Genomic DNA, 1,150,457 nt, shown 5'->3' with positions numbered 1-1,150,457 from the left:
TTTTTCAAGCAACAAGAGGACTTCCCCCTTGTCATGGTGACCAGGAATTGAGAGAATGAGTCTTTATTTAGCTGGCAACGTCCTTCCTGAGGCCCATGTACTCCAGCTATTGGAAGACAGACTTTTCACATTTATACTATTAGTACCTGGGCCGGTCTTGGGTGTTTTTGTTTTTAGAATCATTCTCCAACCTTTACAGCTTGGGCCTGTAGCACAGGACAGCTGATGCCTGAGGGTGCATTGCCCTGTTCTCAGGATTCTGACAGGGCTCGCAGTGGGACATGGAGGTCTGCTGTGGGTGACCCCAGCCGCCAGGCTCCCCCAAGAACACTTCCCCTTCCCACCGTTGCTCATCTCCAGGCTGCTTCCCCATCTAAGGGGGTTCTTAGCTCTTCCTGTGTACACAATTCCTTGTATTTAATTTAATTATCTTTGTTTTAAATACTTGTAGTGGTTTGGTTTTCTGGTTGGATCTTAACTGATACGTTGCCCCTGCAGCACCTTCTCCAGCTCTAAAGATACACAGATAACACATTACCTGATTCCTCCAATTCTATAGATTGAAGGGAGTAGTGTTCCACACTCTGTTGCCTAAGACTAATTCCATTTCTGCCACCCACCCATGGAAAAGTTGGCTTCAATTGCCGGTGACAGTAAACAGTTTGAGTACTGCCATCTGACCATGGATATAATCTCTGGGTCTGTATTACTTCACTTGTAAAATAAAGGGTCTAATTTACCTACCTCACAGAATTGTGAACATTGAATGAATGAAACATACAAAGTGCTGTGAACACTGCTGGGCATATAGTGAGCGCTCCGTCAGCGTTAGCTATTATTAGTTAGCAAAAAAGTGCATTATCTTTTCTTGACTGTTAGTTTGATTCTGAAAATGAAGTACAAAGCTAATTTGTCTTAGGGTTGTCATGACTTTATTAGATTTGTGACTTGTCTTCCTGAATCAGCCAATGACAAATGGAATCCATTAACTTTGTAGAATTTAATATTTGGCCCTGAGCTTCGTCATAGGCAATGCTATCACAATTAGCCACGTCCATTGTTACTGCACTAGGAATATGGTTGTAAGCATTGTGTCGTTTATGAAATTGTCCCTTTTAAATGATTTTCTTTAGAAATCAGTAAAAAAACAAAAGCCTTGTTTTTCTTATGAATCCATTAAAGCTTTTTTTTTCTTCTTCTTCCCATCATGGTAACTATGTAAATAAGCATGAATCCCTTTTTGCTTTGGTTGTTCAGGAGCTCAGAACTAAAGTTAAAGTTAATGATAGTATTTGTGTTGGTCCCACCATCCCCCTCCCCATTTATGTTTCTTCTTTAATATGGCCTTGGTTTCTAATTCAATTTATTTTTGTTTAATTTTCTATTCATATTTTGCCATTTACAATAATAAGTTATAGCATAGTCTTTGTGGAATAAGATGTGACATACATAAATAAAAATAAATTTGTAGGCATTTTTAGAGTGTGTTGTGAGTTTTCCATCAATATATTATTCTGCATCAACAAATATTTTTATTTTTATTTTATTTCTTTTAGTGTTCTTGATTTTATTTTTAAATGTTTGCATACTTTTAAAGCACCTTTTAAACATAACACTGCTTAGTTTTTTTTCTTTTTTTAATTTATTTTTATTTCTGTTACAGATGTTTCTCCTTTGTTTCCCCATTAACACCCTCCTCCCCATCCCCCCACCCTGTCCCCAGCTTTGTTGTCCATGTCCATTGGTTATGCATACATGCATATAAGTTCTGTGGTTTATCTCTTCCCTCCCCCAACCCCCTCTTCTGAGGGTTTTCAGTCTGTACCCTACTTCTATGTCTCTGGGTCTACCCTATTCCTCAGACTGTTATGTTCATTATATTTCACAAATAAGTGAGATCATGTGGTATTTGTCTTTTTCTGCTTGGCTTGTTTCACTTAGGATACTACTTTCCAGGTCCCTCTATGTTGTCTCAAAGGATAAGAGCTCTTTCTTTCTTACCGCTGCATAGTACTCCATTGTGTATATGTACCACGGCTTTTTTATCCATTTGTCTACTGATGGACACCTGGGCTGTTTCCAGATCTTTGCTATTGTAAATAGTGCTGCTATGAACATGGGGGTACATATATTCTTTCTGATTGGTGTTTCAGGCTTCTTAGGGTATATTCCTAGAAGTGGGATCACTGGGTCAAATGGCAATTCAATTTTTAATTTTTTGAGGTAACACCATATTGTTTTCCATAGTGGCTGCACCAGTCTGCATTCCCACCAGCAGTGCACTAGAGTCCGCTTTTCTCCACACTCTCGCCAACACTTGTTGTTTGATGATTTGTTGATGGTGGCTATTCTGAGAGGTGTGAGGTGATACCTCATTGTTGTTTTAATTTGCATCTCTTTGATGCTTAGTGATGTTGAGCATTTCTTCACATGTCTCTGGCCATTTGTATGTCCTCTGCCCATTTTTAAATTGGGTTCTTTATTTTCCTTTTGTTGAGTTGTATGAGTAGTCTATATATTTTGGAAATTAACCCCTTATCTGATGTATCATTGGCAATGATGTTCTCCCATACAGTGGGTTGCCTTTCCATTTTGATGGTGGGTTTTTTTTTATTTGCTGTGCAGAAGATTTTTAGTTTGATGTAATCCCACGTGTTCATTTTTTCCTTTGTTTTTGTTGCCTTAAGTGATGTATCAGTGAAAATCCTGCTGCGTATGATGTCTGAAATTTTGTTGCCTACATTTTCCTCTAGGATTTTTATGGATTAATGGTCACATTTAAGTCTTTTATCCATTTTGAGCTTATTCTTGTGCATGGTGTAAGTTGATGATCTAGTTTCATTTCTTTGCATGTAGCTGTCCAATTTTCCCAACACCATTTATTGAAGAGGCTGTCTTTACTCCATTGTATGCACTTGCCACCTTTGTCAAATATTAATTGAGCATGTCTTGCGTCAATTTCTGGGTTCTCTGTTCTGTTCCACTGGTCTATATTCTGTTCTTGTGCCAGTACAAGGCTGTTTTGATTACAGTAGCTTTGTAGTATGAGCTGATATTCGTTATTGTGATCCCACCTACTTTGTCCTTCTTTTTTAAGATTGCTGTGGCTATTCGGGGTCTCTTTTGGTTCCATATGAACTTCTGAAGTATTTGTTCTAGTTCTGTGAAATATGTCGTTAGTATTTTGATGGGGATTGCATTGAATCTATAGATTGGTTTAGGTAATATGGACATTTTAATGATGTTAATTTTTCCAATCCATGAACAAGGTATATGCTTCCACTTTTTTATATCTTCCTCTATTTATTTTTTCAATGTCCTGTAGTTTTCTGAAAATATGTCCCTTACTTCTTTAGTTAAGTGTATTCTTAGATATCTTAATTTTTTTTTGCTGCAATGGTAAATGGAATTGTAATTTTAGTTTCCCTTTCTGTGAGTTCATCATTGGTGTATAAGAAAGCCATCAATTTCTTGGTGTTAATTTTGTATCCTGCTACTTTGCCAATTTCATTTATTAAGTCTAGTATATTTTTGATGGAGTCTTTGGAGTTTTCTACGTACAGTATCATGTCATCTGCGAATAATGACAGTTTCACTTTCTCCTTTCCAATTTGGATTCCTTTTATTTTTTCTTTCTGTCTGATTGCTGTGGCTAAGACTTCCAGTACTATGTTAAATAAGAGTGGTGAAAGTGGGCATCCCTGTCTTGTTCCTGTTCTTAAGGGAAATGGTTTTAGTTTTTGCCCATCGAGTATGATGTTGGCTGTAGGTTTTTCATATATGGCCTTTATTATGTTGAGATATGATCCCTCTATTCCCACATTGCTGGCAGGTTTTATCAGAAATGGGTGCTGGATTTTGTCGAATGCTTTTTCAGCATCTATTGATATAATCATGTGGTTTTTATTCTTCACTTTATTAATGTGGTGTATCACATTTATTGATTTGCATTCCTTGCATCCCTGGGATGAATCTCACTTGGTCATGGTGAATAATTTTTTTGATGTATTGCTGGATTCGATTTGCTAGTATTTTGTTCAGTATTTTGGAGTCTATGTTCATCAGGGATATTGGCCCATAGTTTTCTTTCTTTGTAGTGTCTTTTTCTGATTTTGGAATTAGAATTATGCTGGCCTCATAAAACGAGTTTGGAAGTCTGTCTTCTTCTTGAATTTTTTGAAATAGTTTGAGGAGAATTGGTGTTAGTTCTTCTTTGAATGTTTGGTAAAATTCCCCTATGAAGCCATCTGGGCTTTGGCTTTTGTTTGCTGGGAGAGTCTTAATTACCTCTTCAATTTCCTTAGTTGTTATTGGTCTGTTTAAGTTTTCTATCTCTTCCTGGTCCAATTTTGGGAGACTATGTGTTTCTAGAAATTTGTACATTTTGCCTAGATTGTCGAATTTGTTGCCATATAATTGTTCATAGTTGTTGTTAATGATCTTTTGTATGTCTGTGGTGTCAGTTGTTCTCTTTCATTTCTGATTTTGTGTATTTGGGTTATCTTTCTTTGTTTCTTGGTGAGTTTAGCTAAAGGTCCATCAATCTTGTTTATTTTTCTGAAAATCCAGGTCTTTGTTTCATTGATCCTTTGAATTGTTTTTTGGTCTCTATGTCATTTATTTCTGCTCTGAGCTTTACTATTTCCTTCCTTCTCCTTGCTCTGGGGTTTTCTTTTTGTTTGCTTTCTAGTTCTTTAAGTTGTGAGGTTAGATTGTCTGTTAGAAATTTTTCTTGTTTCTTGAGGTAGGCCTGTAGTGCTATGAATTTCCCTCTCAGAACTGCTTTCGCTGCATCCCATAGATTTTGTGTTGTTGTGTGTTCATTTTTATTGGTTTCCAGGAAATTTTAAATTTTTTTCTTGATCTCCTTGGTAGCCCATTCATTGTTTAATAACATGCTATTTAGCCTCCATGTGCTCAAATGTCTTTGTATGTTCTTGTGGCAATTGATTTCTAGTTTCATGCCATTGTGATCCAAGAAGATTCTTCATATAATTTCAATCTTCTTGAACTTGTAGAGACTTAGTTTGTGTCCTATTAGGTGGTCTATCTTTGAGAATGTCCCATGTGCACGTGATAAAAATGTGAATTCTGTAGTTTTGGGGTGTAATTCTCTGTGGATATCTATTAAATCCATTTGGTCTAGTGCTTCATTTAGAGTCTCCGTTTCCTTGCTAATATTTTGTCTAGAGGATCTATCCAGTGATGTCAGCAGGGTGTTGAAGTTCCCTACTATGATTGTATTGCTGTCGATTTCTCCTTTGAAGTCCTCCAGAAGATTTTTAATATATTTTGGTGCTCCTATATTGGGTGTATAAATGTTTATCAAGGTTATATCTTTCTGTTGGATAGATTCTCTCAATATTATGTAGTGGCCTTCTTTGTCTCTAGTTATGTCCTTCATTTTGAAATCTATTTTATTAGATATGAGTATTGCTACCCCAGCTTTTTTCCCCTTTCCATTTGCTTGGAAGATTATTTTCCATCCCTTCACTTTCTACCTATGTGAGTCTTTTGTTGTGAGGGGGGTCTCTTGTAAACAACATATATGAGCCATGCTTTCTTATCCAATCAGCTACTCTGTGTCTTTTTATGGGAGCATTCAATTCATTTACATTTAAGGTGATTATTGATATGTACTTATTTATTTCCATTTTTCTTTAGTGTTCCTATTTCTTCTACTAATTACAGCAGTCCTTTTTACATTTCTTGCAGTGTGGGTTTAGTGATAATGTATTCCCTTAGCCTTTTTTTTGTCTGGAAAGCTCTTTATTTGACCTTCTATTTTGAATGATAGCCTTGCTGGATAGAGTAGTCTTGGATTCAGATCATTGTTTTTCATGACCTTGATTACCTCATGCCATTCCCTTCTGGCCTGTAGTGTTTCTGTTGAGAAATCAACTGAGAGCCTTATGGGTTTTTTGTTTTGTTTTGTTTTTTGTTTTTGTAGGTAACCTGTTGCTTATCTCTTGCTGCCTTTAGGATTCTCTCTTTGTCTTTAATTTTTGGCATTTTAGTTACTATGTGTTTTGGTGTGGGCCTGTTTGGGTTCTTCTTACTTGGGGCTCTCTGTGCTTCTTGAACTTGAATGCCTTCTTCTTTCACTAAATTAGGATAGTTTTCTGTCACTATTTCTTCAAATATATTCTCTAACCCTTGCTCATTTTCATCTTCTTCAGAGACTCCTATGATGCAAATATTATTACGTTTTCAGTTGTCCCACAGTTCTCTTAAGCTGTCTTCCTGTTTTTAAATTGTTTTTTCCTTTTGGTTTTCTGATTGGTTGATTTTTTTATACCCTGTCTTCTGATTCACTGATCCAGTTCTCAGCTTCCTCTACTCTGCTGTTTAGACCTTCCAATGTGTTCTTTATTTCTGCTATGTCATTCTTGATTTCTTCTTGGTGGTTTTTAACTCAATTGGTTGATTTTCAATGTTTCTATCTCTTTACTCATGGTGTTGATATCCTTACTCATGCTGTTGAGCTTCCTCAAGATCATGGCTCTGAATTCTAGTTCTGTTAACTTGCTTAACTGCACCTTATTTATCTCATCTTCAGTAGAGGTCTCTTACTCTTTCATTTGGCATTTGTATCTTTGTTTCACCATTTTGGCTATCTCAGTGGGCTTTGGAGCCTGCCAAATTTTCCCTGTGGGTGTTAGTGTTCTGCTGTTTGTGGCTCCCTCTACTGGGTTTGGATGAGAGAGGGAGAACCCACATTAAACACCACTGTCAAGTCTTACTTTCTTGGGTAGAGTTGCAAGCCCAGGAATGGTTTGGTTATCCTCTAGCTTTTTGCCTGGAGGTTATTAGTCTCATTACTTTAAGAGTCTTGAGTTCTCAGTTGAATGAAAAAGTCCCTTAGGCCCTGGCCAGTTTGGCTCAGCGGTTAGAGCGTCGGCCTGCAGTCTGGAGAGACCCGGGTTTGGTTCCCGCTAAGTGCACGTACTTCGGTTACAGTTTGTCCCCAGCCCTGGTTGGTCGTGCGGGTGGCAACCACTCGATGTGTCCCTTCACGTCAATGTTTCTCTCTCTCTCTCCCTCCCACTCTATCTGTACAAAAAATGGAAATATATCCTCGGGTTAGGATAAAAAAAAAAAGAAAGAAAGAAAAAGAAAATGTCCCTCAGGTGTTCGGTGTAAGAAGATTACTAAGGGTGGGGTAGATGCTGGTTGTTAATGAGCCTCAATTTGCATTTCAATGGCCCACCTGGGTGGGGTTGAATCTTCGAGGGAGGGGCCACTGCCTCTCCCCAGAACCATGGGAGGGAGTAAGATGACCACCATCCTGAGTGGCCGCAACTCAGCAAGAGCTCTGAGCGCCCTCTAAAACCTGAGTGTCCCCACACAGTTCCAGTCCAGTCTGCCCTCCCTCTGCCAGAGCCCCAGGTGAGTGACTGTGGCTATTTTAGCACTCTGTCCCAGCCCTGTGCTGTGGAGCTGCTTGGGAGTTGAACCCGAGGGCACTGCTCACAGCCAAGACTGCTGCTGTCTGTGGGCTCCCAGCTCCCCTCTTGCACCTCTGAAATCCTACCAGGATCAGCCCAGTATCCCTGGTTATATGGTCCTTGCTTTTTCCCATCAATTTGTCTTTATTTTAGTTGTAATTCCAGTTTGTACTGGGAGATGGTCTGTGTAGCTTCCATTCACTCTGCTGCCATTTTGGAATCTACTCAACAAACATTTTTAGAAATTAATCTCAAGGTAGAAAAATCATAACCTTAGGTAGTTCTATTTCTCAGCACAGACTGTCTTGGGAATTGAAGTGGTTTCATCACATGCCTCAGTCATTTGTATTTCAGAATCAGTTATAATAACCTTTCCCAAAGTCTTATAGGGCCTGAATTCTATAGGATGCTATTGTTATTTGGAAAAAGGTTTTGTGGTCAAGTGTTTGGGAAATGCTCAGTTACAGAAAATTTCTTCTGCCGTATTTAATATTGTTGTTGTTGCTAATGCTCACTGGAGGATATTTTTCCCATTGATATTTAGAGAGAGGAGAAGGGAGGGATGGAGGGGGGAGAGAGAGGGAAAAATAGATGTAAGAGAGACACATCAATTGGTTGCCTCTCACACACACCCAGAGAGGACTGGGGAATAAACCCAAAACCCAGGCACGTGCCCTGACCAGAATCAAATTTAGGACCCTTCCGTGCCTGGGCCAGTGCTCTAACCACTACGCCACATTGGCCAGGGCTACCATTTTTTTTTAAACTGAAACTCCAGTTAATATTTGCAGGAATTAGGTTCTCCAATATAGCTGGATTTTCCATAGACTGGGTTTTGCCTGTATGATGTAAGCAACTGGCACTTTTTTCCACGAGAAAATCTGGAAGGGCTATTCACCATCGATTAAATGCATTCCTGAGAATCAGGAATCTTGAAGATTTCTTAATTTAAAGATATTTGTCTTTTGTAATAATAAAAGCAGATTCTTTGAAAGTAAATGCATATTTTCAGTGCTGGGCCCTCAGTGTTTTTGCTTAAAGTCTGCTCTCTGAACAGAAATATACAATCAATGACCACATCACTAATCTGACATTTAAGCTGTTCAGTATCATGGAGGCACCATTTAGTCTTAGACACAGTCAGACTAAAAATGAATCTAAGAATAAAGTTAAAGGGATCAAGCTGTGAAAATAAGATTTTTTTAATGGCTTGCTTAGAAACAAAAGTAATTACTTTTGAGTGCTTTTCCATATATATAAACCTCGAACATGAGGCATAACTTTATTAAGATTGACAAGCCTAATCTATAATTAAAGCAGTTTGGAAAGACATTTAACAGTGATTTACTTTTTCTTAAAGCTGAACAAAATGGATAATGCTAAGTGGAACCATCTAATAATACAGCATTCTGGCTGCCTGATTTTGTTTGGCTCCAGAGAGTGCTGTGTGTTGGCCACAGAATTCTAGATTTCTCTGTTCACATGGACATTCATTCCCAGAGAGCTGACATCCCTCTTCCAGCACAGTTTTCCTACAATAACCAGAATCATAACAGCTAGCACTTTCTCTGTGCTTAACATTTTCAACATGTTTGCACATTTATTTTATTCATTTTTTTCTTTTACTGATTATAGAGAGAGTGGAAGAAAGAGAGAGAGAGAGAAACATCGATGAGAGAGAACATTGATTGGCTGCCTCCTGCATGCCCCCCACTGGGATCAGGCCCACAACCTGGGCATGTGCCCTGACTGGGAATCAAACTGGCAACCTCTTGGTGCATGGGTCGATGCTCAACCACTGAGCCACACCAGCTGGGCACTTGCATATTTATTATCTTGTTTGTTATAATAACAGGATGGATCAGAAAAGCATTAGAAAGGACAGGTATGCTGGTGGTTAAGAATTCAAGTGATGGAGTCAGATAGACCAGGGTTTAAATCTGGCTGTACCACTAGTTCTGTAACCTTGGACAGGTCACCCAAGGGCTCCAGGCCTGTTTCCTCCTCAATAAAATGGGAGTAATCATAGAACATAATTTATAAGGTTATGTGAGGATTAAATAATATAATCCAAAGTGCTAGATGCCTAGTAAATGCTTAATGAGTACATTATTTTAGAGACTGTGGAAGAAAATGAGACTCAAAAAGAGTGACTTGTTCAAGGTTGCAGAAAAGTAAAAGCTAGCATTTGAGCTTTGATCCTTTTTTTTTTTTTTAATCCTCACCGGAGGACATTTTTCTATTTATCTCCAGATAGAGTGGGAGGGAAAGAGAGAGAGGAAGAGAGAACCATCAACGTGAGAGGGACACATTGACTGGTTGCCTCCTGCTATCCTGACTAGGGCTGGGGACAAACCGCAACCAAGGTACATACCCTTGACTGAAATCAAACCTGCAACTCTTTGGTCCACAGGCCGACATTCTCACTGCTGAGCCAAACTGGCCAGGGCTGATCCTTTTCTTTTATTAGCAAAGTTTATTTAGAAAGTCACAGAACTTTGATCTTTTATTTCCAGGAGAGAAACCACAGAACCCTGTGTTGGGGGTCGCTGCCTGCCTGGCCGTACCCTGCTGACCAGTTGCACGAAGCTCTAGCACACTACCTACCACAGCATCCGCAGACAGGGTGTGGGTAGTCACAAATGCATGAGTCTCGGAATTAGGCAGATAGGAGTTCAAATCGGAGTGTTGCCACTTACTAGCTCTGAGGAATTGGGATAATGATTCCTTTGTTCAGAATCATCATGAGACCAGTGAGACCTGCAGGCACAGGGGCCCATGCGTGGTACACTCTCCGCAGGTGTTGGTCATCGTTGGCCACGTGGACAGAGGGGCTCTGCACCGCGCCGGGAGAAACAGGGTTTGGAATGGCCCCAGCTTTCACCCAGTGGGGTGGAGACTTAGACGTACTGTATTTTATTTTCTCTACCCAGATATAAAGAAAGAGATAGAAAGCCTTTCTCATCCCATTATTTTTTAACAACCTTGTTTATAAACTTTATCTGCATAATCCAAAATAAAATATTAAAGCTCCTTAATAGGCTCTTCGAAGTAATGTTCTGGCAAGCTCTTCTGAGCTTGGGTTTGTAGTTACAGTAAGTCAATATATAATTTTAGATATTATTTGGAGTTTACACTTGAATATTAGACACTCAAAAGAACATCAGAGAATGGGATGCAGCAGCCCCCCCATCTGTGGGAGATACGTTCCAAGTCCCCCAGAAGATACCTGAAACCACAGGTAGTACTGAACCCTATATACCATAATTTTGTCTGTACACACATTTCTCTGATAAAGTTTAATTTACAAATTAGCACAGTTAGAGATTAACAATAACAAATAATAAAAACAGGACAATTATAACAATGTACTTTAATACAAGTTATATGAATGTGCGCGCTCTCTCTCTCACCAAACTGGCAGATTTCTTTTTCCTTCTTCACAATTTCATGATAGAAGATTCGATCTCAGCAACCTCAGTGTATGGTTTTTTGTTTCTTCATGAAGTTGAAAACTTTCACTGTTTTACTTGCAAGACATACTTTAGGACTTCTCTTTAGCATGCCAGAACTGCCGGCATCACTACTCTTGTGCTTTGGGGTCATTATTAGGTAACATAAGGGTCCCTTGCACAGAGCACTGCGAAGCTACACCAGCAGGTCTGACCACCCAGACGCCTACCACGGCCGAGCACGGGTGCGTGGGCTCCACAGAGGGACGATTCCTGCTTGGCGGTGCCGTGTGGGGGTGCTGAGCCTTCAGAGGGGGTCCTGACAGCGATGCCGAATTAGGGGGAATGGCAGCTTTTCTGAGAGCCTGTGAGGTGCTGAGAAGTCTGAGAACCTTGCTTCTCAATCCCACCTCTGCCACCGTGGACTCCGAGATCCCCTGGTCTCTATTTCTGAGAAATGAAAGAGCTGGGTTTGGTCTGTCTGTGGTTCTTCACTTCTTTGGACCCAGGGGCCCTTTGGGAATCTCTGGAGGCTAGGACTCCCCTCCCCAGAAATATGCTCAAGCCCATATGCACCCCCAGGTCCACAGGCAAGCCCTGGGACAGATGGGCTCTCTGAGTCACTCTAGCCCTGGTGTGGGAATGTTCTAACGCTTCTGCGAAACAGGTGGAAAGGAGAAGTCCAGGACTTCAGTTCGGGAGGAAATGAAGAAATGTGCCATTCTTCACCTCTGTGGCTGCTTAAGTCGTGTGCTGTAAAGAGCACCTCTGATTTAATTGAACTGATCTAGCCAATTCAATAACCCTGATTTGGTAAACGGGTGGTCTCGGGGTCGAGAAATGGGCTGATCATTCTCAGACTGTAGATTAGAAAAAAGGCTGAGATCATGCTTTATTTATAAAGAAAAATAAAAGTTTTACATTTTCTTTAAGTTTGAAGTTTTCACTTTTTATGTTTGACAGTGTTAGACAGGAAGCAGCCAATCAGAACTCTGGAGCTATTTGGTAGTAATTATCCTTCATCTGCTCATTTCTAAGCAGGAAAAATATGATTAAAATGCGTTTCCGCACAGCTGTTGATTAGGCATAATGGCAAAGTAATCATCATAAAGTTAATAATCACAGCAGAGCTAACATTTGGAAGTTATTGTTTAGTAACTAGAAGGCTCTAAACACCAAAAGCAACATCCGTCTAACTAGAAAATCCCACCCCCAAAACATACTTTTTTTTTTTGTCAGCAATTCAACATCAATTAAACAGAGAAAACAAAAAGCAGTTAATTACATCTATTCTGAGGTCAACTTTCAACAGCTCAAACCTCCGTGATAAACAAAGCACAATGCAGAAAGCTTTTTTGAAAAATCGATAATAAACAGCCTTCACACTGGGAAAAGCTGCAATACATTTAACAACACACCAATAAAACCTAAACAGCCCTGGCCAGTTTGGCTCAGCGGTTAGAGCGTCCGCCTGCGGTCCGGAGAGACCCGGGTTCGGTTCCCGCTAAGGGCATGTACCTCGGTTGCAGTTTGTCCCCGGCCCTGGTTGGTCGTGCGGGTGGCAGCCACTCGATGTGTCCCTTTCACATCGATGTTTCCCTCTCTCTCTCTTCCTCTCTCTCCCTCCTACTCTGTCTGTACAAAAAATGGAAAAATGTCCTCGGATGAGGATTAAAAAAAAAACAAAAACAAAAACAAAACCTAAACAAGCCTTGTACTTTGATTAGCTCAAACCCCCACCGCCTGCCCTCCCTGCCCCCTGACATGCACTCCCATCCCATTGTGGCAAGTGTGCCCGTGGCCTGGTGACGCTGCAGTTTGGACAGCTGTTACAGACCTCTGCTGAGTAGTTTCTGTAACTGTACAGCTCCCACTGGAAAACAGATTAATGAGCTCACAAATGGGGCAGCATGTAATTTCAGATCTTGGTGATGCTAACAAGGAGTTATTTAGGATGTTTGACAGCAGAATCATTTTATTTCTTACATTTCATCATCCAGAAGTCTAAAGTCGGTGGCATTAATGGATAGTCGGGCTAATGTGGAGGTACTCCAAACACAGGAGAGCAAATGGGGTTCTTGGCGCACCCTCGCCGTGATCCTGACTGAAGACCACTGGACAGGTCAATTAGGGTTCGAACCGCAACCTGTTGCCAAGTCACCGGAAGGTTAAAAGAAGATGAACATACACTAGAGAGGGTTGGTTAGATGCCTAGTGGTAGAGCACAGTGTGTCTCAAGGGCATATGTGTTTGAGGTCTAACATTCTTTATTGTTTTCTTTCTACTTTTGCCTTCTCCTACTTTCTTTTTCTTTTTATACATTTAAATTCCTTAGAATTATCTCCCACCACCCTGGGCGAAAGCTCTGCGTTTCCTCCACCAAATGAGCTAGCGTGTTTCCCACGATGTCAGGTCACTCTAGGAAAACATTCTCAACACAGCATCCTTTTTTCCCCCCCTTTAAAAATAAATATGCACTTTTAAAAAGCCACCGAGCCCCATACTCTAGCCAACCACAGCTTTGACACCATCCAGATGCTCTGACATGTGATTTTATATTTTAATAGAAGAAGGCTGAAGGACTGCAAAGTTATCTATCCCCTCTCCCATCATAAAAGCACGAAAACTCATTAATCTCAATTTCTCAAGAAATAGCAGCCTTTTCATGTGGGTAAAATTCCATAATGTTAAAGTCTGTGCTTTGCAAAGCACTGGAAATTTGAGGCTCCAAATTCCCAGGGCAATGAGTGTTGGTCACCAGTGGAATAAGAGGCACGGTCAGATGTTCAAAGCTTGCATCAAGAATTAGGAGTTGTGCCCTGGCCAGTTTGGCTCAGCGGTTAAAGCGTCAGCCTGCGGTCCAGAGAGACCCGGGTTCGGTTCCCGCTAAGGGCACGTACTTCGGTTGCAGTTTGTCCCCGGCCCTGGTTGGTCGTGCGGGTGGCAGCCACTCGATGTGTCCCTTCACGTCGATGTTTCTCTCTCTCTCTCTCCTCCTCTCTCTCCCTCCCACTCTATCCGTACAAAAAAAAAAAAAAAGAAAAAATATCCTCGGGTGAGGATAAAAAAAAAAAAAAAAATTAGGAGTTGTGACTTCCGGTCAAGATGGCGGGTAGGTAAACGCGGTATCGCATCCTCCCACAACCACATCAAAGTTACAACGAAACTACAGAAAAACCATCATTCAAAACCGCCTGAAATCAAGCTGAATGGAAGTCCTACAAGCACGGAATTTTAAAAAAGCAGCTACATCCAGACTGGTAGGAGGGGCGGCGGCGCGAGGGGTGGCGGCGGTGGCGAGACGGGTGGATAAAAATCAGGAGGACACCTCGGCTGGGAAGGTCCTTCCTGAGGACTGAGGGGTCCCCGTCCCACACCAGGTGCCCCGCTCAGGGTTCCAGTGCCAGGAAGAGAATCCCCATAACTTCTGGCTGGAAAAACCAGCGGAAACTGAGGCTCAGGGAAGCTGAGGCGGCTGGAGCCCCAGGCAGCTCCTTAAAGGGCCCGCGCACAAACTTTTCAGACTCTCTCCCTCTAAGCTTGGAGGGGAGGCAGCTCAAGGGGCACCAGAGACATACAGGGAAGAACTGAGCTGTTTGGCACTGGAGTGAGGGCAGGAGAGGGGGCTTCATTGGGGACAAACGTGCTGTAAGAGGCCTTTGTTCCTTTGGTGAGCCCTTCTCTGGGGCGGCAGACAGAAGCCATATTTGGGACTCCAGCAACCTGGCTCACACTGGTAGCCCCGCCCTGGTGACTCCCTGAGGCCCCGCCCCACCCCACACAACTTTCAAGCCCACCCAAGCTGTTGCCACTTGCTTAACCATAGGATTGGCCTGTCTTGGATCCTGCTTCAGGTTTTTCCTAAATTCTTTCAAACGAGCACCATTGGGTCTCAGCGAGCCCCATACCTCTCATTAAGTAATACACAGAAACAAACACAGGGAGGCAGCCAAAATGAGGATACAAAGAAACAGGTCCCAAATGAAAGAACAGAACAAAACCCCAAGAAGAGAACTAAGTGAAATGGAGATAAGCAACCTAAAAGATACTGAGTTCAAAATACTGCTTATAAGGATACTCAATGAACTTAGTGAGAACCTCAGTGAACTTGGGGAGGGCCTCAAGAGCATAAAAAAGGACCAGTTAGAAATCATGGATACACAGTTAGAATTGAAGGAGGCATGAACTGAAATAAAGAATAATTTACACAGCTTCAATAATAGAGTACGTAAATCCAAGGAGCAAACCATCGATTTGGAATATAAGGAAGCAAAAAACGCCCAATCAGAACAGCAAAAAGAAAAAAGAATCCAAAAAAATGAGGATACTGTAAGAAGCCTCTGGGACAACTTCAAGCGTACCAACATTCACATCTTGGGGGTGCCGGAAGGAGAAGAGAGAGAACAAGAAATCGAAAACCTGTTTGAAACAATAATGGCAGAAAACTTTCCTAACTTGGTGAAGGAAACAGACATACAAGTCCAGGAAGCACAGAGAGTCCCAAACAAGATGAACCCCAAGAGGTCCACACCAAGACACATCATCATCAAAATGCAAAAGGTTCAAGACAAAGAGAGAATCTTAAAAGCAGCAAGAGAAAGGCAGCTAGTTACCTACAAGGGAGTTCCCATTAGGCTGTCAGCTGATTTCTCAAAAGAAACTTTGCAGGCCAGAAGGGAGTGGCAAGAAATATTCAGAGTGATGAAAACCAAGAACCTACAACCAAGATTACTCTATCCTGCAAAGCTGTCATTTAGAATCGATGGACATATAAAAACTTTCCCAGACAAGAAAAAGTTAAAGGAGTTCATCACTACCAAACCGTTATTATATGAAATGATGAAGGGTCTTTTTGAAGAAAAAGATAAAATGTATGAACAAACAAAGTGGCAATGAATACATATCTATCAACAATGGAATCTACAAACAAAATGAACAGGAAGAACAGAAACATTCTCATAGATACAGAGAACATTTTGTTGGTTGCCAGTTGGGAAGGGGGTTGGGGGAATGGGTGGAAAAGGTGAAGGGGTTAAGAAGCACAAATTCATTGCTAGACTGACAAACCTCAAAGGGAAAGGGTTTGGGGGGGGGGTGGGAAGAAATAAACCAAAGAACTTATATGCATAATCAATGGACACAGACAATAGTGTGGGAAAAGGTGGGAGGGGGACAGGAGTGGGGAGGATGGGGTCAATGGGGGAAAAATGTGGAACATCTGTAATACATTTTACATCCAACAATAAAGATTTGAAAAAAAAAGAATTAGGAGTTGTCAGGTTTTTTCTCTTGGGATCATTTTGAGGATAAAGAGTAAGATGTAGAAGCTTTGACTGTGAAGGGCATAAACGAATGTGAAAAGCTGATGAAACCTATGGTAGGCAGCCAGTTGGCGTGGGGCTCTCTTGAACAATATTGGTCAGTATTTTTCCTCAGTTCTGCACAAGTTGTGAGCCTCTTAGTCTTCTCTCTGGGTTATAACTGAAGCCAAGAATCATGGTTCCTCAGGAGCAGGTGATGTTCAGGCCCCTCCCATTCTTGGTTCCCAGGAGATGGTGCACAATTCCTACTTAATCCCTCTTGGAGATGGCTCTGCTTCCCTGCCTGGTGTAAGATTCCCGGCAGTAGTGTGCCAGGAGGTATTTCTAGAAAATTTTATGGGGTCTAATCCAGGGAAAAGGTTCATGCCCCATTCCCCCACAGTGTCTCCCAACCTCCTACACTTTTACCCTTATGTTTTAGGACATTTCTCATAATGTCATTGTGTCGAATGGACTGAGATGAACTAAGATAAAGCCATAATAATTTGGGGATGTTAAGATTATTGTTTCTACTATAAGTCTTATAGAGTCCCTGGAAGCTTTGCCAAAGGATGTCCAGAGATCTCAGAACGACTTACTAAATCTTTGCTTCTCCCAGTCACCGTGTTTCAGGATCTGGATGGCTTCATTTTGACTTCACTGAGTTCCCCAAATTTTACCTGCTATAGCCCAGGTTAAACTCTCTGCTTCTTCTTTCCTGTCATCACCAGTAAAAGGATAGGAATAGGTGATGCTGAGGTGCAGGGGAAAAGTTGCAGGAACTTACTATGATCTAGTATGAGAAAAATTACTCCATGCCCATTCTCTGTGTGCATTGGTATTAGCAATTAAGACAGTTTGGTAGATTGATTGTATCTCATAACCTAGGCCAAGGAGTCCAAGGCCAGTCATTATATCAGTCATCAGAAGCCTGCCAGCAGGCCGAGGACGAGGCTGGCCCATGAAGGGGGAAAGAAAGAGGAAGAGAGTCATGGTGGGTTCATACCTGCTCCTCTTTCTCACCCTTTTCTACCCTTACCCCTACTGTTATTGTCAGCTAAGCATCTAATTTTCTGCTTCATTAGAAAAATAGAAGCCAAACTTACAAGTCTACTGTCATGGGCCAGTCTTCTGTCCTGTTTTAGTGGAGGCGTGGCCCTTCTCCTCTCCAAGGTCAACCCTCCACTCATGCCCTGACTTAGACTCCCTTTCACCTTCTCAAACACTCAGTCCCTTTGTTTCTCGTCTCTTTATTGAATCTCCAGCCCCTCCCTCTCTATTAGATTACCACCATCAGCAGAGACATGTCCTTAAAAACAAATGTCACCTCCCTCAACCTGTAAGTCTTTCCTCCTGCTTTCCATTTTTCTTTCTTAATACCAGTATCAAAGGCAGGAATGGCAGTGGGGTGACCGGGAGAAGGTAGTAAGAGAAAAGACCTAATCTGGTAGCTAAAAAGAGATTAGATTTCTCACTGTACAGGAAGGGGAAGTGGTGGTGGGTAAATGTCGATAAGTGTGAGTAGAGTATGAAGATGAGTGTTTATTCATTTAACAAACATTTAGTGAGCACCTACTATATGCCAGATACTCTGCTAGGTGCAGGGGACATAGGATGGCTAACGCTTTGCCTCTCACCTGTGAAAGCGACAGTGCGAGTCTAGAAAGGAGACTTAGAGGAGAAGTGAGGAAGTCAAGGCAGCAAGAGAAGCTAACTGCCCCTACCCCATCCTCACCTCAGCCCCCACCCCAGCAACACAGAGCCTTGGGTTAGTTATAAATGACTGTTCAGGTGATGTCTTCTGAGATCACATTTCTTTACAAAGCCCCTGAGGTTCATTGAACCCCTGTTCTGCACAGCTCAGCTCTTAGCTTCCTACCCTTACGCCCTTGAACACACTAAGCTTTTTACTTAGCCAGCTTTGGTGAGGCTGGTAGGGGTCAGGATAGTAGTTAAGAATTAGTACAGTTTTCCAAGAGTCATAACCTTAACCAAGTAGGTAGGCTCCAGAAGGTTCTGTCAAAGCATAGGCCCTATGGGGTGGGGCTCCTACAGCAATGAAAACATGGCTTCTCCTGGTTTAAGAATAAGAGTGGTTGCCCTGGCCAGTTTGGCTCAGCGGTTAGAGCGTCTGCCTGTGGTCTGGAGAGACCCGGGTTCGGTTCCCGCTAAGGGCACGTACCTCCGTTGCAGTTTGTCCCCGGCCCTGATTGGTCGTGCGGGTGGCAGCCACTCGATGTGTCCCTTTCACATCGATGTTTCCCTCTCTCTCTCTTCCTCTCTCTCCCTCCCACTCTGTCTGTACAAAAATGGAGAAATGTCCTTGGGTGAGGATAAAAAAAAAAAAAAAAGAATAAGAGTGGTTTAGGTGTACTGGCCATTTTAAATCTGAAGACATCATCTCCCTCTGGGTCTCTGCTGTAAGACTGAAGAGACCTTGAGATGGTGGATAACTTCTTGTTAACACCTTTCATGTTCTATGGCATGTATAGATGGTGTTGGGTTGCATACAAAAGGCAATGTGACTGGCAGTAGCTAAAATAAGTGTTGGAATTATTGATTTCATGTATCAAACCATTCTAGAGTAGGTAGCAGAAAGAGAAGAAAGAAAGCAAAGGGCAAGAGGCTGGAGGGCATGCTAGCCAAGTCAGTCTCCTTTGAAAAGATTTCCTGGGATCTCCACCTACATCTCATTGGTCAGAACTGGGTCCCACGGGCCCCTTAGCTGCAAGGGAGTCTGTGGAGGAAAGTATTTTAGTTCTCCAGCCTTTTCATGAGAAGAGAAGAGAAAACTGGGCTGTGAATGACCTCTGGGTGGCGAAGTGTCTGCCCCTCTCCCCGTGGAACTTTCTCCCTGAAGTAGGAGTTCTCAGCCTTGATGTGCGTTAGTATCCTTGGGGAGCTTTTCACATTAAAACCCAGAATACCTTCAGACCAATTGAATTGGGATCTCTAGGTGGGTCCCAACATTGTGCAGTTCCTCGAGTGATTGCAGTGTACAGCCAAGTTCTGGAACCACTGCTATTTACTTTTCCTATGTTCAGGGCTGCCCCAGCGTAAATTTTGACCTGATTCTCATTAGAAACAAATAATAGGTTGTGAAATGTTAGAGGTGGGCAGGACCTTAGCAATCAAGATTTGCTCAAGGTCAAATATGTAGTCAGTGAGAAGTATGGGTGCAAGTGCCAGGTCTTCCACCCCCCACCCCTGCAACTGGGAGTAGCTCCCACTCTCTTCCCGTTAGTACATCTGGTCAAATGTAGTGTGAACCATGTGGCTGTTTGGGAGACTTTAACCTTGATCCAATTAGTACCGAAGGCTGAGGAGAGCAGATAACCTTGGCTTGCAGCTGTCTCTCTTCTACTCCAGTAATGATGCTCAGCCTGAAATCCAATTTGGGATGAGTACGTAATTTCAGTGTTTATGTAATCCAGAGCCACTTCTCCGTTAAAAGGATGCTTAGGGGCTTGAGTTACTAAGGCTCTCTCTCTCCAAGGCTCCTTTACTAATCTGCTCCCAGCACTACTCACTGGGTGTGCAACTGCCCAACAGCCCAACCCTGTGCCCCTCCCTCGTTCACCGGAGGCCCAACTTCTGAAGCCAAAGAGCTGGTCTATCTGAACCCCTGGTGGTGTTGACTAACATGGGGTTTTCCAAACGCCATCTGCAGCCTTACAGATCATCCATCCAAGCTGGAGTGACTTGCCCAACGTCACCCAATCTATTAGTTGCAGCACTGGGACATTAACGTCAGTCTTGGGGGTAAATTGGTTGGATGTTGTTATAATAGCAGAAACATCACAAATGTGACCAAAGATACGCTGGTGCCTAATTATTACCTTCCAATTATTCAGCACAAATCTTTAAATAATTCAGGACCTAAAACAAACCCATCTTGCAGGGATAACTCAGCTAGTGGAGGGAAAAGCAATTGTATATTTCTATATATTTCTAGATGCCTTTCCTGAATCCGTGCTGCTCAATGGCGCTGGAAGCCCGGCCGGCACCTGGCAGAGGCCAGGCCTGTGTACGTTCACTTTGGATGTCTGTTTACCCGAACGGATCCTTCAAACCCTCCACTTGGCTACCCATTATTCAGGACACCTCTGCAGGACCACATTGTTATAGCTATTGCATTTAGAGCAAAGCAACAGGAATCAACTATTTGGGGGATTTATGTGAAAAGACTTGTCGTACCTGGACTGATAGTGTTTTACAGGAATGTGCTTGCTCTCACGTTCAATTTCTTAAGTTCTCCAGGTGACGCAAAATGATTGATTCTGAGAATGAGTGCTGCAGAAGTAAATTGATTCCTTTGAAGTAAGCGGACCATTAATTCTTGACCTTAAAATCTCTAAAATGTTTTAAAAGGAGGTGACTTAGCAGTACTGCATTTTATGGAATTAACTCGTTTTTCTTCTTTTGTTAATATATCATCTTACTGGGGCTTAGCCATAGGCTTCATAGTTTCTACAAAAATAGCATGGAGATGGCTATGGGCCATCATTCTTCTTAATGTCTTACTTTAAAAACACATGTGGCCAACGGTTGAAGGCATAGTGAGCAGGAGAAATTAAATCCATGGAAAAGCTCAAAGCCGCTTCTAGGCCACCTGAGACAATGGTTGGTTATTTTGGCTACAGTTCTGATTTGTCTCATTAGTGAGGCTGATTCCACCCACCATGGCCCAGGCCCCTCGCTTGGGCTGTAATGTCCAGCCTGACAGAGGGTCAGCTTTTCTCTCTGTGGGAACTTCCTCCAGCCGCCGCTGGAGAGGCTCTGGGCTATGGCCTAACTTCATTCACCTACTTGTTCATTCCTGTATACACTGATTTCGCCAGTGTTTACTGGTTGTCCGCTATATGGTAGCAGGTCCCTAACACTTGTCAGGCTCTGGGTTCGAGAGTAACTGGAGTCCCACATACCATATTTCTAAATTTTAAGTTATAAACCAAATTAACAAATTGTTCAATATACCTTCATCATGACCTGGGAGACCAGGTTCAAATGTACAGTTCCAGGCTTCCTTGGAGTTCTGCATTGAACTCAGTGACGTGGAGAGCCCCTCATCCCCAGACCTCTAGCTCTCAGCTGGAAACATGCCCCCAACCTTTTTCCCACCACCCCACTCCACCCGCCAAGGTTCTGAGCAGTCTGGGCTGCATGCTCTGCCCTTGACCACCGCTGAGCCTCAGGGTCTCACAGCAGTGGTGTGATCCGCCCTCAGGAAGATAAGGCACGCGCAGGCCTTGGAAGTGGGTTTCTGGACGTGTGGTCAGGGAATTCCCAGCTCCTGAGTGCCCACAGTGCTGTCTAGAGAGGCCATGGGCTCCGGCTGGGCAGATCCCCTTGGCCCTGTGGACTCCTCACTACACAGAGAGGGTACAGCTGCAGGGCCCAATGCCCGCCCTCTGGGTGTCAGTTCAGTGTCCGGTGCAAGGGTCCTAGCTGCCCGGGTCTGAGGCTGCTGCTGTGTGCCGAGTGCAGGGAGGCCGCAGTGAACATGATTCCTGAGGCCCTTGGCTTCACAAGAGAGACAAAGATCAAAAATTAAAATGACTAGGATAAGGGATGTGAAGGCTATGAGCCAGGTGATGAAATACAGAATGACTGGTGAATGCTTCTTTAGAGTAACTAGGAAAGGCCTCTTGGAGGCAGTGGCTTTTACTGAGATCCAAGGATACAGAAGTGCTTTCCAAGCTGAGGGAACAGAGGAAGTGCAAAGGGCCAGTGGCAGGAAAGGGCTAATTTGAGCAACAGGAAGGTGGCCAGGGATGGCAGCAGCAGGAAGTGAGCTGTGTTTGTCAAGGTCAGCAGGGGCCATGCTGTGCAGACCCAGGGGAAAGAGAATCAGCCTGCGACTTGGAAAAATGGCTTGAGGCTCAGGTTCTCTGCTTACCAACTGGCTGTCCCTGAGCAAGCAGGGCCCCGGGCCTCCACGGCACCACCTGTAAACTCAAGATGCTTCATAACTCTGCTGTCTCCCTCAGAGCGCTGCAGGAGGACCAGATGGGATGCTGCTGCTCCAGGTACCAAGTCCCTAAGCAGTGAAGGACAGCAGCAAGCCCCCTTGAACTTTTCCAGGGAATGGCTGCTGGGAAATGTTTCATCGTCACAGGGAGTGTCTTATTCCAGCTTCAGTGGGGGGTTTTTCCAGGCACACTCAAGGCTGCCCCTCTACCTCCACTCCCAGATGGGCTCAGAAGTCCATCTCACATCCTGTGTGCCCTGGGAAAGAGCGGGAGAGATGAAGGAACACGGGGAATTAGTAAGAGGTGGGAGGTTAGGGGAGGGTGCAAGGGAACTGGGGCACTCTTTGCATATGCTCTGAGACAAGAACTTGGGGTGTGGAGGGAGAATTTGGGGTGTAGAGGGCAGAGAGAAAAGGCTGGTGTGGGGGCAGGATGGAGGGAGCGAGGAGCAAAGGCCTGGAAGTAAGGGCCATGTAGGGCAAGTTAAGGGTTATTTAAGCCTAATAAGGTGAAGCCAGAGTGCAGAGATGTTTATCAGCAGGACCAATCACATGCAACTACGAAGCATCTCTTTCCTCAACTCTTCCTCCTCCCGGTGCCTGAAATTCCACAAGTTTTTAATTTAAATTTTATTTTTCAATTACAGTTTACATTCAATATTATTTTATATTAGTTTCAGGTATACAGCATAGTTGTTAGACAAGTATATATTTTACAAAATGTCCCCGATATTTCCAGTACCCACCTGGCAGCGTACATAGTTATTACACTATTATTGACTCTATTTCCTATGCTGTACTTTTATCCTTGTGATTATTTTGTAACTACCAATCTCTACCTTTTTCATTCAACCCCCTCCCCCACTCCTCTGGCAGTTATTAGTCTGTTTCTATTTTGTTTGTTTGTTTAGTTTGTTCTTTAGATTCCACATATGAATGAAATCAGATGGTGTTTGTCTTTCTCTGTCGGACTTGTGAAATTGCACCATGACTCTCAATCGCTTTACCCCTCTCACAATTCCGTGTTGATAGGCAGAAATCACTCCAGTGCTCCTGAGAGTGGGGGAGGGCTGCCAGTACTGAGGTGCTTGTGGCTCTGATGGGGATTTAAGAGCAGGACCATGGTGCTTGGAGAAAGCAGGATGGCCCTGGTGTCTAAGTGTAGACTAGAGGGGAAGCTGGAACAGGAAGGGAGGTGTAGGGCTCTGGGCCTGTTGTATTCCCCCAGCGGCCCTTGACTGACAGTCACGCTAATTGTGAATTACATTGCTGATACATTATCCATATGACTGAATTGATAATGTTTTGGCAGCTAAGTGTTTTATGACTAAAGACTCCCAAGGTGAAGGCAACCAATTAGGAACCACGACAGGAAATCCAGTGGAAGCAGACTTTATTGCTCTCTTTGTGGGCACGGCTGCGTGTGGGCTACATGTCTGTCCTTGACCCCAGCTCTCCGCACTGGCTGAACCTCCTCCCAGCCCCCACCCTACCCCAGCTCTGACCTGCCTTTACCTGTGGGTCTTTCATTGAAGTTGTTCTCCCTTCCTGCCCCTCAAAGCCTATGCTCTTCCATAAAACTATTGCCAGACTTGTCTAAAAGGCTTTATTTGCCATAAACCCCTTTTTCACCCCAAATGTACACATTCCTATGGTAGTGTCTGAAAGCTAACTGTGCACGAAGTGTCATTCATTCATTCATTCATTCCCTCATCTATTCTAACAAATAGCATTGGTTAAATGCCCTGGGGCTCAGGTGGCGAGCCCCAAGCAATCTGATCTATTAAGCAGCTACCTTGTAAACATGCAGCGACCAGAGAAAGTCCTTGCCAATCGTGCTTCGTGTGGACCTTGACATTCAGGTTCCATTAGACACATACATGATCCAAGCAACATGATCACATTTCTCTAGTAACCTCCTCAGGCTCATGAAAGTCAAGCTCTCAGGCACCTTGGTTCCACCTCTGAGGTGCGGAATGGACTGATTCTCTCCTGGCTCTTGAACACCTGTCAGCTGTGCCCACCATATCTGCAGGTGCCCCTTTGCTGCTAGCCAAGAAGGAGAACTGATGTAGGGAATCAGAATAGCCGTAGTGCATAACAGTTTATCCTGTTGACAAAATTCATTTAGGTGATCATAATCCTCCATGGCAGCTAAAGGGTCACAGATTTCAGTGAGATTTCCCATCTCTGCAGGAGTGTGCAGGAGACCTTGCCTCAGAATGAGATTTGTAGCCTCTGACCTAGTCCCGTGGGCCTTGGCTCATACTTACCTTCCCCGGTTTTCAGACCTTCAGTGCCCGACTTCCCCTTACACAACAAATGAACTACCTGGATTTCTGATCTCCTGTGTCACCTGGCCTTTAATAGCAGCAAGCTCTTTTATGCCTGTGTACTTGGATCTCTGTTCCCTTGCATGGCGTGGCTCTGGTAATTTCTGTTTCCATACTATTGCCCCCCCCCCCCCCGTTTTTCAGTACTAACATTTCCCTAAACTAGCCTTGTTCACTATAGCCCATTACCCAGCACAAAAGCCATATACAATTGTATATAATTATAAACATAAATACATATATGTAAAAATTCATTAACAGGCCAGTAAATGTTCATCTCAGAGGTTGGTTAACATTGCAGAATACAATGGAAACTCTCCCATTAACTCAAACACAAGGTAATTAGCTTTCTTTTGCCTTAGAGTAGCTAGATCAGCCTTGAAGAATAGAAAACAAGACCAGAGGTCCACTTATGTTTTAATGGATCCACCTCAGCTGTCCTTTTACCCCCTCCCAAAGCATTCGCAGAACATCTGTATGGAAGAGGTGGAAGTTATTTATTAACAATGTGCGTGATGGTTTGAATATCTCCTGTGGAGTCCTCAAATGGATGCTAAGTCATGCTAAATCCAATGGAAACTTACACATTTTGATGATGTATCTACACAGTTGGTCTTTGAAGTTCACTTCTAAGCAGGCACATATTCAAAGACAAGGGGAGTTTCTTTCTGGCTTGGAAACCTCTCCTCTCTGGCTCTGAAACCATTTTATTTTATTTATTTTTTTGGTACGTGCCCCTAGTGGGAACCAAACCCAGGACTCTCTGGTCTGTAGGCCAATGCTCCAACTGCTGAGCCAAACCGTTCAGGGCCTGCCTGAAACCATTTTGGAAGCAAGATGATTCTGCAAGTTGGAACCAAATAACAGGGATGTGAAACACTCTGTTGTGAGCAAGAATTTCCTTTTAAATTATGAAGAAAGACAATTTCAACACTTAACACAGAACAGTGGTGCTTTCCCTGCCACAGTAGGGGGTTTCTTCTGCTAACAAGTTAGGTAATGTCCAAGAGCAAACTAAATTACTTAACTTCATTAAATCTTGAAAAATACTGCAACAAAATCACATAATGGCACATGGACATTGTTAGAGTTTCTAGATTCTGGTCTTGAGTATATTTAATGTGTGCGTGTAATAATAATGATGATGATAATTTGATCCTTATAACATTTTTTGCCATACAATAACTGGTTAGTGTTTAAAATAGTAAACACATCTTTGCACCTTGCTGCAAATAAAAGATCATGAAAATCCACCTCAATCCAGAGCAAAACAACAAATGATAGCTTGAGTAGCTCTTCCTAATACATGGTACATATTAAAAAGCACATATCTTGAATCACTAAAATGAATTAAATCAATTATTACATTTGTAAGCCTGGAAAAATCCAAGACAATGTCTTAATGTAATAATAACAATAAAAAAGCACTTATTTTACAATAAACAGCTTTTCCAAACCAGTTTTAAGCAGTTGCATTTCTCAGCCAGCAGCAATGCTATTGCCATGGATTTTCCACAGAACATTTCACTTCACGGTTATTTATAGCTTAGCTCAGCCTCTTTCTATTATTTATATTTAAATATAGAAAGAAATCTTTTCTCATCCCTCTTTCTGTGGATTTTTGTCTCCAACACCCACACAAATCCATGAGTCATAAATGAGACTGTGAAAATGAATGGTCCCCATCGCACAAGAACACTCTTTGGCTGCCCAGGTGAATTTAAATATTGTAATTGTCAAGATAAATTCAAACTACAAATGAAACAATGTCTATGTGAATTCCATTCAGAAAAAAAACAGAAATTATGAAGTTGAAACAGTGTCTGTATGTTCAAATACTGCAACAAAATTGATTTGATATACATACACACCCTTTTCTGAACTCTCACATACATGCCGTACAGTATGTATAACCCATAGTGAGAACCCAGCTTTTAATTCCAGCTCTCTGCTTCCTGATTAGGTGATTTAACTATGACTATCTGTGAAAAAGACATAATGTCTGTCTTGCCTCCCTTACAGGGTTGTTAAGAGGGTTGAATGCGATAAAACATGTAGAAGTGTTTTTGCAAACTCTAATTGCCATCATAATTTAAAAATATGTTTATTAGTGTTTCTTTAACTAAATTAATTGTATAGGCAGAAGAATGACTAGGCAGTGGAATGAATTGACAGGCAGATTATGAATTTGTCTGCTGCTACAAACATATTTAATGTTAACTTAGTCCCCGAGGATCGGATAATGAATTTGGTCCTGCAATACAAAAAGACATAATTGATCACTGTAAGTCAAGTCCAATCCAACCTGAATGATCCAATGATGAGTAAATAAAACATGTGCAGTACAGACAGATCTATTGCTTTTGCAGCTGAATTCAGTTTCCTTCTATCCAAGGGTGAGCTGCCCCTGCAAAACTCCATCTCAATGATTCCACATCTTACAAAATCTTACAAGTGTTATTCCATCAAATCCTGTAATAGTATCTCTGCTTCAGAGATGGAGAAATTGAAGTCTTTAGATAACTTTCTTATTAAACTATGTATTAAAATTTGGTCAGAATTCTCATTACATGTCATTAGTACTATATTTGGACAAACACTGTTAGAGTATTGGAATTGCATTTTAAAAAACTTATTTACTGAGGTATGGTTTACCACATGTAGGGGTAAATCATGAAAAAAATTTCAGTGGATGATAACATACATGGTAAACATTTCAACAATTTTAAAGAACATATACTGAAAAGTTAGCATTCCTACCAGGGCAAACATACAAGTACCCAATAATTCCCTTCCCTATAAGAATATACTACTCCAGTCTGGTAGCTCTATGCTTAGATACTTAAGCATATATAGCATGTATGTATATATTCTTTTCAAAACAAAATATAAAGTTATCATAATAAGCACACTATTCCACATGTTTTTTACTTAGCAATGTATCTTGGAGGTAGTTCCACATCAATTCCTATAACTTTGCTTCATGCTTATAATAGATGCATAGTAATTTATTTTATGTTTGGATGTATAATAATTTATTTAACCAGTTCCCTATTTATGGGCAATATTTTGCTGCTACCAACAAGGCTGAAATCCTTGTATATACATCCATCAGCATAATTATTTTAAAAGGCAAGAATGAATTGATACTCTCAGATTTCATGAAATACAAACATTGTAAATAAAATAGAAAGAAAAAAAGGATAATCCATAAATTTTTGAGACTGGAAAAACCTCTGAATTGCCTTTTAGCCAAATGAGAAAAACAGGATTGAATGTCATAGTTCAAGTAAATTTGACTTTATGCTGATTAACATTGGATATCACATCTGACCACCAAAAGTCAATTATTCTGCAGCCAACTTCAAGTATTTAGACAACAGCCAATTTCCCATAAAAAGTAAACAAACCAAAGTCACCTTCAGCAAGCAGAGGGAAAGGATGTAAGAAGAACACAGCTTCCCTAACTGAAAAAACAAATGGGGATTTTGCTATTTGAACTTGCTTTGGGGGATCTCATGTGGCTAGTCTCAGGACATAGGATGATTTTATAAAAATGATGCCACACATGTTATTTTCTCTCGAGTGGCTCCAACATTAGTAGGAATGTGAAGTTAAATCTGCAACCTGAGACTTGCAGGGGACTCGTGCATTTTTTAAGCCACATTATTGAAATATAATTTTTATAAAATTCACCTCTTTTAAGTGCATATTTTAATGACTTTAAGTAAATTCATCAAGTTGTGCAACCATCACTGCAATTCAGTTAAAAAATTTTTTTTTTCTTTATTGATTTTAGACTGAGAGGAAGGGAGAAGGAGAGAGAGATAGAAACATCGATGAGAGAGAACATCGATTGGCCACTTCCTGTATTTCCCCCACTGGGGATTCGGCCCACCACCCAGGCATGTGCCCTGACCAGGAATCGAACTGGTGACCTCTTGGTGCATGGATCATGCTCAACTACTGAGCCACACTGGCCAAGCATGCAATGCAGTTTTAGACCATTTCGATCACTTAGGTGAGGTCTACTGTGCCTACTTAGAGTTCATTCCCTTCCTGCCCCACCCTGGACAGCTATTAATCTGCTTCCTGTCTCTGGAGATTTGTCTATTCTAGATATTTAATATAAATGGAATAATACCTGGTGTGGTCTTTTGTGACTGCTTATTTCACTTAATGTTTTTGAAGTCCATTCATGTTGTAGCTGCATCAGTATTTCCGTTCCTTTTGTTGACCTTAAAAAACAAAAGAAGTTCCTGGCCAGTTTGGATCAGCAGTTGAGCGTCGGCCTGCAGACCAGAGAGTCACGGGTTTGGTTTCTGCTAGGGGCATGTACCACCAAAACAAACAAACAAACAAACAAACAAAAAACAAAAGAGAGATTCCAAAATGGCAATGGCATGAATGGAAGCTACACAGATCATCTCCCAGGACCAAACTGGAATTACAACTAAAGTAAAGACAAATTGTCGGGAAAAAGCAACAGAAAAGCAGTGTGCGAGGACCATATAACCAGGAACACTGAATTGATCCTGGTAGGATTGCGGAGGTGACAGCAGCGGTCTAAGCTGTGAGCAGTGCCCTCGGGATTAAAATCCCAAGCTGGGTCCACAGTGCAGAGGGCCAGGACAGAGCACTAAATTAGCCACAGCCCTTCACCTTAGGCTCCGGCAGAGAATGGGCAGACTGGACTGGAACTGTGTGGGGATACTTGGGATTTGGAGGGCACTCAGAGCTTTTGCTGAGTTATGGCTACGCAAGACAGTGGCCATCCTACTCCTTCCCAGGGCTCTGGGGAGAGGCAGTGGCCCCTCCCTCGGGGATTCAACCTCACTCAGGTGGGCCAAAGAAATGCAAATTGAGGCTCATTAAGAACCAGCATCTGCCCCACCCTCAGAAAATCCTCTTAAGCTGAACACCTGAGGGAGTTTTTAATTCAACTAAGAACCCAAAGTTCTTCAAGTAACTGAGATTAATAGCCTCCAGGCAAAAAGCTAGAGGATAACTGAGCTGTTCCTGGGCTTGCAAATCTACCCAGGAAAGTAAGACTTGACAGTGGTGTTTAACGTGGGTCCTCCCACACTTATCCAAACCCAGTAAAGGGAGCCACAAACAGCAGAACACTAACACCCACAGGGAAAATTTGGCAGGCTCCAAAACCCACTGAGATAGCCAAAATGGTGAAACAACCCGCAAATGAAAGAGTAAGAGACCTCTACCAAAGATGAGATAAATGAAATGCAATTAAGCAAGTTATCAGAGGTAGAGTTCAGAGCCATGATTTTGAGGAAGCTCAACAGCATGAGTAAGGACATCAGCACCATGAGTAAAGATATAGAAGCATTGAAAACCAACCAAGTGGAAATGAAGAATGACATAGCAAAAAATAAAGAACACATTGGAAGGACTAACCAGCAGAGTAGAGGAAGCTGAGGACCGGATCAGTGAATTAGAAGACAGGGTAGAAAAAAATCAACCAATCAGAAAACCAAAAGGAAAATACAATTAAAAAACAGGAAGACAGCTTAAGAGAACTGTGGGACAACTGGAAACGTAATAAGATTCGCATCATAGGAGTCCCCGAAGAGGAAGAAAATGGGCAAGGGTTGGAGAATATATTTGAAGAAATAGTGACAGGAAACTTTCCTAACTTGGTGAAGGAAGAAGGCATTCAAGTTTAAGAAGCACAGAGAGCCCCAGGTAAGAAGAACCCAAGTAGGCCCACACCAAGACACAAAGTAATTAAAATGCCAAAAATTAAAGACAAAGAGAGAATCCCAGTGTTCCCCTCAACTCGGGCTTCATTCGTGGCCTCTGTTTCCCTTGCATTTTCTGCAGTGTTCACTGCTCTCAGTCCTGTTTCTTTGATGGATATTGTCTATCTAGCATTTTAGGAAGGGATATATTTGCCTAAAAATGAATTGTATTCATTAATTCCAGGATGCCCCTGGGCATAAGACATCCTACTTTTTAGTCCTGCTATGTCATTAACGACCTCCTTTTCTCCAAAACTCGCTTCCCAGAGTTTTTGCAAAGGGCAGACATGCAATAGGGCATATGATGGATGTGAAAGACTCTGAAATTTGTGGATCACTGTAAAAGTGTCAGCTATTCTACTGATTATCTTATCTCGGTTGTTTTTATGGCTCTGTAGGTTCTGAGGCCTGGTGGAAAGGAATGAGTTCTCTAAAGATGAATTACATTTAATATCTCCTTTTTCCCACTGCCAAACCAGTGTGATTTTATAATGATCCTAATTCCTTTCATTGGCTTAATGGCCAAATTTCCTTCCATAGACAGAGACTCAGGGGATGGATGTTTTTTATGGATTTTTTCCTTTGGCCATATTTCCAAGTTGTAATGCCTCTTATGCTTTTGTTAAGAGTTCTCTCAAGGAAGATTTCTGACATCCCTGCTTGCCAATGTCCTGTTGGCTGGAGGATGGGTTGAGAGCCAGCCAGTCATAAAACTCAGCTGCCAGGAAATGAGGCAGCAGTTAACAGACTGGAGGACTGGAGCCCCGCCTCGGGCTGCATCCTTCCTTGCTCCATTTCTGACAGGCCTTGCCTCTTCTGCCCACTTAACCATTACACTGTTTGCATCTGATATCAAAAATGAATAGGTGCATAATTCCAACAATCCAGAAATGTATAATTTAGGAAGTCAAAAGTCATGTTATTTTATTTCCTCCTCAAAACTCCTGTTATAGATCGATTATTTCTCTAGATTTTTTTTTCTATGTATATACTAACATTTGCATTAGTTTAAAGGGCAGAATCAAATCTGACACACAGTTCTGCATTTGCTTTGTCACTTAAATTACATAGGAGAATTTTTCTTATCTTTAAATCTATATCATTATTATTAAAAATGGCACAGTATTGAATGGATGTACTATTCTTTCATTAGAATCCTACTCAAGGATATTTGGGTAGTTTCTAATATCATATTTCAATATGATAAAAAGTACTGCAAAAATATTTTTGTTCATATTTTTTTGCAAGTCTGTGCAAGTGCTTTGGTTGGATAAGTTCCTAGACATTGCTGCCTACTCTTGAATAATGGTAAATTTTAAACTGCAAAATGAGACAAAAGTAAGTTGCATTTTATTATTAGAGTAATAACTGGTGAGTGAAAGAAATTTGGTCAAATGAAAGCATGTCAATAAAACGTGTGGGTCATGGTTCACACCTCTCGCTGGTTCCCATGACTGTGGAAACATAATTCCTAACTTCACTGGCATCCTTCCTGGATTCCTTGTTAGTGAGAGAAGCAGAGCTGAGATAACAGATGGATCTGGTCCTGGCCCTAGTGTGGTTCCATGTTCTGTTAGGAAGCCGGTGTGGCAGAGTGGATGAGAGGCGGACTCTGGCCAGCCTGCCTCATCTCACACCCAGCTCTGCTGTTTGCCTGCCTTTGTGTTCTCATTGGTGAAAGCAAAGGCAATGGCATTGCCTACTTTGTAAGATGGGGGGGTGGGATTCAGTCCATTATACTTATTAGGCACATCATAAGTATTCATTACATGGTAACTATCAATATTATTAGTGCAAAAAATAGCTAAGCATTTATTGAGCACATATTCTGTTCCATACATGGAGTCAGCATTTCACAGGTATTGTCTACTTCAACCTTCACAGAACTCTATAAGCTAGGTATTACCTTCCTTACTTTACAGATGAGGAAACTGAGACTTTGAAAATTTTAAATAATCTGCTAGGTTCTCTCCATTAGTCAATGAGGGAGCCATCCCTCTGTGGTAGAGATTCCCAGGGCTTCTGTGTGGGAAGGGCAAGAATTCTCCAGGGCCAACCATGACACATTCAGAGAGAGGAACAGAATTTGTTCCACCAGTATTTGTTGATTAATAGTGGTAGCAATAAACTGTACCCCAAACACTTACAAGAAAAACCCTTTTGTGTACGATGTCGCCTACAGTGCAAACAAATGTTTTATGAAGTGATAGGGCAAATTTATCTTTCCTTGTTATTGTTCATGTTGTTTCCTCAGGCTGGAGTGATATCCTCTCTCCCTTCCAGCACCCTCCACCCCACTTTCTCTTCCTTGAACACCCAGCAGATACTCCCAACAGGAGCCCCCTCATTGACAACGTGCTGCTTCGTCCTCACAGCTCTCGGTGCCTAAGAAGCAACAGTTCGAGCGGTGGTTTGTGCTCTGGTGACCTTCACTCAGCTGACTCCCATCTTTGGACTTGATCACCTCGAGGAAAGAGCTCATTGCTCCACATGTGCTTTCCCATTCAACACATTTTTAGTAAGCCTGTACCAACTGCGAGGGCATTTGTGCCCTGGATCCCGTCTCCTCCTGTACGTTCAAAGACTTCGTTCTCGCCCTTGTCTTGTTTCTCTCCCACTCCACCGGTCTCCCCCGTGCAGGAGCACTGCCATCAGCACCCAAGCTTCTGCAGTACCTCTCATGTTTAAAAAAAGCACCTTTGGCCCTGGCCGGTTTGGCTCAGTGGTTAGAGCATCTGCCCTCAGACCAAAAAGTTGCGGGTTTGATTCCCGTCAAGGGCACATACCTCGGTTGTGGTTTGGTCCTCTCTGCCTGTTTCTTTCTCCTCCTCCTTCCCTCCCTCTCACTCTAGCTGAAGAAAAATGAAAAAATATCCTCTGGTGAGAATCATATAAAAAAAAAAACTCCTTTGCATCAAGTTTGCATCTAGCGGTAGCCCCACTTCTCCGCTCTGATTTATGGAAGTGCCTTCAGAAGAGATGTCTGTACTGCTGGCCCACTGCCCGCCTCCTAGCCTGCTCTAATCTGCCCCAGCACAATTCAGTCGCAAGTCTCTGTCACCCTCTCAAACCACTCTGGTCAGTTCTTCGCCCTCCTCTTCCTGGACCCCTCAGCCACACTGGACTCAGTTGACCACTTCCTCCTTCTTGAGAGACTTCTCTAAATTTTTACAAGCCCGCCTGTTTTCTTACAGAAAATTTTTATTTTTATAAAAGTTATACATGTCAAATCTTTTTGTTATTGTTGTTGTTAATCCTTACCTGAGGATATTTTTCCATTGATTTTCTAGATAGAGTGGAAGGGAGGGAGGGAGGGAGAGAGAAACATCGATGTGAGAGAGACACATCAATTGGTTGCCTCCCACATGACCCCAACCGGGAATAGGAATCAACCCTGCAACCCTGGTACTATGCCCTTGACCGGGAATCGAACCCATGACCCTCAGTCTGTGGGCCGACACTCTAACCACTGAGCCAAACCAGCCAGGGCTACATGTCAAATCTTTTCATCACAATTCCTTGCCCTCCCATAGTTTATATCTTATTCATCTTAATATTCTCTTTGGTCCTAGAGCACAATGTATAGAGTGAGGAAGATCTTATTTATATGAAGTTACTTCATACATACTTTAAAAATATATGCAGGTCTTTTTTTAAAAAAAACACAGATGGATTAGCCAGTCACTGAAAAATTTTATTTCACCTAGGGTGTAGGAGCAAATGGAGTGGAGGGGAAAGGGATGGGAGTAAGATTTGTCTTGAGTATGACCTCTTTCTCTAGTTTTAATTTTTGAACTCCCTAAATGTTTTACATATTCAAAAATAAACTTAAGGGTATGATAAGCAAACCCTAAACTTAAATAAAAAGCAGAAACAGATGACTCTAACTGTATATCAAATTGATAACTTGAGAAAGAAAAGATAAATCCAAGTAACTTTTGAGCACAGCACTGCAACTACATATTCTTAGTGGGGTATATTCTAAGAACAAAAAGAATGGCAAAGAGGTTTTGGAGTAGGTTTGTGGTTAGTAGTATTGATAGTGTAATTCTGAAACAATTTTGTGTGTATTATGGGATAGATCAAATTAATGAACGTACTGTTTTTGTGAGCCAGAGTTTCCACTATGGACAACGAGAGAAATGCAAACATGGAATTGGGGAAGGCAAGGCAGAGCCCTGTGCTGCTGGATTTGAGGTGAAGGTATCGAATCAACATGTGTGTATGTTTGTGTGTGTTTCCTAGTATGTACACTGAAAAGGCCTAGAAACAAGGACCTGTACCTGTGGAAATCAGCAGACCAAGAGCCAAGATCTTAGTTTCTGAATACAACATTCCCCACTGAAAAGCAACTGGTTCCTTGGAAAAATAGCTGACTCTATGTCAGGGGCAGAGAAAATACAAGGTAAGCCTGGAAAATCCTGTTGTGTCAGAAAGTAAGAAAATGCTCAGAAATTAATGGGGTCACGTCTGTTGCTAATTGTTTGCTCTGAACAATCCCTAAGCAGATGCATGGACAGGCCCTAAGACGGTGCATACAAGGAGCAACTGACTCCACTGGGTCTTCTGGGCATCCTGCTGACACACGCCTGAGGCTCACTATTTACCTCTGACTGCGAAGTCCCCCAACATTGTAGCTTCCATCCCAATCCCATCCTTCTGCCAGGAATTATGGAAAATTTCTGTGCTCTCAGTCAACCGGGTGTGTTACGCAAGATGACCAAGAATGGGAATATATTGGCTTCAGGTCCCAGAATATTATTCATTCTTTGCGTCTTTTCCCTTTCGGCTGTGCGTGTGTTGAAGGGTAGGCACACATAGTCCAAAAGGGTGAGCTAGGGTTCAGCCTCATGAGGACTGAATGAGTTATTGCCTCAGTTTGCAATAGGCAGCTACTTACATGGATATTAATTGTGAAAAAACATTGTCTGAAGTCTCTGGAGAGATAGATGTCTAAAAGAATGATCAGATACATTACCTGAGATTGTTCTTAATGGAGCAAGGTATTCATTTGGTCCAATAGAATTCTTAAAGTCAAAATGAAATTATGGCCAGACCACATTGATTGGCCTCTCGCCCAATCACACCCCATTCCAAAAGGTGCCAATTAGCTAAGGTCACCTGTTTCAGCAGAAAGCAGGAAAAGGAGGTGGTAGTGGCCCATAAGAACCTCATCTTATGAGGCTCAGGTTAAATCCTTGATAGGAAAGGAGAAATATTTATTGTTCCTGCAGCTGCAACTGATTTGAGAAATAAATCAATGGAAAGGGAATGATGTTCTGTTTTTAGGTTGTGTAATGGACATCTGTTTTTATTTACCCACTCAGCCCTCATTCCCTCTTCTGTAGCATCGCCTTCATTTCCTCCTGGGACACTGCTTCTCCACTGAGTGCTTCCTCAGAGAGACAGCTAAACCAGGTGTCCTGTTCTCCCCAGCCGAGCGTGGGGTGGGGGGAGTGGGTCAGGCAGACTCTCCTTCATTCGTGCTGTAAAAAACACAGCAGGGAAAGGCATGGAGAGTGCTGGGCGGAGTATGATTTAAACCAGGGTGGTCAAGAACAGCTTCACTGATATTTAAAATTTACTTAAGATTTTTTCCCAAAACAAACCTGCTCCACCCACCCACAGCCTTCCCTATCTCAGCTGATGGCATCTCCAGCTTGTCAGTTATATGGGCAAAAACCCAACCAAACAAAAAGGAACCGCAACGTGAAATATTCTCTCATTCACTCACACCCCACATCCATATCCTGTTTACCTTTGACATATGTCCAGAACCAGACTGTCCTTCAGTGTCTGCACAGCTGCTAGGCTGACCCACGCCTCCACCATCTCTCGCCTAGAGGATTACAGTAGCCTCCTAGATGGTCTCCTAGCTCCTGTCCTTGCTCCCTATAGTCTCTTCTCAACACCACAGCCAGAGTAACCTCTGCAGACATAGGACAGTTGATGTCACTCCTTCCTCAAAACCTTCCAATGGCTTCCCATCTCACTCAGAGAAAAGATGGTCTTTACCATGGCCTAGAAAAACCTAAATGACCAGTTAGCTACCCACTTCCATGGACACGTCTCTGATTATGTTCCCTTTTACTGATTCTGCTCAGCTGCCTGGCCTTCAGGTATGCTTTAATGTCTCTGTGCACTCTCATGCCTTGGGGCCTTTGTGTATGCTGTTCCTAGTTCCTGGGATATTCTTCCTCCAGATGTCATGACTCTCCTGCTCAACTCTCCGGAGTCTCGTGCGTTTTCTCCAGACTCAGTCAGCCGTGTAGCACAGGCAGAGCAGGCGAAGTTGAGTTGAAATTGACCATGGCATTTATCCTGGGTAAAGAAAGAAGTGCCGGGAAGAGAGGGCTGAGGGACAATTAAAGATGGATGATCAGTCCATCTGAGGGACCAGTAAAAGAGAAATGAAAAATGGTGGTGGTCAGGGGTGGGGGAGTGGGATGCAGAGAGTAGGTTAGGGAGGGTTTGTGGTTGTTGGTAATGACAGGACTGGAATGTGTCTCTGGATGTGAGTAGCCGAGGCAGGTGTGTGGGGTGGGGGTTGGGGTGGTGGGCAGGATCAGGATGAGATGAAAGGAACTGAGAAGTCAGGGCTTTGGGCAGATCAGCTGAGGGGATGTTGAAACTGCCGAGAATTAAGGTGGGAGAGGGTTGGAGAGAGGACAGCGAGCCAGGAGCTGCAATCTTCCGTGTCCTGGAGCTGGATTGCAACAAGTATGGGTGGTCCCACCTGGTGACCTGAGATTTGAAGATGCAGGTCCAGTGCTTCGAGGGGGAGTGTCAACCACTAGATAGGGCTGCAGGGGAGCAGTGTCCCCAGTGTCCTTCTAGAGGAGAGGTTAGGGATAGAGGGAGCTTGTGCTGATGACTGTGAGTTTCCCAAGGACCCAGGAAAAGGCTTCGGGAGTTTGGGAATGGTGGGCCAGGGCCATGTCGCTGGGTGAGATTGAGAGTGGAAAAGGGAGGCAATCTGGAGACCCGAGTTCTTGTGGGGGCGACATAAACAGAGATAAAAGGCATAGTGACATGAGTAATGGTGATAAAATCTAAATTCCTTCCACAGTTGAAACTTGAAGACAAGATTGTAAAAAATGCTGTGGCTAGAATGACTCAGCAAATCAACGAGTGGCCTGAACAAGTATAACTTTTTAAAAGTTGTGGGTCCCCCCCGCCAGAAAACATATAATTAATACATGCTCATGGTAAAAAAAATAATAATAATTCAAATAATTTAGAAGACCATAAATGAAAAAGTAAGAATCTACTGCTCCCCCCAGCCCTAGTCCCTGCGGTAACTGTTATTAACAGTTTCTTGGGCATTCTTTCAGCTACTTCCTATTTGTGCACCAGCATATATAGTACATTGCTTTTAAAAAATTGATAGGAGCATTATTGCTTTACAGCTTGGTTTTATCCCTCAGCAATATACTTGATATACTTTCTTATGTATATACATAAATTACCTCATTCTGCTGCATATTATTTTATTATTCACTCTATTGAACTAGTCCCCTATTGTTGGGCACCTAGGAGATTTTCAGGCTTTTCTGCCTATAAACATTGCTTCCATGAACATCCTTGAGCATTACTTGTTTTACTTCCAGTTTTATTTGAAAGTACAGAACAGATATACTATTAACTATGTGCACACTACTGGGATTAAATGCATGTTAATGTTTTACCATAATTGCTTTAAACTTTCAACTTGACGAGGCACCACTATCTTCCCCATCAAAGCAGTTATATTAATTTATACTCCCACCTGCAATTATAAGCATTCCCATTTCCCCCGCCTCCCCCATCTGTGACAATACATGGCATTGTCAGACTTTTGTTTTGCCTGTCTGCTGGTTAGGAAATGGTGCTGCATTGCTCTATGTTAATTTTCCTGAATTTTAAAACTTCAGATGTTTCTTGGCTCTTTGGGTTTCCTTCTTTATCAATAACCTGCTCTTCAGATTTGTTCTGTTCTTTTTGGCTATCTGCTCTTCCCAAAGGATGTAGGATTAATTTGCTGAAGTCTGCGAAAACCCATGTTGGGCTTATAAGGTATAGCTCTTTGAATTCTTTTTTTAGTGATTGCTCTAGAGATCATAGAGCCTTAACTTCGCTCAGCTTTTTGATTTCATACGGTATCACTTTGTGTAGAATGTAAAAATTTTGCAGTCATAGAGGTTTATTTACTCCCCTCAATGCTTTTCTTCTAGATGATATATGTATTATATCTACACTTGTAAACCCTTATTATAATAAACCTTGCAATTTTTGCTTTAAATATTATTGTGTATTTTAGAGGAACTAAGGAACTAAGAGAAAAAATACTTTTATATTTACCCACATATTTACTATTTCTAATGCTCTTTATTTTCTCCTGGAAATTCTAGTTCCCTTTTGGTACCATTTTCCTTTCATCCAAAGAAAGTTCTTTAGCATTTCTTGGAGTGGTTTAGCTGGTAACAAATTATCTTTTGTTTCATTTTAAACCTGAAACTATATTTCGCCTACATTCTTGAAGAATATTTTTCTTGGATGTAGAATTCTAGATTTTGTGTTCTCCAATGTTCTACTGCCTTCTAGCCCTTATAATTTATTATTTAAATCAGTAGAAACTAGAATGATTGTTCTTCTGTAATAAGCTACGTTTCTTTTGCTGATTTTATCTTTGGTTTCCAGCAGTATTACTATCATGTGCCCAGGTAGAATGTCTTTATATTTACCTTAAATTCACCGAAATTATTTATTCTGTTAATTTATATTTTAACTAAATTTTAAAACATTTTATTCATTATATTTTCTTTTTAATTTTTTTAAATATTCACCTGAGGATATTTTTCCATTTATCTTCAGATAGAGTGGGAGGGAGAGAGAGAGAAACACTGATGTGTGAGAGAGACACATAGATTGCTTGCCTCCTGCACTACCCCAATCAGGGCCTGGGACGGAACTGCAGCAAAGGTACATGCCCTTGACCAGAATCAAACCTTTGACTCTTTGGTCTGTGGGCCAACACTCTAACAGCTGAACCAAACTGGCCAGGGCTTGTTTGACTTTATTTTTTTGGTACGTGCTCCTAGTGGGAACCGAAACCCGGACTCTTTGGTCCGCAGGCCGACGCTCCAGCCACTGAGCCAAACCATCCAGGGCTTGTTTGACTTTTTATTTTTTTCATTTTGTTGTATATTTTATTTTATTTATTTATTTTTCCATTCATTCATTTATTTATTTATTTATTTATTTTTGTCACAGATGTTTCTCCTTTTTCCCCATTGACACCCTCCTCCCAATCCCACCCCCCACCAGCATTATTTCTATGTCCCTGTTTACACGTACATGCATATAAGTTCTGTGGTTTATATCTTCCCTTCCCCGACATCCACCTCTTCTGAGGTTTGTCGGTCTGCACCCCACTTCCATGTCTCTGGGTCTATTTTGTTCCTCAGCTTGTTTTGCTCATTATATTCCACAAATAAGTGATATCTGTCTTTCTCTGATTGGCTTGTTCCACTTAGGATAGTACTCTCCAGGTCCTTCCACGTCATCTCAAAGGATAAGAGATCTCTCTTTCGTACAGCTGCATAGTATTCTATTGTGTATATGTACCACAGCTATTTTATCCACTCATCTATTGATGGACACTTGGGCTGTTTCTAGATCTTAGCTATTGTAAATAGTGCTGCTATGAACATAGGGGTACATATATTCTTTCTGATTGGTGTTTCAGGCTTCCTAGGGTATATTCCTAGAAGTGGGATCACTGGGTCAAATGGCAGTTCAAGTTTTAATTTTTTGTGGAAACACCATAGTGTTTTCCATAGTGGCTGCACCAGTCTGCATTCCCACCAGCAGTGTACTAGAGGCCCCTTTCCTCCACACCCTCGCCAGGTGTGAGGTGATACCTCATTGTTGTTATTGTTGTTTTAATTTGCATCTCTCTGATGAATAGTGACGTTGAGCATTTTTTCAATGTCACTTGACCATTTGTATGTCCTGTTTGGAGAGGTGTCTCTTTAGGTCCTCTGCCCATTTTTTTTTTTAATCCTCACCTGAGGACATTTTTGCATTCATCTTCAGATAGAGTGGGAGGGAGAGAGGGAGGAAGAGAGAGAGAGAGGAACATCGACTGGCTGCCACCCACACGACCCCAACTGGGGCCGGGGACAAACTGCAACTGAGGTACGTGCCCTTAGAGGAAATCGAACCCGGGACTCTCTTGTCTGCGGGCCGACGCTCTAACCACTGAGCCAAACCAGCCAGGGCTCTGCCCAGTTTTTAATTGGGTTCTTTGTCTTCCTTTAGTTGAGTTGTAAGAGTACTCTATATATTTTGAAAATTAGCCCCTTATCTGACGTATCATTGACAATTATGGTCTCCCATATAATGATTTCCCTTTTCATTTTGATGGTTGTTTCTTTTGCTGTGCAGAAGGTTTTTAGTTTGATGTAGGCCCATGTGTTCATTTTTTCCTTTGTTTCTCTTGCCTAAGGCATTGTATCAGTGAAACTTCTGTTGAGTGTGATTTCTGAAATTTTGTTGCCTACATTTTCTACTAGGATTTTTATGGATTCATGAGTCACATTTAAGTCTTTTATCCATTTTGAGTTTATTCTTGAGTATGGTGTAAGTTGGTGGTCTAGCTTTATTTTTTTGCATGTAGCTATCCAATATTTCCAACATCATTTTTTTTTTTTTTAATCCTCACCCGAGGACATTTTTCCATTTTTTGTTCAGGTAGAGTGGGAGGGAGAGAGAGGAACAGAGAGAGAGAGAGAAACATCGATGTGAAAGGAACACATCGAGTGGCTGCCACCCACACAACCGACCAGGGCCGGGGACAAACTGCAACCGAGGTACGCACCCTTAGCGGGAACCGAACCCGGGTCTCTCAGGACCGCAGGCCGACGCTCTAACCGCTGAGCCAAACCGGCCAGGGCTCCAACACCATTTATTGAAGAGGCTGTCTTTACTCCATGGTATGCTCTTGCCACCTTTGTCAAATATTAATTGAGCTTATTGTCTTGGGTCAATTTCTGGGTTTTCTGTTCTGTTCCATTGCTTTATATGCCTGTTTTTGTGCCAGTATCAGGTTATTTCAATTACTATGGCTTTGTAGTATAACCTGATATCCAGTATTGTGATCCCTCCTACTTTGTTCTTCTTTTTTAAGATTGCTGTGGCTATTCAGGGTCTTTTTTTTTTTTGGTTCCATATAAACTTCTGGAATATTTATTCTAGTTCTGTGAAGTATATCATTGCTATTTTGATGGGGATTGCATTGAATATATAGATTGCTTTGGGTAGTGTGGACATTTTAATGATGTTAATTCTTCCAATCGATGAACAAGTTATATGCTTCCACTTTTTTATACCTTCCTTTATTTTTTTTCAATGACCTGTCATTTTCTGTGACTGGGTCTTTTACTTCTGCAAAAAGTTTTGCAATTTTTTTCTTTTCTTCACTTTGGATAATTTCCATTGATTTATATCTAAGTTTTTGACTTTTCATTGTCATCATCATTCTGCTGTGAATTTTAAATTTTAATTTAAAATTTTATTTCTGCAAGTCAATTCTATTTTTTTTGTGTGTGTGTGGTGGTACATGCCCCTAGTGGGACCCGAACCTTGGATTCTCTGGTCTGTAGGCCGACACTCAACTGCTGAGCCAAACTGGCTAGGGCTCTGCAAGTCAATTCTTAATATCAGATATTGTTGTTTGGGGTTCTAGAATTTCCACTGGTTGTTTTTTAAGTTTCTATTGCTCTGTTATGATTTTTTACTTTTTCCCCTTTATTGGGAACATGCACTCTATTTTGACGAGCTTACTTAACCTACCTGCTTTAAAATTCTTGTCTGCTATTCAACCTTTGGATACGCTACTGCAGTTGGTCTACTTTGGTTGTCTTTTCTCTTGACATTGGCTCACACTTTTCTCATTCTTCATATGCCATGTAATCTTGGATTATATTTTATACATTGTGATATGTTGTATAGATTCTGAATTTAGTTATATCCTTCCAAGAGTTTTTGTTTATGGAGGTAATTAACTTGATTGGACTCGAGCTACAGACTCTATCTTTCGATTGGCAACTCAAATCTCAGTTCAGTACTCTGCTTTATATGGGCTGTTTGAGTCCACCCCATATGTGCAAAGAATTGGGTATAATTTATACTCAGAATTTGAGGCCTCCCCGACTAAAACTCTCTCTTTTCTAGATTTCCCAGAGTCTACAGTTGCTCTAAACTCGGTCCTTTGGTTTATCAGTTCACAAAGACTGTGTTTTTGTTCTTTCAGAGTTTTAGCCACCCTGTGAGACACCAACTTCAGCCTGACCTCAGGCTTAAAGCCTTAAAAACAGAGACTTTTTGTTATTTCCTTCTTCCAAGTTTTAACTTTCCTTCAGAATGTATCAGCTTTTGTTCACTGTCCAGTGCCTTCATATCTGTGTGTATGTGCATGTGCGTGTGTGTTGTGTTGTTTTCTCCCACGTTTATAACTATCCAGAAAAAGCTTCCATGCTTCCTTGGTCATACTGAAAGCAGATGCTCTTATTTTTCTTTAATTTTAAATTTTTGGATTAGAATATGGTGGAACCGCTTCTCATTTATTTATATTTGCATTACTTTTTAAATGAACTGTCTGTTCATGTCCTTTGGACATTTTCCCATCCCGCCCCCCCTTTTTTCTTTTGATTTATAAGAGCTCTTGTGATGCTAACAATATTACCTCTGTCTGTCATACTTGTCACTGTTATTTCTTTCCAGATTATTTTCTTTGTTTATTTTATTTTTTTGCCCGTGAGGAAGTTTAAATCTTGTGTGCAGTCAAATGTGTCTATCTTTCATGGCTTCAGGGTTTTGGCATCATTCTCAGAAATTTCTTCTCTATCAAAGAATATACATATACTAGTATTTTTATGGAATTTAACACTCATCTATTTATAGTTTACTTTAGTGTAGGACTTCGGAGGTGAATTAACTTGTTTTTCCAACTATATAACTAACTGTACCAATGTTAACATAGATAATTCATCTTTCCTCACTGATTTTGCAATGCTAACTATATGAGTTATTAATTTCTTGTATTTTGGGATCTTTTTTATACACTCTGTTCTGTCTATTCCTGGGTTGGTATAAAAAGTAACTTAGCATTACAATATGTTCACATACTCTCAGTACGACCAGACGCTTAGTAACTTGGCTTCTTCATTTCTGAATACTTAACTTAAATTATCCCTTGATTTGCTGAATTTCATCATCAAATAGTTCTTTCTATAAGACTTCATGGAAAATTTGTTTTGGGTTCTTGCATATTTGAGAATGTCTGTTTTTTGCCTCTTCTATATGAATGACATATGCATTCTGTTTAAAATTCTTAATCACATTTTCACTCACAATTCTGTAAACATCCTTCCATTGTCTTCTGAGATTGCATATTTCAGGACAGTGTGGAGAAGTCTGAGGCTAGCTTGATTTATCTTCTTTTCTGAGTGACTTGTTTTTTCTGCCTAGATATCTGTATAATTCTTATTTTCTTTAATTCAGACAATTTCTTGGTTATATCTCTATCTTCCTTCAAATTATTAATGTTCTCTTTAAATATTTTTTCTGTTTTCACTAGTGTTTATTCTACGTTTTGTTCCTTTACTGTTTCATTTTTGTAATGTTTGTATCTTTATTTTTCTTTTATTGTCCTAAGCTCTGCCATCTCACTTTCCAATGAATTTTGTTGTCTTATCAGATCTTATTTGATCTCTCTAATTTCTTCTTTGAGTATTATATTTTCCAGAGTTTATATCTTCTCAAATTTATTTGAAAGTGTGGGAAAGTATTTGTCTGACTTTTGTTTGTTTCTGAAGTGATTCTTCTGCTGTGAATCCTTAATGTGCATTTTGTTATTATATTTCTTCCTCCAACCCCCACCAGGCTCAAGTCATGTCTATTTGTCTGACATCAAATCCCAAGTTACACTGAAGCAGGACTTAATAGACTGGGGGGGAGTCCAGACTGGAGCCACATCGGCTGGATGAGATCCCAACTCTGCCTCGCATCAGCTCTGTGACCTTGGACAACTAACCTGGTACATTACCTACTCAGAGGGCTGTTGTGAGGATTAAAATGCTTTATACATAGTACCCAATAAATCTGGGAGAATAATAGCTCTGGTTATTACTTTAGTAGGGGAGAAATAATACTTATCTTTTGTCCTTTTAGTGTTAGTTAAGGAATATACAGGCCTAATGATACTATATTGATTTCTCTTTTTGGTTCATTCTAAAAAGTGACAAAATAGGTGTTTTGTGATAGCTGTTATTATCTACCAATAAAGAACTATCCCCATCTACTGGCCACACTCAAGAATTAAACATAAAAGGCTGGTTGAGGAAAAAAATCGTTCATTTTGTAGCTACTGTGATTTGTAGCAATCTTTTCAACAGGGAGCACCCCACTATTCTCTCTCTTACACACACCCCTTCTCCCTCAAAGGGGCACCTTGGCATCAGTGCAAGCTCTTTGCTGACACGCAAGGCAAACATTTCCTTCCAGTTTGGAATTTAGATTTGTCCTCAGTGCAGGCTAGACATGTTTCCCTTCTTGCTGGCTTGTTTTTTTTTATAGACTTGGACTTCCAGATCTTGCATCTTTGTTCCAAGAAAGAGACTGCATCTAATGTTTTTCTTTTTTTCCCTTTTAAGATTCACTGAACTCACCCACACTGTCAGTAGGCATGGTATGCAACTAACACACACCATGTGTCTAACTACCATCCATGTTAAAGAGGAAAGAAAATATCTCTTAATTGGCCATTCTGTTTTTTAATTGGTCGAAGATGTAAGAAGAACTGCTAAATGGATAGTGGGGAGAGCTCTTGTTAGCTTCTGTCTAGAACTACGACTAAATCACAAAGGCGAAGTTAAGTCTTGGCCTTTGAGTCTTGAACCTTGTGAGATCAGTGCATTTCATGAGAGCCTTCTTTAGGATACGGGAAAGTGGCCATCCAGATCTGCTTTTTGGGGGACTCCCATGCTGTGAGTTGCAGGGGGCTTGGTTAGTGCAGTGACTCAGGTCAGCACAGCAGGAGAAGAAGTGAACAGCAGGATCAACAGCAGATGCAGAAAAAGACCTAGAATCTTGCCTTTGACATGTCACCATAATCAATATCAGCCCCCTGCCCACCTTGGCCTTCTTGTTACCAAGTCAACAGTGGACCAACTCTGAGTTGGCTGAGGTGGCCCTACCCTCTTCTGCCTTCCAAGCAAATTCCATCTCCCACCCTCACATTCACTGTGGCCTCCCTATGTGCCTACTCCCAATGACTCCTTGTTGAGGAACTCGCTCACATCCTCATTCCAAGGGGTGAGCCCTTCCTCGCTCCCTTCCCCTCTGCACCTCTAATCCCTGCATTCTCATGCTGCCTGCACACCGGCTCACCACCTTCTCCCGATCCCTCTGCTAGTCCCTTGCCGATCTGCTGCCTCTCCTCCCTCTCTGCTTTTCCCTCCACGCCCCCTGATTGCTCTAGTAGTCACCGTCCCTTGCCCCACAGGGTCTCTCTTTCCCATGCTTTTGTAATGTCTTCATGCTGTTTCCCCCCATTTGTGACACACCTTAACTTTTTATTACTTCTTTTCCTTCTATGTTCCCATAACACTTTGATCATGTTTCTAGTATAGCTGTCATTACAACATCCTATTATTTATGTGTCTGGTTCCTTCCAGCAGACTGAGCACCATGGACAGCAGGGACTGTCCTCCTCACTGTTTCCCAGGTCCAAGCACAGCCCCTGGCGTACAGTCAACACTCAGTTTGTTGAAGGAAAGAACATTTCTGTTACTTCAAATCCTCACTGGTTGATCAAATTTGCTCTGATGTTTATTTTCCTTTGATTTCATCTGTGTCTAAAGACTTTTTTTTTTAACTCTTAATTTGGAAGTACTTTCAGACTTTCAAAAAAATTGTAAAAATAGCACAAAAAATTTCCTTCCACTCTTCAGATTCCACAAATGTTGACACCTTACATACCACAGTACAATGATCAAAACTAGGAAATGAATGTTGGCACAGTTAATCTATAGATCTTATTCAGACTTTGTCAATTGTTCCACTAATGCTCCTTTTCTGAGCTAGGATTCAAATCGTGCATCATACATGATACTAGGCTGCCATCTCCTTAGTAACCTTTACTCTGGGACAGTTTCTCAATGTGATTTTGTCTTTCATGATCTTGACATTTTTGAAGGGCACAGTCCAGTTATATTGGAGAATGTTCTCCAAATTAGGTTTGTGTAACATTTCCTCATGCTTATGTTCAGGTTTTACATTTTTGCCGAGAATAGCCTTCTTAGTGCGTCAAGAATCAGGGGGTGCATGGTGTCTACGTGTGCCATTACTGATCGTGTTAGTGCTGGTCATGTGGCTAAGGTAGCTCTGGCTGGTGTCTCCACTCTAAGGTTATTTTTTTCCCTTTGTATTAAGTACCTTATAGGAATATGTAAATATGTTGGTTCTTATCATACTTCTGTCACTGATTTTAGTATCCTTTGATGATTCTGGACTGCTATGATTATTATTGTGGTATTTTCCAAATGGTGGACGTTCTATTTTCAAGGGTTTAAGGGAGCCGGGGAAATGGTTTGCCCACGGTGAATCGTCGAGGGCCCAAACCCAGGAATGACTAATACGTTCTCTAAATGAGGCCTGAGCAGTTGACGTAGCACTCTGGGTCACAGCTCTGTCTAAACACTTCCAGTCTGTGGACTGCTTTTTACCCTTTTCTCTCTCCACCCCCCAAATCTCCTATTTCTGGATACAAATAGGTTCTCCTGATGGGTGGTGGTGTTCCTGAGGAGACACCAAGAAGGGCTATCACAAGTAAATTGATCACAACTTAATTATTAATTCATGCCCCTAAAGTACATGCTGTGGAGATTAATGCTCCAAGCCGAAAGGTCCTTGGCTCACATTTTAGAACCACTGACTTGAAGGACAGCTGCATAGGCTAAGACCAAGGAAGTCCGTAATACACCGAGACCTACTGGCTTTGGGGGAGACACTTGCTAACCTTGAGCTATGTCATGAAATCAATAACCCTGGACATCTTTTCTAAAGCATCCGGTAGAGTTAATGAGTTTGAGGGAGGCGTTGACGATTGAATGAAACTAAGAAGTGCTAAAACTGTAGATCCTTCATAGAATGCCTGTTAAGTTCCAGTAGTCCATGAAATATAAAGTGTTTATTATTTAGAAAAATGTTCCAGTCCATAGACAGTGTGTCTGAGAAAAGAAAATCTGTCTTTCGCCACATAAGCAATGCTTCGTTTTCAGTGTGATCAGATTCCGGTGAGTTATTCTCTGGTTAGCAGGTCGGGGTAGTGCAAATCTGCAGGGTTTTAGGGGACTGCAGAGCAGGCCGCCAGGATTCTTAGCTGCATGAGGACTTCTTAGGATAACAGGTAAATGGGCTTTGGGATTTATAGTCAGGATCAAGATGAAGACAACGAAATAAGGGTAGCCTCGGGCCCTGGGGTCATTAGGCTGCAGAAAGTGGAGAATTCTGTTGAAACAAGAGACAATCAGAGATTTGGCCCTGTTTCTGGACTTAGTTTCAGTGTTGGAAAAGGAGCCTCCCAACTAAACACCCCCTTGTCCCCCAAAACTGGGGAATTACAGAGGAACATAAACAAGACCAAAAGGCCAGAGTTTGCTGAAAGACATGGGACACCTGGGGCACCAATCAGTGTCCTGGCTTTCTCCTGTGGGGTGCTACTGGCAGCTGCTGAGCTGGCGTGTGTCACCTGGAACACCTGGGCGCTGGAGCTGCGGCTGGAGGCAGAAGAGTTAGAGTCCCAGTGACAGCTGGAAATTAATCTCTGCTGCGATTAGAACCTAGTCTGTGACTTTTCACCACAGCTGGTATAGGTCAGGGACACAAAAGTTACAGTCATGACTACATTAAAAGCAAGAGCTGTTTCTTCTGTTTCGGAATTCCTTAATACTGATCATATCTTTTGAAAGCTGTAAGAAAAAAATTCTTCCCTAGGATGGGAACAGGGAAATCTTTATGTTAAAGTGGCAGTCCCAAGAGAATGTTCCAGAACCCTCCAGGAATGAACTGGCTAAGTGCTGTCTGTACCAGCACAAAAGCTGTTTGTCATGAGAACCATATTCTAAACAGAGGCCAACTTCAGAGCCATAGGACTGAGTGTAGCTTTGGTAACTCATACATTCTTCTGCGGATTCCCTTTCTCAGGGTAGCTCTGTCCACAGAGAAGTCACTGTCTAGAAATGAAGACTCTTCCCCCACCCCCAATAGGGTCCCTGGGACAAAGGTCTCATTTCACAATTCTGAACTTCAAGTTGACAGGGTCCCTTGAAGGCTTGGCTTCACCCAGCTGGGTTCTCTAAAAGAGTGACCACAAGGGACAGTTGAACATATATATCACCAGTGAACTTGAAATAACCAGGGCACAGATGGGATACTCGACATGTCATGGAGGAGAAGGACAAAGGGGTCCTGTTCTTGTCCATCACAGCACTTTGGCCCGGGGCACAGTGCACAAAGGCCATGTCCTGGAGCATTTATTGGTGACGATGCTCATGGTGCTGCAGTGAAATGTTTTACTCAGGACCTGTCTGAATCATATCAGTCAGATCTCTCTACAGACCTGGCCTCCTGTTGGGACGGCTGGATTTAGAAAAGCACTTGAGAGACCTGAGCTGGAGGGAGCGGTGGGAACAGAGCCCTGTCCAGGCTGTCTTTATTAGTCATATCAACATTATCGTTTCCTAGTCACACAATCCCAAAGGACCCACCCTCCTCTAGGATGCCCTGGGAACACATCAGGAAGAGAAGATAGTGTAAAATGCCTTGTACTGAATCTTATTTATTCCTATATTCAATTAATCATGCAATTGTTCAGTGAATATGTATTAAATGCCTCGTAAGTGGCAGGCACTGTGCTGGGTGCCAAGAATGACAACAGTGAAGGAGATGATGGGGTCCCTGCCCTTGGGGAGCTTTTTAGTAAGGTACATTCTAAGTATTAAGTTATAAGGGAAATAAGACAGGTTAATGGGGTTTGGGGAGGGCTGCCTTAGCTAGGGAAGGTCTCCCTGATCGAAACGGCAGGATGGAGCCCATCATGTGAAGACCCGAGGGAAGAGAATTCCAGGCAACAGGACCTTCTCATGCAAAGCCCCTGTGGTAGAACTGTGTTTGAAGACAGACAGAAGGCTGGAAGGGCAGAGCTCAGAGAGCAGACATGGGGTGGTCTGGGACAATGAGTGTAGCCACAATGAGAGAGGCAGGCAGAGGCCAGATCTTTAAGGGCCTTGCAGGACATGGCAAGGAGTTTGGGTTTTATTCTTCTGATGTCATCAGGCCAGACTTTAAAAATTGCCTTCCCCAGAGGCCTAGGTTTCATGCAAAGCCCAAGAGAGCAGCAGAGTGGGCCAGGCTCTGCACCCTCACCCCACGTCCCCACTTCAAACCAAAATGCCTCCCTCTCTTTATCTGTTTTGCATAGTCAAAGTCTGCGTAGGATTTAGCCTCTCAGAGGTTTCAAACTTGTAATAGATGAAAGCTGGCCAGAAAGTTTTTCACTTCCCCATCGAGAGGTGGAGTTTATTTACCCTGCTCTTGAACCGGGGTTGGTCCTGTGACTGCTGTAACCAAAGAGTTGGCAGAGGGGATGCTATATCAGCCTTGAAGGGAACTGGCAGCTTCCACTTGCCCTTGACAACAGGGCTCTTGGAACCTCAGCTTCCATCTAAGAAGTCCTCCTCGCTCTGCTGAGGAGACCATATTGCACAGAGCCAAGGAGTCAGCCAACAAGGAGACCCGAGGCACCAAGAGATGCTCCCAGCCGGGCTGCACCAGCCAGCGCTCAGCTCTCAGAGCCATCCTCCTGGACTTGGAAACACCGTCTTGGACGTTCTGTCCCCAGCAGACATCACCTGGAGCAGAGGCAAGCCGATTCTGCTTGCCTTGTCATGGACCCCAGAACTGTGTCCAAAATAAAATGTTTTATTCCACTACATTTTCCAGCAGTTTGTTGCACAGCAATAGAAACCCTAAGCAAATGTTTAAATGAAGAGTTGAAAGCCACGCCTCTGAGCAAAACCAATGGTTTTACAAAGAACTCAGAGAACTTATATCTGACAACTAGGGAGGCAGTGGAGTGGACAGGACAGGGGCTTCAGAGTAAGACAGTCCTGGGGTTGAATGACAACACAACGCTGGTTCTTAGCTTCTTCGTAAAATACATGCCTTGGGGCCCTGGCTGATTTGGCTCAGTGGTTAGAGAGTCGGCCTATGGACCAATGAGTCGTGGGTTCGATTTTGGTCAAGGGCATGTACCTCAGCTGTGGTTCGTCCCCGGCCCTGGTTGGGGTTGTGTGGGAGGCAACCAGTCAATGTGTCTCTTTCACATTGATGTTTCTCTCTCCCTCTCTCCCTCCCTCCCTCTCTCTCTTCCCACTCTATCTGAACAAAAATGGAAAAATATCCTCAGGTGAGGATAAAAAAAATGTGCCTTGGAGAGTTAATGTGAGACATAACATCAGACCCTCTATGTTAGATGTTGGCACATAATAACAGCTCAATAAATTGTAAGAATTGTGTCAGGCCCTTCCATTGGAGGTGCACAGCGGGTTGCCTGGATTGGGAAGCCCACTTGGTGTGGCCAAGGCCCTGTCACTGCCAGAGCCCAGGTGAAGTCACAGTGCAGGTGTCAGCAGAGCAGGAGAGGTGGCCACACTTCTATCAGTGTTCCGTTTATGTTAACTTGTCACAGGATTTCATGACACTAAACTCATACCGAGAACATTTCCCCCTTTCCAATTCTCTTTCAACCTTCTGATAAAATCGAAGCATAAGTGCTACTACAGCTTCAACACCTAATGCTTATTGATATACCCACCTTTCTTCCTTAGTTTTTCATTTTAGCAGAGAGAGCTCAATGAAACACTCGGCCTTAGGTTTGAAGTGTCTGGCAGACAGCAGTCCTAAGCTAACATTACTTGATAGTGTTGTTTAGTTTTCTTTTTTTTCCTCTTGTCCATTACTATATTCCTATTTTGGACCTTGACTTTGTACAAGTGATGCAAGTAAGATGTGGCAAAGATTGCGATGAAGGTATGCGGACAACCGATGCAAATACTGCCTCACTGAATGTCCCCAAGCTTTGTCTACGGGCCCTACTTTGGGTTGTCACCGGCCAGAACTGATAAGCCCATTGCGTGAGCACTCTTCCTCTGCCACCAGCGGGGCCGGTGCACAGCACAGGGCCAGCCCGGGATGGCCGGAGCAGACAACAGCTTCGGTTAGCTCCCTAGCACCTCCTTGGCGTTCAGGTGATGGCCTCTTGGTTTCTCCACTGTTTTCAGAGCCACACTGGCCCATGAGCCACTGCACCTGCCTCGGGACTCCTGCCCGGGTAGTTCTGTTGGCTCAGCTCTCTCTGACCTTCCCCCTGTCTGCAGCTCTTGCCTCCCTAATGCACTCAGCACTTTTAGCTGTTCTGTGATAGTCTCAAAGGGCATGGAGATGAGAGCTTTGCTGAAAATGTGCGTGTTCTGCAGAAAAGGGCCACAGAACACTTAGAGAAGAAAAGGACAAAAAGATCAAAGTGGTTTTGGAACAGAAGAGAGAAGGAGAGACTATAAAATTTGAATGAAGTGCCTGGAAAAAGGAATCAGGAGAAGGGAGGTGGCTTTGTTCACTAGTTAAAGCTAAAAGGGGAGAAATGAGACCAATAGGGATGGGTGCCCTTTATTTTTTATTTTATTTTTTGTTAATCCTCACCTGAGGATACTTTTCCATTGATTATTTAGATATAGTGGAAGGGAGGGAGGTAGAGAGAGAGAGAGAAATTATCAATGAGAGAGACACATCAATTGGCTGCCTCCCATATGACTCCTGACTGAGGTGAGGGATTGAACCTACAATCCAGGTACGTGCCCTTGACCGGGAATTGAACCTGCAACCCTTTGGTCCCCAGGCTGATGCTCTAACCGTTGAGCCAAATTGGCCAGGGCAGGTGCTCATTAAATTAAGGGGTTTCTTAAAATCTAAAAATATTAGTGTCATTCTGATCACATCAAAACCTATTGCAGCGTTGATCTCAAGCAGTAATGTGACTGCCGCAGTTTTGTCTGTGACACTGTCTCAGTGGCCTCTCTGTCCTCCCAGGTATCTGCTCTGTGTCACCTCCTCAGGGAGGCCTTCCAAGATCACACCATCTAAAACAGTGCTCTCTCTTCTCTCAGCTCTGATTCGCTGACTTTCCCTCAGCACACTTACCACTACATGTAATTTTATTGGGTTATTTACTGTCATTCTCTCCCGATTAGATGGTGACTCCATAGGCAGGGACTTCGCCTCTCACTGCATCCCCAGCTCCCCAGGCACAGAGGAGGCACCCAACAAATAAATGTTGGGAGAACCAAGTCAACCAATTAAGGTCCATGAAGACCCTACTATATGTGAGACAATGATAGGAATATGAGTTGAGTCAGATATGAATTTTGCCCTTGAGAAACTAATAACATCCACTAATCACGTTTAGAGGGCCAAGTACCTTATCCATATGGTGTTATTTCATCTCTGACAACTAGAGGTGAAGTTAAGGTAAACATCTTTGGCGGCAGGTATTGTGGACACCGGACTGGCCCGTGGACTGGCACTCAGGGATGTAAAGTAACGCTGCCAAGGCCTGGGAACCAGGAAATGGGCAGAGCCAAAATTTGAACGCGGGTGTGGCTACCTCGCTGCACGCTTTTCTAGCCCCACTACAGGAGTACCTATTGCCCCACTCAGGAACATGTGTGGAGCACCTCCTTTGTGCACAGAAACAAAATATCTCCACATCGGAGAACTGTAGGTCTAGGAGGGAGCTGAGCACTCGGGTCCGGGAGTCCCTGGCAGAGCCAGCCAGCCCTTCCTCCCTTCCCCGGTTGGCTCCAACAGGTGGTTAGGTGCAAAGTCCTTACAAACAGAGATAAGGGAGAGGAGGACCGAGCGCGGAGGGCGGGGGAGAGCCGGGCAAACAGGCAGCTCTGAGGACCTTCACCGGGAGAGCCGGGTCCTTGGACCGCTCCCGCCACAGACCTCCTGCCCACCGCCTGTGTGCCCTCCGCCCGGACCAAGCCTGGCCTGCCCGGCAGCAGGCCGAGGTCTCCAGCGGAGCATCTCAAGGCCCAGCGGCACAATCCGAGTCTTCATCCCGGGTGGTGGCTGGTAAGAACAACATCGCCCCGTCAAAGGAGCATCGGGAGCTGACCCCGCACTGCCTGCAGCGCGGGGGACGCGGCGACCAGCTCAGCCGTGCGCGCGGCTGTCCCCCCCTCCCCCTCTCCCCCCGCCCCGCCTTCCTGCCGGGGCTGCAGGTAGCAGAAGAGATGGGCACTCCTGCTGTTACCCTGCTCGCCTCGCTGCCTGGTGCCAGCGCACGGGCCAAGTTCCTGCACCCTGCACGCCCGGCTGGCTGATAACTGCTGCTGCTGACAATCCGCCCCGCCCTTTCAGCAGGAACAGTGTTTGACTTAAACTTACAGGGGCTCGGCTGAAGCACAATTTTATGTTTGAGCTGCTTTGGAAAAAGTAATGATGATAATTAAGTCTGTGCATCTGTCCCCTCAGTGACGTGGCACAGAAATATTCAGCAGCTTCCTGACACGTAAGCCGTAGATTCTAAACACCATCCCAATAAGTGGACATTTTTGTATTTGCCCTGCTAGGTAGATATTTTTTCGCCATGTTACAAGAAGAGAAGGGGACTCAAGAAGGTCAGTGAACTTGCCTCGTGGAGCTGGGATTCTCACCCAGGGAGCCCAAAGCCTTGAATGACAAGTTGCCTCTACTTTTTTTTCTTATCCTCACCCAAGGACACTTTTGCATTCATCTTCAGATAGAGCAAGAGGGAGGAAGAGAGAGAAACATTGATGTGAGAGAGACACATCGACTGGCTGCCACCCACACAACCCCAACATAGTCCAGGGACAAACTGCAACCGAGGTATGTGCCCTTAGCGGGAACTGAACCTGGGACTCTCTGGTCCACAGGCTGACGCTCTAACCGCTGAGCCAAACTGGCCAGGGCAAGTTGCCCCCCTACTTAATTCACTGTGAGGGATGCTCCACAAAATGAGACTACTCATTGATCAACCTCAAGGAGAGTAGGGGCCAGATGAGACCACTGGGTGAACCAAGGTCAGGTAGTTAAAAGAAGACAATTTTAAAAAGCATCATTGTGCTTTTAAGGCAAGAGATTTAAAAAATGCAGTCATCCAGACAAGGGGAGATGTGGAGGCAGAGCAGCTGAGAACACAAGGTTTCTCACAGCTTAGAGAGTTGAGGGAGGCCAAGAAAAGCGTAAGTGGTGGGGCAAGAGGAGGAGGGAAGGTGCTCTGCCCAGAGGAGAGAGCCTTGCAGGGCCTGGAGCGGGAACCGGCCTGGGGCATCCAGAGGACAGAGAGAAACCACTCTGGTGAAACGCAAGCTGTGTGGAGACCAGTGGGTGGAGGCCATGGGGGCCTGGCTGTGGAGTCTGGACTTTATACTGGGGCAGGGCAGAGCCATGGGGATGAAAAGGAAGGAGTCAGCTGTTTGAGGAAGGTTTGGGACGTGTTGAGTTTTCTTTCAAAATGGAATTGATCTGCAGGCAGTTAAAAGCACAGCAATTTGACTCAGGAAAGAGGAAGATCTAGAATGTGGATTCAGAAAACCTCCCATTGTTGCAGTTAGTTCTGCTTCCTGAGTAGCAGGCCACCCCTTCAGTAACTTTCCCTCTCCTAACTTAGAATGAGAAATGTATTCATGCACTATTTAGGTTCTGTGGACAGCTGTTCTCTGGCCCTTTATCTCCAGTCATGTTATCTCTCTGGCCTCAGTTGCTTTATCAGCAAAATAACAGTGTTGAAGCAGACAGTCTGTGGCAGTCGGCATGGTGACCATGAGCTCTTAAGTTATGGCTACCCTGTCCTACTTTTCATAAAGCCACTCTGTTCCCACCCCAGCCCCCCTCCCCCTTTTTTTCTTGTAGGATGTCTTGGGATATGTGATCAGGTTTCCTGTTTGGGGTCTATGGTTAGGAGGAAACATAAGCCTTCTGACCTACTATTTCTGGGGCCTGACTTCTGTTTTTGTGTTTTGACCACAGCCTCAGGTCTCAGGGAATGCAGTTCTCTTCACAAATGTTCAAAAATCACATCTTTGAGCACACTCTGAAATTACTTATGGGCAAAATGATAGACTCTCTGGGAAGTGGTAAGGCAGAGATGAAACCAGATTGGCCACATCCTGGTTATTGCTGAAGCTGGGTGGCAGTGTGTGGATTTCATGAAGCTATCTGACAATTTGTGTATGTGTTTACAATTTTTCCATAATAACAACTTAAAAAGAAATACGCACACTTCTTTGTTTCATGCTGCAGCCTCCAGAAAGCCAAACTGTAGGGTACCAGCAAATCTTGAGACATGGGAAACCAGTAACGTTGATAAAACAAAACAGTTTGTTTACATGGTAGGTCTCCCTGAGGACACTGGCCTTGGATGACTTGTTGACGAGAGCATCTCCCTCTATCGAGAGCTGTCCTTTTCCTGCTGGCTTGAGGGCTCCACCTTCTACTTTTCCTTTCCCTTCCATTTGTTCGTAATTAACTTTCTCCCACGGGCAGAGAGGACTGCTCTTTCAAGAATCAGAAAGGAAGGGTGACAGACCCTCCAAAGCAGTGGTTCTCCTTTTTTATAAACCGCAACTCGGAGAACGAAATATACTTTTTAACACCCCATACCAACACAGCTGACATGTAAGTTTCATAAACTAACACCCTTTGCTAATATGTTCTGTTCTGTTCTATTCTAGGCTCTTCTATTCCAACGTTTTTAAAGGCTGTTGTGATCCACTAAAATGATTTCAGGACCACTAATGGATTGCAGCTTGCAGTTAAAGAAGTGGTTAATGAAAAGATACACTGGGCAGGAAACTAAACATTTAAAACATCTGGCGTAGGGTTGAAGTCACAGGCAGCTGGATCTCATTTGTATCTGAGCGTGGAAAAGGCCTCCACACTTTCTCTAAGTGGGTGGAAGGTCAGATCTACATTGCCAGCCGAGGATTGACGAAAGCATTAAATTTCAGCAGATGTGTTAATCCCATCAAGGGGAGGAATCACAAGTTTTAGATCTAAAATGGGCCTTTGGTTGAATGGGGCTCAGCCACATGCCATCTTGCAGTTTTACAATGGTAAAAAAGGAAGTAGCCCGGGTCATTATTCACACCCTACTGTGGCTGCTGCTCAGCAGAGGCACAAGGAATGGCTAAGGCTGTTCACTCCTTTGGAACAAGAGGAACCTGAATCGGAACCAGATAGATCCGTTAATTTCTAACTATGTGACGTTAGACAGATCACTTAACATCTCTGAATCTCAGTTTATCTCATCTGAATGGGGATAATACAACTGTATTAAACGAGACAAAATATAGCACCTAGCCAGAATCTGACATGAGGCCAGAACCTCAGCAAATATGGTTAATCTCTTCTAGCACTGAGGCCGGGGTGAAGTTTCTTTCAAAGACGGCTCAGCCTAGTGCCCAGTGTGACGGAGCTGCCGCCTCTGCTCTGCCCAGGGGTTCACTGGAGGTCGAAAGCAAGGCAGAACACTCAAACAGAAATAAGTATGAAGCGCCAGTTAACCAAGAGAGAAGCCACACTTTCAGGCTAAATGACCTAGGAAGCATCATTTACCAGCTTTAGGTCTCCAGTTTCTCAATCATGAAGTCAAGATAGGGTAAGTGCCATGTTCTTCCAATCCTGGCTGGCTCATGTTTCCTAGGGACATCGAGCTTCCTGGGCACCAACTCAGACCCATTGAGTTACAGTCATCCCCATCCAATGTCCAGTGATTCATCAAATCCTTGTAAGTCGGCTTCCTTAACTTCTCTCCAAGCCCTCTACTTGTCTCCTCTCGCTGCCTCACCTCTGTATCTATCACTGGACTCCTGGCTTCCAGTACTGCTGGTTCTCCAGTCAGCCTCCACTCTGCAGCCAGAGGGATGGCTTTACTCAAAAGTGATGCAGAAGCTGCTGGGCCAAACTTTCAATGATTTTTCTATGTCCTTGGAACAAAGTCCAAACCCCTGCTGTGTCTGTCCCCAAGGCTCTTCTTGACCTGGTCGTTGCCAACCTTTGCACCTTCTTTTTAGATCACCTGCCTCGACTCTGGCCTGCCAATACAAGGGCAGCAAGGACAGTATATCTCCCGCTGTTGGTGTTGGCCAATGCCCAGCACATGGCCTGGTACAAACCAGGCACCAGATGAAAGAGCAGGTACTGGGTGCCGGCTAAGTCTTTTCCATAAAATTATAGCAAGTAACCTATTTTCTGGACAAAATAACTTCCACGTTTTTGTCTCTTCAAGTCCCAATTGTATTTTCTGCTGGTTGATTAGAGAAAAAATCGATTGCAATATAAGTTCTGTCATTTTTATATTTTGGTAAAAGATGATTTCAAGAACTCTTTTGGATTTGGAGAACAAATATAGTTTGGGTGTTTTCCCCATACTCTCCAAAATACTCTAAGTGAATGTTAGTAGTTGCTCATTATTTCTAAAGCCTGGTCTTGCACAGACTTAATGGCTGAAGATTTCCCTTAGCAGGAAGCATGTCATGCATTATGGTTTTCACTTCCATTTAACCTGATTAAGCATTTGTTTAAGTGCTTTGTGCTCTGATTAGAGGTGTCTGCATATGAAATGCTCCTTGAACAAAAGTTATGGGTAGTCAAATGTAATTTAATTGGCTAATGTTCCATAATTAAGGCGAAACCACTTTACTTAAGCAATTAGCTTCAAGTGGTTACAGTAGCAGAGTTAATAGGTTTGCTTTTATTTCATTTGTGCTTTGGGTGTTAGCTAACAACACAACTCTGGTGACATGTTGTTCCAGGGAACCTTGGGTTCAGCAATTTAGGGTTCCAGGCCAGCTAGTGCCCAGCTGCCCTCCTAAGAAGGCGTCAACAACCAGTAATCACCTGATCAAGATTCCCCTTAAGGTTTGTTCAAAAGATTGAATAAGCACTCAAACCAGAGCATTGTGGAGAGAATATGGCCAGTTTCCCCAATCACAGTGGTGCATACAGGAAGAGATCTCATTCACAGATTTTTCTAGACTAGCAAATCTCAAATGACTACTGATTTAGGATGCCTGGTTGACAGTTATCAACCCAGACTAGCCAACCCAGGATTCAGTGTAGGTGAAGGAACAGTTATTTATTAGTTAGTTAAGCAGGTAACAGAAAACCCAACTTATAATGGCTTAAACAAACATTTTCCCCACATAATGAAATACCCAGAGTAGGGGGTTATTTGCATTGATTCAGCAGATCAAAGATGTCATCTGGGCCCTCAGGCGTTTTCTCTTTCCAGTCTGCCATCCTAGTATGATGGTTTCCTCCTTGGACTCCTCGGACCCCATAGTCACAAGCTGCAGTTCCAGCCATGCATCAAGCATTTCAGGCGACAAAAAAAGAGAGGAGGCAGGCAAGTTCCTATGTCCCCCTTTATGAAGAGAACACAGGCTGTCCCACAGTCCTCTACCCAGCAGACGTCTGCCTGGATCTCATCGACTGGAACTGAGTCACACGCCCCCCCAGCCCCCAGCTCCAGGGAGGCTGGGACATTGGGGAACAGACTTTCCTATTTGCTCCAGACTCCATCCTACACAACAACCTCCCCCCCCCCTTACTCTCTCCTCTTAGAAAACATATTTTGTAAAACTCCTTTATCCTGAAGGGCAATGAATAGATCATAAAACCTATCTATATCCATCATGTCAGAAGAATGCCCTAATGGTAATATAAAAGTAAGAAATAAGAGGAAAGTAATTTATTTAAAAATGTTGGGCATTTCAGTGCATAATTGCCTCAGTCTGACTTCACTAACCAACACACTGTCATGGTCAGAGGCTGCACCTATTTGTAAGGAATAGTTGAGAAGAAAGAAGGAAAAAGATCAGAAGATATTCCGCACAAGTACAGGACTATGAAAGAGCAGAGGTTCAAGTGCGCACTGGAATAAAAACCACTGCAGCCCAGCTGGTGTGGCTCAGTGGTTGAGTGTCCACCCGTGCACCAAGAGGTTGCTGGTTTGAGTCCCAGTCAAGGCACATGCCCAGGTTGTGGGCCAAATCTCCAGTGTGGAGCATGCAGGAGGCAGCCCTTTGATGTTCTCGGTCTCCCTCTTCCTCTCTCTCTAAAATAAATAAATAAATAAATAAAAATTATAAAAACAAACAAACAAACAAAAACCACTGCAAGTATAACTAGGAACAAACAAGACGTGTGCATATGATAAAAGAAAGCGGGAGGAAAACCTTAATTGTCCAGACAAATTATGGGCTGTTGAAATGGAGGCAACAGCGACGACGATATCCTTTCAAGTGAGCTGAGCCTTATTCCCGAGTGCAGTGACAGAAAGAATTCTGTTATGACAGACAACTGAGGAAGTACCACAAAAAACCATCGTCCAGCTTGCAGACTTAGCAGGTGTCAAGATAGACGCTTAGCCTTGAGGACCTTAAAAACCCTGGAGGCTCTGTGCGTCAGTAAGCGATGGAATAGGTGCTCCAGGGCGGGCGGGGGGATCATGATAAAAGATGTTGTAGAGAAGGTGTTTGGTACAATTCTGGCAAGAGAATCAAAATAAGGTTGAAAAGCAGTAAGTAACCCCCAAATAAATAAATGTCATTACCCTCACAACATAGATTTCTTATCATTATGATAAACACATTTTTAAAAAATTTGGGGTGACAAACATAAAATTATTTTGAAAGCAACTTTTTTTTTTTTTTTTTTATCCTCACCCGAGGACATTTTTCCAATTTTTGTACAGATAGAGTGGGAGGGAGAGAGAGGGAGAGAGAGAGAGAGAAACATCGACGTGAAAGGGACACATCGAGTGGCTGCCACCCGCACGACCAACCAGGGCCAGGGACAAACTGCAACCGAAGTACGTGCCCTTAGCGGGAACCGAACCCGGGTCTCTCCGGACCGCAGGCCGACGCTCTAACCGCTGAGCCAAACCGGCCAGGGCGAAAGCAACTTTTAATAATGAATTTAGCTCTGGCCAGTTTGGCTCAGTGGTTGGAGCATCGGCCCATGGACCAGAGAGTCCTGGGTTCGGTTCCCACTAGGGGCATGTACCACACAAAAAAAATGAATTTAACTCATTCCTGTGTTGCACGCATCTTCTCTTATTTAATAATATTTTATTTTAAGTCTCTTAAGATACTCAGATCTCCTCAGTCACTTAATTGCACGTGACAGCTACAGTGCTGGGTGTGGCGCTGTCACTCAGACACAAGAGTGGTGCCAGAGGTGATGTAACTTCCTGTAACAGCAAACAGCTCTTGGGAACTTTCAAAACATTAGCACAATCCTAACAAAGCATCAGCACAATCTTTCTTAAATTTATGTAATAGCTGCTCTTCCCGGGGAAATTTCAGTGTTTGTTAAAGTTATGAAACAAATACTTTGTGTTTATATGTAAACAGAGTTAGATTGTTAGGCGCAGATGATACAAACTCTTTTTTCACCTACATGAAGTTCCAGGGGGCGTGCGGAGGGTACAGGGCTGGCCTTTGTGCCACAGAGTTCCCCACACATTGCAGGGCTTCCAGGACCCCTCCCCACTCTCTGGTGCCCCGTCCCATCCCCTCCCCAACAATTTTCCAAAGCACCCTCTGGTGTGGTTAACAATCTTTCTGGAGAACCAGTAGCTTAGGTGAATTATGGTGCACATAAATCAGGGTTCTGTAGGCAAGGACAGGGCACAGACACTGAGCAGGCAAATAATGTCCCGTCTGCCACAGGGAGGGAGTGGAAGGGAGCTCAAGCAGGTCCCCTCTAAAACCCCTTATTGTGCAGGAGGAGAAGCTGGGGCATGAGCCTCCACGGGGTGGTTGGAGAGAGTGGGGGAGGACCTGAGGAAAGGTGTGAAGTCTCCATCCCGCCCATCTGTGGCGCTCACTCCCAGCAGATGGCATCTCCAGATATGAAGCAGGTTCCTAAAGGAGCTGGTGCCAGCGGAGGAAGGAGGAGGTGTCCCGTGCACCTGGGGCTGCAGGACAAACTCAGAGAAGGAGCTGGGCAGCAGGACAGTGCCACCAAAGTCAGCCTCCAGCCACCTGGCCCCATGGATGTCCCACTTGAAACCAGACCCTTAACCTGGAAAAGCAGAACTACAGAAAATCTAAAGTCGTTTTTCTTACTTGGCTTGTGGGATTTGACCAGGGATTCATATGGTTGCTGCAAGAATCTCTCTCACCTCCCAATGCTGGACCCGTAGGAACAGCCCCTCTATATGAAGAAAAAGCACTGGACATATTCAAATATTTGTTTAAAAGACAAAAGAAGGACCTAACCTGAAGAATCGGAGTGAAAATGTTACCTTTGAAAGTATTACTTCAAGCCTATTAGGAAGCCTTAAACTATCTCGCATTCGTATTCTCAGAGAGCCAAAGGCACATTGCCCCCCAGACACCGGAGCAGGCGGACAGGGACAGGGGCGTAGGGGCAGGAGGGCAGTTTACAGATGTGGCACAATGGCCACATTCGGAAATGCCGAGAAGGCTGGTGGGCATGGCTGGTGCTAAATTAGAGCAAGAAGACAAGTGAGACACGACGGACTGAGGAGAGAGGCCGCGGTGCACAGGTCCGGTTATTTAAACAGGACTTCGAGACTTTCAGGATGAGAAAACAGCAGCTGCGGGATTTCAACCTGAGTGAAACTCCGGTTCTTTCTTCTTTGTACTTTTTGCTTTGCTATCTTTTCCTTCTAACTTTCACGGAAGGTGCTACTTATTTATAAACTTAAAACACCACAAACTACCAAAAGCACACAATCCAGATAAGAATATCTGTTTAAAGGCCCTATTTTCTTCACCTTTTGGAAGAGAAACTCATATAGAGCCAGAGGGGACCCCAGGCTGAAGGGGTGATCAAATATGACTGTAGTTTTCGACCAAAGGTGAGCTTAGCTCCAAGAGAAAGGTCTTCGTGTGTTGACCCGTTCGCGCCCGGCTTCCCACCACATCTGGGGAGGCAGAGCCTGTCCCGCTGCCTGTGGCCTCCTCCTGAGCAGGCCTTGTTTGACTCAGTCCACACAACTCACTGATCAGGGCTCACAGAGGGGTTCTGGTCCTGTAATGTTTAATTCTAGAACCCTCTTGTATAACCACAGCCAGAGCCAGGAGTCCGGGGCTGTGAGCTCATGTGGTTAATGAGGAAAAGATTGCAGGTTTGGTGCCTGAATGGGTCTGACTTTCATGCGGGAAAAGCTACAGACCTTCCATGCCGGGGAAGACTTGGCTTCATGGCTGCTCATCGGGCATTTTGGCCACAAGACGAGAGCTCGATGCAACTGTCACAACTGGAAAAAACCACTTGCTCTGCTGATGGTGTCTAAGTGGAAAACAGAGTCTCCTCCTCCAGGAGGAAACAAATAAAACGTGGCTAATATTTAGAATTTAAGTCTTTTTCTTTGGCATAAGCCTTAGGCACATCTCAACAGGGTTGAAAATATCAGCATGTTGCAAATTCTGGAAAAAGTCTTTTTTGTGACCTCAGTATTAATGATGATTTAGCTGGATGTAGTTTTCTGTCCATTAACTGATGAGTGGAGAACCAAAATGTGGTACGTCCATAAAATGGAATACTATTTGTCAATGAAAAGAAATAAAGGACTGATATATGCTACAGTATTGGTTGAACCTTGAAAACATGCTAAGTAAAAGAAGTCATTTACAAAGGACCACATATTGTATGATTCCATTTATTTTAAATGTCTGAAATAGGCAATCTGTAAAGACAGAAAATAGGTTAATAGTTGTTTAGGGCCCAGGCCGGTTTGGCTCAGCGGTTGGAGCGTCGGCCTGCGGTACAGAGAGACCCGGGTTCGGTTCCCACTAAGGGCACGTACCTCGGTTGCAGTTTGTCCCCGGCCCTGGTTGGTCGTGCGGGTGGCAGCCACTCGATGTGTCCCTTCACATCGATGTTTCTCTCTCTCTCTCTCTTCCTCTCTCTCCCTCCCGCTCTAGCTGAACAAAAAATGGAAAAATGTCCTCGGGTGAGGATAAAAAAAAAAAAAAAGAAAAAAAGTTGTTTAGGGCTGAGGGTGGGGCGAGGAGACTGGGGGGTCATGGCTAAGGGGCACGGGTTCTCTTCCTCATCTAAAGAAATGTTCTAAAATGGACGGTGGTGAGTGTACAAGTGCATGAATGTATTAAAAGCTATTGAATTGTACCCTTTAAGTAAGTGGTTGAATTGTATGCCATATGAATTATATATCAATAAAACTGTTAACAAGAAAGCAGCCCCAGGCAGCCACTCTCTTCTGGGCAGCTACTACACTTGGGGCACTGCCTTTATCTCCTCTCCGTGGCTCTCAGATTCCTGGCTCCATGCTTCCGCTTTTGATGCCTCACTTTAGTTGTCCTATTTTCAATCTCCTTTTTTAATTAAGCCAAGCTTTTATTTAACTCTCAGTTCTGCTTCTTTTGTTAATTTTGTCGAGTCTGCCAATCTTGGGTGAGGAACCTTCTTCTGTCTCCGGCCCCAGAGTCTCTCCAGCAGGGTTGCCCATGCTCTGGCATGGCAGACAGGGGATTCAACAGGCAGGCGCACAGCTCTGTTCCTCGGGGGATTTTCCTCGGACAGCCAAGGGAGCTAGGTTATTCAGCACCTCCTGTGCTCCCAAAGCAGCTTTCCCACTCACTACTCTACTTGCTTTTCACAGCAGTCCTGGGAAGTGGATAGGTGAGGACTGTCATCCTTGTTTGATAGATGAAGAAACCAAGCCCAAACACGTCACACGTTGGATCATATAACTCAGACCTCCTGGTTCCAGCTCCGTTACTCTTTCCATTGATTCAGGACTCCCCAGCGTGTAATTCCACTTCAGGATGAATCCTTTACTCTGAATAAGTTGCTTTCTTCGACCTCTGCCCTTCCACTCTACTTATTGAGCTACTACTCTGTGTCAGACACTGCTAGGCACTAGAGATACATTTGAGAAAAAGACAGGGCCTCAGAAACCAGCAGACAAAGTAGACAGGCCTACCTCTTTACCTTTGCTCAAATATATCTCCACTGCTACCTCAGGCCCCTGCTTACCACCCCCTACCACCACCACACAGCTGGCATGACTGGCAAGCTTCTGTCTCCTCTCCACCAGGCCAATGGCTGTCTAACCTTGAAGGCTCCCTCCCGAAGATAACGCACTTTGTGATAGTACGCAATTTCCAGGGCTGTTACTCTGTTTTCTCTTAGTGTTACAAATAGGTTTTAGGTAAAGACAACCATGAGCTGAGTGCCCTCCCCAACCATACTCAGAAAAAGATAAAATAATTGATCCTCTGGGCCCAAAAGGATTCAGAGCAGAGATATACAACATCATCTTAAAGACATAGAATGGCTCCAGGGTGGCCCAACTGCTGATTACTTGATCAAATGTACTAACTTATCTAAAGAAACAAAGCATCAAAGAGGGGGTTGACCAGCCATGGAAATTAGAAAAGGAGAGTCCTGAAGGAAACATTACTGATCTTCGCAAACACTATTCAGGAAAGGGGGTGCCCAGCCAGTGTGTGGGGCAGGAATCAGGACTGTAGAGATGGTTCAGTGGGCCATGAAATCTACTGGGACCCAGCCTTTGACTCATGTCCTTGCTCTGATGCCATGCTTCTAGACACCCCCATCTGTCTCTGGGGAACAGTGGGCTGCTCAGGCTGGCACGTGCACCTGGCCCACCCCACAATTCTCTTCCTCCCTGGAAACTAATAAATGAGCATGTGGTTTTGTATATTAGCCTCTTGTGACCATGAGTCAGCCGTCAGTCAAATCTGGGACCCTACAAAGACGGAGTGTCTGATCCATGAGGCCAAGGACAGAACCCTGGACCACTGTAAGTGGCCAAGAAAAATGGCACCCTAAGGGCTGAGTGACAAACCCACTTCTTTCAAACCCCTGAACCTAACAGCAAATGCTGGTTGGTTGGTGCATTCCCCTAGAACAGTGATTTTCTACCAGTGTGCCACGAGAATTTTTTTATTTTATTTTATTTCTTTCATCCTCACCCAAGGACATTTTTGCATTTATCTTCAGATAGAGTGGGAGGGGGAGCAGGAGGAAGAGAGAGAGAAACATCGATGTGAGAAAGACACACCAAGTGGCTGCCACCCACATGACCCCAATTGGGGCTGGGGACAAACCACAACTGAGGCATGTGCCCTTCGCAGGAACTGAACCTGGGACTCTCTGGTCTGTGGGCTGATGCTCTAACCGCTGAGCCAAACTGGCCAGGGCCATGAGAATTTTTAAAACACACAATACCTGACTATTTAGTCGGGGACACTGACCTTTATTCCCTTAGATGGTCCAATAAAAAAATGACAACAACCAACACAACAATAGCTATCTGGTGTGAGTGAATCAAAATTATACCTATTTCTTTTTGTCAGATCGGCAAAAAAATTTTTTCTGGTGTACTGCAGAATTTTATGGATTAGCTTATGTGTGCCATGAGATGAAAACGGTTGGAAATCGCTGCTCTGGAAGCAGCCAGAGGCCTGAGCACCTCTGTGATTCTAGCTGCTATTGATGTTACCACTGTTTTGGTAAAACTGTTCGAGCAAGGCTATTGCCTTTGACAAGCGAAACCTGGGAAGAATTATCATTTGAACAAGCATGCATTTTCAAATATATTTAGATGTAAGCATATCTGGTGGGAATGTCTTTACTCAGTACTTAATGTTATTTTTAGAAACTGACCTTCCTGGATTCATTTTAAAGCTCCAACTTCTGGAACTTCAAGGAGAGGTCATCTGTAGACATGGCTGTCCATAGACGTCCCCGTTTTGCTGGCATATGGATGGTGCATCCGCGCAGGGGTAGGATAAAGTTTTGTTTTTGTTTTTGTTTTTTCCCAATATTTTGTTCAGATAGAGTGGGAGGGAGAGAGAGAGAAACATCAACATGAAAGGGACACATCGAGTGGTTGCCACCCGCACGACCCAACCAGGGCCGGGGACAAACTGCAACGGAGGTACGTGCCCTTAGTGGGAACCGATCCCGGGTCTCTCTGGACCACAGGCAGGCCAATGCTCTAACCACTGAGCTAAACTGGCCAGGGCAAAGTTTTTTTTTAATCCTCACCCGAGGACATTTTTCCATTTTTTGTTCAGGTAGAGTGGGAGGGAGAGAGAGGAACAGAGAGAGAGAGAGAAACATCGATATGAAAGGAACACATTGAGTGGCTGCCACCCGCACAACCGACCAGGGCCGGGGACAAACTGCAACCGAGGTACGCGCCCTTAGCGGGAACCGAACCCAGGTCTCTCAGGACCGCAGGCCGACGCTCTAACCGCTGAGCCAAACCGGCCAGGGCAAAGTTGTTTTGTTTTTAAATGTTTTTTTTTTTTTTCCACTGTGGTTTATCAAAATTCTTTTACTTATTTGACCTTGTATGCTTTATAAAAGTTCATTTAAAACATGAAACCTCATTTATGAAGAGAAGAAATTCCTTTTTTAGTCCATGGATCCTGCCATAGGTCACCTCGAACAAGAAATTGGCTTTTTGGTGGCAGAACTGTGCAGTTGCAGGAAGGAGTACTCTCGTGGCTAGGGGTCACGACAAATGATGAGTTCCTTATATGAAGGTCTCTTCTAATTTAAGAAAGAAGAAGCACATTTGGTAACACAATTTCACAGGGGTATCTGTGTTTTCAGGCACAGGCAAAATTGAAAAGAACAGAGAAGATGAAAGGAAACTTTGGAATTTTTTATACCATATACTGTGTTCTAGGAGGAAAAAAAGCAGTATCAGGTTGAGGTAAATTAGCTTAATTCTGTTATCTAGACTGTGTTCACTGGTAGACTCTTCCTTCCATTTGTTGACTAATTGAATATAAACCCCATTAAAGGGAATTGGATTCATTTTTCATTTGAATGAAAAGAGCTCAATTTCCTACCAGAACTGGCCCGCTGAGAGTACCGAACACACCACTCAACATGCTCGAAATTTACAATGGAAAACCCAGGGATGCCAAATCTCATGCGACAGATGTGTGCATGCAGACACACACACACACACACACACACACACACACACACACACAATGAGTTAAATTTTTTTTTTTATCCTCACTCGAGGACATTTTTCCATTTTTTGTTCAGGTAGAGTAGGAGGGAGAGAGAGAGAGAAACATTGACGTGAAAGGGACACATCAAGTGGTTGCCACCCGCACAACCCCAACCAGGGTCAGGGACAAACTGCAACTGAGGTATGCACCCTTAGCGGGAACCGAACCCAGGTCTCTCTGGACCACAGGCCAACGCTCTAACTGCTGAGCCAAACTGGCCAGGGCTGAGTTAAATTTTAAAATATTTACATTATGAAATAAATTAGTTGTTAGGCCCTTGCAGTTATCTTTTTGTGAATTCCAAGCCCTCTGAACAGGAAAATCTAATTTCAGAGTTTCACTTTTCCCTCCTAGCAAGCAGCTTAGGATGTGCTAAAGAAATGAACGGTCTAAATGATGATTCTTAAGTTTCAAACATCTGCAGATTTTTCACAAAAAGAGGAAATGAAAAAAACATATTGTAATATAAAAGCTGAAAAGTTAGGATTTTCACTGGGAGTATACTTGAAGAGGTAAAGTCCTAGTACAAACATTGGTAAATTTGAATTCTAATCTGAAATCAAACCCTTATGGTGTATACTGTCACTTTATGTTATTTAATTTAATATTTTATTTTTATCTAAGATTTATGTTACAGTAATAGAAAAAAATAGATATGGTTCCTCTATTCTGAAAGTCAAATGTATGATCTTTTTTTTTAAAAAAAAAACACGTCACAAAAATATCTGAGTTGGACACACAATTATTTAAGGCTCTTTCCAATGTAAAGTCCTCCTGGATACCCCCTGCCCCAGTGATTAAATTAAAGAACTTCTACTCTACAATGCTCACTGAGACCTCATGTAGTTCCAGTCCTGTACTTTATTTTGCTCCTGAGTAAGCCATCCAAATCAGCACATTCAGGGTGATGAATCTCTGGGTATCATATATAGCAACTTGCTAGAGTTGCGGAAATCAGTTAGGCAGGATAACACGTCAGCCTGAACTGTTTCACCCATTGTCCTAGCCTGATCTATGGGGAAGCCAGGCCTTCTAGCCTGAAGGTTGAGTGGCAGCTTCTGATGCAAACCAAAGTGTCCCTCTGCATGCCCCTGACACCCATGCCATTTGTCCCACACCTGGTGTGCCTTGAACTGCTGGGTCGTCAGGGTTTCCCTAGCCTGAACCTTCACATCCATTAGTTCCTGGTCTTCGTAGTCTAATTTTTCAGAAGTCTTTGCTCTTTTTTAAAAATCTCAACCTTCACAAATAAGATCTTGGGAGTCATGTCATATGCGTAGACGGAGAGAAGCGAGAATAGACCCTTAGGGCTCAGAGGTACTAGCAGGTGTATCCTTCCTTCCTCTCGCCTCTCCAGAAGAGGAAGAAGGGAAGGTTTGGTAGGTGGGTAGGAATTTTACTTGAAAAATTGAAGATATTATGAAAGCTAGTGAGACTTTTTTGGTGAACTCTTTGGAGACTTCTTGGCAAAGGATCACGGCAGATTGTAATTTCATGGGAAGGGTGGGATGAGGTCTCTGATTGGTGGCTCAGATGGGAAGAAGCCAACAACAGGCTCCTTAGGTCCTGGGTCCCAGAAGTAAAGAGCCTCCTGGTTCCCTTCTTAATGGTCTCAGCCACTCCCTGAGCCTGGAGGAGGGACAAGGATCTTGGGAAAAGCCTGATCTTGGGTTTGATTTTCGGGATCCCGAGCCATTACATGCAGGACTAGGAAGGAAGGAATCCCAAGCAATATAGGGGAGGAAAAGTTTTTCTTGATCCTCTTGGGGTTGCTGGCTGGGTCTGAAAAGTAAACCAAGAAAGACAGATTAACTGGAGAAAAGCATACACATTTATTTCATCTAAGTTTTGTGGGACGTAGGAGCTTCATAAGGAAATGAAGACCCAACGAAGCAGGTAGGCCTGAGTGTTTTAGGCTAGAGTTTGATGAAGAGTGCACAGTCAAGGAGAAATACGATAGTTGAGGAGTATGAGGTAAGTGTAGTGAACTGGGGGAAACTTATCAAGATCTGTTAGTTAGGATTCTTCTGTCTCCCTTTGTTTTTAGAGGTTAGGATGCTCCTTTTCTTTGGTATAAGGAGGGCACCTCCCATGTGAGGGTTTTATAGCCTATTTTAAGGGAAAAGGGTGATGGGGTGGGGATGTGGTTGGGAATATCAGAGTGATATTCCTTCTTGCTTCCACCATTTTCTCAAACTCCTTCGGCTTAAAATATTTAATATGCTGAGGGGTAGCGTGTTCTGAGTCAGCAGTGATGACTTGTACTGACCGATGTCCTGCAGAATTATCAGTTTGGTCCCTAAATCCCTTGGCTTCTCCTATCAATGGAGTGATCCTCCAAATAAAATCTGTCAGGCATTCGCTACCTCATCGTCCCAAACCACTGTCACCATTTCAATGCCTGTGCCTTGCCTACGAATGTCACCCAAGTCTGCTGGTCATCTACCCTGGCATGCCACCCAGACTGTGAGTCCAGAACTCCACCAGAACCATTTCTGTCTCTTTTGCCAGAGGCAGATGGAAAGTTCACCTCTAGTGTGACGGTCCTCAAGCCAGCCCTAGCTATCCACAAGCTTGCTCAACCCCCAACCTCCTGAGGGGGCTTTATTTTAAACTTTTCACTTCCATTCAGTATGGGTATTCACTTTCCTTCCTGCAGCGGATGTTGGGAAATACTCTGCTGCAGACCCCAAGTTCTGTGGACGAGGTCGTGGGAGGCTGTGGGGTGGGCCTATCACTTCATTCTAGCTGTTCTCCCTGAGCCATGGCCACAGATTCCCCTGGAGGAAACCCTTCTGACTGTCCAGCTACAAAACACTTGGCCCCTCATGTGTGTGGGGCCCCTTCTGCATCCCTGTAATTCTCAGGGTACACTGGTGAGTCATCTGGGGGCATTCAGTCACGACAGCTCGTCGGCCAGTTTTCACCTCACTGAGCAGACACATTAGTCTTCCAGTAAGTTTACTATAGCACTTATGCTTCAGTCCCTTTGGGTGTGTGTAACTGCTGAGGCACCAGGGGTAGAATAGGTACCACCTTCCAGCTCGCAAGTTTGCAGATGGTTTATTAGAAGAGGCCTACAGACTCTTGAACTCTTCACCCACTTCAAGGGCATATAAAGGATCGAAGGGAATAATGACAAGAGGGGTGGGGAAGTGGATTTTTGGAAAAGTATTGGTGGCTGATCCAATGCTGAGAGTCTGATCCCAGCCAAGGGGCAAGGATTGTTCCCACCTCGAACCCAATGCAAGGGGCCTCGGGAGAGCTGGATGGAGTCTCACAGTTGGGTCACAATAGTCTGGGGTCAACTCTGGCCCGACAAGTGCACCTCAACATTGAAGGGTGGGCTAGCCAACAAACATCTTTGGTGGTGAGCAAGGGAGGGGGACTAGATGTCACTCACAGACTTTGTCAGGCTAAGAACAGGTGTTTCCTGTATATCGAATGTAGGTCACAACATGGGGTTATCTTTGGTCCTACCCCAAGGGGCAAACAGAGCTGACTGGATTCCGAGGGGCTGGTATCCTAGGTGAGGTACCAGAAGAACTGAGTTGAATTTGCCTACGGCAAGATAGTTGCAAGTTGGATAATCTATGTCTTCTTTTATTTTTTTCTTTTATTTTTTTTGCGGGGGCTGAGGGGAAGCAGAGCTCTCCAAAATAGCCACAAGAGGTAGCAATAATTTCAAACACCTGCCAGACACAGAACCTGGGACCAGCCCATGTCAGAACTTCCCTGTGGACTTTGGACCCTGGAGAGATCAGAAACCACAGCAGGCAAAACAGAGGAGGCAGAAATCAGGGAGACAGAAGCAGGAGAAAAGATAAAGCACAGCCTTTCCCCCAGACTGAGCCTTCCTGTCTGCAGCAGGCCCTGGGGGCCACACACCCCAGAGGGACAGTTCAACTTTGAATCGTAGTTGCAGTTTTGCATTTTTTCTTGGTCTAGACATATTCCATACTGAATTTGTGACTTAAGATGGATACAGAAGTCATAGGACCTGCCTGACTTTTTATCAAAATGCACAGTATAACCAGTGTCACCAGGTAAATTTTTATAGACAGAGGCAGGCAAAATTAAATTGCTGTATGACACCATTCCAGAAGTCCCATTTCTTCAATGTGCCATCACATAAGTTATGGGCTGCTTCATATAGTCAGCATACATCTAGTGAGTTACACCTAGCACTGGGGATACAAAGGGGAAATGACCAGGGTCACTGGCCCTGAGGAACTCAGCCTTGGCAGAGAAGTAGACGTCATCTCTTTGGTGAGATTTAAAGACTCGAGTCACTTACAACCACAGTTGCTACAGTCAGATATAATGTCCACAAAGACAAATCCAACAGGAAACCCACCAAGCCTCACTCTTGCCAAAGTTCTAGCCCACAGCCCCCTGACTCAGGAAGGGCCCATCGAGGGCACCGTCTACTCAGACTCTCCCAATGCTGTCAACCACTGGGGGCAGCCCCACTGTGTGCTGTTACCCCCTCTCCATGGGAAGACGCAGCCACCTTGATTCCTCCAAGCTGAAGTGCAGGAATGCCGGTCACCACCTACGGAGAGGGACTCACAGGAATGCCAGGCCTGAAAGCCTGTACTAGTGCAGTAAGGACTGAGTAACCAAAGGCTTGACTGGATGGGATACTCTGACACCTAGACACTCAGCTCACTCCAGCTCAGCTGATCTATGAAGATGATGGCCTCTGAGACCCTTCCTCTGGTCCAGCTTCTCACTCGCACCTCGTTCGGGAAGAAAGCCAGCCCCGTTTGGACACGCTTCATTTGTTGTCACTGACAGTAGTGAAAGCCCAAATTATTTAGATTTTGCTCAGGAGACATCTCCCAAGAAGAAAAAGATTTTTTGCTTTTTGCGATAGTAATTACTATTTTTCAAATTGGCCCATAGTATTTTTAAATCAACTGTAACAGAGTATAATTTACATATAATAAAGTATATCTGTTTAAACTTCAGTACATTTTGACAAATCACACCTTCGAAATTACCACCACAATCAAGATAAAAGAATATTTCCTCACCTCCGAAAGGTTTCTTGTGCCACTTAGCAGTCTATCCTCTCTCCATTGCTGTGTTCAGTGACCACTGCTTTGCTATGGACTAGTCTGCATTGCTTAACATTTTATATAAATGGAAGTATGCACCATGTACTCTTTTGTGTCTGGCTTCTTTCATTCAACACAATGGTTGTGAGATTCATCTTTGTTACGTATATCAATAGCTCACCTCTTTTTTGCTGACCTCTTGTATGGATATACCATATTTTGTTTATCCATTCACCTGCTGATGGACAAGTGGGTTGGTTACATTTTGTGGCTATTATGATTAAAGCTGCTAAGAACATTTGTGTTAGTCTCTGTGTGGACCCTTGTTTTCCTTTCTCTTGATAAATGCCTAGAAGTTGAATGACTGGGTCATATGGTAAGAGTATGTTCTTAAGTCATTACCAAACTGTTTTCCAAAGTAACTGTAGCATTTTCGTCTCTACCAGCAATGTATGAGAGTTCCAGTTGCTCTACATTTCTGTCAGCACTTGGAATTGTCAGTCTTTTTCTTTCTTTACTTTTTATTAAAGAACAGTTTATTGATTTTTCAAAAGAGAGGAAAGGAGAGGGAGAGAGAGAAACATCGATGTGAGAGCATAACACTTATTGGCTGCCTCCTGTACATCCCCTTCTGGGGATAGAGCTGGCAGCCTGGGCATGTGCCCTGACTGGGAATCAAATCAGCAACCTTTGGATGCATGAAATGATGCCCAACCAACTGAGCCACATGGGCCAGGATGGAATTGTCAGTCTTTTAAATTTTAGCCCTTCTAGTAGGTGTATAGTTGTATCTCATTATAGTTGTTATTTGCATGTCCTGATGACTAATGATGTTGAACATTTTTTCCTGTGCCTTTCGGTCTTTGGTGTATCTTCTTTTGTGAAGTGTTTGCCTGCTCACAGTATTTTAAATGACAAATTATGCTTTGAGCAGTATTGTCTAAATACCAATGACCACACAAAACATCTGAGAAATCCTTTCTCCAAATCATCAACGGGCATTTCCTGTTCATGTTGCTTTCAGAGACTCTACTTTACAGTGTTGCTAATATCGCTTCATCATTTCAAGTTCCATATATTTCACTGGTTATTCCTGATGGTCCTTTCTAAATGTCTACAATGAATTGGCCTGCCTTTTAATATAATAATATGCTATCGTAATTTCCCAGGTGGGTTACATACTTATTCTCTTCAAATAGAAAATTTGCACAAAATGGAAACTTTATAACCCGTATTTCAAAGACTATGCTTAAAGTTATGAGATTCCATAACCAGATTTTATTTTATTTTTATCTTTAGGGAGGATGGTTCTAGATGATCTGGATGGAAGCAATTGAGATAGGCAGGAAATGATAGAGAAACATTTCCTCAGTTTGAAATTCTAATTTTATGCTCAGGGGGCCTCCTGTTAGTTCTTGGCACTGCTTTTGCTAGAAGCTTGGATGCAATTACTCATCGCTGTGCTCTACTAAGCAGCCAAGGGAGTGAGGGTAGCCAAGAAATGGGACACCTGCATTCAGCCACGTTGCCCAGCAGTGAACAAAGGCAGGCTGGGTCCCTGAAGAGTCGTGAGGCGGCAGGAAAACTGGAGGACTGTTAAGGGAAGACATAACCAGCAAGATGGAAGACATTGAGAGGCTTACCAAAAGAATTATTAAGAAGAAAAACATGAGCTATGCAAATAGAAGCAACTTGACAAATGTGGCTGAAGTGAGATTGTTCTGCTAATGATGATATATAGCCAACCAAGTGTTGGCAAGATTATGTATTCTAAATAGTTACAAATCAACATTACAGAGGGGAAAGGAGTGTTGATCACAATTTTGTGTGAATAGATACAGGGCTAAGAAAATGAAGCATAAGAAAATGTAAGAGGAATATAAGAGGAGAAATAAAAGAACTTCCCAAACCGGTTTGGCTCTGAAGAAGCCTTCCAAGGGTGCGGTCGGGATGATTCTGGAATTCAACAGTCCAGGAGTTTTATGTCTTCTCCTGGTACCACTGGTGAGTGGATGACTATGATAATAATCGCTCTGGGTTGTCCCTGGTGACTTAGTAGAGCTAGTGGACCTCTAGTATTTTGGCCAGACCAACATCCAGTGTTTTCTCCAGTGAAACACCCCTCCTCCAAAGTATACCATCTGTGGAACTGTTATTGATGTCTCTTCACCTCCACCCCTAGTGCTGGTAGATCAATTAGATATCTGGTCACTCTTACTGAACACTCACTATTTGCCAGGAACTATCTTAGGGCTTCACATGTACTAACTCATTTAATCCTCAGAACAACTCTATGGGGCAGGTACCTTTTACAGATGAGCAACCCGAGGAAAAGACAGTTAGATGACTTGCTCAGGCTCACATAGCTAGGAAGAGGCAAAGCCAGATTTGAACTTGGGCAGTCTGGTTCTTGCTGGCTACAGGGAAGACAGGGAGAGAGGCTATTTCAGCTTTTCCAGCCTCTAAAGTAGAGGCAGGCAAGAAAAGAAGGTGTTGGGAAATGCTGAATGAATCACCTCCAGCGTCTGCCAGATCTGCTCAGTTCTATCTTTTCATTATTAACTGTTTCTTCCCAACCACTGCGGGAGGAAACCCCAAATCTCCCAGGTCAGACGCATCGCTTTACAAACCTACATCTTTTAGAAAACTTGCAATTTCATTTTGAAATTGATTTCATTGTAGTCTTCATAGTCATGGATACCATCTGAAAAAGGCAGATACATTTACAGTTTCTAACAGCTGATGAGAGACTGACCACCAGTCTGATTGACAGCTGATAGGGAGACTAGTCTGCTTGGGGAGGAATGTTTGAGGCATGATTAAAATGGGCAGCTCAAGAGGGCATTTTTTAATGTTATAAGATACTAGCTTTCCTACAAAATCTAGTATCCTGGGTTCTTCTATAAAGACATATTTATAGACCAGAAATGTTGAAATGAACATGTAAATAGAAGCAAACTGATTCTTCCATAGGGGCTAGAGAGATCAACTGGACCTCTATCAGACTGGATAAAATCTGCATGTCCATGAGAACATTTTGTATCTCTAATCAATGACTTACCAAGGAAAAGGTTGTAAGAGAGCTCAAAGGCAATGAAAGATTAGAATTAGATCACTTGAGGGTTGACCTCTGGACAATATCTAGTTGTCCACCGAAATACAATTCTTTTTCTGCAACCCCCACAGCGACTCTTTCCCTTGAGAGCTGAACGAGTCCTGGGCATCATTCATATGGGGTAGCCTTAATGCCAAAGTTCCTGGGATTAACCAAAGACCCAACATTAGTTTTTCTGTTGTTTTCTTTCAGGGCCATTTGGTCCCTATGTACACAGGGCTCCCGGAGTCTGCAGCATTGTGCCAGAGTTCCCATATGGGGTGTGGAGGTCGGGCCTCCTCTGGGACCCTTGCTCTACTGACAGATGCTTCATTTGTATTGCTGTACTGGGCAGGCGGGGGAGTGGGCCGAAGCCTGAGGGTTGTTAGGGAAAGCTTCAGGAAAAACAAGATAGGATCGAGTTGTAAATGTCTTCTGTACCATGCTAAGGATTTTGGTCTTGACCCCAAAGGCAATGGAGAACAATGGTAGTCATTTGAATAGGTTGGTGAAGTGATCAGGGCTGGATTTTAATTAGATAATGAAGTGGCATGAAGGACAGACACACTATAGTAAAAAACTAAAGATGTTTCAGGAGGAGTGAGGTAAAATGAAGAGATGGTAAGTCTTGGCTTACAGAATTGTCTTGAGTGAACAGAAATGACTTTTAGAGAATTTTCTGCCCATCACAAAGACACAGCTTTCAGTCTTCTCTTCAAAATGCCTCCAGATTTGTCCTGCTCTCCCTTTGCACTTCCTTGGGACTTCTCTTTCTCCAAAAACCCCTCACTAGGAGAACATTCAGCCACCAATCTCTGCAACATTGTGACGTGGGTATGTTTGAAATGCTCAACAGGGTTTGTGCTCTGTGCAAAGACTTTGTACATTTTCAGGAACCAGAGTGTCAAAGGGAAGGAAGGAAGGAATGAAGGAAGGAAGGAAGGAAGGAAGGAAGGAAGGAAGGAAGGAAACAAAAAACCTGAACAAGTAAGCAAATTGATTTTATTCAGGCTATTGCATTAGGAATAACCTCCCAAATGTCAAGATCAGTGTTTTTACAGGGTGGTTGCACCTTAGACTTTTATAGGGAGGGGTAGGCAAGTTATAGGTGGGTGATCTTACAGCTGGAATAGATTTTGATCTTATTTAACTCCTTGAAAACACAAGGAGGGCAGAGTGGCAATGACTGCATCTTACAGGGAGAAACACATTGTAGAGGGATTGACTGAATGCCAAGGGCCACCCAGCTGGTAAATTGCCTAGCCCGAGTTGGACGTCAGCTCTCCATGACTGTGCCTGCTCTTGCTGGGTACCAGCTAGCCTCCCTTATAGTCTGGTCCCAAGTCTCTTCCATAAATACAAAAATGGGAGTGGGTGAATGTTACATTGAGATAGTCGTCATTTTCTCTTTCAACTCCAAAATTCTGGGCAGCTTCTCCAATCCTATTTGCAATTCCATGGCGGAATCAGCAAGTTTGTAAGTTACATCCTTGCTCACTCATTTTAGAAAATGAATTTTTATATTCTCTCTCAAGCTGGTCATCGGTTTTTTTTCAGAAGCTGCTGTCTTCCAGGCTCCAGAATCTGAAATGACAATCAGGGCCTTAGGAGAGATGAAGGTGAAAAATAGACCAAAAAAGATTAATTGCTCTGTTGGTTGGTTGGCCAAGAAGCAAGACAAAAATCAATCATAAATAACCAGCTTTTAACTCATTGAGTTAACTTCTCTTTTATAATCAAGATAAAAGTCAAATTAAAGATAGCTACAGCTCTGGCCAGTTTGGCTCAGTGGTTGGAGCGTTGGCCTGCGGACCAGAGTCCTGGGTTCGGTTCCCGCTAGGGGCACGTATCCCCTCAAAAAAAGATAGCTACAGATAGGATACATTTTAATTTCCAGAAAGACCTCTTCAATCATCACACAGGTAAAAAATAGCTTCTCAGCTAGTTATCTTATTTATCTAGCTCTTAAAAATATCAGCTGCAATTAGAGATCCTCAGAAAGCCTCAAAAAAGTTGACCTTCTAAAAAGTACATTTCATCAAGTAGGAGCTCTTGTGTTCTCTTGTGTTCTCTTGTATTCTTGTCTTCTCTAGGTCCCCGTTAAAACTTTTATATCTGAGGTGACAAGGTAATGATACTAACTCAGATGGTTTCCATTTTTCCTTTCGCCTGACTTTACCAGGAGAATTTTATTTTTTCCACAGTGTATGAGTAAAAGACTAGAAGTTTGAGAATCTGAGAAGGCAGCCAAGAAATGTCACCTTGAAAAACAAAAACCATAAAAATAAGAATGGTGACATTAACTGACTTCTGAGGAAATAACACATTTAAGTGGGAAGCATTAGGTTAGGGCAACATTTCTCGAAGTGAATTGTTAATAGAAACCTACTAGAAAGAAAGAATTCCAGGCCAGCTAATTTCTGCAAATACTGGATTAAATAATGTTGAAATACATTCTTTATTAATTGACTTCTCAGAACTTTAATATATTAATGTACACTGGGAACTTCTAAAAGGAGATACAGTACACAGTATATTCCAAATGTTTTTTACTACAAAATCGTTTTTTATAGGGAAACCTTGGTAAACTTTGATAAACTCCATACCAGAGTATTTTCTTAATTTCAGCAAGGGATTCTGATTATCTGCTTGTATATATGTCTACAAATAAATGTATTTATACAAATAAGTGTTTATGTATACAAATAAGTTTATACAAAAATTTATTTATACAAATTAATTGAGACATGTCTCAGCATGTGTTGTAATTACGGTTCAGAGAGTTAAACAAGAGAATTGGATAGTAGGAAGAATTATTCCCAGGCTGTCTAGGCATTTCAGAGTGGGGTTATTATTTTGCTAGGGCCACCATATATAACAAAGTACCACAGACTGGGTGGCTTGAACAACAGATATTTTCTCATGGTTCTGTGAGAAGTCCAAGATCAAGGTATCAGCAGAGTTGGTTTCTTCTGAGGCCTCCCTCCTTGACTTGCAGGTGACCTCCTTTTTGCTCTGTTTCACATGGTCTTTCTCTCTGTGTTTGTGCCCTGATATCCTTTTTTTTTTTTTTTATCCTCACCCTTTTATTTTTTTGCATTCAGCTTTCAGATAGAGCAAGAGGGAGAGAGGGAGGAACAGAGAGAGAGAAAAACATCGATGTGAGAGAGACACATTGACTGGCTGCCACCCACATGACCCCAGCAGGGGTTGGGGACAAACTGAAACCAAGGTACATGCCCTTAGCAGGAACCGAACCTGGGTCTCTCTAGTTCGCAGGCCGATGCTCTAACCGCTGAGCTGTTGTGGCACAAGAGAACCGAGAGACCACCAGAGCCAAATTAAAGCCAGAGAGCAAAGCCGGCCGGCGACTGATCCCGAGTTCGGAGACCAGCCCTGGGGCCTCCAAATGCTGTGAGGTGACAGAGTCAAAGAAAGACCACTAGAGAACTGAAGTCCAAATAAGAGCCATTTATTAGCCGGCCGGCGTCTGATTCCGAACACCCCTGTGACAGTCTTTGGAATCAGCCCAATCATCAATTATGGAGCAGCATAAAAATTTGCTGGCATGTTTATAACCCCATAATTGATGATTTGTAAATTATTGTGCTGTTCCATATTGGGAAAGTCACTGTGTGCCCTCTAGCTGAACCTGTTTAGTCAAAATAACCTCAGTAAATTGGAATACTCCCTGAACCAAGCAATTGTTGGGAGCCGGCTACGTGTCTGCACCACAACGGAGCCAAACTGGCCAGGGCCTAATCTCTTCTTATAAAGACATCAGTCATATTGGAACAGAGCCCATCCCAATGACTTCATTTAACCTTAATTACCTTTTTAAAGGCCTCCCCTTCCAATGCAGTCACATTCTGAGGTGCTGCAAGTTGAGACTTCAACACATGGATTTTCAGGGGATACAGTTCTGCTCATAACAGTGGACTGGAGGCATAAATTACCAAGAGCTGGCTTCACATTCCATTAAGACCATAATGTTCTTTGTACTCTAACCCAGTTCTTCTTGACCAGGCTTCTGAACCTGAGATGGTCTCCCAAGAGGAGTCCAACTGGGAGGACCCAGCCTCACAGCCAGACACAGTCTCTTTACCATTACGTTTCACCAGAAATTTAATGCATCCATGTGTTGGTTTGTGAGCTAATTTCTTGAAACTTTGGCTAATATGCCTCAGCTTCCCATGTCCTGAACTGTGTTGGACATTTTACATCAGCACCATCTCATCTATTGTTTCAAACATCTTGTTGAGGTGAAGGCACTATTACAAGTGAGGAAACTGAATTCTAAAGAAGACTCTTACCACAGTCATACAGATAAGAAATCATTCAAAGCTGTCTATGCTCTTAGCCCCAGACAATTTATGTGATCTCACTTGACTTTGTTAGTGGGCAAAAATGTTCTTCTATCCTCCTAGGTTCTTTAACGATGGCCTGTTATTTAAACTGATAAGAGATCATCAGGAGAAAAGGCAGACAGATTTTATTAATATATTTATGTGCTTGAGGGGTTGACAGAAAAGAAGTGAAAATCTGAAGAAGAGGTTAGATTTGGGGGCTTGTATATTATTTTAACAAAGGGTGATAAACTGTGGAGAAGTGGTAAGATAAAGGACAAGAGGGTTGGGGCTCCTAGGGATGGTGAATTGGAGGAAGTTGACCAGGAAATGCGAGGTGGATAAGGGTTGTTTAGTGAGGTTTGTTATGCTGACTCCAACTCCAGGTTCCCTCTACCAGTTCTCTTCCCTGGTACAGGACAAGGGAACACCTTTACCAGTGGGAAGTTACATCACCTTTATGAAAGGAAATTCATATCCTGCTTTTAGGCAGAAAGGGAGAGGGCAGAGCGCTCTTTCTGCGTCTGCTGTTTTCAGTTGCCTTTAGCTTAAAATAATCAAAATAATCCTGTGCCAAAGTGACATATATGGAATGATATACTTGGATCCCCTTCTGTTTCAACAACACGTAAAGATGAAGAAAATGCAGGCAAGAGTCGTCCACAGTTACAAGGTTATTAAGCAGAAACTAGATTGTAAGCTGATCGCTCTGACTTCTATACCAATGCTATATATACCATATAAATAGAATCTGTTAAAAAATTTATATCAGAACAGTTTTAGATTTACAGAAACGCCACAAAAAAAACTATAGAGTTATACACTCTGCACCCGGGTTTCCCTATTATGAATGTCTTACATTAGTATGGTACCTTTGTCACAAATGAGTTAATATTGATACATTACTATTAAAGACCATATTTCGCTCAGATTGTCTTAGTTTTTATTGCATGCCTTTTTTTCTGTCCCAGGAGCCCATCCAGGATGTCATGTTTCATTTAGCCATCCTGTCTCCTCTGAGCTGTGACAGTTTCTCAGACTTCCCTTGTTTGTGATGTTTGAGAAGGACTGGTCAGTTATTTTGCAGAATGTTGCTCAACTGGGATTTGTCTGATGTTTTTGTCATGATTAGACTGACTTATGTGTTTGGGGGGGAAAAAACCCCACAGAGGCAAAGTACCAATTTCCTCATATCACATCAAGAGTACATACTATCGACATGTTCACTTATCACTGCTGTTTGTCAGGTTTCTCCACTGCAAATAAGTAGAAATTTTTTATGTGCCTTCTCCTGCATCTTATTTCACTCCCACGTTTCTGTAGAGCAGGGTCTCCAAGCCAGTGTTTCCACAGTGACTCCCTTGTGTCCACGTGCTGTGTAGTAACCGCTTGTCCTTCTGTTATTTGGGTGAGGGATCAGTTCTTGCTTTTGTCCCTCGGGGATGAGTTTTTGTGCTTGTGTGCACGTGTACACCTGAGTATAAAAGGGAGGAAGTGGCTTTGGGCGGTTTGTTCATTTCCCCTAAGGATTCTGCTGACCAAACACGATGTGTGTGAGCGGCTCCTGATCACAGCAGCAGCAGGTCCTTCGCCAGGGAGCAGGCTGGGCCTTGAGGGGAGACAGGAAGTTTAGAAAAGACTACCTGAGCCTCAGTTTTCTCCGGGATAAAACAATAACATGGAGGGGTTGGACTCCTTGAATCACCAGGTCCCTTTTTACTCTGAAACCAAGGGTCTGGGGTCTGCGGGTGGAAAAATAAAGCAGGCTCTTTTCCTGTATCAACTTGCTTTCTCTAGTAGTTCATGACAAGCTAAGCATTAAGAAGACTCCTCATTGCTAGTCCCTGGAGGCGTTTCTTTGGCTGGAGCCTCTGATTTAATGAAGATATAAACATTTCTTGTGGGAACAGATCCCAGCTTGTCACTTCGCTCATGCTGTTTCTTCTGTTTTCTACGCTGTCTGCTTCTTCAGCATCCAGCCACAGCGAGGCAGGCTTAAACAGTCATCGTTCCTCCAGGAGCATTTTTAAAAATCCTGGTTGGGAATGCACCCAATACATAGCCCCCTTTTTGGCCAAAGCTGTCCCCACGTCTGCATTTATTTTACGGTTAAAGTCAGAGTATGAAAATTTTCATTCTTGCTTTGTGAACCCGAGAAAAATCACACTTCATGTGTTTTGTGTGTCTTTGGTCATTTGCCACAAAATAAAACAGTGAAAAATTTGCCTGCTGATACCTTTTGTTGTTCAAAGTTTCTTTAATTAAATCATGTGCATTAACTCAATCACAGTAAATATTTACTTTAGCCTGTTGCAGTATTTCCTTTGTTGACAAAGTGCCCTAACTCTGTTCTATGAAACAAAGAACTTTTGCAAGTTAGTGGCTTGCTCATCTGTAGTAGGCGCTGGGTTTGCTAATCCGTGCCTTCGGGTGGAAAGGAAAAGTCGAGGAGAATATCGTCATGCTTCAGTTTGTCTTGCCCTCATTTCCCCTGCTTGAAAAGGGAGAGTTATGTTATTCTTCTATTCATGTTCCCTTGTTTTTCTGTAGCCCCATTTTTTAAAAAAAACCAAACGTTTATTTTGTGTGTCAATTCCTCTGGGTTCACTTACATCAGTTTTGGCTGAGTTGCTGTTTAAAACATTTCTGAGAGTTCAATAATTTATTTGAAATCTAGTAGAGAAAGGCACTTTTAAAAAATTAAACCAAGTGAGTGTATTTGAAGGAAAAGATGTTACTGGGAACGAAGATATATGGCTTAGCCCTGGCCAGTTTGGCTCAGCGGTTAGAGTGTCGGCCTGTGGTCCAGAGAGAACCGGGTTCGGTTTCCACTAAGGGCACGTACCTTGGTTGCAGTTTGTCCCCGGCCCTGGTTGGTCGTGCAGGTGGCAGCTACTCAATGTGTCCCTTTCACATCCATGTTTCTCTCTCTCCCTCCCTCCCACTCTATCTGAACAAAAAATGGAGGAATGTCCTTGGGTGAGGATAAAAAAAAAAAAAAAAAAAGGATATATGGCTTAAAGAAGAGGGAGAGATCTTCATTTTAAAAGCAAAAGTAAAGTCATTTAAGTGTTACCTTCATCCTATTGTTTCCGGAATCTTGTTTGAGTGTACTAATATGGATGTAAATATGTCTGAGTAAAAAATGTCTTTAAAATTTTGGCATAAAGAATTCTCCTAAACTTTGATACTATCCTGTGACACATTTATAGCTTATTAGGATTGTGAACAGTTTCCTTAGCTCTTTAAATAATTAAAAACCTTTCATTCCCATTTTGCACAGATTCTCTGGGATTTTGAAAAACTATCCTGAATTTTTTCTAATTTATTTTTATTCTAGACTCATCGTATCTTACTTTATTTAACCCGATAATTTCTAGAATGGATTCTATTATTTTTAACAAAGTTTTCCACTTTCTAGAAACTTTTGTTCAGGGGCCTATCCTCAAAGTTTTTCAAAAACACATTCTTGTTGCCCTGGCTGGTTTGGCTCAGTGGTTAGAGCATGGGCCCACAGACCAGTGAGTTGTAGGTTTGATTCCGTTCAAAGGCATGTACTTCGGTTGCGGTTCGTCCCTGTTTCGTCCCTGGCCCTGGTCGGGGTTGTGTGGGAGGCAACCAGTTGATGTTTTTCTTTCCCTCCCTCCCTTCCCTCCTAGTCTATCTGAAGATAAATAGAAAAATATCCTCAGGTGAGGATTAAAAAAAAAAAAAATTGTTGTTGATTTGCCAGACACACCCTGAGGCCTTGAATGAATAAGTTGTGCCAACTGGGAATAAAAACCAGGAGGTTTGCTGGACTTTTAGTGAGCAGTTGACCTCTAGTGGGCATCTGCCAGACCTTCAGTAGGCAGGTGGAGCTGGAAACAAGCACCCGCTCTGCCTCTCGCTTTAATGTCACAGCTTCTGCATCTATTATTTATTTGAAAATAGTTCCAAAGGTCAAAATGGTTGAAAGGCAACCTAGTTTACTGTATTTTATAACTGGGGAGTTTGGAAGGGGGAAAGATGCATGCCAGGTGGGAGAGCTGTTCTGTGGTGGCCCCAGCATGCCGTGCCCTCTCCTCCCCAGACCAAATCTGCCCTGCATCCCCTGGCCCAACGGTGTCAGCGACTGATCAGAACAGCTTAGTTTGTCCTGACAGAAGTCCTCTGGGAAGCCTTTAAAAAAATGCAGACTCTCGATGCCGCCCTGGGTGTTCTGAATTAACTCTCCCCTGGGTGGAGCCAGGAAATCTATATATTTTCAGGTGATTCTGATGCACAGCTTGGTTTGAGGACTAGCGTCCCTAGAGATGTTGCATTTGGACGTCAAAGGGACACAGTTGAGAAGGCATCTACCAGCTGTTCTGGGAGGAGCAAAGAAGGGAGTATTTGTGGGACATGTAGCCAGGACAAATTTCAATGTGTATATGATTACCAGTCATATGTATATGTGATTGTACATTGAACTGTTTTATAATAATATTATATCCCCATGCTAAAAGAAGTCAAAACATAAATTTGGATTTAAAATGAAAAGTTAACTGCCCCAACCTGCCTTAGGAACTTGCCTGTTCTGTACAGGACACATGTTCTCATTCCTGATGACAAACTACAGAGATCTGAAAGTATAGATATTTTAGTTCCTTCCCCAGAGCTACTGAACTACAGTGCCTGGGAATCTGAACAGCTGTATTTTACAAACTCTATAGGTGATTCTATATGCAGCTAGATTTGAGATACAATGGTTCATTTGCTCCTTTAATTTGTTACTTATTTATAAAGTTATCAGGTACTTGGGTTTTGCTGAAAGTCTTCATTTCCATTCTAAGAAACCTCAGAATTCTGGGCTCTCATTTTGGTCTCTGGGGGGATACCCACACAGATCTGGGCAGGAACCTACTTGCTCCACAAGTGTTTATGTACAACTTGGGCTCTAGAGTAAGCATCGTGCAGGAAACATTTGTGAAATGTAGTTATGAAATCATGGTAATAGTAGCAGCATTGACATAAATCAGAAGAAAAGACATTACCCATAAACCCTCCACCCATTCCAATAAATCAAACTACTTTCGTTTTCACCAGTGACTTTTTCTGTCTGCTTAAGCATGGATACATAAACAACGGAAAAGTGGAAGTGACTCTCCAATGTATGTTTGCATCTCTCTGAGATTAGACCAAAATAATGAAAGAGTTGGCATTTCCAGAGGTGTAAGCAATTGCCTCAAATTATTTGGCTTTGAACTTTCTAAAGAAATAAAAATACTTCTCAAATCTCCTCCACCAGAAGATGAATATGATTGTTTTATTCTCCACCCAGCTACTTAAAACCCATGAAGAGCCCTGGCCGGTTTGGCTCAGAGGTTAGAGCGTCGGCCTGCGGTCCAGAGAGACCCGGGTTCGGTTCCCGCTAAGGGCATGCACCTTGGTTGCAGTTTGTCCCCGGCCCTGGTCCCTGGTTGGGTCGTGTGGGTGGCAACCACTCGATGTGTCGCTTTCACGTCGATGTTTCTCTCTCTCTCTCCCTCTCACTCTATCTGAACAAAATATCGAAAAATGTCCTCGGATGAGGATAAAAAAAAAACAAAAAACCCATGAAGAATGTATTTTCAAGTTCTTTCAAAATATGCTTTCTAGTAGTTTCAAATCTATCTTTTTCCTGTCTTTTATCCGAAGCTGATCAACAATCAGGGGTGGGGCCCGCTGGCCGTTTAAGACTTGTGAAATCAGTAGCAGCTAACATCACAGCCTCACCAAATTAGCCTGACCAGAGCAGGCTAATTTTTAAGTTGATAATGTTGTATGGCCCAAGAATGACTTTATAAATATCCAAATGGCCCTTGGCAGAAAAAAGGTTCCCCACCCTTATAACAATGATAACACATTGGAGGCTTTGTCTTGGAGTGTGCAGCTCTGAGTTTGAATTTTTGTAGGCACTTATTTTCAAATCTAAATATTTCTTCAACTTATCTGCCTATAGGTCCTAAACTCAGAATTTATTTTTTTCTTTATTGTTTGAAAGACTTAGCCTAAAAGAAAGAAAGAAAGAAAGAAAGAAAGAAAGAAAGAAAGAAAGAAAGAAAGAAAGAAGACTTAGCCTCCCTCATAACTGGAGTCTGTGCAGTGTATTTGTGTTTTATCCTCAGACGTATGGCTGAGCAACTTTATAAAACCCACAAAGCTTGTGAGTAATGGGAACCTCTGTGAGTCCCTCCGGTTCTTTTGGCACAATCAATATTTCATTGTTTGCTATTTGCTTCATGGTTTGGAATGCTTTCTGTCCTCCTCCCAATCCAATAAAACTGTAGGTTAAGCAGCAGCATCAGGGAGGAGAGGGGCAAGGTTGGTTGGGGTCTTCTGAAATAGAGACACAGAGACAGGCACCTAAACCTGGTTTCAAGTGAACCTTTTGGATTCTTAGGCCCATGAAGGAGCATCTGAGGAGTTGGAGTTGAAATTTTATAAAAGGAATCTTGTCTGATCCATGTGCAACTTCAATGTTTCTTACCTAAACTATAACCCTTGGAAAATCAAATATGTTTAAGAATTTATAAGAATGTTCTTGACACACAGTCTAAAAACAATGGATGAGTTTAATTGGATACTGGTTTTATAAATTTACAGGGTGCATTTCTTTGGCTACTTGCCCATTGAGAAGTGGGATCTTTATTCTGAAGTTGCCTTGGGCATATAATTAAAATATCTTTAAGTACTAGTGACTTGGATGACTTTTGTCACTAACTTGGATGATTTTAGGCACCTTTCATGCTAGTAACAAGAAAACTCTTTTGTCATCCTCTGAATATCACTCCTCATGAAAAGCAAATACAGCTTGTCCCATGATGCCCAGACTGATACCCATCTACCCTAAGGCTCATTTCACTTTTGTGGGTCAGTGTTGTTGAATCCACCATGCATGTTGTTGTGATTGTGGACTAATGGCCTTGGTGTAGTCAGGATACATGTTTGTTGTATCATTCTGGGGTGAGATGAGTGGGAGTCACACCTAGACACAGTTCAGTCTGAGTATGCCATCAGGCCTCCCATAGACCTCTTCATCTCGGGGTGGAGCCATTCTCCAGGGGAACTCAGATCCACCACACAACACCCACTACTTTGTTTTAATCAGAAACTCGTTGTCTTTCCCCATTCTGTTTAATAGCTCTCCATCCACGAAAATAAGGGGAATATATATTTGTGCACAGTACACTGTGACAGATTGAGCATGACCATTAGAACTGGAGATGTTTATAAACATTTGATCATCAAGGTTTATTGTTACACAGTAATCAGTTGGCTAGAAGCTGTACACTACACGGTCCAATAGCCCAGTGTAAAGTATTTTCCAGAAATTCCCAACCTGATATCTTTTGTAGATGTGAAGCAAAAAAAATAAGAGACAAAAGATACTGGAACATTTCACTCAGTCATTTAAAATTGGTTCAGTTTGTTATGATATCATATGACTAAAATGTCTCCTAGAGCAATGACACTCAAATTTGTAGATTTCCACTTGACCTTGTCAGACTCCAAAAGCAGAAGAGGTCTTACCAAACAAATAACTTTTCCCCCTCAGGCATCTGATATAATCGTGCTAACAGACAGTATCTTTCTGTTGCTCTGAGCCTCTCTAGAGGCACCAACGCATAACTAGATTTCTTCTTTTGCGTAATTCACTTACTCATTCCTTTACCCCCAGGGACTATTTCTCTTTCTCTCCACTAGTCATTGATTGTTACTGAACCTTTTTTTCACGTTTTGAAGGACTGTTAGGTTCAGCCATTGTGCTGGTCCAGATTGACGGCAGCAATATCAATCTACAAGTTCTTCCTCCTCCTCAGTTCACTGCGGTTCACATAGAGTAGGATTACACAGGAACCGAACTACTGGCCTATCTCGACTACTGGGCAAGACAGCTGCATTCACTGTCACCTGATTTTGCCAGATGAAGTGAAAGCATATGCAACCCATTAGGCCCTTAGGAATTCTGACATAAAGAGGTGTTTTTTTTTAAGCCTGTTTTCTTTTTAAATTTATCTTTATTGTTGAAAGTATTATAGATATTCCTCCTTTTTTCACCCATTGTCACCCTCCTCCCTGCTCCCATCCCCCCACCCCACCCTCCTGCCTGCCTTCATCGCACTGTTGTCTGTGTCCATTGGTTATGCACATGTGCATGTAAGTTTTCGGTTTATCTCTTTCTGCCCCCACGCCCTCCCTTCCCTGTGAGGTTTATCAGTCTTTTCCCCACTTCCACGTCTCTGGATCTATTTTGTTCATCAGTTTATTTTGTTTGTTATATTCCACAAATAAGTGAGATCATGTAATACTTGTCTTTCTCTGACTGGTTTATTTTGCTCAGCATAATATTCTTCAGGTCACTCCATGTTGTCTCAAAGGATAAGAGATCTTTCTTTCTTACAGCTGCATGGTGTTCCATTGTGTATATGTATCACCGCTTTTTTATCCACTTATCTACTGGTGGACACTTGGGTTGTTTCCAGATCTTAGCTATTATAAATAGTGCTGCTATGAACAGAGAGGTGCATATCCTCTTTCTGATGGGTGTTCCAGGCTTCTTAGGATATATTGCTAGAAGTGGGATCACTGGGTCAAATGGCAATTCAATTTTTAATTTTTGGAGGAAACACCATATTGTTTTCCATAGTGGCTGCACCAGTCTGCATTTCCACCAGCAGTGTACTGGAGTCCCCTTTTCTCCACACCCTTGCCAGCACTTGTTATTTGATGATTTGTTGATGGCAGCCATTCCGGCACGTGTAAAGTGATACCTCATAGCCATTTTAATTTGATTCCCTCTGATGATTAGTGATGAGCACTTTTAAATATGTCTCTTGGCCATTTGTATGTCCTCTTTGGAGGAATGTCTATTCAGGTCCTCTGCCCATTTTTTAATTGGATTCTTTGTCTTCCTTTTGTTGAGTTGTATGAGAACTTTATATATTTTGGATATTAACCCCTTACCTGATGTATCATTGGCAAATATGTTCTCCCAGAGAGAAGGTTCCCTTTTCATTTTGATGCTGGTTTCTTTTGCTGTGCAGTGTACTGGCCTGCTCCTATCACTTTGTCCTGATTAAATAAACAAAAGGCCAACTACGAAGCTTTCAGAGGCAACCTGAGGAAGTACCAGCTGGCCTGGACTCCTCTAAATGAATGTGTCCTCTAAGCGAATGCGTTAGTTTGTAGAACTTAGATAATAGAATGAACAGCAGGATAGATGTGTGCTGACCCAGTTCACCCAGTTCCCTTTTGCCTCAGCTCCCTCCCACCTCCATTCCCTCCTGCTTATCGCTAACTGCCTCCACTTCTGTACTTGCTTGCTCTTCCCCAAGGCCAACAAGAAATGCCAGCTGCAGACGTTTGTAGCAAACCCCCTATAAAATAAAAAATCAGCTGAAAGTCTGGGGATCAGTCGCTGGCCGGCTTTGCTCTCTATTTGGCTTTAATTTGGCTCTGGTGGTCTCTCAGTTCTCTCGCGCCACAACATTTGGAGGGCCCAGCGAGATCCTTCCCTTACAGGGAAGCCTCAGACTGGACCACTAGACCGGCTATCCACACTGCAAGGGGGGCTGGTCTGGGGGAAGGCCTCGGAGGGATGTTTTCTCTGCCTTGGGACTAAGCCTGCCCTCCCAGGTTCCCTAGTCCGGTCTCACATCCCGCTCTAAATTGAATTCTGAGAGAGCGTCTGGACTCATCTTGAGTCATCTGAATCTCACCGGTGAGTACTGTTTTCTCTTCTGTTGGGCGCCTGTTGGTGGCAAGGGGGAAGGCCGGACGCGGCATCACTTCCCCAGCCAGGTTCCTTGGCGAGACGTCGCAGGGAACTTCAGTCGGTTGACTTTGGTTAACTTCAGTTGGTTAACTTCAGTCTTCAGTCGGTTCCGAAACTTCAGTCAGTTGTCAGTTCTATTTTGGTTTCAGTAACTTCAGTTTCAGTTAGTTCTGTCTGTGCTTTTTGGTTGATCTTCAGTTTCAGCCTTGTCTGTATTGTTTTTCTGTTTGTTTATTGGCCCTCCGGATTGTCTGTTGTTGTTTGATACAAAAACTCCATTACAATGCCTACTGGATAATTTTAAAGATTTCAAAACTCGGACAAAAAGCTATAATGTCCTGGTAAGCTCCGGGACCTTACGGACCCTATGTGAACTTGAATGGCCTGCCTAGGGGGCTAATTGGCCACCCAAAGGTAGTTTCAACTTGCAATTGGCTTTTATGGTCCATCAGAAAATATACAGGAGCCCTGGGCACCTGGAACAAATGCCATATATTGATATTTGGATTGATATAACTACTGACAAACCCAATTATATTAAGAAATGCCAGTGTCCAGAAGCTCAAATGAAAGGAAAAACAGTTTTGTTAACAATGCCTCAGACTGCCCTGAAGGACAGTAACTCCTCCCAGCCCCCCAAGGAAATTCTATCCCGTCCTTCAGGACCCCCCTGAGGATATACTAAAATGTTAATTAACCTGAGTTTGCCTACTTTAGGTTCTTATTACAGAAAAGCTAGAAGATGAATTTGAATCTGTTAATGATCTATTGATTTGAAAAATGTCTATTAAAAATATGAATATATTTGTCCTGGCCGGTTTGGCTCAGTGGTTAGAGCATTGACCTGCGGTTCAGAGAGACCTGGGTTCGGTTCCTCCTAAGGGCATGTACCTCGGTTGCAGTTTGTCCCTGGCCCGGGTTGGCTGTGTGGGTGGCAGCCACTCGATGTGTCCCTTTCACGTCGATGTTTCTCTCTCTCTCTCTCTCTTCCTCTCTCTCTCTCCCACTCTGTCTGAACAAAAAATGGAAAAATGTCCACCAGTGAGGATAAAAAAAAAAAGAAAATATGAATATATTTGCCAATCTGAGGAATGTTAATTACTTATACTTGTTTAAAGAAAAAAAAATTCAACATTTCTAAAAGTTAAAAGTTCAGATTAAGTTAGAAAGAAATTATATGGTTTTGATGAAAGAAAATATAAGATATGGAGATATATATATATACATATATATATTCTTTAAAAGAAAATTGTTCTAAAACTGGTTATTTCTGAATGGATAAAAAGATTTATGAAAGTTAAAAGATTTGTTAAGAGAAATCTTAGAAGGAAATCATAAATAAAATAAATAATGAATTTAATAAGATACATGAATCTAAAATAAATTAATATAGAATTTATTTGGTTCTTTCTCAGCCTGTTAAAAGGGAAAAAGTTTTTTTCCCAATATTTGCCTGGGAAGCAAAAGTTATATATATTATTGAAATGGTTTTATGTTATGTTAATCAAGTACTTGATTCCTTAAAGACCCATTTTCTTTTTTTTTTTTTTCCTCACCCGAGAACATTTTTCCATTTTTTATTCAGGTAGAGTGGGAGGGAGAGAGAGAGAGAAACATCGATGTGAAAGGAACACATCGAGTGGCTGCCACCCGCACGACCAACCAGGGCCGGGGACAAACTGCAACCGAGGTACGCGCCCTTAGTGGGAACCGAACCCGGGTCTCTCAGGACCGCAGGCCGATGCTCTAACCGCTGAGCCAAACCGGCCAGGGCAACACCTATTTTCTTAATCATAAGAACTGAAGTTTTACTGACCTATGTTTCATTTAACATCTGTCATTGTCACTTTAATGAATAAATAATTGAATACTATTTAATAATAATAATACTATATAATCTTTTGGTCAAATATGTTTGACAACCTTCCCAGGATTTAAATTTTAAGAAACTTTTTCTTGACCTGGAATTAGCTTTGAGTCCTTCCAATAGGACCTGGAAATCCTCAAGGATTTGTTTTCTCTCCTTATGAAAGGAAAGAAAATCAATGCAGATGGCTTAGCACAGTCTGTTTCCCCACTGGAGCATGGGTAAGGGGACAACTGACTCCAAGTGCAAGAGCATACACACTACTAAGAGTGATTATTTGTTCACTGAGCAGACGCATAGAATGCCTCTTATATGTGGGTCTCTGCTAATGCTGTGGGTTATACAAACAGTACAGGGGCATATAATATAATATAAAGGGGCAAATAATATAAAATATTTTGTAAAGTCATGCTTGGATTATTTAAAGAAAGAACACGATTAAGCCCCAGAGGCCTGAAGATCAAGCTCTTTTTGGTTTAACTAAGAAGTTTTTTTTTCTTTCATGGTGCGACAATGTACTCACATATAAAAAGAAAAAAAAATAGATCTGAGCTATGGTTACTATAGAAAAAATAAAATGATACCTCTGATGTACTTGGGTCTCCACCTGAGAAGGGCTTTATGAAAAGGAAATTATAAAAATAATAAAGATTTAAGATTTATGAATGATAGAAGATAAAAAAATTGACATGAAAGAATAAAAAGATGATGATTCTTTGCCACTTTCTCCTGCCTTGTGGGCAGGGCAGGCTTCTCTCAGAGCCTCAGTTGCTGTGTCCCCTGTGCACGGGAGGACCCAATGTCTGAATGGATATGGATGTATTCGGATGTACTGGCTTCTTTGTGGTGAGGTCTCAAGGCCTCTCTGCAAGGCTTATTAACATTCTCACAGGCAAACTGTTTTACCATTGAAATGCCAGCCCCTGGATCACTCATTATTCTGTTGTCTCCTGGCCTTTTATGGTATATGTCCCCTTTTCCACTAATGACCTACATAATTGGAAACAACAAGACCCCTCTTTCTCTGACAAAACCCCAAAGATTAATCTCTCTGTTAGAAACTGTGTTTCACACCCCCCAGCCCACTTGGGATGATTGTCAGCAGCTTCTGCAGGTCCTTTTCACCTCTGAAGAAAGGGACAGAATCTATTGAGAAGCAGCTAAGGCTGTTCTCAGGCCAGAAGGACAACCCACCTCTCATCCCGACTGTCTTCGTCACCGGCTACCCACATCCCCAAGGTAAGGAGGCTCTCGAACAATATCGCCTGACTCTATTACGGGACATCTGGGGAACGACTAAGAAACCAACTAATTTATCTAAGGTAAGCAAGACTATTTGGAAGCCAGGAGAGCCACCAGCCGCTTTCTTAGAGCATCTGATGGAAGCTGTTTACACCCATACACCCAGAAGCCCCTGATAACAGAAGAGCTATTAATATTGCTTTTGTTACCTAGTCGGCCCCACACATTAGGAGGAAATTACAGAAGTTAGAAGGTTTTGAGGGAAAGCTCAGTTATGCACTGAGAATGCCACCTGTCTGGGCTATGAACTGAGAGGAGGAAAACGGTCCCTCTCTACAAGCCGCACTGAGGCCCTTCTGAAAATACCCCAAACACAAACACAGAATCAGGTCCAGGAATTTCTAGGAGCAATTGGGTACTGCTGCCTCTGGATACCCCGATTTGCAAACATTGCAAAGCCCCTATACACCAGTACAGGGGGAAAGACAGACGATTTAACTTGGACTGAAACTGAGAAAAAGGCTTTCCAAGAACTTAGAGACTCTCATCAGCACCCCGGACCTGACCCTACCTGACCTTAATAAGCCTTTCCAGTTATTTGTCTCTGAGAACCGGGGAATTGCTAAAGGAGTACTCACTCAGGCCCTCGGTCCCTGGAAACATCCAGTGACCTACCTGTCTAAGAGACTAGACCCAGTAGCCTCTGGATGGCCACACTATTTAACGACCATAACGGCTACAGCCTTGCTCACTAAGGAAGCCTCTAAGCTGACCCTAGGACAAGATTCACAAATTATAGCAACCCATGCTATTGAAACCCTATTCAGGAGTCCCCTGAACGATGGATGTCCCATGCCAGAATTGTCCACTATCAAGTGCTCTTGTGAAACCCCCCAAGGATTAAATTCCTAAAGACTACTGCTCTAAACCCTGCCACCTTGCTGCCTGAAGATGACCCAACAGAACCTGTTCATAACTGCCGCTAGGTCCTGGACTCCTTGACTAGTCTTCAGAGACACAGACCTCAGAGACACACCCTGGCCGGATCCATATGCTGATGTCTACACAGACGGGAACAGCTTCATGTCAAACGGCACCAGAATTGCAGGAACCGCTATGATAACACAAGATAAGGTTCTCTGGGCACAGGCACTGGGACATGGGACTTCTGCACAGAGGGCTGAACTTAAAGCCTTAATACAAGCCCTACGCTGGGAAAAGAAAAGACTATAAACATTTACACTGACAGTAGATATGCATTTGCTACTGCTCATGTACATGGGGCCCTCTATCAGGAGCGGCGACTCCTCACCTCAGAGGGAAAGGAAATTAAAAACAAAGCTGGAATCCTAGCCCTGTTAGAGGCCATCTGGCTGCCTCAAAGGGTTGACATCATTCACTGTAAAGGACATCAGTTAACTGATGACCAGAGGCCCAAGGAAATGCTTTTGCAGATCGGACTGCAAGAGAGACTGCCCCCCCCAAAAAACCAGTGGGGCCTCTCCAGATTTTACCTGTGCTACCTCCACGAAATCCCCCAAAATTTCCCTCTTATACAGAAGAGGAAAAAGAACTTGTATCTAAACTAAAAGGAAACATAAACTCTTCCAGTTGGTACATATTTCCTGATCAGAAAATTCTATTACCTGAGGCATTAAGATGAGACAGACGAGATCTAATTTTTAAGACTCATCAGAGTACCTACCTAGGGGGAACTAAACTGATTGAACTTCTTCATCGAGATTATTACACTCCAAGGCTTCACCATTATGCCGAGCAACCTGCGGCCCGCTGCCCTACTTATGTTCAAATAAATACAAGACAACAAGGAAATGCTCAACTGGGGATTCAACTACGTGGACAGAACCCAGGGGAATATTGGAAAATAGACTTTATGAAAATAATTCCAGGGATCATTTGTTTACAATTTGTAACCAGGGAAATTTGGTTACAAATACCTCCTCGTTTTTATTGACACTTTTTCAGGTTGGACAGAAGCCTTCCCGACTAAATCTGAGACAGCTCAGACATTAGCTAGAATACTAATATCAGAAATAGTCCCCCGATTTGGCCTCCCTTTAGCCTTGGGGTCTGACAATGACCCAGCGTTCATCGCCCAGATCACACAAGCCTTAGCTACAATTTTAAAAATTACTTGGAAATTACACTATGCATACAGGCCTCAGAATTCAGGACCAATAGAAAGGATGACTCGAACACTAAAGAAGACTATTACTAAATTAAAATTAGAGACAGGCGAAAATTGGGTCAGCCTCCTTCGTTTTGCCCTATTGCGGGTCTGATGTACTCCCTATATTAAGCATCTCTCTTTCTATGAAATAATGTACGGGAAACCACCACCACTTCTCCCCAAATTAGGAGAAGAAGCCCTAACCGAACTAAATAACCATTATCTTCTTAAGTCCTTATAGGTTCTGCAACTCAGCCAAGGGAGGAACCATCAGATAATAAAAGATTCTCTCCCTGAGCCTTCTCTTCCCGGTGACTCAGATATCCACAATGTTCAGCCCGGAAACTGGATCTGGATCAAGAAAATTCAGCCTGCTTCATTGGAACCTAGATGGACTGGCTCTCTGCCTGTAATCCTCACCACTCCAACAGCTCTTAAGATAGCAGGTTGCTGTTTTGGGATTCATCACTTCCGGGTAAAGAAGGCTCACCCTGGCCAGATACCAGAAAAATGAACCCTTCAATGGACAGATAACCCTTTGAAGGTAAAATTACTCCAGTCCTGATCTTACTACTTGGGACCTCTATTCCTATGACTCGGCGAAATCCCCACCAGCCAACTCAGTATCTGTAGAACCTTAGGAATCTTCCCATACTCAGACGAGAAACCTGTCTATTGAAGACGCCCTAAAAGAAAAAACAACAACAACATACAAATGGGGCCACAAACCAAAGCTTACAATTGGGAACTTACAGGGATGGGGACTATATTTCAAATCCCCTAATTATGATATGGACAAATCACCTCACCAGGAGTCTTGCCTATTAACTTTTCCTAGGCCAGAGGACCTCCAAGAAGACAAAGGCCCCAGATTACTTGTAGCCCCGGAAGGGACTTGATTTGCCTGCACTACCGGACTGACTCCCTATATTAACTCACATAATGATGATTTTGGACTATGTATTCTAACTTATATAATCCCACAGGTCTACTTTTACTCCGATGAAGTGGGCACGAACATTCTGGAATCAATTATTTGATTCCCCTGAAAACCAGTGGGGAATGTACTGGCCTGCTCCTATCACTCTGTCCTGATTAAATAAACAAAAGGCCAACTACGAAGCGTTCAGAGGCAACCTGAGGAAGTACCAGCTGGCCTGGTACTCCTCTAAATGAATGTGTCCTCTAAGCAAATGTGTTAGTTTGTAGAACTTAGATAATAAAATGAACAGCAGGATAGATGTGTGCTGACCCAGTTCACCCAGTTCACCCAGTTCCCTTTCGCCTCAGCTCCCTTCCACCTCCATTCCCTCCCGCTTATCGATAACTGCCTCCACTTCTGTCCTTGCTTGCTCTTCCCCAAGGCCAACAAGAAATGCCAGCTGCAGACGTTTGTAGCAAACCCCCTATAAAGTAAAAAATCAGCTGAAAGTCGGGGCTGATCTCTGAGAACCGGGCATCAGTCGCTGGCCGGCTTTGCTCTCTGTTTGGCTTTAATTTGGTTCTGGTGGTCTCTCGGTTCTCTTGAGCCACAACATGCAGAAGATTTTTAGTGGGATGTAGTCTCATATATTAAATTTTTCCTTTGTTTCTCTTGCCCTAGATGATGTATCGGGGAAAATTCTGCTATGTGTGATGCCTGAGATTTTGCTGCCTACATTGTCTTCTAGGATTTTTATGGTTTCACGACTTATGTTTGTCTTTTATTCATTTTGAGTTCATTTTTGTGTATGGTGTAAGTTGGTGGTTTGGTTTCATTTTTTTATTTTTTTGCATGTGCCTGTTCGATTTTCCCAAAACCATTTATTGAAGAGATTATCTTTACTCCATTGTATGCTCTTGCCTCCTAATAAAATATTAATTGAGCATAATGTCTTGGGTTGATTTCTGGGTTCTCTGTTCTGTTCCATTGATCTATATGCCTGTTCTTGTGCCAATACCAGGCTGTTTTGATTACAGTGGCTTTGTAATATAACCTGATACCCTATATTGTGATCTCTTCAACTCTGTTCTTCTTTTTCAAGATCACTTTGGCTGTTTGAGATCTTTAATTCCATATAAACGTTTGGAGTATTTGTTCCAGGTCTGTGAAATATGCCATTGGTATTTTAATAGAAATTGCATTGAATCTGTATATTGCTTTGGGTAGTATGGGCATTTAAATGCTGTTGATTCTTCTAATCCATGAACATAGTATATACTTTCACTTTTTTATATCTTCCTCTATTTATTTTTTAATGTCCTGTAGTTTTCTGAGAACAGGTCTTTTACCTCTTGCTTAAGTTTATTCCTAGGTATCTGAATTTTTTTGTTGCAGTGGTAAATGGGATCTTGTTTTTAAGTTTATCTTTCTGAGTGTTCATTATTGGTGCATTAAAATGCCATTGATTTCTGGATGTTAATTTTGTATCCTGCTACTTTCCTAAATTCATTTATTAAATCTAGTAGTGTTTTGGTGGAGTCTTTAGGGTTTTTTATGTACAATATCATGTCATCTGTGAATAATGACAGTTTCATTTCCTCCTTTCCAGTTTGGGGGCCTTTTATTGTTTCTTGTTTGATTGCTGTGGCTAAGACTTCCAGTACTATGTTGAATAAGAGTGTTGAAAGTAGACATCCCTATCTTGTTCCTGTCCTTAAGGAAGGTGCTTTTAGTTTTTGCCCATTGAGTATGATGTTGGCTATAGGTTTTTCATATATGGACTTTATTATGTTGAGGTGTGATCCCTCTATTCCCACTTTGCTGGCAGTTTTTATCAGAAATGGGTGCTGGATTTTGTCAAATGCTTTTTCAGCATTTATTAATATGGTCATATGATTTTTATCTTTCATTTTGTTTATGTGGTGTATCACATTTATTGATTTGCAAATATTGTACCAGCCTTGCATTCCTGGGATAAACTCAACTTGGTTGTGGTGAATACTTTTTTTTTACATATTGCTGGATCTCATTTGCTAATATTTTGTTGAGAATTTTGGCATCAATGTTTATCAGGGATATTAGCTTGTAATTTTCTTTCTTTGTAGTGTTTTATCTGGTTTTGGAATTAGAATTTTGCTGGCCTCATAAAAAGAGCTAGGTAGTCTTCCTTTCTTTTGAATTTTTTGGATTAGTTTGAGGAGAAAACATGCTAGTTCTTCTTTGGATGTTTGGTAAAATTCCCCTGTGAGGCTGTGAGGACCAGGGCTTTTATTTGCTGAGAGTTTGTTAATTACTGCTTCAATCTTCTTAGATGTTATTGGCCTGTTCAAGTCTTCTGACTCTTCCTGGTTGAGATTTGGAAGATAGTATGATTCTAGGAATTTGTCCATTTCACCTAGGTTGTCCAATTTAGTGGCATATAATTGTTTATAGTATTTTCTTACAATCTTTTGTATTTCTGAGGTGTCAGTTGTTACTTTACTTCTTTTGTTTCTGATTTTATTTATTTGGGTCCTCTCTCTTTGTTTCTTGGTGAGTCTGGCTAAAGGTTCATCAGTCTTGTTTATCTTCAAAGATCCAACTCTTGGTTTCATTGATCTTTTGTGTTATTGTTGTTGTTGTTGTTGTTTTTAAGTGTTTATATCATTTATTTTTGCTCTGATCTTTATTATTCCTTTTCTTCTACTAACTCTGTTTTTTTTTTTTTTTTATCCTCACCCAAGGACACTTTTTCATTCTTTGTTCAGATAGAGCAGGAGGGAGAGAGAGAGAGAGAGAGAAACATTGATGTGAAGGGACACATCGAGTGGCTGCCACCTGCACGACCAACCAGGGCCGGGGACAAACTGCAACCGAGGTACTTGCCCTTAGCAGGAACCGAACCCGGGTCTCTCTGGACCACAGGCCGATGCTCTAACCGCTGAACCAAACTGGCCAGGGCTGTTTTTTTTTTTTTTTAATTATTTAAAAAAATTTTTTTAAACTTATCTTTATTGTTGAATATATTATAGGTGTTCCTCCTTTTTCCCTTTGGGTTTTTCTTTTTGTGCTCTTTCTATATCTTTAAGTTCTTGGGTTATATAGTTAATTAGAAAATTTTCTTGTTTCTTGAGGTAGGCCTGAAAAGCTATGTGCTTCCTTCTCAGGACTGCTTTTGCTATGTCCCATAGATTTTGTGTTGTTGTGTGTTCATTTTCATTAGATTCCAGGACTTTTTTTTTTTTTTTTTTTAATCCTCAACCAAAGATATTTTTCCATTTATCTTCAGATGGGGGTGGGGGGAGAGAAACATTAATGTGAGAGAGACACATCGATTGGTTGCCTCCCAAACAACCCCAGCTGGGGCCAGGGACCAAACTGCAACCAAGGTATGTGCCTTTGACTGGGATTGAATCCATGATGCTTTGGTACTTGGGCCGACACTCTAACCGCTGAGCCAAACTGGTCAGGGAAGTTTCCAGGAAGTTTTTTATTTCTTCCTTGCTCTCATTGGTAACCCATTAATTGTTTAATAACATATTATTTAACCTCCACGTGTTTGAATGTTTTTTAATGTTTTTAATGTAATTAATTTCTAGTTTCATGCCATTGTGATCTGAGAAGATGCCTGATGTGATTTCAATCTTCTTGAACTCATAGAGACTTAGTTTGTGTCCTAACATGTGGTCTATCTTTGAGAATGTCTCATTTGCACTTGAGAAGAATGTATATTCTGCAGTTTGGGATTGAAATGCTCTGAAATATTAACTAAGTCCATCTGATCTAATGCATCGTTTAAGGTCTCTGTTTCCTTGTTAATTTTTTTGTCTAGAAGATATATCCAGTGATGACAGTGGGGCATTAAAGTCCCCTATTATTATTGCATTGCTGTTGATTTATCCCTTAAAACCCTCCAGAAGTTTTAAAATATATTTTGGTGCTCCTAAATTGGGTGCATATATGTTTACCAGGGTTACATCCTCTTGTTGGCTTGATCCTTTTAATATTATGTAGCAGCCTTCTTTGTCTCATTTTGGACTTCATTTTGAAGTTTATTTTATTAGATATTGGTATAGCTACCCTAGCTTTTTGTTTGTTTCCATTTGCTTGGAAATTTTTTTTCCATCCCTTTAACTTCATCCTGTGTGAGTCTTTTGTTGTGATGAATCTCTTATAGACAGCATATATATGGGTCATTCTTTCTTATCCATTCATCTACCCTGTGTATTTTGATTGGAGCATTTAATACATTTACATTTAAGATTATTGATATGCTCTCATTTATTGTCATTTATATTTATTATGCTTTTGTTTCTCTCTGTCTATTTCTCATTAATATAGCAGTCTCTTTAAAATTTCTTGCAATGCTGGTTTTGTGGTAATAAATTCCTTTAATTTTTAGTTTTGTGTTTTTTTTTTGTCTGGGAAGCTCTTTATTTCACCTTCTATTTTTAATGATAGCCTTGCTGGATACAGTAGTCTTAGTTTCAGGTCCTTGTTTTTCATTACCTTTGAATACTTCATAACATTCCTTTCTGGACTTTAATGTTTCTGTTGAGAAATCAGCTGACAGCCTTATTGGAGTTCTTTTGTAGGTAACCTGTTGCTTTTCTCTTGCTGCCTTTAAGATTCTCTCTTTGTCTTTATTTTTTCACATTTTAATTATGATGTGTCTTGGCATGGGCTTCTTTGAGTTCTTCTTGTTTGGAACACTTTGTGCTTCCTGAGCTTGTGTGCCTTTTTCCTTCACTAAGTTAAGGAAGTTTTTTTGCCACAATTCCTTCAAACAGGCTCTCTAACCCTTGTGCACTTTCTTCTTCTTCTTCTTCTTCTTCTTCTTCTTCTTCTTCTTCTTCTTCTTCTTCTTCTTCTTTCTTCTTCTTCTTCTTCTGGTACTTCTATGATGTGGATGTTGTTACGTTTCACATTGTCCCACAGCTCTCTTAAACTGTCCTTTTGTTTTTTAATTGTTCTCTGATTGAATGATTTTTTTTCTTACCCCATCTTCTAGTTCACTGATCTGATCCTCAGCTACCTCTAATTTGCTCTTTATTCCTTCCAGTGTGTTCTTTATTTCTGCTGTGTCATTCTTCATTTCTGATTGGTTGTTTTTCATTGTTTCTGTATCTTTTCTCATGATGTTTAGCACTCTTATAATCATTACTCTGAACTCTATATTTGATAGGTTGCTTATCTACATTTTATTTAGCTGTTCTTCTGGAAAATTCCCTTATTTGGGGGTTGTTTGTTTGTTTCACCATTTTTTTTTTTTTTTTGGTACATGCCCCTAGCGGGAACCGAACCCGGTCTGCAGGCTGACGCTCCAACTGCTGAGCCAAACCAGTCAGGGCTGTTTCACCATTTCAACTGCCCGTTTGGGTTTGTTTCTATGTATTAGGTAGATTTACTATGACTTCCAGTTTGGTTAGGGTCATCTTATGTCATAGGTGACCTGTGAGACCCAGTGGTGCAGTCTCCTTGATCATCAGACCTGGATGCTCTAATAATGTCCCTTGTGAGCTTTGTGTGGGCCCTCCTGTTGTAATGGAGTTTTGATTGCTGTTGGCCCTTTTGTGCATGGGCTTGACCCTCTGCCTGGCTGATAATAATGCTCAACACCCAACACAGTGAGCAGGCTGCTGTGCAAGTTGCTTATCATGTGAAGCACAATTCACCTCATCAGAGTTTGGAAACCTTTCAAAATCTCCCTGGGGATACCCATGATCTGCAGTTTGTGGCTTCCTCTGCTGAGGCTAGATGTGTATGGACTGTACCAAACTGAATACCAAGATCAGGTTTTACTCTTCTGGGGCAGAGTTGTAGGCCAGGCAAAGATTCAAAGCACCCAGAGATCCAACTCTGTCTGCAGGCTGGCTATTAGTCTAAGTTACTTAATGAGCCTCAGGTTATAGGACTTCACTAGATGTAAAGTCTACCTAGCAAATGGGATGAGAGGAATTCCAGTGTGTGGGGCAATTGCTTGCTCCAAGGCTAACGCTGTTTTAATGGGAAAACTCTGCCTAAGAAAGATTGCCTCTGCAGCATAGGGTAATGACTTAGCACAGGGGCCCAGACTTGGCCTTTGCAACTCTGTCCCCAGAGCCATGATTCCTATAGATTACAGGCCAGGCAAAGACTCAAAGCACCCAGAGATCAGTTTCTGTCTGAAGGCTGGCTGTTGGACTCAGTCACTTAATAAGCCTCAGGTTGTAGTCCTCCCCTAGATGTAAACTCCACCCAGCAGGCGGGGTGAGATGAATTTCAATGGGTGGAGCAATTGCTTTCTCCTGGGTAAAACTACTTTGATGGGAAAACTCTGCCTGTGAAAAATTGCTTCTACAGTTTGGGGGAATGACTCGAGACAGGCTTCCTGGTGTCTGCCTTCCCAGCTTGCTCCCCAGAGCCCTGAATCCCAGCTCTAGTCCACTCAGCTCTCCCTTGCTGGAGCCCAAGGTGAGTGGCTGTAGACAAATTTAATGCGTGGACCCTTCAAGAGGGTGCCTGTGTTTCCAGCCATCTCTCTCTGCAAGATAGAATCTCTGGTGTTTTTCATAGCCAGGTATTATTTGGGCACCTTTCCCAGTTCTGCCACTCTGGGCTGGGGCATCCAGCTTGGGGCTTAGACCCCAGACTTCTCAGGGGGAACCACCTACCACTGAGACATCCCTCCGGAACTTCAGTTGCTGCCTGTGGGAGCTCAGCCAGCCTCCTTGTGCCTCCGCACTTCCTACCAGACTCGATGTGGGCTCCTCTTTACATCTTTGGTTATAAGGGTTCTCTCTAGCTGGTCTTCAGTTGGTTATTCCTGCTGATTTTTCTATATTTGACATACAGATTTAAAGCTATAATTAGAATTTCTTGCTTAGGGATCATCTCTGCTTCATCCTGCTTCCAGGACCCACAGTTTCAGCCCTGGTCCCAGAACTACTGTATCAGCTAGGAAAAAGAAAGCTGAGGTGAGGTGGAGAACAACTATGTAGTAAAACTAGCATTCTCCCCACTCCCTCTCCCTCAACACCTCCCCACCCCCAGAAAAGCAGAGAAATCTATTGAGTGTGGAGCTCTCCATGGGCCTCTCTACATTGAGTGTGAGCATACACTCATGAATGTGTGCAGCCCTTCATTCCTTTATCTCCCCCAATTTTAGATGGTAAATATTTCAATTGCCCCTGCCAATTTTCTATCAAACCACTACCCTGAGGTTGATAAGGGACATGATATGTCCATTTGATGTGATATCTCCTTGCCCACTTTTCTATGCTATGGGCTGTAAAGTGTGTTCCTAACTCTGAAGAAATGTAACTCAGCAGTCCAAATTGGTAGAGCACCTTCTTCTGAAGTCCTTTCATAGTGTTTTGAGCATTTGCATTATCACTGAGTATGTAAGCCCAAAGCAAGTGTCTATTTCAGTTAGGACGCATTTATAGCCTCCCAGGGCTACTGGCAGCAGCCTCATGTAGTCATTATGCCAACTGTGCACAAGGGTGTCCTTCCTGGCAATCTTCCCATAGCCAACTGCTGTCTCTATCTTTTTTGCCAGCAGATAGAACAGTTTCGGTATGATCAGTCCATTTTTGCATTGCTGCAGCTCCCCCAGATCCACTAATTTCATGGACCCAGTGGAACGCCTCAAGTGAGTGCTCTCAGTATGTCCGTACTGGTTCCAATCACCTTTCAGTCTGGAACAGAGGTTCTTCTGATTGGCATTGACATGTCCTATTTAATGCACCCCTTAAATTCACATAATGATTTCCACAGGGCCATGCCTGATATGGATATCCTCTTAATAATCCACTTTCCATTGATTTTCTGCCTGACCATATGGCAAAGCTATTGGCCACTGTTCAAGAGTCAGAATACACCCAACTTCAGGGCTCTGATTATTTTCAATTCCTCCAACACTGCAAGAAAAACAGATACCATCCAGCCCACTGAGCTGATTTGTTCTCACCTTCTTCAATGGGAGTTTTCCCATCAGTTGGTCACAGTGTGCAGCCTTCCAAACAGGATGCTGCCTGTTCATGTTAGAACTGCCATCTGTGAACCAAGCAGATTTTTGTTGGTCAGTTGAGAGCAATTCAAAAGACACCACCCACATGTCAGTAGGGTCTGGCAGGCCCTAAGGTGGAGGCTAGAGCAAATGACACTACCTGCTTATGAATATGATAAAAACCTCTTAGTAGTATGTTCTTGAATGAACCATTTTCATTTTATCACAAAGTTTTTCTGGGCATGGGCTTCCTTATTGGAGTGTTTCTTTGACATCACCCAAGATATTATGCAATTTTCAGTTTTCATATTATTTTATATTGGTCAGTCATAGAGGCAGTTTCAAGTAATGCCTAGTAATATTAAGCCAACAATTGTGTCTCAAATGACATGTACGGTTCTGCTGCATCTGGCAATTTTTGGCCTCAACTTATAGGGGGCAGCATTCACAGGATGTTGCCATAAGCTCCAGTCTGTGTTAAGTATGAGTTGTAGATATTTACAAAATCATATCTGAGTATGTATCATAAAAGTCCAGTATTGACTGAGCCATTGCTTTTTGCTATTGTTAAGACTCCTATTTAAGTACATCTTTCTCTCAGGTAGTTTTACTATAGGAGCTAGCAATACTCCTGGGTGTAGAATACTTGTCCTTTAATTGAAATAACCCAACACATGCCATGCTGCCCACTTAGTTCCTTGGGTAGTAATGACAAGTGTTTATTTTCAGTTCTCTGTGGAATGTCAGGGGTTACTCCTGAGAATTTCATGTTTGGGTGGGCTCTGGGATCTTTGCTTAATTTGTCAACCAGCCTCTGTTAATTATGCGTCTTACCACTGCATTTAAGTCATCCTAGCTTGTTCCTCAGTTTCTAATATTATCATGATATCATCAATATAGTGCAAACCAAATTATGTCAGTGAGCTGGTGAATTTAAATAACTCTGTGGCAATGCAGTAAATGTAAATTGGGACCCTTCCAAAATAAAGGCAAACTGAGATTATGATAAAGAAAAAGCATTTGCAAGATCAATCCATGAGTACCAATCTCCTCTGCCTTGTATTTTTTGCAGTGTTGAAACCATATCAAGGACTGATAATATTATAGGTGGTACTACTTTATTTAAGCCTTGAAAAACTACTGTTAGTGTCCATGAGTCATCCATCTTTCAGTGATCATAGGTCAAAATAACCAGGGATTATATTTTAATTTGTTTCTCATTATTTTGCATTTAATAAATCCATCCAGTAAGCCAATTCTTTGGGAGTTGTCAAAATTTTATTGGTAACCTTTATCTCCAGCAATTGATGGCACTGCAGCTTTTTCCCATCTTCATTTTGAGAGGTGAGACAACTAAAGTGCAGAGAGGTTGTATAGCCTGTCTAAGGTCACACAGCAAGAAAACAAAGCCTGTCATTCTATTTGAAATCAGGCCTATTTGACTTCAAGGCCTTGTCCTTGACCTTTAGCAACACTCTTACGAACAGATTCTGAACTTTAAAAACTAGAGCTTTTCCCATCCCATTGGGCATTTCTTACATTATTCCAACTATAATTTTTTTTTTTCAAAAGTTTATTTAACAAGAATTCAATGTGAAAATGGACACAATTTGATTTTTATATTGTCGTAAAACAGGTGCTGTGGAGAGGGGGCATGTGGAAGCAGTTGATTTCTCTGGTGAATACAGCCATTCTTTATACCCGTTCCAAGGCTTCTAACATGACGATGCTATTTCCTCGTATTACCACCATTCCAATGTTGTTCTGTTGCCCACTAGTTGCCATCGCCACACATTCATCTATCACAGGATTCATAAAGGGGTCAAATCCCCGCAATATTCCTTGGACATGTCTGCCACCATTTAATTTCAATGACAACTTCTTGTCCATAATTTTTTTTAAATCGGGAAGGCAAGCTTTGTGTCTAAGTGAACTCAAAGACAGCTCCGAACATAGTCCGTGGCCTCTCCTACGCTCCCGCGGTATGCCCGGCCCCAACTATAATCTTTTTCTTAAATCTCCCTTTGGGATTGGGCAGCCTTCTCAATGTTGCTCAACTTCAGATGTGTGTCAAGGGTCAATAATATGCTCTTGGCTCCTCTTTGGGCCTCTTGTCTGTTTCCACCCAAAGGCTTTGCTGGACAAGAGATGGAGTTCAACTGAATCAGAGATTTTTTTTTTTTTATCCCCACCCGAGGACATTTTTGCATGTATCTTCAGATAGAGCAGGAGGGAGAGAGGGAAGAAGAGAAAGAGAGAAACATCGATGTGAGAGAAACACATCGAGTGGTCACCACCCACACAGCCCCAACCAGGGCCAGGGACAAGGTATGTGCCCTTAGCGAGAACCAAACCTGGGACTCTCTGGTCCACAGGCCGACACTATAACCGCTGAACCAAACCAGCCAGGGTTGGATCAGTGATTCTTAAAATGGCTGTACACTGGAATCACCTCAGGAGCTTTAAAAAATATTAATGCCCAGGTTCTAACCTAAAGAGCCTGATTTAATTGGTTGCTTTTGTCTTAGTTTGGACTGCTATAACAGAATGCCACAGATTGGTGGCTTGTAAGGAGGTCCAAGTTCAAAGTGTCAGCAGATTCAGTGTCAGGTGGGAGCCTGATTCCTGGTTTATAAATGGCCCCACCTACAAAAGTCCTGGACCAAATGGCATCATACGTAAAATTTACCAAATATTCAAAGAATTAATGCCTATCTTTTTCAAACTATTCCAAAAAATTCAAGAGGAAGAAAGGCTTTCAAGCTTATTTTACAAGGCCAGCATTAATCTAATTCCAAAACCAGACAAAGACATTACAAAAAAAGTAAATTATAGGCCAATATCCCTGATTAACATAGATGCAAATTCCTCAACAAATATTAGTAAACCAAACTCAACAATACATTAAAAAGATCATACACCGTGATCAAGTGAGATTTATTCCTGGGATGCAAGGTTGGTTCAATATCTGCAAATCTATTAACGTGATATACCACAAAAATGAAGGGTAAAAACCATATGATTATATTAGTAGGTACAGAAAAACCATTTGACAATATCCAGTATCGTTTTATGATAAAAACTTTCAGCAAAGTGGGAATAGAGGGACATACCTCAACATAATAAAGGCCATATATGACAAATTCACATCTAACATCACACTCAATGGGAAAAAGCTAAAAGCATTTCCTTAATATCAGGGAAAAGACAGGTTTGTCCACTTTCAACATAGTACTGAAAGTCCTACCTAAAGCAATCAGATGAGTTAAAGAAATAAAATGTATCCAATTGGAAAGGGAGAAGTAAAACTGTCATTATTTGCAGATGACATGATACTATATAGAGAGAACTCTAAAAATTTTACCAAAAATTACAGGGCCATAGTAACTAAAACATCATGGTACTGGCATAAAAACAGACATATAGATCAACAGAACAGAATAGGAAGCTAAGAAATAAACCCATGCTTGTATGGTAAACTAATATATGACAAAAGAGGCAAGAACATACAGTGAAATAAAGAGATTCTCTTCAATAAATGGTGTTGAGAAATAGGACAATGCATGCAAATAAATGAAATCTTACACCATATTCAAGAATATACTAAAATGGATTAAAGACTTAAATGTAAGTCCAGAAACCATAAAACTCCTAGAAGAAAATAGGCAGTAAACTCTCTAATATTGCCCTTAACAACATTTTTCCCCTGATATATAGCGTCCCTCGCCACTTCGCGCTTTGACTTCTGCGGCTTCAGTCTATCGCTGTTTTTCTGAACACTAGACTACATTTGAAAGAATGGCGATAGAATGAAGCCCTGAAAGTCGAAGTGCGAAGCGGTGAGGGACGACTGTATATAAACAAAGAATCCTACTTCAGGGAAATTCATTTATCGCGGTAGAGTCTGGAACTCATTAACCGTGATAAACGAGGGCTGGATGTGTCTCCTCAGGCAAGGATAACAAAAGAAAAAATAAACAAATGTGACTACATCAAATTAAAAAGGTTTTGCACAGCAAAGGAAACTATCAGTGAAACAATCAAACAAACAAAAACAACCTACTGAATAAAAAAAGTGTTCTGGTAAAGGGAAGTAGCTAAAATTTATAAAGAACTCATACAACTCAACACCATAACAACAAACAATCCAATTAAAAATAGGCAGAAAACCCGAATAAATACTTCTCCAAAGAGAATATACAGATGGCCAACAGACATATGAAAAGATGCTCAATGTCACTAACCTCAGATAAAAGAAAGTTAAATCCATAATGAGAGATCACCTCACACCTGTCAGAATGGCTATCATCAATAAATCAACAAACAACAGTATTGGTGAGGATGTGGAGGAAAGGGAACCTTTGTGCATTGTTGGTGGGAATGCAGATTAGTGCAGCTACTGTGGAGGTTCCTCAAAAAGTTAAAAATAGAATTACCATATGACCCACCAATTCCACTGCTGGAAATATATCCAAAGAAATCCAAAAAGATATATGCACCCTTATGTTTGTTGCAGTGTCATTTTAAATAAATCAAAATGTGAAAGCAACCAAGGGCCCATCAATAGATGAGTGGATAAGAAAAAGTGGTGATACATATATAATATGAAATATAACTTGGCCATAAAAAGAATGAGATCTTACCATATGCGACACCATAGATGGACCTAGAGGGTGTTACACTAAGTGAAATAAAGCAGACAGAAAAGAAAAAATACTGTATACTTTCACTTACATGTGGAATCTGAAGAATAAAATAAATGAACCAACTAAACAGAAATAGACTCATAGAGAACAGACTGATGGTTGCCAGAGGGAAGGTGGGTGGGAGGCTGGGTAATAAAGGTGAAGGGATTAAGAAGTACAAATTGGTAGCTACAAAATAGTAGTCAAGAGATGTAAAGTACAGCATAGGGAATGTGGTCAATAATATTGTAATAACTATGTATGTGCCAAGTGGGTACTAGAATTATGAGGGTGATCACTTTGTAAATTACATAATTGTCTAACCATGATGCTGTACACTTGAAACAAATATTTAAAAAAAGATAAATGCCATCAAATTGGGGATTAAATTTCAGCATATGAATTTTAGGGGCATACATACATTCAGTCTCCAGTATTTCTAGTGAGTTGAGTGGTTGCTCTCCCAAAAGTATGTTCACTTTCCAGAATCAGTTAATGTAAACTTATTTGGCAAAAAGGTCTCTGCAAGATGTTATTAAGTTAAAGATCTTGAGACAAGATCCTCCTGGATTATCCCCAGTAGGCCCTAAATCCAATGACAAGTGTGCCTTTATAAGAGACACTCAGAGGAGAGAACACATGGAGAAGAGGAGATAAAAATAGAAGGTGGAGGTGAAGATGGCAACTACACAGCCACAAACCAAGAAGTGCAAGGTTGGTTCAACATCCGCACAATGTGATACACCAATGTGGAACAGACAGGTGGGTTTTCTCTTAGAGCCTTCAGAGGAATCACAGCTCTGTTGACACCTCGATTTCAAACTTCCAGCCTCCAGAACTGTGAGAGAATACAGTTCTGTTGTTTTAAGCCACTGTGTTTTTGATAACAGTCACAGGAAACTAATACTGTTGGGGCACGGCCTGGGCATTGTACAATTTTAAGACTCCCATGGTGATTCTAATGTGAAGCCAGGATGGGGAACTGCTGGAATAGAACATTTCGGAAGCATTTCCCCTGGTATTTTTCCTCAGCTCAGGGCATAAATGCTTTTTTACAATATTGTGATGTCTTAATTATATTTTTATTATCTCTTAGCAGAGTAAATATTTGATGCACTATGGGAACAGCCAGGATATATAAAGGTTACGATAAGGAAATAAAAAGCTTAATGTGCAATATAAGTGTCTGTTATCTTTTTTTTTTTTTTTATCCTCACCCGAGGATATTTTTCCATTTTTTTGTACAGATAGAGTGGGAGGGAGAGAGAGAGAGAGGGAAACATCGATGTGAAGGGACACATCGAGTGGCTGCCACCCGCACGACCAACTAGGGCCGGGGACAAACTGCAACCGAAGTACGTGCCCTTAGCGGGAACCGAACCCGGGTCTCTCCGGACCGCAGGCCGACGCTCTAACCGCTGAGCCAAACTGGCCAGGGCTAAGTGTCTGTTATCTTAAGTACAAACCCTGGCACCCAGGATTTTTCCTCCAAGGCCATTTGAGCTGTATCTGCAGCCTTGTTCACGACTTCTTTCTCTGATTATGAGTCATCCTGCCCTTCCTTCTCCCGCCTTCCTCTCCCACTCCTGCTGCCTGTTTGGGGGCAGTTTAGTCCAGGGCTGGTCAAAAGCTCTGGAAAGACAGATCTGAGGAATAAAAAGGGACCAGGTCAGGTGCACACCTGTGGCTGTTCTGTCTGCTGGGTTGAGGAAATATTGGGTGGGCAAGGAGGAGGTGGTCACCACAGTTTCTGGTGTTTTGCCTTGTCTCCATACTGCTGGGCAGGGAGATATCATGCTAGGGAATTTTAGGAGGGGTCGATACTCAGGTAAAGAGACTTACATTTTAAGGGAGTGGGGAATAATTGAACTGACATTTTACAGAAGGCTATGATTTCTCCACCATATTCTGCCCCTTCAGAAATACACACACACACACACACACACACACACACACATACATGTAAACACATCATACTGATACTGATATATACAACATGGATGATTCTCAGTCATTGTGTGAAGTGAAAGATGCCCACACAAAAGACTACATATTGCATGATTTTGTTTATATAAAGTGTCCAGAAAAGGCAAATCTATAGAGATGGAAAGTAAATTAGTGGTTGCCTGGGGCTGGAGGTGGGAATGGGGATTAACTATGAATGGGCAAGAGAGATTGTTTTGGGGTGATAAACCTGTTTCAGTGGATGAAAATGTGATGGTTGCCCAACTTGGTAAATTGACTAAACATCATGGAATTGTACACTTAAAATTATTTTATGGTATGTAGATTATACCTTCATAAGCTTACTTAAATATATATAATCTAATTTAACCCTGTTACTGTCAGAGTACATGTTACATTTTTAATCTTTAGTTTAACACACTCTTGGCAGAACCTCCTTTCCTGTGAAGGCCTGGGCACTGTGCACCTGTAAGTCTGTGAAGACAAGAGGGCAACAGCTGTTAAAGTAACCTGAGGCCCAGGGAGTTTTGCTCACTAGGTCTTCAGGTTTGTCCAGGGCCTTCTCCTGGTAGGTAGTTTGAAACACTGATTTTCACACCTGTCAGCACCATGCTCAGATATGTACAAAAGTCCATAGGAAAATCATTTTAACCATATTACTACTATAGACTCTAAGCAGGGGCTCAGTTTCACTTCTAGGAGCAGTCAGGATGGACTTGGTTATGCTGCAGTAACAAACAATATCCAAATCTCAGTGGCTTAAGAGAACGAAAGTTTATTACACTCATACTGCATGACCTCAGGGGTTGATAGGGAGCTCTGCTTCATGTCATCCTTACTCAGGGACTCAGGCTGACAAAGGCTCCACCATCTATGACATTGCTAGTGTTGGGGCAGAAGAAAGGAAAGATGAAGAATCACATCCTGGTTCGTAAATGCATCTACCCAGAAGTCACAAGCATCATTTCCACTTATGTCTTATTGGACAGAGCAAGTCACACGACATCGCCTAACCTCAAAGGAGCTGGGAAATAGAGGGAACAATACGCGGTGGACAACAGCTAATGTGTGCCACCCCACCTTCCCCAGAAGAGAGGCAGAGTGGTAAGGATTTACAAGCTTCCCTCTTTCGGGGGAAAACCTTCCCATTTTTCCTGGGACTGAGAAGTTTTCCTCAGGATGTGGCACTTTCAATGCTAAAACTGGGAGAGTTTCATGTCATTTGAGATGGTTGGTCACCCTAGCTGTGTTCTGCCTTGGGTTGTCCATCCTGCCAATGGAGGATGGCAGGATCTCTCTGCCCATGATTACCCCTTTCAGAAAATCTGCCCCAAACTCTTTTGGGCCTTTTAATTAAAAATTGAGGTTACTACAGAGACTTCCCAAAGAGTTCTCAGTGGGCCCCATCTCTGAGAAGGGGCTAGAGTTCTTGTCTCCGCTGGCGGGGCCTGGAAACTTCCCTTGCTCATTAAAAGCCATCACAGCTTTAGCTTTCACCGCTTGCATGAGGCTTTGGTTGGTGAGAGCCCGTCTCTCGGTCCAGGGCAGCCACCTCATCATGGGAGACACCACACTGTGATGGAGGGACTCCTTGAACCACCACTCAAAGGGACAGTCACCCACTTTGAAGTAAACCTACATCCACAGAAGGACAAAGAGGTCTTTCCAAATTCTTTAATAACAATGCTACCAGTTCTCACACCATGTTCCAGGTGTTTACACAGGCTATTTTACTTAAAGGTTTTTTAAAATTCCAATATAGCAAATGAGGAAAACCAGATTGGAGAGGTTACTTGCCCAAGTTCACAGAGTATGGCAAGGGTCCAGTCTAAGGCTGCCTCTTAAAATCCCAAACTCAAATGCTTTGCTGTGCCCACCCCAGACCATGAAATGGGTTTATCCCATTCCAAGGGGGCTACCTACAGCCGATGAAGCTTGAGCTTCAGATCCCCTCACTTGCATGGGGCCCTTAATGTGTTTGTTTGCATTTACATGTGTTTAATAAAGTTTGCAAAAGTCATATATGTTTGTATATATTTTCTGAAAGAGGGCTTCCCAATTATACACTCTTCAGATCCCAGAAAACCCGGGTTGACTCCAAATTGCACCAGGACATGTCCTCTATGCTCCTCATCAATTCCTCCTCATGCTTCAGACCAGCAAAAGGCGTTACTGTCTCGGAAAAATCTCCCCCATCTCCCTGTGTAGCCAGTTTCCCTCATTGTACATTTTCAGAGCACCACGTACCTCTTATTCATAATACCAAAGTTACAATTTTAACATTGACTTGTGCAATTATATGATTAGAGTCGATCTCTTCTACGAGACTGCCTACTCCATGAAGACAGGGCCCATGTTTATCTCTGCTCATCACTGTATCCCTAGTGCCTACCAGAGTGCCTGCTACATGGTCAGCACTCAATAAATGTTGCAGAAAATGTCAGAATATTGTGTATATTGCATATATAAACATTTATTTTAGTTAAGTTTATTTTATATAATTTGTTGAATCCTTAGGTATAATTGGAGATAACTTCAAATTCTGCAAAACTAAGGCTGAGTGTTACTGCTCTAGGTTAATATCTAGATATTTCTAGGTTATATAGGTTAACACATATATCTCTAGTGGGGTCACCCTTTCTATATGGGAAGTGAAATCTCAGTTGTCCAAGAATCTTAAAATATCTCATTTTAATACTTGAGTTAGCTCCCAGAAGTCCTTGAAATACAGATAGGGGAGAGCTCAGTAATTATATAAGGAAGGGGCATGTGCTTTGGTGCTTTTCTTCCTCCACCACTGGAAAATAGACTTGGGAGAACCATCTAGAATCTAGATGGTTATTGTCAAACTAATTCACTGGGCTTTGAAGCCAGAATTGCCTGAATCGAGGGCCTATGCTAAGGTAGGCTTTCAAAGGCAACTGCATTTAGAAGAATTTAGAACTCAGGAGGTAACCTGCTCTTGGGAAGCAAAAAAACTTTGGAAATGAACCTACATAGGGATGGATGTTGACTCCATAATTTATTAATTTAGTGACCATTTGCAAATTTCTTAATATCACTATCTCTCATGATGATGTAAGAAATGTTCAAACTTGTAGAGAATTTTTATGAGAGTTTATTTGAACCAAACTTACAACATATACTGAGGAGCAAGATCTCAAATGCTTCAGAGAAGAACAGTTGTGCAGCTACTTTTATGCATTTGAAATTGAGGGAACCTAGGAAGATTATATGAAGATAGAGAGCATAAGGCAGGGCTTAGATTACATGGTAGTTAAGATATGCTCTCTTGAGGTGGGTGGTCTGCTTTAGAAGGAGGGGTCTGAAAGGGGCATTTCAGGGGTGTGTTAACCTAGTTGCACAGGGACAATGGACAGGTCTTGCTTAAGGCAAAGACAAGACTTTTAGTAGAGAAGTTATATGCTTGGGGTGTGATTACCCTCTATGACTGCCCAGTTAGGAATTTGTGATCAGATCACCCTATGAGGTTACTTTCCATACATTGCCCCCCCCCCCTTTCCTTTATCTGTGAAATGGGAAGGGATAACAGTAATTACCTCATAAAGCAGGTATGAGGACCAAGCAAGACAATGTATGTGAAAGAGTTCAGCACTATTGCCAATTGCATTACAAAAGCAGTAAAAATGAATGATTATTATGATTATAATTAGTTAACTGTATAATGTTGAAAATATTATTGATATAGGACCAAAGGGGATTTGAAATACTATATTTAAAATGCTTAGAAAAGTCTTTTGCCCACAGTAGGCACAATGGCTGTCATTACCAATACATAATATGCAAAATAGAAAAAGACCCCTTTACCCACTAAAAAGGCAAATAAATGAATACAAGTAAAGATATCTCAATTTATGCCCTTCCTGGTTTTGCTCAGTGGTTAGAGCTTTGGCCAGGGGACCAAAGAGTTGCGGGTTCGATTCCGGTCAAGGGCATGTTCCTCGGTTGTGGTTCGTCCCTGGCCCTGGTTGGGGTCATGTGGGAGGCAACTAATCAATGTGTCTCTCTCACATCGATGTTTCTCTCTCTCTCTCTCTCCCTCCCTCCTCCTCTGAAGATAAATGGAAAAATATCCTCGGGTGAGGATTAAAAAAAAAAAGCTATTTCAATTTAGATGGGATAGTGATATTTATCATCAGATATTTGCAGGGGCTTTATAAAGTAAAAAATAAAAGTAATGATCTTGTCTCCACTGCTTTAGCTGAGAATTTATTTCTTTGGAAAGGCTTTGCCAAAGACATTTGACCTGGAGATATCACCCAATTTAAAACCTTGTTGAAAAGTCTTTCACTTGATGTAACATCAATGACAAAAAAAGAACTACAGTTAGTGGAATTCATAACAGACAATAAAAGAACCATAGGGTGTGACCTACTGTGAAAGAGAGATAAAAGGAAACTATTGTGTCTTCTAGAGAAAAAAAAATAGAAGAGACTCATTATTTGAGAAACCCATAATAAACATTGATTTTGGAGAACACAAGACTTGAATTCTGAGTCATATCACTGTCGTTGCCCTTTAGCTGCCTTTTAACCTCCGGGAGCTAAAATAGGACTTTGCAGAAGAATTTATAAAGTATGAGGATAAATAACAAATAATCAAAAGGGTTGTCATCTTAGTTTTTCAAAATAGTTCAAAAGAAACACTTAAGATTTTTCTCAGTTACTTTCTGTATAAGACTCTAAACAAGGAAATACTTTTATTTGAGCAATTCCTTCTCTCTGGATTTCCGTGTCATTCCTTTATTGTTCATTAAAATGCACCTCACCCTGATGGTTTTAATTATTAACTTTTCCTGGTAATAGTTTTATCATACCACAAGGAGAGAAAGGGGTTGCAGATTCTGGGACCAACAGAATCATGGTGGGTGATTCATTTCGGTTAGAAGCGTATTTTGGGAGTGTTACTGGAGTAATAAGGACCACCTTTTATTGGCATTGCAGCATTACAGTTTTCAATTTACTTTCACATACACAAACTCATTTGACTGCGGTGACAAGGTTACAGTATGAGGAGCTGGAACATTGTGGTTTCAGCACTCCTGGGCAAGCCTTCTGTGCTTCTCTATTCCAACTGTAAAATGGAAATAACACAACTTTCTCTACCACGAACTCGTCTGGTGGCTCAAATGAAAACATATGTATGCATGGGAATGCTTTGCAAAGCTCTGTGTAAACAGAAACCATCGTTTTGACATAACATTAAAAATGAAACAACAACAACAAAATGAGAAAACGGTGAGATGTTCATGGGCTTGTTAAAGGCTACTGGGCAGGAAATGGCAGTGCTGGACTCCAGCATTCTTCCAGAAAGAAGTAGGTAGGGAGTGGAGGTCTGCCATTCTTTTTAAAAACTACGTATGTTTAAGCTGGAGACAGATGAAGGCAGGGGAGGGATGCAGGTTTGCTGAGTGCCTGCTCTGTTTTTAGCACCCTGCCCTGAAGGAGCCCACCGAATGGAGGGAGGATGAATCAAGTAGATAAGTGATAACAGCGTGGAGGGTGCCCCATCAAGCAGAAAAGCGGGCTCTGGGTAGTACAGAGGAGAGAACCAACACCTTGGAATGAAGTTTTCAGAGAAGAGGTGAAAGAAGTGAGAGCGGTCTGTCATTCTTTTTGGCCACCCAGCAGCCGAGCCCCTCACCTCTTTTGAAGGCTCCGCTTCCTTTCCCTTTCGAGGCATAACCCTCCTCTCATTACTTATACTGGAAATGCTGCTCCTTTTCCTGGTTTCTCCTAAGCTGGGGACCAGCCGTAACTTGAGCCCCAGCAACCTCCTGCATCTACCTCACGCCTTGGCTTGGAAGGAAGACAAATGGAGGGGCTGGGCCCATGAGGCTCCGGTGGTGAAGTCTGCCGCCCAGTGATGCAGGCTGAGGTCCTTATGGAGCCCCTCTGTGAAGTGACTTGGCTGTTGTTCCGGACACCAATGTCCCAGATCTGGCTCTCTGGCCCTCCTGGAGAATCTGAACCATCAGTTATCTTTTAAACCAGTGCTGCTCATACTGTAAGGCAAGTACAAATCATCAGCAGGTTGTGTTAAAAAGTAGACTGGGACCAAGTAGGTCTGGGGGGACCTGTGATTCTGCACTGCTAATGAGCTCCCAGGTGATGCTGATGCTGTTGTTCCATGGACCCCACCCAGTGTAACAAGTGTTTAGTAAATTTGTTTTTAGCTCAAGCTAATACCCAGAGAGCCATGGTGGAGCTCTCTGAAGCAAGGGGCCCAGGGCTGGACTCCCTTTTACACTGGTCTAAAGACTATTTTGGGTTTGGGGAGTCCTGGGCTCAGGTCATGATGGATTAAGGGATTTCAAAGGTCATTTGAGAGGCAATCAATCGATGTGTCTCTCTCACATCAATGTTTCTCTCTCTCCCCCCTTTCCCTTCCATTCTATCTAAAAATCAATGGAAAAATATCCTCAGGTGAGGATTAACACCACCACCACCACCAACAACAACAAAAACACTTTCTCCCCTAGAGGAGATGCCCAGGACTTGTTCAGAGTACGAGGATGAAGCCAGATCCGCCTCTTTCATCTCATCATCTCATTTTACTGGATGAGCAGGCAGAATTGGTGACACTGTGTAAATTGTTTTTCCTTTTTGCACAAGTATGGTTGAATTTACATGTTAAAAGTACAGATGATGTAATTCCACTGCACTAACTATAGGATCTTGTTTCCTATTTGTATTAGTTATTTATTGCTGCATAACAAATTACTCCCAAATTTAGCAGCTTAAAACAACAAACATTTATTGTTTCATAGTTCGTGTGTGTCAGGAATCTGAAATTGGCTTTGTTGGGTGTTTGTTGCTCAAGGTCTTTTATGAGATTGCAGCCAACCTGTCCACCAAGCCTGCAGTCATCAAAAGACTCAATTGGGGCTGAAGGATTCATATAAGGATCCACTTATATGGTTGTTTTCAGGTTTAGTGTTGGATCAAAAGCATCAATTATTTGTAGATATTAGCTGTGTCATACCATGCAGGCCTCCTGGAAGCCAAAGGAGAATTTCAGGAAAGAGAGAATGGACAGGTGAGTCAATGACACATGGAAAAGGATACCTCAGTCTAGCAGCCGCAAGCTCAGTGGAGAGTGGGGAATGGATGGGGAACCATGTCACAAAATTTGTTGAGAAGCAAATGGGAGGGAGGGAAAGGCAGAAAGGGTCAGTAGATCCCAAACTAGGGTCTGCAGCAGGTGCAGGGTTGGGCCACCTGGGGAGCTTATAAAGAAAATATACTGGAGCCCTGGCCAGTTTGGCTTAGTGGATGAGCGTCGGCCTATGGACCAGAGAGTCTCAGGTTCAGATCCTGCTAGAGGCACATACCACAAAAAGAAAAAAGCCACAAAAAGAAAAAAAAAAAAAAAAAAAAAAGGAAAGAAAAGAAAAAATATATGGGAAATGAGAAAATGGCAGCAGAGTGAATGAAAGCTACACAGATGATCTCCCAGGACCAAATGGGAATTACAACTAAAATAAAGACATATCTTTGGAAAAAAGCAACAGAAAAGCAGCAGGACAGGACCATATAACCAGGGACACTGGTAGGATCTGAAGAGGCATGAGAGGGTGGTGGGCTGGGAGCCCACGGACAGCAGTGGTCTTAGCTGTGAGCAGTGCCCTCGGGGATAAAAGATTAAGCCCGCACCACAGCGCAGAGAGCCGGGACAGAGCACTGCATTGACTACAGACACTCACCTGGGGCTCTGGCAGAGGGAGGGCAGACTGGACTAGAACTCTGTGGGAACACCCAGGATTTAGAGGGCACTCAGAGTTTTTGCTGAGTCGTGGCAACAAAGGACTGTGGCCAGCTTGCTCCTTCCCAGAGCTGTGGGGAAAAGCATCAGCCCCTCCCTCAGAGATTCAGCCCCTTTCAGTTGAGGCAAAAAAATGCAAATTGAGGCTCATTAATAACCAGCATCTGTCCCACCCTCTGGAAATCCTCTTACACAGAACACCAGGGTTACATTCCTAGGCTCTGAGTAACTGAGACTAATAGCCTCCAGGCAAAAAACTAGAGGATAACTGAACCTTTCCTGGGCTTGCAAATCTACCCAGGAAAGTAACACTTGACAGTGGTGTTTAATGTGGGCCCACCCAGGCTCATCAAAACCCAGTAGAGGGAGCCATAAACAGTAGAACATCAACACCAACAGGGAAAATTCGGCAGGCTCCAAAACCCACTGCGATAGCCAAGATGGTGAGACAAAGAAACAAATTCCAAATGCAAGAACAAGAGAACTCTATTGACGATGAGATAAATGAAATGCATCTAAGCAAATTATCAGAGGTAGAGTTCAGAGCCATGCTCTTGAGGAAGCTCAACAGCATGAGTAAGGACATCAACACTATGAGTAAAGATATAGAAACATTGAAAACCAACCAAATGGAAATGAAGAATGACATAGCAAAAATAAAGAACACATTGGAAGGACTAACCAGCAGAGTAGAGGAAGCTGAGGACTAGATCAGGGAATTAGAAAACAGGGTAGAAAAAAATCAACCAATCAGAAAACTAAAAGGAAAATACAATTAAAAAACAGGAAGACAGCTTAAGAGAACTGTGGGACAACTGGAAATGTAATAACATTCGCATCACAGGAGCCCCTGAAGAAGAAGAAAATGGGCCTGGGTTAGAGAATATATTTGAAGAAATAGTGACAGGAAACTTTCCTAACTTGGTGAAGGAAGGAGGCATTCAAGTTCAAGAAGCACAGAGAGCCTCAAGTAAGAAGAACCCAAACAGGCCCACACCAAGACACATAATAATTAAAATGCCAAAAATTAAAGACAAAGAGAGAATCCTAAAGGCAGCAAGAGATAAGCTATAGGTTACCTACAAAGGAACCCCCATAAGGTTATCATGACTTCTCAACAGAAACACTACAGGCTAGGAGGGAATGGCATGAAGTAATCAAGGTCATGAACAAGGATCTGAATCCAAGACTACTGTACCCAGCAAGGCTATCATTCAAAATAGAAGGTCAAATAAAGAGCTTTCCAGACACAAAAAGGCTAGGGAATAATTAGCACCAACCCAGCACTGTAAGATATGTTAAAAGGACTGAGAAATAGGAAGAAAAATATAACCACACTAAACAAAAATGGCAATAAATAAGTACAGTGATACCTCGGTTCTCGAACGCCTCGGTTTTCGACCAAATGGAGATTCGAGAAACTTTTGTCTCGGAATCCGAACAAATATTTGGAACTCAAACTTCCGAGATGAGCCGAGTTGAGCCGAATGGCGTTCATTCGGCCCAGTGCGCCTTGCTTGCGTCATCAGTGTGAGTGCAGAGAGAGAGTCACGCTTTGTGGAGTCACGCTTTCCTATTGGGTTTCATTGCTTCGGTTCTCGAACAATTCGGTTCTCGACCGTCCTCCTGGAACGAATTATGTTCGAGAACCGAGGTATCACTGTATATATCAATTATCACCTTAAATATGAATTGTTTGAATGCTCCGATAAAAAGACACAGAGTAGCTGATTGGAAAAGAAAGCATGACTCATTTATATGTTGTTTACAAGAGACCCACCTCACAACAAAAGACTCGCATAGGTTGAAAGTGAAGGGATGCAAAAAAATTTTCCAAGCAAATGGAAAGCAAAAAAAAGCTGGGGTAGCAATACTAATATCTGATAAAATAGATTTCAAAATGAAGGCCATAACTAGAGACAAAGAAAGCCACTACATAATATTGAAAGGATCTATCCAACAGGAAGATATAACCTCGGTAAACATATATGTACACAATATAGGAGCACCAAAATATATTAAAAATCTTCTGGAGGACTTCAAAGGAGAAATTGACAGCAATACAATCATAGCAGGGGACTTCAACACCCCACTGACATCACTGGATAGATCCTCTAGACAAAAAATTAACAAGGAAACACAGGCTCTAAATGAAGCACTAGATCAAATGGATTTAATAAATATCTACAGAGAATTACACCCCAAAACTGCAGAATTCACATTCTTCTCAAGTGCACATGGGACATTCTCAAAGATAGACCACATGTTAGGGCACAAACTAAGTCTCTACAAGTTCAAGAAGATTGAAATCATATCAAGCATCTTCTCAGATCACAATGGCATAAAACTAGAAATCAATTGCAACAAGAACATACAAAGACGTTTGAACAAATGGAGGCTAAATAGGATGTTATTGAACAATGAATGGGTTACCATGGAAATCAAGGAAGAAATTAAAAACTTCCTGGAAACCAATGAAAATAAACATACAACACAAAATCTATGGGATGCAGCGAAAGCAGTTCTGAGAGGGAAGTTCATAGCACGACAGGCCTACCTCAAGAAACAAGAAAAATTTCTAATAGACTATCTAACCTCACAACTTAAAGAACTAGAAAGCAAATGAAAAGAAAACCCCAGAGCAAGTAGAAGCAAGGAAATACTAAAGATCAGAGCAGAAATAAATGACATGGAGACCAAAACAACAGAAAAAAACAACAACTCAAAGGATCAATGAAACAAAGAGCTGGTTCTTTGAAAAGATAAACAAGATTGATGGACCCTTAGCTAGACTCACCAAGAAACAAAGAGAGACAACCCAAATACACAAAATCAGAAATGAAAGAGGAGAAATAATAACTGACACCACAGAAATACAAAGGATTATGAACAAATATTATGAACAAGTATACGGCAACAAATTCGACAATCTAAGCAAAATGGACAAATTTCTAGAAACACATAGTCTGCCAAAACTGAACCAGGAAGAGATAGAGCAATAACAACATAAGAAATTGAAGATGTAATCAAGACTCTCCCAGCAAACAAAAGCCCAGGCCCGGACGGCTTCACGGGGGAATTTTACCAAACATTCCAAGAAGAACTAATACCCATTCTCTTCAAACTATTTCAAAAAATTCAAGAAGAAGGAAAACTTCCAAACTCGTTTTATGAGGCCAGCATAATTCTAATTCCAAAACCAGAAAAAGACACTACAAAGAAAGAAAACTACAGACCAATATCCCTGATGAACATAGATGCCAAAATCCTGAACAAAATACTAGCAAATCGAATCCAGCAATATATTAAAAAACTTATTCACCATGACCAAGTGGGATTCATTCCAGTGATGCAAGGCTGGTACAATATTTGCAAATCAGTAAATGTGATACACCACATAAACAAAATGAAAGATAAAAATCATATGATCATATCAATAGACGCTGAAAAAGCATTCAACAAAATCTAGCACCCGTTTTTGATAAAAACGCTCAGAAATCTGGGAATAAAGGGATCATATCTCAACATAATAAAGGCCATATATGAAATACCTACAGCCACCATCATACTCAATGGGCAAAAATTAAAAGCATTTCCCTTAATAACAGGAACAAGACAAGGATGCCCACTTTTGCCACTCTTATTTAACATAGTGCTGGAAGTCTTAGCCATAGCAATCAGACATGAAGAAAAAATAAAAGGGATTCAAACTGGAAAGGAGGAAGTGAAACTGTCATTATTTGCAGATGACATGATATTATACACAGAAAACCCCCAAAGACTCCATCAAAAATTTACTAGACTTAGTAAATGAATTTGGCCAAGTAGCAGGATACAAAATTAATGTCAAGAAATTGACAGCATTCTTATACACCAATGAACTCACAGAAAGAGAAACTAAAAAAAATCCCACTTACCATTGCAGCAAAAAAATTTAAGATACCTAGGAATAAACTTAACCAAAGAAATAAAGGACCTATTCACAGAAAACTACAGGACACTGATAAAAGAAATAGAGGAAGATATAAAAAAATGGAAGCCCATACCGTGTTCATGGATTGAAGAATTAACATCATTAAAATGTCCATAGCACCCGAAGCAATCTATAGATTCAATGCAATCCCCATCAAAATAGCAACGACATACTTCACAGAACTAGAACAAATACTTCAAAAGTTCATTTGGAACCAAAAAAGACCCTGAATAGCCACAGCAATCTTGAAAAAAAAAAGAACAAAGTAGGCGGGATCACAATACTGGATATCATGTTATACTACAAAGCTACTAAATTAGAACAGCCTGGTACTGGCACTGTTGTAGCTCACTGTCCTTAGAATCCAACTTGTCTTTAAGCTGCCCTAATTAACAACCTCAGAGACAGCAAGATGAACAATGGGGAATGTTATAGAGGGCTTTAGCCCCATAAAAATTAACCAGAGTTTGACCTTCACTGGGAATTTGAAAAGCAACATCCTTCAGGAAAAGGGAGGACAGAAACGGCCCCAAGGCCAGAGTGTCCTGCATGCTCTGTAAAGAAACTGATAGAAACTGAAGCTCCCTTTACCCCATAAAACTGTAACTGTTAAACATGTGTGTATTGCACCTGACTGACCGCTGATATCCGTCTCGAATTTGTTAGTTTTTAAAACTTGGATAATGGAATGAATAGCAGGATAGATGTATGCTGACCCAGTTTACCCAGTTTCCTTTCGCCTCAGCTCCCTCCCACCTCCGTTCCCTCCTGCTTATCGCTAACTGCCTCCGCTTCTGTACACGCAGCTTGCTTGCTCTGCTAAACTCTTGAATGACCCCTGCCCTATATAAGCAACCCTCCCCCTGAGCTTGGGGCTGCAGTTCTCCTCTGTGTAGGTTGGCTGCAGTCCCTGCGCAGGTAATAAAACATCCCCCAAAACTGAAAAATTGAGTCTGAGTGTGGTCTATAGATTCAATGCAATCCCCATCAAAATAGCAACGACATACTTGACAGAACTAGAACAAATACTTCAAAAGTTCATTTGGAACCAAAAAAGACCCCGAATAGCCACAGCAATCTTGAAAAAAAAAGAACAAAGTAGGTGGGATCACAATACTGGATATCATGTTATACTACAAAGCTACTAAATTAGAACAGCCTGGTACTGGCACAAGAACAGGCACATAGATCAATGGAATAGAACAGAGAACCCAGAAATGAACCCAAAACATTATGCTCAATTAATATTCGACAAAGGAGGCAAGAGCATACAATGAAGTAAAAACGGCCTCTTTAATAAACGGTGTTGGGAAAATTGGACAGCTACATGCAAAAAAATGAAACTAGACCATCAAATTACACCACACACCAGAATAAACTCAAAATGGATAAAAGACTTAAATGTGACTCATGAATCTAAAAAAATCCTAGTAGAACATGTAGGCAACAAAATTTCAGACATCATACACAGCAGAATTTTCACTGATACATCACCTAAGGCAACTGAAACAAAGGAGAAAATGAACACATGGGACTGCATCAAACTCAAAAACTTCTGCCCTGGCCGGTTTGGCTCAGCGGTTAGAGGACCGGCCTGCAGTCCTGAGAGACCTAGGTTCGGTTCCCGCTAAGGGCATGTACCTCGGTTGCAGTTTGTCCCCGGCTCTGGTCAGTCGTGCGGGTGGCATCCACTCGATGTGTTCCTTTCACATCGATGTTTTTCTCTCTCTCTCTGTTCCTCTCTCTCCTTCCCACTCTACCTGAACAAAAAATGGAAAAATGTCCTCGGGTGAGGATAAAAAACAAACAAACACACAAAAAAACTTCTGCGTAGCAAAAGAAACAACCACTAAAATGGAAAGGCAACCCACTGTATGGGCGAGCATAATTGCCAATGATACATCAGATAAGTGGTTAATTTCCAATATATATAGAGTGCTCAAACAGCTCAACAAAAGGAAGACAAAGAACCCAGTTGAAAAATGGGCAGAGGAACTAAATAGACACCTCTCCAAACAGGACATACAAATGGCTAAGAGACATATGAAGAAATGCTCAACATCACTAAGCATCAGAGAGATGCAAATCAAAACAACAATGAGGCCAACCTGTCAGAATGGCCGCCATCAACAAATCATCAAACAACAGGTGTTTCGAGGGTGTGGAGAAAAGAGGACTCTAGTTAGTACACTGCTGGTGGGAATGCAGACTGGTGCAGCCACTATGAAAAACACTATGGTGTTACCTCAAAAAATTAAAAATTGAATTGCCATTTGACCCAGTGATCCCACTTCTAGGAATATACCCTAAGAAGCCTGAAACACCAATCAGAAAGAATATATGTACCCCCATGTTCAAAGCAGCACTATTTACAATAGCTAAGATCTGGAAACAGTCCAAATGTCCATCAGTAGACGAATGGATAAAAAAGCAGTGGTACATGTACACAATGGAGTACTATGCAGCTGTAAGAAAGAAATAGCTCTTATCCTTTGAGATGACATGGAGGGACCTGGAAAGTATTATCCTAAGTGAAACAGGCCAAACAGAGAAAGACAAGTATCATATGATCTCACTTATTTGTGGAATATAATGAACATAACAGTCTGAGGAATGGGGTAGTCCCAGAGAAGTGGAAGTAGGGTACAGACTGACAATCCCCAGAAGAGGGGGTGTGGGGAGATAAACCACAGAACTTATATGCATATTTGCATAACCAGTGGACATGGACAACAAAGCTGGGGACATGGCGGGGAGGAAGGGAGAGAAGGGTGTCAATGGAGGAAAAAGGAGAAACATCTGTAACAAAAATAAATGAATAAATAAGAAAAAAAAATAAAATAAAAGGGAGAAATATATACCAATTCCTGTCCTAGCTGGTGTGGCTCAGAGGTTAGAGTGTCCGCCCTTGGACCGAAGGGTTGTGGGTTTGATTCTGGTCAAGGGCATGTACCTAGGTTGTGGGTTCAATCCCTGAGGTCATTGGGGAGGCAATCAATTGATGTGTCTCTCACACATCAGTGTTTCTCTCCCTTCCCCTTCCAGTCTATCTAAAAAAAAATCAATGGGAAAATATCCTCAGGTGAGGACCATGTATATGTATGTGTGTGTGTTAATTGTATATTTGAAAGTTTCTAACAGAGTAGATCTTAAAAATTCTCATTAAAAGGAAAGAAAAAAATTGTAACTGTGTGGTGATGGATGTTAATTAGACTCACTGTAGCGATCATTTCACAATATATAGATATGTCAAGTCATTATATGGTACACCATGAACTATGTTATGTCAATTATAGCTCAGTTTTTAAAATACCAGTTCCTAGGGCACCTCACCATTTTTATTTTTTTATTGCAAGGAAGCTGAAGATAAGTTAAATTACGTGCTCAAATTCCTATGGTTTGGAAAGGGCAGAGCTGGGGTTGGAACTCAGCCTCATCTGGAAGCTAAAGTTTGATTGAGTAAGGGGCATGCTAACCTAGCTCCCCACACACCCATGTGAACATGAACCCTAGGTCTCCAGTGAGAGCAGGGTGACCCTGCCCAGAGAGGCAAACAATCATGCCGAAGAAACCGGGTGAAAAACAGTGCATCTAAGCAGAGTTTCTGGCACTTTTCTGCACACCGAAATCTCCTGTGTCCCACTCGACCTATTAAATTAGTCTGTGCTAACGTTCCAGGCATCCCAATTAAAAAACAAAAACAAAAACTCCCTGAGTGATTTAATGTGCAGCAAAGTTTGGGAACCACTGGTTTAATCCATCCATCCTTACAGTTTGGGGTGGTGGTGGGGGTCACACAGCTCTTTAATCCAATGACGGCTGTGGACCCGCACTCTAGACAACTGTATTTAGATAGTGTGGTATAGACTTTCAGGGGGTTTACAGATTGTAAGAAGCGAATCTAGGAACCCCTTGGGGGGGGGTGTCGCGTGGTTCCCTGTAAAAATACCCAGATACAGAAGTATCCAACTCCAATCACGGTGACCTGAGCGCTCTGTCCCCTCCAGAATGGCACTGGCCCTTCTACTTTACAGAAGCCTTGGCGTTAGTGTCACCAAGCCGAGTTCCCACAGAGCGAAGGTTCTGACAAGCTGCCTCCGCGCGGCCGTTGTGTGCGACTGTGCACGCCGGTGTTCACACCAGTGTGCACGCGCGGATCTGCCAGCGAGCTTGCGTTTCCAGTACGGGAGCCCCGGCCGCCTCCGGCTGCAGCTATTGATGCGCGCCCGGCGCCCCTCCCGCCCAGTCCCCTCCCCCGGCTCGGGCTCGCCCTCCTCCCTCCCATCCTCCGCAGCGTCGGCCTTCTCCGGGTGCGCAGGGAGCGCTCCGCACGCGAGCCCCTCCTGCAGCCGCCCAGCAGGGAGCCGAGGCGGAGCCCCGGGCGTGCGTGGGGCGCCCTGCCAGCCGCCGAGCGACCATGAGCCGCGGCGCGGGGGTCGCGGAGAGCAGGTGAGCGCAGCCGCAGGGCTGAGGGGCGCGAGGAAGTGGTCGGAAGGAGAAAGGGCAGAGCGGGTTGGGGGTGGGGTGGGGGCGGCTGGGCCCAAATCGCCGCGTGCGGAAGGGGCTTTGCCCTTCTGTTGCACCCCGACCCCTGGCTCTGCCCCTGCCCTTGACCGGGCGGGGCGAGGGCTCCGCCGCCGCTCCGGCATCCCCTCTCCGGCCGCACAAACAAAGAGCCCTTCGACGGCGGCACCTGCCCTGCGTGGGGTACAAAGCCTGGGGAGGCGATGCACTCGCACCCGGATTACGACCCCACACCCGCGGTCCAGGGCTGGGCGGCCGCACCTGGGTAGGGCCGGCGACTCCGGGGTCGCGCGCAGGTGCCCGCGCAGGAGGCGGCGGCGCGCAGCTCGGGAGGCCCGGCTGGCCCGGCCCGGAGGCGGGGCCTACGGGCGGCAATGCTGCCCCCTGCAGCCGCGCTGCCCCCGCGCCGCGCTTTCCCCGCGCCGGTAGACCGCTGCGCGCGGCGGCCGCAGGTGAGCTCGGTGTGCTCGCAGCCTGCGGGTGGGGGCGGCCGGCCGGTGGGGGCGGGTGGAAGAGGCCAGGTCGTGCTGCGGAGCCTCCCTTGCTCTCCGTGCTGGACTCGCGCCCTTCCCGCCTTCCTGGGTGACTCCCAGCCCCGAGGCCCTGCTTCTGTTGTCCTCATCTGCCCCCAGCTCTCTGGCTTCAGGTCTCTTTAGTCCTTGCGCCCTCTGTACATGGAGGAGGACTTGGACCCCAGGCGGATGCTCTTTTTTTTCTTTTTTTTTTCTTCTTCTTTTATTCTGAACACCGTCGGCGCTTTGGCCACCGACTTTTAAGTAGTTTGAGTGGAGAGTAGGATTAGTTCCCTCAATGTCCCTTTTGCCTAAGCATGGAGTCGCCCCTCCGCCTCTCGCTCCCGTGTGGCACTAATACAGTGTCTTGCCCACAGAACTTTCTGCTTGAAGAATTTGTGCTATGACTGTAAAAGTACCTCTGTCATCAGTGTCCCACAGACCCTTTACATGAGCACGTTGATTAAAAACTGGTTTGGGAAAGCTGTAACAGTGTTGTGGGCTGTCCCGTCCGTCCCCCCGTACCTCCCTCCCCGGTCATCTGCAAACAGGCCTTTCCACTGGAAGTCGTGTTTCAGCAAAAGGCACGTGATGGGCGGTTTGTGAAATACATCCTTTCAGTAATGCTCTCATTGCAGTGCGTGCTTGCAGGAAGTCCACCCAAAGCAGTGCAGAAGCGCTCAGCTAAGATTCAGACTGCTGAGAATCTACTTTTGGGACAGTCACAGACTGCAAAACAAAGTTTCTATAGGAACAACTAGAGGAACAAGACAATGCCAAGGTTTAAAGTGTTCGCACTTCAGTTTTTTGCAGACCATTAAACATTTGGCTCAGCTTCTCTCAGGGTGGAGAGAGGGTTTTTTTTCTTGTTTTTTTCTTTCTTGTCCTTTCTTTAAAAACACCGTTGCAGTCAGGAAGACAGCCTAGAAAAAAGTCTGTCTTTTTTAAAAAGAATAGTTTATTGATTTTTAGAGTGAGGAAGGGAGAGAGAAAGAGAAACATCAATGTAAGAGTGCAACAAGGATTGGCTGCCTCCTGCACACCCCCACCTGGAATGAGCCTGAACCTGGGCATGTGCCCAGAATGTCCTGGTGCATGGGACAGTGCCCAACCAACTGGCCAGGGCTGTCTTTTTTTTTATTCTTCTTGATATTAGGAGCATGAACAAAACCACGCCAGAACATGAACTGAGTCTACTTTGAACATCAAACACTTCTGAGAGGTTTCACTCAGAATGCCTCTGAAGTTTTTCCCCAAAGAGACAAGTGAAGTGAAATATAATATGTGAAATTAGCACAGTTATTTACACAAACAGCTAACCAAGCTTTGCAGGCCACTCAGAATTACCAGCTCTTCCTAGTACTGCTTTTCAGATATGGACCCTTCCCCATCCCTTTCCATCAAAACTTGTTAGTCCACTATCATCTTTTTGGCCTCTTCAGGGAGATTGTTGCTAATGTGTCATTTTCACATTTCAGTGTAGCAACAAAGTCCCTACCTATAATTCTGTGTGAGACACAGAAGGTGTCTTAGTAAACTATAAAGCACCCTCCAGATGTTTGCTACTGTTGCTTGTAATTTTTGGTAGCTGCACAATATGCCACTCTGATAACTTACTATTCCCACATTTTTGGTCTTAATTAAGCTGTTATTACAGATTTCTTAAGTATTGAGGAATAGAGTCTCTACCTTATATCTAACTACCATATTCTATCTTTTATTTGTCCAATGAACATAGTTATTTCCAGTGCAAACTATATGCCAAACAATATGTTGAATGCTGGGGATGTGGAATCTTGAGCTGTATACACACACACACACACACACACACATATACACACGCACGCACGCACTCATACTCATACACATCAGAGCAGTGCAGTGAAACCTTTAATCTAGTTGTATATCAAATGTTGGCTCAGGGAGGGGAGTAGAGAAGGGATCCCTACTACTGGGCTGAGTGGTGGGAATCCCCCACCCCACGTAACCCCAGCCCAGGTGAACTCTCCTTGCCCACCCTGGGCACTTAGGATTTCTTTCTCTTCCCTCTTCCTCCTTTTTCTCATCTCCTCCTTGTCCTCTCACTGCTGGAAATGTTCCTGCTACCTTCCTCCTCCCTGCCAGCCTATTTCCAGCCCTTTCCCTTCCATTTGGGGTACATTATGCAGAGAACTCATTGACAGTTACAAGAAGGAACAAGGGCGTAAGCCCTAAAATTGCCACATCCCCTAATTCCTTCAGGCCCATTGCTGCCATTTAGGCTGTATTCCCAGTGCAATCAGATTTTTCACCTTGCTCTGCTACTACTCAGGGGCATGCTGTTTGGAATCACGGTCCACAAAGCTAAAGCCCTAAATAGTTTTCCTTTCCCAAGATGCTGAGGAATCCTTCCTCTGTGTGTGTGTGTGTGTGTGTGTGTGTGTGTACCATCATACAGAAAACACAAACATCTTTAGTGTACAGCCTATGAATTACCACAAAGTGAACACATCTATGTATTCAACACCCAGGTCGAGAAATAGAACACGGCACCCTAGAGGCGCCTCTCGTTCCTTTTACTGTCATATCCTTCCTCCCCAAAGGAACCAGAGATTAGTTTTCCTTGCTTGTAAACTTGATCAAAATAGAGTCAATCACACAGTGTATACCCTTTTGTGTCTGGCTTCTTTTGTGCAACATTATGTGTGTGAGAGTTATGTGTAGCAGTTCTTTTCATTATCACGGCTTACAGTATTCCATTATATGACTAGATCACATTTTATTCATCTGTTCTATTCTTGATGAGCAAGGTAGTTGTTGCCAGCTTTTGCCTTTTACAAATAATGATGTAATGAATCCTTTAGTCTTTTCATACCCGAAGAGCTACCAGTTTCACCTGGTGTGACTGAATAAAGGGCGCAAGAGGTGTGGTGAAAGAGACTGGAAAGCCCGCCTTGTGGATTTCCCATCTTTGCCAGAGCTGAATACCTTCACAAGCATCTCATTCATGGACCTGGACGTAAAAGGAAAAAGGCTATGGGAAGGCTTCTATTGTGGGCGCGTTGATTGGAAGTGTTTAGAAAAGAAACTGGGCCATGATGGGAAAGCAGCCTGTCTCGGGAAGTGTCTCCTAAGGAAATCAATAGCTGGCAGCTCAGGATGCCTTCATCTCTCCTACCTGTTCCTCCTGCCCCCCACCTTCCTCTTGTCTAGTCCTTGATCCACCCTAGAGCCAGGTCCCAGAGGGCTTGGCATTAAGGAAGTCCTGCCCTTGCCTGGCTCTGTTGTTGGCTTCCAGAGCTCGATTCTGAGTGAAGGCTGTGACCCTGCAGTGTGCTTTAAGTTACCTAGCCTCCTGAGCAGGACTCTTCATCTAGCCTACACCGTCTTGAGCAGGGAGGCTGGCTTATGTGGCCTGGAAGAGTGCGGTTTTCTTTGGGAAAGTCCTTGGGCCTTTTGGACTCAACACAGTCACTGTCTGAACCTGCAGATTGCTGGGGGTCGCACAGGGTCAGGCATCCCTATGTCTGATGTTGAAGACAGTAGATTCTGAGACCCTGCGCTGTTGACTTCCTCCTCCGCTCTCAAGTTTCAGTTATTCCTGGAGACTACCCAGCAGACTGAATGGCTGTCATCAGTTTGGTTACATAGTTAGGGTTTCTCCACTTCCCTGTCCCTCCTCATTTCCTGCTTCTACCTCCGACCACACTTGCTTTCCTCCTGTTTCTGTTCCTTGATCAACTTCTCCCTCCCTCAGAAAGAATCCCACCCCTGTTCCCGTTCTCGAGCCCCACCCTGCCCCCACCAGTTCTTCTCCTGTCTGTTCCCATTTGTCCTCTGTGGCTCAGCTTAAAAGTCACTTCCCCTGGAGCACTCCCCAGTTCCTCAATCTTAGACAAGCTCTTGTCCTCTCTCAAAGCACCTCCTGTTTCAGATAGAGGAAGTCTGTCTCCAGAGGGCTGATGGTTTCTCTGCAGGTTTCTCAAAGGCACAGACCCAGTTGCTTTGTTCACTGGTGCCTAGTACACAACCCAAACATGTTTATTAAATGAGTGAATCGATATGTAAAGCAAGAGGCTTAGGCAAGTTGTAAGATTGTCTCTGTTTCTAACTTGATGTGTGATCTTGGGTATTTATTCACGTGACCGCTCCTAGAGTCTCATCTTCTTCTCTGTAAAATAATTAATTAGACTTGGGAGCTCTTATAGGTTCCTTTTCGGTTTCAAGTTTTTCTAACAGAGGATCCTGTTTGGGGAATGGTCACACTCTGAAAATGCAAGATGGCTTTAGCATCATAGTTTCACTGACTGGCCTTGTAGTTAGGTACGTGCTTGTGTTTTTAGCATAAGAGTTCAGTTCTTCTCAGTTCATCATAGTCTGTTCTGAGTGAATACTATAGCTTACCTTTGTTTTTATTTTGCTTTTCATATACATTTATTTTCTGATTTGTCTTCCATTAGTGTGCCTCTTGGGGACAGGGTTCATTCATGTGTCATCTGTTACTTTTATATCCCCCTCTACCTAGAATAGCACCTATTATATGGTAAATAGGTGTTTGTTAATTTGAGTTGATGAAAGAGATATGCATTATAGAGAATGTTACTTTCATTGACTATGTTTTGGGAAGTATAGCTACTTGGTGATTATACAGATTAACTGTAGTGTGTGACTAATATAAACTCTTTTCCACTCTCTTGAACCCATTTACTTCCTATGGCTTATTTTCTAGAAGGTGTATTGGGGCTAAAAGAAGTAAAATACTAGTTGGTTTAATTCTGGTGAAAAGTTAGTTAAAGGAGGATTTGGGGCTTATTATGGATTTAATTATGCTTGAAAACTTGATATTAGTAACTGTAATGTAACTATAGTTGTGAATTACCTTCACAGGCAGTAGGAGCCTTAGGAGGAAAGACTGATAAGTGTTTTGCTCTGGTAAAACATACTGGTAAACGTTTGAGCATTGCAACTAGATGGACCAGGGTTCTTGGATACATTTCCCAAGAACTTTTGGGCCTTGTTTTCTCATCTGTAAAATGAGGATAATAGTGGTTCGCTGATAGGCACTAGAAAGGTGGCTATGACACACGCCTAGTCCTTGGCTTAGTTTCAGACACACAGTAAACATTAAGTAAATATTAGCTACGATCATATTACAATTTTATTTTTACGTAAAGCATTGTTGAAAATCTTTAACTGGAGAATTACTGGTCACTAAGCAGGATTTGTGTGAACTTGTTCTGATACCTGATACCAACCTGTCTGGGCTGCACACAGTCAAGCCGGTGCCAAGCCGGGTGCCGAGATGGGAGAAAAGGCTCCCTTTGAGGTCAGAAGTTCTGAATTCTAGTTCCAGCTCCCTGCTCCACCAGCCTGTGTGGGTTTGGCCAGCTGATTTCACCCCTCTGAGCTCTGTGTCCTCCTCTGCACCGGGGCTGCCAGTGCTTGCCCGCATGCCTGGCAGTTACTGGGCGGAGCTGGTGCACTCGTGGGTTTGAAAGCGCCAACGTACTGTGCCTACGCGAGGATTTGGTTTTGCTCTAGGTTTCATTTCGCTGCAGCCGTGATTTAATTCCAACCACAGTTTTGTTGTTTTACTCATTTGCACCTATTTGCATATAATCCACATTTTTTTCAACAAACATGCAATAAATACCCTCATTTAATATTACCCCCTTGAAGTCTTAAGCCTGTTCTTTAAATCCTGTTGTAGTTCAGAGATTTTACTGTGGCAAAGTGCAGGATCCCCTCCCTCCCCCATCCTCCACCTTCTATTAAGGGAAAGGTATAATAAGGTGGGGTTTGGCAGCTGATAGGCACAACGTTATACCTAGTAATAATGTTTGAGTCCCAACCAAAATTAAGGAGTTTTAAGTGCCATTAAGTAAATGTCCATGCCCCTTCTCTGCTGATTTCTGGTCCCTAAATTACACTGTGAACATTTGGAATGGGTGGTCTCTGTCCAGGGTTGCTGTGGTTTTCTTATAACAAGCCACATGAAAAAAAACAGAGAGGAAGAGAATGTGAGGATCTAACATCCATGGAATGGCAAGGGTCCTGTGGGTCCTGTAGGTTCTGCTTCCTCCGCTTGGCTGTACCAAGGGGCAGGAGGGCTGCCTTGTGGGTGGGCTGCTCCTCACTGGGTCCGAGCCTGTCTCCCATTTCTGTTAACTGTCAGGTAGGTGTTTTGTGCAGAGAGCTGGCTGTCTGCTCTGCAGTCTCACTAATCTTGTCTCGGCCATCACTTACTGTTATCTGCCATGGAGAAAATAAAGGTTTTTATACAGAGGTTTCTGGGTTTTAGCAGAAGGTCTAATATCTAAGCAGATGTATAAATGTCTGGAAATAGAGATAAGCAGCTGTAGAAAGGGGATTATGAAAGTGCCAGTTAAGAGAAAAATGCGCTTTTGTCAGTGAGGACACGGAAGTGAGTTTTAAGCAGACACGTTTTATAAAATAAGAATGGCTAACTCTCAATCCATGTTCTCATAATTATTTTAAAATTGAAAGGCACAGTGACAATGGTTTGGCTTGTTCTTTTACATATTACATCAGGAGTACATACAAGAACAAGTTTCTTGAAGCATTTCCCAATTTCAGGTTCATCCCACTCTCTGACCTTTTGAGCAGGAGTTTAGAATTAAAAAAACAAGAGGATTTAGGTCTCAAATTGGGAATACATGTATTTCCTAAAATCATGGAACTTGGGAAAATACCGTATATATACTGGGAATGTTTGCCAGTATAAAATCTTAAGTCAAGGAGGTTTACAAAGTCTGGGAGTTCCACTAACCTGGGCAAAGAAGGGAAAGAGCAAGCTGTTGGTCTGTACCTTTTGCTGTTTTCTTCCTCAGTTTACTTTTACTAAACTGAGGAAGCAGTTGGGATTTGGGGGTGAAGTGGTAGGGAGTGAGGGAAGACATGGTACCAGAAGTCATAATGGCCTAGGGTCATGTGCATTTGTTCCTAATTTATTAGCTGTGTGACCTTGAGGAACTTAATTAACCTCTCTGGGCCTTAGTCTCCGCATTTGTAAACTAGCCTTCCTAGGCTTATTGGGATGATAAAAGGAGAAAATAAAGATTTTCAACACCCATTAGTGCTGATAACACCATTGTTGTTTTCTTCTTGCCTTTTCATTCATTCATCAAAGATTCTGATTCAATGGACCAGAAAAACGACTTTCAGTGGTTATCTGAAAGAGTTCTAATGGCCTTGAGACCACACCTTGCAAATCTGTTCTTAAAGGATGAGTAGAAGTTTGGGCATCATGGGGGAGGGCATGCTGTCACTTACATGCACACACAACTCTAGGGGGTACCCCAGCATCATAGTACCCATCCATGGAGCACCCAGAATTGGGGTGCATGACCTACAAGGTCACAGGCAGTGACCCTGGGGGGCTCCACAGAGAGTGGTTTGTGCGAGTGTGTGATGTGCAGGGTGTGCTTGGGACACTGAAGAGCTTTCACGCTGAGGGAGCGGGCAGCGTGGGCGACAAGGGAGCAGTGTGGCCGCCCTCTCGTGTCATGCCAGCGAACTGAGGAAGCAGTGAGAAGCCACAGAAGGGCGTAAGCAAAGCCAGGGTTATAACATGCTGAGGGTCACATGAGGGATGGGCCAAGGGAGAGGCTGCAGGCAGATTTGATGTTAGGAAGTTATAATCAACCAACCAGGTGAGAGCCAATGAGGGCACTTGAACTGAGGCAGGAACAGTGTATGAGGAGGGGACAGATATGAGAGGTGTGCGGGAGGAGGCTCAGTGACCCTCAGGTCCCAGGCACCTGGAACTCAGAGAAGAGTCCTGAGAAGGAAGTCAAGATTTGGGATCTGAAGGCGTGAAGGTGACCACCGAGGCAGTGAGGAGCGGTAAGAGGAGGGTACACAGTGTGACTTTGGGTCACGTCAGTCCCCAGGGGGCTGGAGCCGATGGATCCAGGAGATGGAGCACGTGGAGAGAGGAGAGGCCCCTGAGAGGGGAGGTAGGAGCAGACCAGGTGAGAGGGGCCTGGAAGCCATGAAGGAGCCTGTCACCTGCTTCATCTAAAGAGAAAGGTCACTAAGCCCCTTGGGTCTTGCTGGACAGGAGTCATTGGTGGCTCTAGCCAGAGTGGTTTCCGTCACATGGGCGAGCAGAAACCAGATGGCTTAGCGTCTAGGAGAGAATGGAGAGTGGGAATGTGGAGACTGAGTTCTTTTGTGAACTGGCTCAAGACGGGGAAAGAGAGGGTTCGGGCAGTGGTGCGGATGAAACCCAGGTCGGGAGGGACTGCTTAGATACCTGGGAGCTCTCTGAGCCCTTCACTTCCCAGGCATGCTGATTCCGACGGGGGAGGCCAGAGCAGCAGAGTGAGTAACCTAGTGGGAGAGGAGAGGACCAGGGAGAGGCTCTCAGAGGGAGCCAGGTGGAGGGGCTGGAGGCTGGTGCAGCATGGGCGATTAGGGTTTGTTACCGGAGACATGACCAAGGAAGGCCGATGGCCGGCCATGGGCATGGCAATGCTGTGAACCTGGGAAGGGGTGCTGGTGGCTCTTGGGGGAGTACCAGGACAAGGAGTTCAAGGGCACATTAATATGCCCTGTTTCTGTGCAGTTTGGACTCAGGCCATGGAGATTGAGAGGGGCAAGCAGAGGATTGAGGGGGGAGAAAGTTCTTAAACTGCAACATTTCTGGAGAAACATAATACAGTGATCATTTTGAAGGTTCTCATAATTACTGTGTATAAAATTAGTATCAGTTTCTAAAAGTGTTTTTCTTTTCTTGTTCTAGTGTTGATCACAGTGCGTCTTCAGAAGAAAAAGGTATGGTCCTCTAAGTCTGTGTTATTGAAAAACTATGCGAAATGTTTGCAGTTTTAGAAAAGGATTTCTTTAATTTTACTTACTGACTGCAGTTGCTTTGTTACATTCATGCATTCACTGATTTATAGAAATATATTTAAATAATCATTAGGTTATGATGATGGGATTTTTAAAGAATTTTATGGTTATTTTTCAACAGATACTAAAAAAGGTAAAACTGCAAAGAATCTGGGCCTTTGGAGCTTTTTACAACTCGATAATAGAATATAAATGCTCTTGTATCTCACTCCTTTTAACCTCTGGGTCTAATGTTCTTTTTAACTGTATTTCAAATTCAGTAAAGTAAGTTTAATGAAGTATTATCAACTGAATTCTATAAATTTTCCATGCTTAAAAACTAGGTGTTATTTTTAATACTTGAGTGTAGTCATCAGTTTTACACACTTAATGAAAATAGCAACACAGTTCTCTCCCTGAATCTGGGTCAAACAAGAACTCTTCTTACTAAAGGAGTAAACGAGGTCTGCCTCTGGGTTTGGTGTGGGACTGCTGAGGGTCGAGTCCTCTTTCTGACCTGTGCTGCTTGACTGAAGGTCTGTGAAATGTGTGCAGGGCTGTATGTCTTGCTGTGGCCCGTTCTCTTTATTCCACACTGTGTGCCTGAGAGCCATTCTGGAGGATGGTACCGAGGCCACTTGAGGTGTAAATCTGTGTCACTGCTTGGGCCACTATCTTACTTTTGCAAGTTCTGCAAAAAAAAAAAAAAAAATGCCTCTTGTAGTCCATTTTTTCAGTGCAGAACGATCGCCTGCCTGATAGAAGTGTCATGATTACAATCTACTAAAGGTTTTTGCAGCATTTGGCTACAGTGTGCATTGTATGGGGATGCCATGCATCTGTCAAGACTGGTCAGACCTGGTGGGCTCTCCTGCTTCACAGTGCTGACCTGCACCTCCCGTCTACATAACACACCCCTTGTGTTGCTTTTGCCCCCATTTCTGTGTACCCAAGATGCCGCTCCCTTCCCTCACATTTCGCCTCCAAGACTTGTTTCAGCTCAGCCAGATTCACAGACTTGTGCTGAATCCCTCATCTTCAGTGATTGGTCTTAATTTCTCTCTTGGACCAGCAAAATACTGGCCTAATACCGTATTGTATTGTATTGTGATGTCTTGCAGCGCTTTGTCTAATGCACAGCTACTCCTGCCTTCACAACTGCATTAACCCATAAGCTGCTTTCTGGGGCATGGATTTTCTCCTAATTTCTGCAGAGTGCCCATCACACAGTGGACACTAAGTCAGTGTTTATAAAATTGGGGGGACAGTAGTCTCTGCCGCAGCACAAGGGAATTAGTCAACCAGTAATTAAGTCCCTGTCGTTCACCAGCCCAGTGTGGATGCATGTTCCAGATCCAGGGGAAATGGGAGACTAGGTCCTGTTCTCTGGGGCAGTCTAAGGAGAGTGGCATAAATACAGACACAGGCATAATGACTAAGGAGCAGTCCTTCCCTCACAACATGTTTAATGTTGGAGGTAACTTCTTCCACCCCTTCCTTCATCTGTCATTTCTTCATTCCCATGCCCACTCACGCTGGCCTAGACTCTCGTCACTTCATATCTGGGTCTCTGCAGGGGCCTCCTGGTGTGAGGAGTCGAATCCATCTGAACAGCAGTGCTCTCCAGTAGCCACCAACATCCTGGGGACCCCAAGAGCCAGTTTGAAGCTCTTACGTCGCTGTGTCTCCATGTCATTCCATGCCATTCCCTGTCGGAGAACCTTCAGGGATGCCCGTTTTTCCCAGTCACATTCCAGGCCGTGCCTGGCCTGAGCATAACGTATCTTGCCAACTTCAGAGCCTTAGCTTCCACCCACTGGCGGCATTTCACTAAATTGTTGACAATCGTTTGCCTGGGGAAGAACATTGATTTTAGTACAGGAATACCGTTGTCTGCCCTTCAGTTACACAATCTAAAACCAGGTGCCTTTCTTTCTCTTTCTGGTGTCAAGTCATTTAATTGCCAGGGATGTGTTTAGGGAGCCGCTGAGCTGATCAGAGAGACAATACAGCTCCTTTGGCACCAAAGTCAGTGTTTACCAAGGGACCAACCAAGTGTAAATCTCAAGTTTGTTGGCTTTCTGTTCTCCCTCTACTGGAAAAGGCTTAAGGTTTCTTGGTCTAAATCTTTCCCCCAAGGATATGGCATCATTTGCATTAGTTTGACATGCAAGGCTGTTGTGGGTCTAAAGAGGTGGTTCAGTTTATAGTAGAGGGCGCTTCAATTATTACTGGCTTAGTGGCTTTTAAAACATAGAACATAATGTTTCATTTTATGGTTGTATTTACACTCTTAAACATGTATTTCATTCTCAAAATTTAGATTGCCCCAGCCCCAACCTAAACACTTCAAAGGACTCTAAGTCAGGTAAGGGAAATACTGGTCAATGCCTAAGTGAAATTTTTACCTTTTTTTTATCCTTAACCTAGGACATTTTTGCATTCATCTTCAGATAGAGCGGGAGGGAGAGAGGGAGGAAGAGAGAGAGAGAAACATCGACTGGTTGCTACCCACACGACCCCAGCCAGGGCCGGGGACAAACTGCAACCCAGGTACATGCCCTAAGGGGGAACTGAACCCAGGACTCTCTGGTCCGCGGGCCAGTGCTCTAACCGCTGAGCCAAACTGGGCAGGGCCCAAGTGAAATTTTTATAAAATAACCAATTTATAGCAAGGTAAATAACAGTTTATTTTCCTGATTCACTTCAAATAATCAGTGAAAGGGATTTCCATCTTTCTAGTTGAAAGAGTTGAATACATTTCAAAGTTTGGTGATAAAGCTGTACTTAGTGAAATGGAGAATTTATCTGATAGGTCAATTAGGTCATTTTTAAACTGACCACTCTAACCTAATACAGGTTCCTCTGTGAGCCCAGCCAGGAGGTGGACACTTGGCTGGGTAGTCCTGGGAGGCTTCCTGGAGGAGATGATAAATTGGGGTAACAGGGCATAGGCTGGAAGGGTTGTCTTAGTTCAAGAGACTTGCAGGTATAAAGACCCTGATGTGGGAAAGTGTACAGTGCTGATTCCAGAGACTAAAGAAGGTCAGATGATTGGAAAGGAGGCTGGGCGTGGGGCGTGGGGCCTGGAGTGTTAGTAGTTGAGGGGCTGGGGTGGAAAGGAGCTGGGAGGCAAGTGGAGGGCCTCAGAGAGGTTGGAGGAGAGCCAGGACAGGCTCCAGGGGAAGGTCGTGTGGGCAGGAGGAAGTGGTTGATGTGTTTCCCTGTGGATGCCAAGGGCCTGGGTTGAGCAGGCCTGTGGGGAAGTGAGGGAGAGGATCACAGACTAAGTGTGGGAACAGCAGCCTGATTGCAGTGGGCGGAAGTACTGAGTTGGTGGTGAGGAAGTGAAGGGAGCATTCTTGGGGACCACCCTTCAAGAGCAGGTGAACAGCGTGGACTGAGTTTGTCCTGTGCATCTGTGGAATGGCCTCTGCACTCCAGAATTCTGCCCCATTGTATCATTGACCTTGTGCCTGGGAACCTTCTAGATGCACAAGTGCAGGACTAGAGGGGAGCAGTAGGGCAGGTCAAGGCCGGGTAGGACTTGGGTGACACCCATTTAAAATGACTGTAGCCAGAGTGTGAGCTGAGCTCGTATTTAAACGGGTTAAGTTTATTTTATCCGTTTCCAAAGGAGAATAGCCCCCTTTTATATGAACCAGCCTAGTTTTGGACTTGAGAGGATCTGTTTTATAATATGTGTCATTACAATAGTTCCTGCTTCTTTTTTGTTGTGTACTTCTGGCCTATGTCTTGATTCAGGAGAGGACAGCGGCTCTGAGAGCGGTTCTGAAAGCGACTCTGGTAAGTACCATATGTACCTGCTTCTTTAATGCAAGTAAAACATAGGACTCTTTCTTTTTCTTTTTCTTTTAAGTAAGGCAGACATCACTCATTGCTTGAGGACACATTAATTTCCAGCATGGTTTTGTACTGAAAAAGCACTTACATGGGAAATAATTTTAGTTGGCAAGCGAAGTGGCAAAACAGGATGAGCTGAGGAAGAAAGACAGGAAATGGTTGCTATTGGTGAAAGGCAAACGTTTTACCAATTCTCCCACTGGCCTGTGTTTTCCCTCAGCTGTCATCTGAATCGGACTTAGACCCTTTTTTTTTTTTGTAGATAATGAGGAGCCAAAACCAGAAAAAACAAGTAAGTACATCCTTCCTCTGAATTTTTTCTTTTGTTGTTGAAAGGAAGAGAAGGTTAGCCTTTGGGGTTTTGAAGTTGCAAGTTGCTTGTTCATGATCTTTTCCTGTGCAAAACTGAGTTAAACGTTAGGCAGCCGCCAAGCATTTTGAACATTGGAGCTCACTGCACTTGGTCCACACGGACTGTGTTCTTTGCACTGACACTGAGTCTGCTTGTGAGGGTCTCTCATGCGTCGTCCCTAAGGAGAAAAGATCGAGGCCGAATCCGATCTGCAGTGTGGCCACAAGAGGTGCAGGCTTCCCTCCGTGGGGGTCACTGCTCACAGTGATGGTAGAGCAAGCACTTCGCCGCTGAAAATGTTGTACCATTTGTGGTTTAACGTTTCTGCTTGCTGCTCTGGCTATTTGTGAGCAACTTGAGTATGAAACCACTTTTAAGGACATAGGTTCTAAGGTATAAAAAAATATGGTTTGCGTCTCAAGTTTGGTGAGTGCCTAAGCTTATATTTTAACTGAGTTCATTATACTGTATGATTTTTCCCCAGTTCTTAGGGTATGATTTGCCCATGAACACAAATACTGTACAAGGCAGTTGGAAGGCTTCTTAGTAACACTTGAAATAAATGAAGTCTCTTCACTCAGAAGTGCTTCAGTGTTTAATCTAATTCTCTCTGCAGTTTCCCAACGGGAATCTCTGAAGGCAATTGTAAGCTCTTTGCAATCATGTTATGTATTGGTAAGAACCTGTAATTATCTCTGTATTCCCCTTGTGGAGTAAGGTCCGTTCTGATATCCATAAGGGAAACATGAGCCAGCTGTCTTACTCCCTGTCTTCTTTATACGTTAATGAATTATTTCATCCTTCAAAATGTGGTCAAAAGTCCAGCCTTCATAGATTGGATTGGGGTAGAAATTGAATTAAGAAGCTGTGTATTGGGATCATGTCTTTTGTGTGTCTGGCTACTAGCTGGGTAAATGGCCATGGGGACCCAGATTCCAGAGGCAGGACCTTGATGGTCCAGAAGCCAGGTCTGGGCCATGGTGGGTAACCCTGGTGAAAGGCATTTGGAGTCAGCGAAGCCCAAATTAGGCCCAGAACTGGGTGGCAGGCTGGGGGCTCTGGGGTCAGTGCGGTCAGGCGAGGCGTGTGTGGGGCAGGGAGCAGCTGGCCCACCCTGCTGGGCCAGACACCTGCATGTCTTTGGCAGTGAAAGTGGAAAGGCCCTGCCTTCCCCCAGGGTTACTCTTTTTGTGAAAAGGCCTGTTATTCTCCACTCTGGGGGAGAGATGGGGACAGACACCTCCCACTCACCTCTATTCTCAGGTCAGATGTAGGAGGAGGTGGTCCACCCCGGGAAGCTTTCTCCGTGTGGGCTGGCAGCCCGCCCATCGTGCTCACGATCGCCTTGTCATACAGACTGAAGAGCTTGGGGAGAAGTGCATCCGTTTCTCTGCCTGGGCTGGGCAGACCTGGCAGAGGCTGCGTTTGCCTGCTGGTCGGGACTCTCTAACCTCTCTTCCTTTCTCTGCGCCCGGGCGTACAGCACGGCAGAAAAAGGTGGGGTGTGGATGAAATACAGTGTAGACAGATAAATAACTTAGGGTTTCATGATCCCTCAAAGGACAGTGGCTGAGGCAATCTGATTGGCGGGTTGTGTGGTGCAGGACGGGTCGGTATTTCAGAACCTTTTCATCTCTCGTATTCTGAGTCCAGGATTTGAGTATTTTCGGTCTCCTTTGACCATGCATTTTAACACTGTATTTTCAAGTTGGATCTCTCGCGACCCTGGCCCTTGGACACTGACTGCTCTGATATCCTGAGAAGTCAGGCAGCCTGTGAGGCTGCGGCGGGGCTTCTGTCCTGGGGGAGTGTCTGCACCCTCCAGGCACTGGCAGAGGACCTTAAACCTGTGTTGGCAAGTGCCTGTGTCACCCCTGGGGTGACCCTCCCAAAAGTTGTTCACAGTTTTAAAATATAAAACCAAGCATCTGACCCCAAGTGACACGGTTGTTTTCTACTTCAGAATTCTTGAATTTTGTACTGATTCCTACCCATTGCCATCATAAAATAATAGTTAATAACAGGTAACACACACCGAGGGCTTGCTGAGTGCCAGGCACAATCCCTACCTGTAATTAATTTCCCTCACTTGGGGTGGTATTATTTTACTCCTCCTTTGACAGATGAGGAGGGAAAGGCACGGAGAGACTTAGTAAGGTAACTGGAGAGCCCAAGCTCGTGCAGCTAGTGGCCAGCGTGGATGATAGGAAAGCTCAGTGCTGCTCCCTTTCGTAGTACTCTTTTGTATTATGAAATCCAGAAAACAGGCCTTGACACATACCAGGCCCTAGCGAAACAGTCCTCACGAAGCTTATTCTAGTGGGGAGAGGGCCAGGAAGCAGAAACACCGAGCTGTAGGGGGCCCGGTGGGGAGGGTGCGGAAGGAAAATGATTGCGGAAGTGTGAGGGCATCAGGCAGGCCCTGTTTCAGGGCGGGGGCAGCAGGAAAGCCTCTCAGATAAGGGGACACTAGAGCAGAGACTTCCAGGATGTGAGGGAGTGAGCAGCATGAATATTTGTGGGAGTAGGTGGGGAGTGCAAAGGCCCTGAGGCAGATGTGCTTTGGTGTGGAGGAACGCCCGGAGTGATTGGAGGGCAGTCATTGCCGGGAGGTGGGGACCTGGATCCTGTTGGGTCTGGAGCCTTGTGGAAGGAGTCTGTGAGCCAAATCAGAGAGGCTTACAAACTGCCTCAACTCAGGTTCTGGTTTATGTCTGAAATCAGGTGTTAGCCCCTTCTTCACTTCCAAGCTAATCTCTCTCGCACTCTGTAACAGTCTGGAGGGCTGGTGCCAGCCAAGCCTCGTCTGGGGAATAATGACTCCTGCTTAGTTGTCAGCCTTCAGTGGGCTGCAGCACTCCGGCTGAGAAGCTGGGCTGGGTGCGGAGGTTGTTCACGAGCACCTGTGCCCTAAGCCCTTCTTGTCTCCACAGATGGGGAACTGGGAGAGTCTCCCACCGAGGGTGCGTCTGCTCAGGGTAAGAGTGGGGCAGTGTGCTCGCCTCTTATTTTGTCTGCTTACCCTGCTCTCCCCAGGCTGTGCCGTCAGGGGGCTGTGAGGGTCAGGTTGAAGGGGGATGGGAGCAGTGGCTACTGCATAAAAACGTCAGACAGAGAATAATGTGCCCAGCCCTGCTGGTGTGGCTCAGTTGGGCATCGTCCCATGCACTGAAGGGTTGCCAGTTCGATTCGGTCAGGGGACATGCCTGGGTTTTGGGTTTGAGTCCTGTTTGGGATGCAGGTGGGAGGCAGCTGAATAATGTTTCTCTGTCATCTCTCTCTCTCTCTCTCTCTTTCACGCCCTCTCCTTTTTTCTTCCTCTCCAAAAATCAGATGAAAAAAAAAGAATTATGTGCCCAAATGGGGTACATTGAAACTCGAGTCATACATTATTTTCATGCATTAGACCTACAGTGGGATTCACAAATATGATAATGTGTTGTATCCTTGAATCAACTCACAGAGATGTTTAAGTATAAGATTAAAGTTCCTGTTGGTTGTGATGCTGAAGGTGTGTGTTTAAGTATTAGGTGATTTACCCCGTGATTGACTCGTGCCAATACATGTGTGACGATATCTTTTACAGCTAAAGAATGGGAGGATAAAGAATTGCCCACCGGTCATTTTAATTCAGGTATGAACTTTGGTTTTCCAAAACTTTCTTTTAAATGTCATTATTGTTGGGGGGCATGTATACCCTTGAATTTTATAACCTGGGCATATTACATATGTTTATTTAAAAATTTTATTTGAAAATGCCAGTCACATTCATATAAGTAAAACTTTGTCTCTATTATTTAGAATCGATTAAAATTGAACCTCACTGTGAACACTGTAATGCTGAAAATGTAAGTCTCTTTTAATTATAAAATATGATTCTCTAATTTGCCTTATTTAAGAAAACATATACTTATATATTACATATGTACTTTCTCCTCCAGAAACACAATGAACAAGTGACACCCAGACGCCTTTCCGGGGGACAGTTTTTGTAAGTGATTATGAATACAGGAAGTAGTATCATCAGTAATTTAATTTTCTGCATAAAGATAACCCCAATTGAGGAGACACAAGATAGCATAACTAATTTCACACATTTTATGTACTTACTTGGATTGTTTTCTTTGATAATGATGCTTCTTCAAAATGCTGTAGAGTTTCCTTAATGCTTTTGAATGAAATTTAAAACATAAATAATTTTAAGAAGTCCTCTCCTAACCAAACATTAGAATTAAACAGGTGTTCTTATCTGTCCAATGCAGAATGAAGGTGGACATGGAGGGAGTTTACGAGTGCACGGAAACTGGTCTGATATTTGAGGTTAACGGAAAAGTTGACATCAAGTATTGCATTTTGTCCTGGAGCAAATACGCAGACCTGGTTGTGAAGCCCTGGGCTGTTGGAGGACCCTTGTTTGATGTTAAATGTGACCCAGCCTGTCTTACCTCCATTCAGTTTCCACATTCCCTCTGCTTGGGTCGTAAGTACTTTAGTATTTTTGCTAAAATTTTAATTATTGTGTGCATGTGTGTGTGTGTCCCTCTTAATGCCTGGAACACTAATTTACCTTCATATTTTAACAGGCCATGATGCCAATATGACATTCAGGGTCCTGCATATCAAAAATTCTGAGGCCTCCTTAGAATGTACTGTGGATCATTCTGCAACCCATGTCAAATGGCACGTGAGCTCTCTGTCTCCTGTGGGACCTGTTATTCAAAGTGAAGAAACATTATACCACCACGGGGCTGTGATTCTGTACAAAGTCATCGACCATAATCCATCCTTGTCTTTTCGTGTGTACGTGGCAACTAACAACGAGTCCTTCATCAAGGTAAAGCCAATAAAAATGAATAATAAATGTTGAGTACTTTGTGTTCAAACATTACAACACAGTTAGGTGTGAGTCCTGTCCCTGTTGAGTACCCCCCACCATTGGGTCTAATTTGGCACCTACCTGCAGAGGTTATAATGTCAGTGCCTAGGTGTGCCCCAGTTCCTCAGATCCACAGAGTACGGTTGTCTATACAGGTGAAGAGCAACAAGAAGCCAACAGATGGGGAAGTAACGCTAGGGACGTGGCTGGCCCAGGCAAGCAGGCCTTGCCCTGGAGAGGTTGCATGGACAGACGAGGCCAGCTGCAGCATTGCTGCTCAGGATGTGGCCTGGGACCCAGGGGACCAGGACCATCGGCATCAGCTGGGAGCTTGTTAAAGTTTTAGCACACACTCAGCCCTACCCCACACCCACAGAATCAGAGCCTGGCGCCGCATGGCGTGTCTCTTAGACAGCTCTTACCATTGTTGCTGATGCGTTTCATAACCAAATTTTCATCTCCAGGATATTTCAAAGTCTGTCAAGCACTCCTCTAAGAAATTCATGAAAATCGACAAGCCTCCTGTCTGCCATAAGTTATTGCAGAATGGGAAGAAGTACAGACTGGTCAGTGAACCAGAAGCTGATATCACCCCAGAGGTATACATTTTAAAAACCAACTTGGAGTAGCAGCAGGGATGTATATGTCTTAGCTATGGTATTTTGAAGGTTTCAAAGGAATCTATTTTGTCCTCATTTTTTATTTCTTATTCATAAGAGAACAGTTATTTTGCTAACCTCATAGCTTATTCCAAAGATGCTTTGCATTTTAGGATTCGTCTGCAACCATTGCAAAGCTAGACTAGCCAATCACTTTCCCTTTTAAAAGGTTTTACATTTTCTTGAATGTCTTATTAAATCCCTCAAACAGTGTTAGCGTCAAAGGAATAAAAAACTGAAGCTGCATTTTAAGTTACAAAGTGTTTAAGGTTAATGGAAAGGAATTGCTAACAAGGGATTTTGGGCTTTTCTTACTGGAAGGCATTTGAAAAATAGTTATGGGAACATATTGCCATTTAGATTTAAACTATTCCCTGCACACACCATGGTATTTGTAAGTGATTTCAGTTTCTCATAAATGACTCAGTTATTTTTAAAACTTATTTTCATTATGTGCTCTGAATGTGTACCATAGCTTATCTAGCCTAGACGTCTGTGTGGGAATTCCTTTTGTACATCTCTTTCTGTTTCTTTATAGTACATGAAAAGTTGAAAACCCGTTTTGATTCTATTATATTAAAATATGAAGCAAAAAGGAGCTAATTGTAAAAGGAGAACGACTGCATAATTTTCACATAAAGCGCTATTGCCATTGAGATGGGTACAAAGTACAGTGGGTTTTCAGGAAGGTTCCCCACATGGCGACGTTTGTTTTGGGTTTGCAGGGTGAGGGAATCACTGGGAGAGCCGACCTCTCCTGGATGAGGGAACAGCAGTGCCTAAGGAGATGGGAATGTGCGGCTGGGCTCAAGGCATTGGGGTAGTTCCGGGGAAGTGGGAACACAGGGCTTTGGGAAGAGGAGGGCCAAGGGAGGACATTGACTTCACTTCATAGCCCTGGTGACCCGGAAGGTGGTGAGGAAAAGCTAGTGATTTGGAATGGAAAGAGAGAGGGAACAGTTAAGGCCATTGGTTTATGATGGTAATGCCCAGGGCGCTTACATGGCACAAGGCAAAGTGGAGATGTTGTGGGTTGTGTTTCAGACCACCACAGTAAAGTGGAGATCGCAGGAAAGTGAGTCACAGGTTTTTGGTTTCCCAGTGCATATGAAAGTTATGTTTTATGCTAGACTGCAGTCAATATTAAGTGCAATCTCATTCTGTCTGAAAAAAACAACGTACATACTTAATTAGAATATTCTTTCTTGCTAAAAATGCTAACCTTCAGCGAGTCAGTGTTTTGCTGGTGGAAGGTCTTCCTCCTGTGTTGATGGCTGCTGAATGATCAGAGTGGCGGTTGCTGAAGGTTGGGGTGACTGTGGCAGTTTTTAAAAATAAGACAACAGTGAAGTTTGCCACAAAGCTGGATTCTTCCTGTCAGAAAGGATTTCATTGTAGCATGCAATGCTGTTTGATAGCATTTTACCCACAGTAGAACTTCTTTCAAAATTGGAGTCAGTGCTCTCAAACCCTACAGTGGTTTATCAAGTAAGTTCATGTACTATTCTGAATCCTTTGTTGTCATTTCAACAGTCTTTATAGCGTCTATATCAGGAATAGATTCCATCTCAAGAAACCACTTTTCTTTGCTCATCCAGTTCCTCGCTCATTCAAGTTTTATGAGATTGCAGCATTCAGTCACATCTTCTGGCTCTACCTTTAATTCTAGTTCTCTTACTGTTTCCACCAAACCTACAGTTACTTCCTCCACTGAAGTCTTGAACCCCCAAACTCATCCATGAGGATTGGAATGAACTTCTTCCTAACTCCTGTTAATGTTGATGTTTTGACCTCTTCCCATGAGTCATGGATGTTGTTAATGGCGTAGAATGGTGAATTCTTTCTGGAAGGTTTTCAATTGACTTTGCCCAGATCCATCAGAGAAATCACTAACTATGGCAGCTAGAGCCTTCAACAGTGTATTTCTTTTTCTTTTCTTTTGGATAACCCTCACTCAAGGATATTTTTTCCATTGATTTTTTTAGAGAGTGGGAGTGAGGGAGGGAGAAAGAGAAAGAGAGAAAGAGAAATATCGATGTGAGAGACACATTGATTGGTTGTCTCCCACATGTGCCCTCACCAGGGCCAGGGATTGAACCCACAATCCAAGTATGTGACTTTGGCTGAGAATCGAACCCATGACCCTCTGGTGCACTGGCCAGTGCTCTAACCACTGAGCATCACTGGCCAGGGCAGGAAATGTATTTCTTAAATAATAAGATTTGAAAGTACAAATTACTCCTTGTTAGTAGGCATGGGAAAAACATTAATCTCATTGCACATCCCCATCAGAGCTCTTGAGTGACCAGGTGAATTGTCAGTGAGCAACAATATTTTGAAGGGACTCTTCTTTTTCTGAGCAGTAGGCCTCAACAGTGGACTTAAAATATTTAGTAAGCCAGGTTGTAAACATATGTTCTGACATCTAGGCTGTGTTCCATTTCTAGAGCACAGGCAGGGTAGATTTAGTATAATTCTCAAGGGCCCTAGCATTTTCAGATGGTAAATGAGCATTGGATTCAACTATAAGTCACTGGCTGCATTAGCCCCTAACAAGAGAGTCAGCCTGTCCTTTGAAGCTTTGAAGCCAGGCATTGACTTCTCGCTAGCCATGGAAGTCCTACATGGCATCTTCTTCCAACAGAAGACTATTTTGTCTACACTGAACATCTGTTCTTTAATGCAGCTACTTTCATGAATTATCTTAGCTAGATCTTCCAGATACACTTGCGCAGCTTCTACATCAGCACTTGCCTGCTTTACCTTGCATTTGTGTGGAGATGGCTTCTTTCCGTGAACCTCTGCTGGCTTCAGACTTCTCTTCTGCAGCTTCCTCACCTCCCTCAGCCTTCATGGAACAGAATCGAGTTAGGGCCTTGCTCTGGATTAGGCTTTGGCTTAAGGAAATGAGGCTGGCTTTTTATCTTCTGTCCAGACCACTAAAACTTTCTTACTAGCATCAAGGTTGTTTTACTTTCTTACCATTTGTGTGTTCACTGGATTAGCACTTTAAATTTCCATCAAGAACTTTTCCTTTGTGCTCACGACTTGGCGAACTGGCTCAAGAGGCCTAGTTGTAGGCCTGTATCAGCTTTCAGCATGCCTTCCTCACCAGGCTCAGTGATGTCGAGCTTTTGATTTATTTATTTATTTATTTATTTATTTTTTTTATCCTCACCCGAGGACATTTTTCCATTTTTTGTTCAGGTAGAGTGGGAGGGAGAGAGAGGAACAGAGAGAGAGAAACATCGATGTGAAGGGACACATCGAGTGGTTGCCACCCACACAACCGACCAGGGCCGGGGACAAACTGCAACCAAGGTACGTGCCCTTAGCGGGAACCGAACCCGGGTCTCTCAGGACCGCAGGCCGACGCTCTAACCGCTGAGCCAAACCGGCCAGGGCCGAGCTTTTGATTTAAAGTGAGACATGAGACTCTTCCTTTCACTTGAAAACTAAATATCCATTGTTGGGTTATTAATTGGCCCATTTTCAATATGGTGTGTTTCAGGGAATAGGGAGGCCTGAGGAGAGGGAGAAAAATAGGGGAACGGCCCGTTGGAGCAGTCAGAACACACTCATATATTTATTAAGTTCATGATGCCTCAAAACAATGACAGTAGTAACATGAAAGGCCATGATCGCACATCACCATTACAAATGTAATAATGAAAGAATCTGAAATAAAAGAATCTGAGAATTTCCAAAATGTGACACAGAGACGTGAAGTGAGCAAGTGCTGTTGGAAAAATGGTGATGATAGGGTTGCCACCAACTTCAGCTTGTAAAGAGCATCATATCTGTGAAGTGCAATGAAACAAGATACACCTGTACTTTTTATTTACTTATTTTTGTTACAGATGTTTCTCCTTTTTTCCTCCATCGACACCCTCCTCCTAATCTTAACCCCCCAACCTTATTGTCTATGTCCTTGGTTACGCATACATGCATATAACTTCTTTGATTTATCCCCCCCCTTCTGAGGTTTGTCAGTCTGCACCCCACTTCCATGTCTCTGGGTCTGTTTTGCTCCTGAGCCTGTTTTGTTCATTATATTCCACATAAAAGTGAGATCATGTGATATTTGTCTTTCTCTGTTTGGCTTGTTTCACTTAGGATAATACTCTCCAGGTCCCTCCATGTCATCTCAAAGGATAAGAGATCTTTCTTTCTTACAGCTGCATAGTACTCCATTGTGTATATGTACCACAGCTTTTTTATGCACTTATCTATTGATGGACACTTGGGCTGTTTCTAGATCTTAGCTATTGTAAATAGTGCTGCTATGAACATAGGGGTGCATATGTTCTCTCTGATTGGTGTTTCAGGCTTCTTAGGGTATATTCCTAGAAGTGGGATCACTGGATCAAATGGCAGTTCAATTTTTAATTTTTGGAGGATACACCATATTGTTTTCCATAGTGGCTGCACCAGTCTGCATTCCCACCAGCAGTGTATTAGAGTCCCCTTTTCTCCACACCCTCGCCAGCACTTGTTGTTTGATGATTTGTTGATGGCGGCCATTCTGGTAGGTGTGAGGTGATACCTCATAGTTGTTTTAATTTGTATCTCTCTGATGATTAGTGACGTTGAGCATTTTTTCATATGTTACTTGGTCACTTGTATGTCCTGTTTGAAGAGGGATACACCTGTACTTTTAAAAACAATGCATTTCTCCCTCCAGGCTCTCTAGGCAGAGGAGGTGGAAGGCAGGAGGCAGTCTGTGTAGCAGTTACGAGCTCACACTTTGCATCAGAAGCTGAGGGTTCAGATTAGTCCCACCACTTCCTAGATGTGGACTTGGGCAAGTTAATTTCTTCTCTGAGCTTCTTGATCTATAATGTAGGAAAAAGAGGATTTGGTGGGGAAGGTGGTGTTCAACCAGGGAGTGTGGATAAAACACGCAGCATGTCTGTACACGTTGTTGAGTCTATTCCAGATTACAGAGAGGTCTAAGCATGGGATGGCCAGGAAGGTCAAAAGCACTTCTGATGGCTGAGCACACATTCTGGTTTGAGAACAGGAAACGTGAAATCGGGAAAGAGCTGAAAAGTTAAGTTTAGGAAAATGAAGCAGAAAAGGAGGTTGGAGTAAGGGAGGGCTAGAAGCAAGAGAAGACAGAGTGTGATTCAGGAGTGGGGTTTCCAAGGTCAAGGTGTCAGTGAACATTCAAGCAAGCGTTAATCCATCAAATTGTCATCATTTGTTATTTGACATTTTATGCTGTCAATTAATGAACACAGCTTTTCCATTTTAACAATACCACTTTTTTTTTTTTTTTAAAGGAAATTGAATTTGTGGATGGTTCACTTTTAAAACTGAAAAGTTACATTGAAGTTTATTTGGAGCAGCCAGTGGAGTTTAAATTACTGCTGGTGGAAATGGATTCCGAGGAGATTGTATGGAAAGCGAAACTGAGAGAATGTAAGTGTTTGTATCTTAAATGAAAGCTGGTTTGTGAGTGGTGGGGGTGGGAAAGCAAACAGAGTCATCGTCTGTCCCGTTGTCATAAAACTTACAAAGCTGGTGAGGGGACCGGCCCCCCTGTAACAGAGGTTCGGGCTCTGGCTCTCAGGCACCCAGGTCCAGACCCTGGAGGTCAGTGGGTGGTTCCGCGAGTGTGTGGAGGCTTCAGACGGTGGGGGTGGGGGTGGGGGTGGGGTTGGCCAGCAGAGCTGGTGTTTTTCTTACCACTCGGAGGTTTGGATCGCAGATGTTTTCATGTGAATTAGGGGTATTGTGACAGTCTCCTCTGTGATCTGGGTGTAGATCTGCATTTGGCTGGTTGATTTTCTCATTTGCTGACACTTCCCTTTTTGGTCTTCAACTGATAGCTCCCACTCTGTGCGATGACGGCCCTGTCGTGGGACCCCATTGCCCCTCCTTCCCCTTGCGTAAATTTTTTGGTGCTGGGACGCCCGCTGACAACCCTTTCCCCCCTTTAACATCCTCTCCTGCTCTGGGAGAAGTGGGAGAGGGCTGCAACCCATAGGGAACCCCTCTGGAGAGAAGAACTTCAGGTGATACCAGAGAGCTGTCCCAGCTTCCTCCTCAGGCAGATCTGAGCTGGACCTCTGATTCTACTTGAAGAGAGTCTTTAGAACGACAGACATGTGAGGAGTCATCACCTTCTGGAGCCAAAAGGGAGGCAGGAGCCGTGGGCTGGGGATGAGGGGAGACCAGCTCCATGCGGGGTCGTGGGCCCGTCTCTGACCCACTTGCGGCTGGAGCATTCTTAGGTGCAAAGGGCACTGAGCGGGGCCACGTGTGTTCTTTGCATCAGTTGCAGTTTGGATTATGATACCTATTCTTTCCCAGTATCACACACAGTCCTGTGGTGACTACAGCATCGTTCTCAAAAGCAGCACAGTGGTTGGTGCCAGCAGCTGGACATGGAAGGAGTTGAAACCCATTCTTTTCTTATTTTTATTTATTTTTTTTGTTAATCCTTACCTGAGGATATTTTTCCATTGATTTTTTAGATAGAATGGAAGGGAGGGAAGGAGAAAGAGAGAGAGAAACACTGATGTGAGAGAGACACATCGATTGGTTGCCTCCCGCACGACCTTAACCAGGGCCAGGGATCGAACCTGCAACCCAGGTATGTGTCCTTGACCGGAAATGGAACCCGCAACCCTTTAATCTGGGGGCCCATGCTCTAACTGCCAAGCCAGACCAGCCAGGGAGTAACCCACTCTTATTTCTGTTGCCCTTCAGAATTTTTATTTGGCTTCACACAAGTCGTAACATCAGGGATCTGTTAAGTGTTTTATAAATCTCATTATCATCTGATCAACATTTGAATCCTTTTCCAGCTTGTTTAGTTTTGTATCCATTGAGTTATATGTAGAGTCTGTGTTTTCTGTCAGGTCTTTACTCTAGAATGAAACCTGATTAATGATTTTGGAATTCTCAGTCCCAGCATAAGCATGAACCTTTTCTATAATTGTGATTGATTCTTATTCTCAACATTATACCCTTAAGTTAGCCAGTTTGCAACAGAGCCTCTTATCCAAGCTAAAGTTACTTACCTATAAAGAGTCTAGTGGGGAATCTGTGTAGGGGATTGTATTGTTTTTCTTGGTATTCATTAATTTTTTCAAATAAATGAACCTGAAAGATGCTATCTTTTAATCATCGTAAATGCTGCGGGAATAGAGGTATTTAACTTGCAGCCACCTGCATAAAAACAGGTGTCTTCTGGGCTGAGAAGACATCTCTAGGTAGTTTCAAAGACCACTTCATAAGACCTTGTTATGTTTGATTTTTTTTTTTTTTTTTTTAGATAGAGTGGGAGGGAAAGAGCGGAAGAGAGAGAGCGCGCGAGAGAGAAACATCGACGTGAAAGGGACACATCGAGTGGCTGCCACCCACATGACCCCAACCGGGACTGGGAACAAACTGCAACTGAGTTATGTGCTCTTAGCAGGAACCGAACCCGGGTCTCTCTGGACCGCAGGCCGACGCTTTAACTGCTGAGCCAAACCAGCCAGGGCTGATTTTTTAAAAATAACTTCTTTAATAGTTACTGCATTGTAAGATGTTTCTGGTATTTTTTTTTTGGGCTGGCTGAAGCTAATGGTTAGTTGAGGTTAGTTGTCACTGTTAAGGCCTCGTCACTAAAGGGACCTGTAGACAGCCTGCATGAGGCTTGGACACCCCGTAGAGCAGCGGCCACCTTCCACACGAGGAAGGTGGTGTGAATCGCGACGAAGTGCCCAGAAAGGACCCCGAGGATGGTGTTCTCCCGAGTGTGGAATGAAAATACCTGAGGGTGTTTGGTGGAGCACATAGAACTGCATTTAAAACAGAAAATGTTTGTTTTTGTGGCAGGTGATGCCAGTGTTCTACTTACAGTAGTTAAGTAAAGAAATACGAGTAAATCGCCCTGGCCGGTTTGGCTCAGCAGTTAGAGCGTCAGCCTGCGGTCCGGAGAGACCCGGGTTCGGTTCCCACTAAGGGCATGTACCTTGGTTGCAGTTTGTCCCCGGCCCTGGTTGGTCGGTCGGGTGGCAGGCACTCGATGTGTCCCTTTCACATCGATGTTTCTCTCTCTCTCTCTCTCTTCCTCTCTCTCCCTCCCAATCTATCTGTACAAAAAATGGAAAAATGTCCTCGGGTGAGGATTAAAAAAAAAAAGAAATACGAGTAAATCCCACTTCACCTGGCGTTCGGGAGGGGCAGAAACCGTGACAGTGGTGAGCAGTTATTTGTCTCGTTTCAAGCCCAGTGCATTTGTGCACACACCAGGTGAAGCCCAGACTCGGATGTGAACTTCGGAGAGGTTGCCAAGACCCCAGCGCTTCACACGTGCTCACACACTGATCTCTTTAATTCTCATTTCATGCTCCTATTTCTAAGTGATGCTTATTGTACTTTGACAGGTGACTGGGTGCAACGTGACCAGAGTCAGAACATTTCAAAAAGCAGCACCGGTGGTAAGTGCCAGTAACCAGTCATGAAGCGAGTCGTGCCCACTTTTCCGTCCCTCCCTTTGCTAGGGTTTGTTTTGCTGCGCAGAGGTGGTCGCGGTAAGGGTCATTCAGTGCTCTGTAGCTCTCTTATCATCCAAACAACCTTAGAATCCACTTTCAGTTAGCTTCTACCCTGAAGGATGATTTTTAAAAAGAATCCAGATGGAAGGTGGGTCAAAAGTAATAAACATAATGGAAAGCCAATTTATTCTTTTTTTTTTAAGGTAACAGGCGACGTAAAATGAATATCACCCTACCTGAAGAGGAGGTCTATGATAAAAGAATGAAGCAGGTTGACACTTCAGGTCTGTGACAATGTCCTCAGTGGCTGTGGATCCTTTCCCTGGTCTCCCCGGTCGACGGTCACCCATCACTCACGCTCTTGGATAGTCTTCCCAGAGCCGTGTCCGGTTGTGCGTGCCTGTGTCCCAGCTCCTCGGACCTGGATAAGGGTCCTTCTTGGCCTGCCCTGGCCCGTTATCCCAGCTTGATGCCCCACTCCTCCCCTTCACTCAGCAGAGCAGCGGGGGGAGTGGGGTCCCTTGCAATCCTTAAGGGTAGGGTCATACCTTCTATCTTGACATTCCCCGTAGCACTGAGCCTGGAGCCTTATGGAGACGTAGTGAGCATGCTGGACTGTGTGGGGTTGAGAACATCCACGTGTGCATTCAGTGGCACCACAGTTCTGAGCTACTGGCAGGTGGAGCACCTCCAGCTCAGTTATTGAAGGCAGATCTCCACTTCTTCCAGTTAAATGCCGGAGACCAAGCCTCAATAGAGAAAATACAATAGAGATTTAAAACACTTAACAATACTCTAAGGAGCCAGAAGATAGAATTCGTCACTCAAAATGCAAGTCCAACAAGAATTCACAAATCTAAGATTAAAAATACAGACTCAAATTTGTATGAGACGAGGTCTCAAGCATTTAGTGACCTCGCGTAACTCTCCAAATTAACCCTTTCATCAAAATACCTTTTCTTTTACTGTTATTGTAAGAAGGTATGAGTCTCTAAAAGCAGACAAGCTCTCTATCAAATGAAGTAAGATATTCCACACTTTCTAGAGCAGGAGGCTTTGAGGATGACGTTTGTGTGCTTTTACTGTATATCACTATAGAAATGTTTGTTATTTTTATTAAAGTCAACACCAAAATAGTGAGGCTCTGGAATTATTTTTAAAAGCTAACTATATTGAGAGAGAGTTTTTTCCAGTTCTGTTGACAGATAAAATTGTGTATACTAAAGTGTACAATATGATGATTTGGTATACATATACATTGTGAAATATTTACCAGTCAAGTTAGTTAATACATCCATCACCTCACAGTAACTTTTTAGTTTAGTGGTGAGAACACTTAAGATCTACTATCTTAGCAAATCTTAAGTATACAATATAATACAGTATTATTAACTATAGTAACCATGATGTCATTAGATCCTCAGAAATTACTCATCTTATGAGTGGGACACAGTTTTGTATTAAATTGATTTATAGGACAAGTTTTTCTTGTTTCATGCAATTATTTGGCTATTTAAAATTAGCTTTAATACCAAATAGCTAGAAATAGAATCAAAATGATCAGATACACCTAGAAAGATTAAAGATTTCCACCCTTTTTGGAGTTGACAATGTACGCTCTAAATAAACAAATTAATAGGTTTTTTTTTGTTTGTTTAGGTATTCTCGCAACATTCTTGGAGCTATCCAGTCACTAGCCTGGTAGTTTCAGACTCAGTATATCACTGTGTTGCTTTTTAAATATGGTCAGTGCTCAACCTTAACAGTATTAATTTGAGATCTTGTTAAAATTTAGGCTCAGAGTCTGATACACTGACTTTGGGGATGGTCTTGAGAACTTCTCTTTAAATAGGTTTCCTGTGCAGTAGTTTTCATTGACAGAGGTTTTGAGAGCTGGGAGCAATCGGCCATGTGTCAGGAAACCACTAGAGGGCGCAGGCCATCTTTAAGAACCCATTCTTCAGTTAACTCTACAGTTGGAGAGGAAACTGAAGTGGGAAAGGGTCCAAGTACAAATGTTATATACACGTGAATAAATTGTTGTCTTTAGAGTAGAGGTGTTGCAGCCCTGGAAGAGGGGTAGAAGCTTATTCTTCTTACCTCTCACTCACTTCTAATGTCCTCTCCAGTATTGGTAATGTCTTGCTAATCCTTACCGGAAACTCCTTGAGCTTAGCTGTATAATAGCACAAAGTGATAGTCACAAATCTTGTTTGATGATAAGGCTAATGTTTTTTAGGGGTCCAGTGGTTTGCATTGGCAGATATATGCCCTTCGAGGATTATGTTTCTTGGAGATTAACAGGAATTACAGATACCATCCTGTGACTTTTCTGTGGAATTTGCTTTTCCCCTAAAGCCAGAAGATGGCATAGTGGAGACTTAATTCAGACCTCTTGCTAACATTTAGATAGAGACAGAGGTAGGCAAGGGCAGAGCTGTATATTTTTCTTTTTAAACCACATAATTATTTTTGGTATCTGAATTCTTTTTATTCCAACCTGATTTGGGCTGCTTTGTAAAAGTCGCATTCATAATTATTATGAACATTATACCCTAGTTTAATGTTACATAAAAGCGTTCCCTTTAGTTCTTAAGATTTTTTTGAAAAACAGGGATTCTTTTGGCACTTAAATATATTTTAAAAGCAGTTACAATTACAAATAATGTGTCCTTTTTGATAGAAGGAGAATATTTTCATTGTAAGTAGTTATAAATGAAGTGTTGAGGGAAACTACTGAATTTCTCATCTGCTTTTAGCTGGAGCAGAGACCCTGTTAACAGATGCCCAGCTGATTACCCTTGCTGGGAAATTGGGGAAGGAGTGGATAAAAATTGCCATTGTCAACCTGGATTTGGACATTAGTGATATTGATGCTATCCGGGAGAAGAAAGAAGATGTTACGATTTCTAAGTTTAGAATGCTGCAGAAGTGGAAAGAAAAGGAGCAGAGTAATGCCACAGTCCGGAATTTATATAACTGCTTGAAAAACGTCTCAGCGGAAGTCCAAGAGGTGCTGGAAGGTGAGCAGGAAATATCTTGTCATTTACTTGGAATCAAGCTGTGCCCTTGTGAATAGCAAATGTCTACTGTAGAATGTATTGCTTGTTTATTTATAAACGGGGGGTTCAGATTATTATGTAAATGTAGCAGGAAGCTTGTGGGCTGCCATAATCTAAGGAATGATGATTTGTGCATGGAGTCAGAGGAAGGGTTCAAATTCCAGCTTAAGTGCTGGCTCTTTGTGACTAGGCAAATTCTTAACCTCACTTTAAGCCTCTGTTCTCATCTGTCAGATGGACGCAAAAACTTCTGTGTCCCGATCTGTTGTTAGTACGAAAAAAGATCGTGCATGTAAAGCTTCAGGCAGGTAGTAAGCTCAGTAAGGTTTAAATATGAATGTCCTGGTACTTGAGACCCTTGGGGCTGGGCTTTCCCTTGTGCTGAAGCAGTGCTGGAGGAGTCCACTGGGTGGCACTAGTGAACCTCAAGCAGCAAAGGGGAAGGGAAAAAGCAGAGTCAGAGAGGCTAAAGGGAGTTTTGTTTCTAATCTCAGTCCAAAAAACCACAGGGTTCCTTCCTTTGTTTTTAAGCACTTCTTTTTTTGTGGTTTTGATTTCATTATATCCAAGGTCAAACCAATTAAAAACTTTGGTTATATATTGTTCCATAGTTAACACATACAGTGTTACTTTTCAGAACCCTCAGTAAGTCAGAGAGAGGTTTTTATTTGGAATGCTATTTACTTTTTATTCCAAAAAGGGTATAAAAGCATGTAAATGCCCCAAAAGTTTATATGAAAATAAAAGCACTCGATGGTCCCTCAGGATGCTTTCAGAGGTGGGGGGCAAGGTTTCTGAACCCCCCATCCCGTAGACTTTGGGTGTAGAAGCCTCAAGCAAATAGAATAGCTGGTTTCGGTGTCACATTTTTAATTCTTGTTCTTGGACATGTTGAAATTATGTACATTACTGAGGCCTACATGTGGAAATCTGCTTATTTGCATGTAGGCGCTTCTGCCTATTGACAATAGTAGCCGCACTGTTCTGTGATGACCAGCGTCACTGTCTTCCATCAAAGGGAGGCTCGGAAAACTGAACTCAGACTCTTTATAACGAGGTTGTTTGTTTGTTTTTAAAATCTGCTCCTGACCTCACTGACACTTGACTTGCTGGTACATTAGAAATACAAAGGGCTGTGTGGCAATTTTTAGCAGTAAAGAAATCATAACTTATTGGTTCAATTCTGTCATTAAATAGGAAAGAAAATCTTCTGTGAGTTAAAAACAAATACCCCCCCCCCAAGTTTATCAATATTTTATGTCCTCCTGTAGCCAAAATACCTGGCTAATTTGCTGAATTTTATATTTGTATCAGGATGTTTTAGTATCATGCAGTGGCTTCTCTTAAGCTCTGGAAAACTCGGCAACTTCCAGAAATCCCCCCTTTTTTTTCTTTCCAGGAGTTTCTTTTTTAAATAGCCAAGTGATTTTATTTCAAAGCTTGCTCCTTTTTTCCCCCCAACAATGAGTCTCTGAATTTGTTTAATTCTCTATTTTGTCAGGTTTCTTATAGGCAATATGAAATTTGGAAGATGAACAGAAAAAGGAAGCCTCAGGAACTTTTATTTGCAAAACACCACTTCAGCTGGTCCTTGGGTACAGACTTCATGAGACTGCAAATGTCAGTCTCTGGAAAACCTTCTCCACGGCCAGCCACTCTGTAGCTCACACTATCCAGTGGCAAAGAGAATGTAAAATTTTGGAAAACTTGAGGAAGAAAATAACATCAAGATTTTTTTTTCTTTTTCGGCACCTCCTGCTCACACCATCCCACCTGTTCCCCCACCCAAACAGGTATAATTACAAAGGGTGCTTAAAATGACTCAGCTCAGGCAGGTGAGAATGTGGTAATTTTCTTTTTGAAGTAGTGTGGACTATGAAATTCTTACCAACTGTTTGAAACATTTTTAGCAGTCACATAGTGGTGTACTTAAACTTGCACCAATTTAGTTTAGCTTTTATCATATTGACATAAATCATGAAGAGAGGTACCTTCAGCCTCCACACAGACAGACACACGTGCCTCTGGGTAACTCTATCTGTTTTGTGGGATATCATTTTGTATCTCACAGAACTAACCTGTCTGGCTAGTGGTCTGCTAAGCTGTTAACCCTATCATGCTACCTGGTCCTAGAGTGACTAGACTAAAGGAATATTATCCTCTCCCCATCCGGGGGTTGATGAGCACACTCAGACGTGATCTCCTCACTTCACTGGGCGAATTCAACCAGATCAATCGGCAGAGTTGCAATTTTAATCAACCTTCTGAAATCACCGGACCAAACACTACATTTCTTGACTTTTACCCTGGGATCATTTATTTTGGGGTGGGGTGGGGTGGGAGTGGGGTGGTGGGGAGAGGTCCTCTCAGTAATAGCCTTAGCAGGACCAAGGGAAAACTGTCATCTCTTCTTGAAGAAGACGTGCCCTAGGGAATAATGGGTCACATTGGCTCTTGATAATTGGTGAAATGTTTGTGTGTTTTTTGTATGTATAGATATTTTCACTCTCCCCAAATCATGCAGGCGGTGATTAACATTTTGGATATGTTTTGTTAACTTATTTGAAGACGCTATAAATTACCATTAGTCTTCTGTGTACATTAGCTGGAGAGTAAAATAAATCTAATGAATTAATCAGAGAAACACACTTTATTGTTTTGCCTGTGAAGAACAAATTAACTTTATAGGGAATAACATTTTTAATTGTCAGGGATCCTGTGGAATTCAAATCAGTGTCACTTTAATGAGCTGTGTTTTTTTTTTTTAAATTGTACTATGTTTTAGGAAACATGGAGTTTTAACATTCAGAGGTGTAAACTAAAGGGACTTGAATTTTTAAATGTTTATTATTTTTTATAAGTTGTTTTTCAAAGAAAAGCATAATTTCAGAGGTGCTTTGTATATATGCTAATTTCCTAACAATTTCATCCTTTTACATACTGTGGATGAAGGGAAGGAAAATAAATCTGCATTTGTCCAGTGCAAAGTGGTTTCCTTGTGTTCTTGTTTACTTACAAATGGTTTCTTACAGCATCGTCGTCTTCATTAGCTGTGGCCTTAACTGGAGGTTGGTTGGTTTTGTGCCCTGTGGTCCAGTTCCTGGACTGGGGCTGAGTGCGTGGAAACCCAGGTGAACTGGTGTACCCCGAGTTCGCAGCGTCTCGCTGCCGGAACATTTTAGTTTCCTCTCCATCCCTGGCGAGGGAAGGTATGTTCTTATTTTATACCAGGTGGGTTCATATTAGTCTCTCACCTGTGTGGCTATCTAGTGGGCGTTCTCTGCACGTTTGGAATGCATGTTGTTACTTCCCTGTGTTGCTCTAGGGCAGAAGTTTCCTCCCCTGCACTGTCACGGAAGCACATTTTCACTGTTTACTGAAGCAGCCACTGTAGTCGCCTGTGTTTAAATGTGTTCTCAGCAGGTGGTGGTTTCCGCAGTTGCTGGAGACCTTGGGTGAAGCAGCACCAGCCCGGGACCTGGGAGTCACTGCTGGGGTTGCGTCTGTTCCCACCGAGTTGGAGCATTTCTGACGGTGGCCCTGTTAGCTGCCGTTACTGAAATAGAGACCCCGGGGTTGAATTCTGAGCTAGAGCTGCAGTTCTTCCTGCTTCTCCCTGAGGCCCCCCTGACTGAGACCAGCCTGTCCCTGCGGTGTCCTCCGGTGGGCAGCCCGGAGGCAGAGCCGTCCTCCTGTGGAAGCAAGCCCGTCCTTGCTGCTCGCTGTGGCCTCTGGCCTGAGTCTCGTTTGTAGAAAGGGGTACGCTCTCTGCCTCCCAGCAGTGATTTATTGTCAAGCAAGTTGGGAAATCTAAAAGATGGTTTTGTTCCTTATAAAAAACCTAGCTGCAGGGAGGAGCTTGGACGAGGTCAGTGAGTGCTGAACTTTTCCTTAGCTGTAGAAGCCTTTGTGGAAGGAAATCCTACCTGGAGCCTGTGTTGGCCACGCGTTCCAAAGTGGTGCTGCCCTGGGGGGTGCCTGGGGACTCCTGAGGGGTTACCGAGGAGCCCTGCGGGACCCCCGCCCGCTCCTGTCCAGCAGGACGGGAACCAGCTGGTGAGGTGCCTGTTAGCAGCCCTCATCTCAGGCACCTGCGCCGTGAAGGCGTCACTTCCCAGTTCACCAGGGTGGTACCCAGCGTCGTTCCTGAAGGGGCAGGGCCACCGAATCCCAAACAGTACGCGTGTAAATTGCTGAAGCCAATAGGCTTACGAAGTTTTGATCCCTTCTCCAGTTTAAGTGTGTATAATTGTTTTGAACCAAGCAAATGTGCATTTTAACGTTTTTGAAATTGGGAATAATTTGATGTGTAAAGACTTTATTTCTGGATTAGAAAAGAAATAAAGAACACATGGGAACCCATGAAGACTTGCCTTTCTCGACCGTTTTTGAGAGCCAGGGCCCGAGAACACAAGTCCATGGGTAACAACATTTCCTAAATGTGAGGCTCTCGCAGTGTAGTGGGGGGAAGAGGAAACACACAAAACATTTGGTGACGTTTGTGTGTTTGTGATGACAGTGTCCTGGGACTCCTGGGACCTCGGGAGGAGAGACAGGAGGGTAAGTGGTTGTATGCACAGGCTGGAACCCTCCTGGTTTGCAGACGGCCACTTTGTCACTGTGTCCTCACGCGGCAGTGGGTGGGGGCAGACCTCTGGGTATCTCCTGGTAAGGGCGGTGACCCCACACAATGGCTTCATGTTTATGAGTTAACTAACCTAACGTCCCCATCTCCAAACACCATCACATGGGGGATCAGGGTTTCATCCTATGAATTTTAGGAGGACTGAAACACTCAGTCCGTTGTAGCATTGTAATGCTCTGTGCCTTACACTGAGAAACCAAGAGTATCTGTCTGCAACCACAGATTTACTCCTCAGGCAAGGGCATCAGCTGGCTGGCAGTGCCGGCCAAGACCAAGCCGCTTTCCTTCCCTTCTGGTCCCTTGTTTTCTTTCCTCTGTCGGGTGTCCGAGGCCTTTCTGCTTCTCTTAAGTTGTCCAATACCCACCTTTGGTGTCTGACCAGATCACCCCCCAGAACCGTCCCTGTTCCCCAATGCTCAGCCCTCAGTGGGGCAGCTGTCAGCTGCTTTTTTTTTTTTTTTATCCTCACCCGAGGATATTTTTCCATTTTTTGTACAGATAGAGTGGGAGGGAGAGAGAGAGAGAAACATCGATGTGAAGGGACACATCGAGTGGCTGCTACCCGCACGACCGACCAGGGCCGGGGACAAACTGCAACCGAAGTACGCGCCCTTAGCGGGAACCGAACCCGGGTCTCTCCGGACCGCAGGCCGATGCTCTAACCGCTGAGCCAAACTGGCCAGGGCTGTCAGCTGCTTTTCACGATAATTTCCTGATGAAGTCATTCTCGTGTGTGAGAAACATCATCTCTGTTTATATTTTAAAAATAATGTGGTAATCAAATGAAATTCTCATAGGCTAGGAGTGGGGAATATTTTCAGGGGGCCTCGGCCTTACTGAGTTACCTGGCTCCCCACCCCGTGTGCTGGGAAGCAAGCCTTTTCGCCCTGGTGTCTTGCAGCACCCGCCTCCTGTCAGCGCCCACGACACGCCGAGGGCCGTGGAGGGGCGGCCCCGTCACTCAGGTCTCCAAGCAGACAACCTGCCGTTGAAGCCGTCGGTGGGGGCACTGGTGCCAGCCTTGTGCTGTGTCATTTAAGCCTCATGGTGGCCCTGGGAAGGCGGGCTACAGCTCTTTGAATTTCGCAGGTTATAGTAGCAAAGAGGCTTTAACCAGTATGGCCCAGTCACCAAGCCCGAAGACTAGTAGTCATTTTCAAACACCGCTTACAGTTCTGTGCCAGGCCAGTGCCAGTGCTGGGCGCCAGCCGTTCCGCTGGCCCTCGCACTGATCTCGGAGGCAGGTTCTAGTAGTATCTTCAGTTCTTAGAATTGGAAATGGAGAATTTTAAACATTGTGGTTATAGAACAGCAATTGTGGGCCCAGGCGTAGAGAAGAAAGTGGAAAACTGACCACATGATAAAGGATGGAGCCCAGCCTCTGTGGCTCAGTGGATTGAGCATCATCCCATGGACTCAGAGGTCCCGGTTTGATTCCTGGTCAGGGCACATGCTCAGGTTGTGGGTTCGATCCCCAGTAGGGGGTGTGCAGGAGGCAGCTGATTGATGTATCTCTCATCAATGTTTCTATCCCTCCCCACCTCTCTAAAAAGCAATAAAAAACACATACAGATAAAATCAAGGATGGAATTAGTTGTGAAGATGTTTCTTGGCCAGTCCTGCTTTGAAAGCAGATGTCATGGTAATGTTTAGAGACCAAAGTAACCCTTGTGTTCCTGTGTATACCAGCTCGCGGGATGGACGATCTGCTGGCCTCTCCTGGTGCTGGGCACAGACGAGACAAGTCACCATTTCCTGTGGGAGTGGCGGCCCCTCTGCAGTCCTAGCCCCATCAAGCTCTTCTTCCCACAGTCAAAGCTGCTGAAACTCCTGCCTGTGACTCCCTTGTGGGTCCTTCAAGTTTATGGAGGAACCTGGAAGAAAAGGAGATGGTGGTGGGGTCTAGCTTATAGTGATTTCTATCTAGTCGGGTGAGCATCTGAAAAACGAGTCAGTGTACCACACTGATGAGGGCCTGGGGTGGCCAAACATTCCCCTTACGGGTCACAGGGACAGGAATTGGGATCTGATGGGGAGGAGTCACATGAGGAAAGGGGGGGTCACCCTAAATAGTTTGTTTCCTGGGGGCTTTTCATATTAAGGAGGAAGATGATCATCAGAGTACCAAAATTATGTGTTATTCTGTCAGGTGAAATGCACATGGTTTAGAGAATTAAAAAGATGGAATGTAATATTTGGGTCATTAAGAGCACATCTCTTAAGCCAAAGCAAGGCAATTATCCATGTGGTTCAGGCAGAAGTTCTATATAATTTAAAGCAAATGGAGAACTTTTCTCATTGTAATTTAGAAACATCTCCCTGAGGGCCCAAAGGGTCATGAAAATTAGAATAATTTAACTAGAAGTCCTCTTAACAATGTTTTTTCCAGTTGGAGGACATTATTATGTATTTGTCTAATAACAGTATGTTACAGGGCTGTGGCTAACAGGGAAAAACATTTTCATGTATTTTAAATTCAGATGTTGAACAAAAATAAAGTAACTCACTCGAGGACCTCAGCATTGAAGTGTATCTCGCCTTATGAGGCTCCCCTTAGTGTGAGATTAGAGTGATTAGGAAGCGAGTAAGAATATGCAGCAATCTTTCCGAGGTAATTTTGTTCAAATTCATCAGCGTTTTCAGTTTCCCCACAGTGTGTATTCTAACACTTAAAGTATTCCAATCACATCAGAGAAATACGAGCATCACTTTAATCCAATCCTTTTATTTTTTAGAATAACATAAGGCATTTCTCATTCATTTGCAAATAAATATTTAAATAAATATAACAAATAAATATTAGTTCACATGCCTTCATGAACACAAAATTATATAAATAAATATTTTAAAATAAATTATACTTGAGTGTTTCGACGAACACTTTGATATAGAAATAGCTTATAAATTCTTGCTCTTCAAAAAAAAAAAAAAAAACCCCAAAAACGCACATCCAGTGAAGAAAATTTCCCTCCTTAGCAATTTGCTCATGAAAACTTTAAAATAATTTATCCATAGTAATGTGGAATATACATGATGAAAGGAATCATTTAAATATAGCAGTTACACGTTCAACTTCGTTCAACTTCGGGTGGTGACTAATGTAAACATGAAAATTACTAGCTTCCGGAGGACCAGGTCAAGCCACCACATCCCGCACAGCCTAGAAAAAATTTTCTTTGGTTCAATTTTTATAAAAATGATGTTGAGGTTGGGAGACACCTCAGCTTTTTTTTTTTCTTAATTCTCACCTGAGGATATTTTTCCATTTATCTTCAGATAGAGTGAAGGGAGGGAGGTAGAGAGAGAGAGAAACACTGACACGAGAGAGACACATCGACTGGTTGTCTCCCACAGGACCCTGACCAGGGCTGGGGACCCAACCGCAACCGAGGTACATGCCCTTGACCGGAATTGAACCCGAGACTCTCTGGTCTGTGGGCCAAACCAGCCAGGGCGACACCTCAGCTTCTTAGGAAGCAGTTAGATAGCTCATCATCCTGTTGATAGTCACCACACGAATTCTGAATGCGTGAAGAAGAATGCAGAGCTTGACTTTTGTCTTATAAAAATCCAGTTCTTCAAGGGAGGGTCTTTGAGGCACCGTCTCACTGTTGAAATTCAGGCCCTAGGAGGACAAATAATGAGCATGACATACAGAACGGTATTCCACAATGAACACATTCACCCATAAAAATGGGGGAAGCCGACACATGTGTCAGAGCCTGAGACCCCCTCCCTCATGGCGTCTCCCCGACCCAGCCCCGTCTGCTCCCGGCGAGGGCCTGGCAGAGCCTGAGAATTCTCGTCGTCCGAGCACCTGTGTCCTCGGTGGGCTCTGAAGAGCCCTGGAGGCTGTTTAGAAGAATTTGCATTCAGGAGAAGTCGCATTTTAGAAAGGAACAATTGTGTTAAGGTGACATCTGCTGCAATATCTAATTAATTCGTAAATGTTACATTCGGAAGCGAAGCCCTTTTAGAATAGAGAGGTGATCGATTGCTTCTGATTAAAACTATCAGTAACAGACCTCTTTACTACAGAAACGCATTTGTGCCAGATAAATACACTTGGCAATGGAGCGCCCAGTTTTAGCCCATTGATTTGATAACTCAAAGCAGGATCTCTTATTTGCACAACGATCGATACCTCCACTTGCTCCTCACAAAAAGCCTAAAAGAAAGGTCGGGTGGGTGAAGTCCTCCCATTTTATGTAGAGAGAACTGGGGCACAGGGGGGCCACTGGCTTGGGCATAGTTGTCTGATTACTGGTAGAAATTATTCCAGTGCCCAAATCACCTGACTCTGTCCTAGAAATGAAATTATGATTTACAATTCTGTAGATGGTAACCTCTTTTTTCTCTCCCACACATTTATTATTATTTTTAACTCATCTTAATTGTTGAATGTATTACAGCTGCCCCCCCCCCATTTTTTCCCCACTGACCTCCTCCTCCCCAATCCCACCCCCTTTCTGCCTTCCCCACACTATTGTCGGTGTCCATGGTTATTCATATATGCACAGAAGTTCTTTGGTTTAGCTCATCCTGCCCCCCCCCCCCCCCCCTTTGATACTGCATGACGTTCAGTGCCTTTCAAACAAGTGATCTGGCGAAAGAAAGATTCCTTTTTAGACAATGATTTCTGACACCACATCTTTATCCTGAGCCCTGGTCACCAAGGCACTCACCCTGCTCTTTCTTACGTGAATATTTCTGTTCTGTGTTAGTATCATGCGCTAAGATGATTAGAAATTACAAAGCGAGTTCCTGTCTATGAGGAACACTGGAGGCCCCCAGGCGACAGGTCATTCTTTTATTTTGTTCACATTTTGGTTCAGAGGGGGTCACACCCAGGCACCAGCCCTGCTTGTTTTCTCCAGTGGTATTTGCAGGTGTGCATGCTGGCCTTCCCATGCACACCTGAGCCTTCAGAAGTGAGCAAGAAGTGTAGGGGAGCCCCTTTGGTGGGGGCTTAATTCCTGGCTCTGCCACTTGCAGGCTGTGTGACCTCAGACAAGTGGCTAACTCTGTACGCTTTGGTTTTCTCCTTTGTACAGACCCCATATGGTTGCTTTGGGGACACAGAAATGTATGTAAACATTTGCAGAGAGCCTTGGTCAACAAATGGGGGGGCTGCTTTTCTACACGTGACCCCGCTCGTGCTAGCTCTTTCTCTGGAGGACACCCTCAAGGCTATCGCTCTGCAGGGGCTTTAGAAGGGGGATTTCAGGCCCCTCCCAATCCAGGAAGGGCTGACTGTGTACACCTCTTCCTCAGGGAGCCTGGCAGGCTGTCTGGCATGAAGAAGGTGCCCTCACTGATAGAATGGCCTCACCTGCATCAGGTTATCAATAGCTGCCAGCATGTTTTGATCCAGAATGATCTGCCTCTTAGGATCCATCACAAGGTTCGCATTTATGGCCTTGAACTCCACCTGGTACATCTTCAAGTCCTCATAGATACTACTGAGGCACAGGGTCTGGGCGATATGACAAAATGAGGAAGAAACCATTGAGATGGGCTGGAAACGTTTTCTTCCCCGCCCCCCAAAAGAGTTTTGTCTCTTACCGTCATGAAAGAGGTGTTTCTGGAAGCCAGGCAACTCCCATTCTAGAAGAAAAAACAGTCAGACATCAATGATACAAATTCATTGCACAAATTCAATGGGCCAAAACCTTTAATTTTATGACTTACAGTTATGAATGGGATCTCTCTGGAAACCAGGCAACTCTTATTCTAGAGAGAGAAAAAAAAATCGCATGTCAAAGATATTAATTCTTAATATAAAATTTTCTGACTTTTCTTCTCAAACATTTTTTATTGTGGTTTAAAAATAATGACAAAACCTACCATCTTAACTATTTTTAAGAGCAGAGTTTAACAGTGTTAAGTATATTCACATTGTGGAAAACTGTATCTATGTTTCTAATTTTTATAAAAACTCCAGCTTTGAAGTGGGACCTGTTAAAGTTTCATGATGGTAGAGACCAGAAACAGGCCTGTTTTTGTAAGAAGGTGAAGTTTGATACCAGCTTTTAACTGTATGATGTGCTTTGGGAGGAATATCGTCCATACCGTGGCTAATTCCAGTGGTAAGCAGGCCTCGACCGTGCTGGTTTTATCTTTTGTGATATCTTCATGGTCGACCTCTTCAGAAGTGCAGGAGTAAAATTCAAGAGTCTGTCTGGCCTGTGAAAATCATAAGGAGAAACCCAGTTGATCATATGAATAAAGTGCCTGGCTCCCATCCCCGGCTGTCCTCAAAACCAGCTCCGGCTGCCCTTGACCTCTGTTCCTCTGACCTGTACGAAATTCAGGGTCTTCAGAAGACAAAAGGAAATAGGTCACTGACACTTGCTCTCTCTCCTTTTTGTCCAAACCTTGCTTTTAGGACGCGTTTCCCTGGATGACATGTTTTCCCATTGCGTAAACACTATAAATCATTTCAACAGGCTGTGCTAATCAGACCCTACGCCACGCTGAGACACTTGCTCCTGGTGGAAACGCTTTTCCTTCTGCCAAAGCACCTGTGTTTTATGAATAACTTTTTCAATTATAATTTCTAAAGGGGGACTGTTAAGGTCACAACTTGATGGATATAACAAACATGCAACCCTAAAGACAAGTTGAGATTTAATTTGTGGTACACACACATCCGCAGTTGTCATCTTATAAGCACCTTGGAAAGCACTGTTGAATATCATAATGAAGTTTATCTTAAGAAGTTGATTACTTTTTGATTGAAGATCGAGATAATTTTTACTCAATAAGCCTGGTGTGTGCAGGCACTGGGCTAAGTACTAAGGAACATGGCAAAGAGGAGGGTCATGTTCTGTCCCACAGGATTCCAAGTTCATCCAAGGGGACAGGTAAGTGCCCCCATGACTAGGAGACTTGTCAGCGGGGGGAGGGGGGGTGCAAAGGCTTCACAGGGATGGAACATCTGCGGTGGGAGGATTAGAATGTTGGCCAGCAGGGGGAACTGCATGAGCCATGAAGCAAGGTTTGAGGGTGGAGAACCTGTTTGGGAATAGGTAATACAATCCCCATCTGTGCTAGGCAGAATAATGCCCCCGACATGCACCACCAAATATACCCACCTCCCAATCCCTGGAACCTGAGAATATGTTACATTACCTGGCAAAGGGGAATTAAGGTTGCAGATGAAATTAAGGTTGCTAATCAGCTGGCCTTAAAATAGAGAGGTTATCTTGGTTTATCTGGGGGTGGGGTTGCAATGCAACCACTGGGTCCTTATACGTGGAAGAGGGAGGCAGACGAGTCAAGGTCAGAGTGATACAGCACGAGAAAGACTCATTTGGCCATTGCTAGCTTTGAAGGTGGAAGGGGGCCACATACCAAGGGATGTGGGCAGCCTCTAGAAATGGGAAAGGCAAGAAAACAATCTCCCCTAGTCTCCAGAAAGGGATACAGCTCTGCGGACACCTTGATTTGAGCCCATTTTGGAATTCTGATCTCCAGAGCTTAAGATAATAAGTTTGCGTTGTTTAAAATCACTAAGCCTGTGGTAATTTGTTACAGCAGCCATGAAAAAAAACAAACCCAAAAACGTTTACACTGTTCCTGGGGGTGCTCAAGCCGACCCCGGCAGCCACTAGACGGGGCAGGTTGTAAAAAGTTAGGTTTGGAAAGGTGGGCCCACTGTTGCAGTTCTTCAGATCTTTTTCAAGAGAAGTTGAAAATTTGTATTTTATGAAAGGCCCAGTTTTTCAATGGCACCAAACTAAAAAATCAAAGTAAAATGTAAAAGACACAGGCCGAGCTCTCCAAATCTGTGTGCTGGTTACGGCCTGTGAATGACACCCACTGGCATCAGTTTTCTGCAGTGGCTAGCTATTTGTTTTGGCAAATCTGACCCAGGAAAACATGTATTTATTTGATATAAAAATCATCAAATTGATTTCTGCAATCCCTTGACCTTTAGTGCTACATCTGGGAGAAGAGTCAGATTTTTCATATAAAGCATCTATTTGAATCGAAGCTCCCGCATTTTATCCATAGTGAACCTTTCTTCAGGAATCAAAGCACTTATCTCTGCCGTTTTCCTTTGCTGAGCCGCCTTTTTAATTAAGATTGATTGGACTGTAAGGAGCAATTGGCAGTACATTACGAAAGATAAGGGAAAAAAGAGTTCTTTCAGAAGGCCTTGTGGCACTGAGTTTATTTTAAGATCCTATAAAACAACAAGCTAAAAATATTCCAGCAAGATTTACTAGAGAGCAGGAAGGCAAAAGGACATCTTTGCAGACATCAGTCTTTGGCTGTTGCAGAAAAGCAATAGCTACTGAACCACTTTTAAAAGGAAAAACAATAACATTTTTTGCATTAAAATATGAAACCTAACAAACGAATGAGGTTGTAAATAAAATTAGAGAATTCTCTCCCTAAAAATGAAGGCTGGACGTGCACTGCCGCAGGCTCTCGGAATTGCGTTGCTCTGACAACGAACCGAGTCACCAGACTGGAAGCTGGTGAGCAGCACGAGGGGCAAGACTAATTCATCTTCGTGGCCCCCCGAGCACAGAGGCTGCACCTCCTAACGGTTTCCTGGATTGATAAGTGTGTCAGAGAAACAGTGTGGGCCTGACACGATTAATTCCATCTCTGTTGGCAGGCTACAGGGAACACTGTAAATATCCACTTTCCTCTGTGTAGACACAGCCCAAAGGAATGCCATTATAATTTATTACCACTCTTGCTTTCTCTGGAGACACAATTTCATTGAGACTCTTTAGCTAATAGTTGGGCCATTTGTAAAGTACCCTCTTCCTCTCTTGACAGCTCCTGATAAACTTCCACAATTTCCCCGCAGGTGACCGGGGTTGGGAGAAGCCCTTTCCCTAGAGAGGCTGCGGAGTGTGAACGAGGACATGGAAACGCTCACCGTCTGAAGCATGTCGCTGGTGGCCCTCAGCAGGTTCTGGGAGTGGCTGAGGCACCCCAACGTTTCTGGGCCTGCTGTGGCTGTGGGGAGGTTCCTGGCCACGCTGAGGTGGTGGAGGACCAGAGTGACCACGAGGAGGAGGACTGGAAGACAACGGAGAGGCTCGCTGAGGTGGTCTGCCTGATCCGCCTGCCTCTGCCTCCCACCTATTCTGGTCATCTTCACCCACCTACCTCTTCTGGGCGCCAACCCCCTCCACCCTTGAATCGTCCTCCAAGCCCTGAGAGATTAATCAAGTCCTCGGCAGGCAGTACTCTATTCTAGGGTCTGAAACCAACTCTCTGCAAGGAACCCCTAATGAGCTCAGACAAGGGTGTTGGACTCCAAGCTCAGTCAGAAAAACTCTCCATTTCACCAGTGGGAAACTGAGGCCAGGCGGGAAGTGACTGGCCCAGACTCACCGTGCTTTGGAAAGAGTGGGGTGACGCAGCCTCATTTTACAGTCGGCTGGGATCTGCCCTCTTAGAGCTGTAGCTGAGGAACCCTGGGCAAGAAACCACCCCCTGCTGCCTCAGTTTCTCACTTGCGAAGTGGGTTGAATAATGATACTTAGCTCAAGGGGCTGTTTCTAGATCAAAAGAAACAGTGTCCTTTTTAGCATAGGGAAGGCGAGCAATTAAGTCTCCCGGCCCCCTCCCTTTCTCCTCTGCTGGAGCCGCTGATTGTTTTCAGCCTCCGCGTTAGCTGTGCCAGGCTTCTGCCTCCTCTGGCGGGCTGCCGCCTGGCCCCCGAGCCCGGGAGGCCGGCTACTCACTGCGCTGCGGGAGCATGCTGAGCGGGCGGGGCGCCGTCCCGGGGCAGCGGCTGGAGGCGGACGGGGATGCGGACCGCTGGACGCCGCAGGTGAGGTGGTTGGGAAGACGACCCGGGGGTCACATTTTTATAATTGCCCGGAGGCGCGGCAGGACTTTCCCCGGACTCTGGCCTCTTGCTTTCTTTCTCTCTGTCTCTCTCGACATCAGTTTCTCGGTGACACGTGGAGTCGGGTCCGCGGGGCTTGCGGCGCTTTCGGATTAACTCCCCCGGTGCCTGCCGCAGTCGCTCGGGACGGCCCCGCCGCCGCCTCCGGCCTGGCCCAAAGCGAAAGCGAAATTCGCGCAGAATCGCCAAATAGGGCCCTCGGGCACCCCGACCCTCTGCAGCCCCCTCCATCCCAGGCCTCCAACCCTCCGAGGTCCCCTGCTCCTAACTCCCAGTACCCAGCGCTCACCTCATCGCCGTAGGGGCCTCTCCTGACGGACCGCTGAGTAGTGCCACCCACTTTCCTTCTGGTATATTAGAATAGTGACCACCCGCCTAGTTATGGATAGAGGTGAGCAGTTTATTTATTCGTTCGTTAGTTCGTCCGTCCATCCATCCATCCACCCCCATCCATCCATCCATCCATCCATCCATCCATCCATCCATCCATCCATCCATCCAACCATCCAACCATCCATTCAGTTGGTCTACGATGTGCCAAGCTGACGCTGTGTCAGGCACAGGACACCCAGCAGTGAACAGCTCCCTTTGGAGCACTCCCATACCAAATCTGTTTCAGTGTGTTTTGCCCATGGGTACTGTCTTAAATATGAAGAGAGATGAAACCAGACTGTGTAATAACGACTGTCTTCAAGAATCCAGCTTGTTATAAAGTCCAGGAGAGAATCGTGACAACTTAATGGGATGAATGTATAGGGTCCTGGGAGGAAAAGCCCAGAGAGAGGGCACCTCAGCCGATGTAATGGGGTGAAGCAGCAGCACAGGCTTCTAGGAGCAGGGGCCCCTGGCCTGAGTGTTGAGGGATGAATAGGCATTAGACGGCTCCCAGTGGGATGGGATGCAGGTTCTAGGTAGGGGGAACAGGGGTCAAAAGCACAATCGGGGAGGGTAGAGGGAAGTAGCTATCTAGGGGTTCTGCTGTCAGGGTGTGAGACTGGACAGGCTGAGGGGGCTGTGCCATGAGGGTAGTAGATGCCATGCTAAGGAGTGTACATTCTGCTAACGGTGGTGGGAAGCCTTTCAGAGTTGCAGGCAGGAGATATGGTTTGATTTGCATGATGCGAAGATTTCTTCAGCAGTAGTATGGAGGATGGATCTCAGGGATCAGGAGTAGAGCAAAGGGAGCAGTTGGGAGGGTGTGGCCGAGGCCCCATTCAAAACGGAGAACAAAAGGTGGACAGGAGGGATTCTCAGGACCGGGAGGGGCCAAGAGTTGGTAACTCCTCAGGTGAAAGGGCCAGACAGACACTGAGAATAGTTTAATGGAGGTTGTTCCAGTTCCTGCACCGGGGTTACTGTAAAAGGGGAGATAGTTTGGAGGAGACAGTGAGAAGTCCCATTTTGGATATGCTGGGTTTGAGGTTCCTGTGGGACTTTTCAGTTCAATCATTTCTACCACAAGCATTAGTCACCCTGGGTGTCTATGAAATGGAGGGGTGTGTTTTGTCACCCACTCAAAGCTTCTGAAGGGTCATCCTGCACCAAGGGCCCAGGACTTCTCTATGGAGCTGCCAGTGTCCACCTTTGTGCCAATTCACTGATCTTGGATAGGAATAAGCCTTTTGGAATACAGGAGAGAAGAGTGAGTGTTTCCTCTTTCTCTCCTCTGGGTCTCCACTGATGTCAGGATAGATGAGATCACTGTAAGCCCTGAGGTGCTACCATGAAAACTTGGCTGAGCCAACCTCTACTGAAGATGGGGTGATGAAGCCAATTAGGAGAAAGCTATGTTAGCCCCTGGTCTGATTCAAGCTCTCTCCGTTGTTGGCATCAGCCCCCCTAGACAGATCATTTGCTTGAAGATAATGAGGTACCCACCTTAGGGACTTTTAGATGTGTGTAAATGAGAGCAATAGTTGATCACTAAGGCTCCTTCCTGTGCTCCTGTCTGTGAATTCCCCTATGGGGATAGAGACCAATGGATTGTCAGAGACAATTACATTTAGCAGATTGTGTGAAGCAAGTGGCAGGTGCAGAGCTGTGTTGTTGCCATAGGGCTTAGGATGGAATTAAATGTACTTAAAGTCAGAAGGAAGTAAAATTTATCACAAGTGAGCCAGTTCTCCCTTGGAAGGCCATCTTCTATGAAAAGGTAATTTTTGTACCATAAATAAGCAGAGGCCTTTGCTCAGAATGTATTATTGACCACCAGACACAGTTTCTAACCTATACTTTTGTGAAACAGTTCTCTGATGAGCTGCACATACAGTAGCCAAGATAAAAGGAATAACTTCTGGGATAACATTACTTTTCTATAAGAGGCATTATTTGACCCATGATCACTACTACATAGTGTCTGGTATTATACTGGAAGTCTTGGCCAATGCTATAAGAGAAGAAAAAAAAAAATAGAGGTTTATAAATTGCAAAGGAAAAGGCAAAATTTTTATTATTTATAGTTGATGTATAGAAAAGAAACAGAAACAATATAGCAGATAGTAGAACTAATAAGAGAATTCAGCAACTTCACTAGATACAGATATCAACTTACAAAAATCAACCAAGTTCTTTACATCTGCAACAACCAATTAGAAAATATAATAAAAATAATATACCAGATAATAAATAAACAATAAAAAGATACTATTCACAGTAGCAACTAACCTATATAAAGTAACTGCCTGTAGAAAGAAAGGCAGTACAATGGTTAAGAGTCTAAAAAAAAAAGGGTCTGGACTCTAAACTATTTGAATCCAGGTTCTGTTATTTGTGTTGTTACTATGTGTTCTTGGGCTAGTTATGATCTCTCTGGGTTCAGTTTCCTCATCTGAAAAATGATGATAATAAAAGTACCCATATTTTGGGTTGTTTATTATATAAATTAGTGTAAGTATAGAACAGTCTTTGGAGAAAAATTTAAAAGTCTACTCAAGGACATAATATCTTTAATCTTCAGTTAAAGATTTAATTAAAATGGAAATACATTCCATATCCTTGGGTGAAAGATCTTAGTATATAAAGAACTCAATATATAGTCTCCTTTAGTTAATTTACATATTCAATGCAATCCTAGTACAAATTACAAATAAATTTTCTGAGGAACTTAATCAACCTATTATAAAATATATAAGAATAAAACCCATGGACATCTAAGCTAAATTTTCAAAGGAATCATCAAGATGTGGAATTAGCATTTCCAGATATAGAGACATAGTTCAAAGCAATAGCAATAAAAATAGTGTTTGACAAAAGAACAGCCAAATGAACTACTGAAACAAAAAGAGAGAGACTTGTCTATGGGTATTTAGTATGAGATACAGATGGCATCCAGATTAATGAGGAAAACATGGATTATCCAGTAGAAAGTGATCACTGTATGTTGAAAAACAAAACTGGACTGCAACCTAAAACAAAATACAGAGGTGAAGCCATTTGGAAGTGGATTAAAGACTAAATGTCAAAAGTAAAGCGATTACAATAGTAGAACAAAATGTAGGAGACTATTTTGTCACTCAAGAGTGGGAAGGATTGTTTTTTTTTTTTTTTTTTTAATATCAAAGTCCCAAGCCATAGGCAAAATTCTGATACATTTGATTACATAAAAATTAAGAATTTCTGTAGTATGATTTCCTGTTAACCATGGACAAAGTTGACAGACAGTTGACAGATTAGGAGAAGATGTTTTGCAATGGTCTAAAACCAATAGGGAAGTACACAGGAACTCCTGTAAATAAGAAAGAAAAAGACAGAAATCCCAGTGAAAATGGACAAAGCCTATGAACAGGATTTACAAAGAGGAAACCCCAAAGGCTAACCAGCATCACAAGATGCTCAGATATATTATAATCAGAAAAATGCAATTGAAAACAAAAATAAGCCCGGCCAGTGTGGCTCAGTGGTTGAGCATCAACCCATGAACCAAGAGGTTGCCAGTTCGATCCTGGTCAGGGCACATGCCCAGGTTGTGGGCCAAATCCCCAGTCAGGGGGCATGCTGGAGGTGGCCAATTGATGTTCTTTCACATCAATGTTTCTATCTCTCTCTCCCTCTCCCTTCCCCTCTCTCTAAAGATCCATAAAGAAAAAAAAAAATTAAAAAGAAAAGAAATTAAAAAAAAAAAAAGAAAACAAAAATAAGATATCATTGTATAACTATGAGACTGGCAAAGATGAGTACATGGATACTGGCTGGTGCTGGCAGAAAAGTACACTGGTATAGCTATGTTGGAAGGCATTCTGGCATGGCTTGGTCAGATTAAGTTATATGCATACCTATGACACAGTGTTCTACCTTGGATATATATCCCAAAGAGATTCTTACACAGGCCCCTAGAGAGACATGTGTGAGGATGTTTGTTAAGTCATTGTTTGTAGTGGTGGGGAGTTGGAGGCAATCTAGTTGCCCACCACTGGGGAAGTGGGTAGGAAAATGTGAGGGATCCACTTCATGGAGTGTTTTGCAGTAGGTATAAGTAATGGTCTGGATGTACATGCAGCAACATGGATAGATCTTGAAAACACAGTACTGGGTACAAACATAAGGTAAAAATGGAATAAGATCTATATATAATACTAGAGGTAGATAATTAAACCCCTTGGAGTCAGATTTGGTTTGGAATTCAAAAAATTTGGATTTTTGAAAGAAAAGAGACCACATCTCATGATTGAACACAGTATTTCTTCAGCAACCTGGGGGAATGGTTACACTAAATGTAAAGAATACAAATAACTTCCTGTCCCTTGAATCAGAGTTTGCTGCTGAGTTTAAGAAAAACTTTTGGTGTCTAGAGCTTTGTAAGTTTCAGAATTGTGAATAAATGATTGTGGACCTCCAGTTACTTCAATAAGAAAAATATATTCAAAATAACACACATCACACAAAGACACTTACAAACAGAAAGATATGTGTTAAGTATATTAGGATAGATCCCACTGAGGAATGAGGGGGATGAGAATGAGAAATGGGGATACAGAAAATACATAAATACCTGCATCCACACGTATAAGAGAAGGGGCTGATGATGTCATTGATTGAAGAGTGTGATCAATTTAATTTTCTTTATCTGAAGTCCTCATTCTGCCCAGAATGGAGATAAGAAAAGACACCCTTTGTAAGCAGTTAACTCGAAATAGTTGTTTGCAAACTTAAATTGTAGTTTGGTATATTCAGATAGTTTGTCTGTTAGTTATTTTTCCCCCATTAACTTTGAGCAATGGGTCAGTCTAGGATCTCGCATAATAGTTTCATAACTGGAAATCAAGGGTCTTTTAAGAATCTGGCACAGTATAATAAGGCCCTATATCAGGGGTTCTTGGCTGGGGGTGCTCTTGCTCCCCAGTGTATGGAGACATTTTTGGTTGTCATAATGGGGAAGGTTGCTACCAGCATTTAGTGAGTAGAGAAATGATGCTAAATGTTGCTAAACATCCTACAGTACACTATCAGTATGCTGGATTGAGAACCACTGGCCAATATGAGGCCAATAGGTAACTTAGGATGCCTGCCTTCATCGTTATTCTTCTTAATATAGGGACAGTTCATAGTCACAGGCCCTGAACAGAAGACTGGGCTGTATCTTTAGTGTCATAATTTAGAGTGGCAGCCCATCTTTGGAAGAAGTGAGACCCCAAAGAGGTTTATGATTAGTTGAAACTGTAAATGTGAATCTGTAGGTAGCTACTGTAAATGCTGGAGTCCTTTATAGAAAGGACTCGACTATCAGTTTGTCTGCAGTTCTGTTCCACAGGTGTCATCGAATTTGAGCATAAATCAGCAATGCTTTGATGGTGTCTGAAAGCCTGTGGTCCAGTACAGCTCTCAACTGGAAGGGGGACCAGTTAGGGTAAAAAGCAGAGTTTTATGTTCCTTGTTGCATGCCAGCCCCAAGCATGGCATACTGATGAGGCTGGTTCCATGGAGCAATTTCTTCTTTGGTGGCGAAATGTGTCAGCAGCAGGGAGTAAAATAGTGAGCTGAGCCAGAAAGGCTGTGGTAGAGTAACTTTGGATCTATAATCAAAAGACCTAAGTTCTAGCCCCTTTCTGCTACTTGGTAGCTGTGTGAGCTTGGGCAAACCACTGCCTTCCCTAATTTCCATATCTGCCAAATGGAGATGGGAACCCCTGGTTGTCCAGCTTTATCTTGTGAATCAGATTATATAATGTATAGGTAGAAATTTTGAAAAGTGGTAGCGTGTCATTACTATGAGATACCACTATACAATGAGAAGTGTAGTTATTATTTTTAGAGTAAGACACACACCCACACCAGCTTCTTCCACAACTGCCTCTTTGTACTCTGAAGTGTTAAGTGGCAAGTTCCCAATGAGGGGGAAGGTGAGTCCTAAATATTCATAACAACATCCATATGTTATCAATACTGTCTTGAAGAACTTCAGCCCTGGCCGGTTTGGCTCAGTGGTTAGAGAGTTGGCCTGCGGTCTGGAGAGACCTGGGTTCGGTTCCCGCTAAGGGCAAGTACCTTGGTTGCAGTTTGTCCCCAGCCCTGGTTGGGTCGTGTGGGTGGCAACCACTCGATGTGTCCCTTTCACGTCGATGTTTCTCTCTCTCTCCCTCCCACTCTATCTGAACAAAATATCAAAAAATGTCCTCTGGTGAGGATTAAAAACAACAACAACAACAAAAAAGAACTTCAAAAATATTAACAATGAACTTCAAGAAAAAAATCCAGGAAAGGTTCCATTATTGCTTATTGATGCTCCAGTATAAAGATATTGTTGCAAACTTTTCTGCATCTTGAGACGTTTCAACAAACTCTGAATATGAAACAGCTCCTGGGCATTTAGCCTCATGAATGATAAGATCCCCTGATGCCTAGTCATTATGAAGAAAAGATTGATAAATTTGGCTATATGAAAATTAAACATTTCTGCAAAGAAAAGATACCATGGATAACACTGAAAGACAAATGATAACCTAGAAAAACACTTGCATCAGCATATGGCAGACCAAGGGTTAATGTTCTTAGTATGTAAATATGAATATCACCAAGCGAAAGGCCAACAATCCAATGCAAAAATGGGCAAAGGATATGAATAGACAGTTCAAAGAAAGATAAATACAAATTACTTATAAACATATGAAAAATAGCTGCACTCAAAATTAGAGAAATGCACATTTAAACTACTAGCTATGATTTTTAACCTACAATTTGCAAAACTAAAAAGTTTGATGATTTGTAGATTGTGTGAGGGTATATGGAAATAAGTTGCCATATTCTGTTGGAGGGAATGCAATTTAGTGTCATCTATTTGGAGAATTAGCTGTCAAAATAAAAAATGCACACGAACTTTTTCTCAGCAATTCCACTTCTAGGAATTTATCCTGTAAACTATTTGCACATAAACATAAAGAATGTTTTTCATTAAAAGTATTATTTTTAACATCAAAAGACTTGAAACTCTCCAAATGTCCATCAAAAGGGGGTTGTTTAAATAAAACTTTATTAATCTTTTCAATGGACTACTATACACCTATTAAAAAACACTGAGATTTATATGTGCAATAGGAACAATCTTCATTATGTGAAAAATGAAGGTTCAGATCAGTTTATAGTATACTTCCATTTGTGCAAGGAAAAAGTATACATACAGACTTACACATATGTACACATATAGATACAGGTGTAGTATAGATAGAGATCTACACTCGTAAGAGCATAGAATATCAATGACCATTGCCTCTGGAGAGTGAAATTGGATGCTTGAAATAGGAGGAAAACCTGCTCTGTGTGTGTGTGTGTGTGTGTGTGTGTGTGTGTGTTGGCTATTGTTATTGTTATTTTTATTTTATGTTATTTTTCTCCCCATCACCATTTATCCCTTCTAGGTCCTCTTCCACCTCTACCCTCCTCACTCTCCCCCATCAGAGGAAAGCCTGCTTTGTATTGAATACCCCCTCAGGCCTGTTTAAGTTATTTAACATGCAAATATATTACAATTTTATCACCTTTGTTTTACTTGCATTTTAAAAGATCACCTAATGGCAGGTGACAGTGAACTACTAAGACAGCTGCTGGGCCCATTCTGACAGTTTTGAACAGAGAAGTTTCTGTAAATTGCAGCACTCTTGCTGGATTTGCAGTACAAATATTGAATCTGTGAGCCCGAGACAGGGGCTTTTGTGTCTACCTTACTCCATCCATCCATCCATCCATCCATCCATCCATCCATCCATCCACCCATCTTCTCACTTTATTTTGCAGAATATTCTACATGTATGCTATGCACATTTAGATCATCCCCTTGAACTATTATGTGCACCAACACTATTATTTCACTGGCTGGAACCTTTCGAGCCTGTGGCCTGGGAAGTAAAATATGATGGGCTTTCCAGTCCTGGGTTAAAATGCAGCCCCATCCATTTCTAACTGTGCAGTCTGGGGCAGTTTCCTTAACTTCTCTGAACTCCTGTAAAACAGAGAAAAATGCCTACCTGGCAGGATTGTTGGGACAATTTGGTGAGATAACGTATGTACAGTGAGGCAGAGGCCCGTAACATAGCAGCATTGCTCTTAGCGGGTTGCTAGTTTCTTTTTGTGGCACTGGTTTCTAAACAGTGATTAAAGTTTTAAATAACCCCTCAAAGGTCCCTCACATGTCCTATTCTTCAATGAGTAGAAGGGTTGGATTAGTATTATAATGTTGTGTGGCCCCTAATGTGGAAGGAAACAATATTTCTGGTCAAGACCATCCTTTTTTGCTCCTTAAGAGATAATGAAAATTGTTTTTCAGATGAGACCCAAAAGGCAGGCTGGCTGGCACTAGCTTTTTAAATTCCCCAAATAGCCATTTTTATTGTTTTATATAATCACTATTCATTTGTGTTTAGTTTCTGGTATTTTTCATTCCTCCACGTTTATTGCTCTTCTAACAGAGGTAATGTTCCTTCTGCCTGAAGAACCCCTTTTATTCCTTTTTTTAAAGTTTTGTTCATTTGTATTGGATTTTTTCCCAAGTTTTATTAATTTATGTTTGTTACAGATGTTTCTCCTTTTTCCCTCCTAGACATCCTCCTCCCCATCCTGCCCATTCCCCACCCCCCAGCAATGTTGTCTACGTCCGTTGGTTATACGTTCTTTGGTTTATCTCATCCATCCCCCTGCCCTCCTCGGAGGTTTGTCAGTCTGAACTGTATTCCTTTCTATTTCTCTGAGTCTATTTTGTTCATCAACTTATTTTGTTCATTATATGCCACAAATAAGTGAGATCACGTGGTATTTGTCTTTCTCTGATTGGCTTATTTCGCTTTTATTCGTTTTTTAAAGCGCTGGTTTGCTGGCAACAAATTATCTTGCCTTTTTTTGCGTGTGTGTGTCTTAAACGGCTTTATTTTGTATTAATTTTAAAATATGCTTTTGCTTAAAGTTATTTTCTTTCAGCACTTTAAAGATATCATTTCAATGCTTCTGGCTTCCATTGTTTCTGTTTAGAAGTTGCTGGCTTTTTGTTATTTACTATTGTTGCTCCTCTGAAGGTAATTTATTTGGGAAGATAATCTGGCTATTTATTAGATTTTCTTTCTTTGTTTCCCCCTCCCCTCCTGGGAATTTAGTTATGACATTCCTAGGTGTGTTTTTCTTTGTATTTATCATGCTTGAGGTTTGTAGTACTTCTTGAATCCGCAACTTGATCCCTTTAAATTGGGTTTGGAAAATTCTAAGTTATTACCTCTTCAAATATTGTTCCTATTGCTCCCAACTCAGTCTCCCTCTGGAACTGTTCTGAAACTCTAACTACACATATAGTGTATCTTTTCACAATGTCCTCCATGTTTTTTATGCTATTTTCTATCTTTTTATTTTATTTATTTATTAATTTTTGGTCTGTGTGCTTTCATCTGGTTATTTTCTGGTAACTAATCTTCCAGGACACTAATGCTTTAATCACCTGTGTCTAAAACTGTTGCTAAATTTATTTATTCAATTTTTAATTTTATTTATTGTATTTTGCAGTTTTAGAATTCCTACTTAGCTTATTTTATACATGGATTTCAGTTCTCTAATAAAATTTTCCATCTTGTCATTTAACTTTTTGAACATGGTAATCACAGTTATTTTACATTCTGTATCTGATAATTCCAGTATCTGGGTCATCTGTGCGTCTGTTTGTACTGTATATTTTTTCTCTTGTCCCTGTCTCTTTGTATGCCTGATAATTTTTTATTAAATGCTAGATATTACATATGAGAAGTTGTAGAAACTCTCAATGATGTTAACTCTGGCAGGCAGATTAAATGCAAAGCACCTTAAGCCATTCAGGGAATACATTGATTGAAGTTGGGCATTATCCTTAAAAGATTGGTCTATGTTTATTTATCCTTATTTCTAAGATGGAGTCCCATGAGCTTCACTTGAAAGCAGGAGGTGTTTACTCTGCTTTGTTAGGCTCTGAACATTCATGTGTACTTATCTAGCCCTGTAGTACTGTCATTCACTATGTTTAATTTCTCAGTCTCTTCACGGCCACTGTTGTTCTGCTTTTCTAACTCAGCCTGTTCTGTTTACTACTTGTCAAAGATGTAGAGGCAAAAAGCAGCTCATTCAGTTTGGATCATTTCTCTGAACTTTCTTTCACTTCAAGATCTTAGCATCTCAAGCCTTGGTTGCTTTGGTGGCCCCGAACATCAATATTTGTTGTTCCGTGGAGTCTGCCAAAGCCTCTACTTACCTTCTTTGCTTTCTTTTTTCAATTTGTAGGTGATTATAGCTTATCATTTTTTATTAATTAATTTATTTTTGTTACAGATGTTTCTCCTTTATCTTCTATTGACACCTTCCTCCCAATCCTGACCCCTTCCCCCCCCACCCCCCGGCATTGTTGTCTATGTCCATTGGTTATGTATATATGCATGCAAGTTCTTTAGCTTATCTCTTCCTTCTCCCCACCCTCCTCCACTGAGGTTTGTCAATCTGAATCCTATTCCTTTTATGTCTCTGGGTCTATTTTGTTCATCATCTTGTTTTGTTCATTATATTCTGCAAACAAGTGAGATCATGTGGTATTTGCCTTTCTCTGATTGGCTTATTTTGCTTAGCATGATACTCTCCAGGTCCCTCCATGTCATCTCAAAGGATAAGAGATCTTTCTTTCTTATAGCTACGTAGAATTCCATTGTGTATATGTACCATAGCTTTTTTATCCACTTGGGCTGTTTCCAGGTCGTAGCAATTGTAAATGGTGCTGCTATGAACATGGGGGTACATATATTCTTTCTGATTGGTGTTTCAGTCTTCTTAGGATATATTCCTAGAAGTGGGATCACTGAGTCAAAGGGCAGTTCAATTTTTAATTTTTGGAGGAAACACCATATGGTTTTCCACAGTGGCTGCGCCAGTCTGCATTCCCACCAGCAGTGTACTAGAGTCCCCTTTTCTCCACACCCTCGCCAGCACTTGTTGTTTGATGATTTGCTGGTGGCAGCCATTCTGGCAGGTGTGAAGTGATTACCTCACAGTTGTTTTAATTTACATCTCTTTGATGATTAGTGATGTCGAACATGTTTTTGTATGTCTCTTAGCCATTTGTATGTCCTGTTTGGAGAGGTGTCTAGTTCCTCTGCCCATTTTTCAACTGGGTTTTTTGTCTTCCTTTAGTTGAGTTGTATGAGTACTCTATATATTTTGGAAATTAACCCCTTATCTGATGTATCATTGGCAATTTTGGTCTCCCATACTGTGGGTTCCCTTTCCATTTTGATGCTTATTTCTTTTGATGTGCAGAAGTTTTTCAATTTGATGTAGTCCCATGTATTAATTTTTTCTTTTGTTTCTCTTGCCTTAGGCATTGTATCAGTGAACATTCTGCTGTGTAGGATGTCTGAAATTTTGTTGCCTACATTTTCTTCTAGGATTTTTATGGATTCACAAGTCATATTTAAGTCTTTTATTCATTTTGAGTTTATTCTTGTGTGTGGTGTAAGTTGGTGTTCTGTTTTCATTTTTTTGCATGTAGCTGTCCAATTTTCCCAACATCATTTATTAAAGAGGCTGTCTTTACTCCATTGTATGCTCTTGCCTCCTTTGTCAAATATTAATTGAGCATATTGTCTTGGGTCAATTTCTGGGTTCTCTGTTCTGTTCCATTGATCTAAATGCCTGTTCTTGTGCCAGTACCAGGGTGTTTTAATTACAATGGCTTTGTAGTATAACTTGATATCCAGTATTGTGATTCCTCCTATTTTGGTCTTCTGTTTCAAGATTGCTGTGGCTATTTGGGGTCTTTTTTGGTTCCATCTTTTTATTTTCTTTTTTCTTTTTAACAGCCACTTCCTGCCCAACTTCTCAGTCCTATATTCATTATGCTTATGAGTCAACAAATGACTCAATGGGGAGTGTAGACTGTTAGACTTATCTCAGTGAGTTTTCCTTCTTTCAGGATTCTTGACCCTTCAAGTCCCAAACCTCTTCAATGTGTATATGTGTGTGTGTATATATTTAAATTTTATTTGGCTCTTTTAATTGTTCTTATGGGAAGATTTTCCTTCTACAAGCTACTCTGTCATGGCTGGAAATAGAACCCAAATAGCCATTTCAAAAAACAGGGACTGCTCAGAGTTTCAAAGTTGAAACTCAGCTTCAGAGTAATTATGAGAACTGATGGTGTAGTCCTTCTTTTTAAAGATAATATACTGTACTTGGAACTAGAAGAGCTATGATGGACATTGGGTAATAATAATAATCTACAAGGTAGGTATTGCTATTATAATCCTCATTTTTACAGATGAGGAAACTGAAGAACAGGGCGTCTAAATCAGTCACTGAAAATTATAAAGCTACAAAGTAGCAGTGCTGGGATTTTAATCCATGTGGTCTGACTCTTGAGGTCACTCTTAACAGAGGAGTAGACCTTCACACAAGTTCTCATTATTGAGAAAATAATATAACAGGCAATCAGAAATACTCAAAGAGGCCTTTACACCATCATTATCTTTCAGAAACTCATAGACTCCTTCTCCACTTGTATCCCTGAGAGGCCTTGCGCAGAGCTGGGCACATGCAGATTCACAACACAAACATTTTGATTTCTGGATTAAGGCTGAGGTCTATAGTTCTATTTTATTTTCTCTTCTGCCTTTCTTGTATTACTGTAGGAATTCAGTAATACATATAGCATCCGTAAAGATGAAATGTAGGGTACAGAGTATGATTGTGCCAGCCAAAGAGGCATTTGGGGCAAAATCTGGCCTGTGCTTTGCTTGTGAAGCTGTGATCTTTACTACAGCATGAAGGAAGGAGTTCTTTTCTTATTCAGGTTCTGAGCAACTCTAAGTTAGAATTTTTCCCTAACCCATCTCACAGGAGGAATTACCCTTTATTTTTGGCCAAAGCAGTTGGACAGGAAGACGTCTAAACTCAACTGTTATCATATACCTCTGTTTATTTGGTGACTCACTGCATGGGAAATTTACAGGTCTGATAACACTGATCTCAGAGTAAGGAGAAAGAAAATAGGACAGGAAAACACTGGGCATATTTGTACTTTAGAAAGGGAAGAGTTGAATCAGTTTTCTGTTCCCAAATGCTACCTTTGGCATCAGACCAAATCTTTTTATTTAGTAGATTTCAAGAGAAGGAACTCCAGGTGAAAGAAAACAGCAGCAACAATTTCATTTCCTCTGTTGTTTTTACAGCATGAAATGCCCCAGCATTTCTCTCCTAAGTAGTGACGCAACTTTACCCAATGTCAAGGAACTATAAAGAAACTAGAATACATCCTGTGTATTTATTTCACTGATAGTAATAGTGTTTTAGACAATAGACACAGAACAGTTTTGAATGGTTTCTCTCTAGAAGGTGAATACTTATGTTCCCACATCTGATAAATATCTAGCTTTATAAAAAGATTAAGGAAATATATTGTCATAAAGCAATGGAAAACGATCTATGTTGGATTTAAATAGAACTAAACTGATTTCATGGAACAGTTTTAGGGCACCCATCTGCTAAACAGCTTTTTTACAAGTGATTTTGTTATCTTGGGATCATCTCAACAAAAAATTCTGGGGACAGCCAAATCAAAAACTCACCAAATTCTATGCAAAGTTCTAGCAGAGCTTCCAAATTAACTGGAATGGGTCTCTCTTAGTTAAGTTTCTTAGGGACATTAAGAAACATTGATCTCACCCTGGCCCGTATGGCTCAGTTGGTTGGGCGTCGTCCTGTGCACCAAAAGGCGGCCGGTTCCATTCTAGGCCAGGGCACATGCCCAGGTTGCTGGTTCAATCCCCAGTAAGGGGCATGCAGGAGTCAGCTGATCCATGTTACGCTCTCACATGGATGTTTCTCTCTTCCTTCCTCTCTCTAAAAATCAATACAATATATATTTTAAATGCATACACATTGTTCTTTTTTGAGAGGCTATGGCCAAAATGTCCCAATGAGGCCTATTTATGATGATTAAATACAAACCTATTTATGTTGATTTCCTCTCTTTCTGGAAAAAAAGTATTTTCCAAATTGGAGCTTTTGCCCCTTGAACAAATGTTTCCCTTGAAATAATAAAGAAGAATATATAATTGTTAAATAATGTATAAAGGGCAGAAAAGCACTGTGGATACCATAATTAAGTGACTTCAGCTACTGAACAGTTTTATTAAACAGGGAAGCTCTGTACTCTTCTGGACTGTGTGTAGAGTCTTACTCTGGCTAGGAGAGACTTGGGGAAGAGTGGTCTTGCTGGTTACTGATAGCAGTTGCTAACATACTGAGTACATGTGATGTACCAGGGACAGTACTAGGCAATTTTATACTATCATTTAATCCTCACAATGGCCCCATGAGCTAGATACCATTACTGTCCCCATTTTACAGATGAGGAAACTGAGCTTTAGTGAGGTTAAATACATTTCCTAATAGAGTAGAGCTGACATTTGAACCCAGCATGTCTTTGCTACTCTCTTAAAATATAATGGGGAGATGGGGCTGGTTGAGAGTAGTTGGAGAGGAGTATAAATTAATACTACTTTTTATAAAAATAATATATATATTATTGATTTTTAGAGAGAGAGGAAAGGAGAGGGAGAGAGAGGTAGAAACATCGATGAGAGAAACATTGATTGTCTGCCTCCTGCACGATCACCCCTGGGGATCAGGCCTACAACCTGGACATGTGCTCTGACTGGGAATTGAACCAGTGACCTCTTGGTGCATGGGTCAGTGCTCAACCACTGAGCCACACCGGCCAGGGCTAATGCAACTTTTTTGGAAAGCAGTTTGAAATATTTATCAAAAACCCTTTAAAAATACATATATTTTGACCAAATAATTACACTTCTGACTTCTGAGACTCTCATTTAGGGCATCGATCAGCAATTTGGATACTGATTATGTAAATGTTCACTGTAGCATTGTTTACAAAAGTTTATGATATAAGTTGAACACAACTAATTGTCCAAAATAGGCACATAATATAGTAAATTATGACAAATTGTTGGAACATTATATATCTTTTAGTAATAATATTAAAAAACGTATTATTGGGAAAATGTTCAGGATTTGTTACAGGTGAAAAAAAAGATATAAAACTATAGGTGTAGTCCTGGCCAGTCTTGCTCAGTGGTTAGACGTCAGTTCTCGGACCAATGAGTGGCGGGTTTGATTCTGGCCAAGGGCAGGAGCCTCCGTTGTGGTTCGTCCCCAGTCTTGGTCAGGGTCATGTTAAGAGGCAACCTGTCAATGTGTCCCTCTCACATCAATGTTTCTCTCCCTCTCTCTCCCTCCCACTCTATCTGAATATAAATAGAAACATATCCTCCAGTGAGGATTAAAAAAACAACAACTATATGTGTATAGTTTTGATAACCAAAAGAAAATATTAATTTTGTTTTAAACTATAGAATAGTAAATTAGCCAACGTTACAATTTCCATTGTCAACAAATCACCTTTTTGGGGGGGATTCCTTTTTTTAAATTTATTTTTCTCTTACTTAGTCTTATTTTTTATTCTGTGCACCTCTTAAATGTTGCTGTAGAGGAAATTGTCATCTCAGGCAGATATCCTGTGGCAGAGGGAAGCACTGTGTGGCCTCAGACCTGTGGCCTCAATGCTGTCTGCAGCTGCTCTCCTGTGGCACATTTATATTCCCTGGACCCTCCCAGATGTAAGCAGACACCCACAGGCCGGGCTCAGGGAGCCCTACTCAAACAGCCTTACCATGCAGAACAAGGTTGGGATGTAGCCTCTGAAACAGACGCTACTCAAAGTAACATAAGACAGCACCTACTGAGCAAAGGGACCTTGAGAGAAAATTTGTGAACACATTCTTTTGTTTACCCAGCAGAGACTAATAGAATACTCTCCATGTTAAATTCTGTATTAGATGGCTTGGGGAAAGTTTATATATTAGCCATCATGAGCCCATGTTGCTGCCTGAGTTTTTATTAAGATGCCAATGGGTTTCCAGCCAGGGAAGCAGAGAATCCCTTAGTGTAGTTAGGAGGCAGGCAAGAGAAGCTTTTAAATCTGACTGCGGTTAAGAGGTATAATAAGACCTCATAGTAATACCTGCAAAGGAAAGCTGGTCACCTACCAGGTATCTTACTTGCTCCCTCCTTGCCAGGCCCCAGGTGTAAGTGGGGAAGTGTAGGGAGGAAAACAGACATTCATTAAGCAGTGTCTATGGCTAGAAGACGGAGACATGGTAATTAAACAAATAAAAGCAGGCCTGGTTTCATCTTTCTCCTTCTCCTTTATTTTATTTTATTTTTAAATATGTTTTTATTAATTTTTTAGAGAGAGAGAGAGAGGTAAAAACATCGACGAGAGAGAGAAACATCAATTGGCCGTCTCCTGTATTCCCCTTACTGAGGATCGAGCCCAAAACCCGGGCACATGCCCTGACCAGGAATTGAACTGGAACCTCTCAGTCCATGGGGCCACACTCAACCCACTGAGCCACACTGACCGGGCCTTCTTGAGGACATGCTTACTGATTTGAGAGAGAAAGAGACATGATGTGAGAGAGGGCATCAATAGGTTGCCTCCCGTAGGCACCCTGACCAGGGATTGAACCTACAACCTAGGTACATGTCCAGATGGGGAATCCAAAGCACAACCTTTTGGTGTACAGACAACGCTCCAACCAAATGAGCTACACCAGCCAGGGCCTCTCCTTCTCCTTTAATATTCTCAGACTAGAATCTCAGATTCCTTTGGTCAGTAGCATAGTGAATCCAAACGCCTCTACAAATCAGCTCATGGACATGCCTGCTGCTAACGTGCATCCTCTGATCTGACCTTATTTCCTGAGACTTCCTCCTGTGCAGTCTCCAGAGACACTGCTCGCTGGCCTGAAGTGTGCCGGGCATGTTCCCACGTCAGATGTTTTGCACTTCCTGTTCCTTTTCTCTGTACCACTGTTCCCCTAGGCCATTCACATGTGTCATCACATGTCTCTTCCTCCCAGTCCCTTCTCTACCACCTTGTGTGAACTACACTATTCCTTCCCCCTCTCCCATGACTCTCCAGCCCCTACTCAGTTCTATTTTGCTTTCCTAGCACTTACCACCACTTGCCAATATATTATTTGTTTAGCTGTTTATTATCTGTTGTTCTACATTAGAATGTGCAGTCCCTGAGGGCAGAGACTTTATCCATTTTATTCATTCTTGTATTCCCAGCATATAGAACAGTCCTTGGTAAACAGAAGATGTTTGAGAAATAGTTACTGAGTAAATAAATGAATGTATGTATTTTTCTGGAGGGCAGTTTGAGAATATGTATCAAAACATAAAATGAACCCTGGCTGGCTTGGCTCAGCGGTTAGAGCGTCGGCCTGCGGTCCTGAGAGACCCAGGTTCGGTTCCCGATAAGGGCATGTACCTCAGTTGCAGTTTGTCCCCTGCCCTGGTTGGGTTGTGCGGGTGGCAACTACTCGATGTGTCCCTTTCACATCGATGTTTCTCTCTCTCTCTCTCTCCCTCCCACTCTATCTGAACAAAATATCCAAAAATGTCCTCGGGTGAGGATAAAAAACAAAACAAACATAAAATGATACATAACTTTAATCTAGCCAATTTAGCTTCTTAGATTTTGTACGAAGGAGATAATAATGCAGGTGAGAAATGATACCCATAATAAGGTTAAACATGGGACTGTTTGTGGTAACATACCCAGAGAATCTAAACATCTATTAATGGAACATTGTGATGTAGACAAACTAATTGACATTATGATATGTAGATCAATACTTATCAACAAGAAAAACATGTTTGCAACATATTAGAGCATGAGAAAAGTTGATTCTGGGACAGCATATATGGAGTGATTGCATTGTAATAAGATTCCTTTGTGTTCTGTATGTATTTGTGCATGCAAGAATGTATGGAAAGGTATTCACCGAAAATAATAACAGTGATATTGGTGGGTGAGAGTGAGATTTGGGGATAATTTCTACTTGTTTCTGTACACTATGGTGTATTTAAAAAAAATAAATGAGCTTTTTGTATCTGAAAAAAATTTAAACTAAGCGAATAGAGCTATTTTTTAAGGGAAAAACTTCTTTTTAACTTTTGAGTTTATTCTAGTCCACCCTGTATTAAAGCAACCCACAGTTAACTGACTCAGTCCCTGCAATTCCAGCGAAGGGTATTGTAGGTTTGCTCAGGGCTCCCACAGCGGTGGTTCACCGGGCTTCTCAATGTTATAATTCCTTTCCTCCATTGCCCCATGTGCCATAATTCAGACTCTTACCTGGTCACGCCAACAAGATAGCAACTGCCTCTGACCTGGTCTTCCTGCCCTCCCGCCTATCTTCTTCACTGGCACAAAGCACAGTGGCTGCCTGCGGCCCCTAGGAGAGTCCAAGCTGTCAGGTGGCTGTCCCGGGCCCTCCACACAGCTCCGCCCCTTTTTCTAACCTCATCCCAACCACTCCTTTTTCTCCTGCCATTTCATCTTCCCACTGCCTCGGCTCTACCTTACACATTGATGCCTGCCGGTCTTTTGTTTCTCTGGAATTCCTTCCTGTCTGTCCCTTTTTCTCTTAAGTTCCCTCTCACCTCTGGCTTTTTCATTGAAGTCCCGGAGACCTAACTTCCAGAGCAGCTACAGTACTTACAATATGTACGAATCTTTTGCTTCTTGGAACACTGGTTTCTTTTAGTTTATGTATTGTGTAGGTATGACTGGTAAACTCTGTGAGGGCTGAGAATATTTCTTTTGCTTTCTTGCATTATCTACAGAATCTATTTATTTATTTATTCAACAAATATTTGTTGAGCACCTGCTATACACCTGAGCTGCACAAGGTACTTGAAGAGAGCAATGGATAGACCAGCTTCCAGCCCAGGAGGCCACTGTGCAGGGTCCTACTCACCTGAGATCTCCTTATTGCTGGACTTTCTTCTAAACAGCCCATCTGATGTAACATTTTCTCTGTCCTTTAAGCCAGGGAATGATTTGTAAGAAAGAGGGACTAGTAACTAACACTTGATTTTCTCGATTATCAATATGGACTAGCAAAATGTCTTTGAAAGGAAACGGTTCCTTCTCTTGGTCCTTCAAGCACTGCAATCCTAGGCTCTGTAGAAGGAAGCCTCCCCCAGTTTCTTGAGAAACAGAATCCGTTGAACCAGGCAAACTTCCTGCTGAAGAGAGAGGATCATTATAATACTGAGAAGTGAGATCGTGCACATTCCTAGGCCTTTGTGAATCTGTCAAATGGATCATTCTAGGATGTAATTTACTTCATGAAATGCAACAAAATGTAATATCATACATCGCCCAAGTTTTTCATGACTACTAGAAACTACGAGGTTATGTCTATGAATGCTAAGAGTCTACTGTCTTTTTAAAAGTACAAAATATGAAGTTATTATCGTCAGTAAGTTCGAAAAGTTGCATAAGTATGAGTAAGCAAAGTTCTCAGCAGCTAAATCAATGAAATGCATGATATTTTAGTACTTTCTGTAAGTGTTTTAGGAGGATTCTTGGTCAATAATTCCCTTTACTTTTTCAGACCATAAATTAAGCATTTAGTTCTTTTTATTAAGTAATAAATGAGCCCTGGCTGGTTTGGCTCAGTGATTGGAGCATCAGCCTGTGGACCAGAGAGTCCTGGGTTCGGTTCCTGTTAGGGGCACTTACAAAAAAAAAAATATAGAAATGAATGAAAGATTCGGAACTCTGAGTGACAACATAATTCAAAAAAGGCCTTTCCCTTTTGCTATCTACTCAAGGCAACATTAAATAATAATCAGTAATGTTATTGCTGGATTTTTTTTCTTTTGTCCCAAAAGTCCAAATGGGAACAGTCTCCTAATCCCTTACTTATAAACAAGATGACTCTTGGTAGGCACCCAATGACAACCTTTCCTTTCTCATTTAGATACTGAAAGCTCAACTTACTCTATTTTTAACAGAAATACCACAAAATAAGCATTCATAAAGTCTGAAGAATTAGAACATGGTATAAAAATTCTACAAAAGTGTTTTATGCTTGCATTCATTTCCTTATGGTAATGTATATTGTTCTTTGGAAATGAAATACCTTGCACCCTCTTCTAGAGGTGGGTTCCAAATGAAAGAAGTATTGTCACATGGTAAATAAAATAAATATTTTTTAAAAAAGTGTTTTGGTCTATGGGTATAGGAAATTTTTAAAAGCATATTCATCTTTTTTTTTTTTTTTTTCTATTGAGAAAAATGGCCATGCATTGTATTATAAAGGGTGTAAATATCGGTGTTATTTTAGAGACAAAGTTAGCAGCAATAGCTTAAATAAAATGAACATTTCTCTAGCTTACTCTCCTAACAGTGTGGGTAGAAGCAGCCAGGTTGGGCTTCGTGGCTACATGGGGTCAGGGATCTAAGTGTCTTTCATGTTCTTGCTCCAGCCTCACACGCAGCTTCCACCTTTGGGGCCAGTGTGACTGACCTGGCTCCAGCCAGCACATCTGCACTTCAGCTGCTGGGAAGGAGATGAGTGGACGGGGCGAGCATCGTCTTCTCCTTCAAAGGGTATGACCCCACAGTGCATATATCTACCCACACCCCACTGGCCAGAACTTAGTCACATGACTACACCAAGCTGCAGGGGGGGCTAAGAAGTAGTAATTTTACCTAGGTGGGCATATGACAAACTCATATGGAACAAGATGAGAATGAAATGAGGGGACAAACAAGGAGGGAAAAGAAAGGAGAATGAAAGAATTTGGGAATTAAGTAAGTAGGAGAAAGAGAATGGGAAAAGAAAAAGTCAAAGTTTATATAGTTAAAGGTAGATTATATTTTAAGTTGTTTTCTCATTTTCTGTTCAGTTGATTCTAGACCTCTGAGTTTATATCACTGCAGTTTACAATGCTATATAACAAACTTAAACCTCTGTTTATCTCTTCTCCATTTATTGAACTCCATTCAAGGGAAACATATTTGTGAGTGTTTCTGAAAACCTGAAACTATGGTACGTGTCATACATACAGCGGTTCAGAAAAAGAAGGATCACTTCTGTCTTGAAAGATTGAAATGAAGTTACTCATGGTGGGGGAACAGATACTGACCAACTAATCCACAGTGATTAATGATACAACATGAGGAGCACAGGGAGCTATAGCAGCATAGAGGGGAGCACCCAGGCTATGCTGGCGAGAGCATAATTTCTCTTATTAAATTTCTTTTTGAGTAAGATACTCACAGAAGCCCATTAGAAGAAGAGTTATTTTTCTGGATTGCATTGATTCCAAGAATGTTACACTAGAGGCTAAAGAGTCAAGCCCATTTAATTGAATCTAGTGAAACAGCCATGTCTTGAGTATCCACTGTGTCTGAGGTGCTGGACCAGACACTGAGAACTACAAATAGAGTAAGAGATGGTCTCCCATCTTAAGTAGCTCGTGCTCTAGCGAAGGAGACAACAGTAGAACTCAGGGCATCTGAGATCAAGAGCTCCAGCAGACATGTCCACAATCCGGAGGGGAAGGGAGAGAAGTTTTAAGCCTTGATTAATGTGATTGGGTAGAAGGGTCATTTAAAAGGACACAGCTGGAACAAAAGGCAGAAAATGCAGGGTATGTTTAAGGACTGACTTTTAGTTAAATGTAGCTGGTGGGGTGGGAGAGGGGCGGAGGGGTATCATGTGACCCCAGGGGCATGATTCATAGATACTCTGGAAAGGCAGGAGTAGATATGGGGAGGACTTGATCATAATGCTAAGGACTTTCTTCTGTAGGACACGGGGAGTATAATGATCAGTTGCTCTCTGCTTTTGGAAGCTATCTGTGGAGGGGTGCGGGGGGCTGTCCGAGGGGAAGGAAACTAGAGAGGAGGCTTTAAAATTTGGCCAGACTTAGAGGATCGAAGAGAGCCTGTGAGTAGACTTCCTGAGGCTGAGCATCTGACTGGATGTGGGTGGGAAGGAGAGGCACAGAGATGAAGAAAGCTTGAGGTCTGAAGCCTGAGTGATTGGGAGGCTGATGATGACGTGTAGTGGTTTAGGGAAGAGAAGGAGGACAGAAGCATCATAGACACTACCGGTTGTCTACCCAACAGCCACGCCCCTGTTCTTCACAGTCCTGATTTTCTCAAATGTGGAACCCATCCTCAGCCCCTGAGGAGTGTTCTCATTGGTATAACCGATCAATTCAAGGACCCCCTCCCGCTGCTGACTGCTATTGATCCAGGGTAGGGGAACCATGGCACTCAAATTGGCCCTGTCAGATTGAATGCATAGTTCAGGTCTGGAAATGCATCCTCCACATGGTAGGATATACACAACAGAGAGGGGTAACTAAACACCCAGCCTAAAAGGAAGCCTCAGGGAATTGTCAGTATCACAGAAATCATGGAGAAAGAAGAGCTCAGGAAATTAACCCCATCAAGTTGCTTATGAACCCCTGGCCTCAGCCTTGATTGCATGTGTATAGATCTGACCCTAAACAGATGACCAGACTCTGAGAACCACTATGGGACAGAGGACCATTCTGGTTCCACTGGCCACTGGCTGGCACACACAGGACACAGATCCAAATAGCCCTGAAAAGACTTTGAAAACTGAACTGTCATTAGAGCTACAACCCAAAGAAGGCTGGTTAGAACTTGTGGCCTGAATCCAACCAGGCCAATTCCCTGATTAAACAAAAATACCAAAATTCTCCCTAGGATTTAAACAAGACTTCAAGTCTCATTACATAACACTTGGACTGTCAAAGTATAATCCAAAATTACTCCTTATACAAAGAACCAGGAAAAACTCAACTCAACACGAGAAGAGATACAGGACAGATACCAACACTGAGAGATACAGGGTTTGGAATTGTAACTTTTAAATAACCATTATAGCAATGCTCCAAGAAGTAACGGCAAGCTGACTTGAAATGAATGAAAAGGTAGAAAGTCTCAGCAAAGAAATGAAGACATAAAAAGAACCAAATGGAAATTTTAGAACTGAAAAAATATAATAGCCACACAAAAAGCTCTGCAGAGGGACTGAAGAGCCACACCACAGATAACAGTAGAGTCGTTACATTCAAGGCAAATCAGTGGAAATTATCCAGTCTGAACAGCAGAGAGAAAAGAGCTGGCGGGTATAGGCAATGGAGAGCCCCTGTCTTTCCTGTGGCAGGTTCCCAAAAGGTCTCACATTTGTGGCACCAGAGTCCCAGGAAGAGTAGGAGGAAACTTCAGAAAAAATATTTGAAAGAATAATGACTGAAAACTCCCCAAATTGTAATAACAAGCAACAGAGATAAAGGATAAGAATAAAGAACACGGCAAAGAAAATGGCACAGAATATAACCAAGGACTGAAAAGGTTGCGAACCTATGAACGTCCAATACTGTCCCTTAATTACTGTGTGAACTTAGGGAGTTTTGCTCTCTTTGAGTTTCAGTTTCTTTACCTGTAAAATGGGTAGGATACAATCTACCTAAAATAAGGCTGTCATGAGGATTGAACACAATAATCTAAAACAAGCATTTAGCACAATTCCTGACTCATATCAAGTGCTGAATAAATAATAGCTTTTTTAAAACGAGAAGAGTGCTCAGCAAAGATGTTAAGGATGACGAGGACTGAAAAGAGACCAAAGTGTTTTGCAAGAAGGGGATGATTATCTTAGATGATTTTGGCCAGAGCAGGAGCCAGAGTGTTTTAAATTAAGGCATAAACGCGGGCAGAGGAAGCAAAGGAAGTCAGTGTAAACATTTGTGGGCACAGTTCAGTGATGAAAGGAAGGCGAGAGAAAATCCTTGCTTGAGAATGCAAAGCTGCTGGAAGAGTCTCTTCTTTTTTAAGGTAGAGAATTTGATCCTGTGTTTTAAGTGGAGGGGGGAAAGCTCAGGAGAGAAAGATTGTTTCAGGAGAAAAATGAGAGGGTGGACAGACATGCCTTGGAGAAGACAGGAAGTAACTGAAGCAAACCCTCAGTTTTGTTTTTTTGTTTTTTTAAGTTCTTGCTGATGCAATGGCTTAAAACAGAAATAAAAAGTCTGTTATAACAGAGGATACATGATTATCACAATTTGCAGATGTTTCCTATTCTAAAACAGTGATTCTCAGCTCTTGCATATTATGGCACATGAAGAAAATGGTATCTGTAAGATTTATTGATAAAAACAGGATTTGGAGACAATTTTCAGTGGCTTGGTGAAAATTTTAGTATGTCTTTATATTATATAATAAAAATAAATGTAGGTTATCTGGGAAGTTATTAAATATTGAGTTTATATAAAACTTCCATGTAAAATATTCTCAAATTATTTACTTAGAAACTTAAGCTTACTTCTGTGGATATAACTTTAATATAAGGTTATATGCCCGAAAGGACTATAAACATTTCTTGGTGTTGACTTTTTTTTTATCCTCACCCAAGGACATTTTTTTTTTTTTCTGCATTTATTTTCAGATAGAGAGGGAGGGAGAGAGGGAGGAAGACAGAGAGAAAGAGAAACATTGAGGTGAGAGAGACATATCGACTGGCCGCCACCCACACCATCCCAACCGGGGCCAGGGACAAACTGCAACTGAGGTACATGCCCTAAGCGGGAACCAAACCCGGGACTCTCTGGTCCATGGGCTGACGCTCTAACCGCTGAGCCAAACTGACCAGGGCTTGGTGTTGACTTTTAATGATCATCTCTTGCTGGTCAACATGAATGAGAAACTTTATTCATGTAAATTGACGATTAAAAATATTTAATTTTAAAAGTCTTTAATAACATTTATAATAGTTGCTGAGAGAAATGTGATCTTGAAATGTGTGGTGATGATGCAAACAAATTTTTGTCAACAACAGAACTTTTTCATATCACATACTTCAAAGCAGTGAAGCTCGAAAGTGAAGGAAAGGCAGGTGTTAGTGAAACAGTCACCTCGCAAGTAGCTGAATGTCACTCAAAGAATCCATCAGCCACAGATAAGTGGCAGCATCTGCTGAGTGTCAGGACCAAGATTCCAAGTTGCTCCCTGGCGAAGTGCCTGCCCTGAGCCCCTAACCAAGTGCACCCTGGGCAGTGACCTGGGCGCAGTGGGCACCTGGAGCGCACACTCCTCCAGCAGCTCCATGGACCCACGGCCACGGGCAGAGATGGGCGCTGTAGCTGGTGCTAGAGGACATCCTGGCTGGAGGGCGCCTTGTCAGCTGGTCTAATGCATTGCCACCCGGCAGGGTGAGCCAGACAAGGCTGGTTGAGCTCATTGCTAATGGTGCCCACACATAGTCAGAGCTACTCTGCTTAGGGCACTCTCTCGAGCCTCCAAGGAGCTTCATGATTGTAGTGACTCCTACAAGTGTCTGCACCAGACCGCCCTTGAGGGCTGGGCGGGCAGTGTCTTCCGAGCAGAGCACCCGGAATCCCCCTCTCTGCACACCAGGGGACCGCACGCAGCACACCAGCTGGAGAGCGCTGGTCTACAAAGCCCAAGGGAGAGAGTATTGACATTAATAAAAGAGTGAAAAGAATGACAATATAGGAAAGATACACACATTTATAAAGATAAATATCTGAAAATTACTGGATTTTCTACATATGAACTATAACCAGTGAACAAATATAATGAAAAAACATATTGCATTCCCAATAGTAACAAAAGAGATGAAATACCTAGAATAACTTAACAAAAATGTGAAAGATTTATATGAATAAATGACAAGATTTTACTACAAGATGTAAAAGAAGGCTTCAATAAAAAGACCCACACTGTGTTCTTGGATGGGAGCACTGAATATTATAAAGATGTCAATTCCCACCAAATTAATTTATAGTTATAATATAACTCCAATCAAAATCCCAACAGGGTTGTTTTTGGAATATGACAAAATCATTCCAAAGTGCATCTAGAGGACAACGGGCCATAGTAGCTAATACATTTTGAGGGGGGAAAAGGGAGGGGAATAGGCGGAGAGAAATTAGCTTTCCCAGAAAGTAAAAGACAACAGAAAAAAACAATAATGTTATCAATTTGTTTCTATTACTGGTATAGATTAGTGAGACAGAGAGATATGCTAGAAATAGCCCATAGAGCATGTATGATGATGATAAAGGGCATCACCAAACAGGACGAAGGTGAAGGAGGGGGGCTGGGAGTGGCGTAGCAGGAAGGAATGATGAAAAACTTGTCCTGAGTGTGTGTTTCTGAGTACAGGGTCTTCACCTAGACTCGCACTTCCCAGTTCTCTCCCCAACCTCTGCTTTCTCCCTCTGCCCTCAGCTCTGTGGCCCTTGATGAGGACGTTCCTATTCTGCCCTCTGGGATTTGCTGGGAGTCTAGCGGGGCCTGGTTTGGGTGGCTGAGGCAGCTTCCTTCTGGGTGAGATGTATTAGCAGACTATTTGGGCTGTTTATTTAAAATGACATGTTCTCATCTAAATATGAGCTTTGCTCAGAAGTAAAGACACCATCAGCCCACATTGTATGTTTATCTTTTAATTGATTTCTAACTCATGAAGGGGAAGAGGGTGTTATTTGTTGGTCCAGCTAAAACTTGTATCACATCACATGACAATATATGAAGAATTACATTTATAAATGTCAAGCTATTTAAAACAAAAATAGAAGAGAATATTAAATTACTCATTCAGGGAAGACCTTCTGAAGTTAAAAGCAAACGCAAAGGTCCCAAAGGCAAAGATACATCACTCTAACAAGATTTAAAAACAGTGTATACCTATAAAAAGAGCAAACATGAATGAGAAGGCAATTATCAAACTGGAAAATTATTTTCAGTTTATGTTACACATAATTATTTCATTACATTGATCAAATAGGCAAACAAAATGATCAAGGACATGAATACCTCAATAGGCAAACAGGGAAAAAAAACCATTAATAGGCAATTTACAAAAAGAAAAGTACAAATAGCTGATGAATATGAGAAAAATGGCATATACATGAATGATAAAAGATGCGGTTAAAATAAAACACCATTGCTTGTCTTTCCAGTTTTGGGAGAAATGATAAAACAAAAATAACTAGTCCTAGTGAAGGTATAATGAAATGATCATTGTGACCGGTAAGAACTAAATCAGTACAACTTTTCTGAAAAGAAATTCGGCAATTATCATGAATCTTAAAATGCTTTTACCTTTAGACCCCAGTACATCTAATAGTTTACCATAAGGAATTTGAAGAAATGCAAAATAAAGATTTATGTCCCTTAGTTCTTATGATAACAAAATAAATGGAAAAATGTATATATGCCTAACCATTAGTAAAGGTTTAAGTACATTATTTTATAATGGAATATTATGCCATTGTTAAAATTAAACAATAAAGAGCTTTTAAAAGTCACCTAAGAACAATAAAAAAACCCCAAAACCTTAAAACCCTCTCTCTTAAAGTGGTTTAAGGCAGCTTGTGAGTAGATTTAAAATTCAGCAAAATTGCTTGAGTTAGAAGTAGTCTCAGGAAAGAAGCCAGCAGGAGCTGGGAAAAACCCCTCGCAAAAATGAAAACTTGTTGCCCAAGTCTGAATGCTGGCTGTGGGTAAGCCAAAATCTCACTCCGCCCAAATTCGAAAAGGAAGGTGTTTTATAACATCCCAGCGTGGAATTTGCTAGGGAGGCAACATGAGATAAATACAAAGATTTTGTTAGGCATGATTAAAGGCACGAGGAGGTTTGACAATATGATTTTGTGGTGGATCCACTTGGCAGACATCTGTGATTTTCTCCAGAAACTCTCGGCAGCCTAAAAATAGAAGCCACAGCATCAGAGGCTGAGAAAACGAGTGTTGGGTAAATTCAGGTTTGGAAACTGACACAATGAAGGTGAGAAAAAGTCAGAGTGGTGGGGGCATCCCTTGTGCTTCTTTGAGCAATCACCTCCTCGGTCAACAGAAAGTTGTTGACACCAAGCACTGTCCTAGTCATCCGTGGGGTACACCAGTGAATGTAATTAAGATCTCTAAATTTGGGGATGGGTTGGGGAGGGAACACAGAATAAATAACCAACACAATAGATTTGTGTAATTAGGTACAAAAGAAACTATCAGGCAGGGTGTAGGAATTGAGTATGGACTGTGTGTGTGTGTGAGACACTGCTCAGTAAAGACTTAAAGGAGGTGAGGGAGCGAGTCACAAAATTATCTTGGGGAAGAAGGTCAAGGGATAAGGGCGCCCGAGTCACTACAGGCCAGGGAGAAAAGAAAGGAGATCTCATCTTTTGTGGAATATAATGAACACAATAAGCTGTCAAACAAAATAGATCCAGAGACATGGAAGTAGGGAACAGACTGACAAACGTCAGGGGGAAGTGGGGTGGGGGGTCAGGAAGAGATAAACCACAGAACTTATATGCATATATGCACAACCAACGGGCACAGGTAACAGTGTGATGGAGGTGGGGAGGAAGGGACGGGAGCGGGGAGGGAGATGTCAATGGGGGAAAAAAGGAGGGACATCTGTAATGGTTCCAACAATAAAGATATATTAAAAGAAAAAATAAAGATACAATTTTTATCTAAAAAAAGAAAGGTGAGGCAAGGACCCGAGTCTTAGAGGGAGAGGGTAAAAAGGGTGTAGTGTAAGTACCGTTCATTGGAGGAAGAGAGACACAGAAATCGGGAAGCTATCCCAGGAGTGGGCGGCTCTGGAGCTTGGAATCGTAGAGATTCACAGCTCTTATCTTAAACTCACTTCCTTTCCTCACAGAACTTTCTCACAAGTTCCCAATTCCACCCGCCTCCAAGGGGCAGCCCTTTCCCTGCCTTGATTCCAGAGCAAGTGCTATGTGGGCATAGTGAAAATTAGGTGGTTATAGGAGAGAAGTCCTTGCTAAACATTTAAAAAAAGAATTGAGTGACTCACACATTCAAATGTGCCTTTAGAGTTTTAAAAATAAAATTAGAATTATAAGGCAAATAATTGTACAAATAGAATGATCACAATTTTGTCAGATAACAACATGGTCCCAAATCAAATGCATAGTAAAAAAGGAAAAGGAGGATGGAAGAAAACACGAAAACACCTACTGTGGCTGTCTGTCTTTGGGTGGTGGCACTACACAAGCTCTTTATTTCCTTTGTTTCTCCTTAAGTAAACTTTTATAATTGCTGAAGAGTCTTTTACTTAAAAATAGGATAGATTTTTCTCTCAGTTTTGGTTTAAATATTGTCCTTCTAGAAAGGAAGGGAATGCAATAGACAAAGGATATAAAAAGATAATTAACATAAAAAATAAAAATAGCAAAGGCAGTATGAAAAGATAGTCAACATCACTAGTAACAAAAGAAATTAATGTTGAACCTTTAAAAAATTTATCCTTTTTAGTCAATTACCTTGGCAACTTAAAAAATTTTTGTAATTTAGAACTAAAAAAAAAAAATAGAGGCAAAAAAAAAAAAAAAATGGAAATGATTCAACAAAATTGCCTAGAACCAAAAAAAAAAAAAAATTGCCTACAACTAAAGGAAATAGAGCCCATTTAGGTGGCCATTAACATGGATGAAAATAGACTCATATCAAAGCATGATCTCACAAAATTTCACAACACAGGGGGCATAAGTTAGATCCTACAATTTTCTAAAGAAAAAAGAAAACAGCTTCCGTAAAAAAGAAAAAGTATCATGAATCAAAAAGTTCTGGAGTTTTCAAAGGTAAGACTTGAAACTAAAAGGAAGTGAATGATTGTTCTCAAAAAAAGTCAGAAGTAAAATGTTTTTCAACCTGTAATTTATACATACCAAACAATTAATCAGACATTTTCAAGATCTCATAAATTTACCTCTGATCTGTTCCTTTTTAAGAAGGCAACTGGAGTATGTGCATCATGAAAACGAAGGCGTAAACCGAAACGGAGAACTGCTGATAGAAGAGACAAGGAAAGGGAACATCTAGGGCGATGTTGAAGAATGATCCCAACATGGCAGCCAGCCCAGATCAGAACAGGTAAGAAGTCTCCAAGAGAAAATTCTTCAGGAATATGACTTGATAAACATCTGATGTCTCTAAACATCTTGAGAGGAATTTAGATGATTAACAGGGGCTTTGCAGTTGGGTCAGTAGTATGTCGAAAAATAAGCAAATAAAAATAGGTTATTATTAACTGCAGGAAAGAACACAAAATTGTATAGGAAAGGGAATATAAATCATAGTTTGAGTTTGAATAATGTCTAAATAGTCCTCAGAAAGTAAATACATCTCTCTAATCAAAGCTGTGGTATATCCTGGCTGGTTTGGTTCAGCAGTTAGAGTGTCGGCCCTCAGACCAAAGAGTCAAGGGTTCGATTGTGGTTCAGTCCCCAGCCCTGGTTGGGGTCGTGTGGAGGAGGCAACCAATTAATGTGTCTCTCTCACATTGATATTTTTGTCTCTTTCTCTCTCTCTCTCCCCCTCCCATTCTGTCTGAAGATAAATAGAAAAATATTGTGGGGTGAGGTTTTTCTTTTTTTAAATAGCTGTGGTATGACTGTACTGGGAGGATGAGGGACTAGGAAGGGGCATGTGTATAGTGGGAGAAGAAAGCTAAATTCTTTTTCTTTATAGAGGGAATTTAAAAAATAAAGCCAGATACCTCTTCTCCCTTTATTTTTTTTATCTTATTTTATTTTGTTAAATTTTTATTTTTTAACTCATCTTTATTGTTGAATGTATTACCGATGTCCCTCCTTTTCCCCACTGACCCCCTCCTCCCCAGTCCTGCCCGCCTCCTGCCTTCCCCACACTATTGTCAGTGTCCATTGGTTATGCATACATGCATAGAAGTTCTTTGGTTTATCTCATCTCGCCCTCCCTCCCCCCTTCCCTTTGAGGTTCATCAGTCTAACAACCAATTTTTACTTCTTAATTCCTTCATTTTTTTTCACCCTTTCCCCCAGCCTCCGCTCACCTGGCAAGCAACAAAATGTTCTCTGTATCTAGGAGTCTGTTTCTGTTCTGCTTGCTCATTTTGTTTGTAGATTCAATTGTTGATAGATATGTATTAATTGCCATTTTACTGTTCATATTTTTGTTGTTGTTCTTCTTCAAGAAGACCCTTCAGCATTTCACATAATACTGGTTTGCTGGTGATGAACTCCTTTAACTTTTTTTTGTTTGGGAAACTCTTGATATGACCATCGATTCCAAATGATAGCTTTGCAGGATAAAGTAGTCTTGGTTGTAGGTTGTTGCTTTTCATCACGTTGAATATCTCTTGCCACTCCTTTCTGGCCTGCAAAGTTTCTTGTGAGAAATCAGCTGAGAGTCTGATGGGGGCTCCTTTGTAGGTTACAAACTGCTTTTCTCTTGCTGCTTTTAAGATTCTCTCTTTGTATTTAACCTTTGGCATTTTAATGATGATGTGTCTTGGTGTGGACTTCTTTGGGTTAACTTTGTTTGGGACTCTCTGTATTTCCTGGACTTGTATGTCTGTTTCCTTTACCAAGTTAGAGAAGTTTTCTGTCATTGTTTCAAATAGGTTTTCAATTTCTTATTCTCCTCTTCTCCTTTTGGCACCCCTATGATGCGAGTGTTGGCACACTTGAAGTTGTCCCAGAGGCTCCTTACACTATCCTCATTTTTTTGGATTCTTTTTTCTTTTTGCTATTCTGATTGGGTGTTTCTTGCTTCCTTATATTCCAAATCGATGGTTTGCTTCTTGGCTTTACCTACTCTATCATTGCTTCCCTGTAAACTAATCTTTATTTTAGTTAGTGCATCCTTCATTTCTGACTGGTCCTTTTTTATGTTGTTGATGTTCTCACTAAGATCCTTGGAGGCCTCCTTAAGTTCCTTGAAGGTCTCACTAAGTTCCTTGAATGTCTCACCAAGTTCCTTGAGCAACCTTATAATCTGTGTTTTGAACTCTGCATCTGATTGATTGCTCCTCTTCATTTTGTTTAATTCTTTTCCTGGAGTTTTGTTCTTTTCTTTCATTTGGGACATGTTTCTTTGTCATTTTGGCTGCTTCGCTGTGATTGTTTCTATGTATTAGGTAGAGTTGCTCTGTCTCTTAAACTTCATATGGTGGCCTGTTGTTGTAGGTGTCCTGTAGGATCCAGTGGCACAGCCTCCATGATCACCCCAGCTGGGCCCTCGAGATGAACCCCTGGTGTGGATTCTATATCCTTCTGTTGTAATTGAGTCTTGATTGCTGTTGGCACATCAATGCAAGAGATTTACTCAGGCTGATCAGCTGCAAGGGCTGGCAGTGCCCACTGACCACTGGCCTCTGACTACCTTGGAGGATCAGCTATATAGGGCCCACCACACAGAGCAAGGCTTACTTCATCAGGGCTCTGGTACCCCCTGAATCCACTCACTCAGTGTGTCACTTGTGGAGATGGTTGGTTGGTGGTGTTGTGGTCTGAAACTGTCCACTGGGTGTGCTGGCTCTGGGGCAAGGTCAGCCACTGCCTGTGTTCTATCCTGGGCCACCCAGCATAAGCTACAAAGTGATCTGCAGATGGCTGCTTCTTGTGCTGGGCTTGGAGATGTCCAGGAAAAGCCAAGTTGTGATCCAAGGCTGGCTGCTTCTAGTGCCAGGCCTGGGGCCACTGAACGAGAGGTATGGGGCTCACTGAGACTAGATGCTGCTTGTTTGAGAGATTTTAGGAAACTCTGAAGCAGGATCCAAGACAGGCCAATCCTATGGTAAAGCCTTTGGAAAAAGCTTGGGTGGGCCCAAAAGTTGGGTGGGGCAGGGCCTCAGGGAATCACCAGGGTGGGGCAAACCATGTGAGCCAGGTTGCTGGAGTCCCAGATATGGCTGCTGTCTGCCGGAAGGGCTCATAAAAGGAACATCAGCCTCTGCCAGCACCTCTGTCCAGGAGAAAGCCCCCTCTCCAGTCCTCATTCTGAGGCCAAACAGCTCAGTTCTTCCCTGTATGTCTTTGGTGCCCCTCAAGCTGCCTCCCCTCCAAGCAGAGGGAGTAAGTCCAAGTAAGTCCATGCGCGGGCCCTTTAAGGGGAACTGCCTGGGGCTCCAGCAGCGTCAGCCTCCCTGAGCCTCAGTTCCCGCTGGTTTTTCCAGCCAGAAGTTATGGGGACTCTCTTCCTGGCACTGGAACCCTGAGCGGGGCACCTGGTGTGGGACGGGGACCCCTCAGTCCTCAGGGAGGACCTTCCCAGCCGAGGTGTCCTCCTGATTTTTATCCGCCACACGTGGGTGTGGGACCAGCCCGTCCCCTCCACCCCTCCTACCAGTCTCCATGTGGCTGCTTCTTTAATTCCGTAGTTGTAGGACTTCCATTCAGCTTGATGTCAAGTGGTTCTGAATGATGGTTGTGTTGTAGTTTAGTTGTAATTTTGATGTGGTTGTGGGATGATGCGATACCGCGTTTACCTACGCCTCAGTCTTGACCGGAAGTTACCTCTTCTCCCTTTTGATAGTCTTGTCTGGATGGGAAGTTATCAGAAAGCCAAATAGCCTGAGGATAAAAGCAATACACTATGGATAGCTGAATAGAATGACAAAATCTGCGTCTTTGGTGATTTAGCACTTAATTAACCAGTCCTTAAAGCTACTGCAATCTACTTGGTGTGCAAGGTCCTCATGATGACACTGTGAACGTCTATGGTTTCCACGTTCAAGTACTTTGCACAACTATTTCCACAAGTTGGCACATCTATATAAGATTTTCTGTAAAACTCTACAAGCAAAGGGAAAGTCAATGTTAATCCTGAGATACATCATTATTAAGCACTGACAATGTGTTCTGTCCTTTGGGCTGCCTGAAGATTGATAGCCCTTACAGACCATGAATTTTACTGCCTGTGGTCTTAAATCTTTGCATACACAGAATTTTTCAAAGAAAAAACACTTCACTTAAAATAGCCCCTGATATTTGTATAGAAGTTTGTACTTTTAAAGAATAATTTCTCACACGACAAGTCGCTATTCTAAAGAAACACGTTATTATGTGCTAGCTACTTCAGAAGTGCTAAACTAAATAAACGAGTAAGGCTACATAAACTTCTACAAGGATTTTCAAATATATAGAATTACCAAAAGAAAAAAAAAAAGTCCTTAACTTCACCAGATAAGTAAATAAATAAGTATGAAGATAGGTGGAATTTTTTTAAAATCATGAAATTCACCTTTAAAATAAACATTATAGTCACAAATACTGGAATTCATCTTATCAATATGTTTGTTGGTATTGATGGATATTCAAGGAAACTGACTCAATCTCTGTTCATCTCAAGTAGCCAAGAAGGAATTCACCTATAACTTAATATACAATGACCATGGCTTATAATTATTAAGTTGTTTGGATGTTCTAGGCACTATATTGAATATTTCATGTGCATCTTTTAATTTAATTTTTGTAATTACCTTAGGAGGAGGGTATTATTACTGCCCCCATTTGGCTTGAGAGAAGTATAGTTCATGGAGTAGGATTTGAATCCAGATATGCTTGCTTCCAGAGCAAGTTGTTAACTACTGTGTTGTATGTTCTTTTATTAAGTGTGAAGAAACCTGGTATCAAATACAAGAATGATGCCTCAACCATATTTCAATAGATTTCTAAATTAAATATTCAGTGTGGGTATGTTAAGGTGGACCAAGTATTCTCTAATTGCAGGTACACACACCTGGTATTCCTCTCAGTTCCCAATCTCTCTCTCTTTTTTTTTTTTTATCCTCACCCAAGGACATTTTTCCATTTTTTGTACAGATAGAGTGGGAGGGAGAGAGAGGAAGGGAGAGAGAGTGAGAAACATCGACGTGAAGGGACACATCGAGTGGCTGCCACCCGCACGACCAACCAGGGCCGGGGACAAACTGCAACCGAAGTACATGCCCTTAGCGGGAACCGAACCCGGGTCTCTCCGGACCGCAGGCCGACGCTCTAACCGCTGAGCCAAACCGGCCAGGGTCCCAATCTCTCTTTATGCTCAGATATGCTTGACCTTGGACTAGATGTAACATCTAAGTACTACTTCCATATTTGTTTGGGATTTTAATATTCTGTCACCTACCATATCGCAAGGTCTGGTTTTAATTGCATGCTCCCAAAGACCGAGGAGTATATCTGTCTCTCTCAGTTATGACAAAGTTTTGTCATGGTCCTGAGTTTGCCAAACATTCATGCAAATTGCAAGTAAGAAAAATAAATGAGCTGGAGGGGCTCAGTCAGGAGGAGGTGATGTTCATACCCCCCTCAGGCATGGAGCTTGGGAGCCGTGTAAACCAAGTGCACAGGGGAGCATAGGCCCTCTCGGCACCAAACAGAACCACAGAGTGTGAATTCTCTTGATATGGCCACCATTGGACTGCCATGCTCCCAAGATATATTTTATTTGCTTGCCAAGACATTGTAACAAAATGGCTTGTGAACAATGTACCAGCATGTTCCTGACAAACCCCGAGATGGAACTGGAAAGCATTAAATGGGATTGGATTGTCAATAAGTGATATGTAAGAACATCAGCATAAAAAGCTTTTATGTTTGTCTCAATTATTTAATCTCTGCCAGTTCAGATGTGCGTCTTCCCTGCCACAGTGTTAATGAAACTGACATCTGAAGTGAAGTGAACTGTTTCCATATCCTTTGGAAATGGAAATGGATGTGCCAAGGGAGCTCAGAGAATAGAAATGGGGAAATGCTGTTCATCATAATGACCACTATTGTAAAATGCACAATCATACCACCAGGGCCGTGAATTTGTACAGCAGGTCTTCTGGATGATAAAAGTGTTTGTCAGACTGGGCCTTTTGCACTGATGGTGCCAACAGCCCATCTGTGGAGGCTGACTCTGTAGATGTTTTTTGAACCTGTCTATTTCCCTTTTATGGCAGTTTTAGGAACTGGAAGGGACCTTAGAAACCATGGGGTCCAATGCTTTTGTTCTGCAGAGGAGGAAATGTAACCTAAAGAGAGGAGGCAGCTTGCTAAGTTCAAAGTGATGGTTATGTCAGTGTCCAGAGGAATCCAGGCCTGTCAGTGTTCTTTCAGCTTTACACACTTCCCACCTTCTTTCCTTCTTGTAGTGCAGACCTTTTATTTGCGATCAGTCCACTACTGTGCAAAGCATATTCTTTAGAATTCCTTTTACATGAGTGTGTTGGTGGTACCAATTCTTGGGTTTTATTAGTCTAAATGTCTTTATTTCACCTTCCTTTTCATAAGATATATTTGTTGGATATAAAATTCAAATGGCAGCCCTGGCCAGTTTGGCTCAACGGTTAGAGCGTTGGCCTGCGGTCCTGAGAGACCCGGGTTCGGTTCCTGCTAAGGGCACGTACCTCGGTTGCAGTTTGTCCCCGGCCCTGGTTGGTTGTGCGGGTGGCAGCCACTCGATGTGTTCCTTTCACATCGATGTTTCTCTCTCTCTGTTCCTCTTTCTCCCTCCCACTCTACCTGAACAAAAAATGGAAAAATGTCCTCGGGTGAGGATAAAAAAAAAAAAAAAAAAAAAAAATTCAAATGGCAGTAATCTTTTAACATTTTGGAGATAGCATTCCAATGTCTTCTGGTTTCCATGATTGCTGTTGTGAAATTATCTGCCAGTTTAATTGATGCTCCTTTGAAGTCAATGTCTTTTTCCCTCTCTGGATGTTTTAAAGGTTTTATTTATCTTTGTCTATAGTTTTCTGTATTATAAATATAATACATGTGACATATTTAGGTATTTTGGGATTGTAGTGATTATTGAATCTTTGATTTGGTGTCTTTCACCAGTTCAAGAATATTTTCAACCATTGTTTATTTAGATATTACCTCTGCCTCATCATATCAAGCTTCTTCTGATACCAATTAAATATAGGTTAGACTTTTTCACTCTATCCTCTCTATGTTTCTTCTCTTCTAAAATTTCCATTTTTTGTCTATCTGTGCTTCACTGTGAATAATTTTCCTGACTGACATTTCAGCTCACTAATTTTCTCTCCAGCTGTGTCTAAACTCATCCACTGAATTTTTATTTGTTATGGCATTTTTCCTTCATAGAGTTCTATTTGGTTCTTTTTCAAATATGTTATATTGTTGTTGTTTTTTAAATCCTCACCCTAGAACATGCTTAGAGAGAGAGAGAGAGAGAGGGAGAAGTGAAAGAGGAACATCAACCAGTTGCCTTCCATATGCACCCTAACCTGGGATCAAACCCGCAACCCAGGTATGTGCCCTGACCGAGAATCAAACTGGCAATTTTTCAGTGCACAGGATGATGTTCAACCCACTGAGCTACTCTGGCCAGTCTGCTATGTTGCTTTTTTGGTTTCCTGTTCCCTGCAGATATTTTCAAGCTTCTATTTATAACTTTAAATATCATAAATATAATTATTTTCCAGTCTTTATCTGATAATGTCAATATCTGAGGTTGTACGTGTGAGTTTTATTTCATTATTTATTGCTCTGGAGTTGTTAGCTGTGACTGTGTGTATGCCATTGTATTTGAGAAAACATATTTATAGTAACAATTCAGGCACCCTTTCTCTTTTAAATCCAGGTTCGGGGATATGTTTGGAGAGAGAGAGAGAGAGAGAGAGAGAGAGAGATAGACATTGATGTAAGAGAAACATCGATCGGTTGCCTCCTGTGTGTGCCCTGTCTGGGGACTGAAACTACAACCTTTTGGTGTATGGGATGATGCTCCAACCAACTGAGTCATCTGGCCAGGACTAGGAATGCTTACCTCTTAAAAAAATTAGTAGTAGTGATACTTAGTGGCTTGGAAGTCTCTGTGTCCTCATTATAATTCAAGTACTATGGTGGGAATTGTGAACATTACACATTTAAAAAGGCTAAGCATTCATTGTATAATTTTAAATGGTTACAGAGTCTACTTGCAGCCGTATTTTATGCATATCATTTGTGGCCATTTCATTTCAGCATTTCATACAGCATGAAATCACATACTGTGATGTATAGAATGCTGAAACCCAGATCAGAAAGCAATCCCAATTACTATAACTTTTCCTGTGGGAAACTAAGCCATGCTTCTCAGTGTTGTAATCACAGATATGTTCACATATGTACAGAAGAAAATCCTTAAGAAAACAGATCAAGTATTAACAGGGAATTTTAAATTTTGTATTCAGACTTTTCTTCGTTTTCTAAAATTTATACAATAAGCATATATTATTTGTATAATCAAAAGATAACAGAGGACATTTTGAAACAAACACAAGGTAACTGTCTACTCTATAGCTGAATCAGAAAAATTCACAAACCGGCTCTAATGTGGGGCGCAGTCACCCCCTCATTTACATAGAGCACACGGAAGAGCAGGCATTGGGAATATGGGGGAAGAGCTCTTCCATTCTCAGGTATAGGGAATAAGGTCAAAGCCGGCAGACTGCAGAGAAGTGTGCCTGTTGTCTTGTCTACAGGGGATTCTGTTAGTCTAGGAGTAGTCACTCATTATTTTGAAGCTACCCACAATCGCTTGTGGAATCCAGGAAGACCTTTGATGGTTTCCCTCACTCCCTCTGGAAGAGTCTCTGGACAGGACGCCTGACCTTGTCTCAGTCAGTTATGAAAGCCAGAAAGAGAGAGAGAGAGAGAGAGAGAGAGAGAGAGAGAGAGAGTCAGTCTAAGGGAGAGAGGTTAACTTGCTTCTTGACTCAGTCTTGCTTTAAAGCTGCACTTGATGGAAACATCTGTTGTTCAGGTAAAGGTTAAATACTTTAACTGCTCATGGATCTAACTTTCGGTTCAGCTTTTGGAAATTAAAATTTCTAAGTCTCATTTGGTAATTTCGAGGGTCCCACTTTGATTCCATCCAGCAATTCAGTGAACAACAGTTATGTCAGGAGCTTTGGTGTGGAAAGACTTGGCTAGAATTTTGCTTTGACTTGACTCACCCCAATGATTCTGGAAAAGTGACCTCTCCTAGTCTCTGCTGCAAGAGCTCTGTGCCAGTTCCTTCCACCTCACTTCATGACTTTGCTGTTGCAGCTATTACCAAAGGTACAGTCAGTTACATGGTCAGTTATAAGCCGATTCCTGGTATCTACAATGGACTTCAAGGCAGGGACACCTGTCTCTGATTTCTGGTTACTTAGCCTAGAAACAAAGAGCTAGCATGCAAAGAGAAGACCTGCTTTGGATTCTGCTCTGAAATTCGCCAGAGAAAATATTTTGGTTTTGCATTTTCATCTGTTCTAACCACAAGCCATACACTGCTCATCATCACTACATTATTGCAAGGCTCCTTGTTGGTTGGTTCTTGTCTTTCCAAGGGATCACCCAGGTGACTAAACATTTACCTTCAAGATCTTAGAGTTGCCTCAATTATTTTCAGAAGAATTCTTTCTGCACTGTCTTCTAACACACACGAGATAAACCAGTCTCTACTCCACAGTCATTTGGTGGTTGAATCTCTGTGGACTTAAAACAGAAGCAGATTGCTTAGTTTGGCCATCCATCTAATTCACCAGACTTGAGTTCTCAGGATTTTTGGCTGCCTCAGAATCTCCACTGGGTTTTGTTTGCATCAAATACAACAAGTTAAAACTTCTTAGAATGGTACAAAGCTCTTCAATATCTGACCTCAGCCTGTTGCTCTCCCATCTCTTGTACCTCCCAACTTTACCCATCTCCTGCATCCTGCTACTGCTACCCTGGGTTCCAGCTTCAAAATCTTTCCTCTTCCCTAAATGCACTGTATTCTTTTGTGCCTTTGCTCCTCTGTCCACAATAACTTTCCACATAGTATTGGCCTCCTCATTCTTTAAGGTATAAATCAAACACCACCAGATCCCCGTTGTCACTTTCTCTAAGCTCTCTCATCTCCCTGAGGGCATTTCTGCTTTAGTCTTTGTGCTCCGGGGGAATGACTGTTTTTTTGAACTAGGCTGACTTCCCCACTAAAGTGCATACTCCTTTAGAACAGCGCCAGGGGTGTTGATGTGATATTCCCAGGGCTTAACACCGAGTTGGGCACATGGTGGGGAAAAGTGATGCCAACATTAAGTCTCCTTCAAAGGATCAGAGATGCTTCTAAACATCTGCTACAGACGGGAAAGCATTAAGCATGGTGTATCACATGCATAGTACTCCAGGTGCTGGGCTTACTGTGGGGACTCCCAGATGAAAAGGACCTTGTCTCTTCACCCAAAGACTAGAGGAAGGCGAGAGAAGCAGGCTATCAGAAGCCAGCTGACGGTGGGGTGTGTTGCGGAAGAGCGGAGGAGGAAGGGGGTCCATGGCACCTTATGATCACTCACATGATGGATAAATACTGGCCCTGTTGTTAGAACAGCAGACTGATTACATGGAGTCGTCTGGGTTTATTTTGGCTTCAGAGAATGATCCCTCATTGTTTGTCCCCCATGGCCTGACATTCCATTCCAAGCGACCCCTTCAGAGAATAGCCTTATGTGTTCCAGAGAGTTCTGTTAAAATAGGATGTGTCATTAAGGTGAGTTAACAGCACCTGGGATCCTCCTGACACCTGCCCTTTGGCCATCCCGACTGCTGCGCTTCCCTTACCTCACACCTTGGGTCAACGTCCCGGGGCTTCTCCTCGTGTCTCTCACATCCGGGCCTCCTCAGACTCACCGTCACCATTTTAGTTCAGGGATTGTCTCTGGAATGGTCTTCTCATCTGCAGCCTCTCCTCACTGTGTTTCATCCCATTTTCGAGTTAATGTACCCCAAACAGTATTTTCTGTTCAAAAATATTCAGTTTTGCCCAAACTTTTAATTTAACATTTAGGGGTCTCCGTGAGCGGATTCCAGCTGACTTTTCTAATTTACTGTGGCGGCAAATTAGTTAGGCGATACATCAGGCAGCTGCAGGAAGAAGACCCCAATTATGGTAACATAAAGAGATAGATGTTTATTTCTTTTGCATGCAAAAATCTAAGTAGATGGTCTGATGAGGTGGCTTGATAATGATGGGGCAGTGGGAAGTCGCTTTCAACGTGACCCCCAATCACTCCTGCCTCCTCCCATTCATACCCTTGTGTAGCTCCCTCCCACCTGTGTCAAAGTAAAAGGGAAAGTATTTTTATGTACATTGTATGTATAAGAAACTGATACCCAAAGAAGTTACATGATGTGATTGGTATCACAGGCAAAAGGGACAAGAATCTGGTGTCCTGATACCAAACCCAAGACTTTGTTCGCCTTCTTATGATGCTGTTCCTTAGAAGAAAAGGAAAGTAAATGAATAAAATTAAACATTTTTTATTCATTCAAATGGTTGCTCACAGGATTAAACAGACTCCTCATACCTAGAAGTAATAATGCATAAATACATATTTACCCTTCAAAAATGTTTTCAGTTAAATACATTGATAAATGATGAGTAACATCGAAAGAGATATGGACCCCCTCCCTTTCCTCCTCTATCTTTTGCATAATCAACCCACCCCCTTTTCTGTTGGCTCAGAGGTAGAAAGATTTGGATAATATCCAGGTTGCCATGGCTATGAACATGCTTTGTTAGTTAACTCTTAAAGGAGAAGTCATGTAAAACCCTGTGAATGACCACATGAATTATGTATAAGGGACTCAGCTAAAGTCATACATGTAAGATGGATATTAGGAACAAAAGTTGATTCTCTTATTCTTTTGTAAAAACCCTTACACAGGGCTTGATAGCCTAGCCTGTAGCCCTCTTATAGAATTAAATGGAATTTTATTTGATGGTTTGAACAAATTTATAAAATGGAGACTACTAGCCAAGAAAATCAAGTTTTATAACACAGTTGGCATCTGACAAATAAAATATCTTTTCACATTTCTGTAAATCTAGTAGAATATTATATAATCTTCTGCACACATAATGACTGATGAAATCTAACCCTTCTTCTTCCACCCAGCAAAGAAGAACCAGTTTTAGACGGGGAAGTGATCTGCTGAGGAGCTCAGGAGGTGCCAGGAGAGATTCCATCCCATCTCCTGTTCCCCAGACTTATTTCCTATGATACCTTTGAGGACAGAACTGAGTCTTGATGGGAATAATGCTGTACAGGAAGGACAAACCATTGCTGACTCAGGAAGACGGAGATGCAGGGGAGACCCTGGTCTTCACCACAATAGCCAACTCCCTTTCGATGTGAGCTGTCCAAGACCAGCTAGTTCAAACCCCCTTCTTACCAAATTCCCAGGCTAGAAAGGTTCAAGGACACCTCCAAGGGGATGCATAGTCCCTATAGGGTTCAGTTGAATCTTATTTGGAAGAATGTGTTTTAACCACATGGAACTGAAGAGCAGCTTGCTGATGCTTTCCCATGGCGATCATGTAGAAATCAAGATTTGGGTCAGCTGGCATGATGTCCATTCCAAGCCATGGCCGTCTCTCACCGGGCTGCCACAGTGGTCCCTGGTGTGGTTTCCGCCCTCCCCTCTCACACAGCTGAAACCACCTGTAGCTTTTCATCACAGTTAGAACAGACTCCAAGCCCCTTCCCCTGCCTACGTACGAGGCCTGCCACGACATGGCCCTGCCCAGCTTTCCTGACTGATTTTGTACCACCTTCCTCCTTGCCCACCACTTTCTAGCCATCGTTTTCTTTTAGTTTCTTGAACACATTAAGCTTGCTTCTACCTTAGGTCCTTCACACGTCTTCCTTTTGCCTGGAACAATCCCACCACCCTATCTTTGCCTTTCTGGCTCCTTCTCGACATTCCCACTTCTCATTGAGTGTCACTTCCCCCAGAGCATCCTTCCCTGATCATCCAATCTGAATGAGTTGTTCTAGCACATGACATGGTTTTATTTTCATCTTATTAATCTGTTTTATCGTCTGGCTCTCCCCTTCCAGACCGTCAGCTCCGAAAGCAGGACTTTGGGTGTCTAATTCTCTACTGCATCTCTAGTGCTAGAATACTTGGCTGGCGCTAGAACACACTCAGTGTTTGTTGAATGAACAGTGAATGAGTAAGTGCTTTTGTTTTCATTTGGATGAATCATATTAGAAAAATATGTTGGCTCATTCCCATTTCATTAAAAACAAATCTTTCCCAGTTAATGTCAATTCATAGGTCAATGAAAAATTACTAGGAAGCCCTGGCAGGTGTGGCTAAGTGGTTAGAGCCTGACCATCAAGGGGTCACAGGTTTGATTCCTAGTCAAGTGCATGTACCTGGGTTGCATGTTCGATTCCCCGCTCCAGTTGAGGTGCGTGCGAGAGGCAACCAGTTGATGTGTCTGTCTCACATGGATGTTTCTCTCTCTCTCCCCGCCTCCCTCCCTCTCTAAAAAAGTCAATGGAAAAAAAATGTCCTCAGGTGAGAACTAACAAGAACAACAACAAAAATTACTAGGGAGCTAGCTCAAGCTTTGGTAAGTTAGTGCGCTATTCCCCTCACAGGTACAATTCAGACCCCGATTCAGATCCCTAAAAATGTCATTTGAGTTACGATTGCTGGTCCTGGGATTGCCGTACTTTACCTTTCTCTGGGCTCCAGGGACCCAACACAAGTCCTTGTCCTCTGTAAGTTTCTTTGACCCCCCTCCCCATCCCCTGCTCCAGCAAACGGAATTGCTCCCTTCCCACTTCTTCATAGCACTTTGCATTGGGTTGCCCATCACGACTTGGGTGGAGGTAGCTATTAGTCTCTGCTCTTTGGGGTGAATTTGCAGGTGGGCTATTAACCCTTTGAAGACGGCGTGCGGATTGGTGCCCCTTTATTTCTCCTGGGCTCCTGTCTTGAACAGCATTTGTCCTATGGATATTGTGTTGACCTGCAGTCCCAACACCAGTGGCTTTTTTCTCCAATTTTGTTTAGTTTTAAATGAGGGTCTGCTCCTCACAGGGGTAGGACAGTCTGGCCTTACCTTGGCCCTGGTCAGTGGCAATGGGCAGGGCAGTGTTCAAAGGGGGCTCTTTCCAGGATACCCCAACTGTGTAGGGTGCTTCCCCTTTTCCTTTCCATTGAGATCATTTAGTGAAATCATTCTTAGCCAGAAATAAGTTGTAAAAAGGCAAGAACTAGATCCCTTTACCTTCCTCCATAGCTTTCCACAAAAGAGGGAGGTCCTCCCAGCTGAGATAAAGCCTCGTTTTAGTGGATGCTACTGGGCCACCCACGATAATCCCCTCCAAGGCCACGTACCCGGCAGCATCTCCTTACCAGATAAGTGATGATGCGTTAGCAACAGTCTCTGCACATCTTCCCCCATGCAGGGGTTTGAATCTTGGAGAAATCATGTCCTTAGAATAAGGATATAGTAAAAATCTTACTTAAGAGCAGACAAACCTTATCCTCTTGGTACAGAAACCTGTTGCTATTAGGTGATTCTTTTGATAAGACACTTGGAATGAGGATGGGGCATCTGAGCTACAGTCTTGGATCCTGGGACCATCTTTCAAGGGAGGTGAATTCAGATGATGGAAAAGTACAAGGAAATTCCTGCCCCCATTCTCTCTCATTGGTAAGGAGATTTCTTTCTTTGTTTCTTTCTGTGTTTCTCTCTTTGTTTCTTTCTTTTCCTTTTTCTTTTTTTTTTGAAGCCTTTTTATCTTTCAGAACTTTTATTAAAACATAACTCTCCCCAACAGGGGTAAACTCTAAGCGATTCATCAGCTGGTGGGTTACAGTAGAGACCCTCACGTACACTCCGTGGAGTCCTATAATAACACAGTAACCCTATAGTATAGAATTTAGTACACTGCTTTTCTTCATGGTGGTGACCCCACCCGGTGGGCAGGAACCCTAGAGAGCAGACGATTGATCTTATCCATCTTTTCTCTTCCAGGGCCTAATATGGTACCTGGCACATGATAGGTCCTCGATATCTATGTATTTCTGAATAATGACCAACATGGCTAGATGCTTCTAAGTCTGGAAGCCAACTGAGCTGAGGAGTAGACCTCAGATGTTGGCAGATGAATGGCTGTGGGGAGAGGGTCTCCATACGGAAAGGGAAGAGGATTCCTAGACTTCTGAATCTTTCACCCTCAGCCACACAAAACGCAGACGGTGACCAGGAGAGCTGCTCCAGCAGGCAGAGAGTCCTCAGGGGACACCCTGGACATGTTTGAAGCACTCACTTTCTCTGTCCTCTGTGACAAGCCATTTCTTCTCCTCACTAATCAGCAAAAGTTTCTCCTTGCTAAGCATTTGGAGTGTGAATTCTAAAGACAACCCTGGGAACCCTCCTTCGGTAAACCTGGGGAATCAATGCAGGCTGTACCCAGGACACCGGCAGTCTGGTTTTCTCGGGTCACAGCGCCCCTGAAAGGAGAAAGCAGTGGTTCCTTACCGACCACCTGCTTGGCGCTGAGGCTTGGGGTGTCTGCGGGGTGGTCCCCACAGTGCATGCTATGGTAGAAGGCAGGCCCCACCCTGGGCAGCAGGTAATGGGACAGGACTCGGCGGGCAGGGGGCTTGGCCAGCATGTGCCGCCCCTACAGCAGAGGGCTGTCACTCAGCGTGCTGTCAAGCCGTGGGTGTCAGGGTGGTGCGCGGGCGCCTCTGACAACCTCTCTGGGAGCTGCTGCTCTGTCTGGGTTTAGAAACAACAGTAACAACTAATCCTTATTAAGCCCCTACTTTGTGCTAAGCATAGTTTATACACACATGACTTCACCTAATACTCATAACAACCTATGAGGCAAGTGCGGTTATCACCCCGTTTTACAGATAGGAGCTCCAGAAAGAGGGGCGCAGTGTAAGGGCTGTGCCTAAGCCATCCTCTTCCCGCTGCACAGTGATGCTTTATAAGAAGACCTCAGGTTTGGGAGTGCCCATCTCAGAGGGTCTCTGTCTCCTCCTTCTCCATGGCCCCTCACCCTGACCCTTCATTTCCGATGTATGTCTGCCAGTTGATTCTGGCCTCTGTCTGTCTTAGTGTCCTGGGCTCTGTGCTCACGGCCCACAAGCCAGCCCACCCCACCCCAGCACCCAGCGGGCCTCTGGAACCCCTGCCTGGGTCACCGGGTGGGTCCGCGGCGGCCAGGGCTGGGCCGTAGAGCTGTGGTCGCTGGAAACAGCGCCCTCTGAGAGCAGGTGCGCGGCGCCTCGCAGGCCTGTGGATGTCGGCCTACGCAGCACATTGACCTTCCTTTCCTCCTGGGGATCTGTCTCCATTTTCTGAGCCTTTAGAGAGTGAAATCAAGTCCATAGATAGTAATTCCTTTGAAAATCCATGTTCAGTAGCCCTCTAACACATCCCTCAGAATTCAGCTTCTCTAAGATACCTTCCCTCGCATCCCCACCGAGATAGCCAGTCCTCGCTCCAACGCTGCACCTTTTCTCTCTTACCTTCTGCATCATTAACCAGCTCCCAGCCACTACGTCCCACACGCCTGTCTTACCAGTCAGTCCACACCTCACCGCCACAGGCTTCAGTCATCCCTGTCATCCCGTCAGCTGCTCTTGCTTACTCTCCTTCCTGTGTGTTATGTTGTTTCCTTAAGCAGACTGTGGATCTGGGAAGTCAGCTTTAACTTCTGGACTCCCAGTATCAAGCCCAAGGCTGGGCAGAGAACACACAGCTCAGAAACAGGCTTTGCTGTTGATGAGACGCCTTGTTGGCTCCTCAGTGCAAGGCGTCAAGTATTCTGGAGTTGGATGGAGGCCCTCCTTATAATCGTGGCCTTCTCCAATGCTTTTTGTCTCTCTGCTAAACCATCTATGAATCGGGACTACCTCTTACTTTTCTTAGACTTTATATTTTGGGTTTTTATAGATTTTTTTTGGAGCAGTTTTAGATTCACAGCAAAATAGAGTAGAAAGTACAGAGTTCCTGTACACACCCTGTACCCACCCACAGGCCCTGTTTCCCCACCATCAACATCCTGCCCCAAACAGTACATTTGTTGCAATCGATGAACCTACGTCAGCATAACATTAGCCCATAGTTTACATCAGGGTGTTTACTCTTGGTGTTGTACATTCTGTGTTTGGATGAATTCATTACATGTGTCCAAAAATCCTCTGTGCTCTGCCTATTCATCCCTCCCTTGCCCTAACCCTAGGCACCCACTGAGCTTCAGATTGCCTCCTTAGTTTCGCCTTTCCCAGAATGCTATAGGGTAGGCACCATATAACATGTAGCCTTTTCAGATTCAACCTCCTTTTCATTTTTCAGTCACTTCCTTTGTTGGGCTCTTTTCCAATCCAGAGTTTGTGTCCCCGGGTATCTTGGGTAATCACACAGGAAACATAGCCTGTAAGGTGTCACAGAGAGAGAAGGGCCAGGGGATACTACGTGTGCAGTTCTAGGGATCTCCAAGGGCCAGAAAGTCCCCTCCCACTCAGTCTAATGTTGCGACTGCCCTTTATGTTAAGATGTTGAAGTTCCCTGTTAAACTGCAAACAGAACACATGGAAGGGATGATACCCACGGGTAAACATGAACATGCTGACTCAAGTGAGATGAGCACAGTAGCCAAAGGAAAACATGAATCTAGGGGAATGTGCCCAAAAGGTAGGGTTTCTGGGGGCCAAGGAACAGAGTGAGGGGTTCCTTGGGTTCTGTGTCTTACATAGCCTGGACTCCTGAAAAAGTGGAGAAAGATACAAAAAGCAGAATTTTTACTGATACAACACCTAAGGCAAGAGAAACAAAGGAAAAAATAAATACATGGGACTACATCAAACTAAAAAGCTTCTGCACAGCAAAAGAAACAACCATCAAAATGGAAAGGGAACCCACTATATGGCCATAATTGCCAATGATACATCAGATAAGGGGTTAATTTCCAAAATATATAGAGTGCTCATACAACTTAACAAAAGGAAGACAAAGAACCCAATTAAAAAGTGGGCAGAGGAACTAAATAGACACCTCTCCAAACAGGACAAATAAATGGCCAAGAGACATATGAAGAAATGCTCAACGTCACTAATCATCAGAGAGATGCAAATTAAGACAACAATGAGGTATCACCTCACACTTGTCAGAATGGCCGCCATCAACAAATCATCAAACAACAAGTGTTGGCGAGTGTGGAGAAAAGGGGACTCCAGTACACTGCTGGTGGGAATGTAGACTGGTGCAACCACTATGGGAAACACTATGGTGTTATCTCAAAAAGTTAAAAATTGAACTGCTATTTGACTCAGTGATCCCACTTCTAGGAATATACCCTGAGAAGCCTGAAACACTAATCAGAAAGAATATATGTACCCCAATGTTTGTAGCAGCACTATTTACAATAGCTAAGATCTGGAAACAGCCCAAATGCCCATCAGTAGACGAATGGATAAGAAAGCTGTGGTACATATACACAATGGAGTACTATGCAGCTGTAAGAAAGAAAGATCTTTTATCCTTTGAGAAGACATGGTGGGACCTGCAAAGTGTCATCCTAAGTGAAACAAGCCAAACAGAGAAAGACAAGTATCATATGATCTCACTTATTTATGAAATATAATGAACATAACAGTCTGAGGAATGGGGTAGTCCCAGAAACGTGGAAGTGGGGTACAGACTGACTATCCCCAGAAGAGGGGGTGGGGAGGGAGAGATAAACCACAGAACTTATATGCATGTGTGCATGAACAATGGACAGGGACAACAAAGCTGGGGAGAGGGCGGAAAGGGAGGGGGAGGGGGAGGGGGAATCAGTGGGGGAAAAAGGAGAAACATTTGTAACAAAAATAAATAAATTAAGAAAAAAAAGCGATGGTACATATACATAATGGAGTACTATGCAGCTGTAAGAAAGAAAGATCTCTTATCCTTTGAGATGACATGAAGGGACCTGGAAAGTATTATCCTAAGCGAAACAAGCAAAGCAGAGAAAGACAAATATCACATGATCTCACTTATTTCTGGAATATAATGAACTAAACAAACTGATGAACAAAATAGACCCAGAGACATAGAAGTAGGGTACAGACTGACATTCTTCAGAAGGGGGTGGGAAAAGGCAAGGGATGAATCACAGAACTTATATGCATGTATGCATAACTGATGGACATAGACAACAAAGCTGGGGACGGGGAGGGGGGGATAAGGAAGACGGAGTCAATGGTGAGGGAGGAAGGAGAAACATCTGTAACAAAAATAAATTAATTTAAAGAAAAGATGTTAGCTGAGGCTACAGCCATCTCAGTGCCTGGGGCGGGTCCCATCAAGATGGCTCACTCACAGAGCTGTTGGCGGGAGCACTCCATTCTTTGCTGCGGGGCTTCGGGAAGGGTCTCTGCTCTCTTGGGTGGGGGGAGGGGCTGCTGGTTTCCCCCAGAGTGAATGACCCAAGAGAGAGCAGGAGAAGCCGCAGTACTTTTTATGACCTGACCACTTCTGATCATTTCTACCAGTCTCTGTGTTAGAAGCAAATCACTAAGTCCAGTCCATGTTGATGGGAAGGCTCTATTTTTTTTTTTTAAATAAGAAAACATTCATTTGGAAATTTACAGAGGTAGAAGAGGTCATTTGTAGAAGAAATGGGCTTAGAAAACAAGTTATAGAGGTAAAAGAAGGGCCCTTGGAGCTTCTATATTTTTAAAGAATTCATGGACATGTTTTAAAACCACGATGCCTTTGCTGTATATTCTGAACAGTCTGGACTCCTGGAAGCGTGGAAGGACAGAGGCATGCAGTGGAGAGGAAAGAAGAATCTCTTTGGTACCCAAGACCTGGCTTGAGTTCGGCTCTCCCCTCACCAGCGATGGCTCCTGGGAAACCTCAGGGCTCTGAACCTCCGTTTCCTTTGCCAGAATTATATGGACAATATGCCTTCCCTACAAGCGCCAGAGAGCCCTACAGAGGGCTGGAGGTGATGTCCGTGAGAACCTCTTAGTATAGCACAGAATGCTATGTATGCAGACGCACGCTGTTATATCCACACTAAGTTTACATTTTTTATGTGGGGTCGAGGAAAACATCCATAGCGAAATTTCTCCTCACACAAGCATCCCTTCCTCCCCTGTGGGCAGACTCCAAACCCCTGCCTCTTTCTCATCCCAAAGTACAGGGCACAGAGTTCCTACCCAGTTCGGTTTCAGGATCGGGGGGCGGGGGGAGCTCACAGGGTTAGGCCTCGTTGCACACCCTCTCCTGAGCCCCTCTGGAGGCCTGGGAAACTTTCCACACAGGCTGTAGTCCTGTTTCTTGTAGAGACAAGTTGAAGACATCTATGATTAAGGGCAGACAGACTCCAACTCAGAAAGCGATTTGGCGTCTTGTGCCCTTTCTCCCTGTTGTTACTGGATTTTCTGTGTTATTTACTGACGTGGCAGCACATTTTTATTGAAAGGGTGCGAAGACGGACGTGTGTGTTGGGAATGCTATGTTTTCCCCTCCTTCACTCCCTCCGCTGGTCACTGCACTTCGCATTCCGGCTTTAAAGAATTCTTTGTGACTGAGTCATCAAGCCCTGAAAAATGTATACCTTAGGGGCTTGGAATGAGAAGTTCCAATGATGTGTTTGTTCCAAGGGACTCTGATTCCCTCCACCCATCTACATGTTTCCCATGTTGGGAAGGACCTTGGAAACTAAGAGAGCAGACATTCAAATGTTAGGGAGCAGTCTGTGAAGTCAGTTTCGGCAGTGTGGCTATCTGAGCAGGCACCATCTGAAAGAGTCTCCAGTGGACACCCGAGAGAAGAAAACACAGTGCAAACTGGGAATGCGTTCCTGGGAATGGGTTCATCGCAGCCTTTGTTTCTCCGCCGGGCCAGAGCCCCAGCTGATCCGTGCAGCTTTCAGTAGTGTGATGCCTGAACATGACTCTGTCTTTTCAGGTTCTTGGTCTACCCAGCATTTTCACTCTTTTGGAGCACGATGGGCCATAGTAGATTGAGCCCAGATCATTTCCAGGGCTAATCTCCCCTTGCAGCATAGCCAGGGAATGTCTGTTGTCTCAGGAAATTCAAAACTCTTACAGTAAGATTGGTTTAAATCCTCTAGAAAATATGTAATAGTAGAGAATAAGTTAAAAACAAAAGACAAAAGAAACAAACAACAACAAACACAAAAAGAAAGGTTGGAGAAAGTAGAAGAAATGAGGGATTAGCATAGCTCCAAATTAGAAATCACCGCTTTCCTTTCTGTGGCAGAGATTGCCAGTGGTCCTGGTCACAGACCTTCTCTTCTTTCACACTGCAGAACCACAGAAACATGCCTCAAGTTTTGAGATGGCCGCAGGGTTACCCAACATCTCTTGCAGCTGGGTGCACTCCGTGACTAAGTTCCAGACAGTGGCATGTTAAATAGAAATGCTGTCTGCATCCTCCAGGAAGTTTGTTTTAAAAAAGAAGTGGTGCATGCTCTTCTCGTGTTCCCAGTGAATGGAATACAGATGTGATGGCTGGAATTGGAGCAGCCTGCTTGGATCAGGAGATGATATTGGAAATGAAAACCACACAGAGCCATGAGAAGAAAGGAGCTTCGGTTAACACCATGGAGAATGATGGCAGCCCTGGCCCATCCATCAGTTCCGTAGATGCAACTGAAAGGTGGCCCAGTTGGCGTCCTCACCGCACCATGTTGCCCCTTGGTGGTGTGGACACAGGAACAGTGTCACCGGGCGGTTAAGAATGCTTTCAAAGTCAGGTAACTTGGAGTTGAAATCCTGACTTTACTTTCTACTTGTATGACCTTGGGCAAATTGTTTACCTCTTTGTTATGATCATGTATCGCAAATACATGTAACAAATTTATCCCCATTTTGCATACTCATAAATTTCAGGGTCAGAAATTTAGACAGGGCACAGCAGTTTCATCTCTGTTCCCTGATGTCTGGGGCCTTCACTGGAAGACTCAAAGGCTGAGGGGTAGCCCGACAGCTGGGGGCTGAAATCATCTGAAGGCTCATTCAGTCACACATCTGGCTGTTGATGCCAGCTGCCAGCTAGGACCTCAAATGGGACCTCAGCTGGGACTGCCAGCCAGAGCACTCCACATGGCCTTTGCATGTGGGCTTCTACACGGTGGTGGTCTAACAGTGTCCCAAGGGAGAACCACGTGGAAACTGGATCTCCTATGCTAACCTAGCCCCAGAAGCCACACATTCAGTTCTTTGAAACAGCCGCACAGTCCCACCCAGGTTCTAGGGGAGATAGATGCCAAGTCTTGATGGGGAAGCAACAATGTTCTTGAAGAGAGGGCATGACTGCAAACATTATTGTAGCCAACTTTGGAAGAGAGAGTCTGCCATAGTCTCTAAAGCTTCCAGTTCCTCGTCTGCAAGTGAGGATAACCATGTCTACCTCATAAGGCAGGGGTGACATTAGGAATATTTAGGAATATTTAACTATGAGTACAGCAGGGGCACTGACCCATTACAACAGTCACCAGTATTAACGCTTTTGTCTTGAATCACGGCACAGCTGTGGAGGTCCCCAGGGGAGAGGAAAGGGTGCATGGGGAGGGAGGGGCTCACACTTAGCAGTCTCAGGACAGTGGATACCGACCACCGATCACCGGAAAGAAGCAGGTCAGTAGTTTAACCACCTCCTGTTGCATATTGGCTGAATGTCAGCTCAGCTCATATCATTTTGAAGATTAAGTAAGACACTGCATGCAAAGCACTTGGCACGTGGTAAATACCAAATAACAACAATTATTGTTAGAGCTCCTTTTGGTACTTTTCCATTCAAACACACAGCATAGAAATGAAAATCTGAAAAGCATGAGGCGCACCCCCCCCCCCCCCGCGCCCTAATGTTTTAACTCTCTTTTGACATGAGGACATATGTCTCCACTTCCCCAAGAACGTATAGACATGAGAGCACCTAAGGTCTTTAACAAAGCACGTGGATGACCTTTCAGTGGATAAATTATTCTTAAGAAACAAGGAGCCTGGTTTTGTCCCTCTTACTGGAAACCACGAGTCAATGACAGTGCTGCTCTGTAAACATCTCTCTAGCAGTTGTACAAAACTTGAAAATTTCCTAGATGTTTTGGTGCACACTGTCAGCAAATTGAAGTGATAAAGGAATAGAAACAAGAATACTACCGAGCTGTAATTTCAGAAGGGATTTCTGTGGCTTCATAGAGAAGTGCACTGCACTGTGGAGGCCTATATCCTAAAATTAGCATAGGCCAAAGGGACCGAGTCCAGAGCTCCAGTTCCTCATAGAATAGGAACCTTCTTTAATAATGAAATTATGCTCACAGGCCTGACTCACTAGCACATTTCCTGGACATGAATGAGGCCCCCAGGGCTGGGCTGGCAGATACCTGAATTCTCAGGAAAAACGCTGATTGACATTGAAGAATTTTCTACAGTGCCGGGCAGCCCTGTGTTCTGCCAAGCCACATCAGCCGGGAAAGGATACATGAAGGGCTGGTTAATCATGGTGACAGGAATGAAGGCTCGTGATGGCTTTGAGCAGCTGTCCGACCATCTGGGCCAGAACACCCTCAGGATTTCCCTCCCCTGGTCTCTGGGTGACCCCGCGGTTCTCAGAGGTGCCTTTTGGAGTATTTCTGCTGCAGGTGTAGGCTCCATGCTCCGTCACGCCGACGGGTCTGAGCAGGAGCTGCTGCTGCCATGGTCCCGTCCACTGGGGGACTAATCCAGGTCTACCTCTGTGCCTCCATCACTGCCTGAGCCTCGCTCTGTGGACTGAAGTGGGCCCCAGACTCCCCTAGGGTTACAGCACCTGAATTAGCACATAAAAGGTGCTGTACAGTCTGGCACTAAATTCCCTGGGGGCAAAGTTAAGGGACAGCTGAGAGGTGTCCTGTGTGTGGCACCCAGAAATGTCTCTCCTCACCAGCCTTCACTTAGTTTCCAGTGTGGCACCCCAACTCCTTCTCTGGCCTCTGGGTGAGTTCAGGACCCCCCAGAGTTCTCCTGAGAGCCAAGCCTGCAGCTGCCCCTTCCTCTGCTGAGCAGTCTCCTCCCTGAACACAGAATCCCTTTCCTCCACGGGAACGCTTCACGTCTCGGCAAATCACCGGCCTCCTGGCCACTCTCACTGGGGGCCACCATTTATGAGATGGGAACACATGTCTCCTGGATCCTTTACTGTAATTAGGAGACCTTCACTTAACCCTGGTAATCAGTGGAAGATGAATTTTAATTCGGTTCAAAGCCAGACATTTACTATGCAAGCAAATCTCATTAGCCCCTTGGTTAATGAGAGCCCTTAATAAAGTTAAATGTGGTACTTCACCTGTCTGGGCTTCACTGATAGCAAATTCACTCATGTTTTTATTCGCCAAACATTTACCAAGTACCCACTGCATACGAGGCACTCAGTTGTGGGGACGCAGTGGAAGTAAATGGTTCTCGGCATCAGGTGCTGATAATTCGGTGAGAGAGAAATGAAGAGATTGGGACGTAGAAATGGTCTCTCATGTTTTTTCTGCTCCTTTGGAGAATAGGGAGGCAATTTTGGAGACATGGTAAGGAAACCTGAACAGCTCTCAAAATTCTCCAGGGAGCTGAGCTATGTTAGAAGGAAAGCAAACGTTGGAAGTGTCTCCTTTTAGCCCAGTAATTGTGGAAATTCAATTGTCTGTATTTTGAAGAAAATTTTCCACTTCAAGGATGAAGGCTAGTGATTCTCAAGTGTTTTTAGACTATGATTTTTTGCATCATGTTTCAGTAAACATATGCACTTAAAAATGATTTCCAACGGAGCCCAGCCGGTGTGGCTCAGTGGTTGAGCGTCGACCCATGCATCAAGAGGTCGCTGGTTCAGTTCCTGGTCAGGACACATGCCCAGGTTGTGGGCCCAATCCCCAGTGGGGGGCATGCAGGAGGCAGCCAATTGATGTTCTCTCTCATCGGCGTTTCTCTCTCATTCTCTCTAAAATCAATAAAGAAAAAAATTGAAAAAAAAGATTTCCAACTGAAAATTGTTTCACAAAACAATACTTAGTCATACTGTGTTGAATGCACTTTATTTTCTCTCTTGGTTTTATCACCTTTTCCCCTTCCTTCCTTCCTTCCTTCCTTCCTTCCTTCCTTCCTTCCTTCCTTCCTTCCTTTCTTTCTTTCTTTCTTTCTTTCTTTCTTCCTTATTCTTTTTCTTCCTTTCTTGGGTTTACTCCCTACTAAATTGATTTAACAGATAAGTAATGCAGTTAAGAAAGCACAGCTCTAGGTCACTGAACACAAAATCTTGAATTGCCAATCATTCTTTCCCAGTAGCTGAGGGACTCTAATCAGCCACCTTCAGCCCTGCCTGTTATGTCCACAATAAAGGCAATTAGAGCCCAAAGGTCAAGGTGGGATCACTGGCTGGGTCATGATGGCTCAGCTAGAGCACCATTCTGTTCTACACAATTGTGTGAATTTATTTTTCTGCCTGTAGTTGGTGAACCTTTCAGGGCTGTTTAGAGCATGCAGTTGGTCTTGCTGCATCATATAACTGCTTTATTCTAGTATACTCAGAGCTTTTTTGATACATTAAAATTAAACACTTGGAAATAACTTCAAATTGTATTTGGAGCTATTTTGTTTATTTATTTTATTTTATTTTTAAAATGTTTTATTTTCAATTACAGTTCACATACACTATTATACTAGTTTCAGATGTACAACATAGTGATTAGACACCTATATAACTTATGAAGTGATCACCTTGATAAGTCTGGTACCCATCTGACACTATGCATCGTTATTATAATATTATGACTATGTTCCCTATGCTGTACTTTACATTCCCTGTAACTGCTTTTATAACTGGCAATTTGTACTTCTTAATCCCTTCACCTTTTTCACTCATCCCCCTTGGAGGCATTTTAGAAAAATCAACTTCAGAATCTCTTCATTCTCATAAAGAATACCCAGCTCATGTTGAACATGTTTTCATTTCTTAGACTTGAGCCTCAGAAGTCGTTAGAAAAACCCATCCTGTGTGGTATAGAGGTCGGGGTTTATGCTTGGAAGTCTGAGTCTCAGTTTACTCATCTGTGGGGTGATACTAGTCCTGCTTTCATGGGAGTGTTGGGAGGCGTAAATGATGGTGTGACTGTAATGGACTTTGGAGGGTGCCTGGCTTATGGTAGATGCATGGTGGCGGTGGTGGCTCAGTGGTGTCACCACCCTGCACTGCTCCAAACTAGTTGCCGGCCTGACCTCGCTCAGGTCAGCAGGCCCTGCGTGGCTCTGGAAGGCAGGTCTCCTGACACACTGAGACTTCCTTGTTTAGATCCTGCTCGGTTCCTCCCTAGTAGACCTTCTTCACTCATTGAAAGACGGGGGGAAATTTACAATAACAGGAAAATGAAATCTCACTGCTCTTCAGGAGAACATAGAAGCAAGGGTGCCTGGTCCAAACTTCCCACATCTTTCTAGTTAATCTTTATTTGAACTTTTGTGGGGATGTCCTCCATCCAGGAGACTCACCCCTAAGTGAAAGATTCTGAGAGGATAAATCTGCCTGAATTTAAATTAAAATGTGACAATAATGACCTGTGACCTGGCAGGAAGAATGGGAAGAGATAGGGTCCCATGAATAACTGAAATCTTGAAAACACTTAATATAAAACATTTACTGTGCACCTCCCATACCCATTGCATTGGACCAAATCACAGACTCAGACCTCCAGGAAACTTACCTCTAAGTGAGGGTTAACATATATTTATAAGTTGACTTTTAAAAATAACCCAAGACGACGTATGGGCTATTGGATAATGCTCCCTCTTACTTGATAGTGTGTTGTGAGTTCTAGACCTTTTCTAAACAAATCCTGTGAAGAAGGCCCGGCTGACACTGGGATAAACTCCAGATAAAGACATATTTGGTGAACGGATAAAGGAGTGATTGAAGAGCGTGTTCACGGGTAAAGAAGAGTGTGAAGAGTGTACACGCTCAGGGGGAAGGACACACAGTCTAGAGAGAGTTCATCATTTGCAGTAAGTTTCGTATGTGGGAAATGCTGAGAAAGCTAGTCTTGAGCTGCGTTCTTGCGACACAAGGACTGTTCTGGTGTCCGTGTTCACTGGCCTGGTAGAGAACTAGTTGGTTAGAGACTTTGGTTGGCCCATCAACAGAGACATCCCAGGAACTATGGAAGTGTGAGGTGCTCATGCTTGACACCCGTACAAACCTGACTGTATAGATCTACATCTGTTTATCCATATCTTATATCTATGTCATATTTATATATCTTATGTATAAATTATTATGATTATTATTTTTGTTAATCCTCATTCAAGGATATGTTTCCATTGATTTTTAGATAGAGTAGAAGGGAGAAAAGGAGGGAGAGAGAGAAACATTGCTGAGAGAGAGAAACGTCAATGTGAAAGAGACACATTGACTGGATGCACCTCCCACGTGATTCCGGCTAGGGCCAGGATTGAACCTGCAACCCAGGTAGCGTGCCCTTGATTGGGAATTGAACCTTGACCCTTTGGTTCATGGGCCGACTCTCTAACCACTGAGCCAAACTGGCCAGTGCTATAAATTCTTTTAAAAAATGTATGTTTTACTGATTTTTAGACAGAGAGGAAGGGAGAGGGAGAGAGAGAAACATTGATGAGAAAGAATCCTTGATCGGCTGCCTCCTGCATACCCCCCACCGTGGGGATTGAGGCTGCAACCCGGGTGTGTGACCTGTTCAGGAGTCGAACTGGTGACCTCTTGGTGCATGGGATGTTGCTCAATCTACTGAGCCACACTGGCAGGGCTGTGCTTTCTTTCTTTTTTTTTTTTTTATCCTCACCCGAGGACATTTTTTGTTCAGGTAGAGTGGGAGGGAGAGAGAGGAAGAGAGAGAGAGAGAGAGAAACATCGATGTGAAAGGGACACATCGAGTGGCCACCACCCACACGACCAACCAGGGCCGGGGACAAACTGCAACCAAGGTACATGCCCTTAGCGGGAACCGAACCCGGGTCTCTTGGGACCGCAGGCTGATGCTCTAACCGCTGAGCCAAACCGGCCAGGGCTGTGCTTTCCTTTTTATAGGAGCAATACATGAAGCAATATCAAAGCCCCTTATCTTGCCCCATTCTTCGCAAGGTGGATTGTTTCCAGAGTTGAGAGATCAGCCAGACTTGTAGGTAGAAAGTGGTTATCCCAGGAAAGGATCAGTGTCCACATGGCCAGGCTCCTAAGAATGTGTACACATTGCTTTCTTTTATTGCTATTTATTTTAATTTAATTTCTCTCCGCAGGGTGGATGGTTATGGGGTGGGGGCAGAGTTCTAGGACCACAGAAAGCAGAAAAGGACAGGTTGAGTCTCTCACATCCTGCCAGGGTCAGGGTGGGGCCTTCCTGCCTTTAAGGACCAGGCAGGCATGGCCTGGTCTCCTGACCATGTTTCCCATGACATTTAGCTGGCACCCCCTCCCCCCCCCCGCCCCGCCAATAGCTAGTAATATGCCTTGTATTTTATGGCTCCTCTCAAAGCACTGGGATGCATTTTCTCTCATTTGAAACTAATAATAGCCTTGTCTGAGCTTCATTTTTACAGAGGAGACAAATGCAGCCCCGGTCTTCAGACCATACAGGCCCCTGAGCTGCACCGGCCTGTTTGATTTGGCCAGGAATCCACTGATTCTTTCCATAGAGGGAGACACATATGCCTACGCACATAGAAATAGGCACTTTTTTTAAAATAAGAAAAACAGGTTTCATTTTTCCCTAGAGCCTAGAAACCAAAATGTTTGAGCATAATTTTATATATAAAAATATCCCCATAGCAGAGAGAAATAAAGTTAATTCAAGAAGCAACTATGTCTACATATAAGGATATCGGACCAAGGTGGCCATGTAACCCATATTTTAAAGAAAAATTCCAATTTATAATGTTTACAAAATTGTATAGCTGATTATATATAAATATATAAAGCTGAATTTATTTCTTTGTATGGGTTTTGCTTTAATAAACATAATTTATTAAATGTGCTGCTAAGGATGATACACAAGTCACAAATTTATTTGTCATCAGACTTTATGTCTTAATTTTGGTTTTAGAAAAATGGAGTCATCATACTCAAAGGGAAAAAAAATCAGCTTTCAAATTAGTGTGCCCTAAAGTAGACTGGCCAAAGCTGACTTCATAGGAGATGATTTTGGTATAAGGCAAGGATATATCTCCAGAACATGGTGGAACTCGGCCGACTGGGGCATTATTGTCAGAGCAGGACTCGAAGACCAGTGTGATGCTGAGTCCCAAGGAACTGACCCTGGGCTCGTTATCCTCGTTCCCAAGGAGGATGGCTTCCAGAGTTGGGGCATCAGTAGAACTTACAGGTGTCATGAGATAGAGCCCATAGCTATCAAAGCAAAATGAAGCCAGGACAAGGATCATTTGAGTAGGGCCATTCGCCCATCACAACGGAGGCACGGCTGTGTGAAACGCGCATGTGGCATTCGTGACTCTATGTTAGCACTGCAGCTGCAGTGCTGGGGGCTCTTCCTCCTGGGCCTGCTCCAGGCAGCGGCACCGTGGTGTTGGAGCTAACAGGTAATGCTGGGTGGGATCTGCCCACAGGCTGTAAAATATGAAACCGAAGAGGAGACAGTAAAAGAACTAGGGAAGAAACAGAAAATAAACCCCAAGTTTCAGGACAACTGAATCATCTATCCAGAGGCTCCGTGGAGACGCCAGCCTTGGGGCCGCAGAATGGCATTTTAGGAAACCAGACCAGAGCGAGAGGGCTTGAATCGAGAGGTGATGTGAGAGGAGCTGCGAGTCCTCGACGTCTTTGAAGCCTGTTTATCATCATTTTTTATAAGGCACCAGTGACCTTGGCCATGAATAGCAAGGCGGCTTTTAAAGACAGAAGTGAGAGCTAAGGTAATGGGTTTACTAATATGAAATTTTATATTTCACTGATGATCTCACGTTCTGTTAAACAGTGGTCAACAGTTGTTTGGCAGCCATTTAGAAAAATGATAGCCACAGCAATCAAGCCGTGCAATGAGTCGACTGTATGTGCTCTTGAAACACACACACACTTCAAGTTTCTCTAAATAGCTTTTGGAGCAGAGGTAGCAGTTGGGGGAAGGGAGTGTGCAAAATGGGTTGGAAGACTGAACGGCAGGTTAAGTGCGGTTTCTCATCTTTTGCTTGTGGATTTAGAAAGACCTTGCTCACCGTCTTCCACATAACTGCTTTATGTATCTGATGACCATTATCAAGTGCTCTCCTCCCCAAAGACCCGCCGGCTTCCCCGGGCTTTTCTCCTTCAATCCATTTCTCCAGAACAAAAAATGAGCTCAGTTTCTGTAGGCTTCCCACAATTTCCCAGCCCATTTATCACTTTCATTGATTACCAAAGGAGTCCCTTGGTTTATGAACTTATTTTAGAAGTCAGACTTAGTCCAAGCTGGGGCATGCTAGTCCACGCAAGTCTCACCTGCATCAAGAAAACTCTCCAGCCTGAGCCCAGAGCCTTCAATACAAGGATGTTGGTCAGAAAAGACCCCGACTTGGCTGCTGCTTTTGGCACCTCAGCTGCTTTTAAGCCACCGTCTGACCCACGTTCGGGTGGACCGCCAATCTGGGTGCCTGAGTTGTGGTGTCAAAGATGGGACAATGTTTGCCAGGGACGATTTTTATTTTATCCACATCTGTAAAATAACTGCTATTTCTTGCAGGAGAGTTGCTCATCATTCAAAACACAGTTAACCTGTTAACTGGGACGTATTTACATGTCCTCGTGAAAGAGTTCGCGCCCCTTATATGCTGCGTAATTAAAAAGGGAATTTCCCAGTTAACAGGTTAATACTTACATCTGTCAAGTTTTCATCAGTCGTTTCCAAGTGGCCTTTCAAAGTGGCACGGGGATTCGGGGCGAGAGGGCCTCCTTTCTTGCTGAGGGCCCCTGGGTGTGAGCCCAGCACAGGTAGACACGGTGCTATGGCGATGCACCACAGCTTTCTGTCTGATCAGGACCTGCCTCACGACACCCTCATTCCTGAACAGCAGGAGGAAAGTCCACTCGTCCTGGCTCCCCTCACAGAGCCACAGTTCCCATCTGTGAAATTTTTAGTTTCCTTCTTTTTGAGGTGACTAGCTTGCTTCCAACCAACTCTGTGTTGACTCCTCTTCTTTATTTTGGTTTCCAAAATGAGCGCCAAGTTCCGCCCTTCCAGAGGCCGCGCTGGGCTTCCTGCAGCGTCACCCCCGCTTGGGCTGAGCTCACAGGTCTCCCCTTCTCTCACTTCTCTCAGGGTTATTCTAAGCCCAGTGGGGTTTTTAAACCATACACTTGAGTAATGAGACTCTATCATTACATAAGAGGGTGGTTTGTTTGTGAAAATAACCCTGCTTCTGGTGAAAAGGCTCAATGTTTTGGTGTTGCTTTTCATACCTGCCCCAAGGCCAGGAGAAAATGAAAGTGTCCGTTTATCCTTCTGTGTGACATGCCCACGTTCTCCTCAGACTTCTTCCTCAAAGGCCTGGCTGTGGTTCCCTCTGCTGTTCACTGCAGCAAGGGGACCACACAGTCGCTAATCTTGAGGAACTGGTTTGAGTGAAGAGCCTACGCCTGTTGATTAGAAGCCGGGAGGCTTCAGGGTTGCCAAGAGCCATGACTGACGGAGACTGGTAGACCCCCTCCCCTCCCCCGAGGAACTGAAGAAAGGGAAGGACTCTTTCCTAACAGAACAGAGACTCTGTTGTCTGTGTTGACAGGATTCAGCCCAGGCAGATCCCATAACTTATCGATCATGGTCTAGGTCAATCAAAATTTCCAACCTTCGGAGCGTCGGCCTGCAGTACAGAGAGACCCGGGTTCGGTTCCCGCTAAGGGCACGTACCTCGGTTGCAGTTTGTCCCCGGCCCTGGTTGGTCGTGCGGGTGGCAGCCACTCGATGTGTCCCTTCACATCGATGTTTCTCTCTCTCTCTCTTCCTCTCTCTCCCTCCCGCTCTATCTGAACAAAAAAATGGAAAAATGTCCTCGGGTGAGGATAAAAAAAAAAAAAATTTCCAACCTTCACTCAAATCAGAGCCTCCCGTGTAAGCTAAGGTGCGCAGGGAAGACCTTTCTGAGGAGGTGACACATGAGCGGGAGGCCAGCTCACTCACTCAGGGCCTGTGGCACGGCGAGGGCTCAGCCACACATGCTCTTGCTCACATAAAACCCAGTAGCGGCCTCTGTTGTCTTCATAAATCCAACTTCTGCTTGGTCTGCAAGTCCTGGGTGCCCTCCAGCCCTTCTCCACATTCTGCTGCTATCCTATCCCTCGTGATTTCCACAATTTTCAGTTTTTGAAAGCCAAACATTTCTTTTCATAATGGCCTTTGCACGTATCCCTCTCTCTGCCACAAATAGTTTTCCACTCAGTTGTCCTTCCTGTAACTTCTGCTTGGTTAAACCCCACTAATCCTTAAGACCTCAGATTAGATATCTCCTCCTCCAGGAAGCCTCTCTTGACCACCCTGATGAGGCTAGGTTTCCTATCCCTGAAATTGTCAGTCTTTGTTCTGACTCCCCGTGCCCCACTGGACCATAACTTCCTATGAACAGGGACCATATTTGCCTTATTCACCTCTTGATCGCTGGCATTGAGCACAATGCCTGGCACATAGCAGATGCCCCAAAATATGGGACACATGATGGACTGAGAAAGCAACGAAGAGGTCCCAAAGCAGCAGCAGAGTCAGGGGTCTCTTCAGACCAGGTTCCTTGTATTGCAGGGGTATAAGGGCCCGATGCAGACACAGCAGGGACCGGCATACATCTGTGCAGAGGAGACGGAGTCTGTTCTCCAGCATCAGGAAACAGCTGCAAAAATGTACTGATGGGAAGAAGAGTGTTTTTGCAACAAAGACTGGGGCTGGCAGGCAAGAGGCCTCTGTCCAGATTCCACGGGCCTGCCTTGCCCAGGGCCAGCTGGAGTGCTTTGCCTGGGAGCCCCCTGGAGGGGGCTTGGACACCATATTTCATGAGCCCCCAGATCCCATCAGCAGATCTGCCTCAACCCATCTGTTGAGGTTTCTCCACTCAAATGTCAGCCTAATTGGAGATTGATGATTTGTTCCCTCAAAGGCAGGTAAAGGGCAAAGGAGCCTGCAGGATGTGTGAGGGAAGAGCGGGGAGGGCGCAGCTGGATGGATTGGGGGCTATCTGCTTGGTCCCACTGTGGCCCGGCCTTTTCTGTGTGATTTGGGAGATGCTGGGAAACCACTCTCTCAGGCTGACTAAAAGCTGAAAAAAACAAACAAACAAAAAACAGGAGAGAATAACTCCTCTCTTGCTTGGTCTTTGGGTTGTCACTGACAGCATCTCTGTTCTTTGGCTCAAGACTGGGCCTTGTCTGGCCTGGCGGGGGGATCCTGGCAGAGGGACCTGAGGCCTGCAGCTCCCGGTGGCACCCTACTCTTTACCTGTTAAGATAGGTGTGAATGTGGAAGCTGGAATTCTGGGTTTAGTCCCAGCCCTGCTGTTTATGCCTGGCTTTGTGATCATAGGCAGGTTCCTCGCCTCTTCCTCGCTTTGTATCTATCTCCCATTTTTGGAGCCCTTAGAATACCACCTGGCACCTAGCAAACACTGAAGCAGCATTTTCATCTGTAAAATGGAAGGACTGGACCCAGTGCACTCTGAGAACCCTTTCAATAGAAAACTTATAGCCTGCCTGGGTTCAAATCCTGACTCCACCATTGACCGGCTGTACCTGGGTCAACTCTGTACCCCCAAAGGGCCTGCCAGTGTAGCAGGAAATTTGAAGGCCCTGAATTGCCTGGTGAGTGTCCTGCGGAGGCGTAAAGACTCAGGAAGCAGCGAGGGCTACTTCCTTCTGCTGCTCACAGCCGGACCTCCAGCCAGAGGTGCAGCCTTCAGGGACAGGAGAGGCCCCTCTGTTTCCGCAGATGGACCTGCAGTCTGGAGGAGCACTGAAGCAATGAAGGAAAGGGGACAACTGGATCTGGGTGACCAGAGTAGAGGAATATGTGAGGACACACAGCACACGCTGTGCCCTTCCTCCTGAGCAGGGCGTCTGGCTCCCCGCTGGTGGGAAGTTGGCTGCCCAGCAGAACGGAAAAACCAGTGCGCTCAGAACCCAGAGCCCTGAGTTTGAATGCAGCCCTGCTTTGCTCTATTGTGTGCCTTGGAGCAGAGCACATGCCATGTCAGACAATCAATTTTCACAAAGTCGGCAATAAATTTTAAAGCACTTCTCAGAATATGGAGAGAATGAATGACTAGAAGCATCACTACATTCAGTGTTCCCTCTTCCTTTCTCAGGATGCCAAATTATATGACTTTTTCACAGAAATGTTTAGTTTCTAAAGTGCTTAACATATCTTCCCATATGCAGAGCAACCCTACAGGGCAGGAATATGCCTTGTGCCCATTTTGGAGATTTGATTCAGAGTGGCTGCTAGGATCACATCAGTAGTTGAACCCAGATTTGCAGAGTACACAGCATGCTGTGCAAATCTCCAGACGAAGGAGATCTTATTATGCATGGATGGTTGAATAAGGAAGAAACCTGGAGAACATATATGTGGAGTGCATGTGATTATGGCTCAAACCCTCAAGCTGGTGCCACCAATACTGGGAACAAGAGAGAACAAAAGGACCCACGAGCCGGCTGGCCCAGGTATGAACTCTGGAAGGTGTTTAGCTTGTGCATGGACCAGGCACCCGGGAAGGCACATGGATAACCTGGTTACGGAGATAAGGTAGATGCCCAGCTCACAGTACAGAAATTCTTCTAAAGAAGGGAAAGCACTGGTTATTTGACCTATTGCAAGATCTTGATATTTAATGTGTGTGTGTTTTTGTATGTGTGTATATATATATCCCAGTTTACTATATCACAAATTTGTTTTTAGCATATATTTCCTAATTGTATCTCAATATAAATAGTTTCTCTTGTAATGCTATGCATTTTATTTTATGCATTTAAAAACCTAGAAGACAGAGACGTGGAAGTAGGGTACAGACTGACAACCCTCAGAAGAGGGGGTTTTGGGGGGAGGGAAGAGATAAACCGCAGCACTTCCGGTCAAGATGGCGGGTAGGTAAACGCAGTATCGCGTCCTCCCACAACCACATCAACGTTACAACTAAACTACAGAACAACCATCATTCAAAACCGCCTGAAATCGAGCTGAATGGAAGTCCTACAACTACGGAATTAAAGCAGCAGCCACACCCGGACTGGTAGGAGGGGCGGAGGGGACGGGCTGGTCCCACACCCACGTGTGGCGGATAAAAATCAGGAGGCTCCCGCTGCCCGGAAGGTCCTTCCTGAGGACTGAGGGGTCCCCGTCCCACACCAGGTGCCCCGCTCAGGGTTCCAGTGCCAGGAGGAGAGTCCCCATAACTTCTGGCTGGAAAAACCAGCGGGAACTGAGGCTCAGGGAGGCTGAGGGGGCTGGAGGCCCAGGCAGCTCCTTAAAGGGCCCGCGCACGGACTGGTCGGACTCTCTCCCTCTAAGCTTGGAGGGGAGGCAGCTCGAGGGGCGCCAGAGACATACAGGGAGGAACTGAGCTGTTTGGCACTGGAGCGAGGGCTGGAGAGGGGGCTTTCTCGGGGACAAACGTGCTGTCAGAGGCCTTTGTTCCTTTGGTGAGCCCTTCCCTGGGGCGGCAGACAGAAGCCATATCTGGGCCTCCAGCAACCTGGCTCACACTGGTAGCCCCGCCCTGGTGACTCCCTGAGGCCCCGCCCCACCCAACTTTCAAGCCCACCCAAGCTGTTGCCACTTGCTTAACCATAGGATTGGCCTGTCTTGGATCCTGCTTCAGGTTTTTCCTAAATTCTTTCAAACGAGCAGCATCTGGTCTCAGCTAGCCCCATACCGCTCGTTAAGTAATATACAGAAACAAACACAGGGAGGCATCCAAAATGAGGAGACAAAGAAACAGGTCCCAAATGAAAGAACAGAACAAAACCCCAATAAAAGAACTAAGCGAAATGGAGATAAGCAACCTAACAGATACTGAGTTCAAAATACTGCTTATAAGGATGCTCAATGAACTTAGTGAGAACCTCAGTGAACTTAGGGAGGGACTCAAGAGCATAAAAAAGGACCAGTTAGAAATCATGGATACACAGTTAGAATTGAAGGAGGCATTAACTGAAATAAAGAATAATTTACACAGCTTCAGTAATAGAGTACGTAAATCCAAGGAGCAAACCATCGATTTGGAATATAAGGAAGCAAAAAATGCCCAATCAGAACAGCAAAAAGTAAAAAGAATCCAAAAAAAATGAGGATAGTGTAAGGAGCCTCTGGGACAACTTCAAGCGTGCCCACATTCCCATCTTAGGGGTGCCAGAAGGAGAAGAGAGAGAACAAGAAATCGAAAACCTGTTTGAAACAATAATGGCAGAAAACTTTCCTAACTTGGTGAAGGAAACAGACATACAAGTCCAGGAAGCACAGAGACTCCCAAACAAGATGAACCCCAAGAGGCCCACACCAAGACACATCATCATCAAAATGCAAAAGGTTCAAGACAAAGAGACAATCTTAAAAGCAGCAAGAGAAAGGCAGCTAGTTACCTACAAGGGAGTTCCCATAAGGCTGTCAGCTGATTTCTCAAAAGAAACTGCAGGTCAGAAGGGAGTGGCAAGAAATATTCAGAGTGATGAAAACCAAGAACCTACAACCAAGATTACTCTATCCTGCAAAGCTGTCATTTAGAATCAATGGACATATAAAACTTTCCCAGACAAGAAAAAGTTAAAGGAGTTCATCACCACCAAACTGTTATTATATGAAATGATGAAGGGTCTTTTTGAAGGAAAAGATAAAATGTATGAACAAACAAAATGGCAATGAATACATATCTATCAACAATGGAATCTACAAACAAAATGAACAGGTAGGACAGAAACATTCTCATAGATACAGAGAACATTTTGTTGGTTGCCAGTTGGGAGGGGGGTTGGGGGAATGGGTGAAAAAGGTGAAGGGATTAAGAAGCACTGACAAACCTCAAAGGGAAAGGGGTTGGGGGGGGGGTGTGGAAGAAATAAACCAAAGAACTTATATACATAACCAATGGACACAGACAATAGTGTGGGAAAAGGTGGGAGGGGGGCGGGAGTGGGGAGGAGGGGGTCAATGGGGGGAAAATGTGGAACATCTGTAATACATTTTACATCCAACAATAAAGATTTGAAAAAAAAAAAGAAATGTAAAGATAAAAAAAAAAAAGATAAACCACAGAACTTATACGCATGTACGCATAACCAATGGACACAAATAACAAAGCCGGCGATGGGGTGGAGGGGTTGAGGAGGAGGGTGTCAATGGGGAAAAAAAAGGAGAAACATCTATAACAAAAATAAAAAAATTAAATTAAATTAAAATAAAAAAAACACAAAAAACCTAGAAGAGCCTGGCTGGTGTGGCTCAGTGGTTGAGCATCGACCCATGCATCAAGAGGTCACTAGTTCCATTCCTGGTCAGGGTACACGCCCGGGTTGTGGGCCAAATCCCCAGTGGGGGGCGTACTGGAGGTGGCCAGTCAATGTTCTCTCTCGTTGATGTTTCTATCTCTCTCTCCCTTCCTTGCTCTCTAAAATCAATAAAGAAAAAATAATTTTTTTTAACCTAGAAAAGATCCATAGCTTTTACCAGATAATCAAATGGCACAAAATAGATTAAGAACCCTTAAACCAGAGGCAGATTTATGAGACGCGAAAACAGTTTTAGCTCAAGGTCCCTCACTTTTACGGTGCTCTTTCCACGATTCTGTTCTGAAATTTGTGTTTGTCATTTTATATTATTTTTCTTAAGATTCCAGTGCCCTGACTAGTTGGCTCAGTTGGTTGCAGCATCGTCCCGTACACCAAAAGGTTGCAGGTTTGGTTCATGGTCAGGGCACTTACCTAGGTTGTGGGTTCGATCCCCAGTTGAGCCGAGTACAGGAGGCAACTAATGGGTGTTTCTCTCTCACATTGATGTTTCTCTCTCTCTCTCCCCCCCATAATATAAAGCTTGGAAACTTGGATCCACCGAGACATTTAGCTTGGTACTGAACAAATAATAGGCTTTCAATAATTAATTTTTGGTTGAAAGTTTCTGGGAAATGTAAACGATCCTCGGTGTGTATCTGGAAATCCTGCAGACTACACTTGACCTTCTCACTTGCTAAGGGGGGTGGGGTGTTGGCTGCTGAGGTTGGGAAGGAAGGGCTGGCTCTGCAGAAATGAGCTTAGAGGGCTGCGGGGTGAGAAAAAAGGTGTTGGGTGCACTGGAGGAAAAGAGGTGCATTTGATTCTCACCGGGGCCTTCAGCAGTGTCTGCTGCACACCTCTGGAGAGTATCCTCTCGACTAATGGAGAAAATTTGAGGACTTGGGTTGGGGATTCTAAGCCTAGCATCAACAGTAAAGAAAACCTCTTCACAAAATCTTCACCAGGCAACAATCATGCACATTTTTTCATTCCTAATTTCCTGAGTACCTACTATGTGCCAAGCATTGCCTTGGGCACTTTGAGAATAGAGGTATCCAGGTGTAGTTCTTTTTTTTTTTTTATTATTGTTTTTTATCCTCACCCGAGGACATTTTTTTTTTTCCATTTTTTGCACAGATAGAGTGGGAGGGAGAGAGAGGAAGAGAGAGAGAGAGAGAGAAACATCGACGTGAAAGGGACACATCGAGTGGCTGCCACCCGCACGACCAACCAGGGCCGGGGACAAACTGCAACCGAGGTACATGCCCTTAGCGGGAACCGAACCCGGGTCTCTCCGGACCACGGGCCGACGCTCTAACCGCTGAGCCAAACTGGCCAGGGCCAGGTGTAGTTCTTGACATCAAGGAACTCCCAGATTCTGGGTGGTGTCATCAGAATTTGAATCCTTGCAGTTTGACTCCATGTTCTTCATTCTGAATTAATAGTACTGCATAATCTCAGTTAGAAGAAATGTCCAACTCAGCCTGGAGCAATCAAGGAAGACTTCTAAGAAGAGGCATCACTTCTGAGCTGAGTTCAGCAAGTGAATGAAGAGGAAAGGATGTGCAAGGGAAAGAAAATAATATGTTCAAAGGCTAAAAGGTATAAGGAGAGCCCTGGCTGGTTTGGCTCAGCAGTTAGAGCGTTGGCCTGCGGTCTGGAAAGACTGGGTTCGGTTCCTGCTAAGGGCACGTACCTCGGTTGCAGTTTGTCCCCAACCCTGGTTGGGTCATGTGGGTGGCAACCACTCAATGTGTCCCTTTTACATCGATGCTTCTCTCTCTCTCTCTCTCCCTCCTACTCTATCTGCACAAAATATTGAAAAGTGTCCTTGGGCAAGGATAAAAAAATAAAAATAAATAAAAGGTGTGAGGAGAGAAAAACATATTCAAGGAACTACATATTATATGGAATGACAAAAATAACAATAATAATGATGAAAGGAGGGTGGAATGTGTATAAGAAGTGGCTGAAGAATAAAGCTGAACCCAAACCGAAAAGCCCTTTAAACTCCATGCTAAGCTGTATTTTGTCTCAGTGGTACTGAGAAGTGATTGACATGGTTTTTTTTAATCTTCACCCAAGGACATTTTTCCAGTTTTTGTTCAGATGGAGAGAAAGAGAGAGAGAGAGAGAGAAACATCTACGTGAAAGGGACACATCGAGTGGCTGCCACCCACACGACCAACCAGGGCCAGGGACAAACTGCAACCGAGGTACGTGCCCTTAGCGGGAACTGAACCCGGGTCTCTGTGGACCGCAGGCCAACGCTCTAACCGCTGAGCCAAACTGGCCAAGGCGATTGACATGTTTTGACCAGGGCAGTGGCATGATCAGCACTGTGACACGGCACGTGGTATTCAGGGGGTTCTTGTAGGATAATGTTTTTCAAGCCCAGATATTTCCTTGCTAATGCAACATTTTTTAGCCTGTCTCCAGCCTTCCCCACTGGGGTAAATGGTAGCCACAAATGTGTGTTCTCACGTCTGATATCTAGGGGTTATCTTGATTCCTCCTGTTCTATGCCGCTTGCATCCCCCGCAGTTCTCTCTCTCATGCCCCGGGATGTACCCTGATGCCCTCCACTGCTCTACATGGCCATTGTCTCTGGCCTGGAGGACTGTGTCTGCCTCCCAATCAGGTTTCTCTGCCTCCCTGCAATCCAACCTCCATGTAGCAGCCAGAGGGATGTTTAAAAATCAGCTCATCATGTCATGACCCCCTACCTAAATCCCCTTAACAGCAGCTCCCCATCACCCTTGAAATAGAGTCCAAGCTCCTTACGATGGCCACTGGAGTCTGGCTGCCTTTCCAGCTTTTTCAGACTCTGTTTGCTCATCCCCTTCTCAGCAGGCTCTGGCCAACTGGCCCGCTGACAGTTTCTAGGACCTGCCAAGCTCTTTCTGACTTGATTCTTTGGACTTGCTGCTCCTATTTCTAAGACACCCTTCCCTGAGCAGTTCCTATGACCTTCAAGCTTAAATATAATTTCCAGGGAGGCCACCAGAACATCTCCTGAAGTCATTCTGTCACAGCACATGGCCCTTTCTTTCATAGCTCGTTAAATACGTATGTGCTCCTTATAGCCTAAATTGAGTTCATCGTGCTTAATTATTTGATGTCTGCCCTGTCCTGTGGTAAGATGAGCTTCTTGAGGGCAGGGGCACCTGACCTGCACGGTGGTGCCCCCAAGCCTGGCACAGAGGCTGCAGGCACTCAGGAAGAAATGAGTGAGTGGTTGAACGCATGCATGAGTGCAGTTTACTCCTCTAGAGCAAGACTTTTTTCTTAAGTTGTCTGTCTCATTTTAATAAGGGAAAGGATACTGGAAAACAAAATAAAAAACAAAAAACCCAAACAGATTATTTCCTTTAGTCTTTTCCTTCTTTCTCGCCAAACTACATGTATTGGTTACGTAGATGAATTTCTGACACCCCACTCCCCACAAAATGCTCATTGTGAGTGCTGGTTGGTTAGGTCTGTGGTGACAGCTTTTCATCAGGTCAAAGAGGTGCTGCTTGCTCCTGAAAACCAGTGGGAATTCAATTACCCCACTCAGTGCAAATCACAGAGTGGAAGGGATTGGAGAGAGGTCTCAGGCTCAGCTGCTTTGTCATATAAATGAGGAGAAGCCCCGTGGAGAGGTCAAGGAAACGGCATCTTGTTGTTTTTCTAACTCTCTGGCCACCCCAGCCCTGATCCTAGACAGAGCCTGGTTCTGAGTTGACAAGTGACATCATTATTGCCCCGTGGGCCATGCCTCACCAAGGTCTATTCTGATGGGTTACCAAGGTCTGTGTTGTCAATAGTCTGCTTGTCCTTCTTGAGCTCTTAGGAATGTCCCAGAGTGGCCTCAGCAACTCTAGTTTTGGTTGTTTTCCATGAATTTGATGAGATGTTAGGGGAAGCTTATTTTTATTTTCAACCTTATTTTTATTCTCAACCATGCCTAGGGGTTAATGAGCTTCCTTACTTTATGACTTAGTAGGTAGTAGTAAAACTTTTCTTCGTTTATCATTCATTTGCTTCTTGTAAGATCTAAGGCTGGGACCACAGCAGGCAACTCGAGGGCCTCCCGTGGCTTGAGCATCCCCCAGCTCCACAGATAGGTGTGCTTTGTTGAGCTCCTGCAAATAATTTGGATTAATTGCCAACATTAAAACCTGGGCAGTTTTACATAATTATCTGAGATTACATCTGCTCTTGGAAAATAGAAACACCCGCAGTCCTTCAAGGTCACAGTTAGCTGGACCTGAGTAGAGGTTGCCCCGTTTAGACCTGGGAAACACTCTCCTGTTGAACACAGTCTCCACCATTTTCAGTTGCCTTACTCCGCAGAACAACCGTGACATCTAAAGAGAAGTCAGTCCAGAGAGGCCTGGAGGAGGGATGCAGGGCAAACGCAAGATCAGGGGTAACTATTTTAAATTAGGAAGGGGGGTGGGTAAAAGTTCAGAGAACCTAAAGTTTTTATCGCAATTGTGAGGAGACACTTTTGTTCATTGTGTCTTTCAATAAGTTTATTCTGGTAGGTACTATAGGACTGTGTGTCAGTTTGCTACAGCTGCTATAACAAATTCTAAACACCCGCTGGCTTAAAACCACAGAAATGTATTCTCTCACAGTTCCAGAGGCCAAAGTGCAAAATCAGTATCATTGGGCCAAAATCGAGCTGTTGGCACGACGTTCTTCTTCCGGAGGTTCCTTGCCTCTTCCAGCTTCTGGTGGCTGCCTGTGTTCCTTGGTTTGTGGCCACATCATTCCAATCTTCAAGGTCAACCTTTAAATCCCTCTCTGCTCTGTCTTCAAATTGCCTTCGTGTGTGTGTGTGTGTGTGTGTGTGTGTGTGTGTGTGTGAGAGAGAGAGAGAGAGAGAGAGAGAGAGAGAGAGAGAGAGAAATCCCCTCTTATGATACATATGATTGCATTTAAGTTCTACCTAGGTAATTCAGATGACCTCCTCATCTCAAGATCCTTAAATCAATCCCATCTGCAAGGCCCTTTTTTGAAATAAGACAGCATTTATTAGATTCCAGGAATTAGGACCTGACACCATTGGGAGCATTGTTAGGCCTACTGCAGACTGCCATTGATTTTGGTGTGTTAACCTTGGATCCAGCAACATTTAAAGAGTTTGTCTGAAGAGTCAACTTTTCTATATAGACAGTTGTATCATACACAAATAGTTTCTGTTAACTTACTGACTAAAAGAACGTCTGTTCTTCCTTTTCATTCTCTCTCCCGTTTCCCCTGCACCTCTTTCTTTGCATCCTTCTTTTCTTTTTAAATTTTGGTGTTACTTTATTATTTTCAAATAATCTGAGTACTTTTTGAACAATTTTTTTTTTCTGTTTGAAACAGCCTTATTAGAACATAATTCACATACTATACAGTTTCCCTGTTTAAATTGTAAAATTCAATGGTTTTTAGTATTTTTACAGAGTTATGTAACTATCAGCACAATCCATTTTGGAACATTGTTATCACTCCATAAAAAACTGCATACCCCTCAGCCATTAACCCAGCACCCCTCCCTCTCCCTGAGCTCTAAGCAACCACTGATCTGCCTAATGTCTCTCTAAATTTTCTTATTCCGGAATTTCATATAAATGGAATCATATAATACCTGACCTTTAGTGACTGGCTTCTTTCACTTGACATGATAATTTATAAGTTCATTCATGTTGGAGCATGTATCAATATTTCATGTTTTGTTGTGATAAAATATATATAACACAGTATCAGTTTAACCATTTGTAAGTACATGAGTTGGCGGCATTAAATACATTCACGATTTTGTGTAACCACCACCACTATCTGTACTCAAAACGTTTCAGTTATCCTCAACAAAAACTCTGTTCTCTTTAAGCAGTAATCCCTCTTTCCTTCCACTGCCCTGGCCCCTGGTAACCTCTGTTTCACTCTGTTTCTTTGAATTTGCCTATTCTAGGTATCTCATGTAAGCAGAATCATACAATACTTGTCCTTCTATGTCTGGCCTATTTCATTAAGCATAATGTTTTCAAGATCTGTTCGTGTTATGGTACATATCAAAATTTCATTCCTTTTTATGACTGAATAATATTCCATTGTATGTATACACTGCATTTTGTGTATCAAGTCATCTGGAGGCCTGGCTTTTCCTCCCTTTTAGCTATTGTGAATAATGGAGCTATGAATATTAATGTCCAAATATCTGTTTGAGTCTCTACTTTTTAATTCTTTAAATTCTTTGCAAGTCCCTAGGAGTGAAATTGAGGGGTCATGTGATAGTTTCATGTTTAACTTTTTGGAGAAATTGTTTTCCATAGTGGCTGCACAATTTCAGATTCTACCTCGCAAAGCATAAGGGTTCCAATTTCTCCAAATCCTCATTGATACTAATTTTCCATATTTAAAATCATTATCACAGCTATCTGAATAAGTGTGAAGTGATATCTCATTGTGGTTTTAGCTTCAGTTTCTCTAATAACTAATGATGTTGAGCATCTTTGTATGTGCTTACTGGCCATTTATAGATCTTCTTTGAGAAAGTCTTTTCAAGTAATTTGCCCATTTTTGAATTGTTTCTTTTTTAAATTGTTGAGTTTTAGGAATTTTCTATATATTCTGGATATTAATCTCTCTTATTGGATATATGGTTTGCAAATATTTTATCTCATTCAGTTGGGGTTCTTTTCCCTTTCTTGACAGTATTCTTTGATGCACAAAAGTTCATAATTTTTATGAAGTCTAATATATCTATTTTTTTTGTTGTTGCCCATGCTTTTATTGTCATATTTATGAAGTCATTACCAATCACTTCCTTTCTTTGTATTGCTGGTTGATATTCTATTACATAGATATGCCATATTTTATTTATCCATTCATCTATTGATAGACTTTTGGTTTGTTTCTATCTTTTGGCCATTATGAATGATGCTGCTGTAAAGGTGTCTACATTCATGTTCTTGTGAGGACATGTTTTTATTTCCCCTGGGTATAAATCTAAAGTAGGATTGCTGGGTCACACAGTAATTGTTTCAATAACTGCCATGCTATTTTCCAAAGTGGCTGCACTATATAACATTCCCATCACAAGTATCTGAGGGTTCCACTTTCTCTACATTCTCACTAACAATTGCTATTATCTAACTTTTTGATTATAGCCATTCTAGTGGATTTGAAGTAGTATGTGGTCTTGATTTTCATTTCCTTAATGGCTAATGATGCTGAGCATCTTTCATGTCCTGATTGGCCACTTGTGTGTCTTCTCTGGAGGAATGTCTATTCAGATACTTTGCCCATTTTTAAATTGGGTTGTCGTTTTAGTGTTGAGTTGTAACCATTTTTTAAAAAATATTTTTTACATACAAGACTCTTATCAGATATATGATTTGCAAAATTTTTCTCCCATTCTGTAGATTGTATTTCCACCATCTTGATGGTGTTCTTTGAAACACAGAAGATTTACATGTTGGTGATGTCCACCTTATGTACGTTTTTCTTTTGTTGTTTGTGATTTTGGTGTCACATCTAAAAAGTCATTGACTAATCCAAGGTGATTTGTACCTATATTTTTTATTTATTTATTATTATTATTTTTTTAAATCCTCACCCGAGGACATTTTTTTTGCATTTATCTTCAGGTAGAGAGGGAGGAAGAGGGAGGAAGAGAGAGAGAAACATTGATGTGAGAGAGACACATCAACTGGTTGCCACCCACATGACCCCAGCAGGGGCTGGGGACGAACTGCCACCTTACCAGAAACTGAACCCGGGACTCTCTGGTCCAAGGGCCAACGCTCTAACCGCTGAGCCAAAGCGGCCAAGGCTGTACCTATGTTTTTAAAAAGGGTTTTATAATTTTAGTTCTTACATTTATGTCTTTGATCTATTTTAAGTTTATTTTTAAAATATGGAATGAGCTGGGGGAGAGGGGGTCCCACTTTATCCCTTTGCATGTAGCTATTCAATTGTCCCAATCCCATTTGTTGAAAAGACTATTTTTCCCCCATTAGGTTGTCTTGCTACCCTTGTTGACCATAAATGTGAGGGTTTATTTCTGGAACGTGTCTTTATTTAATACAAAAGTCATAGCAAACATCTTGATATGATTCTGATTTTAATGGGAAAACTTTTAGGCCTTTATCTTTTTGTGGTGCTGCTATAGTTTTTGATAAAAGGATGTTTCTTTGCATTTCTGGTTTATTAAGACATTTTAAAAAATTGTGTTTAGTGAAATTCAAATGCTTTCTCTGCATCTATGCAAATGATTACATTTTGTTTTTATTTTTTAAATTAGTTAGCGTGATAAGTCATAATGAAGGGTATTTCTAGCCATGAATTCTTGCATTCCTGAGATAAACCCTTCTTGGACTTGCTTATATTTTATGTAGGACTTCTGTATCTATGTATATAAGTGAGAATGGCCCATAGATTCCTTTTCTTAAACAGTTTGACCTGGCTTTGGTAGCAAAACCTAAAATATATGTTTTTGGTTTATGTATCAGACATCTCTTGAGCATGATTTAAAGATCTTTCCAGCCCTACCTCTTACTCTGATCACATGTGGCTTTGTCTCTGGCTTTGGACAGGTTCAGCCTTACTGTACTTTGCCTAGGTCTGTCTCATGATCCTCTCACATCCTTTCTAAGGCTTCGCCACTGCTCGGGCATCAGAGGACCACACAACCTGCTCTGCACCCACACAAGTGCACCAGCAAGTGCCAGGGAGTGAGGCTACCCCGGACCAGCAGGAGACCTTGGCCAAGGCACCCAGGAGAGCCTTCACACCCTCTTCCTTTCTCCAGGCTGACAGTCCTGAGATGAAATTAACTAGACTCTCAGAAGGTCCCAGTGTCCCTTAGTGGAGGTCAGCTCAGTGATGCATCCTTATCTGAGCTTTCCTCCTTCCCTGTTTCAACCTTCTGTCCTTCCCTTCTGCTTCTGGGGATCACACTCCGAATAAACTACCTACGTGCAAGCTTGTGTCTCAGGCTCTGTTTTCAGAGAAACTCAAGCTAAGACAGTTTTGTCTCAGAAAATAAGTTGGTAGCTTTCTTTCTTTAAAAATTTCTTTTTTCTGTGATAGTTGTATTAAATGAGAACAATCTGTTGAATGTCTGTTAAAACCTGCCTGTGAAACCACATGGTGTTATTTGTGAGAAGAGATGGAAAAACATTTTCTCCCTGCAACTTATTCAAGTTTTTAAATAGATGTTGGTTTATTCAGGTCTTCTATTTCTCTAAATTTACTTTTGTAATTTATGTTTTTCAAGTTTATAATGTTCTCCTATAGTTTTGAAATTTTCTACTGCATTTGCTGTTATGTCTCCCCTTTATTCCTAATGCTGTGCCTAAGTCATGGCTTCTCTCTTTTCTCTTGGTCACGATTCATTTGTCGTCTCTTCACAGAAATGGCTTTTAGTTTCATTGATGATCATTAATTTCTGCTTTTGTATTTACCTCTGTTTTTCCTGCTTTCTTTGAGTTTACTTTGAGACCAATGCTTCCTGAATTAGCTCATTTATTTTTCTTAAAAAGTTTTAATAACTTTGTAGTATATACAAATATCAAAGTATAGTGCTGTGTACCTGAAACACACACACACACACACACAGTTTTACTTATGAGATATCTTAAAATCCATAAAAGTGAAAAAAAATATATATGTAATAAACACCTATGTAACTACCCAGATTTGAAAAAATCAGATCATTTGTTTTCAGTCTTTCTTATTTACTAAAGATTTGTTTACTAATAAATGCATCAAAGGCTACAAATTTTCATATAAATACAACATTTATTGCATCTTACAATTCTGGATTTGTAGTGCTTTGGTTAATTTTCAGTTTCTAACATTTTGACATTTTTATGGTGATTTCTTCTTAAATTCATACATTATTAGAATGATGTCTTTAAAATTTCAAATGTATTTTTCCCTCTCTTCTTATATTGATTATAATTTTATTGCTCTGTGAAAAGAGAATATTAAATCTATTCTTTTAGATTAGTTGATATTTCTTTTATTGATTTGGAAAGAAGCTCATGACATATTGTTGAGAGAAAACATCATTTTGTTTAAAGTTATTGCACTGGAGAGAAAAAGTGTGTGCGCGCTTGCAGGGAGAAAGGGTGAAGGGGATACAGGCTGAAATGTTTATCTGCCGAACAGTCACCACCGAAGTGCAAGGAGAGTATGGGAGGTTTTTTAAAAGCATCATTTTGCTTCTGGAATGTCCAATAATTTCTTTAATGGCCATGCATTCTCTTTAAAAAATTAAAAATTAGTTTACAAAATTTTAAAAATATCTTTCCATGTAAAAATAATCAATACTTAAAAAACATAAAATATAGAAATGTATAATGTAGAAAGTTGTTTGATTTCTGAACATGGAGCCTACATTTATTAATTTAAGATGCTAAAAGGAATCTAAGAACTCATGTAATTCAGTATTTCTCAACACGAGGCCACGGTCTCCCAGTAGGTCCTGAAATTAATGTTGTGGGTCACAACCAGCATTATTTTATTCATTAAAAATTTAACAATGGAAAAAGATAGATGAAAACAAAGTATCAGAGTACAATGCACATAGAAAGGCTGTGTATCCTATCGGGAAACTGTGTTTTATAATATGATTTCTGTGTACCTCTGCGTGTGTGTGTGTGTGTGTGTGTGTGTGTGTATTGTGTGTGATCTGTATATGCATGAATGTGCTTTTTGTGCATGCATTTTTGTATATGTTGTGTGCTTATGTATATGTGTGTGTGTTTTGTGGTTTAAATGTATTTCTTACTGTTGGTCCTGGACTAAAAAGTTTTAAGTATGTTGCCCTAGTTCAAAATACCTTACATTATGGGTAAGGAGACAGAGGCTCAGACGGGCAAAGTGACTTGCCCAAGATGAGTAGGAGAGCTGGAATTCCTACTCAGGCGTCTGGGCTTAGAGGTCTTATCTTATTGCATAGATGCCTCTGTTGCCAGAGCCTGTAGGACATTAAGGCGTGGAAAAGCAGGTCATTGGATTTTCATTTTTGAAATATCATGAGACACATGCGGAGGGACTAACATGGAAGCTGGGACTCTGGCTGGAGGGTTTTTATCAGCCCAGGTGAGAACTGATGACTCCACTAAGGCACTGGCCCCAGGCCTGCTGAGGAGGAGAAAGGTGTAGAACTTATTTGATGGTAGAAATGACAGGACCTGGTGATGACTACATTTGAAGTGGTGGTGTGGAAGTAGTCAAGAACGTGTCCCAAGTTATGGACTTGGGTGCCTGGATATATGGTGAGGCTGTTTGCTGAACAAGAAAAATGGGAGGAGTAGTTTCAGGGACAAAGATAACAAGAATGGATTTGAGATGTCTTTGGAGCGTTATAGTGGAGACTTCCAGAGGAGAGCAAGAAAGCTGGCTAAGAAGGAAGGAGAATGCTCAGGCAGAGCTGAGTATCTGGAAGCCATCTGTGGAGGTGGAGGGACACGGTGAAATGATTTCTTCCTCTGGGCTCCCTTGGTCCTCACTGAGTGTGGTCTCCAGGGTTTCTTACTCGAAGGCCATCCCCAGAAACTTCTCGCAGCGCATCACCTCAACCAAATGCCACAGAAATTCAGAGTGAAACCATTGGGAGCTGACACCGAAACCAAACCAACACATTCTCTTCCCAGAGGCTCTTTATGTACTCATCTGGTTTCCATCTGTGCCAGTGTAATCAGTGCTTGCTTTCTTTTACTTGGAACCTCCTTATTGGACCACCTGGGACTTCCCTCTGGTAAGGGCAGCAGCCACTCCAAGGACTTACCCCAGAGACCTCAGAACAGAAGCAGCTGCATTTCCACTTGAACTATTATTTCTGTCTAAGGAATCTTCCTGACCAATAATCTTGCTGACCGTTGATGGGAAATTTGGCTGCTGGGCTCCACAGATATTAAATTCACAATGAAACCATGGAAGACTCCCGTACATTAAAACTCTATTCAGCCCTGGCCAGTTTGGCTCAGCAGTTAGAGCGTCGGCTCACAGACCAAGGAGTCTGGTTCGATTCCAGTCAAGGGCACGTGCCTTGGTTTTGGTTTGTCCCTGGCCTTGGTCGGGGTGGTATGCGAGGCAACCAGTTGATGTGTCTCTCTCACATCGATGTTTCTCTGTCTCCTTCTCTTTTCCTCCCTCTCACTCTATCTGAAGATAAGAAGAAAAATGTCCTTGGGTGAGGATTAAAAAAAATTCTATTCATACTCCCCAAGGTGAAAACACAAAACCACATTTTGGGTTGTAGGGGTAGCCATTCTAAATAACCCAACTGACCAGCTGTTTCCTTTATGATATGTGTGTCCTGTGAATTCTAAGGGAATTTATGAAATAGAGGGAGAAAGAAATATTTTCTTATTTTACTTTTCATATAGATGTCTAAGGCTTTATTGGGAGGTTATACAGGGTATGGGTCAGGGTGGGTCAGGGACTTTCCTTAGTGCCACCTATCAAACTGGGCTACACTAAAGGATACTGGACGCGGAATTTACCTGGATTGAAGGTATCCAAAAATTTTCCATTGGCCCCAAAGACAGGATTGGTCCAGGACTAGATTCATGAATTTGATAAGTCACTTCACCTTTCCAGGCTTTGGTTCTTTTCCCTGAAGAAAAAGAGAAATAGGATCAGGTGGCCACTAAGTTTCCTTCTGGATCTAAACATGCTATGATTTTATGAATGACTTTACATTAGTCCTCATAAAAAAAATGGTATCAGACACTTCAGAAAGATAAATACAATTTTCTTTGACTTCCCACTTCACTCAGTCAGTTGGGCGAATATGTATGGACAGCCTATCATGTGCCAAGCGTTCAGCGTGGTGCCGGTGAAACTTAGGACAGAGGTCATGGAACCTTGTTCTTGCAGTTACCAGAGAGATGAGAAAGTCACGTTCCAGGGTCAGCAAAGGCTTGAGCTGCCTACTTGTGACTTGTCATGCCCCAGTGTGCGGAATATAAAATTGAGTCAAATTCTGAGTATTTATTGTCTCTCTCATCCAGTAGCATGAAGGGCAGGAATTTAGTCTCTTTTCTTTGTTATTGTATCTCCAGTACTTAGAAAAATTCCCAACACATTGTTGGTGATTGATGTACAAGGTGTAATGACGGGCCCAGGTTTGGAGGATTGATTTAAGAGTGGTGGAAGCATGAGTGAGCATCAGTTGTCCTCAAAGTGAAGTACACTGATTCCAGAAGAATTTACAAAGGCTTTCCAAGGTGGGCATGGATAGCTTTAGGGGAATCAATTTCCAGATTTTCAACTTCCATATGAACCATTTCACAAAGCTGATCTGCCTAAGAGCCACTGAGAAAGTTGTCCGGCTGGCTTCTTTCCCATCTTCCCCGGTTCACAATGCTCTCTCACTTAGCAATGAATGGCTCTTCTCTCCTGTCCTGCATCCCCCCAGGTGGTAAAATGCACCAGGAAAGAAACCCTTGAAGGTATAGGGACGGGATTAAGAAGATAAATGGCTCTAATGATGGGCTAATAAATATTTGCAAATCAAATGATTTTTAATTCTTTGCTGTCAACAAAATTCAAGAAGAACCTAGTGGCGCTGTTATCTGACACATCACCAAAAAAAATTTTTTTTTATCCTCACCCGAGGACATTTTTTTCCATTTTTTGTTCCATTTTTTGTTCAGATAGAGTGGGAGGGAGAGAGAGGAAGAGAGAGAGAAAGAGAAACATTGACGTGAAAGGGACACATCGAGTGGCTGCCACCCACATGGCTAAACCAGGGCCGGGGACGTGCCCTTAGCGGGAACCGAACCTGGGTCTCTCTGGACCGTAGGCTGACGCTCTAACCACTGAGCCAAACCGGCCAGGGCCCAAAAATAATTTTTAATAATAGATCACAATGTGAATTTTGGCACATCATTCAAAGGGAATTCAAAGAATTAATTAATGTTCTTCTAACAAGATTCCCTTCTATTTCCACCTACTTATTTACGAACAAGTTTTCTCAAGGGTTATATCTATACATACAAATAATGGGAATAGAAATGATGTCAAACTCTGTCTCATTCTGTCAATAAGTAATATTTATCGGTAGATACATGATTGAATTGGAAAAGGAAACAATGTCCTCTCAATAAAAAATGCATTTCCAATACAATTTCCTTTTTATTCTATAATTGTTCATCAAAGCTTATAATATACTTATATTGTTTTATTGATTTGTTAATAGTATTTGTAATAGCAACTCAGTATTAAAGAACTTTATTACTTAGACCTTATGGTCACAGGAAACTTTTAAAAATTTAAATTCATATTTATATGCTTTTTTGTGTAAAGAAGTTCGATAGGGTGATTAATAAGACATTTCTAAAAATGAAATAAAATTATATAAGGACTAAATTCTGAGGGAGAACTAAAATAGAAATATAAGTTCAAGAATAAATAAATGATATAAAATTTCCAACAGTTAAAGAAGAGCTTGCTATTTATTTTTTACAAAAATGGATATGAGCCCTGGCTGGGTGGCTCAGTTGGTTGGAGCATCATCCTGTATACCAAAAAGTTGTGGGTTCAATTCCCAGTCAGAGCACATACCTAGGTTATGGGTTCAATCCCCAGTTGGGCTGCATACAGGAGGCAGCCATTTGATATTTTGCTCTCACATCAATATTTCTCTCTCTCTCCCTCTAAAAAATCAATTAAAAAAATTCAGAAAATACTCTTAAACACACACACACACACACACACACACACACACACACAAACAAATATATCCTTGGGTAAAGATTTTTAAAAAAATAAAGGACATGATAGTCAAATTGCTTTGGTATTTAAATTCCATTGGCTACAAGGAAAAAATACATTCAACTGGATATACCAAATATATTTTAATATCTTTTTATTTAGAAAGTTCTGGAAATTATATATTTTTGAAATTCTTTTTCTTTTATCCTCACCCAAGGACATTTTTTCCATTTTTTTGTTCAGATAAAATGGGAGGGAGAGAGAGAAAGAGAGAAACATGAAAGGGACACATTGAGTGGTTGCCACCTGGACAACCCAACCAGGGCCGAGGACTAACTGCAACTGAGGTAAGTACCCTTACTGGGAACCGAACCCGAGTCTCTCTGGACTGCAGGCCGACGCTCTAACAGCTGAGACAAACTGGCCAGGGCTATTTTTGCAATTCTTTATAAGTATAGTGGACAAATTTTGAAGTCAACTTAGAAACATATGAGGAGTACGTAGTTTTAAACATTTTTCTGAGGGCTATTTAGGCAGGAAAGTTTGAAGACCACTAGAGTAATAACACAAGTGTGGCATTCTAACCCTGGCTGCATTGTTATCATCGAGCCTTGGGAAATGCCCTTCTGAATCCCTCTGTGCCCATTTTCCTTTCTGCAAAATAAAAAGCATACCTGCCTGCTTTCCCTTATTCTCAGGAAAATTCTGAGATCATATAAGATAATGAAACAATGTGAAAAGGTCTAGATTATCTCCTGGGGGTAAGTTGGACACCTCTGGGAAGTTTCAATAACTTTTTGAGGTTAACAGGATACTGACTGGTTAGTTCCCCAGAAAGTATAAATGAAAGGTATTCTTATTACTACCTCTACTCCACCATGCCTTCCCATTTTCCCCAGTTTTGATTCAGTCTCTGGAACGTCACGAAAACCATCTAACACCATAAGGTTAGTTTCTTTAAAAAAAAAAATAAAAAAAAAATTTTTTTTTCTTTTCCTTTATTGATTTTAGAGAGAAAGGAAGTGAGAGGTAGAGAGAGATAGAAACATCAATGAGAGAGAACATCGATTGGCCACCTCCTGCATGCCCCCCACTGGGGATCAGGCCCACAACCTGGGGATGTGTCCTGACCAGGAATTGAACCAGCGACCTGTTGGTGCATAGGTTGACACTCAACCACTGAGCAACACCAGCCAGACAAGGTTAATTTCTGCATCTCTGCATCATAGGGTTAGCAAGAAGGACCTACTCTAGTTCAGGTCTCTGCCCAAGGTTCTTCTCTGACACTTAGTAAGAGAAACCACAGAAATGCCATGAGAGCACATGTGTCTTAGCCCAGAGAATATTGACTGAGCTTCTGAGTATTGTCACTGTCAACACCTATTCAGGTAACTGGATGGTCAGTCCACACCACATGCGCCCCATCAGCTTGGTAGATCATCTGACATATCTCGTATGCAATTCCTTTCCTCTTTAAGATGCTAGTAATTTTGTAAACAATTAATGGAAAGTTGAACCTGAGTCTCTTATCCCAGTTCATAAAGCACGTTAGGTAGTGATGTCGAGCTGGTCTAATGTGCTTTGGAATTGGCTTTTGCCTCACAGGCCTTCTGAGTACATTGAATCTCAAATGAAGACTTTTAAGACACCTGCCATTTTGAAAAGACATGGAGTTTTACGTTGTTGCGTAAGTCTAGGAACTTGTGAGGAAATTGGGTGGTGAAGAACTGTATATAAAAAGAGAAATTAGGAGTAGGATTGGTATTGAACAGTCATTTGTTCATTCATTCACTCATTCAACATGTATCTGCTTAGCTTCTATTCAGTGCCATTTGCTGAGCTGGGCATGAAGAAACACAGATAATGCCCTTCCCTGTTCTCAAGGAGCTATTCTCTGGTTGCAGAAAGGCTAAAACAATGAAAATATTATAAAATACCCAAATGAGGATGCTGTGGGAGCAGAGGAGAATAAATAGCAAATACTATCTAAGGAAGCAAGAAAAGACTTTCTAGAGAAGATTACATTTGAGCTCAAAGCAGGGGGAGGGCATTTCAGGAATAAAATAATGCCATGTACGAAGGCCAGGAGGCCAGGGAGAACTTGCGATCAATAAGGAGCTCAAATGTCACCTGCTCAAAATCTGAGTGGGGAATGGCAAGAGCTAGGCCAGATGGGAAGACAAGAAACAGATCATAGCAGGTCTTGAATATCATGCAGAGAGTTTATATTTATCCTGTGGGTGATAGGCTTTCAGGACATTGAGCAGGGACATGTCAAGATCAGATGTTTGTTAGAAACATTACAAGGTCACTTAGCTCTGTGGATTGAGGTGATAGGGCCAGGGCTACAAGATTAGAGATAAGAGTACAGTCAGTAGGACTCTTTCAGTCCTGACAAAAATCCAATTTAAACTAGCATAAGCAAACTGGGATTTTATTGGCTGCTGTAACTAAATGTTAAGGGGAGGATCTGACTTCAGACCTAATCCAAGAACTTGTAGGGTGTCATTGGGGCTTTTCTCCTTCCCCTTGGCCACCTCTCAGCTCTGCTGCTCTCTTAGCTTCTGATGCAAACTTTCTCTCTACATGGTAGCCAAGGGGCTGCCAGCCTCTTATTGTCTCAGTTTAGCAATTCCAGTATTCATATACCAATCCAGGGGAGCTTTTGATTGGTTCTGCTGGGGTCACATGCACACTAATGAACCAATTATTGAAGGAGGGGCGGGGGTAGGTATTTCAGTCTGGATGACTGCCTGGGTCACTCCTGTGAAAGAAGGGCAGGTACCACGTCTGACAGCCCCAGCAGAACCACATAGAGGAGGAGATCCCCAGAAACCAGAAGAAGAATGGGAACATACTCTGGGGGTATAAAAACTGTAGCTACCATTGCCCGTAAGAGCAGAATTTGATTACAATGTAAGAGTGGGAGTGTGGAAAAGGGGACGGACTAAAGAGGGTTGGGGGCATAACTGACATCAGGACTTGGTTTTATTCACTTGATCTTCTAAAACAAAATAGAGCTCTGGACGGTTTGGCTCAGCAGTTGGAGCGTCAGCCCATGGACCAATGAGTCGCAGGTTCGATTCTGGTCAAGGGCACGTACCTCGGTTGTGGTTCATCCCCGGCAATGGTGGGGTCGTGCAGGAGGCAACCAGTCGATGTGGCTCTATCACATCGATGTTTCTCTCTGACTCTCTGTCTGACAATAAGTAGAAAAATATTCTCGGGTGAGGAACAAAAAAATAAAATAAAATAAAATAAATAAATAAATAAAAACAGATTCTGTCTGGCAGGTACCTGGATGCTGCCATCGGGAAGATCCCAGGTGTTGGCAGACAGAAAGGGCTACGTATATATATAAAGATAAATATATAAATAAAAATATAAAGATATATGAATACATAAAGATATTTATTTGCTTATGATACCTTTTTAGCCCCCCTCCCAGAAAATTTGAGGCAACTTAAAGGGGATAATACAATAAAATAGGAATCACGTTACCCCAAGCTCTTATTCAATTTGTCTTTAGGTGGGCTGCAAATGTAATTCTTTGCTTCCTGGAAGCCAATGCAAAGAGGCAACATTATGAGTAAAAAAATTTATAAGAGAAACTTGACTGTTATTGGTACTGACACCTAAAAGGAGTCTGTCCCCAAACACTCATACACTTATCATCGCATAGTGCTGTGGTGATATTATTCGGTCTGTAAACAAAATCTATTTTGTGGGGCTCTTTCTTAGACTGACTTTCAGTGGTGCCTAATGTCACAGAGCTAAAACATTAGTTAATAGAAGTAATGATCTCTGTAACAAGCGCAGAATATTTTGAAATCTTGGAAAAGTCTGGCCGAGGCCAGGTCAGCCCAGCAGTTCGATGAGTAGTTAGCATTTACTTAGTTGTGAATCCCTTTAGTCACGTGCCTCTCATTGTCTTATACCCAACTTGTTTCCGTTACTTGTATTACCATCTGGCCCTAAATGCATTTGCATACATGACCTCTGGAGGAGGTGCACATACCAGGGGTCCAACTCTTCCCCCTCCTCATATCTCAACCTACCTATTAGCACACTGCTGTGACTTCTGGCCCCCATCCCAGCTGCCTCCGGTACTAGCTTTATCAAATCCCTCTTCCATTCTCCTCCAGTCTCCTCTGGGCAAGTCCTCACATTCTCTCCTCTCCTGCTTTGGATTTCAGGACCTGGAAGGTAAAGCTACCTCCTTCCTGAAGACCCAGTACCCGCACTGGCAGTGTAGTGAGACTGGTCCATGTTTCTGGATGGTTTACGTGACTGGCCTAGAAACTGAAGCCAAGGAATTCCCGATGAAATGCTTTCATCTTGAGCCAAGAGCCTGGGGTAACTCTGGGTTGGGAATGACTGTGAGTACTTGTCTCAGAATTCTGAAGTAGCCCTAAGACTTGGCTTTCACTTTCTGGTGTGATATGAAAGCGGCGCTGGCCCAGTTAATTAGTCGCTTGCCCTGAAATGAGAGTTATTTGTCTGTGAATTTCCTGCTTTCTTTATTTTTAAAATTGTTTTTTCAATTACAGTTTACGTTCACTATTATTTTGTATTAGTTTCAGGTGTACAGCATAGTCCTGCTTTCTTTAAAATTCAAACTTCTGAGGATGAGGGAGGGTGTTTGACCCCAGCGAGTAAGTACAGAGGCTTTTAAGATAAGAAATTAAGGCAACTGTGATGTTTTAAAAGAGCAGATAGTTAAGTGCTTCAGATGAGAACAAACTGTTGGATAATTTTATGGTCCAAAATTCTTGACAATGAGTGTAATTTAGGAAGTGATACACATATGTGTACTTTCAAAAAGAGGAATTGGGCATTTAGACTTTTTATTTTAGTGGATTGGGGCATTGTTAGTACTATATTGGCATGCCAGTTATGCAAATCGGGGGATTGGACTGACATGAGAAAAAAGAAAAAAGAAAAAAAACAAGAGAGAGAGAAAATAAGACTTGAAATACGATTTAGATGTCAAAATCACAATGATTTATCTAGTACTCTTTCTTAGAGGGAGCAAATGAACAGCACATTTCAAGTGTGGCCCAAAAGGGCATCATTCAAAACTTTTGTGATTTATTTTTTATTGTTGGATTTGCCCCTTCTGTCTAAACCTCATTAATTTCTATTTCCTGATTCTTGCCTTATTGCTTGGGGGAGCAAGCCTCAAGAGCAGCTGAGAAGTAGAGAAAACTCAACAGAGGTCTTTGATTGTTTACATATTGCCTACAAAAGACATAAAACCTGGGTTATTCAGCCCCTTCAAGACTGCCTTGGACAAATGCCCTGCAGGCCTCAGGCCTCCTGAGGGTGGGCCTGACTCTGAGCTACACAGGGTCCCACTGGGGTGACTGAAGAATGTTCTCATAGGAAAGTGCTGTCCGAGAAGGCAGGCTCCCTGCTACTCCCGGGCAGTCTCTAGCCCTGACTCTCACAGAGGCAACACTCACCACGTGACACGTGGTTCCAGGCTCCAGAAGGCATCGGAAGTGGCCTTCGGTGAAGTATCAGATGCTGTCCTGGTTCTCTGGGGCCTCTTAGTGACCAGCACTTTCATCGTCCTCAGTCCTCACACTGTCCTGCTCTTGGGCTCAGGTGTAGGACGTGAGAGCTGCTCCCCCTAAAGCCCCAGCACCCCCACTTGCAGTGTGGCGAGACTGCCTTGGGAACCCCGGAAAGGCCCATGTGCTGTTTTACTCCCACTCTTGATTTAGCCAGAACTGCGGGGAGATGGACTTACTAGTCCCATACAAAACATCCCCATAGCTAATTATTCTTCCTGAGGCATTTATGACTTCCCTTAAAAATTAGTTAGCTCAACAGCGTTGCCTGGTGCTTGATTCTCAGTTTGACTTGCATCTGAGACAACGACTCATCTTAAAACCAGCCTTTGAAAGCCGCGCGGCCAGAGTCCTTCACATCACTGGAAAGAGGACAGGGACACTTTGTGATAAATTAGTCAAATCCTACTTCCCTCTACCTGCAAGAGTCAACACTGTATCTTTAACCCTTACATGTAAATGGCTTCTCAGGTGAAGTGTGGGCTCCTGCTGTCTTTCAAATGCCGTTTCTAATACGTGGGATGCTCTGTGACCTAAAAAGACCCCATCACAAGGGGAGATGACACATCATTACAGACTGTAATTGCTACAGAGAACTAACAGACATCTGGAAGGAAGTAACTTTATGAGCCAGAAAATTAAAGAACTCATTTCCAGCCTTGTCTATGCTTTTCCAGGATCCATGCCACTATTTTCTGCAAAGTCAAAAAGCAAATAAGGTATCGATTGAATATACGAGAAAAGAGTCTGGTAGTCAATAGTCACCAAAAAAGTGTGCGTGCCTAACCTAGTCTGGAGGATGAAAATAAAATCACTTTCCCCATAACTATCACTTTCCCACCTTGTGCTCTTTTATGTTGGTGCAAGGAAGTTCTTCAATCGTTTTTAACACAAGGGCAGTGTTACAACCTTAGGCAGAGCATTTCTAGAACAGAGAAATGTATGAAGAGGAGCATGCTACAGGAAAGAATGTCTTACAACTACTTAATTCATCCTGGTAAATCGTTTCCTACAAAATGAAAGACCTTTTGGATCTCACTCGGAAATTAGGAGGACACATTCATTTTGCACAGCCAGACTATTAATTCATAAATTATTTAATATAATATTAAATTATACCAACATGAACTATAAGCCTCAATTAAAATATCCTGAAAAACTCATTACCCATCAACCTATCTCATAATGAATGTGTCATATCTTATTTAGAAAAAATAAATGAACATCAGACAAAAGGTAATTGCTTTTTCTAAGCATCAGAATTCAGCTGAGGTAGTAACAATCAAAGTGTGGTCTTGAGGATGAAGAAATCCAAGGCTCCTTAAGATGGACACCAAAATAAATAAATTAATAAAGTCTCCTATAATCACTTGATAAATATTTGTGTTTCTGGCATCATAATAAAATCCATATTCTTATTTCTGGCATGAATTGTTTGTGATAAATCTCGTTCTGGCTAGAGGAAAAGATAGAATGGGGGAAAGAATTGAAACTGACCTGAAGAGGTCCATAAACTGAAAAAGGGTAAGTCACTGACCTAGAGAAGATGTTTCAGAGGAAAGATTGCATTGTGGCATGGCGGTTAAGAACACAGGGTTTGTCTTCAGAGACCCGGGTTTGTGTCCTAGCTCTTTCTTAGAGGACTATGGCTTTCCTTGTCAAGGGTCTGTATCAGTTATGGTAATGCTAGCAGTTGTAACAAAAAGATTTGATGCAGGATAATGGCTCTAACACAGTCCTGGTTTATGTCTGACTCCCGTAACTGTGTGAGGCAAATCCTGCTGGATGGCAGGCAGCTCCCCTCATGCAGTGGACTCACAGACCCAGACTCCTTCCATACGTGGCCCTCGGTTCTCATGATTGCAGCTGATATCAGATGCAGAAAGCATGGAGAAGGGAAACCCCTTCTTCAACGGTTTGGCTGCAATGAAGACACATCACACCCACTCACATTCTATTGATGAAAATCATCCATGGGTCACATCTCAGTGCAAGGGGGTTGTGGGAGAGAAACGTGGCTCCTGTTCAGCCACTTCCCAGGGCACCACGAGAACTGTGAACATGGTGGGCAAGCATGAATTTTATTTTATTTTAATTTTATCCTCACCCGAGGACATTTTTTTTTTTCATTTATCTTCAGATAGAGTGGGATTAATAAACAAGAAAACAAACAAACAAACAAAAAACATAAGGGTGTGTAACATCTCAGAAACGTAAAATACAGAATGCCTCCTGCACCCAAACCCTGATCATTTACTTCTTTCAGCAGTTATTTAGTTATCTACCGGGTGCCAGGTGCTTTCAGGCACACAACTGTATTCAAGCTTTAGAATAATCTCAAGACACTGTATTTTCAGGCGGTAACATAAGGTAAATAAGAGATTTAGTACCTCGCTCAAGGTTAAATCACTAGGAAGACGGTGGAGTCAGCTTTTGTGCCCAGTCCCTTCTGGCCCAGAGCCCCTTGCTCTTGCACCTTATTCCCTTAAAACTGGAAGCCAGGAGACCCTATTTTTTAGGCTTGGTAGCCTAGCATTCTAACTAAGCCTGGTTAAGGGTCCTAGTTTATGGATGGAAGGGTGGTCTAGGGCAGATGAGAATTCTATCATGAATAATCCCAGTCCTTGCCGAAAAACCTGAGCAATAGGGCTAGAAAGACCCAATTTGGAAAGAATCCCCTTGGAGGCAAGTCACATGGTGACATCTCTACCAGGGGCAGAGAAGTGTGAAGGGGTCATGGAACACTGCGTGCAATCTCCTTCGAGGGTCTTGGGGTTTGGGAAGAACTGCTCTACTTTTAGCTGGCTTTGACCCCAAAGGTCTTTTCAGGGGCCCTTCAATGTAACCTTACTTTCTTCCTTCTCAAGTTGAGGGTTCTAGTTAGGATTGTGGGCTTCGAACAAATGAAGAGTTTAGAGGCCGTGGATTTTTTCAGAACACATTTCTAGCCAGAGAGATTGCATTGCTTAGACAGAGAGAAAAATTCTTTCTTTCTTTCTTTTTTTTTTAAACTTATCTTTATTGTTGAATGTATTACAGATGTTCCCCATCTTTCCCCCATTGACCCCCTCCTCCTCATTTCCGCCCCCTCCAGCCTTTCCCCACACTGTTGTCTGTGTCCACCAGTCATGCACGTATACGTATAAGTTCTTCGGTCTATCTCTTCCCATCCCCCAACTCCCCTTCCCTTTGAGGTTTGTCAGTCTAACAACCAATTTGTACTTCTTAATCCCTTCACCTTTTTCACCCATTCCCCCAATAACCTCTCCCATCTGGCAACCAACAAAATTTCTTTGTATCTATGAGAATGTTTCTGTTCTGCTTGTTCATTTTGTTTGTAGGTTCAATTGTTGATAGATATGTATTCATTGCCATTTTGTTTGTTCGTATTTTTTATCCTTTTCTTCAAGAAAACCCTTTAACATTTCATATAATAATGGTTGGGTGGTGATGAACTCCTTTAGCTTTTCCTTGTCTGGGAAACTCTTTATACGGCCATCAATTCTAAATGACAGCTTTGCAGGATAGAGTAATCTTGGTTGTAGGTTCTTGCTTTTCATCACTCTGAATATTTCTTGCCACTCCCTTCTGGACTACAAAGTTTCTTTTGAGAAATCAGCTGACAGTCTTACGGGAACTCCCTTGTAGGTAACTAACTGCCTTTCTCTTGCTGCTTTTAAGATTCTCTCTTTGTCTTGAAACTTTTGCCTTTTGATGATGATGTGTCTTGGTGTGGGCCTCTTGGGGTTCATCTTGTTTGGGAGTCTCTGTGCTTCCTGACTTGTACGTATGTTTCTTTTACCAAGTTAGGAAAGTTTTCTGACATTATTGTTTCAAATAGGTTTTCGATTTCTTGTTTTCTCTCTTTTCCTTTGGCACCCCCAAGATGGGAATGTTGGCACGCTTGAAGTTGTCCCAGAAGCTCCTTACACTATCCTCATTTTTTTTGGATTCTCTTTTCTTTTTGCTGTTTTGATTGGGTGTTTTTTGTTTTCTTATATTCCAAATCGATGGTTTGCTTCTTGGCTTTACCTACTCTACTATTGAATCTGTGTAAATTATTCTTTATTTCAGTTAGTACCTCCTTCATTTCTGACTGGTCTTTTTCATGCTCTTGAGGCCCTCCCTAAGTTCACTGAGGTTCTCACTAAGTTCACTGAGGATCCTTATAAGCAGTATTTTGAACTCAGCATCTGTTAGATTGCTTATCTCCATTTCGCTTAGTTCTTTTCTTGGGGTTTTGTTCTGTTCTTTCATTCGGGACCTGTTTCTTTGTCTCCTCATTTTGGCTGCCTCCCTGTGTTTGTTTCTGTGTATTACTTAACGAGAAGTATGGGGCTATCTGAGACCAGATGCTGCTTGTTTGAAAGAATTTAGGAAAACCTGAAGCAGGATCCAAGACAGGCCAATCCTATGGTTAAGCAACTGGCAACAGCTTGGGTGGGCCTGAAAATTGGGTGGGGCGGGGCCTCAGGGAATCACCAGGGCGGGGCAACCAGTGTGAGCCAGGTTGCTGGAGGCCCAGATATGGCGCTGTCTGCTGTCCCAGGGAAGGGCTTACCAAAGGAACAAAGGCCTCTGACAGCAAGTCTCTCCAGGAGAAAGCTACCTCTCCAGCCCTCCCTCCAGTGCCAAATAATTCATTTCTTCCCCATATGTCTCTGGTGCCTTTCAAGCTTCCTCCCCCACACTGGAGCCTGGAGGGAGTGAGTCTGAATAAGTCCGTGCACGGGCCCTTTAAGGAGCTGCCTGGGGCTCCAGCTGCCTCAGCTTCCCTGAGCCTCAGTTCCTGCTGGTTTTTCCAGCCAGAAGTTATGGGGATTCTCTTCCTGGCACTGGAACCTTGAGCTGGGCACCTGTTGTGGGACAGGGACCCCCACAGTCCTCAGGGAAGACCTTCCCAGCCGAGGTGTCCTCCTGATTTTTATCCACCACACGTGGGTGTGGGACCAGCCTGTCCCCTCCGCCCTTTTACCAGTCTGGATGTGGCTGCTTTAATTCCGTAGTTGTAGGACTTCCATTCAGCTTGATTTCAGGTGGTTTTGGATGATGGTTTTCCTGTAGTTTAGTTGTAACTTTGATGTGGTTGTGGGAGGACACAATACTGCATTACCGGAAGTGAGAAAACTTATTTCTAAATTTGTATTGAAATGGGCAATTCTAGCAAGGAGTTAAAACAATTAAGTCTTGGTGGGCTGAGTTTAGTGTTGGGACTCCAGGTTGTAGATGTCACTAAAAGAAAATTTCAGGTCACATTACCCCTCTTACTTGGCACAGGCATTTTTCATAGCACCCTTCCTACATTGGCTTGCCCCCAAAATCCAAATTAGTAGCTATATTTTTTCATTAGAAAAAAACAAGGTACTAAAAGAATGGTTAAAGAAAAGCTAAAAAGGAAGAAAGTCCAAGGCAGTGGTTCTCAGCATTAGTATTACCTAGGGATCTTAAAAAATCCTGATACCCAGGCCACACCCTGGACCAATCAAATCATTGTCTGTGGGGGTGGGACCCAGGCCTGGTGTTGCTAAGTTGTCCAGGTGAGTCCAATGTACAGCTAAAGATCAGAATCAGTTTACTGAGCAGGGTTCTCACCCAGCTGGAGCAGCACAGGTCCAGGAGCCTGGCCTGATTCTCAGGGCTGGGATCAACCAGGAAATGACTGACAGCTGGTGCAGGACTCAGGGCTCAGTTAGAGATCTCTGGGCGGAGAGCAATCCGGGCCCCACCCTTCAGCTCAGTGGTGAGCAACCTGTCCTGCACAATAGCCAACCCATAAAATCGAAAATGTATTTATGGGTGACTTTATTTTTTTCCAAATGAAAATAATTTGAGGCCTATAAGAATGATTAGTATTACAATGTAAGATTATAGAAGACTATGAAAGTTGTCTTCATTACTATTACTTAAAATATCTAGCTGGATATTTTAAAGAAAGGATACTGTAGACAGTTGTCTAAACCTCTATTTTGAGAGTACAGCGTGGACCTTCAAGAGTGAAACCAGGTGGCTTGTGGGTGGCGATTGCCTATCTCTGCTTTAGTTTATGGTTCCCTAAACCTGCCATGGAAATTAGCTAAACTGATTTTTTTTTTTAATCCTCACCCGAGGATATTTTTCTATTTATCATCAAATAGAGTGGGAAGGAGAGCGAGCGAGCGAGCGAGAAACATGGATGTGAGAGGAACACATTGACTGGTTGCCTCCCACACAACCCAACCAGGCTGGGGATAAATTGCAACCGAGGTACATGCCCTTGACCATAATCGAACCCGCAACTCATTGGTTCATGGGCCGACACTGTAACCGTGGAGCCAAACCGGCCAGGGCACTAAATTGATTTTCTGAAGCTCTCTACTTACTGAGGAATAATCTGTAATCTAAGCTTGGCATTTTTCTTCACGAAACTAGTGGAAGTGGTGAAAATGGAAAAAAGTGTCAGTGCATCATGTGTTTATGTGGTGAATTCGGTGGAGTTTTGTTTGTTTGTTTGTTTTTTATCCTCACCTGAGGACATTTTTCCATTTTTTTGTTCAGATAGTGTGGGATGGCGAGAGAGAGAGAGAGAGAGAGAGAAACATCAACGTGAAAGGGACACATCGAGTGGCTGCCACCCGTACAACCCAACCAGAGCAGGGGACAAACTGCAACCGAGGTACATGCCCTTAGCGGGAACCGAACCCAGGTCTCTCTGGACCGCAGGCTGACACTCTAACCGCTGAGCCAAACCGGCCAGGGCGGTGAATGGAGTTTTGACGCAGCAATGGACTGAGAGACTAGCAGGCTATTGCACGGTGCAGTGCTAGAACTCCAGATCGGTGTCCAGGAGCAGCAACAGAGGCGCTAGCTCGGGTGTGCTTGATGTCGCTTATTTGGGTCACAGACACACACACACACTCACTGACACACACCCTCACACACTCTTCCCCATCTTCTTGGCAAATCACTGCCCTGCTTGTCCTCTGGAGAGCACTTTGTTTTTTCACTGATAAAATACCCTGTAATCTACTTCTTTAGACTTGGCTTATTTCTTCAGGAGGCCAACAGAAGTGGTTAAAATTACAAACAATTCCTGGTGGGAATTTCGCTGAGGAGAGTGAAAAGGGAAGAAATGGAGCCAGTGCAGGGCTTGCTAGTGAGCAAAAAGACATATCATATGAAACAAAGTTTTAATTTTTATTTTACATATTTATACATAAAACATTCAAGGAACCCTCTGAATCCAACAGAATGTTAATAGCACATCTAAAAATGAACTTCAGGTAGTCAACATTCACAAAATGTTGAAAACTGATGAAAATATACATATTACAGAGAGCTACGACTCACTACGAGGCAGGCACGGGTTTTTTGACTTGTATAGCACCGTCATTTACAGTTCTTCTTTAAAACTACAGTGAAGAATGAAAGTAGTCAATGGTAAAATACTGCTCCAACTTAAAAATCTCTAAACAAATAAAAATAAAGTTAAAACTACCCTCTTTGATTAACCATGAGCTGTGATGGTGTAAGTACTGTACATTTTTGTAACAATATTCCATTAAAATGCCTGCTATTTAGTGGCACAGTAAAAACATTAAAATAAATTAAGAAGCAAAGGCCAGAAAACTGCCCTGCTTGAATGCTGGGGCAGGAGGTGGTTGGCTTTATCTAGAGATAGTATTGGGCTCAGGAGGCGCGGAAGCGGGGGGGCGGGGGGGGGGGCTCCTCTGAAGCTTGTGGGCTCTGGGGACAAGATGTTTACCTTCTGGAGGCTGGACATGCCGCCCGTGGCTCCCCAACCCACCCAGGGAGGAGTGGCACGGGACACAGAGGGCCCGGGTACCACATCCGAGACAAAGATCTGGGAAAGATCCACAGAGCTGCCAGCCTGGGCAAGGGTGGAGAACTCTCTCTTTCAGGACAAATGGCTTGGATGTGAGAGACAAGATGAACAGGAGCACTCCACATTTGGACTGTGCCAGGGGCCAGCCGGGAGTGGTAAGTCTCTCAGCAGACAGAAAATGTTTGTTAAATCTCTGTGATAAAGAAACAGGACTGTCTGACGAGGCCGTGCAACGCCGGGGGGAGGACGTGCGGCTCGTCTGCTAGACCGCAGTGCTGATCCGAGTGCAGTGGCACAGCGGGCACGCGCTCTCCACTGTGCCGTCACTGGTGAGAACAGAGCTACAGTAGCAAAGCTGCTTTTATACGAGGCAAATACTGGAGCAAGAAACAAGGATGACCTCACACCACTCTCACTGGCTGTACATGAAAATAAAGAGCAAATGGTGAGGTTTTTATTAAATAGAGGTGCAAAAGTCGATGAGAAGCAATCACCATCTCACTTAAAACAAAGAAAGACCTAAAAAATGTTCTGAAAGGAGCAATCCTGATCTACAGGAATCTATCCACTGCAGGTAGCAAGACAAGTTCAAGGACAGTGAATGAAAGTTCTGAAGAAGACTCTCGAAGGAGCAGCACGTGCCGCGGCACCATCACAGCTGGTCGACGCTGCTGTTTCTGGGCTTCCCAGCGGACCTGGAACTGACTCATGGCCCACATCAGACGAAGACTTTAAGACAAAGTGCTCTCTTATGAAATTAATTTTCCTGCTCTGAATTTAATTTTCTGTAGCACTTACTCTTAAAATTTACTAGTGGTCTACCTATCATTGTTTTGTGTAACAGAAAATTGGTCTCTTTTATTGTATGACCCTTTTTATATGAAATTTCCAGAATGAGCGAATCCACAGAGACAAATCAGACAGGTGGTTGCCAGGGACTGCGGCAGGGGCAATGGGGACAGACTACTTCGTGGGAATGGGCTTGCCTTTCAGGTGATGAAATGTTTTGGAACTAGATAGAGGTGATCATTGCACAACACTGTACATGTACCAAATGCTACTGAATTTTTCATTTTGTTACTTTTATGTTTGGTAAACTTTACTCAACTAAAAAAAAATACTGTCATAATAATAATCAATCAATTGAATTAAGATCATGTTACACATTTTAAAATAATCCAATGGGCTCATTTAAAAGATGTTTTCTGGGGAAAGGTTACATTGTTGGTTTGGGATTTTTCTTTTCTTGAGGTGGGCTGTGGGTTTCTCCCTCGGGACTGCTTTCGCTGTGTCATATGGATTTTGGGTTGTCATGTTCTTATTTTCATTTGTCTCAGAGTATCTTTTTTTTTTTTTTTAATATGTTATTGATTTTAAAGAGAGAGGGAGAGAGAGGGAAACATCTATCAGTCGCCTCCTGCATGCCCCCTACTGAGGATTGAGCCTGCAACCCAGGCATGTGCCCTGACCGAGAATTGAACTAGCGACCCTTCGTTGTACGGGACGATGCTCAACCAGCTAAGCCACACTGGCCAGGGCTTGTGGTATCTTTTGATTTCTTACTTGGTCTCATTGTTAGCCCATTCATTGTTTGGTAGTGTGTTCTTTAGCCTCCATGTGTTTGTATGTATTTTAGTTTTTGCTTTTTTAAAAAAGTTGATTTCTAGTTTCATGCCACTGTGGTGTTGGGGGGAAGGGGGGAATGATTTCAATCTTTTTAAATTTCTTGAAGCTTGTTTTGTGACCTAACATATGGTCTGTCCTGGGGGGTGTTCTATGTGCACTTGAGGGGAATATGTGCCCTGAAGTTTTGGGGTGTAATGCTCTGAAAATATCAATTAAGTTCATTTGGTAAAATGTGAACCCAAAAAAAAAGCAATGGCCAATCACTGGACATTAAGCTTCAGACATTATCAATGACTAACACTGATATTTGTTTGTCTCTGCGCCACCGTGAGCAACAGCATTTTTACAACCACAGAAGCAAAACGAAGTCTGGCTTGTCCTCTGGCTGGATGGCCGTCTTCACTTCGCAGGCATTTTCTCCGCCAGGTGCTTCTGCTGACTTTCGGCGTGTCTGCAAAAGTGAGAGTACAGCTGTTCAGTGCTAAGAAGAAAGATCCACGCTGCTTTCCGATCAGCAGCTAAAATATCCTTCAAACTGAGGTTCAGGAGTTACTCATAGTGAAATCAAGTGAACCAAGAAACAGTTCTTAATTCAAATAGATTTGCCCTCTTCAATTTTTATATTCTGTGCATGGCTTCTTCTATTTAATGAGCCACTGGGTTACCCGGAGACTGGTTAAAGAGCTGTGTTGGAAAACGAGAAGCGGTAAGTCTCTGGGGTCATTTACTCAACACATGTTCACTGTGTGCCAGGCACTGCTCCGGACACGTGGGGTTTGGTGGTGAGCAGACAGTGAGCTCTTCGCTCTCATGGAGCATACATTCCAGAGAGAGAGACAAGAAAGGAACAAATAGCAAGCAAGGAGTGAGCAAACAGAAAATAAGCGCTAAGCAAAAAGTCAAAACAAGGTTGGGTGACAGTAACTCCGTGACTACTTGACGTTAACACGGTGCTCACACACAGACACACATACTAGCAAGGCCCCTGACAGAGCCAGTAATCCAATGCCATTCTTGTAAGAGAAAATGTCTTCCTAGCAAATGGTAGGCTTTTGTGGATGTGAACAATTTCCACGTCTGAATACTTTCCCCCCCTCAACTAGTCCTAAGAGCATGATCATGTCAGTGAGGGCAGGGGCAGGGTGGACTGAGTCTTCCTATTCATCCAGCCTGTTATGGCCTGTGAGCCCAAAGGTGGCCAGCCCCGCCCACGGCCAGTGGAGACAGTGGGAGGAACGGCCAACCTGCTGATGTTGCTTGAATGGGCACTAATGAAACATCTTCTCAGGGAGCGGTAGGGTCTGAAGGTTGCGAAAGACAAATGTTTTGAAGACGGATATTAGGAAATTATAAATTTAGCAAGAGAACAGCATCTAAGGGTGTGGTTTTGGTTGTACTCAAAGGATCGGGCAGTCTTGGTGCACTACCGTCATTTGGAGAGTCAATGACGTCAAGCTCAACACACTGGTTTTGTGCAGAATGTCTCATATCTATGGTACAGAGAAGACAGACCAGGATACTTTCAGAAATAGGGAAGTGACATTAGTGTCCTTGCCACATCCAGCGGCCCACAAGTAATTGGTGATATTCATTTAACAACAAAGGCACTCAAGAAAATGATATCCTTGCCCTGGCCAGTTTTGCTCAGCGGTTAGAGCGCCCGCCTGTGGTCCGGAGAGACCCGGGTTCGGTTCCCGCTAAGGGCATGTACCTTGGTTGCAGTTTGTCCCTGGCCCTGGTTGGTCGTGTGGGTGGCAGCCACTCGATGTGTCCCTTTCACATCGATGTTTCTCTCTCTCTCTTCCTCTCTCTCCCTCCCACTCTGTCTGTACAAAAAATGTCCTTGGGTGAGGATAAAAAAAATAAAAATATATATATTATGCTCTTTAGCAGACCACATCATGGCCCTATTTATGTGTATAAAAGAATCCTGATCATATTCATAAAGTAGCTCCTTGGTCTCACTTAAACAAGTTCATTCAGTTCAAGAAATAGTTTGACGCCCAGTGAGCTAAGATTCTACTATAGCTAATTAAACTCTAGTTCTTACAGCAGTTTTAAAATATGTATCTGTGTATATACACTCAGAAGAAGGTTATTTTTTTTTCTGAAAAAGAAGGAAAGAACAGCTAGGATATTGCTTTGGGAAATATTGAAAATTGAGTATTATTTTGAGACATACATATAAGGGTGAAAACAGATACACCGTACAACCCAGCAATTCCACTTCCGAGTATTTATGCAAAGAAAACAAGAACACTAATTGAAAAGATATATGCACCTATATGTTTGCTGTAGCATTATTTACGATAGCCAAGCTACAAAAGCAACCTAAGTGTCCATCAGGACATGAATGGATAAAGATGTGGTACACACACACTGGAATATTATGGAGCAATAAAAAATAAAATCTTGATATGTGTGACAACATGGATGGATCTAGAGGCTATTATGCTAAGTGAAATAAGTCAGACAAAGAGAAAATCCATATGGTTTCACCAATATGTGAAAACAAAAAAAACCAAACAAGTAAAACAAAAACAGACTCATAGAAACAGAGACCAGAGGAATGGTTACCAGTAGGAATGGGGGAGATGGTGAAAGGGGAGGGGAATATAGTCAACAATATTTTGATAAGCTCACACAGTGACAAGTGACTAGATTAAGTGGGGTGATCATAATGTAAGGTATGAATCACTATGTTGTATACCTAAAACTAATATAACCAATATAAGAATGCATACCAACTTAAACAATAATACTTAAACAATAATAAATTTTAAAAAGGGTGAATTTCATTAAAATTTTAAACAAAGGAGGGAAAAGGGAATCAGTCCATACAACTAAAAGGTCGTCATCAACTATTTATATAAAAGCCCCACAAGGACTCCTTTTTATCAACAGTCATTGTTGGGGACCTACTATGTACCTGGCAGTCCCTGTCTGGGGCGATGGGGACACAGCAATGGATAAAAATGGTGCCGTCTCTGTTTTCAGGGGATTTACAGTCAGGTCAGGACAGACAGCAGAAGATGTAGCTCATATGATCAGGCTCCATATGGGAGGGATGCCCCATTGCCAGGAACACAGAGAAGAGTGTCCTACCCCAGTCTTGGGAAGTCAGGGAGCACTTCTCCAAAGGGGCATCATACAAACCAGTGGTCCTCATTTGGCTGGGGAGCTTTAAAAACTCCTAATGCCCAGGCCACTCCACAGAATAATTAAATGAGAATCTCTGGGGGTGAGACCCAGGCATCAGTACTTCATAAAGGTCCCAGGGGTTCCAGTATGCAGCCACATCTGAGAACCACTGGCCTGAATGGCCCCCGGATGGTAGGAGTTGGACAGGTGAGGGGAAGAGGTGAACAGGATTTTAGCAGCCCTGCAGCCATGCTCTTAGCCCACTCGGACCTGGCTGCAAAGCTCTGGGACTGCTACCTTAGGGACGTTTAGGTATGTCCTCCCTTTCCCCCATGAGCAAAGTTACATTTCTGCAGCCAGGAATGGACATAGAAACCTCTCCCTACCTACTTCAATTTAAAGGGCTCCTCCAACATCTTTAAATTAGCAACCCCTCTTCTTTTAACCCCATGGTTCTGCCTACCCTGTTTCCTATGATCACACCATCTGAAAGGAATACACAAAAATATATCACAGTCCTAAGTAATACCTTGATTCTTTGAGAGAAGGGGGAATCTCGCAATGTCCTTGCAATGAGTAAGGCCAATGCTGCTTTGAGGGGCAGAGAAAACCCATAGGCAGATCATAGAATTTATCAGAGTTCATGTATTTTTCAAAGCTGCAGGTCCTGGGTGTATATTTCACTACTGATTCCCCAATAATCTTAACATCTGTATGCAGACTTGACTAACACAATGCGATGTATCTCCTAGTTGTTGATGCAGTGCCTGAATACATCTGTAGATGGCAATATTATTATTTAAGTGTTATTGTGATTTGAGCGTTATTTCAGATGCAGACAGTATGTAAAGAAGGTACAGGAAGGCCTTCTGGTTTAGTTTTTGTATCTTGTTAGGGGTAAGGGAGTATAATATTCCAAACATACAAAACAGAATGCTGCCCATAGATAGGTTGTAAAAATAAAATGCCTAAACATAGTTCTGTGGCATTTATTTTGCTACTAAACTATTTTTATAACGTTTGCATTTAGAAAAATGTTTTCCCCAGTGTTCCACACCGAGGAGGGGTCCCGTGAGCACGGTCACCACACACTTTCAAGCTCCATTAGGACGTGCCTGGGTCCTGTGGTTAATGCCTAGGTCAGCATGACGAGCAGTGTTCTTTCTTTCCTCGGGGAGCCTCTGCTCTCTGAATACCATTTCTGGGATTAATAGTAATTATTGCCTCCTGGTTTAAAGACTTCACATAAACGGTCTCTGAAAAGGTGCCAAAAGTAAACAGGAGACACTAGGGATGCTCGCAGCATTCTGTGACCTTTCAATAGTCAGATGGCAGGCTTTTCTACGAGGAAAACCAACAAACGCAAGACCTTGACCAGCACTACCTGGTTCCTTATCCCCCAGGGAAGGAAGCATTCTTTACCTCTGCACAGAGAGGCACTTGGAGCCAGGCCCAGCTAAATACTCAAGCCCTGGAGTTTCCCCCTGGCGAGAGCAATCTGGTGGCACTGGTGCTGTGGAAAGATGCCAGTGTCCCTGCCTTCTGGGCATAGCAGATGCGATCAACAGTCAGGTCACATAACAGCAAGTGCCATTTTGTGGCACCCACCCCGCGGTGGCTCATACGCTGGAAACCCGCCAGCAGGGGATGGCTCAGAGCCAGCTCCCCGCCGGTCCTTCAGGACAAAGTCCTCGTGGGCCAGAACTGCTGGCCCGACTCGGGTGTGCTATACAAGACGTTCGAATGCCCAGATGACCCATCACAAGGGGAGCGGGTATGACAAGCAATGCATTTGGGAAGGAGCCGTTAGGCCACTTCCCCTTCATCTGAGCAGCTGACACCAGCAGGGATTAGGTGAGGAACTCATGGAAATGAGGAAGGAAGTTCTCTAGAGCTCCCTCTTGCCCTAATTCAACTTCAGACCACCCCGGGCTTCTCACTTTCTTTGGAAAGGGCGAAACATCACGGACCTGGTCAAGTCTTCGATGTCCACCAGCATGGCGTCCTGTTCCGTGTGCAGCTCATCTCGGATGAGGAGCAGCTGGACCAGCTCTTCATTCAAGCCTGGGCCAAAGAGAAGAGCACACTTAAAAACAGACGAGACTGCATCCAAGCCAGAACGGGTCACTGTTCACGGGCACCACAGATATCTGCAGACCTGTATTTCTGTTAAAGCTTAGAATTCTTATATTAGCTTCTCATAAGCTCAGGGGAAGCCATCGACTTGAGAACATGGCTAGTGCATAACTGTAAGAGTGTTGGAAGGAAAGGAGTCGAGTACAAGGGATTTCCAAATACATTCACACTAGAGTGGGAAAGGGAATCGTTAACTATTAGGGAAACAGCTTGTTAGGAAAAGCGGGGTTTGGTTTTGAAGAAATGTGAGCAAAAATGTCTAGAATGCATTAAGTTTTCTACTGTTCCTGCCATGCTGGGAGTCGGAGGGGCTGCCCTGCCTGGCAGGCTGCATCAGATGGCCACCTGGGGAGGAAGGTGCTGCAGGGATGCTCAGAGGCTTCCTGCGGTCTCGAGCTAGGGCAGCCCTGTGTGTGGGCTGTTCCAGGACAAAGTATTAGCTCAAGACACTGGAAATCCAGCTGTGTAAGACCAGAAGAAATACCTCCTGCAATCTCTGGACCACAGGTGCCAAGGCAAATATTCCTCAGGACTTATACTGGGAATAAAATAGACGGCCACATTTCTAATCTTCCTGAAATCAGTGCCGTGGATCAGTCTGGCTTGTGCCTCCGAAAATGATGAACAAGCAACGGGCTTGCTCTGGCGTTTTCCCCTCCGCTCAGCTCAGAATGAAAGCCTGTAAGTCTGGCCACATGGACACACGGGGAAGGCCATTCATTCAGTGAGAGCCCTGGGCTCAGACACCGAAGATGGCAATTTTATTCTTTAAAAATCTAAGAAAGATGTCTAGTGGTAAAATATCACTAATGGCAGAATAACACTCCTAGTAATTTATTCTCAACTAAAATGAAAATGTAGTAGACTTTAAAAAAATAATCCAGTGAATCTATGGTTTCTTAATTAAAATGTTAAATTCTTTCTTTTGATTTTATTTTTATTAAAAATTTTTAACTTAATTTTATTTTATTAAAAAATTTTTATGTTGACATTATTGCAGACTTCCCCCATGCCCCTCCCCCGCGTCAGTCTTCACCACACTATTATCCGTGTCCGTGGGGTACGCATATATGTTCTCCAGCTAATCCCTTCACCTTCTTTATCCAGTCACCCCACTCCCCTCCCTCCTGGCTCCCGCCAGTCTGGCCCATGTATCCCTGCTTCTGGTTCCATTTTGCTTGTTAGTTTATTTTGTTCATTAGATTCCACATATTAGTGAGATCATATGGTATTTGTCTTTCTATGACTGGCTTATTTTACAGATGAAAGAATTTCTTATCTCTTCTTGACTTTAAAACATTACTGAATGTATTAACGTGACATTGAATATGTCCAATTCTATTTTTCCCAATGTGTTCTCAGGGTAGCTTTTTACACTAGTACTCAGTAGAGTGCCTACATAGTGCACAGGAACTTTTTGCCCCATATGAAGTTTTTGACTTTTTATTATGGAAAATTTCAAACTGATAAAAAAGCAAAGAGCATAGTTTAAGAATGTCCCATGCATCCAATTAGCTTCAACCATCCAATCTTGACTCAACTATCTCCCCTTCTCCTACTAGGTTATTTTAAAGCAAATTCCAGACATCATATAGTTTCATCTACTGGTACTTCAGCATGTATTTCTAAAGATAGGGCTCTTTTAAAAAAATTACCATAACAGCCCTGGCCAGTCTGGCTTAGCAGTTAAAGTGTCAGCCTGTAGACCAGAGTCTCGGGTTTGATTCCAGTCAAGGGCATGTACCTCAGCTGCAGTTCGATATTCAGCCCTGGTTGGGGTTGTGCGGGAGATAACCAATTGATGTGTCTCTCTCACATCAATGTTTCTCTCTCTCTCTCCTTCCCTTCCTCCCTCCCACTCTATCTAAAAATCAATGGGAAAATATCCTCATGTGAGGATTACAAAATAAATAAATAAATTACTATAATCACATACCTTCATCATATCCGAATAAATAAATACATCTTTAATAAAACATTTAGTCAGTGTTCAAATTTCCCCACTTGGCTTCTAAAAAATGCTTTTTACAGTTGGTTTGTCTGAATGCATTTGGTTGGCATATGTCTTAGGTGGCTTTATCTGTAAGTGCATATGCTTGTAACAAATCATATGTTCCAGAGGACTTGTGAGCCTGTCTGGCTTCACCACATGACCAAGTGAGCACGCTGTCTCTCTCATCGGGTTAAATAACTGACCTCTGCACCTCTAATCAGTTCAGTGAGCGCCACTCACTCACTACCTCTCTGCACCACAGTTATTCTGGGGGAGACAGGCCTGCATTTTGTGACCCTGTGATTTTCACGTATTGGTCACATATAATCTCACCACTTGGAGTACCACAAATAAGTCAAATGTGATTTGGTGACCTAAAATGAATATATGTACTAGTAAAGTTGAAGGTCTAATTGTGTAACAAATGACCTGTAACTACTAAATTGTATTCTAGAAACAGATGTTGCAAGCCAAACACAGGCCAAGACTTGCTACTTAAAAATAAATAAGAAAGACATAACCTTGAAAAAGTCTTAAAGTTTCTTACTATAAGAGAGAGAGAGAGAGAGAGAGAGAGAGAGAGAGAGAGCGCGCGCGCGCGAGCAAGGGCTTGTGATCCTGTTCCTTTCCTTGCAAGCACACAGGAGGAACCCAACGAAACGCTGTGCAAAGGAACTGAATCAAGGAAGTGATACTATCCCATTGTATTTTACATGTATTATTCCATTTTCAAGCACACCTTACACTTACTTTCTATCTGCGAATGGAGATCATTGACTATCACTTGTAGCTGCCCGATAGTCATGTCCCTCAGGTCAGTGGGCTTTAAACTCCTTTTCATCAAGCATTCACTTATGTGAGGCATGTGTGGCAGCTGCAGACACAGAGGGGAAGAGATGAAGGTGGAACAGAGTGGCAAGTGCACTGAACCCAAGACCCAGTCTCCCCCCTCATCACCCACCTCAAGTTCTGGGCTTAAAACCTTTCCCAGTCTGACTTCCCCCGTGTGAGGCCCCACAGCGCATTGTCTAAAACACTGTCAGCATCAAAATGCTACATGCTCAAACCAAAAGCTTCCAGATTGGTTCTTAACACAGGCCGTGACAACCACGAGTCAATTATTATATCCACAAATGAATTACCGGGGAGCTCAAGTAATGGCAATCAATGGCATGGATAAAATTAATAATATCAGCTATTTATTAACGTATACCATGCCACAAGTACTGTGCTACATGCTTTGAATGTTTTGTTCATGGAATTCTCACAATCGTGCTCTGACACAGGTCCCACTGTATGTATTATTCCCATTTTATAGATGAGAAAACTGAGACTTATATAACTTATAGGTCAGTGGCAGAGCTAGACTTAAACTCCAAAGTACAGGGCTCTAACCCACTATGCTCTACTATCTTTGTGGAAAGGCGGGAATGAGAGCTATAGCAGTGTGAGTTTGCCACAACCAATAGGTTCTCAAACTGAGACTGCTTTAAAGGAATTTAAATATCCCTATGACAGCTAATAGTGCCTCTAAGAAACACAGTAGATAAAAATCAAGAGCCAAGTTTACTTTTGTGAAATCTGTTGCTTATGCATCTTTCAGTGATACAGTAGAAAGGGAAAAGAAACACACTTAAATATTTCTCAATGACAGTACTTTTTACCAACTGCCTTGGAGAAACCCAAGTTTGCATAACTCTGGTAACGGACGGGGACAGTGTCAACCATTTGCAGCCACCAAACACTTGATTGCAATTCAGTGTTTGCTGCTTACGAGATCAGCGACGGGAGACTTTTTCCTGTTCTGTTTTTCCACTTCTACTTGCATTTTGGCCATGGGTTTGGCCATGGCGAGGGCCATTTTGGCTTCGGCTTGCAATTTCTTTTGCCTTGTGAGGAAATCCATATCATCTAGGGATTCAGATTCCTCTTCAGTAGTGTCTCTATCGGAATAGGAGGAGCTCTGTTTGCTCTGTGAAGGGAAAAAAAGAGCAGCCCTGAGCTTTGCATAGCAGGTGCCATCGGGGAGAGGGGCTAGGGCCTTCCCCGAGCCCTCCCGTGACCTCCCTCCATCAACTCAGCTCGCCTCGTGATTTGCCCTGTAATGATCTCAAGTAAAAAGGTAGTTTATTTCCTCAGTGTCAATATCAAACTGTGATTTTTAGCATAAAGAGTAGCATAATAAATAAAAAATAGGAAGAACAGATATATGACAAACTTGAGACATTTCTTTGATTCTTGTTTTCAAAAGATCAGACACAGCAAAATATTTAACCCAGAACTAAAGGAGCATGTTGCTGTCTGGAGTGGACAGGATCTCAGGTGTCCAGTGACCAACACGGTTTCCTTGGTAAGAAAACGTTATTGGTTGGTGAGAAAAGTGATGCACAGACCTCACTGAGTGGCAAGAATTCCAGCAACAAGCTCCCATGATCAGAAAGCCATCTTTTATCATGTGTGCAAGGAATGAGTAAGGAATACCATACACACTTCATCTCGTTGATTTCTCCGAGCAACACCTCTGGGCACAAGCTCTCCCACCCTGCCCTGCCCCCTATCTTTTTAAAACGTGTCCTACTGCTGGTCTGTGCTCATATTTCTAAACCCAGTAGGGAAGGATTGATATTTAGCATATTTTCCTTTAAAAATTTTTGGGGCACATGCGGTTTCTCTTATGGTTTCATATGAAAGTAGTTGCTAACTTTAACAGAGCTGTATCACAGTTTTGATTTTTCCTTCACTGTCAACTTAGGAGCATGTCACGAAATGCAGAGAGTGCCGGCTAGTGTGCTCAGTGGATTGAGCATCGGCCCATGAACTGAGAGGTCCTGGTTCGATTCAGGACTGGGTTTCGGGCTCGATCCCCAGTAGGGGGCGGGCAGGAGGCAGCTGATGGATATTTCTTTGTCACATTGATGTTTCTATTTCTCTCTCTAAAAAGTCAATAAAAACATATATAAAAAATATACAAAGAAACATTTCTCTTTTTAAAGCTCTGTAATGTCTGTTCCCGACTAACAACAGAAAAGAAGCTAAGTGGTCAGAAAAGCGCACACACCGAGCTTCAGTGGCAGCTTTTGGACTCACCATGGGCGACAAGGGGGTGTCCAAGCTGGTTTCAGTCTTACTGTCATCTGCATCGCTGTCCTTGTCACTGCCGCTGTCGTTGACAAAGCAAATCTGCAGGTTCATCCCACTCTGGAGGCTGGGCAGAAGCAAACAGGACACCAAGTCCACTTAGCTACTTGTGATCTGGTCGCACCCTACTGAACTGTCTGGGTTTGCTAATGAACAGCAGTTTTATGTATTCTTCACATGGAGAAGTGAGCGACCGATATTCCTCTGAACTCGACAGTGATAACATGCTAGAGGATAATAATGATCACTTGATAACTTTACAACTTGATAATGATACAATCATAACTTTTACTAACGTTGTATTCGTTTTTCTTCACACTCATTTCATGTTAAGTGAAAAATAATTTAAAGCCACATAGTATAGCACCCAGCACAATACCAAACACATAGTTGATGCCCAATAAAAACGTGTTGAGTCACTGGGTTTATGTTCCTGCCGACGAAGACGAATGGGGTCTTGGGCCAATGGAGCTGCGTGGTGTCATCTGTGTCCTGTCCCAGGGGAGGGTCCGAGGAAGCTCTCCAGAGCCCGCATCCCGGGGCCCCAGCTCTCTGAAGGCCCCCCTCCCCGCCCCCTGCCAAATGGAATAGGGTCATCTGAAGGAAATTTTTATTTAAGGCAGTCGTCAAAAGCCAACCAAGGAAGCTCATTTATGTCGTTAAGAAAAAAATGCACCCTGGGTCCAGCCTGGGGAAACGTCAGGAAAGCCCACGCTCAGCTGGACAGGCGCAGCCTCGTGCACGGAGCCTCCGGCGGGCAGCTTTCTCGGGAGCTCAGTGTGTCTGGGGCAAATCCTGAGGCTGCAGGCGAGATACCGCTGGAAGCGGGGTCACAAAGGGTCACCCCGCATCTGCCGTACACTGGGCAGATGGCAATCAGACTCTTTGTCCCTACCTTTCTTCAGGCTGAACACATTTCACTGCTGTCTGGTGATGGGGAGTTTTTAAAGAAGTAATTTTCTGCCCTGACCAGTCTGACTCTGGTTAGAGTGTCAGCTGGACGGGTTCGATTCCCAGTCAAGGGCACGTACCTGAGTTTCGGGTTCGATCCCCGGCCCTGGTTGGGTTGTGCAGGAGGCAGTGAATCGATGTTTTCCTGTCACGTGAATGTTTCTCTCTCTCCTCCCTTCCACTCTATCTAAAATCAATGGAAAAGTATCCTTGGCTCCTAAGTAGCAAGGCTGTAGGCATGTCTAAACCAGGTTTGAGGCAGCGGACACTGAACGGCTCAGCCTTGTACTGTTCCAGGAAGAAAGGCAAAGAGCTACTTGCCTGACAGTGGACATTTGCATTTGATTTTTTTAAAATCCCCATGGCTTGGGATGCTCTGTGTAAAATGCTCAGATGGCTCATATGAAGTGCTTCTTTGAAAATGACAAAGAACCTAGAAAAAGAACTCTACTGATTTAACAGGGGCACCACCATTGTTACGTATGTACTGCCACCTATGGTTCGCTTCCATAATTAGTGAGAAGTCCCCGCTTGTTTCCCTAGAAAGGCCAGGCAGCCCATCCCTCCGCAGGCCCGTTCTGTCCCCTTCCTGCCCTCAGCTGCCGCAAGGAGCTGGCCTCGGGCTGGGCGCAGGAGCCCACAGGTGCTGTGTGATCAGCTCAGGGTGCTTGGGTTCAGTCAGACTTGGGATCTGAAGTCTCACTTCTGTCCCTAGCATATTACTCTACGACCCTCAGTTTCCTCAACTGTAAAATGGGGTGAATAAATCAGTGTTTTGTGGGAAGAATGAAGAGTTGGCTGAGAGCTGGGCACAAGGCAGGTGCTCTGTACACATTAAGTGCCCTTCTTTCTCTACTTTCTGAGAACCTAGACAAAGGAGCACAAAAGTGACGTGGCTTTGCAAAGTGCCCTCTGAAGCCACTTACTGGAACACCTCGCCTGGTCACAGCAACTCCCTGATGTGCGCTCAGCTGGGACAGTGGCCGTGAGCTGTCTTAACTCTGTTAGGCAGCTGTAGTTCTACGGACCTGGAACTCGTCTCCTCTTAACCTTCTTCCACTGGAACTTTTTTTCCTGAGAAATCTAATATGTTTAGGTTACCCTTACATCCCATGTAAATTAAATTTTAAAATATGTTATCTGTAGTTTGTCAAAAAAACGCCCCAATATCAACCCATTATTAATGAAAAAACAACAACTCAAGATCAATGGATTCGAAGGTAATGGGAAATGAAATTAGAAATTAAAAACTAAAGACACATTTTAAAATAAAAAGACACTGTTATTTAAACCTAATTCAAATCTAAGATTACGTAGCGCTATTTATTGAATAGCTGAAGTTTTGTAAAGAAGCGTGTGGCCGCTGGACACAGAGATTACAAAAATATAAAATAACCCACGATATCATTACAAAGTAAGATTTAAAACATTCAAAGATATATATTCTAAGGAAAGTCTGACCATAAATTCTATTGTTTTGCCTCCAAACTGAACTTCGTGCTAGGATCAACTGAGACCGAAACCAACCTTCCCATTCGGGGTTTCTAACCCAGGAAAGGCAGAGGGAAAAAGGAGGGGCGGAGGGGGCAGGATTCAGCAGTCAGAGTGGAATGAAAAAAACCCCTCAGGTAGAAATTCAGAAAATCGCCTTAGTACCACATTATCACCGTGGGAAACCGAACAGAGCTTCTTACAGGGTGAGACTTCTAATTCCTTACAGCGGTGATCACCACGAACCTCCTCTCAGGAAAAGGGAATTATATGACATAACAGCTAATGGTTCAGAGGGGATTTCTGTAAAGACATCTTAAGACGGACTCAAGTTTCAAAAAGGATTTGTTTGCCTTTAGCCTTTAAGCGGGTTTGAAGGCGAAGGTGGCTTTGGGGAAATTCAACCAAAGCTCCCCAGCACGGCCTAGCTGGGGGTGAGCAGGGCCTCCGTGTCCAGGGTCAAGCTCGATAACCCGCCCTGGCCCCTTCCAGCCTGGGGGGCAGGGCTGAGCTGAGGCTGGCCCCTGGGCCCCGGAGGCCCGGGCTCCCGTCCACACCGCAGCACACCACCCAGCCTCACTCACAGCCAGGCCGCAGTCTCGCAAAAGCCAAGCTGAAGTGAAAACAGAACAGAACCCTCACCCTGTTAATCGGCGATATAAGTTAAGGTGTCCACGTCAAGGTTACTTTGTTTCCAGTGGCATGTAGCAGAGCCCTGCCTGAGCCAGGCTGCGACTTCTGCTACCTGTGGATTTTCCTTCTGAAAGGTCTGCGTCCTGGTTCGCCCAGAACTCTGTTCCCCTTGGGCACCTCGGGGCTGACCAGAGCTCCTGACAGGAAGCCCAGACACCTGGGAAGGGGGTGTTCTGGATGGGGAATGCTCGGAAAGATGGAGAGACAGACAAGTGTGTCCTCCAGACATCTCGGTGGAGCACAGTGGCTTTCTGAGTGACGAGTCCTATGGCCGGGACCGGGAAGGCATTCGGTCGAGAGGCTGTTCAGCACCCACATCTGCTTGGCATTTACAGTAAGGAAGAGGGGTACTTGGAACACGCTCGTGCTGACTTCCAACCATCGTTACCAGGGATACTACAAAACTATGAACGAAAGCGGGAGGATGGTAGAGATGAAAAGTTCTTAATTACTAAGAGGGTACCTCAAAAACTTAGCCTAGTGGTAACAGGATATGGAAAAAAGATAACACATTTTTCAAAATACAAGGACACCACGGGTTTATTTCCTGGGACAAACAATGCAGTGGTCCTGAAGTCTGCTGTGACTTCCAGTGGGGCAAGAGCCACTGTCAATCGGGCCTCAGTCCTTGGCCCGGGGTGTGTGACCGGGACTGGGCCATCTTCAGCCAGCTCTGAACCCCAGAACTATTTGGTGTTTTCTGATTTTAGAAATAGGTATCTCCCAGTATCAGCTTGGACCACCAGTGTTTTTATATAAATATTTAAAAGTCTTTGGTTTTACCCTCCTGTACTACCTGTTAATTAACTTCACTTGAAATGATGCATTGAATTTGAGTTTATGTATTTATTTATTTATTTATTTAATTTGCAAAACACTTTTCCCTCCCAATTTTTATTAATTTATTTTTGTTAGAATTTGAGTTTAAAGGTATGTTCACTTAAATTCTCTCCTTGGGCTGAACAACTAACCACCTGTGCATTACATGCAAATGACGGTTCCTCAGAGAAGTCAAATAACCTGCCCCAACTGTGACAGCCTGATTATAAAAATGGCCCCAGTTCTTCCCCTCTGGAACAGGACTTTGCAGCTTCTTCCATCAAGAGGTGGAGTCTATTTCCTAACTCCTGGGCTGGCGTCCTGACTTGTCTTGGCCAACAGAATACGGAGCAAGTGACTTCGTTCCAGCTCTAAGCCTCCCTCTCTCAGGGAACCTGCGCCAAGTGCAGGCAGGTGAGTGACTTTGCAGCACAGAGCGCAATCAGCCGTTGTCCCAACGGAAGCTGGGGACACATGACAGAGCTCCGCTAAGAGCAGTAGAGGCACCTCTCCACATTGAAGCTGACGGCAGCCAGGAGTAAGCCCACGCCAGCCCAGCTCTGAGCAGCAAAACCGCTCAGCCGACCTATGCAGGCTCCTAAGCTGAAATGAGTGCTTATCGCTGTATGCCACTGTGGAGGGTGGTTTATTACGCGTCATCACTGTGGCAACGGACAGCTGGTACAAGGTCACAAAGCAAGAGACTGCAGGCTGAACCTCTGGTATTGGAATTCAGTGGCCTTTCCCTGAGATTATACTTGACCTTAGGTTTGGATTTATTAGATCCTGCCTGGGATGGCCATATAATTTTAAAGGGCAGACACCCCCTCTAGTTGCTTATAAGTTAAAGGAAATTGTACAGTTTCCTTAAGACACTGAGTGAGAGGGAACTTCCCATGTGCCTATGGATTTCAAACCCGCCTTGCTCATCTGTCTACGACCAGAGTGACTAAGAACCACGCGCCCTGCTGGGCCATTCATTACTCAATATGCCCAACCAGTCTGTGGATGGGATGCTAAAATATATTATTTTCATTTATTTTTATGGATCTTTGATGCATTATTCAAAGATTTTACACATAACAAGTAATCACCCATATTTTTATACCCTATCTTTTCCTGTTTCATGAGAATCTCAAAGGGGAGGGAACATAAAATGTGGATTGCAATTCTCCAAGGGTAGTTGTAAACACACTTCATTTTTCTAAGGATTTGTCGTGAAGAAAGAATGTGAAAGTGATTGAGCTCTGGACAGGTTCTAGATGTACCACAGGTGTGATGGGGTCTCAGAGGAATGTGCTGAGGTGGCTAAAAAATTATAAAAGACTTTCCCCTCCCCCAAACCTTGCATCTCCCTCTTCCTTTCCCTGCTGACTGTTCCTTATTGACATTTATCATGAGATTTTTAGAAACATCTATTACTATTTTTTTTAAAAGGCAAAGCGTTTGCTTCCTAATATTTGGTATTGTGAAAATACACTGCTATTTCAGATTTTACTTTAGTGGGATTGTGTTAACTCTCTTTGCTACGGGCTGCATGATGCGTGAGATGATAATTTGGCTTTTTAAAAAGGAGTTGTATTCATATAACCGGAGAGAATATTGCTGGTCCAACATGTACCACACATACAAAACTACTGTGAATGATTTTTATAACTATATTGCAGAGCAAGGGATGTTTAACGGTTCACCCATTCATTCACTTGCTGGTCAGGCAGTGACGCCCCTGTGAACACCACGGCACCAGCCGGCTAGTGCAGAGTGGCCGCTGCCCCTCTGCCCAGGGCACACACTCCCTAGTTTGCTCCAGTCCCACCTACGCCTTTTATCTGGGCTGCTCGACTCATTTATGTTTCTTGCTGGCCCCTGAAAACATTTTACAGTTCATGATCCCTCTGTTAAGTAGGTGATTAGTAGTAGTTGAACCAAGAACAGCAGAAACCAGCCTTCCAACAGGTACCAATGCTTGGATCATTAGATCACAATGTACAAATGAAAGTGTGGAATATGCTCCCAAGATGCCGCTGCGCCCCCGAGCCCCACCACACTGCTCCAGCCCTTCCTCTCCCTGCGCCCCCCCAGAGCAAAGCATTGCCCCCCTGAAGCATCCGTGGTGGATGGAGGGGCTGGATCTGCAGCTGACTCTAGTCTTTGTCTCTCAGCCTGGTTCCTCACTGCCATCGAGGACGCCCGCCCCTCTGTGCTAGTTTTTACCACCACCCTCTCCCCAGCACCACCACTGGCATGCTTGGGCTATGCCCCTTCATTCTGCCCGAAAGAAATGTTCCCAGTACCAGAAAGAATGCTAGGGCTAGGGTTGGTCACTACGACAACTAGAAGAAAGAGGAATAACTCTGGAACCCCAATTTCCTCACTCTGGAAATTCCACCTCCCCCAGACGGAGCCTGTAGGAACCAAGAACAGCTATTACTCCTCCAAATCTCAGTGCCCAGCATTGCCTATCTTTCTGCCTCCTTCCCACACAACCACCACCACCACCACCACCACAGAAAACAACACAGTGCTCCCTGACCTGAGGAAGCCTCTATCCAAGACCGTGAGCTCCCACAGATCATCCTGAGGAACCAAAGGCTCATCATCACCTGAGGCTGCCAAGATGAACCTCAACCTCAAAACAATACCTGGAATATGTGTAGCGTTTTTACAGTTTACAGAGTGCCTTTACATTTCATTCCTTCCAGCAACATCTGGATGGTGAGGCAGCTCACCCAGAGGCACAGATTTAAAAATGACATGCCCTGGACTTCTGAGAAGTTAGCTACTCTGCCTTATGATAATAAAAGGAGGCATGGATTCAGTGAAAGTCCAATACATTACCGGAAGGCCTTTTCTCCTCTTAAACACATGTGTGTCTTCACTCTCTAGTGTAGTTTTGTACTTGCCGACAATCAGTGGCTATCGTTAATGTTTCTCCAAAAGAACAAATGAAGCACATGCTACTTGCAGTTATGTGTATAACCCTAAATCAAAAATGCAAATAGCCCTGGCCAAGTGGCTCAGTTTGCTGGCGCATCATCCTGATACCCCAAGGAGACACTGCCAAGGTTGTGGGTTTGATCCTCAGTCAGGGCACATGCAGGAAGCAACCAATGAATGCATGAATAGGTGGAACAACACATCAATGTTTCTCTCTCACTCTCTCAAATCAATAAAAAAAAGTTTAAAAATGCAAAAAATAAAAGTGTGGAATATAGAGGGCATTGGAAGAGGAGTAAACAACAACAACAAAACCCCGTAACACTTAGTAGACACCCCCTATCTTATATATGAGGAAAGACATACCTTAGTGACCTGGGCAGGGATCAGTCAGGTGTCACCTAGCCGAGTGAATGAGCAGGGAGTGCAGGCAACAGGAAGGCCTGGGGAGGTGGGGAAATAAATGCAGGGGGTGGTGATGGGGAGGATGGAAAGCCAATCCTCCAGCAGTTATGTGCCTAGAGACATGAAGGGTAGTTTCAAACTATGTGCTGAAGAGAGAACTGGGGGAAAAGGGGGCACCATGTCTCCTTTGTGGCTACAAAGGTGCTGATGGGGGAATGGCCTCTCTGGTTTGCTCCTCCTCATCCAGCACATATTCTCTTTTTCTGCTCCCTTTCCCAAGGCTAGCTCTGGATCCTTCCATCTGCACATGTTTAAATGATGGCGGGTAGGCATCCAACACCATCCGGCCACAGAACCTTCTCTGCTTCAGAGACTCACGGGAGAGGGGAACTTGCGGTCACCAGCTTTTCTCTGGTGATGCATCAGCCCCCTGCATCCTCACTCGATTCTCCAGAGAGCCATAAATATCTGAATTCCTCACACAGCTGCTGGATCTAATTCCACACTGGTGTCCGGTTCCTTCACTAATGACCACTCATGCGTAATTCAATTTGGAATTACAGGATCTTAATGTTGGAGAAATGCATTTTCACCAGAACTGGATTTTAGCAGTAACGGAAGACCAGAATGAGGCTTCTTCTCCTGGGCACCAAAATGTGGTCCGCTCGCATCCCAAGGAAAGCCTAACATCTCTAAGCAACCTACATTCTGAAATAGAACAGACTGACCACTTCTGAACATCTACTACATCCCAGGTACTTTGTAGTTACCTCTGATCCTCAGATATACAGAAAGGAAGTATTCTGACCTCCCTTACATCCGTGAAAACTAAGGCACAGAGGTTAAATTATACAGGGTCACAAAGCTGGTCCTTTACTCTGGAACCACAGTCTGTCTTTGAGAGGCCAGGGCACTTTACGAAAGATAGAATAGCTTCATGAATGGAAGAAAACATGAGAAGATAAAAAAAAAGAAAGCAAAACAAAAACAAAACTAAAAAAAAAAACTGGAAACAACTCCAATGTCTAACTAAGAGATCAGTGAAGTCTATTTTGGTGAAATATATGATGGGCCGTTATGCAGCTACTAAAATATATATGACAGTAGAAAGTTACGAATATGGGCAAATGTTCATGGTACATTAAAAAACAGCTTATACAGTAGGTATAGTATGATTTCTACTTTGTAAACAAAAATGTGGAGATACATGCACTGAAAAGTAAATAAACCTAGTTATTTTTCTGGTCGAAGTAAATGAACTGACTTTAATTTTTTCTCTTTCCAGTGCTTCTGAGTTGCCATGTGTGGGCATTTAGCAGGAATTTAAAAAGGAAAAGGAGAGAAAATGGGCGAGTTGATTAGCGCTTATGTGTTGGTGAAAAGGTGAGTGGGACTGAACCAGCTGGGAGAGGATGGCTGTGTGTCTGACTCAGGCGGCATCTAGAGGGACCGTGACTCACACATGAGTCAGGCTGGGCTGATTTTGGCAGGATCCTGGGTGGTAGGAGATTGTTGTGGAGGGCAGCAAGAAACTATTGCTTATAAGTGAATGTTTCTGTGGACGGGCTCTTTGATTCAGCTACTGACGTCCTTCCAGCCAATCTCCATGCCACTCTCCTCGAACCTGCAGTAACAGACTCTTAAATAATTGACATGCATTTGACCGTTTGCGTTTTTAAAGCCAGCCTGCCTATTTATTCTGCTCAGCCCGACCTGCGGCTGACTTTTAGCTGCTGGAGCTGGAGAAATGCTCGTCCCCTTCCAGACCAGGAGGGGGTAAAATTCCTGTGGCTGGGGTAAAATGATGGCGGTTGGAGGAGACTCAGAGCCTGGATTTTTGTCAAAATGGCCAATTCCTTTAATCTAGTGAATGTGGAATCACTCCTTTTACCGCTTTTTATGTTCATGTTTAAAAACAGCGTTGGGGCTGCCATTGAGGCTGGGTTGCACGGTAAGCTCCATCTCAAAGGCATTCTCTTTCATGATTTAATTTGTGGTCAGTCGGATTCTGTGCAGTCATCACAAAGAACGCAGTAGATGTACTGAACTGCCTGGACCCTGGGAAGTGTGGATAGGCACATTTTGCCCTCTAAAATCAGGATGCGCCTCGCGATCTCGGCCACCCAGGCAGCTGGTGGCCGTTCTGCTTCACTGGACTGAAACCCCACTGGCCAACACACCAGTCAGGACCACTGAGGAAGAGGCCGGCCCTGGGAGCTGACCGCTCATGTCTTCCGATGAGAACAACAAAGCTCTGGCATCACAACCTGCAGACCGGGGACAGTGGCTCAGAAGGCGATGCAGTGTCCTGGCTGCACACAGGTGACCGCGACGTGATGGGAAGGGTTGACAGCTCGAAGGGAGCATGCTCATACAGAGAACAGGACTGACTGTGAACAGGGTTTAGGACTACCTCAACCAGCAGACTTCACTTTTGCTTCCTTTTTTTTTTTTTTTTTGGTATGTACAAAAGACGCGTGATAAGAGTGCATGTTTAAATAAGTCTGAAAGGACTCTTTCAATAACTAAAATAAGAATTCTAAGTGTTAGGAAGCATGTGTCATCTTTTAATCGGCAGTGGTTTTTCGAAATACCTTTTATGGGCTTTTAATTCATGTGATAACCTGAATGAGACTACTCCAAGGGGCACAGAACATTTTATAGGATTGAACAAAGAGACTGTGTTAGACCTCCGGGTGACACAGCTCACCCAAAGTCAGTGAAGGTGTTTTCTAGCAGCAGTGAATGCTTTCAGAAACTCTCAGAGGGGCCCAGGCTTCATATGAGCTGCATGTACCCACGCACACATGTGGGAGCGCTGTCCAAGGGGAGCGCGAACTGCAGTAATAAAGTCATGACAACCTGTCAAAGATGATGCACCAATGAAAAGTCATTCCTAGAAGCTCTTTTAATTAAACATTCAGCTGTCCGCCGGAGCCATTTTTAAATATAAAATGCAGCCCTGTGGCCTTTTTCTTCCTACTTCCCACCCTTTCGCAATAGCTCCGACAATGAATTCTCATTGGTGATTAAAAAAAAAAATCCATAAGACAGGGTACAGCTGCTTATGCCTCCAGTAAGATGTCAAATTTCACTTGCACAAAATGAACCGCACCTAATTAAACTGGGGTCATTGGCATATTATAAAGCGAGGCTATTTATTAGACAAAGAAAATTCCTCAAATACTAATTTGCTTTTCTTTCAGGTTTATGAAAGAGAAGAATTGCTTACATAATTAAATTTGTTTTGCCATTTTAATCTTATTGATTCTCAAAAGATCCACTTCAAATCTTGCTTCACTTATAAAAATTGTGTAACATTTTAGAATACTAGAGGAGGGCAGAAAAAAATTACAGGTTTTCTGTAGATTAACCGAAGATTTTTCAAATAATATTAAAAAACGAATGTATAAACTTCCATTCGCAAAGACGCATACTTTGGAATTACCAATACAAAGGATTTCTAAGCAAATTATTAGCATACATGTATGAGATTAATATGGAATTTAGAACATGTTGCATGTTATAAATACAATGCTATACTATGCATCTATTGCTGCAAGAAAAATGCCACAGAAAGCAAATTTCATTGCGATGACACAGGACAATCTCTTCCCTCACCCACGTTGGGTATATATGACCATTCTGCTTACTTCTTCCAGGACGTTATGCAAATATTACCACTAGAGACAGAAGGACAATCCACTTTCCTGGCAAAATGATGCTGGTTCAATCTGTGATTCATGGCAGATTATATACAGATTCTCAGTTCCTCACAGTCAAGGCTCCTGTGAATCTAATTTTTTTAAAGGCTCTCTAGATCAATGTTATCTGTCCAGTTGATACAATTCCCTAGGCTATGGTGCCCTCTATTCCCCAACCCAAACACCAAAGGAGGTGGTGGGTACCTATTACTACTCTTGTCTCAACCATTCACCAATAAACGTATAAGACCAAGAAAGGTATGCGTTTTGATGTGGGGATGTTGAAACGGTTGAGATAAATAAACAGTGATCATTATTCAAAACAGCTGCTCAAAAAACTCTCTGGGGAATTTCTGCTTTTCATAATATTCACAATATTTGGAGAGAAGAGTATGGCCTATTCTAGGTTACACCATCCCATCACATACTTTATGAAAAAGACTGTATTAAATTGTGCCTATATGTATGCAAATAAACTCTATCTTGGGGTAAGTAAGAAGAGAGGTGAGAACTAGTTATTTTGCAGTAACTCTGAAAAAAGCAGAACAAAGAAGACAGTTTTCTCCACAATGTTGGGTCAGGTTGCAATATTTGAAAAATGAAGGATTTCCTAGATACCGCTCATTAATGACCACTCTGTCTTGTGTTCTTGTAACAGACAAGTCAGGTTCCATTCTTTTCATGACACTAAGCTTTATAAACTCAGAATCCAAAATATAATGTTGATTCAAGATTAACATAGTCAATAAAAATATTTTATAGGATGTTTATTGTACTCATAACAAAAAGCATCTTTTTAGGAACATGTTTATTTCTTAGAAATCTTCTTTCAACAATAAGTAATTAATTTTTCTCATTTCCTTTTAAGGTTTTAAAAACTTTTTTGCTGAAACGTTTTTAAATAGAAAAAAATGACAAAGGTCATATAGTCTCAGTTGGAAAGGCTGATTATGTGCGGATGAGCAGATTTTAAAGGGAAAAAAAGGCACTTCCTGTATTTGCCACGTTTCAATATAGGTCAAATTTAATTAGCTGAGCTGTGAAGCAATGTCAAAAATTATTTTGCTACAGTCTTAGGCATAAAGTATCTTTATGGGATTACTGTAAGCCTAGTTTACATTCAACAGCTTATTACTCTTTTAGAAAGTGCTTTAGGAGATACCAATTAGAACAATTCAGTGGGGACCATTGAGAAGGACTTATACTCACAGGAGCAGCTTAAACATACCTCCTTAGAAGATCCTCGTGCTACCTCATAATTTCTCAATAATGTATGCATGTAGTTAGTCTTTACAGGTAAATGCACATCCTTTAAAATACATAAACAGAACTCCTTTATTTTGCCAAAGATCCCACTTACTTGAGTAGTCCCTGCCTTAAAAGTAAGCTCAGCACTTCAGGATTCATTGTTTGGCCAATTAATTTTAAGTCCTCAGCCTCATTTTTTAATGTATTTTTGTTTATTAATTTGTTTTTTAGAGAGAGAGGAAGGGAGAAGGAGCGAAAGATAGAAACCATGAGAGAGACTGATGAGAGAGACCATCAATTGGCCACCTCCTGCATTCCCCCCACTGGGGATTTGACCCACAAACCGGGCATGTGCCCTGACCGGGAATTTAACTGGTGACCTCTTGGTGCATGGGTCGACGCTCAACCACTGAGCCACACCAGCCGGCCATCCTCAGCCTCATTTAAAATTGAGTACTGAGCTCTTCAGAGTAGTACCATTTATATAAGATTTACCTAATTCTGATTATTTCACTAACTCAACACACATGCTCAGACACATTTTTGAGTATTATAGTGACCTCAAAGCTCTAACATTCCTCAAGTACTTTTGTAAGTAAGTGGTGAGATATTTCTAGCTCAATAAAAAAATTTCAGGGACTGTAATACATTAGAAAAAAAATTAATTCTAATAGGGATGAGGAATATGGGTTACACAAATGCAACTGAACATTTCCTAGGGCTTTTCTCCTACATTGTAACTGATGAGGGGGAATGACAGTCAGTCTTTGCAGACTTTAAATTTACAGCAATAAAGAGATATTTCTTAGAAACATTAAGTGTCATTATTAATCATCATCCTAAGGGATATCCAAAAAGTCATCATGTTCTCACAGAGGATGATCTCATCCCAGCATGTGGAGATGAAAACATCTGAAAGAACAGGATATAAATAATCTTCCTTATGGCGAGTCAACAAGTGTAGCTTGTTCTGAGCTACTGTGAAATACATGTGTTTATAGATTTTGTGTTTCCAAAGGGGGTAGATGACTCAGTGATGTTCGAGCTTTGCTTGCGAGAAGCGTTTCAGGTGGGCTCTGGGGGCTTGGCGGGGGTGGGGGAGAGGCACTGAAGGGAAATGATGGGGGAGGCCTTTCCTGGGCAGGGCTATCCCAGTCCCCCTCCTTCAGTCCTCCTGACCCAGAGGGGGCTGCTTTGTTTTACATACAGGGTTTCTGCACAGGACTTTATTGGAGAAGATAATTTCTTTCATCATTTTACATATATGTGGAATCTAAAGAACAAAATAAATAAGCAAAATAGAAACAGACTCATAGGTACAGAGAACAGATCGACAGTTTATAGAAGGGAGGAGGGTTGGGAAGCTGGGTGAAAAAGGTGAAGGGATTAAGAAGTACAAATTAGTAGTTACAGAATAGTCACACAGACGTAAATTACAAGATAGGGAATATAGTCAATAATATCGTAACCACTATGTATGGGGCCAGGTGGGTACCTGAAATACCTGGCGGACCGCTCTGTAAAGTACTTGACTGACTAACCACTATGCTCTACATCTGAAACTGATACAGAATAATACAGAATGTAAATGGTAATGGAAAAATAAAATAAAAAATAATAAAAACCTTCGTGAAACATGGCATACTGAACACAGGTATTTAATCTCTTTTCTGAAATCCTACTAAAATAATATTGAAGGAAGAAAAAAGGTATAAACCTACACAAACAAAGAAAAGAGAAAAGAAGACAACAGCACACAAGACGGTTTGAAAAATTTTTGGAATATAAAATGTACTGATGAAAAATTAAAAATTGAACTTCCATTCGACCCAGTGATCCCACTGCTGGGAATATACCCTAAGAAGCCTGAAACACCAATCAGGAAGAATATATGTACCCCCATGTTCATAGCAGCACTATTTACAATAGCTAAGATCTGGAAACAGCCCAAGTGTCCACCAGTAGACGAATGGATCAAAAAGCTGTGGTACATATACACAATGGAATACTATGCAGCGGTAAGAAAGAAAGATCTCTTATCCTTTGAGACGACATGGAGGGACCTGGAAAGTATTATCCTAAGTGAAAGAAGCCAAGCAGAAAAAGACAAATACCACATGATCTCACTTATATACGGAATATAATGAACATAACAGTCTGAGGAATACAGTAGACCCAGACACATGGAAGTAGGGCACAGACTGACATCCCTCAGAAGAGGGGATGGGGGGTGGGGGGTGGGAAGAGATAAACCACAGAACTTATATGCATGTATGCATGACCAATGGACATGGACAACTAAGCCAGGGACAGGGTGGAGGGGGAGTGGGGTGGGGGGTGCCAATGGGGTAAAAAGGTAAAATATCTGTAACAAAAAAATAAATAAATAAAATTAAAAAAAATAAAAAATAAAAAAAATAAAATGTACTGATGGATGAGAGGTACCTGACAACACCTGACAGGACTATAGACCCTCTATTTGCCCTGTTCATCTACGGCCCTGTGGCCGGCAGAACGAGGTAGTTCATCATCATCGGAGGTTGAATCAGAGGAGCTCTGGACTGGGGCAGTTGGACACAGCTGAGGTGGAAATAAAGGGCCTTCCAGACACAAAAGAATGAAATGAAATTCTACATGCTTAGAGTCTTCAGTTACTCCCTTCTTAGCGTCTTAAAACACTGATAACTAAGCTTAAAACTCTTTAGAACGAGGTTGGAGAGTTCTTCTCTGTGGCAACTGATAGCCCAAGAGAAAAGAGCTTTAGATACGTTTAAATGGATACACCTTAATGAAACAACTGTGTTTTTTTCTACCCGTTCTAAAGGGAAGTTCACCTTTCATTAATTCAACACATACTTAGTTCGACTGTGTATTAGGCACTGTTTTAGGCAATTGTGGTGGTGAGCAAAACAGATGCGCTCACTAGGAACTTGCATTTTAGTGCTGGAGAAAGACAAAGCACAGACTAAGAAGATATAGACAGTATCAGGCGTGAGAGGAATCACAAAGGAAAACAAACGAGGGTGAGCTAGGGAAAGTGACAGGTGTGCGGTGTTTACAGTTAACTGGGTGGTCAGGGAGGGCCTCTGGAGGAGGTAATGTATGTCACCAAACCCCAACCAGAGAGTTTACAAACAGTTTTTTGTGTTTTACATTTAATTATTAATGGATAGAAATCAAAACGAAAAATAAAAACTCAGGAAAAAAATCATGAACAATGTAGAGATCAGAAGAAAACATTTTAAGCAATAAGTAAAATTAATACCTTCGGTGAGATGAGAAAGTATCATGCCAAACATTTTGAAACCGTAAATAAAATGGACAAATTCTTAGAAAGGGATAACTCATCAGAACTAATTCAAGAATAAATTTAAAAAATGTGTACAATCTTATAACCATTTGAAAAATGGAAGCAAACACAAAGTAAATACCAGGCTCAGATGATTATACAGGTGAAAGACAGATCATTCTAATATTATGCAGACTTTTCTTAGACAATAGGAAAGAGGAAATAGTATCCAATTCGTTTTTAAGCCAGCATAATCCTGATGCTAAAACCAGAGAAAAATATTACAAGACTATAACAGACTCATGTCGTTAATGAATGGAAATGTAACAATCCCGACAAAATCCAATAGTGTCTGCAAAAAGATAACACCCCAACCAAATTTGGTTTATACTAGTAATATAAGGATTGTTCAATGTTTCAAAGATCTATAAATGTAATTCATCAATTCATTAATAAAGTAAATCATATAATAATCTCAACAAATGCAGAAGCATGTAATAAAGTTAAATACCTATTCACGATAAAAATTATTTGTAAATTATAAATAGAAGGGAATATCATTACTTACAAAGAGAAACATTAAAAATAACATAAAATTAACATCATCCTAATTGGGGAAATATTAGAAGCATTCCATTTAATATGAGAAATAAACTAAGGATCGATTCCAACTATCATTTTGAATCCTCAATGTATTAGCGTACCTTACCCAGTGCAGTAATAAAAAAAACAAAACCCAGAGGCATGAGGGCTGGGAAGGGAAAAATAAAGTTGCAATTTTTTTGGTAGATGATATTGTTTCAAAATTTCAAAGAATATACCCTCAACTTTATTAGAGATAATAGGAGAGTACAGAAATAATAGGAGTGACAATAACAAAGTGATTGAATATAAGACTACTATACAAAGTTGCATTTCTGTTCACCAGCAGCAAATGAGGAAGCATTATTAAAAATAATTTAAAATAAAACCAGAATATCAAATACCTAGAAATAAATATAATAAGAAGTGTATATTATCTATACATGAAAAATTACAAAAACCTTAAGAAATATTCAATAAAATCTAAATAAAGAACAGATGGGCTGTGGTCATGAATCAAAAGATTAATACTGTGAAAATGTAGTTCTCCCCTAAATTGATCTATAGATTCAATGCAATTCCAGTCAAAATCCTAAGAGAATATTTTCTGAACTTGATGAGATGATTTAAAATTTATATGGAAGAACAAAAAAGCAAGAACAGGCAGTGTGTTTCTGAAGAAAAAGGGTAAGAAGAGGGACTTGCCTGTCCAGATATCAGGGTTCATTTTGAACCTCTAGTAATTAAGGCTGACTGGTATTGATGCAGGGATAGAAACACTAATCAATGAAGCAGAACATATTCCCATTAATGTCTGCTACACATAGAAGTGATCAAACCAGTGAGTAGAAAAGGGATTGTTTAATGAATATGATGATAAAATGGTCATGTATATAGAAAAAGATAAAATTAGATTTCTCCTCATACCACATCAAGAAACCAACTCCTGATTTATTACAGACTGTAAAAAAAAATCAACTCTTGGTAAGACATCTAGGTTAATGTCTTTTGGACCTTGGAGTAGAAGAAAATTTTTTTATATAAGACACGGAAAACCATTGGCTCTAAAAAAAAAGTTTGATAAAAATTTACTATATTAAAACTAAGAACTTGTTATAAAAGACACACTGAAGAAATGATTAAAAACAAGCTATAATGTGGGAGATGATTCTTGCAAAACATACAATGTATTAAGGATTAGATCATGACTACACAACTTTGATAAATCAATTTGAAAAAGCACAGAGAATCCAATAAGACACAAATAGACATTTCACAGAAGAGGAAACAAAGATGACTAATAAATACAATACAATATCATATTATTCTCATTCAATTAACAAATATTTAAGAGAAATGGGCAATATCAAGTATTAGAAAGGTTATGGATCTTAACCACAGAATCTCTGAAACATTGCTCACACGCATGAAGCTTGTTACAACCACTTTGGAAAACAGATTGGCATTATCTTCTAAATGTGAGCATTCATGTATTTTCCTAGTAATTCCATTCCTAGGCATATACCAAAGAGAAATTCTTGCACACAGACAGCAAAAGACACGCACAAGCACATTTATGAGCAGCACTGTTAACGAGGGCAAAACCTTCAGAACAACCCAATGCCCATCATCAGAAGACTGGCAAAAGAAATTGATTATATTCACAGTGGAATATGACATAGCAGTCAAAACACAGACCAGCAAAAAGAAAAATGGGGCAATTTTAAATTCAGGACAAACAATATAATTGCTCAAGTAATCATAGTTTACCACATGGTTCAGTATGAATAATATATGGCCTTAATAATGTAAATATTGAATAGTTATTTGACCCCCAAATTGTGAAATAACTATGAAGAGAGAGCAGGGTTTGATACACATACAGATGTCTGTGAAAAGGCTGTAAAAGAGAGTTAAATCCCAAATTTCTACAGTAGGTGTTCAAAACATGGCTACTTAGAAGTAAACACTAAGAAGATAAGCATTTTACTTAGAGATATACCAGAAGAAACAGCCAAAGAATTAAATATTTCTGGAGAGTGGGACAAGAATAGAGAGGGATGGGATAGGAGACTTACTTTTATGTTATATACGTACCTTGCCATTTTTATTAATTCTATTTCACTTTCACAGCCATATATATATATATATATACACACACACACACACACACATACATATATACATATATACATATGTGTGTGTGTGTGTATATGTGTGTGTGTATATATATACACATATATATAAATATATATATATATGAATACATGTGTGGGTATACATAGCTATCTATATTTATAACAAAAATCTCCCATTTGGACCGGATAGATATGACATTGCTGAGCAGGGAAAGGGAGTTTGTAGAAGAAAACTTTTTGGCACTTTGGGAAACATTAGAGAGCAGTAGCAGAAATCTGTAAGACTATATTGTCCAATCCCCTCATTTCATGACAATGAAACTGAGGCATGATAAAACTGGTGCCCAGGTCAGAGCCTTCCTGCTGCACCCGCTGTGGGGACAGGCACTTCTCCAGCAGAGGGAAAGGCTGGCCTTCCCGGTCGGGTGACACATGCAGAGCGCGAGGGAGCTGACAAGCAGCTCCTGTCTTGACAAGCTAAGTCACCTGCGGTGACCCTACGTATATATATATGAACTCAGTGTGCGTGCTTTCTGATTTTTGCTGATTTAGATGAATAGCTAAGGATCAGACTGAAGTACAAGGCGTACTGAAAGCCAGAGAGATATAAATAGACATTAAAGTGTCTAATTCCCCAGGCCTCACATGAAGGGGAGAGTGGAAATCTATTGGGTGAATGAGTTTATAAATGCTATCCTGTGTCTCCCACACCTGACTTAACGTGGTAAATATACCCAGTATTTATATAGAGCCCAAAGGGCGACACAGCCATCCTGACCAGAAATAGACATCTGGGGAGGCATCAAGGAATGCTGATGGGTCTTGAGTTACTACCCTCTTTATTACTGCAAAGTTCTATGTGTTTTAATCACTTGGAATACCTATATTCATAACAGTTAGTTTTTCAGATTGTCTATACCCTCACTAAACAGAGTGTGACCTACGGACGGGCAGCCTGAACATTAGCTGGGAACTTGTTAGAAATACAGCATCTTGAGCCCCACCAGACCTAATGACTCAGCATCAGCACCAGGTGTTTTACATGCACATTAAAATCTGAGAAGCTGTGGTTGACAGTCTTATCTTCCAGGTAAAATTATAATTTTAATATATTTTAATTGGAATTGGAAGCTATGCAAATAGCCAAAGATATCCTGAAATATCAATAAATGAGCAATAATATCTGGAGATAAATAAGATTAAAAACAAAACAAAACACCTGGAGGACAGGTTAAGTTGTGTCATAAACACGGAACGATTGAAGTGGGAACTGTATCTCTCTGTTACGGTATTCACTGCAATCAAACGCAAGAGGGGGTGATGCTGGATGCTTTGGGACTGCTTAATGGAAAAGCTGGTGGTCTGCCACACTTCTCTAAGTGTCAGCCAGCTTGCTTTGGAGTGTGTCTTGATTCCCCCATCACAGTGCAAAATCAGTACTGTGTCTAGAAAAAAATGAAATATATGAAGAAGTCTGACCTCAAGTGGCTGGGCAAATGGGCCAAGAAAACCCCAAAACTAAAACCCAAAAAACAAACCCAACAAATGAGGAGAGATCTGTCCAGAATCCAAATAAAGTTGATAGTATTATGAAAAAAAAAAATACTCCAGGACTTAAAGGATATCTTTTATTAAATGTGTAGTCAGATGACAAAACCCATTAGGTACACATATCAGAGAATCAATTCCAAAGAACACTCACCGAGAGGAAAGGCTTGGCTTCCCGCTTTTGCTGCAGCTGGTATAAATTCCTGGGCCATCATCAAAGAAGCTCCCGAGTGCCAACTTCTGTCGGATAGATTCTCTCTCATTTTTCTGTGCCTAAAATTTCAGAAAAATAAAAAATGCCGATAAGCGGGCAGATACATCACAATCATAGGCAGTCTAATTGCTAAATTTCTTAGAACTGTAACATTAGATGAAAAATAAATGCATAGGCCACAGCAAAGAATATCTGAATTATTAAGAGCTGGAATTAAACCAGTCTCTCTTGGTTCTGCCTCTGCGAGCAATTTCAATTCTTCGAGCCCTTTATGATGGCCAGTCTAGGAAACCACCATTGTGGTAACTAAACGATCTTCACTAGCATAGAACTAGACTTCCTGGAGCTGTAATCTTGTTAGATATGACAGAGTAAAGCTGTGGAGGGTGAGCATTTTGTCCTAAACCAAACTGCTTCAACCCCAAATATAACCTGTCCCTAGGTCCTGTCTTCTCTCTTCCTTCTATCATCCCTTCAGCCTATTTTCTCTATGGCAAGAACATTAATTCGTTCAACCAGCATGCACTGAACCTTCGGAGGTGGCAGGTGCCACACTGTGACGTGGGAACAGAGCCCTGGACAGATGGATATACCTCTGCTGCTGCCGCGCTCTCAGTCTTGATGGGGACCATTGTTTCTGTTCGAGAGTTACACTGATCTCACCAGGTTTCGAATATGAGATACTCTAACATATTGTGTGGAATAGCTGGAGAATTGTAATTGAACCCATCTGTTTTGTATTTTGAAGGGAAGTCAAGTTGGTGTGCACAGGAAAGGATCCGGCAAATGACACTACTGAGATAATCTGGGTATGTTTATAACACTTGGCTTCCCATAAAAGTCCCATAAAAACTCACCATGCTGAACTTTTAAACTCTTTAAACAACAGGAGAGAAGATCAGGAATGATTTCCTTAGTTAAAAATAAAACAACTACGAAAACAAACATCACGAGTTAGAAATTCTGGGGTGAGAATGGGATTTTGGTTTTCTGCTTTGCGGGATGACGAAGGCTGTGAATGACATCACTTCACGTTTTGAGCAGGGGCTCAAGCCTGTGCTGAGCAAGTGAGGTTTCGAAGCCCAGCTCTCGAGAAGCCCAGCTCTCGGGAGGGGGCGTCGCTCCAGAGGGCAGGATGGCCCCTGATCCTTCCAGTGGGAGGTTCTGGAGCTACACCTGCTGCCACCAGCACCCAGCAGTTACCGTGACCGGTCTGAGCCATCATCTCGCATCTCGGTGTCAGGAACTGCACAAGCTGCTGGAGGGGTGGGCTGAACACGGCTACATTTCACCCCCAAGCGGAGGGCCGTACACTACAGGTTAAGGCTGCTCTAAAATACGATGTCATTTCCGCAGTCACACGAGCTGCACTTGAAGAGCTCCACGGCCCCGGGCGGACGGCACAGAATCCCACGAGACAGCAGTGCCCCGAGCCGGCGTTCCCAATGCCCTTCTGCAGGCTCCTCGGAACGCCTGTGGGGCTTTGAAAGACCTCCCACTGCTTCTCAGCCTTCTGGCCAAGCCCATGTGTAAAACACACATCCTAGGCTCTAGGGCCAGATATGCAGTTTCAGTGGTTTGAGAAGTTCTGATTCAAGGAAAGCTCATCTCTCTACTCCTTTCCTCTAATATTTTTACATCCGTGGACACTATAAGCATTCTTCCAACTTTCACACTTAGCAATTGTCTGTCTGTCTATCTATCAATCATCTATCATCTATCCACCCTCCCATCAATGCCCCCATTTGGCATACACTAAGGGAACTGTGTCATCCTAGCAGATGGTATGTGTGTGTGTGTGTGAGATATAGTCATTTAAAGAAATATATATGTGGTCTTTGTTCACATTTCCTGACTTAAAGCTCCTAAAATTCTTGAAATTTCCTAAGTGATGAGAAGGATACCGGTGTCTATTGTCATGTGAACGACGTGGCTTTCGGAAAGCACCAAGGATGGGGGCTGGTTGCCAGGAGAACCAGCTATGTGACTAGATAGAGTTGGAACTTTCAGTATCTGCCTTCCCCGCCGCCCCCATCTCTGGGCATAGGGCTTGAGGAGTGTCTGGGTTGGTGAATGTGGGAGATGGGAGAGTGGGGCACCTACAAGGGCATTGAGGCTCTGTGCCCCTCCCCACACACCTTGCCCCACATCTCTCTTCACCTGACTGTTCCTGAGTCATATCCTTTTCTAGTAAACCAGTGATCTACTATGTAACATGTTCCTCTGAGTCCTGAGAGCCATTCTAGAAAATTAACTAAACCCAAGAAGGGGGTTGTGGGAACCTTTGATTTATAGCCAGTTGGTCAACAACCTGGACTTACAATTAGCATTCTGAGTTGGTGGGGGTCACTGGAACCTTCAATCTATATATCTGGCTGGTGACAAGCACAGGTAAGGGCCTGGGCTTGCAACCGGCATCTGTAGCGTGTGTGTTGGGGGGGAGGGGGCAGTCTTGTGGGACTGAACCCTTTACCTCTAGAATCAGATGCTATCTCTGGGCAGACAGTGTCAGAACCAAGTTGAATTCTTGGACACCCTGCTGGTGTCCAGAAGTGTGTGTTGGTGTGCAGGGAATTTAGTCACATTGGGATCGGAACCGGGCACCCACAAAGTGGAAGTACTTTTGCAGTTACAGCCGTGATGCTGAATCCATATGGTTTACGGGGCTGGCACAGCGCTGAGCCCTGCGAACGTAACCATGAGGCTGGAAGGGGAAGTCAGAGGGCCTCTAATTTCATTAAGCACGGTGACTGCGCTGCTGGGAGCCTGGAGGAGAGAAACCGCCCTTCTACACATGCAGGGCTGGGACTCGGGCAACCCTGCCAAAACAGGACCCATCACGTGACATCTTTCTTTAAAATAAATTCACTTCAAAACCCCCAAATCTGCCATGCAGATCGCATGTAGTCAGTGAACGTATTTCTCAATCCATACAATAGATAAAAGAGAGTCTCCCTCAATGTCCTCAAAGGCAAAAAACTGTTGAATGGAATTGAATACTGAAATATAAAATCGGCAGATAACAGGACCTTTCGACAACTCCGGTGTCCAACACTAGCCTGGGGTCTGGAAGAGGTTTATTTACAGCAGAAACCTATCCCAGGTGCGAATGTGGGTGCACACCCTCGATTTCCTGTCTACCTTTTCTGATTCACTTGGTACTCTAGAGCTACAGATATTGGAGAAGGCCTTAAAAATAATTCTATTTACATAAATAACAACTTTCTACACCGAAATACTTCATTAACAGTTTGTAGAGGACTGTTCTATAACACACAATCTTTCCCCTTCTCTCTCCCTCTAGATCCCATTGAACACATCCAGAAAAGTATAAAGAATATAAATGTCACCCCCAACCCCACCACTTAGACACTGCTAACATGTCAGTATATTTCTTTCTAGTTCTTAAGTTTATGTGTGTATCTTTTTTCTTTTTATAAAACTGAGATCATATTGTTTATTGTATTTTGAGAATTTTCCTCAACAGCATTTAAAATCCTTTAAAAACAAGTGTTAAGGGCTGTCTATCCTTCTAGCCTATGTAGGCTGCATCCAATTAAACGCAACATAAGTTAGCATTTTTACATAAATCCCTGCCCAAATGTCTGCTGTTTCCTCAGGATGAGTTCCTGGAAGTGGAGGCCAGATCGCTGGGCGCGAGCATTTGCTGAGGCCCCCGGCACACTGTCACGCTGCCCTGGAGGAGGCTGCTCCCCACATGCCCACAGCAACGTGAAGGGCACAGCTTTCTCTGCATCCTGGCTAGGGTTGCTATTGTCACTTAAAAACTGCTGTCATTTTCAGTTTGCGAGGCAAAAAGTAGTGTTCTTTTCATTTTAATTCTTTTACCAGTGAGATTAAATACTCAAATATTTTTAGCTACTCTACTTGCTTTTCTCTGAAATAAACTTTGCTTATTCTTCTATAAAGATCTGAGAGTTTTGAAAATTGTATATGAAGGGTATTTGTCTTTTTGAGTTTTAAGTGTAACCGTTATGCAGTTTAAGTCTACGGCTTGCTTCCTTGGTCTTGTCTTGGATGGTTTTGTGCTTGGAAAGCCCTTCCCAGCCCAGAGGTAAAGGGTCTCGCCTGACACGGGGGTTTAAACAAGCGCATTTATGGAGCCACCTCAGCAGCAGTGCCTCCCCCTGCTGATGTACATCTTCCATAATGGCAGCTACTGCGGTTAACCCTCGAATTCCTGCTTGGAAGGTGAGAAGACGGAGGGTGATGGCAGGTCACCCTGCTGATCTGCAGGAGCTGGGACTCGAGCCCATCTTCCTGGGGCTACATCTTCCTGCTCTTCCCACTGACCGGTGAGGCGTCCTGGCCAACGAGGGTGCTCACCATGCTGGGGTAGAATGTGAGCACTGAACAGCTGGGAGCGCGTCTTCCCTGAGGTGCTGTGCTACTTTCTCAGGAAGGGAGAAAGCCCTGGGCTGCAAGCACAGACCGCGGCCGAATCGTAAGCACAGACATCTACGCGCAAACCCCTTCTCCTCTGGGCCGGGCTCCACACCGCTGCTCCCTCTTCCTTTTGGAACACGTGGGATTCCCAACACTTCCGGTAATTATGACTCAACTGCCTAGTAAATAGTTCTTCTCTTGACATTCACCAACTGGAACCGAATTTCCTTCTGGTCGCCCCTTGTGTGTAAAGAGTGTGTGTGTGTGTGCACGCACACGCGTGTGCGCATGTGGTTTCAAAGTTCTTTTGTTCTCTGAGGAATTATACCTGCAGGACAATTATATCCTCTACCCCCATCCCCCACCCCCCAAGCCCAAAGGTATACAGGCAATGGGAAAGGCTGACTCCAAACTACACTGCTTGGCTGTGTTTATGACGAGGGGAGCCCCGTCCACTCCTAAAACAGCCTTGGGAAATACCCTCACAAAAGTAAAACATCTGAAGTTGATATATCCAGAAAAAGCAAAAGGGCAACTGAGGAATTGTGGCTCATCACCACAAGACAGAAAAGCTATTCAAGACCAAGATGAGAGCAAAAACGTGTGTAGAAAGGCAGTTTTTGTCCTCACCTGTCGCTGAATTCCCTGCTTCCAGCCCCTGAGCCTGGACAGATAAGGCTCACAATGGCTGTGCAGGGCGCCGCGGGAGCCACTGTGTCAGAACAAAGACTGCGGAGCACTTTCAGGCCCCACCCCAGGTGACCAGCCTCTCCCACGGCATCATTCTGCTGCTGCAATTCCCCAAACTTGACAGGAACAAAGAGAGGTGTTTGGTAAAGAAATAAAAAGCAAAAGATTCTGCTTGGGTGGATCCATCTCCACATCTAATATGTCCCCAAGTCCCTTTCATACTTTCTTCAGGATGCAGCGTGTGTCCATCCCTCACACACAAACACCGTTCCCAAGTCCCCTCCTCCGGTTCTGCCTTTGTCTCTCCGGCCCAGCTCACCTTGCGAGCAGCTTCGTGGTGACTCTGGTCTCTGAGGCAGGGTCACCTAGTCCTTCGCATACAAATCTGCACATACATTTACGGCAGAATACTGAGTATCTTCTGTATTCTAAAATTTATTTCATGGACTCTTGTGGGGACAGCTGCAAGGCCACTAGGGTTCTCAGGAACACACTCCAGGAAAGAACATCCTAAACCTAACGCCAGCTGGTGCTCTGGACACTGCAAACAGCTGCTTCCTTCTGGCTCCTGCACAGAAGGTCCCCCTTACACTCCCAGAGGAGGAAGATAGTAAAGAAGCTTGGCCTGGAGAATCAGGGCCCCCGCTGATGCAAACGCACAGAGGTGCTGTGGGACTAAAGGCAGATGTAAGCTTCGGAGCAACAGTACTCGGCCTGGATGGGATTTGGTTGTGGGAACGGGGAGTAGGAGAAAGGAAACCGCTTCTCCCAAATGTCCTGCCTGCCATCTCTTCCCTGGGTCGATGCTCCCCTCCTCCCCAGCTCCATTTGTTTCTTTCTTTGACTGGTTACTAGCTGTACTTGCTTTATAATGCAAACTGCCTCAGTCCTCAATCCACTGCTAACCCTGGAAGACACCACTTCCAGCCTTCTCCTTTCTGCATGGCTAAACTGTTACCTGGTCACTGCTTCTCACACATCAGGGCGCATATGAATGAGGGGGGCGGGGCAACACTTCCCACCAACGGAAAATAGGAGAACAATGCGCCAGTTGAGGAAAATCTTCCTAAGGACTGGGCTGCATTATTCCCGAAGCCCTTGAATACTGGGGTCTCCCACAGCCCATTAAGGAACTCAGGACACCAGAAGGTTGCTGTGACACAGCTGTGCCAAGGGTTGAACTGCATAGGTGCGCACACACACAGTGGCGCTCTCTCTGTCACACATTTTTTAAACCAGTAGTTCTCAAAGTTGGTTATGCATGAGAATCACCGGAAGGCTTGTACACACACAGACTATTTTTTCTGATCTGAAGATCCAGGGTGAGGCTGAGAGAGCGCATTTCGAACACGGTCCCAGATGCTGCTCATGCTGCTGGTCCAGACACTTGCAGAACCACAGCTTTGGCCACGCAGTCAGATAGAGCAGCTAGATGAAACCGAGTTGGTTCTTCCTGAACTGAGCACGAGCCTGTTCCATGTGGAATGGCCAGACTCTGCACCCAGGTGGATTTCATTTGTAGCCGTCTGGCCTCTGCCAAGGCCTTGCCAGGATGCCTGTTTTGAAGCGATTCATGATTTCCTGGCTTCAGTGCAATCTATTGCCTAGTGATAGCTGGCATCATGGTCATTAGCAGCATCCACCAGGGAACGCAACAGGGATTCTGGAGCTCCCGGTGGAAAAGTACTCTTTCTTTAGGAAAATGATGGTCACTCTTCTCTCCACAGCTTGTAAGAAAGGCAGCTTTACTCTAACATTTAGGGACCGTGTTCCAGTGCAGAGGAGTTCTTTCAAGCACCACGGACCAGAAGTACACAACTTATTTGTTCATTAGGCAAATGTTCTTAATTTTCTTTAAAAACAAAACAAAACAAGACAAATATACTGGTGGTATTTTCTAATTATTTTCTCACTGAAACAATCATTGGTTTGTCACAAGATCAAAATATAAAAGGAGCATCTTATAAGAAAGTAAGTCGTATGCTTTTGAATGGCACATGCAGTATTATTTGCACAGTGCAGGTAATTTCAAGTTCTTGCATCCTATTTTATCCCCTGGGAAGATTTGGATGATTAGTGGAAATATAAGCTGAATAACCTCGAATATCCCCCCATTCTATCATTGAATGGATACTAAGTCTGGACACTTTCTTTTCAGTTTGTATTTCTGACCTTCTCCACTTGACATGTACACTAAACAGCCCCGAAAGGGTTCCTGAAGGCTGCTGCAATCTCCCGACTTTGCACCCTTGTGCCAGTGTGCCTACACAAGTCGTCTGGGCCAGATGTCAGGCCCGGCTGTCGGGCCACGGGAGACCTGGATTTGGCTTGTGCAGCATCGTGCTCGTGGGAGATCTGGCCGTGGACGCCCAAACCCCAAGATGGGCACCCAAGGGGAAGGACTCCAGGACATGTTTTACTTGAGGACTGGCTGACACCAAAAGTGTTGGGATACCAGTGCAGAGAAAGGAGGTGTTTGTTTACAGTGACTCATTAACCCTGAGGACGGCTTTGTCGACTGACTGCATTCCTTGTCCTCACACGGGACCAGGTGAGCAGAGGCAGGCAGGGAGATGTGCTGCTGCACAGTCCCTGCGACTTGAATACTCTGATGGTTAAGGACCAGAGCAAAGGTATTTTAACAAACATCTAACCTAGCGATGAAGTTTCAGTAGCCACTTAGCTGGCTGAATGGGAACCTTGGTGAAGGGAGCAGAGCCCAAGGCACAGTCCACAAAGATGACTACTGTGGTGCCAGCGTGCTCATGCTCAGTCCTGAAGGGACGCCGCTGAAAACTCAAGTGTTCTCCCTCTGAGCAGCATGTCCCAAATATGAGCTGCTGGGAGCCTCTTGGGCTCTTTCTGGTCCTCAAACGACTGCCTACAGACTCCTTTTCCACACAGCACACTGTCATCTGGGAACTCTATTTTTAACAGCTGCATTTCAGAGGTCTGCAAAACCATCACAGTCGTTCAGTGTCACTGTCAGAACACAATAGTAGAAAACTGTTGGATGGTTGTGAAACAGCCAAACCTCAATCAACCACCAGGAAGCTGGTGTCCCCACTTTCCCACATCATGTTGGACTTAGGGTCTGGGAGACCCGACACAGGTACGTGCCCAGAAAGGAGAGGAGGCCAGGGCAGGGGAACTGGCATCCAGAAGACCTGAGTTCACATCTTGACTCTGACACTTCCTAGTGCAAGTCACAGAAACCCCTTAAGGGGAAGCTCCTGTTTCTTTTTCTGAAAAAAGGAATAATGCTACCTATCTTTTAGGATGTGTTAAGGATATAATGAAGTGCTATGTAGAAAGTAGTTAACATGGTACCTGGCCCAGAGAGAAACTTACTAAACAGCAGTTGTTAATATTAAAGGGAGGGACGGGATAAGCTGGTGAGAAGAGGACTCGAGAGGCAGAATGCCCAGGACAGTAAGTCCACAAAGGCAGACGATGGATGGATGAGTGTATGGGGAGGGCAGAAATGGGAGCAACTGCAGATGGATACAGTGTGTCTTTGGGGGTGATGAAAATACACTGGAATTAGATAGCAGTGGTTTGCACAACCTTATAAAAAGACTAAAACCCATCCAAATCTGAAATGGTAAATGTTATGATATGTGAATTGTGTCTCTCATATTATGGTATATACATTATACCTAAATTGAAAAATAAACCACACACACATTTTTGTTATGTGTGTGGTTTATTATTTTTATTGAGATACAATTCACATCCCATATACCCAGAACATCTAGCTACTTGAAACAGCCCATCCCCTGACCACGCTGCGAACCGCAGTGCGCCGACAGGGCGATGTGATGGGGAGGACCCCGGAGCGGGGGCAGAGGCTCCATATTCATCTCCTGTAAGGCCCACCAGGCCTATCCTTCCTTCAAAGAAAAGCAGAGCCCGGCCCAGGCAGCGGGAGAGGCCCCGGGCGGCCGAGGCAGGCCGGGCTGCAGGGCTCAGTGGCTGGCAGTCCTTCCAGGACTCAGCCCTCAGACAGGAAGACGAGGGTTAATGGAGGTCGACGGCTGCTGTTCCTCGTAATTGAGTGGGGAGGGCAGAGCGCTCGCCGGGAATGGCAGCTGGCATTCTGTGTTCCTGTTTATTACAGTTTATCTCAAGCAGTCATTCCCATTCACCTTTTAAAAAAAACATGAGGCGCAGCTGCGGCTTCACTTTAAATATTGTTCCTTCCAGCCTTCTAATTTTTTCACGGGCTCCTCCCTAATCTTTCACTATAATTAGATGCACAATCGAGAGACTGCACCTCGGGGAACAAAGCAGGCGCGGCCGGCCCCTCCACCGCAGGGCCTGTCCCCCCACCGCAGGGCCTGTCGCCCACCGCGGGGCCTGTCCCTCCACCGCAGGGCCTGTCCCCCCACCGCGGGGCCTGCCCCCCACCGCGGGGCCTGCCCCCCCACCGCAGGGCCTGTCCCCCCACCGCAGGGCCTGCCCCCCACCGCAGGGCCTGTCCCCCCACCGCAGGGCCTGTCCCCCCACCGCAGGGCCTGTCCCCCCACCGCAGGGCCTGTCCCCCCACCGCAGGGCCTGCCCCTCCACCGCAGGGCCTGTCCCCCCACCGCAGGGCCTGTCCCCCCACCGCAGCGCCTGCCCCCCCGCCGCAGGGCCTGTCCCCCCGCCGCAGGGCCTGTCCCCCCGCCGCAGGGCCTGTCCCGGCTCCCTTCTCCGCGGGCAGCAGCCTTCGCTCTGCTCTGTGGCCAAGTGGGAGCCGGCCTTCCACCGAATTGGTACATTTTCTGGATTTCCTGTCTCTCCGTCCGTGGGCTCTGGATCCCTCCAGGCCGAGGTGACACAGGCCGCATGTTTTCGAAGTTCACATTCGCTATCCGAGCGGTTCTCCAGGCGGCATCGTCCCCAGCAGCTTATTTGTTCGCGTGCCCCCTTCCCCTGGGCTCAGACGGGAAGCTCCTTGAAGGGAGCCCTGTCTCCCTTCCGAGATCCTGGGCCTGCTCACGATGCCAGGGACAGGAGGGCCCTCGGTGCCTGACGGCTGGAGGGATCAGGACGCTGACCTGCTCGGCGCTCGGTCCTAGACAGTCGGCGATGTGGGTCTTTACCAGCGGGTCGGAGGTAGCTCAGAGCGCGGCAGGGCCATGGCAACTGAACACACAGGTTTCAGATTCTGCCCAGACGCGGGCTTTCCTTCCCAAATAATCTGTGTTCTGCTGAGTAGCTTTACCACTACTGAATAACCTGGAGGCCCCAATGAGACATCTTGCTTACTACTGGGACCTGCCCCAAGGAAAAGAAATAGATGCCTGCTTTTCCTTCCTTTGCCTGGGTGGAATCTAATTTTAGCTATCAGAAAGTGACCTTTCCCCCGAAGGCTGTTTGCCTGCCTTTATAACAATCTTGTAAAATAATCCTTATACCCATGTGGTATTTATTAGTGCAAGTAGGAAATTCTGTTGTATCCAGGCAGGGATATCCCAATTTTCCAATTGTTTTTGACAACTAACCTCATAGTCATAGGAGGTGAAAGAGAAAATATTAAAACTTTTCATTTATATTTTAAACATTTATTTTTTAAAATATCTATGTATATGTTTTATACATGCATACTATATTTTTATAGTGATATGTGCATGTGCCTTAAGAATTATATATGTGTGTGTGTGTGTGTGTATATATATATATATATATATATATATATATATATATATATAATTAGAGGCATGGGCTCAAAACATTTTACTGATGGGTACAAGGTCAGAAAAGCCTACAGACCACTGCTTTATGGCATCTAATTTACTTTTCTACTTTGTCAACCAAACAGCAAAAATAAAACATTTGGGGGAACAAACTCAGAAGATTCCAATTAGGAAAAGTGATTTTTATACTAGGTAATTCTTTTCCTGGTCTTTGTATTTTAAAGAAAGCATATGTTGCCTTGTTTCACTAGAAGTTCTTAATGAAATTATGACTAGTACTTTTTTTTTTTTTTAACATAATGAAGCCTTCACAGTAAACAAGATATGCATACATTTGACAGCATTTGCCTGAGAAAGGTAGTTAAAAAGCTGAAATGACAAGAGAACAACTCTCATGTTGAGGGTTCCGAACAATATAAACTGACCTCCAGCATCCTCCTGCTCTAGAGGTTTCATCTTGTGTACCCGACCTATCAGACACCATGTCTCCTGAATCACATGTGGCATTCTATTGCCTTAGCTAGATAATGGGCTTCACAATGCAACTCTGTATTGTTGTTGTTGACGTTTCAAAGCAACTCGAGCCTTTCAAGGTTGTAGCTTTAGTCCGCGCTGTATCAGGTTGCCGCATATCATTGCTCACTCATTCCAGGCATCTGGGCTCTCTCAGGCTCTAAGTAGTATAAAACTACAGTGGCCATTACTTCATTGTTAGTCATGAGCAATGGCATGTCTTTCATTTTCCTAAGTGCAAACTGACCTACACTTTTCTATCTGAGAAATGGTTTGACAAAGAAAACCGAGAGCTATCTTTTGGCCCCGAATGTAGGAGGCAATGTGAGAACTGGGTGCTTGTTCTTCTGAGTGGACGCTGAGTGTCCCAGCATCTTCTGCACCCTCGCTTCAGGCAGGAGGGGACAGCTGAGAGGTGTCAGGGTTTCAGGACTCTGTGTACCTCCTTGGGCACTCATTCCCTCTTTGGGGATCAGAGCGGGCAATACACACATAGGGCAACATGGCAGGTCATTAAAATCTTTTACATATTTAAGTTTTAGCTTCTGGAGAAAGAACAGACATTATTCTGGACTGCCCTAATAAATAAAGTATATATTTAAAACAACCCCTACACTCAAACACAAATATGCATGTAAGGTACAAACTGCCATATTTTACATTATTATATGTAAGGATCTATCAAGACAGATGCTTCTTTCTGTATCTCTGGGGAAAAAAGTTAGTGACATATTTGGTCAAATTAAAAATTTAGCAGCAAGTTTTACTGTTTTAGGTCCATGATAGAAGGGCCTTTACTTTTCATCCTGTGTGTGTTGTGACCTACATCTGACTTATGGAAAATAATAAGGGGGAAGGACATGTAGTATGTGTTTAGCCTTCTGTGGACAGACAAGCATATACTTATAGTTTAATTTCGATCTCACCCATATAACTAAAGCTATTTTTACTTGGGCCTCTTATTACCAGACAATTACCATATAAACATTCCAAAAATATATTTGCTGACTTTCAAAAAAAAAAAAAAGGCAAGCAGAGAATTAGTAGATATTGTATCAATTTTTAAAAAAATCCCGCACTTCTCTTAGTAAAGTTTAATATTTTTCATTGTTAAAAAAGTCAAAATTAGAAAGATAGGTTAACATTCTAGTAATTTTTAACTGTAGACAAACTATTAACATGTCAATAATTAAAAAAAAAAAAAATCTTCCTTTATGTAAAAAGTCTGCCCAGAAACTAAATGTATGATAGACTTTTTTCAACTTCAGAATAACAACATGTGTATTCCAGTTACTGCTAAAATATATTAATGAATACAAGCTGGGGAAATCAGAAAGAAGAACTCTCCCAGCTTAATATATTCAATTCTGTGCATTTAAGCTTTCCTGAATATATTATGGCAGTGGCCACTGAGTGTGGAATTTGGCCACTTCTCAAGGGTGATCTTTCTCCCAGTTAGAAAAATGGTCCAATTGTTCACAAACAAAAGACCTCTTCCCCCCTTACCTTTTTATAATTCCCCTCCATGTCCAATGGGCATTCTTGACTGATGATGTCATCCATTCCATTACTGTCCAAATTCATCCTTTAACTCTTTAGAATTTCACTTGAGAAAGAACCTCTCGTGAATTCTGATAGGCTGAGGTGCCAACTGCTCAGCACCCTGGTTCCTGCTCATGCTGACATGGAGAGCCAGCTCAGAGTCTGTGCCCGGCTGTGCATGACCTTGTCCTGCTCTGTCTCAGAGCCACCGCCCGCCTGGCCTCCCTGGGCTGTCCTGCGCTCGGGCACAGGGGCAGCTGCCGTTCTCTGAGGCTCACTCTGCACTGACGCTCGGTTTGTTCAAAGTCCAGCCTTCCCACCATCTGCTGGCGCCTTCCCCTGAATGATCCTGCCCGGATTCCTCTCCACTGCACCTTTCCTATTTCCATCCAAGGAAAAGCTGGTTCAACTCCCCAACTCTCCAGGTCAGGGCTGATTGTGGAGAGGAGCTCTGTGAGGAAGCCAGCAACCTTATTCTGAACCCAGGGTAGAGTGGACGAGATAAAAATAGATGCAGACAACCCAGCCTCGCAGACTTCACCAGTGAGTTAAAAGCCGGGTATCCCATGACAAAATGAAAACAGCATAATTTAAAGGCTAACCTGTAAGACAGATGTTTGCTTTTGCTTTTTCTTTTCCCCATAACCAATCACTTTCTTAGAATCAGATGCAAATGTCTCATCTTGTGGTAGAAGCCCCAGTACAAAGATGAAATTTATTTCCAACACAGAGAAGGACCCTTCCGCCCAAGGATCAGTGCTTTGTTCTATTAATACAGCCAAGAGAAAAAGATCCATCAACTTTTCTTTAAAATTCAGCCAGTGGCGGGCTTTTTCACAAAAGAGAATGTTCCTTTCTGTTGCTCTCTTCACCCTTTCCCCAGGGCTTTTGGTTTCGTTTACTGGCTTTACATACAGAGACAGAAGAGACCCACAGCTGGAGGATGTTTGGGTGCAAGAAGCCGACCAACAACACACAAACACACACTCATCATTACTGAATGACTACAGCCTAGAGTCTAGGCCCTAGACTAAAAGCTACACCCGCTGTTCATTAGAAAAAAAATGAAGCTACTGTTTGCAGGAAAAGTGGGCCAAGAGCGCAAAGGGCGAGCCTCTGTTAACCACACCGCCTCTCCTCTGACGCATGAAGACAGAGCTGCAGATGTGCGAGTTAATACGTTTTCCAATGTGAATTCTTGACCATGTTCAATGCTGTTGAGAACACACTAATAAAACAAAAATGCCATTCAAGGTAGCCTCTTGGCATCTGATCCTCTGCTGAAATGCTAAAACTCTGTTGTGTATGTCCACAATTTAAAAAAAACTCATTTTGTTCAAGACCGGTGGCGTGAATGTGTCCCAACGTAGTCGAGTTTAGCCCTACTTTTGTAAAGCAAACACTTTCTTCTGCATCCCCTGACCCAAATCCAAATCCTCCCTGAACTCCACTCCTGAACAACCCCCCCCCCCCACCTCAGTTCCCGAGGGAATGATTTGTACGCTTGCAGACAGTATGATGACAGGTTGTGTCTCGGAGCCACGCTGCATTTGGGCAGGGCTTCTCCCTAGCAGAGATCTTCCTCGTCTCATCCTCTTCCAGACCCCAGGACCTTCATACTAAACAAGGCTCTCGCCATCTGCATGCAAGGAACCCCAAACACCTCCCAGGGCTGTGAGGCAACGCATGTGTGTCCCAGCGCGGGTGTTCTCAACACCGCAGAATTCGCCGAGGCTAAGGCTTTGGGATTAAAATGAAGTATTTCTACCATAAAGGATCCTGTGTATATTACATCCTGCCAAACAAAGTCACTTAAAGTGAAGGAAGCATGCATCTTATTACACGACATATATTAACATAATAACAATAGTTACCCTTTACTGAGGGGTTGCTATGTGCCAGGCACTTGACCGTGTGTCTTACATGTCTTCAATCCTCAGAGTAGCCCTTTGGATGAGATACTATTATCACTTGCATTTTACAGCTGAGCGAGAGCTCAGTGAGGGTAAGTAACTTGCCTACAGTGTGGCTGCTTGCAAATGGTCAGGCCAGAATTTGAGCCTGGGCCCTCTGTTTCTGCAGCCCAAAATCTAAATGGGCATGCCAGAGCCCCTCCCACTGGCTGCCGTGGCCAGTAAACAATTGCTCACACTAAAATAATCAGGCATAGCTTTTAAAAATTAGGATTGAACACAGAGAGAATTCCAGAGGCACTCATATAAAAGATCACATACCAAATATAAATCACACACCTGGGACACCCAGCATGCATCGCGACTATCCCCTGCCAATTAGACCTCAAGGAATAAAATGAGAGCACCTTCACAGGTGATCATGACCTAACAAGCTGCAGAGTGAGTCTTCTTTTCTAGTTTAGTGCAGTGTATTCGGTGCCACTGAGGATTCTTTCCTACAGCCCTGTGGCTTCAAGACTTTCCCAAGGGGGCAGGGTGTGTGTATTCATCTTGTTTTCCCCACAGCAGCCAGACACTGCCTTATGCACACTAAGGGGACAGTGAAGAGCTGCTCAATAAAGATATGAACACAGGAGAAATGTATGTGTTGCTTACAATGTTTCCTCTAAATGCTGTCCATGGTAGGAAATATCAATAGTTCATATTACTGCTTTTCAACCGAAATTTTCTGTGGCAACCAAGTATGTTCACAGTTAAAACTGATCTGCTCTGGTTGAAAGAGGGGGAGCTACCATGAATTCAGTCTCTGACCTCAGTGAGCACCCTGGCCCACCTAGCAATCTACAACCCAGAGCTAATAGGGATGAGATTATAAAAATTTAGAGATTAGTAAGACATATAACATTATAAGCCTAATTACTAATTTCGCTGTACTTTAACAGTGTGGGCTTAAATATATAGTTAAAATGACTGAAATCTCATTCACCATGTATATGTATACACATATGCAAATTAATATATATAGTACTGATACATGAACTGAATATATACATATATATACACGCACACAGACTTTAATAATGTATTATCTTTTGGAGAAGGGCACCTCAAAATCCAAGATGGAATTTCCCAGGCAAACAATAGCAACAAGGATTAGTACTAAGAGAACACTGAACACCATTTTCCTCCTCTGCCCGCTACGCCAGCTACGCCTTTTCGGGTCGTAAGTGACGCTCTAATAAGCACTATATAGAGACAAGTGATAGAACATCCCCTCCTGAAACACCAGTGCAAGAGCTTTCAGGGTGGTCCCCAGTGGGGATGCATGTGCTCTGCACCCTCCCTAAAGCAGTGCTCAGCACACAGCCCAGGCCCCTTTCGGAAGGAGCTGTACCACCGCTGTCTGGATGACTTGTGCCAGCTTAAAATACCAGGTAATTTCCTATCATGGGGACCGACCTCTGATGTATTCTACAGCTCTGCTACTCAAAGTGTGTCCTCTGACATCACCTGGGAGCTTATTGGAAATGAAAACTCTGAGGTCCCACACCAGACCTACTGAATTGCAAAACACATTTTCAAAGAGCTCTAGAATTTTTTAATGCATCTTCAATTTTCGAAGCACAGATTCAGACCTTGAAAAAATTTATTATAAGCCATTATCCTTTTTACTTTAGATCTTGTTTCTGGGCTCGGTGGCAAGACCCTGACTTTAGATGTTTGGGATCAACACTGGGATTAATTTCACTTCCAAGAGGTCCAAATGAATACAGGAAAGGCAAACACAGCACCTCACTGGAAGATAAGCTGAACGTAAGTAAGGCTTGGTGGCTTTGCACTAGCTTTGCGAACGAGGGGCAACAGTCACTCATGTCCTTTCTGCAGAGAACTTTCTCTGGTTCCTTCTCCCCCGCCACCCCTCCACAATGAGCGGAGCTGGCTTAGAAAATGTACACCTGGCCACTGACATCCCTGAGATTGAAAGGGCCTCTTCTCCCCTCTCCCCCCTCAAATTCAAGGACTAGAACGGAGAGCTTCAGTTTTGTGTCAAGCCATGCCCTGAATTGCAAGGTGCATTGATCACGTGAGTTCATGCTTTTACGTGATCATTACTGGGCACTGGTAGAAATCAGTGACTCTGAGAACACCGACCACATTACTGGGAAATCGCTTATGCATTGCCAAAAGACTGTCCTATTCACGGATGGGGACTCTGTTCCATCCCGACTGTCAGGATCCCACTGCCCTCCCTCAGCCTTAACATCCAGATTCCATGTGCTATCCAAACTGATACTTGAGTTGAAATCTTTTTTCAAGCTATTATTTTTACTTCTGTGCAAGTCACATAAATTTGCTTTGCTTTTCAATTGAGGTACTCTGAGAGCTCGAAAAGCCATGAAAATATGCACGGAATTTTTAAATGGACTGTTCAGTGTACGTTAAAAATTTTAATGGCATTGAGAGTGTGGAGTAGAGGAGGTGATGGTGTTGGAAGTACACAAAGTATCAAATATTCACTCATATTAAAAAGACTGAGGACCGCCCTGGCCGGTTTGGCTCAGTGGTTGGAGTGTCGGCCTGCGGACTAGAGAGACCCGGGTTCAGCTCCCGCTAAGGGCATGTACCTCAGTTGCAGTCCCTGACCCTACTTGGGGTCGTGTGGGTGGCAGCCAGTTGATGTGTCTCTCTTACATTGATGTTTCTCTCCCCCCCCCCCCCCCGCTCCCGCTCCCCGCTCCCTCCCGCTCTATCTGAAAATGAATGCAAAAATGTCCTGAAGTGAGGATAAAAAAGACTGAGGACCACAGACATAACTCTTTCTATTCAACTGAAAACATGAGTATAAGGAACTCAACTGCAGTCACTTTGGGGGCCACAGCTCAGCTTCTGAATGGGACCAGTGTTAATGCCCTCATTCCATTTCTCGGTCTTCTTAGCATTCTTGCCCATCAATGGCTCTCCTATGCTGACTGATATTAGGCCTTTTTGATAGTTTTCCTCTGAATTCAAGCAGTTTTGTCAAGTACTTTCTATTTCAAGAAACTTGATAATTTCGGATGCTTTTAGATAGTGCAAAGGAGAATACTAAGTCACCAAAATTTCAAAGTTTCCCATGGCATAGAGAATATAAATAAATAATAGGATGTGGTTATATTAATCCGAGCTTCATTTTGTTCCTTACACTATGATTAGTTGCCCAAGACTGTGTGTGTGTGTGTGGGGGGGGTCCCTACTCTCCCCAAATTGTGAGTGCACTGATATGTACCAGAGGGATGTTCCCATTTCCTGTCCCCTGCCATCACCGTCTTTTCTCCAAGAGAAAACATTAGATATTTGGCCTAAAACAGGTGTTGCGCATTTATTTCTTAAAATCCCTTGATGTCTGAATCCGGATGTTTGAGGCACCAAGTGCTACTTTAAATAGCAATGTTTGTGTTTCTACTAAATTTCTATTTCAGATCAGGTGTGTTATGTAAGGTCTGCTGACATCATATTTTTGTAGGTTTTCATGTGGGCACTTATTGCTGTGCTCTCTTTGTGTTAAAATGTATAAATTCAATTTTCAGAGATCTTTCTTGGCTAAAAAGAAGTGCAGAATTCTATATCCAGAATTATTTTCTTAATTTATAAGGTGATAGATATGTTACTGCCTCCTCAGTAAAAAACACACTGGATCTCAACAAGGCAAAACACAACTATAACCAGGCACAACAATGAAAACAAAGTATTCTGTAACACTATTGACTATGGGAAAAATGTTTCCAATAGAAAACAATTTACAGAATAAGACAGAAAATCATTTCAATGAACTTAAATGTGAAAAACTGTATCAAAGAATGCACTAAAATGCTTTGAAATTCTCTTTTCCATTAGGTCAATATATTTGTCCCTGCTGTGGATGAAACCAGGCTTAAACTGGGCAGAAGCTTAAATGAATTCAAATTTGATACCTTGTTATCTCATTCACAGGAACAAAGGATTGGGAAATGAACCCTCAATTGGCCTGGTGTCAATAGGGATAGAATATATTTCCTTTCCTTTATTAACCATTTAAATAATCCACTAGAATTTGGGCATAAAGGTTGTTTACTACTTTCTCCAGCAAGAATTTTCAAAACATCTTGATGTATTTCTTAAATTGATATACTCACTAGTTTTATCATTTCAGACCAATATAGGCCATCTTTGATTTTACGTGCTGGGTATTACACTTTCATTGGGCTGAAACATTTTGCCCAAGAAAAATTTGGTGTTTCAGAAGGCTGTTAAGTTATCCTTTGATACAGTAAAAGAATTTATTATAACTTTACAAAATTCAACATATTAAGAAAGGCAGTTTGGATATAAGTGCTCGTCTCAACCTACCACAGGTTTACCTTGGGAAAACTTATGGGTGAAGGATTAGTAGGTATGGAAGTACATTCTTTTTTTTTTTTTTTTAATTTTTTCTTTATTAATTTTTAGAGAGAGAGGAAGGGAGAGAGAGAAACATCGATGAGAGAGAACATCGATTGGCCGCCTCCTGCAGGCCCCCCACTGGGGATCAGGCCCACAACCTGGGCATGTGCCCTGACCAGGAATCGAACCAGCAACCTCTTGGTGCATGGGTTGACGCTCAATCAGTGAGCCACACCAGCCAGGCTCAGAGGTATATTCTTTTTTTTTGTTTTGTTTTTGTTTTGTTTTTTTTTTTGTTTTGTTTTTATCCTCACCCGAGGACATTTTTCCATTTTTTGTTCAGGTAGAGTGGGAGGGAGAGAGAGGAACAGAGAGAGAGAGAGAAACATCGACGTGAAGGGACACATCGAGTGGCTGCCACCCGCACGACCGACCAGGGCCAGGGACAAACTGCAACCGAGGTACATGCCCTTAGCGGAAACCGAACCCGGGTCTCTCAGGACCGCAGGCCGACGCTCTAACCGCTGAGCCAAACCGGCCAGGGCCAGAGGTATATTCTTAATGCATTGCCTCTGGGAAGGCTGGGATGTCTGTCTCCCTCATTGTATTCCTTGCATTATGCTCCCGTGCCCCTCCCCTCCCCATTTTGGCAGATGGAATGTTCAAAATGCTGGCAACTGGCCAAGAGGCTCATAAGCCAGGTACCTGGACTGCTGAGATCAGCGTCACCAACTCCCTGCTGCAATGCACAGATCTGAGCTTCTCTGTGGTAGTAGGAAGGGGAACCAAGGCTCTTGTCTTCAAGGAGTCTGCTGTCTAATGGGAGAGCCACACTTACACAACACAGCTGCAGATGGATTCTCACAGCAGTAAAACCAAAGTGCACCGAGGAGAACTTCTGAGTAGGGACGAGAGGGGACGGCTTCCTGACGAAGGTGACAGCTGAGCCTTGAAAGCTGCATCACCTGCAACAGGTCGAAGCAGGTGGAGTGGGAGTGGGAGGCACTGCAGGCGGAGGCCCCAGAGCACAGAAACAGAAGCGATGGCGGTGTGGGGCAGGGCGTGGGGCCCGCAGGGAGGGGGGCTTCAGCCCTGGGAGCAGGTCCCAGTTGGGCCTGAAGGGCCACGTAAAGGGCTGTGGGGCGTATCCTAAGGAAAACGGGGAAGCATGTTAGATTTCGACTGTGCTTCCTCAAGACCAGGTGTGTGTTTGAAGAGGAGTCTCGGGAAAAGAGATGAGAGACATTCACATATCACTTTACTTTTTTCCCTTTCAAGTCTCTATTCCCACAGTAGTCAAGAATGCGAGGGTGTGATCGGTATCTGAGGTGGTCGGAAGAGAACTGAAGCAAGGGAAAGAAAGGGACGAAAGCATGGCATTGTTTTTATACACACACGAATCCCAACATACCAACTGCTGGGAAAAAGCAGAAAATATTTGGGAGTTTTGAAGGAAAATGGACCCTCTGACCCAAACTTGTGCTGTCACATTAACAATGTCTCAAAGCTTCCATCAGAGGCTGTTTAGAAGAATTTGGCCTCTTGATGGCTGCCAGGCCTGGAGCTGTGGGCGAGGTTCCTTCCTGAAGAGGTTGGCTTCCTCCCAAGCCTGGAAAATGGAGGTCGATAGCTCTGGCTTTTAACACGGCTACAGACGAAAATGACAACACATGCCTCAGTAACCTCGTCGCTGATGTACATCCCGGGGGAGAAGAGTACACAAGACGAGGACAACGTGAGAACCTTTAAAAACTAAACCTCCGCAGAAAATTCTGCCTGAGCATTTCTCTCTGATCATCCCTTCTCGGATCAAGCTGTTCTACATATACATACAGTGCATACAAATACCTGCAGCCGAGATTTTCAGGCTTCTGGTGGCAATGACTGTTCAAAACAATTTGGAAAAGCAGTATATGAGGATGAACGATAGCTCCCTATATTAGCAACAAACCATTCAGAGATGAAGTGGTGCCTGGCTCTGCCGGGCTGCTTCAGTCGTCACCGAGCCCCTGCCACACACCAGAAGGACTGAGCTCTTATTCCTGGTCACTGACTGGTTGCTCTGAAAGGTAGCCTCCGGCAGGCCACCTGCCAACTTCCAGGCTGGGATGTTAACTAGGAAAAACCCCATTTCACAGAAAAGTAACAAGAAATAAGGGGATAATTTGACCCAAAATGAAAACTTGCAGGTTAATAGTGGGTGTGGGGAGAGGGGTAGGGAGGATAACTATCCATACATGATAAACCAAGATGCTATACCCTGGCTGGGTAGCTCAGTCGGTTAGAGCATTGTCTGATATTCCAAGATTGTGGGTTTAATCCCCAGTCAGGGCACACGCAGGAATCAACCAGTGAGCCCAGACAGTGTGGTTCAGTGGTTGAGTGTCAACCAATACACCAAGAGGTTGCCGGTTCGATTCCCGGTCAGGACACATGCCCAGGTTGTGGGCCCGATCCCCAATGGGGGGAATGCAGGAGGCCGTCAATCGATGTTCTGTCTCATTGATGTTTCTATTCCTCTCTCCTTCTCGCTTCCTCTCTCTCTCAAATCAATAAATAAAATTCAAAAAGAGAAACCACAATTCTATAGTATTTATATACAGTAGCCATATTCATCCATATTACTTGAGGGCTTGTTCTAAGCACTGGGAAAGCAGATGGATACAAATACGAAAATCCCTGCCTTCATGGAGCTTACGTGGAGTGAGGGAGACAGAAAATACACAAATAAATATGTGCTCTGATAGGTGGTAATGAGTGTCAAGTATAAAAATAAATTACAGAAGTGTACCAGAAATGCTGGGATAGAATTGGGGAGTTGGAAGTTGACATAATAAGTCTAGAGAAGGCCTTCCCCAGAAGGTAACATTTGAGCAAAGACCTGAAGAAAGTGAAAATAAGCTATGGGGGATACTGGCAGGAAAAAACACACGATGCCCAGTTGAATTTGAATAGCTAATAAACAGTGAACAATTTTTTAGTATAATCATGTCTCAAACACTGTAGATTATTTGCTAAATCTGGCAACCCTATGCAGGCAAGCATATGCCAGGTCGCAGGGACGGGACAGCTGGAGGGAGGGGAGTGACGGGAAGAGGGACCGTGGGAGACAACTCCAAGGGGAAAGGGGGCCCTGGGAGGCCCAGACTTTTATTCTGAGGTGACATGCTTTGACTTAGGTTTTAAAAGATAATTCAAGGACAGCAGCAGCAAGACTAGTTAGGAAGTCGTTACTGCTATAATGATGATGATGATGATGATAACATGATGATGATATACATCTAGACTATGCACCAGAATGAGCATGTGATTTTGGGGAGAATGCCCTCTGAAGCCCCATTCATGGACTCTCCACTAAGAAACGTTGGTATACATGTATGGGGGGGAGGGAATCAGTAGTCCTAGAAATGAATTCTACCTACTCAGTAACAATGCTAACCTAGGGAAGTTGCTTCACCCCATGACATTATCATCCTTAAATAACTAAATAAATACACCCTCATGCCCAAAGGGGAGATTTCTGGAAACACCAAACTGTCGATATGCTATCACGAGTGACTGTGACAACATCAGGCCAAGGGCTGAGAGAAACCACCTTCTGAATCCAACCTCAGGTGGTGCCAGCCAGGTTCTAAGACTGAGGGATGGAGACTTTGCTTCCAGGTTAAATGTTTTGTTGTTGTTGTTGAGATATAGATAAAGAGAGCTTTTCAAAAGAATATACAGATAGAGGTAGTTCCACCACAAAACCCACGGTGCTGCGGAATCTATCTACTAAGAAAGACTAAGTCCCCGATACACTTAATTTTATTGTGAAAATGAGCCAAAAATGCTTCAGTACTTTTAAACACGTGATGACAGTGTTACACACTGTGGTGCATATAAAATACAGTCAATTTGTCTTCCTTTGGAAAAGGCAGTAGGCTAACAACATCCCTCCTCTCTGGATGAAATTGCTAACATTTGACCAATTTTTGACCCATAAAAACAGTGATTTCATGTTCAACCTAATGAAAAGATTTAGGGAATAATCTTGGAGTAGCTTGCCTTTCAAAAATTAAATTACATAGTTTCTCTGAAAAGAGAGAAGAAAAATTATCTTAATTATGACAGTCATTTAATCATCGGGAGCCATGCCAGAGTAGGCTGGCTCCGCACAGATGCTGACACGCTCGCTAATACGTGTAAGTGAGGACTCAGTTGTTTTCTCAGTTTGTTGACCCCTTTCTCTTGGGAAGAGTTTCTGTGAGGCACAAATCTCCATATGTAGGATCTATGGACCTAAATATATTATAAACTGAAATACTCTAAAACAAGCCTACAATGACAAAATTGCACTTATTAAGCAGAGAAAAAAGTATATAAATACATTATACAGGCACACTTTACTTACCTGAGAAACCACTGCCCTAAGTCTTGTGAAATGTACTCTTCTGCCTGCATACATTTACCACTGTGAAATCTGACCTTAGGAGAAACACCTGCTTGTCTCAGGTAACCGACCTCACACAAGGAAGAGGCATTGTTAAGTTAGAGAACTGGTCTCTCAGAGCTTCTAAACTCGGTCAGTTGAGTGATACCCCAATATTAACTATCCTGGACTTGGACTAGCCATGCCTGCTGCTACAAGGAGCAATTTCTCTGAGAACATTCTCACCGTCTGTTTACAACGACTATACTTTCAATGTTGCCTCAACAGCTGAAGTCGCAGGAAGGAGTTATCCACACTCTAGAACCGGTCTTTTGAAATCATCTAAGTGTTTCATTCAAAACAGAAATTAGCATATGATGAATATGTATTGTAAAATATTTTCTATTTGGAGTTTTTTATGAATGTTGGTTGGTACCTTAATTCTTATTTACTATTCATTTAAAACAATACATTAGTAAAAATAAGTTTGGAAAGACATACAAGTGCAACTTCAAACGTCAAGTGCATGCTGGCTGATTTTTTAAAATTTCTAAGATCATCATTTACTTCCTCTATACGTAATTCCCGTAAAGACAATCCTAAAAGCTCACATCCTATGCAAGGAACAAATACCATATTCTTCGATATGATCGATGAAATTCTGGCCAGATTTTCCTCCTCAGAAGCCCCTTAAATTCAATTACAGTTCAAAACAGTTCCTCCGATTTGCAGACATACAGAATACGCAAAGCACAGATCACCTCGCGGATTTCACATATGCTTTAACGGCCAAGGAAGCAGTGTTTTCTGCCCCATTAGTCTCAGAAAACCTAATTACAATTCAGATACTGTATGCCATGAAGGCCAGGAGCGGAGGATGGCAAATGCCCTGAAAATCCGGAGAGGCAACCTGCTGCTTTGGAAGAGGAAGAGGCCTCCTCTCCCGGAGGATGCCGGCCTCGCCACCAGCCTTAAATCTTACCTGGTACGAACAGTTCTCCTGATGTACCATCTCAGTGCATCCTAGGGCGCAGACCCCAGCAGGACTGCTCAGCGAGGCTGCGGAGGGGAAGCGCGGAGCATCCGCGGCCGAGAGCGCCCTGGGAAGGCAGGGGCTCCCCGCAGATTAAAATGGATGCTGCTTCTGCTGCCTCTGCTGCTTCTGCTGCTTCGCTGCTCAACCTGCGCAGTGGCCCTGCCTGTGCCGGGAAGCGCGCAGCCCGCCGAGCTGCTCTCCTCGGAAACCAGCAGCGAGGCTCAAACATGGAGCTGGGACCAGCGGGGGAGGGGGCGCGCTCATCACCCGCACAATCAGCCAATTATATTATAGGCACAAAGAAAAGGATCAGTCTGGGGCCGGTGTGACCTTCTGGTGCTTCATGAAGGCAGTTAACGGATGTGGAGACATTCTGGTCCTCATTAAAGGGGAAAAGGCCCGCGAGGGAGAGGGGGCGAGGCAGACACAAATCAGCCTTGCAGTTGAACGTTTCTAAGCGCCGGCACCATCCTTCCTGCCCACGGGAGCGGACGGGATGGTGCTCATGGAGAAAGGGGGCTTAGGGATCAGCTCGGAACTTTTAACGGGCAAAAGGGAAAACGACCCACTCTGGGTATTGAGGGGGAAAGGATGTTTTCTGGGCTGAGTTTTTGAAGTGTTTGTTAACGTTATAACTAAAAGAAGGGTCTTCGTTCCTTAAAAAACATTATTTTGTAACTTTAGATTCCCCACTAATTTTTGGCTCTTACCTGCTTTTTAAGTCAAACAGAAATAGGGTAAAATAATTATTCCTATAGTTTTTTTGGGGGGGGGACAGAACATATTAAAGTCAGTATAATTCATGCATTTATGAAAATAAAACAACTGCAAGTTTTTAAAAGTAAGTCTTTCTGTGTGCATTCATGTATATCTCCATCTGTCTGTCTATCTGTCTGTCTGTCTATCTATCTATCTATCTATCTATCTATCTATCTATCTATCTATCTATCTCTACATAGTACCAGTGCTGAGACTTGAATATGGACACCCCCAGTATAACACACATGATCCCAGGAACCAACCACTGTACTTCACAGACAGTGACGGAAAGAACTCTGGACCTGCAGACCGCAAGCAAAGGAAATACAAGTTGGACCATACATGTTTCTGGGGATAAAAGATCCAATTTCTGAACTGCTTCAGAGCTTTTCTAGGATTTTAGGATTTATAAAAAGGAACAAGTCCTGTAAATTTGAAGCAAATTTTATGATGAAAATAAACACAATAAAATAAAATTTCCTTATCTATTTTCCTCAGTTGCCATAGGCAATATGTTTTGTTGTTTCTTAATAAAATGGCCCTGGGCATATAATGGTATTCAATAAAAACTTGACTGATTTTAAACCAATTAAAAAAATTCAATAGGGATATTATTTTTAAGCTATGTTAATATATCTATTAGCTTATCTTTTCAAAAACTCTTATTAAATAACCACATAGTCATTATGCTACTGATAGAGTAAAATGAGTACTTTTTGCCCGAGGAATGAAATCAACATTTTTGACAAGCTTTCATATCATGCTCTATCTTCAGGAATGGTGAGAGTTTGTGTTAGGAATATTTGGTGATATGTTTTTAATTGTATAACAACATCTCTGTTGCTTGGAAAAAGAAAAACCTATTTTTGTAAATATTCTTAATCTTTTCTATTTGAGATCCAAACAGGAGCAGTTTGCTACCTCGACCCAAGTCCACTGACACTCACATGCACGCGGGCGTCAGCCTTCCTGGTCAGGGGAGAGGCAAGGTGGCGGGGCGGGGTGGGTGCCAAGTGGTGACCTTCCAGGCTCCCATTTCAGCACTGGTTCACCGGGTTAATGAAAGTCTTCTGGAGATGCACCCTGCCGTTCACAGCTCCTCTCCCCGGGACACAGGAGAAAGACAGGGCACGTAACATGTGCAAGACATTTTAGGCCTGCTCTTTGGCAGGTGGCACAGTGAAGCAGAAGCCCGAACCAGATCACGAGTCTTCTTAGATACAGGATGAAGAAGAGAGGATGGAAACTTTTCAGGGAAAGAAAACAATCTGCAACATATCCCCAGTCCCAACCTCCACGCTTCCCTGTTGAGGAATCCACACTGGACGAGGGGGACTCTGTGTGGAGCGCCTCATTACACAACCGCCTAGATGCAGTTCTGGGATCCCAGGTGTGTGCGAGGTAAAGTAGGCCAAGGCAAAAGCTTTTTCTTCAAGGTAGCAAATCAGATGAAATGGAAATCTCAGGCCTAATGTAAAAGGCATAATCCCAACTTTCCAAGACAGAACAGCTGACTTCAAAGGCCGTTCAAGCTTTACTCAAGTTACTACTTTGACAATCTGTGACCTTAAGACTCAGGAACACGCTTTCAAAAGCTGTACAAGGCCACTTCCTGGATGCTGTTCTCTCTGAAAACTGAAGGCTCTGGGATATATTACATAAGCTCCTAAAGACATTTATCATGTGTTGTTAAAAAAAAAAAAAAAGGCCTAAACATGATCCCACTCTTCACAGTTGCTGTTCCATAAATAGTGGAAGTGACTCAGGGGTGGCTCTGGGGACAACAGATTTCTGACAATTGGATCCCAAATCCTCTCAAAAAAAATTTGCTCAAGTGGTATAAACAAGATTTTTTTAAAAAAGAAGTATATCAAGCAAGCTTCCCTTTATAGTCATTCACTGGAAGGATCTTGTGTTACAATTTAAATTATGATTTGTTAGTACAAAAAACTTTAAACAGAAACCAGCTGTTCCAAGAACACTGAAGCAAGAATAATTTATCGAACTACAGTGATGTCTGTTATTTTTGAACTGAAAAATATTGATGAACTGTTTAAGTGCGGGCTATATAGCATAAAGATTCTTTTTCCTTCCCAAGTCCTCACAACTTCCCTTCCCATAAAAAGTATTGGGTTTCAGATTTAGGCAGGACCTCAAGAGATTCACTGTAATTTTCTAAGTATGGAAACTGAGGCCTAAGAAAGTTGCTCAAGAACATAAATCTTCCTCCAACAACAAAAAAGCATCAAAGTGAGAAAAAGAAAAGCTCAGATTTTCTGGTTTATCCGGTGTAAATGTGTTCATATGAAACTGCTAAATAAAGACCCAGGAGCCCTGGCTGGGTACTCAGTTGGTTAGAGCATCATCTCAATACACCAAGGTTGCGGGTTTGATCCCCGGTCAGAGCACATACAAGAATCAACCAATGAATGCATAGATAAGTGTAACAATAAATCGATGTTTCTCTCTCTCTTTCCCTTCTCCTCTCCCTCTAAAATCAATTTAAAAAAAAGAGCTCAGTAGACTTAGAGAAATGAACCCCCTTTGCCTGAGCCAATGTAGGCTGGCCTTGAAATAAAAATCTATTATCAAATAAAAGTGAGGTTGCAGTATGGTTCTACCTAAATCTGAACCCAAGATACGTTTTAAAGGAAGAAAAATTACTATTATTCCTATTTCTGCCATCAAGCAAACTACTGCATAATTAAATTCAAAAACAATATGTTTTCAATCATGGCAATTAATAGCAACAGAATGAGGTTTTCTTTTTTCTTTTGGACAGTAAATATAATGATAACAAGACATATTCGCACTTCATCTGCGCTTACAGTCTCAAAAGTAAATTATGGGGCCACAGACTAACCTGGGAGGGGCACAGGGAACTTCCGGGCACAGGGTGCGTGACTTGGTAAGGGTCTGGCTTACACAGGTATACATTTGTCAGAAACACATTGAATAGTCTATTTAAGATTTGTGCATTTCATTTTATGTAACATTTATCTTGAAAGAATAAAAAAAGTCTGGTTAACAAATCTTGAAGTCCAGTTAATGAGATGCAGGCTGAAGTGTTTACGCGGAGGCTTACTGACATCTATAACTTACTTTGAGACTAATCCAATAAATGAGATGACTTGATGGATGGATAGAGAGATGGGCTGATGAAAAGCTCTGACAAAGCAAGTTCAATAAAACATTAATTCTTCAATCTGATGGCGGATACATGGGTAGCCACCCCAAAATTTTACAGTTTCAAAATAGTCTTAATAAAATATTAGGGGAAAAAATTAAGTTATTGGGGGGGGGGTAGGGAAGATGAAAAAGGAAGTCACTGTCCTCAGCAATACCTTTTACATTTTCCTTAGGACTTTAGGAAAAGCAGGAAGAAATTTCACAGCTTTAAGTTTTGCTTCTTTGCAGCGCAACGGGAGAAAAGGAGGGGCAGCGGGAACTCATCCTGCTCGTGTCAGGGGGAGCGAGGGCCTCGCGTGACCCACGCGAAGAAGAACAGCTGGCACCACCGGCGACAACAAATCTGCGCAAACGGCCTTCTGCTTTCCCGACCTCTCCCTGGCTTCGTGCAGCCCTGCCGCGGACAGGTCGCGGCCGTGTGCCACGTGAACGCGTGTTTCTGCCCTCGAAGAGCGTGGTGAAGAAATGAGGCAGCACGTGGGCAACTGCATAAGGAGTGAGTGAATGAAGTGCCTCTGAAGAGACTTTGCTGTTTGCTCACTATTTGTTCAGAAGAGGAGGAAACTCTTGGCTAGGGTGAACCAGAGAATGCCACGACCTTGCTCGTTTGGTTGCTCACTTCTGAAATGTCTGTCTTTTCTATTTCTAGATTAATGTAAGTTTCCTCAAAACTTAGACCTTGGTTGGTTTATTCAGTGCTCTTATCCTCAGCATTTAAAATAGTACCTGGATGCCCTGGTCAGTGTAGATCAGAGGTTAGAGTGCCAGCCTGAGGACCAAAGGGTCACAGGTTCAATTCCTGGTCAAGGGCATATACCTGGGTTGCAGTTTCGATCCCCAACCCGGGTCGGGGCATGAGCAGAAGGCAACCAATCGATGTTTCTTTCTCTCTCTCTCTCTCTCTCTCTGTCCCCCCTCCCTCCCTCTCCCTCTCTCTACAAATCAATGGAAAAGATATCCTCAGGTGAAGATTAACAAAAAAATAAAATAGCCCTGGCCAGTTTGGCTCAGTGGTTAGAGCGTCGGCCGCGGACCGGAGAGTCCCGAGTTTGGTTCCCACTAAGGGCATGTACCTCAGTTGCAGTTTGTCTCTGGCCCCGGTTGGGGTCGTGTGGGTGGCAACCAGTCGATGTGTCTCTCTCACATTGATGTTTCTCTCTCTCTCTTCCTCCCACTCTCTCTCCTGCTCTATCTGATGATAAATGCAAAAAAAAAAAAAGTCCTCGAGTGAGGATGAAAATAAAATAAAATAAAATAGCATATAATAGGCTCTCAATAAATATTTCGAATGAATGAATGAATGATTATGACCTTCAGAAAGTAACCATTCAGAAAGAAGCTCGTAGCCTCAGTTCCCTCATCTATAAATGAAGGATGTTAATTCCTTGGTTTTGGGTTGATGACAGAATAAAATAACATGTAAAACAGCTCCTGGTTGCTCAGGGAAGGAACAGAAATGGACTTCCCCATTCTCCTAAGTACAGGCAATAACAACAGTCCAAGGACTAAAGAGAGGCCTGAAGGACGGACGTGGCAGTGGGAATGGAGAGGAAGAGACAGAGGGCTGCCTTCCCTGAAACACTGTGGAAAGGAACTGGAGGCACCTGGCAGAGATGAGACCCGGGGGAGTGGACAAGACAAGGCGTCTGCAGCTCTGAAACCACTGCGAGAGTAACACTGGTGCTGAGAGAAGTGGGGCGCTAGAAGACGGGGCGACATGTCCTGAGGGGTTGGGCTGCAGTAATGAGGTCTTCCATGTTTCACCGTAACGCTGAGTTGAAGGTGCATGAGGCAACTGAAGACACAACAGTTAGAATTTGGGTGTCTTTTTCAAGGAAAGAATAACTGAAGCTGTAGAAACAGATTAGATTAAGGAAGGGATTATAGAGAAAGGACTAATGAGAAACAAAGACATCAGGACGGTAAGCAAAATAATGATACCCCAAAATATCTACATCCCAATCCCTACCCAGGAAAGGGGAATTAAGGTTGCTAATCAGCTGACGTTGGAATGGGGACATTATCCTGGGGTAGCCTGATGGGCCCAGTGTATCACAAGAGTCCTTATAAGAAAGGAGAAGGCAGAGCAGAGAGAAGCAGAGAGATGGCAGAGTAGGAAAGACGAGGCACAATAGGGTTGTTTGGCTTTGAAGACAGAGGAAGGGACCACAAGCCAAGGAATGCGAGAGGCCTCTGGAAGACGGGGAAGGCAAGGCGCTGTCATGAGGGTCAAGGAGAGGGACAGAGTAGGCTTCAAAGATGGCAGGGAAGCTGAAAAGACTAATAGGTTGAAAGAGAAACACAACCAAAAAGCCATCAGTTTTGACTATTAGAAAGTCATGTTTCCCTGACAAGAATAATTTTGGTAGCAGTGTGCTAGGGGTGGAAGCCAAGTTGTAAGAATTTAAGAAGTTGAGGGACTGAGTGGAGAGCAGTTTGTAAAGTGTGTGGATGAATCAGAGCAGTCGGGTGGTAGCTTGAGTATGTAACAGAATGAGAGAGTTTGTGGTTGTGGTTGATTTTTGAGACAGGGAATCCAAACATACACGTGGGCCACAGCGAGGGAGCCAGTGAGAAGGAAGAAACTGACGATGGTGGGTGGAAAACAACGGAAAGGGCCAGGTCCTGGCAGCTAGTATTGCATCAAGGTCATTTCCCACTGAAAATGATGCTTGGTAATCAGGATACTCCCACAACTTCCCACATACTCTGGGCCCCCAAAATGGGAAGTAAGAGAAGAATAAAAATAAGTTGTAAAGTTTTATCCTTATAATTATAAATAAGAAACTTACCTGAGAGTCTTATAAACTATGTAAACTGACTACTCTAACCCTGCTTATTAATGCAGATATTAAAAAATAGTTTCCTGAGCAAATTATAAGTGTGAATCAATGGTTGTCACTCTTTCTTTTCTTTTTCTTTAAATATTAGAATCTGCTTTTAAAATGAAAACCAATATGCAAAATACTCGAAAGTGTTTTAATCAAGATAAAATTATTCTTAGTTCAAATTTATATGATTCACTTATTATATCCTTCAATGAGAACATGAGACTGTTTTGCTCAATGCAAATAGTTGAAGACAGAACTTATAGAAGTCAGTTCCAGCCTCATTCCTTTGAATTTTTATATTTCTTTTCTTTCTTTATTTTGTTTGCCACATCAAGAGACTCATGTTTCACACACATAAGTAGTTGGAAATGATAACAGCCCTTTTGAATAGCTTATCCTGCAATCTCTGGAGATTCTTCATTGAGCATACCCAGAAGCTTGAAAACAAAGTAATAAGACATTTATTTCAAAACGGACTTACTCACATTATCAATTGCTCACATATTTCATGGTAAACCAGGTAAGATAGAGCACCCAACCTACAATAGGTCGTCGATCTAGAACCAGGCGCTCTCATTTGATATGTTGGGCATTTACTAGTCATTGCACGATCCATCTATTAGGCTTGATGAGAGAATCTGCCGAACAGATGTGCCCAGCCCTGACCTGGCACGACACCGAGCCAGGTCTCTTGGACAACTCAGTTACTGTTTCCTGCTTAGACATGCATATGCAAGGATTTTCAGCAGGACCAATCTAGAGCTCATAGTCCATGACACATTTACAAGCTCGATTTTGAGGACTGTAACAAACTTCTTAACCTGGCAGGACAAATTAATATGCTGATATCAAAAGGAAGAGTGGAGAAAAATACTTTGCATAGATATGAGGGAATAACTCACTATAAATTGGACTGAAATGGTATACTCTTCTTGCCATAGCTTGACAGGATAAGGTTCCTCCAAAAGCCCAAAGTCTCACACCACAATCTCACTATCTTCTGAATTATTTTCACAACTCAGGACTTTTGGCTTCCCATTTAATTTTGGGGGTGGGGACTGGGGCTGAGATGTTTGGCAGATCATACAATAGGTGCAAATGAGCCTCTAAAAATACCTCCTGCAACCCTGGGTTTCTATAGACACAGCCTGAAACCTGATGCGTCAGGCAGTGCTATAGCGGACAGCCTTCCTCTCCCTCTAGAATAATGAGATGGTTTATATTTCAATAGAATCTGCCAAAGTGCTTGTTTATTGGACACCGTCCTAGTCCTCTCCCCACAGTGTTTTCTGGCCAATGCTGACTGAAATTCACACACTGTAGAAAAATAGTAACTGACTCAAAGATAAATTTGGGTGAAGTCTACATGGTTTCATCCCAAATTTATGTCCATGCCTAAGGACCATTTCTTTTAGTCTCCATTTAGTCTCTGACTTTGGAGTCAGAGAGAGCAGTGGCAGGAAAAGTGAGGGTGGTATAACCTGCCAGGGCAACCACATGACTTTCCAAATACAAATAAGTCGGTCTGTCGAGAGGCCAAGCCAGAACTAGCACAAGGGGTGTGTGTGTGTGTGTGTGTGTGTGTGGTGTGTTGGGGTGTGTGTGTGTGTGTGTGTGTGTGGTGTGTTGGGGTGTGTGTGTATGTGTGTTGGGGTGTGTGTGTTGTGTGTGTGTGTGTGTTGGGGTATGTGTGTGTGGTGTGTTGGTGTGTGTGTGTGTGTGGTGTGTTGGGGTGTGTGTGTGTGTGGTGTGTTGGGGTGTGTGTGTGTGTGTGGTGTGTGTGTGTGTGTGTGTAGAAGAAGAAGACAGCATGCCTCCCTTCATCCTCCCCGGGCTTTGTAGTAACCCAGATAGCCTTGTCTACCAATATAAATGCATTTAGCTAAAGCAATATTTGGGATCTTTGACAACAAAAAAATCACGATCATTTCACCAAGGTAGTGGTGGATTATTTAAAACGAGATTAAGAGTATTAGGAAAGGGGACTGACCCTCATCGTGAAGAAAGGTGACCTCTAGTGGACAATTGTGTTTTTCAACCAGTTCAACTACGAATAGGATTAGGAAACAAAAAATAATGTTAAGCATATGTTCCACTATTTGACATTTCAATTATATTTTAATATCAGTTATAAATATAAATATGTCTTAAATTACAGTAACAAAAGAGTGTAAAGGTCCCATTAATGCTAATGCATCCAAAGTTATAATCTAAGTCATCTTTGATGGTTCTGAAATAGACAGAGCTGTGGACCAGGAGCCACAGACCTGGGTTCTGGGCTTGACTCAGCCTCTTATTAGGTGTTTTCTCTTGGGCAACTTTACATCTAAGAGCCTCTATTTCCCAATCTGAAAAGTGGGCCGACTGCGAAACAACCATCTCCCTGTGCCCTCCTCCCCTTTTTCTCAGGCTGTTGATTTTTAAATTTTTAAATGAAGTTTATTTTATATAAGGTTTCCAAATAAGCAACAACCACCAAATCAAAACAAAACAAAAACAAAAACAAATTCTTATCATTATATATTAGCATTGAGTGGTCAGTAAACAACTTCAAGTTCAATTTCAGATCTTCCTAAGATAAACATAATGAATGTAAAGGTACCGTTTTTGTTTTGTTTTTTTCTTTTTACATTGACTGTGGAAAATATATTTCTAAACCTAAACACATTAGATCACTAGTTTATTATAACATTTTATTTTATTATAAAAGAGCTACTATTTTTCAAAGATTTATTTCACAGAATAAAGCAAAATAATGATGAAAAGAAGGGAAACAATACTTTATGCAGTATATTTCTTCTGAAATCTATCTGCTCATCAACTCATGTATTTCCCTAGTTCACCATTGAACTCAGGACAAAGGCAGTATAATTTATGATTAAACTCAACCTAATCTCTAAGAAACCATTAAAGTTCTTTAGTGGTCCTTAAATCTTTTTTCCCATCCTCAATATAAGAGTAGTGTTGAAATGCTATTAGTTATAATGGGATATAGTACTTCAGAGCTTTCTCAGGTATATTCTCTGACCAGCTTTTCCAGGGCCAGTTAAGCAGCAATCTGGAACGTTTTTACAATCCTCATTCTCACCCTCAAAGGAGGTGTTCACATGATTTTAGTCACTAAAGGGTAGGAGAGCAAACCCTGGCCTAAACATCTTCTGATGTATAATAAAAATGCCGGCCTATCATTTAATGATTTCCTTAACTTGCTTGATCTTAAAGCTGTTGAATTAAGAAATGTTTTCATCTTCTAAAAATGAAGTCTTTCAGGAAATACCGGCACTGGTAAGGGAATTATACTACTCCAAACAGGTGACCTTCTCAGAGGGGAGGGTTAAAATCAGTCATGGATTATTCGTAAGCAGTAAAATTAATCTGCAGATTCATATCAACTCTTCTAAAACTCCGGAGCACACCAGTTTTCCTTTGTGAAGGGCAGAGGCAGCCTCTTTCAGACACATAAACCTGGCCAACAAAATGTTCACTTATTGTAAGACTCGAGTTTTTCCATTATTTCCTGAGAAGCCAAGAAGGAAGTTAGTCCTTTGGCGGTCCGGTGGCCTGCAGAGCACCGACCTCTCGCCACACCTCTCCCCTCTCTGCATCTGAGATGATGCTGAGGGACAGTACAGTTGGCTGGCTTTCATTCTTGACATTCAAAGTAAAAGGAAAAACTGCCAAAATAAACACGATCCATTTTGCACAGACGCCAATGCTTCCTCTCTTCCTCCCGTTGCCTCCGACCTGCAGCGTAACTGAGGACCAGCCACCGGCGGGAAAGACACACACCTGCTCTGCAGTCCGCTGCGGACGCTCACTCGGACGGTTTACACCACTTGGGTTTTGTTTTAAGGTTTTTAAAATCAAATATCCAAAGGACAGAGCAATTTTTCCAGCACAGCTGTCAGTACAGCTGAGGCAACCAGACCTTTGAGCCTCCCTTTAGATGACATAAATTAAAAAAACATCTTTTTAAAAGAAATTTAGCTTCATTCACTAGCCCAGCTGCCTCTGATTTGATAGTTTTGATAGTTGCATGGTTCTTCACTTATTTCCCAAATTGTTGTAAAAAAATTAAGTGCTTGCAGCCTTAGTTATTCTTTGTGAATGAAAAATACATCTACTAAACATATAAGTCAGATAACGTCACATCATGGCTTAAAACGCCTCCCTGGTTGTCCACACATTCAGGATAAAATCCCAGGTCCCTGCAGGCCCTGATCTACCCTCCAGGCTACCCCACACACTCTTGCTCACTGAGCTCTGGACACACTGGCTGCATCAGCTTCCTCGAAAGGCCAAGACTGCCCCTCCTAGGGCCTTCACACCAGTTGTTCCTCAATCTGAACATCCCTCCCTTTCAGCCCAGTAAATGCTCTTGCTTATAGTTGGAGGCCTTTCCTCAGCCCCCAGTCTAAATAGTGGCCTGCCTCAAATTCACGTAACACACAATGTTTTCTTTCTTAGCACTGAGAACAATGTGTAGCTGGGATCTGTCATGTTGATCTGCTCCCTGAGACCGTATGCTCCGCGAGAGAGCAAGGGCCCTGTCTGCCCTGCCTACCATGGTACGGTCAGCATCTAGCACGGTGCTGGGTACACAGTAGGTGTTCAGTGAATATTTGAACATGTGAATGAATTCATGAAGTTTTCTAACATCAGCCAGGACCTTAGGATCCAGGGCAAGAGTGTGCCCACAACCAGCCATTATTAGCTCAATTCACCCCTGCAGCCAAGCTGGCCAAGTGGCGACTTCCTCATCTCAGGACAGTGGGTGAGCCTCACCTAGACAGCGTGGTGGCTGGCTGCCTGAGTGTGAGCCAGGCAGGGAGGCCTTCTGGCTTCCTTTCCCTCCTCGCTGTAAACTATGGCTTTGGCAGGCTCAGAGGGGGCCCTCTCCTTGCAGAATGCCTCAGGGGCATGGCTAACTGTGCCAGCTGGACTTGAGGGCAAAATAAGCATTTCAGCTCCCCATGGAAGCTTAACACTTCCTCAACTGCGTCCACTCGACCACTGCCCCAACTGCATACAAAATTAACCGAAAAGAAAAAACTCAGCCTAGTGTTTATTTCCCCTTCTCAATTTGCTACCTTGTGGGATAGATGGTTGGTTCCAGGAGATAGCCAGGCAAAATAGCAAATAATCTGATATTGTTGACTTGTGTACTCCAAGAAAGAGGATACTGATAAGTATATAAAGTCAGAATTCTTATATTAGGGAATGATACAGTATTCCAACTTGTTTCCAAATCAAAAGAATAGGATGCAAAATAACCCGAAGGAATGTGAACTGGGTTTGTGCGACATGCTTTAAATTTGCCTGCCTACCACGGAGGTTTAGGCTGGGGGAGGGGCGGGGGACAAAAAAGGGAAAATTGAGCATGTTTGCTCTCTTAGAGAAAAACAAGCACACAAAAAGGACAGCAAAAAACAAGCACCGACCTACAGTTTAGGCTGTGGCTTTCCAAAAAGTATTCTAATGTCTAAAGAGGAGATGCTGGATGTGGCTTGAGCCTCCCATCCAAAGCTCTCTCTCTCTGCAGACACTATTTACTATCCCATCATATGCTATCCTGACCAATTCACTGCCCAGTAAGAGAATGATGAAGTTTCCGTTCTCCAGGCACTTACTTGCCCAGTTTCAATAATTAATATATTAATCCTGAATTTGGATCAAGAGCACAGGGTAGAGGTCTGGCATCACTGAACCCAGAAAGCCGGAGATGATGCCTCATTTAGCACTGGTCAGCGGAATCCGGTTTGAGGGTTACGTCTGTGCAGGGACTTTGCTGCTTCTGGGCGCTGAGTGGACAGGTCTGCTCTCTATCCCCAGATGAATGATGATTCAGTCTGGAATGCGGCCCTGCCCTATCCTGCCCTGTGATCTCCTTTTCTACCCCAGGGCTACAGCTCTTGGGTGTACACTACAGGAAGTGGATGTCTCCTGCAAAGACAAAGGAGAGTTCCTACAATGCTCTCCAGGAAGGATCCAATACTCTGTTTGGCGTGAATGATGATGTCATGCTGCTCTTGCAGTTAAGAATAACTTCCAGATTTTCAATGTATCAATACATGGGGATAATGACAAGAAATGAAGACTCCTTCTGAAAGTGATGCTCAGTCTTTAGGTTGAAAAATAATGTGATTAAAAATTGGGAGTTCATAAAGTTTTGGATGTACTCAATTGTTTTCTAATTTACAAGTCATATGGTTAAGGTGTTTTCACTATTTTCAAATTACCCTTTGTCACTGAAATGTTGATACATGGATGGGATGATAAATCAAATGACCCGAAGCCTCCATGGTCATATTTTTACCTGTTATTTGTTTTGATAAGGGTTGGAATATGCACAGGCCAGTGACATTCTTTGCAGGGCCCTATGCAAAATGAAAATGGGGACCTGTTGCTCAGACATTATTAAGAGTTTCAGGATGGCAACCACAGAGCATGAAACCAAGACCTGGAGGCCCTTTGAAGCCCAAGACCCTGGGCCACCACAGAGGTTCCACGCAATGAAGGCGGTCCCAGGGGGTAGGTGAGGGGCGGGGAGCCAGACACACAGTCATTAAAAGTCTTTAACTTTTGGCACGTGACTATCAATGAAAAGATGTAACTTCCCTCAGTAGGAGAGGAAATGTAATTTAAGAGGTTGCTGAGCAGGAGAGGAAGAAAACGACCTTCCCCATGCACCTATCGCGTGCCAGCTGCTTCGAGTCTAGAAGAGCAGGTTGGGAGATGCAGATACCAGAGGACACCTCCCCTCACAGCCTACAACCCACCAGCAAATCTTCTTTGGCGGAACCTTCAAATATATTTGGCATCTGCCCACTTCTCAGCACCTCTACTGCTACCATTCTGCTCTGAGCCACCGTCAACTCTCACCTAGATCAGTGCGAAAGTTTTCTACCCAGACTTTCTGCTTCTGTCCTTCCAATTCCCCACCTGGGCCTACCCTCAACAAAATAGAGTAATTCCTCTGAAAGATGATCTGATTACATCACTTATCAGGGCTGCTCAAAACCCTCTTATAACCTTGCCCAGCTGGTGTGGCTCAGGGGTTGAGCATCGACCCATGCACCAAGAGGTCGCTGGTTCAATTCCTGGTCAGGGCATTTGCCCAGGTTGTGGGCCTGATCCCCAGTGTGGGGCATGCAGGAGGCGGCCAATCGATGTTCTCTCTCATTGATGTTTCTATCTCTCTCTCCCTCTCCCTTCCTCTCTCTCTAAAACCAATAAAGAAAAACAAAACAAAACCTCTTATAACCTCCATTTCACTCAGCATAGAAGCCAAAGCTCTGCTAAGAGCCCACAGACACCTCTATCATCTGCCTCCTGGCACCCACACAACCTGTTCTCCCTCACTCACTCGGGCCCTGCCACAAAACTCTCATCATTAGTTCTTGATCAAGCTAAACATTTCTTACCTCAGGGTCTTTGTACTCTCTGCTCCTTCTGCTTGAAACCCTCCTGCCCCAGATGGCCCATGACTTGCGCCTGTGCTTTCTCCAGATCTCTCCCCAAATGCTGCCTTAGCACTGAGGCCTTCCCTGACCACCCTGCCTAAAGTTGTAATCCCTCCTCAGTGCTTCCCAGCCCCACACTCCCTGTCACAGTTCAAATGTTATATATGAAATTTAAGAAGATTGAAATCATATTAAGCATCTTTTCTGACCACAATGGTATGAAACTAGAAATCAATTATAAGAAAAAACTTAAAAACATATTACTAAATAATGAATGGGTTAACAATGAAATCAAAGAGGAAATCACAAGGTTCCTTGAGGCAAATAAAAATGAAAACACAATAATCCAAAATCTGTGGGACACAGTGAAAGCAGTCCTAGTAGGGAAATTCACAGCAGTGAGGGCTTACCTCAAGAAACAAGAAAAATCTCAAATAAAAAATATAACCTTAAACCTAGAGGAACTAGAAAAAACAAATTTCAAAGTGAGTAGAAGGAAGGAAATAATAAAATCAGCGAAAAGAAGCAAAATAGAATCTAAAAATTACAAAACAAAAGATCACTAAAAACCAAGAGCTGGTTCTTTGAAAAGACAAACAAGCTACATAAACCTTTAACCAGACCCATCAAGAAAAAAAGAGAGACCCAAATAAGTAAAATCAGACATGAAAGAGGAGAAGTGACAACTGACACCATAGAAATACAAAGAATTGTAAGAAAATACAATGAATAATTATATGCCAACAAACTGGACTATCTGAATATAATGGATACATTCCTAGAAGCATAGAATCTTCTAAGACTGAATCGAGAAGAAACAGAAAATCTGAACAGACTAATTACAACCAATGATATTGAAGCAGTAATAAAAAAAAACTCCCAAAAAACAAAAGTCCTGAACCAAACGGCTTCACAAGTGAATTTTACCAAACATTGAAAGAAGAATGAACACCAATCCTTCTCAAACTATTCCAAAAAATTCAAGAGAAGGGAATATTCCCAAGCTCATTTTATGAGGCCAGCATTTTTCTGACTCCAAATCCAAATAAAGGCATTACAAAGAAAGAAAATCAGAGGCCAATATCCTCGATAAACATAGATGTAAAATTTCTCAACAAAATATGAGCAAACTGAATTCAGCAATACATCATGATCAAGTGAGATTTATTCCTGGGATGTACAGGTAGTTCAATACCCGCAAATCAATTAACATGATATACCACATAAACTAAATAAAGGATAAAGATAATCTGATCATATAGAAAAACCATGTGACAAATTCCAGCATCTATTTATAATAAAAACTCTCATCAAAGTGGGAATAGAGGGTACATATCTCAACATAATAAAGGCCATATGCGATAAACCCACAGCTAACATCATATTCAATGGGGAAAAACTAAAAGTGTTTCCCTTAAGATCTGGAACAAGATAGATATGTCCATTATCACCACTCTTATTCAACATAGTTTTGGAAGTCCTACCCAAAGCAATCAGACAAAAAGAAGTAAAAGGCATTCACATTGAAAAGAAAGAAATAAGCCGTCATTATTTGCAGATGACATGATACTACACAGAGAGAACCCTTAAAAATTTCACTAGAAAACTACTAGTACTGATCATCAATGAATTCAGTAAAGTAGCAGGATACAAAATAAATACTCATAAATCAGTTGCATTTTTATACATCAATAATGAACCATCAGAGATAGAAACTAAAAAACAATCCCATTTACAACTGCATGAGAAAAAATACCTGAAATAAATTTAACTAAGGAAGTAAAAGATCTGTACTCAGAAAATTATAAGATATTAAAGAAAGAAATCAAAGAAGATACAAATATATGGATGCATCTATTATGCTCATGGATAGGAAGAATTAATATTGTTAAAATGTCCAAACTACCCAAAGCAATCTATAGATTCAACAAAATTCCTCTCAAAATACCAATGATATTCACAGAACTAGAGTAAATAACCCAAAAATGTATGTGGAAGCACAAAAGATCCCGAAATAGCCACAGCAATCCTGAGAAAGAAAAACAAAGTTGGAGATATCACACTACCTGATATCAAACTATACTACAAAGCTATAATAATCAAAACAGCATGGTACTGGCATAAAAATGGTCACATAGATCAATGGAACAGAATAGAGAGCCCAGAAATAAACCCACGCCTACATGATGAAGAACGCAAGAACATACAATGGGGTAAAGACAGTTTATTCAATAAATGGTGTTGGGAAAATTGGACAGATACCTGCAAAAAAAATAAAACTAGACCACCTTCTTATACCATATATAAGAATAAACTTAAATGAATTAAAGATGTAAATGTAAGACTCAAAATCATAAAACTCCTAGAAGAAAACATAGGTAGTAAAATCTCTGACACTTATCTTAGCTATATTTTTCTGACATATCTCCTCAGGCAAGGGAAACTAGAAAAAAACAGAAAAACAAGTGGGACTTCATCAAACTAAAATGTTTTTGCACAGCAAAGGAAACCACCAACAAAACAAAAGATAACCTACTGAATGGAAGAAGGTATTCACCAATGATACATCTGATAAGAGGTTAATATCCAAATTTTTAAATTAAATTTATTGGGGTGACATAAGTTAATAAGATTATATAGGTTTTAAGTATACACTTCTATGATACTTTATCTATATATTGCATTGTGTGCCCACCACCCAGTCAAATAATCTTCTATCACCATATGTTTGACCCTCTTTACTTTCCACTACCAAAACGGCCCTAATATTCAAATTTTATAAAGAACTCACAAAACTCAACACCAAAAAAACCAAGCAATCCTATTTAAAAAGGGGGAGAGGATCTGAATAGACACTTTTCCAAAAAGGACATACAGATGACCAACAGACATGAAAAGATGTTCAACATCACTAATCATCACAGAAATGCAAATTAAAGCCACCATGAGATATCATCTTACACCTGTTAGAATGGCTACCATCAGGTGTTGGTGAGGATGTGGAGAAAAGGGAACCCTTGTGTACTGTTGGTGGGAATATAGACTTGCACAGCCATTGTGGAAAACAGTATGGAATTTCCTTAAAATATTGAAAATGTAACCACCTTATGACCCAGTGATTCCACTTCTGGGTATATATCCAAAGAAACCCAAAATACTAATTAGAAAAGATATATGTTCATTGCAGCATTATTTACATTAGCCAATATATGAAAGCAACCCAAGTGCCCATAAATAGACAAGTGGATAAAAAAGCTTTGGTACAGGCCTGACCAGTTTTCTCAGTGGTTAGAGCACTGGCCGGTGGACCAATGAGTCTTGGGTTTGATTCCAATCAAGGGCACATAGCTTGGTTGCGGTTTGTCACTAGCCTGGTTGGGGTCGTCCAGGAGGCAACCAGTCAATGTGTCCCTCTCACGTCAATGTTTCTCTCCCCCACCCCTCTCTCCCTTCCTCCCACTCTATCTGAAGATAAATGGAGAAATATCCTCGGGTGAGGATTAAAAAAAAAAAGCTGTGGTACATATACAATGGAATATTACTCGGTCATAAAAAGTAACAAAATCTTACCATTTGTAACAGCATGGACGAACCTAGAGGATATTACACTAAGTGAAAAAAGTCAGACAGAGAAAGACAAATGCCATATGATTTCACTTATATGTAGAATCTAAAGAACAAATAAACAAACAACATAGGAACAGACTCACAGATGCAGAGAACAGTGATGGCTACCAGAGAGGGTTTGGGGACTGGGTGCAAAATGTAAAGGAATTAAGTACAAATTGGTAGTTACAAAACAGTCATGGGAATGTCAAAGTACAGCATAGGAAATACAGTCAACGACATTGTAATGACTGTGTAAGGTGCTGGGTGGGTACTGGAAACATCGGGGGGATTACCACTTTGTAAAGTATGTGGTTGTCCAACCACTATGCTGTACACCTGAAAGTAGTACAACATAATTTCAACTGCTAATTAAAAAATAAACTAAAAAATACTATATATGTACTTTAGCTTACTGTTTATTCCCAGATGGCATCAGCTTTGGATGGCAGGCGCTGCCCTGTGTTCACAGCTGCCTCGGGCATCTGGGGAACTGACTGACGCTTAGCAGTCACCTCACTAACGTGTCCTGAGTGAGTGATTGAACAGAGATGCACATTTTCCTGCTTTTCTCGCTTTTCTTCAGGTTTCATTTACTTCGCTCTAGTAACTACCTCCACCCTGTTAGGGTAAAATTCATTTAATTTCAGACAAAATGAAAGCTAAAGGTTTTAAAATATTCTACACTGATAAACTCATTTGAAAATTTATACATATACTTTTTTCTTTGAAAATAACTTGTCTGTAAATACAATTTTTAGAAATTTTCATCATTTCCTCTCACAGGAATAAATCATAATTTCAAGTATTTAGACTTGGTGTCTGATTTATCTTTTTTTAAAAATTTTATTTTAAATCTTTATTGTTGAAGGTAGAACGTATTACAGATGTTCCACATTTTTCCCCCATTGACCTCCTCCTCCCCACTCCTGCCCCCCTCCCGCCTTTTCCCACACTATCGTCTGCGTCCATTGGTTATGCATATAAGTTCTTTGGTTTATTTCTTCCTACCCCCCAAGCCCTTTCCCTTTGAGGTTTGTCAGTCTAGCAATGAATTTGTACTTCTTAATCCCTTCACCTTTTTCACCCATTCCCCCAACTCGCCTCCCATCTGGCAACCAACAAAATGTTCTCTGTATCTATGAGAATGTTTCTGTTCTTCCTGTTCATTTTGTTTGTAGATTCCATTGTCGATAGGTATGTATTCATTGCCATTTTGTTTGTTCATATATTTTATCTTTTTCTTAAAAAGACCCTTCATCATTTCATATAATAATGGTTTGGTAGTGATGAACTCCTTTAACTTTTTCTTGTCTGGGAAACTCTTTATATGGCCATCGATTCTAAATGACAGCTTTGCAGGATAGAGTAATCTTGGTTGTAGGTTCTTGCTTTTCATCACTCTGAATATTTCTTGCCACTCCCTTCTGGCCTGCAAAGTTTCTTTTGAGAAATCAGCTGACAGCCTTATGGGAACTCCCTTGTAGGTTAACTAGATGCCTTTCTCTTGCTGCTTTTAAGATTCTCTCTTTGTCTTGAACCTTTTGCATTTTGATGATGATGTGTCTTGGTGTGGGCCTCTTGGGGTTCATCTTATTTGGGACTCTCTGTGCTTCCTGGACTTGTATGTCTGTTTCCTTCACCAAGTTAGAAAAGTTTTCTGCCATTATTGTTTCAAACAGGTTTTCGATTTCTTGTTCTTGCTCTTCTCCTTCCGGCACCCCCAAGATGCGAATGTTGGCACGCTTGAAGATGTCCCAGAGGCTCCTTACACTATCCTCATTTTTTTGGATTCTTTTTTCTTTTTGCTGTTCTGATTGGGTGTTTTTTGCTTCCTTATATTCCAAATCGATGGTTTGCTTCTTGGATTTATGTACTCTACTATTGAAGCTGTGTAAATTATTCTTTATTTCAGTTAATGCCTCCTTCAATTCTGACTGTGCATCCATGATTTCTGACTGGTCCTTTTTTATGCTCTTGAGGCCCTCACTAAGTTCACTGAGGTTCTCACTAAGTTCATTGAGCATCCTTATAAGCAGTATTTTGAACTCAGCATCTGTTAGGTTGCTTATCTCCATTTCGTTTAATTCTTTTCTTGGGGTTTTGTTCTGTTCTTTCATTTGGGACCTGTTTCTTTGTCTCCTCATTTTGGCTGCCTCCCTGTGTTTGTTTCTGTGTATTACTTAACGAGAGGTATGGGGCTAGCTGAGACCAGATGCTGCTTGTTGGAAAGAATTTAGGAACACCTGAAGCAGGATCCAAGACAGGCCAATCTATGGTTAAGCAAGTGGTAACAGCTTGGGTGGGCCTGAAAGTTGGGTGGGGCGGGGCCTCAGGGAGTCAGCAGGGCGGGGCTACCAGTGTGAGCCAGGTTGCTGGAGTCCCAGATATGGCGGCTGTCTGCCGCCCCAGGGAAGGGCTCACCAAAGGAACGAAGGCCTCCGACAGCAAGTTTGTCCCGGAGAAAGCCTCCTCTCCAGCCCTCACTCCAGTGCCAAACAGCTCAGTTCTTCCCTGTATGACTCTGGTGCCCCTCGAGCTGCCTCCCCTCCAAGCTTAGAGGGAGAGAGTCCGATAAGTCCGTGCGCGGGCCCTTTAAGGAACTGCCTGGGGCTCCAGCCGCTTCAGCCTCCCTGAGCCTCAGTTCCTCTTGTTTTTTCCAGCCAGAAGTTATGGGGATTCTCTTCCTGGCACTGAAACCGTGAGCGGGGCACCTGGTGTGGGACGGGGACCCCCCAGTCCTCAGGAAGGACCTTCCCAGCCGAGGTGTCCTCCTGATTTTTATCCGCCACACGTGGGTGTGGGACCAGCCCGTCCCCTCCGCCCCTCCTACCAGTGTGGATGTGGCTGCTGCTTCAATTCCGTAGTTGTAGGTCTTCCATTCAGCTCGATTTCAGGCGGTTTTGAATGATGGTTGTTCTGTAGTTTAGTTGTAACTTTGATGTGGTTGTGGGAGGACGCGATACCGAGTTTACTTACCTGCCATCTTGACCAGAAGTCTCTGATTTATCTTTAAGGGCAGAATTTCCTAATACCTACTCTGATCAGGGGGAAAGGTAAAACACAAAAAACAAACAAAACAAAAAACATAATTCTAAGAGTGAGTCTGTTCTCTTACTCTGGGAAAATCACGTTAAACATAGAGTTAACCTTAGAGTTGCCCTCCTGGAGCCATAGAAGTCTTTTTACAGAATGTCCACCCGGAGACTGGTCAGAGAGCTAGGAGTGGCCCACAGCAGAGTTCTCCAGGTTGCCAGGTGTTCAACCCTGGTTACAACCTTCATTGAAACTTGGAAATGACTGACCAATCCCTGGATCAGATCCCCTGGCCCAGGGAGAGATGGCTCCTAGGACCCAATCACCTAAGCCATTGGTCCTGAGATTAGGGCAACTAGGTGGGGGCGAAGCTCCATCCTGAGGCCCAGGCCTCATCTAGGAGACAGGCAGAGATAAGCACATGGGGAGGAATCTGTGGGGGTGGCCCAGGTACCATCTCAGCCTCCTGGTGGCCTCCTTTATGCCACTGGCCTACCGGACACGGAGCAGGAAGCAGACCTGATAGATTGCCTGGTCCAGAGTCAGGGCTCAGTCAAGAGGACAAATTACATTATCTCTACATTTCCCAGTCCCTGTAAATTCCTTGGAAACAGAAAGATGTCACTGTGATACAAACAACCATTTCCTACGGAGCAGTTCAGGGACTGGGAAATGTTTTCTTAACTGGGGCCACTGGGTGGCCAGGACATGCAGGTGACGGCTAAACAGAGACAGAGGAAAGCTGTTTACTCTGAGTGATGGTGGTTTCTCTGTTTTGTTTCTTTACCTCAGAAGACCATGGATATGGGTTAGAGACAGTAAGTGGTTTTAAAATGCATCCACAAATTCTTTGATCCTCTTTCCTTGAAGAGGTGGAACCAAATTCTCGTCCCCTTGAGCGTAGACTGAATTTAGTGACTTTCTTCTATAGAAGAGAGAAAAAAAGAGAAGTGACCACCAGCTACTTTAGAGACGAAGTTAATAAAAAGACACATCCCATCTCTTTCTCTCTGTCTCTCGTCACTCGCACTGGGGAAAGTTGGCCACCGCGCCGTAAGAACACTCAAGCAGCTTATGGCGAGGGCCACGTGGTCCAGCCCTCTGAATGAACCAGCCTCCGGATGACTGCAGCCCCAATGGACATTGCCACTGAACCTCAGGACAGACCCTGAGGCCGACCACGCGGCTAAGCAGCTCCCAGATTCCTGACCATCAGAAACTGTGAGATAACAAACAATTGTCATTTTGAGCTGTTAAAAAGCATATAGTAAGATGTTACAAAGTAATTGGTAACTAAGATAGAGGGTAAGGACCACACAGTTAAACTCATCAACAATGAAACATATAATTTTATTAAATGTAAAAAAATCCTCACTTGCCAGAAGGGAAAGGCGCTTATTATGTTTCCACAGACGAGGGCAGGGCCTCTAGGTGACCACACCTAACCTTCACCCTGTGACCATGGGCAGGTCAAGCCTCAGTGCCACTCACCGTGCGTTTCCAGGGCTGCATGAGATCATGAGAGCCAAGCCCTTGGCTAAGCTCCTGGCACCGAGAAGGCTGACGGCAGCGGCGGTTACTCCCTGACCTCGGGTGGTGCTGCAGACGCCGAGACAGTGCTCTGCCCACAGTGCAGTACGGTCCCTTCCTGGGGCAGAGGGCATGGAGCTTAGGTAGTCGGGAAATAAGAGAAGCTGACCACTTGACGTTCTGGAGGTTTGTACGTGATCAGACTTGCTACCCTATTTGAACATGCTTTTCCACTTTGTTTTTGAATCTCAGACGGCTGTCATCCCCATGTTATAATATTCGCAGCTACTGTTCATAGCTTTTCAACTGCCTGCTATTTCTCGAATGTGGGCATTAGACATCACTTTGGGGGTTTCAATGATGCTTCCTTCATTTACCATTATTTGAGGATGAGTGAAATTTGCACACAACGGCAGCTTACCCCTTCATGCACACTCATTGGCTGGTTGCCTCCCACACGACTCCAACTGGGGCTGGGGATTGAACCCGAAACCCAGTTACGCGCCCTTGACTGGGAATCGAGCCTGAGACCCCTTGGTCCACAGGCCAACGCTTCAACCGCTGAGCCAAACCAGCGAGGGCTGCACTTTTATTTTAAATTCAGGCTCTTGGACTGTAGCACATTGTGGGTGCTGTGTATAAAAAGGAAGATCAAAACAGTGAGAGCACTAGAGAGAGTCAGGAAGACTGTATTTCTGAGGACAGTCAAAACCAAGGCTTGGAGCTCTGGCCGGCTGGAGTCCTGCACACAGTGCAAACACAGGGCAAGGACAGCGAGGAGTGGAACTGGACGGTGACAGGCTGCGTTCAATGCCGCCTCTGTTGTCACAGAAAAGCTTTAGTCCAAAAGATGTGTTAATCCAGTCGGTACTTAACCACAGGGTCACATGGGTTAACTTAAATCTGATCTCATCAGTAGTAAGAAGTTTCTTTTTATAGTAATCCACGAGAAAAACAAGCCAAATTGTAGGTATTTTTAAAAGTCAGCCAGAGAGGTTCAGATATGAGCACACACCCAGAATGGCCACACAAAAGTGGGACAATTACTTTACACTCAGCTAACCACTTCTTAGAGTCATTTTCTGCCCCCAGAAGCCAGAAGCAATTCCGTGTCCAGGTTGCTTTATATGACACTTAAGGTTGTTAGAATCTGCTCGGCGCTGCTCTCACTGACGACACCCCGTTGCCTGCTTGCCCCTTTCAGACCTCACCAGCCGTGTAAGACAATCATCCTTAATCCGCACAGGAAATTCTTTACCTGAGCATGGGTTACATTCTTGATGTCCATGGACTGCTGTTAGCTTAGTTTTTTTTTTAATCCTCACCTGAGGCTTTTTTTTTTTCTATTTATCATCAGATAGAGTGGGAGGGAGGGAGAGAGAAAGAGATTGAGAGAGAGAAAGATTGATGTGAGAGAGACCCATCGACTGGTTGCCTCCCACACGACCTCAACCAGGGCCGGGGATCGAACCGGAATCCAGCCCGAGACTCTTTGGTCCGTGGGCCGACACTCTAACTGCTGAGCCAAACCAGCCAGGGCTAGCCTAGTTTTATTCACCATAGATATTTAATTCCTTCACTTGGTCCACACATAACCACTGAATGCTTAAGATAAAGTCGGCATGTTAATGGGTGCAAGGAATAGGAATGAAGTAAGACACATCCCCACTCTCAAGGTGCAGACAGACACATAAACAGGCAATTATACTATACATTACAGTTTTATACTATTCATACATAACATCGTTTTATCACTGGTTAGCACCTAACCGAGTCTGGAGGAAAGAGGCGTCAGGAAAGATTTTTCTGGAGCAGGAGATGGCAGAGTTGAGTGTCTGTGATGAGGAGGCATTAACTGGGCCAGTAACAGTCAAGGGCAGGGTGAAGAAAACATTTCAGGGAAAGGGTACAGCAAAACCGAAGGCATAGAAACTAGGAACAGTGTGAATGAGGCAGTTCCGCAGATCGGTTTTGCTAGAGCAAGAAATGAGTCCAGTGTTAAGTAGGACCCAGATGCGGGAGTCCTCTAATGCCAAATTTAGGAGTTTCGGCTTTACCCTGAAGAAATCATTAAAGGGTTTGAGGAGACCCACCTGAACAGGTAGGTCCCCTGGGGAAGAGGCTTACAGGGTGCAGGACTGGAGGCAGAAAGGCCAGGTGAGAAAAAACTGTAGTGGCTGGGGGGAGAGTTAAAAGCATTTGTAAAATCAGCATGGCAGCTGCCTGCAGTTTGGGGGGGGGGGGCAGTTTGACTTAAGACACAGCTGAAAGGTAAAATCAGCAAGACTTGGTGACTGATGGTTACAGGAAAAGAAGACCAGGGAGGAGTCACACGTATGTTGGTGGAGGCCACTGCTATTATCTGTGATGAAGATACTGGCAAAGACTAAGTTAAAAGAGATGATGATGATGAGTTAGTTTTTGTTTTTAATCTTCACCCAAGGATACTTTTTCCATTGATTTCCTTAGATAGAGTGGGAGGGAGGAAGGGAGAAAGAGAGAGAGAAACATCGATGTGAGAGAGACACATCGTTTGGTTGCCTCCCGCAAGACCCCTACTGGGGCCAGGGATTGAACCTGCAAATGAGGTTCGTGCCCTTGACTGGGAATTGAACCTGTGACTCTTCAGTCTGCAGGGTGATGCTCTAACCATTGAGCAACCGGCCGGGGCAATGAATTAGTTTTGAACATGCTGCACTTGAGTTGGTTTATATAGTTAATTTATATTATTTATTTATTTATTCTCCCGCAGTCTTCAAAACGTAAAGGAATATGTAAGTTAAATTTAACTCTGGTCTAAAATAAAAGTGGCAAATGCTGTGTTGAAGGACAACATCACTAATCTATTAGAGCACGTTTGCTCACACAGCCTGGCTCAATGTGTTCAGCATCCTTCTTAACACACTGCTCTGTCCCTACAAGGCAGCCACCATATGTCTCAGCACGACACGGTGCCCACCACCAGCCCAGCGAAGAATGCTGGTATATTCCCCTAATCTAAAGGCTGGAGAGAGCTTCATTCTTTATAGGACACATGTCGTGACTTGGAGGTATCCTTGAAGTGAATGATACCTTACCAAATGCAAGTAAACGAGACCACATTGATCCTGAGTATCAGAGTCATCGGGAAGTCTCAGCATATTTCTGAGAGATTCTTAACTTAGTTTAAGGTCAAGGCAGAGTAGACCATGGTAATTAATGGAATCCAATGTATCATTTATTAACTGCCTACGGTGTGACAGGCCAGGGTTTCCCAATATGACTTCAGCAGGACACAAGCCTATGCACTGCTCCCTGGCAGGTGCTGGGAGTGAGGAAAGGGCTTCCTGATGGGTTAAGGTAAGAGGATGATGATTACATCCTCCTCTGAGATCAAAGCACAGCAGTGTATTAAAGACTGAGAAATCCACCCAGCTGGTGTGGCTCAGTGGCTGAGCATCGACACATGCACCAGGAGGTCGCCGGTTCAATTCCTGGTCAGGGAATATGCCCAGGTTGTGGGCCTGATCCCTGGGTTGGCATTCAAGGGGCAGCCAATCAACATTCTTTCTCATCAATGTTTCTATCTTTCTCTCCCTCTCCCTTCCTCTCTCTCTAAAAATCAATAAAGAAAAAAAAGTTAAATATTAAAAAAAAAAAAAAAAAAAACCCCTGAGAAATCCTAGAGTAAAGACATCCATTTAACTGAGCTTAGCCCAGTATTATCCAGAGTTATTTTGGCCATGAAATGCTATCACATGACACCAATGAAATGCCCCTAAAATTAGGATTTCAGTCCTCAAAGCATACCCACTTTCTAAATGAGGAAGGGAAGCTCTAAAATCACACGGGTGGAAAGTTGGCAAGGGAGGCTTACGGTCAGACTTTCCCTCTCCAGCTTCAGGACCCATTTCACAGGAGCACTGAAGGACGGGTCAGTGAGTGGTCAAGGTCAGGGCTGACATGTCTGGGTTATATGTTCACTTCACAAAGGCACGTTGGGGTCAGCTCCAGCCTTCTCACTGGGCAACATCCACAGCGTGTGGGTCAGCCAGGGCCTTCTGGAGTGTTCTGGTATCTCATCTTGTCGTACTCGGCCAGCAGCACCTTTTTTCTAGGCATTTTAAAACAACTCTATTTTGTTTATTCTCTGCTACTCCCTCGAGAGGAACTCGGGCCCCTAGGCCTTTGTTCCTGCTGTTCCTGCTGCCTGGAAACCTTAGAGATGATTGGGTGCAGGCTGGTCCCCCAGGAAGCAGACAGGTGGAGTCACCAGCAGGAGCTCAGTGGGAAGTGCTCTGGGGATCAACAACTTTGAGGGCAGAGGGAGAAGCTGGATCCTGACGCTGCTGCAGCAGCAACGGCCTGGCTGATCCTGGAAGGAAGCTCGGAAGCTGGGCTGGCCCTTCAGAGTGGACCCAAGCTGGGAGGAATGGGCCAGGCTGGACACTGGATGTAGGCTGCGCCTAGAAGGGGGCATGACCTTGGCCAATCTCCAGAGAGGATCTCAGAGGAGAACTGTCAGCTGCCAACACTCCCAGCAGGTGGGGGCAATGAGTGCTTCTCTTCTGAAGAGGGGGTGGGTGGTGTCAAGGACCTGGGCTGCCTGACAGCGAGTGTTCTTCCTCTACATTGTTCAGGTCACCCTTGCTACTCCATTTCTCAGGTCCATACACTTGTCTGCGTTCTGCAGATGCCAACAAACTGTGCTGTGGGCTCTGCTACACTAACTTTACTTTTAGTACGTTTCATGGGTTTCATCTCCCTACCTAGACTGCAAAGCCTCCCCACCCCCCGCAAAGTTTTATATTTCTCTTGTATCCTTGACAGGGGATAGGAAAGTGATCAATAACATATGTAGTGAAAAAGGGTAAGGGATTTAGAGCTTGAAATCCTAATTTTAAATCCCAGAATTACCACATATAAATAAATAAAATTATATACATCATTTAATTTCTGTGAATCTTAATTTCATCATTTATAATGTGGAAATAAAAAAAATCCTTATTTCACCCAGGCTCCAGGGTTGCTGTGAGAACAAAAAGATGGTGAACTAAAAATGCTTTATAAACTAATGAACTAAAACCAATGTTTGTCAATGTTGAGTACTAGACACTCATTCAAGGGAAAAAGTATTGGGCTGATACTTGTAAAACACTAGTTATAAATTCTTTATGCTGATAATGCTTATAAAACACAAACAGATTTGCAAATGAATATAAACAAAAATGATATATAATCAACTTCAATGAACAGAGACTGAGTTATTGTGAAAAAGGTGCTGATTTATCAGCTTTATACGTACAGCACTAATTATAAAACAAAGTTCGTGTGGGTTGGATATGCCTGTATTCTGTGTACCACGTGATAACTCTGTTTTTTCAACACTTGTCTCTATTTTCTCCACGTGAAACTGACCATCTATACAATGCACCATGACACCATTTGAACTTCACATAAAAATACCATTTATGTATCTTAAATACACTTCTTTCCTTTGTTTTCTATTTTATGTGTCAATTAGAACACATATCAGAATGTTAAATGAGCAGAAAATCCTTAAAACAGTAACCTTAAAAATTAAGGAACAAAAGAAGTATAAGACTTATAAAGACTTTTATAAGAAGTATAAAACTATAAAATATTGCTGAAAGAAATTAAATAAGACCTATATAAATGGAGAGATTATCTATATTTATGGATTGGAAGATTCAATATTATTAAGATGGCAATTCTCAAACTGATCTACATATTCAACATAATTCCTATGAAAATCCCACTAGCAGAAACTGACAAGCCTATCCTAAAATTTATATAGAAATGCAAAGGATCCAGAAAAGCCAAAACAACCTAAAAAAGAACCAAGTTGGAGACCTTACACGTCCTAGTTTCAAAGCGTACTATAAAGATGTATTAATTGAGAGAGTGTGGTGCTGGCATACAGATAGACATATAGATAAATGGAACAGAACTGAGAATACAGAAATAAACCCTTACATGTAAATAATCCATTGACTTTTTTACAAAGGTGCCAAAGTAATTCAATGGGGAAAAGGATAGTCTTTTCAACAAATGAGGCTAGGACAACTGGATATCTGGATGTAAAAAGATGAATTTATATACTTAACTCATATCATATACAAAAATATACTCAAAGGTGATCATAACCTAATATCAGGGCTGAAACTATAAAAGTTCTAGAAGAAAATATAGAAGACCCCTTTGTGGCCTTGCGTTAGACAGTTATTGAACACAATATCAAAAGCATGATCCATAAAAGGAAAAATAAAAACAGACTTCATAAAAAAAATCCCATCTTTTGTGCTTTAAATGAAATGAAAAGACAAATCACAGTCTGGGAGAAAATAATGTGCAAACAATTTCTGATAATAGATTTATATCCAGAATATATAAAGATCTCTTACAGGTCAATAAGAAGACAAATCAATTTAAAAATGGGCTAATAAGCCCATGAAAAGATGTTCAGCATCATTAATCATTAAGAAAATGCAAATTAAAAGAACAATGAGATATAATTATTGCTACTAGAATGGGTATAATAAAAAAGACAAGATAATTATTGGTGAGAATATGGAAAAACTATTACCCTCACACATTGCTGATGGGAAGGTAAGATGGTACAGCCACTTTGAAAAACAGCTTGGCAGTTTCCTAAAAAAAAAAAAAATTAAATCTAAATTTACCATATGATCCTACAATTCCATTCCAAAGTATCTATGTACGCACAAGAAATAAAAACATGTCTCACAAAGATGTGTATATGTTCATAGCAGCAACATTTATAACATCAAAAGAGTGGAACACTCCACATGTCCATCCACTGGTGAACGGATAAACAAAATGTGGGATACCCATAAAATGGAATATTATCCATCAGTAAGGAGTGAACTATTATTGATCCAGGCTACAACCTGAAAAAGAATAAGCTGAGTAAAGAAGCCAGATGCAAGCCCTGGCCAGTTTGGCTCAGCAGTTAGAGTGTCAGCCTGCGGTCCAGGGAGTTGGGTTCGGTTCCCGCTAAGGGCGTGTACCTTGGTTGCAGTTTGTCCCCGGCCCTGGTTGGTCATGTGGGTGGCAGCCACTCAATGTGTCCCTTTCATGTCGATGTCTCTCTCTCTCTCTCTCCCTCCCACTGTACCTGAACAAAAGTGGGAAAATGTCCTTGGGTGAGGATTAAACAAACAAACAAACAAAAGCCAGATGCAAAAGATTACATCTTGTATGATTCCACTTATCGGACATGCCCAGAAAGGCACATTTATAGGGGCGAAAGTAGATCATAGTTGCCAAGGGAGTGGGGCTGGGAATTGGCTCTCCAGGGGCAGGTGGGATCTTTGGCGGGTGATGGAAATTTTTCTAAATTTGCATTGTGGTGATGTTTGCACAACTCTGAAAATTTACTAAAAATCATCGAACTGTACACTTAAAACAGGTGGATTTTAAGATAGGTAAATTATATCTCAATAAAACTATTTTACAAATTAGGGAGCTTTTTGTTTCCATATAATGAGAGTCTATAAATAGCCATGTCCAGGGCTATTAGGATTTTATTTTTCAGTCATTAGAGACCCAGACTCTTTCCATCTTCAATCATCCCTAGCATGTGTTCTTGTCTTCGTGGTCATTACCTGACTTCCTTCCAGGCTAGAAAAGGAAAACCAGAGAGTGGAAAAGGCATTAGCCTGCGAAGTCAGCCACCTTTAAGGATCCTTTGGGGAAACCCCACCTAATAACTTTCTTATATATCATTGGCTACAACAGTGTCACATGACCGTTCTTAACTTCAAGGGATTCTGGGAAATGTAGGGATGCTACTTCTTGCAGTCAAATAAGCATCCTGTTAATAAGGAAGAAAGGAAGAGTGTGTATGAGCAGAGCAGCCAGCAATCTCTGTGGTGGAGAGATGCTCCTTGGTGTCAGTAAACACAAATACACTCGTCCTCATTTATTGTGGTTAATCAGTTCCAGACTCTAGCAGTTGAAGGATTCCTGGGCTGCTCGAATACACAGGCCTACAGTCCATATGTATAGTAATTTTAATTTTAATTGTAATACAGGGGTGTATTATTGACCCAGACAACCGAGTGTGTGCTGTATCATTTTCACTGTCTCGATCAACTTTTTAATGAATATATTTGAAAAAACCGCGACAGAGTGAAGCCGCAAAAGTCGAAGCACGAAGTGGCGAGGGACAACTGTAGAACCAGCACAGTTTACATAACAGAGTAGTACTCAGATTTTAAGTGATAATCCAGAGGATCTAGAGTATGCTCATTATTAATGGTTTCTTATCGAAATGAAAACTAAAACAATCAAATTCTCAATGAAAACATAAGGGTTCCAGAGAAACTGTTACTCTGTTAAGAAACACTATACTGAACAAATGTTTACTGTTTGTATTTTTATTTCTAAGATGTAAACTTGAGCTGAGCCATTTAGTATAATAGAAACTTGAGCTGAGCCATTTAGTATAATAGAAACTTGAGCTGAGCCATGTAGTATAATAGAAAGGGTCCTTGAGTCTGGAGAGGTCTGGATTCACCCTTTGGTAATTATGCCTTGGATAAAATCCTTAACTTATCTACGGCTCAATTTCCTCCCGTGGACAAGGAGCATACCACCTCTCAAAGGCTTATTTGGGAGGACGCAGAAAGGCAGCAGGTGTAAAGCACTAGCCCGCACATTAGCTTCTCTCCTTCATCAGTCACACTGCAGAGCAGCACTCGGTGCCTCAGACAACCAACGAAGAAGTCCTATTATCTTTTCTTGCCAAAATTAAAGAGCTGTCTCCGAGTTCTCAGGACATGGTTTCCCCCATTGCTCAGGTTGAGACTTTTTCTCAAGAGAATTCCTAATTAGATATCATCTATTCAACACACACACAAATTACAAAGTGGGGGAAGGGTGGGAGGGAGGAGGAAAAAACAAAACAAAACAAAACAAAAGAATAGACTTTGAAGATAAAAGTTAACCTGTGGAGAACAAAACCCTAAAAATACTTTTATTTATGTACCCAGTGTTGTAACCTTGTTTTACAGAATCAGAGAGAGCGCTTTGAAAAATACACCAACCGAATGCATGTACTTGGCACATTTTAAAAAGGTGGGGCGGTGTCAAGGATTTGTGAAGGCAGATGCACAGGTGGGCCTGCGGCTGGAACCCCAGGTCGTCATCACTGGACCATCATTCACAGATCAGTTATGAAGCCACCACGGGGCTTCTTCCAGCACTTTCTCCCTGAAGCACTGACACAGCTTAAAAGAGGAGACTTCACCTGGCCGATGGGGATCAGTGTGCACCTTTAGTAGCTTTTTAAGTCTCGGTTAAACACCGACTGAATAAAATCTATATTTCTATAAGAACACTGTGGATCTCGATTCCCGGTCAGGGCCTATGCCCAGGATGTGGGCCAAATTCCCAGCGGGGGGCAAGCAGGAGGTGGCCAATAGATGTTCTCTCTCATCGATGTTTCTATCTTTCTCTTCCTCTCCCTTCCTCTTTCTAAAAATCAATAAAGAAAAAATATTTAAAAAAAAAAAAAGAACACTATGGATCTTAAAGGAAAAGAATGAATTCAAAGCAGAATTGTGAAATTTGTCAACTGAAAACTAGAATAAATATTTAGTATTTATCTTCATTCTCTACATAATACCAACCTGGTATTAATGATGATAGTAAACAACATTTTACAATAAATAGACAACTTACAGAAAATAAACAGCATTTCCTTTACTTAATAAACAAGAGCAGGCTGGCAAAACTGATACAATGTTTTAGGATACAATGGTCCAGTGGGTTTTTTCCAGTCACTTTGTATCAGTGATTTCATTTTTTCACATCTCTTGACCCATCTGACTAATATACTGTGATACCTACCTGCCCATTTTTCTCTCCCCGTGGAAAGGGGAGGAGCAGGATGGGGTGTGACTCCTTTCTGGGCGCAGAGCCCCCAGGCTGCCTGTCCCCAGAAGGCCTGGGCGGAAGCACCTCTTCGGTGAGCAGCAGCTCAGCCTGCCAAGAGGAACAGCTGCGGGGACGTCCACAGCTGGGGCTGCCATCGTTTCCCAGAACTCTCCCCAGACTGACTGAGAAATCCTATCTGTCCTTCGATGCCCTCCACAGCGAATGGCAGTTCACTCCTACTTACAGGTTTGTGCAAAATCTCTTCTCCTGAGCTGCCACCTTTATACTTGAATTAGATGTCAATTCATAGCAAAACAGCACAGAAACATTATTCTCTATTTTCTTGAGAGTCATCCTATATTATAATCACCATGTTCCTGCCTTTCTGCTCCACCCCTACCCCAAAGCATGGAACACAGGAAATACCCTGTTATCCCACAGGCACAGACCCAGAAGGGCCCCATCGCACACGCTCTGCCCACAGCTCAAAGCAGAGCTCACACCCGCAGTGCTGGCTGCCTTGGTTATAACAAAACGCCCTGCCCAACCAGTGCCTTCTCTGCCATGTGGTGGCTATTCTGCATCACAAAACATACATTCTGGGTTGTTGGAATCATTTCATACATATATGAACACTTTCCAAAGTGTTTTTTATGTGAGTACAATTAGGTTGATGGAGTTGACATTTGTAAGTGAAAGTAGTAGCTAGGGAAGGAGATAGGAAAACTGAACAACATCTGGGCTCTTCATTGACTCAAACACGTCTTCACAAAGCATCCAGGTGCTGGGGTGTGAGGGGCTGGGGCTTTGCACACAGGCCACGCCCTCAGAGAGCTCACCCTCTGCCCAGGGAGGAAGACACCCTCTGGATGACTATTTACAGGTGTGGCAGGGTTACAGAGAATGCTCTGAGGGTACTGCCCTGCAAGGGAAGGCCCACGCACTGGGTATTTAAGGATCTTTGGAAGGTTTCTAATTAAACTCCTGTATTCCTTAAAGGACTTCTAGAAGTTTCATTTTGCTCACACTCTCCTTGGGTGTGAGGGGGTGGCACAGCTCTTGTGATGTTCACTTCAAAGGTTAACCCAAATCTCTTGGATTCTCTGTCCAATACTGTGCTCCAAACACTAGGGGTCAGCAGCCTTCCAAAAGTCGTGAGCCAGCCAAGAGCCCTAGTTCTGGGGTTCTGTTAGGAGCAGGGAGGGGCTGACTCTCACAACCCGGAGAGTCTAATAGACATTGTGGATACTTTCCCAACCCCCCCTTCCCCATTCTTTTAGCACCACCAGAACTTTTTTGGGGGTTCCTTGGCTGCTCTTGCAAAATCCAGGTGCTTGGGGGAAGTTGATCTGGGGATGAGATTTGTGGCTCATCCTAAATTAATTTGCACTCTCTCACCCCCTGGCTCCATGTATTGATTGGTTCAGGCATAAACACAGGATCTGATTAGGATCAATGGAGATTGAGGAGAAATTTGCTGAGGATGACTGGGAAAGTAGTTCCTTGCCTTTTTCGAGAGCTCTTGTGACAATATCTCTCTCTCTCTCACTTTCTCTCTCTCTCTCTTTCTCCCTCTTTCCTTATTCCCTCCCCTATGACTATGAAGAACTGAAATCCCCAGAGGTAGAGACAGTCATCTGGCAATGACCAGGTGTGGAGAGACAGCTATAATATGAAGGTGACTGCAAAAAAAACAAAACAAAACAAACAAACAACCCCAGCAGAATGGTGACAGTAGACCTGTGAAAAGCAACAAACTTGGGAGAGCAACGGGCTTCAGCTCTTTGCTACTGGCCTCCCTCCCTGCTCAGCCCTAAGTAATCTACATCCTCACAGCTCTAACCCCAAGGCATTTCCTACAGTTCATTGCATGGTTTTACCGACAGTCAAGTCCATTAGTTCAGTATGGAACCAACCAGAGTGGAGAGGGTCAAAGGAGCCCTCATACAACTCCAGGCCTACTTTCCTCAGGCCAGTGTGTGTGTGTGTGTGTGTGTGTGTGTGTGTGTAAACACATTGAAGGGATCCTTGTACCTTCTCATAGATTTTACAGACAAGAGGCTATAGTGATAAAGTGTATGAATTTTAGAATCCATTAGACCCAAGTTCAAATTTCAGCCACTTCCTTTACTAGTTATATGCTTTTGTCTCCGAGCTTCTGTGTAAAATGAGAATGAGTAAAAAGCAACTACAGTTGCTCTGAAGTTAAAGTGTAATAACCTATGTAATGAGTTTGGCACTCAAAAAATAGCTGTTAGGATTATTATTTCAATATCCTTGGGAGAAAAGAGCGCCATGACAGAAAAGCAGCCAGCTCCCTAAACATTCTTCCCAATGTATGTATCTACTTCCCACCCAGGACAAGATTCTCTGGGTGTGAGTGTGCGGATGAGAGCAGGTCACAAGAGCTTCGAAATCCACGTCCCTTTGCAGAGTCTTCATCTGTGTCAGCTTGCTCAGGCCTTCACGTGGAAGTTGTAAGCTTCTGAAAGTAATTTTAGGTGCGGAGCTAGTGATTCACTGATGATGTAGGTCCTATTTGTAGTGAAGCAGTGTGCAAAGGAGCTACTAAGAAAATAAAGGTTATTTTCATGTTTGCTTTTTTTAATACATGGGATCCTAAATATTTATGTCATTCACTCAAAGACAGGTCCTGAGGCCCTAGCCGGATGGCTCAGTTGGTTGGAGCATCCTCCCCTAAACCAAAAGGTCTCAGGGTCGATATCTGGTCAGGGCGCGTACAGGAGGCAACTGATCAATGTTTCTCTCTCGCTCTCTCAAAATCAATGGAAACATATTTTCAGGTGAGGATTTTAAAAAAAGGCAGGTACTCAGAGTAAAAGTTTAGGACCCACATCTGCATGAGCTCCAGGATTCCTGTCCTAGGCAAGGGACACATCAAATGTTCTCCAGTGGAGGTGGGCAGGAGGCAGCCCTTTCTGTTACACGGTTATTTCGTTTACATTCTTCCTGTGGCCGAGTTGACTAGCCCCTCAATATCTGTTCTCTCCCTCTTCTTCATTGGAAGAATACCCCTCTCCCCAGAGCAAGATTACACTTTCCAGGCTCCTTGCAACCAGATGCGCGTGGTCACAACCACGTGACTACATTCTGCTAACTGGATCTGAGCAAAGATTTCACATGTGATTTCTGGAAAGTGTCCTTAAAGGCAGGGGGATGTGTGTGTCCGCCCTCCTTCCTATTGGCTGGATTACAATGTGATCGTAGGTGTGTAGGCAGCCAGCCTGGACCACGAGGCCGAAAGCTATGAATCGGGGATGATGGGGCAGGGAAACAGAACAAAATCTTCAGTCATCTTGAAACTGCCTTATATTCCTAATCTCCACACTTCTACATGCATGAGAAATAACATTCTACCTGGTCTGAGGCACTGGTATTCTGGTGTTCTCGTTACTCATAGCTAAGCCTAATCCAAACTGTTGTTTTCCCATGTCCATCATTTATGTTTTCTCCGTTCATCTGTGATAGCAGAACTGCGGTTTTTAATGTGGCGGCCACTTACGAAGGAGGTATGGAGTCATCGGTCATTCCCATAATAGTCTCCAAATCCCATTCACATCCTACAGGATGAATCCTACCGCCGGGGTGACATCAGACGTGAAAAGAAACAGACTTTCTTTTAAACCAAGAACACAACCTTTTATTTTACAGAAAACCCTATCTATTTAAGATGACTGCTTTCTCATACTTTAGCTGGCAATTTTATAAAACAAAGACTATTTTCTTAGTGACATAAATTCTCAAATGCTTACTAGCAGTTAAAAATAAAATACTTGTTCCTTGCAAACATCAATTAGATACAATGTAGTAAGAGTCTGTCCTGGAGAGAAGGTCAGGCAGGGGCTTTGCCTTCAAAGGAGCACTTTTTGACTTTGGCACTTATTTGCAATGCGACCTTGGTGAGTGATTTAACTCCTTACTAGTTCCATTTTCTTCATCTATGAAATAAAACCTCATGCAGTAATTGCAAAAACTGAAATGTGCAATGCACCCAGTACAAAATTAGGTGCTCTAACAACAAAGGGTTCTTTTTGTTTGTTCCTTTGCTTTTTATTATTATAAATGAAAGGCTATCGAATTTAGGTCTGTAGGACTGTGTCTTAATAAGTTTTAGTCTCTAAAACTTACTAGTTGTATAACCATAGTGGATTTAAATTACTTAAAACTCAGTTTCTTCAACTGTCTATCAGGCTTATAACTACAATCGTGGTATCATTAATCGTATCAATAACAATTATTGACATGGTGCATGATTATCAAGTGTGAGGCAGTACACCAAGTCCTCCATTTTCATTATTTCATTAAAACCTGCCTTTTTTCCTACCTCCTGGAGATGGTTTTAAGGATGTAAATAAAAGTGAGAAACTGACTAAAAGAATACTGTGTGTAAAAGAAATTTACAAAAATGTAAGGTACAGACAAATATAGTAGTGTTACTTATCAAACAGAGTACTTCTTTTAGAAGAAAATACTTTGATTTTTAGAAAGCAAAAGATTTCAATCATAAAAAAAGATACAAAAAATTTGTTCTTTCCTAAAACTTATATTTAATTTAAAAGGTAACCTAGCCTGGCCAGTGTGGCTCGGTGGTTGAGTGTTGACCCATACACCAAGAGTTTGTGGTTCAATTCCTGGTCAGGGCACATGCCCAGGTTGTGGGTTAAATCCCCAGTGGGGGCATGCAGGAGGCAGTCAATTGATGTTCTCTCTCATTGATGTTTCTATCTCTCTCCCTCTCCCTTCCTCTCTCTCTCAAATCAATAAAAAGAAAAAAAAAGTAATCTAAAGCTATATAATGCCAAAATAGAAGCACTTGCTTATGTCATTGCTTACCATGTGACAAATACCCGTGTAGAATATATTGATTTTCGATTTTTTTAATTTAAAATTTAAATAGCCCTCATCATTTGATGCAGGAAAAAGTATCTGATAATTAGTAAGAAAAATATATATGTTTTGTGGATAATATACATGTAAGACATTTGCATGTACTTTCTTTCTTTTAGTTTTAATAAAATAAATGTTTGTGTTCCATAACATGTGTTTGTAAGTTGACTGGAATTCAGAAATTTCTCCCCTTAGAGAAACAACCTTTACAACAGCATCTTATAGTAACAGCTATTGCCCCCAACCAAAATCTTTTCCTTAGATAAAATTCTTGTGTATAGCTATAACTTTTAAAAAAATATATGTTTGTATTGATTTCTTTTTAGAGAGAGAAGAAGGGAGAGACAGAAATGTTGATGTGAGAGACTCACAGCTCAGCTGCCTCCTGCATGCCCCCTACTGGAGATCGAGCTCACAACCTGGGCATGTGCCCTGACAAGGAACTGAACCGGGACCTCTCAGTCCTTGGACAATGCTCCATCCACTGAGCCACACCAGCCGGGCTGTATAACTATAAATTTTCTATAAATACAAGAACGTTTTGGCCAATTCTGAGTCACTTCAGTTGGACATGATGAGGGACTAAGGGACTCAGCAGGGAGTGAAAGGGAAGAAAAGTAGATGCCAGAAGTAGAGGTTTCGCAGGACAGCCTTGGAAAAAATAGAGAAAGAATCCAGCCCACAGATTACAAATGACACGTTTAAAAAAATAGAAGACTTAGTTGCCAACATTTAACAACGGGGATTTCCACATAAAAATCCTACGACCTGCATTCCAGCACAGCCACACTCAGCTGGCCCTGCAGAGTGCCATCTAGGTCCCCTCAGACTAAGTCCACTATTTCTCTCCATGGGCAAGGGGTTTCCCTTATTTAGAGATCTGCTGGCCTGTATTTAAGGCATATAGATTTGCATAGATGAATTTAAGGTGTCTGAGTTTGCACACACAACTCTGCTCTGTGTAAAAATAAAAGACCATGCAAAAGCAGATCATGTGCCTACAGAAACAAAAGAAACATCTGGCATGGTTTAATTCTCTTTCTGCCACTTGGACACCAGTTGTGGAAAACCACACATGGAGCATCACTGGCATACGGCCACATAGCAGCAACCACGGTGGAGGTCGGTGTCCCTCAGAACCATGGTCTCTGTGATATTCACCTCCTAGCACCACACATCATCTATGGAGCATAAAGCTAATGATATTCTGCTTCCCTGCACGGGTTTTGAGTTTGTGACCCTGGCTCTGAGCAGATGTGCGTCAGCCCCTTCCTTGTAGCTGTCAGTGGGGGAGGGAATAGCTGCAAGAAGGGGTCCTGGGACTGGGCATGCCTTTATCAGCACTGTGGTCAGAAATATGCACGGGCCCTACGCACCGGGAGGTAGGCCTGAGCAACACCTGATCCCCTGGGCTTGACCTCTCCTTGCAGAAGTAGAATCTAAGTTACCATCGGCAAGGTCATAAAATCAAAGTACTGCATGCGTTTCTTGTATTCATTTGTGCTATATGCTGAACACAGCTCCATGAGGTGGAGACTTTGTTCAGACTGCACCCTTGGCAGTTAGAACAATGCCTGGCACATAAATGGTGCTCAATTAACATGCATGGAATAAGGGAGTGAATGACAAAACAACTTTCTTCTTCCTGGAAGCCTCCTTTTTCCAAGACCAGGCCTCCATCATTTCTCAGCTGGAAAACTTCAACTACCTCCCAACTGAATGGTACCCCAGGTCAAGGATATCACTTCTCCACTCAATCACATCTCCACTTAAACCCTGTAAAAGGTTTCTCATCATTCTTAGGATGAAAGCCAGATTTTGTCATGAGGTCCCAGCCAGTCCCTGCTGCCCCGGCCAGCCTTATGAACTCTCTGCGTCCACTGTCCTGCACACCCCTCCGCCTGCCACCCACCGGACTGAGTGGCAAACTCCCAACTCATCCATCAGGTGTGGCCTAGTCCTCCCTGTGTTCTCCCCGCAGCCCTTTATTCTTCACTGTGCTCACTGTGCGCCTGTGACAGCCCATTACACTGTGTCTGCCGGCCAGTCAACACTGGCAGACTTGTCGCTTCGGTCACCTGTGTTCCTGGCACCCGTCTCAGGAGTGCCTGGCACAAAGGAGGCAGAGAGGGCTCCTTTACCGGATGAACTTGTTTCATTTTGTGCCGGGTCCAGCACCATGCTCTTTGCAATCTTCCATTTCATGAGCTCATAGAGGAGAAAGTTGGATTCAGAGAAGTTAAGTAATCTACCCAGGGTTAGAATTCGAATTCGAGTCCGTGCATCCCAGAGCCGACTCTCCTTCCACTGTGCCATGTGGCGGACAGAGCCCTCCTGCCCCCCAGAGCAGCCCAGGCAGCATACCTGTCTGAGTGCCCTTGACGGTGTTTGTGTCCATTACCTCAGGGAGAGAGAATGCCCGAGGTGATGGAATTTCTGGTGGTTGCTCAAGACTGCTCACACAGATATGAATAAGCCTCTCGAACACCAGAGGAAAGGAATGTAGGTCAAGCACACTGCCTGGCCAGCATCTCCTTCTATTGCCCAACTTTTCTTGTTGCCTGTGTGAGGCCACAAGTGGAAGATAACTAAGTGGAAAATTCCAGGAGCGTTGTAACTATCATTAAAAACAAAAGCTCGGTAAATCAAGGAAAGGCTTTTAAAGTCACTTTCTGTTTTAATTTGCAATCATTCTAATTCAGAAGTTCAGATTTGTTGGTTTGTTAAGAACCAAGCAGGTATGGAAAATTGCAGCAGGCCTCTGGAAAAATAACCCTTGTTTGGCTGTTATGAAAATGGAGTAAAGGATGATGATAAGAATCAACAAAAACAACATTGACTATGAGTCAGGTGTACTCATTGCCATGTAATCCTCTAACAACTCTGCAGAGCAGGTACTATTAATACCCTCATTTTACAGATGTAGAAGTCGAGGCACAGAGAGGTCAAATACTTTGCCCAAGGCCACCCAGCTAGAAGGAACAAGAAGTATTAGAACCCAGCCCAGTTAGCTCCCAAACCTGCTCTTATCCACTATCCAATACCAACTTTCTAGTTTGTGTAATACTAATGTAAATGATATATTCTAATAGTTAGGTTTACATTTTTAGAAAAATGTGGTACAGAATTAGTCTAACAACATTTCAGTACTAATTTGTATCTTACAAATGTGTTGTCTACAATAAGAAACTTTGTAACATTGATATAATGCTTCCCTGCCCCCCATCTTTTATCATAACACTGGAAGGGTAAAAAAGAGAAAATCCATCAGGGAAGAATCTGAAGGAAAGATTGAGGAAACGATGTAGGACTTCCTAAGAGAAATTTAAGGACATCTAATAAAACCAAGTTTTGCAATGATCTGCTGTATACCTTACCAACTTACCAGTACCATCCTGCAGAACAGAGTGGTACTATTGCCTACCACCAATTGAGAGGACTAAGAAAATAGCCCTTGGTGTCAATAATTTTGAAAGTTTGAGGTTGAACAAGTGGATGTGGATCTCCTGAGCAGCAGAAAGCCAAAGACCAAACACAACAGGAAAAACTGGTTAGTCACAGAAAAAATAGGTAATTCAGTACTTGGTCATTTAAGTTGTTGCAACTACATGATGTCATCTGGAAGGAAAACACTGGGGTGCTTGTCCAGAGAGTTTGAGTCATTCCCCTCCCCGCCATGGAGAGTGCATGGTTTTAGTTTTTATCTCCCTTTCATGATTTTATAGTCTTGGTACACTCTCAGAGTGATTTTACTTTATTTCTCCATTGTCAATGTAAGGCTTCTTCGTCACCAAAGCATTTTCATAGATCAGTATTTGGATTCAGTACAATGACTCTCAGCTTTGCATCACAACTTATGTCCCAAATCAAAACGACAAATTTCCTTTTACCATTATTACCATTACCTAACAAATGGCACAGAAGAGTGGGGACCCTATGTAGCCAGATGGCTTTCTCTCTGTACCTCCCGATGTCACCAAGGCATGCTGTTTGCTTCCCTGTGTCTCTCTGGGGAACCTGGGAAGGCTGGTGCACAACCACCCCACCTTGGCAGGTGTCTGTTGCAAGAAGTAGTACATCCAAGATTCTCTGGATTCCCACAGTCCCTTTGTGCTAACCCTACAACCCAGACTTCTCTCTGATCCCCCAGTCACCACCCCACCTCCCCCAGACCATCCTGCAGTAGGTTCCGAGAATTCAACATACTTTAAATGGCTTGTGTTTCTTCCCTTCTCTCTCCCGCTGGCACCCTCTGTCTCAGTTCAGAAGAGTTTTCACTCAGGATCACGATCTCTCTGCTAGAATGCACTGACCACCCCCACATGCCATCTCTCTCCTTCCACCTTTGACACTGTTCACAGTGATCTCTCTGAAAATCTGCCTAAGGCCCAACTCCTCAGATGACACACAAGACCTTCTGTGATCTATCATTTCCCCAAATCCTTGTCTGGGATTCACCAAACTTTAGTCTTCACACATTCTTATGCTTTGCTTCATTTAAAATGCAAATCACCAGGTTCTAACCTCAGTGATTCTGATTCATTATGCCTGGGGAGAGCCCCAGAATCCACAAATCCAACATTTTTAATATTATCTGATGCGACCCTGCAGAATCACTGCTCCACCAAGGCCATGTGGTCCCCAATGAGCCTCTTCCGTGTCTGTGATTCTACTTGTGCTGCTCCCTCAGCCTGGAATGTTTTCTTCTGTATCCTCCTGGGTTTGCCAGGAAAATTAATTATTTTTAAAGACTTAGCTCAAGATTTTCTTCCTCTGGCCTACTTAAATGAAGTGAATTCTTTCTTTGGACCACCATTGTGGTTAGGGTACATTTTTATCACATATGCTACCCAATATTGAGACAGTGTGCATGTTAGACATCTCTGTTTGGGAATCAAAGATATGGTTTCCAGTCCCAGCCTTGCCCTCTTATCAGCTGTCTTAGTCCATTTGGGCTATATAACAAACTATCATAGAATGGGTGATTTAAACAACAGACATTTATTTCTCACAACCTGGAGGCTGGGAAGGCCAAGATCAAGGGGCCAGAAAACCTGGTGCTCAGTGAGGGCCTTCTTTCAGGCTTACAGAGGGCCACCTTCTTGCTATATCCTCATGTGGTGGAAAGGGAGCTATGGTCTCTCCTCTTCTTATAAGGGCACTAATCCCATCATTAGGACTAAACCCTCATGACCTCACATCCCAATTACCTCCCGAAGGCCCCACTTCTTAATACCATCATACTGGGGGCTAGGGCTTCAATAATGGCATTTGGGGTGGGCACAAACATTCAGCTGAGATATCTTGAACAAGTTACTTAACATCTATCTCTTAAGTCTCATCTGTAAATGGAGGCAATAAAAGCACCTACTCCATTCAGCTTTTGGTACTATCTTAAGAAGCACATTTATTAGTGAGGAAACTGAAGTGAAGAGATTAAACACATTTCTAAATATCACTCACCTAGTAAGCTGAATTGCTGGGATTGGCCCCCAACCAGTCTAGCTAATGCCCACATTCTCAACTACTGGAAATCAGTCTTCCCACTAGGAAATGAGCTGGCTAAAGAAGCAATAGGAATTTGTTGTGTTGCCAAGTTCATCTAAGTTTGGTTCTGTCCTGTTCAAAGGCCACAGGGTCTTCAGCAGACAGTTTGGCAGAAGAACTGGGGTGTGGGCAGGATGAGCTAGTGGACTTATTGCCCATGCCTATGTCCCAGCTCTATAGGGTTATTCACAACTCCTTTATGGAGCCCTTGACCTCTGCCATACTCTCCTAGGCCTTCCCATTCTACTTCACTTCTACTAGACCAAACTCAACATCACTTCTTCTGACAGCTGTTGGGGCCCTCTCAGGAATAACCAAATCGGAATCTCTGTCAGTGGGTCCCAGACACTGGAATTTTTATGAGGCACCACCCACCTTCTGCCCATCCTCCCAATAAGCAGCCAGAGTTGGAAACCATTATTAGGGGCTTCCGCCTCCCTTGGGCAATTTTCTGTATCTTATGATCATCTTTTTCGTAAGACCTACCATTCTATTAGAATCCTGATTGTTGATCTCTCACACAAGTACCTAATGATGTTTATGCCATGAAGACCTCTTTGGCACTCTGGTGAAGCCTATGAACTCTTTTTCATAATGATGTTTTTTTTACATGCATATAGTAAAAAACATAACATTATAAGAAAATCAGTTTTATTAAAATATAAATATATTGACCTCTAGGGTTGAGTTCTTTGACCATGACCTTGAGGTCAAGAATCCAGTATTCTTGTACCTAGGGGCCAAACACACCCTTGGTGTTCAATAAATGCTTGATGGAAGAACAAATTCAGGAATAAGTCACACCCTGTTGAGAATCACTTGTTTATAGCAGAAAAGTACCCTACCTGGGGGAAACTGTACCATGTCAGAGCTGATGAGATTTGAAAGTTATGCAAAATTGGTAGCTTTTTAAAAAAATATGTTTTTATTGATTTTTTTTTAGAGAGAGAGGAAGGGAGAGAGAGAAACATCGATGTGAGAGAGAAACATTAATTGGCTGCCTCCTGCATGCCCCCTACTGGGGAATCAAGCCTGTAACCCAGGCATGTGCCCTGACCAGGAATCAAACTGGGACCTCTCAATCCGATGCTCAACCCATTGAGCCACATGGACTGGGCAAAAATTGGTATCCCTTTAAAATAAATAAATAAAATAAAAATCTGAACATGTAATAATCACTTCTAGCCTTTGCAAAATGTTCCTCTCTTGCTTACCAGAAACAATAGAAAAGAGAAGCTGTGGCTAACTCAGAGGTTTCTGTACTCAAATGAGAAAAATGGTAGAATGTGAATATTTTTCCTCCTGTGGTAGACAAAATAATGGCCTCTCCCAAATATGTCCATGTCCTAATCCCCAGAACCTATAATTATATGTCCTTACATTTCAAAAGAGATTTGGAAATGTAATTAAGTGAAGGATTTGGGGACGAGGAGATGATCCTGGATTATCCAGGTGGGCCTAATATAATCACAAAGGCTCTGGTAAGAGGGAGGCAGGTAGAGTCAGAGAAGACGTGATGACAGAAGCAGAGGCAGGAATGTGGGGGCACAGCTCAAGATGTGCAAGCGGCCTCTAGAGGCTGGAAAAGGCAAGGAAACATTCTCCTTCAGAGCCTCCAGAAGGAATCAGCCTTGCCAACACTCGATTCTAGCCCTGTAAGACCATTTCAGACTTCTGGCTCCTAGAACTGTAAGATAACAAATATGTGTTGCTTTAAGCCAACAAGTTACATCTGCCCATATCCAATAAGCAATGAAGTGGCCAATAGACACAATGTATGAGAAAAAACAAGCAAGCAGGTTGGCTTTATCCTTTATGTCAATGTTTTTTCAACCCTGGTAGCATGTTATGGCTACCTGAGGAAGATAGATATAGATATACATAGATGATAGATAGATAGATAGATAGATAGATAGATAGATAGATAGATAGACAGATAGATATAGAGACACCAAACATACACCCACCCCCACCCACACACACACACTAGGGTCCCTGAATCAGAATCTTAGGGTGGGAGAGTGATGCTGGATCTGAATATATTAAAGGCTCTCAAGGATTATGAAACACAGGGAGGGCTAAGAACCCTGCCCCATACCAATAAAAGTAGGGTAAGGCAAAGATATAGTTTGTATACAGCTCTTTTTTTTTCCAAGATAAATACATGCTATTTATAAAAATTCTCATTAATTCTTAAATGACTATTGTGAATCAAGGAGATGGCAAACATACAATGAAAATAAACAACGAGAATCAACTATTTTATTTATGGTTATGGGCAAATCTCTGACACAGTTAAAAATAGAGTCCAAGTTCTTTCTAAAATTTCAGTTCAGTACTCCAGTCACCAGACAGAACACATCTCTCCACCTAATCTCACATGAAATCTCCATTCTGATTAACAGTTGACCTGTAAGTATAAAAACCAAAGACCTAAACAATGATTAAGGCACTTGAGTTATTTATTTTTAATGTTCTTATTAATACTTTATAAATGACAAGCCAGCCACCCCAAATCTTATTTGGAGGTAGGAAAGAGAGCTATATAAATCTTAAACAAACTAATAATTTTAAAAGAAAAATTCCCCTCCAGACCAATGACAACTAAAATACTGATTAACTGTACAGATGAAACACAAATCTCTAAGCAATGAAAACGTTATTATTATGTCTAACACTGAAGAAAGACATCAAAGAAGACATGAATAAATGGAGCATATACCATGCTCATGGATAGGAAGAATTAACATTGTTAAAATGCCCATACTACCCAAAACAATCTATAGATTCAACAAAATTCCTATCAAAATACCAACGGCATATTCACAGAACTGGAACAAATAATCCAAAAATTTATGTGGAACCATAAAAGACCCTGAAATAGCCACAGCAATCTTGAGAAAGAAGAACAAAGTTGGAGGTATCATTCTACTTGATATCAAACTATACTACAAGGCCATAGTAATCCAAACAGTATGGTACTGGCATAAAAATAGACACACAGATCAATGAAACAGAATAGAGAACCCAGAAATAAACCCACACATATATGGTCAATTAATATTTGACAAAAGAGTCAAGAACATACAATAGGGTAAAGACAACTTATTCAATAAATGGTGCTAGGAAAATTGGACAGATACATGCAAAGAACTGAAACTAGACAACATTCTTACATATATACAAGAATAAACTCAAAATGGATGAAAGATTTAAATGTAAGACTCAAAATCATAAAAATCATAGAAGAAAACATAGGCAGTTAAAATCTCTGACATTTATCTTGGCAATATTTTTTCTGACGTATCTCTTCAGGCAAGAAAAGTAAAAAAATAATTTGGAGTATATATATATGTATATATATACGTATATACATACACACACACACACATACATACATACACACACACATACACACACAATAGAATATTACTCATCCATAAAAAATAATGAAATCTTACCATTTGCAACAGCATGGATGGACTTAGTGGGTATTATGCTAAGTGAAATAAGCCAGACAGAGAAAGATAAATACCATATAATTTCACTTCTACATGGAATCTAAAGAACAAATAAACAACAACAGAAATAGAAATAGACTTATAGATATAGACTGAAGGATGTGGGGGGATCTGGGAGGCTGGGTGAAAAAAGTGAAGGGATTAGAAGTACTAATTGTTCTTGACAAAATAGTCATGGGGATGTAAATATAGCACAGGGAATACAGTCAATTATATTGTAATAACTACGTATGGTGCCAGATGGGTACTAGACATATTGAGGTGAACACTTTGTAAAGTAGATGATTGTCTAACCACTATGCTCTACATCTGAAACTAATACAAAATAATGTTGAATGCAAACTGTAACTGAAAAATAAAATTTAAAAAATAATGCAAAAATGCCCGGGTGGTGTGGCTCAGTGGATTGAGCGTCGACCCATGGACTGAGAGGTCCCAGTTTGATTTCAGCTCAGGGCACATGCTCAGGTTTCAGGTTTGATCCCCAGTAGGGGGCAGTCAGGAGGCAGCCAATCAATGTATCTCTCTCACATGGATGTTTCTATCTCTCTTTCCCTCAAAATTCAATAAAAACATTAAAAAAATGCAAAGACACAGATTATTACCAATTACACAGATGATAAGAAATTGGTATAAAGCTGAGCAGGGGGATAAGAAACTTCAGTGGTGCAGGTGGAACTCAAAGCCAAGTCTGTCCTTGGTCCAAAGCCACGGCATTTGACAGAGTTGTTGATTTGAGCGGAATCTGATACAAGGGAGGCATTATTATTACCAATTCCATCATCCCTAGAAATGAACAAACAAAGGAATTGTTGCAGAAAGAGATGCCCATGGAATTCTAATCTTTAGGAGAAAATGAGTCATTTTTTTCTTGACACAAGACAGACACACACAGATAAGAATGGTTATTATAAAGATGCGCTTTTACACCCAAATGTGAACATGACTTGAAATAAAATCTTGAAAGTGCAATGAGAATATGCCACAGCATTTTATTCTCTGGAACACTTAAATGTGATATTAAAAATACACTGAGATTTTTGTTTCCCTCATTAATATAAAAGTATTTCCTAATAATAACTGGCAAACAATCCGTAGGATAATCTAAATAGATTAATGGATTCCCTTGCTTATTCCTTACAAATAAGAGATCCTTTATCACTGTTTGTTATAGACTAACTGTATAAAATGGATAGTAAAGACTAACACAAGGAGGAAGGGCACCAAAGAAAGCCACAGGCCTCTGCCCTACAATGCTGAGGCTCAGACTCTGAAAACCATATTTCTCAGGCTTCTTTGCACCCAGGCTCCCTGTTAGATCCTGCCCCGGAGAGGAACCAAGGGGAGCCTGGACATTGGGAGAAGAGGGGGAATGTGCCTCACGAGGTCATTCCCCCAGCAGCTGCACAGAGCACCAGTCCTAGGGCAACCCTTCTGTGATCTGATGGTGGCGGCCACGTGCCCACAAGGATGCTCCCCAAACACAACTATGTTCCCCCACTCCCTGCCTTGTACCCAGACACATGACGCACCTCCAGGAAGACTCTGGTAACATCATCTCTTCCATTTTGTTACCCCAATCCTAGGCGTGGTGGATTCTGTGTTACCCCGGGGTCCACTGTTTGCTCTTTCAACCTTCCTTCACTTGCGTAAACAATAGCCTGCATTGAATTTGCTCCTTAAAATGGTTTCTGCTTGTTGATGAAACCCTGGACCAATACCACGAAACTGGAAGGTAAATGTGGGCATGCACCTGCTCTGTGCCATGCTGCTGAGTCTGGTGTGGATTTGCTTCTTACCTGCACTGAGGTCCACTTACATGTACAACTCCCCTAGAGGCAGTACTAGGGTGCCCACCCCTGTGCTGAGGCTACTTATTCAACTGTCTTTCACAAGAAGGTCACGGCAGGCAAGGTGTGAGGAGTTATGCAGACTCAGCCTACACTCTGATTTCTGAGAACCACTTTTTAGAGTCTATCTTTATTCAAAAGGCCAAAAATTTCACGTTGAGGAAGGTAAATGTAGGATTCTAAAAGAACGCTAATACAAATATTACTTTTTTGCAACACAATTTGATTCAAAGGTTTTTATTAAGGAAATAATCCCATTCTTAATGTAAAAATTAAAAATAGCTCAACAGAGGTGGAAGGCCCAAGCTCAAGGAAAAATGGGTTCTAAGTGGACATAGAACATCCTGAAAATATGAAATGTATAAATGTTTTTTCAAAGTCAAGTCCCCTGAATGTGCAAAGAAAGATGGAAATAATCTTCTAAAGGGAGATTGTAACTTCATTCAAATTACAACCGAGAGAGAAAACCCAACGTATAAAGGGCACACATTAACAAATTCTAATGCAGCCCAAGTTCCTCCCATAAAAACAGGATATATTACATCTAATGAAAAGTTAGTACAAAAACTAAATTTTTAATGATTCACTAAAAGTATTTGCAATCTCTGTGGACTTTGAGCCTACTGCTGACTAGTTTGCAGGGACAAGCATTCTTCCATTGCGGTGAAAACCGAAGCTTTCCACTTCAAGCATCCATTCCCCAAACAAAGGCCCCGTCTTACTCCACAACGAAGTCCAGGGGCCGAAGGCCTTGGCCAGTGGACCCTGAGGACATGACCGTCCCTGTGGGGGTGGGTGCAGCGAGCAGTCAATCGTCCCTTTCCTCGCTCTGCTTCCTCAGCAACTTAGCTTATTGCTCGGTGTTCCGTGGAGCTGCCGGGAGGGAATACCCCTCCCAAGCTGATGTGGCTATTCTGCTCACTGTGGTCGTTTAGTTCTTATTATAGATCAATAAATTAGCATTGATATTTTACACATCCGCTTGGTAATCCTGATTTATTTGGATCCACCCTTGAGAAATAAATGACCTTTCGTATGATCACAAAATCAGTTTCTGAGCCAGGAGGCTAAGAGAAAGACCCTGGATTGCATAGACCAGTGGTTCTCAAAGTGGGGTCCCTGGACCAGCAGCAGCAGCTGGTCACCTGGGACTTATTAGACCTACACATTCTTGGGCCCGACCTCAGACTTTTTGAATTGAGGGAGTGGAGGCCAGCATTCTGTTTACCAAGCTCTTCCAGGGCAGGGGGAGGGGAGTGGCGCGCGCGCGCACGTGTGTGTGTGTGTGTGTGTGTGTGTGTGTGTGTGTGTGTTGGAAAGCCACTTGGGAAGGTGGGGTTGGGGGGTAACGGCTACTTTTATGGAAACTTCACTGGGCTGGTGCTCAGTTGTTTGGTTACATGCTAGTGTCGATGCTTCTGTGAAGGTATGTTTAAGATGTGATTAACATTTATATCCATAGACTTTGAGTAAAACCGATTACCCTCCACAGTGAGTCAGCCTCATCCGATCAGTTGAAAGCCTTAAGAGAAAAGGTGGAGTTTCCCTCAAGAGGAAGGAACTCGGCCTCCAGATTACCTCTGGACTCAAGGCGACAGAATCAGCTCTTTCCAGAATTCCAGCCTGCCCTCCAGATTTCAGACTTGCCAGTCCCGACAAGAGTCAATTCCTCAAAATAAATCCCTTTCTCTCGCTGTCTCTCTTGACCAGTAGATACACACACACCCTACTGGTTCTGTTTCTCTGAGAACCCTGGGTAATACCGGGGTTCCTAGGTCTAATGTATGTGTCTACATCAGGACTAAAATTCTCTCTGTTTTTTTCAATATTATATGCTCAGTACACAGCACATAGTAGGCTCTCTCCATATTCTGGTGAATGTATGAAACTCACTGAGAAAGGGAAGTGGATAATTTGGCTGGCCCTGAGGGGAGAGTCTTGGAAAACAGTCAACCAGGAGGACACAGCCACTAAATTCCCGTGAGCAATAAATCGCTCCTCAGGAATCTTCGGGAGAGCACACAGGGACCTCCAGGAAATCACACCTCCAGGAGCCGTGTCTGCCGTGTCTGCCGTGTCTGCCGTGTCTGAGGTCAACCCCTCGCAGTGAGCAGTCTCGGCAGTCAGCAGGCCATTCTTCAGGTCTGCTCTATCCGCAGGGCCGCTGCGGTGCCAGGAGCGCAGTGAGGCACCTCGGCATGGCTGCTCTGCCTGTGTCTACAGCTCTCAGAGTAGATTCTTATCGGTACATTGTTTCTCTGGAAAGCATGAAATTGAAAAGTTAGTCTCAAATATCTATTTGAGTGTCTGCCTCAATCCATTCAAGAATGTGCTTTCTGGAGTGATGAGAACAGAACTCAGAGACAAGGACACTCCCATTTACTTCCATAGTGGACACTCAGCGGGGGCAGCTGACAAAGGACAAAGGCAGGGCTTAGCCTCCGGGCTGAAGGGGTTGTCCTTTCTGAAGATCAAAAGTCATCTTGATTAGACAGTGTGAACCCTCTGGGATGGTAATTTTATCTGCCACGTGAAATCAGAAAAAGTAAACATCCTCAGCCAACCTTCCCCACTCCCCCTACCAAAGCCCAAGTCAAGTCTCATCCAAACCCGCCAGATTGTCCCGCTGGCTGGCTGAGTCAGGCTGGCTGAGGGGAGCTGGCCCAAAGCAGGAGGGAGGCAAGGGCAGGCGGAAAGGGAACTCTGGCCTGACAGACTCCTCTTCAACAGAGTGGTGTCTCCAGGTGGAATCTTTGAAAGCCCAATAAAACCACAAGGTGTTCTGGTGGAAGAGTAAAACACTGAGAATTCGTTGCTGAATTTGCTTTCCATTCATCTAAAAAAAATTTTCTTGGGGGGGAAAGGGATTGTCATTTCGGTATAAATCCATTCAGCTCACCAAGTGCTTACAGAGGGCAGACAGACCCTGAGGCAGGGCCGGTCAGGCCAACAGTCACTTATCCTCCCAACAACAGGCCTGAGCCCAGTGTGCGTGAAGGTGTGTGGGGTGAGCAGGGACTGGAAAGTCAGAGCAAGGTGCCTCAGCAACTTCTAGTGTGTACACAACAATCTAAACCCCAAACAAACCAAATAAAAAGGGTTAGAGGCAAGGCAGAGGCTCATGTACATTCAACCCAGCCGGGAGCTACTTTGAAACAAATTCCAGGTATTTGCTGCCGAGTTTAAATGTCTTAGAACAAAAACAATTAGATCTATACTGAACGTTATTAACAGAAAAAAGTGGAATGAAAACTATTTTCTTTTGAAAACTAAGCAAAAAAAATCTCATTTCCACCCCCTTTCAGGGAGACATAATTATGTATTTTCAATGATCAGACTGTTTAAAACAACAAAAAAGAAAATACACATTCAACAAAACTATAGGAGATGTACTGAAACATCCCAAGCAAATGAGTATCACAGAAATAAATCTGATGATTTCGACCAGTTGGCCGCACACACACCAGACCACTGGCCCAGCACAGGCGGTGCCAGGGACGGCCCGCTCCTTTGTTTCTGCCAGAAGCAGCAGCCTTTAATGTGTCCTCAAAACTTCTCACATCCTCTTTCTTATTCAGATTGATTGGGAAAATACATTTTTTCTTTCGACAGAGTTGGGTTGCTTTGTAAGAAATTACTTGTTTCAAATACATTCTTCTATTGTAGCCCTCAAATCTGACACCTCATGTACAACTCCCAACCTCCCAACAAGAATCCGCAGCCCTTTGGGGATGGCCCTGTATTTACATTCCAGCTCACACTTCAGCATTTACCCGGGTGAGGCCGCAGGCTGTCAACTCCTGGCTCTCTGTCAATATTTAATCACTGTGCAGTTATGTAGGGAGCAGGAAACACGCCATCTCCCGATAACACGGCTTTCACATAAAAGGAGCTTTCATTACATTTATGAAAGCACGTTTACGCTTTTTAGAAAAGCCATCAAATTGAGAAGTTACACAACTGTTCTGATACAGCATTTTAAATGTATTGCCGTTGGTAGGTATATAAAATGAATAATACATCATCATAGTTTTTAAGTATTACAAACCTTTGGGTTCACCCTAAAGCCTTTTTTTTTTTAAATGGAGAAGGATGTTTAGAGAAAAACCACATAATACTTGTCTGTTTAGTAACCCCTAACCCTAGTTCAGTCTCTAGGTTATAGCAAAGTACCATACTAAGGAGAAAATTCTGATTGCTTTTTTGACTTTTTCGAATTTTTACTTTACAGTTTTGTTTTTATTAGAGATTTGTAAATAATTTTTCTCTGACCTAGCACAATGGTATATGGCCATTTATCTCCCCCCCCCCCCTTTTTTTTTCCTATAGGATCACTAAAAGAACACAAGCCATCGATCAAAAGAAAGCAGGAAACTGATAAGAGATACACACCTTATAGGGAGTCCCTAGGCTCCAACCTGACAAAAACATTTGTGTTTCTCGCGTAGCAAACGGCTCTCCTACCGAGCCGATCACCTGAGCTGGAGATGGTTTCTCCACTTAACGGAGATCTGCAATGGTCCATAGGAGTCTCCGGCATTACTTACAGTGTCGAGAGAAAGGAAGGCTGTGGTGAACTTGGGTGCTGGAAAGGCCTCGGCGCAAAGGTACGCGGTTCTTCTTTCATTCCTCGTGCTAACAACAACCAGGTGAACAGGCGTGGACCTGTTCAGCTGGATGACGTGTGGCAGGAAACATTTCTCACTTCCAAGTTGCAAACCACATTTGACATTCAATAGCTTTTCATTGCAGGTGGGTAGAGGAAAAGAATTACCCTTTACCTCAGCTTGTACCAGTCATGGGTCCTGCAATGACAGAGTAATAGCCTTTGGCCCCTAACCGAGACTCCTGGTCCAATCATAACTTGGATGGATGGGGGAAGGGAAGCATTTCTCTAACCTTCTTGGATCTGCCTACAAAGTGTTGGGGATTCTGAAAGGAAGTTCCAGGACGGGGTGCTCAAGTGGCTGGTATTAGAATGCCTGGTTTTATGCTCCCAGTCCGTCAGGCCCTGCCCCATCCTGGTGAGTGTGCCCAAGACTTCAGGTAAAGCACAAACAGCTCATTCGGGAAAAGGCTGGGGCCTCTGTGTTAACATTTTCCCAGCCTACAGGATCCAGTAGACCCAATCAGAAAATCTCAAGAATCTCCCTTAAACCAAAATACTCAAGAAGTTCCTGAAGCCTGAGAAACAAATTTTTTATGAGTATATAAAAATATTCTTTATTTATGTCAAAAAATGTACTATGAACAGGCAAACTACATACTGGGGATTTACCTGCAACATATGACTAAGAGTAACCTATTAAGAATTCTTACAAATGAGTAAGAAACAAGACAAGTATCTCAATGACAAAAGCCTCATAGAATTCATAAAATACAAAATTAATAAAGAAAATTATTAACAAACCAGGTTTTGCCTATCACAATGACAGAGAGGAGCAGAGAGAACACAGCCAGTGGCAGTAAACATGTGAAGGGCTCTATGAAAAACTGCTGACAACATTTTGTTGGAGATATATATATATCCCCTTTAACCTTACATATTTGTGAATTTCTTCTAAGAAAAATAAAAATGTATAAAAAGTTAGACTACTATGGCCAATAATAAGAATAGGCTAGCCCTGGCCAGTTTGGTTCAGCGGTTAGAGCGTCGGCCTGCGGACCAAAGAGACTTGGGTTGGATATTCTGGTCAAGGGCATGTATCACGGTTGAAGTTCAGTCCCCAGCCCTGGTCCAGGTTGTGCAGGAGGCAACCAGTCAATGTGTCTCTCTCACATCGATGTTTCTCTCTCTCCCTCCCTCCTACTCTATCTGAAAATAAGTGGAAAAATATCCATGGGTGAGGATTTAAAAATATATTTATAAGAAGAATGGGCTAAATAAATTATGATAAATCCATTCAATGAAATACTGTGCACACATTAATATTATTGAAATATCTGACATGAAAAGATGTTCACCATTTAAATTTTTTTTAAGTCTTAAATGGAGGCTACAAAACAGTGTAATGAGGGTGAACAAGTTTTGGTACATATAAAATGTGTACTGAGCCCAGCCAGTGTGGCTTAGTGGTTGAGCGTCGACCCATGCACCATGAGGTCGCCAGTTCAATTCCCGGTCAGGGCACATGCCCAGGTTGTGGGCCCGATCCCCAGTGGGGATCGTGCAGGAGACAGCCAATCAATGTTTCTCTCTCATCAATGTTTCTATCTCTCTCTCCCTTCCTCTCTCTCTCAAATCAATAAAGGAAAAAAAAAAGTGTACTGAGAAAATCTGAAAGACAGCAAAATGTGATGAATGTTTCTTATAATTTATCTGCATTTCTACAATGTACATATATGACCTGTGTATTTTTGAGTGTTTTGTTTTTTTTAAACAAGAAGTAATGGAACGTGAGTTCAGTAGAAAAATCCTAATTTCAAAGTATTATAGTTTGAATTGAATTGAATCATTTCAGGTTAAATGCACCTGCTCAAAACCAGAGTTCGTCATTTTGTTTGGAACAATTTTTGAAAATCAAGTGGTCATGTAAATGAGGAAGCAAACAGGCGGAAAATGACAAGAGAACAATGGACAAAATAGCTAAAGCTTTGTTTCAATGGCTATTGCAGTATAATAAGTAAAATGGCAATTAACCAAAAACACATTTATTTTAGTCTTCAAAGAACAAGTTGGTACTTCCCGCCTCTCCTCCCCCAAGATAAACATGATTAACTTAAAAAAAAAAAAAAAAAGCTGTTTATAGATCCAGAGACCTGGAAGGTCCAGAGGGAGGGGGGTGGAGGTCTGGGGTGGGAAGCGATAAACCTAAGAACTTACAAGCATATATGAATAACCAATGATCACAGACAAGTGTGGTTAAGGCAAGGGGGACGGGAGTGGGGAGGAGGGTGTCAATGGGGAAAAAGGAGGAAATTCTTTTTTTTTTTTAATCCTCACCCGAGGACATTTTTCCATTTTTTGTTCAGGTAGAGTGGGAGGGAGAGAGAGGAACAGAGAGAGAGAGAAACATCGATGTGAAAGGAACATATCGAGTGGCTGCCACCCACACGACTGACCAGAGCCGGGGACAAACTGCAACCGAGGTACATGCCCTTAGCGGGAACTGAACCCGGGTCTCTCAGGACCGCAGGCCGACGCTTTAACTGCTGAGCCAAACCGGCCAGGGCAAGGAGGAAATTCTTAATACTGACAACAATAAATAATTAAAAACAACAAAAAAGCGTTTACATTGCCTCCTCAAAGCATTCCCCTTCAACGGGAAACTTAGCTTCACAGAATCCAGACATTAAAAGGTTCAAAAAAGTATATTTTGTTGTCATTATATGACAAAACAGAATCTAGCCTAAGTCAAGGGAATCCACTCATACTTCAGTTCCTTCCTGGAGCCTGAGAGACTTAACATTAACTCACTACTGAATTCAAATATCTTCTTCCCACTCAATTCCCTAAAAGGTGCCATTCCCACAGTGCCCCCAGTTCTCTGGGTACAAGGAAATGGCATTTCAAGCACTGTGCCTATCATTAAATTCCTTGCAGTATAAAAAATATTTTACATTTACGACAGGAAAATTACAAGGTTATTTTATTGTGTAAAAGATGGCTTTTAGGAACAGCCGTCAGTTTCATAAGTGAGGTATAGACTCGTGGGCCTGGGGTGTGTTGCCAGGAAAGACAGACAGTGATTCGGGTCAGGCTCTTTCTGGCTCAATTTGCACACGCGTTTCCACACTTCCTGCTGCCCATGGCCGCCCCCCTGCCCCAGAGCCCTCTGCCAGGGCAGCTCTTGCCAACCCACCTTGAACCTGGCTGCCTCCTCTGCAGGTCTCCACTCAGCTCTCCTCCCCCGCTGCCTCCGCAGGAGGCAGGCTCTGAGCCTCACAGACCTCTCCTTCACAGCCTTACTCTGGATATTGGACTCCTGAGACCGTTGTTTAATGTCCATCTCCATAAGCAAAATAAACAGGCTGCTTGGGCAGGGAGCACAGCTATCTCATCTAGCACCGCAGAGCTACTTAGTCAATGACCGCATAGTCAATGACCAGGTAAGTACACGGATGGGGAAAAGTCACAGGAGGTAGTGGTCCAGCTGCAGCGGGAGCTCCCTCTGCTTTATCTGCCCCACCCAATCTTGCCCCTCTCCTGGTCCTCCACGTGACAGTCTCTTTTACTAGACATACTGCCCCAGATGAAGCCACTGCTGAATGTGGCCCCTCTGGGAGAAAGCTGTCCAACTGCGTTGCCCACCGGAGAGCAAGGGCTCCTGAGTGAGCCATGCCTCCTCCGGCCAGGCTGCCTTGAACTGCAGGAACCCACAGTCCCATCCGATACAGCTGGCCCTGAACAACGTGAAGATTAGGAGCACCGATCCTCACGCAGTCGAAGATCCGTCTACAACTTCTGTCTCCCTAAAAACTTAACTACTAATATCCCACTGTTGACTGGAAGCCTGACTGCTAACAGAAACAGTCGAGTAACACATGCTTTGTATGTTATATGTATATATACTGTATTCTTACAATAAGGTAAAAAAATGTTATTAAGAAAATAATAAAGAGAAAATATATTTCTGTATTGTACTGTATTAATACTGTAAGTTTATGCCACCTGTTTGCAAGATGAAAAAAATCTGCATGAGTCCAAACCCGTGTTGTTCAAGTGTCAACTGTATAAAACAGTTTACGAGAAGCAGCTGGCTCAGAAATGGGTGTCGAGAGAGCCGGAACACACAGTTTTATCTCTCTGAGCCTCCGCCCAACCAGAGGGTCATTATGACCCCTTCAAGCACAGTGAGTTGGCTTGTTTTTTCTTCTTTTTTCCTTTTTTTTTTTTGCAGGTTCTCAATAAATGTTTGTGGAATAAATGAATAAATGCATATAGAAATAATAAATATGTACTTCGGTTACAACCAATGGAAATGAACATCACTAATAAAAGTCAGCACCACATTTCATGTTTTTAATTCAAATAAAATATTTTGTAAGGTGAGTTTCTGACTGAGCCCGAACAGACTGGATGGGTCTGACTACTAGAGGTAAGCACAGAGGCAGTGGCGGGACCTTCAAAGCAAAGGGAAGACACATAAAGCCGTTTAGTTATGTCCAAGTGAATTTCCAATTAATTTAAAAGATTCCTGTTTACCAAAAATTCTCCAATAGAAGTGCATAGGATATAAGCAGATTTTATATATCAAGATATTACAGATATTCAGATATGGCCACAGCTATCAGCAAAGATAAGCTGTTATGGTGTGATGAGTCAGAGGCTAAATTCCAAATATCTGGTGTAGTAGTTTCTAACTGAAAGTGGAAAGGACTAACTGTGATCGCACCCCAAGCTCCAGTTTCCTTGTCTGTAAAATGAGAGTAAGAACATTCACCTCACCTCATCATGAGCATCAAGCCCAATCAATGACCCGCAGCCAGCTCAGCGCTTGCCCATAGCAAGTTCTCAGTAAGTAATAGCTACTGTTATTGTCATGGAAACAGATCCCGTGCCTGTCTCTCCAGTTCTCACAGCATCATGGCCCTTCAGCAGCACCTGCGACAGGTATGCTCGTGTGACTTCCGTCAGCTCCTCCACCCGAGGGCGGGAGGCTCTGCCACCCAAGAAGCTCCACCTGAGCCCTGCACACCTCTGCCCTTCATGCCCAACACAGCAGGCATTCGATACGCATTCACTGACCGAATAAAGCTATGAGGAAAAATAATGGATGAAGGAAATTCTTGGCAGACATCACTTTGTGGACTTGTGTGATTTGCTGAAAAGCTTCACATGAACAAGTTAAAAATACAGCTCTTACTCCAAAGTGAATTCAGAAAGTTTACACTTCGGAAACTCAGAGATGCATTATACTTATACTACACAGTAATACAGTTTCTATAGAATAAGGAATAATTGGAAGACAATCTATAATTCTCATTAATAACACAAGATTCATACCATAATACTAGTTGTATGTATCCCTATAATCATAAGGAGATGAGTACTACTATTCTGAGCCTAGGTCTATCTGATTCCAGAAATTGCTGATAACCATCACTTCTTTAGGCAAAGTCTCGGCTGAAATATGAGGACACGTCTGGATTGTTGTCAGAGGGCACTGGGGTAACCCTGTGCCTGTGTCTAAAAGCTGAGGTTTCAGCTCAGTGTTTGAATCTGGGATTGGTCCAGTTAGCTTTTATCGTTTCCAAGGTCACTGATGCCACCCTTAGTCCAGCCCAGGCACCCCGTAAGCAGAACGAGGGTGTGTAGACAAGATGCCCTGGGCAGATGGGTCATGAGGTCTCTGTGCAGGATGTCAGCGTGCTATGTTCCACCTGTGACACTGAGAGTCTCGTTCATTGCGTGTGCTCATGTCCTCCCCCGCAGAACGAAAGGGATTGGACAGATGAGCTCTAAGGTCCATTCCACCTTTGATAGTCAATGATTCTGTGAAAGAAGCAAAAAACCTTACAAACTTCTATTTAGTGATACTGGGTCTACACCTGTCACGTTTGAACTTGAGTCATAAGTTGAGAGAGTGCCTGCTGTTAAGAGTTAGGGTTCCTGATTCGAAAGCAATAAAACCAACGCCGGTTTAAACTCACAGAACCAACAGGAGATGGACATGGAGCAGCAACTGGAAACAAGGGGAAACCCAGAGAGGTCATGAAAGGCCTCGGACAGCTCCTGAGGGCCTTGCAGACAGCGCTCTGGACCCCAAGTCCTGGGGGGCAACTCTTCCAGCTGTGGCAGAGACAGTGGGGGGAGAACCTGGGGCTGAGGTTCCCAGAATATGAATCAGCCACTAATAATTACCCTCCCACCAAAATCACACACAGCAGGGAAGGGGTAATGCCCTAAAAGGAACCCAGCAATTATCAGGAAGGGTAACCCACGCAGGGTGCAAAACCCACAAATGCCCACCATCCACAGAAGGAAGAACCAAAGACTCCAGAGGTCAGTGATGCCCACGTGTCCCGACCTTGAGTACAGCCTGCAAGGAGCATTGAGAGACTACATGGACTGAAGCAGCTATCTAAAACATGTTGGTCTAGAGAGTGTGGTTTTCAGTACAATTCCATGGGTTTTGCTGAAAGAAGCATTTAGATATAGTATCATAATCCACAATGCATTGAACATGTAATTAGTGAAGGAATTCTGGGAAAATTTAACAAGCCCAAAGAGGAAATCATTGATCCTGTTGCCAAACCAGACCACACAGAGGCAGAGAGTAAGTGACTGGGAAACCCTCTCTATGAGAATCGACTGAGCCACAGGGATGTCCTTCTATTGCTGACAAAATGATGCCCGGTGTCCATGAGCAGTGTAGTTTTTCAAATTTGGATCACTCAGTCAACAAATACTGAACATTGCCGTGCGACAGTTTCCTTTTCCTCCCAAACCTCCTTCCTCGGAGCTTCTAATCTGTGAAATCTCCCAGGTGTGTTCCGCATGATTTGGTACTCTTTCTTTTTTTTTTTTTAATCCTCACCCAAGGATATGTTTATTGATTTTAGAGAGAGAGGAAGGGAGAGAGAGAGAAACATTGGTGTGAGAGGCTATTGGTTGCCTCCTGCACACACTCCAGCCTGGAATCGAACCCTCCACCTTTTGGTGTATGGGGTGACACTGCAACCAACTGAGTCACCTTGACATCTGCAGTGGCATTTGTCCCTCAGGTCACTGACAGCTCTCTGAAGTCCTCGGGAACTTCTGTGGCAACTTGCCTACCATACACAGCCTTTGCAATCCCGCCAGAACCCTGCCTTGAAAGAAGTAAACTCCTAAGCAGAAAGCGGCTCCCTAGTTAAAAAGCAAACAAACAACATTGCAAAGGATGGTGACAACATTGCAAAGGATGGTGACAACATTGCAAAGGATGGTGACAACTTGCGGCCGCGCACGAAAGCAGACAGTGGGCAGCATGCAGCTCCTTTCTCCAGCGGGGCTCAGAGCACGGCCCCTCCCCCCCCGCTTTCCGTTAGAGGAGTTGCGCCCTCTACAGGCCGGGTGCCCCCCTCTGCCTGCCTCTCCTGCCCCCTCACACTTTCCCCACGGAGGCCCCGCACTTTCCACACAGGAGGGACAGAGGGACGGCAATCTGACTGGAAGAGGGGCTAGGAGACTCGTTTTCAAAATGCATTTGCAGAGCAAACTCACGAGCGGAAATTTTGCTTACGCTTTATGTTCACTTGGAAGATTCTGCAGAGGTGTGATGCAGAATATGGAGAAACTCTCTCCTCTCTCTTCAAGCCACAGTCTACGAAGATACATTACTTATTACCTATAGTTTTAATTTTAAAAACTAATATAAATCCAAATAAAGCACGTAGTTTAGGTAATACTAGTGTGCCAATATTCATTTCTTAGTTTTGATAAACGTACCACACACAGTTAGACGAGATGTTAACATTAGGGGAAGCTGATGAAGGATATTTGGAAACTCTGTGATGTCTTTGTAACTCTTTCAGTAAATCTAAAGTTATTCTAAAACAAAGGTTTTTGGGTTTTTTTTAAGTGAACAATGTTTCCTATTTTTTAAAGGAGAGTGAAAAAACACCCCAAACTTGTCTTGCTTGTTTGAAATCTATGCTGACTTTGTACTTAGAGCCAGTAATTCTCAAGAGGAAAAAATATATAACTTTCCAACCTCTATATGTTCAACAGGCCCCACTCAATATTAATGTAGTAACAGCAGCAATTAAATAAAATCTCATTATGATTCAGCAATATTGAAGTTTCATTAGGTGCCATATAACAACAAGAAATTTTTATCAAAAGTCACCCCTCTACCACCCCTTGGGATTAAAATATTCCCGGGTGAGTTTCCAGCATATAAAAGAACTGAGGCCACATATCATGCAATGTGTGTGTTTGTGTGTGTGTGTTTATGGTTAAAATAACCTGTTCTTAAAGAGACCTTCCCTTTTCATTATTCATAAATAGTGAAAATTAAATCATGATACATTTCCTTGAATCCAAATAACAAATCAATTCTTGAACTGCTTTGAAGTTGAAAGAGACAAGTAAATTCTAAGAAATGTGATGTAAATAAGAATTAAGTGAAATAGAGTAAGTCGCATAAGGTTGTGCTTACTTTCCCCCTGGATGTTATTGTTTCAAATTATTTTAAGCACTTTTGGGGAAGGGGGAAGCTACTCCAGAGTCAGTAAATACAAACACTCTTTCATAAACTTTCTTGCCTAAGATCTCTCATTTCTAGAATCTCACCAGACCTCTCAGCAAGCCACCCCCAGCTTGCCCCACCTCCATCCCACTTCAATTAAGTCATTTAAAACACCTCTTTGGGTCTCAGTTTTCTCATCTGTAGAATGAGGAGCTCGGGTTGGGTGTGGGATGAGCAACTGGTAGCCCAAACCACAGATCTGTTTGTTAGGCCCCAAATTATGTGTTTATTTCAAAGTTACTTGCCAAAATTTCATATTGAAGATATTTCTCATAAAACCCTTTTATTTCTCATAAAAGCCTGGGCTTCTCCTGACATAGCAGAGGGCTGCGACTGTATGCAGGCATGGCGAGGGGTGAGCCAGTGTGGCAGAACAGCAGCTCTTCATCCCTGGGGCCCGTCCTCCCAGACCAGCGGCTCCCTGGCCCACTGCTCTCATTAGTTACCTACGTGGCCTCTGCAAGCGTCTGGCTTTGCCATCCTTGCCACCCTTCCAGCTCTAATATTCTGGTTCCCGGGCATTGTTTACTAGTGAAAGAGTGTTTTAATTATGCCTCCAGTGCCCTGGGGTCTCACTCCTGTGTTCGTACAAGCACAGTGGTAGGTTTACTTTGCTGAGCATTTCTGTAAGAAACACAAGAACAATGAGTCTAATACTGAAACCACCAGACCACACTAGAGTAGGTATTCAAAAAGTTTTCAAATGACTGCTGCCTAAAGTTGTTCTTCTCCAGTGAGATCTTCCTTTAAGGGCTATCTGGGTCAGATGTGGAGCCACTGTAGGCTGGATAACTGCTCTAACAGGAGATCACTGGTTATATAATCTAAGTATTCAAAAATAAAATCCCAGTGGTCTTCTCTCTTACTCCTTACAGAACCAATTTTAGAGTGGAAATAAAAGGGACAGAGCACTTAAGATGCAACTGGTCATAACAAAATGTCAGATCAGGTCAAAATGGACCAAAATTATGTGAGATTGCATAAAGAAAAAAAACATGATTTTAATAAGTGGCATAATTTTTAGCTACTGGTGCCATGAGGAGAAAAGCAGAAGGCTGAATTGGTTTTGAAACTATTTGAAAACATGTTCTTTTTGTAGGAGTGGAGATTAGCCTTTAAGTTCTTGTCTAAGAAGACACTGTGCCAGGTTCCCACAGGGAACCTTCTTATTTTGGAAATAAATGTAATACTACTCTTTCTTTGGATAGGGAAAAGGGATATGAGCTATTAAGCTGCTGGACCTGACGTTAAAAATGCTCCAGGATTTCGTAAGACAGCAGCTTTTCGGGTTTTGTTTTTATTGTTTAATGCTCTAACCTCAAATCTAAATTTATAAATCTGCTGAAGACCTTAGGATGGATGAGGAAATGACCTCATTCCCTTTCAACTTTTTCAGACAGCAAAGTTCTTTCCCTATATGGCAAACCAAGAAGGGAGCAGAATTCAGTTACATGATCAGTAGCTGCCACAACGTATCTGTTGTTCTGTTCTGGGCATGCCTGCCACCTGCTCGTGAGCAAGGGCCCTGGCCACAGCTCATGCCTGTCCTGATCTTTATCACGGAGCGGTCATGTGGGGGCCTGGCCACGAGAGGTGCCCAGGACTAATGAGTCACTTTCTTATGGACTTTGAATTGGTTCTCTACACACACAGGTAAACTTACATAGGGGTGGAAGGGGAAACAGAGGCAGGCTGAGGACCCCAGACGGAGGTGGGGAGTGCAGGGATCCTAAGGAGGAAGCAATGGATGTGCCCTTCTGAGGGCATATCAACAGGATCAGGTGGGTTGGCGTTCGCCCTGGGAGGTGCTGACTGCCCACCGGAGGCCTGGCTGTGAGGCTGTGGACATGAACTCTGTCCCCTGTCCACCCTCAAGCCCCCAGAAAGCAAGCCCATCCGCCTGCCAGACGGAGCAGCACCTGCAAATGCCAGGCCCACACACTTCCTTGCTGGAGGCTTTTAGTAGCATTGTGTATTAAAAAAAAAAAATCCAACTCCACGAATGACATTTATTTCTGCAAGGAAGAGTTTTGAAGGATCAATCACCTCTATGAGGACATGGGCAATAAAACCCTCTGGAATTGATAGATTTGTAGAAATCAGCTGCCCACTAATGCATTGCTTCTTGTAATCCATAAAACTGGAAGGCATACTGTGCTAATATTCCAAGGAAGAAAGATTCGCACTCACTTTCATGAACCATAAATACTAAGGAGAGACTAAGAAATGGAAGGGGGGAGAAAAAGAACATGATATTGCTGATGATGGCTATACCAAAAAAGATCATTCAACTACAAATAAATGCAAATATAATACATTTGGAGATGTAGGGGTATCAGTAAAATGTACAGCTACAAGTGGCAATTATTAGGGAATCAGATATACAAACCAGACTGAAGAAAACTGATAACTCTTGGCTTCCAGCAAGCTTTGCTTTACCTCGTGTCAAGCAACTGTATGACAACATGTGTTTAAAAAAGAAAATGAGAAAAAATTGAAAATTTTTCTAACAAAAATTAATCAATAAAAAAATAAATAAATAAAAAATTTGAAAACTTTTCTAACAAGTGATAAACATTAGAATCTATTTCTACTTTTGAAGATATTAGATAATGAGATTGGATCTGTCCTCCAAATTAAGTTTTCAAAATACTCATTTTAAGAAAAAGGAACCATCAGCGGAAGAGGGGGAGAGCTCGTCAGAAGTGGAAATGCTGAGTGAGGTGACTTGAGGCCGGGTCAGGCCTGCGCTGAGGAAGCCGTAAAGAAGGTGGGTTTCCATGGGCCTGTTTCCTCCTTTGAAAATGGCGGTGAACGTTTGATGAGATGAACTCTCGGATCCTGTCTATCCTTAAAATCCTATTACTTTTCTACTAAAAATGCTCAATTTCATAACTGACACTTGAGTTTCTACAGAAGTGGCATGCAAAATAATCTCCCAGCCACTGACAGTATAAAGCGTATTCTGTCCTAACAGCGCAAGAAGCATAAAGCAGCTAAAGAAAAGCATTTGCAAAAGCCCTTTTTGTTAAAATACTTAGGACTGAATTTCAAATGTAAGAAAACAAAACCATTCATGTCTTCAGGGGCAAGGTCCAGGAGTAAAAACAAATTTCTATTTTAAAATGTAAAAGTAATGTTACAGAATTTAGATAAGCTTTTAAGAAAGGACCCAGGATGACTATTATTAGCACTAATAAGAAACTTCAAAGTGTAGCAGTTTTGAGTTAATTTTAAAAGTAAAACCAAAGAACTGATATGCATTATGCATAACCAATGGACACAGACCAGTGTGGTGAAGGCAGGGGGAACAGGAGCGGGGAGGAGGGTATCAATGGGGAAAAAGGAGGGACATCTGTAATACTTTCAACAATAAAGATACATTTTTTAAAAAAACAAAAAAACTAAAGGATGTTACTAAATACATTAACCAACCTGATAACAAGTATTCCTCAAATATTCCTCAGGAAGTGTCTGAGCCTGTATTACGTATGTCTTTGATGGAGAAGAGGGTAGATAAGAGACATACCCACAAAAAGGTAACCTGGAATGTAAGACCATGCCACTGAGAGAGCCTGGAACCACAGTCAGAAATGGAGAGGTTTGGTCTGTTTTGCCAGGCATGAGACTTTAGGCAAACCCCTGAACCTTGCTGGGCCTTGGTTTTCTCATCTCTACAATGGGAATAATAACTGCCTTGTCCAATTCCCAGGCGTCATGAGGAACAAATGTGACAGTGAACATGGAAACACTCAAAACCAGAAAGCCTTTTAAAACCTAAGTGTGAGGAAGTGGTACACAGTGGAACCGAAGTTCCGAGAGGTTTTCAGAGCTGGGATGATCGGGTGCAGCTTCCCCAAAGTGGGGCTCTGGGTCAGAAGCAAATGCCAGGCAGTGTGGTGGACAGCAGCAGCGCCTGGACCTGCGACTTAGCAAAGGGCTCGTCCTGGGCCTTCCCGAGAGTGAAAGAGGAACACTGGCAAAGGACCTGGAGTTAAAAATGCAGGCAGAGCCACAGAAGGACGGAGGAAGGTGAACAGTATCGGTGGTGAGATGTTCAAAGGCCCCAGTGAATGTGTGGTGAGAATATCTGCATCCATTTTTCAGATACCCACCCTGAAAACTTTCCATAGGATACCTTTTTGTTTGTTTGCTTGTTTTGTTAATCCTCAGTGGAGGATATTTTTTCATTGATTTTTCAGATAGAGGGGGAGGGAGGGAGGGAGAAAAAGAGAGAGAGAGAAACATCCATGTGAGAGAGACACATCAATTGGTTGCTTCCCACAGAACCCCAACCAGGGCTGGGTATCGAATCTGCAACCCAGGTACGTGCCCTTGACTGGGAATCGAACTCCTTAGGATGTTTTAAAGGACCACTACGTGCAAGCTGATTGGTAGGAAAAGACGAAAGTCTGTTCCACAAAAGGGTGAATCATCTGATGGTAGCTTCAATGCACACACAAGCCCAGAACTGTGCTTTACCTGCAACCTGTTTTTTGAACCCAATCATATTCTTTGAAGTCTCGAGTACGTGTGAATGGATACAGCAGCCTTGCAGCTCAGACAAAAACCCACACAGGTTAGAAAAGCAGGCAAAGATGGCACTAAACATTTCAAGGAGAAAGGAAAGCACAGAAGACATGTAGCCCTGGTGATTTCTGGTTAAGGTTAAAAAAAACAAACAAAATGATTTTACCACGGTCATGTAATGCTCCGTACCGACAGGAGTAAGTGAAGGCTGCATACCACACAGAACGTCCTCACTGCTGGGTCCCAGGCTGCCGAGTCACATCACTTACTAACTTAGAAACTCTACTATATTTTGTAGGAGTAATAAAGGCCTCTTAACTCAGTCTATAAAAATGGGAATTCATGTGATTTAAATATAGTCCAAATAACTGAGGAAACAAATACTTAGCCATTCAAGTTTCTTTAGTAGTGCCATTGACGGGAAAGGAGTAACTGGCTGTAATTCTCACAGAATGATACATTGAAAAGAACCTGTAATTAGCACCAGTCTGGGAAGAAATGTAGGTAATTTGAAGTTTGCTACTAGTTAATAGTACAAACAAATAAAAAGACATTATTTTCAAGTACTTTGGAAATGACTTCATCGGGAGAATTTGCTTTCAATTAACATGTCAATTAAAATTGTTCTTATATTCTCATTAAACGGGGAGAGGGGAGTAAATGCACCTGTCACTGGCACTAACAAATAATAAAACTGGAATTAAAACGTGTCAAGTCTACCACTAGAACTCTTCTCTCATTTAAAAATGAGGCCCTTCCTTTTGGAACAATGGGTGTAATGACTTTGGCTGAATGTAAGACGTGATCCAGGTGCTTTCTCGTTGTTTTAATAGAGAGGGCAGCAGTCACACCAGTCTCCTGAAGAGAGATGTCCTGCAAGGCCCAAGGACACAGCCGGAATGGAGCAACCATGGGAGAGAAAGCCAAGGTTACAGTGACTATATTAAGAATCATGGCGATGGCAACGAAAAATGGTGCAACTTCTTTGGCAAACAGACAACTTCTTAAACAGTTAAATACACACTTACCATATGATCCAGCCACTCCACTCCCAGGTATTTTACCCAAGATAAAATAGGTAAGAAAGGTATGTCTTTACAAAGAGGTGAATGTTCATAGCACTAGAAACAACCCAAATGTCCATCAACAGGGGAATAAGGTATATCCATAAAACGGAACACTACCTAGCAACAGAGAGTAGTGAGCTATAAACATACATAGTACCACAGATGATCTGTAAAATCACTATATGCTGAGTGAAAGAAGCTGAACAAACACTGAGTATGTATTATATGATTCCACTTCCATTCGTTTAGAAAATGCAAGCTGACCTAGAGAGATAGAGTAAGACCAGTGGTTGCCAAGGGTCAGGACTGGGGGAATTACCAAGGGGCACAAGGATACTTCTGGGGGTGAGAGATAGGTTCATGTTTTTGATTTTAGCAATGGTTTCACAGGTGTTCACATATGTCAAAACTCACCAGATTGTACACTTCAAACATGTGCAGTTGATTCTATGTCAATTCTACTTCAGTAAAGCTATTAAAAAAAAAAAAAAAAAAAGAATCAAAAGAAGAGATAAGTGGGAGAAAAAAATGAGAGTGCACTTCCAGGGACAGAAGAGGCTAAACATGGAGGATCACAGACCCTGAAGGAGAGAAAACCGCATGGAAAGATCACAGAGAGAAAGAGGTGAAATTATACCCCATTTAAGAAATGGGGTCCACTGAGGCAGTGGGCACCCCACCGCACTTGGCGATGTGTGGGGAAACCCCTTGAGTTAGCAGAAAGGTGACACTGTGACAAACTGAGGTCCTGGAGAAGCAGGAGAAGAGAGAAGCTCCTGGTTCCCTCAGGACTGTCCAAGCCAGTTGACCAGAGCGGGAGCAGGCAGGGAGGTGAGACTTCAGGATAAACACAAACACGTGGGAGCCCGACTCCCTGAAACTCACCTTCCTGGTTCTAAATCTGACATCCAAAGCACCAATACCCAATATCCTCCTTTACCCCTTAACTGTGTGTGCCCACACCTGGCAGGGCTGTGAGACACACGTGGAGACCAGATGAGCAAGGGCTGGCGACTGGAGGGGGCCCTTCGGGAGGAGCTCTGGTCGTGGGCTTCAGTGTCTCCTCCTCCGAAACTGCATCAGGCATGTGCGCCAGGCACAATGGAGCTACTTGGGAAAAGGCAGTGAAATAAAGTAACCTAGCTGCCCTCAAAGCTCTGACATCAAGGTGTGGGGCTGGGACATCACGAGGGGTTTGGGCCACCCAAGTGCCGCAGGTTTGCCTGGGAGCAGCCGCTCTGAGAAGACAGCAGGAAGTCAGTCACCAGCGTGGTTCCTTCAGGACTCCTCAGGCACCTGGTGCTCTGGCCCCAACCCTCACCCTCCACTGACTGGCACCTGGCTTACAGCCTTCCGAAAAAGGTCAGCCCTGCGTTTCAGATCCCACCTAAACAGTGGGAAGTTGTTTTTTTTTAAATTTGCCTCTCAATCTTTCCTGATTGCCAACACATTTTTGAAACCTCCGTCTTTCCTTTTCAGTACTGCTACAGCCCAGAGGGAAAAGGAGACCTGGACAGGAAGCCAGAAGACCCGCATTCTGTCACAGTTTTGCTCTGCAGAACTCAGTGTTATTCCCTTAAAACAAACCCAAAACAAACCCTGTCTGTGAGAAGAGACTCATCAGTAATGGGACTCTGACTGTTCCCTAGTTTACTTCGATCCCTAATACGAAGGAAGCGGAAGAGGGGACTAGTTGTTAGGAAACCGTTTAAGTTACTTCAATAGATGGGAGCTCTTTCTTTGCCTTTTATTTCAAATTATTTTAAGCATTAAAAAGAGAAAAATACCTAGTCTAGTATCAGCAGAAAAGACAAAACCGATTTCACAGATTTCTTTCTGGGACCTTAGAGAAATCACTAAACAACTCTGGGCTTGTTTTCTCAACTGTAAAACCAGAGATGTGGTTCAGCTCTGTGGTGTGTGGGTCATAAGTCCTTCCTTCATTCGTTCATTCATTCAGTTGCTATTTGAGAGCGCACTGTATCCTAGGTATTGTCGCAGGCACTAGGCTACAGCATTTAAAAGACAGACAACACCCCTGTACTCCAATTAGATTTTAGAGACTGAAAATTAAGGAGAACTAAACAAGAGAATGTCAGGTGGTAATAAGCACTAATAAAACTCACTAGGAGTGCTTGGGTAGGGGGTGGAGTGTGGTCAGGGACAGCAGCTCTGAGGAGGTGAGAGCTGAATGGAGTCTGGAATGATGAGAAGGAACCAGCCATTTGATTCCAAAAGAGAACGGGCAAAAGCCCTGAGGTGGGAATAAGCTTATGTGGTGCTTTTCACAGGTGAAAGAAAACCTATCTCCTCTTTCTCATGTATACCCCCATCCCAGTAGCACATAGTAATTCCATTTACACACAACTTTTTACAGTGTAGCCAAAATATAATTTGATTAGAACAACTCCCTCAAGACCGTCTTTCTGTTCTACATAACTCCTTCATTATTCCTAACTTTCTGTCCTCATGGTTATAAATTTTCCCACTTATTCCAGGCAGAAGTAAACAGGGCTTTTCAAAGTGTTATGAAAATGATCCATAATGAGAAAGAAATCCTACCTTGTGACCCAGTGTATACATAAAAATGAAACAAAAGTTTAAAAAAACCAATCTGACCCTGAGCAATGCACTATATTACATTGCACTGTATTTCACTTTTCTTAAATGCTAAGGTGATTTCAAAGGTATTCTAACACTATTCTAAACTAACATTAGCTAGTGATATTTTTCAAAGACAACCCAGAAGATAGAAAAATGTAATATTAAACGACCTCAAAGGCCACCTCCCCTCCTCATTTCTGTACTCATACCGGCTTTAAATCGATGGAACCCAAATTCCCTGTGACTTGTGGGGGAAATGCCCAGAGGGACATTTTCAGGAGGGTTGAGTACGGGGTGGGGGAGGGAGAGGAACCCCAATACACAAACTGTTTACTAGGTAAAGACATACCTTTGGCTTCAAAAATTGCCCAAGAAGGAAAGATTCAGTCTTCACAAAAACAAGAGAAGCTGTGTGTGTGTGTTTGTGTGTGCGTGTGTGTGTGAGCGCACGCATGCACACGTGCACAGTTGGCAGAGGGGAAGCTGTCAGCAAACCATTAGATTCTACGTTCCCAGAGGAGTCTGTCTGCATTCCTAACTCCCTTCACCACAATTCCAGTTACACGTGGACAGATGTGTAATTGCAGCACTGAGAATCATACCTCAGATTTAGCACATAATACAAGGGATGCTCAATAACATTTTGTTTAATAACTTTTGAATAATGAAGATCACTGTTACCATCAAAACGTAACTTCACGTGTATATCCAGTTATCGTATTTCCCTGGAATATATAAATGTCACACAACAGTAAAGAAAACTTATTTATCTTCAGGTCATTGTTTAAGTCCAGGGAGCTTAATAAGGTATTTTTCTCAAGCACTAAATGGGGAAAGGTTGTTTTCTATTGCAAGGTACAAGAGCTATATTGGCTGTAATAGAAAGATTCCATGTCTGCTAGTGGCCATGGTAAACCTGGGATTAGAACAAGTGTGTTAATTTAATAGGTAGTTTCTCAGGGGACACTAACCAGTGGGCTCTGTCAGCTAAGGGCTCTCTCTGATGAAAACCATGCCAATTTCTCTGTGAAACTCAGTTACCATCTTCACCCTTGAAGTCAGAAGTGCACGCACCCAATTTCCAGTAGCCCCAGGCCCTGGAGCCGAAAATTACACCTGCAAGCAAGCATTTTCCCCACACTGCCACACAGCTGCCACACACAGAAAGCAGCTCATTTAAACTGTGCCCTTCAGCCCCATTTAGGGGCATCACTAATGATTTCAAATTACAACTGTTGCTTTAGCTCAAAACAGTAATAAATAGGCGGTCTACATTCATGATGCTTTATTTTAAGTAATGTATCTCCTCTCCTCTCCTCTTAGGGGCACAAAAGGTGTTGAGACAAGTCTGAACCTGTCAGAGCTTCTTATTATAGATGCAGCCCTCCTTTCCCCACTCCAGCACCCCTCCCTCTCTGGATTTCCTGCTTGGAGGCAGTGACCTCCGGTGAGGAAGTGCAAGAGGTTCCTTATTAAAACAAGGAGAATTCATCAGAGAAGGAATGAGTCAGGCTACCGAGGCTAAAATGCCTCCCTCATCCTAGCAGATCAATTCACCCGGTTCCCTCAAGTCAACAATAGGCCGGGTTTCAGACAGGAAGAAAGTCTTACAGGAGGGCGGCCACCCATTCAAATACAGGAGCATCCGCTTAAAAGGAGATGGAACAAACCCTGCTGCCGACCAGAGCGGTGTGGGCAGGCGAGTGTGTCCGTGTGCACAGGGGCAGCCTGTATATGGGCGAGACATCAGTAGCAACGAAGGGCGACCCACCACGGTTGACAAAGCCACAACTATTACGACTTCAAATATCACCCGCAGGCAGTGGCTGCAGTGCCAAAATCTCCCCGGATTTATTTTCAGACAAGTGACTCACAACCTCGTCTCCCTAAGTAATTCCATTAAAATGAGTCGCCGGTTCGACTAACCCGACTTTCCGCTGCTCTCTGGCTGCCCCTCCCTCCTCTCCGCCCATCCAGCAAACCCAGACAGCTCGCCGACTGAGCAACGGTACCCCAGGGGAGCAGAACGCAGGCGCTCCCGCCCGGCCCCCTGCCTCCGACAAGGATGAATGGGGCCGTAGGCGGGCGGGAGCGCCCTGAGGGCGCGTGCCGGCTGTGCGCGGGCTGTGCACGCTTGTGTGCGCGCGTGGGCACGCACCCCCGCCAACTTACTGAGGTGGAGTTGGTCCTCCCCTGGCCCTGGTTCCGCACCTCCTGCTCCCGGAACTGCAGCCCAGCCAAATGCTTCTCCAGCGCCTCCCAGTCCATTGGGGGCATCGGGGGCTCCTCCGGAACGCACGTCCCGCCGTCAGTGGGCTGGAGGCAGAGGCCCCCTGCCGCCGGGCCCCGGCCGCCGCGCCAGCCTCCCGCCGGCTGGGGCTTCTGGACCGCCCGGCGGGGGCCTCGAGAACCGCTCGGCCAGCCGGCCACCACCACATTGCCATTGTGCCTGAGGTCCTGGGGGTCGTGCGGGTGGAGGTTGCCATTGGGCACGGGGGGCGGCATGGCGGTGGTGGACCCTCTACCCCCGCCGCCGCTGCGGGTCCTGGCGCTCACGTCCCCCGGCTCCCGGGCGGGACAGCGGTCATCCCGGTACCCTCGTTCGTCGCGCTCGTCCTCCTCTTCCTCCTCCTCCCCGTCCTCCTCCGGCGCCCACTCATCAATCACCTTCTTCTGATAAACCGGGAAGGGTTCCTCATAGTCCTCCAGGGCAGACACCAAGTCCAAGCTGCCCCCCGGCGACGACGAGGATTTGCACTCGGAGCAAGGGGTCACTTTGGTGGAGTTGGACTGCGAACTGGCGCGGCTGCTGCTGCTGCTGCTGCTGCTGCCGGCGTCACTGCCTAGATCCATCCCATCCTCTCGGTAATCCTGGGGGGAGGAGGCAGAGAGAGTGAGCCGCGGGTTCGAGCGTCCTCCGGCTGCCCGCCGCCCGCAGCTAACGCCCCGGCCCAGCGCCCAGCGCCCGTCTGGCTGGAGGTGCGCCCCACCAGAGGCCTGGGGGCGGGAGCCGGCACCAGCCTGAGGCATCCCTTATTCTACGCCCCTCTCCTGCCACAACCAGACTTCCTCCGGGTAACTAACCCTCACATCAGCAAAGGGGGTGCCCAGCCACCAGCGCGCACACTTTCCCTAAGAGGGGCTGCGGGGCGCGCATAGACTTTGTTTTAACCATTTTGCGCCAGGCGCGCCGGAGCACCCCGCCCCAAAGATTCGCCGAGAACCACTTTCCCAGAGAATTAGAATTCCCTGGGGGCGGGGACAGAGACGAGGTGGGCGGATACTAAATTCGCACCTCGCTCTGGGCGCGGAGACCACCGCCCACCGCCCCGCCCCGCCCCAGCGGGCGGTGGGGAGCCTGACTCCGCTCGCCAGCTGAGCTTTACTTTCTAAGGAGCCGCCGGCATCTCTGAGGTCTGACTCCCGCCTCCGCGCCTCCCCGCCTCCCCAGCCGGCCCCTCCTCCGCTTGCCGGAAAGCTCGGGGTAGGTGGCAGCTCTGGGCTCCTGCTCAACAGGGCGGCCCCCACCCCCCCCCAAAGGTGTGCGGGGCCCGGGCGCGGAGGCAGTCGCTGCAGGCGCGGCCGCCGCCCTGGGGGAGGAAGGACGCTCCCTTCTGGTGGCGGAGCCGGTCCCTCCAACCGAGCATGCCCAGAGGATGCCGGGCGCGGCGCAGTCCGCTCTCCCGGTTTTCGCGGCAGCAGACTGGGGCGGAAGGCCGGGCGGGGATGGGGTTGGAGAGGCCGGGAAAAGGCCGAAGGAAGGGAGCGCGGAGTGTTGGGGTCTCGGACGCGGCCAATTAGAAGGGGCGGCGCCCTGGAGAGGGTGGTGAATTTTAACCCCCAGACACCCTCGTATATCCTGGGCGCGCCCCAAGCCCTCTCTGCGGGGTTGGTTATCCCGCCTAAGCCTCCCGACGCATCCTAACCCACGCGGAAGTCCCCGAGTGACCCGTGAAGGACCTTCCTCCCCCACATGCACACATACACAAGCCCATGTGGGAGCCTGAGTGACGTGTGCGCGGTGGTCGTGCACTATCATTTCCCTTCCAGCATCCTCGATGCTTCCTCTCCACCACGCAGCTCCTCCAGTCGCCTAGCCATCTCCCCTTCCAAGTTCAGACTGTGGGTGGAACCTGTTGCTTTAGCTCAGTTTCCTTCCCTCCAGGCTGCACGCTGAGGATGATGACCTCAGAGAGGTGTGTGTATGCGGAATGGAGGAGTAAGTGTGAGATGGGACTGATACCTGGCATAGTGGTGGAGACTGGGCAAGCCTCCACAAAGCCCCTTTTGGCCACCTCCAATCAAGGAAGACACGGGGGGGGGGGGGGGCGCGGGTATATCAGGTGAAATGCTCCTGGCACATTTAACCGTTTTTTTGCTTCTTTAAATTTTTTAGGAAACTGAGTCAAAGAACGCATGCTGCGTTTTTCAAATAGATGGAGAGGGCAATTCTTTCACAATGTATACATATATCAAAGCACCATGGTATACACTTTATAAATATCTTACAATTTTGTAGGGGGGCAGTGGGTAAAAAGAGAAACAGCACTTAATTTTACAGTGGATTGAGGAAAACCAGTTTCCCTGAACTTCCAGATTTGGGCCTGTTACTTGTTATTCCCAGTGAATTCCAGCCTGGACCAGGCCACTGCCCGGGCTTGGCACAGCCCAGATGCCAGATGGAGGACCAGGGGAATGCTTAGGATTCTTCAGTAAGGAGTGGCTGCCACCCTGACATTTCTTCTAGGTCCTAATGGGGACTTGGTGCCGAGACCCTTTGTTTAAGTGATTTCAGTGAAGTGAGACTTTTTCCTTTCCTAGGTAGGCCTGAGCCAGGGAAGATAAGCTAATCCGACTTTTCTGGAAACAGCAATCTTATGAATAACAGGAAAAGGGGCCTTCTGTTCTGGAGCTCTTTACAGGACTGATCATAACTTAGAATGTCTTTTATGGTAAGATCTGTAAAGAGCCTGCCTTGTGCTCCAAATATGGTTTGATTTTGAGGTTGCAGAGTCCTGGGACAGCTGACTGCCCCACTCTGGGATGGAGGTGGCCCTGTGAGTGTTCAGAGATGTGGATAGAAAGCACTGTGTGCTGGGAACCGGGCGGCTGCTTTCCAAGCCGCCATGTGACTCGGCAAAGCTTGGGTCAGAAAAAGCTCTCTGCTCTGTGGCAGGTCACAGGTGGACAGATAAGTATTGATCATCTGGGGGCGCTAAGAGAGACATGTCATCTTAGTCCAATTTTCAAACATGAGGACCTCCCTCCTCAACCATTCACCCAGATGCCCTCCTGGGCTTCAGCTCATCCCCCTGCTGCCCAGATGGTCTGTGTTCGGGGAATGCAAAATAAGGCCTTAGGAAAACATTTGGCAAAGTAAATACACTGCCAAAAATGCATGGCATTTCAAAGCCAACTATAAACATATTTAATTATCTGTCCTTTTAAATTACATTTGACCAGATATTCTGAATCAGATGGAAAACTACCAGGTTTCCTTCTTTTCTCTTCATGCAAGGTGCCTGGCTAGCCCAGTTTCCAGCTTTCTATCGCCTGCCAAGTACCATCCCACTTTGGAACAGGAAGCCCTGCCAACTCCTAGGCCAGCAACCGTCTACAGATATGTCCAGCAGGATGGCGAGATAATTTGCAAAGTGACTGAAAGATACTGTCTTCCTGTTTACAGAAAGTCTCCTCAAGTTAGGGGCTTGGAGTTTGCAGATTCAGATTCGTCCCCTGCAGCCTTTGGAAATTAAACATCAGAGACCTGAGCCCTGGCTGGTTTTGCTCAGTGGTTAGAGCGTCGGCCTGTGGTCCAGAGGGACCCGGGTTCGGTTCCCACTAAGGGCATGTACCTTGGTTGCAATTTGTCCCCGGTCCCGGTTGGGGTTGTGCAGGAGGCAGCCACTTGATGTGTCCCTGATGTTTCTCTCTCTCTCTCTCTCTCTCTCTCTCTCTCTCTCTCTCCCCCACCCACTCTACCTGAACAAAAATGGAAAAATGTCCTCGGGAGAGGATAAAATATATATATATATATATTAAAAAAAAAAAATTCAGGTCAAGTGTCACCTCCCCTTGGAAGGCTTCCCTGATTCTCTATACCTGCCCGACTGGGTCAGGTGACCTTCCCAAGTTTCCATGACACTCACTGCACTTGTTGCACATGCTGTATGGAGGTTGCTGTTTAATTGCTTCTCTTTTCTACTACTCAAGAAATTCATTTTATATCAAACCCAGGCCACTCATGCATATAAAAACATATGTAACTGAAAAAGAGTTTTAGGAACTCTTATTTTGTAAAATTCTATCCTTCATTTTAAACAAAATCTAGTCACACCTTATTACATTGATTTCATAACCCTTAAATGCATCAGAGCTTCTAGTGTGAAAAAATACTCTAAATTCCATGAAGAGTTACACCCGAGTATAACTACATGGGACTATTTACCAGCACTGTGAGCAAAGTGTCCCAGCAAAACAATGCTTTCTATCCACATCTCTGAACACCTCCATCCCAGAGTGGGACAGCCAGCTGTCCCAGGACCCTGCAACCTCAAAATCAAACCACATTTGGAGCACAAGGCAGAGCACAAAATACTCTAAATTCTATCTTGTTCATGGTAACTGAAATGGAATAGGAGCATCATCAATATTTGTTGCTAGAATTATTCATTATAATAACATTTAATTCACTGAATCCTGAAAAACCCTATGAAGAAACTCTCATCCCCATTTATAGGTGAGGATGCTGATGACAGTGAGGTTAGGTAACTTGCCTGATGTAAAAAGCTGAAAAGCCAGGTGGCAGAGCCAGGATTTGAACCTGGGTAGTTTGGCTTCATCATCCTTGCTCTTAGTCACTCAGCTAAAATCCCTTTTCCCAGATGCATATGGATGAATTTACCCAGCAGAAATGTCAGCAGGGTCTCCTTCAGCAACCTCAAACTCCCGTGTCCTGCCCTGCAGTGGCTCCTTGGGCAGCAGTGGTGTCCATGCGGAGGAGAAGGCAGCTGGCAAGAGCAGCTGTTCTCTTCTGCTCACATGTGCTCGACCTCCTCAACTGTCAACAAGTTCAGCAGTATTCAGCAAGTTGAGAGATTTCATTGCACAAAGGCAGAGTACAGACAGCTCAGAAAATGAAATTTCACATTGTCATGAGCTACATGCCTTAAGTTCCCCCTCGAAACAAATCCTTTGAGAAGATAGCCACCATGAGATTGGGTCATGCAGTTTTGTCACCGGCAGGAAACTGCAGCAACACTCAAAGGGTGGGGATGAGAGCATGCTCCTCAGAGGTCTGTGCTACGTATAGGATTTTATTCTGTAAAGACAACACTAGAGAAAAGACATGATTGAAATATCTAAATTGTAAGGAGTATAAATAGGTTGGAAACAGACTTATTTGCAAAATTCCCAAATGAGCCCTGAAGTTATTAGCCCTAACACTGAAACTTCTCTAAGTTGTGGCATTTAGAGTCATAAAGAAATGGCTATCATTGGGTTTTGTATTTCATCTTGATTGCACGAATTACATGCAAGTCACACGCACTACACAGATGCTGTCCTATTGCATCACCTGAGTGTAACTACAGGGGAATATTTACCAGCACTGTGAGCAAAGTGTCCTGGGTATAGAACATCTGGGCTTAGTTTCCAGCCCCATCTCTCACCAGCTTTGTAACCTCAGTTTCCTCATGCAGGAGGCTGGACTGTGTGATCATGGTGTTAAGCAGAGGGTAAGAATTAACTGAATAAATGAATAAATGTATGAACTAAGGGCTTCTTCCAGCTAGATTTCATTCTAGACACTATGGGATATAGCATATAAAAACATCTCTGAATTGTTTCATCAACTTTCTTGTTAGGAGATACAAAGTTGGTCCTTCCACTAACTCAAAACCAAAGTCTTTCTCCATTAGGCAGGTTGAATGCTTGGTATTTCTTCTTTATTTATGTAGAGCCAATAGGCTGATCTTAACTTACTAGTCTGTATGTATAGATATTGTAAATGAAAGAAAAAAAATATTGTATTTTAGTTGTATATAGGATCTATTTCCAGAGCTATACTTGAATGAAAACAACAACTTTTAAAAACACTAACATCTTAAATGTTTGATTCTCTAGCAAACCATGAGATTGTATTTCCCCCCCATGTTTTCCTCAATAAAAATGAAATGGCAAAATCTAGGCAACCTCAGTCCATAAAAGATAGCTTCAATGACCTATTTTCTAAACCTGAAACCAGGACACTTGGCTTGACAAATACTACAGTGCTTACAGAAACCAGGTGAATGTAAGTTTGAAATGAAGATTACCCTGAAAATTCTGTAGGCATGGGTGAGTAGGCAACTTGTACTACAGCAGAGGGACCAAGCCACACACAGCGTCTGTCAGGACCTCAGCCTGTGGCTGCACAGACCGTACAGGGCCAAAAGGGACCATTCTCCTAGATGCAATGTGCTGTAAAGGACACCCTCTGGGGTTGTACACAATAGTCCGGAGGTTCTTCTGGAAACTCCATTGGTAGGAAGGTCGTTCCTGTTGACAACGGTGGAAGTGGACGTTTGCTCTTCTTTTCCTAATAAAGTCACACCTCAGATGGGACAAAAATTCCACTTATCTAAATTCTCCCAGTCTTTCTTTTTCCAGAAGTTTTCTGACATCATATTCTACTTCCCTTAAGTTCCTAGTAATTCTTGGAAATGCAAGTCTGTAAGCAACTCTAAATTTATTTTTTTGAGTTTCATGGAAAGGAATGAATTACATGGAAGGGTATAAATTACACAGAAGGACACTTAGGAAGAGCTGAGAAAGTTGGTAGACAAGGCATGAGCTCAGGGAAACATTACGAGTGATAAGTCCATGTACACATCACCCCAGATCAAGATGGGCTGCCTCAGAAATCACGTGCCTTGTACTTTGACGTGTTAGGCTTGTCAAAGAGGACATCCTGGAAGGACACTCTGGCAAGTGAAAACTGTTCTGGTCACTTATTGACATAACTTTGGAAGGAGTATGAAATCAGAAAATAGCTCTGATGCATCTGGAAGGGAAGAAGGGGGCAGCATGGTGGAACGGGAGTGAGCAGCCAAGTCTCTGCCTCTGACTAGCTCTGCATTTATGGGCAACATGGTTCCTGTAGCTTTTTGGGCCATTGGCCTCATCATGAAAGGAGAGCTGTATGAAATTGTTAGATGCCTCCAAGGGTCAGTTAGGTGGGGTAAGTGAGTAAAGTAGGCAGCATTGGTGACAGGGAGTTCGGGGTGAGCCACCAAGCCATTGAACAGCACAGCGCAGAGGCATCCATATTAGAATAACAGAAAGCAGATTTATCCTCAGTTTATCCATGGATGACCACATGGACCTCTGCTCTCAGCTCTAGATCCCCAGAGTTCTAAGTCTGCATGAGAAGGAGTTAGGGAGACCACACATCTTGGCTTGTACAGGACGGTGCTGCTTTACACCTGCTGTCCTGGCATAATTATTAATGGTGCCCTCCTCCACTCCGCAAAGCGTCCCAGTTTACAGGGTATATTATCACCCAACGTAAGGGGGCATCATCAATGACTACACATAAGTCTTGGGGAGCAGAATTTTCCAGATCTGCCAACACCTTCAGAAGAAGTTAAGTAGGTTTGGTGGTGTTCTTTTATAGGTAGAAAGATAATTAATCTAAATAAACTTCCAAATTTCCCAACAAAAATGGTTCAATAAAAGCACTATGTCAGGAAAGAAAAATCCCATCAGAGAACCCATCAATTTGTGAACAATGTTCATTTTCACTAATACTCCAAGAAATGCAATTTCAATAATAATAATGAGGTAACATTTTGCCTGTAAATATATTTAAAGATTATTTAAAACAATAATACTCAGTGTCAGGATGGGTATGATTGAAGGAACACTCATTTACTGCTGGTGGATTTAAAATTTGGTTGACACAGACTTTTTGGAATACTATGTGATCTTTTAAATGTCTACAAAGTTTATACCCCATGGCCTAGTACTAATTCAACAAATTTATTGAGCCCGTACTACATGCCAGGCGCTGGGAGATATTGTGGTGAAAGAGACGAACACTACTTGCCCCAAATGGAACTTCAATCTGGTGAAGAAACTATGGAAAAAAAGATAGGATAGGCAAAAGTAGGTTTACAGTTGTTTGTATGGAAAATAATACAATAATTAATAAATAATAATACAAGAATAAGCGCTGTGCTTTGCACACTCACAACTGTAAACCCACTTCCGCCCCACCCTGAACATAACTATTTAGATGACAATTGGTAGTAAGTACTCCAACTGTAGCCTTACAGGATGCTGCGGGCACACAGATAGTGGTGTACTGGGGGAGGGGTCAGGAAAAGGACAGATCAGCTGGAGAGGGAGGGGAGGGGAGGGCAGTGCAGGCAGAGTGAACACCTGGAACAAAGGTTTTGAGGCTGGAAGAAGCTGAGCACAGCCGAGCAGCTGAAAGGACACACCAAGTCGCAGCAAGAGAGGAAGGGCAGAAGTGGCAAGAGGAGCAGTTGCCATGAAGATATTTCCCCTGACAGCCACTTACAGGTTGTTAAAGCAGATGGACATTTTTGGAAACTTTTTCCATGGTGGAGACTTGCGAAGGGGATAAAAAATCAGAGCAAGACAGAAATGGAAACAGAGAGACCAATTAGGAAGCAAATATAGTAAGTAGTCCAGGAGAGAGAGAAACGTGGCTTAGGAGGGATTGGGGAGATGGAGAGAAATAGAAACATGAAAGATATGTTTAAGCGGTAGAATCCACAGGCCCTGGTGACTGAATAGATGGGTGGTGAGGAAGAGAGATGTCACTGATGGTTTCCCAGTTGTACCACGAGCAACCTAGTGGGAAGGGGTGCCTGTACTGAAATGGGCAATGGGGACGGTCGGGGTTTGGTAGGGGAGCAGAAGGAGGGAAGATATGGAATCCTTTCTGGACATTTGCTATGTAAGATGGTGTAAGACATACAAGTGGAGATGACAAATAAGTGTTTGGATGTGTAGGGCTGGAGCTTAGGAAGAGTGGTGTGGGCTGGACATGCAAACATGGGCATCTCCACACACAGATGGCATCTGAAATCTTGGGCATGACAGACTCATCTGGAGACAAATGTAAAGAGTACGAACAGGCCAAGTGTCTAGCTCTGATGAATTCCATCATTTATAGATCTTGGAGAAGAAGAATGAGTTTGTAAGAAAGACAAGAACAGAATGGGAAAGACAATACTTAAGTCTTTTAAAAAGCCTAGCCTAAGGACACAGAAATGAAGATCGAGACTTATGCATAAAGATGCTCACTGTGGCATTTACAATAGTGAAAAATTAGCTTCAACCGAAATGTCAAAAAATGGGAGGATGTTTAAATAAATTGTGACATATTCATTCTGTGAAATAAATGCAGTCAAATGAGCTGTTTTTGAAATTTTTAACATTAAGTGAATAAAAGAGGGTATACTATTATACATATGAAGTGATCCATATTTTAAAAATTAAATAAATATGCCTAGAAAAAGATGTAGCCAAATGTTAACAGTGCTTAACTATGCGTGGTAAGGTTGCAAGTGATTTTTTTTTTTACCTTGGTGTCTACTTGTGTTTTTCAATTTCTTTACAATAATCACAGAATAGGTGGTAATATTTTTATGAAACAGGGAATACATTATGCATATTTATTTTACTTAAAGTAAATGATTCTGAATTTGCTGAAGAATTCCATAAAAAATAATTGTTTGGATGAGTGAGAATTTATTTATGTAAATTCTGTGATATAGCCTTTCATAAAACAAATAATTTTATGGTTCCATAAATCACTTACTAATTTTAAGTTTTTGAATAGCAGATTTTCTTTCAGAATATAGGTTGAGCCAGCACACTTCTGGATAAAAGTTTGGGGTTATCATGGACTGAACCAGGGGTTGGCAAACCTCTTCTGCGAAGGGTTAAATCATAAATATTTTCAGCTCTGTGGGTCATACAGTTTCTTGCATATTCTGTTTTTTTTTTTTTTTTTTAAATTTTGTAAATAATCATTTAAAAATGTAAAAACTCAGCTCTCAAGCCATCCGAAAACAGGTTGCTTCTGGGTTTGGCCCACAGGCCTGCTTACCGATCGCAACAGGATGAATGCAGTAGAAAAAGGCACAGCTACTTTTTCATTAAAATCTAACGTAACACTGGGACTGTAACTAGGTGAATCTTGGATTAGCAGAGGACTAGAACCCATCTGGATCTATTTTCACAGGGAAGCAGAATAAATGGAAATGTTCTAAAGAGCAAACTTTAAAAAAGTTTTATTTTTAATGGAAAATTGATCCTATGCAAATATGCCAAGAAGTTGAAATCTTTCACCCAAAAAATAAAAACCAAAGGAAAACTTATTTATTTGTAAAATGAAGCTTTTCATATTTCTTCTACATTAATCTTAGATTTTTGGTATTATGAGGGGAGGGAGTGTTGTTATATACAAGAATCATTCACTTGTTTATGCCAAGAACCTGGGAGCCATCCTTGTCCCCCTCTCTGCGCCCCCTCCCCACTCCCCCGCTTCATCATCAGATGTACTTAGTGCTGTTCGTGCTCCAAGAAGATTCCTGTTCCTGGCGGCTACACCCACCCCCAGCTGCTCAGAGTATTGGCTACAAAAGCCCACAGTATCCTCTATGGTGCAATTTATTCCTCCTCCTTCATCAGGCCAAGGATAGACCATCTGATCAAGATCCTACTTGGCATTTCCCCTTCTTATCTTACTTCTCTCACTTTCTTACCTGCTTATCCCTCAATAACCCACCTGCGCCCAATCCCTGTCTCACGCTCTGCTTCTAGGGAACCTGACTGACAGCAACCAAGTCCCAGGAATTCTACTTCCTGAAGATACTGGCTTTCTGACCACTATCTCTTCTTGGGGAAAGGATAGTGAACCAGGTTACACCTATGATTTTATTCTAATCTATGAATACATTTCAAAATTTAGTGAGTGACATCAATAACTTTTACAAGTACCAGGAAATAGTTTTTATAAAATATGCAACAATGTTCGGATAAACAAAAACATCTGTAAGGATAAACAAGAACTTGCTAGAGATTTAGCTTTCAATGGGCATTACATTATAGAATTATTGCTCGCATTATTAGTACTAGTGAGTGGAAACAGCTGTAGCTCCAATATTATCAATTTTGCTAATTATTACTGATTATATTTTTAAAATTATACCAATAACTAATAGCCTATAAATAATCTTCTATTATAAGACATTTCCCTTTTATTATACTGTAATAGGTTCATTGATGCTTAATATGATGTGAATATTTGCTGACTGTGAAAAATACCTTTATTAGGATATGCATATGTGTTCAGTTTATCTTCTCAATTACACCTACATTAAAACCTGCAAAATTAAGTTTGCAAAAACAGGCTTTGTACAAACAGTGGCATCTATATGACTTGTGACCTCCTGCTCTATTGCATTCTAGTTAATGATTCACAGTAACCCTCAAGCATAAGCACTATGTAAGTCAAAGGGTTCTGGATGGCTCTCGGGGACACCTTGCACACAGCACCCAGCAGTTCAAGACTGGACCTAGCAAAGGTGGGAGTCGAACACATGATGCACACAAACCCAGTATAGCAGCTGGGCCTATGGTGTACAAAAGCACAGCGTTTCCCAATGGAAACTCAACAGTTCTTCCCAGCTCCGGCTCAATTCATTCTCTCTTCACTTTTCCTATTTTGGAAGTAGGAAACTAGACAATTCTATACTTTCTCAATGAAATACATTTTGCTTCAGGTTATTCATACTTACTTTCAAATGGTAAATCTATTACGAAAAACAAAGTAGAGCATTCTTTGGTTTGATAATCACTGAAACTAGTGTTTAGGTAGCCATCATTAGTAAATAAATTACCTAGCAACAGAGACTAAAATGTTCCTTTTCTCTCCTTGCTTCTTGGAAAATGGGTTCAAAACAAAACAAAACAGAAAGCTCTGAGTGTGCTTTTATTTAAATAGAGGTAAGTCCAAATTATTCCAATACCTATAATGAGTCTGCTTCCTAGGAATTTTCCACTCTCATACAATGATTTCAGCAAAGTATAGGCATGTTCTCCATCCTGAGCACACGCATAACCGCCCAAACTCCTCTCCTGCATTTAGTGCAGGAGACAGCTCCGCCGCAGGTGGGATCTGGGTACAGTGCTGGGGGGCAGTGGGGTGGGCCTGAGCTGCCAGGTGGGGGCAGGGGGCAGTATCTAGACCTGGGCAGTAAGGCCAACTCATAGTCATCCAGCCACCTCCAGGATTTTGCCATATTATATGGCATCTCCAATCCTACTTACATAATATTTTCATTTAAATCAATTCATTTTTAAATTAAATTCATCCAAAAAGGAAACTATGACAAATGGAATATAAGTATTATCTGCTAAAATAGAAGTGAAGTGTACACATACCACACTTTATCAATTTTAAGACACGCTTTAAAAAATAATTTTAACACCTCTGAAACTGGGGTGTGTTCTTGAATCAACGGCATCTTGCAATTGTAATTGGCAACATCTCTGTTATACTTAGTAGCATATAAAATAATGTGTTTTATATATCAATGGTATATTGGATTTGATAAAATACAGTTAATTCTATAAAAACAATGCTATTGAAAATTTAAAATCATAAAGTAAAAATGCCAAACAAAAAATAGAATAGCCCTGGCCAGTTTGGCTCAGCGGTTAGAGCATTGGCCCGCAGTCCAGAGAGACCCGGGTTCAATTCCCGCTAAGGGTACGTACCTTTGTTGCCGTTTGTCCCCGGCCCTGGTTGGGTCGTGCGGGTGGCAACCACTCGATGTGTCCCTTTCACATTGATGTTTCTCTCTCTCTCTCTTCCTCTCTCTCCCTCCCACTCTATCTGAACAAAAAATGGAAAAATGTCCTCGGGTGAGGATAAAAAAAAATAGAATAAATCAAATTGACTTATAACATGTATGGCTGGAAATACATTTCTTATTGAAAAGAATGGAACTCTTTCATCAAAATAGCTAGATATCCTACATGATAGTTTTAGACAAAGATGAGGGTCCATATCAATAAGACAAATCTGTCAGTTTCTGTATAACCTACCCCAAAATCTGAACTTGCATTAATATATGGTTGGCCAGCTCAAAAGATATTTAACTATTTTAACTGTTATTTATATGTGTGTGTGTGTGTGTGTTTAAAGAAACTTCCAGAAATGACATTTCAACATTATCACTGAATAAAACAGAGGTGCCTATGGAATTTAGTATGGGAGTTCTTCCCTCCTGGTGTGATCCTGGGGGTCTGCTTCTAATGGGCTTGGAACATTTATGGTTCTGCCTGAGCACCTCACCCCTGATATACGAGACCCAGGTAAGGTTGATGACCATGGCACTACCTACATTTGTCTCTTCCTAAGAAATATTCTCTGTGAAGTCACAGGTTTTATGTGCTCATTCCCCTCCCCCCGCTGCATATATATGACTGTAAATACAAGGCTGTCAAAGACAGTTGTCTGAGCAACACCTGAAAATGATTGTGTGCCACAGTCTGGATGAAATACCAAGCAGGAAGGACTCAGCAGAGACAGGGACAACTGGGTCACAGCTAGAGTGAGATGGTCGGGCTGGTTAAGGAGGGTAGTTAGAAGGCAACTGGAGCAGCTGCCCAGGACTAAGAGCACTGACTCGGTCCTCTGGGGAAGGCCCTTGGGTAGGGAGGTGCTGCCTTAAGGAGAGAACAGCATTCATGTGCCCATTCTCCCGTGCATTCAGTTACTCACTCATTCACATACCTACTATGTACCAAGCACTGGGTTGGGTTCCGGGGAGAAAAAATTGAAAGAGGTCAAAGAGCTCATGGTCTAGAGAGGAAACAAAGAGTATCATTGATTACAATTGGGTTTCAAAGTCTTAGGATGGGTATAGATTCGAAGAGTATGCCACGAAGAAAGGTGCAGGAAGGGGCATTTAACGCAATGCAGGCGGTCAGGGGAGCCTTCCGAAGGAAGTGATGCTTGAATTGAGTCTGAGGTATAAACAAAAGTTGCTAAAGTCCCCCAAAAGCCGAATGACGGAAGGTCATTCCAATCTTCGGGAACAGGATGGTAAAAGTTTGGAGGTGTGAAAAGGCTTGGTTCACTACCCACAAGTGAAGGAAGGTTGGTATGGCTGGAGAGGAGAGGGAATGTCTGAGGGTGGGAGGGAAAGAGGCTGGGGATCCGAGGAAAGAACAGCCGGATGTGGGTACCAAACTTGGGTTTGAACCTGAAATTAATGAAGAGACCTGAAGGGTTTTAAACCAGACGTAGTTAGATTATATATTTATATATATATATATATATATATATATATATATATATATATGTATGTGTGTATGTGTGTATGTGTATGTGTATGTGTATGTGTATGTGTATATGTATATGTATATGTATATGTATATGTATATGTATATGTATATGTATATATATGTTCTATGTGTTGACTGGGATTGAGAAACAGTAAATTCTGTAACAAAACATAACCGGAAGGTCTTAGCCGTAGCGCTGGACAGTCAGCATATAGAGATCTGCATCATGTTACAATGGCTTAAAGTCTGACCACGGGAGAGGGGGCTGCGGAAAGGGAGTGGAATGCGGGTGGTGAGCACTGAGGATGGGAGGCACCAGGCAGCCGCAGATCCGCTCAGGAAAGTCCCCCAGGTGAGGAGAAGGAAGAGGAGGAGCAGGTGCTGCGCTTTGCAGTGAATGCAGAAGGGTGGCTGGACCACTAATGCATGACAGTGGCCAGGACAGCTGGAGGAGGATGAGAAATCGCCTTTCTCTAAGTCCTAAGATAATTCATAGGGTCAAGTTTATATCTACATTTACGGGGGGTTCAAAAAAATAACTTTATATTATAGAAACACTTCAAACATTTCCATAATTGAATATTACAGTGAACACCCACGTACCCATATGAAACTGGCAAGGGTCCACCCATGATGATCTTATTTCACCTACAACCCTCCTATTTCTCCCCCCCTCCCCCCACTACACTGTCTTGAAGCAAATCCTAGACATCGTATCATTTTCAGACAATGGTCTTTATTCTCAACACGAACCTGTGTCAGAATCGTAGAACGTGATGAACCTTGTACTGTGGCTGCTTAGAAAAACACTGAAAATGAACAAATACAGATGCAAAATCTACTCTCTAATAGAGAGAAATTAAAAGTAAGACAATATGAAAGGACGATCAGTTATTTGGAGAAAGGGGCGACAAAGTAATTTATAAATAATGCTAATCTGGTAAACAAGGTTGCGAGCAAAATCCTGTGACATGAATTAAACTAATGAGGTTACATACATGATCAGGAAACAGGAAAATTTAATTAAAAACGTGCAAACTAAAGCATCAAAGAAATAAGCTATGAAATAACTATTAGACCAGAAAGAAAAACCTGAAAGCAGACGGAGGCCTGGGCTGATGGGCGATGGGGAAGCAAATTAAGTGTAAATTATAATACGGTCCATTTACAAGAGATCCCAGTGAACTCCAGCATCCGTAACTATTTCCTGAGCACCTGCCAGGTGCAGGGTACTGTTCTGGTCTCCGGAATGCCCTGTGCTTTTAGAGAAGAGGCAGCGAAGACCTGGGGCAAGTAGCTGCATCTACCGGTTCTGCCTGAACTTCCTCCAGATTCTTTACGAAACACCTGGCTCCTTGAGAAACCGAGGCAACTGGAAGGGGTTCAAAGAAGTGGAACAGAAAATAATTAGAGGAAGAGATTGATTTTAACAGAAAGATCAAAGGAACCAAATACAGGGAGCTTGGCTGAGCGAGAGCTCAGGAAAAAAAATGAGCTATTTGAGGCATGTAAAGAGAGAAGCAAAGAAATATTGAGCTGGTGCAGAGAGCATCGTGGAGAGCCCAGGACTGGGAGCACCAGGGAAAGGTGGGCGAGGACAGGGCGAGGCGAGGACAGGGCGAGGCACTCTGGCTCAGCCCTGACAGCGGGTCCCACCGCCACACTCTGACGTCACCCAGCTTCCGTGCGCCGGCTCCCTTGGATTAGAACACCAGCTTCCCGAGAGGGGTCCTATTTTTAACTTTTCAGCTTTGGAAAAGGTGTGCAAAATCAGTCCTGCCCGGTCCTGCCCGGACAAGCAGGATGGGGTGGGGGTGAAAATTATTTTCTCTCAAATGTAATTCATAGAAGCTCTAATGCTCCTTGCTCTCACAAAGTCTTTTCCAGTCGGACAGAGACAGAGAGAAAGGGAGACAGAGACAGAGATAGAGGAGAGAGACATCTGTACTGGTTCTATGCTTTATGTTTTAACTTTTCACTTAAGGTCTTATTGGTGTTATGTTGGCAGCTTTTTTAGTTCTTGATCAGTTTCTTTCAGACCGTGCATTATTCTTTTTTGGAAGGAGTAAAATTTATCTTCGTATTTTAAAATATATCATACATACAAAGCAGGGTATAAACGCATATACGCACAGCTTGAAGAATGATGATAAAACACCAGCATCTCCCACTTTTCACTTTAAATAGGATTATTCTGGGACCTTGGAATCCATCTGGGTGTTTCACCTGATCACATTTCTCTCTCTGCCTGTCTCTTCCAACCTCCAACATACTCCTACAATTCAGCTTAAGCCCTCGTCTTTCCTTCCAGTTTTCCGCACGGTATTGCTGCCTCAGTACTCATTGTGTTTGGCCATGAGGCTGCCCGGCCACTAGCTGCTCCCCAAGCTCACGCCCCAGACCACAAGCTGCACAAGCAAATGCAGGCTCCTGGTGTGACCCGCCTCCGGACCCTGCAATAAAAAGTCTCCCCACCTCCCAGCCGTCCCCCTGTGTGCCCCTTAGAAACTCGTGAAGCTGACCAAAGCCCAACTCTTTTTGGTTTGAATACAGTGTATTATTGGCATTAAACCTACAGCTTCATGATGCTTTCATGACGGTCGCTCCCTGCTCCCAGGACAGCACTAATCAGGGCCAAAGGGGCTTGCTTCTTTTCACAGGGGACAAAAAAAGGAAAAATAATAAAGTTCTTGACACTGGCTACTCAAGCTGCAAACAGGGCCTAGACAAATGGATGGAAGAACCACACAGGGCACGTCACCATGACGAAGCTGGGGATGTGTGTCCCTCTTTGCCCTGCAGACAGTATTTTGGAAGAAATGCTCATTCGGGATCCCCCGGGGGGACAGGCCGCTGGGGACTGCACACTGTGGAGGCAAGTCTCGGCCTCCGCCCTGCGCTGGTTCCCCTGCAGCAGCCTCCCTCTGCAGCTGGTCTGTGCAAGGAAGAGGCACAGTCAGCTGTGTTTCCCTTTTCCTTCCGAGCCCTTTACTGAGGCTGAAATCACTTGTGCCTGGTTCTCCCTGAGTAGGGTAAAGCTCATTAAACATTTGGCCACTGTCCAAAAGTTGTTCGTTGTTGTTGTTGTTAATCTTCCATTGATTTTTAGAGAGAGTGGAAGAGAAGAAGAGAGGGGGAAAGAGAGAGAAACATTGATGTAAGAGACACATCAATTGGGTGCCTCTCGTAGGACCCCCACCGGGGCCGGGGATCAAACCTGCAACCTAGGTACATGCCCTCAACAGGGAATCGAACCCCAGACCCTTTGGTCTGTAGGCTGGTGCTCTAACTGCTGAGCCAAACCAGCCTGGGCGTTCCCAAAAGTTTTGATGCTGTGTCCTATCTCAGCCCCCTCAAACCCAAACTCCTGGAACTGGACCAGGACTGGATTTGTCCTATTCCAGGCCACCTCCACTGTTTGTCCCCACTCCCTCCCTCTTCCCAGCACCACACCAGCAAGACTTTACCATATTTGGTAACTTGGCTAGACAGGCTAGGGGTTTCATCCCCAAGGCCTTCCCTAGCCTCTTCAGCAATTCTAATTATGAGGCCATGGGGGTTATGAATTTTAAATAAGTAAAAAGATCAAGGTTTAAGAAGATAATATGTGGCCAGTTTGAAACCTTCTGATTTGGGTTTTTGTTTTTGTTTTTTCCCCCCGGGAACAGCTTAAGGAGGCATGAAGTCATGGAGTAAGGGCTCTGGAAATTTCTCCTCAGCAATTTTATACTAGCTCTTTACAAATATAAGACATTCCATAAAGGCTAGGTAAAACTAGTATTTCTAAGATCCTGTGAAACTGGTGTCTCAGTGGAGACATAGTATAGTGGAAACTAGTATCTGAAAATTATTGCTATAATATCTAAAATTCCTCTCTCTCTCTAATTCTAAGAAGTCCAGGATCTTATGGGCAGAATATATGACTTTTAGTAAAAGCTGGCTCTTGAGCTTGGAATTGTTTGGGCTCCTTTCTCTCCATTTTTATATCTTTCCCATACATTCATTCAACAGCAAACATCTAATAAGTGTCAGTATCATGGTTGGCACTGGAGAGTCAAAGACAAAAACTGGCATCGGAGCCTCCTTTCAAGGGAGCTTAAGAGCTAGAAGAGGGAGAGAGAGATGCGAAGAAACAAACACAGTCATGTTCTAGGGCGCAGACAGGAGTGTTCTCAGGAGCCAACGGGGACGGCATGAAGAAAGGGATTAATTCGGAGCAAGAGAGAGAAACAGGAGTTGGTTGAGGTGGATGGTTTGGTTTACGAGAGGCTTTAGGTGGGCAGTGAAGATCTGGAGCTGATTTATGAATGACAGCCTCAAAGCATCTCAGAGTCTGAAAGGACTTTGGATCAGCTCTATTTCTGAAGCCCAAGACGGTGACCTCACCCAAATCTGCACGGCCAGTCGGCCGCGGGGCAGGATTTCTCAATGCTCTTTCTTTCTGATACGCGTTCTGGCTCCCCCTTCTGCGCTGGGCACTGAAGTGGCCTGGCTCTTGCGGGACCACACCTGTGCCCAGAGATGAAGGCAGAGCGTCCTCTCCTTTGGTTTTTTTGTTTTTTTTATCCTCACCCGAGGATATTTTTCCATTTTTTGTACAGATAGAGTGGGAGGGAGAGAGAGGAAGGGAGAGAGAGAGAAAAACATCGATGTGAAAGGGACACATCGAGTGGCTGCCACCCGCACGACCAACCAGGGCCGGGGACGAACTGCAACCGAAGTACGTGCCCTTAGCGGGAACCGAACCCGGGTCTCTCCGGACCGCAGGCCGACGCTCTAACCGCTGAGCCAAACTGGCCAGGGCCTCTCCTTTGGTTTTTAGAGTTAAGTGAGACCATGTGCTTTTTAATTCCTGGGAGTTTGGTTTATGTAGTTGGGTGACGGGTATTACATTTTTAACTTGATGATTTGGGATGGTCCTATCCACTTTCTGTTTCTCTTCTAATTTCATCTAGAAATCAGAAGGCAGCACGTGGGCTAGTGAGCACCTGACTCCGTGGGCTCCGGGTGAAGCTGTGGCGTGTTGCTCTGTCTCACTCTGTCCCATCTCCAGGGTTCCACTGTGTCCCCCTCTGCGCCTGGACACAAGGTGAAGGTGGGAAGACCCACTGCCTGAGTTCCATGCTCCGTGGAACCACCCACCAGTGCGGGGATGGCCTGAAGCTAGCTGCCTCCTCTCTCTTCCTCTCCTGCCTGCCCCCCCTTCAGCTCAGTGTGGGGCCCAGGATGCCCCTTCCCCAAGACCGTGAGACATGGCATCTTCCGCAGGTGAACTCCGAGGGCAGTCTGGGGCCCACTTGCCATGGGGGTGCAGTAAGAAGTGATGGTTATGAAGAGAGAGAAGACAGCAGTGTGGGGATTCTCTGACCTTTTGGCAACCAAATTGCCTTTTTGGGGGTCGGGGGGCGAGGAGCTGATGCACCTGAAAACTATTTGCAAGGCTTTAATACTCAAGTACAGTGAGTCCTGAAATGCCTGCAACCTCTTCAAGAGATTTTGACGTTCACTTCATGTCCGTCTCTCAGCAGAATAAATGCAGACTTGGCCCCTGTCACTCATGAGGCACTGGTTTTACAAAATGATATATGTAGGCTAATTCCTATTGACCCTTCAGAGAGAGAAATCACATATTATTATTCAGGAAGCACATGTAATTTTATCTCTTCTTATGAGCCCAAATCAAACAGATTACCTTCCTGAGCTATGGACAGCTCGAAATGCACACAGACCTGCCAGGTTCAAGAACAAGAGGGAAAGGACTTGCATCTGAAAGAGCAAAGACTTCCGTCATTTGCTGCCAGAAAGATTCTCTTAAACGAACCCATTGGAAACCAGTGTATGTTGAAACTGAAAAATCTCTTGAGGGAAAAAAAAAAGATAACAAGGGGTGTCATGGGAATCAACATTTTATATTTATCGAGCAGACTTCTTCTTGAAGGTAGAAATACTTCTCAAAACCTTCACCACTACTCCCTGCGCCCAGGCCGGGCTGCTGAGCCAGCGACCCGCTGAGTTCCCTCTTTTTACCTTTCTCCTTTACAATTCACTGTCCACTCAGCAGCCGAAGTCATCTCTCAAAGCCTCCAACTCTCCAACAGCTTCCCACTCTTAGGCTGAAGGTCAAACTTCTAACCCTAGTCTTAGAGGCTCCCAGGATTTCTCAGGGCAGTGTGGGTGCGTCCGTCCCTGGCCCCTGCCCACTAAAAGCCAAGAGTGCTCTGTCCTCAACTCCAGCATTTTGCATCCAGATGACCACCTGCACACCTTCAAATACCCTCTAGGCAGGGGTAGGGGTTGTATCACCCCCAGCTGAAAACTCCTACTAGTCTGCTTGATCTGGCCCCCGCCTACCTTCAACCTCAGGATCTTTGCATAAGCTGTTTTCTCTGCCTGGACTACAGCAATCCCAGACTATCCCTATTTGGCTCTTTTTCCACATTCAAGTCTTAGCTTAAATGTCACCTCCTTAGAAAGGCCTTCCCTGACCACCCCATCTAAAATAGCAACACACACACACACACACACACACACACTCACTCACTCTCTCTATGTACATATTACTATACATACATTTTCTTCTTTATTTGTTCATTCCTTTATTGTCTGTCTCTCCTCCCGAGAATGTAAGTTCATGAGTCTGTTTTGTTTGCTACTATACCCCCAGTGTCTGGGGATACACTTTAAAAATATTTGTTGATGAAATAATAGATGCCATAAAGTTATGTCATTTAATCACATACATAACAACTAACAGGAAGAAGCAGAAAACCATAATCAAAGTCATTTTTCAGATAAAGTACAAAGACACTAAAAGAAACAAATCCCACACTGAGTCATGATGACGGAAGGAGGAAGACAACTGGAAATGGCATTACCTCCTCACTGAGTCACAGAGGACTGTTCCAGGGCAAGGCAACCCATGAGACAGGCGGCACGGAGAGACACCTAACACAGAGCCTGGAATTGATGTGGTTCTCTCATCTCCACCGTGTTCAGGCTAAATGTCCGTTATGGCTGCTATTATTCATATACCAGTTGCATTTTATTCTACTTTATGATTACTTTCTCAAATCTAGGCTGAAAAACTGAGGTTCACCCTTCAGAGAAGGGGGTGGAAAAGTCACTACGTTTTATTGTTCCCTATGGAACAAATTTGAATACCCATCTCTCATCTGATTCTAGTAGCCAACAAAGCTTGGTCCATGAACACGGCATAGTGTGGGGCCAGCAAACACCTCACATGCAGGCTGCCACTCTCCGCTCCCACACCTTCCCCAGCTCCCCGACTCCAGAACTCCCTCACTCCGAGCACCCCTTCCACCGGGACTCCTCCCCCCAGGAGCTGCTCCAGGCGGCTGCTACCATAAATCAGAATTAAGCATCTATTTGCCAGCCCTGGAACAGTGGAAAGGGCAATCTTTCCAGATCTATCTGAGTTTGAATACCATATCTGCTCCTTGTCACTTGTGAGATCGTAGTTACTTACCCTTTTTCTTTTTGTTTCCTGATACCAAACTTGCAGGGTTTTTGGGGGAAATTACAAATAATATGTGTAAAATGTTTAGCAGGTTGCTTGTTACAATTAGAATTCAGTGAACACTGAACATGTAACTGTGATGAGGAGAAGGCTCTATTTCACCCCCAAGAATGGAGGAGGTGTCACCTTGGAAGGTGGGAGGAGGTGAGTGAGACTGAGTGTTGGATAAGAGGAGTGGTCCCCAGACCACCTGTGAACTTTTAGATATTCAGGCTCCAACCCAGACCTACCGATCAGAAACTCTGGGGATGGGTCCCAGCACTGTGTTAATAAACCTTCCAGGTAATTCTGATGCAAGCTGTCTCTAGTTTGGAAATTACTGCTCTAGAGAGGGGGCAGGGAGAGGGAGAATAGACTGATGAAGTCAGGGGAGAAGAATGTCTGCTCACTGGATGATTAATCAGGGAGGAGACCAGGAGTGCTGCCCCTCACAGGCCATGGCCGTATCAACACTCCCCACCCAGTGGCCGCTTCCCACAGGCAGGACGGCAACTTGTCACAACATAAAGGATAGCCCAGAGCATACAAAAGAAAACAGGCTTATATTACAAGGTTAGGTGAAGGGATAACTTGCAAATGCAGTCCCAGTGCAGGAGGGTCATAGGTTGAACTTGAAAGGCTCTCTCCCTGAGCAGAGGTAGATGCCCATTGTTCTTGGTTGTTTTAAGTGCCAATTTGTCAAGAAGCTGGTCTACACATTTCCTCAAGCTTACTCAGCTTGGTGATTTCATGAATGAATCACATCTGACAAGCTCAAGGTGAATAGTTTGGGGCAGGGAGGAAGTGAAGTCAAAGATGTGTCCAGCCCTGGCAGATGTGGCTCAGTAGTTAGAGCATCGAACTATGCACCGAAGGGTCACACGTTCGATTCCTGGTCAAGGACATGAACCTGGGTTGCACGTTCAACTCCCGGCACTAGTTGGGGCATGTGTGGGAGGCAACTAATTGATGTGTCTCTCTCATATTGATGTTTCTCTGCCCCACCCCCACTCTCTCCAAAAATCAATGGGAAAAAAAATAGCCTCCAATGAGGATTAACAGATGTGTCAAGAGATGCAGCCCCACCAGGATTTCTCTACTCCACCAGTTCAATCTAGACCACTTGCTTCCCCTACTTCAACTCTTTCTGCCGGTGGGTGAACAGGACACAGAAGTTCTTCCCATGGGGTCAAAGTTAAAAAATATTTTTAAAGAACATAATCATTCTAAAGCCCCATGTGATCCAGCAGATTTCAAACCTGTTTCTGAAGTGATCCCCTGCAGTGAGATCTATGACTGTCTCAGCACCTATTTCTCTGGTTCCACCTAATTAGAAACTTACATTTTTATTAAAAATTTAATTTACACATCCTTAGACACATATTCATACTTGCAGATTGTTCTGAAGGATGTAGACAAGATCTAAGGTTAGTATCTTCTTATTAAAGTCCAAGGATCCAACATAATTATTGAACACCTGCCTTCCCCACACCGTGTGCATGGCCGTTACTATCATTCCCATAAGGCAGACCACAGAACTGAGGCCCAGACACACGAAGGAGCTAGCCCAGAGTCCACAGCCACTTTAAATGGCCAGGTGTAGATTCTTTTTTTTTAAATTTTATTGAATTTATTGGGGTGACATTGGTTAATAAAATTATATAGATGTCAAGTGTACAATTCTATAATACATCTTCTATATATTGCATGGTGTGTTCACCACCCAAAGTCAAGCCAAGTGTGGATTCTAAATACCAGTCTCCAGAGAGGCCATGCTAATCCATGACTAGAAGATTGGCCAGGGGGTGCCCTTATTTTAGTTAAACATGACAGCTCTCAATCCCCAGCTGATGCATGTGCTGTGGTTCGTACTTCCGATGAAATGTTTCTGCTGCTGAAATTTATCACCAGCTTTGTAAGCTGGTGGAGAGAATGTGTTCAGTTTAAAAGTGTGTCATTCATAGCCTGTTGAGAGGATGGAAAACCTGCTCTTAAAACGACCTTAAGTAAACAATGAAAACTCTGAAAGTAACCCTAATCATGTTCCGAAACACAGCTGTGTTAGGAGGTTTTACAGAAAAGTAGCAATTGCTTATTATTGAGACACTTGCAAGAGGTGCCTTACAATGATAAAGACAGTGCCTTTAAACAGGCTTTCAAACGTGCATTTGGACAGACTACCTTTATGGAGACTAGAAGGTGGTTTACTATTGTTCTTCAAACATATGGAATATTTTTATACCAAAGGAAAACAACAGACTGTTTTTCATGCTTCTGAACACAAAATAAGTGGAAATGGGTTTGGTTTAAGAAGAACTTCCAAACAATGAGCCTGGTTAATAATTAGGAATGTGTTTCCTCGGGAGTGGGGCATCCTTTTTCTTCCTTTCTTTTTCTTTCTTTCTTTTTTTTTTTAAGATTTATTTAGGGCTGTTTGCACATGTTTTTAGAATATTTAGTTTACCTTAACAGATGACAAGACAGCTCCCTCCCCCTCAGTGAGACCCTGGCCTAAACACATTACTTATTTAGCAAGAGGATGACATTAAACATGGAAGCTTTGGATTTGTGGCACCGAAGGGTGTTCTACACAGGGCCTCCTTCTAAAGACACAATTAAGGGTCCACCTAGCTTTTTATGGGCATGCTTTTATGAAGGAGGGTAGAGAAGAGGGGTGAACTGTGGATCTAAAGTCATGCTGCTACCGAGTCAATATCCTTTTCAAAACTCATTTCCTCCCCCAAAGAATGATATTGTTTCCTAAGTCACAGAAAAAAAGAAAGAAATGAAAAATAATATTTACGGAGGTTCTGTTGGGCTCTAGGTTCCTTTAATTCTAATGACATTGTTAATTATTTACTTACTTTACAGATAAGGAAACTGAGGTTCAGACCGGCTGTGTAATTTGCCTAATGTTATAAAATAAATGAAGGGACTGCAAATTTAACCCAGATCTTCTCAATTCCAGGTCCAGCTGAAAAAATCCCCCCCCCCCCCAAAGAACAGTCCCTTCCAAGAATGCACAATTTTAATGGTGAGGAAACTGAGGCACAGATAAAATAAATAGCTTGCATGAAGTCAAATGAGACTGAGGGTCACTGTGGGCAATGTTCAGGCAGCCACATCTTTTTTCTTCTTAAATGCTTTGGTTTAGCTTATAAAAGATCACAGTATGTTACTTTTCGAGGTTTTCCAGCTTTGGGGATGGGATTTTGTTTTTCTTGGCAGCATTCACATTCGAAGGCAGTATATTTGACACTGCTTTCTGGATTTAGCTTGATAGAAAATGAAGCAAAGTTATACCCACGCACTCTACTGTCTTCCAAACTGTGAACGCATACGTTAACTTTCTTGCCCAGGACGTCAGTGGTTCTGAATGGGTCAGGCCCAAGTGGAGTCCTTTGTGATTTTTAGAGTCAAGAACAGATCTTTCTATTCAGCCAGCAACACTCAGCACTTGGCCCACCCGTTAGAAGTGAGAAGAGACGGACCCTTGCACTAACAAACCCCTGTTCATAAAACAAAACCCCTTTTCATGAGCAGTCAGTCTTTAGAAAACAAGTGGATAGAGCACTTGTTAGTTAATAATAAAAAGAATTCTTCAGTGACTACTCAGATGAATGAATATTTTAAAGGCATGGGGTATGTAAGGAATTTTAATCCCGCCTCTGTGTTCACTCCCCCACACGACTGTAGAGAAACCGCTGGCCTCTGAATGATGAATGGCCCAGACTCAACCAAAAGGACGACCCCAAGCCCTATAATTGGGCATCTCTCTTTTTAAATTCCTGGGTGGACTTCTTTTTTTGCTGCAGCTGACGAATGGGCTCAGTGAAAGGGCGTTGGATGCACTGTAAAATGACCATCAAGTGTTTCTCTTCCTAGCCCTGCCCACCTCTTGTTATTCTAGCAATAAAATCAGCCCTAATGTATTCATCTCAGCCCCACTTCTGCTAGCACATCTTAAACTGTTAAAAAGTTCTATTCGTTAATTTCAAATTAATATCTTTGGAGGCTCCAGGCCATGGGAGAAAAGAAATCAGGAAACTGAATTCCTAAATGACAGAGCAATAATCAGCTTAAATGAGATTTCTTCCAGCCCTTTCTTGTTAATGACACAGAATTTCCTGAGCTTAGAGAGCTCTCTTCTCTGCAGGTGGAACTGTGGGGATACCAGAGATGCGCTTCTACAATCACAGTCTTAGTCATTTATTTAGTGTCCTCCTGCACAGGAATCCACCCCCACCCCGCCTGTGCAAACCCCACCTGCAAACCAGCCAGACTGCACCAAGGGTTAAGGCTGCAGCCTTCCATGCCAGCAGACACCGCAAACATTTGTATACTTTCTGGGCTGCAGTCAGCCCTGTAGCTTCAGATCCTGCAAAGCCTTCAGCACTTGCAGAAACATAATTTTCTCCCAGCTATGTTTGGTTTAAACTTGCATTTCACCAGGTTCTATAGCTCAGGAGTCTAAACTAACCCCTGCAGGGTTTTATCTGACTGAAATCTCTCCCCCTGCTGAACTGGTCTCCCTGCCCTGTCCTGGAATGCCCCAGGGCCTCAGCAACCTTGCTGCCTTTACCCACTGGAAGTTAGAAGCATCTTTACTGGCTGCGTTGCTGCGTATTTCCCTAGTAACCTTGTTTTTTCCCTTCAACTCACACTTCTCCAAATAATACCGTCTCTCCTGACCCCGACCTTCTCCAGCCCTCTATAATAGCATTTCCAACCAGCCAGGAGACAAGAGAGATAGCAGAGGGCAAACGGGGGAGAAAGGACTGGGAACTCACCTGCAGGCTGCAAGGATCAGACACAGGATGGGGCTGCCTGCAAACTTCCCAGGGACCTTCTGCAGCCAAGTCTCTTGGCCTTAAAGCGACAGGGCGCTTTTCACCATATAAGGAAGACAGTTTCACTTGTCTGCTTTGAAACCTGTTTGGGCAAACCAGCTCCTTCTCTTGTTATTGGCTGAGGCTTAAGCCTTCTGGGGGACCCTGGAGGCTGTCAGTTCCAGAGGATCTGTACATAGTAGGCAGTTTAATAACTGCTGGATAAGGCACAAGAATGGTTTTTCCAAGTTCTTTTCAAAGGGCAGAAAACCTTTTCTATGGGACTTGTCTCCCTCCAGAAAGGGTTTAGGGTGACTGGGAAGTTCTTCTCAATTACATGAAAGGGCTTCTGCTTCTATTTCATGTTTGGCTTCCTGGAAACCAGTGATCCTGTTCATTTCATAGAGGAGAGGCAGTTTGAGGCAAAGAAGAGAAGACTGGAGAGGAGGGAAGCTTGTGGTGTGAGATCTGGATTTTTAAGACGTATTAGCAGTGCACCTTGAAAGCGAGTGGGATGCTTTTGATATTTCAGCTGGCAGAGGCCCTTCCTGAGCAGATACACAGACGGTTCTCTACCAAGGCCATTTCCATTCCTGAGCACCCCTTTTGGGCTCCCTGGGCAGAAGCCCATAGTTGAAGTTGGAGGACAGCTTTTGTTTTTTTTAATCCTCACTCAAGGATATTGTCCCATTTATCTTCAGACAGAATGGGGGGGAGAGAGAGAGAGAGAGAGAGAGAGAGAGAGAGAGAGAAACATTGATTGGTTGCCTCCTTAACAACCCCGACCAGGCCTGGGACCTAACTGCAACCAAGGTACTCGTGCCCTTGACTGGAATAGAACCCAAGACGCTTTGATCCACAACCGATGCTCTAACCGCTGAGCCAAACTGGCCAGGGATGGCGGACGGCTTTTATCTTCCAAGAGGCAGAAATGAGAGTGTATTTTAGCAAGAGCAAACATTTTCTGCTAATGACATTCAAATGCAAGTCTGCTCTGTTGGCTTGGGGTAGATTAAACGCAATTATGAAATGTTAGATTCTAAGAAAAAAGTAGAGCTTAATTTGGTTTTGACTTGAGCAGTCACACACTTTTTTCTTTACTGCCAACTGGATTTTGTCTCTTTATTGCCTAGCTAACTACGCCTAATACTTGCTATCTGAACCATAGATCTGGGATCTTTTTAAAAATGTAATTGGCACCTGATTATATAGTCTCATACTACCTTCCCATCTGTCCTACTTACATACATTGTGAGTCTTTAAGGACAAAGAACACCTCACATTCTGTTTTTTTTTTTTTTGATATTTTTTCAGATAGAGTGGGAGGGAGAGAGAGAGAGAAGAGAGAAACATCGACGTGAAAGGGACACATCGAGCAGCTGCCACCCACACAACCCAACCAGGGCTGGGGACAAACTGCAACTGAGGTACATGCCCTTAGGGGGAACCGAACCCGGGTCTCTCGGGACCGCAGGCTGACACTCTAACCGTTGAGCCAAACCGGCCAGGGCGCACCTCACATTCTTCCACAATCTGCTTAATACCTAGCATGGTACAAGCATACAGGAGCCTGGAAAATACCTGTTGGATTAAATTAATTGAACAGACCCAGGGTTTTTGTATAATGTCGACATAAGTACCATTTTTATGAATAAAATGGGTTTTTACTAAACTATTGTTGTTATCAAATAAATCCATGATTTCTTTGCTTTATCAATCTCTTTATATCTACTAGTATTTACTTTTTTTTTACCATCACATTTTCTTCAAGGGGCAGAGGTTAAAGGACTTTCTTTAAAAGTTAGTCATTGTGATAAACTTTTTGACCCAGCAATCTGATTCCTAAGAATTTAATTTTAGGAAATGATTAATTAGAAGCAAAACATTATATAAATGAAGGTGTCCACTGTACCTCTATCTGTAATAGCAAAAACAAGAAATGACTTAAAGTTCCAGAGTCGTTTATACATCATTACCAACAGCCCACATTTACTGACTGCTCACCATGTACTAGACCCTACTCTAAGAACTTGACACAAATTAACTCATTTAATCATGACAAACCAGTATGGTAGGGACTGTCATCACCCCATTTTACAGACTGGAAAACAAAGGCACAGAGGTTAAGAAACTTGTATTTGATTTGAAGTATTTTGGCACCGGCACTTAGTTTTAGCATCATTCTGTTGTGTCTTCAGGACTTCCTGAGCATTATAATAGGGGGTAGACAGATTAACAAAATTAATAAAATGGCCCTCATGCAGCCATTAAAAATAATAATTATTAAAACTATATGCAAACACAGAACTGCAAGGCAGCAGGAAAAGAGGAAGACCGAATATGAGATGGCTTGACTCCATGAAAGAAGCCGTGGCCATGAGTCTATAGCGCTGAGCAGGGCTGTTGAGGACAGGACACTGTGGGCTGTGGCCATCACCTATACCGGGGGTCGCCAGAGTCAGAGTTGACTCAGTGGAATGGAATGCACACACGACATGAAAATATGCTTATGATATAAAGTTAACTGAGAGAAGGAGAACATAAAATATGTATGATTGCAACTAGCTAACTATAAGGAATGAAGGCAATATGCAAAACTGAACATAGTTGTGTAATAGTGCTGCACTGTGATTTCTCTAAAATCATCTTAAATGTTACCTACTCTTTCTATTTACAAATTAATAAAAACTTAATCCTTGATACAAAAACATCAACCTTGACATTCGTATTGCTCTAAACTTTTCTGTTCTGCTCAAGCCTCTAAACAACACTGCAGGCCTAGGTTAGTGGGTGTCAGGAGGTTCTCTCAGGGGTGCCTTTACCCCAGGGCACCCTCTGCTAGCTGAGCGACTCACTAATTGGGGGTGGGGCCCGAGAGCACCACACACTGCACACCTGCACAACCATTTATTTGCCCTTGAATTGACTGTACATCAAAGTGATATCTTACAATGTCCATTTCCATATAATATATCACGATTTGTGGACCTGGTCAAGATGATGCATGGTGTGATAGTGACTTTCCGGAAAGGGGTTTCACCAACATTTGTTCTTGTGTGGAAAGGCTTCCAGCAAAGGATTTTAAATCTGAAAGTGTTTACGAGTAAACGAACAGGTACTGCTCAGAAGATGAGCTTGTTCTATGACTAAAGGGGAAAACTTTGGTATAAATTAACTAGCAATTACAAAGTTACAGGTAATACCTAAAGCTGTTGAGGGTTATTAAATTAATGCATTTATATTTTACAGGGTATTGCAAAATCAAAGACGTTAAGCTATAAAAAGCAAAATGAAAACTTGCAACAGGAGGCATTAATGTTATTATTTTATTTTACCCAATAATCACATTTTTTTCTCTAAAATTATTTCAGAGATTTTTTTTCTCATGGGAGAAGGGAGAGGAGATCGTGAGATTCCAAATGAATAAACAAATAAATTGAGATTTTAATAAACTTAATAGAATGTTTAAAGGAAAGTAATAGTTTTTTTTTTTCTTTTTTTGCCTAATAAAATGTTAACAGTGTGAATTAAAATGTATCTGGTAAAGATATAGATTGATCTAATTTATTTAATATTTTTAAAATTAAATACATATTATGTAATAGTATATTACTCATTTTGGAAGAAAAAAAGTGTTTAACAAAAACACAGACAAACAAAATAAACTAAACGTCAGGTTTCCTACAGTGATTAATTCTTTTGTGGTCACAAATCCTTTGCATGTCATGCTGAGAGGCAGCGTCAAGATATATCATTTTAGGTGTTATTGTTAAATATATTCTTAGGTCATAGTTTTCCTTTTTTGCACACTTAAATTTATTTCATAGGACTTATAAACTGTTTTTCTTTTAAAAAATACATAGGTGCCAATTGTTAAAAGTGTAAAAAGTAAAAAAGGAAAGTTGCCCCCAGAGGTATGGGGAGGTAGCTGTTAAGGGTTATGGTGGAGGCACCGGGACACATCAATCCCATCATTTCTCCCTCATGCAAAATTCCCCAGAAGCCAATACACACAAGTTGCAGAACGGGAAAACAGAATACTGATGCTCGTGGCTGTAGGAGAGACCTGCACCCCCATGAAGAGTTTGCTAAAGGCCAGGTTCAAGTCAGGACTGCACCAGTGACCCAGCTCACTCGTATTCATGCCCCATCAGAAACCCCTGACACCCGCAGGGACACGCGCAAGGAGGTGGGGAGAAGCAGGCTTTGCTTGGAGCTGGTGAATAAAACAATGTCTTACTCAGGCTTCTGCTATTTATACTGATGTTTCCTTCCATGCATTTTCTATGCTTAAACAAAAAAAGAAAACCCTACATATATTGTTCTACAGTTTAATTTTTTACTGAAAAAATTATAATGAACATCTTTTCATGTAATATTTGCATTCTCTTCAACTGTGGACTATTTAGCTGGACCAAAATGTATTAATCATCTTCCTGCTGATGGATATTTGTTTTCATTTTTTTGTTATTATAAATATTTAATTGTGTTCTAAATAGTAGGTACTACACAGGAAGATAATTTTGAGTCGTGCCCTCCGTGCCAGGCCCCTCTCCTTGTACACGCCTACTTGTGTCCAAGGCGAGGATTTCTCTAGGATACGGGTAGAAGCTGACTAGCTGCATAATTGGAATGCTTGTTTACATTTTAACAGATGTTAAATTGAACAAGCACTCTTTTTTAGGACTATGCTTTTTATTGTTTAAAAATTATTTTTTTCTTTTGAAAAGCTGACATGCACATAATAAGAACATCAAACAGCATGGCATAAAAGGGACATATGGTAAAAAGGTAAGTCTTTTTTACCCTATTTCCTAGTCCTCATCTCCAGTGACAAATTTTCTTGGGTGCTCTTTGAAGTGTGTGTGTGTGAGCACATATGTGTATGTATTTACACAAACGGCATCATAATATATCTATATATGTTTGTGTCTATATGTCTGTTATGCCTATATATATATATGTACACACACACACACACAGCTATATCTCACTTTTGTGTGTGTATATTTTATTATATATATGTGTGTATATATATACATATATATAATAAAGATTAAAGATTATTCCATATCCAGGCCTGCGAATCTCCCCTTTAAAAAAACCCAGCATGATATCATAATGGTATCCTTTGGGAACACACCTTAACTTAACCAATCTCCTATTGATTGTTTCCAGGCTATTCAACCATAACAAATGTGTAATGAATATCTTTATTTTCTACATGTGATCTCAACAATAACCAAACAAATCTTGCTGGCACTTTTATTGGCATTATATTCAATCAATAATATAATTTCAAGAAAGTTGGCATCTTTATAATATTTAATTTTTAATATAAACATAGGGTATACCACTTTATTCTTTCAATATTCAGTTATATACATCCTGCATGTTTATTGTTTTTAGTTGAAAGGCATTTTACTATTCTGAGAACTCTTCTAAATGGGAATTTTCTCATTATATTTTCTAACTTGTTCTTATACGGAAAAGCTATTGGTTATTGCATTTTATAACCAGTTTTTCTACTGGATTATCTTGTCATTTCCAATAGTTTTCATGTGGTTCTCTTAGCTATGTAACTGTATCATGTGTAAATAGCTACCATTTTGGCTCATCTTTTTAAATTGTTTATACATTTTTTCTTTGACCTAATTGGGTAGCACAAACAGTACTAGTTAAATATGTTAACAATATTACCTTTTCTCGCTTTAGTGAAAAACCTTTTTGTATTTCACCATTAATCAAGAGGCCACCTTAGACAAAATTAGAATGAATGGATAATTCCTTACCACTATAAAAAATAATTTTTGTCTAAAATTTCAATTTCACTAAGAGTTCCTCTGGAACACGTTTATTTTTAATGACTGAGCTTGGTAGCTCACACACCCACGGGCTTGATGACCAGGGCGATCTCCCTCTCGCTGTCCCTCAGCGATTGCTCGGGGTTCCAGGTCCTCTTGGACACCAGCCCAAGCACACCCGAGGCAGGCAGGGCCTCTTGTTCTCTCTACCCTATGTCGCAACTACAAGTGACTTTCAAGAGATGCTTTTGGGCCCAGCTGTCCTCTGCTGGTGGCTGCTGCTAACCCATTCGGGTCTCATCTGGGATAAGATGGAGAGGGGAACTCCTCCCCTTTCGCCACGCCAACCAATGTGGGACAGGTTCTCCTCTTTATTTCACAACAGCTGATGTCAGGATGAAACACAACAAGACATCATTGAAAGGTGGAAATGAACGGAAAAGAAATAGTACAGCACATCCCGGACTGGTGGTAGGGTACCTGGTGGGGCTGGTACCCACTTCAGCCTCCATCTGTCTCTGGATGTCAAGAGAACCTCTACCTACCTCTTATAGTTTGAACAATACTGTTACCCACCCAAAGAGAGGAGAAAGATAATCTCTAACATAAGTATGAGGCCCACGTCCAGAGTCCTTCTTCTCTGCCCAGACATAGAGTTGGTCCCGAAGTCACAGCAAGACAATTGTAGCACAATCTGACTTCATGCCATGGGGGCCCAACACCAGGTGGAGGCCTCTCTCTTTTTAGATTATATATTGCTTTCCTTTAAAAAAAAAAAATATATATATATATATATATATATATATATATATTTTTTTTATTGATTTTTTTAATGAGAGAGAGGAAGGGAGAGTGAGATAGAAACATCGATGTGAGAGGGAAACATCGATCGGCTGCTTCCTGCATGCCCCCTATCATGGATGGAGCCCGAAACCCAGGGAATCAAACCAGGACCTCTTAGTCCATGGGACAATGCTCAATCCACTGAGCCACACTGGCCGGGCTAGACTGCTTTCCTTTGAAAGACTGAACAGTTTTATCTGGTGATGCCATGGGTGTGACCCGGGCTGAGAAGGCTGAGTCAGGAATTATCTCGATACCCACGTGAGGCAGGACTGACCAGTGCATGATGCAGGGGATAGGACATGGGTTTAACAAAGGCTTGTTAATTTGTTGACTATCATGAAGGCTTTGCTAGCAACTCTTCATTTTGTGTAACATTATGGGCATGGAACCAATATTCCCTACGGGCACGCCACAGTTTGCCCTGCCCCCAGCCCCACGCTAGCCCAGGATATCAAAGCCCAGTCTAATTACTTCCTGTAGGAACCTTGATTCTTTCCGTAAAATAAAATCCTTCAGTTCTTCAAGCCCTTTATTGTTTTGTTTGAGCTCTTTTTTTTTTTTTTTTACTGAATAAATACATGAATATTATTGATATTTGGGGACATGTTTGCTGTCCCTTGTGAGCCCATGCTCTTTCTGAGGATGGGAACTTATTCTTTGGCAAAATTTGTTGAAAGTCTATAACATGCTGAGCTGTGTTCAGAACCTGGGATCCAGCAGCGGACAGAATGGGCCAAGTTCAACATTCTTGTGGGAGACAGACCAATAAAGAAATAGAGGAGAAAATGTCAGGCAGTGGTTCGTCCCCCGAAGGAGATAAAATCGGGGACGTGGAGGGGGTGACTGGGCACTGGCCGGGAAAGCACTCTCCGAATTCTTGACTTTGAAGCTGATCACAGCTTTCTTCTTAATCCCTGCACCTTGCAAACGGTTGGTGCTCAGTGAGTATTACAGAATCGTTAGTTTAGTGATTTCTTGAAACCTGGCAAAAGTTTATTTTTCATAGCTTTCAATTTCATTGATTCAAGAGAGTAGAATTTATTTTTTAATTTCCAACTCAAATGGCATTCAATGGCCTTTTCATGTACGCTTCCTCTCCTATATTTCTAGCATATTGCCTGTTGTCACTTATACCAGCTACAAGAAGAGCAAATGCAGAAATAAAGTGATCTCAAATTCCGGTCAAGAAACATCTGCCAACCAGTTGGCATTATCCTCAGATGGTCTTCTCTTTGAGCCGTTTTGGACACTCCCGAGCTGTACTTGTGTCAAGGTTTGCACGTGGGAAAGGGCACGGAGGCTTTTATGAGGATGCTATTCCGCCGGAGCTGAGAGAGGAGAGGCTGTAAGGAGCTCTATTTTATGGTACAGTGAGGTTAGCCATTTACTGTTCCCATAAGCTATTTCACTTGCAATAAAGGTCAATGGGCCTTTTTAGGAAGGAGAGCTAGACTCCTGTCTAAAACTGCTACCTTCGGCAGTCAAAAAGACAGCCTGCTTTAGATTACTCTGGAAAGTGGAAGGATGTTTATTTAGCCCGGAGAGTGGTTCAATATGACCCACTGATGAGCAGGGCAGTAGGCATTCACCCACTTCAGGGCAAAAGACTTAAATCCCGAGGCAGCCTGCCGGCAAAGCTGAGCAGGGCGTGGCAGCTGTGGGTCTGCGTGCTACCCTGCCGTGAACTCTGCCCAGAAATACGGTTCTGAACCTGGAACTCTCCTTGGGCCCCCGGGAAGCTGTCTGCAGCTCACGGCAACGGCACACCCAGGCCAGCAGAAGCAGTTGCACTGTTTGTTTTTCTTTCTTGTTAGTTTTTAATAATGAAATCAAACTGGGTGGGTGTTTTCCTAAAGATAATGTAGAAAACTGGGCTTCAACGTTTTTGTTCACTATCTCCTAAAGGAATTTTGAAAACTATGTACCTTCCTTCAGTTTCCTGTTGTAATGTAAAAATATTTCATCAAATGCTTTAATAGTAGTAAAAGATATAATTTATAGTCGGTTGTATATACTGGCTTTAAAACAAATTGTTGAAAGTATTCCAGATGTCCTACCCTTTATTCCTCACTGACCCCTCCTCTCTGCTCCCTCCCCCCTCCAGCTTTCCCCAAACTGTTGTCTGTGTCTATTGGTTATGTATATATGCATGTAAGTTCTTTGGGTTATGTCTTCCCAATACCCTACCCTGCTTCCCTGTGAGGTTTGTCAGTCTGTTCCCTACTTCCCTGCCTCTGAATCTATTTTGATCATGATAGTTTATTTTGTTTATGATAGTCCATAAATAAGTGAGATCATGTGGTATTTGTCTTTCTCTGACTGGCTTATTTCGCTTAGCATAATACTCTCCAGTTCCCTCCATGTCGTCTCAAAGGATAAGAGATCTTTCTTTCTTACAACTGCATAGTGTTCCATTGTGTAAATGTACCACAACTTTTTTATCCACTCCTCTGTTGATGGACACTTGGGCTGTTTCCAGATCTCAGCTATTGTAAATAGTGCTGCTATGAACGTAGGGGTACATATATTCTTTCTGATTGGTGTTTCAGGCTTCTTAGGGTATATTCCTAGAAGTGGGATCACTGGGTCAAATTTTTTGAGGAAACACTATATTATTTTCCATAGTGGCTGCACCAGTCTGCATTCCCACCAGCAGTGTCCCCTTTTCTCCACACCCTCGCCAGCACTTGTTGTTTGATGATTTGTTGATGGCGGCCATTCTGACAGGTGTGAAGTGATACCTCAAGTCATTTTAATTTGTATCTCTCTGATAATTAGTGACATTGAGCATTTTTTCATATGTCTTCTGGCCTTTTGTATGTCCTGTTTGAAGAAGTGTCTATTAAGGTCCTCTGCCCATGTTTTAATTGGGTTCTTTGTCTTCCTTTTGTTGAGTTGTATGAGTACTTTATATATTTTGGATATTAACCCTTATCCAATGTATCATTGGCAAATATGTTCTCCCAGAGAGTGGGTTCCCTTTTCATTTTGATGCTGGTTTCTTTTGCCTTACAGAAGTTTTGTAGTTTGAGGTAGTCCCATTTATTATTTTTTTCCTTTGTTTCTCTTGCCCTAGGCGATGTTTCAGTGAACATTTTGCTACATATGATGTCTGAGATTTTTCTGTCAACATTTTCTTCTAGGATTTTTATGGTTTCATGAGTTACATTTAATTTTTTAATCCATTTTGAATTTATTCTTGTGTATGGTATAAGCTGATGGTCTAGTTTTTAATGTGATTAAACAACTGATTATAATATATCCAATGGAATATACTATAGCAATTTGATACCTGCCATTACCCACTCAGTAAGAATTACAAATTTTACATCTTTTCGTTTTCTCCTTGAATTTTTATTTCTATTTCTTTACAGAATTTTATCCTAATAACCTGTTTTTATGGGCTTGAAATTATTTGATTATCTACTTTATTATACTTCACTATAAAGATAAAATGAAATAAATTATTTTTCCTACCTGTAGCCATAAGACTTTGTTTTAAAAAAAAACCATTGGCATTGAGTTGTCAGAACTATTACTGGGAGGACCTATGGCAGGGACAAGGCTGTGTTCACTGCACCCTTCTTCCTGGAGGTACAAGAAGTTTGCATTTCTCAGTTTCCCATTGGGAGTGTGAGCAGAAATGATGCCTTGTTTTCTATCCTAGGCAGTCAAGAGTGGGTTGAGTTCTAATCCATCCCGCTGCACCTGCCCCCATCTCTCTCTCTCTCTCTCTCTCTCTCTCTCTCTCTCCTTTCCCTTTCTTCCCACTTGGAAGCTTGGAACCCTGAGATGGCAGAGAAGCGAGGTGGAAGCAGAATTATCTAGCTCCCCCTTGGCAAGAGTCCCTAAGGAGAGCGTCCTCATCTGTACCAGACTGTAATGTGAATGAACAATAAACTTTGGTTGTGTTAAGCCATTGAAGTTTTAGGTTGTTACCATAAGGTAGCCTACACTATCCTGATTAATAAATGGCATAACTGATCAAAAGAACATGGACATATTACAACTTTTGATAGGTCATTATTGAGAAAAAGATTGTTTTAATTCTTGAGAATGCATCTCTTAATAAAAACACTGAAAAATCTTGTACATGTAGATGGGAATGAAGGCAATTATACTAATGTCACTCAATTCCCACAATTCTCATTGAGTTATATGCACCTCTCCTCCTCAGGCACAGCAGGGCAAATCACCATAGTGAGATTTTCTAAAACAGGAGAACATTATTAGAAAAGGGAGGTAGGAAAGAATTTCTCAGGCAGTCAGTTTTAGAAACAACTTATATGAAATTTAAAGATCTGAATATTGCCCTGGCCGGTTTGGCTCAGCGATTAGAGTGTCGACCTATGGTCCAGAGACCCGGGTTCGGTTCCCACTAAGGGCATGTACCTCGGTTGTAGCTTGTTTCCGGCCCTGGTTGGGTTGTGCAGGAGGCAGCCACTCGATGTGTCCCTTTCACATCGATGTTTCTCTCTCTCTCTCTCTATCTGATCAAAAAATGGAAAAATGTCCTTGGATGAGGATAAAAAAAAAAGATCTGAATATTAATTCTCTTAAAAATATCTATGTGTATATACTCCTTTGAAAGTCTTTGTGATTGCCCAGTGACACTTGCGGCCCACATTAAAGGCACATCTAAGGAAGAGGAAGGAGAATCAGGAAACGGAGTGTCCCCTAACCTGATACTTTTGGATGCAGACCTTTGCTTAAACCCTGGTGCATCTTTTTCCTGCTCTTCCTCCTGACTCGCACTAGCTCACAGTAAAAAAGATCCTGATCAAGATTAAAGTCTATAACATTTGAAGAATTATTTTAAATCCATATGAAAAATATGACTACTTTAACAGAAAAAAATGATACAAATAGGCAATTCATAAGAGACCTACAAATGGCCAATAGTCATAGAAAATGTTAAAGCTCACTTGGGAATCATAGATGTGCAACTTAAAACAATGAGATACTACTCTGGAAATCAAATTGAAAAAATAAATGAATAGTGATTTAGGGGTGGTTGGGAAGAGAATAAACAGGTTTAACATTTCTAGAGCTCAATCTGGCAATATGCATCAAAGAGCTTTTTAAAAACCTCTAAAGTTGAGCTAGCAATCCCACGTCTAAGAATTATTCTAAGAAATAATCATAAATATGTAAACACATTTATGGGATTTAGCCTCAAATTTTACCACAATTTTGCAGTCAATGTTCTTTTGATTGCAAGTGTTAGGTTGCAAGGTGTCGTTCACTTGAAATGCCTCCCCTGGCTGCACTTGGGGGGTCTCTGAGTCTTGAATGATCAAATTGAATGCTTGCTGGATGCCAAGAGATTGACAGGCTTCGTCCAATCAACTACTGTTTGTGTGGGAAGAGAAGTGTCATGGGATGAATAGGGTTACTTCTTTCAGGGGCTAGAATAGGGTTAGGGTTAGGTGTTCCATGCTCCATATGTGACAGGAAATGAAATAAGCATAGCATCTCAGGAATGGTGAAGGAGAGAAATAACGTAAAAGCCCAGTCAAGGACATGAAGTAAACTGACACTATGCAGTGAGATAATCACTAAAGAGTGTTCGTGTCGAAGTCTACTTAATGGCAAGAAACGATGTTGTGGTAAGTTCCTATTTCTAGAGGAAAAGAAAACATGTCGCAAAAGAAAATAAACAGTAAAATCTTATTTACAAAAATGTTTACATTTATAAAGAAGGGAAAAAAGTGCTATGGACTGAATTCTGGTTACCAGGGACTGAATGTTTGTGCGTGTTCCCTGCCCCCAAATTCATATGTGGAGTCCTAATGCCTGATGTGATGGTTTTTGGGAAGTAATTGGGTTTAGATGAGGTCATGAGGGTGGAGCCCCCATGATGGTGTTAGTGCCCTTATGACAAGAGGAAGAAACCAGTGAAGACACAGCAAGAAGGGAGGTATTTGCAAGCCACACACGGAATCTGCTGGAAGCTTGATCTTGGACTTCCCAGCCTGCAGAACTATGAGAAAAACTTTTGTTGCTCTTTAAGCCACCTAGTCTATAGTAGCCCAAACTGATTCAGACAGAAAAAATATATATCAAAGCTTTAGTGATAGAAATATTTGGATTGTGGAATAACTGATTATTTCTAATTTCTTACATTTATTAAAACATTTTTCTAAATTAATAAACATATAAAAGGTTTTTGTTTTTTGGTATGTGCCCCTAGTGGGAACCAAACCCAGGACTCTGGTCCATAGGCCAATGTTCCAACCGCTGAGCCAAACTGGCCAGGGCTATAAAAGTATTTTAATAAGAAAGACAATATTTAAGTTGCAGGGTTAGTTCTTCAATCTCTAAGAGGGCTAAAAAGACACAAATTAGAACCTAGATTCTGGATGGACTAAGGCCAAGGACTCAGACAAGAGGCTGCAAAATATTTACCCAGCTCCTGGGACAACGGACACACACACCATGAGCAGCAGCAGGTTCTGATGGCTAGAATAGGGAGAACTCTTCCAGCTCCCATTTCCCGCCCGGAGTAGGAATGTCTTCAGTTACATCTCACCATTTCTATATGAAGACATGTCGTTTAGGGAAAAGAGAACTGGACTCAGAAATAGAGGACCCACATCTGGCCTGATGTTCACTACTTGAGTCATCTTAATGAAGTTACTCAAGTTCTTTGAGCCTCTTTGGAGACAATAATAGGAAACTTACTTTTTTCATATGGTTGTTGAGACAATGCATGAGATAATATGTGAAAATGCTTGAAAAATGATATTCTTACAATCATGTGTATGTGTACACACACACACAAACTGCTTTCTCTCTATATATATATACATACACACACACACACACACATGCATATATATCTCAAATGTATACATAAGACAGTTATGGCAATAAAAATTAGAAGCTTAAATTCCTGATGTGACGTTGGCTGAATGTGAATAAAATTACAGCTCACTGTAGATTTGATGAGATGCCTTGAGAAGGAAATGTCTTGTTGACCCCAGTGCTCTGAAAAGTGCTGATCAGTACTCTTCCACAGGACAGGAAACAGAAGGTTAGAGAATATTTACTTTTTGGTGAAAACAGGAGCACCATAAGCAAGGAACATTGTTAAAAGACAAGCTAGGAGAACAACAGTCTTATTTAAATTTAAATATTTGCCTGCAGTGTTTTAGACTATCATAATTTGTAGCTTTTCTTTTGTAATGTTTACTGAGAAGAGGAAGACACGCTCTAAGAGATTCGAATATTAGCAATAAATATGACCATTAACCACTAACTTTGAGGTTTGAGGCTACAACAAAGCTTGCAAAACTTGTCTGATATAGGAGCTTGTATTTGTTCACTTGGCTATAAGCTATATTATAGGACATTATATTTGTCCCCAGGTTGAATATAAACTCTGCTTTGGAGAGTTAGCTGGCTCTTGAGTCAATAGATGCATTAGCCCAATGACAGGCATTGGATAGGTTCTCAAACGAGTCCCAGTACTTGAAATACACTGACTCTAGTTTTCTCTTGGCTGACCAGCTGAAGCAGAGGCTGCTTCTAGAAGGTCCAACCTCAAACTCAGTGGAGTCTGATTTATTTCATAATGTTATCTGAGGTTACATCTGTGGAGTCAGTGGGAAGTGAGAGGAGAAAAACAAACTTTACTGTATGAACACGTGTAGTTGGGATATTATTCTATCAAGCATGTACTACTTATGTAACAATTAGCACAATTTTAAGTGCTTTGAATGTAGCACAGCACGGCCTAGACTTATTCCTATGTCGGCTGAGGGAGGGGCAGGGCCCGACTTCGTCCTCCGTGTGCTCAGGTAGAGCACCCTCTGTTACTTGCCATGAAGTTGAACCTACTCACAAAAGCATTTTATTGACTCCCACATCACTAGTCTCCCATTTGTCCTTTTTTAATTGATTCAATTACCAGCATTAAAAAGCTCAGGTGATTTTTGCATAAAAATACAACATGGTGAATAAAATAGGTGAGGACTGTGCATACAGGCCCCATGCCTCCCGCCCCCAGGGCCTGGGCCGCTAGAAGTGGCTTTTCTAAGCTGGGCATCCAGAAATGACTTAGGCTTTTGCTTTGGCCGATCGGATGCACTCACGTGACATTTCAAAGACAGGGCCCTGCTGCCCTGGTGGCAGGCATGAAGGACTCTGGGCTTTTCTGGAGCAGCCTTCTTGTCAGCCGCTTGGGGGGCCACCAGGTGAAGTCGGCGGGCCTCTGGGGCTGCCACTGTCCTGCAGCCAGTGCGGACCGAGGGCTGGGCTCCGAGCCCACAGCCAGCAGAAGCAGGGCAGTAGCTCCCCATCTCCAGGTGGTTCCTCCAACAAACAAGTCAGAGAACAGTCCCCATCTTCCCGGGGCAGAGCTGACGGCTTCCTGGGGCGGATTCTTCATTGTTCTTCGGGCCACTCAGTCCTGGAGGCCACCTCGTTCCCTGTTTGAAGCCCTTTGCCCTTCCTGCTTAAAATAGCTGGAGTGGTTTCTGCTGCTGCAACAGAACTCGGATACACAGGAAAAACGAGGTCTGGTAACATCCGCCGATTTAGGTTACGGTAACAATAGGCTGCACGGATCCCACCAGCCTCAGTGCACCCCTGACTGCGGGCCATTTGTCAAATGTCCCTTTCCTTGTATTTGTAGTGTGTGTGTGTGTGTTTAACAGATATCTCACTTTTCATAATTTACCTTCCTGCACCCTGTAGGGAATTCAGTTTGCCACCCCACTACTACTTACCTGAAAGATTTTTTGATTTATTTATTTTTATCCTCACCCGAGGACATTTTTGCATTCATCTTGAGACAGAGCGGGAGGGAGGGAGGGGGGAAGAGAGAGAGAGAAAGAGAGAAACATGGACGTAAGAGAGACACATCGACTGGTTGACTCTGCACAACCCCAACCGGGCCGGGAACAAACTGCAATGGAGGTACGTGCCCTTAGCAGGAACCGAACCCGGGTCGGCCTCTGTGGTCCGCAGGCTGATGTTCTAACCGCTGAGCCAAACTGGCCAGGGCCATTTTTTGATTTCTTAAAGGATGCAATTCTTCTAATTTAAATATATTCCCAAATTAAAACCAGAAAGCTGGACACCCAAACTGCATTATTCAGGTTCCTGATAGAACTGTTCTTACTGAACCATGGAACTAGTTTTATTAACCCGAAGGATGTTGTGGAGTCAACTGAGATGTCACATCTATGAGGACACAGCACACATTTGCTTTTTGCATTGGCTGTTAGAAAGGTAGGGCCTACCTGAATGGTTGACTTCTCATAGCGTACCTGACTTCAGGCATGTACACGGGTCTACTACCCTGATTTTCTTCACCCACATTTTTTCCATGTAGTAAAAAAAATCCTATTGTACTAAGTTTGAAACTCATTTTATTTTCCTTTTTATTGAATTTATTGGGGTGATTCTGGTTAACAGAATTATATAGGTTTCAGGTGAAAAATTCTACAACACATCACCTGTACACTGTATTATTGTGTGATCACCATCCCAAGTTAGGTCTCTGTCATCATTTACCTCCCTGTAACCTCCTCCACCTCCCTCTCCTTACCCCTCCCCCCCTGGCAATCACCACATTGTTGTCTATGTCCAGGAGTTTCTTTTTCTTCTTTATTTGCTCAATCCCTCTGCCACACCAGCCGCTACCCCAACAGCTGTCAGCTTGCTCTGTACCTATGAGTCTGTCACTTTTTGGCTTGTTAGTTCATTTGGTTCATGTGAGTGAAATCATATGGTACTTGTCTTTCTCTGACTGGCTTACTTCACTTAGCATAATGCTCTCCAGGTCCATCCATTGAAATCCATTTTAAATTCTTCTTGTGTTATGATGAGAATGAATAAATATTTAAATAAACTACCTTTACTTTCCCTGCTCTATTTCTTTTATTATGTCTAACAGATACCTGTTTCTCAGTTCCCTTTGACTTCATGGGTTTGGGCATGTATTTTTGCACATATCTTAACAGGTCAAGGCTATTCATGGGTGTGCTTGGAATTTTTCAATCTCACGATAATGAAGTTTAGCAAAAGCCAAGTAAGAATGCTAGGAACTACAGATTCCTTGTAAACCAAATGAAAGACTCAGTCTTTTACAGAAGCAAATAATTATACTACTTTTGATTACATAAGTCCAGGAAATATCCAGCATCTGATCATAAGCTAACCTGTTTTTTTTTTTTTTTTCTTTAAATTTTTTTTCTTTATTGATTCTTTAGAGAGAGAGAGGAAGGGAGAGGGAGAGAGAGATAGAAACATCAATGAGAGAGAACATCAACTGGCCACCTACTGCATGGACCCCTGGGGATTTGGCTCACAATCTGGGCATGTGCCCTGATTGGGAATCGAACTGGCGACCTCTTGGTGCATGGGTCGATGCTCAACCACTGAGCCACACTGGTCAGGCTATTTTTTCTTTTTTAATTAAACATTTTATTTTGAGATAATTATAATTTGCATGTTGTTGAAAGAATAATATGAACAATCTTGTGTACCCAGTTTCTCCCCATGGTAATATCTTGCAAAACCACAGTACTCTACCACATCCAGATACTGACATCGAAACAGTCACCATATGAACATTTCCATCAACACAGGAATCCCTCCTGTGGCCCTTCTATGACCACACTCCTTTTTCCTCCCAACTCCACCCTCTCCTTAACCCTTGGCAACCACTAATCTTTTTTTTTTTTTTTTTTTTCCATTTCTATACTTCTTTTTCATTTCAAGAATAACTCAGTTCTTTTGATGGCATAAATGTTCAGGTGACTACACTACATTTACCATCACCTTCCCCCTCTTTGATTCATTGTCTGCCCTTCTCTCACCTGGTCTGTGCCAGAGAAGACCAATCTTTGAGGAATACATCCCCAGGCTCCCTGGTTCTCTGGCTTCCAGTTGGATCAGCCATTGGAGGTGCTGGCAGAAGATGAAGGGAGTGAAGGGAGATGTGAAAGTAACCCCTGGAGCACCCCCACTCCTCACGCTTCACGGCAGCAAGGGAAGAAGAACCACTACTACCATCGGAGAGGAAAGGGTGCCCCAGATAAGGCAATGGACAGAGACTTTGGCCAGTTGAGTTACCTTCCTTCAAGGTGTGAAGATATTGTGGACAATGGCTTGATCACTAATGACCCTGATGGACTGAAAATTAGGGAGGGTCAGGAATCCAATACTGATTGAGACTGAACTCCTTGATCTAGCACAATTCTTTGATCTAACACATTCTTCTGAACATGCTCCTCATGTTTGGTCACAGGATAAAGATCTGAACTTTGATACATTCTGACCAGATTTATTAGGTCCTAAACTAAGATGACGCTAACTTAATCTCACCTCTGATTTGCACAGAGTTTGAAGAAAACCCCAACTTCCATTTAAACTGTGCATAATGGAGGTAATTGCTGGATCACTGTCCACTGTTTCCTGAGAACTTGTGCTGGGCCTCTCTTCTGTGCCACTCTGTGCCCCGTGCCTCACTGGGAGCCAAGGAGTCTTTCCCCTGTTTAAGGGACTGGGTGGAGGCTTCCAGGTTTATTAAGATGGAATAATCTAGGTGAAATTCATTAAAGCCTTGTGACAAAAGTGCATGTTCTTAGGCTGAACAAACCACAGGAAGCATGAGTCCATCTGTTGATAGGGGAATAGCAAGGTAGCTTCTTTGCCTGTGTCTTGTGCTGTGATCTTTCCAGTGGTGATGAGTTATCAGCTTCCTCCCAACACCAACCCGGTACTGAACTCCAAGGGTGCTGGGCAGCCTTTCGATTTGCCTAGCTGCTCCATTTCCACACCTGCTGGTCCTGGGTGGGGGCTGGGGGCTTGGCTCTTCATCTACTCTCTTTCTGTTTCTGTGTCATGATCTCTGGGCTCCCTCAAGATATCCCTTTGACGCTCATTAGCCTGCTTCAGAGTCTCAAGGATGAACATGTACCATTATTTTTTATTCTCGATCTAATTATCCTACTCTCCTTGAGATGACGTGATCATGTAAAAGACAAGTCGGAAAAAGAAAAGCACAAGATTAATTCCTAAAGGTCTCGTGTTGCAGTTATCCTAGGCTCCACCCTATCTGTCCTTGTGCCATTGATTCTTTTGGCCTGAAGAGCAGGATCCAAATACTTTTGAACAGAGGTCTTGTTGGTGTTGAAGACAAATATTATTTTCTATAAAAAAAAATTCCCATTTTAATTTCAAATTTCTAATACAAAAATAGCCTTTCATCACAAAAAGAAATACATCTTAATACATTTAAGAAACATGTATTAAGTCACTGCTAGGTGCCAGGAAGTTTGCTTTTCTGCTTCCCTTATTTAAAGAAAAGGTACCTGGGCATCACAGGAATTAACATACTGGTTGGTAATAAATAAGATAGTCTCTGTTCTAATGAGCTGATGATATTCTAGTGGGATTTTAGTATGGATATATTCATTTGTTCACTTACTCAACATGTTTTTTGAGCTCCAGCTTAACCTTTGGCACTAAATATAGAAAACACATGGCACCTGTCTGTGTAGTGAACAGATAGGCAAATACACTAATAATCACTTTAAAATGTATTTAAGGTCTTTTGATGCAGATACAAAAGGCCCGTGGGGGGGTAGTCATGGAGGACTTCCCAGAGGAGGTGATGTATGGGCTTTACTTGTGGGGATGAGTAGGAATGTAGGAAGTGAGGAAGCATGGAATGGGTACTCTGGAACATGTAAAACACAGAGGTAAGAGCAGCAAGAGTATGTTTGGAGAAGGACAAATTGCTTGAATTTAGGCCAAGTAGAAAGGCTTTGGTTTAAATACAGTTAACACACAAGAAAGAACTCAAGTTTTCTGAATTCCTCTGTTCCTACTTTCTTAAAAGTAAAAGCTTGACTGTGGTTAAGTGGATGCCATTCGAACGTTTGCTGCTGCAGATGAACTGCATTATGTCAGGAGACACGGGGGCCTCAGAAATGTTTCAGGTTCTGGAAAGCAGGCAAGTGTCAGGGGTTGGCTCCAGTAGCAAGATTGCTTGGGAATCCAATTTTTCTAAAATACTGTGGTAGGTCCTGCTCTGAGAACTCGAGTTCAATCCTGCAGTTGTTTGTGACATAATTTACCTCTTTCTCTGTAGTAGGTCAGCTACACATATTTGGTAAAATCCATCTCAGGCTACTGGCAAATAGAACTGTCAAGGTTTAACTCAACTTTTCCTCCACTAAGGGGGAAATGATTTTGGAAAGAGAACACTTATGAATGAAAAATTTGAGAAACCATTTTCTTCAAAGCAAATGGTTAATGAAATAAGGATTTTATTCATGCAATCTATAAGCACCCTAGGATGCTACAGTGAAGCTCAAGTTCTTGAAACATTTGACTCTATAGGGCTGACCCCCACCCTAAGCCAGTCCAAGCAGAAAGGTACTGTGCTGGACTCCAATCATTGGCTGAATTAAAGTCAGAATTTATTAATTCAGCTCAAGGTCCTAAACGACAGCCTCCTTTACACCTCAGTACTCAGAAAATGGCGAACAGACACAGAATAAATGCATATACTCTGTCAATTACACTGACAATTGTTTAAGGAAGAATTACCATTTCTATAAATGAAAATGCAAGCGAAATGGTATTATGGACTGTTTTTAACCTATAAGTCTACTTGTTTCAAAGGTCATCACAATCTCTTCCTATACGTTGGTTTTGAAAATCATCCTTCCACTGAATTGGTAAAACTACTTTTAAAGTTTTGAAACAGATAAATCATGCATAATCAAGTTTGTGTAGCTGAACCTGGAAAATTAAGCAGGAATGCAATTGAACTTTCAGTGTCAAATGCTATGCTCATTTTCTGAACATTTCAATCAGAAACTAACACTGGGTTCTAGATTCATCTCCTAGGAGAGATCTGGAGAATTTATTTTCAGAGTGCGTTTTTTCTTTCCAAAATTCAGCTTAGCTTTTGGCTTCTGGTGGCTGACTTTTTCAAATAGAGAGCTCTGGACCACACATTTGAAGTTAGGGTATAACTGTACAGGCAATTACTTGACAGATGTTCTCTGCTGAGCAGCATTTTTTTTTTTTTTTAACCCATATACCCTTACAGGTTATTTGCTGAAAAGATCTCAAAAACATTATCGACGTGTCGGTTGTCAGTGAACAAACACCAATTCAGGAATTGCTCTTTTATAGTGTAATCTGGCCTAACTCACTGTAGATGGTTTTATATATTTAGTACCTTTCTGTTCTAATCAAGATCATTCCTTGCTGCCCTAGGGTCTCCTGCAGCCTTATTGACGATGCTGCATGGGTTTTTGTATTTATGAAGATAATTTTACTTAGAATCTTGTCTTCTAGATGCAAAGAAGTATGAAGACACAGCTTATAATCCCTGTGCAGGTGATCACTGGTTATTCAGAAAACCATCTCATTTGTCATTATTTGGTACAGGACAATGGTTCTGTTCCTACAGCATCCAGCAGATACCTCAAGTTTGTGGGGCAGGCTGGGTGCAGACTAAGTCCACCTGAGGAGTGCGTGTCCCTTCTAAAGACAGCAGGGCTTCCTAATTCTGGTTGACTGCAGCCATGCTGGAAAGTGAGTCCAAAATGCTGTACATCCTGTATTTGATGACTCTTCTAGAGAACCCCCAAACTTATGTTTTTATCTGAAATCTTTGGATCAAAAATAAACATTCCATGTGGGTCAAACGCCTGCAGGCTACCTATTGTCAACCTCTGATATAGACCTGTACTAATTCATTGCTTTGCTTGTTTAATAAACACGAGGATTCCCTGCACCATGGGCTTTCTTACCAACTCTGGTTACTCCAGAGCCTGGAATGGTGCCTGGCACATTGCAGAGGCGCAAACACTAGCTATTAAGCAGAACTGAGCTCTAATATGCGAGGGCCAGGGAAGGGTGTTCTTACCTGTTTGTCTGTTTTAGAGTTAGACAAGCCTATTAAATCTGGACACTCTGGAAGTTAAACCTTCACAACTATGACAACTGTGTCCCTTGCAGGCACACACGCCTTCGAACCACCTGCAGGCTCTGGAGCTTACTTCTTTCTTGGTGTTTTGTGAGAAAAGTAGGTTTGGCTTTTCTGTACTTTCATGGAAAAGGAGATGCACGGAGGGTCTTAAATAATTTATGTAAGAAAAAGAAAGGAACAAGTATAAAGTGAAATCTCATTGTTACATAATTTATTAATGACTTGGAATATTAGAAATATTATTACTTAATTAAAAATTATTTTGGTTTTGCCGGGCCGGCGTGACTCAGTGGCTGAGCATCGACCCATGCACCAAGAGGTCACCAGTTCGACTCCTGGTCAGGGCACATGCCCAGGTTGTGGGCCCGATCCCCAGTGGTGATCTCGCTCATCGATGCTTCTATATCTGTCTCCCTCTCCCTCCATCCTCTCTGTCTAAAATCAATAAAGAAAAAATAATTCTAAAAAAAAAATATTTGGGTTTAGTCAGAATTTACTCACAAAGCGAGAACTGAGGAAAGCTTTCTTCTTGCCCTTGGAACACGTGTTGACATAAAGAACTCGGGGTTTCTCCCTTATCCCGGCTCCTCTAGCGTCTGAAAGCTGAGAGGATGAGCCAATGATTCGGAAATACTGAAAATGACAATACAAGTCTAACGGAAATAAAAAATGGAAAAAGCGATACTTTGCTCTCTAGATAGCCATGACCACCAGAGAAAGTCCGGTATATAGTCTAGAAGGATATAAAATGTCTATTCTGCCAGGCCTGGTGCTTAATATCGCTACACTGAATTCTCAGTGCATCTAATGAGACAGGAGCTACAGTCATCCTTCTCACAAGAGAAAACCAAGCTCAGAGAGGTAAATTTGCTCAAGATCCAATAGTAGGAAGTAGCCTTACATTAAAATCTAGGTTTTTTTCATTACCACACCATATTGTACCATACCTACAGCCTGTTACTGCCTTTTCGCTCCCTTCCTTTTAACTTGCTTTTCTGTCTCAATACTGCATTGTTTTCAATGTAGAGCATTCCCACCATTACTAACAACAGAGCAATGAATACCCACCTACACACCGAAACTCTTGTCCAATTATTTACTTGAAATGCCTAGTTGTGTTATTGCATCAATTACTTTTTAAAATTATCTGTGAAGTATTTTTTATTCTACGCTCCATCTACCCTTATTCCATGCCATTAATTTATTGGAGAAAGTGGGTTGTGTTTGGTTGGAGAAACTGGATCGCTTGTCTTATAAAACATTCTTTATTCAGGATTTGGCTGATATCTTTCTTGTGATATTTTAACTTGTTTCTCTATCCCCTCTCGTTACTGAAAATTGGTAATTAATATAGAGATCTTATTAAATTCAGATTCATGTTTCTAAGCAAGAACTTTGTAAGAGCATTGTGTCTGTCTGATGAAGGCACTTGCTTCTGACGTTTCACCTTTGGATAAGATTGAGAACTGGCTGAACCGTGGGCGCGGTTCCCGGTGAGGGCTCCACCACGTGCCCCGAGCTGGCCGGGCGTCCAGAACGCCAGCGGCCGCGACAGGTGCTGTATCTCCTAGTTCTACGTATCAGGCCCGTGAGACCTCCGCCTAGGACATCCTTTTCCACCTCTCCTCCCCTCTTTGACCAATTTGGGAAGCCTCTGTCCTGTGCCTCTCGCAAGTCACTGAGAGACGTGTCAGCACGAACTACCCGAACCTGCTTCCTGGGATCCATTTCCGGTGTCATACAGCTACTTTCACTGTTTCCTTATGACACCACAGGTACCGGGTGAAGGAGATCGTCCACGTGATCTTCTGTGCCTTAGTGATGAAGCCCTGGAGAACATTCTGCGAAGATCCTGCAGGCTAACAAATCACTGTCCGTTTTCCCACGTCCACCCGTGCCTCTCCCATGCAGTCTGATGACCACATCTGAGCAGCCCTCCAGCACAGTTTTGGTTCTCCCTTCCTTGCTCACCTCCCAAGTCTAAATACCCCTGCTGGCTCCATTCAACAATCTCCCCTGAATGCTGCCTGCTTCTACTGGGTTCACCCCAACCCTCAGGGTGGGACCCAGCCAGAAATGCAGACATAACGCAGTGGTTAGGAGCACAGGCTCCGGAGGCCAGAAGGCCTGGGGTTGAAATCAAGCTACACAGCACTTTCTAGCTGTAAGGATACCAACATACAAGTGTGGGTTTCATCTTCTATAAAATGGAGATATTGATATTTACTATAAACAGCTATTGTAAAGATTAAATAAGACAGAGCAAATGCCTACTCCAATGCCTGGCCCATGGCAAAAGCTCAAAGAAGGGAAGCATACATGCTGCTGTTATCATAGTCCCACACTCACGCTAGGTCTCTAGACCTGTAGTTTCCACTGTATTGAGGCAGAGTCTATTGAACCCTGACATTTAATAGGGAATAGATAAAATAATGAAGCAAAGTGAAATTTAATAAAGCCTACATAGTTTAAAGTAATAAAATGTTCCTGAGGGTAGAATAACAAAATTATAGACCTGGAAGAGTCTTGGCAGTTACCAAATCTAATCTCTCACTTTATAGATGAGACAACCAAGGCCCAGATGGGCTGACTGATCTTCTCTAAGCTCCTCCTCGTACCAAGCAGGTGCACTGCACTGCGCTGCGAGCCCATGTCTTTGGCCAGGATGCCCCCCCCCCCAATGCACTCACCTGATAATGAGATTCATCTTTGGCCTTACTAATTACTGAGATTATAAGGCAAAAATTGGGGGAGGAGGATCTGAGTTTCTAATGAAATGAAAGAATCAATAGGGGGAAAAAAGACAAATGTTTAAAGAGAGATGAGGCATATTCTTTGATTAGTTGAGTCAATATCCATTACCAATGTGGGCAGACACTGTTATGTTCCAGAGAATCTATTCCTACATTTAAGTTCTGTTCAATAAAAGAACAAAAAGATTCAAAGAGTATTTTTGAAATTACCATGATAATATACAGGAAGCCTTTGGTTGTGTCCCCACATTTACGCTCTGTGAGGGGAGCAAGCGGAAATGGAGAGCCAGCCACCAGGACAGGCCATTGCCGGGAGCAGGCTGCCCGGTGCCAAGTGTGTGCTTTAAAGGTTGCTTGTTTTTCATTTCTCTTTAACTATCCCTTTAATCTCTTTGTCTCTTGCTAATTATTATGCATGGACAAATATGATTATCAAATTTTAATTGCACCGTCACAGACACTATACAAATGATAACAATAAAACAGCCTTTGCAATCTGCTTTGGTAATTTTTGGACTGTAACTGTGCCTTAATTTGTAAAAATGAAATTCATTTCATTTGTCTTCAAAGTAGTCATTATTCCACCCAACATTTTTTTTAGATTATCCATTCCAATACTGCTTTCCTAAAAACTCGGTTGATGTGTATCAATACCATAACAATTTTAATATTTTATATGTAGGCAGTTTTTCAAATTAGACTTGGTTGTATTTCATGCTGTTCATTCATTGGTTCATTCGATCATTCATTCATTCATTTGTTTGTTCATTCAACAAAACTATCAAAGCACCTATTCTGTTCCAGGCACAGTATTAGACCATGGAAATATGGAGATAAATATGTATGCCCTTTGATTTATTAGATATACAGTCTATGGAATCATATCTACTCTCTTGGCATTAATTACAGTCTATATGTTAATGACTTTCAAATCTCTTTTTATAGACCTGTCTTTATCTTCTCAAATCCCTAGATCTACACATATTCAAATACCTACTGGAAGAGTCCATTTGTTTGTTTTAAAGACGCCACAAAATCAAAACGTCCAAATCTAAGCTTATTTTTTTCTTAAAACTGCCTCTCCCTCAAAACATTCCCAATCACAGGAATGATACCCATAATCATGTAAATCCAGAAATTGGAGATTATCCTTGACTCCTTCTCCCTCATGTCTTTTTTCTAATAAGTTAATGTTGTAATTAGCTAGCTAATATTAATAATAGGAAGAAAGGAAAGGTCACATATTCATGGTCATCTGGGCTGCTTCACCAAGAAGTTGCAATTTCACACTCCCCAGGGAACCACGGGTCCATTCCTTGCAAATCACTGGAGAAAGAAAGACGGGTGCATGCGCAGTGAAGTTGGGGTGAGGTAGGGAAGGTGCTTGCCTGTCAGTCTAACCTGGAACAAAGATAATTGACTAAAGGGGGTGGAGCCACAGCAAGCATGCAAACTCCTGAAGGTTTAATTGGTTATGCTCCTAGTTAAAATCCCCTAGGAAAAGGAATTCTCTGTCTCTTGTTCCTCTTGCTTTGCTCCTGCTTCCTTGCACTCACCCGTGTTCCCTCCATAGTCATGTGGCCCTAGAAGCTGCACGGTCCACGAGCCACACAGACCCCACACACAGTGAACTACAGCTGGGAACACAAGCTGAGCTAGTCAGATGCTGGACTGGACTGTGCAAGTATGGAGCAGAAACTCTGGGCAATGGCTTTAGTCCTGGCTCTGATGGAGACACAGCTGGGTTTCTTCCATGGCAGGACAGAGGGAGAGGCGACCTTGGAAACGCCAGGGTTTAATTCCACAGAAATAAAACTTTTCATGATACCTCATTCTCCCATGCAAGTCTCAGAAAATTCCTTTTCCTGTGACATCGAAAGAAGTCCACTTCCACCAGCAGCAGGTGGGGGAGGGGGACATGAACACCCACCAATAACACTGTCAGTTCTACTTCCTAAGCAGCTTTAACATTTGCCCACATTTCTTCATTCCTACTGGTACTATGGAGTCTAGCGCACTCTCATCTCATTCGGATTGGTAACGTCCTAATTAGTGTCCCTGCATCTAGCCTCTCTCACCCTCAACCACTCTATTCTCATGGGCAGCCACAGTGATCCCTCGAAAGGCAAGTCTTATTTTTTTCTTACAAGCTTTCAATTGCCTTCCCATAATTTGGGGGATAAAAATCTAAGTTCCTTAAATAAGGCTTTCACAGCCTTTCATTAACCTGAGCCCCTGTTGCTCCCTATTTTGGTGTCTTGCCAGCCCTCTGCCTATCTCCATTTGTAATGAACTTCTTTCAGTTACCTGAAGGGAGACCCCGCGCATGCGTTCCCTCCTTTCTAGGCCTTCAGTGCCTGCTGTCTTTTCTTGGAAATGCCTCAGTCTCACCTGAAGGCTTGCCAGAGGGAAGGCTCTCTTGACCTCCTGGGTGGTGTGAAGAGCCCCATACCTTTGACTTTGTATGACAGAGTAAATAAATATTGGTTGAATAAATGAAAGAAACTTACAAACTAAATGTTATCTATGATAAATGTGCTACTAGAGATATTCACAGAACACTGTGGAACCCAAATAAGGAACAGCTAAATTGGAGTTGGGGTTCAAGGAACACACATGCTCTTAGCACAGTACATAACACATACCAATGAGTCAGTAAGCGTTCATCTGACTTCACGGTGAAGGGTGGCAAAATATACTACCCTGGAATGGGACCTTTTGGCATAAGAACTGATGAACTGATTATTTTGAGACACGGGAGAAGCTTTGAAAAAGAGTAGGAGTTACCCTTCTATAAAAGAAATTTATATTTATAAAGGAAATCTCCATTTGTAAGGGTCTCTCCTCCCACTCTCTCTCCCAGGAAGAGAAAGATGACTTTAAATCACCAAAACTCTTATCCATGGAGAGTTAGGAGCACTTAAATCTGCTTAGCAAACCCTACTTTCCATTTTCATTTCCCCATAACTGGCCTCCCCCACACATTTATTTTTATTTTATTTTCTTAAAATGGTATTTGGCCTGAATTTGAGTGATTCGTTTTTCCCTTGACATTCCCCAAGTATACATATTAATAAACCTCTGTTTTTCTATTGTTCATCTACCTTTGTTACAGGGGCCCCATCCAGAGAAGGTAGAAGGATGGAGAAAAGGTTAGTTTTTCCTTTCCTACAGTGGGGGGAGGCATTCCAGGAGAGGGAAGTCCGCTCATGTGACATGAGGGAGGGTAAACAGCAGGAGAACTAACAGGACGACACACGTTCTGTGGGTGGAATATGAGTGCACAGGTGGATGGCAGGGGACCGGAAAGGGAAACTACAAATGTAGGCAGGACCTGGCCATGAACCATGTATCATAAACCAAGGAGTTTGAATGTATTCTGAAAGCAACAGGGACTCAGGCCAGGAAGTGGCATACATCCTGGAAAATACCATGGCTCATTCGGAGAGATGAATTTGATGGGTGGAAGGGGAGGCAGAGTGTGCTGTGTGGTGATGGGTGGTGGTAGATTTGACTGATCAGTGGGGTGGGGGTAGGGCAATACTTCAGGCCTACGGTGATAAGAACCTAAATAAGGCAGTGGCAATAAAGATAAACCTATAGTGCTTGGTGATGGAGGGGACAAAGAAGGGTTAGGGAGCAGGGAGGGTTTGGGATGATTCCTAGGATTCTCTTTCAGGTGAATGTCTGGATGGTGGTCTCTTCATTTAGAGTTCAGGCTGGTTTGGTGGAAAAATGAAGAAGGTAATGGGCTACATGGAACTTGGAGACGTTTACCAGTCGAAGCAAGGAGCCGAGTAGTGGCTAGATCCTCATACCAATACCACAGAGCTTATTTACCCAGAATGTAGCCAAGGAGGCTCAAATCTGAGTCCCAAACTAATTTCTGAAACCCTGTCAAGCTCTGAACTATTCAGAGAGAAGGTTACATGGTGCCTTGGGTCTCCCTGTCTCTTGGACACTTCAAAACCCTCAATGAGAAGAGGGATGAAGGCAGAAAACAATGAAAACTGGTGTGGGGTGGGGCAAGCTGGATGGTGCTGGGAGTAAGAAACTAGGAGGCAAGGTTGAGGTGAGAGTAGAGACACGGGGCAATTTATTTGATGACAGGGATGGACAGGAGACCAGGAAGGAGGACTCTGGAGGAAGGCGCAATAGGGCGGCAGGACCTTGGAATGCAAGATGAAAGTCTGTGATGAAAGGAAAACATGGCAGTGGCCATTTTAAATGTTTGGTAGCTGCGAGTGGGCTGAGTGGAAACCTTTCTCTAACACTGTTCTCTATGCTGTGGGTCCTTGTTAGACCCCGTTCAAGGTGTCTAGTTAAACGAGGTCAGCATAGGGCCCCAGTGCTCAGCACGGCCCTTCGAGTGTGGCAGGCACTCTATAAATACCTATAAATACACCACAGGTATTAACAGTGGTTTTATTTAGGAGGAAATCTTGTCATGGAAAACAGTGAAGCAAAACTTCATAAGCTTTGGATTAGTCCTGATGGAGCTTGTGTTTCATGAGGTTGGGGGACAAGTCTTCTAAATAACTCGATGGCCTGTTCCTTGTACTACACAGCAATCAGTTGAGCTACAGGCCTGGTGTGACAGGCACATTGAGCCCAGTCAACCTACTGATCAGGAATCACAAAGCAATTGAGAAGCTCGGTTGGAAGGACTGGAGGTGTTGCTGTGTGAACTCCAGACACCTCATTTCCAGGCAAATCTAGGGGAAGCATTGCCTTATTCTCTCAGCCTGGTTCTTGGAATTAGCAGTGGGTTCAAGAGAAGACATTTCTCTCTCGAATCAATGAGAAGACCGCTGTCCGCCACAAAGTTAGGGAATTCAGGTTATTCCACATGTGGTCATTTGATTTTTTAAATGTGCAGTTGGTTATCACATTCACTACAAAAATATTTGAATACCATGTGTGGAAATTGAAAGCTCTGTAAAAGGCTCTGTGGATTCCAGTCTTAAAAATTATATATATCATGACATGACAAAGAAAACCTAGTCCTGACAGAAAGGACCCTATCCACAGACAGCTGTGCGTGTGCACCTATGCTCACCCACGGTACTCACCACGGGCCTGAATTCACTAGCACAGGCGGAATGAAGTACAATGTGAGGACTCAAGCGAGACAGAGCCGTAGTTGCTGTGGAAACCACAGCACTGATCTTCATGACACACGTACCCTGAGCTCTAACATCCTGTGAATGACTTAATAATGGATGGATTCGGGGACTTCCGGTCAAGATGGCGACGTAGGGAAACGCAGTATCGCGTTCTCCCACAACCACATCCAAGTTACAACAAAACTACAGAACAACCATCATCCAAAACCGCCTGAAATCAAGCTGAATGGAAGTCCTACAACTACGGAATTAAAAAAAAAAGGCAGCTACATCCAGACTGGTAGGAGGGGCAGCGGCGCGAGGGGTGGCGGCAGCGGCACGGCGGCGGTGCGACGTGCTGGTCCCACACCCAAGTGTGGCGGATAAAAATCAGGAGGCTCCCGAGGCTGGGAAGGTCCTTCCTGAGGACTGAGGGGTCCCCGTCCCACACCAGGTGCCCCGCTCAGGTTTCCAGTACCAGGAAGAGAAGTCCCCATAACTTCTGGCTGGAAAAACCAGCAGAAACTGAGGCTCAGGGAAGCTGACCTGGCTGGAGCCACAGGCAGCTCCCTAAAGGGCCCGCGCACAGACTGGTCGGACTCTCTCCCTCTAAGCTCGGAGGGGAGGCAGCTCCAGGGGCACCAGAGAAATACAGGGAGGAACTGAGCTGTTTGGCACTGGAGCGAGGGCTGGAGAGGGGGCTTTCTCGGGGACAAACGTGCTGTCAGAGGCCTTTGTTCCTTTGGTGAGCCCTTCCCTGGAGCGGCAGACAGTCGCCATATCTGGGACTCCAGCAACCTGGCTCACACTGGTAGCCCCGCCCTGCTGACTCCCTGAGGCCCCGCCCCACCCAACTTTCAGGCCCACCCAAGCTGTTGCTACTTGCTTAACCATAGGATTGGCCTGTCTTGGATCCTGCTTCAGGTTTTTCCTAAATTCTTTCAAACGAGCAGCATCGGGTCTCAGCGAGCCCCATACCTCTCATTAAGTAATACACAGAAACAAACACAGGGAGGCAGCAAAATGAGGAGACAAAGAAACAGGTCCCAAATGAAAGAACAGAACAAAACCCCAAGAAAAGAACTAAGCGAAATGGAGATAAGCAACCTAACAGATGCTGAGTTCAAAATACTGCTTATAAGGATGCTCAATGAACTCAGTGAGGGCCTCAAGAGCATAAAAAAGTACCAGTCAGAAACGATCGCTGCACAGTTAGAAACGAAGGAGGCTTTAACTGAAATAAAGAATAATTTACATAGCTTCAATAATAGAGTACGTAAATCCAAGGAGCAAACCATCGATTTGGAATATAAGGAAGCAAAAAACGCCCAACCAGAACAGCAAAAAGAAAAAAGAATCCAAAAAAATGAGGATAGTGTAAGGAGCCTCTGGGACAACTTCAAGCGTGCCAACATTCGCATCTTGGGGGTGCCGGAAGGAGAAGAGAGAGAACAAGAAATCGAAAACCTGTTTGAAACAATAATGGCAGAAAACTTTCCTAACTTGGTGAAGGAAACAGACATACAAGTCCAGGAAGCACAGAGAGTCCCAAACAAGATGAACCCCAAGAGGCCCACACCAAGACACATCATCATCAAAATGCAAAAGGTTCAAGACAAAGAGAGAATCCTAAAAGCAGCAAGAGAAAGGCAGCTAGTTACCTACAAGGGAGTTCCCATTAGGCTGTCAGCTGATTTCTCAAAAGAAACTTTGCAGGCCAGAAGGGAGTGGCAAGAAATATTCAGAGTGATGAAAACCAAGAACCTACAACCAAAATTACTCTATCCTGCAAAGCTGTCATTTAGAATCGATGGACATATAAAAACTTTCCCAGACAAGAAAAAATTAAAGGAGTTCATCACTACCAAACCGTTATTATATGAAATGATGAAGGGTCTTTTTAAAGAAAAAGATAAAATGTAGGAACAAACAAAATGGCAAGAATACATATCTATCAACAATGGAATCTACAAACAAAATGAACAGGAAGAACAGGAACATTCTCATAGATACAGAGAATATTTTGTTGGTTGCCAGTTGGGAAAGGGGTTGGGGGAATGGGTGAAAAAGGTGAAGGGATTAAGAAGCACAAATTCATTGCTAGACTGACAAACCTCAAAGGGAAAGGGGTTGGGGGGGTGGGAAGAAATAAACCAAAGAACTTATATGCATAACCAATGGACACGGACAATAGTATGGGAAAAGGTGGGAGGGGGGCGGGAGTGGGGAGGAGGGGGTCAATGGGGTAAAAATGTGGAACATCTGTAATACATTTTACATCCAACAATAAAGATGTGGGAAAAAAAAAAAAAAAATAATGGATGGATTCACTTTTTGGAAACAACTTCTAAAACTTATTTATTGAAATCTTTAAAAATGAGAAGGTTCTACAGTTTCGTTTTGTAAATTTACAAATTTCTGTAGATTATGCTGCATACCCAAACCTCTGAAAATTGGAGGCTTTCAATTTCCACACATGGTATTCAAATATTTTTGTAGTGAATGTGATGCTTAAATGCCGATGTATGGGATAGACGCTGATTCCATAGGACTGATGTGGGCTCTCCCTATAGTCACAATCAAGAACAGGCAAAACTGTCCTGGCTGAGGTTGCTGGTTCGATTCCTGGGCAGGGCACAGGCCGGGTTGTGGGCTGGATCCCCGGTGGGGGGCACACAGGATGCAGCTGATCTATGTTCTGCTCACATCGATGTTTATCTTTCTTCCTCTCCCGTCCTCTCTCTCTAAAAATCAATCATTAAAAAAAAAAAAGAATATGCAAAGAAAATCATGAATATTTTAGTATTCCTGATGCTTTTTCCAGTTGGTCTTTGGGGACATTTCAGTTCTAGCTGAAAGAGGCACTGTAGACTCTAGTCTAAAACCTTAATAGCCAGGATGCCGCACTGCGGTCAGTTACCTGTGGGCCAGGACCCATCGATCCTTTCTTATACCTTCATCTCCTTGGGCTGTACCAAAGACAGCCGGCAGGCAAATCATCTCTGAATCTCTTTCCAAAGATAAAATTGACAGATCTCAACTACTGTCTCTCTCTTTTTATATTGGATTTTGTCTTTTAAAATTCTAGAGATTCTATTTAACCTTTTAGAAATTACTTTGGCATTTTTTTAGATCACTCCTTTCAGATGTTTTCAAGTTTTAAAAATTTCTTTAATTAAACAGGCCTTTTCTTTCAGTGATCTGAGTGGGCCAGTTCTAGCATCTGAAGGTGCGAGTGCCTTGCTGCTGTCCACCCCGCCGCGCACCCCGCCGCGCACCCCGCCGCGCATCCTGCTGCTTCTCACCTGGGGCGCCGTGTTTCTTTGTGTGGGGTTGGTCACCTTTGATTCTGCGCTGCTCCTGCCCCTCGAGAAAGTGTCTGTTAGAATTCCCAAAGGCCTAAAAGGTGAAGTTACCCTCCTCTGGAGAAGGTTTGCATTTGCTTCTTATGGGGGCTTGGGAATGTTATTAGCCTGGTACCACTCTAGAGTTTTGGCAGTGTACACATTTGGGGTTGCATATTTGGACCTCGAATGTTCCTGTGGTTCTCGCCTTTCAGGGCTGGGTTTCCTTCTTCTTTTGCTCCTGCTCCGGCTCTGTCCTGGGCAAAGTCTTTCCGTGACTCTCTGAGCGGGATGGGAGGGGGGCCTGGCCTCCCGCGTAGCCCTGTGTGTTGCACTCAGTATGGGGCTCTCCTATTAAGTTCTCCACGTGTGGTGGGCCTGGGATCCGATTCGCATCCCTCCCACCCTAGGAATCCACTGAAGCCACAGCTCAGTTTCACAGTCCAAATAGGCAAGTGACCTTGGAACAAAGGCGGCTTCTAGTGCTTGGCCTACTTTTCTGTGTTCTCATTGATTCTAGGGTTTGGCTGGGTAATGCCTTACCATGTTTTGGCTTATTAATGTTTTTAATAAAGATAAAAGCATATTTTATTCAGTATTTTTCGTAATTTTCAGCGAGAGGATTGGTTTGAATCAATTAGCTCAGCGTTGCTAAACATCAGAAGTCACGCCTGAGTGGCATGAGTTGTGAGTGTGGGTACGCTCACTGTACCTGTGGTGAGGCGAGAAGAAAAGTGTTCTGAGCTACGGAGGGGACAGAGAAAGCTGGTAGAGTAATACCATCCCCTTTTAAAGTTCCTTGTAGTTTTTGCAAATGGAGCGAATTGGTTAGGTAAGTTTATGAATTTAAACAAGCTCTTTTCATAAGAACATAAGAGCTATTTAGGAAGAAAGTGTGAGCCCTGGTTGGTTTGGCTCAGCGGTTAGAGTGCCGGCCTGCGGTCCGGAGAGACCTAGGTGCGGTTCCCGCTAGGGCATGTACCTCGGTTGCAGTTTATCCCCAGCCCGGCCCTGGTTGGTCATGTGGGTGGCAGCCACTCGATGTGTCCCTTTCATGTCGATGGCTCTCTCTGTCTCTCTCTCTCTCTCTCTCTCTCTCTCCCCCTCCCACTCTATCTGATCTGACCAAAAAAATGAAAAAATGTCCTTGGGGTGAGGATAAAAAAAAAAAAAAAAAAGAAGAAAGTGTGAGAAAAATGGAATGGTATCATTGACTAAAGAATGAAAGAATTGTCATTTATTTTTCCCCTTAAATTTTGGGGTTTTGATTCTAAACAGAATCTGAAACATAGGTTAGAAACAGATGAAGAAACAATTATTCATAGTTAATATTTAAATAACCAGGAAGATAAAAACCCTTTAGTCAAGGCTTTGACATTAAGACATGAAATCGCTTTCTTACGAATTTTGTGTCACGTTTCCTATAATGGATTTAATTATTTTACTAATTAAAAATTAGTAAATTTCCATTCTGTGGAAGGATGAAAAACTAATGAGACCAAGTTCCTATTGTGGAATTTATAATCTCTTTGGGGAAGACAGGCACATAAAGATGTCAGCTCCGCGAGGGGCAGGGACTTTGGTCCGTTCTGCTTCATTCTGTATTTCCAGGGCCAAGGGCGGGTCCGGCTATGTAGTGGTGGCGAAATACACATGTACTAAATGGAAGACATAACGGAGACCATACAGTTTAACAAGTTGGGAGGGAAACTGACCCTGCCTGCATCCCTGAGGTTGTACATTACGTAAGACCAGCTGCATCTGGAGGAGGTTTTGAAGTTTGATGGATGGACCCCAGACAGTTGACAAGAAGGCCTTGAAGAGGGCTAGAGGTGAAGGGGTTTCATGCAAAGCAAATAAAATGTTTGCAGATAGGGAAGAAATAGAGTAGATTTAATCTAGGACAGTCTTTCTAAGAGAAGTGTTCTATGCCCCAGAGTCTTATCTTCAAATGAATTTTATGAGGACACTCAAGTAGAGCTCTGATTGGAATGGAGATGGAAAGCCCTCGAGCCAACTGGCCACCTTGTCTCCCCAGTGGTAGCCCCTAGGGTCTTCTCCAGAACCTCTAGGGCTCTGTGAGCATAGTTTGAAGGCAACTTATGTTGGCCCAAGTGGATAACTGAGTGGGGGAGGAGTTGGAGAAAGGCCAGTGACAAGGCATTGGGAGAGCAGAGGGAAGGCCTTTCGCCATCAAGGGATCCAAAGGAGCCATCCCAGGTTCTCACAGAGGGCATGATGTGATACATCCAGATCCTGGAGGGGATATTCCAAAAATGATGACAGGAAAACTCAAGGGCAGGAAACCAGCTGAGAGAACATCACAGTGACTGAGGCACAAGCTATGAGCGTCTGAACTTCGATGTGCAAATGAATGATCTAGGCAGTTTATTTAAAAGGCAGATTTTAAATCGCACTTCCAGAAATTCTAATCAATAGGTTAGAGGTGGGGCTCAGGAATATGAATTTTAACAAGCGTCCTTGATAATTCTGATGCAAGATCAAATTCACAGAAATACAGTATAAGTGAGTATTTCCCACTTCTACTTTCCTCCTCTTGGTCATTTTTATAGTTAAAAGTGTAACAGGGATAAACAAGAAGAAACTACTTAAGTCAACACCATCTTAAATCGAAGGCATTAATAGAATCTACAAATAAAACATGGATTTGAATTATCAGCTGGAAAATTTGAGCCCAAAGGAAATGTTAGTGGAGCGTGTTGACAGAAATAACCGCATTTGCCAAGGGACCCAAAACAAGTGAGGTCACGTTCAGAGGGCATATTTGTCTGGTGTGATTAGGTCAGCAGCTGATGCGTTCTAGCCACTTCTCTAAGAAGTGTCCTCAGGGGACACTGTCTAGAAATGCCAGGCTTCCTCTAGATTTCCAAAGATTCAGCACCTACTTCAGTCACCCCCTGGGTTGACTTTATCATCCACAGATTCATTTGAACTCTTCTTGATTTATTATTATTATTATTATTATTATTATTATTATTATTATTTTTTATCCTCATCCGAGGACATTTTTCCATTTTTTGTACAGACAGGGTGTGAGGGAGAGAGAGGAAGAGAGAGAGAGAGGGAAACATCGATGTGAAAGGGACACATCGAGTGGCTGCCACCCGCACGACCAACCAGGGCCAGGGACAAACTGCAACCTAGGTACGTGCCCTTAGCGGGAACCAAACCCGGGTCTCTCCGGACCGCAGGTGGATGCTCTGACTGCTGAGCCAAACTGGCCAGGGCGATTTATTATTTTTTTGTAGTTCATTGACATCACTGTAACCTACATGTAAATGGGCATGAAGTAATTAAGCAGTTGAACTTTGATGAGATATACCAGGCATTTCCTCTTGTTTCTTAGCTGGAGCTGAGGTCATTTCATGCTCAACTGGCTTTTCTGCAGCAGTTATTGAACTCTAGCAGTTGTTCCTTTAGACACTTGGTATGTATTTAACATGGGAAAGGAAAAGGGAGGAAGAGAAAACTAAGGTCTACTGACTGCTTACGATGTACTGGGCCTTTTAAGTACATTCTCATTTAGAGGCTGGGTTATTTTAATTTTAAAGATGAGGAAACTGAGGCTCAGAAAGGGTAAGTAACTGAGGTTGAGAGAACTGAAGTAAGTTGCTTAAGGTCCCTCATAGCAAGACAACAGAGGGAATTAAATAGGAAAGGAAATGTTTTGATCACTCATGGGCCTCGAGAATGTTCCTGGCCAATGTGTATAATCTGCCGGAAGGTTTGGGTTTGCGCAGAAGCTCTTCTGTGAGAACTCCATCATTCCATCACCCCACTTCTTGGATAGTCCAGAGACTGGTCTCCATGGGACACTCCGGTGAGTATACTCCGTCTTCCCACGAGCTCCCCGGGCACTTGTGTAGACTGTCGAGGCTGCATTCAGCCTAGCCTTCCAGAAACTATCTGGTCTAGACTCCTCCTTTATGGATGGAGTGAACAGAGGACAGAGGGGGTAGTGATGTGCCAAAAGTCATACAGAAGGACAATGGCGTTGGGAGCAGAAACCAGACCACTTACCCTGCCGCCACTCCCTGTTATTTACCTTTAGCCAAGACCCAAGACAACATGGGTTTGTTTCTATTTGCTCCCTTGAAAGTTTAGTTGTGAAATCAATGGGGAGAGATGCTTCTGAGCAGGAAGGAAAGGGTCCCTGAAGAAGCAGGCCTCTGGTTAGAGAGTCATCAGAGCAATGCTCCTCCCCCAGGCCCCAGTGAACCCCAATGTTCCCTCAGATGCTCACAGGGTGCAGGTGCACAAGGAAGAGCTGAGATGGTCAGGGTTTGGGGAAGGTGAGTTAAAATTAGGTAACCTTCTCTGAGAGAGTTCTCAGAACCTTCAGTCTATCGGTACTATGTTCAAAGACGTGTATTTCAAATACAGATCTTCCCAAATACAGATCCATTAGTGGATGGGCTCCCCCTTTCACGGCCCCAGTCTCCCTGCACCCCACTCCCACCCCAGCACAGAACACCTGTTAGTAGGGGGCAAGGTCTGTGAAACATTGGATAACACCAAGTCATGCCAAGTCAACTAACTAAATTGGAAGATGTTTTTCAAAATCCAACTGATGACAGGTCCAATGAGAAGAGATGAGTGAGTGAGGCAAGTAGCCCAGAAAGAAGGAAAACTCCCCTGAACAAGTAAACTGTGGTACTTCAGGGACTCAACAGAGTATTCTTCGGGTACAAAAATATGAGAATTTTGAAAACACTGAGAGAATGTGGGTAATGCTTCTAGACTATCGTTAATTAGGAAAAATCCCTAAAAATAGAAAATTTTTATCCATGGTGTGATTGCAGGTATATGAAACATTACATGTGGATGTGAGGAGGGACTGGAGGGAAATATGAAATAATGAAGTAAAATCTTTATGAGGGCCAACAATTCACCAAAGTCTTTTAAAGAATTGTATTACTTGTGATAATGTTAGTTTTACAATAAAAAGTAAAATAACCCTAGTTGGGTGGCTCAGTGGGTTGGAGCATCAACCAATGCATCAAAAAGGTTGCGAGTTAGATTCCGGTCAGGGGGGTAAGGGAGGCAACCCATTGATGTTTCTCTTTCACATCGATGTTTTTCTTTCTCTCTCTTGCTCTCTCCCTTCCTTCTGCTCTCTCTAAAATCAGTAAAAACATATCCTTGGGTGAGAACTAAAAATAAAAAGTAAAATAAATGTCACCTGAGAATTTAATTTCCCTTCTCTATCATTTAAAAATATTTTCCTCTCCTTCTCTGGGAACCCAAACTTTCCACAGGATATTAATACGTTTGGGGAAATGCTGCTAAACTTGCTTCCTCCACCAAAAAACAAAAACAAAACCATATACCCAAAAGCAATTTCTGAATAAATTGTGCAATAACTTGCTGCAGAAAGGAGATCAACACCTCTGTGCCCGGAACATGAGTGGCACGTTATTAAAATGCGGTTCCACAGATCAGGAGACACTGAGGGGTGAGGAAGCAGTTTTTGATGGACATAGCACTTTGCTGCCTTCTTTCAGAAAAATTAGACAAGTGTATTGCAAGGCCTAAATTCTGAAAGTTAACATCTGGAACATATATCACTATGTACTGGCTTTAGGAACTTTTGTCTAAATGATACAAAATAAAAATAAAGTTTAAAAAATGCACATTTTTAGACTGTGTTCAGAAGGGAACCAGGAATATTCTTCTTCCTGAGACATGCTATTCATGTTATCCTGTAAAAATCCCCAGAGAATATTAAGAATTGTGATAAATAACTCTAATTATGTGTGAGGCAAAGCATATGCTAAGCATTTTAACATATTTATCTAAAATCCCTGTCCTCACGGTTTGTTCTAGCAGCAAGACACAGACTGGAGCAGGGAAGTAAGTAATGTGTACAGTGTGTTCCACAGGAGTAAGTGCTAAGGAGAACCCTAAAGCCGAGGGAGGATCTCCCAGGAAAGGTGGCATTTGAATGAACAGCTGAAGGAGGGTGGCTCGTGGGTCTCGGGCTGGAGCACTCTGGGCAGAGGGACCAGCAAGTGCAAAGGCCCTGGCGGCAGAGGACGCCTGGGGCCTGGAGACAGTGAGTGAGGCTGGTGAGGGCTGCTCAGCGCTGCTCTGGAGGGAAGGACAGCAGGAGACAGACAGCAGTGCATTAGGAAGATGTTCACTTCCACGACTGGTGAACAACGTGAATGTCCCCCGAGCCCTGTGCTCCTGGAAAAGAGTGAGAGTCAAAAAAATACCCCTCCCCTTTTGTGTTCTGGGAATGAATGGCTCACTGCAAAGAAACACCCTTCCCTGTATAACCTGAACAAGTAAACTGTGGTACTTAACCTGGATAAGGCACCTGGATGACCCCTGTGCACCCGTGACAGAGACAGGCACAGACCCTCCAGATTTTCATTCTTTGTCTCATAAACGATGAGCTCAACTGTTTCCTCAAAGCTAGCTAGGCACAGGGGTAAACATTCCTTGCTCCTGATTGCCTGAGACTTCCCTGACACCAAAGCGTCCCAGCTGGAAGCGCAGTTGTTTATAACTTGCTTCCTCCTCCCTATACGAGTCCGAGGCAAAACCACGCTGCACGATGCGCTGATGTTTGGATCTGAGGTGCTCTTCTGATTGCATCTCAGAGAATGAAATCAATTTCCTTCCTTGTTCCAATATGGTCTTTGACAGGGTATTAGATATATTATAAACCCATTTGCGGGAATTTTCTTCCCCCTCCTAACACGTTTACCAACAAGCCTTCTCTAAATTTAAAAAGTAACTCTCTTGGGTTGAAATCACCTTCATGGAGGCCTGAAGAGCAGAGACAGTCATGATTCAAATTTAATTGTTAAATTCTAAAGATATACTCTGTGAGAATTAAATTGGGAGAGGAAATAGTTCAATAGAATCCTTTGGGCAATGTTCATTATTGAGAATGTCAGTTTCTCCTCTGTTTTGCCAGTCAATGCCATTGATTTAATAAATAATAAATTAAGTTTAATTAGTTTATTTTCTTTTATTTGAATATTTATTACATGGGGTTTGTACTACATTGGTCTTCATTATAAATAGATAAATTATAAAATTAAAAATATGTTTTATTAATATCAAGAACCTTTTGCTGATAAAAATTTTTGTCGATAAAAAAGTAAAAATTTCTGCCTACTTTGTTCCTAAAATATGCCCAAGGTAGCTGACAGTTGAAATTACTCACTTTGTTCAACTAGGGTTTTTTTGAAATAGTCAATTGTACGTGAAATGATAAGGAGACTATCAATCATGCATACCATAGTATGAATTAGTGTCTGTAGACTTTTCCTTTTACTTGGATAAAATCGTCTTCAATAAGGAAATGGGACTTTGTAACAAAGTTGTAAGTGAAGAAGAGAATAAGACAATTTATGGGAATGCAGGCTTGGGTGAGAATGTTTTGTACAGTAGTGGAAATGTTGGTTAACTAGACATAGGACAAAAGCTGTGGGTTCAAAAGAGAAGATGAGATGGACACAAAAGATAAGATTTATTTGCTAATATTCCTACCCTAATTCCTAGAGCTTTCACAGGTTTGTGAAATAATTGGAGTAATAGAAACATATCTGATAAAGGTCCTTCTTTCAAAGACAGACTTTGAGCAAACACAGACGTACACCCTGAGAATTCTCTGTGTTCAGTCCAACTGGTGGTCTGAGGTGTGATCAGGAAGCACATCAGCAGGTCTCGCAGCCCCAGGTGATGCTATAAAGAGAGGATCTGCACCGAACTGGGGATTTGCCCAGCCGCTCCCACTCTAGAACGGCGGAGGGCCCCAGGACATGAGCACAGATGGAAGGCCCACATACCATATGTCAAAATCTTTCGAAGTTGTCAATTAGGCTGGTAAACTGTGAGATAAATATATTCTATCTTACTATTTTAACAAACACACCTTCATAACTACCTGGAAGATTAGGTTCAAATTTCGGATTCGGCGGTGCAGGGAGAGCTGGGTCCCTGCTCCTCAGCCTGCAGCCCGACACTTCCCTTCCTACTCCTGCACCATGGGGCTGTGTATGTGTGTGCTCCCTCCCCCGTTATTGTATGTTCAAATTCTGTTCACATCCATGCCAACAGCCCCTCCCCCAGTCACTCCTCAGCCCTCTGAACATGCACACAGGTGGCACAATCTGTCTTGGGGACAGAGGACGTGGGGTAGAAGCCTGTGTAGGGATGTAGGCTTGAGATCATCTGAGCAAGGAATTCTAGGGTCCTGGATACATTGATCCACGGGGACGCAAGACCCCTTGGTCCCTTGGATTTCTTGCTCTGGAAGGTGGGGGAGGCGGTGGGAATGTGGGGGAGGAAGGCCAGAGAGAGACCTTCTGAAGCATGTGGCCCCCACCCCAGGTGAGGGGTGCCGCTGGCAGGTGTAACCTTACTGCAGTCATGCCTCTATTTGTGTGGAGTGTGTTCACTTTACACATGTAGTAACTGTTCATACTTGAATTACATTCCATAATGTGGATTTAGTTCTCAAGGAATCCTTATTGTGAACTCTTTAAAGACTCGAGACTTCTCTGGGGTGAGGGGGGCTGGGTGCTCAGTGCTGGCGGAGCTTGGGACCCGGAGCCCAGGCGAAGGTCTCTTGCAGACTCCTGCTCAGCCCCAGCCTGCTCCATCGGGAGCCACAGCCTCCCACGAGCATCCCGCTGCCACACTCCCAAGTCACCTCTTGACGCTGCCTTCTGAGGGTCTGCCCACAGCAAGAGGTCCTGAAAGATACTGTCTCACCCAGGAAACTTCCACCTTGAAGTTCCAAACATGATTTGTATTGTTTGCTTTAAGGGGTCTGAAAAAATTCTTTTTTTATCCTCATGCAAGGATATGTTTATTGATTTGAGAGAGAGAGGAAGGGGGAGAGAGAGAGTGAGAGAGAGGAGAGAAACGTTGATGTGAGAGAGAAACTATCAGTTGCCCCCTGTATGCACCCCAACTGGGGAGCAAACCCAAACCTTAGGTAGGTGCCCTGACTAGGAATCAAACCCGAAACCTTTTTGGTACACGGGATGATGCTTCAGCCACCAGCCAGGCCTGAGAAAAAAAGATCTGTCTCAGATTTAAGCCAACTAGGTACTACTCTACCTAATGAAACGAGAGAACTCGCCGTGGGAGCTCCCTAAAGCTTTCGCTCTGACAGCAAAATAGACATTTGTGAAGGACTCAATGAGTTTAATTTGCTAAATAGTAATTAGCTCTGATTTAAATAGAAGATTATTTGAAGAACTGAACAGAATAACACTGTTTATCTTCAGCATAATCTGAGTAATCGACTACTCTTGAACTTCGGTGTAGACAGAGGAGCGACCATCTGTTTCCTTAGGAAGATTATTTTTGAGAGGAGCAACTGTAAAGGGTAAACTCTTCTGGGGCAGCTACTTTCCACCGGTGTGCTGCAGGAATTTTTAAAACATCAGGGGCACTGACCTCTTTTACCCTTGGTGTGCCACGGAATTTTAGTAATAGTTTATGTGCCACGAGGTGAAAAAGGCTGAGAGTCACCCTTCTAGAGCCTGGTAACCCCTCCATACCCACGGCAGCTCTTGGATTCCACGTATAAATATTAACGCACACTTCTGAGCTGAGACCTGCCTCCGAGTTTGCTGCCGTGGGCACGAGGGACAGGCATCACTTCCCTTTGCACAGTTCTTTTTTTTTAAACTGTTGACAGTGTCACCAATGTCTCCCATTCCCTCCCCTTTGCACCCGCCCCTCCCAGCCCCCGCCCGACCCCGGCCTTCTCTGCACTACTGTCCTGCCCACGCGCTATGCACGTATTCTGTGCACAGGTTTCCCAGTAGGAGGATTTCTGCTTTCTCTCAGGTGAGCTGGGGAGGTTGTTGTGAACGTGGACCCGCACCGACTAGTAGGTGCAGTTGCTGAGGGCTGTTAGCGCGCCTGCACTGCCCTCTCCAGGGCCACACAGACACGCAGTCCTGTGGACGCCCACGGTGGGGACCAAGCAGGCCCGAGGGCAGTGTCCTGGCCTTTTGGTGGGACATTCCCCAGGGTTCACAGTGATGCCTATGCACGTGGTGTCCCTTCTACTCAGGGTGACTATTTTTAGAGTGTGAGGAACGAAGACCATGCCTGACTGGGGCTCCAGCTGCTGTGATGGGGCGTTGTCATCCTTTGCTGCTTTCAGACACACACGTGCTTTAGGGCTCCTCGGACCGTGCCTGCAGCTGTGCTTTTCCTCATCACAGCGACCTGGAAATTTAACGTGTGCCACTCTCATCCTCACCACTGTCGTCAGCCAGAACAAACACGGGAAACTGTGCCCTACAGTCTGAATACTCGTTCAGTCCTGGGCAGGACAGACACAAATATGTCAAGCTAACAACTTCGAGTCTGCCCCTGCACATCGAAAGACATGCGAAGCAGCTGCCCCTCTACCGTTTCCTCCATGGCGACTCTGCCCTTGCGAGGCCCTGAAGCCAGCCCTCCGCAGCCCACACGCCCTGACGCACACAGCCACGTGTGTCTGGGGCCCTTTTCTGAGTGGATACAGGATACGCATCAATAGTGTCCTCCGCGTCCCTCTTGCTGTTGGAACAAAGCTGCTCCCAAACGTGAGCTCTGCAGACCCCGCTGCCTCTGTGGGCTCTTCCTGGTCCCTCCCTGACCCCTGCTCCTACCCTGTGAGTGGTCATTGCCAAGACTGCCTGAGTGTGCCCGCTGGGTCCAGCATCCGAGTCACATCCGAATAGGAACCTGTCCAGACTTTGGGATTGTTTTCCCCCGGTTTTTATTGATTGAATAATGGTTTTGCTTAAACACATCGTCCCTCCATCCTTATCCTGCTGTCAATTCAAGTCTATTTTTCTAGAGACAGCTTTTCCCAGCCCTTTCTGGAGGTTTGAATCCTGTATTTGAGGACAGCAGACCAGGGTCCTGCTATGCATGATCAGGCCTCCTCCAGAGACACCGCTATGAGTCTGGCCTTGATTTCAACAAAATAAACTGACGAACAAAATAGATACAGAGACATGGAGGCATGAAACAGACAGACAAACCTCAGAGAGAAGGGGGTGGGGTTGAAAGAGATTAACCAAATAACTTATATGCATATACTCATAACCCAGGGACACAGACAGCAGTGTGGTGAAGGCCTGGGGGGAGCAGGGGGGAGGGGTCAATGGGGGATAAAGGGGGGGGCGACATCTGTAATACTTTGCACAATAAAGATAAATTAAAAAAAAAAAAAAGATGGTCTGGATTCCCAGTTTTGGATATGACAGGAATAGACACAGGGAATAAGGCCCTCGGGCCCCCCACCTGGGCTGCCCAGCTGCCCTCCCAGGGGTACCCTATCACTGGGCAGGATATCCCTCAACAAGTGAGCGGTTAGCTCAGTGCCCCTCTCCCCGACCACTCAGGCCCTAGTTTATTCGGGGTCTATGGGTGTGTCTTGGCCTAAATCACGACATAAAGAGGCCCACTTTCACATGAACGTGTAGGTCACATTTTGCAGATACCGACGGGGATGGCAAGGGGCTGACGGAGAGTGGAAGTTGGTGGGAGCACACACACACTCAGCCCTGGGGCAGGCTGTGCAGAGGAGGCAAGTTTGGAACAGACTAAAGGGCAAACATGTGTTTTGATCAAAATATGTAAAGAGGATATTCAGACAACTTTGGATCAGTTCTTTGGGAAGGACTCGGCAATTCATTTCACAGTCCCAGGTGCAGGGTCGGGGTACCTCAGGAGGAGTGAGCAGCTGGCTGCGAACCTCCTGACGGTGGGGACGTGTTGTTCACTGGGGTCCCTTTTCCCAGCACAATGTCCCAGCTACGCTTGGCATCAGGTGTTTCTTCGCTGACTGCATGCTCAAGGAGCCGGGCATGGTGTCTTATGCATTACGCCATTTCCTGGAGGACACAGTATATTCGAGGGTACTTTCTCTCTGTTCTCTTTCTAATAAAGGGCGAACTGGCTGATGAGTTTCTGAAGATGTGCGTTGTTCTCTTCTTGGGTTCTAGACGGATTTGCACTAAGGTTCATCTGCCTCCCAGGGGAAAACCCCACCCACGTGGCCTGTATAGCTGTCCCCACAAGAACCTTCGAAGTTCTTCCCAGCAGGGACCCCTTAGCTGCCAGACACGAACACGTGATCCAGCACGAGGTGGATCATTGCTGAGTCAGCCTCACTGATCATTCAGCAACAAAACACAGCAAGGATGATATTCTCACTCAGGTTAGGAAGTGGTCTGGAGCAGTACAAGGAGTCACAGGTGGACTGCGAGTTGGGAGGGTGGAGGAATACAGGGCAGGAGTCCTGCAGAGCTGGGCTGGAGCTGGGCAGGCCCACGCAGACAGCTCACCAGGGCTCTGCTGTCCACGGCCGGTGGAAATTCGGCCTCGTGAATGCCAGACACACCCTCCAACAGCTCATTTTTTCTGGGAAGGTATTATTTTAACTGAGGCACAGACAGAATGCCCACGATCACTGAGCAAATAAAGGAATGGAAAAATTATTTCAGGGTCCACATCATTGGTCAGCCTGGATTTGGTGTGTTTCTCTGAGAAGGGACAGAAACGGTGAGCTGAGAGAGTTAGGGTTGGGCACCTGGACACAGCTCACAGGGGAACCAAAGGCGAAGGGCGGATCATTGTTACTTTTTCTTATCCTAGTAACAAAAATGCCAAAGTGGTTCCAAACATCTCTCTCTGTTCCCCCCGGTGTTACTGGAGAACAACTCCACAGTTTGTGTAAGAGACAACACTCTCCATCTCTTCCACTACCCCCATGGCAGCGCCCGGGTTGACCAGATGTCAGGGATCCCACTGGGCACTTTTCATTTTTATTTATTGCTACTATTTGTAACAACCTTGCAAATAATGTGGTTTCTTTTCCTTTCTCAAGATGAGGAAGCTGAGATAAATATCCCATCAAAATCTTTCATAGAGCAGTTTCTCAGGCTTGGGACATGGCATTTGGGACCAGGGGACCGGGTACTTTGGGGGCGGGGTGGGGGTGGGCTATCCTGTGCACTGTAAGTTGTTTAGAAGCATCCACAACTTCTACCAAATGCCAATAGCTCCTCCATGGGTTATAATTACCAAAAATGTCTCCAGACATTGCCCAGTGTCCCTTGTGGAGTGAAAATGCCTAGTTATGAAGCACTGTTCATAGAGTAAGTGGCTCACCTGAACTTTGAATCCTTAGCTAGAAACAAAATTAACATGTGAACATCAGCACTCGTGAAGAGACTGGCTCGCAGGGCTACAGAGTGATCCCATGTACCCTGGTTTTTACAGCAATTACTATCATTTCAAAATAAAGGAGCAGCTAGTAACAATAGCTAATGTTTATTGAGTGTTTACCATGTTCCAAGATGTATGCCAAACACTTTCTACACATTTGCTCATGTAATCATCTCCAAAATCTTGTGAGGAATGACAGATTTGCCTGCAGACTCAGCATACAATAACGTAGATTCAGAAAAGGAATTTGCTGTTGCAGCCGCATGAGAGCATTCTGCAATGGCTAATAACTTTTCTAAGTTCAAGTCTGGAGTTCTTGGGAGATTTTAGATTTTAATGACATCTGTGGTTCCAATTATCCCCAACTATGGAATGTGCCTGGTCAAACTTGAGCTGTCAAAAAAGGATTGTTCTGAACAATTTTCATGGAGTCCACAAATTAGTTCATAGGATCACAGACCCTTCTTGGTACCTGGTGTGGAACTGCATGTCACCCCTCCCAGGGGAGGGCATGGAGCCTGCTGGGAAAATGAAATCAATTCAAGTCTGGCTTCTTGCATTTTTTAGACACATGGTTCCTTAATACTGTCTCTCTTAAAAAGGCATCGGTTTTGAAAGTGTTTTCTAAATCAAAGTTATAGTCTCGGAAAAAAAATGTGACTGTGAACTCATTAGGTTGAATTAAACCAGTGACTTCACAGTACTTACCTCAGGGAGAGGAATTAAAGTCCAATGCCAGAGAAGAAAGCTTAGGCATCAGCAGCGTGCTCCAAATGAATGAAGGGGGGCTCGGCCATGGGTCTAATAACTCGACAACACACCAAACTATACTAGGGTTCACACAGGGGAGAATTCTGCCTTGCGGACCCATCACTGGCGCCGAAACTCTCATGGAGCGTACTGTGGAAGGATGGTTTATGGAACAAAATGATTTCAACATGGGATAGGGAGAAGGAAGAGCCTGGGAGAGCGCAGCAGGGATGCTAATTCTAAAGCAGAGGATCTGGGCTGGTAAGAAAGAAAGAGAGAACATAGAGAGGGATCAACGAGGAGACGAAACCCAAACTGGTGGGGCTCTGAGTGGGGGAGATATTACCCAGATCTGCACCTCGGGGCCTCCTGTGGCTTCACGATGCCCACAAGACTCTCACCACCCTTCCTCAGACAGGAGGAGTTAATTGGGCATAAGGAGAATTAATAGGCTGTGCAAAAATGTAGCTACGGGGATGAGACTGGGGAAAGCTTGAAGCGTTAGTGAGGGAGGGTTTCTGGGGAGTGGGAGGGCTCGTATGATGTTTCAAGCTCAGCACTACCCGCTCTTTTGTCAGGGGTGGGCCAGCCTCGTGCACACGGATCCGGTGAGATGCCCAGGGCCCATGCTTGGAAGGGACCACACTGTCACTATGTTGAAATTCTTAATAGGTTTTGAGCAAGATTCTCCATATTTTCATTTTACACTCAGATCCACAGATTAATTATACTGCTGGTGCCGGGCAGCAGTCACATGCTGTCCCAATACATTTTTGCGATGTGCCTTCTCTACATCACTCTGGGGCCTCAAGGAGGACTGGGCTGCTTGGGTGGGGCCTCAGGAGCAACACAGGGTCCACACAGGACATCATTCTTGGAGGAAAACAGTGAAGAGTCCTATTTCTTTAATTCTAAGGTAACATGAAATAGGACACTCCACTGGCTTCTTTTTTCCCTGAGAAAAATAAATGTATTAGCTGTGAATATAAAAGATATAACCTATACTGATGTAAGAAACCCTGAATTGTAAAACAAACGCCAAAAAAGGGCATCTTGGAACAGCAGCTGGGTGGTTCTGGGCTGTTCTAACCCAGCTCAGCATCGTGCACCTGGTGGAAGAGCAGATGCCCCGGCGTGTGCTTCTCCGAGACGGGAACAGCTGGCTCTCTGGCTCTGAGGTCCCGCTCAGATGATGCTGAAAATCATCAAGGAGAAGCCACGTGAGCTTCTCCTTGTCCTGGGCTTGCTTATTCTGTTTAGCTTAAGCAGACTTAGTAATTTTAATACCTTGAATGCCCTAATCCAGCTGAAAAGCAGACAGATGCATCTGTACAACCAAAATTTTGCCCACAAGTGGGGCATGAAGTCCCTTCTGCAGACACAAAATTTCCCTGTATCAGACAATTTTCTGAGCGTTTCTGTCGACACCCTCCCTCAAGGTGAATGCTTTTCCAGCTGCTCAGAGTTTGTGGCCTGATACATCTTTCTTCCCCAGAGAGCCCCTCGCCGCGGAGCTGGTGGCCCACAACAGACTCTGACTCACCCAGGTTCACCTGTGACAAGCTCAGGATGCCTCCGCCCATGTGCCTCTTACCAAAGCTGAAAAGATTCACCCACTGCTTCACCTCAGGGCTCAAGGACAGAACACAGTGAGGTACCTGGGAAAAGGGCCTCGGCATTTGCTCTCTGCCTTCGTCACTGAGAGCACACCGTAGCAGAGCCTGGGTGTCTGGCGCAGCGTCATAACATCGTCGAATCTGTTTACCCCCTGAGAAAGCTTTGCTGATTACCTGCCTTGTGCATGAGCAGAGCAAGGAGAAATGGTGGGGGGAATTTGAAGACAAATGAAACTAAGCCTTGGACCTAAGGTGGGGTGAGAGGGCTGTGAATCTGGTAGAACAGAAAATCTGTCCCAGGAGGCCAGCCACCTAGCCCCTGCTTCCTGGGATCTTGTGACCTGTGCATTTGACATCACTACACAGAATGCTGCCTCTTCACAGCCATGTCATCTACCTTTAAGACCTTCCCAGTGGATACACACTGGGTCCAATACTCTATAAATGACGCGAGCAGAACGCTGACTCACACGTACTTAACAGCAGTGGTGACGGTGACGATCCATTTCTTATTTGGTTGCAAGCAGAGCGAGCCTAGCCTTCTTTGGGTCCATCTAAGAAGAAACTCACTGTAACTATGAGGACAGCAACAACAATAACAATACTACTGCTACTTCTACAACTACTTTTCAGTATCTCCATGTGGTTTCCGCTCTCCTTCATTTTACATACATTGTTTCTTATCTTTACAACAACCTTGCACAATATTTATTATTATTTCAGTTTTCCCAAAGAAGAATGGAGTGTCAGAAAGTTAAGTCTGTTGGGAGTGTGTGTGTGTGTGTGTGTGTGTGTGTGTGTGCGTGTGTGTGTGTAGCTGGGGTTCAGGCACAGCTTGCCCTCACGACCCCCTTCCTTCAGTGAGAACGCTGATCTCTGGCCGCCCCTCCTCCCAGGGACATGGGGTGAAAGCTCCTGTCCTCTGGGGGCGCTAAGGAAAGGGCTGAGGGATGAACCCGGACTGCATGTCTTGAATGGAAATTGCAAATGCTGGGGAAGAACCCACGTCCGTGGAAACACTTTTTTTCGTAGGCAGGCCTGAGCATTCTGGAACTGCCAGGGCAGTGGCTTGCTTGTGCAAAAGCACAGTCACCTTTTCTTTGCAAAAACTCTAATGGCACAAAGTGAGGACTAGGAAGAAAGAAATTCTCAGCTGCAGAAAGAGGAAAGAAAGAAGAAGTCGAAGGAAAAACATTTCCAGATAATTCAGTTAGTAGCCTAAACTATTTTATTTTTATCCTCACCTGAGGGTATTTTTAAAAATTGATTTTTGGAGAAAGGGAGGGAGAGAGAGAGAGAGCGCACATAACCATAGCCACTGGTCTGAACCTACAACCTTGGTATGTGCCCTGGCCGAGAATTGAACCTGCAACACTTTTTGGTGTATAGGACAAAGCAACCAACAAAATCACCTGGCCAGGACACCTGACCTATTTTAAATAGCTACTCAGCTCCTTCAAGCTGACGGGAACTGCTGGGCTCTGAATGCCCCGAGGAGAGTATCTGCAGCCAACGCTCCAGGCCCTACCAGAGCTTGCAGACTTGACAACTCTGTATCAGGCCACTGTGCAAGCCCAGATGAGAAAGGACACGTTTCAGGCAGATAATGGGCCGAGCCATCCATTCACTCCTCTGAATTCCATGGAGCCATCAAGTCAGGTCATTAGAAGGTACATACTTGAGGCAGCTAATTTCAGTTTAGTTAAGACAGATCAAGTTTGGTTAATAACTTTTTTGAATGTCTACTGCGTGCAAGGCAAGAGGGATTCAATGAGGGTCCTCAATGAATTAACTCCCTACAGCATACCATTCGGCTACACTGCAGCGTGAAGCCTTTTGCCTTAGTCAGTATCTATTCCGATGAAGGCCCCCCAAAGGGCCTTTTCCATCTTTTTCTTGATGGAAAGAAACAGTGTTTTTGAATCTGAAACAAAATAGCATTTTAAAAACCAGAATGAGCCCTGGCAGGTTTGGCTCCGTGGTTAGAGTGTCAGCTGAAGATCGAAGTCTTGGGTTCTGGTCAAGGGCAGGTGCCTGGGTTGCAGGCTTGACCCCTGGCTCCAGTTGGGTCATGAGGGAGGCAACCATTCACTGTGTGTCTCTCACATCAATGTTCATCTCCCCACCATCCCCACTCTATCTAAAAATCAATGTAAAAATATCCGTGGGTGAGGATTAAAAAAAAGAAAGACAATGATAATACCAGAGTGTAGTGTTCATTAAGAGTAAGAACTGCTTTGTGCCACTTTCGTTTAGTTACCTGTGTATGTATGTGCTGGGATGTGAGGTCAATTGTATTTCTCACTATGAGCTGTGGTCCGAAAAGCTGGCAAAGCAGTGTCCTGAGGGAGTCCCCCAGCGTCTTCTTCCCAGTCATTACGACCCTTTGTCTTGAAGGTCACTGTGGCTCTGTGCCTACCTCTGAGACTCTGCATTGCACACACTCCTTCCTTCTGGAAGCCAACTGACTCATCACTAGGACTTTGGTTGCTGGGCCCACTCCCTGTGCCAGCCCATCCCTCACCCTGCCCCCCACCACACACAGAGGCCATGGCCTGATGCTCCAGCCTGCCTAGGACACGTGCCCTGATCATTCACGTAGGGGCGATTCAAGAGCACACCATATATACGTACAGGCCCTTCTGCATTCGCAGCAAAGCTGCTGTCAACCTCACAGCTACTGCTTTACGACAGCCCCATTGGTTGCAGGAGGGATGCTTTATAGAAACGCCAAGGCTGGACTGAGGGGATGGAACCTGGGCCTCGTGAAGGGCGCAAGGGCTGGCCATCCTGGGATTTCTCCAGGAGGCTCCTCACCCTGGCTTTCTGGACCCATCTCGTCATGCATCCTTCTCTGGGCATCTCCGTGTGTAACTTGACATTTGCTCCCAGCCACCAGCTACAGCTGCACTCCTGGGCTTCAGCAAGGAGAACTAATATTGATTAAGGGCTTCCTCTGAACCAGACTCTGTGCTAAGCACACCATCCCCATTATTCTACATACTCTCATATCCGGATCATAGGTGGGTAACGTTTTTACCCCATTTTACAGACTAGGAAGTAAGCCATGCTACGTGGCTGGCCGAGTTCAGCTGGGATCTGAACCGGCCAGCTGGCTTCCCTGCCTGCAAGCTTGAGCTCTGCACCCGCAGGCTTGCTTGCTTGTAGCTCTCCAAGCTCCGCCCCCTCACCCGGCTCACCGTCGCTGCCTGGCCAAGACGCAAAGGTGGACTAGCTCCATCGTAATGCATTTCTTCAAGGACTGAGATTCAGGAAAAGGATTTTTCTACCAAATTTTTGGTATGTTTTTATCCATCAGCTAAGAATGATATCATAGTATTTTCCTATTTTGCCTTGGCTTCCAGGAGGCTCACAATTACGTTTATATGTTTATTGTGTGTTAATTCTATGGTTGGCATACTTTTTTTCCTCTTTTTCACCGTCCACTTCTATTTATGTGAACATGTACCACCTCAAAACTGTAACAAGAAAGGAAATACGCAAATAAGCATTCTATTCGTTTGGAAGGTCACCTAATGGTCTTGAGCACTTGAATTACTTAAAAGAAGCCTTGATACTATCATTATAGAAAATTGTGTACAGTAGAGTTCTTCTACCCCTGTTTTGCCTTGGATAAAAGGATGTACAGTGTTATGCTTTGCTATTTGCTTTGGCAAAACCTCAGGATGGTTGGCAGGGCTGCCACGTACGCTGTGCGGATTATGTGCTGCCAACTCGAGGGCACGCTGTTCACACTGCAGTCCATGAGCTGCTCCGTGGGCAACCCGCACATCTGTGTGCAGCAGCTCGGAGTCTAACTGGGCTCCTCTGCTCTCTGCTTCTCATCTACTGACTAGTGCCCGGGACCTGGGCGGCTGGAAGAGGAGGTGGCTGTGGACAGCGAGGTGCTCCATCTCTCCTGCAGCTCTGCCCAGCAAGGCTCCTCCTCCTCACTCGGGATTGGAGCTCCAGGAACTGTGGGTGATGAGGAGACCTCCCCCCGTGTCTGTGCAGAAGCATGGAGGTTGGGGACAGGGAGGAGAATGGGCCCAGGGAGATGCTAAACCGAGCAGGCAATCAGTCATCTCAGAACCTCTCTTAAGTTTCTTCTGGCTTTATTTGGGGCACTAACTGGAAATGCCTGCCCCTTCAGCGTCTGTTTCTTTACTATAAGGGCAAGAAGGTTCCAGCTGAATCCAGGGAAGCTGAGGAGGGAGGTGATAGCTTTTTAAACTACTGGCATTCCCTGCGGCTTCTTCCTCCAGAGCCTCACTTTGCAGCACTTATGTACGTGGTCTGGCACCCCAAGGGGGTCCCTTCCTCCTGGGCCTCCTGCTCTGGAGACCGCCAAGCAGGGGATGCAGGGGGTTGTATGAGGGTGTCAAACATATGGCCTACTTTTATTCATTGTTTATTTTTATCAGCTTTATGGAGGTATAATTAACCAATAAAATTGTAAGATATTTAAAGTGTACATTGTGGTTATTTGATATACATATACATAGTGAAAGGATTCCTCCCATCTAATTAGTTAACACATCCATTACCTTATTTATTTATTAGGTGAGAGCATTTAAGTTCTCTTTTAGCAAATTTTGATGATATAATACAGTGTTATGAACTATAGTCACCGTGTGATACATTAGATCCTCAGACCTTATTCATCTTTTAACTGAAAGTTTGTACCATTTATAAACCTCTTCATTTTTCCCAGCCCCCAGCTCCAGGCAACCATTTTTCTATGCTCTGGGTTTGTTTTTGTTTTTTTAATTTTTTAAAATTCTCATTGAAGGATATTTTTACATTTATCTTCAGACAGAGTGGAAGGGTGGGAGGAAGGGAGGGTTGGAGGGAGGGGGAGGGAAAGAGAGAGAGAGAGAGAGAGAGAGAGAGAGAGAAACATCGATGTGAGAGAGACATATCAACTGGTTGCCTCCTGGTCAGGGTCACACTACAACCGAGGTGCGGGCCCTTGATCAGAATTGAACCTGAGACTCTTTGGTCCACAGGCTGAGGCTCCAGCCACTGAACCAAATCAGCCAGGGTGCCCTGGCCGGTTTGGCTCAGCAGTTAAACCATCGGCCTGCGGTCCCGAGAGACCTGGGTTCGGTTCCCGCTAAGGGCACGTACCTCGGTTGCAGTTTGTCCCCGGCTCTGGTCAGTAGTGCGGGTGGCAGCCACTCGATGTGTCCCTTTCACATCGATGTTTCTCTCTCTCTGTTCCTCTGTCTCCCTCCCACTCTACCTGAACAAAAAATGGAAAAATGTCCTCGGGTGAGGATTAAAAAAAAAAAAAAAGAATTCCAAACCAGCCAGGGCTCTACTCTCTGTTTTTATGAGGTGGACTGCAGTGTTTGTCTCTCGTTGTCTGGCTTACTTCACTTAATATAATACCTTCAAGGTCCATCCATGTTGTCCCAAATGGCAGGATTTCCTTATTCCTCATGGCTGAATAATATTCCACCGTGTATATATTTTTCGACTCCTTTGTTTTTGTACCTTGGCTATTATGAATAAGGCTGCAATAAACGTGGAGTGCAGCTATCTCTTCAGTATCCTGTTTCCATTTCCTTTGGATGTACACCCAGAAATGGGATTGCTGCATCAAACGGTAGTTCTCTTTACTTTTTGGAGGGAACTCCATACTGTTTTCCATAGTGGCTGCACCAATGTGCATTCCCACCAACAGTGCCCAAAGGTTCCCTTTTTTGCATATCCTCACCAACACTTGTGTCCTCTTTAAAAAATACATCTATATGTATGCACGCACACACACACACACACACACACACACACACAGATGCCAACACAAAATGGGAACCCAGGCTGTTCTGGGAAAGGGTGGGAGGTAAGGGATCAAGTTCTGACTTGATCCCATAGCACTAGCCTCAACACTCTTGCTGGGATCACACTTAATTGCTAAGAAAAGGCTTGTTGTTACCAAAAATGTTATAAAGGTAAAAAGACCCACTAAAGAAACATTATTTTTAAATTGACTTTGTTTTAGAGAAGGAATGGGCCTGAGTTCTGTGGCTGCACACACTGTATACTAATCTGGGCTCCAGTACACAACCTTGGGAAGTTCATTTAACTTCTTTAAATCTGTGTGTTTATCTGGAAAATAGGAAAGTAGGGATGATAATAACATCTGCATATGAGATTGGGATGGATATTTAAAGAGATGATGTATATAAAACACCATCACAAAGCGTAGGGTGGGGCGCTCTAGGGGAGTCCACAGAAGACAGAGAAATGGCATCCCACTCGGTGGGCAGTGGGAGCCTGGAGGTGTGACCAGCTGGGCTCACGGGACTCGGGGACTTATTTCCCATGTACCCCCTGCAGCCCAGCCATTAAGAGTTGTTCAAGGGTGCCCTGGCTGGTTTGGTTCAGTGGTTGGAGCCTCGGCCCATGGATCAGAGTCTCAGGTTCAATTCTGGTAAAGGGAACGCACCTTGGTGTAGTTTGTCTCCAGCCCTGATCAGGGTCATGCGGGAGGCAACCAATCAAAGCGTCTCTCTCACTTCGATGTTTCTCTCTCTCTCTCTCTCTCTCTCTCCTCCTCCCACTCTATCTGAAGATAAATGGAAAAATGTCCTCCGGTGAGAATTAAAAAAAAGAGTTGCTCAAGGGTAATTTTGATGATTTGAGTTTCAACTTACATACTGTCTTTAAAACCTGAATTGCCTCCCCCAAGATGTGATCTCATTGTAAGTGCTCAATAAATGGTAATTATCGTTATTGAAGACTGCTCAATTAACAAGTGTCCAAGGATTTGTGATGAGTGAAGACGAAATTTGAAATTTAAGAAATAGCTGCTGGTTAGACCAAAGGGATTATGGCTACTTTATTTATTTAATTCATAAGGCAAAGTACGGATGTTTTATTTTTCTTCATAGATGCTTGTGTTCCTCCCCCTCCCACTACTTCCCCTCCCCCCTTTCACCCCACCCCCTCCAAAATAATTGCACTGTAAATTCAATTAAAAAATTTTTAATATCGCATTACTTTGGACCTTGTTCTTCCTTTAGTTGACAATTTAGTCTGCACTAAGTGGAAGTCTACCTCATGCTATCTATGCAGAAAGGACTTTCTGTTAATAAGTCTCACAGAAACATGGTTGCCAAGGGCAGGGACAGTTTGGTATGGCCATTAAAAAATGGATGATGCTAATTAACGATCAATGCGACCAAGGCTTAAACTAGAAGAGAGTTGTTGTCAATGAGATTTCCCTGAGAACAAAGCCGTCCCCATTATTAGCATGTTACAGATTACAGAGTCTTAGTTTAAACCAGTGATTCTCCACCCTCGCCCCATGTTGCGGTTACCTGGAGAGCTTTCTGAAAATACCAACGCCAGAGCCTGACTCCCCGGGTTTAGTTGGCTTGGGGTGGGGATCAGACATCTGTGTTAAAGCTGCTCAGATGATTCCACTGTGCAGGCTAAACCTTTCAGCGTGGTCTGCACTCCCATTTCTCAAACCAGTAGAGTCGAAGCACTGGGACCACCCACAGGACTTGTTAAACACAGATAAGCTGGTTCCCACCCCAGAGTGTTTGATTCAGAATCTGAGAAACGGGGCAGAGAATGTGCATTTTAAGTTTTCAGGTGATGTTGATCATGCTGGTTCCAGGCCACACTTTGAGGATCATTGTGCACACAGATCACACAGTTACAGAGGCTGAGAAATCCCACAACTCGGCGTCTGCAAACTGGAGATCCGGAAAAGCTTGGTGGTGTGATTCAGAACGGGGTTGGGAGACGGGGGGAGGTGGAGAGGCTGCTGGTGTAAGTCTCAGAGTCTGAAGGCTCCAGAACCTTCCAAAGGCAGGACAAGACAAACATCCTAGCTCAAAAAGAGAGAATTCATCTATCCTTCCTCTGCCTTTTTGTTCTGCTTGGGCCCTCAGTGGATTGGATGATGCCGACCCACAAAGAGGAGGGCAATCTTTTCATCCAGTCTACTGAATCAAATGTGAATCTCCTCCAGAAATACTCTCTCAGACACACACAGAAATAATGTCTCACCAGGTATCTGGGCATCCCTGAGGCCAGTGAAGGTGAAAGATAAAATTAACAATCACACGCCTTACTTTTGCCTGTCGCCGTTTTTCCACTCTCTTTCCCCATCCGTGTGAGGAACTCCTTACGTTCCTCTGATCCACACACTGTGCTCCCTCTACCCCGGGGGTCCCTGGACATGCCCTCCCTCTGCCGGCAGCACCTCCCCGCGTCACAGAACACTCTTCCCGAGAAGAGGCTGTCATCCAATTTTCACTGGCCCTAGGTTTCCTCCAGCAAACATAAACTAGGGAACCTGTACTAAATTTGTTAGTGTTAACACAGACACTTTTACAACAGGTGGTTTTTCATTAAATAAGGTTTTATTTCCTACGCTGAAGTGAATACAAAAATAAACTATGACTGTATTTTCTTTTTTTTTTCATACTTGTGATGTTTTAATACATTTTACATTAAGTCATGATACACTTTTTAAAAATCATAATTTGTAAAGAAAAAATAAGGAAACTGAACTGCTATATTATTAATAATGGAGCCACATCGTGACATTGGGTGAGTATATGTCTGTGTCAGTACAAATACAATAGATTCCAGGTCTTTCCACCCTCCGCCCACACCAGCCACTCATTTCTCTTGCTGTGACTGTGCCCCCGGGGAAAGGGCGCTGTGCGGAGCGGGGAGAGATGGATGAATGCCCTTTCTCCTGCAGTTTCCTGGACAGTCAGACCCTAGGACTCTTCTTGGCTCCCATTAAATTACATCAGAAGGTCCAAATACAAAGAGAGGAGCAAATGAACCCCAAATAATGGAATAGGAGATACAGCCCAATTTAAACTTTATTTTTTCACATTGAGTTAATAATTTTTAAAGGACATATAAGGTCTGTTAAATTGAGGTCTAAAGCAATTATTTTTGCCCCTTATATCCCACTATAACTTGTTGAAATGAATAATTTTTTTCTCTCTCTTTCTCTTTCTTTCATTTACCTGTTGCAATGAAATTGGTTTTAATTTTCCTGTCCAGGGTTTGTGCATCTAGAGAGAAACAATCTGAAGTGGAGATTAATATCTGAAAGACTGTCCAAACAATCAAAAGAGCGACAGCATATAGAATTAACGTGTCATCACTATTCTAAGTGATATGTGTGTGTGTCATACATACTCATATATTACCTTATTTAAGCTTCACAAAATATGTGATATAGGTACTGTTATTATCCACATTTTACATGAGGAAATTGAGGTACACAGAAGTTAAGCAATGTACCCAAGGTCAAGAAGCTAATGAATAGCAGAGCTGAGGCATGAGCTCAGACAGTCCATTTCTAGAATCCATGTGCTATCCTACCATTCTAAACTGCTTCTTCGGTTAACTTAATCTGTTTAACCAAATGAGCATCTAATGAAGAGAAAATTACATAGTGGAATGACCTAGACAAGAGAATTTCAACTTTTCATTGGATTGGATTGCTTTTATCCATATCTAGGACCATATCTGGACTTTTATCCATATCTAGGAGCAGCTGGACTCCTTTATATCTTTAGCTAAAGCAACAGTGTTGTGGGATGTGTGCCTCGGGTAGAAAGGTTGTAACAGCCTCTCGAGGAGACTGTCTGGGACCTGTTGGAAGGCGGGGACCGAGAGTGGGATGATTGGCTGCTTTTGTCATTGTGATGTTTTTGGTCAGAGAAACCCTATCCGGCCTCTAAGAATTCTGGGTCTCTAGATACTTGTGCAGCTCAGGACCTAATCCAGCGGGATGGCCCCTCCTGGTGTGGGTGTACATTAACGTCTTTGAGGTCATTCACTTACACTTAACTCAGCCTCCTCGGAGGTAGCCTTGGAAGGTGGGGAGAGGGGCAACGCTTGGCTCATCTTTAGCACGTGGATGGGACTTCGTGTTGGTAGGACAGGTGGGGAGATGTCCAGGCAAGTTCTGAGGTGAGCTCTGAAGGAAGTAGAAGACACATGGCTGGCTGGACAGCTAAGTGGGAGAAACCCCCACAGCATGTGACCGTGACCTCTGCTTCCCGGGAGTCTGTTTTTCATACAGTTGAAGAAAACACTTCCCACACATGGATCCTTTAGAAGGCGAATCAAACTCCTAACAGTCCGCAAGTTCCAATTTAGTATCTTCTCCACTAAGTTCCCTCTGACAACCCTCCTCTCAGGAGGGGTTCTCTCTACAAGTCGAGATTCTCTGTTCCCGTCCCTAGATGCTCTGACTCTGTAGGCCTGGGATGGGCCCACACTTGAAAAACCTCCCCAAATGAGTGGTGCCTACCTTTATAGGCCATAAATAAATAAACAGCCCAGATTTCTATGGTATAAATACCACCATGGTTTCAAGTTATAAGCAATGTAACAACTGGCTCACAAGACTCTTGAATATTTAATAATTGACTTTTGTGAACTGGTTGAGACTGGTTTTAGCACATTAATATAACACAATTTAGAAATCTCTGTCAAAATTTTTTTTAAAGTTTATTTCCTTTGACTCAGAAATTCTAAGATATTATCTTACTGAAAAAAAAATATGTATATATACACATGCAAAGATATATTAGAAAGGTATTCATGATAATAAAATATTGGAAATAACCTAGATGTCTATCAGTCAGGTTTGGGTAACTATATTATGGAGCTTCCAATCAATGAAGAACCTTCAGCCATTAAAAGTATATCCACATGTATAGGCTTAGAACCTTATAACTGTTTACAAGATACAGTAAGTGAAAGAAAACAACAACAACACTGTTTAAAGAAGTGGGAGAGGCCTATACACATATTTTCCCCTTTACATGTGAAAATTTTTCAGAGGGATGCTAAGCAATTATTAATAGTTTTGACCTAGAAGGCAGAAAACTAAGATTTTAATTATCTATCCCTTTGAATGGTTTGATTCTTTTTAAAAAAATGTAGATATTACTTCCCCCCCCCCCAATACAAAGCAATCAGAGTGTCCTTTTGACTTTTTTTTAAATAAAAAAACCCAAATAGACAAGAGTTGCCAGAAAGTTCTGATGTGTGCTGGGTTTAGAGCCGCACAGGGCTGCCTGGTCACAGCATCTGCTTGACTTAGGTTGTCTTCATATCTGGATGCTGCAGTCCTCAAGCACTGAGGCCTGTGCCTTTGGGAAGTGACTTAACTTCCCTGAGCATCCTTTTCTTCACTCATAAAAGGAAAGGCCTGTACCAGGATTCAGGGTTCACTAACTCAACGTCTTCGGGACCAATCTATGAATGGGCGACCTGGAAAACTGTAGATGTGTTGCCTCATCCCCACCACCTCCCCTACACACACACCTGAAAGAAACATTCATATTCAAATTAAACTGAACAAAATACTATGCTGGCCAACAAGACACGTTTCACTTGCAGGCCTTCCTGGGTGGGCATTTTTTAACAGCTTTCTAGACTAACAATACTTATCATATGTATTCTTATGTTGTTAACTATTAGTGACTAAAATATGTACCTGTACTATACATTGTGATATACATGGTGATGGTAAAATAATAATGGCAACAAAATAATAGTGTCTTGAAACCAGAAGCTCTGAGCTCAAGTTTTAGTCTTACATAATAAAGAAAAAAATTTTTTTTTCCTTTATTGATTTTAGAGAGAGAGGAAGGGAGAGGGAGAAAGAGATAGAAACATCAATGAGAGAGAACATGATTGGCTGCCTCCTGCATGCCCCCTACTCAGGATCGGGCCCACAACCTGGCCATGTGTCCTGACCGGGAATTGAACCAGCGACCTCTTGGTGCATGGGTCAATGCTCAACCACTGAGCCACACCGGCCGGACTAGTCTTATATAGTATAATAGAAATCACAATATTTTCTTCCTAGATTTTTACAATATAACACAAAAGTTCCCAAAAGGCTTGGCACAGAGTATGTGCTTAAGCATCTGCAAATATTATTTGATTATGGACATGGCCTATTTTTAAACAAGGTATAGAGTTTAATAAAATGTACCCCTACAATTTACACATAGCTGGGCATGAATTTGAAAAACTGGTTATGTCAGTTCTGAATATGTGGAGAGATACTGTACTTACATAAAAAGTGCCTCTAAAACACATAGAACGGATTATAGAAGTTGAGTGGCGTAAAGAAGGAAATATAATAGGAAATTCAGCTTTCTTGTAGTTTAGTTCTTACAGGAAGGAGTTGCATTCTGACTCTAGAAAGTCTGAAATCTCGGATGGCTCTGTAACGGGTAGTAGTTGCCCTCTCTTTGTACACCTGGAGCCCCCGCCTGTCCCGTCAGAGCGCAGCAAATGGCACCGGGTCTGGTTTCCTTACGTCTCACCCTCTGGGCTGAGAGCTCAGTGCACTGGGGTGTCCTGGGTTTTATCTCCTGTTCACAGCAGCTCACACAGTGCCTGACGTTAGTATGCACACACTCCGTATATGAATGGGTGGGTGGGTGGATGGGTGGGTAGATGGAGGGCCCTTTTCCAGATTCAGACGGCTGCCCTGCCCGATTGCATGGGCTTTCTTTACTTTTCCCTTTGCTGAGTCCCTTTGGGCCAACTTCTAAAAGACAACCTTCTGCAGATAATTTCTGGATTGACTCAAGTACCTATTGATCTACCTTCTCTACTGAGCCTCTGAAAGAAAACTTTAAATTCACGGTCTTCCTGAGGTGTGGTCTTGCCCTAATCACTTAAATCCTCACTCTTTATTAACTTGAGACTTGGGCATACTCACAGTAGTTTTCTTTTAACATATGCGTTTCTTGCACTGTTAAAATCTATTCAGTGTATGTGTGTGTTTTATATGTGTGTGTGTGCATATATGGAACATATGTTACATAGAGCTAACAGAAACTGAATTGACTTACACACATGAAGTCATGACTGTGCACAGCTAGAACAGACTTGGCTCTTCTTCAGTGCACCAGAGCTACGTGTTCAAACGTAGTTTAAGGAACAAAGACAATGGAGAAGGGGTATTAAAGCAAAAAGTGAGCTGTGTTGGCTTTTATTCCCGACCTACGCACAGTAATCACCCGTGCTGTGAGCTTCCTTTCAAGGCCTGTCCTATCTAATTCCATCGCTGTTTGTGCGGTGGCGATAAGGGGAGTCCCTAAACCAACCGCCCCCGCTGCTTCCTGCTTCCCTTTCTTCTGTGACCATTCCTTCAGGATTTGAAGATTCGAGTTCAGAAACAGACTTTAATTCACTGAGCATCAAACATTTAGTCTTAACTCTCCCCAGCAGCTGCCAGGGACCAAATGTGGTGTCAAAAGATTTCAATATAATCCCTGCAAAATGGTATCCCATGTTACTTGAACTTGCGTTAACCCTCCAAATGCAAGGGGATCTCTGGACAACACAATATATAATTCTGTCTTTCCAGAAGCCTCCCCTCCCCCATGTTTCATGCTTCAACCTTTGCAGGAAGGAAAAAATTGGTGTCTTATTTAAATTATTCATGCCACTTTCTGTTCTGCCAATTCCAGCACACATTTGAAATCATTAATATGTCATGACTTTCCTTCATCTGGCCTTCTCGGATTTTCTAAAATTGTGAAGTACCACAGAAAGGCGCTAAGATTCATTAACAAGAGCATTATATTTATACTTTTGGTTTGCTATGTTTAGTTTTCTTAATACAAGTTTAGAAGTACTGAATGCTCGATAGGTAGGCACTGAAAATTGCACCTGTTCAGGGGACTGTTGTGAAGGATCCCGTTTGGCACACGATGGCACACAGGGCGGTTCGACAGGGCTTGGGGAAGTGCCATGTGGGTGAAGATCCCAGGCACCTGCTACAGTCTTGTAGTCATCAAAATGGATGCACCATGTGGATACGCTGAGGACAGTCTCGTCCCAATGACCTTTCCACTCACTCACTAGTAATCTCACTTCCCTCATGAGCTTCTTACCTGCTCCTTCTGTGCCAGGCCTCGTGCTGGCACACAACAGAGAGCAGGGCGGGCACGGGCTCTGTCCTCATCGACCCCTCTGCCATGATCCCCTGGATCGCCGCAAAGTAAGGGGTCCAAAACCGAGCCCCAAATCACGAGATGGCAGGAAACGCCAACTAGGAATGACAAGGTGCTTAGCTCATGCCAATAAAATGGAATTATCCAGTGACATGGAGAAGATTGTAGGAAGAACAAGTTAGAGAAGGAAAGGCTAGAAATTCAGTGCTGGGTTTGTTTGATGTGCCAGGTAAATACCCAAGTGGAGCTGTTGAGGAGGAGGTGGATACATGAATCTGCGTTTGGGTGGGATGTCTGGGAGTCTAAGGAGCCTAGTTGAACGTAGTCAGTCAGTGTGTGGAAGGGTTTAAAGCTATGAGACTGGATTATACCTCCCAGGAAGTGACTGTGGACAGCTAAGAACAGGGGCTCAAGTTGACGGGGGGCAGTCCAACTTATGAAGACTGGGGATATGAGAAGCCAGGAGGGCTATTAGAAGTAGAGGGTCCTGGCCTGTTTGGCTCAGAGGCTAGAGCGTCAACCCACAGACAGAAGGGTCAAGGGTTCCATTCCAGGTCAAAGGCAAGTTTCGGCCCTGGTCAGGTCTGTGTGGGCGGCAGCCAATCCATGTGTCTCTCTCACGTCAATGTTTTCTGTTTTTGTTTTTCCCTCTCTCTCTGACTGGGCGTGAGTCCACGCTGCCGTCACCTGGAAGCGCAGCCATCGGAGGGGGACTCCACAGCCCCGGAGAGCATGGTTTCTTCTCTGGGTCACAAAGCACGTGGGTCTTAGGGGCTGCAGGGTGTGTGAGTCCATTCACACACCTGCCGCCGTGACGCCAGGCCCCTGCCCACGGCCTCTCCCCCCATAGGCCGCCTGCTGCTCTTTCTAGGTAAGTAGCTGTGGGAGGAAGCGGGCCAGGCACCATAACTAGAACATGGACCAAATACGCCACTGGTTCTGCCAGGGCAATGCTAAAAGCACATCGGCCTCGACTGAGACCCTGCAAGCTTCCTAGGTGTAGGTCAGGGTGAGGGCTTCCTGTGGACAGGCACCTCCTGACGCCACGCGTCTGTCCTGGGGCCAGCTCGTCTCCTGGAGAACAGGCGCATCACCATAGCAACTGCATCCACCCAGTGCACCTCCCAGCGGCCCTCAGAGCCTTTCCGCCGCTTCTCCCCCATGGACCGCGCTTATTAATTGAAAATCAGATCTCAGAATTAGCTTGTCGTCAGGACGCTGATGTCTCTTTAATCCCACTGTTGTACTACTGGTAGGAGGTTCAGGACCCTCGGCACGGTGTCCCAAAGAGTTAAATGACATTCAGGCAGCAGGAAACTTCTGCCAATAAAATGAAAATCTAAACCAGTTGCCTTTTATTATTACTTAAATTATTCTCTCCACTTGACATAAATTTATTGGTCAGTTTAGCCACTGTGACAGATTTGGTTGTAGTCACACGGAGCGTGACTAACAGCCTTAACTACAAGCCTGTAAACGGAGCGGGACGTACGCGTACATTATCGCCATCTAATAATTTCTATGTGCTAATTATATAAAGTAAATGAACAGCACAGCGCCTGCCACGCACAGGTCCAGGGAGGGCCGTGACGGGCTCCGGCAGCTGGCCTGGCTCTCAGGGGGAGCTGGGAATTGAGGGGGCCACTGGCCTGTGTCTCACACCGTCTGTTAGCACCACCTCTGAGGATGGTCACTTGCATCTCTTTCTTGGTCATTCTTAATCTCCTCAAAAGTGTAGTTTAGCCAGAATAATCGATGTAAGGTTTCTGTCCCTTTAAATATGTGTAGGCTTATCATAGCACGTGTGGTAATACAAGGGGAACCCGTTTCTGGTCATTTATTTGGTGTACAGTCGAGACTGCTGGGTGCTCAGGGAAGACCCCTCCCCACTCACCCCTGAGTACAACAGGGTAGGTGTGAATGGAGGGTCCCAAGATGTGCACACACGGGAACACGCTGCAAGGACTGTGTTGTGGGACCGGGAAGCAGGGGACGGCTTGGAATCCTGCCCCTGACACTGAAACTGGGCAGTTTGCAAATGTCTCTGAGCTTCCATCTCTACATCTGCAAAGTAGAAACAATACCTTATATTTAAGACTTGAACCAGATAATGAAAATAGTTATATGCCAGATGTTTCCTAGTCAATTTTCATAAAACCTGTGAGGTAGGTATAATTACTGTTCTCACCCTGGAGATGAGAAGGCTGAAGTTCAGAGAGCTGAGATGATTTGCTCAGGGTCACACAGCAAATAATTGGTAGAATCAGGATTTGAACCCAGAGCCCATCCTGTTGACTGCTGCATTGCACTGAACAGTGACCCTTGGTGACTGGCAGCACAGCCTTCTGTTTTATGACAGGAGTCAGCTGGTGGGCAGCAGGCAGAGGGGACATGGGGGTGGAGTGGGGAGATGGCTAGGCCCACCCCTTCTGGTCAGCACTGCTTGCTGTCGCTGATTGGCAGCAGGTCAATGTGCCCCTTTGACTGTGTGCAGATTGCCTTTGCACGCTTTCTGAGGAACTCTGTTACTTAGAAAAGTAATGGGCCATGTTGTAAAGCAGCTTCATTTTCTGAGGAGGTAGTCACTGAAATTGTGACTGCATCCATATCCACACCCCAACTCTACATGGGCCCTGCTTCCTCCTCTTAACTCCCTGGAACTCACAGGCACTCAGCTCCTCCTCCCTCCTGGTCCCCCCACCCCTTCTCACTGACCCCTGTGCTCAGGTCAGGGCCTACGGACTCACAGCACGCACTCTGCGAGCAAGGAGGCGGAGGCCTGCCTGACAATCCCACTTGGAGTTGTAGGCAGTGAATTGTAGCTCACAGACTGTTCAAACTGAAAGACTTTAGAGATCATCTGGACCAACCTCCTAATGTTATAGATGAGGGAACTGAGGTCCTAGGTGACCCAGCAAGGTCAGCGGGTCTGCAGAGTCAAACGGCAATGAAGAGTGAGTGCTGAACCTGAGCGAGCAGGGAAGGGGCACAGGCCAGCAGCCAGGGGTGAGTGGGCCCAGGATGGTGACAGCAGGGTGCCAGGTGTAAAAGGCGGTCCATTCTGTACTAACGCTGAAATGTCCTCACTCAGCGGTGTCTAGGCATCTGGAGTGGGGGTTTCCCTGACATCTTTATGTAATTTGCAGGTGACCATGGTCCTAATTGTTTATGTTAGCAATCTAAAGAAAAAAGTCTATAAAATAAGAAAGTTAAAAGCAGGAAATAATGATTGACACCAAGTATTAAAAATAATTTCCCCCAAACATACGATGGTATATTTTAGACTGTTTTCAGCAACATCTGAGATTAGACTCTTAAACGGATCGCTCTTATAGAGGAAAGAGTTAATGATCATTAGAGACTAACGCTGAGCAGTTCATTGTAGACATCACGTCACCCTTATTTTCACCATGACTTCCATGGCATCTCATCATTTTATGCGGCTACCTCGTCCTCGGCCTTCGGGTGTCACTTCCTCCGAAAGCCTCCTGGCAGTCGTCACTGCACACCCTCCACGCACCCCAGCCCCGTGGCCACTTGCCTTCATGTCACCCTCCATGTGCCTTTCATGACACTCACCAGAGGCCGCAACGGCCTGATTTACTTATCTGATTCCTGCGTTTTCCCCATTAGGGGGTGAACGCCACCAGAGGAGGAACACCCTACGCACCGCCTGGCCGAGGGGCGCAGCGCAGACGCAGCGCAGGTTTCCCACTGACTGTGCAAAGCTAACCTTCGAAGCCTGGAAGTGAGTAGTGGCTTTGTTGGTTTTATTTCCTTTTAAGTTTATGTACTTCTCAACAGGGCTATCACTACACTAAATGTATTAAAGACCACCAATAATTGCCTTAGTACAAAATAATAAATGCAAATATATTTGTCCTCCAATAATGCTCAATTAATACCTTGAGGATCTTAACAGATCCTAATAAAGATGCAGCCTGAACAACGAATAAACTGCTTCTATTAGGTAAATATGAGCCAACTATACAAGAAAGGAGCAAAAGCACATTTTACCTAGTCTCTTGAAAGTTAAATTGTAACTTATACTTTTGCTATATGTATGGTAATATTTTGAGTAGTTTAACAATAAAATGCTTTAGACATTCAAACTTACTTTACAGCAGTGTTTTAGTAAAATAAAAGTTTCCTTACTAACAATTAATAGAAAATGATAATAAAAACTGGCTCTAATGCTTTTATAATTATACAATTTGCCTTTTATCTTGCAACTACTCTTTACAGAGGTACTAATGGAAATTGTTAAACCTCCAATGCACTTAGAGAAACAAAAATGCATTTTAATGTGGCGGAAGCAATAAGTAAACAACTCCATTGTTAGTGGTAAGGAGGTGGAACTGGGGGATGCTGTGTGTCTGCAGATGGGGAAAGCAATGTGTGATCTTTGCTAGGAGAGATCGGGAGTCTGGCTGTCTGTGCTGTTCATCTGTGGGAGATCAAATGCTTGCTGACGTGTCTAGATTTCACGGTTACACTTTACTAAAGAAGTTCTCCCTATTGTTTCTTTCTTTCTCCCCACCCCATTTTTATCTTCAGATAGAGTGGGGGTGGGGAGAGAGAGAGAGAGACATTGACATGAGAGAGATACATCCATTGGTTGCCTCCCGCATGACCCCTGGGGAGGTCAACTGCAACTGAGGTACGTGCCCTTGACAGGAATCGAACCCACAACTCTTTGGTCCGCGGGCTGACACTCTACTGCTGAGCCAAACAGGCGAGGGCCCTATTGTTTCTTTTAAAAAGTTTCTGTCTTCTGAATTGCAAAAGCGACACATATTTGTTATAACAGCTCAAATAAAAGTGAATATTCATATAAAATTTATAGTCTTTGTTTTCCTCTCTAATTTTACTCTTTTTATATAATCCATGCTAAACTTTTAGGTTATAAATTGCACGTTTTATCCTTTGCCTATGTAAACATTAAATATAGTAATAAAAATAATAGCAACTAACACTCTTGTAGTGCTTAGAATGTGTTAGGCATTTTTTTTTAAAGGACTGGACATATATCCTGCTATCCATATAACCCTATGAGGTGAGTACCAGGATTAGCCCCATTTTATAGATCAGGAAATTGAGGCAAAGGAGGTCAAATAATTTGCCAAAGGTCCCACTGCTATTATGTGGCAGACATAACATTCAAATGTAGATGGTCTTAATTACCAAGATATATTGTCTCTTACACTTAGCTTTTCCAGTTGGTTTGTGTCAAGGGGATTGTACCATATGTTTCTTGTAACATTTTTGCATAGTTAACAAAATACCATTGATGCCTTTCCATTGCACTGACGATAGATTCAAGACATTCTTGTGGAGGGTGGCATGCTCTCGGTCTTGCGGACGGATCACACTTTCTTTAACTGCTCTCCTGCGATAAACACAGAGATTGTTCCCACTCTCTAGCCATTACAAACAATAAACAGGCTTGCACATAAATCTCTATGCTCTAGCACTTTTATTTTTCTCAGAATTGGGCTTTTGGGGGTCAAAGACTATGCACATTTTAAATCCTAATAAATACTACCCATTTATCTTTCCCAAAGGTTGTGAAAATTTATAGCTGCACCAACAGTGAATCAGGGTACTTGCTCCCTAAGCCATTCTAAGGCTTTTCTCATTATCCAATACTTTGAATAAAAGTAATTTTGTGAATATGCTTCTTTTATAACAAATCTTTTATTTTATAGCTTTGATATTGTGTTCTAGTCCTGAGAATGGTGGGCTAGTCAAAAACTGATTATTTAAACACAAATAAGATAGTTAATTGGTAGAATTATAAATGGCAGTTTGGAATTTCCCCTATTTCCTGATTTCAAATGTGCAGTTTTTGTTTTTCTCTGCCAACCATGTTCATTTCTGATTATTCCTTCTCTTCCATCTCTATCATGCTCCAGGGAGGACCAAGATGGGAGAGACCACCATCTGTCCTGGATGGTTTATACCAGATGATTCTTCTAAGTCCCTTCCAGCTCAATGATTCTTTGAAAATACAAATTTTAAAAAATTGAGTTAAAAACTCCAGGATGCTGGCTTGTGATTTTATAGGGCTTGTGCGTGGTTCTACATTTTTTAAAAAATGTAGCCATGCTACTAAAACAAGAAGAGTGTGCCCATGTCTTGGGAAAATAAAATTTCTGGAAATATAGCAGCAACCATATCTAGAGGTTGTATATTCAGAGTTTTAGGTGGCACAGGATGCTTGGACCTTCTCCATTTGTCCTGTTTCGATTTAAAAAATACCCTAAATAAGAATATTTTAATCAGCACTAGAACAGCATTGATGAATTGTCATTGAGTAAACTGTTCCTAAAGGGACTTCACTGAAGCCAATGTAAATCCCTTAATCAATTTTCCATATAATGTAGTTACACCATATCTATTTTGTTTAATTTTTATTTAACTGAAATTGTTCACATTGAATTCAATTCTTTTCCATTCAAATTGAACAGTTCTGATTCATGAGTCAATTTTCTGTCTATATAAAATTGTACTGATTCTATCTTCTGTCATTTTTTTATGGCCATTATTTCTGCAAAGTTCATTATTTTGGGTCTACTTTTGCATGTCTAAATGTTTAAATTTTGTGAAGAAGATTTGGTTCTTTTGTCATTTTTATTCAATATTAATTTTACAATGTACAGTTTTAGCCATTGTCAGTTTTGTGTTGATTTCTCAACCATCAACCTTCATCATTTAATATTAATTTGAATAAAAGACTGGTTTGGATATATCTCTTAGTTAATCCATGATAAAATTGTGACTATTTCCATGATAAAGAGAGGAGCAGCAGAGAATGGAGACTGGGAGAGACAGGGCTTTTGAACGCGCAGAGGGGCCGAAACCCTTGCAGGTGTACAGAGGTGGAGGCCAACACCCCTGGGGTCCAACGGCAGCCTCAAGGCCTCCCGTTGTGGTGTTGCCAAGTGAATGCAGCTCTCTACATCTCCCACTTCTGCCCTGGAATCCTTTCTCCAGGGCTCTTCAGCAGGATCGTCAAGTCCCATTCTGTCTTCCATCTCCAAGAAGTCAGGAAGGTGGAGGTGGGTATGTTAATCAGGGTTGGCTTCAGGTCTTAGTGACAGAAAACCCAAAGCAACTAGACAGAACTTTCTCTCTCTTCTACAAGAAACCCAAAGGAAGGCATGAAGAGAGTGCTGCGTGGGGCCTCAGAGCGGCAGCTGTGGGAGGGGCTCCCTGAGAGAGGGCCCGTCACCACTGCCAGCCGCCAAGACTGAGAGGGAATAGGGGGGAATATTCTGACTTGGCTCTCTTCCCTCTCCCGGGTCGGTGGCTGTGTTCTACTGGTTCTGTGGGCGAAATCTTGGTGTAACGAAGCCAGCCAGCAAGGGAGTGTGGCAGAAGCTGTGCACAGAAGTCAGCTTGTAGGACACAGAGAAGGGCAGGGGATGGGTGTGTGTGTGTGTGTAAATAGAGACTACCCAGGAAGGAGGACATAAACTGACTTAACAAGACGAGACAATGCTCAATGAGTATCATAAGTACCAGTTTCCATAATAATATTATTAGCCACCATTGATTGAACAGTTATGATGTTTCTAGCCCTATGCTAAACATGTCCCAGGCAGTATCCCAGGCAGTCCTCATGACCATCTTGTGAGGTGGGCATACTGGTTCTTATTTTAGGAAAAGGGAAGCCCAGGCAGAGAGATGGAAAGAGCTTACTGGAGTGTATACAGCGGGGTAGCATCAGGCTCTAGACAAGTCGGTCTGGCCCCACAGTCATACTCCAGCCACTGTGCCACTTCCTGCCTGGAGTCAGCAGGACCACGTGACTTCAGGGCGGACGTGGGCTGCTGCCTCACTCCAGCTTCCTGCAAGGGCGAGGCCAACACTCTTTCCTCCCATTTTTTTGAAGAAGGGAAGTTGGGGGCTGGAGTGGAAAGCTGTGTGCGGGGATCATGCAACAATCCAGTTTTCCACCTTCCATTGCTGTTCACTTCAGGAAGCTCTCAGAGTTTCCTGCCTCAGCCCTGGCTTGGCTGCCACTTTCTGAAAACCCTGAGCCAGGGGCGGGTCCATCTCACTGGTCTGGTGGCATCTAGGGGACGAATCGGTTTGTCTCTTACCTGCCTCCTAAGCTTACTTCCAGGCAGAGATGTTGGGATAAATCAGCTTCCAATGACTCTGTAGAAGAGACAGCCTATTTGTCAGGGGAGCTTCTTGAACATGTAAAATTGTCAAATCTTTCCTGCTTCCCAAAGAAAGCAAGTGGGAAGAAATCCTGATTTAGTTCAGATGGCTTTCCACCTTCCTTTCTGTCAGCAACTACTTGCAATTGAGCTTCTAGACAGGACGTAGGAAAATGAACAGCACTGAACAATTGTATTATCTCAGACCAGCTCAGTGGGTAAACGCAGTAAAAAGCTTTGGAACATTAGCTATAATGGCTTTCCAGGGCAAAGTGCAATGGCTAGGAAGACACATGATTAGCAAAGTCATTTGTTGTAATGGACCCTGAACTTCATACAGGGACAGAGTTGTCGTGGAGTCGTTTTTCCATAGGAAGTTTACTGTTGTCACTGGAAATTCTCACAAGCACGTGTCCCTCTACCCACAAAGAATTGGAGAAGGATGCACTTTCCTTCCCCTCAAAGTCCTGTCTCTCCTATTCAGTGGCGAGGCTCCTGAAAGAGCCCTGGGCACTTTGGGTCTCCACCTCATTTCCCAGTCAACTCTCAACTGCCTGGCAGCTTGACCTCCCCTGCTCCAGCCTCCCCATCCGCTCCATTGAACTCACTGCACGCGTGACCTTGCTTGACCTTGAAAGCATCTGTCATTGTCCACCACTCCCTGATTCCTGGAGTCTCCTTTCCTCTGGCTTTCTCTGAGCGCACCCTCTTCTGATTTATTTTCCTTGGTCTTTCTCCCTTTCACTAACTTCTCTTCCCTCTGTCTGCCCCTTAAATGCCAATTTACTTTCTGGTTCTTTCCTGGGCTGTAGTCTCTCCTACCTTAACACCCTCTATATATTCAGTCTCTCAGTTGCCTTATCTTCTCATCTTTACACAACACACAAATAGCTTCCACTCTCCAGCCCAGATTTCTCTCCTGTGTTCCAGACCACATGGATACCCAGCTCCCTTACCCAGCACACAACGCTGATGCTCTGGCCGGGCCCCCTTGGGACCCTTGTTAGTATTTCTGTGTGTCCCAGCTCCCCGCTGTGCTCTCCATGCCAACCATGCGGCTCCTTTCCAGAGGGCTGTCCTCAGACTACCAGAGCAGCTATGCCGACTGGCGGGGAGAGTTGTAACTTCTTGGGAGTTTATGTGACACCCGTGAAACGAGAGAGAGAGGAAGGAGGGTTGGGGGGAATAAGCTTCAGACGGCTGTGCACCACTGAGAAGGTCTTGGTGAGTCCCGGAGGGTGGTCCGGTGCAGATGCTGTTTGTACGGGAGTCCCAGAAATGGCAAGTCATTCTACTCATACTTCTATGCTCAGTGGTTGGCTGGAGGCTGCCTGGGAGGCACATGTCCCAGCTGGAAAGCTGAGGCTAAAAGCATTCCTTGTGGAAGGTTCTCTCTGTTGAAGAGAGATCTGAGCTGCTCACTGGAGTCCATGGCGGCCACCGGCGAGGAAGCTATGAGCAGGCTGAAGCCATGTTCTGTGGAACTTTTGCCAGAGAGATCATATCCTTACTTGGCTCCCTCGCCTTCCTTGTCCCGTTTTCTCCACTTCCTTACTACTTTCCCCTGGCATCACTTCCTTTATAAACCACTTGCACATGATTCATGACTCATAACCCGCTTGGGAGAAGCCCATCTAAGACATGGACACATCCATTTAAATATTCTGCAGAATCTCTAAATGCAGCCTCGTCAAAGCTGACACACGGTCTTCTCACTGAGACTCTCTTCTCCATAGCAAGTGGCACCTCCACCCAAGCCCACAATCCGGGTACCAGTTTTTGATGTGTATCCTTATTCTACATATCTAATACACACATTCTATTTCTTTTCACTCATTAATATTGCTCAAGTCCATCTTCTTTCCAGTTCTACTGACATGGATACTAAATCACCATCTTCTTGCTGGATCCTGGCGACAGTTCCCTCACTGACCTTGGCCTCTAGGATACCTCCTTCCAATCCATCCTCGACACTGAAGACCGAGTACACTACCGAAACATACAGGGGTGTCTGGTGGGGCAGAATCTGTAAGTTGCTGAGAAAGTACAATGGCCACTCTGGAGGTTGTAAGCAGTCCTTCATTCTCTAGTGTGAAATGGGATTAACTTTGACAATAGCCTATCACTTTGTTCTGGAAAGAACCTTTTGAATTGTTTCTTTGGGTGATGTAGATATAAGGCAGGAGTCACCCCATCATTTTTTAGAAGTCAATGTGATGGGCACTTTTTGACTCACCAAAGTCCTAGGGTTTAGATGCTCTTGGTGAGTATAACAGGCAGCATTTCCTGTTTCAGACACGTCTAATCAGAGGGCCAGCCTGGGCTCAGGGGCATTAAGGGAAGGAAGGACCTTTCTCAAGTTCATGCTTGGGTCAAGGTTTCTTCAACTCTAGCCTATGTGGACTATCTTATTCTCTTAGCAATTTCTAAAAACAAGAAGAAGTACTTCACCTGCCCCACCCCCTTAGAATTATGATTATAAATCAGAAAATAAGAAAGGCAATGTTTGGTAAGGGTACATTCTCTACCTCAAAATTTTGAGGGCTGCTAACCTAGCTATGATTTGGGAATCAGTCAGTCAGAGAGGTAACAAGATTCAGTTCAAAATTCTCATTACAGTCTTTTTTCCCCAACCAGAGTGTTAGCTCCTGGAGGGTGGGATCTTTGTCTGTTTCAGTTTTTATTCCCCAAAGTATCTAGAATATTTTTGTCTGATTGATAATCTGACTCCTTCTCTTCCATGTGGCAGAATGCTTGTATTTCAACTGCAAAATAAGCACTACATCTGAAAAGGTAAGGAAAATAAGAATAATCTTATCATTTTGTGAAATAATAGAACTAGCTTTTAATTTGAATTTAGTGAGCATTATTTGATTTGCAGAATTATGTTTTATCTTGTTTACTTTTAAAGCAACAAGTACCCTTTTGGACCTGTTTATTGATCAGTGTGAGATGCGTTTTTGTTTTTTTTTAGCTAATCTTGTTTCAATCCTTTGTAGTCATCAGTGCAACAGAAAAATGGCTCATAAAAACCTCCAAATGGATAAAGAGAAGAAGAGCAGAGGGAACGCGGTGGGGGCAGCTATTCATACGAGCATTACCAAGAGTCTGAACACAGTAGAGAAAATAATTACTTGTTGTAGAAATTCAATCTATAATGTGAGCCTAGTTATTTACAGTTCCTGACTAGTGACAAACTAGTTTCGACATGTTTGGTAGGCTCTACTGATAGGCCAAAGCATGCAAAATAAAATTCAATGGGGACGAGTCAAAACTACCACTCAAAAGCCAGAAAGGGGTAGCTTCACTTAAAAAGACAATTCAAGAGATTTAGTTTATCTGAAGCTCAAGATAAATCAACAATGCAATTTTCCTGCTGAGCAAACAAATTCGATCTTAGGGTGCATTACTGGAAGTACACGCCTGGGAAAAGGTGTGAGCCAGCTGGTGTTTCTGCAGGCACATCAAACCACCCCTAGAATGCTGTTTAATTCCAGGTGCGGCCTTTTAAGATGGACACTGACAACCCAGAAATGTGCCTATGCCGAATGAGGACAGTGAAGAGTACGTTTAAATTCACAGTACCTGTTGGCAGTAAAAGGGGACTAGGGTGAGGGGCACTCCTTGTCCTGTTCACCTACCTCTGCCTCTAGATAAAGAAAATAGGGAAATAAGATACATCTCTTAGAGTCAAAGTGTAAAAGTCAACACATACTGGATGAGAAGAGAAAGATCCTAGGCCTACATGAAATAGCATATAAAGGGTTAGGTACATGTATTAAAATACATTAAACAAGTCTAAGGAAGAAAGCATTCATTAGAAAGGTGGAACATGAAAAAAAACGAGTCCTTGAGGAACATGATCAGTCATGCTGGACAAGCCCAGTCCAAGGCAGAAAGGTCTGAAGTTTCCGAGTTCTGCAGATAGTCAAGGTCATTTCTATTATGATGGGAGAATAAAACCAGCTCTTGTAGCCTGATGCCATTAAACATTCAAATCATCTATTTCCTTGTGTCCTGCTTCTGTGCTCCCCAAGCTACCTTGTGCTTACAGACTGGCTTCCTAGATAAGCTTGCCTGCAGGGAGGGAATGTGCCGGGGTGCCCCCTGACTATCTGGGGTGTGGCAGTAAGAGCTGTCACTGGAAAGGAGCCTGTGGGCGCGCTGTATCTCATGGGCTCGGCTAACATGAGTCGGCCTCAGAGGGTCAGTGCCACTCTTGCTGCGCTTATAGAATCGCAAAGCTGAGCCTTGGACCCTGGCTCACAGCAAATTCACCACGGTAACAAAATCTACTTCATTGAGGGTTCTTGGGAAAGAAGACATTCTCCTGAAAATCAGAGCAATACCCTTCGTGTGAACACCTGGAGCAGGTGCTGTCGTTTGATTCCTAGATATCGCTTCACTTAAATCTTGACCTCTCTCCTCGAAGGGGCTGAACTCGATATACTTTTGCGTCGTTTACAAGACTCAGCACCTAGAAATTTCACCAACTAGGAGCCCATCCCTGACCACTCTGGGCCACTCTTCTAGTTCAGTGCCTACTCCCCTCTGCCCCCTGCGCCCCAATGAATCAAGCAGGACTTGCCCCTTCCTAGTACTTTCTTCACCCCACCCCACTCCACCCCCAGGAACAGTTACTCTACTGAGGGCTGCAGCGTCTCTCCACGCCCCTCACGCTGCCCACAGTCTCTGCCTCTAGCTCCACAATCTGTCCCTTGTCCAACCCAATTATTTTGTTTGTTTGTTTTAAATCTTCACCCCAGGATATTTTTCCGTTTATGTTCAGATAGAGTGGGAGGGAGAAAAAGAGAGAGAGAAACATTGATGCGAGAGAGACACATTGACAGGCTACCTCCTGCATGACCCTAACCAGGGCTGGGGATCAAACCACAACCAAGGTATTAGCTCTTGACCGGAATCAAACCCACGACTCTTTGGTCCGAGGGCCAACGCTCCAACTGCTAAGCCAAACTGGCCAGGGATAACCCAATTATTTTATATCCTCAGATATTTCATTTGTTTTTTTTTAATTTCTAGCTATACCTTAGAGCTTCCGAACCTTGGGTGGGATAGCTGGTTGGGCAATGACCTAACTGACTAAATAAATGAACTAATGACTAAATAAACTGTATTATTTGAAAAATCTATAAATATCTTGGAGAAAATTAAGCAGAGATGAGAAGGCTTAGGGACATGTGGTGAAAGTCTTCACGCAGCGAGCACTGTGCTGTGTGAACAGGAAGGAGGTTTGCGCTCTGAACCCCAGGGAGGAGCCCCGAGCTTCATGGAGGCCGGTGGGGGAATTGTGGGGCAGGGGTTCGGACTGGCTCACTCCCTCAGAACGTGGCAATGCAAACACTTCGGTACCAGTATTGCAATGATCACTATTAACAGTAATATTACTACACTGACATTAAAGTTTGTTCAGCACTTGGCAGTATATGAAGGGTTATTTATATGCCTTACCTCATTTAGTCCTCCGAATACACCATGAGGAAATTTTTACTGTGCTTTCCACTTTACATACAGGGAAACAGAATCTTCGAGAAGTTAAAAATCACGGATTGCAGAGTCAGTAAATGGCAGAGATGAGATTCAAACCCAGGCCCTCTGGCTCTAACTCTCCTCCCTGTGGTTCCCCTCAGCTGCACTGCTTACACAATAAAGCTACAAAAATGCACTCTGTTTGGAGACCCAGCCCAAGTTGAGATCATAAGTGTTAAAAATCATTTAATGTAAACATGTAACAAAATAATTTCCTTCTTCTGCTTTGATGTGGACTTCCTTTGTGCTGCAATAAAATGTCCATAAAAAATTAGCACCAATATTTTCTTTTCTTAGAGACAGTCGTTTGTTTCTCTTCCTTGGCAGGCTATCCACTGCGGAGAGGGGCCTTTGGGTATTTCCCGGCGAGCGGCCAATTGCACAAGTACCACCCATTCGGGTGAATTACACTCAGTTAGGAGCCAAGGCAAATGTCAGACACTGGTCCCTGTAATGGAACTCAGGTTTACTTAATTTCCTTTGACACACTATTTGGGTGTCATTTCGGTGTTAGGTTATAGGATATGGTTACCATTTTCAAATGAAGATTTGAAAATAAAATCCTTATTCGAATCCAGCCACAGGAAAGCATTTAAACTCATCTCCATGAAATTGATATTAAAATTTAAGAGCATAACTGTACTAACTCTTGAACAAATGAGAAAATAGACAGGAAAGCCTTTTGCAGAGCATAGCTTTATGCAAATATGAGGAGATGAGATAATTATTAAAATTCACACAGAGGTAAATCTTCAAAATCTGTCTTTACTGCCACCAAATGCTGAACCATTAATGCTGAATAATTAATCAGCCAAAAGAACACAAACACAAATCAATAATAAATGTTTCTAAAAACAGAACTTAATATTTCTGTCAAAATTCCAGGTTGGAGGGTTGAGATAGATATAGGACATAAACCAAAAAAGGAAATTCTATTTCATAATTTGATGCAGATTCAACACCACCTACTGAACGGCTATTATGTGTCAGGTACCGTCTAGACATTTTCTTTTTCTTTTTTTTTTTTTTATCCTCACCTGAGGATATTTTTCCATTTTTTGTACAGATAGAGTGGGAGGGAGAGAGAGGAAGGGAGAGAGAGAGAAACCTCGACGTGAAGGGACACATCGAGTGGCTGCCACCCGCACGACCCACCAGGGCCGGGGACAAACTGCAACCGAAGTACATGCCCTTAGCGGGAACCGAACCTGGGTCTCTCCGGACCGCAGGCCGATGCTTTAACCGCTGAGCCAAACTGGCCAGGGCCGTCTAGACATTTTCTACAAGTGTTCTCAATCAGTTCTCCCAATAAACCTGTGAGGGGGGTATTATTTCCCCCATTTTACATGTAAGAAAGCTGGAGCTCACATTTTAGCATCTTTTTCAAGGTCACATAAACAGTAAGTGACAAATGCTGAAATCTGATTCTAAGTCGAACGTCTATCCCGATGACATGCCACTTTTCAAACAGACACTGCAAATTTAACATCGCCTTTCTAATGTTGGCCAGAACGACTTCAGAACACATTAGTCTGAGACGTGTTTCTGTTCCGAGGGAGCCATCCTGAAGAGCCGGAGTGAGGGTCCTTCTGGCCATTCAGTGGTGATGAAACCAACAGCCAGGTAGGCTGTGTCTCGGGAGCCGCTGCATCCAGATAGCAGGGCTGCACCTTCCCTCTGGCTAACATTTCTGAAGAACCTGCTTTCTTGTGTTGGGGCTAAAAATTAAAAATCAGACCTAAATTTCTTATACATAAAAGCAGAGAGTTGTAGAAGACTCAGCGGATCCCTTCTGTTCTTCCTTCATGTACACACCCACGCTCACACAGCATCTAGTCTGGCTCCAAATGGATAGAAAAGGAATGTTCTCTGCTTCCCTCTCAGGAACTAGATAAGGTTTATCCCCAAGGATGGAGGCCAGGGGATTACCCAAATCACCGAGTGGAGAAGATTAGACCCGACCCCCCAGCACAGAGACTTGCATTGTGGAACTGACCCGGAGAAAGGATTTGCGGATCTATCACACACAGCTGCTGGTGGAATCAGGCTTAGAGCACCGCAATTTCTCATTTGAACCTCAGAGCTCAGATAACTTCAGACCCTGGGAATCCACGTTCGGTGTGGAAAGATGGGCAGACGGCACCAGCACATGTTTTGTTGTTCCTGTTCTTGTTGTCAAACTATGCTGTCTTTAATCTCCAAAACATAAGAAGCGTCCTTTGCTTCTACCAAGTTAAATAAAATTCAAGTGTAGAAGATTACAGGTATTAGTCAATGGAAAACACTGAACATTAACTCCAGAGAAGCTACTATGCTAGGGAATAAACTGGAAGAGAGAGAGAGAGAGAGAGAGAGAGGGAGAGAAATGATTAATTTAAGGATTTAAAAGAGTAGCACAAATATTTGCCATTTAATGGCATCTGCGATGTTCTGGGCACTGTACTAAGAGTTTACAAACTTTCCATCTTCACAACAAGGTTAAGAGGTTAACAGTGACCTATTTTGTAGCTTGTTCAAGGTCACACTGCTAGGTAATAGTGGGGTGGGACTATAACTCTGGTTTAAAGTCCCCCAAAGGCTCTGTCCATCACACCACACTGCCTTCCACGATAGGTGGAATGACTAATGTCTATGAAATACAATTGGTTTCTAAAATCCATGTGGTTCTCTCTAATATTAAAATTGTTTATACACTAATTATAAAGATGCTGTCAATCCTCTTTGGATTTTGCTGCCAAATGCCAAGACACATTCCCTTAAATAGTCTCAGGGATGATTGATATTTGCTCTTTTATCTTTAGACAAAAAAATCTCACCTTTTATATGGGTCTGATTTTTGGAAATAGTCAAAACGTATTCATGGTTCAATCCAGTGAATGAATTGATTGATGACGCTGGGTAATAGAATTGAAAAAGAAAATAAGTGTAATAGTAAATAATAATAGTGCAATTATATTTATGTATTACACATACTTGCTGAGTGTTTATGCCTGAAGCAGTGTCTCAATGTCCCACCGCATATGCAAAACAAGGTTTTCCCAAGAGGCATAGTCGAGATCCAGTGAATGGTAGAAGAAAATGAGCTACGAGGGCGAGATCTTGGAGGACTGGGGTGGATCCAGGGTCTTACTGATAAGGATTTGAGCTGATATTACTTGCCTGGTAAACTTGACCCTCAGTTACCTCTTTTGTTCACTGCAAAAGAAGAAACTGACTGCCTGGCACAAAACTATTAAAACTTAGGATTTTAAAAAATCAAATATTTTAAGATTTTGAATACAAAGTTATTAAGACTTTCAAAAGATTATAAAAGGGATAGATTTAAGATATAAGTGTCTATATTACTCAGAATAGTCATTTAAATCAATGACCTCAAAGTAGGACACTCAAGGTGATCCACAAGGGTTCAAGGAGGAAAATGGCAACTTCCATTTCTATCAATTTTTAAAAATCCCTTCTGTTTAAAATGTCTAGTTTTGCATATATTTTATAATCTACCTAACCGAGTAGTTCAATTTTATATGAATAAAATAAATAAATAGGCACACACAATATATAACACAAGAACACAATATTTTTAGATATTAATTGATGAAATGGTATATGACCAAAAAGCTTTGAGGATGACTGTCCTAGATGCAACCAGGACAGACTGAGTGGGATATGCTCAACATACACAATACAGTGCTATCAAGGGGCATATGCAGCGCCCCCTATAGATGACTGTTTTCTTTGTAGTGGAGTCCTAGGAGTTTGTCTGAAGAAAGCTGCTGCTTTTTTTTTTTAATTGTCTGAGGATATTTTTCCATTTATCTTCAGATAGAATAGGAGGAAGGGGGCGGAGAGAGAGAGAGACATCAATTGGTTGCCTCCTGCAGGACCCTGACCAGGGCTGGGGACCAAACCGCAACCAAGGTACATGCCCTTGACCTGAATTAAACCTGTGACTCTTTGGTCTGTGGGTTGACAATCTAACTGCTGAGCCAAACTGGCCAGGGCTGGAGAAAAATTTTTTTCTTTCTTTCTTTTTTTTTTTTTTATCCTCACCCGAGGACATTTTTCCATTTTTTGTACAGATAGAGTGGGAGGGAGAGGAAGAGAGAGAGAGAGAGAAACATTGACATGAAAGGGACACATCGAGTGGCTGCCACCCGCACGACCAACCAGGGCCGGGGACAAACTGCAACCGAGGTACGTGCCCTTAGCGGGAACCGAACCCGGGTCTCTCTGTACCACAGGCCAACGCTCTAACCGCTGAGCCAAACCGGCCAGGGCGAGAAAATTAAAAAAAAAAAAAAAAAAAAAAATTAAATTTATTGGGGTGATATTGGTTAATAAAATTATATAGGTTTCAGGTATACAATTCTATAATACATCATTTGTATATTGTATTATGTGCTCACCACCACAAATCAAGTCTCTCTCCATCACCATTTATCTCCTCTTTATTCCCTTCTACCTTCCCCTCTTCCCTCTGGCAATCACCATAAGGTTGTCTGTGTCCATGAGTCTTTCTTTTATTATTATTATTATTTTTTTAATCCTCACCAGAGGACATTTTTTCATTTTTTGCACAGATAGAGTGGGAGGGAGAGAGAGAGAGAGAGAGGGAAACATCGATGTGAAAGGGACACATCGAGTGGCTGCCACCCACACGACCAACCAGGGCCGGGGACAAACTGCAACCGAGGTACGTGCCCTTAGCAGGAACTGAACCCGGGTCTCTCCGGACCGCAGGCTGATGCTCTAACCGCTGAGCCAAACCAGCCAGGGCCATGAGTCTTTCTTTTTTGGCCTAATCCCTTCACCTTTTTCACCCAGTCCCCAACAACCCCCTCTGTTCTCTAGATCCATGAGTCTATCTCCAATTCGTTAGTTTATTTTGTTCATTTGATTCCACATACAAGTGAAATCGTATAGCATTTGTATTTCTCTTACTGACTTATTTCACTTAGCATAATAATCTCCAGGTCCATCCATACTGTCACAAAAGGTAAGGTTTCTTTCTTTTTATGACTAAGTAGTATTTCATACTGTGTGTGTGTGTGTGTGTGTGTGTGTGTATTTTTTAATGTTTTGGTCATTTACCACCTTGAAAGACTTTCCTATTCTTTCTGCACTCTAACTTGGCTGATGTAGCTGAATGAGTCACCCTTGCTGGGTGAAAGCCTAGAAAAGAAAGTCATAGTCTAATGTGCTCCACTTGGGGGTGAGAGAGATGGTTATGACCTAGGAGAGATGGACTAGGCAGGCTACAGCGAGTAAGACCCTTGATTGCCACGGCTAAGACCCACGCTGAAGAAGTAGTTTCATTGACTGAGGCTGGGAAAGTCGTTAGGATGCCATATTTGGGACGCCAAGCATGAAATACAAAAGTTGCAGAATTATTATTAGAGCCAAAAGATCTTTTTTTAATCCTCACCTGAGGACATTTTTGCATTCGTTTTCAGATAAAGCAGGAGGGAGAGAGGGAGGAAGAAAGAGAGAGAGGCACTGATGTGAGAGAGACACATCGAGTGGTTGCCACCCACACGACCCCAACCAGGGCTGGGGGAAAACTGCAACCGAGGTACGTGCCCTTAGTGGGAACCGAACCCAAGACTCTCTGGTCTGGGAGCCAACGCTCTAACCACTGAACCAAACCGGCCAGGGCTAGAGCTGAAAGATCTTAGAGGTCATCTGGTGTCCCTTCTCATTTTACAGTCAGAAAACTGAGGTCCACAGAGGTAGAGTCAGAACATTATATAATGTTGTGTTATATAAGATTCTGTCTCATTAATGCAGGAATCAAGGTCAGCCCAATGTCTCATGAGCCAGCCCAACTCTCAGCTGCGCTCAGAAGGAAGACATTGGTACTTGAGAACAGAAAAACATTTTACTTTATAAGGTATGCAAATTCCATATGACTCAACGTTAGCATGCGTTTTTCTCCATTTGTATAGGGAAACTATGTTAAAAGGAGACAATTTTGAAAAGTGCATGTTATAATACATAGTTGAACTATATGAAACTCTTCAAAAAATATTCAAACATAGCAAATTTTGGTCTTATTTTATGGGTATAAGCCATTTAGAATTTTATTTACTTTCTCAGGGACATAAATATTAAACATTACAGAAATGTCTTATAATGACCGATGCTGGAATTTTCCCAAGCATTTTTTGAATTTAAATCCTTACCTGAGGATATTTTTCCATTTATTTTCAGAGTGGGAGGGAAAGACAGAGAGAAACATCAATGTGAGATCACATCAACTGGTTGCCTCCCGCACGACCCCGACCAGGGCTGGGGACCAAACTGCAACCAAGGTATATGCCCCTGACTGGAATCGAACCTGCGGCTCTCTGGTTGGAGGGTTGATGCTTCAACCACTGAGCCAAACTGGCCAGGGATTCCCAAGAATGCTTCTGGCTATTTCTTGGGACATTTTCCATCTAATTTTTATTGAAAGCATTGAGAACATAATGCAGTAATAACTCTGTAAAGGAAAATGTTATTTTACTCTCTAGGACTTTTCTGGAAGGAGTTTTTAGCCTCCGTGTGTTCCATTAATTTAAATATTGGATTTCCAGTCTGAGTTTGTGCTTCTGCAATTCCACATGCATGTCCTGCATTTCCATTTCCCCTGTCTAGAATGTCCTTCCTACCTGGCTAATGTCTATTTCTTTACAGACTTAGCCCAGAATTTGCTTAAGAGACCTCCTTGGCTACCGTTGGCAGAGCAAAGGAGTTTTTCCTTTGGGTTCTTTTATTATGAAACTTCTCAGGCTCTGCTAAAATGCTCTGTGGAACTGTCTATTTCTTAGACTAAGTCTTGAGTTCCAGGATTACAGAGCATCTTTCTTATTTATTTCTACACTCAGTGCTTAGCAATAGTCTACAACACAAAAGTTCCTGAAACATGTTATTAGAGAAACACATAAAATTTTCAGAATCTTATTAAAGAACAACTAAAAATATTCCAAAGTCTAATGTTGACTAGTTATAGTAATTTACTATATACTTCAAATCATTAATAGCTCTTGCATTAAATAAACCCATTCAGTTGCTTCGAAAGGAAAATCCTGTATTTGATTCATGATCAACAGTGTGATACCAGTAAGTTAACTCTGCTCAGAGCTTCAGATGAGATGAGGGAATTTTAGGTAATTATCTTTTGAGAACACAAGTAGCTAAAACTACAAATAATAAAGTATTGGAGAGGCAAGATGATACTCTGGCCTCTGCCTCTTCTTTGAAAATTGTTTATTTTGGTCCATTTCTATCATCTTACATTAATACCTATAGTTCAAAAGGAATTATTACTTTAATATAGTAGAATTCTCTTCCTGTCCTAGGCAGCCGTGCAATGCATGGCTTAAAAATGTAGTCCCTTGATAAATTTACTTCAGGCTTATTTCTCTCTGGATGAAAAGCAAATGTTTTAACCTATGATTCCATGGTTTTGATCCTGCTAGGTTGGCACATTATGGATGTCTATCACTTCTACATTTAAATCAAGGGAGGAAAACAGCTGTACATTTTGTGACCTAGATAAAACTTACATTCCTTTACATATCCACTATCCTTATAGCTTGAAAACTACTTAGGTTCTGAGAATTGATCTGAAAAACAACAACAAAAACACACTAAATCTCCTCCTGAATATTAATGGATTTCTCTTCCCTTCTATTTTTCAACTAGCTTTGGCAGGAGAAAAGACTGGCCAGTGTGATGTTATAGTCTGATTTTCTTGTTCTAATTTAAACCTGAACTATTACAAAATTAAAACACGGTTAATGTAGTATCCACTTTTTTTTCAAAAGAAAATTATTCAGCATGAAGTCTTTGCCACTGCACTCCACATCCACCTACAAAACTGACACACTAACACAGAACATTCATCTTTCTCCCAAATATCCATTATGCCATTGATAACATAAAAAAAAAAAAAAGTTTGATCTCTGCATGCTTACTTCTAAGTCTCGTCACCCTCTCAAAGGACTAGATGTGTGACTAGTCCCTCCCTACCTAGGATTTGGCATGTATAATTTCAATAGGGAGTACTTTTTAAGTCAAGAACAAGGAGGCCAAACCTAAGTAGAAGAAATAATTTGTCATTCATTTTTTACACTCATCCACTCATCTAGAAGAAGCTCTCTATCATACTCAGATGAGACTCTAATCCCCAGTCTCCTCTCAAGGATCTTATCAGATAATAGGGAAGAAGAGACATATACAAGAGGAACTATATTATAGACTGGAAGGGAACCATGCAGGGGTGATTTCAGTATGCACAGATTCAGCTCAGCCCTATCAAGCATTTAAATATTCCCATATCGAGTAGTTGAAGCTGCTTCCCAGGTCTCCCAGAGCTGTCTTTTTCCTCAGCTCCTGGACAGAAATGCCCTCCCTAAGACCTCTACTATGGACCAGCAGCTAAAGGCTGAAAGCCTGTGCCAACCAGGAGCTCCAGGCCTGCTTCTGCTCTGCCTGGTCATTGCCTGGGCAGCTCTGGTTGTGACATATTTGGTGTATCACCATTGGGTTAATGATCCAAAGAGGAGAACGGATTCACTGCAAAACCTAGTCTCCGACTGGATCTCAACTACCTACAAAGTTATAAAACAAGGAGTGAGAAGAAATCATTGAGACTCTGTTTTGGAGCCCAGGTTTGGGGAATGTCTTCAGAAACTTTGGCCTCTTCTCATGATACAAAAGCCAAGGTTGTCTGCTAGGCCTGCTACTAAACCACGTCTGCTTGTGTAGATCAGGTGGAGCCTCTCAAAACAGGCATGGAAGTTTAGTTTCTTTGTTTGCAACTCATAATGTTCAGCTTGTGTTGTCAAATTTGCATTTGAAGCTACTATTAAAACGCAGCATCAAAATAATGATGACAGCCGCTGCAGAATAGAAGAAATCAAAAGAAAAGAAAAAAAGCCCAACCTCTGGAGAGAAGAATGGCTCCCAATGCGGAGATTCTGCAGAGCTGCGAAGAGCCCCGTTCACGCAGCAGGTCCACTCCCAGGGAGGAAGCGCTGCGCACCCAGATCCAGCGGAACCAGGCCCCACCCGCGCTCGTGGCCTCTGCCGGCTAGACGCGCGCGACTCAGAAAAGGGGTAATTTGTAGTGGAGCCCAGGCACTCGGGGAAATTTGTCAAAATCAGTGTGGAAGTTGTAACAAAAGGAAGATAAATTCGGTTGGTTTGTCTTTGGTAAAACTGACTAACCAGAGAGGTGGGCCTCTGTTTCTAACAGTTCAGCATTTCCTGTCTGTCTATTCTGGCTGGAAGAACTTGGGTTCTTAACAGATTTTGATGGAATCTGACATACCCGTGTAAAAAACATCTTTTAAACCAAAGTGATGCATTTACGTAGTTTCTCTTTGCTTTCTTTCTCATTTTTACTGTACCGAACAATAGGAAAGTAACCAGTCCTCTTTCCATCCTTCCATCCTACCTCCCGGGGCAACCCATGTCAACCCTCTCCCTACCTTTTCCTTCTGGAATATAGTTTCTCCACATGTCTCACTAGCATGTTAACAGTTCCATTGTTTGCTTGGCCAATATTAAACATTATTTCTGCCCTGGCCGGTTTGGCTCAGCGGTTAGAGCGTCAGCCTGCGGTCCGGAGAGACCCGGGTTCGGTTCCCGCTAAGGGCATGTACCTCGGTTGCAGTTTGTCCCCGGCCCTGGTGGGTCGTGCGGGTGGCAGCCACTCGATGTGTCCCTTCACGTCGATGTTTCTGTCTCTCTCTCCCTTCCTCTCTCTCCCTCCCACTCTATCTGTACAAAAAAATGGAAAAATATCCTCGGGTGAGGATAAAAAAAAAAAAAAAACCTAAACATTATTTCTTTGCTTCCTGTTATTAAGCAATCTAACCCCCTGTCCCCCGCTGCCCCACCCCTTGAAAAACAAATCCGCAGACTTTCCTATACCCTATAGATTTGATTAAGTCAACAGTCTGTGTTTACTTTTTTGGTGACTAAATATTACTACTGACCTAAGATTACAGATTTATTTTTTTCAGGAGTTAAGTGTTGCTTCCCCCATCCCACTTAGGTGTACGTCAGTGTATGTATTACAATTCTCCCCACTCCAGATTTTTCATAAGATCTATCAGGTTGCCTATCACTAATATTTTCCACATATTTAATCACAGCACACTATCTAATTGTTCCAACCCTCTCTCTTTAATGGAAACATCTCTCCCATTGCCCTCAGTCTTGCTATTCCAACCTTGACTGTTTCTCTGTAAGCCTGTTATATGCTAATGACCAGGGCTTCCTACATCTTCCTTTTCACTTGGATTCCCTGTTTCTTGTGCTCCATGTCTCCCTCTTTTTTTTTTTAATCCTCACCTGAGGACACTTTTCAATACTTTGTTCACATAGAGTGGGAGGGGGAGAGAGAGAAACATCGACGTGAAAGGGACACATCGAGTGGTTGCCACCTGCACGACCCAACCAGGGCCGGGGACAAACTGCAACAGAGGTACGTGCCCTTAGCGGGGACCGAACCCAGGTCTCTCTGGACCGCAGGCCGACGCTCTAACCGCTGAGCCAAACTGGCCAGGGCTCCCCCTCTTGTTTGATTTACTACCATGTATCATCAAAAATGAATTCTCAGTACACTTCCTAATCAGGAATGCATGGGTAGTAATGTTTTTGGCCCTTGAATACGGACAAATATATTTTTTTGCCCTCACATTTGAGTTTTGGTATGCCTGGCTTGAAATGTCATGTTAACATTACTTCTTTCAGGATTCTGAAGGCATTGTTCCATTCTCTTAGCTCCCAGAATTGCTGTTGAGAAGTTTGATGCCATATTTTTATTTTTGATCCTTTGTATCTGATCTATTTTTCCTCTCTGAAAACCATTTGGATTTTCTTTTTACTCCTTAGGTCCTGGAATTTCATGGTGCTGTGCCTTATTGACAGGGACCGGGCTCTTCTCTCTCTCTCTTCCACTCACTGTGCTGGACATCGGAGGCACCATTCAATCTGAAGATGTGTGCTGCTCAGGTCTGGGATGTTTTTCTGTGGTAGATCTTTGATACATTCCCTCCTCTGTTTCTTTTGGGACCTTCTGTCAGTTAGATGTTGGGCCTCCAGAATTGGTCTTCTAACTTTTTTAAAATCCTTTGTCTCCTATTTTAAATTTCTTTTTGTTGTTGTTTTTATTCTCTTTCCTGAGAGAGTTTCTCGAATTTTCCTCCCAACTCTCCTATTCAATGCTTTTATTTTTGGATTTAAATTGTTAGGATCTTTCTTGTTCTCTGATCCTTGTCGATAGAAATTATAGCAGACGTACCCTACAATGACCCAATGTCTCACCCTCTAACATAATCTCCTCTCCCGGAATTGGAGTGGATCTTGTGACGTGCTCCTGGCCAATAGATTATGGCAAAACCAATGAAACAGTCCCTCCCTCGATTAGGTTCTGTCATACTGTGAAGAGCAGAGAGCAAGTCTTCCACTGGCCTCCAAGAAGGAAGCTGCCATTTGGAAGAGAGCCAGTGAGAGCGCCACCTGGTGAAGAACTGCAGTCTGCATCCCGGGGCTGAGAGCCATCGCCTGCTGACAGCCAGCCAGGGAACAGGGACCTGCAAACTCTTACAACCACGAGAACCCGAATTCAGCCAACAACCACAGGAGCTTGGAAGGGAGCCCCACGCATAAGAAAGGAATACCACTCAGCCGACACCGTCCCTGCAGCCTGCTGAGACCCCAGCAGAAAACCCAGTTAAGCCATGCCAGGAGTCTTAACCCACAGCAACTGTGAAATAATAAATAGATTTGTGGTGATTTGTTATGTCGTAACAGATAACTACACAGGAACCTACTATTCTCTCCTATGGCTGCAATAACATCTTTTATCTTTCTGAATATTTCTTTGCTTTCCTGTTTGTTTCCTTTATTTATTTATTTTTTAAATGTGTTTTTATGGCTTTCATATTGAGGGTTGCCCACAAATCTCTGATAAAAATGGGATGAAAGTTTGTAATTAAAATAAGGAACTATAAAATTATTTGAAAGTCTCGTGGGACTTACTGACCGTGAGTGATACATCAGCTTTTTCTTCTTAAGGGACAGCACTTACAGTAACTATAGGTCTTTATCTCTGGGGCCATTTAGTTTTCCAGAGATAAACTTCTCATCTGCTGCCTAGCGGGAAATGTCTGGCTGCTGCATTCTGAGGCCGGAAAAGGGGAAGAAGTTGGTTTGAGGGTCCTGTCATTAACATGCTGATTTAAACGTTATCTTCCTATTTCTGAGCTTTACACTTGGCCTCCAAAAACAAATCAACAAAAACTCACCCTGATTTCTACTTTTGGCTGATTTCTAAGTGCAAACACCCTCCCTTGGCTGATTTCAAGCTATCAATACGACGTAAATGTATGAACAGAGTTGGGGACAATGCGGACACTTGGCTCTTGCAAGCCCTGAGACGCTATCTCTGGCACATCACCGGGCCCCAGAGTCTACAGTCTCCATTTCAGTTTCTCTGGAAAATAAACTTCTATACACATCATATGTGTATAAGTCGCTATAGTAGAGAGTTGGCTATGGCACAGGAGAAACATATATGGAAAATGAGAGTTCAGTTCTGAAATCACAGGACCTCAGAGGTTGAAAACAAAAGAATGAAATTCCAGAGTGTGGCCAGGAGTTTTCTCAGACATAAGAGAAGTTTCTCACATTGGTGCTTGATCTCTGGGGCCATATTGGATGACTGAATTAAATCCAGATTTAACCTTCTGGGCATAATCCCAAAAGAAATGCCATCTTTAATCCTCAGCACCTTATTTAGAAGCCTCACATATGTGCCCCTTAACAGTTAGGGGGTTTCACATTAAGGGTGCAATCTCCCGGACTTGTGGTTTGAACCTGTCTTCTGGAGAGCTGATTGGCATGAGTGGCAGATCTGCTGGGAGCTCATCACACCTCCCTCCTCCCTAGCACTGGTCCCTCAGTCAAACCAGCTCAGGGCAAAACCTATTTCTGAGCAAACGAGCAGTGCCCCAGGTCCTTGCCCGATAACCCAGTTCCAAGGTAGGACCCAGTTCCAAAACTTTTGTTCCAAGTTTGAGAGGCATGGCTACAAGACAGTCTGTGCTTTCTCTCCCAGAAAGGCAAGGGCAACAGGGGCCAGCAAGACAACAAAACTGGCATCTCTCCTTTCCTTGATTTCAACCTAATCTTTCTAAAAAGATCATGGGGAGAAAGTAAAAGGGGAGAAGCCTTGCTGCGAGGCCTTGGCAGTGCTCTGAGGGGGAGGGAGTCCTGGAAAGAAAGTAGCTGGTGTTTCCTTTCCTCCTCCTCTCTGCTGGAGGGTTTCTGCCTGACTCTTCCAATCTCCCCACAGTCTGCAGGGCCAGCTGGGCAGCTGCGTTCCAAGGGGGTGCCTCTTTGAAGTTGGAGGCTGTGGGTCTTGCCCTGTGTAGGGCTGCAGCACAGAGCTAAAGATCTGCAGATGATCAGAATAATCAGACCAAGAGTATGTCTCTTCCAGGTGAGGTTCCCTAGGCAAGATGATACACAGCTACATTTTATGAGCCCTCCAAAACAAACCCTACAATCAAGGCTGTTGCCAGGCCTAGTAAAATCCAGATGGTATCCTCTGTATTCCCAAGGTACTTTGTGCATAGAGAAAGCATAGACCTCTTTTAATCTCACCATATTGGTTTTGTCCCTTCATTTTTTTGAAAAGTAAAATTTAAAGTTAAAGACATTATGCAATACATATGCAGTAAGGAAAATTAGAGAATGCAAATAAGTGTGGGGGAGAGACAAAGAAAGAGAGAAGGAGAGAGAGAGAGAGAGAGACCATCCAGAGAAAACCATTATTAAGATTTTTTGGATGTTATTTCCAATCATTTTTTTTTTATTGCTTAATTTTTTTCAAAAAGGTTTTTTTATTTATTAAATACACATAAAATGAAATTTACTATTTTAGCTCTTTTAAGTGTTACCATTTGGTGGCATTGAGTACATTCACAATGTTATGTTATCATCACCACCATCTGTTTCCATAATTTTTCCATCATCCCAGACTGACTCTGTAATCATTAAGCAATAACGCTCTATGCCCCTGGTAACCTCTATTATGTCTCTAAGAATTTGCCTATTCTAAATAGCTCATATAAGTGGAGTCATATAATATTTGTCCTTTTGTGTCTGGCTTATTTCAGTTAGCATAATATCTTCAAAGTTTATCCATGCTTTAGCTTGTATTAGAACTTCATTCCTTTTTCATGGCTGAATAATACCCCATTGTTTGTGTTTATCACATTTTGTTTATCCATTCATCTGATGATGGATACTTGAGTTGTTTCTACCTTTTGGCCATTGTAAATAATGCTATTGTGAACATTGGTCTACAATTATCTGAGTTCTGGTTTCAAGTCTTTTGAGTCTACCCTTAGAAGTGGAATTTTATTCAGCGTGTCAAGGTGTTCTTTAGATGAGTATTGCTCTGCTACAAGGTACCCTTAATAGTGGGGGTAGAAATCCTGGTTCACATAGATACTGACTAACTGTTAAGGCCAGCTTATCTCCATTGTAGGCTCTACCTGGCCAGGCCATCCCGCTGGGTGATGAACTCTCAGACAGACAGCATAGCATACCTTAGTGAGAATATGGTGCCAGATGAACCTAGGTGCAAATCCTGACTTAACCACTAACCAACCAGTTGTTACCATGGGCAATTATCTCATGTTTTTGAGCCTTGGTTTGCTCATCTGTAAAATGGGGATTGCAATATTGTTACATACAACAAGAAATGTATATTTAGTTTTCTTTCTCAGTTCTGGCACAGATCTTCTAAAAGCTTTGAAATGTCCTAAGTGATAGGAGCAATAAAGGTGAAAGGAGCATCTATCTTTTGTTATTCATAACAAGCCTCTTTGGAACACATTGGAGTTTATGTTAATGAGGTTTTGGAAAATCCTTAAGGATGGGGGCTGGTTGCCAGGGAACAATGAAATAATTATGATATCATTGTAATTAGCTAGTTATTAATAATAGAAAAGGAGCAAAGGAAAGGCCAGACATTATAGGCATGTTATTTGGGCAGCTTCACCAGGAAGCTGCAATTTCACACTCCCCAGGGAACCACCAGCCTATTCCCTGCAGGTCACTGGGGAAAGGGGTACAACAAAGGGGAGATAGATGCATGTGCAATGAAATTGGGGTAACTAGGGATGGGTCTGTCAATCAAACCTGGGAACAGAAATCATTGGCTAGAATTGGGGGGTTTGGACCTGAGCCTGGTCTCTCTTGGTTCCAGGGCCCATGTTTTGTTCACCACACCACCCTGAACAAACCCCTGTTCCACCATAACAAAGTTCACCAGTGCAAAGTTCAGCTGGGCGTGGGAACATTGCATCATCTTCAGTTTCTCTTTGATTGTTTCCACTCAAAGGACAACTTTCTTTATCAAAACCTGTTCCCATGTTCCTGCCGTCCCTGTCTCTTCCTCTCCTACAGTCTTCCTTTTATTCCCAAGTCTAATATACAGTGCTGGTTCAAGCATGTGGCTAACTTCCATCCTGGTGTGAGGGTTTTAGAGCTACAAACCTTGCACCTGGCAGAAGCTGCAAGTTTAGACTTAAGCTACTGAGGGAGCTTTGCCAAAGTCCCAAATCCTGAACAAGCACCTCAAGTGTTATAAACTTTCTTGAGGCCCTAAACCTCCAGATGATGGTTCTGATTGACCTAGCTTAAGGTTGCTTTCTTGGCCCAAATTGAGCTATTATTTGCAGCTGTCTTTTTGATTTCTGGGTAAGTAGGTATCTGTCTTCCACCTCCCATGTCCATGGCCACTTTTTAAACTGGGGAGTCCAAGGTCCGTGAATTTTGGTGAAACACATACCCATGACTCCAGCCATCATTTTGTCTTCTGCTAGCCTCTTGTTCTGTGTGTGGTTTCTCTCTAATTATCCTGCAGGAGTGTCCATCCTTGATACAGATCACACTGGGAGGATCTAGATACTGCTCTACTGGGTCCCTAGTTCATGGTTCATATTATACACCAAGTTAAAGGAGATTACTGGCTTATTAGGGGAAGCCTCATGGGCTTTGATATCATAAAAAGTTAAAAAATACCTGGATGAGTATTCAGAAAGGCAGAGAGATTAGGTCTATTAGAGTATATGGCCTTGGAGCCACAGGCTACTTAATTTTCGTTTCATTAAACAGCTGATTAATCTTCAAATCTCACATTTTTAATCTATACTATGGGGCTATTAATGGATTGCATCTTAGCAGATTGCTTTAAGGATCAAATGTGATAATGCACGTCCAATGCTTGTTTCTTAGGATGCTGCACCATACGTAATATTTCACAAGGTGCCTTTGACATCTCAGATGCTCCATAACCACGTGTGCTTTGATTGCTTAGTTGCACATTAACTTGGAAACATCAAATGTATGCCTCATAGGAGCATCCTGATACTCCTACAACCGAGAGCTTCAGATTCAGGTAGGGAAGGCGGTAGGGGCGGGGAAGACTACTTAGGGGCCTAGCATCTCAGAGTTGTCCTGTCCTTGTGGGGAAGAAAGCGTGAGGTGTGAGTAGAATAGATTCTTTTTAAATCAAGGCAGAGCTTAGACATGCCCCAGTAGGGTTTTGGAATACATTACATTCTCTCTGCAGGATTCTTTTACCCAAAACCTTCCAAATTTTACACTTTTGAAAGAGCCGGAAGCTAACAGCCACCTACAGAGCTGAACATTCACACGCCCCCTTACAGATGCATAGGAAGCAGTGGCCATGGAAAGTGGAAAACTGTGCTTTTTACGTTGCTCTCCGGTAACTCAAAAAACGTGATGACATTAAATAAACACTTAACAAGTTCCTCACTCCTTTAAGTAAAGATTTCATCCCCGCATTTTTCTTATTTCCTTTCAGGTCTTGTCCACACACGTTTATTACTTTTATACAAGTGTATCTATAGTATAAAAACAATTTTTCAATTTTGCTTCTTAAAAAACTATTACATCATGAACATTTTCAAGTCTACTATAGATCCATATGTAGCACTTGTAATGCTTGAACATTATTCAATTGAGAGACTTTATTATTATTCAACAGATGTTTTCTAATAGAGGGCATTTGGGCTGTTTCTGTTTCTAATCTTAAGATGATACTACTAGAAACATATTTGAATATTTTTGTATTTCTTTATATAATATTTCTGTGTGTACACACACACACGAACACACACACACGTGCTCACACACACATATTTACACACATATTTTCTCCATTTGCATTATTCCCTCACAAACAATTCTTATATTTGGGAATACTGACTGAGTCAAAGGGTGGGAACATCATCACAGAAGCCAATATTTTAGAGCATCCACACATGAGGATTCATTCAATCACAAAGGACTTTAAGATCTTAGGATAAAGAGTCCGGCCGGTGTGGCTCAGCAGTTGAGCGTTGACGCATGCACCAAAAGGTCACCAGTTCGATTCCCGGTTGGGACACAAGCCCAGGTTGTGGGCCCAATCCCCAGTGGGGGCTTGCAGGAGGTGGTCAATTGATATTCTTTCTCATTGATATTTCTATCTTTCTCTCCCTCTCCCTTCCCCCCTCTCTCAAATCAATAAACAACAACAAGAAAAGCCCTGGCCGGTGCTCAGTGGTTAGAGCGTTGGCCCGTGGACCAGAGTGGGGGCTAAAAAGGATCTTGGGATAAAGAGAATTACAGCTATCTCATAAGCCTAATAATATATGACTCTGTGAAACAAAGTGATGTCCAGCTTCCAGAAGAATCATCAGGAATACACAGCATTTCCTTTCAGATCAAGCACCTTTTCTTTGCTATTGTGTGTATGATTATGTTAGTTTGAAACTGGCAGAACCCTTTAAGCTGGAGTTGACTGTTTCAGGCTGGCAGATGTGTTGACATTGCAGGCTTGGCCTCGCCTCTCGCGGCCCCCTCGCATCTGGCCGGCAAGTCCTGCCGTGTGTGCTGGTGGCGCGCTGCCCGCTCGGACCGCTCGGTGTCTGCTCGCTGGGCCCTCGCCTGGAGCAGAGAGGGGTCTGGGCAGGCTAACAGATGACAGAGCTGCTTTGGGGTCTTCTTCCAAATCTCTGGAACTGTTACTTTTCCACTTGTCTGACAAAATGGGATGCTGCTTCGAGGAAGGGGAGGGTCAGAGGCTGAGCTGGGGGCCTTGCAGCCTGGAGACAGATGTCCTCAGTAAGATACACATGCACACCCTTCTGCTTCAGCTGCCTCTTCAAAAAGTAGCAAATATAGCTGTTACCTTATTAGAAAATGAAAGGATGAGCAACCTCCCTGGGGAACACAATGGTTTCACTCCAAGCTGATTTCACTGGAGGTTTCAGAGATGCCAGTGAATAACATGAAAGAAAGAGTTGCATTATTTGGGTTCATTGAAATGCAGAGTCTCACAGGTTAAGAACTCTCAGTGCCCATGAATAACTTTTCTCTTCTCCAAAGCCCCCCCCCCCAAGCCCCAAGTCCTTTCAGCCAAGTCCTCAGAGAAGGGAACAGTTTTGCATTTCTGTTTGAAATCTTCAAATCCGCTCTGATTATGGTATTTATAGTGCATTTGGGGTCGGCACAGTTGTCTTTAGAGAATGTACGACTCTTGCTGATTCCCATCCTCTCAATACCCTTCTATCTGCTGTGAAAACTTCCTGCCATAAAGCTGCAGTTTTGGGGTGACAATGGTGACAGGCTGATACCACACCCAATAGTCCTGGTCACTCGCATGCCTGCGCTTTTCTTCTGAGTACAGTAACGGATGACTTAGTGTGGATGTCAGGATAGTGCTGAACATTTGCTTACTTAAAAGAGCCTATTAAAACGTCATATACTTTAAGTATGTAACATATTGGTGCAAACAGCAGAAAATACAAGCTTAGAGGTATAAAAGGATTGCCCGGTTAATTCCAAACTTAGGTAGTTTAAAGGATGCCATGATAAGAAGAATTAAACAACCACCACCACAAAAACAAAGCCTGAAGCTACAGTCAAGGAAAGGAAAGGCTTTGCTGATGCTCTTCCCTGGTTCTATTACTTTCCTGACATGGCCAGCCACTTTCTACACCCAGCAAACCACCCACAGGCACCACACACCCTGATCACGTAGAATGCGCCAGGCATGAGGACGGTGCTGAGCAGGGCACAGTCCATAGCATTTTCTTTGCCTCCAGTAGTCCCTCCTCACAACATCCTGCAGTGTATTATGTCCAAGAATTACAAGGTCAATGCACTTCAAAGAGCTCAGGCATGAAAGGAGAGTAGGGACATGGTTGCTATGTTACTTTTATTGCACATCATTCCAGACACTGCAAAACTCCGACAAACACAATTCTCTATTTCCTTTCCCAGTTGAAACTGGGCTTTTTGCACGCCATAGTTTGCAGATGAATTAAATTTTCAAAAGAACACGCTATGTCCCAGTAAGCATGACCTGTCATTGTAGTTCTAAGTGTCATTTTTCTCCTCCTCTCCATTATTCAATTCCTATTTTGGACTGAAACGAAAGCTCGACAACTATGGAACATTCCGAGATATATTTGAATAGATGTAAAATGAATAGGGCACAGTCACAAATTTTGTCTATAGTGGCTTTCACATGAAGTGTTATGCTTCAAAATTAAATTAATCTCCAACATCCTATAAGGCAAGGAGCCAGCACCAAGGGCAAGGACTCTGGGATAGTAATGAATACTGATCCACCTCATACTGATTTGGTGACCCCATAGCATGTGAGCTTAGAATGAATGCATCCTGGGCCCAGTCAGTTTACTCATCTATAAAATAGGATAAACATATCTTCCATTTACCTAGATACCGTGTTGTTACAAAGATAAATTTTACTTGATTAATGCTTTTGCTACTTGGCAACAAAGTGCATTATGTATCTTGGACTCAATGTTTTAAAATTCACCCTTAAGATTTTATTTTGAAGATGATCAGGCAAACGCCAAACATGAGCAACCTCTAATATGTACCGTTATGCTAAGCACTGCCATTTGTTTGTTTTTCCCAGGCCAAATAAAACTAGAAAGCAGAGCATAACAGTTCATTCATGCTGCAAACTTTTGGACTGCCGCCTAGATTAAAAACAACAATAACAACAAACAAAAAGGGCACAGTTTCCCCAGCTACAGGAATTTGTTTTATGGGCTCCAGTAAATTCTTGGCAAACAAAAAGTACAAAGCAATCTGCAGTCTTTGTCTGGCAGAGGCCATAGGCTACCCATTTACGGGATGGAGGACAGTGCTCCTTGAAAGAGAAGGGTACCCAGGTTTGAAAGAAAGAGAGCTGGCGGCTCAGCGGGGTTTCTGTCTCAGACTCTGCTAATCCCTCGCTTTTCATGAGCAAGGACGGGGGACCAATGGCAGCGGCTCAAATTGCACCCGAGAGGTGAAGGCTGTCAGGCATGCGCAGGCAGCAGCCCAAAGCACGGGGTCCATGTGAAGCCATGGTTGGTGACCCTGAGAATTTCTCTTTATTTCCAGGTATTACAAGATTGAAAAGCTCCAGTCAGTTGCTCTTCAAGGGCTTTTTTTTTTGTTTTCTTCATTAAAAAAAGAGAGAAAACATACTTTCACATTAAAAAAAGAAAAAAAGAAAGGATAAAATAAACAAAAATGAAAAAAGCCCAAACGACTCTTTCATTTAAAGAGAAATGCTGTATTTTCTTTCTTCTTTTTTAATTGAAAGGCTCTCCATGGTTGACCTGGTATAAATGTATAGCTCAGCCTACCAGCCATGAAGGAAATGTGCATACATATTTTATTGGAAGTCACCTTTAAAATTGCTGAATGGCGCTGTTTACCCTGCCAGGGAATGCCGCAAAGCGAGCGAGAGCAGAGCACCACGGGGAGGTGATGTGACTGATTTGGCCAATCAGAGCGATGGATGGCCTCGGTGGAGTAGCCTCTGGGATGCTGTCAATCCCAGCAGCCCCCTGGGCTCCAACCCAAACAGGACTCATGAACCAGGGTCGGAGGTCAGAGAGTTCCTTGCAGCACAAGGAGGGCTGCAGGGCTTCCTGTGAGGGCCACAGTTCTCCAATTCTACATGAACAACAACGTTTCTGCTCCAGCGCTCAACACTCAGGAACTGTGGGCTGCCATTTCGGCACCTAAAAAGATGGAAAGTTGGCACAAGGACAACTTTCATCATAGTCAAACACTTTTTACAAATTCGCTCTTAGATTTTCAAGTTTTCTAAGGAGGTTAATCACACACAAATCGGTTTCATAAATATATATGTGTAGACAAATTCTTTTGTCTAGCAGTTCAAAGTATGAAGTAGACATTTCATATCTCTGTGTTCATGTAGTTCATGCCCCCATGCTTTTAACTGCATAGATTTGTAACTAAGCCAAACATATATACCCAGCTTCTTGAATGCTTTTGTGTAGAAGAAGAAGTTAGAATTTGAGTGATATTATGGAACTGAAGGGTAAAATTTAAAGGTCTGGGAACTAGTATATTCCATCTTCATATACAGCATCTCTGGTGCTTTGAGTTCAGGTAGACCTGTTGGCCAAAAATTGATCTCTCTGAGCTTCAGTTTCCTCATTTAAAAGTGGGTATTGTCCTATAGTTGCATAGAATCATTTTGTGGATAAAACAAGGCACATAACAGAGAAAGTGCTCTGTGAGATATCATTGCTATAATTGTTATTTTTGTAATTTAATACTAAATTCACAACTTACTCATGACATTCTGTTCTGCTTTTCATATTTCCAAGTGCTTCTTTTTCTGTTCATATCCTGGGTGATAACAAAGTTAAGGGGCAAATGGTGAGTTCTTCTGAAGCCATAAGTGGGTAGCTGTTAGTGCTGCTCACCAAATACTACTGGTTCTCTGTGTTCTGTGCACGCGGAGGAACTGCAGTCTTTGGACCTAGTGGTTGGATGGGTCCACCTGACGTTTAATTGTTGGTGTAAGGCCCCCAGAGCCCCAGTGCTCTAACTCAGCAGGTACAGTAGAACTTTCTAAGGACATGAACACAAGTGAGAACAAAGCGTTGTTGTTCTAAGTCGTTGAGGTTTGGGGATTATTTGTTACCACAGCATGGCCCAGCCTTTCCTGACTGATACACCATTCAAAGGCAGGCAGTGCTACGTCCACTGCAGTCTTGGGTTAACCAATGACGCACAATTCCGGAGCCACTACCCCTTCTATATGACACTATACCTAGTCCTAGAGCTCCTGAAGGGAATCATCCATGACCTCAGCTCTCACATGTCTCATCATCTCTGTGGCAATTTCTGGTGTAATTATTATGCTCTGTCAAAAGATGAACAGGTCTCAGTCTCTGTGCCAGCTGAATACAAGAGAAAGGACCAGAAATGCTCCCTTGTCCTAGGATTGGGAGCCCCAGATCCGGTTTATAATATTCTAGGTCAGCTCTCTGGAAGGGAGGAAAGGGCAGTTGGCTGTATGAGAGGACTCGTCCTCTGCTTTTTCATATTCCCACCACTTACGGAGGAAAAGGGAATTCCACATTTGATGGAATGGGGGATGGGATACAGACCTCAGATTCTCACAGCCATGCTGTATCACTGAGCTGTTTGTACCAAATAGTTTCCCTCTTCACCTTCCCACCCCCACCCCCACATGTGACCTCTGGAGCTGTGGGGGCACCTTCAGGCACAGAGGAAGCTCTCCCAGTAGAATTAGGTGCTGCTGATCATCAGGACGACCCTCTCAATGGACAATTATGTTTGGATCCCCCAAGACATGTACATTGAAAGCACTAATTTAACATGGCTTTCTGTTCTTTCAAATTTATTTTTATTATTAAATTTTCTTTCATGGTAGATGCTACCATCACTCACATATTCACCCAAATTAAAAATCTGGCAGTTGTCCGAGACTCATCTTTTCCTTATTGCCCACATTTCATTTAATTCTCATGCCCACCTCCTTCCTCTTCATCCTCACACTGTTGCCAAGGCTACTGGTTGAGGGAGGGGAGAGTTCTGCACTCCAGCCAGTGGGCTTCACAGCCCAGAGGGGTGCCTTTTTCTAATAGTGTCCAAAGGGGTAGCCTTGCGCTGAAATCTATCAAGGTATGAAGTAGATCAGCTGTACCTCTCGCAATGGCCTTAGTTTAGCCTCAACATTTTTCATTCTAATGAAACAACCTCCAAATCTGCTTTCCTGCCCTTAGTCTCTTCCTCCTGTCTGTGCTGTAGCCAGACATCCACCAACATGAATTTAACATCGACACTCTCTTGTTTAAAACCCTAGATGGTTTCCACTGCCCTGAGGAAGCACACGCTTGTTCTGGTGGCTGCAACGCTGTGCCAGGGGCCTGGCTACCCCTAGCCTCCCCTCCACACCTCTCTGCACACTCTCCCCACCCTGCCAAATACTCTCTGAACTCCCTGTAGAACCCGGAACAGGCCCTGTGGTTCGAAGCCCCACGATCTTTGTCCCTCCGTGCCTGCTGTCTAGAATGTGCGCCCACCCGCCCAGTTCCTGGGCTTTCCTTGGAAACTCTCTTCTTTTGAGACTCCACCAAAGTATCATACCTTTGATGAGACTTTTCCTGACCATCCACAAGGGGAATTGACCCTTCCTCTTCCACATGCTCACTGAACTACCCTGGCACCTCTGTTTTTAATTCTCACATCTGTCTGTCCTGAATTGCCTGAGGGGAGTCTGTCAGCTTCAGGTCACTTTGTGTTCCCTGCGCCAAGAACGCCCTGGCAGGTAGCAGGCTCTTTTAATACCTATTAGATCTGTGAATACGTGAATAAAGTGCCGTTCCATTTTATCATTAGGGGTTGAATGCATAGTTTTTCAGTGAAACGTAACAGAAATTGAACTTATTTTAATTTTAAGCTTCCATCTCACTGTTTAATTTCAATACAGTAGTTTAAACTACACAATTGCCTTTTGAACTTGGTCATTTTCAAAGACTTGTCAGAATTGTAAAGGGTGGAGCTGGGAGAAGCTGTGGATGAAGGAGACATGATTGAATATGCTGGTATTACTCCATTACTCCTCCCACTGGACCGTTCCAAAATGCAATTGATAAACTAACACAGGTTAGGTTTCAAGAGATAAGACAGCCATGACCCATGGAATGAAGAAAAGATAAGGACATTTGCTTAGAATTCTTAAGGGACACTGAACTTCAAACAGCAATTAAATCATAATCAAACAGGAAAGGAAAACTTTAAGATTAGAAAACAAAACTGCATGTAGGAAAGGACCTATTCAATAGAAAATTCATGCCTCAAGTTCTCACTCAGTTGCTGTAGAAAAGGCTTTTAAATTTCTGTATGCAATTATCCTCTCCCCCCACCCTCCAATCCCACCTCGCAACCCACTCTGCTGGGAGGTTGCACTGCACAGGCTTTGCAGATGCACTACTTGTATTCAAATCCCGAGTCTGACATTTTCTTGGTGTGTGACCTTAGCCAAGGTACTAGACCTCTCTGGGCCCCAGTTTTCACATCTGTAATATGGGTTTAATAATGGTACCTACCCCATGGAGTTTTAGTAAAGATTAAATACATATCAGTTTAGAATAGTAAGTGCCTCAGTATGTGTTAGCTGAAATTATTGTTATAGTTATTATTTTTATTGTTTGAAGGCCAAAATTATTAAAATATACAAAGGAACACAGCTTTAGTAGTTTCTGAAGCTTTTTTTTTTTTTTTTTAAATAAATGATTCTGTATGAAATCCAAGTTTTTGTTTGTTTAGTTTTATATAATCAAGGATGTTGTATATACAGAAAAATTAGTAAAAATGGCCACATTTGCTTGCTACCTTCTTTCTGATGACAACCACATCCAGCCTGGGAATGGCAGGGTTGACTGGTCGTGGGTGTTAGGTGCTTTAGCCGGGCAGTTTGTTCCAGGATAGCAACTTCAAACGTGTGCCTTTCATACTCTGCTAGCAGTTGTCAAGTTCAACCTGTGGGTCATGTCAATCACCTTAACAGAAAATGGGAATTAATGAACCTGCTTTCGAATAAAAATATCTTTTATTTAATTATTTTTAAAATATGATTTTATTGATTTTTTTAGAGAGCGAGGAAGGGAGAGAGAAATAGAAACATCGATGTGAGAGAGAAACATCAATCGGCTGAATCCTGCACGCCCCCTTCTGGGGATCGAGCCTGCAACCTGAGCATGTGCCCTGACCGGGAATTGAACCTGGACCTCTCAGTCCGTGGGACAACACTCAATTCACTGAGCCACACCGGCTGGGCAGGCATATCTTTTGGAATGTTTAATGTTTTAAACAAAATTGGAAATGCGTGCCAAAACTAGAGGAAATAATTTTTACACAAAAAGAATGAAGAAACTTACTGATTGCTTAATGAGCCCAAATTTACACTGATGGTCTGATTAGTAATTTTGCTCATAAATTGCCTGAATGTGCTTTATTATTTTATGATTGCCCTGGATTAAGTATCTAGTTCAGCGATTTTCAACTGGTGTGCCACAAGAATTTTTAAAACATGCAATACCTGACTACTTAGTCAGGACCATTGACCTTAAATTGTCAAATTAAAAAATGACAATAGTCAACACAACAATAGCAGTACAGTGTGAAAAATCATAAAATTATACCTGTATATTCTTTTGTCAGATCGGCAAAAAATATAATTTCTTTTTGGTGTGCTGCAGAATTTTAGCAATTAGTTTATGAGATAAAAGAAAGGTGGGATATCACTGGTCTAGTTCAATATTAAATGTAACTTAAATACCGTCTTTCGCCAGCAGTATAAAATGTGGAAAAATCAGATTTTAGGACTTTACCTCAAACTCTCTATTTTTATATATTCAACAGTTTCTATTACACTCTATTTTGCAAAATTACAGAGATGAATAAAAAGTGAACATTTTTCTCAGTTTTAAAGTAAATCTTTCTTTTTTCCCCATAATTTATCTAAATGACAAAGTATTCATGGATTTAGCTATGGCATTTATATGATTAATTGTATAAGTCTTCATATTACATGTCCAAGAAAGAATTTTGCCCGGGTTTATTTCTGACTTACTTTTATGACTTCTTTATTTATACTTACCTGGAATTTAGTTTAAAAGAATTTCAAGCCCTGGCCGGTTTCGCTCAGCGGTTAGAGGGTTGGCCTGCAGTCTGGAGAGACCCGGGGTTCGGTTCCCGCTAAGGGCACGTACCGCGGTTACAGTTTGTCCCTGACCCTGGTTGGGTTGTGTGGGTGGCAGCCACTCCATGTGTCCCTTTCACGTCAATGTTTCTCTCTCTCTCTCTCTCTCCCCCTCCCATTCTATCTGAACAAAATATCAAAAAAAAAGTCCTCTGGTGAGGATTAAAAAAAAAAAAAAAAATTCACACTTCTCTGGCTAACCATAGAATTATAGAAGTTTAGAAATGGGAAAATATTCCAACTTTTTCATGTGAATAAAGTAAAAACTCATGTCCTGGTAAGAGATTTTCTTGGCTAAGAAAATAATTTGTAGGCTTTCAGACATCTGAGGTCATTGGTAGAGGATTTTTAGTGGCTACTATTTTTATCCAATTAATTGACCCCAAGGATATTTTTAATATAAACATTTCAGTCAGGATTATAGCAACATTGAATAATTTGGTTCCAAAAAGCAGTTTGTTTTTTTCTGTAGTGAAAACCGTTGACAATTTCATTCCCTGATTAGTTTTCTATAGAGTGCATTTAATGTTTTTTCATATTTTCTTTTTTATTTCACTGAAATTATTTTCACTAAGAGCCATCCTTTCCATTTAAATTTTGTCAAGCATTCATTTTTGTCATTGATAAGTTATTTTTTAAAGGATTATAGCTTTGTCCATAATGAGTTTTTCTCTTATGACCATTATTTCTACAAAGTGCAATTTTCATGCGTCAGTTTTTTCATTACTAAACTTTCTCAGGAATATTTTATTTTCTCACTAATTTCTCATTAATATATTTTATGGAGTACAATTTTAATACTTGTAAAATTTGGTTCTAATAGGAGTATTAATCATTCCTACCAGGACTAATTCATAATAAAATTTATAAACGACTCTTAATACTCTTCATATGTGTTTATTTCTTAGCTAATCCATGAGAAAAACAATAAGGACTTTTATGGAGGAGAGAGAGAGAGAACAAGGGAAAGAAAAAGAGAGAGAGAGAGAATGATTCAGAAACACACAGGGAGTCAAAGAGACAGGCAGAGAGGAGTGGACAGTATGGGACCCAATGATACAGGTGGAGGCAGAAGTAGATGCCATATCCATGGGCATCCTCTTCAATTAACTATTGGGGTAAAAATATTCATATGCAAACAATCAGAGTGAGTTCATCTGTGCTAGTTGGCAAAATACTGGCAGAGGCTCATTTTCTTCATCTGGGTGATTTATAATCCCACATACATTTAATGATTACCTAGTGTCTTAGGCACCACAAACCAAAAGAAGAAAAAGACAGCGTCTGTGCTCTAGAGAAACTTAGCCATGTAGAACCGTGTAGAATCATGCACTGAATGAATCATACAACTTCTCAGTGGTCTCACCTCTGACATACACAAGAACTGGGGCTGTCAACCCAGTTTCCAGCATTGAGATATTTTTCTGGAAGTTCATGAAATGGTCTCTCCAGAGGTTGAAATGAGAAGAAACATTTTGCTTTTGAATTACATTTCTGTCCTGCCTATATAGGCTTTCTACCAAGTAGCCCATGGCCAGCCACTGACACCATCCCTCCCATTATAAATCAGTTTCTGGGAAGAGAAACTCCAACCCTGAAAACACAGTACAACCTTTGTTATCATCTGAAAAGTGAGTTTGGTTCCCATAGAGTATTTCTCTAATATTGTAGGTGCTTTCATTTCTTTGGGAATGATGGCATTTGCTTGTAAAATGACTTGGCTTGTTTGAAAGAGAACAAATGTATGAGGACAGAGACCACTGTGAAATATCAGGTTCTATCTTTTTGTTTTCTGTTATTACTATATATTGTTCCATAGTTGTGGCATCAGACCATGGAGATAAGTGACCTTCTTTGAGTTCTAAGACTACACTAGCCAAGAGAGCTTGGGCAAGTCAACTAACCACTTCAGCTTACTTCTTCTTTGGAAATGGAGATAACTCTGACCTTGTCTACTGTTCGACTTCTTAACTCTACTGAAATATTGAAGCCTGTGAAGTGATAGATATATCACATATGGAAGTTAATGTTCAAAAACACAAATACACCTGCCATGGAAGATTAAGCTGGTTTCCAAACTCTTCCTCTGGGTGTTTCCCTGTGCTCTTTGCTGAATAATGACCAGACTTTTATATGTCAATGTTACTGCATTATTTAGAATACGAATTTTAATTAAACCACTTTCTGTGCAAGCAAGGAACAGCAAAACATTTTGAAATGCCATTCCAGACCTGACCACTGCTCCAAGCAATGGATGAAATGCCTCGCTAATGATGGCCTGGAGTAAAATAAGCCATCCTCCAGCTTTCCAAAGTGTCTGCCAATAAATGTGGTTTCAAGCTCCATGTGGTATGTGTTTGATGTGGAAAAGAAGACAGGGACGCCCTAATGGGAACAGAGGGAGGTGATGAGCCTTTGGAAACACCTCAAGTGTCTTTGAACAATAAGAAACCAGACTCCCAGAGAGAGAATAAACTCAATGAGTTTTGAAAAGAACAAGAAAAAAACACACAGAAAAACCCAAACAACCCTGAATCCAATTTAGAAAAAAAACAAAAACAAAACAAAACACGAGGCTGCAAAATCCACAAAATCTTGGATTGATTCCTTGACAATGAACAAGTGGATAGATAATCATTGTTTTCTGAGGCTCTGAGTCAGCCCCCATCAGTTGTGTCCGAAACCTATTTCCCATCATCCGCTACCCTCCCCTGTCCCAGTCTGGACGACTGCACCCCCACCCCCGGCAGGCTGCTGCGGAGGGAGAGCGCCCGCTTCAGAAAGGGACAGCCTGGGTGGGAGTCCCACCTTTGTTGTTTACCGGCTTGAGACTGAGTGTGCTTAAACTTGTCTAAGTTTGGGATTCCTGGCGTGTAAAAGGAAATAATAACAACCTCTCTGCAAGTTACAGTGAGGATTAACAAGACCATGGTTAGGAAAGTGCCCAGGACAGTATCTGGCAGTGTGGGTCTCCCCATCCCCGGTCTCTCGGTTTCCAGTTTCTCCTTCAGTCCTCCCTTCACGTGCACATGCCTGAGCAGGCCTCCCTCCCTGCCTCTGTGCCTTCTCCACCACGCAGTGGGTAAACTCGCGGAACGTGGCTGTATTCATCAGGGCACAGGGTGAAGTGCTGCTACCCTGAAGCTTCTTTGCAGGGGTGTGGATTTTAAGCTGTTTATAAAAAATCAAGGCTCAGAAAAAACCTTTGACACCCCCACACCCCCATTTTCCCACCCAGATTTAGACAGAGAAACCTGCTTTGGGAAGGGAGCCTTGGCTTAGTCACCTTAAGAATCTTCACCCACCACGAAGACCCCACGCCTGTTAGCGAGACACCCGCTGCTGCGTCCCATTGTTCCTGAGTCACTAGCAAGAATTTCCTGGTCAGGTGTGTTCTGCTCTCCCTTACCTACCTGTAAATCGCCCATTCTCACTTCTGAAATTGAAGACCCATTCCCCCACTGTCTCCTTTTTCCAAAATGTTACACATACCCAGGGTTGCCTTACAGTGTTTGGAATTTTCATGCATATGTGGATTCTCCATGTGCATGTATTAAAACTTAGTTTTTTCCCTCTTGATCTGTCTCTGTTGGTTTGACTATTAGCCCAGCCTAGAAGAATTTAAGAGGTGGGAGAAAAAGTATTACTATTCTTCTAACCCCACAAAGGGAGGCTGCTGTAATAAGGCTGAAGAGTACAGTGGCTTACATGGGCTAGATGCTTCCTTCTCTCGGACCGTTCAGAGGTGAGTCATCTAGGCCCAAGCAGGGCAACTCTGCGGCCTCTAGGCTTTACATGGCTGCTACTGTTTCCATCCTCTAGCCAGTGGGGAGGGGACTTTTTTGGTAGACCATTCTGGAGGTGCCACTTGCCACTTCTTACAACCTCATTGTCTAAGTCACATGGCCACATCAAGCTGTGAGAAAGGCCAGAGAAATGGAGTCTTTAGCAGGTTGGCCATATGCTCAGCTAGAACATGCGAGTTCTCTTAGTAAAGAAATGGGTAATTATGAACAGTTAACAGCTTTCGCCACATGACATAAAGGACTATCCTTCTCCCTATCATCGCAACTTGATCTGCACTTTCCTGCCTTCTGCCTCCCTCATGGTCTGTTAACACGGCTACTTACTCTAACTCAAACCTGCGGGCACACACCAGAACCGGGCTCTCCCTCGGCCCAGCTGGTGGGCTCCCACTCCTCGCGGGAGCCCGTTACAGACCCCTTCCTTTTTAGAACTTCCTCTGACGCCTTCACTGCCTCAGAAAATGTGAACACTACCATCATCTTCCCTGGGGCTTCATATAGAACTATTACAGAATTCGAATTACTTACGGCTCCACCCTCACTCCAGGCTGGAAGCTCCTCAAGATCAGGGGTTTGTTTTACTCCCATTTTGAATCCCTAACATTTAGCATTTGCCTGGTTCATGTTTAGTCTAGATGTGATAAACGGATGAAGTTGAAATCAAAGCAGAATAGTCAAGCCAGTGTTTTCCGAACAACCGCTATGAAGGTTAAGGTGGCTGAACACTGAATTTTCCCGTTGTTTCCGGAAAATGGATAGAGCAAGTACGTGGAGGAAGCAGCAAAAGAGGCAGGGAATTGGAGTCATTCGTGGATTTACATATTTAGAACACCAGCTCTCTTCTGCTCACAAAGCCTTAGGCAATCAATACTTAACCTGTTTAATTGTTGATGGAGAAGCTGAAATCCAGAAAAGCAAGAAACTTACACATGCTCATGCAGGTCTTCCAAGCACAGCTAGACTTTCTGAGGTCTCTGAACTTCCTTTGCAGAACTATTGCCATATTCCATTGATCTAAAGATAATTTTATATGCAATTGCAAATCCCAAAATACTGAACACATTGATAGTAAGGTCAGATGGGTTTATTTTCAAGCGTTTTGAAAATCTTGAGTAAGTTGGTGAGCCTCGATAACTCTTGAGAACCATCATCACAGACTACTGCCTAAGGGAGAGTAAAGGGAATGAACAGTATGTAGCGTATACTGTAGAGCAAAACAGCAGCTTAATCTAAATATTGTAGTAGTTTTGTGGCCCAGTAAAAAGTGAAATATTTGTCACTTATGACTCTTTCCATTTATATACAGAGTGTCCTTCAAAATATATATAGGGTATCTGTAGATTCTATTACATTTTGAAAATGAAATGTTTTTTGTTTTTTTTTTTAATATATTTTTATTGATTTTTTTAGAGAAAGAGGAATGGAGATGGAGAGAGAGAGATAGAAATATTGATGTGAGAGAGAGACATTGATTGGCTGCCCCCTGAACACCCCCCACTGGGGCTTAAGCCCAAAACCTGGGCATGTGCCCTGGTCAGGAATTGAACTGGTGACCTCTTGGTGCATGCTTAATCCACTGAGCCACACCAGCTGGGCAAAAAATGAAATGAATTTTAATAAATACTGGCTTGATAATTATACTTTTTGTGTATATTTTGAGGGCTAATTTCTGGCAAACATACATTTTAAGTCATGTGCTTGTCAAATGCAGAGCATCAGCATCAGAGGCTGCATAAAACTGCCAATCAAGGAGTTTAGATTTTACTTCAGTTCAACAAAGGTAGCGAGTTGAATCACTCGGGTCTCACTGACCAACAGCAGATCCATATCTGTGGTTTTCTGGAATTCAGTGTTTAACTCAGATGTCCTGTATAGTCTCTCGGTCCTGCTGAAATTTACATGTCATTGGCTTGAGCCCCTATCCAAGTTTCTGAGGGCGGTCCGACCACTTCCTAAGAGTCCTGTGAATTCCTGCGGCCCACACTCTCAGTCCCTCACAGCTCTGTGTCTGCTGCCCTCTCCCAGGGGTGCTAGTCTCTCCTCCACAACTGCTGTCTTTCCTGCCTTGTGCCGAGCCCCGAGTGGAACTCAGCATTGTTTGGTTTTCCCTTAAACTATCCCTACAAGACATTTCTATGCATATCAGACTTGCCTGAAGTTTGACTCTACGGAGGAAGCATTACATCATGGAATGCAAAATCACCCAGGTCCTCGGGCCTCGGTTCCTCCTGTTAAAGGGACCACCGTTCTCCACACACTCTGCTTCCTGCCCTGGGCTCATGCCCTCTTCACTCCGGCTTCCTACCTCCTCTGGAAAATTGGTTTCTTCCCCGTTCTTATGCAGAGCAGTGTGCACCCATTCTCTATGGACCTGCGTCTCCCATGGGATACCCAGAGCCTCTTTAAGGTGTTTAGAGAAAGAAAGAGCTCCCACCTTTCATCACCAAGAACAACCAATAGAGGCTTTGAGAGTTAAGTGTCTTCTTTATCCCTCCCTCCTCAGCCTCTGTTATGCTTTAGGGTTTAACCTTCCACTGAGAGGAAATGTACTACCTACCTCCTTAGAAATAGCTAAAAGCAGTTTCTGTGTTAATAAAATGATTTTCCATATGACTTGGTTTAAGAGCAAATCAAGAAGATGAAGTACGTAGACAATTACTGGAACTGAATGACTAATAGTTATAAGTCCCGAACATATTCAGGACAAGCACATTTTAGAGAGCAAAGTTTATGGTGCCTAATTTAATTCATACACAGCACTGAAATTTAACAGAGAAAGAAGACAGTAGTATAACAAGAAAGGTAAGCATATGAAAACACCCTCATGGACTTCCGGTCAAGATGGCGGGTAGGTAAACGCGGTATCGCGTCCTCCCACAACCACATCAAAGTTACAACTAAACTACAGAACAACCATCATTCAAAACCGCCTGAAATCAAGCTGAATGGAAGTCCTAGAATTACGGAATTAAAGCAGCAGCCACATCGAGACTGGGAGGAGGCGGAGGCGCGAGGGGCAGTGGCGGCGGCGGTGCCACGGGCTGGTCCCACATCCACATGTGGCGGATAAAAATCAGGAGGACACCTCGGCTGGGAAGGTCCTTCCTGAGGACTGAGGGGTCCCCGTCCCACACCAGGTGCCCCGCTCAGGGTTCCAGTGCCAGGAAGAGAGTCCCCATAACTTCTGGCTGGAAAAACCAGCGGGAACTGAGGCTCAGGGAAGCTGAAGCGGCTGGAGCCCCAGGCAGCTCCTTAAAGGGCCCGCGCACGGACTTATCGGACTCTCTCCCTCTAAGCTCGGAGGGGAGGCAGCTCGAGGGGCACCAGAGACATACAGAGAAGAACTGAGCTGTTTGGCACTGGAGCGAGGGCTGGAGAGGGGGCTTTCTCCGGGACAAATGTGCTGTAAGAGGCCTTTGTTCCTTTGGTGAGCCCTTCCCTGGGGCGGCAGACAGAAGCCATATCTGGGACTCCAGCAACCTGGCTCACACTGGTAGCCCTGCCCTGGTGATTCCCTGAGGCCCCGCCCCACCCCGCCCCACACAACTTTCAGGCCCACCCAAGCTGTTGCCACTTGCTTAACCATAGGATTGGCCTGACTTGGATCCTGCTTCAGGTTTTTCCTAAATTCTGTCAAACGAGCAGCATCTGGTCTCAGCTAGCCCCAAAGCTCTCATTAAGTAATACACAGAAACAAACACAGGGAGGCAGCCAAAATGAGGAGACAAAGAAACAGGTCTCGAATGAAAGAACAGAACAAAACCCCAAGAAAAGAACTAAGTGAAATGGAGATAAGCAACCTAACAGATGCTGAGTTCAAAATACTGCTTATAAGGATGCTCAATGAACTTAGTGAGAACCTCAGTGAACTTAGGGAGGGCCTCAAGAGCATAAAAAAGGACCAGTCAGAAATCATGGATGCACAGTTAGAATTGAAGGAGGCATTAACTAAAATAAAGAATAATTTACATAGCTTCAATAATAGAATATGTAAATCCAAGGAGCAAACCATCGATTTGGAATATAAGGAAGCAAAAAATGCCCAATCAGAACAGCAAAAAGAAAAAATAATCCAAAAAAATGAGGATAGTGTAAGGAGCCTCTGGGACAACTTCAAGCGTGCCAACATTCGCATCTTGGGGGTGCCGGAAAGAGAAAAGCGAGAACAAGAAATCGAAAACCTGTTTGAAACAATAATTGCAGAAAACTTCCCTAACTTGGTAAAGGAAACAGACATACAAGTCCAGGAAGCACAGAGAGTCCCAAACAAGATGAACCCCAAGAGGCCCACACCAAGACATGTCATCATCAAAATGCAGAAGGTTCAAGACAAAGAGAGAATCTTAAAAGCAGGAAGAGAAAGGCAGCTAGTTACCTACAAGGGAGTTCCCATTAGGCTGTCAGCTGATTTCTCAAAAGAAACTTTGCAGGCCAGAAGGGAGTGGCAAGAAATATTCAGAGTGATTTAAGGAAGAACCTACAACCAAGATTACTCTATCCTGCAAAGCTGTCATTTAGAATCGATGGCCATATAAAGAGTTTCCCAGACAAGAAAAAGTTAAAGGAGTTCATCACCACCAACCTATTATTATATGAAATGATGAAGGGTCTTTTTGAAGAAAAAGATAAAAAGTATGAACAAACAAAATGGCAATGAATACATATCTATCGACAATTGAATCTATAAACAAAATGAACAAGCAGAACAGAAACATTCTCATAGATACAGAGAACATTTTGTTGGTTGCCAGTTGGGAGGGGGGTTGGGGAAATGGGTGAAAAAGGTGAAGAGATTAAAATGTACAAATTCATTGCTAGACTGACAAACCTCAAAGGGAAAGGGGTTGGGTGGGAAGAAATAAACCAAAGAACTTATATGCATAACCAATGGACACAGACAATAGTGTGGGAAAAGGCGGGAGGGGGGCAGGAGTGAGGAGGAGGGGGGTCAATGGGGGAAAAATGTGGAACATCTGTAATACATTTTACATTCAACAATAAAGATTTTTAAAAAAAAAGAATAAATAAAAAAAAAAAGAAAGAAAACACCCTCATGCCTGTTCCTTTGCTGTTTAGCCCATAAAGAGTTTTGAGTTTCTAACAACCAAATGAGCTCAAAAGAAGCATAATCAGCTACTATGATTCTGGAATTATTTGTTTTGTGTTGGCTCTTCTCCATTTTCCCCCTTCCCCCACCATTAGATCCATTCTTCATTATTCTCTCTGTTTTAGGAAGTGACCCCTGGTGATCATCACCTGGGCTCCCTTGCCTACTGGCTTTCAGGTAGGTTTGGCGAAGGGAAGGCCCAGCAAGGGTCTGGAGGACAGAAGGAGAAAGAGGTCAAGACAAGGTTTTGCAGCTCCTTCTCCACTCTGGGTGGCATTTTCTGAAACTGGCTGTGTGACGACATGACTAGAATGTCAGCCTGGTCCCTCCTCTATGGTTCCAGCTCTCCTGGGCCCTGGTGACACTCCTGTGGCCCACGGCCTTGGAGCCGTAGCACCTTCCTGCTAGTGCTTGTCACAGTGTCTCATCTTCCCATGTTTCCCTAGCTCTGCCTGCACCCCTCTAAGTAGTGCCTTTGGTGAAGTCTCTCCAGTGATCTCACTTGGGATCTGTCTCCTGTTAAAGCAGTCAGTGGATGTTCTGAATAAATACCCCTAGTACCATATGCTAATAGAAAAAGATCATGGTTTCCAAATGCTGTCTGTGGATTGGTTGGAGATAACCATGATAAAGTTTTCACTGGTCTAGTGTGAAATTAAAAAAGAAGGGCAATATAGATTTTCATAAAATTGAACTTGTTTAACTTAGATCACTATATATTTTTTTCATTATACATCTCCCTCCTACTTTCTGGGGCTAAGATGATCCTTCTTGCATATCCTCAATGTATGTTCTTAAATGTACTTACTTGGCAAAGAAGAAAGATAGTGAGTGCCTTGAATTTTTTTGAAAATATAGTAGTCTGTAAAATCCAAAAGTTGAGTGGCCACTGAACTCTATGCCATTTATAGTATGTGTAAGTCAAATCTCCCAAAAAGACATTTACAGAGATTTCTGGTTCTGCAGATTTCATGAATGGAATTACCTAGGGAAGCTCACCTGACTCACTGCCCCAGCAATGGTAGTGCTAATGCCTCCCTGGCATGGAGGGGGCTGCACCCATCACAGGTTAGTGTGTTCCCCCTGAAAGGCTGGGGCTAAGACTAGGGACTCCCAGGGAAGAGCCCTGTAGGGTAGTGCTTGCATCTGAGTGAGAGGGGGCTGAAGCATCCTCACTTTTCCTGGAGAGTGAGCCCCCAGTGCTTTAGGAAGTAGACTGCTCTGGGACCCTATAGCTACCTCTCACCTGGAGATCATTTCTTTATATGATCGGAGTTGATAATGGTTGTTTTAAATTAAGGGATTCTTATTAATGATTAAAATAGCCTTAATTTTCATTAATCATTTTGATTAAGTCTACTTCCTCAAATTAACATAGCTGTTTTTTTCCTACCCATATAATTGCGTTACTGGGTCCTCTGCAGTTGAGTGTCCTCACTTCTCAAGCTTTCATACGTACCCTCAAATACAGACTCTGTGTTCTAGACCTGCCAAAGCCGTTAACTATCTGTTAACCTTGACCAAATCCCCTGACCCATCCGATACTCAGTTCCCTCATCATAGAGGATGATGGGGTTGGTCAGAAAGATCTCTAAATGTTCTTTCAATTCTAAAGTCTAAAATCTAAGCTTCCATCACTTCCCAGTTCTGAGTTCATTCCGGAGTTCAAAGTCATAAATTCATGACTGGGATTTACATTCATTTTTGCCAGCATTTTAATGCCTGTGCATGTGCCACTGTGAAATTTAATTTGGCAGGTTAGTGACATAGCTGATTAAAACCCTTGTCGAAAGCATGGTGCTTCCTGAGGTCCATGCTCATTGTTTCCCAGACCATCCTCTTTCTATTTCTTCACCCTTTTAGGTCTTATTTCTGACTGTACAACTAAAGGTTTTAGCCTGAAACCTCTAACTTTGGACTCCGCCAGCCTGGGCCTCTCTGCTTGTCACTGGATCAGTCCTGTTTGATGCATGTTTTGTTCATCCTGTGCCCCCTGATTGCTTTTTTTCTGGTAGAAGGAAAAAAAAAATTAAATCAGTGGCTCTATCAACAAATGTTATTGGAAATCTCTTGGGTCAAGTAGTAAATGGTTCTTATTTGACAATCTGATAATTTTAACAGTATGATGTCATTGTTCATCATCTATAGGAAATTAACTTCCTTGGGTTGTGTCCATACCATGTTCAAATAACCTTGTGGAACATTTTAGTATAAAAAGTCTGATAGCTCTGCTGGTGTGGCTCAGGGATTGAGAATCCACCTATGCACCAGGAGGTACCCAGTTCGATTCCCAGTCAGGGCACCTGCCCGGGTGGTGGGCTCGATCCCCAGTAGGGGGTATGCAGGAGGCAGCCAATTGATGTTTTCCTCATCATTGATGTTTCTATCTCTCTCTCCCTCTCCCTTCCTCCCTCTGAAATCAATACAAATATTTTTTTTTTTTTTTAAAAGCTCTGATAATCTGGGTCTGGATCTGCATCATACCAAACACTCTGATGATGAGTAACATCTGGATTGTCAAAACCATGTAGGCAAAATGTGCTGATAAGGTTTGATATTTTTACCTTTAAGTTATGTTCAGGTTCTGAAACAATTTCATGTGTAGATCTAATTCATATGTCTGTTTTTACCCATTATAGAAACATCACAATGTGTTGATGGACAGAGACTTGAACAAAAAAGAAAAAAAGAGAAAAAAACTCATAGACACAGACAACAGTATGGTGATTACCAGAGGGAAAGTGGGGTGGGAGGAGGTGGAAGAGGGTACGGAGGGATAAATGGTGATGGAAGGAGACTTGACTTGGGGTGGTGAACATCCAATGTAGTGTACAAATAATGTATTGTAGAATTGTGCACCTGAAACCCATATAATTTTATTAACCAGTGTCACCCCAGTTAATTCAATAAAAAGGAATCAAACAAATAAAATAAAAAAGATCACAATGGATCTCAATTGCCAGTTTATTTGACCAACTTCCTCTCTAGGCCGTGAGTGAGGTTCCCGGGCAGGATCCTTACCTGCCTTCACTTATCGCGGTATCCCCAGCCCCTGGTACAGTGCCTGGCACAGAAGAGGCACTCAGCAATGCTGGTTAAATGAGCCATCTCGCTGTTAGTACCTGCATCATGCTGTCTGTCACCTACCACGACTAAGTTCTCAGTAAGCGGGATAGCAAGGAGAGGGAGGTGCCCATGTCATCTAGATGATTTTCTTGGGTCCCCAGACTATACCTACTCAGAAGAAGGTGCTACAAACACCACCCAGGACTTCTCAGGCTGCCTAGTGCTTCATCAAGAAGGTGCAGGTAGGGAAAGGCAAAGGCAGAGAAACGACCAGAGATGTTAATTCGGTATTGCATTTCGCTCAGATGTATCAGGAATATTGCCAAGATATGAGACATACTACTTTACATTTTAGGTGAAGTTTTCTCTTTCAACCCTGTGCTAGGTTGGGGGGCTGTAAGTGGTTTAGTAATCAGAACGTTTCTTAAAACTTGATAGACACTTCTCTCATCCCAGCCTCTGTGCCTCTGTATTTTTTTGGTGGTGGAAGCTGATTTTTAAAAAATTATACACAGGGTCTGCATAATATGAAGATAGTCTGTATTTTACATATTTTATACTTTACATCTGTAGCATATGCTGCTGATTTCCACAGTAAATCCACACGCTGTGCACTGGGCTGGTAATGCTTGTCCCTGTTGTAGAGTAAGAAACAACCGACGGTGGGCGGAAGCTGAGGCAAGTTAGAAAATGACTTACCAAGATTTCAGCTCAGGTTCTTTTTTTTGCTTCTACCTTTTTCTTTTTAAGTTTATTTTTTATTGTTGACATTATTACAGATGTCCCCTATTTCAACTCAGGTTCTGGAATGCAAGCCTAGGGCTCATCCTCACTCTGCCAGAAGCCAACTTGGTCCCTGGATTCCGTGTTTCCTTTGTCCCCAGGACAACTGAGTGCCAGGCATTTTTATGGAGGATACTGACCCTACCACAAAGATACTCATCAAGGTCCTTTTTAGGTTAGGACCAAGCAGTTTATGTTTTCACTTCATAATTTCTGGTATGCTTTCTTCAAATAGTAGTGATTTGGGGGAATAATACCTAAGCTTAAAAATCTAAAGTTCCAGCTTAAGGGACCTATTGGCTATGGGTCTGAGGGCGGAACTCTGACCGTGGTCTAGTGCCTGGGGCCAGGTATGCATGACTCCTGAAGGGAAGGGGACCTCCTCAGGGACAGGCGTTGGCAGTGTGCTTTCCTGCGCCCCTGGTCTCCTCTCTGTATTCCTCCCGCCCCCGTAGTTCCCACCCCCTCCCATCATATCTCAGGACCTGCTCATCTTTTCCTTCCCTCCTACCATCAGGTGTTTAGAACCTTGGTGTGAATTTATATCACTCCGAACTGGTCCATTTTACTCAGTGGGGCAGAGAGCCCTTCGGCGTCCTGCAGCTGTGAGTTTAATCCTGGTTGGTTGAGTGTGACTTCGCCCTCTCTGAGCCTCAGATTCTTCCTCTGAGAAGCAGGGGTGACTGCATACCTCTGTGCGGAGGCTCATCTGTGCCTCTTCAGGTCCACTTCTCACGTTTCCCTCACTGCTCAAAGGAGACTCATCACCAGCCCTCCCTGCTCTCTGGTTTCTGCTTGGGTTTGGCCAATGGAGAGCACCATCACACTTTGGGAGGATGGGAGGAGCGTGGTGGGGTGCTGATTCTCCTGGCTTCCACTGTGGGTCACTCCTGGCTGGCCGCATACCTCTATACCAGGCCATGTCTCCTGCCAGGCAGCCCTCTCAGGACACCCGCTCCCTCTGGGTCCTGGTAAGCATTTTGAATGCTTAGGATGAAGGATCCTCCTGGCTTTTGCTAGCCCCAGGACACTGTGCCTTTTAGTTTTCCTAAACCCTGCTATACATATTTACAAATAATGTCTTTATTAGTCTTTTCATTACTAGTTTAAGTGTGACATCTTCCTACCAGGAAATAAAATGCTGACAATTAAATGAGAATATATGTGTAAGCTACGTCCCAGAATGCCTGTATACAGTCCACAGATGCTGTTTCCTTTCCAGCTCACCCTCCTTCGACTCTTTCGCCCATGTCTCTGATCGTGGACCTGAAGGCTTTCGTCTCATGTAAGTTTCAGGTATTACCGGAACACGTTTTGGGATCCCTTTAAAACTGAAGACTCTTAGACAATGCCCTGAAGTCACTCTGGTGGGGCTGTCAGCTCAGTCTACTCCTTTGCCACCGATAAAGGAATAACGCTCACTGAACAATGAAAGAACACCTCTCGGCAGTTGATATGGACCCTCGGAATCCCTCGATTTGAGAGCCATGGACACCTGTCCTTCCATCCTGAGGACAGCTGGAGGGGCTGGAGGTCAGGAGGCCCGAGGACTGCGGTCGCTGCCAGCAGAGCCGCGCTGGGTGAGCCTGCAGGGCCGCTGTCACGGACCAGCATTTACGGTGCCCTTGCCTGCAGACGGTGCCCCCGCCAGGGACTAATTGAGTCTCATTTGCTTCATTGCTGGCTGGGTGATTGCAGTACTTTCCCTTGAATTTATGACAGATGCTGGCCAAAGAGCCCCTTGGAAATGGGAATGTTTTGGCATTTTAAGAGAATTCGGCTCTGAGGCTCCTTAGTGGACACAGGGTCACAGACCTGACTTCCTCTCCATTTTGCTTCTCTGCAGATGGAGTAACACAACCGCCAATTAAGTGAACAATCGGGTCGTGTGCCTTATCAGGCACTGTTCCATCACTGAAGGGCTGAGCAGAATGAACAATTTGTGTATTTGGGGTAAACATATCTCAGAAATGAATGCACTCAGCCATCTGAGTTTATATCCAGAAATAAAATTATGGATAAATATAGAAACAATTGGCTGTCCTCTGTGCTAAAATCGCTGGGAATAAATTTTCTAGAGATGAGCCCATGGCTTTCCAGCAATGCTCAGGAGTCCTGGTTCATGGATTGCAGCGTCGTTCGTTTGAAAGGGACACAGAACTCTGGGTGACCAATGGCTGGTTTCTTGGAAGCTGGGCTCTTAGAAATATTATGTCACCTAGGAGTCACTTTGGCTATAATTTCAAGTGTCATATTCTACCTGGAATGGACTAAGTCCAATATTTTCGTTACTAACTTCCTTCAATTAACTTCGCTTTATCTTAGCAGGCGAACATGTCTTATTGTCAGTCAGTGTCAAAAGGCAATTAACCCACTGACATAACATGAGAAAAAAAATGTTTAAAGACAAAGCAAACTCGTCTAGGAAAAACTACTTGGTGATTTTCTCTTCTTAACTTACTTCACAGACATGAAAGTCTGCATCCAGATTTTGTTTGGCCACTTCCCTTTTTTTTTTTTTACAAAGTTGCCATTTCTTCGGCCCTGTAAACAGAGGAAGCTGATGAATTAGTCTAACCCCTTTTTTGACAAAAGGATGGAGGCTGCTGCATCGTGCGCTTCTGTCTGGGGACGTGTCAGGGTTCTTCCCCACACGGCACAGCCAGGGGTCAGTAGAGGGCACTCCTTGAGTGACAGTAATTCTGGAGTTTCTATGCTGTGCAGGTGAGGGATGGGGCTGGTGGGAGGGATGGTCACAGAGGTGATGAGGAGAGAATCACACCTGCCAAGTCGGACCAGGAGCTCTGGATGCTGGCTGTGGCGTGTACCTCCATCACTTCAGAGAGCAATCTGGGCATGCTGGAGGAAATTAACCGGTGTCCAGATAACTCCATAATACAAGCCCTGTTGTTCCCATCCTGACTTGCTGAGGCAGGCACAGCATTTCCAAATGTGCTCTCCTGCTTCCCGTTCAGATCTCTGCGTCCAGCCCTGGAGGTAGGGGAAAGAGCGAGTGTCCATCTGTCCAGGACAGTCCTCATTTACCTCTGCTTCGCATCGGGCGACCTGACCTGCTGAGGGAGGCCCCTAGGGACTTGTCATCACTCCACTATCTTGCACTGAAAGGAGCATCACAGATGAGGCCCTGGAGACCCAGAGAGGTGGAGGTGCGTTCCCAGGCCCATATAGTTGGTTGGTGATGAAGGGGGTTTCCTCCAGTTTCCCTACTTTTGCCTAGGGTTGGGGACATTCTGGACAGGAGCAGTGGACTCCCGGGAAGTGGTGGCATAAGTCAGATTAGTCCTCAGGCGGCCTGCTTGTCCTGGGGGTGGGGGGGCACTTCTTTCAAGTGCCATCCCCTCTGATGCGCTGTCATCCTTCAACACCAAAGTCGGGCTAAGTGCCTCTCTGTGATTCCATGTAGACATCCACCCTGGTACATTCAATTTGTCTGTCATTTCCTGCTGGTTAATATTAAGGACTAATTTTTATTGAACATTTACTATGGGCCAGGAACTCTTTTAAGTGGTCTAAAATATTATTTCCTTTAATTTTAATAACAATCCTATAAGGAGATTTCTGTTATTATCCTCATTCTATAGATGAAGAAACTGGGTGAGAATCTTGCTCCAGGGCACCCAGTTAGAAAGCAACTGAGCTTAAACTTTCAGCATAATAAATAATAACCGTTAGTTTATTTCCTCCATCTTTTTTTCTTAGACAAGTTTAGGAAAGGTCATGGAAGAGGAGGGGGCCAGTAGAGACTCTTTCTGCTATTTAAATGATCACATCAGCAGCCTCCTATTATATCATTTCTATTCATTCAGTCCAGTATATATTGAATATCACCCATGACTTGTATTATGAGGGAGGGTTATACAAAGTGTTAAGTAAGCAAAGTGAAGGGAGTCACAAACTGCCCAGGCAGCAAAAGAGATTTCATAGAGAAAAAACCCTTGGCCTTGGGTCCTGGAGGATGTGTAGGAGACCTCCAAGTGCAGGAGAGCATAGGGCATGCACAGAGAAGAACAGCACGTGTGAAGACATGGTGGCATGAAAGGGCCTGATGTGGTCACAGAAAGGAGAGGTTTGGTGTTGCTGTTGGGTAGGGGATGGATGCATGGTAGAGATTTTGAGGATACCAAGGAGAAGAAAGAGAAAAATTCAGTTGTGAAAGGGCCTTAAACTCTGTTAAGAAGTTATGAAGACTTATCCAAATTGTATTTTATAGTGAAGGATAGAATTAATTATCTGAGAAGTTGTAAAAAACTTGGATCTAGCATAAAACTATTGAAACCAAGATATTTTCATACTGATGACTGCATCCTGTACCCCAAGGACACCCTGCCCCCCATAGTCATTTTCTATTATACTCTGGGGTTTATACTATAATGCATTAGGGTAGGGTTAAATATTGTACTGTTATCCAATACAACACAGTCAAGTACCTTTGTCTCCACCATCTTTTCTGACCTGTATCTCACCTACCATGGCATGGTATGCTTATGATGTTCTTGGCAATGGTCAAAGTAATGCTACCCAACCAGCAAAATCTCTTTATGTGAAATTGGCTACATTAAAATGAAACGAGCTAAAAATATTCTCCAGGTTCAGTTTCAGAGAGAATCTGGTTAGCTTCCTCTGACCTAAAATGCCCACGAAGACAGGAAACTCATCAAAAGATGGAAACTCATACCATTACCAAACACCAGGATTAACCACACGGCCCAGAGAACCTGACTGAGAAATTCATCTGAGGTCTCACTCATAATTTGCTCAACTGAAAACTGATGAAAGCCCCTTCAAACTCTCTTGTATTTGGGGTCTTCTGTTTCAGGTATGAGAGGTCATACTACTCTCTATACCAATCACAGGTCTTTCTACATCTGGCTTCCCAAACCTCCTGAATTAGAATCTCCATGGGTAGCAAGAACACAGGGTAGAGGATAGGGGTGAAGAAAAGGCTGTGGCAGCTACACATTGGGAGATACTTCCCCACAGGTAATGCAGGGACAAGGAGGGTCCCGGCAGTACTAGTTCTCAGCAAGGCAAGGAAACGGAGGTGGGATCTTCTCACCACATTAATGGTCCCATTTCAGTCCAGCAGAACCCATACAAGATGAAGGTCCCATTTTGGTCTAGCAGAACCCATTCATGATGAATGTTTTGCTCCAGTGGGTAAGGGGACAGCAGCTAGACACATCTCCCTGCTTTTGCCTTTGGTGTGAAAAAGGCATTCGACCAGCCTGCAAACAGACAGAACGTGGAGCCCAGGGTAATCCCCATGCAATTTCTACTGGTGAATACTCAGGCCCTAGGAACCAGAAGACAGTGCTAGAACACCATTTGGGGCCTTTAAGAGGCTACAAAAAGATATAGCCTCTGAGAAGCAAGAGCAGAAGCCATAAAGAGAAGTAAAAAAGAAAACGGAATGAGATGAAAAGGGATAGGATTAAGACTAAGTCAAGATCGCAAGGATGCCAAGCATGCAATAGCAGTAAAATCAGAATTAAAGTTATAAAATCAAGTCCTGGGCACATTTGGGAAGCTTTCCCAGAATACAGAGAAAAGAAAAAGGTAAAAATGATGAGCGAGACGATGATAAATGTCGAGTACAATAAATGAAGCTCCCAACGAAAATTTATGTTTTCTCGAGAAAGAAACCAGAAGAATTAGAATTAAAGGAATAATCAAAGCCATCCCTAAAGGACACTTTGCTGAGGAAAGCAATTATTTCGCCTGAGAGAGTGCACTGGGGGAGGGAGATGAACACGCAGGAAAAAGAGGTGGAGTGAGCCAGGAAGGACCCGGTTGTTTTCAGTGAACGGCGGGTTCCCCGGGTTCCGTGGTTGGGCTTCTTACCGGCACTGAGATGGGGGTAATGAGGCTTGTGGGTGGGTTGGGGTTTGCCTCCTCAATGTGCTAGGGCTGTGCCAGACTGAGACATGTCAGAGCAAGTGAACTTCTGCCATGACCTTGTTCTTGGACTGGAGTCTGGTCATGTAACTGCCCACATTCTGCCTCTACCTGGGACCAACTCTGTCCTAGCAAAGCTTGGGTTCCCTTCTTCTGGGGTTGCCAGACTGAGTAAATAAAAATATAGGATGCCTAGCTGAACCTGAACTCAGATAAACAAATTGGAGCGTGCACTAAAAATTACTTATCTGGAGTCAAATTTGAAATCCTGTGTTTTATCTTGGCCACCATATCTCTTTTCCCCAACACTTGCCTTCCCTTCCCTCTGCTCTCAGACTCCTGGATACATATGTGAAGGTTTGTGTTTCACTTGCTGATACTTTGGCTAGTAGTCGCCTGAAAAATTCTAGCAGGGAACAAAAGAGAATATCAGTCGGTAACTATTTACCAGGCAACAGTTTGCGCAGTGTACGCCTTTTACTTAGAGTGCTCTGCAGGCTCCTGCGTTCTTTCTAATTCTGCCACCAACGTTCTGTCAGTCATCATCAGAACACATACTTTTGGTTATAAAATGATCATTACACACGTATACACTTTATCTAAAAAAACCTGACATTTATTTAAAATGATATATATTTGTATGTCAACTTGTTTGAAACAAAAGTTCTCCAAAATCTTTACAGTAATTACCTCTGGCTAAGAAAACTTGTGAGTGGCATTTAGTTTCTTATTCATGTTTTTCTAGTTTTTTTTTTTTTTTTTTTTGAAGTGTTAACATAAGAATGGAACATTTCATAATAAAAATATATTTTTACTTTAAAAAGTCAATTATATTTTAAGGCGACATATCCCTCGAAAGTCTTTCTCGTAGTTCCTAAACTTGGTTTGTGCGTCAGAATTGCCAGAGGAGCTCTTTAAAAATGCAGATGACTTCCTGGGTCTCACCTCTGACCTAATGAATCGGAATCTTTAGAGCTGGGCCTAGGAACCTGTATTTTGAAGAGTTTCCCAAGTGGTTGCCCTTGGACTAGCATTCAGGAGCCAGTGACTGAGAGACAGCACGTGCAGGCTTGGCTGGCCCAGGTGTGGAGACACTGCCTCTCTCTGCTGATGAGCAAGGTGTAACTCTAATGAGGATAAATAACCACCTCTGCTGTTAGCTGCTGCCCAGTAAATTTCCTAAATGCCGGTACCTTTAGTCACGCCTCTCTGCTTATTTTGAAAAGAGTTACTGAAGCCTTTTACAAAGGATAGTTGGAATCTGTGATGGAAGAGCCCCAAGCCTGAGCATCCTGCTGAGGGCAGCAGCCTGGTCTGCCAGGAGGCCCTGGGCCAGCCTCAGGCCCAGCGTGGACATGGGATTAGTCCTTGTTCCGGGCAACCCAGCAGCAGAGGCAGGAAGCTGGAGTCTCCCAGGGAGAGGAGGCAGCTGAGCCTGGCAGCATCCTCAGGGGCTCTGTACAAGGCCCTCTGTAAGAACTTAGGTTTAAATGTTAACAAATGTCTTCTTAGAACAGCATTTATGAACAGACAAGAGGCAGGGAGAAGAAGCGTTCAAGGACCCACTAGGACGGTTAGACAGACCAATGCGATTTGCATTCCTTCTGCTTTCTTTCAATTCTAGGCATAGTTGTTCTTATTTTTTAAATTTACTTTTATCTTTGGGTCCTAGTTACATATGGAAATTAGGGTCCAGTGGTTGAGGCTAGTCCTTCCAAACCCACAGAGAGAAAGGGCACAGCCCGGCAGCCTTCTGTGCCCTCTGCTGCTGCTGTCCATCTGGGGCAGGAAGCAGAGTGGCTGGGGAAACGGACAGTCCTGGGGAAAAAGTACTTGGATACACATGTCCTTATCTTTCAGTTTCCCTTATCTGATCACCTACACATTTGTTCAATTACAAAACCTCAGGCTTATTTGACAGATTTAAGTTGGGGAAAAACCAAAGCTGATTAATTCATTTCTGGAGTCTCAAGAAACTGGTTATCTTAGAGCTGAAGGGAGCAGCCAGCCTGAAACTTGTAACCTTGTCTGTTGGTCCATCTATCCGTCCGTCTGTCCATCCATCCATCTATCTATCCATCCATTTATCCATCCATCCATCCATCCATCCATCCATCCATCCATCCATCCATCCACATTATACTAAGCACTGAGTAAGCAGAGATGCTCCTTCTGAGATTTTTTTTAGCAGAACAGGGAAGATAGAACTATAAAAAACTTTAATAAAACATTTTAAATACTAACACATAGATATAAAATTAACGTTAGAAGGTTGCTGATATAGTATAGCCATAAGAGCTATGCTATTGAGCCAGACTGCTAGGTTCAAACCCTATCTCTCCCATATGTCTTCTGTGTAAACACAGGCAAAATATTAACCTTTCTGTACCATAGTTTCTTATCCATAAAAGGAGAATAAGTGAAGTATCTATCTTATAAATTTCTTAGGAGGATTAATGAGTTAATATATATTTACTTAAAACACTCAGAAATCATAACCTGAAATACAAACATAATCAAGCTAGGAGTTTGAGCAGATATTTCTAACTTCTGCCCAACATCATTCTTGAACCTCTTCTGTATCTTGACCTCCAGCCTCCCAAATAGCACACAGGTAACAGCACAAAGACAGCGGTAAGTACATGGGCTATAAAGAAGGGTTCCTCTGTGGAAGATTACCAAACTGCTTCTGGAACTGTGTTTTTCTCCATTTTTAGGGTCATGGATTCTTTAGAGTATCCATTCTTTGATGGAATAATTACTTCGTGAGTATGTACTACGTGCTAAACATTCCAGGCACTCAGAGAACAAAGCAAAGGCTGCTGCCCTCGTGGGGCTTTCGTTCTGCCCTTGTAGACAACAGCAAGAAGCATAACACACAAGTGAGTTATTTAATGTGTAAGAAGCGATACGTGCTTTAGAGAGACAAAAAGAGCTGGAGAGAGGGAGTTAGGGTGCGTTGGGGGTGGGGAGGACAAGGTATAATTAGATCTAGGGAGACTGGAGTGGCCCTCCCTGAGGTGGTGAAGTCGGAGCCGATGTGAAGGGGGTAGGGCTTGGCTGCAGATACTAAGGGCAGAGAGTCTGAAGCAGAGGGATGGCCAGCGCGGCCCCAGGCGGAGCAGGCCTAGGTGCTGGGCGAGGGCTGCGGGAGGGCTGCGGGAGGGCTGCGGGAGCTGAGCACGGCAGGGAGTGGTGGGAGATTATGTCTGACGACTGACCGAGGAAAGCTCTCCACCTTCTCTGGAGCAGAGGTTCTCGAACTTGAACGTGAATCGGGACTAATGAAAACACAGGTTGGGGTGGCCCCAGCCGCAGACTTTCTAACATTTCTATCAGCTTCCCAGGTGATGTTGATGCTGCTGGGACCACACTTTGAGAACCTCTCACCTAGAACAGTTACCTTATTTTACATGTGTTTTAATAAGGCTTCTGGGCTTCTAATGTCTGTCCCGGACCACCGGTGAGGAATTCTGGCCATGGCCCTGGGGGACTTTGGACTGTACCGCTCATCCACCTGCAGCAACCTCATCTTCCCACCAGGTGAAGAGCACGCTAGCTGACTAACCCGGGATAGGCTGGAAAAACTTCTGAGGACATTTCTGATTTAACTCTCAGCCACAATGAGGGCTCCACCCTAGTCCTGCTATTTTATTCTAGTCACTTAATAAGAATTTGTGGAGGACTCGGTTACAAACACAAATTTGGGTGTCTTAAAAGATCATTTTAAAAAAGCACTAAAAGCCCTTCCATAGGGGACAAAATTGGGTCAACTTATTACCTTCTAGAACAACACATGGCTCTTTTCATAGCTCAGGGAGGGTAGAGTCAAGCCCGGCGTGCCATCATGTGACCTCATCAGGGTGGTACTCGGAAGTTAAGGGAAAGGAGGCAACGGACCCCCTGGACTTCTAAATAGTAAACAACTTTTGTGACTGTTTTTAAAGAGAAGTTGAACAGCACTTTAAAAACCAAAATGACCAGGCAGGAATTTGCTGTGAAGACATAAGTGGGGAGAATATTAGGAGGAAACTAGGAAAATGTGAAAGCTAGAATCAGATCATTTACTCATTGCAAGATGAGGTCTGAATTATGTGCAACCTACTTTGTATTTACTTGGTTTTGCAAATTAGATTGGAGTTGGATCCACAGGCTGGACATGGGCAATTATGCATTGCTGGGACACCTTAGAGAAGAGGTACTTGCGAGAGAATAAATAGGCAGTTGATGTGTTAAGAATGCAAATAATGAGGACACAGACATGCTCCGATGGGCAGGAGAAGGAAACTGGGGAATGATTAAAAACATGCACAAAAGTGATGTGATCACTTCCTTATGACAAACACTGCTCCTACCGTGGAGAAATTTAAGCAGCCAAAAGCATTCATTGACTCAGATGCTGATTTCCGAGTACTATTGATTAAGGTATATAAGCCTTAGGGAGATTTTAAACTACAAAGCACTGATTCATATTTTGGAGCAATTCAAGTCATTTTCAGACATGCATTTCAGTTCATTTTCTCTGCTTTGCTATTCCTTGGGTTCAGAGTTGGTTCCCCTTTTCCACTTGAAGTATATTGTATTTCCACAATATACTGTCCATTTCAGCTAAGTCCATGTCTCAAATAAATGTCCATAATGCTTAGCTGATACAGTACTCATGAGAAGAAACAATGGAGCACTGCTTTTAAAATACAAGTTTAATTCGTAGGACTGTAACATGTTACTCAATAAATATTTAAATTTGGTAGGAGAAAATATAATTATTCATCTTTTGAGAAGGTATTGCCCTAGGGGTATCAATTCCTAATGAAAGCTCTGTTCAATCAGTTGCATTGTTTCGTGGATTGAAGTATTCACCTACAGGCAGCCAGTTTGGTGACGGGAAACGTTCCTCACTGTGGGGCTGTGGCGCGTGGGGTAGGGTCTTTGCTGGGTTCCATTGCTGTCTGACGGGGCAAAGTCACTTACTCCCTGGAAAATCTGCACAGTGATTCCAGGCAAGGGGTTGTTGGAATGTGAACGTTGACTGGTGCGAATGTGTTTTTAAATCCTAAAGTGCTGCAAACATTTTTGATATTAGTATTCTCTATAGATGAGGATCAAAATTTACACATTGCAGAAATGTTGTGTCCACACAACTTTTAAATAAATGGACTGTTTACATATCAATGTAATGTTTCATTAAGAGTGAAAACTGAGTTAACCAGTTAGATGGCATAATTACTGATAAAAACTGAATATAGGCCCCTGTATCAGAAAACAATGACCAATTGTATTAATTAACATTAATTTGCATTTAGTGAGCTGTCCTGAATTAGAATTCATTCTCATGAGTTAAGAATGGCGGTGAGCCCTGGCTGGTTTGGCTCAGTGGTTAGAGGGCCGGCCCCGCGGACCATAGAGACCCAGGTTTGGTTCCCTCTAAGGGCACGTATCTTGGTTGCAGTTTGTCCCTGGCCCCGGTTGGGTTGGTGTGGGTGGCAACCAGTCGATGTTTCTGTCTTTCTCTTCCCTTCTTCCTCCTGCTCTATCTGAAGATAAATGCAAAAATGACCTCGCGTAAGGATAAAAAAAAAGAATAGCAGTGAGTTTTGAGAGGATGCTTTTTTCTTTAAAAAAAAAAAAAATAGTATGCCATATATAATTAGATATATATTTTACAATGTAGCCCTGACCATCTCTATCTTATTTGTTGACACAGGTAATGCAGACTCAGTGTGTCACTTAAACTACCAAATGATTACTCTTCAGAGTACAACTATAAACAGAACCTTTATTTCTGAATTTATAACTTGTTCTTACTTGGTCATATTGCTAACTTATCTAGATCATCTAGTCTAGTTAAAACTTGCTAGCTAGTGGCCTGAATTTTGGCTTTGCATCTGGGTTTTGATGTCACAAATCACACTCAAAATTAAAAATATCAGGCTAAGTGTGATGTAACTATGAGTCAATTCAGTTCTAATTTACATACTAAAATAGTGAATTCTCCACTGTGGGAAGATTTTGAAGGTACAGGGAGAAAACTCCTTAATTCCTCAGTAATATTTTCAACTCAAGTTCATAAAAAATGAGTCCTATATGAATAAGTTGGTTATAGCACAATTACTTTTTTTTTAAACTTAAATCTTTCATTTTGAGATCATGTAGATTCACACTGACTGATCTATACATGTTTGTCCCTCTGCCAATACCAAGTCTTGGAAACCACAGCGAGATAACAGGTCTTGAAATTGCGTAGACTGCTGCCTCCCACTTTAGCTTTCTTTTTCAAAGTTGTTGTAGATGTTTGATTTTGTTTCCGTTTTCCCTATAAACTTTAGAACAGCCTCTGGGGAGGCGGGCGTGGAAGCGCAGGCCCCTGCCGCGTGTCCTTCGCAATCCTGGGGTGAGGGCGGGTGGCGGGACCTCCCGCTCAGTGCGGAGGGAAGGCCAGAACCCTGCTCAGCCTCCCAGACATGGGGGTGAAGGCACCGGGCTGCTCTTCCAGCTTCCAGAGGGTGGAAGTGGTTGGCATGGGGCCCGAGCCCTTTCAGCAGGCGGGCTGGAGTGGAATGGTTATCATCTAAGAGTTTTCTGTCTTAGCAGGCTGCCCCTGGCTGTTCCTTTGGCTGGAGAGAGCAGGCTTTTGTTGTCTGGGACGTATGAGGCAAAGCAAACAAACAAACAAACAAACAAAAACCAACACACCGCACACACACACCACCAGGACACTCAGCACCGTGTGGTTTCATGGGTCTGGAAGTCCCAGCCATTCTACCTCTTTCTCCTCTTTTCAGTGTCTTCTTATGTTTGTTTTCTGTACAATGTCCAGAATTTTTGGTTGCTCTTCTAGGGAGGACTAGGGATCAGTGCATTTACTCCATATGCCCCAAAGTAGAAGTCTTCCCTCAATAATTTGTAATACTAGCTACAAGAAAGTGCACCTGTGAACATGAATTCTAAAATGGAGACAGTGAAGAGGAGCGTGGCATAATCCACAGCAGGCTTTTCAGGGCGGTGGGTGGAGGTTCTGCAAAGAAGCAGGTTTTCAGAATGTCTGCCACTGTCCTCACGAGGTGGCACGCGTGCTCAATTGGTTCCCATTTCTGAGAAGTACCACGGGTGGCGGAAAGTGCTCAGGACGGAGTCCCGGTCTGACTCTCTTTCTGCCACTACCTTTGATTCTGAGAAAGGAAACCACTCTTAGGGAGGTTTGGACTAACCCCGAGCCATCGATGAAGCCACTGGAGATCACTGGGCACTTGCAGTGTCTGTCTCAGGTCCTCACCAAGGTGACTGAGTTCTGTTGCTCTCAGAAGGGCAGAAAGGGTACCATCTGCTGAGGCTCTGTCTTGATCAAATTGAATTTCCATGAAAGTCAGCATCTTTTCTCTAGCCTTATTTTATTTTTTGTTGTTGAAAATATTTGGTAACATTTGTGGGGCATTCTGTATTTCATCCAGTAAATATTTTATGAGACATTCAACAGCCTTGTGAAGAGACAGTAGTTTTCACTCTATTCCGGAGTGTCTGCAGCAGCCCCAGCCGCTGGGTCCGGCCTGGCCATCACAGCTGGGCACAGGCACTGTCCTCACAAGCCCCTCCCTCCATTCGGGACACATTGCTGCCTAGTGTCCAGTACAAGCCAAAATGAAAGGCCAGGTGTCTGTGCAGGTTCTGTAATGCCTGGCATTAGGGATGCTTAATTAATAACCACGAGAAAACAGGGCTTTGGATTTTCAGGCTGTTCGCACGGGTTCCTCGGATTGGAGTCCTGCTGGAGCCTCAGGATAAAGTTGCTATTTAATAAATGGGTGGATGGACATATAGGTGGGAGGATCATGTGGATCTGTGTAAAATTTATAAAGATGGAAATTCACTGCAAGAGTGGTATATTTATACCATAGCAGAATCTAAAATGTTGTGAAATGTACAGTATGTTAGACTATGTGTCCTCAATATCCTGAAAATCAGCCAGTTTCTGTTATTTTGACAAGCCAGTTTATGGCTGTGGTCCTCAAATCTAAGCACCAGTTATTTTGTACTGTAGAGAGAAAGTATGCAGGGGAAAATACTGCAATAATTTCTGTTTCTTTCCTCACTTTCTGTGTTCTGCCCTCCTTCCATTGACCTAATCTCTGAAGTTAATGTTTAAGAAGTGAAAAAAATAAATAAAAAAGGGAAACCCAATGCTATCAACCCTAGTATTTAACAACGTGCCTCTTTTTTTTTTTTTTGGTTAATCCTCACTCGATGATGCTTTTTCCATTGATTTTTAGAGAGAGAGAAACATCTATGTGAGAGAGACATATCGACTGCTTGCCCCTCACACGCTCCCTGACCAGGGTGAGGGATTGGACATACAGGCCCTTGACAGGGAATCCAATCCACAACCCTTTGGTGAGCAGACCGAGACTCTAAGCACTGACTGAAACCGGCCAGGGCAACAATGTGCCTCTTAAAACAAAATAGGAGTTATTGAATCATTTGGAATCAATGCTTAAGGTATCCAGATTCATGTCTAGTTTTTTTTTTTTTTTTCTTTATTGATTTTAGAAAGAGAGGAAGGGGGAGGGAGAGAGAGATAGAAACATCAATAAGAGAGAACATCGACTGGCCACCTTCTACATGCCCTCCCCTCCCCCAGGATTTGGCCCACAACCTGGGCATGTGCCCTGACCAGGAATCGAACCAGCGACCTCCTGATGCATGGGTCAACACTCAACCACTGACCCACACTGGCTGGGTGGTGTCTAGTCTTAAAGACCCAGATTATATTCTACTTCTTCTGAGGAATTTTCCCTGATCATTTCAGATCAGAGGAATCTTCGTCTCAAATCCTTAGTATCACCACCATACAGGTGATATTTATAATTTCCTATTTGGGATGCCTGCCATCGGTGTTCATGTCTTATTTCCCTGCTAGCTTGTGAGGTTCTAAGGTCCAGACACATTGGAGTACTCCCATAATGCCTTGCATATAGCCATGCCCCGCCCCCATATTTGTTGAAGACATTTATGAATAATTTACAAGGCAAATTGGCCCCAAAAGAAACTCTAAGTCTTTCAGACGTATTATGCTACAATTGGATTATAACTCATCTACCCAGACTTTGTCCTTTACATTCATTAATTCTTTATATGCATTATCCTCATGTGCTAATTAATAGGGGGAATTAACTGAGGCCCTGAAAATCTCTTGAATTAATAAGACAATCCAGGAAACTGGAATTTTGCCAGTATTTACAACCACAACACCTATTTATATGACACTGGATCTAAGCTGAAATCAGAAGTACTCTACTTAAAAATCAACTTCGGTGTTTTACTAAAATATAAAATATTTATTCAATATTCCTGACCCCCTTTGTATAGTGATAAAGGCACACAACGGGCTGTCGTGTATATTGGTGCTGTTCAGTAGAAATTTGATAGACAAAGTAATGTCCCCCCAACTCCTGCAAAAAGGTCCATGTCCTAATCCCTGGAACCTGTGAATATGTTATATGGCAAAAGGGGACTTTGCAGAAGTGATTAAGTTAGGGTTCTTGAGATAGGAGATGATCCCAGATTACCTAGGTGGGCCCAATGGCATCACAAGGGTCCTTATAAGAAGGCTGTAGGAGAATCAGAATGAGAGAAGATGTGAAGTTAGAAGCAGGAACATGTGTGTGTGTGTGTGTGTGTGTGTGTGTGTGTGCGCGCGCGTGAGAGAGAGAGATGGATACTGTGCTGCTGGCTTCGAAGCAGAGCCCATTAGTCAAGAAATGCAAGTGGCCTCCAGAAGCTGGAAAAGGCAAGGGAATGAAATGTCTTAGATTTCTGCTGACACCTTGATTTTAGGACTTCGACTGATCTGACCTCCAGAACTGTAAGATGGTACCTTTTGTTGGTTCAAGCGTTGTTTCTACGTTTGGTTACAAGTTGTTGTAGCAGCAGGAGGAATCTAATACAGAAACAATGTGAGCCACAAACATGAGCTTTACATGGCATTTTAAATTCTGTAGTAGTCACATTAAGTTAAAAAAAAAAAAAGGTGAGATTGATTTTAACATTTAACCCAGTATATCCAAAATGTTATTTCAACAAGTAACAAAAATTTAAAAATTAATGACACTTTATATACTTTTTCTTGCAGAGTCATCACAATTCGGTGTGTATGTTACAGCACAGCTCAATCCGGAGTAGCCACATTTCGAGGGCGCAAATGCCACAGGGGTGGGCGGCTATTATACTGTAGCCCAGATTTAGATGGTTTAGAACCCATTTTGCCTCAGTCATTTGGGTCCTTGTCTCTCAAAATGACATTTCCTAACAAGTTTGTCAGGCAGGATCTCAGCACTCCACCACCCCCAACCGATATACGAAAGTGGAATGATTATTTAGACGAGAGCCTTGGGCAATTCCTATACTCATTAAATTTTGAGAAGTACTGATCTGGATACTGGAAAAACTTTGGGTTTTTTTTTTTTTTTTTGCTTGAATTACCCATGTGAAAAGTTGCTTAAATATTTTGTTTCAATCAATCACCTTGCTCTCAAATGATCAGTATTTTCTGGCGATTGTTTTTTTGGGGGTAAAATTTTAACTGGCAAAAATCCAGGATTTTCTGTGATGATGTCTGCTGTCCATCTGGTCCTTCACAGCGAAGGGTTGCTAAACCACCACAAAGGGGTGCGAGCTGGTGTCGTTCAGCTGCCTTCAGGTAGGACAGCGAGTGAGTCTGTGCACAAGGTAGTGTGACGCACCGAGCCGAACTATGGCCAGGGTGGGAGCCAATCTCTCGCCGGTGTTCCAGACTGGTGTGGACAGGCAGTCCGCGCACAGTTGTGCTCGTCTCATCATTCCCGCCCTGTCATTCATGCACCACTGATGCAGAGGCTCAAATAACTGTACTTCTTCTAAGTACCTTAGAATAACCAGCATACTTTCTGGAACTTTATAATATTCACATTTTAAGATCTGTGATTCATTGGCAGATTGAACACAATACATTTGGGTGCTCAGAAGTGTTAGAATTATTTGACAAAGTGAATGCCCTTTAAAACTTCAGGTGAACTGCAGCAACTGGGCAAGAGAGAGAGCAGGGTGCAACCCCGCAGGGCCCCGCAATCCACCCTTTGCTCACACTACATAATTTGTCTTTTATTGTGTTGGTTCTTTGTTTGAAGGGAGGTGGAGGTGGGAAATGAATCCTTAGGTGAGAGTAAGGAAGAACAAGTTCCATAACATTTTGTAATATATGAAAGGTGCTCTGGAGTAATGACAATTTTACTTTTTAATCATGTGATCAAGGCAATGGAAAGAGGTGAGGAATTTTAAAACTACAATTAAAACTAGAGTTCTGTTTTTTGGTGATATTGTAGTGTAGATTTTGCACGTGTACTATTCCACTACGAAGCACTTAAACATGTTGAATAAAATGCAAGAAATATCTTCTAGTGTGAACTTGAGGACACAGGAATATAAGGGAAACCCAGGGGTAGAAACAGAAACAAAGTGGCAAGTGGTTGGAGGAGGCTGCAGCTGCTTCAGGGCCTGTGCCTATGCTAGTCAATGAGCGGGTGTTTCAACAGGTGTATGCAGAAGGTAGGGAGGTAGGGAAAGGGAGGAAAACCCTTGGATTCTCCGAAATTAGGAGTTGAAACTGAGACTCTTTCATAAAGCCAGGATCTCAGAAGGGTCTTACTTCAATGAAAGAGTAGACTAAAAAAATTTGGTCTACAGGCAAAAGGAGGTAACACAGTCTCTAACTGGAGTACCAGATAGAGAAAATAAAGAAGAAATAACACACAAAAAGATGTTGACTGACAGTTCTGCAGAACTGATAAACAAACTGGACCCTCAGAATCAAGAACCACAACAAATCCCAAGAAGATAAATAATAATGAATCTGCAAGTAGACACATTGAAGTGCAAATGCAGAACATAAAAGACAAAAGGAAAGATCGAAAAAGCAGCAGAGAGAAAAGATAGATTATTTCAAAGGAATAGCAATAAGACTGATGGCAGAGTTTCCTAGAGTAAACATAGGAGCCAGAAGACTGCTCTAAGGGCCAAGGAAATACCAGTCAACCTATCATTCAAGAAAGATGGTGTAATAGTTAATCTGCGAGGCCATCATTAAATGATTTTTCTCTGAAAAATTAAATTGACCCTGAAAGAACAAATGGAAGTACAGGAAGGACTAATGAACAGAGTAATTGGAAAACATGAGGTTAAATATAAGCAAATGGATTGTATAAAACAGTAACAAAATGATATTAATGACTAATTTGTGGTGGAAGAAAAATGGTGGCAAAATACTGAAAATCAATAACATGTGAAAGGGAAGAGGATGATCAAAGTTGATTATTGTCAGGAGGAATGTAGAATTATTGATCAACTTAGACTTTGTCATTATTATTTTTTATCCTCACCCAAGGATATTTTTTCATTGATTTTTTTAGATATAGTGGAAGGGAGGGAGAGAGAGAAAGAAACATCGATGAGAGAGAGACACATAGATTGGCTGCCTCTCACATGACTCCAATTTTAACTGGGGCTGGAGATAAAATCTGCAACCCAGGTACACGCCCTTGACCAGAATTGAACCTGTGACCCTTAGGTTCACAGGCCATCGCTCTAACAGCTGAGCCAAACTGGCCAGGGCTCAACTTAGATTTTAAAAGTGAACATTCCAACAAAGGAGAGGAAAGGAGGCAAAATAGAATAAAAAATAATTCAATCTAAATAGAGGTAAGAAGGAGGAGAAAGCACAGAAAATTTCAGGAAAACTAGCGCAAAATAATATGACAGAACACAAATTTAATGACAACTACAATGATTCTACACTGTCTAAACTTGCTAGTGAAAGGACAGGCTGTTAGATTAGATGACAAGAAATCCACCTGTAGTCTGCTTTTGAGGAACACATCTAAAACACAGGGACATGGGGCTGTTGAAAAGAAAAAGATTCTAAAGGATACTTTTGAGCCCTAGTTGGTATGTTCAGTGGTTAGAGCATCGGCCCACATACCAAAGGGTTTTGGGTTCAATTTCTGGTCAAGGGCACATACCTAGGTTGCAGGTTAGATCCCTGCCCTGGTCAGGGTCGTGTGAGAGGCAACCAATTGATGTGTCTCTCTCACATCGATGCTTCTCTCTCTCTCTTCCACTCTCTCTAAAAACAACAGAAAAAAATATCTTTGGATAAGGAGTAATAACAACAACAAAAAACATTTGGTAAATTCTAACCAAAAAGGTCCTTTTGTGCTAAATTGATATTAGGTAAAATAGTTTTTAAGGCAAAATACATTATCAGGGCTAAAAAATTACAACATAATAATAAAAGGCTCACTTCACTAGAAAGAGATAACATTTCTAAATTGTATATGGTTAATAACAGCATTCAAATATAAAATTTACATACAAGAAATGGACAAATCCGCAATTGTTGAGGGAGTCTGAATATATTCAATATATTCAGTATTCAACTAATATATTCAATAATTGATAGAGGAAACAGACAAAAATTTGACAAGGATATAGAAAATAATATAATAAACAGCCTTGATCTATGACACACACACACACAGACTTGTACCCCACCAATTAAAAACAACTTTTTTCCTTAAATAATAGGGAGTATTAAAAAGAAAACTAATTACAAAATATTAAAAAATTAATTCTAGCAATCCATTAGAAAGGGCATCATGCTAATTTAAAAATTCACCAATAGAATTTACCTTATCAAATTTAGAAAGTGAAATTATATGATCTCTCAATAGAAGCAGAAGCAGCATTTGATCCAATTCAAATGGATATTCATGATAAATATTCTCAGTGAACTAAGAGTAGAAAGGAATTTCTTTAAACTAATAAAAGATATCAATAAAAAGCCTCCAAAGTAAGTACATAATTGTAAAATGTTAAACTCATTCCTTTTAAAATTAATAATGAAACAAAAGCACCCCCATCTCTGTTTCAAGATAGCACTGAGGGCCTAGTCTAATCCAGTGATTGGAATGAGATAAAAAAAAAAAAATGTATATGAGTCACAAAGGAAGAAATAAAATTGTTCCTATTCTCAGGTGAGATGAGTTTCTACACAGAAAACCCAAGAGCTTCTATGGTAAAAGTATTAAAATTAATAAGAGAGTTCAGCACGCTTTCTGGATATTAGATCAATGTAACAAATTGCATTCCTTATTTTCCAGGAACAGTGATAAAATGCAAAAAAATATACAAAGAAGCAATCAACAGCAAAAATGGCCCTTAAGAATAAATCTAATAAAAGATCTGTTGAAATATATGGTGAAAATTACAAAACTTTAATGAATGAAACTAAAAATACCTAAACAAACAAAAAATATGACACATTTCTAATAAGTAGACTCAATATCTTAAAGATATTAATACCCCTAAATTCAATGCAATTTCAGTAAAAATCCCAAGAGGTTTTTCTATGAAACTTGATAAAATGTTTAAAAATTTTTGTGGGCAAGTAAAAGGTTATGAACAGCCAAGACACTTTTGAAAAACAAGGCAAGAAAAATTATCCACTCATCCAATACATCTCAAGGTTTATTGTCCAGTATATCCCAAGGTATATACCTCAAGGCTTATCATAAAGCTGTAGCAACTAAGATAATGTGGTACTCTTGTAGAGAAAGAAAATCTGACCAATGGGAGGGGTTAAAAAAAACCCAGAAAGGTACCCACACGTATATGGAAACTTAATGAATTATAAAGCTGCCATTTGTCTAAAGAGGCAAGTGACTGGGACTTGGTTAGCCATGTGGCAAAGGAAAAAAATCTCTACCTTACATCATTTCAGAGAGACACAATTCTTAAATGTGAAAATTGAAATTGTAGATCATTAGGAGAAACTATAGAGGTAGCAAATATCTTGTGTATAAGAAATAATTTCTTAAAGAAGACAAAAACCATAAACCATAAAGGAAAACATTACCAAATTTGAAAACATTAAAATTTAAAGTTCCTATGCATCAATAGACACCATAAGAAAAATCAGAGAAGCCATGGGTATGGAGAGTACAGTAGCATCATGTTTAAGTGACAAGAATTAATACTCAGAATATGTAAAGGGGACTATGTCAATAGGAAACAAACAAACAAACAACAAAAACTTTAAATATAAACAATATATACAAAAGGAGAAATTGGAATAAACAATAAGCAGATGAAATGATCTTCAAACTCACTAGTAGTTAAGCAAATACCCACTGAAACTACAATAGATAGGGTTTCATATCTAGCACATGACCAAAGATTTAAAAGACTGAAAATACCAAGAATTAGAAAAATATAGAACAACAGGGATTCAAACAAAAGCCATGAAAGTGTAAAATTATAAACTTAGGAGCAACTTGGCAGTATCTAGAAAAATTGCAGGTGGTCATATCTTATGACCCAGCATTATGACTCCTAGGTAATATACTCTGAAGAAACTCTCACACATATACTCATGGAGATGTGGCCTTCTGCAGTCCACTCCAGATTACCTCTCTGATGCTATTTTCTGTAATTTTTCCTCCCACTCAATCTGCTTCAGCTGTTCTGGCCTCTTTATTCTTAGAACACATCAGCACATTCCTGTCTCAGGGCCTTTGCACTTGCTATTTCTGCTGCATGAATCCCTCTTCATCAAGGTATCTCCATGGCTCCTTCTTCATTTCCTTCCAGTATTTACTAAAATGTCAATTTTTCATTAAAGTCTTCCTAGCTCCTCTATTCTCCATCCTCTTCCCCAGCTTAATTTTTCACCTGAGCATGTATTATTAACATAACATATAGGCACACCTCATTTTATTGCACTTCTCTTTATTGCTGTTTTTTTTTTTTTTTTTTTTTTTTTTACAAAGTGAAGGTTTGTGACAACCCTGCATCAAGCAAGTCTATTGGTGCCATATTCCCAATTGCATTTGGTCACTTAGTGTCTCTGTGTCGCATTTTGGTAATTCTTGCTGTATTTCAAACTTTTAATTATTATTATATTTGTTATGGTGATCTGTGATCAGTGATCTTTTGTGTTACTATTGTAATTGTTTTGGGGCACAACAAACTGTATCCACATAATAAGACAGTGAACTTAACTGACAAATGTCGTGTGCTCTGACTGCTCCAACAACTGGCCGTTCCCCTATCTCTCTCCCTTTCCTCAGGCCTCCCTATTCCCTGAAACACAACCATATTGAAATTAGGCCAATTAGTAACGCTACAATATCCTCTTCGTGTTCAAGTTAAAGGAAGAATAGCGCATCTCTCACTTTAAACCAAAAGCTAGACTTGACTAAGCTTAGTAAGGAAGGCATGTCGAATGCTGACGTAGGCAGAAAACTTGGCCTCTCATGCCAAACAGTTAGCCAAGTTGTGAATGCAAAGGGAAAGTTCTCAACAGAAATGTAAAATGTTACTCTAGTGAACACATGAACAATAAGAAAGAGAAACAGCTGTACTGCTGATCTGGAGAAAGTGTTAGTGGTCTAGACAGAAGATCAAACCAGCCACAACATTCCCTTAAGCCAAAGCCTAAGCCTGAGCAACGTCCTAATGCGCTTCAATTCTGTGAAGGCTGAGGGAGGTGAGGAAGCTTCAGAAGAAAAGTCGGACAGTGGTTAGATCATGAGGTTTAATTAAAGAAGCCATCTCCATAACATAAAAGTGCATGGTGAAGCAGCGTGTGCTGATACAGAAGCATGTTGTCCAGAAGATCTAGCTGAAAAAACGAACACGAGTAACTACACTAAACAACAGATTTTCAATGTAGACAAAACAGCCTTCTAGTGGAAGAAGATGCCATCTAGGACTTTCATGGCTAGCAAGGAGAAGTCAACGCCTGGCTCCAAACTTCAAAGAACAGGCTGACTCCCTTGTTAGGGGCTAACAAGAGAGTGGCATTCAGTTGAAGTGAATGCTCATTTACCATTCCGGAAATGCTATGGCCCTTAAGAATTATGCTAAATCTACTTTGCCCGTACTCTAGAAATGGAACAACAAAGCCTGGAAGACAGCACATCTGTTTACAACATGGTTTACTGAATATTTTAAGCCCGCTGTTGAGACTTATTGCTCCGATAAAAGATTCCTTTAAAAATATCATGCTCATTGCCAATGCACCTGGTCACTCTGACGGATTTGTGCAATGAGATTAATGTTTTCATGCCTGCTAACAGAACATCCATTCTGCAGCCATTGATCTAGGAGTAATTTTGATTCTCAAGTTCTTATTATTTAATAAATATACTTTGTAAGGCTAGAGCTGAAATAGAGAGTGATTCCTCTGAAGGATCTGGGCAAAGTCAATTGAAAACCTTCTCGAAAGAATTCACCATTCTGATGCCATTAGGAACATTCACGACTCATGGGAATAGGTCAAAATGTCAATGTTTAACAGGTATTTGGAAGAAATTGGTTCCAACCCTCATGGATGACTTTGAGGGTTCAAGACTTCAAGGGAGGAAGTAACTGCAGATGTGGTAGGAATAGCAAGAGAATTAGTATTAGAAGTAGAGCCTCAAGATGTGACTGAATTCTGCAATCTCATGATAAAACTGAGGAGTTGCTTTTTATGGGTGAGCAAAGAAAGTGGTCTCTTGAGTTGGAGTCTACTCCCAGTGAAGGTGCCGTGAGGATTGTTGAAATGACAACAAAGGATTTAGAATATTACATAAACTTAGTTGATACAGCAGTGGCAGGGTTTGACTCCAACTTTAAAAGAAATTCTACCATGGGTAAAATGCTATTAAATAGCATTCCATGCTACAGAGAAATCATTTGTGAAAAGAAAAGTCAATTGATGCAGCAAATTTCATTGTTATCTTATTTTCTTTTCTTTTTTTTTTTTTATCCTCACCCGAGGACATTTTTTCCATTTTTTGTTCAGGTAGAATGGGAGGGAGAGAGAGGAACAGAGAGAGAGAGAGAAACATCAACGTGAAAGGAACACATCGAGTGGCTGCCACCCGCACAACCGACCAGGGCCGGGGACAAACTGCAACCGAGGTATGTGCCCTTAGCGGGAACCGAACCCGGGTCTCTCAGGACCGCAGGCCGACGCTCTAACCGCTGAGCCAAACCGGCCAGGGCCATTGTTATCTTATTTTAAGAAATTGCTACAGCCACCCCAACCTTCAGTAACCACTACCCTGATTAGTCAAGAGCCATCAACATCTAGACAAGACCTCTGACCAGCAAAAAGTTATGACTCAGATGATGGTTAGCATTTTTTAAAAATGAAGTATTTTTAAATTAAAATATGTAAATTATTTTAGACATAATGCTATTGCACACTTAATAGACTACACATACAGTGTAAACATAACTTTTATATGCCATTTGGGGAACCAAAAAATTCATGTTACTTGCTTTATTGCAACATTCACTTTTTGCCAATGGTCTGGAACTAAAGCTTCAATATCTCCAAGGTGTACCTGTACGTTGTATACATTTACTTATTTATGGAATGTTAATTCATAAAGGCATGGTTCTGGTTTGTTTTGTTCACTGCAGTTTCCCTAGTACCTAGAGCTATACCTGGTCAATAGCTGCTCAATAAGCATTTGTTATATGAATAAATGTACATAAAAATATTTATTACAGCATTGTTTGTAATCCTTCCAACACCTTGTAAACTACAGTAGGATGAATAACATCCCATTCGTGCGGTGAGAGGAAACTGAGATACAGAGAGGTTAGAAAGCTTGCCCAAAGAGACGAGACCAGTACCCAGCACAGCCTCGAGTGGATAAGGCTTCTCGATTTCTGACTGGAATAAATTCCACAGTTCGATATATTCTCGTAAGAAGTATTAGAATGACAAATCGGTTTATTCCCTTCGATATTATGTAATCTCTAAAAATGTATTACTTTGGAGAGAATTTTTCTATTTATTTTATAAATAAGAATTACTTCAAGCAAAGTAGAATGCAAAAGCCTCTCAGTCATGCTTGCCCAGATGTATGTATGGAAAGTGGTTATCCTACTGTGAATTTTACTGGTGAAAATTGTAATAGTAAGATGCTCATTATATGAAGCATGTGAAGAATGTAGGGAATATAAATGTTGTACATTATATATACTTACTGAAACCATATAATATGGTATCATTTCATCAAATGAGTCTATTTCACTTTGTCTAAAGCCTAAAATGAAGGAAAGAAAAATATATTTTAAGGGAATACAATTTAGCTTTTTCTTGTAAAATATAGAGGACTATATACTCCATAAAAACACCTAAAGGCTATTAGTGTCAATAGAAATTATGAGCTCATGTAAAGATGAAAAAACCCTCTCAGTGGAAAGACACATAATTACACAGTCTACCTGTATCCATAGTTGTGGAGAAGAAGAGAAGGGTGGAGAGAAAGACAAAATCAACATGTTGCTACCACGACAGGAAATAGAAAAATGAACTGCTAGAAGGGGAGGGGACACACCAATACCCCAGGCAGAAGTCCACAGTCAGGTGTGTTAACATCATATTGTAAGTGTCTAAAGCTGTATTCTTTCAGACAGGTGGAAAGTGGGTGGATTAGTTGAGACATTCTAAAAACTCAAATAGCATCAAGTTCTTGTTCTCAAGTGTTTATGTCTGCTTTTGAGTACATCACATGGACAAAACTGACATGCCTTTTCACTAGCTGGGGTTGATGCAACGAAGTAAGCAATGTTAGCCTTTAGGATGTGAGTGTTGTATATCCTGAGGAAACTCACGAATGCACTCATGAGACATGAAAGGGTGACTACCTACTCACAGGCTGAGCACTGGGAGTTGGGTGACATGATGACATGGCTGTCCACCAGGCTGAATATCAACGTTGACTGCCTAATCATGACTTACCATTGGGGAACTCCAGCTTGAGATAATTTAAAGGTACATAGCATGTTTGGAGAATTATTTGGAATTATGTATTAAAGCTAAATGTATGTATATATATGATCTAGCAATTCAACTCCTAAATATACCTGAAGGCAAAATGTTCTTATCTTTTCCAAGAGACATGTATGAGAGTGTTCATGCCAGCACTATTCATAATAGTTCCAAACGGGAAATTTAAAAATTGTCCATCAGGCCCTGGACATTTTGGCTCAGCAGTTACAGCGTCGGCCTGTGGTCCAGAGAGATCCAGGTTCGGTTCCTGCTAAGGGCACGTACCTCAGTTGCAGTTTGTCCCGGCCCTGGTTGGGTCATGTGGGTGGTGACCACTCAATGTGTCCCTTTCATGTTGATGTTTCTCTCTCTCTCTCTCTCCCATTCTATCTGAACAAAATATCGAAAAATGTCCCCGGGTGAGAATAAAAAAAAAAAAATATGTCCATCAGAATGCAAAAGCACAGGAACACCTGTTGTTCAATGAACTACCGAACAGCAACAACAATGAACAAAGTACTGCCATATGCAACAACACAGGTTAATCTTATAATTAGAATGCTGAGTGAAATAAAGCCAGACATAAAGAAGCATATGTTGTGCAGGTAAAAATAATCAACAGTGGTCCCGCTGGTGGAGGCGGGAAGAGGGTGACGGGGGTGGAGCAGGCTGAGCGCCTCCCGGTTGCTGATGGTGCTGCTTCTCAGTCTGGATTTCACTCAGTGAGGATTCACCTAGCCGTATACGTAGGTTTTATGCACTTGTCCATTTACACATTACCTTCTAATACAAGTTGTATATTTAAAAGGTAACATATGGGCAAACATAGGTGAGTGCAGAGAGCAGAAGACAGAATTTTGGCAAAGTGAATTTGGGAATAGGCTGATAAAGATTGGTTGAAGAAGGTGAACTTTGAGATTCAGCTGAGAAATGTGGGTGGCTTAAAGGAGAGAGAAGTATGTTCTATATTAAGGAGGGGAAAGAGGGGGTGGACACAAAGTCTTTGCTGAGGAAGAAATCCAACAAGGATACATAAAGAGAAGTGCATAGGATGACATACAATGAACAGGACATTTAGATTTTGATGTGCAATAGGGAACTACTGTTTTTCCTTTCACAATTCTTAACTAAAAAAATAATTACACAGGCAGCATATGCTACCTATATTTATATACAAATATAAGTATAATAATATAAGTATTTATATATAGGTAAATATAGCTATAATTATACATATAATTATATAGGTAGCACATGCTGCCTACTTGTTGAAAATTCAAAAGATAGTGAAGTATAAAGACAAAAAATTAGTTATAATTCCATTCTTCTTATATAACATTGTAGCAATCTCTACATTTCTATATTGAAAATTATGAAGAGACATTCTGAGGATTAATATTAATCACAGGAAGTTTAATATTAAATAAATTAAAGCAATAATCCCAAGTGGGTCAGAAGACCTTCGAGTTTTATATGCTCCCCAATTCCAACTCGCTGCCAAGAAGCTGACATTATCTTAAGAATGGCGTCGGCAGGATGTAGTCCTTTTTTTCCTTTTCCCTCTCAACTAACTGAGTTGTAATCTTTCTATTAAAACAAACATGTCCAAGATCTCTAACCCAGTTACAAACCACATCCTCCCAAATGAAGCTATCCATGGGAAAGGTGAAGAATGTTTGTCTTTTTCTATACATTTTATCAAATCTATAATTTAGGATCTCAGAGGTGTGGCTTGGGGGGTAAAGGATTTTGATCATGGTCTATCTATAATATCAAAGAATGGGTTGAGGCCACAGAATAAGATAGGTTGAAAGACCCCTGAGGAGAAAAGGTAAAAACCAAGTTCATTAATTTTGTAATGTAATCTATGTCTTCTTCCATGTTGTTGTGTTTGATGGGAGTGAAACTGGGAGCAAGCTTGTGAAGTTACTACAAGTTGGGAACTTATAAAATCTTCATGGAAGTCCCTCCTGGGCATGAACTAAGGCGCACCTCTCATGGCTCGGGGTGCAACTCGATGTTATCAACAAAATCTAATGTCTGAACACTGAGGCCTCTGTTTTTATCTTGTTTTCCCGGAGAGCATAGCTCCAGAGAATCCTGGTGGCTGAGACAGGTGTACTCCACCCTCAGTTCTTTCTGTGCACAGCCGTGGATAACCAGTGGATCCCTCCCTTCCTCAAGAATAGTGGTGTAAAGTTCTTGAAGTTGGCTCTTTGGGAAGGACATTCGCCTACACTAAAGATGGAACAGCCCCTGTAACACAATTTGGCTATACCCTATACTTTCCTAAATTCGGGGAGCATTTTAGAAATATCTTTCTCAGTGAGGGCAGTGATTATTTATTATTTAGATAGCAAATGTGACATAAATTGATGGAAATAGAGAGGAAGTAAGTAATCTAAGGGCAGTTCCAAGGGCAGTTGTTTGTCTGTGAACTGAACATGGGAACTTAGAGTTAAACCTAAGGCCATAAATTAGGAATTGCAAAGCCTGCTTAAGGAGCATTCAGAGACTAGAGGTAACATGTTGAACCTCATTTCAGGAAATGCAGGGAAAGCACTCGTGTACCCTTGTACGCTTAGTTCAAGGGTATCTGATGCTCATGTGGTTTGTTAGAAAAAGCTTCCTTGTGCCTTTCATAACTATAAAGCTCTAGTTTACTCTGAGGAAACAATTACTGGGAAGGTAAAACCACTGCGGGAGAGCGGAAAGGGCCTCCTATTCTCGTATCAACTCATATTAAGAATAATGGCAGAGTTCTATTGTTCCAGGGAGACTAATTTGTCCCTTTGTTTCACTGAACAGTTGCTGGGATCCCCTGGGTGGTTCAGGAAAGCATGACTCAGACCACCATGTACTTAAGTCCATTAAAATTGATGTGTCCATCATGTCACACAAACTCATACCTAAAGTGCTAAATTTACAAATAAAATGAGGATTGTTTGCATCATGAAATAATTCGTTACACAAGGATAAACTTAAGGATTTCTTTACATAGCAAATTACCCTGGTGTGTTTTGTAATATATCATGTGCAATCATTTGATCTACATACAATTTTTCTAGGAGCACATCTTCAGGGTCAAAAGAGGACTGCGTGTATAATCATGATGGCTGTTGATGTGGCCAAATGTCCCAGCACACAATGTACTGTGTCTGATGAATTACTATGGTAGCAACTTCTTGACCACTGCAAGGTATTTAAGAAAGAGACCTGTCTTGCCTGGCCGGTGTGGCTCAGTGGTTGAGCATCGACTCATGCACCAAGTGTCACTGGTTCAATTCCTGGTCAGGGCACACGACCAGGTTGTAGGCCTGCTCCCCAGTGAGGGGCATGCAGGAGGCAGCTAATCGATGTTCTCTCTCATCGATGTTTTTTTTCTCTCTCTCCCTCTCCCTTCCTCTGTCTCTAAAATGAATAAAGAAAAAAGAAAGAAAGAAGAAGAAAGAAGAAAGAAAGAAAGAAGAAAGAAAGAAAGAAAGAAAGAAAGAAAGAAAGAAAGAAAAGAAAGAAAGAAAGGAAAGACCAGAAAGCTTTGTAGTCTAAGCTGATCCAGGGGAGGAAAACCCAGCAGGGAAGGAGCAAGGACAATTCTGCACTGGCCTTACTAAGTAAGGTATTGTCCCAGCTTCTGTGCTAAGTGTAGCTGTTCTGAGGCACTCCCTCACTGGAATGCCTGCAAACATTTGGACTTAAAATGAAAATAATGGCTAGGGTTGTGCTATTAGACTCAAATGGGACAATGCACGAGAGTGCATTTACAAAGAATAGTGCTATACAAATATCAGTAATTATCATTATTTCCCCCTACCCGTGTTAATCATAACAAAATACCTGATCCTGGTGTGCAAAATGAATAAATACTGGGTTTGCTTCTGCATCTAAAAGATGGCACTGAAAATAAGTCTCCAACAAAAATTTTTCCCAACTATCAAACTCCAGCTTTAAAAAAGGGAATAAAAGTGGGAAACATATAGGTTCATTAACCCCAAAGCTGATGAAATGTTGTAAGATTTACAATCACGACAGAGCTGTCCTGCATGACTGGAGCCCCACTTCCCTCTGTTCCGGAACACTCAACCGACACTGAGCCCAATGAACTGTCTTGCCAGTGCTTCAGAACTCGCGTATTTTGAGCACAGCTTATCAGCAGGGAAAATCATTTAGCATCAGGAAAGAGAAACAAAAACGTAATAAGCGAAGGAGGGTGAGTAGAGAGCTATGGGGAGAATGGGAGGGGTGGGAATTTACATGAAGAGGCAGCAAGTTCTATGATGGGAATAAAACATGTAGTGATGTGGGGGGGAAGGAATCATGGGAGTAGGTGTGTGTAAAAGGACTTTGTATAGAGACAGTAGAATGGACAGTGATTCACTAGGGCAGTGAAGAAGAATGATATTAACTATCAGAAAACAGGGAAAAAACTATGCAATGGATGTAATGATACCACAGTAATGAAACACTCCACTTAATTTTCAAAGCAATGGTCCAGAAAGCTACTTCCTATCCTCATTGACATTGGAGTGGAATTTTAGGGTACCATTACTGAGCACAATGCAACAGTAACTTCCTCCCCAGCTTGGAAGAAGAAACATACCTTTCATGATTTTTCTATCATGAGCGGTTAATCATTTGTCAAGATGTAGTTCTTATATTTACATTTTTTCCTAGGGTACCATGATATGATTATTATTATTATTTTTTATCCTCACCGGAGGACATTTTTCCATTTTTTGTTCAGATAGAGTGGGAGGGAGAGAGAGGAAGAGAGAGAGAAACATTGACGTGAAAGAGACACATTGAGTGGCTGCCACCCACACGACCAATCAGGGCCGGGGACAAACTGCAACCGATGTACGCACCCTTAGCAGGAACTGAACCTGGTTCTCTCTGGACCGCAGGCTGACGTTCCAACTGCTGAGCCAAACCGGCCAGGGCAGGTACCATGATATTATTAATAACTGAGCCAAAAAGATCTCATTGGTAACATAAAAATCTCTTTTCTTTTGTTCTGTATTCTAATACCCATAATCACATGGGGATCATATTTAGAGACTGAAGATTTTTTTTTTTCTTCTTCATTGATTTTAGAGAGGAAGGGGGAGAGAGAGAGAGAGGTAGAAACATCGATGACAGAGAACATTGACTGGCCGCCTCCTGCATGTCCCCCACTGGGGATTTGGCCCACAACCTGGGCATGTGCCCTGACTGGGAATCGAACCTGTGACCTCTTGGTGCATGGGTCGACACTCAACGACTTAGCCACAGCAGCCAGGCAGAAACTGAAGAATTTTTATTTGACCCTCCATTATGAGACAAATGAAATCCAGTGACAATGTGTACTTATTTCATATCCAGACTATTAGATATGAATGGGCAGGAGATGAAGATGATTTATGTAATAGAATGATTCCCCTTTTACTCATTTATCTACAATAATCAGTCATTTAGAAATGTTAAATTTTTCTTGTGTTGAAGCCAAATGTCCCTAAAGTTTGGCTGCAAAGGTTCATCACCAGAACTGTTATTTGCATGACTCTTGGGCAGCATAAAAAATACTCTCATCTAAGAAAAAAATGAAGAGAACTGACAACTCTGGGGGAGATTGGAAGGTGGGGACTGACTGGGAAGGACATGAGGGAACTCTCCGGAATGATGGTAATGCTGGAGAGAATTTACTATAACATGAAATACTACATCTTAATAGGGGTTAAATGTATAACAGATGTATACATTTGTGAAAACTCAGCAGATTAAAAAGTCATTCCTTGAATATACATTTAAGATATATCCATTTTTATCAGATGAATATTTTACATTAAAATCTGTAAATAAATATTGAATTTTAGCTAAAATGACAACCATGCTGAAGTATTTAGGGAGAACTGTTTTGATGTCTGCATTTTGAAATGCACAGAACAGTGGGTTAGTTGATGGCTAGAGGGATGCACGGATGGACAGGTATGTAACGGAACAAGCACAGCACTATGCTAATGTTTTATGCAGCTGGTGAGTATATGGATCTTCTGTTTGTATATTTAAAAAATTTCATAATAAATACTGGGATAAAAAAAAAAGAAAAGAAAAAAAAAGTCCTCTCTCCTTGGAAAGGACTCTGCATGGCAGACAAATCCACGTTCTCACTGAAACGGAGACCTGGACCTTGAATGCAAATTGGAGACCGAGGTGGGGGTTCTCCATTTGAGCAGAGGTAGGTCTCCATCTCTTGGGAAGTTATGTTCAGTTCTGAGAGAGAAATTCCTTTTTCACAGATGTACCAAGCACTTGCTATGCCAATCCATCTTGCCCACATCCCATTCTTTTGTCCGTTGGGACCATTCTTTTGTTCATTACTTTTGGGAATGGCATTCAGCTGAAAAGGCAGCATGAGAAGTATTGCTACTATATTTATAAAAAGTGTGTGGGCACCAGATTTATAGAGGATACAGAGTTGTAAAGGAAAGGAATCGGGCAGTTTCTACTCTTAATGGGATTGTAACAGGGCAGGGAGGTAGATTAGAAAATGAGATAGAAAAACCTAATAACCAAATTGCTAATAGAAAACGTTTTCTCCTATAGGCTATGTTGGCACTGTTGCATTTGGGAAGTTAGGAAGCTTGAAAAGTAAGCTCTGTGGGGCTGCTGCTGATTCCCCTGTGAGAAAGGGGGCCCACTTCCAGATGTTTGACGACTGGCTCCTGCTCTTCTCACACCCGCAGTCAGTCAATCCCCTCCAGTACCTGTCCTCAAACTTCGAGGATTTTTTTTCCCCTCTCTTATTCTCAGAATTCTTTACCCCGAAGCTGGGATGTCAAGTTAGATGTTGCTCCCCAAATTCTCCTTCCTATTTTTCCTACAAACAAGAAGAAGCAGGATTTTCTTTTAAGGGGCTTGCTCTTATTTATTACTGGAAAAGCAGATGAATAAGTAACAGATATGGAGAGGTGACAAAGGAGAGAAGTCCCATAACTTCTGAAGGTTAAAGTTCTTTTTTTTAAAAAATTGATTTTAGAGAGAGAGGAAAGAAGAGGGAGAGAGAAACGTTGATGTGAGAAGAAACATTGATCGGTTGCCTCCTGTACACATCTTGACTGGGATCGAACCCGCAACCTGGGTATGTACCTGAACCCAGAATTGAACCAGCAGCCTTTCGGTGTATGGGGGAATGCTCGACCAACTGGGCCACACTGGCCAGGGCTCAAGGTCAAAGTTCTTGGTGCTTTCCTTTCTAGCTGGTATTACGAAACCTTAGAGAACTGCCTTTGACTTTTATTCTTGAAATTGTCCCTCAAACCTCCTTGTTGCTTTCGATGCTTGTCTTTTCTGGACCCCTGATATGTGGTTTCACAGGCTCTTTCTTCTTCTTTATTTTTTTATCCTCACGCGAGCATTTTTTTTTTTTTTTTTTTTTGCATTTTATATTCAGATAGAACAGGAGGGAGAGAGGGAGGAAGAGAGAGAGAGAAACATCGATGTGAGAGAACACATCAAGTGGTTGCCACCCACACGACCCCAACTGGGGCTAGGGACAAACTGCCCTTAGTGAGAACCGAAGCCGGGTCTCTCTGGACCACGGGCAGATGCACTAACCACTGAGCAAAACCAGTCAGCGCCACAGGCTCTTTCTTACATGAACATCCCAGATGAGGGTGCAGAGCGAGTTTATAAGGCAGATCCCATTTAGGCTCTCACTGTTCTCAAATAAGTGGCTACATCTTGGGGATCCCTGGCCAGCGACTCCCTTCTCAACAGCTTTCATGTCCTGCCTCGGAGCTGCCTGGGTAAACCTTGACTCACTTGGAAAACGTGTATGCACAAACAGTGTGGATCGCTCATAGATCGTGCAGCAGACTCAAGCCAATCCAACACCCACGTTCTTTCCACTAAACTGTCGTTGCTGAACTAAAGGAGTCTGTTCGCCTGTGCACATCAAAGCCCAATCAAAGCAAACACATTTGCAGCCAAGAAAGTAAAGGCTTATTAATTAAAAAAGTAGCACCACACCCAGAGTCACAGCTGAGGATGACTGGCCCTTCACCTCAGTTGTCAGATACATAAATATATCTACATAATAGAGCTTCAGAAATAAACACGTGCAGAAAAAAAAAAAAAGAGATGTATTTTGGATCTGCCTTATTTTTACTAGACGATTTTGATCTGGTCTTGGGAAAGGCTAGTTTATCTCTCTTTCATAGGGAAAAGACTAGGTACTGTGATTTCTTTTTTTCTTAACGCTTGGGAGCATATTACTGCATTTCAGAACATGGAGAATATTTTAAGAGATCCAACCCCAGCTTTAATTGCATGTGAATTTAGATTCCTAAATGCCTGCTATCCCAGTGTAATATGCAAAGAACTTCATTTTTTCTCAATGAACCTGTCACCATTCTATTCTTGCTTAGTCCTTCCAAGGATTAAACAGGGCCAACAGATAGAACCGTTCCTTGGAGGAATGAGGGGAAGACATAGTATGAGTCAATGTTGGAGACTTTCTAGAATAATTCTTATTTACTCATAATTTATCCTCTTTGAAAATTATGAAATGTGCATAAACCACGATTTAATTTTCATAGCCCTATAAGGATGATTATGTAAGTAAGAGTTAAAAACATTTTTAAAGGGAGTTCTTTGCCACAACGGGCGTCCTAGATCTTGGTTTTGGAAATGCAGTCACCACAGAAATAGAGACATTGGCCCAGATTACAGCATGTTTTTGGTTTTCTAATTTGAATTACAAGAATTATGCTTATTTCATATCACAATGATGGTTATGAATTTTAGGTCAATTCATATTCCTTCAATAGAGATTGAAAGTCTTATTTAAAACATCTGACCTGACTCTTACTCCAGTACATACATATATGTGCACGCGCGCGCGCACACACACACACACACACACACACACACAGTTTGCTCATCAAAATAGAGCCATTAGATTGGTTATAAATTACCCAGTCTAATTTGTACCAAATGATATTTAGCTTTGCAGAGTGCCCAGTGCCCACACACTGTGACCATTAGAAAGCCACAATGCAGTTTTAAGAAGTAGATGCTTTCAGCTCTGAACCCTGGATAACAAAAGCCAAAAGTAAAAAGAAAATGCATCAAGTGCCAAACAGCAGTAAGCCTAATGACCACAAAGACCATTAGGAGATGCGCAAACAAAATTAACTCTCAGTGGGAGCTTCAGGCTCTCCAAGCACCAGTCCTTGGCTTCATTAGCCTCCCACTACACCCAGGGCCAGAGTCACTATCAATATCGGATATTCCTGGCATCTTTGGTAGCCACAGAGGGCAATTAACTCTACCCACGGACCTAGGGACCTAGAAAGAAAAATGGTGACACAGTACTATTTTGAATCCATCTATCTGAGCTTGAGGTCAGGAAGGACCAATTATGCAGAGAAGATTAAGTGTCTATTTTTTCAACTAATGTTTGTATGTATATGTGTATGTATGTATATATGTACACATGTAATGCTGGTAATGATCAGTTTCACTTTAATTCTCCTTTTCCTTAACACTTTTATACCCATATCAATTTGGGTCCCTTCCTCTCTCTCCCTCTCCTATGACTACAAATGCCTTTTGATTCAACAACGAATCTGGCGGAGGGAGCGCACGGGGGCAGTGGGCCTAGTATTTGTAACAGCGACTTGGGAAACCAGGAGATGCCCCAGCTATGAAGGTGTCAGAGGAAGTGAAGAGCCGGCAGGGAGAGGAGAGGCTTCGGAGGAGCAGCTGCAGACCCACCACTCCGAGGGTTGGAGACGAAGGAAGTGGTGCATCAGGCCCTGGAGTAGGGGCCGCCCGGTGAAGCCGGGGCCACCGTGGATCTGCCCAGAGGAAGCTGGAGCCATGGAGCAGAAGCAGCTGCTGCCAGAGTAGCCACCCACGCACGGTGAGAAGAGGAGACACCCCTGGCTCCCCACTTTCTTTTGCATCTTATCTCCTTCCAGTATCTTCCGTTCGCTAACACTACCTGTCCTAGAAGCCTCTTTAACATGATTTCCCAGGGCCGGCATTCCTGCAACCCAGGGCGAGGCTGGAAGGTGGGAAATGTACTGAAGGATGAGAAGACTGAGATGCATCCAACGCTCCTCTGAGTTTCTTCTCTCCTTCCACGGCCCTCACGTGAAGCCCTGTTTGTACACAGGCTCTTCCACACTCAGATACCAGGGGAGACAGGCGCCCCCCGGAAAGTGCTGTGGCTAGTTCTCTCCTATGGCTTCGTGACATCCGGTTTTCATCAGAACAGCTCAATTAGGATGTAGCAGATCCTACGAATTCTAAGGAAGCAAAGTGCTTTAAAATATAACTACTGCCACATGTGTTCAAAAGCAAGAGAGTTTAAATAAGACATCAAAAAGTTATAGATTGTATTAATCCAAATAAATAAAGTTCTACTTATCAAAATTTTTATTTTCTTTTCCTAGGAAGAGTAACTATATAAAGACCATAAAATGGCAATACAGGTTCCACATTGAACACTTAGACAATCATCACTTCTTGCCAAGAAGAAACTGGAGAGTTATCTCATTCTGGAGTCTGTGCTCAGCCTCTGTGTGGGAGATGGAGACCAGAATAATAATCCTTTCTCTCGTCCTTCATAAAATAAAAGGGTCAACTTCCTTTTTTCCATGTCTTTTTTTTTTTTTACCTTCTCCATTTGAATGAATACTTATTTATAAACATAGGGTGTCCCCCCAAAATGTATACACAACTTTGAATAACTATAAAGCCAGTGTTTATTAAAATACATTTTATTTTTAAAATGTAATAGAATCCACAGACACCCTATATTTATTTTTGGGGGGGACACCCTGTATTACTTTTATTTGCTCACATCAACCTAGTTGAGTTTTCAAAATTCAAATGAACATATATGCAATTAATTTCCATGTGTCTAAAAATAATTGTAATTAGAAATGTTGGTTTATGATAAAGGAAAATTATTTTCCTTACCCACACATAATAGGTATTGTCAGCCACACACTCTTCCAGTTTTCTAATTTGTAATGTGATATGATGGCACTTTTTGACAGTAACTAAAATGATCTATGGCCATAAAGATATAGTCTCATGGTTATAAGAAAGATTTATGATTCTGGTTATGAGAGATATTTTACTCCTCAGCAACATTACAGGCATGGCTGCAAGCCCAACAAAATCGAAATAACTGCAGAGAATGAGCAAGCTTGGCAGATAATAAAGGAAGTTCTTCAAATCAATGGTAAGGTTACATAAGGGGCTGGGGTTTGATTACAGGTATAACCGTAATGCTATTTTATAATTTTATCTCAAATATTTCTAGGCCTGCACGTGCTCATATTTAGGCAAGTAATTTTCCTTTTAAAAAATAACTGAAAATCAAGAAGAGATTAAATGCTTTTAAAAACACTAATCACATAATCCTATGCCCTGGCACTTGTTTTCAGTGACATGTTGACTATATGTAAAGAATGTTCCAGGAATTGCCTCTCTTCAGCCCAAGCTACTTTGCAGAATGGTCTTTTAAAACAAAATAGACTGCAATTAAACATTGGAAGTAATGCCACATTTAGATTCAGGCTCGGAAACGAAAACTACTCCCTTTTGTTGATTCATTCATTACCAGGGAGTGATGATTAAGAAACTCAAGGTCAGCCGAGTTATTCCACGGTCATTGTCCAAAAATGAAGGATTCTAATTAAAACGCAATGTGGGAGCCTAAAAGAATATCTGTATACATGAAATTACTATACTAGATGCATGTGTACGTTAGGTATTTTCATGTTTCTCCTTTTGTAAGTATCACAAAACATCTAGCCAATAGCTAAATTTGTAAATAATTTAATGCCATATTATAATAATACCAACTGAAGATAACCTGCCTCCAGTCTGAACCCTAATGTGGTTTCATACACCAACATAATGCACTGCAATTTGACCTCATGGTTACTTTGTTCCCAATTTTATTCAAATGTGTTCAGGTTTTTTTTTCCTTTTAATGGAAAAGTTAGAAAACAAAAACAACATTTTAGTTGCAGCATAATGATAAAATCTCAATGGTGGTAAAAATTTAACAAACGCTATATTTTAAAAATATACGAAATTTAAATACTTCCATTGAGCAACCTGTAGGTTTTTCAATGAAACTATCCTATAATTCACTATTGTTTTAAACATTAGTAGTGGAAGAATAATGTTTATAGATATTGATTCTACTGGAGGAAGTTTGTTTTCCTTCATAACAACAGGCTCCCAATCTTGATTTTGTTTGTTTCCAGTAAACTGAAGCTGGTGATAGAAGGCAGGAAAAGAACTCCAGTTTATAAAACTGAAGCAAAACTGCTACCATAGCAGGCTATTTGAGAGGATTTGATTGAAATAACAGTTCAAATAAGATATACTGTGGTACCTATTATCATATTCCGTTGTAAAATTTGGCATACTCTTTTAAAGATAAACCTTGTCAAGGCAGGATTCTGTAAGTGAATTACTTCCCCTGTTTCATTCACTCTGGGCACCTGAATTCAGATACGTGTGGAATAGCAGTGGTCCTTAAACATTTTTGAGTTATAAACTATTTCAAGAAGCAGATAAGGTTTTAAAACTTCTCCCCAGAAAAATGCTCAGTCACACATCCACACAAAATTTGGTGTAAAAAGACTCACCCATAACTACTAAAGGTGTTCTGTAAACTTCAAGTTAACAATCCCTGATGTGTTACGCAACTTGGAGTGGTTCCTTAACTGGAGACATTTGTGAACATAATAAAGAGATCCCATTCAGAATAAAATAATAATTTATGAAATCAAAGAATATAAAGTTAACTCCCAATGCTTAATAGTTATTTACAATAAAAAATATTATATGATGGGGTGATATTAATTTCTAATGATTTACTGCTCTGGTGGCGATTTCTCTTCTTTCAATACTAAATTTTGGCTTAACTTTTTTTTTTTTTTTTATCCTCACCTGAGGATATTTCTCCATTTTTTGTACAGATAGAGTGGGAGGGAGAGAGAGGAAGGGAGAGAGAGAGAGAAACATCGACGTGAAGGAACACATCGAGTGGCTGTCACCCGCACGACCAACCAGGGCCGGGGACAAACTGCAACCGAAGTACGTGCCCTTAGCGGGAACCGAACCCGGGTCTTTCTGGACCGCAGGCCAATGCTCTAACCGCTGAGCCAAACTGGCCAGGGCTTAACTTTTTTTTTTTATCCTCACCCGAGGACATTTTTCCATTTTTTGATCAGATAGAGCAGGAGGGAGAGAGAGGAAGAGAGAGAGAAACATCGATGTGAAGGGACACATCGAGTGGCTGCCACCAGCACGACCAACCAGGGCCGGGGACAAACAGCAACCGAGGTACGTGCCCTTAGCGGGAACCGAACCCGGGTCTCTCTGTACCGCAGACCGACGCTCCAACCGCTGAGCCAAACCGGCCAGGGCTGGCTTCACTTTTGATGTGGGCCAGTGCCAGTCCTGTCACATGCAGACGTCTGCCAGGAGCCACGTCCCTGTGCCACAGCGCTTCCTGCCCCGCGCACTGAGTCAGCCTCTGCAACCGCGACTGTTTTCAGTGCGCTCCAAGTACAGAATTGGGCTTAATTGATTTTGCTAAAAGTCTGCTGCCTAATAACATGGTCAACCAAATACTTCTCTGTTTCTTGTGTTTTGTTTTCTATTTTCTCATCAAGCATGGCTCTATTGGTTGTGGGAGCTGCCTCTCTGCTTTGGGCCCTTGTGTCACCCACCACGTGCCTCCATGGTTAGGACTTTTGGTAGAGGGCCCCAAGCTGAAACGGACTCACACAGTGCAGGGAAGGTGTATTCCATTATATGTTCCTCATCGTGATAGCTATTTACTGCCAAAACCACACGGAATGTTCAGTAAGACACTTAGAAAATCTGTGCTGTGTTAGCAGGAACGCTTTCTGCCCTGTGCCTACCAAAGCCATGATTTCTGGAGGAGTGCCCGTCACATATTCATGACCAAACTAATATTTGCTAAAGTTGTAAAAAAAAAAAAAAAAAAAAAAAATGAGGTAAAAGTTATCTCTTTAACTTTTTACTGGTTGCATTTAAACAAACTGGGTCAAAATGTGTTTCTTTAAAACAAATCAAAATATAATTTTTAGTTTGTGGTTCAGTTAAACTTGATAAAACCTTAAGGTTTAAAAAGCATTTCTTCATTAAAATATATTGAAAATTAAAAAGAGAAAGGAAAAGCAGACAATGGAAAATATACTCAGGGGATTTGCTTATCTTTCAGATGTCAGAAAAGACTTGGAGATTATGTGACAAGATGGGGAATTTTAGCAGAGAACCAGAAAATGTTTAAAAAGATCAAATATTTTTCTGGCTTTCAAGTAATACTGAAAGCCAGAAAAATAAAATTAGGAATTAATAGATGGGTTTAACAATAGATGAGAAAAAACCTTAAGATGCTAGAGAAATGAGTCGTATTACTTCAAAGGAGCAACGATGACAATCATAGCCAAGTGTTCGATGGAAACCACAGAAGCCAGATCACTGGAATATCTTCAAACACTGGAAGGAAAAAAAGTGGCCCAGCTAGAGTACTATATAAGCAAAAATAACCTGCAAAAATGAAGGCAAAATACTTTCTTTTATATAAAAGTATGATAAAACAAATAAAAACCCCAAACTAGCTGAATCAGTTATACGCGAGGCTGTACTAACAGAAGCACTAATGGGATTTAGTGTTCAGGCAGGAGAAGAATGGTCCCAGAGGGAAGCCTGGATGTCCGGTATAATTGATCACTTTAACAGAATAATTGAGAAAATCATAGGATTATTTCAATAGCTAGAGGAAAAGCATTTGTTAAATTCAGCATCCACTCATGATAAAAATAAAAGTCTTAGAAAACTAGGAGTAAAAGAGACTTCTTTAATCTAATGAGGGGTACCTACAAAAACATGCAGGGAGCAGCATCATATATAATAGTAAAATATAAACCTCATCCTCTTCCTCTCCTGCCTTACCCTAGGAATTGGATCTGGACAAGTATGCCCACCATTACCACTTCTAGTCAAAATTTTACTGGAGGTAGGATGAAGAAAAAAGAAAGAAATTGTATAAGATTTGGAAAGAAAGGAAAAATTATTCATAAATGATATAGTTATATGTGTAGAAAATACATATAACTCAGATTAACCACTAGAATTAAAAAGTGATTTTATCAAGGTTGCTTCGTATGTTTATATATAAGCTACCAACATAAGATGAAACAAACAAAAATATCTTTTATGGTAGCATCAGAAAATAAAATATCCATGAATACATCTTACAAAAAATACAAAATAGTTTTGAGAAAAATTAAGAAGACCCAAGGCAATAGAGGGGCATATTCAGTTCATGTGCTGGAAGTTTCAATATTATAAAGATGTTAATCATTCCCAAACTGATACACAGATATAAAGTAATTCCAGTATCCCAACATCTACATGTGTGGTCACTTATGACAAAGGAGACACCACCCAGCAGTATGCAAAAGACAATCTTTTCAATAGCTAGTACTGGGCCAGTTGAATGTCTACATGGGAAAAATGCTCCCTGATGAGCCACAAATGCCAATTCCAGGTGGATTACAGGTTTAAATGTGAAAGTATAATAATAAAGCTTCTAGAATGTGACATAGGGAAATATTATCATCTCAGAGATGCAAAGATTTCTATAAAAGGACACAAAAGAGAGTACATATGAAAGAAACATTGAATACATTAAAATTAAGAACTTTTCATCAAAGGCACATTTAAGAAGGGAAAAGATTCTATGTAATGGGAGAAGGTATTGCAATACATATAACTAACAAAGGATACATACAGAATATATAATGAATTCCCACATGTCAGAACAAAAAAAGGCAATTTAATTTTAAAAATTGGCAAGTAACTCAAACTGACAGTTGACATATGAAATGATGCTCAACTATACTATAAAGGAAAATAAATCAATGAAATACACCATACACCTACCAAAATGGCTAAAACTTAAGCAAACTGACAATACCAATGATGTGGAGTAACGTAAATTCATATACGGCTGGTGAAATTGTAAGCTGGTGCAACCAACATTGGAAAAGTATTTGGCATTATCTACTAAAGCTGAACATATATATATATCCTACACTCAGCAATTCGACATATAGGTATATGTCCAATATGTGTACGAATTCTCTTGAAGCTTTAGTCATAATACTCTAACAATGGTAATAGCTCAAATACCCATAAACATTAGAATAGATAAATTGTAATATATTCATTCAGTGGAACCTACATAGCAGTGAAAAAAAAATGCGATGGAGGAATCTTCATAAACATATGAAGAGTGTAAGAGTTCATATATATATGTGTGTGTATATATGTGTATATAAACACAAAAAAAATAATGCATAATGGTAGTTATACAATGACCCCAAACAAAATTTGTCTATTGTGATGGAAGTCAGACTGGTGGCTACCTTTAGGGATGAGGCCGGGTAACGATGATTGAGAGGGGACTCTGTAGAGTTTCTAGGTGCTGGTGGGGCTCTATTTCTAGATCTAGTTGGTATGGTTGTGCTCATTTTATTCATATTATTTTATATATAAAAAAGACACAGAAATCATAAATCACAAGTGAACAACTTGACCTGTATCTATCTATATCTATCTACCTATCATCCATCTATCTATAGACTCATTTTTGTTCAAAGCCATTCTTTTAGAATTCTAGTTCCTAGTGCTCAAAAAAATAATCCCTTAAATACATTCGAACCAACAGAATTTGGAAATGGTTCCAGAATACCTGGGATAGTTGCTTTTATTAATTTTGTTGCAGAAACAACCACACCTGAAATCTGCACTATTTATGTTAATTTTTAAATTTTCATCTCAGTACTGAAGATCCAACAGATCCCTCCATGGGAGGTGGAACTTCATTTTCGCAATCAGGAATCACAGCTCAATGGCATAGCTCTCAAAGGGCAGGTTCAGACATTCTCTCGTGGCAGGATGGAACTCATCCTTAAGCATTCTGTCATGTCTCATGCTGAATGGACCTGTGGGTGGCATGATTCTGTTATAACCAACTACGTTCCTGGATTCCTTTCAATAGATGAACCAGTATCACCTGAAGGAAACTAAACAGCACTACGAAAGGCTGGATAAAGCCCTGTAGATATTGTACAAAAGAGGGTTTCTGCATTTCATAGCTGATCTCAGAGCTTCAATTCACTGTCAGAACATTAACAGAACACTGATGCACTTTGCTTCCATGGCTAACAGAAAACAGGAGGGAAGGAGAAGGGAAATGGAACCCCAAATATCCCACCCCTCGTCCCAAGGTTCCCAAAGGCCACTTTCATGCTGCAGCATCATAAGCTCTAACTTCCTCCATAAATCACAGCTAGGCAAAGCTTCGGCCTGGAAATGTGTGCTCCACATATTTCAAAGCAATGTCACAGCTTCTTTTAATTTCATGTTGTCTGATTTTTTTAAATCCCCAAATAAAACCTGAGTTTATCAGTTTTGGTTAAAAAAAAAAAAAGTACATTTTCCCTTATAGAACTCAAGTGCATGGAACATTTTAACATTTGAAGAGGTTTCGATTCTACTTTGCTTCTAACACACTTGTGATCCAAAATTAATTAAAATTGCCTGCAAAGCAGGAAAGCCAACTTGTCTCAATTAATTTGGTTCGATGAAGGAATAGCACAGGTTTCACTTGTGCCTTCACCCCACCTGCTTCCCTCCTCCCCTCCCCTCTACCACCAGTTTTCCAGGTTGTGACTTGATCTGGAAAAATATCCATAAATCTATCAGCCACAGGGGAAATATGTCATCTTTTCATAGGATTTGCTACTGTGGATCTATGAAAGCCCATTAAAGTAACTTCTCTCTGGGAGGTAATCAGGCAAGAAAAAGGGAAGAACTAGTTATAACTCCCCCACTTTTAATTCATTCCAAGATCCAACTGCACATCCTCCATGAAAAGCTCCTTTAAAAAAAAAATCCCAAGAAACAGTTTCAGAACGTTTATGCCCCTGTAGCCATCTGCTCCGACTTCCCTTGTATCATTTTAGTTTATGATCTCCAAAATGCACATTACCGGTTTTCTGAATGGGCTGGCTGACACTCTTCCCTGTCAGTTTCATCTAACTCCCAAGTCCTCTGCGTGTGTGATTCACAAGGGCGACCGATGGATGTGCTCATCATTTCGAACTGCATCAGCAGTTCAATCCTTAGGTTTAACCTTCTGCTGAGTGTCTTTATTACCCAGCTCCTCAAGAATACGGCTGAGGAGTGGGTATGCTGGTTCATCTGCAGCCTGTTACACTAATGAGTTTCCAGGCAGTATTTTATCAAAGCGATGTGTCAGAGCCTTTCTGTTATTGCTTCTTGTTTTGATGGGTTAGTGTTCGTTATTAAAGGAGTACACACATTTTTCCCTCTCCTTGACAGGCAAGTTGAGGGCTCACAGTAATAGGTGCCAGAAAAGGAACATCTGGTGTACACTTAACGATGCATTGTTGCATTGTTAACTTAAAGCTGTTACACGCCTTGATAAACACATAATGGGCCTCAAGAAATTAAGAGAAAATTAAAATGTAAATGTTTACCCAGACCATATTTCCCTCTCCTTTTCTTCAAGTCACTACACCTGCACCTTATATGTAAGTAAAAGAAAAGGTTGGTGCAAAAATACTCTTCTAACCATCTATGGTTCCTGTTGCCAGAAACTAAAAGAACCTCCCCTCATCCCCTACTTTCCACCCCCACCCCCACTTTTGAGGCAGGAGATACAACAGAGGCCAAAATGGTGCCATGGTGATCTTGCTAAAACATTACCTAAGTGCTGTCTGTGTTTTCTGAAAATAAGCTAGGCCATTTAGAAAATCTGCTTCCCCTTGGGACCGAGGATCCACGTGGGGTTAACTATACCATCAACATGTTCAAAATATTTGAATCATATCGCCAGTTTTGGGCTCCAAACTTCTGTTTGTTTATAGAGGTGATGTTTAAAATGTATTAGCCTCCTTTTAGCTACTTTGCTGGAAAAGTGCATCATAAAAGACAGCTGTTCCTGCAGTGAAAATGCATAGATCCAAGTATAGGAAATGCATTTTTAAGCCATCACCAACCACTGGGCTTTTTTTTTTTTAATTTCCTGCTTGTGCGCTGTACAAAAGTGGACCCCTTCCCTTCTCTTCTCTGAAGAAGGATGGGTTGGGATCCTGCCACCCTGCTGGAGTGGACAGAGAGGGAAAGCGGAAGGCATGTAGGGAAGGAGGGGGAAGGGGGATGTAGAGAAGGAGAGGAAGAAAAGGAAAAGCAAGGACATAAAAATTTTGTAAAAAGCTGCAATTCATAGCAGAGGCCAAAATGGTGCCATGGTGATCTTGCTAAAACATTACCTAAGTGCTGTCTGTGTTTTCTGAAAATATTTTCTGGCAACATGAACCATAGATGGTTAGAAGAGTATTTTTTTGCACCAACCTTTTCTTTTTACAAATGAAACATAGAGTTGTCTTGATAAGACCTATCACAAGGTTTCAGCAGTTTTTGAAGGAACGCTATAGCCTCTCTGAAATGGTTACAATTTGACATATGGCCTAAGCTTTGATTCACAGTTATTCAATTTGATGTAAACTGCCTTATACTGTTATTTGCATATTTCCATTTTTGAGATATTTCAGATCTACAGAAATAGTTTGACAGGGTGGGTCTTACCCGCTCCCCCCTACCCCCCCCGCACATTTTAATTCCCTGCTTAAAGTTTGAAAATCTAAGAACATTGCCTGGCCAGTGTGGCTCAGTGCATTGAGCATTTTCCAATGGACTGAGAGGTCCCAGTTCAATTTCTGGTCAAGGGCACATGCTCAGTCTCCAGCGGGGACATGCAGGAGGCAGCTCACTCGCACAGATGTTTCTATCTCAAAAATAATCTAAGAACATTATGAAAAAACTCAGTAGTTGCAGGTACGTTTGTCTGCCCAGGAAAGTTTAGGAAGAATTTTAAGTGTTTTCTGTTTTACCTGGCTTTGTTATCAAGTTCCCAGATTGTCTGAAATAGAACAGTGAAACCAGTTTGCAGATGTAGACACAGCTGGAGTCGCTTGCCAGACTATGGACAGCTTTTCTCAGGAACTAAGAGCAAATACGATGGTTTTTCTAGTTTGAGCTTAGAGAATCTATTGAGCTAACACCAGAAAGTGGCTAAGATTGCTTAATGAATTCTTTACTCTCATCAATTCTAAAAGATGCTCATGCATCTTCTGGACCCTCACTATATATTAAAAACAAACAAACCAACAAATAAACAAAACTGAATGTTCAAGCCATTTACATTCAGCCAATGCAGCAAAGTCCATTTTATATTCCTGGTCTTCCTTCCCCTTGAAACACACACACACACACACACACACACACACACACACACACACACACACACCCCTGTTCTACTTACATTGAAAGCCTTCCTTGGTAAACATAACACTGAATTTTCTCCTGTAAAAGTTTCTGGAAATGGGATGACCACTTCCTCTCCTTCCTCTAGGTGTGATTTTTAAGAGTGTGTCAGGATTTCTGGACTTCACTGAAATGAACTCAATAGCCTCCTGGGCAGGGCAAAATGGAAGAGGGACTAAATTTGGCAAATCACCCCCTGGCTGGGTTTGCTGAGTGGTTAGAGCATCGGCCCTCGGACCACAGAGTCCCAGATTCAATTCCCAGTCAAAGGCATGTAGCAAGGGCATATATCTCAGTTGCAGGTTTGATCCCTGGCCCTGGTTCAGGTTGTGCGGGAGGCAACCAGTCGATGTGAAATGTTTCTCTCTCCCTCCCACTCTATCTGAAAAATCAATGGAAAAATATCCTTGGGTAAGGATTAGCAAAAAAAAAAAAAAGAACAGTGTGAAATCAATTTTCAGGGAGTTCAAAAAATTCTTCAATGTGCTCCTAGGAGAGCCTAATCCTTAATTACCTTATTTCAGGTAGCAGGTAGGGAAATTCCTGTGGGTAGACAGACTTACACATTCCTAAGATGATGGAAGAGAAAATGGCCGAGGCCCTGACAGTTCTTGGAGAGAAATGCATTACTCTATGCTCTTTTGAAAAATACTTTGTTTTATAACACAGACACCATTAAAATTCAAGTAATGTAAAAGCTAGAGGTGACATTAAAAAAGGCAGTGAATATGCTGCTATAAGAATTCCTTCTTTGAAATAGTATTTGATTTCTATACTTCAGAAATCCTGATGGGGAAAGGAGAGAAGAGAAAGAAAGAAAAACAATGTGTGTATGTCTATATACATTTGTGTATTTTAATTAGGTTTTGAACTTAAAGGGGGCATGAGTCGAGATCTACATGTCTATCTGTCTCTTTTTCTTAATTTATTTTTGTTACAGATGTTTCTCCTTTTTCCCCCATTGACACCCTCCTCCCATTTCCCCCCGCCTGTCCCCAGCATTGTTGTCTATTTTCATTGGTTTTGCTTATATGCATAAGTTCTTTGGTTTATCTCTTCCCTCCCCCCGCCCTTCTCCTTTGAGATTTGTCAGTCTGAGCTCTACTTCTATGTATCTGGGTCTATTTTGTTCATCAGCTTGTTTTGTTCATTATATTCCACAAATAAGTGAGATTATGTGATAGTTGTCTTTCTCTGATTGGTTATTTCACTTAGCATAATACTCTCCAGGTTCCTCAATGTCGTCTCAAAGGATAAGAGATCTCTCTTTCTTACAGCTGCATAGTGTTCCATTCTGTATATATACCACAGCTTTTTTATTTTATTTTATTTTTTTATCCTCACCCGAGGACATTTTTTCATTTTTTGTTCAGGTAGAGTGGGAGGTAGAGAGAGAGAGAGAGAGAGAGAGAGAGAGAGAGAGAGAGAGAGAGAAACATCGACGTGAAAGGGACACATTGAGTGGCTACCACCCGCACGACCAACCAGGGCTGGGGACAAACTACAACCAAGGTATGCACCCTTAGCGGGAACCGAACCTGGGTCTCTCTGGACCGCAGGCCGATGCTCTAACCACTGAGCCAAACCAGCCAGGGCTATACCACAACTTTTTTATCCACTCATCTACTGATAGGTACTTGGGCTGTTTCTAAATCTTAGTAATTGCAAATAGTGCTGCTATGAACATAGGGGTGCATATATTCTTTTTCTCCACACCCTCGCCAGCACTTGTTGTTTGATGATTTGTTGATGTAACCACTCTGTAGGTGTGAGGTGATACCTCATAGTTGTTTTAACTTGCATTTCTCTGATGATTAGTGACATTGAGGATTTTTTCCTGTCTCATGGCTATTTGTATGTCCTGTTTGGAGAGGTGTCGATTTAGGCCCTCTGCCATTTTAATTGGATTATTTGTCTTCCTTTGGTTGAGCTGTATGAGTACTCTATATTTTGGAAATTAACCCCTTATCTGATGTATTGTTGGCAATTATTGTCACACATAGTGGGTTCCCTTTCCATTTTGATGCTTATTTCTTTTGCTGTGCAGAAGCTTTTTAGTTTGATGTAGTCCCAGGTATTAATTTTTTCCTTTGTTTCTCTTGTCTTAGGTGTAGTATCTGAAAATTCTGCTGTGTGTGATGTCTGAAATTTTGTTGCTCACTTTCTTCTAGGATTTTTATGGATCCACGAGTCACATTTAAGTGTTTTATCCGTTTTGGGTTTATTCTTGTGTATGGTGTAAGTTGGTGGTGTGGTTTCATTTTTGCGTGTAGCTGTCCAATTTTCCCAACACCATTTATTAAAGGGGCTGTCTTTACTCCATTGTATGCTCTTGCCACCTTTGTCAAATATTAATTGAGCACATGTCTTGGGTAAATTTCTGGTTCTCTATTCTATTCCATTGATCTATATGCCTGTTCTTGTGCCAGTACCAGGCTGTTTTTATTACTGTGGCTTTGCAGTATAACCTGATATCTGGTATTGTGATCCCTCCTACTTTGCTCTTCTTTTTCAAGATTGCTTTGGCTATTTGGGGTCTTTTTTGATTCCATATAAACATTTGGAGTATTTGTTCTAGTTCTGTGAACTATGTCATTGGTATTTTAATGGGGATTGCATTGAATCTATAGATTGCTTTGGGTAGTATGGACATTTTAATGATGTTAATTCTTCTAATCCATGAATATGTATATGCTTACACTTTTTTTATATCTTCCTCTATTTGCTTTTTCAAAGTCCTGTAGTTTTTGGTGAACAGGTCCTTTACTTCTTTGGTTAAGTTTATTCCTAAGTATCTTGATTTTTCTGTTGCAATGGTAAATGCGATTGGTTTTTTTTTAGTTTCTCTTTCTGTGTGTTCGTGATCAGTGTATAAAAATGCTAGTGATTTCTGGATGTTGATTTTGAATCCTGCTACTTTGCTGAATTCATTTATTAAATCTAGTAGTTTTCTGATGGAGTCTTTAGGGTTTTCTATGTATAATATCATGTCATCTGCAAATAATGACAGTTGCACTTCCTCCTTTCCAATTTGGATCCCTTTTGTTTTTTCTTCTTGTCTGATTGCTGTGGCTAAGACTTCTAGTACTATGTTAAGTAAGAGTGGCAAAAGTGGGCATCCCTGTCTTGTTCCTCTTTGTAAGGAAAATGCTTTTAGTTTTTGCCCATTGAGTATGATGTTGGCTGTAGGTTTGTCATAAATGGTCTTTATTATGTTGAGATATGATCCTTCTATTCCCACTTTGCTGAATGTTTTTATCAAAATGGGTGCTGGATTTTGTCAAATGCTCTTTCAGCATCTATTGATATGATTACATGAGTTTTATCTTTAATTTTGTTTATGTAGTGTATCGCATTTATTGATTTAGGAATATTGTACCAGCCTTGCATCCTTGGGATAAATCCCACTTGGTCGTGGTGTATAATTTATTTTTATTTTTATTTATTTTTTATCCTCACCCGAAGACATTTCTTTTTGCAGTTATTTTCAGATAGAGCAGGAGGGAGAGAAGGAAGAAGAGAGAGAGAGAAACATCGATGTGAGTGAGATACATCGACTGGTTGCCATCCACATGACCCCAACTGGGCCGGGGACAAACCACAACCAGGGTACTTGCCCTTTTTGGGAACCGAACCTGGGTCTCTCTGCTCTGTGGGCTGATGCTCGAACCACTGAGAGAAACTGGTGAGGGCAGTGTATAATTTTTTAAAAATATATTGCTGGATTTGATTTGCTAAGATTTTGTTGAAGATTTTGGCATCTATGTTCATGAGGAATAATTTTCTTTCTTTGTAGTGTCTTTATCTGGTTTTGAGATTAGGATTATGCTGGTCTTATAAAAAGAGCTTGGAAATCTTCCTTTCTTTTGAATTTTTTGGAATAGTTTGAGAACGAATAGGTAATAGCTCTTCTTTGAATGTTTGGTAAAACTCCCCTGTGTAGCCGTCTGAACCAGGGCTTTTGTTTGCTGGGATTTTATTAATTACTTCTATATCTTTAATTGTTATTGGTCTGTTTAGGTTTTCTGACTCTTCCCAGTTGAGTTTTGGAATAGTATATGACTCTAAGAATTTGTCCATTTCACTTAGGTTGTCGAGTTTGTTGGCATATAATTGTTCATAGTATTTTCTTACAATTCTTTGTCTTTCTGTGGTGCCTGTTGTTACTTCACCACTTTCGTTTCCGATTTTACTAATTTGGGTTCTCTCTCTTTGTTTCTTGGTGAGCCTGGGTAAAGGTTGATCAATCTTGTTTATTTTCTCAAAGAACCAGCTCTTGGTTTCATTGATCTTTTGTATTGTATGTGTATGTGCATGTGTTTTTATATGTCTTTCTTAATTTTAAAGAAACACTCCTCCCTTTAGAATAACCCAAAATGGCAGTGTCTCCTGGAGAGGAACCATCTCTTCTGAGTCTTTCTGGTTCTCACTGTAAGATTTGTCGCAGACATGCTCTTTTGTTTCTTCTCTGATGTAGTGTATATGCTGTAATAGTAGTATTTTTCCCCTTTTATTATCTAGTTCACATAGTAATGATTAAGTAAAATGGGGAGAAAGCATCCAGAGGAGAAAAGAATGTGCAAAAGAAAACAGAAAACCCCAGAATGAAAAGTGAAATTCTGTGGTTGTATCATTACTAAGTCATCTTGCATGGACCCAGGACACAATACAGACATTCTGCAGATACCTAAGAACTCTGTATCTAGCTTCAAGGATCTGGCCACCATAGAGAAGATTTATAAAGGAGGAAGGGCCAGAAAAATGTGCACAAACATGCCCACCACATTTCGCACATTCAATGGTTCATTGCCCATCCCTCCCCCTTCCTTCCTTTTCTCCATCTTAAGTCCTTTCTAAGTGTTAAATTCTGATGTTCTAAATTAATTATGACATATGTATTATTTTCTCTTACTTTTATTTTCCTATTTTATTTGTTCACTTTATTTTTGTTCTAATATTGTTTTGCCTTGTATATATATATATATTTTTTCGTTTATCCTCACCCGAGGACATTTTTGCATTTATCTTCAGATAGAGCGGGAGTGAGAGAGGAGGGAAGAGAGAGAGAGAAACATCGATGTAAGAGAGAAACATTGATGTGAGAAGACACATCCAGTGGCCACCACCCACACGACCCCAACCAGGGCTGGGAATAAACTGCAACTGAGGTACATACCCTTAGCGGGAACCGAACCCGGGACTTTCCGGTCCGTGGGCCAACGCTCTAACCGCTGAGCCAAACTGGCCAGGGCTGCCTTTTATATATATTTGTTTGCATTTTAAATCCCATTAGAGCCGAGGAATTTTATAATTAAAAAAATCATTAAGTTAAGTGCTGATCTTTGAAAACTGTTTAGTGTTACTGACTACCAAAATCAGGTAGAAAAATGTTTCTTTTAGAGTGTAGGTAGACTCACATAAATTTTAACTTCCAATGGGCATTGTGTTTTCTTATATACCATCTTTATGGTCAATATTGCATTACAGAACAGTGATTTTTATCTTGAAGCTTAAATTCAAGGCTATTCTTAGTATCAGATATTCATAGGGATATATACTATTTGGAAGGAGTGTACATGTGCTTGTACAAGCATCCAATGCAGAAGGGGAAAGGGTGTTACTAAATACACCAGGCTGATGACAGATGGAGGACTTGTCCACAAGCTACCTTGGTTAATAAAGCATATTCCCATAGAAGTATAGACAGTATATATCCAAGAAATTATTAAAACATACCGTGAAGCATCACATTCTGTTCATTGAAAGCCATTCTAAGTTAGGTAAAGGGAACCCAGCAAGGATAAAAATAATTTTGATTTTTCACTTAAAAATCTGGCTAGTGAATAAAATTGTAGAGAGTTACACATAATGGTGGCATTCAATATTATCCCCCAAACCAGTGCTTAGAGACAGCGGCATTGCCTGGTAGGTACAGACACACAAAACCAACACTTCCTAAAATGTAAATACCTACGGCTACTGCAGTGTTCCTTTTATCTTCCATGGTTGTGCTTCCACTATGTCAAGGTTGAAGCTATAAAATATTTCTTTAGCTTCTTGGCTAATGCAAGGAATTACATACAGTAAATTAATGTTACTGTCACACAAGAGAAGCCATGTCAGGTGTTTAGAAACATAAAATGTTCCTCAAAAAGTTCCCAAGTCTCAGTTCTAGGCAAAAAATTTGAAAAAGGATACAAAAATACCTTTTTATTTATCTAATTATTATTTTATAAACAGATTATAAGGAAGAAAAATAACAAGTCAGATAAAAGTCAATTCTTTAAGCTGTCACTGGGAAAAAGTAATAAAACCTTTAGTCCAATATTACTTGCTCATCAACAAACTGCTATTGCAGTTGATTTTGAATTAGTTGTTGTAACTTGAGTTACTTATGGCTGTATCCTACAATCTCCTCACCCCCTTCTCAACCGTCTTGGCCAATGCTTGGATTATCTTGTTTAAAATAGTGACATCTTATATTCCATCATTTTCCTTTCTTAAGTCCAAAGGATTCTCATTGTAATCATTATAATTACATGGAAGTGATGTGCTCTGCTTCTGTGGTTTCCTTCAGAATGAGAACATCTAATGCCTCACTTTAGCAACACAGCTAATCTCTCTTGATCCACGACAGTGTACAGATCAGGTCACACAAAAAGAATGATGTTTAATAATTTGTGTCAAGACTTAAATGAGTTTGTGCCTGCTGGCTTCTGTATTATGCATCAACTTAATTTAATCTTCTGTGAATTGCCTTTAATACGATACATATATTCGTTTCCACTGTTTATAACTATATTTAGACTAGGTTGTCTAAAACTTATAACAGTTAATTTCTTCTAAACTTCCCGAAAAAGACATTCTATTTTTATAAAAATATTGTTTGCAAACCTAAATTTAGCCATAAAAGTTACTCTTGTGCTAAGATGCCATTCAGAGTTTTAGACTGACGCCCGCCTTGTCCAGCCCTCCGTAGAAGGCTTACAGTCTGCAGCTGAAGCCATGGCGATGAAAGGACCTCAGCAGCACCGTCCAGACCAGGGAAGGTTAGGGTCAGGTGACCAGGCTGTCAAGTTAGGCAAAGGCCGGTAGGTGCAGAATGATGAGGCGTCTATTAGTCTAGGAATAGCAAGAATTTATCATCAGAGAGAAAACCCGAAAGGATGAGATTAATTCAGAGAAGGAAGGATGGGAGGGACACAAACATTAGTGGCTGTGACTAGAACAGGCTCCACGACCTGTGCTGGGTAAGTAATTAAGGGGTAGGGAATCCGGGCAAGTCAAAAAGGCAAGGAATGAGTAGAGGCCCCCAAAGACAGGCGTTTGGCATTAAGGAGGCCTGGTGACAGGCATCCTGGTTGAAGAGCACTGAAGCAGACTATTCAAGGTGTCGGGGAAATTCTAACAGGGGTGATGCTCATTCAGCTGGCTGAGGGGAGAACAAGTGCTCATAATGCAAGACAGGGACTGAGCAAGAGGGAGCCGCATGCAAGACTGGAGCCTACTGACTGGAGACCAGAGAACCAGAAGCCAGAGCAAGAGGGACCTGAGGACAAATCCTCATGACCTCCTGCTTGGGGTCAGTTTGGGCCAGAACTACAGTGAGGCCGAGCCTCCAGGTAGGAGTTAAGTTGGCCCAGCTTCCAGGGTTAGAATAGTGACCTGAGAGGTGTTTCGAAAATAATGGACCCTCCTTCACAGATATTTTATATTTATAGTCATCCTTCACCACTTCGTGCTTCGACTTTCGCGGCTTCACTCTATTGTGGTTTTTCCAAATATATTCATTAACAAGTCGATCAAATACCCTAAGAAGCCTGAAACACCAATCAGGAAGAATATATGTACCCCCATGTTCATATTAGCACTATTTACAATAGCTAAGATCTAAAAACAGCCCAAGTGTCCATCAGTAGACGAATGGATAACAAAGCTGTGGTACATATACACAATGGAGTACTACGTAGCTGTAAGAAAGAAAGATCTCTTATCCTTTGAGACGACATGGAGGGACCTGGAAAGTATTATCCTAAGTGAAATAAGCCAAGCAGAAAAAGAAAAATACCACATGATCTCACTTATATATGGAATATAATGAACATAACAGTCTGAGGAATACGGTAGACCCAGAAACATGGAAGTAGGGCACAGACTGACATCCCTCAGAAGAGGGGGTGGGAAGAGATAAACCACAGAACTTATATGCATGTATACATAACCAATAGACATGGACAACAAAGCTGGGGACGGGGCAGGGGTGGACTGAGGAGGGGGGAGCCAATGGGGTAAAAAAGGAGAAACATCTGTAACAAAAAAATAAATTTAAAAATTAAAAAAAAATAAATTAAAAATAAAATAAAATATTGCATTAAGATTAAAAAAAAAGAAGTAGAAATCACCAGTTATAAAAATAATCATGGGGATGTAAAGTAAGGACAGGGAATAAATAAATAAATAAATAAATAAATAGTTGATCTAAATAGTGAAAATTATACAGCGCGTGCTCAGTTGTCTGAGTCAATTATACACCCCTGTATTACAATTACAATTACAATTACAATTACAATTCAATTAAAATTACTGTACGTATGGACTGTGGGCCTATGTATTCGAGCAGCCCAGGAATCCTTCAATGCCAGGTGCAACCACTAGAGCCTGGAATGGATTAACGGCAATAAACGAGGGACAACTGCATATATACCTTTGGAAGAATGATAAGCTGGTGAAAAAGTTGAGAATCTGAGAGAAGTGGGAAAATTACCAAGAATTATTGGCTGTCATATTTACTGTGTGCTAAGCACCACCGTGGGTGTTTACAAATGCTACATTATACAGTTGTGTTTGCCTCTATCATAACACTGTTGTCATTGTCTTTTTCACATATGGTGCCTGCTTTAGCTCTGAATCATGGTACATAAGAGGTGCTCAGTGAATGTTAAATTAAATAGTATACTGTTTACAGTGGAGGAAGCTGAGAACAAAAGAATGGAGAGCAGTTGTATTTCCTTCTGTCCGTACCTGAGAGGATGTATTGTTAAGCTACTTGTGAAAGGGAGAACTGGGAGAAATGTGGAATGTTTGTCAGGTTTGGGAAGATGGATGAACAGAAAAGCATTCTTAGCTATAAAGACTTTAATGTCAAGGTGTGGATTATGTTTTCTTTATATCCCAGATTATCAGAACTTTAGAAAAGCTTTCTCCTAAATCCTTGTGATGGAGACCGACCACTTGTTTCCCTTTGGTCCATGGCACACAGGTAGACCAGATGTCCACTCTCCCTTGCACAGGTGGGTGTGGCTGTGTGACTGAATTTTGGTCAATGGAATGTGGCAGAAAGTCTCATATACCACTCTCAACTGGGCCCACAGAACCGCCCGCCCAATCCTCCTCTTTCTCTCTGTCTCCACCTGCTGGTTGGATGTTGACATCCAGGACGACCTGGGACCATCACATTAAAGATGGCAAAACTTCCATGGGCCTGAATCCCCAAAGATGCACAGAACATAGCCCAGACCCTGCCACTGCTGTTTGAGAGAAAGAAATCAACTTACATCGAGTCCAACAGGGAGATTACAGGCTTTACCTGTCACAGCAGTCAATACATTTTAACAACCCACCCGCCCCCACCTTCTACCCACTTTGCTTCAGTATCAACACCACAAACACTTAGTTCATCTGTTGACATGACTAAATATGGCTCTTTCATTTTGAAGAAAGTTCAGAAGTTGGAGCAGATCACTTTGCCTTAGAAAGAAACTGACCCTTAACTGAATCCTATAATAATCCAGAGACCTCTGGAAAAGGGAAACTATTAAAAGGACAGCATTTTTTAATGAAATAAGCATAATGGACATTATTTGGAAAAACAAAAATCACAATATTTTAGATTGTTGTCCAGTTTCCTTTTACTAAATGGGCCTTGAAATTGGCTGTGGTCTCCAGAGAATGAAGACGACCAAACCAACTACAGTCATAGGTTGGCTTCTATGTGTGAAGTTAAATTTGAACCTTGCAAATATAGGTTTGACACTATTGATAACTTCAACGGTTTGTTGCAAATCGTTCTAATCAATTTTCTGTGGCCAATTCTTTTCCTCCCCCAGCCTTATTGAGGTACAGTTGACAAATAAAATTGTGACATAGTAAATGTGTACATTGTGGTGATTTGATATAACTATCTCTCTAGCCAATTCTTGACGTATATAAGATCCTAAACACTAGAAGTTGCCTCTTTTCTGCTAGCTAGAAAACTGCAGGATTGGGAGTGCATTGGAATTGGCCTGGGCTACGGCCACTGAAAACCAGATTAAAACTGCAGCGCTAACAGCCTATCACTGACCTAAAGGGATACTGTTCCCTGGGAATTATGACCACACACTACTTCAGTATTCAGGGCAGGGAACAAATGTGGGCAGACAGATCAATGAGCCTCTAAGTTAGGCCTGACAGGTGTGAATTATTCCTCTACCATATATTACTTGTGAACCTCGGGCAGGTTACGAAGTCTGTTTCCTCAATGCCCAAGTGGGAAAAATGTGTACCTTGTTGGTTGCCGGGGGGGGGGGGGGGGGGCGAGAGGGAGATGTGTTAAAGTGCCTAATGTAGTGCCCAATCTTTGATTATTCAATATTTAATTATTTAAACATTAATAATATTTAATTATTAGAAATAAAGGTAATAAAATACAGAGAATATGGAATGACATATCTGAATTCTACAAAATTTATTTTACTTATAATGATAATCTTTCCCATTACAGCTCAGGGGTAAAACCTTCCAGGAACACTGTGAACCCTAGCAGGGATGGGGAACCTTTTTGCTGCCAAGGGCCCATTGGATATGTATAACATCATTTGAGGGGCATACACATTATCAACTTAAAAATTAGCCTGCTATTGCCAATGATATATCAGATAAGGGGTTAATTTCCAATACATATAGAGTGCTCATACAACTCCACAAAAGGAAGACAAAGAATCCAATTAAGAAATGGGCAGAGGAACTAAATAGACACCTCTCCAAACAGGACATACAAATGGCTAAGAGACATATGAAGAAATGTTCATCATCACTAATCATCAGAGAGATGCAAATCAAAACAACAATGAGGTATCACCTCACACCTGTCAGAATGGCCGCCATCAACAAATCATCAAACAACAAGTGTTGGCGAGGGTATGGAGAAAAGGGGACTCTAGTACACTGTTGGTGGGAATGCAGACTGGTGCAGCCACTATGGAAAACAATATGGTGTCACCTCAAAAAATTAAAAATTGATCTCCCATTTGACCCAGTGATCCCACTTCTAGGAATATACCCTACGAAGCATAAAACACCAATCAGAAAGAATATATGTACCCCCATCTTTGTAGCAGCACTATTTACAATAGCTAAGATCTGGAAACAGCCCAAGTGCCCATCAGTAGACGAATGGATTAAAAAGCTGTGGTACATATACACAATGGAGTACTACGCAGCGGTAAGAAAGAAAGATCTCTTATCCTTTGAGACTACATGGAGGGACCTGGAAAGTATCATCCCAAGTGAAACAAGCCAAACAGAGAAAGACAAATTTCATATGATCTCACTGATTTGTGGAATATAATGAACATAACAGTTTGAGGACAATCCCCTAAAGAGTGGGGAGGTGAGAGAGGGATGAACCACAGAACTTATATGCATGTATGCATGAACAGTGGACATGGACAACAATCTGGGGAAGGGGCAGGGAGGGAAGGGGGAGGGGGGAATAAGTGGGGGAAAAAAGGAGAATCATTTGTAACAAAAATTAATCAATAAAAAAAAAAAAAATTAGCCTGCTATATTTGGTCAGGCTAATCTGGTGAGGCTGTGATGTTAGCTGGTATTGATTTCAGAGGCCTTATACGGCCCATGAGCCAGATGTTCCCCACCCCTGCCACAAGGCTTAGAATGGTCTGCACCTGCTCCCTCTGCACCTCACCGTCACCTCTACACTCCAGGGCCCAGCCTTCCTCTGCTTCCTTCAACGTGCTGTGTTCTCTCTCAGCAGGGAGATTTCACACCTGCTGTCCCTTGTTCTTCCTTCCGTCCCCAGCCCTGGCCACATTCCCTCTCATTCTTCCGTCTCAACTCCAGCCTCCTTCATCTCCAGCCAGCTTCCTTGACTGTGCGCTCTCAGGGAGCCCTGCTCTCCCCCCCCCCCACTTCTCCCAGTGTGCAGTTTATACACTCCTGTGTGCCACATCTGGATATGCCCATCTTGCTCACCAGACTTTGAATCCATGCGAGAGGCATAAAAGTTATTACTAATTAGCTACTAAAATAACTAGTACTTTGTGGCTTGCTTTTTTTTTTTACATGGTATAACACTTTGCATTTTTTTTTCTTTATTGATTTTAGAGAGAGAGGAAGGGAGAAAGAGAAAGAGATAGAAACATTGATGAGAGAGAACATCGACTGGCCGCCTCCTGCATGCCCCCTGCTGGGGATTTGGCCCACAACCTGGGCATGTGCTCTGACTGGGATTCGAACCGACAACCTCTTGGTGCATGGGTTGGGGCTCAACCATTGAGCCACGCTGGCCGGGCGACAATTTGCATTTAAAAAAAATGATTTCATAATTGTTGATCATGAAATAAATAATTAAAAATACACTTTGTGATGTGGACTGTGTTTTGGGACTCAGAACTCACTCACAATACAACCCTTCTTTATCATCACTTGAAATGTAAACACATGGCAGCTACTTGGCAGACTACTTACCTACTTTACCTAATAGTTTTAGTGACGTGGTAAAGAGTCCAGTGACCAGTTCAGGCCACAGGAGGCATTTCCTGTAGGCACAATAGACTAAATGAGCTCTCCTAGTAGAAATTTGGTCATGACATTGGAACAACACATCTCACCCTATGGAAGGCCAGGGAATTATTTCTGTAGTGCAGCCATTGGCTTGATTTTTAAATATCTTTTCTTTATGAAACCCCATTATATTTACTTTGCTTCTGTATTTCTTCCTGTGATTGAACAAAGAAAAATTAAGGGCAGCAATAAAAACAAATTTTCAAATACTGAATATGTTTGTAGCATTGAGAAAACCATGACAAAGCTCAGATAACGCACTGTTTTGCATTTGCAATATGCACACGAGTGAGCCAAATGATGTTTAGCTTATTTTTGGTTCTTTCTCAATAATGGGTCAGATAAATCACTGCCTGATTGCCTATTAAATTCTTGAGATTGCATTGGGAATGACTGGCAGTAAAAGCCCCAATTCAGACGCACGTGTGTGCAAACAATAAACATTGTTTACCATTTTTATATTTATGCCAATGATTATAAAATAGTCAACAGCTAAAAGATGCTTAGGAATCAGCAGCATCTTGCCTACAGAAAAAAAAAATCTTTAACAAAGTATTTTCCCCATTTCCACTTGATTATGCTACTCCACAGCAAGGCAGTAACGAGAGATATGCAACAATCCCCAAAGCCATTTATAGCTTTGCTATCAATTACAAAATAATAAGCTAGAGAATACAAACATGCTGAATGTTAAGGAAAAACAATATCTTTATTTGGTTCAAATGCTATATTTCTAAGTGCATATTTCAGAATCTCTACATTGACCCAGCGGATGGCACAGGTTTTTCCTGTGCCCAATTTCCTCCTCCTTCATTTAAATAATACTGGTGATTACTAACATTCACATCACTTATGAGGGCTTTGTGCGCTCATTCTCTCATCTGATTTAGTATTGTGCCTTAAAAAAAAAAAGATGAGGGAAATGATTTCTAAGACATGTAAAATAACTTGTCTGATGTTTGGTTAAATGGCCAACAAACACAGCCTGAACTTATATCTCATTACTCCAAACCTAAATCTATCCTTTTAGGCAAGGATAGTTGTTTGGCAAACTGATGTTTCAGTTCCTTCCTTCCTTCCTTCCTTCCTTCCTTCCTTCCTTCCTTCCTTCCTTCCTTCCTTCCTTCCTTCCTTCCTTCCCCTAGCGGGAACCGAACCCAGAACTCTCTGGTCCTCAGGCCAACACTCCAACCGCTGAGCCAAACTGGCCAGGGCAGTACATATCTTTCTTGATCAGTTTTTCAAATTTATATATTTACACACTGATGGATTGATGAATTATGTCCTTGGTCATTTACCCATTGGCCCATCGGTTTCTGTAAGTGCGGTATCTTGTATTCTACAGTGTATCTGGTCTTTTGTATGCAAGCAGTTTTTCTACATCCATGAAGAAAACAAAGAGCTAGTGTTAACCCAAAAAGAACTTAGACAATTACAAAGCAGACTCTATGCAGGTGTGTGCTGGTGGGACTGAAAGAGAAGGCTTTTTGTAAATGATGAGACTCACACTGTGTCTTGAAAGAAATGATGGACTTACGTTATCAGGGAGAAAGCAGAAGGGCATCCCAGGTGGTGGAGACTGCATGAAGCATCTCTAGGAAACATTTTAATGGCTGTAGCAAGTAATTAAGGTGGTTATTCCCTAGTATGTTTGCACACTTTGCATTTTAAATGATAATTTATCATTATAAGTAGCATCTGATTCTCATGAGTGTTAGTTAAAAATTATTCCATTAAAGGTTTTATTAATTAAAAATTATCCAACCTTCATAATATTATAATCTTGAAATCTTTTAGGGTCTCTTGGGGGTACATCCAAGTACTATGTACCACACACCAATATATTTTGGTGAGGTTCAATTTTGGTGAGGTTCTGGACAAGGGCAGTGAGCTGTCAGAAGAGGATTTTACTTCTGAAGATTTTTAGAGGCAGAGATGAGGCTGTTGTTGTTTCCCTGTTTAAAATCTCCCAGGGTGACACAGAAGGGGACTCATGACCCTTTGCATGTGGACTTCAACTTCCTGGACTCTTGTGAGCAGACTCTAATGATGTTCTGGGCAGGGCAGTGCCCGTACGGAACAGGGACGGAGGCAGTCAGGCCCCCTGGTCAGGGGCACCCCTGGAGGGGCAGTGTGAGGCCGGATGTGTGTGAGCAAGCAGGAAATGGGCTCCTATGAACCCCTCCCGCCCTCATCACGTCCATGGCGGGCCTCGGTGGCACTCTAAGGACACGTATCAGAGAGAAGCAGCCCGCCAGGGAGAAGCTGCAGCCTGAATGGGAGAGGGGCGGCTACCCCAGGCGGCGGTTCGGCTGGTAGAAGACCCTGCAGGAGTGGGCGAGGCGGGCCCTTCGCAGGGTCTGGAGAAGGGGGAGAGCTCCAGTGAGGCTGGGTGGAGAAGGTGATGGGCCCGGCCCACGGTGGCGGTTGAGCCAGCACGGGCTCCCTCAGCAGCTCCGTCTCAGGCCTGCACGGGGCCACCAACCCGAAGGCTGTGGACAGAGAGTTGAAAGGGAGACAAAGGTGCTGCAACCTAGATGACATAGAGGCGGCTGTCAGCAGGTGGCAGCCAACGCAGGAAGGTATTCTTTCAATCACGCATTGCCATGCCCTTACTTCCAGCCCAGTTTTTTTTTTTCTTTTAACTGGCATTTCTTTTCTTTTTTATTAATTAATTTTTGTTACAGATGTTTCTCCTTTTCCCCCCACTGATTCCCCCTCCCTCTCCCTCCCTGCCCTGTCCCCAGCTTTGTTGTGCATGTCCACTGTTCATGCATACATGCATATAAGTTCTGTGGTTTATCTCTCCCCCACCACCCCCTCTTCTGGGGATTGTCAGTCTGTACCCCACCTCCACCTCTCTGGGACTACCCCATTCCTCAGACTGTTATGTTCATTATATTCCACAAATAAGTGAGATCATATGATACTTGTCCTCTGTTTGGCTTGCGTCACTCAGGATGATACTCTCCAGGTCCCTCCATGTAGTCTCAAAGGACAAGAGATCTTTCTTTCTTACAGCTGCATAGTACTCCATTGTGTATATGTACCACTGCTTTTATATCCATTCATCTACTGATGGACACTTGGGCTGTTTCCAGATCTCAGCTATTGTAAATAGTGCTGCTATGAACATGGGGGTACATATATTCTTTCTGATTGGTGTTTCAGGCTTCTTAGGGTATATTCCTAGAAGTGGGATCACTGGGTCAAATGGCAATTCAATTTTTAATTTTTTGAGGTAACACCATATTGTTTCCCATAGTGCTGCACCAGTCTGCATTCCCACCAGCAGTGTACTAGAGTCCCCTTTTCTCCACACCCTCGCCAACACTTGTTGTTTGATGACTTGTTGATGGCGGCCATTCTGACAGGTGTGAGGTGATACCTCATTGTTGTTTTAATTTGCATCCCTCTGCTGATTAGTGATGATGAGCATTTCTCCAGCCGTTTTTAATGTACATCTTGGGCTTCCCCCCGACAACTGATTCGGTCTTCCTCCAGCATGCTATTTGGTCATTATTTGTTCATAATGTATGTAGTTAAGGAGAGGAGCGTGTATGTGATGAAGGGTTGCTGTGCCCTGAGGTAACTGTCATTTTCGCTCAGTCGGATTTCCCTTTGCTTCCACCCGCAGCCTAACGGGCCGCAGTGCACACGGATGTGGGTAGACCGCTCTGTGCCATTTCCGAGTTTGAATGGACTCCGACAGCGGACAGCAGAGGCTGCCAGGTAGCCAGTGGACTTGGTGGTCTACCTCCAACATAGATGCTGTTGTGCACACCTAGAAAACATTTCACAGAGGGTGGAGTGTTCCGGTGAAGACTTCGATTTTGGTTTCCACTCTTCATTTGAGGATTCTCCCTTCTTCCCTAAGAGCAGAACCAAATTGCCTTTTTTGGGGTTGAGGAGTCGTGTGTGGAAACGTGTCAGATTTATTCCCATGGTGATCCATCTCATTCCCACTGCAGACAGGTGCTCTGGGCTGCTGCCCAGCTCCCCTGCCCTTGATGCTGCTCAGGGCACGGGCCATTCCGAGGCTGGTGTGGCCCACGAAACCAACTGTCCCCCAAAATGCAGGCAAGAACTCTGGGGAGGGGATTTCAACAGAAATAATTTGGGGTGTGTGTGTGTGTATTTGTGCATGCGCACGTGTGCATCCTGGACACTGGGTCCAGGAAGGGACACATTTAAGCCAGGAGTGGGTGAAAGGCAGGCGACGGAGAAAGAACAGGGTAACAGTGCAGTCCCTGCTGCTAGCAGCTCTCTTCTCTGCCGTTCCTAACGGGGGATCAACGCCTGGCCCTTGTCCTGTCTGAGGGGAACAGGAGGACCAGGGGCACCTTGATGACCTTATCATTCTCCTTTGCCCGCTCCCAAAGGCTGCTGGTAGTGAGAGCATCACGGACCTGGGCCTCGTCCTCAGCAGGGCTGTGCCACCACTGCTGATCTGCCTCGGAACGGAACGAGCATATTTAAATACCAAGTTCCCAACAACCTTGTGTTTTGTTCCAACCTCAAAATAAAGCGACTCAGGTGTTCTTTTATAAATAGGACTGCGTGAATTTAAAGAAACCTTTGCATTACTCATTGTAACAAAAGAATCGGAGTTCCTTCTCTAGATATAACTAATTTTAACACTTTGTAAAAGTAATAAACTATTGAAGGTAATTAGCACACCACTGAGCATTTTCTTTAACAGATGCATCAAATTTGATGGGGAAACCATTTTGTTGGACGAACAATTATTCTGAAACCCACTAAAAGTTATCTGTCTTTGCTTTGTGGCCGTGATGACTTTATATAATCATAAATTGTTTTTAATTCAAGCCTTTGGCAAACAATTTAAATGAGATTTTCAACACAACAGTTCTAATCTCATGGTTGAAATATTAAAACTTCATGCATGAAAGATTTATCCTTTTAATAAGATCGATCACACTGGACATCACTCGTCCTCCCCAATTAAAACCCACTTAACTCATAAACAATTTATTAAAAAGTCTGTCTACTCCAAATGCACATTACTACAATAGATTTTCTGCCCCATTTAAGATAGGCAACAACTGGCCATACCTAAACTCAGGCTCCTCTTGCTCTGTCAACAATTCTTTATTGGCCCTGGCTGGTGTGCCCAGTGGTTAGTGCCGGCGCTGGCACCAGAAGGGGCCAGGGTGCATGTAGGAGGCAACCAACTGATGTATCTCTCACACATTGCTGTTCCTTTCTCTCTCTGTGTGTGTCTCTCTTCCTCCCTCCCGTCCATTCTTTCTAAAAATCAATGGAAAAAATACTCTCGGGTAAGGTTTAACAACAAAAAATTCTTTACTGATAGATGGTTGACACTTTAAGTCAAAAACAGAACTTCTAACAGTTGTATATAATGACTATGCTAAAGAGCATACAGTAATGGACAGTTTAATTCAGTGAGAATTTCCAGTATTAAATCCACAAATGCTCACGGCTGAGGGAGTATGTCTGTTTAGTCGCCGCACACGGGGGCAGAGGTCTCTGGTGGGGGAGCCCTCTAAGTGGCCCTCCCCCTTCTGCACATGTGGGGCAGGGATACTGTTAAGGGGAAGAGTGTAAGTGGACATTGGCCCTGTTTTTCCATCCTCCTTGGTTATGAAAAGCAAATAGTGATGAGAGGGGGCAGGGGAAATTTGCATGGGGACCCAGGGATATCCTTGGAGGAGACGGATGATTTTAATTTTTTAAAAAAATTTTTTTTCTTTATTGATTTTTAGAGAGAGAGCAAGAGAGAGAAAGAAAGACATAGAAACATCAGTGAGCGAGAACATCCATTGGCCGCCACCTGCATGCCCTCTGCCCCTACAGGCCCCCTCCCCCCGGGATTGGCCCACAACCTGGGCATGTGCTGTGGTCTGGAATAGAACTGGTGACCTCTTGGTGCGTGGGGCAATGTTCAACCACTGAGCCACACAGGCAGGGCAAGATTTTAATCCTTTCTGTTTTGAGGTTCACTGTTTCACTTTCAAGAAAGTGGGCCTGGTAGATAGAGATCATTGTCAAGAGAAGATTCAGAAAACTGTGAAAGGAAATGTATCTCAAGGATAAGGGCATCTGGACAAAAGGGTCGATTCTAGGTACATTTCCTAGGCCAAGCTGGAAACCTAGCACTGGGAACAGATGGCTACAATATTGGGACCCAGGACGATGACACAGTGATCAAGGCAGTTTAAAATTGTGCCCTGGCCAGTGTGGCTCAGCGGTTGGAGCATCGACCTGTGGTACAGAGAGACCCGGGTTTGGTTCCCGCTAAGAGTACGTGCCTCGGTTGCAGTTTGTCCCCGACCCTGGTTGGTCGTGCGGGTGGCAGCCACTCGATGTGTCCCTTCACGTCGATGTTTCTCTCTCTCTCTCTTCCTCTCTCTCCCTCCCGCTCTATCTGAACAAAAAATGGAAAAATGTCCTCGGGTGAGGATAAAAAATAAATAAATAAAATAAAATCAGTAATGAGACCTCCTTTTCCTCCCTCTTCAGGGAGGAAAGCGACAGGCAGGGACAGTATCAGCTTGTCCTGGACCACTGTCTGCACTGCGTGGCGGTGGGGAGAGACTGAGACAGTTCCGGATACCGGGGCAGTGAGGTGAGGGTCGGCTAACTGAGGTCCCACAGGACCCACCTGACAAAGCTGGCAAGATGTCAACTGGTCCAACACCAGCTGGGAAACCGTTCTCTTCACAGACAAAATAAGACACTTCGCCTCCCTGCGGTTTATGTCTGCTGTGCATGTTGGAATTACAGAGCTGCATCCACTCTCCTACAGCCGCGTGGCTGACAGTCCCTACTCAGAAGTTGCAGTCAGCTGAGACAGACTGAAAAAGCACACATGGGTGTGTCCCCCAGGAACAAAACTTTCAAACCTTTAATCCATCTCTCAAGAAGTTGTCTCACTTGAAAAAAAATGCATAAAAGTCAAAGAGAGAAAAGTAGGAAACAATTTGTGAACACAAAGTTCAGAAATAAAATTGTATATGCGTATTTTTTGAGCATACCCATGCAAGTGGAGTTCACGTTCGGTGAGTTTGATGACGAGCACCATCTATCATGAGTGGTGGGAACACTGGGAAGTGAAGCAATTTGAAATATGTTAAAGTATGGTAGTATATCAAAGAAGGAAATAAATACCTCACATTGAATTTGATAAAAAATGCCTGTAATTTTTATTCACAGAAAATATTTTCCCCATATGCTCATTAAATGAATGTTGAACAAATATGTGAAAAATAACCATGTAAGGGGACATCGACTACAAGCCCATCCAGGCTGCCTGGTTCACCTGGCTCAGCCTATAAGGAAATCTGGGGAGTGATGCTGGCTGAGGTCCTAGCACTACTTAAGTCTAGAGAAGGCACCAAATTTATTTTAAACTAAGGAAAACTGCAAATGGCGTATATAACCACGACCCCTTCCTTCCAGCCTCTTTTCCTCATTACCCTTCATCTAAGCGTCCAGACCACATTAAGAATTTGAGCTGACTGTTGTCTCCTTTACCAAGTGCCTTCCCACATACCCCACATTCCCAGTTCAATTCATAACTATATTAGACATATCTTTGCTATCATCATTAGAGCACTACTGTGCGTTTTAGCACCTCAAGGGCAAGAGTCAGGCCTAACTTGGTGTCACAGAGGGCTCCCTAATTCTTTGGGGGAGGAAGTCTTGATCCATCTAGCCAATGTTTATTAAGCACCTACTCTGGGCCAGGTACTGTTTTAGCCACTAGGAATACAGCAGTGAAAAAAAAGAGAGAGAGAGAGAAATCCTCATTCTCACAGAGCTTTCCTTCTGGTGACAGAGACAGACAATAAACAGATAAACAAGAAAAAATACAGTGTATTAAAAAGTGAAGAAACATTAGCTAGGGAAATCGCGTATGGAGAGCTGGGTGTGAGTGTGTGTTGTACTTTTCAGACGGCGGGAGGGGTCAGGGAAGCTTTCACTAAGAAAGTGACGTTTGAACAGGCACTTGCAGGAGGTGGAGCGTGAGCACCAAGGACACCCAGGGTAGAACTTCCAGGCAGAACTTCACAATGCAGAGCAGAGGTCTGGGGTGGGGTGGGGGCGGGATGTGCCTGGTGTGGAAGCAGGGAGAGCAGGCAGGAGGCCACAGCACTGACTTAGGGAGAGATGACGGTGGCTGGGATGGGATGCACCGTGGGCTGACAGGTGTGGTCAGACCCTGGAAGAACTCTGAAGGAGGCTCCTGCAGGTTTGCGGAGTGTGAGGGGAGGACTGGCTCTGTGCAGGACGGCTGACTCACTAGCCCACCTGCTGCCCCATCTGTGCCTCCCCGACTGCCTGAGATGCAGCCCTTCTCTTGGGCTTAGCCTTCTCTTACGCATACAAGTGCACAGTTCTGAGGCTTACTCCAGGCTCTCACCATCTCCTGTGAAGGATAGCTTTGATAGCAATAGGGAGAATGCTTAAGGAAGGCAGCAGCTCATAGGACTCCTGCAGGAGTATCTGTAGGTCTTTGGGACCACTGAGTTAGATTTGGATGTTCAAGCAGAAACTGACTATGGACTCAGAAATCTGGGCAAGATAGAGTCCTATGTTTGACAGGGGCTGGCTTCGAGGCTTTCCTGACCTGACAAGAATCATCAAAATTGGGTTATTGAAAAGGATTATATGAAGCTCTCAAATATACGAAGAAGGGGGAGGAGGTTTTTCGTTTTTTAGTGAAGTCAACACTATGAAACCAATTTGTTCTAAGAATGTGGAGGAATATCTGCTGAGAGCATGGATAGGTCACATATGCACTGTCCAGGTATATGCCCAGCCGTGCCGACCGTGTGCAGCAGCTGAACATTTCTACAGGGTGATAGTGAACTGGATCTCAGTGGACACTAATTGATGAGGGAGATCATGTATGCAGGTGCATGCTGAGACTCAAATCAGTTCCTTTTAAGGAACAGAAATTGTGTAAGAAGAGGATGCTGATGTTCCTGCATCAGGAAATGCTGAGCTGGAAATAATCCCCGGCTCAGAATGCCCAGGTTGACCCAGATTACTGGGGGACTCAGGACTCAAGAATGGAGTCAGAAATCAAGCATGAAGAGGCAACTCTTTCTTTCCTGTGCAACTGGGCTGCAAGAATAATTGGAGTATCCATCACATGGTACTTGTTTTAGCTCTGACTCTTACGTGAACAAGTCACTAGAGAGCAAGGAGTAGGGTCTATTTTACTTGGCAGGCCCCACTGGCTAGAGGAGCACCGGCGTGTAGAGTGTTGACGGAGAGCAATGGATGGACAGATGGACGGACAGGTGGATGGATGGGAGGATGGATGGATAGATGGAAAAGCAAATAAATGAATGTGTGCAAGAGTAAATGAGTGATGCCATTGTTGCAAAATGTTCCTAAAACACACACTCTTACACACGTATACTGCTGTACATTGATTCCCCTTCCCCCATTGTAATCAGATATCAATTTTTTGAAAGACTAAAAGCAAGTTTGAATTTGATTTTCTATAGCTTTTCATTTTAAAACCTAAGCCTTATGAATGAAATTTCAAGAAAAAAGAGATGCAGGAGGAAGCTATCAATAAAAAGCAACATAAAAAATGAAGCAACGCCCTGGCCAGTTTGGCTCAGCGGTTAGAGCGTCGGCCTGTGGTCCAAAGAGACCCGGGTTCGGTTCCTGCTAAGGGCACGTACCTTGGTTGCAGTTTGTCCCCAGCCCTGGTTGGGTTGTGTGGGTGGCAGCCACTCGATGTGTCCCTTTCACATCGATGTTTTTTTCTCTCTCTCTCTCTTCCTCTCTCTCCCTCCGACTCTATCTGAACAACAACAACACAAAACGAAGCAAAAACTACATGTAAGTACCTTATTTGAAACCTGAGTTTTAAAAATAAGCCATAAAGATTATGACATTTGTGAGATAACTGGAATTTGAACACTTCGAAGATATTTGAGAATATTGAAAATATTTTTCTTTTTCCAGGTGTGATCATGGTGGTATTTAAGAAAAAGGGTCTTTATCTTTCAGGGATACATACTGAAACGTTTATGGATGAAATGCTATGATATCTGGGATTTGCTTTAAACTAATACTGAAGGGGCAAGGTGGTTTGGGGTGGGGTTCTGGCAGAATTGACTATTTAGTGGTCATTGAGGCTGGGTGATGGGTACATTGAGATTCCTTATACTACTATTTTTGTATATGCTTGAAACTCTCCTTGATAGATAATGAAGAAATAAAAACTAATGTGATATTAAGATTTGAAAAAATGGTATAGCAGACACACCATGTTTTAAATTAACCACATTAGGCACACTTCTCAATTCTTCATTCATCTAATCTATTGCTACTGTATATGCATATTCACAGGGCAACAAATGCCTTGGTGAAGAAGGCATTTATTTTTGCCTTAAAAGCCATAGATATAAAACAAACCTTTAAAACATTCTTTTTCACTTGTTATGTAAATCACTTTATATAGGACAACTTAGGACCCATGCCTGGTGCTTTAAACAAACTCTACATCACTTGCAAACCTTAGCATAAATCCTCTTGACATGTTTAGCTAAGATTTGCTAAAATAAAACCTCAGGCCCATCTCTTCTGACAAAGGTATGTGCTTATACTCTTATCATTTGTTCAGCTTTCTCCTGAGGGTTTGCCATCTCTACTCTGTATGTTTGTATTTATGTTATTGAAAAGACTTCAGAATATCTATTTTACAGGGTTTAATTCCCACATGGTCTTGCATAAACAACTGCGTACAGGATCCTGATACCATGCACAAATATATGTTTAATTACACTTTTGAACTCAATGAATTAATATAATTCTGTCCTCCAATCAAGGGCTAGATTTAAAAAAAAATTTTATTGATTATTATTTTTCCAAGTAAACTTCTTGCAGTTTGAGTTTGAATTACATTGTAAAGTATGCGTGAACAAAATTCTTGTTTCTCTTGTTTGAAATCTATTGTTGTGTATATTTCTAAAAATAGATTAGCAATTATAGTTGTAGCTATTTCATACATAAAATTAAGTATATATTTATGTAAACATATTATGGTAAAATCTGTAATATAGAACTGGATAGATATACCAATTCAGAAGCCAACCCTATGGCTTCTGATATATGTCGATATATTTCAGGTTCGTGGTTTGATCTTCAGTATATCTAAATCTGTATTAGAATTCTGTTCCAACAAGCATTTTACTATTATTCCAGTAAAGAAGCAGTATTTGGGGTGAGGTTTCGAATTCAAATGCTGACAGGGGCAAGGCAGGTAACATAAATGAGTGAAGCCAGGTAGGTGCAATACGTATGTAGTCACCTCGAGGTGTCTGCCCTGTCTGAAGGGGGCAGCACTTCCTCACTCTAGTTCAGTGGTTCTCAACCTTCCTAATGCCGCTACCCTTTAATACAGTTCCTCATGTTGTATGGGGGCGTATCTGCACGTGGGAGGACCTGCCTGGAGATGGATAGAGGAGCGGTGTCTTGGTTCCTAAGACCACTGATAATATGTGTTTTCCGATGGTCTTAGGCCACCCCTGTGAAAGGGTTGTTCGACCCCCCCAAAAGGGTCGCGATCCACAGGTTGAGAACTGCTGCTCTAGTTAGTTGTTCCTTATAGGCATAGAGTTTTCAGATAATCTCTTCTAAATTTTCCTAGAGAAGCCATCAATCTAGATTTTTATGTTAAGTCTCCTGATTATAAATGTGGGCCAAAAATCATGCCTGCTGTTTGCATGGAGCAAACACTGGTCTAGAATAAACAGTACCAGAAGTACGTTCCCTCTGACTGCCAGTCGAGAATTTCCGCAACTTCCTTAACTTTTTTTTTTTAAGTTTTCTTTTTTTTTTTTTATCCTTACTGGAGGACATTTTCCCATTCTTTGTATAGATAGAGCAGGAGGGAGAGAGAGAGAGAGGAAGAGAGAGAAACATCGACGTGAAAGGGACACATTGACTGGTTGCCTCCCGCACGACCAACCAGGGCCGGGGACAAACTGCAACCGAGGTACATGCCCTTAGCGGGAACCAAACCCAGGTCTCTCTGGACCGCAGGATGATGCTCTAACTGCTGAGCCAAACCGGCTAGGGCCTTAACTTTTCCATATTGTATGTTTCTTCTCATCAGGATGTGAATATCTGTCCTTAGATTATCTCACAGGGTAGTCCGTATGCTGACTGGACATGCCCAAGAAAGACATGGCACCATTTGGTGGATGTAGCCTAGGAGTACCGATTAAAAATAACTAGGAAGGTGGAGAAGTAGACACTTCCCTCACATGAGAGTGGGAGGGTAAATTGGAACAACTTTTACAGAGAGCAATTTGACAATATGTTAAAAAACTGTTAATATACACATTTTTTTGCTCCACAATTATACTTCTATAAATATACTCCCAGGAGAAAAACACAGATGTTAAATGACATAAGTGTAAAATCATGGAGGTTCATATAAGGTGGCTCATCTCACGTTATTTATGGTAGTAAATACTGAAAAAACAAAATGTCTAACAATACAAATTGGTTAAGTAAATTATGTAATCGCTTCTGTAATTAGATAAACACAAATATATTATTTTAAGAGTTGCATGCTGATGGCATGTTTTAAAACATCATATGGAACTTCTAGGTCTAATTCATTGGGATGTAGAGTTATTTGAAAACTGTCAATGGTACATGGTGAGAAAGTACTAGTCAACCAAGAGATAGAAGTAATCAGGATTGATACGTCTAATGGAAGGCACCCGGTCATAAGCAGAACATCCAGTTTTAGGTTCATCCAATCTAACCTAACCTAATCTAATCTAATCTAATCTAATCTAATCTAATCTAATCTAATCTAATCTAATCTTGATAGGACACACATGGTAGACAGGACATTACTGACTTGGGCCAGTCCAAAGCTCACGGTCTTCTCTGTGGCTGTAATGCTGGACCACATCACACAAGTCAGATCTGGTTTTTTCAGATTTTTATTGTCTGATGCTTCACCCTTAGAGTCCTGTAACACCAACTCCTTGCAGCTCCATGGATGTATTAGACTCTTGTCTTCAGTTGCGACGGCCGGTGGGCCTGGAACACTCCTGTCTTACCTTCTCTGTATTAACTGCTACTCATGCTTTCAGGCTCAGTTCAGACATAGCCTCTGCATGAGTCCTCAGCTGGGTTAGGTTCTCTTCTTCTTGCTTATTACTGTCTTAGTGCTCCCACATTCTTTGGTAATTATCTGTTTACGTGTCTGTTCCACTGTCTTCTGCACTGAGCCGAGTGTTTTTGAAGAGGGAAAAGAGTCATCCTCATATTTGTATCCAGCAATAGGACAGTATCCGACACCCAACGCAAGCAAGTAGCTTCATACTCTTCCCATCATAACCTATGTGAAACTACACTGCCTGGTGTTGTACAATGTCCCAACTGCACAACTGTGTGTGGTGGCTCTGGACCCCACTGGTTTTTTACTTCATGTATATGGTTGTCTTTCTTACACGACTGAAAACGCCTTGAGGGCCTGCTCTGTGCCTTTACAGAGAGCGAGTCCTGGAACTTACTGCCCAAAGAATTGTTTTTACATCTCAAGGCTCATGGCTTTTCGTTTCTAATGACCACATAGCTTTGTCATATAAATTCAAAAATTAAAAAACCTGGGTCACAAAGGAATTCATAATTTTACTCTAAAAGAAAAAAGAGCTATTGACAGAAATAAGTTTTTGTTTCCCAACAAAATAAACTAAAACATTTGTTTAGTAGTTATTTATGAAAAGCAAGTCTTCTGTGATCTTTTCTTCCTCCTAAATAATTTGGAGAAGAGTGTAGCAATTCAGGGAATGACAATGAAGCCCTGCTGGGATCCCAACGTTTCATGTTGGGATTTTTTGGCTCTTTAGGGCAAATTGGAATTTTAAAGTCAGGTACTGGTATATATAATAATAAAGCCTTATATGTTTTATTTTTACTTGATCCTCAAAATAATCTTAATATTGTTATTTTATAAGTGAGGAAAATGAAGCTAAGTAAAGTTATAATGAATTGTCCAAGTCATACATTTGTTGGATATTTCTGACCACAAATCCTCTCCTCTTTACACCATCCCTGAACTCTTTCTTTGATTGCTTCTCCGCTTTTATTTAAAAGGGGCTCACATGGTTTTTCCAAGGAATGGATTCACATTTTCTTCAATTTTTCACTTCATCTTTAGCTTGGAGATTCACAAGCCTTTAAACCTAGCCTACTTCTGCTAAGTTGGTAAAATTTTTGTTTTGCTAAATATTTCTTTTTGAGTTCTAAGACATAGGTGGACAATGTTAATATTATAGAGTTCAATTTCTTCAGTGAAAGTTATCTATTAAATAAATTGAAGTATTTTCCCCAAGTTAAACAGGTAGAAAGCTTTCAGAATCTTGGCTTAGGCATGCAGATTTCTTCCAAAGTTTTACTTGGGTCTCTGGGTAAAATCTAATCTGAAATTGACCTTGATACATTAGTAATGAGAATGGATTTTTATCATTACTAATGCATTTTTGTTTGATTTTCTTATGGATATGGAAGACACTGTGACACTAGACATTGTTGGAGGACTACAGAAGGATGCTTCAAGTCCAAAGCAGAAAATTCTGATCGGCTTCCAACCCCACCCCCTATATTTTATGTACTTTTAGATTCCGAAAAGTTATAGCTATCTTAGTATTTACCTATCTGGTATTTAATATTTAACATTCAGAGGGAGTATCTTCAACGGTTACAAAAATCTGATAACCCACACTTTCAAAAATCCACAACAGTTTCATGCCAGCTCTCTAAAATTAATAGAGCATCTCCGAATATGTTTGCCATGGATATAAGTCTACAAATGTGTCACTGTTGTAAGTTTCTCAAAATGATTTTAAAGTAAACCATCTTGAATAGCCAAAAACATTTTTATTATGAAGTATTTCAGGTGTACATAAAAACACAGAGAATAACAAAAGGAAAACCTCGGTATCTGCTACCCGGCATGAGTAATCAAACATGAAAATACCTACTGAGCCCTTTCAGCTCCCTCCCCAGGCCTGTCTCCTCCAGAAGCAATTATTACCTGAATTTGGGATGTTTCACTTCCATGTACATGTTTTTACTTTTGTTACATATGGACAGATCTAAAACAATGAACTTGCATTTGATATTATTTGTGTTTTTAAATAACATAAAATGGTCTCAACATTTATATATCTTTCTGAAACTTGTTTTTTGTTTTTGCTCAGACAATGTTTTTGAAAATGAGCCAATTATTGCATACAGCTCTAGTTCCTTCATTTTTGTAGTTGATAGAATTACATTGTACGAATAGGCCGCAATTTATCAGTCCATTTCCACAGTGATGTACATTTAGATTAATTCATCCTTTTTTGTGGTTACTAACAATGCCCCATTGAACATTTGCTCAAAGATGCGCAGTTCCGAACGGGAAAGTGTGCTGACCGATAGCTACACTCATCTTTTTATCAATTCCTCCTGCCAGTTATGTTAAGGTTTTCTATTTTGTTTTTTAAAAATTGGCTACCTTCACTGAATATGTACCTTCACTGAATGTCAATCAGTTGTTTGGGGAACTGTTTAGAAGGTTTTGGTTTGAGATACACACACACATTTACACAAATACACACATACACAAATGGGTTAAAAAAAACTCTTAAAATTGTTTCTTTAGAAAATTTTAAAGCAGGTTAGATAATTAAATTAGGAGTTTTAAAGTGTTAGATGAGGCATTTTGATAGGTTACACATGACAAATCAGCAATGACATCCTGTAACAATGGAAATATTTCTAAACTTCCATTCTTAAACTGCTCTCTCTGAAGCAAATTTATTTGGACAAACAGATCATTATTTTTATTCATGATCCAAATATCACCTTTTTTGAAGGTGTGTATTTTTATTTTATTTTAAAGTTTCTGCAGGGGAGCACGGTCCTAATGGTTATATTTCCTCACAGAAAAGGCCAGAGATTTCAAAACACTTATCTTTTTAGAAAAGACAAAAGTGCCAACTCAAATTTAAATTTGCCAACCCTGTCACCAACCTTTGTGTGATAAAAAGACTTTGGGATCATTGCTCATCTTATCAAGTATAATAAAATCCTCCTTCTTCTGTGATGTGATCCATAAAACCACTTCGGGCATATCTAGACTAAAATCTTCCACAGTCTTCCGGAACCATGAAAGAGCAAAAGCACCCCAACACTCCTGATTTGGGGGAGCATCCTCTTACCCTCAGAACACCACCTGTCTCTACACCTAATTGAGGCCGTCAGCATCCGTTTTCATATTGCATGTTAAAGTTCAGTATAAAAAATACACAGAAATGGAATTTTCTATCCCAACTCTGCCCCCAAATGGCCATGTGCCATTTTGCTCACCACTGGCTCACGTGATGAGCAGGGTGTGGACGGACTGAAGGGACAGTCAGGGCTTGTCTGGTCGTGGCCTTCCTGAGCGGAGTCTTGGTCTGGAGTAAGGGGGGCGTTGGGAGAGTTGTCTGAGCGGTGCTGAGGCAGATGGTGTGACTAAGATGGGAAGGAAGACTGGGGTCAGATTGTTCCAGGACTTGGGGTTGTGTTAAAAGCAAAAGGAGAACATCTTGGAACAAATGAGGGACAAGATCGAAACTCCGTTCTTAAGGAATGCATCTGTCAGTAGAGTAAAAAATAAATTGGGGGAGCATGGAGACAGAAAAACGTCTATAGAGGGCAATTTCCCGTGTGTGGAGTTAGCAGGCATGAGAGGATGGACAGGAGGAGAAGGAACGGGAGACGTTAGGAAGTAGGTCCAATGGGCTGCATGTCGGAATCTCCAATGCTGGTGAAGCAGAGGGGGGTTCTGAAGGTCACAGAGGGGTCGAGCTTCAGAGGCAGTGTCTGGAGGAAGCTTGAGCAGAAGGGACAGAGGAATGAATTCATCGCAGACACGTGGTCTTAGGTTGGACAACCATATGGAGATATCCATGAGTAAAGTCTGTGGGAGTCTACCCTGACCAGGTGATGACTTGGGAGCCAATTACTGGGAGGAAATAAATGAAGTTGTCAAGTATGTCCTGAAATCACCCACGAAGAGTTCAGAGACCTGAAGGAGCAGCTGTGGTCAGAGCCCTGGGAGCTGCTGATGTTCAAGATCCCGGAAGAGGGATCTAAGGGGACCCAGAAATGGCCTGAGCGGTATGAGATGTGGCCTCCCTGCCTCTCCTGTCCAAGATTCCACCCCAACTCTTCGTATCCTCCCCTAGCCTGCTTTATATTTTTTACTTGGCATGTGCCTCCAAATACTATATATTTTCATCATTTATCTTAATTACTTTCTGTTGCTTTGCATTTAACAGCCTTGATCTTTGTGAGAACAGGAATGTGCCTGTTTTGTTCACTACCATGACTCCTGTGCTAAGAAAAGGGCCTGGCACAAAGCAGGTGCTCAATAAATGTTTGCCAAATGAACGAAGACATGAACTAGCAAAGTGAGCTGTGACACAGACACCAAGAGGCTTTATGAGAGGAGGAATGTTCAGTAGTGTTCACTGCCACTATTTAAAGTTTTTCAAGTAGTTTTTTTCCCATATAAACCTCAAAATATACTATGAACAGGTATCTCCATTAAAGACAAAGAAATGCTAAAAGCAGCTCCCATGTACTGATCACAAAATCAGCAGGCAGTTTATATGCTGTATTTTGTATCATAATCACTATGTGTATTAGCTCCATTTTATAGATGAGAAAATCAAGACATTAAGTAACTTGGTTAAGTAAACTATTAAATGGCTAAGCTGGATTTTAAACTGGGACCCGTGCATTTTCCACAGAACCATGCTGACCTTGAGGTCTAGAAGTAGAACCATCATTCATTCATTCACGGACTTATTCAAGAAGGCCGAGTGGCAGCATGGAAACGGATGAGGTGGGGTGGCCATCAGGGACCTCAACTTGACTTGTGTGCTGAATAAGATGAAACATTATTAAAGGGTTTTGAGCAGGAGAGTGCCAAGATCTGCCGCAGGTGCTTAACTAAACACTTTGATTGCTGTGCTGACAACAGACTGAAGGGGAGGAGGGCTGGGAGTTTTGGAGCCTACTAAAACAATCCAGGCAAGAGGTGATAGGGGATTACAACAGGCTTACAGCGTAGGAGGGACTGAGGTGTGGTCAAATTCTTGATATTTTTTGAAGATAGATAATAGGAGGATTTCCTGGAATACTGGATATAAAGACACATAGATACAATGAGGGAAAGTAAAGAGTCAAGGAGGGTAAGCTACACAGTTTTGGGCCTGCGCAATGAGGACAGAGTTGCCACTAACCAACTGGGGAAGACCACTGAAGAAGCAGCTTTGGGGTAGGGAGATCTGTCCGAACATGGTAAGACTGAGCTATCCCTTACACACCCTAACAAGTCACTGAGTGGGCGGCTGGACACCCATGCCTGCAGTTCGGGGGAAAGAGCCAACATATCAGTTGTATTGGAAGCCAAGAGGCATGTTGAAATTCATTGTATTCGGAAGCAATGAACAAATAGTCTTTAATAAAAATAGTGTTTAATGAGAAATATTCTACCCGTATCCTTTTTATAATAGAAGATCAGCAAGTAAAGAAACTCAGAGAAAGAGAGCCACAGCTTTCTCGCCCCTCCTTCTCAACCACGAGGCATTATTGGCTGTTCCATTCATTCAGAACGGCGGGACTGCCCGGCCCAGCCACGCTGACGCTGCTCAGCCGTGTAGGCACTGAACTGAAGTCTTCTTCATTATTCATTATAAATTACTTTATGAACAAATATGAAATTCCTTCCAGGAGTTTATTTGAACTAGCTGAATGCATCACAGTGACTAATTCCACAGCCTAGTAGCTATGAAAATGCATCAGTAAATAAGAGTTTCAGTGTATCATCCGTTGAGATAGATATATATAACATATATATATATATATGTTTCTCTTTGCTAAACATAAATGGAAAGGCCTTTCTGATGCACATTTGTAGTTTTAGTTTTCCACGACGTGGTGGTTTGATCCCTTATGCTCGGGGCCTGCTTGTTGGGCAAGCCCGTTTGCCTGTGAAAGGTGGTGCTTGAGCTAGAAAAGAGGGCTGCGTCCCAGATGTCCACAAGGTAATTTCACTTTGAAACCACTATGGGGCCTTTCTGCCTAATGCCAGGTTCATTTCGCATCTTGCTCCTGAACTACCCAGCTCTCCTAATTCGGTTTAATGGGATGCCGTTGTCAAATGGGCACACTATTACAAGAGACCAATCCTTAATCACGCTCTGAGTGAGGATTCGGAACATTGCAAAGCTAGTGACAAGAACTGTTAGGATTAGAGCCTTGAAATGTGGGGAGAGGGTGGGCCGCCAGGCTCCCCCACCTTGTTGATGCATTTCTGTAGTTGCTCCAGCGGGCAGGACTCAGTGTCACCCCACTGACCGTCAGCATCTGCTATGGAAACATGCTATCTGCTGTGCTCTGTCTGGAGAGCACTATTTAGAGCAATTTGGAGCCCCTGTCTCCCTTCAATCAAGCCATTTCAGACTGTCTCCATGGCACCGGTTCTTTCCCTGACACTGAGTGGCAGCTGGGCTGGTGGGAGCCATGGTGAGGGTGAAACAGCTGGATCCAGTCCTGGTTCTGTCATTCAATTAGTTGGCCAGGGTAAGTCACTTAATCTAAGTCTCCCTTTGTCCTTCAACTAGAATAATGCCACTAGGAAGGTAAAATAAAATAAGAAATATGAAATTCCTTCTTGTGTGAAATGTTAATATGTTTAAGAAACCTGTGATTCAAACATAAAAATATCAGAATTGAGCTTATCAAGCTGAAAAAAATATTGATCTATTTCAGGTACATAAAAGGATATGAAGAATGACATAGCAAATATCTGTGTACAACTCATCACCCAGCTTAAAAATAAAACAATACATGTACTGTCTGTGCATCCCCCCATCAAACCCCCTCTTCCCCTCCACATAAGCATAACTACAATTGAGAATTTGCCGTTGATCCATTAAACATCCTTTTAAAAAATGTAATTACATGTAAAAGTGCCTCTAAATTATATGTATTTTTGCATATTTTAAATTTAAATAACGCATACTTTTGTATGATTCTACAACTTACTTTTTGTGCAATAATATTTTTTGAGAATTATCTACTTTGATACATGCAAATGTTTCATCCATTTATGACTAAATCCACTGTATGACTAAGTCACAATTTACGGATTCCATTTTTTCTACTTCAGACAACACTTAATGACCATCACGTACGTGCCTCTCTGTGGGCACGTGCGAGAGGGGTTCCAGGGCATGCAGGCAGTAGCTGACTTGCCCTGGGCTGGGCTTTGGGATACCACATTTGAAAGTGTGCAGAAGTGTTCTCCAAAGTGGTTGTGTGGTTGTAATATCACTTTGCTACCACCTGTATCGGTGTTTAGATGCCCCTACATTTTCATTAACATTTGGTAATGTCAGAATTTTGAATTGCCAGTCTGATGAGTATGAAATTCTATCTCATTGTGGTTTTAATTTGCATTTCCCTGATTAGAGAGGTTAACATCTTTTCGTGTTTACTAGCTCTTCACACTTCCTCTTCCAGTCATTTCTCCTCTTTCCTCCCTCCCTCCCTCCCTCTCTCCCTCCCTCTTTGCCTCCTTCCTTCCTTCTTGCTCTGTCTCTAGTCATTTTTCTATATATTTTGTTGTTGATGTTGATTTGTAGGAGTTCTTTCTATATTCTGGACACTAATTCTTTGTCAGTTAAATTTATTACTTGTGTTTTTACTTACATTTTTAAAAATCTATTTTTCAATTTTAATTGATATACAATATTATATTAATTTCAGGTGTACAACATAGTGATTAGATATTTATATACCTTACAAAGTGATCACCTTGATAAGTCTAAAGTGGCACCTTTTAATGCATAGAATTAAACATTTTTACATAGTTAAATTTATCATTTTTTTCCTTTGTAGGTTGAGCTTTACGTATGTGTTATGCTTAAGAAATTCTTCTCTAGTCCTAGTTAATAAATACATTCAACCACATTTTTCTGGGTAAAATAATTAAAATTTTTGGTTTTTAATTCTTCTATAACTGACTTCATGTGTATAAGAGATATGAATCCATTTTCTTTTCCTTATAGAACATTAATAGTTTGAGCACCAGCCATTAGAATCCTTCCTTTCTCTTGATTTGCAGTACAGACTTTGTCAAAGGCCATGTCCACACATGCATACAGGTCTGCTTTTATTTAGTCAATCTATTTATCTACCTTTGTCTCAAAACCACAGTGTTAAAATAACTATGGCTTAATAAGAAGTTTTTATTTCAGATATGGCATGTCCTCCAACATTGTTCGTCACAATTATGTTAGCTAATATGTTTTCTTTTCTGTATAAATTTTCAAGCCATCTGGCCAATTATTAGGAGAACTTATATTGAGATTTGCATTGCATTGCATTGCATTCACAGATTGGTTTAGGTAGACGGGTGTTAAAACAAGCTGACGTGCAGTGATGCACGTATTCAGTCACTTTGAGTGTTTACTTTGTGCCAGGCACTGTGCTGAAATCATATAAGGAACTTCGTGACCTGGGCTGGTTGGTCCTGTCATCCTCGTCCTTCTACATCCCCACCTGGTTCTCGTACCCCAGCCCCCAGGAGCCCTTTTCCTGGGAGCAAGTACACACTCCTCTGTCCTCCTTGTTTCTGCAGATGCTTTTCCCTCTGTGTGGCACACTCTTTGCTCCCTCTTCACCTCTCTAAGTCCTAATTGCTTGTGGTCTTACTGAGGGGGTAAGCCTTTCTTACCCCCTCAAGTGTGGGTTAGATGTCCTGCTCTGGACATCTTAGCCTCACCCATGCCTCCCCTGCCAGGAGCTTCCTCATGTGGCATGGAAATGTCCTACGTCCCCAGTGGACCGCCAGCTCAGGGAGATCAGAGATGATTAAATGTCGTTCCTGGAAGTCTCTCCAGCACTGATGGCTTCCCAGCACTTGGCACCTGGTTGGTGCTCAATAAAAATTACTGTCCAGGATATAAATATTGAATCTGTACTAGAAGCAGGGCCCTGTGGTAGGAGTTTGGGGAGTATTAAGTTGAACAAGCCCTTAGGGAGAGACCTGTAAGTATAAATTATAATACAAATGTGCATTATAAAATGTAAGAAGTGCATTACAAAATGTAAGCATTACTGGATTAAAGATGAGCATATAAAGTGCTAGTGTATCAAGCTGGCTTTGCAGACTTATTAGAATATATGCAGTATTATTATAATTCCTGGTGTGTTAAATGTAAATATGCTTTATAATTTCATTGATATTTTCAGCAACCACCACAGTCTGTTAAAATTACAGAACTTTCCAATTCCACAGCAAGTGGGAATTGGTTCTGGCTTCAGGTGTGGGATATGCTATCAGAGAAGAATTTCGGCAAAACAATGTCTGGTTAGCCTTCTTACATTATTTCTTCACAACGGTTTTAACCTTTAGTACCGAACTTCATGTTTTTTAAACATGATTTAGAAACATTGAAAGTGGCAATTTCATCTTTTCTTCGCTTCGATTTGGGCCCCTATTATTTTTCCTACAGACTATTGCTACATTGCTCTTTTCTGTCTCCTCTGTCCACTGTCCTCCATGACCCAAAGTTAAGAGTCGCAAAACAGAAATCTGAACAATCGTATTTTCCTTAACAGCCTGTAATGAATGGCTAGTGGCTCAAGGGTCAAGTCCAAACTTCTGATTCAGCACAGAAGGCCCTTCAGTTTTCCCATCAGCTTATCCTTCCTTCCCCTTATTCCTCGTCGTATCATATTTTTGGCTTTTACAATTCTCTCCCTATCTAGACTGTGAGTTCTTCAAAGATGGGAACCCTGTATTATTTCCCTTTTTATATACGGTGCCTGGCACCTCGTGGTTACTTAATAACTATTAGGTGAAATATTCTGGGTGACTTGGGGAGGCTTCTCTAAATTCTGAATGATTGTTGGTGGCGTAAAACTGAGAATGTCCTATTTCCTAATTGAATGTTGAAAAGGTATAATTGGTGCTATTTGGTCAAAAGGAAGTTCATTTAGCAAAATTCTTAATTATTGTTTGTACTTGAGAGTCATGCTATTAGCAGCCATTCATGTGACTAAACCCTATGAATACCCCATGGAAAGGTCGGGCTGAGGGGAGCCAGGGCTGAGTCCAGGAAGCCAGGGAGGTCCCCTCATGGCTTCCGCAGTCAGATTCCTGATGTGACGATAGTGGTGTCTGAAACCTTATGATATTGCCAGAGGATAAATAGCATCTGTAAATGTCAAAGCAAAATGTCTTTGAATGGTTTGAAATTTACATAATCATGTCACCGATTCTTTGCTATTATGCACCATGCACAGTAAGACTGATGAAAGGAAAACAAAAACTATTCCGTAGATCCAAACTGGGGGGAGGCTGCAATTTCATACTGCCTCATCTAACTGGAAGTTGGCCAAGGAGGAGGAAACAAGCAAAGAAGAAGTCTATGAGCTGTCAGTGAAGACACGTCACCACGTCTTCATCAGGAGGCACCTCCAAATAGCACCAGGCCTACGAGAGCTGCCTGTCTGTGTGGGAGCTTTTCACTTGTTCCCAAATATTTACTAATGTCAGGGAGGAACTCTTTACCTCCAACACTTCTCCGTGTTCCCATAAGCAATGGAACAGCCTGCTCCTCAGAAAGGAAAAGCATGGGGGCAACACTTCTGGGACTCCCCAGGGGAGAAGGCATAACTTATCTGGTTAGTGAGTATAGAGAAGGAATGGACCATGCTCCACTTAGCCCCTTCTAGAGTTCAGTTTCTTTCCTTTTTTAATGTGAATTAAGTCAGATGGAAAGGACAAGAACCATATGGTTTTACTTTTATATGGGATATAAAATAGAAAGCAACAAACGAACAAAAAAATTAAGTTTCTTTCCTGATAGTCAGCCTATCTGCTTGTGTTTCTTGTCCTTCTATGTATTAGTCTGCAGGGTCTGGTCTGCCTGGGTGTGGGGAGCCTGTGGTGGCCCAAATACACCTGTACCTGGGCAAGTCAATCTAATTCAGAGGTATATGTTGGAAAAGCCATCATGGCCACACTAAGGTGCATGCACCGACCCAGACCTTGTCAGTAATAGAGCTGATTTTGATGCTGTTTATCTGCCTTCTACAACTCAATTGGTTAGAAATTCAGGAGAAGAATAAGAGATACTGTTTATGGTCCTTCAATCCAACCTCTTTCTCAACACTATAGTCACCCATTAGGCCCATCCATATGTAAACAATAAGACAGATAACCATTTAGAAGTCTCCCCTCTACCTGTCCCCCTTCACACAGTGCAACATTACAGACAAACCTACATTTTACATCTCATCCATACCCCCTCTTCCCAGAAGTAACCAGTATCACTGGGTTACTATGTCTTCATCCCATGCAAACTTGAGATAGGGTTAGTGGTTGGCTAGAATAATTTTTTCCCTTTTGTAAGTATATATATGTTAACTCCATTGTTGAATTTGTTTTCTCACATTCACATTAACTAGCTTTCTTTTTAGTTGAAATAATTAATGCAAGGAACAGTGACCTGATTTATGATGGACTACTAAAGTTTGAAAAGGATTATCACGAGACCTGAGTCAAGACTTGCCGTGTGACTACGAATAAGTCAGACTGTCCTTCAGTTTCCTCATCTGTAGAATGAGCAGCGCTCTATCATCACACTGGCTCACAGAGTTCATGTGAGAGCCAAATAGTCATGCACAAGACACACTTTAGAAAACATTGTTACACTGACTGATGTGACTAGTTTTTCAAATGACTTGATATAATAACTAGGAAAAACAGAAAGCAGGTAGTACACCAAAAATATTTGAGTTTTAACCTAAGTATAGATTCCTTATAATTTCCTCATGACTTCACAAATATCACAATCTGATGGGGCTTTGAAAGGAAACGTGATTGTGCAGGCAGAAGGGAACCTGCCATACTCGGAGCAATGGAATTAAAGGTAGTAGAAATTGCCAAATTCTTTAGGTAGGCCATAGTATTTCCAAAGCTGGGAGAACACATGTGGCTGATTCATGCACTGTGATGATCTATAACTCAGACACTGAACATCTCTGTCAAAAACTTCCAAATTGCTTTGAAGAAAAGCTATTTTGTATATGGTATGAGGAATTTGGGAGAGAAGAAAGGAACTATGAGTTGAACCACAGAGGAAATGCAGACAGAACTTGGGCACCTTCTCAGATGCCCAGAAATTAAATAGTCAATCACAAAGATATTAATAAGGTGGGAATGAGATTAGGGCCTGCGTTAGATAAACCACATGTCCTTGCCGAAACACAAGCTGCCCAGCGCCACAGGACTCAGATGTAACTTTATCCCAAAAGAGCAGATAAAGAAGACTCCAACCTCAATGCAGGAGTGTGAAACTGCACAGGTAAATTGCAATGCTGTATACTTGGTGAACATGCAATATACCGTGTCTTTTGCCCCCAAAGAAGCCTATAAAATAAGTTTGCATCTTGCAGTTGATGTCATTAAGGATCAAAGAAATATGGCACATATTTGCACCATAATTTATTTAGACATACACCTGTTGTACTTAGTAATTTGCAACTATTGCTATTACAAATAGGATTTGCTATGAGCATATTGGTACCTAAATATTTTTCTGTAACTGATTATTTCTTCATGTAAAATGTGACTAAGACTTGAGAAAAGTGGATTTTGAAGATTTGTAGGTAGAAACATAACATTGACCCTTGAATTTCCACAGAAAGAATCTATCACACTGCTGACTCTTCCTCCACCCAGCTCTGTGGGTTATTGCTTTAGGAAGGAGAAACCAGAGATCATTCTATTTCCTTTTCCTTTGACATTTAGCTGAGTAAAATGATTAGATTATTTTAGTTAATCTTCATAACCTTTTCTTTTGCAACCTGAAGCAATTTTCTCATAGTACAAGGAATTATTGGTTATTCTTCTTTTGCATCTTTTACATATTCATGGATCGAACTGCTGCCCTTTAAACAAGACAATTATTCTCTAAAAAAAAGAAATGAGTTTACTTCCCCTATGATTCTGAAGTAATTATATAAACAAAATTTTAGAATGCAAGTGAGAATAACGAAATAGGAAGAGCTATTGGCAGAGTTAATTGGCTGATCTTCTTATGTAGATCTAATTTGGAATGTCAATTGAATTTTTGAAAATCATTACTTATTTCCTTTGAGAATTATTTATTGGTTGGTGTAATCTGAATATATAATACATAGTTTGTTCACTTTTGCGTTATAGCTTGATTAAGAAAAACTATTTCTATTAGGGACAGATAACATATTTTGAATCCATTTTCTACCCGTCCAGTATTTCTTCAGAGAAAATAAACAGATGTAAAGTGAGTACATAATGAATTTTCAGATTTACAGTGGCTCTATTGGAGAGCCAACAGTGGTATAGTGGGAAGAGTACTTCCAGGATGTGAGCCTAGTTCCAGGTTTTGCCACTTGCTGGTTGAGACTTTGGCAAACTCAACTAACCTCTCCATTCCTCAGTTTTAAACACATAAAACAGTGTAACTGGTAACAGTGTGTCCTTCCTTCCTCCCTCCCTGCTGTCGTTCTGGCCCTCTCTCTTCACTTCCTCCTCCCGTCCTCCCCATCTTCTTGGTCTTCCTCTTCCTCTTCTTCATAGTCTTCTTTTAGGAAACAGGACATAGGCTTTGAAATGAGACAACATTGTTTGGCATCTTAATTCTGCTGTGTGATGACTGGCAGTTTGTCTCCCACCTCTGGGCCTCTTTCCCTGCACTGTAACATGGTAATGATACTTACTTGCAGGGTGATTTTGAAGATTAAGTAAGAAAGTCTATGTAAGCAGCTGGTATGACATAGGTACATATTAGACCCTCAATATATACTAACCGTCACCCATAATGCAGCTGTGAAGAGCATTTAATAGAACATTTATAAAAGCCCCTTCTCCAGATAAAGAGCAGAGTAAGCTTGAGTTAACCTCTGGCTCATCTTGATACGTCCGACCCTTTCGAATGTGTAGTGCCAAGGGCTCAGCTCTGACGCTGCTCTCTTTCTGCCTGCCAAGTGTCTACTTCCGAATTACCACTAATTTTAATAAGTTTATAAACTTATAAGTTAAATGGGACTTATTATTGAATGATTCCCTTGAAATTAAAATTCAAGCTCAGATCTTATTTGGTTAAGTTGAGAAGTAACTTAAAACTCTGATTCTAAACTTCTTGGTCTAGAGCTATACCCACTTACTGAATCAACTCTCCTTCCTTTCATGGCATCTCTCTGTGTAACTGGTCATTTTACAGTTTATCTTATAAATAAAAACCTAAAGATTCTCTCACTCAACCCCACAATACCCAAGCCTTCCTCCTTTGGAGATTGCAGTATAAATCTTAGATATAATTCATTTCCTCCCTATACACGAAGACTCTTTTTTTAATCTACAATTTTGGTAAACCTTAATATTACATTAATTCAATTTTAGGTTCATTATTTCCCCAGTGTTTATATTTTTGTAAGTATGCACTTATACATTTATCTTAGCGCTGACGAGTTGTAAGCACATAATAAATATCAGTTGGATGACTGAATGAAGCTGAACAAAGTGTATAAGTATGTGTGCATGTGTGTGTGTGCGTGCGCACGTGCACTGTTTGGTAACACATCTAGCTATAAGAGCTCATTTAATTACTCTTACTTCTTTTTTATCTTCCTGATATTTCTTTGTTCATCAACTCATGGTACTCACAGATGTTGGTTATTATTTAAAAGTAACAACTGTGCACACTGTTTTATTTTTAAACCAGAAGATGTTTTTTTAAAATTACCCCCAAATACATGAAATCATTCTCATTGTAAAAAATTCAAATATAAAAATTATCTTAGCAAAATGCTGATGGTCCTCTTCATACTCAGCCCTGGTGCTCCCCAGAAAAAAACAGAGTAGACAATCTGGGTGCATCCTCCCAATTTCCTTTCTACAAAATCACAGATGTATATAAACATACACAATACCATCCCATATGCGTTGTTTGACTACCACCCTGTTTATCTTTGCACTCTTTCTACTTTCTCTGCACACAACGGTCACCTTTTTTTAGTGGGTATAGAATAATCTAAAGTGTGGCTATCTTGTAGTTTATTTGATCACTTCACTTATGATAAATATTTAGACTTTTTCCTACTTTTTGGCTATTATAAGCCATACTACAGTGTTGAATGTTCAATGTCCAGATATGCAAGCCTTTCAGTAGGACAGATTCCTCGGCACGGATACTGGCAGAGAGCACACATACTTAAAATGTTGATGCCTGCTGCCACATTGCCTTCCTCCAAAGCTTAGCCAATTATTTATGCTCTTGTCAATAATTTTTTCAGAGAGCCCAGAACGGGCATGTGCATTCTAAAGAGGAAGATGGTTAATTAACTTCTCATCACAAGTCATGACTGGATAAATTCAGTCATTTTATACACACACACACACACACACACACACACACACATTGTATGCACACACACAATGTATGTGTGTGTGTAATGCAATGAGTTAGCACAGGATGTTGGCCCTTTATATTAAACTTATATTAAAAATCTCCTTAAATAAATAAATGTTTCTGATTCAGAGGTCTATTTTTATAAGAATATAGTTCATAGAGATAGAGGAATGGACATGGGCAGAAGGAAAGGGTGGGGCAAACATTTTACTACTCATCAGGACATGAGTATCAACACCTCATTCTTAGACAAAATTTAAAAAGAATATACTTATAAAGTAATGCATGGATAAAATAAAAGATGGGAAGGAATTTTATATCACTCAATCAAAATATAAAATTAATCAGAGTTATGACTTGCATTTTGTCACTGCGTACAGAGGAACAAGAGCAACTAGAACATTACATTAGCTCAACACTTATGAATTTGGGCAAGAAGCATGTACTAAAACAGGACCCTAGAGAAACATGGAGGCTTAGAATTATCTTTTTATTCAACATGTGCTCTATTATCTTGGGAACTCCAGACTCTGTGGTAAAAGTCTCACAGCAAGGCTAATCACTTTAATAAGACCTACTTTATTTAAACATAAATCCAAAGCCGATGCAGAACTGGACCTGGTGACAAACACTTATCTTCTTCATGGTGTTTTTAATTTTCCTGTGGCATTGCACAGTTGTTTCCTGATCTCCACTTTGATGGAATCAAGGGGCAGCATAATTCTTGACAAATGTACGCAACAGGATGCCTATTTTCTATGGGGCTGCTGAGCCTTCTTGCTGTGCCCTTTCTCCTCAGATATCCAGTCTCTTCAGAGCTGCCAGGACTTGCCCCTAGACAGTCATCTGCCTTGTCAACTCTACCCTCCTCAGACCCTCCCTCTTTTATTCCCATATCCCATTCTCATCATTAACTTGAGTCAACATTTATTGACACCTGCTCTGTGCTTAGCTGCCCACATCATGTCAGGTCCTTGGATGCAGGACAGAAGCCCAATTCCTGCTCCCAGAAAAATTTCAACTTAGTGATATTTTCTAGAGTTAATTTGATAAACATATTTAAGATCAAGTGTTATGGAAGATAAAATCTAATCAATAAGTTACTTATTACATAATTTAATACAGACCTCAGAAGACTAAGTCATATAAAAACTTAAGCCACTGGGTCAAGGCAGTAGAGTACACTTTTCATTTTCCCTTGTGTTGAGGCCACTTACATAGTGACAAGGTGACTCCGCCTCTCTGAGATCCTCTCTAGCAAACAAGAATAGACACTTTTCTTAGGTGGGCTTCTATCACTCAGACCTGTTCAGGATGTTAACATTTATTTTCTGTATTTATGGTGCCAATCTTGGTTTTATGTATTTGATTTATCTTCCCTTCTCAGACAGAGAATTCATAGCAACACCTATGGCCTGTGTGAAGTTAGGCCAAACTTATTTGAATAGGATTCATATTTCAGTAAGCATTCCCCTCTTCATGTTAAAGAAAGCAGCTCCAACCATGAAATGCAGGCGATTGCTTGCTACACTGCCTGCTGTGCTCTGCCCAGCAGGATTTCCATCAACTGTAACACAGAGTCCTGGAACCGGTCTAGGCGGGTATGTAGAATGTCTACAAATTCCCTTGGGGAGGCAGACCACCAGACATGGAGCATGGGGACAGAGCTGCTGAGAGAAGTGTGTCAGCTGAACACCTGAGCCCAGTGCAAACCTCAGAAAAACAAAAATGATTAAAACAAACCAAACCAGCCCCGGCCAGCGTGGCTCAGTTGGTTGAGCATCATCCCATACATGGGAAGGTCACTGGTTAGATTCCTGGTCGGGGTACATGCTCAGGTTTCAGGTTCGGTCCCTGTTTGGGGTGTGTACAGGAGGCAAACACTGATGTTTCTCTCTCACATCAATGTTTCTCTCCCTCTCCCTTCCTCTCTCTCTCTAAAATTAATAGAAACATATTTTAAAACAAAACAAAACAAAAACAAACCAATCACTATAGATTGATAGAAATTACTTTTCTTAATTGCAGACTAACATTCCCGTTTCCTGTAAGTAAAGCAAGGAAAACAAACAGCACCTTACTCCACGTGTAGCTATACTGTACTGCGCACTTAACAATTTAAGAGGACACATCTCCTGTTACCTGTTCTTAGCACACACACAATAATAAAATTTAAAATGGAAGATAGTCTGAATCTTAGAATTATTGGAATTTTCAGTGCAAAGTCATCTCTGGAAGCAACCCAACAGACCTCTGCTTTGCTAGAGGTGCCACCAGTTCATTCTCCCTGGCACACCCTTCAGGAGTCCAGAACACTGTGACAGATTGTGGCAGCTGTGAAATTCTCCCTGGCACACCCTTCAGGAGTCCAGAACACTGTGACAGATTGTGGCAGCTGTGAAATAGTATCTACTCTCCCCTCTTCCTTCCTACTAGAATCCCAATTTTATTTGGGGCAGACTCTCTTGCAGCTAGAGGTGGCTAAATACCTATCTCTGGCCTCTGAGACACAAGTAGAAGTTACTGTCCCACTACCCCTTCTTCCTTCCTGAAATGCGTGTGCACTGGAGCCATGAAGAGAAAGCTACACACTGAGGAAGAAGCAGCAGGTAAATAGAAGGAGCCTGAGCTTCTGATGTTGATTTGAGTGGCTGATCCAGCTCTGGATTGCCTTTCCTGAGTGTTCTGTGTGGGATAAACAATTTCTCATGTGTTTAGTTCAGATTTCCGATACTGCAAAAAGCAGATCATTGCCGGGGCTGTTTTCCTGAGGCTATGCCTTCTTTGTGTTTCTGAGCTTTCAAAAGTAAATGAGAATGTTAAGATCCAAAGTTCATGGTGCACACACTGGGCATTCTTGGGAAGAGGTAACTATCAAAGGTTTCTGCAGCCTGCAATGGGGATAAGGGGAAAGAGCTTACTGCCCATGGTCCAGAGAGAAGAAATAGTAGTGATGAGGTTGGAAGCTCATATCTGTGTAGTACTACATAAATTATAGAATATTTTACAAAGCAATGCATCTGTTATTTATCAAGCCTCTATGAGGCACTGGGAACTTCATAGCAATGAACTTGAAATCCAAATGGCAACTCTGCAATAGAGGTGTTATGGTGCCTGTTTTACAAATAAGAAGACAGAAAGAGAGTAACTTTCTCAAAATCACGGAGTTACTAAGTGGAAGAAGTAGGGTTCAGACCCTCCACTGGACCCAAAGCCCATGCTCTCTCAGCAATGTAGCCTATAAGTACATTACGTTATTTTCTCCTCGTAACAAGTCCATAAGGTAATTATATTTCCCCTTTCACCTAAGAGAAAGTAAGTGTCCAAAGAAGTTTAGTTACAGGCCCAAAATCTCACAATCACTCACTCTAGGTTCCAAAAGCACCACTCTCTCTACTCCACCAAAATGTAGCTCCTCAGATTTCTGGAATGTTTTCCCCCACTAAGATTGATTAAATGCTTACTAGGTGCCTGGCACTAAGTGTGCTCTTCTCATTTCATGGATGAGGAAACTGACCCTCAGAGAGGAAGGCTCGTTCAGTCACTTCGAGGAGCAAGTGTTGATGGGGATCTGCACGCAGGAGGCTGGCTCTCAGACTGTCTCATTGTCTCCACGCCTCCCAGATACTAGCATGCCACTCTGAGGCAATGAGGAGAAAGCTTGGTTACCCAGAACTTGTGAGGGGGGAGAGGAGGGAGGATATCCTAAACTTTCCTCCGAAGCAAGTGAAGTCTGAGAACTCTGTTCCCGTGGCTGAGAAAGAAGGCTGGGGTTTGCTCCTTAAGGTCGTATGTACAGGGCATAAGTAGGTCTACAGTGGTAAGTATGTGAAACACAGAGTTTATTCTTGTGTTATTAGTCATTAATTATTGTATTATTTTTCATACAAACAACTGTAAACCTACTTTTCTCCCACCTTGTGTATAAGGTACTCAAGACAGAGCTGTGAAATTGCTAACCGTGACCTGGATGTAAAATGTCCATTTATTCCTTAAAAACCAAAAGGGAGAGGAGAACCCAACACACTGAGAAAACTAAAGGTTATCATCCTGAAAAACCCAGCGTGGAGATTAATGAGTCATTTGGCTTTGGCTCAGGCAGAAAACACTGATGGAGTTCTGTGCCAACGCATTATAGAACTTTGTAATTGTTCCCCCCGGTTGGTCAATAGTTTTAATTTGTACATAATACATGATTTTAATCAGCCTAGGCAACTATTTATGCAGTGTTTTTTTTTTCACAGAACCTGCAACATGAGCAATATTTAAGTAGAGCCTCTCATCTGATTTTTCAAAGTAGAAACACCTATATTTAAGGAAACAGAAAGTATTGTTTGGGTATATCAACAAAATATAGATGAGGTCCCTTCTTATCACATGATGACCTACCCACTCAGTTCTGATTCAGAGTTAGCAAGACATCTTGCATCTGTTGACCATTTCAATTTATGCCCCTGAGATACCTGTCTGCATGTAGAAGACCCTGATGGTCATGAGAAATTTAACTCTGGCCTTCATGATCTGTGCCACAGTAGGTCTAACCACACTGATTGCCTCTTTAAAGGAATTTTCACTTTTCAGCCAGTTTTAATGATGTCACATTGATATAGCCTAAGGGTAAACATTATAATATACTTTTGTCGTTGTTGCTGTTAATCCTCACCTGAGGATATTTTTCCATTGATTTTTAGATAGAGTGGAAAGGAGGGAGGGAGAGAGAGAAACATCGATGTGAGAGAGATATACAGATTGGTTGCCTCTCGCACGACCCCAACTAGGGTTGAGGATTGAACCTGTAACCCAGGTATGTGCCATCAACTGGGAATTGAACCCTCGACCCTTAGGTCCATGGGCCAATGTTCTAACCACTGAGTAAACCAGCCAGTACTAGAATATACTTTTAAAATAATCATAATAAAAATTTCAGTTGTATTAAATGTTTAAGAAATGAGGTAACTAGTTAGTTGAATGACCTGGTAATATACAACATGCATGAATCATACTTTTCAACTAACCAGAATACAACATAGACCTCTAAGATTATGCCTGCTAACGTTTAATGTGATTGGTGATTGGCTCTGGGCCCTTCCCCCACCCCCATTTTTAAATGGGGAGGACATGATGCCTCTGTGGCACTGTCTCAGTTCACAGTATGCTCTGTCAGGACAATAGACGTTCCACACTTCCCATTTCCCTTTGTGAGCTTTTGGGGCATTGCAGACCAGCTGAAAATACTGCTGTGTTATTAATTCACTGTGCAACAAAGAGATTCCACATTTGGATTTTTTGACTCCACTTCCCACATCATCCTGGGGTTTTCCTGTTCAGTAATAATAGTGCTTGCTACTTACTGAGCAATTACAATGTGACAGACATTACAAACACATATGTACATATATACTTACATGCATACATACATATATAACATGTGTGTGTATACACTTACTGAATTTATTTACCTATATTAATCCATATACAGCCATGTGTACACAGTACATCAAGACTCATTGATGCAGACATTTTAAAAAACATTCTCAACTTTATCACACATTTCACTTCCAATTAATTCCAAATTCCAATGTGTTTATTTAGTAGAAGTAGAATACAAGACGTTAAAAAAATAATCTATATTTTATAAGCTTTCTGTTCTAATTTCTCCCACTGCCTTTTGCAGATTGAACTGAATTATATCTAGATCCAGTTGAGCCAATAGAACCCTTGTGTCAAGCCATCCTCCGCCTTTCAGTGAGAAATCACTAAAGCAGCGTCTTTGCTGGGAAGGGATAGTAAGAACCATTTGAGTGCCCATAAAAGTAATTCCTAAATTTAAATTCGTTTAGGAAAAAAAATCTCCTCCAAACAGCTGCTTGGTTAATGGCTAGTGAAAAACTGTGGGAGCTATGTCAGCGACCCCCACATCGCAGCTAAACGAATTGTTTGGGAGGCTGCTTGGAAGACAGATACAATATATTGGTTACGTTTTATGAAAAGTCATAAATATCTAAGTGTCCTGACCTGCTCCTCCTTAAATCAACCCAAGGCAGACCCACCCACAGAGGCCCCCTTCCCCTTCCCCCCTTTCTGTCTGTCCACTGCTCTTGATCTCACTGTCTGGCCATTTGTCCGTTTGTCACGCAATGAAAATGCAGAGCTCGCTGCTGGGCACTGCCAGAAATGTGGCTGCAAGCCCTTCCCCACGTCATTTCCTCCTGCCTGAGGACATCTGGTCTCTATGTTACCCACACATGACTCACTTTCCCACCTTAAATTTTCTTGCATTTTAGAGGTAGGGGATGGGACTGGCATCTGGCCATTTATATCTTTCTCCTTAATCCTTAGCAGCAAAAGCATACATATACTAGGAAAAAGATTCACAATGTAAACTATTTCTATTACTTGCTAAGAAATGCATATTTATGTAAGTAGTTAATAAGAAATACATTTGCCATACTTTTCGCAGTGCCTTACAATTAGTACCTGTAGGTCGGGGCAGTCGACGGGATGTTTAAATCATGAGCCACATTCGTCCAAGTCTCTCTTGACTCCTGCTGCATCTCACAAGATCATTCAAGGCTTCAGTAGAAGATTCTCACTCAGGGAATCCTCAGAATGTATTTCATTCTACTCCTTATAGTTTAGAACAAATTTTCTCTCTTTTTAAAAGGTATCCCTGTCCTCTTCTTGAAGGAAGGGCCTGGGCAGTCAAAATAGGTGGGTGAATTCTTCTGTCTAAGTGGGCAGCACAGAGCCGATGGCTTCGTGAAGAAGCACAGTAGCCTCGGGAGGGTTAATATTGACACCAGTGCGGAACTCTCTTGTCTCCAATTGCTTTCTCAAAGAATGCTTCTGTAATAACATCAAGATGGAATGTAATTGGTGTAAAGACTCATACACAATGACACCAGCAGGAACCCAATAAGTATGTTTCCTAATCTTTTATGGATCCCTCCACCTACACAAGTTGGTAACAAACTTAGCCCCTGCTCATTCAGGGCCTGCTGGCTGTGGTTCTGCCCTTTTACAAATCCTCCTCCCCAGCCTCCATCTTACGTTGTCTCGCTTGGCCTGATTTTCTCGAATTCCCTGGAGGGATTAATGGGGAGGACACCTTGTGCTTTCCTAATAGGCTATTAGGTTAAAAGGGAGAAAAAGGCATTATCTTTTTCTGTGATACAAAATAAACAAGTAATGTTAAGTGTAGTAATTGCTGTTTTCTCAAATCACAGCATGCAGCCAAGTGCTTATAAAAAGGCACAGGCATGAATTACAGGGTGCTTTCTTCCCAGCTTGACTTGCTGCAGAATCAAGAGAGGCTACCCTGTCCCACCAAAGTGGCAGCTACTCACTCCTGCCTCTCAGATTGCATTTGTAGAACAGGCCAATGGTAGGGTTGTCAGATTTAGCAAATAAAATTTCAGAACTCTCAGTTAAATTTGAATTTCAGATCAATAACATATATATATATATATTACAAAGTATGTACCAAATATTGTATGGGACATAGTTACAATAAAAAAATTTGTCCTTTATCTGAAATCTAATTTAACTGGGCATCTTGTATTTTACCTGTTAAACGTAGTTACTGAATATGTAAGAAGCAGATTACAGGTTCACTCTGTTTTAGTGGTCTTTTAAGAGTTATGGCCTATGTGCCCTGGCCGGTTTGGCTCAGCGGTTAGAGCGTCCGCCTGTGGTCCAGAGAGACCTGGGTTCGGTTCCCGCTAAGGGCATGTACCTTGGTTGCAGTTTGTCCCCGGCCCTGGTTGGTCATGCGGGTGGCAGCCACTCGATGTGTCCCTTTCACATCGATGTTTCCCTCTCTCTCTCTTCCTCTCTCTCCCTCCCACTCTGTCTGTACAAAAAATGGAAAAATGTCCTCGAATGAGGATTAAAAAAAAAAAAAAAAAAAAAAGAGTTATGGCCTATGTAACCTAAAAATATTTGTAAAGGAAATCATTTATATGGCGGTGGCTCTCACACTTAGGGTGCATAAGGATCATCTGCAGGGCTTCCTTAAACATACTTTGCTGGGCCCCCATCTGCGGAATTTCTGATGCAGTGGATCCTCAGTGGGGCCTGAGGATTTGCATTTCTAATAAGATCCTGGGTCATGCTGATGCTGCTGGTCATTGTAGATAGCAAGGTGAACTCTGTTCGCCCAGGTATTAATGAGCCAGTCTTGCAGAATAAAAGAACTTTGGCCACAAAACCCAGTCTGTCCGGTGCAGTTTGAATCTGAATCATAGATGCAGATAATTTTTATCTCTTACACACAGTTGCCAAGTCTTATCCTCCTTAGCTTTTCCTCTGACCAAAAATACTTGCCTTTTTTGTTGGCATTTAATGATCAGAAAACGGCAAGTTATTTCAAGCAATCCTCAGCAAATAGAGAAACTAACTTTTAAATTGTGTTCGTTATTGTTTATCTGTCATTTTTTGCTACATGGATCCTGCCACTACCAGATCAAGACACTGGAGTCTAGTCTTCCTCCTCCCACTAATCAGACTTTGTCCTGCAGCCAGTTGATTAACTTCCCTGGACCTCAGTTTTCTGATCTGTAAAATGCAGGCGGAGAGTTGAAATGATTTTCAGGGGATGGCCTCTTTTAAGTTATGGCTCATATGTCTAACTATCTAGTGCAAAATGTAATTGAACCAAATACAAACTAGCCAACCAATTGTCTACTATGATGAAAAACAAATGACTTGATTATTTAAAAGCTAAGCCACTTGTCTAACCATATACAGATTCAATCTGACCATGGGGGTAGGGGGGCATCCTTCTTAGCATATTGTGACATTTGACATAAAAGCTACCACAAAGGCTATTCTACATCCTGAACAGAGAATCCTGCTGTCTTAGCCTTCTTATAGATGCTCTATAACTATGTCCATGACATGTGAGAAATTCAACATTCAGATTTTTTGAACTTTATTTTGTCAAACAATTGTTAGGAGGAGGGGTGGTTCTGAGTTTAAAAAGTAATACATGAGAACATTAGGAAAATTCAGAAGAATATAAAAGGGAACATATAGGGTGGAGCAAAAATAGGTTTACAGTTGTGAGTATGCAAAACAGAGTTTATTCTTGTATTATTATCTATTATTTATTGCATTATTTTCCATATGAACAACTGTAAACCTACTTTTGTCCCACCCCATACTTATCATTAGTAATCTCATTCTCTAGAGTGAATCACTGTTAAAACTATAACATTAAATTCTAGTCTTTATTTTCAACTTTTTCTATGTTAGCATAGCATAATATATACAATTCGGCAATCTGTTTTTCTGGCTTAATATAATATTAATATGTGTGGATTTATCTCCCCATGCTTTCAAAACCTTTATATATATAACTTTTAAAATTGCTGGATAACAATCCATTCTATATATTTACCATAATTTATAACAATTCCTTTATGTTGGGACTTTAGAAAATACCTTTTTTCATTAAGAGGTCTAGTTTTTGTTTTGCTGTATTCTGTTCCTAGTGATATAGTTCACATCACAGTGCATATTGATAGCTTAAATAAAAATGTAAAGTACTGAATCTGCTCTTGTCAAACCTTGCTATATGCAGCTGCTTAGAACCTCCCTCTGTCAACCAGAAGCAGATCCCTCCCAACCACAAGTGAAAAGCACTCCGTAAGGGAATCTTCAGTTGAGGAATTTAAGACCTTATAGAAAAAAGTAGGCCTGGGGTATATAGATTAAATACATCAACAATATTGAGGGCAATAAACTCACATCTCTATGACGTCAAGATCATACCAATGGCGTTCTACATGTTGTAAGTTAATGCTAATGAGTACAATACAACCAATTTTGATTTACCAGCCCTTGACTGCCTTGAAACATCCTGGATTTTCCCTTGATGTCTCATTAAAATGCCTGTAAAAGCCACTGTAATCAAAACAGCCTGGTATTGGCACAAGAACAGGCATATGGATCAATGGAACAGAGCAGAGAACCCAGAAATTGACCCAAGACATTATGCTCAATTAATATTTGACAAAGGTGGCAAGAGCATACAATGGAGTAAAGACAGCCCCTTTAATAAATGGTGCTGGGAAAATTAGACAGCCACATGCAAAAAAGAAAAAAAGAAACTAGACCACCAACTTACACCATACACAAGAATAAACTCAAAATGAATAAAAGACTTAAATGTGACCCGTGAATCCATAAAAATCCTAGAAGAAAATGTAGGCAACAAAATTTCAGACATCACACGCAGCAGAATTTTCACTGATACATCACCTAAGGCAACAGAAACAAAGGAAAGAATTAATACCTGGGACTACATCAAACTGCACAGCAAAAGAAACAACCATCAGAATGGAAAGGGAACCCACTATATGTGAGAGCATAATTGCCAACAATACATCGGATAAGGGGTTAATTTCCGAAATATACAGAGTACTCACACAACTCAGCAAAAAGAAGACAAAGGACCCAATTAAAAAATGGGCAGAGGACCTAAACAGACACTCTCCAAACAGGACATACAAATGGCCAAGAGAGATATGAAAAAATGCTCACTATCACTAATCATCAGAGAGATGCAAATTAAAACAACTATGAGGTATTACCTCACACCTGTCAGAATGGCCACCATCAACAAATCATCAAACAAGTGTTGGCGAGGGTGTGGAGAAAAGGGGACTCCAGTACACTGCTGGTGGGAATGCAAACTGGTGCAGCCACTATGGAAATCAATATGGTATTTCCTCAAGAAATTAAGAATTGAACTGCCATTTGACCCAATGATCCCACTTCTAGGAATATACCCTAAGACGCCTGAAACACCAATCAGAAAGAATATATGTACCCCCATGTTCATAGCAGCACTATTTACAATTGCTAAGATCTGGAAACAGCCCAAGTGTCCATCAATAGATGAGTGGATAAAAAAACTTTGGTACATAAATACAATGAAACACTATGCAGCTGTAAGAATGAAAGATTGCTTATCCTTTAAGACGACATGGAGGGACCTGGAATGTATTATGCTAAGTGAAATAAGCCAATCAGAGAAAGACAAATACCATATGATCTCACGTATTTGTGAAATATAATGAACAGAAAATGTTGATGATCAAAATAGACCCAGGGACATGGTGCAGACTGACAAACATCAGAGGAGGGTGGTGAGGGTGAGGGATGACATAAACCAAAGAACTTATATGCACATAAACATAACCAGTTGACATAGACAACAATGCTTGGGGAGGGGGGCAGGACAGGGAGGAGGGTGTCTGGGGGTAAAAGCGAGAAACAACTGTAACAAAAATAAATTAAATAAATAAATAAATAGATAGATAAATAAAAATAAAATGCCTGTAAAGTCATTTTGAATAGTCACAGATGGTCTGCCCACTGAGAAACATAGTTGTTCTTCTCTGAACTAGCCCTTCGGCCCAAGATGCTTTTGAGTTTTTCCATCTTTGACCTGTTGACTTCTGGAGGCCTCTTATATCCTATTAGGACCCAAGTGGCAGCTTCCAAGCACAGTCCCTTGGTCTCTGGCTTATACAGCTCAGCATCTGCCTTCCCACAGATGCAGATATAATGAACAGTCCTCTAAGACTGACTGTATAGGTTTCAATCCCTGCTATAACTTTTGTCTTACTTCCTATTTCTATTCCAAGCTCTCAAATGTTCTTTTTCTAATGACCTCCTATTTTAGTGGCTCTCAGATAATGGGACAGTTTTTTTTGTAGTTGTCAAAGACAGATGCAGAAGTGAGGCTACATATATAAAAAATTTAAGAACAAGAAACTCTAAGATGAGTAGTAGGCTTGAGGTGGGGCGTCTTCTATATTTGTCAGCATGAATTTTTTAAGAAAAAACAGAGCCAGTAAGTAAATAAGCTCATATCAAGGCTTAGTTATGTTTATTGGGATCTAATTTAATTACTATAAAATCCACTCTTTTAAAGTATACAATTCAGCAGTGTTTAGTACAGACGTAGAGTTGTGAAACCATCGCCACTAATTCCAAAATATTTTCTTCACTACCCCTAAAATGCTGTACCCATCAGAAGTCATTCTTAGTTCTCCCTTTCCCCAGCCCCTGGCAACCACTAATCTACTTTCTATCTCTGCGTATTTGCTTACTTGGACATTTTATGTGAATGGAGTCATATGTGGCTTATCTGTATCTGTTTTCTTTCACTTAGCACAATGTTTTCAAGGTTCATCCATATTGTAGCACAAATCAGTGCTTCATTCCCGTTTTATGACTGAATAATATCCCATTGTCTGATATATAACATTTTTGTTTATTCACTTGTCAGTTGATAGAATTTGGGTTGTTTCTACATTCTATGTATGAAAAATGCTGCTATGAATGTTACTGTACACGATTTTGTGTGATTGTGTTTTCTCTTCTGTTGGTTATATACTTAGTAGTAAAATTGCTGGGTCATATGGTGGCTCTGTTTAACTTCTTGAGGAATTGCCAACCTTTTCCAAAGCATCACTTTACATTTCCACCAGCATGAGGGTTCCAATTTTTCTGCATACTTATAAATGTTTATTGTCCATCTTTTTTATTATAGCAATCCTAGTGGTATGAAGTGGTGTCTCATTGTTATCAGGTTTAATTGGAAAAGAAATAGTCAAAAGACCTCCCAGGATGGGTTCAGGACACATTCAATTTGATTATCTGCCATGCAGCTCTCTGACAGGCATCCTCAGGAGCCAAATTTGGCCAGTGGATGGGTTTCTTTTGGCCATTGGGTGGGGCATGAGTTCTCTAGTCCTTAATGTGCATTAGAGCGTCCCTCCAACTTACCTAACGCCTGGCTGGATTCAGCCTTTCCTATCACCTGCTTGGCCCCTGTGGGCACGAATCGGAGACCCTATCTATCCTTTCAATTTTTGTATCTTCACATCTTTGTTCTCCGGGTTTACTTTGTTTATCACCATATTTTGTTCATTATTATTGAAGCAGGGACTTAAAATTCCTTGTCTGATTGTAGTATGATGGCACATTGTTTTGGGGATTATGAACACTTACTGACCCAAGACCACCAGGAATACACAGAAACAATCCCTCTTCCTTTTCAGAAATCTTGATGTTTTCTAATTCTAAGGGATGGTCAGAAAAAAATGCAAAGCTAATATTACATTAATAAAAACAAATTATTGAGGTATTAGCGGTTCTTTATAAACTTGGGCATTTTGGTTTTGTAGCTGTAATAACAGGATTCTAGGAAATCAAACAGATAGTGGAGACTAATGATTACAAAAAAATGCTTCAAAGGAGATCAATACACTTAATAAGAGATAAGAAATAGTCCATTTGCAGAGTGAATCAGTGTCCATCAGGAACCAGACACTGTTTATTTAGAGACCATTTTAACCTGTTTTTTAGAATAAGAGGCTAGCTGTACTGCAGTTTGAAAGACAATTGGGGTGGGAGAGAAGAAGTGAATTAAACTATTCACAAGAAAAAAATCTTTTCAAAATATGTAACATAGCTCCAACATGGCTGCGCCCAGGTGAGGGGGTGTGTGGGTACCCGCCACAGCTTTCTGAGTATTGCCATGGATAGCAACCATCAAAGTAATTGCAAACTCAATAAAACTGAGAAGAAGTTCTTAAGGAAACAGATTAAAGCCAGGCATACTTTGCTGAGACATGAAGGCATTGAAACAGTATCCTATGCCACTCAGGTCCTGGTTGTTGCCAATGGTGGTTTGGGTAATGCTATGAGTAGAAACCAACTGCTCCCAGTGTTAGAGAAACTCAGACAGGTGGATGCCCTCTTAATAAACCCTACTCATTTGTAACATACAAAACTATAGAAGACGTCAAGAAAGCCTATCCTACACTCAATGGACAAAAATAGTGGATGATTTGGGACAAAAGATCATTCTGTACTTGAATTTTGTGGAAAAAGTGGAAGGAGTTGGGGCTTCAAGCCTTATCTCCAGGCCTCAAAGTAGTGGAAGAAATTATTTCTTCTGAGGATGAGAAACTGCTTTTGGAAAGTGTTAACTGGACAGAAGATCCAAACCATGAAAATTTTCAAAAATCCTTAAAACACAGAAGAGTAAAGCATTTTGGTTATGACTTCCATTATGAGAATAACAATGTAGATAAAGAAAGCCATTACCTGGGGGTCTTCCTGAGATTTGTGATAGCATTTTGGAGAAACGGCTGGAGAAAGGTTTCATTAGACATAAACCTGATCAGTTGACTGTGAACCAGTATGAACTTGGGCATGGAATTCCTGCTCATATTGACACACATTCTGCTTTTGAAGATGAGATCATTTCTCTCAGTTTGGGATTGGAGGATGATACTTTCCAGATCCCTCCATGTCATTTCAAAGGATAAGATACAATCATCAAAATGGAAAGGCTACCCACTGTACGGGAGAGCATAATTGCCAATGATATATCATATAAGGGGTTAATTTTTAAAATATATAGGGTGCTCATACAACTCAACAAAATGAAGACAAAGAACCCAATTTAAAAATGGGCTGAGGAGCTGAATGGACACCTCTCCAAACAGGACATACGAATGGCTAAGAGACATATGAAGAAATGCTCAACATCACTAATCAGAGAGATGCAAATTAAAACAACACTGAAGTATCACCTCACACCTATCAGAATGGCCGCCATCAACAAATCACAAGTGTTGGCGAGGGTGTGGAGAAAAGGGGACTCTAGTACACTACTGGTGGGAATGCATACTGGTGCAGCCACTAAGGAAAACACTGTAGTGTTACCTCAAAAAATTAAAAATTGAACTTCCATTTGAAAAAAAAAAAAGTAACATAAACTATTTAGCACTTGAAATATTTGTCCATATCAGTTTCTTCTTGATTTCAGCAAGTCTTTGTTTGAGATTCAGTATGTGGATAAATCCAAAGTAAAATGTCTGCAAACCTACATGCTTTATTCATTTAATGATTGTGAACTTTTGGATCCTTGATGTTTTAGTGTTTGTTTGTTTTTGTATTTGGCTGAATGGTTAGAATCCTGTAGCCACATTTCCTCTAGGGCAGATTTCAGGGCAGTAGAAACCTCTGCTTCCCAAATTCAATAAGAAAAGGTTTTCAGCCTCAGACACATTGCAAAAATTATAGAGGGTGTAGTAAAATTACTTTTAAGAATTAATAGGATTTCCCAAAGGATATTTTCCTGTCAAACCTAATCCTCATGATCAACAACTATAGCTCCAAGTAATTCTTTATGATTTCTTTTATTCACGTTTTCCTAAGCTTATTCTTACACATCCTCCAGGGTAAGTTTTATCACAAGAATTGCTGGCTTTTCTGCCAAAAAAGAAACATGTTTCATATTTAGATGACAAAGTAAAAGAGTCAATGGTTTTTCTTTTTCTAGTGGTATTTTAAAATATATGGGCAATTTTTATAATTCTAACCCCCCTCCCCCTGATTGCAGCCCAAAGCATTGACAGCAGATTGTGATTGTCTCATCTTTTTCAATAACTGGCAATAAGTTACACAATTTTAGTCAATACTGTTCTGGTGGACTTTAATACATAATTTAGCTTAAAGCTATACATCCAACGGGTCTAACTGTTCCAAGTGGACCTTTGGCAATGTGTTTTGTATTGAGTTCATTGAGAAAACAGAACCACATCCAGTAGCCTTTCTGTTTTGCTGTGTGATACAACATAATGACCATGCACTGGGACTAGTAATTCAGGGTTCCCGCTACCTCTGCTGTTGATGCAGGTGAATCAGAGGACCAAACATTTGACTCGGCGGCATCACCGCACACTCTGTGATCCCACAGGATATGCTTGGTTCTTCCACTGAGTCTGACTTCAGAGGGAGACACAATCAAAATGCAGGATAGTCTTCCTGTCCCCCTACGCCCATCTACCCATGCAGAGCACACACTAGCTTCCCCACTGGTCAGGTCAGGACAGGTGGGTCCTTCAGCCTTGTAGCCTGCGGGCAATTTCCTTTGGCATAGACTGGTGGCTATGATTCCTTCATTTTCCTTCACAATTTCCATCCCTTCCACTGGATCCTTAAATGCTTCCTAGGCACATGTTTTCTTTTTAAATTTTTTTCTTTATTAATTTTAGAGAGGGAGGAAAGGAGAGGGAGAGAGAGAAACATTGATGAGAGAGAGCATCGACTGGCCACCTCCTGCATGCTCCCCACTAGGGATTTGGCCCACAATCCAGGCATGTGTCCGACTGGGAATTGAACTGGAGACTTCTTGATGCATGGGTCGATGCTCAACCACTGAGCCACAATGGCCAGGCCAGGCAAACATTTTTAAAGTACATGCTTAATTAAGAATACTACAGGAAGGTTGGCAAAAGTCAGTGGTAGTATTAACAATACAACCTACCACAATTACATCTACTTCTGTTTCAGGAAATACAGCACAATGAGAAAATTATAGAATAGTGAAGGGACTACCTATGCTCAAATCCAGGCAATTGCACTTACTGTGTGACTTTGGACAAGTGACTTGACCTCTCTGTAGCTCAAATTCCTCACTGACAAAATGGAAGTCATGGAGCTGTGAGGATTCAATAAGCTAATACACATAAAGATTTTAGAGCACCGTCTGGCACTGTGTAAGCTGTATAAGCATTTGCTGGTATCCGTAAGCAGTGTTTTCTGTCTTTTTCTCACTACTACATGACTCTTTAAAAACATAGTTGAGTAGATAATATGCATTCAGTGCTGTATTATGCTTGTTTCATTTAAGATCATAACAACTGCTTCCCATGCTGTTTTATAGTTTGCATAATTAAAATTGTAATGACTGCATACTATTCTATCTAGTACGAGTTAACATTCAAATTGATTTCATTTTCACTTTGTTATAAATAATGCTGCAATGAATAGCTTTATGTAAATATTGTTTTCTTTGATTTGAAATATTAATAAGGTTAAAAAAAATGACCAGGAGGAGAAACACTTTTGTATTTCAGAAGTGTCTTTCTGAATGAGATGTACAAATTTCTACTATCAGCAGCAAGAAAAGAACTCACCAATATTACTGTACACATAATGGAACAGCAGGCTACTATCAAAATAATGTGCATTTTTGTTTACCATATTAAAATGCTTTCAGATGTTTGATTTGATAGTTATATGTACTTTTTGTGGGTGATGTAATTAAGTATTTTATAACTCTGTTGGCTGTATTTGCCAGGAATAACTTCTACTTATTCTTTTTCTTTTAAACATTATATTTATATGAGAATATATGTTCTAGACAATGGATCTATTTTTGTCATTTATTCATAATATTTCTAAATTTTTAGAGTTTTGGACATGATTTTATGTTTTAAGATTTGAGACTGATTACGTAAAAGTCTATATGAGACTTATTCTACTGTATAAGAGGTATAAATCTAAATTGAAAATGTTCACCAGTTAGTATTCTAAAACAATTTACTGAAGACTCTTTCTTGTCCCATTATTTTGGTGAGACCTCTTCTTACCGAATATTTAATTACCATGTACAGTGGGGTTGACTTCGTGCTCATATCTGTTCTGCTAGTAGTCTGTCTATCCCCCTGTAAATAAGCCACAGCTATACCTCTTTTGCTTTCAAATACATTTTAATATCTTGTAGAACTAGAAGCAAACAATGACTTTCCAGGAGAAACTTCTAATGGTTCACCTTTTTAAAAGTATGTGTGTGTATGTGTATGTTTTGTTGTTTATTTAAGTATAATTCACATACAGTAAAATTGACCCTGCCCAGCTGGTGTGGCTCAGTCCCATGGACTGAGAGGTCCTGGTTCAATTCCCGGTCGGTCAGGGTACATGCCTGGGTTGCAGGCTTGATTCCCCAGTAAGGGGCGTGCACGAGGCAGCCGATTGATGTTTCTCACATTGATGTTTCTATCTCTCCCTTCCTCTCTCTCTCAAAAAATCAATAAAAACATATTGGAAATAAAATAAAATTGACCCTTTCTAGGTATACAGTACTATAAATTTGGATAAACTTAGTCATATAACAGAACCATCCCCAAAGTTTGTTGTGCCCTTTTGTAGCCAATTCCCTCCCTCCCTCCCTAGCCCCAGGCAACCACTGATTTAAAATCTTTCCCCATAGTGTTGCCTTTTCCAGAATGTCATATAACGAAATAATATATTGTGTAAGGAGGATTTGCTGAGGGTCATGGCTGAGCAGATGATGGCGATTTCACTGGCAGTGGTAATGCTCATTACCTCTAGTTTTATCAACCAACTAAACAAACCCTATTCCTCTTCAACCTCTAGCCTAAATCCCACCTCGTCCTTGAAGAGTTGACTGATTATGCAGCTCAGCTGTGAGAGCTCTCTCTGAAATCAAGGCAAAACCAACCAGTTCCATTCCAAATCCAGGAATATGAGCCTCCCTGAATCGCCTCCCAAAGAGCGTTTCCAGCGGTCCCTGGGCACACATCAGTCAACAGCTGCCACATCTGGAGGGTTCTCCTTTCGCCAGGCACCTTTTCAGTGCTTCACAGAGATTTGATTCTTACTATGATCCTATGAGGTCAATTTCATTATCCCGTTTTTATAGACTCGGAAACCAAGGCTCAGGAAATCTTGTTGGAGGTCATTGTGCTAGATCCGGGATTCAAACTCACTGATATTCCAAATCTCACATACTTAACAACTGCAAAATGCTGTATTTGCATGTACCTTCTCCCTAGATTGTAATCTGCTTGAAGATACCTCTTTATATTGTTCTTTGACCCTAACCAAGTGATATTCAAATGTTTTTTACTTATTAAGCTGTAATTATTTTTGAATAAAAATATTTTTCTAAAATATTATTAATAACCTCTCAAAAGTTGAATAACACTGTCCATGATATGGAAATGAATGAAAGTAATTAACTCAAATATTAATTAGTGTCATATTTAAACTTTTGTTAAAGTTACTGGTTCATTTTATTTAAGTCAATAATGCCTGCTCATTGGTATATTAAAGTAACTCGAGCTTTTCATAATGAATTTTATTCATCTTCTTTCTCACAATGAGGATTCAGGCTTAAACCAACAGCGATTATCCTTTGTGGCATTAAGCATAAAAGATGCCTTAGAATTAGCTTGATGATTTTATGTTCTGCTGTATCATTGTATTAAGTTTAATCATTGACTGTAACATAAAAATCTTATTTTAGTGTATAGAAATATTTATTGCAACTCAAAGAAAATATTGACCTTGGCTTTGCCTTAGCCAGTATTTATTCTCCCAGGTAAATAAATTTCAGTATTTACCTGAGCAGCAGTCAAGATCCATTTACTAAAAGTCTCAGACATCTTATTTAATCTATACCACATGGTCACATATTATCTAGTGAATAACACAACAAGTCAATACAAATTGTTAAAATGCTTTCTATCTCAAACATAGCAACTATTGGTCAAAGTAAATAGTCTCTCTCTCCCTCTCTCTTACACACACACACACACACACACACACACACACACACACACACCGTCAAACACATCAAGCCAGGAATGTAGAGAAAAAACATTTAAAACATTTGTTTCTCTTTGCACACATCCTTTTGTCCAGATTTCAGTTTGAGCTCTAGCCAAAGAAACATGAGTATTTCTTTGCAGAGTAGTAGAATACTCAGCTTCCTGACAGTGAGCAAATCTTTACACTTAGAAGAATCACCACCTTGACAACATCCCTCTCCTTGTTTTGGGAGGAGGAGGGCAGGACCCCTGGACTGAGTTCTCCAGGAGCTAGGAGGGTGGAAGGTGGCTGCCTTCATGCAGGGGAAGAGGCTGTAGTATCTTGCTTCAGGCAGTGTTTTCTGACATGAGAAAGAGATTCAGGCTCTTGTATCACCCATATCAAACTGTATTTACAGTGAATTTTCTGCAATTTTTATACAGTGTTTGTCTTATGTATATTCTGGTATTAAACAAATGCTTAAGGGGAAAAAGCAACACCAGGGAGAAGTTGAGCTGTGCTCTGTTCCCATATACAAGCATGCAGCAAAGCAAACAGATGAGTTTGGATAAATGAAAATCAATACGCTTGAAAAGGCCTCTTTCATTCAATTGATTCAAGCTCAGTGGGTAATAGCACAGCAGAATGTGAAATGGTGTTAACATGGCCCTGGCACCAATCCCATTTACAGGAAATACAGTAACTAAAGTGGATAAAAGCATGAAGGGGTTTAATGAACCATAATGAACTCTTTATCATAGACCTGTATAAATGCTGTTAATATGGTCTTATCACCATACCACTGAACTCGAAGGGAGGCAAAATAACCCTTCATGGTATGCAGGTTATTTTTGAAAATCTAAGAAGTCAGAATAATAAAATGTTACTCATTTCTTTAGAGTTAAGAAACATGGAATGTTAGCGCTGGGAAGAATCTTGTAGATGAACATATGCAAGTAATCAGAAGCATTAATTATTCTTCAGGGTTGCACAGCACCTTGGTGGCCAAGAACTCACCAGAACTCAGTCAGTGTGTGCTTGGAGACTATAAAATGACAAATGTGCCGACCGCTGCCAGTATCAGGGAAGTTACACGTGGAAAACAAGGCCACAAAAATGGGTCCAATTGCAAATGTCCGTGGAATTCATATTATTGCCATAGAGTCCCTTTACCCTCCAGGGAGAAATATCCTACAACTTACTTTTCAACTTGTCAGAGGAACACTACAGATTTTTTTCTCTAGTCCAGACTAGTGTGTATGAGAGGCCCGGTTAGTCTCAACCAACCTTTCCAATCTAACTTTAGCCACCTTGCCCCATAAACTCTCCAAACGTAGAGTGACCATACCACTTAGCCCAGGACTGAGAGGGTCCTGAGATGGGGGATGGTCAGGACAAGCTGATCATTCTGTGAAACCCAACAGGCCCTTTGTGCCTTCTGTGCCCTCACACATGCTGTTTCTTTTGTCTGGACTGTCTTTTGAGCCTTCTACCTGCAGAGCACCTATTCATTCCCAAAGACCCACCCCAAAACCCCTTTGGGTAAACTTTGCTCAGCTTTCCAAGGTGAACTTACTTGATCACTTTCTTTGAATCTTCATTGTTTATCTCTATAGCTACATCTCACCAACATACCTTGATTTTCCTTTAGGGACTTCATCTTATGTGGTTTGAATGCAATTGACCACACCCACCCATGGGTGCTGGTTGGTTTAAGTCAATCCATGGGGCCCTTTCCTCAAGCACAGCAACTCTTCATACAAAGGTGCAGGACTCCTAAAACTATCAGAGACACACTAGAAGCTTCCTTTTGCTGCACTAGGATAATATTGTGATAAGTTGCAAAGTCTGAAACTGTTGGTGGCATTTTGTAGCCCCAACAGTGGTGCCGAGAGTGGATGGGGAGAAACTATGGAGTCTGAGATGGCACCTTGTGTCAGTTTGCTAGGGTTGCTGCGTCAAAGTACCACAGACCTAAGCAACATAAATGCACTTCATCACAATCTGGGGACTAGAGGTCTGAGATCAAGATGTTGGTTGGGTTGGTTTCCTCTGAAGCCTCTCTCCTTGGCTTGCAGATGGCCATCAGCATTCCGTGTCTTCACATGGTCTTCTATATATGTCTGTGTCCCGATCTCTTATAAGGACGCCAGTGAGATTGTATTATGACACACCCATATAACCTCGTTTTAACTTAATCACCCCTTTAAAGACCTTATCTCCAAATACAGTCACATTTACAGTACTAGGGGTTAGGACTTCAACATATGAATTGGGAGGGGGGGGGCAGTGCACAATTTAGCCCATAGCATTCCCATGTTGTAGAAGGCAGAACAGAAAGATAAGAAACCAGGACATTTGTCATACTTTGGGTTGCTGGATCCAGTCTCACCTTGGATCTGAACAACCTCTGTTTCAGTTACATAAGTTAATTAATTAGCTTTGCAGTTTGGGCCACCTGAGTTTCAGTTTTACTTTGCGTCATTTGCATTGAAATATTCCTATTTTCTATAGCCTCATCACATTTTCGTCACATAGCACTTCTCATGTAGTACTATAACAACTTGTTCAGATGTCGAACGATTGCACTGGGTTGTGTGAGAGCTTCTTCAGGCCAGGGCTCTGATCCATGCTCTGTGCCTCCAGCCCCTTAGACAGGCTCTACACATAGCAGGTACTGCATGATGTTGGTCAAGTGAATAAACACCGATTAGTATTTTAAGCAGAAAGCCTGGAAGAACAAAAATAAAAAGAGCTCCTTTCAATCTTCATTTTCTTAACATTTTTGATTAGTATTTTCTGGGCCATAACCTTAAAATGGCTGCAATTTAATCACTGAAGTTTGATCCCACTATTTTAAAATCATCACTGGGACCTGGAGACAAAGTACTGAGACAGCGGCAACCAGAATCAGACTTTTTAATTTAATTTCATTTTTTTTCTTTATTGATTTTAGAGAGAGAGGAAAGAAGAGGAAGAGAGAGAGATAGGAACATTGATGAGAGAGAACTTAGACTGGCCGCCGCCTGCATGCCCCTCACTGGGGATTTGGCCCACAAACTGGGCATGTGCCCTGACCAGGAATCTAACTAGTGACCTCTTGGTGCCTGGGTCAACACTCAGCCACTGAGCCACACAGGCTGGGCGTGGGACTTTTAACATGGCAGCGAGCGCAGGAACAGCAAGCATGATTGAATGACATGTTTACAAAAATAGTGAATGTGTCTTCAATACACTTTGCATAATAAAAGAGGAGAGGAAAGACTTACAATTATCCTATTTGAATTGTCAAATATACGTGTGCTTTTAGATGCCAAAGTTCGGAACAACGATGAATAATATACTTACAAAAGGAGCAAAAGGTATAAAAACATATAATTAACATGAAGATATACGTTAAAGTGCATATTTTTAAAAGCTCTTTTGTTTTCATCAGAGCACAATTTCAGCACCTACACTTTTCAAGAAAAATGTAACCCTCTACCACCCCAGGATTTTGTTGTTTTCATTCCAAAGCCAGATAAAAAAAATAATTTTACTTTTCCGTCTTTCAACTTTCTAGCTCATATGGATTAAAGATTAATTCCCAAATGACATTTCACCATCACTGATTGTGTTAAAATGTCACGAACTGTTCTTCAGTGTACAAGTTCTCTGAGCAATTACCTTCATATGCTTTGCCACTCAAGATACGTTTGGCTTCAATCCACAAAACTCTTTTACTACCTATTACAAGGAGCTATTACAACCATCCCAAACCATTAACTTTTTTTTTTTTTAAAGTCAGTTCATCTGTTATGTGGCTGAACTTAACATTGGACAATCACTCACCTTGAGTACAGTTACTCCTTTATCCTTTGATTCCAAGAGCCAGAGAAGAAAAGGAGCCCAGTGGCCACTTTTGTGCCCAGAATGGCTCCTGACACCTGCCTCATGAGAGGGCCTCCTGGGGGGCAGTCTTCTTTTGGTTTGGGGAGGCTATAGCTAGATGTAGGGATGGGTGTGGTGGATGAACAAAATGTAACCTTGTGATATGCATTCTCGTAACCGGGCCAGCCTTGAATGAAAGTGTGTGGACAGACAGGTTTGACTGGAGGGCAGGAAGACCGCCCAGTTTGGAATTGCATGTTTTGTTTGCATGTGAATAGATAAGGTTTCCATGTCAAAGGGTTGGAAGACCTCACTGAGAGGATAATGGGTGATGAAGCACAGGTGTAAATGGATTTGTTATTTTTTTTTATCTTTGATGTTCTTTGCTGTAAAAAGCAAGAGACAGGGCTTGGCTGTGTGGTCAGCAGAGACACCACCTCAAGGAAATAATTATCTAAATCAACATGTAACCTGGGGAACCACTTTGTAAAAAATTGGGTTGCATCTAGAGATCTGGAGCATTTTGCTCTTTTGCGATGCTTCCCCTCATTCCTACCAGTGTGAGCTTGTAGTTCATTGCGTTGCTCCGACCTCTGGCAGGTCAAGAGAAACGGCAGCTAAATACATCCTCATGGGGTGCACTTGGGGGCTAGAGGGAAGGCCAGGAAGAAGGCAGATCTTTTTCATGAAAGGCATGCGTGTAGGGCAGTCTTTTCATTTGCTCCTGAGAAAGGACAACCATTGGCAAGGACAGGAGGAGCATCACTGGATCGGAGCCAGAGTTTCACAGATGGACACATTTGCTTGAAAATAACTCGTGATGACTTCATATTATTTTTTCTCTGAAGTTTCTTCTGCATTATTTCTTCAGAACTCTGTATCACTTTGCAGATATATACATGACACAGTGGTTTAAATTCCATACATAGAAGACATCTTCAAAAATTATATTAATTGCTAAGCCAATTCTGAGATTTAATATATATTTTGCTAGCATATATATTTCCTTTGACATTCTGTCTTTTCATAGTGATAGAGTTCTGCTAAATCAATACCTGCTGCATGATATTTTAAATCAGATATTAATAAAACTAAGTATTCTCTTTACAGTCTCTTCTCTTTCTTTCATCAAAGGATCCTCCATAAAGATCTCTCTTTGCTTATCCAGTCAACTCACACTTACTTACTAGATAATTTCCCCAAAGCACAAATCTTGCAACTGCCCTACCCCCAAAATGACATATCCATATAAAAAATGGAAACAACACATACATAATAGAAAACAACAATTACCAAGAATGTGAAAGATAGATAATTCACCATATTTCTACATCATGGTATCACTTCATACATTTAACATGCATCATTAGCACAACTCACAAATACTTTCTAATTTGTTTATAATGATCTTCAATTAGATAAGCTGTCATTCTTGTTAATCTCCTACTCTTTAAAAGCAGCATTTCCTAATGAGAAGGTTGAATTTATTATAGACATGGTTGTTAGTAGCCATGTCCAGAATTTCTCATCATCTCTTATCCTAAAAATATCATGTATAACTGATAACTCGATAGATAGATAGATAGATAGATAGATAGATAGATATTAGAGAAAAAGGTAATAGTAGTGTCTACAAGATTATTTAATCTTTGGCAGAAATTCTTATTTTAAAAACATCCCAAATCAATTATATTGAGAGCTTTATTTTACTATTTTAATCATATAAATCCAGGTTGATAAATACTGTTATGTGAAGACAATGTTATTTTGTTTTTAACAACCGTTCCTGGTATTGTTGTGTACTTCTATAAAACCTTTTATTAGAAATTATGACCTTTAAAGTCTTCTATTTATCTTTTATGTGTATATATACACTTACTCAAAGCGACTACATGTGACTTTCTTATTCTTTGATACTCTAAGGTCCAAGTCAGGATGAGCAACAGGTTTTGAGTAGAAAAATGCCCATTAAATTCCTAATATATCACCCGAGAATATTCTTTCCATTGGTTTTTTGAAAGAGAAAAGGGAGGGAGGGAGGGAGAGGGAGGGAGGGAGAAAGAGAGAGAGAGAGAGAGAGAGAGGGGAAGAAATATCAGTGTGAGAGAGACACATCAATTCATTAATTTGGTGCCTCCCACACGTGCCCCTTGGGGCTGGGGATCGAGGGTTTGACACTCTAACCACTGAACTGCACTGTCCAGGGCCCTAATGAATTATTTTATGAAGTGGAAGCCTGTTATATCCTGAATCCCTACTAATAACTTCCCTAACATTTCATGTGCTTTTTTGTCCTCTCTGCTCCCATGCCCCAGTGATCTAGAGTTTGTATACACATAGACATATATAATAGTCAGGTAACTATTATATGTGAAAAGTACAATATGTGTAAGTGTTTTCCACTTTCTTTTGTAACAGGACCTTCCCAACGTGAATTCCTGGATAGGGAAACTATGTTTGCTGTTCACCTGGAAGATTACGTTAGTAACTGGATGTAGATTGGGTCTGAACTGAAAAAAGGGAGACTAAAGAGAAACGAGAATGAGAAGACCACTAAAATAATCCAGGATGAGAGAATTATAATTCAATAGTAATAGTAAAGCTAAGTTTTGTTGAGTATTTACCATGTGCTAGGGCCTCTAACACTTGACATAATAAATTAACTGATTTAATATTTTTAACCACCTTGTAATTTCCATTTTACAGATGAGGAAACTGAGGCAAAGGGTGGGTAAGTAGCTTGCCCACAGGCACAGAGATGGTAAGTGGCAGAGCTGAATTTGAACCCAGACAGTTGGGCACCAGAGTCTACACGAATTATATGTCCTGTTTTCACAAACATGGGGATTACTTTTCTACATTAGAATCTTTGTACTAATTGATATATAAATACATCACTTTAAATGTTAGAAAAGATAACAATCTTCATAGGATGGGAAGAGATGTTCAGATGTATAAGATTACCTTTCCAAAAAGGAGAATTCTCTGGGCCATAAGGCATTTAGTTGGCTATTAATTTTGCTCATCCTTCCAAAGTAGCCAAGAAAGCTCCCAGTATCCATAAAAATGAAAAGATCAATTTATCTGATTTTCTCTAAAATGAAGTCTATTATTTTCTTACCATTATCTCAACATAAAGAAAAGGTGCAGAAATACTTTTATTCTTTATGTTAAGCAATTTATGTAAGTCCCACAGTATTCATCCAAGAGACACAAACCATAAGGCAACATCATTTGGATACTGCCACTAGCCAATCCAACAAGCTCTAGGGAAGGGAGGATGAGGGACCAGCGGGGAATGTGATCAGTCATCCTAAACTGAGCCTGAAACCATCTGATCAGAGTAAAAAATTCCATTAAGTTATTTTATTAGGTCAAAGCTATATCTGAGTGGTCATTTCAGACACAGACTCTGCTCAGCTGGCTGAGCTACTCAGCTGGCTAGAAAGATGCCCCTCAGTGCAGGCACAACCTGGGCATACAGAGAGCCAGAAACACTCAATAATGACACCTCTGCTTTCTTCAAGGTCCACTGCAGCCCCAGGCGGCTACATTACCTCCATCCACCTCACTGCCTGTGAGCCTCGGATGTCTGTCTCAGACCCAGTCCTGAAGGGAGGGTTGCTGAACCTGCTTCTCAGTGTTCCTGCCAACTCTGGCCTCCTGGACTCTCAAACCCACCTCTCTTTCTTTGCTTGAGGCGTCTGTGAATGTGAAATAAGAAACTTGGCCATTATCACTATCATTACTGTGTGTCACCTTGACAAATCACGTGATCTTGCTGAACTTAATTTTGACACCTAAGAAATGGGTATCCCCAAATCACAGGGCAATCATAAAATGTCTTTTATTCCCTCTTAACATCGCTGGATTTGTTTCTACCTATTTTGTGACTCTTGCTTGACTTGTATACTTTTCTAAGGTGTGCCTCCAATAAAGCCCGAAAGCATTTTATAAACTGTAAAGGACAACCCCATGCAATATTGCCACTGTTTTGCCTTTCTTTCTGTCTGATCAAAGTCTTCCAGAGTGAGTGCCTGCTGGTGGCTCAGCCTCGGTCTGACACTCACCCACGTGGGGATGTTTTACATCAGCTGCAGTCAGCAGCAAACTACAGTGTGAGTCCTTAGAATAACACCCTGGCTCTAGATGAAAAATGCACCCCAGCCTTCTAACTGCACTCCCCCAGAAATCAGAGTAAAGATATCAGAAACTACAAATTCCTCTCCAGCTAACTGGAAAAAAAAAAATCCAAGGAAAAACTCAGAGTCATGTTCTTTTCTTTTCCCCTTTAAAATGAGTGTCAAGCACCTGGCTCTCACCTGCTGGGTCCCCACTCTTAATAAATCTCTTGCTCCACAGTCTCATAGGAATAATTAAAAATATATCTGATCAGCCAGAAATGTTCTGAACAACATACACTATTTTAAGAGAATTTTTTACATAGTTCTTGACCTCACAGTTTAAATCGGTGACATTCAAGGCTTGAGTTCCATGCCATTGTTGGATGGTGAGAGGAGACCTGTGCTCTACTCATAATTCTGCCTTCAACTTGCTGTCTGACCTTGGACAAGCCAGTATGCTCTCTGGGCTCCAGGTTCTCATGTGTAAAATGAAAAGGTTGACTCTGAGGCTCTTGCTGCCTCCATCTCTGATTCTTTTTTTTCCTTTCCTTGAAATATTTTTATTTATTTTTTTTATTATTTTATTTTTGTTACAGATGTTTCTCCTTTTGTTCCCCATTGACGCCCTCCTCCCCATCCTCCCCACCCTGTCCCCAGCTTTGTTGTCTGTGTCCATTGGTTATGTGTACAGGCATATAAGTTCTGTGGTTTATCTCTTCCCTCCCCTCACCACCCCCTCTTCTGAGGGTTGTCAATCTGTACCCTACTTCCACATCTCTGGGACTACCCCATTCCTCAGACTATTATGTTCATTATATTCCACAAATAAGTGAGATCATGTGATATTTGTCTTTTTCTGCTTGGTTTGTTTTGCTTAGGATAATACTTTCCAGGTCCCTCCATGTCATCTCAAAGGATAATAGACCTTTCTTTCTTACAGCTGCATAGTACTCCATTGTGTATATGTACCACTGCTTTTTTATCCATTCATCTACTGATAAACATTTGGGCTGTTTCCAGATCTTAGCTATTGTAAATAGTGCTGCTATGAACATGGGGGTACATATATTCTTTCTTATTTGTGTTTCAGGCTTCTTAGGGTATATTCCTAGAAGTGGGATCACTGGGTCAAATGGCAATTCTATTTTTAATTTTTTGAGGTGACACCATAGTGTTTTCCATAGTGGTTGCACCAGTCTGCATTCCCACCAGCAGTGTACTAGAGTCCCCTTTTCTCCACACCCTCGCCAACACTTGTTGTTTCGTGATTTGTTGATGGTGGCCATTCTGACAGGTGTGAGGTGATACCTCATTGTTGTTTTAATTTGCATCTCTCTGATGATTAGTGATGTTGAGCATTTCTTCATATGTCTCTTGGCCATTTGTATGTCCTGTTTGGAGAGGTGTCTCTTTAGGTTCTCTGCCCATTTTTTAATTGGGTTCTTTGTCTTCCTCTTGTTGAGTTGTATGAGTACTCTATATATTTTGGAAATTAATCCCTTATCTGATGTATCATTGGCAATGATGCTCTCCCATACAGTGGGTAGCCTTTCCATTTTGATGGTTGTTTCTTTTGCTGTGCAGAAGCTTTTTAGTTTGATGTAGTCCCATGTGTTCATTTTTCCCTTGGTATCTGTTGCCTTAGGTGATGTATCAGTGAAAATTCCGCTGCATATGTCCAAAATTTTGTTGCCTACATTTTCTTCTAGGATTTTTATGGATTCACGGGTCACATTTAAGTCTTTTTTCCATTTTGAGTTTATTCTTGTGTATGGTATAAGTTGATGGTCTAGTTTCGTTTTTTTGCATGTAGCTGTCCAATTTTCCCAGCACCATTTATTAAAAAGGCTGTGTTTACTCCATTGTATGCTCTTGCCTCCTTTGTCAAATATTATTAATTGTCATCTCTGATTCTTTATCAAAGACTTTGACTTTCAAAGACTTCCTGGGTCCAAAGTGGGTCTAATTTCATAGATCTGTACAAATAAGAACAAGCTAAAAGTTGACTTTTGTGTCTATAAAAATTCTTCTCTTGTCTAGTGTAGGAAATATCACATCTATTATCTTTAACTATGAGGGTCCTGCCCTTTTGCTCAACCCAGGATGGAATATAAACGATGCTAGCTGAAGGTCTAGATTTGGTCTTGTCCCTACCACCTCTGTCTTTCCTGAGTTCTGCTATCTGAGACCTGGTAATCCAGTTGGACTAGGCTCCATTTTGAATCCGTAGCCATAGGGTTTGGATTCAGGACTGGGAGTATTGATCACGTTGCTTATTAGGAATTCTTTCATTGTAGATTTGGACCTCTACACCTAATGCAGGTGAAAGGTAAGTTGTCATTAGCCCTCACTCCTGTCCCAAGTTATAACTTGGCTGGAAACAACCCCTTAACTCAGTGATTCTCAACCTTGGCTACATATTCGAAAAATCCTAGTGCTTAAGCTACACTCCAGACTCTTTACATCAGAATCTTTGGAGGTACAGCACAGGTATTGTTATTTTTTCAAGCTGCCCATGTGATTCCAATGTACAATGTTGAGAATCACTGCCTTCTATGAACAATCCATTCATGAAGAAATGTGAAAACAGCTGGGAATTTTGAAAGCTTAAGCAATAGAGAGTGATAGGCCCATGTGAAGAGGCCTGACTGAGCTGCGTCAGGGCAATGGAGTAGCAGTAGCTTGATTCTGAAGTGGGATTCCTGAAATGATGGGCAGGGTAGAGCAGGGCATTCTAGTAGGACATGCGCTGTATCAGCACTCAGTGGGCTAGAGTCAGAGGCAAGCAAGCTTGAAGGATGAGCAGGGATTTGAAGCTTGGAGGTCAGAGCAGGTGACAAATTCCATCCAGGGAGGTGGCCTGAAAGATCAGGCACTCGGTCAAGGAATCTAGATTAGGAACATGGGCTGGGAGCCTCCGATGGGCACAACAATGAACATTTATGGAATGGTTTGTTTTCACAGCTCTTCATCTTATTTGATTATTTTAGTGAACCTCTAAGATGGGCAGGGTAGGCATAGTTATAATTATAGGTGAGAAAAATAGAGTCTAATGACTTCTTTGAGGTCACACAGCTAAGAAGCATCATTTGGAATGGCTCTGCCTCATTAAGGGAGGTTTCCTCTTTGGGGCAGAAACCAACTGCCAATGGTGATGGTGTTGACACAGACACTCACAACTATTTAGGCGGAACTTGATAGTTTACAGAGCAGTCATAAGGCATATCTCACCGGAATCTCACAACAACCCTGTGACATAGGTATGACATTGTCCAGGTGAGAAAACGGAGGTTCAGAGACAAGACACTACTTATCCAGGGTCACACAGCTAGTTGAAAAGCAGAGCCCCAACCCCAGGTCTAAAATGTCTGGCTCCACTTATGACAGCCTGGGGTCTGCAAGTAGAATGGGTTGGAAGTCCCTAATTGGAATGAGCAGCAAAAGATGAAGAGAAGGCAGCTACTTGCTGGTAGGTCCTACACGGATGGCATTGGTTGTCATTTTTATCTCCAATTTGACTCAGAAGCCAGCTCCATGTGGCAAGGTTTACAAAGCAAATAAAGAAAAGTTTGGTTTTCTAAGAACCGTAAGTCAAGTTCTACCAATTTAACTCCTGCCATCTAACATTTTACTAACTTTCTCTCTTGCATTGGCAGTGGAGCAAATCTGTCATAAGAGATATTTCAAGATTTTATTTTTGCCTGTCTTGCCTAAATGAAATTAGGATGTTTAAATGAAATAACTGTACACAACGCAGGCCCTTTGGCCCATGGGAATCCCTTTCTTAAGCACTTCTTTGTGTATTCCTCTTCACAGTAAGAGTGGGAAAGCTGGGATTCCCTTTTCTGGAAAGAGAAAAAAAGTACAGTGATACCTCGGTTCTCGAACATAATTCGTTCCAGGAGGACGGTCGAGAACCGAATTGTTCGAGAACCGAAGCAATGAAACCAATAGGAAAGCGTGACTCCACAAAGCGTGACTCTCTCTCTGCACTCACACTGATGACGCAAGCAAGGCGCGCTGGGCCGAATGAACGCCATTCGGCTCAACTCGGCTCATCTCGGAAGTTCGAGTTCCAAATATTTGTTCGGATTCCGAGACAAAAGTTTCTCGAATCCCGATTTGGTCAAAAACCGAGGCGTTCGAGAACCGAGGTATCACTGTAAATCTATTTGCGGGTCAAAATCCAACCCTCTTTTCAGTATCCACCCTAGTCCCATCTGCTCCTCAAGCCTCCTCTGCTCTCTAGCCCTTTTAAGGCCCCAGTCAAACCCACTTCTCAGCTCTCACAGGGCTCTGCTTATGTCTCCTTAGGATATGGGTCTCTAGGTCACCTTATTTTCCCTTCTGGATTATAAACTCCCAGAGGGCAGACAGTCTGCTTCACCTTGGCATGTTCCACAGCACTAGACAGATTCCTCAGTCAATAAACACGTGTTGACTAAGTGCTTTAATAGTTATGGATGGATTCAGGTATCAACTAAAAATTCTTGGATGTAAATGTTAAGGGAAGTATTGATTTAATCTTTTTAGATGAATATAACAGAATTGATACAGTCTAATTTATGCTGAAGGTCAGTCAAAGCACAGTTCCTACCTTTCTAATTGACTGTCTGTTTAGTTAAACCTGAAATAACAAAGCACATGCCATTCACATTCACAGTGAAAATGTGCGCTTCTGGAGGCGACATGATGAACGGCTGTGATTCCCATGTGGTTTGTCCCCCTGCTCCTCCTGTTATTTTGACTGCAGTGGCTCTAACACTCTCTTGCCCATTAATGTAATCACACAAGTGTCATCAGGGTACAGAGGGATGTGTAAGCCTAACTTACAGACAAATGACCCCCACGTGTACCATAACATTTGTCCTCTGGATAGAGAATGGTGTTCCTAAATGTATGCATATATCAAAATCTCAGCTGATTACAATGAATTAATAGAAACAGATCAAAATCTCATAGACATTATAAGAGTACGAAATATGCAAAGTTAGGAATGCTGTATGTTTTCAAATGTAATGATTTTGTTCCAGTAAAGGCTCCAAAATGTTGAAATAAGATGGGTTTAGGGGAGGCCACTGGATTGAAGGGGAGAAAGCACTTGGCTTAAAGCTGTACCTGCATAGCAAGGGCCCTACTTCTGCTGTGATTACATCTCTACTTGAGGAGGCTTTGGGAACAGAGGCTGAAAGAGATTATGAGAGGGCATTTCACCACCACAGAAACACAAAACTCATGCTTTCTGACAGATGTGTTGTCATAACATGCTTTTGTCCTGAATCTGACTTGACTTCCAAAAGCCCTACTTACCATGAATAACATTAAAAATACTAGTTATGAGTGGTGCATTTAGAAGCACATAACTCAAGTTTTCTATCAATATAACAAGTGATTCTGAAGGCATCCTGTAGTTAAAGGCACTTTCTTTTTCTTTTTTGTTAATCCTTCCCCTAGGATATTTTTTCCCTATTGATTTTCAGATAGGGTAGGAGGGAGGGAAAGAGAGAGAGAGAGGGAGAGAAAGAGAGAAAAACATAGAATGGTTGCCTCCCACACAACCCTGACTGTGGCTGGGGATTGATCAAACCTACAACCCAGGTATGCATCCTTGACCAGGAATCAAACCCAAGACCCATTAGTCCGAGGGCTGACGCTCTAACCACTAAGCCAAACTGGCCAGGGCTAGAGGCACTTTTTTGATGCTTAGATGCAGGTAATAGAATTCACTGATAAAATCCCACTTATTTTATATGCCTCATAGAGACATCTGATCATGAATTTATGGTATGAGTCCCTTACTGTGATTTTACTGTCATTAAAAAACATGGTCGTGAAGAACATTAGTAAATGTGGGACAATATTTTAGCATACAGAGGGCGAAACCACTTTTAAGTGAAGTAGACCAATTCACTAAACTTGGAACTTTGAAATGTGTTCACTGAAAACGAGTCTGATCTTGTCAATGAGAAAGAGGTAAAAGCTCACTCTAAGACACTCTGATTCCTTCAGGTGGCGAGAGGTATACACTTCCCTCTGCACCTCCCCTCTCTCCTTCCTTCCTCCGGTCTTTTCTCCTTCCCTTCCCTTTCCTTCTCTTCTTTTCCTTTTTCTTCCTTTCTTTCATTCCTCTCTCGTGCTTCAAACTCACCTCACCATCTCCATTCCACAGACAACAATTTATTTCCCAGACTGTGAAATTGAAGTTCAACCTGTCTCAGAAAGATCTGAGAATTCCATTTCTAGTTTGCAATGAACAGTCTAAATGCTATTGGAAAAATCATTTGAATCAGGGGCACTTTGAAAGGTACCCAAAGATTTCAGGTTCTACATAATAAATAAAATATTGGAGTTTAAGTTTCATTTAGTATCCATGTGTTTATTTTTATTTTATGATATGGAAAAATGACATATATGGGACCTTTTATCCTGCAAATAATAAAAATACCCCATGAATTATTATGATATATGACTAAAAAGAATTTCTACTCATGTTATTAGGGTATTTTTCTTCATTATTGCTAATGCCTGTGGGCCTATTGGAGTCCTGAGCCTCATTTGTAACAGGGCACAATTAAATCACTATTGACTCCCGTTTCCATATCTTAATAAAAAGAGGGGAGGGTAAGGAAATACATTGGTCCTTGCCAAGGAAATGTCTCCTCTTCCGCATGTATTACCATGGTCCCTTACCGAATTCTTTGTCTTAGAATGGTTTTGATTCAACTCTCAGGCTGGTGTTCTTATCCAAGATCTATACACGATTTTACAAATGAAGTCATGAAAGGTACATTAGATTAAGTATTGATTTAAGTGTAAATCCAACCCTTCTAGCATTTGGGCAAAGCAGGGCATCAGGTTAGCTGCAAGAATGGCCCCCATCACACAAATGCTCACAGCGGGGCATGACTGCGAACTAAGGGCAGTTGACATCTGGGATGGCAAGCCCAGGCTCCCAGCTGAAGGCTCAGGGGAGGAATAGCCATGCTTGTATTTCTTTTTCTTTCCCATTCTCATCACCCTTTTGGAACCTGCATTGAATAGTTTTAGATAGGTATAAATAGAGAAGTTGACAGGGTTTCATACAGGGAGTCAGAAAACCCAGATTTGATTCCTGGCTCTGTTGCTGACCAGGCATGAGTAACTTTGCCTCTCTTAATCCTGGTTTCCTCTGCTCTCAGTGAGGGCAATCAGACCTCCCAGACCCCCTCATGATGCTACTGTGAGGCCCCCCTGAGCTCATAAGCGTGTAAGAATTTGTTGGAATGGTAGAGGCTGCAAAGGACAAAGGTGCAGTGTCTGTTGCTTAGGATGACACACTGAATCTGCAAAATGGTTTTATTTCCTTGTTTTATGTCTGTTCTCTGTGCTTGTTAGCACCAAACGTAGTTCCCTGCAAAGAAAACTTTCCTCGTTTCCTGGATGCCCTTTAAAACAGCATATTTTATGATAAATCTTAAAATTATACAACTCAATGAGTACACAGCGGTCTCGCCAGACATGTATGCCGACCCTCCCTACCCCGACGCCCCCTGCGGTTCTCTTGTGATCAAAGCTTAAGAGGAATCGACAGAAAAATAATGTTGAAAGGCTTTTAGTTTACCAGACCCACACACACTGGTGAACACATTTGATCCTCACAATAACATCATCAGGTGGTCAAGGGAGAGATGATTACTTTCAGTGGGAGCTGAGGGGATGGGAACTCAGAGGCCAGTCATCAGTGGAGGCAGGAATTGGTTTTTCAATTCCCTAAATAACCCTCTTTCACTGTTTACTCCTGCCTGGATCCCTATACTCCTGGATCCACAGGACACCAGGAGACCTTGATTCCTTTAAGGGAAGGGTATCCTTATAACCCCAAAGCCCCAGTAGTGCAGAATTAATACTTATTTGAAAATAAATACAAAAGAAAGAAGTTTAAACCTGAGCAGTTGTGGGTTAGACAAGGGGTCACCAAGAAACTGCACATTTATATAGTAAGTACAGCCCCCCTCACTCATAAGTTTATGTATTTTTGCAAATATATTCAAGGCAAACTTGTTGTGATGGTCATATTGAGACTGGGGGCGGGGTGGAGAAGAATCAACACTGAACTAAGGCTCATGACTTATTTTATTGAGAAGGATTCTGAGGGCTCCTCTAGGCTTAGCAGGAAATAGTGACTTGTTTGATTAGTAATGTCTGCCAGTCACGTGGCATGGCAACGGGCAGCCCAAATAAGGGTCTAGAACAATGGCTAAAACTGAGTCTGAATGACAAAATTTGGCCTGTTTTGTTTGGAGAGCCCAGTGTTTTAATATTTTTAGACTTGAAGACCTATTTGTCAGACTCTCTGTCTCCAACACCCTGCTCCTTATCCTTCACCACCCCAACCTTGCACTGTCTCCTGAAGGCACCCTGCTTTATGATACTGATCTGTAGGTCAGATTACTTGGTCTGGCATTAAAATCCTTCTGCAGCCTCAATCTTGCTACTTTTACAGCCTCACTTTCCAATAATTCCTAACACAACCGTCTTCTCTGTCTCGACTTCCTTGCTGCCCCCTTCATACCAGCAGCCGTTCTCCCTAAATGATGCATCTCAGCCATTCTTCAAGGCCAAGGGAAGACCTGTGTCCTCCATGAAACTTTCTTAACCATTTCAACCTAGACTTCTAAATGTACAATATTCATTACCACATAGTCCATCATTGTTCCTAATCTATGCCGTCTGGTAGCATTACCTAACTGATAGAGTGTGTGTGTGTATAACATATATGTAGTGTAACTAATAGCATATATACGTAATATTTTATATATATACATGTATATAGAGGGGTTGGTAAAGGTCAGTTTACAGTTGTAATATAAATAAATAATGCAATAATTACTAAACAACACAAGAATAAACTTTTGCACACTCACAACTGTAAATCTACTTTTTCAACCCCTGTATATAGTTTGTCTTTACATATAGACTGTAAGATACTGAAAGAAATTTTACACTTCCCTGTGTCTTTTTCATACCTAATATTTGTAGTATATGCTAAAAAAAAATTGTTGTAGAATAAATAATTAAATAGACAAAGGAGTATGTGAGATAACATACTGTCCTCTAAAAACAGAAAACTGAATTACTGCACAGTATATTGATTCTCATAAATTTCAGCCTCATTTGATACCAATTAATAATGTATGTATACCCATAAATATTCTATTTTCCATAAGAACTACCCCCAAAGTTAACAGATACAAACCGTCGTGTGTTAGGAACTTCCATTATACAGAAGACCATAGCTAACGGAGGGGATATTTCACCTAGAATTCCTAGGAGATTTGCCTTGAATGGCTTTTAAGATCCGCTCCCGAGGGCACCTAGTGGTAAAATATAATCTCTCATTTATTAAGCTTCTATCAAGACCCAAGAATTGTAATAAATTATATCACTCAATCCTCACAGTTACTCTCCTTATCTCCATTTTACAGATGAGCAAACTGAGACCAAGATGAGTAACTTACCAGGGTCACAGAGTATTAAGTGTCTTTCTGACCCAGCTCTTAAAGCAGCCTTTGTGTACAGTAGGAGTTAGTACATAACAGTCAGATGAGTATTGAGAAAAACTGGCATAAGGGTTTAGATACTTTCTTCTCTACCTATGTCAAAGGGAGATTTGTCTTGAGTCCCAGAATAGCCAAATCAGTTTCCTTCTTAGCCACACATAAGCAGCAAGGCAAACCGCCTCAACACATATGTGTGTGAACAGAAAAGCCCACACCCATGGAAACTCTGCAGAACCCATATCACTGCTTATGCTCTTAACAACAGAGCTAAGGTCAGACATCACGCTCTTCTGAAAAACCTTGAAATGGTTCTCCATCGCCTTGAGGCGATTAACCACCTTTTTAAAAATGTATTTCTTTGCACACTTGTAAACATTAAAACTGGGAAAGAGGCAGGAGCTCAGCTGAAAGTATTAAGTGGATTATATCCAGTCACAGAACTATTTATGTGGTTGCTTTTTGCATTTGAGGTGGTGGTGGAGATCTCCCCAGTGCCCTGCCTGTGCTTATTCATATACATGCAAGGCGACATTCTCCCTCGTGGTAGTAAACACTGTCTTATCATTCTATTCTGTCACTTTTACTTGTTCCTTGCAAGTTGTATGCTATGGTACATGACCCACTAGGCTTACCTGAACACAAATCATCAGAACAGTATTCATTGTGTGTGTGTGTGTGTGTGTGTGTGTGCGTGCACGCGCTGCAGCAAACATAAAAGTTCCGTTTTAATAACAAAACTGATAGCAACCTCTAAGCATCGCTGCACCCCCGTGTGCTGGTACTCCAGTTGCATGGACAAGGGTCTTGAGCCCGGTGTTTAAGATTCTTCACAATGTGTGCTCAGCAGAGCTTCCTAATCTTCTAACTGCTCACCGTCTCTCCCCAGGGTCAGATTAAATGTACTCAAACCTGTCCCTCCCTTTCTATCCCCTGAGTCTGTGATGATTCTGTTTTCACTGCACAGAATGTCCACCGTCCTCACATTGGAATGTAAAAGTCAAGGGCTATCTTCTCAAAGAAGTCATTCCTGAGTCTTTCTCCGCTTACCTGGAGATCAGCCCTCCCACCTCACCCTCTGCATGTGACTTGGTTTCTCATCACTTTGGCTCCTATATCAGACTTACCTGTAAATGCATCTAAGTCCTTTATTAAATTGTAAGTGCTGTAAAATAAGATCCATGGCTGAATATCTACTGACCGCCTCACTCAAAGAAGAAATTAATCTACTTTACTTAACATGTGAGGAAGTTCTTTTAGGTCACACATTGCCGGTGTTGAGGGACAGCAATGAATTCTTCCCAGTTTGTCTTGTATCACCTCTGTTCACACCCTGCCCTGGAGGTGGCCTGCACCTGGTTCTTGCACATGCAAAGGTTTCTGGGGGCATTCTCTGGTTACAGGGTCAAGCGTGGCCTGAGCTGTGTGGGGGGCGGGCCCAGAAGTACTGAAGATTACCACCCTGGGAATGACCTTCAACACGTGAGGGGTCGGTGGAGACATGTCCCAGTTTCCTGTGCCTCAGCGGGACAGTTCTGCAGTGTGTCCATACAACCTCCGAGGGGCCTGCGTGGGAATGAGCCCCGCCCACAGCTGTGCTTCACACGAATGCTCCCTTCACTGTCCTTCCTTCCCTGTCTTCTACCTTCACCACCCCTCACCGTGCTGCCTAAATAACCTATTACTTCTCCCAAAGTCTTGTCTCAGGGTCGGCAGTTGGGAGACCCCAACTCAGACGATTTCTAACCTCTTTGTACAGCCTTCTAGTAATCACATCTGGGGTTAGAACATGGAGCACAGTGAACCTGACTGACGGACACCGGGACTCGCCTCGTTACCTCCTGCAGACCCCACGAGGTGGGACTGGACACAAGGGACGCAGCCAGGGCCGGAACCATCAGAGCCAGAGGGGGCTGCACCGGAGTAATTGCACCTTGAAATTACTGCTCTTTGCAGTGTTGGGCAAAGTAATTGGCTGCACTGTATAACTCGAAAAAATATACCTATTACTGTTTGGATAATAAAATAAGACCAGTTAGCCTGTATTTCGGAGTCCCCATACATGCTTGCTGATAATGCTGAGTATTACAGCACCAGGATCTCAGCTCAAAATCTAATACCTGATCAGCACGATTAATGTTCTTCACGGTAATGACATTTCTACCATTACAAAAAGAGCAATTTACTTTTCCAGCTTCCCCTCCGCCCTATCCTAGCCTGTCAGAGAAAATCGCAGTCTCGCACATGAAATATTTTCAAACTGAAGGTGGCAGGCTTGTGGCAAATCACTGGGAATGTACCTGGGCTCAGACCAACTCTCCCGGCTCCATATTACTCATGACGAGCATGACTTTCAAGCCTTGGCTTTGTCAGATTTTCCTATTAATTGTTAATGTAACAGCTACGTCTCCCCGGAGTGTGTGTTATTTTCTCATTTATAAAATCACAAGCCTTAGGATCATCCCTCATGAGATCAATAATATTCTCGTCAAATGAATGTAACACTACCCAAGTGAGGGACATGATAGGTGCCTGGGGCAGTGAAGTGCTCTCCCTACTACCCCGTGAGTTTGTCTTCTCATCTCCATCTTCACACTCTGAAGACTCGCAGTTCTTACCTGGACCAAAGCAGCTGCCTCTTAGACCTCTGGTCCTCCCCAAACTTCCCTAAGACACCTTCCACGTTGTCCCGGGGCACCCAGCCCACAGATCTGACCACGCCATTACCAAGCTCTGAAACCACTGGTACAGAGGATCCTTCTACAGAGGATTTTTTTTTTAACTACCCCACATCCACTTGCCCCTCCCAGTAGTGCCCCTCTTTTTTCTTTTTGGGCAATGACTCTTCTTTTTTTGTGTGAAAAGCAGAACGGGCCTCTGGATGCCCTTCCCACAGCCCTTCCTCTCAGGCCCAGGGAGGACAGGGGACTTCAGCTTGCTGGTTGGAGCTCATCCTTCTAGAGTCTGGTCTGCGACATGTGCTGGAGGACAGAACTCTGGCTTGACCAGACCCTTCCTGCTACCCTGTCAGTCTCCAGCATACTTCCTGTGACTACTTCCGCTTCGCACAGAGTCTGTTTCTGTAGATTACAAGCAAGGACCTGGCTGGCACAGCTCACCACTGCCTTCGGGGTGAGGGCTCACAATCTCAGCTCTTGCCCACTTTCTCGTTTTCATGTTGCACTTTGACCACACCAGCCTCTGCACCACTCCCTGGACATAGCACCCAGCCACACGATTGTTCATGGTATTTCTTAGCAGACTATCCTCTCCCCCAGGAGAATCCTCGCCCACAGTTCAAGGCCAACATCAAGGCCTTCCTCTGGGAGGCACGCCCTGACCTCTGCTTCTGCTCCTCTCCCTCCGGCAGGCAGACTCCAATTCTCCTCTGCCCAGAACCCTGTGGCCTATTGTTCCACCAAGCACTTGGCTCTTTATCAGATCTACGTACTGGTGTGTCCGAGGTTCCTGAAGGAAGACTGTCAGTACTTTTAATCTTCGTCACCCGGTGTAAGTCCTGTCAGGTTTAGGCATGTCATGTGGTGGTGTAGCATGCTGGCCTGGAGGCTCACATACCTGGGCTCAAATACCAGTCCTGACCAGACTAGCTGCTTGGCTTTGTGCAAGTTACTTGAGATTTCCAAGTTGACTCGCCTATAAACAGGGATCGCAGGGCTGACTTCAGCTTAGAGGAGAGCTGTGAAGGTAAGATACGGTCTGGGGACAGTAGTCATCACCACCAGGTACTCAATAAAAATGGATTGAGAGAATAACAGAACAGATTCAAGCTTCCTCTAGCATCTTGATAAAAACAGACAATCCACAGACGAAACGTATAGAGTCATTTAAGAGTAATGAGAAGCACATACTTTGAGGAGTTATAAATATGCACCCATGTGAGTGAATGTGCACACTGGTCAGAGTCTAGCAAAACAAACTAATAAGAAAGACTGGTTTTCTGTGACCTGTCCACATGATCTCACGTGTAACAAGAAGGCTGAAAGTGCCTACCCTACCGTCATGGTGATCATGGGTCTCTGGACCCAGCCACGCAAAGATAACTGTCTTGTCTCTTGAGAAAACAGCCTGCACAGCTCCACAGTGTGCTACCCAGCCAGAGGGCTATGCTCTGGGAAACAAAGAAATATTACTTTCTCCATCAAAGTGGACTTCAGTTACTAGTGAAGGAACTGTTCAGTGCGTATGCTAACCTGCTTGGAACATCTCTGCTGAGTCAACCCAATGAGCAATGAGGACTACAGGAAGGCTGGGTTGGTTTGCATGTTTGTCTTATGTAATAAGGTACGTTTTCTGATTTAATTACACAGTATAGATGTATATAGTATGGCCACAACCGATATATTTTGGAACAACATGGTGCATCAGTGGTAGCAAATTTGGAGTGAAAACATATGCTTGGTGATGAATTAAGGAGGAGAAATTCTTAAGATATTTGACAAAAAAAAGAAAGACTGAATTCCAGTATTAATTTTACCCAAAAAGGGTAGGGCAAATTGCAGAGTAAAATTGTATCTTGAAGTCTGCAGAAATACACCCTTGTACTGGTGGAAGACAAGGGGATGCAGTCACATAACTGAATAAAAGTTTTGAGGGGCCGCTCAGAAATGACTGTAGGAGAGGGAGTGGGCCTATCTCCTTCTGCCTTAATTCTGAGTCCTTTGTGGGCCACAAGGTGGAGAAAGCATCCCTCTAGGTGGAGACCAGCTGGCTTTGGCCCCAGAGAGCTGCACAGGGGGAGTGTCTCCTGCAGGGCCTTGGGCAACTGAGGCCAAGGTTGTATCTCAATCCTGCTAGAAAATGAGAAGCTCTGGGATGTGACTGCAGTTTCTCAGCTAGACTCCCATAGCCCTAAAGTTCGGAAGAGCCCCTCCAGGAGCAGGCAGGAAGGCGCTCTGGACTTCACCCCAGCCCCGCCACCCCCATCGCAGCAAGGCAGCTCTGCATATGTTCTGTGTACAGGCGTCCATGTGAGATGGTGTGAAACAGACTGCAGCTAAATATTTAGGAAAAGTCTTGTCTAGAAAATTGTGAATGAGAACACACAGAGTGCTTACCATGTGCCACGTTCTTTTCTAAACACTTTACATACATCAAATCATTTGACCTTCACAGCAACTCCTATAAAGTACTGTTAGTATCCCCGTTTCATAGCTGGAAAAATTGAGCTATTAAGATACTTGGCCAAGTTCATAAGGCTTTTAAGTGGCAGAGCTGGGATTTGAACCAAGGCAGTCTGGCCCCATGATTGGTGTTTTTAATGCATTAATATCAGAAATTTGATCTCATCATTAAACATAAACCATGTCTCATAAAACTAACTTTGATATCCAAATATTCTCTATTAGAGGGTTTTCTTTGAGCGAGAATTCAGGCTTATTGCCCTTTAGCTTAGGGTGGGCAAGAGAATGACTTCGGGTTCCCCTAGCAGGATGTAGACTTTTGAAAAACAAATGAGGATTAATTTTCCCTCTTCACTCTTTCCTTCCTTCCTTTCCCATTTACTGACCACCTGCCACAGTCCAGGAACCAAACTAAGGAGGGGAGATAGGGACTTGACGTCATAGTTCCTTACACTAAGGACCTCAGAATCTAGAGTGAAATAAAAATCTATAATTCTGTAGAATAAGTCTTGAGGCTGCCATAGCCAAGATGACATGTCAATAAAGAAGAAAGGAAAGAATGCTAGAGGAGGAACCTTCACATATTTGAGGATAATCACAGGATTTAGCCAGAGATAAAGCAGGAAAGGTCAACTTGGCTAAATAAAGGTAGAACATATTCAAAGGCATGCAGATCTGTGATAACACAGCATCCTTAAGGCCCTTCAAGTCGTTGGCATGACTGGCAGCTGTCAGGTATTTGGGGTATCAATGAAGGTGGCTCAAGAGAAGAGCAAGGACCTAGTACAGGAAGACCTCATATAAGAAGCAGCTTGAATTCTGTTCGTAAGAAATTAGGGTGGGGGCTTCATAAATTCCAGTATGAACTTAGCAAATGGCTGCAGGAGGTAAGAGCAGAAAGGATGAAGAGTATTTCTACTAACAGTCAATCAAAAGTAACTGGGTGTCTATAATTCAAGGCTAAGAATTGATAGGTGCTGGTCATGCTCACCATGGCTTACGTTACATGACAGCTCCTTGGAACTGCCTGGAAGACAGATAAAGCACCCTAGGAATGGATGGCCCTATGGAGGACGGACTCCTGGCACATGTCATATGCACTTACTGACCAGGCGGCAAACTGACGTTCAGGCCAAGAAAACCTCATTCCATTGTACCTGGCACATAAGCCCTTACTTCTCACATAATGACTGTGCCATTTGCTCTCTCAGTATGAATTCCCTTTGCCTATCCTCCAAGTTTAAGGCCCAATAAAGTAACTGGAAGGTTCAAGCTCTTCCCAAATTAATTATTTTAGCCATTACTATTTGGAGAAAGAAAGTGAGCACAACCAAGTAAAGGTACAAAGCTCCTCTATCTAGACCCACTGGAAGGGGAAAGGAAGGGAACTATTATTGACCACTTACTATGAAGGCAGATTCTCTGCTAGATTCTCTCTAGAGAGTATTTCCCTTAATCCTCAAAGCAAACTGGTAAAGCAGGTATTTTCTCATGTTACAGAAGAGAAAGCTGCGGTACAAAGAAGTAAGTATCACTCAATGAGGAGGTGCTGAAGGGATCCCGGCCCAGGTCTGCTTCGCTGCAAAGCCTATGCTACTGTTCTCCACACACAGCTCATCCTAAAAGGTCGAAAAGATTGAAGAAACTCCATGCGAGAACGTGCATGGATGTGTGAAAAGTTCCAGCACTAGAATTTGGATACAGTGCTGATTATATTGCTTATAAGACTGCAGAGTTATTTTAGGTGACCACACCTGTAGAGCACTTTTAGCAGCTTTGGGTTCACTATCATTTTCCAGCTGAAGCTTTCAGGCTGGGCTGTCAGATCCCATCAGTTAAGACACACGCTTAGGTGGTTCTTATCATGCAAACAGGACTAATCCGCTCTTCTTCCCTTTGGCCCGCTGTACCTCCTGCTGGGTGATATGATTCAATAAGCTTGGCTGTTAGAGAAATTGAGTTAGATTTTAGAAAACTATTATACCCCTACCTCTCAAATACCTCCAAGGAGTTGAGCCTGGTATGAGAGCAACTCGCACCTGCTTTAGTGTGAGGAGCAGCACTTGTGCAGACGGGGGAGATGACATCATGCAAAGTGCGGCACTTCCGTGAGCATAACAACGCCAACACGGCCTTCTTATTAGCATGTTTCAAATATTTAACAAGAACAAGACTAAATTTACATGCATAATGTCTGAAATAATGTACCTTCTGTTATGAATGAATCTTGAAATTGTGAGGCACCTAAGGCCAAGTTCTTCATCTGCCTTCCTCGCCTTGAAGATCCCAGAAGCAGAAGGAGACACTGAACCAAGAGCTCACAGGCCAGCACCTGCAGTCAGAAAACCAGCACCTCTGATGGCACAACTCCAAGGCCCCAGGAGGCTAGCACTTGTCACTGTAGGTGCAGGGGGAAGTATTTCAGGCTTGTTTGGAGTGTTCTGTTCTTCTGATATTATTGTTTTGATAGCAGAGTTGTGTAAAGAGGTAATAATATCCATTCACCTGTCAATGGACACAGTTATTTCCACATCTTGGCTTTTGTGAATGATGCTGGAATAAATACTACAGTGCAGATATATCTCTTCAATCCTGAGTTCAATTCTTTTGGGCATATACCCCAAAGCAGAATTCCTGGAGTATACGGTAGTTCTATTTTTAATTTTTCGGGAAATCTTCGTACTATTTTCCATAGTGACTGAACCAGTTTGCATTCTCACCAACTGTGTACAAGGGTTCCCTTTTCTCCACAACTTTGCTCGTGTTTCTCTTCTTTTTAAAAAAATAATAGCCATCCGTATAGGTATGAGGCGGAATTTTGTAGTTTTGGTTTGCATTTCCTGGTAAGCATCTTTTCATATATGTGTTGACCATTTAGAGAAATGTATTCTTTAGAGAAATGTGTGTTCAATCCTTGGCCTAGTTATTCTTTTAAATTTTTTTTCTTTATTGGTTTTAGAGAGAGACAAAGGGAGAGGGAGAGAGAAATAGAAACATCGATGAGAGAGAACACTGATTGGCTGCCTCCTGCGTGCCCCCCACTGGAGATTTGGCCCACAACCTAGGCATGTGCCCTGAATGGGAATCAAACTGGTGACCACTTGGTGCACGGGTCAATGCTCAACCACTGAGCCACACCGGCCGGGCCCTTGGCCTAGTTTTGAATTAGATTATTTGGTTTTTTTTTGTGATTGAGTTTTAAGAATTCCATTTTCAGAAAATTAAAGAAAATGACCCTGGCCTGTGTTGCTCAATGGTTAGAGCACCAGCCCTCAGATCAAAGGGTCTTGGGTTCAATTTCCACTCAAGGGCACGTACCTGGGTTGCAGGCTCATTTCCTGGCCTAGAAGGGGCACGTGTGGGAAGCAACCAATTGATGTGTCTCTCTCACATGGATATTTCTCCGTCTCTCCTGGCTCCCTCCCTTCAGCTCTCACTGAAAAAAAATTTAAAAAATCAATGGAAAAAATATCCTCGGGTGAGGATTAAAATTAAATATAAATAAATAAATACGAGGATAAATAAATAGTGGTATGTACATTCAATGGAACGTTATTCAGCCTTAAAAAAGAAGTAAATCTTGCCATTTGCGGTAACGTGGATGAGCCTGAAGAACATGGATAGTGAAATAAGCCAATCCCAGAAGGACAAATGCTTCACGATGCGATTGACATGAGGCACCTAAAATAGTCAGACTCTTGGAGCAGAGTAAATTGGCAGTTGCAAGGGCTGGGGGTGGGTGGGGGCTGGTGTTCGGAAATGGAAACGCTGGATAAATAGGTGCTAGAGGCTCTGCTGCACGACCTGGAGCCTACGGTTAGTGATGCGGTACTGCGCACTTCAAACTGCTCAGAGAGTAGGTCTCGTGTTAAGTGTTCTTACCAAGATGGAAAAGGGAACCTAAGGAAACACTGAAGGGTGTTGGATTTGTGTATTATCTTGATTGTGGTGCAGGGTTCAAGGATGTCAAATTGTACACATTAAATATGCGCAGTTCTTTGTATATCAAATACATCTCAATAAAGCTGTGTTTTGAAAAAGAGGTAATAACAGCAGCACACAAAGAATATCCACCTTGAATCCTCCCTGAAACTTAGCAGACTATAAACAAATAAAATGCAAATTACACGGAATATCTCATTTAATCCTCAAAGCAACTTGCTCATGGTAATTATCTCTATGTAAATGATAAGAACTCTGACGCTTGGAGAAGACAGGTGACTTGCCAAAATCCAAAGCTATGACTAGAACCCTGGCTTTTTTGATTCCAGATGTTCTGTCCTAATGCAGCCAAATGCACAGGACACGCGGCACCTAGCAATTACGCAAAGAAATACAAGCTGGTTATGATCAGGCTTTGCCTTCTGGGGACATGAGTGAATGGATTTCAGAAAAGCAAAGCTGAATGATCCCTTAAGGACCAGTCTATCTCTTCATTTCACAGGTGGAGGACAGATGGGGTTGAGGCACAGAGCATCAAACATTGCCTGCTCACACCTCCCTGCTCAAGGTCAAGGGAAAGCTATTCCCAACCTTACAGAAGCTGCACAAAACAGAAACTCAATTCCCCAGCTTCTTTTGAAGACAGAGATGCCATGTGACCATGTCTTGGATAATAACATGTAAGGGGAGATCTACTGGAGAGGTTGGGGTAAAGATACCTCTCTCCTTGTTAAAATGAGAGAGGCACATGGAAATCCCTCATGCTTTCTGCCTTTGGAGATGATATGAGGATAGGGTGCCTGGAGTTTTGGTGGCCACCTTGGTACCTTGAGGGGAAGGCTTAAAGAATTGCTGATACACTCATCTATCACCCTGTGCTCAGGAAACTAATGGACCATTTTCAGAACCATATAACCCGGACTTTTCACTGCTTGAACGGCATGTGTCCTTAAGGGTTAAGCCACTGTTAGTTGGGCTCCCTGATACCTGCAGTCTGCTGCATACTAACTAGTGTGAAGCAGGAATCGGAGGACCTCATGCTCTGCCTCCCCTTCCTCTCTCTCAGGGTCTCAGAGGGATTCAGGATTCTGAAATACCTCCACTTGATTGTGAACTCCATTACAACAAGGACCGTGGTTGTCTTGGTCACTGCTGTATCCTCCTACCTAGAAAACTGCCTAGTGCATAGTAGGTGCTCAATAAATATTTACAGATTAATTTTAATCAATTAACCAATCACTCTTTTCACAAATATTCATTGTACACCTGTTATATGCCAGGCACTAAGACAGATGTTGGTGATAAAGAGAGGAATAAGACACGTGCTGTACCCTTAGCAGGCTGGCAGTGCACGCAGGAGGCAGATGTGGACTGGTTGGTTCTGACGCCGTGTGAGAAGTACCACCACAGAGCACGGGAGCACAGTCTCTAACACTGAAACGGGAGCAGGGTAGGGGTGCAGGAGCAGCCTCTCCGCACAGACCCTGCTCGAATTTTAAGTCTCAGTGTTCAGTTCAAGAAGCAAACATTTATTCAGCACCTACTCTGTGCACAACACCATCTTGGTAATAATTAATAACCATCATAAAAATAGCTTTAGTGCTGATAGTGCACCAGTCACTTTTTTGGGTGTGATTTGCATATATTTATTTATTTCTTCTTTACAACCCAATGGTGTAAATACTTGTGTTGTTCCCATTTTACAGATGGAGAAACCGGGACAGAGAAATGTGAAGTGAATTTACACAGGGAGCAAGTGGCAGAGCCAGAACTGAATCCGGGCCGTCTGGCTCCAGAGGCCAGGTGTTGGGCAGCAGAGAGAAAATGTGCTCACTGTTTTCTAGGTATTTCAGTTATCTGAGAAGAATGGGAATAGGTGATTCTATTACTGCCTTCGTTCCTGCATTTGACCTGGACACATATTTTGCAGGATTGCAATTCTAGCCATGTTCTTCCTCAAGCAGTCCCTCCTTTCTTGCAGAACATACAAATTACCTAAACCATGACACAGTGACTTTCACCTTTATTTTAAATTTGGTCAACAAAGGACCAAGCCTAGGGTTGGGCTGAGAGAGTCTTCTCTGTCTGTGGAATATGAATTTAAAGACACTTTCCACTAAAGACATTATTTTCTTACAAAATTTGAGAAATGTGAAGTCTAATTACTTAGCTGTGCCAGATACGTGCTTTCAGCTTCTGCTAGACTTAGCTCAACACAAACTGCTTACCCTTGCATACACAATGAGCCTCATTAATTCCTCTTCCTTCCAAGCTCACTGGAGGAAAAAGGAAACCAAACTGGGGGCACGTCCTCTTTCCAGTTTGTCTAGATGAGAAGCAGCACCTCACATCTGGCTCTTCCCACTCACACAGGGCTGCTCTGCTCTGACCAGCTAGAGACAAGCCAGGTCAGAAATTTCAGAAACTGTGATTCACAGTGTTGTTTCTCTTGTGAAATACAAAAAAAAAAAAAATTTTAAAGTAATCCTTGAAGACATCTGCAGGGAAATGAAGTAACAAATGGGGCCACGAAGGCACCCACCCCTCCCATCGGCCATTCCATGATCAATGTCAGCACTGTGTCATCTCAGACGCCACAGTAGACACAATCCAGCGATAATGTGCTCAGAACGACACAGACCTTCTCAGGCATGTACAGCAGGATTACATGGCATGGTGTGTACACACTTCATTATTCACACCTAGTGAGTCTCACATCATCTAAGTGTATCATTCATCACCAGTGTGAAATTCCTCAAATTTCTTAAGTGTATCCTCGCTGCCAGTGGAAGCTTAAAAAGAGATCCATAGATTGATACTCCTCTCCTCAAAGTTAGAGCACAATTCCTTTCCCTTGTACGCGGCCTCCACGTTGGGACCACTTCCAACGAGCAGAATGTGGTAAACGTGAAAGTTTGTGACTTCCAAGTCTCGGTCATTAAAAAAGTTGTGACTTCTTCCTAGTTCTCTCTCTCTCTCTCTCTCTCTTTCTCTCTCTCTCTCCTTCCCTACCTCCCTCCCTCTCTCCCTCCCTCCTGGATCACCTGCTCTGGGGGAAGCCAGAACAGGTCCACATGAAGTTCAAGCCTCCTGCCAACCACCAGCACTAACGTACCAGGCGTGGGAGTGAGCCATCTTGGAGGGAGGCCCCCCATCCCAAGGCAAGTCTGCAGTCCCAGCCAGCATGTTGACTGCTACTTCATGGACACCCTGAGTCAGAACCACTCTGCCAGTTCTTGTCCACAGAAACTGCGTGAGACAGCAAATGCTTATTATTTAAAGCGCTATACAAAAACAGATAATTAACATTCTGCCAGAAAAAAAAAAGTAGACAGTCTACAAAGGAATGGCATCAGACTGATAACAGACTTCTCATCAGCAATTGGTGATGCCCAAAGACAATAAAATACACTGAAAGGCTGAAAATGTCATTGCTTTACCTACTTTTCCCCACTGTTAACGCCTCCACCTACTTTTGAGTTCAATCTTTCCTGACTCCTCCTGGTTTTTGCTCCATCTATTATGGCCATTTATATTTCAATGCCTCTTTCTCTCTCTCTGACTTCTTGCCTACAAGTATATAAAGATTTATTTTATCCTAAAACAACAAAACAGCCACCAACGAATGAAACTCTTCATTGGTCTGACTTCCCCATCCTTTTCCTTCCCCACTTCCCGCCCCTCCCCCACCTCAGCTATGTCTCCCCCTCACAGCCCACATCCTTGTCAAGTGTTTCCCGCCCCACGCTGCACACTGAAACCATTCCCAAGCATCACAGAAGACTTCCTAATTGTCACACCTAATGGCCTCTCAGACGTCATCACCCAAGACCTCTGGTGGCCGCTGAAATCGCACAGCGGCCCCTGCTGCCCGGCGGCCTGCCCTGCATGCGCTCCGGCTCACCTGTCTGCGTGCCCCTCCCTGGCCGCCCTCCCACCCCTCCTCCAGCAATTCCTCTGGGTAGCCTCGCAAGTCCTGGCCCTGCGGCCTGTGTCCCTCCTTGGGACTTCGGCTTCAACTCCCACTCACCATTCCAGCTTTGAGTTCCCTCTTCATGTCTAGAACCTTCAAAGTGTCCTTTGGTTACCTGGAGCACTGCTCTGTATTTCAAATGTGTTACCACTTGGGGACACTTCTGTATGTTGTACGGGACAGGGACGAAGGCCTTTCTGAGCCCTCTATTGCCAATGCCTGTTCCCTTGGCCGAGCTCATGATTTAGACGCACGCCTACTTGATTTATCCCTGCCTCGGTGGGCACAGTCCCTGGGGCAATGCTGGTTCGTTCTCCTTCGGAGCTTCTGGGAGGGGCTTTCACCCCAGAGCTGAGATGGGTAGGAAAATAAAATAGACTATTAAGCATCTTAATTTGCCTTTGGAACAAACTTGTGAAGCCTAATGAGCACATCCTTCCCCTCCTCCCTCTCCTGTGGACGGCGCGAAGGAGCCGCAGTGTGGTCGGGACGCGCAGCCGGGAAGGGCCAGCACCTGGGGGGCGCGGCCAGGGCAGCTGCGGAGGGTTCCCCCTGTCCGGCCAAATCGCTAGTTCTGATCGTCCCGGCCCCTGGTTTCACTAATGAAGGTTGTAGCTAAATTTAAAGTCGATTTCTTCATTTCCATACATCACAAATATAAAATGACAGAAAATGTTCACAAGCCTAGGCATTTTCCTCTTAGAAAATAATAACCTTGCCCTGGCCGGTTTGGCTCGGTGGTTGGAGCACCGGCCTGTGGACCAAGGAATCGCCGGTTCGAGTCTGGTCAAGGGCACGTGCCCTTGGCCCTGGCAGGGGTCGTGTGAGAGGGGGCCAGTCCATGTGTCCCTCTCATGTCGATGTTTTTCTCTCTCCCTCCCTCCCACTCTATCCGAAGATAAATGGAAAAATATCCTCAGGTGAGGATTAAAAAATAAAATAAAATGTTAACCTATACCACATTTGATTAGTAGTTAATATCTGAATATAGTCAACTAAAACGTACATAAGATTTTTTTTAGGCAGAAAAAAAAATAAAAATGCTCATTTCTAATCATAAACATGTGAAGTAACAGACAACACTTCGTTTTCTCTATATTTACCAATCTCTATATTTACCAATCTTTCACCCATGATCTCTTTTCCAACCAATTTAAAAATATTCTCTCTTTGGATTGAGAGAAAAAAAATCCATAGTAAACACCTTAGTAGTCTTTCTTGGCCCCGTGTTTGAAAACATTTAGTGATTTTTCCATCTTAGGGTTCTTACAAGGCTTTCCCAGGAGCTACCCATCATTGATATTCATGAGCCACCACTGTGACAGTTTAGTAAACAATCCCAATGATAAATCCATCTTTCCTGTCATATGTGACAAAAATTCTTCAGAGGCTGTATTTATGCAATTTAGATCTCAAGGCTTAAAGTATGTGGTAATTTTATTTCACAAAGGCCCCAGGCAGCAAAGTATTTATTTTACACTCCTGGACCTCATCAAGGAAATGGCATAACCTGTGCTTGTGTTTACCTCTTTGCAAATGAGCAGCATGATGCGGAGATGTCACCTGCCTCCTGGTGGGAAAGGAAGGGTGGGCAGCAGGAGGAGAGAGGCGGAGGGTCCATTAGTTAATATCTATGAAGTACGTTGCAGATGGAGAGTGATATGCAGTGTTAATTATAATTATGGTTCCCTGCTCTCCTTGGCAGATACAAATAGGATAATTTCTTGGAATGAGAAGCAATGGTGTAGCTTACCACTTAGATGCTTTGATTTTGGAGAGCGAAATTCTCTGTGGGCTTTTGTGGTGATGGGAATATTTATACCTCAGCCCACCCCTCTGTGGGAAAGAAAGAAAAGCTGTTGAGGACATGTAACTATATTCTTCGTGGTGCCAGGAGCGGAGGGACAGAGGGCAGCTGTTTTGTAGTCCTCTTATGAAATCGTGAGGAGTTTATGGCTGTCACTGGAGTCCACTGCCATCACATGTTCTTTTCTCCTTGATGCATGCGTATGTTTTCCTTTTCAGAGAGCAAATAGTTCACTTACAGAAGAATTAGAATCTGAAACTCCACGCTTAGGTATGTAACTAACAGAGATGCCTACATATTTCCACCATAGGTCCATGTACTAGGATGTTCACGGCAGCATTATTTGCGATAGGCTTGTACTGGAAACTTTTCCAATTCCCATCAGGAGTTGAAATGATAAGTAAATTGTGGTAACACACAGTGGACTACTATGCAGCAGTGAAAATGAATGATCTATACATCCAAAGGAAAAAAATATATATATCACCAACTTAAAAAAATCGAAAGAAGTCAACACAAAAGAATACATAGTGCATGATTCTATTTATATAAAGAACAAAAGATTGGTGAAACTAGTGATTACCCTTGAGGGATGGGTAGTGATTTGAAGCACAAGGGGGTGCTTCTGAGCTTCTGACAATATTCTTTTTTTTTAAATTTATTTTTTCTTTATTGATTTTAGAGAGAGAGAAAGGGAGAGGGAGAGAGATAGAAACATCGATGAGAGAGAACATCGACTGGCTCCTCCTGCATACCCCCCACTGGGGATCAGGCCCACAACTTGGGCATGTGCCATGACAGGGACTTGAACTGGCGACCTCTTGGTGCATGGGTTGATGCTGAACCACTGAGCCCCACCCGCCGGGCCTGACAATGTTGTTTCTGGATCTGGGTATTGCCACACAGGTGTGCTCTGGTCCTAAAAACTCACTTAGTTGTAAGCTTTTCAAATAACACATTTCGATGAGATTTGAAAAAAAAATAATGCTAATTAATCCACTAGTATTAGGCTGGTTGAATTTCAAGGTGCCAGGTCCCCTTTATTTCTGACCTATAACTTGCTTAGCATAGCAAAGTATTTGCTAGATATATCTGGTGAAAATTATATAAACTGGGAGATCTTTTGTGAAATGAGAGTAATATGCTCCTATTATTTCCATTCCCCAGCTAGCAATTCAATCATAAACCAGAACAAGGCACCTCAGATTTCTGCTGGGCATAGCACTGTCCACACGCGCTAGATTGAGAGTCACCCAGATAAAAGGGCTACAGGATGTTTTTCCCTGATAGAAAGATGCTGAAAATGACCTGTAGATTTTAAATTCAGCAACTGAACAATAAAATATAATGCAACTCTCACCTACATCTATGGCATTCACTTTTAGAAGACAACTAACATTGGGAAATTGTCTTCATTTAACTTACTGTTTCATCACAAGCCTCTCTCTGAATGGTGCTGATAAAGTTGCAACATGATTTACTAGTGCCCTTTAAGGGCCTGGAGAAACATGCAGTCAGCTTAATGTGAATTTAATTAATGGCAGTGAGTGGTAGTGGGTTAGGAATTCCTTGTAAAAGCTGAAATTCTGTAAATCAACTGGTATATCTAATTAGATTATTTTACCAGTATAATCATCACTTGGTTACCAAAATCCACAGATGTTCCTTACAAAATGTGGCACAGTATTTGCATATAACCTACATACATCCTGCACTATACTTTAAACCATCTCTAGATTACTTCTAAGACCTAATATGATGTAAATTCTATGTAAATAGTTGTTATACTGTATTGTTTAGGGAATAATGACAAGAAAAAATAAAATCTGTATATTTCAGGACAGACACAACAGCGTTAACATTTTTTCCAAATATTTTCGATCTGCAAATGGTCGAATCTGTGATTGCAGAACCTGTGGATACAGAGGGCCAACTGTATCTACAATCTCAATCCCAAACTCCAGTGGTTAAGAGCAGTAGGAAGAGTCCGTTTTGTGAAGGAGAGCTATAAGAATATACCTAGGCCCTTCTCTGCTGGCTTTTATAAATCAAAACTCCATCCTAGATATTTATCAAGTACAAAGACCTGCTCTGGTATCATTAGATCACGATGACAGATTGCTATGCTTGTCACATCTCAATCAATATTTAACATTCTTTTTAGCTTTAATGGTTCTCCTTTTTGGAGTATAAAGTCGCAGACTCCAAGACTAACAAAACTATGAAGCCACAGAACAAGAGCGGAACTAGTGCCTGGAGCGTGGACAGTCCCCTCCACAACACCCCAGGCTTCCTGCTGCTGAGATAACTTATCACAGTAACATTTCTTCAAATATTTGAAGTTTCCAGACTTCAGGCACTGTGTAGACTCCCATGAGGCAGTAATAAAGACAGATTAAAATCCCTGCCTTTTTGAATCATACATTGCAACCAGATAAGGCCAGACAATGAACAATAAATTCAGTTAACATGTTAGAAGCTAACACATTCTACAGGAAGAAACAGCAAAAGGAGTCTCAAGTATAGGGTCATAGTGGGAAGAGGTGGGGAGGTTGCAATTTTCAAAAGATTGGTCCAGATCTCAGATCTCACCGAAAAGGTGAGGTTTATCTTTGATGGACATTGGGGGACTTTATAAGGTGAGACTCTCAGATGGATGGGTCCCTTCCTTGGCATCAGGCAGTCCTGTTGTAAGAAATGGCCTGGATCTACTACAGAAACAAAGTGATACATATCTTCAAAGTTATACATCACATGGCCAGGATAACACAGACGTACATGGTCTTCAAAGCAGGTGTTGCCATTTGCCCACCATGGCCACAGAAAGGTCTTAATAAAGCTTCTTGTAAACAAATGAATTGACTTGCTTCCTGGGGTTATCAAATCAAACCAAATACATTTAAAGGACATCTGCCAAAATAATGATCTCCATTTCTGAGTAGTTGATAATTATGCCATTGCTTCCATAATAGTCAGACAAATTGTCTTTTGAGACTTCTAGTTCTGAACAATCAGATTAAATCATCCATGAAGAAAAAATTTCCCTCTTATTCTCAACGGCCTAAATGGCAATCATTCAAGAGCATTCACACTATTAAGTCATGAATTAAAATACGGAGGAACACACAGTATGACTTCAAGGTCACAATGTAGCCTGCACCTAACGCTCTCACCTTCCTTGTTTACCACACCACTTCCTCCTTCCTCTTATTGATGCTTCAACCTAAAGACACAACGTACATTTTTTCATACTCTGGGGTTTTCCCATTGTTCCATTGTTCCAGCCACTTCCCATGCCTGAGAGAACATCCCCACTTCTTTCCTGAGTCCTGTTTTTATTTTAAAGCTTCATGAAGATTTTCTTCTTTGTGAGGCTGTCTCTAAATCTTCACCCTCCCAGCCATCTCTCTTTTCTTTGCCTTCTGCAGCATTGATGTAGTGTCTACAGTATTTCTTGGCAACAGCCACAGATTGCCTTGTACAGTTAATTATGTTTTATGTCTGTGCCCTATTTCCCTAGTGGTATTGTAAGACCCTCAAGGGCTTTGCATTTCTGGGTCTTAGCCCAGATTCCTTCATCTGCGAGGTGCTCAATAAATGCTTGATGTAACTGATGGTAATAACAATGGCACTAGCGGAAACATCCAGTCTTCAGACAATAAGAATCCGAGTCCTTCTTCACAGAGTCCTTAAGTGGTCTCTGAAATGAGACATTGAGAAGTTCTAGTTGTTCATTCATGTCACCACATTCCCCCACGCACAGGCAAGACAATTATGCTATAACTGCAGCCGGCTGACAGTGCTGACAAAATGTCATTGCTATTAAGCCACAAAGCATTTCCAGAGATGTGAAAATGTAGAGGATATGCTCCCTAAATTAGATGAAATACTAAAGACGAAAACAGTGAGGGAAAGTAACAACCACACATTTATGGTCATGAACGTTGCAAATAAAAGGACCAAGTGGCACTACTGAGTGCCTACCGTGTGCCAGGCCCTGTGCTAGGGTGCTTCATACACAGTGCCTCTAATCCTCACACCAGCCCTGCACAGTAGGACCCATATTTCCATTTTTAACGGACGGAAAAAGTGCAAGAGGTGACCTGCCTATGCTCAGGTCACAGGCCGGCGAGAGGCACGTGCGTGTAGCTCTTCAGTTCAGGCACGTGGGGCTCTCTCCTCCTCACGTGGCTTCCTCTTCCCTGCCTGTGAGCTGCCCCAGTGGCTGCTTCATGTTTGGTTTGTCCCCAGGCAGCAACAGATATGAGAAGTGGACTAGATGTCACAAAATGATCAATGTACGTATCACCATCTTCCAGATAAAGGTGAAGAAATGGAGGCCCATGGATTTAAAGAACATGCCTATATTTGCACAGTATATAGATGGCAAAATCCTGATCCAAGTCAAATTTGGGTGAGCTCCAAAGTCCTCATTCTTTCCATTGCCTGACACCGAAAAGATGAGAACCTTATGGAGAGAGATGCCATGTTGGTGGCTGCTGAGCTCTGCTGTCAACTTCCTGAGCCGTCATGCTGTGGCCATCTCGGAACTGACACCGGGGCTCCCCGGCCCTTACGGGAATGTGCCAGGCCAGCCACGCGGAGCATGACTGACATAGAGGATATCTTCTTACATTTAAAAGTAAAAAAAAAAAAAAAAGGAAAGCTCTACATATCAAAACATAAATAATAATGGCAAAAGTCAATATTTTATATAATTTGAAAGCACAACATTATAAGCTAAAGTTAATAAAATTCAGGAGTTAATAAATATCAAATTCCTATAACATTCTTTCAAAAAGATGCATTACTTTAGAAGAGGCTGAAGGCTTTCTCATAATTAAAATAAAATCAAGACTTGGCACAGACACTTTAGAAACATTTTTATGACAATAGCTAGCAAAATGTGAAATGAACTGTCCTTTGACCTCGCAAGAATTCATCCTTTGGACCAATGTACCAAGCATAGAAAGATATCTGTCTTTATATATTCTACGCAGTGATGTTTGGCTGACAAAGACCTAGAAACAACATAAATGTCTGTTGATAGAAGATGAATTAAATACATTAGCGTACTTACATACAATGGAGTATTTTGCAGTAGTTAAAACAGGAGGTAAGTCTTTATATGCCAAAATGAAAAGAGCAACAAGACATAGGAATCAGTTGCCTACGGTCAAAATAATGTTGCTTAACAAATAACTACCAGCCTCTGTGACCATATAACAAGTATTCATTCAACAAGCATCCGGAGTGAAATGGAGATGTGGGGAGGCAGCTAGACATGTTTGCTGATCTCAGTTGAGTTCCCTTGAGTGAGCAATGGCTCTAACTCCACGTGAACAGATCATCCTGTCTGATGCAACCTTAGGCGTGTTATTGGTTTTCTGTGATTGTTGGGTAATCTAATGCCCTGCACAGGAGCCCATGCATCCACACCACAGGCATGTGTCAGATGCCCAGAAGTTGTGCAATTAATGGCTTCTGCTTTTTCATCGGATTATTCTACAGTAAAAACATTAACTCTAGATTTTAAACATGAAGATCAATCTAAATGTAAAATGTATTCATGTATGTTGATGAATTATTGAATGTTTTGGGGGAACCAGAAATTCAAGAGTTCAATTAAACAAGCAAATGCTATTTACAGATTTTCTTTCAGTATAGTAAAAAACAGTTCGAGAAATGATGAACAACAAAGTGAAAGTGTGCTCATTCATTCAACAGGTATTTAAAAGCCTGTCATATACCAGACGTTGTTGTAGACTCTGGAAATATCATCGTAGGAATAGAAGGATGCCTGCCTCATTGAACTGACATTTTCCTGGGTGAAAATAGACAAGAAACAAGAAACTAGATATATATCTACAATAACTTCAGATAGTAATAAATGCTACAAATAAAATTAGGAGAACAGGATGGACAGTAATGGGCAGAGGTGAGGCCATGATCTGAGAGGAGATGGTCAGAGAAGACCTCTATGGAGAGATCACATTTGCTCTGAGACTACAGAAAACATGTGGAGATTTTGGCAAAGCAGGAACAGGTGATGCAAAAGTACTGGGGCTGGGAATTTGGGAAGATATTGAGATGGTCCAAGAATAGTAAATAAAGGGACAGTGGTATGAAATAAGGCCTGAAAGACAGGAGGGCAAGACGGGAGATCTGGGAGGTCATCTGTTTGACTGTGTGCCACTGGAAGGTTTTAGCCCATATATTCCCACATCAGCATCTTCCTCTAATGAAAATATACCCATAAAGCAGAGCAAAGCAGAACAAAACAGAAGTAGACCTTGGGCACATGTACTGAAAATATCACTATTTTTTTTTTATTTTTAATAACTTTATTACTGAAGTACCTTTTTTCTTAAATTAATAATAAAATAGTTATTGAATACTTACTATGTGCCATGTATTATACCCGGGGTTTTATATGTTTTAACTTTAGTACTTAATTTGTGTAGTTTTATTTAATTCTCAAAAATAGCCTGCAATGTATTACTTATCTTGCTTTACAGACAATGAAACAGAAACTTAGCTGGAACAGCTCACCAAAAGTACATTGCTATTAAGTGCCCAAACTGGTATTCAAGTTTAGACTCTGAATTTACAGACTGTTCATTCTTCTTCACCATGCTGGTGCCAAACCAAATGTTCCCTCATTCATTTGGCCTAATTCCTAGTCTGATCTAAAAACCAATCAATCCTCAATCATACGATTTAGCCAAGTTAGGTAGACACAGGCTATGACTATTTAAGAACAGCTAGCAATATTTGAGCATCTCTGTGTACTGGGCACTGTGATATGCATTTACATGTATCTTCACAACTGGGTGAGCTGGAAGAAACAGAACTGATGTTGAAACCATAACACAAAGAAGGCTGGTAGAAACTCGTGGCCTGAACCCAACTGGATCAGTTATCTGCTAAGGCGACAATATCAACATTCTCCATAGGATTTAAATAAGCTCAGAGCCTCTAAAAATATCTAGAACATAATCCAAAATTACTCAACACACAAAATGGACAGGGAAATCACAACTCACATGGGAAAAGACAATCAGGTATCAATGACAACATAACACAGATGTCAGAATTATCTGACAGAGGACTTTTAAAGAAATTCAGGAGTACTTCTATAAGTTATTTTTAATATAATAATACTATGAGGCTAAACATGAACACCCCAAATTTTAAATCTGAATATATAATTAAATTTGGAGTCTTTAAACTTGATTAAAGATGTTGGGGTAGCCGAGAAAAGGGAGGACCTGGAAAGAGCCTGGTTCTAGACTCAAACAGCATCTCAACTCTACGATGCCCTGCTACTGAATGATGAAGAGCTTACTTGTGCTTTTCTCCACCCTTGTTTCCTCGTCTCAAAATGAAGAACAGTGCTTACTAGCTCGACTTCTTGTGAGACTTGGAGGTCATATGTATGTCACTGTACAGTGCTGACATGTAGAATGGAAGCATAATGTTCCTCTCCTCTCTTCCCTCCCTACGTTATCTTGCCAATGGCTACTAGTCTTGACCTTGAAGCGGTAAATTTTCTTTTTTTAAAAAATATGTTTTTATTGATTATTTAGAGAGAGAGAGAGAGAGAAGCACTGATCAGCTGCCTCCTGCATGCCCCCACTGGGGATCGAGCCCAAACCCAGGCATGTGCCTTGATCAGGAATCAAACTGGGACCTCTCATTCCATGGGATGATACTCAATCCAGTGAGCCACACCAGCTGGGCTAAATTTTCTTCTTATTCTGAAAAAAGGCAGTCCTCTTTGGAGTCTATTTCTCCATTTATGACCCAAGAATAGTAAAAAGAGAAATAAAAGTGCTTCAAACACAGTGCCATGCCCCTGCATGTTTGCCCCGGGCATTGGTTTACATATGGCCTGAAAGAGCAGAGTCATCCAGAGGAGGCCAGTGGGAACGTTTGTTTGTCACATGTTAGGTGCCAACCACACTTCCTGATTAGCTCCTCAGTTGATTTTTGTGTTTAGCCTTTTGATTTGTATTCAGTGTATTAAAAAATGTCAAATGTATTGCTTTGAGATGGATTTAGACTTTTACTATTAAGAATGGAAAAGTTGATTGAAGAAAGGCATTGACCTTCATAGCACCTGATGAAAGTGACAACAGGGTCATAGGAATTTAGAGCCAGAAGAGGCCTGGGGAGGTATCCAGGTCAATGCGCTTATTTTACGCTGGTGGGAACTGAGGCTAGAGAGGGATATAGTTTTCATAACTTGAAAAAATATTGTTATATAAAAACCATATTTATTTGATAGATTTTTTACTTTTAAATTTATCTTTATTGTTGAAAGTATTACCGATGTCCCTCCTTTTTCCCCCACTGACACCCTCCTCCCTGATCCTACCCCCACCCCCTGACTTCAGCACACTGTTGTCTATGGCCATTGGTTATGCATGTACGCATATAAGTTCTTTAGTTTATCTCTTCCTCCCCTCCCCTTTCCCTCCTGTTCCCTACTTCTATGTCTCTGGATCGATTTTGTTCATCAGCTTATTTTGTTCATTATATTCCACAAATAAGTGAGATCGTGTGATACTTGTCTTTCTCTGACTGGCTTATTTCACTGAGCATAATACTCTCCAGGTCTCTCCATGTCGTCTCAAAGGATACAAGATCTTTCTTTCTTACAGCTGCATGGTGTTCCATTGTGTATATGTACCACAGCTTTTTTATCCATTCATCTACTGATGGACATTTGGGCTGTTTCCAGATCTTAGCAATTATAAATAGTGCTATTATGAACATAGGGGTACATATATTCTTTCTTATTGGTGTTTCAAGTGTCTTAGGATATATTCCTAGAAGTGGGATCACTGGGTCAAATGGCAGTTTAATTTTTAATTTTTTGAGGAAACACCATATTGTTTTCTATAGTGGCTACATCAGTCTGCATTCCCACCAGCAGTGTACCAGAGTCCCCTTTTCTCCACATCCTTGTCAGCACTTGTTTGATGATTTGTTAACAGTAGCCATTCTAGCAGGTGTGAGGTGATACCTTATACATAGTGATTCTAATTTGTACCTCTGATAATTAGTGACATTGAGCATTTTATCACGTCTCTTGGCCATTTGTATGTCCTCTTTGGAGAAGTGTCTATTTAGATACTCTGACCATTTTTTAATTGGATTGTTTGTCTTCCTTTGGTTGAGTTGCATGAGTACTTTATATTTTGAATGTTTATCCCTTATCTGATGTATCATTGGCAAATATGTTCCCCCATACAGTGAGTTCCCTTTTCATTTTGATGCTAGTTTCTTTTTCTGTGCAGAAGCCTTTTAGTTTGATGTAGTCTCATTTATTATTTTTTTCCTTTGTTTCTTTTGCCCTAGCAATGTATCAGTGAAAATTCTGCTACGTGTGATGTCTGAGATTTTTCTGCCTACATTTCTGTCTAGGGTTTTTATGGTTTCATGACTTATATTAAATCTTTCATCCATTTTGAGTTTATTGTTGTGTATGGTGTGAGTTCGTGGACTAGTTTCATTTTTTGCATGTACCTGTCAAATTTTCCCACATTTATTGAAGAGACTGCCTTTAATCCACTGTATGCTGTTGCTTCCTTTGTCAAATATTAATTGAGCATAATGTCTTGGATTGGTTTCTGGGAAGTGAAACTGTCATTATTTGCAGATAACATGATATTATACATAGAAAACCCTAAAGATTCCACCAAAAAACTACTAGGTTTAATAAATAAGTTTGGCAAAGTAGCAGAATACAAAATTACATCCAGAAATTGATGAAATTTTTATACATCAATAATTAACACTCAGAAAGAAAAACTGAAAATCAATTCCATTTACCTTAACAAAACAATTAAGATACTTAGGAATAAATTTGACCAAAGAGGTAAAAGGCCTGTTCTCAGAAAACTACAAGACATTGAAAAAAGAAATAGAGGAAGATATAAAAAAGTGGATGCATATACCATGTTCATGGATTGGAACGTTCAACATCATTAAAATGTCCATACTACCAAAAGCAATCTACAGATTCAATACATTCCCTATTAAAATACCAACAACATATTTCACAGATCTAAAACAAATACTCCAAATGTTTATATGGAATCATAAAAGACCTCGAATGGCCACAACAATCTTCAAAAATATGGACAAAGTTGGAGGGATATAATACAGGACACCAGGTATTACAAAACCACTGTAATCAAAACAGCCTGGTACTGGCACAAAGATAGGCATATAGATCAATGGAACAGAACAGAGAACCCAGAAATTGACCCAAATACCGTTTTAAAATGTTATTTTCCACAAAAGCATTTTGACATACTCAAGAATGAGGTCGTGTTCACCCCTACATCCCCAGCTCCTAGAAGACTTCCTGGAACACTTAATGTATTCTCAATAAATATTTGTTGAATGAATGTAGGAATGTTTAGCTCTCAGAGATAAATGCTGTATGCTTTGTGGTGGTTTAAAAAAATATATATATCCAGGTAGAAGAATTCTAAAAGTTCCTTTTTCAGTTCATAAACACAATTAATTCCCATAAAAAAGATCCCTATCAGAAAGAAACCTGTACACCTCTGGAGGATGTCTCAGCTTAGTTCTGTGCTCCTCCACCCCAACTTCTATGCCTCTACCTGCTCTGGTCTTGCGCTGACATCTCAGTCCAGTCTGGACCCTGGATATACATTTGGGGCTGCAGCTGTGCCTGTTCTCTGTTTAGCTGAACTGCATTCACACAGGGGTGTTGGGAGCAGGCTTTGTAACTAGCCTCTCATCACTGATATAAAGGTTCTTGCCTCTGTGAAATTTCATAGTGCAATCTTATTCCACATAGACCCAAAGCACCATTTTGGACCCATACAATTGATTGGTCTCTTTCAAACCAGGAAAATATATATTCTCCAAGTACACTAGAGGTCTGTTAACACATCACTATATATCATAATGGTTACCCCACAGGTATTTGTCGCATACCATCTAAGCTTGTGCTTACAACTATAATTACAGACTGGTGTTTGAATTCTTGCTATACATGTGTCATGTCATGATGTGGATTGGAAAGGTATTTAATAGGTTGATCCTAAGTCCTTTTTCCCTGGTACAGTCCTGGTGAATGCCAACAAAAAAGAGTGCCCCCTTTTACTGTTACAAATATCTCAGTTTGAGTGATAACCTGTAGGTTAAGGGATGCAGTCTGCTCTCTGATCGAACACAGACTGATAGGACATTTAAGTTGGGGTATGGTGATGGAACTGGTTAATGGTTAAAAGCATGAGCTTCAGGTTCAAAATCTGGCATTCCCACTCACTAGGTAAGGGATCTTGAAAGGAGTTGCTTATCATTTCTACTGATGACAGTAACTGCCTTATTGGTTTGTTTCGAGGTTTAAACAAGATAGTACATGCAAAGCAGTTAGCACAATCCCTGGTACATAATAAACACTTTCTAACTGATAGTTGATATTGACAGTTACATTAAGAGACAAGTGATCTCATTTTGTGCCCTGATTTTGCTCCATGACTACACTCCACTTTTCTTATAATCAAAGGTATCACAGTCTTTTTTTAATTTATTTATTTTATTAATTAATTTTTGTTACAGATGTTTTTCCTTTTCCCCCCACTGATTCCCCCCTCCCCCTCCCTCCCTGCCCTGTCCCCAGTTTGTTGCCCATGTTCACTGTTCATGCATACATGCATATAAGGTCTGTGATTTATCTCTTCCCCACCCTCCCCTCTTCTGGGGATTGTCAGTCTGTACCCCACTTCCACGTCTCTGGGACTACCCCATTCCTCAGACTGTTATGTTCATTATATTCCACAAATAAGTGAGATCATATGAAACTTGTCTTTCTCTGTTTGGTTTGTTTCACTTAGGATGATACTTTCAAGGTCCCTCCATGTCATCTCAAAGGATAAGAGATCTTTCTTTCTTACAGCTGCGTAGTACTCCATTGTGTATATGTACCACAGCTTTTTTATCCATTTGTCTACTGATGGACACTTGGGCTGTTTCCAGATCTTAGCTATTGTAAATAGTGCTGCTACAAACATGGGGGTACATATATTCTTTCTGATTGGTGTTTCAGGCTTCTTAGGGTATATTCCTAGAAGTGAGATCACTGGGTCAAATGAAAGTTCAATTTTTAATTTTTTGAGGTAACACCATATTGTTTTCCATAGTGGCTGCACCAGTCTGCATTCCCACCAGCAGTGTACTAGAGTCCCCTTTTCTCCACACCCTCGCCAACACTTGTTCTTTGATGATTTGTTGATGGTGGCCATTCTGACAGGTGTAAAGTGATACCTCATTGTTGTTTTAATTTGCATCTGATGATGAGTGATGAGCATTTCTTCATATGTCTCTTAGCCATTTGTATGTCCTGTTTGGAGAGGTGTCTATTTAGTTCCTCTGCCCATTTTTTAATTGGGTTCTTTGTCTTCCTTTTGAGGAGTTGTATGAGCACTCTATATATATTGGAAATTAACCCCTTATCTGATATATCATTGGCAATTATGCTATCCCATACAGTGGGTAGCCTTTCTGTTTTGATGATTGTATCTTTTGCTGTACAGAAGCTTTTGAGTTTGATGTAGTCCCATGTGTTCATTTTCTCCTTTGTTTCTATTGCCTTAGGTGATGTATCAGTGAAAATTCCACTGTGTGTGATGTCTGAAATTTTGTTGCCTACAGTTTCTTCTAGGATTCACGAGTCACATTTAAATCTTTTATCCATTTTGAGTTTGTTCTTGTGTAGGGTGTAAGTTGATGATCTAGTTTCATTTTTCTGCATGTAGCTGTCCAATTTTCCCAGCACCATTTCTTAAAGAGGCAGTCCTTACTCCACTGTATGCTCTTGCCACCTTTGTCAAATATTAATTGAGCATATTGCCTTGGGTCCATTTCTGGGTTCGCTGTTCTGTTCCACTGGTCTATATGCCTGTTCTTGTGCCAGTACCAGGCTGTTTTGATTACAGTGGCTTTGTAGTATAGCCTGAAATCTGGTAATGTGATCCCTCCAACTTTGTTCTTCCTTTTCAAGACTGCTGTGACTATTCGAGGTCTTTTTTGGTTCCATATGAACTTTTGAAGTACTTGTTCTAATTATGTGAAATATGTCGTTGGTATTTTGATGGGGATTGCACTGAATCTATAGATTGCTTTGGGTAATATGGACATTTTAATGATGTTAATTCTTCCAATCCATGAACAGGGTTTGTCCTTCCACTTTTTTATATCTTCCTCTATTTCATTTTTCAATGACCTGTAGTTTTCTGTGAATAGGTCCTTTATTTCTTTGGTTAAGTTTATTCCTAGGCACCTTAATTTTTTTGCCGCAATAATAAATGGGATTGTTTTCTTAGTTTCTCTTTCTGTGAGTTCATCATTGGTGTATAAGAATGCCATCGATTTCTTGACGTTAATTTTGTATCCTGCTACTTTGCCAAATTCAATTAGCATGTCAATGGCCACCGGGTGGGGTTGAATCTTGAGGGAGGGGCCGCCACCACTCCCCAGGGCCATGGGAAGGAGTAAGATGACCACAGTCCTGTGTGGCTCCAAATCCCGAGTGTCCCCACACAGTTCCAGTCTAGTCTGCCTTCCCTCTGCTGGAGCCCAAGGTGAGTGGCTGCGGCCAATTTAGCCTCTGTCCAGACTCTGCGTCTGGCGCTGCTCCCAGCCAAAGGCGGCCAAGGCTGAGACACCAGCCAAGGGCATAGCACCCAGCCGAGGTTGCCGGATGCAGCCCAGGTGGCAGCAGCAGCTTCCAGCCCAGGCAGCTGGACCCAGCCGAGGGCGTAGCACCCAGCCAAGGTCACAGGACCCAGCTGAGGGCACAGTTTCCAACCAAGTCCCCTGTTCCCAGCCGAGTCTGCTGGTCCCAGCCCAGGCTGCCGTGGACCGTGTGCTCCTGGCCCCCTCTCGCGTCCTCCCAAGCCTACCAGGATTGAGTCAGTGTCCCTGGTTATGTGGTCCTCCAAGATGCCTTTCGGTTGCCCCTTCCTGACGATTTGTCTCTATTTTCGTTGTAAATCCAGTTTGGTCCTGGGAGATGGTCTGTGTAGCTTCCATTCACTCCGCCGCCATTTTTCACTCTCCAAAGGTATCACAGTCTTGGTCTTCATGCCTCATGAATGTAGTCCAGCTCAAGAATTTGAGCTTTACAAAGTGACTTTTGGGTCTGATGAACCCAGACCTCAATTTTAGTTGCTATTACTAGGTTAAAGGAGAGTGATTTCCAGTGTGTGATCTGTGGCAAAGTGCCATGCCAGGAGAGACCAAATATAGCCTGGGAACTGGTTCTAACACGCAGATGTTTTATTTTACCATAATGGATAAATGACATGTGATTTCATAGACTTTAATAAAGAAACAAGTGTTTTTTTTTTTGTTTTTTTTTAACTTATCTATATTGTTGAATGTCTTACAGATGTTCCTCATTTTCCCTTATTGATCCCCTCCTCCTCACTCCTGCCCTTCTCCTGCCTTTCCCCACTCTGTTGTCTGTGTCCATTGATTATGCATATATACATATAAGTTCTTTGGTTTATTTCTTCCCACCTCCCCACCCCACCCATTCCTTTTAAGTTTGTCAGTCTAACAACCAATTTGTACCTCTTAATCTCTTCACCTTTTCCACCCATTTCCCCAACGCCCCCTCCCATCTGGCAACCAACAAAATGTTCTCTGTACCTATGAGAATGTTTCTGTTCTGCTTGTTCATTTTGTTTGTAGATTCACTTGTTGATAGATATGTATTCATTGCCATTTTGTTCATATTTTTTATCTTTTTCTTCAAGAAGACCCTTCAACATTTCATATAATAATGGTTTGGTAGTGATAAACTCCTCTAACTTTTCTTTGTCTGGGAAACTCTTCATATGGCCATCGATTCTAAGTGACAACTTTGGAGGATAGAGTAATCTTGGTTGTAGGGTCTTGTTTTTCATCACTCTGAATATTTCTTGCCACTCCCTTCTGGCCTGCAAAATTTCTTTTGAGAAATCAGCTGACAGTCTTATGGGAGCTCCCTTGTAGGTAACTAGCTGCTTTTTTCTTGCTGCTTTTAAGATTCTCTCTTTGTCCTGAACTTTTTGCATTTTGATGATGATGTGTCTTGGTGTGGGCCTCTTGGGGTTCATCTTGTTCGGGACTCTCTGTGCTTCTTGGACTTGTATGTCTGTTTCCTTCACCAAGTTAGGGGAAGTTTTCTGCTATTATTGTTTCAAATAGGTTTTTGATTTCTTGTTTTCTCTTTTCTCCTTCTGGCACCCCCAAGATGCAAATGTTGGTATGCTTGAAGTTGTCCCAGAGGCTCCTTACGCTATCCTCATTTTTTTGGATCCTTTTTCTTTTTGCTGTTCTGATTAGGTGTTTTTTGCTTCCTTATATTCCAAATCGATGGTTTGCTTCTTGGATTTACCTACTCTACTATTGAATCTGTGTAAATTATTCTTTATTTCAGTTAGTGCCTCCTTTATTTCTGACTGTGCATCCTTCATTTCTGGCTGGTCCTTTTTTATACTCTTGAGGCCCTCACTAAGTTCACTGAGGTTCTCACTAAGTTCACTGAGCAGCCTTATAAGCAGTGTTTTGAACTCAGCATCTGTTAGGTTGCTTATCTCCATTTTGCTTAGTTCTTTTCCTGGAGTTTTGTTCTGTTTTTTTCATTTGGGACCTGTTTCTTTGTCTCCTCATTTTGGCTGCCTCCTTGTGTTTGTTTCTATGTATTACTTAAGGAGAATTATGGGGCTAGCTGAGGCCAGATGCTGCTTGTTTGAAAGAATTTAGGAAAACCTGAAGCAAGATCCAAGACAGGCCAATCCTATGGTTAAGCAAGTGGCAACAGCTTGGGTGGGCCTGAAAGTTGGGTGGGGCAGGGCCTCAGGGAATTACCGGGGGGTGGGGGGAAAGCTACCAGCGTGAGCCAGGTTGCTGGAGTCCCAGATATGGCGACTATCTGCCGCCCCCGGGAAGGGCTTACCAAAGGAACAAAGGCCTCTGACAGCACATTTGTCCAGGAGAAAGCTGCCTCTCCAGCCCTTGCTCCAATGCCAAACAACTCAGTTTTTCCCCATATGTCTCTGGTGCCTTTCAAGCTGCCTCCCCCACACTGGAGCCTGGAGAGAGCAAGTCCAAGTAAGTCTGTGAGCGGGCCCTTTAAGAGGAGCTGCCTGGGGGCTCCGCAGTCTCAGCCTCCATCAGCCACAGTTCCCACTGGTTTTACAGCCAGAAGTGATGTGTATTCTATTCCTGGCACTGGAACCCTGAGGTGAGCGCCTTGTGTGGGATGGGGACCCCTCAGTCCTCAGGGAGGACCTTCCTAGCTGAGGTCTCTCCTGATTTTTATCCACCACATGTGGGTGTGGGACCAGCCCGTCCGCCTCCGCCCCTCCTACCAGTCTGGATGTGGCTGCTGCTTTAATTCCGTAGTTGTAGGACTTCCATTAAGCTTGATTTTAGGCAGTTTTGAATGATGGTTGTTCTGTAGTTTAGTTGTAATTTTGATGTGGTTGTGGTAGGACGCAATACCGTGTTTACCTACCCGCCATTTGACTGGAAGTTAATCCAAGTGGTTTTCGTTTTGTTTTTTCCCTTATCCGAGGACATTCTTCCATTTTTTGTTCAGATAGAGTGGGAGGGAGAGAGATGAGAAGAGAGAGAAACATCCACCTGAAAGGGACACATCGAGTAGTTGCCACCCGCACGACCCATCTGCAACTGAGATAGGCGCCCTTAGCGGGAACTGAATCCAGGCCTCTCTACAGCAGGCTGACGCTCTAACCGCTGAACCAAACCGGCCAGGGCCCAAGTGATTCTTATTAACACCTTTTAGGGGCTACTATTTTTTTGTTTTGAATTATTTAGTTATTCCTTCAGTATATGTAGGTGCATAAACCTAATTTTTGGCCTGTTATGGTACCATCTGCTCGTCTTTAACAGCTATATGCTGTAGTTCAAGTAGAAGTCATTGAGACTTTTACTGGTACTATAGCAATTAATTAATTAATTAATTAATTAATTAATTAAAAAATTTTCCCCTTTATTGATTTTAGAGAGAGAAGGAGAGAGAGAGATAAAAACATCAATGAGAGAGAACATCGACTGGCTGCCTTCTGCATGACCCCCACTGGGGATGAGGCACACAACCTGGGCTTGTGCCCTGACTGGGAATTGAACCGGCAACCTCTTGTTGCATGGGTCAATGCTTAACCACTGAGCCACACCAGCCGGACTGTAGCAATATATTTAATGCTCCCCAATTTTCGCTTCTGCAGAGAAATTTCTGGTTTATTACTATGTTGGTTTTGCCTGTTAAAGGAATGAAGAGAGTAGGTGGGCGATGGGATCTTCAGTCTTTGTCACTGAGCTTATGTGAGCTTGAGAGTCACTGGCCATGGTCTGAGTCCTCAGGTAGGTACAATATTATTCACACATGTGGGGCACTCTCACATTCATAACTGAACATCTGGGAGACATTTCTATATGTAACTCACAATGCATGCAGAGAGAACGATTAAGAGTAGACGTTTTGGAGTCATACAGCCCTGGATGTGAGCACTGGTTTTAGTACTTTCAAATTGTTCTTACTTTGAACAAGTTACTTAATCTTTTGGAATATGTTTTCTTTTAGATAAAGATAAAATAATATCTGTTTTTAGATACTGTCACTTAGGGTTGGTTTGAGGATTAAATGAAGTTATACATGTACCAGGCATATAACAAGAGGGTAAAATATTGTGGCTATTTTTATTAGTGTTATCTAAAATGATTTAATTTAATGAGGATGAACAAATAGATGTCATTCTATGCTGTTTACATTGAACTACATTGCACCTATTCTAGATCCCTAAAAGGGTAGGGCTTGTATTTTCAATTCTGCACAAGCTCTCACCACCAAATGCAGAACTTGGCATGTACGAGAATTCTGGGTATTTACTGAACTGAGTGGAATTACAGTCTGTTCATTTATTTATTTGTGTTGCATTATTAAGTATGAAGATATAAGAAGGAATATCTAACACTTCAAGGCTTCAGGTTGCCTGCTGTTGATCACTAGCATTTATTGAGCCCTTACTGTGCGTCAGGCACAAGGTTAGAGGTTTGCATGCACTGCTGATCCTCAGAGCAGCTCTATTAGGCACGTACTACTATTATGTTCATTTAATAACCAAGGCTTCCTAGCTTTGGAGAAATTAAGTCACTGGCCCAGAGTAACAGAGCTAACAGTATGGGGAAGACCTGAAGGTCTACAGTGCTCTCATCCATACCCAGGAGATGGGTACTATTTGCTATGTCTCAAACATGAAACTCCAAATAAAATAGGAGTTAAGAGAGGAGCAGATGCCCTGGCCGATGTTGCTCAGTGGTTAGAGTGTCAGCCCACAGACCCAAGGGTCATGGGTTTGATTCCCATGTACCTGGTTTGCAGGTTCAATCACTGGCACTGGTTGGGGCTCATGTGGGAGGCAACCAATCGATGTATCTCCCTCACTTTGCTGTTTCTCTTTCTCTCCGTCCTTCCCCTCCTTCCACTCTCCAAAAAAATCAATGAAAAAAATATCCCCAGGTGAGTATTTTGTTCATATAAAAAAAATCAACAAAAAAGAGAACAGAGATGTGATATTGTAATTTATGACAAGAAATATATATTTGGTCTCCTTCCCAGTTCCTGGCACACAGCTCCTAAAACCCTCGACTCCATTTTGACAACTTGGACATGCAATTAGAGTCTGAATTGGTGGTGGGGGGTTCTATTGTAAAACAGAGACTTTGTGGGGTCTGCACTACCTACAGGTAGTCTTAGTGTCAACAGTGAGTCAAAATGTAGGAGACCTGATTGGTATCAACTGAAAAACAGAGCACTGCTTGGTGTGGGGAAAACGTCCACATATATGGTAACCAGAAGTGTGAGTGTGATATAGGTAGAGAGTAAAGGAAGAGAGTGGTTTTATTCCTTTCAAGAGGTACATGAGTGAAGGATAAAGTGCATTCTATCCATTACTTACTGTTCTCAGAGCCCATGTTAGGGTCATTCCAAGTTACCCAGGGGCAAGAGGACCCTGGGGATTTCTGCTGGACAGAGGACCTTACAATCAGACTCATTCACTTCTGAAAGGCATGATACTGAAGTAGAAAGAGAAGGAACTTTGGAGCCAGACAGAGACTCATTGAATACCAAACAGTTACTAGCTGTATACTCAAGAGTCCAGTAGTTTCACTCTTTTGAGACAAAATTTTTACTTTGTCAAAAGGAGATAGCAATACTATTTTATTGGTTGATGGGAAGATTAAGATAATGCACAGAGAGTACCTGGCAAGTAATAGATATTGAATTTATTTTAGGTACTATTTAATGAATAGTCTAACCAATCAATACACTACTCTGTTGTCTGATAGGAACTAAACCAAACATTTCTTAACCAGTTGCTTCTCAACCAGTTATCACAGACATAGTAGTCTCCACTACCAAGCATGTACCCTATTCTCTCTATCAAGACTCTTTAAGGCTCCTCCCAATCCCCTCATCTGCACCTCTTCTGGCCCATATTAACCTCCTTCTTCCCTTGACTCCCACAGTGGTGGGAATGGAGCTCCCGTACAAAGATTCTAATACTCAGCAAGTCAACAGACAGGACACTTAAGTACAATGCAAACATTTATTTGGTCAATAAATATTTATTCAGTGTTCACTGTGCACCAAGCACTATTCTGGGCACTTGGAATACATCAGTGAACAGAGAAAGACCCTTCCCTGTATGGTCCCTCCATTCCTGCAGGAGAGAGTCAATAAACAATAGATACAACAAATAAATATATGATACAGTATGATGCAAAATGATAAAAATATGGAATAAAGAGTAAGTAGAACAAGAAAAGAAAGATCAGTAATGTGTGTGTCAAGGGGAGGGAGGATTAAGAGCACAATTTTAAATAGTGTGCTCTTGGTACTGCTACACTGAGGAGGAGAAATTTGAGCACAGCCTTGAAGGAGTTAGCCATGCAGATTTGGGGAGATGAACATTTTAGGCAAGGAGAATGGCCATGACAAGGAGTCTTCAGGCTGGGGTGAGGCCACAGTAATAAAGCCAGTGTAACTAGAGTGGAAAAAGGAGAGGGATGGACATGAGGATAGGAGTTTAGAGTGGGAACAGCTTCTCTGAGCTGAGCTGTAGCCTGAGCACACTGTCCACCCTTGTTTGAATATCTCTAAATTCCAGATAGTATCCATGGGACACTTTCACCTGGGTGCCCTAAGGCACTAAAGCTCAACATGAACAAAAACTCAGCATACTCCCTTCCAAACGTGCCCCTTCTCCTGACTTCCCCATTCCTATGAATGATGCATCTACACAGTCAGTCTAGTGAGAAATCTGAGGGTCATCTTTGAGTCTCCTGATTCCTCACTCAATCAATTATCAAGGCCTGACTATCCTACCCCCCAATTCCTTCCAAACCCTTTCCCTTTTCTGCTGCTGCCTCCTAATTGTTCTTCTGCATCCAATCTCTCATTCATGTGTCAAATAACTAACTATATAACTAAATAACTAAATGAATGGAGCTGGAGCTGCCATGCCAGAGGAACTGTCTTGCACATCTAATGCCTCAGACCTTTGGAATGTTAAAACAGGCAGAACAACCTTTGGACCAGAACTGAAGAAACATTGTGCCCCAAAGAACTATTTGCAAAGAAAGCAATAAAGCAGTTATAATGACTACTGGACTAAAAAAAAATTTTAATTGTTTAGAATTCACATCATTGTTACGTTGTTCACACCAATAGAAATGCCTTCCTTCTATTCTACAAATAAGTGAGATCATGTGGTATTTGTCTTTCTCTGCTTGGCTTGTTTCACTTAGGATAATACTCTCCATGTCCCTCCATGTCTTCCCAAAGGATACGAGATCTTTCTTACAGCTGCGTAGTATTCCATTATGTACATGTACCACCGCTTTTTCATCCACTCGTCTACTGATGGACACTTGGGTTGTTTCTAAACAAACTGATGAACAACATTGACCCAGAGACATAGAGGTAGGGTACAGACTGACACACCTCAGAAGAGGGGATTTTGCGGGGGGGGGAAGAGATAAACCACAGAACTTGTATGCATGTATGCATAACCAATGGACATAGAAAACAAAGCTGGAAATGGGGTGGGGGGGATGGAGAGGAGGGTGTCAATGGGGGGAAAAAGGAGAAACATCTGTAACAAAAACAAATTAACACAAATAATTTAAAAAAAAAATGTCTTCCTTCTATTGATGTCATTGTTCCCCTTCACTTTCTCATAAATACCGACTGCTGTTGTCTCCTAATCAGAACATGATTTGGGCTTCTGCCTGAATTAGTGTGTCACAAATGGTTGGTTATTCTTTCATCTCAAATAAATGCCTGTTGCCTCTCTCATTTTGAAAGTCCGTTTTATTTTCAGGTTAACACATGCTACCATTCTACTGATATGGTTACTCCTCCAAAGTTATTTTTTCAAAAGAGCCAATCACATATTTTATTCTCCCACTTAAAACTCCTCCATGACTACCCCTGACCTACCAGAACTTTCATCATGACTCCGAAGCCTTTGCTCACTTGTTATAAGCAAAAAACCCCTTGAGAAGAGTTCTGACAAAGACACTTTCTTAAATTTCAGTCATATTTACCTGTCTTTCTTAGGACAGTACTTCAGACACTGGCCTGACTAGGTTGTCACTGATGCTCCTTTGTTGAGGGCTCAGAAATAACATTGCCTGTTGTGAACGGAAATGGGCAAAAGCTCAGGATAGCCACTAAGGAGAGGTGTACCAGCTCTGAGGGGTTAGTTCCCTTTGCCAGTGTTACAGAAACACCTGGAGGGCAAGCTGGCACAATGGAAGGGCTATTGGACTCACAGCTGGACGGCCTGGATTTGCCATCTGGCTGTCATGCCAATAACGGGCTGTGCAGCTGTGGGCAAGACTTCAAACCTCTAGGCCTCAGTTGCTCCATCTGTAAAACGCGTAAGTTGACATAAATGGCTCTTAAGGTTCAGCCATGTGATTTTATAAATGCATGATTCCGGGGTAAATAGAAAAAGGACAAAGGGAGAGAAAAAGACAATTTACCTTTGTTCTCCCATTGATGGACTAGAGTAATGGATGATACTTTCTCTGTGCTCATTTGCTCAATAAATATTTATCATGTATCTGCTATGAGCAATATCTGAGGCTAAGACCTTGACCTGAGAATTGGACTTAAACAAAACTACAGAGTTGCAGAAATGGCTTTTATACTGATTCGCACTGCACGACTTAATTGCTTTCAGACAAATGCCCCACTGAGCCTAGATATCTCTTTTTCTTAGAGAATGCATCATATTTTTAAACTCTAAATGTCTTTCGTATTATGCATTAAAGCTCTGCAATAAAAGAAAAAGAGGCCCCAAACTGCCACCTTGAAATCTAACATTTGGATGAAATCATTTTAATTCATGAATCTATCAGAATTGCTATCAAAATGATTGAAAGCAGAAAAAAATTCTGGGAGAACTGGACCTTTAAGAACTGATTTTTTGTTGGCAGAGGAAACATGTCCAGTATAATGGGACAATTTAAATGCATAACTGTTAAAACAAACTCTTTAAACTATTCCCTGCATGTCCCGACATTCATCATGTTGACTAGCAAGACATCAATTTTTCATAAAATACTGTATAACTGGAAAGGAGATATTTAAAGGAGAGAACAACATTGAATTTGCTGTTTCAGCTCAGGCTCTGATGACTCCAGCGTTCTGTGGGGTGATTAACTGATTGTACAAAGGGAAGAAGCAGTGGTACTCCACCGGGCTCTCCAGATTGAGTTCTCACTTCTGTTTTATTTTTTTCTTTCCTTAAGCACCTTGATAGCCCCCCCACCCCCACCCCGGCACTACAAACAGGGCGAGAAGAATGACTTGGCTGCATGACAAAGTCTGTATTATTGTGTCTTCACTTCTACCTCAACAAATAAATGCCAGTGTTGGCAGCCCACAGGAAGCAAAATGGATTAGAACAGGACACAACTCTATTTTGTTGAAATTTAATACCCATCATGCATTCTTACCCTGCCAAAGGGAAAACAGATTAAGGATGTAAAATTTAAAAAATCCTTCTAGGACCATTCCTAATATTTTAATTATCATGGGAGCTAGTTTTTTTTGTTTGTTTGTTTTAAATGCATGTACTCCAATGTCTCAATGTTTTAATGTCCACAATTCCTCCTCCTTCAGTATAAATTTCTTGTGAAGTCTGTGTTGTAGAACCTTGGGATAAGATACAACCTCCAGGAAATATTCGCTGGCTCACCTTGTTTTCATATACAACAGTTAAGCTTCATCTTTGTCTCAATACAGAATTTAACAGTATCACCAAATAAAATGTTAATCTTATCCAGGGCATAGTCAAATTTACTTTGCTTTTGAATAAGAACAGATGGCTAAAGCCATAGCACATATCATACAACAAAGAACATCTTGTCTTATACAAAACAACTACTTAAATACACTAATGTACAATTTGGAAAAGGTATAATCCTGACTCTCATGCAAATATAAAATGACCACATGTCAAAGATTGCTTTCTACTCATCAGTTAATAAGGGAATCAGTAACATTTTAAGTCCGGTTCACAGGAGAACTTGAACAAACATTATATAATATAGGTGATCAGGAATGGTGAAATGAATGTCCTAATAGACACGAAACTAGTTAATATTCCAGGGGGCAATTAAATGTACTGTTTGAGGTTATCTTTTCCTATAGGGTAAAAATCAACTGTATTTCTATGGAACATACTTCATTTGCATTCCTATGGACAAGAACCATTTGTATTAATATCCATTTTCTACAACTTCAAGCTTTTCAGAGTTATACAGTAGCCTAGTCAATAGAAATACAAAAGTGCATCCATCTTATAAACTCAGATAATCCATGGAGAATCCACTAGACAACATCTGCACTCAGTGGAAGAATACTTAGCAATCTTTTTTGCCCATTTCCAACTCTTGCACAATTTTTCCAAACAATTTAAGGTAAGAGATTACATTTCCCCACCTTAATTTTGGTTTGTCAGAGTAACGCATGATAACATTTAGATTGTTCTAAATTGTTTTCTGTTAGTAATAAGACTTCACTGATTAACCTTACACATATATTTTAATACATATTTGCTAGTTTTGGTGCAGGCAAGTTTCCGTAAATGGAATTGCTAGGTCAAAAGGCACGTTTTAAAAAGTGACCAAGCAGCCAACTGTTCTCCAAAAATGCTTAGCCAATTTTATTCCCAATAAAAAGTATAGAATGTGACCACATCCCCAAACCTTGCCAACAGTTAAAATATAAATCTTTGAAAAAAATTTCAATTTGATAGAGGAAAATTTTTATTTTAATATGCCTTTCCAGAAAAATTAGTAATTTGGGGAAAATTATATATTATAGAATTGTTGTGAAGATTACATAAATACAGCATTCAAAATAGTCCCTGCTATTGGATAAAACATTCATTATATGTATACTTCATTCATTTTGTTTTAAAAATAATATTGTAATTTTCATTAATTTAAGGTGCTCTGTCTATTTTGGGGATATTAAACTTTGTCCAGTATATATATTGAGATATTTGACAAATATCATGAGACACCACAGACATACTCATTTAAGTCAGATATCTCAGTATTTTCCTTATTGGGTATTTCCCAACCAAAACTAAAAATATTTTTATAATTCTTTTATACATTATTATACATTTAGATTTTTAGTCCACCTAGAATTTATTTCATACGTAGTATAAAGAAAGAATGTAAATTTATGTCTGTTTTAGATGAATAAACTAGTTGTCTCAAGATAATTTATCAAATAGTTTTTGTTCCCCACCAATTTAAAATGCTACCTTTATTACTCGTATCTTTTTATATGAATCTATCTTTGAAATCAATATTATATATCATGGATGTATTATTAATTTCTTTAAACTATACAACACTGTTTTAATTACTTAGCTTTCTAAGAGTTGATATTTGGAGAGGCAAGTCCCCTCAATGTTCTTTCCCACATTCTGCTTGGTTCTGCCTTCACATTTCATCTGCTCGCTGAATTCTAAAATCACCTTGTCCAGTTTCTAAAAAAGTCTGTAGGAACTCTGAGTGGGTTTACATTGAATTTATAAATATACTTGGGGAAATTGAAAATTTTAAGTTATTGATGTTTTTTATTTCCCCCCAAAACTCAACCACTACTTCATTTATTTGGGTATTATTTTATGTCTTTTTGAAAAGTTTTATAGTCCTGTTATTTAGCTTTTACACATTTATTAAACTTACTCCTTGGCATTTTATTTATTTACTTTAAGACAAGTTTTTTCTTTATTGATTTTAGAGAGAGAAGAAGGAAGGAGAAAGAGACAGAAACATTGATGAGAGAGAATATCGATTGGCTGCCTCCTGCATGCCCCGCACTGGGGATTGGGCCTACAATATGGGCATGTGCCCTGAACAGGAATCGAACCAGCAACCTCTTGGTACATGGGTTGACGCTCAACCACTGAGCCACACTGGCCAGGCTATTTATTTGTTTTTATTGATTTTTTTAGAGAGAGAGGAATGGAGATGTAGAGAGACAGAGAAACATTGTTGTAAGAGAAACATCAGTCAGCTGCCTCCTGCATGCTCCCTACTAGGGATCAAGCTCACAACCCGGGCCTGTGCCTTGATAGGGAATTGAACCAGGACCTCTCAGTCCATGGGATCAAGCTCAGCCACTGAGCCACACTGGCCAGGCACTCCTTGGCATTTTTAGTTTCTGGTCTATTGAGAGTGAAATTTTTCAGCTTTACATTTTCTAATTGTTATTGCTGGTATATAGAGTAATAATTATGGTGTATTGCAGGAATTAACAAACTATAGCTCAGTCCATGGGCCAATTCTAACCCACCACCTGTTTTGTACATACAGTTTCATGAGAACATGTGCCCGTGTATTTACATACTGGGTTGGGTTTACACCACAATGACAGAATTGGATAGTCACAACCAAGGTCACATGGCCTGGTAGACCAAAAATATTTACTATCTGGCCTTTGCAGAAAAAGTTTGCCAGCCCAATCAAATCATTTGATAGTACCCTTCGGAAATGTCTGAGTTTGTTGGTTATATCCTTCATTAAAAATGCTAAAAGCAAATGTTTGTTGATCAGATAGATAATGCTAAACATATCTATTTTTTTATTATTATTACATGAGTTGTATTTTGCAACTGATTAATCTTGGTGGAAGCAGTTCTGCTCAAAATCTATTATTTTAGAGATTTTTTAATGATAAAGGCAGATATGATTATTTACTCTGATACTAAGAAGTCTTGTGTGTCAGTCACTTCTTCAATCCTCCATGATACTGGATTCTGGAGACCAACTCGAGTGGTTCCCTGAGAGCCTGGCACATTCAAATTGCCTTTGTACTTTGGTGTTTTGCCTTCAGTTCTTTGCTGCTCGGGGAATAGATCTATGTATGTACAAAGAAATAAAACAAACTATTTTGCTTTCAAAACAAAGCTACATGCATCTAGAATTACAGGGGTTTTCTACATATTTGGGACATCCTTTCTTGATCATTAAGTACTGCTTGGAGACTTTAATTTGAATAGTCTCAAATAATTACTTATTAAAAATTCTAGGTAAGTGCTTAACATTATAGAGAGTGTGAAGGATATGCCAAATATTAATTATTCTAGGTTCTCTAATTGATTACTCTTTGGAACAAAATATTAGGATTCTCTATATATGGATTATCTGTCTCAATAAAATAGACTTTACAAAATTACAAATTATCCCAATGCCTTGGCACATTTGTGAAAGATTGATATAAGCGATGTCCATAAATAAAATATAGAGCACTTCTTGGTAGAAGGGTCAAAGTCCAACACAGTAAGTAGTAATGTGAGCAAAAGCTTTTCTCTCTCAATGAACTAATATGATCTTTTCTTAGGCAAAGAGAGCTATTAATACACTTTAATTTTTTTTACCTTCAGTGCCAAATAGCTTAGACTAACATTGTGATGTGACATTATTATTTATGTTCACCTATATCCAGTTCTTCTCCATTTCTATACACAGAAAATTATAATGCTGTGTTCCTTTGGAGCTTGGTATGGCCATGTGACTTTTGTCCAAAAAGAAAAAGAAAAGGAAAAGATGAAGAAAAAGTAAGTAGAAGTAATATGAGTGATTCTAGGCCAAAGCATTTAATGGCTAGAGGTCAACTCTCCAGTTCTCTATTTCCCTGGCTGTAATAACCAAGAAAGCTATGGATAATGTCCAAAAGATGGCGCAGTATGTTAGCCAGAGCCTGAAACTGGTCAGTTAGAGGCAGTCAACACTCAAACCACACTGCATGCATAACATGAGCGGGAAAAAGATTTATATTATATTAAGTCATGAACACTTTGAGATTACTTGTTACTACAGCATAACGCAGCATGTTCTGATACCTAAATGTTATGTTAAACTGCTTGACATACAAATTTCTTTTAAATTGTTTTAAAAATATATTCATATGCCTACTTTCTATTATTTAATTTTCATTATTTTAAAAGTTTAATTACTTATACTTTACTTAATTTTTTCTTAAAAAAATTTTTTTTTCTTTATTGAGAGAGAGGAAGGGAAAGAGAGGGAGAAAGAGATAGAAACATTGATGAGAGAGAACATCAATTGGCCGCCTTCTGCATGCCCCCCACTGGGGATCGGGCCCACAACCTGGGCATGTGCCCTGACTGGGAATCAAACCAGAGACCTCTTGGTGCATGAGTTGATGCTCAACCACTGACCCACACCGGCTGGGCAATTTTTCCTTAATCATAGTCCTTTAGCCTCTGTTATTTATTTACTTGCTTTTTTCCCATGATTTTCATTGTTTCTTGATTTACTGAATCAGCATCTTTGACATTAATCTGCCCCCCACCCTCTTTTTTCTCTTTTTTTGGTAGAGTATAAGCAAAACGAGCACAAATTCTTAAATATTGGGTCAATTTGGTCACACTGACTGGCTCAACTTGATAAAATGTAAAGGTAAAAACACATCTGACTGTAGGCATTATATACCAGGGTTTGTGCTGTTGCTGCTTGTTTTTATCTTTTATACCTACAGATCATAACCTTATTACTGTTTCTGTTAATGTCTTCTCAGTGTAGATCTGTGACTAATTTTTCTGTTGCATTTCTTCACCTTTGGAATGCCCCGGTGACTAGTTCTTTGCTAAGGCGTATCTATAATACCTGCTGATATTGTTACCGGCCATTTCATCCTACTGCTGCTTTGAAGGGCTGCCACTGCCACAGGCCATGGAAAGTAGAGCCGGGAGCAAACACAAAGGTCACTCTTCTTCTTAAACATCATTTCACCTTCAGAGAGCAAGACGCCCTCCAGGGGAAGAGCCAGGTCAAGCTCTACATCCTAGACAGGGCCAAAGGCCTATCACATTCCTTGAATGGCCTCTTGTGGCAGGGACCAGGCAATGATTCTAATGCCACTTTAGTCCAAAACGCCAGTCAAATGCCAGCTTCGTCTACTATGGAATTATCCACTTTCATACATGTTCATTGTGTTTATAAAAATCTGCCAAATGTGGAAACATAAGATAGAACCATTATCCGTCTTCCTCTCTGCTGGCACCCACCTGTATTTATTCAACACTCTGCAAACAGGGACTGAACAGCTCCTGTGTGCCAGGCACTTGTCTAGGCCCTTGAGATAGGTCAGTGAGTGAGCCAAAGGTCACTGCTCCCCTGTGTCCTGCATTCTGGCAGGCAATCAGACAAATGGGCGTAATAGGTAAGTTAGTAAGTGCTAGGTAAAAAAAATACGCAGAACAGGAGAAAGGGGCAGTCTGTAATCTTAAATAAGATGGAAGTTTAGCCTCATCCGAACAAAAACTTGAAAGAGGTGAGGTCCTTTTGCCCGACGTATTTGGGGAAGTCTTTCAGGCAGATGGAGCACACAAGCGAAGGCCAGAAGCTGGAAAATGCTTAGGTTCTCAAAGAGCACGAGTGGGGCCGGGGCGGAAGCGGGGGAGTAAGAGTATGACAGGAAGAGAGGTCAGAGAGGCAGGGACAAGACATAGATCGCGCGGGGTGTGTAGACTTTTGCCTTGAGAGAGATGGAAAGACAATGAACGGTTATGAGCAGAGGAGGGCTTACTGACTAGGTTTTAGACAGATCATTCTGGCTGTGTGTTGGGGACAGTGTGTTGGGGACAGGAGTGAAGCAAGGAGACCAGTTAGGAGGCTACTGTGGAAACGCAGGCGAGGAAGGATGGCGGCTCAGGCGCGGTACCACTGCAGAGGCGCTGCCTTCACAGTCCCTGTACGTGTTCAAGACGAGCACAGGGTTTCTGGATGGATTAGGTGTGGCGTGGAAGGCAAAGGTGGCAAAGATGATTCCAAGTTTTTTGACCTAAACTAAATATGGTAAAGAAAACAACAACAAAAACAAATCAGGAAGAAGGCAAACCTATAATAAATAATGTTCAACTCACTCAGATTTTCTAAAAGAAAAATCTTCATAATGACTGAGAAGCTGGTCTTGTAAAACACAAGTCAGTGATCTCTGCATTAGGCTTCAAACAGGAATTAGGACTCTAAGTTCAAAGGTCAGCTCGCATCACCCAGAATCTGTTATGTCCACCTAGTGAGTTTCCTTGAAATTCTGTTTGTATTTTACTCATCCGCCCCACGTGTAACTGTGAAAATAAGTCGCCATACACGATCTGCCTCACCCGAGAGCTCTCATAAACAGCCATGGTGAGTTAAGCATCTCCTCGTAATGTAGTTCATGAGGTGGTTAAAACGTGCCCACGGGAAAGTGACACTTGGCACTCCTGAGGCCTAACAGAGACTGAAACAGCAACAACTCGGGAGCTCCGCCACCGGTGGCCGGCACTGGAGTTCCACACACTGCGCCTCTCACTAGCGCCGCCCACTGTCCACGGGAGAGGCAGCAGGAGCGGTGAAAGCTGCTGGGTTTGGAGACGGGCCAGGCTGAACCGGGAGCCTAGCTTTGCCTGTGTGGCAGTGAGGAAGTTACTACACCTCTCTGGGCCTCACTCACTTTCTCCACCTATAACCTTGGGACAATGATTTCCATCCTGCTGGATGTTGTGAGGATTTTAAACAATGTATCTAAGGTCTGGCACTGGGCAGGTAATAAGCAAATAGCAATATTATCATACTACATAAAATACAACTATTAATGACTACTATTATACATTGTTATATAAAGTTATATATTAATATTGGTATTTACATACTAATACATTTTAGGTATTAATATAATAGTAATAATGTGACAACGATATCTTAGGCAGATTCAAAACAGAATAAATCCTAATATATTTTATTAGAAGAAATAAAAGACTTCTATCTGACCATGTCATGCCTAGAGCTTTGGTGGCCTACATATTGCTAGTTGCTTGGATGAAAAGAAGAAACACAAACTGAAAATGTGTCAGCCTTAAACACATCAGCAGCGGATGGTAAACAAGGCGACCGACATCTGTTTCCTGATGCGATGCTGAGAGTATAAGAGCTGAAAGAGGGAGATGGTACTATCCGAGGCCCATTTGCAAATGGGATTTGTGCTGTCAACCACCCCTCCGGATTGCCTATTTCTAACAATCACAATGAAAGTGCTTTGCAAATATTTCCGGAAACCTTCTGAGACTCAAGGAAACTTGATTCAGCATTTTAAAGCAGATATGCATGTTTCTAAAATTTCTCCTGTCTGCTACATTTTCTCTTACATTAATTGGTTAGATTGGGATTTCAGTTCAAATTATAAATTAAATCCACATCCTCAGCATCAAACTAGGGTTCTGAATGCAAAACTTCCTTTGTGATTCCCTGCTGCGGAAACAAACAAAAAAAAAGATGACATTTGGGGAGCTCAAACAGGCCACCGCATTCTTACTTTTTCATGCAGTTATCTAGGAAGAGACAAAACAGATCAATCCACTCTGCCACAGCCTGCAGATGTGAACAAATGATGGACTCCAGAGTTACTGGGCATCTTTTACTGAACCAGCAACTCTGCCCAGTGCCGTCAGAGACATGATCTCATCGGTCCTCTGAACAAGGCAGATGTTACGGCTTCCATTTTACAGATGAGGAAACTGTGGTTAGAGAGATTCAGTAACAGCCTGAATCCACACATCTGGTGTGTGGTCCAGTCTGATAAGAATAACAGATCTCTCTTGCTTTCCCAGAGTGTTCTCTTTCCACATGTCATTTCTCCTCCCCATCCTATCTTTTCCCCCAGGAGATCAGGTGGCTTTTCTTTTTGTCCTCTGTTTGGGTTCAACACCACAACTTTGGTGGTCATACTCTGAGTTACAGGAGTAATGTCACCCCAATGAAGGGCTGAGGATAAACACTATGGAAGTTCCCAGCATACACAGTGGTTTGTGCTAACTAATAGGGGATTATCAAAACACTGTTTCAAAACCAACTTGAATCTTCCAAATTATATGAAAGCCCTAAATATTTGTTGGGGGAATTAAAACTACTTAATTCCTTAATTACAAATTATATCACGCCATTTTACACATGGATAGTTAAAAAGCCACCACAGGCTATAAAATCACTGGCTAATAAAAAGAACATTCTAAGGTCTTGATTTATTGCCCCTGCTATCAGAGACGACCACAGCCACCGTTACAAATGTATAAACAACCTCAATGAAGGTTTAATGTGCTTTTATCACGAGCCTCCATTGTCTGCTGGCTGCAAGACTATGCTCTGTGCTCCTGAGCATTGTGTAATTAAAATCCTTTCACTCAAAAGGGAAGAGACAGTTATCAACTAATTTATGAAAGAAACAGGAAGAATCTTATATTACCAGCTAGAACAGCAGTAGGAATTTTGATTTAGGTGTGGACATTATTAATTGCCACTGAGACTTCAGAGGCAGACTGTTCAGATACCGAGCCTTCACAAGAGGCTGTGTCTAGGTGATAATAACAGATGATGGTGAACAGAGCCAGCTTCCAGAGCTGCCTCCAATTACCTTCTTTCCTGCCTGGGAGAGCTCACATGCTTCCTGAAAGCGCTGTGCCAGGAGTTCAAAGAGTGCACTGTAAGCACAACATAAAAACAAGGTGCACTCACAAGCCCCAGGACCTGACACCAGTCCGGGCAGCCGCACGGCAGAAACACGCAGTCACTACCCCTTCCTCCTCAGAGAGCACCGTCTGTGGGACTGGTCAGAGATGTACCAACTCCCAAACATCTTGAAAGTTACTAGCAACAAAAACAACCACCCCAGGAGTTAAAGGGTTCCCAATAACCTACAGCATCACCCCAGGGAGAATCATTCTTTCTGTCCAGATATCTCTACTTCCCACCTATCGTCGTTGGAGCTGACTGGCTGGCATGGCAAACCCCAGCAAACCCCGGCTCTCCAGAACAAATTACTGATGACAAATACTGAGATGAACCTTAAAAACAGCCTGGGCTGCTCCCCTAAATACAACAATTTAGGTAATAAGAATGCAGACCTGTGGAGCTGCTGAAAGGCAGTGTTTTTTCAGCCCAAAGTTACCCCCACCCCCCAAAAAAATACGTATGCCTGTGAAGTGTTTTCATTGTTAGGGATGGATCCTGTTTTCAAAGAAAGAATGCCAGTCTTTGATTCTGCCTTCCTAAGCTCTTAATCATTCCTAAAATCTATCCTCCTTTCTGACCCCACACTCTACCCAACAGAGCCTTGCAGCCAACTGACCAATGGAAGAGCCTGTCAAGAGGACAAAAGATGCAGTACATGCTCCTCTGTCTTGAATCTGGATGGCATGGTTATTCCAATCATTCCTCTCTACTGTCTTTGTGGTTCGTGGGGCTCTGCCTTGGGTTTGTAAATTCTAAATCAGTAAGATTTATCCTAGGAAGCAGACTTGTTAACAATACCCCTTTTATGTTTAAATACCACAGGATGATGAGAGGCTAAAAACACAAAATTAATATTGCATTATATAGTTTCAGATGAAAGAATAAAAATCACTCTAGTGTAAATGACTCATTATCCCCAGGAGAGGCATTGTTCTTCAATTACTTTAAAACCAGTCCGTTCTTCGAGTTACTCAGAATCTCAAATGACTACTGAAAATGACTGAGAATGACTGAGACAGCAGCTGACAGCCCAAGTCTGAATAAAACAATAGACTTGTGATTGCCTATTATTCCTATGGGGCATAGGTGTGTAGTCTATCACAGATCATCTGCACAAGACAGAGGTAAGAAGATGCAGTCCTTGTGTAACCCAAGGGTAATCATGAGACAGGAATTGGAAGGAAGTTCTTCACCCCTGCTGTTCCTTAGGAAAGAACCAGGATCAGGTCAGACTCCGGGCTCTTTGGTGACAGGCTAAAGTTGTCCAGCTAGTCTTGGTTGGAAACCAGGCAAATGAACAGGAGTGTATAGAAAATGGGCTATTTGTGTTACTGGGAGTTCTTGGCTTTCAGAAAGTAGAATGCACTTTCCACCATCCAGCTAAACAATTAGTTAATCTTTCTCCAACCCCCAGCCATTAAGCCTGTTTTTCGTTCAAAAGAATTAAGAACTTGAAAAAGAATAAAGTGAAAATTGAAGAGTTCAACCACCTTTGAAGATTCATCTTTAGTATTACAATGGAGTAGTTAGCCTGTGAAGAGCAAGTCCAAACTCATAAAGTTAACAGATACCACATCTAAAAACTACGATAGTGAGGGTCAAATACAGCCTTTTCAAAGGAAGCCCGTGCTTTCCTGACTCCTAACACAGTGTGCTCTTCTCAGGGGTCATGATCAACACGGAGTCTGGAACTGGGGCTACTGACGCAGAGCTAAGTGTCCAGGTCAGCTAACGGTGGTGCACTGGCCCAGAGGTGGACCAAGGCCAAGAATCATGGCATACTTCCTGGGGTAGGACAAGGGTGAGAGGGAGAAGGTCCAGCCAAGCACATGAAAAATAGCACTTGAATAAGATCAAAGAGAATGGTCGGTGCCCATCCTGAGATGCTAAGGTTCGAAGTGTTTTCTAAAATCTAGTTACTACACCAGGGGTCCAAGGTCAGAACATATATAAAGTGATAGTTAGTCAAATAATGTGCTCAGTTAAGGGTCTTTAAAGTGTTTTTTACCTAGGAATCAACTGGTTCCAGGATGAGGGGTAGATCTGAAGCTTTTGCTGTGGAATCAGGTGGCCACACCTATTGGAAAAAGAGGGCTTTTCCAGCAGGAGCCAAGAAATACTTATGCCAGGGTGTTGGGCTCCCAGTGCAGAACTGGCCCTGAAACACAATCTCTTTACAAAGTCCTTGATGTCATAGTCATTTGTCTCTTTCTCATAAAGATTGCATAACGCATGCAAAGCTGCAATATCTCCTAGACAGTGGAATATTGCTTGCCTTTTGCATAAATAATTAGATTACAGCTGAAGGAACTGGCTTTTGTCTAAGTAATTTTTGCATCGTCCAGGAAACCGTTTCTTTTACCTAACGGGGTCTTTTGGCTTTTCAGCACCTTTGTGAGCATTGTTTGTTATTTTATACAGCACACAACAATATGATGGGCACCCCTCTTCTGTTTGATTAGCCATAGATCATTCATGGGTCAAATGCAAAGGAACAATCAATATCATTTCTAGAATCCATATTAGGCTGTTTTGGAGAAGATTCACCTAAAAGCCTATACTGTATGTGTTTTTTCAACATCATTGGAAGATGGCCTATTTTAAATGTCAGACCAGGTCTAAATTTTCTCCAAATATTTCCTTAATGCCTAACTTCTAACGTAGTTCATCAGTGGCTTCCGTCTACCTCTCTAGCTTTGCTTCCCCCATTCCCACAAACCCATACTAGTTTATTTATTTATTTTTCATGTTTTTTCTTTATTAATTTTAGAGAGGAAGGAGGAGAGAGAGAGAGAGAGAGAGAGGGAGAGAAAGAAACATTGATGATAAAAAACATTGATTGGCTGCCTCCTGCATGCCCCCCACTGGGGGTTTAACCCAAAACCTGGGCATGTGCATTGACCAGGAATCGAACCGGTGAGCTCATGGTGCATGGGTTGGTGCTCAGCCACTGAGCCACACTGGCCGGCAAACCCACCCTAGTTTAAATATATCAAACTATTAATAGTTTCCCAAATACAATAAACTATTTTTTTGTTGTTAATCCTCACCTGAGGATATTTTTTTCCATTGATTTTTAGACAGAGTGGAAGGAAGAGAGGGGAGAGAAAGGGAGAGAGAGACACACATTGATTGGTTGCCTCCCACAGGGCACGGACATACGCATGCTTCTTTGACTTTAATTTGCTGTTGTTGATTTTTTTTGTTTGTTTGTTTTTTAAGTGTCTTCTGTTAAATCGGTTGCTTGGCTATCACTCTGCTCACCTCTTCCCCCCTTTCTGCTTCTGTGTTTGCTCTGTTTCTCAGTTCCCCTAACTTTGCAGAGCTGGGGCAGGAATTCCAATGGAGCCCCACCTACCCTATGTATAAAACTTAAAGCTATGAATCAAGTCAACAAACTGTGTTTTTCCCCCATTGACAAACACGTACTGAAAATAGCAAAAATCAACAGATACACATAAAGCTATGGTTTCATATGTTCTGTTAATGATATAGTAATATTTAGAAGAAGAATAAAAATATTGAAAAATTAGTGCTTATTTAAATATAAATGTAATTTTTCTTGCAGCTATAACATTGACAATAATGATCAAAAGCAGGAGTCAGCAGACTTTTTCTGTAAAAGACAAATAGTAAATATTTTCAGCTCTGTGGGTGAAATATTTTCAGCATCTCAATAGCCACTATTCAGTAAAGCGAAAGCAGCCATAAGTATCATGTAAACAAATGAGTGTGGCTATATTCCAATAAAACTTTATTTATGAACATTAAAATCAGAATATAATAACATTTTATAAGCTACAAATATCATTGTTCTTTTGATTTTTCCCAATTATTTAAAAATGTAAAAAATATTTTTAGTACACAGATTGTACAAAAACAGGTATAGATTTGGTCTCAAGGGTATAATCTGCTGACCCCTGATCTAAATGACTGAAAAACAAAAGGCAGTTGATTGTAAAGTGTACAAAGTTTGAGCATAATATAAAATTATAAATTGAATGTAAAAATTGAAAAAGAAATCATTTCACGTCTTCTAAAAAGCTATTTAATTCTAAAGTATATTCAAAATTGCCTACTAAAAGGCAAAAATGCACATTTCAATCAACAATTAAAAAAATTATTTAATAATCTCAAAAGTTCTCAACTTCCACTCCAGCCCCATAATTCTTAGCTCTTTTTTAATGCCAGTGACAAGAATGGTCCATTTTCAGTTTTAATTTGAAATTGAAGGTCTTTATTTTAAGCCCCTTCTGTTCATTTCCTGATTCTAATTAACAATTTGTACACTTGAGAAATATAGCATGGCTTATTTTAAGACTAATTTTTTTCAGAGTGTCCAACTTAATTTGTACTCAGCCTGAGAAGTTAGAGATAACAGCTTTTAATTACTGAAAACAGGTTGTAAAAATGCTTAGGGATGCTAAATATTTCATATACTCTTTGACATATATATTCTTTGACCAATATGGATATCTCAGTGTTGATGGTCTAGTCCAGTAAAATTAAAATATGTATGATTGTCTTTTGCTATAAAGTTGTATCATGGGATATTCTGTGAGATGATGTCAATGGGAAAGAAAACTTAACACAGGTAAATAATGATAATACCTATACTCTGTCATTGCGTTAGTTGGCAAAACATTTCCATATACACTGTTTCTTTTAATTTTTTATTTTATTTATTTTTTCTTTATTGATTTTAGAAACAGAGGAAGGGAAAGGGAAAGAGAAACATCAGTGAGAGAGAACATCAATTGGTTGCCTCTGCATGCCCCCCACTGGGGATTTGGCCCACAACTTGGGCATGTGCAGTGACTGGGAATTGAACCAGTGGCCTCTTGGCGCATGGGTCGATGCTCAACCATTGAGTCACACCTGCTGGGCTCTGTTTCTTTTAATTTTGAAAATTCTGTGATGCAGGAAATTCTCTTATTCTCAACCCTATTCTCCCCTTAGTACTTTTGGCTTTATCCAAATGATGGAATGCTACACATCTCGGCTTGAACATCCTTTCCTACATGAAACCTTCCTGTTCCTATAAGAGTTTGATGCTTCCACCTCCAATACTCCTTATAGTTATGTGTCTTATTAAAGCTCCCCAGCTGTTTGGCAAGATTTTAATCCCATCTGCAGACCGTGACCTCCCTAATGGTTAGAATTGCAATTTTATTCATCTTTGGATCCTCAGCAACCACCATGATATAAGGCAAAGCTACATGTGCTCAGGAAATATATGATCAATTTACTTATTCAAAAGACATCTGTGGCTTTTTACATTCTCGGTATGGTTTTAGGTGTTGAAGATGTAACACTGAATAAAACAAATAAAAATCCCTGCTCTTGTGCAGTGTTCATTCTATGAAGGGAAACAGACAATAAACCAGACAAGCCAGTAAAGTGTGCAGTATGTTTGATAATTATAAACACAATGGAGAAAACTCAAGCAGAGAAGGGCTGAAGGAGTGTCAAGACATGGTTGGTTCATTGAGAATGTGACATTTAAATAAAGACTTACGGAAGAAAGAAAGGGAATGACATCCATAACAGGGAAAGAAGGAGGTAGCGTGCTTGGTCTCCTGGAGGCCAGTGTGGCCGGGATGGAGAGAGTGAGAGAGTGAGAAACAGAGTGGAGGTCAGAGGAAAGATGGGGAGCCAGAGCTACAGCCTCAGAGGCTATTGAAAATCTGGGGTCTTTACTCCAATTTTGAGCAGAGTAGTGACATAGTATTTGATGTAGGGTTTAGGACAATAACATTCACTAAAAGTGTGTACACATGGAGAAACTGATGCATTAAGAAGAAAGCATTTTGCCTAAAGTTGCATAGTTGATACCTAGAAAACATGGGACCAGAACTCAGGCTTCCCAGCCTGATTCTTTTTCCAATATTGTCCAGGGTAGTTCTCAGGAGTGTGAATGTGGTTGAAAAGAATGATTTTGTTTACCTGTTAATTGCTCATTGATTATGGCTAGGGCCAGTTGATTGATTACTTCAAATAAAAATAAAATGAAAGAAATCAATCCTGATATTTTTACTGGCTAACCGCACCCCACATATGTTGAATATTTAAAATGTGCACATGTTTGTCATTGTCTAGACAATACATTTGGATGTGAGAAATCACTTTTCATTTCGCTGCCCTTGGGTTATTTATGTACCATATTGTCTCTTCAATTTTATTTATATTCATGACAAGTATCACTTGGGGGCAGTTATCCATGAATTTGAAAGCTACATGACATTCCTTTTCTTTAGAAAATCTAGATATATTTGTACATAAATAATATTAAACAAATTTGTTTTATTTTTCCCCCCTCTACATTGGGATCCTAAGCTACAGATGATCAACCTGATGTATAGGTGATATAAACATAACATTGATCACTTATCTGCCTGAAATACCAAATCCCTAATCTTGAAATTGGAAAGAATATCCACTTGTACAACTGACAAATGATGCACAGCACAAGGTATTACCAGTATTTCAATATTGCTAAATTGCTATTGTTGAATACAAGTCCTAACAACACATTTATATTATTTATCATTTCATTGGCAAAGTATATTATGAATAATGGTTAAATAAATTATTGAAATACATAAAAGTGATGCCAGACTAGGAATCTGAACAGAAGAGCTGCAAGTACATAGTAGGTTTTCACTGAAGACAATGGATAAAACATCTGAAATTAATTGTGATTAATATCATTAAATTTTTTTAAAATTTCAACTTTATTGAGGTATAACTGACATAAAATAGTAAGATATTTAGTGTACATTACAGTGATTTAATATGTATACATTGTGAAAGAATTCTCCCCATTTAATTAACACATCTATTACCTTACATATTTATCTTTGTGTGTATGAGAACATTTACACTCTACTCTCTTAGCAAATCTCAATTACACAAAACATTATCAACCATATTGCTTTCCATAGTGGCTGCACCAGTCTGCATTCCCACCAGCAGTGTACTAGAGTCCCCTTTCCTCCACACCCTCGCCAGCACTTGTTGTTTGATGACTTGTTGATGGTGGCCATTCTGACAGGTGTGAGGTGATACCTCATTGTTGTTTTAATTTGCATCTCGCTGATGATTAGTGATGATGAGCATTTCTTCATATGTCTCTTGGCCATTTGTATGTCCTGTTTGGAGAGGTGTCTATTTAGTTCCTCTGTCCATTTTTTAATTGGGTTCTTTGTCTTCCTTTTGTGGAGTTGTATGAGCACTCTATATACATTGGAAATTAACCCCTTATCTGCTATATCATTGGCAATTATGCTCTCCCATACAGTAGGTTGCCTTTCCATTTTGATGATTGTATCTTTTGCTGTGCAGAAGCTTTTGAGTTTGATGTAGTCCCATGTGTTCATTTTCTCCTTTGTTTCTGTTGTCTCAGGTGATGTATTACTAAAAATTCCGCTGCGTGTGATGTCTGAAATTTTGTTGCCTACAGTTTCTTCTAGGATTTTTATGGATTCATGAGTCACATTTAAGTATTTTATCCATTTTGAGTTTATTCATGTGTAGGGTGTAAGTTGATGGTCTAGTTTCATTTTTCTGCATGTAGCTGTCCAATTTTTCCAGCACCATTTATTAAAGAGGCTGTCTTTACTCCACTGTATGTTCTTGCCACCTTTGTCAAATATTAATTGAGCATATTGCCTTGGGTCCATTTCTGGGTTCCCTGTTCTGTTCCACTGGTCTATATGCCTGTTCTTGTGCCAGTACCAGGCTGTTTTGATTACAGTATAACCTGAGACCTGGTCATGTGATCCTTCCTACTTTGTTCTTCTTTTTCAAGATTGACCAGCCTCTCTTTATTCCCCCATCTCATCCCAGCACCTGACATCCACATTTCTACTCTCTGTTTCTTTTCTATGACTTTAAAAAAAATTTTTAGATTCCACATATAAGTGATACTATGTAGTATTTGTCTTTCTCTGTGTGGCTTATTTCACTTAGCATAATGCCTTCAAGCAAATGGCAAGATTTACTTCTTTCTTGGGGCTGAATAATTTTGACTACACACACACACACACACACACACACACACGCATAATGAGTTATATATACTTTCCACCATATATAAAGAGAGATAACTCAAGAAGCATGATACCTCCAGCTTTGTTTTTCTTTCTTTCTCAATATTTCCTTAGCTATATGGGGTCTTTTGTGGTTTCATATACATCTTAAGTTTCCTTGTTTTTCTATTTCTGTGAAAAATGCCATTGGAGTTTTGACAAGGATTACACTGAATCTCTAGATCGCTTCAGAACATCTTAAAATATTAATTCTTCCAATGCATGAGTATAAAATATTTTTTCATTCGTGTCTTTTTTTCATCAATGTCCTATAGTTTTCAGTGTATACATTTTTCACCTCTTTGGTTAATTTTATTCCTATGTTTTTTATTATTTTGATGTCATTGTAAATGAAATTGTTTTCTTAATTTGTCTTTCTGATAGTTCATTGCTAGTATATAGAAATGCAACAGATTTTTGTATACTGATTTTGTATCTGCAACTTTACTGAATTTACTAGTTCTAATTTTTTTTGGTGGAGTCTTTAGGGTTTTCTATATATAATATCATGTCATGTGCAAATAGAGACCGCTTCACTTCTTCCTTTCTAATTTGAATGTCCTCTGTTTCTTTTTGACTAATTGCTCTAGCTAGGATTTCCAGAACTGTGTTGAATAAAAGTGTCAAGAGTAAGCATCCTTACTTGCTTCTGATCTTAGAAGGAAAAGCTTTCAGCTTTTCATTCTTGAGTATGATGTTAGTTTGGGGCTTGTTATATATGTCCTTTATTATGTTGAGTGAATTCCCTCTACACGAAATTTGTTGAGAGTTTTTATTGTGAACGAATGTTCAATTCTGTAAAATGTTTTTTCTACATCTATTTGAGATGATCATGTGATATTCATCTTTTATTTTATTAATATAGTTTATTATATTGATTGTTTTGCAGATGTTGAACCATCCTTGCATCCCTGGAATAAATCTCACCTGATCATGTTATATGATCCTTTTAATGTATTGTTGGTTTGGCTTGATAATATTTTGTTGAGGATTTTTTAACTATGTTCATCAGGGATATTGGCCTATAATTTTCTTTTCCTGCAGTGTCTTAGTTTAGTTTTGGTATCAGGTTAATGCTGGATTTATAAAATGGGTTTGGAAGTATTCCTTCCTCTTCATGTTTTTGAAGAGTTTGAGAAGAATTGACATTAACTCCTCTTTAAATGTTTGGTAAAATTTATCAGTGAAGCTCTCTGATCCTGGACTTTTGTTTTTTGGGCAATTTCTGAATACCGATTCAATCTTCTTACTAGTAGTTGGTCCGTTTAGATGTTCTAGGTTTTTCATGCTTTAGTCTTAGGAAGCTGTGTGTTTCTAGGAATTTACTAATTTCTTCAAGATTGTCCAATTTGTTGACATGTTATTTTTTTACAGTAGATAATACCATTTTAAAAAACATAAGAGGTCCTAATGTTTCCAGATAAAAACACAAAACCTCAGAGAGAATCCCTCCAGTAAGTTAGAGGCAGGAGATAACCTAGATATAGGTGCTGTTACTCTTTCATTACTTCTGCAAAAGTACCAGGCACTCAACTGAAACATTAGTAGGATATAATCAGCTGCAGAACAGTAGTAGAACTGACTTATTTATGTAAAGCTTAGAGTTTACAAAGTACAGTCATCTCATCATCTCATTTATTGTTTTATCAGTTTGGTTATACTCAATAACCTACCTATAATTACCATTAGAAGGTTGTGTCGAAACATACCTCTCCAGGCTTCACCACTCGATGACTCTCCAGACCTATCTCCCACATGCCCCAGCAGATTTAAAGTGAAACATTAGCTGATGAAAGCTGAGATACATCATCTCCCCACCCACATCGCTCACCAAGTCTGCAAACCTAGGGGTTGTCAAACATGCAGACTGCATGGATCAGCAACCTTTCAGGAGACAGGCTATTGTCTTCTGTTGTTGGCATTATTGTTGTCGTTAGAGATAAAGGTTTGCCAATTTTTCATTTGATCAACTAATGAAAGTTAAAAGTACCAATTTCTAGAACCACCATTTTACTCTGTGGTTTTCAAAGAGTCAGTAACATGTTCAAAGTTCACTGATATGAGGCTCTTCGGGACTTACGCCTTGGTCTTCTGACTCACGAGGCAGTTTAGTTCTAAAACATACTGTAAACTGGTAACCAAAAGTCACCATGATTAGAGATCTGAAACAAGAGAGTAAGTGTGGTGGGGCTTGACTGGTGAATGAGGGTTGTTTAGTCAAGGAAGAGAGAAGCAATGTCCTCATGCTAGCCCCAAACCACCTGGAAGGGTGCCATTTGGACAATTAATAATTGGGAGCCTGTGAAAAATTATAGAGGCTATGACAAACATAAGGCAGTGCTTGATGAAAATTATTGTATCAGGTGCACTTAAGAAGTGGAGAGGCTGATCAAAGGAGTTTGAAAGATTCAAGATAGCAAAAAGGGAGAGAAGCTAGAGTTGATAGAAAGACTCCCAGTAAAATCAGGAGTTAGAAAAGAATCAGAGAGTTGGAATAGAAATCAAGAGAGATATCTGGAAAATGTAGTGTGTTGTGTTATTTCATAAACAAGCAATGTGTTATTTCATAACCAAGTTAATACAGACAGCCAAAGCACCAAGGAACGCTCACTAATTCTGGGTTACTAAAGCACAGGTGTTTAAATGCTATTAATTTCATAATTAATCCTATGCTGTCTTGTGACATTCTTGGCATTGTTGCTTGAATAGTTATTACCTCTTGCATTATTTAACTTTTTATCTGATTGTATCTGATCTCTTCAGGATGTTCTGGGGTAAGGGCATTGTGGGTGAAGCTAGCTGGTGGGAGGAAAGTCTCACAGTTCTGTGTGAAAGACAAAAAATTCTGGTTTGTGAACAAATTTTATTGGGAATATGCAAGATAGTCTGTATATCCCAGCTTGATGCAGATATGCAAGCAGAATGTCAAGTACATAGATATGCATCTATTATTTGACTGGCAGTGAGGAGATTGTTAAGTAAACTAAAACAAGTCACAAGTTGCAATATATACATCATATGGGATTAATATCTCTGGCAGAGTGTAGGAATGACCATCAGAAGAGTTTTCACAGGAGGCTACTGACACGCCCCTGGAAGATTTAAAGGGACTGCTTGAGGTAGTTTTGGCATGGTAGAGAAGGGATTTCAAACGTCAGACTTGACCGATGCTTGTCTGTATGAAAACTTCACAGGTATCCAGTGAAATGAGAACAACAAAACAAAGGCAGTGTAATAACTACAGACTCACAAATGGCCCCATACAGATACAGTTGCTAGATCTTTTTTGGGAAGGACTTTTCATTTTGTATTCCAAGATTATTTGCTTTCTAGATTTTGGGAGAGTTGAAATATTTTTAATGAAATCCTGCTGAGAGTAGAAATTGGTATTCTTAAAAAAAAACTTTTTAGAAATATGTTTTTATTGATTTTTCAGAGAGAGAAGAAGGAAGAGAGAGATAGAAACATCGATGTGAGAAACATCGGTTGGCTGCCTCCTGCACGGCCCCCAGATCGGGCCCACAACCAGGATGTGTGCTCTGACTGGGAATCAAACTGGGACCTCTCAGTCCACCGGACGACGTTCAATCCACTGAGCCTCACCGGCAGGGCAGAATTTGGTCTTCTTAAAATGTCATTACTTGTTACATAAAAATTAACATTCCTATGATATAAACTTTTTGCCCTATCAAAATATGTCATTTTAAATGTTGCTGTCGTATATAATCATAGGCGGGCAATCCCTAGGTCAGTGGGCATGGTGGAAGATGTGAGCAGGGAGACAAGGTAGCTCATCTTTTACTAGATGATTCTTAACTTTAAATCCAGTGGGGCCTGTGAGAGATGGTCTAGAGAGTCAGCAAACGCGAAAGCCCAAAGAGGCATGTCTAGACACCAATCACTAGTACTAGTACTAGGCAGTGGCTCTCGAATGTTCACTCTGTGCCACGATGTGAGGTGGATATTATCATTCACTCCATTTTAAAGATGACGGACTCAAGTGGTAGGGAGATTAAATAACATGCCCAAGGGCACAGACTGGCAAGTGCTGAGACTAGGATGTCAACAAAGGTTTGCATGACCTCGGCGCCTGATCTTACCCACTGCTATTCTGCCTTTCATTAACTTTAAGTGGTTCCTAAAAGCCCTGAGTATAGGAAAGCCAAGAGGACTAATGTGGAGGAGTAAGTTAAAAACCAAGAAAGGGTGTCCTTAGCCAAGAGTAGGGTGATAGCACGTCACAACAACAATTCACGCACCTGACATGAGACGTGGCTAAAGCACAAGAGCTGTTGCTTTTGGCCAAGCTGAGGTCACCGGAGCAAGGAGGATGCGCCATGTATGGGGCTGTCTGGGCAGAAGCCGTACTGGAAAGAAAGGGCTACTGATGAAAACAGCACCATATGGATTCCGACGCTGCTCTAGGTCAGAGCAGCCAGCGAAGCAATTTGAGGCGGTGCGTAGAAAAGAAATCAACCCAAAGAGACCTAAGCTCAGCCTTAGGACTATCACAGAGTATACTGTTTATTTTTTCAACAAATGTTCTAAGTATTCGTCAGATGCCAGGGACTGTGCTAGACACCAGGGTGCAATGGTGAACAGGCAGACAAACTCCCTGCCCTCATGGACCTTACTTTCTAGTGTGTGGAACAATAAACAGTAAATATATGTAATATGAGAAGGTGATCGAGACAAAGGGATGGAGAGTGAGAGAGTGGGTGTTATTTTAGACCCTCGGTGGTAATGTGCATCATACACCCCGGCATTCAACTCCCACTTTCAAGAAATGTAGTACCTCTCAACATCCCAGCCCCTAACAGAGCATGGCATGGGGTAACCTGTGACATACAGTTTCTGTTACAGAATATTCTAGAAGTAGAATATCTGTCTACAGAGCAATAGCAACGGAGACAGACCAATATGACGATGCTTTGTGTCAGGAGGCAGTCCTGGCACGCCTGCCATCTCTTGAGTGCCCGCCCCAGTCCCTTCCTCTTTCCGTGTAAGGACGGTGATGAATTCAGCCCGGTGCAGGCATCACTCTGCGGCGTCAGGCTCCATCCCTGCCCCGAGACCACCGACCAGATGTGAGAGTCCGCGTGTGGAGGATGCCTTAACTCTAAGCCTGTGAGGGGCTTTGTTTTCCACTGAAAGAGTTTTGAAACATTATCGACGATTTGAAACGTCCAGGGAAGTGAACGGACTGCCGCCCAGTCCTGTGTGTACATGTGCATTAGCTATAAGAGTATCTGGTGACCGTGAACTTGACAAGCAGTATCTCAATTCTGTTCCACCCGGAAGGAAACGGTGAAATGAGCCCCTGCATGAAGGCAGAGATTAATTAATCAAGTGGGGAATTTATGATAAACTTTGAACTCACGAGTTACTTCCCCATCTCTCTGCTCAATTCTTTGCACTAGCTGTACCCCTCATTTCTGCTGCCCAAGTCACTGGGGGGACGTTCAATCTCTTTCCACTCCAAACCACACGCACTTTAAAGTCTCTGACAGTAGAACTGAGGAAATATCGTCTCTGGGAAAGCCCCAGGGAGGATATTATAAACATTTTCCACTATAGATCCGCTCTAGAAATGTTCACGGAACACCTACTACGTGCTAGACACAAAGTCTCAAAGACACAAACTCCTCCTTTGCGGTGAAAGAGACAGAAACAAAGATTACTTTCTCTGTGAGTCCTGCTCTCATTGCCGTCGATAACTAATAAGATTTCATTCCTATACCAATAGTTCTAAAAACTCCTTATTTTTAAGGCCACAGAGTTCTTCGTAACAAATCACAAAAGATTTTTATTGAGTGTCTCCTACATGCTCAACTTCCAAAAGTAGTATTCTCACAGATTATGTTTTATTGGTTGTACAGACGGCTGCATCGGATCCAAATCCCTGTTTCTCAGCATCACTATTATGCGGTTTTTATCTTGAGATCAATGGAGAGTAGCGAGTAATGATAGCAAAAAAAAAAAAAAAAAAGTCTTTCCTTTTAAAAGATCCCAAATTCTGTATTAATCTATCATTGGAACCAGCAACATGTAAAATAGGTAGGCAGCATTGTGAGAAAAACAAAGAGGCAAAGCTAGCTATTCTAGAATTAGCTTGTCCAAAGAAATTCATAGTTTTCATTAAATAAAAGCTGAAGAGTTTCTATCTATTTTCCTAGTTTGATTCAGGTATGTTCTGAATTCCCTTTTTATTCTTCCCCAGGCGCCTAGTAAAAATAGAACTCATTATCAATATCAAAAAGTATACCTTTATTTTTCTGGCAGAATAGGGCTAAATAATACCAAACCAATGACTTTCAACAGGACAATATCAATTTGCAGTCTCAAATACCACCCTCGAAATGATTTTCCCTGACTAAATGTTAGGGTCTATGGAGAAGAGGTGCCAGGTAATTGTCCTGGTTTTAGATAAGAGAGTTATCTGGGGGGTGATAGGGCTGGTGGGTGTTTTGTTCGGGGTATCCCAGAAACACAGATAATGAAGCATGACCATTTAATCTCCCAAAGCCTGCCAGATGGCTATTTGCGCAAAAGCGTATCTGTCTGGTGGGGAGGAGCAATACTGTTGTATTTATTCAATATTTCATTATTGGGCAAACTGTGAGGCCCATCGTCCTTGGGTTCATTACTATCACATGACTAGCTTTCAAACCGATGTAGCAGCTGCTGTGTTCATTTATCGTCTCTCTCTCCATATTCCATGGAAGAGGCAACTTTGCTTACTACCTAAATACAAGGTAATGGATTATCGTTTACTTTCTTACATACCACATAAAAATAACTATTATTTATTAAACTGATTTAATACTTGGACCAATTTTTAAAAATCTCTTTATGCTACTCCTTTCACTTTTTAATGAACATCGTTCTGTTGTGGCTACTCATTTTCCATGTTAACTTTTCTTAACCCCAACCCTGGTCATCACCCACCAGACACACTCAAGGGAGGGTAAGAAGAGTGAACATAAATTTTCAAAAGGTTGTAACTGGGAATATTCGGAAGTAGAAAATTGAGGTGAGAGAGAGGGAAATGGGGAGATAGTGTTACAGGAGCTCTTTGAAGTATGCTTCTGTTATGCAGTTTTGGCCAGAAGCTACCTGGCACAGAGAAGGTGGTCAACATCGGGCTGGGGGGATGCAGAGTCCTGGGGAGAGCTCTGACAGGGGGCTCAGCCCTCGGGGCCATGGTGCAGAGAGCTGTCTGGAAAGAAGCAGCGGGCAGGGTGAGAGCAGAGGCCCCCCTGACGGAGGCGCATGCTCAGTGCTAGGAACACAGGCTCACGGTAAGATGTGCAGATCATGGGTTTCCGTCTCGGAAGGGAGCTTCCCTGGGCTGCTTAGTGTCCTGTGGAGGCTGAGACGAAGTAGAGAGGGCAGAGTTCCTTCAGAACGGGGAGCACAGGAACACCTTCCATATAGTTCTCAGCTGACCGGTGGTGCTGGCTTTGGTTTCAGGGAGGGAAGAGGTGGTTCTTGGTAAAACGTAACTAATCATATTTCACATTATGAACGACAGATTCTCTTAAAATGTAAATCTGCTCAAACAATGTCTCTTCTCAAAACCCTGCAATGGTTCCCATCTCCCTCAGAGTGAAAACCGGATACTTTGTCATGGTCTACATGGTCCCATAAGTGCTCATTCCCCATCCCCCAATTACTTGTATGAACCATCTCCTACTCCCTTGCTGTCTCTGCTCCAGCCAATCTGTCCTTCTTTCTCTTCCTTAAATACTCTGGACATGTTCCTACCTCAGGACCTTTGCACTGTCCATGTTCCCTGCAAGGAATGCTCTTTCCCTAGATAACTTCATGAATAATGCTCTCACCTCTATAAAAAATGTCACCTTTTCAAAAAAAAAAAAATGAATCATTTAGATAGCAACTCAACCCTCCTCTAGCTCTCCTTTATTCCACATTACTTTTTCTTTTGGCCAAATCATTCTTTACTTTCTAACATATCATGTAACTTATTTATTATATTTATGGTTTATTATTTGTTTCCACCAGCTGGACTGTAAAGTCTATTAGGGGTTTTAATTTTGTTTGCTGTTTTATTCCAAGTGTCGACAAAGGTGCCTGGCACACAGCACATGCTCAAAGATTGAATAAATAAAGGTGAAAATAAGCCAGATTGTGTCTGAGGAGAACAAAGAACTTCATAGCAGATGTCTGGCACCAGGGAGCAAGTAATGAATGGATAAGTTACTTCTCCATCAAAGCAGAGACCAAGGCTGCTCACCTCTGAATCATCAGTATTGAGGACCACATCCTGGTTTAAAAACAAGCGGTCAGTAAATGACTGGGATAGTTTGGCTCTGTCGGTGACAGAGAGCTACAGATGCCCTTGAGAAGAAAGGCCCAATGCAAAAAGCATTTATGAGAACATAACACTGTCCCCCTCAGGCAGCACAGAACGAAGAGAAAACACGCATTCAGGAAAACGAATCCCATCTCCAGTTGAATCTGAGCTGCACTTTCTTTGATGGCCGGGTCTAGCTGCACTTTTATAGTAACTTGTCATAGCTCAAAACCTAAACCAGCAAAAAACTGCACACTGAAAAATTCTATTTATATGACATTCTGAAAAAGGCAATACCATAGTAACAGAGAACAGATCAGTGGTTGTCAGGGGTTAGGGATAAAGGAAGCGCCTACCTACCAAGGATACTAGAATTGGTCTATTTTCTGTCTGTGCTGGTCACAAGATCTCTGCATTTGTTAAAACTTCATAGTACTCGACACCAGAAAAAGTGACTACCACTGTATGTAAATGTTTTAGAATGACATTCCCCATTTACAAGATACTGCTGATGCTCGGCTAAAATCTAAGCTGTAAGGCTACCTGCTCGTAAATTGGAAAGAAAGTGGAAGCTTAATGGTCCCTGGGCTCCTTATGATGTTTGCACTGAGCATCTTCAGACAACCGGGGAGTGCTCCTCTGGGCCCAGATATTTACATTTGTCCAGTCATGCACTATTTGGCAGTGAAAAGTTCTGGGTCTGTGTTTGCTCTAAGGTGTCATTTATTAAACACATCCTGGCCTGTCACCTCCACATTTGTCCTGTCAGCGACCAAGCAGGGCCATCCACAAAAGTCACACCGATGGGTCTTTGTTTCCGCAGCGGGCCTGCTGTCGATAAGACCCGCGTGAGGGGAGGTGTGCATTTCCTTTCCGCGCCTTACGTGCTCATGATTGGACCACTCGCTCTTTCACAGCAGGACGTGCTTCCTTAGGGGAGCACTCAGTCCTTCGGTGATTGGTTCAAAGAACAGGCTTCTTGTAGATTTTCCTCTCCCTACCCCACCCCCACCTTGCATTTTTGTTCTACTTTAATTCCTGGTTCATATGGTATATTGTTCATTTTAAAATCAACTCAATCTTGGAAATTTTAAAGTTGCCATATCAATTATTTTGATAATACCTTATAGTTTTTAAAATGTGTTTTTATTGATTTTTTTTAGAGAGAGAGGAAGGGAGGTAAGATAGAAACATTGATGTGAGAGAGACACATTGATCGGCTGCCTCCTGCACACCCCCCACTGGGGATCGAGCCTGCAACCCGGGCATGTGTCCTGACTGGGAATCAAACCAGCACCTCTCAGTCCATGGGCTTCTGCTCAATCCACTGAGCCACACTGGCTGGGCCAGTTTACTATATATTTGTATCTATGTGGCATCTTTTAATTTTCATATAGTAATCAGTTAAGTTGACAGGCAGGTAGTATCATTTCCATTTAAAAAATAAAGACATGGAGATTCAAAGCAGTTAAGTAGCTTTCTCAAGGTCACATGACCCACCAGAGGCAAGGACTGGATTCCCGTTACACATAAGGGATCGGTTACCCTCATTTCTCTTATGAAAAATGAATTCTCACACCATTTTATGTGACTCTGAAATCTATCAGAATATAATCATGTTCCTTTTCTCCTTGTCCTTCAGAAGATTGATAAGTACTATTATACAGACATTTGACTCAAATATCATATGAAATTTCACGTGCACTTCAACGCACACTACTGTGCTTGCATTTTTATTTCCTCCACCGAACAACCCTCTAAGTGTACCTACCTCAGCATCTCCCAGTCGTCTATGGCTTACCTACGTTCCGGGCCGCCCCGGAGATTTTTCACAGATTGTGTCATTTTAAGCCGACATGACATACCAACATGGAATACCAAACAGTTTCAAGCATCTGTTTCCAACACATGTTTTTGATGCTTTGTGAAGCATTCGTTTGCGAAGCTTGAAAGCCTACAAAGCTCTCGTGGAAGCAGTTTTGCCGACAGCAGGGTGGCTGAGACGTGCAGACTGAGTTAGGGCCTTGCCCCTTTGGGCCCCGTGGAGCCCCTGCCGTGTAGGGAAGGCAATTCCTGCCCCAGACAAGTCTTCCAGTGGGTAGCCCACGGCCCCGCACCCCAGGCCCAGGCTCCACACTCGAGACACAACTGCCACTTGCCATTTCCCAATGACACTGCACAGTTTGGCCTTTGCATAGGTTGATCCCTCAGGTTCTGGGAACTTGCTGGACACCTCACCCACCTTTATGGAGTGGCCTCAGAGGGGGACCTACTACACCAGATGCTGGGTATTCTAAGAGATTGTGGAGCAGCCAGGCATGTCCACCAGACATTCCCTGTGGCTGTGCCCACCCCTCTTACCTCCCTCTCCTGAGGCTGTGTGTCCCCACGGCAGCCACTGCTGGCCCCTGGTTTTGTACGAACTCTGTCTTTTGGCTCCTACTCATGCACCAACGTTCCCCAGGACCCCACTGTCATCCTTCCGAGTTCGGTTCCAATGCCGGCTCTCCCACCCTCCCACCCAGGCAGAAGCTTCCTCTCGGCCTGTCCCACGGGGGCAGTCGGCTGTTCTTCACGGGGTCTGACTGCCGGCACCTCAGCATCACACAGTCTCATGTCACCCCTCAGCTTGCGAGTTCTTGCAGCCCTTCTGGAAGGCGCGATTCCAAGGGCAGTGGCTGCGTTATATTTATCCCTGATCTCATTACATACCCAGGACAGGACCTGATGCTTAGTACATTCTCGATAAGTGCTTCTTGCTACAGTAAATAAATATGACTTACTCCTTCTTAAGAGGATTTTATGCACAGTGATAAAAGAGGTGGTGGTGGTGGTGGGGGATACACCAATGAAGAAAAATTTTGCCTGAATAAAAAACAGGATAAATCAAACACTTTCTGAAAATCCCCTATGAGATTTCATTCATAAGTTTTGGTTAGATAAATATTTGAGTCATCCTAGTCTATACAGTAATTTTTCCCCCGAAACAATCTGTTCCAAAAAGTAATAGTTCCTACCCTTTCATTGAGAAAACTCACCCAAGTCTGTCTCAACTGGTTGTCCAGTTAGTGTGTGTGTGTGTGTGTGTGTGTGTGTGTGTGTGTGTGTATGTGCACAGATTTTGTGCCAAACTCATTATCTGAAAAATATACATCTCCCCAGAATTTTAATTGTTATCAGTAATTTTGAAATATATATAAGAAAAGAGAACTTTATCCTTAGTGTGCTCTGTATTTTTACATGTGAGCACCTGACAGTATCTATGTTTTGAGGGATCTCTCTCCTGAACTTAGATTTTCTTAGCTTTATTTTAATAACAAAAGCACCAGTGCTAGACAGTGGAACATTACGAATACAAGTGATATTCAATTATAGGAAAGCGATCTCTCCATCCTGAAACAAATCTCTCTCTCTTTTAAAAGCTCATTCTAAAATTTGTGTAAAGGTGTTTTATCTTAAATTTGATCTAACTCGATTCAAATAAAGCCGTGAAATTATGGGAAAAGAGCACACGAAACTAGGTCGGGTGTTCAGATTTATTTTTCTTTAGATATTCAATTTGGTTTAAAAGAATGGAATTCATTCGCCGCATGCTCTCTGGGAAGCACTGTGAGAAGTGTAATCAGAACTGCTCTCTCTGCGTGGCCCCCGCAGAACATCAGGGCTTCACAAGCAGGTTTCTGCTGTAACCCAGGCTCTGTTCTGTCTGTCTCCTTGGGAAGTGCTCCTTCAGGCAGAAGTTAAAAACTACAATGAGTCAAAATTCCCCCAGAGCCTAAACTATTCCTTGTGAGTAAGCATCTTTAGATACTGAAATGTTCGAACCCTAAGACACATTAAAAAAAAAAAAAAAAAAAAACCTCAAGAAACTTGATTCTACTGTTGTTTAATTAGCTAATGAGTGGTAGTTAAGCTCAGAATCTTCTCAGGCTACATTGTTCCATGTTAAAATGCCAAATTCGAACTCTAGCAACAAAACCCGAATTTTTATCAAGTTGCTGTCTACTACTCTCAAGATAGAAGTAGCAAGGAGTACTTGCTCAATGGCGGACCACCTCCAGAACAAAGCAAAACAAAAAATCCCACCAAAGCCTGAACATTGGCCTGCCAGTCTGAGGGAATTAACTATGGTTTCATTACAGAGAGAAGACAGACGGGCCTGGCCAAGGACACATGAAATAGTGGGTATGTTGAGAATTTTTGTTGCCTACAAAAAACATCCCAGCTATAGCATAGGACTAAAAATAAAAAACTCAACCCTAAGAGAAATTTTTCTGATGAACAGAACTGGCCTTCAGCAAAATTTTTTTTTTTATCCTCACCTGAGGACATTTTTCCATTTTTGTTCAGATAGAGTGGGAGGGAGAGAGAGAGAGAAACGTCAACGTGAAAGGGACGCATCGGGTGGCTGCCTCCAGCACGACCCCAACCAGGGCTGGGGACGAATCGCAACCGAGACACGTGCCCTTGGCCGGAATTGAACCCGAGACTCATTGGTCCGCAGGCCAATGCTCTAACTGCTGCGCCAAAGTGGCCAGGGCATTCACCAAAAATGTTTAAATTAAATGATTCCTCTTAATTTCTAAAATAAAGCAGTGAAAACAACAACTTAATGAAGCAGAAGTAAAAAGAGTAGTACTCTAAATCCCTAGGATTTGTAATCTCCCTAAAGAAATTCTAACTTAAATTGTCCACTTCAAACTTATCCTCAGTAGGAAAAATATAGAAAGGTGGAAAATGGCATAAATTTGGTAGTGGAGATGGGCAGAGGGTGGGTGAGGATGTCGGTGGGTGGGGTGGGGGGCTGCAGAGAGAAGGGGCCAGGAAGAATCAGGATTAGTCAGTGCAGGGAATGGAGAAACTCTTTCTTTAAGAAACTGAATATCATTTTTAGTCCAGGATAAATAGTGAATACCAGAAATGCAATAGCAGCTTATCAAGTTTCTATTTCATGCACCTGAAGAAATTGATTTTCAGATTTCTGAGTACATAGCTATCTGATCTTATCTAATGTCACCTTCCTGTGCAATAATGACTAAGATAAATGTCCTCAGTCCCAGCTGCTTTGATCTAGTCATTTCCTTGTTTTTACTCCAACAGGGTAATGGTGTTGGGGCCTTCAATGCAGGAGAGACGAATATCATTGATTTATGCCCCGTGGCAGAGTTCCAGGGAGTAAATCATTAGGTGCCTTTTCATCTTTTTAGAGAACTTGTTCCATTTCTTTAAACTCTTCCCCAGTAAATTTGGGGGTGTATGTGTGTGTGCATCTGTGTCTGTGTGTGTATATAAAAGCATCTAGTCCACGCTGCCCAGCCTGGATTTTTGTAATGTCTGCAGATGGGACAACTCTATAGAACTGCTGATGTAACCCAGAGCCTCCTTAATCTGTAAACTGGGCACAACTGTGACAGAGCCAGTGGACTTGGCAAACGCTTTGTCCATAAATACAGCCAAAACTTGAATCCATCCTTGAGAGGCAATGGATTCAGCCTTGCCAATCCATTTACATTTAGCACATTAACAGGACAGAAAAGGCAAGAAATTCTTCCAATAGAATCTATTTCTCTCTCTTTTAATATTGCCATGAAGAATCAAAACAGTCTTGTTTGCATTTGCCTAGTATTTAGCGTGCACAAAGTTTTGAAAAATGTTAGTCCTACTAGTTTTCTTAGTATAGTTTCTTCTTTACCCCCATTGGATTTGATAACCCTGTCATCAATAGACCTTCTTCGATTTATTTTTAAATCACCATCAAGCCATTTTCATCCACACTCTTTCTTCGTGAGAACAATCACGTTATATTCCTCGAAATCCCAATGAGAAGAATAGAAGGCTGGGTTAGCAAATTTACAGCATGAAATGAAGCTTTCTTCTATCTGAGATAGCCATTGAGAAACTCCAGATACATTTTTCTGAAAGAGAATATGCATGCCTCGTTTCATAAAATCCAAGGGAAAGTTCTTATGCATTAATGCAGTGATAAATATTACAGATATAGCTTCTGGATATATAGTAACATGATGTTTCTAATTAAGATGCAACAAGATTTCCAAGCACAAAATTATTTTATATTAGGAGCCAGAATTAGAACAACTTGTGGTACAGATTACACTAGCTGTAGCACCAACCCGTTTCCTTTGTATATTTTCAGTAAAAGCTGACTAAATTTATTTTTTAGAAAGTAATGAAATTATGAAGTGAATTAGTTGAAATAACAGATTTGTTTTTACTATTGTAAGTCAGTGAGTAAGAAAATTTTTCACTCAATTTTGTTGTTGTTTAGAAGTTCATGGGAAATGAAAACAAAAATTTTAAATAACTCTGGTGCTAGAGTCCCCTTTTCTCCACACCCTCACCAGCACTTGTTCTTTGATATTTGTTGATGGTGGCCATTCTGACAGGTGTCAGGTGATACCTCATTGTTGTTTTAATTTGCATTTCTCTGATGATTTGTGACCTTGAGCATTTTTTAATGTCCTCTTTGGAGTAGTGTCTATTCAGGTCCTCTGCTCATCTTTTAATTGGATTGCTCTTCTTCCTTTTGTTGAGTTGTATGAGTACTCTATATACTTTGGAAATTAACCCCTTATCTGATGTATCATTGGCAAATATGTTCTCCCAGAGAGTGGGTTTCTTTTTCATTTTGATGCTGGTTTCTTTTGTTGTTCAGGAGCTTTTTAGTTTGAGGTAGTCCTATTTATTAATTTTTTTCCTTTGTTTCTCTTGCCCTAGGTGATGGAATCAGCCCAAGTATACATCAGTAGATGAGTGGTTAAAAACGCTATGGTACATTTACACCATGGAATACTATGCAGCTGTAAGAAAGAAAGATTTCTTACCTTTTGAGACAACAGGGAGGGACCTGGAGAGTATTATGCTCAGCAAAATAAGCCAATCAGAAAAAGATAAATGTCACATGATCTCACTTATTTGTGGAATATAATGAACAAAATAGATACAGAGACATGAAAGTAGGGAACAAACTGACAAACCTCAGAGGAAGGAGGTTGGGGGTGGGGCAGGAAGAGATAAACCAAAAAATTTATATATGGTAAAACTGAGGGAGTGGGGAGGAGGGTGTCAAAGGGGAGAAAAGGAGGGACATCTGTAATAAAAAAAATTAATAAATTAAGTACTAAAAAATAAAATAAATAAAATCCAGTTCACTAGGAAGTGAAATAATTTATAACTTTAACATTCATTGTTAAAGTAGTAAAAGTTATCCTAAATTAAATCAGTGAAGTAGCCCACACATATTTATTGAATGCCTACTTTGGGTACGGGAGATAAGAAGAAATTGTTGTATTCCTTCTGAATAAAAACATACTTCAGATCCCCCATGATGATTGTAGTTTAACCAATAGAAGATACATAAGTACATTGTGGGTGGAGACTATTAAGGCTGTCTTGATGAAGAGAAATTAATATATTGGTACTTAAGCTTTCTTTTTAAAAAATGTATTTTTTTATTATCATACCTACAGGAAGAATGAAAGCAGCAATAACACTATTTTAGACCTAAACAGTGATACACATTTAGCCCTGCTTCTTCGTCGTTGTTTTTATTATGGATATGAAGATATAAGTAAGTTTTGTAGACTTCCACAAACTGCTGTCCTTAGCCCTTATTGAACAAGTTAGAGTCTGTTCATTTCTGCCTTATTTTTCCCTTTGATTCATTGAGAACTAAGTATAAATTATAAATTACAAGTGAAAAAACAAAACTATGTCTAATGAAAATTTTTAAAGTTTAGACTCTACATGTCACATGGTAATTTCTATTAGCAGATAATCAGTGACGTATTTAAATGTTCTTGTACTTAATCACTCATGCTTGCTAAAATGTATGGGGATAAAAAAAATGGACCAGGAATACTGGTTTGGAATGCACAGCCCACACTTAAGGGTAACTTTCAGAATTAAAAAGGGATGAACAGGTGCCTCCCCCTTAAATCCACTTCTTCTACCCTGCTCAAATTTGCAATTTCTCAAATACATCCTCTACTGTTTCCATAATTTTTACCACAGCTGTGCACCACAGGAATTATTGTTTATTCATTGTGTTTCTTTAAACTGACTTCTTTACAAAACTTAAATAACCAAGTTACCTTCATTCTAAGCAATATCTCTAAATGGTTTTGATGTGCTCATTTTTCCAATATATGTTAAAGTAAGAATATAACTGTTATAAATACTCCCTCTGAACAAAATTATAGAAAGAGGAAGCAGATTAGAGGCTGCCAGGCTTAGGGAGGGAAAGAAGGAGGGAGGTAGCTATGCCTATAAAGAGTTACATGAAGGAGCCTCATGATAGAACTGGTATGTCTATTGATTGCTGTGGTTGCTGAAATCTACATATGGTAAAACTGCATAGACACCCCCCCCCACACACACACACGGCATTTATAAAATCAGTGAAATCTGAATAAAGTCATAAATTATGTTATTGTCAATTTCCTAATTGTGATATTGTACCATATTTCACCATGGGGGAAACCAGGTGAAGGGTATACAGAACTCTCTGTATGATTTCTCACAACTCATACATTTCTCACCAGTGCGTATAAATCTATTATGTCAAAATAAAAAATTTAAAAATACAGAGTACTCAGTTAAATTTGAGATTCAGATAAACAATGGATAGGTTTTTAGTATAAGTATGTCCCATGAAATATCCGGAACCTATTTATACTAAAGAAATGTTTGTTGTTTTTCTGCTATTCAAGTTTGGTTGGGAATCTTACACCTTATCTAACCTAAGACTTAAAGTGGGAGAAGAATCTAGCTGTGTAGACATAAGGCAAAAGAGCATTATTGGCAGAGGGCATCCCATGTGTGAAGGACATGAGACCAGAAAGCACTTGGTGTATTTCTGGAACTAAATGTAGCCCGGAGAGCAGGTGGGAGATAGAACAAGATGAGAAGTTGTAGGACTGGCTCCTGTGGTATGCCCCACACAGATTAGGGATGTGTGGTCACGGTCATGTCCATTGCAGCTCCAAAGTCCCTTATGATCCTGTGCAACAAGGGAGCCACGCAGACCCAGGGGAGGCAAGGCTTGGCCAACTCCTGGGAAAATACCTTTTATTATCCCATGTCTTTTTTAACAGTGAGGATAAAAAGCAAATAAATATATTAATGAATTAAAAAAAATGCTCTTCTCAGTCGCTCCCAAACGTATCCGGTGTACTGGTAGTGGTCGGCACCCCCCATGCGACTGGAGACAGTGGACAGTTCTTGCCTCACACTGCCTAGAAAACCTGAGTAATCTGTGGCTCTTCCCTTCATAGCTGGGGCTTCAGTCTCCCCCTTTTTTGTAGCAAGGGGTTTGATAAACTCTAAGGTCTCTTCCAGGTCCTATGGTCTATGATTTATCTACCCAACTTGCTGGGCACTCAATATACCATAAACAAAGGTCAAACCAGCAGGAGATATTAGAACACAATTGATGCAAGAAATTGCCTTTCCGTTTCATCTCCTACTCACTCAGATACGTCACGAAATGCATTGATTCCTGCGGCAGTAGCATTAGACATGATTTAAATCAACAGTTACTCTGTGGTAATTATGCTATCAAGGACACAGAACGTTGACCATTTTCCCCCAACTCATAGAAAACACAAAACATTAGCAATTATGTGTTGGATTAGTACAAGAATAAGTTTTATGTGTATTAGGAAAACAGTGGAGTTGGATTCCAAACTCTGGATTTGATTGCTGGCTCTGCCGTGCACCAGCTAGGAGAATTTGGGTTAAGTCCCTTCACTGCTCCAAACACTAGATTCCTCATCTGTAAAATGGGCATATTCACACCTGCACAGCTGACCCAGTAGGAACTACAGTGTTGCCTGGGAAATCACGCACACATATACAGTTATCACACTGTATATCCTCAGCTTCATAGAGCTGCAACTGCAGGAAGGTCTCAGCAACTGTTCAGGCCAAAACTGATATTTCAGTTCCTCTGATGGTTTTCTGAGAATCCTATCGGATCCCTATAGAGCTAACACGATGCTTTTCTTACCTGGAGACCTAATTTTGAAATACTGTACAGACAATATTTTTAAATTTTTATATTGTTACATTAGGTACTTTCTCTTACTCTATATTAAGAGTACAATTTATGGGTTTTGTTTTTTAAAAAATAACCTTAAAAATATTCATCATTTTTTTTTCTAACAAACTTCAGATAAAAACATCAGGAAAGCCCTGGCCAGTTTGGCTCAGCAGTTAGAGCGCTGGCCCACGGACCAGAGAGTCCCGGGTTCGGTTTCTGCTAAGGGCACGTACCTTGGTTATGGTTTGTCCCCGGCCCTGGTTGGGGTCGTGTGGGTGGCAACCAGTCGACGTGTCTCTCTCACGTCGGTGTTTCTCTCTCTCTCTTACCCCTCTCTCCCTCCCGGTCTATCTGAGGATAAATGGAAAAATGTCCTTGGGTGAGAATTTAAAAAAATAATAATAATCAGGCAAACTTATTATTAGTCTTTGACAATAAACATTAAAAATATCAAGTTCATTGTAAGGAAAATCTCAATTGTTCCCCATTCCTTTTTTATCTTCGCCATTTTTAAAAATTAAAAATCAGAAAAATATCAAAACAGACTATCAAGTTTAATAGCCCCAATTTTGCTAAATTTAGCATAAATAATTTCAACACATTTAAGCCCTTGATACTATACAATCTCTGAAATTTACACATAAGAAATTTTCACCCAAAGCTTTATAAATTCATTTAAAGAAAAACGAGTGCAGCTTATACCATCTGAGCCACTGTGTCATGACAAACAAATGTGGGTTTTGAGGTAAAAAATAGCTGAGTTTTTTTCTTTATTGTTGAAAGTATTACAAATGCCCCTCCTTTCCCCCCCTTGACACCCCCACCCCCGCCTTCACTGTACTGCTGTCTGTTCATTGGTTGTGAATATATGCATATAAGTTCTATGGTTTATCTCTTCCCACCCCCCATCCTCCTTCCCTCTGAGGTGTGTCAGTTTGTGTCCCACTTAAAAGCAGCTGAGTTTTACTCTTAACTTTCCCACGTTCTTGCTTCTCTGAGTTTTAGTTTCCTAACTTTGCAGTTTTTGTGAGGTTAAAACGGGATGCGATTAAATGCAATGACGTAGGTAAAGCACCTAGGGGCCCGGCACCAGTGCTTAAGAAGTGGTAGCTGGTAAGCCATCACGAGGGGTACCTGAGAGCCTGGACTTCGGAATCTGCAGAGCTTGATTTGGATGCAGTCCTTACTAGGTGAACACTTTTAGACAAGTCCGGTTAGCCTTCTGAACTTCCACTATGTTGCAAAGTGGGATAACAGTACTTGCAGAGTTTTGAAGGTTATGAAGGAACACAGCATATAAAGCACATCTATAAGCTTTACCTACAGTGTGACCCTACTACAGCTCATCCATCCTACTATTGATGGGCATTTGGGGCATTTACATTTTGAGGTTATTATAAAAATTGCTGCTCCAAATATAATCATATCTATCATTTACTGTATATATGTATGCACTTTTGTTATGTATACACCTAGGAGTAGAACTTCTGGGTCACAGGGTATGTACAGCATAGTGATGGGCACATAGTAGGTGATCATTAAATGACAGCCAGTAATATAATTTGATAGTAGTGTTTAGATTTGCATGGTTGACAAAATGGCAAAAATACTTCACAAAAAAACTCAAATAATTAGTGGAAGAAGAGGATGATAATGTCTTATGTATGTGCATGTAACATTACAGTCCTGATTCACTCTACGATCAGATAATCTAAAATAACAAACAAGTAGTAAGTAAGAATATATTTAGAGCTCCAGTCCACCAAACCCACACAAGAGTCCTTTTTGGACGACATGAGAGCTTTAGACTACAGTGGACCCCTTGCAATCAGTGACCAGTATTACATCCAGGCATACGCTGCAAAGGAAGTTTAAGTTATTCATCCTTTTTAAGACACAAAGCTGGCCGTCAAACGCCTTCTCCAGGAAATTACGTAGTTCTCTCTGATGATGCCTTTGTAATGTCAAAATCATACATACAAAAAAAGAAGTCTATGAGCAAACTGGCTGGTTAATGCTGTATGTGTAGGTTCTACTGTTTTGCTGATTTACATTACAAAACAAAATAGTTAGTAAAACAAGTGGTGCGTGTAGAGACAGCCCTATCCAGCATTCTTATTTATGTCTTTATTTACTTATTTGACCATCTGAAGACCTCTACTTTGACAAGGGCTAAGCACTGTTCCAGGGCTCACTTCCACTCTGCCAGGCAGCAGCGCTCACAGAGCCCAGAACGGTGGCTGCCAGGTCTCGGTAACGCAGAGCAAGTCAGGCTGCCAACACCACTGCAAGGCTCTGGAACAATCAGTCTGTGAGAGAGTCACAACCAGGGGTCTCGCCTGTCATCTTCAAGCTGAACACTCTGTTTAAATGGAAGCTAATGGGGTTCCGAGAGGGAACTGACTGGGCCAGGGACACCTGTAGGTAAAGAGCTGGGACTAGAGTCCAGGTGCCCTGATACCACGGCATTTCTCTCTCTATTAATCACAGAGATAGAAGTCATTAATAAAGCTTGGGCAAATGGGTAATAACAACAATGACAATAAAAACAAGAAAAGTTTTAACAGTAAGAACCTCACGTGTTCTCAGCCTTTTCCACCCGGGCCCTGGAGTGAGCATCTGACATACACTATTGTCCCTCACTTCATGGGATGGCCCCACTGATCGGCATTGTCATTACCACTGGTTTCAAGAGGAGCAAAAGAATTCTATGGATTTTAAGAAATTTGCCCAAGGTCACAGAATCAGTAAGAGGCAGAGCCAAATTGTTATCCAGTTCTGTCTGGTTCCACTGAGGGCCTCTTAGCCACCTCCCAATGTACCCTAATACATGCTGAGTTCAATTATTAAAGAAAGTAGCATATAAAGCACCACTCCTACCTCTATCCTCAGCTACACTTGAACGTAGGAACACTCCCTGAACATCACGGGTGAAAACATAGGTGTTATCTGCTATCACTGGTGAAAAATAAATGAGCTCCCGGAAATCTGGTTAGCACACAGTCATCGCCAATCTTGGAAAATGGAGCTCTGAGAATGAATGTTATCTTTGCACTAAAAAGGATGACATTCATTTAAATAAAATGGAAGGTTCTCACTCCATAATATCCCAATTCCACAACAGTCACCTGTCATTAACTCAGCACGCCCGTCCTTCATTCCGGCTGAGCAATGTTCTGGAAAAGGAGGCTAGGCTACTTAAACATTCATACCTATGTGGGTAGGAATTCATATTTTCAACCACTGAACACTTATTCCTTATAGACAGAAAAGGTAAGATATGAATGAAATATGTATTGAGGACGGAACTATTTCCCCAGGACAGTTCAAAATAGGTGGAAAGCACTATAGTAATTTCCTTGCAATTGCATAGTTCCTTTGCTTATTAAATTTTGAAGAGGTTATCAATTTGGAATATAACCTAAAGAGTTTATGTTTCATAACTTTACTTTATTGCTGAAATATTTATGCAAATATCAGTGTAGGAAGATGCTGCCAGATGGAAATGCAATAGTTGTGGAATTCTTCCTGGCATTTCCGACAGAATGTATAATACTGAATTGCTTTATGCTAATGTTTTGCAATGGAATACATATTTTATAGCTACTTTGAAATGCAAATTTAAAAGATTTGAACACTTTAGAAATCATGCCAATGCAAAGTAAACTAATATAAAAAGTAGGAGTTAGATAGATAAATTACAGCTGTGTCATATCAACTGCATTTTGGTAAAAGTAATGAGCCATGTCTTTATAGCCTTTGTGTAAATACACTTTAATATTTAGAAGTAACACTGTGTTTTGGCAAGATTGATGTTAACTAACTTCAAGATATATGGACACCCGTCAAATATCTGACTTCTACGAGGTACACTCAAGGATACCTGACTTTCTCAACCCCTGTTCTCACGCTAATTTTCATCATAGATAAATTCTGTGATCTAGGGGATGGGTATCTTTGCTGAGTGGAAGATTTGAGGCATGCATCTCAAGTGAGTTTGCATCATAAGAGGATTAGATTTTATTATCAAGTCTGAAATTTAACTTTCTATAACCTGTCGATCAATTTTCTCTCACTACATTTTAGTAACTTGTAAGAATCCATACAGTGTCCTATCCCTGTCACTTCTTAAAATTGTGGCTGAAACTCAGTGTTTAAATACTAAAGACATTCTTTTAAGGACACTAGAAAGCACATTCACACCGAGTCTACTGAACAATTCCTTCTTTCAGACTGGGATACGTTTCCTACCAGGATTTTGACTAAAATGGCATCTTGTTTTGAAAGGCATGGTTGTTTTTGACAATGCCTTCCATTGTTATTCTCATTTTTGAGCTATTTTAATACCAATCATGACTCGGGGATTAAATCTGGGCAAGAAAAAGGAAACTGTGAGATTCTCATGAATGATTAAAATTATAAACCCAAAGCTTGATTAAAAATAACTAATTTGATTCATTAAGGTCCAAGATACCTGGAACATTTGTTTTCTTTTGCTTCATTCCTTCTTGGGCTCAGAGAGAATATTAAAAAAACACACACAAACAAACAAAACAACAACAACAACAAAAGAAATGCCACTGGACTTTCTTGCAGACAATAGAATATTCAAATCCAAGAAAAACAATGTTGCCGAATTCAGTATTAATAAAGTATATGACACTATTCGACAATTACTAAATGTTTTAATAGTCGCTATCCCATTCATTTCTTACGATTGCTATAGCAGGCAGGTTTTATTATTTGTTTTCACAGTTGGGTAAACAGACTCACAGAAGTTAATTGGCTTGCCCAACTCAGACATCCAGGGAATATTGCTTCTGGTGTCTTCTGTGACAGACTTTGATCATCTGGGTTTGACTTAACTGCACGCTGTAATTGTGAGTTAGAACGCTGCAGTGTTCATTTCACTCCGCTCCCTCTAGCCAGGAAGCAATTCTTTAGAACTAAGACGGCCCTCTGGTCCGCCTCCTTTGATCTCACTGTCGTCTGTGCATGCAGAGCTGTACTCACTGTGGTCTAGTGTGCAGTAGACTACATGCGGTATGATTGGATAGTACTATATGTACTACATATATAGTATATGTGTGTGTGTGCGCATATATATATGTATATATATACACACGCACACACTACAGTGTATAGATGCGGAATGTGTGAGATCGATGTATTTGTGGAGGACAGAGCTTGTGAGAAATCGGGTTTGGTCACAATGCCAGGAAGGGGTGAAGCTACTGGAAAAAGCAAGGGAGGAACAAAAGTATTCCTCCCCTCCTGCTTCACGGGAAGCCCTGACCACCAGTGTGAGCAGACCCCGCCCAGTCCGGCAGTACTTCTTGGCTCTGAGGCCTGGCACTGAAATGTGATCCTGCATTTGCAAATCTGAATCTGATATTCCAGGTGTTTTATTAACAAAAGCACGAGTGCATGCATTCAAGCTTTACACAAAAACTTACGAGTGCCATTAAATTTCTGGGTGAGTTTGTCCCTGGCCCTGGCTGGGTCGCGGTGGGAGGCAGCTACTTGATGTGTCCCTTTCATGTAGATGTTTCTCTCTCTCTCTCTCTTCCTCTCCCTCCCTCCCACTCTATCTGAACAAAAAATGGAAAAATGTCCTCAGGTGAGGATAGAAAAAAATTCTGGGTGAGCCCAGTGGTGTGGCTCAGTGGTTGAGCATCGACCCATGCACCATGAGGTTGCCAGTTCGATTCCTGATCAGGGAACATGCCCAGGTTGTGGGCCTGATGCCCAGGTTGTGGGCCTGATCCCCAGTGGGGGGCACGCAGGAGGCGGCCAATTGATATTCTCTCTCATCGATGTTTCTATCTCTCTCTCCCTCTCCCTTCCTCTCTTTCTAAAATCAATAAAGAAAAAAAAATTTTTTTTAAATTTCTGGGTGAACAACTAACTATAAGACACACCCACGCATGGTAATGGCCATACCCACCCACACCTCCTTACCTTACTTAGAAGGGATGCCGTGGGTGGTTATCTCTCATAATAACACTACTATTCTCTACAATGCACAAACCCAAACTAATCAAAAATGAGTCATGTGCCTCCCAACACGTTCGAGGTAAATTAGGAATCACCATCTGGCAGAGAGCTTCTCTTCTTAAAATTGTTCTCTCCTTTTTTAATTAAAATGTGTTTTAATTAAAAATAGACATGTCAAGAAGCACTGTATATCAATTACATGACTGACAGTATGCTTTCACTTTTTTCTAGAACATATGAACCAGAAAAGGAATGTCACGGTCGCTCTCAGGAGAAACAGTGACGCGTAGGACACAGAGAGGACGGCCAGGGCAGCCCGTCCAGCGTTACCAAAACCCAGCCGAGCTCGTCACGAGTGTCGTCTTGATTTGAAAGAAACATCAAAAGGGTGTTTACTCCTCATTGTCTGATGCAACTAATGGAGTGTTTCAATCATTCTATACCATCAGTAGTTTTGGAAAAGCTCTCAAATGTTCTTGGCCTCCTCTCAGTGATGCTGGAAGGTTTCAAGACTCATTATTTATATCACTGTGGTTTTCTTTCTTTTTTTAAAAAAAATGTATCTTTATTGGTTTCAGAGAGAGGAAAGGAGAGGGAGAGAGAGATAGAAACATCGATGTGAGAGAGAAACATCGATTGGCTGCCTCCTGCACACCCCCTAGTGAGGATTGAGCCCATAACCCGGGCATGTGCCCTGACCCAAAATCAAACTGGTGACCTGCTGGTGCATGAGACAATGCTCAGTCCGCTGAGCCACTCTGTCTAGGCAACAGTTTTCTTTCTTTTCATTTGTCTTTATTATTTTTCTTTATTTTATGTAACTGCAATTTACTGTTTTTCTTAAGGAAACTTTGATGATTTTAGAATAGTTTCATATTTACATAAAAGTTGTGAAGATAGTACAGAGTTCCCATATACCCCACACCATGTCCCCTGCTATTAACATCTTACATTGCTATGATTTATTCGTCACAATTCATAAACCACTATGGATACGTCATTATTAGCTAAAGTCTACATTTTACTAGGATTTTCTTCCTTTTTACCAGAACACCACTTTACATTTAGTTGTCATGTTTCTTTAGGCCCCTCTTGGTTGTGACAGTTTCTCAGATGCTCCTCCAGTTTCTCAGGTGACCTTGACAGTTTTAAAAACTGTGGGTCAGGTATTTTGTCATATGTTCCTCGAGTGGGATTTTTCTGATGTTGATCTTGGGTAGTGTGTTTTGGGAGGAACACGGCCAACAGAAACCACGTCATAGCTAGAGTACGCACTATCATGACATACTGTTGATGTCCACCTTGAGCACCTGGCTGAAGTATCATCTGTCAGGGTTCTGCCTTGTAAAGTTACTCCCCCCTTTCATACTTTCCCCCTTTATTGGAGAATGGCATTAGAAACCAAGATGCAATTTAATTTGTGTGTGTGTGTGTATGCGCGCATATATATACACATATATATTTTTTAAACCCATCTTGTTTTAAAATAATATAAGCCTTATTAGAGTTATTTTTCCAAATAGCAGCAGGTCTTTTATTTAAAAAATTAAAGAATTACTACAAACATTTAAATTTTATTCATAAAACCAGAAACACTACTTGATTGCTTATAATATTCTTCTGGGTTTTTTTTTCTAAGTAGGATCTGCATATATACACTCCTTCACTGCATAAATTTAGTACGCACAGTGTTTATTATAATAAAGGAGAGCATTCTATCCATAGCATCGCACACGCAATATGTGATTGAATTTGTGTTAAAAATATTCTCTCCCTTGGGGAAGAAATATATACTCCATTGGAGTAGAGTATCTATCTCCTGCCCCGCTGACTTTGAACTTGGCCCCGTGATGATCTCCTTTGGCCAATGGACTAAGAGCAGATGAGATGCAAGAAGTGTAAAACATGTTTGCGTGGTTTGAGTTGTACTCTTACACTCCTGTGGTTTGCCAGAAGACAAACATACCTGAGGGCGCTGCTGGTGTGAGAACGAGATGACACAGCGAACACACAAAGACCAGTTCTAAGGCTGAAGCCAAGCTCTGCTGACCAGCAGCTCCCCAAAGGGTCTTCCTGCCTGCCTCACACTCCTGTGATCGGGAAAAATAGGTACTAATTATTGGAAGCACTGTTTTTGGAGTGTTTTGTTACATGGCATTATTGCAGAAATAGCTAACTAAAATAAAATGCATGTTAAGAGCAACATTTGATACTTGGTGTTTTAGAATATGACTACTCAACATATAAAATATACTGGGGTCGTAATATGGTTAAGTACCTCAGAGTTAGACAGATCTGGGTTCAAATCCTTGCTATGCCACATACTAGTTATGTCGTGGACAAGTTGTTTGACTTCACTAAGCGTGTGGCTTCCTCATTTCCGGAATGGAGAGAATAATAATGCCTATTTCACAGAATGTTATAAGCATCAAATATCGCTCTTGTAAAAAGGGCCTGACACAGGGCTTGGCACAGAATAACTGCTCCCTAAATGCTAGTTGTTTGTATCAGTTGTGAAATGAAAGCTGTGAATAATTAAGATTGACTGTATTCCAACCTTTATATGAAATATTTCCAATTGTGGCGGAGGGGCGACTTACTGAAAAGTGTGGCGGGTTGGGCTGTTTTTATATTGCTTGACCAGATACACAAAGTAATCAGGAAAATGAGGGTGGTTTAGCTTTTAGGGAACTTGCTTTAGTGAAAATATGACTGATTTACAGTCAGCATTTTAATTGTTTGTCATTACCTCTGAAGTGCTTGAGGATTTAAAACTCTCATTTAAATTAGTTTTTAGTTCTCTGATAATTATGACTACATAGTTACCTTACATTGTAAGAACTGATATAAAACACAAACTTAATTTTCTTTTTTGACCAAATAATTATGTCTTGAATTGATAGAGACTGAAAAAAATCTGCACTGCAGACTGTCTAGTCATTTGACAACATAAGACGCATTCTGAAAAAGAAACGGTGTAGCCAATTTTTATATCCAAATAATTCCACTAAATTGCTCTTAGTTATCAAATGGCTAAGTAAGCAACCTATCCCAAAGTGTTTGTCCTTTTTTTTTTTTTTTTAATTTGAATAACAAAAAGCAATTTATAATCTTTTAAAGTTGGTTTGATGCAATGCCAAAGTGAATGTTATAGAATGAAAACTTTGGTTTAAAAAAAAGGAAAATTGAATAGAGAATGTATTATAAGTGGTATACTAAAAAAAGTAAACATATTTCCTACATTATATATGTTGAATAGTGTTTATTTTGGAATAGATTATTTTCAATGGCTGACTTGGTAAAGCAAAATTGGCTGTAACAATCCATTTTTTTCCAGGAATAATTTTGAATTCTAAAATATATTACTTTGGGGTTGGAAATTGAAACTTAACTTTATCTAAATCGGGAATATTAAAAAATTATATATTTGAGAGGAATTTTATAAAATAAGTAAGTGGTAGCTTTTAAAAATGTATTTTTCTAAAGAGTTCTAGATTGTTTCAGTGCGTTCGACTTCCAGCTGGGGAGAAGTTGACAGGCTCTGGCCCCATTCCGCTGCAGAATGCAGAAAGATGATTGGAGGCAAGCTCACAGGACATGCAGCTTGAAGCAAAGCTGGGCCAGTCCACCTAACTCCCATGATCAAGACATAATTAAAAGACGACCTTTATTATTATGGCTGGTATCAGTCATGTACGCCCCCAAAATATTTTAAACTAGATATTCCCTTATATTTTTAACATTGACACCTAAAATTTTTCATAAGTTTAACTAGTTATGAAGAATATGATTCTTGGCATATTATATGTACTAATCTTTAAAAATCAAGTCGAAACATTACTTTTAATTGGAATTAATGGGATTAAGTACTAAATGATTTGATTTCAAAATTAATCAGTTTCAATATACATTTAAACAGAACTTGTGGCTTGGATGTAGAAAGTCACAGCAGACCATGGTCCCGACCCTGACAAACAAAAATGTTTAAATAAATAAATAAATAATGAAATGAGCTACAGAAAAAGCCAGGCAGGCTATAAAGATGCCTAAATAAAGTAAATTCCAGAAAGATACTTGGCCTCCATAGGAAAGAAAACACTGTGGCTTCCCCCATAGAGAGCATCAAGAAGAAGCCAGCTAAACCTCTTTCAAAAGGTAGAGAGTGATGGGGAACACAGGTAGAAAGCTGAGAAAAATAAATCAGGAGCATGCCAACCTAACAAGTACCAAAGATTACTAGCTGGGCAGAAGAGCTCAGGGAAACTCGTTCAGAGCATTCCTGGTCTTCAGACAGCACTCCAAAAGCTGGGGAAGGGCAGTCGGACTGAAAGGTATCTTCCCAGGTACAGAAAGCAGGGTCAGGACTAGATAGTGAAGAAAATTCTCTAGTGACTCAAAACCATGCCAACCGGGCTGTAAGTATCATCACTCAAAGTTCCAAAATTTGGAAGTTGAACTCCAAAGTACAGGAAGCCTTCTGGAATCTACAATACTTTGATATCAGGCCCTGTTGGAAGGAAAGTTGGGATGATGACCTTTAAATATTTGAAGTCAGTGGTGGTGAACCAAGTTAAACCCCATAGGTGCAAAAAAGACCCAAATCTGTTCAAATAAAGTTCAGATTGACTGAGTTCCCACTCTAGCAGCCTAACAGAGGGAATTCCCCTTTTGAGAGACAAATATTTTATTCTGTCTTTATTAACATCTTATTCAAAATGTTCCTCCTAACAAAAATTATAATGTATACAACAAAGCAAGAAAAAGTGACTTGTGGTCAAGAGAAGAAACAATCAATAAAAATGCATTCAGAGATAGCCCAGAGGTTGGGATTTTCAGAAAGAGAGGTGAAAATAATGATGGTAAAATGCTGAAAGATCTAGAGTAAAAGGTATACATATTAGTGCACAGAAGAGGACTTTGAATTTAATGTACATTTTATGCTTGAAATATTTTTATTGATTATTCAATCTTATTTCTCTGCATAAAATGTGAATAATATTTTTTTCTTTATTGATATTTTGGAGAGAGAGGAAGAATAAAGGAGAGAGAGATAGAAACATTGATGAGAGAGAACACTGACTGGCCACCTCCTACATGACCCCCATTGGGGATTGGACCCACAACCTGGGCATGAGCCCTGACCAAGAATCAAACTGGCATCCTGGTGCATGGGTCAATGCTCAACTACTGAGCCACACTGGCTGGGTGTGAATGTATTTTTAAAATTTATTTCCTATGGAAAGATTTTAAGTATTAAAATTTATTCTAGTTTTTAAATTTTTATTTTCTAGTTTCAATTATTTACAATGCATAATTTATTAAAACAACATAAGTATACTATAAATTTTGATCGGTAATTAATAAAGGTAAAATTATTATTTGAATTGCATCATTTAATAAGATGACTCAATCTATTTTCTATCAGTTCATATATCTTTGAATGAGTATTACCTTAGTGGAATGAGAGTGTTTTGCATCAGTTCTATTCCTACCTAATTTTATATGTGTAAGCCTGAGAAATCTTATTCATATAAACAGGTAAGAATGGATAAGAATTCAATTTTAGCAATGGTGCTCAAGTCTCTAAACTCCTTCTACATTATATTCTTAAAATCACAGTGTCTGTTATCAAACATTATATTTAATAATTTATCAGTTGACAATTGGATTAGGTCCCTCTTTAGTTTCATCAAAATCAAGGAATTAGATAAGAGATCCCTCTTTTTTTACAGCTGCATAGTATTCCATTTGAGACAACATGGAGGGACCTAGAGATTATTATGCTAAGTGAAAAAAGAAATATCACATGATCTTACTTATATGTGGAATCTAATGAACAAAATAAACTGACATATAAAATATATCCGAAAGCATGGAACAGACTGATGAATCTCAGAGGGAAAGGGGAGAAGGGTGGAAAGAGATTAACCAAAGAATTTATATGCATATATGCATTGCCCATGGTCACCGACAATAGTGTGGTGAAGGCCAGGGGTGGGGCAGGATCTGGGTGGAAGAGGACAATGGGGGAAAAAAGGTGGGTCATCTGTAATACTCTCAACAACAAAGATTAATTTAAAAAAAATTAAGGAATTGGAAACTATCTGACTTGCAAAATGATTTATTACCTAGTCATTAGAATCAATCCTCTTCTCAAAATCAGTGCCAATATTTTATGTCTTGGAGGGTTTTATACTGTGGACAATGCAGCATATTAAATTTGGGGTGAATAAAAATGTTTTTTTTTTTTTTTTTAAGTAGAAGGGCAGCTATGAAAGAAAAAGCGGAAAAGAAGATACAATCTAAAGTTAGTTCTCAGGCAGATCAGTTGTAGAGAAAAATTGAACAGGAAGTTGAAATTCTGAGAATTTTTTTCTGTTATAACCCATCCATGCCCTTATCCTCCTTGAAAAATCTTTGTGGACCCCAGTTTAAATGCCATGGGCTTAAAACATCCATTATATAAGTTCACATAGGAATGTGTGATTCTCTATCAAACTGTAACCTAAGGGGACTTTTATCTCAAACAAACGAAACAGCTTCCTGAAATGCAGTTTCACATTTGAAGACGTTTAGTAAAAAGCCAGAGAACCTCTTTGTATGGAGAAAAACTTCATATTCTGCTTCCACTTCGTGATGAAACTTCTTGAAAAAGTGGTTCTGAAGAAGGAGGTCAAGCTTGTAACCTTAGATAAGATTTCTTTCAAGCCTTTTGGCAGAGACTAACACCAGTGCTCGCTGGTGTGGAAAACAGGGAGTTTCTTTCTTTACCAACGTATCAAAAAAAAAAAAAAAAGACGCGTAATCTAGCATCACAGTGTTGCCATCTGACTAAAGGACACCAAGACTTTTCTTCTGATCACGTTTTGCTTGGTAAAGACAGTTTTCATCATTTCGAATATGTCAGAAGCTTTTGTAGTTTCCAAAAGGGGCTCATAATACCATCGTTCTTCTCTGTACTAGGAATGCACAGAAGAGATGAAAACCCCCAGTGATCTTCCTCTGATGGTTTCATCCGGCTGCCTGTGAATGGCCATGGAGCCTACCAGTATTTCCACAATATGCTACAAAATGTTAGAAGCGTCTTCAATACTAGGGATAAAAGTGTGTCTTATGACTGAGTCCCTACACTTCAACTGTAACCGATAAATGCAGCATTTTCCAGAGTACACAGATCGAAAGGTCTATGATTAAGGCAGCTTCTTCTGCTTGGAATTGTAGTGTGTACTGTGTAGATTCTTCAAGCTCAGACTTCCAAATATTTGATGACATTCAAATGTAGGTAAGATGCCAGCTTGTTAAAAACAAGTCTGTACCTTAAATGAGTCTTTACCTTAAAAATAGCAATAGCATTGAATATAGCATCAGGCTATTCAGATCAAAGACATTCCTTCAGCCCTGGCCAGTGTGGCCCAGTGGTTAGAGTGACAGCCTGCAGACTGCAGAGTCACGGGTTTGATTCCCAGTCAAGGGCATGTACCTTGGTTGTGGGTTTGATGCCTTGCCCTGGTCAAGGTCATGCAGGAGGCAGCCAATCGATGTGTCTCTCTTATATCGATGTTTCTCTCTCTCCTTCCCTCCCACTCTATCTAAAAAAAAATCCATGAGAAAATATCCTCGGGTGAGGATTAAAAAAATAAATACATAAATACAGAAAATAAAATAAAATAAAAGACATTCCTTCAGCTTGGCTAGAGTCGTGTTGCTGTTGGTGCCACCTGGTGAACCCAGCACAGCCCTGGCCTGGATCGCTGCAGTAGCCTCTAAGCGAGACATCCTGCTTCCACTCTCGGCCCCAAGTCTCCACTACACATGGAAGAGTCCGATCACATCACGTCTCTTCTCAAAACCGTTCAATGGTTTCCCAACTCGAGAGAAAGCCATAAGCATTTCGTGATTTACAAGGTCCTCCACAATCTCCTCTCTCATCTCCTCTCGTGCCATCTTCTCGATGCTCTTTGAACATGCTGTATGCTCCTGCCTCAGAGCCGGTGCCCGTTCCCCCTGCCTGAACCGCAACGGGGGTTTCTGCAGTGCACCCTCACCCACCCAGGCTGAAACACACCTTCTCACCAACGCTCTGCCCGCCTTCTCTGTCTAGGATTCCAAACTCTTGCTTTGATGTTTGGGGGCACTTTGCATTTTAAAATGACCTATGTAAATTATTGATTTTGCATTGCCTGACCCACTCTAAAGATTGTAGCATTGTGAGGGCAAGCGTTTGGGTCTGTTCACTGCTGGATCCCTAACACCTAAAAACGCTCCTGGCACTAAGAGGGAGCTCAATGGATATATGGGAAAGCCAGCTGCTAGAGGAAAAGCGATGGCTTCATCACAAATGGTCATGAAGAGAAGACGGGAGGATGTGTAAAGCTTTATGGGTGTTCTTTGACATTTTCCGATTTAAACACTTGAGCTAGTGTTTAATGGCAGGGCATGTTTAATTACTCACAATGAGAAAGCATTCCAGTTGTCACAGGATGGAGAAGGTAATGTTTTTCAACGCATGACAGTATTTAGAAGTATCTCGTGCCACCGTACATTTTTGGATTGAAATGAGGCCAATATTTTTAATTAGAGAGTATGTCACAAGATTCTTGACAGATGATTTGGGCTGCCACTGGTGGTCCCTGACGGCACAGAGAATAGAAACCTGATTATTAAAAGACAGAGAAGCTATTAAAAAATAATAAATAAATAAATAAATAAAAAGCTGACCATACCAAGTGTTGAGAAAGATATGGAGGAACTGGATCTCCCACACAGTGCTAGAGGAATGGAAAATGATATAGCTGCTCTGGAAAATGGGTTGGCAGATTCTTACAAACCTGAACATACAGCATTTGGCTCAGCATTCAGTTAATAAAAACTTCCATTAACAAAAGACACCCATACAGGAATGTTTACACACAGTAGTGAATCACTATACACAGTAGTGAAAAACTAAAAACAACCCAGTGCCCTTCAGTGGGAGGATTATAAACAAGTGGAGGTATATCCATACAAACTACTGATACACATAACAATACAAATGGCCCTCAAAAGCTTTATACTAAATGAAAAAAGCCAGTCTTATAAGGTTACATACTGACTATTCCATGTCTGTAACATTCCAGAGAAGGCACAGGATGCAGAACTGATCAGCAGTTGCCAGGGGTTAGGTGTTATGGAAACTCACACAGAGGCAGCATGAGGGAATTTTGGGGAGAGATGAGACTGTTCTGTATCCTCAGTGTGGTGGTGGTGGTGGTTACCTGAATCTATGCATATGTGAAACCTCATAGCAGTGTATACAAAAAAGAAAAAAGAATACTACATCTAATTTTTAAAACCCCCAGCTATTAAAAAAAAAGACAGGACAGGATTTTCCAGCACTGGTCCTGGGGCAAAGCTAAAGTACTAGGAGTGTCATTTCAAACTCAATATGCAGTTGTCGCTTCTAGATCAGTGACCTTTAGAGGTCTGTTCACTTGGCCCTCCCCTGCACCATGTACAAAGTCAACCAGTGAGAAGTTTCTCCCACCACTTCCCCACACTGTCAGGTGATCTGGAAGGCCCAAGTGGAATGAGCAGATGCTATCAGGCAGCATTTCCATATGATAATGTTGATTCTTGAATGATGTAATTTCTTGTGGCTTTAATGCGTAGGGGCATGTAATATTGTTTTCTTTTTTCCACAGAACATGATTTTCAACAACATATTTGAGTGAGTTATTGAGTGCATGTTTCAAAGCTGGTAGGTATATTTTTAATGCTTGCTTTCTTTTCTATTAATTATCTTTTTTTTTTTTTTTTGGTTCAACTGGAAGGATATCATTCATTCTGGGAAGTCAGCATTAACCATTTGGGCCACAGGCCCAGACGACCAGAACTACATTTCAAAGTTTACTTGAGAAATCCCATGAATATTAGTACTTTCTGTTTCCAATTTAATAATTTTTAAAGACAGATTTAATGGAAAAGGGATTCTATTGCATTTTGGTGATATCAGACTAATACAAAAATACAACCTAAAGGTTTAACTCAAGCAAACACCTTTAAAGCAGGTATATGAAGGCCCATTTGTATAAAAATAGTATCTGATATTTCAATTTTTCTTTCATGTTTGCTATGTTCTTTAAGGGTATAATTGTGAGCACTTGATAAATTGTGAATTTAATCTCAGTCTCATAGGAAGAGTCAGAGTGCGTGCGTGTGTGTGTGTACGTGTGTATGTGTGTGCTATAATTGTTAATAGGACATTAACTAACACCAGCATCACAAAAGAATAAGATCTCATTCAGCAATTGTATTTTCTTATAATACTATTAATGATAATTAATGATAAACAAACATTTATTGATTATTTACTACATTCTATGTACCATAGTGTCTTGTTAATTTTCTCATTAATTTCCTCCCCTACATTTCACACAGTGTTTAAATTTTCCAAGTCTTATATTTTCTAAGTCATTATATCAGGGATCCAACTGACTTAGCATTTACACACTTTTGCAACTTTGGACTTATAGATAATTTAATAACTTTTGTAAATAAGTAAGTTTGTATCCTAAGTTCCACAACACAAAAATACTCCTCTGAGGCTGACCTAGTTGTATTTTGGCAAACTATTTCCTTATAATTTCCAAGGTACAGGCTTTATTTTTTAAATATTCTTCCAGTCCAGCCTTTCTTTCTTGTTGTTTATTTCCCAGTTCAATGACCACTGTTCCCGGCATACGCTGAGCCGGACACTGTCGGGGTGGCCTGTGGGGCGCACGAGCTTGCAGGAGACTGGGGTACATCAGCAGTGCAGGAAAAACCCAGAATCATGTCCCCGTAACCGCCTTGTAATTGATGAATAATCACTCTACTTCCACGATCAGTGAGGTATGAAAATTTACCGCTTATATTTCCCAGTCTCCTCACCCTGCCCACCCCCAGGCCCTCACATACATCCTCTTGACTGTCCAACTGACTGATGCTTATTTAAACTCCACCAACTCAGAGGCATCGCACTTCAATCACAGACACTCCTTCCCATGGTCTAACCTGGCCCCACACATGAAAGTTGCCCTGCAAAGTCACAGGCTACCCTCCGCACACTCTGCTAAAGCCTTGCGGGTTTCACATTCCTGCGGCTGCTTGGTCCCTTTCTAGAAGAAGCTACCTGTAAACACATTCATGTCTACAATTTTTTTTTTTAACTCAGGTTATTTTCTTTAAATTCCTAAAAAGTGAAACAGAGGAAATGATTAGTGCTTTACAATGGTAGAAATTGATGTGATTTAATGGAAAGAATATGGATTTTGGAGACAGATTCCAGTTCAAATCCTGGCTTGATTACTTATTAGCTCTGTGATCTTGAACAAGGTGTTTAGCTTACCTGACCTTGACATTTTTATCTGTGAAGATAATAATGAGATCTTATAGGACTGTTTTAAGGATTCAAGGAGAGCACAGACTAACTACTTGCACTCAAACCACCGTCTCGGGTCTGCTATTATAAGGGGAAATCCCATCCAAGCCATGCCCCGTGGGCATTGGGGCATACAGATCTGTGCAAATTAATGAATTCAACAACTATTTATTGAGCACCTACTATGAGCAGGTACTGTGCTAGATGCTGGAGACTGAGACTAACAAAGAGCCTCTGACTTCAGGGCACTGAGAGCTGAGCTGAAGAGATGGACAAGTGAGGAGTAAATAACACCAGAGTGTTAAGTGATATGAGCAAAGACAGCCTCAGCCAAATCAGGAGTCAAGATAAGGCACCATCAGAAGGGGACTCCTCATGGATGAGCTGGACTGGGTAGGGCCTGCAGAGGTCCAGGGTGTCCAGGTGCACAGTGAGGTGGGCGTGTCACATGGGATGAGGATGGCGAGACCATGAAAGGCCTCATGTGCAGGACCAGATGGTTTAAACATGGCCCTGCAGTCATTCACGATTTAAGTAGAGAAGGGACAGGGTCAGATCTAAATTTTTTGCAACTCTCACCTCTAGAGGGAGAAAGGCAGGTAGTCAGGCATGACCAGTAGCAAACCCGTCAGGAAGCTAATGCAGGAGAGTGTGGGGAAAACATGAGGGATTAAAGTGATGTCACACTAGGTTGAGAGAAAGAAGGTGAACAGGACAGGATCTATCAAGGAGGTAAAAGTGATGAGATTTGTTCCCTGAGAGAAAGTGGGTGCTGGCAGGGGTGTGGTGAGCGGTTTCTACCTGGATCAAGGAGTACGCTGTAGCACATGCCCCAGGGTATGGAGGAAACATACGTTTGTGTACACAGAGCAGGACGAACCTGAGGACATTTCTGTGGAAAGGGCAGTTCCAGGCACTGCCCACCGCCCACCCCCCACCCCCCTTGTAAGCCCTGTGACCACCTGAGTGCTTCCTCTCCAGACCCGGTGAATGGAGCTACTCTCTGAAGCAACTCCCATCGGGCAATGACGGACGGAGCTGAAAGATATAGACCCCAGCTCCCTCGTCGCTCTGGGGGGAAATAAATCTAAGGCATCTTCTATACTGTCCCCCAGAATCCCCATCAGGACAGAACCCCAGTTGCATACAATGGTATTCTGCTTCCTGACAAACCCTTGATTATTGTATCACTTCCTCACTCCCCAACTGAAGCTTTCTGGGGCACCTCCCCCCAAATTAACTGCCTGTACTCTAACAATTGTCTTGGGCCTGCTCTTACAAGGGGAAATCCCACCCAAGCCATGGCCAGCGGACACGGCGGCATATGGATCGGTGCAGTGAAAAAGAATTCTGGGAGGACATGTGAATTTAGAGACCATCAGCACATTTGAGGTAGTTGAAGCCAGGGGAGGAAAGGAACTCACCTTGAGGAAGGGAGATATTTAGAACAGAGAGTACAAAAGAAAATATTCATGCACAATGTGTGAAACTCAGACTTAGTAAGTACCAGGTTCTTTCAAATAGTGGTCTTTGACAGAGAAGGTCTCAAACAAAATTGTCTGGAGATAGTGGACTAATTATTTTATAGTTCTTCTGCTGTACCTTGAAAGTTGAGTATTTACTGGTTCTTTATGAGCTGTAACATTTTATGGCCTGTCAGGGTATTGATTGATACAGTGCACTGAAAATAATCATATAAGATTACCTTAAAATACATATCAGTATCTGTCATTTTGACAGTGGAATTGCAATACTATAAATCTACAAAGATTAAAATTTTTAAGTGGAATGTCCTAAGTGGAATATTTATTAAAATACCTCACTGCACCAAAAAAAGAAACAGAAACAAATTATTTGAAGAAAATTTAGCTCTGGAATTTTAGGACTACAACAGTTCTCTTGTGTTTATGGACCTTGCAGTCATCTGCCATTCTCACTCCATTTCTCATGACAAATGATTTCCAGGCTAGTGTGCAACCTTATGGGATTCCATCTCTCCAATTACATTTCCAAACAAAACACTGAAGTAAAAAGGCACTCCTGATCTATGCATACTTTAATAGTGGTCTACTCCAAAATTCATGGGGAAATGCATAAAAAAAGTGACCGTCTTTTAATAATGTTAACGAAAAGCTGGTGTCTCCGGTTTCACCCTCCCATATACCACAGCAGTCCTGCTAAGGCCAGTGACTCACCGTGTGTTCACCTCCTATTGTCCCTTTTGACCCCTACCCACCTCCACGGGCCAGGTATTTAGAAAGAATTTATGCATCAAACTGCACAGATTGACAATTAATTTTCCAATGTTTTATTAATCAGATATAAATCTACTCAGAGCTTTCAATCAATAGGACATAACCACTGCCATCACCCCTGACTTGATAGAACTCTAACCAAAGGTGTTAAAATTATCTATCTATCTATCTATCTATCTATCTATCTATCTATCATCTATCATCTATCTATCTATCTATCTATCTATCTATCTATCCATCTATCTATCTATCATCTATCTACCTATCATCTATCTATCTATCTATCTATCTATCATCTATCTATCTATCATCTATCTATCTATCTATCTATCTATCTATCATCTATCATCTATCTATCATCTATCTATCTATCAATCATCTATCTATCATCTATCTATCTATCTATCTATCTATCTATCTATCTATCTATCTATCTATCATCTATCTATCTATCATCTATCTATCTATCTATCATCTATTATCTATCTATCTATCTATCTATCTATCTATCTATCTATCTATCTATCTAAGGGTACTTTTGCCCTCAGTTATTTTCACTGGCAGTAGGAGTTGAGGGTCTTCAACTAGGAAACACTGCTATAGATTTACAACCAGAACTAGAGTTTTAATGCAATTTTCAACTGTTAAGAGAAAATAGGAAATGGTGGAAAGAAAACAATGGAATTGAGATGATGGCCAAAGAAGTAGGATTTGGTGTAAAATCGTAGTGCAGAAGATGTTCATATAAATACATAGGAAATCCAACCAACCCCACAGCCAGTACTTCACATCCCAGACTTGCAACCCTTATGCAGAACCCACCAGCCCTCCATGCTTCCTCCCAGCCTAGCGGCCCTGAGGACAAGCTCTGGGGGAGGAGGAAGACGGGTTAAGTGTTTTGCTGTAGGCTTCAGCTCATTTCTATCTCATGGTTGCCCTGGGGACCACTTTTATTTTCTGTCTCTGTAACAACATTAGCTTCTTCTTGGTTCAATCAATCCTCTGCTTTTAAGCATGCCCATTCCCTCACTGAAAAATAACCCCCAACAAACATCACCTAACACACATCTGATGCAAATATCCTCTTGTAGTTAAGAATATCTCCTTGGGCAGGAGAGATTGTGTATGTGTGTGTGTGTGTGTGTGTGTGTGTATGATGTACTGCACTTGTGTCCTTCTCCTATTCCTCCACACATGCCCACCCCCACTCAACATCATTAAGGCACAGTAGTTAATTAGTTCTTTAAGACATTAATATGTCCCTCAGGGCACAGATGGGCCTTCCTCACTTTGTTTCCTTTGCTACAATGAGCCCAAAGGAAAAGAATATAAGATTTATTAGACACTAACTATGTACCAGTGCTGTGCTGGTTGCTTTACCTGCATCACATTATTTCACCCTCATATCATCCCTATGGTGGGGAGATAAGTCTCACTTTACACATGAGAAAACTCAGAAGAATTGAACTCGACCAAAGACACAGAAATGTGCAGCATTCCAAACACCAACCCTTTGACAACAAACTCCAAGCTTCTCCCATTCCAGTTCACATAAACCTGATCCTATAATTCACTCCGCTGTTTAAAACTCTTCACTATTTCCTCACTGCCCCAAAGACAAATTCCTAACTCCTTGGTGTTGTACCCAAATCCTTCCCGTTTGGGCCCTCCTCACCTCCCTGGGCCCAGTATTCCAGGCCATACTAACCCAGGGTCATTTTCCTGAACACTCCACTGCTTCACCCTTTCTTGATTTGCTCTTCTATTCCTTTTGCTTTTGATACTCTCTACCCTTGTGTACCTGGGGAAAACCCCCTTTATGACTCAGGTCATTGCTCCACTCTCTGTGAAGCCTTTCCTTCATCCTCCTGTATTTCCCATAACTCATCACTTTTAAGTCTCCTCATCCTAGTCCAACCCCACAACAGGATGTGGACATACTTCTATCACAGCTCCAGTAATTAACTTGTTTCTTAACATGTTCATTTATCTTCCAAGATTATACATTTCTCAAGGGCAGGAGTCATGTCTTGGTCATCCATGTACCTCAGATTTTACCTCTATGTATGGCTGCCCATTTGAGCTTTCTGCAATGAATGAAATGTTGCTCTATGCTATTCAATACAGTAACCACTAGCCACATGTTTTGTGGCTTCAGAATTTGAGATGTGGTTAGTGCAGCTGAGGAACTTAATTTTTAAATTTTATTTCATTTTAAGTATTTTAATTCAAATAGGCACAAGTGACTAATGGCTATCATATTACATATTGCAGTTTAGACTTTACAAAGGGTCTGGAACATAGCAGATATCAGTAAGTATTTGCTGAATTGCATAGCCATTCAGTTCAGTTCACCTAAGGTCTCCACCTATCCAAGCCCAAGAGCCTTTGCTATATTTTTAATTCTGCTCAACCACTTCATTGGTGGACACTTTCTAGGTGATCCTTCATCTTCCACATACATTTTCTAGGCCTGGCTGGTGGGGCACCCCTCTCTTTCTTGGAATTTTTCTGACCACTAATTTGCTTCCTTTGCTGTTTTTTTCTGCCTCTTATTTCTACAGAGCCCATAAAATAGGATTGTATTTCCACCCAAGTCTCATTCCACAAGTAACCATAAAACATAGAAGCAGAGTTATTAAAGCCTCAAGGGAAAATGTATGGACAAAACATCAGCCTGATTCATTATGAACAGCTATTATAAACAGTGGGCTTGCTAGCAAATGACAGGAAAACTAATTTGCATCTGCAACAAAATTATCTCCCACACATCCGCCATGGCTCCCAACCCCCTTCTTCCCCACGGTTTTACTAGGGATCTTTAATTAAAGAAATCCTGCCAATTTAGAAAGCTTTAGAGTTGTTACTCATGTTTATGGGGCTTGACTTGAAATCTTTGTTAATAATCTCAGTATTGCCTAGAGTTCCAGGTGGCTAGAAAGTCCTCTAGATACCCAAGAGATATACCCAATTGGGCCAACAATCCCTGGGCATTTACAACATTCCAGGCACTGTGATAAAAATCCTTCCCCAAGAACTTCTGAATAAGTATTAATATTTCCTTTGACCAATGAAGAGAGGAGGATGAGAAAGGCCATAAGTGGCTGAGCTGGGAATACGGCCTCAGTTGCCCAGTTCCAGAGCCCATGTACTTGGAAACAACCTAAGTATCTGTTGACGGATGAATGGATTAAAATGTGTTTATTATCTATCTATCTATCTATCTATCTATCTATCTATCTATCTATCTATCTATCATCTATTTATCTAACATACATAATACACAGTGGAATGTTTTTCAGCCATAAAAAATTCTACCATTTGTGACAACACAGATGAACCTTGAGGATATTATGTTAAGTGAGATAAATCAGCCACAAAGAAACCCAAAAGCTATATAATCCCACTTACATATGAAATTACAAAATGTCAAACTCATGGAAACAGCAGTGGATTAGTGGTCATGAGGAGCCAGGGGTGGGGAAAATGGGGGATGTTGGTCAAAGGGTACAGACTCAGTTTTGAATAAGGTCTGGGGAGCTAATGTACAGCACGGTGGCGATAGTTGGGGATACTGTATTATGTACTTGAAATTTGCTAAAACAGATTGCTTGTGCTGTCCTGATTCTAGGTCGAACTTTCAAGGCAAAATTCCAAATTCCAAAGACTTACTCTCTTATCAATACCTTCTCCAGCATGGGAATACTTAAAAATACATTAACACCAGGGACATGAATAGACAATTCACAAATTCATGATTTAATGCATGAAAAAAAAAAACAACAACAAGAAAAAAAAACTCTCAACCTTAGGTACAAATTAAACTACACCAAGATATCACTTTTTACCTATTAGACTGGCAGAGATGAAAAGTTTGGTAATCTCCCCACAAGGGTGTGAAGACTACAAATTAACAAAAATTTATGGAAAGCAATCTAACAAACTTTAAATAAATGAAATGGCATATATCTTTGACTTAGAATTCCACTTTCAGGAATTTATGTTATGGGTATATTTGCATATGTGTTGAGAAACTGAATATATAAATGAACAATAGTTTCCCATATATAAAATTAGAACTCTGACCCACATTCTAAAGTAACCTGTCCAGGAAACCAATCCTTCATCTATAACAAAAAGCCCAGGAAGCCAGCCTGCTATAAGTCAGACTTTCAGGATGCCAGACAGCCATCTCTAGTAACACTCCAGGAAACTAAATAATAGCTTCTGCAACAATGAGCTCAGAATGTCCAGGACTTGATTAACACCTGACAGCCTCCCTCATTTTTGTCCCCACTTCCAACTTAGGACCAATCTGTAAAAGCCCAACATGCTCTCCCAACCAATCACCTCTGATGCCCAAATCCAGCTTCCATGTGCCAACAGTCTCCCAATCAGGGCATACCTGAAACCTTCCTTTATTTTTTTCCCTACAAAGTTTTCCCACTCCTCTGCCTGCCTTTGAGTCTCCACCAAAATACAAGTGAGAGGCTGACCCCCTTTTTATAGCAAGCTCTGAATAAGTAGCCTTTGCTTTTCTCATTTGGTTGATCTTTGTTTATTTCCACAGTATGCAAAGATGTATATAAAAGGATATTTATTCTAACATTGCTTTAAGCACTGAAAAACTGAAGACACTCAACTGTCCACTAATAGGATCCCAATTCATCCATAGATGGAATACTGTGCAACCATTAACGAGAGGGAGGTAGATATTTGTGTGTGTCAGGGGTAGGGAACTTTTTTTCTGCGAAGGGCATTTGGATATTTACAACATCATTCTCGGGCCATACAAAATTATCAACTTAAAAATGAGCCTGCTATATTTGGTCAGCTAATTTGGTGAGGCTGTGATGTTAGCTGGTATTGATTTCCAGAGCCTTATAAGGCCTGTGGGCCAGACATTCCCCACCCATGATGGACCAACCACCAAGGTACATCATTAAGAAAAAAACACACAAATAAATGAAAAAATAAGGTAAACAATGTATATAATCATATATGCCTAACTACATCTAAATCTATTCACAAGAAATGGCTAAGGGGAGATGTACTGAAAGACCAAGAAATGAAGATGAGGTGCAAAATTACTATGCATGTATACCCTTTTGTTTCTTTTGAAATTTGTACTTTGTTTATGACTTTTTCATTCAAATAAATACCTAGATTAATTTTTAAAATCCAACTTTTACAACACCTGGAGTAATAGATGACCATTTTCCCATAAAAACACCTGAATCAATAATTTCAAGCCTTAAACATATGTCAATGAATTACAAAAAATCATTTTAATGCTAATCCTTTGAGCGGGGCCCAAGTTAATCATGTACAGAAGGCTTCCCAGTCCTCCCCTATTGGGACTGCAGCCCTTTCAACAAAGGTACTTAGAGCTGGAGCAGCTGGTGACAAAGGGGACACGGGCCAAAGGAACTCCTGGTGATCACTGAGGTGCCAGGAGTCCCAGAGAAGTTCCTGGTCTTCCTAAATTTTACATTCACAGCAGAGTTCCATAGCTTCATATATGTTCACTCACAGCTACACAATCATGAAGAAATGAGGGAACTTTAATAGTCACTCTCCTAGACTTTTTCCCCCCACCTCAGGAAAAAGCAGAGCCCAAAGTATTTGTCAAGTCAATCAGGCCCTGCATCGCAGTAACTGGGCAGGGGAGCACTGGGAGAGGGCGTGGCTAAAAGTACGGGTTCCTGCTCCGACGAGGGTTTCACAAGCATCCCTGATGACTGTGCTTGGCAGAGAACAAACCCTGCTCAGGACTGAACTCTCACGCTCCACTGGGGCCTGGCCTGACCTTCCGGTGAGTGTTTTTGCACTTGGACACAGGCTCAGTCTCAGCCCCAAGTGAACATGTGGCTCTCAGGGACATTCAGCACTCTGGGTGGGAGGTAGGCTGGGGGATTGCCCCTTGGACATATGAAAATAGAGCTGGTTATAAAACAGAGGCAGCAAAATTGACTTGGGATCCCACGGTGTACAGTCAATTGTAAGAAGTCAAAGACAGAGTGACCACGTTGAGATGTTAGTAGGCACTAATAATTACTCCCACCTAATAATTTTGATTTTATGCTAGTTTTGCTACAAGTATAAACGATACCCCCCACACCAGAATATAGGCTGTGCAGACTTTTTTTCTATTTTGTTGACTGATCTTTCTGAAGCACCTGAATAATGCCTGCTACACAGTAGGTGCTCAATACAAATTAAATCATTCAACAACCCTAGTGTCCCTCAGTCTGGGTCAAGAAGCTGGACTGCAGCTTCATTAATTAATCACTCAAATCAAGTCCTCTAATTCTGCCCCAAGGGCTGTACAATGTTGCTGTCTTCTGCCTAGGCAAAGCAATAGGAACTGTTAGCAAACAGGTAGCCTGCAATCATTCTTGGATTTAAGCAAAATGGATTTAAACAAAAGATACTGATGTATTCTCTGACTAAAATACTACCTAGAAAAAGTGGCTCACTGAAGAATATATTCCCTGGTATCAAAAAGATTTAGTAAGTCTAATGTCAAAATCATAGCCAAAGGGATAATTAAAAGAAATTCTAAAATCTTTATTATTCAATAACAATGTTTAGGATGCATGCCACTGTCTAGAAACCTTAAAGAGGTCCTTTTTATTTTATCTGAGTAGACGATAACTTTATCTTCTCCAAATAGCTTTTCTTTTAAACAAGGGAAATTAAAAGCCAATAAAATAATAGTTTTTAAAAATAAAAATCCACTTTATTTTTCTATTTCAATTCTTGTCTGAAAGAAATTGGCATAATTTGTTTATATTAAGTGCTGTATTTATCTTACAGGATCCATTTCATAAAAGAAGTAGAACATATCTTTATGTTCAGCCGTTTCTGGAATATCATTCGTCTTTATTTCTCAGATTCCCAGTTATACATCCAAATGAAATGATCTTCAGGTAACTGCAGAAAGAGGGTGCTGTCACTAAGAACACGATGCATGCATGAGGAAGAGGGGTGTTTCTTGTAATCAAAATAATCACCGAGTTTGAGTGCTCACTTTGCATCAAATACTTTAAATTTATTATATCTAATATTTATTATATCTATATCCAAATTTATTATATCTATATCCAAAAACCCTCTCCAGTAGAGCCCATAGTCTTCATTTTTCAGATGGCGGAGAGAGAGACTAAATCATTTCCAAAGGCCGCCTCGTTTATAAACAGAAAGCTGGTATTGGAAGTATATCCATGATACTCCATGCCGCATAATCATTCCATGCTGCCCTCTGCACATTTTTGAAAGTTACAGAAATTAGTGAAGTATCCTATAAACAAAAACGCACTTCACCCGGCCAGTGTGGCTCACTGGTTGAGCCTCGACCCAGGCACCAAGAGGTCACCGGTTTGATTCCCGGTCAGGGCACATGCCCAGGTTGTGGGCCAAATCTCCCGGGGGGGGGGGGGGGGGGGCCATGCAGGAGGTGGTCAGTTAATGTTCTTTCTCATTGATATATCTCTCTCTTTCTCTCTCTCCTTTCCTCTCTCTCTAAATTCAATAAAGAAAGAAAAAAAAATGCACTTCACAAATAGGAATGGCCATGATTCAAAAAGCCAAGAATCCACTATTTCTAAGGAAAACCCAGGAGTCACCATCAAATATCCAAAATGAATGGCCCTTGAGTACAAAATGCCAAGAAACTCTGGGCCTGCATCAGACTGATGGTCAGAGGTGAACCACTGGAACTAGGCTGCCAAGCAAACCCATGTCTCATTATCTGTATCACAGGGGGATGCTATTACAGCAGCAACAGAGCCAACCAATGACATCCTCAGTACTTAATTGGCCAACAATACTCCACAACAGATCCAAATGAAGAGTAAATCATTATAAAAGAGGAGGAAATGCTTTGATCATTAACTACATTTGAAAACTGGAAACTAACACATGGATGGATTAAAAAACAAAACAAAAGAGCAATAGATTCCAAAGCAAATGGAAAACAAGGAATTAATATCAGAGAAGATAACTGCTATACAAACAGGCTTTAAATATTAATATTGCTGCCCAAGAAAAAGGTGTCCCTACTGACATTTTAATAGAATGTTAACATATTCACTGAACAAATGATCTGGCTCATTTCTCAGCCACAATCCATGATCTTAAAAGCATACCCTGAAAAAACACATAGACAAGCACAGACCTTCATAACAGGTATGTAGGATATCTACTTGCATATATATTTTGTTAGGGGGTTTGGGGCCCAAATAGCTATTTGTCTGTCTCATTTCAATTTCAACTAGCTTTTTTCTCTTGAAACCAACAGCTAGGACTTTTCATACTCCAACTTTCAGGACACTGGCCTTTACTACTGCTCACTAGTATGAGTTTCAGCGTAAAGAGAAAATGAAACTTTTTCTCCATTGTAAGGTCCCTGTCACCACTGCCATATTCAAATGAGAACCAGAGAGATCCTTCCATCAAGGCATTTGTTCTCCAAGGGTCCAGGGCAGTAATTTGAGCTTCAGGGACCTACACTTGGTCTTCGTTTCAGGGTTTTGTGTGGATGACAACCAATATTTAGATTAAAATAATATAAAGAGAATTCTTGAGAAGAATATAAATAACCATACAATGTTACAAAAGGAGGGGGATATGGAAATCATCTACCTCTGTTCCTTATTTTACTGATGAATCCAAAAAGAGTAAATGATTTGGTGAAGGCCCTCCTTTTCATTGTACCTTTTTATGTCTTTCCCGTTGGTGAGTATGTTAAATTCCTCATATGTTGTAAGCTGAAACAGTTTCTGCCTTTTGTTTTATCTTGCTATTCTACTTTACAAAACAACTCTACCCTTAGAAACAGACTACAGCTTATTCATTGGACAACATACACTTAAGCTTAATGTCTCTCCCTTTTCACCACTTTACTTTAAAATACAGTACAAAAGCCTTTAGTTTGCATACATATTAATGTCTTCTGGTGGTTTCCCAGCAATTATACTCAGGCTGATTGTAAAATAATGAAAAAATAGAGAATCTGATATAGAGTGGATATGAATATAAATATTAATACATATATAAATACTATTAGTCACAATGTGATACTGCTACACATACACAAACATCAGATTGCCTAAATGAAAAGACTGATATTACCAAGTGTTGGCAAGGATGTGGAGCCACTGTAACTCACACATTTCTGGTGAGAGGGTAAATTGATGTGACCCTGTTGAAAAAGTATTTGGTAGTACCTATTAAAGTTGAACATGTACATAGTATATAACTGAGTAATTGAACTCTTACTTTTGTTTATAGACAAAAGCAATGTGGACATATTCACCACAAGACATGTGTGGAATATTCATAGAACACTGTTCCTAAAAGCTAACAACTGGAAGCAACCTGAATGCCCACGAACAGTAGAATGGACAGACTACAGTATATTTTTACAAAAATCATACTTTATTTAAAATGGTGATAACAATCACAAGTCATTGGATCCAAACAACTGAAATACTAAGGCTCAAATTGGGTTTCAACAATAACACATAAACAGATACCTACAATATGCTCAATAACACATAAAGTCCAATAACACATAAAGTCCAATAACACATAAACAGATACCTACAATAGGCTCAGTTCTATCTTTGGTTGAAATAGCAGCTGAGAAACGCCAGTAAGGATACAGGTTCTTTCTACTTTTTCATTCTGCTGTCTCTGTGTTGGCTTCATTTTCATAATGGAAACAAGATGGTAATCATCGTTTCAGGCAATATATCCAGAAATAACTACATCCAGTGGTAGAAGATGGTAAACTATCTTTTCTTAGGAGGAAATGACTTTTCCTTAGGAAACCACAACACACTTTCCCTCATATATCATTGGACAAAAGTGAGTCATATCCTATTCCAAACCAATCTCTGTCAGTAGAAATGGGATGATAAAGTTTGACTAAATCTTACCTTCTGGTATGGAATGGATGTTGGAGTATCGGCCATCAAGACAACTGTCAGTTAATATTAAGAACATTTATTTAAACCTCAAATATTGGATATCTGGTTTCTATTGAAAAATGAGAACCGCGGAGCTCTCAAACTTACAACAAAAAATCCAAACAACAGCAAGTTTGCAAATTTTCCTTTACCTATCAGATTACTGAGGTTGTAGGGCAACTAACTATCTATCTGGAGGAAAGCAGGTGCCTGCAGTGAGAGATTAGATACAAACACTGACCAACAGTATCTCCCCAAAATGTTTATTAATGATAAAGAGAAAAATAGTACCTTTATAATGGAGAAAACTTACAGGTAGCACTAACTCAAATGGTCAAAGACAATATCACTAGTGATAAGCCATGCTGATATCATGCAGCTCCCCATATGATACAATGAGGCAGGCACTTTACCTCTGTGGCATGCTTCCCCAAATTCCATAGCCTTAGTCTAATTCTGAGAAAATGTTATACAAACCATAATTGTGACATATTCTACAAAATACCTGAAAACAATTCTTCAAAAGAGTTCAGGTGATGGAACCCAAGGAAACAATGAGTAATAGACTCCAGACTGGAAGAGATTAAGGAGACATGGAAACAGAATGCAACCTGGGCTCCTGGATCATATGCTGGTACAAAAAGGGGACATTTGTAGAAAAAAATAATGAGATCCAAATAGCCTGTGGATTGATTAATAGCATTATACCAAATTTGTTTCTTAGTTTTGAAAATTGTGCCATGGTTATGTTAGACAGTAACATTAGAAGAAACTGGGTAATGGGTGTCTGGAAACTATACTATGATTGCAACTCTTCTCTAAGTCCAAAACTATTTTGAAAAAAAAGTTTTAACTGCTTATTTGCTATTCTTCTATATTTAAATCAGGATTTAAATTTTTCAATAAATATTATCAGGCTTCCACACATTTTCCCTACATAGTTCTCTACAGTGGTGGTGTTTGTGCCCACAAAATGAAGTGGTCTCATTATAGTTCCTAGGCACTAAACATAAAAGAAGTAGAAAGTACCCAAGTTTGGGTAGATATAGAAAGATATAAGCCAGTTAATGATAATTTGAATGTCAGGAAACCAAATAACTTTGCTCTTATACTATTTCCTCCTTCCTGTATATCTTGGTTTAGAAGTAATTTTCTCAACTCTTTTAGAGCTCATAAATCTTCTTCCATAATCCTTATAATCACTGATAAAGAAGCTCTTTTTCTTGTTAATTCTATTATATGCTTTAAATAATGAGGACTATAGAGAGTCTTTCTAAATAGCTGCATAGTTGATAATCTGAGCTGCAAGAAAACAAACAGATATAATGTGTTCTCACTATGATACAAATACTTAGGTAATTTCTCAAGAGAAATAACAGTATAAAGGAAAGGAGATGACATTTGTGATTGAAGCTAAAGAATAATGCAAGGTTCTGCAAAAACAAAGGTAAGAAAAATGCCTTCTGGCTGACTATTGATTATCTGTTCTCTTAACAGAAAATGTCAACCATGGTGTTTATCTCTGTTCCACCATGGTTTACTGAAGGTATGGACAAGGAATTGATCATTTTCCCTGAGTCATAGGTCATCAGATCGTAAGGAGCCACGTCTGAAGGTGAAAAATAGCACTGGGCACCTTCCAGAGATTCTAGAGTTTGAGCTCCATGCAGGGACTATATGAGATTCCCACAGTCTACAATAGGAGGAAGAGTGAAATGAGTACTTGGTAACTAAAACGATGGAGACTGATAGAGATTGCTTTGTGTTCACCAAACTCCATTTCCACGTTCTCCTCGTGGGCGTGCTGGACCATCTTCCCCAGTGTCCCTTGAAGTTAGATGGGGTCATGCAATGGAGTTTTGGCCAAGGAATGTAGGAGAAAGTGATGCATATTGCTTTTGGAATTGGCTCATGACAAAAGTTCCATGAGATTCTCCACACCCTCTTTCTTCTGCCATCTGTTGGCTGGATGTTTGCACCTAAGGCTACTTTGCTAGGCTCCCATTTGAGAGAAAGGAGCTGCTGAGCCACGGCTCACCAATCATCCCTTTCTCACGAACCTTCACTGGACTGTGATGTGAGTGAGCGTAAACATTTATTTTATAATGCCACTGAATTTTCTTCTTTTATTAGTTACCTACCCTGACTAATAACTTATTCCTAACTTAAGTAAGAATGATATAGGAGATTCCCAACTCTCAACCTGCCAAGTGACAGGTTGTGTCTCGACAGAACAAATTCAGCAGACATTCCTGATGGGATTTTCACTACCTCCTCCTTCTTATTCCTTCTTTTTTCCTTTTGTTTCATGTTGCCTAGTCTATGGTTATTGTATTTGAGCTTTTTGGAAAGTGGGGTGACTCTATGTCCCAGCTTTCCCGAGGCAGGGCTAGTTTATGCCTGCTGCACCAGAATAATGAAGAGTATTAATCCTTTAGCTCTCAAATGTTTGGATGATAAATTATACGGTCACTCATCTCCTTCTTGAAAGTAGATGAGACATAAATAAAAGAGTCAATAAAATAGATTAATCATGAAGAGAATTATACTTTATAAGTATTTGCAGTGGCATTTTCCCCCCTTTTGTTTTTAGAAAGCCAAAAATATGGTGCTTTCTCTCTGGTGTATTATACAATATCATTTCTTTACAAGTTTATTAATCATAATGATTAGAAAAAGATTAAATGAGAAGCCAGTAGAATATTATGCTGAAATTCTTTCAATGATTTAAAACAAACTGTTTTGGTGTGTGCTATATAACATCATTATAGTTTATTAAGTGATGAATCTGGCTATTCAATACTAATCATTATAAAAGTATGGCCATAATAGTTTTGGATAAAGAGATTCTATGTGCAAACTTAGAACTCCCAGAAGAAATAGAACTAGAAAAGAGGTCTGGATCACATGCCATACCTGGTAGCTAGGAATTTAAGTTCGCATTAAAGGTGATGCATAAAAATTAATTCCATGTGAATTTTTTCCACTAAGAAGAATTTCACACTGACAAAAAATATTCTTCATTGGCAAACTGGGGGCAATTCTTGATTTTCTGGATCATTAACTGCAAATAGACATTTCTTCATATACCTTAGAGTCAATTTTAAGAAATCATCTTAGACTATTTTTCCACAACAGGTATAAAAAAGAAATAACAAAATAGAAGCTCAAATGAGTATAATTAAGTTAGAGTTAATTATAAATTAACCTTAAAATAGCTTCTTTTAAAACAATTACAGTGAAGAAACTTCCCTTTCAGGAAAGGAGAGTGTGAAAATGAGTTTAGTGAACATGGCACTGTATTATAAAATTGTAAAACTGCCACATGATATGGAAGGGACTATGAATGGGCAAACTGAAGATTTACCATTGCCACACCTTCCACAATAGTCCAATGAAGACGGGTCACATCTCCATTTTAATCTGGCATGCAAATAATATCGAGTTTATTCAGGTCACCACCTGCACCTACATTACTGGAATTTCCCTCACCTTAACTCTAATTTATTATTTTTTAAAATGTCATTAACCTTTCCTGAGAATTAATCACAAAAGATGCTGAATTGTGTTATGGCCCGTACCTGCACACCTATTTGAAACGTGCTCTGCCCATCGAGTTTCTGTCTAAAACAGCTGATTTAGGCCCTTGATAGAGGAGAGCTGGCACCCCATTCATTGTGTTATCATTTTATACAGTCTGTCCATAAAAACCCCATGAGAAGAATGCACTGTCTGTCCATGAAAAATAACCCACTGTCTGTGGCTTATGGAAACAACGACAGAATTTTAAATACCTTGGAAAAGCCAGGCATGGCCATTTACATGATTTTTGCCAGCTTTGCTCTGGTTGAATGGCAACATTCAAATGTAATGAACAGAGGAGCGCAATTAAATATGCACTCTAATGAGGAATGGAAAACTGACATTTTTGTCATTTTTTTTTTCCCCCAAAACAAAAGCTTCCAAAATTTAAAATAATGAAGTAACATGGCTGCTGGAGAGAAGTAAGGCAGGCATTATTAGATGCAGCAGTAAATGTCAAATATAATATACTACAGCAATATTCTTCAGTTTGACTACGGCTCTTTTATTTCTTGTTCCCATGTATCTCCTGCTGTTAACTGTTCATCTCCCATCAATTTTATTCTCATCAGCAGTCGCCCTGGTCAGACAGGAAGACTGGCTTGGTTTAATTAAACGCGCCCATTGATAAGGGGACTCTAAGGAGACTTGGTCGTGCCTGCAGCACTACTCTCACACTTGAGCAGGCGGTGACCAGCCTTGAGCTCACCCTGAGCTGGCCTTTATTTCTGCTTGAGTTGAAGACTCGGAAGACTATTCTCTCTAAAAATGTCTCTGAGTCTTGAGGCCCTAAAGAATGAAAATAATTTATACCAAGATAATTATTATTGATTTTCACTACTTAGAACTCTATCATAACAGCTTCAGATATATTATGCGCCCAACAATTTTGCTTTGAGTAGAGGTGTGCTCCAAATATTGCACCATGGATCCAGCGAGATTTATTAAAACGAAGGACTAGGTGTTGAAACATTATGAGCTGTTGATAACTGGAAAGAGAATGCAGGGACCTCTAATTCATCTTCACCAATTTCAGTCTGATAAGAGGAAGATGAATAAGGAGGAAGAAGAAAAACAGCAGTGTTCTGATCTGATAACCTGAAGGTTGCAGATATCTTTCACAGGGGAGCAGGAATCCAAAGGGCCAGGCAGCACCATCATCATGATCAGATGAGCATGACTCTATGTGCAGCCTTACAGAATGAAAACGAGTCTAATCCCACATCTGTTTGGTAGAAATCAAGGGAACCGATTAACGTTGGCAGAGTCTCAACAGTTTCTGAGCAGCAGGGAGTGCAGAAGCATCAGTCGTGCTCATGAGGTCCCGAGAGGAATCATCGTGGTGCACTAACAGCATGAACTCACCTGTTTGGCTGAAAGGAGTCTAAATTAGAGGTCAACCTAATTCATGGGCTATTTTTAAAGTGATTTTCTTTTACCATTAGTTCTTATGTATTGCATAAATGGCACGTAGTTTTTAAATCCTCACCTGAGAATATGTTGTGTTTCTTTTATTGATTTTAGAGTGAGAGGAGAGAGGGAGAAAGGAACATTAATGTGACAGAGAAACACATCAACTGGTTGCCTCCTGCACATGCCCTAACTGGGGATGAAACCCAAAACCTAGGTATGTGACCTGACTGGGAATCGAACTCACAACATTTTTCGTGTATGAGATGCTCCAACCAACTGAGCTACCCGGCCAGGCTGATGTATAATTTTTTAAAAATTAACTTACAATCACCCCAACCAAAAGCATCAATTACTTTCCCTTGTCCATATTCCCTGCCCATCCTTATCTTTATGCATATGTAATAGATCAGTGTGGCAGGTGCTATCCCGGGCTCTGCCCATATGGCTCATTTAATCCCCACAATGACTCTAAGAGTGTTGTCCCCATTGCTCAGGGGAGACTGAGAATTAGGAAAGCTCAGTAACTTGCTGCACACTATGTGGGAAATTAAAAGATCCTCAAATTGAGCCCTGGTGGGGCTAAATCTAAAGTCTGTACTACCCACTCCATCACAGGGCACCTGTGAAACGTGGTCAAGCCACGGGTGGACTTTTGCAGCATGCTTTATTCTTCCACCGTGATAAATGAACGCGTTCTTATCTTTTGTATTGGCTGCACAAGATTCATTTGAAGAAATGTACTGTAATTTACCTGGCTCACTGTTCTTAGATATTTATATATGTCTCATTTCTCTGCCTGTATAGCTAGCACTACAATGAACATTTTCTTGCCTAATGTTTTTTTCTTCTTCCTTTTGAATTAATTCTTAAGGATAAATTCCTAGGAGTGATATCATTTGGTCAAAGAATATAAATACAATATATTTAATTATTTTAAACACATGTACAAAAACTTACAGAGGTTTTAGATAACTTTTAATGAAGGGATAAGAATGTATTACATTCTTTCAACATTCCTCATGAGTTTGCTACATGCTGGGTACTAAGCTAAACATCAGATATACAAAAAACACCAGAAGATTATAGACTCTTGCCTTCTTGGTACTTCATTCTACTAAGGTATAAAATTACGTATTTATTTTAAATATACATTTTCTTTATCAATTATATGCTGACAAAATTTAAACCAGATCCTTCTAAATTATTAGAAATAAAGAAGACTAAGCAGTAAGATACTTGTGGTTTTTGTTTTTTTGTTTTTTTTTTTTACAGAGGAAGAGAGCATTCTTAGGTGTCCAGTACTATCATAGTTCCCACACTTACAGCACATCCTTGGACAATTTACTTAATCTTCCCGTTTTCGCCCCTGTAGAATGGACACCATGTGATAATACCTCTGAGCACCTAGAATGGTGCACAGCACTTACGAAGAGCTCAGTGACTGTTAGCTAATTCGGTGGTGTGCTGGAGCCAGCTTGGGTAGGCTTAGGCTTCCTTAATTTTTAGGAATTGTGCAGGATAGTTATTAAACACAGCCATTATTAAACAGTCCTCGTGGTAGGAGTATTTACAACATAGAAATTGGCAGACACTACTCATCAAGGATTTTTACTCACAGAGCAGTTGTTAAATACCTACCAGCATACTACTGACCATTTGGTATTCATATATGTATTATCCTTCCTCTGAAAAAGGTTGCTACAGATGGTGATTAATACAAATTAGCTGGGTAGTTAAAGAAATAAGCGGTCAGTGGGGTTTCTTTCTGTATTGCTGACTAAAGTGTGCTCTAGAATGATTAAGAAGTTACTGACTGCATAGTCAGTGTGTAGATACATTTTAAATGATACTCACTGGTAAACCATGTTGAAGCAGGAGTTAAGTGAGCTACTGTTACTTGATGAACAGATATGGTTCTGAAGGAAAAGAGAAGGAAACCCAGACTGGATTAATGGAAGTAGCATTTATGGTTTTGCCATTAGACCAAGCCAGTCTAATTTAAAATATTAATTAGTTAACCTCCCTGAGTCTTGGTTTTCTTATCTGAAAAATGGGGGTAACCTCTAATTCATAAAATTGGTATGAGGACTAAAGGAGATACTATGCTCAGAAGTGAGCAACATATAGTATGTATTTAATACAAATATGTTTGCCTTCGCCCTTAAGATGGAGAAATCATAAGTGTGCACCCCTGTGTTCAAGATGGAGCCAGTGCAGTAAAAGAGAATGTATATTGATAGAACATGATCTCAGAGAAGTCTGGATGGTACCAGTGGAAAGGGGAAGGATTAGCTTTGGACAAGAAGACAAACAATTATTTTCTCTGAGAAAGGAAAGAAGGAAGTAAGGCAGGATTTAAATAAAGACGAATTTGCAGGTGTTGGGCGGGAAGGTCAAGAAGTTCACACCTGACAGCCTCTGTTTTCTGTGTAATGTCAAACAAAATGTTTCTGTTCAAGAGCCAGAAACTGATGGAGGGAGGAGCTGAGGAGGACCTTGGGAGAGAAGAACTACTGAGTAGTAGCCCTGAGGACACAGCTCCATGGGAGACCACATTTGCAAGGTGTCCCTTTGCTATCTGACCCCAGCAAGTCTCAGGGGCCAGACATGGGAGTGGAGAAGGCACCCAATTGGACTGATCCAGAAATCAGAATCAGTAGGGCAGTGACAGTAGAAAAATGAGGCAGGAGAGGAGGGTGCTGCACGAGAGGATGAAGTGATGGGTATGAGAAAGAGACGCTTAAGTCAAGAGCTGGTTTGAAGATTTGAAGTAACAGGATGAGTCAAGGAATCAGAGATCTCAATGAACTCAAAACCAAAAGCCATGGAGGGATAAGGGTAGGAAAGAGACATGGAGGAATGGCTGTTGTCAGAAAAGGCAGAGACTGGAGGTGAATTCTTCTGGGTAGTAACACCCAGTGTTATTCAGAGCCAAGTCCTCTAAAGCAGGGCATGACGTGGCTGAAGAATGAGATTTGAGGACAAGATGCAACACTAATCTTTCTGGGTGACTCAAACTATGCATGTTAAAGAAGGAAATAAATCCCCAAATTCCAAAGTAATTGGAAATGACAGTGAAATAAGTAAAAACTTCTCCAAGAAAACACTTTTTGCTCCTTTAAAGAAGACAAACTGTGCTTGGATACTTCAGTATTTGTTTGTTTCAGTGAAAAGTGAATCTTGTTGCTTCATAGCTACGTGGCAGCTAAGGAAAAACAAGACAAAAACTCATGAGAACTAGTTAGACTGGGGGGGGGTAAGCATGAAGATGTCATTCTAGCTTCATGTGTGAAAGGAAAACATTAGGAATTTGAGTGTCAATAAAATACAAAGGTTAAGGGAATTGTGAAATATAACGATGACAGAATATTATCTGGTTGTTAAAATAATGGTTTTAAAGACTATACAATAACATACTTATAGTAATAAATTAAGTAAAAATCAAATGCAGGATTCCAATATTTAGATACACATAATTCTAAGTATGTAAGAAACAAACATAAGATGAAGACCAAAAATTAGAGTGGATTTCTCTTCTGTTTTTCTATTTTACAGAATTTTTTATAATATGGCCATTCTAAAATGAAGAATTATAATATCCAATTTCAACTCCTTCTGTCTGCTCAAAAATCCTCTTGTTGGACTCTGCGAATTTCCTAAAAGAGCTCAAGAAAGGAGCTTGCAGACCTTCACTCCCTTCAACCAGCCTCAGTCCCACTTCCTCACCCGGAAGGTAGGTGGCCTTGTCTTTGACTAGAGTTGCTACATCTCCCCAGGGAAAGCTACTCTCTCTGTCATCTCTCGCTCGCTCTGCCTTTGCATTTGGTGGTCTGCAGTATGAGAGGAGGGCTCTGTCCCCTTCCACAGGCTAACTCCTTCCAGTCCGGAGAGAAAAGGTTCGACCTGTTCTTCCCCCTGTGATTTCCTATTTGGGGATTTTGTGTATGTGTGTGATGCTTTCCCAACTCTCTTAACCCTGCTCACCTTCTAGAGCCAAGGTATAGTCATCCAGCTCCTCTGTGATACTTTCCCCAATGCTCCTGCCTCTACCAATCTCCCTCTGAGATCTTTCCCACACAGTATTGACCAGAGTATGGGCTCTAAAACCAAACTGGCTGGGTTTACGTTCTGGCTCCTCCACTAAACAGGTTACTTACCCTTGCTTTGTCTCAGTTTACGCATCTTCAAAATGGGAACAGTAATAGAATTCACCTCACAAGCACTCAATAAATTCAAGGTTTTATTATTCATCTTCCTTGATTATTTGGGTGTCCAACGTGTTTTCCTATCTACTATGGAAGTTTTTGGAGATTGTTTTAGTCTTATTTTTGGTTTCCCCCCGTCTCTGGTAACCAACTGTCTCTATTCTTCCAGGATTGGTGAATTTCCCAAGATATGAGATTTTTGGTGTAAAACTGAGAAAGCCCCAGGCAAACTGGGATGTTGGTCACCCTGCCGAAGCCATGGAGTTCATGTAGCAGGTGCTTCAGGAATGCTTAGTGAATGAGTCTGTATATAAAATAGAGGCAAAATCATGATGTGAGCACACACACACACAAACACACACACACACTTTTCCTGAATAAACGTGAATCTATAAATCTGCATTCACAGTGGAATAATTCTAAAACAGTGAGGTCTCTTGTGTTGATATGGCAACTGATGCATTTTTAAAATCCTTTTATGGACCGATAACATATCCTGATATTAAACGTAGGTTTTCCTTTTCTGATTTACAACACTGATATCAGGCGTCTTTAATGCTTTGTGTCATCTTTTTGGGAGATCTAAACTTTTCAGAATGCTTGTCCAAATCCCCATCTATACTAGCTGCCAGATTTCCTCCCACCCTTAGAAAACAACTGAAGGAAAATTCATTATCTCTGTAGTTGAGTTATTTCCACAAGTTGAAACCAAACACCTTTCTAATTACTTGGGGCTGAGGATTCCTTGTCCCAGAAAAATCCCAGCGAACAGAACGTGGGGTTGAAGCAACCTGCCATTGTGACATCACACGCTCAGTTCTCCTCCCTGCCCCTAGCATCCAGGATGCCAGCCTAGCAGCTGGTGCCTGGAACAGCAGTGTTTAAAATAAACACTCTTCCCAGTTGGCATTGGCAAGTGATCTTTCTCTTTCCATCATTTAAAATATAAGTGTGAACATATCTGAAGAAAATGTAAAACAAATGAAAACTGCTTGGAAAGGTATGCAGCAGAAGAAAAATCATGAGAAAAAGTTAACTGCCAAAAGGGATTTATGCTTCGCCTTTTATCACCACTGGTAATGCCACTCTCAGATATATTGGAAGTATTTTTTCCTAAGGGGTCCCAAAGTTTGGAATTCAAGAATCACCTAAAAAATGTCATCCTCATATAATTCCATTTTTCAAGTGTTTAGAGAGTGCCTACCATGTGCTAGGAGACAGAGATAAAGATGGAAGAGAAAAAAGTCATAAAACAAGCACACAAATAACTACAAAAATATAAAGTGTATAGAGAATAGTGGTTCGGAGCATGGTCTCCAAGCCAGACTGACTAGGTTTGGACTATGACTTAGTTGTTTAGAGCTTCATCTCAATACAGGAATATTGAGGGTTCGGTCTCTGGTCAGGGTCCATACAAATATCAATCAATGAAGGCATGGATTGGTGGAACAACAAATTGATGTCTCTCTCTCCCTCCCTCCCTCTCTCTTTCTCTCTCTCTAATCATATTTTTTTTAAAGTTGCTAAACAGAGATTTATTGCTACCCTAAATTTTCTATTATAATTTAAGACTCTAAAATATACTCAGACTTCTCTGGGTAAAGATAAAGCCTTGGTCTCTCTCTCTCTCTCTCTTTTTTTTTTCTCTAAAAAGTGCAATCTTGATTCTGTACGAAGACTTTTAAATGTTTTGAAGGTGGAAATCTCAGTAGCAGAAAAATAACTGTAAATAGATTTTGGCAGGGTTTGAATAATTTTTCAACTTTCTGCAGCATATGCAGACAATAGCCAAATAAAATTATAAATCATGGTGTGCCACTTGAGAGTTTTGTTGAAAGAAAAATGCCATCTCAAATCTCAGGCAAAAGGTAGGCTATAAATAAATACCTATATATTCTCAAGTTACAATGTCCAAAGTTGTTTCACCACACAAAGGGGGATATTTTAAAGCATCTCGTTAGCAGTTCTGGCTTGTGAGAGCTCATTGAAAACCCGCAAGCATATTGATGACATCAGTGATAGTCATTTACTGTTGATGCAGAGATGGCATGCTGCTGCTAGTAAGATAAGCACAATCCACATTTATCACATGCTGCTAAAACAAATGTTTTCAGATTTTGGAAGCATGCTACTTGCCCTAAACATGGAACCGTTTAAAGTTGCACTTCCCAAAGATCCTAATGAGCAACTAATGCAGTTTCCTCATTGCATAAACGTGGAAAGTGAGTCCTAGATTGACCCAAAGATCCTAATGAGCAACTAATGCAGTTTCCTCATTGCATAAACGTGGAAAGTGAGTCCTAGATTGATTTAGTTACTTGTCCACATTGTCCAGCACCAGCTGAACCACTGCAGATGGATGGTCACACAGCTCCAAAGACACGGTAGCCACAAAGTACTTTCTTTGGATTAGGACGGACCGGTCAGAGGTCATCTTGCCATGTAGTTTCTGACCCTGATTCTACGCATGTATCTAACTCTAATCTTTGTGCTCCTGGTTCTTGGAAGTCCCCTTTAATTTCCTTCTAAAGAATATAATTCTCTGACAGAAGATTGTGTTTCCCTCTTGTCTCCCTCCCTTGAAGAGAAAAGAGAGAGAATTATTTTTTATCCAATAACCACTGAGTCAAAATTGTTTGAATGACATCCAGAGAATAATAGGCTTTCAAGAAAGCTCAGTGGCTAATTTGATACCCAGAACAACAAACAGGAAAGGCAGTATGGAGGGAGAAAAGACACATGCCTCCTATTTGTCTGAGGTCCCATTGCATTAACCACTAGCTCTTTGTTTCACTTATAATTTGTCCAGATAGGTGGCTGCTTGGCATTGTCAACAATGACCTACCAGAACCACAGTGTAGTTTCAGACCACAGATTGGAATACATAAACGCCAGAGCAAGAAACAAAATTGTGACTTGAATAACATCTTTTCAGTTTCATACCACCTTCTTGCCTCCATATAAATATTGTTGTACCTCAGGGTGGATAAATGGAGCAGGTCTGGTTGCCCAGATAAGTTCACAAAGGTCTCACAACACTCTTGCATGGTCTGACAGCCTTTTTGAGAAGAGATATTTTCCCTTCTGAGTTGGTACCCAGCTCATGGGGAGTATGGCTGGGCAACGGATCAAAGGTCATTCTTTCTTTCTATTAAAGAGGCCACAACAAATGGTCAAAACCAGGAAGAAACTTCAAAGGTAATGTTGCATTTGTTGTAGCTTATCTGGAAAGTGAAACCATTTCACACAGGAGATATCTACAAAATATGAAAACAGCCAACCAAATAGGAAAAAGTCATTTCAATTATTGGCTATCATATGGCCCTGATAAAAGGTTGCTTAGCAGCTATTATTTTCAATCCATGCAAAGGGATGCTGATAACGGACCTCATCATTTGATGTTGAGATGGTCATCAGATGAGACTGTCATTGAGAAGACACCTCCTTGCTGGCCATCAACTCCAGAAAGGAGAAAAGGGTAAAGCTATAAAAAGGATGAGAACATTTGCACAGCCTAAGGAAGGTTGGAGCTTTTAAAATAGAGATCCTATAAACATTCCACAACTCCCTAAAACAAAGCCAAACTGAAATGTGAGGCCAATACCCAGAAACCCCTGTACATTATATAACAATATACCAATGAGCAGATAAATTAAAAATAATGCAAAATGGAAAATATGTATAATGTTGTAGAGTAACCAGTAATACATTAAAGGGTTGTTTTTAGTCCTTTAACTAGCACTTCTGCACGTGCCACACATTGCTGGAAGCTTTTAAACCCAACTCGTCGATCCTCATGACGCCCTATGAGGTATGTACTACATCAGATGGTGAGTTCTACCCTCTGGGTTCTCGTATTCTCCTGATTTTGGTAAATTAATTCTCTCTCTTGATAGTTATTTGATGCCCTTTTAAAAGCATTATATTCCACGCCCTGGCTGGTTTGGCTCAGCAGTTGGAGCGTCGACCTGGGGACCAGAGACTCCCGGATTCGGTTCCCGCTAAGGACACGTACCTCAGTTGCAGTTTGTCCCCAGCCCCGATTGGGGTTGTGTGGGTGGCAACCACTCAATGTGTCTCTCTCACATCGATGTTTCTTTCTCTCTCTCTTCCCCCTCTCCACCTCCCCCTCTATCTGAGGATAGATGCAAAAATGTCCTCGGGTGAGGATTAAAAAAAAAAGTATTATATTCCTAATGTCTTTATATTGAATGGCAAGCACAAAGGAGAAATATCACTTACAATACAGGACAAATATTTGTCTTAGTTGCCTAGCCAATTAGCCAAGGCTCTTTGTTTAATTCACTAGGTATAAATTCAATGTACTTACTTCTTTTTTCTTTTTTTTTATTCTCACCCGAGGACATTTTTCCATTTTTTGTTCAGATAGAGTGGGGGCGGGGAGAGACAGAGAGAAACATCAACGTGAAAGGGACACAGCAAGTGGCTGCCACCCGCACAACCCAAACCTGGGCCGGGGGCAAAATGCAACCAAGGTACATGCCCTTAGCGAGAACCAAACCCGGGTCTCTCTGGACCGCAGGCCAACGCTCCAACCGCTGAGTCAAACTGGCCAGGGCTGTACTTACTTATTTTTAGGAAAAATATAAACATACAAAAATAGAGGATAGTGCAATTAAACCTCCACATACCCATCCTCAGACAAGACTTGGTGAATGAGGAGTGGATGGGAAAGATGGAGTGGTGGTAAGGAAATGAATAAAAACCTGAGAAAAACATCACTAATACTAGTGAATTTTATTTTATAAGCAGAGATGTAAAAACTTAAATAAAATAGAAATAAAAAACAATTTATAAAGAAACTATCCATTGCCCTGGCCGGTTTAGCTCAGTGGTTAAAGTGTCGGCCGGTGGACCAGAGAGTCCCGGGTTTGGTTCCCGCTAAGGGCATGTACCTCGGTTGCAGTTTGTCCCTGGCCCTGGTTGGGGTCATGTGGGTGGCAACCACTTGATGTGTCTCTTTCACATTGATGTTTCTCCTTCTCTCTTCCTCCCTCTCTCCTACCCACTCTATCTAAAGATAAATGCAAAAATGTCCTAGGGTAAGGATAAAAAAAAAGAAACTACCCATTAAAATTAAACAGCAATTATATCATAATACAAGGCTTCTTAATTTCCATATTATAACTCATCACATCATGTCATAAGACAACCTGCATTGTTTGAATTGGGTCTTCTACTCAATATAATAAGACTATTGAAAAGGAGGAGGCACATTTATTATTATTTGCTGACGAGAAAATTACATGCTTAGAAACTTCAAAAAAAAAAATCAACTAAAAATCTCTTAAGTACTAATAAGAGATTTCCATAAGGTAAAGAGAGACAAATCAACATACAAAAAGCTATTGCTTGGTATATTCTAGTGATAACCATTTAGAAGTGGAGAAAAGAAAGTAACCAATTTGTAATAGGAATAATCTTACTAAGAAAAGTAGAAAATGTATATAATGAAATTCCAAATCCTTCCTGGTATTTATATCTGTATTCATAACCGTATCTATCTGAGCATGCTATATTTATAGATAGGAAAAACAAATTTGTAAAGATATCAATTCTTATCAGTTTATAAGATGTGGTACAATTCTAATTAAAGTTGCCAAAGGGGTTTCTTTTGGAATTTAACTACAATTTTAAAGTTTATCTGGAATGAGTATGACTAACCAAGACCATTAAAGAAATAAAGTGGAGAATTTCTCTACCAGCTATTAAAATCTATAATAAAAATGTAATATTTCAGGTAGTCTGATACAGGTACTAGAATTGACAAATATAACAGGAAAGCAGTTCAGAAAGAGATTGTAATAGATTTTTAACATGTGATAAAGGTCACGTCACAAACCAGTGGGGAACAAAGGGTTCATTGGCAAATAGTGTTCAGGTAATGGGTTCACTACTTAGAATAAAATAGGACTACTGCTTCTGTTGAGAGAATATTCCCACAAATATGAACGCACAGATTAATATACATAATGTTTAAGGAGCTTATATAAATAATTGAGAAAAACAATGAAACCTCAATAAAACAATAGGCTAATACATAACCAGACAATTCACAAAATAAATTAAAATAGCCACAAAACATGAAAATGTTAAACCACAGTAAATAATACAAATTTTTAATTTAAAACATATGCTACTTTCAATCTATCAAATTAATGGTATTGGCGGAACAATTTCAGAAATGTAACAACATGTATCAAGTTTCTTAGAAAATTGTATTAAGAAGTTTTATGCTACTTACGGTAATTCCTTTTAAGAAAGCAGAAATCTAAACAATATATAAGCACCCCCAAAGTTGATGCTGTTGTTACCAGCAATGGCATGGTTCAATGAATTACAGCACATATAGCTATCAGATTTGGAGGAATTTTAATGACATATAAATTAAAACATGAAGTTTAAAAAGCAAATTTGAAATACTGGAAATATTTCTTAAAAGGACTGCAATGAGGGTGATTTTGAAAGGTCTCACGAAGGTTCTGTGACCTTCGCAGGATCCATCTAACCTCTCACACGAAGCCGCCGGGCCACGTGTCAGGCAGGGCACCCCCTCCACGCGTGTGCACACGATCACTCCTGTCCTGCCCCTTGTGCTGGCACTCGTCAGAGGGCTGTCCCAAGTGTGAAACGAGGCAGCACCGAACCGAGTGTGCGTTGCTTTGCTCGTGTCTGTTGGTGGGGCACTGGAGAATGAGTCCGGCACAGTTCATCCCTCACAGATGCTTAAAGCCAACCCGGGGCACAGGAATATCATGAGCCCAGAAAAAAACACAGCTTTTAGCTGCTTGGTACTGAAAATTTTCAGGCAAATTTCCAAAAGCCCTTGAAGCTGATGTTGAATTGACAAAGTGCCAAAAACCTCTCCGGCATTACATTCCCGCCCTTCATTTCCTCCCTTCAGGTGGACAGTTGCTGAAACAATAATGTGATAATGCCACCCTGTGCTCCAAATATCTCGAAGCACCATCTCGTTAAGCCTCCCGGTGTCCCTTGGAGACTCATGAGAATTGAGCCAGCTGACTTGTGCATTTTATAGATGAGAAAACTCACAGGAGATGGGTCAAATGCCTAGGCAATGGCCATGTCGACCTGATTACATAAGGTCCTGGGTCTGAATTTTGTTCCTGAAACAATGCCAAGTGTTGTGGGAGAGGAAAGCTCAGCTAGCATCAGGAAGGACCAGAGCAAGCCTTACACAGGATGTTGGAGGGCTTGAGGTAATAAACTGGTGAAAGAGATCAAAACACATCCCAGGAGGGACAACCAGGCATAGTCTAGGCTCAGCAATAAGGCATGCTCTAGGCGTGTGGCCAGTTGGAATCAGTGAGAATTGCATTTTGTCATGGGCCACTGGGCGAGCTCATGTGGCATAAGGGGCATCTTACAACAGCAGGCACAACGGATCTGTTCTTCTTTCCTTTCCTTTCCTTTTTAAAATACATCTAAGATGCCGTCCCATAATTACAGATTCTACGGTTAGGGAGTTACTGCAAGGACTAGGACTCTACCCCTCATTACAGAAGTAACTTCCCTTCCCTGAATCCTAGCAGTCTGGCTGGGAACACATGATCGAAGCCAGTCAATGGGAAAGCCCTGGTTCAGGGCCAAAGTCAGAGAAGCAAGGTACGCTTCACAACTCCTTGTGACAATGCACCTGATGTCTACAGGTCTGCCGCACTCCAACCGTGTCCTCCCGTAAGTATGCCTTTGCCTGGGGTTCTGGCCAACGGATTTCCCTTAGTGCCTCCTTGTTTTCTAAGCCTGATTCTCCAACCTTCCTGTGAATTCAATTAGAGAGCTGTTACCTTTTTAATGAATGTATTTTTGGCTGGAATTAACCAGGGTCAGGTTCTGTAGTCTGCAACCTGGAAGACTGAAACTGGCGTGGCCAGGCTGCAGAGCCGTGCACAGGGATCTGGCAGGGCATCCAAGTTTGTAGCAGCAAGAACTACAGGTTGGGAGGAAGAATTCCTCCTGGGGAGAACAGAAGTCCAGATATGGCAGAAACGACTAAGTGATCTAAAATCCATATTTTGTCTGATTTTTATGTATCTTTTAGCACTATATGTCTCAGTCTCCCTTGCAGTGGGTGTGGCATGTGACTGAGCTCAGTAAAAAGAATGTGAGCTGAGTAGCATGCCACTTTCAGACCTGGCCCATGAAACCTTCCATGTGGCTGTTCCATTTCTTCTTCCCTTGCTGTTTTGCTTTAGGTTTGACTCTGAGGGGGCTCTGGAAGCCACATGTTGAAGGTAGCTGAGCCCACATCATCCTGGGTTCTCTGAGTGACTGTGTAAAGGAGGGTCACCTCACTGACCTGCTCTCTGGTCCAGTACTGATACTTAATTAAGAAATATGCCCTGGTCGGTTTGGCTCAGAGGTTAGAGTGTCGGCCCGCGGTCCAGAGAGACCCGGGTTCAGTTCCCGCTAAGGGTGCGTGCCTTGGTTGTGATTTGTCCCCGGCCCTGGTTGGTCGTGTGGGTGGCAGCCACTCAATGTGTCCCTTTCACATCGATGTCTCTCTCTTTCTCTCTCTCTTCCTCTCTTTCCCTCCCACTCTATCTGAACAAAAAATAGAAAAATGTCCTCGGGTGAAGATTAAAAAAAAAGGAAGAAATAAACTCCTGTTGTGTTTGAGCTGTTATACTGTCAGGGATCTTTTTGTTACAACATAGCTTAAATATAGCATGTATAGTAAAAATCTAGTTAATGAAGGAAAGATTCAAATTCAGAGCAGAAACAGAAGCAAGGTGGGCTTGATGTCTTGCCCCTGAATTACTGGTCTGCAGCTTCAGAATTTCTCCTGATTAAGAAGAGAACGGATGACAACGGGGATAGACTCTCTAAGGGTAGATCATGCAGCTGCAGCTACACAGGTGAAAAGGATGTAGGCAAAAACTCACTCACAATTTGACAATCCTGAACAGAATCATAGTTTGAGATCAGTAAATTCTAAATTTCTATTTCTGTTTTATGCACTGAAGTTTCTCCATGCTAGAAATAATGAAAGAAACTATAACCTTGATTCTGCTTTCCCCCTCTTGAACTTGGTTTTCTTTCTCAAATAGATCCAAGTGATGAATCTTATTCTCCCCACCTGGGTATTTCTCCCAGCCCCCACCCCCCTTTCTTACTCCTTATCAAATGGGTGGTTTCTCAGAGGGTTTAGTCAGACTTGGGTAATGATATCAGTTCTTAGAATCACATTGTGGCTTAACTACCTAATAAATATTTGCCAAATAAATTATTCTTGTTTCCTCCTTTTAATGAGACAACATTGAACTAATGATCTCTTTCAAGTTGAAAGAGATCTTAGAGATCATGTAGTCCGACCAGTACACACACACACACACACACACACACACACACACGCACACACATGCATGCACATACACCCTTCTATAACACAGAACCCCCTTCTGCAGCATCTCTGACATACTCAGACAGTCTGTGCACGCAAGTGTCTGGTAATGAGAAGCTCACTGGTTTATAGAAAAGCCTATACCATTGAATGACAGCTCCAAAGTTTAAAAAGTTGTTCTTATTTTAAATTTTAAAAATTTCTCCATAAAACTTTTACTGATTGCTCAGCATTGGGGTTTCTTGGTGATCCCATATCTCAGGGGTCAGAAAAAAAGGTTTTTAGCTCTATCTTTAGAGCTGACCAGCTATCTAACTTTAGGAGTTGTTTCTCCTCTCCTGAATGAAATTTCTTCACCTATTAAATGAGAGGTAAGAAAAAATTATATGTAAGGTCATTGATAAAAATAATGCCTATTACACACTCACCTCCAGGCTAGCTCTGATTTATTACTTAACACAATTTCAGGAAGGTTATTTAACCAGTCAAAAATATATTGTTATTTTTCCATCCATAGTTCTTTATCTTCTCCACAGAAATTTTAAAAAAAGACCTTCAGAGTCATAAAGTCCATATACAATGCTGTATTTATAGTCCTAGTAATCCCAACAAAAGTCAAGTAAATATGGGTAAATTTGTATGACTTGCTTTAAGGCACTGAAGCTTGATATTCTTTTCTAACTATCCTCAAATCATTAGGCTATGTCTATCTTTGACCACTTCTTTAAATATAAAGATACTGAAGTCAAAGGACATGCTTTCTATGCCAACACCATGATCTCAGTACATATCTGCCCATCAGTTCCAATTCACCCAAAATGAAACCAGAGGTGGAGAGATACCTCTTCCCTACCAAAGTGGTATGCGGGGGTCAGAGATCAAGCACCAACACAGCATCCTGGAGAAGCATGATACTGAGATCACTTTTGAATAATGTTAAATTCAAATTGGCTTTTCATCTAGATGGGTCGTAGCAATGGAGTCGGACTGTGTAGCATAGTGTGCAAAGTGCAAAGTGCAGATGAGGTGGTGTCGAAATGCTACATAAGATGCGAATTAGGAGCACAGGCTCCATTAGGTAAAATGGAAATGGCTTGAATTCTTCCCAGTGACTGCCTGACTGGGTATGTGATTGTATTTTATATGCTCCAGCTTGAGTTTACTTATGGGAGAGAGCCAAATTCAGTTAGAGGAACTGGCATTTGAAAGACCGGTTAAATTGAGAAAAGCAGGCTATGCAGACGTATTTCTCTCTGGAAGATATTTCTGATCTTCCAACTATCTGGAGATCTTCCTTGGAAAGTCTCTAAGCTCTTTTCAGTTCTTTGAAATGGCTCAGATTACTCCACCGTTTCTAGCAATATTTAATGTAAACCTCAAATCAGTTAGGTCATATCCACTTCAGACCAACATGCATTACAAAGCAGGAATACCCCTGGTGAGGACAGTTGGGAGAGGGAACAGATGCTCACAGGAGAACATAATAACAGAGGACAAAACCACTGGACGGAAATCTGTGCAGAAGCATCAACCCAGGCTGATTCTCTAAGAAGCTGGAGAACTGCCCTTGTGCACTTGAGGTCATCCGAGCCTTCCCCACAATACTAGAAATACACTAAAACAAGCCTAGAATCTATCCAGAACCAGTCAGGATCTGTCTTCATTGAAATAATCCCAAGAATTCCCATATCCCTCTGAGAAGCTACCCTTTGGGACCTTCCTACAACACATTCCACTTTAAGGTTCCCCCTCCTGAAACTGGTCCTGTTGGAGCTGTAGCTAGAATTGCTGCTTCTGGTAGGAAGCTGTGACGGGCCAATGCAGCAGCAATGAGTCTGTGAGTACCACAGATGTAAAAACTATTTCCCAAACAAGTGTGTCTCTCTTAGTGCCAAGAAAGACCGAAGTCCACAGTAAGAATCACACCTGTGAATTAGTTCCCTCTATGTTCAGTTACCCTGAAAAGCATCCTAAATAGGGTGGTTCTCATGAACTAAATATGCCCGTCAATCCCTTGTAGCCAAGGTTATAAAACCTTTGCAAGGGTGTGTGAACCACAAAACAAGAGATTCGTGAGCATATTTTTACATTGGCAAGAAAAGCAAAATGTCACTCAACTAAATTTAAGATTGTTCACACACATCTGCTACCACCAGAATGTTATAGGGGGAAAAAAAGGAAAGAAAAAAAATCTGAATAGCTCACAGTCTAAATAGCTTTGGAAATTTTTCTATTGTTCAGATGACTTATGCTGTTTCAACAATGATTAAAAGGCGATCAAAGCAGAAGCCAAAACATGTCTGTGATCTGTCATAGAGCAACAATTTTTGGTTAAACAAATACATAGACAGGCATATCTCAACCACACAATGTTATGTTAGATCACTACTGTTATAGATACATCACTAAAATGTGTGCAGAAAAGCAAGAAATATAAAATGTTACACCTCTGACAAAATCATAAATGAATCACATCTTTGAGAGACAGTTAGAGAAACAAAGATTGCTAGACAATAAATTTCTGACTCAGGTACATTTGCCCCCATTTCAGAACATGAAGCAGATGTATCTTATGACATAAGCTTCAAACCCTCTCAATTAGAATGTTCCAGTTAATCAACCAGAATGATTTGTCCAAAGTCCACCACCCACACGGAATGGAGACAGTTTAACATAAAAGAACAACCAAAGTTATAAAATCACAGAAGTGCACTCAACAGTGTGTGGAAGGCAATGCTTATTCATATGTAAAAATCAAAGCATAATTATAAAATTTGGGGAAATTAAACTAAAAGATTTGGAATTATAAATCTACCTTTCATTCTTTTCAAAAAATCTTCTTTTAAATATTAACAGCAATTATAGAAATCATCAATAGATCTATTAAGCAAAGCTGACAAAACTGTATAACAAGAACTCCTTAATATAAATTAAGTCACTTCCTCCAAAATTTTACACTCCAGACACTGTTAAAATGTACCCCAAATTCAAATGCCAAATTACTGAGGAGTTAAGAAAAAACAGCAAATTCCTGTGAAAACCATATAATAGAAAGTCTTAGTTATAATTCTTTACATAAAGAGAGAATTATAATTCTTTATGTAAAGAATTAGAGGTTTAGCTAAGTAATTGAATTTTGCTACTGGTACATATGAGGAGAACTATTGATGGAAATAAATTACATATCACAATGATTTTAAAAGATAGTTTAATTAGACTTTAAAATAAATGGTTAAGCATAAATAAATGTTCCAAAACTCACAACAGGCCTGAGAAAAGATAATAATTTGTTAAATTATTTTTTAACACTATATTCTCTTAGACAAATTTGAATAGTTAATTAAAATATATATTGGGGGCATTCTTTATAGCAACTCAAAGTACCTTTCTTCGTTGTGTGATATCACAGAATTACACTTTTGACAGTTTTAAAGAGAGTGTTAAAAGGTTTTTGAAAAAAATTAATTTCTGGTTCAAATAATTAAATTGGAATATTTTGAAACTAATTAAATATTTTCAATGATGCCTGAAAGTACCTCTACCGTGGCTCATACCTAATCATTTTATAAAAGGATCTATCTTTTCCACTCACTAAAGTTTATGTATTGTATATTATATATTACATATCAGTAAATTTAAAATTTTATAAGTCATCAAATATCTCCTCTGTGTCCTGACAACAACCTCTACATTTCAAACTATGTAATGTGTATATAAAAATGCTATTTCCAAAGTAACTGTTTTGTTCAACTGCAAGGCAATTCCTTTGTGGGGAATTAAAACAAAGACTCAGACACTCAAAATTCAAAGCACTAAGCATTCACAGACCAATATATGCAATGAGAAAGCAATTTCTCAAATTACTGGATTAACACTTTCTAATATAATATTATAAATGGTTAATCCTGAATTAGAAATGTGATGAAGGCCATCACTCTTTAAAGCTTAAATTTAGCCTGGCTTGGTTAGACTTCGGATTTTCCTCTCTCCATCTGTAAAAACATGATTCACCTAAATCATAGGTGACAAGTGTTTGTAAAACTTACACTGTCAGATTGCTTGCCAGGGTCACAGTTCCAAGTCTTCGCTTGCTGTCCAGACCTCTCCATGGTGCTGAACAGTTACTGTTGCCCATTTGAGACGAAAGAGTTTATTCGAACTGGCTTTGAAAGAAATCCATAAATGGCCCACCTGTGTTAGCAAGTAAACTTATCTGAAGAATTTCTGTAACACATACTACAAAAGAGACGCATTGACCTTCAGTTATCAGCCACGATGCTCAGGCAGCTCAAAAAAGATTTGGGAGCAGAAATCTTCAAATATTGACAAAAGAGAGAGAGAGAGCTCTTTGGGAGACGAAGTTTGCTGATTTTTGTCAGTGTTCTTAAAATTGAAAATACACACACAGAATACAAGGCTACTCAGAGAACAGAGGATTCCAGAAAAGTTCTTGATCTTAATGCAGAAAACAAGCTCCCATTAATCCAAAGCAGCCAACTCGCTTCATCCTATCATTATGTCCACTTTTTGGTCAAAAAATAAATAAAATGAAATCAAGCTCCGAATTCCACAAACCACTGCACACACCATGTAAAGAGCTGCGCCTCACTGTGGCCCCAGCTCGTCTGCTGAAGACGACTGCAGCAGAAGCGGGCTCTTGTGGCTTTCACAGATTATCTCTTTCTGAGGCTGAGACGTATAAAGAGCCACATGACACCCAATGATGTCATCTCTAAAGCGGTCACAGTTGCTGCTGTATGTAGATGAAGTCCTTCTAGCGAGTGCATGGCATAGTGATTTTCTTGAAAATCTACTTGTATTAAATAGCACGGTCTTCTATCAATATACTTAACCCTATCAATATAGTGCCATGAAGAGAAAATCAATGCATTGCTCACATATGAAGCAGAGTCTCTGTTTAACTTAAGATCAGCTTCTGGTGCTGCTTTAGGAAATGAATAACTGTAACGAACTCTTGGTGAGTATAGTCAAGAAGGGGTTTTCCCTCACGGAGCCGTTATGGAAACTAGAGGAACTGTAGAGACATAGAATCTGCTTTAAAACATGTCAGAATTTTTAGCAAGTTAAAAAAATCTTATTCTTAAAAAAATCCACAAAGATCGCAAAATAAAAATGAAGGCAGCTGTCTTCAACTCCTAACATTTTATTTAATGGAATTTTTTAAATGTTTTATAGACATAAGAAAATCTTATTAACAGTATCTCTGAAAAAAATTAAATATGTTTTTAAATGTTGGTAGGAAATTTTCTTTAACTCATTATTTTTTTAATCTTTTCTAGCTCTGAATAAAGTAACAATTAAAATTTAACTATATTATAACCACTCTGTACATGTGAGGTGATAGCATGTATAGATTATTATTTTAAAGTATGTGTAACAATGAGAAATAGCTATTTCCATTCTGTGTAATGTATTTTTAAACCTATCAAGAAAAATGTCCTCCAATCATTAAAAGGATAATTTAGGGAAAGAAATGTATACTATCAACAATATTCAAAAACATGAAAAGGAGAGTGTTTGTGATATAAAAATAATATTTCTATACAAACATATATTCATTCACCCTGTCATATATGATTATATGTTATGTAATATAATTTCTAAAACTTTTGAAAATATTTGTTCTTTAAGACCCTGAGTCAAAGAAAAACATATATACTTCTGTGTAAATACCAAGAAGTCCTTTCTTTCCACATGTAATTATTCCATCCTCCATTCTCTGAACCAAAATTCAAGACAAATAGACTAGTTGGGGGCCTGACAGTTGGGTGCTGAAACATGAAAACTCATGGGACTTAAATTTATAACAACAGTTGGGCATAATACTATAACTTGTCTGTGACCTGGAAAATCTAGGTTATTATATTGTGAAGTATCACAAGGCTTACATTCTCTGTAACTTTATAGCTCTCAAGACTGTATTGGAAGGGGTACCAGGAATTCCTTCTAGGGTCTGAGTTCTGCCCCCAAAACATGTGTAATTTTGTAAAAATACTTTTTTCCCTTTAGATTTTTTCTGATGTGCTTAAAGCCTGGAGGTTGTAAATATCAAAAAAAAAAGGAAATAAAACTGGAAGGTAAGAAAGGAGTCTGAATGGAGGTACCAGCCACATTTGGCAGACAGGGCCAGTACTGGCTTTTGGTAGTATCCCTGGGAAGGTTTGGTGGGTCACCTGGATGCCCCTTGCTAACTGCCCCTTGCCAAAAGCCAGGACCACTCAAGCAGCGCCATTGATATGAGGGCTCCATAGCCTTCTCTCCAGAAAAACCAAGGTAGTGGGGTCTTCAGCTGGCCCAAACCACTGCCGTTGAACCTGCTCAGAACTGCATTTCTCTCCGAGCAGGAATAAAGCAACACCTGGTGGCTGGGGTTGCGCAGCTACTGGAATGGCACTTTCTGCACTGACTTGCCTGAGAGGGGAGGCCAAGTAGCCCTACCCCCCCCCTCCAACCCCATGCTGCAGATCCTCCCGTTTGTGTTTCCTCAGGTCTGAAGGGAGGAGCCCACTAGGCTTTTACTGAGTACGTGGGCGTGGCCTCTCAGAAGAGGCTGCTCATTAAAGGCAAAAGGACTTGTACCTGCTTTTCCCTTTGAATCTTGAAAATTAGTCTTTAAAAGGAGCAACACTAAAATAAATGCTGAATTTATTACTTTTGTAATGTACAGCTCCAATCACATAGTATACATATATATTCCAAAGATATACATATTTTCTAGGACACAATTTGATTTTCGTGGATTCATTTGGTGGATCAGAAACAGTCACTGTGCCTCCCAGTGGAAATCAGTTAAACATTCCCCCTCTGTTCTTCACCACTGTCCTCATTTTCAACGCATGGAGTGTTTTAGTGCAGATTCAGAATGGTTCTAATGTTTAGCACCCGTCTCCCCCCCCCAGCTCCCTGGCTCTGTACTGTGTTCTACATATGCAGAGCCATTGAATCTTCACAGTGACACCAGTCCATCTCTCAGGTGGGAGTTCTTTCCAGTTTGCAAGCAAAGAGGGACCTCTCAGGTGTCATGGCTTAGACGCACAAAAACAGTGGAGTGCTACTATTTTAAATCAGGTGGTCTAGGACCTTACACTGCATCCTACAGGCCAGACCGGCACATACGGGGAACCAATGGGAGAAAGTGAGCACTACCAGGAAGGAAGGCGGAGTAGATGGACCCAATCCAACCCCATGGGGCTCAGAACATCTCCAACAATTCAAAGATTCTTTGGCTTTATCTGCAGGGGTAGGCTAATAATTTGTGAAAAGGCTATCAATCCAGTTTAGAATATACCATACTATAGTTTCTTTCTATAATAGTCTGTGAGACAAATTACAGATTTCTCAGAGCTGGGAACTAAAAGAATAAGTATTTGGTCATGTGAAATTGATTAATAAAAAGCACACAAAGCATTTCCCACTGCTGTCCTCGGTGCAATAACTGATATTTTTACAGTTTTTTAGGATAGTTATTCTTTTTTTCTCACTTTGATACCCACAAGCTACATTTCCCAGTAACAGCTGCTATTCAAAATTGCTATTTCTAAAACAAATTTTTCTGTTACCACATGATAGGCTCTGGTATAAGGGTACTTAATATACAAATTGCTAACATTACTTAATATTATCTTCCCTCCTGTTGCTCTTCAATTTGGCATTGAGTAGCTGAGATTTGAGGTTTTAATCAAAGAACATGAAATTAGGCAATTTATAAAATAAAGTGAAGATTTTTTTCAATGATTTAATTCACTGTTTACACCTATTAAAATGTAAAATAATCTTAGAAATGCATTAACTGATTGTCTCCCTCTGCTTGACCATGTCTGCACAGTGTTTTCCGCAGTAGCACAGTCTGGTAGAACAGTGCAGCATGCAGGTTCAGCCAAATGTGTAGCCTGGAGCAAGTTAATTATATCTTCAAGTCTCATTTTAATCATCTGTACAATGGAGATGATTGTACCTCCTTCATGTGGTCATTGAGAGGATTAAATGAAATAATCCATGGAAAGCATTAACAAAGTCCTAGCATTTACTAAGTGCTCAGTTCTTATCGAGAAGATAAATTGGAGCCCTGGCTGGTTTGGCTCAGCTATTAGAGCATTGGCCCTTGGACCAAAGAGTCTTGGGTTCAATTCCGGTCAAGGGCATGTGCCTCGGTTGAGGCTTGTCCCCAGCCTTGGTCGAGGTCATGCTGGAGGCAACCAGTCGATGTGTCTCTCTCACGTCAATATTTTTCTCTTTCTCTGGCCCCCCTCCCTCCCACTCTTGAAACATTACTGTTGATATATATGGTAGAGTAGAAATATTGTAAACCTATATTAGCCATTATGTGTAGCTAAAGCAGTCAGAGCAGAAGCATGCAAGAGCATCCTCCTGGGCTCAGCACAGGGAGTCACCCAGATCAGGTTGCTGGCTTCCCAGGTGGCACATGCTTGGGGCAGACAACTAGTATGGGTAGTAACTGCAGTTATTACAGGCATGGGGGTGGGAGGAGCCGCTGGCAAGGCCCAGGGGTTAGGCAAGGGTGGACTGGCCTCTAACTGAGGCTGTGTTAGTAGGGGCCTGAAATGAGATAGACAACTGATCAGATTCGAGAAGACAATGGTCCAGGCAGCAACAACAGATCAAGCCCAAAGAAAGAGGGCTGAGACTCAGTAAACTGGAGAGGATCTAGGAGGAGTCAGGGCCCCAGAGAACCCCCCAGGGAGAAACCTCACTGAGAGCCTTTGACTAGGATGGAAGGTTTTTAACCCTGAAGTTCCCAATGGAATCGCTGGTTATTAGAGGAAGCACATCTCTTTATGACAGGTTTGTGGGAGCGCAAAGACAGCAAATCCAAACCTTCACCTCACAAGCAGAGTGATTTCTGATATTCAATTTCCATCATTCAAATCGAATCTTAAAAGTCTTTTAACTTTCACCTTCTGTTGACCTTCACAGAGAAAGTATCCCAAACACTCAATTTTCACATTATTTTTCACTTGCAAATCATGACTTAAATACAAACTCAATCATCTCCCAATGTGGTTCATGAGTGCCCTCTAGTGATAGGAAGGCCAGCTAAGACAATTCATTCCCCCAAAAACAGTCTTAAAAAGTGCCCATTCACTACATATCCAATTTCTGCTGTCAGCTAAAAATAGATCTTCTGCCAATGTTATTTGCTCAGCTATAGACTTAACTTACTGCTCTCTCTTTAGAATCCACAACTAGATAAAACTGTTCATTAAAGAAAATACAATGCAATCATCTGAAAACATTTCCAAGTAACCTTTGCTTGCTCCCAACGTGATACATTATTTTGGTTGCGGGGAAGCCTTTTTACAAACAAATAAACAGAATTAGAAAGCAGTCAAGAGCAATTTAAAAAAAAATAATACCCTCATATAGTTTCAGTACTCCAGTGATGGTCGTAAATAATCACAATGGCTTAATCCACAAAACTCTGCATTATAATCACCTGATTTGTTATTTTTTCCCTGTTTTTTAAATACAGACTTTCAGCAGATTCTTTCATTCCTTAACTCTGTACCCAGGATTCTTGAACTGGTGGCCCCTGGAACAAGTGTGGTCTGCAGACAAGGTCTAGTTATGTTGTCCAGTTTCTTGCTGGTGGCCAACATTTAAAAACCGGGAGTTCTGAGGAAAGAAGATGACCTCTGACAACACCTGTCCTGCTTCCCCACATAGCAGCACACCTCCAGGAGCTCGTGAAGTGCCCGTTCAGGTGAGGCCTGTGTTCTCCTCACCCAGTCACACTCAGCCCCCATCGGTCACATGGGTTACTTACCTGGCCCCTGGAGGCATTCACCTGCAACCCCACGTTTGTAATCCTTTTCAATACTTTCTGTAAAAGTTCTCTCTATAATCTTTACAACCAAGCTAATCTTCTATCATATTGGCGCCACGAAGTGCTACCACCAGAGACACAGACTGAAAGGAACACGCTGTTATAAAGAAAAGGAAGATGTTCTTGGTAATAGAGGTTTGCCAACACACCAAAGAGTGCTTTAGGCTGACGTCCGATGCACCCGTTCCCTCAGACGCGACAAAGTTCACCTCGTGTGTAGGAATCATGTTTTCGTTTGGAGACAACAAGCCTTCGCCATGGATTCTCATGCAGCGAGCAAGGAAGGTAGGCCCTCCGATTACAGAGACCTGCCCATGTCCGAGGATTGCTCCGGGGGAGCCAGAGCCCTGGCCGTCAGGTGACGGCCAGTCCGATCGTGGAAAGGAAAATGGTACTCACGGGGGTGCTGCTGTCCGAGAAGGTGTTCATACTGACAGAGCTGCTCAGCTTGTCTGAGGACACGGAGGGCGGGGACGGGCACCTCTTCTCCAGGGGGTCCTGCCGCTGCTGGTACTCACGCCACGCTCGTTGAATGCTACAGAAATTCAAAACACCGGCACACACACTGTCACTCCCGCAGGCTTAGGACAGCACAAGGGTCCGAAGGGGCTGGCTTTGGAGACAGGGAACTGGAACGCCCGGAATGGGGCATGGGAAATCCGAAGACGTGGACTGTCTCTGTTTTATTGATTTGACTTGCACACACATGACTAAGCTAAATCAGTCTACGACTGTCAACTTAGTCAGAAAAAGGCATCAGTCAACGAAGAACTGCTTTGCACATGTAAATGTACTTTGATTTATGGAACACAAAATCTTTCACTTTCTCCTCCTATATTTCAAAGGAGAATAATAAATAGGCTGACATATCACTTACTCATTCACTCAATACAGCACTGCTGAGGACTATTCTGTGCCAGGGTCAGCCCTAGGCTCTGGACAGACTGCAGTGAATCCTCGGGGCTGCTGTTTGCACACACTCAAGGCCAAGGGGGTCCTGTGATGTTCTAGCGTGTAGTCTGCATGGCCCAATGCAGTGGCCTTGCTCTGGGACAATACGAGCAAGAGCCCTGTGGTCACGAATTTTACATACTGTAAAAGGAAACAGGTAATGTTTGATAAATAAACAAAGAAATGGAGAAGAAAAATATGAGTGTTATGTACTACTCAGAAAGTTAAAGCAATGCGTGATTGGGGAGCTGCTTGAGATTTCACCAAATGATTAGTATCCAAAAAATGCCATCCTCTGCTCTGGGTAACAGAAACCTCTTCTGTATGAAACCTAAGTGATTTTTTTCCCTTGGACTGGTTTGTAATCTTTGAGATTAACGTCTAGGTTTCCACAGTGGATCAGTGAACACAATCGCCCTCTCCTGGGAGTTAGCCGAACATGAAGACCAGTTGTCGGGATTTAGCCGTTTAAAACAATTGCACTAATTCTTTCACCATCTCTTCTAGACTCCTGGAAGCATCCGATCCTCTCTAAGTCCTCCACATACACCTAAAGTGATTAAAGTTGCTTTTGTATGAACAACCTGAGTTACCTTCTATTGGCTAGAACGGTTCAAAGACCATCAATTTTAAACAGTCAGAGGATATAAAGAGCACAAAAAAACACTACCACATTATTGAGTTTGTTCGTGTTCCCTAACTTATTAACACTCTGCGAATTATAATGCTCAAAGAAACATCCAGAAGCTGCAGTGAAACAATACCTTTGGGTGGGAGGCCCCTGTCTCTCAGAGGCCCGCAGCTTCTGCCAGAGCTTCAAGGGGCTCTTCATGGTTTGCACGACTTGCCAAATGAGCTATGTTTTAGTTTTTTAAAGGGCCCTCCAAATTATATATATTTCAGGTTCCATGAAAAGAAAATCTGACTCTGGCTTGTGTTATATGTGATCACTGTGTTATCATGCAATGCTTGCTCAAAATGCATCCTTACTTATTTGTCTTTGGTTTAAAGACTGTACACACAAGCTCAAAAAAGTCCTGTAAGATTCCATGCCTGAGTCTTGTTGCTTCTTCCAGGACCCATTTTATTAGGACTATTGAGCTTTTGGAGACTGCTAGTGATTTCCATGTTCTCTGAAGAGCTGCAAGTGCGGAGTGTCTCCCAGGGCCCTGCTGACAATGCTGCCACTCGAAGTTACCTGAAGACTGTCAAACTGGCCATCAAGGGCTTAAAAACCTGTGACATAGTCAAAGTGATTTTTTAAAAATGGAATTCTCACCCTGGCCGGTTTGGCTCAGCGGTTAGAGCGTCAGCCTGCGGTTCAAAGAGACCCGGGTTCGGTTCCCGCTGGGGGCATGTACCTCGGTTGCAGTTTGTCCCTGGCCTTGGTTGATGGTGCAGGCGGCAGCCACTCGATGTGTCCCTTTCATGTCGATGTTTCTCTCTCTCTCCCTTCCTCTCTCTCCCTCCCACTCTATCTAAACAAAAAATAGAAAAAAAATGTCCTCGCATGAGGATTTTAAAAAAAAATAGAATTCTCTCTCTCTCTTTTTTTCTCTCTCTCTCTCACCTTGATTATTCAGAAAATATAGGCAGAAAATGTAAAATATAGTGGCCACTTGAGATATTACATTTTAGTTTGGTGAACACCAGAGGGCAGTGTGACACCTTTAAAGAACCAAACCGAGCTGGTCAAACTGAGGCGAAGTCTGCAGAGGTGAACTTGCACTGAAGCCTCCTCTGTCCCCTCCCAGTTCTGTGGAGTTGGGAGAGGAATGGGCCAGTGTTCCTTAAATCAGAGATTAAGAAGTCAATATTCTTTTCTTCCAACTCAATGGATATTTTCTTCCTTTTTAATTTACAGGAGAATGTGACAATATTAAAGATAGGAAGGGGATCCCAGATGTCACCCGAGGCCAGGCTGAGGGCTGACTGGGCAGCACCTGCTTCTTCTAGCCAAAAAGAAGTCGATTGTTGCCAGACCTTTCACCTTTTCAAGAACAGTCAGAAATCTGGATTTTTACACGCAAGTTACTAGTTCTTCAATGTTACTAAATCATTTTTAAAATTTCAAAATACATCATTACCCAAGTAGACTGGATTTGGGCATGGGAAAAAGAGGGCGCCATCCAAGGGCCACATATCTGACTGTCTCAGGAGACGACAGCTAATTACACATAGCTCTTTCAGTGTGTATCCTCCCGCTCCATCCTACCACAGGTGAGCCGTGAGGAGGGCACCATCACACAGGTTTTGCCTGCCCGACATTAATTTATCCTTCTTTCTGTTCTGGGACCCATTTTCCTTTGGGGACCCACCAACCCTAAATCCATGAGCACTGGGTGAAACAGTTCTTACCCCTCCACTGTGGGGAGCAGCCTGTGTGTCAGCTGACAAACCAGAGGGCAATAACATGTCAAGTCAGGCCAATGCAAGACTATGGAGCAAGAAGTCCGGCTTGTCACCTGGAGATTTTCAGCTGGTAGGTTATAAGCCCAGAGCTGTCCATGGCCACTTGGCTATAGGTTGGGAGAGCCCCTGTGAGGATGAAGCAATGATGTGAAGAGCAGAGTGGTGGAAGAAGAAAGCAGAGATGTCTGACGGCCTTGTTTGACCACCTGGGTCTAGCTGCACTCGAAGCACCCTAGGCCCTGGGCATTTTGTTAGGTGTTCCAACACAATCTCTTCTTATACACGCTAGTCTGGGCTGAGTTTCTGTTACTGAAATAATAGTCCTGGCGACGTTTCAAGGAAGAAGACGGGAACTAACTGACAGACAGCCAACACCTGAACCAGATGCCCTGCTCCCGCTGCACTGTGCTCCCTCCTCATGGTTCAGCAACACAGAAATGCAGCAGGCGCGAGGCGGTGGGCTTGGTAGTCACGTTCTGACTTTCAGTGGATAAGCAGAACCCCTGCCTGTTGAAGCCTCTGTTAGTTAGATTTTCTGCATGCAGCTAACCGCGACCCTAACAGAGGTACATGTTTTCATTATCTGGTGTCTGTCCCAAGCCTGCATCCTGACACAGACCTGCCCAATGCCAGTCCAGGTCACCAGTGCAGGCAGCATGATTTCCCCGGCATCCGGTGTCCAGCCTGCCTCCCCTCCACTCCAGATTTGCCCGCTTGGTAATTCCTGACTTCGGCGCCTTGCTTTATCAGGTAAATCATCTCCATTTCATGAATGTTTTTGCTGAGGTTTCATCATTTTCTTTCATTTGGAACACATTCCTTTGTGTCTTCCTTTTACTTAACTCTCTGGGATGGTTTCCATGCATCAGATGGATCAGCCTCCTTCACAGAAAGAGCGTGCCAACTGACGGTCTATGCGGTGCCCCCTGGGGGGGGGGGGGCTGTCAAGAACTGTCTCTGCAATTGTTAGTCCTAGTCCCTGGGGTCCAAAGAACTCAAGCACCCCCTGGGCACCACAGCTAGGAAATCATGGGGTATCCCCCGGGGTGGCAGCCACAAACACCAGGGCACCAGATGTAAAAACTGGGGAACCAGACATGTGTGAGCGCTCCCCTCAGAGATGCTGCGCTCGGGAACAGGCAGAGAGAATGCGGAGGCAGCGCCAGCCCTCCCACGGGTCTGGGGAAAGGTGTACAGTCGGCCCTCATGTGTGTTTCATTCGAAGCCTGTGTTTCATTCGAAGCTACCAGGCCTCCTTCGCAGAACACCGAGCTCCTGGGCCTCTGGCCTCTTGCTGTGTCTTGGGGGTTGGTAGCCGTTTAAGAACGACTTCTCCATTGGTTACCATCCTGCGGGACCTAAAAGTGTAAGGCCCACTGGCCACCAGAGCTGGGGGGTATAGACGTGTTCCCTGGGGGCAGCCACAAAACTCAGGGCACCAGACTCGCTGTTTTCTGGAAGATACGGTGCGCTGGGTGAGGCAGGGCAGAGCCGAGGTCTGCGTGCACCGCCGTCATTCCCGAGAGCCCCCGCTGCTCCCTGAAGTGTGCAAGGCTGAAGCTGCCCAGGCCACAGCTCCCGGACAAGCGGGACAAGCGACAGACGGGCCTCTCTCAGGACGACGGGCACGTGTCCGCTGCTACCTGCAGGGTCCAGGGAGGGGTGGGCGGCGGAGAACCGGCTCTCTGACTATCACAGTCCAGTGGGGCCCAGCAACGCAAAACACCCGTCCCCAAAACCAGGTCGCCAGACACAAAAACCAGGGCACAGAGCATGCTCAGAAGCGCCCCGTGCGGGTTCTGGTGCTCTGGAGTACGCCGGAGGGGGGCCTGAATCCGGTGCTCGCTGGCCGGCCAGCGGAGGGGTAGTGCAAAGACGGCACTTACTGAAAAAAAGAACAAGAAAAAGAAAAAAGAAAAAGAAAAAGAAAGAAACAAAGAACACAGAAAAGATGGCACCTACCTGCTTTAGCAAGGCAGATGGAGGCCAGAGGATGGCACCGGCAGCCCCCATGCCCGGAGACTGCCCAGCAGGCCCTGCCCCTCGGACCAATGGTTTAAACTGAGAAAAGGAGTCTCCTTCCCCCAAAGTACGAGAGCTTTTCAAAGGGCTGCTTCTGCGCAGGCCTGAGGCAGGGAGTGTGACCAGCCCTTGGAGAGCTGATCCTGAGCTCTGGCGGCGGCTTAGTTGATTGGATCTGGTCCAAGAGGTGGCGGGTTCGATGCCCGGTCTCGCACACACCGAAGTCGCGCGGTGTGCACGGGAGGGAAGCAACCGAGGTCTCTCCCTTTCCCTTCCTCTCTCTGGAATCAGTAAAATAAAAAACATCCTGGTGTGAGAATTCGGAAAAAACAGCTCTTCCTCAGCTCACCACAGCCCTGGGGGTCTCCTAGATGTTTGGGGGGCTCATCCTACCGGCTGGTCTTAAAAGTCGGGGTGCCCCGCCCTGGCCGGTTTGGCTCAGCGGTTAGAGCATCGGCCTGCGGTCCAGCGAGACCTGGGTTCAGTTCCCGTTAAGGGCACGTACCTCGGTTGCGGTTTGTCCCCGGCCCTGGTTGGGTCGTGTGGGTGGCAACCACTCAATGTGTCCCTTTCACATCGATGTTTCTCTCTCTCTCTCTCTCTCTTCCTCTTTCTCCCTCCCACTCTATCTTAACAAAAAAAAAAGGCGGGGTGCCCAATGTGAGGTGTGACCCTTCGCTCCTCAGGGAGAAGCTGGGGTTTTGAGTTTTCTCCCAGCCGTGAATCATTGCGCTGCAGGGCGGGGGTGACAGCCTTTTCCACCTGCTTCTGTGTGGTTTGCATTTCGTTTGATCAATGTGAAGGGTAGCTCCGCCAGTTATTGGGAGTTTGTTTTTAGAAGTAGTTCCCCATGTAGCTGTAGATTATGTTGTGCTCACTGGTGAAGGCGGGTTCATGATTTTGCCCCCAGAAATTAAATGTGTTTAGAGTGATATAGGTTCTTGCTCAGTTTTATATCTCATGAGCTGTGGCCTTGGGCAAAAGATTGAACTTATTAGCCTACGGGTTGCTTATCCACAAAATGGGAATAACAATAGCTTCTCTGTAATTCTTGCAAGAGGTCAAGGATAAGGTATCTAAGTCACTTAGCCCCAAACTTGACAAACAGAGCTCCTGGATAAATCATGATTATTAAGAATATCAAACTCTTTCAAATATTTTTAAGTAACATGTGCAAATCATATACACTGATAGGATATACTGGATTTCTGATGATCTTTCCTGGCCTTATTTTATTAGCCCGATTTGAAATTAAAATGTGTTTGGAAAAGGTACAATTGCATGGAAAAGACACACTAGGCTAAATGCTTTTCTTGGATTTTCTCATTGAAAGGTCACTATTCTCCTTTAAGACATGATTAGCATTTTCATTTTACAGAGGAGTGTCACCCCAAGGTGACCCCATGGGCAGGGAGCAGGGCTGGGATTCCAGCCTAGGTCACTCCAACTCCAAAGTCTGTGCCCTCAGCTTCTCTTTTATTAATCATTTGACTAAAGCTGACAGGCATCACTCTTAAACAAATGCAATTTAATAAGGCTGTATTGAAAATTACCTTTTAAATTTTGGGGGGAATTGTCTTCTTTCTTGTTTATGTGTGTGTCCCTTTTAGAATCTAAATGTTTTATTACTAAATAAAACATTACTAAAAGATGAGAGGAACTGAGCAATTTAATGAGCAGACTTTTAAAAGATGATTTGGATTTGATAGATTATGCTGTTCATCACAAAATAAATATATTGTTAAAACATAAGGAGAGGGATTGACACAGTAAATGAACAACTTTTTTTGTTTAATCCTCACCCAAGGACATTTTTGCATTTCCTTCAGATAGAGCAGGAGGGAGACAAGGAGGAAGACAGAGAGAGAAACATTGACGTGAGAGAGACATATTGACTGGCTGCCACCCACACGACCCCAACCAGGGCTGGGGACAAACTGCAACCAAGGTATGTGCCCTTTTTGGGAATTGAACCTGGGTCTCTCTGGTCCATGGGCTGATGCTTTAACTGCTGAGCCAAACCAGCCAGGGAAATGAACAACTTTTAAATGATGGTTTGCACTCGAAAGATGCATTTCAGATCTTATTACAACACGCGGGCTGTGACCCTGCCGTGGAAGGGCAGAGGTCTGATGGGATCTGGGGAGTCTGTTCCCGACCTTTGCGGTCTGACCCCTGTGTTAAACCTGCCCTCCTCTGGGGCGTGTCATCCCCAGACCAGCTCCAGCCTTGGCTCTTAACACATTCACCTCCAGTCTCAGAGCTGCGCGGGGAGCCTTCACTGTGGTCTTTCAGCATTACTTTTGCTTTAACTAAATATTCTGATTTGAGAGGCTTGCCTTTGCTTGATCTTCAGAAAACCTGCCTTTTAACTCCCCAAAATGACTTTTTATTAATAGCTATGCAGTCTTGATTGCTTTTGCCCTTTTGAAGCAGTCCTTTGATCTTCCAAGTCTAAAACTCAAAATTGCCTTTTAACATTCATGAACCAGGCGACGCACCCTTCCTGACATGTCATCAAAATTCCACCCCCAACTCTGTTCTTTGCCCATAGTCCTCTGCTTCCTTCCAATGACACTTTGCACGCAACGTGTGGGTTTAGGCTTTCTTAATCAAGTTCTTTCCTTTTTACGTTGTCCTGAGTATCAGCAAACAACTGAGACACTTTCCTGACCCATCCAGCCCCAACCTGGGTTGCTGCAAGGGCAGGTATACAGTAAAGGCAGCTGACTCCCGAGTAAAGTTCTCATCTTGCTTTATCCTTTATGTTCAGAGATTGACCTGCCAAGGTACATCCCACCTCAGGACTTGTAGGGGCTGGACTGTCCAGAGAACCTTCCTTGGAACCTACTACTTGCTCCTCCTCATCAGGGAAGGGAGAGGAGAGTTTCTGGAAAAGATTTTGTGATGTAGTAACCTCAGTTTTCTCTGTCACCTGAGTCCCACCAACAGAACTCAGAGGACCCTAAGAAAAAGCCTGTGAAGTTTGACAGTGACCCAGCAACCTGGGATAAGGCCCTATCTTTTATACCCAGTGCTCTGTGGGTCTAAAGAAGTCCCTTGGGGCATGGGGAGAGATAGGGACATGCCAAGATTCTCCCTGTGGAGGATGTCAAGGTCATCCTGGGGGGGTGCCAGCAGAGCAGGGATGCAACCTACACCATTGACGGGGTGCTCAGGGGAGAGCCAACACCCCTTCCCGAGGCAACAAAATAGCCCCTTAGAATTATTTTAAAGGAAGCACCTGTCTGGGAGCTTGAGTGCTCACATCAATGAGAAAGCTGGGCCAGCCTTAGTATTTAGCAAACGGTGGTGAGAGAGGTGACACGGAGACAGGAGGAGAGGAGGAAGGGGGCAGTGGAAAGGAGAGAAGGGAGAAGGAAGGAGGGGAGCAGCCCGCATGCTGTAGGAAAAGTCTGGCATGTGTGGAGGGGAGCTATTTAACCCGTCATGACAGTTAGGAATTTAATAACCAGATTAGACGAGAGCCACTGAACTGGACTAAATTCTCCAGTGGGACTCAAATTCCATTACTGGGCAAGATTAAGTTTTTCTCTCCCTCATCCCCCTCCAGTGAGTGGAGATGCGGTCCAGAGTTATTAGAAGAGATAAAGCCACTCAGCTTGCACCTCACTGAGCTGAGACTCCTCCATCAAACCAGCTACACACAACACCCCAGACTTTCTGAGCAGGCTAGGATCTCCGGCGCAGAGGTCTTTGCTTGTTCCTCTTCCTGGCACCTGCTCCGTGCCTCTTCATACCAGAGACGATGACAACTCAGAAACAACAGGGAAGTTTCCTGGCTTCATTTCAGCATTCAAATTAAATGCTCTCATTTTTGACCCAGCCAACTTTCCTTTCCAGCCCTTTTTCATGAAAGAGGAAGTTATCGTAAGAGAAAAATTCCTAAGGATAAAGCAACTTAGGGGTGGAAACTAACCTCTTGTGTAGTGAAGCTGACACACTGCTTACATAAAATGATTTGGTAGTCTGATCCTTTATTCACTCAGTAAGTGTAACACAGAGCTTCCTGGGGGGGTGGGGGGGGGGTTAGAAACCTTGAGAGTGGCCCTGTGTCCTCGCTCAGAGGCAAGCTTGCCACTGATAAACAAGGTTCGCGTAGATTTATAGTGGTGTGTATTCATATTTGCTTTTATCCAGCAGGATATTATATATCTGCATCATGTCTGCCTCAATTCCTAAACCCAGCAATGGCTTACTGTTCTGCAGAGTCGTACACCTCAAGCCTCCCTTCCTTGGGTGGCTTCTTTACAGATCCCTCTGGGCTTTGTGCAAATGATCAGTGATCCTGGCCAAGTACTTAATAACTCAGAACATGCTTCTCGGAACGTTAAGCTGAGTGTGTGTGTGTGTGTGTGTGTGTGTGTGTGATACACACCTTCAGTGGCAATTCTTATGTGCACCCTGAAGGGAAATCAGAAAGGGAAAGGGTCACAGAGAGCAGGCAGGGACAGTTGAAGATTGCTTCTAAGCAATTATGACAAGCCCCTTCTCTACTTAAAAAATGATTTTAAAAGGTTGTCCTTTTGTTCTATAATATGCCTGTCTCACTTTGTATCTTATCAGTTTCACTTTTGTTAATATTGAGGTGTTTTTTTTTTATCTTGCTTTTAATGCAAGAGTCATACAAAGTGGGGAAAGAGGACTCATATTTTGCCTTAGTGAGAGAGAATCAAAAATAAAAGGGTAGGAAGTGAGAAAAACAAGGTACGTTTTTGTTTTTTTTTTTCAAAATATTTAAATGAGAGCTGGACTGGGAGCAGGAAGAAAGAAGAAAGTTGACAGGGTGGTGTGTGTGTGTGAGAGAGAGAGAGAGAGAGAGAGAGAGCGAGCGAGAGAGAGAGAAGTGGCTGAGGTGAAAATAACCATGTTTTTCCCAGATGGAATTAACCAAGTCAGTGGAAATGCCAGTGGAAATGGGAGAACGGCCCTCAGCCTGAAAGGAGAAAACCAGGAAACGAAGTCATGGCCACCAAGTACTTCTCCGCAATGCCCAGGAGATGGCGCTGTGTACCCAGAACAGCTTTGTGCTGCTCAGACCAGAGAGGAAAGAATGTGTTACACACACAAGGAAAATGAATAAATGTGTAATTCTTATACCACAAAACTCCAGAGGAGTTCAGAAGTTAACAAAACAAGAACTTTAAAACTATTGCTTTAATGTGAACTTTGAAACAACTTACATTTTCACCTTGGATTCCAAGGGCTGTAGATTGAGGTGATATTTTTCAATATTATTCTCCATATCCATGGCCAACTGGTGGCTGCGAACAGAAATAATGTCTCAAGACAGCGTCATCCAGAAATTTTACATTTATAGCAGTGATACTGCCAATTTATATTTATTTTTAAAAGCAGATATGTACTCAATTTTTTCATTTTAACTTATTAACAGAATCCTTAAAGTTCCTATTGCTGGAAGATAGATAAATAACCGTACCATAGGTATATAAAATTTTTCTGCCTGTTATCTTTTCTATTCTTTTCATTTCCGCCACTCAGCTCAACGTTCATATCTAAGGCATGCAAATCATTTCCCTTAAGTGAAGAAGGCAGAATACTGAACCATTTCAGGGGAAGAAAAAACATAACAAAAATGTTATAAAGCCCATGACAACGTCCAACTGCTCATTTGTGGAGAGGATCTCTTTCGTCCCCAGTGGTGGCACTGCCATCGAATCTTTCCTCCCTTTATCTTGTAAGCTTTTCCAAAGCTCCCACTATGAATAAAGCAGGGATCTCTGCCCTAGGGAAAGTCAGAGGACCACAGGTATAGTCCCTGCCTCCGATGAGACACATGACAACCGCTGGGCGCTACAATGGTCCACGAAAGCTTCAGGGGAAAGGTGTCACATGGGTTGGGTTTTGAAGAGTGAACAGGAATTAGCTAAATTTTGAAGTAAAAGGTAATACATATGAGGAAGATTTTAAAATAAAGGAGTAGAGGTGAAAAATTCAGGCTATTTTTAGATCATAAAGAGAGCTATTTGATGAAGGTAGAGGATACACATAGGAGTATAAAGGAAATAAGTTTGGATAAACAGAAAACAAATAATCATTGGCCATAGGATGTGTATAAAACAGTCAGAGACATTTCACATGTATTATTTAATTCTCACAGTAGCCTGTATCAGCTAAGTATTATTTTCCCTAATGTACAGCTGAGAAATCTGAAGTTCAGAGAGATTATGTTAAACTCAGAAGAAACCACATTGAAACTCAAATCTCACTACCACAAAGTACTGCTTGGAGGATTTTAATATTAGACTTATTAAACTTAATTCTACTGATTGTGATTTTCATTCGTAAAGTATTTGACAGCCCAATCCAATACACATGCATGAGGTAAGGGTGTGTGTGTGTTTAAAATGGAAACAAACGTTTCAAGAAACATTATTTCTCCAACTACAGATACTGTTCTGTGATATTTTAAATTACATTTCACATTTTTTCTAAGACCAAGTTGATTTAACAAACCCTTGGTGGGTTGTGAGCTAAAGTGTGAAATCGTTGCTTCAGGGAGACATACAGCACTTGAAGCAGGGTGATCAGGGTGATGCCCCGAATGGGATATTTAGGGATAGTCTGCAGTGGGAGTGAACACAGCAAACAAAGGGAAATGTTTAGGGGGGATTCCAATTGACCAGATAATGAGGACCACGACTTTGGTGATAGTAGAGAAAAGAAAAAGCTAAGAAAAGACACTGTGCCAGAGGCATTATTAGGATAATGCACTTACCTTCCCCTCTTTAGAAAGGAATAACCAAGTGGGGAAAACATGGTACATCAGATAAATTCACACATGGCCGCTAGGTGGTGCTCTCGGCCCAAGATCGCTTTGTAATTACTCAGCTGGGAAGTTGAGGGGCAAAGGAAAAAACATTCCCACCTGCTCTGTGCTGTCGGTATTCAGGGTCCGTTATTCACTCACTTACACATATGTTGAATGTAGTCTACGTGCCAGGAATGGGGGAGAGCACAGTGAAAGCTCTAGACATGGCCCCTGTTCTTAAGGTTTTACAATTAAGATGAATCTTAAGTAATTGTAAATGTTAATCAAGGGTTGGTGGGCATGTAGAGTCTTATTTTTATAATTCTATGTTCTTTTTTTTTTTTGAATCCTCACCTGAAGATATTTTTTTTCCCCATTTATCTTCAGACAGAGTGGGAGGGGGAGAGAGAGTGGGAGAAACATCAATGTGAGAGAGAAAAATCAACTGGTTGCCTCCCATACAACCCTGACCAGGGCCAGGAACAAACCGCAACTGAGGTATGTGCCCTTGACCGGAATCAAACCCGCAACTCTTTTGTTCGTGGGTGGATGCTCTAACCACTGAGAAAACCAGCCAGTGCTATAATTCCATGTTCTTGTAGGTACAACAGACTTATAACAAGGATACTTTAAGATTTTCTAAATTAAACCCCTAAATGACAAATTATCAAATTGAGCAATAGAAATGTTGGTGAGGCATTGTGGGACCTGCAGGTGTACGGCAACCGGAGACAGAGCTCAAGTTTTCATAAAGAGAACATTTTTTTTCCCTTTACTGATTTTAGAGAGAGGAAATGAGAGGAAGAGAGAGATAGAAACATCGATGAGAGTGAACACTGACTGGGCACCTCCTGCGTGCTCCCTACTGGGGATCGGGCCCACAGCCTGGGCATGTGCCCTGACCGGAATCGAACTGATGACCTCTTGGTGCATGGGCCGATGCTCAACCACTGAGCCACACTGGCCAGACATAAAGAGGACATTTTTAATAATATGAACACACTTGATAATTTTGGGTTACAATTTATACATCCTCAACAAACTATAAACCACGGATACCTGTAGGCATAAACTGGGTAACTTCAAGGTGTGGCATCAGTAGTTCCCTGTGGGTCATGACATGATTACATGTCAGAAGAATAGGCAACTTGTGATCACATTTCATACCAAAGACCCAGCCTACTCCTGTATTTATAAAAATTACCTGTCAGCCTAAGGTCTTACATAAGTTCATAAATGATTATCAAAAGCAATAGAGTCATAAGCAGTCTCCTAATTAATTGCTCTTCTCTGTTTATTGGCCTTGGGGTGTGTGTGTGTGTGTGTGTGTGTGTGCACGCGCACACACACACACACACAAATGCACTCAATTGGCCATATACGCGGCCTCAAGTAGAATGGAGTTGCAGCTTGCCCTCCCCTCACACTGACTCCCTACCACAAACCCTGTTGAGCATTCAGAATAAATGTAATGTTCCAAGGGGGAATAACCGATCAAGGCTATGACACCACTATCACTTAACTTATGGTCATTTCAAGTAGCTGAGATGATTTACATCAGCACCTAAGTCAGATACAGCTATAATGAAATGCTTAATCTGCTCACTCAAAGTACACCAATTTTTCAATCAAATTTGACAGCTTTCAAGGACACAGCCCTGCCCTAAAGCAGACCAGGAAAATCTCCAGAATTTCAGCAAATGGGTCTAGTTATTGGGGCAGGCCATCATTGTTTGTCTTCCCTCTGTCCTGGGCAAGCATGAAAGGGACGCTTACCCCATTGGCCTGTGTGCTATGAGGGGAACTTTAATTCCCATCCTTGAAATTCCTAAGTCATGACTGGAAAAAATAAGCATGCAAAGCAGACTGGCCTTTTCCAGAAGCTTTTAGCTTTCTCGGGTCTCTGGATGTCGAGAGAAGGAACGAACAGGGGAGGGGAAGAGGCAGAAGCCCACGTGTATACCATTAATTTCACGTATCTTCCTGAGAGCAGGGAGAGGGACAGGTACTTGCTGGTGTTAGGGAGAGTTTAATATAGAGCTGTGGTCAATTAGCAGAAAAAACTTTTGCAGTTCACTTCTTACATTAAAATCAATAATGAAAAACCAGCAGATTCAGATTTAATAGATAAATGGGCTGACCATCACAGAGAGAGTATGTCCTCAGAGAATTAAGCTGCACAAGATTATTGAATGACCAAACGGAATCTAAAATGCATCTAGACCACCGGTTCTCAACCCCAGCTCCTTATTAGAGTCACACGCAGGAAGCTTTTAAGAAATACTGATCCCAGGACCTCACCCCAGAGATTCAGATTCAATTTGTCAGGGGCGGGGCTTACGCCAGGACATTTTTATTAATCTCCCTGGGTGATTCTAAGTGCAGCCCGGGTGAAATACTACTGATCTCATGTCATTAAACACTAATCTCCATAGAAGAAAAATCTTATTTCTAGTTCAGCAAAAAAACGCTTCGGTTATTATTGCTTTCATAGAGCTAATGATGGTGGTGGTAAGTAGGAGTAGAAAAATTGAACAATTTTATTCTTATGTGTGCATATTAATGAGAACAGACATAACAAGGAACAATTAAATCCATAGATAACCCAGAAACTTGGTTTGATCAGAGGGCTGACGCTGTCCTTCAAGTGGTGGCATAGCAGATGCCTGGGATCACGAAGGTGGAATAAAGCTGAGAAGCTCTCAGTCCAAACCCCCACCCACAAGGGAAGGGAAGGAGCTGACTTTGAGGGCAAGCTTGTCATGAGTGTCTCAGTTAACGCTCTCAACGGGTTGTCAAGCCAGTGTTATTATCTTCATTTTTAAAGACGGGGAAAGTGGGGTTCAGGGTGGTTAAGTAATTTTTCCAGACCCACAAAGCCAGAAAAAAGCAGAAAGAGGAATAAAGTCTAAGGTTTCCCATTTTCAAGAATGCTTTCGATAGCTTCTCGGATGGAGGGTCATTGACACCCTTTTGGTCCCTTCCCGCCTCCATCAGCTCACTCTTTAACTGAGAAGCCCATTCTGTTGGGCAGGCTGAGTTTTTATAAAAGCTATTCTTTTTCTTAGCCACGAACCTATTTCTCCATAAATGCTTCTCATTGATCCTTATTCTTCTTTCCAGAGCAAGAAGAGCAGTTTAGCCCCCCTTTAAAGGCAAATTCCTTCAGATGTTTAAGGTTAGCCATTGGGTCCCTCCGAGGTTTCTTTTCTCCAGCCTCCCATCCTCAGTTCTTTGTAGCAGTTTCACATGATTTCAGAATCCTCGCAATTTTAACGGACCCCCTTGGTGCTCTTGGGGATGCCAACGTGCCTTTAAAATGTGGTGCCCAGCCCTGGCCGGTTTGGCTCAGCGGTTAGAGCGTCAGCCTGCGGTCCAGAGAGACCTGGGTTCGGTTCCCGCTAAGGGCACGTACCTCGGTTGCGGTTTGTCCCCGGCCCTGGTTGGTCGTGCGGGTGGCAGCCACTCGATGTGTCCCTTCACATTGATGTTTCTCTCTCTCTCTCTTCCTCTCTCTCCCTCCCGCTCTAGCTGAACAAAAAATGGAAAAATGTCCTCGGGTGAGGATTAAAAAAAAAAAAAAAAATGTGGTGCCCAGCCTGGCCGGTGTGACTCAATGGACTGAGCGTCGTCCCATGGACTGAGAGGTCCTGGTTCCATTCCTGGTCGAGGCACTTGCTCGGGTTGCGGGCTCAATCCCCAGTAGGGGGCGTGCAGGAGGTGGCTGATCAATGTTTCTCACATCCATGTTTCTATCTCTCTCTCCCACCCTCCCACTCTAAAAAAATATTTTATAAAAAGATGTGGTGCCCAGGGCCAAGCGTGACACCCACATGGGCTTGACTTGCAGACTCCGTGGGTGGTTGAGAGCAGGGGCTCTGGTGGCATTCAGACCTGGGTTTGAGTCCCACCCCTCCTCCCCACTCTCAGCTGAGCCTTCCTACACGAGAGCAAAGGCTCCGAGCCTCTTTCCTTGTCTGTGAAGTGGAGAAAATAATGCCTGTATCACAGGCTGCAGTCAGAGTTCCATGCGGGGGTATCTGCAGCATTCACTGCCAGACACTGTAAATGCTCAATAAGGGATCGTCAATTTTTTCTTCTTTTATCTTGACAATGTATGACTACTAATCAGTTAAATATTGTGGTAATATTTTTAAAAGCCATATAAAATCATGGGCCCATGTTAACATGAGATAGAATCTCTTAACATTTACCCACAAATTGAAATCAGAATATATCTCTCACATGCTCTAATTGTACAATTTTTTTTTAAAAAAAAAACCTAAATGGAAGACTTCACTTTTATCTCTGTTCAATTTTGTTTCTTTCTTTCTTGCCTTTTTTTTTTCCCCAGCTCAGATTTGTTCCACTCTGCAGTATTATTTTGAATGTTCATTCTATTCGTTTTTGTGTGACCTTTGTGCTTTTTTACAAATTTATGATTGCCTTCGATACACATCCTGATTAGAAGTCAAAGGCAGGGCAGGGTTAAGTTTCAAGCTCTCACACACACCAGAGATATCTTCCAGCATCTCATTACTCTGCTAATCAGTATGGCTTGTGTATCGGATCTCAACTAGTCATAAATCTATCTAACTGTACCTTAAATGAGACACACAGCTGGGTCCTGACCACAATGATAACATAGGAAACTGTCAAATTACTTATTCATTTCTGCCTTGCCAGGTAGTATTTTTCTCATACACGCTTTTCAACCTTACAAATCATTGAATTTCCTTTAGATTTTTTTTTTTTTACTTACTTTTCAAGTAAATATTTTCCATCATTAACTTGTTCTAAAGGATTCTGCAATCTTTTCATTTCTTCCTGTGGGGGGAAAAAAAGAATTGTCTTACAAGTTGACCCATATACATATGGGCAATAATATTTGAGGATAATTATTAGTAAAATTGAGATAATACACCATTAAATGTTCCAGACTTTGCAATGAATAAGTGCCTAAACACACAAAACAATTTCTTCTTTGATCAAATTAGCATACAATACTGCTAGTCAAACGTGTGACTTTTTCATCACGAAATATAATGCTTCCTGTTATTTTTCCAGACTGAGGATGTGTTCATATGGATGCATCCACTCAAGTTTACTCTGCCACCTGTATTACGTTGGCTGGTCGCTGGGTGAAGGGCTCTAATGAACATGGGCTGGTTTTGGCTGTTCAGTGACCACCTTCTCTGGTCTCTGTAACTCTCAGTGACCTCTCCCCTTAGCCCCAGGACTCAGGCACACACATATGCACAGATGCAAGCCCACATCCCTTCATGAAGTTCAGGTACCCAGTCTCCATAATCCCATTACCCTGGCCACAGCGATTGGTTTAGGGACCTGACAGAAGTGGGCCCAGGTTCCTGGTGAGACTGCCCGTCCCACTGGGATTCGAGGAAGGCCCACTGAGCCCTGGTCCTGGGAAGAACACCGGTTCTTGAGGTCACACTACTTGACTCATCACCACAAACTGCTGAGGTGCCAAGAGGAAGCCCTAGTTAGGACTAACTCATGTGCCCTGAGAGGCCATCAGAGCTGGTCTCCACATGCTTCTACCACCAGACATCCAAGACTCCTGGGTCAGCCCTCATTGGCCGGTCTCTTCAACTTCATACTGTACCGTACAGCCCGGAATCCTGGACATTCACCTACCTCTTCCCAACCCGCCAACCTTCCCACTGAGCCCTTTGGAATGCGCAGTCTGTCATGAACAAAATCCTCTATCGCCTCGATTTCTTTGAACATTCCCTGAATTATTTTGTTCTAACTGAATACTGCCTTGATGTTCTGAGGACAGCTAAGTGTTTGTTAGAGCAAAAAGGTCCATGAACTGATAGAAAAGAGTTTTAGGATACAGAGGATTTTACTGATGACAATCTTGGCTGAGTCCCTGATCACACTTATCCCAGCAATTTTTTTTTTAAATTTTGTTTTCCTTTATTGATTTTAGAGAGAGAGGAAGTGAGAAGGAGAGAGAGATAGAAACATCGATGAGAGAGAACATCAATTGGCCACCTCCTGCATGCCCCCATTGGGGATCAGGCCCACAACCTGGGCATGTGCCCTGACCAGGAATCGAACTGGTGACTTCTTGGTGCGTTGGCCAATGCTCAACCACTAAGCCACACAGGCCGGACACCCAGTAGTCCTCTTAAGAGGACTGCTCATTTCTTCCCCACATGCATCTGGAGGAGGGATGGGACCCTTCTTTCTCCTTATTGCTGCTCCCAGAACCTCTTCATTCCCACAAAATCTTAGCTTCTCTGGAAATATGCCCACAGCCTGTCCCAAGCTTCTGCCCTCTTCTCTTCCCTTTCTGTCCTCACCCGTCACGAGGTCCTCACCAGTCCCATAACTTTACATTTATATCTGCACCTGACCTCTCCTTAGACTCCCTCCTGATACATCCACTAGCCTATTTGACAGCTCCGTGTTCGTGTCTGACAGACTTATCAAGTTCAAAACCAAAGTCTTGGTTTCCCTGCCAATACCCTCTCACCCAAACCTCCTCCCTCACCACTTCTACCTCATTTTAGTAAATGGTATCACTATCCACCTAGATACCGGAGCCAAAACACAGGAGTCAGCCTTTATCCCTTTCTTTCTATCACAATGCACGAGTTAATCAGTCAGCTAATGTTGTTGGGCCCAACCTGGAAATATACCCGGAACTTGACCAGCACCTCTCAGTCTGGTGAGGCCAAATGTGGTAGACTCCTGTCCCCCCACTTCTGATGTCTGTCCACTTCGGTCACCCCTTATATCAGCCAGCATGTTCTCTTGGCACTGGGTTTTCTTTGCTAAGGGTGTGAAATGCATATATCATGAGTATGCAGTGCCTTGAGTTTTGTCAAATGAATACACTGGTAGAACCAGCACTCAAAGCAAATAGAGAACATTTCTTCCACCCCAGGGAGTTCCGCTGTGACCCGGGCAGTCCATTCCCTCTCCTAAAGGCACCCCTCTTCTGATTTCTACCACGGCAGATTAATTCTCCCCGTTCTAGAATTCATATGAAATTATCTCTTCTTTTGTATCTGGCTTCATTTACCCAACATTCTATTTTGACATTCGTTTCGTACCCAGTTAATTGTTTAAATTTCACTTTAGTGCTTGGAGAAGAATTTTGTTTCCTTCCTCCGAATTTGACAGCACAGAATTTTGAAACGTGAGGACTCCTGGAACTTCAGTAGAAGTATTTGTGGTTGTGAGAAAAGCTAACTGGAGGAAAAGATAACAGAGCACAGAGGACGGACGCCAAGGAAAGCGGCCAAGGAGCCGGAGCCCTGGTGAGGCCGTGGACTCCTGGTCAAATGCAGCTTGAAACCAGGATATTGACGGATTTTTCAGTTTCATGAGCCAACAGATTCTCTCATTTGCTCAAGGCACTTTTGGTTGAGATTTCTGTTGTTTGCTTGTTTGTTTTTGTTTTTTTAAACAGTTGAAAGAATCTTAACTCAGAAGTGACAGTATGAACCGTAACCTAGGGCTGTTACGTACAAAATACTAACTTGAAGCCATAGAACTATGAAAGTTCAGAACTGCACGGGTGTTGTTGTTTTGTTTTACTTTATTTTGGCTGTGTCTTAAATTTTTTCTTATTCTGAAGACTGACAGCTGAAGCAGGTGATGGTCTTAGGTTCCTTCTGTTAAAGGCTGCTGCTGTCATAACCAGCGTTGGTATAACAGCGCTCAGAGGGAGACATTTCTGCAAAACTGCTGCATATTCACTGTCCATTTGGCTACAGGTTCTTTCTTCTGTAAAAGAATAAGATTTTAGGATTCAGTACTAGGGGATATTTTCTTATTCAATATAATGTGCTTCTTTTCATCAACAATAACAACTTGTAAGTCTCACCAAGGTTGTTTATTTTGCCTTGGCTGCCAGAAGCTTATGCTAAATTAAATATTCAATGGCCAGAACTATTCTTTCCAGGCTAATAATATGGTTATACTCTACCCCTTTAGTACATAAAGTGTGAACTTTTTTTATTTTTATTTTAACTCTCCTACATGTGTGTTTTTCACAGTAAGTAGAGGCAAGTACTATACATGGTTATTAATGTATATGATAAATGGGTAGGAAGAGAGAGATGACAGACAGGTAGATGATAGTTAGACAGACAGACAGACAGATAGATAGAGATAGAGCATTCCTTTTCATCATATACATGGCTTTCCATTTTCAAGGTAAAACTTTTCAGCAGTATAGACGCTGGATCCTTATTCTAAGAATAAGTCTCCCCATCTACCCTCTATTTCTCCCAGCCTCCATCCCTCTTACCTAATCCTTCATCATATCCCATCCCACCTCCAGTGACATAAGCAATAAATCCAGGTCATATAAAAGGTCACACTTGAAGCCACTTTCCAGAAAGGCAATAGGTTGGATAAGAAGGCTTAGTTATTCTTGAGAAACAGGAGGGCTTTTTAGGTCATAAACGTTGTCTTGTTTACCCCTCCATTATCGTTAGGAAAGAGACTGAGCTGTTGGCCCAGGCACTTTCTTCTCTAAGATGCGCCTGTGGTGTGCTTTCTTCCTTTCTCTCTCCAGGGACTTGGGGGGCAGGAAGGAAAGGCCTTTGCCCTCTGCCGGCCACTCCTGCCCAGGTGGGGAGGGCTTTGAAGCGCACTGCATCCAATCTGACTATCCTCATTCTAGGAAACCACATTAAACATAAGGTCAATGACTAACAAGAGCTTTCTGAACAGCTGCTCGGCTGACAATTTGGAGGACTGATTTCATCATTTGGTTATTTAAGCTAACTATACAAAAACACTTCAGTTCAATTGGCCCCGAAGTTCCAAAGCACGTCCTCATTTTCTCGGAGATGGATAAAGGAAGACAGCTTGTTCAACAGATCTGCGCTCCGAGTTTCACTCTTCGAGACAGTTCTGTTTTAATTTACCATTAAAAATATACAAATTGGCCGTTCCTTGCATTGGTTGCTCCCAGTAGTCCTCTTTGTCTCTGATTTTATATCTAGCGACGCCCTACTAGAAGGCAACACGGCGCCGGGGGCCGTCAGGGGATCCCAGGGTCTCTGCCGAGGCCTGGTGCGCCAGGGCCCAGGCTCCCCCGCCAGGCGTCCCGCACACTCTGTCGCCAAGTCTGGTCACACGCAACTGCTTGCAGTCCCGGAACTCGCGTGCTTTCTTACTGACCATTGGAGAACAGCATTTCCCCAACTCTTCCACCGCCCACTCCCGTTCTTCCTCCAGGACGCCCCCAACTTTCCCCTCCCCCATTCCAGCTTTCCCAACTCAACAGGAGGCTTGGGCACCCACCCCGCTTCCTCAGCAACCTATGCTGATCCCTATTTGAGCCTTACCTCCTTCCCTGGCTCCCCACTCCCCCAAGCTCCTCGAAGGCAGGGATGGTGACTTGCCTTACGGTGCCTATTCCCCGGGTGAGGCATTTAGGGGGTGCCTAGTAAATATCAGTTGAATACATGAGTTGAATGCTTTGATATGACTGGGATGAAAAGAAACCTTAGTAACTTAATGGCACCCCCCAAATCCCAGGAAGCTGTATGTCCTCAGCTGATTCTTTTCTGCCCCTCAATTTATACTTTTTAAAATCACTCTGCAGCTTATTTTTTAAATTTAACATTACATTTTTCCAGCTTTACTGAGGTATAATAGACTGTTAAAGTTGTATATATTTAAGGTGTACATTTGATATATGTATACACTGTGAAATCATCACAGTCAAGCTAATTAACATATTCAGCACCTCACATGGTTACCATGTCCTGTGTGTGTGTATGTGTGTGTGTGTGTGTGTGTGTGTGTGGTGGGAACACTTAAGATCTACCCTCTTAGCAAATTTCAAGTATACACTACAGTATTTCTAACTGTAGTACATTGTTGTACATTCAATCTCCAGAATTTTTTCATCTTGCCTAACTGAAACTTTGTACCCTTTGACTAGCATCTCCCCATTTATACTCATGACTTTTCTCCACTCTCCTCTGTGCTCTGGGAGGCTCATAATTTTGGACTTGATCAGCCAGGTCCCTTGCTCTGTGGCTTTGGACCGAGTCTGAGGGTGGGCAGCCTGGCATGAAATCAGAAGGGAGCGGAAGAGAAGAGTCGTCAACTCAAGGGCCCAACCCCCAGTTTCTGGCTCAGTTTGACCCACCAGATGAGGGGATAATGTCTAACAATTTCTAACTTCTGCCTTTTTTGAAATTTGGGCTAGGCCCCTCTGCAAAATATAAGTTGAATTGTTCAAGTACAGCCCAGAGAATTCCATGTTCCTAACCCCGTGTCTCCAGATGGAACCCGAGTCACGGGGTCTGTGAGATGCAGGTGCGTTGTAAGGGAGGATAATTAGTTGACTGCTGGTGAAACCATGCTTCCCACTGTCATGGGAGATGTTCTGCAGTGACGGGTGTGACCTGTGAGACTGGGTGGCGGGTGGTGGATTTTGCTCTCTTGTGTCTGTCTTCCTCCTCACACCTTACTCCTGCCGGTATTGCTCCTGTCACAAACAGGAGAATATGGCCAAAAGGTTAGACAGGCTTCTCCCTGTGGCCCCTTACCAGCCCCTTCACCTGCCCAGTAACAACACCGTTGTCCTGTTCTCTGTCCCTGCCACTTCCGGTCTCTAAACAGGCAGACATGTTCTTCAGACAAGTTTAAAATCAGAAGTCCACACAAAATTGTTCTTTTCTAAAGTGCACTTCTGTCTAAACATCAACCTTTTAACTATTCCTACTTCTGTCCTGGCCATTTTGTTCTCAGTATATTCCAGAACATGTAAGGTGACTTAAAGTGTGGAAGCAATCTGTAATTTACCTCATTGGGTGGCTTTGGGTGACAAACCCGTACCTCTTATATACATCATTGGGGGGGGGGTAATTTCATATTAACCTGAGGATAACTACTGAACAAAAGTTAAAAACCAAAATTACTTAGGACACTTTTGACTATTCAATCATTCAGTTCAATGTCACCAGGCTTTCCCAATGTCCTGCCCCCACTGCTCCGTTTTAACGGGAGTGTAATAAGGACACTAAAAAAGGGGTCACTAATGTTTGCATAATTTGGAAAAGTAGAAGACATAAAATCCATACTAATTTTAGCTCAGCATCATTAAACATGAAATATTGATTATTGCTCTTTGCAACTGAGTTTATGCAGCTAGCCAGGCTGCGGTGTCCACATACCGTGATTCGGATGCTTTGCCCTCGGACCTCAACGGCTGCAAATGGTGCTCCTTGGTGACAGCTGGGAGGCTGGCGTTCTAATCCGCAGCCTTAAGAGATACATTTCCCAGATTAGACCAGGAATGACCCAGCTGCACAGCCTAACTTCAGAAAATTAAATTGGAGGGAGTCCAAACCTCTGTTGAAATAACTGGGTGAATTACAATGCTTCCATGGGCCTTGTTGTAATGTAAATGTGCTTTACAATTTACTGCCATTTCCCTTCTACCCCTGCTGTGAATATGGGCATTAATAGTCATCTCATATATTTAAAGGCAAAAAGGCATCAAAAATAAAAATGCAAAATTCATGCTTCTCCCTTTGGAAATCAGGAACTAAATTATTTTCTTTTGCCATTTTTTTTAAAAATAAAAAGAACATACGTTTTGTTTATGTATTATGCATTAATGTTTTTTATGGTTGACAGACCTGTAAATTTCACATAGGGAAGTTACCTTTCAGCTGAAAATAAATTTCTGTAGGAGGAAAAAAGTGGCTAATAGGACATCAACAGCTCATTTAAAGAATTCATTCAGGTAAGTTCTGAGCACATGAGGCATATATGAGGTAGCAGACTTAAAAACAGATTTGCCTATTTCTAGCTTTTAAGGACATTTTGAATGTTTGCTGAGATGCAGAGGAGCTATAATATTATGGTGACAATCACTGAGTGAGGTAGCCCTGGACCTCACTATGTGAATGCTCAGTGGTGTTATTACTTGCTGCCTCATACATAGTGAAACTTACAAAGTTATAACCATACGATATGATAATGAGAATCATTGTGATAGCTCAATATTTATTCTTGTTTGACTAACCAGGCTGTGTTCATCGACATTAGGACATGAAAGTCTTTGACTGTCAACTCTGGAAATGCCAGACACCTGAGCTCATGTGAACAGAAACCAAATAGAAACATATTAAGTAAAAACCCAGTTGTGACCATTTCAGTCACTGGTCACCTTGGATCTGAGATGATTTCAGTCCCTGATGTTCCCCTGGAGTGGATGAGTGGAAGGGTACTCATCTGGAAGGGTACCCCACAGTCAGATCACCGAAGCCAGCCCCTTGCTCCAATCTGAACAAGCACCTGCAAACCCCATCCAGCTGCCCGAGGTGGACAGTCCCAGTGGACCCAGGACTCTTGAGCAGGATGAGCCAGCCCATGTTATGCTGACTAATACCCTTTAGACTATTAGGCTAAATGCCCCTCCTCTCCTTTCCCTAATCGTGCATGTTCTCAAGATTTTCAGGGGGTTTTAGATCACAAACATTCTAAAGTTATTCTAGAATAAAGACTCAGCTCATTACAAAAAGCTAACCACTTCAATTAAATCTAGAAAATGAGAAATTAAAACACTCTTAACAATAATGTTAAAGTGGTCATCTACTTCAAGTTAATTCAGCTTACCAGCAGGACAACAATGAAAATTCATCTGAGATGGAAATACTAGGTACAACCGCTAGGGTGTAGGTATTTCTGCATCTCATGTATTTATGTACTCTGAAAAAAAAATATTCTAGAGACTATGGTCAAGCTGAGAACTCAAAGTGCAAATAAACATACAAGTCAACAAATAAATACCTCTCAGAAAGCAGAGAGAAGAGCAAAGGTGGCTGAGTCAATACACTAACTCCAGGTTTCCTGCGCCGAAGGATAAAACCAAGTGCCAGCTATCAGAACAACATGTCGCTCCCCCATCATTTATACCTGATTCTGCAATGCATGTACCCGTAGTACAGCAAATGCTGTCCAGATTAGATTTTTTGCTTAGTCAAATTAGAAAATGAGTTTGCATTTCTTATGTACTCACCAAATAATACTGTGGGGAAGCAACCCAGATGCATTGTAGGAAGAACCCTTCTAACAGGCCCTGAGCACCTCAGACCAGATCACTTCTTTTCATCCCCTCCACTACCACCTGTGTTTAGGACCTTGTTGACTCTCACCAGGATTATTACATTGGGTTGCCGAATTGCTTCTCTTAAATATATTTCCAATAATTTAACTCTCCTACTCATACACCCTACTGCCAGCCTAAATAAAAATAATCATCAGGGTTAAAAATAGTCTTAATCCTCTAAACCCAGTATAGCTCCTTCTACACCTTCTGAAATTCTTTCAAGTTCATCTCAAATGTGATTTTATATATTTTAATATTTTTTTCCATAGCTAAGTGCATGTTATTTCTTTGAACTACTGTTATTACTACTAACATCCATTGACTTTTACTAGGTTCCAGGCACTTTGCATAAATTATCTTTTTAAAATTATGACTGTAGCCCCATAAAAATAGCATAAGATGGAATTTATTATTCCCATTACCTGGGTAAGAAGACAAATTCAGAGAAATTAAGAAACTAGATCAAGGTCTCATAGGAGAAATGGGATGCCAACCTAAACAGCCTGATTCCAGAATCTGAACTTTATCTTCTCTACTTTTCCCAGTGTGAGCAGTGGCAGCATCTCACCAATGGTGCATGGAAAGAAGAAATGACAGTGTCCTGCAAAGTACTCAGCTTTCTTACCTGAACCAGGCATGTTGCCTACCTGCTATGTGATCTTAGACGAATGACTCACTGTCTCTACGTCTCAGTTACTTCATTTGTAAGATGATGACTGCAATGCCTATTACACAGTGTTATGTGAGGATCAACTAAAATATCATGTTTAAAAGTGTTTTGTGTACTCTAAAATGCTGGCAACCCATAAGGAGGTTCTTTAAATGCCTGTCTTATTGAGAACAGCAATTACGACTCGCTTGCTTGTCATTCCCGTGCTGCCCAGCTCAGCTCCACTTTAAGCTGTGTTATCTTAGGCTAGGTAACCTATCAGAGCCTCAGTTTCATCATCTGTAAAATGGGGACACTAATTGTACCAAATTCCAAGAATTTCCATGAGGGTGATGATTAAAAATTTATGTCTTATTTATTTATTCAGTCTTACACCAGGCACATAGCAGGTGCTCAATAATATTATTTATTTTCATTATTATCATTATTATTATATTTCTCTAGCCCCTCTAAAACATGGGTGGCATCTAGACACCTTCTCCTGGCTCAGTCTAAACCCATTTCCCATTAGTCACCCAGTTCTATCAATTCTGTTTCCTAACTGTCTCCAGAGCACAATGCCTCTGATTCCATTGTCCTTAGTTGAGGATTTATCACCAGCTAGAATGAGCAACCTAATAGGCCAAACTCATCATTAGGGTTTTTTTTTTCTTTTAGAGAGAGAGGAAGGGAGAGGGAGAGAGAGATAGAAACTTCGATAAGAGAGAACATCGATTGGCTGTCTCCTGCATGCCCCACACGGGGGATTTGGCCCACAACTTGGTCATGTGCCCTGACTGGGAATTGAACCAGCAACCTCTTGGTGCGTGGGTTGATGCTCAACCAGTAAGCCACAGTGGCTGGGCTCATCATTAGGTCTGAAACCATTCTTGCTTCCCTTCATCCAACAGTTAGACCTTAAGCTCCTGGGCCTGAAAGGACCTCATATGAGTTTCTGTGTGACCAGCTGATCTGTCCTTCCAGACCCTTTCCCTGACTGTCCCACCCCCATTCCACTTAATCCTCATGGAATATAATGTCCTTAAAAACCCCAGGTAAGATCAGACATTCAAAAACTTGGAATTAGTCCATAAGTTGAAATAAAACTATGATGAAGGGAATCTTTTAAATAAGAAACAGTGTGTATATTATGATCAAACAATACAGCATTACCTCTGTTATCTGGAGCATGGTTTCAGAAACTTCATACGTTGGAACGTGTCTCCATACCCTCGTAATTCCCAAAATACCCATCACACAACTCTTAACATAAACCCACCAATGTTACCTGTAAAGTCTTTATTTAGAGTCTTCTTTAGAAGACAATTCTTAAACAAGCCTAATTTTGTTTCCTAACTTGCAGCAAATAAAAGAATTCATAAGGACACTGTCAGAGATGTGAGGTGAGCTGATCGCAGACTAGATGTGGGAGGAAGAGAGGAACTGAAAGACTGAAAAGTAGACCCTGCTCTGGCTGCTCACACAAAGGACGACTCTTGCTGCCTGGAATGTTGCCTCCTCGTGAAACCTTCCTGGAGGTTTCCCTCATTTGAAGTAAATGTTGCCTCTGAAATCTTAAAGCTGTATGTGCCCATGCTGGGTACAGACCTCACACTGTCTCTAGAAGTTGTATTTGATTTTCCTCAACAGAGCCTAAGTGTTTAGGGGCAGATTTTTTTCATTAAGCCTAAGTATCTTTCAAACTTGCAAACCCTACTCCTGCTCCTGGACTTCGCAAACTGGGGTGTGCCCGCAACAGGCCAGGGGTACGCAGAGCCTGAGATTGGGGTCTATCCTTCCAAGTCATTGTTGTTATTCCTAGGTAAGCATGGTTTTAATATGGAATCAAAGGTTTGCATTCGTTTTAAAGCAGAAACAGAAAGCCTCAGATAAAGTTGAGGTTTATATGTGGCTATTTCTTCTCATACCCCCAATGGCATATATGCTCACTATTTTCTGCCTTCAAGATTTCTGGATGGAGATCTGATAAACACTACTCCAGTCAGGATGGAAAGTGAATATCATGTATCATTAAGTTTGTTGGGAAGTGTGTAATAGTATGATTTCCCTCAACTCTGAGTAAAGGGAAACATTCTGTATTTGTCAGGGTGCAATACTCTTATTTTTTATTCTGTAGGGTAGGACTTCATTTATATTTCTCTCATGCTGCTCACTGGTTGTGGAGAGGGAGGTGGAACCCATGTTTGTCTAATGCCTCTGTCCACATGAGATCGTGTAAAGTAGACATCACTATACTTGCAGAAGGAAAAACTCACCTCGCCATCTAATTGCCCACCAGCTGCATGGGAGGCTGAGCTTTCTGGGCTTGAGTTATGATCTCACAGGGACATCAAGTATGATACATTTTAGCATCCAGCATAGTTCTGGGCACACAGCAATAATTTGGGTGTGAAATGGAATATTCAATAAGTAGTCATAAAAAGAAAAAACATACTCTCAGGAGTTCAATGGAGGCCACAACACAAAAACCATGAAATTGAAAACAGAACTCAAGAAAGAACATGAAAAAAAGGTGTCACAAGTTGGGAAAACGTTCCTTTTGTCATTTATTCATTCATTGTTCTGTTCATTAATCAACACAACTATAATCCTATGTGCTAGGCGTGAGGATACAGCGGGGGAGGGGAGGACACAAGCGGACACAGCTCCTGTTCTCCTGCAGCTTGAAAGGCCCAACATAGCCAGGGGAGGAAAGATGTTTTCAATAGTCAAGAAGTGGCTCGAGACTGTCTTCATTCAAAATCTGTTCATTCATAAACATTTTGACATGCTGGACAAAGTGCACATCGGTCAAACAAGCCTGACTCATGTGTATGACGATAGGGCTGGAAAGATGATATTCTAGAGAGGGCCGAGAAAGGTGGTGGGGATCCTTGTGCCCCTCCTGGCTGACTGGAAGGGTGTGCCTGTGTGCAGAACGTGGACGGGGTGATAGAAATGTCTCCAAAGTTGAAATGCAAAGTCTCAAGATGTGGCTTAGAAGCTTATTCAATAAAAATGACATTAATTGAGGGAGACAGAGACAAGGCAGGCAGACTGACAAGAGAACAGAAGACAGGGTGTCCACATCTGCTTGTCATGTGCTGTCACACACACAAATGCCTATTTACCCCCTGCGTATTATAACCTACTAACAATTGAGGACCATACGTGTCTGGTAATACCAAAGGTGGATTGTACATTAGAATAAGTCTTTCTTCCATAGATATATCTATTCTAAACCAAGGGTTAATTTTCTTGAATAAAAAACCATATGGAAAGTATTGTTTCATATAAACAGAGCGTCGCTTTTCAAAACCAACAAGAAACTGGCAATGAAATGACTTTACTTTCTTCATATGTGACATTCCCATTAACGAACCATTCCATGTCATGATTTTAATAATTGCCCAAATTGTTTCATAACAAGTAGGTGAATAACTTTTATAAGAATCACTTTATTCTAAACCGAGGGATGTTGGAATTGACATTTTTCTTTCAGACAGCAATAGCAGAATGTTCGGAAAGTATGTCAAAGTCCCAAAGAGGAAATTAAACCTCAGTGGAGTGCTCCGTTATTAAAACCACTATTACGTCTTTTAGACATGTAATCTCTAAGTACTCAAGATATAATGGCACAACTCTTATCTAAAAACCAAGCGGAAATACATGGGGGTGAGGAATGGGTGGTCTTTAAAAGGTGGAGGATGAAAAAGGAACGAGGAGAGAGAATAAGAAATTACTGCAACAGCATGTGGAATGCATCACCACTACTGAGGATTGCTGACTGATGAGTGGTACTAAGTCTCCAACGCAGCTCCAGCCTGGTGACGACTTTACTCTTCTCTCTTCTCCCTAGTCACATTTATGTACCCTGCCAACTATCACTTATGCTTCTCTGTTCAATAAGAAATTGTCACTCTCAATATCTATAAAATCTTCAAATTGAGGATTTCACCCTGAATTCTCCAGTGACGATTCTTAGACTTCCTGCACTCATGCTTTGTAACATTTATGTTCTCATGTATATTGAAAAGTTCTTCAGAAAATGCATTTCTTCTATGATAAAATATTTACACCACACTTTGGGGGTAAAAGCTTCTCCTTTCCCATGTGGAAATCTGGCAGAATCCTCTTTGAGATATGCTCTTAGGCAGAACCTTCTAGAGAAATCTGATGAACACAATAGGGTCCATCCAGCCAGCATGTGTTTCAAGTCCACTCTGGACTTGACCATTTTCTGCCAATAGCGCTTTGAAATGCTAAACTTGGGGAACAGCCATCCAATCCACAGCACTGCTTTTAAAGGCCATGATAATATATTCCAGCATTTACCCATATGCAAGTTGAGGAGGCCAAGTGCATTCTGGGACATTCACTTAAAAAAAGAAGTCCTGATATTTCATCCCTTCATCCCACACACACAAAATAATAAAGATGCTCACTCTATGTAAGAGGGCCTCAAAAATACCAATATAAGTGGTTATAAGCTTTAATATACCTTGGAATCCAATTAGCTACAATTTTGTGGTGGCTTAATCATTTATGATAATTGTAAATTCATTAGATTATAATTCACCACAGCCAAATCTATAGATTCTCTCATATCTTTAAAAACATGTATTCTCAAGGTGAAGCATGGCATTGTCTATGCTCATTACTACCAAAATAGCCTAATTTAACAATTCAGAATGCATCCCATTACTTAAACTTGAATCATTTGGAGGTTTTCCCTGTTAATGCAAAGACATAAACCTAAGAGCCATTGTACCAGCTCATTAAGCCTCCGATTTCAGCAGCTGTCTAGTATTAGCTGAAAGCAATCTACTGTGTGTACTTAAATGGCCCCTGTTCACCTTTCCCTCTGCTCCATAAACAAAAGCAAATCAAGAGAATGGATACATATCAGTACATGCATAACAACACATGCAGCACTTTCACAAAAATGCATAGTTTGGTGAATTTGTATAAGGTAAACTTCTATAACCATCTCCTAAGTAAAGAAACAGAACTTCACCAAACATCTCAGAAGCCCCTGCATGTGCCCCATCCCAATTACAACTCCCTTGCTCCAGAACTAACCACTGTTACTACAACTTACATAGCACCTGCTTGCTTACATTTTGCTATGGTTTTCTCACTCAATTGTTCATCCTTAAGTACTATTATTTAGCTTTGTCCATTTTAAAAGCTTTTGAAATAATTATAGATATTCAGAAAGTTGCGAAATAAATGGACAGGGTGGCCCCATGCACCCTTGACTCTCTCTCCCCCCAAATTTATATCTTGCATCACTATTGTGCACCATGAGCATCATGAGCTTTGTGTAAGCACCACCACAATCAAGATGCAGAACTATTACATCACCCCCAAAGCTCCTTATATTAACCCCTTATAGCTACAACCACCTCCTCCTTTCCCAAATCCTCACCCCTGGAAACTATCAATCTGTTTTACCTCCCTATGATTTATTCCAAGAATATTTCAGAATAGATCCATACATCACGTAATCTTGAGAGCATCTATTTTTCATATAACATAATTTCCTTGCAATCCATTCACATCATTGTGTGTGTTAATAGTATTGTTCCTTTTTCTTGTTGAGTAGTATTCCACAGTCTGGCTGTACCAGTTTGTTTAACTAGTCACCCACTAAAGAACATTTAGGTTTTGTTCAGGTTCTGGCTATTATGAATAAAGCTGCAGTGAACATTATGTACAGGTGTTTTTGTAAAAATAACATATTATTTCTCTGGTACAAATGCTAAAGAATGAAATTTCTGGGTCACATGGTTGGCGCAATTTTAATTTTAGAAGATATTATTTAACTATTTTCTGGACTGACTGTACATTTTACATTCCCACCAGCAATACACGAGTTAGCCCATTTTTCTGCATCCTCACCAGTATTTTTGATTTTTAAAAAATTTGGTATGTACTTAAATTTCTTTTAATTTACAGATATCCCCCTCCATCTCTTTCTTATCCTTCAAATATTGTTAAAAACAAACAAACAAACAAACAAAAAACCTAGGCATGTTGAACTATAGAGTTTCCCAGTCTGAATTTTACTGATTCATACGCTCTTGGTGAAGTTCACGCATGCAGCTGGATCCAGAGGCCTGATCAGATTTTATTTTGATCCCTTTTGCAAGGCTTTAGGCGGTGGTGTGCTCTTCCATCAGGAGGCTTATTATGGTCTGGGCATCTCTATATGTCTGATGACAACAACCACTAAAACTCAGTGCCTACAGCCACTAATTTAGAAGGAAGCTGAAAAATGGTTGTGCTAATTATGGGCTTCTATTGTGTTTATTATACAAAATAATTTTATAAAGAACCCTTCCTTTGTTTACTAGTTGCTAACCTACTAGTACATTCATGGAGAAGATGCAGGATACATCTTGATTATTTTATTTTATTAGTTTTCAAGATGAAGTGGTTCTCTGTCATCCTACAAAAGTGGCCAATTATTTTTTTAACATCACTAGGAATTTATGAATGTAAACTAATTTGATGGGTTTTTCCTTATTATTAAACATTAGGTATTTCTAATTATTATTGTTTTCTTACTAAAATTCAAATTGTTTCATTTTGGGGAGTGGGGACCTCTTCAAGTTGACTCCTATATTCTTTTCATGCAACTCATATAGTCTCTGATAACTTCCTGACTATTTGTTCTAACAAAATGATCCAGACTTAGACATTTGCTGCCAAAAACAGGAATCAGCCATTTCTTCAAAAGCCCTGGGGTGTTTTGTGTTGCTGTTGTTGTTGGAAATGGAATTTTAATATAATCTGGGCAGTAGGAATGTTCATTATCACTGCACTGGTCATTATTTCTAGGACTTTTCAGTAGAAAGAGCTAGGATATATAATAAAATTCCTCATAGGCTCACACTGAGATTTCTAATTCAATTTCATGACCACAGAGTTTTGACAACCTTTTTTAACAGGTAATATGTCTCTATTTCTGTCTTCTACACTAAAGCCCTGATTCTCAAGGACATAGGAAGTAACAATTAAAATATTGCATAATTATATACACATAACATTGCTAATACTACTACCACCCATTATGATTACTAAAAACATTTAAACTTTTTTCATATGCTATCCTCATTTTTATCCATAATTTTAATAGTTTTATTACATGTACATTGTTGCAAATGAGCATTATATTCTATATTCTCTTATTTCAATATTTAATATTAACTATTTTAGTAAATATATATATATATATAAAATCACATACCACTAGTCAATGAGATCATGTCTCTCTAGTCAGTTTGTCTAAAGCTTATTTTTTCATAAATTTGTCTTAGAAACCTAATTCCCTAAGTTCTTATATGTCTATAAAAGTTTTCCCAAAGGAGTTTGGGACATGCCACCCCAAACACGCTGCTGTGGTGTGTTGATTATCTTGAGCTTGAGGCACTTGAAAGAGAGTAAATGCAGGAAGAGGTTCTCTCTGAACTCTCCTTATGGGCCTGGAGACCAATCCTCCAACAGGAGCCCATTGTCATAAAGTCTTTCCCCAGGAATTTCATCAACAAAGGAAGATGACTCTTGTTACAGAAGAGAGCAACAAAAATCTGCACCACACCCAGGCAAACTGTGGCACAAACTATCATATCCCCCATCTATTCTTCTAAGGGCCCATTCATCTTTCCTAAAAATGACTTGCTCTTCCATAAGTTACATATATCACCCTATCCTTCCTCCTCGTTCCTGGGATATAGATTCTCAAATCTCACTGCCAACTGGGTAGTCACTTTTTTCCCATGATGCCTCTGGGCATGTAATATTAAAATTTAATAAATATTTACTTATTGTATTAATTGCCCATTAATCTGTCTGCTAACAATTTCATAGCCCCAGCTATCAAACATATGATGGTTAAAAAAGTTTTTCCTCCCCTATGGTTTTCTTCCCCTTTACACTTGGAAGTTTTGCTTTCAAATATATAAAATCTTTAGCATACATTTTCTTTTCTTGAGTATATTAAATATGTTACTCCATCTTCTTTGGATCTAATAAAAATATGATGGTAATCTAACTTTTTTCCCTTATAAACCATATGTTCTCCTTGTCTAGATACCCAATGGCTGTTTTTCTTTTTCTTTTTGGTTGAAAAAGTTGATTAGACTATGTCTTGGTAATTGTCATTCTGGGTTGATAATCTCTGGTACATAAAGTCCTCTTTCAATATATAGTTTCAAATCATTTTTATTTCAGAAAAGGTTTTCTGATGAATGATAATTTTATTATTTGATTCCTTTGCTTTGGTTGTCTATAGGGATTGAGTATGTTGGATCTTCCTCACATGTCATCAGTATTTGTTATAGTCTCTCAAATCTCTTTCTTTCTTTCTTTCTCTACTTCTTTTTCTATTTTAAGTTTTATCTCTTTTCACCTTTTATTTCTCTTCAGGCACTATCTGTATGCTTATTCACTCAGGTCAGTGTTCAATTCTAAAGTTATTTCTTTCTCTAATTTTTAATACTTTTTTGGGTTCTGTTGCCTCCCTAGCCAAAAGGCTTGCTCTCAGATACGCCCATCAGGTTGAAAGAATGGATGAAGTAGAAGCTTCTTTTAAAAACTAGTTTGGAATGGCCCTGGCCGGTGTGGCTCAGTGGTTGAGCATCAACCCATGCACCAAGAGGTCACTGGTTCAATTCCGAGTCAGGGCACATGCCCAGGTTGTGGACCCAATCCTCAGTGGAGGGCATGCAGGAGGCGGCCAATCGATGTTCTCTCTCATCGATGTTTCTATCTCTCTCTCCTTCTCCTTTCCTCTCTGTCTAAAATCAATAAAGAAGAAAAAAAATTAAAAAACAAATAAAAATTAGTTTGGTATGGCTTAAGGGACTGAGATAGCAGGGGCTTTTGCCACTTGGAAGAATTTGGACGAACTAGAAAGCTAACAGTGTTCTATATTCAAATCTCCATGAAGTCTCTGGGATGTTGGGCAGGACATTATGTGCCTTTTAAAAACCCTGTATTTGCCTCTACTTAGAGAAAATGGTTGTAATTTAGGACTTCATTCTCTGCAGGAAAACACTCAGGGACAATCACATTCAGGCTCTTTCCTTCAGAAACCTAGGACTGCAGCAGAGACCGTTTTAAGAACAACTTTTCAGAAAAGCATTACTTAACCCTTGACGGTCTCTGGTTATGCATCTGTGGTATTAACCCTTGACGGTCTCTGGTTATGCATCTGTGGTATTGAGGAAAGAAGCCTGGTAACCATGGAGTGTTTTCTGCATCAGGTGCCTTACAGTTATTATACAACTAAATCCCCCCGCCCCCCCCCCCGCAAGCCTATGAGACTATTTTAATTACCTCCATTTTAAAGAGGAAGAAACTAAAACTCTGAGAGGTCATATATTTGTCTAGGATCACAAAGAAGAGTGGGCTTTGAATCCAGGCCTTTTAACTCCAGAACCATAAATAATGTTTCTTTCTGTTTGAAATTTGAAACAAAACAGAGTGTTTTTATTTTATTTTTTTCTGACTTCTTAATTTACCTACGCTCTGCTGTCTTATTCTAAGTTGCTTTTCGAATGCTGGCAATCTGACTCTTATTCTCTCCATAACAGATTTTTTCTTTGTATAATTAGGATTCTCAAATTCTGAAAGAACTTGAAGGGTGGCAGAATATGCCACCCTTTGTCATATCGATTATTTTGAGCTGAAGGCAGCTGAGATGAAGCAGATACAAGAAAAACTCTTTGTCCTTCCCTATTTGCCTAACAGCAAGACATAAAATTGTAAAGGTGCCTCCCCTGCCCTCTCTACCAGGAAGAACAGAAATTAACACCCAGAGACAATTCTAGACCCTTCGTAGCCCAGAGACTACCAGCAGAATCTACATAACTCATCTTGCTACAACTAGCCCTTATCTACCATTGCACTGTTCCTTTATACATTTACCTTTCCAGAAACTCCAACTTCTTTTCCTCTATTTGTCATTTCTCTAAAAATTTATTTTTCTTTTATTTAGATGCTATATAAATTCATGTTCCAGCTGACCCTTTGAGGACTCCCTCATAACCAAGCACTCCCATGTGTATATGAGATGCACATTTAATCAACTTCTGTTTGCTCTTCTGTTAATCTTTCTCTTGCCAGTCTGATATATAGGGCCGCAGCCCGAGAACAATAGAAGGGTTAGTTCAGGGCACAGAATACCTTAGGCCAGTCACCTATCAGCTTTCTATTCTAAAATTTAAGATGAAAATAACAACAAGAACCATAGTCGGCAGCCAAGATATGCAGCCCCCAAACCTCAGTGTTCTAACATCACAAAGTTAGTGTCTGCTCGTGTTCCATGTTCCCTGTGGACCCGCTGTTGGGTCACTGCATCTCTGTTGTGCCGATGTCGGGACTCAGGCCAATGGAGCGGCCACTTGACTGTTTTCAGTCCCCAAGACTAAAAAGAAGAGATTGTATTAGTTTTCTAGGGCTGCTATAACAAAATACCACACATTTTATTTTCTCACAGTACCAAAGTCTGAAAGTCCAAGATCAAGGTGCTACAGGACTGATTTCTCCTGAGGCTTCTCCCCTTGGCTTGAGATGGCTGCGTCCTTGCTATGACCTCACATGCATTTTCTCTGTGTATACACTTCCCTCGTGTCTCTTTCTTTTCTTATAAGGACATAGGTTCTATTGGATTAGGGACCCACCCATATGACCTTATTTAACCTTAATGACCTTTTAAAAGGTCCTATTTGCAAATCCAGTCACATTGTGGGTTACAGCTTCAACATACAGATTTTTGAGAGGGTGAGGGAAAATACCGTTCAAAACAGAGACGATGGAGAACTGTGAATTGGCTTCAGTCACGTAACTTTACTCCCATTTTTAACCTGCTGCTAAAGCTGCCTTTTAGGCTGACAATGTGAGAGTGAAAAAGGAATGATCAGGGAGCCAATGTGATAAAAATCTAAGGTATAGAAAGAATGGAAACATACATGTTGTAGGCTCACCTGTTGTCCATTAGGTTTTGTTCATGCCTCAACAGAGAAAATTTTCAAAAATATAAAGGGCAAAGAGAAACCTGTTAAACTTCTCCAGGGACGCTGCTGAGTGCAGAGAAATACATCCCATTTAACTAGGCTTTCTCCTTTACTCACCCAGGGCCTCAGCCAGTGGGACTGATAACAGAGGGTTATTGCAAGCTTAAACGTGATGTGAAAGTTATGAAGACGTCTTTTTAGCCTAGACCAGGTGTCATTTCTCAAATATAAAAACATGAACCAGATATATATATATATATTCTCCTTATGAGACCAACCCCTCTATATTATTGAGACAGAGATACAAGTCAATACAGTTAGAAGGAAAACATTAAAATCTCTAGCAAAGAAGAGATCTTTACTATTTTATTGGAAAAACACTAATTCTTTTGAAGATCTGGAATTAGCTTTTTTTTTCAAGGAACCTTTTGAAATTTGTTAATTTATGAATACAAAATGTATCTTCACCTCCTCTGCTGAGTATCAAATGGTCACATCTTTCTTGAGTGTCAAGAGGTTGTCATCCCTTCTTCCCACAGGTCATTGCTCAGAGGACATCCTACATTATTCTCATGTATAGAAAAAGGCCAGTGATTTTGATGTGCATGGAATTGAGAAACGACAGTGCTAAGCTTCTGGCTGAGGAAGACGGCCTTCCATCCTTCCTGCAACATAATTCTTTTAAAGAGCAGTTGCCTTTTAAGTCCTTAGTTGAAAAAAAAAATCTGTGTCTTTGGTTTTATTTTCTATAGTATCCTCAACCTGACACAGCATGCGGGTGTATCCTTTGGCTAGATGTGATTTTTTTAGAGATCATTAATAGTTGTAATAGACAGAATAATGTCTCCCACACCCAAAGATATTTCTGGACCTGTAAATATGTTCCTTTATGTGGCAAAAGGGACACTGTGGAGATGAATAAGTTAAAGATCTTGAGGTGGAGAGATTCTTTAGATTATTCTAGTAGACCTACTGTAATCACAAGGGTCCTTATAAGAGGGAGGTAGAACAGTCATTATAAGAGAGAGATTTGAGGGTGCTATGCTGCTGGCTTTGAAGATGGAAGAAGGGACCAGGAGCCAGGAATGCAGGCAGCCTCTAGGAGATGCAAACCGTCTTCTCTAGAGCCTCCACCACCCTTGATTTCAGTCCGGAAAAACCCATTTCAGACTCCTGATGATCAGATCTGTAAGATAAATTTGTGCTGTTTGAAGTCAATATATTTATACTAATTTATTAGTAGCAATAGAAAACTAATAGAAAAGTTTATTCCATATAAACCCTAAATAGGGTTTGAAATAGAGAGTTCTGCCTGCTTTATATTTACTCCATTGACAATATGTTTCTGAGACATATTAATTCTCAAATCCTTTTCCAATGCCAGGTCACCTAGAGAGTTTCAAATGGTCCAATGAAGCCACATGTAGATTCTGACAGTACTTCTTGCCCCCTCTTCTTTTGTAAAGTACAAAGACAAGGTGGTTCAATGAGCTTATGGCATAGTATTGCATTTTTATGTTTCTGACTTGACACCTGGGCTCATCCCAAATATGTATTGATTAGCTTGTCATAATTTTGCATCTTTCTTGTGTGTTTGTTCTTCTATTGAACTTCTGACAATATGCTATCTCTCTCTGTGTGTCTGTCTGACTCTCTCTCTCTCTCTCTCTCTCTCTCTCTCACACACACACACACACACACACACACACACCCCTTTTGGGAAAATGTGTTTATCACTGCCTTAGTATTTCAGCATAATCACTTATGGCACCCCTAAGTGGGAGCCACATTTGCCATGTCCCTAGGCCCCTGTGACTCTGTACCAACTCACACTTACTATTCATTCAGCATATTTATTAAGAACTCATCAGGCTCTGGAGCCAGACCATCTGGGTTCAAATCCCAGCAACTCTTCTTGCTAGCTGTATGACCTTAAATATTCAAGTTAATTAACTTTCTTTTTGCCTCATCTCATCATGCTTAAAATGGGACTGATAGCAATAACTACCACACACGTTGTTTATGAGACTTGTATGAGTAGATTACAAAAGCGCTTAGAGTAGTGACTGCCACTAATGCTGAAGTGGAGAGAACGCAGCCCCTGTCATCAGTTTTCTAGTGGGAGATTCAGGTAAGAAAAGAGGCCAGTGTGACTGAGGGCGAATCCTTCACTGGACAGGCTCTGGAAGCACATAGGGGGATGCAGAACTTAGGTGGGCTAGGGAGGTACCGTTCAGTAAGGCTATTTAATGAAGGCAATCTCTTCACCGAGACTTGGAAAATGAAAGGCGTTGGCCAGGTAAATGGAGGAACTGAGGGAAAAGGCTTTGATGTGGAGCAGACATAAAAGAGAAAAGGACAAAAATGTTAGGGGCAGTGGAAATTAAGTAGAGAGATGTTCTGTGTAGGAGGGACAGAATGTATACAGGACGAAGAGTGTCTTGGGTTGGAAGCAACTTCCTCTTGATTTACTGAAACCCTGCAAGTTGGATCCTATTTTCAATACAATATGCAACTTCAAGACCATTGCTCCTAAATAACAGAGACTGAGTGAGAATCCACACTCCTGATTCTTACATGACAGAAATTATACATCTCACAAACTCTTAGGCCACCATCATTAAATCCATCCATGCATGGCAGAAATGCTCAACAAACACCACAGGCATGATTTTATTTTTCTAAAGAAAAATGTCTTGAAGGACCACCTTGAAATCTAGATGACAACCTAGTCATCTAATAATAAGAAAAATCACAATTTAATGTTATTTATAAGTGAGTTATACAGAGAAAAATTTTTAGGGTTTTCCACCCTGGTTGAACATTAAAATTACTTAGGGAGCTTTTGTAAGTTACCTATTCCCAGGCCTCATCTCAAACCAAATAAAGCAGAATATCTGTGGGTGGAAACTTCATTGGCGTGTTTTAAAACTGTCCTCGGTGGTGGTAATGTGCAGCCAGGTGTCAAAATCATGGAATTAGTATTATCTTTAAGGCTTGAAGGAGTCTTGAAATAGTCCAAACTTTTCTTTTGAGTGACCTATTCCAATTTATATTACTGTTTCAACCCAAATTTGTTGGGCAAAAAAAAGGGAGAGATAATTGAACCCTCAAATTGTGAAATGGGAGCTATCATTTCAATGATTAGATTGATTTTGTGGTTTGGATTGTCATTTTACTTCTTATGTATTCATAGTCAAGTTATTGAATTCTAATTTTTTGACACTTCATTTTGTTTTTAAAGATGAGTTTGGGGGTTGGCTGGATAATACCACTCTGACATTTTACTGTATTGCCAAACTGAACACACCATTGACGGGAAATGGAACGTGTGCATTTAAGCACTCATTTATTTTGAAGGGGGAAAAAAAAATGTATGTCAGTCAAGAAACAAGTCATAGGCTGCAGGAAAAAAATGTCCCGCTGAACAGAAAATTAGGCAATAGGCGGGAAACAAAGGGAACCATAATGGAAATCTTTCAAGCTTGAATTACGTTACTGACTAACAAGGATCCTGCAGGGAACAGTGATAAGGGGGCTGAATGTTTATTAAAGAACTATTCATGCAAATTACCTGACTGATGGTGTTGCTGGCAAGACCCCCGAAAGCCCCCCTGATAAAGCAGGACCTAAAGGGCAGCAGCCATTAAGCAATTTAGAATCAGAAGCATCTGAAAGGGAAGCCATTAGGAATATTCTTGGCATGTATTCCAGAAGATGAACTAGAGTTATTTATCAAAAGAAAGATACTTTGGCAAATATGCCTGAAGAAATTAGACCTGGTTGACAGACAGTATAAAAATAATGATCTTTTGTTTAGTGTTCACCTACAACAGGGATGCACTGATAATGCAGGAACTTCGTGCAGTCGGAAGCAAGCCCATCAGATGCTTGCAGTTAGCAAGAGAGTGCATGGAGCGCAGAAGCTTCTCAGTTCCTTTTCTGAGTCACATGCATCTGACATAAATATATAAGTATATACTTTTCTTCTTTCTTTCTCAAAATGTCTCTCTTTACGGGAGGAAAGAAAATCTTCCAGTTTTTATAAGGCACACTTAACTTTCTTTCCATCTGCAATTAGTGAGTTGTCTCCAAGTAACATAAGTTGTTCTAGGCCCTGGGTATGCAATGATGACTTGAATACACCCCTATTCCTAAGAGAAACTTGAAGCAAACATGAAACAAATAATTACAGAAAAGTCTAGGGAAAATTATGCTTCAGTGGAAAACTATGCATTATCTAAACCCAGCACATCTTCTGGGTCCAGCACACTCTCTGGGTTATCTGATCTAGCTGTTCGTTGCCTTTGAGCTATTTTACAACTCTCTAAATTGAAGATAACTGATAACAATGATTTTTGAAACACTCATTTGATTAGAAACTTAAATCCAAGAAAATAAGCTTAAAAATCCTGCAGAGCCCATAAATCCTGTGAGGACCTGAAGAGAAAGATTTTAGAATAGTTCAAGCAAGATATGTTGAGGATTGAACTAGGGCAATAGCAGTGAGGACCTAGAGAAGGCGGAATGAAGCCAAGAGATCTTTAGGAGGCCAAATGGCAAGGGCTAGGCCCAGGTCAAATCAGGGAAAGAGGGAGAGCTGTCTATACTAATTCCTGAGTGTTTGACACCATTAAGAGGTGCCATTTATATGATGAGAGAGAGAAAAAAAAAAAACAAACAAACAGGTTGCAGTAGGGATAGAGGTGATGACAGGTTTTGTGTTTTGGTCATGTTGAGTTTAAGGTCTAGGTATTTATGCCTAGAAAGCAGGTCTGCTTCTTAAGGGATGATCTGGGATAGAAATAGAAAGTTGGGAATCAGCAGGTAGTAATGGGAAGGATGGGCTTTCCCAGGGAGTGTGTCAAGTGAGAATAAAAACAGAACAAAGATTGTTCTGAGGAACATAAACATTTAAGAGACGACTAAAGGGAAGCTGTCAGAGTAGATTAAAAAGCCACAGAAAATGAAGTCAAAGAAGCCAAGTTAGGAGTTTCCAATAAGAAGCCAAAAATGACCAAGAAGATTAGAATTGAAAACTACCTACTGGTCTTCAAAAGTGCGATGGAGGTTAGGGTGACAGCAAGGCTCACTCTTCTGGTCTATTCATGTACTGAGGGCAAATGCCAGAATTCTGTGGTCGAGGCACAAATTCCTCTTTCCAGAGCCCTCTGCCACTAAACTTGACTTATTTCTTCCTAAGAAATAAGATTCCCTAAGAAATCTCTTGCTAAGAAGTTTCTAACTCTCTACGAAATCCCCTTTAAAGACTGAACATTGGAGAATGGTCAGCATCCGTTCTTTCACCCACTCAATAAATATTTATAGAGAGCCTGCTATTATGAAGAATTCTACCAGGCTGTGTGATGTAAGAGTCAGTAAGACCCAATCTTGAGTGGAAGGAGTTGAAACTGAATGGGAAGTTAAGGTAAATAGTTACAGTGTAGGAGTCTGTGCAGGGCCTTATGGGAAGATGCCCTATGATAGCCTGCAAGTGGAGTCAGAAAGTGCTCCTAAGTGGAACTGATTTCATGAACTGAGTTTTGAAAAATAATAGCTAACATTTATGTAGTGCTTATCAGGAGTCAGGTTCTATTGTAAGTACTAAATATTTAACTCATTTCATCTTCATAACAATCTCATAGGGGAAGCATTATCATGACCCACATTTTACAGAGGAGAAGAACGTACAGAGGTTGACTGCCTAGGATTACACAGCCAGAGAGTGATAATGCTGGGATTTAAACCCAGGTGCATGGCCTCCAAAATCAGTGCTTCAAATAAATACTACACTACCTTTTAAAAGACAGCTCTAAATCCATGCAGCGTTTGAGATGGGAATGCTTGTTCATAACGCAAGGAAGGGAACGCATTAAGACAAAGAAACATGGAAAAACATGCACAGTTATGCTGGGTTTCACTCACGACTACCCTGGGGACAAAATTCTGTCACGGCTATGTCATCCAAGTCTTATCTTCTATCTAATTCAGATCGTCAGATACTCTTCTACTAAACACGGGCAGCCTTTACCCCCACGATCCATCACAAGAACCCCTTAGTCTCCTTCAACACCTTCTGTTGTCTTCCCATCTATTCTGCTTGACAATTTCTAGATTTCACTCTAAAATCGTTCTTCTGCCTAGATGGTGTCACCACTCTGGCATGCCTTCTAAAACTGTTAAGCAAAGAAACAGAAACTTGATGATCCACACTAGTGCCTTCCTTCTAAAATACTCGTTTACAAGTCCAGCCAATGAAGAGTTGAAATTTGTTGCCATATAAATGGACTCATAATCTCCCTTTATTATCCAGTGCTCGTTCAATACTTCAAACTCAAAATTGACAATGAAGTTGTCAACTGCCATTCTTATTAACAGGTGATCCTTAATGTCCATTTACTTAGAACAGCCATTTTCAACCTTTTTCATCTCATGGCATACATAAACTAATTTCTAAAATTCTGTGACACACCAAAAACCATATTTTTCACTGACCTGACAAAAAAAAAAAGGTATACTTTTGGTTAATTCACACTGGACAGCTGTTGTTGTGTTGGCTGTTGTCATCATTGTATTTGACAGTCTAAGGGAAAAGAGGTCAGTGACCCTGACTAAACAGTCAGCTAGGTATTGCATGCTTTATAAATTCTTACAGCATACCAGTTAAAAATCACTGATTTTTAGTATAAACAATATTTTAGATTCTAAACTTTGTTCTGTGTGGGCACAACCTGCTCTTCATCTAAAGCACTTTGGAGAGTGGAAGGGAGCTCCATTAACGATGATGCTGGGCAATAGCCTTGAACTGGCAGTGTCCTAGGCAAACCAGGGCCTCTGGCCATCCCATATCTACGTCACTGCCATCTGTGCTGTAAGACCAGGAGAATTGTAAACACCAGATTTAAACTTGGAGAAATAAACTTAAAACCCACCATTCCTCAAATTCTACATCTGTCCTTCCTTATCCACACAATGGCATACCTCACATAATTGACAACCAAAATGGGATCACTTTTTAACACTTTGCCCAACACAATAAAGTTTATTTTCAGAAATAACCATTTGCTGATCAGTAATAATATGTTCTTGATCTGCTCTTTAATGTTTAAACAATTAATAATTTAAAAATAATTTGTTTCATTTTTAAAGATACCCAAATTCAGTAAAATATTTCATGTATGAAATAAAATTCATACTTACCAAGCAAAAATGGTATATCTCGCATTTTACACTCTATTTCACTATATTAAAATTCAGTCACAAATAAAAATTCATAGAGTGACAGAATTAAAGTAACTCAAGTTGTTTCTTTATCTCCAGAATCCATGTGCTATCACTGCTTCTTGTGAATCTAGTACTTACACACAGAAATATGTAAAACCAAGATTTGGAGACATGAACTACACTAAAAGTAATATCAAACAACTCCCATCCCTATACAGTCACTCTCAAAACAAGCACATGGAGTTGACTCTACCTGTCAGGGGTCAACTGCATAATTTGAATTAACTTCTACATAGAATACAACGGTTAGTAAAGGTAAGTAATGAAAATGTGCTCATTTGAAACTTACATGTACAATATTAAGACTCATCGGTATCCAGCAATTGTTTAAAACTTACGCCAATAAAAGATTTGTGGGAAGGAACTTTTCATCACTGACATTCTTTCCAATTGTTGGCTCATGGTACTAATAAAGAGCGGACTGACTTTTAGTTACTTTTATTACTTTTTTACATTCTCTACAGACTGCACCCCTCATCGTCTGCACTGGGTGGACGGCACCACTGGCCCACTCTTGCAGGCACAGCTTCGACAAGGCCTTGGGAGCCCCTGCAGCCACCCCACTGCCCCCCACTCCTCCTCTGAGCTCTGGCCTCACTTTCCTTAGCTTTATCAGTTTATTTTGGGGGTTTTTGTGTCTGTCTTTACAGTTAATATGACTCATGACACAAAAATAGGACCATTTTTAAAAATGTATGTAGGCCTTGTGCTGACAATTAGAATATAAACTGCCCAAGAGGGAGGTAGAGTCATCCCTCTCAGCCTCAGAATGGGAATTCACTAGTCTTCATTTGGGTGATCTGTTTCATGGTCACCACCAAGGCCCACCACTCCCCGCATTCCTCATTTAATGTGGTACAAATTCAAGTTAGTACTGAGCAGTTTCGTCCAAGCTTACTTCTGGCTAAAGCAAAGGTAGATGATTAGTTTCCTAAGGCTTCCATAATGAATTATCACCAACTTGGTGGCATAAAACGAGCAAATTATTCTCTCATAATTCTGGAAACCAGAAGGTCAAAATCTAAGTGTCGGCCGTGTCAAACCCCCGCCAAGGTCTCTAGGGGAGAATCCTTTTTTGCCTCTTTCAACTTCTGATGGCCCTGGGTAATTTTTGGCTTGTGTCTGTATCACTCTATCTCTCCCACTGTCTTCACATGGCCCTTTCTCTGTGTTTCTCCTCAATGAAAAGGACCCCTGTCACTGATCTTAGCCCCTCCTTAATCCAGGATGGTGTCATCTCAAGAGATCCCCAGATCTTTAATTACCTCTGTTAAAACTTTTGCCAATGATACATCAGATAAGGGGTTAATTTAAAAAATAGAGAGAGTACTCATACAACTCAACAAAAGGAAGACAAAGAACCCAATGGAAAAATGGGCAGAGGACCTAAATAGACACCTCTCCAAACAGGACATACAAATGGCCAAGAGACATACGAAAAAACACGCAACATCACTAATCATCAGAGAGATGCAAATTAAAATGACTGATGTATCACCTCACACCTGTCAGAATGGCTGCCATCAACAAATCACCAAACAAGAAGTGATGGTGAGGGTGTGGAGAAAAGGGGACTCTAGTACACTGCTGGTGGGAATGCAGACTGGTGCAGCCACTATGGAAAACACTATGTTATTTCCTCAAAAAATTAAGAATTGAACTACCATTTGACCCAGTGATTGCACTTCTAGGAATATATCTTAAGAAGCCTGAAACACCAGTCAGAAAGAATATATGTACCCCTATGTTCATAGCAACACTATTTACAATAGCTAAGATCTGGAAACAGCCCAAGTGCCCACCAGCAGAAGCGTGGATAAAAAAGTTGTGGTATATATACACAATGGAGTACTATGCAGCTCTAAGAAAGAAAGATCTCGTATCCTTTGAGATGACATGGAGGGACCTGGAGAGTATTATGCTAAGCGAAATAAGCCAATCAGAGAAAGACAAATACCACATAATCTCACTTATGTGTGGAATATAATGAACAGAAAAAGGTGATAAAAAAAATAGACCCAGAGACATAAAAAGGAGTACAGTTCAGACTGACAAACCTCAGGGTAGGAGGGTGGGGGGAGGGATGAGATAAACCAAAGAACTTATATGCATATATGTATAACCAATGGACATAGACAACAATGCTGGGGGTGTGGAGGTGGAGGGGTGTCTGGGGGGACAAAGGAGAAACATCTGTAACAAAACTTAATTAATTAATTTTAAAAATCTTTTTTTTTTTTTTTTTTCCAACTGAGGTTACATTCGCATGTTCCCAGGGTTAGGAATGGATATGCCTATGTAATCCACTACAGACAGCAACAGTATTGGGTTAATCCAAGAACTGCCCACAAATAAGAAGCTGGAGAAAAGAGAATTCTCCTTTGCAAAATGAGGATTGTTAGGATTATGTAGATTCCAGTCCATTGGCCAAGAATTCTGTCCTGGGGACAAGTTCCTTGGAAGGAGGTAAAAAATATCAGGAGCCCAAAAGATGCTTACGTTTACACCTGGCCTCCCCACAGAGGAGAGCAGTGGGAGCCAAAGAACCACTGTGGGTGGACAAGTGTGGACAGGACAATTTGTGTGCCCTAAAGGCTCATGAGCTATGGCAGGAGACTGCTGACCGCGCCCTCTGGTGATGGAGGAGCAGCGTGGGAACTATACGGCATTCAGTAGGACTAGTGGGGCAGATGAGGCTAGGCTGAGCATGGTACAGTGTTCTAGGGATGCCTTTTCCTTGAGGAATAGTATGGGACCTTTTCAATCATCTGTCCGGAGCTCCCAGAATCGCTAACCAAGGGAAAAGTCTCTGGACTTGATAGTCCTTGCAGATTCAATTAGCTCATTTGTCCCCCCTTCTAAGTTGTTCCTCTCCCCAGAAGCAAATGCACATTCATCATCTTGTCACAACTATGGTAAAAGGTAAATTTTAAAATAATGGTGCTCTGCACCACAGTCCTAATTGCCTCCACGCTATTGGTGTGTTTGCTTTCTTAGCATCTGTACAAATGCAGTCAGAAGACCTGTCTTCATTTATTTTTCTGCTTGTTCGGCTAGGAATGCTTACTGGAAAAATCAGGGCAATTTCCCAGTGCCCCAAAGGTTCAGAATGAACTTAGTTACTGCCATCTCCCAACAGCAACCAGATAGAGCTAGAGTTCTAATAACTGCCACAAATTTCCCCCCAACAGAGATCTTTTCCAAAACAACTTCCTAGCCTTGTTTGCTATATTTCCCCAATGCTGAAGTTCCCTTCTTACTGGCTTTTGATGAATGATCAGAAATCTTATTTACAACTTCTGTGAGTGAGAATATGACTCTTTCAGGCCTGCTTACCCCCATGACACCAGAACAGTGATCTTCTGAAACCTATCAGTGCAACAGTCAAGTGATTTTCAAAGTCATATCTTTTTTTTTTTTTTTTTGAAAATAGTACACTGGACATTCATTTTTCTTTTTGATTATTTTATGGTATCTTGAATTTCCCCAAAGCTCTTCCTTTTGAAATGCTATAGCTTTTAACTTTCATATTTTATTAATAAGAAAAAAGCTGACAGAAAATAAAATAATAAAGCCTTTATCTACAGTTTTTTATGACTATACACAGTTGAATGCTATAACCACTGGGGTGTTGAAGTAAAGTTCTGAACATGAAGAAAATCATAGAATATCAACTATGAAGTTAACTGTTTAGATCTATGGAATGAAAGCAGAAAAGAATTATAAAATAGAGCATGGCCCTGGCCAGGCAGCGCAGTTGGTTGGAGCATGGTCCCGTGCACCAAAAAGTTGCAGATTCTATTCCTAGTCGGGGCACAGTTTGTGTAACATGGGGGGGAGGGGGGGGGCAACCAGTCCATGTTTCTCTCTCACATTGATCACATTGATGTTTCTCTCTTTCTCCCTTTCCCTCTCTCTAAAACCAGTTTTAAAAACATATCCTCGGATGAGGATTTAAAAAATTAAAATAGAGCATATAAATAAACTCTATGTGTAAAAATGCTTTTTTCTAGTACAGCATGTGGAACATAGGCTGCTGAGCTCACAGGAGGCTTGATACAGTAATTCTAGAGTTTAGCAGAAGTCTATTCTGATGTTGGCCATATCTTGGGATCTTAGAGGACAGCAAGATAGAGAAACAAAATTATTACGGTCCAAGAATTGAGAGGGGAATAGATAATAAAACCAGCAAATACAATTTGTTACAAGAAATATGCAAGTTATAAGACTATATGAGAATTTTCATAAGGTGTATAACAGTTATGAATTTAAATTTACTTAAACTAGCTACACTAGAACATTTATTCAGTAAATATTAGTTTCTTTTCTCCCTATATTTACAAGATTAATGGAGGGTCAAATAAAAGATGTTATTGGGGTTCTTTGATTGCTATAGCAGCAGAAACTGACAGGCTGACTGAGGGGAAAAGGAAGAATGAACAAAAGGACATGGGGTAGCTCATGAAATTAAAAGAAAAGCTGAAGAACTGGGTCTTGGGAAAGGACAGGAATCAAGGCAGAGTTCGAGGATATGGGTAGCAGAACTGAACGGTCTACCTGTTCCATTGATCACAGGGATGGACTTAGTCTAACCACCTTCAATCTTGGATTCCTCACCGAAGATTCTTGTTCCAGAGAGAAAGCACCTGACTGACTGGGCAGGATCACACAACAACCCCTTGGCAAGAACAGGTGGGCATCTTGATGGACAATCCCGGTGAGACTGTTAGCCTCAAATGAGGAAGACATTGTTCTGTGAAATTAGGGAGTTGTCACCTAAAAAAGACAAACAATTACTAGGAACACAAAAACAAGGAATCCCGCCATGGTATGCAATAGTGTTTGGTAAACTACAGCGCCACACAAATGCCCATTACAATAGTTATGATTTTATTAGTGGACAGACTAGGAAAAAAGGAAAGGTAGCAAATGGCTTAATTTAAAAATGGAAGATACCAAAATACAGAAAATGGTGGCCAGAAGGAGGCTTGGTGGATCTGAGCATGTTCCACTAAAGCAGGGAAACTGGAAGTGGAAACAGGAATAAGTGAGAATCAAGCATCCGGAGAGCGGGTGGGGGAAGGGATTTCAAGGGCGGAGGGACTGGCCCGGACCAACACTCCCACAGCAGAGCTGGGACGGAAGGACACACAAAATAGGACACAGGGACAATCTTGTAGCAAAGAGACATTAAGGTACTACCCAATCCTTTCATTTTCTTGACGTTTCTAACAAATAAAAGGCAGCGCCCGAGGTTGGGGAGGAGCCTACAAAGAACAATAAAAGAAAAACAGAAGGGAACCTGAAACACTGTACAGTTTGGAAGGAGAAACATTAAAGTTGCCAGAGTTTGCATACTGCAAAGAAACATGCCCTAATTCTTGGATGCCACTCAAAGTAGTCACATGAAAGACACCCATCCACACTGCTGGCTGCTTCTCTGTATGACTGTGTAGCAAATGATGACCTTACCGAAAATAAGTCTGCCTTTGCCCTTGCCTCCTACAAGGTAATCTTTGGTTGTGGTCCTTGAGCTAGCCAAGTTATTAAAAATATGAATGAGGGGAGGGGATGACCACTCCAGAAGGACCACTAATGTGACTCAGGGTAGGGGCTCTGTACCCAGTATTAGTCGGCCTGGGCACTGAGATCAACCACATGGAAAATTAATCAATCATTCCCATGTAATGGAGCCCCAGTAAAAATTCCAAAGTCCAAGGCTTGGATGAGCTTTCCTGATTGGCAAATCTCTGCATGTACCGTCGCACCGGGTGCCAGGAAAGTCACATGGCCTGACCCCACAGGACGAGAACAGTGGACATTCTGCATTTAACACTTCCCCGTCTCTGCTGTCTGTGCTTCCTCCCTGGACTGATTTTCATCAGTGTGCCCCCCTATAACAAGCCATAACCATGAGTATTACAGCGTTCTGTGGTTCCTATGAGTCCTTCTAGCAAATCATTGACACTGTGGGTGGTTTGGGGAACCCCTTGAACTTGCAGTTGTTGTCAGAAGGAAGGGCAGTCTTAGGGACTGTTCCCTCTAACTTCACAGTTGGCCAAACTCCTCACAGAGACACACACCACAGGGTGCAGAAATGTTTGTTGCTTGTCAACCTAGAAACAAATATGTGAGACCGGGGAGTTGGCCCAGCGTGGAAGCTAAGGAAGACCTACTGCCTGGCAATTCTCAGTCTGAGATTTATACAGGACCTGGCTGGCCTGACACCCCTCAGGGCATCAGTTGGCCACCCAGGGACACCGCAGCACAGGTGAAGCCAGGCGTGTGCAGAATGCAGAGGCACAGCGTTCATTCAGTTCCATTCAGAAACCTCCCTATCCTGTCAAATTCTCCCACCTCCAGCACACACCTATATTAGTCACGCATCTCTGGAGTCCACCTAACAGGAATCCCCTCCTCTCCCTTTCTCCACACACACACACACGAATCAAATAGCCCCCTCAGACATTATCTCTCTCTCTAAGATGTAACTTGCACCTAACACTGGCCTTAATGAGTCTGATATATAAGTTACTTCTGACGACAGACATTTCAGACTTCTTAGGAGGAGAGGGTGGTGATGGGATAGACTGCTGGGCAAATGAGTATAGGTTGATAGTGACATTTGAGGCCATGTTTTGATATAAGGAACACACACTAAACCAGGACACCCAAGACCCGGAATTTCCATTCTTCATCACCACCATGAATGTGACAAGTGGCCTCACCTCACAGAGCCACAGTTTCCTCGTCACTAAAGTGGGCACAATCCAATCACTCCATAGACCACAACCTCCATTACTGGTGTTGATCTGCTCAAACCGGTACCTAAGTTTCTTCAGTAGAAAACCCTATACTAGATGACCAGGGAAAAGGGAACAGAATCTCCTCAACTGCCTCAGTGAAGCTGGGCATTTATATTTGAACACGAGGGAAAGTCTTCATAAGCTATCAGAAGTTACTGAATTTCTGGATGAGAACAAACAGCCAGAAGAAAAAGATTTAGTTAATGACACATTTCCTAGAATGTTAGATCCACTAACCGTTAGCTATCGGGTGTGGGTCAAAAAGCAGTTAGAAATGTAAGAGTCAATTAAAAACGTACTGTACCTTATCAAAAAGAATCTGTGTTACTTGTCTGTGGGCTCAGTGTGATTATCGAGCTAAAAGGAAAGCTGGCAGAGGCGGCCCCCTCTTTTTCGAAATGGCACACACAGCAATTTGCACAATTATGCTCTACTGCCTCTTAGCCCAGAACAAGCGTGATGATTGAGCATTTACAGTCTGCTTAGCAATGCCATCATAGAACCCCCCTATGCCTTGGCAGTTGGGGTGCATGATTGGGAGAGCCAACGGGATCAGCAGGAACCAGGAAGGAATGGCCACCATTCCATTCTTATCTGCTTCAAGAGAGAATCAAGTTGGATCCAGTCAGAAAGATTATGAGGGATCTCCAGGAGGCATCTGGGAAAGAGAGACAAATGGATAGAAACTCCCCCCAGGGAACAGCAACTGAGGAGCCTGCTATTAGATCATGTATTTATATTTTGATTTGCTTTTGTTTTGGTAAAGCATCGGGCCCTTGGCTTTCATGATTAGAAAATGATGTTAATGCACCAAATGATCTTCCCTTCCCTTCTAGCTCTCAGACTGGCAACTCTTCTTGTTTTGGAACATTCCAAAAGGAAAACTCGGGTTTCTAGATAAGAATAAGTTTTAGCCAGTAGAAACTTAAAGAGTTTTCCAAGTGCAAATGGATATTTGAGAAGCAAATGAAACTAGACACATTCTGTTCTGAGAATAGAAACATGAACTTAAACACACATTTTACATACATTTTCAGGTAAAGTTTAAGTCTTTAGGCTCTTGGAAGTGAAGTGACTTGCCCAAAGTCACACACTAATGAGGGTATGGGACAGACCCACATCCTCCAGCCACTAGTGCAGTACATTTCATGCTGTCACATTCTATGCACCGGAAAAACAGACTTCCCAAGAGAGGTCAACCAAACTGTAAGCACCATGAGACAGGGACCATGGTGGTATTTCTTTCCAACCTAGACCACAATTGACTCATTGATTCACTAACGGAGAAGAGAAAGAAAAAACAAACGAACAGATTAAGACCACTGTCAACAATTTTGCTTTTAATAATGACATTTTATACTTCCAGCTCTCAGTAGACTTGGTTTTCCATTCAACTCGTTCTAAAACAAATATTTTTTCAAACACACACACCCATACAGCCATAAAAAATCAACCAGGCATGCTTACATAAATGCATTGGCGATAAGTATATCATAGAATCATATTTTAATGAAATATTTTTTTCTAAATCCCATTTCCCCCACTAGCATGTTTAATTGTTTGCAAAATACCTTTGATTTGATTTTTCTAACTCATACCCTTATATAAAATTCAAATCTTCACTTTTCAAAGAATTACAGTGGTCTCTGTTGGACATAGAATTACTAAATCAGGTCACAACTAATTTTAACTTTTGTGTATATATACACATAATAAGCACAGGTCCTCAAAAATTATTATGTATAATCATCTTATTACTGTTCAGTTTTTATACTAGTGCCTTTTCTTCTTGCCAAAATGTACGTTCCCTACCTTTCTTGTTTTATACCCCCACCAGGTCAGTTTCAACGCCTCCTTGTGACTCCTGATGAATGTCTCTGAGCCTTTATTTTATTTCCTTCTTCACCTTTTCCTTACACTGATCTTTCCCCTCACTCTCAGATTCCACAACTGTCGCTAAACCACGGCAGCTCCTCATCAGAACACAGAACTCCCTGCCCTTCCTCTGTAACATCCTCCTCACCAGCACACCGCTGCCTCACTCCAGTCAGCCTACTTCCTCCTTCATCTGTCCGCAAGGCTTTTGAGAAGTCAGTAAATAAACGATGGGGTTTTGAGTATAGTCTTGATATGATGGGGAAATCAGGGGCTAGATTTTTTTCCCTCTTTGCCCCAGTAGAGCCAGGGGAAGGGCATGTGGCGAGAGTGCAACAAATTAGCCACTGTCTTCCAGGACGTTGATTATTGAGCAAGGGACACAAGGGCAAACGAATCCGATTTGTTTAGAAGTGACCTCCTTACCTGGCTCCTCCTGCTCGAGAACTCTGGCTATGGCTCCCGCTTCCTGGGTCTCCAGCTTTCCCATCAACCCCGAGAGCCCCCCGACCACCAATCCTGTTAATCAGCTCCCTTTCACTTAAGACAGCCCAAGAAGTTTCTGTGGTTGCAACCAAAGAACCCTGACTAATTCATAAAAAAATCCAGGGGGCAGACGAAACCAGACCACTTCACTTCCTCTCTAATGCCACAGCCCCATAGAAAGCGGTTAACTGCTCTCCTCTCCCAGCTATTTTATACTGGGAGAAAAAGCCATGCACCAGCAAACAAAACATCTGGATGCCAGATCTGGCTGTGCCAATAACCTGCTATGAGTCTCAGTGTTATTCATTCACCCTCTAAGTTGCCAGTGTAGTGCCAGCTTACACTCACTGAATACTAACTATACGCCAGGCATTATTCTAAGAACTTTACATATACAGTGATTTTCCCCTCACAACAATCTTATAAAGATACTAGAGTTATTCCCTTTTTCATATGGAAACTCAGGCATGCAGAGGTTAAGCATCCTGTTCAAAGTCACATGGCTAGGAAGTAGCTTGAACCCAGATAATCTGAAGGATATGTGCCCTTAGGCACTACACTGTGCGTCCCTCCTGGGTTTTAGTGTTCTTTTCTCTCAATTGTGCAGTCATCCCTCAGCGTCTGCAGGGGATTGGTTACAGGACCCCTTGCAGGTACCAAACTCTGTGGACACTCAAGTTCCTTATATAAAATGACGTCATATTTGCACAGTCTAATGCACATCCTCCCATATACTTTATTTTATTTTATTTTATTTTTTTTAATCCTCATCCGAGGACATTTTTCCATTTTTTGTACAGATAGAGTGGGAGGGAGAGAGAGGAAGAGAGAGAGAGGGAAACATCGATGTGAAAGGAACACATTGAGTGGCTGCCACCCGCACGACCAACCAGGGCCGGGGACAAACTGCAACCGAGGTACGTGCCCTTAGCGGGAACCGAACCCGGGTCTCTCCAGACCGCAGGCGGATGCTCTAACCGCTGAGCCAAACCGGCCAGGGCCTCCCATATACTTTAAATTATCTCTAGATTACTTATATACCTAATACAATGTAAATGCTACATTAATAGTTGTTATATGATATTATTTAGAGAACAATGACAAAAAAGTCTGTACATATTCAGTATAGACATAACCATCATAGATCTAACTACATAGTATAAAATGTCGTAACATTTTTTTACAGAATATTTTCATTTTTTTTGTTGTCATTGTTCAGATAGAGTGGGAGGGAGAGAGAGGAAGAGAGAGAGAGAGAAACATTGACACAAAAGGGACACATAGAGTGGCCGCCACCCACACAACCCAACCAGGGCCGGGGACAAACTGCAACCGAGGTACGTGCCCTTAGCGGGAACCGAACCTGCGTCTCTCTGGACTGCAAGCCGACGCTCCAACCGCTGAGCCAAACCGGCCAGGGCTAAAGAATATTTTCTATCTGAAGTTGATTAATTCTGTGAATGTGGATCCCATGAATATGGAGGGCTGATTGTAACTGAACTACTTTGAGGATACTTCGTGTCTGAAAGAGATTTATGGTTTAACTGGAGACCACTGTAACCCAGTGTGGTGGGTCCAGGTCTGCTCCACATGTGACAGTTTGAAGTGTGAGCCTCTCAGAAAGTCCTCAGTCTCCCCTCAGGCTCCCAGTGAATGTCCTGAATAATGCCTTCAGAACCTATTTCATCAAGGCACCAAAAGCTCCCATTAATCTTGACCTTAACTGCCTGCTCCTAGTGCAGCCGCAACAGATTGCCACAAATGTAGTGGCTTAAAACAACACACATTTATTATTTTACAGTTCTAGAGGTCAAATGTATAAAATAGGTCTCACTAGGCTAAGGTCAAAGTGTTGCAGAGGTGTGCTCCTTCTGGAAGCACCAGGGGAGAATGCATTTGCTTGCCTTTCCTAGCTGTAGAGGCTGCCTGCATTCCTTCGCTCATGGCCCCTTCTTGCAACATCAAAGGCAACAGTGTAGCATCTTCGAATCTGTCTCTGACTCTGACTCTGACTCTGACTCTGCTTTGGTCGTCACATCTTCTGTAACTCTTCCATGGGCCCTTGCTATTTCTGAGGCCTACCTAAATAGTCTCCTGATCTCAAGGTCCTTAAGTTAATCACATGTGCAAAGTGCTTTTTGCCATGTTAGGTAATATACTCACAGATTCCAGAGACTAAGTTGTGGAAACCCTGAGGGCCACTAATCTGTCTGCCACACTTTCTACACAACAGTGAAATCTTCTACAACAATGAAAAGTACTTGAGAGCCCTGGCTGGTTTGGCTCAGCAGTTAGAGGGTCGGCCTGCGGTCCAGAGAGACCTGGGTTCAGTTCCCGCTAAGGGCACGTGCCTCGGTTGCAGTTTGTCCCCGGCCCTGGTTGGGTTGTGTGGGTGGCAACCACTCGATATGTCTCTCTCACGTTGATGTTTCTCTCTCTCTCTCTCTCCCTCCCACTCTACCTGAACAAAAAATGAAAAAATGTCCTCGGGTGAGGATAAAAAAGAAAAAGTACTTGAGATATCTAAAACCAGAAGTAATGATGGGAATTCCATATTTCTTGCACTATTCTAAATTAATATTTGTTAAAGGGTCTAATCTTCCCTCTGACTGTGCCAGAGAAATAGAGGCAGACACCCAGAAGAGGAGAAAATCACAAGTTGGGATTCCCTCTGATTAACTGCAAAAATTGTGTGAACTTTTATTGTTCAGTGCTTTTTTTTTTTTCAATCCTCACCCAAGGCTATTTTTCTAATTATCTCCAGATTTAGTGGGAGGGGGAGAGAGAAACATCAACGTGAGTGGGACACATCAACTTGTTGCCTCCTGCATGACCCCGATCAGGGCCAGGATTGAACTGCAACCAAGGTACATGCCCTTGGGCAGAATCGAGCCCATGACTCATTGGCCTATGGGTCGACACTCTAACTGCTAAGCAAAACTGGCCAGGTCTCAATGCTTTATTTAGTCTATATTTTATTCTTTAGATTCAGAAGCAGTTGGCTTTTCAAGCATAGAGAAGCCCCAAATTTCTGGATTATCTGTATTCCCTTCCCTTTTTTAATCTCAAATTATCAATTTTTGCTTGAATATCTTGTCTAGTGAAATAAGAAAAGCTATTATCAAATGTTTGGCAATGGGTTTCCAACTTTCCAGCCTGAAATATCTATTTCTTTACTGCCTGACTGCAAATTTAGAACAACATGTTTTAGGTTTTTATATAGCAATACTAACTTCATGGTAACCAAGGTCTGTATTAGGGTCATATCAGCTGTTGTAACAAACAGCTCTCAAAGGGAGTGAGGTCTACACTGAAGTGTGTTTCTTGCTTACATAGTCCAGTGTGAGTGTTCCAGATTGGTGAGTGGCTTTCTTTCATGAGGTAATTCAGTGGCCTGGGGTCTTTCCAACTTGCAGCTCTGACATCAGTTCCCAGGTCCCAGTTACCATCATTTACATCTAGCTCATATAAAGGAAAAAATGACATAAAAAACAAACAAACAAACAAAAAAACCCAGCCATATCTTTAAGTTTTCTGGCCCAGGAATGGTAGACTTCTCTTCAGCTCAAATTCCACGGGTCAATACCCAGTCATAGTGCCACACTGATCTGCAAGGGAAGCTAGGGAATGTGTTCTACTGCTCATTCCAGGAGGAAAAGGAGAATATACATTTTAGGTGGTTTTTCTGCTTACCAATAAGAGAATTCTGGGGTGACTGCCCCATTTGCTCTACTCTGTATTAGAAGCTAGAAGTTACCTGGAAGTCGAGCCTCTATGATCCCATGATTTTCCATTTATACTATTCTTCAGATCACTGATTTCAGAACAGGAAAGTAGCTGTTCTTCCTGTGCGCAGGAAGTAGCTACTCTCAGAACACACTTCAGAACAGCGACTCTTCCTTTGCACCCAATTTTCAAACTCCTTTCATTGAAAGTGAGGCAATGGTGGAGTGCGATGGGAAGACTACACATTTTAGCATTAACTAGAGTTGTGCTCGAATCCTGGGTTTATCCCCTTACTAGGTAGCTTTTTAATCTCTGATGAGTTACTTTATTTCTTTGAATTCCCTCATTTTTTGTAAGAAAAAGAGAGTCTTAGCCATGATTACCTTTTCCACATATCTCAGTCCAACTACTGATATTTTAATGGCAAAGCTAACAGCTTTTCATCATTGTTTTAACATCATCATGTCAACCTATTACTTTGATGAAGAATGTGCCCAGGAGAAGTAAGTGCTCACCCACCTACATTTCTAAGGTTATAGAGAATGAATACCATATTTATTGTGCCTAGCAGCATGCTTTGTATATACTAGATGCTCAGTAATATTAGATCCCATTATTTTCTCCTTTCCTTTTCCAGTTTCAAATCAGAGAAGCTTGCCTCTGTGAGGAAATGTTGGCGCAGTCAAGTATAAATGCTTTTCTACTTGATTAAAATTTCACAGTCCATCTAGTCACCCTATAACCACTGAGGAAATGTCTTCATTTCTGCCACAAATTATTTGTTTAATAGGATAAAGCTCATTTCAAAGATTGCTGGAGAGCACTGTTCATTAGGATTTGCAGGACCTGCTTTCAACGTTCAAGGCCTTAGGGTGTTTACAACCAACCAGAGAGCAGGAGCACACAGAGGGGAAACAGCTTTCCCTAGACCACTGGTTTCAGACTACAGGCGGCAGAATGCATCAGCCCACAGGCGTGGTTTGTTAGTTTTTACTATGCTAGTACAATTTTCGATCTGGTTTCTAACATTCTAAAGCCAGGAGGTATCATACTAAATTTGAATTTCTGGCTTCTGCAGAGAAATGGGAAAAGCTGGCTACACCAGATCCACAGTACCACAGGTAACAATGTGCTCTGAGAGTAGCTACTTCCTGCGCACAGGGCAAAAATCCTTCCAGGTGCCCCAGCTGCCCTCCTGCCCCACTCCCATATTTACCTATATTCATCTGCCGCCTCAATAGGCAACTGACTTTGTGCTTCCTGTTCTGGAGCCCATGGCCTATAAGGTATAACTAGGTTTTTAACTTGCATAGTACCTATACCTTCAGGAGAAAATGTGTTGGATCAAATCACATGATTTTCTAATATTCTCACATTTGAAAATGTAACTCTCACCAGCTGGTCCAGGGTGGGCTCAGATGCCATGATCAGCCTGCCTGAGCCAGCTTCATCTGGATCAAGTGTAGACTGGGGCAGGAACAGGGGTTGAGACAGAAAACAAGCAGAGTAGTTTAGAAGAGGGCATGGTGGTTTGAACTAGGACGGTGGTAGCGGCAATGGAGAAGGGCGTCATGCGGGCGATTCTGAGGAGGCAGACAGAGGAAGTAACAGTTGATTGGAGTTTGATCATTACCTACCCTTCACCAACTCCATAGATCTCAGTAGACAGACTCTGCTTCAGTCAGACTCCGCTGCTCACCTTTCAATGCCTGCTTCACATTCTAGTAGGTCACTTACATACAAGTGCCAAAGTTCATGGAGTCATTAAAGATGAATCTTAAATTTTAGGTGCCTTTAATGAAGACAGATAATGCAAAGGTGTGGGTAACATTTGTTTTCTATTTCAGAACTATAGGGAATAGGAGAAGGATAGAGGTGGGAGAAGTTAAAAGGGTTGGTTTGGTACCTAAGGAGAGGTATAGTAAGTGGTGGTATAATGCTCAATCACACGGACCCCAGAAACAGGATGCCTGGATTTGGATCCTAACACAACCACTTCCTAGCTGTGTGACATTGGGTAAGTTACTTAACCTCTCAGTGCCTTGATTTCCTCTGAGAAAGTGGGAATTAATAACTGTGCCTACTTCATAAGGGTAGTTCAAGGGTGAGACTGAGACCTTAGAAAGAGACACATGCCATCATAGGTATGAACAATGAATGCGCCCTCTTGGGAAGACACTAAAGAGGGAAGAAAGCCAAGTTCAGAGCCCTGCGAAGAGACAGAGAGGCAGATGAAGCCTTTCAAATGTGGCTGCATATTGTAATCACCTCGAAAGCTTCCAAAAATATGGATGTCTGGTCTCACCTCCAGAGACGCTGATTGAGTTGTTCTGGCGTGTGGCCTGAGTGTTGGGAAGTTTAAAGTTACCCCGGTTATTCTGATATATAGCCAACTTTGAGAAGCACCTCTCTAAATGAAGACACAGAAGATCTAGGATTTCTCATTTTCAAATGGGCTCTATCCATCAAAATGTAGATCTAAATGTAAATTCCAACACGGTCCTTTCTTATAACATTACCATATGTCAAGGAGTTGTTAGAAGATATAATAAAAGTAATAGCTACCATTTACTAGCAATTAGAGTAAAATAGAGTACTGATTATGAGCATTGGCTCTGAAATTAGGTCTGGATTCAAACCACATTCCTGCCATTTATTTAGCTGTGTGAATGTGAGAAAGTTACTTATCTTTCTGTTCCTTAGGGTTACATCACTTCTATTACACAGGGTTACTTCTGGAGTAAATGCATCAATACAGGAAAAGAACTTAGAGAGTGCCTGGAACAGAGCAAGAACTGAATAAGGGTTTGCTACTATTATCCTTATTGTCATGTCTATCTTCTGTCGGGCACTGTACTGTGCACTTTATAAGCAACACAGTGAATTACTGAAATAATAGCTCAGGTTTTGTCTTTTTGCTACTGAGGGCCCAACAGCAAAAGTAAAGATTAATTTTATCTTCTCCTGTAGAGAGGTGACCTGATAGACCTTTAAGCTTTGAGTCTTGTGCTCATGTGCACTTGGAGGCTGAAGCTGGTCCATAACAGGCATGGTGGATGCTGTGGCACATTTCCAGAATGCTCTTTCAGGACCAAGGCACTCATTTCCCTGATGCCAGGAGTGTTGGCTGATGATGGCTCACAGCTGGGAGTTGCCTTTGACCAAAAGGAACTTCTTCCACCAAGATCACACACCCTCCCTGGGGCCATACACATCCAATGACTGGTCAAGATAGAGATACAAAGGTCTGGTTCCTTTGCATCAGTTTAGGACACCCCTGAGGGGACGTCAGCACTCCAGAGTTCTCAGTGGGCTCAGCTACAGCCTCCATTCCAACTTTTCCACGGCTCCACCTCTCCCTCTGTCCAATCCTGCTGCCATGATCCTTCAGGAGCACTGTTCCTGAACGCATACTCAGATAAATTTCTGCACAAGGACCGCCATCTCAGAGCTGTTTCCCAGGGCATCTGAGTTAAGACGGTTGGTCCTGGAGAAACCCAACCAAGCAGGCTGTAAGATGACCTGGAGACAGGCCATCTGCTAGTCAGCTGCAATGATAACTCCATCACTGAGAGTAGGGGAAGAATGCATAGTCCCTGGCAAGTTTTAACAGTGCAATTGTTGACATTTTTACCAGTGGTGAGCTGGGAACAGATACCAGAGGAAGGGTATGCACTGGCAGAGGCAATATAACAGGTGTTTGAGAGTTTCTGGTAAAGCAATCATTGATTAATAAGAACAATTGAATTCAATGGCCCTCCTTGAATATAATCAATTGGAAAAGGACAATGGAAGACTGAGGGTGATTGACTACTAATTTAAGAAGTGTAAAATTCAGTGTCTTTGGCAGAATATAAAAAATGCTCTCCTCTCTGGGGTGGTGGGTTGGGGGCAAAGGGAGGTCACAATAATCTGAGGATCGGGTGGGGACTTAATCATTAGGGTAGTGAAGTTCCAGAGAAGGCTCGATTCACTACCCCAACAAGTCTGCTATGAAAGATTAAGGCCCTGTTTGTGAAGGAATGGAACTCAGGACAGGGACATCCTGTTTGACATAGTTGAAAACTTTAAAATCCCTGATCCCACTGAAGCATTTGGGCTTACAGAAGAGGCCCACTCCTCTCTCTTGAAAGCTACCACCCTTTCATTGCTTGACAAAAATATTTCAGATAACTCTGACTTTAAAGGCAGCATGTGTTTCCTGAGGGTCTACTCCTATCACCCCTCATGGCTCCAGACTAATAACTAGAGTCAAGCTATAACATAACCAGCTGATGACTATGAGGCCTCCTATGGAAAGATACAGGACTGGAGGAGATACAGGACCTAGCAAGGTGTACCAGAAGGAGTCAGGAGAGGATGCACAAGACTAGGTCCTGTGGGTGCTGGCTCAAGGAGCAGAAAATCATTGGATAAGGGAGAATTTATAGATGTGGGAACACATTCCAGTGATACTAAAAACCCTGCCAATGACATTGGGAGATAATGCTAACATGTTGGTATGATGGTTCTTGGAAGCTTGCATAGTTCATACTAAGACATGCCCCAGGTGTCATGGCAGAAGACGGCAGGAGAAATGAAAGGGCTGAGAGAAGTGGCATGCTAGAATGAACACACTATGTCAGGCTGGAAAACTCACCAGTCAGCTATGTCCGGTGGACTCAGGGGGCTCAGAAGATACTATGAGTGTCCAAAATCATAAGGAATATGCTGCTGGTGAGGATACCAACATCACGGAGAAGCTTAATAGTGGAAATCTTTTGTAGTCTAGGGATAATGGTAGGAGATGTTTTCATAGAACTGGGCTCCCAGCAATAGATCTGACAGAATTCCAAAGTAATAGCAGCGAGGTGGTGGCACTTAAACATCAGAAACAAGTTGCAATAGCTACCGGGGGCACTTAAACTACAGAGAGCTATGAAAATTGTTAACAGAACACAACACCTCCATGGGTAAGAAAGACAGGCAGCCCACCAGGGCATTGCATACTTTATACAATCAAAATAAATTAAGGATGGATTATTAGGAGGTCTGGGGTAATTCTTCAATAAAAACAGAAATAAAATCAATGTCCCTTGCACAGTTTTTACATCTGAGCAAACTTTCTGACCTATAGCCCATTGACTGAAGGAGAAAATGAGTTTCCAGGTGAAAAGATCCTGAAACACCACAGCAACGATATATGGTCATATTTGGTCAACCCTTCTCTAAAGGGATCTATGACCTTCTACTCAGGTAACTATACACTGAGGAAAGAGAAAGACTGAGATAGTTTGAGGACTCTGGACACTGATAGCTCTTGACAAACAAGTAGAATGATTCAGGTACTTAATAAAAGCCAGCCTCTCATTGGCCACACCAGTTTTGGCACAATGGCCAATGAACAGAGTCGCCATGGTGGCAGAAAGGGGGGTACACATAGGCCCAACAGCATGGGGTTCCTAGCACCAAGTCTCGTCTGTCTTTTGTTGCTGACAAATGTCCCATCTGCCAGTAAAAAAGACCAATGGCACCCACCATCCCTTGAGAAGACCAAACATCCTCTTAGTGGCAAGTTGATTACATTGAACCCCTTCTACTTAAAAGGGATAATGGTTGATCTTGACTGGAATTGACACATATTCTGGGTATAAATTTGCTTTCTCTACCCCTAAAGTCTCAACCTGCACAACGATCCCAGGGCTTACAGAATGTTTGGTCTACCAATATGGAATCCCACATTACATCACATTGAACCAAGGAACCCACTTTAGAGCAAAAAAGGTATACAGTGGACATATGAGAATGGGATCTAGTGCTCCTACCACTGCACAAACCAGAAGCTGCTGGACTCAACTGACCTTTGGAAGGCTTACTGAGGTGTCAGCTCAGAGATGTAAACCTTCAAAGACTGTCTGCCACTGATAGAGTATATGGACTTGGACTCAAGAGGTACAAGGAGTGGCCCAACTATCATTACTCCCAGTGACCTAATTGGGGAAATTGTGACTTCCATCTTCACCACTCTAGGCTCATCAAGTCTACAGGTCCTGGCTTGCACACAGGAAATATTTTCCTCTGACTAGATGTCTACTGTGGTGTCTCTTGGCACTCTCCTATCCAACTTTCAGGGTCAAATGTAGCTGTCACAGACCAAGAAGGACATGGTAACCAGAGACTGAGACCCCTCAAGGATGAGGGTCTGGGTTGCCTCACAAAATAGGCCACTTTTACCTGCAAACGTGCTGACTAAGCGTAAAGAGGGATGGGCAGTAGAAGACAGAAGAGATGAGTATCGGTGTGGCCCTAAGACCAGATGCAGTGCAGCAGCTGAGGTTCATCTTCTAACTTGCCTCTTCTACGTTTCCCCTGGAAAGAAGCTAACCAGAATTATTGAGGACCTGTTTCCAAATGGGGTGAACTTAATATTTAAATACAGTGGATGCAAGCATGCAGTGGGTGTTCACTGTAGATGCTGTGGTGCACTGCCCAGGACCATGACACCCATTCCCGCAGATGCCAGGAATGTTGGCCGCTGGCAGTGCACCGTGGAATCCCTCCCAGGATCTGCTCTTGCCTAAAGAGGGTTTCCATGCTCGAAGTTACACCACCTCCCATAGATAGTCTGTATCCAGTGACTGGTAATACAGAGATGCAAAAATCAGGCCCTCTTACTTCAACTCTAGACAACTCTAATAGGCCATTATGATGCCAGAGTCCCCAGATGAGGCTGTTGTTACAGTTACTTCACAGTACAACTTCTCCCTCTGCCCAATCCTAATTTCCAGCACTCCCTCACACAGGTGATTCATGAGTGTGCTCTCCCACGAATGTCTTGACTGCAAATAGTCGTCTCAGAGTCTGTGGGAGTGGCTCCATAGCACCAGAATGAACTTTTTTTTTTTTTTAACCTAATGGATAAAAGAGAAACTCCCCCACTCCAAATTTGCTCTTCATCAGAGTGGCAATGCCTGAATTCTAAAGGAGGTTTGTCTGCATCCAAAGAATATAATAATTATTAATAAAAATTAAAAAGGCAGAGATGCCAGGGAGAGTGTGCCTAAAGAGTCCAAATTCTGATTTTCCCAAACAAGATCACTTACGAAGGTACCTTGGACAGCAAACTCCCCTACCGCTTGCAGCATAAATTCATGTAAGACTGATTAGAAGGGAAGAGTTTGTTCTCACCCTCTGGACTTACAGGACAGTGTCACTCCTCTGAGGAAATAATTTTCTGCTAAAATGCCTGGAAGGGTTTCAAAGGCCCCACTGGTCTCCTGTAGGAGAAATACACCCGAGATACCAACAAGGAAATCATCATAATGATAAAATATAGACCTCCATGTAGTCTGTAATGGGCAGAAAGAAAAACAGCTTGAGTCCAGCCACCTCTGTTTCCTAAACAAAGCTTTTAACCTTGGACAGGGTGTTTGCAGAACAGCTTTATGCTAACTTGTAACAGAGATAAAATCTCCCTGTTAAAAGAACTATAATATTAGTCACCTCAGGGGGATGCTGTCAGGCGTTTTAAAATGCGTTGTAGCTCCTCAGATAAAAGCAGAGATAAAGCAGCGATGTTATTATTTTTCAACTTGGAAGGCTATTTGGCTAACCCTCTGCATGAACTCATTCTAATAAACAAACTCAAAAGCCTCCTCTAAGCTATAATTCGCATTGCCCACTTCATTTCAGCGATGATAAGGGAACCAAGATGACCACTTGTTCCCTGGGCCTCAGGAAGTGTCAGACTTGCTCTCAACCTGGGGAGCAAGAGAAACAGAGCAATGAATTACATATGGTGCCTAATAGAGGTGCCACTGCTGCTCCCCCCACAACCATTATGTCTGTGGGGAAAATCCAGGTCCTCTATCTAGAACCAAGATCCTCATGGTCAAACCCCAGCTGTCACTGCTGCTGCCTCCCCACCCCCCACCCTTTCTCCTCTTCCCTCTCCTGTTCTTCTTTTCCTAACAGAGACAGGGGCAGCTGGGTATATACAAAATCCACACTCGTTATCCTGAGCATAGAGTTGTTCTGGGAAACTGATGCCAGCCATGTAGGGCTGTGGGACCTGTTCTCACCCAATGATATGTGTTGCTTTAAAGCCTGGGCAGAGGTTAAAAGGAACTGTGTTCTGCCCACCTTCATTTGCTGACAAAATGCCAAGGGCACTGACATTTCAGGAGATGGAGTCACTGAATACAAGAACGCCTGCAAACTAGAACGTCCCCATAGAACTGTTATATGGCCCTGGACGGTTAGGCTCAGCAGTTAGAGCGTTGGCCTGCGGTCCTGAGAGACCCGGGTTCGGTTTCCGCTAAGGGCACGTACCTTGGTTGCAGTTTGTCCCCGGCCCTGGTCGGTTGTGCGGGTGGCAGCCACTCAATGTGTTCCTTTCACATCGATGTTTCTCTCTCTCTCTCTCTCTGCTCCTCTCTCTCCCTCCCACTCTACCTGAACAAAAAATGGAAAAATGTCCTCGGGTGAGGATAAAAAAAAAAAAAGAACAACTGTTATATGAGTGAAAAATAGAACTTTACTTCGTTAAGCACTGAAATTTGGAAGTTTATTTGGTACAATGTCTAGTGGTATCCTAACTGTACAAGAACACTTTCTGAGCCATTGCCATGTGTCCCAAACTTTTCCAAATGTGTATCCTAGATATCTCTTTAATCCTAATATCAAGCCTACAGGACAGCTACTATTACTGTCCCCAGTTTACACATGAGAAAAGGAGGCACAGAAAATGTAAGCAAAATGTCCAAGGTCACATTGCTGGTAAACTGAGCTTGGTTCGGTGCTGGATCCTTACCAGCTGGAGGATGCTGCATCCAATCATCTCCCTTCCTTTTTCCTCACGCTACAGCCCCACCAGGTCATGCACCTCATGACTCGTCTGCTGTTGGGAATGACTATCTTTTCCTGTCAAATCTAGTAAGGCGCTGAGGAACTTCCAGATGCTTCTAGAGCAGTACTTCTGGGTCAGGATTCGCCCCTCCTCCCCTCAGCATCACTCTGTCCTCCACTTGTTCTTCTGTCACCAGAGAAGAATGCACTCCCGAATGGACCTCCTGGCAGAATGACTTCGTCCATGTGCAGGTGTCCCTCCCACCTAGGCAGGCAGTGCTACCTTACCTAACCCTCACCTGGCAGAAGCAGGTGCTCAGGAAACATTTATTGAATTGAACACATGCACATGAAATACAGAGGTGTAGACAAGGAGTTGTTTCCTCAACAATAAGCTGAGAGTGATGCAAGACCCTTGTATCAAACCCAGGACAGTCTGGCTTGGGGAAGGAGAGACGTTTTCCGATTCAGTGCAGCTGAGCAGGGTGCAGTTCTGTTCATACACAGGGTGGGAGCTGGGTACTTATGGTCACATTTCAGAAGCATTGGGCTGGAAGGGATCCTACCTAAAACTGCATCTACCCTCCACGCCTTAGCCACAGCTGTCTGATGCCTGAAGTTCTATAGTAAATCTTCATTCCGTGATAAATATTTAACATTTTCAGATATTCACATACTGATGCAAATGAGTTTGCTAGGTTCTTTCCAAAGAGTGGGCTTGAAAAGGAAGCCTCAGCATAAGAGACCCACAGCTTGAGGAGTGGGGATCACAGTTGGAAATGAAGGGAGAGATGGGAAAAGAACAAAGGGACATGGGACACCAGGCTTGCCTGCTTCATAGGTGTGCCCAAGGTAGATCTATGCCCAAGATTGGCCCCTCGCAGGATTAGATGCCTATTCTTGGAAGGAGGAAGCCACTGACAGCCTTCCTGTGGTATTCCAACCTGAGTCTCCTTGAAAGAAGACTAAAAAATAACCCTACCCTTGGCCAAGACTAACCATTAACTGCCCTAGGGCAGCAAACTCCACATTCACTGTCTCTGTGAGTTTCAGGAACTGCCTGTCACTATCTTCCTCTAGTACTAGAAGATGAAGTAAGAGCAGCAAAACATAATGAAAGAGCCAGGATTTGCTAGAATAATCCTGATCTTAGATGTCCCAGGGCTAAAGGTTATTGTTGGCTCTTAACAAACTATGACAGCTAAACATTGATTTGTTAATTATAAATAGCTAAACAGAATGCATAAAATAACAATAATAAAATAAAAATCACCACCTATCATCTGCTATAGACCCAGCCTCTCTTTCCAAATTTCCTTTGACAGATGGAAGCAAGTTACCTACAGTAGTTTTTATTTCTTTGACTAGTATTTCCTCCAAAAAACACTCCACTATAGTTGCTGTCTTCTGAATCCTTTCCTCTATTATATCAAAGTCCTATCCATGACATAGGAGTTTACATAGACTGCCTCTGTAATATTAATTCACATGTGCCATGAAGTCCTTAATGACTAAATTCCTTCTCAATCTCATTACCACCACCTTCTTCAACTGAACCTATACTTTCATGCTTAGAGCATCATCCTCTCTGGCTTAAATCAAATTTGAGCTTAAGATGTAAATCCTCCTTAAAGGAAAATTTCTAAACCCATTCAATGAACAGACACTGCAAAAGTCAGCTTTTATTAATTTTTATTAATGCAACAAGTAATTTCTTCAACTCCTACTATGAGCTGGACACAGAGATTTGATAAAAGTAAGTTTTGCATCACACGGTGAAGGAGGGGATACCAAGAAAAACCTGAGCAAGTGCACAGCCTAGAGGAGCCTAAGAAGACAGGGGCTGCCATGTAGTATACTGACTGGGATCCAGGAATGGAGGACAGATTTTAGGTAAATATTTAAAAATCTGAATAAAATATGGGCCGCACTTAATAATGATGCCTCATAGCAGTTCATTAATTATAATGACTGTACCATATACTGTAAGGTGTTAAAATAGGGAAAACTGGGTGTAGGGGATGTGGGAACCCTCTGCGCTTACCATTTTTCTCTTTAAATCTAACACCATTCTAAAAAATAAAGTCTATTGTAAAAAAGAAAAGAAAGGAAGGCTGAGAACACCAAAGAGAGTAGCAGAGGCATCCATAACTCCTGCTTTTCCTCATAGTGCCAGAATTTCCTTTAAAACACCTCTCCCTTAACCTCGGTCAGCAGCTTGGGATTGATTCCATTCCAGCTCCAGTGAAGAGCTCTGATTGGTTTAAACCAAACAGTGTGTCCCACCCACCCCAGCCACAGTGATTGGTTTAAAAGTGAGCAGGTAACCACTCAGAGCAGTGGGATTGCAGAAAGTGCTTGTGGAGGGCTTAGGAAAGGAAAGCTTTTACTATTCCCCGTACCAGGGTTTGAGAAGGTGAGGCTTCCGAGGCGGCCGCGACCTTTTACCGCGAAGAAAAGGAACCGTAGAGATGCTGTGAGACCCCTCACATTCCAAAGGAAGCAAAGTGGAGACACAGGTCCTGGTACTATTGTTTGAGCTTCCCAGACGATGGCTGTTCCTGAGGACAGCACTACATTTGGGTTTTTGCTACTTATAACATGAAAACTTCTCATTCATTATAGGGACGTTCACAGTTCACCGTGTGGCCCACAGTGGCCCCTGACTGAGCAGGGAAGGGCACACCCAGAGAGAAGCTCCTGCCATGCTGGCGTCACTGGGCCTTGTGGCAAAGCCAGGTTCATATAAAGGGGCACACTTTTCCCACTTCCACAGTGCTTGTTTAAGAGTTTAAAACTGCAACATGAAGAGTGGAATAGTATCAGACAATAGGCCCCTCGGTTTTCTTTCCAAAAGGTCTATCACAATCAAGTTACCTTTCAGTTCTACTAAGGACAGGTCAAAAGGTCAAGCTTTACTTGTGTTTAACATTGAGTCAGAGATAAAAAGCTGAATCTCAACAGCCATGGAGGCAGGGACCATTTCTCTTGTTCTTCCTGTACCCTCAGAGTTTAGCATACCAGCAAGTGTCTGATAAGAGTTCAACAAATGTATGCTGAATAAAATTGATTGCTGCCAATTGTCTTTATTTAACAGTAGGCTAATTTTCCAGATTCAAAAAAGTATTCTGTTATAACAGCATGTCTGATCCAGTGTCTTCAAAGAAGAAACGTTGAGGCCAGTCACAGGACTGGACACCCCAAACCAATATTTTCAAGGGGAGCTAATGGATTTCTCAGAACTCCTTGCCCGAGCAAACAGGATGCTGTCACACCAAGGCTTGTTTTCCCTCTTCAGAAAACTAGTCAGGTGATCCAAGAAAGCCTTTCAAAGATGACCAATCTGACATTCCATTTTCTTTCACCAACAGCACGTTCAAAACTGCTGTGCTGGTTTAGACCTGCTAGTTCAGATTGATGAGTGAGAAATTTGCTGCTCTGTCATTAGCTGCATCTTGCTAGACAGGAAGCAACTTTTCAAAAATAGTAAGCAATTCAGGCTGGTGCAAAAGAAAGTAAGATACAACAGTAACAGTCACCTTTCCTCCCATCTGAATGTGCTGAGCCGAGAGAGCAAGCACCTTTTCTGCAGCTCAAAAGCAATGGCTGTCTCCGTAATATCTAGAGCATGTCGGGCTACGGACCTGCTCATGACTGTAGCTTCTATTTGCTGATTATAAATCCTGAACAACAGATACATGAGGGTTTCAACTTGGCTTTCCACAATGTTTGGGTTTTGTAAACTGTTTTGAAATGAACTGTCTTATTGTTAAAGAAGCAACTCATAATCAATGCAACCAGATGGGCCATTGAATTACCGTACTCGAAAGATTCGTTTCATTACGATTTGGGATCCTAAAAGTTGGTAGTCATTTATTCACCCATTATTTACCTATTCAATTAATCCTTTCTTCCTTCAACACCATAGTGTCTACCATGCATTGTAATGTTTACATGGAGCTAGGGGACACTCAATTGCTTAGACTGACCTAGGTCCATCAGATCAATCCCAAACTCCTAAAGTTCAGCCTTCACTGAATCAACCTTCACTGTAGAATTGTTTCCATACTGACTATCCACTTGCCTTGTCAACTCTTGATGGATAAAGGTAACTGTGGTGATTTTAAAATATGTTCATAAATTCTGTGATACTCTTCAAAGAATGGAACCTAAATCTCCCTTGAGAATGAACTGGACATAATGATTTGCTTCTAACAAATAAAATATGACAGAAGTGAAGTGTGTGTCTTCTAAGATTAGGTCTTAAAAAGCTTGGGCCTCCTCCTGGTTCTCTCTCTGGGAACACTTGCTCTGGGGGAAGCTAGCTACCATGTTGTAAAGACAATCAAGCAGTTCTAGGGAGAGGCCAACATGATGAGAACAGAGGCCTCCTGCTGAAAGTCAGCAAGGAACTGAGGCTCCTGAAAACTGTCATGTGAATGATCATTGGAAGTGTATTCTCCAGACCTCGTCAGTCTTTGATGACTGCAGCCCCAGGTAACATCTTGACTGCAACCTTGTCAGATGCTGAACCATCCAGCTAAGACACTTCTGATGTACTGACCCTGAAACTATGAGATGATAAATATTTGTTGTTTTAAGCTGCTAAGTTTGGGGATAATTTGTTATGCAGCAATAGATAAGTAGTATGATGACTATCCAACAATCACAGGTTGTGTGAATACAGTGGATTGTCACTCAAGATCTTTCTAGACTTCTTCTATATGTATACATATGGACACTGGAATGCTGAAAACTGTATTTCTGAAACATCCTTGCAGTTAGGGTTCCAAATGCAATTTAGATTCTAACAATTAGAACATACTTTTATTAGACATGGAAGGGGAGTGTAAGGAAAGGCTTGTTTCTATTGCTTCCATTAGCAAGCAAAGTTGTAGAGGTGTTTTGTTGTTGTTTATTTGTTTGTTTTCGTGGCAGCTCTAGCAGAGATCCCAATGTCCAGCTACTGGTCATCTGAGTACCAAGATTCAGGCTTCAGATAATCTATTTTTCCTTTGTGGATTGTAATGGGCCTGATGTTGCTCTAAAACTGACTGTAGTAGGGGCAGAGAAAGGGTTGAGATAATAAAGTTTACTAACCTTGGCTGCCTCCTACTTGTGGCCATGAGGCCATGATTTTGAAATCAGTAGCTTAAGTAGAACCTTCAACATGTAACTTCTTGTCACAGAAAAAGTAGTGGTTCCTTTGGAGGCATAATTTCATAGTAGGACTTTTGGAGATATTCTTGCAAACTCAACCCAGAGTCTGTTTTTCCAGTCTTATTGAATTCAGTAAACTTATATTGCCTTCTGTAAGGTCCCTTCCATGTATATGGCCTCTTTCTTTTTTTTTTTTTTTTTTTTTATCATAGTGCTATTGTCTTTATTTTTATTTTTTTACTTGTTTTTTTATTTATTTTTGGTATAGATGTTTCTCCTTTTTCTCCCTTTGACACCCTCCTCCCCATCCCCCCCACCCCATTCCCAGCTTTATTGTCCATTGGTCATGCAAACATGCATATAAGTTCTTTGGTTTATCCCCCCCCCCAATACCCCCTCCTCTGAAGTTTGTCAGTCTGTACTCCACCTCTATGTCTCTGGGTCAATTTTGTTCATCAGTTTGTTTAGTTCATTATACTCCACAAATAAGTGAGATCATGTGATATTTGTCTTTCTCTGACTGGCTTGTTTCGCTTAGCATAATACTCTCCAGGTCCTTCCATGTCATCTCAAAGGTTAAGAGATCTTTCTTACTTACAGCTGCATAGTATTCCATTGTGTATATGTACCACAGCTTTTTTATCCACTCACCTACTGATGGACACTTGGGTTTTTTCCAGATCTTAGCTGTTGTAAATAGTGCTGCTGTGAACATAGGGGTACATATATTCTTTCTGACTGGTGTTTTAGGCTTCTTAGGGTATATTCCTCTTAAAGCAAAAGCTAACACAATGAGGAGTCATGATAGGAGGAAAGTATGCTGGACTTGAGATCAGAGGACTCAAACTTGAAAACTGACTCCATCCCTTTCTAATTGGGCAACTTGGATAACTTATAACTCCTCTGGACTATTGTTTCCTTCTACAACTGAGATAATAATACTACCCTTAACTACTGTACAGAGCTGTTTTGAGGATTAAAGTGCTCTACAGCTATTAAATGCAACACAAATGTAAGGACCATTATCTACCTGGATGCCCCTTCCATCAGAGCAGAATACAATGAAAAGGTGAGATAGCATACAAAACAGGGGTGCAACAGGAGAGGCAGATAAAGAACAATCATATCAATACAAAGCACACAGGTTATAACCTCAACCCACAGAGAGTGTGCACTCAGAGATAATAAAGCTTTTCTTGCTCTCTGAATATTCTCTTGTGCCAGGACTCCTATTGCATTCCCACCAGGAATGATCTTTCTGGGCTGATTACGGGACTGCAATGACTTCAGTCATCAGAGTGAGTGGTTTTATTACTACGTAATCCGTCATTCATCCAAGATTAAGTGGTTGTCAGTCAAAATGAAGCTTGTACCAAACCATCAACTCCGGAGATGTGTGGTATATACTAGCATACCCTTGCCATATGATGGCTCCTTTTTTCACTATTACTGCTAGGAGCAAGACACTCTTACTTCATGTCACCCACTTCCCAGTCAATTCACTATGAAGGGTACTGATATCCCAAATATGAGAGGGGACAGAAAAGAAGAAATGCTTCAAAAGCTGTCATCACCTGTTGTCCTTGCTGAACAGCTTCTTTGTTTTTACTTATTTATTTATTTATTTTTATTAATTAATTTTTGTTACAGATGTTTCTCCTTCTCCCCCCACTGATTCCCCCCTCTCCCTCCCTCCCCGCCCTGTCCCCAGTTTGTTGTCCATGTCCACTTGAACAGCTTCTTTGGATTTATTTTTAAATACCAAGCATGCTTAGAAAATGATTTGCTTCACTTTGGAGAATAGCAAATTATAGAAACGTTCATTAAATGCCTGCGTCTGTCTCACAAAAAGGAACATAATTTCTTGAAGTCAGTATCTATGTCTTACTATCTGTCCCTGGAGCTAGCACAGTGCCTGACTGGGTTGGTATTTACTGAGTTGAATTAAACTGAAGGAATGTTGGTTTCCAGGTCAAATCCCAGCACTGACATAAACTGGTATTCTATCATATTTATATTCTCTTACCTTCACCTCACTTTTGATCCTAGCATTTAATAGTTATACAATACATGTTTTCGTAGTACCCTCTACAGTAAAAGTCATTCACTTCGGCAAATATGTAGGAGTATAATCGCTGGGTCATGTAGTAAATATATGTATAAATTTATAAGAAATCGCCACACTATTTTCCAGAGTGGTTGTGCCATTTTCTATTTCTACCAACAGTGTCAGAGAGTTCCAGTTGCTCCACATCCTTGTTAGCACTTGGTATTGTCAGTTTGTGTTTTTCATCAGGCATTCTAATAGGCACGTAGTGATGCAGTGAATTGTTATATGCAGAATGTTGGACAGAGGGAGGAAAGAAGAGGACATACCCAGATTCTTATATAGATAGGAATTTTGTGAAAATTAAATCAATGACAACCATTCAGAAGGAATACCATTGATGGGGGTTCCCATTAAATAACAATGTTGCTAAATTATCCATTCCCTTGGCTGAAGGAAGAAACTTGATGTGCATTTTCTAACCAAAAGCCTCCCCACTGTTTTTCTTTTAATGGTAAAGAAATTCCTGTCACTAACAGGATTTTTGAGATCTACATTCTCTTTCCAGGATATAACAAACAAATAGAGCTTTAATGAACTACCCACTGGTGTTTGCAGAAAACCTGCATAGCTGAGATTGCTTTTTGATATTCTCCTGGCTACACAGTTGAATCTTATATATTTTATCAACACTTTGCACAGTATTGTGCACACTGTAGGAGACTGATCATTCAATTGAAATAAGTTTTGCCTTTCCTCTGGAACTTTTCTGGACAATATGGTACAGCCCTAGGCAAGTTGCTACTGAGCACTTGAAAATGTGGCTAGTGCCACATTGTAAAATTTTTAACTGAAGCAGTGTATGAAAGAAATGATATAAAATATCTCATTACTTTTTAAGTTTGGGTTAAATAAAATATATTGCTAAATTAATTTAACTTGTTTATTTAAATTTTTTATGTAGCTACAAAAATTGTAAATTACATATGTAACTACATATATGGCTTGCATTACATTTCTACTAGGCAACCCTGCTCTAGAATATAGAAGTATTGCTAAAGAGAGTTACATTTTAGTTATATCTTCAAGATCTATGGGACATTTCAAAATCTAGTGTTACTTTTAAATAAATATACACTGTTATTAAGTGTAGTAAGATGTTATACACTTACTGGTTAAGTATTGGGTTTCTTAAACATTCATTTATTCTATATACGTATTCTCCCAAAATGAATATAACAAGTCTAATCACTATGCTGTACACCTAAAACTAATATTATATATTAACTATATGTAAAAAATAAAAATATATATTAAAAAACAAAATGGATATATTAACTTTAAAGGGAAAATATTTTAAAAATAAAATAGACAATAGAAGTCAAATGTTGAATAGTAAAAATAAAATAATAAAAAATTAAAGACAACTTTAGCTCTTTTAAAAAGCATGCAAAGAGCCTGGCTGGTATGGTTCAGTGGTTGAGCATCGACCCATGCACCAAGAGGTTGCTGGTTCGATTCCTGGTCAGGGCACATGCCCAGGTTGTGGGCCAAATCCCCAGTGTGGGGCATGCAGGAGGCGGCCAATCAATGTCCTCTCTCATCGATGTTTCTATCTTTCTCTCCCTCTTGCTTCCTCCCTCTCTAAAAATCAATAAAGAAAAAAAATGTTTTTAAAGAATGCAAAGAAATAAAAAAGATAATCTAAAAACTGGAGAAAATATTTGGAAAATATATATAATATTCAAGACTTTTATTCAGAATATATAAAGAATTCTTACAATTGAATATTAAAAAGTCAAGCAATTTGGTTAAAAATGGACAAAATATTTCAACAGAAACTTCACCAAAGACCTTACATGAATGTAAATGAGCACACAGAAAGATGCTCAGTATCACTCATTATTAGAGAAATGCACGCACTCACTTAAATGACTAAAATTAAGAAGACTGGCAATTTCAGGTGTTGATAATGATGTAGAACAACTGGAACTCTCAGGCATTGATGGTGGGAATGGAAAGTGGTACATCCACCTTGGAAAAACAGTCTGGCAGTTTCTTATATAGTTACACATATACTTACCATATAACTCAGAAATTATAATCCTGAGTATTCACCAAGTACACAAAAAGGCTTGTAGGTGAATAGTCTGTTTATTCATAATAGCCCCATACTGGAACCAACCCAAATTTCCATCATGTGCCATCAATGAGTAGAATATCTATATGGAATATTACTCAACAATAAGAAGAAACGAACTGCTGATACATGAACAAACTGATGGAACTCAAAAGCATGATGCTAAACCCAATTGTAGAATAAGAAAAATGAATGACTGAAAACAGACCACTGGTAGCTAGGGGCCAGGAATAGGAAAGAGGATTGATTAAAAAAAAAAAAGGTGGCAAGAAAGAACATTTTGGAATGATAGAAATGTTCTCCATCCTAATTGTGGTAGACTATATACATTTGTTAAAATTAACTGAATTGTACATTAAATTTAGCAAACTTATTGTATGTAAGTTATACTTCATAGAGCTGATTTGAAAAGTAAAATTGGCAATAAAATGATCAGTTACAATGTGCAGGAATAGGAATTCTCATGCACTGATGGTAGAGGGGAATATAAATTGACACAGTGACTTGGATAGCAACTTGGCACTATCTAGCAAAGTTGATGATAAGCCCAGCTTAGGATTCTACTTTGATATTTTCTAGAGAGAGTCCCAAATATGTACATGGTGATATGTACAAGAATATGTGATCTATATGCATCAAAATAGATCTCAAAAACATGGCCAAGATTTTTTTATCCTCACCCGAGGATATTTTTTACATTTATCTTCAGATAGAGCAGGAGGGAGAGTAGAGGTAAAAGAGAAAGAGAAACATCGATGTGAGGGAGACACCTCGACTGGTTGCCACCCACATGACCCCAACCAGTGCTGGGGACAAACTGCAACTGAGGTAGATGCCCTTAGTGGAAACCAAACCTGGGACTCTGGTCTGCAGGCCGACGCTCTAACTGCTGAGCCAAACTAGCCAGGGCAGCTAAGATTTTTTTAAATTACAAAATAGCACAACATATTATTTTTGTAAATTTTGTGAAATATCAAAAAATATTAAATATTATGGATACAGTATTGTGTAATAACTACTGGATACATTATTGTGTAATAACTTATGAATACATTGTACAATAACATGCACATATGTGGATAAGTATAGGTAAGTAATATAACCTATAACTCTAGGATAGAGGTCAGCCTCTACAGGTTGGGAAAAAAATGAAGGACAAATAGAACATATATTTTAAGCATTTATTAAACATAAATTTTAAGCATCTATAATGGTTATTACTTTAAAAATGCAATTTGTCCCTGGTCCCAGTTGGGGTTGTGTGGGTGGCAACCAATCAATGTGTGTCTCTCGATGTTTCTCTCTCTCTTCCTCCCTCTGTCCCTCCCACTGTATCTGAAGATAAATGCAAAAATGTCCTCATGTGAGGATTAAAAAAATAATAATATGAAATACTTATGATAAATAAATATTTATTATAAATTTTTTTATGGTGTGGAAATATGGGTTTTTGTACTAATCGCTGTGCTTCTGTGCACATTGAAAATATTTCCTTTTTTTAAGTGAAGAAAAAATTCTTAAATTATCTTTAACCACAAAATATAGGTTAAAAATTAGCAAAGGAGACTTTATATTCATGGAAAGAGAAATATTTGAACAATCATAAAATTATTTTGTTGTTTAAAAACTTTAAAGAGATAAGGAGAAGATAGCAACCATCAAACAAGAACAGGAGCTTATGAAACAAAAACAAAAGAATATAAAATTAGAACTGGAAGATTTAAAATAACAATTTAAAATTTTATAAATGAAAAATGTGGTCATTTAAAAATTTTTAAATCAGTAGATGAGTATATTAAAAAGGAAATGCATTGAAACATTTAGTGAATTAGAAGTTATAACCAAGGAAATTTCAAATAATACAGCAGAGAACTATAAAGAGATAAAAAATTATGACAAAAAATTAAGATATATAGAAAATTTACTGAGAAACTGCAAGTATGCGTAAGAGAACTTTCAGATAGATAAAAATGCTATGAAGTTTCAGAACTGTAGAAAAACATGAGTTATCAAATAGAAAAGAACACATTATACACAAGTAGAATAAATAAAATTAAATTAGCATCCATGTATACTGTAACGCAACTGCAGAGTATCAAAGAAAGAGAACTAAGGAAGGCAAAGAAAAATGTTCCAGAAGGGATCAGTAACAAGAGATGTAAAATAATGGAGACTATCTCCAAAGTATGGTGGGAAAATATAGAATTCTTTATCCTGATTAATTAGAGAGGGTGGGAATAACAATATTTTTCAGGTGCAAGAGGCAGTTTTTACCCACAGATTTCTGAGAGAAGGGATATACTTCACAAAAGGAGAGAAATTATCCTGGAATAAAAGAGTGGAATAAAAGAAACAACAGTCAACAAAGAAATGGGTAAAATTTGTTTAAGAAATCTAAATATGATTCTATTATAAATAAACAACAATAATAATAATAGAAAATATATCATCCAAAAATACTGGTTAAAAATATAAAAATCATCCTGAGTTCCAAGAACATCTCACTTCTGAACACTGTGTTAATGTCAATAGTATAGAAAAGAAACTATAAAAAAAGGCTGGACAATTTTTAAAAAACTTCGCATGAAGGAATTCCTGAAGACCAAGTGAAGAACATACTCATTCTTGCCAATTTAAGTTCTGCGTGCCACACTAAGGGCTGCCTACAGCCTGGTCCTAAGAATGGCATGGGTGTTTATGGCAGGTAACCCGGTCTTGAAGTCTCAAAGCAAGACTGCCCCAAGCCATGTAAAGTCTTAGATCTATTTTAATTGGCATGAGTAATCTCCTGAAATAATACTCCCAGTCATGGGATTTGATCTGTTATATATTTTTTTACATGGTGACTGAGAAAAATAACTTGCAACCGAATCAGCACAGAACCAGAGTACAATTGGAGTCTCTTACAAATCCTTTAGATATTGCAGGCATAGTCACTAGAGATGGATTTCATCCGAATGCCTTATCACTCATCATAAAAAGGAAATATCAACATGCCCCCACCTCTTTCTTTGGCTGCTGCTGCCTAATAGGAACCTTTAAGCACTTTCTATGTCACCTCGGAGGTCATTAACATCACTCAGAACACATGTGAGCAGGAGCTGCAGGAGAGAGAGCAAGTTGCTGTCAATTTGGAAAAGCTGCAATTAGGGTCTGCAGGCAAATGCAGAATTCTTAGAAATTTCACTTCAAACCAAGATAAAACCACATAATCATGAAGAGAAGTGGCAATGAGTAATCTGATGCCAAATACATATGTGTAATTTACAATGTATAAGTATGGTTATAATTATAGTTATAAAATTGATAAACACAGCCGTAGAAAATTTGGAAATGAACGAAAGAAAAGAATCCCAATATCTTGACATGACATTTATTGTGCTGGTTTACTTCCTTCTGGAATTTTCTTCCTATGTGTACTTTTCATGGTTGTAATCATAGCACTTATACATGTTTTTATGAGGATTTAAATCACACACTTTTCCATGTTGCCAACTTTCACAGCTATCATTTTTAATGACGCTCCCATTATGGGCATATACTATGATTTATTAAACCAATCACCCACTCTTAGACACTTTAGCTAGATTATCTTTGGCCATTATAGAAATCAGTTCTGTGAACATCGAGCTTATAGCTATTTTCCACATCCAGTCAATTTTCTTACGATAGATTCCCCAAAGTGTAATTACCAGAATCAACAAGCACAAAGGTGTTTATGATTTTTAATATATATTGCTATAATATTTTCCAAAAATGTTGCAATTTGCAGTAACACTAGTGTAAGTATTTCAGTGCAGTCTGCCAGCACAGTTCAGGAGTGTGCAAACTTCAAAGCAATGTCTCTCAGAGGATGGTCCCCAGACCAGCAGTATTAACATCACATGGAAACTGGTCAGAAATATAAGTTCTCCAGTCAGCCACAGCCCTGCTAAGGTGATTCTTCCTTTTTTTTTTTTTAAATCCTCACCCGAGGATATTTTTCCATTGATTTTTAGAATGAAAGGTAGGAAGTGGGGAGAGAGAGAGAAACATGAATGTGAGAGAGACATTGATCGGTTGCCTCCTGCACAACCCTGACCAGGGCCAGGGATGAACCTGCAAGCCAAGTATGTGCCTTTGACCGAAAATCAAACCCAAGACCTTTCAGTCCACATGCCTACGCTCTAACTGCCGAGCCAAACCAGCCAGGGCTCCAGGTGATTCTGAAGCACACCACGTCTGAGAACCACTGATCTAAAAGTGATGGCCCTTAACTTTAGCTGCACATAAGAACTACCTGTGGAGCTTCTAATACCTACTGAAGACTGGACACAGACCCAGACGTCCTTATTGAATTGTCTGGAGTGGGACAAAGGCATCAGTATTTTTTAAAATGTGTCCTCAAGTGATCTAATGTGCAGTCAGGGCTGAAAATCACTAGCCTCAAGCAATGCTGATTGACCCCTGATTCTCAAGTCTTCAGCATCGGCATCCCCCGGGAGCCTGTTAGATTTACAAATCCTCAGGATCTAGCCCAGAACGCTTGGAGGGTGGAGTGGGAAGATGGGGTCGGGGAACCTGTGTTTAACAAGCCACTAGATAATGCTGATAGATACTCAAGTTTGAGAACCATTTGTCTAATGGTCTGTTGGGATAAGGGCAGTGCCCAGTGTCTCTGGTGCACAAATGCCTATAAATATATAATATATAAAGTATATATTATGCATATTATATATACAGCATATAATATATATTATATATATTTCTGTTTGGAATTATAGCATTTATACATTTTTTTTATCCTCACTCAAGGACATCTTTTGCATTTATCTTCAGATAGAGTAGGAGAGAGAGAGAAAGAAAAAGAGAGAAACATCGATGTGAGAGAGACACATCGAGTGGTTGCCACCCACACGACCCCAACTGCAACCGAGGTACATGCCCTTATTGGGAACCGAACCTGGGACTCTCTGGTCTGCAGGCTGATGCTCTAACCGCTGAGCCAAACCAGCCGTGGGGCATTTATAAATTTTTTATTTGAATTTAAAACATACTTTTTCATGATGGCAACTTTCACAGCTATCATTTTTAATGATTATTCCATTATGGAGATGTACTAGAAAATATTAAACCTATCACCTATCCTTGGGTGTATATACATGTGTGTATATATGTATATGTGTATACACACACACACACAAATTCATTCATGTATGTAAACAAACTGAAAAGTACATAGATACATGGGTGTGGACAGGAAGATACAGACAGAGAGATATTGACCAATTTCGTGTTTGGGGAGTGCCGAATGGTACCTCATTGCTGATTTTATCATATCTCTTAAATTACTGTAAGTGAAACTAATCATCGTCCATATGTTTTGACCTACTGATTTCCTAGAATAATGACTTTGAATATAGATAAAGTTTGGATGTTTTATCTATAGAAACCTTTTTCGAAAAAGAATTGGCTGATTACTAAATGACTACTTAAAAATAAAAAGGAGGCAAAACTTTTGTCTAAGCATAAGGAGAGACATGAAGCGTGAGGAGGGACCAGAGAAGTTATTTAAATGCAATCATGCCTAGGAGAATGACGAAGGAAAACATTGCACCTTAAATAACTGAGAATGGAAAGCTAATATTAGATGATACTAAAATGACAAATGACTTCACTTTCATTGCTCTCTTTTTTTTTTCTTTTAACTTGGGCTTTGAGAGAAGGCTGATGAGAAATCCACCACGGAGGCTTTGGGGCCAGGCTGCCTCTGGGCCCAGCCTCCGAGGAGCCGAGGTTCCCTGCCTCCCACAGCCATGCCGACCAGGGACCTGGACAGCCATAGCAGCGTAACCCCGCTGGGGCACTTTCTGACTCAGACCATCACAGTCAAACTCAAACAGAAAAGGAAAGAGCGAGGAAGAGTGATACCTGGCTTTTCATCTTCTGAAGATCTTCTTGTTACTCACTAAATTTTTGTTTAATCCATTAAAGAGTATTAAAAAAAAAAATGCTTGTTAAGGGTTCAATGTCTGTGCTCTCATTTCAAAATAGCAAACTGGCCAAAATTGAATGCTTGTGTCCCTCCTAGCTGTTAGAATTGTGCAAGTTAGACAAGTCCTCAAAAGTTATTTACATATGTGAGCGTTCTAGCTGGGAAAAAAGAGAGGGATCATACTGTTTGATTTATTACTTCCTTTCCTCCCTCCCTCCCTCCCTTCCTCCCTCCCTCCCTCCCTCCCTCCCTCCCTCCCTCCCTCCCTTCCTTCCTTCCTTCCTTCCTTCCTTCCTTCCTTCCTTCCTTCCTTCCTTCCTTCCTTTCTCCTTTCTTTCTAGCTTACTTTGTAATCTTGAAAAAATAAAACCATTCATCTCTGACACTAAATATACCGAAGTATTTCTTCCTAACTGGGGTTCCTTGACCCCTTGGTGGAAGTGTGGGGGACTGGACCGAGTCTTCGAAGCCCTAATGGTGTAAATGCTGAGTTGTGTGTAGGTGTGTTGTACGTCCTTTTCTGAGGAGGGAGATTACAGTGTATATCAGATGGTCAACGATATCTGGCCATCGAGAAGGATTACTACCCTAACTACTCACTGAGAAAAAGTAGTTGCCTTCAAGCATTGAGAAGTTCAGGTCTAGAAATGGGTGAAAAACAATCTACTTGTAAGAACTGGACTGGAATGGTGAATTGCTGAGGTGTGTGGCTTGATGTTGGATGGTCATAAACAGGTGTTTTCACATCTCATCCTCCCTTAATCACCCAAGAAGGACATTTGAAGATGGCTAAACTCCTTGGTACTGCCACTGGACACTCCCAGAATCTGACCCCCAAAAAAATCCTCCAAGTTCAAGGAGTACAATTGGGCCCAACTGATCTAAGCTGGAGTCATGAACACTGGGGATAGGGGGTGGGATGGGGCAACAAACCAAAGTTCCTAAATGCCTCCTGTTTATGCCTTATGTTCATTCTGGCCACTAGCTAGAGCTCTGTTGTGATTAAAAACATGGGCCTTAGAACTCCTAAATGAAAGAGAAGTTACAACTGACACCACAGAAATACAATCAGCATTAAAGAATACTATGAATGTGCCAATACATTTGACAATCTATTAAAAAAATGGATAAACTTCTAGAAGCATATGTCCTTCTATTTAGGCTCACCTCCCATATTTATTTCTAAATTATATGACTTTGACAAGTTATTTAGCCATCCGAGCCTTGGTTTCCTCAACTATAAGAAAGAAATATGAAAAGTATCTCCCTTAAAGAGTCAAAATGAGGATTCAGTGAGATAATGAATGTAAAGAGATTAGTACAGTGACACGGTGTCCTTGAGATGCATGATAGGAGTATGTGCTAAAATAAATGGCAGATATTATACCATCGTCACCACCATCATGGGAATCACTGTGAGAGCTTGTTGGGCTTAGAAGGGAGAACAATTCCCATGCAAGAGTAACTTCAGCTATTTGTACCCATTGGCTCTGTTAAACAACGTTTTGGGGGCGTTTTTTGTTTGTTTGCTTTTAACCTGTTTTGTTTAAAGAGTAGTAACTAATGAAAATGAATGTTATGAGGTATTCCATGAAGACATTTCAAACTATTGGTTAAACCAGTATCTGTTTTCAGCATTAGAAATAAACTCTTTCATGCAACAATGAGAGGGACACATGCAGAGTGCTCCATTACTAATCTCATGAATAAAATAACAAATACACTTAGAGGCAGTAAAAAAGCCAGTCATTTACATGTCTGCTCAAAATATGGCGATTTTGTAAAACCAGTGTCTAATCAGCTATTACCAAGGAACCATGTCTAAGATCATTTCACAGTGGTGGTTGAGGTACAGGAAGAATGACAATTATATGTCGCTGAGTTTTTAATATAAAAATTTATAGTATAAGTACAACTTTAAAAAGGTCTTAAAACCATTGATCACTAGTAATTTTGCAAATCACCTGCAAGATTTACACAGTATGTATACAATAGGAGGACTGTGCTCTAGGCAGGAATTTCTACTCTTTGCAGGTTTCTTCAAAGAAGGAACTTCTTAGAGTTAATTAATTAATGAGTATTAATTGAGTTTCCACCGTGTGACAGGCCCTGGAATTACCATGAGAGGCAACACAGACATGACCCCTACTCTCGTGGGTCTTACATACCTGGAAGCTCATTTGTATCTACAAAATAGATATATTTTGTCTATATCTAAAGCTATCTCTGCTAGGAAGGCCCTGGGCAAGATGATTGAATACTGAAAATGCTAACTTCTGTCTTCTAAGGTCTTCCTTCAAGAAGCGTCTTCAAGTTCATTTTCATTCCAGTCCTTCTCTCTGCCCTCCTCCCCTACTCAAGCTCACAGAAAGGAGATAAGCAAAGTACAGATGCGAAACAGGTCCCCTCTACAAATGGGCCTCAACAGCCAGTCAGCAGCATTGACACCCTCTCGCTGCACACTGCATCCTCCCTTCTGAGGCCATGCACATTTCCAGGACACAGAAATGAAGCAACAGTCTCTCCCCTGCCCAGAGAGTGCACTGCCAGTATCCACTAGTCTTCCTTCCCATCCCTGCTCTCCAGCCCATCCAGGTGATGCAACACTTCTCTGAAAGGAAAAGTGACCAAAAAAATAGTTTAAACCCCAGTGCAGTAAAGTTCTCTCTCTGGTCCTTTTTCCTCTTCTTCCTCTGTCATGGCCAGGGTCCAAGCATCTTGCCCAGGGCCTTCACATCAGAAGCAGCTTTAGATATAGACAAAATATACCTGTTTTATAAATACAAATGAGCTGCCTGGGATATAAGACCCATGAAAGTAGGGATCGTGTCTGTTTTGTTTCCTATGGTAATGTCAGGACCTGTCACATGGTAGAAACTCAATTAATATTTACTTATTAATTGACTAATTCAAGAATTCAGCCTGAAAATGCTGTCTTCTGTCTTCTGAACAATTCATGGCACCTGAAATTCTCACCTTATTGGCTTTTTTAAAAGTATGGCATTATACTCCAGGATTAAAATTCAAATATTATCTGTAAAGGATAACATTTAAAACTATGATGGCTTAATGAGAACTTAATTTATTTTACTATAGCAAGCACTCAGCAGAGAGAGACCACTGAAAAAGAGACACAGACAGAGAAATTATGAATTACAACTGTGTGGTAAGAGCCCTAATCAGAAAGTAGGAAAATCTGGGGTCCAATTTTAGCTCCACCAGGTAGGTGACCTGTTTACTCAATTGGAAAATGTAAATAAAATATTCTGCCTTGCTTTGTGGACATGGTTGCCATGGGACGCAAATAAGAAAAGAAATGTGAAAACTCATTTTATAAAGAGTTATAGAAATATAAGAATTCCTCACTAGCTGAATCTAGTGGACTCCCATGCTTAGATAGCACGAGATGCCTGTGTTAGGGCTTTAGGCTAGGATTTAGAACATCAGAGGAAGACACAGGAGACCCAGCAGAGGAAATAAATACCAAAGACAAACTGCCACTTCCCGTTTGACCAAAGAAAGCCTATATGTGTAAGATCACCATCCAGAGTAGTAAATACTGAGGTTGCCTCTTGTGGAATTTGATTATATGCTATGGTTAGAGATAAATTTCCATCGTCCCTAGCATTTCTACATGTATTAGACACATGACGCTTACTTAGCACTAGGATCTGCCCCAGCTTCCCAGGGGTCACTCCGAATGACCTACAGGAAGCCATGCCAGGGGAACACACCTTGGATACCAAAATATCCTTCCATGTTTCCTCCAAGAAAAACTCTGAGCCTCTGTGGGTCTTAAGATCAACTATAGACTGGTTAGCTGGGGACATTCAATTTTTCCTTTGTACCAAGTACCCATACAACCTTAGGAAACCATCCTTCAGCCTTCAAACAGCAGCAGTTCTGATAAATATATATAAATGCCCCCAGTTATGTTGTTATACTTGGTGGTGGGCAGGGTAGTGTTTCCAAATGCCTGAACTAATTCTCTCATAGAGGATCACTTGACTTATTTACGGAAGTGAGGGAGCTAGTGTTCAAGTTTAATTACAATCCAGTGACTACAAAGAATCCACTTTTCCAAAGCAACCTAGACTTGTGCTAACATAATCTTAACTCAAAGGACATAAAAAACCAGATTATAAGAATCCTCACGTGGATGGATGTCAGACACGCAAAGCCATAATTGAGAGTGGAGCAGGAATTCTAACTGTGTTTGCTATGTGCCACGGTTAGCTTGACACACGCCTATAACTGCATCTTTGAAGATTGTAGCATTGCTGATGAAAGCCAGGACTAGGAAACAAAAAAATGATGATGTAATTTTTGTAAGTTGTATGAGTTTGCTTAAAGTTGTATGTAGAGTTTATCTAATTTTTCACATGCTGCAGATATTTAAATGGAAGTTTTGTTTGGATTTTTTAACACTGAAATGGTTGCTTAGCAACTGTTTCCTGCATTGCAATGATGCTGTTATGATTTCCACCTGCTAGAGAAAAACATCAATAGAATTATTTCCTTGCAAATCAGGAAAGTGAGAAAATGAGTCAGTGACTCAAACGAATGTAAGATACACTTGTAAGATTCCAAGTGCATTTAATTATTTTAAAAAATAAATGTCATATTTTACAAAATGTACTTTAACAAAATTTAACAATAGCCCAAGCTTCCCAAAGTAAGGCTTGTTACAGTTGCGTGTTCTGTATGTTTCAGTACACTTTATGTTGTAACCCGAAATACAGAAACAGCTTTATATTGAGACAGAATATGCAGTTGCCTGTGTGATATAATCACAGGGATGACCCAAAAAGTTCTGCCGTCCCCCAAACCTCCCACTGACATGCGGTATCTGAAGTTACCACCCAGGGAGGCAGTCTCTGAGTTCAGAGTTTTATTCAGAAGACCCTGTTAACCTGATGTGTCATAGGAGAGGGCTAGCACTTTAGCTCCTTGTGAAATGTGCTATCACCAGGTTAAATATTTGGTGGTTGTGGGGTTGCAGATATAATGTTCAAGAGATGTATTTGCCCCATAAGGCAATTGAGTGCAGGTATGCTGCCTGCTGGTGCTTACATCATAATTAAGGTGTCCAAATGGAATGTGTGGTAAAGGCTGCTAACTGCAGGCCTACCTCCATTTTCCTCTTCTCCCACGACTGAAGAACTCCTAGTTTTTAGTTTACTGCATTTCTCAGTCTCCCTTGCCGAGATGTGACTTTGTGCCTAATTTTTCCCAGTAAGACGGAAGCACAAGTATTGTGTGGCAGCAGGCTTCCTTGAAAACACTACTGGCGGACACTCTTTCCTCTCTTTTTTCTCTTCCTCCATCCAGCTCTTTGGAATAAAGATGTTATTGCTCCCCAGCCGGTGTGGCTCAGAGGATTGAACGTCATCCCATGGACTTGGAGGTCCTGTTCAATTCCCCGTCAGGGCACATGCCCAGGTTGTGGGCTCGATCCCCAGTAGGGGGTGTGTAGGAGGCAGCAGATCAATGCTTCTCTCTCACATTGATGTTTCTCTCTCCCCCCCCCTAAAATATCAATAAAAACACATTCTTCTTTTTTAAAAAAAGACGTTATTGCTGGAGCTCTAGCAGCCATATTAGATGACAAGGTGAGGTGCCAAATGCAAGGATAGTAGTTATAAAATCTAGATAACCCTAATCATGGTATACCTTCCAAACCTCTCTGGACTGACTAGAGAAAAGTAAGCCTGTCTTCCATGTACTGCACTGCTGTTTGGGGCTTTCTGTCTCATGCAACTGAACCTAAGTCTAATTATAGTAGTTTTCTATAATAAGGCAAAGCTTGACTAAGAGTACATGAGCTTATTTTTTTCTTATATTTTTTAAAACAACAATAGAAAGCAACGTTACTGAACTTAAGTAGCAAAGAAGATATAGCCACTTCCTACTTTATGAATATCTCTGATTTATACCTATCCAATGGTGCAAAAGTCAGGTCAGCGGGAAAGTAAGACATCTAAGCTGAGACCTAGGTTTCTTTCTTATGGTAAAGCCAATAGTTATCATGGCTCTGGCAGACAACCAGGAACAAGCTTTTGGGGTGCCTCAATCACCATGGGGTTTTATGGCCCCTTATAAGTTATATGAGGTAACTTTCAAAGAGACTACCACTTGGGTAAGTTATAAAACTTACTAATTAATTTACTGACAAACATAGCATGACCATACCTTGAGTTCATGTCCAGATGTTGTTTTTAAATCACCTTGAATATTTATCATAGGCCTAGAGGCTTCTGAACCCAGAGGTTAAATACTCACACATTTGCACTCAGATTGGCTTCCAAGCTTCTGTAAGTTCAGATAGTTAATCGCTATGGCGTGTTGGTGAGACAATGCCCTGTTCCTGGTGCACATTTTCAGAGCCTGCATCCCAGTCCTGCTTGGACCTCACGCACAGTGTGAGCGGTGTTCAGGAGGTGCGTTTGGAGGCACACTGCCCCGCTTCAACGTGGCTCTGTCACAAGCACTCCACTCTCAGTTTCCTCACCTGTAACAAGGTGGTAACCAGCCTGGCTGGTGTGGCTCAGTGGTTGAGCATCGACCCATGCACAAAGAGGTCGCCAGTTCGATTCCCAATCAGGGCACATGCCCAGGTTGTGAGCCAAATCCCCAGTCGGGGGCATGCAGGAGGCGGCCCATCAATGTTCTCTCTCATTGATGTTTCTATCTCTATTTCCTTCTCCCTTCCTCTCTCTGTAAAGATCAATAAAGGGGGAAAAAAATGTGATAACCACATCTACCTCATAGAACTTCTAGGATCAAATGAGATAATACATATAAAATGTTTAGAATTGTGTCAGGCACGTGGTAAGTGCTGGATAAATCCTAGCCTTAATGACTATCTCCTCCATTTAGCGCAAAGTCAGGTGTGGGAGGGTTAAGAACAGGTGAGGGTATGGGCGCAGGTGGTGGGGCCAGGGGCGCATCTCTTGCAGTAACTTGTTCTGGTCCTGAATTTGGCTAAACTTCAGTCTACAATAAAAATAGAAAATTCAGGCCGGTTATAAGGCAAGAAATTGTATCTCTCTTCAGGGCTTAACATGTCTGAGCCATGGAACAGGGGGCAGTCTGGTGAAGAGCATGGTCTCCCTCTCAGGAGTGTTCACAAACACAGACTATTCAGTACAGAGGAAGATCATTAGACTGAATTATAGTAATTAAACTATTTTTAGAAGCACAACTGGGATCATGTAGTATCCGTGCTTCATTATTAATACATTAAATAATAAATATCTAGCTGTATTGAGTATATTTATTTTCTGTATTTTTGATGCTCGGGCCATTGGGCCTTTGATCCTGGAGGGACTGCTCCTCCCAGAACTAGCTAATTCCTAGAGATAGCAAACAACTCCCCTGCAAGCCTGCCTTTGACACACCAACCAACCAATCCAGAGCCCACACCCCAACCATCTGCTTTATCAAATTCCCACACACCAAGCCAAATTCCTCCTACCCAAAATCAACCCAGGGCCAGGTACAGGATAACTAGGGACCACCTCCACAGCCAGAGTGTGCTAAATTATTCCAACTATTCAATCCTAAATGTACTCAGCATACCTACCTACTCTGCCTCACTCACCCCCCCCCCACTTTGAAAACCCCAATAAAGGCTCAGATCCATGCTCCCCACTCTCCCTTCTGCCTCCTGACCGACGCTGGTATTCCCCGTGGACCCTGCATGGTGCGGCCTTCTTTCTGCGCCTAGAGATCTGTGATGATACATTTCTTCCTTCAGAAAAGCCCTTCTGTGTCTGTGTCTTACCATACCAATTTTTTTTTTTTTTCAAATCTCATGTACAAATTTTAGAACACTAGCTGTGGGTCTAATAACTTCATCATTTCAACATAACGATGAGTATAAATGATGTTTCAGAATTATTAATATAATAATATAGATATAACTGTGGTTTCTCCAGCAACAAAATCCACGGCCAATTCTATTATAATTTTGCCTACATTCATACTTGAAGAGAATGTTTAATTTCAAACCAAGGCCAGTAAAAATAAAAATGCATTTCTTTTCACCTGAGTTCACAAATCCCTGAATTTGATGGTCTATAGATATTTAGGTTAAAACCCCTGTAAACAGATGTAACTAGTTTTGTGCTGTTTACGAAGCCAGTGGTTCTTCGAAACTTCCCTTCTAGACACGGAGGAAGGAAAGCCAATGACATCACTAAGAAACTGCACTGCCCCAAACACACAAGGCTTCTCATGAGTGACTGTTGAGAATGGGAAGGACACACAGAGCCTAACTGCAGTGGCCGTTGGTACGTGGAGCCATGGGGGTCGCCAAGATGGAAGACCAAGGTGAGAGGGCAATGGTTCCCTTTCACCTTTATACACACCTACACCTCTATCTATGTATCAAAATCTTTTTCTATGCCTTTAGACATATAAATGTAACAGCCATTCAAAAAATCTTTCAGAGACTGCCTCCATGGCTTTACCTCGCACCAACTGTAGGCTAGAATGAGTTCGTTACTCACCCTGTATAAAGATAAATGTTTGCTTACAAAGCCATGTTGCCCAAGGCTGCTTCTGATCAGAAAGATCATTAAATGTTTGTTTTTACTGAAGAAGATAAAGGCAATCACCAGAAATAGGCACATGTGGGACAGAGACAAGAGATATAAACCTTATACTCATGAATTTTAAAGGGAACCACTTACAAACACATTTATTTTGAGCAGACCAGCACAACTTGTAAACCGACTCTGCTCAGTTGACCATTTCGCAGTTGATTGTAATTACCTGTGAGGGGATTGTCCACAGAGCAAATGGTGTGTGACAAATTCCAAACCCTGAGCCAGCTTCCCTGGACAACAACCTTTCTCTCTTCATTATTGTATCCCAAATCCCCACCCCTTCTCTCCAACTGCCCAGCCACTGTGTGCTTAGAGAATGCAAATTAATGTCAACAGTAGGCTGAGCAAAACACAGTTAGGAAGGTAACTCGACCTCTGAAAAGATCAGGCAGCACAGTACAAAACCAAATATAACTGACTTTTGGATTATCTGCTGCTTTGAAACCCTGATTGCATTGGTAGAAATGTACAAGTGTAGGTTGTAAAGACTTAAGAGAATGGCAAACAGCCTCTGGCTGCTCTCCCGGTAGCCAGGCTGGGAGTTGAGTCTTTGAATGTTACTGGTCCATGAATGGGATCAAACACCTTTCATGTTTTTTTCATTGATTGTGACCCTCGTTTTCCTACTTTTATTTAGTACTAGACTCCTCTCTGCCTTCTAAGCCCAGCTTAAGGCCCCCATCAATGCCCACTTCCTTCAGGAACCCTTGCTTCTTCAACCCCTGAGGCACTCACTTGAACTGGCCATTTTATTCATCTCTTTAAAAACGCATGTTATCTTCCCAATAAAATCAGAATCTCCTCCAGGACAGGATCCAGTTTTGTCTTAGATTTCTCTCATTGCCAAGATCTAACACACAGCAGAGCTTGGGAAATATTTTATGAAAACACATAGAGAATTAGATAAAGTCAGGAGGCTGCTAGACTTCTTAGAGTGCTAAATAGTGTGTATATATTCAGACTGCGATGGCACGTTTCGGTGTCTCTGGCATTCCTTCCAGGTACACGTTTTGGCTGCACTTCAGTGTTCAAAATAGGTGGGGTAATTTTAACACTAGCTAGAAAAGCCAATCCCACTGCCTCACAGATGATGTATAGTCACTTCGCAACGTTTGCTGAGTGCCAGGCTGGTGCCTGTGCTGTTGTTAGTTTGGTGAAATGACTAATAAAAATTACTTTAAAAAGCTACAAGTTGACTTCCGGTCAAGATGGCAGGTAGGTAAACGTGGTATCGGGTCCTCCCACAACCACATCAAAGTTACAACTAAACTACAGAACAACCATCATTCAAAACTGCCTGAAATCAAGCTGAATGGAAGTCCTACAACTACGGAATTAAAGCAGCTACATCCAGACTGGGAGGAGGGGCAGAGGCGCAGGGGCAGCGGCGAGACGGGCTGGTCCCACACCCATGTGTGGCGGATAAAAATCAGGAGGACACCTCGGCTGGGAAGGTCCTTCCTGAGGACTTATCGGACTCTCTCCCTCTAAGCTTGGAGGGGAGGCAGCTGGAGGGGCACCAGAGACATACAGGGAAGAACTGAGCTGACTGGCACTGGAGCGAGGGCTGGAGAGGGGGCTTTCTCCTGGACAAAGGTGCTGTCAGAGGCCTTTGTTCCTTTGGTGAGCCCTTCCCTGGGGCGGCAGACAGCCACCATATCTGGGACTCGAGCAACCTGGCTCACACTGGTAGCCCCGCCTTGGTGACTCCCTGAGGCCCCGCCCCACCCAACTTTCAGGCCCACCCAAGCTGTTGCCACTTGCCTAACCATAGGATTGGCCTGTCTTGGATCCTGCTTCAGGTTTTTCCTAAATTCTTTCAAACAAGCAGCACCTGGTCTCAGCTAGCCCCATACCGCTCATTAAGTAATACACAGAAACAAACACAGGGAGGCAGCCAAAATGAGGAGACAAAGAAACAGGTCCCAAATGAAAGAACAGAACAAAACCCCAAGAAAAGAACTAAGCGAAATGGAGATAAGCAACCTAACAGATGCTGAATTCAAAATACTGCTTATAAGGAGGCTCAATGAACTTAGTGAGAACCTCAGTGAACTTAGCGAGGGCCTCAAGAGCATAAAAAAGGACCAGTCAGAAATCATGGATGCAGTCAGAAACGAAGGAGGCATTAACTAAAATAAAGAATAATTTACACAGATTCAATAGTAGAGTACGTAGATCCAAGGAGCAAACCATCGATTTGGAATATAAGGAAGCAAAAAACGCCCAATCAGAACAGCGAAAAGAAAAAAGAATCCAAAAAAATGGGGATAGTGTAAGGAGCCTCTGGGACAACTTCAAGCGTGCCAACATTCGCATCTTGGGGATGCTAGAAGGAGAAGAGAGAGAACAAGAAATTGAAAACCTGTTTGAAACAATAATGGCAGAAAACTTTCCTCACTTGGTGAAGGAAACAGACATACAAGTCCAGGAAGCACAGAGAGTCCCAAACAAGATGAACCCCAAGAGGCCCACACCAAGACACATCATCATCAAAATGCAAAAGGTTCAAGACAAAGAGAGAATCTTAAAAGCAGCAAGAGAAAGGCAGCTAGTTACCTACAAGGGAGTACCCATTAGGCTGTCAGCTGATTTCTCAAAAGAAACTTTGCAGGCCAGAAGGGAGTGGCAAGAAATATTCAGAGTGATGAAAACCAAGAACCTACAACCAAAATTACTCTATCCTGCAAAGCTGTCATTTAGAATCGATGGACATACAAAAACTTTCCCAGACAAGAAAAAGTTAAAGGAGTTCATCACCACCAAACCGTTATTATATGAAATGATGAAGGGTCTTTTTGAAGAAAAAGATAAAATGTATGAACAAACAAAATGGCAATGAATACATATCTATCAACAATGGAATCTACAAACAAAATGAACAGGAAGAACAGAAACATTCTCATAGATACAGAGAACATTTTATTGGTTGCCAGTTGGGAAGGGGGTTGGGGGAATGGGTGAAAAAGGTGAAGGGATTAAGAAGCACAAACTCATTGCTAGACTGACAAACCTCAAAGGGAAAGGGGTTGGGGGTGGGGGGTGGGAAGAAATAAACCAAAGAACTTATATGCATAACCAATGGACACAGACAATAGTGTGGGAAAAGGCAGGAGGGGGCGGGAGTGGGGAGGAGGGGGTCAATGGGGGAAAAATGTGGAACATCTGTAATACATTCTACATTCAACAATAAAGATTTAAAATAAAATAAAAAAGCTACAAGTTAATAATGATTTCATTTTTGCCTAAAATATTAGCTGTTTTCTAAAATTTCAAATGATTTTATGTTTTTAAAGCCTTATGACATTCATTTCTACAGTAATTCTTTACAAGGGGCAAATTAAAATTGGCATATTAAATGGAGACCAATTAATGTTCTCTTTCATCGATGTTTCTCTCTCTCTCTCCCTCTCTCTTACTCCCTCTCTAAAATCAATAAAGGAACCCTGGCCAGTTTTGCTCAGCGGTTAGAGCGTCGGTCTGCGGTCCGGAGAGACCCGGGTTCGGTTCCCGCTGGGGGCACGTACTTCAGTTGCGGTTTGTCCCTGGCCCTGGTTGGTCATGAGGGTGGCAGCCACTCGATGTGTCCCTTCACGTCGATGTTTCTCTCTCTCTCTCCCTTCCTCTCTCTCCCTCCCACTCTATCTGTACAAAAAGTGGAAAAATATCCTCGGGTGAGGATAAAAAAAAAAAAAATGTTTTAAAATCAATAAAGGAAAAAAAAATAAGAAAAAAATTAAAGTAAATAAAAAATAAAATAAAATAAGCCTCAGTGACTGAAAATTCATCATCAGTATTTATTTTCTCATGTCAAAACTTGAGATAAACTCATGTTTATAAATTTCCTGTATTCAAATCTTCTGTAAGACCATGAAAGACTACATGAAGACAGCATTGATATTTTCAAAGCAGTGTATGTCATCTTCTGTAAAGTTCCTGGGTTTATATAGGTGGGACCTAGATGAACGAAGTGCTTGGCCAGAAGAAATGACAACTGCTTGCTGTCCCTCATTGAAGATCAGCCAGAAATATCATTTAGCAAAAATCACCTCTCAGAAAAGGCAACCCTGTGCTCAACGAAGGAAATTTCTGCTTCATTTCTTACCAAGAACTTAGTCTCACTGGCCCAGAGATGGAAGTGTGGACATTGGGAGAGGCAGTTGCTGGAGAGTCTGAAATATAAAAGAGGAAGTAAAATGAAAGAGGGAGAAAGAGGAAAGAAGAGAAGGGAGAGAGAGGAAAGAAAAATAGAATAAAAATATATGAGAAAATAAGAAATCTATGCATGAATCAGAGGACAGTGAGTGTTGAACATGGCCATTGGCTACAGTTACAGTCGTCCCTCATCACTTTGCACTTCAACTTTTGCGGCTTCACTCTATCGTGGTTTTTCAAAGATATTCATTAAAAAGTTGACCAAGACAGTGAAAATGATACAGCATGCATTCGGTTGTCTGAGTCAATTATACACCCCTGTATTACAATTAAAATTAAAATTACTGTACATATGGACTGTAGGTCTATGTATTTGAGCACCCCAGGAATCCTTCAATGCCAGGTGCAACCGCTTGACCACTCCTTGTGTGTGTGCAATAACTTTTATCCAAAAAATTGGGTGTGGTGAAACCAAGGCAATCAGAGTGTGCTGTTCACCTGTTGGCTATCCTATCTTCTTCCTGTCCTGGCCACTGATTGGCTCAGCCTCATGCAAGTTCATTTCTCTCATACACGCTTCTACATCACTACGCATCGGAAGCATCTTTGCTCTTGTAAGCATCTTGGCGATTTCTGAGAATTTTTATCTAAGCCCCACAATGGCTCCTAAACATACTGTTTCTTCTAAGCCTTCTGATGAAGAAACTAAGTGCCAGAGGAAGATGCTTACCATCCAGGAGAAGGTGAAACTCTTGGATATGATTAAAGATGGCAAGAAAATCGTGGAGGTTGCCCGTCATTATGACTTGAATGAGTCTACCATTTGTTCCATCCGTAAAGATGAAAAGAGCATCCGTGCAACAGCTACTGTCTCTTTCAACAAGGAAGCAAAGCACGTCTGACAAGTCGTAATAAGTTCATAGTGAAAACAGAGTCTGCCCTAGCCATTTGGATCAGCGACAGCCGCAAGAAAAAACATTTCATTGGATTCGCTGGTCACCAAGGAGGTGAGGCAGCTCTATCAGCGCTTTGTGGTGGACAAACCTCAACCAAGACCCTCTTCTGCAACGTTCATGGATTTCATGGTGAGCAAGGGTTTGTTCGAGAAGTTCCAGGAGAGGTATCATCTGAAGAGTGTCGTTCTCCATGGAGAAGCTGCCTCTGCTGACCAGCCTGCAGCAGATGACTACATGAACATGTTCCAGAAGATCCTTGAGGAGGGTGAGAACAGGTGTTCAGTATAGATGAAACAGGACTGTTGTGGGAAAAAATGCCTTCCTGGACATTCATTTTCAAGGATGAGGCCAAGGTCCGCGGCTTCAAGGCGTATAAGGATCGCGTGACTATCGTGATGTGTAGAAATGCTGAGGGATTTTGGCTCAGGCCTGCCCTTATCTACAAGGCCAAGAACCCTACGGCCCTGAAGAATAAAAACAGGAACCTGCTGCCAGTGCATTGGATGCACAATGACAAGGACTGGATCATGAAGCAGCTGTCATCGGACTGCTTCCACAAGTGCTTCATCCCCCAAGTCAAGCTGTATCTCTCAGAGAAGGGACTCAAGTTTAATGTCCTTCTCCCCATGGACAATGCTGGAGGTCATGCACAAGACCTATCCTACAATGGTGTGCGGATGGAGTTCCTTCCTCCCAACACCACTTCGCTGATCCAGCACATGGACCAAGGTGTTATTCACGCATTCAAGACCCTCTACATGCAAAACACGCCTCAGCACCTCATCGAAGGCATGGACCTTGAGGAGAACTTCTTGCTGAAGGAGTACTGGCAGCAGTATACCATCGCAACCAGTCTGAAGAACGTCCAGGCCGCGTGGAAGGACATTAAGACAGAGACTGTGAAGGCCAGCTGGAAGACGTTGTGGCCTGAAATTGTCCACAACTACAGAGGATTCACCCCAGAGGATATAAGCAACTGGGCAGTGGACAAGGCAGTTAGGCTAGCCCGGATGCTGGGAGGAGACGGTTTTGCGGATGTAACCAGCAATGACGTGGATGAGCTGCTGGAGACACATTCGGATCCCTTAACTGACGAGGCTCTGGTGGAGATGACTAAGTCTGCAAGTGAGGAGGAGGAAGAGCAGCCAGAGGTTCCTGGGGGTCAGGAGGAGGAAGTTGGCCTTACATTTGAGCGTCTCTTGCAAGTCGTGAGAACTATTAAGGTAGTACAGGACATGAATGGCAAATGGGACCCGCAAATAATGCGTGCGCTGTGGTTCCGGAATGCACTTGATGGAGCGATAGAACCCTACAAAAGCCCCCTCACGCATATCAAAAGACAGCGTCAGCAACTGCCTATCACGATGTTCTTCAGTCGTGCACCAGATACTCACTGTCTACTCCTAGTCCTACTTCAGCGGAAGAAGACAATGACACACCTGCTGAAGATACTGCGCCACCTGAAGACTCTCCTAATGAGTTTGTGCCTTCACAGGAGCAGTAACCTTACTCTTCTTTGCTGTGCAGTACAACTCTTCATCTTCATCGTTTCATCATCGAACAAGTTACACTATTTTCATAGGTTAGTGGTTGTGTGTAAGAACAGTGTGTGTGTGTGTGTGTGTGTGTAATTAAATGTACAATAATAATGTGATATTTGTAACATGTAATATGTCTTATTTTCTCTTATTTTGTCTAATATATTGGGAAATATGAGTGTAATGGTGACTAAAGGGTGTTATTTCATGTCTAGAGGGCTCTAATAATGTTATAAAATGTATTTAGAAGGTCATAAACAGGTTTTCTATGCTCTAACTGCAAAAATATTTGATTTATAAATAAGGAATTCTACTTCGCGGAAATTCATTTAGCACGGTAGAGTCTGCAACTGATAAACGAGGGCCGACAGTATGACACCAGACAGCTGTGACTACAATGCTAAATGACACCCTAACTAGATATGACCTGAATTCACAATAACTTCAGAGAGAGATTTTCAACCAAAGAGGCTTTGCTTAGAGCTACCAGAGATATCAGACCTGAAAGGGCATCTCCTTGTTCAAAGAGACAGGTAGGCCAAGCCCCTAGGACTGCTGGCGGGGAGGAGGCCGGGAGAAGCTGAGGGTGGGGCACGTGGAGGAACGTCTCCTTGGACATGCCAGATGCCTCAGAGAAGGATAGAAGTCTCTGCACCTGGCAAAAGGCAGGGCTGATTGATACAAGGTCGGTTAATCAAAGTTAAAAATCTTAACAAATGATTCATGAGTAATTTAAATATTTTATTTTAAATAAAAAATGTATCGAGATGCATTCATCTCAATGATGAATCCATGTCTTTCTCTGAGTACAAGCCCCCTGGCTGGAGACCGACTACGCTATGTGCACCAGCCCCACGAGGCGACGGCACAGATTTCCAGTTTAGGTTCCTTTAAAACAGAGCCAAAACTAACAAGGAAAAATTGTGAAGCAATCTGAGTGTGAAGTCTTTCTAACCATTTTGATTGTCCCAGAGACAGCTTGATCATTTTCGTGGGGCGTTTTTTCTTGTACTGGTTGGGGTTTTTAGTTGCAAACAACAGAATTTATTATGGCTGGTTCATAAAGAAAAGAAATGTATCAATATATATTTGGAGACTTGCAGAACTGGGGAAGGGAGGACATGTAGAAGCAGGCTCAAACTAAACTTTCAGGAATTACATCACAGAACTGATCTCCCGGGGGAACTGCCACCACAGCCGACCCTTGAACCACAGCCCAGGAGAGATGCCCACACCAGCCTCCTGTCCATTAGTTACAGTGGTGTCTGATACAGAGAAGGAACTGAAAAGGTCTTGTGTGGTCATAAGGGACAGATGCCTACTTTAACTTCATTCTCATAAAACTCAGCAATTCTGTATTCACACTTAGTTTTCATTAGTTAATTGATTAACTGTTTAGCTAAGTTACATACTTATAAAAGTAAACTCAACTCGAGTACAATGAACACTGGTCACCACTGTATTTGTGGGGGCAGGGGAGTGGCAGGGGCAATGCGACCCAGGCTATGGCGTCAGCATGTCCCTCTGGCTCTCTGGGCTCAGCACATGCCTGTGTGTCCCACTGACCACATCAGCATGCGGCATCAATCTTCTGTGCACAGCCGTGCACAGGCCAGAACCGGCGGGGATCCGTGTGTCCAGGAGCAGCCCTCAGCCAGTGATGGGCAGGAACTGGGGCACAGCCTCGCTCTTCCCTGTTTTTCTCCTGGAGGCGGCCTGGCTCTGCACTGGCCCCCAGCAGCCCCCAGCAGGTTCCAGCGTCCATTGCTCATAGTTAACTGCTTCTAATAAACCTGTCATTGGCTTCCTTCCCTTCCCTCTCTTACTCACTTTCCTACCAGTACTTCTTGGAATCACTTCCCAAAAAAACAATTTTCATTCAAACCCCCTGGCTCGGGTTTTGTTTCAGGGGAAACTGTCCAATACATGCAGTCAACAACCAGTTCTGGGGAAAAGACCATGAGCACGAAGTTAAACTTAAAGAATGAGGAAGTAGGTAATAGCAGGGAGCGTGGGGTGTCCGTGGGAAGGGCACGGCACGTTGTCCTTCCAGGCAAATGTGACAAGTGTAAGGAAAAGAAACCAAGAGAACCTTCCTGATGGACAAAGAGCTTAAAGGACATTGTAAGGGCTGAGATATTAAAGGCATGGAGGGTGGGGAGAGGTGATTACTAGAGGTACAGAGGGGCACATCTCCCTGCCCTGTGAGGCCTCCCTAAAGAGCCTTGTTTTTCTCCTGGAGGTTACAAAGACTCCAAGCTTGGTGTCAAATGGGGCATAAGAACAATAGGATCAGCAGAGTAAAATCCCTTCAATTCAATTTACTTGAGTTAAGATTGCAATAATGAGAATGCATGTTAACTCTCATCTCCTGAAAAATGCTTACAGCCGAAGACTGTGCTGAGATTTTCAAAAGCTGAGTTAAAAGGAAAAACACTTTCTCAAGAATATTACATTCCCATTATAGTTCATTTTCTCTTTTACCTGGAGAAGTCTAAGAATTAGCCCCTAAACAGCCTCTTAATGTTTAATGTTTTGCTAATACAACCCCACCCAATAGCACCCAAGAGCCATCTGGAATAGAAAGGGGAAAAAAAGCTCTATTTTTAACACCCCAGCAAAAAAAGATGCTGCCTATGAAACTATACGATAGAAGCTGCTCACATCCAATATCTGAAAGAGCTACCGTTGGTATGAATAATTCAAAAACAGCTCCAGACAAATGATCCTGGGATTATATGGAAATAGAAAAAACCTCCAGAGTCTGCCGCTCCTTTTATTAAAGCCTGGTTCACACTGAACACTGTTTTCTCTGGGGTTATTTCTACTACAAATGAGCAAGAACGAGCAGTCAATAAGGCAGAATCTCTCTGCAGGTGTGCCGGTGTGGGAGCCCGAAGAGAAGTCATTTTGATCTTCTATTCATTTTTACCTTGTAAATTATTAACTAATGTGGATTGGGCAAAAATTAAAAGTGAGCAAATTAGTCTTCATTTGTTTATTTTAATTATTTAGTTGGCTCCCAAGCTTCATTATAAACCATTCCGGAGGATGTATCTTCCCCTAAATATTTGTGCTTGTGGCATAGATCTGACACAATTAACCTCCAGAGGCGGCATTCCTGAATTAAATAAAAACAGGGCTTTGGTGGTCCAGATGCCAGGGCTGACAGCAGGCTCCACCCTGACTCAGTTGACTCTGGCATTGCTGCCAAAATGTGTCAGCGCTGTCGGAAGAATGGGTGTTGTGTATCTGAATTCCCGTGAAAGCTGAAATTTTACTCACCCCTTGAAATTATTCATCTTAAGTAAAAGCACTCATAAGAAAAAAACAAAACAAAACCTTTTTATAATCTCTTTTGGCTCTCAATGTGTTAATAAAGCCATTAGATAGAGGTGATTTTTCAATGTCAAAAAGAATGACTTTGATGGCAAGGGAATCCTTGATGAAAAATTTCACTAGGATTAGGAAAAGACACCGCCTATAAGAGGTAAACAGGACTTCTGTTTCAATGTATTTAAGTTAATGAATCACTGTACTAGAAAGATGTCAGTATATGAAAGCTATCTGATCAGATAAGCCTGGCTATTTAGGCATATGTCTTAACAGATGTCCTCAAGAATATCCCAAATGAAGACTTCACTTTATACATAAAATAAACAAATTTAGAACTAACACCAGGAAATTGTATCAGCGATATCTGTTTCTTGCTCATGCCAATAGACAAGTTTGTTATTTAATACCTGATCTTTCAAAATATTCAATATGATAACATCATTGTGTGGGAAATTTGGGGAAAAGGAAAAATAAAAGTGACCAAAGACCTTGCCCAAGGCCTCAAATTTGACTATAAGCTTCCTAGGAGCCAACAATAAATAGGAAAACATTAGTTTTAAGATTAGGCATAAGATTCACAGAACCCATAGGAAACAAGAACAGTAAGGAAAGAATAAAGAAAATATAACAATATAGCCAGATAACCTAACTTTCCTAAAGTCAAATGCCATTTAATTATAGTTCAACAATGAGCATATCAGAGCATAGAGAGAGCTGTCCCTTGTATGTATCTGAATTGCCTGGAAGAGCTCCCTGGGCCCCTCCCCCAAAGATTCTGATTCAGCAGGTGGGGGTGGGGTCTAATAATTTGCATTTTGAGCAAGTTCCCAGATCCTGTTGATGCTTTTGGCTCAGGGCCACATTGTAAGGGCCACGGATATAAACAGATTTCACAATTTTAGTTTTCTCACTGTGGCTGGCATCCTCAGAAACTTTATGTCATACCCTTTTCAGTAAGTTTCAGAAAGAGATTTAGATGTAAAAGTTACATAGACAAGGCATACACAGAATTCATATATTGGTTACCTTAGAATAAACCAAGACAGTTTATTTAAAAAAATTCAGCAACAGTAATTATTTTGTAACATTAATTATTATGTTACTTCTTGCTCCTTAACCTCCCCCCTCCCCAACCTACCCTTCACCAAAAAGAAAGAAAAGATGCGGAAGTTTTTTTGTTTTTTATCCTCACCCGAGGACACTTTTCCATTTTTTGTTCAGATAGAGTGGGGAGGGAGAGAAAGAGAGAAAGAAACATCGATGTGAAAGGGACACATCGAGTGGTTGCCACCCGCACGACCCAACCAGGGCCAGGGACAAACTGCAACCGAGGTACATGCTTTTAACGGGGGCCGAACTCGGGTCTCTCTGGACCGCAGGCCGACGCTCTAACTGCTGAACCAAACCGGCCAGGGCAAGATGCAGAAGTTTTGACTGAAATTTATCTAAGATTGCCAAGTCATTTTGCAGTAGGTTTCAGGATCTAGGTCAAGGTCAGTCCTCTCAGAAGAGTACGTATAAAGTTTTGAGAAAGAGGAGATACATCAGCAGAATTAACACCTGTTATTAGGAGATCTTGTATTTTATGCCTGATGTGAGAATGTAAACAATTATTCTGTCTCGAGGTACTGCGAGGAGAAGGAGGAACAAAGGTGATGATTGGAAAGTAAAGTGCTCAGCTTTAGCTGAATACATGCTTTAAAACCTGCTGCAAATAATAGTCTTTTTGCTTTAATAAATACCTTCAACTCAGTCCAAATTCCAGGAGCCAATAAATACATCACGCCCCTTTCCACTAAACAAGCATTTCTATACATTCTCCCATCCTTAAATTAAAGGAGCTCAAATGGAACCTCATCTTGATATGAACACTTGACTCCAGTAAAAATTAGCATAAACTCTATACTGACATGTTAAAAGAAAATTTCACAAACTTGAGAAATGAATGGAACTTTCTCAAGGCAAAAAACCTGGCACCAAATGAGGAATATTACTTAATTCATGTATGCTGGAAAACTGTTGGAAACAGGGACACAGACTTTGTTCATTTATTTTCATAACTGACATTGATTTTAATTATTTATGATAATTCTTCAGAGTGTATTTTTAATAGTAATGAAGTCTTAGGAAGCTGAGCCCACCTGACAACCCTTGACTATTTAATTTTGGCTGAAAAATGTGATGTAATAAAAAAGTTCTTAGAGAGAATTACATAGCTTATAAATTAATGAAGTTAGAATTAACATTTCTTTTCTGTCTGAGGCTTTTATTTACCTGAAAATATATTTTAAATCATCATGTCCTTTCCAGTTCTAATATTATGCTCTCATGAAATGTTCTGGCTTAGTGGTTGGTTTATATAGACAAGGCATGCACAGAATTCATATACTGGTTACTTTGGAATAAACCAAGACAGTTTATTTAAAAATTCAGCAATAGTAATTATTTTGTAACATTATGTTACTTCTTGCTCCTTAACCACCCCCCTCCCCAACCTAACCTTCACCAAAAAGAAAGAAAAGTTGCTGAAGTTTTGACTGAAACTTGTCTAAGGTTGCCAAGGCATTTGCAGGGTGTTTCAGGATCTAGGTCAAGATCAGTCCCCTCAGAAGAGTATAAAGTTCTGAGAAATTAACTTCCCAAGAAGTTAAATCACTTGCCAAGGTTAAACACAGAGTAGGTGTCAGAGCTAGGCTCAAAACATGACCGTCCCATTGGTTCTTGCCCCTCACTGCAGATGGCACCAATGCCTGCTGGGGGCTGGGTGAAGGGAAGGCTGTATCATGAAGTGAAGGAGTGGAATGTGCCTCCCTTAATTCTTTCATTTGGCTGAAATCTAAAGCCTTCAAATATAAAGCTCCCCATGTTTATTTCCAAAGTCTCCCCAACCTCACCTCCACCCAAACCAATGGCAGCAATTTGCTATATGTTCAACCTAGAGCTAATACCACGCCAAGCTGAGCTCCTGCCTTCCAAAGGCCAGTAATGTAAGTGAATAGTTAGGAGGGTTTCTACAAACATCGTCAATCTCTGAGGCCAATGTGATTAACCCTTTCCAATCACTATTGTATGAATTTCCCTCATCTTCTTCCCTCCATCCTACCTCCTATCAAGATCCTACTTGCCCTTAATTTTCTCCCAAATGTCTCCGTCAGGTAGCCAGCTGTCCTTGAGGTGAAGAGAGCTCTCAGTGGCTCTGATAATGTATACTGCATTCTGGTGGTGGTGGGTCTAGACTCCCACCCTATCCCTGGTTATAATCACTTTGAGGACTGACTCTCCTTAGGTGAGCTTTCCACATATTATTTTACAGGTAGTTAATGCCCAACCAATATTTCCTGAATTATATATATATATATGGAACCTAGTATGAATGGTAAATATTTGAGTGAAAGAATAGATGAAAAGTTGGAGAAATTAATAAATAAATGACAAGTACATAAAAATGTACCTGATTCATCCACTTTTTCCCCAGATAAGTCTTTTTCTTATGATTTCAAAAGAACATGTAATAAAGCATAACCTTGAAAACTATTTCAAAAATCAAAATGTTTCCTGTCACAAAAATTTCTTTCACAATTCATATTCACCTTTTCTTGTTCCTAGAGGAAAAAAATCTAGGAATGTTGAAGCCTACTTATGATACTTTTTGTCACCCATGTTTCAAAACACTTCATTGTTTCTTCTCAAATGCAAATGGACTGTTTATGATCACTGTGGATGAATTAAAAGTAAACTGAGAAGACATGACTCTACCCTGTGAGTGTAGGTGGCTGTAAATGCCCCCTACAGCCCTGCATGACTCCTTCCCAGTCTCACCAGCTTCTCCATCATACTCTAACACACTCTTTCCCTTTCTTCATTTTTCTGTCTATACTGGTATGAAATCACCATAGCAACAATCTGAAATAAATCAATTCAGCTACCATTTTCTGGATGTTACAGTCTTGTTCAGAGGTCAGATTTCAAAGAAACCAAAACACTGAAGCTCCTGACAGATAAAGGAGGCAGAATTTTCTGCTAACCTGAATAACACCAATGAAAGGAACCAGAAGGTGATCTCATCGCTTCAAGCTCAGAGTGAGACAGGTGCAAAAAAAAAAAAGAGAGAGAGAGAATATGATCACTCAGAGACTTTTAACCATCTATGAGCAGTACTGGAGAAAAGCTGGAATTGACTTAAGCAAATTAAAAGAGGATGAACATTTTCCTTACTTGAAATGAGGTATTTCATTTCTTTATATCCAAATTCTTTAAGGATAAAGAGATGTCCTTTAATGATAAAAGTCATTGATTAATTTCCTCCTGTAAGTAGTGATGTTGTCTTTTTCTACCTAAAGAGATACCAAGATCTTGCAAAGTTTTGCCCATCATATACTATGATTCTAGATGCAACAAGGTGTGTGTGTGTGTGTGTGTGTACGTGTGTGTGTGTGTGTGTGTGTGTATAGAATACAGCAGAAAGATTGAAAAATAGACCAGAAGTCAAAAGAAACCCAGGAATTATTTGTGGCTAAATCATTTACCAGCAATGTGACAAGAAACAGGTTATGTAGCATCTCTGATCCTCGATTTTTTCATCAGTGAATTAAGGCTAATGACATCTGTCAGTTTACCTTGTAGGGTTATTGGAAGGATTCATTATACAGTGTGCATGAAAGGATTTGTCCATCTGTGGTCAGCAACAGAGATCCTATGGTTCTGAAATCATGCTAGACGTTTCTAGCTATTCTATATTGCATCCACAAAACCTGCAAGTCTAGTATGATTGCACATAACTATAAACTCTTCAGACAACTATTCTGCATAATCATAGTAAGAGTGAAGGGTCAAAGGCTTGGGTTCTAGTCCTGGATCTGCAAGTGAATAAACATGCAAGCCTGTGTGAGACATGTCACCTAGGACAGCACCAATGTTCTCCCTGACGCCTATTATACCTCCTGGAGCCAATATTCCTGGGGAACACAGTAAGAATTGACTGGTTAAAATTTTGAAGTAAACACCTGTTCCTACCTATTTTGGAGATAATTATATAAAGTGAAGCTTCACAGCCTTATTCTCTTCCTTCAACCTGTAAAGACCACTTGGGCAGGTATTGTGTAGCTTCCACTGGCCAACCATTGCCCTGCTTTCTGAGAACAGTAAGTGTTAATGGAGTGCTTGTGAGGAGGAGAGACTATAATGGGGTATCATGCAAGAAAACTTAATGAAAGGAAGAGGAATTGAATGATAAAGACAAAAGTCCGCACAGATGAGAAAGGAGATTCTTCTGGGATTGGGGGTCAGAAGCTATCAGAAGGTCCAGGCTACTAAAGAATAGAAAGAACCCTAAGAATTTGTGTGGAAGAAGTACTTTGATTTCTTTAAATGAGAGAAATACAAATATCTTATTTAGGCCCTAATTCCTTAAATGTAACCCTCCTCTGGACCACATGCATCACAGCTTTGTAGGCTTTGCCTATCAAATGTCATGAGTGACTGTTCCTACCTCACTGTTGACTGCGACACTGAGATGGTGACGGCATGTTTGTTCCAAAAGTGTAAGTTTTCCCTCTCAAGAGCCCCTATATGGGTATGACTGATAAGTCTGATGGTTAAAACATAAAATAACATAGCCAAAACAGCTTGTTCAAATGTGGTTGAATCTTGTATTTTCACAGACATCATTTTAAGCACAATGATGACAAACACATAACCACTTAAATGACCAAAACTTAATATATATCCGTTACAGAAATATGTATCAAATGTGTGTATATATATTTATTTATATATATGTGTGTGTATATATATGTATATGTTTGTATATGTGTGTGTAATGAATTATAGGACCCTCTCAGGCTGTATGTCTATAATTTTATTTTATTAATTTATTTTTGTTGCAGATGTTTCTCCTTTTTCCCTCATTGACACCTTCCTCCTGATCCCTCCCCCACCCCCCAGCATTGTTGTCAATGTACATTGGTTATGCATGCATGCACATAAGTTCTTTGGTTTATTTCTTCCCCACCCCCCATCCCCTTCTTCTGAGGTTTGTAGTCTGAACACTACCCTACTTCAATGTCTCTGGGTCTATTTTCATTATATTCCATAAATATGTGATATTTGTCTTTCTCTGATTGGCTTAGCATAATACTTTCGCTTAGCATAATACTTTCCAAGTCCCTCTATGTGGTCTTTAGATCTTTTTATGTCGTAATAGATCTTTCTTTGTTACAGCTGCATAGTATTCCATTGTGTAAATGTATCACAGCTTTTTTATCCACTCATCTACTGATTGGTTCTTGGGCTGTTTCCAGAGCTTAGCTATTGTAAATAGCACTGCTATGAACATAGGGGTGCATATATTCTTTCTGATGGGCATTTCAGGCTTCTTAGGATAAATTCCTAGAAGTGGGATTACTGGGTCAATGGCAACCTCATTTTTAGATTTTTGAGGAAACACCATGTTGTTTTCCATAGTGGCTGCACCAGTCTGCATTCCCACCAGCAGTGTGTTAGAGTCCCCTTTCTGCCACATCCTCACTAGCACTTGTTGTTTGAGGATTTGTTGATGGCAGCCATTCTGGCATGTGTGAGGTGATACTGCATAGTTGTTTTCATTTGCATCTCTCTGATGATTAGAGATATTGAGCCTTTTTCATGTGTCTCCTGGACATTTTTATGTCCTGTTTGGAGAAGTGTCTATTTAGGTCTTCTTCCCCTTTTTAAAATTTTATTTTATTTTTTCTTTATTGATTTTACAGTGAGAGGTAGAGAGAGATAGAAACATCAATGAGAGAGAACACTGATTGGCTGCCTCCTGCACACCCTGCACTGGGGATTGGGCCCACAACCTGGGCATGTGTCCTGACTGGGATTGAACTGGCGATTTCTTGGTGCATGGGTCAATGCTCAACCACTGAGCCACACCAGCCAAACAGCCTCTGCCCATTTTTAATTGAATTGTCTTCCTTTTGTTGAGTTGCATGAGTACTCTATATATTTTGGATATTAATCCCTTATCTGATGTATCATTGGCAAATATGTTCTTCCAGAGGGTGGGTTCCATTTTCACATTGATGCTTATTTCTTTTGCTGTGCAGAAGCTTTTTGATTTGATGTAGTCCCATTTATTAATTTTTTTCTTTGTTTCTCATGCGCTAGGCAATGTATCAGTGAAAATTCCTCTAAGTATGACATCTTAGATTTTTTCTGCCTCCATTTTCTTCAATGATTTTTATGGTTTCATAGATTATATTTAAGTCTTTTATCTATTTTGAGTGTATTCTTGTGTATGGTATAAGTTGGTGGTCTAGTTTCTTTTCTTTGCTTTTTTTTTTTTGCATATAGATGTTCAATTTTCCCAACACCATTTATTAAAGAGGTTGTCTTTTCTCTAATGTATGCTCTTGCATCCTTTGTCAAATATTAATTGTACATACTGTGTTGGGTTGATTTCTGAGTTCTCTGTTCTGTTCCATTGATCTATATGCCTACTCTTATGCCAGTACCAGGCTGTTTGATTATGATGACCTTGTTGTATAACTTGATATCTGGTATTGTGATCCCTCCCACTGTGTTCTTCTTTTTCAAGATTGCTGTGGCTATTTGGGGTTCCATATAAACTTTTGGAGTATTTGTTCTAGATTTGTGAAATATGTCATTGGAATTTTAGTAGAGATTGCATTGAATTTGTAGAATTCTTTGGGTGGTATGGACATTTTAAGGATGTTGATTTTTCTGATTCATGAGCATGGTATATATTTCCACTTTTATATATCTTCCTCTATTTCTTTTTTCAATGTCCTATAGTTTTCTGAGAACAGGTCTTTTACCTCCTTGGTTAAGTTTATTCCTAAGTATCTTAATTTTTTATTGCAATGGTAAATGGAGTTGATTTTTTTGTTTCCCTTTTTGACTGTTCATTATTGGTGTATAAGAATGCCATTGATTTCTGGATGTTAATTTTGTATCCTGCTACTTTGAAAAATTTATTAAATATAGATTTTTGATGGAGTCTTTAGGGTTTTCTATGTACAATATCATGTTGTTGGCAAATAATGACAGTTTTACTTCCTCCTTTCCTATGTGGATCCCTTTTATTTTTTTTTCTTTTCTAATTACTATGGCTAATACTTACAGTTCTATGTTAAATAAAAGTGGTGAAAGTAAGCATTCCTGTTTTGTTCCTGTTCTTAAGGAAAATGCTTTTAGTTTTTGCCCATTGAGTATGATGTTGGATCTAGGTTTTTCATATATGGCCCCGATTATGTTGAGATATGATCCCTCTATTTCCACATTGCTGAGCATTTTTATCAGAAATGGGTGCTGGATTTTGTCAAATGCTTTTTCAGTGTCTATTTATATGATCATATGGTTTTTATCTTTCATTTTGTTTATATGCTGTATCACATTTATTGATTTGCAAATATTATACCAGCCTTGCATCCCTGGGATGAATCTCACTTGGTCATGGTAAATTTTTTTAATGTATTGCTGGATCCAATTTGCTAATATTTTGTTAAGGATTTTGGCATCTATGTTCATCAGGGATGTTGGCCTATAGTTTTCTTTCTCTGTAGTGTTTTTATCTGATTTTGGAATTAGGATTATGCTGGCCTCATAAAGAGTTTGGAAGTCTTCTTTCTTCTTGAATGTTTGGAATAGTTTGAGGAGTATGGGTGTTAGTTCTTCTCTGAATGTTTAGTAAAACTCCCCTGTGAAGCCATCTGGGCCTGGGCTTTTGTTTGCTGGGAGTTTCTTTTCTTTTCTTTTCTTTTCTTTTCTTTTCTTTTCTTTTCTTTTCTTTTCTTTTCTTTTCTCTTCTTCTTCCTTCCTTCCTTCCTTCCTTCCTTCCTTCCTTCCTTCCTTTCTCTCTCTCTCTCTCTCTCTCTCTCTCTCTCTCTCTCTCTCTCTCTCTTTCTTTCTTTCTTTATCACCCAAGGATATTTTTCCATTTATCTCCAGATAGAGTGGGAGGGAGAAGGAGGAAGAGAGAGAGAGAGAAAAAAAACCCATCAATGTGAGAGAGACACATTGATTGGTTGCCTCCCGCATGACCCTGACCAGGGCCAGGAACCAAACCACAAGTGAGGTACTTGCTCTTGACTAGAATTGAACCCATGACTCTTTGATCCATTGGCCAACACTCTAACTGCTGAGCCAAACTGGCTAGGGCGGGAGTTTCTTGATTCCATCTTCAACTTCCTAGTTGTTATTGGTCTGTTTAAGTTTTCATTTCTTCCTGGTTCAGTTCTGGGAGACTTTGTGTTTCTAGAAATTTGTCCATTTAGCCTAGGTTGTCCAATTTGTTGGTATATAATTGTTTATAATATTTTTTAACAATCCTTTGCATTTCTGTGGTGTCAGCTGTTACTTCTCCTCTTTCATTTCTGATTTTGTATATTTGGGTTCTCTTTCTTTGTTTCTTGGTGAGTCTGGCTAAAGGTCCATTGATCTTGTTTATCTTTTTAAAGAACCAGCATTTTGTTTCATTGACCTTTTGGATTGTTTTTTTGTCTCTATGACATTTATTTCTGCCATGACCTTTACTATTTCTTTCCTTCTACTTGCTCTGGGTTTTTCTTTTTGTTTACTTTCTAGTTCTCTAAGTTGTAAGATTAGATAGTCTATTATAAATTTTCTCGTTTCTTTAGGTAGGCCTATAGTGCTATGAATTTCCCTTTCAGGACTGCTTTCACTGTATCCCATAGATTTTGTGTTGTGTGATCATTTTCATTGATTTCCAGAAATTTTTTTATTTCTTCCTTGATCTCCTTGGTAACTCATACATTGTTTAATGACATGCTATTTAGACTTTTTGTATTTTAATGTTCTTGAATGTTTGCATTGTAATTAATTTCTAGTTTCATGCCATTGTGATCTGAGAAGATGCTTGATATGATTTCAATCTTCTTGAACTTGTAGAGACTTAGTTTGTGCCCTAACAGGTGGTCTATCTTTGAGAATGTCCCAAGTGCAGTTGAGAAGAATGTGAATTCTGCAGTTTTGGGGTATAGTTTTCTGTAAATATCTATTAAATCTATTTGATCTAGTGTATCATTTAGAGTCTCTGTTTCCTTGTTAATTTTTTGTCTAGAGGATCTATCCAGTGATGTCAGTGGGGTGGTGAAGCCCTCTGCTCTGATTGTATTGCTGTCGATTTCTCCTTTGAAGTCCCCTAGAAGTTTTTAAATATATTTTAGTGCTCCTATATTGAGTGCATTTATATAACCAGCCCTCTTGCACCTCTGTAGCTCCTACCTATCTCAATTTAGGGTCTTCTTTATGTCCCTGGTTATAAAGGTTCTCTCTAGCTGCTCTTCAGTTGGTTTCTCCAGATGACTTGTCTTTATTTTAGTTGTAATTCCAGTTTGGTCATGGGAGATGGTCTGTGTAGCTCCCATTCACTCCGCTGCCATTTTGGATCTCTCAGAAGATAGTTTTTTTTTGGGGGGGGGGGCAGAATTCCTGTTCCCATGAGAACAAGCCAACTGCCCTAGAAGTGTAATTCTTTAGGTCTACATTTGTCATAATATTCCCAAAAAGCTTCCCAAGTGGTTTTGCCTCAATGATTAAAATCCCTGTAATTCTTACAACCATGGGCTAATAGCATTGCCCCTTATTACCTTGGAAATGCGATCTGTGTTGGATAACAAATGAGGTCTTTAAGGTCATTATCAATTCTGAGTTCCTGGGTTCTGTTGCTTACAGGAACGGGGAACATCCGGCCTGTGGGAAACATGTAAAATCAATACCAGCTAACATCGCATGCCTCACCAAATTAGCCTGACCAAATATAGCAGGCTAATTTTTAAGTTGATAATTGGCCCACAAATGATGTTATAAATATCCAAATGGCCCTTGGCAGGAACATGGTTCTCTACCCCTGCAAGACAGTTTCCCAATTGCTTACAGAGACCTGAGGGAACAGAAGGAGGTGAGGGTAATTTTTGCTGATAGAGGGGGGCTCATCCTCTTTGTGGCCTGCTGCTAAGAAAGGCAAGTTTGGCTATGTCACTTTTGGGGGAAATGCTAATCATCTGGGTGCTAGCAAGCCTCTGCTGAGGGTCCCAAGAAGGACAGAAAGAGCACTAAAAGGAAGCTGTATTTGCTTTTCATAGAACTGTGGTTCTGGTCACCCCTAGATTTGTTCCATGACTCTCTGGGAAAAGCAGAACTGTTCTCAACTCCTAATTTTTAAAAAGCTGATTTAATTCATGTGAATGAACAGATTCTTAGCATTCTCTGTGTGTTGGACAGACTCTATGTTGGTTCCTCCATGATCCCTAGCTCCTGGTGTTTACACTTTTATGTAATCATCTCCTTTTGAGTGTAGAAGGAATGTATGACTTGCTTCCAATTTATAGAATACAGCAAAGGTAATATAAATTTCATTCTCAATTGTGTTATGATCTATAAGACTGTCTTGCTATCAGACTTATTCTAGAGACTCTCCCTGCTGACTTGATAAAGTAAGCAGACATACTGGGAAAGCCAGAAGGTCAAGAAGCTGCAGACAGCCTCTAGGAATACTGGGCAGCCTCTAAAAGCCAAGGGCAGCTGACAGCTGACAGCTGGCAAGAAGGCGAGGCCTCTGTCTTATCCTACAACCACAAGAAAAGGAATTCTGCCAACAACCTGAATGTGTTCAGAAGTAGGTGTTTCCCCAGTTGAGGCCGCAGAAAAAACACAGCCTGGTTGGCACTGTGACTGCAGCCTGAGAGACCCTAAGCAGAGGATCCATTTTGGTGATGCCTTGAATCCTCACTCATAAAAATCATAAGATAATTAATGTGTTGTCCTAAGCTTCTAGGTGTGTGGCAATTTGTTACACAGCAATAGCTAACTGATACTGACTACAACTCCTGCTAGAGGACCCCATTCTAGCAAACTATAAAATGTTGCTGCTACAACCTCCATCAACCCCTGGACACATTTTAAGTCCCTCAAAGTTCCCATGTATTTTGATACTCTTGGAGGCTTCAGGTCATATCACATAAATAATACCAATTGCACCCACATCACACATTAAATATAATTTTCTCTGCAGGATAATGAAAATGAACATAACACTTTTTAATTTACAGTTTTACCTTGAAAATTACTTGGCTCAAAAACTCATTTAATTTAGAATGTCAATGATTTTGTGGCAATTACCATGCATGCTTGGGAACTTGTGGAAGGAGACCATCCCGCCTTCAAATGTTTTACAATATAATAAAATTTTCATACATACTAGATTGAACACTTAATGAAGTTGACATGATGTTATTTTTAGGAGATATTTAATTAAATATTTATTGATTTCATTTTTGAAAATTTCTCTAAGCATTTTGGAGCCAAGTCTTTCTTTTTCAGACCACAAGCTGTTTTGGGTTCCCCTAAGAACCTCATGTGACCTGGACCTTGTACCAGCAACACCTAATGAGTAAAAGGCCCTGTTTTTCTTGCATATGTCCCTTCCTTTTTCATTAAAGTTATAATTTTTCATGTAAGAAAATGCCATGAATAGGTCAAAGAGAATGTTATTAAAGAAAAAGAAAAGAATGAAAGAATGCACACATACAGATACACAGAAAACTGAAGCCAGTGATTATAGTTTTGAGATTGTTAGCCAAAAACAAAGCAAGCAACTGTGCACACACATGCACGCGCGCACCCCCCCCCCCCCCCCCCCAGGATTTTGTCTTAATTTTGAACTGAGAGTCATGTAGATGAGCATTCTTAAGCTTGTGTTTTTCTTTCCAGGAGTCAGTGAAAATGGGAATTTTCTCTATACTCAAGGTCCTGAGGTCAATAGTAACACAGATTATTATGCTTTTGAATTCACTATCTCTAAAAACTAGAAATGACATCTTTCCCATGAGAGAGTCAGTTCCTGAGTGTGTCAGTAAGGCTCCTTCCTTCTCTGAAACCCCAGAGTCTAAACACCCAAAGGCGGAAAATAGACTTGAATTAGACCCTGAATATTAGCAATCATACTATTTGTCTCTGGTTACACAACTTCATTAGTCTTTTTCCTCCTGGAAATTATATAATAAAAAAAAATCTCCAATTACCAAAATATATTTGTAAAATTTATTGTATCCATTCAATCATTTAGGGGAAGAAGAAAATTTGACCAGAGAAGTTTTCAAACGGCAGCATCTTAATCCATGCTTGGATATCATGGGAGGAGGGGATAGATTTCTTCATGTTTTTCTTCAAATCACATTCCTTAATTACCTAGAGTTTGAAAGAATCAGATACCCTCTGCCATGAGGGATGCTGAGATTGTAGAAAGAAGAGAGGCTGAAGAAGATACTCCCCCCACCCCCAGGTAGCTTCCAGTTCTGAGCCTGAATTTTTAAAAGCAACAACAAAATTTTCTCTACCTTAAAGCAGACTATAAAAACTGCAGGAGAAGCTAACCTAACTAGCACGTGGTCTTTAGCACTTAATACAAAAATGTCATAGTTGCCCTGGCCAGTTTGGCTCAGTGGTTAGAATGTCGGCCCGCAGACCAGAGAGACAGGGGTTCAGTTCCTGTCAAAGGCACGTACTTTGGTTGCAATTTGTCCCCAGCCCCAGTTGGGGTTGTGTGGGTGGTGACTAGTCAATGTGTCTCTCTCACATCAATGTTTCTCTCTCTCTTCCTTCCTCTCTCCCTCCTGCTTTATCTGATGAAGATAAATGCAAAAATGTCCTCAGGTAAGGATTTTTAAAAAAAGTCATAGTTGACAAACGAGGTGGAAAAGAGGGTCCAGGGGCTGTCTGGAAGGGCGGGCGGAGAAGCATCCCTGACAGCACAATCTGCGTGCGGGGAGTCGCGCTCACTCTACTGCTCGTGCGTGCGGTGTAGAAGAGCGCCTTTGATGGAAGCCACGAACAATAAAAGGCAGTTAATCTGCACAAAATGAAGCAAAACAACGTGACAAATGAGAGCCTAAGAATCCTTGTTTATCATCACGTACCAGTTCCAAGGTTAAATAATGTTCATTTACGTTTAAATGCAATCCTTTCCCACCTGTACCAGTTGGGATTTTAGCAGGAATAATAATCAGTGCAGCTGGTTCAAAGGAACAGACCTTAATGAAGGTACAGATAGGATCAGGGGGACCAATAAGGGCTGGCTAAGCACCCAGAGACTAGCAGCAGTAGGAAGCTGCCACCACCTCCCAGGAAAGGATAGTGTTCCTGGAGCCAGACAGAACTCAGACTCTGTGTGTGTGTTTGGGGAGATGAGGGGGGAAGGGGCTGTCCAGAATGCTGAATTCAAGAAGGGACAGACACATTCCTCGCCAGAGACTAGGCACTGAAGAGAGCAAAGAAGTGTCCAGCCTCTCTTTCCTATCACTGTCTGATCTGCCGCTGGCCAGCTCAGCTGGTAGCCAACTGGCGAAGGAGCCTGGCTGATGCACTGATAGGAACCAGACACCCAGGGTACAGAGAAAAGCAGAGACGTGATTGGCGCAGGGAGGAAGGGGACATGGAAAGTAGCCAGAACACACCCTTAAGAGAGACTTATGTATGATATGGCATTCCTGCTTGACATGTTAGGAAACAGACCTGCAGTAAAGTTCTTGTTCCTGCCACACGACCTGCACAAGGTAGCTGAGCTAGGATTTGAACCCAGGACTGGCTCTAAATATGTGCCCCTTCCTCTGTGCTACTCTCATGGTACCTCACATTTGCAGGTCCTTTGCTCTTGACTAATTCTTTCACATATCCGCTTCATCTGTTCTCTAAAATAACCCTGAGGTTAGAAAGTTAGATTTTAGTTCTATTTTACAGATGAAGGAGCTAAAGATCAAAGAAGCAATTAACACTTTTCTTCTAAAAGGTGGGTGATAATTAATGGCTTTGATCAAACAGGAGAAAGAAACAGGCAATGGAGGGTAGGAGCTGCTTGGCACCGGTTAGCAAAGTAGAAAAGATTAAGCATTGATTGATAATACTCGAAATTTAAAATGAGAAAGGAGCTAACAGTTTTTTATTATGATAGTCTTTGTTAAGTTTGCATACGTCTTTCATCATTGTCTGAATTTTATTTTTCCCTAAGAATTTATAAATAAAGAAGAATTAGCATCCAGCTGAGTGCTGCTGTTCGAAGGGCGTGCCGTCTAAAAAGATCACCCAGTAAAGCTGTAGACTACGAGATTTTTAAGGTGTGATGCAAAACTCTTTCCTATTCTAAATCTTTGTTAATTAACATGGACAGGATTATTAAATGCTAATGAAGGAGGGGTCCTTTTAATTTATATTTTAAAAAATCTTATCCAAGAGAAGTATGATTTTGCTTAAAAAAAACTCTTCTGTAGAAAAGTAGATCAGTCTACATTATGTTCTAGCCCTGCTTCTGTATGTTATCTGAAGATAGACCCACTTAATGAAAAGTGGATTCCTCACAGAGGTCCACCTTCCTTGCTCACCATCGCATCTGCCCCTGGCACTCCCTGGCATATAGCATGTGCTCTATAAATTTCCGTGAAATAAATATTCACCTGAGGAGATACTATGTCTCAAATTCTATGTGCCAGAGAAGGTACACAAAGTATATATTGCATCCCCACTTCAACCCTGTGAGGTCATTATTATCACCCCCATTTTACAGATGAGGAAAGCAAGCTTACTCAGCTAGCAAGTGGTGTAGCCAGGATGGCTCTATGTCACATACCAGCCAAGGCAATGTCACCTGTGCCCTTCTTGCCCCTTGGAGATCTAGGTATGAGGGGTTTAAGCCTGTGTCTTCGGAAGGCAAAGCTCTCCTGAACACGTCTGCCAAGTCCAGGCGCTTGCATTCTGTCACGTGCTGTCTCCGCTTGGCCTCAGTGGTGAACGCAGCAGTGAGCAGCACGGACTGTCCTGAAGGAGACAAGCGGAAGATGGAGGAGGGGCCGCCAACACAGCACGTCCCAGCACAGTGCTGAAGACTTCCTATTGAAGATTTATGCTTGCTGTACAATTACACTTACAGAACATTCTTGAAATGGCAAAGCTATAGAGCTGGAGAACAGACCAGTGGTTCCCAGAGGTCAGGGAGGGGCAGGGGAAGGAGCTGACGGCCTGTGGAAGGGCAACACTAGAAATCCTGATGCGGGAACTATTCTGTGTCTTGACTGGGGCGATGGTCACACCAGAGTATGCATGTGATAACATGGCATAGAAAATAAACATGTGTGCACATACATGCACACACAGATGTACATACACAAATGAGTGTATGTAAAACTGGTGAAGTCCAAGTCAGTGCGGTGGATTTTAGCAATGCCAGTTTCCTGGTTACAATAGGAAACTATAGTTATGCAAGATGTTACCACTGGGGGAACTGGGTAAAGAGTATATGGGATTATTATCTGTAATATTTCTTAGAACTTCATTAAGAATCCACAATTACCTCAAATTTAAAATGGGAATATTAATAATTACATCACACTGTGTTGTCATTTTTCTCTTCTCTCATTTCCAGATTATCAGTAAAGTGGGTCTTGTGACTTTCTAATTAAAATAAAAGATGTGTTGTTATGCGTGAACGTGGGATGGGTTGGCACCTGCAGTTGTTCTTCCTCATGGACAGGGTGTCAGCCGGGGAGGTGGGGATGATACGGGTGTTCCGGGCTGAAGGAGCCGGAGGAGCAAAGGGTGTGTGTGCTCAGGAAACAAGGGGAACCCCATTTGGACAGAACATAAAGGAATACATGTGAGGTGGGCAGTAAAGGTGAGCTGGGCTGTATCATGGGCAGTAAAGGTGAGCTGGGCTGTATCATGGAGAGGTCTGTGCTGAAGGCATTGTGGGAAGGAAAGTGGTCTGTGCATTTCGGGAGATACAGGGGAGTGACATGTTGGGACTGCAGCTTTGGGAGATGGATCGGGACACACAGGGAGACCAGAAGGACTGGAGCATTTGTGGACTGGAAGAGAAGGATGGCAGGGAGAGGCCTCTCCCACCAGAGTCCAGGCAAGACGTAACAAGGGGGGAGAGAGGCCTAGAAACAACTCTGCAACGAATGTGGAATGTAGGGAGGAAACTCACACTTGGGAAGGGAAATTCCAACAGATGTTTCTAGAAAAATATTCTGAACTCTGCTGTGTATTCCCAGATAACAAAAGAGGGGGAAAAAAAATACATTTCTAACTTTCTTTTCATTATCAGATGGATCAGAATATTTTTGTCTGCACTAGATGAAATGACACAGCAGTCTGAAATTAATTCTTGATGTTTTGATTTCTATCCATTCCTCTGGCTCATATATAGACATATCCACAACTAATTCTAACCTCGGTTATTACTAATTTTCAGTCCCAGAATATTCTTCAAATTTGCAGGCCCCAAAATGTTTCTTATAAAGGTATTCTCTGATCATCTCAGCTTTTTGTACCATGAATTTGACATGTAACTTTACCTGATAATAAAACAGAGCTTTCTCACTAGACTACAGTTTATTCAGCCAAAATGAAATTATAAAAAGTTCTGAATTGCTTTACAGGTTTATGAAGATGATAACCAAGAAAGCAATAATTTCCAATATTTCCCCTACAGCCTTTCAAACACACTATAATAAAAGTGACCAAGGTCTCTTTTTTTAAATAGCAGTAATAACTTATGAGAGATCAATGATAACCATTTATCACATAGATATGCACTGTGAAGTTGCAGAACTCCCAGACTCAATGAGACGCATTTATTATACTTCTGCATCGTAGTAAAATCTTTGGAACACATTGTGCAGAAACCTCAAAGGCAGGCCCCCACTGGTTTTTAATTAAGTGTCATTCCCACTGAGTTAATAAGCAAGCTATCAAAAACGTGACTTTCCTTTAAAGTTTTCATAATAATAGTTCAAGCTGTATTTTGTAATTACTGACAATAGATTTGATAAAATTCTCTGTTACCCTCTTCTCGACTACCACAACTGAATATACTAAACCTTTTGTGTCCAAGAACAGTCTCTCCGTTTTTAGAGCTTTAATAAACATAAGTCATGTGAAATTGATATTTACCCTGAGAATAACGTACAACTAGGAAATTCAGTCTTGAAACATAAACAGATTGCTTTATGGCTAAAGAAATAAGTACTGCCAAGATTTACATCTAGTCTCCTGAGCTCTCTTTGGTACCAGGCACTGTGCCAAGAACCTTTAGGAACATTGTCCTGGGTGCTCACTGCAAATAAGAACCAACACATACTGGAGCAAAGAGAGGTTAGCTACCTCATCTAGTGTCCACCGCTGATTAATGGAGCCAGAATCCCAAAGACTGTGCCCCTTCCACAGCTCACCAATTCCCTCTGTAGAGTAAAAACTGTTCATTCACTGGATAAATGAGGAAGGCAGTAATTTGGCCAAATGAACCATAGCTTGGACGACATCATGTCCACTTGTCTATGCTGATGCTTCACCAACAACAGGCACTCAAAGCATGCTTCTTAACTTCATGGAATTTCTTGTTACCAAATTAACAGAGGCATGTCAGCATCATGCCCATTTGACTCACCTCTGTGCCCTCTAATCTGTGCCATGCAGTGACCAAAAATACAGCACTAGTGCCCAGTGTGACAAGTGGCCAAGTGAATCTGCCCAGGACTTCCAGCTAAGGGTCATCAACCACTGGCTGACTCACCAGTGTTACCCACCAGTAATTGGCTTGCCCTAGTTCTCTGATCTCCAAGCAGGATCAGCCCAGGCTGAAATAAATGCATTAGGGTAGTGGTGAGCTGATTTCTGTTCATTTGGAAGCATATTATTAACAACTGTTGATCAAAGTTCTTTATCAAGCAATTAAAACAAATATCAGCATATCCGTTCAAAATAATTTCAACCTAAGTTGAAAGAAAACCTTAGGTACATCCCAGGGGTCATTAGGTGGGCTTATCCACTTCTGTCTATCTTCCTAAGAGTAAGCATCACTTGAAAATCATCCAACCTTTTCAATTCAGTTTAATTCAATTCAAGTCATTTCAGTTAAGCTGATCATTTGTTCAGAACCAACCCTGCTCTACACTGGAAATACAAAGAGGAATTAAACATGATTCTCCCCTTTAAAGAGTTTGTGATCTTGTGGAGACACAGCCACATTTATAACTGATAGTAGAGCTGAAACCAGCGCTTCATAATATTGTGCTATAACCCCATAAAGAGGAAAATGGGGAAGACAAAAGAACTCTTAGCATTTACATGTTACGTGCAAACCACTGAGCTAGAGGCTACCACAGTCACCATTGCCTTTCATTTTCCACAACAACCAAAAGGGCAAGGATTTCTACCCCTGCTTTTTAGAAGAGAAAATGGAGCTTCTGAGAGGTTGACTGCTTGGCCTAGAGTCACACGACGCAACAAGCAGAGCCAGGATGCCCACCCAACCCATCCATTCCAAAGCCCACGCTCTCCCATTGCTGGCCTCGCACCACCCAGGGTTAATTTTTTCTGGGAGGATCAGAATAGTTTCATGGATGACAGGGGATTTCAACAGGGAGGAAAGGACCATTCAGACATCAGCAATGAGCCCATCCCTTTCCTGGGGAAACTACCATACTTGCAGCCTCAGATTAGCCCTGGCCAAAGGGTGAGGAGTGTCCCCATGTCCCGTTAGCCACTGTCTCCAGTCCTGCACCAACCTGGTTAGACTACCCCAGGTACCCCAGCGGCTCTGCTGCAGGAGGCCCACAGAGGTGCAGGGTGGGTGCCAAGAATACCATGAATCAGGTCAGATTTGGACTGACTGGGCCAAATTTGTACACTAGCATTTGGAAGTTGTCATATCTTCCAGGGACAGCCTTAGGAAGGCAGTACTTTGGCCAAATGAGCCATAGCTTGGACAACATCATGTCCACTTGTCTATGCTGATGCTTCACCTTAGGAACATTTCATATGGTAGAGCAGAGGTTAAAAGCAGGGAACGTGGCTATGTCCATCACCAGCTCTGTAACCTTGCCTTAAAAAAAACAAACAAAATTCAGTTTTTAGAACAGTTTGAGGTGTACCAAAAAAAAAAAAAAGATAGAACAGAGAGTTCCCATATACTCCATACCTAGTGTCCTCTATTTTCAACATCTTGTATTATTAGTATGGTCCATTTGTTACATTTAATAAACTGATACTGATTCATTCTTACTGATGGAAACCATCTTTTTGGCTTTTTTCACATTGCCTTGGCATTAACCTAACTTCTTGTTTCTGTTCCAGGATGCCACACTACTTTAATCTTCCTGTCTCCTTAGTCTCCTCTGAGCTGTTTCAGTTTCTCAGACTCTCCTTGTTTTTAATGACCTTGACAGTTTTGAGGAGGACAAATCAGGTATTTTGTAGAATGTGCCTCAGTTGGGATTTGGCTGATGTTTTCCCTCATAATTATTCTTCTGCTTCGGGGAGGAAGATCACAGAAGGAAGAAAAGAACCATTTTCATCATACCATATCAAGGGAACATACTATCAATATGACTTATCGATGATGATGACTACTGCTGTTGACCTTGATGACCTGGCTGAAGCAGTGTTTGTCAGAGTTCTGCATTATACAGGTACTCTTTTTAATTGCCTTTATACAGTACTGTTTGGGCGGAAGTGACTGTGTGCAGCCCACACTAAAACAATGGGTGCTTTGCCTTTTTGAGCCTCAGTTCCCTCATTTGTATAATTGGGGAGAATAAAGGACTATACTTTGTAAATATGTTGTGCATATTGTTAATATATATAAAGCATTTAGAACAGAGACTGGCACAGAATAAACAATAAGCACTAATAACTCTTATTGTATGTTCCTTTATACTAGCTTCCTTGTAGAAAAGCACATTGAGAGAGTCATCCATGTATTTATTGATTCATCTATGCCAGGCACAGTCATAGAGCCTGGGGTTACAATGATGAGCTAAAACAAAGCAGCCCTTGACCTGCAGAATAGAGTACAGTTTAGCAGAAGGAAGGAATTTTAATTAAATATCACACAAATGAACCTATACTTCCAAATAAAAGAAGTGCAATAATGAAAGTCATGTGGAGCTATGAGGGTGTGTTCCAGGGGAACCTATTTATTTCTCCTCTGGAGAAGTGAATGGAGCAGGAGGCTGAAGAATGGAGTCCTGGGGGACTAAGAAGGAAATGTGATAAGGGCGGTATGACGAGGGTACAGAGAGTGAGGAGGAGAGGGATACGGTAGGCAGAACGAGATCAGGGGAGCCTGTGGGCCACAGTTTGGTATTTATCCATTGCAGGCTTTCAAGCAACGAGTGACCTGATTCAGTATCGGTTTCAAAGAGATCACTTTAGCCACAGAGTGGAATTGGGACTGGATGGGGTCATTGTAGATGTGGGGAGGCCAAGCTACTGCGGTGATTCATGTGGAAATGATGCTGACTTGCACCAGACAGGTGGCCATAAAGAAATGAGAAGAGGAAGGACTCCAGAGCATTCCAGAGGACTCCTGGCCCTCGTCCCTGGCCTGTCTGCCCCTTCTGTCCCTACCTTCATACCCACCTTGTATCATGAAGGACCTCAAGGGCAAGTCTACAGATGACCCAGCCCACTCCTTCAAGCGCCAAAACACCCACCTGCACCACCCCCAGAAAAAGCAGCTGTCCCTTGGTCACCCATACACAGGTACTAGAAGCCCTGGGCAAGAGTGTCCAGGGTCCTAGGCATCTGTGGTGAGGTCTGTAAGAGGATTGTGTGTTAGGGTGGGCGGTGTGAGCTCTTCTCCAACTGCTTGTTTTATTTCAATAAATTCCCCATTAACACTGCTGTTGTATGACCTTGATTATTCAACAAACTTCATCATAACTTAATGCCCCTCGCATTTAAAATGTACTATTTTAGAAAGAAGGGGAAAATGTAATGTCCCTACCTTTCCAAATCTCATGACTGACTGAAATAAACACTGCTTTCCTTTTAAGTTCAAATAAAAGAAAAACCACCATCATAATAAACATCATCACTATTCATTTTGGTGGTAATTACCCATTCAAAATTTAAACTCTAGTTAAAATGCATAAAGATGCACAGATTGAAGAATGTAGCTTATTCACTTCCAAAGTAAAAGTGCCATTCTTCAATCCAAAGACTAAGACAACTCTGACAGCCTGAATGACTTCCTACCACATGATATGGTTTTGATAGAATAAGACATTAATAAACAATATGAATTTTCTCCATTTATACTTTATTTGTCATTTCTACTCTATATTTCAACAGGCAGCTTATGATAAAAATCCATATGCAACAGCAGATAGTTAAAGTGAAATTAAGAAAAAGATGTCAGAAACTTTTCCGAGGAAAAAAAAAAAAAATTTTATCAGGAATTTGAAATAAGACATTATTCATGTGAGTACTAAATTAGGTTCAAGTTTCCTAGCAGCCAAGGCAAAGAAAAAAATACTGAGAGGAGAGGACCATATATCTCAAAGCCTGCTAATAAGCATAGACTCAGTTTTTAAAAAGAGACATACTTCCCATTATCATCAAAGTCATACCAAACACTGCCTCCAAGTAGCAGTGTTAAGGGTTGCAAAAATGTCTTCATTTCATTATTAGTCCTGTATATAATCTAAATATGTAAAAAGAAGACATGCTTGTGGAGAATAAGCCAATGCCAGGCACAGGTCTCCTGAAGAACTCGATTGCTGCCGGGATCGATGTGAGGGCAACCAGAATAGGGATAGGTGGTGTGGCCCCGATGCTCCTGTCTCACATCAGCTGTCCCGGGAGCATTCGGTAACTAATGCTTGTGCTCCTGTTTACCTAGAAAATGTCTTTCAAGGGATTTATATTATAGCTAACTAAGAGGAGACACACATGTAAAAAATTTCAACCTCAAAGACACTATGATTTGATTTATAGAGCCAGTTATAAGAGATCTTAGCAGCCAACTTGATCTCAGACAGAAAATAGGGAAAGCATCACTTATGCCTTGACACGCGCCCCACTTGGCTGCTGGCTGCCTCCTTCTCCAGGCTGGACTTATGTAGACACTGAGATTGTTGAGTGATCAAACGGCTGCAGAGTCATTTTTCTCTTCTTTCTAAGTAACAGAACCCCTAATTTGTTCATGTTGGCAATATGTCCAGCTTAAAATAATCGTTTCCCAGACCCCCTCGAAGCAATGGCTGAGTATGTGATCTTGGGACACAGGTATGGCCAAGGAGGTAGGAGTGAACTCCACCGGGAGGGCCTCCGGGAGACTTGCTAAATGGGACAGACTCAACTGTCATGTTTTTTTTTCCTCTCTCTCTCTCCATTCTTCATCATCTTCTTCTTTTTTAATCAAACAAATGGCTGGGAAAAGACCAGCCATCTGGGAAAATGAGTATGAACACCAGAGATAAGAACACGGAAAAGGGAGCTGGAGGGAGCCCGGGTGCTTGCTGACTCCCTCAAGCAACAGCACCCATTCTGACTGCTACCCCCGCACTTCTCATGACATGAGAAAAACAAAACCCTTTTTAGTTAGCCACCCTAGGTGGGTTTTTGTTACAGTCAGCAGAACACACTCTTTAACTAAAAAACAGGCACACACCTGCCTCTCTCAACACATTCAACACACTAAAAGTAAAAGTGAGACTTCGAAAGGGAGACTGGGCAGAAGAGAATCCCCCCTTCAGCGTAGCATTCATTCTGGTGCCAGACCCGCTGTCAGCAGCTGCCAAAGGCTGCGGTCACAGCTGAGTACCTCTTGCAGCTTTCCCCAGATGCGGCCACGGGAGATGCCCTGTGCAGATTTCGGTGCATGCTCCCCACCTCCTCCCCAGTTCACCATGCTCCCCTTTCCCCACCCTCCACTGGAAGGGGAAGAAGGACAGGCTCCTGGAAAATGACAGAGACACACAAGGGAAGAGGTCCAGGTCCCTGCCCAGGAGCAGGGCCCTGTGCCTGCTGCAGCCGGCAGGGACACACCCAAGGAGAAATAAATCTGTATTATGTTAGGTCAGCCAGAGTCTGAGGCTGCTGTTACAGAACTCTACGAGTGGTCTCCAACGTGGAGGGCAAGCCTTCTCCTTAACTGCATTTTAAATTAATTTAACCAATTTTTGGCTATTTAAATATACATAATATGTCGGTAAAGTGCTGTATGTATAAAACAATTAAAATACTCATATTGAAAGTATGCTCAAAAGCACTTTTTATTAATGGGATGCACAATTCTTAAAACAAAACCAAACATTGTTCTAGACTGGTTTTTAACCATTTCAAAGCTACAAAACTTGTTCTTCAAATGAGAATGTCCACCAAGGCCCAGACAGAAAGCAGGCGATGGGACTGCTGATGGTGAATGCAGGTGGCTCTCTGCCCCACCTCCAGAAATGAGGCTACATGGGAAGGGAGGAGAAGGCTTGGTATTGAGGTTTTACAGAAGATGTTCATTAGAAAGAGGATCCTATTGCTTAATTTGCTTTTTTAAAAAAAATCATGCTCTACAGAATCTATTCAGCAAAGCAACGTTGACAACAGTCTAGAGATCCTTAGAGTTGACTTATCTCCAGTCTCTTTTTTTTTCTTTTTTTGAGGATATTTTTTCTATTTTTTGTACAGATAGAGCGGGAGGGAGAGAGAGAAAGGGAGAGAGAGAGAGAAACATCGACGTGAAGGGACACATCGAGTGGCTGCCACCCGCACGACCAACCAGGGCCGGGGACAAACTGCAACCGAGGTACGTGCCCTTAGCGGGAACCGAACCCGGGTCTCTCCAGACCGCAGGCCGACGCTCTAACCGCTGAGCCAAACCGGCCAGGGCTCCAGTCTCTTTTTCCTTGGTTCAAACTGGTCACTTGGCTTGACTTGGTCACTACAATACTGGCTCTTTCCCCAGGGTGAGGGGGACTGGGAGACCTGACCACTCAGCTTTGCTTGCTTCTACTGTCAAATTTCTTCATCTTCATCTAAGATGCAAGAACATAGCAGGGAATGAAAGAGGAAATGGAAATGTTAATACAAAAAGATTGTCTTTGGGGGCAGCTTGAGAAACCAGGAGCAGCTTTAACATCTCAGATTTCAACGTGCAGACGCACCAAAGAGGCCAGGTCCCAGCGGAGCCTTCCTCACCCATCCCCCAACCCCTTCCTCGCCCATCCCCCAACCCCGCTCGTCAGGCTTGGGGGCAAAGGAGCTCGGAATTTAGCACAAAGAAACAACTTAAAACCGTTCAGAAACAAGAAGTCTTGCATGAAATTAAACCTATGTTACTGATAAGTGTGAAATACAAAAGAATTATTCACACACCAAAGAAACCCAGAAAATACAGGTAACTTTTTATGGAAAGACTACCCGGAAACCCAACCCATTCAGGGAACACAGGGCCTGCTTTGATCACTCTGCAACTGATGACAAGGAGGTGAGCAAATGAAAAAATGTCGATTTTAAGTACACAAACCTCTGACTAATTTTTTTTTCCCTCTTGAGGATGGAGAGGAGGAGAAGAAAATAACAGCAAAATCACCCCTGGCAGCCAAGTACCAAGCTGAAAGGAATAATCAACGAGAACTGTTAATTGACTTTCTATTGCTTTTAGCAACCTTCTGCTGTCAAATATTTACATCTATTCTTACGCTATCACTGCCTTTTAATTTTTTCAGTATATAAAAATAAATGTTTTTCGACTTTTCCCCCTATTATGGCACCATCCGTCTTAAACACTACTCAGGCTCCATCGGGTCCATGCAATCTGTCTGGACAGAGATCATTGAGTAAGCAGTAGTTAATTAGCGTTGTGTCTTCCATCTCTAAGCCTTCCCACCCCCTCCACCGGCTGCTCCGGCTCCTGACAGGTACCGATGATGTAATTACTCTCTCAGCCCACTGGATCGAGGTGCCAAGAATATCGCTCTGTACTGTGAGTGTTGTAAGGGCAAAGCTATCTCTGGACTTGGTGTTGCTTATTAAATGCACATAAAGCAACTCAAAGGACAATAAAAAGCAATTTTTTAAATGGAATGTCCCTCTAAGAATATTCATTTGCTTCTCTGTGACAGATGCTGTCACGAGGCTTCTATGTAACTTCTCTTTCTTTTCCTCCCTTGACTATGTTTGCTGTCCTGGTGATAAATCTGCAGCCTGCGCTGAGCAGAAGAGAAAGGGCCGGGGCTTTTCTGCATGCCGGGGCTGCGGGCCGCATCCATCATCCTCTTGCTTCTGTTTTCCCTTAATTATCTCACTTCAGTCAGGGACTTGACTTCAAAATCATAAGCCTAAGGAGAAACTGGATTTTAATTTACAGAAGTGCAGTTAAATACTTTTGTCCTAAGACGATATTTCATAATAAAGATGGAAGGCCCTGGGCTCCTTAAACCAGCGGCAACTAGAAACATTTTTCTTCATGGCATGGTTTTTTGCTTCAAATCAAACCCGAGTCCACCTACAGCTCATCGACCAAAAAGTTATTTTAAGGTTGCATTCCCCTTTTCCACTCTGCCACCCGGCATACAATAGCCTGAATTAATCACACATTAGAGAGAAATTTTCTTAAATGGGCCATTTATTTGGAAACTTCTGACAGTTGATTAGGCCTCTAGCTGGGGCTCGTTGACCGTCAGAGATGAGCCACTCTGCCCCACGGGGAAAGAGCTCCTTCTTTTTTTCTTTTCCTTCCAGATCTGCAAGGCCCACCCCAGAGAGACTAGGGAAGCTAAGCTAATAATCTGGGACTGCGTTAAGATAGCTCAAACAAGCTCCCCTGTTCATTGAGCACAAGATCTGTCCTGAGACACCACAACTGTGCTGCCCGGAGTGGAGTTGTTCCAGTTTCCCCAACGCCCCAGCGCAAGGCTGTGCAAGGCTGCGGATCGAGTCCCTGCTCATCATGGCGCTGGAGAAGTTGCACACCAATTAAGAGAACCGAACCGGCGGCCCCAGGACCAGAGGGAGGGAGAGGACAGTTCATACTCTCCAGCCGTCGGTTTAGCAGCCTTTGTTGAAGATACCAAAGTCCTTTCAATGGGGATATATCAATTCTAGATGCCCAAAGGTCTGGGTTAAGTGCTTCCCTTTTATTTTTTTTCCCTTGAAAGAAAAGAAATATAAAAGACTTCACAACTTCTGATAAGAAAGGTGAGTTCATGTTCCGAGAAAACTGATTGAATGAACTCAAACATGGCAGTGTCGTCAGTGGTGTCTGAGAAGTTGAAAAGAATCCAATTTTATGGGTCAGGTTGGGTGATGCAGTAGAAAAGTAAACAAATGGGAGAAATCTGCAGGGTTTGTAGGCTCACATTTTACAGATAGAAGGAGCTAAAGATATCCGTGAATCCAAACTCCGAGTAAATTCGATAAGGAAATTTATCTGCAGTTTGCTCCCAGTTGACCAACAAGCAGGTGGCAGAATGAGGGCAAGACGCCAGGGCTCTCGAGCTATGAAGACTTGCTGAGAACCTACAGCATGAGGTACGCCACACAACAGGGGCCCTTGGGTCACTGACAAACTGTTCCCCAAAAATCAGCATCATAAGTAGAACCCATTATAACATTTCTCAAAATGGACTAATTATATGATTTGCTTTCAAAGAATTAGAGGGATTGCCTTGGCCAGTTTTGCTCAGCGGTTAGAGTGTCGGTCAGTGGACCCGAGAGTCCTAGATTCAGTTCCCACTAAGGGCACGTACTTTGGTTGCGGTTTGTCCCCGGCCCCGGTTGGGGTCGTGTGGGTGGCAACCAGTCGATGTGTCTCTCTCACATTGATGTTTTTCTCTCTCTCTCTTCCCCCCTCTCTCCCTCCTGCTCTGTCCGAAGATAAATGCAAAAATGTCCTCGGGTGAGGATTAAAAAAAAAAAAAAGAAACAAAGAATTAGAAGGAAAAGCAAACAAACAAAACCCTCAAAATAAAGTATTGGATTACATTTAAAATTATGTTATTTAAATATGTATAAATGTAAAACTAAACCATTTATGCTTATTGTTCTTTTAAGCAACTATCAAACCAGAACACATTTTCAAATTAGATGCAAGTAGAACTACAAAACCAATTAAATCCAATTAATAGCATTACTTTAATGTGACAAATTTACGTGCTTTTGCTGAAACCAAATCACTTTGGGGAACATGCGTGCGGCGCTGCCTGCTGAGACGCAGGTTCTTTGGGTTGAGCAGGCTCGTTCACGACGTGCAGGGGATGTCAGCTGGCCAGCTTCTGGTCTTCCTCCTGAGTCCGAACTAGGAAGTTGGGTCATTTGGTACCAACACAAGCAGAAATGCAAGCCCAGTGTTCAATATAGAATGAATGGCCCAGAAGACGCTTAGATTAATTATCAGACTATCATCAAAACAAAATACCTAATTTTAAAGATTCTCATCAAACATGCATTATACCAGAAATATAGCCCCAAGCCAGTTTGACAGACACTGGTCAATTCATTAGTTTAAGTTATTTTTTCATTGTTTTCCATTTTAAATCATATAATCAGAGTAGAAAACTAGCTCCAATAGAAATATTTTCAATAAAATATGACTAAGACAAAAGAGTTTTATTGGATAGTTTTAAATTCTTTTAAATTTTTTTATTTATTGATTTTAGAGAGAGGGAAAGAGATAAAGGGATGGAGGGAAGGAGAGAACGAGAGAGACTCATTCCACCGATTGTCTTCACTGGTTGACTCTTGTATATGCCCTGACCTGGGATCAAACCCACAACGTTGGCATATCAGGTCAATGCTCCAACCAACTGAGCTACCTGGATAGTTTTATATTATTTCAAGTCATAGCACCATTTTAATACTTGAACTCCCTTCCCCACCATGAATGTACTCCATTCATTTTCTGGTGAGAGATTAGAGGACACTCTCTGTATTCATGAAGGCTTGTCCTAGAGCTTACCGGGAATATGAAAATCATAAATGTAAATAAAAACTGCGGCAGTCACATATAAGCCTCCAGTGAGGGCTGACCCACAGGGTGGGAATATCAGCTGCAGGGAGCCCACAGCAAGAGCAGTGAGGCCCAGGACAAACATTTGAAACTGTCTCGCAAAACCACACCAATAAGGTCTGCTGAAGGCTCTTCTATTATCATAGGGGATCTAGTCATTTTCTTATGCAGTTTCTTTTCTTTTCAATCCCACTGTGTCCAATGGCACACTAAAATCCCCTTGACTACAATTTTAGATTGTTACTTTTTTTTTTTGAGTGTGGAAACAAATTTCCACTTGACGCGGCAGGTGGAAAAAAGAATGTTTATTGTTAAACGCTCTCGATTTTTAGATTCACAGTCCTCAGTGTCTTTTACACCAAGGACAGCACAGCCTGTGTCTGTTAGAAATTCAACCGAGTAATCATCCATGGAGTGCCCATTGTCTGCCAGGCACTGCACTGGGGGCTGGGATACAACAATGGACATGAAAGGCAGTTCTCCTAATGGTCACAGTCTAGACAAGGAGAGGAGATTAACTCAGTAAACCATTGTTGTGGGAGGGCATCTAATACAATAGCGGAATCGAGCACAATGTGTTCCTGCAGAGGCACATCATTGTACCTGGACTAGCGGTGAGGAAAGGCTTCCTAGAGGAAGTGACGTTCTAGCCAGGCTTTGAAAAAATGAAAAGGAGTTCACTAGAAAGAAGACCATGTGGGAGAAGACACAAAGAAAACACAGACACAGATGCTAAGGCACATAAGGATAAAACAGTATATAATTCAATGACAGTGATGATAGTCATAATTGTTAATCTTCACCGAGCAATTTTGGGTGCCAGGCACTGTGCTAATAAACACTTCAGGTGCATTGTTTCATTTAAGCTTCACGACAGATTTATCCCCATTTTATTGATGAAAAATTTGAACCTTAGAGAGATTCATTTGCCCAAGATCCTACAAGCTCATAAGTTCAGGTCAAAGTTCAGGTCAAACCAGGAGCAAGGTGTCTGCAGCCTACTGTACAGGGAGCTAGAAAAAGTCTGATATTGCTAAAGCATAAATTAGAAGGCAGAAAGAAAAAAACGCATCTGATTGCTAGACTACATTTCGATCAACATTTATATGTATGACTGTGAAATATATAACCCTCTCAAACATTGATGCCAAAGACAGGCATGATGCTTCACACACAACCCGTGTTATTAATGTTTATATGTATTAGAGACCTTTGTTATAACAAACTCTGATTTCGTTCCTTTCAAGAAAGGTGGGGTTTTGTTCACTTACTGTTTTAAATACTAAAATGGATATGATGAATATCTCATGTGTAAATAAATTACCAACTGGACAAAATCCTATATTAGTCTTTGTATCCCAATTCCAGAAATCAACACACACACTTTCTTGCTAGAAAAGTAGAGCTTTTAACTGGCGTACAACACAAAACGACAAGAACTGGCATGTTTCTTACTTAATACAACTGAAAATAGTCCACGGCACTATGTGCTTTCTTAGCCTTTGAGAATTTTATTTGCTGTTTTTTAAATTGGGTTATTAAAGTGTAATTTGTCTCCCTAGTTGAGAGAATGTAAATATCATTAACACAAAGCTCTTTAGTAAACCAAGAGTTAACTCTTGTGGGTTGTATGATCATTCCCTTATAAATGCCCTGCTCTCCTCAAGTGAGCCTGACAGAAAGGGTTGATTTACATATTCAAATTACCACAGTGGGAGCTAGTCCCTCCTACCCTACCAAAGGGAAAAATCATAAGAAAAACAGGTATGGAAACAACTTTCTACCCCTTCAGTAAGGGCCAGGTACAAAATTCATCGTATTCGGGTTCCACTCAGCTCAAGGCTGCTATAGGACTGGAAATGGGCAGAAATGCTCACATCTAAAGCTTTCTGGTTGAGCTCAGTGCTTGTCATTGGTAAATTAGGAGTGATTATATCCACCTCACAGGGTTGTTGAGAGGATTAAATGAGATACTGTGTTTAAAGTGGGTAGCTCAGATGGTTAGTGCATTGTCCAGATGTACCAAGGTTGCAGGTTCAATCCCTCGTCAGGGCACATACAATAATCACCCAATAAATCGATGTCTCTCTCTCTCTCTCTCTCCCCCACCCCCCCCAAATCATTAAATTAACAAAATAATAATAAAGTGTCCTGCACCATCCTGGGACCCTGGAGGCATCCATTATGGGTTCATCCCACCCCCTCTCCTACACAAATGCTACTTCCTTCCTACCATCTATCTGGTAGAAACTGCCAAAGAATAGCATTTTTCATTATATTAGTTTCTTAGAAATTTGAAGACAAAAAATAAAATAAAAACAGTAAAATAAAAGAGTTTATAGCATAATCATTTGGTGTTTTTGTGACTTTAAATAGTTGCTTCTGTGACCTGGAGGTAGGTGTGTGAGGTCATCAAGATGATGGGGATTTACTGCTGAGCTCCATCTTGGGGCTTGAAATTCACCAGTGAATGATTGTAGCCGATGTTCACAGCCAATACACCTATGTAAATCACTGCTTGAGAGTCTTTCTTTAAATAAAGACTCAATGTAAGTAACCAAATAGAATAGAAGGTATTTTTACAAACAATCCAAAGAAGATTCTCTTTTGTTTTCTTTCATAATCTCCTATTTATATAGGGAAGAGGAAACTCCTCTTCAACCCCAAAAAGTAAATGCCTGAGAGACCAATGAATGACATCTACTTTTAAATAAGCAAACACTATTATAAGTTCAAGCCTTTATCTCTTGTAGTCTTGTTGCCATCTTTAAAATTCATTTTATTCTACAACATGAGAAAACATTCAGATTTGTCGGGAATGAGTGATTAACAAAAAGAATGCAAATCAAGTAATTAATTTCAACCAGATCTTCAGTGTCCTGATAGCTGACAGAAAAGGGGAGCAGGGAAATTTAATCACAATTTGTCAATATTTGCAACCTCTAAATAAACCAGCAATCACAATGGCAGCTTCTTAGGGCTCCTGGCAGGCACTTACTTACATCATGCAAGTTCTCATTTCATTAACTAGAACAAACGTTGTCTTCACTAACCCAATATTAAGGTGTTTTTTTTTTCATGCCTATCATGTTGTTTTCTAGAAAATTTTGGAAAACCACAGATGCCACATGTACATTTTCAGTTCACACAGCTACTTGTGAAATCCCTGGCAAGCGTGGGCTGTTCTTAGGGTGTGGAAGCCGACTCTCCTTACCCGTCACCACTGCCCCACGTGTCGAGAGCACCCAATCAGACAGTGAGTAAATGAAGACACTCTATCTTGGCGGTTAGAAAGCTCAGGCGTTGGGTCCTCAGGCCCTCCACTTACTAGATGCCTGACCTTGACAATTTGTTTCCCCTTTCCGTGCCTCAGTTTCCTCATCCATAAAATGGAGTAATAACAGGACTTAGCTCATAGGTAGTTGTAAGGGATATATAAGTAAATAAATGTAAAGCACTTAGAACAATGCCTGGCACATGGTAAATGCTTAATAAATTATCGTTATTACTATCAGAATTACTGATATTACTTATCAGCTTAATATATCTGTCAGACTCATTGGCACTGTCCTTAAACAAATCGGACAGAAGCTTCATTAGCTGGTAGATGATTATTTTTCAGAACATAAATTTAAAGACTTTCAGCACATCAAGCAGTTAGGCAGGTCAGGTAAAGAAATGAGAGTTTTACTTAAGAAAGAAAAGAAATAACACCCACTACATGAATCACAACTCTTAGAAAAATTAGGAGGCATTCATCTGCGGTAAAACAGAATATTCTACTTCACAAAATGACTTCCTTTTGGAAAGTGATTTTCAGTAACAGAATCCTCTGGTGCCTATAAAACAGAACTCGATTTATAAAAAGACAAACAACAAACCAAAAAGCACATACACTCGCTTTTCAGCCACAGCATGGGAAGTGGGTCTTAGGAAAGTCATTGATGAGTACAGTTTTGCCAAATCCAGTGAACAGGGTCCTCATTGTATGAACCCTTTAGCAACACAGCTGACCACTCTCCTAGAACACGTTCTTCACTCCCCCCCCCCCCAGACCCCTCACCTCTCTGGCCAGCCACTCCTCTTTCTTCTCAAGCTCTCCTTGCTTCCTGGGACTGGCTTTAGAATTATCTTTACACAGACAGCTTCCACATTTATATCTCAAGATCTAAGCTTTCCTCCATACCCTGGGTTGTATCCCTATTTGACAGGATCCCTGGATGTCCAGAGACCAAGCATTTCCAAGACAGTTCTCGTTGTCTGGCTTTCTACCTGCAATCTGTTCCAGCCTCGGTCTTTCTCATCTCAGCCAATGGCTCCATCATTCCCTTTAGTCAACCCAAAGTAGTTTCTTCCTTTTTCTTACCTCCCCCACCCCGTTCTCCTCTCTTCCTCCAACACACGCATTCAACCAATTTGCAACTCTTATTTGTTCTTTTTTGAAATATATTTCAGATTTGACCACTTTTTGTCATTCCCACAGCTACCACCTTGAGTTATAGCAAGTATACCTGGTCTCTCTCCTTCCACTCATTTTGCCCCTGCAAGCAGCCAAAGTGATCTGTTTACAACATAGGTCAGATCATATAACTCCCTGGCTTAAAACTTCCCAGTGGCTTCCTGACACACTCACAATGTCCTCATCATGGCCTATAAGATCCTAGGCGACGTGTCATCTAACTATTCATCTGCTATAGTTTGAATGTTTATGCCCACCTCCAAATTCATATGTTGAAACCCTAACCCTCAAAATGATGGTATAAGGAAGTGAGGCCTTTGGCAGGCCTGCCTTCATGAGTGGGATTCATGCTCTTGTGAAAGAGGCCTAAAAGCACTCTCTCACCCCTTCTGTCATGTGAGGATGCGATGAGATGTCAGCAGTGTGGACCCCGGAAAAGGGTCTTCACCAGAACCCAACCATGCTGACGCCCTGACCTTGGGCTTCCCAGCTTCCAGAACTGTGGGCAATAAAGGTCGACTGTGTATAAGCCACCCAGTTTGTAGTGTTTTGTTCTAATAGCCCAAAAAGACTAACACACCATCTACTTCATCTCTTTTCTCCTACTTGTTCACCAAACAGCAAACTCAGGGGCCTCCTGCTTGTTCCTCAAACCACCGAGCTTGTTCTCCCCTCCTACACCTCACACTTATCCTTCCTTCTTCCAGGAGCATTCTCGTCCTGGATTTTTCTGTGACTAGCTTCTTCTCATTCTTGTCTATTCAAATGTCCTGACCAACCAATTTAAGGTATCCACGATGACCACAAGATCTCTCGCAAGTCCTTTAACACCACCTGAAACTACATGTTTACTTGTTCATTGTCCCTCCCATGGGAATGTAAGCTCCACTGAGACAGAGATTTTGCTTGTTACCTCCCCCACTGCACACAGTCAAAGACAAGCATGTTTGAATCTCCATGACTTATCTGCATGCAACTTTAACAATTTAATTCATTTCTCTGAGCTCCGGTTTCCAATAAAATGGGGATGTTATTACCAACTGGCTGTATCGTTAGGAGCACTAAGAGCTTCTTGGATTTAGCAGCCGTGTCTCTATTTCATTTATACATTTGTTCATTCAACCAACAACAAATTTTTTATAGAGTATCTACCATGTTCTAGACATTGGGCTAATTACTGAGAAGTTAACCACTCAACAGTGAGCAAAGCAAACATGATCCAGGCCCTTGGGAGACTTTTGGGTAACAGAGCATTATAACAAAGTGCCACCCCAGTTTCCATAAGGGAAGCACAGAGTACAGTGAGCACAGAACAGGAGCCTAAGCATACTCTAGAGGGGAGATCAGGAATGGCTTCTTGAATTTACATTTAAGGAGAAATGTAAAAAATGTATAATAGGTGATGAGCAGGGGGGCCAAGCAGGGGATGCAAAGACGTCTGCTACTTTAGAGGAATGTAAAGAGGTCAGTGTGACTAGACTCAGGGTGTGGAGAAATGGGGGGAGGCCACTGAAGTGAGCAGGACTCTAGGAGAATGGGTAAGTATGGTGGTTTTATAGAAACTGCAGGATTAGGAGAAACGAGCTAGCTTCTAGCACACACACATGCATAGATATTTAAAATGTACTGAGGGGTAAAGGTGAAAAAGAATGAGAGCTAGAACATAACACACAAATTTAAACACACATAAGGACTGTATATGTTGTAAGGAATCCCACATCATTATACTCATGTCAAACACATTTGAGTGGATGTCTTGGGGAGACATCCAATTGTGATTAGGGATCAACAGGAAAATAAATCCATGAAACAAACAAACAAAAAAGTACCTTTCACGGACTGTCCATGCATGGAGGAGTGGGATTAATTCCCTTCTGAATCCAAGGGCAAAGGGAAGAAACAAAAGGAGGGGTGGACTGGGGGAAGGCCGACAACAAGGTCACCAAGAGGCCGAGGAGAGAACACTTCAGGCACAGTTGGGGAAGAGCAAATGGTCCTGTGTGGCTTGATATCCCCCTGAGGTCGCAGGCCACACTGGTTTTGCTTATTTCTAACCTGTGGGCTCCCCACCAACCAGCCCTGCTGAGGCTTCTCGACCAAGAAGCACAGAGACCAAATGGAGGCTCTCTCTGCCTCACTAGCTTGGTCTTGAAATGAGACAAAGAAACTCAAATAGGTGTGTGCAATTTTAATATATATTAAACTAAATCACCACAGGGTTTCCATTCAAAAATGGGATTCTAAAACTACCGAGCATTATTGCTTCTCAAAAAAAAAAAAAATTATATCCATTCCACACTTAAGCTTCGGCAGTTACTAGGACTTGAAAGTATCCCTAAACGATACATAGAGAAATGAGAAATTCATCTGCCCCCGCCAACCAGCAACATAGAGGTAAACACTGCAGACAAGTGAGTGATTACATGTCAGCTCGGGGAAGATCCCTCACAAACTTCTGTAAGAAATACCAGCATTATGGAATTTCAGACTTAGCTGAGAAAAGAAAAATATAAAACTTGTTTCATATTTTATTTCAAAATGGTGAGCTTTAGTTTGGACTTTTGCCATAGATTGCCCTATATAACATATTTGCTCTTTAGTCAAGGAGAATGTAGATCCTAAAACACCCTTAAATCAAGCTATAAGCAATTACAACTCCATTTATGTTTAATTTAGTCACCAGATACCTCGAGAGTGGAATATGACACATTTCAGGAAGCTTTATAAATGTCTATCAAGTCACATGCACAAGTCCTAATTTACCTACAAAAGAAGTAGTTCTCCAGGTTTTCAAAATTTAAATGGACACTGTATAGGTTTTATGCAAATATATAATGTACATATTTTGCAACTGTGAGAACACGTAATAATATCAACCATTAAGTTTAATTTAAAAAATTAAATTAAATTTAAAAAAACAAATGAATACTTTTATAGAAAAAAATTAAGTTTATACTACCTGGTAAGTAACTTTCAGGTGAATCTTTGCAAACAAAAGTTAATATTTTCTCAATGATCTGAACCACAGACACACCTGACATAAACCATGATTAAAGGAGAGCCTCAATCCTGGCATAAAAATAGATGAAAAGCCTGGTACTAGAGGTTAAAAACATAGATGCTTGGAAATGCACTTTGATTTAAAACAAAAAATCAGAGAAAAGCTTATGGAAATGGCAAGTCATTTCAGGCAGCTTTTGCACAAATGAAATTGGATCAACACAGGAATACAGGATGATCATATCAAGAATAAAGAACAAAACTTTACTACTATTGGTTGAGAGAGAGAGATCCCCTCACTCAAAGCAAAAATGTCACAAGTCGCCAGGAACTTTAATTGCTCCCATACAAAATGAAAAGAAAGCACATCTATACTAACTAAAGACTGAGTACCAGATAATGTTCTCAGCAGAATCAATTCATTAATTATGGCTCTGTTTACCTATCTTCTGTCAAAGCTAATTATTTGTGTGTTTTTTTTGTTTTTGTTAATGCTGTCAGCAACTTCAAAGCCATTAGTGCCAATAAAAGGATATGTATTAGAAAAGTCACAGGTGAGGGTCAGTTAATAGTTCAGCTTGCAGGAAATTCAGCTAAGCCAACATTTGCCTGTGGACACATGTTATCAGTACAGAGCATTTCTATTGGAAAACTACTATCTTTCCCAAACAGAGACTCAACAGAAGCCTAATTCATGAATTAATGATTGTTCTTTTCTGCTATGGATATTAGTTGTTATTCATTTCTAAGCTTTTAACATAATTCATCTCTCTGCAACTATTTTTTCCCAAAATTTATAATAGATTTGTCTTCTATCACTCTTCTCCCTAAGGGCTTAGAAAAATAAACATCATTATCAAAAAGCACTGCAAAAGTGAATACATTTTAATAGGATTACGATAACAGAATCTTTATCCAGTGACTGTTGCAAAAAGGAAGAGAAAAGGAGACTCTGTTTTAAGATTAGAGTATGGACTTTGAAATGGAAAGAGGATTATCTTATCAGCTGGGCAACCGATGTACAGCACGCAAAGCTGTGTTTCTTATTTGTAAAAAGAACCATTTCAGGTGAACATGCTCTTGACTGGCTGCTAGTATGACTGACTCTCATCACAGCAAAAGAGCAAGAGAAAATACAAAGACATTCATTCTTCTGCACATCTCATGCCAGCTGTGATTACTTTTTTCCAATCTAATACCCCAGTGGTTAAAACTGTGCAGCTCATATGTATGAATAGTAGATAATGAAATTGTATACAGAAACATACTCTCATGGAGACTTGGACAAAATAATTTAAAGAGTTTAGCCGTTCATATACTTAAGAGACAACATATTGAACTGAGCATGAGCTAGGAACAAGAGGTATTGGCATTAGAAAGTGTTCATCCCAGAAAGACTTGGGGCTGCGTCTGGTGAAACCAGAAGGCAAAGACAGTCTCAATCTGGAACACGTTAAATAAATTTGAGGCCATGGTTCACTGGAGAACATTAGAGAAAATAGCTCAAGGCAACTCCTGGGAGGTACTACAAGGAACTCTGTTGACAAAGATGGAGTTAAGTCAATGACTGGAGAAGGCTGCCATTATTAAAAGAAACACATTGGCATAATAGCTGATGCCCACTGATGAGCTTCTCCTCCAAGTGGAACAGCCTCACTCCCACGGGTGGTCTCACAACGCGCACGGACACCTGCAGGGCTGCGTTCTGCTTGATTCCATCCTAATGTTCCTCTTGACTGACGGACTCTATCCTCAAAAGAGGCAATTTTTCTATCAAGCATTCAGGAATATGAACATATACACATTTACTCGCACTATTTTAACTAGAAAACTACTAAGGCTGAGTTTTCACTTGATGTCATCATTTTGAATAGTTTTAATAGTCAGTTCGCCAAGTTCTAAGGTATGAGCATATTTTAGAGGAAGAATTGTGTAATTGATGGCATAAAATTAGGAGCTATAATAACAACTAGAAAAAGGAAAACATTCAAAATATGTAACAACCAGTTTTCGTGCCAAGCACTAGTGCTCTGGGCGCTGGGTTCTGAATGCGGGAAGGGGAAGCCGTTCCTGGGAAAGGCGCTGGGGAAGGTGGGGTTTTTGTGAAGCAGTGACTGTTAACAAGCGATGTGGAAGTATTTCAATATTGTTACAACTGGTCCTAATGTGCAGGTGCATACTAGATAAACATCAACCTGGTTGTGATGAAAATGAATGTATGTCAACCAACAGTTGATTATAAGGAAGATGCCTTTAAAATATCATTCATGATTTGCCCTATCCAAGATCAAATCCTATCTCCTCAAACACAATTCCATTAACTTAAAACCTGGCAATGATCAGATACCACTTAACAACTTGAACATCATCCTATTCTAAGGGTTCACAGGAGGCTCCTCATCATCTCTCCTCCTCGGTGAACCCTCCAGTGCTGACACATTTGGCTCTCTTCATACTGTAGACGTGCAAAGAAAGACAACAGTGTGAGGTGTGGTATGCTGTCTGTTCTTTTCACACTTCTCCAGGCCAAAGCTTGATGCTGGAATCAAAGAAATCATCAGGGATGCATGTTTACCCAAATTTCCGAGAGTAAGGAGAAATACCCCCATTTAAAGACAACTCAATTTAAAAATTATTTAGCTGATTTTTCTCCCCTTGAATTAACGAAGTATTTGATTGAACTAATTATTTTGGAAATGAATAGACATTCCTCCACTTCAATTTTTGTTTTACTGTGCTAGTACAAGCATGAGGCTTAAATAACTTGCTGAAATAAAAGATAATCAGTATTTATTCATGATTAAAAAAAATGTAGTTTTTCTGTACTTAATGCTCTTCAATAAAACAACACTCTTAAAAAAATAATAAAAAAGCAACAAAGTGTGCTGGCCCTAGCAGACAGATATGATTGGAGCCGTCTTCACTTCCCCTCGAATCTTACCTTACCCTCATTCTTAGTAGCTGTATCAAAAAGGACTAGTGCAGCCCTGGCCGGTTTGGCTCAGCGGTTAGAGCGTCCGCCTGCCGTCCGGAGAGACCTGGGTTCGGTTCCCGCTAAGGGCACGTACCTCGGTTGCAGTTTGTCCCCGGCCCTGGTTAGGTCGTGCGGGTGGCAGCCCCTCGATGTGTCCCTTTCATGTCGATGTTTCCCTCTCTCTCTCTCTTCCTCTCTCTCCCTCCCACTCTGTCTGAACAAAAAATGGAAAAATGTCTTCGGGTGAGGATAAAAAAAAAAAAAAAAAAACTACTGCAGAAGAGTTAGAATAGTTGAACACATTGGTTTAAAAAAATGCAGAATTCTATTAGAGAAAGGTGATAGAAATAGCAATATATGGTGGGGCACACTGAAAAAATGACATGCTCATTATAGATGGTCATTACATAAATGTAGAATTTTACAGAAAAGCAATAGTATGCTTTTCTCCTATTGAAGACTTCAGTGTATATATTCAACTACTAAAGAAAAGAAATCTCAACATCTCTTGAAAGCTGTGTTGGTAGCATGTTAGGTTGCTTTTTCCTGCCACAGAGCCAGCCCGGCTCTCGTTTCAGGGTTCACCCTCCCCATCCCTGGGAGGGAGTCTTTTTTTTTTCTTTTAATATTCACTGAGAATATTTTTCCATTGGTTTTTAGATCAAGTGGGAGGGAGGAAGAGACAGACACCGATTCGAGAGAGACACATCAATTGGTAGCCTCCTTCAAGGGGTCTGGGATCAAACCTGCAACTGAGGTACATGCCCTTGACTGGGATTCGAACCCATGACTCTTTGGTTTGCAGGCTGACGCTATAACCACTAAACCAAACTGGCCAGGGCCTGAGGGTGAATCTTTATTGGCCTAAGCTATTCTCCATACCAATGCTTGGGTCAAGAAAGAACCTAGGACACAGTTCTGGACTGTGATGCACAACAGATAATCTGCTGTCTTGCTCTTTCTAAAAAAAAAAAAAATGAAGGAGAAAGAGACATTCCATTTTCCAGTCTCTGGATATGGTTTTATGAAGATGTACTCAGAGCTCCTAAAGTCACCACACAACCATAAAAGGTGAATAGAAGCCAACACCAAATGGCAGAGTAGCAAGATTGAAAGAGCCTGGATCCCTAATAAAAGCCCTGAGCCTCTGACAAGACCCAGAACCCCTCTGTCTCAGGATATCTTGTTACACAAGAGAGCGGAGTCTCTGTTTCTGGCTGACAAAAGTATCTTAACTGACATTGCACTGATAAGTGGATCGGGTCTCTAAGTCCACTTATCACATAGATTTTCAAGAGGGAACCTACAGTTTAGTTGGCTAAAAGTGTATGCACACGTACAGTGAATATTCTAGAAGAGAAGCTGCCAGGCTTGCTGAATAACTGGTGAGAAGGAGCAGTATGGAGAGCACGGGCTTCAGAAGCAGGGAACCCAAGTGCAAATCCCACCTTTGCAGCTCAGCAGCTGTACGGTCATAGGGAAGACGCTTGATTTGTCGGCACTTCATTGTAAAATGCCCACTGTAATACCTACCTCATGGGTTTACAGGGAGTAGTAAATGCAATAATGTAATAATAAAAGGCCTGTCAAAGAAGAACCCAAATAAATGTTAGTTTCTCTTCCCCTAATTAATCCTCTGCCAAGATGAAACACTAACTCAGTTTATTAGACCATTAATTCAGACACTTTCTTTCCAACAGGAATTACTCTGACAGCAGGCCGGTGTCATGGAGAGTAATTTCTACTGAAAAGGCTCCAATCTTCACGTTTCTGCTGTGAGGCCTCGTGTGCTGAAGAGGGATCAGGCAGGGTTACTTTCAACCCAGGAGAAAATTGACGTGATGATAACCACAGTGGAAGGGTTTATATGCCCTTGATTGTTTTATTCTCACATCTTAAAAAGGGCATGTGGGTGGGATTAATGCGCTCCAGTGAAGGTAACTTTTCCTCCAAATTATTTCCACATTTTCCATCAAAAGATAACCATGTTATATTGATATCGGTACCAACTTCCTAAACATAATAAACACACTATCTTATGGATATATTATGCTTATATGAAGTATAAAAACAAAAATAGAAGTTGGCATTAACAAGATGTACTTTTCATTCTGGGCAAAGGCTTCGTAAAGGTATTCACCTTTTACAATAAACGAACAGAAGTCATGTTTACACTTAAATAGTCATTGATCTAGTTGTATTCTTGTACTAATAGTATGAATAAAATTGGTAAAGTATAACTGGAAGACAATTTAACACCAAAAGCCTTAAAACTTCATTTCCACTTTGACCTAGAAATTCCACTGCTAGTAACGTATTTTAAAGAAAGAATTGAGGACTTCTACAATAAGTTTTCAAGAAGAATTTTTCTTGCAGAAAAAACAGAAAACTAACCATTCAACATTAGGAGATTAGTAAAATTATTAGGTCCCCGCCCAAAAGAACACCGTGGAACCACTGAAAATGAAGTTATTGATACGGGAAGATGTGCACGATATGTTGTTAGTATTCAAAAGATCATAAGCTGTACGCACACTGCTTCACAGGTTTTATAAAAATTAACATATTTATAAAACGTCTCAATAACGACACACCAAAATAAATATGAACAATGCTTTCTTTTAAGAATTTGCATTTATTCTGTTTTAATTCGTGTATGTTCTGCAGTCAGCATAAATTAATTGTATAGTAAAGAAAATAAGTTTCAAATACTCAAAAGAACTAATGAAGTACTTTTAAGTTGAATAGCAAAAGATCACTTCGTCATTCATTATGTGAATTCTCACTCAATTCTGGCTTTTCAGATTTCTGGTTTTTAAAACTGAAATTTAAGAGACTGAAGACAAACTCCCAGAGCAAGAAGGTCTTAGGGTTGCTCTTTCAGGGGAGGTGACCGTCCTTGTGTTAAAGCCCTGGGTGACTGGCTCTTTCTACCTACTTCTTCTACATAAACTGGAAAACTGGTGTCAGGCTGGGGGTGGTTTTTAGTTAGAGATGCTCAAGCCTCTGGACTAAGGCTCAGTGAAGTTTTAGGCAGCTTTGCTGCCCATTCTTAGTTCTTTGTGGTTTCAGGGAAGTTTCCTTCACCGGGAAAGAAAATGATTGGCACGCAGCTCCTGCGGTCACCTCTGGTGGACAAAAGCTCTGGCTGCTATCAGAGCTATGCCTGCTGCACTGACCTGAAGTCTAACTTATTTATACTACTATTAATTAATATTATTGTAGCTGGGATGTATTGACCCTTTGCTATATTCCATGTACCCTGTCAAGCACTTTGCATACATTATTTTATTTAAATTCTTAACAGCAGCCATGGGAGATTAATACTGTCATTACCCCCATTTTATCGATTAGGGAACAATTTGCCCATGGCTAGTAAGGGGTAGAGCTGAGACAGAAACCCACATCTACCAGGATTAGCCGCCTCTTAACCATTTAAATTCAGAGTGTTTGTAATTCACATTGGAAAGAAAGTTCAATTGGCCATTCTGGGTCTTCCTAAACCAGAGTAGAAATGATTCCAAGAAAACTCTAAGCCTCCTTCACAACCATAGGAGTGATTCTGCTATTCACAGTGCCCTTGGCTGCTGGTGGCAAGGACAGCCAAGACATAACCAAGGGTCCTTGTGTGTTCAGCTACACACTCACTGGCTTAAATATTTCACTTAACCTCTCCAAACCTCAGGTCCTTATTTAGAAGATGAGTTTTATAATACTTGTCCTAAATATCTAATTTGCGAATACCAAAGGAGACAATGTATGTGTAAGCACTTTTAAAAGTACAAAGGGCAAGGAATCTTGATTAACCTCTCATGCAAATTACTTTTGCCCTCGAAGCCCAAATGCAATGTAACTTTTATATAGCGTTTTGCAAAAGACTGAGAGAGGGGCAGGGCAGTAGAAATACAGAGCAACTTTAATGTGAAAAAATCCCGTGTGTAATGTTCCCCCATGTTTAGCATTCAATTTACTAAGTCCTGAGGAAAAGTCATTTTATTCCATGTTTCCTTCTCCCATCTAATGCTCTTTGATTTAATGATTCCTCTCTAAGTGTATGAACTTCAGAACAACAGGAATTTTTGCCACAGGACTTTAAGACTCTCCTGTGACTTGATGTTAGAAAACTTCCTTAGTCATTTGGTTTCTGCTCCCTGGGGGCAAATTGGAGCTTTGGCAGTGAGTTCATACACATTCTGTTTGAATTTAGGATGATACTTGGCTCAATAATTCAAAAATATTATACCAAGTTTAGGATTATACTTGCATAAAGGACTAATCTTTTTTAAAAAAACTAGTACCTAGAGGTAGGAAAAAAAGAAATTTTTGACAATTTTTAAATTGTAAAACAATACATGCCCATATTAAACAATTCAAATGGTACACATTTGGTGAAAGTACCCACTCAACGCACACTTCCACTTCCCATTGGTAAACACTACTGATGATGATTTCTCGTATATGTTTTGAGAATTTTCAATGATTAAACAAGCAAGTGGATGTAAGTACATATTTGTTTACTTTTTGACATTAACAGTATCATTCATACTATAGTCACTGCCCTGAAAAATGGGTGTTCTACTAAAAGTATGCTTGTACAGTTTTTCATATCCCCTTGTATAGCTCTAACAATTTTTAAATCTCCTCTTCAGTAGTCAATTGCATGGATGTATCATAAATTATGTAAGTATTTCTCTTCAGAAGTATATTTAGCTGTTCATAGATTTTTTTTTTTAATCCTCACCCAAGGATATTTTCCATTTACCTTCAGATAGATGTGAGAGGGACACATCGATTGGTTGCCTCCTGCACAATTCCGACCATGGCCAGGGACTGAACAGCAACTGAGGTATGTGCCCTTGACCAGAATCAAACCCGCAACTCTTTGGTCCATGGGCCAATGTTCTAACCACTGAGCAGAATAAGCCAGGGTTTCTTCATAGATTTTTAATATCATAAACAATGCTGCAACCAACACCACCCATTTTTTTGCTCAATGATATGAGTACATCTGTAGGAAAATTCTTAGAAGTAAAAATTTATATGTCAAAAGAGACGTGCAATTAAATGTTGATAGATATTGCAAATTGCCATTCACGGAACAGACTGGCAGCTCTCAGAGGGGAGGGGAGGTTGGGGCACTGGATGAAAGTGAAGGGATTACGCAAAAAAATCAGATATAGTCTACTACCCCATTTCTTCCCAATGATGTACATAAGAAGCTAAATGAGAGTCAGCCTGGGAATAAATAGAGCCTACTAGGGGCTGTATCACACCCATTTCTTCCTTTATCAAAGTTATACACATTGAAATGTTCACGTACTTTGAATCACATGCTTGTGGTCATGTAGCGGCAATTTACTCTCTCTCAAAAAGTGTGAGTTCAAATTGTGCAATGTGGACCAAAACTGAAGGCAGAATTAAGGCCTCCCATTTCCAAATATCAACAAAGCCCATTTAAGAAAAGTGACATAGTTGGGTGAGGATGAGCAGGTCCCACACTCGGGGACATACATCATTACAATACGGTAGCAGTATTTTTCATCCCAGTGAGCAACTCACTATCAGCCCGTCAAAAAAAAGAAAAGAAAAAAACAGCACTGGTGTTGGTTCCTGAGTTTACAACTGTATTTCTTTACTCTTTAAAGAAAGAACCCACCCTGGCCGGTTTGGCTCAGCGGTTGGAGCGTCGGCCTGGGTCCAGAGAGACCCGGGTTCGGTTCCCGCTAAGGGCGCGTACCTCGGTTGCAGTTTGTCCCTGGCCCTGGTTGGTCGTGAGGGTGGCAGCCACTTGATGTGTCTCCTTCATGTCGATGTTTCTCTCTCTCTCTCTCTCTCTCTCTCTCCCTCCTACTCTATCTGAACAAAAAAAATGGAAAAATGTCTTCGGGTGAGGATAAAAAAATAAGGGAGGAAGGGAGGACCCAAGGGATATAAAAGCATCAAGAGAAAGGATTGCTTCAGAGAAGAGGTTTCTGGATGGGAAAACCTACCAGTCACTGCTCTGCTCACACCCACCAAGCCCAGCACAGCCCTCGATTCAAATCTGCTCTGCTACTTACCTGCTGTGACCTTGGACAAGTTACTGAATCTCTCTAGACAAAGCTTCCCCATCTACAAAATGAGTAATAATCAATAATACTAATCTCATTTGTCCATCATGAAGATTCAATATCACTGCCCTGAAGGTTGAGCGTGAAGCACAGAACCACAAAAGCCCACCTGGATGGATCCGCTCCCTTCCACGTGACAGTGTCTTACTGATGTTTGGGTTTAATGCAATCAGGAAAACACACTCGCCTATATCTAAGTCTGGGACTGGGAAGAACATTTCTACTCATCTTATTATGACAGGTTCATACTTGGAGGTCAGTGTTCAAATCCTGCTTTTCTGTATCTGATGGACCTAGCCATAAATAGGGCATCCGATCTATGCTATTGGTACCAAACAAACAAAGTTATCAGAGCTTATCTTCTGCTTATCACAGCTTGTTAGACATGAGTTTGTGTGTGGTCACTCACTAGGCTTGGGAGGTTACATTGATCTTCTCCTGAAAGTTTACCTTTTTGCATCCATGGATGCTAATGTAATTAATATTATTACAAGTGTTTTCCTGTACTTGCATACAGTAAAACAAGTCAGCCTGGAAGGACATGTAAATCTCCATTATGTTGTTCATTTTTAAGGGCAATTAAATTTTTTTTTAATCCTCACTGAAGGATATTTTTCTATTTATCTTCAGATAGAGTGGGAGAGAGGGAGAGAGAAACGTCAAAATGAGAGGGACACATCAACAGGTTGCCTCCTGAAAGACCCCAACCAGGACTGGGGAATGAACCACAACCAAGGTACATGCCCTTGACTGGAATCGAACCTGCCACTCATTGGTCTGAGGGCCAATGCTCTAACCGCTCAGCCAAACAGGCCAGGGCAAGGGCAATTAAATATTTACTTAGCTCCTCACATTGCATTGCAAATTCATAAAAAACTTATTCATTTCTGTACCTAGAGCTTAGCCATTAAGTCTTTGCCATTATTTCTCTTTTGCTGAAAACTGGGTTTTCAGTTATATATTATAACCGTATATTATGTGAATCTTTGTTTGCAAATAAATGTACAGTTTTTTTTCTCTTTGTGTGAGATCAATTACCTCTGTCCCTTCTTTAGTTGAGCAGTGGGGGACAGCTGTTTAAGGCTTTCTCCATGAGAAGACATCTGCATCTCACGAGACCGCAGCTGCTCTTCCATCACCCTGTGAACAGAGACTCAACGAGCAAGGCCAGTCCTGATGGGCTCTGGTGGCCAGAGTCAGATCTACATGAAGTCACAACATCATTTGGAAAAATCAAGTATACTACTTATGATAATAATTCCTCAAACTGGCTGTTAGAAATTGGGTGGATACAAAAATGGTACTGCTATAGTTGCATTTGAAAAAGAAACTTAAATTTTGTCAGAATGGTTGCTGTCTATAAACATAACTTTTGTCTTCCATGCCTTAATCTTTTGTTATAGGGATTTAGACAGTGAACTAAAAATCAGGGAAAACTTGAGGGGTTGAATAAGTAGTATCTAAGATAAGAAAAAAAAATAAAGATTTATATGTCATTCATTTGGGGAAATAAAGGAGATGTTTAAGCCGACAGTTCTGGGACCCTTGTTAGCTTCCCTTAACAGGAGCCCCTCCCTGTCCACTTCTGGTTCCCATACACCTGCCTCCTGCCACTCAATTCAAACTTTTAAGTCCTCTCTGAGTATTCGCTTCCCTTTACTTCCTTCATTTCATCAATTTTGAAATCCTATTCTCCCTTACTTTATATTTTCTCATTCTTTACACACCTAGTCCAAGATTTCATTTCCTCTTGCCTATAATAGCAAAATAGCCTTCTAACTGATCTCCCCGACTCCCGAATTCTCTCCATTCAGTGAGCCTCCCCCACGACCACACTCACCTTCCCACAGACCATTGATCATTTCTCTGCTCCAAAACTTTCCAGGGAAACTTAAACTCCACAGCCACAGTTCTGTGATCAATTTTGATTTACTTTTCCAGGCATATTTTCCATTAACCTTTTATATATTTCCAAAATTGCACAATTAAGGAGGTACTCACTCTCAGGTGCCCAATCTGCATTTAAGTGATGTTAAGAGTGAGGACCACCCGGCCAGTGTGGCTCAGTGGTTGAGCATTGACCCATGCACCAAAAGGTCACCAGCTCAATTCCCGATCAGGGCATGTGCCCAGGTTGTGGGCCTGATCCCCAGCGGGGGGCATGCAGGAGGTGGCCAATCAATGTTTTCTCTCAGTGTTTCCCTCTCTTTCTCCCTCTCCCTTCCTTTCTCTCTCAAATCAATAAAGAAAAATAATTTTTTTAAAAAAAGTGTGGCCCTGGCCAGTTTGGCTCAGTGGTTGGAGCATCAGCCTGTGGACCAGAGTCTCGGGTTTGGTTCCTGCTAGGGGCACATACCAAAAAAATAAAATAAAATAAAATAAAATAAGAAAATAAAAAATAAAAAAAGTGTGAGTACCTCCGTAAATTCTTCATTCTAGGTGCCCCACCCTGAGCTCCCATGGTAGATTTTGTAGACATATCGCCTTGGCCAAGGAGGTCCACCACTCAGATCCCCCTTCAACAAAGAACTTGCTATTTAGCTGCAAAAAGTGCAGTTAGTTGCCAGTCTCCAGCTACAGAACATTCAGGATCTGCCTCAACTTTTGAGTCATAGCCATGCTCTTCCTGGGAATCACCAGTCAGTGACTAAGCATGTTAGGGGGATTAGACCTGGCCCTTTCTGTACAGCACGGGGCTCCTTGAATACAATACAAGGTGATCTCCCCTCTGGAGGCCATTGGGTTAAATGAGACTGTTAGGTCTGCACTGGGGTCTGAAGCAGAACTGGCTTCCCTCCTTTTATTTTTACCCTCCAATAAACGACTTACTCAGTAATTCTGCCTCAGTATCTGCTCCCAGAAGACATAAATGACATATCTAGTCTGCAGCTGGTCATACCAGCCTGTACCTGGAGCTAGAGGTGGAGTGATATGCAGAAGTGGCCTTTCCACAGAGTGGTTAGAAGTCTGGGTTCCGAGCTTGGGTTCAAATCCCAGCTCCACCACTTCTGACCTTGTATAACCTTTTACAGATTATGTAATTTCTCAGTACTTTGGTTTCTTCAGCTGTAAAATGAGGATTTTAATACTAAGTGAGGACTATGTGAGAGAATGAATTTTAAGTATTTAGCACAGTGCCTGGCCCATAGCAAATGTTCAAGGAATATTCATTATCATTTTATAGAATTAGAAATGCCATTTACAGAGGTTGTCGGATATAATAAAATAAAAGAAATTTTCACTCTCTCAAAGAATTTTCCAAAGGATATAATAAGGCTAATGAGAATTAATTTAAAACATTTCAAACCCACCCTGGCCAGTATGCTCAGTTAGTTGAAGCACTGTCTCATACATCGAAAAACTGTAAGTTCAATTCCCAGTCAGGGCACCTAGGTTGTGGGTTCAATCCCCAGTCAGGGCATGTATGGAAGGCAAATGATTGATATTTCTCTCTCACATTGCTCTCTCTCTCTCTCTCTCTCTCTCTCTCTCTCTCTCTCTCTCTCTCCCCTTTCTTTGTCTAAACATATTTTCAGGTGAGGATTAAAAAAAAATTCCAAACCATGCAGTATTTTTTTCAGTTTTACTTCCTTTTATTGCAAATATGGCTCCTTTCTTTACCCAGTGTCATCACCTTGCTGTCCCCTACCCTGGGTCTGCTTCTTCCCGCCCACCCAAAGTGCCTACTCCTCCTCTCTCCATCAGTTTCTGCTAATACTCTACTTCAAAACTTGGTTGAGAAACTCCCTTGACCAGCCTTCCCTACCCATCCCAACTGAGATCATTTATTTCTATCTACTGACAAAGCCTGAGAATTGTATCATTTTGAAACCAGAACAAAAAATAAGCTAATTCTTGCCTGGCCAGTGTGGCTCAGCAGTTGAGTGTCGACCCATGCACCAAGAGGTCACTGGTTCTATTCTAAGTTGGGGCACATGCCCGGATTGTGGGCCAAATCCCCAGTGACGGGCATGTAGGAGGTGGTCAATCGATGTTCTCTCTCATTGATGTTACTATCTCTGTCTCCTTCTCCCTTCCTCTCTCTAAAATCAATAAAGAAAAAAAAATTTTTTTGAATACCTAATTCTCAAATCATGTTGAAGATGTCTGTGCCTCCATAAACAACTGCTGGAACAGGCTGTCCCCTCTCTTTAGACAAGACCTCCCTCTCCCACCTCCCCTTTTGCCCACGGCTAGGAGATGGCTTGGCAAAGCAATGCTCAATAAAATCTTACTTAAAGGGTGACTGTTTCCAGCAATGGATGCATGGTCAGCCTACAAACTGTATTTTTTATATTCTCTTTCTATTATATGAGCCTTAAAAAAGGAAATGTTTCATAAGACAATCTCAGTCCTATAAATGGGAAACAATTATATGAGGGAAGTGTTTTACAATCATTTTAGGTATTCTAGTTAACATAAATCTGTTCTATAAGATAAAGGCCTGGTCTCTGGTACATCTAAAAGCCAGTAGGAAATCATAATTAGAGACAGATGGCAAACATGGCATCTTTCCTCTCCCTATTTTGTCCATATGATATTCCCTACAAAATGGCAGTGAGTGTTTTCCTGTTACTACACAGTGCCATATAAGCTCAAAAAAATAAAGCCTCTTTTTATGTCTATGAAACTGACTTCAAACAAAATAACCAACTTCAAAAGTAAGATGAATGTGGTTTATATGGAGTTAAATGCACTGAATGTTTTTACATAGCTTAATATTTGTATACATGCATTAATGCATGTTGTAATCCACACCGCAAAAGTACTACTAAAGCTTCAACCATCCCATACCTTCATTTTGAAATTCTCATCAAGGTATTCACAGTCAAAGCCAAGATCCCTATATCAAATAGGTCACGATCTTAGGTGTCTTTAAATATTGTAAATGAATAGTACCTTTAAAAAAACCATTACACACAGAGTAATACGTGAGTATAAAATTAATAGCCTACACAGGTTTTTAATGGCTCCTAATATAATATGCCCTTTCAAGGAAACCTTCCTACATATTGAAGTGCATTTTTACTGTACTTCTTTGGGTAATTATGAATTGAACGTGGTTGATAAAATAAGCTTTAAAAGTTGTAATTTTTGAAAAATACATAATTTATGCAAATACAGCTCTATAAATGATAAAATATTAGATATTAAACACTAAAAAGTAAAAGTAGTTTTCACACTGATTTTCAAGAATATACAATTTTATTGTTAAAATTCAGTAAACTATTTTATCAAAGTTTACAATCATCTCCAATTCAAAGCAAATCAAAATCAATTGTGCATTTTATAATCAACGGCATGATGGAAAAATGATAGCAAATATAAAATAATTAACCTATTTACTAGCTCATTTTAAGTATAGTGAGGAACTACAACAGGGTGGCATTAATACTATCCTAATCTGTTCCACCCAACAAGTTTACATTCAAGCTTCTTCCTTTTTCAAATAACAATACCCATTATGCATTTAGAAAACCCAGTTGTGAAAACCTTTTTTATTTAATTTCTCAGAAAACTCCTAGTTCAACCTACTTTTCCTTGTGAATTCTGAGTTGCTACATTATTTTCTCATCTTCACAACAATTAGTAATTATTGATCTCTCTCTCTCAAAAAGCAAGAACATAATGCAAAGTGAGAGGGTTGTTATAATATGAAGACAAGAGAACAAATTTCTATTATACAAGTGAACAATACTCAAGACAAGTTGTTTACCTTAAACATGTAGCACACGACAGTCATAATTAGCTCACCACCACAGTTAGAAACATACATACACATTTTTCAAAATAAGTCTTTTAAATAAAGTACTGAAAGCATCTTTGCAGCTTAAGGATTTGAAATAGCAATTAAATCAGAACCTTAAACCATTCATCTCTACAACTAGCAGAGCAAGTCCCAAGGATGTAAATCTCACTAAATGAGACAAGAGATGCTGAATGTATTATTAATTGCTAAGTAATTTATTAATTTTAGGATGTAGCACCTAACATTGGCAAATAAATATTGTGATTTATGAGCCCACACTCATGCTGCTTTCCTCGAGTTCAATAAACACACGCACATCATAAACGTACAGTGTGGATGTGATTTCTACAAGCCAGGAAACATAGCAGGACTCGGCGATTGCAAGTCTACCCATCTACTTATTATTCAAGCGCTAGTATTTAGAATACCTAAAATGCCTGCTGAACACTGCGGCTCAGTGTCCCCCTGGGGTTACTCCGAAGCAGAACCACAGCTCTCCCCTCGGTGATTACTGAGTTTTAAGAAGACAGGTAACACAGGGCAGAAATTCTCCTGTGTAGCAGCAAGATAACTCTTCTTTCCAAATTTTCAAAACCCAACGCCCCCTTCCCCATAGACACAGACACAATCACCTTTTTTTTTTTAAAGAAAGAAAGGAGGGTTTTTCAAATAGGTGCCTAAAACGTGCCACTTGCATAGTGATGAAAAATGTATTTTTCCTCTACTTGCTGCTGTGCACAATGTTTACAGATCTGATTAGAAAACCTGGATGTACATAAAAAGTAGTGCTTTCAATGAGATTCCTTTCGTGATATCTGCCTGCACAGACATATGTGTACATAAATACATATTTATTCAAACATGCCTACATTAACAAGGATACACACATGCACACATAGACCAATAATTAAGCTTACACTGTTCTACAAGCCCCTTTTGACATTTTTTAGCATGCATGTTATTCAGAAGGCAGATTTTTTAAAAACAAGCAGCTGCATATAATGCATGCCAAAGTGACATGTTTAGAGGAGCAAATACATTACCAGACGCATTTTGAAGTTTCTGGAACACCTGCAGGTAAAAGGAGACTGTGAACTGGATGCTGGCACGCGGTATTCCTCAGAATCACAGAGCCCGGTGTGACTGTGGGGGAATGCGAGGCGAGCGTGAGGCTGGAAACCTCTGAGTGGAGCTCACTCTAGGCATCAGAAAGCCTCAAAGAGGGGAAAGAGAGAGGCAGCCCACAGACAGCTAGATGAGAAACTTCTGGCACCTCTCCAGCTCAGGAATGAATTCTCTGTAATTTGGAGACGTATAGTGATGGAAATGAAGAGAAACTTGGATTTACGGATGAATTTGCTCAGCCATGCAGAAATGGGCAGGTAACAGTCTCTCAGCTCATTTTGAAACAGTCATTCAGGAACAAGACTGAATCAAAAAATTAACAGGCATCCTCTTTTGAAAAAATAAAAAGGCTACTCCAGCCAGCTTCCCAAGATGCCTTTACAAACTTCAAATGGATCATTCCATTAGCTATTTGTTGCACATTTTATTAATCCCAGTGCAGAGGTAAACTAGAAAAATCTAATTCCTTTTATGTAGAAAACTGGATTTATTGCTTCTCTTTATAATGCACTTTAGTCATATAAATACAGATTTTACTTACAGAGTTCTCATTCCTTGTGTAAAACCACTACTGTTTTGTCCAAAAAAAAAAATGCTAAAAGGCTTGTTCACAGCTTTTCAAGGAAGTGGAGAAAAAATGTTTTAATACTCAGAAGCTGAGCTGAGTACATATATATTTAAATGTAGAGTTTGAAGCAAAGAGAGTATAAAGGAAGAGCTCTGGGCCATTAAGAGGCACATAAGAAACGGCTACCCACAAGCATTGAGCAGGCAGGTGGCTCAAGTCTATAAATATATACATAATTAAGGACAGGGAGGAAAGAGCTTTGGCAAATTAAGTTCCTAGAGACAATAGCTGTGATTTTGTTTAGGATTACAAATAGGCTAATAATTTCTGGGGAGCACACGTGGACTTCACCTTGCCTGAAGAATTCCCGAGCCCACCAATAGAGAGCGAGGTTGTGAGCATCACGCACTGGTAATATATATTCAGATGTAATGAGGGAAAGGACAATATTACCATGAAGAATGTTGTCATATTGCATTGAGCCTGTGTGGCTTAACTACTCATCCAACCTTGCAAATGGCCATTTGCCTGGACTCAATAGCAAAAGTGCTATTGATGGGAGGGGGGAGAGGGGAGGCAGGTTGTTATTTGTTTTACTGCACACACACCTTTGGGAGGCTCAGAATTCAGGATAAAATACCTGGGCTGAGTGTGAGAATGATTCTTTTTAAGGCCACATTTATCTATAATAAATTCAAAGTAGAATTAATAATGACCAATTAAACTATTTATTATTTTAACTCTTTAAGTCAAGGGCAAAACAGTGTTTATGTTTATTGATAGAGGGTCGATGGCAACTGCTGAAGGTGGCCAGGCTCACCTTTAAGCAAGCTCAGTAGACACGTATTGATGAGCAGCCTCCAGGCCTCTTCACGTTCCAGTGCCCAGTCCTTTTCATCTAGGAGATTTTTTCTTATCTTTCCACTGCCATCTGCTTCACCCATTCATTCAACAAGTATCTCGTGAATTAGACACCCCACCCAATGCTGTGGAGAACACAAGGACACTTACGATGAGACCCTCCCTCCCGGAGCTTGCCATTGTTAAACAGTCCCACAGTGGGTCTCAGTACGAGATGGGCATATCAGAATTACGAATACCACACCCACTGCCGGCTCTTCCTCCATTTTGGATCCACTTTCGGTGAGATGAGGCAAACAGATTTTGCACGTGTTTTGAAAAATCTCCCCAGGTCAGTCTGAGTCCCTTCTTCCACCCCACAGAAGGAACTGCAATTCCAGGGGAAGGGGCCCTCTAATAACGAGGGGAGGGTGTCCCACTCCCGCTGATGCAGGCTCCAGCTACACTGCTACTCCAGCTGGCCTGCACATCTGCGTCTCTGTGGTCACTGCACCGTGGGGAAGGCCCGCACCTCATCAGTGACCCGGAGCCTGGGTCTGCAAGGTTCTGAATAGATTTGGTAGCCAAAGCTGAAGGCAAAGGGTAGCCTTTTGGTTCATTCACGTAACTTCTCTGGGCTATTTCCTTATATGTAGAATGAGAGGGCAGGACAGGCTTTGAGTCAATGATTTCTCTGCCAAAACATGTGAGTGCCCTCTCTGACGAAGCCAGTTCTGTGCTACGTTGGCACCTACACAAGTGCGATCCCAAGGTCAGAACTCAGGATTCCTGACTTCTACTATTTTACTGCTTAATGGCACCTGGTCAGCAAATCAAATCCCATGGCGGTGAACCTTCAGCCGGAGGAACTAGGGGCCTACCATCATAGGCTTCTCCTCCACTTTTCCGGGTGGAGGGCCACTGAAGAACGGGCACAAGAACAAGCACATTACCTACCAACTCCCTTCATCCTTTGCTTCAGCAACTGCCTCAACTCCAGTCCCAAAGGACCCCTAGTGACAGATCCTGTAATCTTCAAGCTCAGAGTGGTCACAGAGCCTGAGGTCAGGCTGCCACCCAGCACCCCTCCATGGCTGATCCCCTTCAAATGAGAATGAGGGCCTGAGCAGGTAAGTTTGGGACTTCTAAGAACAGCTCCTCCAGGCTCTAGTTCTAATCTCTTATGGTGGTGTCCCATGCCATCCCTCAGAGGCATAAGAGCAGAATATGGCCACACCACCTTTAGCTGGTCCAGTCCACCTGCACACCCCATGGCTCCTTGACCTCAGCTCAGGCTCACTCTGTGTCCTGTAAGCCCCCCAAGGAGACGGTAAGAACAGCTCAGCGAGAAAGCCCCTCAGGCTCCCCCACTGCCTGCTCCGTGCTCACCACCACTGTCAGCCACTCAGGAAGAAGCCAACCTTGGCAGACTTCATGCGAATTGAAAGACAAACTTCACTGAAAGACAAACTTCATGCGAATAACAAAAATATAAACCCTTTCAAGTAATAACTCTACTAAAAAAACAAATGGTTTCCATCTCCTCTAGCTCTCAGTTAAGAAGACCAGGAAAGCTCGCCTGTGAAGCACAAATGTTCGAAGGTGATAGCACTGCAGAGAGAGTGGACACAGACAGCCCCAACATGTGGACAGGACTCTCTGCCTTGTGGCCGTGTGTCCTTGGGCAAGCCATGTCAATCCCCTCTCCCTACTTCCTCCTCTGGAAAGGAAAAATATCCACCTTATCAAGTTAGTTGGAGAGTTAAAATCTGTAAAGGGCGTGGCACAAAATTAGTTACTCAAGAAAAAGGAATTCATATTATAATAATCAAAAGTGGCCAAATGCCTCCAAAACCCCCATTAGCTTGTGAGGATAGAAACTATGTCTTAATCATTTTCATATCCCTCATACCCAGTACGCCACATGCCTCCATATCCATTCCACAGGTTTCTATGAGCACCTCCCACTCCCACCCTCCCACCTAGGGACCGGGGACACAGCAACGGACAAGGCAGAGGTGGTGCCAGCCCTCATGTGGCTTGCACCCAGCGAGGGACGTAAAAGTTAAATAAGTTCCATGAGTAGCTGAAATACATGTGTTAGTTAGCTCAGGTTGCCATAGCAAAATACCATAGCCTGGGTGGCAGAAGCCACAGACACTTATTTCTCACAGTTCTGGAGCCAAAGTCTGAGATGAAGGCACCGCAGACTTGGCTCCTGGTGAGACCCCTTCCTGGCTTGTCCACAGCCACCTTCTCACTAGGTGTTCATGGGGTAGAGAGAGGAAGCTCGTCCTCCTCTTACAAGGACATGAATCCCATTATGGGGCTCCATCATCATGACCTTGTCTAAATCTAATCATCTCCCAAAGGTCCACCTCCAAATACCATCATATTGAGGGTTAGGGTTTCAATATATGAATTTTGAAGGGACACAAATGAATTAACTAATTAGTTAATGACCTTTTTCGTTTTTTGTTTTCAACAGCCCAGACAATGTGAAGGGCACAAATGGAAGAAAATCTGTGACTGTTTGTGATCATTACCTTCAAACCTGAAGACTTGGGGCTAATGGTTGGGCCTCATTAAGTGGCAAGTTTCTCCCTTGGAGTTGTCCCCTGAGACCCACCAGGATCACTAGCTCAGGTAGCCCTTTGATCTGTCCTCGCCGTCCCTTCCATCCCACCGGCAAAACGTTCTGATTCCTGGCTTCACTGTCTTATATCCAAGCTGTCTGAAATGTAATAAGAGATTTTTTTTTTTTTTTAAAAGAGCACTCGAGATTTTAATTAAAGTTCAGGGATCCAGCCAAGGATATTTTTTCTAAAAGAGAAGCAATATCTGTTTTTGGAGACAGAACATTTCATAACAGAGATTTCATATATTGTGATGAATGATAAAAAGCAACATGGGCTGAACCCTCCAAGGAACCAGACTGCAAGGTTGAATGTGTATGCACGTGTGCATGTGTGCACATGTGTGTGCATGTTTAATGTTCAACCTGCTCATGAAGACAGAGTCAGGGAGACAAATGCACTCCAGTTACTTAAACCATTCATACATTTAAGGCAGACAGTTAATGGAACAACATAAAGGCCTATCTCTGAAGGGCAGGAGATTATCTTGTGCTCTCCCTGATGATTGCCTTTGATTTAAAAGGCTTTAACTACAAGACTCCCTGCAAACAGCCTTAGATAAGAATTCAACTTCCCCAAGTGCTGTTCAGCAGATGTATCTACCACACACCTCACAGAAAGGGACAGTGTAGGGTGCTGCGGTTCATGCCACTCACACTTGGTGCTAAAGAAATTTAAAATAAAGTGAGGCTCCAGTAGCACAGCTGGAAGTTTGGCAAGATTATTTCAACTATGAGTTTTGTTTTTTCTAGATTCATGCTTGCTGATTGGAAAACCCCTGATACACCCCATTCATCGAGCCTGTCCGGGGCTATGGAAAGGGAGCTCGAAAGCCACCTGGCTTCTTCAGTGAACCTGGAGAGCCCACCTCCACACTGTGTGAGCAGGGCTTCACTCATCCATTTCAGGCCCACCTGGGGGTCCTGTGAAATGGACAGTGGAAGACCTGATAGGAGCTGGCAGATGACCCCAGGCAGAAGGGCCTAAAGCTTGAAACGTCTGGTGTGCCCCATCTCCAGAGGCTGTGGCACTTCCCTAGGACCAGCAAGCACAGATGTCCCTACTGAGACGGCTGAGGGCAAGGCCCCCATGGGTCTGTGTGAACCCTTAGCTAAGGCTGGCTGGGCACCAATCCTGGACCTGTGGACATGCAACAGAAAGTTGGGGTGATGGTATTAACCCCATTTCCCTGACAGTATGAATGATATTTCTCTGGACCCAAAGGGCAAATGATAAGGAGGTGATTTTATGAGAGATACCATGTTAGACAGACATCTCAACCCTAAGCATTAAAGCATCAAACACTTAGGCTAGATCATCTCCAACTTAGCTTTCTACATTGATTCCAGTTTGTGATGATAGATATAAAATCATGAGATATTATACCACACATAATTATATATTTATTGTTATATATTTTGCTATAAGACAAATATATCATATTCTTTAAGTGACAATACTTTCGAGCCCTGAAAGGTCAGCCAGTAAAAGAAAATGGAAATCCTATGGAAAACCAAGACACGGAAAGTAAGTGACTAGGAGTCAATCACCAACTCAGAATCAAGAAGTGACATGTAGCCCTGGCCGGTTTGGCTCAGCAGTTAGAGCATCGGCTCGCAGACCAGAGAGTCCTGGGTTCAGTTCCACTAAGGGCATGTACCTAGGTTGCAGTTTGTCCCCAACCCCGGTTGGGGTTGTGGGGTGGCGGCCAGTCATTGTGTCTCTCCCACATCGATGTTTCTCTCTCTCTCTCCCTCCCACTCTATCTGAAGGTAAATGCAAAAATGTCTTTAAAAAAAAAAATGACATCTTTGATTCTCAAAGCGTACAGAACATGAGGGACTTCCACAAAAGGAACAAGTGACCCTCATGGCAAAGGAGATGCGTCCATGTGCCACCCCTGCAGGGGACAAGCACTGGACTAGGAGTTAGAGGATCCAGGGTCTCGGTTGCTGCTCCATCTCCTAGCACTGTGACCTTAGCCTCAGATTTCCCATCAGTATAGTGGGGATCATGTCTGCCCTCCCTAATTCCTAGTGTTAATGTACAGAAAACAACACATATACTATTTGCATACCAATCAAAAACCAGTATACAAATGTACTGTGGTCTTACTGCCTTACCTCAGCCCAAGGCAGGAGAGTATCATAGTAAATCATTACAGTTTCATTAACATAATGTCTTAAGAAAAGGAGAAAGTACCTGTAAGAACTGTAAGAACTCTAAGAGGACGTCAGTGTGTGAAGGATTAAGCCATATGAAGAACAGAGCGAAGAAAATCAAACATCCCCCCATGCCTAACGAGCCAGCCCAGCTGGGGGTAATGCACTTCAATTAAATATTAGGCTTCCAAAAAGCCTGTGGACAGACCATCAAAGTTCTTACTCAACTGAACTGAAGCATTGCAAAGTGGCCACCACTAAGACTCACCAAGGAATTCCTCATATAAACAGTAGTCAATGTCAATTAACCTTTGTGAACATGAAAAGTAAATGGAAAGGTTGAGGAATTAACAAGGAGACAAACAGATGCCAGACACAAGCATGATGTTACCGTAAATGCTACAATCACATGGTGGTTAATTTTAGTATAGTAGGAATAGCTCTCATGATAAAAGACCTTTTCTAAAAATGAAAGTGCATTAAAAATAGAGTCTGAGTCTAATATATATTTCTCCCTATAGCATTCTGATTAATCCCACATCTGCAGTGGAAATACAAATATTTATTGAAGATACCATATTGGTGCCTTCTGAATGTTTGAAGAATTAGTAAATATACTGCATTTAGCTGTGTTTCATTCAACTTCCTTAATTGAAGATTCAAATAATATTAATTAAATTTATAAGTTATGAAAATATCTTTTCCTCTAAGGGGCAAAAATTCGTGGAGTATAGAAGTGAGTGACGACACCACTTGAGTCTAATACCAGCCCCAGGGCAATAATGCAGTTAGAACCTGTCACCCCTAACCCTTGACCTGGCCCCCACTCTTTAAGTCCCACTCTATCCAGCAATGTGGGGCCCCATACTCATGAGTGTGGACAACCCAAAAGACAGGTGCAAGCCCCGATCAGACCACCCAAACCTTATGACACAAAATACCACCTTGTACACCCCTTGAGCTTTGATATGTACATACCAGTTACACAGCCCTGCCCTCAAGATTTTGGACCAGAGAAAGAGGTCTTCAAGGGCCCTGGAAATGGCCTCAGGTCATGTAGGGACTTCTGCAATCTAGCTTGTGGAACCATGTTCTAAAACGGGGCCAGAGACTCCAGGTAGGCATGTCTCCTCTGTTGCTTGACCTTTCACCCAATGGGAAGGGCATGCCCAGAGAAGGACACAAGGCAAGCCCTCTAAGATGCAGGGCTCAGGGCAAGATTCCCCAGGTCTAATTCTTGAACCCATTACTCTTTTAGCTAAACTCTCTTCTCCTTACGATTCGTTTCATGGTAAACTTGATGAATAAGTGATCCATAGTCATGGTTTACTATTTCATCATCTTCTTTGTTAGAGCCTTTGATTTTATAACTTCTCACATTATAACCCATGTCCTCACTACCTAGTACAATTATTTTCTCTAAGAACACTCATAATTTTCTTCTTATCAAATTCAAATTGCCCCAGCAGGGTTTTTTCTTCCTCTGCTTTTAATGGTCAACATAATTTTTTACTTAGAACCTATCTAGCCTTGTTCTGCCCATGTGCCCCTTTGATGCTCCTTTCATTCATCTCCTCTGCTGCACTTTTCTCTCTCCCTCCTACATCCAATCAGTGGAGGTAAGCACTGCTGTGAACCAAGCATCCTCCCAACTCTATACATAGATGTTCATTATTCCCATGGTTAGTTGATCCCAAACATACTTAATCATTTTCTTTGACCCAGAACACTTCTCTCCACCTTTTCAGCAACTCAATTCCCTTTTTGTTTTTAAGCACTTGAGGCTCATCTTTTCTATGAAATATTTCCACATTAACTCCACTCAGACCTAATCACTCCAGATAATATACATCAGTGCCAAAGCTGGAGCTCTAGCTCTGTATGAATACAATGGAGAAGCACACAGAGGTGGTAAAAAGAGCTTCTCTTATTTGCCAAGCGAAACTCATGGATATAAGTATCAATATTCCTAGAGTGATGTTTCTCACACTTTGATATAGCATAGGAACCATCTGAGGATCTTGTTAAAATGTAGATTCTTATATAGCATGTCTGGGTAGGGCCTAAGAATTTGTATTTCTAACAAGCTCTCAGATGATGTTGATGTTATTGATCACTGGGTCACGCTCTGAGTATCAAGTGCCTAGACGGCTATGTAGCAAAATTTTTTTAGTATGAGTTTTGATTTATCAGGAGATAATTAGTAATGTCTGCCATGAACATGGGAATAGAGAATGGCAATATTGATCAAATTATTGATTCACTGATTTATCCAGTAATAGTAATTGAACACTAACTATACATCAGGCACCATGGACAAAGTGAAGACAGAGAAAGTCACTATGTTCATGGAGCTCACATTCTAGCTGTATAGACAATTAAAAAGCAAACAAGTAAACAAGATAATCTTATATAGTGATAATTTTACATGGTGCGATGATGGCAACAAACAGGTGATGCACAGAGCAACTGGATAGGCTACTTCCAAACAAGTGGTGAGGAAACGCCTCTCCACTAGGGTGATGTCTGGGCTGAGTACTGAACAGTGGAAACAACTCAGACGTGATACTACTAAGGGAACAGCCTTTCATCAGAGAGAACAGCAAAAGCTACAGCAGAGTCAGGAAAGGGATCAGAGTGCCCCATATTTGTTATCCTCACATAGTGAAAAAAGCACACTTTGTGTTCAGGCAAGTGTGGGTCCTAATCTCAACCGTCCCACTATGAACAAATTATTTAACTCATTCCTATGGAAAAATATATTTCTTGCTGTTTGTCAGAGGATTGCTAGATGCCATAAATACAATGGTGAATAAGACAGATATAATACTTCTCTCATGAAGTTTCTATTCCATCCCTGTTAACCTGTTTCCTCATCCATAAAATGAATAACACTGACTTTGCAAAGTAATCAAATAATGTTTTGAAAATTTTATTATATAATACTTATTAATAAGTACTCAATACTTATTAGAATTCCTATACTACTTTCATACTTGGCAATATAATGTTGACAAAGTTTACATACCTTTTGTGTATTTAAGATTGATTTTTTAATGTTTTATTTTTCCCCTTGGATTTTAAATTCTCAAATTTAGGGAACATAATCTTTTATAGCTGTTTGGCACCTTAGAAAGCACTTTATTCACACAATTCTTCAACAAATATCTTACTAAGTGCCAAATAAATAGACAAATAAATAAATCAATTATTTGGTGATTGTATTATAAAGAAAGCTAGAGAAAAATAAGAGTAAAAAAAATGTGCTGGGGAAGAAGAAATATTATCATACTTAGAATAATCAGGAAGGACTCACTGATAAGGTCATATTTAGGCTAAACTGAAGATTGAGGGTACAAGCCATGTGAAATTCTGAGAAAAGACTTGTCTGGCAAAGGAAACAGCAAGTGAAGAAGTCCTGAGAGTTCAGTGTATTTGGGAAGAGCAAGGAGGCTAGTATGACAAATGTATTCACTTTATGAAAGAGGAAATTGAGGCCTAGAGAAATAACTTTGGCTGACTCAAGTGTATCAGTTAATTTGTAGCTGCTGTAACAAAATGAAAAAACACTCCAATGCAAAAAAAGTGCATCTTATTTATATAAATTACAATACTAGTATTCCAAAGCAGCAGGGGATTCTCCTCCAAGCAGTGATTCAGGGACCCAGGATCCTTCCACACTGTGTCTCTGCCATGTGCAACCCACAGCTTCCATGCTCTCTTCAGGTATTAATGTATTGTGTCTGACAAGAAGAGATTATGGAGGATCACATATAGGAAATTTATAACAGGTCAAGCCTTGCAGTGTCAATTATCAGTTCCATTTCCACTTGGCTATTGTTTAGTCACTTGGTCACCACCTACCACAAAAGAGACTGGGAAATGAAGTCCAGCAGAAAGATAAGGAAAAGGGACTTAGTGAACAGCTAGCCAGCCTCTACAGGTCAAGTCACCATCCTCTTAGCCCTGTGCATTCTTTTTTTGCAATACATACAAGTGTGTATGCATATAATGCTCTCTATAAAGTGGTCTCCTAGTGATGGTTGGTGCTAACAATAACATGAGACAGGGAATAAAAGAATTCCTAGTTATCTGCTGCCAGGCAAAATACATTCTGTTGCTCAAGTCGTTTAATCTGAGACAGGAACAATGGCGAAAGAGAGGTACCTATAATAGAGTGAAGAATCAAAGATATGTTGTGAGGAAGGAAGATTCATACATAGAAAATCATATCATTACCCCACTTCATTTGCCCCCACTAGTTCACAATATCCAGCAGCAAGTCGTCAACCAGTTGCTCTCTCTAAATTTCCTTACTCCAGCATCTCAGCAGATTATTGTGAGGATCATGTGGAGATCACATATGCAAAAACAAAACTGAGGCATCACTACTGTTATAAAATGCAATTATAAATAATAAAAAAATATCTGTGTTACTGTGGCAAGGTTTGGGATGAATGAAAGTGGCCCAAGTACTCCAACAAAAAATATTACTTATAATATCAGGCTGCATTTTATTTAAATAATAGTTCATTAATAATCATAAAACTATGTAAACTGAATCTACCACTAACTTTAAATTGACTAATGCATATAACAATTTGAAAATCCACCCAAAATAAAAGTCATAAAAATATTAAAATAATACATCGCAAAAAATTAGAAAATTATCTATCAATTTTCTTTTTAAAAAGTAAGAAATGAGTTGTTACTATCTCATTTTTTTAATTTCTTCTTTTTTCTTTATTGATTTTAGAGAGAGAGGAAGGGAGAGGGAGACAGAGCTAGAAACATTGTTGAGAGAGAACATCGACTGGCCACCTCCTGCATGTCCCCCACTGGGGATTGGACCCACAACCTGGGCATATGCCCTGACTGGGAATTGAACTAGTAACGTCCTCATGCATCAGTTGATGCTCAACCACTGAGCAACACCAGCCGGGCTCATTTCATTTTAATAAATATTTGCTGAGCACTTACCATGAGTACTTTATGCTGACCACCTCCTACAAATTATCCTATTAATGCCTGATATATGAAAATAGTTACAGTCCTCCAAATCTGGGCATAATCATTATAAGTGTATTTGCATCTGGTGCCAAGATTTTTGTTTTTACAAGGTCAGATTAATAATTATGTGGAGAATTGTCATGGCTTTGGGAGCATGCTTGATGGAGTTAGTTAAGTGGCAATGAGTAATATATGGGCATGGGATACACAAAACATGAAGAGAGTTCTCCTTTCTCAGAACTCATTACACTTATTTCCAATTCCACTGATTTTCCAATTAATCACTGATCATGTGCTGCCTGTGACATTTCCTGTCTTGTGAATCTGCGTTAACACATTATTCTTATGCTGGTTTAATTTCTTCATCTAGTCTCTCTAATACTGAGAACAGAAACCATACATAACATGTTTGACTTCTTTGAAAGCACTTTTGTACACAATAGGTGCCAAATTGTAATATCTTTTGATGTAATGAATGAATTTATGTTCTGGGAATCTTTTCTTTTTTAATGTCTTCATTGACTTTTTAGAAAGAGATAAGAGAAAGGGAGAGAGAAAGAGAAACATCAGTGAGAGAGAACCATCAAATGGCTGTCCTGCACAGTCCCTAATGGGAGTTAAGAACACAATCTGGGCATATGCCTGACTAGATTCAAGCTGGTGACCTCTCGGTGCATGGGATGACACTCACCCAACTGAGCCACACCGACCAGGGCCAGAATCTGGGAAGCTTTTTAGATTAAGCTAGACCAGATTAAAAGTAAATCCAAAGTAGAATATAGTCTTCTCTCTATAATTGAGGATCTGAGGCCTCTCGCAGAAGCGCTAGGGTTGATTTGTATCAGTAATTATAAGAAAAGCTTAGGGTAGAATACAGGGGTGGTGTGGAGAGAATGGACTGGGAGAGAGAAGGAAAGACCAATGGATTGAAAAGCACATCATAACCAAACTTCATAAATCCACCTACCAAAGAATTGACTAATAGCTATAAAACTTCACATCCAAATACCAACAACATTTAAGATTAAGAGTGAATGGTCAGTCAGAAAAGACTTTCAATGATACCATTCTAACTGTGAAAAATCAGACTTCATAATGAATCAAACCTTTAAAATGCAAATATACTATATATAGAAAATGTTAGGAAGAGAGAAAAAATGGCGGTGGAGTGAATGGAAGCTACACAGACCATCTCCCAGGACCAAACTGGATTTACAACGAAAATAAAGACAAATCATCAGGATGGGGCAACCAAAAGGCAGCTTGGAGGACCACATAACCAGGGACACTGACTCAATCCTGGTAGGCTTGCGAGGACGCAAGAGGGGGCTGGGAGCCCACAGTCCACAGTGGTCTGGGCTAGGACCAGGGGACACGGCTGGAAGCTGCGCCTTCAGCTGGGTCCTGTGGCCTCAGCTGGGACCAGCGGCCGCCTTGGCTGGGTCCTGCGACCTCGGCTGGGTGCTACGCCCTCAGCTGGTGCCACAGCCTTAGCCGCCCTTAGCTGGGAGCAGCGCCCTTGGGTTAAAGTCCCAGGTGGCTCCACCATGCAGAGCCTGGACAGAGGCAAAATTGGCAGCAGCCACTCACCTTGGGCTCCAGCAGAGGAAGGCAGACTGGACTGGAACTGTGTGGGGACACTCGGGATTTGGAGGGTGCTCAGAGCTTTTGCTGAGTGCAGCCACACAGAACTGTGGTCATCTTACTCCTTCCCAGGGCCCTGGGGAGAGGTGGCGGCCCCTCCCTTGGAGATTCAACCTCACCGGGTGGCCATTGAAATGCTAATTGAAGCCCATTACCAACCTGCATCTGCCCCACCATCAGGAAATCCTCTTACACTGAGCACCTGAGGGAGTTTTTCAGTCAACTCAGAAACCAAGTTTCTTCAGGTGACCTCTACTAATAGCCTCCAGCCAAAAAAGCTAAAGGATAACTACCATTCCTTGGGCTAGCAACTCTAACCAGGAAAGTTTAGACTTGACAGTGGTGTTTAAAGTGGGTCCTCCCTGCCTCATCCAAACCCAGGAGAGGGAGCCATAAACAGCAGAACACCAACACCCACAGGGAAAATTTGGCAGACTCCAAAGCCCACTGTGATAGCCAAAATGGTGAAAAACAGAAACAAAAGCCAAATGAAAGAACAAGAGACCTCTACCAAAGATGAGATAAATGAGGTGCAGTTAATCAAGTTAACAGAACTAGCATTCAGAGCCATGATCTTGAGGAAGCTCAACAGCATGTGTAAGGACATGAGCACCATGAGTAAAGACATAGAAATGTTAAAAATCAACCAGGTGGAAATTAAAAACCACCAAGAAGAAATGAAGAATGACATATCAGAAATGAAAAACACATTGGAAGATCTAAAAAGCAGAGTAGAGGAAGCTGAGGACCAGATCAGTGAATTAGGAGACAGGGTAGAAAAAATCAACCAATCAGAAAAACAAAAGGAAAAAACTATTAAAAAACAGGAAGACAGCTTAAGAGAACTGTGGGACAACTGGAAACGTAATAATATTCACATCATAGGAGTCCCAGAAGAAGAAGAAAATGAGCAAGGGTTAGAGAATATATTCAAATAAATAGTGACAGAAAACTTTCCTAATTTGGTAAAGGAAGAAGGCATTCAAGTTCAAGAAGCACAGAGAAGAACCCAAACAGGCCCACACCAAGACACATAGTAATAAAACTGCCAAAAATTAAAGACAAAGAGAGAATCCTGAAAGCAGCAAGAGATAAGCAACAGGTTACCCACAAAGGAAACCCCATAAGGCTCTCAGCTGACTTCTCAACAGAAACACTACAGGCCAGAAGGGAGTGGCATGAAGTAATCAAGGTCATGAAAAACAAGGATCAGAATCCAAGACTACTCTACCCAGCAAGGCTATCATTCAAAATACAAGGTCAAATAAAGAGCTTCCCAGACAAAAAAAAAAGGCTAAGGGAATACATTAGCACCAAACCACCACTGCAAGAAATGTTAAAAGTACTGCTGTAATTAGCAGGAGAAATGGGAAGAAAAATAGAACCACACTAAACAAACATGGCAATAAATAAGTACATATCAATAATCACCTTAAATGTAAATGGATTGAATGCTCCCATAAAAAGACCCAGAGTAGCTGATTGGATAAGAGCACGACTCATCTATATATTGTTTACAAGAGACCCACCCCCAACAAAAGACTCAAATAGGTTGAAAGTGAAGAGATGGAAAAAAATCTTCCAAGCAAATGGAAAGCAAAAAAAAAAAAAGCTGGGGTAGCAATACTCATATCTGATCAAATAGATTTCAAAATGAAGGCCATAACTAGAGACAAAAAAGGCCACTACATAATATTGAAAGGATCTATCCAACAGGAAGATATAACCTTGATAAACATATATGCACCCAATATAGGAGCACCAAAATATATTAAAAATCTTCTGGAGGACTTCAAAGGAGAAATTGATAGCAATACAATCATAGCAGGGGACTTTAACACCCCACTGACATCACTGGATAGATCCTCTAGACAAAAAAATTAGCAAGGAAACAGAGACTCTAAATGAAGCACTAGACCAAATGGATTTAATAGATATCTACAGAGAATTACATCCCCAAACTGACGAATTCACATTCTTCTTAAGTGCACATGGGACATTCTCAAAGATAGACCACATGTTAGGGCACAAACTAAGTCTCTACAAGTTCAAGAAGACTGAAATCTCATATCAAGCATCTTCTCAGATCATAATGGCATGAAACTAGAAATCAATTGCAAGAACATACAAAGACATTTGAACACATGGAAGCTAAATAGCATGTTGTTAAACAGTGAATGAGTTACTGAGGAGATCAAGGAAGAAATTAAAAAATTCTGGAAACCAATGAAAATGAACACACAACAACACAAAATCTATGGGATGCAGTGAAAGCAGTTCTGAAAGGGAAGTTCATAGTACTACAGGTCTAACTCAAAAAACAAGAAAAATTTCTAATAGACTATCTAACCTCACAACTTAAAGAACTAGAGAGCAAACAAAAAGAAAACCCCAGAGCAAGTAGAAGGAAGGAAATAGTAAAGATCAGAGCAGAAATAAACAACATAGAGACCAAAAAAAAAAAAACAATTCAAAGGATCAACGAAACAAAGAGCTGGTTTTTTGAAAAGATAAACAAGATTGATGGACCCTTAGCTAGACTCACCAGGAAACAAAGAGAGAGAACCCAAATACACAAAATCAGAAATGAAAGAGGAGAAGTAACAACTGACACCACAGAAATACATAAGATCATTAACAACTACTATGAACAATTATATGGAAACAAATTCGACAATCTAAGCGAAATGGACAAATTTCTAGAAACACATAGTCTCCCTAAACTGGACCAGGAAGAGATAGAAAACTTGAACAGACCAATATCAACAGAAGAAATTGAAGATGTAATCAAGACTCTCCTAGCAAACAAAAGCCCGGGCCCGGATGGCTTCACGGGGGAGTTTTACCGAACATTCAAGGAAGAACTAACACCCATTCTCCTCAAACTATTTCAGAAAATTCAAGTAGAAGGAAGTTTTCCAAACTCATTTTATGAAGCCAGCATAATTCTAATTCCAAAACCAGAAAAAGACACTACAAAGAAAGAAAACTACAGGCCAATATCCCTGATGAAATAGACACCAAAATCCTGAACAAAATACTAACAAATCGGCTCCAGCAATACACCAAAAAAATTACCCACCATGACCACGTGGGATTCATCCCAGGGATGCAAGGCTGGTACAATATTCGCAAATCAATAAACGTGATACACCACATAAATAAAATGAAGAATAAAAACCACATGATCATATCAATAGATGCCAAAAAAGCCTTCGACAAAATCCAGCATCCATTTCTGATAAAAACGCTCAGCAATGTGGGAATAGAGGGATCATATCTAGACATAGTAAAGGCCATATATGAAAGACCTACAGCCAACATCATACTCAATGGGCAAAAACTAAAAGCATTTTCCTTAAGAACAGGAACAAGGCAAGGATGCCCACTTTCACCACTCTTATTTAACATAGTACTGGAAGTCTTAGCCACAGCGATCAGACAGGAAGAAAAAATGAAAGTGATCCAAATTGGAAAGGAGGAAGTGAAACTGTCATTATTTGCAGATGACATGATACTATACATAGAAAACCCCCAAAGACTCCATCAAAAATTTACTAGACTTAATAAATGAATTTGGAAAAGTAGCAGGATACAAAATTAACGTCAAGAAATCGATGGCATTCTTATACACCAAGGATGAACTCACAGAAAGAGAAACTAAGAAAACAATCCCATTTACCATCACAGCAAAAAAATTAAGATACCTAGGAATAAACTTAACCAAAGAAATAAAGGACCTAGTCACAGAAAACTATAGGTCATTGAAAAAAGAAATAGAGGAAGATATAAAAAAGTGGAAGCACATACCCTGTTCATGGGTTGGAAGAATTAACATCATTAAAATGTCCATATTACCCAAAGCAATCCATAGACTCAATGCAATCCCCATCAAAATACCAACGACATACTTCACAGAATTAGAACAAGTACTTCAAAAGTTCATATGGAACCAAAAAAGACCTCGAATAGCCACAGCAATCTTGAAAAGGAAGAACAAAGTAGGAGGGATCACAATACCAGATTTCAGGTTATACTACAAAGGCACTGTAATCAAAGCAGCCTGATACTGGCACAAGAACAGGCATATAGACCAGTGGAACAGAACTGAAAACCCAGAAATGGACCCAAGGCAATATGCTCAATTAATATTTGACAAAGGTGGCAAGAGCATACAGTGGAGTAAGGACAGCCTTTTTAATAACTGATGCTGGGAAAATTGGATAGTTAGATGCAGAAAAATGAAACCAGACCATCAACTTACACCCTTCGCAAGAATAAACTCAAAATGGATAAAAGACTTAAATGTGACTCATGAATCCATAAAAATTCTAGAAGAAACTGTAGGCAACAAAATTTTAGACATCATACGCAGCAGAATTTTCACTGATACATCACCTAAGGCAATAGAAACAAAGGAGAAAGTGAACACATGTGACTACATCAAACTCAAAAGCTTCTGCACAGCAAAAGATACAATCATCAAAACGGAAAGGCTACCCACTGTACGGGAGAGCATACTTGCCAATGATATATCAGATAAGGGGTTGATTTCCAATATATATAGAGTGCTCACACAACTCAACAAAAGGAAGACAAAGAACCCAATTAAAAAAGAGGCAGAGGAACTAAATAGACACCTCTCCAAACAGGCCATACAAATGGCTAAGAGACATATGAAGAAATGCTCATCTTCACTAATCATCAGAGAGATGCAAATTAAAACAACAATGAGGTATCACCTCACACCTGTCAGAAAGGCCGCCATCAACAAATCATCAAACGAGGATGTGGAGAAAAGGGGACTCTAGTACACTGCTGGTGGGAATGCAGACTGGTGCAGCCACTATGGAAAACACTATGGTGTTACCTCAAAAAATTAAAAATTGAACTTCCATTTGACCCAGTGATCCCACTTCTAGGAATATACCCTAAGAAGCCTGATACACCAATCGGAAAGAATATATGTACCCCCAAGTTTGTAGCAGCACTATTTACAATAGCTAAGATCTGGAAACAGCCCGAGTGTCCATCAGTAGACAAATGGATCAAAAAGCTGTGGTACATATACACAATGGAGTACTACGCAGCTGTAAGAAAGAGAGATCTCTTATCCTTTGAGACTACATGGAGGGACCTGGAAAGTATCATCCTAAGTGAAACAAGCCAAACAGAGAAAGACAAGTATCATATGATCTCACTTATTTATGGAATATAATGAACATAAAAGTCTGAGGAATGGGGTAATCCCAGAGACGTGGAAGTCGGGTACAGACTGACAATCCCCAGAAGAGGGGGTGGTGGCAGAGAGATAAACCACGGAACTTATATGCATGTGTGCATGAACAATGGACATGGACAACAAAGCTGGGGACAGGGCAGGGAGGGGTGGGAGGGGGGAAATCAGTGGGGGGAAAAGGAGAAACATCTGTAACAAAAATTAATTAATAAAAAAAAGAAAATATTAGTTTATATAATAATGAGGTATATTTTATTTTGAAATTAATTAACTGTAATCACCTTATAATCAATTAATATTTTGTTCAAGATATACTTTTATTTTTAAAGTATAAAAATATGAAAAAAAAAGACTATAGTAGGCAGAATAATGGTCCCTCAAAGATATCCACATTGTTGAAACTGTAACTGTGTTACATGAAATGACAAATGAGAATTAAGGTTACAGATGCAATTAAATTTGCTAATTAACTGACCTTTAGAGAGTGTCCTAGATTATATAGGTGGACCCAAAGTAATCACAGGGGTCCCTAAAAGTGGAAGAACAAATATGAGGAGTTAATATCAGGGTGATGCAATATGAGAAACACTCGCTAGCCATTAGCAGCTTTGAAGATGAAGGAGCAGGCCATAAGCAATGGAATGCAGGGACTCTCCAGAATCTGTAAAAAGCAAGGGAATGGATATAGCTCTGCTGATATTTTTTTCTTTTATTCTGCTGACATCTTTTTTATTTTTATTTTTAATCCTCACCGAGGACATTTTTCCATTCATCTTCAGATAGAGTTAAAGGAAGGTTGGGAGAGAAAAAGAGAGAAAGAGAGGGAGAGAAACATCAATGTGAGAGAGACACATCAACTGACTGCCTCCCACATGACCCTACCAGGGACAGGGATGAACTGCAACCAAGGTACATGCCCTTGACCAGAATTGAACCCATGACTCATTGATCCATGGGCCAACACTCTAACCACTAAGCCAAACCAGCCAGGGCTATTCTGACAACCTCTTAATTTTAGCCAATGCTACCTGTGTCCAACTTCTGCCCTCCAGAAAGGTAAGACAGTGGAACCTCGGTTCTCAAACTTAATTCATTCTGGAAGGCTATTTGAGAAGCAACTTGTTCAAAAACTGATCCACTTTTTCCCACTAAAAATAATGTAATTTGAATTAATTCATTCTAGAGCCCTAAACAATTCCCTGCTTTAACCTTTCTTATATACAGTACATGTCTAATGTATTGTTTATAAACAAAAACTTATGTTTCTGGAACCAGCCGCTACCAACTTCAAATGAACCACTTTCAGCACTTGTTCCAGGAGTGTCTTTGAGGTCAGAAGGCAGTATCTTCATTTTGCACATATCACTGCCTCTGAAATGTTGTCACCTGCTAACTGCTTTTCATCTATCCAAATCAATAACAGTTTTTCCAATTGCCTGTGATCATTGTTTCTGAGCAGTTTCTTTTTTTTTTTTATCCTCACCAGAGGACATTTTTCCATTTCTTGTTCAGGTAGAGTGGGAGGGAGAGAGAGGAAGAGAGAGAGAGAGAGAGAGAGAAACATCGATGTGAAAGGGACACATCGAGTGGCTGCCACCCGCACGACCAACCAGGGCCGGGGACAAATTGCAACCGAGGTACGTGCCCTTAGCGGGAACCGAACCCAGGTCTCTCTGGACCGCAGGCTGATGCTCTAACCGCTGAGCCAAACCAGCCAGGGCGTTTCTGAGCAGTTTCATACCCTTAGCAACATCAGCACCCTTGATGGCCTCTTTATGTTTTAAAATTGTGTTAATCATCCCTTTCACCAGCAACAAGCACCAAAAAAGCAGAAGAAAATATTCACAGCACAATTTTCTGAGATGTTAATTAACAAGGTGAGGTTAAGTGGTAAGCTGACCAGCATTCTCTCCTTTGTGTCCTGAGAGATGCTTTTGGCCATGCTGATGTATCAGCATGGAAGGGTTGTCAGGTCAAGAATCAAAGTTTTGTTGGAAAACGAAGACCTGTTTTTCTGGGAATTACTTGGTCAAGAACTGAATTATTAGAGATGGGAGATGTTCAAGAACCAAGGTTTGACTATAATAAACTCGTGTTGCTTTAACACACTAAGTTTATGGTAAATTTTGGGGTGGGGGGGAGTATTTTAGTTTATTATTTTTTAAATTTATCTTTATTGTTGAAAGTATTACAGATGTCCCTCTTTATAGCAGCAATATAAAACTAACACAAAGACCAAACATATTAAAAGCCTTCAGACTACTATTTATTTGACATAAATAACAAATTCAGTTTTTTTTAAAAAAAGAAAATATACCCTTTTAAAAATTAGTTTCTGGCATCAATAAGTAAACTAAAACAAGAACAATACAAGTAACAATACCAACAAAACCCAAATAGGATAATATTTATGTCCAGAAAGAAAAAAATAAATAAAAGACTTAAAACTCAAAAGCATTTTGTGATCTTAAATTCATCCTTTTTGGGCTTCTGAGTAGCATTTTTCTTTCACAGTAAGCAGCAAGGTATAAAATACCTTTTAAAAATGTGATGAAATGTGTCTCAGAGAAAATGGTAATGTGCTTTTGCCCTCTCTCCCTCCGGTGTATTGCTTTGGTATAGTCTTAAGCCCTATTTTAGCTTTAATTTCAAAGAGCATAATGTAATATTTGCTTCCAGTTATCTGATGAGAAGGTACTTTACTAGGAATAGCAAGCAGGTAGAGTATGACAAGGTCAGAATAAACCATTCCCAGGGTAATAGCAAAGCTCCAGCTGTTCATCACTTCATCACAGGCAGAGTAGGGAGGTAGTGGGGAGGCGGGTATTGTACTTATCCTTATTGCTGATTTGTTGATGTTGAGTTGAATTCAGTCTCTTAATTTCAGAAACCTCCAAATTCCACATATTCTATGTTTAAATACAAACAAGTATATACAAATCAGCAATCAGGTCTGTAAAGGAATCATAAATCTACTCAATGAAGGCAAAAAAGCAGTGATCAGTCACTCCATTACCAAAGGCATCATCCATAACCAGTTACAAGAGAATTTAGATGGGCCATGCCCTAAGTGCGTTAACCTTAACTCTAAAAAGCACCCCACTTTGTGTTGTTTTAATTACAGGGAAGAGACTGCGGATCAGGAGACCCAGGTTCCAGTGTTGACTTGACCAATAAGTGTTCTTGGAGAATCTAGTTCTTTTCACTTTGAAAACTAAGGACATGACACTAAGTTAATGTATCCCACAGTTTGGGATCTATATACATAGAAGTAATAAATGAATTGGTAAAATGTATTAAATAATATTGACTCTCAAAGTAAGAAAATTATTTCCTTTTTAACACTCTATTTTAACTTTTCTAAGAAGGTCAAGGAAAAAGAAAGTCTCAGCTTGATACTGATACAGCTTTGACAACTCCCTAATACCAATAAATCTCCTTTTTTTTAATAAAGAGAGGGTATGTATTAAGTTCACAGCTTCCCAAAAATACTTTGGCTAGATCTAAAATATTGTTTAATCTTTATTGTATTTAATTTTATAGTTATTTTTTATTTATGGCATATAACACTGATTTCATTTGTGGTATAATGTAATTAAATAAAAACAGTAAGTTTATTTAAAGAAAAATATTAACTAAAATAACTAATATATAGGTGCTAATCATACAGATATTTTTTTTAAATCTTGAAAAGGGGGCACCAAACTGACTTGAAGTTTGAGAAGCAGTGAATTAAATTATTTCTACTTTTCCATTCTAACATTATATAAGCCAATGATTACAAACCTTGCCTCCACTATCAAGGTAACTTTTTGAAACATTATTTCATTTACTTGCTAAGGTAATTCTTAGACTTGTTTTATTATCTAATTAATATATACATGCCTTATTTCCCCACAATAAATAGGAAATTGCCCAAAGCCAAGAAAAGCAACATGTGTCTCATGAACGTATATTAAATTAGTAAATGGATTCTTGCTTCTCTTATATAAGGATGTAAATTTTCTAGACGTAAAAAAGAATCCTAGATTTAAAGCCATACCTAAGTCAGCATAACCATATTGTTTTCCTGTTTATAGTTGATATACCCTTGGGAATGTTAGAAAGATAAATCTCTTCAGTCACTGTCTCAGATCTCAAGTTTGTCCGAAACCATGCACTCCCATACTATTTGAAAGCGTAAGCCTGTAACTCAAAATGATATTTTATCACTGGTATGCATTATCTATCCTTGCCCAACAGAGAAGGTGTAAAAGGTAAAAGTCCTATTTATAATCAGTCGGGCCAAGTCTTGTGGTACAAAATCAGGAGAAAGATAAAAGGAGTAAGAACTGCCAAAAGCCAGATAAAACAAGCAAAGTCATGAAAGTATAAGGACTACTCACCCTTATGGGCCTTGCAGAATGATGGCTTGTTGCATGTGTTGGAGTGGGGGATAGGGAAAGAGCTGAGGCACAGTAAATGATGGGGTTCAAAGTGAGGGCATTATCCTCCCAAATAGACATTAAGTAATGCTCAGGCTGCCTTGGTCAGCTACTCGCTGTATGACTTTGGACACATTGCTAAACTCTTGTTTCCGTTTCTGCAGCTGTAAAATGGGGCTAATAATAGTACCTATCTTACTGGGTTTCCCTGGGGACTGTATTGACATTAATACATGTAAGTGCCTACAGTAGACCCTTCAGCCTAGTAGGTGTACTATGTTGTCTATCACTATAGAACTATTACTGCATTGTTTTTTATACTTGAGGTCTTACCCTGCCACACTGTGCCCTTAACAGTCAGGAACTGTGCTTTATTCACTCTTATTTCCAGGACCTTGAACAATTCATAGCATATAGATGAACCATAAATACATTCTTCTTGAATGAATTCATTAACAGACCAATGCTGGTACAATTATACTCAACAATATGTAGCCCAAGTCCTTTAAAATGGATACACAGTCATTAAAACTAGAAGAGGCTTAACTCATCCCAATATGATGTGTTATTTTTATGGAATTTAAGAAAACATAAATTAAAAATATATCCTGTGCATCAAGAAAAAAAAGGACAGCCCTAGCCAGTTTGGCTCAACAGTTAGAGTGTCAGCCTGTGGACCAAAGACTCACAGGTTCAATTCTGGTCAAGGGTGTGTACATACCTGGGTTGCAGTTTAGTCCCCAGCCCTGGTAGGGGTCATGCAGGAGGCAGTCAATCAATGTGTCTCTCTCACATGAATGCTTCTCTCTCTCTCTCTCTCTCTCTCTCTCTCTCTCTCTCTCTCTCCCCCCCCCTCCCTCCCTCCCTCTCTTTCTCCTCTCCCCCACCCCTCCTGAAAATAAATGGAAAACTCTCCTCGAGTGAGGATTCAAAATAAAAAAAGGACAAAGAAGAAAGAGTAGGGGAGTACATAGAACATTATCACTTTATGCCAAGAATTTTAAAGCCCAGTCTGGTCTTTCGTATATACACCCACTGTAGAAAATAAATAATTTCTTCACTAGCCCTTTGTTTTTCTGTACATTGCTAATTAACCTAATAAGAGGGACTTAGTCAAGCCGCTACTACAGAGTACAGAATTTGGATAAGGACTTGATGAGGGGCATTGTTTTCCAACAGCTGGCTAAGAGGCTCTCTGTCAATGTGTTTAAGAGGCTCTTCAACTTTATAATGCTGCCACCTGGGACTCACAGAGCTTGTTTCCCAAACCATGGTGAAACTTGGATAGTCTCAAATTAAAGTATTCTGAAAGGGCATGCCAGCTTTTTTTTATCTTTTAAGAAAATATATTACTTAATGTGATGATTCTAAAAAGGAGATGACAATTGTAAGGAGATGATGTAATAAACACAATATATTTTAATGTATACTTTGTAAACCAAAGTTATTTAATCTCCTATATAATATATTCTCCCTTCTTTTGTGGGGCTGGAGGTATTTTAAACAATACTTTGAATGCCCGTGGGTGGCTAACTTTGCTGGTTTACTTTTTCTAAAAGTTGAACTTAGAAGAACAACAAAAAATCTCATTCACCTCCTGGGAGCTAATTAGTGGAAAACTTGCATGCTAAAAAAGTCATCTCCAAATACCACATGTACTTTATTTAAAAATGCAATTTACTTCTCATGTTTGAATTTACCAGAAAGTTCTAAAAATGTGCCAATTTGAGGTTGTTGGAAACTTGTATGGCTTAATATTTTCCAAACATGGCTTGCATAGTTAGTTTGCAGACTTCAGCCATTTGTTCATGTTATGGCCAATAGAAAGTGGCTGCTTTCTTTTCGCTGCTATTATTTCAATCTAGAATACAAGGGTGCAAAGACTCCAAATCATCAAACAGGTCTACTGTGACTTGGAACATGTAACGTCTCTTTACATTGTTTCTGCCTTTTCTTTCTTTCTTTCTTTCTTTTTTTTTATTAATTAATTTTTGTTACAGATGTTTCTCCTTTTCCCCCCACTGATTCCCCCCTTCCCCCTCCCTCCCTGCCCTTTCCCCAGTTTGTTGTCCATGTCCACTGTTCATGCATATAAATTCTGTGGTTTATCTCTTCCCCACCACCCCCCTATTTAGGGGATTGTCAGTCTGTATCCCACTTCCGCGTCTTTTTTTATTTTATTAATCAGTTTCTATATTAAATAAGTACTATTCAAAAAAGGAGTAATGAAATCCATGAACCTCAACTTTGATCCATTAATATAGCCTTGACATAGATTCAATTGTAGCCTTGTTGATGTCTTTTTTAATCATATTTTTTATGTTTCAATTACAATTCACATACAATATTATATTAGTTTCAGGTGTACACCCCAGTGATTAGACATTATATAACTTACTAAGTGATCATCCCGATAAATCTTGTACCCATCTGACACCATACATAGTTATTAAAATATTATTGACTATATTCCCCTTGTTCTACTTTACATCCTCATGACTATTCTGTTACTACCAATTTGTATTTCTTAATCCCTTCACCTTTTTCACTCATCCCCCTTAATCCCTTTATGAGTCTGTTTTTGTTCTGCTTGTTTATTTTGGATTCGGTTGTTGATAGACATGTATTTATTGCCATTTTATTGTTCACATATCTAGTTTTTCTTCTTCTTTCTATTTTTTTCTTATCCTCATCTAAGGACATTTTTTCACTTTTTGTTCAGATAGAGTGGGAGGGAGAGAGAGGAACAGAGAGAGAAACATCGATCTGAAAGGTACACATCAGTGGCTGCCACCTGCATGACCCAACCAGGGCCAGGGACAAACTGCAACTGAGGTACATGCCCTTAGCAGGAACCGAACCCGAGTCTCTCTGGACTGTTGGCCAACGCTCTAACCACTGAGCCAAACCGGCCAGGGCTTCTTCTTCTTCTTGCTAAAGAAGACCATTTAGCATTTCATGTAATCCTGCTTTAGTGGTAATGACACCTTTAGCTTTTTCTTGCCTGGTAAACTCTTTATATGTCCATCAATTCTAAATGATAACTTTGCAGGATAAAATAATCTTTGTAGGTTCTTGCTTTTCATCACTTTGAATATTTCTTGCCACTCCCTTCTAGTTTGCAAAATTTCTTTTGAGAAATCAACTGACAGTCTTACGGTAGCTCCCTTGAACTAACTGCTTTTCTCTTGCTGCTTTAAAAATTTTTTTTTTTTTTTTTACCTTTTATTGATTCTAGAAAGAGAGGAAGTAAGAGAGAGAGAGCGATAGAAACATCGATGAGTGAGACATTGATTGGCCGCCTCCTGCATGCCCCCCACTGAGGATTTGGCCCTAAACCTGGGCATGTGTCTAGACCGGGAACCTCAAACTGGCAACCTCTTGGTGTATGGGTCGATGCTCAACCACTGAGCCACATCAGCTGGTCTCTTGCTGCTTTTAAGATTCTCTCTTTGTCTTTAACCTTTTGCATTTTGATTATAATGTGCCTTGGTGTGGGCCTCTTTGGGTTCATCTTGTTTGGGACTCTCTGTACTTCCTGGACTTGTATGTCTATTTCCTTTACCAGATTAGGGAAGTTTTGGTCATTACTTGTTAAAATATGTTTTCCATTTCTTGCTCTCTTTCTTCTCTTTCTGGCATCTCCATGATGCAAATGTTGGTATGTTTGAAGTTGTCTCAGAGGCTGCTCACACTGTTCTCATTTTGTGGGTTCTTTTTTATTTTTGCTGCTCTGGTTGGGTGGTTTTTTGCTTCCTTATATTCCAAAGCACTGTTGTGATTGTTGGCTTCACCTAATCTACTGTTGATTCCCTGTAAATTATTCTTTTTTTTTTTTTAATCCTCACCCGAGGACTTTTTTTTTTTGCATTTATCTTCTGATAGAGCAGGATGGAGAGAGAGAAAGAGAAACATCGATGTGAGAGAGACACATCGAGTGGTCACCACCCACATGACCCCAACCGGGGCTGGGGACAAACTGCAACCAAAGTACATGCCCTTAGCGGGAACTGAACCTGGGCCTCCCTGGTCTGCGGGCCAATGCTCTAACCACTGAGTCAAACCAGCCAGCGCTGTAAATTATTCTTTAGTTCAGTTAGTGTATCCTTCATTTCTGACTGGTTCTTTTTTATGGTTTTCATGTCCTTTTTCCATGCTGTTGAAGTTCTCCCTAAGTTTATCTACTCTTCTCCTAAGTTCATTGAGCCCCCTTATAACCAGTGTTTTGAACTCTGTATCTAGTAGATTGTCTCCATTTTGTTCAGTTCTTTTTCTGGAGTTTTGTTTTGTTCTTTCATTTGAGACATGTTTCTTTGTCTCTTCATTTTGGCAGCCTCTCTGTGTTTGTTTCTATGTGTTAGGTAGAGCTGCTACATCTCCTGGGCTTGATAAAGTGTCCTAATGTAGTAAGTATTCTGTAGGGTTAGGTAACACAGCCTCCCCATTCACCTGGGCTGGGTATTCTAAGTGTGTCTCCTCGCACCCGTCTCCATGTGGGCTGTGTACCCCTTCCTGTTGCAGTTGAGCCTTGATTGATGTTGCCATGTCAAATGGGAGGGAATTCACCCCCTACCCCCAGACCAATAGCTGCAAGGACTGGCTGTGAATACCACCACTGTGGAGGATCAGCTGTGCAGGGGCCCACTCCACAGTGCAGGATTTACTTCAATGGGGCTCTGGTGCCCACTGAGTGTGTTGCTTGTGGAGGTGTCTGAATGGTACTCTGTCTTGGTATAAAGCTGTCCACCAGGTGCACTGGCTCTGGGGTTTCCTAGGAGATGCAGGCCAAGGTCAGCTACCACCTGTGTCCTGCACCTGGAGCCACTTGGCATGAGCTACAAAGTAATCTGCAGATGGTTTCTACTTGTGCTGAATTTAGAGGTGCCCAGGAGAGGCTACGCTGAAAACCAAGGCTGGCTGCTGCTAGTGCCAGGCCTGGGGCCAGTTAGTGAGAGGTATGGAATATGCTGAGGCCAGATGCTGCTTGTTAGAGATTATAGGAAAGTCTGAAGCATAAGCCAAGACAGGTCAGTCCTATGAAAATGCCACTGGAATCAGCTTGGGTGGGCCCAAAAGTTGGTGGGGTGGGGGTCCCAGGGAATCACCAGGGTGGGGTAAACAGTGATAGCCAGGTTGATGGAGACTCGGATGTGGAACCTGCCTGTCAGCTCTGTCAGGAGAAGGCTCAGAAAAGAAGCAATGGTCTCTGCCAGCACCTCTGTTTGGGAGAAAGCTACCCCTCCAGCTCTCGCCCTGATGCCAGACAATTCAGTTCCTCCCTATATGTCCCTGGTGACTTTTGAGCAGCTGCCCCAGCGCTGGAGCTCAGAGGGAGTGAGTCTGAGTAAGTTCCCGCATGGAGCCCTTTAAGAGGAGCTGCCTGGGACTCTAGAAGCCCTCTATCTCACTCAGCCACATCCCTGATAGTTTTTACAGAGGAGTGATAGGGACTTATCTTTCCAGCACTGGGACCTTGGGCTGGGGGGCTTCATGTGTGGAGCCCTCACTCTGAGAGATCCCATTCGATTTTGATCTGCCGCACATGCATGTTTGACTAACCCATTCTGCAGCTCTACCAGTCTGGATGTGTCTTCTTCTTTATGTCCTTAGTTGTAGGACTTCCAGTCAGCTAAATTCAGGCAGTTCTGAATGATGGCTGTTCTGTAGCTTCATTGTATTTTTGAGGTGGTTGTGGGAGGATGCAAGTACCACATTTATCCACTTTACCATTTTTACTGGAATCCTTATTAATAGTCTTAATGTTAAACTTTATTTAATCTTCAAAATGTGATAGTATTGAGATAGCAATTTAAGTAAAGAGCAAGTAATCATAAGTCTATGAATATTAAGTACATGTAACTATTATATTATATACTTTGCTAATAAGATTAATAATTGAATTGGTTGGTTCCCCAGAAATTAACTGGCTCATATCTAAAGTACAAAGTCTCACACATATAACTAGCCCTTATGAGAAAAACATCTGATGGTTGTGAATAATTCAGTTCAGGGCACATAGGTGTCAAAAAATTTTTTAAGAGCATTACAATATTATGTACAGTGCCAGGTGGGTATTTAAAATGTTGGGGGCAGAGAACCGAAAAATGGCGGCGGAGTGAACGGAGCTACACAGACCGTCTCCCAGAACCAAACTGGAATTACAACTACAACACAGACAAATCGACGGGAAAAACCAACAGAAAAGCAGCTTGCGAGGACCATACAACGAGGGACACCAACTCGATCCCGGTAGGATTGCAAAGGCGCGAGACAGGGCTGGGAGCCCACGGTCAGCAGCTCGGCAGCAGCCTCAGCTGTAAGCGGCGCCCTCGGGTCACACTCCCAGGCGGCCCCACAGCGCAGCCGGGACAGAGGCTGAAACAGCCACAGCCACTCACCTTGGGCTCCGGCGGAGGGAGGGCAGACTGGACTGGAACTGTGTCGGGACACTCGGGGTTTGGAGGGCGCTCAGAGCTTTGGCTGAGTGCAGCCACCCAGGACGGAGGCCACATTGCTCCTTCCCAGAGCTCTGAGGAGAGGCAGCAGCCCCTCCCTCGGAGATCCAACCCCAGCCTGTGGGCCATTGAAGTGCTAATTGAGGCTCACAAACAACCAGCATCTGCCCCGCCCTCGTGAAAGCCCCTTGGCTGAGCACCAGAGGGAGCTTTTCAATCAACTGACAACCCAAAACTCATCAAGTAACCTAGACTGCTAGCCTCCAGGCAAAAAGCTAGAGGATAACAGTACGTTTCCTGGGCTGGCAACTTTAACCAGGAAAGTAAGACTTGACAGTGGTGTTCAACGTGGGTCCTCCCTCGCTCATCTAAACACAGGAGAGGGAGCCACAAACAGCAGAACACCAACACCCACAGGGAGAACTTGACAGGCTCCAAAGCCCACAGTGATAGCTAAAATGGTGAAACACAGAAACAGAAGCCAAATGAAAGAGCAAAAGACCTCCACCGAAGATGAGATCAATGTGGAGCAATTAGGCATGTTAACAGAGCTAGAATTCAGAGCCATGATCTTGAGGAAGCTGAACAGCATGAGTAAGGACATAGAGACACTGAAAATAAGCCAAATGGAAATTAAAAACCAACAAGAAGAGATAAAAAATGACATATCCAAAATGAAAAACACATTGGAAGGTTTAAAAAGCAGAGTAGGGGAAGCTGAGGACCGGATCAGTGAATTAGAAGACAGGGTAGAAAAAATCAACCAATCAGAAAAACAAAAGGAAAAAACTATTAAAAAACAGGAAGACAGCTTAAGAGAACTATGGGACAACTGGAAACGTAATAATATTCGCATCATAGGAGTCCCCGAAGAAGAAGAAAAGGAGCAAGGGATAGAGAATATATTCAAAAAAATAGTGAGAGAAAACTTTCCTAATTTGGAGAAGGAAGAAGGCATTCAAGTTCAAGAAGCACAGAGAGTCCCAAGTAAGAAGAACCCAAACAGGCCCACACCAAGACACATAGTAATTAAAATGCCACAAATTAAAGACAAAGAGAGAATCCTAAAAGCAGCAAGAGATAAGCAACAGGTCACCTACAAAGGGAACCCCATAAGGCTCTCAGCTGACTTCTCTCAAGAAACACTACAGGCCAGAAGAGAATGGCATGAAGTAATCAAAGTCATGAAAAACAAGAATCTGAATCCAAGACTACTCTACCCAGCAAGGCTATCATTCAAAATAGAAGATCAAATAAAGAGCTTCCCAGACAAAAAAAGGCTAAGGGAATACATTAGCACCAAACCACCACTGCAAGAAATGTTAAAAGGACTGCTGTAATTAGCAGTAGAAATGGGAAGAAAAATAGAACCACACTAAACAAAAATGGCAATAAATAAGTACATATCAATAATCACCTTAAATGTAAATGGATTGAATGCTCCCATAAAGAGACACAGAGTAGCTGATTGGATAAGAAAGCATGACTCATCTATATGTTGTTTACAAGAGACCCACCTCTCAACAAAAGACTCACATAGGTTGAAAGTGAAGAGATGGAAAAAAATTTTCCAAGCAAATGGAAAGCAAAAAAAAGCTGGGGTAGCAATTCTCATATCTGATAAAATAGATTTCAAAATGAAGACCATAACTAGAGACAAAGACGGCCACTACATAATATTGAAAGGATCTATCCAACAGGAAGATATAACCTTGATAAACATATATGCACCCAATATAGGAGCACCAAAATATATTAAAAATCTTCTGGAGGACTTCCAAGGAGAAATCGACAACAATACAATCATAGCAGGGGACTTCAACACCCCGTTGACAGCACTGGATAGATCCTCTAGGCAAAAAATTAGCAAGGAAACAGAGACTCTAAATGAAGCACTAGACCAAATGGATTTAATAGATATCTACAGAGAATTACACCCCAAAACTACAGAATACACATTCTTCTCAAGTGCACATGGGACATTCTCAAAGATAGACCACATGATAGGACACAAACTAAATCTCTACAAGTTCAAGAAGATTGAAATCATATCAAGCATCTTCTCAGATCACAATGGCATGAAACTAGAAATCAATTGCACAAAGAACATGCAAAGACATTTCAACACATGGAGGCTAAATAGCATGTTATTAAACAATGAATGGGTCACCGAGGAGATCAAGGAAGAAATTAAAAACTTCCTGGAAACCAACAAAAATGAACACACAACACAAAATCTATGGGATGCAGCAAAAGCAGTTCTGAGAGGGAAGTTCATAGCACTACAGGCCTACCTCAAAAAACAAGAAAAATTTCTAATTGACTGTCTAACCTCACAACTTAAAGAATTAGAAAGCAAACAAAAAGAAAACCCCAGAGCAAGTAGAAGGAAGGAAATAGTAAAGATCAGAGCAGAAATAAATGACATAGAGACCAAAAAAACAATTCAAAGGATCAATGAAACAAAGAGCTGGTTTTTCGAAAAGATAAACAAGATAGATGGACCCTTAGCTAGACTCACCAAGAAACAAAGAGAGAGAACCCAAATACACAAAATCAGAAATGAAAGAGGAGAAGGAACAACCAACACCACGGAAATACAAAAGATCGTTAACAACTACTATGAACAACTATATGGCAACAAATTCGACAATCTCAGCGAAATGGACAAATTTCTAGAAACACACAGTCTCCCAAAACTATTCCCGGAAGAGATAGAAAACTTGAACAGACCAATAACAACTAAGGAAATTGAAGAGGCAATCAAGACTCTCCCAGCAAACAAAAGCCCAGGCCCAGATGGTTTCACGGGGGAGTTTTACCAAACATTCAAAAAAGAACTAACACCCATTCTCCTCAAACTATTTCAAAAAATTCAAGAAGAAGGAAGACTTCCAAACACGTTCTATGAGGCCAGCATAATTCTAATTCCAAAACCAGAAAAAGACACTAGGAAGAAAGAAAACTACAGGCCAATATCCCTGATGAACATAGACGCCAAAATCCTGAACAAAATACTAGCAAATCGGATCCAGAAATACATCAAAAAAATTATTCACCATGACCAATTGGGATTCATTCCAGGGATGCAAGGCTGGTACAATATTCGCAAATCAATAAACGTGATACACCACATAAACAAAATGAAGAATAAAAACCACATGATCATATCAATAGATGCTGAAAAAGCATTCGACAAAATCCAGCATCCATTTCTGATAAAAACGCTCAGCAATGTGGGAATAGAGGGATCATATCTCAACATAATAAAGGCCATATATGAAAGACCTACAGCCAACATCATACTCAATGGACAGAAACTAAAAACATTTCCATTAAGAACAGGAACAAGACAGGGATGTCCACTTTCGCCACTCTTATTTAACATTGTACTGGAAGTCTTAGCCACAGCAATCAGACATGAAGAAAAAATAAAAGGGATCCAAATTGGAAAGGAGGAAGTGAAACTGTCATTATTTGCAGATGACATGATATTGTACATAGAAAACCCTAAAGACTCCATCAAAAATCTATTAGACTTAATAAATGAATTTGGCAAAGTAGCAGGATACAAAATTAACGTCAAGAAATCGACGGCATTCTTGTACACCAATGATGAACTCACAGAAAGAGAAACTGAAAAAACAATCCCATTTACCATCGCGCCAAAAAAATTAAGATACCTAGGAATAAACTTAACCAAAGAAGTAAAAGACCTATTTGCAGAAAACTACAGATCATTGAAAAAAGAAATAGAGGAAGATATAAAAAAGTGGAAGCACATACCCTGTTCATGGATTGGAAGAATTAACATCATTAAAATGTCCATACTACACAAAGCAATCTATAGATTCAATGCAATCCCCATCAAAATACCAACGACATATTTCATAGAACTAGAACAAATACTTCAAAAGTTCATATGGAACCAAAAAAAAACCCCGAATAGCCACAGCAATCTTGAAAAAGAAGAACAAAGTTGGAGGGATCACAATACTAGATATCAGGTTATACTACAAAGCGACTGTAACCAAAACAGCCTGGTACTGGCACAAGAACAGGCATATAGACCAGTGGAACAGAACTGAAAACCCAGAAATGGACCCAAGGCAATACGCTCAATTAATATTTGACAAAGGTGGCAAGAGCATACAGTGGAGTAAAGACAGCCTCTTTAATAAATGGTGTTGGGAAAATTGGACAGCTACATGCAAAAAAATGAAACTAGACCATCAACTTACACCATACACAAAAATAAACTCAAAATGGATAAAAGACTTAAATGTGACCCGTGAATCCATAAAAATTCTAGAAGAAAATGTAGGCAACAAAATTTCGGACATCATACGGAGCAGAATTTTCACTGATACATCACCTAAGGCAACAGAAATAAAGGAGAAAATGAACACATGGGACTACATCAAACTCAAAAGCTTCTGCACAGCAAAAGAAATAATCATCAAAATGGAAAGGCAACCCACTGTATGGGAGAACATCATTGCCAATGATGTATCAGATAAGGGGTTAATTTCCAATATATACAGAGTGCTCATACAACTCCACAAAAGGAAGACAAAGAACCCAATTAAAAAATGGGCAGAGGAGCTGAATAGACACCTCTCCAAACAGGACATACAAATGGCCAAGAGACATATGAAGAAATGCTCAACATCACTAATCATCAGAGAGATGCAAATTAAAACAACTATGAGGTATCACCTCACACCTGTCAGAATGGCCGCCATCAACAAATCATCAAACAACAAGTGTTGGCGAGGGTGTGGAGAAAAGGGGACTCTAATACACTGCTGGTGGGAATGCAGACTGGTGCAGCCGCTATGGAAAACAATATGGTGCTATCTCAAAAAATTAAAAATTGAACTTCCATTTGACCCAGTGATCCCACTGCTGGGAATATACCCTAAGAAGCCTGAAACACCAATCAGGAAGAATATATGTACCCCCATGTTCATAGCAGCACTATTTACAATAGCTAAGATCTGGAAACAGCCCGAGTGTCCATCAGTAGATGAATGGATCAAAAAGCTGTGGTACATATACACAATGGAATACTATGCAGCAGTAAGAAAGAAAGATCTCTTATCCTTTGAGACGACATGGAGGGACCTGGAAAGTATTATCCTAAGTGAAAGAAGCCAAGCAGAAAAAGACAAATACCACATGATCTCACTTATATACGGAATATAATGAACATAACAGTCTGAGGAATACAGTAGACCCAGACACATGGAAGTAGGGCACAGACTGATATCCCTCAGAAGAGGGGATGGGGGGTGGGGGGGGGTGGAAAGAGATAAACCACAGAACTTATATGCATGTATGCATGACCAATGGACATGGACAACTAAGCCGGGGACAGGGTGGAGGGGGGGTGGGGTGGGGGGTGCCAATGGGGTAAAAAGGTAAAATATCTGTAACAAAAAAATAATTAAATAAATAAATAAAATTAAAAAAAAAAAAAAAAAAGATATTAGAAGTTCTCATCACAAAAAAAAATAAAAATAAAAATAAAATAAAATGTTGGGGGCACCATTTTGTAAAATATAAGATTATCTAACCATTATGCTGAACATCTGAAATTAGTACAAAATAAATTGAATGTAAACTATAATTGAAAAATAAAGTTAAAAAAATAAAGTACACAACAGGATGACTTGATAATAAGTAAATAATAAAAGAGCATTTGATTATTCCCCAAATCCAGTGAACTGTATTAGTTTGCAAAGATGAAAGAAAAATCTCAAAACATTTTTTAATAAAATCTAGGTATTTCTAAAAAGCATTCCTGTAAAATGAATATGGTGGCATAATTAATAAGCATAACTAGAAGGAAAAGACACTTTTATTTTTCTAATTAACATCATAACCAAGACTGATGCCTTTCCCTGGGATATCTGACTGCCTTTGTTTTGCTTCTAATATCTATTGCTTCGAACATATAACACCTTTACCTAGCAGGAGATGATTTCCATTGCATTTCAAAATATGAATTTCCCTCTCCCAGGTTCTAAACCCTAGAGAATTTCTTATTTCTGCATTTTTTAAAGGGAATGTTTGGGCAATGCCAAATGTCTCCCTCCAGGTTGAAATCTCAGTCTCATATAGTTATTTGCTAGGAAGATAGCCAGAAATAATTAAGATCCTCAAAACTATTTTGCTGGGTACTCAGAGTTCTGCCACTCAAACTTTTAATTATAAACTGACATCTAATAAAGCAGAATGTCAGAGAATAACTGCACTTGCCTGGTAGTTTTACTATGGACCTTGCTATATCAAAGCCTGCCTTGTTGATCATTTTTAATTAAATAAAAGGCAAGCCCTCCCAGAATTACAATGAAAGTCAGCTTCTCAGAAGAGCAGCTGTGTAAAAGGGTTCTAAAATTAGTCTAGTCATTTCCAAGCTGTGTTTTACAGCTTCAATGTGTCTTCTGCAGCCCATGTCAGAATAATAAAATAAATTTTCTCAAGAACATCCCCATCATTTTGGGTTCAGTCCATTTTAGTGGTGTCATAGCTAACTCAAACCTCCCAGTCCTAAGCAGTCTGGGCATAGGCACATGTGATCAAAAGTGCCATTCAAGAAGAGTGTTTGCTTTAATTTAGATGGTGTTGACAGAGCGATGGGTACTGTAATAAAACCACCCGGCCTCTTGCCCAGGGGATGTATAATCCAAACAAGACAAACAAGAATATAATGAACAACCTGGGCTGAGAAGCAGTAGCTACTTTCAGATTTCACACTTCCTGTCCTTTATTAGGACAATAAGGAGGAACTTTTTTCTAATATTTATTTTGCAGGACGGCCAGCAGGTATCAGTGGGTATGATCATAGAAAAATATTCATGAAAAAGAGGTTTTCCATTATCCCTTCCTTCACCACCAAAAAGAAAAAAAAAGAAAAAGAAAGAAAGAAAAAGAAAAGACACTTGAAATAAATTTTAACCCTTTTCTAACCCAAACTAGCTGTCTTAACAGGAGCATAGGAGAAGGGGAAGGGAATGAGAATGAAGTTGGCATTGCACAGTAGGAGAACATAAGAATTTATAATGTTAAGGGGTTTGATAAGGAACTTTATTTTTTATTTATTTAATATTTTAGGGAGGAAGAGGGAGAGAGAGAGATATTGCCCTGGCCAGTGTGGCTCAGTTGATTGGAGCATTGTCCCATACACCAAAAAGTGGCAGGTTCAATTCCCAGTCAGGGCACATACCTGGGTTGCAGGTTCACTCCAACACTGGGGAGGCAACTAATCAATGTCTCTCTCTCTCTCTCTCTCTCTCTCTCTCTCTCTCTCTCTCTCTCTGTCTCTCTCTCATCCTCCTTCCTTCCCTCCCTCTCTCTTCCTAAAAAACAAACAAACTCAAAAAATGAGATTCTCTAAACTTACAAATAATATAGAAAAGTGAAAATGTTTAAGGGGTTCAAGAACTTTGTAATGAGGAAAAGTTTTAAATATTTAATATGCCTGGCAAGGTCTTTTGGGGAGAGATTAATATTCAAATTCAGTTTGTTTGTATTAAAGTATTTAAATGCTATGCATTTAATATAAAATACATATTCTCACTTCTTCCTTGATGCAAAATCACATTGGGAATTATCTGATCATATGTAATTTGTTAAATGCAAATCACATTTTAAATATTCATATAGCATATTTGCATTCCTTTTTTTTCCAATCAGAATTTTCAAAGAGGGAGAGGGAGCGAGAAAGAACAAAATCTAAAATACATTCTACTGAGAACACCAAAGAAAAGAATATAATATGCATGGTAGACAGACAAATTCCTACAACCACTGACAAGACAACCAGAGAAATCTCCACAGATTTGAAATGTGAGATTCACACCAAGGGATGAATCAGAACCTTGAAGCCAAGTGGGATCTTGGCTTCTTCAGTTCATAAATGAGAAAAGAGAGGTTGAAAGAAGAGAATTGGCCTACACTTTGGTAAACCACGTGGAAAGAGATGCTGCTTAGAGTCTATGATGGATGACCAGACAACTGGAATGCTCTCTGCCCTACATCTCTTCACTCTTCACTCAGCCCTGCTCTTTCTGAAAACTCATTAAGTAAACTTGGTAGAATCCAACAGCTGAAATTAAAAATCAAGAAGAATACTAATTGCTAACAGATAAAAGATAATGCCCAACGCTGACCAAGGTGCCCTGAATTATATCCTTACACTGCTGGCAGCAGTTTGATTGGGTATAACCTCTTGGGAGGCAATTTGGCAATCCTCAGTAGGAGTCTTAAGTGTGTTAATGTCTTCCCTTCCAGTAATTCCAAATCTAAGTACCCAAGTGTAAAGAAAGAATGCTAAAACTAAAAAATATGTCTCACACACCAAGGTTTACTACAGATTTATATATTACAGCCAAAAGTTGGAAATGGCTTAAATGTACAACAATGAAGAAATGGCTAGGGAAATTATTCTTTTCATTAGAATTTCATATTATAACTAAACATTATAGTCATGTAAAGATTCTATGCAACTTATAAAACACTTAATAATGTGTAAAACCATGTTTTTAAGAATGACTGATCCCAGAGTCTAAAATGAGAACTACATAACATCTACCTCCTATTAACTTGAACACAGATAAATAGAATAACCAAAAGTACTCAGGAGTCTAGTCTCAGCATCTAGCTTCTTCTCCTTGCTAAGAAATAGGTGGGAAGCCTTAAGCCAGAAGTTCTAAAGCTACTGTGAACAACTCGTCACTCAGAGCTTGTCAAAAATTCAGATTCTGATTTTTAGGTCTGATTCAGGAACAGACATTCTTAAACAGACATTCTTGGTCCTCATGAGTGAAGGGAAATGTTTTTCTCTACTTCCTTCTAGAGTTTTCTTCTGCTAAGCTTCATGGATTCTCTCGGGCCCTTGCCCCAGCAGACTGACCTGTGATTGGGGGAATCCTTGCATTGGGGCTTGCACCTCATCTCTACCTGTGCTCTATGGGGGTCTCAGCTCAAAATAAGGAGGCAGAGTTACAGGTAGTTTTCCCCCAAATTTATCATGTTTTATTACTTTGATAAATTTTGAAATGCATTTTCAAACAGAATTTAGAAAACACTCAGATAGAACCACACTCAGATGCAATAGCAAAACAAGTTTACTTAGTAAATAAATGACCCTAAACTAGTATTTAAATTAACTCCCTGGAAGAATGCTAGAAGAGAGGAACAAATGAAAGAATGTATGATTTGGTCTTTTGGGGGGGGATTTTGAAGACCTAACATTAAGGTCTTTGTTTATTAACAGAAAATATCATATCTTTGCCCTCTGCATTTTACATATTTCAAGTACTAGGTACTAGACATACTATTTTGGGGGGAAAGAGTGAATGATCCTAACATCCACTTCCAGCAGTATGATGGACCAGAACTAAGTACTCTGAAGAAATATAACAAAATTATAGATAAACTAAAACATATTCTTTTAAGCATTTTGAGCCCGGCTTGTGTGTCTCAGTGGTTGAGTGTCAACCCATGCACCAAGAGGTCACCAGTTTGATTCCTGGTCAGGAAACATGCCCAGGTTGTGGGCCTGATCCCCAGTGGGGGGCATGCAGGAAGCAGCCAGTTGATATTCTCTCTCATCGCTGTTTCTTTCTCTCTCTCCCTCCCTCTCCCTTCCTCTCTCTCTCTAATAAAGAAAAAATAAAGAAAGAAAAAAAGATCATTTTGAGGCTTGGGAGATATTCTCAAGAACCAAGAAAGAAAATAAAAGAATGAGGTAAATCTTGCATGGTGCCAGTCAGCAAACACTGATGAAGAGCCAAAGTCGGGATGTTCCTGGAGCCAGTGCTGATATCTAGAATCTTGTCCTTGGCAAGGTGAAGGAGCTAAACCTGATACTGCCACTTTAAACAAGGAGTCTTAAAGGGGTAAAACATTCCAAAGTTGGCAACACCTCCTGGATCTCTGCAGATGAAAACCCAAATCTTCTCTGCAGAAAAACTAAAATTTAGACCTTCAGAATTCCCACACAATTATTTCAGGCCTATAAGAGCACACAATTAAAACTGATTAAACACAGAAGGAAACAAAGCTACATGAATAAGAGCCAATAGACTGAAAACAATAGAACTCTAAGAACTTCCAATGTTGGCATGATCAGAAACCAAATAAAAAATAAATATGAGTATAAAATGCTTTAAATTTTAGACTGAAAATGAGCAAAGAAGAAACTAACAAAAATGACGAAGAAAATTTGAAAAATCAAACAAAATTTGGAGTTAAAATAATATACTTTTGAAATGAAGAACTTAATAGATGGGTCATATAGCAGATGAGATACAGGGGAAGAGAATTAAAAGTTGAAATTGTAGAATACAGCTTGAATATACTGTGATCAAAAATATAAAGCAGACATAATGAACAGATCAAGATTATATAAAATATGTTTAATTGGAGTCCCAAAGAAAGAGGATAGAGAATATAGAAGCAATTTAAAAAAAAATAATGGTTAAGAATTTTGCATAACTGATCAAAAACATGTATAAATTATCTATTGCTGTATAACAAAAATGATGTGAAAAGGAAGGTCTAAGTTGCAATAAGGAATGTAAGTGAAGAAAGGGGAAACATAAATGTAAATTCAAACCAATATGATAACAAGAACATATAAAGTCCAGTTTTAGCAGCAAAAAATAAAAGAATAATATCATGGGCAATGTCAGCACATGAACCAGTTAGCCAAAGAGGGACCAGATTGTGAGTGTTCATAGGTACTTTCTGTGTGCTTGTGAGCTTCTATTATTTTTAGACTATAGTATATATATTCTAACCTGTGAAATGTAAAAATTGTAAAAGGAAAATAAACAAAACATAAAAAGAGGCGGGAGGGCCCAGCCAGTGTGGCTCAGTGGTTGAGCATCCACCCATGCACCAAGGGGTTACCAGTTCGATTCCCGGTCAGGACACATGCCCAGGTTGTGGGCCCAATTCCCAGTGGGGGACATGCAGGAGGCGACCAATCAATGTTCTCTCTCACTGATGTTTCCATCTCTTACTTCTCTCTCTAAAATCAATAAAGAAACAAAAACAAAAAAGGCAGGAGGGCAAAAGAGCACAAAGGGGAAACTGTACATATATAAACTCTAAGGTGGTTGAAACAGTTCCAGATACTATCAGAAATTAAATTATGTAAATATTGCCCTGGCCGGTTTGGCTCAGCGGTTAGAGCATCAACCTGCGGTCCAGAGAGACCCGGGTTCAGTTCCCGCTAAGGGCACGTACCTCGGTTGCAGTTTGTCCCCGGCCCTGGTTGGGTCGTGCGGGTGGCAACCACTCGATGTGTCCCTTTCACGTCGATGTTTCTCTCTCTCTCTCTCTCCCTCCCGCTCTATCTGAACAAAATATCAAAAAATAATAATAATAATGTAAATAAAATGAATTTGCTAGTTACAAACAGAAGTTGTCTGGTTGTAAAAGAAAAATTAAACTACATCCTGTTTACAAGATACATACTTAAAAGAGAAGGCTACAGAAAGGTTGAAAAAAAAGTATGGAATAAGATATAACATGTAAGTACTAAGTAAGAAAAGCTGGGGTGGCTATATTAATATCAGTTAAAAAAGAAGAGAGAGAGAGACTTTAAGACAAAAGGTATTATATAGTAAATTCTCTCTGGAAAGACAGAGCCTCACTCAAGGAAATTTTGCTGGGAGTAAGAAGAAAAACAAGGTGAGCACATTAGGACCCTGGGGGTCATGGAGATAAAAAGTTTCAAGAGTCCAGAAGAAGCAGAACCCAAAAAGTACTGAGCAGCAAACATACTACCTCGAAAGGTTAAAAGCCCTTCTCTTGAAGACAAGGTCTTTAAAACTCTAGAAAAATAGGGCTAGAGACAGAAAACCTTCTTGAACCAGATTTTGTTCCAAGAGACACAGAAACTGTACAGAAAGGCCATATATTAACTCTTATGGTAACAGAAGAAGGAGCCTTTAAGCCCTGAAGCTATGAAGGCTACTTTGGACAATCACTGTGCTCTTCTGAAACCTCTTCACGGCCCGAGAAAACCCATGTCACTTAAATATGAAAGGAATACACTCTCTAATTCCATATAGATTGCCAGAAAAACATTAAAATGAATTGCAAAATATCCCAATAGATAATTAAAACAAACCAGAAAAAATACAGACCCAAAACAGATGAAAACTATAATCTAATATTTCAAAGTGAACTGAAAGAAATCAAGGAAACATAATTTTAAAAAATGTAGCACATATCAGATTTAAAGTCATAAATAAAATGGCTAGACAAGAAGATAATAACATGAGACTATAAGAAACTTTAGAATTAGAAAAAAAATATATTAAGATGAACACAAGAGAAACTAGACCACCACCAGAGAAACTCAGGGAGCTAAATATACAATAAAATGAGAAATACAAAGAAAATCATATGGAAATAAAAAAGTGATAAAAAGATCAGAGATAATGAAAAGATAGGCCAAAAAAGCTAAACATGCATATAATGAATCCCCTAAAATAAAACTAAAGTAAATAAAACAGAAAAAGTAAATAATGATAATTCAAGAAAGCACACCTGAAATTTAAAAAACAAAAAAAATATTTAACTACAGCTTCAAACAAAAAGGGCATACCAAATACCCAAGAAAATTATTCCACAATAGTTAACACCAAGATACATCCTATTAAAACTACCAGTCTTTAAAGAAAAGGCAAAAATTAGTAGGGCATGAAACAAAAAGACCAGGTCACATGTGAAGGACAGAAAATAAAACTGAAATCAGACTTCTCAACAAAAGTTTATGGTGAAAACAATGAAACAACATTTTAAAACATATTCCAAGAAAAAAATATAAGCCAAAGATTTTATATCTATCTTTCCAGAATAAATGTTATCAACAAAACAATTATGAATATATAAGAATTCAGGGATATTGATTCCATGAGACTTTCCTGAGTAGTCTACTGGAAAAGAGCTTCAGACAAATAACAGATTATTGGGAAAACTTCAGAATAAAAAATGAATTGAGCCTCAGCTATATTTAACTGTAGAACTAAGGTTAAAAGATGAGGATAGGGCAAGTAAATAGTATGAAAGTGTTAGATGCTCTAACAATATAAAAATGATACAGCTAAAAATAGTAGGAAAAAAAGAAAAATGAGTGGAAACTTCAGGAAATTTTAATAGCATTGGTGAAGTTCTCCTTACACAGGAACTGGGTTCACAAATGTTCAATTCATTATTTTTTTTAATAATGTACATATGTAATACATATTTTTAAAAAATTTTAAGAGTTTTGAAATGTTACGATATCATATCCTCACCCCCAGCTACCTACCTATAAATAAATACCGCAATATCCAGCAAAATCTGTAAAATGGAATAACCCTTACTAAATTGATCAGTCTTCATAAATGGGTCACTAATGTCAATCTGGGAGCTTCTTTTTACCAATGTAAAGATTCCAAAGGAAAATCTGCATGAATTAAAAACCATGGCTTAACCCAGCCAGTGTGGCTCAGTGGTTGAGCATGGACCCATGTACCAGGAGGTTGCTGGTTTGATTCCTAGTCAGGGCACATGCCCAGGTTGTGGGCCTGATCCCCAGTAGGAGGCATGCAGGAGGCAGCCAGTCAATGTTCTCTTTCATCAATGTTTCTACCTCCTCTCTCTCTCTAAAATCAATTAAAAAAATATATTAAAAAAACAAACAAACAATGGCTTAGTAAGCTGCCACTACTTGAGGATATCTATGGGGGGAAGGAGGGGAAGGTAAATCACATGATGAAATTGAGTTCTTAGAGAAATTAAAATTCTTTAATCTCTTGTGGAATAAGAGGATTATTTTTAAAAATTAAAATGGGTCTAATATTTGGAAAGCCAAGCCAACTGCTAAAGCATTTGATTTTAAACCATGTCTCAAACACTGTGGAAATGGAAGGAAGCCTGAAGCCATGGAAGTTCTCACTTGTGGGTTAAGACAAGTACCAGAGCTCTACAAATATGTCTTAGTAATTAGTGACTGGCATGGCTCCTTCAAGTCTGTTGCTCACCATCTGTGATGCCTTTTGTTAGCCAATCTCTGGCTCTTTATAAGCAAGAGGACTATCAACTACATATTTTGAGCTATTGACTACTGAGTCAAGTACCAGTGCTACAAATAGGGGCCATATTTCTTGATGTTTGGCTTCTGTGAAGAAGGGCTAGAGAGGTGCATAAAAGAAAGTCTGTCTGCCTGGTGATGAACAAATACAAATGGGTCTTGTCTTATACATTTGATTTCTGGGGGAAAGAGGCATTTATAGATAATACATAGACCCCCACAAAACTGCCTTCATATGCATATTTTCATACCTCAGATGAGTAATAAACATTAAAATCTATCACACTCTGGCACTGCCTGCCTGCAACCAGTTCCATTTTGGCAGGCACCATCTTTGTACAGCAATTTGTACAATTCCGTGAATACTTTATTGCATTTTGTCCTTGTTGGTTTAGAAATGAGTGGAAATGTAAAAATGAAAGTGCTGATACTAGTGATAGGAAGTACAATTCTCATAAAGTTAATATAATTGGTACAAACTTGGAAATTACTAGGTGTGCTGAAAACAGCAAATCTTGAGACTCAATCGGAAGCTCACTGGACTCAAGCCAGTTGCCTGTGACTTCAACTGTGAAGGCAAATAAGAAAATTAAAGAACATGCATGAAATACTGGCACTGTATAATCAAAGATAATGTCTACAGGAAAAGTGAAATTACAGATTTTATGTATTGCAGCTCTTTTACAAAACAGTAGCTGTGGTGGTGGTTGTAATTGTACCTACCACACTTCATGCCAAGCTCTAGGAGAAGTACATTATTTACCACACTGGCTGAGTCCTCTAGGTGGTCTTCTCTTCTGCTTGACCTCTAAATTCAGTAGCTCAGATCTCAGCCCTCTTTTCTTCTCCTTCTACACCCTTTCCCTACAAGATCACATTTATTCCTGAGGCTTTAAATACTATCTACATACCAATGACTCCCAAATGTCTATCATCAGTTCATATACGTTCACTGAGCTCTGAATCCTATATCCAACTGACGACATGGCATTTCGACTTAGATGTTTAATGTCTAAGGTTTAATGTCATTCATGCATGGCTAAAACAGAACTCTTGATTTCCATACACTGTACCTATGGTCCCCTGCCCCCCACGTCTGTCTTCTTCATCTTAACTAACACCCACCCAGTTGCTGCTCAGGTCAAAATGTTAGTGTTATCATTGATTTCTCCCTTTCCATTTTCTCCCACACTCGACCATGGGAACCCCACATCCAAAATATAGTCAAATTTACCCACTTCATCTCCACTACAATTACCGGTCCAAGACACCATCTTCTCTTATCTTACTTAGACTATTACAAAGATCTTTTAAATGTGTCCCTGCTGGCCCAGCCAGTGTGCTCAGTGGTTGAGTGTCGACCCATATACAAAGAGGTCACCTGTTCGATTCTCGGTCAGGACACATGCCCAGGTTGTGGGCCTGATTCCCAGCGTGGGGCATGCAGGATGTTCTTCTCTCTCATCAATGTTTCCATCTCTCTCTCCCTCTCACTTCCTCTGTCTCTGAAATCAATAAAGAAAAAAATTTTAAATAATAATAAAATAGAATAATGTGTCCCTGCTTCCACTCTTATTCTTTCCCAATCCATTCACCATACAATAGCAAAAGTGATCTTTTAAAAACCCAAATTAAATCATGTTCATTCCCTGCTTAAAGTTTTCCAGGGACTTTCCATTGCTTTTACAGTAAGATCCAAATCCCTGCCCTCGCCTACAGGCTATGCACAAGCTGCCTCCACCTGCCTCTCTAGCTATTTTCTCCCCATTCACATGGTCGAGCTCCACTCCATGCTTTATTCTTTCTCAGACACAACATGCTCATTCACACCCTTGCATTCGCTGTGTCCTTCCACTTAGGATGCTTTCCCCCATATCGGTGCATAGCGGCCCCTTTTCTTATTCAGATCTTAGCTTTCTAAGGAGATCCTACCTACCTGCCTACATGAATCCAGATACTTTGACTCTATAGCCCATACTCTAACCCTTTCCTATTCTTCTTGCCTTTCTAGAAACAAAAAAAAGAGGGATAGGGATAGGGATAGGGATAGGGATAGGGATAGGGATAGGGATAGGGATAGGGATAGGGATAGGGATAGGGATAGGAATATCTCAAGACCTGAGGTGCTCATATTCACACAGTCAAGGCAAGGACAGTTCTGCAGAGCCTAAGTAGCACCTTCCCTTTTCTACCACATGCAGAGTTCCAGTCTGCTTGACACCTTTTTGAGGTATATCTTTCCCACCACTCCAGATTACTTTTTGTAATTTTACTTAGTTGTAATTTTAATAAGATTTCACCAAAATATAAAATGTGAAAGGAAATGAGCAGAAGGGGGATATTAGTGATTAGGGATATATTCTGAGTTTTCCTGAGCTTTCTACCCAGGCAAGGAATACCATAACCACAGGTGAACTGTATTCAAAATGCCCAGTGAGTTACATCTCCCCAAGCTTCATAAGGCAAAGCTTGGGTAAGTAACAGTGCTAAGGCATCCTCTCTAAACAAAACAGATCTCTTTAGCTGAAGAAGAAGAAAGTCATCTCAAATGAAACATCCCAATGATCTCCCAGCCTCAGATGTTGTGGCTGAAAAGATCAAAAGTCAACAGCCCCAGGCCTCACGGTCATCATGGTCAGGAAGGTTGAATCATTACCACCCTCACTCACTGAGCACAGAAGCCTTTGGCATTGGAGAGCTCTCGAAGGACCATTCTAAAACAAACAAAAGAAAGGTTTTACTGCCTAAGCAGAGATGGGGAGGCAAGATCAGGAGAAGGGTGGCCTGCAGCATCAGCATCAGCGACAAGCAAAGAGGCCTGACTGAAAGGGAGGCCCATGGTTACCTACTGTCTAACGCCACTGTTTCTCTCCTCTTTCTGAAGAAGTTTCCTTCCAGCCTGCTCTTGCCAAGCACCCAAATTTCCGTCACCTCTTCCCTACCAAGGCCTGTTCCCTGGTTGCTCTACAGGAGAGCATCTGAAGAGGCTGCTTTACACTAATCACCTGAGACTGCTGCTTGAAAGAAGAAAATCCCATTACAGTGTTTTCAGGCATCGAAGAGGGAATGGCAGGCAAAGTCCACTACCAAAGCAGCTCCCTAACCTCTCTGAACATTCCCCCCCTGGCTTTTGCCTCCCAGCTAGAGGGGATTAGACAGGGAAAATAGGGCTGAAACTAGAAGCTACAGTATGAACAAATAAGTGAAACTAAAAGTATCAAACAAGAAGTACATGGAAATCTCCCATTTTGGTACTCGTTCTTATTTGATATCCTTAAATTTAGTCATTTGTGTTCTGTTTTTCCTTAGTTACCCTGGCTAGGGGCTTAGCAATTTTATTGATCTTTTCAAAGAACCAGCTGAACCAACTTTAGGTTCCTTTGGTTTTCCGTACTGATTTCAATTTGATTGATTTCTCATCTCATTCTTATTATTTCTTTTCTTCTGCTTACTTTGGATTTATTTTACACTTCCATTTCCAGTTTCTGGAGTAGAAACTTAGATCATTGATTTTAGATCTTTCTTCTTTTCTAATGTATGCATGCAATGCCATAAATTTCCCTCTAGGCACTGCTTTTGCTGCATCGCACAAATTTTGATGGGTTATCTTTTCATTTTCATTTAATTCAAAAACTTTAGTTTCTCTTGAGATTTCTTCTTTGAAATGTGTTATATATGTGTTGTTTAATCTCTGCCTATTTGGAAATTTTCCAGATATCTTTCTGTTGCTGATTTCTAGTTTAACTCCATTGTAGTCTGAAAAAAGACATTGTATGATTTCTATTATTTTAAATGTGTTTAAAATCTTGGTGAATGTTGCATGTGAACTTGAGAAATATGTGTATTCTGCCATTGTTAGATGAAGTAGTCTGTTGATGTCAGGATACCCTCTTGATTGAAGGTGTTGTTGAGTCAACTATGTCCTTACTTATTGTCTGCCAGTTGGACGGGTCCATTTCTAACATAGGAATGTTGACATCTCCATGACAGTGGATTTATCTATTTCTCCCTGCAGTTCTATCAGTTTTTGCCTCCTGTAGTTTGACACTGTTAGATGCATACATATTAAGGATTATATGTCTTCTTGGAGACTTGACCCCTTTATTATTATGTAATGCCTGTCTTTATCCCTGATAACTTTCCTTTCTTTCAAGTCTGCTCTGTCTGAAATTAATATACTTTACTTAATATTCCTGCTTTCCTTTGGTTAGTGTTTGCATGATATGTTTTTCTCCATCCATTTCTTTTTAATCTATATGTTTCTTATATTTAAAGTGGGGTTTTACAGACAACATATGGTTAGGTCTTATTTATTGATCCACTCTAACAATCTCTTCTAATTGGTGCATTTAGACCACTGTCATCAATGTGATTATTGATATCGTTGGATTAACATGTACTATATTTGTTACTGTTTTCTATTGATTACCCTTGTTCTTTATATCTATTTTGTCTTCTCTTTTTCTACTTTTTGCAGTTTTGAATGAGCACTTTATATTATTCCATTTTCTATTCCTTTCTAGCATATCAGTTATATCACATTAAAAAAAAACATTTTCTAGTGGTTGGCATATCATTTATATATTAACACAAAAGATTACATAATCAAATACATTGTTGCTATAATTATTCCTAACCATTATCTATTAGATCAATTAAGAATAAGAAAAATGATTTTATTTTACATTCAGTTATTTCTTCTTAGATGCTGATTTTTAAATGTAAATCAGAATTTCTGGCCTATATCATTTTTCTTCTCTCTAAAGAACTTCTTTTTGACATTTCTTTCAAAAAAAGGTCTAGTGGCAACAAATGCTCTCAATTTTTGTTTCTCTTTATTTGAGAAAGTCTATTTCTCCTTCACTTTGAAGGATAAGTCTCCAGGGTGCAGAATTCTAGGTGATAATTTTTTTCTCTTAGTATTTTATATATTTCACTGACACTCTTCTTGCTTGCATGGTTTCTGAGGAGAAGTTATGTGTGATTCTTATTTTTTCCCCCCATAGGTAAGGTATTTATTTTCTTCTGGCTTCTTTCAGGATATTTTATTTTACTGTAGTTTGAAAATAATATACCTAGATAGTATTTTGAGAGTATATCCTGGTTGGTGTTCTACAAGCTCCCTGGATATATGATTTGTCATCCAACATTAATTTAGGGAAATTTTTCAATCATTATTTCAAATATTTCTTCTGTTCATTTTTCTTTTTCTTCTCTTTCTGGTGTTCCCATTATACGTATGTTATGCATGCTATAGTTGTCCAACCATTCTTGGGTATTCTGTTCTGAGTTGTTTGTTCATTTTGTTTTGTTTCTTGTCTTTTTTTTTTTTTTTTTTACCTTTCAGTCTAGGAGATTTCTATTGAAATATTCTCAAGCTCAGAGATTCCTTCTTCAGCTGTATCTAATCTACTACTAAGTCCATCAAAGGCATTCTTCATCTCTGTTAGTGATTTTTTGTTTGTTTGGTTTTGTTTTGTTTTATTGTTTTTCGTCTCTATCATTTCTTTTTGGTTGTTCCTTAGGATTCTCGTCTCTCTGCTTACATTGCCCATCTGCTCATGCATTCTATCTACTTTATCAATCACAGTCCTCAGTATTTCATCATAGTGTTTTACATTCCTGGTCTGATCAATCCTGACATGTCTGGTTCTGGTGCTTGCTCTGTCTCTTTAAATTGTGTTTTTTGCCTTTTGGTATGCTTTGTCATTTTAAAAAATATAACCAGACATGCTGTACTGGGAAAAGGGAACTGCTAGCAACAGCCTTTCATAATGTGGTGGTGAGATGAGGGGAGGGGAGGGTAAGTGTGCTACAGTCCTACAATTAGATCTCAGTCTTTTAGTGAGCCTATGCCTCAGGACTGTGAGGATCTTCAGATTTTTTTCTTCCACCTTGGGGTGGACAGGATGTCTAGAGGGGGCAGGAGTTGGGTATTTTCTTTCTCTTGGATCAGTTAGGCTTTGATAACACCCCAGCAGGTTGGGCTCTAGTAAAATTGTTTCTCTTGACGGTAGGTCTTGTTAAGAACAGAATGCTCTGGCATATTTCAAAATAGTTTCTCCCCACCCCCACCCTCACCCCCATGATGGAAACGTGAGGAGATTTTTCTCTATTTACTGTAAGAATTTGTATAGGTCCTGGACACAAAACACAATATTGTGAGGGGCCCTGTACCTTCCCCTTCTCATTATTCCCTCTATTCATCTGTCCATATCTCCAATATTGGGGGTAGCAGTTTGCCTTCTGACCTCATTTCTCTTACAGCTCCTATACAAGTTGATTTTTCAGTCTGCTCGGCTTTTTATTTGTTGTTAGGATGTAGCAGCAATTTCCAAGCTCCTTGCGTGCAGAACTGGAAACCACCGTACCTTTAAATGTAGATAGCCACAGTTGATCTGTGGTGGTAAAAATCAGAATAGCTCTTACTTTATGGGGAGCCTTCTGGGGTGCTGAAAATGTTCTTTACCTTCATCTGATATTGCTACATAGATACACACATAAAAATTGTCAGCTTTATGCCCTGGCCAGTTTGGCTCAGCGGTTGGAGCGTCGGCCTGCAGACCAGAGAGTCCCGGGTTCAGTTCCTGCTAGGGGCATGTATAAAAAAAAAAAAAAAAAAAAAATTGTCAGCTTTAAATTTAATATTGATGTCCTTTACTATAGGTAAGTTATACCTTAATTGAAAATTAAAATTAAAAATCTTAAACAAATATTAGGCAATAAAATTCATCATTGTATGGGAAAAACGACTGTATGAAAAAATTATATGCTAAACCCCAAACATGATAAAAAAGTTAAAATCTTGGGTTTAGTTTACAAAAATTAGCAAGTCCTTCTAAGATTATACATAACTGTTAGAAAATGACTGAAGTAATTCAGAATCCCTAGATGTAAAGACGTAGGCTCAAAATAAGAGTGTCATCATATGAACAAGGTATGCTATTTTCATTTCATTTTTAAAAGTATATTCAACGCAGTGCTAAGCAGCGTCACGTGGAAGTCAGCCAGATGTGTTTAACAGATAGGGGTTCCGGAGCACGAATCATCTCTCCAACCTCTCCTACCTTGAAAATCCCGTAACCTAACTTCCGGTCAAGATGGTGGCGTAGGTAAACGCGGTATCGCGTCCTCCCACAACCACATCAAAGTTACAACTAAACTACAGAACAACCATCATTCAAAACCGCCTGAAATCAAGCTGAATGGAAGTCGTACAACTACGGAACTAAGGAAAAAAAAAAAGCAGCTACATCCAGACCGGTAGGAGGGGCGGCGGCGCGAGGGGGAGCGGCGGCAGAGCGCGCAGCGGCGAGACGGGCTGGTCCCACACCCAAGCGTAGTGGATAAAAATCAGGAGGATCCCGCGGCTGGGAAGGTCCTTCCTGAGGACTGAGGGGTCCCCGTCCCACACCAGGTGTCCCGTTCAGGGCTCCAGTGCCAGGAAGAGAAGTCCCCATAACTTCTGGCTGGAAAAACCAGCGGAAACTGAGGCTCAGGGAAGCTGAAGCGGCTGGAGCCCCAGGCAGCTCCTTAAAGGGCCCGCGCACGGACTTATCCGACTCTCTCCCTCTAAGCTCGGAGGGGAGGCAGCTCGAGGGGCACCAGAGACACACAGGGAAGAACTGAGCTGTTTGGCACTGGAGCGAGAGCTGGAGAGGGGGCTTCCTCGGGGACAAACGTGCTGTCAGAGGCCTTTGTTCCTTTGATGAGCCCTTCCCGGGGGCGGCAGACAGAAGCCATATCTGGGACTCCAGCAACCTGGCTCACACTCTTAGCCCTGCCCTGCTGACTCCCTGAGGCCCCGCCCCGCCCCGCCCCGCCCGACACAACTTTCAAGCTGTTGCCACTTGCTTAACCATAGGATTGGCTGGTCTTGGATCCTGCTTCAGGTTTTTCCTAAATTCTTTCAAACGAGCAGCACCGGGTCTCAGCGAGCCCCATACCTCTCATTAAGTAATACACAGAAACAAACACAGGGAGGCAGCCAAAATGAGGATACAAAGAAACAGGTCCCAAATGAAAGAACAGAACAAAACCCCAATAAAAGAACTAAGTGAAAGGGAGATAAGCAACCTAACAGATACTGAGTTCAAAATACTGCTTATAAGGATGCTCAATGAACTTAGTGAGAACCTCAGTGAACTTAGGGAGGGCATCAAGAGCATAAAAAAGTACCAGTTAGAAATCATGGATACACAGTTAGAATTAAAGGAGGCATTAACTGAAATAAAGAATAATTTACACAGCTTCAATAATAGAGTATGTAGATCCAAGGAGCAAACCATCGATTTGGAATATAAGGAAGCAAAAAATCCCCAATCAGAAGAGCAAAAAGAAAAAAGAATCCAAAAAAAATGAGGATAGAGTAAGGAGCCTCTGGGATAACTTCAAGCGTGCCAACATTCGCATCTTGGGGGTGCCCGATGGAGAAGAGAGAGAACAAGAAATCGAAAACCTGTTTGAAACAATAATGGCAGAAAACTTTCCTAACTTGGTGAAGGAAACAGACATACAAGTCCAGGAAGCACAGAGAGTCCCAAACAAGATGAACCCCAAGAGGCCCACACCAAGACACATCATCATCAAAATGCAAAAGGTTCAAGACAAAGAGAGAATCTTAAAAGCAGCAAGAGAAAGGCAGCTAGTTACCTACAAGGGAGTACCCATTAGGCTGTCAGCTGATTTCTCAAAAGAAACTTTGCAGGCCAGAAGGGAGTGGCAAGAAATATTCAGAGTGATGAAAACCAAGAACCTACAACCAAAATTACTCTATCCTGCAAAGCTGTCATTTAGAATCGATGGACATACAAAAACTTTTCCAGACAAGAAAAAGTTAAAGGAGTTCATCACCACCAAACCGTTATTATATGAAATGATGAAGGGTCTTTTTGAAGAAAAAGATAAAATGTATGAACAAACAAAATGGCAATGAATACATATCTATCAACAATGGAATCTACAAACAAAATGAACAGGAAGAACAGAAACATTCTCATAGATACAGAGAACATTTTATTGGTTGCCAGTTGGGAAGGGGGTTGGGGGAATGGGTGAAAAAGGTGAAGGGATTAAGAAGCACAAACTCATTGCTAGACTGACAAACCTCAAAGGGAAAGGGGTTGGGGGGGGGGGGTGGGAAGAAATAAACCAAAGAACTTATATGCATAACCAATGGACACAGACAATAGTGTGGGAAAAGGTGGGAGGGGGGCGGGAGTGGGGAGGAGGGGGTCAATGGGGGAAAAATGTGGAACATCTGTAATACATTTTACATCCAACAATAAAGATTTGGAAAAAATAAAAATAAAAAGAAAAAAGAAAATCCCGTAACCTAGACCTGAGGATCTGGCCATTCCACAGCCTTCAGTGTCACTGCCTGGCTCTGTTTAGCAACTTCTGGTGCCCAACACTTGAATTCAGTGCTGAATCATTATATCATCCTTTTGGAAGACATTTTAATCCACAGGTAAAGATAGGAAGTTAAGTCAATATTCAATGGAGTGTAGTGTGTATCTGATCCCAGAGCTCAGATAAGGTGATAATTGAATGGAAGGTTCTTCCCAGGCTCCTCCACACATGCCCAAGGCCTGGACAGGTCTGTCCAGCCCACTCCTCCACCTGGCTGCTGACAGCCATCGTAAAACATCTCCTGAAAAAGTGTTGCAGACGAAGGGGAAACAGCGGGTCTTAGAATGGAAAAAAATGAGTGTAGATGACCACACCAGCTGTCTCCATTTCTTTACTTGCTTTCAACTTCAACATACTCTAATCCGTCTTTTGCCCATGTTACCTGTGAACTGTACTCAGCAAAATCACCTATGACCTCCATGTAGCTAATAGAATGAGGACATTTCTAATCTCATAAAGCTTGACTGCTCAGCAGCCTTTGGTCCTTTGTTGACCCTTCCCAGCACTCCCCTCCTTGGTTTCCACAATCCACACTCTCCTAGCGTGCCTCCCATCTCCTTGGTTTCCTTTGGAGGCCTTTTCTGCTCTATTATCTTAGTTGCAGTGCTCTTTGGGGGTCTAATCCACTATGCTTTTCTATTCTTCTCAATCTCACCTTTGCCCTTGGGGATCTCACGCTGCTCCCGTGCATGAGTCTAGAAAAATCTACTTGTTGTGTAATAAAATAAAATTAAAAAGCCCAGGTATTTTGATTTTTTTGTAATCTATAACAATAGGCCCTTTGTTTAGAACAGAAAAAACAAATACAGTAGCTCTTAATTCCCCCCCCCATTCCCACTCCTTCACTTCCCACCTCCTCCCAGCCACTCCCCTATCACTTCCACCTGTTGAAAGGATTAGAATTGATCAGTCTCTTCTTTTAGAAGTTGAACTACTAATCTAGAGATTAGGTATGTGGATTGTAGCACAGAAATTGACTAGGAGAATGGGAATTCATATGAAAAGAAGAGGAAGAGAAAAGAGAAGCACATGAGGGGAGAGATTTAGGCTGGGCAGGAAGGATTAAATATAATTAATGAGTACAAGATGATGAATTTGAGGGGAAAAAAGACTCTTTGCCTTCTCAAAACCCACGGCTGAACTATACCATACCACCTCAAATTTTTTCCAAGGAATTAATCTAATTACTAAAATGAACAATGCACATGAAGTGATGCCCAACAGACACCATTTTTTTATACTAGAATAGACTTTAAGTAAAGATTACTAAGTATTCCAAATAGTACCCTATGACATAAAGAATTAATTAACCTCCAGATGGTGAGCATTTTACTTCTTGTTCAGGAATAGAATTAGGTCCACTGCCCTTAATATAAAGAAATGATATTCATCCATCAATAGTTTAGCAAGGTCATACAAATTAAATTCTTCCATCTAATATGCGGGAGAGGAGAGATCCTTAGGAATTCTTGGAGAAGTGAGGAATAAGACTGGAATAGTCAATATTCAGTTCATGCTTTTGTTTAAAGAACCAATGCCTATTTCAACACAGAATGATGGATTATTAATTTTTTACTGTTGTCTTTTTTTGAGTTCTAATGTCCCACAGAAGAAACACAAGGTAAAGACTGAGAAGATCACTTAATGCATAAGATCAATAAGGTGACTGAGAAGTAGCTGTTAAAGCCAGAATATCTTAACCTTTCAGAAAGAAGACCAGGTAAGAATAGTTTGAAAGGGAAAGAGAAGCCCCAACCAGTTTGACTTAGCAATTAGAGCATCAGCCCACGGACTAAAGGGTTGTGGATTTGATTCCCGGCCCTGGTTGGGGTCGTGTGGGAGGCAGCCAGCTGATGTGTCACACTGATGTTTCTCTCTCTCTTTTCCACTCTAAGAAGCAATGGAAACATATTCTTGAGTGAGGAAAGAGACAAAGAAAGAGAAAGAGAGTACAGTTTAAATCCAAGTGCATGTCCTACTCATGCTCTTAAAATAAAGTATGTAGAAGCCATGAACTAAAATAGGTAACCTGAAGATTAATCTTTTACTGCAAACCTGTTCCAATAATCTGCCCATCACACAGCAGGACCACCCACCATCACCACTACCAGGCCTGCACTGACCACTCACATCTCAAGAGTAGATTCTTCCTTCAGTGCCCACAGTTATCCCACTTCCTCCCTCATTTCATCTTCGGTGAGTATGCATGAAAAACAGCAAGGCCTCGAACCAGCAGAGCTCACAACCACCAAAGCCTTCACAGGTGAGCATCTTTATAAACACGCAATTTTTGGTGCTGCTGGCAGACAATCAACAGCAGAAGGAACTCCTTTCACAAAACTGTCCACCACACTTAACCTAAATCTGAGTTTCAGAAGAACAGCCACATTGCACTGTTATATAAATGAGCTTAAGATGGCCTCTGTATATTTATTGCTGTCTGAGACTCATTAGCTCAAAAGCTCACCAGTGCCAGACTCAAATTTTAACACTTCCAATTATTTTTAAAAAATAGCCCAAACAAGCAAAGTTTTAGTCATTGAAAGCCTGCCTGTTTTGCATAACCCACAAAACCTCACCTAACAGCTGTTAGCTAGTGATAAGACAGGGCCTTGTAACTACAAGGTCCAAGCCACTGCGGCCTATCAGAGCTCCCTGACCCAGAGTTTCCCCATCTGGCTGCCGAAGGACAACATGTAGATATACAAATCCCTGTCTGACCCCCTTGTCCCCCAGAATTCATTACCTTTATCCTTTCTGGATGGTGGTCCCAGCACGCTAAGCTTCTGTGTAGTCTCATGCTGTGTGGACTTCCCCTCTCATCCAACCCTGTCCAAGAACCATGCGACAAAGCGTGTGTGTCATTTCCTCTTGTGGTCATATCTTTTTCCTAGATCAGCCTCCAAATCCCTCAATCTCCTATACAATATTATTTCATTTCATGATTTAATTCAGTTAGGTAGCCACCTGGTCACTGAGGTCTTCCTGTTTGTGAGGCAACATTGCCGCAAGGTGCAAGTGAGTTTCCTGTCTTCAAAATTCACACTCACTAGTTGAGGGAGTTAAGAAACTCACCTACAAGAATAACAAATAGGCCCATAGACTTTGAAAACCAACAGTCAAATCTCAGTTCCACTGTTCATTTACAAGATGAAGTGCCTTTACTTTGGCAAGCCCTTGGCTCCTTTTCTGAAATATGGTGGTAACATTACCTTATGCATAAGGCTGTTGGCAGGATGGAATGAGATAATATGTGCCTAGTGCCTGCTCCAATATTTCATACATTTTATAAATAATCTCTCTATCCCTGAAGATAGTATCAAACAGATGTCAAAAGTATAGGACCCTCTTAGTGTCTGTTTTCTCCTTTCCAGAACTATGATAATAATTAAATTATTAATTATATAATGTTTTAAGGTCTGTCTTCCACATTAGAAAACAAACTCCAGAGTGCAAAAATAATTAGCATCTGCATTGTTCCCTGGATACATAGACACAAAATATTTGTGGAATAAATGAATGAGTGAATGAAGTAGTAAACAAAACAGATGCTTCTGGATCTGAGAGGAGGGAGCAATAGCCTAGAAATAGCATGAATGGAGGTTTATGAAGGATCATGACTTGCCTGAGCTTTCTTAGGAATTAGCTGCATGAAGGAGGAGAAGGGGACGGTATGGGCGAAGGCATGAAGGTGGGAATAACTCACTGTGAGTTGCCAGATAGTAAGAAGCCTGGCTGAGCAGCTCCTTACAATGGGAATCATTAACAATAAGGTTGGGAAGGAAGGTTAACGCAGAAATTTAATGGCTATTTTTAAAGACCTGCACCCCCACCCCCTTCACAAAGAGGCAAGTAGAATCTAAACTCATGGATATCCCCAGGCCTGAAATCACACCTCTCAAACCCCAAATCCTCATCATCCCTAAACTCACATTGTGAAATTAGAAATGTCATAATTCTTATCCTCAGATCAAGTCACAATACACTATATTAATTACATTAATTAAACACCTAGGGTGGATATTAATCCAAATACTGGATGCCATGATGGAAATTCCTGAATAGATAGATACATGCATTATCTTCTGAGTTTTAAAACTTACTGTGGCTGGTAAAACCAAGTCCTGATAACGAAGGTGGAAAGGACAAATACCTTTCCATGCCTCTGGGCTAATTATGAAGGTATTTATTCTCCAAATTAGATGCCATCTGAAGTCATACGAGGAGCAGTTAGCCCAATTGTAAAATACCTGGGTCTCCTCTGAGACTTAATGATCTGATATCCTGTTGAGTACATAACCTCATCACTGATTCTCCCCAACCAAGACCTGAAATAGCCCCCTAAACTCTGCAGGAGACCCAGATACCCAGCACATTCTTTTTTAATAGGGAACTTACCCAGTTTTGTTTGCATTCACTGATGTGTAGGTTAATTGTCCTTCAAAACTGATGGCTGTTTTTAAAGGCAGCAAGCAAATTTTAACAACACATTTTTGAGGGAAAAGTCTATGAGTAGGAAAAGTCCTACTAGGAACATGTGTGTAAAGATATACAAAGAAGAAGCCTGAGGTCTAAGTTTTATGAGACACCCATTATGTGGAAACCAAAAGAAGTACCTAATTTTTATGGGTTACAACCATCTGGGGCTCTCTGTGTCACCTCATTAGACTTGAGGTACAAGGGAAATTGACATGAACAGGAAGCCCATGCTTCTTGCTGTGCAATGAGAAATAAACGGCCCTTGCCTCTGATTCAGACATCCTGTGTCTTCTACAGCATCCAGGAACTGCAGTGGGCTAACTTTTTAGCTTGCAGGTAGGATCAAATCTCAGACCCTCTCCACTTCTTGACAAATGGCAAGTAAATGGGTGAGAGTTATAGACCCTGTAACACCCATCCCCCACTTTCCTCCAACCAAAACATTTTGTGTATGAATCTCCATATAAATGTCCTAATTCTACTTTGTGACTCCTGAATATGCATAATCGGAACTTTTTGGTTTTGTTTTAACTAAAGCCTTCACTGAAGCAGCGTTTGCATATTACTCTCCCGATGATGCTCCGGGGCTTCCATGTGCCCTTCCGATTTATCTCAGACCCATCACCTGGGGAGCTGGGAAGCTGCGATGGTTGGCCACCTTCTTCTCCTGGTAAACACTATTGTATTATGTGGCAACAGGCAAGGGTCATTTATTCAATAGATCAAGGATATATATAGAGAGAGTACTCTTTACTAACTAATCAGAGGATCCATTTTGTGTCAAAAAATACAAATACTTTTAAAAGAATAAAAGAGTACATGCAAAATTTTAACTGTAGTTATCTCTAGATGGTAAGGTTATGAATAATTCTTTTTCCATATTTTTGTTAATTTGTATTATCTTTTTTCTAATATAAACATGAATTACATTGTGTAATGTTTTATAATAAACTATGGCTTTACATCTGTCAGGATAACACCTCCCTTACAGCTTCCCACAGGCTCTGTGCCCCAAGGCCAATGTGTAAATAACCCCACCAGCAGTCTTACCTCCTCACCTCCTCTTTCCTCCCTTCCTCTCCTTACTGGGGGTGGGGAAAAGCAACCTGTAAATAACTAAGTATTAAAGTAATATTTGGTTATTCAAATTATCTTAGCCAACATAACCTTTACAGAACTCATATTAAAATGCACACAAAGATTTTTATCACTCTTAAACACAAATGCAACATCCAATTTTAAATACCCTGTGTTTCAGCTGAAGCCAAAGCAATGACAATCCCTGTAAATTCCCTAAGGTAAGACCAGAAATGCACTGAGTGATATATAATAGCTATCTCCCAAGAAAAGAATAAGGAGCCATTTATGAAATCTTACCATGTAGGAAGAAGACTAATGTGTCTATTAAAAGCAAAAATGTGAACTCCAGGTCCTCCCATTGGGGACTGATTTAAATGCAGTTTTGCTAAATTAACTATATAAGAAATCTGAAGGAGAAGGTTAACAATAAAGTCATAAAACAGCACATCCTTGGTAGAAATAATATATATGGTACCACTCCAATAGACAGCAAATGAGTAAATAGGTTAAACAATAGTTTCTGTAAGGTGTTACTGTATTGTTTACAGAAACAATGCCCTTTTCATCAAATCTACATAATATTAGTCAGAAATTGTTTTTACTATTCACTTTATTGTTAAGAAGAATAACCTATTTTCAGAAAGTCAAACATTCTTAAAAAGAAACTGTATTTTATAAGTGTAAATGATACCATTGCAATAACCTAGTTATGAATAACTAGAAAGGAGCAAAGAAAAGGCCAAATAGAATAGACATGCCATTTATGCAGCTTTGCCAGAAAGTTGCAATTTGACACTCCCCAGGAAGCAGTCAGCCTGTTCCCCACAAACAGGAGGGGGAAGGGACTGGACAGAGAAAACAGACGCATGCCCTGAAAGTCCCGGTGAAATAGGGAAGGTACGTGCCCGTCAGTCACACCTGGGAACAGGTCATTAGCCAGACTAAGGGAAATGGGACTGTACAAACCCAGGGATGTAATTCCATGCAAATAAAAATCACTCATCCTCCTGTGCGAGTCTCAGAAAATTATTTTTGTTGAGATATCATAAGGACCTGACCCCAACACCTAATGGGGAAGCAGATACCGTACTTCTACTGGTGGGCATCCCACCTCCACCAATAACAGAATGTTTTTCTAAACTAAAGCTGGTTTTAACCCTAGAAAGCCAGTCCCGAAGGCCAGCTTGATACTGAAGTAGTCAGTGTGTGACCTAATTCAATCAAACTCATTATAGATCGCCAGTTTACAACATACGTATTTTCTTTTTCCTAACCTATTCCGTCCCATTTTTTTTAATGTTTAGGACTTTTTGTCATGCTTTTAGGGAGCAGTATGTGTTGATCACTTAGCCACCTTGGATTAAATTCAAGCTCATTTGTGCCTGCTACATAAACACGAGAGTTTATTAGAAGCATGAAGAAGTGTGTTTATGATATATTAGAAACCAGGAAGTCTGTCCCTTAGAAATGATTTTAAATATTCCACTGCCCCTACACCCATCCCCATGCCCCCCTTTTTCATGAAAACATAATTAAGCAAGGAAGATATTTAACAGTATGACAATGTTCTTTATTGAACAAGGAAAACATTAATTCTCCTTTACACAGCAAAGTAAAAACATCTGTTAATTTGGTTCCTCTCTTTGGCTTTTACAATAAGAAGCTCAGAGGTTCTGTAGATAACAACAAAATAACGTTCACCCAAAGGCTCAAAAGAATGAGAAAAGCAACCACCAAAAAGGCAGCAGCAACAGCAGGCAGGGAAGGTACCCTGGGTACTGTGCTCAAGGCAACTGGGAGCCTCGAGTGTTTTGCCAGACATCAGGCTTAGTTAGAGCAGATGTTTCTTGTTCACCAGAGAGGCCTGGGTACTACGCCTGCCTGCCCGCCCACCTGCCTAGCAAAGACAGTGTTATTGGAGTGAAGAATTAGTACACTCTGTTCAAGTCTCGTATTCTCTTTTTCAGAGTTCTGAAAATTTTAAAATAAAGACAAAGAGTAGGCTAAGTGAAGGAGAAGATGGTCTATTCTGAATTGCCATTCAAGAACATGGCTTCTGCTCTGAGTCTTGAAGGGAAATGGCCAAAATATGACAAGCCAATATGCTCTTAGGAAAACAGTCCAACCCTGGCCAGTTTGGCTCAGCAGTTGAGCATCTGCCTGCGGACCAGAGAGTCCCGGGTTCAGTTCCTGCTAGGGGCACATACAAAAAAAAAGAAAGAAAGAAAAATAGTCCACTTATGGTAATGGTCTGGGACACTGTAAGAAAGAGGCTTCTACTTGACATCAAACTAGAGAGTCCGTGACATTTGAATAAGCCACAAAACAGAAGGCAATTTTTTATTCATTCAGCCAACAAACATGTATTAAGGGCCTGCCATGTGCTGGTACTGTTTTAGATAATGAGAACACAAACATAAATAAGGGGAAGAAGGTCCTTGCCCTCATGAAGCTTACTAGGAATAAATAAAATCAAGTAGCTTAAGTGCTGGGAATAAATAAAATCAAGTAGTGAAAGTATTGGGAAATGAAATACGACAAGATGAAAGAATAGAGAAAGTCTGAGGGTGGGTGTGTGGGGATGAGTGGAAGGGAGGGAGACTGGAGGCTATTTAACTGTGGGAGTCAAGATGAACCTACATAAACCAACAAGAATTCCAGCAAGATCCACTTTAAGTTTCCTGCTAAATGTGATTTAAGGACCCATTTCATTAATTCAAACAAATGTATACTGGGCCTCTACTATGTACCAGACACTGCTGGGCACTAGGAATGCAGGCAAGCCAAAGACACGTGGTATCTGCCTGCATGAGGCTTACTGTCTATGAGGGAGGGAGGCATTAATTTAGCCACATAAATAAGGGTTACAGTTGGTGATCACTACAAAAGGTGCAACAAAGGAAACTGAAACAGGTAAGCACTAAAGCTCTCAGGAGTCATCCACACTCAGATGCTTTCTGGCTTCCTCAGTCTATTGAGATCAGGTGGAAAGGGGGGGGTGGGAGGGCGGGGGGGGGCTAAAGGGTCTGGACAGGCTCCAAGCCTACGGTTACTAAATGCTGGAAAGGTAAAAAGGCACCTCAGAGGGTGGGGAAGGTAACAGAAGGGGAAGGTGGAGTGTGTGCATGAACCCAGAGGCTCTTGGCGCTGAAAGACATCTTGGAGTAAGTTCATCCAAACCCATGCTTAGGTCTCAGGTGAGGCTACCGAAGCCCAAAGAGGTTAAGTGGCTTGCGCAAGGTCACAGAACTAGACAATGGGCAATCTGCAAATAGAATCCTAGTCTACTTGTCAGTGAAGTATTTACTTTAAAATTTATATTTTAACTCAGCGTGAGGGGGGAGATGTGTGCTTTTCCTCTATTTCCAGAATTTAATTAAAAATAAGTAAAAAAAAAAAAAAAAAAAAGAGAGAGAAGAAATTACAAATCAGAATTTGCCAGCAAACTCAGAAATATCACTTATATAAGAAATATGTCTAAGCTGTCCTTAAAATAAATCAGAATTTTATTTAAAAATAAAATCAACCTCTAGACACAGTAGACATAAAATTCTCCTCTTAGGAAAAGGATTTTCTGGGGCTCATTAATTCTGAGCCAGGGTTGTTTTCTGTTCAACTTTCTTTGGGGTGTATTTTCATTTTTTGTGCTTGTACTTTTTTAGGCATGGAGCCCAGCTCTTGGAGACTCCTGGGTACAGGCATTTGGACAGCAGCTGCTGTTGGGCCTGCGTGCCAGCACCATCCCACAGCAGAAAAAATGAAGATAAACCGCCGTTTATTTCTCAGTGTAAACCTTTTAGTTACTTAGAATGGTGATGCTCTCAATAGCTGCAATGTTCTAAGTGGTGACTTATCTTCATTCCCCTGACACAGAGTGGGGCAGCGTCAGTGCAGCCCGTCGGGGTGGGGAGGAGTTCCAGCTAAGGAAGGGCAGGAGCTGTCAGGACAAACTGAGGCTGAGAGGAAGGATTAACAGTCTGAATGGTTTAGAATAACTACTGCACATGCCCCCAGGGATCAAGGGGGACAGCTTATCCATTTCTCTTTGATAACCCCCCCTTTTTTAAAGAGAGAGAGGAAAGGAGAGGGAGAGAGAGAGAAACACTGATGAGCGAGAACATCTACTGGCTGCCTCTTGCACGCCCCCTACTGGGGATTGGGCCCACAACCTGGGCATGTGCCCTGACGGGAATTGAACTGGTACATGGGTCAATGCTCAACCACTGAGCCACACCAACCAGGCTTATAATCCTTTTTAATTATAGGTAAAGAGCCTTGGCAGTCACTAATAAAGATTGGGTGGTCTGCTATTTATTTCCTTCTGAAATTTCACATCAGTGGTCATCTGCCCAAGCTCAGCTCCCTTGGCCACAGGACACGATGCTTTCAGATAAGAATGATAGCAATGAACTCTGGTTTCACTAAAGAATTCTTAAAAAAAAGCAAACAAATAAAACATCCTGTTCTTTTTGCCCTGCCTGCTGAAACCATACAGAACGTGAAGGTGGACTGCCACAGTGGCGTGGTCTCACCCAGGTGCAGGAGGGCACAGCTGCACAGGAGAAGGCTCTCCAGACCGGACCTGGCCGTGAAGCCGAGCACCCTCCCTCCTCACTGTTAGCCTCTCTTACCTGAGGCTCTGCTCCTCACTTGTAAAAATCAGGAAGAGGGAACACATACCTTTTATTCCACTGACTTTTTCTCTCTTTTCCCCCACATCTCCCATTGTAGAAAAGGGTCAGACTTTGTCTGATTTCCCTTGTTTTAAAGGCTCCTTCTACAGTGAAAGATATGGAAAAAAGCCCTGTCTATGGCTTTGCTGTCATAGGCAGGAAGATCATGTCTGGTTCCTTCCTGGGCCGAAGGAGGGAAATAGCGATATTTGCAAAACGCTCTCTGTACACAATAGCCTTGCTGTGTGCTCCTCTTTGCATGTCAGAAACTGATGATGCTCCCCCACCAGGCCATGAGCTTCTCAGGCTAACTGGAGATATTCATGGACTCAAAGACAAAAGAGAAATGCACAATAATAATTTTCTAACCAGTACCCCCTTTACTTGTAGATGCTACCCAAGGGTAGACATCTACATGCTTCTTTTGTGATTACAAATAATGCTGCAAGGATGGCATATATATTTGGCTACATGTGTGAGCTTTTGAGCTTTTTGATGACAAAAATCCTAGAAAATGAATTTCTAACAACTTTATACTTATGGATAAATATATTTTTGCAATAAATATATTTGCAAAACGTAAAAGTCAAGATGGAAGGGCAGTGAAGGAGGAGAAGTAAAACTCCTTGCGATCGTGCAGAACAGGACCCAGAAACATTACCAACACAACTTATCCTGACACCAGTCACATTTCTCACGCCGAATGTGAAATATTGGAGAAAAGCGTATGAGGTACCTGCTTTTTCATTTCAACAGGTCAGATTTCTCACTGTTTCCCATTCGGTTCATAGTTCCAGGCTATTCTGGATTGTGTTTCATTTGCCCTTCAAATTTTCTTTCCTTCAGATGACTGAAAAAATTGTCAATGAGATACAGCGGCTTCGCACTCTAAGTCACTGGTTTTCATACCAACCAGGCCCACAGCAGTGGTTCCAAAAGAAAAATAAATAAATAACTAGACTATGACTGTGACGACTTATTCTCCTCCAGGTGATTTCCTTCCTCATCTCATTTCTTGTTCTTTCCTTTTTGATAAAATTAAAATGTTTTTACTTAAACACATTGAACTTTTTATTATAGTATAATAATTTGCCCTTATGTTTTAGGCTTTTCTTTATTCACCTCCCGTCCCCTTTACTTCTCCTTTATCAAGGTCTATCCACTGAGATTCATTCTGTCACCTGGGTTTATGTACACAGGACTTTCTTCCTTTTAGTCACAGTTTATTAAATGCCCCCCCTCCCCCCATACATTCTTCTGGCCTTTCTCCTGTCTCTACACCCATCTATAATTTTTTAAGTGATCATTTTACCTACTGTCATTATTTACCAGTTTGCATTTCTGCTATGTCCTAGTAAAATTTTCTCCAGGATTACAGCTGGGGAAGGGAAGGAAAACAAAAGCAGAACACATATTCCCTAGCTCTGCTTAAGAAATTAAACCAGAAAAATACTATATTCAATATTTTTCTGTGAACATACTTTGAGAGGGTTGCATTGCTCTACTAGAATAAAAAATAAAGATCTGATCACAATATTTTCAGAAATTGTGAGATGACTCTATTAGTTAAGGAGGATGTCACTGCTGATGTATAGATGATATAATTTTATCAAGACAAGGATATAAACCCTTGAGCCAGATGGCCTCCCAATTGAATTTCTTAAGAAATTTGGAGATTTATTACAGGAACCACGCTGCACTCAGAGAGAGAGAGAGAGAGAGAGAGAGAGAGAGAGAGAGAGAGAGAGAGAGAATACTTTTTTTTTTCTTTACCAGAGCATAAATATCACAGAAACATCTGAGTGACTGAGTTTTACATAAATCAAATGACTATAGACTAAGGCTTCTGCATCACCATTTCCTAAGATGATGTAAAATCTAAAAGGAGAGAAGTATAATTTTTACAAGGTGTGATCTACCATGCGTTTCTGAGTGCCTGAATGTGGGTGCATAGAGAGCTGGGAGGGGAGCGGAGGGTCAAGACTTCCTGGGAGCACCCAGGGAGCAAGGAAAAGAAGTAATAAAAAAAAAATTCCTTCAGAGAACCATTACTCTCTGCCTCCAATATGAACCCCCGTTCCAATCCTACCCCTCAGTCTTTTGAGGTGGTGTGTATGTACATGTTTAGTTTTTACAGGAACTCGTCCTCTCTGGCTCTCTGGCCTGACCATCCTTGTGCTGAAGGTTACCGTTAACAGAGGCAGTGGAGACGTATGTTGACCCCATGATAGGCAGCCAGAAAACGAGGCTACATGGTTCATCACTGCAGGGCTTACATAACCCCACACTCACACTTGGCCTTGGAGCATCTCTCACAGCAGCAGAAAGAGAACACACTAACCCAGAAGAGAAGGAAGAGCATGGATTTCAAGTTCAGGGCTTAGTATTTATACAGCTTGAGTGTGGTGAAGAATTTTGATCCACCTTTTTAGATTATTTGCTGATTATTGGAATAGTTTTCTTTCACTTAAACTGGGACTCAGTCACTCTCAGACTAGTTGGCTTCCTTACCTGGCAGTAACAGCAGTTTTGATACCGACTGACTCACATGGTTTGGCAGCGAGGGGTCTGCAGAACCTGCAGTGATGGCATTTTATCTCAACCTAAGCTGGGTGATGTTGTCCTGGCTCCTCTTTCACGTCCAGAAAAGAACCTAGGGGCAGGCCATGTGACATGTTTCACAGACAGTCAATATGATACCCACCTACAGTGAAGCCCTCAAGTCTAGAAGCTATTGAAAGCTGAGATTGCATTTATTTTTCTGCTATTATCCAGTTAATATGAAGTCCCCAATATGTGTTTTAAAATAAATAAATAATTTAAATAAGCAAAAAACATTTCGGATGCTCACAGGAAAATTAAAACAATCTGGTTCTTTTGCCAATTCCTCTTCTGTACCTACCTACTATGAAGATAAAACAGACAAATAAAAATACTATTTTAATAAAATTACCTGTAATATAATTATTATACTATGTATTGTTAATAACATTAATTCATGTAAATTAAATGCATGCACACAAAACAATATGCATTTTTAAGAAGATATACAAACAAAAGTTTATACATTAAACAAATGGTTAATGTAAAGAATAGGGCATGGGGATAAAAGAAAATTGTACATTAAGTAATTTAGTAAATAAGTAATGATTAACACTTAAGTAAAAACTAAATTAAACATTCAAGGGAATCATGTATATTACAAAAGAAATTTTGGACAGGAGAATAGAACAGAAAGTCTTGGGGAAGCAAGATTGATGGCCAGTGTTCAGTATTCCTGGGAAGACCCCTGCACACTGGCCACCACCAACCAGAGCCCATAGTAGGGAGAACATAACAGTTAAGGCAACACCCTTTCTAGGTATAGGTCAGGGAGGGGAAAGCCATGTAGAAAAGCTCCCCTGCTTTGCAGGGCTGTTGAACAGTTGCATAGCAATGTGTACACAGACCCCCACCATAGGTTCACAGGCTCTGAACAAGACCTAAGGGGCAGGAGACCTTTGCTTCTTGTGGACAAAAGCCAGAAAGACTTGGCACCACAGGCAAGCAGACCCGAGTGGCCTTGTTGTAAGAACAAGAAAGACATCACAGCGGATGCCAGAGAAGGATGATTACCAGAGGCCAGCTGGGAGCCCAGACATCTCAGCAGATGCTGGCAGGGAGAGAGATGCTTGGGGACCAGATGCGACCATGTACTATTCAGCAGATGCCAGTCAGGACAGATGAGATCATAGACCTAATGCTTCCTCCACCTGCCCCAAAGGCCCTGACTCTGCAAAGTCCCTAGGAATTTAGAAGCAGCCTTCGTAAGAAAAATGCTGGTAGGAGAAAATCTTAAACTGACTGAGAAAACGAAAGAATATATGTATCCTGAGTTGATTGAATTTTTCCCTTTAGGAAATATTAGACAACATGGGACTATGAACTAGAAATTAAATAATTCAGTTGATGCACTGAGAATCCATTCCTTCTACAATAATAACCAAATTATTCCTGTGAATGACACAGATCTACTTTGCCAGATAAGATACCTTTGAAAGCTATCACAAGTGATTTTTTTTTCAGGTCAGTGGTGGCTCCCAAAAAAGTTAAAGAAAAGCAAATTTATGTACAAAGAGAGATAAAAGGAGATGTGGTGGTTAATGAAAAGAGTCTACACTCTTTAGTTACAGGCTTGAGTTGGATCCAAGCTCTTGCCCAGTGACCTTGGGTAAGTGACTTAAACTCCCCTTCCTTTATTTCCTCACTTAAAAAGTGTAAATGATGACAGTAATGCCTATTTCACAAAGCTTCGATGAGGATAAATGAAATAACATATGTAAAAGTGCTTTGAAAACTATAAAACACATAGCTCTTAGTCATCATCATTTTCATCATCATCTATGAATAATAAGCAGCCATATAGATAGCACTTGTATAGATTCTGAACATCTAATGTATTCACAGAAAAGCACTTATGCACTGGAAGAATCTGACTTATTGTCTGTTTTGCTCTCCTTGGAATAAGGCTACCCAAAATCAATTATTAAATGGATGAGCAAAATGAAAGTTCAATGACTAAAGTAAATATAAGAATAAGGCTAAAATTTAAGTCTAACTTTAAAATCATGGAGTTATATATGTATCGTTTTCTGTATGATCAGTGCCTCTTGCCAGCTTTTAAAACAGTGAAATGTTTACTCTATCAACATCTTTCTAGAATATTAAAAGCAATCACTTGAAGTTGTAGAAAATTCATACTAACCTTCTTGCTAAAATTCTAAATATCATCTATGAATAATGTTTCACATTTACTCAAACTTTTAAAATATGGTAATGACAAAGTAAGCTGAGAATTACTTTTTATTTATTCTGTATCATCTAAGCATCACTAAGGTTCAAAAACAACCTTTAAAATGAAAGTGCACTGATTTTTTAAAGAAAGTAAATTCAATCAGAATTTGATAAAGGGGTAAATTGACACACTTTTTGATAGAATAAAATTCATAATAATAACATTAGTCATTAGGGAAATGCAACTCAAAACCACAATAAGCTACTACTCTACACTCATTAGGAAGTCTATTATTAAACAAATAAAAATAACAAGTGTTGGCAAGGATGTGGAGAACTGAGAACCTTTGTGCATTGCCAGTAGGAATGTAAAATGGTGCAGCCACTGTGAAAAACGGTATGATGGGTCCCAAAAATTGAACATAGAATTACCATATGATCCAGCAATTCCTCCTCTGGGTATAGAATTGAAAGCAGGCACTCAAACAGGTATTTGTACACCCATGTTCATAGCAACATTATTCCCAATAGCCAAAAGGTGGAAGCAATCAAATGTCCATCAACAAATGAATACACAAAATGTAGTATATGCACACAATGGATATTCAGCCTTAAAAAGTATATTCTGACTCATGCCACAACCTGGGGGAACTCTGAAGACATTATGCTAAGCGAAATAAGCCAGTCACAAAAAGATAAGTATTGTATGGTTCCACTTATATGAGGTATCCAGGTATCTTAGTCAGTTGGGCTACTATTACAAAATAACACAAACAACAAATATTTTTCACAGCTCTGCAGTCTGGGAAATCCAAGATCAAGGCCCTGGCAGGTTCAGCATCTGGTGAGATCCCACTTCCTGGTCTTGCACTGTGTCCTCACAGGGCTCCTTCTCTAGGGTCCCTTTTATAAGGACACCAATACCATTCATAAGGGCTCTCCATCTTGAGAGTGTATAATTATTTATATGAGTTTACGACACGTGTACTTTTGAATGTTTTATATTAAAAATGTTTATTAGTTTCTCTAGTTGCTTATGTAGATAAATGCCCAGGCTTTTATTTTTGTAAATAATAAAGAATTAATTTTGTGTTTTGCACAGTTTTTCTAGTTATTTTATTTGTTGTTTTTTCATGATAACTGTAACCATTTAGAAGCTAGAATTCACTTCACTTAAAACTTCATCCAGTGTAGAATTTTACATAGAGAATGAGATAAGAAATATTCAGGCTGCAAATCACAAACCACCAGCTCCTGCCTTCAATCTGCACACAAAATTATCAAACAGAATTTGCAGGAAAGGAGCTAACAATTCAGAATGTAAGAGATTCTGCCACAGAAAAACTCTGTGGAATTATTTCCAGTGAAATTTCCTCAACATCAAGGTGAACTTTACTTCACATTTCTAGAAGAGTAACTAGTGGCTTTCATTATAAAAAGCAGTCAAGAGTCTTGCACCAAATATAAAATAATGAAATACACCATGCATGTGACCGACCATATGCTTCTCGTTGACAAAAATGACAAATTTGGATATTAGAATAAAATGAAAGTTTATAAGATAAATCCTGTAAAGCTTTAGATTATGTGGCACTAATAAGACGCAATATTAATCTGATTATGCAAATTTTCTCATGAAATCTAAAACAGGTCAAATAAAGGATGTTACTCCCACCCTGGCCGGTTTGGCGCAGCGGTTGGAGCGTCGACCTGCGGTACAGAGAGACCTGAGTTCGGTTCCCGCTAAGGGCATGTACCTTGGTTGCAGTTTGTCCCCGGCCCTGGTTGGTCGTGCGGGTGGCAGCCACTCGATGTGTCCCTTCACATCGATGTTTCTCTCCCTCTCTCCCTCCCTCCCACTCTATCTGAACAAAAAGTGGAAAAATGTCCTCGGGTGAGGATAAAAAAAAAAAAAAAAAAAAGGATGTTACTCCCGAGAACTGGATTTTTTCTTTTAATATATGAACTGATTGATAGAGAATGAGAATAAAGTAAATCCGATTCTCATCCTCTCTTCACTGTTCATTAGAACCTAAACACTTCAAATTTCACTATTTAGGAGACACCAATCTTCCTGCTGTGGACAATTTCGAGTTTTGGTTTCCAGTAGATTTTTCTCCTCTTTCTAATAAGAATATTCTGATTTGTCTTTGGAAAACATGTTCTTCTCCTTTCATATGACTCAGGTGAGATTTACCCTCTCTGTAATATCGGGGGGCGGGGGGGGGGGGGCATAGCCACAGCCTGGCCAATTAGCATAGTCCACCTGACCGTTCACAGTAACTGGTTCAAGGATGGGGTGCGGCTCAAGACAAACCAGTCAGAACCAACAGACATCAGCCCTAGAACTTCTGCTAGAATTCCAGCAAAACGGATACTCTCCTTCCACTGATTTTGCTAATCTAGAAGAATGCAAGTCAAGAGAATATTTGCTGTCTCTTAGGGAGAATCTGATTGAGAATAAAAACAACACAGAAGAAAGCAGGACTGAGGAAAGCACAGGTGGATTCCTGGCAACACCATCTGAGTACAGAGATCCAGTCACACCTGCACTCAGACACCCCTGGACTCTTCAGGTAGACGACACACAGATTCGCATGCATACAAAACATGTGTGCACTCACACTCACATTGTTTTTACTGTATAAGCTAGTTCCATTTGACTGTCCCTTGCAACAGTTATCCTTCTGAATTATATAAGTTAAAAATCATTAAAATTATAGCATGAAAAATAAGACATGAGGTGATAGGGGAGAAAAAGAAATATTTCCTCTACCATCTTAGGTTCTCTGGCTGGGGCCCTGTAAATTTGACTGACAAAAGACAGATTAACAAGAGAAAAAGGAACAGAAGTTTATTGACATCATTCATATACATGGGATTACTCAGTATGAGTAGCTCAAAGGGGTGGTTAGAACTGGGGCTTATATAGCATTTTAGCAAATAACTATTTAGAGAAGCAACAGGACAAAGGAAGAGGACTTCCATGCCTCTAGGAAGGGAAGATTATGGGAAGGCAAATAAATGAGGAGACTTATGGAAAATAAGGGCCAATTAGTAAGGTTTGTCTGTGTAGACCTTTTTGGTGTCATCTCATCTCCAGTGATAAGGTTATTATCCCCTTCCTGGTTTGGGGAATGGGGATGGGAAGGAGATACCTTCACAGGGGGAATTTACATTCTTTTTTCAGGCAGATGGGGAAGGGAAGGAAACTCCTCTTGTGTCTTTTTCTCAATTACCTTCAACCCAAAATAATCCTATGCCAGAATGGCATATTTTGGATTGGCATACTCTGAATCCCTTCTGGGTAAAGATGGGGGTACAGAGTAAAGGACTCAGGTCAATACCCAGTATGGAACTCAAGCAAATCATGCTGCCCACTGCTTCTACCCCCTCTTCTCAGTGTTTATACAAATAAAATTTGTTTACAGGGAACAGCAATGGCAGCCCCACAGGAAAAAAGTAATCACCTAAGGATAGATTGAGCAGCACATCAGTAATGGTAGGGACAGGTGGAGCCCATATGATTTGCCTTGAAGATAGCAGGGGATGGGGAAGATGAGCTGCTCCATGTATGAGACCATAATTTCAGGACACATGAAATATTGGCTGGCAGAACCAACTCTATTTTTGGTGGGCTGTCTTCTTGATTTAATGCCCCAGTTAGATATTGCCCCCTGCTTCCCTCTACCCTAACCCTCATAAACCTTTCTCCGTTTCTCATGGATGGTTCTGCAATGGGCAGTTGGTTTGTCTTTAGACATAAATTTCTGAAGCAAGTAGACCCCACAGGTTCACATGGACGATACTACCTGGAAACACCACGCTGCTGCCAATTCTGCCTCCACTGCTGCTTTTAGACGTTGTAAATAGTCCCCATGATACACTGCAAAAGGAAGGATCCCTAAATGATTCTTTCCCACCAAAAGCAGAACTTGTGGAATTGGTGCAATGCTATTAACTTCACATGTCTACAATCTCTAGTAACTACGAGAAATGATAAGTAGCTGGGGTGGATGGAAGGAATCAAATCATTATCTTCACACAAAAATCTTTGGTTTCAAAATTTAAAGGAGCAAATTCCTTCTGTGAACTCAGTAAAACCCATCTCCAGAGGGCCAAAGACCTCTTCCTTTGGATCCACAGAAAACCATGATATTTGTAAATGGCAGTACCATATTAAAATGTGGTGTCAACCCCAGAGTTCTAGATATAAAACAAAGCCTACAAAATGCAGCTAAATACAACTTCCTCCTTCCCCGTCTCCTTCACACAGTCTACTAAGGTGACTGCCCTCTCCCTCCCTCTCAAATAAACAGCGAGGGAATTGTCTACATTTTCTATTTTTCCCTCTTCCAATCCATTTCCTGGTTGATATTTTCTATTTTGACTTGTTTTCCAGGTCATCACTTCAAATTTCCAAATGATTTACAATTTTTAGAATTATCATTTAGAAAGTGGTTGGTATACTAATCAACACTTCTGTGTCTTTACTTTATCTCTGCCTCATGCAGCCTTGAAACAGAGCTGGTGAACTTTATATTCATTACACTTACTGCTGCCCTAAGTGCCTTTAACCTTTTACTAAGACCTGAATATGTCTGACTAGGAGAACTTGAGAAATAATAGGCAGAGACTTTATAGCATGATACAGATTTACAACATTTCCTGAAGTGCGGTCCTCTCTCCTGAATCAGAATCACATGAAAAAACCTTGGAGTGTTTGCTCGTTGCTTTGTTTTTTAAAGCAGATTCCTGGAACACACACCAAACATCCTGAGGTCTGACCCTCTGGAATCCATAAACCTAGCCAATAGAATGTGATTCCATTGCACTCTAAAGCCTGAGCACCAGAGGCATGTGTGTTGAAAGGGATTAAAAACCAATAAAATAATCCTCTAGTTGAAGAATCAAGCAATGGGCATGTATCAATCAGAATAAACCAAGTTATGCTATGGTGACAACTGGCCTTCATATCCTAGAGACTTGAAACGAGACTTTGTGCTTTGCTCGCATTGTATGCCCAGCATGCATTAATGGTGATGCCGTAAAGAGGGGGAGGGGCCTCTGCTCTGTCTTCTCCCTGGGACCCAGGCTGAGGGAGGCGCCACCATCTGGAACATCCCTGGTTGCAGCAGCAAGGGCAAGAGAATGCTAGAGGTCTCCCACACGCACTGAAACACTCTGCTTGGGAAATGACACACTCTACTTCTGCTCACTACTCATTGGCCAATACGAGTCTCATGATGCCACCAAGCTGCAAAAATGGGTTGGAAAGTGCAAACTTCTCACATACTCTAAAGGTGAGCTAAGCGTTAGAGACATCGCCCACAGGGAAGCCTCTCCTTTTCAAAAGATAAAAAGTGAGGCAGAGAGAAGCTAAGCTACTTTCGCAAATTTATACTGAAGTCAATACAGGGAAACTTCCTCTCCAAATTCTCTCCACCAGTTTCATGGAAGCAGACACCTTTACAGTCCTTCCTATTTCAGCAGAGTTTGGGTAAAGTGCCATTTATCACACAGGACAGACAGCATTGGAATTTAAATGTCATCATTTTCTTTGTGAAGCAGATTGTCTAATGTATAAACAGAGAAAAGAAACCAGTTTGCGGCCTTTTCTCTGAATTAATCATCATAGGAACATGATACATGGCTGTGCCGTGCTCAGTTGTACTGTCTGAGGACTTCAATTAAACTCTTACTTGAGAATCTATGTGCCCAGAAAAATACTAGGCACCTTCTAACTGCATCAGCAGAAGTCTGTCTGCCCCACAGGTCAACTAACCCAGTCCTTCTGAGAGAAGAGTTGTTCTTGTTTATCTCTCTCTTCACACCCACCCTTGCCATTCAGATGGGCTGCTGCCTGGGTGCTTGCTCCCAGACATAGCCATCAGGGCACACACCTGCCCTAGCACCCTGTAACCACAGAACCACTTCTAAGCTCTGAAAGCATCAGCTCGAGTTGTAGCATCTCCACCTCAGGTCTGGAACATAATTGCTCAGCACAAAAAGGACACACAGAGGTGCATTTGTGATTCTCTGCCATGCTGGGACTTTTTCCATACAGTTCCTGAGACCGATGAGAGGCTCGGACAGATAACAGCTCTGATGACGAAACAACTTGCAAGAGGATGACCTCTAGTTCCATACAGGATAAGATCAAAGATAATTACTGCAGGTTGCAAATGGCAACAAACCAGATTTGGGTCTTTCAGATCTATTTTTTTTTTTTAATGATAAAAAGAGGTTCTTAATTTACCTGATTATAGCTATTATCCTTTTCCTTTGAGCACAAACATACCCCTCTTTATCAGAAGCAGTTTGCTGGTTCAATCTGAGCTGACTTCTCACCCTGCAAGACCCCATGCTTTTCATTATTTTATCAGATGGCTTTTGATGGAAAACTCGACATTACACATCACCCTAGTAATGTCAGTGATATCAGAAATACCAACATCATCTCATATCAGGTAAACAATTCTATCTATAAACGCTAAAGCTGCCTCCTGACAGTCACCTCTCAGTGTAAACTTTTAGCATTATTCCATTATGTTTGTCATTGTACTATTATTTCTTGCTATCAACACAAGTTTGTGATTTGGATTTTAGTACATTTTCAATCCACAGTCAAGCCTTGCTGTAGCACTGTCCTTGAGAGCCCATGACAAGCAATAGTGCTTTAGCTGTGGCATTCTTGGTATTTCCTCTAACCCCCTCCAGTAAACTCCCGTACAGGCAAACCTCACACTGCCCACAGGGCTCTGCAGCATGGCTCCGGGCAACGCCAACCAAGTAGCACGCAACTCGTGCCACACTTCCTAGGACTTCTGAGACCATTTGTCTCCCTTCCTTTCTAATATGCTTCTCATTGTATTACAGACCAGTACTTAAGTGAAAACTGAACAAATAAATACATAAACCAAAGCATTTGCATTGATTTTTTTAAAAAAATCTGGGTCCTCGATCAAACTGCAGGTCTAACATTTGCATCTTCAATATGCCTTTACAACCCTGTATTTTCTCCCCTACTGCTGTACTATGAATCCGGGGCTCTTCTGTTACTTTTACCTTCTGTAAAAAGTGTATTTCTGTAAACTGAGGAGTCAGCAAAATCCCTCCACATAGTTTCATTTGCCTCCAATTAAATTTAGACATGAGATAAATCGTATTATGACTTTGATCTGAATCCTCCATAAAAATTGGAAACAAATTTTTAAATGTCTGTTTGCTCTGATATCCATGTTGGTTCCAACTGAAACAGCTAAAATTATTTTTTTCCAAGAAAACAACAAAATTTTCACCAAGTTTGATTCTTAAAGCCCCTTAAAGTTTTTAATAGATTTATAAGTGGGAGGGAGGAGCAGAGATCAGTTTATGATCAAGAACAACAATTCCAGCCTAGCTGGTGTGGCTAAGTGGATTGAGCATCATTCCATGGACTGAGGTCCTGGTTCACTTCCCTCAGGGCACATGCTCGGGTTGTGGGTTGGATCCCCAGTAGGGGGCGTGCAGGAGGCAGCTGATTGGTATTTCTCTCACATCGATGTTTCCATCTCTCTCTCTCCCTTCCTCTCTCTCTAAAAAAATCAATAAAAACATATTTAAAATAAATAAACAGTTTTTTTTAAAAAAAAAAAAAAGAACAAGAATTCCCATGGTAAGAAAACTAGAATTATATATACCTTCTCCCTACTGTCCACCTGTAATGTGGGAAAGAAAGTCTTCGGAGTAAAATCACAGAATGTTAGAGCTGGGTGAGACCTTCAGAACCATCCAGACCAGTCTCATTTAGTAGATGAGAAAACTGAGGTTCATAATAGATTGGTACCTTAATGGTAATAAACAACAAAGAAAGAAAGCTAGTATTAAGCATTTACTATTAGCTAAACACTTTGCCTAAAACAACCATTAGAGGAAAGTCCTATTATGAACTCCATTTTAACGATGGAAAAATTGAGGCATAAGGAGGTTAAACAACTTCCCCAAGGTCACACAGCTAGTCAGTGGCAGAATCGGGGCTCTGAGTCAAAAGCCACAGCCCTATTTACAGTCCCCAACACTGTCTGCCAGCTTCCTGACTGTCCCAAAGTACGAGGTGATGGATAACGCACCCTTCTTCCTCCCTTTGAAATTAGCTTAAGGAGTCTGTTTCCAGCCTTCATCACAGGGGTGTGTGAGGGCAAATCTATCCTCATAATAATACTAAGATGTTATTTGCCGTTTGCTCACATTCTCTCAGGAGTGTACATTGGAGCTTTCCAGAGCCAACTTAATGTGTGAGACCACACTGGACTCAGCTCCGGAGTCCACCTGAGGGTCTAGCTGTCTTCTAGAAACCGGAAATGAGGGGATTTGCACAAAGAAGTAAAACGGTGCCATTCTTCTCATTTTGTTTTTTAAAATATGTAATTTATGTTATTTTAAGTGAATTAATAAATTTTTAAATTTCTAAGATGATATATCTCAATAGATACAACACATAAACAAAAGCTTTTTGGGGGAATATGGGTCCTGAGGATAAAAAGTTTGAAAACCACTGTTTTAGAGGATCTGCTACTAACCTTAACTCCACTAGAGTCTAGGGTCCCTCTCTCTCCAGCACCAGCTGAGACCAACAAGCCCCCAGGGCTTCAGCAATGTTGGTGCCAAAGGACAAGGGAGGGACAAGGGGCACAGAGTAATGCAGATGAGTATGAGTAGTGTCATGACTGTCATGACCTTTATGACCTTCTTCATACATCCACCTGTGTGTGTGTGTGGTGGGGGGGGGGTTGTTATGTCCTCAATTCTGGACCTCCTCAGAACCTCTACTTGTTAGGTGGTATAATACTCAAGAACAAGGGGTCAATATTTTTTCCTATCTTTGTGTTTTCTCCTGTTTTGGTCATTAATAAAGGAAATACTCCTTGTAGAGTTGGCTCTTGAAGATGCTTAATGAATTCACCATCCTAACATTGACACAGAGTATCCCTAATTCCCTCTCACTCCTCACCCCTACAGCCCCAATACACACTCAGCTTCCTCAGCTAAGATGTACTGCCTGTCTCCCTGACTTCTGATTTCCAAAAAAGAAAAGAGAATGATTATGGCTAAGGACCACTTCCCTTTCCCCTGTGAACTGAGTACTAAATTATCAAGGGCAGGAACTGAGTTCCTGGATACAGACTAGAGTATAAAAAATACATCTGGAGCTGCTTTCTACAACCCAAAAAGAAGAATTGGAATTAGCCAACCAGTTCCTACATATGTTAGGTTTCAGCCTCTTACATCCTTATGCCTATTTGGATAATTCCATTTGCACACATTGACAACAGGGGATAAAATCACCAATCTGTAGGGCCGCCATAATTCTTTTTCTAGACCTTTTCACCATGCACCCTTTTACTATTCATCAAAATAATTGTATCTGCCGCAATTCTACAGGTATCTGCACAAGGTGACTAGTGATAGCGGCAATATCGAATGATTACTGTGTGCCAGGCAAGGTGCTAGGTGCTTGACATAAATTATCTCATTTATGCATATTCATCCTACGAGATAGCTATTACTATTATGGAAACTGAAGCTTAGAGAATGAAGCTACTTGTCCAAATTTATGCAGCTGGCTAGTGATAGAGCCAGTGGGACTCTCAACTCATTAATGAGTAAGTACCCACAAAGAGCAGTTGATTCTAATACACGTCATCAGAAGGAGACCAACACAAAAGAGAGAATTAAGATGGCATCAACCTTGAAAAGCAACTCTTTTGAGTGATAACCATGATTCCTGAAAACTTCTCAAAAAGCATCACTGATACATCTCTGACTGCATTTTCTCCTTAGTGGAGCTGTGTGTGCTCCTGCCCATTTTTCACTTGCACTGCTACATATTTCTTGATTAGAACAGCACCAGATACTGTAATATCACTTTAAGTTCCACTCAGTGCTCCCTCCTTGGCCCTAATTCAATGGAAGAATGATTTACTAGCACGTGAAGCATGTGCTCCTGTACATCAATGCCACCCTCAGCCAGTCCCAGAAAGATTTAGTAGACACTATGTGTTAGAATAGCAATTATCACATAATGTCAGAACATTAAGCATTTTACATTTTCCAAATGATACATGAATAATTTGAGCCCTGTGTGTACACAGCCCTTATAAATCAAACATTTAATTTTCAAACACTTTTGAAAGCCTATAAAGACACCTCTTTTAACTTTAAAACAGCCCATGAACTTGCCTCCTGTGCTTTGATTTATCCCTCCATGGACACACAACTAATTCCCGATTCATAAACGATTGTACAAGCACCCCAAAATTTTTAATAAATTAGATTTATTGTAAATCACACTGTAAAATCAGAAAGCACTAAATATTATTAAAGCACTAAAATTATTCATGAACAAACCAAAAAAAAGAATCTGCTTTCCAGGCAAAAAGAAGAGGTGCTGGGATGGCTGCAAAAATGTGGGTAAAGACAACTGGAAATGAGTTTTATTTCATGAATGTAGCTCCTCAAGTTAAAATATAATTAAAGCAAAATGAAACATGGTCTTTAATAATGCCACATTTAAGAAATTGATGATTAAATTGGTGGTTTTTAATAACAAGAGAGCCATGTAGACTAGAATTTTTCATTTTATCTGCGTGTTCTGACACTCAGCAGAGACGCACCCCCTCAGGTGACCGGGCTTGCGATTAGTGTTGATGCTACTGTGTCATCAGTCCTTCTCCAAAAGACACATAGGTCTGCACATGAATCATTAATAAGAAAGACATGAGGAAGGTTAATTCTGATGTCACAGATCTATCAACACATTTGACAAAAAGGAAAGTAAAAGATATCACAAAAATCTCCATTATCCAAGCATTGACACTTGATTAAATACATTATTTGATTAAAATTCACATCTAGATAAGAAAAAGCAAAGTCAAGAATTGTGTAGGACTTAATGTGTTCAATCAACTCCGTTAAATATATGACGACCTAGGAGAAACCGAGAGAGCCAGGTTTGGGAAGTTCAACGCAGGAAAGCAATACTGTGGAAAAATTAAACTCTGACAAAATGGAAGGTCTGGGTTGCTTGGAGGCAATAAATGAAAACCAGTCCTATAGTTTAACAAAGTAATTTCCACTTCACAATCAAATGCTGGAGCATAAACAGTCACAGATGTTGTCTTGAAAGGCAGCCATTAAATATAAGTGTGAAGAGGTATCTTTCCTAAATCTTAAGTTCATATAAGAAAAATGACACAAACAGCAAAGCAAAATGCATCCCTTATCCACTGCAGGGGTCCAAACTTAAATAACTTAATTTATTTAAATAAAGTCAATTTTCACAACCTAGGTATGGCGTGTGCTCAAGAGAAGCTGCTTTCATAACTAACCTGAACAAATACAATATGGACTTCAGCAACCTAGACGTTCCTCAATCAGAATTGTCTCAACTGGAGGGGAAAATTACCTCAAGAAACCCAGTGTTCTTTCTTTTTATTAAAGACTTTTACTGTTGACATAATTGCAGGTGTCCTCGTTTTCCCCGCCCTTTGCCCACCTCCACCCACGTCTGCCTCCCCCTCCCTTGGCCTTCCCCAAAATATTGTCCTCGTCCATGAGATATGCATATATGTCCTTTAGCTAATCCCCTCACCTTCTTTATCCAGTCACCCACCCCCACCCTCAGGCACCAGCCGGTCTGACCCACGTATCCATGCTTCCAGTTCCACTTGGTTCCTCAGTTTATTCTGTTCATTAGATTCTACAGACTAGTGAGATCACATGGTATCTGTCTTTCTCTGACTGGCTTCTTTCACTTAGCATACTTTCCAGGTCCATCCATGCTGTGGCAGAAGGATAAAAGTTTCTTTTTTTCTTTTTCCTAGCTGAGTAGTATTTCATTTTGTAAATGTACCAAGTTTTTTTATCCACTCATCTGAATCTGCTGATGGGCACTCGGGCTGTTTCCAAATCTTGGCTCTTGTAAATAATGCTGCTATTAACATAGGGATGCATATATTCTCTGATTGGTGTTTCAGGATTTAGGATATATTCTCAGAAGTGGGATCACTGAGTCAAAAGGCAGTTCTATTTTTAATTTTTTGGAAAACTCCATGCTATTTTCCACAGTGGCTGCACTAGTCTACATTCCCACCAACAGTGCATAAGGGTTCCCTTTTCTCCACATCCTTGCCAGCACTTGTTTGTTGCTTTATTGATCATAGCCATTCTGAAAGATGTGAGATAATACCGCATTGTAGTTGTTATTTGCATCTCTCTGATGATTAGTGACCTTTAGCACTTTTCATCTGTCTATTGGCCGCCTGTATGTCCTCTTTGGAGAAGTGTCTATTCAGGTCATTTGCCCGTTTCTTAATTGTATTGTTCATCTTTCTGGTGTTGAGTTATATAAGTTCTTCATATATTTTGGAAATTAACCCCTTAGTGGATGTATCATTGGCAAATATGTTCTCCCATACAGTAGGTTCTCTGTTCATTTTGTTGGTTTCTTTTGTTGTGCAGAAGCATTTTAGCTTGATGTATTCACATTTATTTATCTTTTACTAAGTTTCTCTTGCCCTCAAAGACATATCAGCAAAAATATTGCTGCAAAAGATGTCTGAGATTTTACTGTCTATGTATTCTTCCAGGATTTTTATGGTTTTGCAATATTGGTTTAAAGGGTTTTAGCTGATACAGAATGTGACCTCCAAATTAACAACCCTGGGGTAACCATTCTGTAACTGTGTTCCATCCACATCAGCTCACAATTAATGATAGCTCAGCAGGAAAACTTCCCCATCCCTATGAGTAATCAATCCCTTTGCCCTGACCATTCAGGAAGGACTTCGACTCCACATTTGCTATCCTATTTTGCCAAATCCACTCAAAAGTTAGACATACATTTATTACACATTTACTATAAACCAGGACAAGACACCATGTAAAATGTTATGTAATACACAAAGAACTATGAGATAGGAGCTCTTGTCTCAAAGAATTTAAAAATATAAAATGGAGAAGTAAGAACAATATGGGAAAATAGTAATTAGCGATGTAAACAATAGTCTGGGCAGCTGTGGAACATGTTACTAAGCAGCACACCATGATCAAATCAGGAGACAGATGGTGTTCCAGCCAGGGTACGCTCAGAAACACAGAGACCACTCTAGGTATTTCAATGGAGAGAATTTAACATTATAGATTGGTGTCGGAGGGTGGTGAAAACAAGGAAATGCTGGTGTTATAGACATTGTAACTGCAGCAAGCAGCTACCCTCCCTAGGGTTGAGGGAACAAAAGGAAGCAGTTGGTGTATCAGATACCAGACGTAGAACTGGAAGGACAGAACTCATGGAGCTGAGACCCAGACCTCTGGGAAAGGTGGCACTACTCGCAATGCTGGTAATAGCAGCTCAGAGGAGTGGCCTGGTGGAGCTAGGTTACAGATTCCCAGGGCGGGACACTGTCTGACCTGGCACTGGTGTCTCTGAGGAGCCACACACTGATAACTGAGCTGGAAACTAGAACTTGCTGCTGCTGCCAGGTGAGCAAGTACTGCTGAGGGCTGGCAGGACGAGCAAGAAACAGGAAGAAGCGAGTCCTTTCCCTCCCACTCTTACCTTGCAGTTTCCCCTACTGTGCCGTTAGTGGAACCTAATAGAAAGTCGGCAATAAAAGAGAAATCTGGTTTGCATAATGCCAGTGTCAGTAACACAAAGCGGGGTACAGAGGGTAGGTTTGGAGCTGAAAGAAAGTCTCTTCATAATCAGCACAAATGGCTAGGGTAGTGACAATGGACAGATCACGGGTAGTGACAATGGACAGATCACACAAGCTGAGTGAGTGGGAAAGAGCTCATGAAAGAGATGGCAATCATATGAGTCCTGAAGGATGATTTTGAAAGGTGGAAAAGAATAAGGAGGGCAGAATAAGGAAAATCAGGAAACACACTTTGGCAACTAAGTAAACCATTTGGACAAAGCGAGTTTTTATGAAGGTACAAATAGGTATTTATATTTTCCTCTAAAATTTCAACTAATTTATCTTTGGATGCTATGTCAGCATATCAACAATAATTAATTAGTGCCTAATAGGGGTTCTTGGCCCCTATATAAAACAAGAGAAAAGAAGGTATAAGAAGATGCTTACCATCTCAATAGCAGAAAATATGTGAAACATGGACACCATCCAAATGGCATACAACCAGCACGTTGTATTTTCCAAAAATGACTGAAGTTGTATTTCCCACCCCACATGGTCTTATGCATTATGACCTCAACACACCCTCATCAAGAAGTCACATCTATTTCTCCACTCCCTTGAATCTGGTTGGGCCTGGGGCTGTTTTGACCAACAGAATATAGCAGAAGTGATACAGTGCCAGGGAGAGCCCTGGGCTAACAGCTTCTGCTTCCTACTGATCAGAAGCCAGTCACCAAGGAAGAGTAATTCACCATGAAACCACTCTTCTGTGAAGCCCAAGCTACACTGAAGAGACCCTGGAGGATGAGATGTCATATGGAAAGAAAGAAAGGCTAAGAATTACTGAGTCCCTGGCCGGTGTGGCTCAGTTGGTTGGAGCATCATCTGAGCACTGAAGGGTTACAGGTTCGATTCCCTGTCAGGGCACACACCTGGGCTGTGGTTTGATCTCCAGTCAAGGTGCTTGTGAGAGGCAACTAATCAATGTTTCTGTCTCACATCAATGTTTCTCTCTCCTTCCTCTCTTTCTAAAATCAATAAAAATAAAAAAATAAAAAGTACTGAGGTAGCAGACATGTGGGTGAAAAAGCTGTACTAGAAGTAGATCTTTCCCCAGCCATGACATGAAGTACCCAATTGAACCCTTCCAAAATTTCTGACTCACAAAATCACACACAAAATGTTTTAAGCCCCTAAATTTTGGGGTGGTTTTACAGCCATAGAAAGCTGAACAATGACCAAGTGCTAAATGATAGAAAGGTAATGACTTCTTATATCTAAAAAATATAAACACTAATTTGTAACAGAAAAAAATAAAAATAAAAAGACAAGATTCTCTCTTTTCAAAAGCAGTCTTTGTCCTAACTTAAGTATCATATCCAGGATTGCAATAGTAGACCAAAAAGTATTCAGTTTAAATATGGAAATGATAGAACTCTAGATTCAAAGTGACCAGAAAAGACTTCTTTCTTGTAGGAAAAAAACACTCATGAGCAACTGTGTACTTTTCTTCCCCTTCCAATTTGCTCAGAATGTGCAGGAGCCAGCCAGGCAGCCAAGGAGAACCCCGTGGAGATCTAGTGGGCAGGACCAGGCAGGTCTGGTAGGGAAAAGGCCATGCTCCCTCCCAGCAGTGTCAGGTGAGCAGACCGTCTCATGTGCACCTATCACAGAGACAAGTCGTGCCCGAGGCATCCCCGCAGAAGGGCTTCTGCAGCAAGCCGCCTGAAGTCCCAGATTAGGCAGCAAGCCCCAGAGGCCGGCTCCAAGAAAGGTTCAGCAGGAACTGAAAAAATATTTTCTATCCATGCCTCCGAGAATCACCAGGTTATATTGACTGAAATTGATAATGATTAAGATTTAATAAGTGGCTTAATAATATCCAGGTGTTTCTTAAATCTGCCCTAAAGTGTGCCTCATTAGCAGGCAGCATGCACGTGATGAAGGCCACAGCTGTGGAGCCACGTGGCCTAGATGTAAACTCCAGACATCACCTGCTAAGTCGGGACTTTGGGCACAGTGACCATCCTGAATTCCAGAGCTCTGCTGCCCAACACAATAGCCACAAGCCACAGGTGGCTACTGAACCTCTAGAAATGTGGTTACTCTAAGTGGATGCACCCCCCACCCCAGGTTGTGAAATACACACTGGGTTTCAAAGACTTTAGTACAGAAAAAGGGAAGACGTTTTATTAACATTTTTAAATTGATTATATGTTAATACAATGTTTTAGATACATTATGTTAAATAAAATATACTTTAAAATTATTTTTACCTAGTGTTTTCACTTTTTTTTTTTAAATCCTCACCTGAGGATAATTTTCCATTGATTTTAAGATAGAGTGGGAGGGCAGGAGGGAGAGTGAGAGATAGAGAGAGAAACATCGATGTGAGAGAGATACATCAATTGCTTGCCTCCTACATGACCACAACCAGGGCCAGGGATCAAATAGCAACCGAGGTATATGTCCCTGACTGGAATTGAACCCGCGACTCTTTGGTCCATGGGCTGACACTAGCCACTGAGCCAAACTGAGCAGGGCTTCACTTGTTTTAATGTAGCTACCATAAAATTTGAAGTTCCATATTTCTGTTGGACAATACTGATTTAGAGGGATAATAACAAACTTAGCTCCTAGGGTTGCCATAAGAAGTAAGTAAAATTATTCAAGTTAAGCACCTACAACAATGCTTGACATGTAGAAAGTTCTTCATTCATGTGTTCATTTACTCAGCTATTCATTCATTCATTCGTTCATTCAGTCATTCAACAAACATTTATTTATTTAGCAACTATTATGTACCAGGCCCTTTTCTAGGTAATCAGATTATAGTATTGAGAACAAAAAGAAAAAGTCTCTATCTCAATGGTAGTGGCAATAATCTATTTAAATTCAATAATAATTCACATAAGCTAATATATTCAGTGATCCTCGTAAAAGTAAATCTAATGCCTATTGTTCTTGGGTATCACTTAGTGGAAATGGATGTTGCTATCCTTTGGTGTTAGCTTTCACTGTGAAGAACATAATTGTTGGAAACATGAGGTCATAAGAAGGTATATATATTCACCAGGGGCAGCAGGAGATCCAACTGCAATAGACTCTACGCCCTGACCTTGCAAAACCCAAACTAGAAACAGACTGAAAAATCCAATAGGAGTTCAGAGAAGGAGAGTTCGAAGGAGACAGAGTGCTGGGAAAAGAAATCACGGAACAGATGGATGTAAAGGTAGGTCCTACAGGACACCTAGAGCCAAAATGGCCCTGAGAGAGAAGCTGTGGCTCAGGCATTCTAAGATTTATAACAGAACAGCATCCAGGATGGGCTCAGTATTTCCATGTTCTATCTCTGGGTCATATGCATATGTGTCTGGGAAATTGATTTTTCCTGTCAGATGCCCGCTGGCACCTGGAATACAGCCCACAACATGACTTGGGGGGAAAAAAGGCAAATCATGCCAGCACAGTCATCTGCCTTATTAACTTGGACCTCTCCAACTTGCTCATTTAAGCCTTTGTCTGCATTGGTCTCCCTAGTCCTCTAAGGCCCCTTTCCTTTTGTTTTCCACACTGCGACCACAGGAACAGAAATCTGATCATGTTATCCCCCTAATTACAATCTTTTAATCACTTCCTATTGCCCACAGAAAAAAAGACAAACTCCTCCTTGAGGCTTACAGGACTCTTGCCCACTTCATTACATCCTCCCCTTGTTCTCTGTACTCCAGCCATCTTGATCTTTAAGTTTGCCCACCCCACCTTGTTTCCTCCAGCCACAGGACATTGGCTCATGCTCTTCCATCTGGCACCTCACCTCTCTGCCCCAACCAAGGCATTCCTTTCATGTCTCAGCTCAGTTATTACTTCCTCAGAAAAGCAAACCCCCTCCAGCATACATACACATGGCACCATGTCCATTCCCTCATAGCTGTTATCTTAGTGTAATTTACATTCATTGGCAAGATTATTTGAGCAATGATACTTTCTCCTCTATACTGCAGACCCTGAAGGTAGAAACTATGTTCTTTTGGCTCACCATTTGGCTCACTCGCCTCTAGCACAGGGCCTGGCACTTGGTAGGTACACAGTATTTGTTCATTTCATTTATTCCACAAACATTTTGTGTGACGATTAAATATATACGTATATATTTACAGGCCATGGCACATAGTAAGTGCTATACACGTGATTGCTCTTATTATTACTGAGTTAGCTATGCTCGGCAATGCTTTTCAGCAGTAAATATGACTATGGATTTTGTTCTATTAACTCTGGAGGTTTCTAGGTATGACATTTCAGTTACAGGCCTGTAACACCATCCTTCTACCATGGGATCTGAGGTTTACACACTATGCCTCCAAATGAATTCCCAGGATGTCCTCCATTTTACTTTCATTAATGTTTCTGATAGGGGAGGGTCAATATCAGATGTCAAGATGGTAATTGTCAGATATAATCGTCAAATAATGGTAATTGTTAAATAATTCTATTCATTAGGATTTAGCACAGAACATGATTTAATGTAAAATACCAGTGATTACTTTTATAATTGTGGTTTGGCAGGAAAAACACAGGATTTCAGGACAATAGAGATGAAGAAACAGAGGTTCCGCAATGTTGTGGGTGATGACAATAATTCTAATCAATAACTGAGAGCTGGACACAAGCTAAATGCTGATACATCTCATTTCATTTAATCCTAGGAACAACTAGGCATTACAACCTTGTTCTATGGATGGATCCTAAGAATAACTGAATATTTAAAATAAACACAGAGATTTCTAAAAGAAAGATACAGTACCAGTGGCCAATAAGCAGGTGAAAAGATGTTCGACCTCATTAGCCTTTAGGGAAAGGCAAATCAAAACCACAGTGAAAGACCAATTAACATCCACATGGATGGCTATAGTAAATTTTTTAACGGCAAATAAGTCTTGGCAAGAATATGGAGAAATCAGAATCCTCACACACTGCTGGTTAGAATGGTCCAGACACCCTGGAAAACGATCTGGCAGCTCCTCAGATGATCAAACACAGAGTTTCTTTCATATGACCCAGCAATTCCACTCCTAGTTATATACCCAATTGAAATAAAAAATATGTCCACACAAAAATTTGCACCATTATTCATAATAGTCAAAAAATGGAAAAAAAACTAAATATACATCAACTGGCAATAAAAACAAAATGTGTTACACCTCACCTTGTGTTATAATAGAATCGTATACAGCCATAAAATACGAGTGACATACTGACTCATGCTACAGCACAGATAAAACTTGAAAACATTACGCTAAGTAAAAGAAGCCAGACACACACACAAAAAAACATATAGTATGTTATTCCAGCTATATTAAATATCCAAAATGCAGAAATCTACAGAAATAGAATGTAGATTAGTGGTTGCTTAGGGCTGGGGAAAGAATGAGATAGGATGATAACTATGGGGTACATACAGGGTTTCTGTCTGAGATCACCAAAATATTCTAAAACTGATTGTAGTGATGGTTGCACATATCTGTAAATATATACTTTAAAAAACAATAGTGAACTAAACACTTTAAATGGGTGGATTGTGTGGAATGTGAATTATATCTCAATAAAACTGTTTTAAAAAGAATTTTAAGTAAAAGGACCAATAAGGCTAGAATGCCCCAGAAACTGATAGTTTTTAACTAAAAACAAATAAATAATTATTTTATTAAGTTAATTAAGTTGATAAATTAAAGTTTATTAATCACTCTATTATGTTAATTAATTTTTATTATTCTCTCCACTAGTTCTTCACATCAGCCCTTCAACTGGCTGCTATTTCAGTGTTAACTTAGCACCTTGAGAACAAATTAGAACTACTGTTTCCCAATCTTCTATGCTATGAAACGTTTCCTGTTTTGTTTTCATTTTGTCTGTTTGGTTTTTGTTTTTGTTTTTCCGACATAGTCTGGATTATTTTAGTAACTAATAAAATTAATTTTTTAAAAAAGAGTTTTCCAGAAAAATGCTAACCTGGATACAGCAGGTGTTTACATAAAAACCATTCTCTTCAGGGTTTCTTTGGAAAGCTCACAGGCAATGCCTGCTGTTTGGCAAGCGCTGGGCTGGGCACTAGGAACACCAATAGGTAAGAGGTTTCTGCTTGGAAGGATCCATCATTGAAGTTTCCTCCTCCAGCCAAAGGCAGATGTTTAGGATCAACTGTCCCATCTGGGTGCCAGAATGCTACCACCGTAGCAGGCAGTGGGGTATTTGTTCAGTGGCCTGTGGTTAATGCACATTTTTGCAGTTATTTCTGATAGAGTGATAAAGAACCCCATCTAACAGATTCTCTTCAGAGTTTCTGCAACTAGGAGAGGTTGCTGGTGCCTGAGATGATTAAGTGAAGTTCTAGTAGGCGAGAGGAAGACTTAAGTGACCTTGAATTCTTTTTAATTCCAGCTGTAAAATCTACAGCCCAGTTTTTCCAAAGGTTCAGGAAGAAAGCTAAAACTCCACAATGTTCATTAATTTTATAATCCCTCAACTCAAACCCAATCACTTTCTTATAATGCAGCTGCCTTTCATCACTTTTGCTAAAATCAAGGCCCTCTGAGAAAAATAAACTTATTAAATAGAATGTGCAATGTTCAGCCAATGTTTACACATACCACTGGCCCAGTGTGCTAACAGAATGTGGACAGAGAGTAAGACAAACCCCTCCTCTCACAGGGCTCATCTCCTTGTGGCTAACTCTGGAACAGGCCCAAGAATGGTTGGTATCTCATCCCTGAGGCACCCCAAGCAGAGCTAGGTGAGCAGGTGATGGTTTTTCCTCCTGCTATAATGGCAGGCATGTAGTAAATTTAAATTTAAAAAAATGTAACCTTGCTCAGAAAAAGAAGTCTAGCCCTTGCACTTGGCTTCAAACACACTCCCAGCAGACATGACACACTAAGGCCTTAGAGACCTTAGTGTGTCATGTCTGCTGGGAGTGTGTTTGTTTGCCTGGCATTGGGCCACACAGGATAAGCTAAGAATTAGATTTTGAGTAGCTGCTGAGCACACCAGATAGCCATAGGGTGGAAGCTGGACATATCAGGTATTCACAATACACTTCAGGGTGGGAGATTTGGTATCAAGGGTGTCAGTCAACCTCCAGAAGAGCTGAAGAGTAGAGACTGAGATCAGCCTGTGAGCGATCATCATGCCTGTGTGATGAAGCCCCATGAAAACCCTGAACACTGAGACTCCTGTGAGCTTCCTGACCCCATGTGTACTGTCACAAGTCAATGCCAGAAGAGTAACACTATCCTGACTCCACAGGGAGGGGATGACTACAAGTTCCATGTTTGGTTCTTTCCTTGGACTCGGCCTTATGAATCTTTTCCTTTGGCCACTTTCACTCTGTAACACGCTGTAAAAAAACCTAAGTATGGTTTCAGTGAGTTCTGTGAGTCCCTCTAGAAAGTTACCAAACATGAGGCTGGTTTTTGAGCTCCCTCCAATCTCACAATTAATTCCAGAAGTGAAAGTGGCCTCGTGTGAACTTTGTTCCCTCCAACTTTGCAGTTGGCTAAGTTGTACAGCAGGTCAGGGCATGGGCAGATCTGTCAACTGATTTGAACTAGGTAGACCTGATTTATGTCCTGCCTTTCTCAACAGTGTCCCCTATTATCTCCCCCTACCCTCTCTCTCAGTTCCCCTTCCAACTTCACTGCCATCTTTCTTCTCTCTACTCTGGAACAGACAAGGGGAATCTGTTTATACGAATGTGTATAAATTGATATCAGCTTGCACAACATACATGGTCCAAGGAGACAGGCCAGGTGGTATAATGATGGTTACCCTCATCCCCAAGACTTTTGCATTTTAATTGATGGGCAGTAAATAGTACCCAATTGCCTGGCTTTGAATCCTGCTTTGCCAGATACCCACTGTGTGATCTTGGGCAAGTTAATTGACATCTCTAAGACTCAATTTCCCTATTTTTATGGGGAATTAATAATAGTATCTGCCCCCTAGGATTGTTGTTAGAATTAAATAAAACATATGAATACTTAAAATCATGCCTGACAAATAATAAGCACTTAATAAACAGTGGCTATCACAATCATTTTTAACCAGAATCCTATTTTAGGGCAGTTTCTCATATTATCATTCATGAAACTTCTAAATCAGAATCATCTGGGATCTAACTCATTGATCAATCTCACTACCACTAAAAATAAAATAATAGGATATTATGTGCCTCATTATATGCTACAATAAGAAGTACATAACTCCAATTATAAAAAATTACTGTCAAACTTTGGTTAAAAATTGAAATTGAATTTAATCAAGCCTCTATATCTAACTCCCATTTATAGGTAACACGGGTTAGAACAAATAACACCAAGAATGGACTGAACCAAATCCAGAATGTTGGCCATTCTTACAGGCTTGACCTTCAGCAGCTTTAGCATCACCTGAGTGATTGTTAGACATGTAGAATCTCGGGCCTATGTCAGATCTATGGAGTCAGCATCTGCATGTAACCAAGATTCCCGGGTGATTCATATGCACATTGAAGTGGAAAAGGTCTGTTCCCTTTACAACTCAATGTGTTAAAAAATGGGGAGTGATACAGAATGAAAAGATTTATGACATAGAGCATCCAACTGCAATGTATGACGCTTGTTTGGATAGATTTAAAACAGCATAGAAGGACATTTTTGAGATAATCAAGAAAATTTGAAAATGGACTGAGTATTAATTGACATTATACAATTATTAATTTTGTTGTGTGTAACATGCCACAGTGATATGTAGAATCAAAAGTTATTGGATGTGCATACTTAAATATTTACTCATGAAATAAACTGCTGTCTGATTTTGCTTGCCAGAGGGGAGGGTATTTGGGGGACTAGGTGAAAGTAGTGAAGGAATTGAAAAGCACAGATTGGTAATTACAAAACAGTCATGGAGATGTAAGTAAAGCATAGGGAATATACTCAATACTTTTACAATACTATATATGGTGCCAGATGGGGTACTGGAAATATCAAGGGGAATAATATGTAAAGTATATGATTATCTAACCACTAAGCTGTACACCTGAAACCAATACAAAATAAAATTGAAAGAAAAAATATATATAAGAAAAAATTTAATGGGGATATAGATGAAATAAAAATGTTAATAGTTGATGCAACTGGTGGATAGATACTGGAGGGTCATTACTCAATTTTATTTATTTTGGGGGATACTTGAAAATTTCTACAATAAAATAAATTTAAATAAATTAACAATATTCCATTAAAAAATAATCACCTGGAATGACTGTTTAAAAATTAGATTCCTGCCCTGGGCAGTTTGGTGGTTAGAGTGTCAGCCTGCGGTCCAGAGGGTCCCGGGTTCAGTTCCCACTAAGGGCACGTACCTCGGTTGCAGTTTGTCCCCGGCCCTGGTTGGGTCATGTGGGTGGCAGCCACTTGATGTGTCTCTTTCACATCAATGTTTCTCTCTCTCTCTCTTCCTCTCTCTCCCTCCCACTCTATCTGAACAAAAAAATGGAAAAATGTCCTCGGGTGAGGATAAAAAAAAAAAAATAGATTCCTGGCCCTGGCCAGTCTGGCTCAGTGTTTAGAGTGTTGGACTGGGGACTAATGAGTGGCAGGTGCAATTCTGGTCAAGGGCTCGTACCTCGGTTGTGGTTCATCCCCAGCCCTGGTTGGGGTCGTGTGGGAGGCAACCAGTCGATGTGTCTCTCTCTCTCACTCTCTCACTCTCTCTTTCCCTATTCTATCTGAACAAGAATGGAAAAGATATTCTCGGGTGAGGATTAAAAAAAGAAAGAAAAAAAAATCAGATTCCTGGACCATCAACAAAACAAAAAGGAAAGCAACCAAATGCAAGGTTATTTGCAAACAACAGCTCTGGCAAGGGGTTGATATATAAAATACATAAAGAACTCATACAATTCAACAAAAAAAAAACCAAACAGCCCAATTAAAAAGTGCGCAGTTGACTTGAACAGATATTTCTCCCAAGAAGACATACAAATGGCCAATAGATCTATGAAAAGATGCTCAACCCACTAGCCGTTAGGGAAATGCAAATCAAAACTACAATGAGATACCACCTCACAGCTGTTAGAACCGCTGTTATCAACAAGACAAGTAATAAATTTTGGAGAGGCCGTGGAGAAGAAGGAACCTTCAGTCACTGCTGGTAGGAATGTAAACTAGTACAGCCACTATGGAAAACAGTTTAGAGATTCCTCAAAAAAAAAAAATGAAGAACAGAGTTACCAGCAACCCTTTTCTGGGTACCTACCCAAAATATTTGAAAACATTTGTTTGTAAAGATACATGTACCCTTCATTGCAGCATTATTCACAATGGCCAAGACATGAAAACAACCATAGTGTCTTTCAACAGATGATTGGATAAAGAATATAATAAAATATTACTCAGCTATAAAAGTGATGAAATACTGCCATTTGTGACAACATGGATGGATCTTGAGAATATCATGCTAATTTAAATAAGACGAAAAAAGTCAGGAACCATATGATTTCACTCATATGTGGGATATAAAACTTAATGCAACAAATAAACAAGAAAAACAAACAAAAACTCATAGATACAGCATGGTTACCAGAGGGCAAGGCAGGTGGGAAGGAAGTAGTAAAGGTTCAAGGGAGTGAAATATATGGTGACAGAAGATTTGACTTTGGGTAGTAAACACACAATGCAATATACAGATGAGGTATCATAACACTGTACACCAGAAACCTATGTAATTTTATTAACCAATGTCACTCCAATAAGTTTAATTATAAACATTTTTTTTAAAGAAAATATTACAATAGTCAATTAAAAAATTATGCCCAGCCAGTGTGGCTCAGTGGATTGAGCATATCCCATGAACTGAGAGATTCTGGTCCAATTCCCGGTCAGGGCACATGCCAGGGACTCAGGCTCAATCCCCAGTAGAGGGCATGCAGGAGGCAGCCAATCATTGTTTCTTTCTCTCTCTCTCCAAAACAAAAACAAAAACAAAAACAAAAGACCAAATGTATTTTAAAAAATCAGATTTCTGGGCTCCCTCACTGAAAATTATTGAATCCAAATCTCAAGTGTGAGTCTAGGGATGGGAGAGTCTAAGACGCTAGGATTCTAAGTGAGGGCCCATGGGCACGTCCTATCCTGTTTAGGAAGAAGGCAGTGTAGTCTGTGAACTTTGGCTTCCCAGGCCCACAGAACCATCGCTAAGTTACATAAATTATGAATCAGGTCTCTGTTTCTCAGTTTGATGAATGTTTTTCCTGAAATCAAGGAGGACAGAAGACAAGAAAGAAAAGGAAGTGGAGAGGAAAGGAAAGAAAAAGAAACAAGAACCAGCAATACAGTGCCTCTTTCTTTACACCTAGGCTTCACTGTCAACGACGGCAGTTAACTGACCACCTGTCTGTCTTCACCCAAACACCTACAGCATCAGGCCCCCAGCCACCAGGAGGAGAAATCAGCAGGAGAAGAAAAGCTGGGAGAAGTTCTGAGGGGAAAGTTTAGGAGTTACTACAATGGAGTGGGTGGATTTCTGCCCTTAAAAAGAGAGTCCAGCTGCACAGTACTCCATTGTAAAAAAGAAAGATCTCTCATCCTTTGAGATGACATGGAGGGACCTGGAAAGTATTATCCTAAGCGAAACAAGCCAAGCAGAGAAAGATAAATATCACATGATCTCACTTATTTGTGGAATATAATGAACATAACAGTCTGAGGAATGGGGTAGTCCCAGAGACGTGGAAGTGGGGTACAGACTGACAATCCCCTGAAGAGGGTGTCAGGGGAGAGATAAACCTCAGAACTTATATGCATGTATGTATGGACATGGACAACAAAGGTGGGGACAGGGTGGGGAGGGTGGGTGAGGGGGAAATCAGTGGGGGGAAAAGAAGAAACATCTGTAACAAAAATAAATTAATTAATTTAAAAAAAAAATACAGAGTCCAGAGGCATCTCTCATCTCACCCAGACTTAAAAGTTCAGGTAAATTTTCTAAGTGAAATTTCAAGTGTGTGATTTGCAACAGTAAAGTGATGCCTATTCCCTTTAATTAGGACATCCTTTTTGAAGTCACAGTTACAGACACTTGCCATTTTTGAAATACATAATAATTCACCCATGCCATAGCTGCTGTATCCATCAGCAGAAGAGATTTACAGAACCTTCGCCACAGTAAATACACCAGATCAGACTTGACAGGCTCCAAGGTGGTTTCGAGATGAAAATTGTGTAGATAGAGACCTGAAGGGATAAATATCCCCCCAGGTGATATCCAAAAAGGGTCAAACTTGAATGTTTATATCTTTCCTGGTAAATTTTAACCTTTTTGGCTTTACTTCTAAGTGGATGACTTAAATCTTAAAACTATTTTTAGATTTAAACTTACTTTTTGGACCAACATGGCATGACAAGTGATAACTCTTTAATCCATTTTTAAATGAATTTTCTATGTGGAAGAAGACAAAGGAAAATGTGGAGCTAGCTCCTTGTTCTCCAGGAGAGTGAGCAGACGGGTGTGGCAGTAGTTCATCACTCTGGGAGCACCAGGCCTTGTCACCTGTGTCCATCAATCCACTTTCATTCATCACCTGAGCCCACGCCAAGAAGATAAGAAATGCCAATTAGACCTTGCTTTTCCCTCTAAGGCCTCCATGAATCTGAAGGCTCCATCTTACTCAACAACTATAATTTATCTTCCTTTATTTTTTTTCCAGCTCTGTTGATATACAAGTATTGATTAACTAGACAGGCTGAAAGGAATGCGAGGAGGCAGAGCCTTTTCTGCTAAAGCGTGGTTCATTTACTGGATGACAGCTGCTTGCTAGCTTCCCAGGGTGAGCCCAAGTTGGCAGGATGACCCCATCTGTATTGTAAGACTGAGGAATGCTATTAACTTCTAGACTGATTTACAAGAAGGGCAGGAAATGCCTCTGAGAGTTTCAGGTAACAGTTTCCCACTGTGTGGAAGGTCAAAACTCAGCTGGTTAGCATATCTTACAGCGGGCTCCTCCCAAGCTGCCCTGCCTCTGTGCCACCATTTCCCTATCAAATCCACCCCAGCCTACCCAAAACTCTTGCCTCTGTGGCTCCATACACTCCCTTTTCCCACCTGGAATTCTCCCTGATGCCCCACACCTCCCTCAAGGCCCAGCTCCAGCATCATGTCCTCAGGGAAGGCGTGTTCCCTCCGCTTTGCACTCATCAACTGTTCTACGTGCCTCTACTGAAGCTCACGTAGCGTCTTACCATGATCATCTGTTTATACATATGTGTGAACATCAATGTGCTAACCTGTTTTCATGTAGAAATGGAAATAGCCTGTCTTCTTTTCCTCTTTTGCTGCAGACAAATAATGAAAGGAAATATGTCCCTTTACTACCTGAGAGAACTGAAGGTTTTATTCCTGACCTCCAAAAATGTTAGAAAAAAATGGGGTAGGTAAAAACTCGCCAATAGGTTCTGTTATGAAAGAGAATAAAAGAGAGTTTGTGAGCAGAAATACAGAGAGGAGGGTGAAACTCAAGAGGACTAGGGGAAAGGATAGTATGTGAAGGGATGGAGATGGAAAGAGATGTGGAGGGAGGGGGGGTCCCTGAGGGTTGAGAACCAATAGAAACCATGTTGAAAATGAGTCTTTGCCCAAGGAAGGCTCAGCTTTCACCCTCAAGGAGAGCTTTCTAGCTCCTGCACCCAAGTCTTAGCCACACAAGCCGTCTTCTGGACCAGAGGTCAACCTTCTCCCCTCCCCTCCTTCTCTTCACTCCACCTCTGTGTGTGCACTCACCCTCGACTGTCCAATACACTCCACACCCCCAGACATCACTTGGTTCTCATCCCATCAAACCTCTCCACAGTCTGGGAAATGCATAAGGCCATAAGGGCAAGGGTTCCTGAACACTTAGTGGTGGGGAAAGCCTAGACTTGTTGTATGGAGTAGGGAGCAGTTGCCAACTGAGGAAACCAGAAGCCTATTAAGTAGGACCAGCCCTGGCCAGTTTGGCTCAGTGGTTGAGTGTCAGCCTGCGGACCAAAGAGTCCCAGGTTCGGTTCCTGCTAGGGCCATGTACCATAAGTAAATAAATAAGTAAATAAAGATAGTGTTCCCTCATATTAAGAACCCAATGAATATTTAAAAAAAAAAAAAAAAGTAGGACCAAAGTTGGTGATAGTCCTGTACCTATCCTATGTCCATCTCCCTAATTTGACTGTGAGTTCAAGGACCAGGTCATCATTGGTTTCCTAGGAAAATATCTAGAATGTAATAAAGTTCATAGTAAATGTTAGTTGAATGAATATCTAAAAGCAAATTGCTTGCTCTTTTCTTTAAAATATCCTCTTTGTAATAGATAAAAGTTTGGAAAACTTCTCTGTTACCAAAAACTTTTGTTTTTTTACTAAACATTCATTTATTGAGCACTTACCATTTGTAAGGCACTGTGACAGGTGGAGAGAAGGGGAAAGGTACTATAGGAATGCCTAAATAGAAAAGTAATATGTAATGTGAGGTGGCCTGAAACATAAAAGTAATCATTTTTGTAGATGCTGATATTTATAGCCAAAAGTAAACATAATTCATTTTTAGCCATAAATAGTACACATCATCACTTTGTAATGGACGCTAAAAATTGAAGCTTTTAATGGACATCCCTCTAAGTCTCTCCCAATAGTATCACAGACATTGAAAGAAGATGGCTCAACTTCAGCAAATTATATGTGAATAAAAAAGTCTGCTACTTGTAGTCTGTGTTGGAGTGTAGAGTTCATGATTAGATTTAAGTACCAGGAGGAGAATTATGAAGTCTTCTGCTGGTTTTCTTTAAAGACAGGATTTAACTTTGTTATCTGATAATTTAAAACAACTAACATGTCAAACTGGGATATTAGGAGTGATCAAATTAATCAAATATACAGGTAATTAATGAACCCATGGCTAAAATTCAGGAGAAGGTTCAAAGATTTGTACAGCTTCAGGTCTTGAGTGTACCTCACAGTAAGGCTACTCAGGCCATCTCAGGAGGACTCATCTCTTCCCTGCTTTTGTTCACTTTAATTCTCTCCCTCTCTCTTCTCTCTACCCTTTTGTCTTTACTATTTTAACCTCATGTATTCTCTCCACCTGCAAGTCTATAGTTGTAAATTAAACTCATCTTCCAAGAAGAAAATGTGTCTACACAGGCAAAATTGTTTCATTCTTTCCTTTCACTTTATTCCTTGATGTGGTACTGGAAGCTTGTTAAAATTAATACAATTTCTCTGGCCAATTTGGCTCCCACATCAGTCCACCCAGATGCAAAGGCCCCTCGTCCTTGGTGGCCTCCTCCAGGATTTTGGAAAAGCTTCACTGAGTTACCATGAGCACACCTCTTGCTACATGTTCTTCTAGACAAGGCCTTCTTAATGCCTTAATGTAAACGGCAATGAACTTAGATGGTGCATACCTTGGAGTAGGTTAAAGCTTAGCTTGTATACACCAGAATCATCAGGCAATTGACACAAAGAAATTCAGTCATCCAAATGAAAACATCAGTTGATCTATTATATTAATGTTGAGTTCACAAAACAAGTGGTTAAGTCAAACTCTTTTCATTTTCTAACTAGTAATTTAGCAGAAGCAGTCATCTCAATAATTCGTGAATTGGGATTCTGAAAGAACTAAGTAACACACAGGCTGTAATGCAAAGCATTTAAATTAAAAAACATTATCATTTGAGAACTAGAGTAAAGTAAAATTACACTGTCTCTAAAATGCTTGAAACTTCATCTCAGAATTAGTCAATCAATGTTCATGACATCAAACAAAGCAAATACAAGTCATTGTACAAGAGATTATGGAGTACATTCCAGCACTGCTAAAATAATAAAATCTTATAAAGGAGTTAAACTCAAATATGTTGCAGGATTAAAGAGTTAGACTTAGAGCCCTGGCCGGTTTGGCTCAGCGGTTAGAGCGTCGGCCTGCGGTCCAGAGAGACCCGGGTTCGGTTCCCGCTAAGGGCACGTACCTCGGTTGCAGTTTGTTCCCGGCCCTGGTCGGTCGTGCGGGTGGCAGCCACTCGATGTGTTCCTTTCACATCGATGTTTCTCTCTCTCTCTCTGTTCCTCTCTCTCCCTCCCACTCTACCTGAACAAAAAATGGAAAAATGTCCTCGGGTGAGGATAAAAAAAATAAATAAATAGTTAGACTTAGAAAACCTGTTGGAATCCCAAGGCCATAATGCAAATTCTAGTGGGGGTGTCATCCACTTTCATCAGTGAAAGCTTGATACTAAATTGTAACATAATTTTCCTTTAACTAATGCTGAACAAAAAGACATTTATTGTATGCTGTACTTCATTTCTCTAAAAGAAGAACTACAACTTCTGATTCTATATAAAAATTATCTGGACTACTTATTAATATTAAATTTGCCCATCCCCTCTCCTAGAGATTTGGATTCAGTAAGTTTGAAGTAGGGTTCAAAGACCATTATTTAGTTATTTATATTTTTTAGAGAGAGATGAGGGGAGAGGGAGGGAGAGAGAGAAACATCAATGTAACATCCACCAGCTGCCTCCTGCGTGCCCCCTACTGGGAATCAAGCCCACAACCTAGGCATGTGCCCCAACCAGGAATCGAACCAGCAACCTTTTGGTATATGGGATGACGCCAAATCGAGACACACTTCTTATTTTGAAATAATTTTAGACTTAGTGAAAATAGTAGACCCAGCTTTCCAGGTATCAGAATCTTAGACGATCATAATACAATTACTGAAACCAGAAAATTGACATTTACACAATGCTTTTAATTAATTGTAGTGGGTTGAGTTGTGACCCCAAAAAGATAGCTCCAAGTCTGAACCCCAACACCTGTGAATGTGATATTATTTGGAAAAATGGTCTTTCTAGCTGTAATTAAGTGAAGGATCTGAAGATGAGATCATCTTGGATTAATCAGGTGGACCCTAAATTCAATAACAAGTGTTCCATAAGAAGACACAAACAGAAGAAGAGAAGCTTACAGATAGAGACAGATAAGTTTTGTTGCCACAAGCCAGGGACACAGTGAGTCAACAGCAGCTGGAAGAGGCAAGGAAGAATTCTCCCCTAGCAACTTCTGGAAAGAATCAACCCTGCCAACACCTTGATTTCAGACTTCTAGTCTCCAGAACTGTGAGAGAATAACCGTATGTTATTCTAGGCCACCCAGTTTGTGATACTTTGTTGTGGCAGCCCTAGAAAACTAATACATCCAGTTAACAATAATAAATTAAATGAATATTCTCTACTCTTTCCAAGTAAAATCACCTCTACTTACTCTCAATACGGACTGGTTAACTGCAAAACTATTGTTTACTCTTGGTCTATGTCCATCAACTACATTGTCTTTTCCTCTGTCCTAATCGTACTATTTCTCAAATGGCCTTTAAGAAATCTGAAATTTCTAAATTCCAGGGAGGAGAGTTTCAAAGATACATAATTGATCAAGGAAGATTTAGTATTCTTCATAAGTAAATTTATTGATCATATGCACCACACTTTATAATTATTAAGCTTTGACATGGAAAATGAAGCATAATTGCTACTGCCAAGGAACTAGGAAAAGCTTCTTTACATAAACAGTAACACAGATGGATTTTCATATGTTAAATAATTTAAGAAAATTTAAATGTGCATGGCATTCACAACATCTTCCTACTGGATATTAAGTTAATGCAATATTTTTACAAAGATTTAACTTTTGCATTGCATAAATAATAGGTGAAGAGTAGATCTGAAGCTTGATTTGTTGTTGTTGTTGTTGTTGTTGTTAAACCTCACCTGAAGATATATTTCCATTGATTTTTTTAGAGAAAGTGGAAGGGGCGGGGGAGAGAGAGAGAGAAACATCGATGTGAGAGAGGCACATCAATTCTGCCTCCCGCACAAGCCCTGACCATGGGCAGAGGAGTGAACCTGCAACCAGGTACATGCCCTTGACCAGGAATTGAACCTGTAACCATTTGGTGCATGGCTGAATGCTCTAACCACTGAGCAACACTGACCAGGGCTTAAGCTTATATTTTTGAACTATGTGTTTTTGGCAAACAATCCATAAACAGGCAACTTGGAGAATACTTGCTAAATGATCCAAAATATGTTGATATTAGAACTGCTGGTAGTATCCAATTTTGACATTTCAGTGTGTGATCAGCAATGTGTTTTAATGTCATTTGATACAGATGATTGATTTGAGCAAATAAATGCAATTAAATGATTCTCTCTAAGATATCCTTTAATCTATCACTTCACCCCAACTAAAATAGATGAGTTTTGTTCAAGTAAAATCTTTTAAAATTTTCTGTGAAACATAAGAATATGTATTTTATCCCCACCAAGTAAATAAGTACTGATCTATAGGCCTAGGAATTAAAATAAATCATTTTGTCAAAGTAAACATTTCAGCAGGAACCCAGTGTGGCTCATAGCCCCTTTCAAGGCTAAGGAATAACTACCATGTTCCTTATATGAATGGAGCCCACTGGTATTTGCCTATTGTTGCCAAATATGGAACAATGCTGGTGAAATCTCAACAGGACCCAAAAAATACACTGAAGGGTCTGAACATTTAATCTGCCTTCAACCTTTCTTCCCACAGTAAAAGATTTTCCAATATGACTGACCCTTAATGATCCCCCTGATACTCTGGAGAGGTAAATAGAAAGTTCCATTTTAACTGCTCTGTATTTCCTACAATCTGAGAAATCTAACCAACATCTTTGTCACATGATGCCAAGGAAACTTGCTCTCATTATGAAGTACAACTGATTTCTCCACACTTCTCTTGACATAGCTCAAAATAATTAATGTGCAATGGTTAATATATTCCCATCTTACTCAAGATTTTCAGAATAGCTCCAAAGAAACATAACACAACCAATGACAAGTTTTTTTTTTAAAATCAAAACATGAGGATTACAAATGTAAATTTCATTTCCCTTCTCAATAAATATACTCTGCAGATGCTTAGAAAATATGGAAAGTTGAATCTGAAAAACAACCCAGACATGCTTTTAAATGTTAAAGAAAGGATATCCTTCCATGTTCAAGGATAGAAAGATTCAATATTGTCAAGATGTCAGTTTTTTCCAACTTGATCTATAAATTCAATTCCATTCCAATAAAAATTCCAGTAAGTTATTTCATGGATATTGACAAATTGATTCTAAAATTTATATGGAGAGGCAAAAGACCCAGAATAGCCAACATAATATTGAAGTAGAAGAACAAAGTTGGAAGACCGGCACTATCTGATTTCAAATTTTACTATAAATCTGCAGTAATCAAAACAGTGTGGTATTGATGAAGAAACAGAAAACTAGATCAATGAACAGAAGAGAGAGCCCAGAAATAGAGCCCACGAATATAGCAACTGTTCTTTGACAAATGTATCAAAGACAGTCTTTACGACAAATGGTGCTAGAACAACTGGACATTCATGTACAAAAACTAGCTCAAAATAGATCATAGACCTAAATGTAAAGTGAAAAATGGATCATAGACCTAGGGGGGAAAAAAAGAAGAAAACCTATATTATTTGGTATATGGCATGACTTTTTAGATATCACACCAAAGGCATTTTCCATGAAATAAATAATTGGTAAGATGGACTTCAATAAAATTGAAAACTTCTGGCAAGGATGTGGAGAAAAAGGAACCCTCATGCATTGTTGGTGGGAATGCAGATTGGAGGAGCTACTATAGAAAACAGTATGGAGTGTCTTCAAAAAATTAAAAATGAAAATGCCTTATGACCTAGTGCTTCCACTTCTGGGACTATATCCAAAAAAACCTGAAACACTGATTGAAAAGAGTATATGCACCCCTATGTTCATTGCAGCATTTATTTACAAAAGACAAGATTTTAAAGCAGCCCAAGTGTCCATCAATAGATGAGTGGATAAAAAAAAAAAAGCAGTGGTACATTTACATAATGGAATACTACTCGACAATAAAAAAGAAGGAAGTCTTACCTTTTGTAACAGCATGGATGGATCTGGAGAGTATTGTGCTAAGTGAAATAAGCCTGTCAGAGAAAGACAAATACCATATGATTTTATGTGGAATCTAATGAACAAAATAAACAAACAAAATAGAAACAGACTCATAGATACATAAAACAGACTGACAGCTGTTGGGGGACGGTTGGAGGACTGGGTGAAAAAGATAAATGGATTAAGTGAAAACAAAACAAACAAACAAACAAAAACTCACAGACACAGACAAGAGTATGGTAATCACCAGAGGGGAAGTGGGTGAGGGAAGGTAGAAGAGAGTAAAGGGAGGATAAATGGTGATGGAAGGAGACTTAACTTGGATGATGAACACAATACAGTATACAGATAATGTATTACACAGTTGTACACTTGACACCTTATAATTTTATTAACTAGTGTTACCCCAATATGTTCAATAAAAGTTTTAAAAATAGCCGTGGTCGGTTTGGCTCAGCAGTTAGAGTGTAGGCCCACGGACTGGAGAGTCCCGGGTTTGGTTCCTGCTAAGGGCATGTGCCTCGGTTGCAGTTTGTCCCCGGCCCTGGTTGGGGTCGTGTTGGTGGCAACCATTCAATGTGTCTCTCTCACATCGATGTTTCTCTCTCTTTCTTTGTCCCTCCCTCCCTCCCGCTCTGTCTGAAGATAAATGCAAAAATGTCCTCGGGTGAGGATAAATAAATGTTTTAAAAATAAAAAACTAACAAAAAGTGAAATTAAAAACTTCTGCCCTGTGAAAAACAATGTCAAAAGAATGAGAAGACAAGCCACAGACTGGGAAAAATATTTACAACATACACATCTGATAAAGGACTGTTATGTAAAATATACAAAGAATTAAAACTCAACAGTAAGAAAACAAACAACCTGATTTTTAAAAAATGGACCAAAGACCTTAACACCTCACCAATGAAGACATACAGATGACAAATAAGTATATGAAAGATGTACCACATCACATGTCATAAAGGAACTGCAAATTAAAACAATGAGAGACCACTACACACCTATTAGAAGGGTCAAAATCCAGAACACTGACAACATCTAATGCTGGCGAGGATGTGGAAGGAACAACAGGAACTCTCATTCATTGCTGGTGGGAATGCAAAATGGTACAGTCACTATGAAAGACAGTTTGGCTGCTTCTTACAAAACTAAACCAAGTTTTACCATATGATCCGGCAGTCACACTTCTTGTTATTTACCCAAAGAAGTTAAAAATGTATGTCCACATAAAAACCTGCTCATGAAGGTTTATGGCAGTTTTATTCCAAACTGCCAAAACTTGGAAGCAATCAAGATGTCCCTCAGTAGGCAAATGGATAAATAAACTGTGTTACATGACAATGAAATATTATTTAGCACTAATGAAATGAGCTATCAAGTCATGAAATGACATGGAAGAAGCTTAAATGTGTATTACTAAATGAAAGACGTCAATGTGAAAAGGCTTCATACTGTTTGATTCCAACTATACGACATTCTGGAAAAGGCAAAACTGTGGAGACAGTAAAAGATCTGTGGTCTCCAGGGGTTGACGGAAGAGCAGGAAATGAACAGGCAGAACGTGGAGGACTTCTATGGCAGTGAAAATACTCTGTATGATAATGAGGGATACGTGTCATTATACATTTGTCAAAACCCATAGAACATACAACACAGAGTGAACTATAATGTAAACTATGGCCTTTGAATGATTATAATGTATCAATGTATTTTCATCAGTACAACAAATGTACCACTCTGGTGAGGGATGTTGATAATGGCAAAGGATATGCATGTGTGGGAACGGATTATACATGGGAAATTTCTGATATCCTGAACTCGGGATATCCTGAGTTTATATTTCTAAATCTTCCCATAAAATTACTTCTCCTCCAGTGGTCTCCATTTCAGTAAATAGCTCCTTCAGCCAAACTATTACTCAAGTCCAAAATCTGGAGTCCCCTATGTCCATCATCTTCTCCAATCCCCAAATGCCCACTTTATTAACCAGTATTAGAGATACTTCCTTCAAAATATATTTTTAATTTCTCCTTTTCTCTTCACCTTCACGTCTCTCATCCCAGCACCATCATCTCTTGGTTAATTTACAGCATTAGGCTCTTAATTGGTTTCTCTTACTTGACCCAATTTATTCTCCACACCTCCATTAACACAATCTCTGAAAAATGTAAACCTTCGTCCATGTTGAAAACCTTTCCAAAGCTTTTATTGCTGTTGAAGATAAAACCACAATAAGATATCACTTCACACCATCTAGAATAGCTATTATAAAAAAGACAAGTGATAACAAGTGTTGGTGAGAATGTGGCAAAAAGGGAACCCTTGTGCACTGTTGTTGGAAGTGGAAACCAGTACAACCACTATGGAAAACAATATGGAAGTTCCTCAAAAAAGTTAAAAATAGAACTACCTTATGGTCCAGCAATCTCACTTCTGGACATATTTACAAAGAAAATGAAATCAGTATCTCAGAGTGATATCTACACCACTATGTTTGTTCCAGCTTTATTCAAAATAGCCAAGACAAGGAAACAAACTTAAGTGTCCATTGACAAACGAATGGACAAGGAAAATGTGGTATATACATACACAATGTTGTATTACCTGGCCATAAAAGAAAAAAATTCCTGCCATTTGCCACAACATGGATGGACTTTGAGGGCATTATGCTAAACGAAATAAATTGAACAGAGAATGGCAAATACTCTATAATCTCTCTTATATGTAGAATCTTAAAAAAGCCAAACTCATAGAAACAGAGTAGAATTGTGGTTACCAGGGTCCAGGGGGTTGAGGAAATGGGGAAATGTTGGTCAAATGGTACCAACTTCCAGATAGGGTGAAGTTCTGGGATCCAATGTATTGCACAGTGACTACAATTAACAATACTGCATTATATACTTGGAACTTGCTAAGAAAGTAGATCTTAAATGTTCTTATATACACACACACATACAGACATATAAATAAGGTAACAAGGTGAGGTGATGAGTGTGTTAATTAATCTTATTGTGGTAGTCATTTCACAATATATACATGTATCAAATCATGTACACCTTAAACTTACACAATGTTATATGTCAATTATATCTCAATAAAACTGAGGGAGACTTAAATGTAACTTGTGAATCTATAAAAATTCTAGAAGAAAATGTAGGCAACAAAATTTCAGACATGTGCAGCAGAATTTTCACTGATACATCACCTAAGGCAACAGAAACAAAGGAAAAAATGAACACATGGGACTACATCAAACTCAAAAGCTTCTGCACAGAAAAACAAACAACCATCGCCCTGGCCGGTTTGGTTCAGCGGTTAGAGCGTCGGCCTGCGGTCCTGAGAGACCCGGGTTCGGTTTCCGCTAAGGGCATGTACCTTGGTTGCGGTTTGTCCCCGGCCCTGGTCGGTTGTGCGGGTGGCAGCCACTCGATGTGTTCCTTTCACATCGATGTTTCTCTCTCTCTCTCTATTCCTCTCTCTCCCTCCCACTCTACCTGAACAAAAAATGGAAAAATGTCCTCGGGTGAGGATAAAAAAACAAACAAACAAAAAAAGAAACAACCATCAAAATGGAAAGGGAACCCACTATATGGGAGACCATAATTGCCAATGGTATATCAGATAAGGGGTTAATTTCCAAAATATATAGAGTACTCATAGAACTCAAGAAAATGAAGACTAAGAACCCAATTAAAAAATGGGCAGAGGAGCTGAATAGACCTGTCCAAACAGGACATACAAATGGCCAAGAGACATATGAAGAAATGCTCAATGTCACTAATCATCAGAGAGATGCAAATTAAAACAACTTTGAGGTATCACTTCACACCTGTCAGAATGGCCGCCATCAACAAATCATCAAACAAGTGTTGGCCAGGGTGTGGAGAAAAGGGGACTCTAGGACACTGCTGGTGGGAATGCAGACTGGTGCAGCCACTGTGGAAAACACTATGGTGTTAGCTCAAAAAGTTAAAAATTGTACTGTCATTTGACCCAGTGATCCCACTTCTACGAATATGCCCTAAGAAGCCTGGAACACCAATCAGAAAGAATATATGTACCCCCATGTTCATAGCAGCACTATTTACAATAGCTAAGATCTGGAAACAACCCAAGTGTCCATCAGTAGATGAGTGGATAAAAAAGCTGTGGTACATGAACACAATGAAGTACTATGCAGCTGTAAGAAAGAGAGATCTCTTATCCTTTGAGATGACATGGAGGGACTTGGAGAGTATTATGCTAAGCAGAACAAGCCAAGCAGAGAAAGACAAATATCACATGATCTCACTTATTTGTGGAATATAATGAACTAAACAAACTGATGAACAAAATTGACCCAGAGACATAGAGGTAGGGTACAGACTGACAAACCGCAGAAGAGGGGGTGTTGAGGAGTTGGGGGAGAGATAAACCATAGAACCTATATGCATGTATGCATAACCAATGGACATAGACAACAAAGCTGGGAAAGGGGGGGTGGGTAGGAGGGTGTCAATGGGGGAAAAAGGAGAAACATCTGTAACAAAAACAAATTAAAATAATTAAAAATAAATAAATACAAACTTTAAAAATAAATAAATAAATAAAATTGGGGGGATAAAACTCAAATCCTTCATTTTGCCTACAAAGCTCTGCCTCACCTGATCCTACTTACCTCTCAAACTTCTACCACCTACCACTGCACTCTGCGCTGCAGGCTACTTGTCACCTGGGGCCCTTTGCAGTGTCCCCTACCTGGAATGTTCACCTGGCTACATCTACTCACCCTTGAGGTGTCAGCTTTGGTCTCAGCTTATTCGACTCGCTCACAGAAGCCCTCTCTGTTTCCTAATCTAAATCACTCCTTCCTTTATAATTTCTCATTACACAGTTTAAATTTCCTTCTAGACTTCTTTTTGCAAATATGTGTTTAGTATTTATCCTCCCACTAGACTCTATGCTTTATGGAGACAAGAGTGTCTGTACTGTTCACCATTCTCTCCCCAGCACCTAGCCCAGTGCCTGGCATAGACGGTACTCAGTGTATATATTTGCTCAGTATAAATAGACATTTCTTAATGTATAGACATCAAGAACCTCCACCTTCACGTCAATAAGAAATATTGCCCTTCTTCCCATGATCACCCAAAAGTATTAGGCTGTACACCCTACATGTTACTCTGTTATCCCCATTATCTTCTGAACCTGACCTTGGGGCAAGCATTTGAACTTTCACATTCTTAGTAACAAACATGAAACAGAGAGTGTGATCTGAGAGGAAAGCAAGCATGAATTGGTCTGGGTCTATATTATGACAAGTATATGACTAAACTGTGGGATGGGGAATTTAGAATCTTTAAACGTCTGTTTCGATTACCCAGATAATTTGTGTTAAAAGAAAAAGTTACAGGTAAGCAAGTGTTAAAATATTAAACATGCAATTTCACAAACCAAACAATTACATCTATAATTGCAAATTTCTATGAATGCCAAGAATAAGATTTAGAAGTGCAGTGAGAAACAATAACCCTTACTTATTTATTCCATCTTTAGCTCAACATTCCTGTATTCCCTATTTCTTACATGCCAGGGAAGAAGCCCAGTACTGAAGACACAAGAGTAAACCAGACAAGGAGCTTAGCTCAACATTCTCAATAGAACCCTCGCAATACTATGGAGGGGTCAGGGCACATACCATCATCCCAACTTTACAAATGAGGATGCAAAGGTTTAGTCACTTCCTAAAAAGTCACTTGTAAGAGGCCCAGACATTAGTGCCTGGTTGGTCTAAGTCCAAGTCAAGGTTCACCACCCTTTACTCAATGTGGTCTCATTGTTCTGGGTGTGTGAGCGCCACTCTGCAGTTGATATGTTTGGCTCTAGGAAGGTTCACCCTCTAAGCAGCTTACAAGGTGCACATTCTAATTTTGGTGGGCTTAAGGGGTGAAGAAAGGGAAATTTTCCTTTCTTTTTTAAGGAGATAGCAAAGAAAACTCTCCCTAGGGAGCAGATGAATACTTTATACACATGGAACGTAATACCTAAGGCTGCACAGGCTTCACTCTCCACCTCGCCAACCCAGGAATGACAAAACAAGACAGGAAACTGGGGCCGTTGTTTGTGCACAAGTGACTAAGTCCCCCCCCCCCCCCCCAAAAAAAAAGCTGCAGGTGGTTTTCACCAAAGCTGCTTCTTTGTAGCTGTTTCAGCTGATGCTAATGAAACTCCTTTCTGGCTAATAGGCCATCTGCTCCATTCCATTTCCTGGAGAGGGAGCACATACATTCTCCCCAAAATTAGTCTCTGCTAGCTCCAGGGAGACGATGGCTCTCCTAGAGCTGGCAGTTTGAGCACAGCCTCTGGCACCAAAATTTTTCTGCTTGTCTCTGAGAGAAGCAGAGAGGGGGTAGTTGGTGAGAGGTCACTGCTTCATCTAGGGAGCTCTCTCATGAGCAGGGGGAGCCCCTCAGTAGAGTGAGCCATCTTCCCAACAGTTGGGGACATGTGCAGCCCTGTCCCTATAGGCACAGTGGGGTGGTGGGCAGCGAGGTACCTGTTCTTGCTGGAGAGATGTGCTGGAGACGGTAATTCACGGAGATGGTGTGGGTGGCACTCAACAGTCAGTAACCTTGGCTTCAGCAGAGAACTTGAGCGTATCTGCTACCATTCTTTCAGTGTTTTCTAAAATGAGTTCCTTCAAGATTTTATACTAAAAAGACAATGGTTACATCAACAAATGTCATAGGAGAGAGAGGAAGTGGGGAGAGAGGGGAAAAAGATGGGGAGTGGGGAGGAGAGAGAGAAGCCTTCATGGTTAAAAATATTTGGGAAACACTGGAGTTAGCCAAACTTCTTAAAGCCTTTGAGTTGCTTTTATGCATTATAATGCTTTTCAAGAAATGATAATATTCAACATTGCCCTAATCTATTTAACCACTTTTTTTTTTTTTTTTTTTTTTATCCTCACCCGAGGACATTTTTCCATTTTTTGTTCAGATAGAGCGGGAGGGAGAGAGAGGAAGAGAGAGAGAGAAACATCGACGTGAAAGGGACACATCGAGTGGCTGCCACCCTCACGACCAACCAGGGCCGGGGACAAACTGCAACCGAGGTACGCGCCCTTAGCGGGAACCGAACCCGGGTCTCTCTGGACCGCAGGCCGACGCTCCAACCGCTGAGCCAAACCGGCCAGGGCTATTTAACCACTTTTTGCAGATCATCTATAGAAGTTGGCATGCTACTGGCTGTGAGTAGCAATATCTAGGCAACAATGTCTTAAACGACATAGAAATGTACGTACCTCACATATCACACTTGCAGAGGAAGGCTCTGCTCATTAGGTCCAGGGGCTCAGGGAGGGCTGGTGTGAAGCTCTGGAGTCCGCGGGCCTTCCCCATGGTGGCTGCAAGCTGGAGCAGCACCAGGCACCACAGTTCCACACAACAACATTCCAAAAGCAGAAAATAGCTGAGAAACTGGGTGATTCTGCTTTTCCTAGCCTCTGTAGTAGGACGTGAGCAAGGAAAAGGGGATTACAAATAGCTATTGAGCGTGAAGCACACAGCCCATAGCCACAGCGTACGCACACAGGGAGGACGTCAGAGGACGAGGGCAGAGACTGGGGTGATGCAGCAGAATGGCCACGACTGCCAGCAAACCGCCACAAGCTAGATGAGAGATATGGGACAAATTCTTCCTCTCAGCTCTCAGAAAGAGCCAACCCTGCCAACACCTCAGTCCAGGCTTCTAACCTCCAGAACCAACACAACAAAGTCCTGGTGTTCAAGCCACCCGGTCTGTGGCGCCTTGTTCCAGCTGCCCTGGCAAACGAATACAAGTCCCAGCCTTCGAAACAGGCACCACTTCTCTGGGTGACCAGGGAACCGCCTGAGGCTCGGGACTCACCAGCGTACTACAGCGTTGAAGGAGCTGTTGCTGACATGCTGTGATTGGGGGGCCGCCGGAAGTCTCCACCTGATACTGACAGGAACAGCGGCCCCACAATGCAGCCATGCAGGCAAAGCCTGTGCTCACCCGAATGGATACAGACCCCAGAGCACTGAGTCAGTCTCCACTCATGGACTGCCCAGGAGGATCCCGGGAGAGATCAGGAGACCGAAATCAACTGAAATCCACACATCACTCCATGCTCAGACCCTTCATCTGCTCCTCTCTCATTTCCCACCCTCTGTTTTCAGTCCTCCCGATGTTTCAAAGAGGTCGGCCTTCCAGCTGTCTTGGGGAAGCTCTAGTTCCAAGAGAGTGATCTGGCCAGTGGAGTATTTTCTCATGGGATAACACAAGATTGGCCCATGAAAACTGCTGACACACTGATCTGGGTTGACCCTCACTTATGTTGGACACATCATTTACAGTGGGTCACAGCAGGCCTGTGAGCCTGAGCTACATGTGTGGGCCCCTTCCATGGTTCTCACCTGTCTGTGTTCTGACCAGGATACCATTTCCAGTCTACAGTACCCAAGGATGGTGCCGGTAGTACCAGGGGTCTTCTATCCTGTGTGACCCCGCTTCTGGCTAGCAGGGTGGCCATCCCATTTCCCTCACCCCCATTTCCTCTGGCTCTGCACCACCCGCCAGGCAGTCCTTCAGGTATGGCTGTGCCCATCTCCAAGGGCTCTCAAGACAGCTACTCCACAAGGCTAACAGGCCCCTCTGATCTATCTCTTCACTTGACCTCGTTGACATAGCACTTGGTGCTAAGCTGTGCCAGATGAGGAACAAACATTCTTGCTCACTTGGGACCCTCTTCCTCACTCTTCCTACAGGACCCAGCCTTATCCTCTCCACCTCTGTGGCTTCAGACAGACTGCAGTGGGCCACCACAAGGTGAGCAGTAACGGCATTGCTACCTTTTCCTCACTGTAAGAGATAGAAAACAAGCCAGGAAAAGTCTATTTAACAATGCAGAGCACAAAGAGATGGATTCTGGGTGTGAACAGGAAGGGCTGGGCCTGGACAGTACACTGGGCCTTCGCTGGCACTGCCTGGACAGTAAACCAACACCGAAGTCAGTACCACCTGCAAGTCAGGAGCCCTGCACAATCTATTTTCCCAGGTCTCCACACACCCTAGGGTGGCCCTGCCCCTCTGCAGAACCGTTGTCAACGTGGTAGACCTGATGTTTCTGTGTTTCCGGCTTTGGAGCCCAGAAGGCCCAGCCATTCCAAAACACAGTCCACCCTCGCTGCTCACGAACATTCATCCAAAGCTCCAACTGTCCTTGGCAGCTCTGAAATAGGAAGTTTCCATTTGCCCTCATTACCTATATCTTGAGCCATCCTACTGCCAGGTCTTTCAAAATCCTGTGCTCACACCAAATTTATGGTTCATTCTAGGTCACATCACAAAAGATTCAAAAATGCTGAATCCATTCTAAGGAGGATCCTCCCTTAAATATGCGAGATGCTGAAGCAAACCAAGTTATGTCACTTAAACTTTATATACTTTTATATCAATTCATGAATGTTTTTTCATTGTACAAAAATAACTCTCATTTTATTCTGTCAAAATGCCTCTTTATCAGGTTATGGTTAATGGTTTAAGAAGTAATTTGCAGTGAAACATGTCAGTGGATTTTATAGCTATCAAAGAGCAGCACAAAGACACCATTTCCAGGGTGTCGATGTCATTATGCTGGGGTCCGTCTTCCTTGTGGAACTGATAGGCACAAGAAAGTAATTAAGTATCCATTTTTCCTTTCAGTATTGTTGCCAAGTTCTCAACTTCCTAGGTGTCAGATCTGAGCTTCTGGCCTTTAAATAAGAGGAGCAGTTACAAGGAACCAGGTACAACAGAAGGTGACTCCACTTAGCACTTAATAATGAAGCCCTCGTCCTTTTGTAAGTTTCAGAAGTAAAAATCTGCCTGCTTCAGGAAGAGTGGCCAACTTGATCTCATGTTTATTAATTAGCTCATTATATTTGTTGCAGGAAATGAGCTTGTTAAGGAAAAGATTTAGTCCTTTTATAGCCCGGAATTAACCTTTCTTGAAGTCAGTTTTTATAGCAATCAGGCAAACAGTATTTCCATCAGATCTCCAGAATTATAAAAGTATTTTGTAAATCCAGTTGTGAAGGGAACTCGAAGATTGGGGATACAAACCACATACACTATTCATCTCTGTTGCTAAACTGCTGGTGGCATTCGTACGGAATCTGACAGGATTCAAGACCAAGCTCGGAGATCGTTTGCATAGCTGCGCAGAACACAGCAGAATCGGGGCACTGCCTCGAACGCACACCACATTGCTGTTCCTGCATTTTGTGTGCCTGGAGCCGGAGTTCATGTCACAACACTCAGAGATTCTTATATCTTTTCTTCCAGGTCCAGTTTTCCCAGGAGTTCTTCCCACACACACAGTCAGATAAATCTGACAAATTTGCAAAGAAATAAAAGGCCTTGAGATTGGGGATTCCCCAAACAATGTTCCCTGTGGTGTAATTCCTTGCATACTTAAAAGTACCTATTCTCTGACAGCCCCCTGAGTTCAGGGCAATAGGGATCATGGGTAAATGGAGTCAGAAAGTCTCAGGTTCAAATCTACTATTTACGAAGCAAAGTGGTTTGGGCAGGTTACACAAGCCCCCAGTGAAAGGGGATAAACAGATCTACCTTAAAGGCAATCAGAGGATCTAATGACATATTTGTATGTGAAAGGTGTAGAACTTGGTATTTACTGAATAGAAAGTACCCTTACGATGCAAACTCTTTTGTCTTTGTGACTGTTTATCATCAGAAGATGAGAGGTGTGGCATGGTCTCACGTAGCCTTGAACTGGCTGCCCTGAGATTTACGGCAGGTGTGGAAGCCATAACCACCGGCTCTCAGGTAGGCTGGCTCTCTGGATGCCTGCTCTTCCTCCCTCCCCCCTTGTCCCTTCAGCTTCTGGCTCTTTGCTCAATCATACTGTATGGAGCATGTTTATGTGCCAAATACTGGAAGATAAAATTTAGTAAGAAAGGTATCGTATTATGTTATCATTACAATAACAGCACTTTTGTTTAGTGCTTACTATGTGCCAGGCAAAGTTTTATTTTTATTATCTCATTTATGATGATGAAATAATAATGAGATAACAATAACTCTATGAGGTTACTATTTCTATTCCAGATTTTACAGATAAAAAAACGGATGCTCAGAGAGACCAGGTAAGTGGTGAAAATGTTATAAAAGGCAAAACAGCAAGCTTCAAGCTTTTCCACCACGTGTTCTTTTGGCCTCCCAGGAAGTTACTGGAACATCATGAAAAGATGGCTAAGTGTTTCATAATTAGAAAAAGGTGAGTTAAAACAAAATGAATCTCCTTATATACATCGTAGGCAAACATTTTAAAGCAGGGTAATGCAAGCACTGTTAGGATGTAGGGCCTTGCAGGCTTATGGACTGTGGTTGGGGGTGTAGACTGGCTCAGCCACACCGGACAGCAGGCTACAATACCTGCTTAAACCGAGAATGCACACACACTGTGGCCCAGCAAGCCAGCTCCTGGGATCTTCCCAATGACTCCTCCACATGTCCATAACATAGGGCTTCTCAACCAGGACACTATTTATATTGGGGACCAAACAGTTCTCTGTTGTAGGGCTGTCCTATGCTTTGCAGGGTGTTTAGCCACCTCCTTGCCCACCCCTACCCCGACCCCTACCCACTGATGCAGTAGCATCCTTCCCCAGCTATGACATCCAAACATGTCTCCAGACACTGCAAAATGTCTCAGGAGGTGCAAAATCATCCCCACTTGAGAACCACTGTCCTGGGGAGGCAGCTTCATGTGTGAAAGAGGAGTCGGAGCTACCCTGCTGTCTGTCCCTAGAAAAATGAAGGGGTGAAGCATGAGGGATACCCAGTGCAGAAGAATGTGCAGCTGCCAAACGCAGCAAACTAGACGTGCACCATGGAGACATGGCTGTGCTTAAAATTCAGTCCTGAGGAGGAGGAAAGAAACAGAAGGAGACACAGAACACAGTATCATGGATGCAATTTAAAAATATATATATTCAAATGATACCCTTTCAGACAACATGGAGGGACCTGACGAGTATTATGCTGAGTGAGAAAAAGCCAGTCGGAGAAAGACAAGTACCACATGATCTCACTCTTTTATGGAATATCATGAAGCAAATAAGCTGATGATAAAATAGATCCAGAGACATAATAGTAGGGAATAGACTGACAAACCTCAGAGGGGAGGGAAATGGGGAGCGGGAAGAGATAAACCAAAGAACTGATATGCATTATGCACAACCAATGGACACAGACAACAGTGTGGTGAAGGCAGGGGGAACAGGAGCGGGGAGGAGGGTGTCAATGGGGAAAAAAGAGGAGATATCTGTAATAAAAAAAAATTAATTAAGTATATATATTCACAGAATAATAAGACATTTTATAAGAATACACATGAACAAAAGAATATATAATAAAACACATTGGCATGGTTGCTGGAGGGTTAGAGACAGGACATGGGGAGGTAAAGGAATAAAAAAAGAGATAAAGTAAGAGAGGGGTCTCACTTGGACTAATAACACAGGGCGTGAGAAGTATGATAAACTGTCTGCTCTAGAAGACAAAACAAAACAGGAGCGATGTGCCTGGTCAGACATCAGTGGTCCCGGCATTAAAGTGGGAACCCTTCAGGGAGTGGTCAAGGCGGAGGCAGCAGTCTCAGCTGACCCTTGGAGGAAGCCAACGAGCCTGCAAAGGGGCAGTGGCATTTCATAACATTTAATGATGGGTTCGCAGCCATTGATCACATTTACATATCTCACTGGATTCTGAGAGAAATTTGAAGTTCCTCATTGTGCATTTTGAAATTCAGAGAAGTTAAGTAACTTGTCTCTGACTCCAAAGGCCATTCGGCTTGCGTTACACATGAGAGTTGTTCTCTTTAGATCACAGATTTCTGGACTGGGCTTGTTCTTACACAGCACCCAGAATGCCTCAGGCTGGCAGGACTTCACAACCCTATCCAAAAGTCCGAGGGAGTGCGTTTCATTGTCTAGAATCTCTGTCTCCTCTCCTTTCCCACCAGCACTGCCCTGGTCTAAGCCAGCAGGGTCTCTTGGCAGCACAATGGCTGCTCATAGCTATCCCTCACTCAGCCTGCTCACCCACGTAGACCTATCGAGAACACGCATGTGATCATGTGACTCCCCACTGCTCTCAAATTGAGTCTAAACTTCTAAATATGCCCTTCCAGGACTTTCCTGGTCTGGCCTAAGGCCCCGGTTCTTGCCAAAAAACAATGGGATTTGTTTAGCTGAACTTTTTTCTCCCCACACCCAGCACTAAACAGTCTATTAATCTTTGTCTAAGAAACTTTACAAATTGTATAAAATGGCTAGTTGCCTGGCTGGTGTGGCTCAGTGGACTGAGCATCGTCCCATGGACTGAGGGTTCGATTCCCCATCAGGGCACGAGCTCTGGTTGCAGACTCAATCCCCAGTGCAGAAGGCAGCAGATCAATGTTTCTTTCTCACACATCAATCTTTGTATCTCTCTTCCTTCCTCTCTCTCTAAAAAATCAATAAAAACGTGTGCTTTTTTAAAAATGGCTAATGGGCCCCATTATTCAGGTTCTATTTAATAATTAAGGGGAACAAAGCCAGATTATGCAAAGGAATTGAAACAATAGGATAAAAACATGAGAGCAGGTGTCAGAGATAAACAGAAGCGTTTGTGGCTTCTAAGGAAAGCATTAATTATACTCTGATACTGTGGCGCATGGTAGTGACGGCAGCCTGCCTTCAGGGAGCTCAGGCTCCCGTGGGGGACGGGGGACTGTGAGGCAGTGGGTGACCTGTTACAAATAGGAGACGTGCAGCCTATGAAGGGAGAAGGTGGAAAGAGCACAAGTCCAGAAAGGCTTCCCGAAGGAGTGAAAGTCTAAACTAAGGTCAGAGAGTCAAGCACTAGTAGGGGCGTTAGTTTAAGGCACTGTGGGTTGGGAGGAGCCCGGGGAAGCCATACAGACAGAGGGAACGGCTGCGCGAAGACTGGGCATGAGGGAGCAGGGCATTCAAGGAAGTGAGGCAGTACAGTTTGGCTTAAAATACTTAAATCAATTTCAAAATATTTAAAGTTGAGTGTTGTTATGCACCATTAACAAAACCCACTGCAGCTCAGAAATCCTAATGCCGTGGGCAGAGCACTCGACAGTGCTCTTCATTCACTACAGTCCCAGCTCTGCCAGAAACCAGCCCTCTGGCTGTGAGAATCTCATCTCATCAGTCTGAGCCCTTTTCCTCATCTGTAATTGAAAAAAAAAAAATTGTTCTCTGCCTTCTTCATAAGATTTCAGGAAAAACAGAAAGAGCTGGTGTACATGAGGGCACTTTAAACAAAACTAAGAGTCCAGGTTAATTTTGATACTTTTGATAATTGATCAGAAAACCGGTGATGTTGGGTTTGGCCAAGAAGTGTTCGTGAACGTGACAGAAGTATAGGCCTTAGATGTATTTGTACATTTCTGCTTGGCTCTTGAGCACCAGTGAGAAACCGTGAGAACCTTCTGCCCCTTTAACCTGTTCCCTTGAACGAACACATATGAAACAGACCTGAACATAACCTACAGCCAGGAGCTGAACTCCGAAAAGCCTCACCTACACTAGCCATACACACCTGCAGACTCACGAGAATGAAGAAAAATGCTTATTATAATAAATTTTCATTGAATTTGGGGGTGGTTTGTTATACAGCATTATTGTATCAACTGCTGACTATGTTAATTTTCTATGCTGCATAACAAATTACTAACTTAATGCTTAAAACAACACACATTTGTCTGGCCAGGGTGGCTCAGTGGTTGAGCATCAACCCATGCACCAAGAGGTCACTGGTTTGATTCCCAGTCAGAGCACATACCCAGGTTGTGGGCCCGACCCCCAGTAGGAGGCATGTAGGAGGCAGCCAATCGATGTTCTCTCATCGATATTTCTGTCTCTCCCTCTCACTTCCTCTCTCTCTAAAATCAATAAAGGGAAGAGGAAAAAAAACCCACAACACACATTTATTTTCTCGCAGTTTTTGTGGATCAGAAATCCAGACCTGGATCAGATGGGGTTCTCTGCTTAGTGTTTTACAAGGTTGTTGTTAATCAAGGTGTCCCACTGGCTGGGTTCTCATTGCAGAGTCTGCAAAGGTCTGTCTCCAAACTTCCTCAGCTTATTCCCATAATTCATTTCCCTGTGGCTATAGGATTCCTTGCAGCTTGTTTCGTCAAAACTAGCAACAGAAAGAAAAAGACTCTAGAGGAGTTTATTGTAAGATGTAATCTTACTATAAGTACTTTAAAAATCATCACAAGTATCTTAATGTTATCACAAGAGTGATTTCCTATCACCCTTACACATTCTATAGTTCCCGTCCACATTCAAGAAGATATCATGCAAGAGCCTGCACAACAAGAAGCAGGGATCATCGGAGTCAAGTTCAAGTTTGTCCCATAACAGACCAAATCAGTCATTATTATGCTCCTTCCTTCCAGTCCAATGATTTTACCACAACTTAGTGAACAAGGTAAGCTACTAGATACCTTGTATCTGCCTGCATTTCTACAAGTCACACCTCAACTCACATTTCCGTCGCTTGGGCCAGAGGAAAGGAAGGTGGAGACAGGAGAAGACGTATACGTTTATGGAGTATTCATCAGAGATTTTAGAAATTGGGACTGTCAGAGCTGGGAAGAACGTCAAAGATTATTCAATCTACATCTCTGGGCTTCTGGATGAGGAGATGAAGCCTACGATTGATGTGCCATGGCCCAGTCACACAAAGGTGACCCTGTCAGTGGCCAATGCTCTTTCTGCTCTCTCTGCTCCTCCTCAAGGGCCTCCCAGCCGTCCTCCCAGTTAGCTGAAGCATAAGGATCACAAGGCACTCTTGTTAAAAACCTCCATTTCTGGACCCTCCTCAAGACTTGATAAATCAGAATCTCCAGGGTAGAGGAACCCAAGAATTTGTAGTTCAGTTCAGCGTCTCCAAGTGATTCTGATTAAGCAGGTCTGGAAAGCCCTGCTCTCAATTCATCCCATTATCTTATAACTTACTTACTGAGCATCTTCTCTGTGCCAAGTTCTGGGCATGATGCTGGGGATATAGCCATGATGGGGACAGACACGGCCCCTACTTTCATGATGATTGCCACCTAGAAAGGAAGAGAGACATTGACCAAGGAATTCTAAGTATGAACAGTGTTGAGTAAAGTGCAAAATTCCATGAGGGGTCAGAAAAAGCAGCTAACCTGCTCGGGGGACCTGAGGAAACTACATTAAGCTGGACCTTGCAAAAAGGGTATAAGAGTAGGGAACAGGGAGAGCAGGATCAAAGCATTTCAGGGAGGGCACAGCAGGTCCAAAGGACCTAAGGCAAAAGCATAGATCCACCAGGGTGCGGGTGGTAAACTGAAACAAGGTGAGCCCAGACAAAGCAAACATAGGCCTTCATAAAGGCCTCAGGGACAGCGCTGGCGATCTGGAGCCCGCTGGGTAAGGAAGTCTGTGCCCCAGTAAGTGGGCAGCCTCCGCAGAGCATCAGCCCTGGTTTGTAAGTCTCTCCAGTGCACTGATTTACAGTCAGCATCAACAGCATGACGGATGATGTTTTTATTTCATACGTTCCTGGTGCTCTATTTGACACGGCCTTGGGGAGCTCAGCAAAGAAAAGCGTATTTGCTAAGACGTTTTGACTGAGAAGACACTGTCAAACAAACAAAAGGAAGAAAGAATAAACAGCCACAAGAGCAGCCGTAGCTTAACAAAGTGAGTGGCAGTGGGAAAAGGCAATCTTTGAGTGGTCAGGAGAGGGCAACAGAGACTTAAGGGATTTCCTTATGTGATGCTCTGGGTTCACACCTCTGGACCCTGGACCTCCTCACACAGATGGTTTCCTGCAAGAGAGATACGAGTGGTCTCTCGAGCGTGACAGAAGAAGCAATTACATTTCTGGTCAAACTTGGTGAAGAAATTCTGTCTGTCATTATTCAGATTTCGTATTCCTCAAGAAGAGATTTTTCTTTTTCTTTTCCAAACTCTGTGGGGTTTTGTCCACAGAAAAACACTGCACAGAGAGGTTTGAGGAGCAAATCCAAATTATTAACAGAGGTTACCTGGGATAGGAAAAGCAGAGGGGGAGCTGACGGGAAGGGGCAGTTTTACTATTTATTTCACATACTTGGTCATTGTTTAAATTTCATGAAAATACTGTGTTCTATCATTTAAAATTTTAAATTAAAAAAAAATGCAAACATATTTACTAAAACCCAACCTAATCAATTTGTTCAGTTGTTCAAAATTTACTCTGCTCTTAAAAGATGTGTGTGATTAAGTTAAATCTACATGTCCCCCATCAGGGTGAGCTGGCTACACGTTTGATGTAGTGGGAAGCCTGGTCCCAGGAGCCATGGAGAGCACTGGGATTCTGGGAGTTGGATAGAAGCCTGGGGGTGGGGTCAGCAAGGGGAGAACAACCTTCCACTACCCTCTTTGCCCTGTCTCTCCCAGAGCCCCCTTGTCAGAACGGCCCCCTCTCCTCCCTCTCCTTTATAATCCCCATCCTGTATCGCCTCATTGCCTCAAGTATCCTTTCTTTCAGACCCTTTGTTGTTTCTTTTTCCCTTGGGTAGTTGAGATGGACTTGCTACCCTACCATTGCTATTCTGCACCACCCACCCACTACCATACCCACACCACAAAGGCCACGAGCACAGCAACAAGCTCCAGGCCTCCACAGAACGCAGGACCTGGAAAGAAAGACTGCTGTGAATCTGATACTTAAATGTGTTGTCCCTGTTGCACATGATCCTGGGCATCTGGGGAACCCTAAGATTTTGAATAGGGAGGTGAGGCATGGACATGATCGTTTCAAGGCAACATGGTGTATGGAAAATGCCACAAGAGAGAAACAAATGGAGAGTGACAAGAAGTCAGAAGTCTGGCTGGTGTGGCTCAGTGGTTGAGCGTCGACCCATGCATCAAGAGGTCACTGGTTTGATTCTTGGTCAGGACACATGCCCAGGTTGTGGGCCCGATCCCCAGTGGGGGGCATGCAGGAGGCGGCCAATTAATGTTCTTTCTCATCGATGTTTCTATCTCTCTCTTCTCTAAAATCGATAAGGGGGGGAGAAATCAGAATTTTTCAGTAATCTTCTATACTTGAATGGATGCTCAGCACCACTGAAGACAGGACTGGGACCCCTTAGAAACCAGGAAGCAAATGTATTGTGAGGATCATGAGTTTCATCCCGCAGACGATGGATTTTTCTCCCACCCTCTGACCTGTTGAGAGAATAGATGTGTTAGGCAGAGAGAAACCGTTTCCACAGTCTCTGCATGTTGTGAAATGTTTTCCCGTAGGCTGAAATGCTTAATTAATACGTAATATAGCTGACTGCCATGGTTAATATGTGGTTAGGGTTAAGTAGGGTTCTTTCGGTAGGTCATTTAGGAGGGATTTATGTGTGGTTCTGGGGTATATAACACTAGAAAGGGTAAACAAATCCTTTGAATGTTTGATGAAATCCATCAGACTTCTGCCCAGAAAAATGAATACACAGGCCAACACAATTTTTCCTATAATTTTAGGTATTGTGAACCCCTGTATTCCATCTATTGGCTTCCTAGGAGTCCATAGGCTCCCAGACAAAACAGATTTCAGAATCAGATGTATGTCTGAATCCTGGCCCTCTCACCTTCAGGGTAAGGACTTGGGCTTCACCCCTGTTTCTGGGAAGTCTCTTCTAAAAATGCAAGATGGTTCTAGACCCCACAGTTGTTGTTAAGGACCAATTAAAATGGAACTAATATGTAAAACACTGAAACATACATAGTAAGTAATCAACAAATGCAACTTTCTATGTAATGACAGTTTCTTTGAGAATGTATGCATTCTTGAAATTGAGGTAACTAACTTAACCTCATTTATAAATTGTTAAAATAAAATAAAAAGTTTAATTCCACTAGGACAAAGAAGTTCCAAACTCCCATCTTAAATGTATGCACCACTTGAATCATGGTTAAAGTGCAAAGTAAATCCAGTGTAGGGGGATGCATTTTATGTGAGGGATAAATTACTGAAGACTTGCATAAATCAAAACTTGCATAATTCACGATTAATTTTTCCATTGGAAAAAGTATAAAATATGAAGATGTTGGCACATAAATCTACAACCATTGAACATATTTTGCTTTAATGCAGTCTTTTATTTCCTCATCATTATCTATGATATTTCATAAAGTGCTCTCTCTGAAATTAACAGCACAGTGTATCATAGCATGTATTTGTCTCAATAGTGTTTTATCATATTTACTTTCCTTTTCACTTACTGGTTTTCAGGCATATTTTTAGAACTAGCACCAGCACCAGTACAACCCAAATGGATACATGTATGACATTATTTTATGACTATAAAAAAGGACTCGAGCCCTGGCCAGTTTGGCTCAGCGGTTGGAGCGTCGACCTGCGGTCTTGAGAGACCCGGGTTCGGTTCCCGCTAAGGGCATGTACCTCGGTTGCAGTTTGTCCCCGGCCCTGGTTGGTCGTGTGGGTGGCGACCACTCGATGTGTTCCTTTCACATCGATGTTTCTCTCTCTCTCTCTCTGTTCCTCTCTCTCCCTCCCACTCTACCTGAACGAAAAGTGGGAAGATGTCCTCGGGTGAGGATAAAAAAAAAAAAAAAATAGGACTCGAGCCCAGCTGGTATGGCTCAGTGGTTGAGCATCGACCCATGGACCAGGAGGTCTCTGGTTCTATTCCATGTCAGGACACGTGCCTGGGTTATAGGTTCGATCAATAAAACTTTTTTTTTTTAAAGAACTCAATTATACTCACAGTAAATATTCAGATAAAGGCACAACAGCCACCAACATCACTTGCAGAAGTTCCTGTTCTGACAAAGCCTGGTGGGCTGAAGTGGGTCACCGTGAAGCAAAATGTAAACACAGCTGCCATTTCACTGAAGCTGCCATTGTATCTTCGAAATGTTGCAATTCTTGATATTTTCTATTTGAAATATTTGTATTATTTCATTTGCACATGGGTGAAACTTTATTACTATTTCATAGATGTGCTTTCATATGTACATAAAATGTGACTACCCAGAGTCTGAAATAAGAACAAAGGAAATGTAACTGTACAGCCTATGGCACAGCTCTAATTAGTGAATCTGATCAGCAGCAGGCTGTATCTATTACGCCTGCTGGCTCTGATACCCCGGGCGTTATATCTGCCTCGGCATTAAAGAGTAAAAGCCAACAGATGGCTATAGTTTCATAGCAGAGGAACCAGTCTCTGACCTTATTTCATGGGGGCTTTGGAGAACATTAGTGCTCAGAATTCTAAGAATCGAACTCATGCCCCTGTGCAGACAGCTGGAATACTGCCATAAGGGCAGGCTTACTAGTAGACAAGGCCCAGCTGAGGAAGGGCAAAAGCAGGAGGTGGGTGGTTGATAGAAGAAAGAAACATGCTTGAAGAGTTTCCCGACAGCGTGTCTACAACATCTGTCTGGCCAAGGCAAACTACAAAACTTAAAACAGGCGTTGAAGGGTTGCATCACTCAATTTCCTGATTGTGATCTTGTTCTACAGGCATGCAATACGTTATTTACCGTTGAGGGATAATGGGTGAAGGACATGAAGAGTGACTCTGTTTTATTTCTTACAACTGCATGTGAATCTACAATTATCTCAAAAAAAGAACTGGTATTGAAGTGAAGAAGCTAATCAGCTCTTTGGTCAAGGATTGAGCTACAAGGATGTCCATCACAGTGCTGTTTATATTGGCAAAATATTGCACAAATGACCTAAATCTCTAATGACAAAATGTATTCACTATAAAAATTGTCATATACAGATACAAAAATACTATGCAGCCATTAAAATAACTTTATAGGAAAGCATATACAATTTGGGAAACCATTCACAGTATACTTTCACAAAATCAGATTATAAAACAGTATGACCTCAGTTTTGTAAATTATAAGTAAAAAGTATAAGAAAAGACTGAAAGGATAAAAATCTATCATATTATTAATGGGTGATTTGGTTAGGGATGATTTTTCTCTTTTCTGATCTGTATTTGCTAGAATTTCTTCCATGGATACAATTCACTCATGAACAGACAGTTACTAAGCCCCTATGGCATATGAGGCATTAGGGGACCACAGGACTAAGAGACACGTGGGCCCCTGTCCTCCTGGAGCGTCCTGGCTAAGACAGACAGACACAACCAAGCTTCCCTGAACAGCATCCTCAGCTCGGAGAAGCCTCGTCCTGGGTCCAGTCAGTCTCTCTCAGAGACCAGCTTTCAGTCCACACAGCCCAGTCTCTCAGCGACCGAACCATGATCTTTGACTTCCATCTCTTAGGCTCCAATCTTTGTAACATAGTTTCTGATACCACTAATGGCCAAGTCATGGGCTTTGCTTACACAGCGTCAGGGAGCCCTGCCATAGCCATAGGAAGGAGGGTTTTTCATCAGCATTTTAGGGAGGCGTGAAAGGGAAACAGAGTAAGTAGACGATTTGTCCATGGACATACAGCTGGTATGAGAACCACCATTCAAACTGAGGCCTGCCTCATCCTTGACTCTCTCTCAGATGCCCAGTACCCAGTACTCAGCCAGTCCTGTTTGCTCTACCTCTAAAATATATTGAACCGGATGCCTCTTCACCACCTCTGCCTCTCCACTCTGGTCCAAGTCTCTTCTGTCACTCACCTGGGATATTGCAAAAACATCCTAAAGGGTCTTTCTGCTTCAGCTCTGTTCTGGTAGAGTGTAGTTTCCATCAACCACCAGGATGATCCCTTTGAAATTTAGTCATATCTCCTGTACCTCAGCTCAAAAGTCAGCAGTGGCTTCTTGTCTCATTCAGAGTAAAAGCAAAACGCCTTGCTGTAGCCGACCTCCCGGACCTTCCCAGGCCCCTTGTCACCTCCCTGACCTCACCGCCTACCATGCGTTCACTCTTCTCTCCATGCTATCCTCACTGTCTGGTGAGTCCACAGATACTCCAAGTATGCTCCTGCCTGCCTCAGGGCCTTGCTGTGCCATGTGGAACCCTTTACTCCCAGACACCTGCACGTTTCATCCCCTTTTCTCCTCAGGTCGGTGCTCAGGTGTCACCACTACCCCCGCCATCACCACTCCACACACAATTATGCCTTTCCTCTTCTCAGTCTTCATTTTTTTCCATAGCAAGGTTCACATCTATAGTAACATACAGTTCATTTATTTAATTCTTTATTTTGCTTATTTTTGTCTCTTCCACTAAAATGTAAACTCCATAGGGCAGGGGTTTGGGTCTTTTTTGTTCCTCACTACTATAAGCAGGACCTAGTATGTCACAGGGCCTCAGTAAGTACCTGCTGAATACATATAAAATACTATGATGGCAAACACTGTGTGTCTCCCCGGTCCGTGCCCACAAATATACAGGCGCCATTTTTATCCTCAGCTCTACAGCTCCATGGCCAATGGAAAATAGGATATCAAATTTTACTATTTTAACTTCCTTATCTATAGGCATTAAAATGTGGTCTGAGAACAATTTCTTATAAACTATTCCATACCTTATGGATATGGTGAACAATAAATGCCAAGTGTCATAACATGTCAGACTTATACTTGCATTGTAAAATCTAATTGGCAGCTATGCAATAATAAAAAGTTTGATTATGAGCTGCACAAGAAACAAATAAAATCTGATGACTCGAGTTTGGAATTCTCTTGCCTTTCCTACTGGCTGTCCATTTCTGCCTGGCTAAGTTCTTCCACACTGCACTCTTGGAGCAGGAAATGTCACTGTCCTTAGTCCCCTGCAGCACCTCATTGAAGAAGGTACCCATCATAACCTGCAATGGCTTTGGTTTTAGACTATTTTGCCTTTCTCTTACCCTAACAAGAGATGAACTGTCTGAGTTGCCTGAGAAGCCTGTTCACAATATGCTTTCCTGAGCTCCATCCTAAGAGATTCTGCTCCAGGGGTCTAGAGGAGAATTGGGGGAGAATGGAGATTGAATAGCTGTACTTTAGGAAAACTCCCCAATGATTCCGAGATGCTCCTCTGGTTCAGAACCACCATTCAAGTTGATGTGCACACTAAATATAATTATGATGTGAGTCCTTTTCATTGAAGAGAAGAAGGACCTGGAAGGAACCCTCAACACTCAAGGACAGATGAGTCACAAGTTTTCTAATATCCAACATCTCTCAACTGAGGGAAGAACACAGTGGCTGGACAATCTCACCTAGAATAATGCCCTGGTCCTTGCAGTGATGGGTGGGAAGGGATTGGCAAAAATTGCCATAAGGAATGATTTCTGTGATTTATTTAAGCCTTGCCCATATTTTTAAATCAGGTAGGAAGTGTTTGTTCCCCTCCTCCCAAGACGTTTGGCCACACTTTGTGACAACAATAAAATCTCCCAGGCCTCTATAATCCAAATCAGTCTTCTTCCCTAAGTTATTTTAAGTCTCAAAGGGTAGAGGACACAGTTCCTAAAAAAGGGGGCTCTGGTGTGAGAGGTGAGTATGAGGAATATTCATCTAGGGCAGTGAACAGTAGCAGGAATCAGAGAGTCAACAATACAGGGGGTTCAGGGAGGTCTTCCTGGAGGAAGCGACACTTTAACCTGTACCTGAAGGATATGTGGGAGCTTTCCAGGGAACGAGGAGGGGAAGAAGAGTGAAAGGACTGCCACAGGCATAGTAAGTGGTATCTGCAAAGACACAAAGGTAAAGGCGCCTGCCATGTGGAAGGATGGGGACAAGCCTGGCGCGACGGGGCAGAGTTCAAGGACAGTGGAAGAGAATACACGGCCGGGAAAGACGAGGGCCAGATCATCAAGGGCCCTGTTATCCGTACTAAGGAGCTTCAACTTTAATGTTAAAGATGAGTCACTGGAGGGTTTTTAAGCAAAGGAATGACTTGATACACGTTGCATTTTTAAAAAGTACAATGGCTTTCCTGAGAGGCACAATTACCAGAGCAAGGCTGGACATAGGGTGACCAGGTAGAAGGATGCCTTCATCATCCAGGTAAGCAGCTTAGAGCCCCTTCTGATTCCTCCTACTGTCACATGAGAGGGGGTGCCAGCATTTCTGAAAACGGCACCCTGAGAATCTGAAAGCTCTTTTATCCATGCAGCAATATTCTTTTGGAAACATGTTTGCTGAGCGTCTGCTGTCTCCTCTACCTGCATCGCCCAGGGCAGCAGCCACCAGCTGCATGTGGCGATGAGCACTTGAAAGGTAGCTGGTCTGAACCGAGACGTGCTGCAAATCTAAGCAGACACCAGACACCGAAGACTTAGTGCAAAAACAAAACTATAAAGCCTCGCATTAATAATCTTACATTGGTTACATGTTGAAATATTTTTCATATACTGGGTTAAATAAAATACATTAGCCCTGGCCGGTTTGGCTCAGCGGTTGGAGCATCGGCCTGCGGTACAGAGAAACCCGGGTTCGGTTCCCGCTAAGGGCACGTACCTCGGTTGCAGTTTGTCCCCGGCCCTGGTTGGTCGTGCGGGTGGCAGCCACTCGATGTGTCCCTTCACATTGATGTTTCTCTCTCTCTCTCTTCCTCTCTCCCCCTCCCGCTCTATCTGAACAAAAAATGGAAAAATGTCCTCGGGTGAGGATAAATAAAAAATAATAATAAAAAAATAAAATAAAATACATTATTAAAGTTCACATCACCTGCTTTTCTTTACTTTTTAAAAATATGTGGCTACTGGAAAATAGGAAGTTACATGTGTGGCTCATGTTCATGGGTTACATTATGTTTCTAAGGCACAGAGCTATCCTAGGCACTGTTCTCGGCGCCAAGAATAGGGCAGGGTGCAAAGCCAAGTCCCTGCTCTCAGGAGAGCTTACATTTCGGTGCAATGCAATCCCAAATCAATCTTAAAACATTAAAATAAGCATATTCTTTATCATCTGTATAGCCAATCCCTTTATCAGGAAGAAGTACCATACAACATGGGTACCCAAACTTGCTATTGTGACCACAGTGGTACCAGGGAGCTGTACGGAGTCCTCCCAAACTCATGGATAGTGTCTTTGCACCCAGTGGAGGCCAAAGGACATCACAGTTTGTACAACAAAGGCCTTAGAGTTGTCCCTCTAGACACGTGTCAGGATTGCTAATAACTGGGCCATCACAGCACATGAAGTGGAGACCACAATGTCCAGAGAGCCCCTGGTGTCGATGCCACATGCATGAAGTACGCTGTGGCTATTTCAGCAAAAAACAGCATCCATCACATTAAATCAGTGCCGTTAACTGCAATATTACTGCTATTAAAATTGTGTTTCTATTTGGTTTTGCTAAATTATCTCTGTTTTAGAGTTGTACAACAACTAAAAGCATAAGGAATTTGTAATTCGTTTTCTGTCTGAACATACTCTAATTAGGCTAATTTCATTAAACAATGGAGATAGGCTGCAATATTTTTCCCTGGAAAGGAATCCTTATATTACTCAAGTTTTAGAAATGCTGCCCTAGATCGTGCCACCCACCCTTTCACGGCACCTCCCCTGCCCTCTACCCACTCCCTCCCCAAACCCACGGGCTCCCCGTGGCTTAGTTTGCTCCTTGTCAGCAGCACCTGAACAGCCGCGGTGAACACACTGGCTCTTGCCTTTTCCTGGCCCAGAAAACAGCCCGATACTCCAGGGGCTGACCGGCCAGCCAGCCACCAATCTCAGGGAGAGAAATATGTCCAGGAGCAATATTCAAAACACTCAATAAACGGTATGTCATGGCACTGCCCAATTAGAATGGCTGCCACCTGAGGAGCAAGCCCAGCCTCACCGCCAAAGGCCACCCTGCATGCCCCGCAACCTCCTCGTCTACCCCCAACCCTGACTGCTCAGGTGAGGGGGGCTCCCAGAGCTCCCAATTGACTTTCCTGCCACCAGACTCCTCAATTCTCTGCAGGGCTGCCCTAGGCGGTTCATCTCTGTACCCCCTGTTAATGATCCCTAGGCCAGCATAACGAAAGGGGTAGCATAAATCCTGCCAGATCGGGGGACAGGCCAGCGTAAAGGTTATAGTGATAACCTCTGGAGCCAGACTATCCGGATTTGAATCTTAGCCCCCACAACCTGCTGAGGTGGACATAGGCATGTTCTCTTTACCCCCATTTCCTAAAAGACCCAAACGCTACAGAAACCCCCACCCGCTCTGGTTAGAGATTAACAGCTCCAGCTGCCTCTAATTTGGAAGACTCCATCCCCAGTGAGTTGGTCCATGCAGGCTGCTCCCGCTTACAGCCTCTACGGGGTCCTCAGCAAATACATCAACTAGGGAGCTGCCACAGCAGGAGAAGCATTTGGCAGGGAACTGCGAGACTTGCTTTGGCACAAGCCAGGACTTCACCTGCAAGTCCACAGTTTGCAATCTTATTATAAAACTCCAGAATCCCACAGCTCGATTTCAAAGAAAAGGGCACATGAAGTGTTTCCAGGCATTAAGTTGGTTAGTCACTATGTAAATAGACTCACATTCTTAGAATGCAAGAAGTAAAATACCACACTAAAGCCCTCCAGTGGTCTTGGGCAAAATATAACAGATTTGTCTCCTCATTTATCATATCCAAAAACGTTGATGTGGAACACTAAAGCAGCTTGATACTTCAGCCATGGTTTTCATACTTGGTGGTCAGTAAAATCACATGGGAAACTTAATAAAAGTACAAAAGGCCCAGGCCCTGCTCCAAAGAGCCTAGACCTTTGTGTTTTATCAGCTCTTCGGTGTTTCCCTACAGCCACCAGAAAGTGAGAACCACTGGCTCCAAAGCAAAGGTAGCTCCAGCAGGGTCACCAGCCCACTCCCCTTCTACAGCCCAACACTTTCTTAGCTGGCCCTGGCTGGTTTTGCTCAGCAGTTAGAGCGTCGGCCCACAGACCAGAGAGACCCGGGTTCGGTTCCCACTAGGGGCACGTACCCCGGTTGCAGTTTGTCCCCGGCCCCCAGTTGGGGTCGTGTAGGTGGCGAGCAGTCGTTGTGTCTCTCTCACATAGATGTTTCTCTCTCTCACCTCCCCCCTCTCTCCCTTCAGCTCTATCTGAAGATAAATGCAAAAATGTCCTCGGGTGAGGATAAAAAAAAAAAGAAAAGTCTTAGCTGAATATCGTTAATCCCTAAGTTCATCCTTTCACTACTTTAACTAATAAAATTAACAAAAACATAAAATACTAGTCATGTTTAAGCAATGCTGTCTGCACGCACCATGGCATTTCGAAAAGGTATTTGCATGAGTTTATTTTAGACTTGGGGATTTTTATAGCTCTCACACTGTCTCACTGTTACTGAAAGAATGTTTTACAAGAATGATGTGTAGACATTTGATTAACTTTTAATTGAAATGGGTCCAGGAAGAAAATTATAAATAGCTCATTTGTCTTCACTGTGTTTTCATGATAAGACAAAGAAAGTAATCGATGAACAAGAAAGCACAGTGAACTCAGGGCATAGAGTATTGTCCCCAAAAGCAGAAATGTAAGACTCTCCAGAATAATGGTCTAATAGAATCATTTCCAAAAAGTGAGTCCAGAGTTCAAGGAATTAATTATTTGGGTTCTAGTAAGCATCTTTTACATACTGGAAATGACCACTATAACATGCTCTCAGATACTACAACTGATTTGAGCTAGAAAGTTGCCAAGAATAGATCTTAAAATTGCCAGCCATAAGGCAAAATCAAGGATATGATATAGGTACTTAGATACAAGAAGAAGACAAATTTCTGAAACTATTTTATTGATAAAACTCAAAATATAATAATCATAACTGAGTGTTTCTGTTTGTTTTTTGTTTGCAATACAGGTACGCTAATGAGAAGGCTGAAATTCTTTTTTAGGGGAATTCCATTTTGCTTAATTGGGGCTCAAAGTTATTCTTCCATATTATTGTGGCAGACATGTAGCCTAAAAGGAATGATTAGGACAAAGCATCCCCAAAATTACAGATAGACAGAGTTGGAGGGGACTTAACAGAGCAACTGTTTTCGTTCTTACAGATAAAGTGAAGCCCCGATTCCTGAGAACACCTGCTCTGGTCTCAAGGCCACATAGCAAAGAGAACCCTCATCCTCTGATGTCCCGTCACACTGTGCTGCTTTCAAATGCTTGTGCTTCTGCTGGAAGAGCTGGCCTGGAGGCATAGGCATAGTCATCGTCCGGAATGTAGCATTACAAACCCACTTCCAGAAAAGCCCCCTTGAAGAGGCCACATTCCCTGTGTTAGTAAAACGAGGGAAGCGGTTGCACAGCTGGCCCGCTGCTCATGAGCACTGTGCTGTTCTTGCTCAGAAACGTCACCACTGGATCCTGAGCATCTTCAACACGGGGTATCTTATTCATCTTTCTGTCATCAGCCTTTTTGGCATACAGAGAAAAGGCAATAAATGTTTGCTTAATTAATTAATTGGTAAGTAATTAAGGCCTCTTCTTTGGCAAAAATCTTTTCCACTCCTTCACTTTTGATGAAGTGTTGGTCAGATCACTGCTCCCTGCTTAAAACTCTTCAATGGCCTACACCGTACTTAGAATAAAATCCACACTCCCCATCCTGGCCTACAAGGCCCCTGCCTTACCGCTCCGAGCTTGTGTGTTTTCACTCTTTTCCATGCCAGCCTCATTGATTCTTTTCTCCATTCTCCACGAGCCCCTAGTTCACTCCTGCTGTAGTGCTTTAGCCAAGTCTGCTCCCTGCACTTGGAACTCTCCACTGCCCGCTCTTCCCATGCCTCTTCTTGCATTCCCCTTCCCCCTCACCAGCCCACCCCGTACCACTACCACTTATCCCTACCCATATTTCCTCATTTATTTGTATGTTTTCATTTATACACATGTGTGCTCCAGGACAAGAGGCCTTTGCCATCTTGTTCACCATCACCACAGTCCATGTGTGGCACACCGTAGACACACAAGAATGTTTGTTGACTAAATGGATTAATTTCCCCAGGATTCCTCAGCCTTCTTTTCAACTATACTCATTTAATACAATAGATACTTGTTGAATAAATGAATTAAGATGGCATGTCTTCTCAACATTCAGAAGAGGGGGTGGTGGGGGAGGGAAGAGATAAGCCACAGAACTTATATGCATGTACACATAACCAATGGACATGGACAACAAAGCCGGGGATGGGGCAGGGGGAATGGGTGGAGGGTGTCAACGGGGTAAAAAAGGAGAAACATCAGTAACAAAAATAAAATGAAAAATAAAATAAAATGAAATAAATTAAAAAAAAAAAAGATTGCATGTCTTCTTCTTGGCTCCAGGGTCGGATTTTGGCTCGAATGAAATGTAGTACTTGGTTAGACACATGGATGCAAGGACATGGTAGGAAAATCAGAGAGAACCAAAGACACAGCTGATGGTGCTATTGTACATATGTAAAGTTGCTTAGCTTTCCAATTTGTGTTCATTTTAGTTTACGTCCCTTTAAACCAATGCCCCAAAAATTACAACCTCTGACTGGCTGTCACATAAATTTCTGACTTTAAAACCACTTTATTTCAAGCTTGATGAATAGCTTTTGTCAAGAGGTAGAGTAATTAAGGTGCAGTATCAGCCTTTGCTAGGCAAGGCTGACATCACTTTCTTTTCCTCGTTCTGTTGCCTGCCTGTCGATTTGGCAGAGCTCATAGAAAGTCTCGGGGCTGAGTTATGTACATTCTCTCCTGGCAGAAGCTTTGTCAGGAAGATATATCTGCTCCCTCTACCAAGCAACCTCTGTTTTCCAAGACCCATGGCAGGCATGCCCAGCACATGCCGCCAAGCCCTCTCTTCACCTGCAGTGGCCACTCTGTCGCTGGCGGAGTCTGCTGCCTAAATGAAAAGGATGGGAGACAGAGGAGAGTCCGGAGGAAGGTGACCCTGCAGACAGAGTTACCAGGAGACAGTCCCCAGCAAGCAGAGTCCGGGCCAGTCAGCAGAGGAGCCTGAAACTAAACCAGGAATGAAATAGCTATGCCTAGGGAATGAAGCCCATATAAAACCCAGAGGACTGGTTCCAAGGCCTCCCGGTTGGCGAGCACGTGAAGACTGGAGAAGACCTTTCAGATCAGAAAAATGGCGGTGGAGTGAACAGAAGCTACACAGACTGTCTCCCAGAACCAAACTGGAATTACAACTATAACACAGACAAATTGATGGGAAAAAGCAACAGAAAAGCAGCTTGCAAGGACCATATAACGAGGGACACTGACTCGATCCTAGAGAGGGAACCACAAACAGCACAACACCAACACCCAAGGGAAAACTTGACAGGCTCCAAAGCCCACAGTGATAGCTAAAATGGTGAAACACAGAAACAGAAGCCAAATGAAAGAGCAAGAGACCTCCACCGAAGATGAGATCAATGTGGAGCAATTAGGCATCTTAACAGAGCTAGAATTCAGAGCCATGATCTTGAGGAAGCTGAACAGCATGAGTAAGGACATAGAGACACTGAAAATAAGCCAATTGGAAATTAAAAACCATCAAGAAGAGATAAAAAATGACATATCAGAAATGAAAAACACATTGGAAGGTTTAAAAAGCAGAGCAGAGGAAGCTGAGGACCGGATCAGTGAATTAGAACACAGGGTAGAAAAAAATCAACCAATCAGAAAAACAAAAGGAAAAAACTGTTAAAAAACAGGAAGACAACTTAAGAGAACTGTGGGACAACTGGAAACATAATAATATTCGCATCATAGGAGTCCCCGAAGAAGAAGAAAATGAGCAAGGGATAGAGAATATATTCAAAAAAATAGTGACAGAAAACTTCCCTAATTTGGTGAAGGAAGAAGGCATTCAAGTTCAAGAAGCACAGAGAGTCCCAAGTAAGAAGAACCCAAACAGGCACACACCAAGACACATAGTAATTAAAATGCCACAAATTAAAGACAAAGAAAGAATCCTAAAAGCAGCAAGAGATAAGCAACAGGTTACCTACAAAGGAAACCCCATAAAGCTCTCAGCTGACTTCTCACAAGAAACACTACAGGCCAGAAGGGAATGGCAGGAAGTAATCAAAGTCATGAAAAACAAGAATCTGAATCCAAGACTACTCTACCCACCAAGGCTATCATTCAAAATAGAAGGTCAAATAAAAAGCTTCCCAAACAAAAAAAAGGGCTAAGGGAATACATTAGCACCAAACCAGCACTGCAAGAAATGTTAAAAGGACTGCTGTAATTAGCAGGGGAAATGGGAAGAAAAATAGAACCACACTAAACAAAAATGGCAATAAATAAGTACATATCAATAATCACCTTAAATGTAAATGGACTGAATTCTCCCATAAAAAGACACAGAGTAGCTGATTGGATAAGAGCATGACTCATCTATATGTTGTTTACAAGAGACCCACCTCACAACAAAAGACTCACAGAGGTTGAAAGTGAAAGGATGGAAATAAATTTTCCAAGCAAATGGAAAGCAAAAAAAAAGCTGGGGTAGCAATTCTCATATCTGATAAAATAGATTTTAAAATGAAGACCATAACTAGAGACAAAGACGGCCACTACATAATATTGAAAGGATCTATCCAACAGGAAGATATAACTTTGATAAACATATATGCACCCAATACAGGAGCACCAAAATATACTAAAAATCTTCTGGAGGACTTCCAAGGAGAAATCGACAACAATACAATCATAGCAGGGGACTTCACACCCCATTGACAGCACTGGATAGATCCTCTAGGCAAAAAATTAGCAAGGAAACAGAGACTCTCAATGAAGCACTAGACCAAATGGATTTAATAGATATCTACAGAGAATTACACCCCAAAACTACAGAATACACATTCTTCTCAAGTGCACATGGGACATTCTCAAAGATAGACCACATGATAGGACACAAACTAAATCTCTACAAGTTCAAGAAGATTGAAATCATATCAAGCATCTTCTCAGATCACAATGGCATGAAACTAGAAATCAATTGCAACAAGAACATGCAAAGACATTTCAACACATGGAGGCTAAATAGCATGTTATTAAACAATGAATGGGTCACCGAGGAGATCAAGGAAGAAATTAAAAACTTCCTGGAAACCAATGAAAATGAACACACAACAACACAAAATCTATGGGATGCAGTGAAAGCAATCTGAGAGGGAAGTTCATAGCACTACAGGCCTACCTCAAAAAACAAGAAAAATTTCTAATTGACTGTCTAACCTCACAACTTAAAGAACTAGAGACCAAACAAAAAGAAAACCCCAGAGCAAGTAGAAGGAAGGAAATAGTAAAGATCAGAGCAGAAATAAATGACATAGAGACCAAAAAACAATTCAAAGGATCAATGAAACAAAGAGCTGGTTTTTCGAAAAGATAAACAAGATTGATGGACCCTTAGCTAGACTCACCAAGAAACAAAGAGAGAGAGAACTCAAATACACAAAATCAGAAATGAAAGAGGAGAAGTAACAACCAACACCACGGAAATACAAAAGATTGTTAACAACTACTATGAACAACTATACGGCAACAAATTCAACAATCTAAGCGAAATGGACAAATTTCTAGAAACACACAGTCTCCCAAAACTGGACCGGGAAGAGAGAGAAAACTTGAACAGACCAATAACAACTAAGGAAATTGAAGAGGTAATCAAGACTCTCCCAGCAAACAAAAGCCCAGGCCCAGATGGCTTCACGGGGGAGTTTTACCGAACATTCAAAGAAGAATTAACACCCATTCTCCTCAAACTATTTCAAAAAATTCAAGAAGCAGGAAGACTTCCAAACATGTTCTATGAGGCCAGCATAATTCTAATTCCAAAACCAGAAAAAGACACTACAAAGAAAGAAAACTACAGGCCAATATCCCTGATGAACATAGACACCAAAATCCTGAATAAAATATTAGCAAATCGGATCCAGAAATACATCAAAAAAGTTATTCACCATGACCAAGTGGGATTCATTCCAGGGATGCAAGGCTGGTACAATATTCGCAAATCAATAAATGTGATACACCACATAAATAAGATGAAGAATAAAAACCACATGATCATATCAATAGACACTGAAAAAGCATTTGACAAAATCCAGCATCCATTTCTGATAAAAACACTCAGCAATGTGGGAATAGAGGTATCATATCTCGACATAATAAAGCCCATATATGAAAGACCTACAGCCAACACCATACTCAATGGACAGAAACTAAAAACATTTCCATTAAGAACAGGAACAAGACAGGGATGTCCACTTTCGCCACTCTTATTTAACATTGTACTGGAAGTCTCAGCCACAGCAATCAGACATGAAGAAAAAATAAAAGGGATCCAAATTGGAAAGGAGGAAGTGAAACTGTCATTATTTGCAGATGACATGATATTATACATAGAAAACCTTAAAGACTCCATCAAAAATCTACTAGACTTAATAAATGAATTTGGCAAAGTAGCAGGATACAAAATTAACGTCAAGAAATCGATGGCATTCTTGTACACCAATGATGAACTCACAGAAAGAGAAACTGAAAAAACAATCCCATTTACCATCGCGCCAAGAAAATTAAGATACCTAGGAATAAACTTAACCGAAGAAATAAAGGACCTATTTGCAGAAAACTACAGGTCATTGAAAAAAGAAATAGAGGAAGACATAAAAAAGTGGAAGCACATACCCTGTTCATGGATTGGAAGAATTATCATTAAAATGTCCATACTACCCAAAGCAATCTATAGATTCAATGCAATCCCCATCAAAATACCAACGACATATTTCATAGAACTAGAACAAATACTTCAAAAGTTCATATGGAACCAAAAAAGACCCCGAATAGCCACAGCAATCTTGAAAAAGAAGAATAAAGTAGGTGGGATCACAATACCAGATATCAGGTTATACTACAAAGTGACAGTGACAGTAACCAAAACAGCCTGGTACTGGCACAAGAACAGGCATATAGACCAGTGGAACAGAACTGAAAACCCAGAAATGTACCCAAGGCAATACGCTCAATTAATATTTGACAAAAGTGGCAAGAGCATACAGTGGAGTAAAGACAGCCTCTTTAATAAATGGTGTTGGGAAAATTGGACAGCTACATGCAAAAAACTGAAACTAGACCATCAACTAACACCATACACAAAAATAAACTCAAAATGGATAAAAGACTTAAATGTTACCCGTGAATCCATAAAAATTCTAGAAGAAAATGTAGGCAACAAAATTTCGGACATCATACGCAGCAGAATTTTCACTGATACATCACCTAAGGCAACAGAAACAAAGGAGAAAATGAACACATGGGACTACATCCAACTCAAAAGCTTCTGCACAGCAAAAGAAACAATCATCAAAATGGAAAGGCAACCGACTGTATGGGAGAACATCATTGCCAATGAGGTATCAGATAAGGGGTTGATTTCCAATATATATAGAGTGCTCACACAACTCAACAAAAGGAAGACAAAGAACCCAATTAAAAAATGGGCAGAGGAGCTGAATAGACACCTCTCCAAACAGGACATACAAATGGCCAAGAGACATATGAAGAAATGCTCAACATCACTAATCATCAGAGAGATGCAAATTAAAACAACAATGAGGTATCACCTCACACCTGTCAGAATGGCCGCCATCAACAAATCATCAAGCAACAAGTGTTGGCGAGGGTGTGGAGAAAAGGGGACTCTAATACACTGCTGGTGGGAATGCAGACTGGTGCAGCCACTATGGAAAACAATATGGTGTTACCTCAAAAAATTAAAAATTGAACTTCCATTTGACCCAGTGATCCCACTTCTAGGAATATACCCTAAGAAGCCTGAAACACCCATCAGGAAGAATATATGTACCCCCATGTTCATAGCAGCACTATTTACAATAGCTAAGTTCTGGAAACAGCCCAAGTGTCCATCAGTAGACAAATGGATAAAAAAGCAGTGGTACATATACACAATGGAGTACTATGCAGCGGTAAGAAAGATCTCTTATCCTTTGAGACGACATGGAGGGACCTGGAAAGTAGTATCCTAAGTGAAATAAGCCAAGCAGAAAAAGACAAATACCATATGATCTCACTTATATACGGAATATAATGAACATAACAGTCTGAGGAATACGGTAGACCCAGAAACATGGAAGTAGGGCACAGACTGACATCCCTCAGAAGAGGGGGTGGCGGGGTGGGAAGAGATAAACCACAGAACTTATATGCATGTATGCATGACCAATGGACATGGACAACTAAGCTGGGGACGGAGCAGGGGTGGGGTGGGGAGGGGGGTGCCAATGGGGTAAAAAAGGTGAAATATCTGTAACAAAAAAATAAATAAAAAATTTAAAAAAATAAAATAAAATAAATGAAAAGGATAGGCTATTCCCTATTGGAGATATTCATGCTTTCTTACTATGTCACAGCCTCACTCTCCACAAATGGTATTTTATTAATAATTCAATGTAAGTTTTAAAACAAACGCTTCAGAGTGCTAGACCTGCTGTCTTGTAGAGGAGTAAGGCAAAGGAGCCCGACGCGCCTTGCAAAGCACGACCTGCGTGGTGCCTCCGAGAAGCAGAGAGATAGAAAATCAAAGGGAATCATAGGCTGTTTCAGCCAGATCCTAACTTAAATTTTCAATCACATCATTTTATGGATGATGAAGCTGAGTCCCAGAGAGGTGAAGTCACTTTGTTATAATCACACAGCTAACCAGTAGTAAAAGACTGTATGTATTTACTTGTTCATCTGAATGTTAAGAAGACCAAGGTTTGGAAACTTGTACCTAACCAGATGGAAATCACTGATAGATTCCTACCTAGAACTATTTCCAGTTCTCTGTTGGGTTCATAGATTCAAATAATTCCTTAAGTTCTAACTAATTGCATCATGGTTCAGGACAGGAATAATAGCAGTAAAATAATCTGTATTGACAATTATGCTTTAGGTGTCAGGCCAGTCTTTGTACACTGAATTTTACATCCAGTGTCTCCTTCAAGATATCTTGAAAGGATCCTGACCAAGGGGGTTTTCACCAAAATGAGAGTATCTCAGCAGAAAGGTGTTAAGTAGGTTGTCCTGCTATAAATTAGTTGAGATGTTGTCACCTACATCAGGCTTCTGTGCACCTTGAGGTCTGGATGGGGGCCGGGTAGGAAGAAATGACCTGACATGCATGTGAGCATCTGCCTCAGAGATGGAAGCAAGAGCCAGATTCCAAGCTCAACGGACACGTCTCCACCCTTTCTCTGTCATTCTTCACTGGACTTAAGGAAGAACAGAAGTAGAGAGAAGAGAATAAAGAATGAAAGAGCAAACCACTGCCCAGCCAGTGTGGCTCAGTGGATGGAGCGTCATCCTATGGACCCTGAGGTCCTGGTTCGATCCCAGTCAGGACACATTCCTGGGTTGTGGGCTCAGTCCCCAGTAGGGGACATGCAGGAGGCAGCCTATCAGTGTTTCTCTTACATCGATGTTTCTCTCTCTCCCTCTCTCTCTCTCTAAAACATCAATAAAAATTTATTTTTAAAAAGAAAAAAAGAGCAAACCACACCCACTTCTTCACTGTAAGTCCCTGAGTTTATCTTTAGCAGGATGAGGGGATGAAGCTTGACAGTGAATCAGCCAATAAACTGGGTTTATATTGGCCTGTACTTGTTCTCATCTGACTATGAGATTGTTCTAGTCTCTAAAATGAGTAGAAAGCAATGGGTTCTGCCTAAGATGCTGCCAAGAAACGTGAGAGAGCCAGTAATGCTTCAGAAATTACTACTTCAGTATAGGTGGAACTCGGGAGTGGCAGAAACTCTAAAAGAATGTACTCTGCTTTGTGAAGAGTGCAGACTGTACCCTATGGGTGTTCAAGAACACTTAAAGCATTTTACTTAAAGAAATGACATCAGGCCCTGGCCGGTTTGGCTCAGCGGTTAGAGCGTCGGCCTGCGGTCCGGAGAGATCGGGGTTCGGTTCCCGCTAAGGGCATGTACTTCAGTTGCAGTTTGTCCCAGGCCCTGGTTGGTCGTGCGGTGGCAGCCACTCGTGTCCCTTTCACATCGATGTTTCTCTCTCTCTATCTCTTCCTCTCTCTCCCTCCCACTCTATCTGTACAACAAATGGAAAAATGTCCTCGGGTGAGGATAAAAAAAAAAAAAAGAAATGACATCAGCTCTATGCACAATCAACATATATGGATTATGGACCTACAAGGTGCCGGGCTCCATTCTAGGAACTGGGGCTGCTTCACTGAGGGGAAAAAAACACAAAAACGAACAAGTCCTGCCCCTGAGGAGTTCACATTCTGGTGGGAGAGGGGTAACAAATAATAAACATAACAAGTAACTGTTTAACATCTAGTATGTTGGAAGCAGATAAATGTCACAGGGGAAATAGTGCAGAATAGACCAGAAGTGCTAAAGCAGAGAGGACGATGGGGTCAGATTCATCATTCAGTTGGGAGGCCAGGGAGGCGATGTTGGGAAGGCCACATTTCACCAAATATTGGAAGGAGGTGAAGAGTTGGTAGAAAAACAAAATTCAACTGAGTAAAGTTGAAGATATAATTAGCTTTTTACTAAGCAATTCGTGAACCAGGCAGCATCCTATCCAGCAACTAGAAGGGCACTCAGAGGGCTTGTACAAAACAGAAGAATTTTATAGGAATAAGGGTGGGGCCCACAGGATGGATTGCCTTGCTGTTGTTTAACCAAAGAAATTCTGACTAGTTGATTATGTTTCTGGCCCTGGACAGTTTGGCTCAGAAGTTAGAGTGTTGGCCTACAGACAAAGGTTTTGGGTAGATTCCCAGTCAAGGGCATGTACCTTGGTTGCAAGTTCAATCCCTGGCCCTGTCAGGGTCGTGCAGGAGGCAACCAATCGATGTGTCTCTCTTACACTGATGTTTCTCTCTCTCTCTCTCTCTCTCTCTCTCTCTCTCTCTCTCTCTCCCTCCCTCCCTCCCTCCCTCTCCCTTTCCCTCTCCCTCTCCTTCTCCCTCTCTCTTCCTTCCTCCCTCCTACTCTATCTAAAATCAATGGAAAAATATCCTTGAGTGAGGATTTAGAAAGAAAAAAGGATTATGTTTCTGGGAGAGGTTGGAACTACAATTAGATCAGGTATTAAGTCCGAGTTTGGTATCATGGGTTTTTATCAAGAGTGAGGCCATTTTGGGCCTGTAGTTTTCTGTAACAGAGTTAAATATGAGGAAATCTAAAGGAAGAGCATTCAAGGCAGAGGTGATATTAGTTCAAAGGCCACAGACAGGACCCTGCCTAATAAATTTGAACAATAGCATGGAGGCCAGTGTGGCTGAACAGAATAAGAGAAGAGTAAAAGGAGAGAGAGTCAGAAGGGGACAGATCAGCTGGGGTCTTAAAGGCCCTTGAAGGACTTTGACTTTTATTCTGAATGGCTAGGGAGACACTGGAGAATTTACAAATACACAAGGGAGACATAGAGAACTATCTTGATCAGAATTATTTTTTGAAAGGATCACTTTGGATGCTGGGTTGAGAACAGACTATGATGTAGGAGGGGAAGAGTAGAAAGAGAGAATTAGTAAGCATTTCCAATTATTCAAGAGATTACCTATTTTATTTTTTTTATCCTCACCCAAGGACATTTTTTCCATTTTTTGTTCAGAGAGAGAGAGAGAGATCGACGTGAAAGGGACACATCAAGTGGTTGCCATCCACACAACCCAACCAGGGCCGGGGACAAACTGCAACCGAGGCACGCACCCTTAGCGGGAACCGAACCCGGGTCTCTCTGGACCGCAGGCCAACGTTCTAACCGCTGAGCCAAACCATCCAGGGCGAGATTACCTATTTTATTTTTTATTTTTCTCGTATCAGCAGAAAAGTTTTATTTCTTATAAGGACAAACAATTTAAACTACATCCAAGACCTTAACTTCCAGACACAAACCAAAGTAGCGATTTAAAGCGTGATATATTGAGGTACAGACATACAATGGGGGAGATGCTTCTCCATCTGAAGCTTACACCAAACTGCTCAATGGACAGCTGAGCTCCACTAGCGCTTGGGTGAGGTTGAGGGGGTATAGCACAGAACCAAAGGAGAATAGCTATGTTCTACGATACCAAAGCATTTTAAGACTGCTTGGGTAGGGATACATTTTGATGGTGAAGGGAAGAGGGGAGAAGAGCTCAGTCCCCCCCCACCGGGCATTAGGCGGCCTTGCGCAGAGCCACGGCAGAACAGCGCACCTCCCCTTGCTCACGCTCGGTGGACTCTCTGCAGACCTCGGCAGCGCCCTGCAGCAGCGAGTCGTCTGCACTGGAGCCGTGGTTCACCGGAAGAGGCATTCGCCCATCAAGTTCATAGAGGTGGCCATCCACGTTGTTAAACAGAATAAAGTGAAAGTTCACTTTGTCATCTACCCGACACTGGCCTTCCTGCGCCACAGCGTCATGGGCTGCCTGAATGGCCTCATTCTTTTCAAAGCATTTTGCTCTGTCTTCAGGGGACAACTCCGTTTCAGAAAGAAACTGTCTCAGGACTGACCCATCCTCAAATTCCAGTTTGTCTTGATTATTGGCCACCGCGTGTATAAGTCCAATGGTACCACAGGAATTCCCAATGGTCTGCTTCATGAAGTACACGTTAGGGATGGCTTCGTGTCCCTTCAGTTCTTCAATCTGTTTTTCTCCGAAGTCCTCATGCTGGGCGGCGAGTGGAAATAGCAGCAGCAGCACGCAGGCAGGTGCTGGCCCCGAGCTCAGCGCGTCCTCCTCCAGCCCCAGCACGTCCACGAAGCGCCACTGCTCGGCGACCCCCCGCCGTGCCAGCACTTTGTTCAGCATCTCGGGGTTAATCTCCATGGGTCTGAGCTGCATCGTGGCGAACCACAGGTGAAATCACCACCCACAGAAGAGGAAAAACAGCCGAGATTACCTAGTTTAAAAATCACTCTGGAGACAACAGGGAGACAGGAGTGGAAGAAAGTGTCCCTGAAAAAGTCGGAATCAGTTAGGAGTCTACTGCAACAGTCCAGCCATGAAATGTCTAAGACCTTTAATAGTTCTGTTATGGGTGGGGTGCCCTCTTCATCCCTACCTGTTACCAGTGGAAGTGGAGTTCTTGGGAGTGGAGTTTTTTCTCAGGAAAGAAGAATTTCCTGAGGCTCCCATGGGAGGATGAGCTATCATGGAAAGCCTTATTAATGATGTAAAATTAAGGAGGTCCCCTTCCAGGGTTCCATCTCCCTGCATAGCTCCATCCAATCTTGATAGATGCACCTATCTAACCCTCTGTTGGATCCCTTCCCCAGGGATTTGCAGGGAATGGACTGGTAGTTCCCTGAGGAATGTGAAGATGCAGCTCCCTGGTGAAGCTGCCCAGATGACCATGCTTATAATGTCTGGCTTTCCCTTTGCTCTCTTTCTATTATTAATTTTAATAACTAGTTAATTACAATGACAATAGTTCTGACCTTTATAGTCATTTATACTGAAACACAATCAATTTTTCAGTAAGAATGAACAAGCTGAAAGTACCAAAAATTAAGGCCCAAGGAAAAAACAGATATCCCTTCAGAATATGTCTCAACTTTGCATATATTCAAAACAATTATGAGTATATTTCATCTGTGGCTCTCACCCAATGCCCTGTATATAAAAGACACTCCAAAAACTACATTTGGACTTTCTTGTACATGAAGGAGCAACTGCTACAGAGACTGCCCTTGTATAAACTATTAGAAAACTGGGGAAAATATGTATAGCAACTTTTCAGAGGCAATAAACAGATCAGGGCTGTGATCTCAAAGAGAAGGGAAACAATGAGAAAAGTCCTATGTTTGCCCCAGATTACTGCCTGGAGACATTTCCAAGCTGTAGCTCAGAAAGCAGGAACTCAGACAGAACCTGACAATCTCATGTAGTTGAAGAAACATAGATCAGAAGTTAAATCATCATGGTGAATAGAATTTGTAGGGCAGAATATTGGAGAGAAGGGAACTAAACAGAGAGCTCCAGAGTTCTTCAGAGGGGTCCCCTCAAGTCTGTGGCTAAGTATTAACCTGCATTTGTTTAAGGTAAACCTCCATGAGGTTGGAGAAAGAACTATCTAAAAGCAATAGGCTGAAAATTTCATGGAAACATACAGCAATAGGAATAGTTCACATTACCATCATTCAAAGTAAATAAACTTCATAATATTACAGAGCATTAAGTGGAATCTTCTGGAGTCATGCCTTACTATTGGGGATAAATTAGACCTGAAGTATAGACTTCTCGGGGCCTGCCACAAGAAAACTTAAAAACAAGCTTCAAAGGGATCAAACTGATCTGCAAGGGCAAAAACAAAGTCCAAAATTCTATAAAAGAATACAACAATATTTGGCATTAAACGATGTAAAATTAAGTGTCTGGAATCCACTAATAAATTACTAGACATGTGACAAAGAAGAAAAATATGACCTAAAACAAAGATTTTATCAATTAATTAAAACAGAATGAGAGTGGAAAAAATGGTGGCGGAGTGAATGGAGCTACACAGACCATCTCCCAGGGCCAAACTGGATTTACAACGAAAACAAAGACAAATTGTCAGGAAGGAGCAACCAAAAGACAGCCTGGAGGACCACATAACCAGGGACACTGACTCAATCCTGGTAGAGTTGCGAGGACGCGAGAGGGGGCCGGAAGCCCACGGTCCGCAGCGGCCTGGGCCGGGTCCAGCGAACTCGGCGGGGACCAGGGGACTCAGCTGGAAGCTGCTGCCAACTCGGCTGCGTGCTAAGCCCTCGGCTGGTGCCACACCGACTCGGTGGGACCAGGGGACTCGGAGGGAAGCTGCTGCTGCCGCCTCAGCTGCGACCTCGGCTAAGTCCTGCGAACTCCACTGGGTGCTACGCCCTCGCCTGGTGCCGCGGACTCAGCCGCCCTTAGCTGGGAGCAGCTCCATCGGGTTAAAAGTCCCAGGTGGCTCCATGACACAGAGTCTGGACAGAGGCTAAATTGGCAGCAGCCACTCACCTTGGGCTGCGGCAGAGGGAAGGCAGACTGGACTGGAACTGTGTGGGGACACTCGGGATTTGGAGGGTGCTCAGAGCTTTTGCTGAGAGCAGCCACGCAGGACTATGGTCATCTTACTCCTTCCCAGGGCCCTGGGGAGAGGTGGCGGCCCCTCCCTCAGAGATTCAACCCCACCTGGTGGCCATTGAAATGCTAATTGAGGCCCATTACCAACCAGCAGCTGCCCCACCCTCAGGAAATCCTCTTACACTGAGCACCTGAGGGAGTTTTTCAGGCAACTCAGAAACCAAGGTTCTTCAGGTGACCTCTACTAATAGCCTCCAGGCAAAAAAAAAAAAAAAAAAAAGCTAGAGGAAAGTTAAGACTTGACAGTGGTGTTTAAAGTGGGTCCTCCCTGGCTCATCCAAACCCAGGAGAGGGAGTCACAAACAGCAGAACACCAACACCCACAGGGAAAATTTGGCAGACTCCAAAGCCCACTGTGATAGCCAAAATGGTGAAACACAGAAACAAAAGCCAAATGAAAGAACAAGAGACCTCTACCAAGGATGAGATAAATGAGGTGCAGTTAATCAAGTTAACAGAACTAGAATTCAGAGCCATGATCTTGAGGAAGCTCAACAGCATGTGTAAGGACATGAGCACCATGAGTAAAGACATAGAAATGTTGAAAATCAACCAGTTGGAAATTAAAAACGACATATCAGAAATGAAAAACACAGTGGAAGGTCTAAAAAGCAGAGTAGAGGAAGCTGAGGACCGGATCAGTGAATTAGAAGACAGGGTAGAAAAAATCAACCAATCAGAAAAACAAAAGGAAAAAATTATTAAAAAACAGGAAGACAGCTTACGAGAACTGTGGAACAACTGGAAACGGAATAATATTCACATCATAGGAGTCCCCGAAGAAGAAGAAAAGGAGCAAGGGTTAGAGAACATATTTGAAGAAATAGTAACAGAAAACTTTCCAAATTTGGTGAGGAAAGAAGGCATTCAAGTTCAAGAAGCACAGAGAGTCCCAAGTAAGAAGAACCCAAACAGGCGCACACCAAGACACATAGTAATAAAACTGCCAAAAATTAAAGACAAAGAGAGAATCCTAAAAGCAGCAAGAGATAAGCAACAGGTTACCTATAAAGGAAACCCCATAAGGCTCTCAGCTACCTTCTCAAAAGAAACAGTACAGGCCAGAAGGGAATGGCATGAAGTAATCAAGGTCATGAAAAACAAGGATCTGAATCCAAGACTACTCTACCCAGCAAGGCTATCATTCAAAATACAAGGTCAAATAAAGAGCTTCCCAGACAAAAAAAGGCTAAGGGAATACATTAGCACCAAACCAGCACTGCAAGAAATGTTAAAAGGACTGCTGTAATTAGCAGGAGAAATGGGAAGAAAAATAGAACCACACTAAACAAAAATGGCAATAAATAAGTACATATCAATAATCACCTTAAATGTAAATAGACTGAATGCTCCCATAAAAAGACACAGAGTAGCTGATTGGATAAGAGTATGACTCATCTATATGTTGTTTACAAGAGACCCACCTCACAACAAAAGACTCACAGAGGTTGAAAGTGAAAGAATGGAAAAAAAATCTTCCAAGCAAACGGAAAGGGAAAAAAAAGCTGGGGTAGCAATACTCATATCTGATAAAATAGACTTCAAAATAAAGGCCATAAGTAAAGACAAAGAAGGCCACAACATAATATTGAAAGGATCTATCCAACAGGAAGATATAACCTTGATAAACATATATATGCACCCAATATACGAGCACCAAAAATATATTAAAAATCTTCTGGAGGACTTCAAAGGAGAAATCAACAGCAATACAATCATAGCAGGGGACTTTAACACCCCGCTGACATCACTAGATAGATCCTCTAGACAAAAAATTAGCAAGGAAACAGAGACTCGAAATGAAGCACTAGACCAAATGGATTTAATAGATATCTACAGAGAATTACACCCCAAAACTACAGAATTCACATTCTTCTCAAGTGCACATGGGACATTCTCAAAGATAGACCACATGTTAGGGCAAAAACTAAGTCTCTACAAGTTAAAGAAGACTGAAATCATATCAAGCATCTTCTCAGATCACAATGGCATGAAACTAGAAATCAATTGCAAGAACATACAAAGACATTTGAACACATGGAAGCTAAATAGCATGTTATTAAACAATGAATGGGTCATCAAGGAGATCAAGGATGAAATCAAAAACTTCATGGAAACCAATGAAAATGAAGACACAACAACACAAAAGCTATGGGATGCAGCGAAAGCAGTCCTGAAAGGGAAGTTCATAGCACTACAGGCCTACCTCAAAAAACAAGAAAAAAACCTCTAATAGACTATCTAACCTCACAATGTAAAGAACTAGAGACCAAACAAAAAGAAAACCCCAGAGCAAGTAGAAGGAAGGAAATAGTAAAGATCAGAGCAGAAATAAACGACATAGGGACCAAAAAAACAATTCAAAGGATCAATGAAACAAAGAGCTGGTTTTTCAAAAAGATAAACAAGATTGATGGACCCTTAGACAGACTCACCAAGAAACCAAGAGAAAGAACCCAACACACAAAATCAGAAGTGAAAGAAGAGAAGTAACAACTGACATCACAGAGATACAAAAAATCATTAACAACTACTATTATATGGCAACAAATTTGACAATCTAAGTGAAATGGACAAATTTCTGGAAACACATAGTCTCCCAAAACTGGACCAGGAAGAGATAGAAAACTTGAACAGACCAATAACAACTAAGGAAATTGAAGAGGTAATCAAGACTCTCCCAGCAAACAAAAGCCCAGGCCCGGATGGCTTCACGGGGGAGTTTTACTGAACATTCAAAAAAGAACTAACACCCATTCTCCTCAAACTATTTCAAAAAATTCAAGAAGAAGGAAGACTTCCAAACTCGTTTTATGAAGCCAGCATAATTCTAATTCCAAAACCAGAAAAAGACACTACAAAGAAAGAAAGCTACAGGCCAATAACTCTGATGAACATAGAAGCAAAAATCCTGAACAAAATACTAGCAAATCGGCTCCAGCAATACACCAAAAATATTAACCACCATGACCAAGTGGGATTCATCCCAGGGATGCAAGGCTGGTACAATATTTGCAAATCAATAAAGGTGATGCACCACATAAATAAAATGAAGAATAAAAACCACATGATCATATCAATAGATGCCGAAAAAGCCTTCGACAAAATCCAGCATCCATTTCTGATAAAAACGCTCAGCAATGTGGGAATAGAGGGATCATATCTAGACATAGTAAAGGCCATATATGAAAGACCTACAGCCAACATCATACTCAACAGGCAAAAACTAAAAGCATTTCCCTTAAGAACAGGAACAAGGCAAGGATGCCCACTTTCGCCACTTTTATTTAACATAGTACTGGAAGTGTTAACCACAGCAATCAGACAGGAAGAAAAAATAAAAGGGATCCAAATTGGAAAGGAGGAAGTGAAACTGTCATTATTTGCAGATGACATGATACTATATGTAGAAAACTCCATCAAAAATTTACTGGACTTAATAAATGAATTTGGCAAAGTAGCAGGATACAAAATTAATGTCAAGAAACCGATGGCATTCTTATACACCAAGGATGAACTCACAGAAAGAGAAACTAAGAAAATAATCCCATTTACCATCACAGCAAAAAAATTAAGATACCTAGGAATAAACTTAACCAAAGAAATAAAGGACCTAGTCACAGAAAACTACAGGTCATTGAAAAAAGAAATAGAGGAAGATATAAAAAAGTGGAAGCACATACCCTGTTCATGGATTGGGATAATTAACATCATTAAAATGTCCATATTACCCAAAGCAATCTATAGATTCAATGCAATCCCCATCAAAATACCAACGGCATACTTCACAGAACTGGAACAAATACTTCAAAAGTTCATATGGAACCAAAAAAGACCTGGAATAGCCACAGTAATCTTGAAAAGGAAAAACAAAGTTGGAGGAATCACATTACCAGATTTCAGGTTACACTACAAAGCCACCGTAATCATAACAGCCTGGTACTGGCACAAGAACAGGCATATAGACCAGTGGAACAGAACAGAGAACCCAGAAATGGACCCACGGCAATATGCTCAATTAATATTTGACAAAGGTGGCAAGAGCATCCAATGGAGTAAGGACAACCTCTTTAATAAATGGTGCTGGGAAAATTGGACAGCTACGTGCAGAAAAAATGAAACTAGATCATCGACTTACACCCTACACAAGAATACATTCAAAATGGATAAAAACTTAAATGTGCCCTGGCCAGTTTGGCTCAGCGGTTAGAGCGTCGGCCTGCAGTCCGGAGAGACCCAGGTTTGGTTCCCGCTAAGGGCACATACTTCGGTTGCAGTTTGTCCCCGGCCCTGGTTGGTCGTGCGGGTGGCAGCCACTCGATGTGTCCCTTCACGTCGATATTTCTCACTCTCTCTCCCTTCCTCTCTCTCCCTCCCATTCTATCTGTACAAAAAATGGAAAAATATCCTCGGGCGAGGATAAAAAAAAAAAAAAAACTTAAATGTGACTCATGAATCCATAAAAATCCCAGAAGAAACTGTAGGCAACAAAATTTCAAACATCATAAGCAGCAGAATTTTCACTGATACATCACCTACGGCAATAGAAACAAAGGAGAAAAAGAACACATGGGACTACATCAAACTCAAAAGCTTCTGCACAGCAAAAAATACAATCATCAAAACAGAAAGGCTACTCACTGTATGGGAGAGCATAATTGCCAATGATACATCAGATAAGGGGTTGATTTCCAATATATATAGCGTGCTCATACAACTCAACAAAAGGAAGACAAAGAACCCAATTAAAAAATGGGCAGAGGAACTAAATAGACACCTCTCCAAACAGGACATACAAATGGCCAAGAGACATATGAAGAAATGTTCATCATCACTAATCATCAGAGAGATGCAAATTAAAACAACAATGAGGAATAACCTCACACCTGTCAGAATGGCCACCATCAACAAATCATCAAACAACAAGTGTTGGCGAAGGTGTGGAGAAAGGGAGACTCTAGTACACTGCTGGTGGGAATGCAGACTGGTGCAGCCACTATGGAAAACAATATGGTGTTACCTCGAAAAATTAAAAATTGAACTTCCATTTGACCCAGTGATCCGACTTCTAGGAATATACCCTAAGAAGCCAATCAGGAAGAATATATGTACCCCCATGTTCATAGCAGTACTATTTACAATAGCTAAGATCTGGAAACAGCCCAAATGTCCACCAGTAGACGAATGGATAAAAAAGCTGTGGTACATATATACAATGGAGTACTATGCAGCTGCAAGAAAGAAAGATCTCTTATCCTTTGAGACGACATGGAGGGACCTGGAAAGTATCATCCTAAGTGAAACAAGCCAAACAGAGAAAGACAAGTATATGATCTCACTTATTGGTGCAATATAATGAACATAACAGTCTGAGGGATGGGATAGTCCCAGAGACATGGAAGTGGGGTACAGACTGACAATCCCCAGAAGAGGGTGTGGTGGGGGAGAGATAAACCACAGAACTTATATGCATGTATGCATGAACAGTGGACATGGACAACAAACAGGACAGGGCAGGGAGGGAGGGGGAGGGGGGAATCAGTGCGGGGAAAAGGAGAAACATCTGTAACAAAAATTAATTAATAAACTCACACTTCTGATAAAAAAAATAAATAAAATAATAAAACTACTTTAGTCGTTAAAAAAAAAACAGAATGAGAAATTAGACAGATGATGAAATTTTCAGAAAAAGACACTAAATGTATCTTATGAATATATTAAATGATGCAAAGAAAAACAAGAGCACAATTAGCAAAAAGACTGACAATATAATATAAAAACACTCAAATGGAAATTTTAGATTAAAAAATAGAATATATGACATGAGAATGCATTGAGTAGGATTAGCATCCAATCTGACACTTAAGAGGGAAATATTAGTGAAAGTATCAGAGACATTAATAGAAATTATCTATTATATACACACATTCTCACACACACAAAAGACTGCAAAACAAAAATGAACTGATTTCTAGTTTGATAAAAAATATTAATTTACAGATTCAAGAGATTCAGAGAATCTCAAACAGGATAAACTTAAGTAACTGTGCCCAGATGCCTCAGAATCAAACTGCAGCCAGAGAAAAATGACACATTATATATAAAAGACCTGTGAGTTGAATGACTACAGATTTTTCATCAGAAATTATAAAAGCTAGAAGAGAATAAAACAACTTAAAGTAACTGCAAGTATAACTATTAACCCCAAATTCTATCAGAAATATCCTTGAGGAATAAAAGTCAAATAAAATCACTTTAAGACAAAGAAAAACTAAGAGGATTTGTTGCCAGAAAGTCTACTAAAAAAGAAATGCTTAATAAAGTGCTTCAGAATGAAAAAAAGGAATACCAAAGGAAAACATAGAGCTTAAAAATGGTAATTACCTGGACAAATATAACAGATTATTTTTATCTTCTTAAGTTCTTAAAAATGTGCGTGACCATTAAAAGTAAAAATTATGTGGAAAATCCTAAAGAATCTACAAAGAAGTTACTAGTTTAGCATTTGAAAATTATAATTTACCACATTAACTAGTAAAGGAGGAAAATCATGTCATCACTTTAACTAATGCAAAAAAAAAAAAAATGCACTTCATAAAATTCAGCATTCATTAACTATTTTAAAATAATTCTTAGAGGGACCTTGTTTAATCTGGTAAAAGAGTTCTACAAAAATCCTATAGCTAATATCATATTTAATTGTAACATTTAAATGTCTTCCTAAAAAGACAAAGATATTCACAGTTATCTCTCACATCCATCCTTTTACTGCAAGTCTTAGCCAGTACAGTAAGATAAGAAAATGAATAAATGCTATAAAGTTTGGAAAGCAAAAAAATCTCTATAGCTAGCACATGACATATTTATATGCAACGATTCAAGAGAATCTTAGATAAATTATAATTAATGAATAAATTTAGTAAGATCACTAGATAAATATCAAATATATACAAAATCAATTCTAATTGTATACATAAGCAAAAAAATTGGAAAAATAAATACTCTTAATAATTATAATCAAAATTTACCAAATAGCTGAGACTAAACATAATGAAAGACATGCAAGAACTCTACACAGAAAACTACAAAGCATTATAAAGATATATTAAAGTAAACCTAAATAAACAGAGCAAAGATTGATAAATTGCAGCCTGTAAACTGTTTTTGTACTGCCTATGAACTAAGAAGGGTTTTTACATGTTTAAAAGGTTGTAAAATGTGAAAAATATGAGACAGATGTTGCATGTAGCCCAGAAAGCCTAAATTTTTTATTAACTCTTTAAAAAGTTACTGACCCCTGAAACAGAGTAATGTTTTTTACATTCATTAGAAAACTCAACATTATAAAGATGCCAATTCTCGTCAAGTTAATCTGTATACTTAATAACTACAAATGATATGCATTTCCTTTGGAAATTCATAAGCTGATTCAAACATTTTTATTGAAATGCAAAAAGCCCAAATAGTCAAGCCAATTTTTAAAAAACAATAACAAACTTGGAGGTCATATACTACCAGATATCAAAACATATTACAAAGCTATAGCAGTGAAAACAATACAGTGTTGGAAAGTCTAGGAACTGACGCACACATATACAAGCACTATATTTTCAATAAAAATGGAAAAGCATAATCTTTTCAATAAATGGTACTGGATCAATTAAATATCCATTTGGGTCAAAACAACATTGACTTTATCACACACAATCATAGGCCTAAATGTAAAAGGTAAAAATAAATCTTCTAGAAGATTATACATGATAATATTTTCATGACATTAGGAAAAGCAAAAGTTTCTTCAACAATCTATAAAAAGCACTCACCATGAAAGAAAAGATAGATGAATTGACTTGATTAAAATTAAGAACTTACATTCATCAAAAGACACCATTAAGAGATAGAAAACAAATCACAGCTTGGGAGATTTTTAAACTACATATATTTAACAAGAATTCACATCCAGAATATGTAAAATACTGTTTTAAATTAATAATCAAGATAGCTAAATCCAACTAAATGAAGGATAAAGATTTTTAAAACACCAAACAAAAGATGTCATCTGAATGGCAAAGTAACATATCCAAGGTGCTCAACATCATCAGCATTGAGGGAAATGCAAATTAAAACCACAATGAGATCTCACAATATATTCACCAAAAAGGCTAAAATATAAAAGAAATACTCGGATATTGGCAAAGATGTGGAGCAACTGAAACTCATACACTATTGGTATAAGTGTAAACTGGTGCAACCACTTTGGAAAATTGAGAGTCTCTGCTAACACTAAATAAACACATGCTCTATGACATAACAATTCTACTCTAAAGCATGTACCTAACATGGCCACATATGTATGTGCATCCAAAAATATGCACAAAAATATTCACAAAGTATTATTCATAATTTTTTTAAAAAACTGGGAGTAATTCAAATGTCCATCAACAACAGCATGAAAAAATAGTTGAAACATATTCATAGAATAAATATCATGCAGCAAAGAGAACAAACTACTACTGTGCACCATAACAGGTGAAACTCACTCATAAAGTTGGTCAAAAAAAAAAAAAAAGCAAGACACAGTAATACAGACATACCTAATACAAAAACAAACAAAATAGATCTATGGTGATAGAAATCCTGATAGAGGTTATTCTGGGGGGATAATGACTAGGGAAGGCATGATGGAGGTTTCTGGGTTGTTGGTGATGATGTTCTATTTCTTGATCTGAGTGGTAGTTACATGATTGTGTTCACTCTGTAAAAACTCATTCATTTATAATTTAGGATTTTTCTATATTATGTTAAATCTCAATAAAAAGTTAACCCCCCAAAATGGACTATGTATTTGGAACATTTACCAAAAGAAAGGCACAGACTAGACTTGATTATATTTGGCCATGTATAAGCTGTGGGCAAGAACAGTTCCAGGCATGAGTACTAGGTTGAATAGTGTCCCCTAAAAGTCCATCTAGAACCTCAGAATGGGACCTTATCTGGAAATAGGGTATTTATAGATGTAATCAAGGTAAGACAAGGTCATACTGGATTATGGTGGTCCCTAATTCAGTGATTGTATCCTTATAAGAATAGAGAAATTGGGACAGAGATATAGAGAAAAGAACATCACATGAAAACAGAATGGCACATGATGACAGAGGCAGAGACTGGCATGATGTGTCTATAACACACAGAAAAGATTGCTGGTAAGAAAAGATTCTCTCCTAGAGCCTTATCAAAGAGCATGGCCCTGCTGACACCCTGATTTCAGATTTCTTATCCCTAGAACTATAAGAGAATAAATGTCTGGTGTTTTAAACCACTCAGTTTATAGTAATTTGTTATAGCAGCCCTAGGAAACTAATATAGCAGGTATAGAAGTCAGAAGTGCAAGAAGAAAACCCATTTTACACAAGATCTTAGCCAAAAGATCAAGAAGCAATGGAAAAGAAAACCTATTTTAAAACAGTCATCCAGAAGGCTGAAAGGGGGGAGGATTGATGATAGATAGATAGATAGATAGATAGATAGATAGATAGATAGATAGATAGATAGATGGATGGATGATAGGCAGAGCTAGCTTGCATGCTGTCTGGAACCAGGAAGAAAGCTGACACCTCAACCTCAACCACTTGGATTGTGTTTGGTGCTCTACAGAGGATCCATTTATTCTATAATACTGTCAAGCCCTTTTCAAGGCCAAGATATGAACAAATTGACTCTTTAGGGGACAACACACAGAAAATAGAAAACAGATTTCTTAGAAAAGAGAAATAAACCAAGTTTGGACATTTTTTAAGACAAAGAGCTTGGTGCAGTACACCTGTAAATTAAAGATGAAGTGCTTTGCTTATAAAATACCATTCTGTCATGTAGAGACAAATGTTTTTACATATTAAAAGTAACAGCTGTGTTATTTAACTCAACAGAGAAAATACATGCAAACACACCATCTTGGGTAACCCTAAGGAAAATGGCTATAAATGGTAAACTTGTGACAGCAAGAGTGTATAATCTGATAATCCACCGGGTGTTCTTCCATGGTTGGAGGGGGAGGGAAATGACTGTCACACAAGCACTCCCCCAGAAACGTCCAATGTTGGCACTAGTCATAAACACTAAAAAGATGACTCTGAGTCTACCTCCTTAGCATCTGACATGCTCTGTACCTACTGAAAGGGGTCAGAGGAAGGATGCAGGCAGTGAGAGGGATGAGGAACCGTATTTCTGATTGCTCATTCTCATGCTGGTAGTGCTGTTCTACAAATTAACAGCCTCCTTAATATTCTAAAATAGCAAAGACAATCAAAGCTCACATCCCCTTGGAGTTTCAATGCAATCACCAGATCATAAAATTTGTGTTATGAGGTCCAAGTTTATATATAAATAAGGGTTACTTTAGAGTGGGTTGCTGACAAGTTTGGTAATTCACTGCAATCTGTTAACAGTTTTTGCTTTTTTCCCCAAAACAATCACTAAATCTAGGAAGGGTAAACCTAAAGGGAAGAGCACAGTGTTGTAGGTTTAAATACCTTTATTTGGAAATTGTGACGCCCTGTCTCAGGCCTTGAGTTGTCCGCATTTGTTCTGAAACATGTGTTTCCAGCACATCCTCAGGATACGTAAAAGTCCATCTAGAACCTCAGAATGCCAACCCTACTGCAAAAATCCTTTTTTAAGGGCTGTTGGAAATTTTGAAGGCATTTATGTGATTTTCATATGCTAATGATAAAGCATTCTGAGTAATTCAAACCTCAACCATGTAACATGACTATTTGCTTATTATAGTTTAATATAGTTGTTTTTTTTTTAATCTACATCCAAGACTTTTCACTCAAACTGTTCTTCTTGTCCATCACTCATCTATAACATCTTATCCTAACATATATAACCTGTTTAAAGTGAATTCAGCCCTGGCCAGTTTGGCTCAGCGGTTAGAGTGTCAGCCCACAGACCAGAGAGTCCTGGGTTTGGTTTCCGCTAAGGGCACGTACTTCGGTTGCAGTTTGTCCCTGGCCCCAGTTGGGATTGTGTGGGTGGCAGCCAGTTGATATGTCTCTCTCACATAGATGTTTCTCTCTCTCTCTTCCCCCCTCTCTCCCTCCCACTCTATATGAAGATAGATGCAAAAATATCCTTGGGTAAGGATAAAAAAAAAAATAAACAAAGTAAATTCAATATGTGGAAACTAGCACTCACAATTCATACATTATTTTTTCCTTTTTTGATTTTACAGAGAGAGAGAGGGAGAGAGAGATGGAAACATCAATGAGAGAGAACATCGATTGGCTGCCTTTTGCATGCCCCACACTGAGGATTGGGCCCACAACCTGGCATGTGTCCTGACCAGGAATCGAACCGGAGATCTCTTGGTGCATGGGTTGACGCTCAACCACTGAGCAACGCCAGCCGGACAGAATTCACACATTTAAGGCATAACTTCATTTTACCAATGGGGTCTTCATTTCAGAGAGAGATTCACCAAAAGAAAAAAGTTATAAAAAGTTTCCATAACATGCTTATCACTTCTCAGAAATACATCTGAGTAAAATGAAGCATAAATCTTAACTCCCCACTCTTGCAACAGACATAGACATGACCATTTCCCCACTCACTCAGGACTTTCAAATGCCCCCAGTCAGCAAGAACTGCCCTGACCATCCTGTATAGAATAGTATCCCAGGCCAATAATTCTCTATCTCCCCTTACTCTGCTTTATAATTTTCAGGGTATTTATCACCATCGGACCTATTACATAGTTATTTGTGTTGTTGGTACTTACGTTTTGTCTTCTCCCATTAGAATGTGACTACATTGAGGGCAGAGTCTGCTGAGCTCCAGCTCCAAGAATAGTCCCTGGCAAAGAGTAGGCAATCAATAAAGAACTGTTAAATAAATGATAAATACCATAAAGGAAATTAAACAATGTCTTATAATTGAAAAGAAGTTGAACATTGTCTTTGATATACTAGACTAGGAAGAGATTATTTACTTGGGGTATCAATAATTGTAGCAATATAGTGTCCTAGAATCCTTTTCCATTGAATAAAAAGCTTTAGAGGAGATCTTTTATGAGCTGGACATCAACCTTTCTCATTTTAAGTCAATAGAAATAATTAACCTAATACAGATATTTTTTAAAAAATAAAATGTTTACATCTGAAACTTCTTAATGGTGGCAATGGTTAAGAATGTGGGGTATGGTCTGGCTGGTGTGACTCAGTGGTTGAGCATTAACCCATGCACCAAGTAGTCACCGGTTCGATTCCCAGTCAGGACACACGTCCAGGTTGTGGGCCCGATCCCTAGTGCAGGGCATGCAGGAGGCGGCCAATCGATGTTCTCTCTCATTGATGTTTCTATCTCTCTCCCTCTCCCTTCCTCTCTCTCTCAAATCAACAAAGGGGAATTTTTTTTTTTAATCTGGGGTACGGAATCAATCAAATTTCTCCAAAAACAGAACAGCTCTTTGATTCAGGGGCAGCCCATTCTGACTAAAGTATGAAGTTTTCTAGTGTTTCCCTGTGGGAGTTCTGACCTCTAGCAGTCAAACAAGAGGTGATGAAGCACTTGTCCTTATTATTATGCACTTTGTGTGGGTAATGGATGGCTTCTTTATTTTCTGGAAGGTGGAACTTTGTTTATGAGTCACCTCTGAAATCTGTTTTCTTTCCTGGGTGGCCTTTCATTGCTCTATTGTAGTAGCACCTATTCTTCACCCTTGTCACGTCTGCAGTAAGGGAGCGTTTTAGAAAATGAACCTGTACTGTACTTTGCACCACAAATGATATGCACACTATAATTTTTCAATATGTTCATACACACTGTGTCAGGTGGTTTGTGTTATGCTTCAGAGAGCAGTTGCTGCCCTCAGACATTCCTTGTTACCAGTCATTCTTTCTTGTTCACACTACATGGAAGAAACAGACACAGAGTGGCTCCCCTCCACCAGAGAGAGGGAGTCTGACCTAACTAAGTGGGTCTCTGGCCTTCAATAGATTGAGTTCTTATTTCTGACCCTACAGGGAAACCTTGAGAAACCACACAGAATCCATAGGAAGAATGTGCCACTTCCAAATGCGCCAAGCCCAGAAGTTCTTTACACCCGAGTGTTCCAGTGTGCCCTGTTGGATTCTGAATGTAATTCTGACTGCGACTTGTAGGACCAGTCAGCTTAGGCTGCTCTGCTGCCAGCAGCAAATAGTTCCCAAATTACGGAAACTTACAACAACATGGTCTATTTCTCACTCATGGGAGGTGTTCAGGAGTCAGCTCTGGCATCCTCCTGCCTGGCCCCGGCAGGAGGCGCATCCCCTCTCCAGGGCACGGCCGTCTTGCGGCTGAGATCAGAGCATGACAGCTCCTATGTTTTCAGGAGTTGCATGTGTCTCTTCCACTCACATTTCTGTGCCCAAAGCAAATTCACGGCCAAGTCCAACATCAGTGGGTGAGACTCTAAAGTTTCTGCAGGAAGGGAGCAGCGAACAGGGAAGTACAGTGAAAAGTTTTGAATAATAATAAAATCTATCGTCCCTGTGATCTAAAATCCTAAATGGTTTAGGTCATGGTTGCTTGACCAGTATGAGTGTTCACATACCCCTTTGAGAATCTTATAAAAAGTACAGACCCTATCTCCAGAAAAAGGTATGCACTTACAAACCTATCTCCAGAAATATGTATGTATAAAAATAGCTACAAAATTTTGCATATAATTTTAAGAGTCAGAGGCCCCTGAGTTCCATACATGAACTCCAAACCCAGAATAATAACTCGTTATAGAGAGAAAATGTATCCATAGATCATTAAACAAGCTGCCATTTGTCAACACAAGGTCAGCTTCCTCATGCCACCTGAAATCAGAGGGAAAGACCTCACCCAGGAAGGACATCGAAGTTCTCTGCAAACTGTCAGCTACGCTTGCCCTGAGATCTCTGCCCTCCACACTACTTGGCGACGTCCATTGAAAGGGGACACATTGCCTTTACAACGTACTTCCTTCCTGTTTAAACCGTCCACTGTTTTGTCATAGTACTTTTTTCTTTTACTATTTTATAAATCGTAAGTGTATATATAATCCTAAGTAATACTGAAACTTAGTAACAGAGTAATATTACTAAGTAATAATACCTAGTAATATTAAACAAATCATATTGCCTTATCTAAAGGCAACCACACAATGTGGGTTTACACACACACACACACACACACACACACATTTGTGTACTTGTAGCTCTCCTGATGGAGTTGAGGATCACACACAACAATTACCTTTTTTCTAAACTCAAGGAAAGTCCTCAAATGTGGCCACAATGAATACTGAATAAGGGACCTTAGTGGGAGGGGTAAGGCCATGCTATCCTACCCAGAGAGCAACATTACCAGGAAGGTTGCTATGAGGGCACTTGGCCTGCCAGAGATATGATGACATTTTACCAAAAGATAAATGAGGTGGAACCAGCTACCCATTATCATAAAAACTGACAGAATTGTCAGCTGGCTCTTTGTGACAGCCATTGGCTTTCATGCTGTGGTTTGAACTCCCTTGTTTTTTAAATTTTTTTAAAGGAGATTTATTTATTTTTTGTTGTGATTTGAAGCCAGAAATCCAAACAAAGGCCAAGTGTTTTAAGAAAGTGAGTACGACCAAGGAAAGCACCAGCAGGAAGACAAGGCCTGGTCGTCTTGAGTGAAGCTGCATGTAGGTTTTCTGACCTGTGAGTCTCTCTGTGGGGTAGAGGAGAACATGGAGCAAACATCATTTCAATTTGAAAAAAGAAAACACACTGGACATTTTATGACTTCAAATTTCAGCCTGGAGCAGCCATGATCCGAAGCACTGCTCTGGGATGCAGAGGAGGAGGCTCAGCAAGTCAGGCCCATGTCCAGACCGGGCGCTGCTCAGCCCCCTGGCACAGGCAATGAAGCTCTGTGTACACGAACCTGCTGCACAGGCCCGGAGGGCTACAGGGCACCGTGTACTGAGGGGAGACGGCCTCCCACATTCTCATCTAAATAGGCTCTCACCTTCAGATTTACTTTCCTTGGGGTGGTGGGGGGGACACTCTGAATGTGCTGTAAAATCTTATTGAGAATTAAAGCAAAATAACTTCACCTTAGAATTTATCTGCAATACAGAAATGCTTTCTGTTGGATTACAAAACTCTATTTGAATTTTATATACAACTGCATGCATTGCTCTAAGCAAACCCAACACAACATCCTGATTAGGGGGTGAGAATTTGCTTTACAAAAACCTTCACTAAAGGTATCTTTAAATAGCAACCTTCTCTGAATGCATTTAAAAATAATTTATGGAAATATAATGTACATTTTTGTACATAGCAAAGATACCAGGAAAGTACACCATCCACTTATTATTTAGTTATATCTTTGCCCCTTAAGACTTTGCTAAAACATAGGTATAAAAACAACAAACACCCTCCAAGTTTAAAGAATAGCCAGTAATCTGCAAAATAAATAGCTGTTTTAAGATAATAATAAAAGAAGCAATATTTGTGCAAAATATACAAAAGCATAAATGCTATTATTTTCTGGGAAATATGGATTAACTATTATTAATTTCCTTTTAATGAATTTAAGAATCAAAACCACACTGGTTTTTTTTAAACAATAATAATTGTGAAATAATTAAGAGTGAAAATACATGTAATATTTCTCCCATATGGTCCCACTCTAAATCCCATTTTAACCATTCCCTCTCCCCTATATTTCTCAGTGTCTTGGAAATACCCCTTCCAGTTATGTACATAGTACCATACTAACCTGCTCTACCCCGCTCCCTTTGTCAGGACTCCAGGAATGAATGGCTATGGAATAGGTGTTATAGGGTACCTTTCAAGCTTTTATAGACCAATGAGAAAAATAGGTCTCCAGATAATGGGCCATTTTAATACTCCACCTCTCAGATTCAGACATTCCCATTACAGAGATGTCACGATTAGAAAATCCAAACAAAGATAAATCATTTTATATTATTTACAATTCTTCCTTAATACTTTAAAATATCACATAACCCTCCCTAATATTTTATTTCTTATGGGGCAAGACATGCTATATGCTGACATCAGCTGAAAATTGGGATAAAATACAGAGAGTGGTAGGAATGAGAAGACTTATCAGGGAGAGAATGGAGCCCAGAATCTTGATTAGCAATCACTTCTACCTTGTAATGAGTTTTTGGACCAGCAGGGGTAAAATTGAATGCCAAGAAATCACAATAAATTATTTTCCATTTGAACACTGACTAGCCATATCATTACCTAGTTCCGATGAAACCTGAACTTATCAAATGCATTGCTGAACAAAAACTGGCCCTCATTTCCTAAAGCAGTTGGGTATGCTGGATGATTGAGTGTGGAGGAAGGCTCAGTAATATGGAATGGTGACCAAAGACTGTATATCAACCACTGGACATGCAGTACTGTTATTATAGTGTCAACCAATAAACATAGTCTCTTAAAAGACTCTACTAGGAACACAATAGTTCAAGAGCTGGGCCAGTCTACAGAATAACTGCTCCACAGAGAAAGTCACAATGGGTACCACCATTGCTACGTCCCTTCCTTCAAGTAACACCCCCTGGTATAGCAAGTTATCTATGCCTTCTGGGTGTTTAAAATCCAACTGGTTAACTTGTTAATCAAAATAGTCTAGAACAGCCTTGAAAGCAGATTTTAAAGAAACCATTTTTTTTTTTTTTATCCTCACCCGAGGATATTTTTCCATTTTTTGTACAGATAGAGTGGGAGGGAGAAAGAGGAAGGGAGAGAGAGAGAGAAACATTGACGTGAAGGGACACATCAAGTGGCTGCCACCCGCACGACCAACCAGGGCTGGGGACAAACTACAACCGAAGTACGTGCCCTTAGCGGGAACCGAACCCAGGTCTCTCCGGACCGCAGGCTGACGCTCTAACCGCTGAGCCAAACTGGCCAGGGCAAGAAACCATTTTAATGTTCCCACCTGCATTTGCCAATATCTTCATTCACCTCTTAATCTACTACTTTCAGTAGCATCATAGTAAGAGGATACAAGTAAGTTTAATTGTCCTCAAAAGAAAACAAAAACAAAAACAGCAATTTCAAAGAAAATCAGACTAATGGAAAAATGTAATGGAAAGAAATGTAGATTTCTCCAAGGTTCTCTGCTTCAGATTCTTGATCAACATGAGCAAGATTGTAAATCTGTATAAACAGTTTAATAAAAAATTCTTCCTGAGATATTTTCTGAGTTTATCTGTATACAAATAGTTGTTGGATTTCAATCGTTCATTCATTTAAGATTAATTCAATAAGTGTTGACTGAGTTAAAACATGTGCTAAGCTCAGTTCAGCACACACAGGGAATACAAAATGAAAGTATTTATCATTGCCTTTAGGCCCAGTGTAGGGAAAGAGAAGGAAAAAAAAAAAGAGTAGAATAAATGCATTGATAGAGACAGGTGGTGAGTATTCTGAATCTCCTACAAAGGGCACCTAAACAGAATGAGAACCTCTAGAGAGACTTTCCAAGAGGTGATACCTGAGCTGTCCTAGGGGACTGTACACATCAATTCATGCAAAGTTTGAAGAGGATGGACTGAGGGTACAGCCTGAACAAAGGAACAGAGACCAGAAAGAACCACAACTGTTCTGCACTGTGGAATGAGAAAAGAGTGCCAAGAAGGAATGGCAAGAGGTAGGAGTAGTGGAGAGGCAGGCAGGAAAGACGAGAGAGTCTTACAGTAAAGCCCTAACTGGCTTTATCTCAGAAGCCACAGAAAGCCACAGAAGAGGAGTGACCTAGTAAGATAGACATTTTTCACAGATCCCTCTAGGAACTAAGAAAAATGGGTCTGTGGAGAATCAAAGTGCCCAATTAAAAATAGCCCAGTGACATTGAAAAAAGAAAGAGAGGAAGATATAAAATAGTGGAAGCACATACCTTGTTCATGGATTGAAAGTATTAACATCATTAAAATGTTCATACTACCCAAAGCAATCTATAGATTCAATGCAATCCCCATCAGAATACCAATGACATATTTCACAGAACTAGAGCAAATACTTCAAAAGTTCATATGAAACTAAAAAAGACCCCGAATAGCCAAAGCAATCTTGAAAAAGAAGGACAAAGTAGGTGGAATCACAGTACCGAATATCAGATTATACTACAAAGCTACTGTAATCAAAACAGCCTGGTACTGGCACAAGAACAGGCATATAGACCAGTGGAACAGAACAGCGAACCCAGAAATGGACCCAAGACATTATGCTCAATTAATATTTCACAAAGGAGGCAAGAACATACAATGGAGTACAGACAGCCTCTTTAATAAATAGTGTTGGAAAAATTGGACAGCTACATGCAAAAACATGAAACTAAACCATCAACTTACAGCATACACAAGAATAAACTCAAAATGGATAAAAGACTTAAATGTGACTCATGAATCCATAAAAATCCTAGAAGAAAATGTAGGCAACAAAATTTCAGACATCATACGCAGCAGAATTTTCACTGATACATCACCTAAGGCAACAGGAACAAAGAAGAAAATGAACACATGGGACTACATCAAACTCGAAAGCTTCTGCACAGCAAAAGAAACAACCACCAAAATGGAAAGGCAACCCACTGTACAGGAGAGCATAATTGCCAATGATATATCAGATAAGGGGTTAATTTCCAACATATATAGAGTACTCATACAACTCAACAAAAGGAAGACGAAGAACCCAATTAAAAAATAGGCTGAGGACCTAAATGGACACCTCTCCAAACAGGACATACAAATAGCCAAGAGACATAGGAAGAAATGCTCAACACCACTAATCATCAGAGAGATGCAAATTAAAACAACAATGAGGTATTACCTCACACCTGTCAGAATGGCTGCCATCAACAAATCATCAAACAAAAAGTGTTAACGAGGGTGTGGAGAAAAGACGACTCTAGTATACTGCTGGTGGGAATGCAGACTGGTGCAGCCACTATGGAAAATAATATGGTGTTACTTCAAAAAATTAAAAATTGAATTGCCATTTGATTCAGTGATCCCACTTCTAGGAATATACCCTAAGAAGCCTGAGACACCAATCAGAAGGAATATATGTACCCCCATGTTCATAGCAGCACTATTTACAATAGCTAAGATCTGGAAACAGCCCAAGTGTCCATCAGTAGACGAATGGTTAAAAAAGCAGTGGTACATATACACAATGGAGTACTATGCAGCTATAAGAAAGAAAGATCTCTTATCCTTTGAGACAACATGGAGGGACTTGGAAAGTATTATCCTAAGGAAAATAAGCCAAGCAGAAAAAGACAAATATCGCATGATCTCACTTATTTGTGGAATATAATGAACATAACAGTCTGAGGAATTGGGGAGACCCAGAGACATGAAAGTAGGGTACAGACTGACAATCCTCAGAAGAGGGGGTAATGGGGGGAGGGAAGAGATAAATCATAGAACTTATATGCATGTATGCATAAACGATGGACATGGACAACAAAGCTGGGTATGGGGTGGGGGGGTGTCAATGGGGAAAAAAAGGAGAAACATCTGTAACAAAAATAAATTAATAAAAAAGTATTTAAAAAATTAAATTAAATAAAATAGTCCAGCGAGAGTGGCTGAAGACATGAACTGTGGCAGAGGGGAAAACATGGGAAGCAAAATTGCTAGAAGCTGGTGCTTCACTGGATGTAAGAGTGAGGGGAAAGGGGGCAATAAGGCCCAGGGTTTGGGGTCCTTTTTGACAAATGAGTGAAGGGTTATGCTGTTGAAACAGAGAATGGAGAAGGGAAAGAAGCTAATATAGAAGGTAGATGATGAGTGTTCTGTGCTTGAGGACCTATGGGACCACCCACAGCAGCTGAATTTTTGAATCTAGAACTCAGAGCGAAGATCAGCTGGGATGTAAAGATAGAGAAATTGTGTCCAATTATAAAGCAGTTGGTATCAAAGCATGCACACTATCACCCACAAAGAGTATATGAAGCAGTAAATCAATGGCCAATGCCAGAACCTTGGGGTGGGGGAGCTGCTTGATATTTAATAAGTAGGAAAGGAAGAGGAGCCCAACTCTAAGGGAAAAAGACAAGTCAGAGAGAATGAAACATGTCATAATTGAAAGAAAGGAGGTGATACACTAATCCAGAAGAGAATATTCCATTAGGAGAAAAACTGGGAAATATCCCAAGTCTGGCAACTAGAGGAGGTCATTGTTGACCCAAACAAAAGTCACATTAACAGTATGATAGAGGTTAGTCTGGACAACAGTGGGCTGAGGAATGAGCTAGAGACAGTAGAGAGAGTAGGGCTATTCTTTCAAGAAACTTGAATAAGAAGGGAGGTAGGAGAGTATGCTCTAGTTCAGAGGAGGATTGGAAAGGCGGAGAGGGATTGCTTTATGTCTTTGCATTATACAGATGAGGGGGCTTGTGAATGTGTGTACAAGCTGGTGGGGAGAAGCTCCGAGAGTGCGGAGGGTGAACGCTCCAGATTTGGAAGGACGAGAGGTGGTGCATGGGATCAAGGAGGAGGTGGAAGGGAATGTGCCAAGAAAAAAGAAGAGGAAGCTAAGCCTGGTGCCAGGTTCAGCTTTCCAGATACCGTGCTTTCTACCATACTCTCTTACAACTAATTTTAAAAGTAATCAGTGCCCTCCTAAGACAGTAGCTCCCAAAAGAGAAATCAAGTCAGCCTTAGTTGCTGACTTCAGAATCCCTACTGACTAACAACTATGCGAAAAATAAAAAAGCCACAAAACTAGTTACGTATATTTATAAGCAATACATTTACACATAGAAATATAAGTATATTCATTAAGTATCTGATACCAACTTCTAACCAACGCCCTACAATAAATGGTTGTTAGGTCAACAGCAAAATTTGGAAAATACATGAAGTCTTCTGTCTCAAAGAGCATCTCTGTGACCTCCCCAGGAAGTCTGCCTCTACTCCAAAGCCCAGAAAGCTCAAATGTCAGATAATATGCACTATCAGCCTTGTGTGCATCTTGGGTTTAGTTCCAGCTTTGTCAGGCCTCACCACGTAGACACATGTTCTGTGCCTGCTCATTCCTTTCTTCCAACAGAAAGCATGCAGGTTAACACAATTCACTCTGAGGATAGGAGACCTTGTAGGAACATCCAGGCATTAGGCACAGCAACAAACACCAAGAGCAGTCTGAGGGGAGCAGAAAGAAGCTGGAGAGAGAAACAGCCCAGGCAAAGGAAAGTGTCAGAATCCACCATGTGGATCCTCCAGAGTGCCTTTCCACCTGCTCTCACTGCTATACAAACTTTCATACTATTCCGAAATCATTTCACAGAGTAATGCATTGTGAAGACACTTGCCTAGCTAGCTAGTGGGAAAAATAAGAATGTAAGTTCATCACCTATGCCTTCTAATAAAATAAATTCTAAATGAATAAAAGACATAATCTGAAATATTAAAGCATAAGAAGAAAACCCAGGATCATTTTTTAAAAATCTCTGAGTGGGAATGGCCTAAGTATAAATACAAAATCCAGAAGCAATAAGAAAAGAGCAATAAATATGACCAATATTTAAATTTCCTGAGTTGTCAAAAAATTAAAGTTTTATAAAATGACAAATTGAAGAAAAATATTTGCAACTCATATTCCAAAGAATTGATTTCTTTAATAAAGAGTTCCTTCAAACAATAAAAAAGTCAAAAAACCCGGGACTTCCAGTCAAGATAGTGGCGTAGGTAAATACAATATCGCGTGCTCCCACAACCACATCAAAGTTACAACTAAACTACAGAACAACCATCATTCAGAATCGCCTGAAATCAAGCTGAATGGAAGTCCTACAACTACGGAATTAAAGAAGAAGCTGCATCAAGACTGGTAGGAGGGATGGAGGTGGATGGGCTGGTCCTCCACCCACATGTGGAAGAAAAAAATTAGAAGGATATTCGGCTCGGAAGGTCCTTCCTGAGGACTGAGGGGTCCCCGTCCCACACCAGGCTCCCAGCTTCCAAGTTCCAGTGCCAGGAAGAGAATCCCCATAACTTCTGGCTGTAAAACCAGCAGGAACTGAGGCTCAGGGAAGCTGAGGTGGCTGGAGCCCCAGGCAGCTCCTTAAAGGGCCCGCATACTAACTTACACCGACTCACACCTTCCAGGTTCCAGCATGGGGGAGGCAGCTTGAAGGCACCAGCGACATATGGAGAAGAACTGAATTTTTGGCATTGGAGCAAGGGCTGGAGAGGTGGTTTTCTCCAGGACAGACTGCTATCAGAAGCCTTTGTTCCTTTGATGAGCCTTTCCCTGGAGCGGCAGACAGCCACCATATCTGGGACTCCAGCAACTTGGCTCACACTATTTGCCCTGCCTGGTAATTCCCTGAGGCCTTGTTCCACCCAACTTTCAGGCCACCCAAGCTGTGACCAGTTGCTTTACCATAGGGTTGGCCTGTTTTGGATCCTGCTTCAGGTTTTCCTCAATTCTTTCAAACAAGCAGCATCTGGTCTCAGATAGCCCCATACCTCTTGTTAAGTAATACACAGAAAAAAACAGAGGGAGGCAGCCAAAATGAGGAGACAAAGAAACAGGTTCCAATGAAAGAACAGAACAAAACTCCAGGAAAAGAACTAAGTGAAATGGAGATAAGCAACCTAACAGATGCAGAGTTCAAAACACAGCTTATAAGAATGCTCAATGACCAATGAATGAGTTATCATGGAGATCAAAGAAGAAATTAAAAACTTCCTGGAAACCAATGAAAATGAACACACAACAACACAAAATCTATGGGATGCAGCAAAAGCAGTCCTGAGAGGCCCACGTCTGAAAACAAGAAAAATTTCTAATTGACCATCTAACCTCACCACTTAAAGAACTAGAAAACAAACAATAAGAAAACCCTGGAGCAAGTAGAAGGAAGAAAATAGTAAAGATCAGGGCAGAAATAAATGACATGGAGACAAAAAAAAAAAAAAAATTTCAAAGGATCAATGAAACAAAGAGCTGGTTCTTTGAAAAGATAAACAAGATTGATGGACCATTAGCTAGATTCACCAAGAAACAGAGAGAACCCAAATAAACAAAATCAGAAATGAAAGAGGAGAAATAATAACTGACACCACAGAAATACAAAGGATTCTTAACAAATATTATGAACAATTATACGGCAACAAATTCAACAATCTAAGTGAAATGGACAAATTTCTAGAAACACACAGTCTCCCAAAACTGGACTGGGAAGAGATAGAAAACTTGAACAGACCAATAACAACTAAGGAAATTGAAGATATAATCAAGATTCTCCCAGCAAACCAAAGCCCAGGCCCGGATGGATTCATGGGGGAATTTTACCGAACATTCAAAGAAGAACTAATACCCATTCTCCTCAAACTATTTCAAAAAATTCAAGAAGAAGGAAGACTTCCAAACTCATTTTATGAGGCCAGCATAATTCTAATTCCAAAACCAGAAAAGGACACTACAAAGAAAGAAAGCTACAGGCCAATAACCCTGATGAACATAGATGCAAAATCCTGAACAAAATACTAGCAAATCAGATCCAGCAATATATCAAAAAAACTATTCACCATCACCAGTGGGATTCATCCCAGGGATGCAAGGGTAGTACAATATTCACAAATCAATAAATGTGATACACCACATAAACAAAATGAAAGATAAAAATCATGTGATCATATCAATAGACACTGAAAAAGCATTCGACAAAATCCAGCACCCATTTCTGATAAAAACGCTCAGCAATCTGAGAATAGAGGGATCATATCTCAACATAATAAAGGCTATATATGAAAGACCTACAGCCAACATCATACTCAATGAGCAAAAACTAAAAGCATTTCCCTTAAGAACAGGAACAAGACAAGGATGCCCACTTTCGCCACTCTTATTTAACATAGTACTGAAGTCTTAGCCACAGCAATCAGACAGGAAGAACAAATAAAAGGGATCCAAATTGGAAAGGAGGAAATGAAACTGTCATTATTCACAGATGACATGATATTATATGTAGAAAACCCCAAAGACTCCATCAAAAATTTACTAGACTTAATAAATGAATTTGGCAAAGTAGCAGGATAAAAATTAATGTCAAGAAATTGACCGCATTCTTATACACCAATGATGAACTCACAGAAAAAGAAACTAAAAAAAAAAATCCCATTTACCATCATCGCAGCAAAAAAATTAAGATACCTAGGAATAAATTTAACCAAAGAAATAAAACTACAGGATATTGAAAAAAGAAATACAGGAAGATGTAAAAAACTGGAAGCAGCCCTGGACGGTTTGACTCAGCGGTTAGAGCATTGGCCTGCAGTCCAGAGAGACCCAGGTTCAGTTCCCGCTAAGGGCACGTACCTTGGTTGCAGTTTGTCCCCGGCCCTGGTTGGGTCGTGCAGGTGGCAAACACTCGATATGTCCCTTTCACGTCAATGTTTTTCTCTCTCTCTCTATCCCTCCCACTCTATCTGAACAAAAAATGAAAAAATGTCCTCGGCTGAGGATAAAAAAAAAAAAGTGGAAGCACATACCTTGTTCATGGATTGGAAGAATTAACATCATTAAAATGTTCATACTACCCAAAGCAATCTATAGATTCAATGCAATCCCCATCAGAATACCAATGACATATTTCACAGAACTAGAGCAAATACTTCAAAAGTTCATATGAAACCAAAAAAACCTCGAATAGCCACAGCAATCTTGAAAAAGAAGAACAAAGTAGGTGGAATCACAGTACCGAATATCAGATTATACTACAAAGCTACTGTAATCAAAACAGCCTGGTACTGGCACAAGAACAGGCATATAGACCAGTGGAACAGAACAGAGAACCCAGAAATGGACCCAAGACATTATGCTCAATTAATATTTCACAAAGGAGGCAAGAACATACAATGGAGTACAGACAGCCTTTTTAATAAATAGTGTTGGAAAAACTGGACAGCTACATGCAAAAACATGAAATTAGACTATCAACTTACACCATACACAAGAATAAACTCAAAATGGATAAAAGACTTAAATGTGACTCATGAATCCATAAAAATCCTAGAAGAAAATGTAGGCAACAAAATTTCAGACATTATACGCAGCAGAATTTTCACTGATACATCACCTAGGGCAACAGAAACAAAGGAGAAAATGAACACATGGGGTTACATCAAACTCAAAAGCTTCTGCACAGCAAAAGATACAATCATCAAAATGGAAAGGCAACCCACTCTATGGGGGAGCATAAATGCCAATGATATATCAGATAAGGGGTTAATTTCCAACATATATAGAGTACTCATACAACTCAACAAAAGAAAGACAACCCAATTAAAAAATGGGTATAGGAACTAAATAGACACTCTCCAAACAGGACATACAAATGGCCAAGAGACATATGAAGAAATGCTCAACATCACTAATCATCAGAGAGATGCAAATTAAAACAACAATGAGGTATTACCTCACACCTGTCAGAATGGCTGCCATCAACAAATTATCAAACAAAAAGTGTTAATGAGGGTGTGGAGAAAAGAGGACTCTAGTACACTGCTGGTGGGAATGCAGACTGATGCAGCCACTATGGAAAACAATATGGTGTTACCTCAAAAAATTAAAAATTTGACCTGCCATTTGACCCAGTGATCCCACTGCTGGGAATATACCCTAAGAAGCCTGAAACACCAATCAGAAAGAATATATGTACCCCCATGTTCATAGCAGCACTATTTACAATAGCTAAGATTTGGAAACAGCCCAAATGCCCATCAGTAGACGGGTAAATAAAAAAGCGGTGGTACATATACACAATGGAGTACTATGCAGCTGTAAGAAAGAAAGATCTCTTATCCTTTGAGATGACATGGAGGGACCTGGAAAATGTCATCCTAAGCGAAACAAGCCAAACAGAGAAAGACAAGTATCATATGATCTCACTTATTTGTGGAATATAATGAACATAATGGTCTGAGGAATGGGGTAGCCCCAGAGACGTGTAAGTGGGGTACAGACTGACAATCCCCAGAAGAGGGTGTGGTGGGAGAGAGATAAACCACAGAACTTATATGCATGTATGCATGAACAATGGGCATGGACAACAAAGCTGGGGACAGGGTGGGGAGGGAGAGGGAGGGGGGATCTGTGGGGGAAAAAGGAGGAACATCTGTAACAAAAATAAATAAATTGATTAAATAAATTTTTAAAAAAGATATAGCCCTAGAAGTGGGATCACTGGGTCAAATGGCAGGTCAAATTTTTAATTTTTTGAGAAAACTCCATATTGTTTTCCATAATAGCTGCACCAGTCTGCATTCCCACCAGCAGTGTACTAGAGTCCCCCTTTCTCCACACCCTCGCCAGCACTTGTTGTTTGATGATTTGTTGATGGCGGCCATTCTGACAGGTGTGAGGTGAAAGAACGATCTCTTTCCCTTTGAGACAACATGAAGGGACCTGGAGAGTATTATGCTAAGTGAAACAAGCCAGTCAGAGAAAGACAAATATCACATGATCTCACTTATTTGTGGAATATAATGAACAAAATAAGCTGATATACAAAATAGACCCAGAGACATGGAAGTAGGGAAGAGACTGACAAACTTCAGAGGGAGAAGGGGTGGGAGGGCAGGAAAAGATAAACCAAAGAACTTATATGCATAATCGATGGACACAGACAACACTATGGTGAGGTGGGGTGGGGGGAGCAGGAGGGAGGGTGTCAATGAGGAAAAAGGAGAAAGATCTGTAACAAAAATACATAATTATTTTTAAAAAGTAAATTTATTTCACAATCAATAGACTCTTTTTGCTAGAGTCCTATGACATCACCTGTTACTCGGAGGTATATTGAGATATATTGTCAGGACAAAGACCTTTTTTCTTCTCTGAATTGTAAAGATCCTGTGTCTATTTTCATCATTCATCACCACTAGCTGCAAGCATATGTGCCTGGAAGCTTAGAACAGCAGTCGGCACCCACCACTTCCGACAAATAGGCCTCAAATAATTCAAATACAATCCACAACTGAAGCTTATTAAAATAATATTTGAGCCTTCTTAAATCCCTCTTGGAACAGTGTATAGTTTGAATAAATTTAAGTAAATTCCTTATTGTATTCCAATTAGATAAAAAGATCTAAGAAGTCAGAACTGGCTTAATCCCAGGATCTATATAGTATCTAGAAAAGAAGTATGTGCTTAATAAAAACTTGTTGAATGAATAGATGAACAAAAAACTTTATTAAACTATAATATGTTATTTTAGTTGGAACAGTCATAAAAAGAACGTAAGATCTAGGTGAAGTTCTCCCAACTTCAGTGAATTTTCTGTTGCTTTTGGTTCTTTTGTTTTTACAAACTCTGAATATAAAGCCTGATGGCCATTCTTACCTTGCTCTCTTCCTAGCTTGTGCACCTTTACTGTGGAACCTGAAACAGAGTTGTTAACATCGGCCCCGTGACACTACTTGACAATCAGCACCCTCAGTGCAATGCCCATTCGGCCTTAATGCCACCATGCAGGCAAACCTGCACTTCTTTACCTGCTCTGGGAAGGCCTCGAGGATGCAACTGGAATTTGGGTAGATTTTCATTAAGTAGGAAATATTATTTCAGAATTAAGATGCTGAATATTCTTCTCTATTCCTCTAGGCTTTCTTAGTAGATATTGATCTTAGGGATGGTGACATCCTTCCTATGTAATCCCCAAACGTCCCCCAGTATCAGAAAAGAGCCCACCACTCTGTGGTTCTGTGTTGGGTGTGCTATATCCATCACGTACCCCTTCCCTCTAGTGAGAAACCCTACATGCAGTGGGAGTCTTCCACAATTAGTCTTAGGCCCTGGCTGCTTTGGCACAGTGGTTAGAGTGTTGGCCTGTGGACCAAAGAGTTGTGGGTTTGATTCTCGGTCAAGGGCATGTACCTGAGTTGCAGGTTCAATCCCCAACCTCAAGGGGTCATTTGGGAGGCAACCAATCAATGTGTCTCACATCAGTATTTCTTTCTCTTTCTCTCTCTCTTTCTCTCTCTCTCTCTTTCCCTCTCTCTCTCTGCCCTCCCTCCCTTCCACTCTATCTAAAAATCAATGGGAAAATATCCTCCAGTGAAGATTAACAAAAACAAGCAAAATTAGTGTTATAATAAATGTTCTATGGTTTTTAATATCTTACATTTTCTCAGATACTACTGAGATAGGTCACAAAACTCAACAGTGTCCATTGTATTGCATCAACCACATACTATTTTCCTCACAATTGAGATGATTAAGAGGTGATTTCAGTTGTGTTTCCACAATCAACAGAGTTAGTGCATTGCCTGTGGCAGAGCTGGGCACCTCATCCAAGGCAAAAGAAACGAAATTGCTGCCTTGAATCTTCCTAAGAATACTGGCAGACGGGGTGGGTGGCAGCACCTTCAATGGAGACTGCCTTAACCAAGGATTTTGGTTTCAACTAACAGAAACCCAATTCAAACCATCTTAGGGGGAAAGGGAGAGGGGAGGAGAATGTACTACCCTACACATGAGCATCAGAAACTCGAGAGCAATCAGGAACCAAAGCAGCAACCTCTCCTTCAGATTCTCTCCCTCGTCCTCGCTCTGCCTCGTGGCCTGCTGGTCTCTGCACACGAACTTCATTCGGTTCTCTCTGCAGCTCTGTCACTGCTTCTCGGCATCCAAGGGCCCAGCAGCTCCCTGGTCAATGTCACTTGTCACTCCATTCAGCCAAGCCTAGGACTGCGCTTCTCTCAGCCAGCTCCAAATTCCTTTGAGAGAGAATTTGATTGCACAGCTTTGGGTGAGGTATCCAAACAACTATGGCCAAAGGTTGAAGTTAAAAAAGTAGTGGACATTTGTTTGCTGAGTGCTCATCCCTAAGGGGATCAGGGCGGGAGGAGGCGTGTCATAAGGGGCTTGAAAGAAACCTAAATATGTGCCTATTGCCTTTCAGTGCTTCTCAGCACTAGTAAGAGGCTTGTATCTAGAACAATAAGCTGGACTATGCTATAACAACAACCTCCAAATCTCAAAAGTCCTCTACCAACAAAGGTTTTGCTCCCATCCACACTCCACATTCAGTGCAGGCCAGCCGGGGGCTCTCCTCTATGTCATCCTCACTCTGGGAACCAGGCTGACATTGCCTCCAGCCTGGGAAATGTCTCTGGTCAAATGGAGACACAAAGGAAGACAGGACATGGCAGTCACACACAGTTCTCACGTGTCACTTCCATTTATATTTCATTGGCCAAAGCAAGTCACGTGGCAACACCTCATTTCACAGGGTCAGGAGGAATGATCCTGGATGTGTCCAGCTGTGGGGCTGTCTGTAGGCTGCAGTGATGATTATCATGAGGGCTCGTGACAAGGGTGCGTGAGTAAGAAACCTGCTGTATTCAGAAACACCACCGAACAACATGGCAAGAGAAAAGCCAGAATCCAGCTACACTTCTTTACACTGACTTTGAGTCCCAACCATTTTTTTTTCTATCCTCACCCGAGGACATTTTTTTGTTTTTTGTTCAGATAGAGTGGGAGGGTAGAGAGAGAGAGAGAAACATTGACATGAAAGGGACACATCCAGTGGCTGTCACTCACACGACCCAGCAAGGGCCGGGGACAAACTGCAACCGAGGTACATGCCCTTAGCAGGAACCGAACCTGGGTCTCTCTGGACCACAGACCAACGCTCTAACCACTGAGCCAAACTGGCCAGGGCCCAACGATTTTTTAATCTCAATTATTACTGAGATATTGGGGATAAATAACCAAAAATAATTTAATATACTTTAATTTATATTAGCTATCTTCAAAATTTTTTTAAATAAGGAGAAAATTTTAAGATTTTCAGTTATAGTAAAAAGATCCTATATATACCTGCTTAATTTCTACAATTATTTCTTCAAGGCCTGGTTTTAATCCAGTCACATGGGTGATATATAAATCTGTGGGACAGCAGTTCATTAAATAATAATCTCAAATCAATTTGCCTTCTTAAATGAAAAGATCAAGAATATTACATTAAATAAGAGTTTGCCACTTAAAAATCTTCAAGTGCATAAAAACTCATGATTCTTTGCTCATACTTATGTCTAGAAAGATTGCCAATGCAACTTCATTTACTTGAACCACCACAGATATATATCAGAAAATAGCATTGCATCAAAAGTAAACTGATCATGTAAGATACAGCTGATGAACCTGGATAAGGCTAAAATAAAGAAATATGTAAACAGCCCTGGCTGATTAGGCTCAGTGCTTGGAGCATCAGCCCACAAACCTAAGGGTCTCAGGTTTGATTCTGGTCAAGGGCATATACTTGGGTTGCAGGTTTGATCCCCAGCCCTGTTCACGGTCGTGCGGGGGCAATCAATAGCTATGTCTCTCTCACACATGTTTTTCCTTTTTTCTGTTAGTGCATCTTTTTTATTTCTTTATTAATTTTATTTTTATTTTTTTAATTTTTTTGGGGGGGGGATACAGATGTTTCTCCTTTTTTACCCCATTGGCAACCCCCTCCCCATCCCCCCCGCCCTGTCCCCATGGACATTGATGTTTTTCTCACTCTCCTTCCCTCCCTCCTTCCCTCTCTTCCACTGTCTCTAAAAATCAATGGAAAATATCCTTGGGCGAGGATTAACAAAATAAAAAGAAAGAAATATGTGAACAATAAGTACACATGAACTCCCTTAAGGTGTTTAGATGATGGATTTTGTTGTTTACAATTCATAGAATGTCAATAAAAGTTTGTGATCTAAATGCTCCATGGGCTACTATGCCCAACAATGTCCAGTAGTGAAAAATAAGTTTCCTGGACTAGATACAACTGAGAAAGTACAAGATTAAAAACCAGTGAACAAGGTTCATTAGTGAACAATGTGCATTACATAAATTTTAAGGGCAATTAGTAAAAGAAGGTGCTGTTGTCATATTGGAAGGGTGTATCTATGTGTACACAATTGTTTAACAAGCATATCTCATTTACCATTAAATGACATTAGTAAACTAGATGGATAAAGTATATATATCAGGACTTATTTTTTTGAAGATTATGATAAAATCAATTATTTATTTCCCTATAATATTTTCTCTCTCATTTCTTCACTGGAGCATATAATCTTCATTTCAATGAATGCAAGATTACTGATTTTAAAACATTTATTTACATACCAAAAGGAAAAACAAACAAAAAACATGCTAATTAAAAACAATCACAAACCATATTCCATTTCCTCATTACAATCAGTGTGACCCAGTAATTGGTCGCCGGAGCCCCTCATTGCAATTTCTTTTGTCTTCAGTTTCTTATGTTTGAGAGACACTTCTGTCACATTTATCTCAGTGCTACAGCTTCACTTACAGGTGGGCATATTTTCTCTTTAGATTTCAATAGAGCATTTGGTTATTTTTTGTTTGTGTTTGTGTTTTGGTTTTTAATCTTATTTTACTTTTTTTTCCCATCACCATTTATCTCCTCTTCCACCTCCACCCACCCCCTTCCTTCACCACAATCACCATCAGGGCTTCCTAGTATACATGAGCACTTGAGACAGAACAAAGGTAGTATTTAAATATTTTTTGTTGTTGTTCATCCTCACTTGAGGATGTTTTTTCTATTGATCTTTAGAGACAGTGGAAGGGAGGTGGGGAGGGGGGGAGAGAGAGAAACTTCAATATGAGAGAGACATATCGATTGGTTGCCTCCTGCACATGCCCTAACCTGGACCGGGAATCAAACCTGCAACCCAGGTATGTGCCATTGACCAGGAATCAAACCCATGACTCTTTGGTGTGTAGGACAATGCTCTATCCACTGAGCCACACTGACCAGAGCAGTATTTAAATTTAAATGGGATAAAGTAATTTATTTATAAACGCTGCTGGCATAATTGATTACACATACGGAAAAAGACAGACTTTTACCTCATACCACTTAAAAATGAATTCCAAATGAATAAAATGTTACATATAAAAATAATGAATTAATCTAAATATATATATATTTAAACTGGTTGTGGAGGAGGTCTCTCTCCACTGGACAAGAAATCTAAAAGCCATAAAGGAGAATATTTTATGACAAAAAAATTAAGCAGTTTGGCCCTGGCCAGCATGGCAGTTAGAGCATTGGCCCACAGACCAGAGAGTCCCGGGTTCGGTTCCTGCTAAAGGCACGTACCTTGGTTGCAGTCTGTCCCCCAACCCGATGGAGTCATGTGGGTGGCAACCAGTAGTTGTGGCTCTCTCACATCAATGCTTCTCTCTCTCTCTCTTTCTCCCTGTCTCCCTCCCACTCTATCTGAAGATATATGCAAATATGTCCTTGGGTGAGGATAAAAAAAAAAATGTAAGCAGTTTATTTTAGCAAAGGGTACCATTAAAAACCCAAAATGATATGCAGTGAAAAATATTGCAATCCAGATGGCCAATAAAAGATTATTCTTCTTAAAATGCATAAGATTTCTACATAGTGACAAGAAGAAAATAGAATTGATCAAAGAAATGGGCAAAAGCTTTCTATGACTAGGCAAGTGGCAGAAGAACAAAATAAGAGGCTACAGAAGAGATAGATTCTCACCCTCACCACTAACCAAGAAAATACAAATTAAGTAAAAACAAGATGCCCTTGTTCTGTGATCAGATTGGCACAAATTTGTAAGAGCAATAACGCCTTGCATGGCCAACTCTGGAAACACTGTCTTAGACTCTGCTATGAACAGTCACCACTGCAGCCCAATAAGCCTATGATTTGATCCAGTAATCCTACTTTTTATTTATGCTCTAAAATAGTAAATAAAAGCTCTGGTACATGAAAAAATATATATGTTAACTGCAACTCTGCTTGAAAACCCAAAACAACTACATTTCCTTCCATAGGAAGCAGATACAAGCCACATGAACTCCCTTTCCAAAATTAAGTATGATACGAGATGAATTATAAATAAAATATTTTAAAATATGCTCATGTGTGAGTATACACACCTATATAAAATTTGGCAGAATCTTGCCAAAGCAAGAATAAGACTTTGATACCCTGTTCAAGCTGTATATTTAAAAAGTCAAAATACTACACAAACATTTATGTTAACAGTGAACTAAAAGTAATCTTTTAAAATAAAGTTTTAAAAACTAAGGTAATGCTCTTAACTTGCTTTAAAGGTCATATTTTGTTTTTTAAATATGTTTTTATTGATTTTTGAAAGAGAGAGATAGAAACATCGATGTGAGAGACATACATTGATCGGCTGTCTCCTGCACGCCCACCCCCCACTGGGGATCGAGCCTGCAACCTGGGCATGTGCCCTGACCAGGATTCAAACTGGGACCTCATAGTCCATGGGACAGCACTCAATCCACTGAGCCACACTGGCCTGGCAAAGGTCATATTTCTTAACACAGTGGAAACTCTCTCCCCTTTTCAATTTTTCTTTTTAATCCTAAATCAAAGTTCTATAAATGGGCCAGTTTTCTAATACAAATTGTAAGATGTTTTCTTGATATAATCCTAAGAGGTTAGTAAATTACCCCTTGAAATAAATTAAGCATTTGATAACTGAACAGTTTCAGTCATTTGGGAAAGCAATCAGAGCAGTGAAGAGGGATTTGACACATTTACGAAGAATATAACTCCGTCTTCCAACTAGTCCGACTTGTGCAAAGGAAGCAGCCTCCTCAGCTGGCAGAATTAGGTTCAACGTGTTTGTGTCCAGAGATCAGAACACCCTATTGCTGTTACAGCCTCTTATTTTACATACTACAATAGTAATTTATGTTTATAACAGAAAATGTAGGAAATAGAGAAAAAACAAAAAAGAAGACAATAGAAATCACAGTGCTTCTCTAGAGATGACCATTGCAAACCTTTTGGTGCATTTTCCTCTGGTTCTATTCTAGGCATGCAGTCGCCCATCACAGGGATCTGGGGAGCAGGAGTCATAGTCTATCCCAAGTCACAGTGAAAACCAGAGCCAGTCAATAGGAGGTACATTTAATAATGAAAACATTTTTAACTATTTACTATTGTATGGTGGTTCTTATATCAGTGTGTATTATTACTGAATTTCATAGCTGATCTCTCCTTGTTTTAAATTAAGCCTGTGCCATACATCTACACAACAGAATACTACTCTGCCATAAAAAGGAAGACCATTTTACCATTTGCTACAGCATGGATGGACCTGGAGAATATTATTCTAAGTGAAATAAGTAATCAGAGAAAGACAAGTGCCACATGATCTCACTCATATATGGAATTTAATGAACAAACTGAACTACCAAGCAAAACAGAGACTGGATCATAAAAAGTAGGCAGACAACTCAGGAGGGGGCGAGGAGGGGGCGTTATGTATTGGGTGGTATGTGGAGGGACTGAGCAAAAAAGGAACAAAGAGAGAGAGGACTCTTGGACATGGACAACAGTGTGGCGGGGGTGGAGGAGGAGGGCAGGTGGCAGAGGGCATAGAAAGGATAAATGGGGATGGAAAAAATTAGAGTCTAAAAAATAAAATAAGTAAATAAAGCCTGTGCAGCATAAGTTTATAGGTGAGCAAATTATCTTTTCCTCTTTCAAAAGGATCCAGCAAGATAATTCAGACACTTAAAACCAGCATTAGAATGACTGTCTCTACTCACTGGCCATCCATCACCTGTCACCACTCTCATGATCTCTGCCCTTGCCCCCAACCCCTTTCAAGAGCCCTCCATAGTGTCGGTTTCCTCCATCCACTCCAGCCTAAGACCACTCCAGGCCAGAAAGAACAGCACCATTATCCCTCAGTGCCTTAATCCTCAATTTACAACCATTTCTGTCAAGCCACTAATTAATGTTATTTTCATCAACTGTTCCCTACCAGAAAATTGATTTACTATCGTAGTGACTGGGCTTCTACGTAGTTCCAAAAGACAAGTCTAATATGCACGTGTTTTCACTAGCTTTAGAAATGCTACTCTTTAGTATGCTGTTTATCATTATTTCTATCACTGTTAACTCAAATTGCAATTAACCTTTCCCAAATAATAAAAAGGTTTTATTTTATTAGCAAAAAAATAAAAAGGATCAATATGTTTAAAGTGCAGTATTTGTGACATGCTCTGTTCTTTTGCAAAATTGGGATCATTATGGTTTTGTGTTTACTGTTTTGTAATCTTTCGTATTGGTTAATCAAAAATAGTAGTAACAGTGGAGGAGGGGGCACTGAAAAAGATCTCTTTCACCCATCAATGCTGACCATTAGCAAAAACTCTGAAGAAACTAGAATTTACCTCAGGAAAACGCTTTCTATATACTTTTATTGCTCATTGTAGAGTCAGAAGGAGGAGGAGGAGGAGGAGGAGGAGGAGGAGGAGGAGGAGGAGGAGGAGGAGGGAAAGAAGAGGAGGAGGAGGAAAAGGAGAAGGAAAAGAAAAGGAGGAGGAGGAGAACACCACGACGACGACAACGACTTTCATTTTCATTTCACAGAACATAAACAATTAGGAGAAACTACTTTCTGCTAAGGGTTATAGTTTTACAAAAGGATTAGCCAAAGAAAATGCTTAACCCAAAGTAGTATCATACAATGAAATTTTAGGTACCCTAGTTATGGAAGAGTTTTCTGTGCAATTCTCCTGTTGCCCTCCTATAACTGCAAGAGACCATCCACAATGTTTATATACATAAATCAAACTCTGCCTATCAGAACCCTAACTAAACAATGAAATTCTAAGAAGTGCACATTTATCTCTCTGGCCACACTGTAGTAACAATCAATATTAATACATGCTGGAAAGCAAGCCTTCCTTCTACAAATGCACAGGTTGCCTAGCTGGTGTGGCTCAGTGGATTGAGCATCATCCCGTGAACTAAGAAACCCTGGTTCAATTCCCGGTAAGGGCATATGTCAGGGTTGCAGGCTCGATCCCCAGTGGGGGGGCCTGCAGGAGGCAGCCGATCGATGTATGTATCTCTCTCACATCAATGTTTCTATCTCTCACTTCCCCTCTCTAAAAAATCAATTGAAACATTTTTTTAAATAATAATAATAAACACTTAAATTATGCAAAATCCATTAAGTTGACATCAGAAAGTGACACATGAATACAAGTTACTAAGCAAGAGGAATGTTAAAGAATATTGACTAAATTTTTATTGTTTAGCACAATTTAGTAGGCGATCATAGGACTTTCAAATGGCAATGCATTAGTGATAGTTTATACAAGAAAAGGTGGGTTTCTGAATGATTCAAAAACTAATCTATGGTTCAAAAAATGTTTTGTACTTACTAAAATTCTTCATGATGCAGCTAATGTTCAGATTTCCAATAAAAATCCTTACAGAGAGACCAGTCTAAAAAAATTTTCAGGCTTATAAAATGTTCCATTTTCCCTTTCCACCTACTACACTCCTAGCTTAAAATCCAAGCTAAAAACGTAGTTGAATACCCAAGTGGTTATTGTAGAGATTCTGAAGGCATTAAGCTACAATTTCCTCAAGTGGAAAGTGCTGTTTGATGGCACTTACAAAATGCTACAAGCAGAAAAGTGGAAGGTCTGAACAAGCAATCCGCTCCATCAATCTCCTAGACAGACCTCTCTCCTCTTCAAGGTAAGATTATTCGTCAAATCAATAGGAAGTCACTAGTCATGCCTTGTGCAGCCTGTTCAATTCTTTTGGTAATAGTGGTTCCCATGTTCTTTAGATAACTAGACTTATTTAATAGAAGATAGTAAGATACTTAGACTTGGTAAGTAAAGTTTTCCATCTAACTGCAAAATACAGAATTTGCAAGGAGTAAATTGTATACCACCACCAATGGCATCTGGCACAACAGGTGGCTACAGAGAATCACAGTAACATCTGTAGCCATCATGTAAATGCAGAAATAGATAAAATAGCACTCATAATACTCTCCCAGCATGTTCTGGTTATGCCCCAGGATAACATTATCCTTGTTTTCATTCTCTCCAACAGTTATCTGATCTTAATTCTGAGAAGCTGACAGAGAAAGGCAAGATTTAACAAAAGATAAATATGCACACAAGTAAAATGATGTTTAATATCTGTTCATTCTGAGTGCTAGAGATATATTTATCAACGTAGTCTCTATTGATTCTCAGACACTCTAATACCAGGTCTGCCTATGAAATAATAATGGGCCTGTTTTCATTTGAAGTGTCAGTCAATTTTGTTAATCAGTACGTGTCTTAAAGCAGTATCTCTCAGAAGATAATGCTATAATAATGACATGGGAAGAACATGGTTAAAAAAACTAGAGTGATCCGGTAGGATAAATACTCTACAAATACACTTAACTTCTACAAAACATGAGTATATTTCAGTTTCTGTTAGATTAGACTGGGAGGGGTAAAGAATCCTCACAGGCTGTGGTTCCATTGTATCATTGCAAGGCCATTTCAAATACAAAAATGGAAGGATTCTCTGAGGAAAAAGAATCATTTCCTTCTGCTGTTAGAAAAACATAGTCCCATGCTCATTGTATCAGGGGATTTCCCATCAGATCCTTGCCAGTCCAAATCACTGAAACAGTACGGTGTTGGAGAAGTCAGCTCCCCATGGACCTAAAGAGAAGAGCCCACTTTTAAAGTTTCCTTTATTTGCTCGAGCTCATTTTCTAGTGTCCATTTAGCATGGCCCTACTGCTGGCAAACAAGTTGACACTGGGGACAGGGTCTGGTTATAGAGGAACTAAAAATTGGGTGAAAGAACATAAGAAAATTAATCATTCCTTAATTCTGCTCCAGGGATAGAAGTTAGAGACCCTCAATGGAAATAAAAACTTCTCCATTAAAAGTATTCCTATTGCAGAAAATATTCATTCCATTTCAATCTTATAATTGCATGAAAAAGCTGAAAAGATAACTGTCTAAGGTGATGAGGATGAATTCAGAATTCCTATTTACCAGTTACATTTATGCACATGAAAATTAGTTGAAAGCAATATCTAATACTGAATTCATTCAAATCTTCTGTTGCACAGTTTGCAAAGGAGATGTTACAATTTGGTTGTTTCAGCACCTTTGTTTATTAAGAGCCATTTTGGTTAATGGGACAGAATAAATACTTGTCAACTAAAATGATGCACTTAGTACTAGGCTATGAGACATACAAAAGAAAGGTAAGAGGGCCTTCCCCATTCCCTTCATGAGCCTACAGAAAGAGGGAGAGATAAAATGGAAGCAGGTATTGCTGAGTCCCAAGCCTAGTCAGTCCAGCCTAATGGCCTAATCGATCCGTATTTTTCATCCTCCCCATGGCTAGTTTCTGGTGTAAAGTTAAGCATATGAACAAGGTTGGGTCAAACTGGAGTTCATCTGGGACTTTAGCTATGGGACTTTCCCTGGTTGTTAGGCTGGAGGGCTTTTTCATGTATGCATTCAGCAAATCTTGGTTAGGTATCTATCTGTCAAGAGCCCTTCCAGATGGCAGCCACACAGAGGAAAACAAAAGCGAGTAAAGGAAGGAGACAGATGGTTGGAGCATCTGGATTGAACCAGGCCTGGAGTTAGATCAACCCCTGGACTTTTTAGTTCATGAATGAATAACTCCCTTTTTAGTTTAAGGCAGTTTGAGTTGAAGTTTCGGTCTCTTGCAATCGAGTCCTAACTAGCACCCCACCCCCACCCCCGGGTCTAACACTGGTACCGGACCAAAGCCTCACCTCCTGTACTGGTGCCTTGCCTGCTCCCGTTATGATCCCAGCCCAAAGCCAGCTGGAGCAGCCTTGTGGTCCGTTCCTCACCCTTTCCTAGCATTTCTATAGCTAACTTGAAGTGACTCCCCAATTCTAATTCAGACTGGTCCCCCAAATTTGGAACCTACTCTCCAACTTCAGTTTAGACTGGTCTTTTTTCCTCTCTGAAAGCTACACAGTACCCACATCCCCCTATAAATACATGCGTGTGGAGTTAGAGACACGCCCCCACGGTATCTCCTCCTACTCTTACCCAGTGCAGGAACACTGGCCAAGAATCAACCAGCTTCAGGCTAAAAACTTTCAGAAATAGGAAGCTCACTACCTCAAGCACCATGTGTTCTACTGATGGATACCTTCTATATCTGAGAAGTGTCATTATTCCACCAAAACAAATATTTTTCTCCCTGAAATCTCCACTGCCTTATGCTATTTCTACTAAATAGAGTAAAAAACACTAAACTTTCTTTCCTACTTGTTAACACTTCAAATATTTAAAGACAATTAGCATGTCTCTCTTTAGTGTATATTTTTCTTCAGTTTCTTCAGCTATTTCTTAAAATACATGACTTCTAGAACCTTTGATATCCTGATTTCCCTTGTCTAGGTACAATCTAGTTTGTCAACATCCCTTTTAAAATGTTATCCCTCCCACCCTCCCTGTCACTGAATAACCCTTGTGGTGATCTCAAAGACTCAGAAAACTGTGGGCAGGTCATTTTCAAAGGGTTTATACATTGCATTTTTGATAATAAGTCCTAAGATTTCATTGGCTTTTTTTTTTTAATCTTTCCTCTCCTTTCCTACTTTCTGTAAGGGGTAGTTTGGTCTTTGTTTATATTTTTATCCTACACCCCATATCAAGACCCTGGCAGATTTGTTCATCACTGTATGGCCAGTACTTGGAATGGTGTCTAACACATGGTAAGGGCTCAATAAGGGCTGATGAACTAAACAAATCAAAATTTAGGAAACGTCATCCATTGCTGTTTACTTAATTTTTAAATCAGCCTTGATATTCGGTTAGTTGGGGTCATTTGCAGTCTAACTTCAGCATGTTATACTTCTTAATTCATGTTCCCTCTAAATTTAATAAGTCTCTTTGTTCAGCTCTACCTAAGACTTAATGAAAACATTAGACAGACTGGAGCCAAGGTTGGAGCCCTTTAATTTAGTACATACTCAGCAAGAGACACTGGTCAAGGTGACACTGAGCCATTATCCATACTTCAGGGTTGAAACAGCTAATCCAGGTTAGATTTTATGATTTCACTCTTGGGAGGCTTTTTAAAAAGGCTTTGTTGAAACCAAAGCACAGCATTTAGTAGGTTGAATGTTAGAAATTGCCTAAATTTCTAGGCCAAAAATCTATTATCAGCAGTTTCATGTGGTTCAACATAATGCAAAGCACACCTCTCATAGCTAGCCAATGTTCTGTTTATGGAGTTACCAGGATCTTCCTTAGAGAATCAAGATGTTTGCCCAGGTGTTCTCCAACAGTTCACCTGTGCAGGTTCCTTCTTCACCTAGGATGCCATTTGCTTGAACCTACAGACTAAGACCTATTCATTGTAACCGAGGGGTGGTCTCCTACTGATGCCTCAGTGTACCTGGCTCTCCTCACACTAAACTGTGTTTTAGCACTTATGACTTAAAGACTATTCTCCTTATAGAGACCCATAAACACACATAAGATCTCCTCAGAATAAATCCCTATTCCTCCTGGAGCTAGGAAAATGGCTTTTTATAGTGTCTCAATGATTGTGAATATTCGGGTATTTCTTCAAGTAAACAGCAAGGTGATAATTTATACGCTTATGAAATGTCTCCCCTCACTCCAAAGGTGTCAAATGACCACACTACTACTTAAGCCAAAGAGAAGAAAATCTATAAGACAGGACTGTATGTGACCATTAAACAATAAACATGAATTTTTAAGAGTCACTGAAAATTATTATTGACAGGTTCAAAGCTACTGAATATATGAATTTGAAATGAATGTACTATCACATTAATTTGAAAGTTATAGTATGCATTATGAGCAGAGATTATATAGACATAGGTAAATGTAAAGTAAGAAAAAGATTAGGAAAAAAATAAGTATAGGAAATTGTCTCAGTATGGTTATCATTTTCAAAAACAATAGAAGCTGATAACTAAAGCTATATGCCATAATATTCTAATGTGATCCTGGTTCTTAAAAATATAAATGGGTTTCTAAAGTGTGACATCCTATGTTAGGTATGTCATAGAATTCATTTTCCTAGTTTTGTCTTTTGTTTATTTGTTATTTTGCAATTAGTGATCGTGGGCACAGATAAAGAGGGGGAAATTTCTAGTAATGCAACATCACCAATGTGTTTACTATTTTTAAATACATGGAAGCAGTACTAAAAAACAAGCCAGGTCTACGCTTTAATCAGATAAAATATCTAATAAGTATTAATATCTAGTCTTAAATTAGAGAAAAGGAGAAGGGAAACCTATGGTTCTAAAATTACCTGAAACTAGAAATGAGATTATTCTTAAAAGAGGCCTTGGACAAATGAACCTTGGCGGCAAAGATTTCAAATGAGCTATTTTGAATAAATTATTCTCTCTAATGGGCAGCCCAATCTGCACTGTGAAAGCTTCTAGCACATAATTCAAAGGTCACTTTTCCTCTCAGGAAAGTAATGCCGTGCCCTCTGTATTGCTGAAGCAGGTTTCTGGATATTGCTTGCGTGGGCTGCTAGACTGTCAATTATTCCTCAGGCTTTTTAGTTTGTGGTTTCTCCAAAGCTCTTTGCTTCTCCCCCACTTTGAGCCATGCCCCTACTCATTAGCAGTAACAGTGTACACTCAGAAAGGGCAGGGTGACCCTCAAGCCCAGCTATCTAAGTGGTATTTGTAGGACTACTAAAGCAGGCAGTTGGGTGAACAACTGAATCTACAGTTCTCAACTGGGCTTAGGGATCAAGTGTAGATTTGAGTTTTTCCCTAACTTGGCAACATTTTGAAGCATCTTACTCACCATAAATTGTTCAGCTTTTATGTTTAAAATGTGTGAGCTGACTACTGCTTTGTCTTTGCAGATAGTCAGAAAGCACATGCCTGGTCTATTGGCGTCAGTTACTTTTCAAAGGCAACTCGTTGAAAAGGATTTGCAGCTAGAGCAAAGGTGACAAGTTGATCCTTGCTGGCTGCAAAGACCTTTGTCATAATAACCAGCTGCTTTCTGGTCTGTAAGAGAACAATTCTTACAGCTTTCATTTACTGTTTCTAATATCAGCTCGGGGTCATTATAAATATTATTCAGCAAGTCTGCAAAGAACCAGGATTTGAGTGACGATGCCCTTAAAATGGCCCAACCTTAAGTTCAGCTGGAAAGTCAGGCAAGTGTTTTCTCCTGTGCCATATCTTTTGGAAGAAATGCTCACCATGCTATTTGATAAATTAACCAATAAAACTGATTTTCAGATAATAATAAGTTAATTCTTGTATTTCTAAGCTATTTAAATTTGTGATGACATTTGCCTCAGAAGAGACCACAAGTTCACATAGTAAAGATTCTTCAAAGTCTTCCCCAAAGGACCTGTGGCCATTACTAGAGTGACTACACATTGGAAAAAAGAAAAGACCCAAATCTTCCAGCCACTAAACACTGCCTCTGAATTGACACTAATTCCTAGAAGCCAAAAATATCACCGGGAGTTATGTGGGGCTTACAGTGGTCGGGTTATAGATGAAATTTTACATCAATTTCCAATTACAGTTTGAATTTGGACCTACCTTGCAGTTATTCCCCAGTTCCTGAACACATAATTGGAATAGACACACTTGGCAACTGGAAGAATTTCTATGGGGTGAAAGCTTCTGGGATTTCCCCTACCTAGCAAGAGAGTAAACCCAGGAAAATTTCAGAAATAAATGCTATCATCAAAGAAGCAAAGACAAGCCCTGGCCAGTTTGGCTCAGCGGTTAAAGCGTCGGCCTGCGGTCCGGAGAGACCCGGGTTCGGTTCCCGCTAAGGGCACGTACTTCGGTTGCAGTTTGTCCCCGGCCCTGGTTGGTCGTGCGGGTGGCAGCCACTCGATGTGTCCCTTCACGTCGATGTTTTTCTCTCTCTCTCCCTTCCTCTCTCTCCCTCCCATTCTATCTGTACAAAAAATGGAAAAATATCCTTGGGTGAGGATAAAAAACAAACAAACAAAAAAAAAAAAAAAAAAAAGAAGCAAAGACAATACCATGTGATAACTATGGTGTGGCCATTTAACTCACCAATTTGGCCTATGCAAAAATCAAGTGGATTTCAGAGAATGACTGGATTATCACTATCTTATTCAAGTGGTGACTACAACTGCAGTGCTCACCCAGACAGTATCTTTACTAAAGAAAATAAACATGGTGTACAATTAGTGCCTTTCTCTCCAAAGTAATTTGCAAGGACCAGAGTAACTTGTTTTTACCTCACAGGGAGGACAGTATACCTTCACAGTCTTGCCTCGGGGCTATATCAATTCTCCTGCTCTCTGTCATAACAAGACTTGCAGGGATCTTGATTGTCTTGACATTCTACTAACTTCGTGCTACATTGACAAAATTATGCTGATGGAATCTAATAAGCAGGGATGAACAAGTGCTTAATGTCTTAGTAAGACAAATGGAAGATAAACCCCACAGCCAGCCAGGGTGGCTCAGTGCATTGAGCATCATGCTATGGACTGAGAGGTCCCCGTTCAATTACCAGTCAGGGCACGTGCCCAGGTTGCAGGCTCAATCCCCAGTGGGGGGCATGCAGGAGGCAGCCAAGCAATGTATCTCTCTCACATCAGTGTTTCTATCTCTCCCATCCTCTCTCTCTCTCTGAAAAAAAAAATCAATGAAAATATATTTTTTTAAAAATGTATTAAAGAAAAGATAAACCCCACAGAATTTTAGTCCTCCCGCCTCCCCCATACCTCAGTGAAGTTTCTTGGGGTTTAATGGTATGGAGCAAATCCAGCTATTTCCTCCAAAGTTAATGGTAAGTTCCTGCACTCCGTACCACCTACCATCAAATAAAAGGTACAATATGCTTGAGGAGATTTTTGCAATTTTGGAAGCAACATATACCATACTTCAGTGTTACTTGAACTCTTCCAGAGAGTCACCCATGAGTCTATCAACTCCAAGTGGGGACCAGAGCAAGACAAGTTCTGTAGTAAGTTCAGGCTATAGTACAAGCCTCTCTACCAGTAGATCTTTATCATTTAGCAGATTCAATGACACGCAGAATCTCAGTGGAAAATAGGGTTGTTTAGAACCTGTGGCAAATATGAACAGGAGACCCACAATGCAGACCACCAGGACTGTGCAGAAAATGTATGCCCCCTCTGTAGATAACTATTTTCCCTTTGACAAACAGCTCTGGTTTACTACCGGGTCTTGACAGAAATTGAACTCCTAACCATGGGACATCAGGTGAGCATGAAGCCTGAGCTTCCCACCATGAAATGGGTGGTAAATGTACAATAGCAGTCTATCATAACATGGAAATGAAAGACCAAGATCAAGCAGGTGTGAAAGATATGAGAGAGTTGTGTTGGGAAAGGCAGTCTCATGCCCGGCAGTCTTTCGATCCTCACTCAGCCACATAAGAATACGTCTTGGGTCTGGAACACATCTTTACCAAGAGATAAAGAGCCTACACAGCCTGTGCTGGGCTTCTCATTTTGTGTGGGGATTTCTTTTCCTGTTTCAGGCTCAGTGTGTGCGCCTTTGTTCTATTTAAGCTTACATCAATGGCCCTTGGGCATGGCCCCAGCTGTCAGTATTTCAGATTCTTAAAGAAGTGGGGAGAGGTCCTGCTGCAGGATGACAGAGGTGCACATAGGCTGGTTGTCCTGTGTTGGCTGCAGGGCGCCCACTAGCCATGAGGGACCAGTGCATGCTATTGGAGCTGATCTTCCCTGTATCTTCACTATGTAAGAAAAGCATTGTTCCATCTAGTGCCTAACCATGTCTTCCTTGGTGACTCCAATACCAGGATGCAGTGAGCAGAAGAGTTGGACTTCTATTCCCAGTGACTGGCATTGTGATGATCTTTGCTATCCTCCATGTAGTTGGAGTCCTCCGCTGGCACTGGTTAATGGTGTAGTGCTACTTGACAAGTTGCATGAGCAGGTCACTCAGACTTCAACACAGCTCCAGCTGCATTGCCTACTCTCTCTGAATCCATGTCACTGGCTGCCTATGACCAGTGACTGAGGAAGATATTCTGTGTTCCACATGAATCCCCATATTTATGCATTGCAGAGAGGAAGCTCTTACTAATCAGATGGACAAAATGATGCATTCTGTGAATGTTAGTCTCTTTGCTCAGTCACCCCAGTGCTTTCTCACTGAGTCCATGAACAAAGTGGCTATGGAGATTATGCATGGACCCAACAACATGAACTTTCCCTACAAATGACCTGGCTAGGTGTGACTAATCTGTCCATAGTTGAGACCAGCCGTGGTCCCCAGATATGGCACCATTTCCTGGAAATACAGACCACCACCAGATGGCAGGTTAATTATACTGGACTCCATCCAACATGGACATGGCACAGATTTATCCTCACTGCAAAAGATACATATCCTGGATATGTATTTGCCTTCTGGCTAAAAGGGAAAGTGGTATTTGAGCATCACCATCCACAGACCTACAGAATGCTTTATCCATCATCATGGCATTCTCCATAGTGTTGCTTCTTATCAATGAACTCATTTCACAGAGAAGTAAGTGTAGCAATGGGCTTATACCCTGAAATAAATTGACTAGTTGAAAGGTGGCAAGACTCACAGAAGATTCCATTATAACACCAGTTAGAACCCTGCACCCTGAAAGGGGGTTCTGTCTTACAGGATGCTGTATATGCTTTGAATCACAGGCAGTTATATGGTGCTGTCTCTCTGACAAACAGAATTGACAGATTCAGGACTCAAAAGATAGGTGTGAAAGTGACTCCTCTTATTATTATACCTAATATAGCACTCCCGGAATTGTTGCTTCCTATCCTGACAAACTTGAGCTCTGCTAGTTTGGCCACCATAGTTCCCAAGGAGGGGCAATGCTTCCATCAGGCCACAACAATGGTTCCACTGAAATGGAAGATGAGATTGCAACTTCTCAATGGTTCCACTGAATTGAAACATGAGATAGGCTATTTTAGGTCTATGCCACTGAACTGACAAGGGGGGGGGGGGAGATTACTCCTCTGGTTGGAGTAATTGACCCCAATTACCAAGGGGAAATTAGGGTACTGCTACAAATGAGGGCAAGAACTATTTTTGGAACACAGGAGATTATTGGGGTTGGGGGGGGTGGTCTCTCAGTATTTCCATGCACAATAGTAAAGGTTAATGGAAAACTATAGCAACCAAAAAAAAAAAAAAAAAATCAAAACAATTGAAGACTCAGACCCTTCAGGAAGGTTTAGGTTGCTCTACCAGATAAAGAACCCCAACCAGCTGAGGTTCTAGCAGGAAGGCAGAGGAAATATGATAAGGGTAGTGGAAAAGGAAAGCCATTGATATCAATCACAGCCTTACGACCAATTAGAGAAACAAGGTCTTTAGCAGCTTTGCATATTTTCTCTTTGCTTGTATATGTATGTGTTTATTTGTATATGTTAACAATTTTCTTCCTCTACCTCCTTCTCATCTTTATTTTATATGCAAGTTGTTACAATTTAGTTTGTAAGTAATAAAATATTCCATGGGTCCTTGACAGAATTTGATGAGTAATTAATACAGCCAGTGACAGATACAATGACTGTTGGGACAGTGTGTCTCCTCATTTTGGAAAGAGGATGAGAACTTCTTCACTTATAAGAAGGATAGCTGTATCTTGTTAGGGAGAAACACAGCATTGTTTCATTGTTGAATGGAAGTTCAAATGTGCTCAAAGAGTGTACATGGAAGTTGAGTAGCCAAAGGGCTGGACTGTAGCAATTATCAATGTATTGCCCTGAACCCCAGATCCACCCTTTATTGCCTCCCCAGTGATACTGAGGATTTATATATATATTTATCCTTTGCCAGTTGGCATGATAGACTTCATCACTTGACCATGCTGAGGGTGCACTGGAGGAGGAAGGGGTATCTCTTCTGGTTCTAGTGTGCTCCTCATGAGAGTACTGCAGCATGCACAGCCTCACCAGCACCCACTCCTGCAGCACTGAGCAGCTTCTTCAGCACTTTGAACCTGTCGTACACAGCATTCAGCAGTCCCCAATGGCCAGCAGCTTCCCCCAGCACCCCTTCAGAGCTTTATAGTGGGGTGCCAAGAGCAAGGTGTCTTACTTAATGGTTTCCCCCAGCTTCCTCTTGCATGGCCTTCAGGCAAGTCCCAAGGTATAGCACCTCCTATGGATGCTCCCCCCATATGCCCAAGGGCACATTTCCAGCAAATTATGCCAGCACAGCACCTCAGTGACTTTTCCAGCACCAGGTAGCCATGGCCATGCCCTCTCCAATGAGGTTCATATTTCAGCCCTGGGGCAAGAGGGAGCCTTCCTTGGGTGTTCTAGCAGAGCCCCAGATGTTCTGATTGTTCCGCAGATCTGCTATTCACATATTCTTCAGAGTTCTGTTTACTTCTTACTAACCAATCATCATTACTCCAATCCCCTGTTATAGCTAATAATCTTTATAACAAACTTGTTCTGGGTTGTTTCTGACTCCTGGCTGGACCCTGCCTGACCCAGCCAAACACCAGAACATGCCATATCTTTTGGAGGAAATGTTCATCATTTTTTTCAGTATATATTAAAGAATAAAACCTATTTTTTTTAAAAAAATGTGTTAACCCTATATATTTCAAAAATATTTGATGCTGTTCATAAGAATTCAGTATTTATAACAGTTAATTCATACTTTTAAGCTATCTTTTAAAAAATCCTCTACTTGTAAGTGACTAGGAAAGCTATACAGATTGGGAGCTAAAGGGCTGTAGTTGATACTCCTTTTCTCATCCCTAGTCATTTTTCTTTCTTAGGGGTAAAAATACCACACTAATTTTTTAACCTCTAACTACCAAGCCCTTTTTTTCCTTAAAAAAGATTTTGTTCCTCATCTGTACAGTGAGTTTATGAAGCTTAATTAGGGGGGAAAAATGTTCCATCGCCTAAGCTAGAGTTTATTATAGGAATTACCAGGAAAAAATATTTTTAATAATGTACTATATTACTTACTTAAAATATAGCAATATTTTACTTATTCTTTATGCATTTTTAGATTTGTAAGACATTCTCAAGTTATCTATTAACAGCCTTGTGACTTCTAACCTCCAAAATAATGAGTGTCTACTATGAAAAGATGAGATCATTCAGAAGTCAGTTACCACTTTCTGTTTTTATTAATGTATTACCACAAATTTTATCATTTTTTATTATAAATTATTAAAGTGAGCCTAATAAAGATGGCCTCACAGCCCAAAGGATGGGATTCTGATTAGCTCCTCACACAATTTGCTTTTCATCACTTCCAGAGATTCAGTTGCTGTCTGAAAGAAATCAACCAGTGTGCAGTAAACTGGTATGTTTACCAGTAGGTTATGTTTTCTAATTATTTATTACTTTGGGAGGTTTTAGTCAAAGAACTGAATAATATTATCCCTGTCTATTGTAAATTTTCATACAAGAATAAAATTTAAATGGTGTGAGGCACATACCTCAAATTACGACTGCAAGCATTTCTGTTACCCTCATCATCCAACCGGCCATCTCATCTTCATCAGTTCTCAACACTCTTTTAATCCTCAGAGAAAATCTATTATTGCTGCCATTTTATTGATAAGATAAATAGATTAGGGAGCTGTCATTGGACCAAGATCAAGTAAGCTAAGAAGCAGCAGTTAGGATTTGAATATTTGGAAGATGGCGGTGGGCAGGACAGGAGGGAGTATGAGTGTGGGAGAGAGGGAGCGAGTATGTGAGAGTGTATGAGATGACGTGAAAGTGGATGACCAAACCCGAGCAGTGCAGAGCCGCGGAGCAGAAGGTTCCTGTGCTGTGGACTGGAGCAGCCGGCTATCGCGGTGAGCGGCCCTTCAGGGCGCTACTCCCTGCACCGCGGGGAGGTCCCAGCATTTTGGAAGATCCCGGGTCTTCCCTGAGAGGAAGCAGTGGGAGCGGTTAGGGCTCAGCAACCTGAGCCCACCAGCACACCTGGCACCATCGGACCAGTGGACACTCTGTGTCAGTACAGGCCGGTGCATAGTAGTGGAGATCCCAAGGTGCTGGTCTCCAAAGCTGCAGACAACCCAGAGCCGAGCACCATCCCCCATTGTAGCAGCCCAATCAGAGTCAAGATATACCCCCAGCAACAGAGGCTGGGGAGCAGACATCCATCCCCAGGCAACAGAAGCACAGACCAGCAGCTGAGACCCATCCCGAAAAACTACAGCAAAAGCTGAGCAAGAGTTGAGCAACAGCACTCCCCAGCCACCAGCAGTGGGACCTGGGGCTCCACAGAGGCCTGTGTAGTGAAGTAGCCCACAAAAGCAGTGGGAAGCCTGAGCCCAAGAGAGACCAGTGTGATCCAGCAGTCCTCCCACGAAAACTGCAGGGTACAGGGGCACCAGAGAGGCCTGTGCGACCCAGCAGGGACTGTGCCATCTAGTTACCCGTGGGACCAATGGGGTGCTGAAGGGGCACCAGAGAGGCCTGTGTGACCCAGCAGGGACTGTGCCATCTAGTTACCCGTGGGACCAATGGGGTACTGAAGCACCAGAAAGGAATGTGCCATCCAGCAGGGACCGCATGATCTATTTACACACAGGACCTGTGGGGTGCTGAAGCACCAAAGAGGCCTGCATGACCCAGCAGGGACTGTGCAATCCAGTTACCCTTGGGACCTGCGGGGTGCTGAAGCACCAGAAAGGAATGTGCCATCCAGCAGAGACTGTGCCATCCAGTTAACCGAGGGACCTGCAGGGTGCTGAAGTACCAAAGAGGCCTGTGAGACCCAGCTGTGCATAAGATAGGCTTAGAGGATGTGAAAATGGAGGGGGAGTGAATAGAAGTTATGCAGACAATCTCCCAGGACCAAATGAGAATTACAACTAAACAAAGACAAATCCTCAGAAAAAAGCAACAGAAAAGCACCAGGACAGGACCATATAACCAGGAACACTGGTAGGCTCTGAGGAGGTGTGAAAGTGTGGCAGGCTGAGAGCCCAGGGACAGCAGCAGTACCCTTGCAAAGCAGCACCCTTGCAGAATAAAGACCAAGCCCACTCCACAGTGCAGAGCCAGGACAGAGCACTAAAATAGCCACAGCCACTCACCTGGGGGCTATGGCAGAGAGAAGGCAGACTGGGCTGGAACTCTGTGGGGACACCTCAGAGTTTTTGCTGAGTTGTGGCCACAAATGACAGTGGCCAGTGTGCTCCTTCCCAGAGCTGTGTGAAAAGCAGCAGCCATGCCACTCGGAGATTTAGCCTTTCCCAGGTGAGACAAAGAAATGCAAATTGAGGCTCATTAACAACCAGCATCTATCCCACCTTTTGAAAATCCTCTTATGCAGAACACCAGGGCTACACTCTAAGGCACTGGGTAACTGAGACTACTAGCCTCCAGAAAAAAAGCTAGAGGATAATTTAACCTTTCCTGGGCTTGCAAATCTACCCAGGAAAGTAAGACTTGACAGTGGTGTTTAACGTGGGCCCACCCAGACTCATCCAAACCCAGTAGAGGGAGCCACAAAGAGCAGAACACCAACACCCACAGAGAAAATTTGGCAGGCTCCAAAACACACCGAGATATCCAAAATGGTGAAACAAAGAAACCAATCCCAAATGAAAGAACAAGAGAACTCTATCGAAGATGAGATCAATGAAATGCAGTTAAGCAAATTATCAGAGGTAGAGTTAAGAGCCATGATCTTGAGGAAGCTCAACAGCATGAGTAAGGACATCAGCACCATGAATAAAGATATAGAAACAATGAAAACCAACCAAGTGGAAATGAAGAATGACACAGCAGAAATTAAGAACACATTGGAAGGACTACCAGCAGATTAGAGGAAGCTGAGGACCGGATTAGGGAATTAAAAGACAGGGTAGAAAAAATCAACCAATCAGAAGACCAAAAGGAAAAATGATTAAAAAACAGGAAGACAGCTTAAGAGAACTGTGGGACAACTGGAAACGTAGTAACATTCGCATCATAGGCGTCCCCGAAGAGGAAGAATATAGGCAAGGATTAGAGAATATATTTGATGAAATAATGGCAGAAAACTTTCCTAACTTGGTGAAGGAAGAAGGCATTCAAGTTCAAGAAGCACAGAGAGCCCCAAGTAAGAAAAACCCAAGTAGGCCCACATCAAGACACAAAGTAATTAAAATGCCAAAACTTAAAGACAGAGAGAGAATCCTGAAGGCAGCATGAGAAAAGCAACAGGTGACCTACAAAGAAAACCCCATAAGGCTCTCAGCTGACTTCTCAACAGAAACACTGCAGGCCAGAAGGGAGTGGCATGAAGTAATCAAGGTCATGAAAAACAAGGATCTGAATCCAACACTACTCTATCCAGCAAGGCTATCATTCAAAATAGAAGGTCAAATAAAGAGCTTTTCAGACAAAAAAAAAAGAAAAGAAAAGAAAAAGGCTAAGGGAATTTATTAACACCAAACCAGCACTGCAAGAAATGCTAAAAGGACTGCTGTAATTAGAAGAAATAGGAAAAAAAAATAGAACCACACTAAACAAAAATGGCAATAAATAAGTACATATCAATACTCACCTTAAATGTGAATGGTTTGAATGATCCAATAAAAAGGCACAGAGTAGCTGACTGGATAAGAAAGCATGACTCATATATATGTTGTTTACAAAGACCCACCTCACAACAAAAGACTCACATAGGTTGAAAGTGAAGGGATGGAAAAAAATCTTTCAAGCAAATGAAAAGGAAAAGAAAAGCTGGGGTAGCAATACTTATCTGATCAAATAGATTTCAAAATGAAGGTCATAACTAGAGACAAAGAAGGCCACTGCATAATATTGAAAGGATCTATCCAACAGGAAGATATAACTTTGGTAAACTTATATGCACCCAATGTAGGAGCACCAACATATATTAAAAATCCTCTGGAGGACTTCAAAGGAGAAATCAACAGCAATACAATCATAGCAGGGGACTTCAATATCCTGCTGACATCACTGGATAGATCTTCTAGACAATAAAATTAAGAAGAAAACATAGACTCTAAATGAAGCAGTAATCAAATGGATTTAATAGATATCTACAGAGAATTACAAACAAAAACGGCAGATTTCACATTCTTCTCAAGTGCACATGAGACATTCTCAAAGATAGATCACATGTTAGGGCACAAACTAAGTCTCTACAAGTTCAAGAAGATTAAAATCATATCAAGCATCTTCTCAGATCACAATGGCATGCAACTAGAAATCAATTGCAACAAGAACATACAAAGGCATTGAAAACATGGAGGTTAAATGTTATTGAACAATGAATGGGTTACCATGGAATCAAGGAAGAAATTAAAAACTTCCTGGAAATCAATGAAAATGGACACACAACAACACAAAATCTATGGGATGCAAAAAAACAGATCTGAGAGGGAAGTTCATAGTACTACAGGCCTACCTCAAGAAGCAAGAAAAATTTCTAATAGATTATCTAACCTCACAACTTAAAGAACTAGAAAGCATACAAGAAGAAAACCCCAAAGCAAGTAGAAGGAAGAAAATAGTAAAGATCAGAAATAAATGACATGGAGACCAAAAAACAATTCAAAAGATCAATGAAACAAAGAACTGGTTCTTTGAAAAGATAAACAAGATTGATGGACCCTTAGCTAGATTCATCAAGAAACAGAGAGAACCCAAATAAACAAAATCAGAACTGAAAGAGGAGAAATAATAACTGACACCACAAAAATACAAAGGATTAACAAATATTATGAACAATTATAAGGCAACAAATTCAACAATCTAAGCGAAATGGACAAATTTCTAGAAACACACAGTCTCCCAAAACTGGACCAGGAAGAGATAGAAAACTTGAACAGACCAATAACAACTAAGGAAATTGAAGATATAATCAAGACTCTCCCAGCAAACAAAAGCCCAGGCCCGGACCGATTCACGGGGGAATTTTACCAAACATTCAAAGAACTAATACTCATTCTCCTCAAACTATTTCAAAAAATTCAAGAAGAAGGAAGACTTCCAAACTCATTTTATGAGGCCAGCATAATTCTAATTCCAAAACCAGAAAAAGATACTACAAAGAAAGAAAGCTACAAGCCAATAACCCTGATGAACATAGATGCCAAAATCCTGAACAAAATACTAGCAAATCGAAACCAGCAATACATCAAAAAAATTATTCACCATGACCAAGTGGGATTCATCCCAGGGGTGCAAGACTGGTACACTATTCGCAAATCAATAAATGTGATACACCACATAAACAAAATGAAAGATAAAAATCATGTGATCATATCAATAGACGCTGAAAAAGCATTCAACAAAATCCAGTACCCATTTCTGATAAAAATGCTCAGCAATGTGGGAATAGAGGGATCATATCTCAACATAATAAAGGCCATATATGAAAGACCTACAGCTAATATCATACTCAATGGGCAAAAATTTAAAGCATTTCCCTTAAGAACAGAAACAAGACAAGGCTGCCCACCTTCGCCACTCTTATTTAACATAGTACTGGAGGTCTTAGCCACAGCAATCAGACAGGAATTAAAAATAAAGAGATCTAAATTGGAAAGGAGGACGTGAAACTATAATTATTCATAGGTGACATAATAGTATATATAGATAACCCCAAAAACTCAATCAAAAATTTACTAGACTTAATAAATGAATTTGTCAAAGTAGCAGGATACAAAATTAATGTCAAGAAATCGATGGCATTCTTATACACCAATGATGAATTCACAGAAAGAGAAACTAAAAATATAATCTCATTTACCATTGCAGCAAAAAATTGAGATACGTAGGATTAAACTTAAACAAAGAAATAAAGGACCTATTCACAGAAAACTACAGGTCATTGAAAAAAGAAATAGAGAAAGATATAAGAAAGTGGAAGCACATACCTTGTTCATGGATTGGAAGAATTAACATCATTAAAATGTCCATGCTACCCAAAGCAATCTATAGATTCAATGCAATCCCCATCAAAATACCAACGACATACTTCACAGAACTAGAACAAATACTTCAAAAGTTCATGTTTAACCAAAAAAAACCTCAAATAGCCACAGCAATCTTGAAAAAGAACAAAGTTGGAGGGATCACATTACCATTTTTTCAGATTATACTACAAAGCGACTGTAATCAAAACAGCCTGGTACTGGCACAAGAACAGGCATACGGACAAGTGGAACAGAACAGAGAACCCAGAAATGGACCCAAGGCAATATGCTCAATTAATATTTGACAAAGGTGGCAAGAGCATACAGTGGAGTAAAGATAGCCTCTTTAATAAATGGTACTGAAAAAATTGGACAGCTACATGCAAAAACATAAAACTAGACCATCAACTTACACCATACACAAGAATAAACTCAAAATGGATAAAAGACTTAAATGTGACCCATGAATCCATAAAAATCCTAGAAGAAAATGTAGGCAACAAAATTCAGACATCATACGCAGCAGAATTTTCACTGATACATCACCTACGGCAACAGGAACAAAGGAGAAAATGAACACATGGGACTACATCAAACTCAAAAGCTTCTGTACAGCAAAAGATACAATCATCAAAATGGAAGGCAACCCACTGTATGGGAGAGCATCATTGCCAATGATATATCAGATAAGGGGTTAATTTCCAATACATATAGAGTGCTCATACAACTCAACAAAAGGTAGACAAGGAACCCAATTAAAAAATGGGCACAGGAACTAAATAGACACCTCTCCAAACAGGACATACAAATGGTCAAGAGACATATGAAGAAATGCTCAATATCACTAATCATCAGAGAGATGCAAATTAAAACATCAATGAGGTATCACCTCACACCTGTCAGAATGGCCGCCATCAACAAATCAGCAAACAAGTGTTGGTGAGGGTGTGGAGAAAAGGGGACTCTAGTACACTGCTGGTGGGAATGCAGACTGGTGCAGCCACTATGAAAAACAATATGGTGTTACCTCAAAAAATTAAGAATTAAACTTCCATTTGACCCAGTGATCCCACTTCTAGGAATATACCCTAAGAAGCCTGAAACACCAATCAGAAAGAATATATGTACCCCCATGTTCATAGCAGCACTATTTACAATAGCTAAGATCTGGAAACAGCCCAAGTGTCCATCAGTAGACGAATGGATAGAAAAGCTGTGGTACCTATACACAATGGAGTACTATGCAGCTGTAAGAAAGAAACATCTCCTATCTTTTGAGACTACATGGAGGGACCTGGAAAGTAGTATCCTAAGTGAAACAAGCCAAACAGAGAAAGACAAGTATCATATGATCTCACTTATTTGTGGAACATAATGAACATAACTGTCTGAGGAATGAGGTAGTCCCAGAGATGTGGAAGTGGGGTACAGACTGACAATCCCCACTAGAGGGGGGGGAGATAAACCACAGAACTTATATACATGTATGCATGCACAATGAACATGGACAACAAAGCTGGGGACAGGGCAGGGAGGGAGGGGGAAGGGGGAATCAATGGGGGGGGGGGGAGAAACATCTGTAACAAAAATTAATTAATTAATTTAAACGAAAACGAATTTGAATCCTAGTCTTCATGGTTCTAAAGTTCAAGAGACTCTAGCACCATGAAAACCAAATCAGAACAGGGAAAAAAAAAAGGAAAGCAATTCAGAAATGATACCTGACTCTAAAACTGAGATCTGCTTCAATTCAACTTTTCAACATTTGTCTGTTTGCACCAGAGCAACCTTTTAAGAAGGCATCATATGTTTTGTCTCAAAAATTCAACTTTAAGGAATCCATATAAGGAAAATCAATAAGGTTACACTCAAATGTTTGTGCACCTAAGATTTGGGCAACCCCCTAATGTCTATTTGTAGGCTGGATAACGTATGCCCAGACACAAAATCAAATATTATGCAGTCATTAAAAATAAACTCTTCTAGAAGTTTCAATGAAATGCAAAGTGAGAAAATGCATGTTATGAGACACTATAAAGTGTAAAACTATGTAAACACACAGATATACATTACACTTTAAAAAAAAAAAAAGAAAGACCACAAGATTTACAGAGATTAGTTCAGCCTGATATGAATGCATAGGAAATTTTCTCTTTTCTTTATAGTTGTCACTGTTTTCTAAAATATCTGTGATGAGCATTGTTATATTTATAATATGTTATTTGTAATAAAGTGTTTTTCACATTTTTCAAATTGGCAAATATTTGATTTCCAAAGATTTAGTCTATGGAAAATTATTTTAGAGATGCATGGCTTATATTTATAAAGACTGTTTACAAGATCAACACTCCAATGTTACTTTATGCCAATAAGAGGCAAAACTTACATTGTCCTGTGCAAACCATCTACAAACTCATTTATAGCTCTCCTGGTCAGTTTTTATATACAGAAAATTTGATCATAACCACACAGAATTCTTATTTTAAATTCTAAGGAAGAACTATTAAGCTCTAAGTCTCTCTTGTTCACTTCATTTCTCTGAGTTGCGTTGTTGTTATAAAAGAGAAACCAAGAAATTATTTGTATTTCAAGCCCAAATAAAGCCCTTCTCACAGTTTCCCCTCATCATGGCATTCAGCTCAGAGCGATAGATCACAATAATTGAAACCACACATTTATTTTAATTATTTTTCACGTCTCCTATTTGCCACCTCGTCAGAACAAGACATGGATCACAGTGAACAATTAACACACTGGAAGAAGAGATGTGCAAAGCTGAATGGAAGCCTAGTTTGGTGATGATTCCAACAGTGCTATTCCCTTAAGACCAAAGCCACCAAATTATATCTACTTGCTCTTCATGTAGAGAGAGGTCTACTGATTTGACTACCAAGACCTTCCTCTCACTATCCCCTGGTTCTGAAGGAACCACACAAAGCAAAGTCATGTACGAAAAAACCCCTCAGGACTAACCTGGGTTGGCTCACTTTGCCTAGTATAGATAGCCCTTGCACAAAGCTGGTACTCATAAGTTCTGGGAAGATAACCTATATGGTAAGCTCATTTAATGAGGGAGAGAAACTGTTTTCAGCAGTCTGGGTTTCTTTTTTGTTCTGAAAAATGAAAGATAAAATGTGTTTATTTCTAGCTGGAATATGCTATTGCCAGATTGACAGGCAGCTTAGTCCTAAGAAAAGAAAGGCTTCATTCCTTAGGTTTTCTCAACTGACATAAGTTCTGTTTTTGCAGAACCACAGGACCATTGAGGTTTTTGTCTTGTGGCTTTCTATTATTTGATTCAGGGATCATGGTCAGGAGGATTTTTACTTTGTTAACATTTAGGATTCTAAATAAGACCTTGATATGGGCAAACAATAACCCAAAGCAGCATTTGAAGGACAACAAATGCTGAAACATTCTCTCTTATAATCCTTCCAGGTTCTAGAAGGTCAGCCCACTTGTTCGTTGCTTTAGGCTCATTCCCTGAGGGCTCCTGATATAAAGTCAAAAGTATGATCTGGGAGAAATAACAACATATTGGGGTAAAACGTCTTTATATTTTTGTTGTTATAACCTTTTAAATACCTTTTGAATGTGTTTTAGATATATACATGCTAGTTAAGCTTGAATTTGCTATGAGGAGGAGATATGACCCCTATAGCAGAAAGTTGTTTGTGTTCTGAACCAAGTTTATGAGTTTGAGCTACAATGAAGTGGTTAATGAGCATGTTTAACCACTACTTAAATTATCTGCACATTTTAAGTAGCACCTGGCAAGAGAGAAGAGCAAAGGAGATGCTCTCTCTGTTGCTAAAAGGAAATTAAAAAATTGTCCTGTCGACCTGGACAAATGGTACCTGGGAAACACAGAGACCAGGGAGCCACCACTGTTACATTACCTTCTCCTCTGGCTTCTGGTGGAAGCAGAAAGAAAACTCTAAAGGGGACTAAGTCAGAATTATGAGATGACGACTTGAATAGCAGGCTATATAAAACTACAGTTAGTGAAATCATTCACTCAGTTGAAATAGCTATAGGTGCTACAACATGTAAGTTCAAGAAATTGTGGGACCATGCTTGTCTAAGAATCGGCTGCACCGAGGGTAGATCCAAGGAGTGCCTGTAATCCCAAGGCTAGAGGTTTTAAACTAGAATCATAGTAAACAGAGATTTATAAGCATTAAGCAAAAGTGAGGGGGGAAAATTACTAAGAGTTCTAAAATTGGGTCTATATGTTTGATTCTTTAAGCCCTGTGCTACTTGTCAAGTTTATTGCTTATTAACAGGGACAAACCATAGAAGGATTGTAAAGCCCCTGTATGTCCCTTCTCTTCCTGCCATCCTTACCTGGCTGAGTGTCATCATGTGACTATCTAACCCATACTGATCCCTTTGTGTGGCTGATCATCCAATCTGTGGATCTCCTGTTGTCAGAAATACCTACCTGTATACACACATACATTATTAACTGGTCCAAATTATTCTGAAGCAAGTAGAACCCCAAAACCATTTCCATGAGACAAACATTTGAAAACAGCTGTCATATGCCCCCGAGCCTTATGATTTCCAGTCTAGATATTCAAAGTTCCTCCAATTATTCCACATATAGAATGGTTTCCGGTCTTTTCATCCTAGTGTTATTCACTCCTGTGTGAGTTCCACACTAATCGTTTCACTGTGTGGCACCAACACGCATGTTTCAGGTGTCCTGTGTCTTCAGCACATTGTAGAAGAAAACAATCACCTTCCTCTTTCTGAGAACTATTCTCCTAAAAACACAGGCCAAAGTTTAGGGCAGACACACTCTGTTTCCGGACTCATGCCGTGGGGAGGGCAGCTCTCCCTCATTTTGTGCCATGAATTTGGTTAACCCCAGAATGGGACCTTCCACTCATCCTTGTTCAATCCAGACCTTCTTTGTAGCCTCCCAAGATTTTCTGTATTCATATTCTGTCATCCAGAGTTCTCTCCCCTCTCCCGCCATGTGAAGACATGGCCAGAAGATGGTTGTCTATGAACCTGGAAGAGAGCTCTCACCAGACACCAAATCTGCCAGTGCCGTGATCTATCAGAAGAAGCCCTGTTCCAAGCCTTACTTAAGTCCAGGTTTACTAGGACTACCAAACATCTCTCATTTATAGTCCAGGAGCCTTTCTAGAAAAAAAAAAAAAAAAACTAGATTCATCTAATATGAACTTCTGTTGGATCTTAGTGATCCCTAACTTTCTGGACTAACTCCATAGTCCTGCTTGAAACCAACATTAAGATTGCTGGAGTGTATTTTGTGAACTCCACCTTCCAGTGCCCCCAGTTTTAATATTGGAAAGTGACACATCTACCCACCTCTAGTATTCTGGGACTTCTTTTTTCATACCTTATCAGCAATTATGAGCATCAGTTCAGGAAACTCATAGAAAATTTCTTCTGTGGCCCTGAATAATATAGCACAACCACTTTTAAAAAGCCTGAAGTCTCTTGTAATATCACCTCCCATCTCCACCCCCCCAAACCTCGTAACACTATTTATTCTGCCTTTTGATATTCAAAGAACATTCTTCATGATACACACACACACACACACACACACACAACTATGGATTGAGATCAGATTTTTTGCTAAACAAAGTGTATTTGCTCTGAACATGGATATATATATATATATATATACAGACCATGTTCTCATTTTCCCAAATTTCAACTCATTGGGGATTTTAGCTTTGATAACGCCATTCTTACAGACACCTACTCCCCTCTTATCATTACCCTTGTATATACCTTTCTTTCCATCTCTTTCATTACATAAATGTTTTAAGAATCTGAACTATATTTCTTTAGGTCCTTCCATTACTCTTCCTGATGATTAGCAATTGGACAATCACAGTGATGACTCCAAATTATAGGAGGGGCTTAGGACTGGCAGCAATATGATTGAAATAAATGTTGGGTCTTGCTTTGAGGTGGCAATAATAATAAGCAAATATATTTTTACTTATATTTTGTAAAAGATCATTAAAATAGTGAGATTAATAAATATGCTTTCACACTTTAAATGAGAATATATACCTATTATCCATATCAATAAATAATATTTTTATTAATTCCATTATTAGGGCTTTTTACAGGACTGATGGAGATTAATTTGGGGTCCCTCCAAGCCACTCTTTGGTAAGAAACCACCTTTTCAGAGTTAGAATTGCATTTTTCTAAGCTTTCCATTCCTTGGGTCATCTCTCCGTCCATGGTATCATTCCACAGTCTGATTATGCTTCCCTCCCTGGAAACATAAATTCTTTGCCAAGGGAGGTCTCTTTCTTTTGACCTTCTCTACCCTTCCATGGCATTAACCAGAACTTCCTTAATGGTCAGAATTAGAACCAGCATGATAGTTTCCTTTTGACTGCCTTTTTTTTCAGTAGAGGAAAAAAAAATCAGATTTAAAATGTTGGAGATGCTCTCCTTTTATTCAAAAGTGGCTTCAGCAGGCACCCAGAAAATCAAGGTCCCCTTAATATAATATCTATGACAAGGGCCAAGTTTTTCAAAACCTTAAAGCAATATCCACTTCTAAAGTGTTTATTTCACACGCACACACATTCACACTCTCACACACACACACACACAAAACAGAAGTAGGTAAGTATGTTTTGGGGGAGGAATCTGTTGCACACTCAGAATAACATTTCCCAACTGAACCTATCAGATATCATACTAGGTACCAGGGCAGCCAGCTCTGAACTTCTTCAAGAGTGCATTCTCCAAGTTCCATCAGGGTTCGGTATGATTCTTCTGGTTCTTCTTCTCCTCCTCCTCCTCCTTCTTCCATTTATTCTCATCCATTTACTTGATTTAAAAAATCTATCTTCAAGTATATCCAAATCTATGTAGGTATAAAACCTTTTAATATTTGTCAATCTCCCCTCTTAACAGTATAAATGTGATTCACTTTTCTGTCACTGTGTCCTAAAATTGAGTCCTATTCCAGTAAGTCTTGGGATACCTCTCAGAAAGACAGATTCCATTTCATTTTAGTGGTGACCTTAAGCCTTTGCAATAGTCTATCATTAAGGAACCTTAAATCCTATCTTTCTTCCCATGTCAAAATAGATGCCAACTAGAAGAAAACACCATGCTTGTGGTAGCAGACTCCTTATGTGCAATGTGCATGTGTACATGCATGCATGCACACACATAATAAATCACACCTCTGAGTATTCCCAGTTTTGTATATTTCATTCCCAAAGTGAATTTATGCTGTGTGCCTTCTGAGGCTAGGTCATAAGGAGGCTCAGAGCTTCCTCCTTGCTCTCAGCCACTATGAGAAAAACCAGCCACTATGTAAGAAGTCCAACTATACAGAGATCCTCATCTGTGAGGAAGCCCAAGAGAACCATGCAGAGAGACTACATGCAAAGACACAGATTCCCGGCCAGCCTCAAGAAGTCCCATGCATGCCAGCCCTTATGCCAGATGTGTGAATGAAGA

The 1,150,457-nt window shown here is 41.7% G+C and overlaps 5 protein-coding genes and 1 long non-coding RNA gene across 11 annotated transcripts; 2 read left to right on the top strand and 4 right to left on the bottom strand.

Annotated features, from left to right (window-relative positions):
- The first annotated feature begins 32,646 nt into the window (after positions 1–32,646).
- LOC118616865 lies at positions 32,647–44,274 on the top strand. Its single transcript, XR_004956720.1, has 3 exons — positions 32,647–32,834; positions 34,509–34,668; positions 44,190–44,274. It is a non-coding gene; the product is annotated as an uncharacterized LOC118616865 (long non-coding RNA).
- Positions 44,275–105,623: 61,349 nt separating this feature from the next.
- On the bottom strand, positions 105,624–105,824 carry LOC118617848 (small nuclear ribonucleoprotein G-like). Its single transcript, XM_036243875.1, has one exon. It carries the CDS (start codon positions 105,816–105,818, stop codon positions 105,624–105,626), a length of 195 nt encoding a protein of 64 aa, XP_036099768.1. The 5' UTR covers positions 105,819–105,824.
- A 20,896-nt stretch (positions 105,825–126,720) lies between these two features.
- Positions 126,721–159,822, top strand: LOC118617110 (NACHT, LRR and PYD domains-containing protein 1b allele 5-like). 3 transcript variants are annotated; one of them, XM_036242722.1, is made up of 17 exons: positions 126,721–126,785; positions 136,119–136,150; positions 138,531–138,575; positions 139,973–140,014; positions 140,334–140,363; positions 143,357–143,401; positions 144,010–144,057; positions 144,225–144,271; positions 144,365–144,414; positions 144,686–144,903; positions 145,007–145,257; positions 145,764–145,898; positions 151,244–151,382; positions 154,343–154,396; positions 154,657–154,737; positions 157,213–157,476; positions 159,017–159,822. In XM_036242722.1, the coding sequence occupies exons 1-17, from the start codon at positions 126,754–126,756 to the stop codon at positions 159,025–159,027; spliced, it is 1,524 nt and encodes a 507-aa protein (XP_036098615.1). In that variant the 5' UTR covers positions 126,721–126,753; the 3' UTR covers positions 159,028–159,822. The 3 variants fall into 3 exon arrangements, with proteins under 3 accessions (XP_036098615.1, XP_036098616.1, XP_036098618.1); XM_036242723.1 differs by lacking the exon at positions 143,357–143,401; XM_036242725.1 differs by lacking the exons at positions 126,721–126,785; positions 136,119–136,150 and adding an exon at positions 141,040–141,098 and having other exon boundaries at positions 138,503–138,575.
- A 5,807-nt stretch (positions 159,823–165,629) lies between these two features.
- Positions 165,630–171,281, bottom strand: IL12A (interleukin 12A). Its single transcript, XM_036243662.1, has 6 exons — positions 171,063–171,281; positions 168,233–168,346; positions 167,852–167,893; positions 167,726–167,767; positions 167,493–167,636; positions 165,630–165,785 (listed from the first exon to the last, which is right to left on the bottom strand). The coding sequence occupies exons 1-6, from the start codon at positions 171,279–171,281 to the stop codon at positions 165,630–165,632; spliced, it is 717 nt and encodes a 238-aa protein (XP_036099555.1).
- A 98,192-nt stretch (positions 171,282–269,473) lies between these two features.
- On the bottom strand, positions 269,474–814,571 carry LOC118617186 (schwannomin-interacting protein 1). 4 transcript variants are annotated; one of them, XM_036242900.1, is made up of 11 exons: positions 814,563–814,571; positions 810,671–810,735; positions 804,320–804,400; positions 794,130–794,265; positions 396,008–396,706; positions 299,663–299,781; positions 279,653–279,770; positions 278,340–278,537; positions 277,316–277,439; positions 274,407–274,500; positions 269,474–269,746 (listed from the first exon to the last, which is right to left on the bottom strand). In XM_036242900.1, the coding sequence occupies exons 1-11, from the start codon at positions 814,569–814,571 to the stop codon at positions 269,695–269,697; spliced, it is 1,695 nt and encodes a 564-aa protein (XP_036098793.1). In that variant the 3' UTR covers positions 269,474–269,694. The 4 variants fall into 4 exon arrangements, with proteins under 4 accessions (XP_036098793.1, XP_036098794.1, XP_036098796.1 ...); XM_036242901.1 differs by lacking the exons at positions 794,130–794,265; positions 804,320–804,400; positions 810,671–810,735; positions 814,563–814,571 and adding an exon at positions 787,912–788,486; XM_036242903.1 differs by lacking the exons at positions 396,008–396,706; positions 794,130–794,265; positions 804,320–804,400; positions 810,671–810,735; positions 814,563–814,571 and adding an exon at positions 324,263–324,406.
- A 271,639-nt stretch (positions 814,572–1,086,210) lies between these two features.
- LOC118617787 (ubiquitin carboxyl-terminal hydrolase isozyme L1-like) lies at positions 1,086,211–1,086,879 on the bottom strand. Its single transcript, XM_036243784.1, has one exon. It carries the CDS (start codon positions 1,086,877–1,086,879, stop codon positions 1,086,211–1,086,213), a length of 669 nt encoding a protein of 222 aa, XP_036099677.1.
- Between the last annotated feature and the right edge of the window lie 63,578 nt (positions 1,086,880–1,150,457).

This window comes from Molossus molossus, unplaced genomic scaffold (assembly GCF_014108415.1).
Source record: "Molossus molossus isolate mMolMol1 unplaced genomic scaffold, mMolMol1.p scaffold_m16_p_5, whole genome shotgun sequence".
In the NCBI taxonomy this organism is placed as follows: Eukaryota; Metazoa; Chordata; class Mammalia; order Chiroptera; family Molossidae; genus Molossus; species Molossus molossus.
This window is presented reverse-complemented; position numbering and strand designations above follow the sequence as displayed.

Excerpts from the sequence above, each read along its gene's own strand:
- LOC118617787 (XM_036243784.1), bottom strand. The coding sequence starts at position 1,086,879 with ATGCAGCTCAGACCCATGGAGATTAACCCCGAGATGCTGAACAAAGTG.
- LOC118617110 (XM_036242722.1), top strand. The coding sequence starts at position 126,754 with ATGAGCCGCGGCGCGGGGGTCGCGGAGAGCAG. Across the intron at positions 145,258-145,763 it reads ACAACGAGTCCTTCATCAAG|GATATTTCAAAGTCTGTCAA; the intron begins GTAAAGCCAATA and ends TTTCATCTCCAG. Across the intron at positions 145,899-151,243 it reads AAGCTGATATCACCCCAGAG|GAAATTGAATTTGTGGATGG; the intron begins GTATACATTTTA and ends TTTTTTTTAAAG.
- IL12A (XM_036243662.1), bottom strand. The coding sequence starts at position 171,281 with ATGACCAGAATAGGTGGGAGGCAGAGGCAGGCGGATCAGGCAGACCAC. Across the intron at positions 167,894-168,232 it reads TACCACTGGAATTAGCCACG|AATAAGAGTTGCCTGGTTTC; the intron begins GTATGGACGATA and ends TTCTCTCTCTAG. Across the intron at positions 167,768-167,851 it reads GAGAGATCCCATTCATAACT|AATGGGAGTTGCCTGGCTTC; the intron begins GTAAGTCATAAA and ends TTTTTCTTCTAG.
- LOC118617186 (XM_036242900.1), bottom strand. Across the intron at positions 396,707-794,129 it reads TCTCGGACAGCAGCACCCCC|GATTACCGAGAGGATGGGAT; the intron begins GTGAGTACCATT and ends TCCTCCCCCCAG. Across the intron at positions 269,747-274,406 it reads GACATCGAAGACTTGACCAG|ACACGCCGAAAGTCAGCAGA; the intron begins GTCCGTGATGTT and ends TCACTTTTGCAG.
- LOC118617848 (XM_036243875.1), bottom strand. The coding sequence starts at position 105,818 with ATGGACAAGAAGTTGTCATTGAAATTAAATGGTGGCAGACATGTCCAA.